This window comes from Calliopsis andreniformis, chromosome 10, assembly GCF_051401765.1.
Source record: "Calliopsis andreniformis isolate RMS-2024a chromosome 10, iyCalAndr_principal, whole genome shotgun sequence".
Taxonomy (NCBI): Eukaryota; Metazoa; Arthropoda; class Insecta; order Hymenoptera; family Andrenidae; genus Calliopsis; species Calliopsis andreniformis.
In genome coordinates, this window is record NC_135071.1 from 14,614,359 (window position 1) to 15,703,756 (window position 1,089,398).

At 41.3% G+C, this 1,089,398-nt stretch overlaps 53 protein-coding genes, 5 long non-coding RNA genes and 4 other non-coding genes across 112 annotated transcripts; 27 read left to right on the forward strand and 35 right to left on the reverse strand.

The window, feature by feature from the left end:
- Positions 1-4,299: 4,299 nt before the first annotated feature.
- Positions 4,300-6,695, forward strand: Med19 (mediator complex subunit 19). Its single transcript, XM_076386363.1, has 5 exons — positions 4,300-4,386; positions 4,968-5,198; positions 5,281-5,437; positions 5,501-5,600; positions 5,674-6,695. The coding sequence occupies exons 2-5, from the start codon at positions 5,012-5,014 to the stop codon at positions 5,956-5,958; spliced, it is 729 nt and encodes a 242-aa protein (XP_076242478.1). The 5' UTR covers positions 4,300-4,386; positions 4,968-5,011; the 3' UTR covers positions 5,959-6,695.
- A 347-nt stretch (positions 6,696-7,042) lies between these two features.
- LOC143184287 (uncharacterized) lies at positions 7,043-12,427 on the forward strand. Of its 3 annotated transcripts, XM_076386362.1 has the most exons (9): positions 7,043-7,177; positions 7,980-8,004; positions 8,155-8,339; positions 8,423-8,498; positions 9,593-9,624; positions 11,081-11,214; positions 11,298-11,644; positions 11,765-12,040; positions 12,121-12,427. In XM_076386362.1, the coding sequence occupies exons 1-9, from the start codon at positions 7,165-7,167 to the stop codon at positions 12,158-12,160; spliced, it is 1,128 nt and encodes a 375-aa protein (XP_076242477.1). In that variant the 5' UTR covers positions 7,043-7,164; the 3' UTR covers positions 12,161-12,427. The 3 variants fall into 3 exon arrangements, with proteins under 3 accessions (XP_076242477.1, XP_076242475.1, XP_076242476.1); XM_076386360.1 differs by having other exon boundaries at positions 7,980-8,339; XM_076386361.1 differs by having other exon boundaries at positions 7,980-8,339; positions 9,596-9,624.
- A 45-nt stretch (positions 12,428-12,472) lies between these two features.
- Bi-1 (Bax Inhibitor-1) lies at positions 12,473-14,708 on the reverse strand. The gene is made up of 4 exons (XM_076386365.1): positions 14,502-14,708; positions 13,560-13,861; positions 13,119-13,444; positions 12,473-12,830 (listed from the first exon to the last, which is right to left on the reverse strand). The coding sequence occupies exons 1-4, from the start codon at positions 14,546-14,548 to the stop codon at positions 12,798-12,800; spliced, it is 708 nt and encodes a 235-aa protein (XP_076242480.1). The 5' UTR covers positions 14,549-14,708; the 3' UTR covers positions 12,473-12,797.
- A 1,433-nt stretch (positions 14,709-16,141) lies between these two features.
- On the forward strand, positions 16,142-18,403 carry LOC143184856 (uncharacterized). Its single transcript, XM_076387378.1, has 8 exons — positions 16,142-16,544; positions 16,614-16,845; positions 16,927-17,024; positions 17,095-17,286; positions 17,378-17,505; positions 17,581-17,782; positions 17,853-18,121; positions 18,203-18,403. The coding sequence occupies exons 1-8, from the start codon at positions 16,311-16,313 to the stop codon at positions 18,393-18,395; spliced, it is 1,548 nt and encodes a 515-aa protein (XP_076243493.1). The 5' UTR covers positions 16,142-16,310; the 3' UTR covers positions 18,396-18,403.
- Positions 18,404-18,769: 366 nt separating this feature from the next.
- LOC143185098 (unconventional myosin-XIX) lies at positions 18,770-22,671 on the reverse strand. The gene is given in 14 exon segments (XM_076387834.1): positions 18,770-18,865; positions 18,933-18,984; positions 19,040-19,671; positions 19,673-19,881; positions 19,946-20,097; positions 20,174-20,379; positions 20,439-20,615; positions 20,688-20,923; positions 20,986-21,249; positions 21,325-21,589; positions 21,663-21,992; positions 22,062-22,297; positions 22,385-22,454; positions 22,519-22,671. Coding segments are annotated over 14 exon segments (3,078 nt in total).
- A 61-nt stretch (positions 22,672-22,732) lies between these two features.
- LOC143184798 (transducin beta-like protein 2) lies at positions 22,733-74,367 on the reverse strand. Of its 2 annotated transcripts, XM_076387268.1 has the most exons (7): positions 74,076-74,367; positions 62,476-62,718; positions 23,995-24,218; positions 23,736-23,922; positions 23,475-23,660; positions 23,211-23,393; positions 22,733-23,140 (listed from the first exon to the last, which is right to left on the reverse strand). In XM_076387268.1, the coding sequence occupies exons 1-7, from the start codon at positions 74,227-74,229 to the stop codon at positions 22,917-22,919; spliced, it is 1,401 nt and encodes a 466-aa protein (XP_076243383.1). In that variant the 5' UTR covers positions 74,230-74,367; the 3' UTR covers positions 22,733-22,916. The 2 variants fall into 2 exon arrangements, with proteins under 2 accessions (XP_076243383.1, XP_076243381.1); XM_076387266.1 differs by lacking the exons at positions 22,733-23,140; positions 23,211-23,393; positions 23,475-23,660; positions 23,736-23,922; positions 23,995-24,218 and adding an exon at positions 49,956-51,854 and having other exon boundaries at positions 74,076-74,231.
- LOC143184935 (mRNA-capping enzyme-like) lies at positions 24,469-26,783 on the reverse strand. Its single transcript, XM_076387549.1, has 3 exons — positions 25,541-26,783; positions 25,340-25,475; positions 24,469-25,266 (listed from the first exon to the last, which is right to left on the reverse strand). Exons 1-3 carry the CDS (start codon positions 26,452-26,454, stop codon positions 24,532-24,534), a joined length of 1,785 nt encoding a protein of 594 aa, XP_076243664.1. The 5' UTR covers positions 26,455-26,783; the 3' UTR covers positions 24,469-24,531.
- Positions 74,368-81,617: 7,250 nt separating the features above from the next.
- On the forward strand, positions 81,618-85,507 carry LOC143184802 (uncharacterized). 2 transcript variants are annotated; one of them, XM_076387280.1, is made up of 4 exons: positions 81,618-81,838; positions 83,989-84,097; positions 84,157-84,413; positions 84,595-85,507. In XM_076387280.1, the coding sequence occupies exons 1-3, from the start codon at positions 81,738-81,740 to the stop codon at positions 84,370-84,372; spliced, it is 426 nt and encodes a 141-aa protein (XP_076243395.1). In that variant the 5' UTR covers positions 81,618-81,737; the 3' UTR covers positions 84,373-84,413; positions 84,595-85,507. The 2 variants fall into 2 exon arrangements, with proteins under 2 accessions (XP_076243395.1, XP_076243396.1); XM_076387281.1 differs by having other exon boundaries at positions 84,515-84,638.
- Chchd2 (Coiled-coil-helix-coiled-coil-helix domain containing 2) lies at positions 82,573-83,633 on the forward strand. Its single transcript, XM_076387279.1, has 3 exons — positions 82,573-82,731; positions 82,924-83,306; positions 83,389-83,633. The coding sequence occupies exons 1-3, from the start codon at positions 82,691-82,693 to the stop codon at positions 83,397-83,399; spliced, it is 435 nt and encodes a 144-aa protein (XP_076243394.1). The 5' UTR covers positions 82,573-82,690; the 3' UTR covers positions 83,400-83,633.
- On the reverse strand, positions 84,468-88,607 carry Miro (mitochondrial Rho GTPase). Of its 9 annotated transcripts, none has more exons than XM_076387273.1 (14): positions 87,905-88,607; positions 87,622-87,827; positions 87,490-87,519; positions 87,308-87,409; positions 87,199-87,240; positions 86,963-87,128; positions 86,785-86,905; positions 86,516-86,708; positions 86,161-86,439; positions 85,883-86,095; positions 85,607-85,803; positions 85,299-85,337; positions 85,034-85,111; positions 84,468-84,699 (listed from the first exon to the last, which is right to left on the reverse strand). In XM_076387273.1, exons 1-14 carry the CDS (start codon positions 88,101-88,103, stop codon positions 84,573-84,575), a joined length of 1,992 nt encoding a protein of 663 aa, XP_076243388.1. In that variant the 5' UTR covers positions 88,104-88,607; the 3' UTR covers positions 84,468-84,572. The 9 variants fall into 9 exon arrangements, with proteins under 9 accessions (XP_076243388.1, XP_076243387.1, XP_076243386.1 ...); XM_076387272.1 differs by having other exon boundaries at positions 85,040-85,111; positions 86,173-86,439; positions 87,490-87,540; XM_076387271.1 differs by having other exon boundaries at positions 86,173-86,439; positions 87,490-87,540.
- A 1,994-nt stretch (positions 88,608-90,601) lies between these two features.
- Positions 90,602-95,434, forward strand: Hex110 (hexamerin 110). Its single transcript, XM_076388199.1, has 8 exons — positions 90,602-90,737; positions 91,073-91,413; positions 91,612-91,893; positions 91,979-92,478; positions 92,560-93,350; positions 93,425-93,561; positions 93,631-93,925; positions 94,001-95,434. The coding sequence occupies exons 1-8, from the start codon at positions 90,671-90,673 to the stop codon at positions 95,251-95,253; spliced, it is 3,666 nt and encodes a 1,221-aa protein (XP_076244314.1). The 5' UTR covers positions 90,602-90,670; the 3' UTR covers positions 95,254-95,434.
- An 82-nt stretch (positions 95,435-95,516) lies between these two features.
- Positions 95,517-96,575, reverse strand: Tpnc25d (Troponin C at 25D). The gene is made up of 3 exons (XM_076388200.1): positions 96,449-96,575; positions 95,790-96,210; positions 95,517-95,659 (listed from the first exon to the last, which is right to left on the reverse strand). Exons 1-3 carry the CDS (start codon positions 96,449-96,451, stop codon positions 95,631-95,633), a joined length of 453 nt encoding a protein of 150 aa, XP_076244315.1. The 5' UTR covers positions 96,452-96,575; the 3' UTR covers positions 95,517-95,630.
- Positions 96,576-100,643: 4,068 nt separating this feature from the next.
- On the reverse strand, positions 100,644-102,414 carry LOC143184427 (U5 small nuclear ribonucleoprotein 40 kDa protein). Its single transcript, XM_076386644.1, has 6 exons — positions 102,158-102,414; positions 101,954-102,083; positions 101,553-101,866; positions 101,200-101,472; positions 100,956-101,121; positions 100,644-100,880 (listed from the first exon to the last, which is right to left on the reverse strand). Exons 1-6 carry the CDS (start codon positions 102,269-102,271, stop codon positions 100,822-100,824), a joined length of 1,056 nt encoding a protein of 351 aa, XP_076242759.1. The 5' UTR covers positions 102,272-102,414; the 3' UTR covers positions 100,644-100,821.
- A 214-nt stretch (positions 102,415-102,628) lies between these two features.
- On the reverse strand, positions 102,629-105,939 carry Muc (dihydrolipoamide S-acetyltransferase muc). 4 transcript variants are annotated; one of them, XR_013002770.1, is made up of 8 exons: positions 105,837-105,939; positions 105,355-105,744; positions 104,737-104,891; positions 104,254-104,657; positions 103,806-104,173; positions 103,350-103,649; positions 103,080-103,286; positions 102,629-102,983 (listed from the first exon to the last, which is right to left on the reverse strand). XR_013002770.1 is itself a non-coding variant. In XM_076386641.1 (8 exons), coding segments are annotated over exons 2-8 (1,479 nt in total). In that variant the 5' UTR covers positions 105,477-105,744; positions 105,837-105,939; the 3' UTR covers positions 103,007-103,078. The 4 variants fall into 4 exon arrangements, 3 of the variants coding, with proteins under 3 accessions (XP_076242756.1, XP_076242758.1, XP_076242757.1); XM_076386641.1 differs by lacking the exon at positions 102,629-102,983 and adding an exon at positions 103,007-103,079 and having other exon boundaries at positions 103,158-103,286; XM_076386643.1 differs by lacking the exon at positions 102,629-102,983 and having other exon boundaries at positions 103,007-103,286.
- A 39-nt stretch (positions 105,940-105,978) lies between these two features.
- On the forward strand, positions 105,979-107,346 carry LOC143184428 (uncharacterized). The gene is made up of 4 exons (XM_076386645.1): positions 105,979-106,071; positions 106,720-106,807; positions 106,887-107,070; positions 107,147-107,346. The coding sequence occupies exons 3-4, from the start codon at positions 106,933-106,935 to the stop codon at positions 107,276-107,278; spliced, it is 270 nt and encodes an 89-aa protein (XP_076242760.1). The 5' UTR covers positions 105,979-106,071; positions 106,720-106,807; positions 106,887-106,932; the 3' UTR covers positions 107,279-107,346.
- On the reverse strand, positions 107,334-111,147 carry LOC143185099 (integrin beta-nu). Its single transcript, XM_076387835.1, has 13 exons — positions 111,064-111,147; positions 110,807-110,965; positions 110,432-110,676; positions 110,058-110,343; positions 109,607-109,768; positions 109,077-109,532; positions 108,836-108,998; positions 108,547-108,713; positions 108,307-108,479; positions 108,039-108,238; positions 107,715-107,827; positions 107,550-107,641; positions 107,334-107,478 (listed from the first exon to the last, which is right to left on the reverse strand). The coding sequence occupies exons 1-13, from the start codon at positions 111,145-111,147 to the stop codon at positions 107,334-107,336; spliced, it is 2,445 nt and encodes an 814-aa protein (XP_076243950.1).
- A 965-nt stretch (positions 111,148-112,112) lies between these two features.
- Positions 112,113-128,070, reverse strand: LOC143184587 (estradiol 17-beta-dehydrogenase 11). The gene is made up of 8 exons (XM_076386924.1): positions 127,912-128,070; positions 123,542-124,008; positions 117,275-117,399; positions 116,375-116,485; positions 114,414-114,575; positions 114,102-114,184; positions 113,479-113,595; positions 112,113-113,299 (listed from the first exon to the last, which is right to left on the reverse strand). Exons 2-8 carry the CDS (start codon positions 123,768-123,770, stop codon positions 113,110-113,112), a joined length of 1,017 nt encoding a protein of 338 aa, XP_076243039.1. The 5' UTR covers positions 123,771-124,008; positions 127,912-128,070; the 3' UTR covers positions 112,113-113,109.
- Positions 121,541-122,340, reverse strand: LOC143184588 (uncharacterized). The gene is made up of 2 exons (XR_013002785.1): positions 122,258-122,340; positions 121,541-122,113 (listed from the first exon to the last, which is right to left on the reverse strand). It is a non-coding gene; the product is annotated as an uncharacterized LOC143184588 (long non-coding RNA).
- An 8,841-nt stretch (positions 128,071-136,911) lies between the features above and the next one.
- Positions 136,912-138,327, forward strand: LOC143185100 (short-chain dehydrogenase/reductase family 16C member 6). Its single transcript, XM_076387836.1, has 7 exons — positions 136,912-137,149; positions 137,218-137,342; positions 137,410-137,520; positions 137,597-137,758; positions 137,831-137,913; positions 137,979-138,095; positions 138,180-138,327. The coding sequence occupies exons 1-7, from the start codon at positions 136,912-136,914 to the stop codon at positions 138,325-138,327; spliced, it is 984 nt and encodes a 327-aa protein (XP_076243951.1).
- A 141-nt stretch (positions 138,328-138,468) lies between these two features.
- LOC143184586 (chitinase domain-containing protein 1) lies at positions 138,469-140,381 on the reverse strand. Its single transcript, XM_076386923.1, has 7 exons — positions 140,208-140,381; positions 139,998-140,144; positions 139,661-139,841; positions 139,479-139,588; positions 139,251-139,405; positions 138,776-139,105; positions 138,469-138,702 (listed from the first exon to the last, which is right to left on the reverse strand). Exons 1-7 carry the CDS (start codon positions 140,322-140,324, stop codon positions 138,561-138,563), a joined length of 1,182 nt encoding a protein of 393 aa, XP_076243038.1. The 5' UTR covers positions 140,325-140,381; the 3' UTR covers positions 138,469-138,560.
- Positions 140,382-140,869: 488 nt separating this feature from the next.
- On the forward strand, positions 140,870-145,553 carry Calypso (ubiquitin carboxyl-terminal hydrolase calypso). 2 transcript variants are annotated; one of them, XM_076387503.1, is made up of 8 exons: positions 140,870-140,986; positions 141,310-141,524; positions 141,599-142,359; positions 142,450-142,583; positions 144,358-144,462; positions 144,549-144,865; positions 144,923-145,071; positions 145,144-145,553. In XM_076387503.1, exons 1-8 carry the CDS (start codon positions 140,929-140,931, stop codon positions 145,220-145,222), a joined length of 1,818 nt encoding a protein of 605 aa, XP_076243618.1. In that variant the 5' UTR covers positions 140,870-140,928; the 3' UTR covers positions 145,223-145,553. The 2 variants fall into 2 exon arrangements, with proteins under 2 accessions (XP_076243618.1, XP_076243619.1); XM_076387504.1 differs by having other exon boundaries at positions 144,992-145,071.
- Positions 142,462-144,171, reverse strand: LOC143184912 (uncharacterized). Its single transcript, XM_076387505.1, has 2 exons — positions 143,918-144,171; positions 142,462-143,848 (listed from the first exon to the last, which is right to left on the reverse strand). Exons 1-2 carry the CDS (start codon positions 144,083-144,085, stop codon positions 142,607-142,609), a joined length of 1,410 nt encoding a protein of 469 aa, XP_076243620.1. The 5' UTR covers positions 144,086-144,171; the 3' UTR covers positions 142,462-142,606.
- A 4,051-nt stretch (positions 145,554-149,604) lies between the features above and the next one.
- On the reverse strand, positions 149,605-170,498 carry LOC143185323 (uncharacterized). 4 transcript variants are annotated; one of them, XM_076388265.1, is made up of 3 exons: positions 170,364-170,498; positions 150,747-151,093; positions 149,605-150,686 (listed from the first exon to the last, which is right to left on the reverse strand). In XM_076388265.1, exons 2-3 carry the CDS (start codon positions 151,071-151,073, stop codon positions 149,745-149,747), a joined length of 1,269 nt encoding a protein of 422 aa, XP_076244380.1. In that variant the 5' UTR covers positions 151,074-151,093; positions 170,364-170,498; the 3' UTR covers positions 149,605-149,744. The 4 variants fall into 4 exon arrangements, with proteins under 4 accessions (XP_076244380.1, XP_076244376.1, XP_076244377.1 ...); XM_076388261.1 differs by having other exon boundaries at positions 149,605-151,093; XM_076388262.1 differs by lacking the exon at positions 170,364-170,498 and adding an exon at positions 159,497-159,579 and having other exon boundaries at positions 149,605-151,093.
- Positions 151,339-152,442, forward strand: LOC143185324 (uncharacterized). 2 transcript variants are annotated; one of them, XR_013002893.1, is made up of 2 exons: positions 151,339-151,537; positions 151,594-152,442. It is a non-coding gene; the product is annotated as an uncharacterized LOC143185324 (long non-coding RNA). The 2 variants fall into 2 exon arrangements; XR_013002892.1 differs by having other exon boundaries at positions 151,609-152,442.
- A 58,859-nt stretch (positions 170,499-229,357) lies between the features above and the next one.
- Positions 229,358-231,498, reverse strand: LOC143185102 (uncharacterized). Its single transcript, XM_076387837.1, has 5 exons — positions 231,368-231,498; positions 231,135-231,321; positions 229,774-230,066; positions 229,591-229,730; positions 229,358-229,506 (listed from the first exon to the last, which is right to left on the reverse strand). Exons 1-5 carry the CDS (start codon positions 231,496-231,498, stop codon positions 229,358-229,360), a joined length of 900 nt encoding a protein of 299 aa, XP_076243952.1.
- Positions 231,499-376,017: 144,519 nt separating this feature from the next.
- LOC143185103 (leucine-rich repeat-containing protein 23) lies at positions 376,018-377,344 on the reverse strand. Its single transcript, XM_076387838.1, has 2 exons — positions 376,982-377,344; positions 376,018-376,641 (listed from the first exon to the last, which is right to left on the reverse strand). Exons 1-2 carry the CDS (start codon positions 377,342-377,344, stop codon positions 376,018-376,020), a joined length of 987 nt encoding a protein of 328 aa, XP_076243953.1.
- A 191-nt stretch (positions 377,345-377,535) lies between these two features.
- Positions 377,536-378,666, reverse strand: LOC143184932 (uncharacterized protein CFAP97D2-like). The gene is made up of 2 exons (XM_076387541.1): positions 378,543-378,666; positions 377,536-378,025 (listed from the first exon to the last, which is right to left on the reverse strand). Exons 1-2 carry the CDS (start codon positions 378,663-378,665, stop codon positions 377,801-377,803), a joined length of 348 nt encoding a protein of 115 aa, XP_076243656.1. The 5' UTR covers position 378,666; the 3' UTR covers positions 377,536-377,800.
- A 4,172-nt stretch (positions 378,667-382,838) lies between these two features.
- On the forward strand, positions 382,839-392,618 carry LOC143184807 (protein big brother). Its single transcript, XM_076387291.1, has 3 exons — positions 382,839-383,274; positions 384,788-384,979; positions 392,250-392,618. Exons 1-3 carry the CDS (start codon positions 383,083-383,085, stop codon positions 392,616-392,618), a joined length of 753 nt encoding a protein of 250 aa, XP_076243406.1. The 5' UTR covers positions 382,839-383,082.
- A 33,860-nt stretch (positions 392,619-426,478) lies between these two features.
- On the forward strand, positions 426,479-426,985 carry LOC143185104 (uncharacterized). The gene is made up of 3 exons (XR_013002868.1): positions 426,479-426,487; positions 426,518-426,549; positions 426,627-426,985. It is a non-coding gene; the product is annotated as an uncharacterized LOC143185104 (long non-coding RNA).
- A 9,102-nt stretch (positions 426,986-436,087) lies between these two features.
- Kat80 (katanin p80) lies at positions 436,088-443,461 on the reverse strand. Of its 2 annotated transcripts, XM_076386423.1 has the most exons (15): positions 443,139-443,461; positions 442,730-442,860; positions 442,286-442,630; positions 442,019-442,209; positions 441,784-441,934; positions 441,540-441,703; positions 441,357-441,478; positions 441,117-441,170; positions 440,435-440,984; positions 439,956-440,256; positions 439,696-439,875; positions 439,485-439,561; positions 439,334-439,408; positions 436,514-436,633; positions 436,088-436,234 (listed from the first exon to the last, which is right to left on the reverse strand). In XM_076386423.1, the coding sequence occupies exons 1-15, from the start codon at positions 443,170-443,172 to the stop codon at positions 436,102-436,104; spliced, it is 2,628 nt and encodes an 875-aa protein (XP_076242538.1). In that variant the 5' UTR covers positions 443,173-443,461; the 3' UTR covers positions 436,088-436,101. The 2 variants fall into 2 exon arrangements, with proteins under 2 accessions (XP_076242538.1, XP_076242540.1); XM_076386425.1 differs by lacking the exon at positions 441,117-441,170.
- Positions 443,462-443,561: 100 nt separating this feature from the next.
- LOC143184916 (UPF0598 protein CG30010) lies at positions 443,562-445,172 on the forward strand. 2 transcript variants are annotated; one of them, XM_076387513.1, is made up of 5 exons: positions 443,562-443,783; positions 444,138-444,312; positions 444,370-444,418; positions 444,490-444,710; positions 444,787-445,172. In XM_076387513.1, the coding sequence occupies exons 2-5, from the start codon at positions 444,157-444,159 to the stop codon at positions 445,030-445,032; spliced, it is 672 nt and encodes a 223-aa protein (XP_076243628.1). In that variant the 5' UTR covers positions 443,562-443,783; positions 444,138-444,156; the 3' UTR covers positions 445,033-445,172. The 2 variants fall into 2 exon arrangements, with proteins under 2 accessions (XP_076243628.1, XP_076243629.1); XM_076387514.1 differs by lacking the exon at positions 443,562-443,783 and adding an exon at positions 443,795-443,954 and having other exon boundaries at positions 444,787-445,050.
- LOC143184915 (angio-associated migratory cell protein) lies at positions 445,028-447,092 on the reverse strand. Of its 2 annotated transcripts, none has more exons than XM_076387512.1 (8): positions 446,995-447,092; positions 446,653-446,878; positions 446,322-446,578; positions 446,100-446,244; positions 445,834-446,033; positions 445,571-445,768; positions 445,314-445,495; positions 445,028-445,245 (listed from the first exon to the last, which is right to left on the reverse strand). In XM_076387512.1, exons 2-8 carry the CDS (start codon positions 446,843-446,845, stop codon positions 445,173-445,175), a joined length of 1,248 nt encoding a protein of 415 aa, XP_076243627.1. In that variant the 5' UTR covers positions 446,846-446,878; positions 446,995-447,092; the 3' UTR covers positions 445,028-445,172. The 2 variants fall into 2 exon arrangements, with proteins under 2 accessions (XP_076243627.1, XP_076243626.1); XM_076387511.1 differs by having other exon boundaries at positions 446,653-446,908.
- Positions 447,093-447,647: 555 nt separating this feature from the next.
- Positions 447,648-447,766, reverse strand: Trnal-caa (transfer RNA leucine (anticodon CAA)). Its single transcript has 2 exons — positions 447,729-447,766; positions 447,648-447,692 (listed from the first exon to the last, which is right to left on the reverse strand). It is a non-coding gene; the product is annotated as a tRNA-Leu (tRNA).
- Positions 447,767-448,071: 305 nt separating this feature from the next.
- Ahcy (adenosylhomocysteinase) lies at positions 448,072-451,818 on the forward strand. Its single transcript, XM_076386435.1, has 6 exons — positions 448,072-448,105; positions 448,863-449,053; positions 450,021-450,362; positions 450,657-450,872; positions 450,984-451,210; positions 451,346-451,818. The coding sequence occupies exons 1-6, from the start codon at positions 448,078-448,080 to the stop codon at positions 451,641-451,643; spliced, it is 1,302 nt and encodes a 433-aa protein (XP_076242550.1). The 5' UTR covers positions 448,072-448,077; the 3' UTR covers positions 451,644-451,818.
- Positions 449,284-450,114, reverse strand: LOC143184321 (uncharacterized). Its single transcript, XR_013002757.1, has 3 exons — positions 449,974-450,114; positions 449,800-449,916; positions 449,284-449,729 (listed from the first exon to the last, which is right to left on the reverse strand). It is a non-coding gene; the product is annotated as an uncharacterized LOC143184321 (long non-coding RNA).
- A 193-nt stretch (positions 451,819-452,011) lies between the features above and the next one.
- Wdr59 (WD repeat domain 59) lies at positions 452,012-457,672 on the reverse strand. Of its 6 annotated transcripts, XM_076386418.1 has the most exons (21): positions 457,520-457,672; positions 457,345-457,394; positions 457,136-457,271; positions 456,853-457,063; positions 456,654-456,787; positions 456,405-456,554; positions 456,082-456,333; positions 455,929-455,995; positions 455,647-455,855; positions 455,323-455,586; positions 455,095-455,245; positions 454,842-455,032; positions 454,641-454,774; positions 454,350-454,559; positions 454,145-454,271; positions 453,689-453,718; positions 453,550-453,588; positions 453,083-453,243; positions 452,763-453,016; positions 452,531-452,688; positions 452,012-452,128 (listed from the first exon to the last, which is right to left on the reverse strand). In XM_076386418.1, the coding sequence occupies exons 1-20, from the start codon at positions 457,571-457,573 to the stop codon at positions 452,549-452,551; spliced, it is 2,964 nt and encodes a 987-aa protein (XP_076242533.1). In that variant the 5' UTR covers positions 457,574-457,672; the 3' UTR covers positions 452,012-452,128; positions 452,531-452,548. The 6 variants fall into 6 exon arrangements, with proteins under 6 accessions (XP_076242533.1, XP_076242532.1, XP_076242534.1 ...); XM_076386417.1 differs by lacking the exon at positions 452,012-452,128 and having other exon boundaries at positions 452,464-452,688; XM_076386419.1 differs by lacking the exons at positions 452,012-452,128; positions 453,550-453,588 and having other exon boundaries at positions 452,464-452,688.
- Positions 457,673-458,035: 363 nt separating this feature from the next.
- Maf1 (repressor of RNA polymerase III transcription Maf1) lies at positions 458,036-460,122 on the forward strand. 3 transcript variants are annotated; one of them, XM_076386438.1, is made up of 5 exons: positions 458,036-458,974; positions 459,057-459,201; positions 459,422-459,703; positions 459,784-459,903; positions 459,983-460,122. In XM_076386438.1, the coding sequence occupies exons 2-5, from the start codon at positions 459,074-459,076 to the stop codon at positions 460,050-460,052; spliced, it is 600 nt and encodes a 199-aa protein (XP_076242553.1). In that variant the 5' UTR covers positions 458,036-458,974; positions 459,057-459,073; the 3' UTR covers positions 460,053-460,122. The 3 variants fall into 3 exon arrangements, with proteins under 3 accessions (XP_076242553.1, XP_076242551.1, XP_076242552.1); XM_076386436.1 differs by having other exon boundaries at positions 458,041-458,974; positions 459,052-459,201; XM_076386437.1 differs by having other exon boundaries at positions 458,044-458,974; positions 459,052-459,192.
- Positions 460,123-461,141: 1,019 nt separating this feature from the next.
- On the reverse strand, positions 461,142-465,256 carry Cyld (ubiquitin carboxyl-terminal hydrolase CYLD). The gene is made up of 11 exons (XM_076386426.1): positions 464,529-465,256; positions 464,080-464,221; positions 463,775-464,011; positions 463,123-463,298; positions 462,931-463,047; positions 462,634-462,857; positions 462,382-462,554; positions 462,016-462,312; positions 461,834-461,953; positions 461,551-461,763; positions 461,142-461,460 (listed from the first exon to the last, which is right to left on the reverse strand). Exons 1-11 carry the CDS (start codon positions 465,000-465,002, stop codon positions 461,270-461,272), a joined length of 2,364 nt encoding a protein of 787 aa, XP_076242541.1. The 5' UTR covers positions 465,003-465,256; the 3' UTR covers positions 461,142-461,269.
- Positions 465,257-465,733: 477 nt separating this feature from the next.
- Nd-51 (NADH dehydrogenase (ubiquinone) 51 kDa subunit) lies at positions 465,734-467,864 on the forward strand. 2 transcript variants are annotated; one of them, XM_076386434.1, is made up of 7 exons: positions 465,734-465,815; positions 465,991-466,058; positions 466,134-466,802; positions 466,876-467,108; positions 467,168-467,371; positions 467,444-467,638; positions 467,752-467,864. In XM_076386434.1, the coding sequence occupies exons 1-6, from the start codon at positions 465,758-465,760 to the stop codon at positions 467,628-467,630; spliced, it is 1,419 nt and encodes a 472-aa protein (XP_076242549.1). In that variant the 5' UTR covers positions 465,734-465,757; the 3' UTR covers positions 467,631-467,638; positions 467,752-467,864. The 2 variants fall into 2 exon arrangements, with proteins under 2 accessions (XP_076242549.1, XP_076242547.1); XM_076386432.1 differs by having other exon boundaries at positions 467,444-467,864.
- Positions 467,865-470,794: 2,930 nt separating this feature from the next.
- LOC143184316 (pseudouridylate synthase RPUSD2) lies at positions 470,795-634,029 on the reverse strand. 4 transcript variants are annotated; one of them, XM_076386428.1, is made up of 8 exons: positions 633,963-634,029; positions 632,444-632,653; positions 529,007-529,111; positions 520,698-520,785; positions 502,514-502,736; positions 479,448-479,535; positions 472,247-472,423; positions 470,795-471,697 (listed from the first exon to the last, which is right to left on the reverse strand). In XM_076386428.1, exons 2-8 carry the CDS (start codon positions 632,621-632,623, stop codon positions 470,945-470,947), a joined length of 1,614 nt encoding a protein of 537 aa, XP_076242543.1. In that variant the 5' UTR covers positions 632,624-632,653; positions 633,963-634,029; the 3' UTR covers positions 470,795-470,944. The 4 variants fall into 4 exon arrangements, with proteins under 4 accessions (XP_076242543.1, XP_076242544.1, XP_076242542.1 ...); XM_076386429.1 differs by having other exon boundaries at positions 632,444-632,665; positions 633,963-634,012; XM_076386427.1 differs by lacking the exon at positions 633,963-634,029 and adding an exon at positions 633,400-633,507.
- Nesd (SHC binding and spindle associated nessun dorma) lies at positions 633,803-636,123 on the reverse strand. Its single transcript, XM_076386431.1, has 5 exons — positions 635,994-636,123; positions 634,912-635,826; positions 634,645-634,849; positions 634,302-634,565; positions 633,803-634,225 (listed from the first exon to the last, which is right to left on the reverse strand). The coding sequence occupies exons 2-5, from the start codon at positions 635,817-635,819 to the stop codon at positions 633,965-633,967; spliced, it is 1,638 nt and encodes a 545-aa protein (XP_076242546.1). The 5' UTR covers positions 635,820-635,826; positions 635,994-636,123; the 3' UTR covers positions 633,803-633,964.
- Positions 636,124-636,417: 294 nt separating this feature from the next.
- LOC143184926 (ADP-ribosylation factor-like protein 2-binding protein) lies at positions 636,418-638,249 on the forward strand. The gene is made up of 7 exons (XM_076387533.1): positions 636,418-636,478; positions 636,624-636,731; positions 636,793-636,899; positions 636,967-637,052; positions 637,130-637,226; positions 637,295-637,966; positions 638,133-638,249. The coding sequence occupies exons 1-6, from the start codon at positions 636,460-636,462 to the stop codon at positions 637,382-637,384; spliced, it is 507 nt and encodes a 168-aa protein (XP_076243648.1). The 5' UTR covers positions 636,418-636,459; the 3' UTR covers positions 637,385-637,966; positions 638,133-638,249.
- LOC143184390 (nuclear pore complex protein Nup93) lies at positions 637,452-640,789 on the reverse strand. The gene is made up of 6 exons (XM_076386587.1): positions 640,557-640,789; positions 640,046-640,226; positions 639,010-639,973; positions 638,254-638,935; positions 638,070-638,187; positions 637,452-637,991 (listed from the first exon to the last, which is right to left on the reverse strand). The coding sequence occupies exons 1-6, from the start codon at positions 640,784-640,786 to the stop codon at positions 637,680-637,682; spliced, it is 2,487 nt and encodes an 828-aa protein (XP_076242702.1). The 5' UTR covers positions 640,787-640,789; the 3' UTR covers positions 637,452-637,679.
- A 278-nt stretch (positions 640,790-641,067) lies between these two features.
- Positions 641,068-643,223, forward strand: LOC143184483 (guanine nucleotide-exchange factor SEC12). The gene is made up of 4 exons (XM_076386746.1): positions 641,068-641,466; positions 641,529-641,905; positions 641,976-642,673; positions 642,752-643,223. The coding sequence occupies exons 1-4, from the start codon at positions 641,329-641,331 to the stop codon at positions 642,835-642,837; spliced, it is 1,299 nt and encodes a 432-aa protein (XP_076242861.1). The 5' UTR covers positions 641,068-641,328; the 3' UTR covers positions 642,838-643,223.
- Positions 643,224-645,087: 1,864 nt separating this feature from the next.
- On the reverse strand, positions 645,088-648,390 carry Verm (LDLa and CE4_CDA_like_1 domain-containing protein vermiform). The gene is made up of 3 exons (XM_076388179.1): positions 648,196-648,390; positions 646,665-647,587; positions 645,088-645,324 (listed from the first exon to the last, which is right to left on the reverse strand). The coding sequence occupies exons 2-3, from the start codon at positions 647,460-647,462 to the stop codon at positions 645,088-645,090; spliced, it is 1,035 nt and encodes a 344-aa protein (XP_076244294.1). The 5' UTR covers positions 647,463-647,587; positions 648,196-648,390.
- A 23,872-nt stretch (positions 648,391-672,262) lies between these two features.
- Positions 672,263-672,365, forward strand: Trnay-gua (transfer RNA tyrosine (anticodon GUA)). The gene is made up of 2 exons: positions 672,263-672,299; positions 672,330-672,365. It is a non-coding gene; the product is annotated as a tRNA-Tyr (tRNA).
- Positions 672,366-672,453: 88 nt separating this feature from the next.
- On the forward strand, positions 672,454-672,548 carry Trnay-gua (transfer RNA tyrosine (anticodon GUA)). The gene is made up of 2 exons: positions 672,454-672,490; positions 672,513-672,548. It is a non-coding gene; the product is annotated as a tRNA-Tyr (tRNA).
- A 277-nt stretch (positions 672,549-672,825) lies between these two features.
- Trnay-gua (transfer RNA tyrosine (anticodon GUA)) lies at positions 672,826-672,918 on the forward strand. The gene is made up of 2 exons: positions 672,826-672,862; positions 672,883-672,918. It is a non-coding gene; the product is annotated as a tRNA-Tyr (tRNA).
- Positions 672,919-677,280: 4,362 nt separating this feature from the next.
- Positions 677,281-682,982, reverse strand: Serp (chitin deacetylase-like protein serp). Its single transcript, XM_076387055.1, has 5 exons — positions 682,664-682,982; positions 679,315-679,716; positions 678,569-678,890; positions 678,133-678,432; positions 677,281-677,998 (listed from the first exon to the last, which is right to left on the reverse strand). Exons 1-5 carry the CDS (start codon positions 682,710-682,712, stop codon positions 677,470-677,472), a joined length of 1,602 nt encoding a protein of 533 aa, XP_076243170.1. The 5' UTR covers positions 682,713-682,982; the 3' UTR covers positions 677,281-677,469.
- An 11,209-nt stretch (positions 682,983-694,191) lies between these two features.
- Positions 694,192-704,681, forward strand: LOC143184892 (uncharacterized). Its single transcript, XM_076387462.1, has 4 exons — positions 694,192-694,321; positions 702,283-702,498; positions 703,027-703,319; positions 704,387-704,681. Exons 1-4 carry the CDS (start codon positions 694,316-694,318, stop codon positions 704,679-704,681), a joined length of 810 nt encoding a protein of 269 aa, XP_076243577.1. The 5' UTR covers positions 694,192-694,315.
- Positions 704,682-711,934: 7,253 nt separating this feature from the next.
- Positions 711,935-726,098, reverse strand: Ac3 (adenylate cyclase 3). The gene is made up of 9 exons (XM_076386950.1): positions 725,547-726,098; positions 718,366-718,745; positions 716,439-716,723; positions 714,821-715,104; positions 714,092-714,420; positions 713,243-713,578; positions 712,878-713,183; positions 712,424-712,759; positions 711,935-712,147 (listed from the first exon to the last, which is right to left on the reverse strand). Exons 1-9 carry the CDS (start codon positions 726,096-726,098, stop codon positions 711,965-711,967), a joined length of 2,991 nt encoding a protein of 996 aa, XP_076243065.1. The 3' UTR covers positions 711,935-711,964.
- A 2,430-nt stretch (positions 726,099-728,528) lies between these two features.
- LOC143184659 (alpha-tocopherol transfer protein) lies at positions 728,529-732,573 on the reverse strand. The gene is made up of 4 exons (XM_076387043.1): positions 732,105-732,573; positions 731,941-732,035; positions 729,904-730,218; positions 728,529-729,107 (listed from the first exon to the last, which is right to left on the reverse strand). Exons 1-4 carry the CDS (start codon positions 732,433-732,435, stop codon positions 728,751-728,753), a joined length of 1,098 nt encoding a protein of 365 aa, XP_076243158.1. The 5' UTR covers positions 732,436-732,573; the 3' UTR covers positions 728,529-728,750.
- LOC143184661 (alpha-tocopherol transfer protein-like) lies at positions 729,030-757,232 on the forward strand. Of its 6 annotated transcripts, none has more exons than XM_076387051.1 (5): positions 729,030-729,126; positions 755,419-755,592; positions 755,992-756,545; positions 756,650-756,800; positions 757,063-757,232. In XM_076387051.1, the coding sequence occupies exons 2-5, from the start codon at positions 755,424-755,426 to the stop codon at positions 757,092-757,094; spliced, it is 906 nt and encodes a 301-aa protein (XP_076243166.1). In that variant the 5' UTR covers positions 729,030-729,126; positions 755,419-755,423; the 3' UTR covers positions 757,095-757,232. The 6 variants fall into 6 exon arrangements, 5 of the variants coding, with proteins under 5 accessions (XP_076243166.1, XP_076243165.1, XP_076243164.1 ...); XM_076387050.1 differs by lacking the exon at positions 729,030-729,126 and adding an exon at positions 742,201-742,323; XM_076387049.1 differs by lacking the exon at positions 729,030-729,126 and adding an exon at positions 745,201-745,328.
- A 343-nt stretch (positions 757,233-757,575) lies between these two features.
- LOC143184660 (clavesin-1) lies at positions 757,576-765,420 on the reverse strand. Of its 3 annotated transcripts, none has more exons than XM_076387045.1 (8): positions 765,312-765,420; positions 765,103-765,227; positions 762,205-762,463; positions 760,525-760,616; positions 760,211-760,456; positions 759,927-760,121; positions 758,815-758,986; positions 757,576-758,153 (listed from the first exon to the last, which is right to left on the reverse strand). In XM_076387045.1, the coding sequence occupies exons 3-8, from the start codon at positions 762,404-762,406 to the stop codon at positions 758,113-758,115; spliced, it is 948 nt and encodes a 315-aa protein (XP_076243160.1). In that variant the 5' UTR covers positions 762,407-762,463; positions 765,103-765,227; positions 765,312-765,420; the 3' UTR covers positions 757,576-758,112. The 3 variants fall into 3 exon arrangements, with proteins under 3 accessions (XP_076243160.1, XP_076243162.1, XP_076243159.1); XM_076387047.1 differs by having other exon boundaries at positions 762,205-762,459; positions 765,312-765,414; XM_076387044.1 differs by lacking the exons at positions 765,103-765,227; positions 765,312-765,420 and having other exon boundaries at positions 762,205-762,583.
- Positions 765,421-767,887: 2,467 nt separating this feature from the next.
- LOC143184490 (retinaldehyde-binding protein 1) lies at positions 767,888-774,354 on the reverse strand. Its single transcript, XM_076386763.1, has 5 exons — positions 774,147-774,354; positions 770,094-770,434; positions 769,295-769,423; positions 768,537-768,771; positions 767,888-768,137 (listed from the first exon to the last, which is right to left on the reverse strand). The coding sequence occupies exons 1-5, from the start codon at positions 774,268-774,270 to the stop codon at positions 768,103-768,105; spliced, it is 864 nt and encodes a 287-aa protein (XP_076242878.1). The 5' UTR covers positions 774,271-774,354; the 3' UTR covers positions 767,888-768,102.
- A 250-nt stretch (positions 774,355-774,604) lies between these two features.
- Positions 774,605-791,811, forward strand: LOC143184489 (venom dipeptidyl peptidase 4). Of its 8 annotated transcripts, none has more exons than XM_076386756.1 (15): positions 778,059-778,293; positions 778,803-779,081; positions 780,425-780,725; positions 784,482-784,539; positions 785,356-785,594; positions 786,504-786,578; positions 786,672-786,724; positions 786,970-787,166; positions 787,703-787,872; positions 788,267-788,367; positions 789,239-789,699; positions 789,994-790,276; positions 790,769-790,963; positions 791,135-791,295; positions 791,495-791,811. In XM_076386756.1, exons 3-15 carry the CDS (start codon positions 780,714-780,716, stop codon positions 791,809-791,811), a joined length of 2,322 nt encoding a protein of 773 aa, XP_076242871.1. In that variant the 5' UTR covers positions 778,059-778,293; positions 778,803-779,081; positions 780,425-780,713. The 8 variants fall into 8 exon arrangements, with proteins under 8 accessions (XP_076242873.1, XP_076242871.1, XP_076242872.1 ...); XM_076386757.1 differs by having other exon boundaries at positions 778,835-779,081; XM_076386758.1 differs by lacking the exons at positions 778,059-778,293; positions 778,803-779,081 and adding an exon at positions 774,605-774,690.
- Positions 791,812-807,545: 15,734 nt separating this feature from the next.
- LOC143185105 (uncharacterized) lies at positions 807,546-880,952 on the forward strand. The gene is made up of 3 exons (XR_013002869.1): positions 807,546-807,551; positions 807,597-807,870; positions 880,839-880,952. It is a non-coding gene; the product is annotated as an uncharacterized LOC143185105 (long non-coding RNA).
- A 3-nt stretch (positions 880,953-880,955) lies between these two features.
- LOC143184583 (A-type potassium channel modulatory protein DPP6) lies at positions 880,956-906,035 on the forward strand. 3 transcript variants are annotated; one of them, XM_076386918.1, is made up of 12 exons: positions 880,956-881,083; positions 896,779-896,885; positions 897,673-897,871; positions 901,883-901,957; positions 902,707-902,759; positions 902,845-903,405; positions 903,691-904,009; positions 904,088-904,266; positions 904,544-904,766; positions 904,827-905,271; positions 905,514-905,719; positions 905,804-906,035. In XM_076386918.1, the coding sequence occupies exons 1-12, from the start codon at positions 880,982-880,984 to the stop codon at positions 905,903-905,905; spliced, it is 2,571 nt and encodes an 856-aa protein (XP_076243033.1). In that variant the 5' UTR covers positions 880,956-880,981; the 3' UTR covers positions 905,906-906,035. The 3 variants fall into 3 exon arrangements, with proteins under 3 accessions (XP_076243033.1, XP_076243034.1, XP_076243035.1); XM_076386919.1 differs by having other exon boundaries at positions 880,982-881,074; XM_076386920.1 differs by lacking the exon at positions 880,956-881,083 and adding an exon at positions 888,376-888,560 and having other exon boundaries at positions 896,777-896,885.
- Positions 906,036-912,118: 6,083 nt separating this feature from the next.
- Positions 912,119-913,852, reverse strand: Mei-w68 (meiotic W68). Its single transcript, XM_076387840.1, has 4 exons — positions 913,758-913,852; positions 913,229-913,674; positions 912,773-913,130; positions 912,119-912,419 (listed from the first exon to the last, which is right to left on the reverse strand). Exons 1-4 carry the CDS (start codon positions 913,850-913,852, stop codon positions 912,119-912,121), a joined length of 1,200 nt encoding a protein of 399 aa, XP_076243955.1.
- A 2,316-nt stretch (positions 913,853-916,168) lies between these two features.
- Mtpalpha (monolysocardiolipin acyltransferase Mtpalpha) lies at positions 916,169-919,948 on the forward strand. The gene is made up of 11 exons (XM_076386567.1): positions 916,169-916,324; positions 916,655-916,764; positions 916,831-917,103; positions 917,196-917,446; positions 917,526-917,909; positions 917,982-918,152; positions 918,232-918,454; positions 918,522-918,731; positions 918,802-918,997; positions 919,076-919,278; positions 919,361-919,948. Exons 1-11 carry the CDS (start codon positions 916,252-916,254, stop codon positions 919,562-919,564), a joined length of 2,298 nt encoding a protein of 765 aa, XP_076242682.1. The 5' UTR covers positions 916,169-916,251; the 3' UTR covers positions 919,565-919,948.
- A 2,735-nt stretch (positions 919,949-922,683) lies between these two features.
- LOC143184883 (uncharacterized) lies at positions 922,684-924,891 on the reverse strand. Its single transcript, XM_076387440.1, has 3 exons — positions 924,705-924,891; positions 924,189-924,395; positions 922,684-923,744 (listed from the first exon to the last, which is right to left on the reverse strand). Exons 1-3 carry the CDS (start codon positions 924,756-924,758, stop codon positions 922,884-922,886), a joined length of 1,122 nt encoding a protein of 373 aa, XP_076243555.1. The 5' UTR covers positions 924,759-924,891; the 3' UTR covers positions 922,684-922,883.
- A 568-nt stretch (positions 924,892-925,459) lies between these two features.
- On the reverse strand, positions 925,460-926,624 carry LOC143185107 (uncharacterized). The gene is made up of 7 exons (XM_076387841.1): positions 926,621-926,624; positions 926,560-926,577; positions 926,379-926,466; positions 926,100-926,275; positions 925,852-926,012; positions 925,608-925,763; positions 925,460-925,533 (listed from the first exon to the last, which is right to left on the reverse strand). Exons 1-7 carry the CDS (start codon positions 926,622-926,624, stop codon positions 925,519-925,521), a joined length of 618 nt encoding a protein of 205 aa, XP_076243956.1. The 3' UTR covers positions 925,460-925,518.
- Positions 926,625-1,089,398: the final 162,774 nt, after the last annotated feature.

The following is a 1,089,398-nucleotide window of genomic DNA, read 5'->3' on the forward strand; positions in this document are numbered from 1 at the left end:
ATGCACTGAGCGTGTTAGAAATTACGATTAAGGGAGAAAAACGTGAAAGAATCGCGTTTCAGCGTGCTCTTGTACCTTTTCGCTTTGAAGTTACTGTTTTAAGGCACCTGGCGCGCACCGAGAGAGGCAGGCGATCGCGCCATGACTGAAATCGTTAAACAATCGTAGTACTCGAATCAAACTACCCTCAGGTCCGCTTTACGACTGACGTAAACGATGGAGGAATAGTTTCTTTTTCTGAATAAGCTAGCTCGAAGGTAGACGTAGCGTTTCATCTGATAGGACAAATGAAGTGACGACCTAAAGAATAAATACAGGAAGAAGAACTCGTCCCAAGAAAGAATAGAATAACAGAAAGCACCTTGGAATGGAAAATAAAGCGAAGAGATACGTGATTTTTTAACTTGTCATTCGATTCAGACAGTACTCGTTATAAACTCGTGCTGGATATCTTCCTAAGCACAGCTTATATGTGTCCACGGTTGAATTGCCTTGTTAAAATTAATAGAAAAAGGATAATGGCGAGCTTATAACGAGAGGGTACGATTTATATAACAGTTTTTGAAGTTCGATCAAGCTTCAGGTTTCACATTTGTAATTCCACCCGCTGAGTTGACTTTGTGAGAAAGAGAGGGAGACAGTGAGTCTATATCGAGTACTGAGAGTGTCCACTTCGAGCTCAGAGACCTCAAAGGCTACACAACATATCTTCTATCGGATTCACACTTTATATTCGACGTGCTGGTGCATCGACACATCCCTCCCCTCTCTTTAAATATAATCGTCAATTAATTTTCTAGTCGTGTACAAACTATGAATGTTAATACTATGGTAAACACGAACGTGACTATGAGCGGCTTCAATGCATATCTCGACGATGCGATACACGTTTCGCAGCTGAACTTTGCTTGAAAATTGAGACTCCGCGACTTGATCGAGATCCATATGCGCTATAACCTCGTGCTGTAATATTTTGAATAGCAGAAAAAATGCTTGTGAACATCGCTGATTAACTATTATAGTAAATTCTCGTTAGATGTTCATCACTCAGGATTGATTAGGAACACATATCATGTACAGGGCAGACGATTTTCGAATTTCCATTTTCCTTAAACTGAAGGCGATTGTTTGTAACAAATACAGTCACGTTTCACGTGGTGGGGATTGCGATGAACCTGTAACGAATAAAATCTGATGAGCATATAACGAGAATTTACTGTATAGGACGATTGCTATCAAGGGAGATCGATCGAGCGCGCGAAATTTGAATTTTCACACATCCACGAGTGTAAAGTGTGAACTATCTTCTACTAAATAATCCATGGTCTTACCATATTCGTCGAAAGAGTGAAAAGAAAAGCGAGATGAGAAGAGAAAGGTACACACTGCGTTCTTTTTGACCGAAGCGAACCACGGCCTTCCACGCAGCAAACGTTCCGAGGAGACTGAATGTATTATTTTCCTTTCTGAAAATGCATTTGAAACAGCTTGCGTATGATTTTTGTAACTGTAGAGGAGAACTGATGAGAAGAGGCGAAAGGACGACTGAGAGAGCAAGAAAGACACTTTTCACGCGATTCGAAAGTGTACAAAGGTACCTGATTTGAATTACATAGGAAGCTACTGAAGAAATCCCTGATGTTTCATTTCAATCACTTTCGACTAAATTTAAACGCTCCCCTCTTTGATAAATTTAACCTACCTCCTTAATTTCTAATTAAAGTAAGTAATTACAACTGGGTACCTCTGTACTTCGCGACGATCGTTTAGCCTGTAATTAGATTTAATTCGTGATAGATTTAAGTATTATCGAGGAAGGAGATGATATTCAGTATTTATCGGCATATGATTAACGTTACGTAAGTATCGATTATTATGCGATTAAAGAAACGTCAATCAATCAAGTTTTTGGATTTCGTCGACACAGTGTTGACGACTATTTTCGAGGGAGGACCGATGGTCTCTGAGCGTTATCCGATTTTACACACAGGATGAATCGTCCAATTCAATCACGTTGAACTATAGACAGTTTCACGAGCGAAACAATAAGCAGAAAAGCTGTTAGAACGATTTACTTTGCTGCTCTAGGATAAAAGAAAAATAAAAAGAGTACACACGCTCAGTCTTATTTTTCGAAGATCTATTGAATCATAGAACACTATATTCTTACTGCGAGCTAATCTTCAGACGATATATTTTTTTACCATAAAATGGTAACTATTGACTCTGCTCTCGAGAATATTAGAAAAACGTTTCCTCTAGTGCTTTAACTGCTAGATTCGGAATCATTTTAATAAAACGATAAAAGGAATACAATGTTCAATCAGGATTCTTAGTCAATTGTTGTTGTTTGCGATATCGAAATAATATAATCGTTTCTAGAGTTCTTCTTGTACGACCTTCTCTTTATCTCGACGTTCGTGTAACACAAGATGTCTAAACTATTTTAATGAGTGAAAGGCGAAGGGAAAACGTATTTTGATGGTGTTTAAATTTTAGAAGAATATGTAACCAGGGTCGAGGAGAGATTTGCTAAAAACTTCTTGTTATCAATTTTATGAAAATATATTCTAACACCTTTATCTATAATATTGAAATTTGAGGAAAATGCAGACTTAGATATTTTTGCTCGAAGAGAATTTATCAAAAAGAATGAAAGATATGCTGTCTGAGGATGAGAGTATCCAGTGAAACCATAGCACCAGAGTAATATCGAAATAGGTAATCCCACTTTGGTAGCCTATTCTATTCTTCCTAAAGAAAAAAAAAGATTCCATATACATTCACCCTAAAACCTTCCTTTCCTGAAGTATAAACACGTTTTATTTACTATATAATATGATCCTTTTTATATTTAAAAAAAGTAAAATATGCTACTAAAGTAGGACCACCTATTTCGGTGTCATTCTGCGTGCAATAAAATTTTGTGTGATTAATTGACAGTTTTTTCAACCATACAAAGGTTCGTCGTGAATCACTCGATCGATCGACTACACCGATTATCCTGAATATATAATGATAATGAACACGAGAACACTGTGTGTCAACTACTTTACTTTAGAACGGATCTACGATTTATGTGTGCATATTATTGTATAAACATTCATATAAACGTTCAACTATATATACGTGTGCGTTTCAAAATCAAAACGTTGTGTCGCTCGGCGCCGTAAATATTTTTCAAACCCATGGTGCTTTTGATCGAACGATATATAGTATTGTAACGAAATATATAAAAAAAGTTTAAAAAAAATAAATAACTATATTCTACCTAGACGTATTTCTTCCTGTAAAAAAAATATGAGCATCTCCTTTCGTGCTGTAATTAAATATACTGTGTGCAAATTGAACCAGTTTCGCGTTTATTATTTATATATACGAGAGAAAAAAGAGATTGTTAATACAACTATCATGAAATAATCATTTTAAGAAAACTTCCCTGTAACACTTTGTCTTCGAGTTCGTAACGTTACAAGAATTGAGATACGAATTGAAAGGAATCGAGTCAGTTTTCGCGCCAAAAGATGAAATGACTATGGCACAATACTACATTATTCAATACTATTCTACACCACGTACTACACTATTCTATACTATTTTACACTTCACACTATACTATTCTATACTACTCTATACTACACACTACACTCTATTGTATGCAATTACATTATTCTACACTATTCTACGCTATCCTACACAACTATACACTACTTCTACACTATTATATACCATTCTACACAACAGAATACACTATTCTCCACTATTCCACTTGAACTTTAGCTACGCTATGGGAAATAATTAATAGTTTCATGTTTAAAAATACATAACCTCAATGTAATCATAATAATACGCAGATACCATAATCGAAATAAATATACACAGGATTATTAAAAAATTACATTGTTCCTTGTGTAAATTTCCCATTCTTTCGGAGTTAATATCAATTTTATTTAAAAAAAAGCCATTTACCAGTATCCAATTAAAATATGTACTTCACATTCACACATGCGCATTTGAAATATTCGTAACTATTGTTATCCATGCTGTTGCATACTTAAATAATTGTAATAAAATGCTGGATTTTTTTTCTGACCAAGATATGTAATAAAAAATTAAAGGCAAGAATATGAACGACTTTAAAGTTTCTTTTTCTGACCTCTAGCTCTACTAATTGTAAGACCTAATATCCTCGAACTTTCCAGGCAGAACTTTTGCGATGCATTTGATTCGTTTATGGTTGCTTATCTATGTATCTAGCTCTGTATATGCTCATCCTATCTAAGAAGTAGTGTCTACTTTTCAAAGTATAGTCTCGGATGTGAACTATGCAATACACGAATAACGAAAAATAGGGATTGAAAAAATTTATAATGAAATGGTGCTTCGGTAAGAGATGAAAATGAAAGACAGGGTGTGTTGGTTAGTGAGGATACCTGAACAAACAATAAACTTTAATAAGTTAATAGACAATTCCATTTGGAAATATTTTTGTCAATAAGTGCACTTAATTATTAATAGCGACATCAAATTTTGTTCGATTTCCATCATAAAAGCAAAACTTTATTTATTACGTTTAGCTATGTGACGAACTGTAACCTACGTACTGAAACGAAACGAATGATCAGATCAAGATGTTCACGAAATGTTCGAATAACATGTTGATTAACCTGTGGGCGAGTAGATTATGGTGATGTTTATTGTGTAATCTTCATATTAATTTCATATGGAAGTAAATGAAAAATTCTAAAATGTTTCCTGCATATTGTGTACTAATTGTATAACTTGTCAAATTGTGTATTCCCATTAACATTGTGTTACTTGGTGCCTGTGCATTATAATGCAAAAGTTATGTGTGCATTAGACATTGTTATAGTAGCACCAAGTTTATCTTGGATGCTTTAATATAATGTAAACATCAATTGAGTGATAGTGGGAAACTTTAAGCAACTGTTTGTGCTCTCTGCTAGAGCCCATTAATCGTAGTGAAGGTGCCATGAAATAAAGTCAAAGGATGATGATGGGCGATCAGTTTCGTAGTAAAGTGGAACAATATTCACCAAAGTCATCGCCTAGAGGCGCACGTTCCCCTATTGTTTCACGTCAAGATTCAACGGGAACCTTAAAGACAACTATTTCTCTGGGAAAGAATCCTTCTATTGTCCATAGTGGGCCATTCTATTTGATGAAAGAACCCCCAGGTATATTTTCTTCTCATTTTCATTAATATAGAAGAATAAAATGATCTCTAATAAATCATCTGATCTTTAATCAAATTTCTAGGAGAAAGTGAACTCACAGGGGCAACAAATTTAATGGACCATTATGGCCTACAACATTCTTATAGCAAATTTAGTGGAAAAAAACTGAAGGAACAACTTTCATCATTTTTACCAAATTTACCGGGTATTATAGATAGACCTGGTCATTTAGATAACAGGTATTTATATAAACTTTGATTGTATCACAGAACATACTTAACATTATGTTTCTTTTTTGTTAGTTCATTAAGGTCTGTAATTGAAAAACCTCCAATTGGTGGAAAAGAACTATTACCATTGACCAGTGTTCAGCTAGCTGGTTTTCGTTTACATCCTGGACCGGTAAGTAACATGAAATAAAATTTAAAAACAAAATACTCAACAGAAATTGAAAGAGAATTCTATGTTTGTACAGCTACCTGAACAATATCGTTACGTGAATCAAGCTCCGCAAAGGAAACATAAAAACAAACATAAAAAACATAAACACAAACCAGGAGAAGTTCCTAGTGGTCAAGAGGCAACCACAACAGATATTGGTGGTTCAGATACTCATGAGAAGAAACATAAAAAGCAGAAGAGACATGATGAAGAGAAAGAGGCTAGGAAGAAACGTAAGAAAGAGAAAAAGAGAAAAAAGCAAAAGCACAGTCCTGAACACACGGGAGGATTAACACCATCTCAGCATTCCAATTCGTGATCTTTAATCTCACCCTTTCTGTTTGTATCTAACTCCTGACCTAATACTACCATTTTTGTAAACACAATTAAGTTCTTCCTTTTTCATTACAAACGCAAATGTGTACAGAAAACTACTATACCTAGATATTTTCAATGTAAATTACATTAAAATATGAGAGTTATACAAGTCTTGTTTCCTTTTAACATTATTCTTCATTTTTCTTCAATTTACTTCTATTTGTACTTCCTGTATAATGTATTCCTAATTGATACCTGATTCTCAATGATAGTAGACTATATATTTCTAATTTACTTTTAAAATTGAAAATATAAATTTTTCACAAAAATGACCATTGATATACAGCAAAGAATCTGATTATATGTATTTTATATGTATAAATAAAGTGCACTGAAATTATATACTAATTAATCACGGCCGTCTTCAGCACAACCGTGATTGAACCCATTAGAAGTATTAATTTGTCAAAGAATTCTCTTAAATTTCGATTTTTTCCTGTATTAGATGTATGTAAATGAAGTATCAAAAAATTAAGTATCTTAATGAGTTAATGGGACGTAGATCTGAGTCATTGATACAAAATAAGTAACATAAATGTTAGTGTACATATATTAAGAAAACAGTAAAAGTAAATGTCAGTGGATTATATTCACAAACAAAATTAAAAATTATACGTTGCATTTAAATTTAAAATTTAAATTGACTGTAGTATTCTAATACAAGATTAATAAAAAATACTGAAACATTGATGTCCACTATGTTCTCTTTCTATTTCCTTTCTAACAATTTTAAAGATTTTAAAGTTTCGTTGTAACTTACCCGAAAGCGCTCATACAACCTCATTGTCACTTTCAAATCGTCAGGTAGAGAAATTCGAATACTAGCTATCACAAAATAATACAAATTACGCGTGTTAAAATTAACTAAAAAAAAGAATTACTTCGATCTAATAATTCGCTACTAATTGTTTAAAATTCGAATTGTCAGTTACTACTTCTCTAGTCAAACGAGGTTCTAACGATTAAAAGGTCTGCAGCGCCACCTAACCAGGAGGATTTCCGCTCCTCGTGACCAGTTTCCGGTAGTAAAACGCCGTTCAATCGTCGAGCTCAATCTCGTTGAGATTCGTCGTTGGAGAATCGCTTCGTTCCCGCCATTACGTGCTTTTTCTACCGTGTAGCGATTTGATTACCGGAGGAAGGCACGATGACGGACACCCGTAAGTAGAAAATAACCAAATTTTGTAGTTAAAGACTCAACGATGCGTATTCCGATAATAAAATGCTAGTTTTCGTTGAAGAATCAGATTTTCGAGTCGTGGATAATACGTGGATGATACGTAGTGCTATTACCTACGATACTCTTTCGCGATGAAAATCTATTCCATGTAGTTTACACGCTGTTGGAATTCTCAGTATTTTTGCTATCGAATGGGAGAATCAGTATTTATTGATATATTTTGGAGTTATGTATATCAACACGTGAAATTACGTACGACGCTTCTGTGCATGCACAGACGTATAAGCTTATTGATCGGCATTTCAACCGCCTCATCCCACTTTTCTACTCCATTTTGTTATACCAATTTCACATGTTCTTGACTTTTCCTTTTAATATTTAGCACTATTTATTTTCCCTTCTACTTAGTTACTATATAATGCACATGATATCTGGTAATTTTCATCACTATGAAATTAATAAAATTCATGAAGGATAATTTGTAATGCCATTTAAATGAATGGAGAAGATTGAGAAATATTATGTAGCACTTTGTTATCCTTTTTTGACACTTTAATTTGTTGCGGAGCAATATAAGTTCTAATATTTATTATATGGTGGTAAACATAAATATTGGAGCATACTTCTATATACTTCTACAGATATTTGAAAATATTAAAAAAATTGTTTATATTCACTTACTCATTTTTACTGCAAATGTGCAGTGTAATTTACTAAATATAAATATGATCTATTAAAATTTCATAATGTTGTTTAACAATATTTGTTCCCAATTGTTTTAGAGTATTCAAATTACCAACAACAGGGGTACAATCAGTACAGCCAGCCACCACCTTCCGGTGGTCAAGATACTTCATATCCACCACCTTCCAGTGGTGGTGGCGGTTATAATCAATATAACCAACCACCACCAAGTACTGGAAGCAACTATGGCAGTTACAACAGTTACAATTCCAGCGGTGGCCCAGACTACAATCAAGCGCAGAATCAGAATAGTTACAACCAGAACAGTTATGGCAGTGGGGGCGGTTCTGGAGGTAATAGTGGCAGTGGGAGTTACGGTGGAAATTATGGGCATGGAGGCGGAGGTGGAGGCAGTGGGAGTTACAATCGTAACAATTCCAGCGGGGGCTATGGCGGAGGTATAGCTTACAAAAATTATACCATAGATTTTTGATATTACTGAAAGGTAATAGAGCATAAATTTATGTGCATCTATGTTTAGGCCAAGGAGGAGGAGGTGGTGGCAATAGATATGGTGATCGCGGCGGATACAATGACCGCTCTGGCGGTGGCTACAAGTAAGTTCATTTTTTTTATTATTTACATCTATATTTATATGATGAAGCGATAAAGTTATAAGGTCAATAAACAAAATTTTACTTATACGTGAAAAATCAGAATCAATATAAAGGTAAACTACATTGAATTAATCAAGGTATGAAATGAAGTTCTTAAGACAGTAATGAAAACTTGTTGTTTCTTTGCAAATGGTTTTATGCCCTCTGGGCGTTAATATGTTTGAAGTGTGCCTACAGGTTTAACACACAGGTATAACTGGTAAAGGTAAAAACAGGTTGTATATGACAAATGACGTAAAATGGTTATAATGTATGGTATGTTCTGATTCTGTACTGTTGTAATGAGTAAAAAGTACGATGCGTATATACATTTAAGATTTCGCATCACTCATACCTGTAAAGCAGTTAATACTGCCACTGGGGCCACTGTTGTCAAAGTATTACTACTTAGGGTTATTGAAATCGACTAGACAATTAAGAGACGTTTAAAGTGTTTGTAAGAGATTACCATTATTCGCGTAATCAGAAATAATATTCTAAATGAAAATTTCAATTAAAAACTTTGGTATTTATTTAATGTATTTTGTCCTTTCACAATAGAATATTGATTTCGCATTAACTTTGTGTTATTCTTTCTATGAAATGAGTAGTTTCCTCATTTTAATGTATAATCTGTTCAATTGTTTTCTCTATACTTCTAACATAGAAGTTTTCATAGAATTTATAGTAATCTCTTACTACGAAACTTTTGAATACAATATTTTATGTATATCTGGTGCATATAGGGTAATATTTTACACAAGGTTGTCTTCACCAATATCTTTGGCAAAGACAATGGCTGTGCTGAAAGCATTGCTTTATTCTTGTCCTTTTGCCATGAAACACGGTTAATCTTTGCATGCTGGACTTGACCAACGAACATGACGATGTACGATTGACTTATCTAGTATGTTAAGTAATATGGTGACCAGACATTTAGACAGTAGGTGCATCAAGAAGAGAGGTGGCGAGCAGCATTTGATTCGCCATGCATCGATCGATCGATCAGTCTGTCCATGAGTCAACTCATTGGTATATCTGCTTCTGTGTTTTAGCAGTGGCGGTGGCCGTGGTGGTTATAACAAAGGTAAATGCACCAGACTGTCTGTACGAGTCTGGTGCTATTCAAGCTTTCACTCTAATATTTACAATCTAAATACTCGGTTACTTGTATTATATGAAAGGGCTGCTATGCAACATTGTTAGGGATGTATTTTTCTCTGGCAACCAGATATTTACCCGGAATTCCTTAATTTAATTTAAAAAAGTAATAAAAAGAGGATCATTATGATGATGTTCCTGCAGTGTCTTAAAGAGCTGCTTTGATCACCAATTGCTTTTTTCATTAAATGGAAACATTTGGTTTGTATATGCCAACATAATCCACAATAACAGGATACAAGCACTTCTCAGTCTTAGAAGCTACTACGATATTTATCTAACTGGATATCTAATCATCTGTCCCAGATATAAATGCGCCACGCGCTTGTAACATCAAACTTTACTTTACCGACCATCACAAAGAATATGGAAGAAATTGTATATAAGGGAACATTTTCTATAGAAAATCTTCGTAATTAAGTTCTTCACTGAAATATTTATCAATGATTTTCATCAGCATTCATGCTGGTAACACATAGATAATATTTCCAACACATACGTCAGGATAAAATTAAACATAAAAGGCAGCTGGTGAATTAAATATCCTACCCCTGATCAGTCGAGACTTCCCCAAAAGTATAGGAAAATGGTAAGGGTAAAAATAATGTTGCAGCCCTTTTGTATGTTAAGCTGCAACCTTGTGTTCTCTACGTATCATTATGCTACTAAGATTGTTAGGGCAACGAGTACTAATATTTTCGCTAAATGTACGGGTCAAAAGAAGAAAAATGTCCTCAAATCAATAATTTTATACAATGAAGGAGTTATAAAAAGTACTATATAAACATGATAACAGAAGTATTATGAATCAGCAAATAATCCTCGAATATCGTTAAGGATTGTGACACGAGTAGGCCAAATAAAATTCATGTATTTATGAGGTGAAACTAATGTCACAATAATCATACGTTTTTAAATATACAGATATAAATTAAAAAATTTTTAGTATACATCACAAGAGGAATTCTTTTCACATGGGAAAAGATCGTTGAAAATGAATAAATATTTTCATAGTTTTATTATCAAGCATATAATGACTTCTGAATAAATTGGTATCTCTCGAGAAGAGGAGTAAAATATGTAGATATTTGAAATTCGGGTTTAGTTGTACCTATAAAATTGATTTAAAACGCAAAATGGATACATAGAAAACTTTTTATTAATATTTCGATTTGAAAAAGAACTTAAACGAAATTTCAAAATGTTTGCAAAATTCACTTCTCCATGTTACATTGTTTCGTTAGCTGTTTACAACCCGACATGAAAGTTTTCCACTTGTTAGTTTAGATTTGAGTAGGTTTAGGGATAGTAGATTTGCAAGTATTATTCCTACTTCAACGAGTGTGGTGCCAGAACAATTGTTAATTCTTATCACATTACAGGGGGCTACGGTGACCGCGGCGGTGGCAACGATGGAATGGTTACGCAAGAAGATACTATATTTGTATCTGGTATGGATCCTTCGATTTCTGAAGAAGAAATCTGTCAGCACTTTGGAGCTATTGGAATAATCAAAGTAGGTCAATTCACTTCTATTCTACTTCAGTTAATTATTTCTATGTAACACTGTAACTTATATACATGTATCTGTATCCTTAGCATGATAAGAGGACTGGCAAACCCAAAGTGTGGATGTACAAAGACAAAAACACAGGGAAATCAAAGGGCGAAGCCACCGTAACTTATGATGATCAGAATGCTGCTCGATCGGCGATAGACTGGTTCGATGGAAAGGAATTCAAAGGACGTACTATAAAAGTACAAATTGCTCAACATAAAAGTAATTGGCAAGGTAATCGCAGCGGTGGAAGCCGCGGTGGTGGCAGTCGAGGCCGAGGAGGCGGTGGTTTTGGAAGCCGAGGCGGAGGTGGCGGCGACAGAGATGATCATCATCGCGGTGGAGGTGACGATCGTCGCGATGGAGGAGGCCGCGGAGGGGACTGGAGGTACTTCTTCCATTATCTTACGCAACATATCTGAAACTAAATAGTCAACTATACTGTTTCTTTTTTTATTACATTCATGTACTGGTTTTTTAAAGAATCCCTAAATTAATTTTTGAACAGGTGTCCTAATCCCGAATGTGGTAACACAAACTTCGCTTGGAGAGACCAGTGCAATCTCTGTAAAAGTTTGAAACCAGAAGGCGCTGGTGGTGGTGGTGGTGGTGGCGGCGGCGGTGGCGGAGGAAGAGGCAGCCGTGGTAGTGATCGGGGTGGTCGAGGAGGATTCAGGAATGATAGAGGGGGTCGTGGAGGAGATAGGGGTGGTCGAGGTGGATTCCGTGGCGGAGACAGGGGAGGACGAGGGGGTCGAGGTGGACCAATGAGAGGCGGCGGCGGGTTAGTTCAGTTATAAAAGAAAATATAAGATTTCTTAACTTCTTTTATCATGATTATATAATTTACATGTTTTGTTTCAGACGAGGAGATAGAGACAGGGATCGTCAACGTCCCTATTAAATATATTAATATAAAGTGATTCGAAAATCGCTTGACGTATGCTGTATGCATTTTGTATACGGTTTCAAACAATGTATGTACATTTCTCGCAACACAGAAGTCGTGTGTTACACACTCCATTATCATCGATTTTGTTTCCTCTTCATACGATTTTGATATTCATGAAGATCGATACGTGACGCGTAATTTTTGTTTTATATGCGCATGTAAATGATAATCGTATACATGTAAAGTTACATTTTAATAAATAAGATTTTAGCCCTTCAACAGTGAATCCTGAAAACACTCTCGACCGATTAAGAAATACCCAGAAACGCTGGGAAATTTTGTTTATTGAAAGATAAAAATATAGTACAATAAATTTATATCTATGTATGTATACATGTATATAAATCTAATAGGTAATAGATAATTGAAAAAAGAAGTGTGATAACTATGTAATCCAAAATAAGTGCATTGCGTCCTTATGGCCAACGCAAGCCTAAAAATTTCTTGACATAATCGATAAGCTGTATTATTGAAATCCGCTTTATCGTAGTAAATGTCTTACATATGGATAGATTAGATGAAGACCTCTAGTTCATGGATTTTACTTGAATGGTATGATATTTTACACTTTCCCTCCCCTCCCCACATCTTACTCTTTGCGTTTACGCTGGTTTTTGGATTCCTACAACAAATTAAAATAGTAAGCAACAGATGTAACATTTACAATAAAACTCAACAAAAATAGCCCTTGTAAAATTTTACAATTTTTTTAATAAGGTTATATTCTAGTGGTCAGAAACGAGATTTATATCATAATAGAATGTATATTATATAAAAAAATGCTTTGTTTATAGTGTAATAAACATTTTGTTAAAATGAAAATTAATGAATCCTCTTGTGGAAAAGATAAAAATTGACAAAGACTATTTTTGTTATGAGTTTTTAAATAATATAACATATCTTTTGTTACCTTTTCTGTAAGGATTACTAAAAGGTGACGGAAAATACCAATGAAATCTATAAAGAGATCTAGAGAGTGCAAGATGAAATCTTTGCTACCCATGTGGAATTTCTCAATGATCAACTGTGTATCATAAATTACGAAACCACACATCAGAAATAGTCCACCATACAAATGGACATGGTAGAAGAGAGACCAGCGTAGGAAGAGATTTACAAATGAAAATAGGACTATCATATTCAGTAAACTAATTAAGGTACCACCCAGGTATAACCAACGACCTCGTTCAGCCAAAAGGGAGGAAATACTGAATGACACAAATACGACAGTTACTCCTGAAAAATAGGACAATATAAAAATGATAATTATTTCATAACATGGCACCATAATATGTAATAGTTGCATATAATATTTTTATATCTAATTAAAGATTGTACTTTTACACCTTACCTATTAATGAAGTTATTATGATGTTTGGATTAACAGCTATAACCAATTGAAGTAAAGGACCTAATCCAAGACCAGACAAAAGTGCAAATCCCAGGAGGTAGCTAAGGCGTAATTTTTGATTCTTCCCATTGTCTGGTGTGGCGATTAAAGCAAATAACAAACCCAAGGTACCAAGATTTGTCAACAGATTAGCCTGCAGGAGCTCTGTGTACAAATGAACATAAGCTCCCAGTGCGGCTGCACATGTCGACAAAGACAGACAGCCGTAGACATTTTTAAGGTGCTGTCTGACTGGTGATTCGCTGTAATCAAGAGAATCTACGTTATCTTACATACATGTCAACCATTGTTGTATCTAAGAAAATAGTTATCTATATATCACTTATGTAAATAAAACAGCACGGTAGATTAACAAGTAAAAAAACAATAAAAATGTGATATGCGAACAGGAAAATAGGTGCACAGAAAATATTAAAATCGAAATAAAGATAACGAACATCATACGTTTCCTGTTTTACGAGTATCAAAATTGTCAGCTACGATGAATGTATTATTCGTAATACGTCATAACAGCTTAGCTCGTAGTTGAAAAGTTTCGCTGCATGAAATATTCAAATTCACGAACTTTCCGAGTCTACGTGCACGGACTGAAGGTCACGTAACACACCAACAACGCAGATAAGGAGAAATGCATATCATGTTAAATAACATTATTCGAAGCGGTGCAAGAAGGAAGACCTAACGTTTTTTTGCGAAATGGCACATCAACGTTGTAAGTTACATCACCGCGATCGTTTCGCGTTCCAGAGGCGAACATAAAAATACGGTGATGGAACGCCAGCGATTCGATTAAAAAACGATAACGAGATTTGTGTTTACGTTATCAGCGAAACTGTGCCTTCTAAGTAAGATCCATCGCATTATCTAACGAGAATTACTTACAGTCTGTTGGTGAAAGACCGTACAAAAGTCTTTAACACGGCTGCCATAATTTTTCCGTTTCTTCGATATCACTTCACAAAATCACACCGTTTAGTTAACGCGATCCGTCGAACACTGTTGTTTTCCCTCTGTATAAAACGAGAATAATCATGAACCCCTGAAGCAGCTCCCTTTTCGTGGACACGTCAGTGATATTTCTGTGCGTAAATTTCGTCGACAGTTCCGATTGGTCGACGTGCCTCTTGAAATTTTACGGATCAACTTTCCAGAGACAATGACGAAGAATCAGATGTTTCGTGCGGTAAACAAGGAAGGGATATACCTTGTCAGCGACTGTGGCGACATTCTATTTACTTATTGCTCACTAGAGGGACCAAGGGTCGATCGTGTCATTTGTATCTCGCAAGTTCTAACGCAGGACAATTAAAAGCTAATCGGGAGAGAGATACGAGTTGCTTATTTGCTAGATTGCTTTACTCGACAAAATAAAAATATTTGTATTTATTTCGAGTATAGAAAGTTAAGGATGAATCAAGTGCTTTCGCACTAAAATTTAACAGAATTCTTAAAGTTTAATCACTGGCTTATGAATGACTCGTATGAGTAAACTGGATGTTGATGCAAATATTAAAAATTTTTCTAGAGACTGTTATAGAAGAGTAGAAAGAATAAAAATTCATTTTAGTCTCTGAATATTATAATGTGTACTTCTGATATCTTGTATATCTTTTCATATTATGCTGAGTACCTTTTTACATACCTTTTTTTAATAAACATAAAACTGTATAGTTTTTAGTACAAATAAAGAATAAGTAATGAGCGACTTATTCTTGCTTAATCGAAGTAAACCTAAAAAGAGGAATATATTTTTATACTAATTGTAGTGGAATGTAAATGGAATGAAGTACTGAAACAATATTGGAAAGAAATAAACAAATTCTGATTCAGAGAACCAGGATCGTATTAGGAATCAGTAACAAACTCTAAATATTTTTTATTTGGAATAGAATATTATTACAGTAACAGGTTATATGCATACACAAAAGAGATCGATCGAGTTTTATTACTCGTAAACCAAGTACTACTTGTTAAAAATATGACGTCAGAATTAAAAACAATAATCCATAATACAATCTGAAACTAGCGCTAAATGAAATATCATGAAGTGCGGCGCAATACAGTGTTGCAGTGACAATAATTTTAGAAAATTTTCAAAACGTTTTGATGATAATAAATGAATAATATTGTTATCCAGTTTTGTTATATAATAGACTGTACTATCTTTGTGAATCAATCAAATCTTACAAATATTGAGAAATGTAAAGATTAATACAGTTATTTCTTTACACAATTGGAGTAATACATTTTAAATGCATATAAAATTTTGATTAGTGTAATACGAATTTTTTCAAAACAGATCACTGACGTAAATTGCAAATTCTTTTTTAACGATTAAATTCGATGAAATATTTTGATGTTATTTCTAAACTAACATGAAACATGTTGAATTTTTATTAGTCTATTGGAATGTTTATCCTCTAAAACAATTATAAAGAAATTTAGTATATAAATATAATTTGCATTGCAGTCAGCCATTTTGTGTTAAAAACATCGTAAATGAAAATCAATATATTTCGCGTATTTTTATATATTTGTATTATCATGCTGTGAGTGCCAACAAACGATCAATTTTACAGAACAATTTCTAAGTAGTTTGTGAATGATGTGATAAAAAACTATGGACAATTGATATTTAAACTATATAGTATAGTTACACATAATTGTTGTACAAAGTAAGCAAGAAAAATCATGAAAGAAATGATAGCAAATCAAGCTAGTTCTGGATACAGCAACTCTTTTGTTAATAACAATGGAGATACTAACAGTAACAATGTAACCGATACTAACTCAAGAAGATATGCTGTACTCAGTACAGATTGGATATCTGCAATTGGAGAAGAATTAGGGATGCATCCTCTGCCTGATTCTTTATTACGCAGGCTAGCAGAAGATGCTTCCTATCGCCTTAGAGAAGTATTGCATGTATGTATAATTTTCACTACCTTTAAATATTATTTCAGTTGATAATGAAAGTGTAAATTCTGTTTTCAGAAATGTGTAACGAGATTAAAACATAGCAAAAGAAAACGCTTAACATCTACGGATGTGAATGCTGTAATTACCAATTTATGTGATGTAGATCCGATATTAGGTGCACCAGAATCTATGCCTGAATATCACACAGAGGCAAAAGTATATGTTCCTAATGAACGTATTATTAATCTAGTACAAAAAATAAATGATCCACTTAGTATATCGCAGAACAATGTACCTTTTATACAAGGTAAAAAATTTGTTTTGTATAGGTTTATAATTTTTGGATGGAGTAGTAAAGTAATTTTCTAATCACATGTATTTTTGTTAGAATCAGAAATATGTGATGCAAGATTAACAGAAGCACGCAATAATTATGCAAAACGTGCATTGAAGACTTTATTCAATGGATCTCAAAAAACTTTTCAGGTATAGTAATCATAAATCAGTTTATATGTATAGATTTTCTGTAAGCATCAAAGTATATGCATATTTACAGGTTTTAATTAATGATTGTGCTACCAATGCATACTTGGGTGGTGAAGGTGTTATAGACAAATTAATGTCTATTGCTAGATCCATGGTGATTTCAAATAACGCGCAATATACAAGAGTATCCACTCGAACATGTCAGCTTATTATTGCAATTGCAAGTAATAGCGAAGCTGTTTACCCATATCACTTAACTTCGGTAATATTTAGCAGTAAGATCGCATAAATCCTAATAGCTTATTTTATGTACAGTTTGAATTTTTCAAGACCCTTCACAAATTTTATTATAGGTAGATAAATTAACAGAATTATTACTGGAACTGCTTCTGGGACAAAGTTTCATAAATCTGAATTTGGAAGCCCTTTTTAAAGAATGCGCGCTTAAATTAATGCTTCGTTGGCCATCTATTGCCGATAAGTAAATAAATTTCTTTCTACTTGAACATCATTTAATTGTTATATATTTTTAACAAATGCTTATAACGATCATAAGGTATATACCCACATTGGAGAGCGTGCTTTTAAAAGAGGAGAAGGAAAACATAGATGGAAATAAGAAGAGAATAATGGCTATGGAGCTTTTAGCTAGTATTCAGCCTTTAATATTTTTCCAACATGGTCCAGAGTCTCCATTGTCTGTGGAGAATGTTTTAAAGTTTGCACCACCTGGTTCTGCACTTTGGCAAAGAATAGCTGTAAGTTAATTTTGAAATTTTCCTGTTATATTTTTTCTTTAATATAATGATTTAAAATTCTTTATTTTAGCTTGCTGTTTGTGCCCTCATAAAGTCACAATCCCATACCTTGGACATTGCAGTTCTCATGGAACATTATGGGGACTCTTTGCTACCATACATACCTGTTAATTACAAAAGCACAGTGAATGAGTATCGAAAACCTACTCCTCTCCCAATTACCATTAAAAGTAAAATAAAGTACGTTAATGTTAGACCTTTAATACCAAACCGAATATCATGGGATCTACAAACAGCATTCCCTGATTCTACATTGAGAGGTCCTAGACAAGAAATTAGGTATGTAACTAAATATAAAATAGCCAGCAATTAGACAAGTATAAAAACACTTTACCTAAGTATTTGTATGTCACATTTTAGGTTTGCATTTGCTGGTGGGCGACCTGTGCCTCCAAGTAATTTAAGACGGGTCAGTTTAAGAGCGAATTATCAGGTTTTAAGAAGCGATCTCCAAGCAACTCTCGCCCTTGTTGCGTCGCGAAGACTCTTAGTATTCAAGGATAAAAGGAAAGGGCCTTTTAATGCTTACAATCTGGTATACAGTTGTTTGTGAATTTGCATCATAATGCAAAATGCTACAGGTGCTGTGCATCTGTGCGGTTGATGCATTTTCGAATTCAACGATTTTGAAACAAACGAAATTATGCCTTTTTAATTACTAGATTCAGACTCTATTTAAAAATACAACAATGATTTTAACATTTACCCGTTAAAGCGAGAAAATGTCATTTCGTGTTTGCGTGTTAATGCATGTACATAGTGTTTAAATTTTGTTATTTATGATCCTACTTACAATCTCACGTTTTTACAATAATGACTTTTAATATATATCGCTACAAAAATGGGACGATGAATTGTTTATTAAAGCAGTGATAAGAGAAAAACTGAAGCAATAGACTGACCTCGTCAAGAAAATATTAATTCTTCTTAAAGGCAGTCCTGTAGTCCTTGCGGTAACTCGGAACGTGGAATTACATGAGAGTTAATCAAACATGTCCGACGAGTATATATCCTAATTGCCACCTATGCATAACATATTTTAATATCCTGATCTTATTTTTCGACAATGTTACAATTTTAAGACATTTACCTTGGCGAGTCGTCGTCGGCTTAAAATTCCATTTTTATAGAAAAGCGTATGAGGATATGTTTGTATGGTATATAAATCTCTCTTCTGAAATAGCATATTCTTAAAACACGAAAATTAAAACCATTATACGAGAAAAAAATATAGAAACCTCATCGTAATGTATAGAGCATTTTTGCTTGTCACAATTTTCCGCAGGTTGTGTATTCGTCAAAGAATTATTTAATGTTATATGTCCTAAGTACTGTTTGAATGGATTGTTATTATCATCAGTATACTTGCAGAAATCTTTGCCATTCTTAGATTCTGTAAATGTGTCAGAATTACTTTCTTCTACAAATTTCGTAATATTGTTCTGTATATCATGTTTGCTGTCCAGATTTTTTAATTGGTTCTTGAAATATATACTGTTTTCTTTTTTATTTCCAGAATTGATTTTTTTCATATTAATTTCTGTGTTGAAATTATCAGTTTCTTTTTCGTTTTTTGTGGCAGAATTTGGATATCCTTTTAAATCATTAGTTTGGAAGGACGTAGGTTCAGTAATAAAAACATCATCGTCATCGGAATTACTTAATTTTTTCAATTTACGTCCAAGTATATTTTTAATTGATGAAACTTCATCGTTCGGTGTATAATCGTCTTGTGTTGTATAATTAATCGTCGAATACTTTGAAATTGTAGAAATCGTTCTACGCCCTGTAAACATCATAAGATTAATAGAGAGAAATAGAATGTGTAAGAAATATCTCCCACTTACTATGTTTTATCCAAAATGTTTTTATTTTATTAGCACACATTATTCGGTAATTTCTTCTGCATGTCTCTAATTGGAAGAAGACAGACTCTGTTAAAAAGATCATTTGTTTCCCATAATGGACGAACAGGTGTAATTTCCTTTTAGGCACAACTGACTCCAAAATGATTTTACACGCGTTGAGATCGCTATTTTCTGTTAGAAAACAGTTCTATTTTTATATGTACACATAAGGCAGACAAATATTTGTAGAATTTACCTGTAGGCTTTTTGGAATATCGTTGACAAAAATCTTTGTAATGTAAACGAATAGGGTATTTACATTTGACAAGAGGCAGAGCATCAAAAACACCAATGCAAGCTAATTGTTTTCGAAAATCTTTTCGATCCCATTCACTCTCTTTTAGTCGACTGAAAAGTGATTAATTACCAATTATCAAATTACATTTACATGAAACCATACTTCATGAATTAATCGATACTTTACTTGGGTCTAACGCATCGCACATAATGTACATCACATTTCTTTAGTTCTTTGATAAGTGCATTAATATTACATCTCAATTTAGCTAGTACAGTCCTTTTTTTAGTACACGTTTTGACACTATGCAAATGTTCTTCTTCGATATCAATTAAAGAACCAAGAAATTTATTCTTACTTGCACGAAAAATGATAGATACTTCATTTGGAATCTATAAAGTGCAATCAAATAATTAGCATTGCTTGATTAAAATTATATATCTGACAATACCTTATCAGTATTTTTTGCTAGTAAATCTTTAATAGAGTATGCAACACGACCAGAATAATGCTCTATAATAAAATCTCCTTCCCTCTCGCTAATAATTTTTTGGTTTCCATTGTGTGAATTTCTGCAAACTAGGTCTATTAGTGAAGGCATATTAATTATTAGAGGAGATTGACTAGCCTGTAATACGAAAAATAATAATTCTCTTATAATTAATACTATATAAAATTGAATAGAATTTTTATTACATACATCATTTAGAGTTAAAAACAAAATTTCTTCGAGGATGTTTAGACGTTCTTTATACAAATTAATAGTGTCTAGCGTTATATTATCTTCGATAAAACCCTCGTCTTGTAAATCTTTCCTACTATTTTCCAAATATATCTCCATGAAGTACTGTTGCATTTTCTCGTTAGCATAATTAACGCAAAGCTGTTCTATACCATTCTTATTAAATGACTCGAAACCAAATATATCCAGTATCCCTAAACAGTACCCAATTCAAATAAATATAAGTTTACACTGTTTGATACAAAATTTTACGTACCAAGCCATTCTGAACACTTGTTTTTTATAGATAAAATTTCGTTTGTGCGTTTTAAGACCCAATGGAATAAAAGATCGTATAAATGTCTGATTATAGTATGCAGTCTGTTATAACAAGCTTCAATAGTACTAAGCTGGCGATGATACGCGGTGTGCTTCCGCCAAATGCTTTCTGGATTTATGAGAGCAGTAGTAAGTAACTCTATTACTGATTCTTCTGTTAAAGAGCTAAGAATAGAAGTATTTTTTAGAGCTTCCCTGGATTCTAAAAATTAATTTTATAAATTAAAATTAAAATTTTTCATTCTTCCAGTTGCATATGCAAAAGCTATTCACATACTTTGATTAATAATGTCAACAGTGCATGCTTCAGAATTTTGTATAAATCTGATATTTCCCATATGAATTAGCAAAGCGAGTACTTGAAAAATATTCGTCCTTTGATCAGCTTCAAACTTTAAATTTTCCAATGTCCTCACAGTATCTTGAAAGCCTTCTTGAAAATATTTTTTCTTATTATAATCTATGGTACTTAATAGGTCATAATTTTCATTTATAAATAAATTAAAAGCGTTAAGTTCTGTGTCCAACATTCCAAACATAATCTGGAAAACATTGCTTTATTAAAGTACACATATTATTAGTAATTGTAAATATAGCTATCAAGGGAAATCGAACCTGATAAAAAATTTGAAAGTTACTTGAACCTTTCGTTACTCTGCTCCTCTCCAACAGGAAGGAATTAATGGTGGCACCAGAGATAGCACCTCCTTTATAATGAAGCTGTAGAAGTTGTCCATGCCTAGAACTTACTTCATTTCTTTCTGTGCATGCAGTAGTGAAAGCAGATATTAAACGACAAGCATCAGTAATTCTTGGCATAATATTGTACGTGTAATCTCCTTGACAGGGTGATATTGAATTTTTGTTGACCATACTGAGAAATTCTAGACACTTGAAAGCATTGAACGTTTTCCCTGTTCCAGTTTCTCCGCTTATAACGATGACCTTAATTTATAATATTAGGATAAATATAAAAAATTCAATTTTTTGTTGTTTTTATATTTCAATTTCTACCTGACAATTCCGACCAAGTTCCTTGGTCAGACTGTAATGTGCTTTGGTAGCGACAGCGAATATGTGAGGATTTGCTTCGTAAATAATACTAGACATGTTAATGTATTTATCAAATTCCGAAACAGTGTATAAATGTGACGTTGACACCTCATTATTCGGATTTAATGCCAAAAGCAATGGCCCAACCCACGTATAAATTTGACCACGCTGCAGACGTTCCAGAAGAAAGTCTATAACTAAGGAATAACCACTATGAATGAACTGTTACACTAAAAACTAAATTAAATACAATTACATATAATTCTAAACACATAAATACATACTAATATCTTCGTTTTCTGGTAATGCACCTAAATCGTTTATTAAATCCCACCCAAACGACGAAGACAGCTGCTGCAATCCATAAAAGTTGTATAAAAACATGCAGTACAAATAATTTGTTAGTTAATTAGCAAACCTCTATCCTTGTAGTCATAGTTCCAGGTGTTTCGTAACTGACACTTAAGGATAAATGAAACAAATATTGCCAGAACCGAATATTTACGTGTTCAAGGGCAGAAAAGTCACGTATCTGGTTTCGCCCGCATTTTTCGAAATACAAACGTGACATTCGGACAAGCTGATAGATAGTTAACACCGTAAAAACAATGAAGTTGCACGTGTCAAATGTTTTAGTTTACTTCTTTAATGAACAATTTCATATGAACCCCTTTATTCAAGTATAATAAAAAATTATGTTACAATCTCTTTTTTTTGTGAAAGATAATATTCCTTCTTAAATGTATTCTTATTGCATTGGAACATAATTTCAAGATCATTCACTGTGCGGAATTAAAAAACATTGCAGTCGATTTATTAAGGACACTTTTCTCCCATCGCTTGAAGAAACTTTCTGTTGTCAACGATCAATTTCTCTAAGCGCTCCTTCGTCGCTGATGTTTGCTTTTGCGTAAGCTTGCGTTTCGCTGATTCAATCGCCACTCGATAACCAGTAATATTGCGGAAGACCTTTATATGCTTGTCTCCGGCGACCAAGACGTATTCCCCTGCAGCATCAAAAGCTAGACACGTAATAGGGCCTGTAATCATATTATATAATTACGACTTATTCAAGTTTATTATACAAGATACCAAGAGAGAGAAAAATACCCAAAAAGATATCTTCTATGGTAGTGTCTAATAAGCCAGTAATTGTGGAATAAAAGCTTAAGGAAGATCCATGAGCTATTGCCAGAACTTCAGCATTGGGTGACAGAGCAATACTAGCATTTGCTGCAGTATCCCACGTGTTAGTTAGAAGTATATGTGGATCTTCTCCTTTCTCGAATTCAACTGTAAATATGCAACTTGATTACAACGAGATCAAAGATATAATAGATCTTGTTCGAAATAATGTATCAATCGTTCTATTACTTTTCGTATTGTAGAAACGATAAGTTCCATCTTTAGATACAGTAGCCATGTAGCTACTATCAGCGCTGAAATTGAAATCAAGTATTCCGGAAGAATGGCCACCAAGATTAAACGCTTTGCTGACATGCTTGAAGTCTCCAGTTTTTGTAAAAGCTACTTCGAATACGTTCACGTCTGGGGTAAACCCTGGAAGATTCAAATATGTTATTTATGTAGTTTTTAAGATATTATATTGTTTACGAATGAAAATGAAATTGTTACCAGAAGCGGCGACAAAACGTCCGCAGGGTGATACACGAGCTTTAAAAGTAGATCCAAGATGCAATTCTATGGTTGCAAGAATTTGACCTTTGAGATCCCATATTACAAGGTCGTTTGCTGTACTGCACGTGATAATATATTTTCCTGTACATGCAATATCCATACCAACCACATCTTCCGTGTGTCGCTAAAATGTTAAGAACATAGTTAAATACACTTGAAAGATACTATTGAAAAAAAACAAGCTTAAGTTACATACTTTTGAAAATTCTAGCGCTTTTGTTGCAGAAGACAAGGTACCATCTGATTTCTTAGATATTTTGTAGACTTCAATAGTGTTTGCCACACCTTTATGTATGATGAAAGCTTTGCCATCCGGAGACCAACGTATCAATGTTGCATGATCGAATTCTATGTTCACACGTACTGACCTTTTCTCCTTTACTGTAAGTTCTTTTGTAGACCACAACAGTACAGTTCTATCTGAAAAGGAGAAGAAAAATAAAAATAAGTTACAACTTTTATTTTAAAGGAAAGGAAAGAAATATATAAAAGATTATTTTTCTAATTTATAAAAAGGGAAAGCGGAAAAAAATCACGCATAAATTACTATAAAGTTTCTTTATTGAATGAACAGTTTCAGTATTTTAAGACTTTACAGCAGATAAAATAATTATGAATGAGTACAATTGTCTAGGTAAAAGTATTTTATACTTGTAAACCACTTTACATGTCATGATAAATATACCATTCTTTTATTCCAAGTATACAGTAGTACTGATACAACTGCGCTTAATTAACGACATTTTACTTTTTTATTTGGTGGTGGCATAAGTTCTGAATCATCTTGTATAAATCTATGCTTATGAATATAATCTATGAGCCGTTCGGTTGTTATAGGTTTGCCAATACTTTTACATACTGATTGAGCTGTACTTAAGGAATTAGGAAATGATTTATCAGTTCTTTCACGCATAAAAACCCACTGCCCATTCTCAAATTTACACTCTATAATTGCATTATTCAAATCCTTTAGTTGCTTAGTAACCTTCATTCTACCGAATGGTGCTTTTAATCCACCTACAAAAAGAAGGCCAATTTTTGTTGGGAGAATCCCTTCTCCAGATTCTGTGACAATTTTCAATTTAAAATCAACAGAATTATGCGACAAAGGTTTCCATTTTAAAACTTCTTTAGATACCCCTGGGCAATAAGGTTCTTTAGATGGCTGAAATATTAAACCATCAGGTTCATGACCAAGCTGTTTGGCGAATTTCTGATCTAATAAACTAGCAGCTCGTTCCACATTCCAGAAGGACTTTAAGCGTACTGCAAAGGGTTCTCTTTCTTTGCGTAGTCTTTCTTCGTACATTGCTCGATGTCTCCCACCCATAATTTCTTTATCAATGATTTGATAACGATTAGGATGAAATGGCAATTTACTCACGTCTCTGCCATCATACATAATTACATCATAAACTAAGTATCTTGGAATTTCTTTACCATCTTTGTCTTTATCAATCACCATCTCCTACGAAAAGATATCCATGATTGTTTATAAAATAATTCTTAAATTTATAGATTTTGTAATAAGAATTACTTACACCATCCAATAGTGAGTCTCTAAGTGTTCTGGATGTATCTCTTGGATGTGGAAAAGTCAATCCATTCACTTGAAAAACACTATTATCTCTATCTATAAAATAAATTTCTCCATCTCCTTGTATTAACATCATGTACCTAGATAAATAGAATCCATGAGATCCAGAAGTACTTTTAATATTTCAAATATATTTCTCTCTAACCTGGTTCCATCTGCTTTCCAAGATACCATGTATGGTTTTTCATTTAACAATCCAATATTATCTTCATCCATAGAAACTGGCTGAGAACCTGGAAATCCTGTTGATTCCCAAGAACATATATCTTGAACACGTCTCTGTATTCCACTTAATTTTCTGTCTTCTAAAATAGGGGTTACACCAGGCACACCAGCCATGAACACTGGATTTTTATTATTATGTTCTCGTTTCCGTTTCTTAGTAACTACATCTTGGCTATTATTGCTTCTTATACTAGGACCTTCGTCTGTGTCTTCTATGTTAGAATCATCATATTCTAAATACCAAGCTGGTCTAGGGGGAGGGTCAGGAGCATCTTCAACATCATCATACCGTCTATACAATTCTTGAATATAATCAGCTTTATAGATTCCTGGTGGTCTCACAGAAGCAAATTCTACTAAACCAGCATCCACACTAGTGCCGTCATTTTCTACCAAATAGCTTATAATAAGGAAACCAGTTCTATTGAAACCGTGTGTACAATGCACACCAATTATTTCCAATGGATTGTACGATATGAAATTCTTACAAACTTGTACGAAAGTTCTTGTTTGCTCCTCCGAAGGAGTTTCACCATGTCCTCTGCATTGCAGTTTCAAATATTTACAGCCATACGCCTCTAAGCTCTTCTTGTCATAAAATCTTGATGTGTTTGTCAAATCAATCCATAAACCTAATTTCAACTTCTGGCTTTTTAACGATGCCATCAGCATATCTATTGTAAATCGACATTCTTCTGGCACTTGATTATCGTACGCCGATGACAGTGGAGTCTTGAATGCCAGAAACTTATTCTGAATTAGTTTAATCGCCTTTCGTGGACAATGAAGCCAGCGAGGGGGAATAGGACCTTTAGTCTCATTCCGATTTGACATCTTCGCGTACTTCTTTTCCTTCCAGCGAATTAGTTAACCTTCTACTTGATCGAGGAATTTTACAAATTCCAAATTCCTTAATACATTTTTGGTTGATATAGTTTAACGACGAGATATACAACTACGATCATAACCTATACTTATTGCAACAGTTCTCGGACATCCTTCATTTCAATCGTAGAAAACGAACTAATCTTCGATTTATCATCAATACTGTCAACGTGATAAATTAAAAGAAGCGTTTTTCAATATTGGCAAAAAAATACACAAGTTTCACGTTTAAGGTTACACTAAGAAGACACTAAAACAGCTGTTACTAGCGTCCAGGAGCCGCCATTAAGCTTTCCTGATTTCGACTTTTGTCAAATGTTTCGATAGATCGACGATTCAGAACGATTCTCGATTTCGATCGATTCGATTTATCGAATCGAGATCCAATTTTAAATATCTTTTCACGTGCATACCTAATCACTATTTAATAAATTGTTTAAGTCAGAAGAAATTAATTTCATAATTGTTAGCGCGAATATTGACGAATGAGCGTAGAATTTCCCTAGTATTTTCTTTACCCCATTACTATTTCCAATAATTACCAAAAAATTCTTTTTCAATGTTAATCGTTCAATTTGTAATGTGAGCAAAAATATGGATATATTACACAGAGTATATCAGACCTTGATTGAGGATTACATAAATCTTTAAGCAGTTTTATAATTCAGTTTTCTTGTTTCTTCCGAAAATAATTGAATATTGAAAGCGTTGTATTATATTTGCAGGCAAAATACAAGCGTGGTTACGAGAGGCAGGAGTGTCGCTTTCACAGAGGACTAAAATATAATTGCCGCGGACTGTACAAATGGAAAAGCAGAGCTCCGTCTTGCATTGGCTGGAGAAAGCGTGACCAGGGTGAACGAGAGTAGCCCATTGCAATAAAGCGATACTCGGACGTTAATATACGACCCGCTAAATATAAATCGGCCTCTAGAGGCTCACCCACGCTGAGTGTTCCTTTTCGATACCCCGTATATTCTTATCAATTTGATTTAAACCTTATCCTGTGTTACGAGCCAACAATACACTTTATTAATATGTATTCTTTTTATAATGACAACTTGAAAAGATTGCAAGAAAGACAGCCCCTGTTCAATTTTACTATTTCTTTAATAAGAACACGTTCTAGCTCATATAGCACAGAGACGTCTTAAAAATGGATGTTGAATGTTTTTAAGACCCGTTTTTAAAACGTCCAAATTATGTCGTGAGACGTTCAGGAATAAAATGAACATAAAATGGACATAAAATAGACGTCTTCAAGATGTCGGCTATCTGGGAGTGTTCAGAAATGACATTCATAATATAGCACAAGATTCTATGATGTATATTTGTCGAACAAGAATTAAAAGATAAAAATTGATAAGTCATTTTCGTTATGTGTTCTTCAAGATTAAACTGTTCGATTATTTTACAGCAAATAACTTTGGAAAAATACCATTTTTTGGAATATGGCGCGGGCCTGCACGACGTTTGAAATTGAACAATGACGAAAGATCAACACGTAGTTGTGGAACGTGAACTTTTGTGTCAACGATCTCGCAGACGTATCAATTATCGTACTGACGTCGATCCCTCGCCGATAAACACGTTTTTAGATAATATTGCTACGCTCGAGCGCGCATTTCTCCCGAATAATATAAATATTATTGACGAAATTTGCGCACTTTTTGTTCTCGAGCGGATAAAGTAACGCGAGTTTAACGAGATTGATAATGTATATGAGAGCAGGAATTGACGTAACATCGAACGCTGTGTGTCGCAATTCGCGAACAAACGACCAGCCGCGATCGTGTCTTCCGTTTGCTTTCTCAATCGACGGTGGCCTAACGTGCCTCCAGAATATTAAATGTTCCCGCCTCTAGCGTGCTCATGAGTAAATCGAACTTATCTATTAAGGTAAACGTCCCAGTAGTTGACCATGTCCCTGAATACCAATATTAATTTTTTTTCTATTTTAAACTTAAATTCTAATGTACTAGGTATATCTAATTAAAAATAAAAACTAGTGTTTCGAATAGTGTCCTCAGTTTCTGGGACCTCGTAACTAAAGTATCAGGACATACCTACAGTTTTAGGTTGTTTGCTTACTGGGACATTTGTCATTTTAAGCGTTTACACTGTCGTGTATAAATATTTGGACACTTTCACGGTATTGGAAATACCTACATTCTGTTATTTATACTAACTGCTATCGAATACTGTCAGCAGTATTTGTAAACCTTGTACAGGGCGTTCAAAATCGAAACTAACAAAGTTTGCCAGCATATTTAGGGGGCTATTTTGAACAAAAAATATTTGAATATTCAAATATTCAAATATTAAAATATTCAAATGTTCAAATATTCAAATATTCAAATATTCAAATATTCAAATGTTCAAATATTCAAATATTCAAATAGTCAAATATTCAAATATTCAAATAATCAAATATTTGAATATTTTTTGTTCAAGATGGCCCCCTAAATATGCTGATAAACTTTGTTAGTTTCGATGTGAATATTTGAATATTTTTTGTTCAAAATGACTTGTCGAATATATTGCTAAAGTTTGTCCTTTTCGATCTGGAACACCCTGTGTCATCGTTTGAGATAAGTTTTGTAGTCAAAACTATATCACAGAATTTTACTCAGTGTATTTTATATACTGCAATAATATGGAAATGTTAAAATACTTATGCAGGGTAATATAGGTGTTAGAACATTTACCTCAGATGACCACAAAAAGAAATAATCACCCTAAAGACCCGAAATTTGATTTTTATCTCCAGACCCCTTCCACTCAATGCACTGTATGAAATTGTAACTTACAACACGAAACAAAAATCCTCGTCGACAGTCGCGAGAACTGTTCGTGATTTGGAAAAGTAGGATATCTATCGTAACTGCTCTGTCAATAACAAGGAATTACCCATGATGTGCAAATTTCTCGAGTTCTGCCAACGCGAAGAGCCTCGAGAGGAGATAAACTATGGTTTACTGGCGGATTCATTTGCAACCATAAACCGACACGTTTGATTTCTTCTGTCTCTCCAGGCGCGAAGGAGAAATTTCCAAGAAAGTCGATAAAATTGTGCTAACGATGAATCACGCGAGTAGCTGGCACTTTACGAGCGAACGCATCCACTTGGATAATAAAGTTACTCAGCCAGTGAGAAATAATAAGTGGCTCGGAAAATTAGACGATGTGCCCCGCGATTAGAATATTCATCGAGGTGTAAGTAAACGTCCCTCGTCGAGTAACGACATGGTAAAACGTCGCGATTTATTCATCGAAGATGAGATCAGCAGCGATCAGTAATAGGCTATCGGATAGTTTGAATCACTTTGGACAGAATTTTGAGAAGCTTGCAGAAATTCACATATCAGGGTACCACTAAAATGAAAATATAGGTACATATTTTAGTAGCTTGTAACTTGCTATGTTTTCATTCTCTTTGGAGCGCAATTGAAGCATTCTTGCGAAAGGTAGCATAAGTGCTACAATTTTTTAATTTTTAAATTGTGTATCTGAAAGTCAGTACATTCCCATCTCAAGTATGAAAGCTATCTGAGGCTTGAGAAAACATTTTTGCTCTTCTGTTTATTTGTATGACTATGTTTTGTACTGGGGTACTAAATATTGTTGACTTTTTTTTAATATCAGAAGATAATACTTAACACCTAGGATTCAAAAATTGTATAGCTAATATTTACTTAATTAAGACTGTATGTATAACTTCAATTTTAAAAGTAAGATAACTGCTGAAGTGTGATGCTTAAAGACTCACCAATAGTGGCACAATGCAAATACCAAGTACTAATAAAATCGAAACGATGAGTCAAAGAACTGTACAAGTCCAAAAACCACGTTTTAAGATGTTTGATCCCAATCTATGATTCTATACATTTTGCTTATAATTCTGAGACTATTTGAAAATTGCTAATTTTGCATTTTTACTGTTCTTCAACTCACCGATTCAATTAATCTAACTAAAAAAGAACACAAGGTTCGTGCATACATCGATATTACGTCAGAAGTGTCCAGTTAGACCACAGGATACCGCAAAAATGCTAATCGCGCTTGATGCTACTGCTATCTGCAAGATTACCACTTTTCGTCCTGTTATTTCTTTTATTTCCTGCCTGTGTCATTCTCATGCATATAAACAAGCCATTTTTATCATTATCAAAGCAGGCCATAATATCTTTGCCGTATTAATCAACCGCGCATTGTGTACCGAAAACTCGCACTATCTCAGATAAACATAATTTCAATCGAATCCCTTGAGAACACGAACTGATATACCTACTCGAGATATCATAATGCTGCTGACTTTAATATTGATTCATACCTCGCGTAATTGAGGTTGGCTTTGCTCTTGCAAACATTGAACAGGCGATAATGATTGCAATTATATTTGAGTAGGCAATTAGAGCCTTTGGCGAACTTAGAGAGAGGTAGAGTCCTGAAGGCTGCAGTGAGCAATCAGAAGACATATCGCCACATGTACATATAACTTCCCTTTTTGAAGGGAGGCAAAAAGCTATTTATGATTTTAAGAAAAAATTGTTTGTTAAATACATTATATTCACATAAAGAATAGTTTTACTTAATGAAAGTTACTTTATCTGAATTTGTCTAAAAAATAGTTACGCGTTACTTGTATTAAATGATCTTCTTGAAATTATTTAAATAATTTGTAACTTACATTTGGAGAGTTCTTTGAATAAATTCTATACTTCTGATATTTAAGTAGTAAACTTTTTATAATGCATGGAAGTGCATTTACTGAACTGATTTACAGCTGTAATTCAGAAATCACGTTTTTTGAGTTGTGTCAATCTTGATGTATGATATATATTTTGAAGAAATATTTCGGTAAATTTGATGTACAAACGTGGGCTTGCATCAGGATAATTATTAAAACGGAAACACGTCTATTTCACAGTTTAGTGAGGGTCATCGTATTTGAGAATTCCTGTGAGTAATTTGCGAGCAACGGGGGTCCAGTACCAGCCAACAAAGGCACGTTTCCTGAGTTTGACCAGACACGAAGACAACTGCAGCGCAGATGTCCAAAGTTGTAACGAAAGTCTATACATCGATGACAATATGCAGACGTCTAAAAACCGCGAGAAACTTTCTTTTTTAGGAATAGAGTTTTTTGAATACAATCTATAATTTCAATCCTTAATTATCAAAAGTTTCATAACAAATAACAGTTTATGTATTTATTAATTTAATTCACAGTTCTACCTCAAAAATCGCGTTCCTCGAGTTATGTCACAAATAAGCGAAATCTTGAACTAAAAAATTTCTCAAATTCTCGCCTTTATTGTCACACCTTGAATAAACTCTTGGGCAATAGGTTTTTCGGTAAAACAGTCCCGAAACTTTCATTGAGAAAGAAGCGCAGTGGGCAGCTCGCGAGATCCACGGTTTCGAAGGCAGATCGTCGCGACGGAGGCGGAGAAAGTTCCTATCTTCCCTCGCGTCTCCTCGCCGTGGTCGCGGCTGCCATAGGAAACGCTTCCTCGAGTCCCGCCGCGTACCCACGCGCCTTATCCGAAGAAAGAAAGTTGTTGCGCAGCTCGAAACCTGGTGATTTTCTCTCTGTAACCTGCTCCTATCTTGCCGACTCGACCGACATGCCCTGATTAAAGCAGCATCCTCTCTTTCCCCTGTGAAGCCTGTCTTATACGATTACAGTACCTCTCAGAAGTACAGGGTGGCTGATGACAAGCATCAGACATATTAAGGGATGATTTTATGCGCTAACGTAAAATTAAGAATGATGAATATGTGTTCATGACTTAGTTTCAGAGTTATGCATTTATGAGACGACTTATAGTCGCGTGATACGTGTCTGACTTTGGACTTATTCTTCTGTCCTTCGTGTGTCTGGCTTTGGGACTTGTTCTACTGGATTTGCTGTGTCTGATTTGGTACTTATTTTACTGGTTTTACTGTGTTTGATTTGGGACAGATTCTACTGTCTTTGGTGTGTCTGGTTTCGAGACCTATTCTACTGGTTTTTCTGTGCTTTACTTGGGATAGATTCTATTATCTTTAGAGTGTCTGGCATAGAACTTATTCTACTAGTTTCATTGTGCCTAATATGGCACTCATTCTACCGATTTCTCTGTCTCTGAATAGACTGGCAGTAGAATAACTTCTAAGTTAGACGCGTTCCACATGGATTATTATTTAAGAATTTTCTCCGCAATGAATGACTCTAAAACGCAGTCTTAAAAGCAATTTTGTGATTCCTTATTTTCATCCTATCTTGACACGTAGAATCACCTCTTAAAATGTCTGACAGCTGCTGCCAGATACCCTGTCTATAGTAACTTAGGTGAAACCAACTCAAGTGGCGTGCTATGCGATACCCTTATGAATAAAAACTGCCAGATGTGTTCTTTACTTAGCTCGGGGCTGCATCTTATTTAGCTACATTTCCATACTTTCTGACAATTAGCCACCATAGGCCCCGCGAGTCCTCGATATTACATCGGTGCTCCATAGTTCCAATGAACCAACGCCATTCTTGAGCCATTCCTGCTCGCTTGACCTACCGCCGAGGCGCTCATTGTCAGAGGCGTGAAGAACTTGAACCCCTGCTGTTTTTACGAAGTCGCTATATTTCGGGAACGCAGTGTACCTCGGCCCCCTCCTCGCCGAGGAGAGCCACAGTTTTGGCGGTCACAAGCGCGACGCGGTTCTGGCTATTTTCAAGTAGGCGAATTTCGAGCCGAGCCTTGAGAATCGCTTGGAGTCATCCGATGCTCCTCGTGGGGGACAGCTGAGCAAACTGACAGTGTCAGCGAAACGCAATTGGCGGCTGAGTACCTTCGTCTGGAGGGGAACTCGCTTTCTTCAGGGGCTTTGAGCGAGGAGTTTAAGGGACGATAATGCGAGCTAGCAGATAACATATGTATACTATTTTAATGTGGCGTGGGCTGCCTAGGTGTGGCGCGTCCGTTTAAGCACGACAGTCGTAAATTATATTCTTGGTCTTCGCGGCTCGGTGGACCTCGTATTTCACGCGAAATGCATGGAGCAGATAAAGACCGCGAAGGGGAAGAATCGCGAACAAATGGTCGCGAAGGATTGTTGGGACTGGGAAGTGAGTTTACTTTTGGTGGGTAGGATGCTTAATTATTGGGCGCATTGAGAAATTGCACTTTCGCAGGTGCTTGGTTAAGGAAAGTGGAGTTCCATCTTAAATCTCTTTATGATCATTTTTTATTTCAGATTTTTGAAATTCAAGATTTTCAAATATTCAAACTTTTTGAATATTCAAATTTTCAAATATTCAAATATTTAAATATTCAAATTTTCAAATACTCAAATTTTCAAATATTCAAATATTCAAATATTCAAGTACTTCAATTTTTTGAATATTCCAATTTTCAAATATTCAAAAATTAAAATATTTCAATATTTTGAATACTTTAATTTTCAAATATTCAAATATTTAAATATTCAAATTTTCAAATACTCAAATTTTCAAACATTCAAATTTTCAAATATTCAAATATTCAAATATTCAAATATTCAAGTACTTCAATTTTTTGAATATTCCAATTTTCAAATATTCAAAAATTAAAATATTTCAATATTTTGAATACTTTAATTTTCAAATATTCAAATATTTCAATATTTTGAATACTCTAATTTTCAAATATTCAAATATTTCAATATTGAAATTGTCTCATCTTCAAACCCTCCAACGACTACATTTTTAAATGACCAAATATCTACTCAAAGTCCAGATATATTCTCTCACATAACTCCGTATCTAAAACACGAGGTCCACGTTACCAAACTCTGTAATTAGCATTCCCATACAATCAGTGTACTCTATTAAAAAGAGAAATCCCTGCTTCGGTATGTTGATCACCTCTCAATCTCTTCGACTATGTAACCTGTCCAAACGAACTCTCCAAGGACACCCAAAAGAATCCCATCTTCGAAGGTCTTCCGGGCCCAGAGCAGGCTCCACATGGGCCAGCTAACTGTAACGGTACAGTTTCACAACTTCAGTGTGTCCTTGGCGTAATAAAACAGCATGAAATGTCTAAGATCATCGACCAAGCTAGATAGATAGAAACGAAGAAGCAGCAGCGTTATCTCCTCTCTCTTGTATTAGAGCCTGATCACACGAGCATTGAGACTTCGAATTTCACGAGTGATTGCAGCTGCGTCTTTCTTATTTCCAACTGGAAAAACAACGAAAACACGACGAACATCATAACATCCCTTATATTTTAAGAACAAAAACATATGACTCAGATAATTTTGCCTTGCATTCGCAGAATTAAGGCCCTGATTCGAATTTTTCGAAAATCTAACATAGGCTGTTCCGCCTTACAGACATTAACGATCATGTAACCAAGCTATTATTCGACCTCGTCAGCGTCTAACGCCGCGTATCTCGATAGGAGACCTTTGGCGAATCAGCCTGGCGATCGTTCACCTCGAGTATATCTGTTTCTTCGGGGCAAAATCGGCGAGTTCGACGACCTCTGGCCCACGTTCGTCGTGCCTGTTAGCAAGAGGCACCGGTTCAACGCGGCCGTGAAGGATAAATTTAAAGGAGAGGCAACGCCTCCCGAAACGTCCCTGACCCGCGTAAAAACCTTCCGAATGTCCAGCACGGGAACTCTGGGATTCGTTCATCGCATAATTTCCGTCTGGTTTAATAGGCCCGCGGTACGCGATGAATGTAAATGCGCGCGCGGTTCGAACACGCTTTATTTAACTCCGCGAGGACCTTGGGCTTTTGGACGTCATTAAACGCGCGATCATCGCTGCGCGATTTCAGACCCCCGCGCAGAATGATTTAACGCTCGAAAAAATAAGTGACTGCTTCCACGTTGTTTCGGCGAATGGCTTCCATTTTTTTTTTTCAGCTTGTTTAAATTCGGACGAGCGGAGACTCTCGCGTTCCGTGACGAGATAAGGTGCCACTGCGGGACGTTTTCAGATACGTGACCTTCGGTGTAGACTCATCGACCGAGGTGGAAATTTGTTGCGAGGAAACAGGGGGACTGGAAATCTTCCAGTTTGACGCGGTGGCGTTGTAGAATAGAATGAAATAAAAGAACAGAGTTTCTTTTAAGTAGAAATTCTAACAAAAACATCAATTCTCTTTCTGAAAAGTCAAATGTAATTACTTCATGAAGAACAGAAAAAACTGTTGAATTTTGAATAGTGTGGGTGCAGGAAGAATTTTAATTCTATTCCTTCCAACTTGAGCTCCATTTTGTATAAGAATATTAATAAATACAAAATGTTTAAGCCATAGATATTTAAAAAAAGCAGAAATTCATTTGCTTTTTGTGTAACTTTGGCTGTGAGGTCCAGATATAGTTCTGAGATTATTTGAAAATAACTAATATTGGATACATAGAGTAAGGATATCAATTATTTCCTGTGTATTGACCAAATACTGTGCCCACCTATCCACCCTCTCATTTCCACATACACATAAGACGCAGTAGCTATCAAATGAAAAATATTAATTTTTTGAACGAAATCAAATACTTTCAATTTAAAACTATCCCATCTTATTAATCCTTTGCACTCTTACGTCAAGTCACACTCGCAATTTTTAACTGAACTTAAAATAATAGAAAGTCATTGCAAAGGAAATTAAAAAAATAGGGACTGCAAAGAGGCATAAGATAGTAGATAGTTCATATACAAAAATTCTAAAAAAAGCTTAGAAGTACAAAGGGCTAAACATGTCCACAAAAGAGGGAGCACAGTAAAACAGTAATCGATCAGCACACGGTAATAGTTACCTACCCTCGCTCTGTTCTCCGCCTCACCGATTCAACAGTAAACAAAGAGTTAATTAAGAGAAGGCTATAGAACAGGTTGAACCTGGTCCCTCAAAGGGACAACAGGACCTTGGCTACTAGTTCCCTCCACCTCGACTCGAATTACATAAAAGACAGTCTTGAACGCGTCGAAACGATCGGAGGCTACACGCTCTTCTTCGGCGGAATCGATACACGAGTTACGCAATGCTAAACGTAACAATCGTTTGTTGTGTAACAATTGCGTAGCCGTTTGTCACTTCCAGAGCAAATCTTGGTTGTCTGTTCTGCGCAGGATTTCGAAGCGTCCCGTCAAGCGATTTCACGCGTCGATTTCAGGGGAACAGAATTTCGTCAGGCGGTGATCGCGTATGGGACGCGCTATCGGCGTTTTCCACGGCTGGAGATAATCCGATCGGGTCGCTTTTTCTTGTAGCCTCTCAAGGACTGTCTGATACGTATGTTCCCCTTGATAACGGGGGGAAAAAAGTTGGTGAATAATTACTCTGTTACACAACTGTCCCGTGCGCGGGCCGATTCAGGTCTCTGTCGCACACGCTGTCGGGCAACCTCAATCGAATTAATGCGTTTCTTGCTGGGCAAGGTTCAAGGGAGACGCTTATCGCAAAGGGAGAATTGCGCCACGATGTTGTGGACATTTCCAGTTGGGAGGAGATTATGATTAAGTTCTTTACGGTTGCTTATGAATCATTTTTCAATAGTTAAGAGGCTCAGGGAATTTAGTGTTTTCAGGAATTGAAAATAAAAAGGTGTTTACTGTCCTCTAAGTTTCGTATGTATGAAATATCGTGGTAAAAGGTTTTTTTGAAATTTAGATAACCGACAAGGGGACAGCATATTTAGAATAACGTGAACGTAAAATTAGAAATGCTTCTCAATAATTGCCATTTCCTTATCTTATAGGATTATTTTACAACCATTTTCACGTCGAAAATTTTTCATTTTTTATGCAAAAATTGTTTTCATAAGTTTCATGAGAATTTTACATTTCTGATAATGTCTTGGTAGACACCTCGATAGAGAGTATTTTGAACTCTACCATAGGTGTAATTATAAAAAATCAATAATGTATGAAAATATAATTAAGCTATGTACATATTGCCTAAGGCTATCACCAAAAATTCAAATTTTAAATCCATTTTTAATTCGATAGAACTTTTAATACATCAATTTTTTTAAGTAACAACAACAAAGTAGAGTAGGTACATTAGGTTTAGAATTCTTTTGGTAAACTTGGTATCATTATCAAGACTGTATGAGTTGTTTTGTATATATTTGAACATGTGTTGCTATGTATATTCTCTCTGATACCAAAGAACTTGTGTCCATTAATAAAGCATTATTATTATTATAGTTGAACGATAAAGTTTTCCAAAGATCTTCTCACCCATATTGGAAAACAGGAATGAAGGACTCGAGAAAGAAGTGACTCTTTGAGTAGTTATGTGCAAAATTTATTAATAGCGTCACGACGTCCGCGACGCTGCAGAACTCATGGCCGTCGTGAGGACGTTAAGTTTCTTTTAAGCGTCACAAAGACTGACGACAATGTGCCACTGAATTCCTGTTTTTCTTGATCGATAAGCACTTCTTGCTGCATAATATTTTCACTTGAATGAATACTTTCGAATGCTATATTTATCTACAGTATCATTGAGCTCTCAGTGCCCCCCTTGTTCCTCGGAGCAGGTTTCTGAGTCATGGGTCAGGACCTCTTGGAACTTGAAGCTTTTTAACTAGAAACTAAGGAAAAGGGAAAATGAGTGTCTAATCCCTTCTCCTAGTTCCCAATTTTGGTTTTCTGAAACTTGAGCCTCAACTTTATAAAAAATTATTGATACTGGTGTACAAAAGATTCTCTATTTTTTGGTCTGTTAATTTTTACGAATATTTTTTTAATACAAAATTGCGATTTCGTCATACCGACTAAGGGTCAGTCCTTTCTTATCAGAAATTTGCTCTTCAAGCCCACAACCTTTTACTTAAACCTCTAATCTAGGTCTTCAGTCTTTAATCCCTCACCCTAGTATTTAATTTCCATTCTTAATTGATGATTCCCTCTCTCATTTCAAAATCCATCGTCCCAGTGCCTAATTAAAGTTTTCTCCTCTAATTAATAATTTATCTCTCCTCTTCCTCAATCCTCTTTTCTCCAATCTTGCATCACTTTTCTGTTCCATTCTATATCTATTTTATAATGTACATAGGATCGAATGACACGCGAAATCATGCGAGAATATTATCTCGCGAGTGTTTATCAGCTCACGATTTCGACCTGATATCGACGATATCCGGAGGTGTATAATTTCGTCATTGTTTTCGATGGAAACGTAGCTTGCGTTTTATTCGTCAATAATTATCGACAATCTTCAGAGACTGGGGAATCAATTTCTCGGTCGAACGCGTTCGTGACTGGGTGAAAGTACGCCGCGGAAAATAATTGGAGGATCGCTTGGCTATTTATCGCGTGACTATTACTCGCGCGTAGCATTCGAATGTTAGAAAACTTTCGTCTGGTGTATTAATTAAGCGTATTAACTGAGGCTTCGTGTGAGACGCTCGAATCTCAGCGAAGGAAATTTCATTTCTTTATTTAGGTTATTTTGCCATTAGTCAACGAAGTGGATTCAAATGTTCTAAGAATTTTGGAGAAGCATTCTCATATGTGCCCATAATTATGAAAGTGGTCTAAGTCGTATATTTCTTATTTTGGGATATTGAAAGGATTACATTTGGATGAATTAGAAAATATTTCTATATTACGTAACATTGTAATTTAGAATTTTATTAGTCTTGATTAAAGAAAATTTATTATGAATGTGAAATTTTGTGTGAATCTCATACGAAAATGTTTTTAAAGTTTGAATTGACTTAGACCACTTTCATAATTATAGGACATATGACTTGGACCACTCAAATGTTAGCTTCTACTTCAATTTATTAAATGGAATTTGAATACTGATTTCCATAAGGATAATTAAAAATAGCAGCGATATTCGCTTACAACGAGAAAATAGATACTGTTTAACTGGAGCTTTCGATTAAGAAACTGTTGCGCAGCAGTTCTCAAAATTTGCACTTCTCTTTATACGTACACTTCACGAGTCAGCTAACTCGACGAGCTTAAATTACTTCAAAACTGTTTGAAAAAATGTCCACAATAAGAATTCCCTGCTATCAAGGTGTGTATACAGTAAACCAATTACTTTCTGCTATGTTGATCTTTTCTCAAGATAGGAACATCACCTTGAATTTTATAAACTTGATTCTCTTACAGACTTAATTCCATAGCTCGAAAGAATATTCTATACCCAGTGAAATATAATCCAGTATCTCGATTATTCACGACATATAGTGGCAAACCACTTCGCTACTACTTTCCCCAAAAAGGGAACAAAGAGACTGCGGCTGACGAAATGTCTCCAGTTCTTGCACCTGTAAGATAAGGCGAGCAAACCTCGGGTCAAACATTAAACAAACTAAATCTGACTTGCAAACACACACGTACGAAATTATCAATGTAAAAAAAAACCGTAGAAGGAAGGGGGATCAACGAAAAGACGGCCACTGTTCAAATGCTCGACTCATTTATTCCAGTCACCGAGGAAATATATTCGTTTCCAAGCGAGACACTTTTTCGCCGAAGCTCGCCTCGAAGTGCCGCTGGACGATGATATGTTCTCCGTTTCGCGATCGATCGAGCCGAGAGAGAGAAAAGAAAGCATTCAGAGCTTCAGGCCCAGCCACACAACAGATATGCACACGTTAATCGCTCTCCCCTTCGTGTCACAATCACGACACATCGCTGTCGTCGGCTTTCCCTCGCCGAGGGATGCGTCCCTCCTCTCAGCGCCTCGCGATCGATCCCCGCGTCGCGCGATTTTTATCGTCGCTTCGTCAAGAGCACCTTTCTTCCTCCTCTTGCATCGTTCGAAAGTTGCACGATGGGGAATGGATCGTTCGGCGAGGCTCGTGAAAGAGACGACGGACTCGATAATCGAAGAGCACGTAACAGCCCTTATCAAATATTACGATTCCTTTAATAAGGTACATTCCAGTGGTCAGGCACGGGATTTACCATACGCAGTAGTGGCCAATAAAATTGCTACGCTCGCTAAAAGTATATTGGGTCATTCTGTAAAAGAGAATCTCGCTTTTGAGAAAATCAATGTTTAAATTTAATTATAGAAATACAAAGTGTAGTACTTTCTACAAATATTTTTTATTTCCTAGGTACTTTCAACCCTTTCTTCAAAGGATTTCTAATGGCCTGAGACAATGTGAAATTAGAAGAATCGTTATTTATGGAATTACCTAATACTACTTGTTGAATATGAAAATAATTATGAACATGACATCTTATAAAAATCAAGCTTTTAAATAAAACAAAAGGAGATTAGATTAATAATAAATAGTAAGGCGATGAAATTTCAATGGCCACTACTGTAGTGCAGCCTATTCCATCAAAAACGCAATAAATATAGGACGACGAATATTTTATTAAAAAGAATACTAATCAATTGAATAGGAATTAAAGATACTATAGAATCTTGTTTGCTCTCCCAGATAGAAATACATACACAAAAATTGACAAGGGTCGTTTTGTTATAAGCTCTTCGATTCGAAGGACAGCCAGAGGAAGACAGAGAGAGAAGGAGAAAGTACGAAATCGCGGAAGCGACTGGCCACAGCCTCCTGGAACAAACTGACGTAACACATCTGACCTTTGTGTATTTGATGGAACCGCGATCCTCGTGGAACATCGCGGAAAACGCTTAAAGGAGAGTGAAGGGGGACGTAATCAAGCGAGAAGGCACTATCGAACTTTCTTTCTGAAAACTCTATGTACAATTCTGCGCGAATCAATGTGAACATAGCGATTCTTCAGGATTTTTATGGGCGACAAAAGTTAATTGGTTCTCTGTCGAAACGAATGCAAAGTTCACTAATGTCAAAAGAGAACACTTTTACTTTCCTGGATATTATAGTATCTATAACAGAGGGAAAGTACTGATATAGGTCAAGCCTTTTTTCTAATTTTTTAACATTTTGAAATCGTCTGAGTCCAGAAAGAAAACGAAACTGTATTTTTATTTAAAATTAGTTTTATGGATAATAAAGTATTTCAGTAAAATAATCTATGTTCACCTTACTTCACACAGTATGTACTGTGATATCTAAACTTTGGTTCTAGGTAAATTACCATTTTTGTGCGATACACTTTTAGGAATAGCATATAGACAGTGTCAGCGAACAGGTAATGTAAAGATAATATTCATTTTTTGCCACTGACTGCCACCCTATATTTACTGAAAGCTTCATCCTTCGCCCAGTGAAATTAATTCTGTACAAGATTCTTTATAATTACTAATTACAAGAACTTCCAAGTCATTCAAGAGAAATTCTCATCGTAAAAGAGAACCAAACAATGATTCCAAAACCTATTAAAATTCCATTAGTAGTTGGCTGACGTTGAGTAAATACTGTAAATTAAGATAGTAGAAAGACTTTGCTCGCTGACACTATGTCCTATGCTCATTATCATACGATTTTCTCGATACTTTTACCACTGCGCTGTCTACATTTTCGAAATTTGCATAAGCGTAATTAGCACTCACGGACGATGTAACAGCGATACTACAAAGCCTGGTCAGGGAAACACGGAAATGGTCAGGAGACGGTAATTATACTCGCGTCGGATGATTACGTCCCCGCTAATGGTCGGTTCGAGACGTTCGTCGAAGGGGTATAATTACAATTCTTACGATCTAAATTTACCTATCGTTAATCTACCGTGGCGCTTAGGTTACCGATTCGCGAGTGAACCCTCGCGCAGTTAACGAAAATCGCTTGGAACTTCGACTAACGTTACACCTAAAGGCAGTTACGTATTGCTTTTGAGATCGTGCACCTACCAGCACGATTATCACTGCGTTTTATCACTACTGTTGCTTTTATACCGCTAATTGCATCGTTCTCGATGGCCTTTTAATTATGCTTCATCGCGTGCAGAATGAGAGAACACTTTATGTGAGTGGACGCGACCGAGAGCTCCGACGAGCGAACGAAACGAATCTGGTTTCTTAATTGATTCGAGGAGATGGATGGAAAAAGAAAGAAACACTCCGTGAAAATGTCGTGGGAACCGTCGGTGACTTCGAACGAATACAGACGAAAATTAAAAGCAGGAAACGATGCTTGTATAGAGAAGATTTATTAAATAAAAAATCATGATCGGTGATATCGATAAATTGTCCATACAAAATATGATTTTTCGTCAATTCTTTGCATTCCACGTTTTCCTACGTGATTCGTTTTCAAAATATGTCTTCTCTCTATGATTCGAGATATATCAAGATTCTCGTTGTACGTTTCGTAGTAAAAGAGAGAATGCAAAGTGCTCGGAGTGTAAAAGAGAAAAAAAAGAAGAAAAGAAAAGGCACGTCGTCGCGTATACTTTGGCAGTGCGTCGGACGAGCGTTCGCCGTTTTCGAGACGCTGAGGATCGATCGATCGACGCCGATCTACTGGGGCAGTATGGAGAGGTTTGCTACTTGAAGAATCGATCTATTATCTTATGTTATCTTATTTTATGTTATTGGCGATTATTTTCATTTGTGGGTGGAGGACTCGAAATCCTGGTTTCAGTGAAACCTTGTCCGAGCAAGTATACAAGAAATGAGTTTCTTTTTTTTTAACAGTAGATAAGAAATCGTGAAGAAGAGTTTTTTTAGATTTTTTAGACTAGCTTGTTGGAGTATGTGTAATTTATATGCAAGATAACATTTATGTGTCTGCATAAATTCTTAGCCATAATAGGAGCGATTTTTTTTGTATAAAAAATGTATCATTTAGGATGGCCTCTAAAAATATATGTATAATTTTCTTAGGTTTATGTGTATTTACTGTTTAGTATGTCAAGCACTTGTTATATAATTCTTTTCATATTTTTTGTCTTTTCAAAGGCCAGAATTTTCGTATTTGGAATTCTATTCATGTACTGTTAAAAAAAGGAGAATGTATAACACTAGGATTATTAGTATTCCTACATTCTTGTATACTTCATGCTCTGCATTCGTACAAACTCTGTCTAACCCCAGGAAGTCCAAAGAAGACAAAAAGAATGACAAATTTTCAAAAAAATCAGTTCTTACTTCACAAAATAAATCTATCTCTCTTCATAATTTCTATTAGGTACATCAAAACGTAGTCTCGTAATGAAATCTGATTCCTAAGTTGTCAGAGCTTCAACAGCTTCCCAGGGTTAGATCCTCAACTTCGTAACTCTTCCCCATCGATCTCTAAGCCTCTCTCCACAACCAAAATGCAAAACGAGACTCCAAGGAATCGCTAGACAAACACCAGGCTCCACAAGATCAAACCTTTCCTCCAGCGCCAATGGAATCTCCGCTATTCGTACAATGATTCTCGAATTCTCGCTTAGCTACTCGTCTTTTTGCTCGAAACATCTCTCTCTCTCTCTCTCTCTTCTCTCCCTCCAGCACGCGTGTTCGCCAGGTTACGCAACCGTCTTTACAAACACCGCACGCAATGCCTTTCTTTCTCGTTTCTCTTCTATTTCTAACGCTTATCGTCTAAGTATCCTTCGAGACAACAGGTATTCGGACCGATGCATCCCGTTTCTCGCTCCCGCCGTCATCGGACGTGTGCTGCACACCGACGCTGATGCGGTCATCGACGAAGTTAATCGATGAGTGCGTTGGCACCGCGGCGAATTACGATTCCGACGATGGATCGATGGCCGCCGAATCGGGGATAGAGGATCGCGATTCGATCTCCGTGCCTTCCATCCGTCGATCGCCCTTGCGTAACCGAGAGCCGCCCAGCGCGCTAGGGGAAAATTACAGGAACGCTTGGAAGGTTCTGTGGTTGCAAAGCAAAACGACCTGTGTCACATTTTCGGAACGTTCGATTTCTGGTCTTGACAAGCATCTAGAATGCAAAGGCTAAATTTCCAGAAAGGAAAAGGGGTATTAAACGAGTTTTTCGAATAAGAATAGGGGCTCGAGAAGGCGCAAGTTCGTGAGATGGTACTGAAGCTGAAGACTTTGAACGCCATATCTCGAACATGGAAACATGAACTTAGGACGTTTTAGCTTACAACCAGAGTTGGCGACAGAGCGACGAGACTTCGCCGAGGATTCGGGCGAAGTTAAAATATGAATCAATAACTGGGAACTCTCTGAGTGTTGGTAGAATTTATTGTAAGTGCTGTTACCATTGTAAGTGCTGTCAACGCTCATTAGAGTTTCCAGTTAAACTGATCACCCTCTATATAACATAGTGTCTCTCAGAAATGCAGGGTGACCCATCTGGTTAAACTTTCGCGCGTAATTATATCCTACGCTATAGGTCGTTTCAAAATACAGTTTAAATAAAATTGACCCTGTTTCAGGGGAGACATCTTGATGGTCATGAATTTTCTCTACGTGGACGTTTTATTTAACACAGTTCTTGAAACGAGCTGTAGTTTAATTATTATAGTCACTAGAGAGGCTCTGAGAGGATATGCAAAACATGGCCGCAGTAAACCTTCGTACTCTCCATAAAGGGCGTGACGAATTTATGAAAAACGAAGAAAGAAGATGCTGTAAATGAGCCTGACCATCATTAACTGAAATGATAGTCACTCAACACAATTCACACCCTACTTTCCTAGAGCCTCTATACCAACTACAGTCTAAAAATCCTGTAACGAGTGTTGGCAGCACTTACAATGCTAACAGTACTTACAATAAATGCTGCCAACACTCATTAGAGGGTTTCCAATTAAACTGATCACCCTCTACATATAAAACTTCAGATAGGTCGTCCTGTATAGTGACTCAGGAGAGATCCCCTAAAGTGACATGCTGTGCAATACCCTTGTGGGTGCAAGCCATCAAACATGTTCTCTGCTACTTGGTGTCCATGAATTTTATTTCGCCACGTTTACTTTCTTAGTCCCCATAAAACTCCCTAGCTCTCGTTCAGACAGGGTTGCTCTAGGGCTCCAAAGACCTAATGTCGTACCAGAGTCCTTCCTGAGCACCTGACCAGACTCGAAAACACTCATTAAGAGCTTGAGAAGAGCTTGAACCCCTGCTGCTTTTACGAAGTCACTATATTTCCGAGAGGCACTATACGAGCTCCTCTATCTCGTTTCCGCATCGTCGACTCGCGTTGAACGTTCTCGAGCACGCGTCGATCGGATCGAAGACAGGGGCCAGGGGCAGGCGACTTGGAGAGGGAAAGAACAAGGGGTTCATTATACGCTTCGCACTGTCGCAGAATTCGTGTCGCGCTTCCATTGTTTCTTCTCAGGGACACCGCGAGGATTCGCTTGCAACGATGACCTCCTATTTCGTTCTCTCTTTCGTTTCGAGTTTTGTATGCCTTTTTTGTTTTGTTTTAGAGATACTGAGGGATGTGAAGGAGGCCACTCGGCGTGATTGTTCTCTCTCTCTCTTTTTTTTTTTTAAGTGTTCGATGAGTTACAATAGTAACGGAATGACGACACAGGTTTCTGCGTGACGTGACAATTCAAATTTCATCCATCGCGCCGAACGAGATTGCTTCAAGGCCGATGATTCATCGAGAAACCTCATCCGACGCGATGCTCAGAAAAAGGAACGAGATTCTCGGGAGACGATAACGTAGAAATTTCTTAACAAAAGAGTTAATGAAAAAAAAAAATTGAAATTTGTTGAGGCGAAGTGGAAGACGTTGGAGTGAGTGACAAGGAGAGTACTCCGATAGCAAAAATTATGAATGATGAGAAGTTTGTGCGTGTGTGGAGCACAATATTTATTATATAAGAGAAGACTTTGTTAGCTATTGCGAATTTGCTATACAGAAGTTGAAACGAGTTTACTATACGCAGTTATATTAGCATTAGAAATTTTCAGGTTTGAGTACTTTCCCCTGAGTTTCTAAAATATTCGAGAGTAATATTACTGAAGTATGAATCGCTCGAAATAGTCAAAGAATCGGTTATGCAATGCAAAGTAAACATCACTGTTGAGCCTTCAAACCAATCAAGGAACCTATTCAAATGAGATCATAAGCACCGCAACAGCAGCTCATATTATGCAAATTAAACGTTCAGTATAATCCTGATACAAACTACTTCCTCTAACCCTTTGCCTGCGAATCACGTATAAATACGTTTCAAAATGGGGGAAGAAAATGAAAAATGGATATTTACAATGCAAAAGAAGACACTTGCCATATTTACTGTTTTCCAACTACTACAATACTAACAAGAAATTATAAAAAATATTACGTACCTGAGTTTCTAATAAAAAATACCACAGTCAAAGAATCAATTTTGAGCAGTCAATAATATATCTCTCTCCCACATTTTTCGTCTCTCCAATTCTACCAACAGCTTCGGAAATATTTCATTTGCCCTCAAACTGATTTAAAAACTTCCTCAAAAAATAAAAAAATAAAAGAACAAACTAAAAACAATCGACTGCAAACGAATCCTCACGCACCGACGCGTTCGCTGCCCACCTGAAACACCGTACCATCTCAAAACTGCCCGCCGCGCAGCTCGCCATTAACTAAACACAGACGTCCCACGCGATGGCGCGTGAGCGGCAACCTACGTAGCGACTTCTCATCACGCGCCAGCGCGTGATCGGCAGCGAACGTGTCCAGAGCATAGTCGGACAATCTGGGGACGTACTTCGAGTAGGATGCACAGGTACTGAGTCTCGCGATGCGCTTCAATAAATATTACGCTATTTACAAAGCGATGAACGTATTGCTTCCGTATCGGCTGCTTTCTGATATGAAGTACGCGCGCGTGTACATGCGTGTATGAGTGTATGTATGTGTGAATGCGCGAAGCGTGAATTCCGCCGAGGCATCTGTCGTCTCGGCGACTTTCGTTTGATCGTTGGAAATAAGGGAATCCCTCGGGTTTCTGCACAGCTCGAGAATGGGAAGAGAAGAAAGACGCTGGAAACGATATTGGCGTGTTTTGACGCGAGTCGGCATAAATAAAAGAAAAGCATAGGAGAAAACGGAGAACGAAGAGAGAAGAAGCGACTGCGGGGCAATTTTCGTCGTTGGAAATAAAATGAAGTAAAAATTCAGCTGGCGAACGAGCGAGATTATTTTTACCGCGGTCGTTCGGCTCGGGAATACAAAATTCTGCCACTGAGTGCTTGTACCGCGTGAAACGTTTTATTTTACATCTAGTGTATATATGTGTGTATATATATGTATATATAATATTATATCTTATACAAACGGGAGCACACGAGGCGTCACTGACGTCGGTAATAAAGTATAAAATCACGGAGCATTATCTGCTCGAAGGCGAAATCGGACACGCGGTCCGAGGACCTCGGGCTGATTCGATGATGATTTACGTGTCTGAGGACACGTACGGAACGAAAACTCCTCCGTGGCACACGTATTGATACGAGCTACTGTCGCTGATTATGTCGCTGTACGTCGCGGACACGTCCCTTCGCTCTTCCAGAAACAGAAATCGATACGATGCGATGGCTGGACTTGCACGTACGATTTGGCGAGGGTAGAGGACACGCTTCAGTGATGTCTACAGGGTAATAAAATAAAAAAGAAATAAGAAGAAAGGAAGAGAAAATTCGAGGCTGACTGAAGCGGCGAAACTTTGGCTCTGGAATGAAATTCGAGTTCAGTTTTTCAAGCGCTAAAATTCTACTTTACACTTGGCTCATTTGCAAGTTTAAGTATGTTTACTTCGGTAGCCTGAAACATAAAACAAAGCATTTCCAGCCGGGCTTTCTAAGTACGTTTTTTAATAAAAATACATATTCAAAATATACTCGGTTTTTCGCTTCAGGGTCGTTAAAACGGAAATATTTGATTCTATTAACATCTATTATGCAAAGTTTCCTTCGAATTCTATTTAGGGACGAAGAAAAATGCGTGCACTGTTTCAATCGCGAGCGTTCACAGTAAGAGAAGACTCGAGACGCTGCCGTGTTGGGATAATTCTGCCCGCCAGTGGGAATTGAGCTTAATCTCGAATAATTCCTCGCTGCTCGCGTGTCCTCGTTCAGCGGCATTTTCTAGACGTCGGTTTTTCGAGGAGAATTTAAATGCAAGTCGTCGTGGAAGCCCGAAAGACACTTACCAGCATCAATGACGCCGCGTGTCCTCCTCTCGCTTTGTACGTGTACGAAAAAGGAACGTGGGATGAAATATGCATGACGATATGAGTAACGAATTTGTTACAATACTTGTTTCCGTTCTATCATGAGACAGGTACAAGGATCCGCTGTCTATTCGTGAACTTTCTGTGTCACAGGGCACACCTTGTACCCCGTCGCGGAACAGAAGACAAAGGAAAGAACCAAAAGGGCGCCTGTTGGCGTAACGAAGGATAAAGTTGCGTGTACCACTCTGTAAAAGGTCAGAGCTCGTCCGAAATCCTGAGGAGCTTCTCGTTCCTTTCGAGTAAAAAGCGTCACCCGTTTTGGATTGTTACAGTGAAATAAACTTTATTAATAGTTTAACCCGAGGGCGTGTATTTCACTTGATAACAATGAAGAGAGGCATCGTAAGGCATAAAGGCGCGTACGTATATGCGCGTATACGTATGTCTATGATGCTTATTATGATATGTACAGGTATATGTGTATGTATACATATTCTCCATGTCTCTATGTATAATACATATGCCTGTATATACACAAGTACAAAGGTATGATCCATGAACGTATGAGTCTCGAGTTATACATGTATGTGAGTGAGTGAATGTTGCGTACGAGGCGTTGCACTTGTCGAGGAAAACGTCTCGCGGACGGGATATATTTATTTGTACCTACTCGAATACGGGAATCCCATATTTCTGTACTCTTTTTGCTCCGCATGTTGTACTTACAACTCGTCATTGAGATCATTATTGATAGCAATCGACATTGTACTGATCGTTTTAGCGATACATACAGTGGAGTATATTACACATTATAGGATACAAACAATGTGCAATCATAGGTACTGTATATAAAGCTGTATCCCAGCATATCTTTCATATACTGTACATACAAAGTTTGACGTCGACTACAGGCTGTATTTTTCGTCCAAAATCAAAAAACACAATTTCTAAGCGACAATCTCATCCTCGCGCGGACCCCGTCAAAGGTAGCTTGATTACAATCAAAGGTCAAGCTTCCAGATCCACAAGCTCTGTCATAAATAACACACGCTCGTCACAAATCACAAATTCTTTCAAACTAAATCAGAGATTCTCCATTAATAAAATAAAATAAAAAAAAAAGAAAGAAAAAAAAACGAAAGAAAAATTTGGTATTCGAATAGATCGAGCCAAACCTTTTCCTCGGCAACAACTATATGAACCGAACACATGGTGCATGAAAATCGGATGTGTGGTGTGTATGTGTGTCTAAGTCCATCTGTGCGAGTGACGAGCGCGTCCCTGGGCGGACGAGCACCGTGTATGGGCACAGGGATCGCGCGCTACCGTGTAGTTTTTTTTCTTCTGTATATGTAACGTATCACAGACTTCACTTGGAACTGAACACTGACGGAAGTGTTGCGCGCGGGAGATCACAGCGTGTCCCATCCGCGGGGATCCGTTCCCTCGTCAACCGTCTACCATTCAAACGGACCCGAGCGAATACTCCACCTGAACGCGCCTTTAATCGCAGGCTCGACAAAAGAGATCCGACAGTTCGTTCACTAAATATTCGACTCTCTCGGTTACCCAGGCGTGTTATACCTTCCTCTTCACCCCTCAGCCTGTCTACGACAGGTCGTGCTGCAGTCGCCGAAGCATGAGATCCACCGCGATCCTCGCGTCCTCCACGGAGTCGTGCTCCGTCACCTGTATCTCCCTCCGCAGCACAGTCCTCGCGAGAGTCTTTAAGCTGCTGCGGAAAGGATAGCCGAGGAAATGTGGGAACGCGACGCACGTGTCGATCACGGTCGTGTGCAGTATCCTCAACGCCCTGAGATCGTTCTCCAGACCGTGGCCAATGAGGATGGTCTCGGCGTGGACGAAGCTGGTCAGGTCCTTCTGCACGTCCCTGAGGGACTTGGACGCCCTGGACAGGTCCTTCGCCGTGATGCCGCTGAACCGAGTGTTGTGATCGATCACCTCGGCGTCGGGCTTGACCAGGGTGTCGTACACGACCTTCCCATCCATGCCGACCACCGTGACCTTGGCCAGCTCGAGGCCGCGACGCGTGAAGCACATCTCGCAGTCCAGCGCGAACACTCCGTAGTTTCCATCCTTGGGGACGCTCCTGGAAGGCCTTGTGCGGACGTAGCCTTCGAAGGGGCCATTGTACCCCGGGGCTAGGCCAGTCCACACGTGCATCCTGGCCGTGGTGCAGCCTCTTGCTGTCTCCCGACCCCGACAGCACTCCCAAGTGTCGCCATGGGAGCCGTCCACGAGGCCACTGCGCAGCTTGCCCCAGTGGTACACGCAGCGCTCCTCGTGCAGGTACTCGCCGTCCTCGCGGTTCACGTAGAAGCTCTTGAAACACCTGGCACACCTTCTCTCCACGACTACTAGCTCGTATGGGTCTGGAGTGGAGTCCCTTCTTGACGTTTCTTCGTAACTGGAGGCAGAGGACGAGGAATCAGTCGAGGATGACGATTCACCGATGTCTGAGCTCTTGTCGCTGTCTGAGGAACTCTCTTGCTCCAGGTCTGAGCTCTCCACCGAGCTCCCGCTGCAGTTTCCACTGTCTGCCTCGCTCTCTACCATAGTCCATGAACTGCTGCTGCTCCCAGGGACGAACTCCCGCGCGTTGGCGTCTAGGTGATGATAGCCTCGGTGAGCACGGTGACCCACGGGATGATGATGGTGATTGATGATAACAGCGTATCCAGGGAAATAGCTGCACTCTACAGGGTAGCCTAGGTGAGCCAGTTGCTCCCCAGAGAGTGTGTATCTGCGTAGAAGAGAAGCCAGAGCAGCGTCGCTCAGATGGTGTAGCTCCTTCCTCTGACTGCTTAAGAAGATTCCTCTGGACTTCCTGGAGCCGTTATTTGTAGCGTTGCTGGAGGCATTATCGTGCTTCCCTTCTTCGCGATGATTATCGTTCTGGGATTGATTCCTTCTGGAGCCTCCGTTTCGACCAGCTCCAGGGGACATCCCATTGGAGTCCGAGCTTCTGGTTGGACTGTTCTGGTAGTGCTGCTGGCGACAGTGGTGGTGTCGGCGGTGTCGTTGCTGCTGTTGGGACGCTGGCTCGTCCTCGTGCTCGTCGTCGCGCTCGCGACGTTGGTCCCGCGGCACTCTGGTGCGGTTCTTTCGTTGTCTTCTGCTCAAAATAGCCCGATCTTCCTTGGTGGTCGGTGTCGTAGTGGTCGCAGTCGCGCTCGTCGCTGTTCCTGGCGACGTCGTCGAGGATGACGCCGAGGACGACTTGCTCTTGCCCCCTGGCGTCTTCGTCGATGGCGGCGTCTCTCGGTTCACCTTACAGCCGACGTACCGATCCGTCTCCCCAGGGTCCAGGACCTCCTCTTCCGGCCGCAGGCCGCAATCTTTATGTCACATACAAAAACATATATGCGTCAGTTCATCGTCCGGCAGCGAGACTTACTAATGTCGACCTACGTTATTACTGGTTAGGATTGGCCACACACCACGCGCATGCATCTCTCTGTCCTTTTACCTACTTTTCTCGGTGTCACTGGCAACGGTGGGCGCTCTGAACGAGTACGTTTCTGGGGATGGAATTTCGGGCCTAGAATGCAGGGGGCGAATGAGTATCGATGACTTTTAGAGAGAAAGGGTGTCTTGCTTTCATGGGCTGTCTAAGAGATTCTGATGAAATTTGGAGACTTATCTTTCTACTGGTATGGAGGCAATACTGCGAGATATGGTGAGGTCACGGTTCTATTTGAAAAGAGTTATCGAGACTTTTAGGCATTTATGGAACCTTTAAGTACGTGAGAAGGTAGAATGCATATGTTTAGTACAGATAAAGAATTTGAAGAAAATAGATACTGTAATTTAGCTACGTATAACTATATTAGCTTAGATATTAGCTATTGAAAAAGGTAGTTCAAGTTTAAATGTCCTGATATTTTGGCTAATCGAGGTTCTACTGTGCCCATAAAGAAAATTTTCAAATTTTGAACTGATCAATCTGCCTAGTTTTCACAAATACAAGTGAAAATACTACAAATGCCTTGATTCTATTAACTGAAAACAAATGTCCATCGAAATTTACCAGACAGCCTAGGGATCAAGCACCCCAACTAATTTTCAAAAGAGTAGCTCACCATCGTTGTTTAAAACTCTAGAAGTCACAGATACTCTGCTCCTACATTGTAAGCCCACCTTCATTTCAAAAACGACTAGTTCACGTCTCTATCTTCTCCCGTTTTGCTTCGAATTACGCAAAGGAACACGTAAGTACTCGAATTTGATGAAAACGTGACCGATCTGAGCAAAAGAGGATCCTCCGTATTTTCTCTCGTTTGAAACAGATGAAAGACGAAATAGCTTCCGAGAGGCGGGCGGGTCGTCGCGAAAATATAGCTCGAAATCTGTGCAACCGCATCACGGTGACCAGATGCACCAAAACCCAGCGGTCACATCGATCCGAGCCGCTCTTGACCCAGAGACCGCTATATCTTGCCTTGAACCGTTGCCCTACACCGCGATGTGACTAAACTTGGTACGATTCCAGCGGGAAATATGGCTTTTCCTCTGCCCCCGAATTGGGCCTCTCTCGAAATCCCGACAGGAACGCGATCGTGTCTCGCGACTGACAAAAGCGACACGGGTCGTGCGCGGGTCAATTCGGTTCAAGACACCATGAGGAAAGTGAAAGCTTGCCACGGACGTATGAAATAACGTATATGGATTTTTGTCTGTGCATAAGATACATAATGTCAACGCATTATTCGCTTCGTGAACGCGCGAAGAAAGTCTGTGCATCAGCCTCTTAAATTTACATTTCAGGCAGGAGGGGAAGCCCCTATTGCTTGCGCTGTTAGCTTGTACAGAAATCAACGTTAAAAAAAAAAAGTAGGCGTAAAAAAAAGTGTAAAAGGCGAGAAAGAAAGCTTCGACTTAAGCAGAGCTCGGGTCCCCTCGGGCGTTCGTAAATTTGTGAGGCAAAACGATGAAAGTCACGCTTGGAAAAAGTTACCAGTTTTTGCTTGGATCGAGATCTGGAGGATTTAACATTAATTCGTGTTTTCGGTAGCCAGTGAATTAACAGAATTTTTGTTTTCTTTCTTCGAGTCTCTATGACATACTTGATATTCCAAAATTGAAATATCGATATCTTGAAAGTGGAAGCATGTGACTCCTCGTGTTTTGCCTTATCAAATATCCCCAGATTAGCGACGATCTCGTCGATCTTTCTTTTATCCTGTTAATCGCGGAACAAGAAGCACGGTTAAGCGAACCGTTTAACGATCTTGTTTATTCGGCGGTGTGCAACTTTCGCTGACCGTCACGGAAAGGGTCGCTTTCTTTTCTCCATATTGCTGCGGCGATAAAACGCAATTCGTTCCGAAATAACGCGAGCTGCGCGATTATATCCGCGTCGATAGAGTCTCGAGTATCTGCGGCGCTGTTGCAAAAGTAATTCTGCGCGGAGTTACCGAAGTTATCAGCGTTTCCTTGTACTTTGTGTTCCTCGCTCTTTAAATGGACATTACTCGTCTGTTTACGATGCAAGTGGCGGGGCACTTTCACGGCGGGAAAGTTTTCAATTGGGATCTTGATAAGAGGAGAAAAATACGATTAAGGAGGAGCTTGATTTCGACTTTAATTGGAGAGGACACGGGACACCTTGAGAACTTACTGCTTCCCTCTTCAAATCCTTTTACGTCTTTTTAGCATCAAACTATGAAAGTTGTGGAAACGATTGGCAGCGGTAGCTTCTCTTAGAATATTATACTAGATGTGTATATTAATTCAGTTTACTTGTTTCTGGTAAATATTTTAAGGTCGAATACTTTCTTATATTATGGCTATTATAAAAAGGTGCTACATGTATTTACTCTGTTTTATACGAGAGCTGCTTAAATGAACACTGACTATTCATGTTTCTGCTAATTAAGGAAGTTTACAATAGTTCACAAGATGCTAACTAAAATTTCTTAATATCGATTACCTTCTTCGAGGATTTGAAAACACAATTATATAAAAATTTAAAAACTGAGTAGAATATTTGAAAATTTAAAACTGAGTAGAATATTTGAAAATTTGGGCACTAGATCTAATTTGCACATCCAGTATATAACACCTATTACCAAACCTGTACACAAAAAGAAACACAAATAAATAGCTCGAAAATGCAGCATGACAAAGAACAAATACTTCACCTACTCTAAACCTCTTCTGCATTCTTCGTATCCCTTAGTAACCACGAACACTTCACCCGCTAACTTAATTTATCCATGTATCCTCGTACTGTCTGCACAGCCTATTTACGCACCGATACGAATCGTTATCAGCAGCACTGACGCGTGGCTGACGTCGCCGCCGCAGAAGCAATTATCCTCAAAGCCGGAACAATCGCCGACGATTCAGACCCGACGAAACAGTCTCAAAGTATCGACGGGAACGAGGAAAACAGACGTAGGAAGAATTCCAAGATTACATCAGGGTTGCGTCAGATAACGCGGATCGTTCAAGCGACGCCAAGAGAGAAACACGGAATTTACCTCGTCCTTGCCGCAGGTCCATCGGTCTCGCTGCGATTTCCTCGGCGGTTTCGAGACAATCGCCGACGATAAGCGATCGTCACGGTTTCTCGGTCAGGCGAGAAGGAGAGGAGACGAACTCGCGGAGACACGGCACGGAGAGTTTCCGCGCGCACGCGAAGGGAAACACGAAAGAAAGGACACGAGGGGATCGCTCGTGTGACTCGGATAACGGAATCGGTATCCCCGTTCGCAGGAATGACCGGCTTCGATATGTACCGTTGCGTCATTTAATGAAATCATTCGACGCCGCGAGCATGTGCCGCGGCCGATTCCTCGAGGAAATTCCCGGAGCCAGTGGGAGTTTACCGACAGTAAACGTTTATGGTGAAGCTGACGATAATGTGGGCCACCTGATTTCGATGATTTTTAATCGCTTTGCTAATGAACGACGCTATAGTGGCTTTCGCGCAGATTGTCTTTTTCAACGATACGCCACTACAGTGGCATGTGAAATAAATGTCTTTCTAGTGTTACTACTTTTTGTTATAATGATGGAGAAATTGCAGTAGTAGCAAAGATCAAAACTGTTACAAAGGGGGTGGAAAATTGAAGTTATATATACGAGAGGTTTCATAAGATGTGGGAAGCACTTTGGGAGTTGATTGTATGCTTAAGAGCAATGGAACAAAGTCATGTAAACACATGTTTTTATAAAATAAGATATATTATAAAAGTAGTAATTACCTATGACTACTATTGTTTTAAAAATACTCTTTTGTTGCATATGTATGGTGAGCATTGTGCTTATCTATTCTCATTAAATAAATAAATAAAATCGATTTTCAATTTCGATAAAAAATGTGTAGATCGACAAAAAATGTATCGATAAAAAAATATATGTATGTTTTTATAGACTTTTGAATTTTTTTAAATACCCGCCCTTTTCTAAGTAAAATTCCTTTTTCCTCTGAATCTGATTATTATAATAGAAAAGGGTAGACTTTTCCAAAAATTCAATCTACAAATCTATATATTTATGACACTTTCTTGCTAGCCGATTTAACGTTCTATCCATTAACATATTTTTTACTTGAGTTACTACTGTCTCGTAGATCCTAACAAAAATTCTGAAGCAAGAAGTTAAATAGCCCTCAGAAATATGCAGATAGAAAAGGGTAGAGTTTTCAAAAAATTCAATCTACAAATCTATTTTTTGTGACACTTTCTTGCTAGCCAATTTGTTAACATTCTATCCATTAACATATTTTTTACTTGAGTTACAACTGTCTCGTAGATCCTAACAAAAATTCTGAAGCAAGAAGTTAAATAGCCCTCAGAAATATGCAGATAGAAAAGGGTAGACTTTTCAAAAAATTCAATCTACAAATCTATTTTTTGTGACACTTTCTTGCTAGCCGATATGTTAACATTCTATCCATTAACATATTTTTACTTGAGTTACTACTGTCTCGTAGGTCCTAACAAAAATTCTGAAGCAAGAAGTTAAATAGCCCTCAGAAATATGCAGATAGAAAAGGGTAAAGTTTTCAAAAAATTCAATCTACAAATCTATTTTTTGTGACACTTTCTTGCTAGCCGATTTGTTAACATTCTATCCATTAACATATTTTTTACTTGAGTTACAACTGTCTCGTAGATCCTAACAAAAATTCTGAAGCAAGAAGTTAAATAGCCCTCAGAAATATACAGTCTCACAGGTCGTCAAGAACTCGACAAGAATTTATGACTCGGAATTATGTTCGAAACGATCATAGTATCTCATGGCCCATCACTGTTAATGGCCAACAGAAGGGAGACGGGAAACAAGTCCCCTCCCCAGGGAAAATTCAATGGTGCCACATGTAAATTACGGGATTGTCAGGTTGCGAAGTTCCTCGCAGGTTTTGTAACGAATAATAAAAATGTGAAGGTTGATCGAGGGTTTGATGGGTCGTTTGAAGAAGTCCCGATAGCAGTCAATAATATATTTCCAGATATGTGAAACTCGGTAAAGTGCGCAGATCCCGCTGCTAATTTCTAATACATGGAACGAGAGGTAATCGGCTAATTAGAATTGCTAAAGCTCGTAGTTTAAAATTCTTTAGATTTCAACAATGTTCAGAGTGATTCAAGATCGACGTTCTACGTTCGAAGTTACTTAACACGATACAGGGGGGTATATTGTATAACTGGTACTGCGAAATCAAGTGCATCGCGAATGAAATAAAACGCCACATCTGTACAAACCAGCCGAGTAACCTTTATGCAAATTTGTATGGAAGGTGCGACAACGTCTGGCGTGGGTGAGGTCATGAATCGAAATCGACGAAGCTGAAACCGTCACTGGAATTTTCTAGCTGCTCGAAACTTTTCAGAAATATTAACCTCAAGGGACATGGAAAAACTGATAGCTAATATGTACACCGCTGTATATTGAATATTTACTCCAAGCTAATATTATAAACCAGAACCAAACGAGAAGCTAATATCCAGCCATCTGCATCTGAAATCGAAATCTAAATATTCGATATCTATTCTAATCCGACACGATGTACACAGCTTGTATACATAGTGCAGCAATCACGTAAGCGATTAACTCACAAGGTAGTCTAACTCGAACGAGACACTCAATTGCCTTGCTAAGCCGCGAGGAAATCATTTCTTCTTTTTTTTTTCGGAGTCATCGAGGCTAAGGACACGTTTCCCAACGCGTGTGCCCTAGAACAGATTCGATTTCTGAATCTTTGCGTTTCTGGCTCGATTCTAGCGAGGACAGGGGACACTGGGAAATCAGTGAACCTGGGAGCATCGCAAAGTGGATTCCCCGAGGGAATCGACGAAAGGCAGGTAATCTCGTCCATCGAATTATCAGCTTATGACGAGGTCCGCGAGCGACAATCTGTCGGCCGACGACGTGTGGGCTTGATTTAAGGCCAGAGAATTTCCCACGTCGCTCTATTATTAGACGCGCGCTGTTACGTCGCGTTTCGAAAAGGTGATAGCAGCAACAGCGAGCAGCCAGTGGCCCCGAATTCTATATATCGTTTCCCAGAATTAGACCCGAAAAACAATACTCTGATTAGCATTGTCAGGGAGAGGGGGTGCGTGAAGTGACATACTTTTTAGGAAATGAATGAATCATAACGATGAGTAACAGAGGCGATGATTTACGACGTTGGCCAATGGGAAGGCTTCATCTCAGTAAGCCTGATTCTACAGCTTTCGAATGTTGTACAATATGAGCTTAGAAGGATATTATTCACTAACCAAATACTATAGAAAATATAGAATTATTTAATCGAGGGATTTCTTATTTCCATAGATAATTCATTTGATGTATTATTCACTTGCAAAGACTGATTCTGTCGACATTCTAAAAGCAATTTATTATTTACATTTACCGAGTTCTTTACACAGACTTTATAATTTCGAAATCCAATTAGCAAAGCCTTTACTATGACTAGAGATGTGTTTACCAAGCTGTTTCGTGGCAATAACTCAGAGATCATGTTTTGTGAATTGGTAGAAGTCTACATCTTCTCTGTATCATAAATACGAAGAATATCCAAGCACTGAGTTAAAGTAAAAAGGAGTAAAAAAGAAACTAAGTAATTAAATTAATGATATACTGTGTCCACTATTTATAATATCTATTAAGAAAGAAAAAATACTAAGCGTTTTAAACCCCCCTCCAGCAAACGATGTGGAAGATTTACGACCAACATTGAAATGCCTTGACAAGAACAAAATCGTCGAACTGGTATGAGGCAAGGTCGACGAGAGAAGTGATGTCGACGGTGTCGAGAAGGCGAGGAAATTTGAAAATTCGCGCAAGTTCAGTAGTCATTTTCTAATTTTACGCGACCAACCCCACGGAGGACGATCTCGAGAATATTTCTAACTTGTCTCGTGTTTCGAGACGGAAAAATAATCGTCACGCGAACCGTGAATCGAACTTTCGCAACGATCATTGATTATTTATCGCTCATGTAGAGGGAATGACTCACAGTTAACGCGATTCCCTCGTTACCCTTGGCCATAGCGAGCTATGTTAATTGCTGAATTATCTGTCGACGATGACGCGATTATTTTGAGCAATGGGTACATTGCCATGTGTGTTTCTTCGAAAATACATTTATGAGAGACTATAAATTAAAATCTCAATCGAAATATCTATTTCCTGCATATCTGATACTTTATAGAACGAAATGAAGGCGAAACAAATGTTACAGTATTTGAAATTCGCGCCACTGGAGGCACACCAGCGCCGTCTAAGTGGAGGACCCTTGGAATGACTCTTCATATTACTTTTTTTTACATTATTTCATATAAATTTAGATGAGTGTAACTCTGCAGGATATTGAAACAAAAAAAGAGAGAATTTTTTGTTGAAGATGATCGTTTATTTCGAAGGGATTCCAGATAAAGCTCTTCCAAGAACCCAATCCACAGTTCCCACAGCTCCTGTTACTCACGTTCCTCGATACACGATACGCACGTGCAGAGCGTCTCGTTCTGTTCGAGATTCGAGGTTAAGCGAGAGAAACGAAAGAAGAGAAACTCGGCGAAGTCGCCGCTTTACGAAAATCCTCCATGGTCAACGGGTCACCCACGAACGTTATGGCTGAGCCATCAAAGGATACGAGGCTGAGGTGTTCAAATACTTTAACCCTTACTCGGCCCGTTACGAAAGACCCACGCATCCAGGAGTCACATTTCGTGGCCGCGGGGATTAGACCTCTGAGTGCATGATGCAATCCCTGCGAATGCGACTGCACTCGAAAACTCGTGTCCCATGTTCTAACAGAAATTGAGATTCAAAGATTTCTAAAAGAAATTAAGATCCATAGATTTCCAAGAGAAGTTGTGCCCAAAGATTTTTACGAAAAAATGAGTCTCAAAGTTTCCTAGAAAAATCGAGGCCAAAAGTTCTCAAAAGAAATTGTGGTCCAAAGATTTTTAAAAGAAATTGAGATCCAAAGATTTCTAAAAGAAATTGAGGTCCACAAATTTCCAAGAGAAGTTGTATCCAAAGATTTCTAGAAGAAATTGTATCTAAAGATTTTTAAGAAAAATCACGTCTAAAAATTTCCAAGAAAAATCAGAAATAAAAAATTTCAAGAAAAATCAGAAATAAAAAATTCCAAGAAAAATCGCGTCCAAAACTTTCCAAGAAAATTGATTTCATGTAGACGTGACGCTCAAACTATCGCGCGTGCTAATTCTAGTCTTTCGAAATCAATGTTCTTGAAACGTGGCGAAAAATCCTTTCGATGCATTTCTTCAAGAATTACTCGCTATCTATTCTCATGAAATATTTTAAAGTACTAACCATAATAAACACATCGCTATCAAGAGTATTGGGCAACGTGCAAGTTTTCGAGATTATCTGTAGACAAGAAGAGCGTTATCGACGCTATTCATGTGATCGATAAGCGGTTTTCTATCGAAGGTTAGTATCGCGGGAAATAACATCATTTTATAGTGCGTACTGGATAAACACTGAAGACTGATTTTAACGATAATGTCCAGTCTACATGCGAGATCATAGGAATCTTCCCTTCCCGAAGATGAAGCAGTGAAAGTGATCGTTCGAAGCTATTTTTCCATACTTTTCGTACTTTCACTCTGCTCATCGTTCTTTAGACTTTAGATAATTGCGCCCCGTATATCGTCAGACGATGGAAGAACTTTAGGAGCAAAAAAAGGGAAGTCTTTCTAGTTTAAAAGTTCCGTGTCCAATAGAAACAGAGATGTAGAAAACGAAGGGGAGCAAAAAAACTAAGGACTAGGATAACAGTCTTTTTTGGGAATCCAAAATGGCCGAACGTAGCCAGGTTTCTCTCGAACGACCTACATCGCCCGCTCTTTTTCTTCGTAGAGTCAAAACTAAAAATCGTAACGAGCAACGCGAGCGTCCAGTATTAAACTGATTCGTGTCCAGCTGTAAAAACGTGTTTCTTTTCGTGAGAGTTGTCTCTCTTTCGCGGAGCATGCTCTCGGCTTACACCAAACGAGACAGCAGAAAACTTTTACCTCGGCACGGTCACGTTTGTCTTCGCTGCGCGTTGTGTACACGCGAGTCAGACGAAAAAAACATTACTGGCAAATACGATCGTAAATAGTCGAAGAAACGATGCAAGCGGAGAGACAGATCGGCCATTGTTACCGAGACACAACAATAAGGACAGCAATGACACATGCAGGCACGAAGGAAAAAAAAAAAGAGAATACATCGCGTCACCAGTGAAGACACAAAGGACGCGACGTTTTCGAGGCGAGAATCATTCTGGGCGACGCGCTGTCATTGCGTTTCGAACGCGACGACAGAAACAGATTCTCCTTCCTCCTTGAGAGACTCTATCAGAGACACGCAACCTTCTTATCCCTTTTCTGGCGCAAGAACGGCAATTATTGCGCGCTGATCGAATCGATGGATATTGGTGGCTGTAAGGCGAAGTAACGTTAAGTATGTATGAATTTATGTCTTAATTCGTCTCTGAAAAGCTATTTGGAGGCAATTTAACTCTTAATTCAATTTGCATCGAATTCATTAAATTGTACTGGTAGAATTTTAATATCAATTTATATATTATCTATTATTTTATATTTGTTGCTGTTATACTTATTAAAAATCAAAGTAATTTAAAATTGAAACTTTTATGGTATATTAGAGAATTAAAAAAATCTCTGTACTAATTACTTTCATTCTTAGTGAGTATAACAGCAAGAAATATAAAATAGTAGATGATATAAATTGATATTAAAATTTTATCACTAAAATTCAATGAATTTGATACAAATTGAGTATATTACAGAGATTTTTTCAATCCTGTAATATCTATTAAATATTATATTTTACATTTAATTATTTTCTCTGTATGCAATTTTAGAGAGACAAGTGCAAGAAAAAAATTAATTTTAAGTAGATAAACATTTTTCAAAAAATATTGAAATAAACCTCTGCCTACTAATTGCATTGTTTAATACCTAAGTCAATATCTATTTAAATAATTAGACATTTATATTTTCAGTATTGGAGTTATCAAAAATAAAGATATCCATACACATGACACGCCGTTTCGCCTTACAACCACAGAAACAAACTACACCATAGATAACTCTTAACTTCGCGATTTAATGATTCTGGTATTTTCCATTTTCTATTCCACAAAAGTTATGCAACCCTTTCAAATCAGGTGATACGCTCTGTAGATGACAGATACTGCATCGCGTGCTTTTATCAAGATATTAAAAAACGTTCTCGATAAGTGACCGAAGGATTGATCTGCTATTGAAAAAGCGATCTCTCAATGTTTGCTCGCTTCGTTTCGAAATACTATTCCATCCCGACATGGCGATAAGAGACTCGAGCGTCAAGTACCCTCTATGCTACAACGATAAAGCAAGGAAAAATAGTAATAATGCTGCTGATAGAGACCTCTTGAGGGAACGTGCTCTTTCGCGTACTTTTCTTTCATGGGACACGTACCTTCGGCACAGCTTGCGAGGAACTTGCCGTTGCTGGAGAAATTCATGTCGAGGACAGGGGCTGTGTGACCCTTTAACGCGCCCACCATCCAAGAGTGCGTGAACTCCTGCTGCGCTTCGCGTCTCTTCTTGTTCTTTGCACGTTTGTTACTACCCGCTCCGCCTCCTGTTGCTCCTACCCCTGTCGATCCACTGGTCGTGCTCCTCGAATCCTCGAACTTCACTTTTTCCGATTCTGTGGCATCTGGAATGAGAAATAAGAAAACACCCTTTAGTTTAGTCGACTTTAAACGCACTCCTTTTTAACGACAGGGTTAACCCTCTAATAAATTTACAAATTAAAATTTAGAACATATATACTCTTTTTATGTTCTAAATTTAGAACATATATACTCTTTTTATGTTCTAAATTCTTAGTCATCATGAAAAATGTAGAAATGTATATCTGTTTGATAATACGTCGAAGCTAAAGCTATAATCCTTGGATATTTATGTTTCTGAGAATTTTTTAAAGAACAAAAATAACTTAGATTTCATATTTTTCGAGGTGGGCTGGAGGAAGCCTTCAGTATTCCTAGGATTAAGAGACAATGTCCAAGACTACACAAAGGTGTTACGGTCGCGGGGGTCCTAATCTTCTACCTTCAGAGTAGCTAATAAAATATATACAGGATGTCCGAAAAACCAGATAGACTGATAAAATGAAGAAACGAAGTGAAAAACACAAGTCGAAAATAGGAAAATCTAAAATTGTGGAAATTGAGTTTAAACTTTGACCAAGTACCATTCGTGTCGTATTTTTTACACAAGGAAACTGCACTTTGGAGTACCTGGACACACAGAATACAGCGCTCTAATTATCTCAAAAACGAGGGACAAATATTCAAAAATTTCGTTCTATATTTCTAACTCGACTATTCACAGAGAATCACTGCCCCTTTCACGACTCTATACAAGCAGCAAATGTATCTGCTGCACTAACCAGTAACCTACTCTCCGAAATCCCCGACAAAACGGAAGGAAAATTCACGCGTATATTTCATCATCAAAAAACAAGCAAACAGTTCGTTTGGTAGAGCCAGTGTGTTGCATGTTGCATCAGTCGAACAGCCACACCACGTGGTACCACATTCCACTCGACCACCCTCCACATTCCACTGCACCCGGTATCTCGTTTCCTGGCGAGAAGTCTCTCTCGAGACACTACGAAAGACACGCGCACGAGTAACCACTTACCGAGTTGTGTTTACACGCAGCTCCTGTTCCTCGCTCGAAGCCACGTTTTTTCCCTTCTCTCCTGTGTGCCCCGAGTTATCAGAGACAACGAACGAACGTCGAATGAGCGTCGAATGCCTTCGAATCTCGAGAAAAAAAAAAATAGAAACCACGGAGTCGAAGTGACGAATGGTAGACGAGCAAGTCGCAGCCGCGAAGAGCAACGTCTGCAATGGTCGAGGAAAATTTCTGATCCTGATGGCAGGACAGTCCCAAGTGAACTAAACAAGACGACCCTCTGACTGGCCCTTTTACGTCCCTTGACCTGCGCAACGAGTATACTAATGTGTTTTCAGGGTGAACGATCCTAGCACCACCGAAAGGTAACTTTCTGACCCACTCCCCCACCACGATAGGCACCCCTGGCTCGACCAGGGACCGCGACCGGTTTCAAATCGGTAAATGGTTGTGCCTCAGAGGAGGACTTCATTTAGGAAAACGCTTGGCATAATTTGTACGTGACGACGAGCGCGTACGACTAGGGCAATAAATATGGTCACTGGGGACGCGAAGAATCGCTGTCTGGGATGGGAAGCTTTCTAGGCGACATGATGAGGATTTAGTAATTCAGCTTTCTAGCAATTTTTGTTTAGTATGTTTTATGCATAATGAATACATAAGAAACTGAACATAGGGTATTTACATGAAAAATAAATCTACACGTGTCCGAGCTTTTTATCGAATAGGAATTAGTAGTCAAGATTTCGACGTTCAAAGTTTTGTAATAATATTTCGGTAATATTTCAGTAACATTTCGATAATAATTGGATTGGATTGGATTGGATTGGATTGGAAAATTGGAAAATTGGAAATTGGAAAATTGGAAAATTGGAAAATTGGAAAATTGGAAAATTGGAAAATTGGACTTTTCGGAGTAACGTCTCGGATCTTGTTCAAATTTGAATATGTTGTAGTTTTTAGCGATACTTAAACGTATATAAAAAGGTTTTTAAAAATTTCGAATATTAGTTTAGAAGATAAGAATTTTTAAAAAAAAGCACTCTAAGCAGCTGTAAAATTGATAATTTCAGAAACTTTGAATAAACCTTTGACACACGTTTAAACATTGCTAAAGGCTATGATATATCCAAATATGAATAATAAATATCTGGAGTTTTGATAGAAATGCATTTCTAATTGAATCAATAGAAATTTAAATCCAGTAGTAGACTATCACCAGCAATAATAATAATAATAAATAATTCCTTGGAGTATAATGCCAATATTACCATAATTATGAATTATCGTCAGACTATCACGATCGGTTCTAAAAAAGACATATTCAAACGGTCGTAAATTCAGTAACCGAGATCAGTATTCCACATTTTAATTTGTAAACAATTTTTTCAAAACTAAAACATTTTCTTGCATCCACAACAAAAAGCTCTACGTAACCGTATTTATTATCGTGAATTTACAAAAATTATGCACGAGCATAATTTTTGCTTACACTCGTGAGGAGGTAGAAGGGAGCTTCTATTCTTATGTCAAAGGTCAGGGGTAAAGCAACACGCATTTTCTCGGATAAATATGAAACACAGCTGTTCTCATCTGCACGATCATCTAACAGCGATACTATGTAACTAAAAATGGCAGTCGAGGCAGAAAACGAACGAGTTGTGTCCAAGCAACCTGTCATCCGATATTGCTTAGCAGAGTTTGGACGAACCGTGGGAATTTTACGATGTTCCGTTTCGCTAGTTGCGTAACCACCTAGATCGTGATTTTGTCTTTTGAAATGTCGAGTCACTGATGATACAATATTAGACGCAGTTGCATGATGACGAATCAGGGCAAAAAATCGATCGCAAAAAATTACCAATAAATAGCGCGAGAAATGCTCGTGAAAATATGGCGTAGCTAATGGAATTATCAGTGGAGTTATCGAAGAAGGCAAAACGAGTGGAATAATTTATTCATTGACATTTTGTGATCGAATCTTTTTGGAGTATGAGAAAAACTTCGCTTTTATCAGTTAGCTATTAACAATGGAGCCTTAATACGCTTCATTTAAAATTTGGTGACTCTAGGTCATCGAATTTATTATTATTCAAGGACCAATGTGGGGTAAGCTTTAAATACTAAAGACTAATATATGTAGCTTTAAGCTTTTTTAATATAGCTTTAAATACTAAAGACTAATATATGTATTATTTAGTATTTAATATGTAGGCGACTGTAAACCAGCTATTATATGTAAATTTTTATTAAGAAAAATAAATAAATATTTCTTTTGCATAACTGTAGAAAAATATGCATATATAGATATAACAGTAAACACTACGTATCAAATTCTTAATTGAATAATATTAAATTAATGAAGGCCGCAATATAGTTTTTGCACCTGGGCGATCAACAATCCAAAGTAAATGAAAAAGGAAGAAAACGAAGAAACTGAAGAAAAATATAAAAGGTGCAACAAGCATACATTAAAATATTCTAAGAGTGGTAAAATATTTCAAATGGAACACAAAATATTCTACTACAATAATAATGCATCTGCAAAATTGCAGAATCCTTTAATTGCTAGTATAAAACATAGGTACACTAATTTTAAATCCCTATTATTGCAAAATGAACGCAGATCAGACACAGAACATTTTTTGTTCCATTTGCTCTCCCCTACCACCCTTAAAATATTTTAACGCATACTTGTTACACCCTACATAGATATGCAAGAAATATGTAAAACGGAAGCTTCCCCAAAGCCAACTGGCATAAAATAAATAAATAAACATTTCTATTATGTATCCCTCCAAACACCCACCAGTTTGGCAGCACTGCAACAGTGGACATTACTGCACATAACGAAGCCCATCGTAAAACGTTCGCGCAATAAAACCGCCCGGACCGTCCTCCCTCTTTTACCACCTTCTCGTGATTCATCCGCGCCGAAAACGCGTGGGTTGCTTTCTCCTCTGTGGAAAACCCGTTTCGTTCGACTTTCTAGCGCGGGGACGCGGTTAATGGCGGCACCGAGGCCCAAAATCGAGCGGAAGCCACTTCAGGGGCCGGCGAAAACAATTGGCCTGGTGCTCGTCATCGATTAAGTAGGCATATACCTGAGTCCCAAATCCTAGCGCGCTCATCGCGAGGAGCGTTATGACGACATCCTTTTTCGCTTTGACCACCATAATCCCGATCGCCGCGGCTGAGCGACCGAGGGGAGCACAATGGCGGGGCAATATTTGTGACGCGAGGTGGAACAATGAGATGTATAGCGTCCCCGTGAAATATACACGCCCACGTGGAGTATACTACGCGTTCCGAATTTCCTGAGCCGCTAATGGATGCCTTTATGCTCGAGGGATGATTCAAGACAAAGGGAAGAAAGACGATTTCGGTAGATAGTTAAGACCGCGCGTTTATTGCTAGGTAATTTCAGTTATTCTTGGGCGGAACTGATGAAATCGAACGCGTAGGATTTTAGATAAGGAAAGACGCTTTGTATTGTGTATCGAAGGTTTAGTAAGATTGGAAGAGCGAGCTATTTTTTTTTTGGTGAGAGAGAGATACTTAGGGAGTATCAATAATATTTTATTAGAGACTCTCGAAAGTGAGACTGAAGTGACAAGGATTTTAGTGTCATCTTCAGGTTTTGATGAAACTTGGTATAATAGTGAATTGAAAATATTATACGCGTATTTCTTTTAGCTGCTGATGTTTATGGTTAGGGAAAACCACCCTCAAAGTTAGAGTAGAATATATATTTTCCTAAATATCTCGAATTTTGTTTATGTTATCTTAGTGGTTATAAAGAACCACACATTTTGTATATTTATCATTTTTTTCTACCTGCATTAGTTTTGGAGGTATTTAGGAAAATGTATTTTCCATCGCAACTTTGGGGATGGTTTTCACTGCCTAAACATGAATATCAGCAGTCAAGAAAATACATATCTAATATTTTTCAATACTCTATTCGTATACCAAGTTTCATCAAAACTAAAAAATATATAACTAAGGAAATTGAGCTTAAATATTTGTAGCACCTTCTGAATATAATTATTCACGCTTTAGATATTTTGTATATATAAATTTCCTATAAATATGTAAACATCTGTAGTCTAATAGCCATGCAAATTTGTCGCCAAGAAAAATCGATAGGTAGAAGTCGTCAAGGGTACTCCAAGATCATATGCATAACACCACTAACTAGCCTTTTTAATTAAACAAGAATCTGACTACTAGGTATTTTCCTTGTTTTTGCGAGCTGCATAGCATTCGAGTTAAGTATGGTAACAGAGCTTTGAATGACTAATTAATAACAATTTTTGCCCATATCATTCACACGGAGTCATCGTCACAGAATCGTTAGAATAAAAAAAGAAGAATTAGAAATCCAATAAATAAAAATCGATGCTAAATATTAAATATTATTATACTAATTATTATTCTTTATTAACAATAATACTTTCAGACCATTTCCAGCCCACAAGCCACAATAAGTTACTCTTTACTAATAATACTACTTTCAAACCAGTGACAACTTCTAATCACTCATTCTGTATTAATAATAATGCTTTCAGACCACTTCTGGCCCGCAAGCCACAATCGTTTACCTTGACCATCAATTTTTTCGAAAGGCCACGAAAACCATAAACGTTGCTTCTTGCGTCACGTGCCCCGATCGCGACACAGGCGATACTGTCGTTCGCGAAACATAATTGAATTTCCCGCCGCGAGAAAAAAAAAAAGAGGCCGCAGAAAACAGAACTAGCCTCGACCTGGTTCTATGCAAACAAATAAAATAAGGTAAACAGCGTAGCGGGAACGCGCAATAAAACGGCTGAAATCGTCCCCGATCTTTCCGTTTACGTGTGTATCCCGCTCAACTAACGCGCGTTTTACGGCAATATCGCCCGCTCGACGAACGATCGTGTAATCGACCATTGCTGCGTAACACTCGCTCCTTGATTAAGTCTATTTACGTCTCGATAAAGGCGCTGCCACTTATCCCCTTTTGTTGTCCGATGCATTTTTCTTTGTATCACGGTTATTATATCAAGAACGATGCCTCGGAACGTGTCTTCGAGTATAATACGATGCACCACTGCGAGCTAAGAGCACGGGGATACTCGAACGCGTGGTATTGCCTTGATAAATGCACGCTATTAGTTCTTTAACCCTACTGTGCGCGGCGATGCAGATACCGACTCTGTTCTAATGAAAATCGTTACTGTGATTCTCCTGATATTTTTTTTGTAATTCATTTCTTTTCGTTCAGATGCTCGGTTAATAATGTTACACTTAATGTGTAGTTTCTTTCTGTTCTTTTTTTGTTTTTTATTTTTATGTACAGGGTGTTTCATAACATGTGGGACCCACTTCGGGAGTTGATTTTATATTAAAATTATGGGTTTATATGACTTTTTTTAATCGTTTTTAAGCATACAATCAACTCCCGAAGTGGGTCCCACATGTTATGAAACACCCTGTATATAAGTATATTGATTTTTACTTTCACAACATTGTTATGTGTCTCTATGTGTTGCTTGTCTACCAATTACTATTATATATTTCTTTTCCTGATGTAAAAAAGGATAATTTAATACCTATGAATATTTATATAAATAAAGAAATAAATATAAATATTCTAAGTTGTTTATTTATATTTTCCTACTGTGGGTTATATTAAAAAGCAATTTTTTAAATTATTTTTTCCTTGTTCTCCAAAACATTTTGGAGGGAAAATAAATGATTTTATTTCAAAATAAAAAATCGCGGATTGTAATATACGAGCGAAAATAGATTTTACTTATTTAAATAGATGTATACTTCTAAATTGGTGTACTTATAACTAATTGCAAAAAAAAGTCAACCCCGGTTAAGTGATCACGCAGACACTTATCCGGACAGCATTGCATTTCCAAACAATTGGGGCACAATGATGACACAGCAATACGATAATGTAATAATTCTAATAAATCACCTAATGTAGCAACAGTAATACATGGCCATAGATCAATCGAGCACGAATTAAGTAATCATTGCAACGAAATAGATACGTTTCGAGTATCAGGAACGACGTCGATATATAATCCTCCGAAATCGTCATGGGTGTCTCGAATCTTAAGTACAGCTGAACAAAAAAGAAGGGGGGACAGTTGTTGGTCTACCTCGGTCGGTCCAAGTACTTCGATAAGATATCAGCATCTCTTTAAACGCCGATTACACCAATGGTACGCGGTAATTCGGCCATTCGGGACCATGTTTCCTTCCCCTCGGAAGGGAGTTGTTACACGCCAGAGATATTATCGGTTCAAAGGTCACGAGCTCTGGAGGACCTCCTGAACTCTATCAGATTACGTAAGGGTTAACGTTTCCATGCGACCAATATTCTTTGCGCATTCTTCACCCACGTTGTCCCTGAATAAAGTGAATTTCATACTGCACATGCTGTTCGAATAAGCGAGTCAGCACTTTCCCCGATAAGAGTGCGCGCAGGAAACTATGCATTCGAAATGTTTGAAGAGAATCTTACGCAACGACGATATAGTTCCGGAATTCTGGCGTAACAACGCGTAGATATGATATAGTAAACTTCCCTAGCAAACTTCCTTTCTTTCCACCACACGCTGGATAAAAACATTAAAAACACTTAAGGGTTTTTTTTACTACGACTTCCTGGAAACTTGTGAAAATTTTGGGAATTAATCCTTGAAAAACAACAAACACGATTTTATTCACTTTAGGCAATTTTTTAATATTCATTTCAATAAACACATATTGAGAATTTTGTTTAAAAATATTAATCGTGTCATGGCATACGAAATACAATGTAATTCATAAACAAAATTTGGTCAACCAGGTGGTCAAAATCATGTACACTATCACATACACTAGAACGACGTTGGATATGAAGTTACATAACCTCAACAAATATAAATATTTCTTCATAAACTTGCCAGCATATATTTATCTCGATAGATACTAATAAATGACCAAAAATGGATAAAATCGTAATTTTTCCAGAATTAAATCCCAAAGCTTTCACTAATTTTGAAGGCGTCACAGTAGGGAAACCCTTAAAAAATAGATTTTAATGTTCAACAATGTTCTGCAAATACTATCTAGTCTAGTCAAAGCGACCTAGTCATTTAAGAACATTGTGCAGATCGAGCCACCCGGTAGATGACCGTTAGGCATATGCCTTTTTTTTCGTCCGGCGGAGAAAGCAAAAGCGATCGACAAATAGAAATAGTTGTCCGCGGTCAGTGCACTATTCGCGGTGCGTGTCGCGAGTTTTCAGGGACGTGTTTTGCCGCACTGGCCCGGAAAATGTAGCGCACTGCGACAAATTTCTATTCCGACGCTGGGAACAGGGCAGCAGGCGATATCGCGCGATCCAACGACAATTTTATCAATTTTCAACGAACCTGTCAAAATATCGCCAATTCGTGGACATGGTAACCCTTCAGGAAAATTCAAATGCTCAGCAGTGGGCGAAAATCCCTTAGTCATGTGTGTTCTACGTGCTTGTGAACTTAAAGAATTTTACTTTCAAGAGTAAAATAAAAATTTGTTGCTACAAATTACAGGGAGGTAATTTAGGAAAATATTAAACAATTTTTAAAAGTGGAATTTTTCATGTATTCGGGGTAGCATCGATTTTTGCTATAAAATTAAGAAATTCTTTAAACTTGAATTTTCACATATTTGGTATTATATCAATTTAGACTACAAGATAGAAAAATTTGTAAAAGTTGAAAATATCACTTATTTGGAGTTGCATCATTCGACATTACAAGTCAAGTAATAAATTCACTTTCTTAAATATTTGACTCTGACCACTTTCCTAATTATCATCATAAATACCTCCCTATTATTTGATCAAAATTACGACTTAATTTTCCTTCCTCGCGAATCGTTCAAGGAACTAGAATCCTCGGAAGGACACGGATTAAAACGACGCTCCCGGAAAGGGAAGATCGAGGTATCGAGGTATCGATATTCTCGAGGCCTCCTAATTGGATATTCGATGGGACTGTATCGATATCGAAGATGCCATCCACGAGTAAAATCAAAGAGGCGAGCAGACGTGAGGAAGGAGCGCTGCTACTTCCTCCTGTCGCTAGCAGAAGGACTTCGAATTAATTCCCCCGTGGCGCTGTTTCGAATTGTCCATTCTTCGCGCGTATTCGCCTATCGTACGGCCCTGAGCGTTTCTCCTCGTAAGTACACGTGTCCGAACGCGAGACGCGCGTATAAATACACGCGCGCTGCGTCGGTTTATATTTATACGCGCAAGGGTGCCCCTTCGCGTGGATACCCTCTCGACGCGACTCCACGTAAAAAGGCGTCACGAGAAAACACCCGCGCGTTGCGTTTCTTTCCCTTCAATAAATTCATTGTCATGGCGACGCGGCTTCTCGATCGCGATCGACACGCTCCGTGAACGTGTGAAATGCTGAAATATTTTTCAACAATGGGCGCTTTCTTCGAGGCCCGAGATGATAATAATGGCTTTCTTGTTATTACAGAGGTAGAATTGAGCAAGGTAGAGGTGGCCAAATAGTATCTTAGCGCTAAGTAAGAATTGTAATAAGAGTAATATGCGAGAATTAGAATGCTAAATATGTGTTCTAATGAATGAAAAGTAAATGCAATATTTAAACAAACAATTTTACTTAGTTTGATACTTTGACTTAATTAACGAAATAAATTTTTTAAATTTTGGACTTACACCACTTCCATAATAATAACTTCGACAATAGTGTATAAAGTATAAAGGTTACAATAGAAGAAGAAAAAGAGAGAGAAATAAAACTATATATAACTTTGCTATTGCTTAAATTGATATCCCAATTTGATTGCACTAAATACACTCGCTAAATGTACTTTTTGTGTACTTGAAAATTAGAGTGTTCAAGGTTCGGTTCATACGCTTGCGAAATGGAATGAAGTGTGCGTCGAAGCACGAAATATTGCGTGCTGATGCAGCTGCGCCTCCCTTTTTGTCCCCCCGTTTTCACCCTATACCCCTTTTTACTCCCCTCCATCGCACCCTCGTCTATTCTTTTCCTCGCGGTCGAAAAGTATTCGCCTGTGGCATCATAGCCACGCTACTTTTACTTCTATCGAACGAAAATGTACGCTCTAATGTTTAAAAATGCGATATTAGTATTTATTTCTAGTTTCTATGTTACTTCGATGGGTGCCGATATATTTAATCAGTAGCGACTCGATTATCGTTGGTAAACTGCACGCGATATGCGAAGACCTGACCAAATCGGCTGAAATGCGCATAAACTAAAGTAGATGGTGTATTTACGGCGGAAGAATTACGTGAAACGTTTAAATAGCGATTAAAACGATCTTTTGCATACAATGTTCCTTGAAACGCGCGTTTACAGGAAATGGAAATACATTTCCACGAGCCTAATTTATGTTAATCTACTTCTGTTTTGTCAGCAATACAGAGGAACAAAATCGACAGAGAAATTTTCAAAACGAGTTTGTAACAAGAAAATACTGTGGTAACATATGACTGAATCCACGTTCCTGTTACCCCAATCCTAATTACGTACCTAACTTCAAGCACTAAAATACAAACTATTTTATGAATGAAAACTTGTTTTATTTACTTTACTTGCGATTTGAAGGGTACTTTTTTATCGACTTGAAATATTTCAAATTACTGTACCACATAACTAACAAGTGAAATAAATCAGCCGAAATAAGATCGAACCCAAGCAACCTGAAGTTGCCAATGTGAACGAGTCTTAACCCACGCTCTCCGGAACTGCATTCTTCGCGAGAGCGTAATTTCCCGCCAATTCTTCGAGTATTGGCACGAGGTCGGTTCGACCAGCGCTCGCCTCGAAAATTTCTCAGAACGCACAGCTATCGCTTCTCGATCTTAATCCATCAAATTTACCCTCCATTGACTGAGAAACGAATCCCACTTAAAATTGCAAATACAATATCCGAATCATGAGAAACACGCATCGACCTCTCTCACAATACATCACCACTGATTATCGTTCGAAAGTATCTAATGCCACTCAGCGAAACTGTGCAGAAAGCCCGCCAAACTCTATAAGAAAACAGTTTATCTCCACAAGTTCAGCGCAGATAAAACCACGAGAGGAATTTTTTTCTCGCCCCGGCAATTAGATACGCCGCGCCGTCACGTGACTCGTTTCGCCTAACGCCTCGTGTCTAGCGCGTCTCGGTGATCGAGGTTCGCAAGTGAAAAGCGCGAGGAAAAAAAGAAGAAAATTACTCGAGCATCCCGACAGCGTGGAGGCAGGCAACGCGCTCGCGCGATTTCCATCCAGGACTCGCGCTGCTGCAACGAAACGAACCAATGGCAATGCTTACTTTTCGTCGTGTCCGTCGATTTGTCGGCCCGTGACAACCGGCGAACGATGTAGCCGATCACGAGGAGCACACCGCCGAGGAACAACGTGCTCGCGAGCACGAGCAGGGACACGCCGCTCATGCCCGGCGTGATTCTCGCTTCTGTGTCTTCCATTCTGCTCGAGCTTCGATCCCCCTCGATTCCGTTCGATTCCCTTCGATCCCCTAGCGGACACACACACTTCCTCGTTCTCCTGTTACCTCACCGCACGCACTTTCCTCGCCACGGTCGGCTGGAACCCCAGGCCCGTCAAAAATCGCGAAATGCTAGCACGAGACGCGACTGTGAACACACACGGCCGCGTGTTCCGAAACACACGAGATATCGCGCAACGATCGCGAGCAGTGCGTCAACTCCGCGGCGGGCCTGAACTACGCGCTTTATAGACGGGTCGGCGAGTCTGTTGCCACAAACCAGACGAATCGCAGAAATGGAACTCCTCGGGATACTTCGAACAGTCTCCGACCGTTATAGACGATGAGGATGATCGAAGCATTTGAGTCCCACCTGCTTCCTCCCGTCCCCTTGTCGATTATCGTTCAGAATATTCCTCTTCGATGGAACAACCGTGGCTTGCGTCACTGGGGTAACGAAGATCGTGGTCTGCTCCTCGCGGCGCGAAATTTGAAACCGCGGTCGTCGTGGTTCGGATAGGTAAGCCTCCAGATTCGAAAGATGAGCTCGGCGATTCTCTTGAGGAGAGTCGAAGGAACAATGCTCGCATTCCTCTGTCGCTGGTCGGTTTTTTTTTTCTTGGCACCGATGCGAGATTTGTCCGCGCCGATGATAGTTACCGCTTCGAGTGGTTTCTGGGTCAGCACTGCACGCTCGTCAACCGAGTTCGTATTTCGTGCACGACACACTTTGCCATTCGAAATTCGCTCGCCTCAGGTACCCCCTCGCGCGTCGGCGAGCACGATCGTTACGCTGCACTGTTCGCGGTTTTATGTCATCGGCTCGAAGGGCGACGCATCGTAAGCGGGCGATAGCCGGCAACTGCGTTTCGTTTTTTCGCGGAAAGAAAACGAACGAGCGTCGTGGGCCCTTCGTGGGCGACTTCCGCCGCGACGCGTGGACGTTCGCGAGAGCCGTGGTCGCTCGGTCGGATCTCTTCGAGCACTCACTCGGTGGTGCGTTAAAAAAAGGAGCGTGACAATTCGCTTGAGGCAATCGACGTTACCGCGTAACTTACGTAAGCCATTTGGCTGATCGCGTGCTCTGGTGGCACACTCGCAAATCAGTCGGGATCATCGCGAACGAGACACGTTGGGAGGCTCGACCAGTGGGAACGTAACGCTCGTAAGAGCTTGAAACGCGTGTTTGCCGCAACGTGTCATTAGTGCCGGTATATACGCGCTCGTACCCTTGCTTCCTCGCGTTTAACCGCTCCTTCCACGATCCCCCACTATCCTTCAACCCCCCCAAAGATCACCATGCTCTCCCACTGTGGAGCACTTGCGCGCTACAGCTCGGCTTCGGCTCGTTTCAGCGTCGTACGATATTTTCTATATTCCTCGAGCCAAATTTCACTCCTCTCTAGAACATACTGTATCGAGGTACTTCATACGTCGTGAAATCCATGTTTTTCGGGGATTGAGACCTTCTTCCGATTTCTGCAAGGATATTGGTTATCGCTGATGACTTTCATGGCTTGCATGAGAAATGAAAATCAATTTTTATTCTAGGAAGCCTGAAAGGGGTTAAAATATACCCTCGAAGTATTCAATTTCGACTCTTCGTATAAAATAACTGCAATAACTGGTTTAGGGTGAATAGTTTTCAGATCTAGAGTATTAGAAATCTTTTTTTTTTTAAACCATCTTACATCTTACCATAGCTTAGATTTTATAAGTGCTAATAAAAATGTTCTGTATATTTTTTTCTACGCATTCAAAATGTATAAAAATCGCACTAAGCTTCTAAAATCCAGTGTACCATATAACAGTTCGAAGAAAACAATGTGTCATGCCAGAGTTAAGTTATTAAGCTATTTAAATTCCTGTGCAGCGAAATCGCGAAAGGTGACGGAATTCCGGAAATCCTATTACATCAATTCATTCACGCGAGGAACGATATCACAATCTTCCTGGAACAGTGCGACCGTATTCCAAGAAGCACGATGACTACTCCATTTTTCCCCAACGCGTCCAGTGTCCAAGATTCTCAAGAAAGCGTGCTGCGTCATCGCTATCGATAAAGAGTTAAGATTCTCTCGAACGGAACTCCGTGGAGCAGGATGAAGCTATTACCGACGAAGTCAATCTCTCCCCATGTTACCGACCAAGTCGATCCATCATGTTCGATGGCTCTCTTGAGCGCCGAGCGTTTTCCCATAGAGCGAAAATATTTGTAAATAGGTCTTCCGTGATCAAGGGATGTATACATTATCGACGTGCACTCGGTCACGGAGTTATATGATCCACTGTGACCTGACGACTACCTTTACCAACGTGCTCGTAACGGCAAGATGCGTTAAATTCAACCCGTTACTCGCCCCGTTACTTTTCCTCATTTCAAACGTCTCCGTCCTCGATTCGAGACTCTCACGTGCAAGCCTCGACCGCTGTGCTTCGATACTGTATATATGTAAACAGATGACTTCAATATATACAGGGTGTTCAACTTGCAGCAAATTATCCGACTGGCGCGATCTAATTCGAGCATCCTATCTCTACGACGCTCTCCGAAAATAACTCTTTCTTCGGCAGAGACATCATGACGACGCGAAATTCGTACTCTCTTTTAGAGGGCAGAAAATTTTGGAACCATAAATTTTATCAGTTTCTGCGCGTCAATTACGATATTAAACAAAGTTAAGCACAGTTTCGTCCTCGTACGCTGCATGTGACGTCTTCATCTGTTTATCGTGATTAGTCATGATATTCTTAGTAAATATTCGAAAGTAATGGTAAGCCAACGCTCCTTGAGAGCGCTTTACGATCAAAGTTTTCATTTCATCTGGAACTTCTGATACCGAGTCGCTGCGCAATAAACGGCGGCTGTTTTGTTGCTCACTCGATAATTAAACAATGAGCTCTGCATCCGAGCTGCAGCGTGCAACTGCGAAATACGTCGCATTTATAAACGCGTAAAAGGCTTCGGTTTATAGAGCTCTATTGCGTTCACGGTTTTTATTCGCGACTGCGTTCTCGCATCGATTCCACGGGAAGCCCGCGAGTCCCTTCATGAATATCTTCCCGTCTCCTTGAGCTGCAGGCCAACGAACCTTGACTCGGGTTGAAAGGCCATTTGCCCTAAAGTGTTTTATCGAGGTTAACTTTCGTGTACGTGAAGAACTATAGGGAAAAGATTAAGCCGTGAATAGTGATGCAATGCATCCTATGATTGCTTTGTATACGACGTGATTCACGAAAAGCAGACGCACGAGAAATCGATAAAGTAGAAACGTTTTCCTATACCGAAATAGACATCGATCGATGGCACTCCAGAATTTCCGCTTTATTTCCGCTGTGGATCACGTGGCTGTGATAGACTGAACATTTTCTCATCGAAGCTAACCTCAAATATGTGATACATTTTAACACATCGTTTAATAACTCAATTAAGACTAATTAATTTATTGGCTTAACGGAGCAAACGAATTAAAGACACGTTAGGTATCTCAAATGATATCTTATCGTTTATTGTAAGTAGGTCTATGGACCTGAAAATTTATGTTAAGACCTTTTGCTTCTTTTCTACTTTGCTAAATTGTTCAGTAGAATTTAGTACATCCATAGTTCTTTTCCAAGTTCGTATTAATTCGAAAGTAGAACTAAGTGAAACTTGGTTTACATCATTTTTAGAGGATTAAGTCTGATGGATCGAGTAAAAATTATTATTACGTGATGAAATTATTAATACCTGGTTATTGTAATCAATTGGAGATCTGAGACTGAGATCAAATGGTTCTTTTCAAAGAATTCTTATCATCGAAAATGCTGATGATGAGTCATTGCTGCGTATCAGGGTAGTCTCGTATGAAATCTACTTATAATACGAATGCACCTTGGAACCAGGAAAGAAACACTAGAAATGATTGATTAACGTAAATCGAATGCTCCCCATTTCCGTTTTTTATAGAATGAGGAAAGAGATTGGCGCACATTTTTATCAGTAATAATACGAGAATTTTTCGGAACTGTGATGCGCATTGGCGGAATAGAATGTTTTCTTATTAGCGACAGATAATGTAAGGCCAAACACGCGTAACGTATTATTATCCATGATGGCGCTTGACCCTGAGGCGAGATAAGTTTCGTGTACATACATGGATTTTAGTCGTATATATGCAAAGAGCTAATAACAGTACTCCTAACGTTTCTATTTAAGGCCATCAATTTCTTTTGAAATAGAAAAATTACATCTTGCACCTGTATTTTTCCCTGGCAATCAATTTCAGACGGAACGTCTATGAATACCGTTCCAAACAAGAAACTTCGTCTTTCAACGACACATAATACAACTTGGCCAATTAATTATTCATAATGGTCTCCTGATTACTTGGTGCTGTCTGTACGGAACGATTATGCACTTCATTAGGTCACCGGTGTATTTAATAAACAGTACTCCAAAGTGACGAACGTCAACATCGTTCCAATGACTATGCTTTGCAACCACAAGTTGTAGTGTTAAATTAAAATTGTTCATAAGCTATTTTCACTAACTTTCACAGGAACGACTGGTTCAACTGCCAATTTCAATTTTATACAGCTCATATAAAAACCTACGTTCAGAGAATTATATGACAGAGTAACTATTTTCGCCTTATCCTATACAGTACAGAGACGCCTTAACAACGTCTTAAGGACATCCAGTAAAATCCTAAAAATGTCCAAAAGAAGTCCAGATTATGTCTACAAGACGTTCAGACAAAAATAGACGTGTTTAAGACGTCCAAACTATATCGTACAACGTTCAGACATAAAGTGGATACAAAACAAACATCTACAAGACCACATGTGCTATCTGGGACTGTATTCTTCCAGAACTATAATCCATCGACTTGGTTTCTCAACTGTAATAATCCTCACGCCTACTTAATATTCACGTCAAGTGTTCCGAATACTTCACTCATAAATGATTCAGTGGAATTACTCGTAGCAATAGAATACAACGAACTCTACGACACAGGCAAAATCAGTCACGCGACTATCTTTATCAAAAACAATAGCTTCTGGCAACAACGTGACACCGGCTGCAAAACAAAGTCAAACGAAGGTCACCGAGTTTTTCGCGAATTTTTCTGCCTCCGTGTCACCCGCCTCTAACGCGGCCAGCGCGAACAAAGAGCCACCCTGTACGTGTACCGATACGGAGTACCTGAACCCTCGAAATTGGCACAGCGCCACGAAAGAAGTGCGCAATTCCGCGGCGGGCTTGCCACGCGTCCACGTTACCGGGAAGAATAATTTTGGGCTACGACGCAGGGGTGATGCTCTTCGAGAAATTTCAAGGGAAGGAAAACCGATGGACAAGGAGAGCCCATGAGAAAGAAGGAGCCGCGACAGCACTTTATCTGCGCGTCATCAGGGACGTCGAAGCGGTGAAACCGCCTGTCGTCTCCGCCGGCGAGGACGCGATCTCAGCCTGCGCCTTAAATTCGCCGTAACTCGAACGAGAATCTATGGAGGTTATTTTCGGTATCGCATCGGTTCTTTATTTAACCCAGACTTCCGGTCTCTGTCCCTTCTTATTATATTAGCGAGCGTGCACGAGTAACAGAGCAACCTCTCTCCCTCTTTCTCTCTATCTTTCTCTCCTCATCGCTGTCACAGACGATGTTTCACCGTCACCGTTCGATATTACGTCAGTTTCCACGATCGAGTCTGAAACGGGCAGAAAGGCGTCGCGAGGAGTCCGCGGAGTCAACAGTCCGCCTGACGGACCACCGAAGCGTTCGAGAGTCACGTGTGTGGCGACGAACGAAGAAAACAAAAACATTCACTCACCGCGGTCGCGAGAACGTGCTGCGTCGATCTGTCGATCTTCCTCCAGCATCAACTGGACGGTCATTCCTTCGAGGATCGGGCCTGGTTCACCGAGTTAACCAGCGACGATTCGGTGCTTGCCTCTGGCGTACCGATGCATCGGTACCGCGCTGATCCCTTGTCAAAACACTGGCTCGACCCGCGTTGGTGCACACGCGACGGCGAGGACGTGGTGTCACGCGTGTGCTCGGCGGCGCGCGTGTCAAGAAAACGCGACCAGACGGGAAACGGTCGCGGGTGCACGAGCGTGGAAAATCGAGGAAAGAGAAGGGCGTGTGTACGTGAGACGCGTTCGTCTATCGCGGCCAAGCCGTGGCATCGTGTACACTGAGTCACGAGCAACGTGTTCCCGCCGGTTTATGAAGAGCACGGGTTCAACTGATGTGCGCATGTGTCGGTGAATGCACCCGCCGCCGCGACCAACGCGCGCCTATATTGACACGTGTTGCACGACGATAACAGGGGCCGATAACACTGCACCAGAGACAGAAGAAACGACGCAGAAACTGGCTGCGCCGCTCGCTGACTGCTATGTCGTCTCTCTCCTACGCTCGGGACACTTCCCACCGTGTTTCGACCGTCTTCGTTTCCCTCTGGCGTTTTCCCTTCGTCTCTTTCCCTCTATCGCGGTTTCGAATTTCGAACGAGGACCTCTGCGTTCCATCGCGCTTACGCAGCGATAACGTCGATCCCCTTTGTTCGAGCCTTCGATAATTGTAATCTTTGCAAATGGATCGTTATCGACTGAATCGATCTGCTTCGAGGCTGGTCGATTCACTCGATTCGTGACCGAGGAATCCCGTGAATAGCAGGGTTGGCTCTGAAATTCAAAGAGGTGACTGATGAAGCGGCTGGACCAGGAAGATCCATATCTATGGAGTGCTTGAAGTTGTAAATGATATGAGATGCGGAATTATTGAGTCACCTCACAAATTAGGAAGAGCGAGGATAGAGGTCACTGCAGACTTTCAATTTGTAGTTTGAACACGGCATGTGAATTCTGTCAGCCTTCGAATCTTTCCGTTGTTTGGTGGTTGCTCATTAAATGTCGTTTGTAGTCTTTGCTGGATTACCAAATAATTCTTGAGGAATATAAATCAGCGTGTATCGAGGCACTTGATTTAATTAGAGTGATATGAGTGGAATGTTGATCGTAGGATTTTCGTACAAATAAAAAGAAACCACTGACATCTGAATGTTTGGCGACACCTTAAATAGCCAAAAAATGAAAATTGTTTTGTTGCGATTCTATACCATCTGTTGGGAAATCAAATACGATGTTGAAATAAGAATAGAGCGCCATCTGGTTGAATTCTGACAGAATTCTGACGAAACGCAGTTGCTCTTGAGATAACGTCAAATGACTCGAATTGCATAAACAAAATAGAGAGAAACAGAACACGTTCATTAACTAGCGAATTACGAATCACTAAATTATTGTACACTTTATAAATTTTTTTACGCATACTTCATTGATATGTCTACCACAAAAATAATGCTAACCAAAATATAATTTAGTAACATTATTATTAGCATGTAAGACTGTTCTGCTATTCCCATTTTTTATTATATAAATCATTGGAAAATGGTCATCTACTAAATTTTAGAAAGTTTTTTAAAAATATAATCGTAATGTTCGGACGAAGGAAGAGCGAGCAAAAAAGCGGAAGGCGAACTCGAGTTTCGTCACCGTATCAATCGTCATCTTCCACTCCACCATCCCAGCAAAAAAGGTAAAATAGATAATTTGAAAACACCATTCGTTTTCTAAATTATATAATATTCAATTTCCACTAGCCAGTAGACGATAAATCTTATATGCAAATACGAATAAGTGTATGTTATATCTCATGACATATACATATTTTACATGTTTACCTTTTATAAATTATCTTTAGTTTAGTAAATATTCTATAATAGAAATCAATTAAACATATACTTATTATGAGTAAACATCTAAAAACAGAATATTTTACGCGAAATCGTGCAATACTGATTCAAAATTCGTAACACAATTGCAAGAAAATCAATATAAACTCTCTGTTTCTAAGTAACAACATTTTCAGCATAAAAATAAGTTGCGTTTTATATCCTCAAATAACTGACATCTTCTTATACCAATAATTTAATTTATTATACGTATACGTAACATAATGAGATATCAAATTGTTAATTATAAAAATGCATCATGTTTGCCAACATCATCGCTCGTATTTCGTTTAATATGAAGTTGACTTCTTATGAATATTCTGGCAAATTCTTGACGACAATTATGACAGACGTATGCAACTAAGTTATTTAACGAAATTAATCGTTGTTCATTGAATTTATCGTGTTACGCAATCATAATTCTCTTGAATTTCTATCGATTTTGAATAGAGCTGAAGTATGCTTCATATCCGTCATAGTTGATTTCCTGTTTTATTTCTGGAAAGTTCACGTGATTCGTTCTGAGTCGGCGTAAAACGTTGGGTTGCGTAACAAAGATTAGGAACTAACGCATTAGTCGCAGTCTTTAAAGAAATTCGCGAGCAAGAGGACGTTTATTGTGATTGTGCAAAGTTCAACGTGCAATAATCTTAAACATGCCACGACGAGGACGTGCAGCTGCTCCTCCACCAAGGACGTAAGTATTTTTCACTTATTTTTAATTGTAACAGTGCTTCTGATTATCTGATAATCATTTTTTAAGCATGTAGCACGTCGTCCATTGTCCAACGCAGTCTTGACATTAAGTTAATCATACATACTTTCTTGGTTTCTGTTATGTTAATATTTCATCATAATATGACATAATTTCTATTCTTTTCTTTTATAGAGTTAGGCCAGTTGCAGCAGCTCCAGCTCGAGTTGCAGCTCAACCTCCAGCACATGTTCCCCCATCAGCACCTATGGTTGCTCAACCTCAGCAGCCATCCCTCATGGGACAAATGGCTGCTACTGCTGGAGGTGTAGCCATTGGATCTGCTGTTGGTCACACCATTGGACATGCTGTCACTGGTCTCTTCAGTGGTGGTTCCAGTGAAACTGCTGCTGCACCTGCTGCAGCTCCAGTGGCACAGAGTGCACCAGCCTCTGCACCTGCCGGTGGAGCTTGCGCATGGGAAATTAAACAGTTCTTAGATTGCGCTCAGAATCAGACTGATCTGACTCTGTGCGAGGGATTCAATGAAGCTATTCGCCAATGCAAAGCTTCTCACAGTGAGTATTTAGTTTAGAAAGTTTTTGAAACTTCAGATGTTGAATGACAGTAATATATGCAATTTGTCTGCTTTTGTTTCAGATTTGATTTAAAAACAGTATTCCAGGAGAAATGGAGTAGCAATTATAGGAAAAATTTAGGAAAACAATATTTTTTGAATTAATTTGACAGGTTATATAAAATGTTGTTTCTACACGATTATGTTAAAAAATTTATATCAATTATTTTCTACATGTATTATGAAAATGTAGTCTGCGTTTAATCGGATGAAACATTGGAAATACGTTTATGTTTAAACAATTTATGAATAAACTAATTCTTATGTACATCTATATGCTTGATTTATGTTCAACCCTTCCCTCTTGCATGCATTTTAGAACCATTATGATACATGAGATATAATTATATCAGTATTCAAACAATCTAAGGTATTTGGATAACTGACAGGGGGTATTGCAGACAGTGCTACTTACACTAAATGACTATTGGCTGATGTAATGTTCAAATTGAAATTTTGGGAACATAAGAAATGATTCAGTATGAACCGTTTTTTTTTATCGAACATAGCATGATTAAGATTTAAAATGAGAAGTGTAGAATACATTACTCTTTTAATAAATAGATAGTACTAATTTTTGTACTAACGTTATCTATGCACAATTTAAGTATATATTCATTTAGATTCAAGGCAAAAGGTGCACCGAGCGAACAACGGGCAAATAGCAGTCAGTCTTCTGTTTTTCAAAATGCTGCTAGTACCGCAGCGGGAGTTGCTCTTGGTTCTGTCGTGGTGAGTGCAAATATTGATTTTCTTTTACATGTAAATAGTAATTTGATTTGATATTTAAGGGGCAAGCGATTGGTAGTACATTTTCGGGAACCGCAGATCGTGGACCCTTTGTGAAAGCAGAATCTAGCGATTCTGCTGAGACGCGAGGACTTTGCGTTCCTGAAATACGAGAGTTCTTCGAATGTGCTTCTAAAACCGAAAACTTGGATTCGTGCAAAGCCTTTCACGACATATGGATGAAATGTCAACATGAATACAAACATCATGGTAGTTAATCGACGAATTAAACGAAATAATGCACTGATCGATGAAAAAGGTATACAAAAATGTTTTTACCTTTCCGAAAGCATATACAAAGACACGTAAGAAATTAATGATTTAAGAACATAGTTTATTAACTTAACGCGTTTTTCAAAGACGGCTTTATACTCGACCAAAGGAGGCAGTTAAATGTGCAAGAAAAAATTATGGTAGACTATCTTTTCTCTGTATTTAAGACACGCATCACCACGAAGCCCGCGACTGTGGCAACTGCAATTCCAAGACCAGCTTTCCACCAGACGATTGAATCTCCTTGCATCAGTCCAAATTGATTTATATGTCTGAAATGTCAACAATTATATCTCGTAACAAAGACACAAATGCTAAACAAATTCTTTAGTATGTTAAAATCCGTGTACAGAGTTGAATAATAAGCTGAACACGCTATGCTATAACGAAAAAAATATTAATTAAAACAGAGTTTGATCTTATTACACCTTGTTACACTTAATGTTAAAAAAGAACTGTATAGTTTTGGAATACATTTAAAAGTGTAGAAAATCATGGCAAGGATTAATTGTTTCATGCTCATGCAAAATTGTATAATGTTGGTATTATTTTGATATTGTAAGTCATGAGCACACCGTGAAAGAAACAAAAATTTGTAATACGAACAAAAACCTTGTAAATGAACTCCACCATTGAGTGGGAGAGGGTTTGTCAAGCAACATGTGGACCATACGCCTCAAACGACTGAAAAGACGTAAGACTATGTTACGACAGTCTTCACCATGCGGCTTGTCTTTATCTGAGCAAATCGCCTAACACATTTCACGAGTTTGAACTTGATTCTACGAGCAATGAAGTATAGACAAAAAAATGTGGTTCACGATTTGCTCAAGCTTACAATGTTTACGGTGTTGCAAAAATTCAGACCAACCTGTCTCTGTAAAATAATACCCATGCTCCTTGAAAGCGGCTAAACATGAAATCTTTTTGTTAGTGTTTAATAGTCGTACAATTTCAAAAATATCCTATCTCTCTTAAAAACTACAAAGAATATTAAATAAAAATGTTTGACAGCATCAAAACAAATGCAACGCAACTGTGAATCTATTTATTGAATTTTGTGTAACGGTTTCCGGTAATCGTGACTCTTTCTTAACATTATGGAACGTTTTGGAGCATTTTCATGTTCGTACAAATTGTCTCTACTAATTACTTAATATTTAGAAAAATCAAACTTACGGGAAAGCTGCCATTGTTGCTAGCTTTACGAAGATCTCACGTCGTACTGTACGAGAAATGCTATATGGTTGTGGTGGCATCAGTTTGTACTTATTGCAAAAACTTACTGGTTGAAGCAAGTATTCCTGTTTCACCTCAGACAAATCACTCTTATTTGCTACTATCAGAACAGGAATTTTACTATCTGCAAAATATTTCTAAAACAAAGTAGAGGGATTTGGTTATAAAATGATAGCAAATACTTTGTACATCTTTGTTTGAGACGATGTAGCTTACAATATAAATTCGTGCGATATATTCAAACGACTTAGGATTACTAGCGTCGTAAACTAGAGCTGCTGCGTCACACTGAATTTGTGCGGGTGTTAAAGCATCTTGAACTTTGTGAATATTTATATCTCGCAAAATTATTGTCTTTTCTTGACCATACACATGTACTGTGTTTACAGTTACATGTGAATTTGATGGAACCATTTCATCAGTTAATTTCTGCAATCATAATTCACGTCACTCAAATGTCATATTTATATGATAATGTATATTTATACACGTACACGTGCATATACCTCGAGTTTGGGATCAATAAACGTTCTACACAATGTTGTTTTCCCACTACATTTCGGTCCAATTACGTGACAAGTATAAACATTTCTACTTGATTGTTTCTTTGCCAAATCTAGCTTTTTTTCGCGTGTGACTAGTATTGCGTTTGTTTGACATTCATTATTATACATATTATAACCTAGGTATGCCATATACTCTAACGTTTTCCGTACATTTGTAAGAGTTAATAGTGCCCATTGACACATGTAGCCTTGAAATGTGATCCAACCCTGTTAGAAAATGATGAAACATTTATTACGAGTACAGTACATGATGAATATAATAATGAAATGGCAAGAAATGAACCTTTTCATTGGTTGGTACTGTGTACTTGTATTCATTGCCCCAAGGTGGTGCCAAACACCTTGAAAATAATGATTCCATTTCCGATGGTGAGAGAGCACCATCTCTATCTCGATCATGTTGCATGAACAACAATGTTAAAAATTCTTGACCCTTATGAGACAATTCAGTTGTGCAACCAGCAGGCACCTTTAATCTGTATAACAGAATGAAACGTGTATTTAATATGAATGAAATAAGCTTGCAATAACTTGCAATAATTGCATACTAACGGTGGATGTATATATTCCTTGGACATCTGCAATTCATTGTCATAGCCAAATTTTCTCAGAACAGCCCAAGTAGTCTCATTCCTCCCTCGTTGTATAAATAAACATTGAAGATACATAAAACCTACAATCAATGAAGGTATATTCTCATACATTTACTTTGACAAACTGTATAAAATACCTTTCATAGTAACACATCCATTGCAAATGCCATCTTGAATATTTTTTGATAATACAGCCTTTACATCTTCCAAAACTTGTGGTTGCAATGGAGTGTTAAAGCACCATTGCTGAAATGCATTTAGCTCCATATCATTTAATAAGCCATCGTTATCCAAATCACATGTCTAAAACATAGGGGAGATTATATTGTCTCTACTTAGTACACACATACAAATTTTAAATATGTATACTTACTTTAAAAATTCTTTGCAGTGCAATTTTACATTCTTCTGTAAGCTAAATATTGACACAAATTAGTAAATTAAGATTTTGATAATTATACATAATTTATAACAAATTATACCTCCTGAGTATCATAATTATATAATGGAGTCGTAGGATGTAAAACAGCTTTTTGTGCATAATAAAATGTTTCTGAAACATTTTGTAATGTTTTGGCGGAACACTGAAAACAAATGCATAGTAAGTGATAGTAATAATTAGTTCACTAATAATCAAGGCATATTACTACACACATAATCTTACCTCGATACAACTTTCAATTTCAGTGAACTCCTTCATTATAGGATATACAGCCTGCAAATGAAAAACAAGATCAAAATCAATCGCACGAAAACTTTAAATACAATACTCTTAAACTTTATTTTCTTCACAAACCTCGATAGTAGAATAATCAACAAGGTCAATCTTATTTCCCACAAGAACAATTGGACAACGATTATTAGATGAGCATCGTCTGATCAATGGTAACCAATAAGTAGCTGCTCTGTCTAACGTGTCCTCGTCAACCACAGAATATACAACACAAATTACATGCGCCTTTTGAATCTCATCAGTCAACTGATCCTCGGTTTGTTCTGCAGCTGCAAAACACAGATCCAAAACGATCAGTGATATTAACACATTCTATCTCATTCATGAAAATAAATATTGCACCCACCTGAGTAATCAACAATGTGTGTGGGCACCTGCTCAGGCGTAACATCCGCCGGTATCGTGATTTCCTCGGCCTTGAAAGGCACATCCTCTGCATACTCTTCGCTCACCAACGACAGTATCAAAGAAGTCTTGCCGACCCCGCGGTCACCGATCAACAGAATTCTGACGTTGCGCTTAGGCGCGACTGGACGTTGCACCATGTTGACTCAAACGAGACGCTTATCAAGTACAACAGCGGCGTTCACCGCTTAATTCGTCGAGGGCATTTTCGTTCCTTTCCAACGAGAACTTCCGTGTGCTCCCCTAACCTATAAGCTTCGCACCTTACCACTGCACCAACATTTAAAAACGTCACTTGTTGATAATATCCCGACTTATTAAGCCGACATTTTATCAGAGATTAGGATCTGCTATCAAGCACGACAGTACGTCTCCTTCGGCTGTGTACACGGGAAAAAGCGTTACTTCACCCGCTGCGATTGAACTTGCGCTCCGAGGGTGGCCTTTTCAAGGTTACGTTCAGCACTTTAGATGACAGTGTATTGTACACACATAAAATGTACACACGTGCACGATAGATGTTCCAGGGATATGCGGCACTAAGAAAACGAACGGACAAGCGTTGGAATTGTGTGGTAAAGGGCCGAGGGAATGGTTGCGTATCAATGGCACGATAAAGGAAGTAATTCGCTGTTTAGCGGAGGATGGAAAATTGGTTTATTCGTGGAACGAATTTCGTGATCCGCAGCGCCTACATTTAAATCGCACGCTGTGGTAGATATAAGTAAAGACTCTAGAAATCGATACTGCTCAAACATTTCAGCGTTTGAAATTGACCTCTCAATGTTCCTCTGAATTACGTACACACACAAATTCCTGCCTTTATTTTTATATATTCTGTTAGAATGTGTAAGTTAAGTAGAACTTGATTCTTGTAATTACAGCTTACTTTAAGTATAGTACTTTTTATAGCTAAATTGCGGATGTTTATGCAAACTCATACTTTTGTGCATATAACTGACGTAATAGAATCGAAATAAAGATCTGTTTTACTCTTCAAATATCACAACGTGAAATTGTATCTATTATTTTTTACATTTTTGAATATTCTGTATACTTTATTACTTTATTCTGTATATACTTTTTTCTCTACTTTCTAAATTTTCGATAAATGCATAAAAAACCTGTAGTTTATTTATAGTATTTTATATCTTGCAGGTGTATCGAACCATAGCGAATAAAGAAATTTTGCTTTTTTGGTTCTCAGAGATCTTAGCGATGATGTGCGTTCAATGACTTCACCGGAACATACTTTTTTTTCGAAAAGTTTTATTGCTTTAATTCAGGAACATATAGCCGAGCAAACACGCACATTATTTCATCAATATCATATAAAGCAAGTAGCATGAATTTGCTGCAAAATAAGTGTAAAAAATTGCTATTGATTAGGAATGACATTATCTCAAATGAAAAGAATATTTCTGCTTCTGTATATACATTATCGTATTTATAGATTATTTATTTTTGCAACCATGTTTATATGACTGCATGACGAAATTTCAAAAAGAATTTACATGTTATAGAAAATAATTTGAAAGTTTGTATTATCTAACTGCATTGAAACTGTGTTAGATTTATTGCATAGAGTCAGCTGAAAATTCTGCGCGTTAATTAGAGAACGTTAGATCTTGTATATGATTTCTTAAATGGCAGAAAATTGGAAATGATTAGAAATTTAATAATGCATGCTAATCAGTGCATATTCATGTAAATATCATTTGTTTTCGATAGGGAGAAAGAAACATTCTTGCTATCGGATTCTTCGTGTCTCCTGACTTATTTATTGTTTTGGAAAAGTAATAAGTAGATAAGATTCCGAATTGCGCTTTTATTATACCCCCCAGGAATATAAAAATACAGTCGGACCGCTTGCGAGGTAAACAAAGCGATAACCTTTGCACATATAGTCACCTGCGAGTTCAAGTAGACTATCAAACCGCATTATCCCGCGCGTGAAGACATTGATGACCCTCAACTTTTGTTGCTTTGCAGCTGTAGTAAAAATGTTCAAAATTGCGACATATTGTAGAGCTTGGCAAATTTTAGGAAATAAATCTACTATATCTAATTAATACAATTTATTAAATCCACGAACCTCTACAATCCTTATGTTTATCACGCATAGAATAAATGTATGCACCTCCACTTATTAGACACCTGAAATTATTAGGTACAGAACATATCGCATCGTATAAAATACAATGTTCAAAATAAATTAATCTGATTATTCATTTCAAATCTTTTCCTGACTAAAATTCAAATAATTTGAAAGTACAGGATGATTATACAGCCTATCAGTATTTTCGATCTGAATCTTTCCTTTGTAACAAAGACGCTGCTTTATAGTCTATCAATATACTAAAATTTATATTATAATATACCCAAAAATTGACATAAATAAAAATGAGATGATAACAGAAGGGGTGAAATGCTTCAGAAATGTTTAGGAGAATGTGGCAGTATAAGGGCCAACGACTCTTTGATTTAGCGTCTTGATGAATGATCTATTGTTTATGCATCTCATTGTTTAACCTTCGATTGAATGCGTCGAATACATTCGAAATAGCAAGGGATATCGCGGGTAGACTGCGAAATCTTGAGGGAGGTAGGTCGCCAGGTCGCCGATAGCCCGCCTGACTCGATAGGATTTGGGTATAAAAGACTGCATGAAGAAACGTTCAGCATCGCATCGCATCATTGGATCACAATGAGGTGCTTAATAGTCCTGTTGGCTCTCGTCGCTCTAGGAGCCTGTGGCAGCAGCAAACAAGCTGGTAAGTTTGCACTTCTGTCTTCAGAATTCTGAAACAAATTTCAACTTGTAAAAGAAATATTATAAGAACTGTTCTTTTATTGTCTTGCTATTCAAGTCATTTCTCACTGTACTATTCTCTTAAAACCTGAAGATTCACTATATAATGCAAGTGGTGCACAGTATAAGAGTATTGCCATTTAATATTTAGTAATTTGAACTTTGAATTTGAACAAATCAAGCTTGGTTCTTTGTATTCTTGCTGCAATAATTTAAAGTGCTCAGAGGGATTAATAGAAATTTGACTATTACAATATTGTTTCTTAGTAGTTAAATGAAATAATTTATTCATTTCAGCTGACCAAGAACTCCTTAACAAACAACAAGATGTTATCCAGCTTCTGCAGAAGATCACACAGGATATTCCAAACCAGCAGCTTCAGAACTTAGGCAATTCCTTTGACATTGAGAACAATGCTCATCTTTTTAACAACCCGATCGTTGTGAAATACTATGCTGGTGCTGTGAGAGCTGGTTTAGTTCAGCCGAAAGGCACAGCCTACAGTAACAGTGTTAGCCAGCTGCGCAAGGAAGTTTCCCTCTTGCACAGGATCTTAACTGGTGCAAAGGACTACCCAACTTTCCTGAAGACTGCTGTATGGGCTCGTCAGCATGTCAATGAAGTCCAGTTTGTCAAGGTATAATAATATTAAGAAATTTCACAAGTATGCTCTTTTACATTTGATTAAGACAGTATTCAATATCTTACATTGCAAATATGCAAGTTCTTATATATTTATACTTACTTATCATCAATTGCAAGAAAGCATACTCAATAATACATTGGTTTATTGAAAATTTCTATTGTACTAAATTTGATTTTGTTCAACCAATAGGCTTTGATTGCTGCAATCTTGACTCGCCAAGACACCCAAGGTATTATCCTCCCACCAATTTATGAAATCTTGCCTCAGTGCCATTTGGATGCTAGAATTATCCAGGAAGCTCAGGATGCCTCCATTCAGGCAATCCAGAAGGGCATTCAAAATATTGAGATCCCTGCCAACTACTCTGCTCTCTTGGCTCAAGATGAACAGCAGCTTTCTTACTTCACTCAAGATATTGGCCTTTCTAACTACTATGCCTACCTGAGCCTTACTGGAATGCTTGAAGACTCAGTAAGTAGTACAATAATATTAAAACAATGATTCATTGTAAAAGTAAATCGAAATTAATACGACGAATTATTATGCGTTCAAACAGCAAGAGGAACAGCAACAGCAACATCAACAACAGCCTTTGACGCAGCAACAATACCAGCAGCAGCTCGTTGGAAAATACTTGCAACAACAGCAATTGGGACAGCAACAGCAACAGCAACAGGATGTTACCGGACATGGATCCAAATACTTGTACCTCCACCAGCAACTTTTGGCTCGCTACGAACTCAACCGTCTTTCGAACGGACTTGGCCCTATCCAGAACATCGACTTCAACAACGTGAATGCCCCGTACCAGCCACATCTCCGCAATCTGAACGGACTTGAATTACCAGGCCGCCCCGAGAACCTTCAGCTCCAGCAACAGCCGCTGCGAAAGAAACTCGTTCAACACGTCCGCACTTTGGAGAAAAGATTAATGGATGCTATCGACTCTGGCCTCGTTATCACTCCACAAGGCATGTTCCTTTCTCTGTACCAACCACAAGGCGTCAACATTCTTGGTGATCTGATCGAAGGAACCGGAAAGAGCGTTAACCCCAGGTTAGCTTTTATCCATAAAACATAAAACTTACTTACCAATTTTTCTAAGGCTTATTAATCTACTTTCCAATTTCCAAATAGATACTATGGAAGTCTCCAGGCTGCAGCCCGGCAGCTTCTTGGCAACGCTCCCGAAGTTCAGAACATTTGGGACTTCTCTCCATCGACTCTTGAGCTCGACTCGACTGCAGTTCGGGATCCAGCCTTCTACCAACTCTACAAGAAAATCATGAACCTGTACCAGAGATACCAGCAATCCTTACCCGCTTACCAATGGAACGACCTTATCCTCCCTGGTGTTACCATTCAGGGCGTCGACATCAGCCAGCTTGTCACACTCTTCAACGATTTCCACCTCGACCTTGATGCTGTCGTTCCTCAGATCGGCCAAGGCCAGCAACAACAGCAACAACAGCAACAGTGGCAACGTTGGCAACAGCAGCAGCAACAACAGCAACCATGGCAACAACAACAACAACAGCAACCGCAGCAACAACAGCAACCACAGCAACAGCAGCAGCCACAGCAGCAACAGCCACAGCAGCAACAGCCACAACAGCAGCAACAGCCACAACAGCAGCAACCGCAGCAACAGCAACAGCAACTGCTTCAGCAACAATGGCAACAACAGCAACCACAGCAGCAGCAGCAGTGGCAACAACAGCAGATAATTCAGCAACAGGTCAAGGCTCATTTGAAGAGGTTGGACCACAAACCCTTCCAATACCAGGTCATCGTACAGAGCGAACAGCAAGTACCAAACGCAGTTGTCCGTGTATTCCTTGGACCGAAACACGATTACCAGGGCAAACCCATCAGCATTTCTGAAAACAATCACCTCTTCGTCGAACTTGACCAATTCATGCACAATCGTAAGTATAAACGCGTCTTTGAAACGTGAGGTATCTAGGAACATTTTGTAATTTTCTGTTTGTTCTCTTTACAGTCCAGCCAGGCCAGAACGTCATTATTAGGAGCTCCCTGCAAGCTGCAGGACAGAGCCACGACTGGCCATCCATTCAACAAATTCAACAAGGTGTCAATGGTGCTATCCGATCCCAGGAACCGTTCTTCGTTACTCAGGTAACTGAATTGTCTAATTCAAGCCCTTAGAAATGAGATCAGAGTCATAATGAAACTGTTTCTTTATAGCCACAGCAGATCTTTAGCTTCCCCGCTAGATTGGCTCTTCCTAAAGGTCAACCACAAGGTCTCCCACTTCAGTTGCTCGTCGTGATCACCGGACCAGGACCCCTGACCGTACCCTCTGGACCAGTGATCCCAGAACAAAACTTGTCTTACCGCAGTCAACAGCACCAGATTGTCTCTCCCGAGCAATACCAACAGCTGAAACAGCAACAACAAAGCCAGCCTCAAGGACTCGGAATCCAACAGACTGTGGAAGTTGCTCCCGAAAACTTGGCTTCTACGCAACAACAAATCGAAGGTGCTCTATCACCGCTGAGGCATAAACGTTCATTACGTATGGCCAATGACCGTATACGTCATTTATTCTTTGCAGCTGTGAGGAACCACTATGCTAAAGTCTACACCAAGTACCACGGACAATACCCGCACACGCAAATTCAGAACCCAGTTGGTCAGGGACAAGATATGACCTGGACCATTCAAGGAATCGCTGGTCTTCTCCAAGGACAACAGATTCAACCACTGCAAACACGAATTCTGCAAGCCCAACAGCAACGTGAATTACAGGGACTGCAAATCCAACCCATTCAGATGACCCAAGGTCAACAACAGCAAGAACAACGCGTGCCAGTCATTGCAATGAAATGGCAATCGATTCACCAGTTGCCGCAACAGGGAATGCAGGGCCAACAGGGTATGCAACAACAAGGTCTTCAGGGTGTACAACAAGACATCCAAGGTCTCCAAGGAGTTCAACCAGGAGTACAACAGACAATGCAACAGGGAGTACCACAAAGCATCCAAGGTCTCCAAGGAGTTCAACCAGGAGTACAACAGACAATTCAACAGGGAGTACCACAAGGAGCACAACAAGGAGTTCAACAGGGTCTCCAAGGAATTCAACAAGGAATTCAACAGGGTCTTCAAGGAATTCAACAAGGAGCTCAACAGGGTCTTCAAGGAGTTCAACAAGGAACTCAACAGGGTCTTCAAGGAGTTCAACAAGGAGCTCAACAGGTTCTTCAAGGAGTACAGCAGGGTCTGCAAGGAGTACAAGGTCTACAAGGTGTCCAAGGCATACACCAGGCTGGCCATGGAATTCAAGAAATCACGAACCCAAGCAGGACACAACAGGGTCTCGGCATTCAGGGTGCCTCCCAAGGACTCTCCTCAATTACTAGCCACGGTTCAATTCAGGGTATTCAAACTGGCCAAGGATCACAGCAATCATGGACAAACAACATGCCTATTAGAGCCTCATACGGTATGGGAGGAGCTCAAGGAGTCATTGCTACTCAACCATGGGAAGCACCTCAGGGCTACAGCGCTCCTGCTGGCAGATCTCTGAGCATGAGCAGCAACATCGCCGAAGGCCAACTGCACGCTGGTGGTTTCCAAGGCATCTTCGCCCAATCACAGACAGTTCAAGACCCATCTGTCAGCGAGTATTTGGAGAACCAAACGGTCCCACAAATCATCGGCGGTGCCATCTCCCTTGATGGCAAACCCCTCGGCTTCCCCCTGGACAGACCCCTCACCCCAGGCGCCCTCAGCGTTCCCAACATCTTCGTGAGGGACGTCCTTGTCTTCCACGAGGGTCAACCCACCAACGACATTACCCAGTAAACGTTCCTATGGCGAGTCACGCGCGGCATCGTTCGAAGCCGTATGCAAAATGTTGCAATGTTAATGCAAAGTAAAAAAAAAAGATTGTTCGACGCATAGCATTTATAATGAATAAATTGCTTTAAGAAGCAAATGTTTATTATAAAAACTGTCTTCTGTATTCACATCCTGCACCCTTCCTTGCTCAGTATGTTGAATTATGGGTTTCGGTTAAATAATTCTTAGATAGCCAAAGGAGATCTTGATAATTGAAGATAAAGAACTTCAAGTCATCGTTTTATTAAACAAATTACTTTAAATCAGCTAGAATTAATAACAATATTGAAATAGTGCTTCCTTTGTAGATCGTTTTTCGTCAGTTGCCTCAACATTTTTAATTATTCTCCTGTCATCATCTCCATGAATTCTAAAAGAAATATAAAAACTGTGTAAGACACTGCACTCCGAAAAATCTCAAACTCAAAAATACGCTATAATTCCCACCCTAAAAAAAAAACTTTAAAAAGCTAGTACTATTAAAACAGTCTGATACACACCATCAAAGTCAACAGTTCCCGATCCATCAGTATCAATCTCAGCTATTATACCATCAAGATCAGCACTAGTGAGCTTGTCATCCAGAGCAGCAAGAATCTCTTTCAACGTAGCCGTCGTGATGTACCCATTCCCTTCACGATCATACAAACGGAAAGCTTCCTTCAGTTCCTCTTGCATAGCCTCAGCATCCTCTTCCTCCAGGAATCGACCAGCGATCCTACAGAAGCCATCGAAATTCACTTTTCCGTTCCCTTCAGGATCGTTCTCCTCGATCAGAGCGTTCAGCTCCGCGTCATCGAACAACTGTCCCATCGTGTTCAATATCGTCGAGATCTTCAGGGTATCGATGAAGCCGCTCTTCGTCGTGTCGAACATCTGGAATGCCTTTCGCATAACAGCCATCTTCTGCTCATCTTCCTCCTGCAAACGATTAATCCAGTTTGTATCACAGACATTTCTCTGAGGACTCGATAAAAGTCGAATTGTCCTCTTCAGCTCTTCGAGTCTTCCTCGATATCTCGTTCACTTTAAATCGTAAATCAGAATCACTGGGCAAACTTTCGTGGAATTCGAAGGACTTGGGGAAGATCGAGGGAGTGTCGCTCCGAGCTCGAGGTACGAGGTGCTCGCGAGATCTCGACGCCTTCGCGACTCTTACCATGATGACGGTTCTCTCGCACGGCGGACGACGGATACCTGAAGTGCCGCGGCTTTTCCGTCCCGGTATAAAGACATCCTCCACGTCTGGTAAACCAGCTAGAAAATCGGTGGGCGCGAAAATAGAGCGGCCCGACGAAAAATGAAATATGTTATAAGTGAGTCCACCGCGGGAAGGTCGGCGTTAAATCATACAAGATCGCATTGAGACTTTAATGACCGGTTGCACCCTTCCACGCTTAAGTTACATCACAGAAGTGTGAATGTACATCGTTCAATACATCCCACAATGTGCCGCGTTTTTGTAGAATCACTCTTAGGAACATTCAAGGGCTTAGTTTTCGAACAAGGTGGCACGAAAGAGCCAATATTGTGTCACTATTTTTTAACAGCGAATCAGCTTGCCTCTAATCTTACAGATTCTATCTTACAGATTTGTGAAATTAAATTTTCCAAGTTTTGTGATATAAAGTAGCCTTGAAGGTCTAATCTTTTGTTCCCTAAGATATATTTTAATAATTCTATATTTTTTAGCGTTTCATTCTCTCTATTAGAAGACATGAATAATAATAAAGTTCTATTTTTATGTTTCGTTACACCTTATCCTTGATTTAATTTCAGCCACACGTGAGTCCAAAATTAGGAATGCAACGCGTTCATTCATAAAGCAGATAGATCAAAAAACTGTGGCTGTATTTGTGTTGGCAAGCAGGACATTTTTGACGTTCGACGATGACGAATTCATTAATGCGAGGATCTCCAAACGGCGATTAGTCAGCGTTGATCTATAAATCTATCTTTCACGCAAATGATTATAATTTCCGCGCGATAACAACGATCTACGCGCAATTTTCGGACACCGTGCCGTTCTTAGATCTGCTCCGCCAACGCGTTGCAGTAAACTATTACAACACTTCGTTCTACCTGGCCTGCAGTTTTGTCGGTAAAAATATAACGAGTCCTCGGGCTCTTTGAGAACGATTCATCAGCGGTTCCGCGCGTTTTCCAGACGGCGGGGTGAAAATAGGTCGGGGGCTTGAGGATCCGAAGATCGTCACTAGATTGCGGAATTTTATGCATTTATGAGAAATTTCAATGTGCAAAAATATGCAAAATATAGAAAGCTAAATACGCAGTGGCGTAGCTGTGGGGGGACAGTTGTGCGCAGTGCAGAAGAGTCCAAGGACAGCAGGGGACCTACTGATCCATGTACATTCTACATTCATAAACTAGATATTGTGTATTACATTCTTTTGTCCTTCCTATCATTCTTTATTCCTATTATCCTTTCTATTATTTTATTCTCATAGAGTATTTTTCATATTCCTAATACAACTATTTTTGAAATAAGAAATAGACGCGAGTCTTTTGCTTTATTTCTTTCTCTGTACGTCAGTGGCTTCCTTGTTAACTAGTAATTTTTCTGTATAGAAATCATAACAGGTAAATAATGTGCTTAAATAATATAAAGAAAATAATGAAGGAAGAGAGGCCCAGAAAATTTCTGCATAAGGGCCCATTGATCCCTAGCTACGCCACTGTAAATATTTTATACTTTGTAGTATTTGGAAGATGAAACACGTCTTTGATGAGGTTCTATTTCTCTGGTTGTACTTATGAAAATAGGATTTGCATAAATGCCCGCTATTTATATATATTAGTACACGTACATTATTATAGTACGTAGATATTATTCTGTTGTACAACGTCGTGCAGTAATAAATTACGTCTGCACGATTGTGATGATAAAACTAGGAGACAAGTAATATTTATTCACCCCTTTGTTCTGAGGAATTCTGCATGTCATTTATTCTTTCAGTTTCTGCAACGAAGAATTCTTCAGATTGATCTATTCTTTTTGTTCACAATTCACAGAGAAAAGTTCCCATTTTGATGGATTGGATTCCTCAAAGTTATGTCTTCGTATTTCCTGTATAATGCTTGCTTTTATGATTTTACTCATTTTAATTTTGTGATTTGGTATCAACGACGACTTATAGAGCGCGGAATATATTTTTAACATTTGTGCATCGATGCGTTGATGATTCATGTTTGCTTCATCAGAAGATTAAAATGATGTGCTACTGAAATTTTGAATATTTTTAACATTCAGTTTTTTAGATTCTCAAAATTTTGAATTTTCAAAATTTGAAATTTTCAAAATTTCAAAATTTTGAATTTTCAAAGTTTCAAAATTTTGAATTTTCAAAGTTTCAAAATTTCAAAATCTTGAATTTTTAGAATTTCAAAATTACAAACCAGTAAAGCTTCACAGTGTTAAAGTTCCAAAATTTGAAAATTTTAAAGTTCAAAAAGTCTTCAGATATTCAGATTTTCAGATCCTCAGAATTTTGAATTTCCAACTTTCCAAAGTTTTAATCTCCTTAAAGAAACTGACACAATAATTCGAATAAATCTGTCATTGTAAAGGAAGATGACCTATGCCATATTTTCAAAAAATTCGGGTTTTTCACCTAAAAATAAAGGATCCAAAAGCCACAAATCCACAAGACAGTATTAAAATTGAAAACTTCTAACGCCAATATCTCGAAAACAAAAATATGTGACCTCGGTCATTTTGTCTTCCAACAACAATAATAATAGTGCAGGATACTACAAAATAAACAACGTACAGATCCATAAACATTTATACAAGTAGTTTTCGATCTCGTAAAATAATTCATCGCGTTTCTATTTCTCCTATAAATAATGGGAGGCAATCGATCACGCCCTGGTTGGTTTATACAAGAATTTCATTTTGCAAGCCCGCTGTGATCACAGAGTGTTTATATCCGTCCCGTTTTCATTCAATCGATTCCCGTTCCTGGCCGTCTGGGGCCAACGGGTACGTTGTACGTAAATTTGTCTCGTTAGAAATATTTTCGGTGCCAACGCATCACGATGATCATCACGACGATCATCACGATCATCATCGTGGTGGTCGTCGCCGCCGCCGTAGGTGATGTCCCCTCCCTTCACTGCTTCTATCCAGAAGTGACAACGGTGTTTCGGTCGTGCAAAGCAATTACGCCTCTGTGCCAAGTTCTGAAAACCAACGCTCCCTTGGCAAGGCTTTGCCAGCTCGGAAGCAGACTACTTAGAGTGGCATGCGGATGCCGCCTCTGCCGATCCAGCGACGCGAAACCTCGTCTTCGGAGAATGAATTTCCTTAATAATGTTGCCACTGACGTTTTCACTAGTCAATTAGCGTCTGGCAGGTTTATTCTTGAGATTATACAAAAATTTTCTGCACCTCTGTCAGCCAACTATGCGGCGTTAGTGAAGTTTATTTCAGAAAATATTGGGGACTCGAGATTGAAACAAATCTTAATGAGGGCACTCGTAGCTTTGGCGATTTTAATATCGAATAAATTCGATGAGAGAATTATGGATTTCGTGTTGGATGATGTCTAGCGACTTCTGAAAATAAATTGTTTAAAGGTGAAAAAGAACGAGAGACGTGATTTATACGGAAACTGAGTGGCAGTTAAGAGTCAAATAATAGAAAAGTTTATATAACAAAGCTGTCTGGTATGCAGCATCATTCTATCTCTTGCATAGTCGATGTGGGTGGTGAGGCGGTGTTAATAGTGGAGCGTATCTTGATCTAAAATCCATGAAATTAGTTATGTCGTCTGCAAGCGCGAACACGATACTTCAAATCGTTTAACATGACCATGACGATACAATCTGCAAATTGTTTGAAATATTAAGCGTCAAGAGACGCCTTGTTGATCACAGACAGCCCGTATCGACGGGATTCTTCCCTCTATTTTGTGGTCTCGTCATCTCGTTGGCCCCCTGCCATACTTCCCAATATGGTGCGCTCGCGATGTCCTTCTGTGAGAACTTTTTACTCGTTATTATTCTGCGTGAAGACGAAAAGAAAAATAAGAGTAAAAATTTTTTATGTGCTCTCGAAACGATTATTTATTCATGTTTTTAATATCTTTGTGAAATTAATTGCTATTACAAATTCTGAGTGTTACCGTGGGTGGAAATTGATAATAATCCTATAGTTTGTTGATGTATCCTCTTAATAAGTTTGAGAAAGAAAAGTGTTGATGAGTATGGAAATATGGGCCGCCAAAAGTTTGAGTTCTGAAGAGACTGGGATGGTAAAGAAGTGTTTAGAAAGCTGTTGGGAATCAGCTTAGTCGGTAAATATGCCTGAAAAATGTCGAACACTCCAAAATAGGAGCATTAGTTTCGAATAACTTTTTAAAAGATAGATACTTCTTGTTTAATTTCTATAATACATTAATAAACATATAAATGAGGATAGATAACTTTTATAAAATGTCCGACAGGTCTTTGATCTATTTTATTTTTGTACACGTCCTTAAATAAAAAATTGTTCAAACCATAGTTATTTTATTGCTGAACTTCAATTTCTCCTAAGTATATTTGTTTGTCACTGGATCCGGAGCAAACTAGAAGAAAAAAATATGTTTTTATACTTATATCTAAATTAAGTAATATAATAATTCTAATTAATCGTAGATTACCAATTGGCTCCTTTGGATGGAAATCAATATCATTGACAGAACCATTGTGACCAGGTAGTTTGTACAATATCCTACGACTCGTAGTATCCCAAATGTAATGGAATCTGTCTGATGATCCTGCTGATACTTTACTGCCATCTGGTGACCATGCACACCTTAGAAGATTCTGTACAAAAATTATTTAAATAACGTAAGTAAAGTTAAACTAGTACTTTGCTTTAGTTTTGAAAATTCTATAACTCACTTTTTCGAAATTATGTTGATGGCCAGAAAGAATTTTAACGCAACGCTCGTAAGGAGCGAATGGCCTTACATCCCAAATTCTTAATGTGTTATCCATAGCATTAGAAAGAATATAAGAACCATCTGGACTTAGACTTAATCCTGTAATAGTGTCAGAGTGTCCCTTAAGTTTATAAAGAATAGAATTCTTTCTTAAATCCCACACTTTTATGTCATTATCTATTCCGCCGCTTATCACTTGTTCTGCTGTATCATTAAATGTTACAGCTGTGACCTGAAATAAAAAAGAAGCTTAGAAAACAAGGATTTTATGCTTGCAAACTGAACAGTTGCCTGTACAGTCACCTACAATACCTGATATGTATTGTTTAATGTGTAGCACTGTCCTCTTTTCCTAGGATCCCAAACACGTATCGTGCTGTCATCACTCCCTGAACAGAGTTGTGTTAGCCCTCTTCGTGCACCCGAAACAGAGTTAACAAAAGAGGTATGTCCTTTTAATTTTTTAATCCTAGTTCCAGCAACTATGTCCCATAAACCTAATGTCATGTCAGTACTAGCAGTGTATAAATGGTTGCCGTCTGGGCTAAAATGTAATTCCATGATTGCTCCACTGTGTCCAGTCATCACAGAAATATTTTCACATTCTCCATAAACATTCCAAATAACTGCAAATTTCACATAAACCACAATTATCATATCATAAGCGTAGGATTACACAATTTTACAGAAGTGTTAGCTTATTGATGACATACAAATTTGTCTGTCGAATCCTGTGGAAGCAAGGTATTGACCCTCAGGATGAAACTCAAGGGAAAATATATCTCCTTGATGTCCCTCAAGTAACATAATTGGCGCAAACAACGAAGATGTTCTCGGCGGTCCCTACACAACAATAAAACACCTCGATAGAATATTTATTTAACAATTAAGGTTAGTTGAACTAAGGTTAACCTTACATTTTGTACGACTGCTTTTTCTCTGCTACTGAAGACTACTTCATTTTTGGTCCTTTTGGAAGCAGGAACCAACGCCAGAATATCATCTCCTTTACGTTTGTCCAAAATCGGCATGATGAGTTATTTTATGTTAATTATTTACACTTTGCACTTTGCTGTTTGCTTGCAAACACCGTAAACACATTTGTGACATATGTATTTCCCTCCTAGAGGGCGCTTTAGTACTTTATTGATGACTTTAATTATTTATATTATTTATATAATCAATTTTATTATAGTAACTATTTGAAATAGTCACTTAATGAAAACTCTTTATAGGATTAGTGTAAATAGATTTTCACACACTTGTTTATGTATAATACAAGATCAAAAATAAAAATTCTGTTGAACATGTAATAGTTAGAATTTATTAAATATGATATACATATTAATATGTATATTATTAATTTACTATAAACATTTTGACACATTTTTTTTAAATATGTTCCCCTAACTCATCATTCTTTGTCGCAATACACGATGGCCATATTATTTCATTATTCCATAAATACATATATTTACACGTGACCATTCTATTGCTATGGGGAGACTGGTGGTCTTTCAAATAAATTGAAAGCGGTGAAATGAAACAATAATTAGCATTTCTCTCTTCCTTCGTAACTTACTATTTAATCCCCTACTTTAGAGTTATTGAAAAAACCACGTTTATAAAATTGCTAATATAGGAAGAAGCTCAACGTTCTGGTAACAGTAGATTTGTTGATTTTGATGCACGGGCGTATTGATTTGGGTAGAAGAAATAAAATATGTCGCATAAAATTCGGATCTATGAAAAATCGATGACTTGAAAATGCGTAAAGTAATACAATTTAATATCGTACTATACACAAATTTACAGGACACTCATCTTCATCTTTCGTACCTGAACAAAACAATGTTTCTCCATGTAATTTGTCTCTTCTTGGGCTACAATATTCAACATTTCAACGATTGAACTTACTACAATAGCATAGTTGTTGGGTTCTCCATGTAGTTTTTGAAGGCAGCTAACCACTGTGCACCCACTGCACCGTCTACGGTACGGTGATCGCAACTGGCAGTGACAGACATATATTGGGCAGTTGTGTATCTGTAAAAATCGATTGGAAAATTAGAAGAAACATATTTGCCATTAAAAGATATTAGTACTTACCCTTGTTCGTTCTTGGCTGGTATTAGCCTAGCTTCAGTTGTACCTATAGCTAAGATTATGGACTGTGGTGGATTTATAATTGCAGCGAAGTTTTTAATGCCGAACATTCCTAAATTCGATACAGTGATAGTTCCACCTTGGAATTCATGAGGCTGTAACTTTCCTTCCCTTGCTTTCGCAGCTAACGCTTTCACGTCTTTGCTAATTTGAACTATACCCTTTGTGTCTGCACCAAAAACTATAGGTGTAATTAGACCACTGTCCGTACTTACGGCTACGCTTACATCAACATTGTTGTATCTAAAAGAAGAAACGATGATGCAAAATGCTGTACATATGCAAAATAGTATACTACTATGTACAGGGTGTTCCAAAACTTTTGTGATATGAAAAGGTTACGTCCACATTATTTTGGAGTATTCTGTGTACAGTAGCAATAGTATGAGAATAACTTACTGCCTAATGACATCACCCAACCAAGCACTGTTACCCTCAGGCACCTTTTTGCAAGCCATTGCCATTCCTTTGATAATAATATCATTTACACTAAGTTTTACTTTTTCCTTTTCTAACATTTTGTTAAATTGCTCTCGCATTTCCAGCGCTGCATCCATTTTTACATCTATCGATAAATAATAGTGTGGGATTGACTGCTTGCTTTCTGACAGACGCTTCGCGATTACTGCGCGAATATTGGATACAGGAATATCTATTCCTCCTGGTGCGCCTGCTACCGCTGGTGCTCCAGGTTGAGCAGTAGCAGCTGACGCTCCTGCCAAGTCTTTAGATTTGATAGATCCAAATAATCCTGAACCTTTTAGACCCTTTCAAACAAAATAAGTGAATCAATTGAAATGAAACAGATTTAAGGAATGAAAAGAATTCTGAATAGCTTGAAAGTTACCTCTAAGCTAAGGCCTTTCTCAATTGCTAGTTTCTTAGCTAACGGACTAGCATAAATTCTATCTCCAGACGCTCCTGAACTAGGAAGTGATTTTGCTGCTGGTGCTGGTGGTGTTGTAGGAGATGGGGGAGGGGTAGATGGCATAGGAGCAGCTGGTGCTGCAGCAGGAGGTGGGGCTGAAGGAGCTGCAGCATCTGCAGATGAATCATCTTTAAATTCTTTGAAAGCAGCTACACTACTCTCGTCGGTAACAATTATACAAACAAGTTTGCCAATGGGAACATTCTTTGTCCCTGATGGCACTAAAATTTTTGCTAGAAAACCTTCCTCTGGAGTTTCAAAACCCATTGTTGCTTTATCTGTTTCTATCTCAGCCAATAAGTCACCCTCGTTTAATTTATCACCTAGACAAAAGTACAGAAAGTGCAAGTTGTTATCAATGACCATTCAGAATATATATATTGAATATATTATACCTCTTACCTTCCTTTTTCTGCCAAGAGACAATAGTGCCTGTTTCCATGGTAGGAGACAATGCTGGTAGCTGTACTTTGACATGGTCTGGATAATCTGCATAAAATCTCCATTGCTGCTTCCATGGAGCCACCGTAAGGCGTAAACTACTGTTAACCTGAATCCTGAATACCAAGCAAGAAAGCACTGTTTTACTCTAAAAAACGTCAAGAATTAAAAGACAAAGGTGAAGTTAATTTTCAAATGTCACCTTCCATGTAAACATCAATCGTAAATCTCTTAATAAGTGTTTCAACTATAACAATTACTTTTGTAACAACTACATACAAGTTAGGCATCGCAAAAAAGAGCTGAATGATAACAAAAACTTCTGGAAGGTCAACCTTTTGACACGTACAGTACTAATGCCACCGAAGAGTTACAAGTCAGGAGAGAAACTCAACAAAAATGTTACCTTCCTATTGCAGAAGTGTGTGAAAAAACTTATCTTGGCTATAGAAATAGGGATGGAAATTGCTTGGTGTAAGAAGTAACCTTAACGATGAATTACGACTAAAGCCAAAAGCGAAGATACGAAAGCGAGTTGAATGAAACGATTACGCGCGGTTGCGATAAAGGAGCAAATACCTCTGCAGATGTTTTCTGTGAAGACACCGTATGACCATGGACCTTACGGTGTTCGTCCGTACGGAGTTTCGTAGTATCGCTCGTGCCAATTCATTACGTAGACTCGCCGTCGTTCGTATCATATCTCGGACGATTCGTGGATCCTTTACTACCGATTTCTAGTAGCAAGTCGATGGAAACTCGACGTTACAAATAAACGCTCGATTCCAACACCTCGGACGACGACGTCCACGAGAGTGTCAATGATATACAAGAGGGTTATCGTGAAACACGGCCAGGAACAAACGATGTGAACACCGTATTAGAGGTCGTTCGCAAGGTCACGTGGCATCAGGTTTAAAGGTGGTTCTCAAAAGGAGGGAATCATCGGGCGCATGGGGTCACGAATCGCTGGAAGTAGAAAAAGGATACGAATAAATGTAGGAATTAATCTCTCTTCTCTGTGGAATCGATATGGTTTATGTCAAAGTTCTTTGGCTTACAACCAACAGCGTCATTGATAGAGCAGAAGAGCTACTGTGATTTGCTAGCGGTGACTAGCCTGTCTTGCGTATACCACCAACGAGAGATAGAGGTGGATCAGACCTAGCATTTTATGGGACTTTGTGTCACATGATCTGCATTATCGATATCGCGAAATGTAATCGGCTTTATTACGCCCTCTGCGTTTGCTGACGGTGATTTTGGGAAATACGTGCAGCTTAATCACTGCAGTCGGTAAAGTTAAATTTGAGATAAATTAAAGATAAATTTGCATTCGAGTTTTAAACTTTTAACCGACGCGAAGAAAGAAATTTACAAAGTTCCTACGTAGAAATTTGAAGGAACTTTCAAAATATTCCTCTACGTAATCAAATATTTAAAAATTTGAGATTTGGAAATTTAAAAAAATATTTAAACTTCGTACGTTTTAATTATATCAGTTTAGTTTATAAACTCCCCACTGCGTGATTGCATTCCTAGGTTCATATTATATCAATCAATTTTCATGCTACTACTATTCTATACTTTCGATGACTATATATCATCAATGGGAAAAGAATCTTAAAAATTGAATTCTTAATCATTAACTTAATTGGATACTTATTTTGATTCGAGATGAAGAAACGAGTTGCGAACAAAATTTCAAAAAAGAGCGCCCTCAGAATGGGGGAGCAGAGTTTTAAATATGGTGACGCAAAATTTACATTTGAGAATGAGGACATTTATAATGGAGGCTATAAACTTCACTATGGTCAAAATTTATTAGTCAAGCAAGGTTACAAATTTTGTAATAAAAGACGTTTTTATGATAGATTATTAACGTATATTTTTTTTTATCTTCTGAAAATAAAAATTCAATGAAATCCTGTATATTTTGTGTAGGTAGAGGAGTATACACTACTGATAATTTCGACGTGTACGATGGGGAATGGGATGACGATACTTTCGGCGGCAGCGACATTCACATCCGGTATTTAATTTTGGCTTTATTTGGCTTTGGAATTTTGTACAATAAGGTATAATTAAATCAATAAAAACAATTGTTAAAGGTATAATAATGACTCACAGTATCGAGGCAAAGTGGATTCGAACGGAATGAATGGCCGAGGGACGTACACATTTCCGGATGGATCCTCTATTGAAGCCATCTGGCTTGATAACAAGCCATTAACAGATATTATCTTTAGAGAACCTCTTGGATTTACGTGGATTGTCGAAAATATGACAGAAAACGTAATAGCAGAAAACCAAATACTTTAATTAATTTTCTTAGTTAGAGAATATAAAATAATGGAAATTGTAATTGTAGGGGATCTTATTTTCTCGTGGGAACCACTTTTGGAATGAGTTGTCTGACCAAAGCCATGCTCATTCTACTGAATCGCTGGGCCAGAATGAATCGATAATTGATGAATCCAATGAAACGAAAAATGATATTTAAGATTTAAAATAGAATTTTCGATTCAATATTTATAATTTAAAATTAAAATACTGAATCAATCCTCTTTGTACGTGGATGGAACCCTGAATTTGGTTACAGGAGGCTTGTACAGAGGATTAGATTTTTGACTGTACACTGTTTTCTTTTGTTCTAGCTCAAATTTAGCACATTCTCTTTTATCCTTTTCACGAGTCCAACACCTATGGATATAATAACGTGATTAATATCTACGTCGAATAGATTACTATTCACTTAGACAAAAAGTACCTACTTCCAAATTAGTAAACTTAAAAGTCCGACAGCTAATATTGCAGCGAAAATTATGCCTGGAATCGTTCCTAGATGTACAGGAGTAGGGCAAGTCTAGAAATATTATATTAATTTCCATGACAAAAAAGAAATTATGATAACTGGTTTAAAAACATTTATGCCTTACCATCTTTCCGATCTTTAATATAACATTATTGTCTTTCTGAAACTCGTATATGTACGGTATGTTACAAGTTTCCCTACCGATCGTTGTCTTTACGAGGCAGAAATGTTCGTTTCCTGCAAAAATAAATTAATACATAATTAAACTAGAATGCAGTCTTTTATGCATTTATGAGAAATTTTTAGATTGAAAACAGTAGAGAGTTTATATAATATATAGAAATGTACAAAATATCGAAATTTAAATGCACTTTGAAATAATTTGAAGAGTGAAATGAATTTTTAATTTATGTTCCACTTTTCTGTTACAACATTGCTCAAATAGTACCTGGGTCTACAGACTCCACTATTTCACTCCTATAAACAGTGATATTCATCCGACAAAATTGGTCGATTTTCTGGGAGTTCAGGAAAGTAGCGTTGACACAAGAGTTATAGAGGACGCAGAGGTCACGACCCTTTGTACTAATGGACGACTCGCAGTAGGTCCCTCGATAATAGGAGCCATCCTCTGCAGTGACGTTGCATCTGACGACAAGAATCACTGGTATCCATTGAAATTTCACAAAATTCCATCATATACAAGAGATGCTAACCGACATTCTCCACAGTCGCAGTACCCATGACCCGCGCATACTTCTTGGCTTCCTGGCACGATGCAGAGTTCATCTGTCGATGGGCATTGACACGCCTTCCCTTTCCAGTCTTCTAAGCAGTGGCAAACGCCACATGTACAAACACCCCTGTTTGCACATTCTATTCCATCAATCTGAAAACCGAGAAGCAGATTTCGTACATTTTTTTAGGGTAGAATTTCTAGAACTGCACGTTGTCACCTTATCGCAAGCAGAACACTCGCAGAATTGACCATTGTATCCTTCATCACAGATGCAACTTCCGCAGATGCATTCACCCTTATTGGAGCAAATACTCGTAGCGTTTGGAGCAATGCATTGGAGCTGGTTCTCTGTCAGTAAGCGCTCGTTGCAGTCACAGTATTTTCCTATGAACACATTTTCTTTAATAATGAATAGCGGATCACAGGTCTGGATTAAGAGTGGAATCTAACGCTTCTATCAAAACATAAGGAATATTTTAGTACAGTTTGATCTATGTTATACTCACCAGACCAGCCAAAATCACAACTACACAAGCCACAGTCATTCGTTCCATGCTTGCAATAGAGACTCTCAGTGTCTTTACAATCACAACCATGCAGGAACTCCACTTCGATTATAGTTTCAGATGCTTTAGAAGCCAAGGCGTCCTCGATCACAATCGTTTGTTTCTGGTGAACATCGATTATTTTTAGAACAGTTATCCTCAAACTACAATAAAATCTAAATTAGAAACAATTTCTAGGTACCCATAGGCTTTGGTTCCTAGGATATTCTTCAAAGGAAAGGACAAGCTCGAAGTCGTACACCTGGCCCTCTTCTATACCATCGCATTCCGACGTGGCCAATTTGGGGCCATTCTTTCCGCAGCTAGAAAAGTACTCCAAACGAAGAGGACTGGAGGAATTGTCACGTAACACCACCTTCTTGGTGATCTCGTGGTAAGCTTTCTCAATGATTTCCAGTATATTTGAACTGTCTTTGCTCAGCGTTGCTACTCTAGCTTTCTCCTCCAGAAGTTCGGAGATCTGCTCGTATTCGGAACGCCGATCCTCCGTCACGGCGAATATTATATTAACTTTGTTCTCCTTGAGTAACTTAAATATTTCTGCTAGGGAGGGATAATCATACTCTTTGGAGAGGGTATATTCACCCTGCTCGTTGAGGTGACATTTGAAGTCCTGGCGTTTCACCGCACCGCCTAGCTAATGAAAGTAACGACGCAGATTTGGATCATGACACGTCCTAGTAGCATACATCAAACATTATCTCGCAATACCTTCCCATCTCCAGCAAAGTGTAAAGATCCATCAGTAGCCATTAGTATAATCTTTCGCGCGTTGCGATCCCAACCGATCTCTGGGCAAACAACCGCCTGGACAACCCCGTCCAATCCTCCTTCTAGATTGTCCAGGTTCCCAGTGACGGAGCTACGATTCACCTACAAGAAATAGTTATTCAGATCTCTCTAGCTCTGTTTTCTGAAGCTATGTCTCCACTGACGCAACAACGAGGAACGTTTCTCCAGGCTTCATCCTGTTTCTGTTACCAGGAATTTTGTTTTAGGTTGCTTTGAGACTTAAACAAAACTCCAAAATGTTCTTTAGATTGTGTTGCTTCAGTCTGAACAGAATGTTTCTATAAATTGATGTTTGTTGTCAATGGCAAAAGGCACAAGATGTTCCTGGTTGCTCCAGCGAAGACATAGCTGAAAAGTAACTGATATATGCCTCTGTAATGAAATGTTGAATGTCGTTGGTCAGTTTCAGATGATGTCGAAAACAGTAAACTGGCGAGCAAACAGCATGCTGGCTTTTACAGGGGTTATCCTCGTGGCCAGGGAACAAGAAGGGCATTACAGGCTTGTCTGCATAAGTGCCGAAGCCCAGGCGATAATTGCTTGTGAACATACTGAACTTGCTCGACATGTTATATCCTAGTTTAACCAGAGTCTCTTTGTCATCCTTCATCGACCATGTCATGTCCATCAGGTAGTACAAGTCCAATGGGTAATTTCTAGAGTATATCGTAGTACATGTTTTATAGAGAAAAATCGATTCTGGTACCGAAGGAATGGCTACATTCTTAAAATGCAGAAACATACTTCGCTGGTCGATATTGGAGCGTCATCACTACCTTCAACCGCGGTCCAACTTTTACCTTGATTTTCTGTGGCTTTAATTGTACAGGTATGCGGTCCGTTTCTTTCATGTCTTGAAAGTTGACATTTTTCAACAAGTCTATCGATGGAGGCGAAACTGTGTGAATTTTCTCGCGAGGACACCCGAATATTTTCAATTTCTCTGGGTCGTTGCATCGGGCCTTTTCGTGCGTCGAATTCGAGTAGGACTGAGAGTACCCGTGAAAACAGACGAGAATAAAAAGTCAAAATTAGTCTAGCTAGTCAGTCTTAAAGTTTTCTCGTCCTGTAACACAGTACTTGTCGGTAATAAAAGGAATAAAGTCTGAAGAAATTTACCCAATCGCTACACCAGGCACACAAGGAGCTGACTTCTAGGCAATTTTCACAGGAAGTTTGAGAATTGCATAATTTTAAGATTTTCGTATCCACAGCTTCTGACTTATCCCATTCGGGATACAGAAAAATCACAAATAGTAATGATTTGATGAATTTCATCTTCAATTATAATTATAGATCAATGATCATGAATGAAAGTCTTCTCTTCTGAATATTCCTAGTGCCTCTGCGTTCTTAGATAGCAGTTATTCCTTTACTACTGGCGAGTCATGGATTCGCTCAAGAAAACAGAATTCCTGCAATCGGCACGAAAAATATCCTAATGTGTTCGTTATCTGCATGGTGATAACGATAAACCGCGCCCATGTTCGAAAAAAAGAAACAAATGGCACGCAATATTTACGTGTAATCGTCTCTTAGTTTTATATTCGTCATGAATCTATGTTGAAGAATGTTTAACAATTATATCTGACAGATTCTTACGACAAACGAGGATGAAAACGCGAACATATTTTCATATAATCGATGTTTTCACTATTTTACTGTAGACTCAAACGATTCTAGCAATAGACTAACGATATCCAGTAAATCGCACATGTGATATCAATATCGATATTTCTATGTACTTCTATGTACTATGTATCTTCGATAAGGTGGAGAAGATATGTGAAAGATATGAAATTACATTTTATGTCCGATTCAGCGCCTCAAGAATCTTCTTGCTGTAAATTAAAGTTCTATTAGACTGCTGTTTGTTTATCCTTTTGTTCAACACTTTTTTCTATCACAGTTATTATAAATAAAAATTATACATTAGTCATTCGAAAATTGAATTCAAAATGAAATTTCAAATACTCGTTTGTTTTTTTAAGATTCACAGAAAAAAGTAAATAAAGATATGTGTGTCACTTGTGTATTCTTATGCAATTAAAATGGTTACTTTATTTAATCTTTGATTACTGTATTTTCATGCAGCGAATATTCAAGTTACGTGTAGCTGTGATTGCTAACAGTCGAACGAGATAAGAAGCTGCAACACAGCGTAAAACGGTTGTATCATCACCTGCTGATATAATCGAAAAACTATCTTTCGTTTAACGTTTTATGTAACTTTGGTTACTTCCGTGAAAGGTGTAAAAATTGCCAATAATAATAATCAGAAGCTGAAAAAGGAAATAATAATGACATTTCAGCAGTGCAATTATTTAAACCAACGAATCGTGTCATTTGCATAGTGCACATAAGAAAATATTAATTGCACTTCTATCAAAATACGCGTTTAAAATCTATAAAAAATACGAACGAATAAAAAACTGCGATTTTATTACAACTTTTGTAACCATGTATAAAACAATGATTCGTACATCGGGGATAACATATGGCACTCGGTTCGAGATAATATCGTTTATACGATACTATGCTTGCATCCATCCGATATTACAAGTTCCATTACATAAATCGGTAGTTCAAGTGGACCAGTACGTGAAAATTACATAAACTTTATTTCTCTGTTTGACATTTGTAAGTTGTTCCAATCGCCAGATCATTACATGCATTTGATAAATAAATTCGTTTTCTCGTCCCATTTACAACCGCAAGATTGTTACAAAATTACCAATAAAAGAACCTTAACGCTACCCTTACGCTAATTACTCATATACAATGTTCAGTGTATCACATCGTGCCGATTATGTAAATTGTACCCGTGTCATTTGGACCAGTTTATTTCTCCCTTAAAAAAGAATCACTAGAGAAACAAGTAACTATAAAACATACAGTAAGTGTACAGAACATTAAAACGACGTTCGATTGGCGAATCGTCGAAATGAACGAAATACCGACTAATGTCGTGCGACATACGTGATCAACGAAAACGCGGTGAAACGCGATTAAAAGTTTCTAACGCGCGATCGTCACTAAAAACTTTCACTCCTAAATGTGCCATTGTTTTTTTTTAACGCAGCTATAAAGGAAAACGGGCACTTCGTAAAGTCGGGCTTCCTTTTTGTGAAACGCAGGTCCCTTTAAGAAGTCCAACTCCCAGTTTGACGGCAGATCCGTTTTACGTAAAGACGCTCGTTCGGCGAGGCAAGTTTCCCGCCGTTAGACCAAACTAGGCCGAATTTTGCGTAACAACTTGCTCAGAAACAAGTTCTCTGGCGCGCGATAAAACTCGCGCACTCTACGCGACAAGTTTCGCAATTATACCCTATAATTACGCGAGCGTTATCAATGTGTTGTGAGTTACAGTAGAGAATGAATTACCCCTTGGAAATATTTCAAATATTTCGCGAATGAATCGATTACGGTTTCCTCTCTGAATTAGAGATGTGTCTGGTTAATTGCTGGTGTATGTTGGTGCCGTTTGGATTTTTCGATGGTATCGTGGAAATGTTCTCTTTGTCGGCCGTTGATTTTGTACGCTCCTTGTGCTTCACAAAGTCTTGGACTATGCCGCGAATAAACATTCCCGCGCAGGCCCAAGGGAAAGCCCTGTAAACGAAGAACAATATTATTGCATGAACGTAGAAACCAGTTGTATTGTAAAATGGGGTGAACAGATATATTTGTAGTATTTATAGTATTTATTTATTATTTAAATACCATTTACTGTCACCTAGAGTTCTGTTTCTATTTGCCCCATTTTACAATACTGTTTAGAAGAAACCTACCATTTTGCGACCAGCAAAAGGTAAAGGTAGCCAGGCACTACAGCTATTTTTTCGTTACATCTCATGGCAGACACCACTCGGTCCGCCACTTCATTTGGACTAAGTCTTGAGAAGAACCTGAAGAATGCAGATACACATGGATAAATATGAGAAGTATAGACAAGACAGTCGAGAAGAGGTGTAAGAAATTTTAAGGATCATTCTACCCGTTAAAATAAAACAAAAATTAAGAATGACGAAAATATGTTTAAGACTCTGTTTCAGAGTTAAGAATTACTGAGAAGACGCCTAAAATGTATTTACATGAAATGTGTCTGATTTGGGGCTTATTCTACTGATTTTGCTGTGTCTGACCTGACTAGGGAGCTTAGTAGAATGAATCTCATGTGAGGTACAGAAAAACCAGTGGAATAAGTCCGAAGTCAGACATATTTCACACGTACTTTAGGTGTTTCTTGCACCAATTAATAACTCTGAAACGAAATTCTGTCAGTTTTGCTTTTTGTAATATTTTAATATGTAGAACCATCCCTTAAAATTTCTGACACCTGTTGTCGAACATCCTGCATATTATAGAAATTGGCACATGCAATGCATATGCAATTAAAGCAATAAATTCATACCTAGGCATAAAATCGTCGAACATGCCAGTGCTTCGAATGAAAAACGGACATATAACTGTAGTATTGATGTTGTAGCCATCGGCCTAAAACACACAATGAAAAATTAAAAACATATGCTAGAAGCTACCATCAAGGATAATGTTTTGCATAAGGTATAATTAATACTGCAATACATATATTAATGCATATTTTGACTATATTATGCACAATACTACTATATAAACTTTACTGAAGAAATGTCTTTCTTTATCCTTTAAATATATCTATATACTAATGGGTTTATTACCCGTTTAATTAATAAATAAATATTACCGCTAGTTCCATGTGCAGCGCTTCCTCGAAGCCGACAGCTGCGAATTTAGAAGTACAGTAGTCTACCAGCGTAGGCACTCCAATGTGTCCAGCCAGACTAGCTATGCTAACGATGTGGCCCTTGTTGTTCTCGATCATCGAGGGCAAGAAAGCCTTTGTCGTCTGAAACAAGACGACATTACATGAACACATTACGTAAGTACAAAATTTAACGTGGCAAAAAGGTGATGTTGAATGCAATAAATTCCAGCGCTCCGAGTTAAGAGGTCATAGCAAAAGGCACACGATGCGAAGGAGTCGAATAGCGCGTGGAAAGGGATATTGGAAAGTTGGATAGCAAGAGATCCTACCGAAATGACCGTGACATCGGATGCAGTAAGAGGTCCAATGGTCGACGCTCTCTTTGCGTGCCAATTAACCCACTTTTCTGTCCATCTTTTTTTCTAGTTCTTTTGAAAGTGAAAACGGTGACATGTGACGACTTCGGTCGACCCGAGCAAAGTTTCCAGCGAATGCCAACGAGGCAACGTGAGAAACGATTCGAGGGATTCGTCGACATTATCTTGTCAAATCTCGTATGATGTTCCAAAAGAGGTGAGGACATCAGGCGTAATCGCACGTCGAGGCTGATCTAAGAAACGATTAACAGGGCCCGAGACGTATGGGAAGGTCTTCGAGTGATCGTTTGTTTTTGACCAATGACACGCGCGAGAGATCTCTCTCTCTCTGTCCTTTTTTTTATCACGAGAAAAATATCTCGATTGCCATTAAAACCAATGCCGCGGCGTGATGCAACACGTCGTCACAAAATCGGTATTCTCAGCCTGGCTGCGGTATAATTTTCTTTCTTCGTGCTCCGAATCCGTACGACGTTCTTTCCACTAACGCTATTGCTAGCGACGATACGCTCTTAGCTCAGATATCTCGTCGACTTTCACTCTGTATCCCGTTACGTCGACGGAGCGTTTCGTGAATCGCGAAAATGTCTTTTTTTCATCCATGTCTACAGAAGGAAAAAAAAAAGAGATAGTGGGACAGATGTTGCGAAATTGCAGAAGTAACAGGGGTCGAAGTCGATGGCATTCTCGATTGCCTTGCGGGCAAATCAACAGTGTAGGAACGTAATCAGCATACTTTGAAAACATTGCTATTTTGGTACACATCGGTCCTATTAATAACGAGCAGGCCTTGAATATGAGATGAATATTAGAAAATAAGTGAAGAGTGGTCTTGTAAAACACGACGTTGAAGAACCACCAGAGTTGGAGGCTTATCATGTTACATGAGCTTCAAGCGAAATGTCAAGTGAAATTCGAGAGAATCCCCTATGGCGACATTAAGGATTTCGAGTATCGAGAAATGACTCTGCCAGTTTTTTCTCTGATTCGTTCGAAACTTCGAAAACACGAGGCTAAAATAGGAATATTTGTAGGAGAACTACCTGCGTTTGGCAAGCATGCTCCTCGTGTATGTTGCAATTGCAAGACACGAGTGTACTGCAACCATACGGCCGAGTAGCTGCATCTACACGACCGGTTTTCCCACCTGACCCACGGCAACAGTTCTAAATTGAGGGAACATGGGGACAGGAATGCCTCTCACTCGCGCGCTTATTCACAGGAAAGGGGGAGCTGCTCAGACCTTTGAATTTCAGGTCTGAAGAATTTAACTAAATTTCAGGGGATAACTTTGATGCTTAAATTAATGAATATTAATTTGCTTGGCTGTTATGTAACCAGCAGTGTTAACTCGTAACTGGTATGGCGAGGATCACGGAATTTTTACGAACTCAACTTTGAATATTTGGTATTTGGAATAAATTGTAGAGATTAGTAATTAATTGAAAATTTGTGAAATTCGTGTATACTATTATCTTCTTTTAGAAAGTTATATCATATGTTACTGACATCTTGGTATTTGGGAGTTAAGTTTCGCAGAAAGCATAGGGGATGCAAACCTACCCAAAAGTGGCTCATGACGTTTACATCCATTGTACGGATGATAAGCTTATCTGGTGTATCCAGAAACTTGGTACCGCTCACGACTCCAGCATTGTTTATCAGTATCGTGACCTGTAACACCAGAGATGCAATTAATTAGCGTTCAGTCTTGGGAACTTTCACTCTTGTCATTGCAATATCGCGAATAAGAACCCCAGATCGTTAAAACTCGTACAGCAGCAGAGGAATGGAATTCTACTTTTTAAGGCTCTCAAAACATATCGGACAACATATTGGCAGCATATTGCAACGCTGTGGCGTAATGGAGAATTTCATCATGTCGCCTCTAGAAGCCACTCGTCGCTCGTACACCTTGACAACATGTATCCACTCCTATGACCTTGGAACTCGCGAAGATATTAACCCAAGAATACCTCCGATGCCGCCCTTCTGAATTTCATTTACATTTATTAGGAATAGCCTTTTTTCGCGGCAAAAACGCATAATGCGCTATTAAAAATTACATGTTTGCACGTTGGCCAAGATTGCCTTCAGCCTTGAAACCTCATGCTACAGTACTATACAGGGTGTCCCAGAACTGGTGGTACATGTGAAAATCCAAGTGACTCCACATGCAAAAATTAAAAAAAAAAATAAGTCGAAAATATCTAGAGGCATCTCTTTCGCTATTTATTCATCAAATAGCTAAAACTGTATTTTGGTACACTTGTACTCGATTAAAATTCAACGTTAATTATCTCAAAACAGGAGCATGATGTCAACAAATTTTATTCTACATTTTCGTTTTATTTTCCAAATAGAATCACTCCATTTCTGCTTGTACCACTTCTGGGTCACCCTTGTAGGTTTCTTCAGTTTTCTACGCTACCCGAGTCTGGCCATTCTTTCCTCATTGCTCACCTTTCCAACTTCCTCTTTGACTATTGCCGCTTTCTTGTAAACATCCTCTCGATCGCATAGATCGCACACGTAACCGTAACAGGTTCCGCCAGCGGCCTGCACCAGCTTGACCGTTTCCTCCATGCCTGGAAGGAAGAAAGACACTTGGTTCAGTGAAACGCTTGGCAACGAACCTACGTATAACATAATCCACAGTCTGCTCAAATGAAAATAATCAATAGCAGTGGATTACCTAATCGAAGTAAATCCTTAAATAAAAATACTGGAGTATCATATACACGGTGTTCGTTTCACACCCTGATACCAATCACGTGAAACCAGATCTCTGCTTATTCCTCGAACTAGTTTCGTAAAACCCATTGTACTGGGAGCAGGCTTTAACACTTTTCAGTTTTAACAGAAGAGGATTTTTATGACACGATGGTGTGCATTAATTATTTGTCTGCGTGGTGCTAAGAGTATATGAGTGAATAAGGAATATTCTTTTTTCACTTAGTTACAATTAGAATTAGGTAATACAGGGAGGTCAGAAGGGTCATTTTTAGGACTTTTTCAATGACAAATTAAACAAGATGACACTTCGTGGTTTTCGACACTTCGATTAGTTCTTAAGACATTTGTCCCACCAGTTCAAAAAATGTGTCTAAACTTAAGTCACTGGTAGTGAGTACCCTAAAAACCCATAACTTATATACTTTTTAAAATTCTTCAAACATAAAAGAAGTGAAAAATCGCAAAAAAATGAACTCTGAGTCCTTGAAAGTTCTAGACCAGGGTCTCCTCTAAATCGAGTCATCTAAAATTCTAAAGTTGATGCATGCACAGCGTCGCGACACTATCGCGCCGATGGAGATTGCAGACGTCGAGAAGCGGGCGAATACTAGGTCGACCAGTGACCCACCTGTTGCTGGCAATTACTATCGCGCGTTTTTCCTAGCAACGCGATCGAGGGGTCGAGGCAATTCAGGTTCCGCTCGCTCGGGACGATTCGCAGGACAATCAGACGGGCGAAGAGTAATCCAGCGAGTGGTTCGCCTTTACGTAGAAAGTCGAGGCGGAGAGTCGGTTGGCTGTCTCGCTTCTTGGCCAAGTGGCACGTGTGCTCGCGCGGAATATGAAAGATAATTGCAAAACGCGGAATACATCCTGTCCCCGACGTTGCGTTTCGCGAGAATTCGCGGTTTCTCTAGCCACGTGGCGTGTCGACTAATTAAAATTATTCGTGGAACGAGGGAAGGGAGTCGTGAGAGCACTGTGCAGAACAAAGTTGCACCTGAGAGACACTTTGACATTACGTTTTCTATATACAGAGTGTTTCATAACATGTGGGACTCACTTTGGGAGTTGATCGTATATGCCTAAAAGCAACGAGAAAAAATCATACAAACGCATGTCCTATAGTTATGACCACTTTGACCAATAATATGCCAGGACCAAAAATACGTGTGAAATCAAGTGTCCCATCTACAGTAACCATATAGATTCGCATTTTTTCCAGATACAACCTTGCCAGCTCTGTGCAGTATTGGGTGGCACAGTGGATCGAAAAGCAAGGGGAGGAGAGACGAGAATGGCACGCTGTCCGCATGGAAATTTATTTTTTACGACGATCAACCAGTTCACGGAGCCGATCGACCAGATCTACTTGCACGGCCTTGAATGTCTGGCCATTCGGTTGCTGCGGCGGTACATGCACTTACACTCCGTGACGATTATGGAATTCTCTTGGTTGGTTAGGTTTCTGTACCTTGGATTGAAATCTCTTGGCTATAGTGTAGAGGTACGGGCTGTATAGTGACTCGCGAGTTTGTTCGCGAAGGATTGTTAAATGGTTTAAAGTAGGCGTACTATAATCATGCGATCGCTCATTTACTGCGCCATGACATAGCTAAAAAGTGTGATAAAAAATGGTAAAATGTGTGAATATCGCTGTTTAATAGAAAAATTGTTCTTTTTGTATTAGTGAGTTAAGAAAAGGAAATTTTTCAGTCGTGCCATTGCTGCTACAAATAAGTGATATATTGCATAACTATTTAGAGAATAGATTGTGACTAAAGAAATGTTTTAATCAGAATTGGAGATTGTAGATTTTAGAGAAAATTTAGTTTTTGTATTACAAATAATGAAGGGATAAAAGTCAAATCTTAAAGCTGAAGAAGAACATGTCGCAGCAGCTTTTATAATTAACTAATCTTCTAGACATATCTGGATAAATCTGTAAGCCATTAAGGCTGACAGCTTGCGATTTATTATAAGTGAGAACACGAGCTGTTTTTAAATTAATTTATGCGTTGATGTAACATGAAAAAGAAAAAACTTCAGAGGATACAGTCCAGGAATAATGCAAATATCGACAAGTTTACAATAAAAAAGAGTGTAACTTTTTTAAGATAAAGAAAAAGAACTGTAATTCCCTTTTTTGCTGTGTATTACTGAAATCTCTTATTGGTACATATATATTTTTTATCCGCCATTTTTTTCAGAAACAGAGCCTCGTATAAAAAGATTTCATTCCACATTTTTGATTCGGTTCTTCATGTAGAACTATCACCTTCCTGCTTGTACCACCAGTTACATGACACCCTGTACATAAATGCGATCTTTTCTTTTCTGAAATATGAGGAAACTTTTCTGTCATTTCTGCTACAAAATCCCAATCTTGCCTCTCAAGATCCACTTAAAAGGACACACAATATCCATGCATTAAAGATCGCCCTGGAAGATCTTTTATCATTCCGAGGCTCGCTTTCGGCGACACGTGTTCCGCTTCCAAAGAATAAAGTACACTAATCCACTCGAGGCTGCAGCCACCAGCCATCAATATTCCACCCGCGAGTTTGAGTTCGCGATTATCGACGCTTAAAATTCATCGCGCGAGTGGGCTTCCTCTGCCCGTGAACCCGAGCGCGGTCCTTCATCTCGCGACAATTAATCTCCTGACCAGTTTTATCGGCTCCATTCCCTTGTCCCATTGTTCACCGACACGAAACCACCTTGCCCCAATCACTCGAGTTCATGCAGAAACCAGAAATCACGATTGCTTATCTTGCACAAGTCCTAGTCAACATTCTCAACATTTTCACTGGTCAAATTAATTGCATTGCCCAAGAAGAAGGAGTGTTCACTGGTCAGGGGCAATTGCTATATTGTTAATCATACATCACTGATAAGGGAAAGACACAGTGAGATAGAGATCAATTTTGAGGAATCTTTTTTTGTGAATCTATTGGAATAAACACTCCAACACGTGTCAACATATTTCTGACAAACAGTTCACCAAGGTTCAATTGGTTCCTATCTCATTGTGCCTTCCCCTTGGGAGCGAAGAGGATATATCAGGTAAGACATAGTTTCTGTGTTTCCTGTTTTCCACAAAACGCGAATAATTACTTTTGCAAGCAACTGTTGAAGCGGAATTGTTACATGTCGAGCACGGAACAGAGGGAGGCGGGGAACCGTGAAGGTCAGTTATTGAAGGTAGTTTTTCTCCTTGTTGGATGGGGGTCATTAACATGGTCGTCGAAGGAAAGGTCATTCGAGACACGGTGCATCGAAAGGTCGAGCGTTGCGCAAGAAAGACGAATCGTTGAATTAAAGGACGAGAAGATTAAAATGAAAGACTAAAATTGCTTGTCAAAAAATTGTCTTCTGTCAATTCTTCATAGACACTATAACAGTCATGAAAAGTTGAGTTAATGTGAATAACATGACCACACTATAGTAATTAATGGTTAACCTAGTTCTATTCAGTAAAACAAAGTATGGTTTACCAACTGATGCATTACTTTACTAGCATAATTAACTAGAATAATTAACAGTGCCTAGAAATAGCGAGCATTAATTTTCTATTGCAGAGAAATCTTCTACTATCCACTAAACCTGAGAAACGTTTCTCTCATTGTAACTCTAGCTTAAAACTCCTCTCCTCTTGACTGTAGTCTCTATACAAACAATAAGTACCTATTACGCAAATCAGCGATCAATCAAGCGACTGCACTTTCTTATCCACAAGGAAAGCAGCAATTTATATCTCCACGAAGACACAGGTTGGTTAAAGGTGCTTTACCAGTAAGAAATCCCTAGCAATCCAATGATAGTTTCTAAATGCTTGATAGCTTCAGTTACATAACACAGATCGACCAAGAATTACGACGTAGCATTATCATAGGCCTAGGTTAACAAGTTGCTATTGCACCTTCGCTGCAGCGTTAATTGCGTAATTCAATGATGCACGTGGTGTAGAAGAAATTATTATCAAGTGGAATCGTCTGGTTCACCTTTTCTTCGAGCTGTTTATTATAATCATCAACAAAACCAACTGGTTTTTGTTTCGCTATCAGAAGATACTGGCGACGCGATGACTTTCGAGTTCCACTGCTGGTTGGGGGAAGGACACGACGCGTGACATTTTAAAGATCAATCCACATCGACTTTGGGGATTCACGATAAAAACGTTGCGAGTCCAGGCACGCCTCAGACGGCCTTGAAATTTGGATATTCAAGTAGGATCTGTGCCATGTCGCACGTTCGAGTATCACGGTCGTAATTGCCTGATTTCACTTCGAGTCGAATGGATTTGCAACAATGGTGATCCAGAGCAAACTTCCTCGATCCTTGCCTCGAATTTTCCTCGAAGAAAACGACACTGTCTGCGATACTGACAGAAGTCACGTAGCGAGAAACTCGAGTGGACCTCCAAGTTTTCCATCGCATATGCATTGCCCCAAATTTGATTTAAGATTCATGCGACGTCTTAGAACTGGTTGCTCACGTAGGTTTCCAGAGGCGATCTTTTTTTCGAATTAACTATTTCGAAGAAGTTTCCTCTTTGCCACTTTCCTGGAACCGCTCGACATTGATGGGATTTTTTTGAGAAATTGTTATTCAATAAAAGATTTTTTAATCGAACCTTCCTATATTAAATATATCAATGGATTGAAAGTAAAAAGTTATATAAAAATTTTATTGCATATTTTGACTTACTGGCAGAAAGATTGTTCCTTCCAAAAACATTTTTCAGAATTTTTTTATTTCATTCAGTTATTTTTCTTCCTTTAAGTAAAAATATTTTGCAGTGAATAAGAGGATTTTATGGGACCACTGTATCCGCATTCGTTATAATTTTTCAGTTATTTTCAATCTGTAGAAGGTGGTCAAGAAAGATGATTTATTGTATGAAACAAAAATTTAGTAAAAACGTCTTTTTGTTACTTCTGAGTTAATTTTGTCACCTATAATATAGAACTTGTTTTTACAAGATTTTACTTAACTGTTTCCAAACTTCTGAACGTTACTACAATAAAAATATTTCCATTTTTATATTTGTATTAAAATTGTGAAATTCTTTTAAGCCCATAATATACGAATAAATACGCATTTATCAAATCTAGTAACATTTCAAGAATAACAATATACAAAAACATATGTGTACTATATTTCCATTGATAGTGTCCTAGACCGTGTTCTAAAATAGATGATCCAAGTCAGCTTGGATCCACTTCGGAAGCTGGTTATTTTTTCGCGAATTTATTCTTATTAGGAAGCAGAGACTGATCGATAGAGCATTTAACTTAACTAGATTAGTGTAGCTATCACTTTACAAGCTTTCCCATTTTATGTAACAATTTCATAGCTGCTCACCCGCGAGAGACATAACGTTTGATCTGATTTACTCGATATATCAGTCACAAAAGTACCAACCTCATTGATATTTCACTTTTTGCATGTATATTTTACATGATCTAAATGAAATCAGAAGCTGTTAGATTTTAATCATGACAAACTAACTCTATCAGATTTATGTAATGTGAACATTATTAATAAGCTCGTTGAAAGAAATCTCTAATAAAACTGGTCATAAAACTTTAGTCAATGAGATCATTAGAAGTTGATTGAATCAGTGAGTCGAAGAACAATACAGATCCAAGAACCATGTTTCGAAATATTTGATCTTAATGCATAGTTCTGTGCATTTTACATATCTGGTCCCCAGAGTCAAATTTACTATAATAGCAATATAAAACAAATTTGCTATAATAGCAAAATAGGTCTAAAATAAAGGAAAAACCTCAGCTCACACTTTGAATTTGCTACAGTACGCAACGTGAATCCACGTGCGACAGTGACGTGTTCGTACCATATTACACTTTGGCTCTAGAGACTAAACATAGTTTTGAGCTTAGATATTTAAAAATGGCTAATTTTTCACTGTTCTTCATCTCTACTCCGCGATTCCCACGAAAGAAAAAGCGATTATTACAGACTCACCATCTTTGTTAACGTCCCAGATGACGACGATGGCACCAAGATTGGATAGTCTGAGGGCGATTAGCTTGCCCAGTCCTCCTCCGCCCCCAGTCACCAAAGCAATCTCGCCAGAAATACTTTTCATCTTGTATTTAGCAGGAATGAATGACTTGACGATGCTCTCGATGATGTGCATCAACGAGATCAACAGGAAGCCGATGATGTCCCCAGTAGACCTTAAGAAAGACATGGTGGATGGCTCTTGATGGACACTTGACCTTTAACCGACGATGGACACAAGTTCGCCGCGGCACGCGAATCTTCTGCGATTCGAGGACACCGATCGATCAGGATATCATAGCTCGTCCCAGCGAGAGGGTGTGTGTTAGATCTCCCGGAAGTGGAGGACAGGGCGTCGCTGCTGCCTGCTGGACTGGGTATGGGGCGAAAGTAGAAACGTCTGTGACGACGTGGAGTCTGGGGGTTGCCTGAAAAGGGATTTCACGTGATTAGTGAAAGAATGTTACTTTGGAGAGTAAGGTGTTGGTAAATGCTGTGTGGAATGTAGACTGTGTATATTTATAGCAAACTCCAGTTTTTGTGATATGTATAAGAAATGGAGCGATGTTGAGTTGATGGTATTAGTTAACAATTAATGTTGGTGCATATTAATTCATTACAACGAATGTGAAATTAGTGTTATAAGTATTAGCAGCACATATAATGCTACAATATTTATATATGATAGGTATATGATAAGTACATGTATTTAGTTGTTCAATCACACACTTTTTTTGTAAATATCTAAATGCTATTCTACAAAATATCCCACGTTATTTTTGTTACTCAACATGAGCAGTGATTCTGCTTATTAGTATCTAATCCACCATCTAATCCACTCACTATCGTTTTATTAATTACTATCGATCTTAAACATAACATGGGTCTAACTCAAAAACCATCTAACTACCTACAACCAAACTTAATTAAAAAGTCACACCATAAACATTTATTACCCAACATAATATCCGTGTTCAGAATAGCAGAAAAACAAGATCAAGAAGCGTAGAAGACGCTTACGTCTATTACATAACATCTATGTTCTTATTTGATCTATTGACTCACAGCACGAAGATGTTTATAATAAGCAATAAAAACAGATGATAAATTATTCAACTCCACGATCGAGCATTAGACGAAGAAAACAGAATCAGACCTCAGAGGAGCATTCTCAAGATGCTCTAACGCCAGGCTCGCGGATCCATCGAATCGCTAATCTCGTTAGTCGGTCGCTCGTGGCTGCAAGGTTTACGAGTCTGGTATAGAAACTAGTGTACGCTTTCTCCAAATTTCGTATCGCTTTCTTCTCGCCGCTTTAAAGAGGACGAGGAGACAATCGAGCAAGGACCCTATGACTCCAGCAGCGCGAAACAGACGAGGATGCAAACTTCGCGCCAGGTGGCACGAAAAAATAAGGGAATCAAAGTGGGGAGAAAAAAAGTTGAATTTTGAGAGAGACACCGTTTTCCAAGCTGTTAACGAATCGCGTCGCCTCGAACGAACACCGAGCACCTCGTCGGTAATTCGCTTTCTAATGGGACGCGAAATTCACTTTCAATTTTCAACAGAGAATTCCTCTAGTCGGCGGCGCGTAATTTCCCGTATACATTCGGCCACTCAGCGATTGTTAACGCGTCGATCGAATAGGGTCGCGATTACGTAATGAGCCAGGCGAGTGAAAATCGGAAAAATGATCGGAGAAGACAAAAAGCACGTGACGCGCTGCGTCTTTGTACTATTTAAATATCATAGTTCCCTGTCAGAAAAACGATAATCATTGTCGTGTTTTAACCGTGCAAAGTGGAGTCCTGACAAAAAAACACTTCTCAGGAATTGATTGCTTCCCCTTAGACGAATTTACATAACGAGTATTGTACGTTTAAGAGCCTCAGAGGCAGGCAAAAGGAAATTTAAAAAAGCTACAGGAAATATCAGGAGATACTATTGTGTCAGTGATTACGAGAGTGATCTACTTACGTCAGGAATAGGAAAAAAGTTGAATTCATCGTTCATTCGCTGCGTCATAGGTTCAGCGATGAATTTATGTTTCTATTTTGAACATCGATCACATGGGTGTGATTATGTATTTATCGATAGAAGAAGGAATTATAGCGTCGCCAATGTGGGATACAATATCTAGTACAGAAGTTGATAAAGCATGTAGCAATTTCAACATTAAACTTTCTTTCGCCCGCCACTGGAGTAGCGTTTGTTCCACTTTTGCACGTTATAATTTATGCGTTCCTCTCTTCCTGCCAAAGAAACGAACTTATTTGTTTCGTACGCGACGTCTAGAAAGCCCGATAAAGCCGCAGGCCCAAGCACCCGACGAGCCTATGGCAGAATTGATTGACTTTCACTGTCTCTCGTGAGGCTCTGCATTATACAGCGTCCTTGCCAAATCGATCTTTCTACGTTCGAACGCACGTGAACGAACACGCGGCGACGGGTCGCGAGAAAAGCGCTACATCCAGGCAATAACGCGTTAATTAAAACTATTTACCACCTCCGCGAGCGTCTATCCAGTCAACGATCGATTACGAAACCGCTTTACTAAATGGCATTTTAACGTATCCAGTGCACGACAAGGGTCAGTCATCTCGATCCTCGTGTTTTCTTCTGCTTTTTCTCCCTTCGCTTGGAAAACAACTATGCAAACAGGCTGCCTGGGAGCATTGTTGAAAACAAGAAGAACGAGACAGGGATAGCTAGTTGCCTGCGAACCACTTTCACAGCGGATCGATTGAAGCTTAGCGAGAAATCGGAGGACCACTTTCGTGTCGTTCGAGGCTTTAATGCGAGCGAATTCGATTTGGGGATGTCATGGGTCTTCTTTTCCCGCGAGAAGCTGTGAGGGGCTTCGGGGGCGATAGAGGGAAGGTGAATGTGCCTGTGACCCTCGAACTCCTAATGAGGGGATCCTCGAATCCACAAGTCGATTTATATTATTAAATTGCCTTCGCTTATAACGTTACTTTACTAAATTCCTATTATTCTAATCAGATGAAAAGGCAGTAAGATTCTGTAAAAAACTTAATTTTTAGAAAAATAGACTTGGGTTAGCCTGGCTCTGAGGTACAGAATTATTTAAGTGTATTTCATTTTTGATACGTATTCGTGCATTATTTATTTCAGTATTATTTGGTATACTGCATTTTTTAATAGAATATTTATTTATGTCGGTTTTCGTTTTTAATTTTTATTTCGTCACAGAGTACGCTAAGTAATACGGAAATATAGTGTAATTAGGTAAGTAATTTTCCATGTTCAGTTTAAAAACATTATTCACGAAGAAAAAAAAACGTTCTATGTATTAGAGGCACAGAAATTCTAGGGATAATAGTAGGGAGAATCGCGATCTAGAAATTGGTAGGTATTGTTTCCTCGCTATTAGCTCGTTGTCTATATACTGCTTAGTCTCGCGATAGTCTTGAGAGTCGTCTAAGCAACAAGTTTGAAGACTGCGAAAGCCATGTTTTTCAGGATAATTGCAGACTGAAAGCAATGTCGACTCTAAGTGGCAATTAAAAGAAACTTAAGGCAATAGAAATCTGCTTTAAAAGTCATTATTGTTTTATTCGTTTGTCAGGAGCATTTTTTATGAGTATACTATGGTCAGTATGTATGACCAGCTTAATCGTGTATATTTTATTACATTTTTAGATTTTCTGAATTTGAAGGATTTATTTACACGAAAATTGTTTGGTTTTAGAGATCATTTAGACAACTATTTAAAGTAATTTAAACACTTTGGGAAGTTACTTGCAAGACTTCATAATTCATTTAATTTTTTTAATAGGAACTACACATTCTAATTACACTCATATTAACGTACTTACTCAAGAATGCGTAATTTTGATTAACCATTATTATAATTTTCGTAGAAATATTAATAACAAATGTTGATTTTGGCATACCTCGACAGCAACAATCAATAATTGTTTCTACGTCAGCAGCGCTTATAAAAAGCTATAAGTATATGTAAAACACATAATTATATTAAAAGAAATCGAGACACATATCAATGAGTAAATTCATCGATTATTCAAGCCTTTTTTCAGTCCTCCCTAAGCCAAACAACTGACGCAAAGAGTCATAATTACTTTCAGTCTCTAATCCTAAGCTCATAACAAGTAAATATGTCCACCATACCTTGAAACCGCAACAAACAAAGTGAATTTCGCTTTCGTTCACTCTCACTCATAACTCCATTAAAATAATACCGCCCCATCAGCGCACGAGCTGACCCCAAAAAAGTGCCACTCGCCGTGACCCCGCCATCGAACCCCATGAACCCCGTAGCGAGCCACTGTACTGAAAAAGAGTCTTACTAGGGGATGCTGGACGTCGAGGGTTGGACTGTTCCACTCGCGGTCTTTAATCGAGACTCCTAAAAACGGGGCACGACGTGCTCGAGAGTGTGTCTATGCGAAAGTTGTTCGCGGAACGGGATGCTCGTCTCACCGGCACCACGGTCGTCCGTACACTGAATGAAACCGCGGCTGGGTATGCCTTTACCCTCTCGGCGATCTGCGGACGACAGCCTGCGCGCATCACCGCCGAACACGGCTGGCATATTAATACGTTGCGTAGTAGTTGCACGTGCAACGAGCAACCACCCAACGTGGCCGTATCCCTACCACCTTTGCGACAGACATTCTGCACCGTCTGTTTTTCCATTTCCCGCTTTTACGTACGAGCTGAGACGAACTGCCCCAATGAGTCGGCTGGGAAATATTTTGCTGGGGTGAAAAAATCGATCGAAAAGGTCGATCCACTGCTGTGAAAAATCGACCTTTTAAAAAAGTTTAAAATCAGCATCCCTACTTAGGGGGACTTAGCTTCTCTTCTATTTAGTATTATTTAGCATTTTGACTCATAAGTGTAATGGCGAGCTGAGTTACGTGACTTATGATCATTCGCTTAGGGTCAATCGTAGGTCATGTTACTGGCGATACACTCGCGCTTCGACGCAAAGTATGTTGACTGGATCACGGTTGTAGGTCAGATGATCTTAAAGCGAGGAGTAAGGTTCAGAATATAAATGAGTACTGTCGGATCACTCACCTTTGCTTCTCTGACTTTTCGTCCTTTGTGTTATATGTTTTCCTTTTTTGGGGAATATGATTGCTTCTTACAGGTTCTTGTCAATTTTTAAGCTATGTCGTTTAGTGAGTTTTCTGTGGGTGGTGGAGAGATTGATGTGGCTCTTGAAATTGTTTTGATTGTACAGGGAGGCCTGATGGTGTTCATGTTAATTTAAATATGTATTGAAATGCATAATTAAATAAATGCAGAGGTGAATAGTTGTAGTTACGATTATATATTTTTCAATTATGGTTGCTCTGATGTGTGGCATCCTCGCCATTTATTCTGTTTCCTCAGCAAGAAACTTTTTGTAAAATTCATATATTCACGTATTCAAATTTTTCATGTTTAGCTGTTATATAAGTGAGAATATATGCAGGCAGATATTCCCGAGTTTTTGTTTAAAGAAAATAAACGTTTGTGACACATGCCTTTTAATTTTGCCACTAAAATGGTTAGCTCGAGGATGTTTACGCAGATTTGTATTTTTAGTAATAGAAATAAAAGAAACTAAACCTTTTCTCTCATAAATCTATCGACATCTATTTCTAAATGATACACACTATACACGAAATTTCCATTAATGAAGTCGTTTTATTTTTCAGTTATCAAAAAACTAAGATTGAAACAGCTTCGAGCTTCTGCTTGTAAAGATGCCATTTGAATTGGAGAAGGTCTACTAATTTTAGACCCTGATAAAGAGTTCTCCAAAAACTCTGATACATGGTTCTGAAGATAAAGTTTGCCCTTCATTATATGCATTTTATATCTATACAGTTTTTGCATTGCTTTTTCTGTTCGCTAATTAACTTTATCGAAACAAATTTAAATAATACTTAATAATTGATAAGGACATATTTACAATTGAAATTACAATTACTATGTAATATAAATAAATCTAACTTTCACCAATTAGAGTTTACACCCTCTTCACTTGTAAATAGTCGTAACTCCCACAAAATAACTTTATTTTATCTCATGAAATACATTTAAAATAAAAATAATCTCTTTTAAAATAATCAAAGCCCAAGAGCCACACCAAGGTTATCAGCATCTCAGAGTAATACTTGTTTTTCCAATTCTATAATCAATTCACTGAAAATATTGTAAATCGATATTACATCAATATCAACTCTTAAGCAAACCGATATCTTCTGATATGTCAGAACAGTTTTTGAGATTCATGTTTACTTTTAAAGTGAAATTTATTTTCGACAACATGAATCTCAAATTTTTTCAAATACTACAATTTTTTACTCGAGTTAAAAGGCAACTTTTATTACACAATATAAATAATAAAAAAAATTCTGCATCCATTTGTTTTTCTCAAAACGAATGAATTACTCTGAAACCACTCTGCTCTATTTGTTTCAATTTCGTTTCGCAGAGAACAGAAAATAACTTTCCAAGCCATCTCTCCCTCCACCTCTCTGGGACAAGCAATTAGGCGATGCTTCGCGGGAAAAAGAATTCTAGAACCTATCGAGATCTCGGAGACTAAAGGAAGCAAAAGGAGAGCACGAGATAGCGCCTCACATCTCCACTGTCATTGTTCACTTCCATTACTGCTCGTTGTTCCTGCAATTTACGAGCCATAATAGAACAGTGTCGCCTCGATACGAAAACGCTGGGCCCCGCTTCCGCGTTTTCCTCGCGGCAGCGGCGACCAGAAGAGAGAGTGGACATCTCGAGTGGAATATCGATGGGCTGATTTTTCACGAGGAATTTTCGTGTTCGAGCAGATGAAGGCTCGACAGTCGACGCTATCAAACTGATTGAGGAAAAACCCAGAGGGACTTAATCTGTCAAGAAGATCCAGTCGATATCAGGGGGACGAAATGTGAAGTTCGAGTTGTGGCTTAACGTCGAATGAGAGGCAGAGATTTAAAAATGATTCGACTGAATCGTTTCTGTGATGTTGAGCAAATGTAGGGAGCTAAGAAGTCGCAATTTTGTATTAGTAAAATTATTTCGAGTAAGAGACAAGACACCAGGGTGCAATTATTAGAAATTCATAACTTTAATATTATTATTACCTGTAGGTATATACGTAAATATATTGTGTATTGATATTAGTATATTAGGTGAAAGATACCTATTATTACGAAAAGTGATTGATTGTAAGTAATTAGAGTACACAATTTATTTTTGTGTTCCTCTCCTGCGATACAGACTAAAATAATAAACAAGTAAGTACGCTATATCAGTACGCGAATATCAATTATCTTCTACTCTACGTGGTAAACAAACTGAATTTGCCTTAATCATGTAAAAACAAGTCACTTTGATCAACAATACTATTTCTTATTTATTCACATTATTATTCAATATTCTATGTTTTATGTTATATCTTTTGTATTGTCTTCCTCTCAGTTTTATGAACTATTGTATCAAAGCGTTCTTCCTGTATATTAATAAATCAATATAGTAATAATATAATAATAATGATACAAAGTTCTTCAGACGTTAGGCAGAATCTACTACACAAATAATGCATAGTATATGCAATTAAGTATGTAGTATTATCTACTATTTTTCTAGCAGACATTTTTTCATTTCTTCCTCAAATGTTATTTTGTATGACGAACAGGTCGCTGAGTGATGCAAACTGTGAGGCAAGAGAAAAATTTTCCGCAATCATATGCAGAATGAATTTTCATTAAATTTACGAAGGAAGACTTGAACCTTGGATGTACGCGGTCCTTTGAAGGTTCGCGCGGGTCAAAGGCATCGCGCGCCAAGTTGAATCGTAAAGTAATTGAGATCGAGAAAATCCTGAAACCGGTTCTGTCATCCTCGTCTCACTTTTCGGCTATTATTTGCCATAAAACAGTATCCTCTTCTGAATCATAACAAGCTGTAGTCTTGTACGAGTTAATGTCAACACTGATTATTTTATCGACAAGATCATTTTTTAGTCGTAGAATGAGTTTTCAATTAATGTAGTTCTTAATAATAAATATGTTCTTATTTCAGTATGGGAAGCCTAACAAAACGCCACAGGCTGCTCCACGATGCCATCATCGCTTTCCAGAGCAACTATAAGTGAAAGTGGCCAAGTTTAGCATAATTTCGGCGATCCCCACGGCCAGTCGTGTTAAATCCTAATTCTCTGCTAACGAGTTTGATCATTGATGTCGAGTGGTCGACAGGTTAAAAAATCATTAGTGGATACGTTTTCGCAACTACGTTCCTAGAAAGTTCTCCCTTTTGACTGGCCACTAAGTATTATCTCGATGATTGTTATTTGGTAACAGATGCTTGGTATTTCTCGCGTTCGTCGATGCAATTTCACTTATTTATTTATTTTTATTCTCGGGTAAAGACTGATTTTTATAAATATGATTGCAAATAAGAAAAGAAAATCATGAAAACAGTTTGAATAGCTTCCTTTTAAATAAACTAGTTCAATTATAAGCTTTAGCAGTCGTTCGCGAAGTCTCGAGTTCGTGAAATTTTCTATTAATAGAATATTATTTTAGTAAACGACTGAACGTTTTTTAATGGACAAAAAATCCATTAGGTTTCAAAAGGAAGTTGCCTTTTTTACAAACTGCAAGATTAACTGGAATCTCAACAGATATTTCTTGCAGGCTGTAGTTAATTTAGAACACTTTTTTGGGATATCTTTTTATAGTGCTATGACACATTCTATTGGAGCTACAGGTGAAATTGTTATCGAGAGATCAAGGTGTCTAAAAGAATGAAAATTGCGAAATAATTGTCAGCTTGTACTTTCACTGAAATTCGCATTGGGTAAAGCTGAGTAGAATAGAGTCTGTGATGATCATTATTAGGCTGCCTCTTTGCTCCACAAGATCATTCAAATATGCAAATGCAAGAACGTACAAATATTAGTAAGTGCTTTTGAAGATTCTCTTTCGTCTACTCAACTCGTTACGCGGATATCTGTGACTATATTGCAAAATCGTGTTTTCTGTGATCCTCGATTTCGTAGGATGTTCATTTTGTAAATTACACACTTCAGATTTCAATAATCATTATTTATTGAAAACTTCCTAGAATAATATTCCTCTTGAAAAAGGATCAAAGTAGAATCTGATGTATGCACGCTGATCTCAATTATCAAACATTGTTATTTAAAATAGCTGTCATATTCAATGTTATCAATGAAGTCTCAAGTGAGACTATCTAATTAAAAATGATAATTTTGTTAGCAAAATATTATTGTCTCAAAATTCCTTGTATATCATTCTTCATCTGATCAATATGGTGATTTCAATCAACCATTAACCATGATTACACATTTCGATAAGGAAATAATAAATATGCTCTTGAATTAATAAATTCCTGATTTACTCTAAAATTATCTGTATCACCTTTCTAACAGAGTTTAGATAAGCATAGAATAAAGATATCAAAAAAAGGTCATCGAATTCTTCAAGAGACTTTATTAAGCATTGCAGATAATTATAAGAATCTTCAAAAATCATGATATGATACGAGTGGGCTAGTTCATTCTTTAGTGGTCAGTGCATGAAAAATTGTAATTTCATAACTTTCAATCGGATGCAAGAGCAATGGACAGGGTACTAAAGGTACCGTTCACTTTTCCTTTTACTGACTGGTGGTAGGATTTGCACCATCGATTATTGGGTCACGGTTTCGTGAAGTAGTCAAATTCGTGATGGATAACAGTTACCTAACTTAAATCCCAAATTGACAAACTGGATGAAAGTTTCAATCATTTCTGGTTCAAGTTCTAAAATAGTTCAAGTCCTACTAATATTACGATGACTACTAACTCTGATTTCATGTGTCTTTCATAACGCTGGAAAATGTTTCAGAGTCCTTCTTCTACCACCAATACTTTATTTAAATATTCTGAGTTAGGAATTTCTATATTTGTTCAATATCGAGGATGTAGTATTAAATTTCAAACACCGTTTATTATTCGCGCCAAATAGAAAAGATTCAAACCCTAGATCGGTATAAGAACATTGATAGTCAGACGCTGATATTTCTCCACTAGATGGAGACATCTACAATCACGAGTTTAGCCCGCTAAAAATTCAAATTCAAAAGGATCATGCTGCCTTCCATAACACACAATTCACAAAATTACTTTAATCAACGAGACAGAAAACAGTACGTAATTGTAACGCTTAGTAAACATAATTGTAACAAATTAACAATTTATAAAAAAAGACTAAGCAAAGAATACTAGGAAGCTTAAAAAAGAAGTATTCATAAATGGACCTTTATTCCTCGGATTCCGCGCGATTTTCAAACTCAATTTCCTCGAAACAAAATGGAAGCCTCATCCAAGAAATCTTGACTCTTCTCAAAACCCTGAACATATTGCAACCAATTACCACCCAGCTTGCACCACCAATCACACCGTCAATTCACGTTCACATTACACATGCATGGATCCTTGAGTCCCATAAACGATCGCGAAATTTATTAGTCCTGTCGGCCTCAAAGGATCGCAGTAAATTATACGATTGTTCACACCGTCGTTCACCTTTTATTTATTCATCGATTCAGCTCTTTAAGAGGCGCGTCGCGTTGCATATGGAATGAGGCACCGTGACTCTGTTCCGCGACACGTGATTCATCCCTCGTCGACAATCGAAGAGCGCCACGACCGAAGGCCTTCTGGCAGAAGTGTCTTTTCGCCAGGGAGGAATGTTAACGACGTCGAACAACAATAGGCCCGTCTCTAACTCCTGAGACGAGGCTCGTAAAATGTCGTGGAAACGGGTCTGCCGCGAAGTTGCGAGGCGGCGGAAGTTTCGCCAACTGTTCGCCGCAGCATGAAGTGGAAACCGAGCTCGCGGCACGGGTATTGGCGTAATAGTAACGCTTATTGTTCCTGTGCCACCTGTCTTGGAGAAACAGTGTCAACGACCCAGATCTTGAGCGTCATCCTTTCACCGAGCACACGATAATTCCTGCTATCTTTCGGCGCCCTATCCAGCTCGAACCGCGAGGACTCCCCTCGCGAGCCTCTGTCGCAACTCCGCCGATTACCCTAGCGTTTACGTGCACACGAACGAATATTCGAATGCTTCTGCTAACCTGCGCGTTGGTTAGCGAATAAATTTCCTTGTTGCCACACGATGCGAGCCCAAACAGCATAATCTGCACGCGTTGCGTCAAGGATCCAGAGGATCGCGTAATTTTCTGCGCGGTCACCGATGGATTGCAATTCGATGGCCTCGCGCAATTTTCAGTAATTCTGGAGTCTGTTATGGCTTTGCCAACGACGACGATTGCGTTTGAGAAAGGAAAAGTGGATACTATTCCGCGGAAGAGTTTTACTGCAAATTGGGAAATATGATTTTCGATGGCTTCCAGGTCGAAGTTTATTGAGTAAGGTAGCATCGTTTCTTTGCTGTTTATGCTCTGTATACCGCGATAAATCGTAAGACGAAGTGATGGAATAGCGTTGGAAAGGTAAGCAGAGAGAGGCTCGGGACTTTCACCAGAACTGTGGTGCAGGCTTTTTCTAGAGAACTAGGAAACTGCAGAGTACGTTTCGTGCACCCCATAGGACTCGTGGACTATAGTCAGTACAGTGTCGTATACAGGATGGGTACTAGCTCTTCATCGAGGCTCTGAATACTGTCAATTCTTTCGCAAGAGAAACTGAACGGAAGTTCAGCGACTGCTCATAAATATCCAAGCACTTCCGAACCACTTCGTCTGAATCGATTAAGATTTGCACAGATAAGACATCGGTAAGGAACAGTTTTAGAAGAACTATTTTGTTTGAATGCAAATTAAGTAACATAAGACTCTCTAACATTTATAAAAGATCTTAACTTCTATAAAAATAATTCAAAGCTCGATCGACATTAGCATATTTCTAAGTTCGTACGCAAATTTGAATCCTTGAGGAATAATTGTGAGAATGCAGTACGAGGCGATCGAATACCAAATTGCTTTTTGGTATCTTTATTGAGAAGTTGGGCTTCTGAGCACGTTACTGTGCTTGAAGTTACGCGGGTTGTAATTCAGTCGCATTGGATTACGACTCAGTCAGTATTAGTCGATCAACAGATACAGAGGTGCATCAGGAAGACAAGCCTTTCAACCTCGACTGAGTTCGCGCGCTAACAGGAGCGTCTCCGAAGACTACCTTCCCTGAACAGCTAACGGTTCCCTAGATTGCCTTAGGAGTTGGTCTTGCGTGTAAGTTTGTTAGTGTAACGCTGTGCATAACAGTCCTCGTTGCAACTCGAGTCAACCAGTGTTAGGATGCGCGATGAAAAAGTTTGTTAAATAATACAGTGTTGACAGAAAGTGCTGGTAAAAAGGAACGTGAAGTTGTGTCGAGGAAGTCCCTTTTGTGGTGGATAATTTGTTAATTGTGTAGTTGTGTAGTTGTGAAAATTACGTGTGTTATTAGTTATACAGGTAATCCACTGTTGTTCCATTCTGTGAACTCTTATATTTCACATTACTCATTCTCATATTGCAAAAATTGACTTCTTCAACAGCTCTTACACTAACTCCATATTTGTTTTTTTAACTTTCACTCGATATTGCAAATAGCGATATTATGAAATAGATGCTAAATTACTTGGCTGCGATTTTGAAAGTGAGAATAATAAAACTGCACTAGGTCGTAGGATCTACCTATTCTTTTATTCGATATTACTCTTCTTTGGGGTTGCTAGGTCGCCAACATCCTTTATATTTGCGACTCACACCGAGGGGTGCTCCTCGCAATTAATCGACTCGATAAATATTCAAAACGACGTGTACGACAGCCTCATAATGAATTGTGCAGACGATGCAACCTTGCTCGTCTCGGGTAAAGAATCTCGGTGCATCGACCTAAGCCTATAACAACTAGCAATAGCAAAAATCTGTGGCTTGTTAAAACCGGTGCCGCCACCTCCGCGATACTGTACCACATGTACAGAATTAAATATGTACTGTCAATCGTTGACACTCACCGAGTTACCGGTTTCTACACCGTGTGAAGTAAAAAAAATCTGGACTTTAATCAAGTTTCCGCTATGGACTTCAGATGATTGCCTGACACTTGAGCGACAAAAAATGGGGTCTGTTTTTGCGTATACTCGAAACAGGGCAGAGGATGTAATTTAGATAATAAGCTAAATATCAGGTCTCTAGTGTGTATTTAATTCATTGCGAAATTGACCACTTTGATGTGGTCAGGACTACGTGGGACGCCTATGCATAAATAATGAGTACGAGAAGAAGTTAATTAAATAAAATTTATTTCTTTCTCTCCAGAGTTACACATGGAGCTAACCGAGTGGCCCGCCCTAATATACGATTTCCTACTATTTGTGGGAATGGCAGTAATTTACATAAGCGAGGCTATTGTCTTAACACTCATTCCTCGACGCTATCGTGCCAAGTCCATAAAAGGAGAAGTTGCCCTAATAACTGGGGGTGCAGGTGGAATCGGCAGCCTGATTGCCATCAAATTGGCTAAGCTAGGAGCACAAGTTGTGATATGGGACATTAATAAACTTGGCAAGTCTAGGTGTTTTTAATTGCCATAAAAAAGCTACTTTGAATATTTCTGTGAATACACTTTGCAGGCATGGAGGAGACTGTTCGAGTGATTAGAAAGAACGGAGGAAAATGTTGGAGCTACTACTGTGACATCGCTAATAAAGAAGAAGTGTACAAAGTGGCAAAGACTATGCAAATTGAAGTCGGCTCTGTAAGTATCACCTTAATCATTCTTAAAATTAAAGTCTTAGTAATATCCTGAACCAATTCATATTCAGGTAACTATATTGGTAAACAACGCGGGATATGTATGTGGAAAAACGCTGATGGAATTGCCTGATGATGAAATCGAGCGTACCTACAGGGTCAACATTTTATCGCACTATTGGGTAAGCTCAGTTTGACTGGTCGCGACTGATAAGTGTTGTACATTGTACACTACTGTTGCATGTTTGCATTAAACAGACTACAAAATCATTCATGGGGGAGATGATAAAGAAGAATCACGGTCATATCGTGACTGTAGCTAGCGTAGCAGGACTTCTTGGAACGTACAATTGCACGGATTATTCGGCTACCAAATCCGCGGCTATTGGTTTCCATGAGAGCCTTTTCAGCGAACTGAAGGTGGAAATATTTTTAAATGATATTTAACTATTCCCTTTGCTCTTATTTAGTTATGAGTAAATGTTATTCTAGGCTCATGGGTATGATGGAATCCACATGACCCTAGTTTGTCCCTATTTTATCAACACTGGCATGTTCCATGGAGTGAAACCAAGGTAATTGATACTTTTTATACACTATAAGTGTGTTCGACCCTATGTACTAAACGTATGGTTTATAGATTATTAGAAATGTTAGAACCTGAACACGTTGCTGAAGAAGTTACATTGGGAATATTAGCAAATCAAGTGAATGTTGTGTTACCCGCGTCTGTTAGATACCTCTTACCACTAAAATGGTAAAGTATACAAGTTTGAACTTGATTTAATTAAGCGAATATGTGTTAGATCTAATCGATACTAATTAAAATTTGTTGTATTAGTTTGTTGCCAGCAAAGTTATGTTGGGCTTTGATGTACAATATTATACGTGGACCTCAAACTATGATGATGTTAAAGGAAAAAAACAAGAAGCAAACAATGCAAAACAATAATATTACAGTATTTTCCAAAGAAACATATGTACACTAGTGTGGAGGTACTGGTGTAAATGATCATGAACTATTTATGCACATATGGAAATAATAATTATAATCATACTTATGCATATGTGAAACACTATATTGGTAGGAATGGTTACATATATAAACGAAGCAGAAGTGGAATATCATTGGTTATTAAGACTGAATATATATCTATAAGATTAGATAACGATATCTTTATTTTCTTAAATGTTATGTATGTTTTAACATTCGCAAAAATATTTATAATAAATCGTAAAAGTAATGCAGTCCCTGACCAAGTTCCCAAATCGATACACCTGTACCCAATTCTGCAGCAAGATCCAGTCGGTGCAGAATAGAATATAATGTAGGATAAAAGACAATCCCACTGCCCCCTGATGACCTGAAATACATCCCCAAATTTCAACCTAAACTAAGTTAGTTTCGCCTAAAATATTACTTCTTCTAAATCTTACTTTGCTTCGAAAAAGTGTTCTTTGCTGTCATCATCCCATTGAATTTTTCCTTTAGAGGATTCAAGAATTTTTAAATAGTCTGTACCTAAAATGGCTCCCCCACCTTGAGGAGTATAATTGTACCCATAAAAGTTAAGACCTAGCAATATTTGAGATCTTTTGGGACCCTCCTCAGGTACAAGCAATTTCACGCATTCCCTTATCCAATCAATAGGACTATTTGGACCAGGACGCTGAACACTCGAGTAATCATAAGTCATTAAAGAAAAAGCTTTCAGATATGATGACAATTGATCAAAATGATCTTTATTAAACAACTGAACCTTTGAGCTGGAAGGTCAGAGAACACATAGTGTCATTAAGAGACATCTACTTTAATGACTTCTATACCTTAAATAGCTTCATGTTTCTTTGGAAAATACATCATGCACAACAATCTCTAATAGCAGAAACAAATAATAAAAAAATGACTTACCCTCTCGATGGTGGTACTGCCAGAATTGCATCCAAATTATTCTCCTTCAATTTTTGAGCAATAGACTGAATCATCGGTACAATAATCTGAGTATCCACACCCGTAAGCACAAACTGGTTCCACATCTCCAAAACATATCCATCGAAGTGGTGAGTCTGAAATGAAATAGAATAATTGTAATGACAATTCCACAATGTATTATTTGGTTATGTATCTGTTTGTAAGTACCTTTGCTGTATCTACAAGTGCAGAAATTATTTCAATAAGTTTGCGCGTGTCACCGTACAGTGCGATGATATCATCTATTGACCAATGCTCAAATAATACTCTAGGTAGGACTAAGAATAACATTCACAGATTAGTATAAATATAAACACATTTCCTATATTCTTATGATTCAAAATACTCACTTTTTACATGATGATTTTCATTATTTATAGTTCGCATTTCTTTCAACCATTTCTTCTGAACATCGTGAGTCAACAATTTATAGGTTTTAGCATTGCCCTCTGGAAATGCCAACCATACAGGTGATAACATGGTGAACTTCCCATGGAATATTTTTGAAATTTCTAACCCATTGTTGTTCCACTGAAAAACAAGTAGATTTATGTTAGTGTTAACATAGTTAACAAATAAATTTTAGTCATTAATGACTCTAAAAATAATTGTTTCTTCAATTTCTAATTGACGAAATCTTGAATGACAGATTCGACAGAGGTTTATAATGCAAATTAATAAACTCACCGGCGTAATGTATCCCAAAACGTCACCAGTGAATCGTCTATGAGTTGTGTTAGAAAAATAAAGCCCTGATTCTCGTATAATATCGTGTGGCTTAGGATTTTTCACCGCCAATGATCGTCGGAAAACATCTTGATCGGCTGGGCCTTGCTATAAACACGTAAAATGTGATTATTTCACGAACAAAAATTTCCATTATCTCGTTTTCCTTACCCTACTCTCGATCTTGCCTTTACTTCTTTTACCAGCCTTTCCTTTTGGCGGTGACAACGTACATTCCGACAGTTGAACAAGTAACAACGAACTAATTATTAATGCAAAAACATTCATAATAACCGTTTTATATTATCAACTAATTGAAATCATTAATTATTTCCGAGTATCTTACGACTTACGTGGCTACACTACCATTCAAAGGATTTTGTCGGAATTGTTAATAGAATGCGCTACTGTCAATTATGAATATAATCACACATGCACTCAACGAAATCTTTTTAGCAATATTGCATATTTTTCTATGAATTTATCTCTTGCAGGATGTGTATATGAAATTTTTATGAAAGTTAATAGAGAATTAGGCGGGAATTAATTTTTATTAACTGGAGCAACTTTTATGCTCGTTTTACATGAGATGCGATGCGGTACTCGTTTCGTTTCGAATAGAAGAGATTCTAAGAAATTACCTTTTCAGTGATGTTTAATGTTAATTATTCAAAACGGGTTCGAATGGAATGATTTTGGTAGAAGAAGAGAAGGAAAAGAATAGAATAATTGGAAATTCTTTTAAGACTTCTTTAAGCTTCTTTTGCCCACGTGACTGGGTCACATGATGTGTGTTTTGATGTAACATGGCGCCTTTAATTGTCATACTGTAATAAAATTTCTAGAAGAATGTGAAATTTTGTTGTGTGTTGAACTTAAAACTCAACACAGAATGCCAGTTGACATAAATCGATTGACTGAAGGTTGGCTAGAATTGGAAAGTGACCCAGGTACGAAATATCCATTTCGGAAGTAGGCTGATTTAATAACGTTTAATATTAAAATGTCTAAATGCATTGGGGGTGCACAGTAGTTGAATTGACACAAGATATAGCTTTTGTAGAAGAAAAGTTTGATGTAGAACGCACGTGATAAACACGATTTCCAGATAAATTTTACTTATTTTAATATTTTTGTACAAAATTGTCATATGTACGTTGCATTCTAATGTTAGAAAAATAAATGGAGCAAATAAGTGTCTGTACCCTTTAATGATACTCAGCACATACTATATTTATGAGAATAACATTAATATATTTTTTTACATTATTAGGTTTATTCACATTGTTACTGGAAGATTTTGGAGTAAAAGGTGTCCAAGTGGAGGAAATATATGATTTGCAAAAATCTTTGGAAGGTCCTGTGTATGGCTTCATATTTTTATTCCGTTGGATAGAAGAGAGAAGATCCAGGCGTAAAGTTGTAGAACAAGATGAAAGCTTTGTGAAAGATGAAGAAATCGTCAATAATATATTCTTTGCACAACAGGTACAGTGTAGTTTGTAATTCGCTGTAAGAGGTATACCATAACCATATCTACTTAAATACTTGATTTTTTGTAGGTTGTCCCCAACAGTTGTGCGACCCATGCACTACTTTCTGTATTACTTAATTGCCCAAATATTCATCTGGGTACAACTTTATCCAGACTGAAGATGCACACATCTGGTATGTGTCCAGAGAATAAAGGATGGGCAATTGGTAATACGCCTGAATTGGCTTGTGCGCACAATTCACACGCAATGCCTCAAGCTAAAAGACGTCAAGATAAAAATACAGGGGTCTCAACTGGTAGATTTACTGGAGAAGCTTTTCACTTTGTTAGCTATGTACCAATTAATGGTAGACTATTTGAATTGGATGGTTTGAAGCCATATCCCATGGATCATGGTCCTTGGAAAGAACACGAAGAATGGACTGAGCAATTTAGAAGAGTAATAACAGATCGTTTAGGAATGGCAACAGGAGAACAGTTGCAGGATATAAGATTTAATTTAATGGCTGTTGTTCCTGACCGAAGACTTGCTATTTCACATAAACTAACTATGCTAAAAACTAATAGGCAGATAGTATTAGAAGCATTACAACAACTTGTCAAGTTAAGTCATCAAGATGGAACTGAGAAAAATGCAAATGATTCAGAAAAGTCAGATAAACAATACGAAAAGAAAAGTAAAACTGATGATGAAAATGTTCTACCCAATAAATCAGAAATTGATGAATCTTTATCAGTACCAAGCATTAATGTTGAAAGGACGAATGATACTGCAACAGATATAGAAGAATCCGCTTCAAGCATAACTTCTGGAAAAGCAGAATCAAAGTAAATAGAAAATAAATATTAATTGTGTAAAGTTCATACATATCAAGTGTTTTATTAAAAAGAATTGTTATTTATTTTTTAATGTTACAGTGGTATGGAAAAAGTAGTAATGTGTGCACTAGACTATGCTACTCCGCTTAGAATTCAAACTTCACCAGCACACAGTTCATCTAGTACTGATACATCATCTGAGATTGGATCAGCATTTAATTCCCCAACACAGGGTGAGCAAAAATATATATCTGCTTCATGTTACTTTACATAGTCTTCTCGTTGTACAAACTTTTTTACTTTGGCAAAATATTAAACTGTTTGGACACATCAATCGTATTGATTTGAAACCTTGCAGTTTGTTTGAGGAGGAATAACATATATAATAATGTGATTCAGAATTTAGATCTTTTGTTTTTCCCTGTTCTGTGCATATATTTTTTTCTGGCCTGTTTGTTTGGGACTCACTATCAAAATCGTTTGAAAGATTCGCGATCTCTTGATCGTTTTTCATACATTTATTATAAGCTTCTCTATCACAAGTTTTAGTGTGCTTATTAAATGCTGTAGTAGATGGACACGAATACTCTCTTACAGAAGCTTCTTCTGGATCACACACATAATACTTAACACAGTCAGTTGTATTTGGCATTCGAACATTTTTTACACACGGAATCGCACGAATAAATTGCCATTCTACACGATGACCCATTGATTTATATTTGTCAGTGGTTAGATATTGCTTGTGTCCTGATTTGTCAGTTATTAATATTATACTATTTTCGTTTTCTGAATCATCAAATCCTATTTGTGATATATTATTAGAAGGTATTATATTTAACGTTAATTCATCTGCATTATCTTTTTTCGACATTTTACTCGTTTCAGTTACATCATTTAGTTTTGTATCAGTTATGATAGTATTCTGCATATTATTTTGTTGAACATAATTCTGTATGAGATAGTTCATCAATACACTCTGTTGATTCGTTTTAGAAGTCTTTGAGAAATTAGTTGTAGCTTTGCTTATACTTACATGATTTCTTAAAGGTATAGGTATTGTCAATGATGCTAAAAGTTCTAAAGGAATAGTGATTCCTTTGTAGATGAGTAAATGATGTAATAATTGATTTAACAACACATATTCCTGTCTAGTGTGATTCTGTGGTTGCAAATGACTATATTGTGCACTGTTAGTCATAGTATTGTTTGAATTTACTTTATGCATATTTTCCATCGTTTCTTCAATTTCAATTAAAGGATATGGAGTCACCATTTCTTGATCGAGCATGTCGGGAATACTATCAGTGGTATATGACGAATCAATAAATTCTGAAAAATTTGGAGGGTCTTGCGTCGATCCCATATAACTAGTTTCATTTGGATTTATCAATTCAGGTGTCTCATACTTCATTGTTATAAGAGACGATTCTGTTAATGTGTCACATGTCCAAGAATCTCCAGGTAGAACACACATTCGTAAATACGGCTCAAATATCTAAGAATAGAAGCATCTTAAGAATGGTAAATTAGCAATCAATATTAATGCAATAGTAGATTATCTTACCAAGCCTTCAGTACATTTACTGGGCACCCAAACGTATCCACCACTAGGCAAATTAACACAATTGTAAAATAAAGTGCAACTAGTTGAGTGAGGTTTCCTTGATTCTGGACACTTGGACGATTCTATTGCTATTAAAAAAGAACAGAATGCAAGAAGTATTAGGCGCATCTTGTGATACTGTTACGTACTCTGTCGTGCAGCAAACTAAAATTCGTGTGCTCCGCTTGATGGTACTATTTGCTTTTCGCACATTCCCCCACATTTCATCGTTTTTGGCACCTTCGAGATACAGTTACTTGACCTATCCTTCGTGAATCTGTTCACAGTCTTCTTATCCTATGATTAAAGTTAGAAGAGGTACTGTAATGTTAATAAATATTTCACATAATCAATACACGTGAAATATTTTGTTCATACTGAAGAAGTACTTTTGTTTATAGCCTGGGGATGGAACTCTGGTCAAAGTAGTCCAACATCCACGAAAGATTTCAAGAAGTTTGTTGTAATCAGAGTTGCTGGGGACGAAAAGAATGAGGCAGGTCTGAGTACGTATCTCTGTCGTAATTTTATGTACTATGATGTACTATACCACAGAATTAAAGCAGTCTATAAAACGTACATTTATAAGCAGGTCGTTCTCTTGGGAATATTAATATAAATGGGAAAAGATTAGTTTCTGACAGTGGGCATTTACATAAAAAGGTTTGTTTGTCGGGAGAAGTTAGAATACCTCATGCAAGAGTAAAAACCAGCAACGGCGATACTGTTACTGAAGAGAAGAAGGTCGAAAAAATCGATCCTAAACTATGTTCGAAGTACCCAGAATTATTTGAACCACATACGTTTGCACCCAAAGATCTATTAGCACTACTGAAGAATTTAGAGCATGAAATAAGTATCTGTGAGACCAGTTTAAAGGACGAAAATGACAAGAGGAACAAATACAAAGTAAGTAGAGCTTGAAGTGGCCAGTTTTAAAGTTATAAAATATTCTTTCGTTTTTAGATCGATGATTGTCGAAGAACACACAATTATGATGAGTTCATTTGTACTTTTCTTTCGATGCTTGCTCAGCAAGGTAAATTGGCCGAACTGGTTCAACAGCACTTGACCTTAAAGAAACATACCTCTGTGTCAGTGAATAGGGTTCATAGGTAAGTTATTTTATTAGATTTGAAGGTACAAATAAAAATAGAATAATTACCTGATATTCAAATTATTTGCAGATCTTCAAAGAAAACAGACACTCGTCCAAACTCCTCGCGTAGACGCCGAGGTAGAACCAAGTGCAAAAAACGGAAATAATTTTCGTATTTGAATTAGAATTGAAATTCCCAGTCCACCTGTCGGATTGTCAATACTAAAAATGTCAAAGCCGCTGCAAGCGCATAGTTTTACAAAAATCAAGAGAAGATGTACGATTGTTAAAATGAAAAAGAGAGTACGATTGCGTTACTCTATATTACTTATATTACATCAATAGTACCGAGATATTTCTTTTGCTTTCGAAGGCAGGCCGATATTCTATAGACAATCGTAGATTCGCCGACCGTACTGACCACGTGATCATCTTCAATTTCAATTTTTTGCACGACGAACGCTTGTACTTTAAAATAGTACGAACGACTTGACTTTATGAATGTATGTATTTTTAATAATTTCCTTTCACATCAATGTGTGGCGTCACTATATTTATATCATTGCGAATTCATTCTATACCCTTTTGGGTACGTGTCAGTAACATTTATCTCTACATCACTATTACGTTTTCGTATAAAATATATGGTTTCTTAAATACGACTAACTTTTCTTTCAATTCTAAATGTTACTAGGAAACACATGGGATATTTCTAATGATGAGAATTCGAATCTCAACTTCGAAGCGATTCGAAGTTTTTCAGGGCTATAAAGATTCGAAGTCTAAAACTCTTGAAAGTTTTTAAACACCTTTTAATATTTTGTGTTAATCTGCTTGGACAAATATACATATTGAAAGGTACATCAACCGATACGATATTGAATTACTACTCATTTCTCAAGACCTATTGAGTTTCCCAAAACTTCTGAAACTATCAAGACTTTTACGAGCTCTAAGCTTCGAAACATATCAGTTGCCATGACTGAATATTTCTTCAGGTAGGATTAGACTAATCTAGGAGTAAATGAAGAAAACAGTATCGAAGTATTGTCAAAAACATTGAAAATATTTATTTCGGTATTCATATACAAGTACACTACACGCTGTGGATATGTCCCTTAGATCTAAATACTTATATCTCCGTTAACAGCCGGAGAAAGGAGGATCAAAACTCTCGTAGTGGAATCATGTTTATCGTGGACAACGGTCAACCGTCTAAGTGTACCATTACTCGTATAGGAACTGTATTCGAAACGTCCTCAAAGAAGCTATTTCAAAGGGTAACGGATTCGAGGAGACACGAGGTGGTCAACGAGGAGAGATTAAAAAGTTCCTTCTCCGGCCGGATGCTTTTTACGCCTTTTCGAAATTTACGCCACTTTCATCGGCACGAGTAGCGTGCTTTTTGGCAAAAGTGCAGTTTATGTACAGATATTGATGTCTGGTCGCCGTGGTCGAGGCTAACGTTTACCCGTGAGGCAAGTTATCTTTCAATTTGGAAGTAAGGTTATTTGGAATAGTCGCGGGGAGAATCCGCGATGATCACGATTCGTGGCGTCCCTCTCTGGATCACGAGTGAGTTCCGCTAATTCTTATATACAAATATTAGTCTGGTCTCCGAAAATCATCCTCTACGCAACAGAAACGTGTTTCTGTGATCTCCAGTTGCTAGAGAATTGATACCTTTTCATTACGGACCGCGGGATATACGTTCAGCTTCGTTATTATAGGCACTCGTGGCATGTTACAGTAAACCAACTGCGGAACGACGACAGAATTTCCGTGAGACGCGTGAGAGAAAAAGAAAAAGAAGACAGATTTCGCACTGAGGTGTTATTAATGGGCACGTTTGTGTAACAGTTCACGCTTATACACAATAACGAATTTGAGACAGTAGTATGCATCTCGCCATTACTTGTGGCCCTTTATAATGACATTCATTCACTCTGAGCAAAGATGTGAAGCGTTTGAGCGGCGGCAGTAAGGGTCCATCATCATGCTGTCGACTGTTGTTCGCAGAACATTGTTATGTGTAATTAATAATAACGATAATAATACAAACATGCCGTATAAAATATAGAAAATTCACGCAAGGGAAGTAACGTAAAAAATACAAATGAGAGCAATAGGAGGGGATGAAAAGAGGGAGGATAAACACGAACGAGATCTTTCCGCGAATAACGCCGATTACAATTATAAAACAGTCTTATGATGTGTCTCATAGAAAATTCTAATAAACACAGTTAAAACGCCGCAGATCTACCGATAGATCGGATCCGCTCAGAATGGTTCGAACTTTGTTTCTTCTCTTGACATTATAAACGCCACAGAAAGTAGTGCGATCGTCGCGAAATATAATAGTGAAGAGTTGAAAACTAAATCGTTCTTTAAGTCCTGATTACTCATCGTTGACGCAGTTGTTTCCCGTGACATAAACAGAACCAAGAAAATAGTATTTCGGGTATAAAGCAGAGTCTATATCATATTCACCACTGTTTAATCGAAATACTATTTTGCGTGGTTCTGCATAGGCGATTAATAGTAATAAATAAAGGTAAAGTTTTATTACAAATATAGTGGCTTTAGATTAACGTTTGTGGCTTATCACACTGACGTACACAGCGGGCGACGTCGACGAGCGCATCGATCGAACGGTTCGAATTTCTTTTACACGTTTTCCTTAATAAATACGTCGGCGCGTTTAATTGACAACAAGTCGCGCAAAAGCAATTCATCGCTTTGGTTCTGTCTATCGCAAATACAAACGCGACCATTCGCTCGACGCGTTCGTTCGTCCGTCAGAGAATTTTTCAAAAGAAGTCCCTTCGATTCGCGCGATAGATTGCTTTCTCTCTCTCTCTCTCTCTCTCTCTCTCTTCTTCTCAGCTTCATCCTTCCGTCACGAGAACAACGATCGACGAAAAGGACGTCCACATCCTTCTTCGCGTATGACACAGAAGCGTTTACGCATACACACGCACAGGCAAAGACCGTTCCGACTCTGATTCTCTCACACGATATCGAAAAATACATTGATTTGAAAAAAATATATATGTATGTATATATACGTATATATAATATGTATATTTTCCTTGTATATGTGCACTATGTATACAATTACGTACACCTATAGGCTCGCTTAATACTCTGGATACCGCGCGTTTCAAGTATCCCACAGATTTTCACGGATCATTTTCCCGACCAAGAGGAGAACAGCTATCAAACGCGCTTTGGTGCCTCATTCGTCGATATGTCGAAGGCGTCTCGAAGCACCAGCAAACCCGAAATGTACACACATCCGTCTCGCTTCTACATACAATATGTACACACGCGGTCACGATTAATCGCTAATAGCAAAAGTATAAAAAAACGAAGGGGATAGACAGGGACGCGAGGGAGAACGAGATATAACGATTCGGGGGGACGCCAGAGGTGCTTTTTCCTCGTCGATCGATGCTCTCAGGGCAATCTGTGTTGTGTCACAGATCGACTCAGGGATTCGATTTTGCAGGAACACCGACCGACAGAAAAATCGGCAAATAAACTGGAATCGAAGCCAGGCGTGCGCACACTGACAAGCACTTGGCTCTAGAGGAGACTTCCCCGCCACGATGATGGAGAAACTCTGACGAACAATAAGAAAAGGTGTTATTGCTTTGCTCGATAATGACATGGGGATTACTCGCGAAAGATAAACTGGCGGTAGTGAAATAGCCGGTTGCGCGACCAACCATCAATCGGGAGGTAAACTCGCGTACCGAGAGGAGCTGGAGGCTCCGTGAATCCGAAGATCTTCGAAGTTTCCTTTCCCTCAGGCTCCCTTCTCTTCGAACAACTTGATAAATAACACGATCGTCCGAAGATCTTCGAACTCACGCCTCGGCGTGAATCGAATCGATCGAGTCTCGAAACTTTGAATCGTTGCGCAGATGTCCAGCGTACAATAGCCAAAATAAAAACGATCGACTCGATTAGCTGCTATGCACGACTGCCTGAATTAACAAACGATCTCGCTAGTGACGATAATGGTAATAGTATCAACGAAATAGCCTAAGAAAGTCTTACAGCGTTAAGTTACTTACGTCCTAGTCGCATCTTATCACTAAATCATCGTTACAGCGTGGACAGTGTAAACCCAACTTCGGCGCAGGGCATCCGAAAACATCCGATAGTCGATACGACCGCTCCGACAGTTGACCGACTGACTTAACAGCAGCTTTTCTCACGATAAAATCTACATATCGACTCCTGTCATACGTTTCACGCGTCTGGTCGATCTACCTTACTCAATATAAAAAAAAAAACCTCATGTACGACTCGTTCCACTCGACATTAGATACCGAAGAGCACGGTACATCCAATACTGCAAAGTCGGTAGCAATCGCTTCAGAAGATATTCTGCACGCTCCTCATCAAGCTCTGTCCTAGAATCCGTACAAAATCGCGTTGACTACTAAATGTTCTACTACCAACTACCATCACACTTGAAAACGTTCGCGCGAGTCAGCGTCAGAAGATTCGCCTGATCTCTCCGCGCCGATACCAGGAATCACCCGCTGCCGTCGCGTCCAACGTAGCTCGAGGATCTTTGGATCTCCACGAGGATCACAAAGAGGGCCGCGCGCGGCGAGAGGAGGAGGTTCTTCGCGCGTCCATTCGTCAGCCACGAAGAAGCAAGCTGCCTCCGCCTCAAGGCCCGCTGACACCGCCGTTCGCTGGCAATGGGTGTCCCGTCACTAGACTGTCCGCTGGCTTCCCAAGGCGGAGTATCGACTGTAGGGAGGCGACCTCGGAGGCGAGACGGTCCAGCCTAGACTTCACCTCCCTCTCGCTTTCAGGAACAGTAGACACTGTGGGTCCGGTCCATTCGGCGCCCAGGGAGATGCCAGAGTCACGTTCGTCGCTGGATCCTTCGTTGTCCCAGGGCGGCGATGCCCTTGGTCCTGGCTCCTGCTTGATGCCCTGGAGCGCCAACAGCGCGCTGGCGGCGTCTTTGTCGCCGATACGCGACTTGTGCCTCAGTTTGTGAGGTAAACTGTTGTTAGCTGGGTTCTGCGAGCTGACCACCATCTGAGGGCCCTCGTCGCCGCTTCCAGAGGACAGTTCGAAAGGAGACTGAGCGCGGCGGCCGCGGGACAGGTTCAGGGCACTCGTCGTGTCCAGGTGCATCGCTGGATGCGGGTAGGGATACTGGAAACTCTCCGTCTCGGGGTAAGCCGTCGTTTCTGGCACGTACAGCTGAGCAGGGGACCTAGGCGATCTGGCCCCGCTGACTGGCTGATGGATCACTGACGTGTGCACAGGACTGGGCGTCCTGGCGTACAGGAGTGCAGCAGAGGCTGGAAGTTTCGCCCTCTTCACGCTGATCGGAGGATCAGCGGGTAGAGCTGCGAGCACATGTTCAGGGCTGATCATGGACTCTCCGCAGATGCCGAATTTGTCCCGTATCGCCTCGAGCTGCGCCTTCAGGATGTGGTTCTCCTTGCTGAGCTCCATGACTCGCTGCTCGAGCACCATGTCGTTGAAGCGCCTCTTCTCCCGGGACCGCTTGGCAGCCTCGTTGTTGCGCCTCCTGCGGTCCCAATAGCTGTCGTCCTTCTTGTTGTCTGGGATGAACTCTCGTTGCTTGCGCTGAGAAAATAGCTCTTTTCTGATGTCGAAGTTCGGGGGGAAATTTTCAGGGTGTGTCACCTGTTGGGCGTCGTGGTGGTGGTGCTGCTGCTGCTGCTGCGCCTGCTGTTGTTGCTGTTGGTGGTGGTGGTGGTGGTGCTGGGGTTGCTGCTGCTGCAGAGGCGGCGGTTGCTGGGGCTGGTGCTGGTGCTGTTGCTGGATCGACGGTGGTCCAGCGTGGTGCGCTGGGTGCGTCAGCGGAGGCAACGGCCCGTGAGCGTCGTGACCTCCGTGCCCACCGTGACCAGCGTGCGCCATGGTGTGGGTGGCTGGCATGTTGCTGTTCAGACACGCGGTCTCACCATTGATTGGCGATCCACTCTGACGGGCGACAAGTTCTGCCACCATAATTTGTCTTCTTAGTACATCTGAAAGCAAACGAAAGCTGCAATTAGCGGAGGAGCTAAGAAGTAACGATTTATAATAACTTACGTACGACTTTGAATCAACAAGGGACACAGATTAATTCGATGGAATTAACATGACCGTATATTATCTTTCTGGCTCGAATATCAGAGCGGTTCTCGAGTCAACAGACGGAATGAGTTTATTAACAGCGCTGACGAATACACAGCAGAGTGTGTGCCAAACGATTACGGAGGAGACTGGTGACATGTCAAGCTAGTCACGCGCGACGCGAATAGACTGGACTAGAAGCGTATTTACATTAATGATTGTTTGTTTCAGATGATTGTGCAGTTTCGAGGTGATCACGTCGTGGCGCGTAGTCACCTTTTATTCGTAAATGAGAATTGACATCACGCGCCAAAAATGGTAAATACGACACGCGGAAGTGGTGGCCCGTTTTGGAAGTAAGGTTCTTACACAATCTGCAAGCGGAACGTTTATTAATCCAAAAGTGACACAGTGAAGTATGTTCTAGGAAACTCATTTGCTACGCTAGCCACGAATCAAATGCAGTCCTTGTACGATAGCAGTCACGCGACAATCGACTGACCATTAACAAAAGAAGGCCGCGACGATACGGAATCAGGAAGAAAAAGAATAATCCCGTAGAGGTTTCTGCAGATAGCTGACCTCCTCAATTGTCCTTTTCCGACGAGCTCGATTACGCAGCGTTTCGAATTACGTTCCACATCGATCACCTGACGTACCGTACTGAATCCAAACTAGATTATTAACACTCGCTATGAGTCGATGCAATCATTCCTACCCAGTGACACGACGAGCAATAATTATAACATGGCCCATCTTTCAACTGTAATCAAATCATCGCGGTGTAACCCGATGACGCATTCCTACGAAGACTGTGCGTCACGTCTGATACTACGTCAAACGCTTGCAACGATAATTGCAAATTCCTGGAACGTTTGTTCGTTCACCTTGTTAATTATCCGCATCCCAAGTGCAAACAATAAAACGTGACTTATTATGTTATCTCTAATCCGGGTAGAGTCCTTTTTTTCAATCTAGCACAGAGAGCAATCGTGTCAGTAAGAATTAGAGGGCTTGGTTTATCGTGAACAAATAATCCATTCCCTACTGTTGGTCACAGTTTATCTATCTGTGCTATCTCGCTGCAGGAATTCTTATCGGCGAGAGTAAATATTAAAAGCAAAGAAAAAGCAGTCGTCAAGCATGGTCACGCGTCCACTCAAGGTGCACGTTGTATATCAAGATTCCATTCGTATTCGTCGCGCATGCCGCAGATCATTGCCTTAATGCAGTGTTTGCGCGACGAACGTGTCAACTCGACTACCAATGCCGCCTGTGCATATTTCGAAGGCTTTGGGACGATCCTGTTTGCGTGGGCAGGACGTTGGGGGATGTGCTTAACAGGGAGAGTCCCCAAGCTTTCGTAACCGTTATACGCGAGAGTGACAGCGACGGGCAAAGGTGAAGAATTCCGAGAGATCGAAAGACGTGCTCGCACTGCCAATAATACTCGGGCCCAACAGCGAGAGAAGTCGCAAAATAGCCTTGGGTAAGGTCGTGCTCCTCAAGGTTGGAGGAGTCGGTGAACCCAACACTGATCGTTGCCAATGGAAACGTTAGACCCTTGTTAAACTGTCTGTTCAACTAGACGTAATTTATGTTCAGAAGAGTACAATATTCTTCGCCCTCAGTGATAGAAAATTAAATAAAATCAGAGTGAAGCTTGTATCCCCATTTGAAATGATTCAAACTGTGGTGATTTGCGCGCGCATACTACTTAAGTCAAAGTAACCTATGAAATTAATATTCGAGATAAGGGTATATGAGGTTATACTTGGTTATTTCTCTAGGAAATATTCCTATTCCCTTATTTTATCAAATAAAAGAATAGATCTAAGATAAACACGCGTTATTTTTATTTTATTAAATCTCGAGAGGTGACGTATAACTCTGGAGTTGATTTCGGTGGTGCAAGGAAGAGTTCACTTTTTCTGCCTCATTATGACCGCCAAGCCGCGTGACAATTACAGTGACAGGATGATACAATGACGCGAAGAACGAGAGCTTGGGGCACGCGGCACAATTATGTAAGTACTCGTGCAAACACGTTTCCGTAAATCGGTTATGCATTCGCGGGTTATGATTGATTCTCGTTACGTGCGCTAATTGGTCGCGATAAATGATAACGCTCGATTTAACAACTACGTCGTGATTTGACGAAGGGAAAAAAGATCGCGCATTTCCTGCGATAACTCGCAGATCCACGGAACTATCATGCTCGATACGATTTAATCGCTAATCGTAATTCGAGCAATTAGAAATTATTTGTTCTTAGCCTGGCTCTTTAGAAAAACTGCGCGAGCACGATTCGATGCACGAGTCCAAGTTACGTAAGAAAGCACGTGTGTTTTTAGAAAACGCGCCACGTGCTGCATCGCCACTATCTGCCCCGCTCTGACATTATGAAAATATTTGTTTATTCAACTGCTGGCATTTGTAATGCAAAAATGTCGAATCGCGTAACGCTGAATAGGAAACGCGAGACGAGGCTCGTTCCTCGAACGATAGCAGTAAATGGGAGCACGTATTACTTTTTTTTTCCATCGGAGATTTATACTACGTGTTTCTTAAGTTAATTTGGGGTCTGAAATAGGGGAAATAATTATTTTTTCGAGAAAGTAGCGATAATTTTTTATGTTGCTCAAGTGGCGCCGCTCTGTGAGTCTCTGCGCAGGTTTTCTAGAATCGTACGCGCAACTTCGAGAATCGCAGGCAAAGTTCGAGAATCGAAAGCGCGGTTGATCTCGAGGTGCATCTTTTCTAATGGTAGCGTCTTCGCGAGAAGTTTGTTAAAAATATCAGAAAAAGTGATTCAACTCGCGAAAATTTAATCGAATTGTGTATATTTCTGTCCCGTGATAGTGTGTGTGTAAAATTTGTGCACTGTCATAGGTATGTGTGGAGCAAAGTATGAAATAAGTGGAAAGGAATAAAGACGCCAAGCAACGCCTTCGCTAGGGCTCTATAAATGGGTACGTATCATCATGTTTTTCCGAATTATTCATGTTTCCTGTCTAAATTCGTAGAAATTTGCTGAAGAGAGTGACTATTTTTTCGAATTTGTCAACTTGCCATATACTAATAATGCGTCGCAAATACACATATACTCGACACACACAGAGACGTACTTAAACAATATAGAATTCATTTTTTCTAAAGTATTTCAAATAGATTGATTACTCGAATATTTCGAAAAAGATATTCACTCTTTTCGAGTTTAATCTTGATAAGTAAATACTGAGTACAATGCTCCCACTGTATATTAGATGTAAAATGGAGATCCATTACTCAGCGTACATACTTTAGCTTCAATTTCTTAGCATCTAAAATCTGTCTCTCTAAAGTTCTACTAGCAGAATTGTTCTACTAATAATTCATTCCAGGTTATGAAAAATAACCTATATTGCAAAGTACATAATATCTCTCAAGAATTTCATTAATACTTCTCCTAATTTGATCTGATCAGTATTAACTAGAAATCACACTCACCCATATGCAACTTCAGATCTATATATCTCCCTATTCATGATCTCAATATTAATAACAAACATCTCATTAACCATTCTTTAGAGATCTCTTTAGAAATTACACTCGTCAACTACCCACTTCTCCCACGTTTCGCTACTATATGTATTATACAATCCCTTCATAAGCAATCAGCATTCCCAGTAACGAAAATTCTGTACCCTTTCTTGCCAATTCTTCCCTTATTCGTGAAGAGTGCTTGTATATACACATCACGGAATTTCCCCGCGTGCAAACGACAGCAACATGTACAATGCATTCAGGGTATCGAACCTCTGCGACTCTCGAAAGAGGGAACAAGAGACAGAGAAGAGACCGAAAGATCTCGCTCGTGAATTAAACCGCTGAAGCACGCGGTCCGAGGCTTACATAAGAAGTCTCGTTGCGCCGTGTCCTCACGCGCGTTTCCACGTCCACGTGTTACACGCGCGTCAGACCGTATATACCACGGAAGCCATTTGGGTAAATAACGTCGACGCACAACGTGGGTCTCCTCTAATCACGTACGCGTTCTGCCCGAGCAACGTGCCTCCGCGGCCTCGCGATTATTCGTTGGTTTACGATGACCCCTCGTGTCCTTCCCTCCATCGATTCTGTATCCCGTGCCTCGAATTATCTTCGGGGTGGCCACGTCACTGTCAAGCGGGAACCTGTTTCATTGGCCATTTCGCAGTACGCGATCACCTGCGTCGATAATTCGCCGCGTTTTTGACACTGCTAGAAATACTGTTGCGAGTTTAGAATTTGTCAGTGGATCTGACTGGCTACGCAGAAAAATACAGAGATGGCACACAGGCAATTCCTCTTATTGACCGAATTGGTCACGCCACAGACGACTGTAGTATGTACTAGCTATGTCCTCTAGAAATAGTGGTGTAAAACTTCTACAAGACGAATCTTCTGTTAAGATTCGAGTTATAGAGATTCAACTATACTATTCGTGTCCCTTTAGAAATCCCCTGTAATGCATTAGAGGCAATGCTTTCCAGGGGACTTTTCTAGACACGTATAGTACTAGAGTCGGCTGTAGTAACACTTATTACTACTACTTGCAGCGAACTGTACTCTTCTTGCCCCTGTGTCGTCTCGCTGACAACTTCTGAGTACTCGACAGTACCTACAATTGCAGTTTTCCTGTTTATCATTAGCCACCTTTAGCGACTGGCCACTAGAGGGCAGCGGGGGGATTGATTGTAGGGGACCTGTTATCTGTTACAGTTTCTCTCTGTCGTGTGTCTTCGGTCTCAGGTTATTCGAGAAAGAGGGGAGTTGGGAAAGACAGGGTTTCGAAGGCGGCTAATGCGCCGTTAATTCGCCGTAGCGATCAGGACGCGAAATTGAGCAATCACCTGGAATTTCAGTCGCGAGTTACACGAGCTCTCGCGTGACTCATGTCGCCGCGCTGTGGCCTATCGATCCGATGATTTTTGTCGGGGTAGAAAACGCGCCCACGCGAAATTTCTATCGTCAATCAACGTTCTCTGTCTTACAGTCTTACGTGTGACGTTAATTTCGAGCTCGATGGTAGAGTTCAGGAAAATTCATGAGTTAGAATTAGGCTGACCCTGGGAAATCCAATGAGAGTAAAAAATACTGGCAAACTCTTGAACAACTTAGTTCTGTTTTTCGTCTCTTTTCTTAAAATAAATCTGCTTGTGTATGTCTATGATAATTTATTTGAATTTTTAGACTGATTTATTTTTGAAATTGGTTACTCTTTTTTATAGTCAGAGTTACTCTTGAACATTTCAATAGTCTGGAGTTTAAGTTCCTAGGTTCCAATAGAACTGGAAATATCACGTTTCTGTCGATATAGTTTCTTCCATTGTGTTACAGATTGCCTTGTCCAACGAATGGATCATCTGGGGTTATTCTTGGTGAGTCGTATTTAGCTATATCACGTTCCTTCGACTTCTCCGAATTTTAATCACTTTTTCAGAATACACTTTGTGACATCAATAATTGTTTCTGTGTCAATATTCTCATGTCCATTTTCTTTGGAAATTAGAATTAATCTTGAAACTCCCAGTCAACTTGAGATTCTTAATATTATTATCGCAAGGCGATCGATTGACTCTCCCTCACGATTAATCATCACGTTTTCCTCGTTAACAAAATATTTCCAATTCTGTTACAGGTCACCTGGATCACGGATTCTCCCCCTGCGCAAGAAGGCACCGGATGGAGTTGCTGACTACGCGTCCCGGTGAGTCATATTTAGCCATTATACACGTTTCTTTACGCGTGCATGGTGCGTCGAGTCACTGGCAGCGTGTATGCATATATGTACATAATACATATCGCACATGTTCTTCAAAAGTGACATAACTCAAAAAACGTGATTTTTTAACTACAGCTATAAATCAGTTTAGTAAATGCACCTCTATTTATTATAGAAAGTTCATTAGTTAAAGATCAAAATTATAGAATTTATTCAAAGAACTCTTCAAATATAATTTCTTGGACTTGTGTCACTTTTTTCATACGTGCACACACTCACGTAGCATGTAGCGAGATGTTATGCTGCATCATCTATTACAAGAACAGTACACCTACGTGGCCAGTGACAAATTTAAAAAACTCGAGACTATTTGTGTGAGATGAGTAAATAAGGAACCATTTCACCGAGTCTGAGGCTCATTTCCGAATTTACCATAGTACTGTGAATACGTACCACAGTACATGTAATAATCCTAATGATACAGTTTCTTGCAAAGTCTGAGATCTATTCTTAATAAACTTCAAGACGAGGGATCATTTCTCGAGGGAACTCCACCTTTTCCTTCACTCTATAACAGAGAGAAGAAATCGCTAAACCCCGCGAAATTCGAATATCATGAGGGCTGAGTCGATCGAACCGATCGTAAACGTTCGCAACAATTAGTTAGAATCTAACGGTTGGATGGCAACAGACCGCGGGAATTCGTTCCACATAAAACCATCGGGTATAATTTTGCAACGTTAACAGGTTTCCTCGAACGATCGATAAAAATGTCGAGAGCGGAGCGCGCGCGGCGAGAAAAGCGGTAATTATAAACGCGAGTAACCTGCGAGTGACGAAACCCGCGCTCGGTTGCGCAAAAGCTTCAGTACGCGAAGATCGTATCGGGGATCGCGGCGCGTATAGCTTTCAGTTTCGTGTCCCGGGGTCAATATTTCTCCATGGGGATAATAATAGCGGACCCTTGGCTGGCGAGCGCGTCACGCACACACGAAATAATTACGTGACGTTGGGCAAGCGTTGGAATTGATCCGGACGGAGTGCGTTGCGTTCAACACCTCCTTCCCCACGTTCCTGCCGTGATCTTGCGTCCGCGGAACGGTAACACATCGCCACGCTGCCTATATAGCACAGAGACGCCTTAAAAACGTCCTAAGGACATCTAGTAAAGTCCTGAAAACGTCTAAAAGACGTCTCTGAGACGTCCGATATAATTGGTAATACTTCAGCCCAAAGCTTTGGAAGATATCCTGTATCTACACCTACAGTTGCAACATGCACAGTAATGCAACGCGCAGGTGTTCCAAAAATGAATTCTACTAAGAATGAACCGTATTCCTCAACCTATTCCCCGAACTCTAAAGTACTTCCCCGCGTTCATCCAAACCAGACACATTCATAGTTCTAAGAGACACTCTGAATATTGCATATACCTGGAAGAGATCCCGTCTCCACGAACAGTCTGACGCAATCGACGCGCTAAACCTCTAACCGAAGCAACCGTGCGCAGCACAACGAATATTCCCCACCAGTCGACGCAATCGTTAGATAATCTACATACATCCCTCGAAGTTCACTGCTCCTCTCCTCTCGAGTTGCACCATCACCGCGCGATCCTCGCGATTCGAACGATCGCGGCGCGCGACCGGCGAATCGCGTGGCGAGCGCCGCGCGTGCGCGACCCTCGCAACGTGGCCGTCGCGCACACGTGTCGCGCAGCCGGGAGGATCACGTTTCGCGATCGGCCACGCGTTATCCGCTCGCGTGCCGGCGAAAATAATGCAGCGAAGAGTGTCGTTCCTCTTCGATCGCGAATCGCAATTAGAATCGACCAGCGCGCGTCACGTGCGCCGAGGGGCTCGATGGCGCGCGTGTCGCTCGGTTGCGCAACGTGACACTAGCCCAGTGACTCGTGACGCAACTCGCAACGCGACACGCAACACCCTCCCCTCTAGCCTACGCTAGAGCTTTTCACGCTGTGCCGCGCATCGGGCCAGAATCCGTGCAGCGAATTCGTTACGATCGCGGAAACGACTCGCGTCATCAGATGCGATTATTCCTCGGGAAATCCGCGAATACGATTCCCCTTCTACTATTCAACTATGGAAAAGGATAGTAACTACAGAAATATGTGAAATTTAGTTCTTTGCATCTTTGGATAATTTTCAACATTTTATGCCTTGTAGCGGAAAATTGTAGTGCACTATTTTTAGAAGATAGTGCTTCTCTCCACAGTTGCAGATAATATTAACATATGTGGGTGACAATTTTTACACGATTGTGAATACCGATGTTACACAATTATGAATGACAGTAGAGCATAAATTAAGTAGTATACAGGATTTTAGCGATAGTGAACGAGGAAAAACACTTTAAAATAATTATGAAAATGAATCGAGCACAATTTCCTTTAAAGGTGGAGTCACTGCCAAAGTGATAGAATTTTTAGCGAAATCAAGGTGGCAATCGATGTATTAACCCTTAATAGACACACTTCATTTCTACGTCTTCAAACCTCAGGCTAAATCTATAAAACTTCTGAAACACTTATCGAAGTCTCTTAACGTACCATCGCTACTCGAGTCAAATGTCTCAAAGATTAATTACCAAAAAGCAAACTTCTCTTGAAAAACACTCAATAGTGAAACTTCACTGCAGATAAACTTGGACCCAGTGCGCTCACGGAGGGTTAATATACGTACTCGTGGTTCGCGCGCGCGCGATGACTTGGAACGGTCGATGAATGATCCTACGACGCAGTTGCATAATTTCCTGTTTCTTTCTGCTGTCGCGTCCCGTTTCGCGCATTCGATTTTCTATTTCTGATCGTTACACAAGAGCCCTCGATGGGTGGGGGGACGAGAGGGGAGTGGTAGTTCTAACGGTGTAACTACGAGTGCACGCCGATAACGTTATAAATAGAATCATCAATTGGCCCCGCACGATCCAGCTAGGCACGTGTTTTTCGAGGAGAATTTTCATCGTCGCCGTCGACTTATCGTCCCGACCCTATCTTCGCTGCCTTACTGATCAGAGGACGGCTGGGGTGGGGGCGTGTTACGTGGCGGTTGTGATCACGGTTAGCTGACTAATTCCTACAAAGTGCCGGGGAAAAGATTATGCGAGGCGTAGACACGGGTTTCGTTGTCACGCGTGCACGTGTTAGATGGCCGCGGAGTTGCGCAATGCTGGCAGGTCGCGCACGTGGCCGTCGACATCGGTCTCGTTTCCTATTCGACATGTTCTCTCGCTGTTTTTTCCTTTCCCGACACAATTTTTCCCTTCCTTATCGCTGCTCTGTTTCCTCGATTTCCCCGAACGCTGAGACTTCATTTCACTTTTTAATCAGCTTTATTTCCTTCTTTTCTTTTTTTCAATTTGAGATCGAGCGCTCGTTCCATCGTGTTTGCTAGGGGAGATTAAGCTGCGGTTACAGTGTGTGCGTTTCATGATGAACTGATGTTCTGAGGAATATGTCAGAACTGTTTATCGTATGAGCGACACGAGTGCAGACATATTCGTCAGGAAACACATATACTGTAACCACAGTCTTAATATAGACGCATAGGACCGACAATTTTGTCGATTTTACTAAAGACAGATTACAGACTGAACAATCCTTTTTGTGTCTAATGGATCAGAAGAAAATCAATATATAAAATTCTATCCTTCACCTTCAATTTTCTTTCGTAATATTCTCACCTTCGCTGCCGATCTGAAACGGGTAACTATCCCAAACTGCCAACCACAGAGCTTCCATTAAGCGACCATAGACCCCTCACGCGATGGTGCGTGATCGGTTACTTGTAAAAAATCCTCATCACGCATTATCGCGTAAGTCGTCGAAAAAGGTGAAGGGGTTAAGTCTCTAATCAACCTTTAGTTAGACCGACGAATTTGTCGAAATTGAATGAAATTGCCTAGACTTACGCAATCTTACTTTCTGTCCCGTTTCTCTCGCGAGGAAGATTTTCCCCAGCTCCGAAATTTAAGAGATCCCCTCCGCCATTTAAAACGCGATCGCGTGGCTAATAATCGCGATATACGCGCTAGCGAAGCGTAAATTCCGCGTGACGACGAGGCGATTCCCGTTGACCCGACGCCAAGCCGACCATTTGTTTGCTTTTCGGGGAACGCGCCGAGAGTTCGAGTCAAATTTATTCCTCCGCGATATTTCAGGGTGTCGCCGGCTGGATTACTCTTCGCCGAAGCTGTTGCACGCGGCGAGTCGCGAATCATCGCCGCGTTCGATGTAAATCCCGCGCATCTGGCTCTCGAGGGGAAAAGACGATCGCGATGACTCAACAAGTTGATCCCATTACGAGGGATGCGTGATTTAGATGATGCAGAGGGTGATTTCAAAGTTCGGCCCAGTCAAAACAAGAGCACGAGGTGATGGAAAGGGGCAGTTGGGGATCTTCGTGGCATGGTTTGATTTTTAATAGAACTGCTGTTTCTTGGAGCATCGAGATTTGTTAATGAATTTTGAGGCGTCGAGCTATGGTATAATAGAGAAAATTAAGCAATAGGAGTACAGTATTTTATATAGCAAGTTTATAATGAATAAATTCTGTGGTACTCAAACATCAAAGTTCTCCACCACCAGCCCCATTAGAATGTCTCAACGACCCCTTAAACATTGCCCTTTCAACGAACCCAAACTTCATCAGTCTCGCAACCTCCCTCGTTTCTGACTCCCTTTGCACCCTCAAAATCCCTGCTCAGAAAAGGAACAGGATCCTCCTGAGGGGTTAAACGCGTTATCGACACCCTCGAGTTCCAAGGCACGCGTTGTTCGTCGCGTCTTTCTTCTCTCTGCTCGAAATTGTATCAACTCTGCCGCGTGACGCTGGATTATGTAACGACAAAAGCACGTCTCTTCGTGTATACGAACCGCTAACACTGCTCCCTTCCCCGATCTCCTCTCGTTTCGAGTGGTCCCCTGGCCCACCACTCCCTCTTATCAGCATCTTGAGGACACAACCGTTATCCGTCCCATTAGCCTGGAACCGGCCACGCGAGTACCCGAATTCCTCGTGCTCAGCCTGACGTGTCGATAATCTCTCGTAGGCCACGATCATCCTCTCGGGGTGCCGTGGTTCAACTTCTTTCATATCATTACGCAACGATCCACTCGCGAATTCTCTTCATTCACTGCTGCTTATCTCTTGACGAATCTCCTTGAACCAGCACTTTACAAGCTATCTAACTCTATCGAGTATTCTAGGAGTTCCTCAGTTCTGCTTCCTCTCTTCTCTTCCCTATTTTCTCTGATCTTCGTGGAGGGAAGATGGAGGGAGATCGAGGAAGATCACGTGTAATTCGTCGCGAGACGTCTTCAGTAGTTGCACGAATTAAAGAGGGTGGTAGGCCAAATAAGAACTACGAGACTTCAGTAACACAATACAGTAAGACATACGTTATTTCCTCCCCCATCTACCGATTTGCCCTGCTACCTATGTATACCCAAGGAGGGAATTCGTACGGCAACCCTGATGATCAGTAATAGGAATCTGGCGCGTTTGAGAGACAGAAGGGCAGGGAACGGTCCAAAAATGCTTGCACAGAAGGCTCGCGGCTCTGAAATAGTTTCTCGTCGGAGTACGTCGAACTTTAAGTACAGTATACATTAAGGCACGCGCACAATGCCAGCGACTCGGTCGATACATAACCGCGCGGTGGCCGTGGCGCGCGTTACAATTGCGGTCAGCGTTCACGTAACAGCGTCCGCTGATACCGTTATCGTACCGACACCAGGCGTCCCGAACCGGTCTCCGATTTCGTTTCCCGCTCATTATGCAATTGCTCCCGCGATAAGGCGACCGTCGCCCCGAAAAACAACACACGTCGCGACGCTACGCTGGAACACATTGTCCGCGCCCCGCATGGAAAAGAATGTTAAGAGGTTAGGACACCGACGCGTTCGAAAATTACTCGTATATTAAAACATCAGGAAAAGAGGAAACATTTGATTGATATAAGTCTCTGTGGGTTAATTTTGTTTTAAATTCTATTTATCTGGGCTTTTAATGGCATCACTTTGAGTGGCTTTTTTTAAGATGGCTGTGTAATAACAGCTGAGTCATATGATACAGTTTTTTGATCGATTTAGTGATTCTATCGAATCAATAATAAAGTGTTCACATGATGCTGTATTTTTATTGAAAATTTCGTGTTTCATGTGTTTTCTTGATTTGGTGAAATTATTGAATTAGAATTTCTTTTTGATTCTGGACGATGAGTCTCGTTCGATGTGGAATCTCATTAAGCAAATTTCTTCTGAGGAACGAAAATAGATGGGCACGATCCATCGAGATGGTTTTGGGAAGTGGGGTATGATGTAAGAGCCTTGATGTGGTGGGATTTTCTAACGGTTTGGGAGAGAGCTGACCTCGTATATACAGGGTGGGGCATTTCAACGAGATCGATTAAATGAGTGGGAGGGTTCGATGGCTTGGTTATGCTTATTGGAAGCTTCTTTTGAGGACGTGTGATCATTTTTAATTCTCCATACTTGATGGTATTTTAACTATTTCATGCATGAAATTCATCGTGAATACAATTCAGATATTTTTATGAAAAAAATAAATATCTTCAAAAACTTGTAAAATACTAAAAGGGTTAATTTTCAAAAGAAAATTCTGTCTTCTAATATTCTATATTAATAATTAATTAAATGTGTTACTATACCATTAAGTAACAATGATTACGTAAAACTGTTACGTAATGTTCACACTTAACATGTGTTATTTAAACATTGGCGTATGTAGAATAAATATAGCGGTAGGAAATAAGAATGATATAATTCAGAACATGAAGGGTTAAATCACACACCCGGTACGTGGCGTGACGTAAGGGACCTCGAGGAATTATACAATGCTGAGATAAGCGGTTGAAGGAACGCAAAGTAGGCGGAAACAGACAGCAAATTTGGGTAACGGTGTTGATGATCATTGAATGGCACGCGTGACGAATTAATCCAGCGATAATTGCTACGTGAATACGAGAAATAAAATTCAGTCAGAATTCGTTTCAATTAGTTTAACTCGTAGACTAATTTACTTTACTCGTATCTTTGAATATTAGTATTAAATTATTCTGTTCTCGTTTCAAATTTTTTAATAAAGACACTTGAAAAATGGCCACAGAAACCAGAGTCATCCAATCCATTCGTCTAATTGTATAGAAACAAAGTAGTCGTGACTATCAACGAAACCTTCTAAAGCAGTATAATTTAATGAGAATTAAAAGCAGTGCTCAGGGTAGCTCGCAATTACGCAACAAGGCGCGAAACACGTGAATGTGTCGGAAGAAATCAAGCTGACCCGTAACATTGTGCAACGAGAGACTCCTTTCCACCACTTCTAGGTCACTTCATATACTTACTCCCCATTCTTCAATATTTCTCCGCGCTTTGAGCATTGGTCTCTATTACGTACATGGATAAACTGAAAGTCACATTACTCACTCTGTTACTCTATAGCTACATTTTGCGTCACTAATTTCTGTTACACAAACACGCAATACAGTCGCTCGTCACGTGTACTCCGAGCTCATCACGTGTGTGCTGATATCAGGAAAAAACCGCGCAGAATTTGAATTCTTTATTCCCAACCTCGTCATCTCACATTTCCCATTTTTCAATCACAAAACTATCTACTCTCATTTCCTTCTCTAAAAATCCACTCTTAAGCCTGATAAGATAATACTCTCAAGAATTATTTTCAAGAATACCTCTCTCCTACTTCACAACCTCATTGTTACTAATCACGAGATTACATAAAAAAGGAAACCCTGTACCTGACACTCTGAAATCTCCCTTCTCTCTCAATCACCTTCCCGTGACCCTGACCCATGCCCTCAAACACAAATACATTCACAGAATTCCTCGAACGCACGTGCTGATGGATTCCCTCGTCATCTGTCTCCCGCGAAGAGGCTCTCAGCAGCCATAGGCGAGGTGCACATCGAAAAAAAAAAATACTGAACAGCATCGCGGCAGACAATGGCAAAGTACAAGGAGTAAACAGAGACTTGCCGTGGTCGCGATTCGCTTATCAGGATTCTCACGAGTTCCACGCGAGCTTCGCGTGTTGCCTGCTCGCGTTTGTCGCCCGTCGACACGTGACCTGAGGTAACGTGTCGTGCTCGCGCGAATACGCCTCGTCCCGAGTCGGCTGTGCGCGTTACGTAACGAACACGTGGAAGATAGCGCGAGGGGCAAGGGAGAGGAGAGGATACGCGTTCCTCTCGAATAGGAGAGCGACCTAGTGGTAGCGATGGCAACTGAAACGTCTCGAATCGCCTCGAATTCGTTCGAACTTCCTTCGAAGCTTACGATTAGAGCTAAAAATGTCGAGCTTTGATAAAAGCCTTGAATTTTGAATTTTTACAGGTCTTGACTCTTGGAAGTTTTAGGGTCTTGAAAGTCTTGATAGTTCTCAAATTTTTGAGGGACTTGAAAAGTGGGTAATAATTCAATTTTGAAGTTCGATAGGTCTCAAGTCTTGAATCTTAAAAGATCATAGAAGCCTTGGTGTCTTAAAAATCTTAGTAACTAATTTTTAGAAATTCAATAGCTCTCGAGACTTGGATACTAACTCAATATTTGAACACATTTGAAAAATTCGACTCATCCTCCAAGTCTCAAGAGCCTCAGTCTTCCAGTCACGTTCAAAGCGATTGAAATCTCCACCGAGAGAATTCCCTAAAAAATGTCCCCTTGCTTCGAGGTTGAAACTCGAATTCCGTACTCCCATCACTACCAAGTGGGCGTTCCTAGTGATAAACAATGCGCGAAATACCGTCTCGAGAAAATAATAACGCGTTGCGTGTGATGCAACCGCAGTCGAGCGGTTGCATGCATACGTAGAGAGCTCTGGTGCATGCTCGCTAGTTCGCTGGTCTAGCGCCTCTTGTCCTAGCCTCCCTCCCCACCGCCACGTGACTCCTACACGTGCACGCTCTGTCTTACGCGAGACCGTTCACCTTCGTTGCATAATACTCACGCGAAAAGGTCATCGCGAACAACGGAGCCTGATATTTCCTAATATGATTGATAAACGACTCGATCACGCCAAACGGCGAATGACTTGCAGAGAACCGTCTCACGGCGGTGCACCTCGACCTGTTTCGCGATACTTTTCCGTGGTCGGGAAAATTTCTGTGGCTCTGAGGTGGGGCGTGAGTCACGCTCTGGAAACATTTGGGTTTATGACTTCATTGGACATTACTGTTAGAGCTAGAGTTGAAGTAACAGTGTGATTTTTTATGTTGATACGGTTTGCTGTTTAAAAGTGTTGCGTCGTCGCTCAGTGAATGAGTGAGAATGAAGAATAGATGAATGGTGTTATCTCTGTGAATTATGTGGCTTTTCAGAGACTTGTTATTTTGGAGAATCGATAGAAATAGAGAAATTGAAATGGGTCCATGTGTGACTCATGTCGTTTTCCCTAGAATCTGTTTTTTGCACAGTAGTTTCTCCTTTATAGTGTTCATATTGTTTTTATCTTCCTGTGATAGATATATCTTATTGCGATGAATCAACCAGTGTCCTTTTAATGGATTTTCTAACATAATAATCGAGATACTCATCGCCTAGGATTGCCTTCAAAATGATTCATTACTGATTAAGTTCAGTGTAACAGTATAAGCTTCAGGGATTAAAGAAAACAATAGAACATGAAACTTCCGCTCACATTAGAACCTATATTAAGTACCTGATTCAAGTCGAAAAAAATATTTACACGATGCATTAACTCCTCCAAAAAAATAATCACTCTCTTATCTTCACAATTACATCATTTACTAAATAAAATATTATCAAAACTCAGTTTTAATCGCTCAGTTGAATCTACTTCTCTCCATTGTGCCTGTTAATTCATAATCTAAAACTTTCCTCACTCATCGCTCGACAAAAATTTCGACAAATTTTTATGAACAACTCGATGACGCAATGATTCACTAGCTGCTCAGTTATATTATAACTGCGACTCTCGTGCTACGTAGGCACATGTGTAATAGTCGTGTAATAGTCATGTAATAGTCACTCGCGTTTCCACAGAACGCAGATAACGCTAATCCTAATTGATGCGACGTGAAACAATCTAGATATCGACCTGCGAGATAACGGGTGCACAATGCACATGTCACGTGAAAATCCGCGGGATCGACTTCGACCGATATCCCTGCTGATACGTCGCGATTACGCTGCAACGTTTTATCGCCTGGTTACGTCTGATGCTACGTCCTTACGATTTTTCTAGAAAAATCTGCGATTTTTTACCTGGGATACATGAATATTTAAGCGAAAGAAGCGGATTGTTTTTCTGGGTGCAGTTTTAATGAAGTTTTAGTGTCTTACGAAGGGCTTTGAATGGAAAATGAATAGCAGGCTGTGGATATATTTTTTAAACAGTGATATCAATTTTTATATGTAGGGTTTTTAGTTTGGATCTCTTGCACATGTTATTTTATTCGCAATAATTAGATTTTTAAAATATACTTCGATACGTGATTGTGGGTTCCCAATATTTAATTATTAATCAGCAATCTTTTTCATTTGATTAGGAGCATTAGAAAGTTTGTCAAGATACCTAGTGCTAGCAAGACTATAGTTTTGCATATAATGCGCATGTTTATTGCTTTTTCATTCAAATTTCCCATAACTGCATAAATATCTGCAGTTTAGCTCTACCGTGTGGGTATTTTTCCATCATTTTTCACGTTCACTGTTGCAATGCTGCAGCCGATATAAAAATTCGTCATTTAATTGGTGTTTTCATAATACAATATGTATATTATGTATACTTTTTCTCGTAATTAGCTAAGCGTTTTTCTAGGATGTACGTACACTCTATTTCTCTTCTCCCCAGAGCTCAAACATTCGCTATAAATAGGCGATAAAACTAAGTAACCCATTACGCAACAACTGATAGCTACAGTTAAACGCTAGAACCACTCTCGCAAACCTAAACCTATTGCTACAAGTGGAAATTTCTATTCCTTGCTTCATTCTTACTTACAGATGCCTATAATCATAAGAATAAATCTAGTTGCAACATTAGAGCACGTTTCTGACCATTCAGATACTGCTACTACTTAAATAAAATTTCAATAACAAGAACACACTATTCCAAAATCTGATGAAAGTCCTTTATAAAGAATTGTTACTTTTCCTTGAAAGTTGACTAATTAAACTGCTCCAAAACTGAACAAATGATACCATATACATATACTAATAACTTATCTCCCCTTTAATTACCCCCAAATGCAAGTGCATGAAGAAAGGGTCCACTAAATTAACCTCGAACTTGGCTCTCGAACCCAAGCCAGAGCCTCAGCGTCTCACACGTGCGTGCCCTTCGCCCGCGAAGCTTGCACGCACGCTTTACGCTACGAGCGAGGCTGAGAATTCTGCAAATTAGGCCGTGGCCCAGTTCGAGCCACGATAGAGAGAAGGTGGCGGCGACGCTGGCGAGAGGAGAGTGGGATCGATCGTGGATGGGGGATACACGGCAGAGTGTAGAACACGAGCGTCGTGGTAGAAACAAAAGGTGGGGGACGCGATCCCGTCGAAAACCGAGGATCGCCCGTCGATCGAGTCTTCCTCGAAGCAGCCACGTGGGGACGCGCGATCTAATCTCGCCCTCTCGTCCAGCTATTTGTTCCCCATCGACCCTAGTTATCTATCTCGCTGGGAAAAACATCTACCGTGCCCTCTCCCCGCTGCCACGGAATTCGCTCGAGAAACGCGATCTTTCGTACTCGGAGAGATAAGGATCGGAGTCCTCGCCCTCGTCACGAATGACGCAATCACGTTGCTCACGCGTTGCACGAGACTTTCGTAAGCGGCCTGGTCGATTTACGGAACTCGCTCGACTCCTTGAATCACTCTGACGAGGTACAAATACGCGAGGTATTAATCGCTCTTGGAAGCTTCTGTAGCTTCATTTTAGGAGCCATTAGCGATTAAATGAGAGATTAGATATCTGCCGTGAGAGTTGCAAGCGTTGGAAAGTTTGAAGTATGAATTCTGAGCGTTGAAAGGTTTCAGACGACTTGGGAATATTTCGAATCTCTTTGCTTCTTCGAAGATCCAATAAGAGTGAGATTCGAAGTGCTCTGGTCCCATCACTTGTCAAGAGGCAAGTCTCATCGAGTAGAGCTCGCTTAATGTATCACCCACATGCTGCAGAAATATCCACTCAAAATCTTACTGTTTTTAAATTAATAACATACAAAGAGTAATTCTTGCACTAGATTGCATTTATTGTTCCACTTTCTAGAAAATTGTAATGTTCGACTTACATCACTGATGCAACCTCCGAAGTCTCTACTCGTTAAGTTCATTGCCATCACTAGCAACTCACGAAGTTAACACCTTCCTGAAGTCACTTGAAGCTTCCTCACAACTATCTCCTACCATTCCCCTAACATAATATTATACTCCAAAGAGTCACTAGAGCCATCAACGAGCTCATATCACGTAAACACTGTCTACATCACAAGGATTACCGAATCGCATATATCCTCGCTCGCCGATCGATCTTTTTCCTCATTCCGCCCGATGGCCGATGATCCGTGATTCAGACCGACGATAACGCGATAAGATACACGAAATCCTCCGCGACGAAAACAATGAGGAGTTTATTGCGCCCTCGAGCGCGCCAACTGCGCTTGCTAGACATTGCGTCACCCGAACGTCTCTCTCCAAGGTCAGAGTCTGTCGACCGTTGATTCAGGGTCGCCTGATACACCCGCGCGGGCCACCTGGGTGATCGAAAACGAAAATCCGCCGCGAACACCCGACGTTCACTCGAAAATACGCGGCTGGAGCACCGCGACTCATGTAAGCGCTTTAATAGTCGTTTTGGTTCAAAGTCCTGGCGCGTGACCAGCACTAACTAGCTCAGATAACGGTCTGCTCTACGAATTATTACAAGGCCGCCAGTCGTAATCGCGCGAACGTTGGTTTCCGTTCCGAGGGAAAAAATAAAATTATTCGTGTTCCGTGAGAAGTCTCCTGAGAGTCACGTCCTGTAATGCCTTCGAGAGGACTTCTTATGCGACAGGAGCACGCAGGATTTTATTCGAGTTTCTTCAGAAGTCTAGTGGAAAGCATCGTGTCTGGTGTTTTCCAGAGGACTTCTTATGGAACAGGAGTACACAGGATTTTATTCGAGTTTCTTGAGAAGTCTACTGAAAAGCATTACCTTGACTGCTTTCCAGAGGACTCCTCGTGGAACAGGAATACTCAGTACTTTATTCGCGTTTCTCGCGAAGTCTACAGAAAAGCACAGCCCCTGTTGCTTTCCAGAGTACTTCTCACGGGACAGGAACACCGAGCTCCTAAACTTCTGACAAAGTGTCGAAGATCGCGCAGAGTGTCCAAGGGTGAATCTTCCCGAAAGGAGCAAGAACGAAAGGCTACTCACCAATTTTGAAAGATTCTGTCGGGCAAGGCCGTAGTACGGAGCAGCGATCCACTTTGGCTCGTCGAGTGTTGCCGCTGGTAGACGGTGCGACGCACTCGTCGACTGGCGAACACGACACAGAGTTCTGTTCAGGTGGTCACTGACAGTATATCCCGTTCGTCGAACCGACGTGACGGCGCTGGCCGTCGCAGCGTGCTCGCGACTGTCTTCTCAGCAGGAATAATCCAGAGCAGGTAAACCACGAGGTCGGGCCGCGGTGTCACACTGACGGGGTTCAAAAAATCCGATGGGAACAGCCGTCGAGAAATAGCGATCGACGATCGAGCCGCGTCCTCGGCGGGAGGCGAAAGAAAGAAGGCACAGATTCGATACGTTCGAACTACCGCGGGAATCACTATGCGTCTCGAAGGGGCGAGCGAGGGACTCCTCTCTCTCCTTCGAACCGGTGAACTTGAACTGCGTGGCAGGTGACAGACACAGGGAGTGCGTGTCGACCCTGTACGATCCGACGAGCAGATAGAGAAAACAAGTATCCGCGCAAGGGAGGCGCGCGCGTCCGCTCGCTACGGTGTCCGCCTGCAAACTGACTGCACGCTGCGCGAGACTCGCGACTGCCGTCTTGGCCCCAATGTCGTCTGGCTTCGAGTTTGATGCGAGAAGGCTGACGACGCGCGTACCGCGGCTGTGTGCGCGCCTGTCCGTGCCCCGTACGTGATCGGTGTCTGCCGCCGCCTTCGATCGTGCTGGTAACGAGGATCGCGTGGAGGGGGGCGCCCGCGCGCCGGGGGGAAGTTTATGCTCGGTTTATGTGCACTCCCCACCATCGCGTCACCGACAGCCCGTTCTGCGTCAGAGTCGACACCAGCCCTCTCCCGCCCCGACGCCATCCCCACCAGGACGCTAGGTGCACCGCGTCAGATCTTTCGGCCCCGAGCCACGCAGCCTTCGCCGTACGCGCGATTAGATTGCGTCGCGACGCGGCGCTGAGCGCCTCGGGCCGACAGCTTCTGGTGGGAACTAGAGGGGGTTTTCGTTTGTTTTTATTCGGCTCTTCTCTGGGGTTAAGGGCTGTTGCCTGCTCGACAGTATAGCATATGAGCCATGATAGATCGATTTCGAAGGATTTATGTTGTATGTAGTTTGAATGTAGGTGGGTCCACCTAGCAGAAACGACGTTGTGCTCTTGCTGTGCTCGTGCTATGCTGTTGTAGCTGGTGGACGTATCTATATTTCAATTATGTTGTAATTTGTGTATGTTGATGTCGGTTGGGCGGTTCATGTGTATGCTGTTAAGTGGGCGATAGACTTAATTGTTGGTGGATTATGTCTGTTGGAAGGCGAAATGGATTGAGTTGCCATGTTTTTGGTTTTGAGATGTTGGCGTTTGGGACTTACGCACAGGAGAGATATTTTGGGGTTGAGTGTTTGTCTTCGTTGCTTGTAATTTGGGAAAATAAAGCTGAATGTATGGTCGAGATTATGATACGAGATTGTGTTGAAATATCGCTCGTGTGCATTGGTTCTTTAAGTTTGTGATTTCAAGAGTATCTGATGGACTTGTGTCTTGAACTTTATTTTTAATTAATTTAAAGTGACAAAATTTTAATAATCCCCTTTCTTCCTTCTGCATCTATGAATTTTGTTACACCCTTGTTTTACCCTTATTTTCTTATTTTTAGTGAACAATTCTTTCAATGCCCTTTCTCTTTTCTCTAAACTCTAAAATATTAATTCTATATTTTAGATCTCGATTCAGACCTTAAATCGTATTTTTAAAAAATGTGATATAGATAACTTTGCCTTACAGCGACATATATTATATCTTCGCCGCAAAAGTAAGACAACTAAAAAAAATATATATTTTATATTAAACTGCTTTATGGTCGTAATATGTAGACCACGTTCCTTGAGTTGCGTCACTTTTGTAACGAAGATGCAATATGGGATCATTGTTGAGTAATACAATTGTTGAGTATATATGTCAGTAATTAGGAAACTGGTCTAAATTAAAAATATAAAGAAGTTGAATCTATCATTTATTTGATGCTGCATCAATTTGCATCACAAAATAAGTATTAAATTTGATTTTCTTAGATTTCTTACCCAGAACACTTTCATAATTGCCGGCACATATAATTAGAAGAAAGAAGCTTCTAGTCAGAGAATGTTAATTCATTTGTTAATGGTTTATATTTGTATTATTAAGAGTAGGAGGTGATTAAAAAGTTATAGCAATTCTGCAAGGGAAAGTGTGACTGTTTTTATCTCCACAGAAGTGAGATCGAAATAAAATAAATAGTAAATACATAGTAAATATGAATTTCAAGTTCTCCATTCAAACGATTTTCTGCACGCGATTTCCGAAAAAATCCAATACCCAATCAGGCTTGATTAAACATTTCACTGAATAGAAATTTCGTATCTATACCTCTACAGCGAACTAACTGCCTCGTCCAAGGGTCACCCGTACTAAAACATAATTCTCTACCATAATTTACGATGCAGCAGAAATACAATGAAACGAAACAGTAGAGCACTGTGCGTATAACACTTGGCCCTCCGCCCAGAGACGCCTCGATCCCCTGAATTCAATGCAACATTACAGAAGTAGAGGTAACAGACGAGATTTATCGATTCGAAGACTCGGTTTGGCAAATGCATCCTCGAGTCCCCTGCACCTTCTTATATTTCTTCCTGTCGCCTTGAAGGCAACGTCCACTAACCCAGAAGGCAATTGTTACACAGGGCGTTATATTCAACAACTTCTTCTCTTGAAAACATCTGCGAACGCCTTTAATTATTATCATTAATCTAAACACGCATCATCCAATACTCTTTAAGTTTGTCTAATGAAAATTTATTCTATCTCTTTCCATTTAAAAGCCATAGCTTGACCCACTTGCACTAAACACCCTGTATAAGCTGCCTGCGATAGTAACAATAGTATTTTGCAAATATCTCAGAAATTAAAATCGTTCGAAAATTTCTTCAAATGAAAAAGTTGTTTAAAATAATGCCCTTTATAATATATTCCTCGCGATATTAAAAAATCATGAAAATCGGAGGTGGAGTCTTTATTACAGACAATTACCCAATTAGCTGATAGGATTACGAGCGACTTCTTCGTTCGCGGAAAACAAAGAGCTCGTCGCGACACTTGGAGTCGGTCGCTAGGACCCTCCGCCTCCTGCTTCCACCTCCGTTCGCCGCACACCGAATGCCAGACAACGAGGGCATCAGCCCCCATGAATCACCCGCCGGTCACCTTCACTTTTTATGCAAGTTCCTTCTCACCAGGCCTCGCCCGTCCAACGAATCCTCGCCTGGAGGGGATCGATACAGAAATTTGTACTGCATTAGACTGGAGACCCGACACAGGCGAAGAAAAAGCACGCGTCTCTAACGAGCTCCTCACGATCCTGCTGATTCATTTTCTAACGAGCCTCGAACGTTTTTCTAAGCTCGAAGAGGATCTAGCTAGTACAGTTTCCAGTTGGTACGGCCTGTGCTCGCTAACGAGTTTATAGCGAGGGACATGTACCTTTTTTTTTTTAATATCCGCCTAATTGCCCCTCTTCGATCTCTTTACGCAGCGGCACTAGGGAATAGCCACTATTTCGCTGGGAGGGACATGTACTTAAGGTCAATCTAGGTATGTTCATGGTACCCCATTTTATGTACAGCTTCATCTATAGTATTGGTGACCTTGCATGCTTTGGGAAGTAAGGATGACTCTGCTCTGGGAATAATTTCAAGCTGTAGCTGCGAGATTAGAACATATGAGGTAGGAAACAGTTTTTATGAAATTTGTGGTTTTATGTGGTATGGTAGGGGAAGTTGAAATTTAAAATTACTGTGGTTATAAGCGTAGGGTTTTCTTGATATGAACTCATTGCTATGGTTCTTAAATTATCTTTGGGATTATCGTCTCTATTTTTTCTGTATATCGATTTTTTGAAGATACACGTGAGTTGTGAATCACGTTGTTAGATGTTATTTGAATTCAAAAATATGTGTCTCAAACTTTGCGATTCATTCTTCGAGACTATAAGGAGTGACAACTACAAACGATACGTAAGGTAAATGTCCCAATACTCGAACGCTCAAGATGCCAAATGTCTCAATAGGTGGACAGCCAGAAAATACATATCTCGAAATTTGAAGCGCGTCCTAATAAATGCGTTTCGGCGATCTGATTTGCATAGATCGCATATGCATAATGATCGGGCGACGCGCGCCTATGGCTGGGCGAATTTGGAATTTCAAGGCCGCGTCGGGACGTGCACTGCCTCGATATCTCTCTGTCGAGAGGGATCGATGCAGTCTCGTTTTCTCGCCACGATCCGCGGCGCGGAGGTGAGCAGAGGCGAGGTGGATCGATTGGATCGATGCCAGATACCGAAACGCGGAAAATACTGCGACGCGGCGAGAGTTTTGCTTTCTTGGATAATGGGAACGCAATTATTTCATTTCTGCTGGTGGTTTGGACAGTTCGGCCGTGGCTCGCGGCTCGTCTGTGTGATACATGGCTATTTCCACTGCAGCGTGATACGTTTATGGCTGCGGATTCTAGCCCCTGCGCAATAACTATTTCTAAACGCAACCGGGGAATCTTCGCGTTTCGGAGCGCGGTTGCCTTGGATTGCGACACGAGCACGAGGATTTGTGTATCCTCGAAACTGGTTCAAGTTCGCCGCGACACGGGGGACAACTAGGCGGCCACTGTGGGAGTGAACTGCGTGCATGCTGTTGTCGAAACGTTTCTACGTTTTGTGCAACGAGAGCGACAGATTATTTTTGTTTATATATTAACGAGATACAACGTTACCCTCTCATTCACGTGTTAGAGTATACGTGAACATATAGCACAGAGATATCTTAAAAACGACTTAAAGACATCCAGTGAAATCCTAAAAATGTCCAGAAGACGTCTCTGAGACGTTTGATGTTACAAATCAGTGTGTCTTTAGATATACATACATAAGACATCTTTAACACGTCCATTTAAGACATCCAGAAGCGTAAGTCTTTAAGATGTCCATGTGGTGTGTCTTTAAGATGTCTTATGGATGCAAGTCTTTAAGATGCAGGCTGTTGGATGTTTTTAAGACGTCCAGATTTTGTCGTAAGACATGTAGGCTTAAAATGGACATAAAACAGACATCTGCAAGATGTATGTTATTTGGTTATAGAGAAATACTTATAAAATAGAAGGTAAAAGATACAGAATAATAAGTAGACTATGAATTTTAATCCATTTATAGAAATTTGGAATCTGTGAAAAGCTACAGAATGTATATAATATTCAAAAATATAGAAAATATGAAAAGTAGAGTGTGAATTATAGTATTTGAAACATGAAAGAAATTTTTATTCTAGTCCCATTTCTTTAACTGTGTTTTTAAAAATGTGAAACTGCATAAAAATCAAGAGTCTAATAAGGTGTTCAGGCGTTCAAGTATTCAAGTATTCGAGTATTCGAGTATTCAAGTATTCGAGTATTCGAGCATTCGAGTATTCAAGTATTCAAGTATTCGAGTATTCAAATATTCAAGTATTCCAGCATTCAAGCATTCAAGTATTCAAGTATCCAGGTATTCAAGTATTCAAGTATTAAGTATTCAATTATTGAATTATTCAATTATTCAATTATTCAAGTATTCAAGTATTCAAGTATTCAAGTATTCAAGTATTCAAGTATTCAAGTATTCAAGTATTCGAGCATTCGAGTATTCAAGCATTCAAGTATTCAAGCATTCAAGTATCCAAGTATTTAAGTATTCCAGTATTCCAGTATTCAAGTGTCTAGAGATTCAGGTGTTCAAGGGTTCAGGAGTTCAACTGTTCAAGTGTTCAAGTAGAATTGTCTGTGCTCCCACTGCTTCACGGTAATCGGTGGTCGATCGAGAGGCTTCTATCTGACCGTGACGACGAGCACGGGGTGGCGAGCGCCGCAAACCGGTCGTGCACCAGGATTTCGAAACGCCGAAGAAAGCTCGATTTAATCGAGATATCGAGGTCCCTCCGCGGCCTTGCACGTTGCACAGGCCATGATAAACGAGGTGACTGGCCGAGAGCCCGCGACTGGCTCCCTGACTTTCTTTTCAAATCCCGCTCCGCAGCCTCCGATCGCGCGCGATTTCGTTCGCGCGAAAAACAATGCGGAAATTTTCACCGACGCGATCGCAGGTCTCATTGTTCCACACGGCCGATTGTATCCCGCGGGGCGGAGAAAGGACCTGGGATTAATTATAACAGGCAACAACTTCTTCTCTGATCGTAAAACCGCCGAGAGGCTCGATGCAAAACGAGCGGAAAAATCGGCTATGGATTATGCGCCGATGAAAGTTCTGGTGAAATGTCTTGGTTGGACTGAAGATGGGAGGAGGCTCTTGCTTGAACATACAGGGTGATCAGTTTAACTGGAAACCTTTTAAGGGCTGTTGCTACCACTTACAGTGCTAGTAGCATTTAGAAGAAATGCTGCCAATATTCAGAGTGTTTCTAAAACTGATCACTCTGTATGTAGTGCACCCTCGTGAAGGAGCTGTCACGCTCAACTATCACCATTGATGGACAGCACCTGACCAAATTTCAAACGTAGAAACGACAGGTTCAATATAGTAATTATATCTGAGAAATAATAATGTTACTTCAAAATTACCTACTATGACTTGTTTTCTATATTGAACCTGTAATTTCTATGTTAGAAATTTGATCTGGAGCTCACGATCGGTCGTGATTGGTGATGGTTGAGCATGACTGCTTCCCGATGAAAGATAGAAAATTGTTACGAGTCGAAAATAGTTAGTTTGTGGAATGCAAAATTGAATTCATATTTCTGTAAGTGGAAACCAGAGTAACTCAAGCCCATTTCTTTTAATATTAAGTTTTTTACAGGATCTTATCGATGTCCTTCGATTTATTAGAATAATAGGAATTCAGTTAAGCTATGTTGTAAGTAAAGGAAATTTAATAGTACAAACTAAAGATAAACTAGAGACAGTCTTTCCTTTCGAAATGGAGATTGAAAATTTCCGATTTTATTACACAAGTGCAATATTCAGTAAATAGAAGGAATAAAAAGATCACAATTATATGGCTCTTTCCTAATAGCGAGAATACTCGCCTTTAATAATCTATTTCAAACTAGCCATAAAAAACCTATTAAATCGATCACAAAATATTTCGTCCCAGTTTTTAATAAAACTGAATCACCCCTCTAGGCCAAGCATGTTCATAATTTCTTAAATTACCTAGGTGAAGACTGAAATCACCTCTAATCAATCATCAACCATGAATACACCTTGCAATCCATTGTCCTCGAAGAAAGTTCACCCGATTTAATCAGCCGACAAATCGCCAGAATAATCGTGACATCGTATAACAATGGGCCAAGTGTCTGCAGCCTCATACGATTTTCATCGAATACTGTTTACGCGCTTTCTATCCGGCTGAATTTGAACGTGGGAAATCAGCCTCACCAGACACGGTCGCCCGTGGTCCCGATTCGCTCCGGTTCAGTTGCGGAATGATTAATAAATGATAATTGGATCGAACGTTTCTGCACGCGACTTTCGTAACTAGGCTCGGCGCTGCGTTACACAGCGCCAGCGAAACGATCCTATTATCTAAGAACATATTCGTCGTGGTTGTTGTGTGCACCTCGCAGGGAGAGAGTGGATATTTTGAATAAGCGGCTCGTTTAACAATAATTTCCCTCTGCATGGCGATTTGCTCTCTCCCGTTTCCCCTCTCGCCTCCTTTCTCTCTGCCCCCCCGCTCTATCCCCAAACGGTGCTCGAGCAAACGTTAAGGTGAAAGTGTAACTGTTGTTCAAGTAATAGTGACGATGCAGGTGTAATCCGGATTGCGCGTGCGAATGTTTCAGATAGCGTGTCTGCATTTCAATTCCGCTCGAAGACGGTCGGCGTGTAAGTACGACTGTACGCGATCTAAACGCTAATGCCAGGTACACACGCTTGCTGAGATATAGCTCGGCCGTGAATAGAGCGTCCTGCAATCCTGTGTTGCTTTGATAGAGATTTTTATGTGATCTTGTATCGTGTTACGTGTGGGGAATTATTTGTACTGTTTAGGTGTAAATAGTATGGAGATGTGCAAAGTGATCCAGATCTATTAATATTGAAGTTTTTATGGTTTTAAGTATTCAGATTTACGTATTTTTGAATTTTTAAATATTTAAATATATACATTTGTAAATATACAACTATGCAAATATTCAAATCTTCAAATCTTCAAATCTTCAAATCTTCAAATTTTCAAATTTTCGAGTACCCATTCGCATTTTCAGAATTTCACGTACATAGCGATCCTAACACATATCAGTAACGAAAAACACCTCAGTATTACATATCTGCGTCAGTACCCCCAGCAGCTGCCAATATCTCTAATATTACCAATATTCCCACCGTCCGTCACTAGTCTACCTATCACAGTTATCAAACAGTGTTGAAGCTATCAAAATCTATTGTGAACGGTATATTCCCCGCAGCAAAAGGCCGCCAGATATTCCGAGGAAGCTCTATTCATGACTAACAGGGCACGATTGCAGCAGAGTGTCGCGATTAATCGCGAGCTAGTGATACTTGCGTCACCGTGAATCCGGCATAGTAAATTATTAATAGCGAGCAAACGTTCGCGAGCTCTATTCTAATAGCATAGAGCTGACGTAGCATCGCGAGCCGCAGATAACATTCGCGACCTGAGTGAACTTGAACGGTACTGCTAACGATAACGACCGGTGTTCCGCTGAAACGATGCTTCTGTAAACTAAGCATCGAATGTGAGTCGAACCTGACGCGATTGCGAACGGTTCTCGAGTCGATAAATCTGTGGTCGTGAAGGAAAATGACCTAAAGCCTCGCTCAGATTAGTCAAGTTACTTGAATTCAAGTGGTTTGAATTCCTTACTACCCTTCCCGATTGCAAGAGGACATCTACAAGTGATAAAATTCTTCTTTCTGCAAATATCAATTCTGTATTCTAGATCTTAGTTGAAGCCTTAACTTGAAGCTTTCAAAAATGTGACACAAGTCGCCTTCCCTTGCAGCCACAGAGACATCAATGGACTTTTTGCATTGGGAGCACCATGGTCGCGGAAAAGTTAGATGCATGCGAGCGTGAAGTTAATTATAGATGCGGTTACTGGCCAGTAGCCGGATATTTGATAGAATTTTCGCGCGAATTTCTCCATGGCACGGCGGGAGCCATTTATTAACCAGGCTGATCGATCACGCTGTATTAATTAATTCACGCGAGGCTCGTCGGTTATTGCGTTAAATACGCAGCGTTTCAGCAACTCGACCGTTCAATCGTCGTGATTCGCGGGAAATATCCTGTCCGAGAGAATCGATGCTCATTGTTAACGAATTATCGCCAGTTAAATGTGATTCGACTCGAGGGGGCTGTTTAAAAATTCATTTGAAAGAGCAGGGCGCATTGAGTCTCGTGTTTTGTCCCGTTTCCATTTGGCGAGCGGTGATACTCCATGAATGTATGCAATAATTAAATTCGCGAATCGTTGAAATTTGAATGGGATAGAATTTTGATATATATTATGGAATTCAAATTAATTACCAAGATTATAGATGCGAGTGAACGTTGAGTAAATGTTGGTTTAATATCGCCTGCGATCGATAGACGATGCACGGCACGCAGTGCACGCTCCCCTAATTTACATCGCCTTATCTGCCCTTATATGTGTTTATCACCGCCCCAGAGAGAAAAACGCAATAGCTATCGAGGGATCGATGTCTAGGGTGGCGAGGCCTTTGTCCAGTTTCGTGTGAGTTCACTGGCCCCCTCGATTCCAAATCTCCAAGACGAAAACGACCTCTGACGTTCGTATATCGGGTGCTCTGAAAATAAAGATTCCATTGATCGCGATATTCCGCGAGTTTAGATACACTTTTTATTCAGGGAATGAGGTTTACTATAAATAAGTCATTTTTAGAAGAATACAATTGGTCTTAAAAGTGTGTCAGAAGAATTGGATATGCTTTCTCATAAGTAACTGAATTTTTTGAAGTATATTAAATTATTATATAATATTATATTTTAGACATGTAGAGTGCTTATTTGCTATAGATTTATTATTACTTTTACTGTTGTTTTTCTTTTTTAATTAATACTCCAATTTTTGACAAAATAAAGATATGTTAGTGTATTACCTGACCTTAGATAATCGTATCTTTAATACATGTTCGGTTGCTCATAACGAGTTACTAAATAGATAGTAGGAAGTAGCGATTGTACGTTTGTATCGGTGTTACACGAACTTCGTCGTAATAATTTCATCGCATTCAGAAGTATTATTCGCGTCCTATGAGAAGTCCTCTGGAAAACATTATCCCCAATGCATACCAGAGGACTTCCCATGGAATACAAATAATATGGGTACCTAACATTTTCCCTATTCTTCTATTTCCTTAATTAAAAAATTCAAATTCAAACAACACTAAAACATCTTCTTTCAAACCCATACGTGTCTCTATAGAGCACTGAATTTTTGCATCACGATCAACCCTGACTGTCCCCATTTCTCACAAATCTGCATAGCAGGTGACGTCAAAGAAATGAATGAGTAGCTTCGAAGCACGAAATGAATGGGCCTCCGAAATGGCATCCAAGTCACAATGAAATATCGTCAGTGGTCCCGAGTATCGAGCGTCCTTCCAGCAAACACTGTGCATATTTCACTGCGAAGTCGATCGATTGGCGTCACCGAAGACAGATTGCTTTCGATCGAGCAGTTTCTTTTCGCTCACCCCGTATAAAGGACGGGAGCCTACTTGGCTCGCGGACGGTACTTTCATCGGCCAAGTGAAAGCAATATGAAAGTGCTTGATTGCAAAGTAGAAAGGTGAAATGTACGATAAAAAGACGAACGGCGCGTTACGTGCGTGTGTGCCGCGACCGACCCATTTGAAGAGCGTTGCGCGAGAATGAAAGAAAGGAGCGACTCGATGGGGGAGGCGAGGTGAAAGAAGGACGAGCATAATTGCACCTTGTCAGGGAGAGAGGGAGGACATTTGCGTTCTGCGTGGTCCTTGATTTTAGTGGCTAAGGTCAACGGTGACCATTCTTTTTTCGTAGTGTAACCGTACGCTCCCTTACGTAACTGCCGACATGTAATTCCCTCGCTTCCGTTTCGATTCGTCCGAATTGCTTCGTTCAGGCCTGGGTTCAGACAGGGAGGAGGCTAGAGCGAGCTATGGCTCTGGGTCTGGCTCTTTAAGAGGCCTCATTTTGTTTAGATACATTGGTAATAAAATAAATTTCTGCAAATATTTAAGAAGAAAATTATTTTCTATTTATTATCCAACTGTCTTATTTAATAGTTATATCTACTGTGGAGCTTTGGGACTCCGTTTGGCTTAAGGATTGAAAATAATTATTCCTTACAAAATCCTCTAAAAAATAGGGAATATTTTAGTACATTATTGTATTGTAGGAGTAAGCTATGGTGCCACGCTCTTTACCAGTAAAATACATCCACTGTTACCTCCAAGTCGTGTAAACATGTTTACCATCTTATGATTCAGACTCCGATCAGTGGGGGTTTATTTTATAAAAGCCTGAAACTCGATTGCGTTGCATTTTTAATTCAGCTTCGATACGTAATTCATCAGTTCAGTCTGGTCTGTTCAGTTTCAATAAGTTTATAGTACAGTTTATCTTAGTATTGTAAAAGTTTCTAATAACTATTGTAAAATTTAATTACGTTAAAATTAATATTGGAAAAGCAGACTTAGATAAAAGCTACCTCTGGTACAGAATAAACCTTGAAGCTTAAAATTTCGTGGGGTCGCCAGTGACCCCAGGTTGTCATTCCACACTTAAAATAGACGAAGAGACTCTATTACCATATCTGAACCTATTACTGTGATTTCTATTACTGTGAAATCTATATAAAGCACAGTAACAGGTTCAGGTACAGTAATAGAGTCTCTTCCTCTACCTACTCGGATCGCTGTCAAGGACCTGAAGACCCCAAAAGCGCATCTAATTCCCGCCACATCAGCGTCCAGTGCTCAAGCACGCTCTGACCATAAATATTTTGACGCGCAGATTACGGGGCGGTATCTCGTTCGACTGTAATTGCTAAATTGTAGTAACATTGGAACAGCTCGCGCGCGCGTTCCCCCGATAAGGCGTTATCGGTCTTGGATACCGAATAATCGTAACGGGGAGGAGAGTTATTTCATTCGACACGGGTCAGCGAGGCGCGATAGCTCTTGCAGTTTCCCCAGATAGGGCTTCCAGCCTGGGCGCAGAGGGGACGCGCGAGCGCAGAAGGACGTTGAGCTGACCCGATGAAGAGAAAAAGAGGAAGAAAAAGGTGGAGAGAAGAAACGCGCCGCGGCCATCGCGTAATATCGCGACTGGTTTCGTCTTTGCCTCGGCCGCTGCTCTGCCCTTTACAGCTCGCTCGTTACGCGGATCGAGCGTCGTCGCCTTCGACTCGCGAGCATCGATCGACGCAATTACCGACGCGCTCCGAGGCGATAGGGATTCGCGTGCATCGCCAGATGTTCCGATAAATTGCGACACCCTCCTCTCCCGCGGCAGAAACCGCGATTTTTGCCGATATTGGACGGGTTCTGGGATCGTTTACGCGGTAGAGCGATAATAAGCCTCCAACAAAGTCGCCTCGTGCAACCTTGCTGCAAGAGCGGCTCCTTGTTCGAGGTGGGTCGCGTGTGTGTTGGCTTGTCGTGGGCTGAAGGACTTGGGGACATGAAGGTCTGAGGTCTGGAATTTGAATTGCTTGGGGAGTTGGAAGGGGATTCGATGAACGTGCAGATTAGTCACAACACCATCGATTTTGAAGATTAGATATGTTAAAGATAACAAGGTTTTAAATAATTTTTTTCTGTAGATAAAATAGGCGATCTTAGTTTTAATGTTATAAGCAAAAATCGGAGTTGGTAGTGGTATGACTAAGTTTACCCAGTGGACAAGTCCAAAACAAAATTTCCCAAGCGACCCAACAAATATCTGTACTGTCTGGTATTTCTATCTTACCCCAGCATGAGTGTAATTCAAAGTTCAAGGTCACCCAGGGATCACCTCAGAGACCTTGAAACTCGATTCAAAATATTTACTGCGGTAATTTGCCATCGGTGTTACTTAAGGTGGCTGCGATAGAAAGGACAGTGTCCTATTATCGGGATATTGCGAATTTAAACATTCGTCGTGAACTTTACTCGCGAATCTGCTTCACGCCATTGCCCCGAGGAAATAAATTAAAAAAAAAAACAGAAACGAGCTCATCAGCGCATCTGGGGGTCATTGTATCCGGCTTCTGGCGCTATCGGTCTATGCATCGTAAAACAAACAGACAACGATCCCGTTCGAGCCAAGTGCTAATAACCTTGATAACTTCGAAAACGATGACCTTGGCGCCGAAGCCAATCGCCAGGCCATGTTCGCCCCTAGAGATTTACATATCTTCTGGGGAAAGATACCGAGCTGGCCTTTCTCAACAGGGAGCAGAGAAAGAAGTTTCGTTAGCTCGTTACGCTTAATCGCGCAGGCGTTACGACATATTGTTCTGCTTCGATAGGGACCTGTAGCAATTGTCACGGAAAAAAAAGAACAAATGAGCGGTGCCGGATGATGGGACGTCGACGGTCGTTCGAGTTTTTGCGATCAATTTGGAAGGAAGGTCGAAAGGTCAGGTTCGACGATTTGGTCGTTGATGCCTCTGCTTTCTGTATGTAGGTGTGTCACCCTCTTGTTGACGCTGGGGTTTGATGTGTATTCTTTTTATGCGGACGCTGTTACGTGCAGACGCACTCGATTATAAAGGATATTGCGTATATTTCAAAATTTGAATATTTGAATTTGTGAATATTCGAAAATTTGAACACTTCAAAATTTGAATATTTGAAAAGTTTAATTTTTGAATACTTGAACCGTTGAATATTTGAAAAATTGCAAGTGTATAAATTTGAATATTTGAAAACTTGAAAATTTGAATATTTGAAAATGTGTAAATTTGAATATTTGAAAATTTGAATATTTGCAAATTAAAAAATTCAAATATTTGAATATTGCAATGTGCAAATATTTAAATACTCCTTAAGCCTATTAAAAGTCAAACACCACTTAAGCTGAGAAAATAAAACCAAAATAGATGTCACACGTAACTACCAACATGTGTTTTTACGCCATTGCCCTTGGCTCTGCAATTTGATTAAAGTACGTACCTCCATTCCCTTATCGCTCGTAATGGACACGCGATGAAACTTGCCACTTCGTCCAGCACTTTGTCAACATTGTTGCAAGCCTTTTTATAGATTTCTCGAATCCGGATTTCTACGTCTTGACAGGAATGGCATGGTCGAGGGAAAGTTTTCGAGTGGGACTGAAAACTTTATAGAAACAGAGGATCTGTTATATCGGGGAAAAGGTGATTGAGGCAGGTTCCATTAAAAAACTTTCTATTCGAGGAATCTTAATCCACGGCTAATCTCTGGGGAGATAAAACGTGTAAGTACATACGTAAATTATTAAGGATTTTTCGAAATAACTTCGACGATCGATTTCCTTCGTACGCCCATCGTGAAATCATCCTCGCAGGGCTAAAATCGAGCAAAAGGCAAGCGGTGAAACACATCGTACAAGTATCGCGTTTTAGTCAATTACCGCAACACGATGGGTAGCAAGTTGCAGGGACATAACGATGAACTTGAGACACTCAAATGACGTCGAAAGCGATACCCTTGAGGGTACGTCCGTCAAACGCGTTCTTCGCCACTCGTTACGGGGCTGCGCTTATTTGGATGAGTTCACTGTGTCCGAGACCTTGGGATACCGAAGTTCAACATGATACACAGAATACATATCCATATACTGTGCTATAACTCGCTATAAATTACAGAGGATTATTTTTTTTAAAATTAATTATTCATGTTGCACCAACTGCACCTTGTGATTATTAATTACAGCTAGTGTACCTAAATAGGAATAATGGGATTGTTAGATTTATTATAGAGCGAGGAATATTTTAATTATTAGAATATTCTGAAGCACCATTTATATGCAACCCAGAAGAAGCTTATGACTCATTTCGACTGAAGGGTTGCCATTACGTGTCGCGATCACATTCGTCCAGCACGCGTTTGCTCATTAGTTTGTTTACCATTCCGATCGCTGATTAATTCCGCAGGTGCCTCGATGGCCCGAATGTTCGATCCTTGCGTCGTGTCGCTCCCCGACACCCTCGACTGGCTCTCGTATAAATAGTCGCCAATCGTTGATTAATTAACGCCAACGATACCGACAGTACTATTAATACGGTTGGTAAGAGGCGGTACCTCACACTCCTCGGGTCTCGCGTCGTTAACCACGCTTCTTAGTCCCAGAGAGAGGGAGGGCTAATTTTATCCAGAGGATTTTAACCCCCTCGCCGATCGAGCGGCCGTGAGCGCGGAAAAATCGATCCTCGCCGATCGAAGAAAGTGCCGCGGAAGCTACACACAGTGAAAGTTACATTTTTTTTCCCCAGCCCTCCCTCCTTCGCCTCCCTCTCGCCATTTTTCTCTTTCCCGCCTTTGGCTCTCGCTCGCGTGCTCTCGTTAATTCCGCTGGAAACATTATGCAATTTCCAAGAACGATCGACGGGCTGCCTTTGAGTAATTCAATTAAAGATTCTTCCTCTTTCGCTTCACAATCACTGTTCTCTCGCTTTGGGATTCACGGTGTAATTGCTTCCTTTTGTGTATGCACATAGTCGATTTGTGCTCCGATGACTCTTCGTCTTGTGTTAATTCCTTTTTTGCGATTGTTCGAGTTTCTTTGCGGGCATTACCTTTTGGGAAAGATTGGAGATTAGGAAGTCGTACATTTTAAACTTTTCTAAGATCTAAATTTCTACACTTCCAAAAATGGACATCCTTAAATTTTAATAATTCTATATCTTCGAATTTCTAACTTTTTGAATGTTGAAATTCTCAAATCTGAACATTTCTAAATCTCTACATTTCTAAAATTTAAAATTCACAAATTTCTACAGTTTTAAATTCCTGCATTCCCAGAGTTTGAAATTCTCAAATTTGTCCATTTCTAAATTTTTTAACTCCCAAAATTTGAATATTTATAAATTTCTACCTCATCAAAATTTGAATATTTCTAAATTTCTACCTCATCAAAATTTCAAATTCCCAAATTTGTCCATTTCTAAATTTCTGTATATATTCCCAAAATTTCATAGATCTTCTTGTACAAACTACACTCAATTCGCAATTCACGCAAAATGCCCGTTTCACAACGCCACTTTCGGCCTTCATTGCCTTCTGTCTTAGAAGAAAGAAGGAGACGTGGGGATAAGAAGCGAAGATGGAATAGCTATTGGTCGAAGTCAAGTTAGCCGTCCACGTAACACGCTCGTAACCGCAGAGCGTATAACGCCAAGATCACGTGCTGGCTAGCCAGGAAATCCTAGGCGAACGCCTTGGAGAAAGCAGCCTTCGCGATCTTCTCGCGCTCTGCAACGCAACACGTACACAATCGCCACCACGTGAATGCAAACACGAACGCCATTCGGCTTTTTCTCCGCGCTCTCTCGCCACAAACGGCTTTCTTTCTTCGCGTGCGCCACAGGCGACGCCTTCGATAGTTGCACCTCGGGAAGATCAAGGATTCAAGGATCATTAGACTTAGAGGAGTCGTAACAAGAACAACACTTGTTAATACAAATTTTCTTCATCTTCCAAATCCTATTATTTACACTTTATTTTTCATATTTTCTATCTTTTCGAATATCACATGCATTCTGACTTTCTTTCTTCGCCTGCGCCACAGGCGATGCTTTTGATAGTTGCGCCTTGAGAAGATGAAGGATTCTAATTTTCAATCAGGAAAATTAGAGAAACAATTGGATCCATGAATCAATAACGACGTTCTTATTCGATTACTTGGATCTCTATCTTCCCCGCGACGTGCTCTGATTACGTGGTCGAGTAACTGGAGATGGAAGATAACTGGTGCTCGAGTATCGCCTGTACTAACGTAATTTAGTTTCATTATCGCCGATGCTAATTTTGTCCCGTAATCTCACGACTGATGAAGTTATCGGGTTCCAGGTGAATTCGTGAAAACATTGATCCATAATTGGTGGAGCTTCTCAGTAGATTTTAGAATTCGTCAATGTTAAACAATTCTTCTATCGCGGCTGATATACGTGTTACAATTCTTGGACATTGTCACGTTCCAACGTGCTCTTTCCGAGAATTAGTGTATTATCGTCGAGAGAAAAAAGAGAAGAATGAGTTCCTAAAAGCCTACTTCCTTGTATCGCTTTATATAGTAACAAGGATTTCAGAAATCGCGAATGGAAGTGTTTAAGTTCATAATTTACACCTTGGCGTTGTGAAGCTGATCGATCAGAGGCGTTGTACAGTGTAAAGAATAAAATGATAGTAATTGGAAGATATCACTGGCACGCAGTGATTATTCAGCGTTGAACTCGATTTACGCGACAGGACGAAGCTTGTAATCCTAAGTAGCTCTCGTTTCTCGGAACTCACATGCACCCGATTTTTGTCGCCTAAGCGAAAAACGGAGTGAAGAAACAAGGCGTTCGACATCGTCCACGCGACGAGCCCTCGGGCAAAGAAGAACAGGGTGAGCGTTGGTACTTCGTTTCGCTTCGTCTGCACATGTGCACGTAAACCGGCTTTTTCTACTACTGTCTTCGGCGAGGCAGAAAAAACTGCATGCTCGGCGTTTTCTAGTCGGCGCGCGTAGAGAACAGGATGGGAGCATGTATGTACTATACCTCTCTCTGTTTCATGAATGAGGTTGTCGTGTAAAGGGTAACGTATTGTTTCTCGCTGACTTTCATTCTCGTTCGTTCAGACCAATCGATCTCGGAAACGTGTTCGCCTCTCGATGAACCATCGCTGCGAGAGTGTTTTGAGGATGCTTTAGAGGCGACAGGGTGTCATGTTTTATGGGCTAACTTTTTTTGTAGTTTTGTGTGGTGAGTGTGGAAATTAGTTCAAGAGGGAGGAATAGAAAAATAGAATTCTAAACCTTTTTACTTTTAAATCTACAAATTTATTAAATTATTAGATTTCTAAATCTCCACATTTCCATATTTCTAAATTTCTAAATTTTGGAATTTCCATATTTCTTAATTTCTACATTTCTGGACTTTCATCTGTATAAATTTCTATAATTTCAAATATCCAAGTTTTTGAGTTATTATATTTCCAAATTTGTCCCTTCCCAAATGTTTAAATTCTCAAATTTACAGTTACATACCTAAGCCTGTATAGATATTTACAAATTTCAAAAAATCCAAATTTCAATACTCCTAAATAAAATTTGCACCTGCTGGGTTTTCCTCGCCACTAATACAAAAATACTAACGTAAATGTTATCCCTTCAAACATCTACTTGTACTATATGAGTTCCACAGCACATACAAAATTGATTCCTAACATCCTGAGAGTATTCAAAGCTACCAATTACCTATACTATTATAAATCAAATATTCTTAAATCCAAAGATACTCAAAAGTCCCAAATTTCTCTGTTCACCGAAAAATCAGCATTGACCGAATCCTCCTATCTAAAAATCTGAACGAGAAGTCGATGACCCTGAGCTCCCGCGAGTTTTCAATCTCACGATTCAAGATTCCAGGGCAACGATACGTTAGCTGGAGCTTATCGTCGATCTCGTCTCGGTTTCGCAACCAAGATCGCCCCGCGATTTTTATCGTCCACCGAGGACGCAGTTCCACGCGAATCGCTAGATACCAGCCGACCCTGACGCGCTCCGTAATTCATCCATTACGATCACGACCGAACGGGGACTTCGAGAAGAAAATAGCACCCTGCTTCTTTTTCGCGATAAGGCAGGTCGGCCTTGAGGGCCTTGCCCTACGCGTGACCGTGATCGTCGACCCTCAAGGTCAGCGCAGTCGCTCGGTACAGGACGTGTCAACTCCGTGCACACGCGACAGTCCCGTGGATTCTGAACGAGACGATACGATGAATCAGCTTCGAAAGCCTCTGGTCTGACGAAGAGGGAAGCCTCGGCGAGGATGATTCAAGGGGTATGACCAAACAGGCCATGGTTGGTTCTCACGACCCTGAGGGAAATATGTTTCTCGATGGATTCGTCATAGAAAGTACGATCATGAATTATATGTGCGTTTCGTGATTGCATGGAGTGAAGGGCAGCTGATGATGCACGGTGGTTAATTACGAAGAACATGTTAGAGGAGGCTTGATTGAGTGGAAAGCTGTGTCCATTTAGAAGACTCGATGCAACAATATGTAATGTAGTGGATTCTGGGACTTCAGAGAATTATTGACACTGGTTGATAAAATAATTTTATTAAATGGAGTGTACTGTCGCTTGTACTCGTCTAACTCGTAGAAATTCGTTGAAATAGCTCCAGGAAAAACCTTCGATTGTCTATGGTGGTAGTAAATTGGTGGAGGAAAAGGACCTGGTTTACATCAACACCAGGTCACGTAGGTCAATCATCTGAAGGGACTTTAACTTTCTCGTCAACAATTCTTAATAAGATTTAATTATTAATAAAGTAAGACCTCCAAAAACCTAAGTCTTCAAGACGTCATGTGCTATCTGGGCATGCTCTAAAACCTAAAATAAATTTTAGTATTCTAAAAATACTAGAACATCTGTATTTTCTGATTAGGTAAACATCCTCATAACATGCGCATTGTATAGCATACATAGACTTTCGTGATTGACTGTACGTCTCTTTATTCCTCCATGTCGAATTTTCCCATTGGCCAGAACGAAGGATCGACGAGGTAGTCGCAAGAGTTCCCTCACAACTTCCTAGGCCTGTATTAATAGCAGCGTGGACAGAAAAGGGCATCGGTGCATTAAGCGGAAAACAGAGGAGATTTCGGGCCTCGGAAAGTAGGACAACCGAGCACGTGGAGTACACTCGACCGAGTTCGAGGTCGGCCATTACATAACACGGATATTAGCTATTATTTACGTTGCTCTGGTACCGGGCCAGGCTTTAAACTCGTCCTACCTCGAAATATCGTGCCTCAACGCCGCGGTCTAACCTAACAATGCACAGTGGTGCTGGATTAACAGTCCATACATCGGGGCCATATCTGGACCATTATTAAGGGTGGTCCCAGTTCAAGGAATACACGAATCTCTTTTTCTTGAGCTTGCTGTCAGTGGGATGAGTGTGAAAATGGGATGAGAAATATTGGGTGCAAGTGAGATGGGGATACTTGACAAGGGGTAGTAAGGTCATTGAGACTCGTTATGGGTTACACTTGCTCAGATAGCACAAAGCATCTTAAGAACGTCATAAAGACATCCGTGTCTAATATTCAGGACGTCCCAACGACGTGTGTAGTATCCTGCAAAGGTCGTAGATAGGTATATGAACATCTGTTGTTACAAAACGTGCATCTTTAAGTGTCTTTAGAATTTTATACAAGATAACTTTTTCTTAAGGATGACTTAAATACGTTTGTTTTAAACATTCAGGACGTCCAGTAGTATCTCTTAATGTTCCGTGGATTATCGGGCCTGTTGAAATCACGACGATGTCGACTCGAGGCTTCTTTGTTTCGCTAGATATCGATCATTGCTTTTGCGTCGGTTGCGAATCGTGGATTCCTTGATCGGGGATTAACTTTTTATTAGACGCAAATCGTGAGCGTTTATCTCGTTGGGGGATTGAGCTTCAATGGTGTTGGGAAAGATATCTGCTGTTTTTAATTATGTTTTCCAAGGTTTGTGAATTGTTAAGAGGAGAAATAAAAGTTTTGCACGTTTTATTGGAGGCTAGTGTGATGAAGTCATAAATAGGCGAATGAAGATAGACTTCTGTTATACAGTATTTTCTTATTATAATCTCGTTGTTACATTCAATATTTGTAATTTGAAAGTATTAAAGGGGAAGAATATTATTTGCATGTATAGTCAGTCACCATTTTCGAGAAGACGAGGAAGCAGAAAGCCTACATTGAGGAAACACTGTGTTTGCAAAATTTACGTCCATAAGACGTCTTAAAGACACACTACATAGGCATCTTAAAGACTTACGCTTTTGGACGTCTTAAAGACTCCTATATTTTGTCTGAACTTTTTATATTGACGTAACTTGAACATTTTTAAGACTTCTTATGAGTGTCTTTTAAGACGTTCTGATTTGCAACTTCGGTCGCTTCAAAGACGTATTTTGGGCATTTGCACGACTTTACTGAATCGTAAGTCGTCTTAAGACCTCTTTAATACGTCTCCATGCCACATGGATAAATAAATAAATAAACTAGTCAACTTGCAGCGACTCCCAACACTATATTAAACAACTCCTCTATCACAGTCCTCTTGTCTAACTCTCCAAACGATAAGCACCACAGATCTCTTCGCCCTTCTACCAGAATCCGCGGCGAACCGATTGAATAAGCTGTTACAATACCACGGCCGACGACCCACGAGAGCACGCGGCATCGGTAATGAAATTCCCGTCGAAAATAGGATTACGCGTAAATCGCCGGATCATTTGTACAGAAATAGTGGCCGTGCAAGTAGATAGGTCACACAGCTGCGGATTAGCGAGCTTTATCGCGCCATTAAGACGCGCGAAATCCGCTAACGTCGCGCGTTAAGTCTCGGCAGCGTTGCAACGCGACGACTCGAAATAGCGACCGATCTTCACGTAATCGCGCTTTCTTCCGTCTGAGCCAAGGGTGAGCCATGGAATCCACCCTCGCGATCCCATATGCTCGATCTGGTCGATGGACAAAAGGTGACGCGGAAGCAGATAGGGTCGAATCGGGGTCACGGGGTAAGGACGCCTATCTTTCGGGCGGATAATAAACCGGGAGAAAAAACGGGATTCAGGGGCAACTGAATGCTTGTGGATGGCGGGAGGAAGGATCTAGCGGTGCTCTTCCGATCGATTTCCTGCGCTTTCGATCATTGTCCTTTTGTGTTCCTTCCGTGGGGCCTCCTTTGTGCGAGGCCCTCTCACGAGTCGCGAAATAATGTTGCGGGTGTACGTTACGATCTCCCGTTACGTTTTCAGCAGGGAACCGTATCCCTTCTTTTGTTCAGACATCGCGTGGAGATCGAGATTTTTCAGGGGGAGATCTCTTTATTCTGGGTTAGGTTAAATGTAAGGCGCTTCTTCGTTTTTGGGGACGTGTGTTGCTTGTAATTTACGAAGGATGAGGAATATTCATGTTGCCGTGTGAAACACTTCAAGTTTGAGGAATATGTATTTTTCAATTTGAATGTTTGAAAGTTTGAATATGTCGAGATTTTAGTAGATATTTAATGGACATTTTGAAAATCTGAATATTAGAGATTTATAATTTTTGAACGTTCAAGAATTTCTGTATTTGAAAATTTCTGCTTCGAACTATCTAAAATTTTGAAAATTTAAAAATTTGAGTGTTTGAACAGTTGAGATTTTTTATATTCGAAAACTTGAAAATTTATATATTTGTATATTTGAATATTTCAAGATTTCAATATTTCAATACCTGAATACTCGAATATTTGAATATTCAAATACTTGAATATTTGAGTATTTGAATATTCCACAACTTCTGTTTTTAAAAATTTGACTATTTGAAAATTTGAATACATGAATATCTGAAAATTTCGGTAGATACCTATTTAAAATTCTGAATATTTAAAAATTTGCATATCTGGACAGTTAAGGACCTCTATATCCAAGTACTTAAAAATTTGAATTAGGTATTTGAGTCACTGAATCATCGTCTATTGAAAGTTTTCTAAATAACGTGTCGACCATTATCGTTACCATCGATCCAGCATCGATTCGCTCGCGTCTCATGATTACAAGTGTTCGATCGCGAAAGAAGCGTGGACCTCGCGACGAAACGCGGCGTTACGGTACCTCGTACCACATTCGGCGGTCCCTCGATTCGATTGTCAGAAAGCTCTGCCGGCTTTAAAAATGATTTAATAGTCGTCAATCTCCGTTTTACACCGCGGTTTATTCCCTGGGCCTTTCTTTCCTCCCTCCTCGGTCACGCCACGAGGTCCAACCCTACTTTGCATTCGCATGAAATCGTCGTCGAAACGGGACACGGTTCGGGCGTTACACTCGAAATAAACGCGAACGCCGGCTGCGAAACGAAACAACCAGTTGGCCACCGCAACGTAGACGCGCATTCGCTGCCTTTTTTCTCCTCCTTTTCCCCTGTTCGCGAATTTCGTGGCTTCCCGAACCGCAAAGTGAAGTAAATGAACTTTGCGCACGACACCTGAGGCTCGGGGCGATTACTGCTCGACATTATTGAGAACGAGGAAACGAGTCGTTTCCTCTGGAACCTGAACCCTGATACAATTTTAAGAGAACAGAGAAGTAGAAGAATTGAAATTGTAAAAATTGACCACTGTGTCTGCTAAGTGGCGTAATTTTCTTCGTCCATTTTGTCTGTTCTTTCTGTAATAATAATAACCGATCCCAATGTGCGCCACTAATAATAATACTAACAAAATCGAATTCTATATTTGGATCGTTATTTACTCCAAATTCATCGATTCACTTACGAAATCCCGATATCAGGATCACCTTGGGATGGACGTCATCGCGTCTAGAGTCGTTGAAAAAACACGATTGCAACGAGGTTTCAGAAATGTTTTTCTTCGCCAGTTTGCGCAACTACTTGAATCATCGAGGGCAGAAATTTATAGGAAATCCGCGGCGGTTATGCTTGCAACACTTCCGCGAGCAGGCTTGATCGATATCGGATTGAGACGACTGGCGATAACCATTGATAAAGAGACCGATTGCGTCGAGTCATTAGCCGATCGAGCCGCGTAATTTGCATAGAAAGGAACGTCGATGCAATTGCGGAAAGACGATGATCTGGGGGTACGATTATCATGGTTGCTTAAACGTCTACGCGTTGCGCCCTATTTTGCATTCATAATCGCTTGGCGATGTGAATCAGCGTCTGTGGAAAATTGTATGTAGATGGATGGGACTGCATTCTCTATTGCACGAGCTATTAGTGATCCTATGAGAGACTTACGATTCAGTAGATATTTTTCTCAGGAATACATATTTTACGTTCATTCTTATACTAGCTATTAGCTTCTATACATATACTATTCGGGTATCTTTCAAGTACCCAAGTAATTTCTACTATCCAAGTATCTCATGTCTAACTAGACACTTGGTCTACAATACTTAGCCTCAGGTACAAATCGATAGCTCCAAGTACAAGTCTACAATCCCAACCACTCCATACAAGCTTTACTGTACCACATTTATCGCCTTTATCGTCGGTGATCGTTAACCCACGTAGGACCACATCCTCTCCACTTCCAGGACCACAAGCTTTCAACTCGCTAAACGTGTCTACACAATGACCACGTACCCAGAAGTTCTGGTTTCCCCGCAGAAAAGATCGTTTATCGCGCGAAGGTGGCGCGGCTTGATCACGCGACACGGAAAGTGACAAGAGGCGGTCACGAATCGATCGAGCGGATCGAGGAGGAAGTCGCGGAACGAGGAGAGGATCCCGCCGGAATAAGGTGGAGAAGTAAGACGAGACGAGGCCTACGCGAGTAAGTGTGCCGTGGTGAAGCGGTACACGCGACGGATCCTCTGTCATAATATGTAGTTTCACAATGGCGGCTATCGAGGGCAGAACACCGTTAGTTCCTTCGTTGCTGGTACCGTGTTACCCAGGCCAGGCCTCCGCCGTTGCCTGCAACGAACCCTCCCTTCGCCCCGCCGACCCTCGACCGACTGATGCCTTCTCTTTGCTCTTCTCCGCGGTAGCGTGACACGTTCAGCGGTAACGTTACCGATGCTGAACCGCGACAACCTCCTACACTGCCGTCTGGGGATTTGGCTGGTTCGATGCTTCTGGAGGTGCAGATGGTGTGGCGATGCACGGCGGTTTGGGAGCTTCTGTGGGTCAGGGGGTGAATGGTTTATAAGGGGGTGTAGGTGGTAGGTGGGTCTTGTTTCTTTGCGAGGAGAGCTTTCTGAGTGTGATGATTTATTTCTTGATGAAGCTTTGTTAGTTTGGAGGACCTAATAGGTTGAATAGGTTGAATTCTGAGGGCATGTGTCATGTGGCTCAGTTTGTGAGATATTTGTCATTTAAGATATGTATGTACACCGTGTGTGATACACCTTGTTATGAAGGATTTCAGGATTTGAGGACATGAATATTTGAGAATTTTTTAATTTCAGAATTTGTGTATAGACGGTTTAAAATTTAGTAATTAGTCTATTTGAAAAGTTGATAACTTCGTTAGCCGAATATTTGAATATTTGAAAATTTTTAAATTTGAATATTTGAGAATTTGAAAATTTGAATGTTTGAAAATTTGAATATTTGAATATTTGAATATTTGAAAATTTGAAAATTTAAGTCTTGGCAACGAACACAACTTTCATTTATTTTCTTGGTCTTGCACAGTTGCACTTCCCTTGCACATTAAGGTATCTAATAATTAACCAAAATAGCATAACTGTATTTAAATACTAATATAAATATAAACGACAGGAAAGGAATTTAATTCGAGTTTATTTAACCAAGTCATTCTGCACTTTTTCTTATTTTGAAGAAAGGTTCGAGCATCCCATCGCTTCCGACTTTCCTCCAGCCAATCCCCAGCAATTCTCTGTTTCATTGTCTCCGCTCCCCATTCATCGAACCGTCTTATTATCGATAACGAGCGTTCAAATGGCCCTTGAAGAGGGCCATTGATTCTCGTTCAATTCATAATCGAACGCTTCAAACGCGCTGCACAAAGCGATTAATTATTTCGATATTCCTGCGAGGCATCTTTCCCTTTCAACGACTTCCGGAGAGGGGGATCCGCGAGCTGGCGCAAAACTGGGTCAGCTTTCAAAGGATCTCGATCGAAATAATCCGTTACCAGTCCCCACTGGTCGCCATCGATCATCCTTTAGAGGCGGTATTATATTCTAGGTTAATGGTAATGCGATTCTCCTTCCCCGTTTATGCATTCAGAACGCAGCTACCGTTTATCGAGCAAATCGCCGCGTATCGATATCAATAAACTCAGGCTGGGGGATCTGGTCGCGGCATCGGGTCAAGAGGCCCTCCGCGGATTCCTTTTTCTACCTTTCGACGTCGACAAATTGAAAAAGCAAGCGCTCGCAAAGGGAATCGTGTCGAGTGGCCCTCCTCTAATTTTAAACAGGAGTAGATCCTCAGTGGAAGGAAATGAGAATCGAATCGTCAGGCTTGTTCTAGGCTGTTCCTTTAAATGTGCCATCGAAACCATCCTACTTCACTGATCAGTTGCCTTTCTCTTAAATGCATCGTTTAAACAATCAGCATTGATTTATGCAGCTGCGGGAAAGTTAAATGGGCTAAGGAATATAGGAATATAGGAATATTGGAATCGCTAATTTTCATTCAAGTTGTCCTGTATGGCAAACTAGTTGCAGTTCTTGGCTGCTTGGCATTTGAAACTCTACACATTCAATAGCTTATCAGGTAAAGGGACAGGGTCTCTATTATGATATTTAAGCTATTATGATCACTAGCAACAAAAATCACCTTGTATGTTTCCTTGATTTTCCATCGAAGGCTTAAAGGGTCACAAATTAACCTAACACTTCGACCAGGGTCTCCACCACCACCACCTCTTAAACATGCCTTGCAAATTTTCCCCGAGGAAAGGGCAGAATTATGTTGGCCGTCTCACAGTGAGGAAGTGCAAGTGAACAAAGTATACATCTAACATATTAATTAATTACTATCTCTGGACATCAAACAAGTGTATCAGTGCTCACTAATTCTCCCTGTAACGAGTCTAAAAAAAGCCAACGCGGTTATCGTCTCTTCCAACGCACACTGCCGCTAAGGTTAACGACATGCAGCCGCGGGAGGCTGTCGTGGACGCATCCAGGATGTCCGCAACGCGATAGAAACCGTCGCCGTCGTATCCTGGCTGGTATGTACGCTGTTGGATCGTATCGCCGTGGCGTTTCTTTCTCTGCCAGCGATAACAGGAACTGTCCCGCGATATTCGGCGTTAAAACGGTCACGTGGCGTTCACGTTATCGCGGGACCGTTTCTCTCTTTCTCTCGCGTTCCCCGAGCGTGAATGAAATCGTATTACGTGGGTGGCCGCGACGGAAATAACGTTGAGTTAAGTTACACAGTTTTTAGGATACAGAGGTTTACTATAGCTTCTGTGCTTGGGGTCTGGACGATCGATTTCTGTAGTAAAGAAGTTCTGCGATTAGATTTGTGTGAAGCATGGCTTCAGAGAGTATGTGAGGTAAATGTTTCAATAGTTGATTATGTCCCGATACTTGTACATTAATGTTAATTTTATTCAGTTTTAGGCTTAAATTTTAATGTATTAAGTATACCTAATTGAGAATAAGAGCTAGTTTTATAAAATAGTGTCTTTAGTTAGGGGGGACCTTGTTATTTAAGTATTGGGACATGCAGTTTTAGGTTGCTTACTTACTGGGACATTTAACATCTTAAGTGTTTAGGTATTGGGATATTTACCTTGGGATTTTTCTTAAAATTCTTTTTAAAATTAGATTCTTCGTTTAATTGAATCATCTACAAAAGATTGAAGACTTATGGGTCTAATATTCCAAGTAGGCAACCTAGTAAGTACGTATGTAGAACTGTTTAATTTACCATTCTAACAGTACTTGCTTATCCCTCAATCCCAACAATAATCAGCACAATCCCAACTTTCCATTGCACCAACAGCGCAAAACTATTCTTAAGTCTCGTTCTCACATACATAATTCATAGACCAATACACACACCGCCCTCCTCCTCCCCAAAACGATTCTCTTCTCTCCTTCCAATCGCCTTACAGCCCTGACGAAAGCCAGCCATAATCCCCAGTAGCCGAGCAGAATCGTCAGAAAAACGCAATCCAACTTGCGAAACAGCTCTGACAATATTATTGTCCAGTATATCGAGCCTGCGTACGCAGCCGAGTGACGAAATCGTAGCGACTCGAGGCGATGACTCAAGTGGTTAAGTCACCCGTGTGGCAGCTCTGACCAGCGTAGTCAGCGCTGGTGGCGTCGTTTCCGCGACCTCTGGCCGCGATGAGGTGCCCAGGAAAAACACGATCGGCGATTTTGTTGGGGCAGAGGATCGGGGCCAGAGAAAGTGGTCGATGAACCCGGTCCTTCGACGCTGGGGCAGTCACACATTACGCTACCTCATTGACTACAGCCTTGTTCAGATTAGTCAAGTTACTCGAATTCAAGCTTTCCCGAAGTTTTTGAATTTAAGTGAAAATTAATCTGAACATGCCTGGACAAAATAGAAACTTGAAGGGATGTTTCAAGTGAACTAAAACAACAGGTTCACGTCGATCAAGTTGCTTCGGGTCACTTGCATTCAAGCTGCTTGAATTCCAGTAACTTGACTAATATGAACAAGGCTTTATGTTTCCGCCTGACGCGTGCATACGCGCGCTCACGCACGCGCGTGCGGTTACGTCTGCGCCGAACGGTCTTTCAACCGAGCGCTACTTCTTTTCTCGGAACGCGTCGCCGCGAAAAAACCGCCAGGAGAAATCGGCGTGCTCGTCGTAACAACGACCGCTGTTACACATGACAATGCGCCGCGGAGCTGTGCCACGATTACGACTTCGTAACGCTGAGTAGGGAAAGGGTGGGCGAAACGGGATACTTTGACTTTAATTGCTTCCTATGAGCCCTGAACGCAGGCTTGCCAGACGTCGGGACAAAATGTCTTCTAATGACGTCGTAGAGTAGGAGAGTGGGGGCACAGAAGGCAATGCAGTCGAATGGGGTGTGGTACCCCCACTCTTTTACTCTATGACGTCACTGGAAGACATTTTCTCCCGACATCTGGCAATACTGCATATACAGGTTGATCAGTTTAATTGAAAACATTCTGATTTGTGCTGCCAATATATGAAGGGTTTCCAGATAAACTGATCACTCTGTACATGATCTAGACTTCTGGTTTTTGTTTGATCTTTGAATTGTATATTTACAAGTGCAGTAAACAATATCTAGGTAGTTCTTGTTTATCCCTTCAAAAGTCAAAGAGACGATAATTCCAAGAAACAATAAAAATTGAAGAAAAATCAACGAGCTTATATCCAATTCTCTCATTCAAATTTTCTACTTTGTCAGAATAAGCAGGACATGAATCAACGTTCCTCGTTTAATCGATAGGACAAAAGAGGTCCCCTACCTCTTCTCCTCCAGAGTTTAAATTAACTTCACCTTCCAGCAGGTGCAAAATGCAAGTCCCCCATCAATTTCCTTCGCACGCGTGCCCCAGTCGCACGATACCAAGGCGAGCGGGCGTACGACAGCAATAACGCCGAATCGGTAACAGGGCGGTGGCTAAAAGTGGAAACTGAAAAAAAGTCCATGGTACCTATAAAGAGAGATTCATGTGTATCCGCGGCTTACATCGCGTTTTCGAAGGTTGAGCCTCACGAGGCTTCTACACGAGCTTGCTCGTCTATTTCTGTCCCCGACACCCTCTTTCCTGTGCTCGAGGGTCCCTCCCTCCCTGACGGTTCCCCTTCGACATCTCCTCGTCCCTGTTCGTCCTACGCCGCCGGGGTTGCTGTCTCCCTTCTTCCGTTACGCCGTGCCTCTGCCTGGTTATGCCTTGCTCGTTGTGTTTGCGTCATCCTCCTCTCTCCGTAACCTTCCTCAATACCGTTCCACTGGAAAGGATCAACAGCTCGCGACACCGACACTTTTCTGCCTCTTTCCTATTCTTTCCTAAGAATATGTGCCATTTTTGTCACCTCGTTCTTTTCTTTAAAGAAACCTTATTTTAGGACTCGTATGCCATCAATGATTTAATATTGAGTTAACTCTTAATTAAGTCATTTGGATACATTTTTATTATTGTTATTATAATAAAAGTTGGGAATACATACTACTGTACATGGACACTCACGTTACCGGAAATTTATGAAATAACTACACTTCTTTATTTATACTAACTGCTGTCCAATATTACTCAGCATTTGTAAACTTTATACAGGGTGTCCACGTTGAAACAGGCCACCTAAATGTCTCCTCTCTTTTTAATGACACGAAAATCGTCCATGTCATAATTTAAATGGTTTCCAGAGAAATATCATGGAAGAACAATCTTTTGTACAGAATCATTTTCTTCAGTTTTCTGAAGTTTCGTGTTATTAAAAACAGGGGAGGTATTTAGATGATCTGCTTCAGCTTGGACACTGGGGAATGGATTTTCTTGAAAGAGTCTACCTGTTAGGATATCGTACAAGGTAGTTATTTAAATAAGAGGCGATTCTTGAATCGTTCTGTAGCTCGTGCCAGGCACGAACAGGAAAGCCCATTTCCTTACCAGGCGTCTGTTTTATGTAACTTCTTTTCCTCGGCGCAACGTGGCTCCGTTCGACAGCCGCGAAGTCCTTCCTTTTAATTGATCTTCTTTTTCGAGCCGCGAGCCGCGGCAGCGGGGAATTTTTGCCGCGGCACGCTTCACAATTGTCGGCAACGAGGAAGCCGAGCGAGGCGAGCCAGGGTTTCTTTTGTAACTTTCACGGGGCTAATATCTCGCCTCGCGAGATTCAATTGTGTAATGGGATACGTAATACGTAATCGAGCGAGTTCGTAAAATTCTTGCTGGCAACTGATTGTCACCTGTGTCTGCAGAAAGTGGGAGAACCTTTGGGAAACCCTTTTCTATCGATTTCCTATGGATTGTATTAATCGACTGGAAAAATCGTTTAATATATTCGTGATTAGAATTTTAGGTGAATCATAGGTACCTGAATTGACTAATTGTGTAGGTCAAATGGGTAATCTGATATTCTATACCACCTCGGTGGTTTCCTAATCGATAAGAAATTCTAACACTCTAACCACTCCCCATCTACAGGCTCGAAGGCATTTCCGCCTAAGGGTCGCGCTCGTGGATGCAACTTTAATGCATCGACGCGTAAAGAAAGTGGAGCACCGCGTCACCACGTGCCTCCTTTACGCCTCCACGCTTGCACGATGCTCTTTGAGGGACTTCCAGGGAAAATACCCCTGGTGAAAAGGAAGAGGGTCGGGAAACGAGATTGCCGATAACGCGACCGCAACCTGGACGAGATGAGATAGCAGCATTCTTCGGGAAACCGTTAAAAGGTGTTTGGGGATCGCTGAGTTTGTTCGATACTGGTTTTGTTTAGAGTGGCTGCTGCTTGGGGAACCGAATTCTGAAACGTGGCTGGTCATTGAGTCACTCGTCATGTAGAGTTAGACATTGAATTAGTGGACTAACTCTTTCTGACGATGAAAAACGAGAAATAGTGCAGGGGAAGATGACCGTAGTTTTTGCTTTGAGAATTTCTCACGTTTTGTTTGAAAATTTCCTCACAATCTTGCTATATTAAATTTAATTATTGAGTTTGAATATTTATCAACGAATCTTAACATGTCGACAAGTATTTAAAGTATAATATGCAACATTTTTGTTCAGGTTTAAAGAGGCCATATCAGCTCCACCATTCTGTGTTCAGGACTTCAAAGGAATTTTCATAAATACGACATACATTATTTACCGTGCAGTGGATCGAGTCACGAAATTTAGCGTGAGTACACAGTATTACATCAACTATCTACAATTTATATGAAGTGTCCATTATAAAAAACAATCGCCTCTTAAAATCAAACCCTTCCAACTGTTACCAACGTATCCCTCATAACAAATACAGCGATTATTAAATCAGCTCGCTGTTCAGCACGTCAATGTCACACGACTGGGGAAAGAAATCACAAGCGTTAGCAATAAACGAGGCAATTATTTAACACCGATAACCCAAAGTCGACCGATAGGGAAATTCGAGCCGAGGGGTGACGCAAACGAGAACAATGACTGGGATCGAACGTCGACGTTTACAGCGTCGCGGTAAATCGTTTTTCAACTAATTATTGCTACGTTGCGAGTTCTCGATCGCGCGCGCGCGCGCGCGCGCACGTGCAGTTTACGAGCCACTGTAACTCATTCGCGTCCGTGCGTTTTACGAGTGCCCATAAATTCGTCCGCTAATCGTTGCGCGAATTATTCTCGCGTGTCGTTGCCTCGTCGCTGGCCCTAAGTGATTTCGATCCTCTCCCCGCCTGCAACCCTTGCGCGGGCGTAATTGATCGGGCACACGCGAAACTCGCCCGCGACCGGTTATCACAAAGACATGATGCAACGATAAAGGGAATCGCGGGGAAGTTGTTGCTGGCCTCGGGGTCGTTCAACCTCTCCAGTCGCGAAATTGGCATAACTTTATGTGAAGCAGTTGAAGTCGAAGTTCGACTAAGCGAACGTCTACTACAAGGTGATCAGTTTATCTGGGAACCCTTTGAATATTAGCAGTATCAATTCCAAATGCTGTTAACATTGGAAGTGCTGCCAACACCCATTAGAGAGTCTCCAGTTAAACTGATCAACCTGTAGAGGTTGTTCACAGACTGATTATACAACAGTGTGAAACTCTGTTTCTATGCATACTTTAGTAATTTTAAAGATTTTGTGTCCTATTTTACTATACAATCGCAGTTAAATATTTTTAGCGGATACTGCTTTTCACCATAGCTGATTGGTATAGGAGTATCCACGAAGTTGTAATGGTGAATTAGCGGAAACGTGAGGTTCTAATTATCCGTAGAAAATTCGAGATAAGTAGAAAGCCTGGAAACGACGAAAGAGCAAGAAAATTAGCAAAAATTCTATCTTCAGGGAAAGAACGTAAAACTGTAACGTAAAATGAATGAAATAAGAGCAAGTAATATGGTAGTAGTAATAGTAGTCATCGTAAAATTGTATTTATCAACAGTAAAGCCAACCAATGAATTTTTCACGGCGTATAAGAAAATGGTATCAACATAGGGGAGCTCAGACGCAAACACCAGTGTCCCTACCCTCTCGAGTGCAAAGGGTTAATTCGGTTACACTATCGGTTCTTTACGCTGCAAGGCGCTGACGTGTTTCTCAGGGAATCCATACTTTACTCCCCTGACATTTAACAACTGTCTACGTCCGTCCACCTCGTGCGTGATTACGTATTAATCCCCTCATTTAAGCTCCACTCTAACTTCGCCGCTGGCGTCGCTCGAAACGCGTACACCTTTCGTCGTAACGCGACCGAGGCTTCGGGTCATTCTATTCGCGACTATGACAATGCCTAATAATAGCGAAACAGACCCAGAACGCAGTATTTACGTCTGTATGAAGTATCGTGGAAACGGTGACCTGTTGCCAGATCACGGTCCAAGCGATCTAGGTGTCAAGCAGAGTGCTACCGATCGACGTGGCGTAACAGCTGCGTGGAACGGGTGTGCTGCGAGTGTGCTACGAGTGTCTACTTATTTTTATCCGTCCCTCGGTTCTAAGGCGCAGCAATGGCGCCTGTAGTGAGTCTCCTCTGGCAAGCGTCTTCGAGTCGTCTTCGTGTCGTCTTCGTGTCGCGTAATAGCGATAATAGGAGACAGTACCTCGAATGGGTAGGACGCAGAGCTCGATTACAACTCGGAAACGAGAGTTCATCGGCCACGAGAATATCGATAATCGCTATCGACACCTCTTCTAATAATCCTTTCACTGGAAAGCGTGTCCAATGGCACGCTTTTGCGGTGCAAGAACACATTTCGTGCAAGAACGCACTCCTGATGGTTTGCACTCTCTTCGGTTGTATCGATGCTAGAAGCTGGGTCAGGTAGCACAGGATGTCTTGAAGACGTCTACTTTCTGGTTGGACTTTTTGTAGACGTAATTTGGATGACTTGAAGAGGATGTCTAGTTTGGGTCTGAATTTGATGTAGATGTAAGTTAGACGTCTTAGAGACGACTTATCAATACCTTTCCTAATACGTTCTAATAAGGCATACTGAGTTGTAACTTCAGACATTTTAGAGTCGTCTTTTGGACATTTTTAGAACTCTACTAGGCGTCTCTGTGCTATATGGGAAGGTTTTATTTAGACAGATGTCTTGGATCATCATTATTTCTTGTTTTTATGTATTTTCGAATAGATTTCCAACAATTCTACTGGGTGAAAGTTTTTGTCTTGTTAGTAGGTGGTAATAAAGTGAGTAAATTAGAGAGTGATATTTTTGCGGGACTATTGGTGATTCGATTAATTAATTAATGAGGCTCGATTAGTTGCAATCTTTGCTCACCAGGTTTTTTGTTGTTCGTTGTGGTTACGGTGAGAGTACAGTGACTATAAACTTGCAGGCGATAAAAATAATGATCGTAAAGAAGGTATCTCAGCTTTAAATGCGACGTTCAATTAATTAACTCTCAGTATCTCGTATACAACAAGAAGTACGGGAAAAACATCTATAAAAACAGAGAAGTAGCTAAGGTTGAATGGTAATCCTACTCTATATAAAAGGAATACTAGAAAAAGTGCAGTAGTGCAATCACCCCACTTCGAAAGCTCGTAACCCAAATTCTACCCTACCATCAACTCACCCTCTTCCATCCCCTTGCCTCTAGTCTTCCCTTATCGCCAGATAAACATTACGTGAGTCGTTACAATGAACAGAAGCGATAAAGACGCTCACGAAGACGAGGTCGTCGGAGAAAGTCGCGCAGGGTCCTTGAATGAGAACGATAACACATCCACTGAAAGCCTTCGCTTCTTATTATCTGCGCGCACAGCGTTTTAATGGAACGACCATCTCTCAACTCTAGGAATCTCTTTTCTTTCTTTTCATTCTTTTCTTCCTTTTCTTTCTGTCATGGTTGCCAGGTTCAATAAATGTGTACATAAATATACAGAGGTGTCCCATATTTTTCCGTACATGCCTCGGTAGTCTGTTTTACGAGTAAAAATAAGACTAAAACGCCATGTAACAAAAACTCCATAAATGAAGCTTCTTGATTGTTAGGGAGATTGTAAAGGAGTTGCCACAAAAAAATATGGTTATTATTTCTTCGACTGATTTCAATGCAGGGAAAAACGAGATACCCTATATTCATCACATTTCACATTTTTGTTATAACTTCTTAACAAAGCATCTATGGACCTTTTGTTACACGACATTTCACTTTTATTTTTCCTCATCGAACACACTGTCGAAGTATGTACAGAAAAATGTGTAACATCCTGTCTACGATGCCACTCATAACGTCACTCATCCCTATTCGTACAGTCGTCTCGTAACCACGTCCTTACCCCTACTCGCGTCGCACAAGAAGTCCCCTGAAACCCGTTAGTAGCAATGCATTCCAAGGGACTTCCCATGGGACACAAGTAGCACACGATTCTCGAAGCCTTCCAGGTCCTCACCGACTCCTCCAGCCTAAGAACGCTTCTCTGGACTAGGAATGCTCCTCGAAACTCAAACGCCTCGCCTCTATTTCTCCTCTCCCCCCTGAAAGAAGGAATACATAATTACTCGTCCTCGGCAGATGTTCAAAAATGCCCCTCGCCCAGGCCCATTAGTTATTCTCGTCCTGTCGACGTCGCTTCACCCCCGTTTCGCTGTGAAATTATGGCCGAGCCACCGTCGTTTCCGGCGACAGGATTTCGTTAATATCGTTTTCACGCCTCCCTCCGCGGCTGGCTTTCCCCGCCGCGAGCGGAAGTGACGGCAGGCGTCGCGAATCGATGCATTGCAACGCCTCCGCCGCGTGCATACCTCCAGCTCCTCTTAATGAATCGGCCGACGGCAACGGTAATTGAAAACATTGGCAACGGAACGGCGCGACGTGTCCCTGATAGTCAACGACACTGTTTTCGCCGCGGTTCATTGACCACGCGACTTTTACAATCGAACGAAAGCGGGGCCGTTCTATCTCGCGTAATTATCCGGTGCGCGTTCACCACTCGTTATCGAGGCTGCTGCTCTGCGATTTCTGCGCTCGCCGCGAGCTGCGTGTCCCTTAGGTGGCGATTGTTTTATGTAGATTGTTGGTAGAGAATTTTGTGATACAGTTTTGGTTACGAACCTCGTCTCAGATCATTATACTCAGGGTATCTAAATATCTCCTCTGTTTTCAGTAACACGAAACTTCAAAAAATTAAAGGAATACAAATTCAAATATATGATTGATACGAAAGATTGTTCTTCCATGATATTTATCGTTTGAAATTATTTAAATTATGACGTGGATGGAATTTCTGGATATTCCCTGAATTTCCAAAAAATTGTCATTTTTGAGCTATGTCACTGTTGTGTATAGTGTTGTGAACAGTGTTGTATACTTAACTCTGCTGTGTCTTTAAATGAAAATTACTTAATATTAATACCATACAGCTTCTAATAACATATATATCTATAGATAATACATAGAATGTTATTAGATATAAATATCTATAGATATAAAATTGAACAATATTCCAGGACCAATAAAAACCAAAGAAACCTAAATAGCTCAAAAAACACTGTGTACCATGTTCAGTACTTGAAAACAAAAGTAAAAAGAAAAAGAACATAATTTTCGTTTCCTTTAAAACAGATTTCTTCTAATTACTTTTATCCTAAAGGAATCGTAAATCATACACGCTAGCCATATAGAAAATTTGAATGAAATCAGTGGCTCGAATCTCGTGTGCTCCCCTCGTTAGTCGTTGGCGGTGTGGCAAGGGGTGAAGGTACTTTTCTGTTAACGAGAATCGGGGATTGAATGCCAGACGGCACGAAACCAGTTACGAAAGAAGAAAACAATTGGCGGTGGGATCCGTGGTGCGCAGAGAAAATACGCGTCGCGAGCCACGTTCAAGTTTCAAGTACGTGTAACGCGCTACTCGTCGTTCCGCTTTCTTACCCTTCCGGGCCATTCCCACCTTCTGCAGCTGACGGTTTCTAGAGCACCGCGAATCGTCGGGGGAATGCAAATTTATTCGGTCTGCAACACGGTTGCAACTTTGTCGCGAGTTTCTTGGAACATTGAGAGATCCTCCTTTACCTTCAGGATATGTTACAGCAGTTAAGAAGTATTAAGTATTAGCCTTGAGGCTCGTTCAGATCAGTCAAGTTACTTGAATTCAAGCCACTGCATTATATCTACATGTTGTATCACGAATTTTTGAGTAATTAAGTGCTATCAAATTTCAAGAGCTGGTCTCTTGCATTGAGATGCTTTTTTAGTTTTAGGGTGGTAAAGTTTGACAATTCTGTTTCTCTCACTTCACTGTGTGATTTCAATGTACAAAGTCACATTTATTAATATAACGAGGAGCAATTAGTTGCGCTTAAATTGAATGATATGGTCGGTATGCTACAAACTCTAATTAACAGCACATGCCTTGTTACACTCGTTGCCCATTAACATTCCACTTAGGTGCTTTATTTTTGTCAATTATGCCCCATTATGTTCTTTCAATATTCCTAATTATTTATATGAGGTTAATTACAGGTATTCTTCAGTATTTTAACTCGAAACTTTTGTGGTATCAGTACTACCACAACATTATTTTTCAAATTATTGTAATGAGATTGTTCATAATCTCAGACTCTATCGTCCTGAACATTTATTTTAAAATTAACTACTATCTTTTCTATATCCAACAACTCGGCCCTCTCAGCCTGAAACATTAATCCCCGTATTTTTCCTATTAAATATTAAAAAGCTGACTCATTAGAAACACTGTGACTCCACAGCAGCAAAGGGTCAACGTACACACTCCAGAAACTAAAGTAGAATAGTGGGACTATGGTTCGAAACACCAGAATCCAAACTTTCCAAACAAACATACAACCGCGTTGACGTAGATGACACAGGTAGAAAAACATGTCTCCGTCGATGTGAATACAAATGGTCGAATGAGAATTGTCCATGTGGAAGCGGCCATCGGCGGATGGGAGAGTCTAGGTGGATCGCCCGAAGCGCATTCCACTCGGTCTTCTTCTTTCTAACCAAATTACCGCCTCGAAAACACTTTCTTCCCGTTTCGAGCGCGGCCCCCTCGACGATTTTCCCTCTCGATAGACGCGCGTGATTTCCCGCGTCGAAGTGGGGAGGGAGACCAGCTCGTCTCTAAAAATTACGAATCGTCGGGCAGTTTCAGTGACAGTGTCACGTGCAGGTAATCGGAGAAAGTCGTTGACCCCGTTCGTGTAACCTGACGAACGCCCTCCCAGCTGCCTGCACTTGCGACAGAGGTGGACCCTGAATCGGCGAAATTCCTGTCGACGAGGCGCGCCGAACAGAAACACGGCGAAAACGATGCTGTCGCCGTTTAACGACCACTGCCCTCGTCCAGGTAAAATTCTTCTTTCGCAATGGGAGCTTAGAGACCCGTGATTTCGATCAGAGGATTGCTAGTGGCTTCTAGGGACACGTTGATTGTGATTGGAGGTGTAGGCTTTGGGGTATTCTACTTGAGAATTTTTCGAGATACGTACCTAGTTGTGTTTTGGAGCATAGTGTTGTTTGGACACAAGTTCGATGGATAATCAAGTCTCCTTAGAACTATTCCTTCAGTTTATTTTGTCGTTGACTTCAGAAAGGCAGATTTAATAAAATAATATAAATATGTATGATTTTGTGATGGATATACAAGGGTGATCAATTTAACTGGAAAGCTTCTAACAAGTGTTGGAGGAACTTACAATGCTAACAGCATTTAGAATAAATGCTGCCAACACAATTCTTCAGAAAATTCTCAAGTATAAAATTCTACAGACTCGCTGTGTCTTTGTCTACTACCCTCTCCAAAAAAGGTACATTTTTTTTGCCCATAAGGAAGTGAAATCTAAAGCTCTCTACCTTTTTTTAAATTCTCCTCACAGTAGAGTCCCCAGACTAGATTGCAAAGCATTTTCACGATTCCTTTGTGCCTGGTGCAGACAAATCTGAGCGTGTTAGATGCATCTGGTACACGCAGAGCAATGTCAGATAAGGCAGGCGTGTAACAGGGTTTTCGCGTTATTTAGTCAGAAACGTCAGCTATTCGTCGTGTTACGGAACGTTGAGCAAGTTATGAAATGCGGCTGCGACGGAGCAAGTTGCTTTCTCGCGCTCCTGTCCCGTCCCCGAAGAAAGTTTCCGCGGCAAGTGCATTCGAACATTCGAAAGTCTCGCCTCCTCTTCGCCTCTGGCACGCTCTCGAATCCTGGGGACGATTCTTTCCGACTCGCGAGTCGAGAATCTTCTTTCATCTTCCATCGCGCGAAAGTGGTCGCTGGAGTGGCAGCTCTTTGAGATAGTTACTGTCAGGAGGTGTAAACATGTGTTTGCATTTGGAGAGGAAATAGATGGTGGTCGAGATTAATTCGAAGGGGACGTGTTTGTGTTGGGCCTACGTTAGGTGTAATACAGAGAAATTTAATTGAATTAATCTGTTAGGAACAGGATGAATCCGAAATTAGCCAGGTTTAAGTAATCTGGAAACATTATATGAGCTTCAAAGTGTATTAAGTCACATGGAAGACGAGTGGACTTAATACACTTTGGCACTGGGGTCTAGGTATGTAAAATGCATAGAACTGTAACTTGGAATCTAGTATCTCAAGATGTGGTTTCTGGACTTGCACTGTGCTTCAAATCAAACTAATTCAATCAGACTAGACTCTAGGTCCAAGTGGAGATGAAGTCCATGTCGATATGAGGTCCAAATTGTGATGAGTTCCAACTTGAGATAAGGTCCAAGGCCAGATAAGGCCCAAGGTCAGATGAGGTCCAAGTTTAGATAAGATCCAAGCTCAGATAAGATCCAAGCTCATATCAATTTTCCTACCTTGCAAGCTCAATACGATCTCAATTATTTTAAAATATATGTTGCCTCGTCACCAGAAGAAATCTAATGACCACAAGGCAACCTAAATCTAGTAAAATAACATTTTAAAACATATAATTTCCCCAGGCGACGAGCTCAAAGTAAAAGATACCGCTTCCTTCTATCAGAAGCAATTTCGTCGGCGTTTTCTCTGCTATCGACGCGATCAGCGCGAGATTCACCACGTCAAGCACATTGTAAGCCAGTCCCGCTTTAATTTCCACTTATTATCCAACGCTCGCGCGGTCTTTTTATCAGGCGCTGAATTATCGGGCTAATTACGTTAACGTTTCTCCGCACAGTGGAAAACAAAGCTTGATAGTCGTCCATTGGCGTGGACCGCGGGCAAACGACGTCGTAAACCTTCTCCCTCTTCGCTGTAAAAAGGAGTCGCAGCTTCTTAGCGGTCCAGCCCCTTTAGATGCCGCTTTTTACGCTTCCGCTTGGCGATCTTCCCGGCCTCCTTTCTTCGCGAATTAGCTCCGCCGTTTACGCGGCAGAAGTTTAATCGTGAATCACTTGTGACACATTTTTACCATTCTCTATCGAGAGTGTTGGTGGATGAACAGTATCTACTCTTTCGTTGTGAGCTCGTTGCTGTGTACATTATACAGAGTACATACTCTGCTCTAAGATATAGATACATAGGAAAAGCTCGATTATCTGAGATACATAATTTAGATATAGAAAAATCGACTTCATTTTCTAAAATTGAAACGATGTATTTTTATTCTATTTCACATGAGAAAAATGATCATTTAGTGTACAGTTATAGTCGTGAGACTATAATAATCAGGGACTGTGAACGTGTCCAGATACCTAGGTTCTCGAAATGTATTTTTAATTGCAAAAGACTACAAATACTCTCTCAAGACACTAATGTTCTCAAAATCCACACACACGTCTCTTCTAAAAAACTTGAAGCTCCTAAAAACTATCACAGTTTCTTTCTTCTCCTCGCCACCCATAGAGTATTTAGAAAGGCCCCCCGGAAACGATGCACTTTTATGAAAGCGTGTTCCGCCAAGTCGTATCTAGCGATCGAGCTGCCAACAGAGTAGCTCTTTTCACCGCGTTTTCTACCGCGGTGCTCGTTTTTTTTCTCTCTCTCTGGCTCGTTCCCCTTTTCATCTGGCAGCTCTATCGCCGCAACTCGTCGAACCCCGCTGTTTATCGAGCAGGGAAACCATTTGTCCGAGGCGAGCCGCGTTTCTTTATTGCGAGGCCCGACGCCGGCCAGGACATTGGCCTTCCACGCGAGTTCCTACTTCACGTTTATGTAACTCGTTCCATCGCTCGCGCCTACGCCGCAAGTTACACGCTAACAAGTCACGCCTGTGCACGCTAATCGCCGCACGCGCCGTCCCCACCATGGCTCGCTTTCTAGCGAGTGCTGGCGAAGGGAAAGGAGTCGAGGAGTTTCAGATTTTGGGAGATGGAGGAGGCAGGCTGGAGATGGATTCTGGAATTCTGGAGCTTTGAGGAGATAAAGTGTTTGGGAATTGGGGAAGTTTTGGGAGGAGTGTCTGAGAATTGGGGAAGCTTTTGGGAGGAGTGTCTGAGAATTGGGAAATTTTTTGGAGGAGTGTCTGAGAATTGGGGAAGTTTTTGGAGGAGTGTCTGAGAATTGGGGAAGTTTTTGGAGGAGTGTTTGGGAATTGGGGAAGTTTTGGGAGGAGTGTCTGAGAATTGGGAAATTTTTTGGAGGAGTGCCTGAGAATTGGGGAAGTTTTTGGAGGAGTGTCTGAGAATTGGGGAAGTTCTTGGAGGAGTGTCTGAGAATTGGGGAAGTTTTTGGAGGAGTGTCTGAGAATTGGGAAGTTTTTGGAGGAGTGTCTGAGAATTGGGAAGTTTTTGGAGGAGTGTCTGAGAATTGGGGAAGTTTTTGGAGGAGTGTCTGAGAATAGGGGAAGTTTCTGAGAATTGGGGAACTTTTTGGAAGAGAGCTGAAAACTGGGAAAATTTTCATAGGAGTGTTTGAGAAAGTAATAGGCTTATCAAAGTAATAGGCTTCTGGGTACTGATTACTGAGTCAACTACCTTACAAACGAAGAAAATAGAAACATAAATACTACTTTTCCTATAATGAATAATATGTACTTATTTCATCGCCAAAATCGATGGACGTTGAAGTAATCGTTTAACGATGCAGCGATCGATAGTAGAAATTGATGGATTCTTTTCTAGTGGACAGACTTGAGTAAACGATAAAGTCGCCAAGATCCACAGAACCGATAACATCACCACATTACCCAATAAGTGCATATTCAAACACCGCGTGTTCCAAAGTCGATCCAAGTTATTAATATTTACTTCCTGTGGTCTTATGCAACCCCTGCCTACCATCAATTATTACACAGTAGCATACGCAAACACGTTCACCTACGTGGCAACGTGTTTGCATTTCCTGTAACCCATACCGTTAAATCGACCAGCAAGTTTTCCGGTTCGGTTTGTTATTTAGATAGCTGCGAACGTTCAGAACAGGGGAGAGCATTTGATGAATGATTGAGTAACAAGGTTACCTGCCTGCAAACTTATACAATGTGTTTTCGAGCATTGTCATAAGCAAACTCGATAATAATTATCATTCCTTTAACGTTCATCTTGCCACTATAGTGTCTTCCTTGGAAGTGAATTTTTATGCGTTTTTTCATGGTCTCTGTTTTCGGTTCAGAATGATCTACTGAACACTCTGGTTAAATTATCCTCTTGGGAGTATCCACTGTTGGTAATCCTTTTTCTTGGGAAACTCTGTATATCACAGGACACTGGTTCTCTCTCGTACATGGCTAATAATTAAACTGTAGCCACTTCTGTATTTATGAGAAAAAATACTCAAAGAAGTATAGATAGCAACCACATAATGTTCTATTATCCAAAAATTCTATTCTTCGACCAGTGTTATCTCCCTATTAGTTCGAATACAAGAGTCTCTACTGTATAACATTTGCTCGACTCGTGCTCTGCTCATCTGTTGCATAAATCCTCTAACACATTCGAGACCAGTGTCTTTTGCCAAGACTGTCCTCAGCGGTCAGCAACAGTCTGTTCAGCACAAAACTGACTCACACGTTGCGTCCTTGGCTACTAAAGAGACCTACGCTTTGACCCAATGCCTGGGTCATCAGACTCGAATGTGTTAATGGACCTTAACTCAGCCAACCAAGTTCAAACGTCCAGACAGCGGTCTGCCACATGAAACGATAGCTTCCCATAAACATCCAACCCCATCACTCTCTCCTCCAACAATGTTGCAGGAGGGCGTCGCGGTGCTTGGGTGGCAAGCGAGCAGGATCCATCTTCCTGTCTGTGGGCGTCGCCAAGAAAAGCTGCTTTCCTCCTGCTGAGGGCTCACGCGCGGCAGCTTCACCCTGTGACATCGGCCAGTGGCGAATCGCATGCTAATCGCGCGAGCTGGTCTTGCGTGTGGAAACACGCGGTCAGGCACGCGTGAGATCGGGTATCGCTCGATCGGGTTATCTCGCACGTGCGCACGCGCGTGTTCGCGGCACGTTTCTCTTCCCCGAGGCACGAGCGGGCAGGAATGCGCTGACACGTTGCCCCGATGGGACTTGAGCTTTTTGCCATCGCCTTGGGAAAGGGAATTGGGAGCACTCTTTCCTGCTTTAGAGGAGGATGTTCTTCCTGGTTGGACGGTGGAAGGGGGTTACGAGGGTCAGAAGGGAGGATTTATTATATTTGGGAAGATTCAACCCTTTGAATGGAGGGTTTGTACTTATAGACGTAGGGTGTAAAGGGAAATGGAAATTAAGGGGTTGAGATTTAGAAGCTGTTTCGTAATACTGGGCTAAGGTGGTGAAGCTGAAATAATAACGATATTTCTGAATTTTTTTGTTTCCATTTTTTTATTAGCTTTATTGGTTTACTTGTGTCTTAGGGTATCTATTGTAAACGTGTCTAATCGACCAAACTGATTAAAGGCATTTGAGAACGTGCTTCTCTCTCTTCTCAGAGAGTTTCTCGAACGAAGGGACCATAAGGAGAGCGACTCTCGTTGCCAGTCTGTATCTGCATTTCAAAGAGAGCAATATAAATATACAGGGTGATCAGTTTAACTGGAAACCCTCTCAGTGTTGGCAGCATTTATTGTAAATGCTGTAGCATCATAAGTGCTGCCAACATTCATTAGAAGGTTTTCAGTTAAACCGATCACCCTGTATAGGTATTAGTTTTAACATAACTATTATTCCTGTCCCAGGTGAAGTCCTCTGGAAAGCATTGACTCTAATGCGTTCCAGGGCACTTTTCGTGAAACACGAACAGTAGGTACTCGTATGAAATTTATAATATCTATAATTACTATCTACTATCTATTATTATTTACAAAATATGTATATGTACCAGAGTATGTAAGCTCGCTATAATGAACCTGGCAACTAATTTGTGTCAGGGTCAGGCTTGCACATCGTCTATCTTAACTTCTACCTATTGACCCACTGATATTTTCCACACGAAGACCCCGAGTAAAACATATTTACCTATTCTCACTGAATATCAACAAAATCAATATAACACCAGCTAATATATACATATATAAAACTAAACAAAAAACTGTATTAAAAAATCCCATAAAATATGAAAAATTCTCACCAGAAATCTATCCTCTGCAACAATTTTACTATTCGTAAAAGTAGGGACAATTGAACGAAGCTTTAAAAAGTATCAGCAAGATTGTGAGGCCAATTTCGCAATACGATGTACATATCTCGATGTTCCAGTCCAAACCGTAATTAACGTAATCTCTATTAATAGGCTACTTGGGATCGCAGATAAGAAATTAGAGGATTATACTCCCAACAATCATCATTCGAGTGGACAATTAGGACGGCCATTGTTATCAACGGCTCGAAGACCCTCTTCAATCGACGACCATTGTCCCGTCGTGAGCTTTATGCGATTACAACATTGGTTGCAGCGATGCTCCTATAGAAATGCTAATAGGTATGCCAAGTTTGCATCGACGCGGTTTCTAATGATTGGCGTCACCCCCGACGTCAACCTTGTTAGGGACAGGTGTCAATAACCTCGAGCAGGATGTGCTTCGACGTGCCTTAGTACACGTCTTCTTTCAGCAGTTTTACTTTCGATCTTGGTATTACTTACTTAGGGACTGCAATGAAACACCTATGGTGGATTGTATATTTGCTGTTTTGTCTTGATAAAAGCTGAGTGGTACATTTATGATGGTTGATGATGCTGTGGTGATGCTAGAAAAGGTGAAAAGAGAGAGACTTCAATATTTGAAAATTTGAAGTGCAGTAGTTATTTGAAAATTAATCATTTTTAGTGTGTCTGAAAATTGGAAAATTGGTGTAAGTACCTACTTGAAGTTTTACGATTTTGAACTTCTGAACGCTTGAATACTAAACAATTTAGAAACCATAGCAGGTAGATATTAGAAGATTGAAAGTTTGTAGACAATATTTGAAAATTCAAAATTAAGAGCATCTGCTTAAAATGTTGAACTTTTGAATATTTAAACACGTGGAAACTGTCTAGATATTTTAAATTTCAAAATTTTGAAAATTCGATATTTAAAAGCTTAGACCAGGTGTTACAAATTTTAAACATTTCGAATATTCAAAATCTTGAAACCTGGAATCGGTATTTGAAATTTCTTAAAATCTGCAAACCAGTAAAGACTCAAAAAGTGTTCGTTACACTCGATAGCTTTCTTCGTCACCTCTGCTCAAATCACCTGCACGTCTCTCGCGAAGTTTCAATCGAACGATCTTATTGTCAGTTCGACAGGGGATCGCGAAAGAAAGATCGATCCTATTCCATCGCGATCTGCATCGGTTTTCACGCGGGCACTTAGCATAGAGCGAGAAAGTGGGTCGCAGAAAGCAAGGCCACTGACACTGGCCGCAGCCGCGAGAGAGTCGCCTCCATTTTCTTCTCTCTTCCTCTTTCTTTTCCCATTCGAGCGGCCTCCCCCGTCGCCTGCCTCCTTTCTCTCTTTCTCCCTGACCCTCTCGCCCCTCTGCCCTTCCGGCTCGTTACGCTCGCGAGAATCATCGTGCTCGATCGCGAATTACTCTCGTAATATTTGCGCGGAGAAAATGCGCGGACGTGGCGCGTGTGCGCTCATCCGTGGCGAGCGTTATGTCACTAACAAGCGAACCGTCGTGCTACGTTGAGAGCGTACCCTCTGGTCAGTTTGACGACCAATGTCATGGTTTCTTTTTTTTTTTCAGGGTTGGAGCCTCTGCTGGCTGGAGAAAAAAAGAATCTGACTTGGGAACTGTTTAGGAGCTGTGGCAGCTGATGGTGAGTCGTGTTAAGAATTGTCTATACTTCTTTTTATTTATTCAAATTTTATTGAGCCTGAAACTTTAAGTAGTAATCAGGATTGAAAATTCATGAAAAATCACCATATTTATATGGTCACAAATTTTTGAGACTTCGATCGCTGCTCGACTCCAGTTCATTTTTGGATAGCAGAAATTTGGGGTAGTAGACACATACCAAATGAACGACTCTGATATCTCAATTTTAATTGGATTTAATTCCATTATAGTACTCTATACTATTACTGTATTTGAGAGATTACCTATTTCTGAGTTCGTCAAATCTGCTCTACATTTCAAAATGGTGTCCCAAGTATCCTAGCCCCCAAAGACCCAAATACCCGAATTCCTCCAATTGTAAGTGACAGCGGTACTTCAGAACGAACGAGTGCCCGAGGGATCCTCTCAGTTTTGCCTGGTACTTTTCCCCAGGGCACCGTATCGAGGTTAAATCTGCTTTCGGCGTCGGAGGTCGATTACCCCGATTTGCGACGAAATTCTCGGCCAGGTATCGACGAAACTCTCACTCGACGAGTTCCCTGAACCGGCCGCCTCGTAACGTTGTTTGCGCCTTTTACGCCCGTTTCGCCTTTCCCGCGGCCCATCGTCGTCGAACACTGCCAATGCCGAATTCCACGGGTCAACGTACCACTTCCGACTTTCTTATCCGAAACGAAACTATGCGGTCGGTAGCGTTGCATCAGCCTCGTAACCTACCCCCACCACGACTAATTCACCTCCCATCGAAATTCGTCATCGACTCCAACTGAGCTTCTCTCACGTCTAGCTGTACATATACAGGGTGTTTCCAAATGCGTGGGACAGTCTTGGAGGATAGGTTCTACGTGTACAGAGTGAGTGGAAAATCGTGGTACAATCGGCTAGGGGATAATTCTACGTAAAAGAATGAGGAAAAGATGTGGCATACAATTTTTTCATCTGAGGCTTCATTTTGAGAATATCGAATTTGGAGTTTGCTTAAAATTGTATAAGTCATGTTCTTCAGAAAGTTGAGTTTCATTTCCTTCATTTTGGTTTAAATTGGTACTTATAAGGAGTTTGTAATTTTAAAGAAGGTTGAATTAAAGGAGACAGTAGAATATACTGAAATTGAAGTCCATGATGAAGAATTGAATTTCTGAACTCCAAATGCTAGTATCTCTAGAATATGCATTCATATTTAGCCAAAGAGAAACCGTGAAATTGTATCTAAACAGTGGCAAGTTTCTTTTCAATATGCCCCTCAGCCAATTAGACTCATTTCTAGCTAAACTAATTTCCACAGAATTGACTTATCCAGTGTTCCACGAAATGTAACGAACTTTCGCAATTACACAATAGCCTCTCCTGCGCGTATGAAGACGTGTATGGTTTCGAGAGGATCGTCCCATGGCGGCTTGTTTTGCTCCGAGGCGAATCGTCAGCTTGTCAATGACCCTCTCGGAGAAACTCTCACTTCTCTCACCCTTTCTCCGAGTCTTCGCGTGCTCCTCGCCACGTCACCCATGTCGCGAACCCCTCTAACCTCGGTCCTCGACGAAATCGCGCGAGGTGAGTCAACGTTAGTCGCGAGAAATGCAGTTTCGAGATGCAATGGAAGCTGAAGAGTTCTATGAGCTTCTATGTTTGGAGAATATTCTGGTACAACAGGGACCCAATTGGTGATCAGAACCCAATTCCTGATCAGTTATTTAAATACATATACGAAATTTATTTTGATAAAAATTTGTTCCAGAAAATTAGTAAGTAATTGTTATCTATCTTAATATTTATACCTGAAATTTAGTAGCTAGTAGTGAGACATAATTGTCATACTGTTATGTGAGACATAATATATGATCAGCTATTGTTACCTTTATGTCTTACGTTAAGAACTAAATTCTGATTTAATTATTATTAATTTATCACTTTTTTCAATAGCAAATTGAAAAGGACACAGAGATTTATGTGAATAATAAATAATTTTTTGGATTTCGGTCATTTTTTGGTGTACATGTTAGGAAAACTATTCTTCTTACTCTTAAGTGATCAGGAACTGGGTCCTAAATGCTGTGTTGAGGTTGGATAGTTGTATTAGAGTTGAAGTAGAATTTTTAAGCTTTAACTAGTATGTTATTAGCAGCTTTATGACATAATGTAATACAATTTCTACTAGTACTTTATTATAAAACATTATTAATAATAGTGAGCAGAGAATCAATAGCTTCTCAGTTTATTGTCATCTATAGGCTTGTTTAACAAGTTCTGAATATTATGCAACATCAGGTATACGTAAATGAAGATATACCTACGCAAAATGCTCGTCAGCTGTGTCTGGCTTGGAGGATTATTCTACTGACGCTGGTGCATCTGACTCGGCTGGTTCACGCTGGCAGTAGAATAGGTCCCAAGTCAGACACACTTCTCCAAGGACTTCAAGAGCATCTTTAACCTTTAACTGGTATGGTGTCAGTATTACATGTAGCACAGTGTGATAGAACTACTGTCATTCCATCATAAAAAATTATAAATCTATGGTCATAAAGCAAAACTACCTAAGTCACAAGTTTTGGTTTTCATATATTAACATTTAAAGTTTTCAACTTCAGCACTCTTTTATGGACTTGTGTCATCTTCACCTTTTATTTTTAAGTTAAAAAATTCTTTTAATACCCTTTCTTTCCAAAAGAATATATTCTATATTCTAGATGTCAATTGAGACCTTAAGAACTGAAATATTTAAAAAATATGATATAGGTCTTGTCTTCCAGCGTCAGAAATAAGAATAAACAGAGAATTCACAGCCTTTCAGTTTATTATTGATTACCTGTAAGTAATTCAATTCTATTTTACCCAGCCAATATTAAAAATGATGTACTATAAATACTGTGGCTGCCCTATATCAGTTAAGGGTTAAATAAACTTGTCTGAAAAATTGAACGAAAATATTCGACTCGATTTATTTTCATCTGGGGAAAATCGAAGTCGATCAGGTGCTAATATGGAGACAGACAGTCCAGTCCAATAAAATCGACAGCGGCGATCGACACAGTCGAAGAATCAGGGGTGGATAGCTCGCGTAATTCCTGTGCGCAAGAAGGGATAAAGGAGCGGTTAGGCAATACAATTACATTACGTTTATTCTGATCTCGATGCTCGTTGTCCTTCGAACCTCGTGCAGAGTCCACGTGAGTGCTGAGGCGTTTCGGCCACGTGAGCTTTCGAGAGCTAAAACGGTACTTTTATGGCGCTCAGTGGGGCGGATGCGAGAAAACTCCTAAAATATGGAAACTGTATTTTCTTGCTTTGATTGTCCTTTTCTAATAGCTGATACGCTAAGCTTTGTAACCAGAGAAACGAAATATGTTTTATTTGAATTTTTTACGAAGAGAAATTCATCTGAAGTTCAGCTTTTTTTACAGTCGAACCTCAATAAATCGAATGTCGAGGGAGAGCTAAAATCTTCGAGTTACAGAGGTTTGATTTATCAGAGCTTTCGAGTAAGAGAGATTTAATATACGAAAATTTGACTTACAGAGGGTTTGTACTAGAGTTAATAATTTGCTGATTGTAGTAACTTAAACAGAGGAAAATTCTAGTTCAACTTGGAAAGTGTTAGTATTTTAGGTTTCTTCTTAGAACTCATTTTATTTAGAATTTTGCCAAAATTGTGGGAATTATGCATTCGACTAATGACAAAAGACCTAGAGATGTATGCACTTCTCAATGAGCGTGTAAATTGACAATTAATTATTTGTATCTTAGAACTAGAAGCTTAGAAGTAGAATTTCACGATAGAAAAGTTCCCTTTCAGTGTCTCATTCTACTTATCAAGTGACTCTTCTTTTATCTCCATCGTTACATCAATAAAATCTTCGTTTTTATCTCATAACAATTCATTTCCCGTACTCTCCGTTTATTGAAATATTCCTCTGAGTTATTTCACCTCTTAAATTAATCAATTTCATCAATTTTATTAATCTCTGCAGTCCCCGATCCAGCGTTGAACGAAAGTTAATTATCAGAAATTGCAGGGCACGTATCCAGCCCTCTAATTAATAATTTTCCGCGAGGGTTGACGCAGTTTGAAGCACAGCCATGCATCACGATTCGTCGTTAATTACCGTCTTAATTAATTTCCCAGCAGCGAGTTTGCTCGAAGAATCGGCGGAACGGATATCGAGCGCATCTGACAAAGTTGCCTCGACTTCGAGCGTTCGCTGTCTTCACGCGCCGCTGACTCTGGCATTAGCGACAAACAATTACGTAGCTATTAGATACAGAATTCTGTTTGCCTCGTTTAATTTCCCTTTCGCCACATCTACAGTAGCCCTAAAAAGATTGTACTAACTCAAGCGACGTAATTCTAATTGTTCGATATTTACATTGCCATAGATAAACGTTTAATTAGTGTAAATATGTGTGCTGAACGTAATGAGAAGTTTATAACGAGGCAATGAGTGTCTCCTGTACATTATCTCCTCATTCATGTTAAAATTGTGGAAACTAGGGAATTACATGTAGAAGGTAGAAATGAGAGAGATAAAAAGAAGAATACGCGCTTTTTATATTTACATTCAAGAAATATGTATGTATATACATGCATCTTTTTATTTTTTAATCCATACTTTATAAGTTAAACCAATATTACATTCCACATTTTTCACTATTCTAATTCATATGTTGTCATTTATGTATCGATACGATGAATTGATATTGAATAATTGAATTGAAGAATCGAGTGACCTAAACTGAGTGTTTATCTAATTCTAACAATGACGTCAAAGCTGCAGAATCAGTCTTGAAAGAGCAATAGGCGAGTCAATATCAGAGTTTTACAAAAAGAGCGATTAAAAGGAGAGGCACTTTAAAGAATACATTGCTAATTGTTATATTTTTATTGTTGCGTTTTCTCAATTTAATTCTCAATTTAACAATAATTTCAGTTCCTCCTGCGGCTATTCACTTTAAACATATCTTATCGATATTATCAATCTATCGAATTATCAATAACTATTATCGATATTTATCGATATCTGTATCAATAGTCACACCTCTCCTACATCCATACGAATAATTTGGTAAATTCAGCACAGTAGATTGTTTCGAAGATCGAAGATTTTTGCTCGCTGAAAAGATCAGGAACAATCAATTGCGAAGGGAGCACGCGATTTGAAAATACAGAGTGATTCACGGTGTTTTGCAGCTCGGGTGAAATGGAAAACACGTGAGGAGCATTCGACCTTCGCCTCTGTCAATATACATTCGTCTTTCGCGGGCGTAATATTATTGTTTTAATTTCGCGACCGAGTCTTGAAAACACGCTGGTGAAGAGACATGACTAGAGCCCCTGTTATCTCGTCTGGGAACCCCCTCTCCGACGATCGAGCTTTTCGAGAACCTGTTTTCGTAGTCTTCCTGACGAACACCGCTCGCGAAACGAAGGAAAAATTCTATGGTCACCAGCTTCGACGTCCAACGATTGCCAGCTCTCTTTTTGGATAATGCTCGGCGGATGCTGTCTTCCGTTCAAGAGACATGAGAATAACAAGTCGTCTAGAACGAATTCCTGCGACTCTCAGAAACAAAGTTCGACATTTTTGTCTCAGCCTAGACACGTAAATCTTCCGATTTTTTCTTTTTCTAGAATTCCATAGCTGTTTGCTTAGGTATAACGCACGTTATTGAAACCTTGAGAAATAAGGATGTGTGCCTCGGACTGAAATTTTGAGAGGAATAGAGATTGCTATTAGAAACAAGTATGAAGGCACCACTATATCTATATAGGTATAATATTTCCTAATTCCTAGCTAGCTATATAAACTCAGTCTATATCTAATTAAGAACACGTTCTTGAGGATAGTTTACACAGGGTGATTCCGAAATAATGGTACAAATAATATGAATTATCTGACAATTCCTGACACAAAAATAAGTCGAAAATATGAACCACAATTTTTCTATATGGCGCTCCGTTTTGCCAAAAAATCGATTTTAAAAATCAGAGTAAATAGTGGTCCATATTCCTGTGCCTTTAAATTGAAATTGCTATTAAAACAAAGAATTTGTAATCTCACATGTTAATAAGTAAACTTGAATAAAGAAAATAGTTCCTCAGTTTCTATATAAAAGTTCTGTTTTTATAAACGATCTTAATCTAAAGGCACAACAGTAGATATAGGTACAGAAATATGGCTAAATTCTATTAAGTTTAATCAACTGTAACACCTTCACAATTATCGGCACATAAATATACGTAACCAGTACCAAAGACAATCTTGTATTTCGTATATTTGAGGTTTCATTAGCCTGCGTTGAAGCACTTTAATCGCGATCAACCGTGCAGTGCACAACTTTAGCCCAAGCAGTCGCTGGGGACATGAATCGCAGCGGGTCAGGTGATTGCGCGCGAAGACAAAAGATCCTCCCATCGAGATCCGAGATGTGGGACACGATAATTAATTCCACGCGGCATGACGTAAAAGCCCGCGGAGCTGACTCGCGCCTGAGCTCGTCGATTGTCATCTGTGTCTCGCGGTGAAAAAAAAAAAAAAAAAATATCGTGTTATTCCGTGCCATCCGTCACACGGAAGAAATTTTTGGTAAACAGGCTGATAGCCGCAATGCACCGACGAACACGACTTTCGCCGTGAAAACAGACGTCAGGGGAGCTAATTGAGAGATAGCAGACATCGACTGGCGACAGTCAATAAATTTTTCTCGACGAGCGATGATTTGTTACGTACGATAATTTGTAATGATAATTGCGAGCTGGTGAGCTTGGGATGGGATGTATTTAGCGATGGCAACAGAAACGTTTCGAGTCTGTATCTGTGATGAAAAATTCGAAACACTTTGAACATGCTTCGAAGCTTAGGCTTGAAAGCCTTGATTGCTTTGGAGTTTTGGGAGATGCAATAAGTCTTCAGAAATTGGTGATAATTGGAAATTTTAGAAGCATTTCCAATATGTATCTTTGTCGAAGTAGTACTGTTAATATTAAAGTATTACAGAGAGTTTGAAAAGTTGGAGCTGTCTTTTAAGACTCGAGAGTTTTAGGCTTTGAATCATATTCGAAGTGATTCGAACACCCATCAGTAGCTGTATTGAGAGAAATACTGAGGTGTGCGAATTGGTAGGTGTAAATTATGTCAATGCAGTTTTAAAAAGATCTCGAAAACAGTTCTGTTTGTAGAGCTATAATTAGGCTGGAGAGTACTTCAATTGGATTGCCAAATCTGAAGTCAAATTAATTTGCAATGATAATGGTACCTGCCTATATCTTCTTAAGTTATTGAGGAAAGAAGATCTGAAATTTTTGGAGATCGTACTAATTGCTTTGTTTTCTCTCTATTTACATGTAGTCTTGTGTGTACAGTATATTCAGGTTTTCTTATGCAGTGGAATTTTGAATTTGTATTCGACTTTTATCTTTATTACAATTTTTTTGTATCACCTGATCCTTTGAAACCAAAACAGTCACCACAGTCTATAATTAAAATAGCTGAGAAATGTTTTTCGTGTTACAAACTTTCTAATATTTAAATTCACTTGATCTTATCGATAATTTATCATTTCTCAATTGGTCGATTCGTACAAGATTGCAACGACCGTCCTCTCTATTTTTGATCTCGGGAAATACGCGCCAATACGTTTCCTTTCTTTCAAGCTCGCCCTCCTCGGACATCGCGACGTAACGAGGCAGACGGTTCTTGGAAGGAATCTGCATATGAACACTGACTGCTCGCTGAAAAACACTTCGGTTTGTAAACTTTTCGGGGAAAAATCGATGCTCCGGAAACGTCTGAGAGCGCTGCGCCAGTCTTGCAGTTTGATCGCTGCTGAAGTGTTTGGGCTCGCTTAATCTTTCTGGGAACGGTTTAATGGGTTTATGACGTGATCGAGAATTAGTTTAAGAGTTCAAATACAGAGGTAGCTCACATTTTACGAGCTGCAAACAATCTCACAGCTTATTAACAGTTACCAAATATTATGAAGAAGATATAGGGGGATCTGTTTAACTGAAAACTCTCTAATGGGTGCTGGCAATATTTACAATGATAATTGTAAGCATTTAGAATAAATGCTGCTATATTTACAACAAAATGTATCTTCAGCAACGTTACCACACGTTTTGCTTGTTTATTTTTCATATGAATCATTTTGTCACTCAGAATGACAACTCAGGATGAATAAAATTCCCGAGGCAACTAAAATAATTCAGACTTCCTTTACATTTACAAAAGCTATTGTTTACAAGCGTAGGCTCAGTGCTGCGAGCAGGGAGTCTAAATCTGGAGATTATGTAGCCGCGTTGCAATACGTTGCAACCTTGCAAGTCGTTTCTGCGAAGGAATTTTTACAAAATTTCGGAAACTTTCCTCCTTCGAAGAGCTAACAATAAGTGAATGGAGCTCTGCTCGGGGATCCTCTGTCAGTCTTTGCATAACGATGCTGGCTGCCAACGTTACGCCAGCGTCGCTCCCTTCTGTTGGCGAAACAGAATTCCCTCTGGCTATTCGGCGTTCCCGTGATCCGAGGGAACGAAGCGTGGCGCCGCGGCGCGCTCCTTTATTTCGCAAGCTCGCTATTTCTGAGTGTCAAAATTTAAGGTGCCATTGCACCAGACGCCGACGCCCGCCGACGAAATCAAAGTCGCAAGTGGGTGGCCCCGACTGGGACCAGTTGCTCGAGCTGCCTTTAAGCGACGTTCACATTGCAATTTTTTGGCTAGGATATTTCTGTAGTTGCGAGACAAGATGACCTGAAGCCTTGTTCAGATTAGTCAAGTTACTCGATGTCAGGTCACTTGGATTGAAGTAGCTCGATGTCAAGTTTGTGTTCACACAAGTCAAGGTAATTGAATTCAAGTGGTTCGAAGTCAAAAGTAACTTGAATTCAAGCTGTCAGACATTTTAAAGAATTAAAATGGTGTTGGAGTTAGTGGTGCATCGTGGTTATTTATAAATGTTAGTAAATAATTTATATTTCAGACTATTGTAATATGATATATCGATATTTGAATATTCAAATATTTTACAGTTTGGATATTTTAGTATTTAAATACTGGAACTGTTCAAAATTTGAAAATTTGAATAGTTGTATTTATATTCTAAAATTTCAGAAGTAGATTGTTTCGATACTTCGAACTTCAAATGTTTGAAATTTCAAAATTTAAATAGTTATTTGGATATTCGAATATTTCAGAGTTACAAACGTCCTAATAATTAATAGTTCGAAATACTTCCAAACTTAAGACACTGAATGTTTCAAACCTTAAAGATCTAGAGCATGTGATCACTCGAATATTCAAAAATTCACATATCACCGAAGATAAACACAAAACCTTGAAAACCATAAATCCCACGCGCAAAGGAAACACCAGCAAAACCAGTGGGGCTATCAACGCTACCATAACCAACACTTCCGTCCAACCCCAAGGCGCATCCACAAAAAAAAAAGAAATCCCTCCCATAAGAACCCTCTAAACCCTCGAAACCTCTAAAAATCTCCCCAAAAATGGGCAAACCGTATCCTCACCTCTAATCTCCCATCTCCCATCTCACCTCCCAGCGTTCCATGGTCACAGTGTCAAGTTCACGAGCGTGTTCCAACTGGCCCGTTATGCACGGCGCTTAAGGGAGGGTATATCGGTATATCACGAAGGCAGATGGTGCGCGCACGTTGATGCAGGATGGCTGCGCGTGGCTGTGTGGCCAGCAACCCACAGCCACCGCCTAGGACAGGTCAGTGACAAAGCAAGGTCACGTCAAGTGCTTCGGAAGCGGGCACGTCCGCCGAGCCGATCCCCCCTCGCCTCGGGGCGAAAAAAGATTTTGGCCACCATCGTCGTCGTACATTTCGATCGGTGACAGGGCAGACCACTCTGAGGTTTCGCAAACGAGCCAGCCTCGAGGTGAAAAAAAAGCTGCTCGGAGCGTTTTATACTTTAATTTAACCCGAGCCACCGCTAACTGACGCCAGATCGTTGCGAAAATCGAACTGGTCGCTGGAACGTGCAACCTCCGCGCGATTTCACGACGTCGTTCCGCTGGAGGGCAGCTCGCCTGTTGCCACGAATCGGCGGATAGATAATAGCGCGGCGGTTTCGGTGGCGCGGGTTACGTAACGATCGGATCGGCTTTAATCGACTGACATCACCGCGGAATGTCTGTCGATATGAACGGTTCGAATGGGGTCGTTGCACGTTCAGGAACGCATCGTCGGATTGCCGGGACGGAAATAACTCAAGGAACACGGCTCATAAACTCTGTTGTGCAGCGCAATATTATTCTGCTCGTGCGTCAACGAGAATAAATCTGCGGGGGCTTTGGATCCTCGAGCCTCTGCCCTGACGCGATCTACGCGGACTTGATGGGTTCACGGCGCTGCTGATCTCTGCGACGATAGAAACCTTGGTGTCCTGGTACTGATTGGCTCGCTTTTGGTCAGTTGTTAGATGGTTCCTTCGGTTCCTTTTCGGTGTGAAGGGGTTTTAGAATAGCTATTTATTGGGTTTTTGTAGTATGGCTGGATGGGTGGGAGTTCTTGAGGTTCTGTAGGTGATTGTGTAACTCAGGCTTTTTGTTTTACAAATACTGAGTTGCTGGCATGGTTTGTTAAGTGGAATTTTAAGCATTAATTTTTGGTAATAATTTCCTATATTTTTCATATTTTCTGCGTCTTCTGTTTTCCACATTCTCCACATTTCTCACATGTTCCACAAACCCAATTTGTCAATTTATACAGCATTCTATGAACGACTGACTTTTACTCATAAGTTCAAGTCTCGCACCTTCGCAATTGACCCCGAAGTAATCCACTCGGTTGGCTTCTGTTAAAGAAGCCGCAGGTTCAGCGTATTTTCGTAGATTCCTTAGCGCGTTAATATTTATGCAACGTGTTTACGACGTTTTGTACAGATTCAAAACACGACGTCGTTTTAGAGGAATATTTAAATGAGTTCACTTCTCCTGCGTCCGGTGTTTTTATCGCGACTTTGGCTATTTTCAGACTTTACGACTTCTGTATACGATCGCCGCGAACGTAGGGTACAATCGTTGGATTTATGCCGTGATTATAGTAATTGCTAGTATGATTCAGGCGGTATATTATTTGTAGCAAACGTTCTGACTTAAAAATGTATCGTAAATCTGACAGAATGATATTGATAGTGGGAAACGTATAACGTGGGTGGGATTTTAGTAGCGTGAACCATTGCTGAAGACCCAAGACCTTTGGAATGTTTCGAGAACGTCTGCTTCGAGAATAGGTGGAGAAGTTCATGCAAGGTGTCGTAAGAATGAATGATTGATGTTGTAGATAATGTCGTTTGTTTGTATTTATGCTACTCTATATTTAGTCTTTGGGTTTGTCGAAGTAACACTTGTCCAATTTCACTCACAGAAACACTTGTTCTATAGCTAACAATACATCAGTTGATCACTTTGCTGTTCTATCTCCACGCCATATTTCCTGGAAATATCTCCCACCTTTGAATAGTTCTATAAGGTCATGTTTGTGTACCGTGACACTTGACCTATGACCGTCCTAAGTTTTTAGAAAATTCTTTGGCCACAGAATACGAAATTCATTTAAGTTGTTCAAATATTGAGTGACTAATATTTCAGGATCTTCTGTATTTATTTCTTTTCTATATTCTATATTTAAAAAACAATTGTTCAGTGTCTCTGTCATGTTCTGTATGGGTTTCACTATGTTACAAATTTTTATAAGTATTATATAAAAAGATAAACTTGCTTTGGTTCTTCTGAAACTACTGAACCGATTTGGAAAATTGTTTCACTGTTTAAAAGGTTATTTCTTGACACAGGCTATATCTCATATTGTACTACGCTCTGGTAACAAAAGAATATTGATCCACGCAGAAAAAGTATCTTGGACCTAGCATCGATCCACGTATCACATGTCATGCGAAATCTTTAAATACTCCTTTACTATATCTGTGCTATTTTTAAAACATTAAACAGCGTTTCAGTCAATCCAGACAAGCGAAGCTAGCGAAAACGAATCTTTTTTCTAAAAAAATTACAGAACTTGACAGAGGTGGTTTCTGTTACCCAATTGATATGCTTACGAGGATCTCATTCCCATCACTGACGTCTTCTCGTGAGCGCCGAATGAAGTGCGTAGACGGCCGAGTAAACAACTTCAAGACAATCGTTCAATATGCAGACGCGCTAAAAATATTCGCAAAAAATAACTGCGCCCGAAATTACGTCTTCGTTCTCTGACCACGGTTTGCGCCGTCCACTCTCGACCCCCAGCCAAAAAACAGCTGCAGGACAGGCGTCTGAGCGCTTCCATGAGCGTCGAGATTTTTCTTGCGTCGAACCTCAAACCTCCACGTTAAATGTGATCGATATCTGCATGATCCTCGAAAAAATATGTACTACTCCTAGCGAGGAGTTTTTGATTAAACGCAATAATACGAAGTTAGTTAAAAATATGGCAGTTCTCGAAAATATAAAATACTACCAAACCCATATAATATTCCTATATGTTTCATACTCATACGATATTATTTTACATTTCCAAAATTACAATATAGGTTAAATCGAAAATTTTTTGTCAAGGATAGTACCTACAGGGTGCCACAGAAATAGGTGAGCAATAAAAATAAACACACATCAGCCCCATTAAGCCTAGCATGGATTATTATTCGCCAGGCCACGCTCGAAAGCTCGAAATACTCGCGATCGTGTTTTCATTCATTTCCCATTCGAGACCCCTGCACGAACACAGCCTCTGAATGAAACCAGGCGGAATGGAGGAGCTTCCGACATGGAGATCAGCTCTGCATAAAGCCTTGTTCAGATTAGTTAAATTACTGGAATTCAAGCAGCTTGAACCAAAGTGATTTGAAGCGATTTGAAGCGATTTGACCAATGTGAACGTGTCATTTTGTTATTACTATGATCTTCTACCCACTCTGTCTTTTTAATAGACACTACTGTTCTCTATAGTCGTGCAGACCTTCTCACAGTCGACAGTCGAATTTGCGATTAGCAGTCCCGTTGGATCGTACACAGCGCGATCGCCTCCGCGAGCGCAATTAACGCTCGTTATAACAGTACATACGCAAGGTTCTCCGTTCGAGGATTAGCTTTTACGTAAGCCCGACGAATTATGTATGCGTCGGTCTGAAAATTATATAAAACTGTTTTACATACTGGCCACGATCGAAACGGGCGAAAACACATGATCGAGGTGCACGTGACCGATCGGTATCGCCGCGAGGCAGTTTCTAGCGCGGCTGTCGATAGGTCCTGCAGCGCTGCCGAAACTATTTTCGAGCAGGTCACTCGTCGATCTTGATCGCGAGAGGCGGATAGAATCGACGCTATAAATATCGCCGCGGGATGGGCGACGCTTTTCTTGAAAAACAGAAACAAACGGAGCCGATCTTGGCTCGTTTTTGACACGCTTGTGTAACTTTCGCGCTCGAAACCTTTGTGCAAGCCTCGCCGCGATCCGCTTTCCTGGAATTCATTCGCGATGGTATGCAAATTCGTTCGACTGTTTTGCGAAACGAAGTTGCATCGAGACGCAATGACGTCTTGGATTTTGATTTCTGCATATCGCACCTGCCACTTTGTCGCTGGCTGGTCTCGTTCAGAGGACGGATAAAAACGCTCTTATCAGTTTCCTAGGAGTGAAGAAACGTTTTTAAATTCTGCCTGTGATATTTGGTAACGTCAGACTAATGTGTGACTTTTGGATTTTTGGTCTGTGGTTTTGTCGTGCAATATTCTCTGAAAATACGTGGGATGAGTCATCTAATCGGATCACTTAAATTATATAGCTTGTAAAATAGTAGCAGTTTCGATAAGTGATTTGATCAGCGGTAAATACTTTTCTAAATGTTATACCTTACGTTTAAAAGCTTCAAGACGAATTTTATATTTGCATAACAAATAAAAGAGAACTAAATAGCTTTTTTGGTACTATTAAAGAAAAAAATTGAAAATTTTATGATATTATCATTTGCAGAAATATGATTAATAATATTCTTAATGAAAGTGCATATTTGATGCATACAAGTGCATAAGATATATCTTCAATATTTATACAAATGATAATGACGAATATCAGACTTTAGCCTTATCAGCTTATAAATTAAAATATGAAAATTGAATGTCAATGTCGAGATACAAAATCGATATTTTTAATATCTAATATTATTCATGTAAATATTACAAAATCGATCAGAGATACACATCGTATATCTTATCAGACGTTGATTGAAATGCACAATTAAATGATCATAATATAAACATGCAATATTGCATTTCAAAAAATAAGATACACAGATATTTCAAATTTTCAAGTATTTAAAATACAATTCTTCAATTGATTAAATGTTCCAATCTTGAATGTTCAAACTTTCAAATATTCAAAAATTCAAATACATATACAACATTTATTTTCATAAAAATTTGTTCCAAAGAATTACTAAATAAATAATTATTATCTATTTCGATATTTACACCTGAAATTTAATAGCTGATAGTGAGACACAATTTAAACGATCATCTATTGTTTCTTTTACATATGTTACTTTAAGAACTAAGTTATAATTTAATTATTACTATTCCTACACTTTTTCCAACAACAAATAGAAGATGATACACCCATTTTCATATGAACACCAAAAACATTCTTGTATCTGGTTAATATTTTCGTGTATACGTCAAAAAAGAACCATGCTTCTTACTCTTAAGTGATCAGGAACTGTCTTTGCCAGTATTCCATCTTCAAAAAACCCTTTCCTGCGACAAGGTTCACTCAGGCCAAGCACGTACGCGAATAGTTGCCCCAGCATAAGTCCTGAATCGACTGTCCAAGACCTCGTGACTGCGTTCTCGCAATGGTTTTCCCTGGCCCGCGAAAATTGCGCCTCGCTTTATTCGAGGAATCGCCGTGCAGTTGGAGCCCATGAGCGAGGGCAGTGATGTTGCAAAAAGAACGGCTAATTGGGCGGCGGCCAACGATGACATTCCGTCGAAAGCGAGACGCTTCGTCTCTTGGACCCTTCCTTCGACCGAATCGAGCTGGTTATCGGTCCCCTCTAGCCGCATATAGAATTCCCCCCATGTTCTGTCGTAACGTCTTCCTCGCGGGCTATTATTCTGGGATTAGCCATTGCGCGGTTTGGCAGCCGCGGAACTATTTAGAATCCGTTGTTAAAATTGAAATTCATGCATCGATCAGCTGACAGGGAAAGGGGGCACTTTATTACTGGGCCTTGCGTCATTGGGAGCATTCGGTGCGCATTACGTGATACACGGTACACCTACGTGATCCTGCCGAGGTAAATCAGTTCGCAAACAAAAGAAGGTAGCGAACCCCTTCCGCTTCCCTTAATAACGTTTATCGATCACTGAAGCACTTGTTTGTGCTTATTGATAGCTGCCAGGTGTTTACTTTATTAGTGGCGATTCTGGTTAAAGTTAGTCAATCCCAAGGATGATAGTAGGTAGTAAGGTTAATGATGTTCGATTGTGAAGGATTGACGTTTGATGTTATGTAAGGAATATTAATGTATGAAATACGGTAGTTTTTGTGTCATGTTCCGTAAATTATGTTTTGCTAAATATGGAACGTAAGAATTTTAAAGCGCAGTATTTCGTTTTTGAAATCTTAATTGGGGCATAAACTTGTCTGTTTTGAAACTGTGGCTGCTGTACTTTAATGGGGTGAGTCATAAGTTTCTGCCCAGTTTGCATCATCTGATTTTATTGGCCGATTATTTTATTTAAGCATCGTTATTCGTCTGCTGTGCGTATGGGTTGAGACTGTGAGACCGTAGAGCATAAGTTTTTCTGTTGGAGATTGGGATAGAATTTAGGAATTTTTTCTGGTGGACAGTGTTCTAGAAACTTGGGAGGGTGTTTCAGAACTTTTGGGGATTTTTTAAAATACAAAAAGAATAAAATCCATGGACTCAGTTTGAAGGTGATGTGAGTAGAAGCAAGGCTGTAGATGGAAGGTTAACTATTTTAAATTGAAATATTTATTTACTCAACTTCTAGTATTTTTAAAGTACTCGTGTTATTTTACATAGGTACCATAGGTGAGTAATACTTAAATTCAACCAAACTCACAAATCCTGATCCATAAATAAAATCTAAATTATTTTGAGTTGTAAGTACCTATATAAATTTTCTAGAGACCACTGAGCCTATACCGAGTCAACACAACACAGACTGGACAAGTTAAAACAGTCTACCTAAATATCTCTTCTGTGTTTAATAACACGCAAATCCAAAAAAACTAAGAAAATCAGTAGAATAAGTCCTCAGTCAGACACAAGAAAATCAGTAGAATAAGTCTCTAGTCAGACACAAGAAAATCACTTTTTGTTTTAGTATATAAAATCACCCCTTAAAATGTTTTATCATCGACTATCAATATTGCCAAATGGAAGTACGTTGAAGACAGTAAGTGTCCTAACACTTTTATACGTGGGTGTAAACGCACGTCCATTTTCAACGCCCTCCAAAGTCCCCGCCAAAAGTTCCACGACCGATCTATCGCGTATCCGCGTGAAAGATGAAGCACGGAGAGCTCAGTGTCAAAGTCAATGGCACTTGGAGCGAGCGAGGCGTTGAATCGGGCCTCGTTAATGCATATTTACGCTCGTTTCCCGTACTCCGATAATCGCCAGCGTCCCATCCCATCGCGGCGGTCGCGCACACTTTTATTATTCCTCGGCCGCGCTCTCTTTCATTGGAGCCACGCTTGACTTTCAGTCCCCGGAGCGTCATCCGGTTTCGTCAGCGGACGGATGCGCAGCAAACAAAATATTCCACGAAACGGCTGGTGATAGCGCGTCGAGCCGCGCACGCCCTGTTAAAAGTTTCAAACAGGCCTTCCGTGGAACCATCAAACGCCTACTAAATTGCTTCCCAGATAGCACACGACGTCTCGAAGACGTCTATTTTATGTCCATTTTATGCCTGAACGTCTTACATCACTTGGACGTCTTAAAAAGGTTCAATAGCGTACGTGTTGAAGATCTGAGGAATTTACATCCATAAGACGTCTTAAAGACTTACGCTCTTGGACGTCTTGAAAATGTTTATTTTCTGGCTGAATGTTATTTCGTCCAGAAGTTAGGACAGTATACAGGGTGTTTGATAAGAAGTGTCAGAAATTCGAGGAGGTGATTCTACCTGACAAAAAAGAAGGAAAATGAAGAATAATGAAATTAAGTTTGAAGCTTCCTTTCAGAGTTACTCGTTGTTACAAAAACGTCTAAAATTTGTGTGAAATGTATCTGACTCGAGACTCATTCTGCTGTCGGCGTTCATTAGTCAGACACAGCGAGTCAGTAGAATAAGTCTCGAGTCAGATACTTTTCTCGTGCATTTTAGGCATTTTTGTCAACAATATTAATATTAATATTTTCCTCTTATTTTGCTACGCATACACAGGATGAGTCACGCTGTATCACCTGAATTTTCTTGCAAACCATTTGTTCCACAAAAAGGTGTTCCTAACGGAAGTTCGATATCGAGAGGAAGAAGAAGAAACTACCCTCGATACTAAGCAGCCATCATCTGAAACATTTTTTCATACAGCAAATAGCGTGCAAAAAGCTTCAAGTGATGCAGTTGCGTGACTGCCTGCAGAATCTCCCCTCACAATATCTAACACCTGTCGCCAACCACTCTCCACAGTCTCTACACTCCCCGATCTGCTCCTCGCAGGCCGCGCTACCCATCCCATAAATCCCTCGTTATTAATCGATCTCTAAAATAACTTCCAGGAACCCAGCACAAAGACGAAAGCATTACCTCGTCGGGTCACTCGCGGTCTTGCATAACAGCCTTCCCTCCGCCGAGCAACAGCGTCCAAGGCCGCGGTTCTGCTCGCCGCGGCGCGAGCCTCCGTCTCCTTCGAATCCGCCCGAATAAATTGACCGATCCCCGCGGCGTTACTTCACACGGGCAATTACTGGGAATATTAAATCGACGCCGCGCTCGGCGAACGCCCCGCCTCGGGAGGAAGAAAGAGAGAGTGGTTCGGCGCGAACGAAGGCTCCGCGGCGCGTTCGTCTCGTCATTATTCACGACGGGACGTTGCATAACACGGCCGTTTCTGTGAACTCCCGATGGCCAGGGCGACGCTCGTCGCACCGCCTGGCCCCAGCCTAACCTCTCCTCGCTCTCTCCGCTGCACAGGCCTGGGGAGGCGCGCTCGCGCGACGCTCCCTCCCCCTGGACCCCGCGGCGGGCCGCCTCGTCACCGCTTTCGGTCGAGTGGCTGAATTTGTCCTGCATAGGGGGCATCGGGACATTACCCGGGTGACCTTGGCTGGTGCGGACCGCGACGCCCGACGCTGTTTGTGCAGCGCCGCTCGAGCATTGCACCTTGCTCTATCGCGCGAGCCTCTCTCTTTCGTCCTGCTCTATCGTTCTCGCGCTGTGCTTCTGTCCTCCTCTGTCTGAGGGTCTCTCGTCTCTACCAGATTCGCCGTTTCAGCGTGCAGGGCGTCTCTGTTCCACTTGGGGCCAGCTGTCTTCGCTTTCTCTTTCCTCGTCGACCGCGTCTCCTCCCACGGTCGACTCGACGCGTTTATCGAGCAGGCGTGGGCAGCTCTCGACGCGGCCGACTCTCGATTACGGGACGATCTGAACCACGGCCGTGAGCCTCGGATCATCGGCCAGTTTCGGAGGCCTAAGCCTCGATGGGTCTGTGCTTAGGCCCTCGACCGGTTCCTATGCAGCCGTTGGCCTGGCCCACCAGCGCCGATGGGGGACCGATCGGGGGATGGGGTTTGGGGGTTTGAGGCTCTGGGACGGAGCTTCGCGGAGGACTATGGTAATGTTCAGCGTGATGGGTTCTTATTGGGTAGACTGTATTGTTTCGATACTGGTTCATTATTTTTAATCGGTTACCTGGTTTAGGAGCATGTAACGATGGAAACTGATGGCAATTCAGGTTTCGAATCTGTATGTGCGACGATTTTAGGGGATTGAGACTTGTGGATGGAATTTCGCGAAGGACTATGGTGATGTGTTAAATAGGATGGGTTCTTATTAGGTAGACTGTATTGTTTCGATACTGGTTCATTATTTTTAATCGGTTACCTGGTTTAGGAGCATGTAGCGATGACAACTGATACGTTTCGAATTGCGTCGAGTCTGTACATATGACGAAAGTTTGAATCCTTTCGATTTGAATTCTTTCCATGAGTAATATATAATAAACTGAATATTTAGTACAAAGCCCCTCAATAAGAATCATCAAACCAATTCTAAGTTTCAACTAAAAGAATTTAAAATATTGTAATCAGTGTACTTTAACTGATTGTTTCTCAAACGTATTAAATCTTAAATCAATTCACTAGCAAATTGAAATCTAAATTTCCAGCTCTGTCAAAAAGGAAAATTTCTTTAAATAAACACACAGAGGGAGTTTGGTCAAGAATATACGTAGTTACGCTTGTTCAAACGAAATGAAAAAATGTCTGTGTCAGGTGGAGATAGTATCGCGGACCATCGAGGGAAGAAAAATGTCGAATGACCATGCATCCTCGAGTCGTAGGCAGGCCTGGCAGGCCTAGACAGATCGCGAACCTCTTAACGACAGCAGGCCAGCCTTTGGGACTCGGTGATCTCACTTTTGGGGAATGCTGTCCGGATGTTTCGCCAAAGTGCATCGTTCGTTGTCGCGACGGCGATATCGACCTCTAGTATCTTCGCGAGCTGGCGAACGCGCTCGAAAACGAACGACACGCTCCGCGAGAAATAATTCTCTGTGTGTAGTCATCCAAAGGCTGGGAACTCAGCTCTAGAAACGCAGAAATAGAAATGGATATTCAAATCACTTGCCAGCCCTGCTTGGACAGAATTTCGTTTTTTAATTTTTGAGAAGGAAGATCGCTTGTGCTGTAATTAAAATTCTGAATTTTATGAAAATGAAGTTTGGAAATTATCTTCTCGATGAGAGAGAGTAGTTTTAGCTTAAAGTTGATATATTGGCGTAAAAAATTATTTTAATTAATGTATGTAGAGGTAGGTATTTTAAGTTCGAAAGCGATAGGACATTTTTCTGTACTCACTTCTTATCACCTAAATGATATTTTAAGACACTGATTCGAGTTTTAATTGGAATATAAAAATTGTCAGTGGATAATTTAAGAAGATCGTCTCCTAATTGCTGGCATAGTGGCGCATAAATGTCTTGCAAATCTTTCTTCATGGATAATTAACTCTACCTATACTATATTTCGTAATTTCTCACGAGATTACAAAAAAAGACTGTATTATACTAATTTCAAAAAATGAAGCTCCAAAAATTGGGTAAAGTATTACCATAAGTCCACACGAATAATTAAAAATTAATAAGCTCAAGAAATACCAAGATCTCTGCGCATACTACAATTAATCATTCTTCATACTGCACGTAACCACAGTGACCCCGCCATATTTTATATAATTACTGACAGACTCCAAATCAGCCGAGAATTAAATTACCGAGCGATTTCAAATTGTTTACTAAATAGCCCATTGTGTACATCCTCGAGTATGACGCAACATTGGATTCTTTTATACAGAGCTGATTTTCGCAGAACCACTAATTAGCTTTTTCGGTGAAGATCGAGTCGAGCGACCTTCGGAGCTGAAATATTTGCCTCGAGCGTCAGTGAATGCAGTCTCGCGACGTTTCCAGGTGAGAAGAAGGTCGATCGTTCGGAACGATACGCTTTTCCTCGTATGAGGCAATCGCGCGGTCGATAAATCGAGGAAACGATAGCTGCGCGTTACTCGCGGGAACCGTGGTTCCATCGACGCTCGATCTCTCGACTTCCCGTCACAATAAACAACGCCGACAGACAGTTGCGCAACCGCTCGACAATTAATCGCGATCACGCTCGGGTTTCCGAGTTCATCTGCCGCTCCTTCGTCGTCTGATTCGATCCCATCGGCCAGCTAATTGTTTTCCGGCCTTCTCGTCGGTTAACCAACCGTTATCACTCGACGCGGGGGGGTCTCTGCGCTGCTGGATCAAGTGCTACAACTGTCTTTGTGGAGTGGACGGACACATGTTGCGAGCTGCAGCGCGTAACATTGCAACATTTTATTTTTACTGCTTGTCGGCTGCTTGTTGTTCCGTCACTTTATATTGTTTAATCACGGTGGTGTATGAAGAGTGATAAGAGAATGTTGAACATTTTTAGATTCGAAAGCTAGCAGTTTCTCAGATTTTTAAATTGCTTTTTACTTGAATTTTTAAGTACTGAAATTCTCGAGTCGTTAATATCGCTTAAACCTTTTTACTTTGGAAAATTTTTAGATTGTTAAATAGGTATTGAAATTGTCATGCTTATTAAACTTTCAAATGTTAGAATGTAGGTATAGATTTTCTGGCTTTTAAATATTGAAATTTTCAAGTCTTCAAGTATTCAAATATTGAAGTAAGTACACCAATGTCTAGATTAAACGAGTTTTTAGATATATGGGCTAACTGGTCCTCCATTTCTTTCACAGAGCTTTTTCTCATCTCTGCACTATAGTATGCATTCAGTGCTGGAAAGGAGTCACTTGGAAGGACATTGAGTCTGATTGCTTCTACCATAATCTCCTCACATGCCTCAGCCTTCCTTACAAATCATACTCCAGATATCAAAGCACCTGTCTCCACTTCTACATATACACCTATACAAAGTGTCCACGCTGAAGCAGGCTACCTAAATATCTCCTTCATTCATAATGACACGAAAATCCTCCATGTCACAATTCAACTGGTTTCAAAGGAAAACTATCATAAAAGAACAATCCTTTGTAGGATCATTTTCCTTAATTTTTAAAAATTTCCTGTCACTAAAATCAGAGGAAATATTTCGATAGCCTGCTTCATCTCGATCATCCTCTATCACCTATTCTATTTAAGAGCCGACAGTCTCCGCGATTTCAACGATTTCATCCGTCAGAGTTGTATAAACAACAGCATAAACCGCGTGTCGCGCGTTAAACCGATCGGGGTGCGATGAACCCGCGACTGTTTTTCGCGCGACAAAAGCGCAATCCATCTTGTGTCAGAGCGTGTAATTTTAGCCAGACGCGCGCGAGCGGCCTTATGGCATCGTCCACGTTCAATTAATGCAACGAATAATCGCGGCTGATAACGGTTGAAAACATCGTTGTCGTCGCCGATACGGTTCCCAGTAAACGTTATCGGGGACACGACGTTTTTCACAGAAACCGCCGTTGCATTAGCCTGTGCAACGCTGACGCTCGATAAGTATCGCGACGCGTCTCTTATCGGCGGCTTAACTGATTTCGACGCGGAAGACAAACCCGCGGCGAGACTCGCGCGAAAAACAACCAGCCTCGGGCAGATTGCTCGAGAAAAGGAATCGGGGGGGAGATTGTGGTTGTTACGGGACGAGGTAATTCGCCAAGACAGGGGATTAGGGCTGATACGACTCGCGAAATCGTGGCAATCGTTACGATTCGTTTGAGACAATAACAGGGACGGGCGCGATGATAAGTCGTAATGGGAAGGTCAGCGTGGATGGTTCTAATTGGATGAAATGGCGTTGTTTGAGAGATGTGGAGTTTTTAGTATTCTCTTTTTTTCTTGGGATTCAATTTTTAATTATCAGGTTTAGTTGGATACTGTTTGTTTTAAAAGGAATGTAAGCTGATTTATGAATAATACTTAGGTAATGAGAATTATTTATTTATGTATTTAGGGGATGTACTTATTAGTATATAGTAGTGTGGTACGATGTTAAGAGACAGTTTGGATATGAAGTATATTATTGTATCGGTTTTATTATGTCGAGGAGTAAAATAGGTATTCTAAGTGAAGTAGTAGGGTATAGAGAAACAGAAATTATTAGTGATTATAAAAATATAGTGCTCCTTTGATATGAAGGAATTTGAAGTTTCTTGAACTGAAATTTTCGAGATCAGCTCTTGCTCATTGTATGCCACTTTGGTCTTACAAAAAATTCTGATAATAAATGATGGGTCATAAATACGGCACTTTCACTTTAAATAAATACTTTCAATTTATAGCGAATATAATCGAGAGGATATATTGAAAAAATAGTATTTGAATTCCAGGAGAGGTACTCTGAAAAGTATTAGGTGCAATAGTATCCAGGGAATTTCTCCTGGATCACGAATATTGTTTCCTCAATATATCCTTGTTGTTACTTTGGAAAGCATTAGGTGTAATACTATCTAAGGCACTTCTCCTGGGACACGAATAGTATGCAATGTATGTATGTATGGTTCAGAATTCAGAAGATAGTCCCTGGATCTAATCAAATCCATATAATTTCCAGGAACCATATCCTGAGCTTTGATCAGTAGCTACTATTCATGTTCCATTAGAAGTTCTTTGGAACGCATTCCAGGGGACTTCTCATGGGACATACCTTATAGTACATATTTTTTGTTATGGGTGAGCTTGTTGCGCATTAAGTGCAACGAATTACGAGCTTATGACGCGTAGGTATACATACACTGTGTCTTTTATTTCAGTGATGAATAAGTTTCTTTCATAAGAGGATGCATATCTACAGTGACTCACAAATTCATTCAGGAAAGATGTTCTTGCTCCTAACATCAATATCGATTACTACAATGATGTTATCAACAATTTAAGTAACCATTATCTACTATTATGATACTACTAACATCAGTAACTATAATTACCATAATATGACCAACCACTCAAGTACACAGATATGTACCCAGTCTCTCCAAATTATTGATATCACCCACAGAGGTTTATGAATTAATTTACACTTAAGTTATTTTACCTAACATCAATATCTATACCTACAATCCCACTAATGTGACCAACAACTCAAGCACCCAGCTACCCATTCCCCCAGAACGATTAACACCAGCCCTCTGTAAAACCTCCCAGACCAGTTCACCCCGTGGACCCAAACCATCACGAATCTCTCATCGGTCCGGAAGGCGTCGTAGAAGGCTGGGCCTCGGAGCCAGTGCCCGTCGCGATTTACCACGAACCTCGAGCCCCGTCCTTCTCGGCGAGCTTTGAACCGAGGGCCCGTAACCTCGCGTAGCCGCGGTCGTTCTCTCCTCTGGTCGCGCCTTTCGGCCTCTCTGCCACCCCGCCGAACCCCTTTCGCGGCAGCCAGCTCGCGCTGGTAGCGTCGCTGGAGCCAGGGACCTCGTAACGTCTCTCTTCGTCTCCCTTCGGGGCGAAATGACGGGGCTCGGGCAGGGGCGCAGGGGTGGTGGAAGGGGTAGGCTGCAGCGGGCGCGAGGATCGCGCGTATTTATAAATATGCGCGCGCGCGCCGGTTCATGCCCCGCGTCGGACCTTCGCGAAAGAAGGGAGGCCACACGGGCGACGTGCGCTGCGCTGGAAGACGAGGAGCGGGCAGACAGACAGGCGCAGGATGAAAAGGAGGCGCGAGCCGCCTCGATCCAGACTTATTCCAGGCTCACAGATGCAAGGTCAGCCGGCCACCGCACCAGCGCAGTGGTACTAACCTCGCGTCCGCTGCCTTCGCTGCCTCCGCTGGCCCCCCGCCTCCATCCTCGACCCTTCCACGTCTCTTCGTCAACAGAAACGGCATTCTCCTCCGCCACCGTGCCCCCCCATCAAGCCGTCAACCTTTTTACTTGCCGAGGCACCGATCTTTTTTCACTGCCCTTCCTGTTTATCGTTCTTGCGCCACTGCGCGCACTCGCGACGCCCTGTTACGCGATTATGCAATCGGGTTACTCTAGCAAGACGCGGGCAAAGAGATCTTGCGGATAGATCGGGGGCCTCGCAGCGATGCGAGGGACGTTGATCTGCCTTCTTCAGGAGAGAGGGGAGGACTGTGGGGCGAGGGAAGGGGTGGGGGGTGAAATGTGTGGGTGTAGAGGTGTATTCTTTTATTTGTTTGTTTATTTATTATAGGGGTAAGACTCATTAGTGAGCAAATATACAGGGTAGGTGGAAAATCGTAGTATAACTGCTAGAGGATAATTCTAGATGCAAAAATAAGGAAATAATTTGGTATTCGTTTTCTTAACAGCTTATAATTTTGCGAGACGTTATATTACTGTGTTTTTATGTTCATAATGTATATTGCTTAAAAGAGGGTGAAGTCTTGTTCAGATTAGTCAAGTTACTGGAATCCAAGCAACTTGACCAACGTGAACCTGTTATTTTACTGGACTTCAAACATCCCTTCAAGTATCTATTTCGTCTAGGCATGATCAGATCAGTCAAGCTACTCGAATCCAAATGGCTTGAATTCAACTATCTCGACTAATCTGAAGGCTTGAAACTTGGTTCAGATTAGTCAAGTTACTTGAATTCAAGTGGTTTAAATGCAAATAATTTAGGGTTATTGAACCAACGTGAATTTAGGTGACTCGAGACACTTGAAGTTTCCATTTTGTCCAGGCACGTTCGCACGAATTTTTACTCGAATTAAAAAACCTCGAAAAATGTACTTGAACCCAAGTAAATTGACTAATCCGAAGAAGGTTTAAGAGCTCGTTCTCGCTCGTCTAACTGGAACTAACTCTCGGCAACCGTCCAGAAATATCGGGCGAGCGGCTGCATCGGGCCAGGCTCGCCCCTGGCGCATATTTACAAGGCCATCCGGTCACCGATCCAATGCTACTAACCCGAACCCCTGCCTTCCTTCCCTCCGGAACATCCTGTGCCGTGTTCCACGCGCTCTCGCTCTTCTTCTCTCCTCGAGACGTCGACCTTCCTCTCGTCCCCCGCTTATCTCCCCCATCGTTCGCCGTGCTCGCGCGCTCGGACGCGCTCTGCCCCTAACCACCTACGTGCGCTCCGTGTCGGCCCTCTGCAACGAGAATGCGATTATGCAACTAGCACCGCCCGCCTCTTATATCAGAGGATGCGCCTGTTGTCGGTACTCTGCGCTACCGCTACCGATGCCTCCTCGATCTCTCGCCTCGATGAGAGGGCGTCTGAGATTCCACTTGGCAGAACGTCGGCGAGATCTGGGGATTTCGTGTGAGGATGCGTTGGGGGAAAATTGAGGAAATGGTGGGGATTGATTGGGTATAGGAACGTTTAGTAAAACGTGAGGCGATTGATTATATTGATATTTTGGATATTATAGATTCTAGTACACCTGGGATAAATCGTGTAAAAATTGATTTACAAGCTGCAATTTATTCTTTTATAACTTGCGAGACAATCTTTATATGATTCTCTTTGCACGATTCTTGTTTACACGGCTTAGATATACTGTGTAAAATCAGTCCCAGGTGTAGAATATAGTGTGAGAGGGTGTTCAATGGATGGCAGAGATTTTGAAGGATGATTTTTCATTCTAAAATGAGATTGAAATGAAAATAGACTAAAGTATATTTTCTGAGTTACTAAGGGATACTGAGTTATTAAGGGAGCGGTTGTGCTGAACCATTATAGCCAGGCACCAACTAAATGTACAATGTAGGAACGACAGTTTCAGTATAATAATTACACCTGAGAAATAATGATCTTACTTACAAATTATCTACTATAAGCTATTTCTTAGATACAATTAAATCCATTGAACTTGTAATTTCTATCTTTGTCCTAACCCAAATCAGTCCACAGTCCAACCATCAAAGCCCCCAGAGACCTCCGTCAGAAATTCGTCCCACGAAGTTTCGCTCAAAGCAGCACCCAGTCGGGCCATTTGATTTATAGTCTCGCCTGCAACCCAGTCATCGAAATTTTCGGAACACCTTCCATCGGTCTCAGAGTCGAGCGAGTCAGCCAGACTCCGGCTCCTCGCCGGTTGCTTTTATTTGCATTTTGATAAACGATATCTGTGACCGCTAATTTCGGAGACGCCGAGATAGGCATCTCTCTGTCCGGGTGGAGGCTCGAAAACAAGCCTCGTCCCGCGAGATCGTTCCTAGAGCGTATCATCGGGTGTCGCCGCGATTAATACGCTCGCAATTAATCAGCGGCTATCTTCGACGCGCAGGTCCGGCTTATTTTTCCAGGCGAACGGTTACGTAACCGGGCCAGCTGCTCGCCATTCACCAGCCACGACGAAATTCGTCGAAGAGCCGCCGGACGACGCCTGATGACCGTGGCTCATCGACCTAGACGCATACGCAAGGTCATGCGGCCACTGCTCCAATCGTATTATAACCTCAACCTTCTCGTCCCCTACTCGATCGCCGCCACCCCTCTATCCTGCTCGCTCCACGCCTCCCCCCCTCGGCCGAGCGAGCGCGTGCGAATGTGGCCTAAAGCTGCGTTTACATTAGGCAATTTTTAGTCGCTTGAGCGAGTCGTTTCGGCGAAAATAGAGACTTGAGACACTGCTAGCGCATGTTAGAGGAAAGAAGAATATACAGGAAGCATTTGTATCTTTGAAATTGAAGAGAATTTTTGGGCAATTTTTAGTTGGTTCAGCGAGTCGTTTTAGAGAAAATAGAGGAGGGGAACACTTTTAGCTTGCGTTAGAGGAAAGGATATACAGGAAGCTTTTGTAATTTTGAAATTGAAGAAAATTTGAGCAAGGCTACAACTTTGGTGGGTTGGGGGTTGGCATGTTAGAGGAAAGAAGGATATACAGGAAGCATTTGTAATTTTGAAATTGAAGACACTTTTTGGGCAATTTTTAGTTGGTTCAAGGAGTCGTTTCAGAGAAAATAGAGGAGTAGAACACTTTTAGCTTGCGTTATAGGAAAGGATATACAGGAAGCTTTTGTAATTTTGAAATTGAAGAAAATTTGAGCAAGGTTTCAACTTTGGTGGGTTGGGTGTCGACAGCTTCAGCCTTGTTTTAATAAAATAAAGAAAAATGTGGCGACTCTATAGACCAATTCCTGATGAAAAGTTGCCTAATATAAATGTAGCTTAACCGCCTACGTGACGCGCCTTGCCCCTTCACTCCTTCACCCCTCGTCCCCCAGCTCCATTCCTCCCTCCACGACGCGCTTCCCTTTTTGTCCTTTGCTCCCTTCTCGCTCCTCCATCGCCCTCCACGCGAGCACTCGCGCGAGCCCTACGCCGCGCACGAGTGTACTGGGAATGCAGTCGATTATGCAACTAGTTGCGCTGCTAGGTTCTTGTGTCACAGGGACGCGCTCTCGCCCTACCTGCACCAGAGCCAGCCTACTGCACATCCGCGGATTCACGCTCTGAGGATTTCCTTTCAGCCTTTTGCCCTGCTTTCGAACGTTTCAGGGCGTTTTCTGGTCCGATGGACTGTGGGAGGTTTGGCGGTGTGGGCTGGTGGTGACGAATGGTTGGGTTTAAGGTGCGTGGGGCGTCATGGGCGCGTGATAGGGTTTTTTTTGGGGAGCTGGAGGATATTATGAATTTTAGTTTTGAAAGCTTTATGATGTTCTACATGGGTGATGAATTTTTAAGGATTGAAAGTTCTGGAAATATTAATTTTCAGATATGTGAGACTTTTGACGAGTTCTGTACCTCAGCCAGAGTAATCCAAGTCTTTTTTTATTATTTTTTACATTATTAACATTAGCTAATAATGGAAACTACATCTTTGTGGTGTAATCTGCAAGTACTTAGTATCTTCAATATCTATTTCAATATTGTTTGAAATAATTCATGACACAACTCGATTTCCTCTGTTTGCAACTCTTTCCATATTTCTCTCAACAGAGACAAAAGTTTTGTCACAGAACTCAACAAAATTACCAACCACTGTATCAGAATTAGAGTCCCAGAAACAGAAAGCTGATTAATTCAACACGAACAAACACCTCGCTGTATCTCTACTTCGCCCTAACAGTTTCATTAGAGCAATTCGAAACTTTGATACCATGTCGGATAGTCTTGCCACAGGAACTTATAAACGAGTTGGGATCATGGCTACCGAAGTTGTTACTCCTCTTGGGGAATCAAGAAGTTTTCATACTCGGCCCCACAAACCATTCGGAGCCGAAACTCTCGATGGGTTTCTTAGCCCAGAGGCGTCCCCTCGTTATCAGGTCAAAAGGTTCGCGCCAGACCCGCGAGTTCAGTCTACAGAGCTGCTAGCTTCCAGCACGTGAATCTCTGCCGACTAGTCGAGAATACCGCAATGATGTAACCAGTTTCTAGGCTTTCGTGTCACTCGTTGCTGGATGTCATGGGGAACTACGGCCGACACACACGCGGCCACGTAACTAGCCGCCAGTGAATCACTCGATTTCACGCAAACCTGTAATATCGAGTGTCGTCTTTGCGCTGCTCGTTTATTTCCATGTCCGACTGAGAATTACTAAATGTCACGATCGTCTCGAGCTTGATCTGGTAATTGCTTGCTCTTGGATCTTTCTCGATTCAGTAGAATGTGCCGCCTTCGAATTCAGAGACAGACATGTGATAGTCATTAATAGGTTCCTTTACATATAGTTGAATAATTTTGTGGGTTCTTCGTGAAGGTATATTCTAATGAACAGAAGTTAGATTTAAGGTATAGTTAGAATCTATGCAACTAATGTGGTATATGATGAATATTTTGTTAAAAGAAGTTTCAATTTATTGACAAAGAGTTATAGGTGTTAGCGTATATGAATATGTGAAAATGTTGACACTTGAAGCTTTCAATATTTCACAATTTTAATATTCGAGGACTATAATGTTCAAATATTTACAAGACTGAAATATTTAAAAATTAGAACATTATAGTATCTTAAATACCTGAATAATAGAAATACTTAAATATCACAAAATTAGAATAATTGGAGAATCTTTATGAATGAAATATTTGAAAGTAAAAATGTATCACATAAAATTATCTCACAACAATCACTCTCGTCTAAATATTTCCTTCCTTCATTACTCCCTCGCAGCAACCAAATAAAACAAGCCTCTCACTCAGAATCACATTCCCAACCCCTACAAAAGACCAACCATTAACGAGTCACAGGCTTACGGCGAACCCCCACACACCCTCGCCCCCATATCTCATCTTGCACCCCTCATTCACTGCCCTTATCTCTCCCTACAGCCCTCGCCGAAGACACAGTTCGTTATCCCCCGCCTCACGTCCCCGCCCCCGCGAAGAGGGTTGCCTGGCTCGAAAACAACCGTTGACTCTTACGCAACCACGGGTTAGCGAGTACGTGCGCAATGGGGCACCATGCTCCATGGCGCGGCGAGCAACGCGTCCCTCTCCCCTGGCTGCAATTCCAGGAATGCTCTTTGTACTGCCTCCCCCCTCCCCTGGATCCACCCCCACCAGGGGAAGCCTTCGGAGTCCGACGACCTTGATAACGAGAAGTCGTCGGCGCCGCAGTTGTCCTCGTCATCGGGCGCTGGGGTACAGAGTCGAAGACCCTCGGTCAGGTATATCCTCGTAACCCTGGCCGCTGATCATGTCCACCCACGCGAGGACACCGTGCTCTTTGTCTAAGGGAAATTGGTCGACTCGGCTGCTCGTGGCCGCGCCAGTTCTCCTCAGTCGAGGGGAGACGCCTTCGGGAGGATCGATGCGATCTTCAAGCGGTAGCCAGCGCGATGGGGCCATGTAAATGCTCTACCAAGGGGGAGGGAGGAATGCGATCGTAAAACGGGAGTCTGGGGACGTATCTTGGAGTTTAGAGTTTGGGTCTCGGGTGGCTGGCTCTTGGTGTGCCGGGCTTCTTGGTCTTTAGGCTTCTAATTATACAGGGGAATATTGAATTCTGAATACCTAAATGCTGGAATATTCAAACACTTGTACAGTAATGTAGATTTAACCTTAGACCATGTATACTTATAGACAGAGCTTCGCATAACTTCCTTTAACTCTCTCTCACTGTCTCCTCGCCCATTAGACATAGAAAGAAGGATTCTCCAGTCTGTGATCAACCTTCAGTCAAACCGACGAAATCATCGATGTCGTTCACGCGCGCCTATACCAAATCTCCAGGTACTGGGACATTTACCTTTCCCCTAAATCCAATTCTCGCGAACTCCCCAAGCGTCCAAGTACAATACTTCACAGGCCTCGAACCATAACCTCTACAGAAGATCGAAACTTCTTACGCTCAAGTTCTTCGATACCCAACGTTCCCAACCACCCAGCCTCACCCTCCACCCTCTCCTCTGGAAGCACCGAAAGCCCAACATGAAAGTTTCCCCATCGCCAGAGCGATCACCCCATCGCCTACTCTCCCCCGCGAGGTCACCCCTCGACGAGGTCACCCGCCCACGTGGAATCGGGGTTCACGGCCTCAGAGGAGCATAGTGCCCCCGAAACCGAGCACGAGGACCGCGAGGAGAGAGGACGGTGGCGGTGACTACTGGTGCAGCGATCGAGCTTGTCGGCATCGGGCGGTGGTGAGCGAGTAGTGGGGCGTCGTGCTGGCGCAGGGGCAGGGAGGGGTTGGGCGGAGGACGCCCTTGAGCGACGGGCAATGCACTGTGCGAGGTTCAAGGCAGAGCGGCGGTTGCCGTCGCGTCGTCGCCGCCGCCTCCCTCCCCCTCCCTCGCCCCTCCACACCCTCTCGCTCCTCGTTGCACGTTACGCTCTATCCTCGAGCCTCTCACCCCACCTCTCGTCACCTTCCTGCTCCGCTGCATCGCTCCGCCGCTCGACCCCTCTCGCTCGCCAGTTTTCGCTGCTCTCTTTCCCTTGGTCCCACCGAGTCTCTCCCTTCCACCCTCTTCCCCTCCCGCGGTTGGGTCCAGCGTCGCGCTCCCTTTGTCCCTTCGACGGTTTCTTTCCCCCTTTTTTTCCCCGCCCTTGGTCCCGTACACGCTGCACGCCTCGCCACCTTCGAGCTTGACCCATTTTTCGCGGGGAACTAGGAGGACTTTGCTTCGGGGACAGTGGGGGTGAATAGATAGCGTTCTTCGTTGTGTCGTGGAACGGGGAAAGTGAGCTGGGTGAAGCTTTTGGGTTCTCGTGGAGTGAAGTGGCAGCGGGTGGGTTTTGTGATACTGGTTGATGTTCTGTTCTAGGGGAAGGTAGTTGACCCGATAATCGATCAGTGCATAGTTGTCGATCACTTCGATAAGTGATAAAATAGCGTTACTTGGACTTCTTCAAATTGATTACACAATAAATATAAATAGATCGAACACAGAGTACACAGTTTATGAATGCATCATAAAATGACCAGAAATTAAACTTCTAAATGTGGATGTTCGTTACATAACTACACACTTAATCAGAGTACATATTTAAATGTATTAAAAAAATAAACGAATCCTTTTCAAATACCGTTCCAAAATACGTAGTTTAAATACATACATCCTGAGCTCGCCTAATCTGCCACTTAAATAATCGAAATTCTGATAATCGACGTTTGGATAACCGACGTTCCACTGTAATAGAATTTTCGTGGCCACCACGGTGCAACTACCAATCCAGTATCCCCAGGGAGAGCCCTAATTGCGAATGTGACGCAGCGTGGTGGTGGGAAGAAACGAGGGTCGTAGATTTCTTCCCTCCGTCTTCCAGTTCCACGCATTCCAGCCCCGCCGATGCCCTCAGTGAGCGTAACCTTCAGCCATATATACGCGCGTATTCTTTTCGGGGGCATCGGTCGCGAGCAAACGCGAAACGACTCGGTAGAAGGGATGGGGTTACGCACGTGCGAGTTTTCGCTGTATTACCTCGCCGCCCGATGATGCGGCCGCGCTTTAATGACTCTCTACAAGCCGAGGCTATTTATACCCGTTTCGCGAGCGCGTTCGGTTCGTCGAGCTTTCTATTTGCTCGTTAACTGGGAACGTGGATGGAGCTAGAGTCCTCCCTCGTTATAAGCTCGTTACTATATTCGATGCAGCACGAGGAGTCGAAGTTATGGACTCTAGAACAGTATTATCATTGTGGTCACTGATGCTACACTGGTGATAGTTTTCACATCACTTTTGAAGTATATTGTATTATGTTCTACGTTCTACTATAAGGAAAATGTCTTGGTAGTGGACGAAGCACCGATAGTTGAACACTAACGTTAATTTTGTTCAATTTTAGGCTTGAATTCTAATGTATTAAGGTAAGTGTTTTAATACCCGGACACTTAAGATTTCAGATGTCTCAGTAAGTGGAGAAATGAAAAGTGTATATATCTCAGTATTCGAATTGTGTCTCAGTAATTGATCATTCTATTTCATAATAATATTCTTTGCTTCTTAATAGTAATACTAGTTTTATATTAGAATCAGATTTAAGCTCAAAATTAAATAAAATTAGCGTCAGTGTCCAAGTATCGAGACATGATCAGATATTGAGACATTTACCTTAGACATACCTAATTAAAAATAGAAACCAGTGAGTTCAGTTACTGGGACCTCATAATTGAAGTATCAAGGCATGCAATCTCAAATTGTTCACCTTCTGAGACATTTGATATTTTAATCCTTCAAGTATTGAGACATCTACCTCAAGTGTCCCATGAGAAGTCCCCTGGAAGGCATTGCCTCCAATGCTTTCCAGGATACTTCTCGCGAGACACGAATAATACACGATTATAGGTAATTCATGCTGGCTTTCCACGGGAATGAACTGGTCGCGTTTTATTGAGTCGTTTCTACGGAGGATGACGTGGTTACGCGCCGAAATCGAGATTCTGTCACGTTGCAGCAATGTGACCGGGAACGAGAGGCTCTTCACCGGGTCACCGACTCACGTTTCCAGCGAGAAACCTCGAAATAGATTATTTGGCCCGCGTTGCTTCGTTCTTGGTCTTTGTATTCAGAGTTTACCGCTAAATTGCTTGGAACTCTTCAGTGTTACGTAGATCTGTCATGCAGTTAAGTACAGATGACTTTTGACCTCGTGGATTCTATAATAGAAGACTAACACCTGTCGTAAATTTTGTCCTAGGATACAAGACTCTCTATATATTTTTACATTAAACATAAACTTATCGTTCAACAAAAAAGTTCAATTTTTTATAACCAACAAGACACTCTATCTCACCTCTGCATATTTAAATTATTTTTCAAGAAACGAAGGTGATCTTCAATTTTTTAAATGTAATGCCACATACTTTTTGACGCCATATGAAAACGTGTGTCAAGCCTAGTAATAACGTGAATATCCCATATAATAAAAAATCGACAGAATTGTTCCCACACAAGCGTCGAAGCCCAGTATTCAAGCCTAAACCCGAGTTATTACTCCCGAGCAAGCAAGGTGCATCGAAACGCCCCAGCGAGGCGCGTCGCGGCGCCAATAAAAGTTCACCTCGCCTCTGGACCAAGGGGAGAACAGCGAGCAACCAGCACGAGGTGGATGGGAGGGGTGGCGCTGGGCAAAGTTCGCCGCGAGGAGCCGAGAACGCGCGATATTTTCGGTTTCGCCGTGGCTAAAAACGCGCGGCGAATTTCGCTTTCGTCGGTCCGCGTCGGGGCCTCGCGACGATGCATTTCGGCCGCGGTTCACCGAGGGTCATTCCTGAGTCATAGACCGGACGAGCCCGGGCCAACGCGCTCCGCAGCCTCCGCGGAGAGAAAGACCGCCTCTGCTCGGCCTCTTCCAGAAATTTCGATGACGAATTCGCCGCGCGGCCGAGCGCCGACGGGACGAAGCCACTCCTCCGCTCGGAGCGTCTTCTGCCCGCTCACGGAGCCGTGAACTTGAAACCGGCCCAGCGCCGACCGAGGATTACGATTTCGACCTTCGACTAACCGCGTCGCCGCTCGAAATATTCTGCACCTTCGCCGAATGCCTCGCCGAGCCGACCGACGATCCTTTTCGTCTGTTTGCCTCGAGCCTGGCTCGACAGCCGCTGATCATCGACGGGATAACGTAGAGGGGATGGGGGATCGAGTGTTGCGTTGATTGAGTCACTGGTGGTCCTGTGGCTGAGCTCGACGAGCTGGGATCTAGGGGTCAGCGACGGGGTGTCAGGAGGAAGATCTTTGGGGAGTGGAGGATGGGAGGTCTGTAGGGTGATCGTCGACAGGTGGTAGGATTGGAGACTTCGGTGAGCCTGCAGATTAGTCGCGTCATATTGGAGTTTGATGATCTTTGGATATACAGGGTGGGTAGAACAATAGTAGTACTACAGGCTAGATGGTGAGGTGGTAGGTAACAAAAATAAGAATTCACTCCGTAAATATATACCACCCTCTTTTAATCGTTAAACATACGACGTGAAAAACAAGTACAAAAAAAAAACTGAGCGATAGATCGACAGCGACCTGGCGGGTTCGAGTCTCGGTCAAGGAATGTCCGCTCCTCTATCCCTTTGACTCTTGTCCTTACAATACGCGCGGAAAAATTACCTGGCACGAAACGCAGGCCTAAATACATCTGGTTCCCAGATGGGTAACCTTGGCGAAAACTCCTCGCTACAAACCTTCGGGAAAAACTCCGGCCGACTCGTCGCTTCCCGATTTTATGATAGGGTGAATGGTAGTGCTAGTCGCTACAATGGTAATTCTACTTCAGAAATTAAAGGAAGAATTTGGTGATGTTTTTGAGACAATCGAAGTTGAAGTTTAGTACTTCCATTGTAGGTTATTATTTTATGAGTACTGCTGGAAATGTCCTCGTTGCTGTATACATAACTGTGCTGGAAATAAGGATAATTGGATGGATTGTACACGGAAGGCAGATAGGACGTGCGTTTATACGACTTTTTTTCATTGATTTTAAGAATGCAATCGACACGCGAGGTGGATCCCACACGCTATTAAACACCCTGTATAAGTACCCTGGAACACCTGTCACTAATACTCAGATACTTGCCCATCGCGTTTACGATCCCAAAGCTTGCGATAACGTTTCGACGCTTCATCGGTTCGCAACCGACTCGGCGAAGAAATTTGAAATACGACTTTCCGGTTCCTTTATTTCCACCTCTCCCCCCCTTCGTGCGCGGCAGGGCGCCTTTGAAATCTCGAATTTCAATTGAAAGTCCGTTGCCCCCGCTAAACTTAACTCATTGCCTGTACGGCTGCATCGTTTCCGGTCGTTCAGACATTTTTCCCGAAATTTCGCGCAACGCGTTCAGTCGTCGACCTCGCCGAGGCCACGTGCAACGCGCTGCAAACACCTCGATCGTTTTGCGCAATTTTCTTTGCGAAACCCTGCGGCTTTATTTTCGTTTCGAGTATAGGATCGACGCGGGCAAGTTCTTTACCTTGGGTAGCAGCGATTTGGGGGTGGTATTTTGAGGAAAAAGGAAGCTATAAAATAGTTGTCCCACCTACTGCCATGTTAAGCTTATCGCGTAACTATTTCATTATTTTAGGAACTGTCTGATCTATAAATCGTTGCAGTTTGAAGCATAATATTGTTTAATATCTCTTTCATAAAAAAATTTGTATTCTCATACTCATTCCTATGTACCATTGTAGAATGTACCATTTTTTCAATTTGGCCTCCTTGTTGCATTTCGTATTCTAAAAATACAGCTACTGCTGTCCAGTATTAAGCACACTTACCCTATTTAATTAGATACTCATAAATGCAGAATATTAGTTAGATGTAAAGGCAAGGGTTGTCAGAAGATATTCTGTTCAGGCAGTAGAAAATTTGATTGATTATGTATTCTGGTATTGTAGCAAGAACAACGATGGTTGTAACATTGTTTGAAGCTGAGAGCTCGACGCACCGCGCGCAATATTTCGACTCGCCGCGGCGTTTCGCAACCCCTTAAAGAAAAGGTTAGCTAAATGTCTGCGGAGATTATTGCAACGGATTAGATTCTCTTGCACAACTGTCTATCGCGTAATAAACGAATTTTTTCGCGGCTGTTACGCGGGGAACGTTCCGCGTCAGACTCTGACAGCCAAAGATACGAGTGGTTGGGTGTCGTAACGTATCCGCTGTAATACCGGATCTCCCAGCGGAATTAAGGCCTCCACACAACGAGCGATGATATTCGACGATAAATGAGAATTCTTGGGGAATTGGCGAACGAGGAGATCGAGTGCAGTGCAAAGGGCAGAGAATTTGATGAGTTGTGTCTGATTGTTTCCTAAGTGATGAGTTTTAGGTGATGAGTTCTGGTCTTATATGTAGAATACTAAACCTTTTCAGATCCTAATTTCTTATATTATTTATAACAAGATTTTTAAATATTTGAATTTCGAAATTTTCTGAGATTCAAATGATCCATATTTTTAAATTTGAATCGTTCCAATTTTTCAACAGTGGAATCTTAAATATTGAGAATTTCAAATATTGCAAATTTTAAATCTTCATACTTTCCAATATTCATATTTCAATTTAGAATATTCAATTTTACAAATATTTAAGTTATTTTCAATTAACTTAAGAAGTTTCAAATTCATAAATTTTCAAGTTTTCGAATAAGTAGATTTAGACCTCCAAATCTTCAAAACTTTCAAAGTCGTTTGTAGAAATTACGTCAAGTATTATTAAGTGACTTCGTAACATTATTACTGGCCATCAGATTACTGTAATAACGTTGGTAGATTGCCCAATGTACTTAGCGAGAATTTGGTAAGCACACATTTACATGAGAATAAATCCTTCATGTATATACCTATACACGTTGGTCCAGAGTAAGTGATTTCATAGAACCTATGCATCTCTAAAAAGCAGCTGATATGGTATCAGTAAGAAAAAGTGATCTCTTATACTGTAGGCACAAAGAATTCCCAACTGTTCAATTATTTAATTTCCCTCATTTACTGTCAAATATTTTCCTTAAAAACTTTTTACAGTTTTATTAAACAACTGTTACAAATCGAATTTTCCCAATTTCACATGGCTTCTCAACGACCGTGGATAAATCCAATCAATGCTCAGGAACGATTATTACAGTAATCTCTTATTGTTTGTCGCGCGATCAATGATCGCGTGCGCGCAGCCGATTCTATTCGTGGTGCGCGATAAATCTCTGGTACACAGAAATCCTTTTCTCTTACGAACACTTACGTCATTCAGAATAAAAAGTCTCCCTGAGTATCCGAAATGTTCTGAAATGACTGTCTGACTCCAAAAGAATTCAAATTTTCACCTCTTCTGATTATTCATTTTTGATGTCATTCCTCGACGATCTCAAACCCACACAAATTATATTGTTGCGAGCACCGGGTACATCTCCATGGCCTGCTACGCTCGCAACGAGGAATAGGAGGACATTCGAGGAACAACTGTCAGACAGAATTCTGACAGCTGTCAGGCAGTAAACACGACGAGCAAAATATCCGAATCGTTTACCTTATATCTGAGCTTAATAATACTGCGTATAGTTAATAATTGTAAATAAAGAAATTGTGATACCGTGTAAGCTTGATTCCGATGCCGCGACGCGTTAGAGATTACGGTGCGCGCGGGGAGCCGCCGGCGGCTCCCCACAAACGTAACAATATTCATCAATCCACTAACACTCAAAGTAAAATTAAAACACTGATAATACATTCTCAAGATATTCCCCTTCTTCAATAAAACAATTCAATTTAAGCTCCAAATATTTCTGGTTACAAAAAAAAAAAAGATACTAATCAAGGAAAGTTACATTTGTCAGTACACTAATTTATCTTTAGCGATCCTTCTGAAGTGAAATATGCTAATTTTTCCTGACCAAAATGTCGTGCCAAAGCGCTTCCTCTACATGGCAAGGGTGAAGCCCGTGCCTCGATGTGCGTGGGCCTTTAAGCGCGTTAAGCGCGACCGCGAAAGAAGGTGTATCCCGTATCCGAGCGAAGAGGGAAGCCGTTAATTCTCGTGCTTTGACATTAGCGACGTGCTCGCTTGCCTCGCCGCTGGTACTTTATTTCGCAGTCGGTAAATCGTAAAACGTTAAGGCGGCCTGCCGCAGCCGAAGACATCGTTCCGCGGCTACTATACACTTATGTATCACGTTATTCCCGAGCTTGTACGCTGCGACGCCCCGCGCCGCTTCTGTGGAGGCCAGATTAATGGCTTTATCTCTGGAACGCGCCTGAGGCCGTCTTGCCACGATCATCGAAGAGCCTGGATATCGAGCGTGGGGCTTTCAGACGTCGCCAATGGCCCTCGCGTATTCTATTGTAACAGAGCGGTGGACAAGCCTTGTCATGATAGAAGTCTTATTTCGCCAGTCAGAAATACTTTGAGGGTCACCTCTGGTGGAACAATAGTTTACATGCGTTAGTTATGAGTATTGTAGGCAGGGTGTTTTACGACAGGTGTCAGAAATTTTAAGGAATGATTCTATAGAATAAAGTATTTTCTTTGTGTTTTTATTTTTTCTTATTATTGTATTCGATGTGATAAAAGACGTGATTGCGTTTCGAGCTTCGTTGAAGAGTTATTCGTTGGTGGGAAACTGCTTAAAGCGAGTGTGCGATGTGTCTGACTCGAGGCTTATTCTACTGACGCGCTGTGTCTGGCTTGACTGATGCTCGCGCACAGTGGAATGAGTACTGAGTCGGGCACATTTTACAGGAATTTTAATTGGTGGTTTTTGTAATAATTAATAGTTCTGAACTGAAGCCCTAAATGCAATTTTGTTCGACTTTGTTATGCAGAAGCATTATTTTACAATCTTTGACACGTGTCGAGCATCCTGGATAGAAGGAGGAATAATAAAAGTTATTACCTTGAATGTTTCTGGAATCATAGAAACAAGAATAAATTCTTTTCTAATAAAAGTTTTTTATTCTCGAAGATTTCTTTAGAAGTGCTGTTAACTCGTTAAAGCCTAGAGTTGCGTAAATGCAACATAATACTAACATGAAGGAGCATAATTCAATAATGTGAATTTCTTGAAAAATTGGCGAATAAAATGTTGCATTTATGTAACTTTGGGCCTTAATGGGCTAACTAAAAGGGACGAAAATACTTAAGGGCAAAAGATGGGGAGATATTAAAAATGGTCTACTGGTTTACCCTATACAATATATATTCTTAATTATTGCTTCAATGATGTAAACCATATGAAAAACGACAATTTAAGCAAACACAATTTTATTGAATTTTTGTTGTAGATTTTACGTGAAACGCGCCCTCCACGTGACCCATGGCCAGAGGGTTAAATCTTCCAATACATTCGGCCTTCCTAGGATTAAATCTGTGAGTATATCTACGTCACTAAAAGTGCTTCCACTCTTTTCAAGGTAATTCGGATTTCTCAACTTATGTCCAAGTTTCCTACTTCCAATTACTCTTCAAAGCTGTGTAAGACACGTAATGGAGCGATCGCGTGAAATCATCCTCGTGTGTTTTATCTTCGTCACACGACGATCACGTGGCTGTCTGAGTATCAATGGTTAGCTTTGCACAGAACGTTCACTTACACATAAAGGAAACGATTCCAAACAAAATCGTATTCTTGTTAAGCCTTGTTCAGATTAGTCAAGTGGATTGGATGCAAGTAATTTGAGGCGATTGGACCAATGTGAACCTGTTATTTTACTTGACTTAAAATATCCTTTTAAGCTTCAAGAAAAATTGACGTCCTTCTAACTTCTTCTTGCCTTGAAATACATATTAATTAATGTATACCATGATGTGTACTGTACCATACAGGGCAAACTTCAAGTAAATCGACAAACATGTGAACATCGAGGAAATTCTCAAAAGTGCATGTCTCGTTTGGAAAATACGTAACCAAATAACCAGCATGCACCATCTCTTCCAACGCCACTTTTATCATCTTTTCATGAGACCTTAAATCCAAGTTACATTTGAATTCAAACCACTTGTACGAACACAAACTTCACATCAAACTACTTAAACCCAAGTGGCTTGAATTCAACTAACTCGACTAATCTGAACGAAGCTTTACGCTCCTTTCTCAATCACTTTGTCATCCTCAGTTTCGATCGATTTCCTTCACAAATTGGCCACGTACATTGTTTGTCTTTTATTAAGATCATGGAGCAATAAATTCGTTAACGTCGACGTTTGCATGTGTAATGAACGGCGAGAGTTCGCGGAAATCCAGCAGATAAAGAAAGGAACAATGAAACGTGTTCCATATTGACGATCGTTTTTTAAGAGGAATTTACAATGTTGGATGCAGCGACGGGATGGGCCTCGGAGGAAATGCAAGTCGCAATTTGCGAGTCACGCGTGTCGCACTCGCGGAATGGCCCCGTTTAATCGCGCGCATTAAATTCGGCCGTCGACGGTGCAGAATTGTATAACAGAATTAATAATTCGTCGGGTGACATTTTCCGGGGGCGAAGCGATAAAATATTATTATCATAATTACTCGCTCTCCGCCGCGGATGTGTATCCGCATTTTAAGTGCAATTAAATTAATTAGCGGACACAGAATGCGTCGAACCCTTTTCCTGTTTTCCCTATGGCGTTTCGAGAACAATCGTCGTCGTTAAATCTAGAAATGCAGATTTATCAGAAATTCACTTTTTATTATCGAGACGTCCGGTGGAAAAGTCGTTAAGCGTTCTTTTTCCTCAAACGATGCTCGAGTCAACAAATAGGATTTAATCAGAGTCGTAAAAGATTTCACGACGAATTTTTCCAACCGATTTAGCCTTCATATTTATGCCTTCTTTCCATAGGAATTGTTATTTGAGAAATACATAGAATTATTCAATTCTGAAATATTCCATCTTTCAAACATTAAAGTATTCGAATTTTCAGAATTTTCAGTCATTTTTATAAATGGCAATCTTAAATTTTCAAACTTTATGAATTCTTACATTTTAAGAAATTTTTTAATGAATTTTCAATTCGTAAAAAATATAAAATATTAGTATAAAACATGAAAAATATTTTGAAATCCCCTTTTAGTTTAAATTTCGACTTACAAATTTCTCAATTTTTAGACATTGAAGTTTCTCAATTTCTCCTAATACTCAAACCTTGAGACTATTAAATATTCAGAGATTCAAATTTTTAATTATTACAATATTGAAACAATTAAATATTCAAATTTACCGTATCATATATTATTTAGACCAAATTACTAAACAGTACCTTAAAGAAGCCCAAACCAGTCTGATACAAAGAAATATAATTTATGTCTATAATAAGCCAGTAAACTAGCGCACCACTAACCCAAGGCATCTCCAAAGCAGCATTGAGAGCACTCCAGTGCCTACGATAAACCGATGTGACTTATTATTTCTCCATCTGTAATCGTAATTTCGTTTTACGAAAGAGCATCCTTCGGATGTTTACGCGTTAGCGTGACAGGCAACAATTACGCGATTGCATTGTTCTTCTCACCTCTCGGTGTTTAGCTGTTACTTACGTGACAGGACTCATTGCGTGTGGCGAGCGAGCAGTTACAAAGAAAATGCAAGCGGAAACACAGCCGCGTATAATTAAATCCCTGCGAGGTGGACTGTCGTTGGCCGTAAAATCGCGCGCGTCGCGTGCCTGGACGCGCAGCAAATAATAATCTGCTCGAGTGTCTCTCGAAAGGCTTTCGAAATTTCAGAGCCTCCAACAATTTCAAATTCTCTGGATTCAACTGTTCCACTCTTTGGTAGACTAACTGTTGCGCTCTTTCCCCGCACAGCTAAGCCAGCGAATCGTCTGGGCGCCTTTGTTTTTTGCGCCAGGCTTCATTAATCTCCTTCAAAGATTCTAAGCGACGCTTGATACAAAGAAATCTAAAAGCCGCATAAATCTCATAACCCTGACGTGGCTTGCGCTTAGCCGACTGCTTGGCAAACGTTTCGCGACACTTAGCGTTGGTAGTACTATTTTTTCTCATTCCCAGGAGAAAAAATGCAGAAAGTCAGGCTAGCCGTGGGGCAGCTGCTTGGACAGAATTATCCTCTCGCTGTTTTCACTTTTATTCCATGGGAAGTGAGGGACTATTAGACGCATGGGATTGAGGGAAAGATAGTATAGATTTTTAATGCAATAGAAATTTTGTAATAGCTGTATTTACATAGTTTTATAGATACAGGAGAGAAAACTGTGCAAGTATTAATCTCTAAGGGATGTTTTCACCCTAAAGAACTAAAAAATACTAAAAAAGGAATCTTAGAAACCTCTTGAGGTCCCCAGAAGCCTACAAAGTTTAAAAAAGGAAAATAACAATTTTCAAGCTACTAAAGTTCCCTCGTAATTCTATAGTCAGATAGCGAAACCTAATACGCCACCTTTTTCAAAGTCGAGATATGTACTGTTCCTATCCCACGAGAAGTCCCCCAGAAAGCATTGTCTCTAATAGACTCCAGGAGACTTCTCATGAAACAGGCATAGTACTCTTCTATGTATATCAATCTTCAACAGATAACTCTAGGTACCCATATCACGTAGCCAAAGAAAAAAGAACAAGGTAATTCATGACACGTAGGCCTATCTATTCCCTTACACACTTTTACAAACACTGTCCTGAAAAATTCGAAAATCACGCCAAATCAGATCACCATCTACAGAACTATCATCCCAAAAACGTCCCCATAAAAGTCACCACCCAGGCCCAATCCCTCAAGATCAGTCCTCGCCTTTCGAGCACCAGAGCTTGGGCCCTCCTTCGGGTCCTAACAAATTATTCCCCGATCTTAAAGAGGGGCGAGGGTTGTCTGGGAGAATTGGGAGGCAAGAGGAATTCCTCGGTCCGCGAAAGATCCGGATTTAGTTTAGCCAGGGCAGAGAGAGAAGGCGGAGGGACCGAGGACTCGGTTCGAGGAACAAGACTCGAGCACGAGAGCTGAAAACGAACCGTGGACAGGGATAGAGCGAGCAGGGGCGAGGGGAGGGCGAAAGAGGCATATCGGGCTGGTGCACCGTGGAAGCAGATGCGAGCGAGCTTTATTGGGAGCGTCTGGCTCGGCTGCAGTTTGGCCGTCCGTGACTACGAGACTCCGAAGGCCCCTGGAACGTTGACCATTCGGCTCTTAAAGGACTCTCTGCCCGTCAAGGTCACTTATTGAGTCTGTCCACTTCTTCCCTTACTCCTGTGCCCAGCGCGCTCCTCCTGCCGGATCGATCCGCGGACGGGATCCCCTCGATCCCCGCCTGTCGTCGAAACGATGAATTCCGGAGGAGATTCTTGGAAAAACGGACCAGTCCTGCATCCTGTTACTTTCCTTTCGAAACTCGAGTGAATTTTGGTTTCTTGGCATCTTGTTGGTCTTCAGAGGTCTGAGTAGAGACTATTGAGGGCAGACCAGCTGGGTGATATTGAGTCCTATGTTACCCATTTGCTGGGGACAGTGATGTAACTCTAGAATCATGATTTTCTGAAAAATGGAATAATATTACTTTTGTTTTTTTTTATAGATACTAATAACTTAAAGGTGGCGAAATTTCCAATTGTGACATCAGTCACCAGAACTTTCTAGCAACCAACCCTTGTGACAAGTAACCCTAAACGCCTGTGTGTCCTTCATAAATTTATTCATTCTCCTCGATGCTCATTTGAAAGGCAGACAGCTAGGAAATTTAAAGATACGTACTGAACGCACAATAGGATCCAAAGATCGGCCAACGTCATCGATGAGTTGCACTTATTGTTAGCATCTCTGTCGAGTCCTGCGCGCAGCCTCGTCCTTGGGCATTTTTTCACGAATGCGCTTCGATCAGAATCGAGCCGACCGGCTACGCACGCCACGGCATGCCGATTGTCCTCGAAAAGGAGATGTAATAAAGATAATTATATTCCAGCGGCCGAGGCTGACGTCAGTATCGTTTATCGATTACACGGCCGCGTGTAACGCAATTTCAATAATTCTGTCGTCCTTATTTTCACGGCCCAGTTACCTCCGTGCCTCGTGCCCAATCCCGCTGGGTCAGGCCCCGAAAGGTGGGGCCCATAAATTGCGAAGCAATTACCAACTGTACAGTGTATGGAATTGAACTTGAATTTTTGTGAATGATATTTGAGCATTTTGGAAACCAAAGTTGTGAGTTTCGTAGTTTGTCAAATTTTTTAGCTTATTCTTTTCGAGTGTAGGGTCACTACGTGGTTTGAATTCTTGAAATATTTGAAAATTTCAGTATAAAATAATTTGAATACTTAAAAATTTGAATATTTGAAAATTCGAACATTTGGAAATTTAAATATTTGAACGTTTGAATATTTGAAAATTTGAATATCTGAAAATATGAACATTTGGAAACTTGAATATTTAAATATTTGAATATTTGAAAATGTGGTTGTATAATATTTGATAACTCAGCTCAGCCAAACGACTTCCACAAAAATCTGAACCTACTGAAGACTTGGAAGTCTTTTATTACCATACGTTTATCTTTCTCTCTCATTGAATGAACACACTGTCTCACAGTCGACAACAATTGGCAGCGTGCAACAATGGGGGATGCAAACGAGCAATCGTACTCGGTCGACGCAGGATACTTTGTTTGCCACGGTGGCAGCGCAGCGGTGCTGCAGTTGGCGAGCGCGCAGTTTGCGTTGCTAATAACCGAAGGCCAACTCAAACGCGAGTCGATGACTCCTTTCTTTCGCGGTCCCAGCTGCCTTCGCCATTCGTGCCATACCAGCGTCGATCCAGGGTCGAAACGATACCATCCTCGATTCTTTTTGACACGACCTCCGCAGATCGGAGGCGGGTTCAGGGTCGCGTGGTCCATCTGCAAAGGATCGAGCAGAGGAATCATTGACTTGTCTCACCAAGGAAAACCAGAACAATTTTTCTTCGCGGAAAATACTACCTTTCAGGCTTGTCGGAAGCTTTGCAAATAGTGACTTAAATTAACGATCTTTATGCGCCGATTTGTTTGTCAGGGTCTGATACAGAGATAGGATTGAATTTAATCCTTGTCCATCAAGGTAGGGTCACTCAGAGTTCAGATACAGATTTCTGAAAATTGGAATACAGAAAACTAGAATAAACTTATAATAGGACTTTGAACATTTGTGAGTTGGAGATTTGAATATTCGAAAATTTAGAGACTTACAATTTTGAGGATTTGGAAATTTAACAATTTCTATTGGATTGTGGTCCCAGAGTATCTCTATCTTATTTTAATGGGCTTAGGTCGACGAGTTCCCACCAATCTACAATTATTTAAAAACCGAACGTTACATTTATGGAGTCCTCACGAGGGCAATCGCCTGTCTTGACCCCGACCTGACCTCACCAAAACGCTGACTCCTACTCGCGCTTGGATGCACGTGGCGATGCACGCGATTGCAACTGCACACCCGGAAAGAGTGTCAAACATTCTGTTCCTGCGTCGTCAACGTAGCACGAGACAGTAGTCAATCGAAGCGGTCATTTCGACACCAGCGCGTCGCCTCGGTCATCCACACGCCATGAGAAACGTGACCTCTCCTCGAACGATATTTAAAAATACGTCTGAAAAAGTCTGACCGCCATCCACGCTAGCAAAACCCCTCAGAGGATCGCTTAAGCTGCAGTTTCCCAGAACCATTCGTTATTAAACCTTCCATCGATGATTCCTCCAGCTTCCTTCACTCTTATTGCGCCATAATATCGGGAAGATTGAAAACCTCCCAGTAGAGCTACATCAATGTAAATTTCTTCGAGAGATAACCGATATTTTCAGACGTTCACGTGGCAATGCAAAGTATTATTGATCGTTACCCTGGGGCTAATATGGGAAATGAGTGCACGCTGCCTCTACGAGCGACCATGAAGCCTGCAATTCTCCAGGAACACTGTCCAACTACGGAGAAATGCAGTCACTATAAAAACTGTGATATTGAATTTTTTGTGCCTTTGGATAATTTTTGAACATCTAGTGCGTTGTTTTACTGCAGAATAGTAGAAAAATGTTTTTAATAGATACTGCTTCCCTCCGTAGTTCTGTGGTTGCAAGGCAAAACGACCTAAATTACAAACGAAGGGACTGCGCTAAATCAGTTGTACCTTCCACAATTTTCCATATCTTTCCATTAAAAAAATTGCGTATACTCCTTAAATATAGAATTCTTAAATAAAAGATCTAATAGAAAAATCTGTTACTTTAAAAAAAGAATACGCCAAAGAACCCTTAAAAAATTGCGATCTAGACTGCAATACCTCTTAACTCGAATTTTCTAAAAATGTGACATGGCTTGTTCTGCCTCGTAACCACAGACTTCAGCAGAACGGTCGAACTTCTTTCAAACCTCCACCCCTCGGCCAACTAATCCACCAAGATCAGAAGGACGATGGAGAGGCGAGGGTTAGGGGAGAGGCAGAGAATCGCAGGTATATCGTTCCCAATTAAGACTCCCGCCAACCTTTGGTTTCGTAACGTCCAAACAAAACCGCACGAAGGAAAGTGACGTGTTAGTGGGGCGAGGGACGATCGAGGGGCAGGGGAGGGGCGAAAGAAAAAGGTGCAGGAAAACGGGGTGAAGAAACGACGAACTAGTTAGCGCTATCAGAAGGCTTCGTAGGGACCTGGAAGGGAGCCGACCTCGTACAGAAAGGGATTCGCGGTTTTCGTGGTGGGGTTAAAGGGGAGGGCCACGGTGGGGGGATGGCGGAGTGGAGGGGGCTGGTCGAGTGCAGCAGCCAGCAGCAGCGGCAGCAACGATGCAATTAGGCGAGTTATGCAGAATGACGTCACACCTCGAGCCGGGGTAACTGTGCTGAGTCAAGGACAGCCTGCCCAAGGCCCTCCTGCCCGCCCTCCCAACCTACCTCCTCCTACCAACCCCCTCTTTCCACGCTGGTCTCTCTTTCTTACTCTGGCTTCGCTCTGCTCCTCCACGACGCGGGACCTGGGAATTGTTTCTCGAAATTCTGAGAGATGGACTGTGAATGCACTCTAGCTACAATTTTTTGTCGACTGTTTGGGCGATGTTGAGCGTTAGGAGTGTTGGGGAGTATTTTTGAACGAAATTAGGTCGTGCCACTTGTGTTAGTTTGATTTACCCTAGAGGGTTACCATGTCTCTGCATCGTAGATGCTTGGCTTTTTGTGTAGATATTAGTGAGAGAATTTTTAGCATTTTAGAAGTTGTTTTGAAGTTTCAGAGAATTTCTTTAATTATGTTTTAATAATCGTGGAATGTGTAGGTATTATTTAATAAGTTAAAAAAATGCTAGCTTAGTAGTCTTCTAGTGACATAATTTACATTTCCATTTGCACATGTAGTAGCACCCACTCGTGAAGCTGAAAATGCTCTGTTTGTTAGGGGTTGAAATCAGTGAGAATTTTTTGAGAAAGGAGTTGAAAAGTTCTCGGAGAAGTGAGTAGTAATACAACATGCTTTGTTATAAGATCCTTGCAAGCTTGAAATTATCTCCTGATACTGAAATTATCTATAGTTCTACTCGATTGCGTTATCTCACACATTTTTAAGAAGACTAAAGTCTGCTGCCATAAGCATAACTTCAGCCTATAAGAAGAATTAGCAACTGGGCCTACACTTTTTGCAGTCAATATAGGTATTATTCGTCTCCCATGAGAAGTCCCTTGACAAGCCTTAACCCCAATGCTTCCCAGCAGACTTCTCACGAAACGTATCGTGCCAGTACCAATAAGAATGTTCCAGGAAAACCAGGTGAATTAACGAAGGACGTTAACATAACAAGCTTTTTATTTAGCAATTAAACTCAACAAACACCCCTGTCTACTTTACTCCCCTTTTAAGCACCTCCTGGCAGCTCCTCTCATTTCATGAACAAAGTGCTCCGCGTCGAGTCACGCCCAGATGGCCGAGAGACTGCAAAAGACAAACAAACGAGGCGCTGAAGAAGGCCGCGCGACGTAATTCCCGTGATTATCGGCAAGGTGATCTACGTCTTAATCAAGGTCTGATTCGCGCCCTTTTCGGGGAATGTCGTCGACACCCGACTCGTCTGCCCAGTTTCCGCGTTTCCATTCCGCTGGCTCAACGATTTTAATATTAATCGCCGCGGTCGTTTATCCTTCGCTTCGTTCGTCCTTCCTCGGGCTCCATCGCGAGGCGATACGTCCACGCGTTTAACCAGGACAGCAAGGTCTCGGCGCCGATTCCGGCATCGCTTTGTGGGGAGTTTAAGCGATTCGTGCAAAAGGAAACGCTCGATAACGCGCGTTTAATTAACGACGCAGCGTGCCGCGAATCGCGTTTCGTGCTTTCAAGCGTCGCCTCTTTGTCCCCAGCGACATGCAGGGTTTTAAAACAGTTGACCAACAAAAACATGTTATTACGAGCCTTCTGTATTATTTAAACAGATGCTGCCTCTGGTGTTCTCATGTTCTTTGAGTAGCCTGAAGATAGAACAGGGAAGAATGATGCGCTTTCTGAGGGAAGTGCTAAGTTTACTGGGAAATATAAATCTGTAGAGTGATCGCTATTTGGGTCGATTTAATGCGAGATTTCATTTTAATACTTAATCCTCTGGGTGCAGTTATGGAGGTAGGCTCGTTGCATTTCTTTTGCCATAGTGCAGGACTTGGATCATACAGTCTTTCAGGAATACGTCTCAGTATTTTAGAAGCTCAATCTACACACTGAAATAAGTAAAAGATGTTATACGAACGTATGTTCTATATACCTTCTCCAGTTATGGACGATTAAAGAAGATATTCTAAAGATGCTTCTATCTTATTTTCCTATTAAATCTCTGGAAAAAGTGTAACTTAAAATTTTTTGGTTAGTGCACTCAGGAAGAATCTGGCAAATCGTATAATTTTTATTTCCCCTCGTACAGAACTTTCACGCGTAAAAATGTGCTGTGTTTGAAGGGTTAGGAGGGGAAATCGTTAACAAAGCGATGGACTTTATTCTGACAGACCGCTCCTCTCTTTTATCGCGGGCCAAACGGCACGTGCGCGCCAGTTCTGCAAACAGTTTCGCGGGACGCCTGCGGTGACGGAAAACAAGGCCTGTTTTCAGTGAAGATTCCATAAAAAGGGCGTTCAACTTGTTTTTCTTGCGGCGGTCGTACATTATCGGCCCGCTGTCGCAATGTGTTGCGCGGCTCACATTTTGCGCGAGATAAATTCCTCACGAGCGACCGAAACAGACGCAATACCACGGATCGCTGAGCCATTTTTATCGCCATTTCGTGGCCACGAGCTTTTGGGCCTTCGTCGACTGGAATTCTCGGATTCCTGGGGCTATTGCATGTTTCTGAAACTTGAAAGTGTTCGGGGAGTCCTGGAGTCATTAGGGTTTCTCGACTTTTAGGACTCTCTAGACTGTTTAAGGTATCGAGATTTCTTCCTTCTGCATTTTGCTTTAGAGGAATGGAAATTCTGTGACACAGAAATTGAAATAGGTACTACTCGTGTCCCATGAGAAGTCCCATGAGAAACATTAGAGGCAATGCTGTCCAAGGGACTTCTCATGGGACACAAATAGTACATGAAATATATGTATACCTGAGAGCTAGATTAACCTAAGTTCTTTTTTGTTATGTTTCAAGAGAATCGAAAAACAAATGCGATTATTAACATTTTCTTAATATAGTATTCGAAGTAGCTTATTTAAACGATAAAAGTTTGTCTTATAGAGGTAATCTTCGACTTGTAAAGGTTTAGTTATTCTAAATTCAAGCTATAGGGATAAAACATGCACCTAAATGTGTGATAAATAATTCGAGTCAAAGTTTTATTTCGACTTATAGAGGTTTTATTATAGAGAAGCGAAAGGGAGTGAACAAAATTTTCGTCTAACAGGTTTTCGAGTTAAAGAGGTTCGACTGTACCATAATTGCAGTATCTCCTTTAATCCTCGTCCCTTTCACCTCACCTCCATTCAGCATCCTCAGAGACACTTTTATTTTTACCACGCAATGCGGAATGGGTGACGAACGTGCGGCTCGCAACAGATCCACAGTGATTCCGAGAACTATGGAAATCGACGATAAGGAAACGTTCGTCAGACTGAAAACTGAGGCAGCAGGCGTTACTCGTCGATCAGCGACGACACGTGGACGACTCCATTCCGAGAACGTGACTTGGCAGAGGTTCATCGAACGTAACGTCCGCTCCAAAGGACTCAACGTTTTACTCAACGAAGCAGAGGCCCGTGAATGGTAGACGAGGGAAATAACGTTTTACCTGTCGTCTTCAATGGAAACACTCATCTAGAAATAGAGGCGCTTCATTGACAACTTTTAAATAGACTGTCCATTTCGGATAGCGGATTCGAGGCTAATTACGAAACAGGCTTCGACGATCGGATCTTATATTCAGGGTGTCTTGAACATGGAAATGTAACTGAGGTAGTTCAGGTACACGAATATATAGAAACTCGACGAATTTAATTAATTAAGAATGGTACAGATTTTAGATTGCTTAAGTGGATAATATTAGATGGAATCTGGTCCTTAGAGCTATTCAGGAAGCTATTTATTTGTCAGAAAATCGTTAATTCCAGTGGCATCTAGCTTGTCGATTCAAGTGTGGTTGAGGTCCATCTTGCATTAATTATATTAACTTGCGAATGCTTAGTTAGAAGAACTTCGTTCACTAGTTCCTTTAATTCTGCAAGAAATCATAGTAAATAGCTCTTATCAATTTTCAAGGCAGAAGGAAACATTCCACCAACTTATCTTCAAGAATACTTACCAATACTGAATTGCTACTAATATTTCAAATGTCTCTAACTATTCCATTCATCATACAATACCCACTAGTCTTTACAAATTCGTCTGACCTCATAACCCTTAAATCTCTCAGCAAAACAACACATCTATCTACACACGGAAAAGATTGTTGCATCACAAAATACGCTCGAACTTAAAAACAAAGTCCTATCCATTTATCTTATTTTAGTGTGCTGAATCCTCCCTTGATTTATTTCTTGCACACAAAATAACACTTTATATATTATCATTTAAAGCCTCCTTAGCCTCATTAGCCAAGTTACTCTTAATTCAAGCAGCTTGAATTCCATTTTTATTATTTTTTCATGACAGCTTGAATTCAAGTTACATTTGAATTCAAACCACTTGAATCCAAGAAACTTGACTTGTGTAAATACAAACTTGTCATCAAGCTACTCGAATCCAAGAGACTTGAAAGCAATGACTCGAAGCTGTCCAACTTTTCCAAAGTTAACTTCAAGTAACTTGACTAATCTGAACGAGTCTTTAGACCAGCAGGATTGTCCAAGGCTTGAATAAACCTATTTCAATGGAACGTGGGTTTAGCATCAGCTGAGAAAAGCGATGCTATTGCTTTCTCAGATAGCCGATTCAATTAAACATTCCATTGTCTTCAGCAATCGTAATCGTCTTGGTAATCGCACCTGGCTTTCGTTACGTCACCTCTGAGCGAGCAGCCTCCGATCCACGCGGATCCATCTCTGTCGTCCCGCTAAATCCTTCGATTGCGTACCCCCGCGAGATCTACGACGACAATTATTATCTTCCATCTCGGTGACCGAACACCATGCTTCTCAGAACGTTGCTCGATATGATTCCCAGTTATAGCTGCAGTATTTTCTTGTTAAGCGTTGATAGAGTCTATGAAATTCTTAATGGGCTGGCGCGAGGGTGCAGATCCTTCGGGAGTTTATCGAGACTCGGTGTCGTCTTCGAGAATAATCGTTTTCTCGCTCGGTTTCGCAATCACGGACCTGTTATAATCGACTAATACGCGACGGCACGTAGGAATATTGAAATTCTATGTCAAGGTAATATAATTTTCTAGTAGATGTTTGAATTTTCCACCTCTTAAGTATTTAAATTTTCCAATACTTAGATATTTAAATTAAAAAATTCTTAGGTTACAATTTTCCAATTTTTAGTACGTATTTTAATTTTGCTTGCATTAGGTATTCAAATTTCCAAATTTTTAGTTTTCTAATATTTGATTTTTCACACTTTCAGATATTCAGATTTTCAAATTTGTGAATTATCAAATATTCTAATTTTTGGTAATTCTTCTTATGTATTTAAATTTTCCAATTCTCAATAGCTATTTTAATTCTGCCATCGTTAGGTATTCAAATGTAAATAATTCTTTTTATTGAGGTGATCTTATCGCGCTTTCTGGCTTCTATGAAATTTTCAGGGTTTGCGAATGATTAACTCTGCTAAGGCAAAATCGAGTAGTAATCTTGAAAAATTTGAATGTCGTAGAGACTTGAAAGTCCAAGTTACAGAATTCAAAGATTTCACAGACTAACTGAAGCAAACTTTTCCGCTCCTAACCCTGATAATTTTCGCAATCACGGGGCTGTTATAATCGTCTAATACGCGATGGCACGTAAGAATACTGAAATTCTATGTCATGGACCCAGCCTTGGATTAAGCCTACGATATGTAGCCAACCCAATTATATATTTATTTACTACGTAATATCGCGCTGGCCCTGATCCGACCGCAGCATGCAACTCTTGTATAATCGGCATTATGTAATGCGACGAAGGCGTGCGACAATCGGCATTAGCTAAGCCAGGCGTAACCCTGCGAGATGCGACAGAGATCCTCCCCTCTCGATCGTCAGATTCGTGGTGCCATTAAAAGAGGAGAGACTGGGGCTAGTTGTTGCTCGATGGTACAGGTGGTGATGGGAGCTCGAATTCCAGCTTCGAAGAGATTCGAAGGCGTTCAAGACTATGAGGATTCAAATCACTTTGAATATGAGTCGAAGCTTAAAATTCCTGAGTCTTAAAAGACAACTCAAACTTTGAACACTCTCTTTAATACTTTATGTTGATAGTATTGCTTGGATAAAGGTAGAGTATTGCTTATAATACTAAGATAATATAATAATGAGATAATACTTGCCAAATGGAGTAGAAAAGACTTGATAAATATGGTTAAAGGAATTAATATTTACAAAGTTATAAACAGTTTTTTGTTTCCCTCTAACTGAGTGACTCGTTCGCTTCGGGAGCTATTGTGCTGCATGGAAACAATGGATTATCTTATCATTTCTTCTTTTTCTGGTTACGAAAGGTTTTAAAGAAGATAATCCTGTGTTATGAGTTATGATACATGTGTGGAGTAGAAACACAGATACTTTATAGATCTCGGAGCAAGCAAGTCAATCGTAAAAAAATTATTTACAACTTTGTAGATATTAATATTTCGACCCATTCTTATTGAGTCTTTTTTCCTCCATTTGGAAAGTACCTTGAAAGTTACGAATCCTTTTTGATCTGCACTGTTTTTCCACCATAAATGGATTTACTGATGAAACGCTATATTGGTATACAGTTTTAAGTAGCAATATAAATCCTTTTCGCTTCGTTTTGTGTGAAACTGATATCTTGGAGAATTCTCAGTCATCTGAACTCGAGGAGAGTGGCTACTCGAGACCTTCTAGGCAACAAGTTCCGTTTAAATTTTATTGATTTATGAATCTTATCGAGTTTCGAGGCAGATTAAGTAACTGTGCCTCTGGTCATTCAATAATAGCTATTTTTGAACGCAGGATTACTTGCATTTATCAGCAGACAACATAATCAGCCTCTGACAAGATAGGCTTGAAGGTTACCTGCAAAAAATGCTCTCATGTCAAGGTTTGTTCATTCAGTAATTTTATTCAGAAGTTTGACAGAGCTGATATTCTCGTTCAAGCTGGAATTAAATGTCAATGGTTTTGATCTATCTCCAGGGTCAGATTCGTTGAAAAAGCTTGAATAAAAATTTGTCAATATATTTCTGGAGAGTTATATCACCGCGTGGGAGGTTATCTAAGTTTTAAGAGCATCAAATTATCTAAGGTAAATGTCCCAGTATCTGAATACTAGCAGACATTTTATTTCATTTTAAGCTTCAATTCTTGTGTACTTAATAAAAAATAAGAAGATAGTAGATACCTCAAAATAGAATACTTAGCTACTAAGACACAATTCAACTATTGAGACATTTAGGTACATTTCTCGGTTGCTCATTCATTGAAACATTTCTGTGGTTATAAGTCAGAATGACCTATGTCACATTTTCAAACAATTCGAGTCCTCAGTCGACATCCACAAGGTGATCAGTTTATCTGCAAACCCTCCCAGTGTTAGCAGCATTTATATTTCACCTAAAAAGAAGGGATCAAGAAGACACAAGTCCCTAAGACAGTACCAAACTTCAAAACCTTCTCAAAAACAAAAATATGCGATTTAAGTTATTTTGCCTTACAACCACAGACCTAAATCTTAATTGTCCAAGTATCGAGACATTTACCTTACCCTTACCAATCCACTATTTCCTCCTTACATACTCTCCACCTAACAAACATTATCTCCCCATGCAATACTACCAACCTGAGCCAAAACGATCCAGCAAATTCCTCACGAAATACCCCAAGATCACCCAAAGCCTCGCCCATCACCATCCCTCTCGCCGATCTCCACTGAACCTTCCATCCATGCATCACAAAATTCCAATCACCCCTCCACCAACAAAGATCCCAGCCCACCGCCTGTTTCTTCCCCCATCGTGGACCCATAAATCTCCCGCTGCTACGCATAGGGGTATCGAAGGTGAGCAGATAAGATCGTCGGTGACATTTCTGTCCTGTTCCACCGTCACATCGATCGTTTCACCTTGTCACTAGATATTGGACATCGATAACGGTAATATCGTGAGAAGAGCGAAGGGGGGGGGGAGGAGGAGGGAGAAAAAAATGGAGGAAAAGGAAAGGAAAAAAAAAAAAAAGAGGCAGGATTCGAAGCGTGCAACGAGAAATTTCTCAGCGGTGCACGCGTCGGGATCGTGACTCGCGCGAGTCTAGCAAAAAGAGCCGAGGCGCGCGCGCGAACGCAAGGCTGTCGAAGTGCGCGAGGTCAGTGCTGCGCGTTGCGGCACAATCGCTCGACATTGCTCGCGTTCGCGTAGAAGGCGGCGCGTTACGACGACGGAATTCGCGTTCCGCGATTATCTTCGCCTCCTCGACACCCACCACGCGTCACTGGCGATTTCCAATCGCGCGTGCCGTACGGCTCGGTTGCGTAACTGGACACGGTATTTTCGGGAGGCTCAGAACAGGAAACACGAATCGGCTGACCCTTTGAACCACGAGGGAGAGGGTAGGGGTCGAGATAATATAGCTTCGTTGAACGAAAATTCAGTGGGCTCGGGTGATCGTTGTTGTTTGTGATTTGGTGGGATGGGATGACTTCTATGTGACGCAGAGAGGTCTTAAGAACCTCTTTGAAGAGGTACTGTAAAGTCCTAAAAATGTCTAAAACAGAACTGGAACGTTTGAAGTTAGAAATCAGTGTGTTTTGAGGATGCTTTAAAAGATATTCGTAACACGTATTAAAGATGATGTTATATGTAATAAGACGTTTAGACAAGATATAGACGTCTTTGAGACGTCCAGTTGACGTGCATAAAAAGTTTAGACAAAGAATAGACATCTCTAAGTCGTCCAAATTACATCTACAAAAAATTCAGATAAAAAATAGCCATCAAAGATGGCCATTTTTAATGGCTATTTTTACTGAAATTATGTCTACAAAAAATTCAACCAAAAAGCAGTAAAATCACGTTGCACGATATTTTACTAAATTATCATTAAAAAACATTCCTTTCCTGCTATTTACTTCTTTCATAACGCATTATTAATGCAAACAGCATATGCAACGTACTGACACCCAATTACGCAGTCCGTGTCACGATAGCGCACTTGTTTTTCGAGCAAGTCAAGAATTAATTAAATTCTATCGCGTCCCCTTTCTTCCTTGGGTCCCCCTTTTCGATGATTTTGCTTCCTGGAAATCAAAGTTCAGGATAGTTGCCCTCCAGGAAGATAATTCTATGGTGTCTGACCAGGCACTGGGCCGTTTCTACTCGACTCGCGTAGTATGTCAGGACGTTCTTGAAAATCTGACGCAGCAGGCCTTATTCGAAGAAGGAAACAATCGCCTGGACGCCGATCGGTTGTTCCTGCCGTGTTGTACGCGAGATTGAAATATCGCGCAGGTGGTATCTATTACGGCAACCGTAAAGAGTGCTGACGTGGATCGAAGAAAATTCTATCGTCGGGCTCACGGACGAGCGAAGGCCGACGTTCCAGCGATGAAAACTGGAAAAATGATGCGAAGATGTATCAATCCTCCATGAATGATGGAGATGTACGATTCTGGTGCTGTTGGTGTGGGCGAGCGATTTTTTACGTTTCAATCGAGCGGAGAGAACAAATCTTCTGTAGAGTTTTTATTAATTCGAGGGTTCGAAGGTCTCCAGTTTTTAAATATTTCATTTTTCATACATTTGAACATTCAAATTTTCAAATATTTAGTTTTCAAATATTTGATTTTTCATACTTTTACATATTCAAATTTTCAAATTTCTAGTTTTCGAGTATTTAATCTTTCATGCTTGTAGATATTCAGATTTTCAAATTTTTAAATGTTCAAATATTCCAATTTGTAGGTAATCCAGATTTCTAGTAGATTTTATCATTTTCCAGTTTTCAGGTATTTAAATCTTTCAGTTCTTAGTAGCTATTTTAATTTTGCTATCATTAGGCATTCAAATTTATCAATTTTTTCACTGAAGTGGTCTTATTATACTTTCGGACTTCCATGAAATTTGTATGAATTATAAATGATTAAGCTGCTAAAGCAAGATTGAATAGAAGTCTTAGAGAAAATCAAATGTCCTAGAGACTCGAAAACCTATGTCACAGAATTCGAGGATTACACCCTATCTGAAGCTAACTTTTCCGCTACCAACCCCGATAATTTTTATCACACTGACATGTATCGCTGTCTTAGATACAAATTCAGGTTCATTTCATTAGCCCAGATATTAGATAAGCCATAACAAACAACATTTCTAAAGGCCAAGTTAAGTGAAGTTACATATTCAGCTACTGTTGAGAACCTATACATCACTCTCCATCTACAACACGTTAACCTTCCCCGTCCTCAGTCCCATCTCGCCTTCAATACCCCGTCTATCGATTACTCATAGCTACTTAATATTGTCAGCGATAAGCAGCCAACAAAAGTGCAACGATTTGTCCAGGCAGGGATAACCCGTGAATTATCTCACCGCCCTCTCTTTGCCTCCCATCGATGTTTACGCTTTATATCACAGAGCGACGCGAAGTCCCTTCGATAACGTCCGTTACGTATTAATAATCGCTATTGTTATTGTCGTGATCTCGCGAGGCAAGCCACCGTCGGTCGCCGCTGGCGATAAATCGGAATGGTAATCGTCACGGTAACCCATTGCGTCACTGATAGAAAATCCCCTCTCTCGCTTTTCCCGAGGACTTATCGTCGGCCTATCGGCACAGGAAACAGAGCAGGCAGCGCTGTCGCCTCGAAAAACGACTCGTTTTCCTACGTGACGGCGAACACGTAAGCCGATTATTCGGCGAGCTGTTATCGTGTCTGTGAGTCAACCGGAAGAACGGTTGCACGGCAACCGAGTGATTGGTCAGGCTTGGGTATTATTTAAGTGAAATGTTCGAGATATATTTGAACAGCCTAATTGAACGTCTGCTAAGCCTGGTTCACATCAGCCAAGTTACTTGGGTTCAGGTGGTCTGAACTCGAATGTAACTTGAATTCTAGGTGTCATGAAACTATGATAAAAATGGCGTCGGAAGAGGTGGTGCATGATGGTTATTTGGTTATGTATTTTTCTAACCAGATGGGCACTTTTGATAGTTTCCTTGACGCTCGTATGTTTGCTGGTTTATTTGAAGTTTATCCTGTGTGGCATAGTATGCATCATGGTATACATCAATTAATGGGTATTTCAAGGCAAGGAAAGGTTAAAAGGACGTCAACTTTAGTTGAAGCTTGAAAGGATATTTCATGTTAAATAATGTAACACGTTCAGATTGGTCAAATTGTTAGAAATCACTTGTATTCAAGCTACTTGACTAATATAAACAAGGCTTTACTTAAATTAATATCCAAGTTAATCGTGAGGCAAAAGTGGCTGGATAAGCAAACTTTTTAAGATGTATGAGTGTCGATAACTGTATTATGAATTTAATCTGAGTTAAAAATCTAAAAAGATTGAATTTATCAGTTATTTGTTGTTGCATCAATTTGCATTATAAAATGAGAGATACATTCAAATATTAGGGATTTTTTATTTAGACCACTTTCATAATTACTAATCTTTTGAAGAATACGCAAGTATTAATGTTATGCATATATTAATTTGCATATTTTTCAGAAGATTAGAAATTATGAAAGTGGTCTACATAAAAAATCCAAAAAATTCAATCAAAGTTAGTATTTGCATATTTTTCAGGAGATTGAAAAGAATTAAACTTTTTATTACAATTTTCTCTATATACATCTCTAAACTCATTGACCACATTAATCTTATCAAAAACTGTAAGTGAAATTACATACCTATAGAGTAATGCAGCAATAAGGTTACAACAAAGACATACTATATTTCAAAATGTTATGTTGTACTTTCGTTTTAAATAAAACTTACCTAAGCCTGCTCTAGCTTTAATAGCAACAAGACATTAAAATGTCGACCATGGTGGCCCTAAACGAACTTGGCCGATCTCTTCCGTTTGGGACAACAGCCAAGCATCTCGAGCTCATGGCCCGACGCGATTGCTCATCGTCGAGCATCGACCAGTCAAATCAACCACAATAGTTCTGTAGCCCCTTAATCCGAGTGATTCAACACCCATGCCCTATTACGCAAGCCACTTTGTCGAAAAGTTTGACTCGCTGGCGAAAAACAGTTGGGAAATACGTGAACACTTCCCTGTTGCAACGAACTCACTTATAGCTCGAACAAATTTTATTCGAAATTAACATGATATGTAACATTTTGTAGTAATGAGCTACTTCAACTATTTTATTGTTTAATGTTTAAAGTAAGGGGAAAGTAACTTTATTCTGTGCTAAGGACAGAGCAGTTATTTTCGAATATTTAGCTTTCTTATTTCAGGTATTTAAATTAATATTCATATTGAAATTCAAGTTCAAGTTCAAGTTCAAATTCAAATTCAAATTCAAATTCAAATACAAATTCAAATTCAAATTCAAATTTAAATTCAAATTCAAATAAAATAACAGTTAATATTAGTATTTTTAATTTTATAATAGTCTATCAAAATTTTTAAAAAATCAGTTGTGAATAAAGTGATTCACTTTTGAATCTAGTACTAACTGAAATTAGAGGACGTCCATGGAAATTAAGAAATCGAGAAGTTTGAAGGACAACTGTGTAACTTCTGCCTGTTGGATATTGTGGAAATAGTGTTCATGGAATATTGTGTAGCACATGAGGAAATTAGAATTTTAAATAACCCGTATTCTAACGTTACCTTAAATATATAATTGATTTTTCTTGCAGACGAATACGAAGCACGAGGAGTCCAAGGATTTACGTGAGTCATAATTCTCTTTTATTGTGTTCCACCTTATTATATATCACACCTTTCTCCGAAAGGTGTAACACGAAAAAAATCACCAATTTTCATTTAATTGCATGAAATATCTTTCAACACACAATATTAGCTATTCGTAATCTCAAGCGACAAATTTTCACGATATTGCAAATAGAAATTTCTTTTTCCTCTTTCTCAGGAATTCCATATCTTCAACTTGTGACAATTTTCTCGCAGATGTGTGATAAGTAGTATGACCTAATATACAAATACACTACTGTGAATAAGTATTTAGACATTTTCATATTATTGCAAATGCACAAAATACTCTTCAAGTAAAACTCTCTGATATAGCTTTGTCTATAGCTTATCACAGACGATTATCGTATAAAGTTTATAAATACCCACGAGAATAACACTTGATATCAGCAGACTGCGAATTTTTATGCAATTTCACATTTTCAGAAACACAGAAGAGTATCTTATATGCATATTTTCGATAACTTGGAAGTGTTCAAGTACGTACTTATGCACAGTAGCGTACATTCGTTAAGTCAAAACTCTGTCCTCGATCCCGAGGGCCAACGAAACGCGTCCTCGAGCTTCGAGATAGCGTCAGAGATGCACTTCCTGTCGCTCTCATTATCTGTTTTTTTCACACGAAGCAAAATACGCCAGTATACTTTCCTCAAGAGTCCCGATTGCGCTCGATACGTTTATTTCAAGAACATTTATAATATCTCCTTTATTAGTTACATTTTGCCTTTAAACATTACAAACTAGTTGTATCGATTTATTACTGCAGACGCTCCTGCATTCGTTCCCTCACACGAAAAATCATTTTCCATTTAGCTCCTCATTGGAGCTATCTGTTTTTTAATAATTCATGCCAAAATAAGAGAAAAAGCAAGATAAACAAAATTCTATTTCAGGCTTCGTTTTGAAGGTAATAATTATTGAGAAAATCAATATAATACTCGTGAAATGTGTCTGACTCGGGACTGGACTAATTCTACTGTCCTCGCTGTATCTGATCTGGCTGATGCGCGCTGGCAGTAGAATAAGTCCCAAGTAAGACACATTGCAAGCGGATTTTAGAGTCTTCTGCAGCAATTAAGAACACTGAAACAAAGCCTCCAATGCAGTTTCGTATTTTATCATTCACTCGTTTATTCTCACGAAAAATCGCTTTCCATTTATCTTCCCATTGGAGGTATCTGGATTTTCGAAGTTATTTCAAGAGCGCGAAGTCGAGCTCGTTTATTTTGGATTCCCTTCGATTCCATGTCCCACTGGTCTACTCACCGTCTAATTCTATTGTTACATAAATACTACAATGGCCGCGACGACATAAAAGGAAGTCGAGCGCTCTGGACGATGCTCTATTTCCGGCCCCAGCGTGCCTTCTACTTGCTCCTCGATTTTTGCACCCTGGTAATTGGGCCGAGCCCATGCTCTCGAACCATCCTCGATTCCTTCGCGTTGGAATCGTCCAGTCGCGTCGTCTCGCTCCTTTTCCGTGCCTTTCTTGCGAGTCTATCCGCGCGTCATCTCGTCGACGCGACGACGATGTCGTCGTTGAAAAATAGGTAAGGAACTCGCCTCCTCGTGCTCTAACAGTGCCAGCCAGCTTCTGGGGCTTCGACCAGTTGAGATTCTGTGTTTTTGGACGCTGTTTTATGTTCGTCGGTTCTGTGCGAGTTTCTGGACTTTCTGTCACTTGAGAGTCTTTTGAATATTGGTTTCTTAACTGGGGAGGGATCCCTTTATGGTTTTATTTAGAAGTTTTTTTTTTCTATTGTGTTATATGGATAAGATATCTGTGTGTGTAGAGGCTTTGAACATTTCTGAATGAAGTGTTTGAAAAGTTAAAGGGTTTAAAGTTTGAGTCTTTTGAATATTGGCATTTTAACTGGGGAGGGATCCCTTTATGGTTTTATTTAGAAGTTTTTTTTTTCTATTGTGTTATATGAATAAGATATCTGTGTGTGTAGAGACTTTGAACATTTCTGAATGAAGTGTTTGAAAAATTGAAGGGTTCAAAAATTTGAGAAGTCTTCAAGGGATGAAGGGTTTATAAATGCAAAGTGACCTGATCCTTTCGTGGCTGTACATATTTTTTATTAATTTTATGTATTTATTAAGCTGCCTGGAGGCGGTTTTCATTTACTGGGTGAATGTTGTACATTTGAGGGTCTCTTGAGAAATGATGTGTTAATCGACGAAGGATAATCTACTCGTGGCTCTGTTTAAAAGAAACTTACCCTATCTCAGCTTCACGAAAGAGAAGATGATCGTATCTTTTCCACTGGAATTCTTTACGATTTTTGCAGACGTGCTTTATACAAGGTGATCCAGAACAGATGGTACAAGCGGAAGGTTAGCGATTCTACATAAAAAAATAACTCAGAAATATAAAATAAAATCCCCATACATCTTGCTTCATTTTCAAAAGAATTCAGTTTAAATCATAATCGAGTACTTGAAGGGCGCCAGTGTAAGTTTAATACTCACACTCTAACCACTGATATTTTCTACTGTAATCTAGAACCATCCCCTTTCCACATTTACCCTTCTACTGCCTCTAACAATAAGACTGTACCTCAGTGCACTTATCCTTACTTAAAATCCAAAGTCAATTTTCTCAGAACCTCAGCCTGAAAATTGTATTCTTCACTTTCAACTTACTTTTTCGCTTGCTTAGTCACCCCCTTTTCCCTGGTACTGCCCTTGTCCTGGTACCACCTTGTACACCTCGAAGTCAGTGTCATTTCCTCGTCGATCTGAAAGTCGAAGGCAATTGTTCAAGCTGTTTGCATTCAGACGCAAATTACGAGGAAACAGGGAACAGTATTTCCCAGCGGGCGTATGTTTGCTCGGATTACAAAGCTGATTTCGACACGGCGCGCAGGGAGAGCGATAAACAAAATTCGTTGCGCAATTAACAGGCCGTAGGAGCCAGACGCTGTCTAATGTCACCTCGAACAGGCTTATCGGCGGTGATAATCATCGTCTGATGCGCACACGGTTCCCTTATCACCTTGCAACAACGTCGATCAACGCTTTGTAATATTTATGCACCTACACGTGCACTTTCGCGTCTACTCATTCGTCCTCTGTTTGTCCAAGTGAATCAGACCGTATGTCGCGTTTCGAGCTGTTCGTCATTGGGCTCGTTTGACGGTCGTGTCGTTGCTCAGATAAAGGGGGATTTCACTTCCTAATAATTGTAAATCTTATTGCACAAGCGAGAGCAGAGCGTCTAGCTTGGTGGATGGGAAATGGTAATTTTAGTATTTGATTTAGATTAGTGGTGTTTAGCTAAGGGTTTTAGGGGGTTCTTGTATTCTATTTCGTACCTTTACTGTATTTGTGTCTCGTTTTAACATTTGTTTCATGGGGAAATAGAATCTTATATTAAACTTAACATATTGTGGACTATTAATGTATAATTTGTAATTTTTGTTTGACTAGGTTATATATTCTTGAATTCAATTTTTTCGTGTGTTGTTAAGACACTTTGATACAGCTTCACTAGTGCTTGAACATTGAAAAGTAGAAGTATTCTTTGTATTTCTCTTTCTTATATAATTTTTTAAAGAATATATTATTTTATTTAAAGAAACCTAATCATTTCGTTGCTAAGTCCTTAATAAGTCAATTAGCAATTGAGTCACCTAACAAGGCCTTCTTCAAAGAACGACTCACTGACTACGTCAAAAGGTGAAATATGAAACTAGTTGATTCATCATACTGAAATAACCCAAAACATTACAGAAACGACGCAAACACAGGAAAGACGAAACTAGAATCCATTCCAGAAGATACCATCTAGGTACAGGATCTCCAAAAATTCTGAGGACTCCTCAATCCTCTCTATTTCACATTTAACAAGAATCCTCCTTGATCACCTATTTAAGTATTCACCTGTAGAGGCCAGCAGAAATAGAACAGAAGCCTCGAAGCTACTAATTAAGCTCTTAGCTAATCAATGATTAAGAACAGAGGGCAACCAGTACTGCACAGAGCTGGCAAGGTTGCATCTGGACAAAATATGGATCCATATAGTTACAGTATGCAAATAGATCCCCCTGGTTTCACACATACATTCAGATGTAATTACATCATTGCCCAAACTAATCATTTCACACATACTTTCAAATATAGTGCATCATTGGCCAACCTAATCATAAAAACTAAGTCAGCAGCTAGCAGTACTGACTGCATCGACGTATTTCCTATATAGGGAAGGTTACTATTACATTAAAATCTGTCTCAGGCGCAACCACCTCAGCTCTGAACAGTCCTTTTTACCGCTTCATCCTTGGCATCCGATCGCAGGTCACAAGCTCGATGCTCCCAGCTTCGATTCTATACTTAGCCAAGGAACAAAGCGTAGGACAAACGCGAGAGAAGTAACGCGAAATAACCAATTATTCATCCGTGTGCGCGAGTGGATTTCTCAATCCGTGGCAGGTTTTCCGTGCGAGATACTAAGAATCCTCTCCGCCGTTTGCGAAATCGACTGGCCGAATGTTTTGTTCGATTCACTGGTTATGAAATATCGCCGATTAGCAGTACGAACCTCTGCCATCGTAACTATACACATGTGTGTGGGAGTCGTTACAAAAAGTCACGCAGACGGTGCACGCTATCGCCTCTGTTTGCTAAGCGAACGATTAGATCATTTCCATGGCGCGGACGCACGCACCGAATATATATCGACAAAAAGGATATCTCGAAAGGAGTTTCCATTAGGCAATTTTTGATCAAAGAACTGAGATAATTGACTTCAGGTTCGAGTGACTCAAAGACCGATGGTCGAGATCTTTCACTTTTTTTTGTTATTATTAGGGGGATCGTGGGAGGATAGAACTACTCGTTTGATGGATTTTGGGTCTCTGTTTTTGAGAAAGTTGGAACACTACAGAGGATGAATTTAGCGATGAGAAAATGTTCAGATATTTGAATTTTCTAATACTTGTAGAGATATTTCAATTCTGAAATATCTACGTAAATATTAAAATATTTTGATTTTTAAATTTTCAAATTTTTGAATTTTTAAATTTTTAAATTTTCAAACGTTCAAAATTTCAAATTCCCTTTTTCTGTAACTATAATTTAACACTTCAGTATTAGTGTACTGAATTTACAAGGTACTCTAAAATAATAGCAGCTTGTCACATTTAAAGCTTCCTTCTCGAAAACAATTACTATATCAAACACAATATAGACTTCTTATCAACACTGAATTCATAAACCACATGAAACACGTTCCCGAGAAAAAAAACAACGTGTCATTGGTACATATTTACTTTATCAGTGAAAACAGTAAAGGAAAATGAGATTGCTTCTGAAAAACTAAGAAGAAATATCGCCGAGCTCATTTCGAGGAACTATTATATACTCAGATAGAATACGATACCACGAAGACGACTATTTTATGCCTGAACGTCTTATGGCATAATTTGAACGTTTAAAAACACAGACAGCGTACTTACGTCTTAAAGACTTCTGAAATTTACGGCCATAAGACGATTATTAGTCAAACACGAATGTACGTACGTGCATATTGAAAGCCACGACTAACCAATCAGAAAATTGAGAGCTTCGTTAGAATTTCTTGGACACCCTGTATGAGACAGTGCATCACGTTGCTCGGGCTCGAATCGCCGACAAACAATCCCCTTAGCGAAATCGTAGGCGCAGCTCCGCTTATTATCGTTCCGCATGGCGAGCGTGATTAAAGGCCCGAGCAATTTCAATAACAGAAAACATTTCGAGCGGACACCGTTGATGAAACAGCCGAGCGGCATCCGCAATAAGCCGTGGATTACGTGCGCGCCAGTTATCAGTTCACGGTTGATTCATCATTCAGTAAGTGAATTAAATGCTCGAAGCTCGAATCAGCCTGACCTCCGAGACCTATTGCGATTCAGGCCGACCTTCGACAGTCGTAGACACGATCTTTCCAGAAGTCGTCGTGCTCCTTTTCTCGTAGGGAAAGGATTCGCCTCACGATTTCTACTTTCCTGATTCTTGTACTACAGGGTGTTTCATAACACGTGGGACCCACTTTGGAAGTGATTGTGTAACTAATACTAATGAAAAAAATGTCACATGAAGGCATGTCCTATCTGACTTCGGTTATGAGATAGGATGAATTTTATGCAGTTTACGTATGAAGAGTTGTTTGAATAAATTGTGTAATTTTGATGTTGAATACCTAACTTTTTATGAATGAATAGAGGTGTATTTAGTAAACTGATTTGTAGCTGTAATTAAAAAATTACGTTTTTTAAGTTGTGTCACTTTTGAAATACATGTGCTCAAAGTGCTTGTAAACTGTGTCTGATACGGAGGGTTATTCTACTGACATCGCTGCGTCTGACTTGGCTCGACCTCGCTGTCAGTAGAATGAGTCTTAAGTCAGACACACTTCTCTGACCACTTTAGGTGTATTTTTAACCCTTAACTGGTATGGTGTCAGTATTGTAACACAATTTGTAGAACTGCTGTCATTTTATTATCAGCAATCATAAATAACCCTGGAATAGTACACTATTTTTGTGGACTGCCACAGGGTACACTGGGTCCTCCAGATTTAGTCTACTTTTCACACATTTTGAATATGTAAAAATTTCTCTAAAAATTCACTGACATACTTTCAAGTATATAGTTTCAGGCTATAAAATTGAAACGCTCAAAAACTATTAAAGAACATTTTAAAATAAAGACCCCAGAATGGCATTCCAGGGATATTAACAAACAGAAAATTTACATTTTCTCAGGTTTTTTATTACTTATCTACGAGTAATTGATCTGTCACATAACAAACAGGTACCTATTAAAAGTGAGGTAGCACACATGCTGTGACCCCACCATACCAGTTAAGAGTCAACAATCAATATCTCTGATTGTAGGACAAACCCTCAATTATTCTTCTTTTATTTTTAGTGTCGCTTTATTTTACCATATAGAATGACATCTTAAAATTTCGAACACCTGTCGTTAACACCTATACATCGAGCCCTCGACTCTAGAATCTGCAATCAGTTCGATGGCAAACAGCCACAAGCCCCCTCGATACAACGAAATTGGTCACCGTCTTATCGGCGGGACAATTGAAACGCTTTTATCGCGAATGTAGACGGTTTTAGCATTGCGATCGATTTTATTACCTCATTTGTGTTTAGTGTCCATTGTTCCTGCTTAATGTCCATCCTTTACGGGACGTTTGTATGTAAAGGAACCTCATCGCTCGAAAACAAGCGAATACTAAAATAATTAACGCTTGTTAACGCGATACCGTATCTGAATGCGTCCTCTCGCGAAAGTTTACGAGTCGTCGTTAAAATTCACGTCGTCGAGGAACTTTCTGGAACTCCTTGGACTTTGCGCTGAAACGTATTTCAACCTCGTCCTACGTATTGTTCAACACACGCGCACCGATTGCGATCAAAATATTTGACAGTTCATTTGCCATTTTTATGACCTTCTATTGGGTTTATTACACCCTACTTTACGCTCTGGCGGCTATGTGGCACTCTGCAAGTTCGATATTCAAATCGGTTAACCCCTTTATAGGTGACGTGGATACGTGTACGCTCACCTGTCCGTGAAGAACCTAAAATCAGTTGTAAATTCTTAACGACCTTTTCTTAAATATTCAAAAGCTCGAAATTCTTACAATTTCACTATTTAAATATTGCATAATTCAGTGCTCCAATATTGTAATACCTAAATATTCAAATTTCAAAATATACAGGCATTCCAATTTTCTAATACATAGATACTTAAATATTCCATCGTTTCAAAATCGCCAAAATTTTAAATCCTTAGATGACTTTAACATATTAATCTGTTTATATATAAAAATTTTAGGAAACGTTGAATTAGGTTTAAATGGACTTGTAGCTCATTCTGATTTCACACCTTCTCCATCAGTTTAAAGATCTGAGTGTTGCGTCAGGTAAAAAACTGATGTAAAACTGATCTTGCATAGCTAGCTTAAGCTACCTCTGTTCCAGATATCCTGAACATTAAATCCACAGAATTCCTCATAACCATTCCCAGTTCACGAAAGAAAGGCGCCAAGCCTTCGCTGATCGTGCTTGTCACGTGTCCGAGTCTCGAGGCGTTCCAAGTCTATTAGCGATCGCGGACAGCTGAACCGTGTCATTCATATGGAACGATTGTCCCCGCGTTTGATTTAAGAGATCGTAGGTTGTGACACGTGGTAGGCCTTGCGATCTACAGAGTGTCTCATAACATGTGGGACCCACTTCGAGAGCTGATTGCACGCTTAGAAACATTGAAAAATAGCCACGTAAACGCATGTCCTATCTGTCTTCGTTTACGACATATAATCAATTTTCTGTCTTAATTCCCTTTACAGAAGACGCTCAAAATGACCACCTTGCATTTGAAGACAAGCCTGCACTCGTCTCAACATCAATCTAGTTACTCTCTCTATCATTCCTGCTGTTTCTCGAATTTATTGGAAGCCTTGCTCTATTCTATTTCGTACCATTTCAGCAGTTTCAATCGATGTTGCATATACAATAAATTTTAAATGTCTGAAAAATGAAAATCTAATGGATTCAAATCCAAAGGAGCAGACCATGTAATAGGACCTTCAAGACCACTTCATTTGACTTGACTAGAACTCCCTCTAATATTTCTTATAATCGCGTGCTCAAAAAATCAACGCACTTTGTTCCTCTTAGTTTCCCATCAAGAAAAGAAGCTCCAATTAAAAATCTTGCTTACGAGCTATTGCAGTCTATGGAAAAGAGGTCGAACAGAGAGTTTGCTCAGTTCATAAAATTCATTATATCTCATAAACGAAGACAGATAGGGCACCTGTGTACATGACTTCTTTTCCTTGTCTTTAAGCACAGAATCAACTCCTGAAGTAGGTTCCACATGTTATGAAACAGCCTGTATATCCCGTAGACCTTCGTTCCGTTACATAATTACCGGGATCACGGTGAAACGTATCAGTTTCCAACGTGACGACTGTTCTTGCTGGCCGCCGCGCGCTCGAGACACTAGTATCAACCGTAATTGTTATCTTCGTGTATCGGCTGGCCTATTTCCCCGAAGGCCACGTCGAACGAAACCTATGAACGAACCAGCCTCGGGTCTCCTAACCACGCACGTTGCGTAATCCAGCGCGTCCACCCGGTGGCTTCGGACCTTGCTGCTATCATTCCCTCGAATCGCGACGATTGGGCGATAATCGAGACGGCTACTGGTCGTGGACGTCTTGTCTGATCGAAATTGTAGGAGGACGTGGATTGGCTTTGACCGTATTGGGTTGCAGGTGTCTGTTAACCCTTGAATGATGGTGTTGGTGTTAGAGGTTAGTGTAATAGAATCACTGTGATTTCAGTGTGAAGAATGTTTAATAATGGGACGCAAGAAATTTATAATTTGTTGGTTTGTTAATGCTTATATGTGGGTGATGCATAATCCATTGATGTAATTCATTGATACACAGCAGAGCTTCGATTAACGGGCTTAATGTTGAGCTCGAGCTTGATGTATTCTTGTGATGGCTAATTGTTAATATTTTTCTTGGGGGGTTATTACTCAATATTATATTGAATTATTCATTGAATATGTTATACTGATATAATATTGAATAATATATTATTCAATAGTTCAGACCTTAATTCATGTTCTGTTGTACCCTAATTGCAATGGTATCTACTGAATAATAATAAATCTAGATAAAAAAATCTGTTAAGAATTGAGTCCTAGTAAATCAAAGTTCTACTATAATAACAAATTAATATTGAAAATGAGGTAGCATGAATATTATAATTCCATTATACTACTTCAAACTGAAGCTAAAAGAATTAAGCAGACCCAGAGCTGAAAATACTCTCTGCCAAATCTCTCCTCCTCTTTTCCTCAATAGTATTCTCCCTCCACATACTCCAGCATCAAACACAACAGCCACCAAATGAATTGGTGCACGATGTTACAATTGAAAAATTATGGGCCAGGCCCAGCTCAGACCAGACTGCACTAATTGATCTAATTGTTATCTGGACCGCAGATCTCTGCCCCTAGACTCGGCATCCGCGTAACAGTCGCCGACACTGACCCACCTCTGCACCTATCGCCAGCCCAGACCTATCTCAAACGAGCGTGCTCTAACGAGGCAGCTCGGCCACCAGACGATCTCTCATTAATCAGCGAACCTCCTCCTCCAATCTAATTACTCGAAACGTGGAAATTAGGGTCGTAGCGTGGACAGTCTCTACGAGAAAGGAGTCGCGAGGATCTGGAGGTTCGGCTGGCGAACGTGGAGATTAAGCAGCCGATCCTGGCCGCGGTCAACTTTCTAGGCGAGGCGTTGCTGCGATTTTTCCGCCGGTAGCCTCGTTTCGTCGATTCGAAACCGTTACAGAGGGGCACGGGCGCGAGAACCGAACCGATGCGCGCTGGAACTTTCACGTGACACACTAAAACCGCGAAATGCAAACCGCCGCGCCGGGGGAGGTAATTGAATCCGACGCGAGCGATTTACGAGCAAAATAAGCCTCGGCCGCGTTCCAGTTACCACGATGCCGATCGAATCGACGCTTCGGGGGACCACAGAGTGGACTTCTGTTCCCGAGACTTTGAGAAATGGCTGGGATTAGGAGGACTTGGTTGAGAGTGGCCTGTTGGGAAGAGGAAAGCTAGGGTGGATTTTCTAAAATGACTTCTTGATATTGGGTCCAATATGTGTACTGAGGTAGATGTTCCAGTAGTTGATTGTATCTCCATATTTGAACACTCATTTTGATTTTAGTGGATTCAAGGTGAAATTTTAATGTATTAGATATAGGTAAAAGGTGAAACTAAAACAAAAATTTTAAAAATAAGAAGTAGCAAGATATTAAATGGATTAAAACAAAACTAGCAAATATAGGAATGAACTCACACCAATGAATACTGATCTACTGCAAGTTAATCCTTAACTGGTATGATGCCAATATTAGAAGACAATGTAGTACTCCTGCCATTCAATTATCAAAACTGATTAGCTAATGATAGTAACCAAGACTCACAGCTTTCCAGACTATTATCTCCAATCAGTAATTCCCTCATATTTTCCACAACAGATATTAAAAGCTTAGCTCCGTTATACCAGTTAAGTTCAAGCTTGCCAATCTCAAAAACAGATCTCTCCTATTCCTCATAATCTCGTCTCTCACGCCAACTCTGAATTTTACAGCGAATACCAGCCACCTCTCCACTCTCATTTCACACATATTATAGAAACGCAAACCTTGGAAATCCTCATCATCCGCCTACTAGATTAACCAATTCCCGACAAATCATTCCGAAGCGGTCGTTCAGGATGAAACCAATAAAAAGATACAGCATCATCGACAATAATCGTCGAGCCAGCGATTTCCTCGCTGGCTGTTGCGTAAAGCCCCGCTGCTCGAGACGCGTATTTTCTGCAGGCAAAGTGCCTCGTCATAAGGCTCCGCTGATTCAGGTCGCATGAACATCTTGAGGTAGGTCCGGTCTCTCCTCGTGATTTCAGGGTTTCGACGAGAACGCTGGCAACGACGGCCAAACGAGAGGGGGGACAGTTGGCAGAGGAGGTGGTACGCGAAGGTACTCGAAGGTGGAGGTGGGAATCGCCAGGTAGCGATGGGAGTGATCGATCCTGTGGAAACTGTTCACAGCGATGAGCAACTTCCTCGAAACCGAGAAGCATTCGTTCATCGGCGAGGCGTGTGGATGTGTGAACGAGCATCGATTGCAGAATGTTAACTGCAGAGTGTGTTATCCGAGTTACGAGTACTCGAAGTAGAGGACACACTCGAAGTCAGATAGGAATGAGTGCTTGATCGATGGGTGTTTTCCAGAGTAGTAAGAAGCAGGCAAGAAATTGTTCATGCTGGAGTCTAGTTACGATGGCAATGGCAAGGAATGCTCCTGGTAGGCTGCTCAGAGTTTATTTTTACAGGTTATTATATCACCATGATGGCTATCAATAAACCAGTGGAATTGCTATGGTATCGATGCTAATTGCAAGGCTAGGCATTAAAGTCGAGAAGGATTTATATAACTGTTGCGACAAATCTCAATGGGAGCAGATTCGAGGATATTTATGTGGGATAGAAAATATCTGTAAGGATTACAGCTTAAATATATGTTTCTTTATAGGCTAATTCAGTACAGTTGGAATTACACTTACTAATGTGCTAAAACATTGTAGAGAAGTAATTAACGATTTAGGGGATGGAGTATAATATCACTCAGTATTACAAGTTTCGAAGCTTGAATAAAAGAGATTTGAGGTTTTGCTGTACTTGCATACTGGAAAATTTGAAAATGAGAAGGTTTAAATATTTGAATATTTTTAAATTTGAATATTTTCAAATTTGAATATTTTTGAATTCGAATATTTTCAAATTTGAATATTTTTCAATTCGAAGATTGGAACATTCCAATATTAAAATCTGTGTTGCAATATTCCAAATTTAAATATTGAAATATTCTGGCATTTTGAAATTTGAATATTTTAATTTGAAACAGTAACTCTGAACAATTGAGGCATCTGAGGCACAAGTAATCGAGATTCTACTGTAGTTAACTGTAGTGGATAGCATCAGGTACCATCTAGAAACCACAACGAACCCACGAGGGCTTCGTTCCCATCGCTAGGTGGACGAGGTGGGCGCAGACGTCATCGCTGCACTTTCTTCTCCGGACGTGCACGTTGGTGCAGTTGCTGCGTGCACTTCACCTTTCTCTTTCTCTTCGGCCGATCGCTTCCGACACTCGTAGTGTCACGTCCACTCGAACGAGTCCATCGGGTTTCGAAATCGATGGAAAAGGCAGCGGGAAAGAGAGACCGCTGGAGAGAGCTCTAACTCGAAGGCTCGTGATCGCCAGTTTCCTTGAACTTCGGGAAACTCATTCATGATCTTGCAAAATTTTATGGACTCTCTCTCCAAGATCACTCCAAATTTCTATGACATTTTATCACACAGGGTACATAGAATCACTCCATGAAATGTAGAAGAAGGAAAGCAATTTTATCCATCCATCTTCCAGCATGATTAATTCTACCTAAAAAGAAGATACGAAGAGTGTGACAGACTCAACAGATAAAATACTTGAAAAAGTATTTTAAAAAATTGTTCATAAAAGAAATATTTTTTTATTCCACTCTAGTCACTATATTTTAATATCAAGCTATAAACTTAAGAGAAGAAAAAATCTCTACCTCTGAAATTCGCCTAAAACTTTCTTCTTCTATTACCTCCAACAATAGCTACTATTCGTGTCCCATGAGAAGTCCCCTAGAAAGCACTGCCTCTAATGCAATTCAGAGAACTTCTCATGGGACGCAAGTAGTACTTGTATTTCTCTTCCCATTTACACAATTCAATCGTCTAAGAAACATAATCCCTTATCTCCACTCTCATCCCACCAACCCTTAATTAGTGTTCAGGACTCACATTAGAATCCATCACAGCACAATTGATGTATCAATTAACCAGAGAAACGCAGTAGAAACTTCGCCAAGGTCGGTCTCGATTAACAGTCGAGAGAAAAATGGGCTCGTAACAGTGGCTTTCGAGGAATTTTCACCTAGCCTGTTCTCCCGCGGTGAACAATGAACGCATAGTGGACGATTAGGCGCGGCCTCCTTATGGAGGACGCGTTAGATTTCATCGTCGAGGGGTGGAGGGCTGTCGAGCAACATGGACAACGTGGGAGACGCGGTTTCTTTTCCATTCCGCTCGTATCGCGGCCGATGGAAAGCTGAAAGTTGCATGAAAGTGCATCGCGTGCTGGTTGTTACGCGCTTCTGGGCTGGGGCACGGAGAAAGGGGGTGGAAGGGGCACACTGGCGTCCAGTTTCCTCTCTCCTGCCACTTCTTTAGAGGCACGATCGTTTTCTTTTCGAAATCTTCGAAAAAGTTTCTTCAAATGGTCTGAGAAGAAATTTTAAAGTGGATATTGCCATGTTTTAGAAAATTGTACAAAATGGTTTTCGTTTGAGTTTCTGTGATATTCCACTTTTACCTTTTTGCTTTTTAATCTACAAATGATTACAGAAAGTCTACATTTTTTTTTAATTTAAAGTGTTCTCCTTCCTTATTATTTTATATTCCCACCACTTTTGCAGTAAAGAGTATTAGAGATTAACTCTTTCTCTGAACTTTAAATACTCCAAGAAATGAAGTATTGAATCTTCTCAACTCAATCTTCTTGAAACTAAAAAAAATATACTAATTACTATATTAAATTATATAGTATATGTACATTAAGTATATATTATATACTATACTAAAAAAATATATTCTCTAACTACTGAAATTAAAAAATTAATATCTCTGCTTTTCCAAAATTAAAATCTTAGCATACCTAACCCAGACTTAACAGTTTCTAATTTTAGCTTATTTTTAACAGTTCAGATTCGAAGTAGGTATTCTATTTCACACGTGGACACTCGATCTTCTCCATTCATTTAAAATCTTGGCCTTCCAATACGCTGCCAAAAGCGATTCCTAAGACCAATCAGGTTTATCAGGTTTAGCAAGAAAGATCGCAGAAAATGTAGAATTCTTAACATTTTAGCGAGTTGTTGTAAAAATGGATAACAAGAAACGACACTGTACCTAGTCTCCATTTCCCTGGCGATCGACCAAAGAATCGTCGAACGTTCACCAAGCGGTCTCAATTTGACGGAACGAGTCGGATGTCCGACAGCCTCTCACTTGGGATATCTCTCGCCGCGATTACCCAAGTGGTTATACGTCCGCTGCACTTTCATCGCTTACCAGGCGGTGTTACCGGAGAATTACTCGCAGTTACTGCAAACGCTGATCAGCAGGTAGAGGGGACAGGGGAGGTAACCCTGGAAAGAGGAGAAAGAGCTCAGAGAGGAACCAATTAATGAGACCTTCCCCCTTTCTCCTGGTCAGCGATGAAATCGTGATGCTTCATATGAAGGTCTAACTTTGTATATGCGAATCTTTGAGAAAATAAGTAACCAGTTGCAAGAATTCATTCGTCTGTTAATGTCACTATAGAATTACTTATATTATTATACACAAGTATTTGGACACTGATAAAATGTACCAAGTAAAATTCTATGATATAGTCTTGGCTATAAATCTCACCTTACATGATTGTATAAGGTTTACACATGTGGATAAAAATAAGTTAGTGTAAAACACTACAAATATTTCATGCGTTTCCAATAATGTCAAAGTGTCCAAATAAAACTATGTTCCTATATTTCCATCTGATCCATTTTACTCTGTACCTGCAGCTAATCCCACCGAATCGAACACTATATATCAACAGCATTTGTACTCGTGCCTAGTCCATGCAACAGCAGCTTCGATCGAGCAGAATCTAATTTTCGCGATGCCGATCGGGGACAGCATCGTGCACAGCGAAAATCGTCTGGGAGAAATGGAAAAAAGACTTTCTCCAGGCGCAGTGTTTCTCCCGAGCGGTAACTCTCCTTTTACGTTTAGAAGTAACTGTCGAGTAATACCGTCGCGAATTAGTCGCGATGAAAGTGGCGGCAGGATGTATAATCATTTAGGTAATCGGTGTGAGACAATCTCCGGCGTGGAGAAAATGATCGGTGCCACGGCTGTGCCGCGGCTGTGCCACGGCCAAGGAAAATTGCGCTTTCGAGGGGGAGGGCACGAGTGAACTCTCTTCTGTCGAAGGACCGCAGAGATTGGCTTTCGTGACGGGAAGCCAGTTATCGTCGCCTCCCCCTCCCAAGAGATTTCTAATCTATGCCGTCGCGGATCGACCAGCAGCGGAAAAGTACCATTATCGCGTAACGTTTTCGAGGTTAGATCCCATTTAGATTTACCCACGATCAACGCGCCTCTACGAATGGAGAGCTCGAAGAAACGAGACCTCTTCATCTGGCTGCGTTGCTCGGGTGAAACTCCTCCAACTGTTGTCAGATGTCTTTCCGCAGATTAGGATGAGTCGCTGGTTTCTTCTGCTCGGAGGTGGAGATTGATGAGAGAAAAGTTTGCTTTTTTTTCGTGGCTTCGTCGTGGATTACTCGAAGGAAATTGTTCGACGGGAGTCGAGGAAGGGGAGAGTGGGAAGAGGGCTACTTTCACGCAAGAAGTTGCATCAGTTCGCCGAGAACGTTCTGCATTTTTATTTTCAGGCTTCTTTTATCTCCTGTTTTAGATACAGGTGATACCTTTCGAGATCGCTGCTATATATTTCTACTATGTTTGGTGTGAAGAGCTAGTATAATAAACTCCACCAAAATGTGTTACCATTTTGCTATTATACACTTTGTTTCTCTTAGTTTCCCATCAAGAAAACCAGGTCCAATTAAAAATCTATCTTACGACCTATTGTGGTCTACGAAAAGAGAGGCCGAACAGAGAGTTTACTCTGTTCATAAAATTCATTGTATCTCATAAACGAAGACAAGTAGGACATGCGTTTATATGACTCTTTTTCATTGCTTTTAGGCGTACAATGAACTCCCGAAGTGGGTCCCATACTTTCTGAAACACTCTGTACACGAATGCAATAGTTCCCATGGAAGCTCCCCGAGCTCGCGAAACGCTCCATCTGCGCATCGATCTCGCAATGAAACGATCGTGGCGTGACGACGCGGCAAGAAACGGCGAAAGCCAGTGGCATTCGTAGAACAGTCGAGAACTCGATTCACGGTTCCACCGTGAACTTGAACGTTGTTTGTCGCGAATCAACGGAACGACATCCCTCCCCTGGCCCCCCCGTGAAACCCAGAGCAGCTCGACTTTCTCCGCGCGACCGTGTCCCGCGGAATCCGGCGTAGCTCGCGCTTTTCACATTCTTTTTGCGATCTGGGACCAGGCTCCCGCGATCGGATATGACGTGAAAATCCCGCGGCGGTTTCACGTTCGAGATCAGAACTTTCACCTGGTGGCGAGCAGCCGGGTGCATGCGCCGACAGAGACAGAAGTGGGTCGTCGCAGTGAAAACGTCTCTCGATCGATTACCGAGCCGTTCCCCACGTGGGCCAATTTCCTTCGTTGATATCTTGCGCCCATATTGGGGACGAGAATAGCGAGATTGGCGCCGATCTCTTTTCGTGATCCTGTGGCTCGTGAGCTGAGTGTGGACCTCTATGCATTTATGAAAGATTTTAACACGAGAATTACTGAGCCTGTTCAAATTTTGGGGACAAATTTTTAAGAATTGATTTGGTATGGTGCCAATAATATAATAGAATGTGACACAATTGTTATTTCAGCGCCAAAAAGGGAAGTAATAATAGTGAGCAGAGAACTGACTTTTGACTACTATGTTTTCAATTTATTATTAGTTGTAACTAATGATCTCACGAGACCAGTTGGGGATTAGTCTTGTGTATTAAAGAGAGGGTATCTAAAGACCTAGGTCATGCCTCGTGAAGCCATTGACTCTCATCGTCAGCACTCGAATTTCTAAAAGTTAGAAAGTATTTGTTTTAGGAATCACGAAAGTGGTTTAATTGTGAGTAAAAAATCTAAAACAGTTGAATTTCTCTCACCTGAAAGAGAATCATGTCGTTTCACTAGTTTTATGGCAGTAAGGCAAAATGTTCTAAGTCACATGCTTCTGTTTTCGAGATATTGGCGTTTAAAGTTTCCAGCGTCAGTACGACCTTATGAACTTGTGTCTTCTTGAAGCTTTATTTTTAGGCGAAAAATTCTTTTAACGCCCCTCTCGTTTCCGAAAACATAGATTCTATATTCTAGATATGAATTAAGACTAATTAAAATGTTTTAAAAATCTGACATAAATCGCTTTGCTTCACAACCACAATTGAGATCTAGAATACAGAATCTATATTTTCAGAAAGAAAAGAATCTGTTTACTTAAAAATAGAAGTTCAAAAACACTTCCCGAGTCTCTAAGACGGTATCCAAATCGAAAACTTGAAATGCTAATATCTTGAAAATAAAAATATGTGACACGTCATTTTGCCTTGCAACCACACAATTAACCCCAGAAAAGCAACCCCCATTCTCTCTAAACTCGACATTTATACCTAACCTCCATCGACTTCATAACGAATAAAAATATTTCACCGACTGTCCCCAGTGTCCACAAGGTATCAAGACCACCCTAAGACCATCGATCATTGACCTCTCCCGAATTTGCCACGATTTCGACAGCAGTGGCTCAAGTGACCGCCACGAATTGCAACAAAGCAGCGATCACATGGCAGATAAGCGTGAACCGTGTAAATAGAAGGCAGGCGCGAGCGTGTAACACGCGGCCAGGTGGCAATGAACTCCCGACGAGCCGTGGCGGGTTTCGAAATCGCAATCGGCGATGCGTAATTCACGCACGTCCTCCGTCGTGTAACGCCGGATGATGTATACAATCGCTGTTGTGGAATTTCGAGAGAGCTGCCCATGGGGGACTCTCGAAAAACTTTCGAAGACGTTGAACCCTGGGCCTCACAAATGGAGCCGAGGCCCGTTTCGAGCCACTGTGCCGAATTCAAGTTCAGGGCCAGTACGTCTCGCCCCTGGCCTTCTCATTCCACTTTGATCGCGGTTGGCGCCGTTTTATAACACGACAGTCATTTCTTTTGATCGTTATATTAGGCCTGCCGAAAAGGTCCTGGGTTTCTGCATTTCTGTGCCTGGAAGGCAGACTAATCCAAGTCTATATTTCGTGGAATTAAATTTTACTGCTTTCTCTTAATTTTATTGGGCTGATGGGAATCTATCTGACTTATGTTATGAAGAGAGATTTAATCCTTTGCACTCGGTTGTCCCCTTTCGGGGGATAAGGTGAATAGAAAATCGTAACCTCAGAGTGCAAAGGGTTAATACTGCCTATAAACTATGTAAAATACTGTGATGAGAGATGGGTGATCGGGTTTATTTTTTCGTTCGAGAAATAAGAAAAATGGAGTTGGGTCAGATTGGATCTTGACTGCAGAACTTAATTTAGAATTTCTGCAATTTGCATATATTTAATATTACACGAAATTTTACAGTAAATTTAGTATTTGAAACCTGAGGGAAATTTTGGGACGAGTATTTTATAGGGTATGGGGACTTTGGAGTTTCATTTTGGTTTCTCAGTCTTGCAATGGGGTAAGGGAATTGACCCAATACCTGGACACTTAAGATATCACATGATCTAGTAAGTAGAGAACCTAAACATGCATGTCCTGACACTTAAATTGCATTCTAATAAGTGAGTATACTATTCTATACTATTTTGTGTATTTTTCAAATTTGTATTTATTAGGAACATCACAATTTAAGCTTAAAATGAAATAAAATTAGGAATAGTGTCCAAGTATCAGGACATGGTCAATTACTGGGTCTTCTACCTTACCCATATGTCACAGTGTTCCTCTATTATAGTCTCTTATTTCTCACCAATAGGCTTCTGTAAACGTAAGATTCCGAAACAAATATATTTATTCTTCAGTTGTCGCAAGTTGAAACACAAAGTAGCCTCTGCACGCACCCAAGCATGAAAGGGTTAAGACACTGAACCTCTCTAAGCATTGTGCGTGCCAGCGTCCCTGGCGAGGTTAAATAATAGCATAATGAAAACAGAGGCGCACTTTTTCTCATGGACAGTCCTCATTCCACCCACCGTGTCCTTTGAAGGAGTTGCGAGCTCCTCCAAGTATGGCTAACGAATCTACCCTAGCTTTCGCGGCATTGTTCCCCGCATCGTTGCATCTCGCGGGTGCATCGAGTGCATAAAAGGCGAGGGACCCCAGGTCCGTGCTGTATCGCTCCAGCTGGACAATGTCGGCATCGCCCACGCTCTTCCCCCTGAGTTTTTGCTTTGGGAAATTCCTCGCGAGTTCAAGACAGAGCCAATACAGAAGGAATACGCGGTGTGTCTGATTGTGAGAAATAACGGGAACAACAAGATGCTATAAGACTTTCCTGAGACCAACTGATGCTCATGGTGGTCCATTTTTATTCAAAATATTTATAACATAGTTGGCTGTAAATGTAAATAATTTTAATTTTAGTATAGGAGCAACCTCATAGCTAGACAGTTGATTTTTTTATTCAATTTCAGACTTGGATCTAATGTATTACTTACACCTAATTAAGCATAAACACAAGTATCATAAAGTATGTAGTATCCTCAGTTTCTTGGACCTCATAATTAAAGTATCGGGATACACAGTTTCAGGTTGGTTACTTACTGGGACACTTGACCTCTTAAGCGTTTAGGCACTGGGACATTTACTTTATTGCTCATTTATTACGTGACACTCTCTAGATAAAATATCAAAATAAAAATAGGAGTCACGATACGAATTCTGAAACAGATTTCCACTCAGCTTCTGTTTCATAAAACTCTTCCACAAAAGTACGATTATTCATAAAATATTCAGTCTCCTAACAAAACATGTTACACCCATCGAATTAGAGGGAATTCTTCGACTCGAAAATCGCTGGAGGAGGGGGTAGGAAGAGAGGTGGGAAGGACGAAGGATGCCAGTGAAAGAGAACCGTGCCGATGGTGTATCGGGGTCAAGTGGCAGATAGTAGGCAGCGACGAGGCCTACTTCGCTGAAACTAGACTGTCGGCGGAGCAACGGGCGAAACAGCAACGAACTGAGCCACAATGGTGTTCACTGCGCTCGAACGTTGGGCCTTTCTAATCGTGGCCTCTATTTCGTCGTGTCGGCGGAATTATCCTCGTTACCTTGTAAGTGTTACGTGGCGCCTCGACCATCGCTGTCACCCGCCGAATTTTGCCAATTTACAGCTCGGCCAGGCACGCCTGTAGCTGCGCGAACCTTAAAGCCACGCGTTGTTTATTCGTTTCTGGGCGAAAGCGGGAAGAAAGTGACGCAAGCCTTCGTCGAAGAGCGTGACGAAGGTGGAGGTCCAAGATCAGCGATTGGGATGACGTAACGAAGAAAGGAGGAGTTTTTTCTAGTTTGTTTATTTGGAGAAGGTTATGGAATGATTATGGATTCGGATTTTATGTTGCAATGAGGTTAATCAGGTTCTTAGTGGTTTCATAGTTAATTGGAGGATTATTGTAGCTCTCGATGGAATATGATCAATAGTTTACTAGATAATAATGATTAAATTTGTTGAGGGTATGTTATCTGCTTGAAAGATTTGGGAAATTTGAAATTTGAATATTGGGATATTACAAACGTTTAAGTATTTGAAAATTGAGAGAATTTCAGTATTTAAATATCTCAGAATTTAAGTATTGGAATTTGTGACAATTTAAAAATTAAAAAATTTGTGAATTCTGATGATTAAAAAATTTGGAGCTTTGAATCTCTAAAAATTTGAAAATTTGCGAAGCTTGAATATTTGAATCTTTGAATATTTGAATATTTGAATATTTGAATATTTGAATATTTGAATATTTAAAGATTTGAAAATTTAAAAAGTTAGAAATGTCATCTTGTATCTTCTCGTTAGATCAGAGACTTTAACCAGCAATAACACGTACCGCCGATCACTGCGATTACTTATTAATTATCAAGTGATATTATCGACCAAAAAGAATTGGGTTAGATCCAGTTCGCGATGGCTGTACGACGCAAATTTTTGCGCGGTGCCACGGTATTACGAAAGGCTATTACATAATGGAGAGCAATGTTAAACAGATTAGATAATACTTAATTTAGAACACGACAGGTAAGGCGGTCAAAGTACGATAAAAAATTATACACCCTTGAGGAGATCTCGTATCATCGAGTTCGATCTAGATCCTCCATGAGAATTGGGATTTCGAGATTACGACTGATATTTTTATAAGTACTTGAGTTCAGGTATCACTTTTTCGAATGCTCAGATAATAGGATCGAAGTACACGGTGTTTAACATTCCTCCTTTCCTGGAGATAATAACAAAATGATAATAGATCCATTTGAGAGGCACGTGATTCTCGAATCTATACATCACTCACATCGTTAGATTATTTCTCAATTTGTTTTCTGTGTCAGTGACCATAAACTTGGCATTGCCTAATCGAATCCCCATTGCTCCTTTATATCTCTTCTTCCTGAGACGAAAAATCCTTCAAACTTCTAAAGTCCATCTATACCATGCACCTTAGATATTTTTATTCTTGCTTGCCAAGTGCATTTCCAGCTAAAAATGTCTCGCGATTGAAGAGTTTAAAATCGTTTCATCGATTTACTCTTCCATTTTAGAAAATGGGTCACGAAGTTCGGTAATTTTCCATATGCATAGAGGTCAGTCGTAGGCTTCCTCGAGAAAATACAGAAGAATCACCGAGCCAAGACGACTTTACCGCGCGTTCCAACAAAGCAGCACAAAATGAGGAAAAGTCGTTCGGAGAAGACCAGAGCTGACCTACTTATGTCAACGAGACCACGTTCAAGATCGCTTTACGAACCCAAAGGATGGCTCTGATTTCCATTACGCTGCCACGTACCGACTGCTAAGCGCGAATCACCCGCGATGAACGGCCAATAAAGCGTATTTCTGTTCTCATCGCGGCACTCGTCACGGAAACGTCTCTTTGTCACGGCGAGCCTCGATCTTCTTTGTTCCCCAGTCTATTTTCAGGTTTCGATTTCTCTCGTATCGCGGGATTTACCAGCGCCAGCACGCTGTGGCCCGTTTTCGAAATACGCAATACTTGGTGTCTCAGACCATTAAAAAATAGAATACATAATACAAATATAAAATAGGCTGAGTGGAATTCGATTTTCTCAAAGACAAAGCTTATTTCTTTTACGTAGAATCACCTGCTGGCCGATTGTACCACAATTCTCCACCCACCCTCTATTCACAACAATAGTATTTTAGATTTCAAAAATTACAGTATTTTTAAGCAACTTCATATTATTGGGTTCGATCGAAAACTTTTTGCCAGTGGTATTAGAATATTTATTGGAGACTACTGTGTACTACTTTCCTATATGAAGCAATCTGAAGTTAGATGATCTCTGTCCTATCATTTCTCCAGCTTCCTAAGATCAACAGCAATAACAATAATGATCGTCGGAGTAATTGGCGGACGTTCCCTTAGTAAGTCGGCTGGCTAAAACGAGGGGAAAGTATGTGGTCACCGTGGAAGAAAAAGGCTGCGCAACGACGACCACGACGTCGGCTAACTGGATTTTCTTGCGAGATATCGCAGCCGGTGCTTTCACTCACGCCGCCTTGTAAATGTAGGAATTACGATCGGGAGAATCGCGGCGTAACGCTCGGCCAATTACAGGATTAGAACGAGCGAGTCGTGCTCGCCTCGATCCAGCCACGATTCGACGTGTTCTCCATAGGCAGAAGCACATCGACGTCTTTATCGAACATCCCCGATTATCGAATCTGGGTCACGGTGATTCGTTTCGCGTCCCACTTCGACTTTATCTTCTCCAGCTCGCAGCTTTGTGACATAATCGTGACCGTGGATGGACGGGTCAACCAGGGACGATAACACGAAGATTTATGGTAGATTAGAGAAGACAATGGGGAATAGGGCGCTTGCTTATATTTCTGTGCAATCGGGCTGAAATCATTTTTAGGAAAAGAATTTTCACTCAAAGTGATACTTTTTTTATGTAGAAAGATCCTCTTGTGTGGATGCTCGAAGACAGTGCTGCTACGAAGATATTACATTGTGGGCTTTGTTGGATTCCCAGGAATAATTAACTTGTATGTTAACTACAATATGCTTTATTGCAACAGTGCTTACAGTTCGACAGTCAAGCAAAATCTGCCTTTTTCACCGAAGGCAAGCATCGGACCCTCTTGAGAGGGTAGGTGGTGGTGGAAACTCTGTAGGCCTCTTGAAATGAGTTTATGGGTTTTTCCATGGTTGTGCTTGTAAGGAAAAGCAAGGTTGCCACACGAATTATCAAGCTGAGAAATGCTAGGTTTCCAACAGCTTCCTAGGACATAATAGAGTTCTGCAGTGATGTCTTCGTGGAGGCACTGTTTCCGAGTCTCCGCGAGAGGATCACGCTTATGTTACATGTTAATAAGTATACTCGAGTACAGAAAAATAATTCCTCAGTTTATGTATGTAACTTTTGTTTCTATAAATGATTTTAATGTGAAGGCATGGGACTAGGCATTGGCACAGAAATATGAGCAAGTACCCTAGTTAAGGGTACAGGGTGCAAGGGTACATAATTCAAGGGAAACAGTTTCTTTGATAATCTTCGATTTGAAGTTCGAAGGGATCTAGTAGGGTTCCAAGTAAATCCTTTTCCTCCTTTTTCTCAGTTTCTGTCTCAGTCGGAGGAACTACAGTAAGAGGCAGATTCACTTGTTATGGAAAACCACATTTTTGTTATATTTGTGTATTGATATACGTAAATATCATGTACCTGAGTATATGATGTATTAAGTACACGGTATTGTAAGAAAGTGTGACTCTTCACTTGGTACATGAAGTAATGTTGGAAGCTCAGAAGTTGTCAGGGGCAAGAGGAGTGCTCAGTTCGCTGCAAGTAGTAATAATAGCTATGACAATTCGACCAATAAGGGAAATGCATAAATGACATCTCTATGTATTTTTCTGTGGAGGTAATCAGACCCACTGGCAACTTCTGATCACCCAACAGTGTGTTATTTTCACTAGATACTATTATCTATAGTAGATAATCGTTAACGATAATTCAGAAGTAGTTTCTTCGATACTTCAAAAGAGTACTACTCTATTTCTATCAGTTTATTCAGTCACTCCTGTGACTCGAAACCCAATAGCCATCAGAAAGTGTACTTTGAGCTATTTGTCTTATCTCGAATAATAGGTAGATTAAGAAATTGAGATTGTTGAAGCATTCGCAGGAAGACAAAGCACAGGCAGGCGAGCCAGTAAAAATAGAGTGGAAAAGAGAGGTAGAGAGGAAGAAGTAGGAAGGCGGATCGAATCGATAGGTGTTTGCGTTCACCGCAGGAGAAAGTGGCGATCCGATGGCGTCGCGGCAGGGAGAGTAGCCGAGAACTTCTAGTTTTACGTCGACTCTCTTCTCAGCCGACCTCGAATAGCGCCGTGGTTCAATGTCCCTCCACTGCGAGGGAAAGAAAGAGGGAGAAATCTGCATTGTTCGAAGAAATGACGGGAGCTCCTCTTGGCTCGATTTAGAATTTCGATGCAGCTCTGTCTCCTTTGAGGCTGAAATAGGAACTGTCTAACTATTCTCTAAGTTTAGTTTAATGCTACTTAAGTTGAAAGAAATGTTATTTAAAAAATGAAATTGGCTGATTTGGTCGTCTTCGTATTATCCACTTTGAATCTATTATAGGTACTTCATAAGATTTGGAGAATGTAAGGGAAAAGATTAAGTTCTAATCTTTAAATCTAGAAATTGAATGGTAGATTATGTGGTCTCGTTAGTGATATTTGCAGATCTGCAAATTTAGTGTAGGATTTAAAAATATTCACACTTTTTCGGGGACTACTAGTTCATTTTTCTATATTTAAGGCTGTGGTTACAGTGAATGTGTTCTCTGATGAACTGATGGTCTGAAAAATAGAAAAATAGAACGCATTCACTGTAACTACAGTCTAATTTCTAGAAGATTTGACAAACTGAAACGAAAAAGTGAACAAATACAGTAGCTGTATACATATATAACCATTTTATTCTCTTGGTGAATTACAATCTAGTTCCTCAAAAAATTCCCTAGCCACTATTTTACCACTTTGATCGCCATACCATCTACACATTTAGATACTACAAATAATAGCACTGGCCCACACAATTACGATGAGCACCAATAGAAAAAGCCACAACGACAGCTATTAGAAGCAATGGAGCTAGAAATTAGGCTCGCTGTACATGCAATGAAATTTCCAAGTGAATTTACCGTGTCACTGAAAGCATTAAAGAAATAATTGAGACTTGCATACACGAAGGCTGAAAGGACCTTGCCACCGACCCAGTAAACTCTACCCTTGCGATATCGTCGCCATTAAAGGGTTGAACCGTTTCACGCTGTTAGGCCTCTCTCCCCGATCGTGAACGCTCGACGGGGCGACAAAGGAGTTATTTGCATCTAAAATAAAAAAAGGAGAAAGCGCCTGGATAGGCCAGTAGAAGGGGCGGGAAAAGTGTGTCGTATCCGGTGCACCAAGCAAGTCGAGATATGAAAAAAAGAACGTGGTCAAGGGCGAATGCAGGACCGTTACATCATCGAGGACGATGCTGACGATAATCGAGAGGTGGCTTCTTCGCGAGGGAAAAAAAGAAGCTAGACGAGGAGACAAAAGACGCGATTGCAACAGCGGAATTTCAACTTCGATATTTCCTTTATCACTCTCCTCCAGTCCATGTGAACTATCTGGAATGCGAAGGAATGGAATCTTCCTGGCGCAGCTTTGGAAATGGGACGCAAGTGGTGTCGGAATTGACGGCCATATGTGACAGTGACATATCGATATTTTGAACATATCGCTGTTTTTGCTTACCCATAGATCGATACTTCTGTCAGTGACATTTAAAAATTGATATATGAGTCTTGCAGAAGCCATATCGATAAAGTCTATTTTTCGACAAATTTGTGACTTGAAAGCCTGAAAAGAATCTGGAAAAGTCTTCCTTCTGTTCCTACCCCTACACTAATGATCACAGATACTACACAGCTTCTCAATTGGAGCAAAAGACAGTGAGAGACACATATTCACATTACTAATATAAATTGCTCCCATAGACCAGTAACTGCACCTTGCTCCTGGTGTTATATTATTTGCCTTGAAATATCCTTTCAAGCTTCAAGTGAAATTGACATGCATGTCTCCTTTAAAAAATACAAAATCATATAACCAGCATGCACCACTTCTTCCCACGCCATTTTTATTATATTTACATGACAGCTTGAATTCAAGTTACAATTAAGCCACTTGAGTCCAAGTAACTTGACTTGTCTGAACGCAAACTTGACATCGAGCTACTCGAACCCAAGTGTTTTGAATCCAAGTAACTTGATTAATCTGAACGAGGCTTAAGCGTTGCAAAGGTTGCGTCCAGGGGAGCTGGGTGTTCCGATGATATCTAGCTGCGATGAATAGAACAACGAGACTCATTAGAAATGCCAAAGAAAGGAGCGTAACAGCGAGCGACTCGGATGCCTCCATATTTCGATCGCTCGTTCCCTCGTTTCACCGTTGCCGTTCTAATCGACCGTTTAGTCGATACCGTACGCCACGGGTTTCATAACTCGATTAAGTAACGCGCCTACCGCCAAGCGAGAAAATAATGCCAAGGCTCTTCGTATCGCTGCCGCGATAGACAACTAGATAACAGGCTATGTATGGTTATTAAAATCAATCGGGCGGCGTTGCAACTCTGTGTCGTCGAGTCACAGGCTTCCCTTTAACCCTATGTGGCCCAGAATATGAAAATGGAATGACACAGTGCAAATTTAGTTTCTTGAATGTATGAGCAGCAGGATGTAGTAACAAGCTATAAAAATGTGGTTTCAGTTTGAGGTCAGTGGGTCACAAAGGGTTAAATGAGATTTAGTGTGAAATGTGATTTATGAGGGGACGTCTGGGTAATGAGTAGATGTTGCTTCTGGATATAGGAGGCTGTAACTGTGAATCTTGAGGCTTTTTGTGAGAGAAGTACTGTTAAGAGGAAATGGGGTTTTAGTTTTAGAGTATTTGTAGGTTTTTTCGTTAGTGTTATACTTACCATGGATCTTTGAATGAGCATTGAAGTGCCTATTCGTTTAGAATTTTTCTTTACGTGAGATCAGAGGTAGGGAAACTTGTTGAAGACAGTTAGCTAGAGAAATGAATATTCTAGTGAAATACTATTGAAGTTACAGGCTATCGCAGTCGAAGTGAATTCAGACGAGATAGTCACAAGAAAATCCACACTGATTCTCTGAAGTTCGCAATCCAGAGAATATTAATCCCTCAAGTGGTTAGTGGAAGTCAATCCATAGCATAGAATCCATAGAAAAACCAGATGCACCTAATTGCTCCTCTCCTCTCCATTAAGAAGAATTCACCTAATCCAAACCTAACTCATACCTGAACAGAACATAAGAGGATCTCATAAAAACAGTATCTACCACCTACAACCCAACAAAATTCTCAGACCAAAAATGATCTAACCCCAGCACCTCCACAATATCTCCAAACACCCCAGATTCACCTAATTGCTCTCCTCTCCTAAGAACTCAGCTAATCCAGACTCACCGCAGGCCTGAACAAAACATAAGATGATCTTACGTAACTAATATCCACCGCCTGCAACCTAACAAAATTCTAAACCCAAAAATTCTTCAGTCCCTCAACTCAGCACCTCCACAATATCTCGAAAAACCAGGTTCACCTAATTGCTCCTCTCTTCTCCATCGCCAAAGGAGTCACCGCTTTTGGCGCGCGGTCGCGTGACATAATTTCGGCCGAAAAGACAGCCGATCGAGGGTAGGCGTGCAGAGCGGCGGGGACAGGGCGGGTGTGATTTTGTGGGTCACGGCGATGACGTGTACCACGCGGCCGGTGTGTGTAACGGGACAATTTGTGCGCTGGCGGTACGCGGTCGGGTGGGTGTCAGCGTCGCCCGAGGAGGGGGCAAAACGAGGGTAATGTAGGTCAGTAAATGTATAGCCACCACTTTCTCCGGGACCGTTCGAAAACTGGCTCCGCCACCCCCCGTCCCTCTTCTCCCCCTCTGGTTCGCGCGCCACGCTCCCTCCTTTTCTCTCCTCTCTCGCTGCCTCCCTTACTCCCTGGGCTTCGTTCATCCTCCGCCGAGAGCCACTCTCTTGCTGGTTCCTCCTCGACGTAACGGGACAGCCTCGAAACGGTACGGAACCCGTTTCGTGGCGACAACGTAGCAAGGACACTGATACGAGCGGTTTTGTCACTCTTGTCGCGGGGGTGGCTGGAACGGGACATCCTGCCCATGCTGAAGGGCCTTTTAATTTTATTGTTGAAAGTGTCTTTAGAGTAGGGTAAACTCTCCTATAACGCAGTTTTTATATAATATGGGAGACTTAGATCGCTATGTCTGTATAATATGTACATTTTTCAGGTTGCAATTAATGGGAAATTTCTTCCTTTTCATGCACATACATCACCATTTTTCAATTTCAATTATCAGGGAAATTCTGAATTACACTAATTCTGAGTTTCTTGTAACGTGGCATGAATTAATCGCGTTATAGGAAGGTTGACTGTAGGTATATGAAAGGATGATTCTGTGGAGGTAATGCGAGACAATCTATGACACATTTCCTAGAAATTCGAGTTAAGCCCTCATTCTGTGAATGTAAGCCAGAATTTTTTATTTATTCACTTTATTTTTTGACATTTTATGTTCTATATTATTCAATATACATTCTACATATAATAGAATTGTCTTCTATTCACTCTTGTAAACTATTGTATCAGAGGATTATTCCCGTATATTAATAAATGAATTTAATTTAAAAAAACATGACCTATCATATATATTTTTAATTTCGAGATATTGGCGATTAGTCTTCAATTTCAGGACTGACTTATGGATTTCTGACTTCTAGCATCCTTATTTTTAGGTGAGAAAAATCTTTGAATACCCTTTAGGCTTTCTGAAAATATAAATTTTGTATTCTAGATGTCAATTAAGGCCTTGACTCGAATTTCTTAAAAATGTGACATAGATCGTTTTGCCTGGCAACCACAGAATTTATTCTACTACACTTTTATGGTATTATACGTTTCTTTTATTACATTACTTCTGGAAGACTGCGTTTTTTCGTGGTAACTGAGGATTATTTCGTAATTGGCCAGTAGCGGATTTTATAATCTTCCTCATTGAAGATTTAGTACTCATAGGCAATGGTTTTATAGCGAGGGTCATTCTAGGATTGAATTCATACTTTTTTTCTCGTCAAGTATGCGATTAACAGTCCGTGAAAGTGCATCCCATTTGCTGTAAGTTATTTCAGCATCCCACAAAATAGAAGAATACCTGTAAATGGAAATAAAATCATTGACATGCACATGATATAGTTTCAACTCACAACTGAATCTTAGTTCAGCGATTATCAGGACCAGAAAATGTTGAATTATGTTTAAACGAACAATTCGAATAAAACTACACGCTTATACTGATTCACCCTCCTAATTTGAAGCAGATTATTGTAATTACTGATATTAAACTTTTGCTCCTTAGTGTACCTATAAATACTCAAGAAATACTGAAATTTCTCGGTCCAGATACGTGCCAAGTAAATAGGGATCAAAAAGAGGAGCAATTTCGTACGTGTGCCACCACGTGGTCCGCTGTTACGTGAAACACCTGGTTCCTCGTCAGTGGACGTAACGGGACAAGCCCAAAACGAGTTTCGTACCGTTCCTCACCACGTAACGTTACGAGATAGATCAAGGCCACTACCTTGATCGCTGCACGTGAAAAACAATTAGACATTCCCTGTTATTTTTATCCACACTTTCCTCGTCCCTCCCCCAGTCCTCTTCGCGAATTTCTTGAACTCGCGCAAACGAGGAGACAGAGCAAAAATCGCGATAAAGGTTCACTGTCGTTGATTATCCAATCTCTTGACTCAGAAGATGACGATGAACATTCTTGAAGAACCTGCCACGGTGAAATTGATTTCCATAAATTCCTGCTCACAGTACGTGTCGAAAACGGCCTCTTTTGGCATCTAACGACCGTGGGCAAACATAACAGTACCTCTACAGCCTAATTCGGCACTTCCTAAGAACAGGGAGCACCGTTAGCTGACAAATAATGCTTTGTCGATTTGCCTCGCCAGACGTCGCCCTTCTAATCGAATATATCGGTGGTCTTCTAGTGGTCGTGAACTCTGTTTCGTTACAGGTGCCTTGAGAAGCTACAGTTTGTCTCTGATCGAAATCTACCTTGAGCTTTGCTAGGAGAAATATTTAATAGATGAGGTCAAATGAAAATCAGGGTTTCAGAAGTTCAATGCTTGAGAATTTTCGTATTTGAGAATTTGATTGTCTGAAAATTCCATTATTTGTGAACTCCTATATTTGATAATTTCAAAATGTTTGAGAATTTTATTATTTGAAAATTCCTATATTTCAGAATTAAATAATTTGAGAATTCCAGTACTTAAGAAGTCATATATGTGAGAATTTGAAGATTTGAAAATTACCATGTCCAAGATTGTGCCCACTTAAAAATGAAAGAAATTTGAAAATATTAATCTCTCCTCATCAGTATCATTACCAAAGCAAGAGTCCATTATATTTTTAAGAATTTTTCGGTACATTTCTCTGGATGGTGTTCAGACACAAACGAATCGTACTTTCTACCAGAAAAAAAGCGCATTGAGGGATCTTAACCTCGTCACGGTCAAACTTCCGCGAAGAAATTCAGTCGGCGTGGCGGTTAGAAAGGTAATAAGTAAGCGACGGCAAGGAAAGTCTGTCGAGAAATTATGGAGTGAGGTAAGACTTGCCTCTGATGCATTACATTTAACGCGGTACTATTACTGTATAAGTACGTGAAAGTTGGCTCCCTTTGGTCGTCTTATAGCGGCATGTGGAACGAGTTAGGGATGGGACGCTTCACTGGTCAGACTTACCACTGACACTCTAATCAATTATTTTATCCTACTAATATTAATCAAAGCTCTTGCAAACTCCAGCAAATCTCACCATTCACCAAATTTTCTAATTAAAATCTCATCTCCATTTCATTATCTCGCGATCTGAGATCATTTAATAGCTTAGATGCTTACAAGAAGAGCCCACGGGCGTGAAATCGCTTCTAGAATAAGACTGAGTACAATTTGTAGTATACACATAGCCACATACACAATTGCCTACAATTATAATAAAACTGTAAACTGAAATTTCTCAAGAACAAAAACCCATTATGACAAACAATACGAGACTCTTAATACACTATGTCTATACTACAAATCATACCCAGTCTTATCCTAAAACCGATTTTCATACCTGTGGGCTCTCCTTATTAGAAGATACGTATAAAAGAGGCCCGTTTCCAAGATCAGTTTTTGTGCTAGCAACGTGAACTTAAAATCTGAAAAAAAGGAACACACGAAGTAAAGAAATATTTGAACCTTCCCAAGTAGACTTAACTGTACCCTCAAGCTCGTATCGAGGCAACGTAGTAACGACTCGAATCCCTAACAGCTGAAACAAGAAGCCTCCACTCCAGAGCTGGCTCAGAACTCCTCCAAGACGTCGAAGGTGGCCTATGTCTGGAAATCGTATCACGTTGACGCTCGAGCCGATCAGTTTTTCGTCTGTGGCTAACGGGCGCCTTTAAAGGCAACTAGAAAGGTAACAAATTGTGGCGGTCGGATCTATCGATCTACCGGTTGTCGCGGGATGTCGAACAGGACAACGGCCTCTGGACAGGCATAGACCACCTACATGGGCCCAACATCGAACTATGCCATTCGTTTGTTGAATTATTCTGGACGAGTGTTCGGTTCTCGCTCGAGGGATACGTAAACAAATGGATGTGAGAACCTCTGGCGGGGGCGTTCGGCAAGACGGAAGCGTAAAATCGCGATCGAAAAATAAACGAAGCTCGCCATGGACGGAAGCGTGAGTCGTAAATTATGAGCTCCGTAACGACGCTGTTCGAATTATTTTTAAACTTCTGCTGCATGGGGCTGGTTTACAAGGGATGTGGTTCTCGGAGATCAACCCCTTCGATAGTACAAAAATATGATTCTACTATGATGATTCTCCTGAAAATGGTACTAAAATGAAGAAATTACGACCCAGTCCCAGTAATTGACTAAAATTCGAAGTTGAATTTAGAGTTATTACCATGGATATCGTATGTCGCTTGTACCGCCTAAGGGCGATGTAATAAAGTTTCTATGGCGAGTATTCGAAAAATGGCGAACCAGGTGAAGAGAGAACGTGGAGGGTTAACGGGCGTAGCGTTAGAAGTGTGACAACGATCGCGGTACTGGAGAAAATCTAACGGTACGTATAGAGAGCTCTCGGCATCAGCTCGCCTACATTGCCGCGATATTACGTCCTCTCGTTTCGTAATCCTGGTACCTCGTTTCGTAACTGAGACGACTAGCGGTTCACGACGCTTCCAGCCGACGGTGAACGATTTGCGACTCGCCGCCATCGTTATGGAAAACATTCTTTTGTCGTCTCGTTTTTCTCACATTCGTCGTTCCTTGTCTCCTGTATCACTCTGGAGAAATTTATTTCTCGTGTAGTACCATTTAGAAAAACTTTCCAATTTTTAGCTAATGAATTACGATAGCACAAGTAACAGGGGGGGACCAATAAAAAAGATTGAAAAACACATAACATGTAATTAGAATTTCTCCATTTACTATTAAGCCAACTTATTTTAAAATATAGAAACAGTAAAATTTTAAATTACAGATTTATTTTCTTTTAATAAGGTATATGTCACAGTAGGTGACTATATCCCCCTACATACTAACACTAATTTCAAGAAATCACACATAATATAAATCTCCTAATAAATTCATGTAATAAATATTCCTAATAAATCAAATTTCATAATATTCACAGGATTCGTAATAAAAATCGGACGAATCCCAGCGCAATCAAACTCATTTCCTCCTTTCGAGAGGTAACCCGATCTGGATGAGTAATTATCAAGGTCCCCACCCGCGATCGATCCCCTGAGTCAGCGTATGTGGGCAGAGTTCAGCGACACTCCGATTGTGAAACCGTGTTTTGGCGGTTCCTGCATTTCGGGTCAGGATCCTTGAAGCGGATCGCGCCTCGGCTCGAGGCGCAAGTTCAATGCGAGGAGGAGGAAGTGGCCGCAGCCGTCGACCGCCATAATTCTCGTCGAGCGAAGCCGCAACTTTCACGCGACCGTTCTCCGTTCTCCTCGGCTTGTTGCAGCCGTCCCGTTCGCTCTTGCGCGAAGAAAGTGCACATGTAACACTTACATGACAGCGCCAGGGGCACAGCGCGTAACGTACAGCCAGATCCAAAAAGTTCAACGCGCCGACGGAGAGATTTCGTCAATGTCAATGCCACTGGCCCGCCTCGGGCTGCCTCGCGATCTTCGCGATCGCGCTCGAGGTCGTCTTCTGCTTCTACGATTTGCTGAATGGTACCCTTGGTTGCGTATGGAAATGGAGAAGCGTTTACAGGGGGAAGGATTGAGAATTGTGATCTGCTGAGATTGTGAAATAGGTTTGCCGGGGGTTTTGTTAGTCTGATGACGATTCTGATGTTTTGGTCAGATTTTGGAGCTTTCTGGTTGGGAGAAGTGTATTAGGTGGAGGTCTGCTTTTAGGTAGTTTTTTTCTGCATTTTCAAAGAATTTTTCTGTGTCAGGTTTTACCAGCCCCCTGAAACTCTTGTTGGGGTTCTTATTTCTTTGCTGGTGGTCCTAATATTCCTTTCAAATTTTGGAGCTTTGAGTCCTAAAGTACTTTAAAGTACTCTTGAGTATCTTGAAAAAAGGTATTAGGTGCAGGCCTGTTTTTAGATGTTTTTGTAGATGTTTTACAAGTTTTCTATATATTTTCTATATTTCAAAGAGCATAATGCTCGTCTCATATTCCTACCCTGTCTATTACAAGATTTTAGGATACCTAAGTCAATGTTACTCAAAAGCTTTCTACTCGTCAAATCTTCTAATTACCAACCTCGAATCCCCAAATAGTCCAAATGGAGAGCCTTCAGGAAATCTCGAAGATGTCAGCAGCCTTGAAGTAGTATTACACTGATGCCCAAGTCGATTAATTTTCGCTTGTATCGGAGAAGGCTAACCAATTGAGGTTAAATCTTCGGAAAATGGACCTGGAGTAGTCCAGTTCGATTAGAAGCGAGGTTCCTTTGTTTCAAATACAAAGACAGTACAGTGTGAAGGTAAACAGTGGACAGAGAAGGGAATCGGCTAATTCGCCAGTTTGCAGTACTGGTGAACAAAGAAACGTTTAGAGAACCTCCACGTAATCCATTCTTCCGTTTCCTCGACTTTGTTTTTCTGATCGCTGGCTGTCCTTGCTGTCGTAATCCTCTGGCATTCGAAACTTCAGAAGCGCCAGTGGCATTGAGGGAAACTTCCGGAAAACAGTCACGTCCAGGCGAACGTCCTCGACGCTTTTCTCCGTTCATTTTGCGAGGAGAAAAATCGAATTCCAACGCTCTTAGCTCTATCACATTTACTGTCACAAATGTCTTTTAACCTGCAGAATATTATACAAAGAAAATGCTTTCCAATTTTATCACTTACGATTACTTACAGAACACAATCGACTCCAAAGAAAGAATAATTTTCTTTCCATTTAACCTCCCTCAGAAACTTCCACTCACTCAAAGAACACAATCTACTTGATGGAAAGAATAATCAAAGTCTCTCAAAACAGTCTTCCCATTTAACCTCCCTCAGAAACTCCCTCTCACTCAAACAACACAATCTACTTGCTGGAAAGAATAATCAAAATCCCTCAAAACAGTCTTCCCATTTAACTTCCCTCAGAAACTCCCACTCACTCAAAGAACACCTTATCTCCTTAATAGAAAGACCAATCAAAATCCCTTATAAAGAATATTCTTCACATTCAACGCCCCCCAGAACCCCAAAGAGCACAATCTCCTTAAAACGAATAAGTCCCACCTAAAGATTCCCAAAATATTCTCTCGATTATCCCCCAGAAATCACGAAGCATCGAAAGGAAGCGCGTCCTCTAACTGGACGCCAGAGTCCCCTCATAAAACTCCAATTTCCGATCAAAGTGGAGCGTAACGAGGCTGGTGAAAAATTCGAAGAGGGCACGGGTTGCGTATCAGTGTCGTAGCGACGCGAGGCCCCGCCGGCGTTAATCGATTCCAGGAGCGTAGCGGAGTGCTCCACTTTGGTATTTTTAAACGGTCCTCTCCTCTCTCGCCGCCCTTCCGGTCCGCCTCCTAGCCACCCCACTTCCAACGCGTCGACTTCTTTCGGTCTACTTTCCGCGCGGACGCGCGCAATCGTGCCTATTCACCGCGCGACGGAGGAGGAGGGCCGCTCCGGTAAATATTTACAGTTAACATCGTTACATAATAAGCGTGCGCGCTGGTACGCGTTCACAGGCCAGCGGTTCGGCGTGGCCAGCACGCGGACGACGTTCCACGTTGCTGTGATAACGGGCCATCACCTGCCAGCCTCGATTCCCACCGAAAACCGCACGTACCTGCCCTTCCCCGCGAGCCGAAAATAACTGGGCCCTTTGCTGGAAGCGAACAGTAGAATCTTATTCTGAATCCGAATTAACCCCTTGCCATACTTTGACGAATTATTCGTGCACTTGTTAGAGTACCTTCGCTGCCGATTACACGGCAACGCGTGGGGAGGAGTAGCGGCAAGTAACCGATCACGCGGTGTCGCGTGAGGGGTCTGTGTTTGTTTAATGGGGAGCTCTGTGGTTGGCAGTCTGGGATGGGTACGTGTTTGAGATCGGCAGCGAAGGTGAAGAAGAGACTGGGGGTTTTTATGGATTTATGAAGATTTGTAATGTGTGAGAAAATATAAAATGTATGCTATATTTAGAGACAGAAAATGTGACAAATAGAGTGGGAATTATAGTATTTAAGAGATGAAGGAAATTTATATTCAGGTTCCATTTCTTTAACTGCTCTTGGGACATTTACTTTATTGAAAAGGTTCTATAGAATACAAGTGCTAGAGAATATCTGAGCCCTTCGACGGAAGACAGTTTTGCAAACCTGAAAACTGCCTTCCTGTACCCTGGTCTGCGACTCAGGTGGTCCCTGGTTAGTTTCTTTAAATGGCGTCCTTGGTATTTTCTCTTCCTAATTGCTGGGAAGTTTTTACAGTCCAGTTGTCTCTCGGTTCGCCTGGATTCAGTGTAGGCGTAGCCGCTGTGAGTCCATCGGTGCGCCGTAAGACACTCTCATTTATTACCGTTTCTTTCTTCATTTTTAATTAGAAAGAGCCGTAGCTTGCCCCAGTTACGTGAATCACCGGTACAATCAATGTCAAGCGTCTCCTTCGGACCGAGTGCCCGCAGGGGAACAGGAAAAGTACGTCGGACCGCGAATGGTCAAGGAAACCGTTCCATAAACGCGCTTGAGGAAACTTACGCGACTTCGATTGCACCAGCGAGGCATTCCTCTGACTACGATATCCCTCTTCCACTTGGATTCGACTTCTACAGTGTTTCGATTCACGCTCGTTTCCATGCTCCTGCACCTCCAAATTATTCGAAGGAAGTGGGCTTCCGCTTTCGTGCATTGTCAGTTTTTGATGAGACCGCAGTGAATTATCAGCGTACAAATTGTTCTTGAAAACGGGACCTTGTTATGTGAATTCATTAGAGAGCCTATGATGAGGAAATACGGTACTACTTCTCATTTTTGTCACTTTTAAGCTGTTTGTAATTGTTTTTTAAAATTGATCTGAAAGTTGGTTTAATGCTCCCTTGGTATGTTCAATTTACTGTGCAGCTGTGATACTTTTTTTATCAGTAAGATGATGAAATTTTCGTGCTTCTAGTCAGAGTTTGGAGCGTCCAAAGTACTTTGACAGAGTCACCTAGTCCCTTGGTTTCCAAGAGGAAATATGAAAGTGTAGGTGTGATGTACTACTACAGCTTAAAAAATTCCTATCCAACTGGTTAAAGAAGGTCGCAGAGGGTCTTGGCAAAGTGTCTTGAGCATCAAAGAGGAGCCCAAGGGGGAAGACACTGTTTTGATTCTCAGGAAGTCTGTAGAATCCTTGCTATCTAGGACAGCCCACCAGTACCTGGGCCTTTTAATTCGTCTGTTGAAATGATCCTCTTACGGTAGCCAAACTGGCTCAGAATGGAAGAATAGAATCTTGGAAGATGATCAAGGGAAGCGAGGAGAGGATCTCTAGTTGAAAAGTGGCACAAAAAAGTAGCATAAATTGTTAGATAGCACAGACTTGCCACTATTTTTTCCCTCAATCAGACTTCCTATAATAAATTCCTCAAAATTCTTAGAAAATCTCATAACTCAGGTCCAACCCATGAAATTTCAACCAAACCCTCCCATACCTCATCCAAAAGTAATTTTCCAAAAATCCAAAAGATACTCCAATAACTATAGACCTTAGATCCCCAACAATGAATCCCAAGCTCAAACTTCCCACAATAAATTTCTCAAAATTCCTACAAACTCCCATAATCCAGGTCCAACCCACGCCTCTTCATCCAAACCTCTCCAAACCTCTCCAAACCTTACCAAAACGCGTGCAAACCTCACCCAAACAATCTACCCCAACAATCCAAAATTCCCAAAGTCTCCCAAGACCTCTACCCACTCCAGCAGACTTCACAAACACCTTCAAACCTCATCGAAACTTAATTCCCAGTGTCCAAAAGACTCCCTAAAAACGTTAGAGACCACCTTAAAGAAGCTCCCAAGATCCCAAGAATCAGTCCTTCCGCGAACCAGTTTCCCGGAAGTCCGCGGAATTCTCGCGTCGATTGAATCGCTTCCCGATTGGTTTACATAACGCCGCGGCTCAAGGACCTCGAACTAGGAGAAACAGCGTCGCTGAGACGGCCGATCGATCCCATTCGAGCGGCCTGGCCACGGACGAGCACGAACGCGCGAGCGAGTCGAGCCACGCAACGCGTTATGCGCATTACGTATACGGCGTGCGGCCTTGCGTACCTGAATTTATCGCGGCAGGTAAATCCTCGGCTTGCACCAGCCCGCGCGTTCCTCCTCGTCGCCTTTTTTCCTCAGCCTCCCCCTCGCTTCTACGCCCGCCTGGCCTCCCGAGAGGAAGGCTGCCAGTCCTTGCTGGACTGTCAAGGATATATCACGGCCAGCGTGATCGGTTTTCTTCGTTCCTGGTCGGCGAGGAACGTCTTGCATCGAGGGCTATGACGCCTTTTTCACTCTGCTCCTTTCTTTTCCTTCGTTTTCTCTAGGTTTGGTCAGTTCGACGTGTGGCATGTGGTCGAACTGTGGCTCGAAGCCCGATGCACACGAGCGATATTTCGACGCGCGATCTCATTGGGATCATACGTCTGTCTTCGTTACTTGTAAATGAGAAGACGAAGAGGAATATATCGCTCGTGTGCATTCGCCGTGAGTCGTGGGTATCGATTCTTTAGACACTTGTTTCTTGGTGACTGTTAGGCACTATCGAAATTGGGTTAGCATAGGTGAAAGTATTAGGTTATTAGATACATAATGCTTGTGAGAATAGTTTTATGTAGTAAGGTAATTAAGATGTGCTGTTATTTTTAGTTACAGCTCTGTTGAATGTTACATTCTATCAGTATTTCATAATCATTAGAGAATTTTTAACCTACTAATAGTTTAATAAAATTGCGAATTTTGGTAGAGGAACTGTGTGTTCTTTTATTCTTTGAGACACTTGTACGTATTGTAATAAATGTGAAAACATGGTCTACTTTTTATTTTATTTTCATCGATGTCTTGCCATGCCCGAGTTGTACTCAAGGTAAACGGATCGGTACTTGACATTTTGCCTCAGTGTCACTCGGGATAAATTACCGAAGAGTTAAGATTCTCCCTTTCAAAGGATTCTCAATTTTCTGAACTAAAATGTGAAACAGGAAACAGCGTTACCTATGGGATAATTTAATAATTATAAAGTCAGAACCTAATAACTATTATTTCAAAAAATCTGCTAAAAACGAATATCAGAGCACACTGTATTTTCTCAGAATTGCTCGAAAAATTAATTACACTCATCCTCCCTCGCAATATAAGTAAAAAAGAAATGAAATCTTCCAACAGATCACTGCATTACATAATACATCGTAATCTCGTAAGATTAAATTGCAGGTTCGCAGGACGAAAAAGCACTAAAAATCGCTATCTAAATTGAAGCAAATCTCGCCGCGGCGCGCAATTAGCCGCCGAAATAAATCGTCGCTTAACCGCCCACGCAATTCGTTTCTCGCTGCGCTTAAAGAGACGCGGGGATTTACTCTGATAGAAACAAACGTCCCTGTGTGAAACGGTGGCAGCGGTGAATAAATATTCATTAAGGGGATGCGGCGACGCGGGTGGCGGTAATTTAAATAAAAGCTGCAGCAGGAATAGGGGAGGAAGGGGGTAGAACGTTGTACCCGATATTTTGTTCACCTTTGACCGACTGGTTGGAGTTAGATGGAGCGGATGGAGGCTCGTTGCGATGCTCGCCGCGTTTCATGGTCGAAATTTCCATAGAGAAGCCAGGGTTATCGCGTACCGTTTTCCTGGATTGCGTAACTCCCACAGTCCCGAGTCGTTCCTTGCTCGCGTGAAATCATCACGGTGCCGAGACGGCTCGCAGTCGAGGCAAGTTGAAGGTTGGAGGAGTTTTTGTTTCAGGAATTCTTGAGCTGAACTGTGAAGCTTGAGAACAGCGAAGTTATGCACGTTATGGGTTTCCATTTTTTGGTGTATTAAGGAGCAGTCACGCTTAAACATCGCCACTGATTTTAAAATATCACCCACCAACCAAATTTCAAACATGGAAGTTATTAGAAATAATAATGTTACTTGCAAATTATCTAGTTTGACTTATTTCTTATACAGGGTGTCCAAGCTGAAGCAGGCCACCTAAATATTAAGTCTAGGCCTAAATATAGGCCTCATCATCAGATACTTTTAGTACGAATCGAATCACTTAATCGAACCATTTAAGGGAAGTTTTCTAATTAATATCTTAATAATCGTGAAATTCGTATTTATTTAAGTAGAAAATCGCAAGCTTTGTAATGATATACCCTTTTTCAGTAAACATTTTACCTATTTATGTAACATTTCTCATTCAAAGGTACATACTCGATGATAGAGATTAATGCGACCTTGATTCAGGAAGACATCGTACAGAGACGTTCGGATAAAGAAACCGAGGGAGCGTCGTTTGCATAATAACGAGAACAATTCTAACGGTCCTGCGTTCCACATAGGATCCAGATCGATCGCGGCGACACGCACGAATCCGATCGGTGTACACGTACTTCATGCTACAGTTTACGAACAGTGTTCAACATTCAATCGTACAGTATTCCATTAACGCTCTGTTAGATTACTAAAAATCACCAGAAATTCTGTCATATGCAGAGTGATTTTAATATTAAATAGGAATTCAGAGTTAAATATGTAGAAATAAGGTAACTAATTTAATGAGAAAGTAGGTCAGAATATTTAATAACTATTCATATAGGAAAAACTCACTTACAGAGGGTGTTCGATAAGAGAGGACAGATGAAGATTCTGAAATTCGCTTGCAATGTGTCTGACTTGGGACTTATTCTACTGCCAGCACGCATTAGCCAGGTCAGACACAGCGAAGACAGTAGAATTAGTCCAGTTCCTAGTCAGACACATTCAAATAATTGATACTTGTTGAACGTAATATTGCAGATTATTTTATCCTTCCTTAAAAAATGTGAATTGAACGTGTAAATTTGGAACAATTTGTATTTTTTTATATATAAGATAGAGCAAATAAATCTCTCCAGAGGTTTGCACGCTGCGAAAAATAATTAAAAAAAAAGAAAAAAGCAGGAAAACTCTGTCAGTGGATTTTCCCAGAATCCCCCTATAAGGTCTTTCTAAAAGCCACGCAACTCGAACGATCCAAATTAGTCAGCGCATGAGTGTTCCAAACGACTCACCAGTTTTTTCACGCGGAACTCAGTCCAGTGCATAACGCTATTTGCATATAGAGGGACAAGAAAAACAGTCCAATTCACGGTACGAAAGCGGCGAACGCGTCGAAAGTAACAGGGATAATACAATTAGACCGATCAGTAGGAAGAAGTTACGTCGAGCTTATGCATCGATGGAATATTAAGCAACACGCCTAGGCGACGAGTAACAAAGACGACGGATAATGAATATTTCACGCGGAGAATAACGAGCAGAGTTAAGCTGTGTTTACGTTAGATAACTTTTGGTCGAGCAACCAAGTTGACCAAAGTCGATCAAAAGTGTCGTTTCAACTTGGTGGACCAAGTTGATGAAGGTTGATCAACTCAACATTAACCAAAAGTTGTCTAATCTAAACGCAGCTTAAGTACACTGAGCAAAAGATAATCATTCAAATGCATCAGACGCTGAGACGCTACGATCAGCGTGTATGGATCTAGCTTTCAAATAATTATTAATAATGATAGGAACCTGTTCCTTTAAAGACTGCAAAGAGAGCAAAAGAGTGGTGCAAGCATATACATATTTCACATTTAATCAATTCTTCTGTTAATCAATGTCTTCTTAAAGTTAAACATATTCACATTCTCATTAATGTCGAAGAGTAAAACAGTATAACACGTTCAGAACAGCAGTGTGTCACTCTTACAAAATTTCACATACATATGTCATACTAGCATAGCTTGTACATCCTGTCCATGTGTGACCTCACATACATGATTTTATCTTTGCTCAAAGAAAGTTATGTGAAGTTCTGTCTATAAGTATACACAGTATAAGGTCATACTAGCATAGCTTGTACATCTTGCCTGTGTGTGACGTCACATAGATGATTTTATCTTTGCTCAAAGAAAGTTATCTGAAGTCATATCTATAAGTATACACAGTCTAAGGTAATACTAGCATAGCTTATACATCTTGTCCGTGTGTGACGTCACATAGATGATTTTATCTTTGCCTAAAGAAATTATCTGACTCCGTGCCTGTACGTATACGTGGTCTAAGGTTCAATGTAAACGCAGCTTTACTCGAGCGACCGAGTCGAAGGCAAGGTTTCGTCAAACGATGGGCAACCGCGTGCAGCGGTTAGGTGTTGCCGCTTTCGCTATCTGGGCCAATGGGTCACAAAGTTTCCCGCGCACTCGCGTGCGAACGCACCTCCGCATTTCCTTGCCGCTCTCGTCCTCGTACTTTTTTTTTCCACATCACTGTTCCAGCGAATCGATCCCATTCGAGCTCGGTACTCTTCACCGCGATTGCTTCCTTCCTTCTCTATTTTGTCTCTAATCGATGCCTGCATGGGTAATCGATGGTACGGTACTTTGATCAGCGATAAAGAGTAACGCCCGCTTTACTCTCTTCTCAGACGATTTTTAGAGACTCTAGGATCCAGATTTTCATAAAATCCAACTTAGTCTTCTGGTGTTCTAGCTACTGAACTGTGGTAAATGAAAACTGTTAAACACAGGAAGACTACATTCACTTTTAGGGGAGTCTGAGATTTAGTGTCTTTAAAACTCGAGCCAAATACTGTTTGAGAGAAGAGAAAGGATTATTGTTCTTCATCAATGATTTTTATTGTTGATTACCTACTAAAGTGTTGTCTTTGATGGATTCGTTAATTGAGAGACTGACGTTTATTAGAATTTGGATATTTATTAGATGTGAAAGTTACTTCGATGATTCTTTATGTGTCTTCGCGTGTCTTTAATATTTTCTCCTATTAGAGTTGTTTTAAAAAATATTATATTTCTGTTTACATAACTTTATAACTTTACAATTGTAAAAGTCTCGCCAGGAAGGCTCTGGTTAGTCAAAATATTTTCTTTAACTCTGCCTGCTGCTTTAAATTAAGATCTCCGCGACGCGCATCGCGATTGACGCGCGACGCTCATGGAGACATTAGTTTAGCGTAAAACATGAGGATATTTATATTCTCAATGCCGAATGTACTTGTATTCTTAAGTACGAATCGTTGCTGTTGTCGATGTGTCGCTTCCTGTTGCTTGTGTAACAGTTACGCTTGAATATAAAAGACGTGGAAATGAACGCGCGTGCATATAAAAAAGCTGTGGATAAGCTGGTAAACTCAATTATCATAGTTTACTTCTTTGAATGAAAATGGAAATCGACAGATCACTATATGCCGCTGACTCAATTTAGATGCTAAACTCTGACCACCGTCACTAATTTTCATTAATCCTCATCTATTATATCTACATTTCTAAGTGCCTAGATGACCTTCTTGCCATCTTGAAATTTCGATCTAACTAGATCTTCTGCTGGGTCTGATGAAATTTAGGTAGAAGTACTATTATAGTGTCTTCCTTCTAAATAATGTTTTAAAACCACTCTCGCCACCAATTTTTTCTCAAATTTTAACCCTCTGGTACCCCTTCCAAGTATCACAAGGATCCATAAAAATTCACCAGAATCCATCACAAAGCCTCGCTAGGGACTTCAGCTATCTTAGAACTCCTGAAAGTATTCTCCAAAATCGCTCCATCCTCTTCAAGATCTAGTTTTCCCCATCCTTCGTTCTGATCGTCGTCACAGTAGCAATAATTTGTTGAAAGCAGTGCACTGATTCTAAGAATCAGAAAAGAGAGCACGGAGAGTCTTCTAGTTGCCTAAGAGTCGGCGTGCTTTTCCAGTCGGTTGCCTCATCGTCATCGCTGGCAACCGGTTGCCCTATCAACGTCGATGAGACCCGCAGGAAGTCGATTGCTCGTCTCCTTAGCTAATTGCCAGACTTCCATCGGTGTTACGTCGTTGTGCTCGTTTTCGTTGCATAACCGAAGGAGAGCGGTCTTTGACCGACACGCGTTCCAAATATGCACAGTCGCTACTTCATTCTTTCCTCCAGTAAAACTAGTAGAAAAAATCAAATCTGGTAGATACTAAGTTTCTTTGGTTGTAGAGCAAATATACGTTAGTCGAGTAATTGTATATTTCTATTTTTGAGGTATTGATATTTATCTTGAATCTTATTTCTGGACATATTATGAATTTGCTATTTTTTATAAGCTAATTATTAATTGTTTAATTTAAAAAATCCTTTAATTCAGTATGCTTTTATTAAAAACCTGAGCTCTGCTTTGCAGACTTCAATTGTGTCATAAAATCAATTTTTGAAACATGTCACTTATCTTCGGTATCTATCATTTTGTCTGAGATCCATAGATTTATAAAAACAATTGAAAACGATATTTTTCACAATACATTAAAACTGTATCAACTTCTCTACTATAAACTATTCTACACTAATGGTCACTACGTCAGACATTAAACTTGTTCGATTTAAAAACTTGACGATATTACGTCTACTTTCTGTATGGAAATTGTCTTCTGAATTGTTTTACTGTATCCACCATAAACCTCATTTTCCACCTAACACCTAATTTTCTCATTCTCTAACACCTCAGATCATCGCTAAAGTACCGCAATAAAGTCCCTCCAGAGCGTCGGGGAAAGACCCTAAGGATCATAAAAGTTTCAAAGTCACCCAGATGGGGCACGAAGATAATGGTCTGGGTCTAAGGTTCACGGTTCAGATCGACCCGCTGGACCTCGAATTAGAGCCTGTGGAATATTCACGGCGCGAAACGGGAGAAGGGTGCCGGTGTTTTTAATCCTTTATCGTCATCGGCCTGGCCTGGATACGGTCCGCGGCGACCCACATTTCTCGGCACGATGCGCGGCGTAATGTGGAGCAAAGGTGAGACCCCTTTTAGAGAGCAGTCTCGTCGGAGAGTCACGAGAACGACGGTTCCCTTGTACAGGCATTACCGTTAAGATACGCATCGATAAGCTGCCTCCAGCCACCGTCCCATTCAGAAGATCGACGGCCCACGAACCGCTGCCTGGCTATTTTTGGCTCCGCCATCTTCCTCTTTCGTGAATCGGCTCCGCGATAAGCGATTGGGGGATTCTGAAACGGGACTCCTTTCGACTTTACACTTTGCACTGGTTCCTGTGGTCCCTGCATAGGTGCTTCTCTCTGGAGACTTTCGATCTAGATTCCTGGGATTCCTTTGGACTGTACAGAAGTCCCTCTTCTCACACTTTTGTTCAGGAGTCATCACCTCCTAACTGTATCGATGGTCCTCTTACGTGAACCTAGACTCTAGAATCGTATTTCAAGGTATCTGTGATAAAGAATATATTGACGGTCCAGATGTCTTGATTAGACCCATCTGATCCACTTAGTGTCAGAATTCGATGATAAATCTTCAGACTGTGGGATGGAGGTCGATTAGGTCTGTTCTCGAGGAAGCGAGGGTTTAAGAGGAACTGAGGTTTCATGAAGAATATAGGTTTTAAATAGAACCGAGGTTTCAGGAGGAACTGAGGTTTCAGAAGGAACCGAAGTTTCAGGAGAAACCGAGATTTCACGAGGAACTAAGGTTTCAAATGGAACTGAGGTTTCATGAGGAACCTAGGTTTCAAAAGGAACCGAGGTTTCTCGAGGAATCGATGATTCAACAGGGAATCCAGGTTTCAAGAGGAACCTAGGTTTCAAATGGAACTGAGGCTTCACGAGGGACCTAGGTTTCAAAAGGAACCGAGGTTTCTCGAGGAATCGAGGTTTCAAGAGGAACCTAGGTTTCAAAAGGAATCGAGGTTTCTCGAGGAATCGAGGTTTCAAAAGGAACCGAGGTTTCTCGAGGAATCGAAGTTTCAACAGGGAATCGAGGTTTCAAGAGGAACCGAGGTTTCACGAGGAATCGAAGTTTCAACAGGGAATCGAGGTTTTAAGAGGAACCTAGGTTTCAAATGGAACTGAGGTTTCACGAGGAATCGAGGTTTCAAAAGGAACCGAGGTTTCTCGAAGAATCGATGTTCCAACAGAGAATCGAGGTTTCAAGAGGAACCTAGGTTTCACGAGGAATCGAAGTTTCAACAGGGAATCGAGGTTTTAAGAGGAACCTAGGTTTCAAAAGGAACCGAGGCTTCACGAGGGACCTAGGTTTCAAAAGGAACCGAGGTTTCTCGAGGAATCGAAGTTTCAACAGAGAATCGAGGTTTCAAGAGGAACCTAGGTTTGACAAGGAACCTACCTTTCAAAAGGAACCGAGGTTCCACCAAGAACCAAGGTTTCCCGAGGAATTGATCGCGGAAAACGATATTACAGGGTATTGCGTAACACCCAACTGGCAAACGACACCGTTAGACGAAAGATTGTCGGCCGTTGACTGACTTTACCGACCGAAATACCTGGAGCAGGCTTAGATTCGTGTGGGTGAACGGGTGACTTATCGATCAGGCAAGGGGATCGGTAATGAATCAGAACGAGTCGTGATCGCTAACGGTAAAATATACCCCGTTACGCTGGCCAGCAACAATACCGCCGAGATCGATCCGTAATTGCTCCGCTCGGACCCTCGCGGCGATCGATGACGATTCTCGATTCGCTGGCGAGTCGTGGGACTCTATGAACGAGGATCGAGGCTTCGGTGGTTCTGAGACTAGACTTGGGATCCAGTTCTAAAAGATGGATCTCTGCTTGGGGGTTGCGGCGATCGTGAGCCAGGGTCAGAGTTTTGGGATGGGAAGAAGGTCAAGTTGCTGTGCTGGAGGTGACTCATTGGGTTTAAGTATGGAGTACCAGGATTTGGTGTACCAAGGTAGAATCAGTTAAAGTTCAGATACATATTAAAGGCTCTGTGAAATTAAAAATTTGAAAATTTGAATATTTGAATGTTTGAATATTTGAATATTTGAAAATTTAAATATTTGAATATTTGAAATTTAAAAAATGTAGAAGTCTGAAGATTTCAAAATGGAGAAATAATATTGGGAGTTCTTGAACAATCCCAGGTTAGAATACTAAAAACTGAAGTAACTACTCTAGAAGTATAATAAATTTACTGTTACTTAATCAGTATAAACTGCATTTGTGTAATAACATTACGATATATTCTTTGAGCGTTATTATTAGACCTCAGAGGGTATTACAAAACAGAATTCTTATCAAGGAAGCATTAAACACTAAAATGAACACATTCACAGTCCTTTGACCCATATGTAAGTCAGTGCAATTCCAATAATAATTTCTCACGATATTTCCCTCAGATAGTCATCGAATATTTAACAAAAAAATGTAGAGCTTTTGTTAGCGTTAGCCTATAACAAGTAACATATAATAAAATGTTCAATAATTTTACGAAACTTTGAATCGCTTTTCTAAATATAAGAACGAAACGATACATTTTTAGTAGCCTCTGAATATATCAAGCTTGCCCTAAATCGAGTATAAACCCAGACCAATAAATATAAAACCCGTGATCAAATGGTTCATCTCGCCCCAAAGATAGCTACAAGAAAACACATCTTTCGTCCCCGAAAAGACGAAGAGCGATGGCTCCCGCGAGCACTCGCTCGCAAATTGTGCAACGTGGCTGTAATCAGCGTAGCAAGAATAACGAATGTCTTTGAAATAAACTGCAGAAGGCTGGGAGGCCTAGACACAGATGGGCAACGTCCGTGTGATGCAAATAGCCAACGATTTCGTAATACAGTATTAATTGACGTTGCCGCGTACCATCGCGTATTACGTAAATCAGCGAGTTTCAGCTGCCAGCCGATCTGATCGGCCGATACCGCGAATTCGCAACCGCCACCTGTCCACCCCTCGCCGCGTTTTCACCCCAGAATTGTGTAACCAACCACCTGAGAAAACTGTTCTCGCTTAAGCCTTGTTCAGATTAGTCAAGTTACTGGAATACAAGCAGCTAGAATGCAAGTGATCTGAAGCAATTTGACCAATGTGAATCTGCTATTTTACTTGGCTTGAAACATCCCATTAAGTTTCTATGTCATCTAGCTACGTTCAGATCAAACCCTGATTTTTAAAATTATTTTTCTAGAGCTGGAATTTTTAGAGATCTACTCCACGAGATAGAATTACTCAGAAGTATATTATAGAATACTCACACAAAAAAAACTAAATTCTATATTTAATCAAAACCTATGGACATGTAAATTGCAAAACTGAATTTTTTAAAAATTCTAGAGGGCATAAAAGAGCTTCAGAACAACAGCTTCTTAATCCTGGTTCAGATTCAAAAGAATCCAAGTGGCTTGAATTGAAGTAACTTGACTAATCTGAATGAGACTTTAATAAACGAGCGAGCGTTCGACGGTTCAAAGGCTCGGGTTCTGACGATGAGCTTAATGAAATTTCCACTCGGATAATTTGGAAGCATTCACCCCGACGTGAGCGAACTCGACGCGATTCGGTCGATATCCTTAAAGTATCGTGCTTGAATCGAATTAAAGCGAGAGGGCTGATTCCTCTGATCCTTTGTTTATCGATCGAAGTCTGCGTACGCATTCGAGCGCATAAATAAATGATTGCACGTTCGATATCCATATTCTGAATATTTCATCGCGGGAACGCATTTGTAATCGCCACCGATGGGAATCCCTTGCGTAACTGCTGATTGAATGGGGATAATTTTGCATAAATAGAGAGACGGTAGTTGGCGGCAGGCGGAGCAATTGCCTTCGTGAGTAGAAGGACGTGTCGTTATGATAACGGTCTTGGGAGCGCTAATGGAGCCTGTACTCGGTATAATCTCGCGATTTATTGCGCATAATGGCATTCAGAAGCTGGAAAACATGTAGTCGAGATCGGTTCGTGAATTGATTATTCGATTTTTGTCTTGTTGGGTGAAAAAGTGGAGGGAAATGTGGGAATGGTTTGGAGAAATGAGGGGAACAGGGACGAGACTATAGCGAATAGAGACTGTCGGATGGATGGTCAGATAATTCTTGCACCTAGTGATCGAGGTCTTCTTACTAATAGTATGTTAATTTTTGTATTATAATCACCTTTGAATTACATTCAATAATTCATAGCTATGCATACTACGTTAAATTCCCTGGAAATTTTATCATTATGCAGAGTGACTCTAACATCGAATAAAATTATTTTTTCTCCATTTTTATTGTCATTTTATAGTGTGCAACTTCTATCTATTAGCTTTTGCTACAATTTTTTGCATACTGTTACTCGTAATCATGTAAATTTCTGTTATTTATAGTTATGTAAGAATTGCTACGCCTCTACGAGTGACAAGCTACTGAAAGTATTAAAATAGAATATTCCTATGTTAGAAAATACAAATTTACCATATTCTGGTATCACCAGATTACAGTACTTACATCAATCTAACTTTCAGTGTTCAATATAAAACTTTAAAAAATCAGATGGCAGATTAAAATAGAAACCTTAGACGTTCAATCTAACTACTTAAACAACATTCCGTCTAATAACATTTATGTCTATTTTTATTCTAAAGTATCCACAAAAAAAGTTTCATTGTCTAAGACGTATTATCTTTTACTTAATCATTCATGTTCATAAAATTAGGTTTCTTTAACGAAATGGAATGCTTTATGGTATTATTACAATATTAAAGAAGAAATTGACTCTCAACACAATGTTGTGTACGAAATAACTAAGATGCTCGCATAACCTCGCGATCATTTATTAGCCCACTCTTTCCTACTCCTCTCCTCAACTTTCCCCTCGAGGAGGGTGCGCAGAAGTCTCCCCAATAAGCAAAACGAGGGCTCCCCTTTCCCGAAGAAGCGACGTCGACATAATTCCAGGCGAAACAGGCCCGTCCGCGGCGTTTCTCAGCCGTCGTCCTCTCGACGGCGCATTTGCTCGTAGTAGATCATCAGAATCCAGCCCGTCCGTCTCGCCGCGGGCCTCGTCATCGCGCCTGGCTCGCGGCGACGCGGTTTGAGGCGCGTAACGCGGTATCTGGAGCGCGGCTGGGCAAAAACCGCCGCGAAACGGAAGAAAAAGGGCGGCGGAGGGTAAAAATAATGTTTCGCGAACGTCATTAACTGGCGACGAAAATAAAGGGACGTCTGACGGGGCAGAGGGGCGAGGCTCTCAGAGACGCGACGGACGGACGGGATAAATCACGACAGCTTTGGTCGCTGAGTCGCGAGCAGCCAGACAAAAATCGTAAAAGAGTAGCGGAGGACCAGCCAGACGCCCACGGGATACGTCGAGCCCTCGCGGAGTCTCTTTTCCACCGATTCCAGGCCTTTGTCTTGCGCGGGCAACCCTCCTCGATCGACCACGCCGCGCGATAAATAAGCTCCGCGACACCCTTGACCCTTCACCTTTCGCCGAGTCGCTGGTTTCGGGGTGGACCTCTGGTTATTCAATCGTCGCTGGCTGGTTTTTCTGCCGCTTTTTTGCCACCCTTTGAGGGAATCGAGGGATGGGGGACACTTGCGACGTCTGGAGGACTCTGATGAGTTTGGCAAGGTTACCTGTTTCTGGTGGAAGGTTTCAGGGGAGGATGACTTCTGAACTGAGTTCAGATGGCGATTTGGAGGTATGTAATCTGGGAATATGGGGGTAAAGAATGAAGTAGAGGTGAGAGTGGAGGTCAGACTTTGGGGTAACAGGACATCCACTTCTCTCATATTAAGCAAGAGTCTTAAGTGGATTTAAGTAGAGTAGATTTTTGTAGAATCTGTTGTAGACTTTTGTAGAATTAATAAAGGTGGCTTGACTACAGTAGGAGCAGCTTTATTAAAGTCGATTCTTACTCATTCCATGAAACTAGGACCTGTTACAGTATTTCTGTAAATTTTACAACAGATTGCAATAACTTCAGCGTAACATTCTTTTCTGTGTATTATTATTGTGTACAAGTAACATTATGATATCTCACACAACAAATATTAAAAATGAGCTAGTATCTATATCCCGTGATCCCACCATAGTTAAAGGTTAAACAGACATCAATAAACTGATAATTTTCTCAATATTCAAGGATCCTCAGAAAAGTGTCTCAATGTCTATTAAATTATACAGTTTTTCTAATTCAATTTTCCAATTTACTGAACTTCACTTTTCTCCCTCGTGATCACGTTCCCCCTGAACTCATCAACAAGGCATTAAATTGTTGATCTCCCGACCTCCAAGACCCCATGCACACCTAGCCACAGACCTAATCTCACGAGATTCAGCGTCTTGTAGTGGTAGTACGCAGATCACGCGACTTGCGTAAAGATCTCGCACGAAGTGGCCTCCTCCTAGCAAGGTCTCCTCGTGATTATGCTTATCCATCGCGCTTACATCACGCTAAATGCCTACACTTTGCACGCCCCTATCGACGACACGATTTAAACATAGTCTCCTGGAGCCTCGTACGATTTTTCTTCACCATCGGTGACGTAAGTTAGTTTTTTAGTTCCAGATCAGTTAAGAGTAAGAAACATAATTTTCTTAACATATTCACGAAAAAATTAACCAAACCCAAACAAGCTTTCCTTATTCAAACAGATCTATGTATCAACTTCAATCTGGTATTGTAAGAAATGCGAAAATAATAATAATTAAGTTATAAAACATATAAAGGGAGCAATACTTGATCACTTAAACTGTGTCTCACTACCAGCTATTAAATTTCATGTATAAATATCAAGATAGGTAAGAATTATTTACTAATTTTTCTGAGCAAAGTTTTATCAAAATAAATTTCATATACACTAATTGGGTTCTGGGCTCTAATTAGACTAATTGGGCTCTCAAATTTTTGACTTCTAATTAGGTTATTTCGTGTACAGAATTGGGTTCTGATCAGCAACAGGCTTCTTCGTGATGAGTCCTGTTCTTTTGAGAAGAAGTTTGTCAATGTTTCGCAAGCATTGCAGCTTGTTTCATCAAGGATTGAAATGAGAGACTGATACAGTATCAGAGCATCAGGGTATTCTTGCACTTGTCTCCTGTCGCGCGTAGCCGAAGGGTCGTGACTATTTTTGGGGGCTTTTATTTCTGTCGCGAGGGAGTACCAGCTCATTTCTTTTCGCCAGTCGTTGCCTTTTTCTTCCCCCTTTTTCTGTGCCCCGACAAGGTATATTTCCAAGCGAAAAGCGCTCGCTGATCCTGCGTCTCGACGCCGTGTCGAGTGAAAGCTGGCAGCCTTGATTTAATAACAAAGGTTGCGGCTGGCGAGACGTAGAGTAATAGCTACTCTGATAATCGTTTAGTTGCACATTTGTTTCGTGCAGCTGGGAGATGGAGCTCTAATTATTTTCTCGGGAATTTGGGTTTCCAGTCGAGTTAACATTCTTCAACATTTAATCATTTAGACTTTAGATGTTCGCAAGCTTGAAACTTTGAACATACAACAATTTGAATCTTTCCCAAAGCTTCGAAATTCGAGCTTCACTTTTTTATAGCTATCCAAACAGGCTTAAGTTCTCAGATTTTCCTATGTTCAAAGCTTCAAATGTTCATTTTACTCTATGTATTGGGATATAGGAAAGTCAGACGTCAGAATCTTACATTATTATACTACTGTAATTTTTGAAGCATTGAAACAGTTCAGTATTTGAAGATTTAAAAGCTTGTAATCACAAGAATTAGAAAACTTAGAAATCTATTAACCCTCTATATTTAAATCTCTCAGTTCTATTAATACTCAAGAAACCAACAGAACAAAAAGAAGTGTATCAACCAAAAAAGTACAGATTAATATTCTAGGATAAATCTAGTAATATCCTGGAACTAAAAAAAATCTTCACGAAATTCTTCTTCCTGCTCCCTGAAGAACCTTGTCTCCCCCCTATTTAAAATTTTCCCTTTCAAACATTCGCTCTACAGAAATACCTAAAAAGGTCTCGTGGAGCCTGTTTAAGTGTCCAGTAGAAATTTCTAATCGATCGATCCTCCAGATGATGAATGCATATATCCTCCGACTTCAAGGAAGTTCCCCTCGTTTTTCCATCGACGATTTCGTCAAGTTTATCGGGAAGCTAGAGGCACGTTCGCGCGCCTCGGGCAAAAAACGTGATCGTTATACAACACGGGGTATTATACGACACGGGTTACGCAGCCTCTTCTCACGGGCGGCGATCGTATAAATAGGCCTGGAAATTAATTTCCCCCCGTCTGGGCACCGTCGACCTCCGCGGTTATCCGCGTTCCACTCCTTCGACGGCCAATCAATAAATCTTGTCGCGCTCGAAGATGTTGCCGACCTACGGCAACAATCGTTCCGCCGCGCGATTCCTTCCGCTCTGCTACTTGAAACTCCACTCGCGTATTATGTCGTTGCAGCGTGTTGGCAGCCTTCGTAATAAAACTGCGCGATTATTAGACACTTGGAGGAATACACAGAAATCGGCCTCTAGTTGAGGAGAGATCGATCGATCGTGTTTAGTTAAGAATAGGGTTACAATGGGATTCTGAGCAAATTGTGTTCTTGTTTCCTCTGAGGGAGCGAGTTTTAGGTTTTGAGTATTCGAATTTGGGAATATTCTGGTATTTAAATAGTTTAGTTTTATGAGGTTTGAATATCTTCATTTGGTGGGTTACTAATGTTCAAATTTTTCGGGTTTCTAATATTCAGATTGTTAGGTTTGAAATATTCAAATATTTGAGGTTTCAGATATGCAACATACTAGCTGTTTTAATATGTCAGTGTTCTAATACGTATTTCCATAGTTATATTTCTTAATATTCCAATATTTAAATACTAGAATATTCTAGTATTCCAGTATTTCAATCTTCCCAGTAGTACAATAATCAAATTTTCGACTATTCCATTAGCTAAAGTCTCAAATTCTCAAAGTCCTTCAGTTTCTTGATACATTCCTTTATTTTTATCCCCACTCGCTTGACTTATTTTAAACTCAAATACCATTACAGTTAACCACCTTTACTTTTAAGAATCAGAGTAATGTTCAGAATGAATAATAATTCTCAGAAAATACGAACCCCTATCTGAATAACACTGCCAGGTATCTTTACTGCACTGTCTCCAGAATAAACAGTCAAACTGCAGCACCTTCGAGGGATAGAACCCGTATCAAGTAGATCGATCGTAAAAACTCAGCGATCGCGGAAGGCAAAGGGGACACATATCGACGAGTTGTTAATAAATTAATCGCGTGGACAAGGCGGTTGTAAACGCCCGCGGGATTCAGAGGAATGCGAATTATCGAGGGAGACCGACGTAAATTACGATCAAGCTCGGTCCAGACAGAAAAAATCGACGGCCATGGGGATTGGATCAGGACGAAGGACAGCTAGTCCACCGCGGTCCTTGGCGGCCGCCCTGATCGTTCCCTTTTTTAGTATCTTTTACTTTTGTATGAAAACCTTGCCTTCGATCTGGATCTCTAGATGGAGGGGTGATGAGCTGGGATCATGCAGTTTGGGACTCTGTAAATTTTAATGTAAGGAAGATTCAGGATTAGAAATTTAATACCTCTTACTTTTGTATGAAAACCTTGCCTTCGATCTGGATCTCTAGATGGAGGGGTGATGAGCTGGGACCATGCAGTTTGGGACTCTGTAAATTTTAATTTGAGGAAGATTCAGTATTAGAAGTTTAGTATCTTTTACTTTTGTATGAAAACCTTGCCTTCGATCTGGATCTCTAGATGGAGGGGTGATGAGCTGGGACCATGCAGTTTGGGACTCTGTAAATTTTAATTTGAGGAAGATTCAGTATTAGAAGTTTAGTATCTTTTACTTTTGTATGAAAACCTTGCCTTCGATCTGGATCTCTAGATGGAGGGGTGATGAGCTGGGATCATGCAGTTTGGGACTCTGTAAATTTTAATTTGAGGAAGATTCAGGATTAGAAATTTAGTATCTCTTACTTTTGTATGAAAACCTTGCCTTCGATCTGGATCTCTAGATGGAGGGGTGATGAGCTGGGATCATGCAGTTTGGGACTCTGTAAATTTTAATTTAAGGAAGATTCAGGATTAGAAATTTAGTATCTCTTACTTTTGTATGAAAACCTAGCCTTCGATCTGGATCGGTAAAGCAAGGGGTGATGAACTGGGATGATGTATTTTGGGACTTTGTGAATTCTAATTTGAGGAAGATTATCAGAAGTTCCATTTATTACATAAATGTAAGCAATATTTAATATTCTTAGGTTAAAAGAATTGTGTATACTCGTTCAATATGGGCGAGAGATATACAAGAAAATCTGATAGAAAAGTGTGTTATCATAAAAAGAAAAAAATATGTCAAAAAACACTTGAAAAATTGCATTTGTAGTTTATACTACAATACCCCCTTATACACCCTTCTTTTTAACAAATCCCAAAAAGGTCCATCTAAATTATATTCTCTAAACTCCCACATACTCACATAGCAAGATCACCCAGTCTATCTACGATGAGCTCATTGTTAGACTCCGTTAAGTATTAGTCCCTCGCGGCAGCATGTGGTCGATCGTAGCAGCACCTGTCGATGTTTCACGTAGCGTAATCCTCGTGCGTGACGTTGTGTAACTCTCACGTTTTACCGAGCTCACGTGCCAGTCTACCTGTAATCAGTCATCGGGCGTAATTATCGTGGACTTGCAGCAGCGGCGTGCAGCCATACGCAACTCGATGGACACGCATTTGCCTGCGTATATTTGACGGCATGTATATTTATGAAACTGGGAAGAAGCGTGTCTCAGCCAAAGTTCAAAGTGTCTAGGAACGATGTCCATTAAGAGCTGGTACTCTTAATTAATCTGTAGCTTCTTTTCTTACAGATAGTTGGGAAAATTGGAGTAACCCTACACGAATGGATTTGCATTTTCAGGTGCAGCTGCATTGTGGAGAGGGGAATCAAAGTTGTATAATTGGGAAGCTTGTGGGTTTTAAGTTCATTCTTTGAAGCACGGAATTTGAGAAAATAGAAAGAAATTTTACTTTTGTAAAATTGAACAAAATAGGTTTTTTTCATTACTAGGATACTTTAAGTAATTTTAAAGCTTGGAATCACTTTTTACATTGAGGGAACAAAGTAAGTGAGGGAAAATTTGAATAAACAGTGAATAACTGCACGAATTTTTTCGCTGAACTCAGATAGAAAATACTGTGACTATTTCTAAAAATTTCAAATGGAACATACACTAATAGAGGAATTCGAAGCTGTACAAAGAACAAACAATAAGATTTCAACGAAAAAGTTTCTCGAAGACATTCAGAAAATCTGGGAGGCAAGAGAAATAGCATCAAAATAAACTAAAGATAAATAACAGAAATAATAATTACTATTATAGTATAAAGTATTAATAATAAAAATTAAAATAACATCAGTAATAATGAGAAGTGAAGAATACACAAATACAGAAAATTACACGTTCAATACATCCTCTAATATGTCATTTATGTATTTATATAACTCCCTTGCAAAGGCCAAAAGGCAATGAAATAAACATTTACCACTATTTTACATATTGCAATAACAAGAAAGTGTCCCAACACATTCACGGTAGTGTACTTCGCTATGTAACTTCAACAAGAATTTATAAATAATTCCAAACTTCTGGCACACATACTTCAATCAGAATTCCCCTCGATCCAGTTTACCGATTACGATCGCCCAGCGGGAAAAACTGGTCCACGTGAGACAGTGGGCGTCGTCCTCTCTTCGCGCAAACATCACGCAATCAAAGAGCAAACTTCATCGGCGTCAGAGGTCGAGGGGGAGGCGCTACAGGATGAAAATGTCAGCGAAGTCTGTCGGCAGCGGCGAGCGTAAATAGCGCCCCGACGAGCAGGGTCGATCTCGCCACGGTTATCCGACCGATCTGGCCTGACATTTCGATCGAGAAGCGAAGAAATCGTCGCGGTGACCAGCCGAGGGCCGCCTGCTCGGCTTCCTCCTCGTTAAAGGCAGCTGCAGAACCACGCGGCGACAGCGGCACGTGACTTCGTAGCATCGTTCGCCTACTTCGCGTTACGTAAGCTCCCCCTCGATCTGCCCTCCCCTCGCTCCTCTAACACGTCGGCCAAGAATCTAGCCTCTCCTCTTGGAAAACGCTGCGGTCGATATGCGTGTAACGTAAGGTCGCGTGCTCGCCTTGCAACAAAGTCTAATAATGAAACGCTGTTGTGCCGCTTGGACACGGTCCTTGGGGTGAAACAGAGCTCCCTGTTGCGAAGTGTTGACACTCGACGCGAATCGGCATGATTTCTGATTCTACTTGGCGTTCGGGGAGTTGAAATTCTGTAGACTGATGTGAGGGGGCACTCAGAGGGAATGAGAAAAGTTGATTTTGGTTGAGTCTGTTTATTTAAGTCTGTTTAGGAAAGTATAAAATTGTGAAAGCCTTATAATTTTCTTACGTGGTGTTTTCACCTTGGGTGCCTGTCAGAAACGCGTGACGATACCAAACTGCCAATCACAGAGCTCTCGTTAAGCAAACATAAACCTCTCACGCGATGGTGCGTGATCGGTTATTTGCGAAATATCGTCATCACGCGTTACCGCGTAATCGGTAGCGAAGATATTGTAAAAAGCGCACGAGTCAGACTCGTTACAAAAGGTGAAAGGGTTAATTACTGAAGAAATGCTTAACATAGGCGTGAAGTGTGCCTGACTTGGGACTTATTCTACTGTCATGCAGTAGCTACTCACGGTTAGCCAGATCAGACACAGCGGGGGCAGTAGAATGAGTCCAGTTTCGGGTCAGACACATTCTGTACTATATGCGTTCATACCTCTTTCTACTTATCACAAAAATTTACGATATATCGCGTTTTAGGACCACTGACCACAGTGCTTTAAAACGACCGCGTTTTAAGACTACTGCGTTATATGAAAACCGCGTGATGAGAACATCTCATTGTAGAAGGATTTACTGTACCTAACTGTTATTGTTTTGCCTTTTCTAAAACTCCAATACTCTCGTTGGCCAGCGTTTCCCTGGCCACGATGTGTCTTTGTACCTATTTCCAACACGTGACCGTCGGATTATCGATACCTCTTGCGCGCAAGAACGTTAGCATATTACGGGTCGCGCGTTGCGTAAACCGCGCCAGTGCTCGCATAACCAAGCTGTCACGTTTCGCCCAGGAAGAGAGCGCGATAACGAAGGCCCGTCGTTTGAATTAGCGCCGACTGCACGTGACCGAGCTGGACGTTCACGGTTTCGGGGTACGAGAGCCTCGGTTTCGTCTACGACCGCTGCCTCATCGACTGAATCCCATCGTGTCGACGTGGCGTCGCGAAATTTTCCATTCACTATGATCTGAGACGAGGTGGAAGCAGAGGAATCTCGAGTAGAGTGAAAGACCCTATTACTGTGCCTGTACCTATTACTGTGCTTTACATAGATTTTATGTGGAAAAGAGAGTAATAGGTTCAGGCACAGTAAAAGGGTCTCTTACCCTGGCTCATTTCCGAGAGACACGTAGCCTTGAGAGGGTTCGATAAGTAACAGAGATCGAAAACTAATAATTTTGCTGTTTAGGGCAGCTAAGTAAATTAAGCAAGGGCAGCGTTCTTCAGGCTCCTCGATTTTTATGCAAAAAGGAAAATATGTCCCTTCTATTCCACCTTCCCTTATACATATAAATATGTTACAGTAGTTAACTATTATTATCTCTATTCTATTAAAGACAGCCTTGAGACACTGTGTCTTTTATAACAAATACAATCTCGACACCTTCTTATATCATCGAAAGCAACAAAAATATCCCAAGTACTGTAGTTGATTAAAACACCCCTACATAAATAATGGAATTGTTTACGCTCCCGCAAAAAGAAGCAGAGCCGAATTGTCATTGCCACAAGCGCAGATAATCGTTCCTCGGTGGCAAGGTTAACAATATTGACGAGCCAGCGCAAGAGCAGATAACGCTGACAGTGAGGGAACAATGAAGGAAGTAGAATAAGACAAGCGAGTCAGACTCAGCCTTGTTCTCCTTATTCGAACGAGTGTAGAAGAAACGCTTCTACTTTTAGCACGAGATCGTAAATCAACAGGGATAGATATGTAAAAGCGGGGAAGTATAAAGAAATCTCTCCTAGCACCTTTTGTTTCCTCTGCGTATCTCTTATCGGCGAGTTTGCGACCGCAGCTGCAGCTAGAAGTCACCACTTTCTCCGACCGTCGCTGAAGCGATTTCACGCCGATCAGCCTCTATTTTTGTCGCAGAAGAAATCGATAAGAAGGGCGTGCTGAGGTTATAATTAGCCAATGGGAGCGCGAAAAACCCTGCCATCAATTGGGGCGACTAATGCGCCCTGCACCGCCGAGGAAAATCGCGTTCGTCTCGGCGTAGAAAACTTGCATCGATTGAGATTTATTTCTGCTGGCTAATTGTGAAGGAGAAAGATATAGAGGGAACATTTTCTTGCTTCGATTTACTTTTTTGGGGGATGATTTGTGCGAGACCTGTTCTACCAACTTATTCAAATTAAATTTGTAAAGTACTCGTATGTGTACGTATACATATACTGATTCGATCAGTGCTGTTAATTTAACCTGTCAGTTCTTGATTGACTTAACAAGAGGCTCACACTTGAAGTAGGTAAATTAGTGATGGTTAATTTTAATATTATCTGTAGAAAATCGAAATGAAAATTTTGTGGAAATTATGTCATTACTGCAGAGAATAGGGAATATTCAAATTTTTCAATTGCATAAAATTTTGATACAGAAATCTGGAAGTATAATTCCTAACTTCACATGACAACTTCGAATACAGTGATGTTAATGCATACACATTGTATATTCAAGAAGATCTAAAAGAAGGCGTCATGAACTGCTTGATCTTAATACTGGTTATTCAACACGACACCACAAGTTTTGAAAAAATATATTGAAGGTTACATCAAGCTGCAACTTTAAAGGAACCACTGGTAAAAACAATCCATAAATAAAAAAAGTAGTTGCTCTATTATTTTACATACATATTTCAAGAAACACAAACCTATAACATTCTGCAAATAGCAAGTGGCTTCTCATGCATGGCTCTATAGATTTTCTGCTGCATAATTTTTCATCGTTCTCATTATCTCAAGAATTATTTTAGATTCTTGAATTAGTTAGGGTCTCTGAAAAAACCAGTCTCTTCTGCAGGAACAGGGTGACTCCGTTCTTGCATCGTGCGTGACCTTGCTTGGTTCTGGGGGACGTCGAACTCCTCAGCGCATCCAAGGTCTCTAGAGCACGCGACATCGGCCGACCTGCGCACATTTTGATGCCAAACCAAGGCTCGAAGCCAGACAGAAATGTGTTCACCAAACACTCGCGAGATCTATTATGCAGTCGCGTTCGACATTCGTGCAGGTATTTAGGAGAATATGTTAAACAGCTGGTCGAAGAATTTTGGTTATTTTCTGCGTCTGCTCTTTCTGCAGTATTCAAATTTATCAGACCAAATTACAGTATTCCTTCGTTGTAAGTTTGTCGCTGCAATTGTGGTAGTTCGAAACTATTTAGGGCAAATGGGTTTTATTTGCCAGACACTGTTACTGGAATTTTTAGTGACGACACTGTATTTACTTGCTATGACTTCGCTAGTGTCTTCATTGCTTCTGTTTTTTTATCTTGGAATTACTCTCATTTTCTTTTAATTTATATTAAATATATGGAATATCGCATTGATCGACAACAGGAAAAATATACGTGAAACACAGCCACTGTAATCACAGACTCAGGGTGAGAACACATTAAGGTGCAAACACACTATTATCACGTCACGTGAAATAACATTACATATTATAGCAAATCCATAGTGTGATCCGAGATTTTTCTTTGATTCTAGATTTATGTTGCTACAATGTAAAACAAATTTACTATAATATGTAACGTGATTTCACGTGACGTGATAGTAGTGTGTTCGCCTCTTTAGACAGCGATATCAGAGAGTCAGCGAAATCCGCGCAATCGAAAATTTCGACGCAGAAGCGTCTACGTGGCGGACGATTGTCGCGTTGATAGGCCCGTGGGACGCGAAAATATTTGTATTTTTTCGTAACAGCCGTCCCGATAACGTTGTTTTTCACCGAGGTCAGTCTCGAGGAAGCGGTCGAAACGAAAATGCGGTAATCTCCGTGAAGAATAACATTTACATGCAGTTCGCCGCGCCAAATCGCGCGCACTCCGATTGCACGCTGTTGTGCAACGTATTTGCCAGGGTCCTGTTCCGAACATACAGGGTGTTTCTGAACAAATCGTCATGACTTTAACACGTTCCATGTTACTTTGATATATGTATCGAGGAGAACTGATGATCTTGGAAAGTTATTAATCTATGGTCAAGCTGTGTCGAGAGGGGACAAAACTGTCCCGACAATTTTGCTAGTCTAAAACTTGAGCGCGGAACGTGTTAAGGGGTGATTTTAGACGCCAGAATAAAACGAAAATGTTTGATAACAGTTTTGCGTTTGAGGCTTCGTTTGTTAGTTATAAGCGTTTAAAAATCTGGTGGAAATCACCAGAAATGAACCTGAGCTGAGGCCTCAGGGTTGTCCAAATGGCAGTATAGGTCGCTCACTGTCGAATAGCTGATCTGTTCCCTCGCTTGCGTCAGGGCTACACTGCTGTAGCCGCGTGGGGACATTTCTGGTGATTTCCACCAGATTTCTAGACGCTTATAGCTAACAAACGAAGCTTCAAACGAAAAATTGTTATTCTTGATTTTCATTTTATTTTGATGTCTAGAATCACCCCTTGAAGTTGTGTCCCTGGAATGGACTGGGACACTGTTTTTCAGCCTGCCCTACAGAACATTGGTCCCCATTTTTAGTAGAATTTTCACACATTTTGACTACGTATAAAATTCTGTAAAAATTCATTGATATACTTTGAAGTATATAGTTTATCATATTGTCTGCCATGTCACTCACATATGGGTGACAATTTTACATGACTGTGAATAACAGTATGTTACACAATTATGAATGATAGTAATATACAGAATTCTAGCGATAGTTACTAAAAGAGGAACAACGCTTTAAAATAACTATGAAAATGAATTAAGAACAATATTTTTCAAACGTAGAATCCCTACCAAAGTAACAATCTTTAATTTAAGGTGGCAGTCAACGTGTCAATATTAACAACACTTAAAAAACATTTTTATTTGCAATTATTCTACAGTACAGTAACAGGAATCAGTATTTGTTTTAACTTGTCTATTAAATGCCATGGGATAGTAAAATATTTCTGATAACCGTACAATTTATACATATACTATTTTTTTCCTACTAATGCATCGCATATCTCTAGGAATACAGGAGTCAGTATTGGGGCCATGAAAATACCTCAGCGTGCCATTTCAGTTATAACTGTACCTCGACTATCAAACAACTATCAACATCCACGTGCATTATAAAAAATAATATACTGAAATCATAAGAAATCTGTGATTAAAAGTACATTACAAGCAGCAGCAGTTAACAGTGTACAGTTAAAGCGTAAAGAGTAAAGCTGTACAGTTAACAGTACAAGCAGTACGCTGCAATTTATTTGGCCGACGATAGCGTGCCAGTTGCACCATCGAAATCCAGGGCGTATCGCGTTCGATTATCGATCAGTGAACCGGCTGACAGAACGTCGCCGAGGCGTGATCGAGCTGCCCGCGAGATCCTTTTCCTCGGTTTCTCGCGGTCCTCGCGGGTACCGATAACAGTTGCGTCACATTGCGCAATCATTGTTTACGCTTCCCGTTAGCAATAATATCGACGCCTGCGTCGCGGTCATTTAAATATAGAAATCCTACCGCGACGTAGTCCACCTACGGCCTCACGATTACTGCTTTTCGTCTTTTTTCGTGGCCCGTTTCGCGCGGATTACCCGAAACTGACGCAACAGAGGCAGAAACAGCTCTGCCCGCGATTACAATTAATTCTGTAAATTGTGATTGCAATTGTCAGCGATACGGCGGACGCGGAATCCCACATTTAATATCATTAGTTCATTAACTTGTTATCGCCTGCTCTATAAAGTGATGTAATAGCTAGTTCAGCTGAAGCGCAGTAGCCTCTGTCGTTGAGGCGGATGTGGGGTAGGAGGATCTGGATGACGAAGAGACCTTTCTGGTTATGTTGGTTCTTTGGGGAAGATACACCCTTGATGGCTCAATTTGGAACATCTTTATGACTTATGTTTTCGACTTATGTTATGTTATTGATACTGTCACACATGCTGAAACCTTTGTAAAGGTTTTTAGAAGAAAATTACCTGATACTTGATATATCTATTGTTCCTCTTAATACACAGGATGTCCACGCTGATGCAGTCCACCTAAACATCTCCTCTATCTTTAATGACATGAGAATCGTCCACGTCATAATTTTAATAATTTCGAAGGAGAAATATCATGAAAGAACAAACTTTTGTAAAGGATTATTCTTTTTAGTTTCTTAAAATTTAGTGTTATTAAAAACAGAGGAGGCATCTAAGTGGACTGCTTCAGCTTGGAAACCTTGTATACTATACAAAAGTTTGAGAAGATTGATCAGAATAGATGAAAAATAGAATTTTACAGAAGAGCCATATAATAATAGACTTATTCTTGAATATTCGAAATTTTGAATATGCAAAATTCTGAATATTTGAAATTTCCTGACATTTCTCAAACTTGTGGTTCCCTCCACTTATCTCGAACGCAACAGCAGTAGAACCTCTGCTCATAAATTATCAATACAGTTCAGTAATAAATGGCTCACCGACGCGTCAGCAGAGGTTAAAGGTTTACTCTACAAATAAATAGCACAAGCTGCATCGTCGTACTAGGGTTAGCGAATCGTACTCTATTGATTCGTCACTCTGAATGACCAACAGCAGCAGTGAATCAAAACCTCAGCGACGCTGGTTTCTGTTCGACGCGCAGGCATTGTTTAACATCTCGCGCAAAGTTGGTTCGTCGACCCGACTGGTATCCTCTTATCAAAACACGGCGTGGGTATTTTCGCGTTCCAGCAGTCTAGACTTTTATTAAACAGTCGCGTCGAGACTTTTATTAAACAAAAAAAGGGACTTGCGAACTATCCTCACGGGCCATCTGTTTCGATTCGATTTCGAATACTCGTCGAACCAGTTGACAGGAGGATTACCATGAATTTCGAGTTTAGAAATTGACTTATAAATCTCGTCAGTGACTATGCATGAACCTTTCGTCTCATTACCTGATAGCGTGTCGAATCGCAATGGAAAATTCTACGCGAATGACTCACAAACGAGTATTCATGATCGAGGAGCAATTAATCATCCGTGCAATTATAATAGCTTCGCATACAAATATCTTTATCTTCCTATGATCATCTCCGATTCATTTATAATCGTTTGAGATTTCTGACTTCGTCGGCCACACCTTAATTGTCGCCAACTCTACTTTAGCGCACAATTATCCTCGACATTGCTTTTTTCCATGGAACAGAGCCTTCTTTTCGCGAAGGTTTTATGCTGGTAATTAGGATAGCCTGGTTGGAATTACATTCGGCTAATTAACTAGTTAGGAATAAATTACCGCTTTTACCTGGCGCGCGAGTTACGTAAGCGAACTATTACCGCGCTAACTGCACCTCTCGACTCCCCGCCGAGATATCATTATCCAGACTCGCCGATAGTTTTCTTTGCTTTGCGTCATCGCGATTATGCGACCCCAGTCGCGCGCCGTGCTATTTCCACTCGATCTCTTATGAAAACTAGTGTACTTAGAAAGTAATTTGAGAGTCTCGAGAATCAGAATTTGAGAATTTGGAAAGTGGAGAAATAGAAAATGAGGAATCTTTAGTCTTCAAAATTATGGAGATGTGAGCACGTAGAAACACTTGAGGATATGGAGACTTTGGAACATGAGACTTTAAAATAGGAGGACGCATTTATGGAACAGAGGGACTTTGAAATATGGAGAATGGGGAATAATGAGACATGGAGACGATAATTTGCGGATTTGGGGCATTGGAATTTGAGATAATTAGAAGTGGAAGGAGTTCCTAAGATAGGGATTTATAAATGAAATCATTTAGGGATCTGAGGACGTGGAAACCTCAGGTTTTCAGTACCTGTATGAAGATTTATGGATAGGAAGTTTTGGGAAGGAGAGATATTAGAGCCATGAAGACTAATGTATATGAAGATTTGGGCAGATGAGGTATTGGGTAGATAAGGTATTTGATATATGTGGTATTGGATACTTGAGGTATTGAATACATGAGGTATCAGGTACATGAAGTATTAGGAACAAGAGGTACTGGATACATGAGATATGGAATAAATAAGATATTAGGTACTAGAGATATTAGGCACACAAGATATTAGGTACATGAAGCATTAGCTAAATGAGATTAGTTGAAGTATCTGAAGTATTAGCTACTTGGGTACAGGAGAACTTAGATGCATAAAGCCTCTAGACGACGAAAACTGATACCAAATATAAAGACTTCGACCCTAAAAAATCAGAAACACAATTACATTCCCACATAAATACTTAACACAGCCTCTTCAGCAAGATGAGAACGTGCCAATTTTCTACACTTTCCATCCCCACATAGAAACAATATCAATGACTATAGATCGTTCGATCGAGTCGAGGGATCACGGATCGATACCGTTCACGTTCCCCATTAGCCGCCGCTCCTATTGGCCAACTATATTTAACCCCGCTACTATTATGCATACAGTTACATCACGGCTCGATTAAAATAGCAAATCCGCGAAGTTCACGCTTGCAACAGGCCGCGCTCCGCGGTTGATAAGAACGCTGAAACCGCACAGCTGCACCGTAACCGCGCGATAACGGTTATCAGAGTCTTCGGACGATGTCTGCAAATATGTTTGCGTTCTTAAATGCAACCGAGGCTGCGTTTATTATCCACGCTTATTATTTCCACCCCTCCCTTGGCCCCTGTCCTATCTGTCCTTCCTGTCTTCGACGAACCGCCATTTCGTTTCGTTTTCGCGTGTTTGTCGTTTAATCTCGTCGCCTTGCGAATTTTTCCATGCTCGATCGGCTCCTCGCGGCGCTGCACAATCGCGTATTTTTGTCGCGACAACATTCTTCGAGACGATAGCTCCTTTCATTCCCATGCCTTGAGTATCGAAATTTGATCAATAATTGGTAATGTACTTAGCTGAAGTAACAGTAAGCAGTTACAAATATTCCGCGGTTGATTGTTTTGTAACTCTAAAGCCTGAGGAAGAGAAGACCTGTTAAGCTATCTGCAATTGCATATCTGTTAGTTGCAGTATAGAGCGCTGTTTCTTAAAATAAAATGGAAGAGAGTTATTTCAGTAAGAAAATAGTTACAAAATGTAATCGAGTGTTACTTAGAATGCTCGTAATATATCAAAAAGCACGTTTTGAAGTGTCCTCAGGTTTGACTGGCACCACGCCATGATAGTTAATAATTCTATCGATTTTATGACACAGTGTATAGCTCAGGTGTATTTCTTTAGCGACACTGGGATGACGAGATTGTAACGTTCTCAAGATTCTGGCGACGTAAATTTAGCAAGAATGCTAAAGATCGCACCGAAACAGAATCCTTCGAATCGCGCCTCCGCCCACGCAACTCGTTCCATGCGTCGACTCGCGCGTTTGCCTCGCAAGGATCCGAGGCGCGACTTCACGAGCCTCTGATCGATTCGATCTGACGTAACCTCGATGAGCAAACAGGCGATAAACTCGCGTAATACTCGAATTAGTTGGGAAACGTATCGACAAGTGTCCATCAACGAGACGGATGCAGGCGAATTAATTGCACGATTCTCGTGATCGAACGTGACCTGGTGTGAATTCGTTTCATGTACCAGGAAAAGAGCAAGTCATTGCACGCGAGGTATGAGCGTTAGGTCATCAGACAATGAGATTTTTCTAGAGATTGATAGAGTCGAATGATTAATTTGTGAAAGACTATTGGGGAGGCTGATAACTGGCAGACGAAAGTTTCAATTGTTCGAGGTGTCGAACGAGAAAGTAGTTACTTTAATTAACAATTAATCGATGAATGCAGAGCTGCTGGCAGTATTTTATTCGCCAGATTACATTAGCCGGTCGTTACGATCGTGTATTGCATTAAACATTCATGCCGAAGAAAAGTCTCTAGAAGGATCTGTTAATCGTGTAACGAGAATAATAAGCAAGAACAAGGGGACACGCAACGCGCTCATTAATTACACTCCAAGGATGCATCTCGTTAAAGCGGCAAGCGATTGCGCGAAGACGTTTTCCAAAACATGCGCGCGCTTATCTGCCGTTTACGCTCTCCCCCGTCGCTGCTAATAATTAACTGCGCTCGCGGCTTGCGTAATTAATTTATGTTTACTAGGGGCCACGATAATACTGTCAATTACTTTGTTTACCGTTTCGTTTGCATTATTCTAGTTCGTTGTTTGTGTGCAAATGTTATACAGTCGCTGCGATTATAAAAATTGCAGCTGACAAACTGAGTGTGCATTTTTAAAGACTTGCAGGCTTTCAGAATCAGTTTTTAAGTTTTTCAATATATAATATATTCAAATACTTGCATAAGTACCCAAAGTCTCAATTCTTAAATTTTGAAAGTTTATTTTAAAATAGTAGTATAGTTGTATATCTAGTTGTATGGCTGTATTCCTCGTTGTATGACTGCATAGTTGCAAAGTTGTATGGTTGTCATAGTTGCCATAGTTGTCATAGTTGTCATAGTTATGTAGTTGTATAATTTTATAGCTGCATAGCTGCATACCTACATAGCTGTATAACTATATAGTCATGTAGCTGTATAGTCGTAAATCGTATAGATAAATATTCAAATTACGAAACCTTTAAGCTTTCAATTTTTTAAATCAAATATTCTACATAAAAGCATCAATTATTTTAAATTATTTAAAACCAAACACCTTGTTATAAAAATGAAGTAGTATTTGTCTTCACAAACTATCTAACTAATCATTTCACATTTATTTTTCAGTTCCTACAAGATGGACTCTTCCTACAAGAACCACAATGAGAAGCCTTTCCCAAGTTCCTCTGTTAGAAGGCGCCCAAAAATTTCTCTCTCAAAGAACGAGTCTCCAAAATCGATTTCCCGCGGCTATCAAAGTAAGACACTTATCCCCTTTATCGCTCTAAAAATTCGATCGACGCTGATTGCGCAACTGGTTTATTGTTTACAACGAGCCGATGACTGTGCTGCTTTTTGTATTTTTTCCATATTTTTCGTCGGGCATCGATGTAACTGACCTTGCCACGCGATATCGCTGGCGTAACTCCGCGCCTTTTGAATTTTTATTACTCTTTACCGAGCCACGCGACCTTCTCCATTACCCATCGCTCACAAGACGTCTCTCCTCTATTCCACGCGACCAATCCTGCCGCGTCGATCACGAACCGATATCCCCCGATCGAGATCGCGGTTCATCTCGACGATTCCATAACGCCTGATCCCCAGACCGGAAGAATCCCGCGCGCGGGAAGAATTATTTCTGCCAGCAGACCTGGGTCGTAAACAGTGCAGGATAAAAATACGAAATTCGCTGGTTTATCGTCCGACATAGCCGCTCGCGAGGTTGCGACGCAGTTGGAGCACCGAAAGCGTCTGCCGATAATGGCCGCGTTCGCTGGTACGTGGGATTCACGTGATCGGTTATCGTCTGATCAGAACAACAGTGGTTCGGGGACAACAAAGGAGACTGCTCTGCCGAAACGACGACGTTTCCGGCTGGGGGCCTTCGACGCGTTAAAACGCGTTAATTTCTTCAGAATCGAAGCTTTGTTTCGTCTCTGGTCTTATTTTTGCTCGGGGCTTCCATCGTCCGCGGGGAGGAACCTCGAGATTCCTCTTCTGTTTTTCGTTCGCTTGGTAATGTTGACGAGAGACTCTGAATTCGTTGACTTGACCTAACCCAATGTGCTCCATCTCGAGGCTATCCGGTCCACCTACGTACGAGGTCGTTTTATTGCCTCTCTCGCGATGGAGATTGAAGAGTTCCGAAGTAGGTTTACCACTGATCAGTTTCCGGCTTCTGCCATTACTTGGCGAAATGGACTGCTTGATACGCGACGTTGTGGGCTGGAAACTGGTTTCATGATTAGGAAAACTTGTTTTAATTTCAAGCTTTTAGATGAGTTTTTTCATCGTAGAAATATTATGACAATTTCAGTAATATCGTGTATGATTATACAACTATGCAGCTATGCAACTATGCAATTATACAACTGTACAACTATGGAAGTATAAGACTATGCGACTATACAACTATGGAACTATGGAAGTATACGACCATAGAACTATATCACAACCTGGTGGGGATACTGTCACGAGATAAAATTCTCAATTGTCATTTAATTACATTAAATAACGTATTTTTTAATATACAGATTTATCAGATTCTTCACATAGATTATTTCTTTTTGCTCGTTCCAAGAATTTGTTTGCAAGTGTGCGATGTATTAATGGAGCTCTTGATAGTAGGTATTCAATCAATCGAAATCCTACTATACTTTCACCACAATGATGTCAGAATCTCACGTCTTCCTTTCACGAAAAATTGTGTTAGCACAGGCTGTTCAGATTCCGCGAAGAAAAAATTCCCAAAGCTTTCAGACCTTGAAGGCCGCGATTGATACAACGTGAAATGTTTAGTCCTGCCATTCTCTGCCAGCGGAGCTCTCTATTTTTGTACCGGAATTGAGTAAATGGAAACTTCTGCGTGTTTAACGTCAAGAATTGGTTCACGAAGGACTTTTGAGCAGGATGTCGGGCCGCAAAGTTACGAGTAAATGTTTTCGAGACCGTGATTCATCTGTTGCTTTCGGCTGGCAACGCGTTCTGAGAAGCAAAGTGTTTTCTAGACAATCATTCCTTCCTCCCATTAATTCTTCAGTTGTTCCACCATTTTTCTTCGTTCTGTAATTTTAATTTCGTCAGCTGGCTCGCAAAAAATCGCCTCATAATCACCAAACTTGAATGGCAAATGATGCTTCTTTCTGATAGTAGATTGCGCGTGATGGATACCCAGACAGGTGTCTCAATTAGCTGAATTGTGGGGATCAACACAGGTGTCTTAATTAACCATTTTTGGTCCGAGGGAATATTCAGTATAATAATTATGTGTCACGTCATATTTTAAGTCATTATTGCTCTCTTATTAATTCTTTCCAGTGGCTGTAGAAACCAGGAAGTAATGAATACTCATGAAATTTGAAATTACTGAATATTGAAATTACTGTAACCAGTCAAAAACTAGCAAATTTAATTATTTAATCACTCAGTAATGAAAGAAGTAAAATCGAGAATAACAGCAAAAAATGAACGATAAAATTAGGATAAAAAATCATCTCGATAATTGCTCAGACCTCGATACTTGCACAACCTCACTGTGTTATCTATTACCTATACCTTTCACCAAATCATTTCTTCCACCTTCAGTTTCGTATAATAAGATTTTAAACACTAAAAAAATATCATTCCTCGCAGTTGAATTGGCAAAAAAAAGTCAGAGCAGGACCATTCACTGGTAAAAAGGAATAATCTCTCGGTGCCTGTGATCGCGACGCGTACCGGAAGGGAGAATATCCGATGGTTAGCATTCATTGAACCGTTTTCTACGCATCGTCCCACGGAGAGGTCGATTTTGTTATCAGCCTCCTGTCTGCTCGTCATGCGTCGCAGGACGCGCGAAATAGCCGCTGAAAAAACACTGACCTACCTCAACGACTGACTGAAATCCGCGGCGCAAAAGGCTTTTCGCCGAGCTTGCCTGAGAAGTCACAGCGCAAACATATTTACACGTTTTTATCGTTCCCTTGTTCTTTGGGAGTGATGTCACCACCGTGTGATTGCAAACGTCCCTGCGATGCATCACAGTTGCTTCTTTAGCATAACTCTGCATTAAATTAATAATCATCGCTTTGTAATATGGCAAAGTGTGGGTTAAGTAGTATTTTAGTAAACTTGACTTTTTTGGGAGAGTATTTTTATACTATAGGTATTGCATAAGACACACTACTATACTGCAAGAGTACTCTCAAATCCAAATTTTCTTTGCAGATAAAAGGGAGAAGGGTCTCCTCCAGACTTAAAAAATTTGAAAGTTTCATCCCTTTGTAATGTAGCAAAGTGTGGGTTAAGTAATATTCCAGTAAACTTGATTTTTTTCGTGAGAGTATTTTGTGTACTACAGATACTCTATAAGAGACACTACTGTACTGTAAAAGTACTCTCTAATCAAATTTTTCTTCATAGATAAAAAAGAAAAGGGTCTCCTCTTATATGGTTCACTAACAGTGTTTTATAGCTTTCTCGTAAGAAGGGGTTACTCAGTTTTCAAATACAGAGCTCCAAGAATCGTAATTCTGGAATAGAAGTCCATGGAAAAACCTAAGAAATATGAAAATTTATAAGTACAAGAGATTCAAAATTCTCCAAGCACGTTCCAATCAAAATTTCAGCGTGGCTCGCTCGTTTCGACGTCCGATGTCTCCGAGGTGGCCTAAGCACGACGCTCGAAAACACGATGACGCCATTAAAAATGTTATTAACATTACAGCGTCCTCTCCCACGATCAAAACAAGACGGAGTTCGTCGCGTTGAACAGTCCAGAGTGCGCAAACAGTTGGCCAAACTGTTTACTGGATGGCCATTTCGCGAGACGCGCGATTTCTTTGGCGTGATGTCAGCGAACGACGTCCGCCATTCGTCCAGAGAATTTTTCTTCTGTTTGCCCATTCATCTTGGCCAGAGCCGCTTGGTTCCTACCGCGGATACGTTAATGTCCTACGACGTGATCAGTTTCGTTCAGGCATCCCGAGAATTCGATAGGTGGTGCCTCTGTCACTTTTGAATAATTTAATACGACGTTTATGGGCTCTGAGGCAGTTTCTCGTGACTTACGTCGATATAAGAGGAACGGTTATGGGATAGTGGCGCGTTGCTGGAGAGCAAAGGTACCACTCGCTCGTTAACTCGCTTACGACAAAGGTTACGTAAGAAGCTGGAAATCTGACATAATACAACTTACCACGTGTACACGCGGGAACTTTTACTGTTCAGTCACGGCCGCAGCGCTTAGGAAATCCTAGCAGCCTCGGTTAATTAGATCGTGGAAGAAAAATGATCGTACGGCTCTGTTCTGCCGTTTGATTCTTTAGTTTCGTTGATGCAGAAGATGGCGAGGCATTTCTCAATTTTAGTTGCTGGTTGTTAATTGAGACCTGGATTTCATGACGCGCCAGCGTTGGTCTTTTAATTGAAAGTTTCTGGATGTAGCTTCTGTTGGGAATAGAGACGGAGGATGTTGAGAGCAATTTTGTTTTGTAGTTTTATTAGTTTTGCGAGGACTTTTTTCTAGAACCTGTACCGAATTAATGTCTCTTTTTTTAAAGCTGAGTGTTTTAGATTGGCCATTAGAAGTTTGAGAAAATTTTATTTCTGACTCTTGAGAGAATTTTATTTTTACTTTTCATTTAATTTTACCTCGGTTCCTTGCAAAATCCAGTATGATTAGATTTCTTTTTCTAAAAGAGGAGAGAATTTAATCTTGAGATCTTAAGAAAATTGTGTTCTTGAATCTTGAGATAATTTTACTTCATCACTTCATTCCAGTCTTCCTTAATTCCTTCTAAAATCTATCCAGGATTAAATTCAATTTTTAAAAATGGAATTATTCACCAGTACCATAACAGATCTTAACAAAATTTCATTTCTGAATTTTCAGGAAATTGTAGTTTAACACTAAAACTACAAGCACGCGCAAAATAACTTTTACGATTATTCTTCATACCAACACATTTAATTCTTTACAAACTTTCATTGCTTAGGTACTTCATTCTCAATTAATCCTGAATAAAACTAAAAACATACAGGAAGTCCCACATAACTTGAGTGTCTTATTTTGTATTGCATTTCATGATAGGAAAAAGGATCATGAAATTTCTAACAGAAATTGAATATTTCTAAGGACATAATTTAATATTGCTAGAACTCTCGTAAATGGACTCGTAAAACACACACAAGGATTCTGTAATTCTAGTACGCTCCTGAAAATAGACACACATTAACCCCAATAATTCTACTATTAACATCAAACTAATTTCACTCGAATTCCACCTGGAACTCTCCACAATTAAACTCTCTGTTCCTCGCCGTGTCATCTAAAACAGCTCGAGAAACTCTCGACGAAATTTCACCCGCGGAACAGAAATTATCCTCCGCTTTTGGCGCTGCAATAAATTTTGGGGTCACTCCGTGTACACACGGTGAAGAAATAAGAGAGAAGCATGATCGAGCGATTCGCCTGGGATGTTTTCATCGCGGAATCGAGGCCGACGCAATCGAGGTTACCCGATGACGAGCGTTATTACCAAGGAAGTCGTTGTTAAATGCGTCGATAGCGAAGACGCTAATAAATGAAGTCGCCTGAAATATCACGCTGATACCACGTGCATACGGGCGCGAGGCTATTCGCAAAAATAACGGTGCACTGTCGCCTCCAACACGCTGTGGACGTGTTCCTCCATTTGATCGAACATTTGGAAACATATCACTCTTGTGAAGCGTGATGGCGATCGCGAGGACGTAGTACAAGCAGGGAATCCAGTGGGAAGCTAAGTGAGCTAAGCTATGATACGCTAAGTTTAAGAATATGTCTTTGTAAATTATATTAAGAATATTTCTTTGCTTTAATAAAATATGGGTACACACAGGATGACCATTTGGAGATTTTCATGTAATTATCTCCAACTCTAATTGTAAGTTTGTTCCAAAAAATGTTTTAAATAATACTTGGCCTATTTCGAGAGAGACCTGATGGCCACAAAATTTCGTTTAATTTGAGACACTTTTTCAACGAGCTAGATTTCATGATGCACCAGCAATGGTCTTTTACTTGAGAGTTTCTGGCTTTGGCTTCTCAATTTTAGTTTTAGTTCCTGGTGAGAACTGTTCTATATGTGTATCGTATTGAAGCAAGTCATTTTAAGATTTAATATAACATCGATTAACTTAACTTCCAAGTGGACTCTTGGTTTCCTAGCCAAAGCGTTCCACACCTCCCTTTCAGAATAAATCGCGCCCTGTTACGCACGCGGCCGCCACAGCGTAAACATATTCATACGCAGCGCAAGGTGAGTCGCTGCAATCACTGCAATCGAGCGGTTATGCTATTACATAAGCGTGAAACGTTAGGAAATCGGCATATCAAATCCATTGCACCTTAACAGCGCTGAATCGCGTCTGAACGCTTAGTCCTCCGCTTCAATCGAAGACTTTCCCCAAGTAAAAAACCGTCATCAAAAAACAGATTCATAAAAGTTCCAGTTCTCCAAAAGAGAAAAGTCTAATCAAAGACCACCCATGAACAAAGATCGACCAACAAACAGATATACAAAAATTCTCCATCTACACCACAGGAAGTGACCCAAGAAAATTCTATTGTCCTTCGATAAAAGAGGCTCCACCCCCAAAAGATCACGACATTCAGTAAAACCGAATGAATGGCAACACAGAGCCGCGAGAGGTCGGTTGCTCTCCGTTTCCCTTGGCCGATTTCGCTGGAGGATCGAACCGCGACGCTGCCCTTGCGAAATTCTCGGCTCGCGGATTCGCGTTACAGTTCGCGCGAGCGGAGTTTCGCGGGCCTTCGGCCTGCTGGTGCTATCGTGGTCGGCGGTGCTCTGCTCCAGAAACCTACTTTTTCGAATCACCGTCGCAATGCCAGCCTCCTCTGGTTTTCTCGGCTCTCCTCTCTCGCTGTGCGTTACGTCAACGCCTGCGGGCTGCACGGTGCATTTGCATGGGGAGGACGAGCAGTGCAGTACTCCCTCTTCCGAGCATCGGCTTCAGTTTCGAGCTGGGTCGAGGAGAAGCGCTCTGAAACGCGTAGAGAATCGCTGATTTCTGTAGGAAATAGTAGCTAAAGAAAGCAAGTGTTTTAGAACTTTTTAAGGATATTGTTTGACAGAGTTAACATTTTTGGAGCACTTGCTGCTCCAGTGGAGTACTCGATGCTCTCTTTCGAGTCTTGCTATTTCTGTACTCGACCTGTTATTTTTGTTTATTTTACTTCTTTTGCGATGTTAACCCTTCACAGTTGCATCCTCACTCGAGAAGCTTGCAAAGGGGAATTAAGAATGAAAAATGGCACAGTTCAGGGATGATGTTTTTTATTCGTCATCTGTTAATTAGAGTATTTAAGAAAACAGGGGCTAGAGGAAAGCAGGTCCCCCAAAAGGAGAACAATTTTTGGACCTCAACGAAGATTCAACTGCGTTTTCATTGTATTTAACTTCTTTCTCATTTTGACACTCTAAATCACCCCTTTCTTCTCTCATTTCCAAGCAATGGTCCCTCAAGACGAGAACGAGGCTCGATGGGAATCGACACAGGCTCGAAATATCTTCAGTTCGATCGCATTGCGCAAAGAAATGTCGAAGAGCAACGCGTGCAGCCCCTTTCGTGTAACGTACGCGATGTAAGGACATCGACGTACCGTTATTTGGACCAACAGTGTCAACTGATTCGTCTCTTTAACGCCGGCGGAAATGTGGTACATTGAACGGTACCATTCGAGCGGAATGGTGGCCAGTCGATGGAACTGCACTCGCTCGGCCTTCGATTCTACACCTTTAAACGCTTTCCAAAATAAATTCCAATCCCGACGGTATCACTTCGCGAATTCCTTCGAAGATCTCTCTTTATTGCTTCGAGAGCATTGTGAGTAAAAAGAGTGGAGAAATCAAGAAATCAGTTTCCCTCCTTTTTGATGTCTATGGACCAATTTTCTGGAGGATTTAGTTGAGTTCTTTATACATACAGGGTGTTTCATATTATGTCGGACACACTTTGGGAGTTGATTGTATGCTTAAAAGCGATAAAAAGAGAGTCATATAAACACATGTCCTGTCTGTCTTCGTTTATGAGATATAGTGAATTTTAATGAACTAATAATTAAAATTGTACAGTGATATTAGTATTCTAGGTATCAGAGAGCTTAGACTCTATGAGACAATCTGATAATTTCACTAAGTAGATACATACTCAAATATTAAAATATAGAGTATTTAGCCTTTTGGCTGCAATCTGGGTCCTGAAGGACCCAGATCATTTCTCTTTTTGAATTTTCTTCTGCCTTGTCTAAGAAACGTAAAAGAGTTCTTGACAACTCTACTGATTACCTAGAATATCACTCCATAGTTTTTATTTCCCTATATTATCTTAATTTTTGTAAAATACAAAGGCATGCAAAAGATGCATGGACTCAGTTTACGAATGACATGAGTAAAAATAAGGTTAAGGGGGTTAATTAAATTTTTCACTAAATCCTGGGCACCTCTCGTGCCCCCACAGAAATTAGTTTATCCTTCCCCTGAGCAATTTGAATCTCAGAGATGACGACCCTCGGATACTGGTAATTAGCGACGCCTCGAGAGAGCGTTTCTTAAAAAAATATTTTCATTGTTAGGAAGAGTTCTCCGTGAGAGGCTGGCGTCGATGTGTGTCGAGGAATCTGGACGGTTTGATACATGCCTATTTATAGGAATGAAGATTCATTACGCGAGGTCCCGTTTCGCGGCGTATCGGCGGCTCGTTTCAGCGTTGTGCAACCTATACAGCGTAATATTTTCTCGCGCTAACTGTGCGAGTGTCTGCACGCCGCGATACAAACGCTGCTAATAAGAAAATTGCTTTCCATCGTGCCCCTTTCTTGCATTTCTCGTTTAAATTCCGCCGCGATTCAGCGGTTTAATTAAAAGCCTCGATGTTGCTACTGCTCCTTGGCCGATTCCCGATTCTCAAATAGCTTCGCTTTCGAGGCGAGGACTTTTCACTGACTCAGCCAGCGAATATTTTCTCTTGCAATTCTTAACAGCAGCGTCGATCTCGAGAAGTGCAATCTTACTCTATTTTCAGCTGGAAGAAAATTCGAAAGAATGGGTATGATATTGTACAGGCTGGATCATCTAATGTGATCAACTCGATTACTTTTATCATTATACAGGATGTCTAAGTTGAAGTAGGACATATATATATATATCTCCCCTGTTTTTAATAATACGAAAATCTAGAAGACTAAAAGAAAATTATCCTATATGAAAGATTGTTTTTCCATGGCATTCTTCCTTTGATAATCCTATTCAAATTATGCCACAGACGATTTTCATATTATTAAAAACAAAACAGATATTTAGGTTGTCTGCTTTAGTTCAGTAGATGGGGTGGTGCCCTCTTTCCCTCTCTCTCTATTTTCACACACAATAAAGAATCGAGCTACTAAACTAAAAATATTTACACATTTTAAATAAACTAAAATACTCTCAGTTCAGAATTGCCCTAACTTGTTACATATACCATACACATATAAAATACATGTACCACCCATACACAAAAATAAAGAGAAAGAAGACATCAGCACACACTAATTAATACCCTTACCATATTAAACATCCCATTATCCAAGAAGGATACAGATCTCTTGCATTTAAAATTCCAATTCCTCCAAGACCCCCCGCACACTCCGTTTCCCCCGAACGCTCGTCGTGCTAATAATACACACTCCCATAAAGAAGAATCGCGTAGAAAACGAAGTAAACCCAAGTTCAACTTCCTTTTTGACAGATAACGCTCGCGAGGGCGATTAACGTCTCCATTATGAAATGAACTCGTCGCTTATCTGCAGCGCGAGTTATTTACCACCGCGGGCGTTTAAGTCGCGATGATATGTCAAACAGTACGCGCGGAGTAATTCATGGCCCGTCTGCAGAGGTGAAGGGGAGATGGGGGTTACGCGAAAACGCAGCGTATCGAGGAGAAATTGGCGAAGGAAGAGAGAAAGAGTGGCTGGCGCGTGGGAGGCCTCGCGAGGCGTACAGCTACAGGTCCTCTCGGCTCGGCTCGGCTCGTTCGCTTACGTAACAGTCTCGCGTCCCGTACACGTGCTCGCGACCACGTGGACACTGGTCACGTTATAGCGGCCGATATCTCTGAAAATGGAATTATTCTTACGTAGTCGTATAACCTCGTAACAACGAACGCTGGCTGGCCGCGGAGACCGCAATGACCGACACGTGAATATCGCTTTTGGATCGCCCCATTCACCAGCCCCACCGATTCTTCCCTTTTTTTAACGATCTCGCTGTTTCATCAACCTCCCGCTCTATTCTCGTCGCTTTATGCTCGTCTGAATTCAGAACGTATACAGTTTCTTTGGAATTAGTTATTCTTCTTTTGAAGGGACTTGCATGGAAGCGTAAAAAGAATCTTTTCTGTGGTTCTTGATCGAATTTTGAGGAATTTTGAGGCTCTTGAAATTTGGGAAAGGGGAGGCTGACGAATTTATTATAGTGTTTTCTCGATACAGGCTGGGTGGTCAGTGGGAAGTTTATGGCGAGGGAGTCAATTTATGTTAGTAAAATAACCTGGTGGCGAGTGGTCAATTTATGTTAGTAGAATTCCATTTTGAGCTTCTCGAAAATGGTGAACAATAGTACTAGCAAATGGAATTCTTCTACTTTAAATAACCTTAAACTGTACATAGCAAGTGTCAGAATGTAAGAACGAGACTATAAGGAAGAAATATTAAAGAAGTATTATCGTATTTAGGGAAAAATTTAGGGAAACTACTAAACGAATAAGTAAACTTGTCACTGTCTTCTAATCACACATCAAAGAGACTAGATACTCTTCATATATAACTCTAAACATAAAGTCTTCAAATATCGTAATCTTCAATATTAAAAATTCCTAAGACAACCCAGTTTCCAAGCTCCCAAACTTACATCATCCAACTTCTTCTGAATCCTAGAGCTGTCAGCGACTCAGTATAAATTAGTTGTCACGGATTTCATTGACAGCCGCTAAGGAGATCATTAAAGAGTGTTGCGTTAATGGTCGCATAGAAAAGTTATCGAATGGAACCGGTCCCGTAGCCAGCTTGCGAATGCAGGACAAAGAATGATATATCATAGCGTAACCGAGACGTTAATTATATGCTAGAGGCATTGCCATTATCTAACCATAACTACTCCCACCTAGATTCCAGACAATGTGACTGGACGGAGACCTTTAACAGAGTTATCTTGGCCAACGCAGCTGCTCGGGCTCGCGAGCGTGTTGTAACCCGGTGCAACGAGCTAAATTGTCGTTAACGGTAAATTACAAGACGAGAAGTGTTCAGCTCGGTGTGTTCAGATCTAGAATTAATTCGCTTGTCCCCGATGCGAGGCTCCCCGATGCGCTCCGCTGCGTGTGCGACATTTAATCTACACTGGCGGATTATTGAAAATTACTGTTTACCTGGGGAATGGTATTCGTGCTTTTTCTTCGCGTAGGTTAAACATTACGAGAATTTTCTAATCTTGAGAATTTCAAATGCAAATTTCAGTTACTTGTTTTCCAAGCATTCAAATTTTGAAATTATTTAGAAACTCCAAATCTTTTTAAATATTCAATTTTTAAATATTCAAATTCTTTAATTCTTCAGTTCTTCAATTCTTGAAATCTTCAATTTTCTCAGTTTTCAAATATATAATTTTTTACACATTCAATCCTTCAAATTTTCAAGTACATAATTCTTCAAATATTCAAGTTCTCAAAATTTCGAATCTTCAAATATTTAAACACGTATTCAAATTCTAAGTATTCAGATATTCAAACTTTCAAATCTTCTGGCTCATTCAGATGTGTTCTGAAACCTCATATATGTATCTAAATTTGTTTCAATTATCCGACATAAGTGGCCTCTATTTACTGCTTACTAGATTGCAACATTTGAATGTCAAATAACTATTGAAATATGCAGATATGAGTTTGAGGAAAAACTTCGAGCAGTTCTTGGATAATTAGGCAGAGATGCATCAAATGAAATCGCATTTCCTCTTAGCGTTGAAGATTTAGAAACGAAAAGGGTCAAGTAAATGCAACAGTCGTCGCGATTTTCCTTGTCGCGCGATCAACGCGAACGCAGCGCGCAGAGCTCGGCGAAGCGGCAAGAACCTATTATGTCACAACTCTTAGTTGCAGTGGCAAGGTAGAGGCAGGCCGTGAACCTAAGTGCAGCCAACACGTTGCATGGTCGCACGTGACTGGTTCCGCGAGTGCAGCATTTTCTGCTTTGTTCCTCTCCTTGATACCCCTCCTCCATCCCTCCTCTCGTAGTTTCTTTTGCTTCCTCTCAGTTTATCGAGAACACGTAATAATATCCAGAAACTCATTTAGATTTTTAGGTAGAAGAAGAAAGCTGTAATTAAGCATTTACTAATTGTACATAATTGCAAAAAAATAAATTAGCGAACTAATAACTATACAGAGGTAGCTCAACTGCTCAGTTTTTATTATTTTATGTAATTAGATCACTATAATCATAATCACATTAGAGGCAGCACGCAGCTGGCAATAAAGACCCTAAGACTCGCTATAACAGGTTTCCCCGTGTACACTGGTTCCATCATCGAGATAGTCTTATCTAAATTCCTCCGTGTCATCACGATCCATGGAAGGCGGATTAGCTTCTCATTTCAATTTCCTCTGCATTACGTAATCCGATTCGACGTCTAAAGCAAAGATATGATACGGCGAAGCATGCCAATGAAGCGATCAAAAACGAGGAGATTTAACTGGAAAATCGGCTGAAACGAGTTGCCTCGCAAGGAATTACGAAATCCTGACTACTCGAATCGAATTAAAACTGTAACAACCCTCCAGTTCGGGGCTGTATTCGAGGGGGATGGTAAATAATCGGGGTCGACAGCCTCCCTCGAGGATTAAACGCGACTGGAGTTTGCTTCGAGTCCATTGCTGTCTTCTGTCTCAATTTCACGCTTTGGAGTTTCTATTTGTCGCTTTACTTCTTCATCTATGAGGAACTTCGAGGGCTGAAAAACAATTCGTGACCCGAGACAAAGGCGCTGAGAAGTAGCAAGTCAGTTTCTGAATAGTTTCACGCCTTCTACCAGGTGTGCAATTGCTGACAAATCAAGAGTGCTTGTGCTCGAGTGTGAAATATTTTTCGAATGATTGTACTTACTTTGTGAGTAAATGAAGAATTTAAATGTTTCGAGTGAGTCGATGTAATTTCTGTATTAGGTGCTTTTGTTTTAGGATTAGTTTATGATTGTATACAGCGCTGTGGCGTTTATATTTCACAGTTTGTGTTATTGTTCAGGAGTGCAGGGGTGGATTTGCTACGCCCTTAGTATTTAATTTTAGTTTTATTTTATTTTATTCATTGAAGTCACAGACTTCCCAGAGTCACAGTACCTATATTAACTCAACATTTTTCTCTTCCTGACTTCCTACACTTTGACTCCAGAGTCCACAGAAATTTTCAAGAATATTAGAAAATATTTAATTTTGGACTTGGAATCTTTGGATCACTCTTCTTCAACTTACCTATTCAACTGTTCTCCAGTGGTCCAAGCAGCTTACTTTCTAAATAATTTTTAATAATTATATTTAATTTTCCCTGTACGACCTGAAAGAGTAAGAAACTGATAAGGGATGAAAAAGGCAGAGTGATCGAAATTTCCAGGATTTAGAAATCGATTCTTGTTTATCGAAAGCAGAAGATTGTTCACGGTTGAGGGACTACGTACGCCGTTTTGCAGGCAAAAGCATGAGCAGTGGCACACGTGTACGCAATTAGTCTAACGTCTGGCGCGTATGACTCAAGTCACTTGGAAAATTGAGCAAGAAGCCTGAAGCGTTCTAGTATTGGTCTCCTTTATTGTGTTAACGTATTACATTTTTCGCTAGAAATATGGGGCATTCTTCTATCTTCTATTTTGGATTTCTCTTATGGCTACCCTTATTAGCATAAATCATCGCCGTACAAAATTATAAAACACTTCGAGTAACAATGACGTAAAATCACCTTAAAGAATAAGTTATCGATGAAAGTAATAAATAAATAAATAAATATCTTAGAAACTATTCTACAAATAATAGGGTGAAGGGGTAATAGAAATAGTGATGTGATCAGGCTCTCGACTTGCGGCGAGACTTGCCCCCTGAACAGCAACAGTCTCCTCCGCTGCTGAATGGCGACATGCCGAGCAAGGATCGTTCTGGAACAGTGTCAATGTTGCAATGATGAGCAAATCTAACTTTGCATCTCATTAAGTAAAAATTAGCTTCCACAGAAAACTCACTCGATGGCCTACTCGGTTTCTTCTTCGACGATTTCGTGCTGGTTGGTGTCCTGGCAGGCTTCGTTGTCTTCGATTGATATTTCCCCTTTGATTTTCCCTTGCCCTTCCTTCTTCGAGGCGTCTTGCTGCTGCCACAATCGCAGTCGCCGCAGTCGCAGTCGCTGCAGTCGCAATCGCTGGAGTCGGAGTCATCGTAGTCCGAGGAAGACGAAGTGTAGGAGGAACTGTCTGAATAATCAGAGGAGTCTGAAGTGTAGGAGTCTGAGCCGCAGCATCCCCCTCTGCGAGAAGCCGATTTCCTGGTCGACTTCTTCGAGGAACCCTTCCTGGAACTATTTTCATGCAATTTTAGCGCATTTTCTAGGCAATGGTGTTCTATGTTTTGTGTTCTGATTTAACAGAGTAGAATTTCTAGGAGAAAGAGTTCAAACATTGTTTTGGGACTGAGAGATGATTGTAAGATGTAATATCTAAATTTACAGGGTGTTTCTTTTATTTTGTACATCTTAGTATCTTTGTTATTTGGTACTTTTTTCTCTTAAAGTCATTTTTTTCTGAGCCATGAAGGTCATCGTCATTGTTTTGCATATTAACATGTATTTTCTCTGATGTAATACTATAGTGGACATCAAGAACTATGACACTATGACCCTTAAATGATTTAGAATGAAGAAAATCACGCTAGTTTAAAGGCGATTCAAAGATTTTATGTTTTTGGTCTTCTGTAATAACGATAAATGTTTAAAATATTGTTCATCGGCTTTGAGACACATTCAGGCACGCGATATAAATCTTTTGCTTGCACAGTCAAACATCACCGAAGAAATGGTATTAATAATATGAATAATAATGGATAATATAATAGAGTGATAGTAGAACGTTGGACTCTTTGAATTCCTAACCGTCGTTCATCACTGTTTGTTGATCGAATCATGGTCAGAAGGACGAGCAAAGAAAATGATGAAACAGCTAAATGTTATGTAATTTCCAATTGCGTATTTTAAAACTTTCTAGAGCTTATGAATCGACTATATAAAATCCTATACATTACTTCTACAATTATAATATACACAAGCAATTGCATGCAATTAAAGTCTGGGAAAATATTTAATCTGCATTATATTAGAATAGCTGTCTATGAAATCAATTTTTTTTTAAATTACTGAATTCTGTCTTACCTCATTCTGTCAATTCCTAGACTTTATAATCGTTGCTCTATCACTTTCAGTATTTTCTAATCGTCGTGCTGGGTTAAACTATTCTCCTTCTTATTCAAATTCCTATTTCCTTGATTTAAAATACCGTCTCGGAAGAATAGTAATACAATTATAAAATAGTAATAACACAATTTATGTATTTCGAAATTGCAGTAATACGAACTTCACTAATTGCTCACAAAATTCAGTCCCGAAAGAATTTCAATCAGCACGATGTTTGCTCTTCACATTCAATCACTCGAGTGTGTCCTCATATGAACACATTAGGTTTTTATATGCTCGATATTCACGCTCCTCGATAACTGTTCCTAGAGTTTGTATACAGGAGAAATAACGTTAGAGGTAGATTCAAATTAAAATATTCATATTCAAACCAACGAAAATTCATAGTAGATGTAATATTTCTTCATTATAAGCTCATTAATAGAGTCAATCTTAGAGAAAGAAAAACGTACAAAATTTATTTAAAATAATATGTAGATATCTACAAATTTTCGGAATGAGAAAGTAACTTTTGGCCTCCTGTATACTCAATTAAATTTCTGAAATCTAAATTTATTTACAATATTCTTTTTATTATAATAAGCTCACTGGTATACATAGAAATAATAATGATTTATATATTAAAGAATATTAAACAATAATTGAATTCTATAATAATATAAAAGCTACTAAAAAACGTTGAATTAAACATAACAAATAATGTGTATCTGTAGTAAACAATATCATTTAGTGTCTTTTATAATAGCTTGTCTACGTGTGTTAATAGAGCCAGAAAAGAAATGTATTCTCTCAGTTATTTTATTTGCATTTGCTATAGAAATGAACATGGAAGACAGGTGCTGCGTGGAAATCGGATATTTGCGTTAAAACCTATCAATTGAAGCAAATGTGAATCATATTAATATACCTACTCTTCATTAGAATTGACCTCGATTAACCTCAGAGACTCAGAACCATCTCACCGATGAACTCTGAGACAGCCTGGAAATACTGCATATTGATTTCGTCACGAGATATTTTCGCGTAATAATCGAAAGTGGTCGTTTAATTGTTCGTAGCGACTCGAGTCATGGCTCTCAAACGCGCGCAACCGTGTTGCAAATCATTATGCAATCCCGAACATTGACGCAATTCAGATCTGATCGCGCGGCGCAGAACCGATCCCTGGGAAATCTTGAATTACACGTTTTATATGTGGATCGATGGAGGGAATTGAAAGGGCGACTGCTGGTTACGATAATCTCTCGCTCCTTCTTCGTTTAGAGGGATAATGGAACGCCGCGAGTCGGCCTTGCTCGCTCGCGAATTTCGATTTCGTAACGTTGAAATCGTTACTCGGCTGCCGATCTGACTCACAGCCTCGTTTCTTCGCGACCCTCGTTGGGAGAATTTCATCGTGGAATTTCTTTCCCTAGAGAACCTAGACTCTGCAGCAGTTGTCAATTGAAATTATTAGCAAAATTGAAAGGGTGAATTAGATGACAGTACAACTCCAAAATTAGACATTTTGAAATAGTTTCAGAACTATGTATATATATGAACCCCAGAGCCAAAGATAAAATTATTACCATCATTATTATTATTCTATTCATGAGGAAAGATGCTCCTTTAGTGTACAGTATACAAGAAAATTATACAAAAATTACAGCTTAAGTTACCCTCTACATTCTTCTCAGAGAATATAAGATAAAATAACGCAAACTAAACAATATAAAGAATTTTTTATCTGCATTTTTGTCTTCTCTTGTAGAATCGCCCCTTTTCCACTTGTACAATCAGTTCTGGGACACCCTGTATATATCAGTTATTCACCTTCTCCCAGCAATCTTATCAACTCCCTAATGAATAAAATTCCAGAAAATGTTGATTTTCGACGTCGAACTTGTACCGTTAGACAAGGGACAGGAAACGAGGGGGTGGGCGACTCACTGTGTGGCCGTTGCACAGGTACAATGGAATTACCGTGGACAGATTAACGGGACAATAGAAATATCCGACGCACGGCCTATTGTCTCATCGATCTTCAATCTGTCACGCCGAGTCCCGGTGTCAAAACGTTAAACAAAGCGATGGCGGCTCTGCGGATGACAGCGTGGATCTGGACGCATGAATAGTATTAATAATGGACATTCCGGGGCAATGGTGGTTCGGAGCAGAGTCTGGAGCCAGTTGCATAAGCCTGTGTCCCCTCGACGATCGTTAATGGGGCTCGCCACCCTTCGATCTCCCGATAAGTGGAAGTTTCAGTGAGGAGGGGAAAGAGTGTGGCGAGCTCTTTGATCTCTGATCGAATCTTATAGCTGAGAAGTCACTTTGGATGGTATACAGTGGGAGTGGGATAGGGGAAGGTGGAGGAGGGTACGATGTTCGTTCGAAGAATGCTCGTAGTTTGGGACTGGCAGTGGCATCTGGAGTGAAAGTCGAGCATTCAACAGAGAAATTGAAAGCTTTCCAGGGGTGGATTTAACAGTTGAAGAAAGTTAAAGTGTATCTATAGACTTTTGTTGCAAAATAAAACACCATGAGTCATAAGCTTAGAGGAAAGAAAGATGTAGAGAAAGATCTTTTGGGATTTTTTGTGAGGACAATTTTCTGCAAAATCAATAGTATTGTTTCAGGTTGAACTGTCACCATGTACACCATGGTTTACACATACATATGCTACTCGAAAGGTACTGTACAAGTTCAATTTTAATAAGTTAGTAGAGTTGATCTTACACTACTTATCCTAAAACAAGAAGAGGTCGAAGCAAGGAAGTGTTCCCTCTGTACCTTTCCTCTAAGGTCATAATTTCTAGCTTATTACAATTTTATTTAAATATTTGACCATTTGAAAATTTAAACACTGTGAAGGTCTGAAAATTTGTGTTCCTAAAATTTTGGAACCAGCTAACAAAGCTTCTATGAAAGAGAATCAACAAAGACAAACCATAAAGGGAACATAGATCACGAGTCCGATTTTCTATATTTGTCTAACAAGCATGGGAGAGAATATGGTCAGGGGAGTGTATCCCCCAATTGGTGCACAGTCTCGGAATAAGAGAAAGTTTCCTCTTCCCTTACGTCATCCCCAATGCTGAGTCACTTTGCTCCCCTCTCCACAGGGTCCCATAAACCTGCACCACCCTCGCTCACGTACCTTAAGGAGCTCGAGCTATCCCTCGACTATGAAGAGATAGCAAGCAGTTCCTTGCTTTGAGCTACCCTCGACAACCACCTCTGATGGAATCGTTGAATCTCGTACCTTTTCTAACTTGCAGTGATCGAGGAGTAATTTACTCTGTTAGTAGGCTGATTCAATTTATGTGGAGTGCTCTAAGTATATTTTCAGTTCCTCATGTCCCTTTTTAAAGCAAAGAAAAGCTCTCTTAAAATCTCGATGCAGCGTTAACCCTCTATGGGCCCTTGTAACTTTCAGGTCACATGTTAACTTATCAACATTTTATCAAATAATTTTAGTTTCTTTCATGAGAATTTCTGAAAATTCTATAATTTCTCCGAGACAACCAATACCAATATTCATGACGGTGCTAGGACTAAAATAAAGAAATATAAAAACAGAAGGCTGTGCAAACTGTCTATTTTTAAAACAAAAATTCGGCCCATAGAGGGTTAACTTCAACAAATTTCCATACAGCCAATTTTAGTGTATTCCTGAAAAGCTGTTCGTAAAGAAGACAAATCGAGCTATATTCCCATTTTTGTCTGCTTGTTATCTTAAGACTGTGATGACAATATATGCATTTCCCAACGAACTGATGCCCTGACGAACACATTCGTTCTATTCATCGTACGAGTGAGACATACTCGTTCAGACATACTCGTCAGAGCACCAGTTCACCAGAAAACGCATCCACCACAGCCTAATTCGCCCCAAATTCGCTGGAAAATTCGCGCTGACTGCGTCAGCCTTCGCCCCCCATGTATTCCTCGGCGATTCGACAGTGGAATGTCCCATACTCTCTACGAGACTTGTGTAATCCCAAATGAATAAGCGCGTAGGTGCAGCCTGGGGATTGCGCCAGCGGGACACGGTGAGCCTGTCGGACCTTTCGATCAACGACACGTGCAACCCGCTCTCGACAATAACCGACACAGGGCCTGGCGCGTTGGTGCCATAACCGGGGTGTCATAACCCTCGGCGAAGGTTGCGCAACCAGCGGGCCTCGATCGTGTCGATCCCCGTTACCCAGGGCTCGGTTTAGCTGGGACAAATTCACGGATCGGTACACAGGGGCACGCGCTCGCGGATCGATACGCCAGCGATCGTATCTCGAGCGGGTTACGTAGCGGAGCGGCGAAGGAATTCAGTCTGTTAATCTGTTAACGAGACATCGAAACGAGACTCTCCGCGAGGCTTTCGATTACCGTGGTCGCCAAAAGCCTCTGGTTGGAGTCTATGGGGAACCAGGAACTGCAATTGTTCTTGAGAGGTTTGCGACAGTTGATGTGGAGAAGATTTCTACGTTCGCGATTCTGTGATCTAGAACTAGACTAACCCAAGTCTGCTATTTTTCAGGAGAATTGTAATTTATGTGATTACTAGACTGCGGATTTTGATGCAAAATCAAAATTTTCTGGATACGTTTTGAAGAGTAGAATTTTAGTACAAAGATAGTTTATTCTTTAAGTATTATTGTGCCTGCTTTGCTTTTTATATTTTGTAGTTTCTTACACATTTAGATATTCTCTAAATGCATAAAAATCCGCAGTCTAGTGATCACCTATTTCTTAACATAGTATTTGAAATAGTTTATACTATTTTTCTTTCACTTATAATGCGAGTTCACTAAATTTCTATTATTCTAATAAAACGAAGATAAAGCATCTGTATTTTTTTATATATATGGTGATCAGTTTAACTAGAAACTCTCCGAGTATTGGCAGCATTTATCATAAATACTATGGTATTGTAAATGTCGCTAACACTCATCAGAGGGTTTCCAGTTAAACATGTTATCAAGTCAGGTGAAAGATTCTATTTTGGTATCGAGGAATTAAAACAAATATAGACTTCCAAAATTTAAGAGACTAAATAATTTGAATACTTAACTATTCCAAGATTTAAAAATTTAAGACTTTGAAGATTTTAATACAATTAATAAACTTGAAGGATTGCATATTCGAAAACATAGATAAAAATTTCAGTGCTTGAGTGCTTGAAAACATATGCATGTTCATTAATCGCAATGTAGATGTACGTGCAAATATTTCTCCAACTCTCTGCGTATTTCTGAGGCGACCACGCTCATCGTCTCAATTAACAAGCCCACTATTCGTCAAGGAAGATTTTTGAAGCCCGAGATGATGAATCTCCCGCGGATTCCTCTTGAAGGGAGTCCCTCGAGATTCCATGGAGCATCAAAGGACTTTCTATGCGTTTACGTGGAACTCGGTAATAGGAAGATGACGTTTATGAGCCAGCTAACGCGGCAAGAAGGCCCTGCAAGCTATCTTTATCTCGACATCCGGTCGCTCTTTCCAGCAGGCCCTATCTCGCCCCCTTCATCCTATCTTCCTCCTCATTCCTGTCGTTCCTGCCTTCTTTACGTCATCGTCTCTTCTCGACCCTGTTTCGTCATTCGGAAAACATTGTTGCCCTTCCTCGGAATACTTGGAAGTTTGCGTGCACGTGATCTGATAAGCTTGAAAATAAATCTGTGATCGTAAAGCAACGCAGCATGAGTCACGGATTTTTATTTTCGAGATGCTGGTGTTCGAAATTTTGGATTTTAATTCTATCCTATGGTTTTGTATTTTAGATACTTTTATTTAATAATGAGGGGAAAAATTAATTTACTTAAGGCTTGTTTTGTTCGTCTGTAATTGATGGAAAATGCAAGTTTTTATCTTGTAGATTTCGATTAAGGTATAGAAACTTGACTGAGTCCAGAAACCTGAGGTACAGAAACGAGAATGAGTCACACACACGTGACGCTGGTAGTGAACGCGTTAACTTCTTGCCTTACAAGTTTTCTTAATGATGATTATTGTGAGGTAATGATTATTATAAGATAGATGAACAAAGGTTTAACAACTCGAAGAAACTGCAATTTTCTTCTTTTTTTCTTCTGAATGAAACTTGTGGATTCTGAACTTTCAATATGTGTTCTCACATTAGAAATATAATTTGTAGCGTGAGTGTGACTTGTTACGAGGCAACGAGATAATTAATTCAACTTATCAGCTTATCGTGAATTGAATGAACCATTTTACACGATCGGTAACATGTTCCTCTAGCTTGCAGAGTTCATTCTTACTCCATCTGTTACCTCGACGTGGAACACACATATATTATCACCACTGAAACCAAGCGTGGTAATAAATGAAATATAGGAAGTACCTATCATCATGATTTAATTATAAGCGTGGGTATACTTGGATATATGTATAAAATATAATCTATTTTTCTGTTACACGATCAGTAGATACGCGAGGTCTCTTACCATTCTCCTGTCACACCCGACGTTATCGATTTCCTTTAAAATAAGATTACAGCGCTATAAGTAGTAGGAATTACAATTAAATGCTGCTAAAAACACTTCAAATATGAAAAAGAACTTAAATTACAGGAGTGATATGATGATTGACAAACTTGAATAATAACAACAACTAATAATTATTATATTATATTAGATTTTAATCGTAATAAAAAACTGCACTTCCAATTTACATGCACATATATGAATATTAATACATTAAATGGCCAGAAAAAAACGATGCACAGGCAAAGGCAACGAGACAGATTCAAATTACAAGATGGACTTAATATAGCTGAATCATTTCTTCTGATATAGGGTACAACATACATATAGCATATAAAGTAATAAGATGTAGTAACTATAATCTAATAATTACAACTCATTTTATAATTTCAATCTTATTTCTACTACAATACACAGCCATTAGCACGGACAGAGCCGCCCCAGGTCTCACCACGAGGAGGTTGCTGTGCGGGAGACCCACAGGGAAATAGATGGAAACAAAGTTCCATCGATTTCCCTTTACAAAAATCTTAAACTAACAAGCCAAAGACATGAATGGAAGCCAAGTTCCATGCATGCCTTTAGCTTCGACCTTAGAGTAGGAAATTGTCGAGTTATCATAAGGAAGGGTGTGGTTAAGTTAGACTCTACTGCTAATGCAACCGTGAAATAGACGAGCGATGGTGTGAGCACTACCACCTTGAAGGCCGGTAGGTCGGAGAGGCGCACGGCACTACATGATTCAGTCAATTGTCCATTGCTCCCTGCTGCCACATAGGAGCTACCGAAGTAGACCTAATTCCGACAGGCTGGTAAAGAGAATGTGCAAAAGGCGGAAACGTGTAGTTTCCACAGTCGAGTGTGTCTTTCCACACACCCTACTGTGTCCGTCGCGTCACTCCTAGTACAGACCCCCAAGAGGAGAACACACTCCACCGACCGACGATTCCACGGTTGGTCACATGCTTCTACCAAGAGAAGCAGCGGTGACTTCCTCACCAAAGATGAGGAACACATTTCAAGAAAAGAAGTTAAGAAATGACAACTCGACAATTGCACAGTGATTTTACGCTAGAGAGGCAAAGACATGGATGGAAGACAAGTTCCATCCACGCCTTTGCCTTGGATCTTAAAGTAGGAAAGTGCCAAGTAATCATTGAGAAGGGATTGGGAATATTTAGAGTCTACCGCGTAAGGCAACCATGAAATAGACGATCGGTGGTGCGAGTCCTTCCACCTTGAAGGCGGGTACTAGGAGAAGGCGACTGGCACCTCACAGCACAATCAGTTGCCTGATTGAACTGTGGGGTTTCCACCTTCAAGTGTGTCATACCACACACCATCGAGTGTCCACATCGTCTCTGGCTAGTACAAACCCCCAAGGGAAGAAGAGCAAGCTCCATCGACCGCCGATTCCACAGTTGGACATTTGCTTCTACAAAGAGAAGCAGATGACCTCCTCACAGAAGGTGAGGAGCAAATGATCGAGCAAAGATGACTAAGATGTGACTACTCGGCTGTGTTACAAACATTTTACAATACAATCTTAAAAGTAGGGTCTTAAAAATATTCTAAGCGATTGCGACTTATATACTAGAAGCGGTGAATCCCTCGGTGGATGCGACGTCTTCCTTCATACGAACAATAAAGAGTAAAGACAGAACTTTACAAACCAAAGGTGCTGAATCCCTCGGCGGATGAGATGTCTTCCGTAGTCTTAAGGGTACGATCTTAAGTTAAAATCTTAAAGTCTATAGTTTCAACTAGTAAACCAAAGACATGGATGGAAATCAAGTTCCATCCATATCTTTAGCTTGGATCTTATAGTAGAGAAGTGCCAAGTAATCATTGAGTAGAGATTGGGAATATTTAGACTCTACCGCGTAAAGCAACTATGAAATAGATGAGCGGTGGTGCGAGTCCTTCCACCTTGAAGGCGGGTACTAGGAGAAGGCGACTGGCACCTCACAGCACAATCAGTTGCCTGATTGAACTGTGGGGTTTCCACCTGCAAGTGTGTCATACCACACACCATTCGGTGTCCACATCGTCTCTCGCTAGTACAAACCCCCAAGGGAAGAAGAACAAGCTCCATCGACCGCCGATTCCACAGTTGCGAGTTGCTTCTACTAAGAGAAGCAGAGATCACCTCCTCACAGAAGGTGAGGAGCAAACGATCGAGCAAAAATGAGTAAGTTGTGACTACTCGGCAGTGTTACAAACATTTTACAATACGATCTTAAAAGTAGGGTCTTAGAAATATTTTCAGCGATTCAAACTTATATACTAAAAGTGGTGAATCCCTCGGCGGATGCGACGTCTTCGTTCTTCAATCTTCAAGTTGAGGATAAAGAGAACCAGCGATGAAAGGAAAGAATATGAAGTGAAATATATTAAAGATTGGAGCGTCGCCCCAAGAACAGAAGCTCAACGAGAGATAAAGGTAAATATATGAACAGATGGGGAAGCCTCCCCAGGAAGAAGAGAAAAACCATGGATCTGAAAAGAATCTTAAGAGTAGGATCTTAAACCGATTTTTAGAATTAGCTACTTGTGAGTTGGAAGTAATAAATCCCTCGGCGGATGTAAAGTCTTCGTTCTTCAATCTTCAAGTTAGGAGTCAAGAGAGAACCAGTGAAGGAAGAGTATGAACAGTAATATATCCATGATTGGGGGAGCCTCCCCAAGAATACCCCAACGATGGCACAGCCATTGGCACCGGACAGAACCGGCCCGGGTCTCACCACGAGGAGGTTGCTGTGCTGGAGACCCATATAGAAATTACAGAAATGAGAAAGGATTGACAGAACAATCCGTACTGCGAGTCAAGACAGAGCATATTTAGACAGAAAACAGAATGGAACGACGTTAACATGTGATTGAGTTCTTCTTCGGTGTTTACCTAAACCCTGAAATGTTACAAATTAGAAATGCAAATGAAATCCCTCGGGGGATACGATGTCTTAGTTCGATGAATGATCTTCATGTGAATGAAATAGGAATGACAATTATAACCAGCGATGAAATTAACAAGAGAAAAGAGAGACATGCAGCAAAGAGAGAAGAGACGAATAATAGAAGCATATCACTGATCGCAGAAACACGAGAGGAGCCACCCGTACCTAACTATCCTTATATCTAATACAAAATGCACAGCCATTAGCACGGACAGAGCCGCCCCAGGTCTCACCACGAGGAGGTTGCTGTGCTGGAGACCCACAGGGAAATAGATGGAAACAAAGTTCCATCGATCTCCCTTTACAAAAATCTTAAACTAAGAAGCCAAAGTCATTAATGGAAGCCATGTTCCATGCATGTCTTTAGCTTGGACCTTAAAGTAGAGATGTGCCAAGTAATCATTGAGTAGAGATTGGGAATATTTAGAGTCTACCGCGTAAGGCAACCATGAAATAGACGATCGGTGGTGCGAGTCCTTCCACCTTGAAGGCGGGTACTAGGAGAAGGCGACTGGCACCTCACAGCACAATCAGTTGCCTGATTGAACTGTGGGGTTTCCACCTGCAAGTGTGTCATACCACACACCATTCGGTGTCCACATCGTCTCTCGTTAGTACAAACCCCCAAGGGAAGAAGAACAAGCTCCATCGACCGCCGATTCCACAGTTGGACATTTGCTTCTACAAAGAGAAGCAGATGACCTCCTCACAGAAGGTGAGGAGCAAATGATCGAGCAAAGATGACTAAGATGTGACTACTCGGCTGTGTTACAAACATTTTACAATACAATCTTAAAAGTAGGGTCTTAAAAATATTCTAAGCGATTGCGACTTATATACTAGAAGCGGTGAATCCCTCGGTGGATGCGACGTCTTCCTTCATACGAACAATAAAGAGTAAAGACAGAACTTTACAAACCAAAGGTGCTGAATCCCTCGGCGGATGAGATGTCTTCCGTAGTCTTAAGGGTACGATCTTAAGTTAAAATCTTAAAGTCTATAGTTTCAACTAGTAAACCAAAGACATGGATGGAAATCAAGTTCCATCCATATCTTTAGCTTGGATCTTATAGTAGAGAAGTGCCAAGTAATCATTGAGTAGAGATTGGGAATATTTAGACTCTACCGCGTAAAGCAACTATGAAATAGATGAGCGGTGGTGCGAGTCCTTCCACCTTGAAGGCGGGTACTAGGAGAAGGCGACTGGCACCTCACAGCGCAATCAGTTGCCTGATTGAACTGTGGGGTTTCCACCTGCAAGTGTGTCATACCACACACCATTCGGTGTCCACATCGTCTCTCGTTAGTACAAACCCCCAAGGGAAGAAGAACAAGCTCCATCGACCACCGATTCCACAGTTGCGAGTTGCTTCTACTAAGAGAAGCAGAGATCACCTCCTCACAGAAGGTGAGGAGCAAATGATCGAGCAAAGATAACTAAGATGTGACTACTCGGCAGTGTTACAAACATTTTACAATACAATCTTAAATGTAGGGTCTTAAAAATATTCTAAGCAATTACGACTTATGTACTAGGAGCGGTGAATCCCTCGGTGGATGCGACGTCTTCCTTTATGGGAACAATAAAGAGTAAAGACAGAACTTTACGAACCAAAAGCGATGAATCCCGCGGTGGATGCGATGTCTTCTGTAGTCTTAAAGATACGATCTTAAAGATAGCCTTAAAGTCTAATCGATTGAAGCTTATATACTAGAACTGATATATCCCTCGGCGGATGCGACGTCTTCATTCTTCAATCTTCAGGCTGAAAATAAAAAGAGAAGCACGTATCCATAACTGGGGGAGCCTCCCCAAGAATACCCCAACGATGGCACAGCCATTGGCACCGGACAGAACCGGCCCGGGTCTCACCACGAGGAGGTTGCTGTGCTGGAGACCCATATGAAGATCACAGAAATAAGGAAGGATCGACAGAACAATCCGTACTCCGAACCAAGAGAGAACATATTTGAACAGAAAATAGAAGAGAACGGCGGTCACATTTGACTGAATTCTTCTTTTAATAGCTTCATTCGATGTTTACCTAAACCCTGAAATGTTAAAAATTAGAAATAAAAATGAAATCCCTCGGGAGATACGATGTTTTCGTTCGACGAATGATCTTCTTACGACGATAACTGTTACCACTGATGGAATCAACAAGAAAATAAAGAGACATGCAGGGGCGAAGAAAGGAAAGAATAACAGAAACATATGAATAATTGCAAAAACAAGAGGTGAAGCAGAGATCAAAAGACATGTATAAATGAGTGAAAAATTCTCCCCAAGAATAAGAGCAAAACCAGAAATCAAGAAAAATACCTAAATAATTGAAGGAACCTCCTCAAGAATAAGAGCAGAACCATAGATCAAAAGAAATATATAAATGATTGAGTGAGTCCCCCTAAGAACAACACAGTAACCATAGACGTTCTAAAGAACGAAGAAATTCATACATGTTCTTACTTAACTACTCTTATATCTAACACAAGATGCACAGCCATTAGCACGGGCAAAGCCGCCCAGGTCTCACCACGAGGAGGTTGCTGTGCTGGAGACCCACAGGGAAATAGATGGAAACAAGTTTCCATCGATTTCCCTTTACAAAAATCTTAAACTAACAAGCCAAAGACCTGAATGGAAGCCAAGTTCCATGCATGCCTTTAGCTTCGAACTTAGAGTAGGAAATTGTCGAGTTATCATAAGGAAGGGTGTGGTTAAGTTAGACTCTACTGCTAATGCAACCGTGAAATAGACGAGCGATGGTGTGAGCACTACCACCTTGAAGGCCGGTAGGTCGGAGAGGCGCACGGCACTACATGATTCAGTCAATTGACCATTGCTCCCTGCTGCCACATAGGAGCTACCGAAGTAGACCTAATTCCGACAGGCTGGTAAAGAGAATGTGCAAAAGGCGGAAACGTGTAGTTTCCACAGTCGAGTGTGTCTTTCCACACACCCTACTGTGTCCGTCGCGTCACTCCTAGTACAGACCCCCAAGAGGAGAACACACTCCACCGACCGACGATTCCACGGTTGGTCACATGCTTCTACCAAGAGAAGCAGAGGTGACTTCCTCACCAAAGATGAGGAACAAATTTCAAGAAAAGAAGTTAAGAAATGACAACTCGACAATTGCACAGTGATTTTACGCTAAAGAGGCAAAGACATGGATGGAAGACAAGTTCCATCCACGCCTTTGCCTTGGATCTTAAAGTAGGAAAGTGCCAAGTAATCATTGAGAAGGGATTGGGAATATTTAGAGTCTACCGCGTAAGGCAACCATGAAATAGACGATCGGTGGTGCGAGTCCTTCCACCTTGAAGGCGGGTACTAGGAGAAGGCGACTGGCACCTCACAGCACAATCAGTTGCCTGATTGAACTGTGGGGTTTCCACCTTCAAGTGTGTCATACCACACACCATCGAGTGTCCACATCGTCTCTGGCTAGTACAAACCCCCAAGGGAAGAAGAACAAGCTCCATCGACCGCCGATTCCACAGTTGCGAGTTGCTTCTACTAAGAGAAGCAGATGACCTCCTCACAGAAGGTGAGGAGGAAGTAACCGAGCAAAGAGAACTAAGAAATGACAACTTGGCAGTGTTACAATGACTTTACAATAGAAACTTAGAAGTAGGGTTTCAATAATATGCTAAGCGATTGCGACTTATATACTAGAAGCGGTGAATCCCTCGGCGGATGCGACGTCTTCGTTCTTCAATCTTCAAGTTGAGGATAAAGAGAGAACCGGCAAATAAAGAGTATGAAGAGCAATATACGAATAATCGGGGAAGCCTCCCCAAGAATACCCCAACGATGGCACAGCCATTGGCACCGGACAGAACCGGCCCGGGTCTCACCACGAGGAGGTTGCTGTGCTGGAGACCCATATGAAGATCACAGAAAGGAGAAAGGATTGACAGAACAATCCGTACTCTGAATCAAGACAGAATATATTTAGACAGAAAACAGAATGGAACGACGTTAGCATGTGATTGAATTCTTCTTCGATATTCAGTTAAACCCTGAAATGTTAAAGATTTGAAATGCAAATAAAATCCCTCGGGGGATACGATGTCTTCGTTCGATGAATGATCTTCATGTGATGATTGGTACCAGTGATGAAATCAGCAAGAGAAAAGAGAAATGTGCCTCGGGGCAGAAAGGGAGAAGTAACAGAAGTATATGAGTGATTGCAGAAACAAGAGATGAACCAGAGATCAAGAGACATGTGTAAATGAATGGAAGTATCTCCCCAAGAATAAAAGCAAAACCAAAAATCAAGGAAAATACATAAATGGAACCAAGGTTCTATCGATCTCTCTTCATAATAATTTAAATCGAAAGTTATAATTAGTGAGCCAAAGAGATGACTGAAAGACAAGTATAAGAAGTAAAAATTGTAATTGGATTCCATTGAATCCAAAACTTAATGGTAATAAAGAGATAAAGCATAACATATACCCCGGTAGGGGGTGGGATACGTATAAAAAGGGGGAAACGGTAAAGAGAGACAACAGTAGAGATAAATTCAAAATTTGAGCAAAAACTCACCGTTTGTCCAAGATGACCACTGGTCATCGGCCAGCTGACCACTGGTCAGGAGTGTCCAGAGGTCCAGGATGGTCCAGGGTGGTCCGAGGTCCAGGGCCCAGGAGTCCCTCCAGGTCCCCAGGGAGGTCCTCACCCGCCGGAGGACCCGCGGCGAGTGAGACACTCGTGCTCCTGCAGCGGTATTTATACTGTCTCGAGGAAGGTGAGAAACCAATCAGAGAAGTTCTTCGGTTGGTTAAAATTTAGAGACCAATCTAACGAACAATATTTAGCGAAAAATTGATATTTTCCATAAAATAATCATCTCAGGAACAATTTCTCGTACAGATATTGTTAATAACAATTGCACACAGTGACTCCTGTATATTATTAATATTTATAATTTTTAATTTACGAAATATTTCGAAATTTACGACTTTTTTCCTTGAACAGGGAAATTATTCAGAATCTACAAAGTTGCAAATTCCGTGATATTTTATTAAATAATAATTATAAATGTTAATGGTTTGCATGAGTCACTATGTACGATTGTTATTAACAATAAATGTATCAAAAATTGTTTCTACGATGATTAGTTTATGAGAAATATTAAATTTTTCGTAAATATTCTTATGTTCGATTAATCTCGTAATTTCTGCAAATTTATTTATATCTGTACCATAACGAATTTCTCATTTGCTCCGGAGTCTCCAGAGGGTGAGGACTGCCCTGACGTTCCTCTGGAAGGACTCCTACACCCTGGACTACCTTAGCCAGTGGGTAGCTTGATGATTACCCTGGACCACTGATAAGTTTTACACAAATTTTAAATGTATCTCTTTTGTTTTTTCCTATTTTTTATATACTCTATCTGCTTCATCCTGTAATGCTAATTCTCTCCTTTTTATTAGCAGTTTAGATTTGCAGCAAATTAAGATCCATTAATGTGATTCTTTTTTATTGACTAGAGGCTTCTAGGCTCTGAAAGAACCAATGGGTCTGGCTTAGATTTCAAATACAAAATTTATATAAACTATACAGAGATTTGTATAATATGCTTAAAATCTAGTAGTTATTTATTTCACTATTAGATTTTCATTAGTGTGATTTGATTAAAACAGATATTGTAATACTATGGCCATCTATCGGTAAGCTGCGAATATAGAAAGTATTCTTTCTAGAATACTGCCATCATCAAGTGGTAATACTTAGAAAGTTCGAATATTTTTTGGAATTATTCGAATTATTTTTAGATTGAAATTATTTCTTTTAATCTGCTCCGCGCACCCCTCACCCTCCTTCATAAACGTCTCTTTACGAAAACCATTTTTTACAATAGTTAGAAAATATTTTTATGAAAAATCATTGCATAATGAATTATTATAACTGAATAAATGCTCTAAGTGCTTAATTTATAACTGTGTTAATAAATAAGCAAGATTTATCTGCATTTTTGCGCTGAGTGTTTAAAGGAGTTTTTCTACGGTCAATAAATAATTCTTGTGCTCAGTATCGTTCTATAACAAATTATAGAGACCTTGTCAGAATTTTATATCCTCAAATTATGAACAAATTGAGAAATAAAGAATATTTTTTTTACTACAAATTTTAAACGGGGATGTTAGTTCGTAGGTGGCCGCTAGATGGCTATAGCATTTCAATATCCATGTTCTAATCGAAAGCCCTGTAAACCAATACATGTAAAGCAATTTTGATTAAATTTTTGAATTGTCTTATTCACTATAAATTGTTACTACAAATTACTGTTAGTATATATTACCAACTATAAATTTTGTAATTGTCTTATTTACTATAATTTGCTACAAATTACAATTTCTATCGTATTATGTAATAATATCGACAAACTACATATCCTACCAAATACATAAATTAATAAATTATAATATTTCAGCTGCAGGTGTCAAGGGACGCTTGCTTAACATACTTTCAACATTAAAATACACTTTTGCTGCAATTATACAAACGAAAATTTCTTCCCTGGTCACTCATTTAAAACATTGAAATCGAAATCAGTAAACTGTGTCCCATCGCGAATCATCTGCTGGCGAAACTCCTTCGCTTCCCTTTTCTCCTCATACAGCACTGGATCTTTGTCAATCCTCGTCAACTGAGGCAGCATAGCTAATACAATATGCCTGTACGCAGCTTCTTCCTCCCCTTCTCTATCTCCTATCGCAGGATTCTCCAAAACGACAAGTGTCTCCAGCGCTGGCAAGCGACTTAACTTCTCCAACTCCGATATCCTCGTTATTTCATTGTTTCGTAGATTCAAGTAACTCAGCTTGGCGCAGCACACATCGAACCCATCTAAACTGGCAATCTTATTGCTCCTCAGGTGTAGAATCTTCAGATTCACCAAAATCTCAAGCCCCTCCAATTTTTCGATCTGGTTCTCTGCTAGATATAAACGAATCAACCCTGGAAAGAATATTCCATTTGTTGTGGTCAATATGTTTCCGTGAAGATCGAGGGTCTTCAGGTTCTCCAATTCGTAGGGGTTCAACGTCACTTCTTCTATATTATTGTGACTTAGTTCTAAGCACTCCAGGAGAGGATGACAGATACCTGACGTGCTCTTCAGCTTGTTCTTGTTTAGGGTTAGAACCTGATGCAGAATAGGAGCAAGATCAAGGATTTTTATTAACGAATCAAATTTTATGAACATGTAAGAAGAATCTACAGTGCTGGTAGCATTCATCTTTGGACTGTAGATTGTTCTGCATTTATGGGGAATTTCAACGTGCAAAAAATATAGAATCTCTAAACTATAGAAAATTGTAAAAATTCTCGAAAGATAATCACTCTTTATAATATTTAAAGGGTAACACAAGTCTTCAATTAGTTTCTATTTTTCTGATTTCGTGTATGGAAATAGGAATTATCATACACGTATGCAGTCTATTCATGTGACATTCTATTTCTAATGAAGCCTCACTATCATAGACCTGAAGATAAGGCATAGGCTCCAGCTCCATAGATGTCAGCAGGTTCCGATCAGCTTGCAGCATCAGAAGATATTTCATAGTTGAGAGGACCTTCAGAGCCTCACTCGTCAACCTATTTCCAGAAACGTCCACGTACAGGACATACTTGAACGTCGGTATGATTCTTATATCAGTCAGACCCTTATCAGAGGCGTTCATCCCTAAGTAAGCGTAGCCCAAGCCAGAGTCACATTTTCCCAAAGTGTGAAGACAGTCGCCAGCCTCAGTAAGTGTCAATGCTCGAGTAGTGTCCTCGAAGAGGGAGGATTTGGAGCTCGCGTACTCGCCTTCCTCTTCGCGATGGTATTCTTCCTCCTCTTCCATTAAATGCTAATTTATTAATAGCACTCTTTGATCCAAACTCTTTTAATGAAGTAAATTAGGCTAGGATTGAGGTAACCTTTTTCTGAGTAGGTGTGACAGATGGAATTGGACAGTTCGATATCGATATCTGTGTTCGTTTGTTTATTGCAAAAGTAGAAACGTGAATGATGGAATGTTTCACTTTGAAATTCTGAGAGCCAAACTGTCCCAAGTTCTTTTTTAGGAAAACATAAACACAAACGTAATGATCTATTTTTTAACATATGCAGTATTTGAAGTTGCTTATATTAAGGAATCTTATTTAGTCATAACTTAGTGTAAAATCCCTATTGTGCTATTATTCTATTAAAATTAAAAGGAGACGATAAGATACTGTGGAAAATTGAATTTCGAAAAAGAATGAACTAGAATTAGCCTGGCTCCCAGGTACAGAATTATAAACGTGACGTTTTTGCATCAACGTGTCCTGATGCATCTGGATTCGTCCCATTTCAGCCTGTGACTCTCTTCCCTGGGTCGTTTTCGGTGCATGATATCGCGCAGCTTCTTCAGAAGGATGAAGTTCTCTCTGAGGATACGATCTTGCTTCTCGCGCTCCAGTTGCAACCCCTTCGCATTGAAAACTACGTGAGGCCTTCCTTTAGGGGGGTCCACGTCCACTGTGCAGGTTGCTGTCTTCACCTGGAGAATCAATTAAAATAATCAACTCAAAATGACATTTGTGGTCTCACAAAGTAGTTAGATTTAGGATCTCATATTTTTGTAAGAACTGAATTGAAAGACTAATAAAAGGAGAAGAAATAGATACTGTTTAGCTATTTGAAGACTCACATAAAGTTAATCTCTGCTATAAGTTCATCACCTTCAGTTTATTTACTATGTTCCACTCCTTTAAGAAGAATTAATACATAGAGTTCACTACTAGACTACTAGTGTTTGGCTATTTAGAAATTCACTTGTGTCTGATATAATTTAATCTCCTCTACTTTATCTGCTATATCTTATCTCCTATTTCACCTACTATGCTTGACATGGCCCTCGTTTCCAAAAGCATGTGTCTAGCATTGTAATTGCACTTATCTTTAGAGTCTTTACTTTTAGATATCTCTATACCTACTGAATAAAAATCAGTTTATCAAGTATTTTCTTTTCGAAAAGAAACTAAGTAATATTAGCATTGCTTATAGGATCACCTCACCTTCAAACGATGTCGTTCATAGGCTTTGCACATCCATGTAGAAGTAGCAGAAGTCTTTGCACAGGACATGTTCAGTGTTCGATGAACGAGCTTGTCTCTCGACTGTTTACGCGATATAGGCATCACGATCACCAAGTTTCTTTAGCAACGCTTTCGCGACCAGGTCGTATCGATCTGCCCCTCGCTTCCTGTGTCCCCGTACAATCAAGTCCTTCTCTGTATGTATACGAGTTTCTATGCGTGGTATAGTTTGTGACTCGCTACGAGCAACAAGCTTGTAGAGAATTACTCAAATAATAGGATATCTTGATTGCACAAGATATAAAAATTAGAAATTTATTTCAGTTCACTGAAATGGAGTCACTATGCATTGGTGACCCTGCTAGGGTAATTTTTCTTCAATCAATTTAAACAGCTGCTGGATTGACTTTTTCAAAAAATTCTAGATATTAAAACTAAATTACTAGTAAAAAGTTCTTCATAATAATTTTCTATTATTTCTCCTAATTTTATAAAAAAAATAATCTCATATATAAAATTAACATTGCTTTATTTCTTGGTTCTTCGTAAATTAATATACAATATTTCACCATCCTTTCAAGAAATTAATATCATCGTCAGAAGAGAATATAATAATATCACATTGTAAAAAATTCTCCGTGACACATTTGCATTCGCCTATTACTCGCGTCTATGGTGGAAAACAGTGTTCTAAACGCCTCTGTTTGAAATTTCATCCACCTCGGATCAGCTTGGAGGAGCGAGAGGGGCACGTGCGCGTGTACACGCGTGGAACCACCACCACCACTGTTCCCGATTTCCCCCAGACGAGGATCCAAGTGGAAACTGCGATTGGCGAGGCTGCTGGACCAATCCAGACCACTTAGGGGCGGGGATCAAACTCGACACGCGTTTTTTTTCCGCTTTGTCGCGACGCCGTAAAACGCACGCGTGAAATCAATTTCAGCATGCTTGGCATTCATGGCGACTGGTCTCGATCAAGTGAAGGCTCTGGGGGAGAATCGAAATAGAAAGTTCGCGGATCGAAATTAAATTTGAGAAGACAGGAGAATATAATTTCTTTTAGAAAAGGGGGAGAAATTTTAGTGATAATTCAGGGATAATTTTTTGAGAATATTATATTTATATTTACTATGGTTGGTATGTACTTTGATAGGTGCAAAGATAATAGATTTTCTTGATAAACATGTGCTTCAATTTATTTGACTCCATTTTGCTTATTTTTTGTGTTTTAGTTTAATTAATGGAAGCTAACACCTAGGTATAACTATAGTTGATATTTTGACAAATGCAAAGTAATCAATTCTTCTGAAGATCGACCTGAGACTTCTTTGACTCCAAGTTACATCTTCAATATTCTGTTTTTATCTTATCTTAATCCTCTACCCTCCAGTGACATCATCAGAACTACTTAACTATATAAATGCAAATTTAAAATCCTTAGAGCACAGAGGATTCTTTCCTATTATTTAACAGAGTTGGTACTTACATATACCGATCTATTTATCTGAAGATAATGAATTCTAATTATTTTCCTAAATTTACCCAATTTTAAGTTATATTTATTCTACATTAATTTATGCTCACATTACTTGACTCCAAATAATTCCTATTGCTTCCAAGGGGAGGCAAACAGGAGTTTCCTTTTGTGACTGTTTACTTTCCCTTTGAAAGGTACTCTTGGAAGCTTTGAATCACTCTACGTGCAGGTAAATTTATTTAAGGAAAGTATTTTCGGCGAAACAGACTCAAGTAGAATAGCAGGTTTAAAAGCAGCATTGGATTATTCATAGAACCTTTTAGCTTTGTTCTCCTTGGGGTCTCAGAAGGATCCTTCATTCTTCAAAGATTCCTCGCCGCTAAGCAAGAATCTCTGGTCTACGTTGACCATCCAAATAGGAGCAGTTAATATTCAAAAAAGCAATTGCAGTCCACATAAAATCAGGTAAAAATAGTCTTTGACCTAAAGCGCTGTTTGGAACTTCTGCACTATAAACCTTGCCTCGCCAGTTTGTGTTCGACTCCGCCGAAGGAAACCTCGAAGCAGCCAGGGAACAGCCCGGAGGAAAATTAAGAATATTGACGCTGTAAACCCGTGGAAATCAGAGACTAGCTCTGGGTGTCAGGGCAGCCATAAAAATAGACCATAAAGTAAGGTCTGTCTGAGTGGGAATATTATTTCTGTCCCACGCCTTACCTGGGGAGGTTCAACAAACCCCTTTTTCACACTCCAGTTTCGCATATTTCACCTTCGAGCGCTGGCCACTCGTGGGCACTCGTTTATTGCTTTATTGTGACTTTCCAAAATATTTGCCCCAAGAGAAAGTGCCTATTGAGGATTATTCTCTTCGCCAGACGGGCCTAAACGAGCTGTAAACGTTGGCTCGGGTCCATTTTTCCACTATTGGGGGTGCCAAATTCTGTGCAAGTAATTCGCTAGGAGAAGAGGTGAAGTTTAATGGAAATACATTCAGTTGGAACAAAAATTCGTAGTATTTTTCAGTGATGCATCTCAGAGACGCAATATTCTGAAAGGATAAAATCCTAAAGTTCTCACACACGTGGTGAAAAGTTAATTCACAGTAGAGAAAAATGGTAAATAGGTTAAGGTATCTAAATCTCGTCTTTGGTGTCTAAATCTATAAAATGGAACACTGGAACCTCTTTAAAGTGTAATGGAACACTGGAACCTCTTTAAGGTGTAAGAGCCTCTTACACCTTAAAGAGGTTCCAGTGTTCCATTTTGATTTGTCAATTTATTAACCAGGACCACTAATTACAAACCCCCTGCATGCATTTCTGAGCCATAAATTCACAATGTCAGTTCCTTCCTGCACTGTCAGTGCAGCTCATCCACGAAGGAAAAAATCGGATACAGGGGTATCCATAGCCAGTAACGCGGATCGCGCAAAGGGTCGTCGATCTTAATCGCGGATCCTCGACAATGATCCTCTCAAATGGATGAGCCGTCGGCACTCGAGAGACGATGAAGATCTCTCTTCCCTCGAGGGGATACACGCTGTTGTACAGAAAGCACAGAGGCCCTCCCTTGAAATAGGGACCCCCTGACACGTATTTCCCATATCTACAGGGGATGCGCGTCGGCCAATCCCCGTTCAGATCCTCTGCTACAGTATATCATATTATCCTCGTGCCAGCAGTGCGATGCACTCTTTTGCCTTGGCCATCCTTTTGATCCTCGACAACGATCGCTACCAGCTGACGCATAACAGCTTCCTTTTTCTCTATCTCCCTCTTTTTTGGATTAATCGCCTGATTTTTTAGAGGAGGAGCTCAATGTTAACAGTAGATAGGTAATAGAATATACTTATATAGGTACATAGCCATTCAGAAGCCAAAGTGATTTTTGAATTGTTTTAAATCCACTTTTTGAATGTCTTCTTTAGCACTTGATTAATGCTTAGTTTCTTATATTTAGATAGAAATAATTTTAGTTTGTGGAGTTAGTCAAGCTGGCAAATCAGTGGCACATGTTTATGTAGGATATTTCTTCGTTATGAACTTCGTGTTGATGTATCCATTTGTAGGAAGCATTTTCTGAGTTCTATTGGCTCTTAGATTTTGCAGCAGGAAGAAGAAAGAGACTCGAAGAGCATTTAAGTATGCACTGACTTGAAAAAATATTACTTAGGTACTATCTTTTCTTAGAAAGTCGTTGCTTGGACTGATAGTACATACCTAATGAGTTTACAGCGAATACTGTACTTTATAATGGTTCGAAAAAGGAAGTGTGAAGCTGTCAAGTTTTAATTTTGTTATTTAGCAAATATTCCACAGAAAACTTCTTTCAGACTTAAAAAATCGACCCAAAAGTCCCCTTGAAAAGAAGCTCCAATCTTCAAAAGGCTCTCTCAACCCCCTCCACAGTGCCACCAAGCTCCCCTGGAAATCACCTCCACACCTCAGCTCCATCATCTCATTTTTCATCCATCCACTCGATCCCCCAGAAATTCAACAGTTATTCGAAGCCTACCAAGCCCAGGGTAAACGTAAACACGTTTCGGCTACCATCCCAGCGTCAGGGAGATCCGGTAACGCAATTTCGATAGTCACCCCGTGGCGTCCCCGCCAGGGTGGAAGGGTGAGACAGGGTAGGTTCGAGGGTTAGGTCCCCTGTTCGCTGTCACCCTAGCTGGCTCAAAGCTCCAAGGAGGAGGGGGTCTATGGGCGGTCCCATAGGCGTGGCCTGTTCCAGGACCAGGGGAACTGGAGCCTCTGGTCTCTGGGAGTCCTTAGTCTCCACTGAGACGCGACACTGTGCGGTCGAGCGCGTGTTTTCGGTGCTTCTCGATCCTCGCGATACTTGTTCCTCGAATCCTCGCCGAGGATACGGTGAAAGGATAACGCCAGGACATCTAGCATTATTTAATCCACCTCCACGTTTCGTCTGCGCGTGGGTTTCGTCGACTGAAAGGCTCCTCTGAAAACTTTTCGGGGATCGTGGTGTGCTACCACTTTCTGGTTCCTCGACGACGCAGTGATCCAACGCCGTGGCAAAATGATGCACACGATGAGCGAACACGCGGGCGGAGCTGGGGGCATCGGGGTCAGCGTGCTGCCCTTTGATGGCATGGGTCTCTACGAGCAGCCGCGACCTAGGTTGCTCTTCAAGATGCCCAGGGTGGTGCCTGATCAGAAGGGCAAGTTCGAGAACGATGAGCTGTTCAGGAGACTCAGTCGGGAGAGCGAGGTAGGTTGAGTTGAGAATCTTGGGTTTTGAAGGGGAGGGGGGATCTTGGTTCTTTGGATGGAGAACGACGTGTCAGTTTTGTTGTAGAGATATTGTAGGTGCGTGTTGGTTGTTTGTTAATTGATACTGAGGGTATCTGGATTGTTGATGGAACTGAGCGATTGTTTATGTAACAGTGCATTTAGACTGGTATACAGTTTGGGATAGAGTCATTAGAGATTTTGCATCTATATGGACTGTGTTTTTATACTTTTGATAAATTTGGTAGAGAAAATGATGTAGAAAAACACATGCCATCATGTGTTTTCAGCGACTGTATCTCAGTTTATCTTGATCTCGTGAGTTATGTAAGCTGACAATGAGCTTCAGAGTACAGAGTTTGTTTTAAATTAGCTGAGGGTAAAGCTAGAAAAGGTGTCGATGAAGATGTTTCTACATGTGTACCTATTTATTTAGGAGCCTGTTTCTTTCAACTTCTTTCAGAGGAAAGTAATAGGTATACATACGTTTATTCTTGGAAGCTTTAAATAGTACACATAAATAATTATGCTTGTATACCTGCTTAACATTTTTCTTCATTTCTCAGAAACAAGTTTCTCTGTTAGTGTTGTTGCAATTACAATATCCACAATTTTTATCCATACGCTTCATTTCCATGTAGAAACGTTGTGAAAGAGAATAAATAGGTACATAACTAACTAGGAAAAACCTGAGTTGTCTTCTTTACTCTGCATTTCTTTGAATCATCTTAAAGTGGAATTTCTGTAGAAAACTACTGCTTCTTCGCTGAGCATAAATATCCTTCAATTAAACTTCAACGAAAATGGGAATCCCATAGCGTAGAAATTTCATAGCACTGAATGTTCAATTAAATCTTGAACCATGGTTTAAAACTACTCAACGTCACGTCGAAGGTGACCCACTATAAATTTTATAAACACAGTCTCTCAATATTATTCCACCGACTGTTGCCGACTCGTTCGACTACTTGCAAAAACTTCCTTGACATTCAACGTGTTCTGTTCTGGTGATTCACTCAATTTCCATATTCGTATAATTTAATTTAGTCATTCTACGCTGTGTCACTCGACTTCTGGGAAAGCCAATGAGATTTAACGAGAAGCTATTTAATTGCTTGCTATCCTTTCTTCAATATTGAGATACAACAAATGAGAAAATTCACCTGCGAATTATTAGGTATATAATTAATTGCACAAATGAGATAATATTAGGTACAAAACAGTAGAAAATATTAAAACTTTTTCTAATTTACATAAAACTGAGATTGGTTTATTAATTTAACTTAGGTGCTTCCTATATTTTTTTAAATATTTATATCTACTCAGGAAAAATAACTCAGTACCTGCTTAATAAGAAAAATAAGAGTGAAGGACTCTAATAAGAGGAGGCGCAAGTTTTATTATTCATCTATGTATGTAATTATTATATTTTGAAAAGTATAAATGCAGGAGGACGATTGAAACTAATTAAAAATTGATTCTCTCTGTTGCAGGTCAGATACACTGGCTACCGAGACAGACCAGTGGAAGAACGTCAAGTACGCTTTCAAAATGGCTGTCGAGAGGGCCACACGGAGATCGCTTTCGCAGCGACTGGTACAAACCTTCAGCTCGTTTTCGGCAACGCATCCGGGAACTACGCTGTTGACATCAGCGATTGTGACTTCGAGAAGGAACATGGCAAAGTGAGTAAACACATGCCTATAATAGATATCGACTCTCAAATGTTCGAAGCACTTTATTAAAAGCTTCATTGATAATCGAAAATTACTAGAAAATACTCCAAGTGCTCGAAGAAACAGTAGAAAATAAACAAGGGTCCCAAATCTCAGTAATTCAAATCTTCAAATTTTTAGTTAGATTACTATTGAATTCCATTTTTACCAATTCCAATATTAAGCTAGATTTATACTACTAGTCGAGAATTCAGAAGTTGTCAATGAGTAGGCACAAGGGCAAAAGGAGTACTTGGTTCGCTGCAAGTAGTAGTAATAGGTGTGACCAATTCAGCCAATAAAGGAAATGCGTGTAAGCCATCTGTATGCATTTTTTTGCGGAGCCAATCAGATGCACTGATAGTTCCTGAGCTTTCAACTGTACACATTAAGCTGGGTCTACACTATATGTTATATAACAAAGTTAAGAAAAGAGAGAGACATTATAGATATGTCTCTTTTCTGTTCCCTAAAAAGTTATATAACTTTGTTACGTAGGCCCAACTTTGTAGCGTAGACCCAGCTTTAGGTACCTAATTTTCTGTTACCTAATCGGTGTCTATTAGAGTAGGTATCAGAATACTCAGAAAAATGGTCGAAATTTCCAAAGTGTGACGCGTGTGGCTACTTTGCGATAAATGGTATATTTGTAAGAACGATTGTGACTCTAATTGGACGATCCACCCAACAAATGGGAGGTCATTAAACGGGTCAGCTCGAACGGGACGTCTACTTTTCGTGTCCTTGGCATCGTATGTCCCAGGACGTGGCGTGTATCGCCCCCACGTGCAATTTAGTATCCGTTTCTGCCTCTCGGACAATAGTGTCACCGTGTCACCATTCTGGGTAGAACGAGAGACATCCGGCCCCAAATCTTTCTGTAGCTCTGCGGGGGTGTGAAGGTATCCAGTGGCGCAACCGAGTGACGAGTCAATTTTCTGCGCCTTCTGGAATCGAATTAAGGAGAATCCTCTTAGAGACTATCTGCTCAATATTTCTTTAACAATAGAAATAATTTTTATTCAAAATTCGAAGGTACTTTGAATCTCTTAATATCTGCAAAATTAGCAAAGAATCTTTATCTTATTTATATTTTATATCTCATCTGGTGCTTAAATCATCAGCTCCATTTCCATTAATTTTCAAGAATTTTTTCAAAATCATCAGCTCCATTTTTAAGAATTTTTTTAAAGGTAGCTGACCATAAGTTAATGACTTCACACGAGTGTCTTTCAAGCCTTTCATAGGTGTCCTTGTACGCCGGCGCCGACAGAGGGGCGACGCCAAGGCGTCGCCATCGCGATCGATAGGTGCGTCGCGAATCCGCCATTTTCTCGCCAGCGTGTTTCCTCGTTTTGCAAATAGATACATTTTATTTTCTTTAAAAATAATCAGTGTTCACAAATTACTCAGACAGTGTGAAATTTTTCAAGAATTAACTGGAGATACCTATTTGCTCCAAATTCTATTACATCTCCATATAAGTGAATTTTTAAATTCAGGAATTAAGCAAGGCTTCTAATTTTATTATATCATAATTTGAAAATAAAAAGAATGTTTGTTTAACAATAACTTAAAGTTAAAATTTAAACTGAGGCTTATAGCTCAGAATTAGCTGTATCTAATATTTTCCAATAATAATATTCATTCATTGAAGACAAAAACGATATGCGTGGTTCGCATATCGCTCATTCACGAAAAAAACAGCAAGGGTAGTTTACTCTGTTTCACTCTGTTTCGACGCCTGAAGCAACTACAAAATGCCAAGCTTATAGTTTCTCTACTTCATGGAAGACAGTAGTAGAAAATACCACTTTCCTATCTATACGTATATTTATATAGGAACTCTAGTCTGCGAAGAATAGGTACAGTGTGAAGTGAAATACGAGGCTAAAAGCCAGTCGAAACTCGAAAGTCATTGTTATCAAAACATGTCACGCGTGGATACAACGTGCCACGTGATTTTCTTCGATCGAGAGATTCGACGATCCCATTAGCAGCTACTAGAGCCAATTAGCGCTTCTCCAAATCCGTCAAACGAGCCGAAGAGTCGGTGCCAGATGCTCGAAGGCTTTACCAGTCACCCAGTATATAATGGGTCGTAAATCTCGGTCTGTCCCTCTTGGGATCCTCCGAAGGGTGCACTGAAGGTCCTGGCCAGAGGTCCTTTGCTACTTTGGGGCAGTGGCGAACTCGAAACCTGAAACACTTTTCCGTGGAATTGGGTAGCTACTTTTTAAACTTTGATCTCTTTTGGTAGAGGAAAGTTTTTTTTTTATTGAAGAAACTGCAGGCTGTATTAGCCTGTAGTTAAGGTAAAGGAAAGTGTGGGCGTACATACCACTATACTAGAGTTTTTGAAAAATTCAGGGCACTTATATTGGACTATTAAAACAGATTTCATTTTGGAAATTTGAGGACAGAGCTTCATAGTGGCTAGTTTACTCCTGAGAATTTATTCGAGGAATATTCATATTTGGAGTCTCCATTATAAGAATTTCTATTTTAAAAAAACAGTACTCTACTCTAATTTAGTTTTTTTACGTAATTTCATTGTAGAATTATTTTAATAAATAATGTTATATAATAGATACTTAAGTCAAAGGCCAAAGCAAATAAGTCCAAGTTTGAGTATGTACAAAATCGTGTAATACTTAAGCATCTGGTTGCTACTTAACTTTGTATATTTCAAATAAATAGGTATATGAATATTTTCGTCCTTTGGAGCTTAACAAATTTAGCAAATAAGCTATTCATATAACGAAAACCGAAATTAAATCGCTAGAAGTATTTTTCTACAAAATAATTCATTTAGTATTGCCATATGGAACACGTCTAGATGAAACTTACTCCATCTATTAATTCATATTCTTATATAATATTCCCGTATCGCTCATGAATCATGATGAATCACAGTACAGTTAGCCCGTCAACGTCCTCCAAATTCGCGACGCTATCAAAGCGACAGAGAGGCAGCAAGAAAGAGAGACACAGCGTCGCGCTAACGATTCATTATTTTCCAACTCGAAAACGGGAGACACGAGAGGAGCTCCGTTTGTTTACACGAAGTCCCGCGGCCAGCGTTTTGTTTTAATCGACAATGAGAGGAGAGGAGGAGAGGCGAATAAAGAGCGACGCACGACTGCACGTGTCTACTGGCATTGTCTCGAGGCTGTTCCCCGCCGAGAGGAGGAAATAATTAAGGGAGAGATCTCGCGAGCGATATAGAGGTCGATAAAGACTGGCTAAATGAAAAGGGAGCGCGGAACTCGAATCTCTTTCCGTCGATCTTATCGAGGAGAACGTCCTTCGTGTTTCGTGCACCCTTTGCATGCTCTTTCTTGGCCGATTAATTTGATCGTGGACGATACTTCGCTTGGGGTTTATTTTTTTATGAGATTTACTCAGAAAACGTTGAATTAGGCACCTACTACTAAATTGTAGAGTTCTAAGTATTCTACAAATGTTTATTCGCATGTTTTCTTATTTTTATTCGTTTTTTATTCAAAAGAAAGACAATATTCTGACAAAGTAAATTATAGCAGTCGTTCTAACTTCTCCAGTAGTCCCATTATCAAAGGAAGGAATATTAGATCTCCCATAAAAGAAATTAACACGTCGAGGCATAAATTTCTCGCTCGAAATCTAATTACTTTGTCTCTGGTCAATGATTTACACCTCTGTCGATCTCTGTCTTCCTTTCGTCGAACCAAAAATAGGTGCAGTTCCCGGAACAAGGCTCTCCTTCCAATCGTAAAACTCCGAAAAATTTGTCAATTTGCGTTTCGTTGGTGTTCATATGCGCCTGTACTAAAACGTGCTCTTCCTGCCGCCATAAAACAGAGTAACAAGAGAACGAGAAGCTGGTCGTCCAGGGCGACAGCAGGAAAGACAAAAGGCGCCTGGCCCACTGACCGTGTGTCAGTCCTTTCCGCCAGGACGTCGCGTTGACGAATGTCCTGGCGCATTGTGCTGAGGATGATAGTGGACCTAGCGCAAAAAGGCCACTGGCAGGCAACGCCTACCGAAAAACAAAAGGGCCGTCGGAATAGCCGATCGTTTGTCTCGGGACATTTAGCCTTTTCACCCTTTCCCAATTTTTCACCCCTTTCGTTCCGCCGTCGGTGCCTCGACGCGCTGTGAGAGAGATATATGTCTCTTTCTCTCTCTCCCTCTTCCTCCCTCTTTTCGTGTTTCCGTTTTTTTTTCTCTCTCCTCTTTGTTCTTCTCTGCAATATGCAAACGAGCCAGCGAAAGGGTTGCAACGCGACAGAGACACACGCGTGTTACAGTTTAAATATCGCCGACTATTATGACGACGATGGGTCACGCCCCTGTTACGAGGGCATAAAGGTGTGAAATGGAGTTTGATGGTTTTTCTTTGAGCCCCGTCGTGAGAACTGGATTCCTCTGCGACCGTTTGACTTCTTATTTTTTCATTCCTCCCTTTTTTTCTCGTGGCTAAATGACGGAGGAGATTGTTCGCGCTGTGGCAGGCGATTTGTATTGTGTCTGGGATTGTTGCGCCTCGCGGAGGGAGCATTGCGCTTACTTTTAATGATACCAAGTTGCTTTGGCTTGCTTCTGCGTGGATAATCGTGTGACCGAGCCTGCAGTGGCTAATTAACTTATTTAGTGAGAATAGTGGAGTGTGGCAAACCTGGCCGAGTGTTAACGAAGTTTTTGAAATTTAAAGAAAATATGAAATGAATATGTAAAGTGGGAGATTTTGTGTTTTCTGTGCACTGTTATAAATTATTTTTCATACTACATTAGAATATTAATAATTCAGGAATTTCCTTACAATATGTTGTACAAAATAATATGCATAATAAGACTATACCAGTTGAGAATTGAAATTCACAAAATGTCTCTCCACAATTCTACTAGAACTATGCAAATCGTTTGTTATAGCTGAAGCAGAATTTTTGCATAATGCACCTGGTGAAACTTTATGTTCCTACAACGAATTATGAGAGATACGTGAATCGCATACATGTTTCACGTCACGACCTCGACGTACTTCCCCATTACGTGTTCCACTGATCGTCGTTGCGATTTGTCAGCAAGTCTTGAAGCATTGTATGTCAAAATCTATTGTCGACAGTGCTTGACGTCAACCCGTTCATATTGGCAGGTAGTGCAGGCAGAAGGAAGGTACTGTGGAGAGTTACTCGCGGAAATAATTTAGAAAAGTGAGATACCCTAAGGATCAGAAGTCAAAAGTCACTTCAACAGAAATTCTGTTATTCCTGTTCTATGAGAAGTCTCCTGGAATGCATTGCTTCTAATGCGTTCCAGAGGACATCGACTTCAGACTGCTTTCATAAAAGGCGACAAACGATTCGATTATCGCTTCGATCGAGGCCCAGGTCGCCCGCTGATGAATTCCCGTGGCTCAATTATGATTCCATAAAGAGCCCCACGCTGCGCAGTTACATTGTTACCGTCATGTCGACAACCAGCTGTAGTTTCGATGAGAAAAGAAAAAGAGAGGAGACGAGGCTCGTAACGACAATTTTTCTTTTAGTACCTTCACGTTTCAGAGTTCTGCTCCTATTTTTCTCTCTTTTTTTCCTCGATTTCATTGACACATTTGACGTCGATCTGAGTCCTTCGACACGCTTAATTTAATGGGAGGTCAAAGGTGCAGAGGGTTCCCTTTCAAAATAGAGACATTTGTATTTCTTTTTAATTGTATATTAGTGAAAATTGAAGCTTCTCCTCGTTGAGGGGAAAGCTTGGAAGGGTTCTCTTCATGGTCAATTTCGGATTCGGTAACAGTTTCTAAGCTTTACAGCACGACCGGAAACCAGACCATTTGCCAGGAAATAAAATAACCCTCTTGAGCTGGGCCGAGAGATAATTGCCCGTTTCGACTTTTTCGAGGCCCGACGGATCCCTTGGACCTTCCGTCCCTTTCTGCTTTGCGTAAATCGCTCGATGGTCAACGTCGTGTCGTAAAATGAGGAACGTTTGGTTCTTCGGGGATCTTGTATCCGGTGGTTATAGTCTTCTAATAGTAGAGTACTAGAATTTCTTACAATAATTCAAACATTTAGACATATTTAGGTATATATTTCTATACGTGAATTTATGGGAAGAGAGAATACAGAAAAGAGCAATTTTTTAATTTGAATTACAAGTAGTAATATGTAGTAACAGTGATACTCTACTCATCAAATATTGTTATTAGAAATGCTTCATAAATTGCAGCAATACGATTGACCCTCAAGCAAATCCATTATCGTATCATTGTGAAATATTTTTTATATTAATCCTTTGTTTTATGATTTTTCGTAGGATATCTTTAATGTATCTCTTCCGTGTAGATAATTTGTTACATGTATACTGTTCACGATTATTCAGAATAGAGTCTGACCTTCCTCAAGCAGCATCGACCTCTCGATTCCATCTTTCCTCCAAACTCCTTGTACCATCCAATTTACGTAATCGTTTTCTGGGAACAAGAAACTCTCACAGTGGATCGAGGGGGGCGAAAACATGATTGAAACTTGACGATGGGTTATGGGCCTTGATGGACCCCTCCCACGAGGAAGGTTTGATCGCTGTTTGATCAAAGGAAGAGTATATCAAACGCGCGTGGATTCTTGTTCCTCAGAAATTGCTTTGATAGCTTTACTTCAGTAGACTTTCTGGAATTTCTGGAAATTCCAAAATTCGATGCAGTAGCTTCAGAATTTAATTTAGAAATTCCAATACAGTAATTATACCTAAGAGACAGTAATGTTACTTGCAAATTATCTATTATGAGTTAGTTTTGAGATACCTCCAGGGAAAGGTTGGACAAGATGGGAGAGTCATATCATGATGGAGAGTCATCGATGGGAAAATTGCTACTTATTGTTGGCAGTACCTATAGATAATTACTGACGATATACTACTAATTACTTATTCATATCTATTTCCCTTCCTTCATTATCGATGTGCAAAGCAAGAAGAATTAATTTTAATTTTTTATTTGCCACTTTTATGTTAATAATAACGCAATAAACATTAGCAGTCTGTGAGACCACTAATAGTGGTTACGTAAGTTTCAATAGCTGTAGTAGTTAAGAATTAAATAAAAAAAATAATTACTGTCAATGGCTTCCAATTTGTGACAATAATTGAGCGTGACCTTTACTCGAACCTAGACTTTCACTGTAACAATCACCCCAGAAAAATGAAACCAGCAGGTCCACCAGTATAACCAAGACCATTGTCACTCTAATTTCAGGTGCACCTGAGGTCCCACCTGATAATGAACGGCGTGTGCGTAATGTGGCGTGGGTGGATCGACCTAGAGAGGCTCGACGGCGTCGGTTGCTTGGAATACGACGAGAAGCGAGCCGCGGAAGAAGACGCTCTCCTCCGCGACCAGCTGGAGCGTTACAATCAACGACTACGCGACTTCGAGGAGAAGCAGAGAGCCTACAGAAGCGGAACTGCTCAGCCACCGCACTTGAACCCTCACCACCACCATCCCCATCACCACCATGGCCACCACGGGCATCACGTAAGTGGAGCTGGCACTGGGACCGCTGGAACCATCGAGTCCCATCTCACCCACCGACAGGACTCTGAGATGAGGCTCAGGGCCTACTGAGGCAGCGAGAAGCTAGCCAACAAGACTTCTTGACTCCGTTTCGAACCAGGACTGTTTCCTGATCGCCTCCGAGCGCTGGCAGGAGGAGAGAAACATGAGAGACTTGTTGAGAGGAACCTGGTGGATGGTAGGGCTCATTGTGAGAGGTTTAGATCGATCGATGCGTGACAGGAGACTGACTTTTCGGTTTTTCTGGCGGGGAGAAGCTCGTGAGGCACTTGGTTCGATGTTTCTCTGTGTCCTTTTTTTGATTCTGAACACCTGGTACTGTTTGTCTATGAATAATTTGTTTCTTGAGAGATGGAATACTAGTTGAGATAGTGAGAACGCTGGAGGTCAGAGGAAGGCTTGGGGATGATAGGGTTGCTTGAACCAGTGGTGCCTCATGAGTTGACTCATTAGCCAGACTCATTACCCACTTAAATCAACCCCTCAAAGCCACCACCCCACAGACTCAACTTTTTTCATCCAAATATTCTATCACCAGGTTCCTCCCATCGTTCACCGACGTGTCATCCCCGATGACGAGTTTTGTAACCAATAATACACACGTGGAGGTCTTGATCGCGATCGAGATCAAGAGCTTCGAGTTTAGATTAAGCGATTCGCGGACAACCCTTTCGTCGACGTCGATCCAAGCTCGATTAGATCGAACTCCTAAAAAAGAGACTCAATCGACCTTTCTAGAGGAGATCGAACAAATCGACCTTCGAGATCCCACCCTTAAAGGTTCCATTTCGAGAATGAAGCCATCGACGGATCGTTGATCGTTCCGATCGATCGTCGCCATCGAAACGCGATTCACGAACGTTTTGAACGCGCAATCGTCAGTACTGTAGCGACTACGCCAAATTTCTATGTACAATCCTGTGTGTAAAAGGACATCGTTTTAACATCGTAGGAATGCTCGTTCTAGGGTCCCCTAGATCCTCGATCCTGGGTCACTCGACGAGCCTTGTATATTATTATTTCTTCCCCCACGTTTCTTTTTCTTTTTTTCGTTTAGAGATTTTTGTTCTATCTTTTTGCCCTTGTTGACGAAGAAATATATCGTTAGATGTAAGGAGTAATATCGTTCGAGGAAACGTGGTACACTTGTCGCAGCGACCAGCGAGAAGTGTTGCTCGATTGGGTGGATTGAATCTCGAGCAGCCGTTTACCATTTTTCTGTCCCATCGCGTTCACCAAATCTTGCAACGAATTTACATACGCGTTATTCTCGGCCTCGTACCGACGGATAGAACGAGGCTTCTCTTTGTAGCGAGTTCTGGAACTTACTCTGCGTAAGCTCGAGTCTGGCCTCTCCGATTAACATATCAGACTAATGTGGAGAGCTCCTATTAAATGGGGCAGTTAACTCGACCCAAGGTACACGAAAATTGTCAGTATTCATGTCTCCATTCTAATAGCAATTTTAGTAGGGAATATTCTCCTCTTCCATCCCCTTATGTGTGCGATTTAACTCTCGTCAATGAATAGTGCTAAGTCTGAGGAACATTTTGGATCAAGTACGTATACAATCATCGCTAAACCTCTTTCGCTAGCTTGTACTTCATATCCACTTAAATATTTTTCTCTTAAAAAATCTGTGACACAAAATGCAAATGTCCTTTTTCGATTTTTTTCCTCATCTTTTTTAGAAAATAACTAAGCCTACTCGTTCTTAAAATGAAATTTACAAAATACTCCCACAGCTTCCTAAAAGTGTCTAGCAATGTATACCACACGACTTTGCTCCAAAATGTCTTCAGGGACCCAACACTGTCGCTTAATCGATCTTAGTTTCTCGTTAATAAATAACTCTGAATTCGAGCTTTAATCGCGAAGAACCTAGAATTTTGTGGAGTATCAAGACACGCGAAAACCAATGCCACGGAATTCCAGAGGACAGGAGGGCCAGGTTGAACGCTGTCACGTGCAGCGAGGAAGCGTGATTCACTCACAGCTGAGAGGAGAATTCCTCTTTGGAATTCCGCGGGCGGACGAGCCGTCGATTCACCTTTCAGGTCTCCATCCATTTACTGCGTATCCTCTGGTCATGTCATCGTTACTTATTATTTAGTGACAGGATACAGTGTAACGATGTGTGATTTTTTTTTCTATCATTGTATGTCAGGGGATATGATTTATTGATAGGCGGAAAATTGGATCTCAGTTTCTTCTAAAATCATACTAAATTCGCCTCTGATCCTTTATATATTCTGTGATCCTTCACATATTCTGAGACTCGTCACATATTATGAGATTTCTCATATATTCTGAGACTCGTCACATATTATGAGATTTCTCATATATTCTGAGATCTCTCATATATTCTGAGATCTCTCATATATTTTGAGATCTCTCATATATTCTGAGATCTCTCATATATTCTGTGATCTCTCATATATTCTGAGATCTCTTAACATATTGTGAGATCCCTCACACACTCTGAGATTTTCCAGGCACTCTGGGATCCCTCACACACTTTGAGATCCCTCACACACTTTGAGATCCCTTACACACTTTGAGATCCCTCACACACTTTGAGATCCCTCACACATTCTGAGATCCCTCACACATTCTGAGATCCCTCACACATTCTGAGATCCCTCACACACTCTGAGATCCCTCACATACCTCAAAAATTAATAAAAACAGAGAGATGTATAGGAGATCAAGTTTCTTAATAAAAATGAACACATAACAACAAAATACAGTGCTGTTCACTGTACAGTGACTCAGATAAACACCGTGTCAGTTCTTCAATACGAGGGAGAAAAATCAAAAAATTGCTAATCCAACCAGTATCTTCGTGTCACATTTTGACATGATAAGAGGATATGCAATAAATAGGAGTTAGTCTTATATTTCGCGCGAAACGCCACGATCATTTTCGTTGCCATTGTACATATTTGTAAAGAGGTTTTAGGTTGTAATTTGTCCAGCGGCTTCGAGCTCCTCGAAAATCGCGGGCCGAGCTCCAGCGGCGCGTGAATCATCTGGGAAAAGCCAGAAAGCGAGCGTGGAAGTTCGCCGCTCCGATTGTAAAAAGCTGTTTATCGATTAAATGTAATTTCCGTCGAGCCAAACGCTAGTTAACTTTTCCTCTAATCACGTCCCAATTATTTTTCAGATGAAAAGTGAAGTAGAAGATTTCCTCTTTTCCTTTCCTTTCCATCTACTGCAGTGAAGAATTATTAGAACACAATTGAAGAACTGTGCATTTTGGATACTTACTGAGCTGAGAGGTAAGAGCTAAGATAGTTTTCATTTTAACTGTAAATTGTATTCTTGTATCACTTAGCAATTGAGTAAAGTGGAGGAACAGGAATTTGAGTATGAACAAATATTTGTTATCACTTTTGGAGAAGTTAGGGGTCTAAGTTGCCAGTTGTGTTCATTATTTTATTTAGTATACTTTTATTTAATATTTTAAATATAATTTTCTTAATATAATACCTAGTGATTGAGGGTGTTTCAAATATTAAAATTACTCTTCCGAATATCCTGAAGAGTTGCAACGAATACAGAATACAGCAGTGTTAGAAACTGTTGTAGTCCATCGAAATTACTAAGCATCGAACGTAATCACTGGATTCCTAGTGTTCGATCTGCCGATACCTTCGCAGTATAAACGGTCACGTATTTACGAAGCGACGGGGGAGCTGCATCAGGGGGTCATTTTCTGGAATAATGCCGTGGGCGTTCGAGCATGGAAGCGCAGGAGTCTCGCGTTGATCCTGTCGAACGAGAATCGTCTGCAATCACCCTGAGCCAAATCTGCCTTTATTGTTTTAAATCGTGCCGCTTTATCTCGCATCGAACCCTTAATACCTGCAAATCTCTTCTCTATATAGAAGAAGAGAATACATGATCCAACCCCTGCGCTATGAAAAGGCAGTGAAAAAGAATAGAAATATAAAAAGCATTAGAAGAATTGAATTAACGAAAGGGTCACGAATTTTCTTAAAAAATTGTAGCTTCCTTTTTGTCGAAAGACAATATTATTCATTTCTGTAATCTTCTTCAGAGAATTTGGCACTATTTTCTTCTATTGAATTTGGTTCTATTTTATTATAAGTATTTTTGGTAACAATTTTTGTCCCTCAAGGAAGGTACCAAGAAGGTAAATCTTCTGTACTTTTGAGTACTACAGGTTACTAAAGTTCACAAATCTTGTGTCTTGAAGTCGTCAAATTGAGGGAATAAGTGTTAAAAATAAATGTAGGTACTTTGAGGAGATGGAGAACGCAGAAAGATTGCAAGAAGCTTTTCTAAAGAAAGGAGGAGTAATTACAGGGGCATTGGCTCGGTGTAAGACGATAATGCGAGCAGAGGAATTCTTATAAGAAGCCATACGCGTGGAGCAGCGATACTGGGGAACGAGGGCTCTTGTCACTTCCCACGAAAACGGTTCCTAAAGATCGCGACACCGACGGGAAGTCAACGATGAACCCTTTCTTCTGCATCGATCTTGAACTCGTCCCATCTACCTTGTCAGTATAGTATCTGTTCAGTAAAAGGAAAGTTCGTGCAATTTTTTAGAAAATAAATTAAATATGCACGAGAATTTTTATATATTCTTTTATTTATTAAAATAAGCTTATAGTTTTACGATCTAGATTTTAGGAATTTCAAAGACACAAGATTTTATAAAAACGGAGTTTGAAAAATTGTAGATACCTCATTGCGAAAGAAATGAAACATTTTGTGGAAATTTTAACACTGGTTTCATTTTTATTCTAAAAGTTACACGAACATTTCTGGTTTCTCAATATCTAAGGGTGGGACTATAGTACATTTTATACAACTTTGTTATGTAATCTCTGGATGAAAAAGGTAAAGGTGGGTCTACACATCTATCAGATACTATACTCTTTATAAACAAGAAATTCATAATACGCAATGTAGTGATAATAATTGCCTAAATAAGATCTTTAACAATGTAATAAATCAGTCGACTTTTTCTTTACTCCAGCAAATTTCATAGGTACATCGTTTGTTAAATTCCTCCATGTAACATTTCGTTGTATTTCAAAGGGACTTCTTACCTGTTTATAATAAAAAAATATATAAAATACGAGTACACTACATGTTATATGTCAAAATTATATAATTTTTTGCGAAAACAGAAAAGAAACATATGTATAACATCTCTCTTGTAGTGTAGACCCACCTTAAGAAGAACTATATCTGAAATCCGCTGATTCGTTTAATGAACAACTTTGCAACTCGTCAGACTCTATTACCCCCTGTTTACTCCATCTTCACGCGAACTAATACAGCATGAAGATTACAGAAAAGCTTGTGTACCCATTCGAGAATGCCTACTCGAAAATCCAAACAAGCCATACAAAGGTGTTTCTCGAGCCTCTTCCCTTCCCAATGAAATCGAGGCCATTCTCAGATTTTCGTGCAACAGTAACAAGTAGAGGAGGATAATTTATTGGCTGGAGCGTGACTTTTGCCTCCATTATGCAAAATCCTGACACGGTCCTCCTGTCCTTTCATCGCGCTGCCCACTCGAGGATCGGGCATCGAAAAAGGTGGCCCTGGGGCCAGCAGTCATCAATTACGATTGGAAATAAATCGAAGGCAGATGCGACGAGTGCCTACAGGCCTTTCCTGCTGGGTCGACCCCCGAAATTCACGACCCCCAGCCACCACCCGCGGACAATACGACTGTTTTCAACAAATACAAAACGATACACGAGATTGGCCACCCCCCGCCCATGCGTTTGCCTCCCTCGTCAAATTCCTCGAGCTTCTCTAATTTAGTCGTGGACTTTCAGAATCGTTCTAACACCTCGCGACAAAAGGAGCACAGCTAGTCTATTCAGAAAATTCACATAATACTAGAAATCATTTTATATAAATATTTGTCGTGTATATTTATATTTGTAAAAGTCAGTGAATTATTTGCTACTTTTTTTGTCGTATTAATTTTCAGCTGATTTATTATGTGGATCTTCTGATTTTATATAGTAGGTAATAGATTATACTAAGACTTCATAAAAATATGAAATTGCATAAAAATCCGTAGTCTACATATCATCAAGATTTTAAGTTAGATGTATTAGTTTATTTTAATATAAATAGTTTTACAGGACAGATCACAGACCTACCGCTTGAGAATAAAATTAAATATTTAATTTTCATGAACCTACTAATCTAAAAAATCACTTGCTCCAGGAACAACTACTTCCAAACAGATACCAAAGAATTTTATCAAAAATTTATGGTTCCTGCAGTCTCCCTTCCACAGCTCAACGAACACCCTGTTTTCATGAACAGTAACGAGGTGCGATACGGCTTATCGCCAAACCACAGGAAGCCAGTCGCGAGCTGCTCGATAACCGCTCTATCGCGGATAAGACGTGAGAATAGAACACTCGAATAACCACGAAACAGGCAGCTTATTCTCGAAAACAAATTCGAATCAGGAATCCTCTTTCTTCACCACTTGAGCTGTCACATTCAAGCATCCCTTCCAAGCACACAGTCACCGATTTCGAAGTCTAATTTAGTCGACAAAGGAGGAAGACGAAGGCACGCTTGCTCCCCAAAATACGAGGCGTCTTCGCGCGAGAACGAGCTTCGAGGCACGATCCTCAACCTGACACCCACCTCTGTCTTCCCCAAGGCGTTGCACTCTGAGCCGTGTTTTGACAGAAACGCATCTGCTCGACTGTGCGCCTCTTTTATCGAGATTCATCGTCGTCGACCACCTCGAGAGCAGCAGCCGAGGGAGTCCAAGCTGGGAAGGAAGAGGGTGGAGGACGAGGATTTGTAATCTTCTAATGATACGGCGCAGGTTGGAGATTACTGGACTCGCCAGGTACCTGTGGGTGAGCTCCGTTTTTCGAATTGTTTCATTTCCTGCGGGGTTACATAAGGGGTTCTTCTTCTTCTTCATCTTGGGTTCGAGTGGTTGAGGAATTTTGTGTAATTCTCATCTCCTTATTTATTTATATATACGAGGAAAACCCATTAGTGTACAATTCCTTGATTTGAAGACAAAATAACTGATGTCACATTTTCAAAAAATTCGATTGAAGGCCTTAATGGACATCTAGAGTACAGAATTTATATTTTCAGAGAAAAGAAATGACATTAAAAGAACTTTTTCACCTAGAAACAAGGGTCCAAGAAGACACAAGTCTGTAAGAGAATATCGTTGTCTACTTTGGTTCCAGTGCGAACATTATTCATGCACATTCTGCGTTTTACGAGGACCCACCGCGTAGAGCTCGTTCATCCCGCGCGTTTGGTGCTCGTTCGAACGTCAGCAATCATGCGGGCATATGTGCTTATTGTGAAGCGATAGACGCAGTCAAATGAACAGTCCCCAGTGTCGAACGATTACGACAATATTGACACGCCTACTTGGTGCAGTACTCTGAGGTTTAGACTTAGAAATTTCAATCTGAGGTCTGGAAATTAGTTTCTTAAATAATTGAATTAATTACTAAGCATTTATTTAAATCAGTCAATTATCTTCATTTGATAGTCCTATAAAAATACTTAGGTACATAGCATCCTAGTTTCTTTCTTCGAAATATCTCTATAGTTTTATAGTGTCTTGAGAATATCATGAAGTTAAATTCAGACTTTCTTCAAAGCATTCTCAAAGTATCTTGAAACAGTCCTCAAGATATTTGATTGGCCATCCACCACAGGTACTCGTATCCCCCCCAAAAGGTGCTATATTCGAGTAAAGACACTCGTCGTCCTCTGAAATGTCCCAAATCGTCCAATGGAACACTTGCACCCCTTCCCATCCCTTTCTGCAATTATTGCGAAAGCTGGTGGACACTTTGATCCGCCTCAGGGTGAAATGAACCGCGCTCGTAGTCTGTGCGAGCACGTGGGCGCGTTCGCATGCTCGTGTATCGGTTCACGAAGGGCTCGCTCGCTGTCCCGTCGAGTTTTGTGTGCCAACAAGCTAAATGCGTTTCACGGATGGCCGCCTTCGATCAATGCCGCCTCTACCGCCTCGATTCGAGCGAGTGCGTGCAATCGTTGAGGCTCGCTCAAGCGAACCGGGACCAGTCGTCGAGGACATTTCGATTCTGTTGCCAGTGGATCCTTTAGGCTGCCAAAGTGGCAACGCTTTCTGGGCCTCTGAAGTCAATGTGAGTGTTTTCTTCTTTTTTTTTCTCTATTCGCTTGGTGTGTTTGGTATTCGAGGATGTTTTATGTGAACAATGGGATACTCTTTGATCATCTGTGTACTGGACTGGGTTTGTGTGAAAATGAAGAAAATAGTTTTTTAGGTGATTTAAAGTTTCTTTTAAACTTAGGTTTTTTATGGATTTAGTTTAGTTATGTTTGTACCACACATGAGGGTTTTAACATTTTTTAATTTTTAACTTTGTGGGGGATTTTAGGTTTCTAAAGTTTCAGAATATTTGAGAGATTTTAATTTTCTGAATTTTTAAGAATTTTGAGACATTTCAATTTTTGGACTTTCGCAAACTTAGGAAATCTCAATCTTCAAAATCATTTTTCATCAATAGCACATCCTGATATTTAATTTTCTGAGCCTTGATTTGAATCCAAATACTTTGCTCACCTTGGCTATAACATTACCGTAAAATTGTATAGCAATTATGTAACATGTTGCTAGCAGAGGAGCAAATTGCGCCTCGGCGCTCATTAGTATCGCGCAGAAGCACCTGCCCGCGAAGCATCATAATTTATAGTAGTGGAGGGGTAACGATTAGGTAATAAATAGCGGGAGAGGGCGATCGAGGCCTCTCTCCTCCTCTCTCTTTCTCCTCGTACGTTTCCATCGACTCGGGGTAGTGAATTAATAAAACGACCCCTTGCTGCTCCTCGCCGCACAGATGTGACCCCTCCGCGAAAGGGGGTGTTTCTTTTATTTTTATTGCCAAGGGTTAATAGAATAGTTTGCATTCTCCGAATGTCGGAATACAAAGGTATATTACATTCCACTCTGTCTCTCTTCCTTGTGGGCGTAGAAAGGGGGGATGGAATAACATTTGGCTCAGCAATTCATTTCTTAAACAATTTTTTCAGCTAGTCGAATTTTAGATTCTTTAACGATGGATAAAGATCATCGCAGAGTTTCTGAATTTTTTCGACTGATTCTGAATTTTGAAATTATTGAGAGTGTGATTGGGTTTCCATTCCACCCTACTTGTCTCAGTACAAGCGTCGAACAATGTAAGCTATACCAAAAAACGGTGTAAGGGTGCAAGGGGGATGACGACCGCCAGCGTCGTCGAGAGAAACGTGAATGGGGTGGGGGCTCGAGGGGTGAAAAAATCTCGCCGCGTGAGGTCGCAAATTTAGAAATCCCTTCGCCCATTAATCGTTCTTTGCGTCGATATCGACTTGCGATAACATTTACATGTGAAACGGTGACCTGATACCAAAGGCACCCCTACACTAAATTCTAAACTAAATTTTAAAATAAATTCTATACTGAATTCTACACTGAATTCTCAACTAAATTCTCAACTAAAATGTAAACTAAATTCTAAAATATCTCAAGTTCTAGCAATAGGTAGTAAATATAGTTCCATCCCTTAATAATAATACAAAATATTAATAATTTGTAAGTACCTACTAGAAAGGAAATTTCTAAAGATGTCTTCAATTAAATTTGTGGCTATGCAAAACTCACTGTAGCTCGACTATCAGCCCCCACTAAAATATGCGGGGGCCTCAGTAGGGTCTCGTGTAATGGGGTTAATAGTTTTCCTTAGGTTTCGCGCGTCGAGTGGTCGCACGTGCGCTTTTATCCGTGATTTATGGTTTTTCGCGCGCGCAGCCCGCGCTATTTGAATACCCCTCTTGTTTTGCATTTAACGGGGGCGGGATTCGAACGCGACAGGCGATTTGAATGCTGTAGCTCGCGCAATTACTCGGTCACAGGTGAACAGAACGAAAGGGACTTTGGGGGGTTGTAATTCCCTCCTCGCTAGAATATGTGAGATATTTTGTATTTGTAATCATTTTTCGTTCAACGTAATTATTATTTAACATTTCACGTGCCTACAATATAAGAATTAATGGAATTTTGATTTTTTATTTGATTATAGTCTTATAAGACAAATGTGGGTCAGATTTGATGATTTTAATAGGTTTTAATAGTTTTGTCTCTTATTATTCTAAAAAATGGACTATCTAGAGGTTGAAGTTTATCATCCCCAAAACGTGACACTATATCTCACTCAAAGAACGCCCATTTTCCTCCTCAAACACGGTTGGTCACGGTAAATTCAGAAAGTGGACTATTTTCCGTCTCGATGAACTCGAGGAAGGAACGAATCGCAGAATGGTGAACGATACAGGGATTCTTCACCCTTTTCGCGGTCGATTCTTTCCATCGCGAAACGAAGGGGTTCGAAGACGAAATTTTTTCACCCCTTCCGTGTTCGGTTTTTCCGATAGACTGCGCAACCCTTTATTCTTTAAAACCAGGGTGGTCCAGGTGACGCGTCGTTGCGGCAAATCGAACAACCAGAGGACTTCCGGTTGATTTGACGAGGACTCCGTGAATCTCACTCGTCATCCTAAACGTTTTTTGTGATTTTTGATTTTTGATCATTAAAAAAATTTAGTTTTGTCATTTGACCATTTTCTTTTTAGAGAAGTTTATTGTGAGAATATAAAGTCATATTTTTGAACAATTAAATGGTACTGAATACAAGGAAAGGTATTTAAAAATGTTTTGAATAAGATTAAACTATGTATATATCTATAGAGAGATGGTAGACTAGCATACATAAGTATTTGATTGACATTAAATATTATTCTCATTGGTATTTGTAATATAATTGTCTGAAGTGAGACTTATAGCCAATACTGTATCATAGAATGTAAAACAGTATTCTATATTTATTCTCTAAATATTATAGAATAATTTTTACTTATATTATAGAATAATACTTTACTTGATGTATTTTTACTTGGTGAAAGTCCCCAAACATTTATTACTAGTATATAATAACTGAGTAGAAATTGCTAAATGAAGACAACTCTGACACTAAAAGCTTCAATCAGAATTATTCATTATCGCAAATTTCTCCTACTAAATATGTAACTATTAAACCCACGTTAACAAACAAGAAATATTAAAGATAGTGGGAAAAGTACTCCCATTACCTTAGCTCGAAGAAGAGTCAATAAAAAAAATCCAAAAGACCAGAAACTAGACGTGGTAGTGCAGACAGGTTTACAAGGTGACAAGGGGACCGATTATTCGGTTCGCATATTTACGAGCATGCACCGAGCCCTGATTAGCATGTCACTTAATTCGGCGTATCCGACGTGGCCCGCTCCTGGACATTTATTTAAATTTTACGCTGTGCCCCGACTGCAGATGCGCAAAAGGGGGTCCGTGTCAGCCGAGATCCGTGAAATCGCGCGCCCTTCGAGAGGACAAAGGACCACGATGGATCCTTGTACACTCTCTGTCTAATTGGCCCCTCTACAATCTTTCCAAGTATTAATTATTCCATCCTATGACAGCTTCTCTAGTTATCGAAGAATCTATCAGATATCAGTGACCTCAGGGCCGAAATAAAGAGGGGGCTAGAGGGGACTATAACCCCAGGCATCTTTGTGGAGGCCTCACAGTTCAAGAATAACGATTTCCTAGATTGCTAAATAAAAATTTTCTTAAATAATTGTTTTAATTTGTTTCACGTTTCGTGTTGTAATATTACATATTTAATTCTTTTTTGTTCATAATAGAATTCTATTGTTAAAATATTACATGAAGCATATATTAGTAATTCAATGTTTACTTATTACCTCCCTTCGCCACGATTTTCTGTTAAAGGGGCGTCCACTGGGTTAATAACCCCAGGCCTCAAGTACTTTAATTTAACCCTGAGTGGCTTTCAATAATTATCGAGAAACCAAAGAGGTAGAAGTATAAAAACGAATTTTATTAAGAAATTTGATTCCTTAAGATGTGTATATCAATTGGTTTAATTAAATTCCTGGGCGTATTGAATTTCGAGGATTCCAGACGCATAGCGATCCAGCGTGGTCGATTCCGCGGAGCTTAGAGGGCGAGTTCCTCTCTCGCATGCTCAGGTGTCCGCTCCCACAGGACCAATCCACCGCCCCAGGCATGTTTAAGTGTTTGACGTTCGCATTACGCCGAAATCCACTCGTTCCTCGACAGATTCGCCGAGGAAAGAAAGTGGATCCGCGCACGTCAGTGGGATGAACGTGGGTTTACTCTTGCGGGGGTGGAGCGAGCAGACAGCAAGGGATACAGTGGATTGTTAGAAAGAGAACGACAGAGTTGATCAGTGAGAAACTAAAACAATTAAAAGTATTAGAACATTAAAAAGAATAAAGAAGAAGTCAATGAAAATTCAAGCTTTTTTCTTATTTTATTAATTAGAGTTTCATGTCGCGTCAACTGATTATATTGGTTATACGCTGGAATTTCTGTTCAAATTGTTAACTGCACCTTACAGAATCTAACAAGTTTTATTATTTTTAAATTAAAGTGTAGACAAAAAGAATCTTTCCCACTTGAAAAGTGCAAGTGTCCAAAGTCCAATATTTTCCGATTCAAATGAAATATAAATTGTTTAGTTTGAATAATAACGTCATCCTCAACGTTTCTTCAATCGTTTTTATGGCCCAAGAGGAGTATCATAGATCGAGTTATATCGAGAGGGGGTTCCCCTCGCGATCGAGAGTGGAACAAGGCGAGGTGAAGGTTCACGGGCCCCTCGCACGAAATCCACGCTCGGCTTATCCCAGCTTATTCCGGCTTATCCCAATCATTTCTGCCCCGCTCGTCTCCTTCCTGGTGCCAATTACGTCAAATCAACGTCACGGGACAATGCGTGTACGCGCGACACGCGTGCACTGTGCAGGTATCAAGACGTCTAGGCGACGCGTTTGGATCGATGCCAAGGGACGCTTGCGTTGATCCTTCTTTAATTTCCGGCTGCCTCGTCCCTTTACATACAAATCGGTGGAAACTCTGTCGAACTTGTTATTAAATTTTACTCTGTTGCGAGGGTAGCAAAAAGAGATAGATTCTGAATTCTAAATGAAAAATATTGGGAACACAAGTGAAAATAGATTGATTAACTCCTTCTGTTAAAACAGTCTGCATGGACCCAGTTTGCAGACGAGGTCAGTGAAAATTAGATTGCTAACAGAGGGTTAAATATAAACACCCAGTTTTAACATACAGAAAGTGTAAAGAAATGTAGAAAAATTCTTCTTTTAATATTGATAGAACTGTTCCTACTCCCATTTCCAAGTGAAATGAATGAAGGTGTCAGTGACAACGTTTCTGTTCGCGATAACCATCGTGAGGCAGGATTTTAAAGGCAAATCTTGGAGTGACTTTAAACAACGATCTCTCCCCAGGCGGATCGGAATCGAATTCAAAGGCAACAGGCGATTTGCATATCGCAACGTCACGGGCGAACCCTTGTTCCGCGGAGGAACATCTGCATCATAAAGAACACGGTGCAAAGTGGATTACGGTAATGGATAGCTCGCGATCGATCCTATTAAACTGCTCATGATCGAGCTGATAACGCGATTGCGTATCTGTGCAGTCGGTGTGAAACGACATACGTTCACGAGACTTATTGAATATTATCAGATTGCTCGTCGAATTGGAGGAAATGTGAAGCACGGTGTAGTGTATAATGAGTTCGAAAAGAGTTGCTATTAAAATGTTCAACATTTTTTTAAATTATCACAAATATTTGACATGGTGACTGTCTCATGTGGGTGACAATTCTTTACATCATTGCAAGTAATATTAAGGTACACGATTATAAATGATATTATCAAAAAATTGTGATATTTAACTAGAAGAACATTGTAGAATGAATACAAAATTGAATTAGAGATAATTTTTTCTTCAAGTTGGAATCACTGCTAACGTTATACAGTTTTTATCGAGTTCCATATGGAATTGGCCAAACTACAAAACATAACGTAACATATACTGAATAATAGTAAATTTATACTAAAAAAATACATCCATTTTAAAATAGAGACATTAAACTGAAAACTAAATTTAGAAAATGTGATCTTGAAAACCTCAAAAAGTGATTATCGAAGGTTCTACATTTTTAAAACTTGTCAAGAATCGTTAATCAAACCGAAGCCTCTTTAACCCTCTCTCACCCCCAAAAAATGTACCCCTTTTCTCAGAGCGCATATCAAACACGTAGAACAATGCGCACGCGAAGTCTCTCGAACGGAGTAGAACTGAAAAGCGTTCATTAGGCAGGGCAGAAAGAACACGAGGGTCGGTCAAACATCATTCGTAGTCGTATCCTTTACGCTCGTCGCCATACGAATCTAATTGGCACTAATTTCCCCGGACCTGTTCCGGCGTAGGCGAAACGCAAACAAGGAATACGGGGATACGCTCAATCGCTCGCACAATATTGACCCTGCGCCTGCACAGAACGAATGGAACATAATACCTCCACCCCCGCCCTGCAAACGAACTGCCAAAGCGTTCCATTCATTCCGCCAGGGAACCGCCGTCGAGTATTGACAGCCGGTCATTAGAAGCGAAATACACGTTGCCCTGTACAGGATCCTTCAAACTGAGGCGAATTGGAGGTAGCTGAAACGGTGGTTGTCAGTTTGTCACTGAAAATTACTGTTTTCGGAGCAATTCGTGAAGTCAAGGGGTGAGCTTACGTTCTTGGGCTAGGTTCTAATTTAGAGGGATCGTGAGATTGGAATATAGAGGTATAGTGCTCTGCTGACAAGATGAGTCCTGGAGACAATACAGATCTATTGACGTTGGGGCTGATTTTGTCAGCGAAGCACAGTGCATACGTTATTGTATTAGGAATTTAGTGGTTTAGTATTAGGTAAGTGCTAATTTCAGTTTTTTAAACTCCCTTGTGAGATTGAACTCCCTTGTAGGCATATGCATCTAGAAACATAAGCTAAACATTAGCTTATCCCATAAGTGAGTCTCATCCCATAAGTAACGCTTTTCACATTCCGTCTCAAAGCCTCAAGTAAATACAAATTTCTTAAAGCTGTGGTTAAAATAAAAAGTAATAGCACAAGATAACACACTCTGATCATTGACTTTCTTGAAAATGAGATTACCCGAAGCAGCGTTATTTATACGACCACCTAGTATCTGTGTACCACAATTAAAGCAGAGATTGAACCCAGCAGTTTTGAAGCCTTCTATAGCAGCGCACCAACGCCCAGTGGCCCATTGCTGACTCCTGGTCGCTCGATCGGCCCATAACCCTCGTAACGTGATACGCAGCTACCTGAGCCCCTGAATTCGTGCGCTCTGTCTGTCTGCTTAGAGCCTCTGAAACGTCAGGCAGGCTTTTCGACTCTTGACTTTGACTGACGTCCGTATTGGCCCGATCGAAAGGTTCGACGGGACAGTCGCGAGAGATTGGACGTTTCGGGGGACGTTTTATCGCGACCCAATGGTCCATCTGCTTACCCTCTGCGTCGGGAGCTGGATGTCAGATTGTTGATCATAATACAGGAATTAGGGGATGTTTCTTTCACCATTGGGCAGAAGTGTGTTATTTCCAAGGGGAAATTTGTTATAAAAGAATGGGGGACTAGAAAATGAAGATTTTAGAAGTTCAGAAATGGAAGCTTTTACTTACATATCTGATCTTTTATTGTATCTACTTTCTTCAAATTGTTTTCACTTCTTCTCTGTCTTTATTCTTGGTGAATTATACTAGCTCAAGAACGTCCCCAGAAGTATCTCAATCCAAGGCAGGATATGAAGGTCTTAGAGCAGTAAGACACGTGGCCCCTGACTGAATCAAGATGCTTTACTTGCATTTTTAATTTACAATATTATAGTCATTCATTACAAGCTTGCTATTATTTTTACTCATTTTCTACTATATCTACTTTCTTCAAATTCTTCTCACGTCTTGTCTGCCTTTACTCTTCGCGAATTATACAAGCTCACGGACATCCCTAGAAGTATCTCAGTCCAAAGCAGGATATGAAGGTCTTAGAGCAGCGAGACACATGGTCCCTGACTGAATCAAGAAACTTTCCTTGCATATTTAATTTACAATATTATAGTCATTCTTTACAAGCTTGCTTTTATTTTTACTTGTTTTCTACTATATCTACTTTCTTCAAATTCTTCTCACGTCTTGTCTGCCTTTACTCTTCGCGAATTATACAAGCTCACGGACATCCCTAGAAGTATCTCAGTCCAAGGCAGGATATGAAGGTCTTAGAGTAGTGATACACGTGGCCCCTGACTGAATCAAGAAGCTTTACTTGCATATTTAATTTACAATATTATAGTCATTCGTTACAAGCTTGCTATTATTTTTACTCATTTTCTACTATATCTACTTTCTTCAAATTCTTCTCACGTCTTGTCTGCCTTTACTCTTCGCGAATTATACAAGCTCACGGACGTCCCTATAAGTGTCTGAATCCAAGGCAGGATATGAATATTTCGGAGCAGTGGGACACGTGGCCCCCGGCTGAATCGGCAGGCATTGAGTGCACCAGGGGGTGGACAGGGGACGACACGGTCTCCTCTGTGAACGGGCCGACCTTTGAGCACTGTCGTCGCAGTCTCGACTCGGCGTTAAGCCCTTGATAATTGCCAGCATCACGGGGGATCTGCCTACCCGATCCACACGCGACTCGGCGAATCGGCGCGACTGCGTTTAATTACACGTCACGTACGTTGAGCCAGCGACGTCTCTATTATCTCCGCCCCTTTCTAGTTTCTTTCACCGTTTCGCTAGCGTGACGCTATATGGCGCAGCAAATACAGAGAGAGGTGCCTAGTTATAGTTATAGGTCCACAGACAGGAGTGGGTTAGCGAGGAGCTGGGCGATATTTTTCCAGAATGTGAAAGAATGCTTCTGATATTGAATTCTCGTGGTATTTCGGAGAATCGAGGTTTTACTGTATTAAGAAGTTTGGGAGTTTTAAAGCTAGACGCTCAGAAGTTGGAAAATTTGATAAAATCTCCTCAATAAAACCTCAATAAACCTCAATAAAATCTGTGTTGAATCAAAGTAGAATCTCAACAGAATCTGTGTTGAACCAGAGTTTTATTTGTGTAGAATCTGAGTTGAATCAAAGTAGAATCTCAACAGAATCTGTGTTGAACCAGAGTTGTATTTGTGTAGAATCTGAGTTAAATCAAAGTAGAATCTCAACAGAATCTGTGTTGAATCAGAGTAGAATCTCAACAGAATCTCTGTTGAACCAGAGTTGTATTTGTGTAGAATCTGAGTTGAATCAAAGTAGAATCTCAATAGAATTTGTGTTGAACCAGAGTAGAATCTGAGTAGAATCTGAGTAGTATCTGAGTAGTATCTGAGTAGAATCTGCATAGAATCTGCATAGAATCTGCATAGAATCTGAGTAGAATCTGAGTAGAATCTGAGTAGAATCTGAGTAGAATCTGAGTAGAATCTGAGTAGAATCTGAGTAGAATCTGAGTATAATCTGAATAGAATCTGAGTAGAATCTGAGTAGAATCTGAGTAGAATCTGACTAGAATCTGAGTAGAACCCCAATAAAACCTGAGTATTCTAATATTTGAATATTTGTCTTCATGATAACTAGTCCAACCAACATCACCCAATTTCATAAGCCTTCGAAACAGAAATTTTAAAAGGGTACTATCATACAAGACAAATCATCTTTCAAAGTCTGACTTATTCGTCGCCTGTAGCGACGATACTCGCACCAAGTAGTGGCACAACCCTCCTAAAATTTCTTTTTTCAAGGGAGAGGAAACAAAATAATTCGCGGAGCTAACGGTGCACGTACGGTCGCGGTAAAAGTGCGGATGAACGTCTGAGAGTCATCTCGATTGTCTTTGCGGTCTCTTCAGGCCCCAGACTATCGTAACTCCAACCGCAGAATTCTGACCACACGATCGTGACTTTTCGTCCTTTTTATTCCTCCGCGATGCAAAACACTGCACAACGACGTTCGTGTTCCTCAATTTTCCTTGGGTCTAGAACCTTCCTTACTCTTCTCTAGAGCACTTAGATAATCACAGGAGGATGCTTCAGACGAAAAACTGTACAAGTGTATAAAATACATATACTCCTTTTAGTTTCACATAGTAGTTGTATCCAGCTCCGATTAAAGGTCTCGTGATTACTCAAAATATTTTGTACCTAGGTATTCGGTTATTCAGAGGGTGCAGGAGGATCTTGCCTTGCAATTCAAAGTATAATGTAATAATAATCTACTAAAGATAAAAAAATTAGTTTTCATAAAGGCACTTCAGATTTCAGTCTAGTATTGACTTCAGTAATCGAAGTTCTATTATATTTAGAATCCTTAAAAAAAGAATCCAGAAATTCTATATTTGTAGAGATTTATCAAAATTGAAGTGTGTAAATACTCTGAATAAGAGTTATACGTATACAGAATTGGAGAAACAGTACTGCATATGCAGATTCTCTCACGAGACTAGAAGGGGTCCTCGAGTAGACGAGAAGGAGGGAAACGAGCGAGTTGAGAGATCACGACAAAGGTTCTCATCAATAAAAGAGCAACGGAGGAGGCTTTTCCCCTTTTTCCCGTTTTATAATCCGCGAGTGAGAGAGGACCGTCGAAAGGGGTGTCCTTATTGTACGACATAATTTACTGTCTGCAAACAGACGGGGCGTCGATGTAAAACATGTGCAAACAGAGGCCTGGATTATACCGATGCAACGTTCTCTCTCTCCTCTCTCCTTTCACCTCTCCCATCCGTCTGTCTCTGTTCTCCCGTTTTCTCGGTGTCGTTTTCGATTGAATGCCCGTGGAACGGGGATTTATTTCGAGCCGTGTAAAATGACTCGAGTTGAATTGAGTCGTATACCTACCTCTACGTCCTCAACGTCCACGCTGCTCCGCCAGAGAGGCGTTGATGGAGGTGTATACTATATGTACGTACTTTTTTTTTGCTCGTCAGTGGCGGGAGAACCGCCTGTGAGCGCTGGAGTGTTGAATTTCTTTGATTTGATGCCTTGGAGACATGTGGACAATAGTTAGGGAGGTATTAACAATTATTAAAGTTGTTTTATTCATATATTCAGGTACTTAATAAAATTTTGAAATATTCAAGCATCCAAATTGAGAACTTTCGAATATTCAAATATTCAAATATTCAAATATTCCAATATTCAAATATTCAAATATTCAAATACTCAAATATTCAAATATTCAAATATTCAAATATTCAAAGATTCAAATATTCAAACATTCAAAGATTCTTACAATTAGAATTTCAAAGATTCTTAAAATTACTTACATAATTTTAAATTCAAATGTTCTAGCTAAATAACTAAACTTCGAATTTTCTCTAAAACTCCAACTTTCCACACTCCCACCAAAAACACAATTCCTCACCACCTCAGTCCTACCAAAGCTTCTCAAGTCCCAGTACATGCCCCTTTTTAAAGAACCACCAAAGTCCTCAACATATAATGATATTCAAGGGATGCAAGGAATGGGTGGTGCAAGATTAAACAGGCAATATGCAAAAAGAGGATTCGCAAGGGAGTCGTGAAAATAATTTCGCGAGAAGAGCCCCGGCGAGGGTGGCTGGGATCGATACCAGTTCAGCAGCGTCTCCTGGTCGTCTCCTCCCTGGTATCCATGGTGATGTAGCAATGGCCGACGTGGACGTCGCGGCGCCTGCGTCCACGTTCATTATAATTGAATTTTCCCTGGATAAATCGTGCTCGACGAATTTCGGCTCGACCCACCAGCAAAAAGAGGGACGCCTACTCATCCCTCGTTGTCTGCAAGCCTAACGAGGGTAGCCTGAAATCCTTTAAATTGCGCGAGTCCTCTCTACTATCCATCCCTTCGGCTCGATCAAGCTGGGTGTTCCTCGACGTCGAAGGGATAGAAATTTGTAGGTTCTAGAAACGTTTCAGCTCACAAATCCTTCCTGCAAGAAATAAATTTTGTTGAGGATTTGTTTTGAAAATAAAAAATGTAGGTAGGTACATACATGAAATCTTTGAGACTTGATCTGAGTAATTAAAATAGAATTTTAATAAAGTATAGTTAGTCGTTCTTAACAAAGGGGTTGAAGCTTGCAAAGTGTTCTCGAGTCCTCTTCTCGAAAATCGAAAGTGAAAATCGTTCTAGCTTCCCTAACAGCTACACAGTCAGCTGATGTAGTTTTCATGCTGTAGTATTAACAACGTTTGACGTCTCTAACCCCCCGAGAGGAGAGAAGCAAAGAGGCGCGAGAGTGTACACGAACATTAATAAAAATTTTACTGGTCGATGCCCACGAACCATAGGTCCTCGCGAGCGTGAGTCGCACGTGGTGGAAGGAACGTACGAGGCAGGTAACTCTTTCGATCTGGAAAGGGCTCCCCTGATCTTTCTGGGCCGTCGCGCAGCGGGCACCGATTTCGCCCCCTTTTATTTTGATTTATTCGACGTTAACTCGCTTTGACGCTACGTGCCCCACAGTATGTGTGGCCCCTTGCGTCTAGGAACGCATCTGAAACAGTGCTGAAGTGCTGGGCCTCGTCTACTCGTTCTTTAGTACTTCTTTAATTATTTTTAAACGCTGTGTGAAAGTTGCACGTAGATAAGGGTTTGTCAAAAACAGAGTAGAATTTGCGAGGGAAGTTTCGTAAGTGTGAGACTCAGTTATTAGTGAATATTTATTTACTAGTTTGTGAATTATTGTTCAGTATCGAAGTAGTCGAAGTTCCAGTGTTCCAATCGTGAAATATATCATTATTTAAATATTAGAGTGGTTAAATGGTCAACTGATTCAAAAAATAAAAAAATTAAATATTGAGAGATTTAGAGATTCACCAATTTAGAGATTCATGAATTTAGAGACTTGCAAATTTAGAGATTCACAGAAGAGATCTATAAATTTAGAGACTCACAAATTTAGAGACTCACAAATTCAGAGACTCACAAATTTAGACTCACAAACAGAGATTCACAAATTCAGAGACTCTAACATCCAATTACTCAAATCTTTCTAGAAAATAAGCCACACAGAGCAACTTCAATTTTAAATAATTTAAACTATTGGTCTATAATTTTCCCCATTGCTGCACACACATACTCATATTCGGTTTCACAACATGTCCAACCTCCCAAATGTTCATTAAAACATCATTATCATTATACCAAGCAAACTTCTCTCATCCACATATTTTTACAACAGAAATAACCAAATTATCAAACAACTCCACTCTTATTTAAAAGAAAAAAGCAAGCGATAAAACTAATTTCTCACAGAACGAAAAGGATGACCAGTCCCGAGAATCGATCTCGACCAAATTCGGGGCGAGAGCATGACGTGGGCATCACAAAAGATCGGCTCGCATTTTCGCCGATAAAGATGGAAATTCGCGGGGCACCCCAGCACGGGTCTCAAAAAGGGTAACACATGTCGATGCGACAGTTTAGATACGGAGGAACGATGGGGTTGGATTTCAGCTGATTTTTACCCCAAAAGCGAGCTTTCGTGTCGCTGGGGTCATAAATCAAGGGGCGTAAAATCAATTACCACTTATCGGTCCCTGTGACTCGGAAAAACGCTGAACCTGTTTCTCTTTAGGGCAGCCAACTTTTTTCCACTATTCGTTAAAAAAAGAGGAACAAAATTAAGCTGTATGGAGCTTACGAAATGTCTCCACCCCTCGCGTTATAGTCTCGAAGGGAATTTCGTACAAAGGGTGGATCTCATTTCTCTGTTAATTTGAGGAAAATCGAATTAGAGATTATAATAAATGAATTTCACTGAATAATAAGGGAAGATGGAAGACTTCGAAGGTGTTCGAGTAATATTCGACTCTGAAACGGTAGGCTCACCCCTTTTATGTGTCGAACGTCAATACGTCAGCGTCGTTTAAGCCGATTCCAAGCGGGTCTTTGCTTATTTACCCGTTTCGGGATACGTGCGACAAGTCGGCACAAAATCGCGGATTATTCCGTACATGGGAAAGGCAAACACCCTGGGCCAACCAAGCGTGTAATAATGGACTAGGTGCGGAAAGCAGAGGCGTGTAATTTATTTGATATAAACGCATCGATCCACCCCCCTTTGGCCTTGCGTTGAAAAAATAGGTAAATAATTAGAAATTTGGGAAAATAAGAGCTGTAGAAATTTGTGTTGAAGGTAAAAATGAGTACTTAGGGAAGAAATAATTGGAAAGTGTGGTATTCTAGTAATCATGGGTTTCTAGGAATCGTAGATTTATTAGAAATTATAGATCTTCTAGGCAGCACAAATTTTCTAGACAGTGTAGATTTTCTAGATATAAATTATCTAGGTAGCATTGATTTTCTATAAATCATGGATCTTCCAGAAATCATAGATTTTCTATGATTCTAAAAGTATTCTAAAATAACAGACGCCTACTATTTTATTGATTTTTATTATTGTTCTCAGGAATAGCGAAGTTCTAGGATCGAGTTCATAACAGGAAAGTACTGTACCTATACTGTTCCAGATACAGCAGAATTTTCAGGAAAGCGAGGTAATCGTTCGGCGCTCTTTGTAGCTCAAGGACCGCTAGGGAACAGCGAGAAGACTCGTGTTTTACGGTGCAAGAAATCAGTAGAAATCGATCGTCCATTATTCCGAGACGCCACGCTTCGCTTCCTTCCTCTCTTCCTTTCTTTTTGCCACGACGAATCTGTTCAAGCCCTCGCCAGGGGAAGAAAGTATCCGTTTCGCCTGACGAAAGATAAAATCGACGATTCTTCTCTCTGTCCTCTCGTCTCGGAACGATCGTTTCACGAGGATGTCCTTCTAGTCCCCTTGAAGATTTATCGATCCGTCTTCGATCATCGATCTTTTTCCGCTGGAATCACTCCGTTCTTCTTCCACTTTTTCAGTCTTCTGCTCATTGTTGGAATGTCCTCTCGATTTTCGCTCATTAGAGAGAACGAAGTATGCACAGTGTTTCTTTGATATCAGTTCGCGGCACAGTGAGTTTATAACGAGGGATTTATCTTTTATGTGCAATTATTCACTCGTAAGATAGTAGTACCCTGATCTGTTGGAAGATGGAAAATACAGTAAAGTGCATAGATTGAAGAAGGAATTATTTGCTAGAGAAAATGATTAAAGATGAATTTTCTAGATAGAGATAATTTTAATTAAAAAAATGCAAGACAGAATGAATGAATTAGAAATAATTTCAAGATACAGTGAATAAAGTGACAATATTATAAAGAAAGAACACTCCCTTTTTCTTTTAATCTTGGAACTCATATAAATCAGTAAATTGAAAAATAATATGGGTATGTTTTACAGGATGTTTATTGGTAAACGAAAAAAGTAAAAATTCAGAGAAATGTGATAACAGCTCCTTATTATTTATCAAATACTTACAAATAAATATTATCTGTAAGGGTGCGTGTCCTCTTGGGAGCAAAATTATAGCAAGTTGCTCTCGAGAGTACTCTCAGATAGTGTAATTTACTATCAGACACTGCGTTTAGAGTAACTGAGGGTCATTGTCTGACATGAATACCTTATCTGAGAATACTCTCGCGAGTAAAGGTGGGTCTACACTACATATTATATAACAAAGTTACATAACTTTACAATATAAGTACAGGTATACAATAAAATAACAAAATTATATAACTTCACATAACATATAGTCCAGACCCACCTTAACTCGTCATAATTTAACTCTCAAGCGAACACGTACCCTAACTTTGAATCATGTACTTATATTTCCAAAATAATCGCCTTTCGTGAAACAAAACTCCGATTCTCCTTCCCCTGACTGAGAAACAGATAATGCCATCTCTGAGTGTAAACAGGGCCCTCCCACGCGATCCAGATCTCATAATGCCGTCAGGATCCTTGGCCCGAGGCGAAGGTACACACGCGAAACGCTGGTACGCATGTACCAGCAGGATTAGCTTCCTTTTTGGGCCGTTCACCTTTGATCCCCTGCACTCGGTGATGTGGAGGGGAAAGGTGTGCCCTCGCGGGGCAGGAAGGAGGAGAAAGGAAACCACGGAGAAGGCATTCAGCCCAGGCTTAATCCTCTGATTCCGTAGCTCAGCTCCAATACAGCCCCATTCTGTTTCTGCCCCCTCTCCTCCTCCGCGCCGACAGGCATTCAGCTCGAAAGTTGGATCTCTTTTAAGGAATCTGTAACGCTATCCTGTTTACCGACAGGGGATCCTCTTGATCTATGGCGTCCGATGGATTCCTATATTCATGGGCTGGAATTGATCTGTAATATCGTTCTTCTTGGGCGAAGGGAACCCTTGGGGTGCCGTGGGTGGAGGAAACGTTGGAAGCCTCTGAATTTATGACGTTGGATGATTTTTTTGTACCCGTGGGGGAAGGCTGATTTTTAAGATGAGTGGAAATAGTGGTGTATGTAGTAACTACTGTGTAGGAATGAGAAGTCGAGGAAAAGAAAGGGGGTTTGATTGGGTCTAGTGTGTATGGTAGTTTCTTCTCTGTGGGTCAGTGTTTCTTGAGTCAGGTATACCAGTGTATTCTTCTGTTTTAATAGTTTAGGTTTGGGGACTTTGGAACGTTGGTTCTTCAACAGTATGAGACTCTAGAACTGTAAGACTCTAGAACTGTGGGACTCTAGAACTGTGGGACTCTAGAACTGTGGGACTCTAAAACTGTGGGACTCTAAAACTTTGAGGTTTCAAAGCTATGGGACTTCAAGACTTTGAAACTTCAAGACGTTGGGACTTCAATACTTTGAAATTTCAAGACTTTGAGATTTGAAAACTTTGAGATTTCAAGATTTTGTGATTGCAAGACTTTGGGTCTTCATGATTTTGTGTCTCCATAACTTTGGAACATGAAGAGTTCTCTTCTTCAGACTTCACCACACATTTTTAATATAAAAATACTATATCTAGCCTTGCACTCCTCTTCAACTCATCAATTCACACACTTGAAATTACACTTCTCCTCTGCCATACTTCAACCACGACCGACTTCTGTCAATCACCAAACCTCGCTCAGTCAGACACCCAAGCACCGAGGATGATTTTCTCACAGCAGAGGCTACCAAGAAGCTACCGGTGTCCAGCTCGCTCATCGAGACCAGCGAAAGATTTCGAAAAGAAAGCGAAGATCTCGAAGAATGACCGAAACGAGTATGAATGGAGCAAGAGAGCGAGAGGGCATAAAAGAGGAGGAGAGATTCCAGGAAAGGCGCTAACGTGTTCTGGGGCCCCTGAATGGACGTCGATGCGTCAACGTTACGTTTCAATCTCATCGTGGCGCTGGAGGGGAAGAAAGGGGGAAGGGAGGGAAGCACAGATTCGTTCGAAAAGTGTCCAGCAGGTACAGTCCCTTTAATACCATTTCGTGCCATTTACACCTCGAGAACGCTCGGATCGAAGGGGGTTCCTCCCTCCTGGATCTTCTCTGTCGCTTATTGTCGGGGCTGCCTATACACAGTAGCCATTGACGAAACGACTTCCCGTCACGCCATTGCTCGCAGCTCGTCGCCTTTCATTCGCCTCCTTTCTCGAGACGTTGCTCTTCTTTCGCCAGAAGGAGCTCAATTGGTACATGAAACGACGATTTCTCTGTCGGAAATGGCATTTTTCGGAACCTATGGAAACAGGTACCTTGTCCAGCTACTGGACGCTTGGACCTCTGCTGGGAGGACAGTAAGGGTCGAGGTGAATGGGAGCTGGTGAATTTATCGTTGACTTATGTTACTACTTCAATTATTTATCTTGGATTAAGTCTGAAGAAATTAGGCTGAAACTTTCACTTTCTTTTCTCTGCTTTTTGCGTGTACTAGCTCTTAAGTTAAGACTCAGAATTGAAGTTCAGTATATTAGTTTTTTGGTTTTGTGACATGTAATAGCCCATGGTTAGTCGAATTTAATTTAGGGACAGTTTTGACGCCCTTAAGATGTGTCTACAGAACACGTTGTAAGTATTTACAAAATTATATAACTTTTTTAGAAAACAGAAAAGAGAAATGCATAACATTTCTCTTTTCTGTTTTGTAAAATGTTACAGAACTTTGTAAATACCTACAATATGTAGCGTAGACTCCCTTTAGACTGTGCTATTTGGCAAAAAAAGTACCATTATATATCTCTTCTAATTTCTTCAGATTTCTTCAAACTATTCAAGTGGCAATTGGAGGCCATCAAAATAACGCAATTTTTCAGGCGAACGTCAGCGTCTTAGGGAAGCACAAATATGATCGATGGACATTCGAGGTCTTTGATCCGTGTAATTCGCATGCGTAAGAGGATAGAAAGGGTCTCATTGTCCCGCTGTCGGCTCCTTTAGCGACAGCTCTGACGGATCAGCTCGTCGGTTTGCGCATTTCTGGAAAAGTAAAATGCTGCGCTTCCCGACCTGTTCCTCTTCCTTTCTTTTTCTCCGTTTCCCCTCTCTACTGTCCGATCGCGAGCGTTTGATGGAAAGGCCCAGTGGCACGATTCCACGCCGATGCAAATGTCGGTTCCGCTTCTGTTACGCGCTTCAAAGAGACGACGCGACTTTTGTGCCGTCGAGAGAACCGATAGGCTTCAATTTTATGGACGCACGAGGGGAGACGTCGATTCGCCGCGAATAACTGGATCACAGTTTCCGCTGTCCGATCTCTTTCATTTCGATATCCAGCTGGTCCCTTTTTCAATTCTATCCACTCGCGGAAACGAATGACTCTGACGGCTCTTCTAAAAAATAGAGCGAGAAATTCACTTTGAAAAAAAAAAATAAGTGCATCATGTATCTTTTTTTTAACATTGAAAAGAAATTCTCGTTCCTGTTTGAAATAGAGAATTCAAATAATAGAGATAAAGACCCTAGGACACTAGAGTTAGCAAGTAAAATAACTAAAAATTGAATAGATATATTCTACCATTTCCAGGCTTCTAGTCACAGGATTATCAGAAAAGCAGTCTGTTGACTTTGCTCCTGAATGAATATTCCCCTGCAGCAAAGTTAGTCGTTATCGTCGATTACGTAAAAAGGGTGGCATGAAACACAGTTCCTTTCCTCAGGCCAAAAGAGCTCGTAAAATCGCGAACTCCGTCGGCCAGTTCCCCGCGCCTAATGGAATATGATGTCAAGCCTGTGCGGCGTTCGCATAATAAATCTCGATGAGTTATCGTCGCTTAAACGACTGTGAAATTAGCGGTTTAGCGAACAGGGCGCAGTTCTTGGGATCTTCTGTGCGCCTCGTAACTGTCTTCTAGGTGCTAAATTTCGCACCAGCTTTAAAATTTCAACCCGCAAGCGGCGTGTCCACGAGCTTGCCCATTTTGGGCTCCTTCTGTTACTTTTGGATGGCCTCTGGAACGAAATCTTTAGCTAATCTTGGGCTTTTATTAGGTACTAAAATTGAAGGATTCTGGCTCGAGGGAATGCCTAATCGTGGAGAATTTGAGATTGTTTTATGAATTGACAGTGAAGGAAGATTTCTCAGGTTTTCTTTTCCCTTTGATTGGTGATATAAAATATAGAAATTTATCATTTCTATATTTGAAAATATAGAAATATTCTAAAATATTCTATATTGAAATTTATCATTTCTATATTTCTATATTTGAAATTTATCATTTCTATATTTCTATATTTGAAATTTATCATTTCTATATTTCTATATTTGAAATTTATCATTTCTAAATTTGAAACACTTCCCCACACAGTTTTCTCTGCTCCATAAAAATAGGCATTCAGGTCAGCCTTAAATTCTCTACGAAGGAGCTCTGTCCCCAAGCGGAATCCGTTAATTCGCGAACACTGTCGCAATTCTGCCCCGTCGGTCCGAGCAGCAGGAACCACAGGCGGTCCCCGAGTGCAGGGCCCAGAAGAGGAAGGGTTAGGAGTGGCCGCGCTCCCGTTAACATCACTCGAATCGACGGTTCTCAGCGTGACGTCAAAATAACCAAATGTCAACAGTGTCGCGCGTCAACGGGGTTCTTGATCGAATTACAGGGGGCAGAGGGGGCAAATGTACAAGGTGGTTCCCGCGGCGCCTGGCCTTTCTTGTCAATTAAGTGACGCAGCTGCGACTGCACGCGCGCCCTGCTCGGCACCGCGGATCCGAAACGCTTTCGAAGCGGGAAGAAAAAAGGGAGAAAGGATGAATGGCTCGTTCGACCTCTTCGCCATTCAGCCAGAGAAATTCGGGTGAAACTGACCGCCCCAGAGCACTGGACACACTGCCTATTTTCTGGTATCTCCCTAATTTTGGGTGGTGGACACGGCTGGACAGTGGATGGAAGTGACTGGTCCTTGCCAAGTGGATGGTGAATGGGCGGAACTGCATGGTCGTATTCGATTTGTGAGTGAGAAGAGACTCTGAAGACATTTTAAAGACTGTTTGAAGACATGTACTTTGTCAATGTTTTGAGGACGCTTTGGGGAAACTTTGAACGTAACTTCAAAATATCCTGAAGACGTTGTAAATAAGTAAAGACAGCTTAAAGAAAGAAACTGGAGAAGGTGAAGACACTCTGAGGATATCTTCAAAACGTCTTTAACAGTTTCCAAAATCTGAAGGGCTTGAACCAAAGAAACTAGATTAAATTTCCAGAGTCTCCACAGCACTGTATCAAATGTAGGCTTCAGCACTGTACAGAACTGGTAAGGTTGCATCTAGAAAAAATGTGGATCTATACGATTACAATAGATAGGACACACGTAGCGTATTATTGGCCAGAGCATTCATAACTCCCATAACAAAATGAGCCTTCCAGCTAATACATAGGACTGTATTATTGTCAGAGCTCATCTCGTCAGCGAAGCACTATATCAACTGAATCAACGTATCTCCTCCACACGGAAAAGTATCATGTTCTATGTCAAAACGTGTCTTGGGTGCAATATTACCAGCTCTGCACAGCAGCTTAAATCGACGTCGATATTTTCGCTAGACCCTCGTCGCGACGCCAGAAGACGACAGAAGTAGTCGCCAGCGTCGGCACTCGTCAAAGCGACGTTTTACGCGCCAGCTTCTCCGGGTGAAGCCCGCGTGTGGAGTCCAAACAGTTTTTCGCCGTAATAAAACCGCGCTTACAACCGATAATAAAAGCCACCGTGCGCGTACGGCACTGTTTGTTTCTCCTGCCAGTCGTCTCTGATGTCTGCTGGTGCTCGAGGCCGATTAACGACGCCCCTTCCGCTTGTGGGAAACGACGACCGTTTTCCGCGACATCGCCACCTTCTACCGAGAAGTCTTCCTCCTCTGGCTGATCGAGCTGACGTACTTCTAAAATTACACCCGTGTAAAAACGAGTTACGAGTTTATCGGAGCCTCGTTGGAGCCCTAGGGCAGAAGTTCATAGACGAGGAACTGGCGACAGCTTCTTATAGCGGCTCGTGATGGGAATAGTATGTCTCAACTGGTATCACGTAATTGAATATTTGAATATTTGAAGATTTGAAGATTTGAAAATTTGAAAATTTGAAAATTTGAAAATTTGAAAATTGGAATATTTGAATATTTGAAAATTTGAATATTTGAATATTTGAATATTTGAATATTTGAATATTTGAATATTTGAATATTTGAATATTTGAATATTTGAATATTTCAATATTTCAATATTTCAATATTTCAATATTTGAATATTCGTATATTTGAATATTTCCAAATTGACAAAAATCACAAAATCCTCGCTCATTTCCATCAACCTCCGAATCCAACATGCAGCTCCATACACACCAGTCTTCCTCTCAACCCTGGGAAATCAGTGATCGCCTTCACGGCTGCCGATGACGACGACTTTTTCATGAACCCGCCCCCAGGACCGTAACAAATGGAAGACGATTAAACTCCGCGGCACGAGTCATCGGCGTCGCCGAAAAAAAGGAGACGAACACAATCAGCGACAGTTGAATAGAATCTGGCTCCAGTACCGAACGAGTCGAGTCCAATCGGTATCACCCTTGCACGCCTATTACAAGCGAAAGAGAAGACGTGTATCTCTGATCGAGGAAGGGGTGGCGGAGGCAGTAAACGAGAGGCGTATTTCCACGGGGGTGGGTTTTTAACGAGAGAGGGTGCATCACCTGGTAGGACCATCCATCAAGGGAAGGAAGAAGGGCTCCACAAAACGTGTGCTCGCGGAGGAGGGGGGCAGAGCGGGGAAAGGGACGCGACGGTACCCACAATTTGTCCTCGTCACGTTTAACGCCGAGCGCTCTTCGTGGCACGCAAAACGGGCGAAAGGGGTGGCGAGAGACGGGGACATCCTGCACCCGGTTATAACCTTGTTACGTCGACTATATATTATCTGCGCCTCTGACTACGCGACAGGGAAGCTCCGCGTGTCCATTAACTCCTCGTCGCAGGATATTAACGTTTTGTATATCGTCCGGAGCGCAGCAGTCGGGGCAGGGAGGAAGAAGGGCTCGTAAAGCGCAGCCGGTGCTGCCCGCCCACGTATTGCTTCTTTCGCGCTTCGATGCCCTTCCCTGGACTCACCCTTTTTTCGATGGAAAACGAATTACGGGAGCTGGAGGTTGCGTTGGGAGCTTCGGTGCTAGTTGACGATGAGGTGTCTGGACGAATTTCTTTTTATTCGACTTTCTTTCACGCAGAATAAACCACCTCATATGACCACTTCAATTATCTTTATTACAAGTGGACTGGTCAGAATTCTTTCTTGTTATAAATGAGACGATTTTGAAAGACATCCAGGGGGTGTACTGTCGTTTCATTATAGAAAACAGTGCTCATCTTTCAGTTAGACTGTTTTCTCTATTAATTATTAAGCAGTAGAAATTATAGGGTTACATATGAAAAAGTTGAGAATAGTATTTATTCGTTATCAAAATCCAAGAGATCTCGAACAAAAACGAGACGTCAAGGCTGATAAAGTTATCCAGCAATCTACGAGCGCGTCAGCTCGACATAAGGTCAGGCGATAAGCCGCTAGGCGCAATTAGTGCAGGCAGCTTTATTTCCCTAATTCTCATTTTAATCAGTGCCGGGGCGCTCATTGTCTTCGCCCCGTCGTACTTTTGTGCAGGTCGGTTGAATGGTCCCCCTCAGGGCGCCGTAATCAGCCGTTACGCGCCTTTCAATTACACCCACGTTAAACCGTTTAAATGGCACTGCGAAGGGTAGCGGCTTCTTCGGATACTTTTTCCCTCCTGGGCTCCGATTTCGATCGGTTCCAGCGGCGTTTCTTTCGACCACCAGTGGAGCCCTGGGTCTGGAAACTGTGCTGTCGCTCCTTCCCTTTTTTTCCACCTAATCGCTTCGACTCAGGGATAATTGCTTTTAATTGAGTATCTTTTGAGGACTCGAAAAATTTATGTATCATCGTCCATCAGGGAATGAACCCTTAGATTCATCTAAAAAGAGACGTTTAGGTAGATCTTTGCTGAAATAAAATATGGTTTTTCTATTAGGATTTAATTAGGTTCAGTCAAGTGTCCAAGTACTTATAGAGAGTGGTGCATAATTACAGATCAATGTCGAGAAGGTTTCGAAGTTCTGTTTGGAACGAGGATCAATATTGAGACGATTTTCTGGGATCGCTGAGGACAGGGATCAAAGGAGACCGGTCAATCCATCGATCATTTGTTTGACTCTCCACGCGTGCTCCACACCGGAAACAGAAAATACGTCTCGTGTCTGTTTGCCGATCCTGTTTGCGCAAGCTGACCCTTCAGGACCTCTTCACGTAGGCTGCCGAAGAGCAGTGAAGAGGTCCTCGAAGGATCGAGGATGCAGATGTTTATTTTAACGCGAGAGGAGTCACGATTCCTCGAGTGGATGAACCCTCAGCGATGTGTATTCTTGTTACAGCCTTGGGAATGTCGAAACTCCTTCTAATTAGCTAATTAAGAATTAAGGGAGCCAGCTGTCGACTGATTTACACCTCTTTTCACTGATTCCACCTAATATAAGTAAATGAAAAATTGAACTAATCATTAAACTGTGATCCCTGTACTGTGAATCCTTAAATGGAGACATTTCTCTCTTTTAAAGACTCAAGTCTTTACTTACAATTAGAGCTACTAGAAGACTAATTACATCTAATATAGATTCTTAGCATAGGGATCTCACTTCAGTGGTAAGTTCAAGGTAAAACAATATATACTTATAAATTAATATATTGCTTCAAATTGCTTTATTAAAACTAAGAAGATACCTAAATGAATAATTTCTCTGAACTATCCTCTCTCAAACATCCACAATGTTCATACTACAATGAATGTATGTACCTACACATGTGCACCTGCATCAGCCTCAGTAATGTTTCTATCGAAACACTTGCTGTACGAGCATTCAAGCAAGCTCCCTTCCATCGACTTCATCGTGTTCCCTGTTTTCAGATGACCATCCAGACTCGCGAAGGGCATGGAAACATTGGAAACGGAACCAATGGGGCGGCGGGGTGAAGAGAGGCCGAAGAAAGAAGATAGTGGATCGGAAGGAGCTTCCTTGGAGAGGCTCGATTACACGGTTACTTTGTCTCCGTGAATGGAGACGGACGCTGGTAACGGCGATCCGTGCATCGACGAGCAACGATGAGAATAACAAGAAGAGAACGGCAACGGAGCATCGACGCGAAACCGCACAAAAGAAACTTACCAGTCCACGCCGCAACGGTCCACCTTATTTCCCTCTGCTCTCCTTCTGCCCTCGTCTCATTTTTCGTCCACTTTCGTTGGACTTGCGCGACGCTGCAGCAGAAAGAATTTCAAATTCTCCATGCAAGCTGGGTAATATACCCAGGTAGCACACTGTGTCTTGAAGACGTCTGTTTTATGTTCATTTCATTTGAACGTCTTAACATTTTAATGATGTTTTTGACGAGTATACTCGTTATAAAGAAATGATCACTTTTAGGGTAATGATGAGTGTACTCTTCGTGAGGAAATGATCACTTTTTGGGTAATAACGAGTATACTCGTCATATGCAGAAATAAAGTAGTATTTGTAGGCCTTGCCTTTTTATTATAATTAATTCAGATTTACAGTAAGTGTACTTATTCTGCGTTTGACGAATATAGCAGATAGTTTAAGAGGCTTTTAAGACGTCTCTTTGATATGTAGATAATGTTTGAAATAGTATCAGTCCCGTGGAGCGACACTAGCGCCACCCAAGTGGATGGACCAAGTGGCTGTGTTCTGATAGAGCTCTTTGGTCTGCAAAACGAAATGGAATTAATTGAATTAATTGAATCGTGAGGAATTAAGCCAGTATTCGTCGATTGAGAGGCGTGACGCAATTGGAAAAGGAAATCTGGTAACAATCTTTTGTTCTTAAAAAACTGCAGCTCATGTTCGATTGTTCTTTTTTTTTCATCTTGCCACAGGTTTCCGCTTTGCGCTCGTGATGTCGTAAAGCAGCGATAGTATGAGCAATACTGGGCGTCATTGCGAGAGGAAGGAAATTTCTTTCTGTAATTTCTCTTTCTCCTCTGTGATTTTTGCTTAATCTATTTTCGTAATTAGTTAAAGACGTCAGCCCTTGCAGACGTCATTCGTGGAGATCGAATTATTTAGATGGAACGCAGGTTCACGTCATCCATGACAAATCGAGTTATCTAGATTAGACATGGTAAACCACGTCACCCATCGTTAAGCCGCTAATTTCGCAACTGGTCGCGCTCGTGTCTTGCATCTTTGCGCAACCAAACGACCGACGCTGCTTTTTCCCGACGAATTTCTTTGTCTTCCCTGCCAGAGTCCTTCGGTTAATTTAATCATCTCTCATTCCCCTTCATCGCCCTGTTCGACCGCCTTTTCGCTCCAGAACCACATTTTCCTGCTCGGTCTTGTTCCTCCTCCCTTCTCGTTGCTCCTGTTTCACTCGACGCGCAACGTGGCTGAAATTTACTGGTGCGTAACATTGTACACTGGTTTGGGATCGATTTTTGATCAGATGATACCTTCATCCGCCATTATGGTGAAAAGAAAACGATATGCCGGAGGTACGTTGAGGGGAAGATGAACAGGAGAAGTTAGGAAGAGGATATGTAGGTACTCTCAGGAGGTAATTTTTTGTTGAAATATTTTAGCCCTCTTCTTATAAGTTGTATTATTATAAATTATGTATGTATACATATATAGTGAGTCAGAGGTTGGGATACATAGAGACAATCCAAAAGAAGATTCCCCTAAAAAGCAACTCCCAACAAAAGAAATTCTCAGCCCCTTCAAGATCCACAAATTCGCCATCACGAACCTCGCAAAAATTGGAGCGAAAGTGATCCACCTGACCAAGGATCATCCTCCTCTTCTCTTCGTCCACCTCAAGCTTCTTACTGCCTCCAGCCATCGCCAGCCAGAGAAGGGCTAGGTCGAGCGAGTTTTTTTCCACCAGTATCGATTCAAGACGGCGTATAATTCGATATCGATACCGTAATTCTATATCTAAGAGGCACACGCAAGGTCTCGGCGTTGATCGGCGACCACGCGCGTCGGTTGACGACATGCTGTTCCTGTCGACGCGATACGTCGCCAGACGATAACGGTTCGCCTTGCATGGACGCCGACGTCGGTCGCGATCGGTGGAGCTGAAGAATCCGCGGTGTCACGGGACATTATTTCAGCACAGCTTGTTCTCTAATGTGGCTGATAACTGTGCTTGGTTTACTATTCAGTGGACTGAGGACGGTGTTCTCTTTGACTCCCTTTAGAGAGGAGAATGGTAGAATTGTGAAAAATGATTATAATGGTGATCTGGGTAAAATATCTTAAAAAGTAGAATTTATTACTGATTTCGTAATATTAATCGATGCAAGAGCAAATAAGTGATTAATTCAATTTTTTTAGAGTTTTAACTTAGACCTCTTCTATAATATTAGGGATCTAGGACTTAGGGTAATTGTGATTTAGACTTGAGAGTAAAGGAGAGAGTAAGAGAGGAGTTGAAACTAACAATTTCAACTGCAATCTCCAAACCTCTACTCTAGCCCAACATATCCAAACTTGAATGAACTCTAACTCCACATTCTCCACATTTTCCACATTCTCTAACAGTTTCTTGGGGTGTTCCAAACTTCTTCACATAAATTCGTGATCTTATCCTAGTGATTGGACAGTCCACGCGCGCTAAGGATGAAGCACGTGCTTGGTCCGTTTCCTCGGGCTCGTCTGCCAGCTGCAAATATCGTGCAGAGGTCCAACAACGTCGAGGCGCGTGCAGGGCGCGTAAACGGAGAACACGGGATCCATCTGGCGTGTGCGTGACCTCCTTGAATTATCTCCGCTGGCTGACGAGGAGCTTCCACTTTGCCATTTCCTATTTCGTCGTTTTCAGTTAGCCCTTTCAATCCCACTGACATCTACTCACGCTGCAGTCGGGGGCATACGCCAGAGAGATGTTTAAATAGAGCCCCCTTTGTTATTTAAATCTCTCTTGGACAGTAGCTGCCAAGGTAATAGCACTTTCCTGCCTGTTATTTAGGAAAATCATTTCTCGCCTAATTTCGCTCCCAATTTGAGATCTCCTAGGTGACTAATATTAGGTAGAGTTCCTGGTATTTGAATGAGAATGACTTGAAATTTTATAGTGGAATCTTGAATTCTAACAAAGTAAGTCCTTTTCATATTTAGGATGTCTCAAATACCTATTTTTTGTCGCATATGAATTTTTAGTTCTCAATATTAAGTTTTAATCAGTCGAGCATTTTAGATGAGTTTTTCGTCTTGGTTCCATGTAGAATAATTTGTCTAATTTTATAGTACACAGACGGAAGTGTTAAGCTGAAGCTAATTTACAAAAACATTGTAACAGGCCTAAATTTAATAAAATCAGTAAGAGTGGACTTTTACTGTAGCCAAGCTACCTTTGTTAATTTTACAAAAGCCTATAACAGATCCCACAAAAGTCTATCCTCTTTAAGAGACTTTTGCTAGATCTGTATAACCATTTTTTCTTCCTACATATACAACTGAACTTAAAAAACGCAAGCTTCTTAATAAATATTACTGTCCTCATTTTCGTCTGTACAGTGCATTTGCAACTGATAATAAAACTAACACACTGTCGTTAGAGGGCTAAAAAAGGGGTCCCAGACGTTGGTCTCACTCCAACCCCTAAGAAATCCGTAGATCCAATGAGCAGGCTCGAGGACCGTTTCAGTTTCCTTCTGCGACGCAACAAAAGGCTAGACAATAGTCCCCGAACGAGATGCTATCGATTAACTATGCGAAAGTACCGCCTTCCCTCTCGCCCTTTGTCCCCCTTTCATTCGCGAGCCGCCTCCCCTCCTCGACCCTTCCCCTCGAGCTCCTGGTTTCGCGTACACCCTGTAGATCGAAGGGTCGCGAAACGGAGGGGCATGATCACCCTCGGTGCGAGTGTTCCTCCCTTGCTGATGGCCAATCGTAGCTCGTGCACGCCCAGTGACGTCACCCCTGCCCCTCTGCACTGTAATTAGCCAATCCCATCGCCGGGTGGCCACCATCCAACCCCTGGCCCGCGATTCCATTCACGAGCCAATGATTTCGACAGTCTCCCAGCGATCCAGCGTACCTGAGCGTAAGTGTGTGTGTCGCTGCACGCGTGTCGTGTGTCCAAATTGCAAAAGACAGGAATAGGGGACAATGGTCCCTCTCTCTTTACTTCTTTTCTCTACCCCCGTCTAGAGAGTCTAGTTTTCATCCCCCTGAGCCTCTCCCTTCTTCAGAGTTCTGTACCCCATTCGCGATACTCGGTGTGTGCTCGTTTTTCCTCGACTTTTCGTGACATTTTAGAGGACTGGGAATTATTTATGCGAGGGTTGGGCGATGGAAGAGGGTCTAGCTTGCGTTCTGGGGTGGAGAATGTGGGGGTTGAGAGGAGGGTGTTATGGAGGAGACTCGAGGAGATTTAGAAATGGGAATAAGCTTCTTGGAGAGCTGTGTTTGGAGGACTTAACTCTTGCGATGGGATGAGCTACTTTATACTGTATCTACTTGCTTTGTGAAATGATGATGCTGGAGTGGCGAGATTAGGGGGAATTGGAGAAGCTGAGGCTCTGATTGCGCGTTGATGACTTGGTTTTTGGATTATTAGAGGTAATAGTTAAAGAAACTGGCAATGATCACAATTTTATAGCGAAGAAATAATATATACGTACAAGGTGATTTTAGTCATTGGAATGGACTCTATTCCAATCACTATAATCATAACTCAGTGACTACATATTTCTATCCAAGAGTATCCATAGTAATCCCCTGGGAATCGTCCATTAGCCACCAATTTCCACCCTGATCTATCATACACAGAATTACATCCTCACTACAAAGAATTCCAAAAAAAAAAAGAGAAAAAAACGGAGAATGAGCTTCCTCTCCGAAGAAGATCTCGAAGAGATAGCGATTACACACGCCAGAGGGTGTACGATTTTCTTAAGAAAGAAGAGGACGAAGATGAGGTGAATGGCTCCGAGGATCGTCGACGATAAAAGAGACGCGGATGCTGGTGTCCGTGTGTATATCACGCGGGTGTGTTCGAGTATCGCTTTCTACAGTTAGGGATAATCCGCTTATGCAGGCCTGGCCCCTGTCGTCGTCGTCGTTCGCGTCTTTGGTGGCATTGTTGCCAGCGTTTTGTGAGAAAACAGCATTTTCGACGCTCGAGGTGGCGACAAGAAGAGGGCTTAACTTATCTCCGTCACAACAAGAACAGGGACGGCTTCCCTTTCAGGGACGCTGCTCGCTGCACCTGATGCAACGGCTACTGCACTCCCGTGGCACCTGAAACTGGGAAAATTTCCCACTGTCCTGTGAGACCAAACTAAGCCAAAATTAGGAAACAGTGTGTTTTTTATTCAGGGTGGTTTTTGATTAGGGTTCATTCTTATAATTGTTTTTAATTAGGGCTGTGTGTATTCAGTGTAGTGGCAATAAGAGTATCTATACTGTCCAAGAGAAAGGCAGAACTGTCTTTACGGTTACTGAAAAATGTGAAGTTGAAGGCAGTATAGTAGAGTATTGACTAAGACTTGAAGTATTTCTATTAATTGAAGAAAAGAATTCTCGTGTGACTTTCGAAACCTCTGTTCTTGTTTGTGAAGGTGATTATAAAAATGATTTAAGTTAAAAATATAAGAAAAGAGAGTCTATCATTTACCTAAGTACTTGATGTGGCATCAATTTAGATTACAAACTAAGTGTTAAACTGAATTTTCTTAGATTTTTCACTTGGATCATTTTCGTAATTACCAGCATATCCATAAAGTCATTAATTTAAAACAAATATTTCAGAAGCTATGAATTACTCCTGTTAGTATCACTCCTGAGACTCTTCAGTAGAGAGTCTCTTCTAGTAAAAAGAGAAACATGGAGCATTGAAGCTTGGAGTAAACCATCAAGAGAATTTCGTTTAGCCCGATCTTCCTGATCGACGAAGGGGTTGCCCACCCTTCGCAGTCTCGCATATAATCCCATGAATACATAATCCAGATGCAAACAGCCGCCACGCGTGGCTCGTTTTAGAACGGCCGTGATATTTCACGGATTATGAATATTTGCGCTTCGTTTCACGGTATCTCGATCGCTGTTCCGATTCCTCCGCGTCAGAAATCGTAATCAGTTCTCTGCTGGTTTTTTTTGTGTCACCTCGAGTCTCGTATCGCTCCAGAGCGACGAAAAAAGAGGCGGAAGTTGATGGATGAGTCGAAGGGTCCCATCGATGGATCTCTGTTGGGGATAAAAAGTGTGATGTTGGAGTGCTAGACTGATGTTTATGCATTTAGGGGATATTTACATGTGTAAAAGAATACAGAATCTATTTAGAGGTGATAGGAGATATGAGACTCAAAGCTGAAGCATTTCCAAGATTCCAAATTTTATTTGGAAGTCTGAATAGCTCAGATCTAGTTAGTCCAGATTCTACTATAATTTGCAGGACTTTAGCAGGACTTTCATAGGTCTCATTTGATCAGTCTTATTAACAAGAATATGAATTTGCATAAGTAGTCTATTAATTGCGATTATCACAGGGAAAGGTAGGAAGAATAATGAAAAAAAGGTCGAATAAATTGTGAACAAAGTTATTATTCGTTCATGATCGTCCACGCATGGACATTTGTTTCGTGGCTGACTCTTAATCGCTAAAATCGATTAGTTTAACGCGTTGGACGAGAAACGACGCATGGGAACGAGGAATCGGTAAATCTTAAGGCAGTTCGAGAGACAAGCTCGATGAATTATAATACAAGTCGATCAAGTCTTCGCTAAAAAATTCCATCAGTGTTTAGGCCCTTCCCGATTTTGATATCTTAAAAGTAGCTTGCTCAAAACAAACATCTTCCTTTGATATTTCGTGGCAGGAGATTCTTTTCTTAATTCATTCGAAGGTGAAATTGGAGAAAATGATATGTCATAGAATAAAATACGGAGAATAGTGGTAATAATTGAATGTTACTGAATGGTTAGTCTAAGCTCTAGTTAATTTAGAGGGGGGCTACTAGTGAACCACGCTAGATACCAGCGATAGTAGCCACTAGTAGTCTGTAACGCAGGTTCCTAGTATCCAGAAAATTGGTAGAGATTACTAGTACCAGTGTGTCCAAATTAGTCGTCTCTAATTGATTTATCTAGTATTCCTACCAAGTAAAGAAATAATCTAGATTATCTTTAAGTACATACTATTAGACTTCCGTCGCTATCGTTATTTTCTACAGAAAACAGTGATAAATGAAAAAGTATCGTCGACAAAGTCCAACCTGGAAATAACACCTCACACTGATTGTTAGACTGCGGATTTTTATGCGAATTCACGTTTCCATAAAAACGACTAAAGGAATGGAACTTAAATACTTAAATAGATCTTGTTAAACCTCAACAAAATATTTTGTATATTTTCGCAAATTATGTGAATTCTGTACTTAAATTTCTCACAAATGCATAAACATCCGCAGTCCTCTGACTATCATCCCCTGCATTCTCCTCGAGTAGACAAAAATGCAAACGAAATAAGAGTATATCGTTGATCCCTGCGCGTTCTTCGCAGGTCCTTGATCCTTTGCACTGGTGCGATCGCAAATAGTACGAGTATAGGTACGATTAATATAGAAAATATTGTTATTATATACATAACGTACAAAACTATAACGTTCTAATAGACGATTAATGGTAGATTGATAATATCCCTTAATCGAACGTTCTCTTGTTCTCGAGTACATCGGTCGTTATCATCGGTTATTAGTCGAAATAAAATAACTATAATTCGTCAAGCGCGATAAAAATACAATAGCAAGAAAAACGAAAGGAAAAGAGAAAACGAAACGAATTAGTGCTCGTTTGATTATCTTACGTGTTACGTTCATGATCTCTAAATTAAATAATATCTCGTTAGCGACAAAAAGGAAGCAGCGTAACAAAGAAAAAAACAGTCGATAAACTGGCACGATCGAATTGAGATTACGATAACAGCGATCTACTGACACGACGCGCGGGATCGGAATCACTTGTAATTAGTTTTACGTTCAATTACACTTAATTAACTCGTAAGCTCTACGATATCTCGTTTGGTGTGTATGTATATGCGTTTATAATTAATTGAGCGTTAGGCAGCTCGTAGTATTTGTTCGATAAGAGTGCAAAGGCTTAGACAACGAAGGCGTATATGTAATATTTACATCGTGGTCGAACAATTGCAGGGAACTCGAGTGTTCCCTCGCTTAGACGCATCTCGACTCAAAGTGCTCAACATTTTCGCTGCGATTAAATATGTACAATGCTTCTTCCAAATTATATTCTTGAAAATTTCTTCAAATTAATCATAAAAATTCCCCTAAAAAAATGAATCGAAGAGTTCAAATCCCAAACTTACATTTTTAGATATTTGATCTCAATGTGTTCTGTGCATTTTACAAATCTGGGCCCCAGAGCCACAGTGTTAGCTAATTTCAGTAGTCCATTAAATAATTTAATTGTACCCAAGTGTAAAAAATTTCGAGACTGAAAACTGATTAGAATAAAGTGGAGCAGTCAGGTTGAAACGATAAGAGCGATAAGTGACAGGAAGGTATTCAATTCTGACCGCAACGAAAACGTTAGGAACGCATCCGGAAGTGGATGACCGAAGGAATAATACGCACACTCATTCAAACTCTCGTGGCTCTCGCACTTTCTCTCCCTTACAAAAATACGTTGGACGGAACCGACGACGAGTCTCCTCGTGCTGTCTCTTTTTTTTTTATTTTATTCATCGTTTTGTCGTATAAGCTAAAACAGCGTTCAATTGCGTATCGATCAAGTTTTGAGCGCTCCGATTCGTTCCTCCTCCATCTCTGTTCCAACGAAAATCCTGCGGGATCGAAGATGAACGAGACGAAAATCGCACGATGAGGAATCGAGAGGCCACAAAATTTGGTAAAAACTTGGAGACACAATTGTTCGACTTCTCAGCGAATAAAACAGCTGCAGATTCGATTACAATTCGGAGTCAAACTGAGACAGGATTCATGGATCTACAGAAAAACATCCGTCTTTCAGATGTAAAGGCAATTTACTTGATCACATGGTATAAAAACAGATTATTGATAAAAGGGTTTGAAAAATACCGTACATTTTACAAAGCGATATATGGGCCTTCTTCCTCTTCAACCAGCACATGAAAATTCTATCTCCACGTATTATAGTAAAGGAAATCTAAATGCCAATTCAGAATCGGCCACCGATGATCGAATTTCGACGATTAAGATACTGATTAGAGCAGTCGAAAGGATAAGAAGTGGAACGATTAAATGCATCTACGAAAGAATCATTCTTATCCTACTCGCGTCGTTTCATTAAAAATCTTCCGTGCTTGATTATCCATAGAAATATTTCCTCCTCGCGTAGTTTCGCTCGATTGCCTGTCTGATCCCAGAAATTGTCGCTGGAACACGATGCCAGAAGGTTCGTAAAGTATCTGTACAGCGTTTGAAAGAAAGGAGGGAAACCTCTCGCAGAAACTACACCGACAGCTTTTCACTTCTCTCGATCATGATTCAAGTGTATCGTTATTGTACGTGATTCGTAATGCTTTCGATACGAGCGATTTCGTCAGAATTTTCATATAAAAATCGGTGATAGTCCTTGGGTTGGTCCATCACGAGCGACCATGTCGCGAATGGTCTGTTGAAATAGAAAATTTTGATTGCTTTGTTCCTTACAATGATTAAAACCTATAGGACTTTCGTGACTGGTTATCGACGCTATGAAATCCCTCGTAACGTTGCGTTCGCTGGCGAACAGACGGAAAATGGAGCGGAAAACGAGAAAAGTTAAGCCGGCGAGGGAAAAAGAGACGAGAATGGAAGAAGGGGACGATGAAAGAAACGCTGCTCGTGGAACGATCGATTCGTCCCGCGCTTGAGCCAGGAAAATTTCGAGGCGATCTCAAAGAACGCCCCGTGCTCGTTTCTCCTTTCCTCCCTCGAATCCTTCGAATTTCTTATCATAAAAATAGTTGACTCCTCCAAAAACTGTCCTACAATCCGTAAAAAATAAATAAGAGGAAAGTGTAGCATCCTTTGCAGTACAAAAAGTTAAAAATGGCAAAAAGTATTCTCGTCTCCCTTTCCAATTATTATCAACCTTCCGAAATAGGTTAGGCCTTTCTGTTCAATTTACTTCGTGCGATTTCACGGGGTTTCGTATCCATATATCTACGATTAGAGTACCTCTTCTTTCTTTATCATTCGTCTTTTTTCTTTTCTTTTTTTTTATTAATGAACGGACGCAAAATGGCTCTTGCAAAAATACAATTTGTTATTTTCTCTTTTTCTGTTACTCTAGAAAAGTGTTACTACCTACTCCTTAATAAACTCCCTTATCAACGATAATCATCGTCGTTTGCTTATCCGTGATCGTTAATTAGGGTCAACTCGGCCTCGCTTCGGGATCACGCGAGACTGGCAAGAAGGCCGTCAGAATATGGGTTACATTCTTGAACGAACGCAAGAAACTCAGAAAAATTTCGTCGATCCTTTCGCTTGCGACTGCCACCGAGAAAACTGGCTATATCGAGCTCATAACCTTTTCGTATAACCCCTTCTTTAATATCTATGTGTATACAATATAGAACGAGATGTGTAGTATTACATTCACGAGGATCTGCACATCGATCCACCAAAACTTGTACGCGTTGCTCTCAGAAACGAAAATTCCCCGATCGACGAAACTTTTCCATCCTCTGTTTCCCGAAACCCTGAAAACAGGGTGACTAGCCCCATTAAATAGGGCGAAATACGCAGCCTCGACATAGTTCATCGAGTTCACGAATATCACTCATAATACATTCACGCCAACTTTTCTAAAATTTCGCCTGCGTCATCGAGCTCGTCGCGGGCGTTCAACGATCTCCGCTGCTGTTCTCCCTCCATGTTTTTCGGCGATTGGAAACGAGGAATCGAAAAGAGGCGAGGGAAGAAGGAAGAGGCGATCCTCGGTGGGCGAATCTGTCGGCCCACCGACTACGCGAGTGTAGCAACTCGAAAGAGGACTGGTGCCCTCCGCAGACCTCTGTGGTCGATGCTTCTCGACATCTCCCTTGATCTTTGTCAATTCTCTGTCAGGTGGCGACGAGTCTGGCGGCGGGGTTCGCGAGCTGCCTCAGCCGTGGTCACTCGAGGCTTCTTATTAGCACTGTCAGCTCGCGGAACGACACACCCAGCTTGCCAGGCATCGCCTGTTTCTTCAGGAGGATGCTCCTGATTGTTGAGAGCTTCTCATAGCAGGAAAGGCACTTGTGGTACCTGTTAACGTACAATTTTAATTATTATTCTGATTCAAGTACGTGATTATATTATTAGTAGACTGTGGATATTTATGCAAAGTCTTGGATACAATTTTAATTATCATCGAATACATTTAGAGAAACAGAACCTAATTAAAGGCTTGTTTCATCTTTTAAAATATTATAAGGTGTACTTAATTTATTTTGTACACTTTTATACAGTGGTGGGCGAGAAAAAGTTTAAAATTGATCTCTGTATGCAAGACTTATCTTTCATGGTTTAAATGAAAAATCTCACCGTTCCTCTCGCGACACATCCACGCCGATCGTATGAAGAGGCGCCTCCACATTCGACTTTATCACCGACGCGAAGTTCCGCAGAATCAGTCTCAACGCTGACGAGCCCACCGTTATGTACCTGAAAGAATAAAGAAACAAAGCTTCACTTCCATTGTCGTGTACAAAGCAGGACCATGCAACACAGAACGATCATTCCTGACGCCCACCGGTGTGTGTCACGCCTAGTTTGCCCCGAAACGTGTTATTAGCCCATAACGACGCCAATAAATAACGAAAGGCACGAAAGGCTTGACCGTGCGATTAGACACACTCGCTTCGGACGGCGATAAAGGGTTCGCGCGGGCTCCCGTTCGAATCGGCGAGACGAATCGCGCGAGCTGCCTTCTAAATGTTCCCTGCAACCTCGAATGCTAGCTATAGACGACCTATAAACATTTTCTGTGAGTATCAGTCCTATGAACTAACAAAATTTTTATCCAAACCAGAAAAAAGTGGCCCTAAAAGAATTTTTTTATTTGACTTTAATTTTTTTAGTTTTTTATTTTTGAAAATTTTGTGGGAAGTGAATCTTGAATGAAGAGGGGACATCGATCGACGGATCCAAAGTCCCAACCCCTTTAACACTGGCACGAGACCTCGAATCGAATATTCATCGGCTCGCTTGCTCTTTTTTTCTCACGAGGTCGGGAGCTTCCTTCGACCAGGACGAAAGCCATGACAAACGAGCCGTGAAAACGGCGAACAACTATATGCAAACTGCCACTGCGTTACGCCACCGAGATGTGTATATTTAGCCAGCAATTTGCTGGGCGGATTCACCCTTTCGACGGCTGTCGAACCGTGACTCGAAATCACCGTATCAGCGCGGATCCGCGACGAGTCACGCGGAGATTCGGTGACGCGTTTCGAGCGCGAATTGTGTCTACCTCGGTCAGCAGTTCATTGACAGAATTGTGTACTGTTTGAAATAATTAGGAGACTGATTATTAGGTATCTGAAAGCATTTCCAAAGAACAGAATTGTGGCGTTAATTGGAGCGATTCTATAATCCTACTTTTTATTTCGAGCTAATCGTTCCCTGTAACAGAAGGGGGGAAACGGTTCAACTTGACTGTTGAGCCGAGTGATTGTGGACAGCAGCTGCTCAGCGACTGGCAATTAGTTCGAATTCACTTTTATGGTATCGAGACAGTGGATACAGGTTTCACGACCAACGACCGTGAACGGGCAGCCACTAGACGTGGAAGGCTGGATATACTATTTCAATATGGACACAGATAATATAAATAAGAATTCTCCTGATAAGATGAAGTTGAAATTTTTATTAGAGCCTGAAGAATCTTAAATCTCTTCCACGACTGCTAGAGTCATCAACTATTCAATCTTTCAATGCTTCAGCTGTGTTCTAATAATAGCAGTGACACGTGCAAAAAAATAAGAAACAGGAGATACGATGATCGTCGCAATAACGAATACGACAGCAATTTTCCAGGCTGGTGACTTCGAATCACAAACGGATACGCTATTATTAGATCGTGTCACGATTGGCCTATCGTTAAGTCAACGCATGAGAAGGTTTTAATTCAATCAGGCAGAATAGGATAGATTAGATCGCGCATACTCCATTGAAATAGAATTCTCAGCACCTGCGCGATACTTTAATTACGCAGTCTGTGAAGTGATTTATGAGATGAATAGGTGAGCAGAATTTATGATACGTCTGCGCGCGTAATTAGAGGAAGACTGGGGCAGGAAGAAATGGATAATCGAATGCCCACGTGAAAGGAAATGCTCGTTTCTCGTCACGACAGCGCAATGGCAACAGCTTGTAACTGAGCGACGAGATAATTGCATTGTTCCAAGCGTCAGTCGCACGCGCCGCTGAATTCTTCCTCCTTTTTTCTTTGAACTGCATCGGCAAACAATTCTTTAGTACTGACCATGACAGTTGCACTGCTGTAAATAGCATTTAATATGCAATGAGCTTGAGCACCTAGAAATTATTAAATTGTGTAACAGTTACAATCTGAAAGCAGGAACAAGCAACGAATTCAGGAAAGAATGGGAAGACCTTTCTGAATTCGATGAAGGATGTGGAACACTTCCTACGTCGTCATTAATATTCATGATCGTCTGTCAGACAACAAAAACGAAGGAAAGAGGATTTGTACTAAATGTCCATGAAGAGTGTGACAGCATATGCGTATTTTCAGGAGCTTCAATCACGCGAACAATGCGCATCTCGACAGCGACGAATCGAGGCTCGAATTTGCATCTGCCACTGTCTTCCATTGTCTCGGCTAATTTCGCGAACCCTCTCTCTCCGCGTCGTGTTTCCCCGTTCGGCTAAATTAGCCATTCCCATAGAGGCGTCAGCCACGTGAAAAGCACCTCGACCCCACTCGAAACACCCTGTTTGCTCGCGCGCTCGCGTGCGCTCGGCTATTCGAGAACTCGCCCCTCGTACAGAAAGGGGTGTCTCGATTTTCTTTAATTCACGGACCGTGTAGTGTTTCACGTTTAAAACGAGGTAACGTTAGACGATGATACGCTCTAACAGACACGAAACCATGAACTTATACTATTGAATTTTTATCTTAATTTTTTTCAGAAAAAGCGATAGAGAAAGTAACAGGTTTCTTAGAAAGTTGTGCAGTACAATTAGTTACAGAGTTTTATAAATTAGTTCGTGAGGTATTATCGCGCTTATTTATCTGAATTTAGAGAGTTAATAGCTAGATAATTATTTTATAATTACACATTTCAATTTATGTGAACTTGCGAGCCACTGTATCGTAAATATGATTAATGTACTTACATTTCGTATTTGCTTTGAAGGAGGTCCCCGATTGGGCCAAGTAGAGAGTTACAAAGATCCAAGTTCCATAAGATTCTGAAGATAAAACAATTATCAGTGGAAATCTGGTACTGAGAAGCTACAGCTGATATTCTTGAAAAATATTACTTACGGTTTTAGAGTGAGGATTCCCAACAAATCCACGATAACCGAAAGATCGTTCATCGCCACAGCAGATTCCACCGCAGCCTGAAAATGTAAAAATTCAATATTTTACTTGAAAATTTACTTTTTACTTTTCATACTACTTAGAATATCAGTAATTCCATCACGCTATGTTTTACAAAATAACATTAAAAGAATCTTTCAGAGTAATACAATACCTTAAGATCCTTATTGTGCCAGAGAGAATAAATAATTTGCAAAGAACGATGACGACTCGTGAGCACTGCCATCATAGATTCATGGCCACGCATCATGCTGTTCAGAACCTCAGCTTCCGACATTTCATTCAGAACCCCAACTGGAGGATACCCGAAGGCAGTAGAACTTGCATAATGATTCTATTAAAACAAGCATAAATTTCTATCAATTTTAAGCTCTAAATTTTGAAGAAAATCCCATAGAAATTCACGAAACTTACAGGTAGAAAAGTTTCAACGTCCAAACCGTAAGGTTTGTCAGCACTCATGGGAACGAATTCCTCCTTCTCTGTGTTCTCGACGTTGGGCCTCAGTTGAGATGCTCGTACGTCCACCTTAGGATTCGGGGGCACTTGAGCTTTATTCGATTTCTTCGCGAACGTGGTGGTAGTAGTAGAAGCGTTGCGCGCAGACAGCGACGTTGAGGTAGCAAAGTTTCTGTTTAGTGATGTGGACCTAGATTGCGCAGAGTTCGGCCTGTTTAGCGCAGGATCGGAGGGGCTGTGCCTTATACTATTAATTCTGTAAGAATATTCAGCATTATGTCTGTTACTATCCACTATCGCGCAATCAAGTATTAGGTTGTAAACTAAATTTCAGCACTATTGTGAAGAGCTTCAACAATAAATTTAGCCATAAAAATTGTTTAGTTTATAACCTAATAAAACAGAACTCGAAGAAGGAATCAATATGTACTTACTGTACCGGATAATCGCTTTCATAACCCTGTTCTCCGTCCCTACAACTACTCTGCCTTTTCAAATAATGTTTAGGAGAATCCGGGCTAGGTGCTCTATTCTTTAGCTTTCCATCGTCCATCACTGGAAGAACAGCAGCCATTGGTGCCACACGCGGCGTCAACGTAGAGTTCGACCTCTGCGGGCCCAAGGGCTGTGGAAGTGTCCCTAAATCGTTAGTAGCACTGGTTTTCTTCCCAGGGAGCGGTGTAATACTCTGTCTGAGAGGCGGAATAGACGCGAGGTTCTTCGATGTCCTGCCAAGGCCATTATTCATTTGGAGATTAGCCTTGATTTGGCTTGTAGACGTGATCGCGTTTCTTTGAACTGGTGGTGACGATTTTATCGGTTGAACACGCACTGGTGCAGGCTTCGTCAGGGATAACGTTGGTGCTGGTGGTGGTGGAGACGAAGGTAGCGATATGGGTGGAGCTTCTACTGGTTCCACCAAATTTATTGTTAAATTCGACATTGAGGTAGAAAGAGTTTGCAGTATCTGTGGCTGCGTAGGATCTGGAAAACATAAGAATATTGTCACCGATGTAGAAATATTTCGTGGAATTGCATGCAGACATTTGAAAGTCAACATTCGTGCAGTATTGTCACAAAAGGAGGATAGGGAAGTTTATTTTACATGGAACTCACCTATTTCTTGAAGCTCTTGAAAAGCCTCAGATTCTGGAGGTGGAGTGCGAGACACTGAAACACATCGTGCAGAGCATGCTCATTCACAAACCATATGGCATAACATTTAACTTTCAGATGCATTTGTAGTATCAAGCTCGTGATTAGAGGATGGGCGAGAGTTAGAAATGAAGTAGTATTCGAGTAGGTTAACACAATCACTCTTGCAATGAAGTATAAGTTATATTATTTAAAACTCACGTGCTCTGTTCGGTTGAAAAACATTATGATATTCTGTGACGTTCGGTATATCGGCATACGTTGCTTCATCTTCTGGGTCGGTTCCAGACTTATCTGCCTCTTCTATTGTTCGAACATCTAGTCTGTAAATAATGTATCATAGTTACATAAGAACCAATATTAAAATCTTTTAATTCAACTTACGTGTGTTTCTTTAATCCAGGCGGTCTTTCCCTAGAAAAGCTTTTCCTTAAGGAATTCCCATGACTAAACGGAGAACCCGAGGTCGATACTCCCCCTAGTGGAGCGATTTTCTTTAAATCACACACATACAGAACAATATTTGCTGTGTGGAAACTTGCACCGATCTAGAACATTTGTAAAAACAGGTTTTAGCTGATAATACTATCACACATGTACCACTTTCTATAATATACTGTAGTCATACCAGCTGGTTCTGAGCTATTGCTATATCCTGCACTTTACTCCAGCCAGTTGGAACTGAATCTAATGTTCGTCCAGGTTCCCAACCAAAAACCTTTAACACATCATGGCAGCCAGCAAAAAGACACTCTCCACCTTGACTGAAATAGAGGCACCTGACCAGAAAATAAAATATATTAAAAATATATAATAGACAGAAATCTGTGACAATACTAATGTGTTACATATGAAATACTTACCTTATTGCTGTAGAGTGGCTTTGCTCTGTAGAAGATACAAGTTGAAAGGATTCCAAGTCCCAAAAGTGAACTGTTCTATCTGCACTGCCACTGGCTAGTAAAAATTCATGGGGATGAAATTCCACTGTTGTTGCTGGACCTCTATGCTCAGAGAATTCTTTAAGTTGCCTACCAGCCCTCAAATCCCACAGCTAATTGAAAAACCAGATTACCTTTAATCAATGTTAACTAGTACTATTATCAAGCTGATGCTGAATCAATACAAACCTTAACCATTCCTTCTTCTCCTGCACTAGCAATCCACTGACCATCAGGACTGAATTTTAAACTATTCACCATTCTATTGTGCCCTTTGTATGTGAAAATACAACCTTTTCTCCTGATATCCCACAATTTAATAGCAGTATCCAAGCTCCCAGATGCCAATAACTCTCCATAAGGATGAAAATCCATACAGCGGATTCCTGCTTTGTGTCCTGTTAATGTGCGAGCCAACTTGGCATGTTCCAAGTCCCAAATTTTTAATGCCCCTGTCTGCGAGCCAGCGCATACTAAATCTTCAGTTTGCCCAAATCTTACACATTCTATTGGAGTGGTATGGCCACTCAGGCTCTGGAAACAATAAAATCATACCTCAGCAATCAATAACTTATACCTAATTTTTAATATAATAAATAACTTTGATAAAGATTCTTAGATAGATGAAAATACCATAATACAGTTCTGCTTTCCAACGGCCCATAGATTCACCTTCTTGTCATCGCCACCAGTGACCAAAACGCGTCCAGACTTGTGACCGAGTGCCAGGCAATTGACATTGGATGAGTGGGCAACAAAATCCTCTGTGCAGAAAGGAAACAATGCTGTCTCAAATGAATTAAGAATGATGCCAGCTTCTGATGACATTACAAGGACAATGCATATTCCATTTAAGGTAGGTTATAACCATAATAGGAAGATGCGACGAACAGTCGTACGTGAATCGCGTCGATCGATTTGTAAACACGAATTGTTTACCCGTATCGGTCGGAAGAGCGGCGTAAAGGTATTTGTTGTACGGGGACCAATCGACAGGAAATCGAATAAATAGCATGCGGCAACGACTGGGACGATCACTTACGGAGTTTCCATGATCTCTTCGTGGACGAAGCCATATTCCGGGAGCGCAGGATCGCGTTGTGCACGACTTATTTGGCAACGACAACAATTTGAGATTTCAGCTCGCGGATGCAGAATTTTTTTTTGCTCGAATTAGTGGGTAACATTTTTACTTTATTGTTATTACTGTCGGTACGGCGACGATCGTTCAACGAGGCGGCAGCATCTCGCCGCGGTCTGGTCCTGAAGGCGATCCTTTCCTTGAATTTTCTGCCCGTTTTCAGAAACCGTTCGTTCCACCTCTTCGTCGTATCTCATTTCTTGAATCTGCCTGTCCGTGGGTAGCGCGACCGAACTAACGTGACGTTGAGAAATATCGAATGTCTGTTTCTCTATCGAGATATCACGTTCCAATCGATCGCACCAGATGTCACCAGCTCCTCGGTCGATCGAATTCGACCGTGGCAAGTGTCAAACGGGATCGATGTTTCGATTTGGAAAAAAAAAGTGACTTTGCCGTGACCCTTTAACTGCGTTATTAAAATATACCGCTTTATTACGTGATGTGCAGGCGTTACGTTGCGCGTGACATAACGATTCTTTCACGAAGACGTAGTAGTAAATATGCGAAAGTGAGGTTATGATTCTTGTATTTGTACAGGAGTAGGTATGCAAATTCAATTAATTTATGGTAGGTTTAACTGTACATGTCCACTTGAGAGTTTTCTGTAGTTACTGTTCTCAAAAGTACTCACAAATAGTGTGTACATTCACTAATTTAACTTTCGAAAGCAACTCGCGATAGATGTACTTTCAGCTGGATATGTGTCCTGATCTTGTAAGTATTTACTGACATAAGTCCTCTGTATTTGTATACCACGAAGTGTATTTCCTCAAGGCAAATTGATTGATATCATTTTTAATTTTGAAATTTGATGAGATCACTTGAAACATGAATCATTGCATGTTTTTAAGTCATTAAACATTCATGACACATAACATTGTTTTTTGTTTATTACAGCTTTTGAGAGAACAGTAAAATGATTTCAATATTGCCATTACGTATATTCCCAGTTGGAATTAGGAGATCACTTTACTCCAAAACTTTTAAAAGACACTATGTGGAATATGTGCAAGGGCAGTCACCAGAGCCTAAAGTCAGAGAGTACTTCTACTACATAGATCACCAAGGCATGGTATATTTTGTAAAAAAAAGAATTTTATTATAATTCTACAGATTTGTATTGTTTTAGCTGTTTCTGGATGATGCTCGTATGAAAAACTTTACATCATGTTTCAAAGGTTTGCATAGATATTATAAAAGTTTTGTATTATCTTTATATTTTTATATCACATGAAAAATGTTATTTTAGATAAAAAATTTTTGGCATTTTTTTTCAAGCGCTTAAAGAAAAATGACACTGGAAGATATGTAGATCACTTTCCATATGTTTCTCTCTGTGGTCCAGAGAGAAATTTTGTCAGATGTGATGATTTGCCAATAGTTTTTACAAAAATTGTACAGAGACAAAATTCTGAAACTGGAGAAATGCAAGATTGGTTTGGTTATGCTCATGCAGAAGAATTATTAATAGTAAATATAATTTCAGTATTATAGAAAATGACTTTGTAGTTATTTTGATTTTTAATAGTAATTAAATTTATCACAGGTGCCATTTGAGCCAGAGAAATTATATATGAATGTGCAATCAGGAAGGGTATATCATCCTGCACCAGAAAAAACAGGAGGAATTGGTCTTGTGAGATCCAAAATTGCAATTGAACTTAGTCCATTCTTTGACTTTGAAAAAGGGGAAGAATACAGTCCTACTCATTTTACGTGGAGGAATAAAAGATACACTTTGGATTCCGAGTGGTGTAAGGGTAAAATAATTAAACCTATGGAATACAAATAAATAAACTATATTTTTAATTAAAAAAGGAAACAAGGTACATATATATATATGTATGTATATGAAGAACTTTCATAAAATGTACATATATCTTAGATAGTAACAAAGATTTTATATTTTTTTCATCTATGTAATAAATTACGTTAAGTTAAATATGAAATATCAAAAATTCTGGCTGTTGTATCATCCGACGTTGTTAATGCCTTTTCTCCATTTCTAAAAAAATATTTTTATAGTAATGGTCTCTAAACAAACAGGAATACCTTTAAATGACTTCAACTTACTCTGATATATATAAATCAAGTATATCCGCGGAATGTCCTGTGAATGATCGTATGCACTGACCAGTTTTTGCATAAAAACATCTAAGAACACCATCTAATCCTGCTGAAAACAGGAGTGATGTGTTCCCCTTCCATACTAGTTTGTATACACCGCTTTCTTGATCTATTTTTTGTCTGAGTACCTAAATAGTTTGAATAAAAATCAATACTGCAAATTGTTAAATATGGATATATATAAATAGAGAAAGTAACGTTACCTGTTTTGAGATATCCCAGATAAATATTTCTCCATTAACTGTACCAGTTGCAGCAACTTGGAATGTTGGATCTTTGCAAAAAGCTGCTGCTTCTACCCAATTAGTATCACCATTTCTTTCGCTGCCAGCTGCATCCTCATTAGTGTCTGCTATATTATTTTGCTCACCATTTTTAAGGTCTTGTAAAATCGAAATTATCTAAAAAATTTTTTATCACATTACTTGAACATTTCTATTGAGTATAAAAAAATAATTTTGATTACCTTCCCAGTGTTTGCTGTACTAATTATAGTTTTTCCATCTATAGCTGCTGAAAGGACCAGATTGTTATCTGAATGACAATCGAGATTAGTTATAGTAGAGGAATGACCCAATGGGGAAGAAATTATTGATAATACAGAAGTCGTTTTCAAATCTATTATCCTAATAATTCCATCCTCGTAACCCACTGCAATACGTTTTCCTGAAAAACGATGTTTGATTGAAATACAATTTGTGGAATGAAGAGGACAATATGAAAAATGAATACCATCTGGAAATAATGCTCCAGTCTCTGCCCTACAACCATATCCTTGAAAAACTTTGCAGTCTCCTTCAGGTACTTTCCACATATATATTTCTCCATCAACAGACCCAGCCAATAAAATATTCGCAGCTGTATGCCACTTCATCCACTGTTGTAACAGAAATCATTTATCAATCTGTGGTTACTAACCACAATTTAAAGTTCAGTTATAAAAATTAAACTAACTGTTGCATCTCCCATGTTGTAATCCCAAATTTTAACTCTGTCAGCTACTTTCCACATTTGTATCACACCACTCATATCTCCAGTAGCCAAATATGATTCATCAAAATTGAATTCTGAGAAGATAATACTATCTTTGTGTCCCGTGCAATCAAGAACAATTTCTCCAGATGATGTGTCCCAAATGTAAGCTTTGTCCTCTTCTCCTCCCGTGGTAGCCAATTTTCCATTCTTAGACAAAGATCCACAGAACACGGAAGCTAAAATTAGACAAAAAAGTTAGAATTGTTTGAAACATTAACATTATTTCAAGAAATAAAATTCTCTGAACCACCTTTGTGACCAGTGAACACACAGACTGCATCTCCTTTTTCTGGAGAATCCTCTTCCATTGCATCTTCATCTCTAACGTCTCCAGTATCATACACGTCTATTACCTCTTCTACATCACCTATATATACCAGATCCTCATCTTCCATTTGATTATTCATGTCTGGAGATGATGGAGGTGTATCTTTCTGTGTCATCTGCCTTCAAAATTGCCCAATAAGTCACGTTTTCTAAAAGTATTGCAAGTATATTTGCCTAGACTATAAGTAAAACAAGACATACACTGATAGTAATCGTTTATAGTACTCTGAACACAAAGAAATAAATGTCTTTAGTGAACCTTTACCTTTGGTTGAATAGTAAAATCAAAACTTGCAATTTATTTTTCGAAAAAGTCCAAAATTCAAACACTCGTCAACAAAGTTTTCGATGCGTGAACACCAGCTGATTTGGAAATCGCGTGCTATTAGAAGTATAGGGAATTTTCAGTCTAATTTGTTGGTATTGATACTTGTGGACTTAACCTAGTGGCGACATCAATATAAAAACTTAAGATTTATTTAGTTACCATTTTTATGTCGCATCCAACGTTATCGATTTTGACCTAATTTATAAATGAAAGTATTAAAAATGTGGTACATACAGTAAAACTCGTTTATCTGGATATCTGAATACTCAGAATATTCATTGTAACTCGAACAAGCATTCAAAACTCGAGTGTGAAATCTATCGCTAGAGTATAGCGTTTCACTATGTCTAGATTTTAAATAAATATTTATTTTATTAATGAAATTTTGAATTAGGGAGACCTTTGTAAAAGTTTTTTTAATTTAAAATCTTAATATCTAATTTAATTAAAAATTTTAATATAAGATATTCCTAGATTAGGTACAAATATTTATTAATTTAAATATTCTTTTTTTAATCAAAGGAATTGATTTTATTTAGAGCTTAGTGGCATGTCATTTTCTTAATTTCAAACGTACATTACAAAAAATTTGTCAGAAGTGGGATTCGAACCCACGCCCTCAGAGAGGACCAGAAAGCCCTGAGTCAGTTTCGAACTGACAAGGTATGAACCTTGAGTCTGGCGCCTTAGACCGCTCGGCCATCCTGACATTGTGTGAGAGGGTATGAAATTTTTTGTATTGATATCGCAATATATAGCGCCATCTGCTGGATAATACACATACTAAATATCTTTTTCCCACCAAATATTCGAATATTTTTGTCACGTGATAAGCAAGTAGTCACGATCTCTAGCGGCACTGTTCAAAGCAGAATATTCGTCGCATTCTCTTTATGCTCAGTTTTGCCGCAAACGTATCCGAGGAAACGTGCTCCGTTCGAACCTCCGCATCGCGTTCCATAATTTGAATATACAAGTTAATTTAATTTTCGCGTATTAGTTCCTTCTCAATCAACAAGTATGTCTTCGAAACCTGCGTTCAAAGTTGGTAAGTAATAGAATCACAAATAGTTTTTGGAGTCATTTTAGCTGAGCACGTGGTCATTTTGCAGTAGAATTCGTAACCTCCTTCTGTGGCTTTTAAAATATGATTCTTAAAACAGCAGGCATATTTGAATTGTTCGAAAGCTAACGAAATACCGCTTAAGAAATACAAGACAGATTCAGTGTACCACATATCGCCGGTATAAACATTAACCTACACTACTAGCCCTTTAAATTGAAGAATTTCTTTCATTTTATATTAATGTTTCATTGCTTGTATAAAGATTAATAGAGATGTCTAATATAAAATAGAAATAATAATCTTGTCTCAATATTACATTCGAACAAAATAACGAAATACAAGAAAATATGTCGTAATACAGCGTTGATGTAAATTCTTCACGATCTTAATCGGCTGTTCAACGTCACGAGAGTTTTTACTAACCGAATCTCTATAAGTATTCCACTCTACCTTAAGCTGGAATTCAAAACTGAACTCTGAATTCTCGAGTATCCGAATTTGAATCGGAACACTCGAGTATTTGGATTTCGATTCGAGCGTAATTAGATTCGAATTTTAAATCCAAGATTATTTGGAGCACTCTAGTATCCGTCTTCTATTTTCGGTATTCAAATTAAGCGAGTACTCGAATACTCGATTACTCGAATTCGATCAAGTATCCGAGTACTTAATAAAGAAGTCAAGGAGTTGAAACATCATAGATAATTGATTAAAATATTGAATACTTTCGTCATTGCAGCTGACTTGTCTCTGGCAGAATGGGGCCGAAAAGAAATTACTTTGGCGGAACAGGAAATGCCAGGATTAATGGCGATCAGAAAAAAGTACGGACCTTCGAAAATTTTGAAAGGCGCACGCATTTCTGGTTGCCTGCACATGACAGTACAAACGGCGGTTCTTATTGAAACTCTTGTTGAACTTGGAGCCGAGGTAAAAAACACATTTTCATTTAGCGATCATATATGCGGATAATATGTTTTTCCAAAATAGAATCTAGTTGCATGCAGCTTTTTAACTGATGAAACTAACGTTCAAATATTAATTATCTATACTAATGCAATTTTTCGTTGAAATATGCGAATTTTTTAATATTTTTATTAAAAGAAAATCTGAGGTTTCAAAATCAAGATATTAAAAAATCAAAGTTTTTTATTTTTAACGTTTATTTCTCACATTACGTTTCAAATTATGTTATGCTGAACAAAAATTGAATGTAAAGGAATGAGTAAATTGACGATTCGTTTACATTATTCGAAATCGGAGTAAAAAAGCAAGCAAAGAGATTGTAAAAGCAAAAATGGTTTACATTAACATACGTATACGCGTTTATCTCGTAGATCGTGACCTTGCAAGACTGTATTAGAGACACTGAAAAGCTTTCAAGATTTTCGTGAATAAAGTTCTCGGTTGCATCAGATAAAACGAGTAACTGAACGTTATTGTTATACACTTCATTCATAGACTGTTTGTATTATGTTTCTTATATGGTGAACTTTTGTGATGCAATGAATATACTTTTCACGCAGTACTGCGATATTCCAGCATAGAAGTCAACATTCTTATCATTGACTAATAATCAGTCACCATTAATCATTATTGAGACTTGCTAGGGGGAAAATTTTTATCTTCAGCTACATCATCAAAAGAATATATTATTTTTTTAAAAAAATTCTTACCAACTTATAATAACTTCTTTCGTACCATAAAATTTGGGTATAACACAATTTTCTCCAACTCTCATGGAAAGACATTCATCAATATAACAGCTACTGAGGCGATATGTACATTTATTACTAAAAATGAGAAAAATTATGAATTCATTGATCGATATGCAATCATCTGATACTCACATGATTGAAGTTTTTGAAGTCTGGCATCAATTATATTGATTCATCAGGTTCAGTGGTCATCCTGCAATATATTCAGTACACAAGACCATGCAGCCGCCGCTATTGCACAAACAGGAGTTCCTGTGTATGCATGGAAAGGTGAAACGGATGAGGAATATCTCTGGTGCATTGAACAGACACTTGTTTTCAAAGACGGCCAACCGTTAAATCTAATTCTTGATGATGGTGGCGATTTAACTAATTTGGTTCATACCAAGTTCCCAGAATATTTGAAGGATTGCCGTGGTGTTTCTGAGGAAACCACCACTGGTGTGCACAATCTTTATCGTATGATGAAAGAAGGCACCCTCAAGGTCCCTGCAATAAATGTTAATGACTCAGTAACAAAGGTTTGTCAAAAACACAGCCACTGGGTTGTCAGTTCTAAAAAAAGAAAAAGGAAAAGAAAAAGAAGAAAAACATTATTCTACTATGTTATAAATTACTGCAAGAGATTCTTGCAGATTTTTGCAGTAAAAATTATCATGCTAGAAACAATATCAATTTATTTAAAAAAGCTATCTGTTTAATTAAATACTGACTGATAAATAAAAATCTGCAATAATTTCTCCAGTATTCTGAGGTAATCATATCTCTACTAAATTTGAATTTTATGTAAATCAAGATACCTTCTCATTGACTAGAGTAAATTTGACAATCTCTATGGATGCAGAGAGTCATTGATTGATGGTATCAAACGAGCAACAGATATCATGATTGCTGGAAAAGTTTGTGTGGTGGCTGGCTATGGAGATGTTGGTAAAGGCTGTGCTCAGAGTCTTAGAGCATTAGGAGGTCGTGTTATAATCACAGAAATTGACCCTATTAATGCATTACAAGCTGCTATGGAAGGCTATGAGGTGATTACTGAGTCTTTAAGATAGACTGCCAGGATAACAAGATCTGAATTGAGAATTTCTTTTCATTTCTGAAGAATTGCAACAGAATCTGAAAATGAAAATGTACTTTAGGTAACAACAATGGATGAAGCATCAACCAAAGGACAAATATATGTCACCACTACAGGATGTAAAGATATTATAGTGGGTCATCATTTTGTGAACATGCCAGAAGATGCTATTGTTTGCAATATTGGTCACTTTGACTGTGAAATAGATATTGCTTGGCTCACGAAAAATGCAGTTAAAAAAGTTAACATTAAGCCCCAAGTAGATAGATACGAACTGGAGAACGGCAGGTAGATAGCATTACAACTACAGAATTTTTAACTGTTCTAGAAATTTGATTAGAATGTGAATCTTACCTTTAAATTTAGCTCCTGCTAATTAACTAGAATCTTTATTTTCTGTTCAAATTCGATCATCCATTTCAGACACATCATCGTCCTCGCAGAGGGCCGTTTAGTTAATCTTGGATGTGCCACAGGACATTCTAGTTTCGTTATGAGTAATTCCTTTACGAACCAAGTTCTGGCGCAAATAGAATTATGGACAAAATCGGAATCCTATCCGATCGGCGTGCATATGTTGCCGAAGAAATTAGACGAAGAGGTCGCAGCATTGCATTTGAGTCACCTTGGTGTGAAACTAACAAAACTGACAGAAGAACAGGCTAAATATCTTGGTATACCTAGGGAAGGACCTTACAAGGCTGATTATTATCGATATTAGTTATGAGCGTCTAAAGACTTTCATGTACTTCTATATACGATGGATAAAATAAAAACGCAACATCGATAGTGTTTTTATATTCAACTGACAGTCATTTGTCTCTTATTCGTTTGTCTAAATAAGTGAAGCATTATTCAATTGGAATATTAACGTTGTACTTTATTGAGAAACAGCAAGATCGGAATTGTGTGTTGCGCTGTGTTTGTAACAGTTAAATGTATTTTTAAATAAATTTAGTTTGTCTGTGAACATAACTCACTCAAATGGCAGAGAAAAAAGGCACTGTTCCGCCATTACAAGTTCATCCTTTGATAAGAGTATAGTATCTAATTTAAAGATTGAAATGTATTAATACGTATCAGGTTTATATCTTTAGACAGTTAGATGGGCCGCTTTACTTTCCGGAGTAGTTTTCGGTATTGTTCAGCGAAGAAAATATGCAGAGTTAGAACGAATCTTTCGACAGGAAGAAGAAAGAACTAGACCTGCAAGAGAAGCGCAAATTGCTCTTGAAAAACGTCTTCGCAACGAGGGTATATTTGAATATTTTTTGTAATAAGGCGCGTTGTTTTTTACAAACATATTTCTTACAGCTGATATGAGAGAATTGGAAAGAATTTTTCTTGGGACTGATTCGTCTAGTCAGTCTAGTGATAGTAGTAATGAAACAGAAACAGTTAAAGAAGAAAGCACATTTAACGATGATGGAAACTCAATTTTGGAGGAAAATGAAACAGTAACAGAAGATGGCATGATAGAAAAAATTGTAATTCTTCCACCAGATGAAGAAAACAAAAATGATTCTTTCTAAACTATAGAATGTATAAAAGACAAAACATATTTATTAATCTCTCTTAACATGTATCAATATTATCACGATTATTTACAATTCTCTATCCTTTTATTTACATCTTCAAAAGAGCAGAACTTTCTTGTAAGCAATAACATCCACAGCCTGTCGGACACAGTGTCTCATTAGCAAACCATGCTGCCAAGTGCTGAGCATGTCCTCCATGACCACAAAATATACAGAAGTTACTTGGACCTGACAACAAATTTTGTTAACACTTTTTCTTAGTAGAAACAAAATTAGAAGCATGTAGTTGATATTCAACATACCTCTTACAGATATGTGACAGATTACACATTCTAAGGCTAGTCGTTTACAACTTGTACATTGAGGACCTTTATTAACTTTACAACACATTTGGCATTCACTTTGAAATTCAACACCTCTGTGTGTGTCTAATGGAGTTGTGCTTACGTGTTTTAATACTTGTGCACGAGCGTCCAACAGACGCCATCTGTGCAATACTTCAGCGTATGCTTTTTTGTAGCCATCGTAAAGTGTAGTGTGCTTTTCATCAAGTAACCTGTGTATTTGAATATTATGTTTCATCTCTTAAGTAAGGTATTTAAGCTTATTAAAATTTATATACCTAATATTTTTCACGGAGTCACCGAACGTATCTTGAATCAATTTCAAATCGTCAAGGGAATCAGACCACGAATTGGACCGATGTTGCTTCAAATTTTGAAAGTTCCATCCTTCTAACGTGGTATCTGCTAGATGAATCGTATGGTATGGCGAACCACCAGGCTAGAAGGATATATTTAACACTACATAAATTACAGCTCTATTTGAAAACGTTATATCCACATTATAATTACAAGATTCAATATAATTGACAACAAGCTAAGAGGCATTATGTCTTATCATCACTTTTTGCACAACAATATTTGTCTTCTGTGTAAAATTAAAACATCACAACAGACAGTACATCACATACATCGATTAAATCACTACAGATACTTCATACAATTTTTTATAATTATTGATCATGATAAAAGGCAATTAAATAACGAGTTTCAAAGTTTGGCATTTTAAAATCAAGCATGGCCAAACCTGCATGCTCTGTGGCATCACGACACTTCCACTCCGATGCTGTAAGACAGTAACATATATCACCATGATAGAGAATCCTAAGGACCAATAATTTTTTAAACACACACAATCTTACAAAAGTTTGAAAACCATGCCTTACCTTCAACCACCATTTTCCTGTAGAAAGCCTCTATAACAAAGATAACATCGTATCAGTTACCTGATAATTTTTTGGGGTAATTATATTATTAATTTTTCATATATACAATATATACATATATGTACAATATACTGGAAAGAAACAACAAAAATGCAGCTCATATAATACATTCTATCATAATACGTACTATGATATATTGAAAGAATTCATGCATCAGGAGAAAGAGGTGTGTAATAGATATGAAAGATGTGATATACTGCATTTTAAGATCAATATCAAAACATGAATTACAGTGTAATAGATAATGCTTGAAGATAATCGCAATATGTTTTATACGTTTTACGAACAGAAGACAAAGCATGATCAAGACACAACGTACTGATTAATGATACTATATACAAGTAGTATTGGTGCTAGATCATGCTAAAAGCTTGTAAATGAATTTAACATACTTACACTAACATTAACAGACTTGCTACTTAGCCGCGTCTGTGCTACATCTGGATTTTCCGAACGAGAACTAAATGCACAGCTCAGCATTCCTGCCATTTGAATATCTGACTGATTGGCATAATGCTGTATCCTGAAGAACAAAGCATAATTTATACGTAATGTCATCATAACATAATATTAGTTACAAGGAATTTTTCGTATTACTTACAAGGAATGAATTAAATTTTGACCAAAAGGATGTAATGGCCAAGGAGCATCGATATCAGGCGATTGGCAAGGGTTTTGTCCAACATTTGAAACAGGCTGTGATATCACAAGAGCGGCTAGACACCATGCCTGAACCAAATCAGGGCGTTCCAATTGTGCAGCAACATTTGCGTTATATTGGCACATCGCTGGGATGTCGGTTGTATTAATGCTGAAAGTATAAATTGAAAGACTATTACATAAAAGCGGCATTAAATAAAAAGCATGATATAGCGAAGGCACTTGTACGTACACATATTTTTCTGCAAGCTCTTTATTGACGAAAAACAATGACGAAGCATCATATATTATTACCATAAAGTGGTAGTTTTTACAGCATGATCTGTGATTCATTCTGATGTTATTGTGCAATCCACGGCTCATTTTCTGTTATAACATTATGAGATAAGTGGGCAGTTCTTTCTTATGTTCTTGTAGAAATATATATACTTACACGCTCTTGAAAATAGAAAGAACTAATAGGAATACTGTCGTTCGATTGTACGTAGGAGTTTGGATACATATGCATAAAATGTTCGCCATTACCAATTCCATTTCCCAATGCAGAGAGAGCTCTAGGTGTGCCCTCAGGTTTCACTGACGATCTTCTGGTATATGAAGCACGACCAAAACATACAAGAATACCTATTGAAACATTGAATTGAGTCTTGCGTACAAACTTGAGATATTTTACCATGTTTACATACCCACGCAACAAAATTTGGCACCAGACGTCCTTGGAAATGGTATATAAGCGTCTTGGTAATTTGTATATAAGTTAGAGGAATTCAGAAAATTTACGTTATCTTGAATGTCATATCCTAGGTGACTGCTTTCATTCTCGTCTTTTTTACACGTCTGTAGGAACAAAAAACGCGTTAGACATTATTATAGACGAACAACAGAAGGGCAAATTGAAAAATAAATTCTTTTACTTGCTCCAGAGTCGTAATTAATTGTCTAAGACATGGTTCTAGACACGATCTATTTTTCTTGACACGTTGTTGGGCAGTTTGTTTTAAAACTTTTAACAGTTTCGTCATCGTTGTGTTGTCAATCGTTGTTCCAGGACAGAACTGAAACGTGGGTTGAGCGCTGTTTGGATAATTTGCAGGGAAATTCACTTTTAATATTACGTTGTAACTTTTATTGGATGCTGTTACAGTACAACTACGTTCCACAGCATCCATTGCATTGACCTAGAATAACGAAACGAATTTTCTTTCATGAATTTCTTGGTTTATGTTTTCATATTTTACCTCTATATTTGGTATGTTCATATTTATTAAAGAAAATTCTTGTTGCAAGGTTTTCGGTTGCGTGGGAGATGATATTTCTTTAGTATTTTCAATATGTGTTTCTGTTTCTGGATTGCTCGTCGGTTCATCCGTTTTTGTCGTTATGCAATTAATTTCACGATCATTTTGATTGTCATTCAGCTGCAGTTGTTGAACGGACTGCAACGTTCCTACATCAGTAATAAATGTATTCGTTCGATGAAAATGGAAAGTTTATTGTATTCACAAATAGAATATACATACTTAGATTATTATCTTCAGAGTATTGTGTATAAATAGATGTGCTATCGTCTATGCCGTGTCCGCATAACTAAAAGAATATTGTTTATAATAGCTTTAGCATGAAATGGTAAGCATTGTTTGTTACATATAATACAGATTTATGAAAATCCATACCTTTTTCAAGAAAGAATCAATTTTATATATCCTAAGGCATTGATCCTTTGACCAAGTAATTAACTCAAAGTCACTATTTTCGCTATATGAACCTACTTTTCTATGTCTCCATTGAAACTCAAGAACAACATCAGTATGCCCTACAAATGTATAAATGGGGGCACTCAGATTTGTAGTATTCCATAATAATAAACTATTTTCTCCCCGCCGTAATTGTGGTACTACTATCGTTACAAGACCTTCTCCAAATGGCTGCAAAATTTTGGAATCATTACATAGCTATAAATAAACTTCAATTTTATTGAGTACTACATTATCATTACCGTGTATCTAGCTCTCCAAACTGGTGAATTTGTCGTTAAAATACTTTCGGCTCTACGTGGATTACTGATATCAAAAATCTTTACTGTACAATCTTGACTAGAAGTAGCCAGTTGATTTTGTTGAAATGGGCACCAATCTAAACCATGTATCTAAAATAGCTTTGGTGTTTATAAGTTTCCTACTAAACTTACAACTAACTAAAATAAATGAACATTAAAGCAATTTTATTGAACCACAGTAATATATACTTTTGTTAGATGAGCAGCTATGTACTGCATGGGGCTGTTTCCTTTTCGTTGATCCCATATCTTAATATCTCCATCATGTGCTGTGGCCAAGATATTTGAAGATAAACTATTCCACTGTACCTGAGAAGAACCCGCTGCAAATTCAATCAAACATATACACAAATATTTAGTAAACCATTTCTTAATTTAGAAACCTTACCAACTGCAGACAAGGATAGAGAAGGTTTTCTTTGATCTCTGATGTCCCAAATATGAATGAATGTGTCTATACTGCAAGAAGCAAGGATATTTGGCTCTTTGGGATGCCAATTTAAGTCACTCACTACTCGTGTGTGAGCTTTAAGATTATTTATTTGTAAATCATGGCCACCCATTTCAGCAAGAGACAATATCTCAATACGTGTATTACTCTAAAATTGAAAGCTAATCAATTACACCTGCAAAATACACTCAAAACAAGTGCTGTGCTTTCTATTACTAACCGACACTGCACACAAATGAGAATTCAATCCTGTGGGATTCCATTCTGCAGAGCCAACTTCATATTTACTCTGTCGCTGAAACTTCTTTAAATTGTCTACACCTTCATCAAGATACTTCAGTGCAAAATACCTACGTCTGTCATAAAAAAGTTATAAAAAGCATGAAAAATCAAAATAAAAAAGAAAAGCTTCTGCTTAATACAAATTACCCAGCCAGTAAGACATAATTGCCAGTCGCATCCACGGCCATAGTATTAGCCTGCAAAGTGATAAAAATGTTTTAACAATGAGGAACATTCAAATGTTATTGCACCCAAAATCAAAGTGCAGATTCATCATAAACATCATCCCGTAAATATGATTCTGTTTCATATAGCAGCGTACCTGCAAATCGCGGTGTTCCGTGACCACATAGTCGCTGCCCCAGCGTTTTGACATTTTACCAATAAATTCGAATTTCTGTCACCATTCTGCAAGGTTAGAATTAAACCGAATCCACGGAGCAAAGTCAAGCCGCGTACGCAATCACACACATACGTGTCAAGCTTCACACACAAAAATCTGTGTAACTGATGTGCGAGGCACGCACGTAGAATTGTGTGTGTGGTCTGTCGAGCGCGCGCTGCACCGCGTCCTACCCTAACACACTCTTATCGGCGGTTCACAATTGGTCGAACAGAATCACGTATGTACCCTCCCCTTCGACAGCTTTGGCGAGGGGGCACAGACAAGAGGGGGACGTGGTAAAAAGAGTAAGCGAGACACGAAGAGAAATACAGTGTGATAGAGAGAGAAAGAGAGGGAAGTTCAAGACGCTTCGCTGTGCTATTTCTGTCACGTAGGACGCACATATTCGTTGTTGCATACAAGCGTAGTGACACCGAGGGACGCGAGTATAATTGGTAAATTGCGCGAAAACAGGAGCGAAAGGGGTTGAAGTTTGTCGATCCTGGATCAATTGCAACGTAGTTCGATCGAGTTCAGGTGTGTTTCGCTTCGACAGTGGCCGTGATAATTCCAAGTGATAGTGACAACAATGTCCGTGATTATGGATTGTTTTCGCCAGTAGCGGACGTATGAAGTTTGTTTAGGCACTTTGTTTGGCTGACTTCCGATTAGCGATTCTGATCGGTCGGTCCCTACACCTCGACCCTTTTTTGCGGCACATTCGCCAGCGACTTTCTGTTCGAACGCGGGTTTTTTCGATCGCGAAACGGCGTCTCTAGTTTTTCCTGAAGGGTAGCCCGTGTCCTTATAGACTGTTTTTTTTTTCCCTCTCCTCGGCTTGCACGTCATTCGCGCAGCTTAGCAAACCAGCTCGTCACGGCCGAGGCTCCAATTCCGAAGACCGATTGCTGAAATCGGGCTACGCACGGACGTAACATTCGTCTCGATATCTTTAATTAGAGATCTGTGATGTACAAGTTCGGCGCCGCAGGAAAAATCATCACGTCCAGAATCAACTTCGTGCACTCGAAGAGGAAAGGAATTTTCATATACATAAAAAAGATGTACAAAGACTCGATAAGCCTTCAATGTCCTAGAAGCTTTTTAACATATCGATTCTATTGAACGCCTTGGCCGTGCGATTGAAAAACGAGGTCAAGATTTTCACTGAAGAATAGACAGGTCATCGACTCCGATGCAATGGGGTGTTAATGACAGAAGAGCGTTTTGCTAGGAGATGCGCCAAGGATATCCAGTACTGAGAAGCAACAGTGTTCACATATCGTAAGAGGAAACCGTAGTTGGCAAGATGAAGTTGCTGGAGAGTACACGCTTCGAAGCTATAAACAGTGCCTTGTCTATTAAGACCGGTGACAGCAAGATAATAGGCAGGTCAGATGATTAAATGGATATTTGTTGAATTTTCCACTTTACGATGCCTTCAGACTATATTAAACGTTGATTTGCAGAATAGAGAGCTACTCGTGCAAGATGGCTGGAAACGATAAACAGCTGTACAAACGTCTTAACTCGGAACAGGGATTCACTCCACATGATCTTCAAGCCTTATCACCACCGCAAACATCTTTGGGAACATCACCTGCTCAAAGGTATTTTAGGTATCTAAAATTTTAATTATAATATAATATGGTAATAATGCATAGATAAATGTAAATGTTACCTTTTATGATGTGAAGCAAAATATACATAATTTTATAACAAAAACAAACAATTAAAGTTCAAAGTACCTTATGATAAGATGTCTTTGTTTACTTCTTGATAAAATGTATCGTTTCTATGTTGATTTAATGATAGTTTTTTAATGTGTTTCTTCTATAGCCGGAGTGTTTCTGGTGATGAAGATGGTCCATTGTGTGACACAATCAGTAGAAAAACATTGTTCTATTTGATTGCTACTTTGAATTCTGCTTTTCACCCGGACTATGATTTTTCTGATGCTAAGAGCCATGAGTTCAGTAAAGAACCAAGTTTAACATGGGTCATGAATGCTGTAGACAGCAATTTGAGTGCAACTGCAGGAGATCACTATCGCACTCTTCGTACGGCACTTTGGGCGGCCATCGACGATGAAATATCATTAAGTGAATGTGATATATATAGGTAAACATTTTCCACATATTTTGTGAATTTAATATTCAACATTCGGAGCTAAATAATTTGAGAATATCAAAATATTTTAGTTACAATCCAGATTTCGTGAGTGATCCATTTGGGGAAGATGGATGCTTGTGGTCTTTTAATTATTTCTTCTATAATAAGAAACTGAAACGCATTGTGTTTTTCACGTGCAGAGCAATAAAGTAAGTATATTCATCTCTTTAAATAAATTGTTACTTATGTTTTTTTAATTGCTCCATTTTGTGTGTTATTTGTTTTCAGTCCTCTCTACGTATTAGATTCTGGAGTAGGCAGTGACTTTGCTATGGATGAAGATGATGATAGATACTAAATTTACAATACACATTTACAAACTTTATCCCCATCTTTATTAGTTCTGCCATACAAAGGCATAAGTAAACATTCAATTTCACCTATTACATAATGTTCTTATTATGTACAATGATACACCTTAATTTCTATGACTATTCTATGTATCTTTGCAGTGACGTTTGTTTCAAATTTAATATCTGTATCTATTTTGCTGTTTAGTTTTTTACGGCATTGATGCTTAACTATAGTCAACAAAGAATCAAATAGATGAACAAGTTTGTTAAGGGTTTTTAGAAGCTCTTTCGTAAAAATCAATTTTTATTTCTGATATTTTATGTATAGAAATCAACTAAATGTTACTTTTGTAACTTTAAGACTATGAATATTTTCACTTCATATGAAGTAAAAACACGTTTAAGTTTAAAATACTGCAGAAAAATTTATTAGTAATTTAAAACGAAAACGAAAAAATTTAATGGATTTTTAGATCGATGTTGTACTAAGTTGCTGTATTGGACTTCAAAGTAACATCAACATTAACAAAATAATGACAATTCTATTTTGTAACTATAGAACAGATGTATAAAATTATTAGAGCAACAGTAGATCCGACAGTACAGCATGAACTTCTGAATCCTAGTCATTATAATTTTAAGTTACAAGAAATTCGTCAATTGTTTATTGTAAACAAATTACGAAACGTTTCTGATATAATCAACGTTCGTTATCAAATTGATTTTTACTGTTTCGTATATCATTTTTGATAAGTGTACAGAACTTTTATCTTTTGTTTATACACGATTGTACTTTTCTAAATCACCAATTCAAATCACTGATATAATTTCGAACTAAGTTTATGAATAGACCGTGCAATATATGAATTTTAAAAATAGCAGACTAGATTTTCCTAAAAGTTTCACGAAAAATGAAAATTGTATATCAATAGTGATTATGTATATATGTATACGTACATAATATCCTATGATTTAAAAAAGCACTATGCTCAAATTAGATTTCCGATTAAACATAATACTTCTATAACGATTCGTATAACATATGTATAACTTTAGTTTCTTTAAGACTACATGTTTGTCTTTCTGGATTGAAATAAACACTATGATCAATATAATTCAACTTTGCATTATTACTTACATTAATAGTCATCTTATCGCAACAGTTACGCTTAATCTAGGTAATACTTTTACCTAACTTACCTAAATTATCAGGCAATCGAACTTATTTGTACATCATAACATCAGGGGACTGATACATACACATATAAGCGTCGCACAACAAGCGTTTTGCATGTTCTGGTAAGTGACGGTCGTCTGTTAATTCGGTCAAATAATTTCCACCTTCCTCGCTTAACCAGTATGGGAAATCTGGACAAGGAACCATTTCTGGTATATTGTAGCCATTTTGTTCTCCTAAAAAGAAGACATTCGAAAGATAAGAATCTGTGTAGTTTTTTCTAAAATAAGTTAGTTTAATATATCTAAACAACGTGAATGAAATACCTTTTCTATCAGCCATAGAATCGAAGAAACACCACGGCGCTTCTGAACCAGAACCACATTTTACAAAACATACATAGTGGGACGTTTCGATGCAAACTACTGCTGACAGTTCGAGGTACAACCGCGGAACAGGACAATGTTCTTGTAAAATTGCGAATTCCATTGGAACTATGAGTTTTTTTGGTTCATGATTCGTTCTTCGTTCGTGACGATGTACCTGAAAGGATAGATTCTTGAAATGTTTTAACTTTATGCTATTTTTGTGTCCATTTGTTTCGTCAAGGTACCTTCTCTAAGCACTGCAAACAGAAAGCAATACTCTCGAGTCCAACACCACACTGCCCATAACATTCTTTGCACTCATACTCTGCTAGCTTCCCACAAACAGTGCACTGTCTAGGAGCTGCAAGTAAAACGCAAATATTGAAAATCATTGTACCTTTAAAACGACTAGTTGATACTTACAGTCTTCAATAATATCTGTTACATCCAATAATAGCGTAGGTTGAATTTTTTGGTACATTTTGAATGACTTTCCGAATCTAGGCATTTGTATAATAAGACAAGAAGGGACTTCCTTCAATCTTATGTTGCTTGTAAGGAAACTCTGTTCTAATAGTTGTTGCACTGTTGGAAGATTCAAATGATCATCTTTTTCCACAAACAATTGATAATGATATGCATCTTGCCCAGAGCTTAACTTGAGAAATGGTTCAGCGTTTAAAATTTGAGCAACTAGAGATGTCAGAAACTCTTCAGGGTCTGAGAAGATTAAAAATAATTTCAATGCAAATGTAAGATGTTGGTGGTTTAAAAAACGTACAAACAAACCTTTTTCTTCACTAGTTAGACCAGATACCGAGGACAATTTTTCAAGCAAAGTTCGAAGTTTCATTACACGATCTGCTCTAACAAACATATTTTTTCTAAGCGGATTTACGATTTCCTCGCGTAATACTCTTTGCACTTCTTCATATTGAGGACAGTCTTTTTCATTTGGCGGCCTGTAAAATTATTTCATATTTAAAATGTATTTAATTTGTTAAAAAGACTGGTTTTAACATTTTAATAAAATATAATTACCTAAATAAGAGGTTATCAAATACGCTAGTAAATGTAAACATGCTGAAAAGAGTCGCATCCAAGTAACAAGAATTGTGGTGACCCTGAATTCCTCGATATTTTCCGCAAATACTTTCCAGGTTTCCTTTAACACAAATTGGACGTACTTTTCCGACAATTACTGAACTTTCCATGTTTCCAAAATTATCCGTATTTACTGGTGTTGTAGGCTCGTCAACTTTTGTCTGCGACAATATTATTTTTATTTGCACACCATAAAAATAGTGTATACAAATATTTATATTAATTTACACTTACCATTGCATCATAACGAGAACACTGGTCAAGATCTGTGAAAACAGCTCTGTAAGGTAGACAATGGAAATATCTTACATCTTTATATGTTCCATCAGTTCCTGATGGATGAATATCATCCTAAGAATGAAATAATTAAAAGTTTTACATTTTTAATATCATTTTCTGTTAATTAACATTGCCTGTTAGACATACCAGCTCTACAGCTGCCATCAATTTACCAGAAGCAATGCCAAGGGGTGTACCGATCCAACGAATAATTCCATAATGCACATCAGAATCCAAAAGCACTTTTACATTTGAACCCACAATTAAATCTGTTTTATCTGTTCGTGCTAATTTTTTATTTTCATTCTTTTCCGGTGTACTTCCTATTTTAATAGAAAATATCCGAATTAATATTTACATATTGCGTGTAAAATAAAAATAAAACGAAGCCAAGTAATGTGATTTATAAACACGCAATGCGGAAGTGCAGTAGAGTTTACGAGAATGCCAAGTTTCCCTTACTGTAATCCAAGGGATTCGAATGTTCAAATATTTCTTCTACATCACTATACACATTTGATTCTATGTCACTACTCCATTTGTGTTCTAAAACGAAGATAGGAATGTTTTGCAACATAGCAGACATTTTGCAGTAAAAATTCCGAAAATTTAACAACAGTCAGAGTTACCGGCAATACTGAAACAGGCTGCGATCGTAGCTATTTTTAACTACCTCGGTTATTCTTAACTCCCTCTATTGCACCAATGAGCAAAGGCAAGCACACTATGTGAGGTTACTAGAAAAGCTCGTGAAGTTCTCCATTTATTAAGCAAAACTCAAAATTTATTTTTCTATTACCAGATTGTGTGTATGGATGAACATTCGTATTTTTTGTTACGTTACTATCATTTTCAAGTGTTGCTAGTTTTTTAGACTGATGGAATTCTTTTGGCAGAGAACATTGATCCCTGTTATTGTTTTTATTATCATCGTACAAGCTGAATTTCTCTAGGAGAACAGGTGGTATAGAGTCTAATACAGATATTTTTTTGTCATTTGTGTAATTGTTTCCTGTGTCTGTCTTCAAGAACACACCTGAAATTGAAAATACCTTAGTAGATGTATACCATGAACCAATAGAAATAGAATCCTGATTTTCATACTTTCATCAGAGTTTCCAAGACCTGTGGGACCTTCAGGCTTCATTGGGAAAATATCACCTAATGTAACAAATCTTCCTTCTACGTGGTTAGATTTAAAATATTCTTTGCATAGCAAAGGAGTCTTGGATGGGTCTTGACTTTCCTATAGATTACATACAAAAATTACATTAATATATCTTTAACACCTAAACTTAAAAAGTTAAAGTATATGTTGTGATATTTGCTTAATACTCAGATGAATTCCAAAGTTAATATAATACCCAACTCTATGCAATTAAATATCCCATATACAATTCAAAGTATAAAGATTCTGTTTGCTTATATCGTAACATAATCCACAGTTTCACTCAGCGAATCCAATTCTAAAAACTATTAAACTAAGCACGAAATGCGAACACCAAGCGTGCACCACAATGTCAAATCAAACATAAAGCATCATAGAAAATTACCAACAAGTCAAGGCCAAAATAATATCCTTGACCAAGTAGTGGCACAGGTCCAATATATTTAATAACAGCCAACTGTTTGGTGCATCCCTGGGGTTCTGGGCAATACCAGACGCTGTCATTTACATCCAGGCTCAGGAGCTCTTTGCACAATCGCTTGTGGTTGGCCAAGCGAATCCTTTCTTGAGGGGCTGTTACCGCAACCAGATATTTCCATACGTCTGCTGTGACTGCGATTAAATCGTATCTGTGGCAACGCCATTCTGTCCCACGCCAAACTTCTGATCCAGTAGTGTCAACGACACGCACTCTTAGTGCACTGTCTCCCAAATCCTCGATCGCCTCCACAAGCATGCCGGGGCGTAGCGTATTCAATTTCTTGTCGCCAGACATACACCCCAAAAGAGTGTCCTGTTTGGCAATAAAGTACTGGAGGACCTGACGGTCCTCCTTGCTGCCAGCATTTCGCTTTTCCATAATTAATCATGACCCATTATCGCGATGCAGCGACTCGTCAGTCACGGCGAGCCTAGAGCACGCGGATTAAATGCGATCTTTACTTTACGTTGGTCACTGTAGCTTTCACCTTGGAAATAAAAGGCCAGCGAGAAGAACTTCCATATTCGTATCGTTTGTTACGATACTGGAATACGCGAACAGTTGACAATATTATTTAAGAAAATATTGTTCATAGATACGCATGCGAAGAGGTTCGCGACAGTCAAATTCAAGCAGAAAATTGCTCTCTGGCTGTCAGTTTCTGTAGGGTATTTACTAGCTTGAAAGTTGACTTCGAATGTTGGTAGCACTGGATCTTAAGGCGCACTTTATGTGGCGACACTCGACAACCTCACGGATGTGAAAGGTTGGGGGATGTATAATCCATAGTTTATTGATTTCAATGTTTCACTTATAATTGCATAAGAATTTTAAGTATATTTATTTAATTAAAGAAGAAACTTCAGTATTACAAATATTTCTATTGGTGACTCAAAATTTCCTAGGGATTCTCCAAATTAATTTTTTTTATTACTCTGTTTTTTTCGTTTTCAAATTAATATACTAAATAGCTCAGTATTTTATAAGTACTGAGAGATTGTATTTTATCGTAATATTTATGAACAGCAAGTCGTTCAGTGAGAACATTTGATGTAAGGGGATCCAACATATCATAGAGACACAAAAATTTCCTATAATTTCTACTCGTTTCTCGCTGCAATTTATGGAACCAGATGGGCAAGATGGCTGGTGCCATAGTGCGTTGCTTTCAGGTTCCGAGGAGACAATTAGGTGAGTTTTGACATTCCTTTGTTTTTATCATACATATGGTGTATGAAATTTTCAAGATTATAACAGCGCGCAGAATTCCCATACTTCTTCTGCTTCAACATTCCACCAAAATTTCATCGATTTACGACGCTATTAGTCAAGGTTATATAATTAAAGAGATTCACTCGTTTTTAAGGTCTCCTTGGATCAGCTTTAAGCAACCAACAGCAGAGAACTCTTGCCGATGCCGCACCAGAAGGAAAAGTTCGTTTACTGGATACTTTGTGCTTGACGCATTACTTGTGACATCGATTCTATGTCTGTTGATTTCATTTGCAGAAAAGAGGTGGCCCTCTGGCTGACCAAGATCGTATTTTCACGAATTTGTATGGCAGACATGACTGGAGATTGAAGGGTGCTTTGCAGAGGGGTGACTGGTACAAAACTAAAGAGATTTTAGACAAAGGATCTGACTGGATCATCAATGAGATCAAAGTTTCTGGTCTGAGAGGTCGTGGAGGTGCCGGTTTCCCATCTGGTATGAAATGGTCGTTCATGAACAAACCAGGTGATGGAAGGCCAAAGTACTTAGTAGTCAATGGAGACGAAGGAGAACCAGGCACCTGCAAGGATCGTGAAATCCTTCGCCATGATCCTCATAAGTTAGTAGAAGGCTGTCTCATCGCTGGTCGTGCAATGGGAGCTTGTGCAGCTTATATCTACATTCGTGGTGAATTCTACAATGAAGCGTCCAACATGCAAGTTGCTATTGCAGAAGCTTACCAAGCTGGTCTTATCGGAAAGAATGCCTGTGACTCTGGTTATGATTTTGATATCTTTGTGCAACGTGGAGCTGGAGCATACATTTGTGGAGAGGAAACAGCTCTCATCGAATCTATCGAAGGCAAGCAGGGAAAACCAAGGCTAAAACCACCTTTCCCAGCTGATGTTGGGTTATTTGGATGCCCCACCACTGTTACCAACGTGGAAACAGTTGCCGTAGCTCCTGTACGTATTTAGCAATATTAAGAAATGTGTACATACTGAGTCACATTTCTAAAATTATAATTTTCTTATATAGACAATTTGTCGACGAGGCGGTTCTTGGTTCGCGTCGTTCGGTCGTCCACGTAATCATGGAACGAAATTGTTTAACATTTCGGGACACGTGAACAACCCATGTACAGTAGAAGAGGAAATGTCCATTCCTTTGAAAGAGCTCATTGAAAGGCATGCTGGAGGAGTAATTGGTGGATGGGATAATCTTCTAGGTGTCATTCCTGGTGGATCCTCGACTCCGGTCATTCCCAAAAGGTACAGAATTAAAGAAACAAAAGTCTTTTAAATCTCTAATGAGCTTCATAATTCTGTAGCGTCTGCGATACAGTATTGTTGGACTTCGACGATCTCGTCAGGGTGCAGAGCTCTTTTGGCACAGCAGCTGTGATTGTAATGAATAAGCAAACAGATATTATCAAGGCTATCACGCGTCTCATTAGCTTCTATAAGCACGAGTCTTGTGGACAGTGTACTCCTTGTCGCGAGGGAATCAGTTGGATGTACAAAATCTTGAGAAGGTATGCATAGGTTATATTTTAGAATTTAGAATATAGTAGAAGTTGAGGGATACTGAAGAGTGTTTTCTTCAGGTTCGCACAAGGAGAGGCAGAGGAGCACGAGATAGATATGCTGTGGGAGTTGACTAAACAAATCGAACTCCATACTATTTGTGCTTTGGCGGATGGTGCTGCGTGGCCAGTGCAGGGTTTGATCAGGCACTTCCGGCCAGAAATAGAAGCGCGCATTAGGGAGCGCAAACAAGCTGTGTCCAATTGAAAATAAAGGTAGTGACTAGTTACAACCGAGTTTTCCACATTTTATTACGCGTCGAACGTGCGAAAGGGAGATGTGCGGACTATATGAATCTGTAAGAGAGTGATTTTATATTTATTTTCAGTGTACATATGCGAATCCACGTGCGCGGTGTAGTCACATTTCCTATGTAATTCCGCCAGACCCTGGTTAATTAAATCTTGACGGTTCGGTGAATAAAATATGTTATAAATAACACTCATTTGTATTTCTGTGTAGTGATTAGATCGCCTCGAGAATCCTGGATCGATTACAGACGAAACGATTCAAAATCAGTGATTTTCAATGTTCAGAATTAGTATCATTTTCGTCCTAATTCATGAATTTTCTATTTGTGTGTTTTTACTGTAGATGCCATGACAAAATTAAACTGTTAAATGATCGACGAGTTGAAATCGATACAGAGACATTAGGCAGGGGTACCGAACGATAGTTTGCATTTATTCGTCCATTATACAAGAAAAAAATTCTCTAGCACTAACGTTCCGCTGACTACAGTACAGATAATAATGTCGCTCGGATACGGTACAATGTGCGTATACAATATATGTATATATCGTATACAATACAAATATATATACATACAAAAGCGCTTGCTCCATTTACAGACCGATGTTTTCTCTTTTTCTGTGCCATTTAGATTGAGACTGTCTTTTAAAGTTTCGCTCCTCTTTATATCATTTTTTTTTCATTTTTTCCCCTCAATATCGAGTTAGTTTACTTAAATAAAATTAAGCTAGCCGTTACAATTCGGAATAACTTGCGATTAACAAGGTATTCCGGTGAGTTAGTAAGCGCACACACTGTCTTTTATGATAGGTCCGTTGTTACATTATATCTCCCTCCTACCACTATCTATCTAAAATCTCTGTCCACTGCTCTCCGTTTGCCTGTTGCAACCGAGAACCATGGGTGACGACGGAACATTCACAGAAGTACCCTCGAATCTCTCGATTCATTATCATTTCATTAAATCGATAAACATGTTTTTATTATTTCTTTTATCCACAATTATTACAAAGCTTTTGTACAAAAGATTCTTGTTCCCCTTTCCTTGATCTCGTTAATTACCTTCAATTTAGCCCGGCCACTTCACATGCTAAACAGCAACCAGGTATTTTGGTACCCTTGCACAGTGAGCCAAAGATACGAACCATTTTGCTCGAGGCATCGTATATTCGAAGAATCTTGCGTGATATATTATAAAAGGAAAGAAAAACCATGGAAGCTACACAGCGACGTGTATAAATGGGCCATCGTTCAAGTGGCAACATCTTTGACCCACCAGGAAAATAGAGGGATCTGGATTCTCGATTTCCGTCGCCCCTCACGGACACACGCGGCGCAAGATAAAATCCTATGGTATAGCCCCGCTAGAGGAGACGAACGTGACTCGTAGCAAAATAATGTACGACGTTTATCTCGTTATTTCACTCGCTTCGATTGTACTTGTTGCTAGTCCTGCCGCGTCGGACGCGCGGCCAATTCAGGACGCGCTGGAACAAGGTACACGTACACGATATGATTTGAAGTAAAGCTCTCTTTCTCTCTCTCTCTCTTTCTCTCGTTCTCTCTCACACACTCACACTCTCTCGCTGTTTTCTTTCTCTCCCTTGCCGGACGCGCTCACTCTTTGGCATGATCGTTGGCTATCCTCTGGCAAGATCACGCTTTTATCATTTGGAGACCCCTGCCGCTGGACCTGCGCCACTGTTTAGTTTCCTGTATATTTGTATATATATATAATATATATTATATATAATCAGCCATAAAAATAGACGCATTTCTATTGCGGTTTCCTACGTCAGCCCCCTTTGCCTGCGTGGCTCTCGAGGATGATTATTGAACGCTGGTCGACGACGATTCTTTTCTACGTTTAGTGATGATTCTGCTTTCCCTCTGTGAAGAGATATGTGACTTGGTGAAACTATCGGGTTCTATGGGCTTTACAGGATATTCAGACATTTAATTTACAATTATTGTTGTCTTGGTAGGGTTGATGAGCGGTGAAGGTAGTACAGAGCTGATTCTTAATAGTCAAGAGGTCGATTGGGCAGCAGAGCATGCTGAGTGTGACTGTTTCTCTTTGACTGGTATTTTAGGGGGAATATAATTATACTGAGAAATTGTGGATAAATTATCACGAATTAGGGCTCGTGTACATTATTAACTCAGTATTAAATTGTCATTAATATGTCATGGGAGATGGGAGAGGGAAAGCCCACAGGGCTCGCGAGCCCTCGCTTGGATGCGATATCTAACATTAGATACTTATGCATTAATTTAATTCGACTTCACGTTACCAGTCAAAGGCTGAAAGAGTCACATAAGGAAGTGAAAGGTTCTGGAACTAGTGTTCAGAAGCATGGTATAGCGCTTTTTGTTCCAAGATCGGGAGCCGCCAATCTCGTCCTTGACACGGGACCTTAGAAACAGAAGGGACGACCTCTCTTGCCCCAGTTTCACGTCATAAATCAAGAACAAGATTCGATCCGTGTCTGGGACCCCGCGGCTGATAGATGCATCAATCATCTCTCGTGCATTCCAGTGGCAGTGACTTTTCGATCGATCCATTTATAGAACCAGCTAAAATCGTTTCATCACCCTGTATCAGGCTGGTGGTTCAATCTTCCATACCCATCCTCGTCACGGGACAATCACAATCTCGATCACAATCTAGAAATCCATCAGTGGTACCTACGAACCCGTGAACCTAGCTCTCCCGAATCAACAGTCAAAGTGTACAGCTTACTTTAAGCTCAACGTTTCGCATACAAACAGCCAAGCATCCAGCGAACCCCTCAGAAAACATAGACAAGTGAAACTTGAACAGAGGTTCACTAAGATGCTTTCAGAGACAGAAGTCTTAGGCATAATTCTCAGATTTCAACAGGGCTTTTCACAGAGATAGGACTTGAAATACTAAACCCAGTGTCGCCAACGATTAGGAGACAAGTGGTTACTAGGTTAGAAGCCTACAGTATTTCCCTGGCTCAATATTTCAAGCTCCTATGGCCACTAAAAAATCCACAAAAATCTAAAATTTAGATCCCAGAGCTTCTCGTCAGAGCCTCGGAATCGGGGCAAACACCTGGAGCACCAGCTTCTCGTCGAGGACCAACGTTGAGGTCTCACCGCGAGTCCAGCGACCTGGTCACAGGGGTGGGTACATGTACGATGGTCGAGATCGCTCGCTGGCGGATGGAAGGCACGGGGTAAGGATATCAAAAAGGGGTACGAAGGGTGGTGACAGCTCGATGGTGGTTCCTGAACTGAAACTATCGCTCCTCCTCGGTCCAGTCGCTGGCTGCCCACGCTGGCAGCGGGGTCTCGTACTCCCAGCCAGGGCCGCAGTAGCGCCACGCGTGCAGATACATCACCAGGTCAGAGGGCTTCGGGTCCCTGTACTTCACTTTGCACTCGTAGCAGTGTGGGTCAACCGTCATCTTATCATTCGCGAAGCTGGAGTCAGGCGGCTCTGAGCCAGTCTGAGTGCCCACCGTCACCTTCAGCGACTGCTCCTGCTGCTGCTGCTGCTCCTCCTCCCCCAGGCCAGGGGTGGAGGAGGGCGACGAGCCGTCCTTGTCGCTGCTCAGAACGCGATCCTCTATGTCCAGCTTCGGCTTGAACAGGCTCATCTCCGAGTCCCCGTCCATCCCCAGCCAGTTCTCTGCGTTGTGGATGCTGATCAGGTCTCTGACCAGCTCCTCGTCGGTTTTACCGATGTTCCCACCCTTCCCCTTTTGAGGACCGAACACCACGTGGTTGTACAGTGGATCGTTCACCACTGGGTAGCCTAGATACTGAAGGTGCACGCGGATCTGGTGCATTCGACCTGTCTGGGGCTTGCAGAGCACCACTGATGATTTGCCATTGTAGCTGAGGCGCTTGAAGCGGGTCACGCAGTCCTTGCCCTTCTCTGACACCTTGCAGACGCCTATTTTATAGGACACCACCTCGATGGGCTCTGAGCAGACCACTTCCTCCTCGGGGAACTCGCCCTCCACTCGACAGACGTACTGTTTGTGCACCTGAAATTGGATGCGTTAGAAATTTGATAATTTAGTTGTGTTGGGAAGTTTGAGGAGCTGGGTGATGGCTTGATCGAAGTTTCTGGTGTTGATAGAGAATCCATAGCGATCAGGTTTTCAGTAGCTTCGTTTTCACTTGACTTAGAGTCTAGTTTCAACACAGATCTTTCTTAATCTTTAATGGGCAATCTGGGTCACTGATGGCAGAAGCGAAATTGTTCCTTGCAAAAGATAATTCTTGCTTTTATTGAAAAAGGTTTTAATCATTGTATAATTTCAGCAGAAGCTTTGTTAAATATCTCAGGATTTTTCAATGTTTTTGAAAGCCTCGAAACCTGATGCCATAGATATAGATGTCCCAGTTTGCCCAGAGAATGACAAAATATGTTTGTGTCTACAGAGCAATGCTTTCTATTATTTCAGGACTATTTTTCCTTTGTTAAACACTGTGCAGAATTATTGTCACTTCAGTGTTTAAAAGTCGAACAGAAACTTCGAATCGAGATCGATCAGCCAGTTTCCACAGATCATTCAGATGATGAAACAAACCTGTCGGTTTCTTATTTGGTGCTCCATCTGTCGCGCCTTTTTTGGTGTTCTACCGAACAGGAGTATACCGCTGGTCAGTCTATCCAGCCTGTGGATCGTCCTAAGGTTTTTCAGGTTGTACTCCTTCGCCAGAATGAAGACGACAGTGTTGTGTCGGTATCGTCCACATGGATGCACCTGAAAACCCGAGATTAATGTAATTTATTTTTCTAGAAAGTGAAAAAGCAGCGCTTGGAAATACAGGGGAGAGAGGGACAAAGTAGAAAATTGAGTATCGATAAGGGATCTACTGATATCGTGACTGGAAACGCTTTGAAAGGAGGGCAAATAAAGCAGGAGGATATTTCTCTATTTGCGATCGATCAAATATGTTCATTCACTTTGGAAAATATTTTGCAGGAGGGTTAAATTTACTTAGATATACTAAAAATAAAAGATGATTTGTCATGTACAGTTATTTTAGAAGGAATTCTAAAAAAGAGTGAATTTTTATGTTACAAAGATATTCACCTAATTTGCAAATGGAAGTTATTTAATGTAACAGTACTCTTATAAACATTTGACGCTAAGAGTTGACTATTCCCAAAAAATCATTTTTAAATGAAAATGGCATTCAATTAAATCCTAGTCTTCTGCCAGACGATTTTCTAAGGATTTCAGAGCTAGATAGTATATTTCATAAGGGTGGTCAAATCTTCGCAAAGAAAATCATTATCCCACGTAACATACTACTGTTATTCCCCATTGCATAATTACTCAAAATGTACGTCTCAAAAACGAGAATGCTACCAGTCTCAACATCTTTCCAGTCACTTTAACTATCCTATTCTCAGACTCATTCCACTGCTCCAAGAAGTGAAAAGCCTCAAAGCAGGCCCAAGAAAATTTGCATCGAGAAAGGCCACAGAATTTCCCCAACTCCCCCCTTTATCACGCCAGTTATTACAAATAACCAGTATTTCCGCTATCAGCCACCTTCCAGCTGCTACCCCAAGTATCACGCGTGGCCAGTATCACCCACTTCGCTCTAATTAAAGGGAACACGATCATCCATCAGGCAAAGTGACCGCGGCAATCAAACGTGCAAAGCGTTTGCTTTAAAACCGTCATGAAAGGCGTGGCGCGGCTCCGCGGAGCGAAATCCGAGCCCAGGCACGATTCTCCGACGTGCCCATTAGAATATTACCCGAACGGTGGCGAGCGCGGGCGCGTGACGCTCGGGACACGTGTGCGCACGCGAACGCACGTGCAGAAACATGCTCGCTGCACGCGATGTCACGGCCCGCGACGACCCATTTCCCGCAGGCATTCGAAACACGATGGGAGGGGGGGAAAAAAAAGCACGTGATCGACCGCGACAAAGGGGAACGATTCGACGACTGCGGCGGCGTTTGCACGACCGATGTTTGTGCTCGCGGCGTGGGCAACGAGGCCGAGCTGGGGCCTCAAAAAACGCGGCGAAACGATCGAGGACCGTGGCCCTTTCCAGCGACACCGATCGCTGGACCCTCGATAAATGTTTGGTCATTTGGGGCTGGACTAGGGCCGCGTCAAAGGGGCGACTTTTTGATGGGACGCGATGACGGGGGGCTCGATGGTACTCGAGGGTGGCTTTCGTTCGTGGCTTGAATTATTTTCAGATCCTTTGGCGAGTGAAGAGTTCTGATTTGAGGTTTCTGGGAGGATGGATTTAGGATTATTGTTTTGGGAAGACTTGTTTTTGCTTTGAACTGTCACGTGGAAACTGAAAGGAGAGTTCCTTGAAACTATATTTGTTATGGTATTTATCTTGGAGAAATTGTTTCCATAGTGTACGCAATGGTGCATAATTTTTTGGAACTTGTTTGCTAAAAGAAAAAGGTGAAATTTAATGTTGTAAGTTGCAAAGTCGAGGAATTCTTGTCGCAGTATTTTTAGGGGTGGTTTTCTAGATATTTGAAGAGTGGATCGGGGGTCCAAAGTGGTAATATTATGAATCTGATATGGAGAAAGTTGAAAATAGATTGGAATATTGAAGAGGTTCTTAAGCATCTCTTTTGTAAGTAGAATAAGGTCGTCCCTGGTCAGACAATCTCGAATATCCTTATCAGTAAAATATAAAGAAATCCACAAATAAAAATGGTCACTCCACATTATTCTTCCCTATTTTTATTTTAATTAACCACTAAAATCTGTAATAAAATTATGACCATTTTCCATTTAAGAGTATATTCGTATGCCTTCACCCAGGAAAATTCGAATAATAGAATCCTCCAATTCCAATCTCCACATTTAATCAAATAATTCTACTACACATTCTAAAAGCAGTATTCTCTAAAAGAAACCAATTTCAATTATTTCTACCGACTAATTTCATATGCAGATATGCATATACCAGTACCAAAGAAATTTAACTTTAACATCTGACTAAATGTCTGTCAAGTTCCAAGAGTACTATTTTTATCATATTCTTATTGCTCAATAAAATGTCTTTATATATATTATAAAAAGAAAAACATAATTTGCGGTTAGATCCTCTACCAAGAACGACGCAATAAAACTAAAGCGCTTGTTGGGAGCAATTTGATGGAAAGTGGACAGGTTGATGGTCCCAGGATCATTTGAGGCATAAACAGCGAATAAACGGGATAATAAACAGGAAGTAGCAGGTCGTAAAGACACGTTGACAGCCGACTGACAACGAGAGCCACTCGATTCGTTGGATAATCCCGTCTTTTGAGCCCCTTCACCCCTTGCACCCCTGCACGCTCGACCCAATCGCCGCTAAGCTCGAGGTGGATACGCGAGGCAACCCTCGTCCCATCCCCACCCCTCGTCTTTCAGGTCAAACTATTTTTTACTACGGTAAGAAGCTTTCGAGGTGGACTTAATTTTTTAAGGCGATTGCATCAGGGAGAGCATTGTTGTTCATTCTTCTCTTCCTCCACTTTTCCTCTGACTTCAAGCTCGAACGAAATGAATCACTTCATTGGAATTATTCCGATTGAAAATTGCTTGAATTTCGAAGGATAAAGGTTCATTGCGAAACGAATTTAATCTTATCGAATTTCTTCTCTTCTAATTTCTCTTTCGAGGATCTTTTTGTGCATTGTTTTACTCTGGACTCGATGACAGTGTTTTTAAAATTACAATAGAGTACAGGAATTTCCAAAGTGGACTATGGAGACAAGGGAGGAAGGGAATAATTTTATTTGAAAGTTAGATTATTACTTAGGAGGAAAACTGGGCATGTAATTTAATTAATATTAATTTTAGTCAATAGTTCAGTTAAGTTTGTTTCTGATACAGGGTGTCTCAAAAGTCACGATGGGGTTTGAATATTTAGTGGCTTTTTTGTATTTAGTTTTTTCATTGCTTTTTACAGAGTTTGTAGAGAAGGCCTGGGAGATTAATTATGGAAAATGCACAAATAAGAAATGGTAAAATTTTATTAGAAAAATCAGGGCTCAATCAGATCTCTACCTTATAAAATACTTTAATCCCCTCGTGACTTTCGGGACAACCTGTATTTTTAATAGACACTGTTTTGCCGAAAGTGAATTTTTTATGATATATTACGCTCGTTTTCAAAAAGCAATATTAACGAAATGATCGCGTGAAACCTTCATATTGGTTGATGGTAGACAGGAAAAAATCCCTCCGATTGGATGTACTGTAAAATTTAACGTGCTTTTCCACGTGAATTTCAGTCCCGCGGATAAAAGGCTGGAAAATAAAACCAGCTTGTCCATTGTGTTCTCCCCTGTAATTAAATGATCATTTCGCGGTCGCGAAAATGTTTTTACGCCGATTAACTGAATGGTCTGAATGGTAATTAAGTGTCCCTCGATGTTTCGCTCAGTTTCTCTTTGGTTACGCTCTCGTGCTCAGCAAAGGGCTATAAATTACAGAGGAAAACTTTGAACAAACACACGGACAAGTCGAATTCTGGACGATGGAACGAGAAAGCTTCATTCGCTCAATTTTTTAGCGTGAATTTTTCAGAAGGGAGTAGTTTTCGATCATCGTTCACGATGTAATTTAATTATTTTGCAATAGCTTAATACATGCTGGATTTGACTGAAAATAAAATTTTGAAAATTGGAGAACATCGAGGATTTTAAAAGTATTGAGAATGACTCTTAGTCTTTCATATAATAAAAATCTTGTTAAAAAATAAAAAAAAATGTTTTAAAACCTTGATAAAAGTTAAATTAGTACAGTTTTCAAATCTCGACTCTAATGTTTCTTCTATGATTAAAACATCAGACACCTAACAGTTGCAACAGATTCATCGTCCTTTCAAAGACCGCTAACTCCTCCAATCAGCAATCATCTTATCTCAGAATATCCTCACCGATCCTATCGCGCATCACCGAGGATCGACAAGTAGAAAGTGGCCTGCCTTCGCAATACTCCTCTACCTTATTCTCCCATTAGCCTCATCTAACAGTTTCGAAACCTTTAACGATCTCGGTGACATTTTCACTGACAAAGCGCGCCTCGAATGATTTACCACGTGGATTCAGGCGCAATATGCGCCAAGGGACCGCGATTCCCGCAGAATACCGATTTTAATCGCGCCTCATTAACGAACACGCGACTCTGTAACCGAGCTGTAATTTACACCCGAGCGTTACGCGAGCCTTGGCCTCTGCTCTGCAATTTTCAATTATGTATAACGCGATTACGCGGCCCGAAGAAAGAGCGCCGCGTCCAAAGAGCGTTTATCGAGTTATACGAGCGGAAGTCTATTTTGAAAGGTTCCGCGATTGATTCGCCGTGACTGGCCCCTTCTTATCTGCGCCGATCTCCAGTGGGAGATAACGAAACGGAATTTCATCGAGAAAGGCGCGAGGTTTTCCCGCGAATCTGATTGTGCGAGAATCGATTTGAGTCTGGGGGTCCGTGGATCAGGGAACGATACTCCATTGTGCTCGTTGGCATTTAAAGCTGACTGCTATCCAGCAGTAACTCCCTGACATTTACGAGGAAATGTTAACGATTTTCCTTTCTTTTCTTTTTGGAATCCTTAGGTACTGGAAGAACGATTAATGTCATAGGTGTATTCTATAGATTTTTCGACTTCGAGCCGCGTGTGATGTTGAGATAAATGGTTCGGCGAGGTCTGAAAAGAAGGGAGGAGAGTTCGAACAGAAGTTTTAACTTGTTGGAGGAGATATAGTCAATCGATTATAAAAAGTTTTTTGAATTTTAAGGCCTTGGTAATTTCAAGATTTATCTAATTGATATTGTCGCTTGACAGAGGAAAAATTTATGTAATTATTCATGGAGGATTTGCGGGGAAAGTATGCCAAGAAGGAAAACTGTCGTCTGTGGAAATAGTGACAAAGGACGAATGAAGGATTCGAGCTGGAGGAGAGGAATTTGAAATGAGAAAACATAAGTGTATGCGAAGGAGTCAACGCGCAAAAATGCATTGCAAAATTGCGGTTCGATTATTCATAATCGTTTAGCCGTGTCCAGCAGAAGGTTATCGCTGTTGAACGATGAGTAACCAAGCTGGCTGGCAAGGCCGTAGATAGGAAAATTAGTAAAAATACAGCCGTCGAAGCGTGCATGCGTGGAGTTAATTGCGAGAAGCGAAGAGACGGAAACTTACCGTGACATGGTAAAAAGGTGCTAGGAAAAGAAACGCGGGGATTTGATCGGCGACTGAACGCGTAGCGAGCTTGAACGTTGCCCTCTGTTTTTTTTTATAACTTAATGATTCTCTGGAGCTATGAAATTATAAGTACTCCACGAATTGATTTGCAAATGCTTCTGAGCTGAGAATTGCCAGTTGTGAAGTAGGAATGCTCATTTTTTTAATATTAGTATATTTATGTAGTATTTTGAATTTTGAGGTGGTGGTCGAAAATTAAATAGTTGCACTGTCATGTGAAGATTGGACTGACTTGGAAATAAATATGTATTTTTATGTTTGAAATATTTCTGGTTCATTTTTGGGATATTCGTTTGGCCCCACCTACTTTATTCCCACTTTTGATCTTATTTTTACTAAGATTAGCCTACTTTTGTCCTACTTTTACGAAGCTCCACCTACTTTAGTCCTGTGTTTACGTATCTCCGCCCATTTTAGTCCCATTTTTATGAAGCTCCACCCATTTTGGTCACACTTTTACGAAGTTCCACCCATTTTAGTCCCAGTTTTATGAAGCTCCACCCATTTTGATACCACTATTATTAAGCTCCACCCACCTGAGACCAACTTTTATTAAATACCGCCCATATTAGTCCCATTTTTATGAAGCTTTAGCTACAGTAATTCTATTCTTATTAATTGTTACTTGTCTTATTTCCACCCTTATCAAGTTCTATCTACTTTATCCCCACTCTTGTTAAACTCCACCCATTTTATCCCTACTTCCATTAAGCTCCACCTGCATTATGACCACTCATGTTAAGCTCCACCCACTTTATCCCCACTGTTATTACATTCCACCCATTTTATCCCTACTTCCATTAAGCTCCACCTGCATTAGGACCACTCATGTTAAGCTCCACCCACTTTATCCCCACTGTTATTACATTCCACCCACTTTATCCCTACTTCTATTAAGCTCTACCTACATTATGACCACTCATGTTAAGCTCCACCCATTTTATCCCCACTTCTATCAAGCTCCACCCATTTTATCCCAGTCCTCAATAAGCCACGCCCACTTTATCCTCCCTCCCATCACTTTTACGCATATTACACCCCTGATTACCTCTAACCTTCTTCTTCACCCCAAAAACCGTCTTTTTCTCATCACCCTTATCCCTGCCCCTTCTCCACACCTGGTATGACTCCTCCCTCTTCCTCCTTTCAAAATCCTCAATCCTCAAACCCCCAAAACTCGACTTCTTCTTAAATAAAAAAATCCTCCATCCCACCAGCTGTCCCAAATTAAGCCCCGCGCAATCCAGATCGCGTCCAATCCCGATGACAGTGACAAGCGAATGGCCCGGCAGTATTCCCAGCTCGAAACGGAGCGTGCAACGATGGAATATCGCGGACGATAGATAGCCAGCAGGCCAAACAAACTCGGGGATTGATCGTACGGGGAGCCTTCGGGCCAAAAATAATCGGCCATGCCGCGGGAAGCGTGCTAGCGGGCGAACAATCGCGCGGCGTGCGGACAATCGTCGCGTCGGGATGCAGACCAGGCGACACACAAGCGTTTTGGCAGTACAGTCCTGGCAGTACACCACTTACAGGGATGGAGGCGGGCTTGTTGACCACGACGACGTCCTCGTCCATGTGTATCACCGTGATCGGCTCCGAGGTGACAGGCACCTCGTGTCTGCAACACACCAATCGCAACCAGCTTAACGTGGCTTTGTTCCTCTTACGCGTAACTCCTCTCTCTTTCTCACTTCTACGCACACTTCATCCCTTCAATCGCTCTCACTCGCTCACACTTATACGGAGGGGGTCGAAATCTTTCGTGCAGCGTTTTTAACCCTCTCGACGCGTTTGGAACGAAAGCTTCATTCTGTGATTTTCTGTGGTACCATTTTTAGTGGTGGAACGTAAACCGAGAAATAGTAGATATGAAAAATTGTTAGAAAATTTACTGTGTTTGTCGTAATTCGAGTTTCTTTGGAAATAAGTTTCATTCCACATGATTTGATCTTAGACGATTCTTTTATTAGAACATAGTTTTATCTTCTCTGCAGCGAAAGGGTTAAAGTAACAATCTTCCTCCAGGAATGTTCAGATCGAGACTCAGACACACATGGGGATACTGATGAAGGATACTTCAAAGAGAGTAGAACGTTCCAATTTGTTCGCCTACAACGTTCTACACATAACAATTACATACCTATGCAAGTTGCACGCTTAATCAGAACAGAATTCTCAAACTCTGTACCTGTCAGACACAACACCACATTGACCGACTAAAAACTCAACTCTTCAAAAATCGTGGCACATGTAATCCAGGCACAGGACTACAGAAACCTTCTAGGAGTGCCAGTATTCCAGTCTCCGACCCCAAATTCGTCAAAACCGAGACAAGAGACACAGCGGTCTCGAGTACAGTTCACGTTAAGCCGAGAGATTCTCAGGTGAACTACTACGTGCTCGATGGAGTGTTCTCCTGCAGTTCGGAAAGTGGAACCGTCGCGAACAGAAAGTGGAAATCGTTGCGACGTAACGGCGACCCTTTTATCTGACGTCCAAGCTAAACAGGTTAATGGCGGAACGCGGCGGGGAGGAAAAAAGAAAGCGAGGGGACACGACGAAGGGGGTGGCGGAGAAACACGACAGGTGGGCCGCGTACATGCACACGCCGGCGACTCCAATTACACGTTCCATCTACCTAATGCATTCCGCTCCGTGGAACTGCAGTCGTCGCCGTGTACCAGGCATTCTCTTCTCGCGCGGACAATAAGGAAGCCTCCGAGAGGCTGAGGCTTCTCCCGCGTGTTTTCGAATGCCTGTGTTTCCACCAGGCCCCTTTTCTTTCCGTACTTTCCGCGAGCTTCCACCCCCTGCATCGCTCCTTTCTCCCTTTGCGCGGTTTCTTTCGCGTCCACGGGCACAGGCGAGCATTGTTAATGGAGAACACTCCTCGCGCTGGCTTTTCAGGTAATTCAATTCCGTGGTGACGTGGGAGCCCACTGAGACCGATTTATGGAGGATGTGAAAGCATTTTCAGAAGCTATGAGAAAGGAGAATTTTTATCGATTTTTTGGTAGTATTTGGTGGTGCTTGGAAAAGCGTTCTCTTTTAATTTCAATATTAGCCAACTTTTGCTCACAATATTTCTATGCCATCAGTTTTTTGAGTAGTGTATTTAAATACTATCTACTGACACCTAGAGCTATATCTCTATTCACCCCATTTTTTGATACACAACAGATGCCTATCAAAGTTGACAAAACTAGCTATTAAAGAGGTGCTTCAGGTTTAAATCTAGTGATCCAGATAATCCAGATCCTACTGCAAATATATATTTTCTAAAACTGAACATTTTTCCGTAAAATGACTTCTGTATTTTCTTGAAAACTCGAAAAAATGACAAGATCCAATTTCCTGCCTGCGACGATTTACCTTGCAGTTCTAGGGACAAGAAATCTCGAAATTATTTATACCAACGCGCCACTCTGATCCCAGCCTTGCGTAATCGAATCGCGGACAGAGATTCGATTCGATACGGACATTGTCGTGACGACGTTTGTTTAACGACCGTAATGCTTCCGTCACGCGTGTTCCACGGTGTCTAAATTAAGAAGCGAAGAATAATAAATAGGCCCGATCTCGAAATTGCGCGAGTGCCAAGCGCTGGTTCGGCCAAAAACGTGACTTTGGACGAATTCGGGGGAAGAGCGAGTCGGTTCAAATTGAAAATGAAAAACGCCACGAGCGAGGTACGAAGTTCGAATTTCACGTGACCTGGGAACGACGACCCTGTCGCCGACGGAGGAGGGCGGAACTCGAAAAGCCCTTCTGCAGCGTTATGGCAGGGATCCTACGCTCGAAGTCACGCGCTACGTGCCTGTAATGCAAGATATCTAGCGCTTGATATCTGGCAGAGATGGAGACCAGGAATGTGTTGGGAACACGATAAAGTTTCGACGGTGAAAGTTGCTCTTCGGGGCATGGCAGACGTTTTAAGAGCGCTCGCGGAAAGATTTTCAACAACCACAGTGTCAGACCTATTCTTTCTCGATTTGGCTTATATACGAGATGGTAGCGTTAGGACTCTTGACGTCATCTGTGAAACGTCGTGGATGGTTAATAATTCTAGAGAGGGCTAGAAATCTACAAGTGCTTTTTACGTAAGTCTGAAGTAACTCTCGTGGCTTCGTTTGTTCGACGAAATCGAAGCTCTCGTGCTGGAAAAATCGCGGATATAATTAATCGTCGAGAACCGACGACGGGTCATTAAGATCATGTCGTACTAGTAATTGGCCTCGAGAGTAGTCGCCTCGATAAAAGCGATTCCGCCTGAATTACACGGTAATACGGTTCTTGACGAGTGATTAACGCAACTGCGGGGGAGGGAGAATTAATGGACAGCAGGGAATTTAAACAGGCCTCTATTTGTTTTCAATTTACTTATAGACACTGGATTGAATCTGATATTTTTACACTGCGCGAAAATTCGTTTCTTCTAGTATCACTGAAATAGAATAAGTTGTTTGAGTCTAGACTTTAACTTGGGCTTGGATTACAGCTGCTGTTACAGGTTTAGCTTGAGGTTGCTCTCAGGTACTCAAGCTAATTAAAATGAAAGGGAAGTTTGACCTAAGTCCACTCTGCATCCAAGTTACATCTAAGCTAGTCCACTTTTGATTTCTACCAGTTTTCTACTGAAAGATATTTTCTCTATTAGAAAGTAGTCCACTTTTAATGAATTGAATATCACATACTTTTACACTTCGTGTAGAAATCGTTTTTTAGTTCTTTTTTTTTTAAATTGAAACTAAACCTTACTTTAGGTTTAACTTTAGCAGCTGTAACAGAGTTGATCTAAGGTATAACCATAACCAGACCCCTAAAAAATGTTCCAAGTTTAAAACTTCCCTTCATCAACCCTCTACGACAGCAAATTCGAATTAAATTAGCGCGTTCGCTCGAGACCAGCGAGAGTCATCTTGAGGTCAGCGTTCGGCGCCAAGGAAGCACGAATTCCCCGTTTCGCTCTGGATTCACTGTCTCAAGATAACCGCAGAGGAATCGACCGCGAGAGCTGCCCTTATCTCTGCAAGTTTCGAGGGGACCCTTCGCAGCCGCAGCCAGCGATTGCTCAACTTATGATTGAATTAATCAAACTATTGGCCCGTTTGTGGGCTCTGGCGTTCACGATTCATGGCCCCCTCAGATCCCGCTGGATCGTTGAAAATTTCACTTGGACTTCACCGTCGAGATACTCGCGACGAAGACAGCCTCGAGAATCGTCTTCGACGTGGAAGACAAGGAACAAGAAGGAAGCAGCGAGCTCTTCTGCGAGGCAACTAGACGATTTATTTTGGGAACAAGGCGAGCACGATAGACAACGCGGAATTACGAAAACAGTTTCCAACTCGACCAGGCGGGGTTCGTTATCTGTTGTTTCATAATTCGACTACTTCGACGATCACTTTCGAAATCGTTTCGAATTATGAGTGATTGGTCTTCGATAGCTTGCATGTGAATTGCAAAGACCACTGTTGTTCTTTGCAATTCTACGATTATAAGTCAAAACGACCTAAGTCATATATTCTTCTTTTCGAGATATTAACACTGCAAGTCTTCAACTTTAATACTGTCATATACTTGTGTCTTCTTGGTCCCTTACTTTTAAGTGAAACAATTCTCTGAACGCCCTTCTTTCTTTCCAAAATTACATTCTATACTCTAGATGTCAATTAAGGCCTCAATTCTCGTATCACGAAAATTTCTCGACGCGCCTTAACCATAGTGTCTAGGAAACGCATGCCTCGCGAATGGGTTCGCTCGTGTGGTTCGAGCTTTCAATGGTAATAAGCGTCGCCTTGTAGACACTGGCGCGTCGTGACTGACACGAACGCCGCGCGTGCAAAAGTCACGCACGTTGTTAACAATACGGTACAAAGTGTTTGAACCAGTGGCAGGCTGAATTTATCCTTGATTCAGAGACTGTCTCTCCACTGATGGTCTCGTTTAGACGTCGACAGGTACACGTGAAACAGCCGCGCATATTTCGTTCGAAATGCGTGTCACGTCGGTATGCGACCTGCGTTAAATTTGGAAGGTGCACCGCGTCGTGACTACAACGAGGCTCACGCTCTGCCGCGGCCAGTCTGTTGCACTTTTCAAATGTCAGCCGACAAGGCGACGCGGCTGGATCGGTTTAGCGCCGTCTTCGATGGAGATCGTGCCTTTCTGTCCCTTCTTTGGTAATTCAGTGACTGAGAGAGAAGAGGGTTCTTCAGGATTTTGGTTGTGTAATACTGGAAGACGCAAGAGACTGTTTTCTTCAGAATAAACTACAGTTTAAAATTCTGAAATTTGTAGATGGGCTCACCTGCTTATGTTTAAAGTATTTTCATAAAATTATGTACGTAGTTATTCATTAGGAGGAATTTTACTAAAGAAACTAAGAATATGCTTTAGATATAAATAAACCTCAAAATATTATAAATTACAGATTTGAAAGGACAAAGGAAGAATAATTTGCCACACTGTTCTTCCTCCAGAATCCCCATTGCTAGATCCTCGATTTATGCCTCTAGAATTAGATCTTAATCTAATTCTAATCTTAGATTAAATTCTAAATTGATTTCAGTATAAATCTATGCTAGGAATAACTTCTAGATTAGATCCTCGTTAATTCTCTATGAGATCTAGAGCTGGCCCGAATTTTCTTACACCAGATCCGATGTAACTACTCGCCCTCTGCGCTAGGCGTGGGCTATGTCTAGATCCACGAGTGTCGTATTTCCCTGTGAACATGTGCAGAGTGGAAGAAGGTTATTAGAAACGTTAATTCGTGTCAGGGAAGGTCTGCCCGCTGAGAGGCTCATCCTGAGAGGACCGTCTATCCCAGGATGTTCTCGTGCATGTCCCTGGTGACGCGGGAAATTGGCTAGGATGATTCAATTAGCCAGGAGCGGTTCCGTAGGCGAATGATCCGCTTCCGTCGGACATGTCGCGCAATTTCGCACAAGAGTAGCCTTCAGGAGTGAATTAGAAGCACATTTAGCCAGGTAAAGGGAAAAGAACTTGGCTTCGATCCTAGCACTCCCATCCATACTGAACCTCTTAAGGTGGGAGTAGCTTGTCGAAGAGCAGTGTCGTGCTGGGCGTAATTTCCACTTGGTGGAGAAGCTGGACCCTCCTTCGAGGTTGTTACTACGTAGTAGGTTTGGGAAAGTATTGGTATAGTTGAGGATTATTGTCGACCTGGGAAAGTATTGCCACACTTGAGAACCATCAGTCGTCTTATTGGAAAAATAAGTGTGCAGGCGTTGTCGAAGTACATATGCCTTATCTTAGTAGACGTCAAATGCTTTGACGAGTAAGACTCGTCAATTCACGTTGAGGGGTTAAATCTACCCCTCAATTTGTTTTTAATCTCATTTAATCTTGGCGTTTAAAGTTTTCAGCTTCAATACTGTCTTACGTACTTGTGTCTTCTCGAACCCTTATTTGAAGGTAAAAAAATGCTTGCAATGCCCTTTCTTTCTTCCGAAAATATAAATTCTATATTCTAGATGTCAATTAAGGCCTTAATACGTCAATTTACACTTGCATTTATAGAGATCTAAAAGCAGCCAAAGGTAATTCGTCATCTACTCCAGCGACTATTCAATTTTCATCGTAAACTCCCGAAGTACTTTCAAACAATGAATAACGCAAGAACCGCTCACCATCCTAAACGTCTCCTTCCATTATCCTAGAGTAGCGTTTGCCCCGATCGAATGCAGTTCAGACGCAGAGGGGATCCCCAGCAGAGGAATTTCCATAAAAATAAGCCGCCAGTTAGGTATCGCCAATTAGTTAGGCCATGACCAGGAAATGGATCAAGGGATTCAGCGGGAGGCTACGGCAGGATACGCAAGATAACGAAACGCGCCTCCCTATTATTTTTATTTTCTTCTTATCGACACTCGATTATCTTCGAGGGGACCACGGGGGCTCGAGTGGCGTCTAACGAGACCGACGAGAGCCACGAAAGGTTGTGGCGTAACGGGTAATTGGACAGGAGGAGGTCCTCTCGTAATTGAGGCGGATAAAGAATCCTTCGAGCCCTGGCGCAATTAAATGCACGCCAAGCCTGGATCACTGAAAGGACAAAGCTTTTGATCGAGCCAGCGAAAGGAACTGGGAATGAAATTATGATTACCTCTTTGCGGCTCCGAACTGTGAACGACAGGTATTCTTTCGGCTGCTGACTGTACTGTTGGAGGTTCAAGAGTTCGAGCTCGAATCGGCGAACTTTTGACCCTTGACATTTTGACTGCCGCCTTGCTCGTCTCCAGCGCGGCTTGGGAGAAAGTTTGAAAGGTAAACGGCGGCAGATATGCCATAATGTTGTAGGAAGGAATTATATCACTTGGGTTCACTTGGGTAACAGTTCTGACTAGACATTTATGAATAATAGTGATAGAAGTTCCCGAAATTAATTAGAGACTGTTTAATTTCAAATTAGAATAATATTCTGAAACCCTGCAATTTCTTATAAAGTATCTTGCATGTCAACCATAGACCCATCCAATTTCGCCCAGATTCAACACTAGAGACGTAGTCCATACTAATTTCCTTTAGCTCTATTATAACCCAGGTGCACACGAGTGAATCAGTGAACGACAATTTCGTGGCTTCTAAACGCCGATTGCAGACTGAAAAATCCTTTTTCATCTAAATAATTGTGTATTATATTCTGGTAATTCTGTACCTAAGAGTGCAAGGTTGACAGCTTAATAAAAAACAGAAAAGATTCTCCAGATGGGAGATATTGAATATTGCTCCGATCAGAGACCTCTAAAACTCTTCAAGGTTTCCCAATATTTCTACCAAGCGTTTAATCCATCTCCAAGCAGCCACCCCCAACCAAGACTCAATCCAAGATAAATGATCCCTCATTCATACCAGAATCATTGGGATGAGTACAGAAGACTTCACTCGACCGTCTTAGCTGCAAGGAGAGTTTTGCTCTTGGCTGGATTAACCCCTTGCCTTACTTTGACGAGTCTGGCTCTTGTACTTTTTACAATATCTTCGCTGCCGATTACGCGGTAATGCGTGATGAGGATATTTCGCAAGTAACCGATCACGCACCATCGCGTGAGAGGTCTATGTTCGCTCAATGGGAGCTTTACTGTTGGCAGTTTAAGATAGTTACACGTTTCAGATCGGCAGTAAAGGTGATAACATTACGACAGAAAATTGTAAGGGAAAGGGTGAAATCTATGGTTCTAAGGCGACACAGCCTAAGCTACGTGTGTTTGTTTCCAAGGTATGACACCAAATGGGAGACAAGCAACGTGCAGCGGTTTCGTCACACGAGTCCCGCCTGTGTGCGTGTCGAATCAAACGGAAGCTATACTTGTTGCTGAGATTGACGCCAGCGGATCGGTGACAATGTTTGGCGAAGGCGGTTGCCAAGAAATATAACCGTCCATCGCCGCTTCTGCACAAGGAGACAACCGACTGCCGACCACGATATCTCGCGCACAGCCCGTTACGGAAGTGAACTTGTTGCTGAATTTGGCAGCCCCGTCGCCAAGTTGTGGCAGAGCTGACGCGGTCCCGTGCCCTCCTTAAATTTACACGACCCCTACCCCCGCTGCTATAATTCAGCGAAGCTGGAAATTCGTCGTCCCTCGACCGAGGAATATATTCGGTGGCAACGACGACGAAGCTCCATGTATTTACACGAACTTCGTCGCTGAGTTAGTGCCTCCTCTCTTTCCCTCCTCTCTCTGCCACCTTCGAGGTTTACCTTTTTTCGAGTGCCACCCTTTTTCGTTCTATTGAGGATGATTCCATGAACGAAGAGGCAAGGTTTTTTGCGAGGAAGTGCTTTGTCTGGGGATATTATATTCGCTGGGATTGTTGATTTGGTAGGTTGTACTTTCTGCAGGGAATTTCACCCTTTAATGGTTTGACAAAATTTGAAATTGTGGTGACAAAATATGGGGTCTTTTGTTCTTTAAGGTACTTCTGTAATGAATGTTATAAATGTTTTTGTTTTATTTTTAGCGACGTTTTGCTGTGCCTGAGTCTCACTCGGCATACACTGTCAAAGGGTTAATGGTTTTTTCAGTAGGTATGTGGTGTTTTACCTGAATTTTTGAGTTAGAAATTTAATTTTTGGTAGACTAGCGAGGGAACAGAGTGGGAATTTAAGTATGCTTCTAACTTCTTTCTTTTGGAGTGACATTTTCTTAACTTTATTGAAGATAATTCTCCTAATGAAGAAGGAATTTCTTTCAGTGAAGAACGATCTCTGGAAATATGATTTAATAGAATTGTAGGTCATATTTGATTTGGAAGTAGATACCTAGTACTTTCAGAAGCAGTTCAAATATTTGTAACAAAGTAATCTCGTAGAGTAATATTTGAATGTCTGGCTGAGAAACGGAATTTCTACTTCACTATCAATGAAATAGTTAAAAAGTAAGATAAAATTAAAAAAAATTAACTGAACTCTCTCTTTTCCCAAGTATAAATCTTCCGCTATCAAAACCTCCACATGAAAACTCTTTCGCCAATTACCACCCATCAAAACGACCACAAAATTAAAACTCCACTTTACCCCATTTCCTCGCAAAACCATTCCATTAATATTTCCGCGAAAGCCATCCTCCTGGAAGCCCCTCTCGCGGAGGAACACCGCGGTTATTTTCCAGAGGCGAGCATAAGGATGCTGATTCCAAGCGAAATCTGTCGATTTCATTCTTCCCAGCGCGCGTCTCTTCCCCAGCGTTTTCTTTTCCACGGAGCACGTAACCGATACGAGCCGCGTTCCCGTGCGCTTGTTTTTCCATTTCCGCGACGGGCCTGCATGCAAGGAGAGAGAAGGCAGCCGAGAGAGGAGCTCGCGAAACAATGCGGCCGACTTGTAGCCAGTGAAAAACCGTGGAAATCGAAGAAGTACAAAGGCGACTAAACCGGATGCTGATGTAGAGAAATGGGCGCAAGACGTGCTGGAAACCAGGATACTTCTTAACGTCTGTAAAAAGTCCTCTTTGTATCGAGGCTTTTTCAGAGTACTTCATCGTGCTGCTTGATCTATTCCATCCCCTCCATTGCAGACTTATCGAAAATTGTCGGAGTTCGTGCAAGCTGACGAAGAATTTTTATAGAGAGGAAATGGATACAAAAAGGAGGAGGAAAATGCTGGCAGATATAGAGGGTGTAATATGTGTACGTTTCAATATTTGAAGGGGTAGTAGAATACTAAAACTGAATCAGAAAATGTCCTATAACTGTACCTGAGAAGCAATGTTACCCAAGTCTTTTTTTGTTATTTTTCAGGAGAGCCGAAAAACAAACGTGATTAAGTTTGTAGTTTCTCATGTTCTCTCACGAACCAACTGAATAAGGTAAATGTCCCAGCAGTACTACTACTTAAACACTAATGCTAATTTTATTCATTTCCAGGCTTAAATTCTAATGAATTAAGTAACTTATATTAAAAATAAAAACTAGTGTCATAAAATAGTATTCTCAGCTTCTGGGACTTCATAATTGAAGTATATTGACATACAGCTTTAAGTTGTGTACTTACTGGGACCCTCGATATGTTAAGCGATTAAGTGCCGAGATATTTACCTTAATACTAGAACATTTTTGTCTCGAAAAAATCGACTAAACAATTTCAGCTCAAAAAGGTACAAATTTAATCATTGATAACTCTGCCTTGGTACAACCTGTACACACTTCTGGCGCGACGTCTCGTTCAACGAGATCGTTACAAAGGACAGGTCGCTCGCAGCGACAGGGTTAAAGTTCAGAAACACCCTGTACATGCATCTGCATTTAAGAAGTGGAGGGGATGGCTCGCGGTCGACGAGTGGCTCAAGAGTTTCGCGATTAAGAAGGGAGAACGACGCCGCGCAGATTAAGGCTGAGGGAGATTGATGACGGGCTCGAAAGTCGAGTCAGCCGACGAGACGGTAAAAATATTCGGCTGACGGCTCGCGGTCGGTTCGGTCGGCTCGAGGGGGTGTGAGCTGGAAAGGGAGGCTGTTGAATTTTAGATAGGAAGATGCTGGAGAACTCGATTCGCGTCTGATAAGGGGAATCGGAAATTGTGAGGGCAGCAAGGGGAGGTTTTTTCAGGGGGTGAATTTCGCGACAGGAAATTAGGTCGATCTTCATTTATTACGTTACTAATGGATGAGCTATCAGAGTATTATAGTTGGAGAGTTCTATGAAGAATCGATGAAGAAATCGCGAATTCTCTGATCCAGAGATAACCACCCCTTTGGTTATCAATAGAAATGGGATCAAGTGTAATATGTACTCACGAATCCAAGTCAATTTCAATACCCAAGTTTCGATATCATATACTATCAACAACTGTCTTCTTGTCGTTCAAGGATTGTGATATTATTTTCATTTACAGTGAGAAAAGTATAATTCTGTAGGGAACTAAGAGCAACTGACAGCAATAAATATTATTCAGTGTACAGTGTTAATAAAAACTGCTGCAATTATCTTCCACAGCTACTTACAAGTACACTTGAACCCACCTCTAGTTATCAGAGAATCCCAAGAGGATACACAGGAGGCGACGAGACAATTTGCTTACGAAACTGTTCGGCGCTGTTTAATCTTCGAACATGGAGGGCAGAGTCACGTCGGTGGAAGAGAGTCGAGAAGGGTGTTGCAGGGTACAGGGGATGGTAAGTGTGTTGCGGGTCGAGGGCGAACCCGAAGCTCGGCGACAGGTTGATTTATTAGCTCGGACCTGGTGCACGATGATATCTGCAAGGATCGCAAGTCGGTTGTTTTCGGGCTACACGATATCTCTTGGAGTCGAGGAGCAACCCCCTGCGGCGGGCCTAAGTTTATCCTGTCTCGCCCCTACGCTCTGACCTTTCGTACACGCAGTCTTGCACGCACCCTCCTCTCCCACGCGATCGATTCTCGTCCCAGTAAATTGCTCCTGCCCTCGATTAGATTTCTGCGATATTTCGGCCCTCGAGGCGGGAGATTGAAATTTGGCGGAGACCTATAAGGAGCGGAGTTAAAATCTGACAATTTTCGGTCTCCTGATTGTTGACCTCGCGAATTTTGATTATCCTTGGATGGAGAAGCGTGGAACTATGCTGGGCGCGTGGATTAAGGAATTCACTAGGTCCGAGGGGAATTTCGGTGCCCTATCGGCTCGATAATTTGCGAAGTATGGCATTGGCGAATGCTAGAATTTAGGAGGGCAGCTGTGGTTAATTTCTGTGGTCGTGAATTTTTGAACTCTGATATCCTGAATACGGAATCATAAGAGTTGGGAGATTTGACGTGGTCGATAATGAGTTGACTGTAAGTCTAAAGTCAGACAGGGCGAAGTGAGTAGAAGAAGTTTCAAGGCAGATATAGCGAGGCCAGTAGAATGAGTCTCAAGACAGGCATAGCAAAGGTAGTACAATTAGTACCAAGGCAGACATAATAAAGTTACTAGAATGAGAATCAAGTCAGGTATAGTAAAATCAGTAGAATATGTCCCAAGCCAGACGTAGCAGAGCTAGTAGAATATGCTTCAAGTCAGACACAGCAAAGTCAGTAAAATATGCCCCAAATCAAATGCAAAGAATCCAGTAAAATAAATCCCAAGTCAGGAGACTTCAGATTGAAAGTATAAATTCTGTATTGCAGATCTGAATTAAGGCCTCAACCTAAATTTTTGGAAAACTTGGCATACGTAACATATTAGCTCGTACCCAATGCATAAAATCATCATTTTTGTGGGATCCCAATACTCACAATTCTCAGAGTCTAATCGAAGACCTGAAGCTCCACCCTAGGGACCCCACTGATAAAAAATATCGTGGATCCACAATAGTTTCAAAATCGCAATCTCCAAAATACGATATCCTGTAAATTACAGAATTCGCAAAGTGCAGTGGCGATAACTTACCATGCCCCACGGAGGCGTGCTAATTCGCGGAACGTAGTAACATTAAATCACGGTATTACGGAAGAACATTACCGACGAATCATAAAGCTGGCGAAGTACCCATAATGAAACAGAATTTGTAGAATATGCGACACTCGATACCCAGCAAATGGTCAGCGGCAAGAGTCGCTATTCTCGACCACTTCGCGCTATTCCCAGAACTGATGGGGATCGAATTAACAGCTAAACCAAACGTGGCACAGAATAAAAATGCAAAAGAACTAAATAAAAATAAAATCGTGAAATATGATAAAACTGAACCGACAAATTGCACGTCTGCGAAAATCTCTCTGCTCTCTGCTTCGAATCGGTAACCAGAAACGACTTGGGTCAGAAACACGTGTGTCAACAAAATATTTCAACCGAGAACACACCCGACCGTCAGAAGGAATAATTTCATCCTTCACGCGATTTTGTACCGAAACGTTCGCGATATTCAAATCGCCCGCTGTGAAATGCATAAATTATTAAAGGCGTTCGAGGCCAAATCGCGACTCGATTTGTCTGGGAAAATTCACTGCAGCCGACGAGGCGGCGGAAAAGCTTCGATGGATTCGCAAACATCGTCTCAGGGATCGATCGATCCAGAGTCATGTTTGTTCGGTGGCGTTTACGGATGGCTCGAGTGGAAGATCGAAACCCTAATATTTAATTTTATTGTTATGCCACGGTACACCCACCTGATTCCACTTGCGGAGATCTTTGCGGGAAAATTAAATTGCTCACGGTTTGAGAACAGCAGCATTTTTCACAGTATTTTAAAGTCTACAAAAGTTACGTGTAATCCAGAAAAATTCACAATTTCACTAAGGTAAATGTCCCAATACTTGAACACTAACGTTAATTTCATGTAATTTTAGGTTTAAATTCTAATGTATTAGGTAACCTAATTAAAAATAAAAACCAGTGTAATAATATAGTATTCACAGTTTCTGGAACCTCATAATTAAAGTATGAGGACATACAGTTTTAGGTTGTTTACTTATTGGGACATTTACCTTAGTGGAAAAATGATAAAACAGACGATAATTTCTGGAAAATACAGAAAGCAATCTCCACACAATAATTTGCAAAATACAACTTCAAAAGAAGGAAGAAAAATTCAAGACTCTATTTTACTTATTTCACCCCTCCTGTAGTATTTTTCCGTGACTCGCACGTTCACAAAGAAGCAAAGAAAATTTGAATAATTTTACTTGGCAGGGATTCAACGAAATTGATATTCTACCAAGTTTTCTATTTCCAGACTAAAATCTGTAGCATCATAGAATTTTCTGGGGATATATTGCTACACCAATTTACAAGCTACGTTGTTATGAAAGGAAATTCGCGAAAATTCACGCAGTCACGGAGATGCACTTTATCGTGGTTACCTGTAAAGATTCTGTCAAAGATGGGGGCAAAAACGATTCATCATCGCAGGATAAACAAATTCACCGACCAAGTAATTAATCTTACGGCGATGTGGCGTAATTTCAAGGGGGTTTCGAGGGGTTTTTGTCAGTGGACACGGTTGATGTCCCGTCTTGCGGTGTCGTGTGTCCATCGGATGGCTAATGCATGCGGGAACTAATTCGGTATCCTCATGAAATGCAAATTCGCCTGGGACAACGGACAGAATCGCGGAGTACAGGATGGTGTGAGGTCGCAACAGTGTCTCTTGGTTCTCGTTTGTTTTTAATTGAGCCCTGACGGGGGCGAAACACGACGAAGCAGGGGCTGTGGATGTCCCTCTGTTTCCATGACTGTGGAGGGTGACAGTCTGGGACGTTTCAGAATTTTTTCATGAGTTACATTTTTAGGAATAAGTGTGGAGCTTCGAAGGCTTCAGTTTTGGAAAGATTTGAAGAATTGTGATTGGAATATGTTTGAAGATTAAAATCTTTGGGTTTGTAAATGTTTCTGTAGAAGTAGAGTTTTATCAAAGAGAATTCGACAAAATAATCTGACAAACTGAACGACCGATCAAGCAGTATTTTAGATGAAAGAGCTGATTCGATTCGAGCAATAGATTCTGATAAAAGTATGTAAATGCAAGGGAGAGCCACATTTATGGGGTCAATCAAATTCATGAGCCAGACAGTACTAAATTCGGATCGTTATTAACCCCTCTTCGAGCTGGGAAACATGGAAATGTTGCACATCGAATTATTCAGTATTTTATGTAGCCTCTTCCGATTATCGTTCACGATGAAATCAGAATATTGGAAATACTCGATCACTAACTTTCGATGGAAAATACAAGCTGAAAAGTAGGCATGTAAGAGGCTATTAAATATAATTTCAAACTTTTATTTCTACAGAGTGTTCGATAACAGGTGTCAGAAATTTGAAGGGGTGATTTAGCAGATGAAAAAAAAAAGAGAAACTCAGGAATGATAAAATTGTGTTTGGAGCCTCATTTTTACAACATGAACAGTAGAATACAACATGAACTGTTGTAAAAATGTCTACAATTCTTGTGAGATGTGTCGAATTTGGGACTTATTCTACTGTTGGCGTATATTAACCCAGTCAGACGCAGCGAGATCAGTAGAATAATCGCCAAATCAGCCACATAGAAAAATTAGTAGAATTGGTCCGAAGTCAGACACAGAAAAACCAGTAGAATAAGCTCCAAGACAGGCACAAAGAAATCACTAAAATAAGTGATAAGTCACACAAAGAGAAATCAGTAGAATAATTCCCACGCCAGACGTAGAAAAATCAGTAGAACAATCCCTCAGTCAGACACAAGGAGAAATGAGTCGAATAAGCCCCAAGTCAGACACAAGGAGAAATGAGTAGAATAAGCCCCAAGTCAGACACAAATAGAAATCGCTAGAATATTTCCCAAGTAAGGCACAGAAAAATCAGTAGAATATGTCACAAGTCAGACGTAGAGATATCAGTAGAATAAACTCCAAATTAGACATAATTCATTCAGTAGAGAAAGTCTCAAGTCAGACATAGCAAAGTTAGTAGAATGAGATCTAAATCAGACATAGCAAAGTCAGTAGAATATGTTCTATGTCAGAGATAGACAAGGAACGCAATTTCATCTACATTTCTGTCTTACTTCACCATGTGGAGTCGTCCTTTAAAATTTGTAACACCTGTCGACGAACAGCCTACATATATCACTACTTCTTTAAAAAAGGATGCTTGCAGTCTCTTTTATATTTCACTCTTGCATTTGCTAGAAAATATTCTTTGAAATTTTTCATTTCTTTTCTCCGTCAATATGGATAACATAGAAACAGCCATCCTCTCGATGAAAAAACGAGGGACGAGGAACAAGGTTTCAGAGTGCCTCGAATTCCGACAAAAATTCATCTTTATGCTGCAATATTCGCTTGTTAAACCTAGCAGGAGAATAATAAACGTCGAAGGGACAATCTCTAATAAACTGCTGTAGGAGCACTCGAAACGTGATTAAAGCGCAGTTGACATTTCGCCTGGTCTTGCACCTGTAGCTCGTCCCGTTCCAGGGATGAAACTCCGCCTCTAAATGGACGGAATTAACGCGACCCTCTCGGTACACAATCCTCTCGAAACTTTACTTCCGCCTAGACCGTGTACCGATGTTCGGCGATTCCTTATGTAAGCTGCCGCCTCCATGAAATTCCTAATGCAATTACGTAAACGCTTTGTCTCGTAAAAATTCCCTCTCGAGGATGCTTCAGTAAATTACGACGCGAGCAGAAAGAGGAAAAATGAAATCAACCGTGTGGACGACTTTCCAGATGAAATTCTCGGTGAAATTCTCTCCAAGACATTCGCTAATCGTTATCGTATCGAAAGGGTGCATTAAATTACCAAAATTCTTGCCACCTTTAGCGACAGAAAATGTTTCGTGCAAAATAAACCAGAACATCATGAAAATTCGCGATGTTTTTATCTCCACTTTGCAGTCGTTCGAAATTTTCCCGTCGCCAGTGAAATTGCGTTTCCAGGGTCTTAAAAAAGGGACGAAAAGGCGAGGGTGAACCTAATGCACGATTAAAATTCAACGTTCGAGGGCTGCCTCGTAATTCGTGGACATTAAACGCGGGACCTGCCTGCATAGTCGCGTCATTTTGGTGGGAAGTTTATCCCGCGAATGGATGTTTGACAATTCGTTACGTAAACGACGAACCTTTATAGATTCCCGCGGATACGGCGACCGATTTCGTTGGAATATCATCTCCATAATTTCCAGCGTCGACTATGAAACGCCGCGGGTACGTGATCAAAGCATTATCGGGGAAGTTACGTAAGCTCGAGGGGGATCGCTTTTGACAATGAGATGGGTACTTCTTTCAAAAGACGCCTGTCGAGTATGGGCCTGGACAGTGATTCCTCTCGGAACGAAATTCTGGTGAATTAAACGGTGCCTCGGACGCGACGCAATGGAAGTGGCTTTCCGTTTGATACCGTTCCTGGATTTTTATAATGGGACGTTTTCAGAATGTGGAAATGCGATGGGGAACGTTTCAAGAGTGACAAGTGTAATTTGCGAATTTCTGCGCTTCAGCGTTTTGGAACTCGAAGAATGCAATTGTTTGCAAATTTTAGGGTTCCAAGAATGCAATTATTGGGAGGTGCTAGTATTTCAGGAACATAGTAATGTGGAAATATTGGAATCTGAAATTTTGAAACTCAAATTTTGATACACAAAGTACAATAATTTGCCAATTTTAACATTCAGAAAATATAATAATTTGCAAGTTTTAGAATTCGAAGAATTCAATATCGTGCAAATTTAGAACCATGAGATATCAGAACTTATCGACTACAATGATTTATAAACGTGCAAATTTGCGAACCCACAGCTTGCATTAATTTGAAATCTTCGGAGCTCGAAGAATAGAAGAGTTCGTAAATTTTGCAACTCAATGCCTACACTGTGCAGATTATAGAACTGGTAGACTACACTAATTTATCAATATGCAAATGTTGGAACTTGTAATAGAATGCACCAATTTGCAAGCTTCAGAACTCGAAGGACGCAACAATTTGCAAATGTCAGAATTCGGGAAGACGTGATAAATTGCGAGATGCAGGAATCTCGAGTGACAGAAATCGAGAAACCACTTCACCGCGATCGATGCAAGGGGTCCTTGAATTTCTAGGATAAAGATACGTGTATATCCAGACCCTGAGGCACTATCAGCCGCAAGATATTAAAACAAACTGCTGGCAGCGTGTCAAGAATCCCAAGCGGGACCCTCCTCCCGCGATATTACGTCAAACGGTGCACCGAAAGCAACAAAAGCTTTTGTCGCCTCCACAGATGTTGCGGGGCGAAGACACGCCTTGTCAGAGATCGATCGAAATAACCTATTATATCGCGAGTCATCGACAGTAGAGCGAAGCATCTTTCCAAAGGAAAGAACGCGCCCCCCTTTGTTCGACCCAAGGGAGTGGGCTCGATTGGAACCGATTGTCCTTCTTTCCCCATTATCTTCATTAGATCACAATGTCAATCAACCATTTCCCAGAGACTGAATCTACAGATGGGAATAATTATTTTAGAAAATTTAAGATGGTTTTTAAAGCCCACTATCAAATGATAATTTCACGCTAATTAAAATTTCAAACTTTGAAGCAACTTTTAGCGAAGAATTCTTCGACTGGAAGAAGAAGGAATATTAATATTTCAATGCGAAATTTGACGAGCTCCAGTCTCATTTTTTATTCGTCTCGTTTTTATGGAGGGTTATTTCTTAGGTATTATTTTTTAATTATACCAACATTTTTTGGAACACGAACAAGCGTTTATGAAAAATTTTGTGTTCTGGTATATTTTCTTCTACTTTTAATTTAGTTTAAAATTTGCATAAAGCCTTGTTCAGATTAATCAAGTTACTTGAATTGAAGTGGTTTGAACGCAAGTGATTAGGTGCAATATCACTAATGTGAACGTGTTATATTACTTGACTTGAAATATCCTCTCAAGCTTCAAGTGAAGTTGACATCTTCTCAACTTTTCCCTGCCTTGAAATACTCATTGATTGATGCCTGCCATGGCATGCTGTCAAAAGTGGATGTCTTGTTTGAAAAGTACATAGCTGAATAATCAGGATGCACCATTTCTTTCGACACCACTTTTATTATTTTCGCCTGACAGCTTGAATTCAAGTTACTTGACCAACCTGAACAAGGCTTAACAAACAGTTTTCCTCTTCATATGGGAGTATGTCCCTCCTTAAATTTTTGTAATCTCATATTAAACCAGTATCTATTCTCAGTAGAAAATTCTTTCTATTACCAGCTGCATAAAAACGATATAAATCTAAACTTCATTTTCCATTTATATTACCTCCACGACAGTAATTCCTCAGAAATGATTAAATACACGTTCCATCTAATAAAACGAAACTCTTCTTGATAAAAATCGCCGCATGATGTAAAATCCTCGGGGCAACTTCTGCGGCTGGAGATGGACAGTGGCCCCGCGAAATTAAAAGTTGCCTCAGTCCATGGGATTTGGGAACGTCCGAGCGGTCTGACGGAGATTAAGAGACCAGATAGCATTACCTCGCGGAAGAATATCGAGTTCGCCGAGCATTAAGCAAAGAGCATTAACCGAGGGATATTAAGTTAAAACTCCGCCGTGGATTCTACAGTCGATAATCCCGAGGATCTACCGAGCTAACAGTCACTCGAATAATCGACGTTTATCTTCGGGGATCGTTAAGAAGAGGAAGCGAGTTTTTCATCGTGAGGATCTGCGTCGAGGCCCCGAGGACTTTCGCTCGACCTCGGCATCGAGACCAGCAATTAATCCGAGGAACGCCACGGCAATTAATACTCCTTATCTCAATGAGACGATCTTCACGAGCGTCTGAGTGACGTCAGCATCCGCGTTTCATTGTTCACCGGGAACTAGAGGCCAGCTCAGTGATCTATTCGCGCGACCTTCACCCGTGGAAATGGGCTCTGTCGATCGAGGCGTCGTCGATCACTGGATCTCCCGACGAGGAAGATTTCTATAAGGCGATACCAAATAGGTGGTCACACTTTTGTTGAGTATTTCAACAAAATACCCTTTTCCTCGAGGGTGAAAGAGGATCACATGAGTTCGAGTACAGAAATTCTGAATTGTGAATTTGCAGACTTTTATGCAATAAATAAAATGCATGGTTTTATAAACAGGGCTGAAGAAGTGAGGGTTCAATAAAAATTTGTTTCACCTTTTTGATACCTGCTATAATTTTTATTTCAATTTTACTATTTCAGTTATGCTATTGCCCTTTTTTACATGCTGTATTTTTTTACAGATGATTATTTCAGAAACTCCCACAAGTGGATAAAGATCCATAGTCTATTAATAAAAGTACATGGTATGTCACAAATTTTGTTTAAATTCTAGGTGTTTCTAAAATGATCCATTATAAACAATATGACACTTTTTTATCATTAGGAAGAATAGAAACACTACTATAGTGGGATCACCTATTTCTGTGTCACCATGTAGACATACTGGCGCCGTTAGTTATCTACAATAAACAAGAACAGCTCCAGTGGCCTGGATATTATACGACTGTGGAAAGAGTTCAATGTGATCGATGGAATAATTTCAATGTCGCGTATCGATTTAAATGCTAATCACAGCAACAGTGATTAGCGAAGACTCAGTGTTATAAAAACATGCTGAATGAGAACTGGTTTCAATATTATAGTAGATTTTGAAAATTCCTGTTCTATTCTAATACTTAATGACACTTAATACTACGTTTACATTAGGCAATTTTTGGTCAGACAACCGAGTTGATCAACCTAGAGTCGATCAAAATCACAGTTCAACTTGGTTGAAATTAAGTTTACGCGAATAATTTTGATCAACTTCAGAATTAAATTAAATTAAAACTTGGTTGCTCGACCAAAAGTTGCTTGATCTTTCCCAAATTCAAAACTTCATTCTATCAAATCTTCCACTAAAACCCTCAGATATCCCTCAGCTCAAAAATAGAGCAAACATTCGAAGCTCAAATTCACGGAAGAAGAGAGACAAACTGGAAAGAAACTGATAGGAAATTAGAAGGAAACTGAAAAGCGACTCTGCAAAATCGTCGTCGCGCTTTTCATCGAGTTGTCCTCGAAAGGCAATGCAAAAATCACAGCCTCGTGCCAGTACACGATACCACTGCTGATAATAGATGCCTCGTTGATCGACAACGCGTTTAAGAACGAGGCCCCGCGAGGATTCCTCTTACATCCGTGCCAAGGATACCCAGCTGGATCGCGTGGCTCCTCGTCGAATGATAAAGAGAGTTCCTAGTCGCTCGCGCTTAGAGACACTAGGTGCCACGTGCTGAGGTTCCCTCGTTTCAGTCTTCCCAGCAGTTCGACCGAAAGTGATTTCAGCGAAAGCACTGGCCTGACACGGGGATTCCCAGGATCTCTGATTACGCTGAATTTCGCTGTCTGGGTTTTATCGCGAGCTGCACGACTGATCGAGTTGCTTGGAAGACATGGAACCTTGGGGGATTGGGCACTCGTGGATTTATTTGCAAGGAACTATCGGGGATAATAATTTATGGGCTTGTTTTTTCGTGGGAGAAATGCTGGATGAGAAAGATAAATGTGATGAGAGGGAAGGGTGGAAGTAACGAAGTGGTTCCTTTGAATACTTCTGAATTGAGATGGTTCAATATCAGGGGTCCAATTGTGAAGGGATTTTTTGTTTGAAGATTCTGAGACTCTTTTGTGAGGAATTTTTTTTGACAGTCTTTTGAGGAATTGTAATACTTGCTGGAAGTTTGAAATTACTTGTAGCTGTACTTATTTTTATGTAAAAAGCACTTGGGGCTTGAAGTACCTTCAGTAATCAGTTTTTTCAGTAATTCAGTAATTCAGTATTTTTTTCCTACAATTGGAGCAATTTATGCAGACGTTTATTGCGTGTTCAACAAGGTAACTTTGGATCTCCTTCATGTAGAAAATAGATAGTGTATGTTCTGTCATAGTTTCTCGGCTGTATGATTGATGTGATGGCAACTTCTGCATACACGTCAGATGGGAAGATTGAAGGCATGATAAATTTAGATAAGTACAAGCAACTTCCGAATCAAAAGCGAGTTCAAAATTCGAGGGTTTAAATAAATTTCGAGTCTACTGCAATTTTGGAGTATTGTATTTGAAATAAGTCTGGCCATCGCAATTATATCAAACTATAGACCCACAAACTCCAAAATATTAGCAACACAAAATATTTCGAAATATGGTACTTCAAATATAAATATAATAATCGAGAGATATGGTAACAAAAACAGAAATGTTGCTTTTTAAAAATTGTTCCAATTCATAATTCACTGTATTTAGTATACTACACCAACGTGTAACCGAGGTAAATCCCGAATAAATTTTCGTGTAGTAGTCAATGGAATCGCGTCACAGCAATAATTTCATCGTTTCGAACAGTTAGGAAGGATTTCCACGTCGAGCTTGCTCTCTGTTTGGGCGAGGGAATAATATTACCCCAGCCAAGCGTTTGGCAAATTTGACGAGCACGCAACCTACCTTCCCGCTGTGTTTTTTACCTCCTCTGTTGATACAGCTTTTTCTCACTATGATCGCATTCCGCGGTCTGATTTCACGCAAAACAAGCTCCCTTATCGCTGTTCGTTACTAACTTAACTGTGAGTTACGTCTTTCTCGATATTTTGAATATATCTGTAGTATAAAATATAAATTATGAAACTGTACACATTCTTCTGTGTTCTCTATAGCGAAAGACGCTTAAATCGCTAGAGGTTGTTAAGTAAGAAGGATCCAACTTTTTTGTGACAAGTTAGATTTATGATAAGGAAGAGTTGAGAATGTTAATATTTCATGTTTTAATAAGAATTGCCTATTACTTTAATGTTAACTCTTCTGTGCTATACAAGCATTCTAAGTTAGAAGAAGATTCTAATACATGAATTGTATTTTGAATCATCAGGATGTCTTATGTAGAGTCCAGATTAGAGTCCACAATTTGCCATCATCAACCTATGTCTTTAGACTAGACTCGAGAAAGAGTGGTGATAGAATTAGTCTATAGTTTAGAAAATTGTGAAAGATTACTATAAAATGTGTTCCCAAAGCATGAGTATCTGTATTTTGAAATAAAAGTAAAACACTTCTGGATAAAATATTAACTCATGATTAAATGATATTTAATGCCAAGCTAATAATCAGAAGAATTGAAGGCTCAAAAGAAAAAACAATCCTTGCATTCTTGTACAATATGTACTTATCTTTGCACAATAGTTATATATCATAATTAGGATTATTTTTTTCTTTTACATGTGCATAGAAATAATCTATACTATTCAATTTTGCTTATCACTATGTACAAATAATCCTCTCAGACTGCATCCTACAATCCCCAGTGCCACTCTACTAATTCTAAACTCTCGCCACAATCAAGTACTCAACATCAACATCGACATACACATAAACTTCACTCATCAGGATCTCAGTCATCAGGATAGAACCTGACCACGCTCGTTCTCAAGACAAACGGTTATTCAGACGTGATCTCTAGCGAAATGTTACTCAAACACAGCTTACAGTAGGACTTGTTAATCCAGGAAGTGTCTAGTACCGTTTCAGTGAAATGTTACTCAGATTCGTACGTGTACTCTGATCGACCTCGTCGACCAGTGACGCGATCAGACAACATACGTCAGGAAATATCGTCTGGTAGCACCTTTATTTATCATATCAGCCTTACCTGTGGACCACGTTGGCCAGTAGGTCATTGTGCCGTAATCTGTAGTCGACGTCCACCTTCTGGTAGTTGACAGTCAGGGTCCCAGCTCGGATGCATCGCTCGTACTCCTCCGCTGGATGGGCGCGAAACTCTCTCGCGAACACCTCGAGGATCTTCTCGCCGACCCATCTCCCTTTCGTGAAGGTGGTGAAGGTGAAGTAATAGGGGTACACTTTGCGAAGTCCTGCAACCAGAGAAGATAGTCAGTGCAATTAGTGGCAGGCTCCCTTTGAGCATAATGGGATGCAAATCGCGCGGTTTCTTATCGCTCGCCAGACTCCGATCTTCTGATTTCACTCCTGAATGCGCGCGAGGATCGGGCTTTGATTTAATGGCGAACCCTGCCTCCTCAAGTGTGTTAATTAATGTGAAGTTTAAGGTAAGTCAATCCCTGCGGGCAGGAAGTTTGTGGGGAAGTGTAGTGGTGAGTTTGGAAAAGGAAGGAAAATAGTTGGGGTTTTCATTAAGTTACGAATGTGGTTTTGTTAATATTTTATAGTTTGGGAGTGTTTGAGAGTGTTTGAGAGAACCAGATTTTAAAAATTTAGCGTGAATCGGACGTCCTTGGGACTCTGGTGCTACTTGTGAGTCCCATTTACTTCTTACATTTTGTAAAAAATTATATTTAGTACATGAGCCACTAACACACGACTTTGAAGTACTTTATTTAAAATGTATTAAGTTAAAATTGAGAATGATTTTTTGAATTTTCTGTACCTTTCTGTACCAAGCCTTTTTTTGTTATTTTTACGTTGTTTCTTTCACTTATAATGTAACTTAACTAAATGTCTGTTATTTTAATAAAATGAAGAAAAAGCAGGGAGATCCTGTAAAGAACTCAATTTTCAAAAACATGGACTTGGGTTAGTCTGGCTTTTAAGTACAGATTTATGATGTGAAGGGTCATCCTCTTTCAACTCTTATCACTGACAAATACTGTCAAATACTTCGATGGAACTTAATCTATCTACAACTCACAGTTTACTGTTTGAGTACTTATGAAGAGTTAAAAAATTCAGAAAGTATCTTTTATTTGGAATTAATACAACAGGAAATAGAAATTGAAAGAAAAATGACAAGGTGTTTAACTGTAATAAAGATACAGATGCATTTAGATATGTTTACCGCGGAACAACAGGTGCAACGTGCAAGTGCAGGTGTGATAATGAATCAGGATAAACTAGATCGAGTGAGCGTTTACGTAAGCGAAAAGAAGATAAGAGGAAAGGCAGCTGAGCAGCCGTTTCAGGTCTCATTATTATAATCTTTAAATAGTGTCCCGTGTTCGTGAACTGTTTCGCAATTAATTACGAATTGGCACAGTATCAGCGGGGCGGGGCTAGCTAGACCGAAAATAGGCCGAGAGATCTCGCGCCAATCGTGTAAATCACCATAAGTCCAGGCGACGAGCAATTGAGTATCGCACCATCAATCACGCAGGAAATCTCCTTTCACCTTTTGTTTGGCCTTGCGTCTACATCGAATCTTTTGTTGCTTCGAAGGACAGGACTTTTGAGTGGTCAAGATAACGCCGAGAATTGACAGTCGAGGTCGAACTTAGCAAAAAGTAAATTTATGGTACTTCGCGAATCGGAAGAGAGTGATATTAATTTTTTGCGCGAAATAGATTTTTCTGTGAATGCAATTTTATTAGTGATCGAGAGGAATGATAAGTAGACTTTAGATCAGGCAAATTATCATTCTGTCTCCGAGTCAAGGGCCAGAGCAAATTATTAAATAAAACAAATCCCATATGTGCTTTAGATTGAAAAAGAAAAAAGGTAGACACAAGTAAGATTTATAATCTGTCTAAAACAACCTATATTTTCTACTGTCTTTGTCAAAATTTCGCGACACTGAGATTAGCAATTAAATAAAATGTGAGAAGTACTCGACAAGTAATGATCGACCAACAGGAGAGTGTCGCTTTAATTCCGGATATCCTTAGGGAAAGAAGACAAAAGCGATTTCTCGATCGTTTTAACGCCCCAGTTTCTCTTCAGCGACCGAGACTGAAAAAAGCGAGAAAACGGTAGCTTTTCGCGCCGATAAGCACAGATCACTTACGTGGAAACGAAGAAAGGCAGAAGATCCTTGGTTTCAGAAACGAACGGACGCTTTTTTGAGATCCCACTAACGATTCGTGCGCGACTGCCGCTCAGTCTCTTTCCTCGCGCTGCCCCCGAGGCACTGTCGCGTGGAAATTAATTTGACTTTTCAGGCCATCATCCCCTTCTATCTTACCCTCCCTCCCGAGGCCCTCGACGACATCGGTTTCGAGAAAGGTCGGTTAGATATCTCGATTCCCTTGAACCGACTGACTTGTTTTTCTTTTTCCCTTCATGAAACTTTAACACCTACATTACACATTTTAACTGTCGTTTATGTCACAGTAAGTACTTTCTTTTGGAAATTCTTTTTTTATCTTGAAATCCTTTAGAGATAGAAAAAAAATATGAGTAAACTTGACGATTTTTCTAGTCAAATGTTAATCTACTTCTCAAAATATATTTGGGTGTGAAAAGTTTTAGATGTTACCAAAATAAAAAACGTTTTGTTCTCCTTAATGGATGCTCGACTGACATTTATTTGTTAGTACGATAATCCACAGTATAAGGGGAAATATTTCACACGATTGTTCATAGATATTGCTAGTTAGCAACCAATACCTCTGAAACGAGGCTTCAAACGCATTTATACTATTCTCGATCTTCCTCTTATTGCACAATGCAGAAGCACCCTTTAAGCTATGTTAATAAGAGTCTACTAGAACAAAATATATCGTGGTAGAAGATCTCAAGCCCCATGTCAGTCCCTGAGAAAATGAAAAGGGCAAGCAAGAAGGTATCAGTCGAGGAAAGTATGGTCGAACCCTTTTATTCGAGCTCTCCAAGGCTCCCAGGGTCGATCGTTGAGCTCGCAAAGGGGAGATGGCCGAGGATTCGTTCGACTCCATTCTCGCAATTAAAATCATTTTAATTAAACACGCGGATGGATTCGATCGGTTCGTCGAACCGGAAGCGGGCGGGTGGACGGAAGGGCCGCTTCACCAAGGGGCGAAAGGCGAGGGGCTTTTCCTTTTCACCAGCTCGCCGGAAGAAGGGAAAAGATTACCCTGCAATTTATGGAGCGCGGCTCGAAGTGGGCGTGTCATCGAGACGAGAGCGTCCGCGTGCTCCCCAAAGTGTGACAAAAAAGAGAAAGGAATTTTATATCGTCGGGAAAATCCTCGACGCTTTTAATTAATTGAAACACGACGGTGGACTATAAATGACGAACGAATTTTCTTTGAACTTGAGGAGTTCGATTGAGGAATTAAAATATTCATAATTTTAGCTGGAGAAAATTTATGTCTCCCCTGAAACAGGATTAGTTTTATTTGACACATATTTTTAAACGAACTATAACATGAGAGATAATCACGTGGGAAACTTCGAATAGACCATGCTATATATAACTAGAAAATTAAAATACTAGATAGGAAGGTTAAAAAACCTCAAATCAGTCCTACTTTAATTTTAATTTCCTTCAAACTCGAATGTGTTTCAAATTCTATTTAACCCTGCTCCAAACTTAAGACAAACTTAACCCACACCCCTTCAAAACCCTTCAAGGTCACTTGGTAAAAGAAAAAATCAATCAAAAATATTTAAAAAAAATTCTAACTATCATCATTTCAGTGTCTCATTACGTGATAATCTATCACGTATGAACGAATAGAAAAATTTGATTACAATGAAATTGAAAAATATTCGACCAGAAGGGAAGCTTGCAAGGACTGACAGCGATCCACTTGATCGTTTTTAATCGATATAGGCGAGGGGGTGTGTATAGGGAGTAAAGCAGACAGAAAAAGAAAGCAGAAAATCGATGGACGAAGATTAAACAGGCGACCATAGGGAGTTGCAGAAAAATCGAGGGAGAAAAGAAGACTGGAGATTCCTCTGAATTCCAAGTCAGTCGTCCACGGAATTGCTGCGATCTGTGCAACCAGGAATTACTCGTGGAAACCAATCGGGCTCGTTTCAGCCAGCCATTTGATCGCTTGGGCGAGGGTTCTTGCTGAAATAAAAGAAAATCCTAACGACAAATTTTGACTAAGGAGACAGGGGCGCAAGGAATTGCGAACTCTGCACAAGTCAGGAGGGTGGAGAAATAATCGAGGAAATCATTCTGGACAAAATCTTTAGCAATTTCTGTTCTTCAAATACGAGAAACAGAATTAAAGATATAATACTGTAGAAATAATAATACAAATTTAAATGAATATTCAAACTGACCCTTTGGGTACTTAAAATACTCTAAAACGTAATTTGCATTAAAATACAATTCACACTCCCTCTCCTTGCCACAATACAACACACCACGTATCGCAATACAAAAATCTGACCTCGTCGAAAAGCGAAAGCAGAAAATCCCAAAATCCTCTTGCGATCCCCTCCATCCATCGATATCCCGCCGATTCCACAGAGCATCATTCCCCACAGTTTCCGCGGCGAACCGGAAACCACGCGCCCCTCCTCGCAAGAATGCGACAAATCATGGAAAGAATGCAGGGACGCGAACAAAGGAGCGCAGAGAACGGAAGAGTGGAGGAGGGATCGAAGAAATCGGTCGCGATACTCGCGCTAAGAAATAAGGAGAGGATCCACCTCCTCCCTTTTTAGGAGGGGGTCGAGCGTGCTGGAGAAGAAAGGGTGGCTCGAGGGAGGGGGGTCGGGGACAGAACACTCGAGCAGCGTGGATCTGGATTACACGACGGCCGCGAAACGTGCCGAGAGGCGCAAAACCGACGACACACAGAGCGTGGAAAAGGGGATTTCGAAGGTTCTTCAGAAGATCGTCGGATGGTTCGCCGAAAGGGGGGGTCACGGGAATGGGTGGAGATCTCGTCGAGTAGACAATACGTCGCGAGTTAAGCCTCCCTCCGGAAACTTTGTCAGTTTCCTCGAGGAGGAAACGCTTTTCGCCATCCAACGCTCGAGGAGGCCCCGACCACTTTCCCTCGTGCTCGTTTCCGAGAGCTCCTGCGTTCGCGAAATTCGTCACCAGGGACATGGGGGGAGGGTGGTCGCGTAATTATCGAAGCTGTTATTAACACTTGCAGGGCCATCGGTAAAGTGTGAGACTTTTTAGACACTCTTTTTGTATGCTAATGTTTACGGAGAAATGCCTATTTTACTTTTTCATTTCTGAATAATCAAGTGTGGTGTACATTGTAACATTCTGAAGCACACAGTTTTCTTTCAATTTCGTGTTAAAAATATTTATTTATTTGTTATTAACCCTTTACACTCTGTTGTCCCTTCTAAGGGGACAAAATGAATGGAAAATAAGAACCTCGGAGTGCAAAAGGTTAAACAGGATAAACCCTTTAGTGTAGATACATGATAATTACTTGCAGGAGAGTTATAATATTTGTTAATTATAATAAATCTATAATAAGATTTTTCTATGCTTTTTTCTGTGCAGAGTATTTTTTTAGCAGTGTGTACAAAATGAAGGATTGTTGCTATCAGCAATAAAAATTCCTCCAAGTCACACTATCTTAATTTACATCCCCCTTACCGCCACGCTATAATTCCCAATCCTACAAGCAATCATTTCACGAATCCCCTTGCGATTAAAAACGACCATTCCTACTGCGTGGTCGATTAAATTTACACCCCAGTCGCCTCGCAGCAATTGTTCGTCCCAAGTCCCGATACAAATTCGACGATGGTCAATGAAATATGCCCCTGGATGTGCCGCTCTCAACTATAGCTGCACTGTTCCCTTGCAACCTGCCCCCGCTCGTCCCTGAATTATGCATCGACGATCTCCAATCCAAAAATCGCGCGAAGCAATCCACCGCGACAGCGGGGCGAATTCTGGACGATCTGCAGGGAAACTTTACGCTGAGGAATCTTCTGGCTATCGATGAGACACGGGAACGCAAGTGAGGGGATGGGGGAAGAACGATGAGGACAATTACTGACTGTAATCGGTGGATCGTGGTACCGCAGACCGAACCAGCAATGACAATTAGTGGGAGCACAGCTGCTTCGAGTTGAGCTGAATTTTTATGGAGGAATCTGGCTTCGGAGAGTTCGTTATAGGAGAGACCCAGGGTTGTTTCGATTGATGGTACAGTCGTATTTCCTTGAGATTCTCTGATTTTTCTTTGCATTGTGTTTCAGCATTCTGAGAAGGGAGAATCTTGTTCGTTCAATGGAAGCTCTGTTGTTGGCAGTTTAGGATAGTCACACCCCCTATTTTAACCCCTTAGAAAGGGGTTAAATATATTAAAATATATGAATGTTCCAACGAGCTTATATCGAGACAACACTATAGTAAAATATAGAATTAAAATGATCTTATACAATATTCTTCGAATTTGAAATATCTTTTTTATTTTTTAGTTTCTGATGTACCTATCTAAATGTGTTTGCCAGAACGTGAATATTATTACATAAATTCACAGGCCTCTCATCGAGCATTTAAGTTGTTAATCGATAACGTTGTCGCAGCAAGATATAAGCCACGATGGGTAACAAAGACTCGAGTATCTAGGACTGGAATGCACAACCCTAAAGCGGGTATGCAATTAACACCCTTCCACCAAGACACTGTTAACATGCCTATCTAAATTGTTCGAGAATGATGGATGTTGCGACGTTTGAATTACCACAGCCTAATAGTAACACGAGGAAATCTACAATAAAATCGACAAAACTAGGTTCTGCAAACACGCAGAACATTATAATATGAAACTCGCTCGATAACAAGGATTGCTACTTATATCCAAAACTAAATATTCCTAATGAAACCCCGCCTATTCAGCGATTCCAAGTATCAATTAGAAATAGCCTGCGTTCCGAGTATTGGTTATCTGCGATCTATTCGCGGTAGCCGTAGATCGAATCCGAAAGGGAGTGCGTGAGATCGTCGCGATTCCTTCCACCCCGTTCATGCAAATGGCAGACATGTTTTACGACTTCTAACGAACCTCATTGCCCGTTGCTTTGAATTTTATCCTCTATCGATCGTCGACACTCCCCTTTCCCCCATAAAAAAAAGAAGAAGAGAGAAAAAAAAGGAGCGAATAGAGAAAAAAATACCGCTCCCTCCTGATGCAATGGAAATGAAAAAGAGAAGGGGTGGGGAGGGTGAAAAAAAATTACTCGACCCTTTTTTCATCTCAGTCGAGCAGCTCGGTTTGTCTCCTTTGAAAAATTAATTTTTATCGTAGCCTCGTCACTCGTCACCAAAGGAACCGCGAAATTTATTCCACGCTCCTGCGAATTTTAAACGCCACCGCGGCGATTTTAATCCTCTCCTCCGAAGAACGTCCCAAAAGGCAAGCAGTCGCTGCGCTTCCCCTTTTCGTCAGGAATTTTTTAATACGGCCCCTCGCTGTGTGCTAATTTCCCGACGCCGCGACGATAGTAAAAAGAAAAGCGATACGCCGAGGTTTATTGTAAATTAAAATAGTTTCCCTAGTTATTTTTCATTTTCCCCATACGCGTCTGTTAATTAAACTTTATGGCTGCTTTGACGGCGCCACCGACATACTATCGTGCTCTATATTACAGTTTCACCACGGATAGTTGAAATTACTCTCTACATAATCTTTATTAATTTGTTTGAGGATATTCACACGTACGTACACGTTCATTCTTTTTCGGGAATGGATACTTATCCTGGTGTACTCTGACGTGTGTTTCTCTCCTGGAAATGGAAAAGCCTGATATATGATTTTTGTGAGCTATGATAATATGACTCACGGAGATTACAGGAATTTAAGCTGAAAAGAGTTATTATGAGAGTATACTGCTTTGTTAGCCAATTGAATATTTTAATATTTTAATATTTTAATATATTAAAATTTGTAAATTTGAAATAGGAGTACTTTCATACTGGAAAATTCAAATATTTAAACATTGTTGGTTCCAATATTTAAAGATTTGTAGGTTTCCTTAAATACTTCAATATTTAAAAGTCTTTCAGTATTCAAAAGTTATTATGAAGATATACACAATGCTTTATTTTCACTATTGTCATGTCTGACTACAGACATGCCCACTGTACTTGACTCTCTCAGGCTCTCCAATTTCCATCACAATTATCCCTCCTTCAGGCTTCAATTAATTTTAAAAAATATAAAACTTTTGCAAAATAAACAAGTGACTGATAAAAATATTCGACATGAACAAGCTCAGAGGCAGACGGTGGCGCGATCGAAGCGGACGCGACTTCACCTCGCGGTTTTCCAAACGAGAATAATCGTCTACGTCTGCGAAATTCATGAACAGTCGCCAGATATCGTTAAATATTCGTACCCAGGCGTTATCGAGATGCTCGTAGCACGCATCGCGCCTTCGCTGGCCCTCGAATTACACCAGAGAAATTCGATATTTTTTAGTCCATGGACCAATGTTTTTCCCATCTGTTTCGGTAATGGAGCCAGTCTTCCCATTGCATGTTTTTTGCATGAACAACGAGGCGCCTGCGGGATTCCCCAGCACTTGGAATTCGTTATTCTCGCGATTTATTATTAACGAGTTGATACCTCTCGATACGGTGTGTTAAAACAAGTTGAGATCAAACCGAAAGCTTGTATCGTATTCACGAGGCTATATGGAATAATTATTAATTAACGCGAGTTGAAATTCCTAGTCACGTATATTCAGTGACACATTATTTTCCTGCACACTCTCGCTGCTTATTTAATATTCCATTTTGCAATTGTGCATCGCGCTGTATGACCATAAAGAATCGCGTGCTCGCGGTCGGGGAAAGGAAAGCGCATTCCACCTTTATCGAAACGACATCACGAGCGAACCGATATCACCTAAAACAAACTTTGAGGAGCCGTGCATACATGTGTACACATGGCTTCTGCGGTAATTTTCAGCTGCTGTAAAAGTTCGAGACAGTGGATGATCATGTGGGTGTTCGAAACAGGAGCAGTTGGAAAAAACGATTAAGTGTATTATTTGTTTCTAAATTGATACCTTCAGAAATTATTAACTGGCAATAAAAACAGTAAATTCTAAAAAATATTAGTCTACATAATTTTTTACAATATTTCCACTCACTTAAAATAAAGTTTAAACCATCCAGATAACTTTTAGTTAAATGAGAATTAAAAAAGATTCATGTCAGACAAATAGCGGAGTATTTCTACTGAATTTGTCGGGGTAAGTAGTATGAATCAGTGTATAGTCGGACAAGCTCGTTTCTCTGAAAAATGAATTTTAAATCGGTGCATCGCCTGCCCAGAGTTCCTTAATCGCCTGTGGATGATACCACAAAACTGTTACGAGATTATCTGAAGCATTAAAACCGCAGTGCCATTTTCGTTGACGTTTATAACGATGTTTCAAAAGCTGCCATTTTATCATACGTACAACGTTTTTCTCGCTTGAGTGCCAGACTAAAGCGACCCGCTGAATACGGTGGAATATAAACAAATATGTTACCACAGAAGCCCGTCGAATTGCGCGGACTCGGTCACATGAGCAACGTTTATTTAAATTTCGAGATCGTGCCAGAGTGAAACAACAAGCACAATCCGTTTCTGTGTTAATCGATCGATCGATGTGACGAGGCGAAGAGAGAAACAGACTCTCTGCAGTATTCATCAAATAACAATCTAGAAATGTTTATGAAATTTTTAGTATGTTATCCGTATTTATCTATTGTTATATATTATTATATATTTTTATCTGTTAAAGATGTGAAAAGTCTCGGGAACAACTAGAGCAATTCTCATCCCCATCACTCCCTACATAGGCAAAATGTCTCTAGACCGAGCGCGTTATCTCAGCATCTCGAGGAAGAGGGCAGAGACAAGCACTAAGCTCCCGTAACGTATCATTACGAGCCTCCCGACATCGTATCGCGTGTATCTATTCCAGACTACTGTCTTGTAGATCTCCTATCCTTAATCTTATCTCCCAGCGAATTCCTGCCAGTTGGAGGCGCAGCAAGCTAGAATTTAACGATGGACGCGATGGCACCAAGACTACGAGGGAATAGCGTGCATTTCGACGATGACTCGCGCATGTCGCGCGTTCGTGGCGAACATGGACTAATATCTGCTCAATTGAACTGTGTCCATAGGCTAATTATTGTAACCAATAGAACTGTTTCGATTGAGTATTAGGGTGGAAGGAATCACAGAGAGTTTTTAAACGTCTTTGTTCGTTCTTCTCGTTCCAAAACCCTGGACCCACTTCACTCATAGTCTCCTCCACTAGTGAAACAGCGCAAGCCAACAGAATCCCTTATTAATAATTTCATACTCTTGCGTTTCATCGAAAACGAAGAATTTCTAGACCTACTTTCATACGACCTTCTTTCACCCTTACAAAGTGTAGAATATGATACTAAAATTTGTCCACCTCTTTCTGTAACTCCCTGTATAATATCAGCCGCGAATTAGTTAACTTCAAATGTGAATGCCTAACACCTCGTACTTGCTCCACCTACGATAATTATCAATTTATGTACACTAAAGGGTGTATACCCCTAACTGAATAAAACTAAAAAAAAGTAAACTAGTATCGCTGGCGACTGTCATGCCTCCAAGTACAGATTTCCCAGTCTACGATAGGAAAAGCCATGGTAGCCGAGAAAAATAGGGGAAAAAAGAATTCGTTAGGGTTGAAATGCTCGCCCGCGAGGGGGGGAGCAGCTGCCACGCGATAGCACGCGTCTTTCCGCCGCGCAGAACCAGCCCCCTCGTCAAAGGGATGAATCGTGAGATCGTCTGGAATGTAAAACCAGCGGACGAATCAGCGCGAGCCGGCCGCAAAAGTCGGCTGGATTGTTCGCCCGGGGGAGAACTTGACTCTTCGAATGAAGACGACGATAACGACGACGACAACGATCGTCGGGCGCTTCCGGGTGCACAATAAAACCTGGACGGGGCGGTGGGCTGCGGGAGAAATATTTTTCCCGGCTTCGAGAGTCGTTTGAGACGCGAAATCGGCGAGGAGAGATACACAAAGGAGGGAAGGGACTAACGAAGAAGAGGACGCTTCAATTCGACAAGATTCGCGTTTTTTTATCTACTGGGTGTCCAGGATATTGGCTACTCAGCTCGAGAGTTCGAGCAGATGCTTTTTTTGGGGGATGCTTCGAAATTGGTTTGCTGTTGTTACGAAAATTCAGGGAACTGTGCAGACAGAGGACTGTAAAACTAATTTAAAGAAAATAAAAAACAGAAGTAATGTAGGGTTAGGTTGTTAGGTACAGATTTCTATATTTAATAATTGTTAAATATTTCCAATTATTCGAGTCATCTGGAACATAAAAATATAAAAAAATAAACTACTTGACTTCTCATTTAAAAATACATTAAAATTCTTTCTAATTGAGAATCTATTTACAAAGGCTACCTTACAGATGAGAACTGATACTTTAAATCACTGTCGGCCTTAATTAGTATTGAATGTATTGACTCACAGTATTCTCATCTACGTATGCAGACGACACAAGTGAAAAATGTGTCGACCAATTGAAGAGATACCTTGTAGCCACTGGCCGACTGTTCGTCACAGTTTTTACGATGTGTGACAGCCACGGCTGGCCCCCACCTACTTGTTCTACTTTAATAACAAGAAAAGGTTGAAAGAGGGGCTCCCACCGCATCATTGTACTTCGGTCACAGAAGAAGTAATAATGGGTGGGAATTTCTCTCGCGGGCTAGATAAAAAGATACATTAGAAACACGGTTTTCAAGGGAGATTTAGTGTGGCGAGATTAAGGAAGAATTGAGTAAAGAGACTGCACTCGGTGGATCGATGAGCGTGAAGGGAGTGTTTGTAGCTTCTAGCACAAAAGTGGGAACGTTAAGAAGACATTAGATCTTACACTTCGTTTCAATATTATGAATAATTATAGATTGGTTATACAGATTTTGGATACGTGTACGAAATTGTTTGGGAAGCAAGCTACTCTGTTCGGGGATTTGAAAATTTGGACGTGTAAATATTTGACCAGCTGAATATTTGAATATTAAACAATTTTAATATTTATAACACTGAATAACTGAATATTTTGAACCATGAAAATGACAAAATTTAAATATTTGAACAGTTGAATATTACAATATTTATCTAAACGTATTAATATTTCAAAATATGAATATTTAAATATTCAAAACATGAACAATTGATACTCTGAAATTGCTCGCGCTGAGAAAACAAAAAAGACAAGGATACTCATAATTATCACTTAATTCAGTGTGAACATAATTACACCAGTGACACAGAACATTGTTATGCATGAAATAATAACCCACAGATAACGTAACACTTTCTCCATTCTTAAACATGAACTCAATATATACGTCAAGGTTTAACAAACGTTGTTAAGGGTTTAACAAACTCCATAGATAAACTTGCCACAAAAAATACTGAACAAAGCTTCAGAATCCAGGACCCTGGGAACCCAAAAACTCATCTGAATTTCTCAGAAGCTCAACAGCGGCCTCCAGAAAAGGGCCAGCCTCCCCAGCACGTGTCTAGGAGGCAAGGGTAAGGGAGGGCAAAAGTACAAACTTCCCTAGCCACCTGCTAACCCGAAAGTTTCGGCGGCAGTGAGGGACACTAGGTTGACGTAAGGCTGTTTAAGAGGAATACCAAGACAGAGGGAGACAAGAAGCCAAGGAGGAAGGGAAGCTCGGTATCGTGAGCCAAGGATTCCTCTGGCCAATAGCGTACACTTGGCTCCTCCGATCCGTGATAGGATCGAATCTAGATTTGAATCACGTAGAAGCTCCACCCCTATTCTCCCTGTATACACGCGTATCAGGCATGAAGCTCCGCCAGCGTGAACGTTGCATCAGCGTGGTTCAGATAACGGCCTGTTCAGTGGAACCGATTCAGGGCTTCGATCCTTGGCTCGATCGAACTAATTGTTGCGCGGAACCTGCCGCCGCTCTGTGGCAGGCCGAGCTCTTGGCTGACTCCGCGTTTGTATCGTCCGGCGGATGAGGAAGCTGATACTGTCGGGGAATCCTAATTGCGAATTTATTGCTCTTGGGTGTTCGTTCATCTACTGAATTGTGTATTATTCTTTTATTTCAAAGAAAGTAACTGTCCCTTTCTAAGCGTTAACAAAGCTTGTCAAATTCCTGCTTTTACCCCTAAATCCTAAGGCTTAAATCAGTTCATCCAGACAGTAATCAATTTACACTCAATTAAGGCAAATCCTAATATTTAAACGCTTAATATATGAAATGTCTCAGTAAGTAAATAGCCTAAAACTATACGTCCCAATACTTTAGTTATGAGGTCCCAGAAACTAAAGATACTATTTTATAACACTCGTTTTTATATTTAATTAAGTCTACCTAATACATTAGAATTTATGCTTAAAAATGAATAAAATTAATGTTAGTGTTTAGATATCGGGACATACTCAACTACTAGGAAATTTATCTTAACATATTGACTGTCACCTTAAATTCATTAAAAACTCTACCACTTGGCAGTGAGTCCTCCTTTAAAAACAATTGTTCCTAATTCATTATCATAATTATTTCAAAGTGTTTTTCCTCGTTTACTAACTATCGCTAAGATTCTGTATATTATTATTCCTCATAATCGCGTAACTTACTGTCATTCACAATTATGTAAAACTTCTCACCCACATATGCGCGACATGGCAGTCAAGCTGTCAATGTCCCAGACCCCCAAAGCTGCCGCTGACCAGCGTTTCATAAAACATTACACTACCGCCTCAGGGAATGGAGCTGCAGGCGTTAGCCATTCATCGAATATTAAATTCCAGAAGAAAAGAGCCTCGGGTATGGACAGTTTAACTGGTCCAGCGCTCTCGAGCGCGGCAATTCAATCGACTGATTGTTTCACCTCTCCTGCCGTCACAGGTCCACTCGAAAACTGCGAGTTCGAGCTGCATCGTTCCCTGCAGCTCTGTAGCGCAACTTCGCGATGCCAGGAAGCAGGGCAAGCTTATCCACAGTCACGAGGGCAGCCTGTCCCCCTTTGGCTCCGCCTCGGCCCCAGCGCAGGCACGTCCCTCACAAAGGAGCTGCTCTGAAAGGGTGAGCAGGGGGATCCTCGTTCTATTCGCGAGGCACAAAGTGGCCGCAGTGGCCGCTAATCCGCGATCGATCCTCTCGAAGCGTAAAATCGAAAAGTCACAAAGGCAAACGGTGGAGAGGGGACACGCGGGGACGCGTGGGTGGATGCTCGTGTCACGAGTCTCCTTTAATGGAATGCGTTTCTCTCGCGTCGATGGAACGGAGGAGCGACGGAGGAGCGACGGAGGAGCTGAAACGGTGGGCGTGTGTGTCTTTCGAGTGGCATTAATAGGTCTTTGTTTCGTTGGAGGAGGAACTGGAGGATGCCCTGGCAGCACGTCGTCAGCCGCGCGAGTCTATTATTCGAATGTAGAGCAGATATCGGTTGTCGATATGCCAGCGGGTCTAAATATTCGATCGATCCTCGACGCCATCCCCCTCTGCGTCTATGCACTAGCCCCTTTCGCGCCCCTCAGCCAGCCGCCCTTCTTGTTCAACCGAGACGCTCGGTCCTTACGTGCTTCGAGCACCACCTTTCCTTTTAGACTTCGCCCAACCGGTTCTGTTATCGCGGCCGCGACTGCAACTTGCAATAATGAACTTCAAATCGATAGGTATCGAACCCGCTGGCGGACGCCGCGGGAACTTCGGTCGGCTCCGAGCGGTAAATAATGCACGGGGCGGAATGCTTCGTGAGATATTCGACCGAAAAATTACGAACAGTGTATATTTATGCGAGTGGTTTATTTCTTAAGGTGGAGCGAAATGTAGGGAAAGAATTTGTTTCTTTTTATTTATGGACTTTGAGATAGGAGGTCTTCGGAGGACTCGAGGCTGAATTATTGTTATGACGGTTAACTTTATTATGGATCGCATTGGTCTTTTTAGAGATCATGTGAAAAGTGATAAATTTCAGAATGTACAGACACAAACTTTTGGTATATTAAGGTAAATGTCTAAGTAGGTGACCAAGTCCCGATACCTGGACACTAACATGAATTGTATTTCATTTCGAGCTTAAATTCTAATATAAAACCAATATTACTAATAAAAAACAAAGAGTAGTATCGTAAAAATAGTTCAGCTATTGGAACGCAATTCGAGTATTGAAATATATGCACTACATAATTCATATGTTAATATAATAGTGTATGAATTTTAAAGTGTTCATAAATACCTAAAAATACCTAAATACATCTAAATTGCTATAAAACCAAAACTTTCAAGTTAATATTAATATAATATTATTACACGTACTAATATTAATATTAAAAAATGTACAAAATACGAGAAGCAAAATGCAAATTACGGTAGCTAAAAAATGAAACAAAATTTTCTGTTGGTTCCATTTCTATAGCCGTGTTTATGAAAATATTAAAATATAAAATTACATGAAAACCAGCGGTCTAATAATTACTTTCCAAAGAATTACGAACAGTATTTTTAGCGAGTATTGCAGTTTAATTAGCCACTCCTGTAGTTTCGTATATTATTTCAATTTTTTCATTCATTTGTGATCTCATCGTGTAGACCCTACACAGCAGCGATGGCTGAGCATAGTTTCCATGTAACGTTAGAAAATGATAATGTTACAAACCTCTGTTGAAAGCAGAGTTAATTAACGATAACGAGCTGCTGACCATTGCCAGCTGACTGGATCATCGAATGGGAAGAGAGAAAACGCGGCAGTGTTATGGGGCTCTACTTTAATTACAAAACGTGCTAGCACTGTGTAAATCGACTCGCCGCCCTTTTCATCGCGATATTAATTCAGACGAGGCCGGATTTTGTAATATCCCACGCGATGCGTGGGCGGGGGATGCTCACGTTTCCGCTAAGCAACGTTCGAACGGGGCTAAATCGATCCGAGCGGAGGGTGGACAATGAAGCGACGCGCGCGATAATTGTCCTACGTCGGCTTTTAATTAACGCTGATACCAGACTGAAACGAAACTGTCGCCCTTTGCGAAGAAGATCTGGTAATCTGAGGACTTGGCCGCTGCTAAATACTGATTAACTCTAAAAGGCAACACTGTGCTGTATTTTCTTTCTTTCTTTTTTTATTGTAATAGTCTAATATTTTAGCTGATATTCTAATATGCAGTATAATATTCTACTTTAGAGGGGGGAAATATTTGAATGAATTAAAGCTTGAATTTGAATCAACTAAATGAGTAAAGGTTCAAGGACGATTAGTGACTCCTTAGGAATTTTTTAAATAAATAAGTGGCAATAGTTGGGCACTTGTATTCAGTACAAATTAATAGTTTGTATAGATTTCATTTTAGTAATATATTTATAAAATTCCAATTTCAGATGATTTTAGAAATAATATTGCGTTCAGTATAAGAAATTGAGAATATTTCAAAACTTATGAAAATGAATTATATTGATCTATTTTTTTAAAGGAGAAACTACTTGTATCATTTTTATGAAGTGACCTAATATTACCAACAGAGATAAAAATAAAGGGGCAAATAAATATTCGAGAGACAGTATTTCATGGTCTAGAATAAATAAAACTAAAAAAGAATATTAAATAAATTTCCTCTAAAAAGTGTCTGTTTCAAAAAATTCTTTCTTAAAGTGTCTACAAGTTATTCCACTTGCCACCAGGATGAGAGTCATAATCGAACCAATCTCAGTCACCTCTTCCATCCTATTTCCCTGGCTAACGAGACAGTCGAAGACCAAAGACACAGATAACCGCTGAACGATCTCAAAAAGCCAATTCAACTCGATCCAACTCCAATCGAAACAGAGTTCGATAAGCGAACGGGTACTGGCTTTCACCATTTCGCGCTGTGCACCTCGCATATTCGAGTGGATAAAGGCGGGAAGAAAGACAAGATCGGCTGGATGAAAACGAAAACATCGAAAACCTTTTGTCCCGTGCTCTCTCTTCCCAGTTCGATCCCGCTTCCCATTGTGCCTCGCGTTAACTGCGTCGAAGAGGGAAAGCGACGTCGCTGGATTATTGTTCGGATCACGCCCATTCGCGGGATTATCTGTGATTACTACGAAACAGCACCAGCAAACTTGCAGCGACTGGCGTAAGGTCGACGAGAACGAGAATGGGGCGATCAATGGTAACGTAGTTTCACTCGTTCTCTCATTTGTGACGCTGAACAATTCCACCTCGAAGGGGATGCGATTTTGGAACGCTGGCGATGGACCGCGAAACATCATTGTCTTTCATGACTTTAGGTTTGTGAAAGACTGTGGAGGAATCTAAGTCTTTTGGATTATTGGCTATTGATGCTGGTGATACTAACAAGTTAATGTACAATTGTTTGTTGAGACTAAAGTGTCGCATTTATAAATGTCTGAATTCTCAAATTTTAGAATTATTACTGTATTAAATTTCTACATTTTTGGAACTCTAATTTTCTGGAACTCTAAATTTATAAAACTCTAAATTTCAGGTATCCTGAATTATTGAAACTATAAACTTCTAAGATTCTAATTTTCTGAAACTCCAAATCGTTGAAATGCTAAATTTCTGCAATCCTAAATTATTGAAACTGTACACATTTCTTGAACCCCAATTTTCTGGAATTCCAAATTATTGAACCTCTACGCTTCTGAAACTCTAGTCTATTAGAATCCTAAATTTCTAAAATTCTAAATTTCAGGAACCCCAAATTATTAAACCCGTAAATTTCTGGAACTTCAGATTCGTACAACTCTAAATTAGGGTACTCTAAACTTCTAGAATTCTAGTTTCCTGGAACGCTGAATCACTGAAGCTCTAAATTTCAGAAACCCCAAATGATTGGAACTCTAAAATCCTCAAAATCCTAAATTACTAACAGATCATATCATCCAACAAGTTCGCCAAATCGCGTAAGCCCGCACCCTCCTCGAGTCTCTCAACTCCCTGGGAAAGCATCCCCTAAGCAACCTAATTGGTTCCGATCATCGCTCAGCTAAACGAGCAGCGTCATTAATCGCGATCACGCGTCAAAATGTACCCAGATCGGTCGAGAGGGTCGCCCTCCTCAGGGGCCACCTTCGCGGGACAATTTATCGGGCTGCATCGAGCGTCCCGTACCCGAGGGTTTGCGGATTAAATATAAAACGATCCACACAGGGTTTAATACTGACCGTTCTCCACGTAATAGCTGGTCTCGTTGTACCGCTCGTCCGTAAATCCTGGCCTCTTCGCTTTCAGGGCTTTCGTTTCCAATTTCGCCTGGAACAAAGGGCACGCTGGATAAGTGAACAGTATGGCCAGCCAGGCATCGCTACACCTGACGCGCAGAGAGTAAGGAGAGAATGGACGAGAATTGAAGGGGACCCAGCCCGACAGCGCTTCTGGCTCGAACGAGCCTCGGGTATGGACTCGTGGTCGCAATCGACATATCGGATGGGGAGGAGGGGCGATCCTTCTCGCGAGCGTTTTGCACTTATTGCGATTACCCTCTGACGAGTTGATGGAGCTAATGAAGGACGCTGTGGAGGGCAGATGGGATCGTTAACTGAAGGGTGGGAAGCAGTTAGTAACCTTTTAACGAGGGAGTATTTTTGTATGCGATGACTCCTGGGGAAGGGCTTGATGAGTCCATTTTTTCTGATATTCTGTTTTTGGTGCCAGTTGTGGCTGAGATGGAGTGTCTCTCCATGGAAAAAATTCTAAAAAAGTCCCTGTTTTTCGACCCCTTAACTAGAAGACCCTCTTAATATTAAATTATCTTACAGTCGAAAAGCTACAGAAATATATGACCAAGTCACCTGCAATAATCCCTCGCCAGAGTCCAAGTCTTCCTCTGGTCTCTTTCCTTCTGCTAGCCAAAAAGAGCACAGTTCGCGCGAGCAGAGTGGCAATGAAAGAATCATTGGCTCGGGATCGAAGAGAGAATTAGTGTCAGCCGTGAGTAAATTTATTTCGAAGCGACTGGGCACCGCGGCAGCTGCTATAATCGAGGCCTGGAAGGCAGCGTGGCTTTGCACGGTTCGCGGGAAACAAAGGGAAGATTGTTCCGTTTCGGGGCTGGGAGCTGTCAGTTCGTCGCTTCGACACGGAAGTGCCCCTGTCGCGTTTTTTCCTGGCGCTCTACCGCGGCAGAGTCAAAATTTCGCTTCTACCTCGGTGCGGATGCTATCTGCTGTTTTCGGTGTTTTCGTTGGCTGCGATCTTTGTATTCATTGGGGCTGCAACGCCGCTGGGAGGAGCACTGTGGAACGTGAACGGGGTGGAAAGTGGAAATTTTGGGAAAAATTTGACTTTCGAGCGTCTCTCTGTAGCCATTTGCGATTCTTGCACCTCGCTGCTCTAGTGGGTACAAGCTTGTAAAGCGTTTCAGCTCTCAGCCTCTTGTGTACATTTTTCCACAGTTGTTGAGAGTTTTTAGTTAGCGCGTATTGAATGCTTTCATTTTTTCAGTGATATTTAACTATACGTAGACTATCATCAGAAAGTTTAAGACTAAACTACAAAATTAAGATAAAAGAAGAAATACAAAATGACAACGTCTGATAACCATCTTCTCTAAATATACTATTTTAATAAATGATTCTAAATGAATTACTGTAACTGCTCTCGCTAGTTCTAGCGTTTCATGACTTATCTGCTCTACTTACAGCACAGTAGCTTTCTTCCCGTCTGACCCACGAAAGATTAATTACCCCGAGACGATGATATAATGCGAGTATTGTCCTCTGCCAATTGTGCTCCTTTCTGTCATTTGTTACTGCCCGTGTCATTTTCGTTACCAGAAAGTTGTCCTGTCACGCATTCAAGAGTCAGAGGAGTTATTGCAGGCAGGCGTCAATTAGCATCTAACGCAAGCGGTTGCGGCTCGGCTGCAATTTTCCGCGCGTCTATTGTTCCCTAATGATGGGAAATGGGAATCGATGTTGTCATCACATGCGCGGGAAGCGTGCAATGCTCGAAGACGTTAACCGAACAATTTACAGAGCTCGTGAATTTCGAAGAGAACCATCGAAGGACGCAGGGGCTAATTCAGGATCCCCCGTAGTCTCTAATTCCCTTCAGTCGTGGGAATTCATTAAACAAATATAATTAATTAACGTCCCGCCGACTTCAGTTCAAGCATCCCTCTCTGGTTCCTCAATTCCCCGTGAAAAATCCTCTCATTAGAATCCCCTTCTCTTAATTTCAATTTGCATACTTCATTAATATTTCCACGGAATCCCCAGCAGATTAAGCAGTCTAAATTCCAACTAAATTTCTCACCTGACGAATCTACACGGCGGGGTACGAGAACATAAAAAGACAGAGCTTGAGAGAGAGAGAGAAGAGAGAGAGAGGGTCATATAATTACAATTTAACAAATTCCTAAATATCGATTTCACCAAGCTTATTGATCATTGCTCAATCATTAAAGGCGACCAGGAAATCACGTGAACGAGGATGGTTTTGATATTTGTTAATCAGGGCGATAACTAAAAGCGTGAACCGACAGTTGGATGCTCGATTTTCGCGCACTCGGAACAAACGATGCATTACATTAATGGATCCTAATATCCGCGACGTTGGTGATCGCGCGCGCGCGTACCACATTGCGCGTTTTAATTAAGATAATAATTAGCCGAAACATCGACCCGTGTAAATCTGATTAACTGTAACACGAATTCGTGTCGCGCAAACAATTCTGTTGTAAACGATCGATACGCTGGCGGAGCAACGGAAACGACTTAATCGAAAGGCCCTCTTCAGCGGTACGTGGATCGCTTTAGTGGCCTTATCGCGGAGCCAGTGACAGTTTGAAGAGGGTGCGATTGTGCGACGTTCCTTCGATCGGCTAGATGGTACTGCTGATCGAAGTTTTGGAAGCTTCAGTCGACGTTTTGATGATCTAGGTGGCTAATGCTGGGGATCGGTGGACGAACTTGGGACACGAGGGTGGTCAGGAAGCCTGGATGGAAGTCAGTGAAGTGTCGGAGACTGCAGAGATGAGAAGAGAGAGATTTAAGTAGCTGGAAGACTGGGAAGAATAATCTCATTCGTGATGAATAGTCAGAAGATCAACATTGTCAAAACTGGGGAAACTAGGGTTGAAGTTGTGAGACTTAATAGATGATATCAGGAAATTGAAATTGTCGAAGCTGGGATTAAGGCAATCGGAGTTGGGAAATCTGGACACTGTTGGAGGACGTTAATAGATGTAGTTGGGAGAGTAGAAATACTCAAACAGACCATTCAGACTATTTAAAATGTGTGAATAGTCAACGTAGAGACGTCTTGTATAGTCAAACTTGAGATATGTGGATAGTCGGAGTTGAAAGTTCAACATAATCAGAGTTTAGAAACCTAAACAGGCAAACTTGGGAGATCTAAATAAAGAGAGTTTAGAACGCCCTAGGTGATAGTTAAAACTTGGAATCTTCCCATCCTCAACCTTCGAAAACAGCTACCTACTAATCTCTAATAAATCAAGCAATCTCTAGTAATTAATAGAAATCTGACTGAAGATCAGAACCCACTTCATAAGTACAACACTCATAAAATCTTAGCATTCCCACTAATCTAAATAGGAACCTTAAACCACTGTAAGTTAAAACCCACCAACAAAACTCAAAGTCTGATGTCCATTCCCAAGTCCTCTCGTTGCGTCATCAGCAACAAAAACAGTATTCACGATACCGAATCGATCGATACCCTCCTCTAACCTAACCTCTGCACATAATTATTAACCCCTCCCCACTGTAATCTACATTTAATTACGATTTCGACGTAATTACTAGCCCTTCAATCGCAGCTGCGAAACAGTTTCTCCGTTAAATAGAATTAGTTACCAATCAAGCACCACCATCAGCTCGTGCACTGTTCAACAGTTCCCATCGCGAGAGGGCTTCCCTCTTGCGCTACAAACTCCCTTCAAGCGCGACTCAGATTTTCGGATTACCAAGAAACCCCGTGTCAAGACCGACGGCGCACTTTTTCCAGCTGGATGACAGCGCAGGACAGGTTTACACCCCCACGAGTCGCCCCTTGCATCCAGAACAGAATCGCAAATGCCGAGGTGTCGCGGGTGACGCACGACACAGCGTGTAACTAAATTCCTAACAGGGCGACTTCATCAATATTTCCCCCCGCGACGAGAGATACGACACCGTAAAATCCAAGCGCGGCTGGAAGGGCCAAGGGGTTGGGAAGAAGGGGAGAAAACCGCGTTCGATCGCGGCTGAAATAAAGTGTTCCGAGTTCCAGACACGATGTCGAAACTCGGCAAGCTGCGGGGGGGAAATAAACGAAAGAAAAAGGAGAGCAGGAAACTACCCCTTCGCTCCCGTTCCACGCGTCCAACCCCTCCTGTCTCGCCCCCCCTCAACCACCGACTGCTTCACCACGGCCGACTTATGTTTCCATCCGCACGAATTTTCGCGCCACTCGCCCCGTTCTGGACTTTCGGCTGTATCGACCGGCCCTGAAGCCTCCCCTCACCCTCCAGCAACCCCTTCGAGTCACGGTTTCTGTCTACAAGTCAATGTCTCTTTTCCACCATCGACCCTCCCCCTCTGACACCCCCAAAACCCCGCTGCCTCGTGCCGCTTTCACTGCCCTAGGGCTTCTCCCTGTGAATTCTGAAGCCGCCCTTCTCGTCATTTAGGCCTTATCCACTTTGCCGCGTTCCCTAGGCGATGAGATTTTTCTTTCGGCGCGGGGAAGATCCACGACGAGATTTTCGGGGGCCACGACTGCTCAGACATGTGGGGAATTTTTCGGCGGCTCGGGTGGGAAGTTCGCGAGCACGTGCAGGGGTTGTTTTAAAGAGTTTTGAATTGAGGAGAATTTTGGGGGAAACGGGGGTTCCCTGGATTTTTGGGACACGTGGAATTGATAGCGTTTAAGTACTACTGAATTTGTAATTTTGAGGCACTGTGTCTTGTAAATTGATCTACTGTCTTGAATCAGTTTAAGTGCATTTTGTTAGTATTTGAAAAATTTGACACTTTTTCGAGATATATTCAATATTCTAATATCTATCAGATATTGATACTTCCCCTCTCAGCTCACAAATCCGAATTTTCTGTATCTAGAATTTGAACCCACCCTTGATAATAAATATTAAGGCACTTCAGTCCCAAATCACAGAAACACATTCTCAAACTGATGCACTTACACAGACACAGTGCACTTAATGCTCCATTTGAACCATCCGAAAAGAAACGAAATCAATAACGAACGTACAAGGAATGCTTGAGAAAAATCTCCTCAAAGAAGGAACCCATTAAAGGTCACGGTTCTCATTACAAATTATTCTGAAGACTCGAAGTCCCTGAAAGTCCTCGAAATCTCATTACTTTCAGAATTACTTCCAAAGCGTATCTCAGCTTCTTTTTTCTCAACAAGGAGCTCGCCAGGCTCAAAGGTTCTCTCACAGCACCGAAATCTTTGCTCGACATCCTGTCGTTTCAGCCAGCATCTTCGACAGGTTCCTTTCTCCTTAGAACTCCCTTTCAACGAGGGAGGACAAAGTACCCTCGCCTAACAAGCTCGAATACCAGTCGCGATACGAGTTTATCGAACGCCAGGTTAAACCTGCCTCTGATCTAATCCTATTTCCACGAGCGTAAAAGTGATCGACGGAAGCACGATGGAATTTCTGTGGTTCTTGTCTGATTTGAAAGAAGAATGGAAGTATACAGTTGAGGAGTTGCAGCAGCTCCCTGATTTGAAAAGATTCACTCGCGAGGAAGTTTTGAATCAACTTCGAAGTTCCAGAATATGAAGTCTACATTTTGTTTACCAGATGTCCCGGTTTACAGCCTCCCCAAACGCTCCGGAGGATTTTTCTCCCTTGCTTGGGAAGCATCGCCCAGCAACAGGCGGTAACAAATTGCAGCAGAGTTTCGCGACTCTGTAGCTGATGCTTTTTCGACGACGTAATGTATCCTGATCGCGTTTCGCGGTTTTATTAAATACTGAGGTTCTGTTACAACTTATTTTCCAACTTTTTGGGGTAATTATTTGATTTTTTAGGACGTATCGAATTTTTGAATGTTTTGAAAGTTGGCGAATCGTGAGAGTCATTAATGTAGAGAAATTTGTGAAAAAAATGCAGAAGAGAAAATTTTATCTAATTTCTTCAATTTTCTGTAAAAATATTAGATCTTCAAATGGAAATAATGTTATGCTTTTCTTGAATACTGTGACTCCTATCGATGCTTAGGTTTTATATTTCAAACATCTTTAAACATTTCCAAGCTCGAAGAGTCTTGATAAATTTGTGAATGAGAAATGGTGATCTAAGAACCCTCTCCAGACTTCAATTTTTTGTCAAACTACTAAATCTTAGAACCTTTCAAAACACCCTCAAACATTCTCAGTGTCAAACATCCCCAAACGCAAAGAATCACGAGAGCTATTAATATAAGTGAATCTATGAAAGGAGAAAACCTGGAGACCCTCTCAAGTCTTCTCAATTTTTCGTACCAATTAATAGATCTTCAAACCTCTACAAACACTCTCAAACACTTTCAAATGTAAATAACATGAAGTGAAGTCGCGCAAGGAAATAGCATACAAATTTGCTTGATAAAGAACTAAATGACCATCGAACTGGCAGAGATTCAATGTACAGCAAATTTATTTCGAATTCTCGCACGTGTTCCCCGTAGATTAATGGCGGATTAACAAAGTGTTCCTCTCTGCATACTGGTCCCAGTTAAGTCTTTAAGCGCTACCTTGAGCAATTAATTTCGAGTGGATCTCGAGTTGGAGCCGGCGGGAGAGCCTGCAAACTTCCTCTGACATTGAAAAAAGAAGAAAGAAGAAAATAAACAACCGACGGTAAATTATCCCGCGTGCAGCTGCCACTGCGAGGCAATTACGTCAAAATTAGTGAAACGGCGCGCGACCAAAGCAAATAGAAATTCTTTCCCGATGCAACGCACAGCTTTACTGCTGACATCTTCAATTTTCCATTTTCTCATTTTTAATTCATTTAATACATGACTTTTCTAGAATTAATAATTTTACTAAAACTTTAACAAATAAAAAAAAAATGCCAAAAGAGTACACATATCTTCTCGATTCTCAAAAATTTCGAAAATTCACACGTCTCAATTTTTCTATACACATAAAGGATTGTTAACCCCCATTGTTCTGACCATCTATCACATTACAAGGAATGAGAACTAATTTAGGAATCGTTCCAGGTGGTGCTCTAAATTGTTGAGTATGTTATTACGTCTATCTTAGTTCTGCTTCTGTTATAATTTTACATATCGCAATTTCCCTTCAAAAGTGACTTTACAGATGAACAAAATAAATTGCAGGGAAGTGGAGAGCACAAGGAAATTTTGTTTCTGTGAGGAATTCGAATGAGAAACGTGAAGAGTTGTAATCTGGGATAACTAAAGGACTGGAGGAACCGCACGCGTCCGCGCGAGCATTCTGATGCTGTTTGGAGAACGGCGTCGAATTTCAAAAGCGAGACGGTTCAGAGCGTTTATTTCGTTAATGACGACTGGCCGTTGTGAATTAATGAGGACGTGGCCCGTGACGGCGCCAGGATGCTCTGCTCGTCGAATATCGACGAGAACGACCGAGATACGCGACAAGTGGATGAAATACGCGCTCCGTTTCGGGCCTGTTACGCCGATTTCGGCGGGTTAAGGAGCTCTGCCGCTGGCATCACGAGTGGCCTGCTCCGAAATAGATGTCGGAGAGGTTCATCGACGCGCATTCTATTCTCTCTTCGTTTTATCTGAACGGCTTCTTTCTATGGCTCTAAGGAGTCATTTGTGGGTCAACTCGCGAAAGCTCTGCAGTGCTTTTGAGTATAGGTACTCTTGCAGGAGGAATTATGGGGCTTTCAAAAATTGAAAAATGAAGAGCTATGATCTTCCTATAGTCTATAATCTATAGAGGTATACTCTTCCTTCTAAAATTTTCTATACAGCTGATTTGAAAGTGGTAGAAAATTCTGTGATCGAAATGCATCTCCTTATCATCCCTAATTCAGGAGTTCATAAATGCGCCAGGTATTATAAAAGTGGCCTAAGTAATTGAATTTATATTATGGCATATCAACTATATTTTATTATTATGTAAGATATTTTATTGTGTGAGCAATAAAATGAAGTTGTCATTTTTATTATCTGCTACAAGTTTATGCTCAGTTCGATAATGGCGTAAGTCATTCGACAGTTCAAACACATAGTTTCGTACAAGTTATTCACAAAATTGAATGATATTACATAAATGTCACATTAGGAGAATATATAATTTTTCATAAATTATGAAATATTTTCTAATATGATCAAATGCAAAAGTTTAAGTATCTCAAGGCCACTTAGGCCATTTTCATAATAACCGACACAAATCACCTTCCATGGAATGCAAATATTTCCTCCAGTAAACGTATCTAAAAATCTCAGACTTATGGTTTCATAAATCTTTTCCCAAAATTCTACTCCCAGCATTGATCACATTTCCATCTCACCTTCTTCAAGTCCTTACTGGCATCAGCTTCCTCAGCTTTCCGCTTTTCCGAGATTTTCGGCGCCGGGACGGCGATCGTCGCCTCTCTGAGTGGCTTCAAGTCAACCTGCAACAGAAAGCAAACTGTAGCAGCTGTTCGGTGAGGTAGGTTGAAAAATTAGACATCAATTTCCTTTGTCCTAGGTTCCAGCTCGCAGTCAATGAATCAGAAGATTAATGCTTCCGAGAAACGCTATAGCGACTCGACTCAACGACTCGAGACGAGCGACGGGACAAGACATTGTCGTCCATCGTGCGTCGTTAGCCTGGCTGAAGGTTCCGGAGCAATCGATTTATGCTAATCGGTTTAACTCGACCCTGCTTTACGCGCTGCCCCGTGCACGCTAATTTCTCGTTAACAGGACAGCCAAATAGAGAGACGCATGGTCCACCGATTTAGAGGTCGGTAATTCGACCAGAACGTAATGGCGCGGATCGTCGAAAGGCGGGCTAATCGATGACTACGCGAACAGTGTTAATATAATTAGATACCGACGTCTTTGCAGCTCTTCCTCGATGGATGATCGCGTGAAGCTTGTCCTGGCGGAGGATGGAGTGTGTGCTGAAGTGTCCTTCGTGAGTGAGTTGTGAAAGAAGGGTAGGATTGAGAGGGAAGCACGGAGGTTCGAAGTCGGAGTGGTTATCCCCTCTACTGTGAGTTTTATAGCTTCGTCACGCCCATTACTGTTCTTTTCAATGATTTCTGTGGGGATGAAGTTATTAGTATTGGGAATTTCTTCCTCAGGGAGTAGTGAAAGGAGTTTAGAGAGTGGTAAATAGAGGCTATCCCCTCTACTGAAGTTTATTGCTTTGTCACGCCCTCTACTGTTCCTTTCGATGATTTCTATGGGGCTGGAGGAGTTAATATTGTCGAGATTTTTTTGTAAGTGAATAGCGGAAGAAGTGTGAACGACTAAGTGGTGATTAGTGATCACACCTCCAGGGCGAGTGTTATGGTTTTGCCACGCCTACTACTGGTCTTGTCAAAATATTCTATAGTTGGGGGAGGAGTCATTTCCACTGGCTCTTTTTTCCTAATAATTAATGGATAGAGTCACTGGAGCAATAAGTAATAGCTAGTATTTTCACTTCAGTTTCTATCTCGCCCTTTCCCTTACTGCTCTTTCTAAAAATTTCTATAATTCTGCAAGTATAATGCATAAATATTACTACTACTGTTGACTTCAAAAGTAACTTCTCAAAAAAGTGAAGAAAAACCATTAAGTAGTATCAGTGCAAAGTTACTTATTCAGCTTCTATCTCTTCAATCGACTCCTCACTATTCTTCTCAAATATTTCTACAGCCATAGAAGAACCTACAATTTCCAAAATTCCCAAAATTCCCAACTCCAAAATTATCCCTCACAACCTACTTAAGCAACACCACTAACCAAATTACGAAGTTAGGCTCAGTGCAATCGACGCCACAGCTACTTAGCGTACTATAAAGGTAACAAGCGTATTTTACGAGCTTTCAGAACTTCTACTAATGTACACAGTGATTGATCTAATGGTGACTAACTCGGTGTATCGCTCTCGAGGGCAGCAGAGGTGGTCGAACCATGGTCACGATCAATTTACGACTCGAGCCAATTTTGAAAAGTTCCAGAGATCCACGAATGACGGTAATTAGGTGTCGAAGTTTTAATGGTGCGTTAAGGTTGCTTTCGGACAAGGAACAGTCCGCTGGAGATTAATGGATCAAAGATTGAACAGACAGCCTCGGCGGCGCGGGAAGATTAAATGCTGGAAATTAAGTTGGATATGAAGCTAAGGAAAAGCGCGATTTCATTAGTTGCCGAGGTCGAATGAAAATTTGATCGAACACTTCGGCTCATTAGTAATTAGAGTGACTTATAAAGCATTCGGAGATTTGAACTCCCCCAGCCCTCGATAGGAGCGTTGCCTCGCGAGTTCTCCAGACTTCGAGATGAATTTTACAAACTGGCGAGCCTGAATTTCGGTAGTCGAGAACTTCACGGACCAACAAGTTCCTCGGGTTTCTTGGGCTCGCGAGAAATCAGGTCAGAAGCAGTTCGAGGTCCACGCTCCACCAAAACTCCGTTATTTCGATTTTTTAGACTCGGTGGTCTTGATGTTACCTTCGTATCAGACAAACTTCGGTAAAACCCTAAAAACTTTGCCATATCTCTTACGTTCGACCAGCTTCCCAAAGTAACGAGGTTTAACAAACAACTCTTGTTTACTGGCCTGATAAAATACTGGGAAGCCACTGTCGAGTTAGTGGACTGAAACTCTTGGCTTCTCGTGTTTTCAGGGATTTCGTGATTTATTTGGGCGTGTTATAACGACGACGATGATCAGCGTGTCGCATTGCTTCTCGATGTTTTCTCGTATCGCGTCCGGGCTTCGTGTTTACACGCAATCAACTTTATTCCCACCCACGCAGATTACGGGACTTTAACGTGTTATTATGCTTCTGCGCTTATTATGCATCGATGACTCCGCTGCTTGGGGCTTTCTCTGGGAGAACTGACAAGTGTGTCAGAGACCTTTCTGGGAAATCAAATCAACGAATCTTAGGAAGAAAGATAGTGAATATTGAAACACTGACACGTGAAAATTGTTAAATATTCAAATATCTGAACCTTCAAATTTTCAAATTATTCAAATCCTTAAATTCTAAAATTTTCAAATCTTGAAATATTCAAATTTTTAAATCTTTAAATTATTCAATTTCTCAAATTTTCAAATTTTTAAATATTCAAATTTTCAAAATTTCAAATCTTTAAATCTTCAAATTTTGAAATATAAAAATTTTCTAATATTCAGACCTTCAACCTTTCAATTTTTCAACTTTTAAACATTTCAATCCTCAAGTCTTCAAACCTTGAAATATTCAACCCTTGAATTTTTTAATTTTTCGACTCTTCAACTCTTCAAAGCTGCAAATCACTGATCCCAAAATGCAGAACTACGATTCGCAAGTACTTCTGCATGGTTAATAACCGCTAATAAAAAAAAATCACTCTATCCTGTGGTATGGTTAAGCGTTTACCGCTTGACCGACGAGCAATTCTCAGTAACGAGGAAAAATACAAGCTGTAGCCCGATAAAAATGTGAGTAATAAGGTCCTGCAATTAACCTACTCACGGGTCTATAATTTCACTAGCTACTTCATTGTAACTAATCCCTGAGAACGAGCACCAATCGCTGCCTACTAAAAATTCACCTTTATAAAAGCAGGTCTTTTCGAAACACCACGAACAATTTCAAATAGGACTACACGCTTGTGCAAGGGAGTCTGTTATTAAAACTTCCTTCGAATCAGCCAACAATTTCGAGTGCCAAGCTGTACTGGAACGTTCGATCGTTTTCGTTGTTGCACAACGCGATGCTTTCTGGAGAACTTCTCGAGGAACTTACTGAGAGGGTTCAGCCAGCTGCTAATTACGAAATTCAATGAAAATTTCGATTGCGTACTCATCTGTTCGAATAAATGTATCGTGAATCATCTGAAAGTACCGAGTGCTTTTTCATTATAATTTTCTTTCTATTTCGTGGGAGATTTGGAAGTTTAATGAGAAGATGAAGAAAAATACATATGTACGTCAGATTCGAATCATTTTGGCAGAAGTCGAAAGTAGAATTCTACGATTTCTGACGCTTAAAATAAAAGGATCTCTCAGACCTCGATAGAGTTCTTAATCTTAGATAGCGCGCAAAGGGGGATACTTCGTTCCAGAAAGTCTGAATCACCAGTTGGAGCGCCAACACGATCAATATCAAGAATCCGAATCTGTGAAGAGAAGGATAGGCATTTCCATAATATTCCCCGCTGTAGTAAACTCTGCCTATTTTTATTTACAATTTATTCTGTTTATAAAGAGTCTACTTGTTGCTAGCAGCGAGCTTGTATTTTTGACTTGACCACAATACCTACAAGAAGTGACACAATAATTCCAAGAAATATACAGTGACAACACAAACTTATAGTAAGTAAATATTTGTTAGGACACAGGTTCCACGAGTCAATCATTACACAGTAACTCTGAAAAAATATTAGAAACACCATACACAAATGTATACTAAAAAAATGACTGATTATTCTCTAAACATGAATAAAGAAGTGAGCGAAACCCTCGTGTCAAAAAGTCTCACGGTTTCTTAAAAAAAAATTCTCAAAAAAGCTCCCTGTTTTTCGTCCTCTCACCCAGAAGTCGCCCTTCAATTTTCTTCGATTCCATAAATATCGTATCCTGCGTCGAGGGTACCTCGTCCAGGTGTTCGGGGGCGCATCCAGTCGCAGTCGAAATCGAGGATCGATAGGCTCGCCGCGGTCGGCTATTATTTCGCGGCCGAATCGCGGAGAGTTCGTTCGTTCGGCTCGAATCAGGCCTTACGGTCGCTAGGGTCGCCCCTGACAACGCCCTTGCCTGCATTGCGGTGCCCCTCGTTTTCCACCCCTGCGTTATCCTGCCACCATAACGCCTGACAATGGCCCGGGAAGGTCGGCCGAGGAACGTGAATCCTTTATTCGTATGCACCTGCCCGCCGCGTCCCCTCCTTACACGCGTACCCGCCTAATGATATCTGTTGCTTGGAAACCCGACTGCGTCTGCCCTCCGACCCCCTCGCGCCCTTGGCGAAACCTATCTTCAGGGGGAGAGCGGTTTGAGGACGAAGATGGAAAGAATAGTGCTATAGGGGAATTGATACTTTTCGGTTTGCGATAGGGGTTGTAGGTTTCTTCGGGGAGATCTTCGTGATAATGATCTTTGGTGAGGCGTTGCTTTCGAGGATTTAGCTATAGATCAGTTGTACATTACTGTGCATAAGTATTTCGACACTTTCATGTTATTGGAAAGGTGTGGCATAGGGTAAAAGACCTTGTTACTGTGTCTGAATTTATTCTGGGCTTTATATGGATTTTATGGGGAAATTATAGTAGTAGGTTTAGGCATGGTAATAGGGTCATTTATTCTGTGTACAGTTTCTTATTTATGGTAACTGATATTAAGTGTTATTCTTATCGGTATTTGTAAGGGTTATAGAATCGTTTGAGATGAGATTTGTAATCAAAACTATATCATGGAATTTTACTTCGTGTATTTTATACAGCGAGTGTCCAAATACTTGTGTAAGGTAATGTATTTTGGAGTTGTATTTGGTGTAATTGAATTATTTTCAAATATGCAAAAATTAGGAATGAAAAATTAGGAGATTTTTTTTTCATGTAGCTACATTATAAACAATTTTGTTGCCATTTTTAGAATCTACTTTTACTAGCAATGGTAAGAAATATTTTCTAATAATTTAGGATAATAAATTTGGATTCAGGATCCCAGTAGAATTTTTTAAAATCTGAGCACCCGTATTTTTTATAGAAGGTTATTTAGTAAATTACTATATCATGTTACGACAAAATCTTTATGGTATTGTTATGTAAGAATAAGCTGAAGTAGTGAAACATTATTCCTAGGTCAAGGTTTCCCATGACAGAACCACGACTTTGAAATTTCACCAAGTACATCTGTACTCTCTGTTCCGCGTGTCTGACTACGAACAAGTAAATTCTACTTGTGCCTGCATATGTACAATGCAGGCAGAGCTGGATGGTTCCTAACCACTGAACTATAACACCAACCTGGTTCCATCCCATTTCATGTACATTATGACAAACCAAAGGGTATTATTACATTAGAATGGAACGAAAAAATCAATTTTGTATGAATATTTTCTTGTCAAGGGTTGAGATACTGAAATGGTTGTATTTACTCAACAAGAATCGACCATTACATCAATATTATTTTCTTTAACACTTCTAATAATAAAATAATCCTGCATTAGAAGGCCTGCAAAAGCTGCTTCCTCTATAAACAATTTTTGTAGCGTTACAACAGCCTTGGAATTCCAATTTTTCTTTCTCTGTAAATATGTATAATTAAGGATTCTGTATCTTCTAAGATAATAGTGATTTTAGGGTGGCTTGCGTTATTTCAAGAAATTTGTTCATCACACTCAGATTCTGACATCTTTAGTGCCACCATGAAAAACGACTTGTATCCACTATTAAAGATCATGAGTAATTAAAGAATATTCTGCCCTTACATTTCGTTCTCTCCTACATACTCTTTCAATTTATGATTTGAAATGAAACGAGTTCCATGGAAACATCCCTTCTCTCTTGGAACGAGGCCACGTCAACTTCACTTCCCCTGAAGAGTCAATTTTTAAATGGCAAAACCGTCGCGCAACAGTTCCACGCAGTAGAAAAAAGCGATATTTATTGAGGCCGCTGGTCAAGCCCTGATAATTAATAGCACGGGTAAATTGCCATTTTCGGTGGCCGAGCGACGCGATTATTGCTCCTCGTTCGACAGCGATTTATCATTTCTGTACACAAGCGTCACGCAAATGGCGCGTCGTTAATCTCTCCCAACGAAAAACGGAGAACGTCACCGCGCTAATTTCGACGATCACCGCTGAGTAAACACCGATTCTCGACTTCGACGATCAAACCTAAGTCGAGCATCGATTCAAAGAGGCGGTAAAGTTCTTGATCGTTCCCCTTCGTTTCTCTTTCGTCTCCACTGCCCTCGATGCAACGCTCGAAGAACCCTCGAAATTATCGTCCCCAAGAGTAATACGTTTTCTAAAACGATCGATAGATCACGATTATCGAGGGAAGAAAGTCGAGACGAAAACGCCACCATTTCATGGTCGAGCAAAGCGTGTGAAAATAGTTCCAAGGAAAAATTCGATTGTATTTTCACCGTTTTTCCGAGAACAGTGGATCAGCACCGCGATAGACGATAAATATTTATAAGTCCATTTTGAATACAGGGGATCCTTAAACTCAGAGAATCGATAAGCAAATTGGAAAAGTCCTGTTCACGAGCTCGTCGGAGGCCTCAGCTTCGCGGAATCGCTGTTAAATTTACTACTGCGCGTCTAAAAGCAGTAATTCGAATAATTCGCTCGTGGGAAGGTTTGAGAGCATGGAAGAAAGACAGTCGCGTCACGTAATAGGCCCAGGGAATATTCATTAAATATTCTTCGCTTTAACGGCGGGAAAGTGGAGCGCTAATGGGCCAGAAGTTTATGCATCTTGTTACATTATAACTTCATGGGCTCCGCTTTTTCTCCGTGGCCTGTCCTTAACGATCGCGTGGGATCAACTTCGTCGAAGATTCGAGCTAAATGAGAAACATCGCTCGGTCGTGAGTCACACTGTGCTTGGGCTGTTGGGCAGTACAAGCAGAGATTACAGGTTGTACTCGGTACAGTCTCGCGACTCGTTAGCAGTAACGAGCTTATAATGGATGGAATATTGAGAATTATACGCTTTTCAGACTCGTTACTTATTTTTATTGCCCTCGAATAGAATCGGGATACGAAACTTGGGTAGATTAGTACTATAATCTGTAGATACTCGAATATGTACTGTTGCAAAGAATTTTCATTACACAATTGACTTTTCTGAAGTGTCACGAATGTTCTTTAAGAACCCAGTCTTTAGTGCAATATTAATCGTATTGACTATGTTTCTATCTAGTTTATGGGCTATAAATATGTATTACTTCACGTCGTAACTGTCTCTTAACTTCGTAACAAAGTAATGTATACTAATGGGTACTTCTCGTAAATAAATAAATAAATAATTTTGTAATTTGTTAGGAATAATGAGCTTATAGAGAGTGGGAGTCACATTTTTGAGAGTCATTTTTGCTTTAAAAAAAGATTTGTTTAAAAAAATATAGTTTAATTATGTTATTTGATGCAAAATTAAATGTCAGAGTATTAACATTGCTATATGTTAGTACATAAGACGATATGTAACAAAAATATGCATAAATAATACGTAATACGAGAGAAAACTCGAAAGATTCTCAAAGTACGAACTACGGTCACATCCATTTCTGACATCTACTGCAAAAACGTAAAGATTTACTTTATGTTCGCTTTGTCACGCTACTGTATATGAAATTATATGTCTGTTACCTTATTCAGAGCTTCATTCACCCACAATAAAGATACTTTTTACATGAATACATAACAAAATCGAGACGCTGATGCTACGTCAATTAAAACTAAGAAACAATCTGTGAGAATAGAATCTATTAACTACGATTTCATGAATTCGTAAACTAGCTAACATAATGTTTAGAGTATCTTGTTTCTATTATTTATTTGTATATACAAATATATTTATTTTTACGTTCACAATATTGTTATGTTTCTCTAAGTATTTCTCGTCTGTAAATTACTATTGCACATTTATTTTTCTGTTGTAACAGTGGCTTAATTTAATACCCGTAAATATTCATGCAAACAAATAAATTCAGAAAATCGCCGTCGCCAATTTTTCGAAATCGAAATCATCCTTGCCCAGTGGAAAACGAACGCAAGCATCATAGATCGCTGACTCAATCGATCGCAAGCCCAGCCATTCGAAAAAGTGCTATTGAAAGCAGCCAGGATCTCCATGCCCCGTGTTCCTCGTTGTTCGAGAGGCTCAAAGCCGAGGCAGAATACAAATCGATCGTTAACAGGATCGACGATTCGCGGCGACACAACGTTCCCGAAATCCCGCCATTGAATTTCAGCTAATCGCTTGTTTCGATACTACAACGTGGTTCCCTGTCGACAACAGGTCGCATTTAGCATGCAAACAACGAGGTCGCCGAGTTCGAGGGAAAAGAGTCACGCGTTTATCGTCTGTTTGTAGATCTTGGATGCAATCTCTTCAATTTGGATCGTCGAATCAAAATCTCTGGACCCTTCCACCTTCCTTATTCCAATTTTCCAAAAATTCAATTCCAGAATCCTCGTATCCCTTTTCCCTGTATCCAATCTCCAAAACATCGCGACTTTCTACGTTTCGAGCCAATAGCAAGAGATCATCTTCAAACATTTCTTCCGCGACAAAATACATGGAAAAAGAGTCAGTTCCATAAATATTGATCACAAGTAACCGTAAATCGTCGACCTGTATTTATTCAAACTTTAGACCATATATACTTATATTAATATGTATAGAGAGTATCCCAGGTTTAAGGTGCAAAAATTTGAAGTAGATTCTACAGGTGCAGACAAGACAAAAAATGTTAGTATAACGCTTTATTAGAAAGTCATAAACAAAATAATGAAATTCTAGTATTCCATTTCATCAATGGTTAAATAATCACTTCCCAGAAAGATGGCTAGTTCGATGGCCAATAGGTGGCCTCCAAGATCACCTGATCTTACACCACTGTCTCCTAAACTTGTGTCATCTTGAACCCTTGAATTTCTAGGCGCAAAAATTCTATTATTTCTTCCTTGAATTATAGATTCTATATTGTACATGTTAATTCGGGCCTTAAATCCAGTTTTTCGAAATCGTGACAGGTTGTTTCCCTTGCAATCACAGATATATGGTCTAAGATTCAAACGCTATTTCCACTGGCCATTTTCTGACCCACTTGCACGCGTTGCCGCGTAAATCAGCTGGCAAATAGGCACGTGTCAGAAGGTGGTCGTTGACGCGCTTTACAGCGTCCGAAATTGTTTCGCGCGAATTAACGTCCCTTCGTCCACGCGCGGCACAGAATCGGCGGCCGAGGTATCGTTCGATATTTTCGCATAAACGGGGGAATTTCTTTCGACGACCCAGATACAACCGTCTGGCTGTCCGCGTGAAATGAAAATCAATAGCGGTTGTAATTGGTTCGCGCGCGTGTTTCGCTCGGGGCGAGTAGTAGCGCGGGCGAGCACGCGGCGCGAGGAAAAATGGGAAGGCCGGCTGGACCGCGGCAGAAATTGCGAAATTTCGGGCAGGAAACGGCAAACAGCCACGAATTACGAGCGCTGTTGATTGGAAACTGTCGCCTCATCTGATAACGCAAAAAAAAAAAGGGGGACGAAATTGGGAGGCAAAATATCCTTCGAGGAATTTCAGAGAAATCTGAATTGCAAATAACACTAGGAAAGAGACAGAAAATTCGACGGTTTGAGAGAAGCAAGAATCCATTGAGTGTTTAGAAAAAAGAGGATGTGGAGAGTTATAGAAAATCGATTAGAATCAATTGAAATCGGCTTTTCATCTGTCCTCGCGAGCTCGCCAGCAGGAGATTCATAGGGGTGGAGGGGGAGGGGTTGAGCGAGGCAGAAAAGAAGCCATATGCACGGTTAGCAATAAATACGACAGGCTGACGCGAAAACCTGGACATAAAACATGTCTTTGGAACTTTTAACGACACCAGGATTACTCTCGGTCGTCTGGCGAAACAATTGACGTCGAGGGAGGGGGGGAATGGGGGGCAGAGGAAAAAGGGAAAACAGCGGAAAAACAGCAGGAAAACGGGTGGAGATAAGCGGTCGTTTCAAGCACGCCCGCTGGAAGAAGGCGACACGAGCCCTGTCGAATTTACGACGAAACTTTCGAACGAACGTGCCCTCGTACAGTTCTGATAAAATATGGCGATGCAAGATGAATTTTGGATGACAAGGGATATTCGAGTACTAGAGCTGGGGTAGTTTACTTTTTTCTGTATTTGAATATCTTCGTAGGTGAATCATTTAGAAATTATAAGTTGAATCATATTCCAAGTACCTACTTGAATTTATTGGATTAGGTACTACCACCCTTGGCAAAAAGTTTTCGATCAAACCAAACAATATGAAGTTATTTTAAAATATTCTAATTTTTGTAATGTAAAATAATATCGTATAAGTATGAAATAAATGGGAATATTAACTGGGTTTGGTAGGGTAGTATTTTACATTTTCTAAAGCTACGACATTTTTAAGTAACCTCGTATTGTTACGTTTGATCGAAAGCTTTTTTCCAATAGTAGTATTTAAGGATATTTCATGATGATCAAGTACATATGAGACGCTCAGACGCAAGAGGCAAAGCATATCACAGCAGATAATATATCTACATTTAGATACGTGAGAAACTACAGAAACAAAAAAATTACATGTCTGTAAACCTAAATACAAAAAAATTGCAATACTTCTAAGTATAAATTCCTTTTCACGATTCAACACCACTCTACCAAAGACCATAAAATTTGCCATTAAAAAGCTGCTCTAGATTTTAGTCTCATGTTAAGCGAATCCAGATCTTACTGTATTAGTATCAGAACAACTGGTCCCAGAATCCTCTTAGGATCAACCACCACAGTTAATCCTCTCCCCAAAAGCGTGGGTGGGAACATCAAGTACCTACTTCGCTCCGTGACAGAAATTTTTCTTTAGCGCGGGGCTTTCGATGGAATTACAATTGAGGAGCACACCACTCGCCCAAATTTTACTACAGCGTCGAAGAGGCTCTAAGAGGAGCTGGTCGATTCGAGCTGCGCTGCCGTGGAAGCACATTTTTTCGTCGCGTCCTTCGGGGAGAAAGGGCTCCCTCGAGAGCCTCGTTTGCTCCTCGCTTAACGATGGATTCAGCTTAATTCCGCGCGACCGTCGTTAATTCGTAAAGTGTCCGAAAACAGGGACGAGAGGAGAGACAGTGGGCTGAGCGACGAAGAGGAGGACAGGGGAAGGGGGAGAACCGAAAGGGAATAGGGACGTGTGATTTATTAGCGACGGGATTATGGATCTCTAAGTGTAGAAGCGCTACAGGGTAATGCGCGGAGATTGTATAAATATTTAAGAGAATTTATGCGGGCAAAGGGCAGCGAGGTGTGGAGAAAAAGTTGAACGAAGGTGGCGAGAGGGGTTTGAGAAAAGCGCGAGGGGAAAATACCTGGGAATACGTTAAGGTGAAACAAGGGCGGGGCAAGATTGTGGGGATGAAGGGTGAGTCTCGCAAGGGAAGCACCAGACATAACTCATGTCGACTTCAGCGAAATTTGGTAGAACGATACGTCTATATCTACAACAAATGTGTCTATAATTTTAATCATAAATATCGAGCTAATTATGGGAAAATTAGATGTAAAGTTTGTAGGAACAGCATAACCACACATATATGAATAGTAATTATAGACGTATCACTCTATCAAATTTCGTAGAAATCAGTATGGGCCATGTCTGACGCTTCCCTTATTAGAGGCCTGTCACGTGTGTCCAAAAGTGTTAATTAATTACACAAACCACTGCAGTACATTCCAGGAAAGAATTATCTCAAACCCAGCACCGAGAACAAGAACTAAATTCTCAAGAAAAACCAGAATAAAAGAGAAACTTCAGAATAAGTAGAAAAGTCCGAAAAATATCAGACAAAGCAGCAGCATAGCAGCAGGAAAGTCGCCAGCGAAAAGAACAATTCCTAAAATAAAAACGGGAGAAAATCAAGACGCGATAAAAAGCACAGGTAAAAAGTTAAAGGTGTGAGAATAACTGAGAATTCCTACTGAAAGGGTACAACAAAAAAAAAAAAATTATTCGAAAGGGGGTGGACGAAAAAAAGCGAAGTCAGAGAAAACAAAAGACGTCGGTGGCAGAGGGAATCTAGGGACCAATTAAAAAAACCGTAAATAAAAAAGACAGCAGAAGGAAGCGGGGGTCGAACGAGTAGCTAAATGCAATAGGGGAAGAGAAACAAAGCGCGAGGAGCCCAGGGAAGAAGAGGCTGGCGGAACGCAAATGAAAAAAGGAGAGAAGGGAAATTGCCGCGACTCCGAGCGAGCAATTCCGCGCTGAGGAGCGAGCGCGAGGCGATCTCCACGGCGTCGACATCCACCCCCGCGGAATTCGCGTCTGCGAGCGGCGTAATATTTCAGAACATCGTTTTCACGGTGAATTACACGAGAATAATCAAAGAGACCTCCGTGGCTCGTCTTGGGAGAGCTCGCGAACGCCTGCCACGACGACAACTTCGGCTGGAAAGAGAGGGCTCGTTGAAAGGGGGCTGTCGCAAGGGAAACAGAGAGGGAGCGACGAGAGGAGGAAAGTTGTTCCGAGCGTGCAGGAGGGCTAAGTGCGGCATTGCCACTCTAATGGGAACGTGTGCTAGCCTCTGTGTTCCTTGACGTCATACGTGCACACGGTTATTACTCCGCCCGCGAATGTCTTCCACGCTTTTTCGACTCCTTTGCCTCTTCCTCCAGCTTCCAGTTTTTGTTTCACGTCGATTGTTGCAAGGAACAAAAGCAAGCGAAGGGTGGGATGGAAGATCGAGGGATGAATTCAGAGGAATTTCCTCTGTTGCCGCTATTCGTTTGTACAGTGTGGATTCTTGAACGAGAGGAACCATTGCTCAGGGGGATCGTTGAGGTTGGGGTGTTAGGATTTTTCGGGGTTTAGAGCTGATAGAGGGTTTTGTTGGGATTCTTTTAGACGATGAGTTCGATGCTTCGGGCTTAATTGAATAACGATGGGATGGAAAAAAGGTGGAGCGGGCTTAACGATTTTGCGACACGCGATGCTCTGATCGGTTACACGCCCTCCGTGGTGTGTAGATTAGATTAGGGAAAGGGGAGATTCTTAGTGAAGTCGATACGCAGGATTTGGAATCGAGTCGTGTTCTGTTTCTCTGAGGCTAACTGTTTTAACTTCGACGATGTGAATAATTTAAAATTCGAGCGTCTAGAAATGAAGAAACTAGCAAGGTGAAATATTTAAACATTTAAATATTCGCGGATCTGTTAATTTGAGTACTCAAAAATTGAAGTATCTAGAAAGTTAAAAATTTGAAAATTCGAATATCTGAAAATTCAAAACTTAACTATGTTCAATACTTGAAAATTTGAATAATCAAGAATTGGAATATCTGAAAAATTGAACATTAAAAATATCAGAAAACAGCAAAATTCGAATTTTTGAAAATATAAAAATTGAAATACTTGAAATTCTAAAAATTCAGAAATTTTTCCAATCAGCTATCAACAGTTCAAAAACCCTTTATCAACCTAAACATAAATTCTCCCAGTCCCTTCTCCTCCATTGCACATAAATCAAATCATCAACATCAAAATCGTCAAAGAGAAACGTTTCATTGACTGCACCCCCTGCGGGTGAAGGGTTAAATATTCACTGAACTGACCAAATTATTTACAGAGCACGTTGAATCAGCCCAGATCCAATTAGACGACATGATACACCGTGGGTGTACGAAGGGGAGCGAGGGGCATACGAAACAGCAGCAATCCTGTTTAAGCAAACCTTGGGGGTGGCGTCGGAGGGTCAGTTGGGCGCGACAAGGTTAACTGAAACGCGAATACAGGAGGAAAAGTCGACTGGAGGAACACGAAAAAAGAACGAAACGATCGAACGACACGCGACGTCCTCTCGATCGATCCTCCCTCCGTTCATCCCTGTTTCTTCGTGACCCCACCCACGCAGCCGACGATCGTAGGGTGAAAGGACGAGCGTTCTCGCGTGCCAACCGCGCGTATATCCTGAGAATACATGCTGGGATTCGTAAACGGTGTGTGAGTCGCTTTAGACGCCGACTGCCAGGCTTCTTTACGAGGCGATTTTTATCGGGAATTTTTACACGAATGCCATATGTGGTAATTGGACCACGAGGTGAGTAACAGGGCAATTAATTAAGCGGGAATATTTAGGTCTCGGTTATTAGGATAAGATTTAAGGGATCTCTTTGTCATGCAGAGTACTCCAGTGGGGAATGAAATTTTTATCAGATGGATAAAAATATTCCGTACTTTTAGCACAGCCTTCATTTGGTGAGCGTTAGTATTGCAATTTAATACACATCTGATAGGGTCACTGTGGTTCCATTAGAAAGAATTATTAATCCTAGGAGAACCAAGGAGGTCAGCGAAAAACTTTAAAAGCGCTTTTACTGTTCTTTATAAAATAAACTCTGTTTACGTACATCTATTTATCTTCAGATCAGCGTAGCCAAATTTGCAAACAAAAGGCTAAAACCAAGAAGAACTACTTCTCCATAACTCTACAATTAAAACACGCACATAAAATCAGAAATGAGTGTCCTCAAATGGCCACGACCAGTCGTCTCACCGAAACATTTCAGCGGACAAAAATGCACAATCGCTGTCATAATTAAAATAATCGCAAGAAAAGTGACGAGGCAACGCAGTCGTAAATTTAGCGAAACACGTCGCTGGCCCACTGCCGAGCGAACAAAAAAAAAAAGCCTCGCTAATTCTCCGTGTTGGTCGCGCAGAAACAGCCGACGAGCTCGCGAATAACAAGCCGAAAGAGGAGGACCAGTTAATTACGAATTAAGTAAGTGGACCGCGAGTGTTTCATCCCCGAATATTCCCTAGTAAACCGCGACCCCAGCCGAGCTGCGTCCAGCTAGAGCGTTTCCACGCGGGGGTGGCTATAAACTGGCAACAGAAGCCTTGGGAGGACGTTTCAGCCCGAACGAACTGAAAAGCCTCGAATATCGTTGAGACTCGGCGAAACATTCGCGTGGTTTGCGCGAATAGAAAGTGGGGGGGTGGTTTTCGTCAGAGTTAATTATAAGCCCGCCGCGATTCACCTGCTCGCGAGCCTCCAGCATCCATTTATCCCTCGTCAGAAAGGCAGAGAGGGGGTGAAGGGGCGGGGAGCAGGGGAGGAAAAAAAATACACAGAAGAGAAAATGCTTGGCGAAAGGGTATCGACGTTCCCGCGGGGGAGGGGAAAGTCACGAGTACCCTCGTGGAAAATATCAGGCTCTTTCGAATGCTCGTTTCCTGGGGAAGCTCTGCTCCGATTCACCGCACGAATCGCCTGAACCTCCTTCTTCCACTCGACGCCCAGACCCATCCTTCTCCCTTTTCCGCGTCTGCTGGATTCTGGGCACACCGCCGCGAATTTCTACGAACGAGTGAACATTTTTTTTTCTTTTTTTTTGCATCGATCAAAACCGATTACCGGGAGATCGAGCCCCGTCTGCTGGAAACTTTATGGGGAATTCGAGTTAAATTTGTATGCAGACTGATTTAAAGGCTTAGCTGCGTGCGCCTTTTGGTTAATCTAACTACTTCGATAAGAGACGAATGGCATCGAGGGAAATTCTCGGCGATTTCGAGTGTCCTAGTGCAGCGGCAACTTGAGGGCTTTTTAGAGGGGGTTGAAGTGTCGCGAGACGCAGAAAGGTTTTTATTCGAATAGTGGGACAATTAAATCTATGAGATATTGTCACCGAGAAGCAATAACAAGTACCAACAGTATTTTTACTAGTTGCAAGAAAAATTCATTAATATTCTTATACTCGTTCAACATTATATCAGGGTCGTTTTATACTTATAATAAAGTTTTGTTCAATGAACTAATTAGTTGTAGAAAATTAATTTGGCGTACAACCGCGTAGATATCGTATTCATCAAGTAGGACTCTGAAAAAGCCCATTGTTTCCTCAAATTCAACTTCCCTAGAGGAAAGTAATCTACATATCAGTTAACAACTCCGAAACAGATCAGATTTCCAGCCGTATTCAAGGAACAAAATTCTCGTTTCCTTCCACGTTAAACTCCACTGATATGCAACGCGCCTAGTGTGTTACACGCGTATCCTCGAGGGTGAATGAAGATTAGATCAACCCCTCAGAAACACGAGGGATCTTCGAGGTGAGTCAGCGTCGCGGTTTCTTCCTCCCTGTCAGGTTACTCACGCGTGTGTACAAGCGACCGTGCTGAATTAATTAACGTCGTTACGTTACACACCATGTGAACACACCCCCAAAGGTTGGGGCCAAGCGTCGCGACGCTTTGACTGGGAGAACACGCCGGGACACGCATCTCGTTACGCTTGTTTGAGACGTCACACGACTCTTTCTCGTCGCGTGCAGTCTGGAAAACACCTGACACAGTGTTCTCTATGAGTTCAGATATTCTCTATGAAAGTCTGTTCTATGAAGTTCCTTTTTTTTAAATCACGATTGTGATTTCGTTTTACTGGAAAGTTACTAGAATCCTTGAATCCTTGAGGAAGAAAAGTAACAATAAATTCTGTCACTCTGGGATCGAAGTTTCTTTATGAATAGATATTTCAATGATAGAATATTGATCGTGCTTTGTAGTTCGAAATCATTTATGAGTTGAAAGAAGAGGAGTCACGAAGGGAGAATGAATTTCAAAGAAAAATGGAGAAAATTTTCTCGCACCAGAGGGACTCGAAGAACCCAGGTAAATTTAGTGACAGGCTGGAACACTACTCACTTAGCCACAGTGGGTTCGGTTAAGACGCTGCGTTATTTATCTATTTTATGCGCGAGGATTCGCCTTCTAGATAAGAAACAGTGCAGATACCCTATACAGAATATTTGGAAATACAAAATACAGGGTGATCCAAAGAATGTAAAGAGCCAGACTGCCCACGAGGATTCGCAAAATATGTTTACCGAAAATGGCTTCGAAAATCTAATAAACCCCCACGATTGAAAGGACTATATCGCGCGTTGGCTTCCAGCGTCTGAATATCGCGAGCACAGTGCAATTTCTGAAGAGCAATCGCGATCGAAACGACGATGATTCAATTAGAGCGAGCTGGCTGTCTATTCGCAGCGGCGGAGAGTGCACCGAGTGGAGGATAATACAATATCATCGAGAATACATCAAGGGTCGCAACGACGACAGGAACAGAGTATTGAAAAACTTTTTAATTGCCAGCCCTTTCCTCCGCCTCTTCAGCCATCTTCTAGGTTTTTCCCTTTGTACCTACATTGCCCCGTTTCCCTCTTCCCTTTTTTTTTTTTAGATAAAATTATCAACGCCTCTCCCTCGCCTCCTCTCCTTTTCTTGCTCCTCGAAACGCGCAGGAAAGGCACGTTCTCCGCGAGAGGACGAGGAAATTAATTAAAGTGCGTGGTGTCCCGCGCACCGTAGGGGGCCGAGGGAAAGAAGGGTTGAATTCTGCCCGACAGTCGAGGCGGAGAAAGAGAAGTGCCGCGACGACGGAATAATCGCAGTTAGGAGGCCTCTTGTGCTGTGGAAACTCGCGGAAGTCTGTGCACGAGCAACCACCTTGCGCGCTCTGCTCAAATTAATCGCTCTTTCTTTTCGCTGGCTTCTTGCTCTCTTTCCTCGACGGGAGAGCGATCGTTCGAATAGAATAATGCGAGATATTTGAAGAAGGGGCTGCTGCGCGGTGCTGTTTGCGTGGGAAACGGAGAGGAAAGAATGAGCAGAGTGGATCGAGTGGCCTTGGGTTGCTTAGTGGCCTAAGTAGATACGGTTACTTGAGGAGGTTGAATTAACGTGAGTATATCTAGTGGATAGGGGGCAGTGAAGAAAGTGATAAGGTGATTTAAGGTGACTTGAACTGCACTGTCGTTATATTACTTGGCTTGAAATATCCTTTCAAGCTTCAAGTGAAGTTGACGTCCTTTCAATTTTCCCTTGCCTTCAGATACACATTACGTAACGTGAGTTCACGTGACGCGACAGTAACACGTTCGTACTCTAATTCCTATATCCCTAGACCATCTATTATCGAAGTAGCAGAGCGTGAAAAGTTCCTAATTTCTCAAAAATCTCTTCCATCAAACTCAATCACTTGAAATCGTACAAAATTCGAGCGTCAAATTCAGCAGCACCACCGCGAGACAGAGAACCAGAAAAATGGGCGGAAGTTTTAATAAAGCGTCGCTTTTAATTCCGCGACGACCAAGTAATTAACGAGCCGTCGTTTTGCTGGCGATGTGCAGAGGACTGCTGTCCGCACCAGGCAAAAAACACGGTCACTACGACGACGACGTAACTAATAATAAACTAATAATGCAACTCGAACAGGCTCTGGCCCGTGACGGTCCGTCTGCGCGAAGTTTATTCTTGGTCGGTGGCGGGATTATCGAGAGCGTTCCGCCGAATGGATGCACCTCGGTCGTGCCTCGTCGCAGCTCTGATTTAAAACTCCGCCGAAGCCAAGAGCGATGTTTCGTTGGGCTCCAGAGTCGTTGCAACGACACGGCGTTCGTGTTTCCGGGGAAACGACAAGAGGGATCGCGAACAGGCACGCTCGGTCGTCGTCGCGGCGTCGCGTCCCCCGACCGAGTAATTGCAGTCGCTGAAATTTTCGTATTCGACCCCCGTGTTCGGGGAACTCCTCCTGCGGCGATGAAAGTTACGCGGATTCGTGCAAAGGGATCGTTTTGACTTGTGGAAGGGTTGACTTTACTTTACGCTGCGAGAACTACTTCGAAGGCTTCGTGAGGGCTGTACTTGCGACTAGGTTGGATGAATTTGATGGTTTGAGGAAGATCTACTATGTACAGTCTTGTCTGGAAGTATTGGGACATATACTATCTTTAATGAAGTTGTTTTTTTTTGTATAATATAAATCGTGAATGATTGAAATTTTAAGGGTGATTCTATATGTTATAATAAGGAGAGATTTCGCTGTGTCTGACTTGGAACTTATTCTACTGATTTCTGTGTACCTGACATGGGACCTCTTCTACTGATTTCTTTGTGTCTGGCTTAATCTTGATTCTTCTGGTTTCTCTGTGTCTAGCTCAAGTCTGATTCTACTGATTTCTTTGTGTCTGCCTCGAAACTTAATCTACCGAGTTTCCTGTGTCTGACTGGGGGTTTATTCCACTGGTTTCACTATGTCTGACATGAAGAAATAATAAATTTATATCTGGTCTAAGAACTGTATTTGTAATAGGGCTAAACAAAAATCCAAGAAAGCTCTCATTAAAATATGAAATAAGATAAAAAAATCTGCTCTTTTACATAAACCAATATTACATACCAATTTATTATTTAAGTAATCACTTCTAAATAATACTTATGTATTAAATTTAGAAAATAAACGCTAAAAAAAACTCACACAAAAGAAAGGAATATTCTTCCTTATCTGCTAAAGAAATCTTAACAATTTCATACACCAATATCTCCTACACATTTTCCTGAATACTTCTGGGACGAAATTACAAAGTCAAACCAGCCTTACCCATAAACAACGTTCTTCGCGCGACACGCTGTAAAGCCAGTGGATCAGGCAAACGACGAGCAAAAGGACGAAGAATCGAATTGAATGTAGAGCCGTGGGCAGGCTTTTCAAGTTTTCTCACGTATCTGCGCGGGTTAATTCGATCTTTGGCGAGTCACGCTGGGAAATATTCAATCGCTGCTTAATCGAAGACCACGATCGAATTTAATCCTGGCGGACAGTCGCGCGTGGACGAACTTAATTTTAGCATACAATTCCATTTAGACGCGATTTCAGCGGCGAAAGGCTGGAACGGATGGGAAACAAACATCGACGATGATTATTGAATTGATTCTCGACGAGCAAACACGATCGAAGATGAATCTTCCTTGGCATCGTCCCACCTCTCGTTCGAAGATTTCAGGAATTTCGAGAGACGAAAATTCAGGGATCACGGACGGAAGTTCACAGCAATTAATACGTCCAATTAGCTTCTAATTACCGTCACGAAGAAGAGCGTAATCCCGTTACTCCCTATCGTTTATGATAGGGAGGCAGCTTGTCGTTCAATGATGATTGTATTGAGGCTACTTTAATTATGAAGAAAACCGTTTATTTGTAGACTCATTTATGAATTCCCAGTAATATCTCTTCCCGTGGAGCGAAATTAATTAACGAAATTAACGCTGCTGGTGATGGTAATTACCAGGGGGTGTATTTTAGAGAATAAAAGAAAATGATAGTTAGCGGCGGTGTAATTGGGACGCAAAGAGGATTGACACAGCATCGGAACGTTCGTGGAGCAACGCTCAAGTGAAATTAATTTACGCAAAAATTAAACGGTGAAATTGCAAGATGGCGTCTATATTAGTGCCATTAATTTTCTTCACAATGCCTCTTTAAACTTACTAGGTGGGACTGTTCATTAACGTTTTCCAACTGAGCGGCCAATTTCTGTCCTGTTCGCGCTCCCGCTAACAAGGGAACTTCGCCAACATGAAAATTCCGATTTTCGCGAAATTCCGACCGCGCCACGCATTTGCATAATAGCGAGTCGGACTTAGAAATATATAAGCCACTTTTTCGGGACCTTCTATGGTGAAACTTTGCTACCTTAACGGGCTCGACAAACGTTAACTACGTGATTTGTCACTGCGAATGTTTAACATTGTTACAGTTGGGTTGAAGCAAGTGAAAATATTATGTGAAGAGACAATGGCTTCACAGAAAGAGATTCTTTGCTATCCAATTATTATAGAACTAATTAAAATGTACCTAGTATTTATAATAGAGTATCGCTATAGAGGGTGCTCGAGGACAGGTGTGAGAAATTTGAAGAAATGATTCACGCGAGAAAATAGTCACTTCAACACACTGACAAATCGTCCTCGTATTTTTAACATCAATTATTACAGAACTAATTAAAATATACCTAATATTTATATAGAGTATCGCTATAGAGGGTGCTCGAGGACAGGTGTGAGAAATTTGAAGAAATGATTCCACGTGAGAAAATAGTCACTTCAACGCACTGATAAATCGTCCTCGTATTTTTAACATCAAAAGAGTCTCCCAGTACAAATGAAAACGACGTCCCATTAGAAATCTAATGCGAAAATACCCAGACAGAAGGGCGTCTCGGAAGAGAGGCCGCGGCGGTACTCGTTAATCAACGCCTCTCTGCTGGAACAGAGGAGGTATGGGGACGAAGGAACGCGAGGCGCATAATTAGATGCGTACCCGGTGACGAGAGACAGAAAAACGTGGAAACACAGAACGATTAAGGGAGCAAATTTCATTCATTCCCTTTCGCTTTCCGCCTTTCCGCGTTCGGCCGCGCTTTCATCTCCATCGCCGCGCTTTCATAACGGAGATAAAGCGCGAAGGTGAGCCGCGGCGTCGAATGGCGGGGCTCTGAAAGGGCCGGACGAAATAAATGGCGCGCGCAGGGCAGAAAGGGCGCGCGGTATTAAGCGAATGGCTTCGGAACTCGCCGAGCCAGGAAACAGAAAAACACGACCTCCCCTCGCCCCCTTTACAGTTTCAACCCCCACGCGAAGCGTCCACGAACGACAGGAGAAGCAATACTCGAACAGAGGGCTGGGAAAAATTTCTGCGCGACTGAGGATAATCCTCCATAGGATGCTCCCTCTTCAGCCCTCTCCTAGAGGGTGAGGGAAGGAGATAAAAATTCGCGGTCACATCTTCGACTTCTGCACGGCTCGACAAACACCCCTGAAACTCTATACTCGTCCCTCGACGCAGAGGGTCGGTTGGCCTTCGAATGGCGAGCTAGACGCTCGTGAAATCACCCCCGAAAGCAGCGATCCCGACGACGAGATCTTTCTTCTTTCCACCCCCTTTCATCCCCCGCTTTTCCGCCCTCTCGCGTCATTTCAGCCTCGGACGCCGACATTCGACTCCCGTCGAACGTCCAGCCGCAGACATCGCTGCGAGCAACAGGCCCCATCCTACCCTTTATCGACCCTCTTTCTCTGCGTATTCCACCCTCGTCTCGCGGACAGCCAATGGCAAGTTCGATGCCGCCGTCGTGACTCCACGAGGATAAGGGATGCCAGAGGTCGACACGCCGCGTGACTTTTATTTCGAAACGTGCTTTCGGGGCACAGGAAGCGGTGAGTGTCTTGACTGTGGGGGTGGACTGTTTTGGGGAGCGAGATTCGGCGATGGCTAATGGGGTGTAGGGCGACGGGTGGCTGGACACGAGGTTTCGGGGATGCCTTGTGTGTCGAGGCTCTTATGAGATTCGGGGTGGAGGAGGGTGTGATAGATGATACAGGGGTTACTTTTATGCTCTTGGGGGTTGTTGGGAGGAAAGAGGTTGTAGAGTGGAGGGTAGTTTTGACAGAGGTACTGGTGATTATGCTTGAGTTTTCAAATATTCAAACTTTAAAATCTTCGAAATTTCAAATCTTCAAATGTTCATATTTTCAAATTTTTAAATTTTCAATTTTTCAAATCTTCAAATTTTCATATTTTTAAATCTTTAAAACTTTAAATATTCAAATCTTCGAACTTTCAAATCTTCAAACTATCAAATCTACACATCTCCAAATTTTTAAATCTTAAAATTTTAGCAGTTACAAATTTTCAAATCTTCATATTTTAAAGTATCCTAATATTGAAATATTCTAATGCTTATCTCCTCAGCTACTTAAATTTTCAAAATTCCAAAGCTTTGAAGAAGCCACAAGCTTCATTCACTCCATGCGATGATTAAATTTTCCTTTTCCACAGTGACTAATTAAGGAGCCCATTACTCCAACCACCTCAGCTACTGTAAATATCTACGCTGGCTGAAGAATATTTTCTGAAACGAGAAGGGTGGTCACAGACTAATAAATCGTCCCTTTTCCCCCATGCGTGATTCATTTTTGTTTCCCTTATACCACTCGTCTCGGAGACGCAGAGTTTACGAGCGTCTACCGCTCGAGGATCAACCAGCAACGAAAAGAGAGTGTGTATAAAGAACGGGGTGTGTGAGTCGGCAGATCGAAAGCGCGAGTTGCGATGCACGAGGGTAAAGGTCGAAGGCCTTATTTTTCCCAGGATCGATCCTGGAACGACGGCTCGCCTCCAGGAGTAGGAGGGTTACTGTCTTGCTACATACTGTCTGCTTTCACTGGCAGAGTGGAAAATATTTGACCTTGCCTTAAGCAACCTTACCCCTGGCGATGTTACGTTTTATCCGTTCTTTTTCTATTTTATTTTCATTGATCCCCTTCTACACAATTCTGAAATTATTTTCGAAGTATTTGACGAACTCGAAGAATTTTTAAATTACGAATATCTCAAGTCGAAACTAAAAGTTCCATGTTTTTCTTTTCAATTTACACACAAAGAATTCTATCCTGACTCTTTTCCTTATTCCTGAAAATAGCAATGCTGAAATATCAGGGTCTGAATATTTAAACAGCTCTGACTACTCTCATAAATTAGTTGGAATAATTCCAGTTTCGTCGAGTAGATACAGTATACACTATCAATCAAACGATTAGGGTCATTTATTAATTTCCATTAAATTTATACTCTGTAACAAAACAGTTTCGGTACAGAATCTTCTAGACTTTAGACTCTACAAGTGAAATCAGTAAGACAACTTCTATTTTCTTCAACTCAACAAACGATGCCACTCATTTGACTAACAGTGTACATGTAGAATATAGCAACAGGAATGACGCAAGTCATCGATTTAGGCTGCGATTCTATACACCACTGACTGACCATCGCTCAGACAGATCGATGACGAAATTTTGTTTAATCTTTTGCCACGAGCACTAGTCTGGAGGTTATTTATACGATTTCGTCATCCTGCGAGAGGAAACTACAACAATAATTCCGTTGCGCAATAATCCATGGCCCGATGGACGCGTCGCGCAGGAAAATAATAGCGGGGATATTAATTCTCGTCGGAGCAATATGTTTATCGAGCGCATTATCGCTTACAAGATCAATATTTGCCGAGCCAACAGGCTGGAGTGGAACACGAAGATGGCATTCACGTTAAATCGATGACACATCGATACCAATCGCTAAACTGATTGAAATTTATGCGCTATTATAGGACGCGAAGTGTTCGCCGCTGATAGTGTCCATAAAATTGACAGTAGCCAACGAAGTAGTCCAGGTCAATAAAATTAACTACCTTCGAAAGGATCGACGATAATCGAGTTAAATCGATAATTCAATTCGACTCTAATTGATTCGGTACGCCTGTTAATGATCAATAAATCACGCATGACTAATAACAGTCCTGCATCAATGAACACCGTACAGGTGTCAATCAACAACCAAGACGTTCCCTCGAACAAGGCAGATAATTTCTAGAAGGCTGACTACCGCCCGATCTGAATTGCAAATCGCTTTCGTATTCTTTCCTCATCTGTTGACGTGCAGTAAAATTGCAAGGCGAAATGCAAATGCGAAGTGTCATCTAAAGTAATAGCCGAGCTATGGAAATATGAGGGAACCTTGGAGTATCGGAACGTTTCAGGAATATTAACAGAAACACGAGCTATCATTCAGAGATTTCTGGTTTGTATAGATATAAGATTTAGGATCGCTGGGGCTGCGGGTTAATATGTAAAATTTAGATTAAATGTTGCTGTTCAGTGACAGGTGTGCAAATTCAAATTTTTTACGAGCTTAAAAAATAAAAATAGCGAAATGCAAATGTGGAGTGGAGGGCGAAAAAGAAAGTTAAAAAGAAAAGCAAGGGAAGACTGCAATACCACCCCTGGAAAAAAGTTTTTGACCAAACGCAGCAATACGAAATTATTTAAAAATATGCCTCGTTTCCTGATTGATAAAATTTATAAATCTTAAGCTATTAACAGGAACAGAAAGAACGATTCTTGAAAATTTCAGATTTTCTGAAAGTCCTGAATCTTAATTTACCTCACTGTTACAGAAAATTTTAAGCTTTCCTTTTACCATTTTTATAATCATCACAGAATATCACATTTGTATATTTTTCTCCTGCGTAATTTGTGCCCACAAGAAATTGATTTCAATAAATTACAACGTGTTGAACAATATTTCTCTACGATGAATGATTCAGTGTCTTACTTTTCTTGCTGTAATCTGTCTCTCGAGCACTCCCTGAAGCACAAGCTTGACTACTTTGTTTCCTGCCAAACCAGGGAAAATCTAATTTGCAATAAAGCATTTATGGAGACGTGTAACGCCTCGCGATTTTCCGCTTTCGGTCGCGTAGGCCGATTTATCTGTCTATGTTTCGAACAATAAATGCCAGCAGCCTATATCCTTGATAGACAGGAATCCTGTTTGCCGCAAGAGAGCATCCGCGTATTCGTTTCTTTCTCAATAAGACGAGTTACCCCCAGACGTAACCATCAATCTCGTCTTCTTATGGGCATGTCGGGATTGCGGATCACCTCCACCAAGCAGCCCTCTTTTATATTCATGAAACGCGTTTGTTTCATATAAACACTGTCTTGGACATTTAATAAAGACTTCGATCCTTACGAATGGCAGCTATTCCAACTGATACGTCTTGTTGCTCTTGAGAATTCAATTGAAATTACTTTCTGTGGGATACGATTTCATGAATTTATTGCTTCGTTAAAGAATGCTTTGGAGTTCTGTATTTAATATTCTTCTTAACAGAGGATTTTATTTGTCCTTCGTTTGCATCACTTTGCGTGTGAAAATCTTAATGGTCGATCATTTTCTTGTCAGTAATTGGACGTAATGAATGCCACTTCAGTAGACTATTCGCGAGAAAGTTGCTCTCTTGTGAGACGTCACGCCACACGCGTTGAAATCACCAGAAGTGGTGTAAAAAATGAGTCTTAAATGGCAGGGAATTAGTAGTACAGACGATTTGTCGTAAATTCATTGTCAGTCACGCAGGATTGATTATTCTGACAATTCAGGTTATTCCCTGTTTCAAATTTCCATAATTATTTTATAAATTTTCCCTGCGAAATGGCAATCTCGTATACGCTAAATTAAAGCGTATTTAACCATCAACACTGATGAGATGCAAATGCAACAAACGCATTCCAGAAATTAATCAAATTTATAATCAACACAGTTAACCGAATTAAGCAATTTTACGGACTGTATGTTCACAAATTTTCCAACGATTACAGAAATTTAAAAAACGAGCTTTTAATTACAGAATCTGCAACGAAATATCATCACAATAATAAATTTTATTTCCATGAATCGATTCTCAGACCATTCACTGCTCCAGGTGACTTCAAATCCACCCAACTTCCTCGCGAATGAAAACGCGAGAACTAAGCGGTATGAGTTCGCAGAAGAGCAAGTTCCCTTTGCGTGCGTGCAAGAATCCTGCCCAGCAGCGCGGGATTCTGGTTACAATTTCCAGTTTAACGACGACCGTACGAGGCTCGCCATGGAGACTGCAATAACAGTTATGCAACGTCGGGTAAAAATTGTCGGTGAACCGCTCGAATGTGATATAATAAGGCCTCCCGCAGTTGCTCAATGGTCGCTTAGAAATCAGACACACGTGTCCCTGAGGTTACTGGGTCCACGTGAAAATTTCAACGCTACTTTCACGATCTAACGATCCACGCGAGCGGACGTCTCTCATTTAGCAGCAGAGAGACGAATTAAGAAGGTTGGGAGATAGTTCTGTGATAATATTCAACACTTGTCAGACTGACTGTACTGTTGGAACGCCAGTGAACATTATCGATGATTCTTGTGAGAACTGAAAAAGGAACAAACACGTATCCCAATGATTTTGAACAGAGGTGTACAGAGCAATATCGAGGGCCACATCAGTGAAACAAGCTTTAATTCTCTAATACTATTCGAAACTACAGTATCTATTTTAACACGTGATCGCTCTGCAAACTGACCCCCAGCTCGCCACTTGACCCCTATTTGAACTACAGCTAGCCGATCCCCCATTTAATATCCCCTCTCACCGCTCCATTCCCCGTATGACAAAAGCAACGACAACCACGTTTCGCGGCTATCACTGCATGGCAGCTAACACGCGACGCATTTACGTTCAACACGACAGCAACTGCGAAACCGAAATTTCGCCAAGCGACGGGGCTGCGGTTCGGCCAGTGGTCGGGCTGCCGTGGCGCGGACTCAATGACGCCAGTTTATTCCCTGTCGATCGCAATTATTTCGAATCGAACAGGAGGACGTTAATCTTTCCTGTCCTGTCCGCACCCGTTTTTGTCCACGTTTGATTAGCATTTATGGACAGGTCCTCGCGTCTCGCTCGCGGCCTGTCTCTTTTGAAACCACCTGTGGCTGAGTGTCAAAGGCGAACCGCGAAACGTTTCGCGCGGGACACTCGCTTCAGCTAGGAATTCACGGAATTCCGCTGCAATTTGCGTGACGTTTCCCTAGGAACGGGTGATTTTGTGGCTTTTATATGTGTGCAGCTCAGGACATTTGATAACGCAATAGTTTCACTTCGCGCTGACTGAGGGGCTATATTAGATCTCTGTGGAGATACACAATGATCTACATATGCGGAAATTCGATAATATCTATGGAGCATTTTTCTGTTTATTCGTTATTATTGAGACGGAAGAATAGATAGTTATAATCTTAATCATGAAATTTGCTAAAGAAAAAGTTACACAAAAGCTGTACTCCTCACTTTGAAGAGCCCTCAATAACGAGTTCTAGAACCCCATACAATAAACTTTAAAATTCTTCATTGTTTTCACAGCCTCAGAATTTAAATTTCCTTAGACCCCTCTTCCTTCTCAAAAAATAAAAAAATAAAAAACAGTGAAAAGTTGAAACCACTAGAACCACGTACGATTCCCCTCACTCTATTGTTATCGAGTATACCGTAGTTTCATTAGGACTGACTTCCAGTCTCACCGAAGAGCCACAATTCCTTCGTGGGAGGGAAGTCATTAACTGGTCAGAGATCTTTTGCCCGAGCTAGGTAACGAGACTCGCTAGTTGGCTCGTCTAGTCGACTGTCTCCTTTACGAGCCGACTGTTGCTCGAGCCGGTGTTTCGTTTCGATAAAATGTAGATGGAACACAAATTAAATTCCAGTCAGCCCTGGGAAGATCTTCACTGGGGTGAAGGAGGGCTCTGCTCCAGAAACACTCGAAAGGAGAAACAGAAAGGGCTAACGAGAGGGAGCGAGAAACTATGCCAGCTCCAATTCCATAGCTTCGGAGCACGGGAAAGTTGGTCGAAGCTACTTCGTTACCAGCATCGTCAGAGACTCATTACCAGCTTGTGGGAGCCGGCTTGTTGGAGGTTGCACACCGTTCACGTCACACACCAACGTCGCGGAACGCTTTTCTGAGGGAGAGAACGTCCGTCTACGTAAACGGATTAATCGTTATCCGGTCCGCGGCTCGTGAGATAAATTGGCCGAGATCCTCTCGTCAACTTGAGCGTCGCGGCCTCAACCTCGATCATCCGAGTGTCAAGGCTGGCTTCTTGGAAATTATGGTCTTCCTCGCGCAGATGGAACGGGAGCGACATTTGGAGGAAAGAAAAGAAGCGTCTCGTCTACTTTTCTATGACTTTTCCACCCTCGTTCTAATTTATTTTTTTTAACATACTTTTGAGAGCAATTTCGAGCAATTATTCTTATGTTTTCAGTAGTTTCTGTGTGAGTGATCATTAGAATTCTTTAATTTTTAGTTTTGATAGATAATGTTGAATAATTTCGTCATACTGTTATTTCAAGTAATAAATAATGTATAAAAGTAGAGTTAAAATATTCTCAACTTAGCAACTCAATTAAGGTAATAGAAATTCTTCTCTTCCTGACTATTTTGCATTATTTCATTACACGGTGTTTATATAGGATACTTCTTTCAATTGTATTAGTAATACAGCATTCCTGTCTTCTGAAAAAGTATTTTCAGTGCTCCAAGAAATACCCACTACATTGTTCCCAAGCTGCAACGTTAAAGGAAGGCTATGCTAATTTAATTCCTCTTAAAATTCCTAAAAAAGGAAACTTTAAAAACCGTTTTAGTCCTCATCCCATTTCCTCATATGATTTTCCTTGTACTGTCCTCTGAGTCCTCTTAAATCCCAAAGAGAATGGAAAAGTATCAACGTTCCGCTAATATCGCAGATAACAATACCGAAAAGCCACCGAATGGAAACGCTCGAAATAGCAAACTACAGAGAGAAATCAGGTCGAACTTCGTGCTTCCGTCTTCCAAGAATACGCGCTGCAAAATATTTCCCTAATTTCGAGTAACTTTCGCGGACTTAATTTAACGCAATGTTAAATTACCGAGCAAGTTATCGGCCGCTTAAATACCGACGTAACCGTCTACGTGCCGCCTTTCCCTCGGTCCTCCCTAATGTAACTAAACTAATTTGCGATTGTTCTGCTCTGCCAGGAGCCTAGGGGGAGGGGGAGAAAGAGAGCAAGCGGCTCGGTGAAGTTCCGAAGTTTGTCGCGGGACACGGTGGCTCTAAGCAATTACGGAAAATTTGCATCGATATCCCCCTCCTTCTTCGTCTCTGTCCCTCAACTCTCGAATAATTACGAGCTGCGAGAAAAATTAAGTCCCCGGTAAAGTCGACGAAAATTGGCGAGGAGCTAACTTTCAGTGGGTGGTATCATTATCGCCTGCGAATTACTGAAAAAATAATAAGTGCGGCTTCGTCGAAAGTAGAACGCTGCCAAATCGGAAATATTGCACGTCAATAGTCCCCTGTTCGGCGTTCAGTCAATTACCAAGATGACGTGTTCTATTTTTGCAAGTACCACGTACAAAATTCATCGTTCTGATAGAACCGCCTTCTGCGCGGGAAAGGTCGATAAATTTTCGCCAATCGTATAAGACGTCTACTTCTGACTTTGTCCTCCCTCGGGGCGGACAGAGTCCACGAAAGGAATATTTCTCGGAGATACGCTCGTGTTATGCTAAGCGTGACGTGACTTTGGTTAATATGACATGGCAACTGCAGAAAATTCGAGTTGTATCTTGTTTTGAGATTTCTCTTATTTCTGCTGGAGTGGGCAATGGAATGCAGGAGAAAAGTCAATCTTCTTGCGCGGAAGCGTGATCTTCTTTCACAATAGTGGAAGATGGGTAAGAATCTGTGGTTATTTTAGATATTGATTTATTGGTAGTCTCAGATTTGGGAAGTTTAGGAACTATGGACTCTAGAACCCTAGAACCCTAGAACCCTAGAATCCTGTAACTCTAGAACCCTAGAACCCTAGAACCCTAGAACCCTAGAACCCTAGAACCCTAGAACCCTAGAATCCTGTAACCCTAGAACCCTAGAACCCTAGAACCCTAGAATCCTGTAACCCTAGAACCCTAGAACCCTAGAACCCTAGAACCCTAGAACCCTAGAACCCTAGAATCCTATAACCCTAGAACCCTAGAATCCTGTAACCCTAGAACCCTAGAACCCTAGAACCCTAGAATCCTATAACCCTATAACCCTAGAACCCTAGAACCCTAGAACCCTAGTACCCTAGTACCCTAGATCCTGATAAAACACCTAAGTCCCAGACCCTACACACCTAAAAAATCTAGAACCCCAGGTTTAAGTCTCTAGAACCTTAGATACTCAAAATTCTGGAACTTAACCACCTGTAAATGCTATTCTAACGATCATTGGTTTGAATCGACTCGCAATCTTCACATTCGCCAAGTTTCATGGTACGCCATTAATCGGATGGTCCTGTTCCAAGCACATCACTAAAGCGATCGAGAGCCTTCTGTTTTAACTTACTGCTATTAGCAACTGTACGTTAAACAATTTAACAATCGCTTCAAAATTGCTCGGCCGCAATGAATTTTCCATTTTTCACTTTGCCCTGCCCAATGAGACTCCCCAAGAAGATTGTTGCCAGCCTCGGTACGCGAAGTTGGTAATTGGTAGAAAACGATGCAGCAAGCAGCTTACAGAGAAGGTTCATTTCCTCGCTGAACTTTAAATGATATAGCTTCAATTCCGCGTAAGTCGGGAAGTTTTAAAAAGCAGAACTTCCGTTTCAGCTCGAGCGCAATAGAGTCTCGATTACCTAAAAACTGCCTAACAGCGCGGACCCAGGATTCCACGCATTGTGCTCCTAAGTATTTCCACGATTCTAAGCCCGAGAACCGGAGTATACTCTAAGGGAAGCAAACAAACCAACCAAACCAAACATTCGATTCTTGGGAGGAAAGAAACGAGTAGATGGCGAACGATTTCGTCGATTCCCAAGCTGAAACGTTTCTCCGCTGCAGCCCCATTGATTTGTTGCCCCATTGCCTCGGGATTGAATGACGCCGCTAAAGTGTTAAGTCAATAATCGAGGGAAGTGGCAATCGAGTATCAATCCTGCTTCTCAAGCCGCGAAGAAGACGAGAAGTCGATTCTTCGGTGGATTCGGGAACAGGTTCGACGCGTTATCCTCGGCGGAGTCGCGGCTACTCGTAAACCGATATCGCTTTAGTGCACTACTCTTTGTAAACGAGCATCGTAAAATCATAACCGACGCAATTTCCTCAGCCCATAACTTCCACGTCGCCGCCACGAACGTGTTCCTTGACGGTGATTTTATGATTTTACTTGGCATTGTTCTGCTTGATTCATTGCAGAAAAGTTTCCACGGCGCGGGCCACTTCAGGAATATTTAACGAAAGACTTTCTCGTAAGGATGCTGAAAGACGATAAAGATTGAGCTAACTGGGCAAAATTGGGGACTGTTGCTGATGAGCGAGCGAATCTGGGGTATTTGGCGGTGCAAATGTCTTATGAGTTTACGAGATGGGGTAGGTGGGACTGGGGAGGATCACTCTAAACTAGAGGGACTCTGGAAGATAGGAAGCTTAGGAATTTTGAAACTTGGAAAGCGTAAGGAGACGTGAGTTTGATATTTTAGGGACATTAGAAGCTTTGAAACTTGGATATGCGAGAGACTTGGAGAGAGGGTTTGAAAACTTGGTGATTCTCAAACCCTAAAATAATAGAGTACTGGAAGCTTCGAAACCTTAGACCTTTAGGACCTTAGAATCTTAGGACTCTAGAAATTCCAAAAACTCAGGATTACTGAATTTTAGAATTCTATAAATCTCTATTTTTGTGAGTCTATAACTCTCTAGCCCTATAAACTTCTAACTATAACTCTATACCTTTATGACTCTCTAATACCAAAACTATACAACTTTATAACTACTTTTGTAACTGTACAGGATGTTTCAGAAATACACATCAATCCTTCAGGACCTATATCTACACACTAAAATAACCTCCTCAGTTCAATACTCCCAACGCAAGAAACGTTCACCAGCAAACAGCCCCAAAATGCTTCGAAATGGCCAGCGATCCAGTGCTGCCATCGCGATAAATATTCATCGAAGTACAATACAACCAGCCGCTTTGCCAGTATTCGAAATTCCTATCGAAATACCTGCGACTAATTTCCATTTGAAATCCACCTCTGTTACCCGAACGTTCTCGCGGCAGCAGCGTTCACCAGTCGACACGCGAGCCACCTGGACCATCCAGTGTCCTAGGCACTCGTCTCGAAGAAAAGTAATTTCTCGCCCTCGTACATGGTCGTTCTATCCCACCGAGACGATGTCGCAGAATTAATTGAACAACTCGCTCGTTCGATAGTCTACTTAATCGATGTCCTGAAAAATCCAACGAGCCATTCGCGCTCGGTTCCTGGATCGTACCTCCTCGCTCGCGTCGCTGGCTTTATTACGCTGCCAGGCATAAATTCCAGGGCTTTACAGGAGCGTGTACGTGTATATAGTCCCCGCGACACTAGCAGCTGAAATATCGACGGGGAAAGAAAGAATAATGGACCATCCGCTCCAAGGAAGAAGGAATTCCTGCCCTGCCAAGGGACCGACGAGAAGCGAAGTCGTTTCTCGATCTTATCGAGGCGCACTTGCATCTTTAACGAGACGACGGGGTTCATAGACGACTGCGAACTCCGCTGCGATTACGTTGATACTAGGACCCGATTAACTCGCGACACGATTCGGTCTCAGCGAATGGGAAAACTTCGCTCTGGGAGAGCACGCGAGAAACGCGACGCTCCGAGTCGAGATTTCATGCTCGCTGCGAGGTCTCTTCGGATCCTTTGAGGTGCCTCGTATAAGCAACTGGCTCGTTGGAAGGTTCGGTTTTAAACGGTTCGAGGGACGCAAAAGCTTGGGACAGTTTGGAAGATTGGGAAGTAGCGAGAGTATGCTGGCAGTAAATGCGAAGCCAGGGGAACTTGTTATCAAGTGAGGAAGTTGTTAGAAGGCAGTGTGTTGTTTTCGAAAAAGATTTTGAGAGGAGAAAATCGAAATATTTGAAAATTTAAAGACCTGCAAGCTGGTCTTTAAATTTAAATTTTGGAAATTTAAATCTTCACAAATTGAAAGTTCGAAAATTCTGAATACTTCGTCTGAAAATTGAAGTGCCCGAGGCATCGAAACTACAATCCAGAAAGTAAATCGTGATTATTATCCAGGGTCTCAGTAATTCCATGAATTCCTAAGACGTATATAAATAAAGAAATAACCGAGCCGTATCCAAGCCATCGAGGAAAGTCTGAATAAAACTGACGAAGAGCATGAATCCCCAACCACCATCTGTCCGACATCGAGTCGGGCGTAATTCTGATCTCCGATAAATTCCACTTATTTGTCGGCCGTCCTATCTCGCAGAAATTCGAATTTCATCTGCAATTTAACCCCGATTCACCAGGTCGTAGGAGCAAGAATTCGTCCCGTCGATATCTCGTGAAAAGGTCTCGTCGTAGTCGACGGCACCAACGACGTGATCATTCCACGCTTTCAAAAGAGCCAGACTCTGCCGTATCTACGACGCGGCGGAGCCTTACGAGAGGTTGGAGTATCAATTTCTTTCACCAGCCACGAAACGACAGAGCTGCTGGATCGAACCCCCTTGAAAAATCGTCGCTGCCCGGACGAACGTGACGAACGACCGTGAATTCAGATCGGCCCGTGGACCCTCCAGAAGCTGCTGATAATTTCAATTTTCGGTCGAGTGCTGAGTCGCCTCGACCGATAATCGTGACTACAGCTTGAAATATGAACATCCGTTCCTACAAGGAACGTTGCTTTAGAAGACTCGTATACCGTGAAACTTGGTGCACGAGTGCACTGAAAAATATTCCATATGTATTTATTTTAGCTGCTGATGTTTTATGTATGGAGGATGAAAATGAAAATACATTTTCGTAAATGTCGTGAATTTCGCTTACGCAATTACGTATTTTGTATTTTTATCATTTTTTTTTATCTGCATTACGAAAATGTATTTTGCAGACCAACTTTGAGAGTAGTTTTCATCCCCTAAACATGAATATCAGCAGCTATAAAAAAATATGTCTCTAACACTTTTCAATGGTTTACTCGTATACCAAGTTTTATTAAAATTGTAAGATGACCAGAGTGATGTTTCTTGTTAGATTATGGGCGTCCTCTTACATTATCTTCTCCTTTTCATTAGTCTAGTGCATCTGAAACCATTGTTCCACCTGAGGAAGTTTTAATGATAGAACCTTCTGCACTCATAGTTTACTGTTGCCAGATAATCTCTATTTTAGGTAATTATTACTTCAATTTCTCTCTACTGTGACTTTTCAACAGTATCCATAAAAACTTGAGTAATATTTCATTATGCATAAATTAGACACAGTAAATTACAAAGAGCCTCAATACAATAACTTGAAAAGTTAAATTTCGAAAACTCAGTAATCATTAGAATCTTAGTAGAAGGCTAACAATAAGTATTAAAGTGAGTACCTACTGTATAAGAGATATTACCCAGCGAGATGTGTCATTTCACTGAAGATCCCTATATCACAGTGCTAGCAATCAGCAATTTCACATGCACTGACGGATCCTTAAACCTCCTACGACTAATTTCTCAAATTACAATATTACGGGGAATTCTACGAATAAAATTCAGTCAGAGGCACTTTATCTAACGCATGAATGTAACTTTGTGTAACTATCCAAGAATATTCCTCGCAGTCTTGCATTTACAGAGCCTGAAATGGGGGGTCCAAGATATCGTCACCCTCGTGGACTCTGAATTGGACTGTTCTCCACAGTCCTCGCTCTGAATACCGTCTAAACGTGGGAGTAGACTAAAATGAAGATTCAAGGCACTATCATTTTCGTTGACTTCACAGGAATTGAATTATTCCCTCTAAGACTGCGTCGCGAATGCCTTTTGAAGAAAGGACATGTCCAAGATAAAAGCTCACGGCCTCTTGGACCTTGAAGAAATTGAATTGTTGCCCTTAATTCTCTGTGCCGTCACTGAGTGGCTTTTTAGCGGGGGATAGACCCACGATAAAAGTCTAGGGTACTATTGCTTTCTTGTACTTCGCAGGAATTGACCTAGTTTTAATTCCGCGGTGTTCCTGGAGCTTGGATCGTACTCGGTGGTAGAATTCCAATCAGTGCTATGCCACAGGTGAAATACGAGAGTAGACTGATTAGTTTGTATGTTTAAGGTACGGTTGCTTTATTGATCTGAAAATTCGGGGTAATTTTAGCATTTTCTGTGAATCTGTGAGAGCTGAGGATTCTTTCTTAGTATAAGTTTCTGTACAGAAATGGGTATGGATCTCAGGAAACACTAAAATGCTACTAAACAAAACACAAAAGTTTACACAGGATTCATACAAAATCTAGGATTTCAGACAAAAATATTTAACAAATTATAAAATAGATGTATTAGAAAATTTGAATGTTTGAATATTTGAATATTTAAACTTTAAATTACAGTAGAGTCCCGATTCTCCAAACTGCATTTTCCTTGATTTTTGGTATTTCGAATTTTGAATATTTGAAGCATTAAAAATGAAACTATACAAGGATCTCAAGTAAACCTCAAACTATCACCTAGTACTAGGTCATCAAAAACAAAAAAAAATGTATTTAACTACTGCATTTAAATTCTAGAATATTTGAATATTTAAAGGTCCAAAAATTGAAGTGCTACAAATACATTTGAATTCCTATCATCAGAAACATTTGAAAATTTCGATATACGAATAACAAGAAAATTCACAAAAGATAAAGTAGTGAGAACATCACACACACCTACAATCAAACACTCCTCTTCTCCACCTCCATTAATTGTTTCTAATATACCAATAATTTAAGAAGAAGAAACCAGCACAATCCCCCAATACGAAGCCACCAACCATATAAGAGATATCGAAACATGAAAGCCACTATCAACCACCAGATCCCGCCATTTTTCCTAGCTCTCTATTAGCCCCCGCGATCCACTGCTCGCAGTTCCTCCAATATTTAACGCGATCCCCGATAACGAGCACCGATCCGTTTCCGCTATCTGCCTCGAAGGGGCGAGGCGGGGGCGCAAAGGGCAGGGGTTCTCGGCTTATTTGCTTGGCGGAGGTTCAACCGTGGCCCGAGATCGGTCAGGTTCGATCACGCGAGGTAATCAGAACAGTGCTCGATTAGCGAATTAGCAGTAGCCCAGGAGAGTGCTCGGAAGTAATCGCTTTTGGCTCCCTGAGAGCCCCCGCTGTGTGTCCTTCCCTCGCCAAGCCCCATCGATCAGCTGATCGTGCTCTCTCGGCTAGAACGCAGATACGAGAAAAAGATAATTTATTACGGTGCGCGGCGGCGAACGCTGGCAAAGTTTCGCTGTCGCGATATATCGGACCACGGATTAAATACCGCGATAAAACGCGCGGAATTCGGGCCACGACGCCGCGAAATTTCGATGCACGTTATTGGGGAGATACTTCTGCCAAACAAAAAAAAAAATCAGCCATAGACTTCAGCGTGCCTATATATTCGAAGTGCATGGAGAACAGATACCCAGCGTGGCTGGTGATCGACGTATCAGACGAACACTGCACCTCTGACGGGATTTAGAGTACGAAGTTTGAAGCAATTCTTTCGAAACAATCGAGTAGAAATTTGATAAAACAAATTGAATTTTTGTGCAAGCGAAACTTTTGAATCGAAGCACAGTGACTCATGATTTTGTTCAGGGAGGATTATTAAATTCACAGGCTCAAAGTTTCACGGTATTTTAGTTTTTATATTAAAGTTAGGGGAAGTGGAGAAGAGTTAGGAATATAAAAGTTGTTAGCGAGACAGATAAAAGGAGAAAATACGAAGCGTAGTTTTCACAATTAACCGACGTTTTAAATACTTTTAAACGTCACTGTGAGTCATTGTATAAGTACTTTATGATTTAAAGTGGAAACAAAGTGGAAGTAGTTTTACCTTTCAAGTGATTTTCAGTGTCCCACAGAAGCTCCGATAGAGAAGGGGCCATGTTAAATTATATGTATTTAAGTACTTTGGCGTACGATTGTTGCACAATTATTTCTTAAGGCTTCAGCATTTGAAAATTGTCCTATTCTTTTTTCCTACTTTACTTGGACAATTCCTTACGACTATTGGGATAATACACATCATCAAAGCATGAAAAACATAAATTCTCGGAACACCATGCACACATAAAAAATGCTACATTTTCGTCACATTCGCAAATTTTACGTACTTCTGGAAAACAAACTTGATTTATATTTCTGAAAGTCGACATGAAACTATCTTCTATGTATCCCAAAATGTGAATATCAGAAGTATACATACATACGATTAACAAAGTGCCTACGTTGAACATTGCCTATATTAACGATAAACCTATAAAAAGAAATTTCTCAAGAACAAGAACCCATTTTATTACACCATGTATATAGTCTAAAAGACCCAATTTACATAAATTTCACACGAAAAGCACAGTACTAAGTTCAGACACAGTAACAGGGTCTCTTACCCTACTACAAATTATACCCAGTCTTATTCTAAATGCGATTTCCACGCGCATGGGATCTCCATGTAAATCCCGACAGAGCCGCCTCAAGGTACAGAAAACGACCTTGACAACCCTCTTCCCTCCCTCCACCCTGAGCAGCCCCGAGAAGCCAATATTCCAGGAATCCACCGCCCCAGCCCGCCAGAGAAACAGAAACAAGCCTCTTTCGCTACAAAACCAACAGTAACCTCCCAGGAAGGGGGAACTGGACGATAAATCCCGCGTAATACGTAATACGAAGGATTAATGGCGCTCGATAGCCAACGCGGAGTTCCTTTCGTCTGGCATATGATCGCCTTTTTGTCCCGTGGAACGATGAAAGGTCTCGATAAAACGCAACCCGACGGAATTGCGCGGGCTGGGGCGCAGGGTAGGAGATGAAACGTTCATCCATGGGAAACGAAGCGCGTCGGTGAATGGCGCCAATAAATTCGCGCGAAACACGCGTGCATGCTGCCGAACGGACAGAATCGGAAGAATCGCGTTCCATTACGCGCATTCATCGTTCCGCGATGAAAGATTCAAGAAAGTCGAGGCGCGAATGATAAATTTCCACGATAAATGCGGGCGATCGGTCTGGCCACGGAGAGGGGGACTCCATCTAAGCGGCAATCAAAAGGAGGAAATTGCGCGGGCTCGTTTCGATGATGAAATTAATAAAAATCCATTTATGGATCTTTCACAACTGCTAACCACTACCACTGATCGTCAGGCACCATCTGAATTTGAGATGTAGAAACGAGAGATTTAATAGCTTGATTATATGTAATAAACGAATCATATAAATAATTGTCAAATAACACTACTTTATATCTGTACCTCAGAGACAGAGTTACTTAAGTCCATTTTCTTCAAAATTAAGTTCCTTATAGGAGCTTATTGATTTCTGTTCGATTTATTAGAATAATAGGAATTTGGTTAAATTTTCTATGCCACAATTTTTCTGACTAGTGTATTTGGTCATCTCGTACTCAGCTCGTTGGTTACATAAGTGGACCCTACAGGTATGGACCACACAGGTTCCCTCAAAAGGGAAACAAAGAAGAGGGAGAAACAGAAGAAAAGCTTCCACCGAGCAAAAAACGAGTTTACGCAATGACGAATCCCTCCCCTTGTCCCCCTTCGTGGCCACCCGCGAGTGAACTTCCGTCTTCCCAAGCAAAAACGAGCATCGACGAGGAAACAATGGCGGACTAACGAATGGCCCCTGGATGCAACAACTTTCGGGCGAGTTCCTTTCGACGAGCAAGAATCGACGAACTAATGGAGAAGTATTCTTGTCTACTGATCGAACAGCATCCGGCGAGCAACTGGAAAATCGCGACGATTGCTTACGAGTGCCGTGGAATGTGGAGCGTGACGATGGAAGGGAAATGGCACCCCTCGATAATCTCAATGGCGGTGTAATGGAAACGGGGAGGGACGATTAACGCGGCGATTAAAATTGGAGACGGTGGGTGTCGATGGTCTAATGGGAGAGTAGCTTCTGGATATTGAATCTATTTTTGAGGAGGGAGATCGATGGCTGGGATTGGTGGAAGAGGTTATAGGTGGTCCATGCTTCCAGGTATTTCCAGAGGTGGAGTATCGGGGAAATATAAGGTCGATTGGAAAATACTATCGAGCTTCTCTGGTAAATATTATCGATCCTCTTCTGTAGTTTCAATGGGAAAGAATAAATTGTCTGAGGCGTTTGGCGCGGAGGAAACAATTCGTGGAGGATCGGGGACGATATACAGGAGATTAAGAAGCACAGTAGTTTCAAGCGACAGTTAGTATGGCGGTAGTATTATACCATATTGTGGTGAAGTTATTGCAGTTCTATTATATGGAAAGATTCATAGCAGAGCGATGGAAATTTCACACTTTTCTGGTATTTTCATGTCAGGGTTCAAAGAACAGGTAGGTCGCGAGGGATTCTAATTGATTCTCCAGAGTCGCGAGCATTCTCCCAGCGCCTCACCGATTCCAACCTCGCTGAAGGTACCTTCACAGTCTAGTCAAGGGATGAAAGGGTCGATCTGTCCCTCGTCGAATCGTGAAAAGTGAGGGGAGTCAGGCTCGCTGAAATCGACAGGCGGAACGAGGTGGAAGACGCGTCGAAAGCGATCGCTTTGGCTCGAAGAAAGGGCAGAATTCAAACGCGATTCCTCGCCGATCAGACACGTCAGCCAGCGCAAACGTGACGCCGATACCGAGGGATTATTTGCATCTGGAAGCAGCGGGGATCGGGCAGACGGGGATTACATGCGTCCTGAATCTTTCATCGGTCGAGAAACATTACCATGTGCCAGGGAACCGTGATTCCGAGCGAGACGATCCAAAAACGAACCGCCCCCGAAACCCTAGGCGAGCCTGTGAACCGTCTGAATCGATTGGAGGGACTCGCTGCTCGATAAGCTATCAGATATTTTCAAAGAGAGACACTTGGCAGTAGCAGTGCTCCGTAATGCAACAGACAGTATCTGCTTAGATATTTTCTTTCGAAACGAAGACTTTATCAGAGCTACTTTGTGAATTTTTGATACATAGATCCTTTGTCTAGGAACTATAGTCTTTTGAATTTTCATAAGAGTCTTTGGGGTATTTTCAACTCTGGAGTATTGAATTCAGGATGGTACTCACGTTAGAAGCTAGAGACTGAGATAAGGATGACTTTAGGCTTACCTGAAACAGATAGAGAAAATGTTGTGAAACAATGTTAAAAAGATTTTATAATATTAGTATTGGAGTATAATATTATACATACTCCAGTAGGTAAAAATAGCATGTTTACTTGTAAAAAATTATGGTAATTGACAAAAGTTGTGGTGCTTGTCAAAAAGCCTATCTGGAAGTTCAGATTAGCTATTACTTAGTTCATATTATAAGAGAACTACATTTTTTATGGTAGCGTTATGTGGTCAATATAGAAATATTGTGGTTTTAAGACCCACTAAAGTACTCTAATGGTACAGAAAGCTAAACAGAAATAAAATATATGAAATTCGAACCACATTCCTGTATATAATTCTTCCCCAAAAATATTTCACACTAGAAACTCTATTATGAGTCAAAATGCACCATAAAATTAACCTACTATATAGATACGTACTATTCATGTCCCATGAGAAGTCCCTTGACAAGCACCAGTGACAACGCTTTCCAGAGGACTTCTCACAAAACAGAGGAAATACCTCCACTACCTACTTTATCATGTGACATTCAATCTCATCTCCTCTGATCTCGTAACCCAAAGATATTCCCAAACGCCACAAGCCACCATAGAGTACAACTCTCCTATCCACAGCAGTCTGCTCGCTTTCCTCGAAACGATGCCAGCTTGACCGATTGAAATCGGATTACCGACGTTGAAATTCAACAAAAGAACGAGCAAATCGGATCACACGGTGCATCGATCAACGCTTTCAGATCCATTGCATCCGAGCTCGGCGTAACTTAATTAAAAGAATTACAGTGTCGCGCGAATCGAAGGCTCGAAATGCCAGCAGTGTCGTGTTTTCGGGGAGACACCACTGATCGTGCCCGTGATTTTCGTGAAGCGTCGAGACAGCAGCGCTACGAGAGAACAGCGAGTCGAACCGAGACGCGTGTCACTGGCTCGTTTCCTTTTTTCCCGCGGCGTCGCCTCCCGGGCAGAAATCGACCTCCATTCGCGTCGACAAGACAGATGGCTTCTTTTAGAGCATAGATACCGTCGACGGCTGCGTTCTTGCCGATCTGGGATCGCGCTGTTTCGCAATCTCGCGTTACCCTGTGGAAATCGTCGCCAGAGATTCTTGGAAACTGATCTCGAGTGGAACAAATTGCGGGGATTCCTGGGGATCGCCTTTTATGAATAGGGGTTTCGGAATGTGATGGAAGACCTTGTGAATGAGAACGTGGAGAGGCGAAGCTTCGAGTAAATTAACAGAGGACCGTCAAAGAATTACTTTTGAACTGTCTTCGGTTACTGTCGAGGTCTGAATGGGCTCCACTGTTTAATGAGTCTACAAGTCTGTACCTACTTAAGAGTCGGACTAATCCAAGTCCATTTCCCTTTCTATTTTTTCGTAGTGGCATAATAGGAATCTGTGACACGTTAGGAACGAAGAAAATTTAATACAATAGTATTAATTGAAACTCAGTATTTAAAGGAGAAAGATTACAATTGTTTTTCTGTCTCCAAAGAATATATACCAATTTGACTCTCTATTCACTATTTAAGAGTCAGATTAATCCAAGTCTATTTTTTCCTTATTTTTTATTAGAATAATAGGAATCTGTGCTACATTAGAGACATAGAAAATTTAATAGAATAATGTTACTTGAAATACCATATCGAAAAAGGGAGGATTACAACTACTTTTCTGCCCTCAAATAATGTGAGCCAATTTGACTCTAAAACACAGAAATTATTCCTCAACTGAATTTTATTATAATTCCTACTTAAATAGAAAAATTCCTCCCACGATCTTCCAATCCAACGTATCACCTACCACGAAAAAAGAATCTGTTCATTATTAGAGGAAACCTACCAAACCTACCAGTAACCCCCTGACCACGCAACCCCTGCGCCAGTAGAAAAACCTCGTCACTGAACCGACTGCAGTCCCTTCGTCCAACGTGAGCACACAGCACGTTTTAGAATCGCCTTTCACGAACAAATCGAAATTCCAGGAACAGATAATCCGAGCGTCGAATTGATCCGCGTGGAAGATAATCCCGGGACAGGTCACGGCCCAACGTTTCAGCGCCTAGATCGCGTGTGTGTACTTGGCTCGACGGTATCGTCACGTGCACCGAGGCAGTAGGTATAAAGGCCTCCCTTAATAAGCGCAGGTACTCGATGGCTCCCAGCCAAATGCAACATTGCTCGGTGCAGAAAACCATGCGCTTATTTTCGTCCCATTGGAGAGGGGCTGCGGGATTGCGTAGATACCATTCGCGGCCACGTGCTTCTCTTTCTAACGAGATTCATGGAGTGAAAACAGAAGAGAACACGCGATAAATTATCGAATTTCCTTGGTTTCTAAATCATCATTTTTGTGAAATTTTAGTCTCTCCATCTTTGAGATAAGGTGAGTGTCTCAGTAGTTGACCGTGTTCCGATACATGAACGTTTCTCTTTTTTTATTAGCAGTTTTAAATTCTGTACGGGGGTTATTCTGCAAATCTAGATACATGAATGCATAATGTGTGTTCTTATGCTCGAAGCTTAAATTTTATGCTCGAATTTGTTACTCAGTCAAACCATATTTAGCATTTATTACTTACTGTAGTACATGTAGATTAACTCTAATTTTACTTCATTTTAAGCTTCAATTCTGATGCATCTAATAAAAACCAGAAAATAGTATATTCAGCTACTGAGACGTACATTTTTAGGTTGTTCACTTATTGAGATATTTTACATCTTAAGCACCCTGGTATTGAGGCATTCACCCCACAAAGTTAATACCCTGAATTTGGTTCTATGAGTGGGCACAGAATATGGGTAAACAAGTTGAGTGTCTTCCCTGACACAAAGAGCGACGAAAAAAGAGAACTGGTAGGTTCGATATTAACTCAGAAAATTAATATCGAACGACCTACTTTCGACCTAATATTCTAAGTCCTCGTTAGGACACAATCCCTCCTTTTAGAAAGGACTCCTGGCCCTGCTGCAAGGTGATTTCGACTTAGTAGCAGTTACAATCAGAGAGGCTTGGTTCTGATGCAATATATATACGAAACCTGGAACAAGTTCGAAATGACATCGTGTTTCTTCGAGAGTCGAGTTTAAACGACCCCAGCCATTCTCTGTTTCTTGCGAGGGAAAAGGCGCTCCCGAGACACGCTATCGTTCGCTTCTGCACGATTGCTACTTCATCGAAAGGGACGACGGGACACCATTACAACGCAGGGAACGTGGACCGGAAAATCTCGCTTTCCGTGGCTCTCGCTTTAACCACCTATCCCCGAGAATGATTCCTGGAGCGTGCACGATTCGACGAACGAATAAATCGGATTCCCGAGTGGGTCTCTCTTTCTCTCGTCGAGAATATTTCCAGGCTGCATTCTACGTGCACGCTTACAGGCAGAGTTTTCCTTCCTCCCTATTTTATTTTCCCAAAGAATTCCATTTTCCTCTGGAAAATTGCGAAGAACGAAGACTTGAAAACAGTGAACCTCTCGAGCTACCCGTACTTAACTTCCGATTACCTCTTCAATAATAGAATTTATTTTATATTTTTCATTCGCTAATAATCTCTCTTTTTATATTATCTTCGTAATATCTTTTCAAGACCTTGGGAAGTGTTTACCATAGATTCTTGCGTCTGGCTGACAGTGTACCTGATCATCCTTTAGCTTGTCTTGATCTCATGATCGAAACTCATGTTTTTGTCGATTCCTGACTAGGTGCACTTAATGTTACTTGAATGGAAATGGAAGGCATCTATCTGAGTTTATGCGAGTAAAATACTTGAGGGTATCATTAATGTAACAGACTGTTCTAGCTGCAGCAGGTCACTTGAATATTTCCTTTTTTTCTGATAACACGAAAATCATTCATAGTATAATTTGAGTGGTTTCGAAGAAGGAATACCACGACTGAACAATCTTTTACTTTTTCAGATTTCTTTGTTATTAAAACCAGAGGACATATTTATAATGTTCTGATTCAGCTTGGACATTCAGTATACACAAGAAGAATTTTAACCCCATAAATAAATAAATATTTTTCTGTCAGTTATTCCAGTTAACAAATCGATAAAAGAGCAATATAATAATGGGATTCGAAGTGGAGTCTTTTCGGTGGCACTGGAGCACGCTACCCTGGGTGCTCCTAGATTACAAAGTTCGTATCCCATTTTTGTTATTCCTTGCACCGTGAAGAGGTAAACAACCCCGAACGCTCGTGAACACGAGTTTCACGGTTCCAGGGGTTGCTCGGGGGCAATGTTCGGCCGATCGATTTTGGAGGAGTCGATGAAGTTCCATCTTCGAGCTGCCACGACGTCTCCCTTAGGAAATCTTACGCCATGGGCCCGTGGAAACGGCAAGGCAGCAACACCTGGCCAAGGAGCGCCGCTGCAACTCGACTCATCGTCGTAATGCCGTCATACGTCTGCCCTTCTTCGACCTACGCCCCTCTTTCCATTCCGTTTAACCCCTGGGATATGATAATGCCGCCCCCAGAAAACTTGCTTTACATGTTATTTATGCGAACGGAATGGCCCGACACGCGCATGTTATTTCACCCTTTCCCAGCGATGCATCGGGTCGATTCAACGGCATGGGGCTTCGCCCGTTCTGCAATTTCGTCTGACTCGGTTGCCATGACAGTTTCGTCGGATCGATTCGTTGATTTATCACGATACGAAGTACAATTAGGTGACTGGTTAATTTCATTCTAATCTGGGGTGAATCACAGCGGGGAAATAGAACTATGAATCTGAAATATGGCGGAGGTGGTATTCGAATACTTTGATAATGGGATCGAAAGTACATACAGAGTGGTTCACTTGAATAAGGCCATTTAGATATCTATTTTAATTGAAGATCATAGAGGAAAAAGTTGATAAGTTATATTTTCTAAATTTTCTACGAGAGAAATTTTAAAGTTCGAGACAGAATAAGATAACAGAATAATTTCAGAAAATAAGATAAAATAACAGAAATTAATCATGCAACAGTGATTAAATTAGTAGAAATTATTTAATAACTCTGAGTTCCTTGTTGATTTATAAAAATTATTCTTTTGCTTCACAGGGGCTTGTCGAGTTATTTATTTGGACCGTATACTATTTTCTATGACAAAATAAATTAAGGATAAGGATCAAAAGCTACTGATATAGTATCTGATATAGAAGAAGTACTGTTAGAGGCTAAGAAGTTGTCAGTGAGACAACACAGGGACAGGACTGCTCAGTTCGCTGCAAGTAGTAGTAAGTCTGACCAATTCGGCCAATAAGAGAAGTGCGTGTGTGCCATCTCTATGTATTTTTCTGCGGAGTCAATCGGATCCACTGACAACATCCGAACTCCCAAAAGTACCCCTATGTGTGTAGAGACTGAGATTGTAGGTGATACGAGTTCATGTATACACTCTGTGGAAGATTTTTTGTGCTCCACAGTAGATAAGGTCATCGATGGTCAGACCACAAGTGTCCCCCTTTTAACTTAAAATTTGAATGCCTTCTATTGATCTGTAATTCAAAGCCAATTCTCTAGGAATTGAATACAGGTACCTATACTCCATATTTTCGATATATTTTTTCACCTAGAATTACCACTTTTCTCAGCCACCCCGTACAATGTAATTACCTCAAAGGTTTCACTTCGCCAAAGTACGGCAACTATTTCCCCCATTAATTAAACGAAAAGGAGTTAACCCGAAGAGTGTTTACAGTCCACAAAAAAGGAGCTGGAGGGATCCTTTGCACTTTAAACACATCAAAGGTACCGACCCAGTGCTTTTACGCCGACTTTTATATCGCGTAAGGTGAGGCACAGCGTCGAGTGAAACGCTCAAAGTATAAATTCAATTCCGCGGACGTACCATGGGACACATTAGAAGGCAGACATTAATCCTTATCACGAGATACACGATGTACTGATTCATCGTCATAATGCCGCCATATGTCTACCTCGTCGGATACAGCCTCCGCCTCCTTTCCACCCCGTTTAACCCCTGGGATATGATAATGCTGACCCGACCTGAAGAAAACTCGCCTCGCCCTATATTTATGCCGCCGCGGCGACTTTCGAATTCTGGGATATTTGAACAGGGGAGCGAGAATCGCGTGAATCACAGGCACCATGAATTTTTTCGGTCTTTGACGAAAAAAAGGCTCGGGATTTATAGGGTAGATAGTGCTCGGCAAACAGTGAAAAATTTCCTGGGCGAAGCTTGGACACTTAACTTTGTCAAAGTTAAAGGACTTTTTGTTCTTCGAAAATTTCTGGGATTCAAACGCTGGAGATCTGAGGGGAGATGCTCGAGAATTATCGAACCTAGAAATTTCGCCGATTCTAATAGGATCGATCTGGATAATCCTGTTGGTAATAAATGATTTCTTTTTAACACTTTAACAAATATTTTATGTGCTCGTTTTGACGGACTTGGAGAATCGAAATTCATATCGAATGCTTTTCTTGTCAATCTTACTTAAGGGATTACAGCACGTGTCATGCAAATAAACTGCGAGGTATTTAAATTTCAGCCTGTAGGGTCAGAATGCGCTTGAAAATTGCTGACAAGTGTGATACCCTACAGACTTCTATAAATAAAACTGAATAAAACTTATATATTATATTTGCATATTACGTGCTTTCTGCACGTTTAAATTCTCAAACCTTCACAAAAATTTGTAATATTCAATCCCTATTTAAACTTCTGAAAATCTGTAAATCCTTCACTTGAAAACCTTCAAATCGACTCTGAAACAGTTGTATCGTCCAAATTTTTGAAAATACAGTCAAATATTCACCACTGATTGCAGATAGAAGAAATATAAAAAAGTATGACTCAGTTCAGTGAATACATATTATCCATTTTTCCAGTCTCTCTAAAAACGAATAGTTTGCTCAATTTTTTGGACGATTTTATCAAGCAGACTTTCACAGTTCCCAGAAACTCTAAAATAACCGCATAATCGCGAAAGCATACGATACATCGTCCCCTCATCCTCACAGTATCACTATACGTCTATCCTGTCCGCTACAAACTTCTGCCCCCAACCCCCGACTACTTTGCACCCCATTTAATCCACCGAAAGCGATGATGGCGCCAATGGCGAAAAAAGGTAAGAAGGAAAAAATGTTGTTATCGCGGTACAAGAAACCGTGAATGGACGAACTTCTCACTTCGGTCGAGAACACCTCCAAATGGCACCTCGCCTTAATCTCTGTTTCTCGATATCTATGGAGCTACTTAACGTGTATCATTCTTGCTTCGGTGAAGCTAGTTAAAAAGAAGAATTTATAAATACGCGGGCGATAGGGCGAGATCTGCTCTGCTCGTAAAAAGGAGAATAAGAAAGGCAAAGTATCATGCACCGCGTAAAAGTGGAGGGAAAAAGTGGCCATGTCGGGTGACATAAGTCCCGCCTTAAACTTCCAGGGACATGAAAAAAGAAGTAGCGTAATTCTAATCTTCCATGCTAAAGCTCACCAGAAGTTCTCTGCTCTACAAATTCACGAAGTTCCGCCATCTACCTGCAGGTAATACCCTGTCTAGCGGCTCGGTTACAAGCACCCTTTTCTTACTCGGCTGGAATCATCCCCGTAGAAGCTATAACATCCTCCGATGAGACTTGTTGCCTGGGTAGTCGAGAACACCTATGCATCGCGACGAGAACAGTGTCTCGAGGAAAATTATGACTTCGAGGCGAAGCAATCTTAGGGATCGCTGATCTCTAGGAATTAATTAACCCCTACGTTTGTGTATAACGCATAGATGAGTGTTTAAAACAATAAATGTTTGCGTATTTTGTACAGAAAAAGCAGATAAACGATATTTGATCTTGATATTTCTTGTTCAACGAAGAAAGATTGTTATTGGTGCGATGTTATGGTCTACAGAAAATATAATTAGCAAGGAATTTTGCTGGTTAATAATCCAACTGTCTTCAGAGTTACCATTTAACAGACACACGTGCTGCAACATGTGTATTCAAATTCCTGTGACTCCGAATTTTCATCTCTGACACATAATGTAAATTCATTATAACAACATTTTGATTTACGAACATAAGCAGTGTGTTTTACGTTCTTTTTTTGAAAATGGTCCAAGCATGGATCAAAAGGTTGGATTATTAACTAGCAAAATTGCCCTTGTTAATTATATTTTTTTATAGGCCGTAACATCGATAACAATCTTCTTTCGTAGAAAAAGTAGATGCTTATTTTTCATGGATGCAAAGTGTTTTTTCTATATATTTATTTTTTTTAGTTATCTGTGATAACAGTCAGAGAATTTCTTACAATTTTTTTAGATGATCTGATATTAAACATAATAAAGGCGTTAAGAAAGTAATGGAATTAAAATACTCGAGTGGAGCCAGTTTCGACGAAGAGTAAATTAACGATAAGCTTTGAATACTAATTTTCCCCAGCTCCTCGACCAAATATCAGCCGTTAAGCGAGGAGAGATTAATGAGATCGACGTCGGCTCATTAGAGTGCAAATATCGCGGGAAAAGGGACAGTTATTAAGAGCGTCGCAATTACCAGCGATCATGGACGACTCGTTTTCGGTTTTCCAGACCAGTGGGAATTATCCGCGCGATCTGTCCGACCTGGCATCGTGAAAACCATTCGCGGGGCGCAGTCAATCGTGCCATTCCAACTAATGATTTTTCCACGTGTACGCGTTCACAGATTTTTCCTTTCCTTTTAATTCTACGGCCTGCTCGACTGGTTAACATATCGATCCGTGTACTCTCTAGTACCGAACCGAGATCATATTTTTACAAAAATGTGTCAGCGACACGAACAAGTGTTGGGACTGGAGAACCAAAGCGACGAATGAAGCGTTTAAAACGTATGGAGAATCCAATCTCAGCGAAGCTGAAAATTCGAGGTATAATGATAAAGTTTTGAAAATTGATTTGAGAAAAAAGAATTACTATTTTTAGGTGGTATTTTAAATACAGTCTAGAGAAATCAAACAATTCTCCAGGTCATCATAGAAGCCAGGCACCTTTTTCAAAAAAGCCCCTAAATAAAAAATTCTAACACCCACAATTTGTAATATTTCTAGATAAAAGAAATACAGTATATTTGTATAAGACGAATAAATATATCTACAAAATCCCAGCTCTAAATAACCTACCCTCTATTATCAAAAAAATCACAAAGGTCTGGGTTAGGCTGAGAATGACAATCCAGACAGCAATACCCTCTTAATCCCAGCCTCGGTTTCGCAGATCACAGTTTTTTCCCTCGTTGATTTTCGCCTGTCCCGGCGGAGAGTTTCAAGGAGATAATACGATCCGTGCGAGAACTCGGCTGGGACGTGGCCCGTGGAAAGGTAAAGTCCGACGAAAAGCCAATGCCTGCCGCGCGGATTTAGGCGTATTTACGGGGCGGAAGCGCCACGGGGGAAGCCTGTTAGTCGGGCGAAAGTTCATCCATTGGAACGCGACGCGGCTCGTGGAAAACTTTGCCCATCCTCGATTCGATGCTGCCGCGCGAAAGCCCTGCTGAGATTTGCCACTGGACCTCGTGGCAAAAATTCGTTATCTCCCTTGCGACGAGTTGTTACAATCTGGTCTCGACTGATGGAACGTTTCTGGGGATATTTCGAGGGCTGTACAGAGGGGCTTTGACTGTAGGTATTTGGGCAGTTCGAATGGTGAAGGATGTAAATAGAGAAATAAAGAAATTTATTTCTCTATAAATTTCTATAAATTTCTTTATTTCTCTTTTGTTTTTGGCAGTGTTTTAGAGAATTCTGGAGTTCGAGTACAGTGAATGATGTAGGTATTAAAAGAGTTTCTGGTTTTTAATAAATTAGTTTTCTGGTGAGAAGGAGTGTTAGTTTCATACTGGTTAAGTTTACGTTATTATTGAGTTATAAGCGGCAGGCAATAGTGTCTGTGTGTTATCGTGGCGTTATCAGCGCTTATCGTAATTACAGATGAGTGCAATTTTTGTGTACTCGTTTTAGCTTTTTGCAGATATATCAGACAGCAATATATCGCTTAAGAGATTTTCAAACAGTCCATTTGTGTTGGAAATGGGAAAATTGTACGTTATCAATAAGATTACGCAAGAATAACGAGTATAAATATTTGAACATTTGAAAATATTGAAAATTTGAACATTTAAGTAACTTGAACACTTGGCTAGCTTAAACATTTGAATAGTTTGAACATCTGAATATTTTGAATATTTGGATTTTTGGAGCACTTGAACATTTGAAAGTTTGAACATCTGAATATTTTGAATATTTGAATTTTTGGAGCACTTGAACATTTGAAAGTTTGAAATCGTTCGTCCAAGATAAAGGTGATAACTATTATCGAGCAGCTGTATTTCAGAACCTATTGCACTTGTTCGAGAAACCATTGGCAATCGATAGGAATCGAACGACATTGAAGGCGACGATTTTATTACCAGTGGAACAGCGCGAATCGGTATCGCAGTTCCTTTGCTGACTCATAGAATATAAATCCATCTTTGGAGCTTGCTCGACTGACGCTGAGTGCGCCCACTTTATATGACAAATTTACTCGTAATAAACAAACTGTTCCTTCCACCTACACCCTGCCACACTGCTACGTTTCGCTGACTTCCGTTATATATAAGTATTCAAACAATTTTCTACTCAAATAGATGCAATCAAGGCTTCATAAATTTTTCTTGATTCCCTTGCTGGTCGTTTCAATCTCGAGATGCAGAGCGTCTTCAGTGAAAAGAAGCGAGGCAACGAGTGACAGACAGAAACGACTGCAACTCGAATAAAAAGTCACGTAGAACCGAGGCCCGCGTATATGAACATTTTTTTATTTATGATACACTTTTTATGATACATTTTACGCTTTAGATACACTTCGTTTTTATCATTTCTGTAGAGTGAGACTGTCACTCGAGTTACGTCAGTGTTTTATGGTTCACTCAAAAGGAGGTACTAAGGAATAATAAAATTTCAAGTTGAAGAGGTTCAGTATTTAAATTACAATTATATTAAAATATAATATTTATTACTATACTCTAAAAAAAGAAGTCACTAGTAGAAATTTCTGTCTCCAAGAAACCTAATCTAATTAGCACCTTCATGTGCACTCTATCCTCCTAAATACACAGTAATTTTACATTACCAACTTTATACTTCCATTTTATGAAATTCATTACATCAACTTTTTCAAATATTAATTCACTCCCCTTTTCTTCCATTCAACATTTTTAATAAATTTCCCAAGAGTTTAAATACATCTAAAACCATTCCCACGAGCGAGTCGACACACTCTTGGCAAAGTTCATCGCGATCACAGTAAATCAAAGGAGCACATCCTAAAAAACTAGCAAAAAATTCCAACCATAACTGTAGCAAACGCCAAGAGAAGTTCCAAAGGAAGTTCCAAGAAGCGAAAAGAATTTTCTGCGAACTGGTTCGCCGAATCGATACGATTTTGCGAGGCGAGGACAATTCTATTTTCGCGTGCCACATCTTTTCGGTCCGCGGTGCCTTGACCCGCAACTAATTATTCGCGATCTGCCTTCCGGGCGACGCGATTGGCCAGAAAGTCTGAGCGCGGGCCATAATGGCGAATTCGCGATTGCGAAACGCGCGAGGCGTGGACTGTTGGCCAGTGCCAAAATATTTGTTGCGTAAATCTGCGGCACGCCGGTTACATGCTAGAGTTCGCGACGCGCTTCGCAAATGGACCGTGATTGTCTGATCGCCTCTACGTGGAAAGCGCTCTAACGAGCCCCGCGATCGCTTTAATTGCACTTTCCGCGCTGCCTTTATTCTCGAACCGCCTTCTGCCCTGCACACGATTTACTGTTCGCCGACACGGTGCTCTTGTTTCGCCAATTCTTTTTAGGAAATGCCTCTAACAAGGAAACTCTGGCAGATTTGTTCGAACTTCGTTAGCTCGCTTCAAGGTTTTTTATTCAGAGGATAACTATTGTGAAAAGTGGGAGTGAAGTCGAAGCTGTGAGTGATGGACTTTTTGACGATGGAGTTTACTCAGTTTTTTGTATTCTACTGACGCAGTTGACGCAGGTCACACGTTTGCTTTGATACTTCTGCTGTATGGTGTTTCATGAGAAGTACTCTATGATGCACTAGGGACAATGCTTTCCAAGGGACTTCTAGTGGAACGTGTGCAGGACTTTATTTGAAGGAAAACTTCTGTATCTTAGAGCCTTCCTTTCGTGAGGTAGGAAACAACGAGGGCCTTTTCTTTTTATAGACCCAGAGCCGACGAAAACACGCTCGGTCGCATAATATTCTGGGTTAATAAGTTTTATTTCGCCTGGAAATCGTGTCGACTGTTGCCGTGTAAGCACGCTGAGTCGCGATTGCAGATACCATTTGTCACTAGGCCTCGCTGTGGGGCACGTTACTGACGTGGGTCACGCTAATGTCCCGTTTCTTTTCTTCCTCAGCATCGAAGTCTCTTGCCCCATCGCGGTCCCCTGACCCAAACGCGAAACCTTCACGCTCGAGAGTGGACATTAGCCTTATGGAACAATGATAAACATGGCTGGTACGTGTGGCACAGTTTCGCCTATCGCCTCAGAAGCATTACCCCGCCGCCATTTTCTTGGGCTCTTAACTGCCTTCCCGTTGACGTTTGACACGAAAAGGCATTCGATAAGTAATAACGCTGTGTAGTGGTCCTTTTTGCACAGGTCGTCTAATGGGGTTTCGAGTTACAGCTGACGTTCGAGGGCACGGTGTTTCAATTCCTTGTCAATGACAGCCAAGTGGGTTTTATACGATTAGATGGGATTAGTGACTGCTCTGCGACGTTTCGAGGATATTTGAGATTATTAAATATGTAAAATTTCTCAGGGCTTACTTTCAACAATTTTTCGCGACTTCTTCAAATATGTATAGAATGTGAACCAGATATACTTCAATATTTTGAAGGGTTGCAGGGGTGCTCCAGTGGAACAGATACTGTTCTATGACGAAATAAGGTGTAGTTGACCCAATATTCTAAAGATATCTAAATTTATTGTGTGATCAATTTAAGAAAGTTCAAGTAACCCTATCTTATTTACTCAAGTGTTTGACTACTGGATACAGATCCAGTACCAGGTCAATTACCTCGCCTCGATCCATTTCCTCCTCGCAGTTACAAAAAAAAAAAAGAAAAAAAAAATGAAAACCTGGCACATAATCAACTTCCATCATTAATATCCTCTACAATATTAGCCAAATATCTCAAAAAAAAAAGATCCTAACACATTCAGCCGACTCTCACAACCTGTCAAAGGCTCCTGCAAGAGCATATCATTTATCCATCTCTTTTCATCGAATCCAACTTCACGAATCACAACGAATCCAAACGTGACCATTCTCTGGACTCAACAGAGCCTCTACGAAGGAAATCGCGACCTCCTCCGAACCTAATTACGTAATGGTGTTCGGCAGGGTGCAAGTCCTAGGTGGAGGGGTTGGTAAGCTCAGCGAACCTTCCGTGTCTATCGCCTCGCCAGTGGATCTTCCGGTGGCATCGGTTCACTCTCCAAAGTGCAGAGAGTCGTGGCTGTTGCAGGCTGGTGGGGGTCCTCTAACAAATCGGACGGGTTCTGGCAACGCGGCGCATCCGCATTAACCAAATGAAATTCCATTTATATTGGATACACGCGGGGGCGGCCTATATTGGCTGGTGCAACGTGGCGAGCCTGCTGCAACATGGCCGCCTTATAGTTGCGGAACGGTGTCACTCAAACGTCGCTCCTCTCTAGCAGACAACGACTGAGCTCCCCGTCGGGAATACGCTTTTTCGAGACCCTCCCCCGCAGTTCGCGAACTCGCTTCCTGGCACGTGTTCCGCGCGTACTGAGCGAACCCAATGGAGAAATCCCTGCCGCGAAGGGCCAGGCCTGACGCGTGCCAAAAACCGAGACGAGACGACCCGCGATCGAGGAAACGGAGTGTCTTCGCTCGGAAGCTGTTACGTCGCGGCTCTAACGAGTTCTGATTGCTAGACGGGATTCCCCTTTTTGCGAAGGCAACTTTGGCTACACTGAGGTTCCTGGCGTCTGAGGGAGCCTCGTTATGTAACGCTACTGTTGGGAGCTCAGAAGTTGCCAGTGGGCCTGATTGGCTACGCAGGGAAATATATACAAATGGCACACATTAGTACAGTGCACAGGGTGTTCGCGAGAAGTTGTACCAGCGTTTTTTTCGTAATTGGTAAACATTACAAAAAAATGGAAAAGGGGAAAGATGCAGTATATTTCACTGGCGATGTGATAGTGTGTATCAATTTGACCATCGTACTTTTTCCAAGGCTCCATAGGGTGGGACACAATTATGATTGATTTTGGGGTGTGTAGAGCATTTGAACTCATGTTTTAACTTTGTGGATTCCACTGGCGAGGGAGCTTTAGGAAGTGTGCATCGAGTTTTTGTAAAATTTAAAGAAAAGATGCTTCTGTCTCTAAATTTTAGTTCTAGCACTTGTCAATCCCTTACATAACCACGCAACATTGAGTCGTCAGGAAAGGTCTGAAAGAAAGGCAAAGCAAGTAGAGAACGCAGCAGGTCCATCCAATCTCCGTTTGGCAGGCGATCAAATTCCCGCCAGCGGGAGCGCGCCATCTGCCAACGCTCGGGAACCTTATTAATTTCATTACCTAAAAGCACATCGACTTCGATCGACGAGCATTGAGTACAGAGGCAGCTAAGCGCACACACGAGTTTCCATCCGCTGCGCACAGTTCTATCCCCGATTCATAACGACGCTCGTTTCCCCTTTATACTATTCGCGTGTCATGAGAAGTCCCCTGGAATGCATTAGAGGCAATGCTTTTCAAGGGACTTCTACTCAGAAACTAATGGTACTGTGCTCCGCTCAAGAGATGATCCCCGAGACGGTACAAGGGCAAGAGGGATCTCTCGATCTACATTGTGTGCGTGGCTGCCACAGCGAATTGTATGCGAGAATCCAAAGTATACGTCAGACTGGGCGTGTCCTCTTCCACTCTGACCAATTAGACCTGCATACCTTTCAGGGACCATCTCTTAAGCGGAGCACAGTACTTTCTCGATTTTCGCAGGTCGTGAGCGGTTCGTGGCGCACGTAGGGTCGCGTCTGTATGCACGAGCTGACATGGGAGCACATAGTCAAACTGGGAGAGAACTCTGGACGAGGGAACTAACTTTACCCAGTCGAATCGTATCGATGAGCACGGCGAGCATAACGTCGGTCGAAAGGGCAGAGAAACGGGCTAACGAAGGGGCAGGAGAGACGCAATGAGACAGCGACGACGGGAAATGGTAGGAGAGGCTGCTGAAACGAGAAATAGACTCGGCCTCTAAGTTAGAGCAGTATGAGGTTTTCTTTCGGACACCATCCCGAGACTGTCTGCTATTCCTGGGACCGCCGAGTACACTGACGCGCGATCCTGACCACTATTAATTTCAGTTTAAGCAAGATACTCCTAGCGGCGGGCTTTGACCGAGCTTTGAGCGCGGATTCAGATTTTAATTAGGGCGAGGGAACTTCGGGGTCTCGGAGTGACTTGCTTCTTGATGGATTCTTTGGGAGGAGGCTCTGCTTGGACTCTGATATACAAAGTGACCAAGCAAGCAGGCTGCCTAGATAGCTCCTGTTTTTAATAACGCGAAATTTTGAAAAACTATAAAAAATGACCTACACGAAAGATTGTTCTTTCACGTATTCCTTCTTCGAAATCATTCAAATTATGCCATGAACGATTTTCGTGTTATTAAAAACGGAGGAAACATTTAAGTGGCCTGTATCAGCTTGGACACCCTGATTTTTTTATTTTTCTGAGTAGTAGGGTTAGTCTGTTGCTGCTCTCAATGCTATATTCATTTTTCAAGTCTCCATACTTTAACTTCCTTTTCATAATTTTCTTCGTAACAAATGTTCTTCAGATTGCTCGAAAAGAGCATGTTTTCCAAGCAAAGCTTGAAGACAGTTGTTTTACTGTATGTATTATTTATTATACAAGAAATTATTTGAGGAAAACAGTGCTCTTTTTGAGTAATTTGAAGAACACTTGTTAGGAAGAAAATGATGAAAAAGAATGTGAAAATATCGATGCTTGAAAGAAATGAACATTAGACGAGACTGAAGAGAGAAGGGGTCAAAGAGGCGTGGATAACATCCTATCGCAATGTCTGTGGCTCACGGTAATCGAAGTTCATGGAATGCAGCAGAGTCGCACGAGGACACCAATGGCCTTCTCCCCTTTCACCTAAACGACCAAGTCGGGCTAAGTTCGTTCGCCATTGTGGATTGTCCGTGGAGCACGCTTTGAGACTGAAATACGTTCAAGCACGTATCTCTCGACAGTGCTACGTTCGAGAGACGAATATTCCAAATTCGCTAATCCACTTTCTGAGTTGCTATCTGCAAGTTCTATCGATATCTCTTGTTAAAGGTACTTGTTGGACCCTCATTGCAACGATCCCTTCTTTACCATAATCGGGAAATCTCGTTACCGAAATTAATTAACGACAATCGGAATAACAGATAGCGGAGCAAATTATCGATATATTCTATTAGAAACATTTGGATTCGAACTGCAAGAGACCCTCTCTGTTATTCTATTCAGCTGATTCTTCGCAATTGACATTGTCACGGAGAGTAATTAAAAGTAACTCGAATAATAGATAACGACCTATTGTTCTCGAATAAGTCATTCAGAAGATTGTTATTTTATGCGACGAATGGGAGGTTACTTTAAATAACGTCCCGCGCCTCGAGTAATGTATTCCCCCGACGACAAAGTGCCACGAGGTAGTAGTATATTGTCATCAATTAGTCGATAGCATACTGAATAGCAAGTACTGAATAAACAGGTTTTCATGCATATTAGTAGATATCATATGAACGACTGCAGGTTAATGGTGCTCGAATGTGCTTGCTTAACGACTGTAAACTGTCGCTTGGAGTAAGCTCGACACCGATCTGTCAGAGGAGCATACAGTTATTCTTCTATCGACCCAAAAAATATCGCGTTCCGACTCATTTAATGCCCATCAAATAACAATTACTCTAAAACGAAACTACTTAAGTGAAACGAGAACAATCGATTTCGCAGTTGTTCGAGACTGCAGTCCTGTGAAGAGCACAATTTCTTATCCGTATGAAATCGCGAACTGTAACATACAAGGTGTTTCATAATACGTGACTGGGTCAATTAAGTTGACCCAGTGGACAAGTCCAAAAAAGATCTCCCAGGCGATCCCATATCTTATAAGGACCTAGTGAATCTAAGTTGACCCAGTGGAAAAAGGTAACACACTCTGAACTACCCTCGAAACATAGAATGCAATATAGTCAGGTTTAAGTTATCTTTGTCTACTGGGTCAACTTAGACCCACTGGCTCATTATAAGATATTGTATCGCTTGGAGGATTTTTTAGGATTTTTTTTTGTCCACTAAGTCAACTAATTCCACTAAATAAAGGTTTCGAAAATAGTGCTGGAGTTCAACAGTTAAAACTAACTAGTCCACCCCATATAATATTGGCTGTCAGGCTAGTGCTATATTTGTAGAAACAGCAGCAAAGCGACCGTCGCGTCGCATAGTGACGCCACAAGAATTCAATGTATAGTAGCAACAGTTTCTTACCAATTGCTCTGAAACTAAGACCGACCACCCACTACATACATACGAAAAATCTCTTCAGAACGATGACCTTAATATATCCAAAGGTCATCGAAATCGGTGGTGATGTGATTAATCTGCAGGTTCACCCTCTCGCTTTATTACAATCACCGTAAGCTATTTCCAGACATTCTATTCTAAATACTAAAATTTAAACACTGATCCGTAATTTCTCTGATTCATGGATTATTGAATCGATTACCCCGCCAATATCCAGCCTCTCGCTTGGAGCAGCCAGTCTCGAAGGAGGCCGTCATGCGCTTTCGGTATATAAATATATACATAGATGTAACCTCGGGCACTTCTGCCAGCTAAGAAGACAGTTCTGTCATCTGTCAGCGACGTGGAGGTCTATGGATTACATAAGTCCTTCTCCCTCTATCTCGCTTCCTGTGCTCACCCCGCTTCGAAAGCTGCGCCGCAAAACGGCGGCGACCGTCGTGCGATCGAGCCATGGTGAAGATAATTAAGCTCTTGGAATAACCACAGCCACAGACCATCTCAAAGGGGATGAGAGAGAGAGTGAGAGAAGAGAGTGAGTGTGAGAGAGAGTTTGCACGTGGGGACAGGGTGGTCACGCGTCGAGGATCAAACGTCTCTGATCAAGCGGCGCAAAGTGACTCTCGATGGCACACCGCTGCAGAGGAAAAAAGGGGGAGCTAGGCGGGGATGGCCAAAACACAACGGCCAATTCGACGGTCGATAAACCGTTAACACCTTCCTGGATGCACGTGGTAGCGTTATCACTCGCTGGGCTATTTCGTGTAACGCGTACACAGCGAGGAACAAAATGGTACTGTGTACCATTGATATTCTAATCTTCGTTGAGCGACTAGGAAAAATATCATTTTTCTGTGTCGACTTTTTTCCTGGGATTATCCCTTGGACTTTTTACGAAAAATGTAGAATTATAAGCTGTTACTGGATTTTCCTTTCTGTGGTAGAAACTTTAGCTTGTGTATTTTTAATTACCAGGATCTTCGTAATAAGCGTAAGAATTTTTAAGCATGTATTTTCCGCGGGGAGAAAGGAGTCTGGGTTAACTTCAGTGAAGTCTTTAGTCTTTAGCGAAGTTTTCGTTATTTTACGACGCGCAAAGTTCAAGGAAAAAGTGCGCAATTGTGAGATTTAATTGGAGGAAGATTATATTCAGTAGCCTATTTCGCAACGAAGAACAAATCGCAAATCAACGAACTCGAATGGATCGTTTGCCACTTAAATATATACTCGCAGAGACAACGTTTTTGTGTCGCATGTAGCAAGTAACGTAATTTACGCGCCAGCCAAAGACAAACGCGGAACCGTTGACATTTTACGGTGAGGCTTCTCTTCTCGGTGAATTTCTGATAGGCGCTTCTCGAATGCCAGGCAGGACTTATTTAATTGACTGAAATTTACAGCGCGTCACGGGAAATTAAGTGTCTACAAGCGACAACGCGCATTTTCTTATCCGTCTCTACCCCCCGTGCGAAAAACAACCGTCCCTCGATGCTATAATTGAACGTTTCGCGGCTACGTACTACTTCACTTTCCATGAGGACACTGTCTCGACAGGGGTACAGTGGAATTCCATTTAAATGAAATTTCAATCGAATCTTGATTTAACGAACGTTCAATATTGAGGCTCTGAATGCGGTCTAATTGTATTCTGTTGGCGCATGTGAAACCTTGAATGTCAGTGGCGTGGTATTTTTTGTACGATGGCTTTTTTGATAGCGAGCTTAGCTGGGTAGGTAATGTTACTGCTTTAAATGTCAGCTTACAACTTATATCGTTTTAGTATTGTTAAAAGTAGAATTATGTTTGAGTGCAGACGATATAAATATCATGTTGGATACAGTGATACATCTTATGAGGATTAGAATAATTAAATTCAATCTCCAGCGATGTCAAGATTACTAATTACTTGGATATAATTAAATTCTCACCTTTGGAATTTACATTATTTACCTACCATTCCAAGGTCTCAATCGTAAAATATACACGTTCTGTCTAGAGCACAAAAAGTGAATTTTCCAATAATATCTGATAGTAAAGTTTATCATCAGACGAAAATGCTTTGTCATTAAAAAAACTAAACAAGAAAGCTGTAAATGAAATATTCGCAAAACCTCATTTCCTACATCAATATCATTAGTAATCTTTATAGAAAAGAAATACACAATTTATCACTTCACCAAACCTCAACGTACAAAAATAAATCTAATTTATTACAAAAGAAAAACCAGAAAAAATTCAACTTTCCAGTTCCCAAAATCTCTCACAAATGCCCCAGCCGCGTGCACCGAGAAGTCAATGCGAGGCGGAGGAAAATTAAGATGCAGACCGCAGAGAGCTCGGTTCGAGAAAAATACGAATCGCTGAGGAGCCTCGGCACACCTGTTTGCTCGTAAACCGTCTATATGTTTTCCCCGATTTTCCCTATGCATATACTCGTCTCGTGCGCCCGCCCACGCCACGCGAGATACACACACGCATAACCAGCGTGTAACAACACGGTCGATGTTCATCGCGGGTGCAAACTTCGTCCAAGATCAGAGTTGCCACATGAATTCCCTCCTTGGATATATTAGGGCAAATTGGTAGATAAGACAAACAATAAGTGATATCCTATTCTCCTCAACCATAGACAAAGGTTATAGAATAATAATTACAGAAAAATATGAAATTGAGATTTTTGCATTTTTGGATATTTTTTCGCAGTAAAATATTTTTAGTGGATACTTTTTTTCCTTACTTGAGCTGTATTGTATTGTGTTGCTAAGGTCTCAGATCTAGGGCCCAGACTATACCAATAGGACACTTGTTATTTCTTCTCTCACCTTCCAGCTTCTCTCACTATATCCAAGGAGGGAATTCGCGTGGCAACCCTGTTCAAGATCCACTGAGAGGGGAGGATCGATAAAGCTGCGTGTCGATCGCGAGAAGGATCGAGCGACCTGTTAACGTTTTAAGATTACTCGAAACTGGAGCGAACTCGGGAAGAGCTGAGAGAAGCTAGAGATGTTTACCTGGCGAAAGACACGTTTAGATTATTTCGTTCGCGTTTAGACTAACGAGTTGCTGTGTTATTTCGAGGCGTAATGAGAACGAGAACGTCACTCGATTGGAAGGGTAAATATTCTGGCGGTGAAAACTGCTGGGGAAATGAGGATATATTTTGGAGATGAGAGAGAGCTGCGTTAGGGGTGGTAATGTGTTATGGTAATGAGTTGAGAAGTAATACGTGGTAAATTTGTGTATTGTATAATGTAAGTATACACTGTTCAGTTGCTGTTGACTTGTGATTTGGTGTAAATAGAGTTTACGAGGAACAGGAGATATTATTCTGAAATTTGGATTATGCCTCTGGGTTACAATGTGAAGAAGAGAGTGACACACTGTCAAAACTGTCTTGTTTTACACCTCACGGGACCTGAAGAAAACCTCAGCCAAGGAATATCAAACTTCTCCTAACCCACTATAAATTAACTATCACATTGTACTTCGTCAAGAACCCAAAGCAGTTCGAACACATTAATAGCTCACCAGAGCTTAAGAAAATCTACTCAAAAATTCACCAACAGACTAGCATTTCAAAGCCACAGACTTCAGCGCCTCACGTCTCGGTACTTCCTCAGCATTCTCCCTCACAAAGAAGAAACGGAAGATCTTCGAATTTTCCAATTTCCCGATCTTCACGGATTTCTCTACCCTTCCTGAGCGTTTCACCCTCTCCCCATCCGGGCCAGAATCGGCGATCTCTTACAGCGACTCGTAAATAGCAATGGTCCCATCTCGTACCGATCCTCCAGGCTGAAAAACGTCGAAAGAACCAGGAAGGGTTTCCTCGTGGCGCACGCGCGATCGATACGATTTTCACGCCGCTTTTTCCCCATCCTTTCCTCCCTTTCCCCCCGTAAATTTCATGTTTCACGAATTACGGTAATGCACGGTCCGCACGGAGAAGTAAAGCCGACTGAAAGGCGGCTGAACGATGGCAAAGCGATGGCAAAGTGCTCGTCAAATTATAGGTATGCAGCAGGGAACGTTTACGAGGCGGTTCGAGCTATTTGCTCGATTCGAATTTCGCACTAAGTGTCCCGGACTTTCCTTCCAGCTTTTTAGATCGTACGCTTTTAACGAGCCTGGGTGAACGAACCCATCTTCCGATTGATGAGGGATTTTTAGAAATGCTATGCTACATCGAGAATTGCTAACAGCTCTCGTTTCTATAAGGGGTGAGTTCGCGAGAAACAGGACCCCTAAATACTTCCGTCATTTCTGTACCTCAGAGCCAGAGGAACCTAAGTCTTCTACTAATGATAAGACTAATGACAAGTATATCAATTTACCAGGTATTCTATTTATTCTAAGTCTCTAAGATATATTATTTTATATATTTACTAGCTGATCAAAAATCCTCAGCAACAGTAGACAGTAAAAAATTCACTCTCAACTTTCTCAAATTTGCGATTTCCCTAATGTGTTCACGAATATGTTTCATACCAAAGATCGAAAGTTAAGTTAGTCTAAATCCTATAACACCGTCGTGTTAATTAAGGATTAAATATAGATGCTCCAGCTTAGGCATACGCCATTGAATGTTAATACGAAATACCTCGTCATCTATTATCTTCCCAAGCCTGTCCACCAAAGAATCATTTGCATGTTGCAGAAGCAGTATTAGTGCCCGTACTAATAGCAATCCCACTCATGGAATTAGATGTCACGATGCGATTCCCGATACACGAGGACAAGCGCTCTGCAGGTTATTTTCGATGCACTCTTCGTGCAGCGAGCATTTAGACCTCGACCACAGAAACGAGGAAGGATAACAGAATCGAATTTAACGCGCTCTTAGCCCGCCATGGGACCCAAAGGACGCTTTCCCCATCGCGAATGCGTTTTAACGCATCGATGGAACCTCTACACACCCCTTCCTCTCATTTTGTTAGATTACTTTCATCGTCAGGATGCGACTATCGAGTGTAGTAAATATTTAGCTTAACCCTTAATTGCTCTCATGGGGTTCTGGGAAATTCCAGGCATTAAAAATGTAGTTATGTTGGTAGGTTTCTTATCTACTGAAAGATAGCTTTTTTAGTGTCCTAGTAATCTTCAGTTAAGTCACATTGTTTCGTGTGCTACTCTGCAACTAGTGCTATCAATTGAGGCGTTGAGGGTAGTAAAGACGAATTTAATATAGCTGAGTTCCAAGAAAATCGCTTATTATTTGTGTTCTATAAGAGCGAATAAAAGTATTTTGAAAGTATTTTTGAAATTGTTAAGTTATTCTTTGCTACATGCAACGCCTCAATTTTTACTCATTAAGTGTATTGATAATAAAATTTTCAAAAATATCCCACAACTAGAGCAATTAAGAGTTAACTGCTTAATTCTCATGAAAGAAGCTGCCCATTTTCAGCGTTTCCCTTATTACTTGTCAAAGCTGAAGGGTGCACGTGTCCCTGTTCGAGCTGTTCCGTTTTGCGAACTGAAATATCCAGCTGGAATTAGACCAGCTCTCTCTTCCTCTCAACCCTCTGTGTTTCTGCACGCGCTGGACTTTTATGTAATAATGTGGAATTCATGGAGCCACAGAAAGGTGAGTTTTCTTTTAGGTGGGAAACTGAAGAACAAACTGGCGGAACTTTTGTTCTTGCTTGGTAATTAGTGACAAACTAACGTGTGTAACATTGTGAAACACTGTGTAACAAAGTGTAAGACTGTGTAACGCTATGTTAGTTAACATAAAAAGGCAGTCAATTAAGGAACTGTGCTCGTGCAAATTAAGGAACTGTGCTCGCGCAAACCATTCTATTTTCACCCCTTTTCGAAGGAGTATGAATGTTACCCGCGAGTTAGTCATTAAAATGGCTATGGTTATTAAGAATATTAATGTCGTACAGTGGAGCACTAGACTTCAGGAAATCGAAGTCGCGATACTCCTATCCCCTACATTTCCGTGTTATTTATAAACTTGCCTAATAATATTTCAACGATGTCGCGAAATTTGTAGCTTCAGCGTGAACAGAGACTCAACCCCTTTCGACGTATGAGTGGTACCCACGAGTTAGTCATTAAAATGGCTATGGTTGTTAAGAATATTAATGCGGTACAGTGTAGAACTAGACTTCAGGAAATCGAAGTCGCGATACTCCTATCCCCTGCACTTCCTCGCTATTTATAAACTTGCCTAATAATATTTCAACGATGTCACGAAATTCATAGCTTGAGCGTGAAGAGAGACACGCAAAAATGAAAGACGATACCTTCTCGAGAGACCTCGTTCATTGCTTGTACTTCCGAATCTCCAAGGAACTCAACGAAAGTGCTTCACACTTTCAATATCTTTGAATATTTACTCCACAAACAAATAGTATTCCACAGATACAAATTACGAAGCAACCATCCCTTGAATTTATTTTCCATGCAACAAGCAGCCTTCAACGCGGCACACGGCAGGATATTTCACGAAAAGCTCTAGGTCTAAGAGCAGAGGGAGTGAATCTCTGGTTCTTCCGCCAGGGCCGAAGACAAAGACTCGTTCCACAGCGATAAGTGCTCGAACATGCGAGACACGTGTCCCAGCACACCTTGTGTGTCGTTCGAGGCGTATATTTCATGCGGTATCGGAAGCGCTTCCTACCGAGCCACCCATAGAAACCATAAATCCGCGCGAAAGAAATATCCGGAAAAGTCAAAGGACACAGGAAGGAGCCCTGCCCAGGATAATGGATAATGGCCTGGCGGGCGAGTGGAATCGACTGTAAATCAGGCCAGGATTTCCAGCCAGACGCTTCTCGCTCGGATATTCCGTCGCAAGATATTGAAATATGGTATCCTTTTTAAGGCACTCGCGTAATTGTTACCATTCGCGGCGGCATTAACAGTCATCGACGCAAGTATCGATTCAGCGAAGGAAAAGCGAAGGAGATCACTTTGGGAAAGTGATCGCTTTCGAATGGGTCACGGTTAAAATTCTGCTGATCAAATTGAAGATCATTAAACTCGAATTCTACTACTTCGACTGCAACCTAATCCATTTATATTAAAAACGAAACTAGTTTCTAGTGAATGAGCTGACATTTAAGTGAGACCACGACCAGTTACATTATACAGAAACAGCTGACTGCGGGGAAAAAAAGAATGGTCGATGTAACGCGAATATGAATCTTCAGTCTATTTGTTTTCCGCATCCTTGGAAATTCCCAAGCCACTGCGTACAATGCTTAGCGCGACTACTAAAAGCCGCAATGCAAACAAGGATATTCACGAGATAGTCGAGGTCGAGCAAATTCGTTGCGAATCAAAAATTACATAATTGTGCCAAGATAGCTTCGAAGGTGATGCATAGGCAGGCGTGAAATTTTTACAAGCGATAACGATAATTAACACCAGTGTTAATACGCTTCTAGTTTGTCAAACTATTTCGAGCACGTCTCTAGCAATTTTTTCCACTGACTGTTCTACATTTTCAGGCGAGGATTCGATTTTAATTAAAAAGAGAACAAGTTATATTATTCTAAAGTTAGAACATTTTTGTGAAATAAATGAGAGAGTTAATGCGCAGCTGTGTTTTATTTAATTTAATAGTAATTCATTTAAGTTTAATTTTGGAATTTTTCAAAAGTATTTCCTTGTCAGAGAAGTCATTTGACGTTAAAGACTTAAGGGATATCAACTCAAACTGGACAATATCATGTAGGGGAAGCAGAAGAGTGAAAAGTAGGACAAGTGGGAAAATGAAATTTCAACAATTTCCGACGTTTATAATCTTGTCCTCTCAGCGACCACATTTTCCATTTTTCTCCCTCTTTTGTGTTCGTGAAAGGGAAGCATAGACTTAATTGTTTACATGGCGCAACAAAGATACGAACACAAGATTACAACTCGATTCACCTAAGTAAGGTTACCATGGGATGCTAGCGCGAGCCTTTTAGAACCAAAACGAGTGTCTACGTTGTAAACACAGTTGGCTACGAGCAAAAACTTCGCGTCCTCGAACTATCCTTCAATAGAAATGTACAACCGTAACGCAAATACGCCTCAATACTCCCTTAAAAGAATTTTCTTCAACACCTAACACAGGCCTCAACCCAATTAACCCTAGTACGTTCCTCGGCTCCTTTTTTAACCTATTCGTGCTTGTTTTTCTTTCAAAAGCACAATTTCAGTCTTAAGAAAAATATGAGGCTGTTATTAGTTAGACCTTTATTCTTCTACCATGATGTGAATTATATTTAAACATTGTTAATAAAAATAACGAGAGAAAAATTGTTCGAGTGCAGATTGAAAGCTAGTGACATATTAACTCGTTTCAAATGTCTCGATTTTTTATTATTATTATTACTATTATTAAATGGAACAATTGTAGAATATACAGACTTTCTGAAAATAAGAGATACAAGTTTCTTATTTAAATTTCAAGAAAATTATTTTTTCTCAGATTATAAGAAACTCTAAACTTCTGAACAGCAGTAGACAGATACTATATTTGCACTTGAACAAGTATTGATGCGTTAATCTATCTTCTAGGATCTAGAGTTATGCAATTCGTAGTTAATGATATCCTCTCTCATTTAAATGGACTGTACACACGTTAAAGAAAATGGCAAAGCATAAGGTACTTCAATACTTGTAGTCCAATACACTCCACAAATAATCAGTCCCCTATATTGTGAAAATAATGTTTCTATTCTCTTCCTCAAAAATCTTACTTTAATTCTCCCCTAACATAACCACCTAATAACACAGTAAAATTACTTTTTTTTATAATACTGTTCTTTACGTACTTTGACTAATAATAACTCTTCTGTGCACTAATGTTTCTATTCAACATTTTTATTACTAGCATAAAACAGCCATTTACCAAGACTCAACTGTATTCACAGTCGCTTTTATTCAGGCTTAGCATACAAATTTAATATCGCTAAAAATGCAGCAAAACATCGATTAAGATTTAAATACCAATCCATTTCAAATAGATTTACCTATCAACTGAGTGCCTTACTTTGACACTGCCATTGAACAATAGCATAAAAATCCTACTGAATTTGAATTTTCCATATCTTTCTGTTCTTTCGGTTCCTCCCTTTTCCGAACAAGTAACTCAATAAATTAACCCTTTATCTACCCCCCAAAAAATTGTCTCCCCCCTTAAGAAATACTACAATCAACAAAAATTCAACAGAGTCTCACAAGGAAATATTAGGACTGACTCTCATTGATTTTAATAAAATTTGACAGAATTATAGGTCCATCTGTCTTTGAGTCTCCAAACGAGAAACAAATTCTACATTCATTTTCTTCATAACTGACTGATTCTACATATAGATCTACAGAATGATCCTCTTGTTGGAGACTCAAAAACAGTACTGCCACAAAAAATGGCGCCACAAAGTGGGAAAGCGCATAAGAGCACTGTGGGCCTCTTACGCCACAATAATAGCACCCCTGCGTTGTTTTCGCAGCGACGCTACTTCCAGTCTCCTATCAAGAGTATCACCCTCTACAATCCTCCCAAACTTCATAAAAATCTCTGAGACTCCAACACTTCCCTCGTCAGATCCCCGACGGAAGTCCCATGGTCGATAATCGAGCCACGAGCACAACAAAGCGAACAGTGTCCTACCTTTCGCGGTTCAGGGGCGTAGATCCCAGGCAGAGGCGCGAGCAAGTGCAGTCCTGGGTTGGGTATACCTGGCGCTGGGTGTCCAGGCGGAATCGGCAGCGGCACCAGCTTCAGGCCCCAGGGTAGGTACCAAGGCGCCGTGTGGTGCATGATCGCGGCACGATCGTCGACGATTTCACGGGGTCGCGGGGTCGTCACTTGACACGGCCAAGCCTCGTGGCCCCCTAAGCTTTCTCAGCCTCGTTCACAGCAAGCCTCGGGTGAGCTATCGAGATCACCTTGGCATCTTCCAGTGAAACGTGCGCTCAGCCGATCTCAGGCTCGATCGTTCCTCGCGTTCACCCCCGTGTGCCAGCGGTGTGCGCGTCTAATCACACGCGTCGCGAGCACTCGGCGCGCACTGGCTTCATATTTAGAACGACTCGGTGGATGCTCGGCGGACGTTTGCGAAACGAGCGATCGGCGTTGCGTCGGTCAGGCACGGAGAAGCACGGGACAAGCGCGATGGGAGCGAAGCGTAAAACGACCCGACGCGTTCACCGTGAGCGCGCGGCAACGACTGATCGAGCGTCGACGCGCGAGCACATGGCCGCCCGCGTCCGCTCCCACCATCGCGGCGGCGCGCGCCCGAGCTGCTTCTAGGCCGCCAGACGCTCGCTGCACCCCCTCCTCGGCCACCCCATTTTCCGCGGAACCCCCGGCTACAACCGTTTGATACGTTTGACTTTTCCTCTCTCCTGCGCCGCCCCTTCCACCCTTCTTGTCTTTCCCTCGTTCTGCTTCTTCAGCGAGCGCCGATACACCCCTGGCCGCTGTTGTTCCGCGGCTACGCGCTCTCTTAACGAGCGGAATAGCTGATGAGACCGCGCGACGAACTTTCGCGAGCGAGGCCTTCGGCTTTTGAGGCGATTTCGAACGATAACTGGGGAAATCGAGCGAGCGCTGATTTGACGGGGAAAAATGAGTCGGAGTGAATGGGGAGAGGAGCGTGGAGGAGCTGGAATGTTGGGGATGGGATGAGTGTTGGGTGAACTTGGAGAGGTACTGGCGAGGACCCAGTTGCTAGTCAGAACCCAATTCCTGGGCAGTTTAGTGCCTAAATGTATGCGTGAAGTTTAGTTTGGTTAACGTTTTTGAGAAAAAGTTAGTAAATAATTGTTACCTATTTTGATATGTGAATGTGATATGTGAAATTTAATAGCTGGTAGTGGAGACATACTACCCCTAATAATTAAGTCATTCAGTTGAATTATTACCATTGGTGAAAGGTTTTCAATTAAACGCAACAATACAGGATTATTTAAAAATATTGCAGTTATTGAAAATGTAAAATATTGATGTTCCAAACCCATCTAATATTTCCATGTGTTTTATACTCATACAGTAACATTTTATAAAAACCCAGCAAGCAATATTATAAGCATTGTTTTCGAAACTTTTACTTACAATTAGTAGAATAAGTTAATCTAGTCGATTATATGCATAGAAAACAGTTGCTCAAAATATTCTCCTGTATAACATATTTCAAAATCATCGAAATCCATGAACAAATACCATTTCGATAAATTAGTCGAGTGTTGTATTTTCTTGAGATCTTAGTATAGATATAACTAATTTATAGAGAATAGATGTCTTTCTGAAGTCGTTTTGAAAGTCGAGAAGTTATCTGATATATCAGGGCTGAGAGTGAAAGTAAAAGAGTTATAAAGTTTTAAATTGACCTCAGATATTACTACTCGCTATAAACTCTATTTATATCCCGTCGAGAGTTTATAAGGAACAGTAATACCTCCCTCAGGTCAATTTAGAAGTCAGTAACTTATTTCTGTCCTATCAGGGATGAAAATACGACGAAATAAGAGAAATTCTGTATGGTAATGCCTAGGTATAAGCATAGTAAGTAAACTCAATTTTCATAATACTAAAAATTTCATTCCACATTCTGGAGTTACAGTGTCACATTACAGCGTCGCCTAAGTATGTCGAAAATATGGAACAGAATCTTATGATCTCGTTTCATTCTCCAAAAAATTGAGTTTGTATTCTGATCGAGAACGAGTGCACGTAAGTACGGAATATTCGCAGTCTGACCACTGACTTTATCTACTGCAAACTGGAGGCGTACCTCTCGCCTCGTGAAACCCTCCAGCGCCAGAACTATGCTTCGGTGCACGTGCACTTTGCCAAACTTCAAAGTCAATTTTCTGGGAAACGGAAGGGAATATAAAAAATTTAATTGCATATTTTTCACTTGTTTTATACCGAATCACTCTTCTGCTTCTATCATTAGTAAACAACAAAGTAGATTTATTTTAATTATTAGGAACTTATTAAGGTGCTCTAAGTAATTTTCATGTTTCAAGGTAGTATAAAAGACATCTCACCACGCATATTTAGGTATTAAAGAGGTGGGACACTTTTAACCGCCACGCTTGAAAGAGTTAAATAATTAATCAGAACTTACTCCCTGTATACGCCTCGTAAACTCCGTAATAAATACAGTGATGAGCGCCATGGAGTAATTTCTCTAAATTCGTAAGTTTCATATTTCACGTGTACGCCAAGGTCTATAAAAGAAAGAATTTTCTTTTACGATACATCCCTTATCGTTTCAACTTCACAATTATTAAGTCCGAGTAATTCTCTGTTTACTACTAGACCTCTGCTCGAAAATCGAAAACGAGCTACCAGCGCATGGAATCTGAGAAAAGTACCCTCACCCTATAAGCTCAGCTCTGTGCCCTCGCAAACGAAGGGGCAATTTATTACAGGCAATTTGGGCACCGAAAAAGCAACGAACCCGGGGCGACCAATGCTCCAGCGCCTCGTTACACGATCGGGATTCAATTTCGCGCTGTATTCGCGCAAAACTCGACCACGAATGCTGCGGATGAATTATTCCTATATTAAATAACCGGGCGCGCCAGATCGAGAATCGCCAGCGATTAAATTACACGGCAGTTTCATCGACTCGTTAGAAACTCCTGGCAGAGATATCGCGCGAATTATTTACATTCTCGTTAAATATAATTACCGTCCGACGGGTGCAATCTAAAATTGGACATACGCCGTGGGATCCAAACGTATCTAACTTCGCCGAGCCGAGGAGATACTCGTTGACTATCAAACGAGATCCCATATTGCCCTGATCTCCCCTAACGAATCATATATTTATCGACGGGCCAGCTTCCTCGATTCGAGCTCGCAAACGAGCTCGGTTAAAATGCCATCAGCGGACAACTGGCGGCCAATTTCACGGAAAAAATTACTGCCGGTAATATTAACGAGGGAAATAGTGGCTTCGCCATGTGTAACGATACTGTCGACGTGTTACATCCACCGTGATCCCTCTTGCATTTAAAATGAATGGAATTATAATTAAATCTGCGCCCCGTCGATTCTGATTTCATTACACGGGCTGGTTGCAGGGCGCAAAACTTTGCAAGACTGTGGTACAGAGTGAACTCATTGAACCCTCGTTAAGTGATCCAATTTGGAGTATTTGGAATCGATCAACGAGAGAAGATGAATTAGTTTGTGTTTGATATGTATGATTGGATTATGGGGGAGCTTTGATAACTGAGCGTCGATATGGTTCAGTGTTACTTGTTTAGTGAAGAAAGTTCGTGAATGAAAGCAGAGCTGACTTTCGTTATAGGTACGATTTTTAATGTTAGGACTCTTTGATTTTCAAATTTTCGAATTTTCAAGAATTTCAATATTTAACCCACTCACAACTGTATCTCTACATTTCGAAACATATCTGACGTGCCAGTACGTCATCGGTGGCGAATGGATTAAACACACGATTTATCTTGACAATTTTATAAGCTCGTTACTCATAACCAGACTACGGATTTTTATGCATTTATGGAAATTTTAAACGCTTAAAAAAATTACAGAATTCATATATTTACAAAAATATTGAATGTTAAAAAATATTGAATATTAAAAAGTATCGAATATTAAAAAGTATAAATATTAAAAAATACTCGATATTAAAAAACAAACAAATCACAAAAAATAAACTGCAAATTATAGTATTTAGAGAACGAAACATGAATCTTCAGTTTGCTTTCATTTCTATCACTGTGTTTATGAAAAAGTAAAATTTCATAAAAAACAGCAGTCTATTCGCAACGAATCGCGCGACTACACCCAGTAAGCATAGTAATCTCAAGTGCAGCAGTTTAGCAAACGCGGAGAATTTACCGATCGTAACACGCATCCCAAACGAACGCGGCAGAACGAGGCCTGGACGCTATTAAAACCGGGCAGGAATGACAAGGCATCGGTAAACAGCAGGTGTACACCCACTACGTTCGAGCAAATATTGATGAACAAACGTTCATTCGCCGCGAGACGAGTGTCGAGTATTAATATTAATGGGGCGTCATTACACTTGCTGATCGCGGCCCCAGACTTTTCGCATAATTCGCGAAATTGACGTGCTCGCGTCGAGTGCAACATCTGAACTTCTCGAAAAGCGAGACCGAAAGGTGGAGGGGGTTGGATATTCGAGGCCTAATTTCCACGGAAATCTGTAGAACGTATCGGGCACGAAATTAGAGCCCGTTGCCGCGGAGAGGCTCAATTAAATTGAAGTTAATCACGGGGAATTTAATTAAATGAAAATTAATATCGCCGAATTCAATTACAGCCGATAATAATAATTTCCCCGAGATTTTCGCGGGCGAAATTGCTACGTGACGGGGCTGGCGCGTTCATAATGCAACGCAGCGACGCGGTCGGCTCGACTGCAACACATGAGTGTCCTATCGTCGCCGATATCTCCCTCGTCGGTTCATTATTCAGAGATCGAAGGATATCCGGACAGGCAGCGTGTAACAGGCCGCATCGACGCACGAGATTTCCAGTCATTGACACGGGGCCTCGTCACGCGAGTATTTTTTGCGTAACGCTGGTGTAGCGTCATTTGTTATCAGAGTTGCCACACGAGTTCCCTTCTTGGGTATAGTGGGGGAAACTGGGAGGGGAAAGAAGAAATAAGGGGTGTTCTAGCGTGTAGTGTTGTTAAAGTCTCGCTGGGGTCTGGGGTTTAGTTATGACTTCCCTCACCTTACAATTTTTCCTAGTATACTCAAGGAGAGGACTCGTGTGGCAACCCTGTTCGTTATGCTACGTTTAGGCTGCGTGTTCTGATGATTATGTCTGAACTTTTCGTCAGAAAACGTATCCACTGTAATCGCAGACTTAGGGAACTTTTGGTCAGACAATCGAGTTCATTAACCTAAAGTTGATCAATAGTATCTTTTCATTTTGGTTGCAATTGGATTTACATGGACAACTTTGATCAACTTCAGGTTGATAATCTTGGTTGCCCGATCAAAAATTGCTTCTAATGTATGATTCATGTTCCATGACAAGTTCTATGAAAAATATTTTCCCTAATGCTTTCGAAGTGGCTTCTTACGGGACACGAATAGTAAACGTAGTTTTATGGAGTAACGAATAATCACACTCGCGTGAGGAATTAAGAACGCCCCCGTTTTTGGGTACGCCAAACCTTGAATTCCATCCGCGAAACCGCTGACACGACGATCACGATTACAGGGGAACACTTTCAACTCGCTGAGAGAAAAATCGATAAACGAAACGGTTTCGAAACGCTCGCGGTTACTAACTGCAGCGTGCGTACATGTGTGTCTCTGTGTGTGAATGAGACAGCAGAGATTTGAGTGAGTAGGATATGATGTGAATTCAACGACCGAAACTATTCAGGAATTTGAAGCTTCCCTGAGAGAGGGCTTTACACTGCACGTGCGCGTTTATGCAATTTTAATTTAATTTCCTGCGAGACAAACCGGATTAATCAGATTTAAGAGCGCTACGATTTTGGATTATTCTCTACTATTGGAATATACTCTTGTTTCATTTTGTGGGTGGATCCCGATACTTTGAAGAGAAATGTGTTTTGGGGAATTACTGCTGGGGGAAGCAGCTGTTTGAAGGCACTTCATTTAGAGTAGTCATTTTAAACACAAGTGGAGAATAAAGCAGAGGAGCGAGTAGAAAGGGGAGGATCACATTAAATCAATTGGTTTTGCATCAACTATATGTATTCCATTTATTTTAGAATTAACTTGTTTTATGATTTTCGGGATCGGGTTAAGCGACAGCATTTTATCATCATACTTAACTCGTTTTAATTTTTACATATTCAAATATTCACATTTTCGAGAAAGTATGCAAAGATTCCAATCTATAAATCTCTAAATTTTCTAATATTAAAATCTCCATATACATACTGAACTCAAGATTTTAAATATTCAAACTGAACTTTTCAAATACACGGGGATTCAAATTTAAAACATTTGGAATAGTCAATATAGATATTTCTACACCAAAGTTACCTCTCACTATGAGATCCATAAACGAACCAACTGTTCAACTAACGATAATGTAAATCAAAGTGCTAAGGATCCAGCGACTCTCCAAGCTCGAATGGATTAAACACAGAAACCGTGACCAAGAGTGAGCCAAGATCAGAAACGAAAATCCCCGTCTATTTTCGAGGAAGAGAGAACGAACGCATCGTGGCAGAGCAGCTCAAGGTAAAATACAGTCGCCACGTATCTCCGTTTTCTGGCTGTGGACAAAGAGCTGCACTCCAGGCTATTTGCTCCCGTGATATTTGTAAGCCGTGTGCGAAGAACATTGCGCCTGAGCGTCCTGCTCGCGTCTGAACCGCTTCAGAGCAAGACAGAGGGATTCAAACACCACGCGAGTGATCGTGGTAATGGATACCTCGAAATTAATGGCTCGATTCGTCGATTAAAATTATCCCTCCAATGAGCAGACTCATTCTCCAGTAAACTTTAACTGGGGGTGAAGAAATTGGTTATAAGCCTCAGCCTTAGATCTGAGCGAGACATTAGCAGCACAATACAGTAGGACATCCATCATTCCTTCACCCACCTACTAATCTCTCCCTACTGTATTCAAAGAGGGAATTCGTGTGGCAACTCTGCTAAGGGGATACCTAAAGCTGGGTCTACACCTAGTCAAGTATCTAAACCTGGGTCTACACCCAATTTGCAAACAGTTAGCAAACTTTTTATCACCCTTACTCGATGTTTCCGCGAACACCAAGAACAATACGTAAACAGACAACTTCCAGGAAATTTAATATCCATACTGTTCGAGAACGCTTCGCAAACTCTGGTATATTTGCATTTTAACGTCAACCACGGACATTAAAAACACAGAAGACTGGAAAAAGGCAGTGGAAAGGCTGTCCTGCTCTGTTTGGAGATACTAGAGGATCGATAGGTGCAAAAAAATCCCTAGGGTCAATAGAGGGGCCTAGATCGGGGAACAATAAAGGTACCAGTCAATGACTGGCGATCAGAGAGCGTTGGGGAGAGAAGAAACCCGATTCCGCGGTACCACCTGTCGGCTATTTGTCATTCGGAGCGCATAGCTGAACGGATAATTTATCGCGGGTACTCAAGAGGAGCGGGCGTAATGGCCGCTATGATCCGCAATCGCGGCTCGGTGACTAGTGGCACGATGAATGCACAACCAGGAATCTCTTCTACGATACGCATAAGTCGACCAACAGCGAGGCATCGCTGTTTTACTTCCACGTGCCATTTTGGCCGCCTTATGTAACCACGATTACGTCTCCTTTCTTGTTCTTCAATAAACACTGTACATGTATCAAACAATTCCTTTTTTTCGTCAATTTATTTGGCTCTGTTTTTGCGCATTTTATATGAAAAAGGTGAAACATCACGGAGAGAATTTAAGAGGAAAATCGATCCAAATCGTATCCATATGAAACATTTCTTTTTCGTAGATTGGGAATTTATGTATCTCATAAAACATTTCATCTTTTATGAATTATTATTTTCCATTGATGTATGAAAGAAATTCGAATAAGATTAAATGGTATTTCTATAGAAAATGTCTTTTAACTTTTAATTCTAGGGATTAATGAAAGAGTTGTTTAATATATATTATTTCTTGGAGATTTCGTGGCGATGCTAATCCTTCCTATTATCGTCACTCTGTGCTGATATGTTCAGCTCCAAGAATAATTCCAGCGTCGTGGTTGCGCAACGAAAAGTTTCGTTACCGATTGCAGTCGTCCATCATCTTTCACTTTCTTGTGAACTTTGAACTTTCGAACCAGCGCCAAGTTCCCCGCGAAATTTTCGAGTCTAGCTGCAGCTGCAGGCGACGGACGCATTCAAATTTTACGATCAATATTTCTCGATCAAATTTGCAAGTTAATCGTTCGTCTGTCGTCAATTACGATGAACATTTATGGATCCATGAATTCGGAGATCTACTTTAAGTAAAATACAATGCTTGCATAAGGAAAATTTCACGCGCTGCACACTTTCCCCGGATGATAAACTCGACCGGAAAAGGAAGTCGCGAAAGTGGCGAGATTCTATCGAATTTTTCGAATTCCTACCCATCCGCTTGGCAATAGTTCTCAAGCGGTTTTAGGAGCACTGAATGAACAGAGTTTCTACGATCTACGTGCACAGTTCATTCATATGGAACATAATTGGCAATGATCGTTGAACGATGAATTGCAAATATAAATCAGATTAATCACGTCGGGGAAGGTGAACTTCAAGCGAGAATAAATTGTTAACAGTGAAATTGAAAGTTGCCTCGTTCTCTCTGTTGCTCAAACGAAATTAAAAGTGATTAGAACTGCGATTGATTACTCAGGAAGCGCGATATGTAAACGAGTGAACAGTAATTCGTCGAGGATATCATTTTTCCTGTTTACATAGGACGTAATTGCAACGCAGAATTACACAGAATTAACGAGCCCTGGCTGAAAAGGGAACAGGGCTAGCCCTTAAACCCAGTTTCTATGCATATAAAGCGTGTATTGAACATTATTGAGGGCCATGTTGCAAAGAAACGATGTCGTAGAATATAATACTGGGAATGTAAACCGAATGCACTGGCAGGAAAGGAAATTTTAAAATCTAACTATCGGGATATTCGAAGCACTTGGCTCCCATAAAAACGGGACTTAAACCCTTTCTGTCTCGGATTACTTTCCATTACCCACGAAAAAATTTGATGCACTTTCCTGGTACTAATTCACTTGAAATATTAAAGTTTATATTGAGCAAATTTTTTTCTTGGAAATTTTACTCAGAAAAGTGCAACACCATGTCAGTTGCCATTGACTACCATGCCAGGTATACCTGCTGGTTGCTCGGATAATGGTAGCCAGAAAATTGAAGGGGTGGTTCACTCTGATCTTAAAATCGCGTGGGCGGAGGCGCGCGTAGAATTCTCGCGCGAAGACAGAAATGGTGATTAGGGTAAAATGCCAAAAATCTACGGCATCATCCATCAGGCATCGTTGAGTTATTGGTCGAGACGTCGGCTGTATAGCAGACGTCAAAATACGCCATTAGACGAGGCCGATTATAAATCACTCTAAGTACCACTTACATCTTCTTCGCGTAATTGTTCTAAATATACAATCACAGCTACTTCGTGTGAAAACGAAAACCGATCGGCGAGTTCGAGGAACCTAGGTGAACAATGGGAGACGATATTCGATATTTTACACTTCCTGCTTTACATTGCGTTTTAGAGTGTAACTGTAGACTGTACTTTCATTTATATGTTTGTACAACATGAAAGTTACCTCACATCTTTTGTTATAAATTTCACTGTGGAGGAACAATGGTTCTAGGAAAAATTGATTCAGAAATAAAGTTTCAGTTCTTTGATATAGGAGTTACTTTTACAAACTTCGTTTTAGTCTGATTTAATTTGTTCATATTGTAATCTTTAGAGATAAAATTTCATATTTTAGAGTAAATTTTCACACGAAAATTCTTTTTGTAATCTTTCCTCATAATTAAAGGGCTCCTTTTAATTGAGGATTAAATTTAAAAATTGTTGTGTTCATTCATGTACAGTGATTATTGAATTTATATGTTATACATTTTGCGTGAAAATTGAAGAAGTTGGACAAGGGCTGGAAGAAATTCAGGAGATAAAAGAGTAAATATGCTGGAGAATTTCTTACAATTAATACAGTAGAATTGTTTCAACGATCAGTATAACCAAATAGCTTAGGTATTGTACAGTCTAGAATTTGCAATTCTACCAGCCACAGAGCCTAGTACCTACCAAGAAAGCTAAGAACAGAACTATTACACAATACTATACTTCAAAGAAATTTCAAAGTATGTTTTAAATATACATACAGTAGGGAACAAAAGAAGGTTTCAAATTACCATTTACGTATACGCTGCGAATTATAAAGGTGAGCGGTCTACTTGCAAGTAAAAAATCTACAAAAAATTCATTTTCTCATTTACTCTGTCTTACAGCAATTTACAATACAAAAGAAGTGATAGATTTACTTTCCTCAGATTCCTGAATACCTTCTCAATTTTACAAAATTGCGATATTCTATCATCTCTCATTTACCTTCCAACTTTCTTCTCTTCAATATCCACTCACGTATAAAACTTCAATTGCACACAATAGTACATACCAGTCTATGTACCACTACATATGCTTACATGCAATAGTTTCTCCATAAATAACTTCGAGCCTCGAAACCAGGAATATCCCCTAAGTCAGCATAACGACTGCGCTCTCATTTGATTATTTTTTAAAATCACTATTCTCAAAGCCGAAAAGAGACGCGGAAGAGGCCTCCGCGAGGTTCAAACGCGGATCGTGCCTCGACTGCGGCCGATGTCTCGTGAACGAGAAAATTTAAGAGGGCAAGGCGGACAGTCGACTCCGCGCGGATGATTTCTTTGATCTGTCGCTTGTTCGTTTCCCCCGCGCGCTTTGCTTACACGACGTAGGCACGCTCGTCGGCGTTCGCGCGCGTAAAAGTTTTCACGTAAAAATAACGCGGCCATGCTGCAGCCAGATGCCGACGTATCATGACCTACCTTCATTCGAACGTTCTCTCTCCCTCGCTCGAGCCGCGACGCGTTCACGGGATCATTGACTGAGGAAATTATGCACCCTTTTTCCCGCTACTCTGCCCCCAGCCGCGGAATCCGATACCCTTTTCCCGCTGCTTGCACATTTTATTCAAATTATCGCTGATTCCAGCGATAATTTCTGGGGATCTCGGCGAAATCCAAACCCTCGATTTCTGTTTCTCCTGACACGATCAAACGCAGCGAGGACTCCGCGCTCAAAGGCCGCGGATTTTTAGGTCGGGCCGAGTCCTCGAATCTGGCTTCTCGAAAGACAGCGAACTGTGATATTAATTGAAATATATTTCCTGGTAAGCACCGTACAATCCTGACCTTTTGCTCGCCCTCCTGTCCCTCTGATTATTCAGAATAAATTACTGGGATGAAACGTGGGCGAATCGGAGCCTCGTCTCGACAATTAAAATTTTTAATTGAAATCGAAGACGCGGGGGATCCACTGAATCGACTTTGCATAATAGGGTTCGATCGCTGGCAGCAGGAAGGTGGGAAAAAGAGAGCGAATCGGCAAGAATAACAGCGAGTCGTTGAGACAGACGCGAAACGATGCATTCGGAACGCCGCGACCTAGCTAGCCCAAATCGCGGCCAGGGAAGACAAATATTATCGAACGATGCCTCATTCTGACTGAGATAATATTATCCAATTTATTTCGATCCCCCTCTCTGTTTCGATTTCAAATACTGTCTCGCTGGGAAGAATCCACCGCCATAACGACGTTCGCGCTGTCAGGGTATTACGAAACACACGATTTTCCTGATGGCTAGTCGACTGGCGAGACTACTGAGAAAAGGGGAGGTATTTAAAAAAATTTGTAAATTAACCATTAGAATATTCTTTCAAAAGGGAGCAGGAATTTTAAACGCAGCCTTCGCTTCACGTTTCGGACATTAAAAAAATGATTTTCGTGGGTATCATTCGCTGGAGGGCGAGAACGATAAAAGAGTACTCCAGGCTTCCTAGAAAAATTCTAGAGCCTGGAATATCGGAAAAATTCTACTTGCAGTGTGGAAGAGAGTAGTATGGATATGGACTCCGAGTTCAACTTTAGGAAGAACTCGAATGAGATGGAAAGAAATTTCTGATTCTAATAACGATGATAGGAAGTTGTGCAAATTAGTGGATGTAATGTGCAAAGTGTAGAAAGAATTTTTCTATACAGGGTGTTACAATATTTAAATATTCAAATTTCCTAATTTCCAAGCGTTCCAAATATGTACTATTAAAAACTTCAAATACCCTAATTTTCTAGAATTTAAACCTTCAAAATTTAAATATTCTACTATCTAAATTTTCAAACACCTCAAAATTTATACATCCACGTTTTCAAATAGCATCTACATCCTATTACCCAGACATTCAAATCCCCAGTTTTATTTTCAAATTGTCCGAACCTGATTTATTTATATGTATTCCCCACGAAAATATTACATATATTCTTTTCATTCACCTTCCGCATAATTTAACTCCAATCCCCACAAATGCAGTACTTAATATATGCCCCTCTGCTCGCAGCAGCACCGCTCACAGATTAGCCTCGCCCAAGACGCCATCCCTCGCGCGCTTATAAATCCTTTCCTCACTTCTCACTCAAAAATGTCCCCTAAATTCCAGCGTGCAAAACAGCGCACGGAGGCCAATAATTCGTACAGACCTCTTTAACTCTCCCGCTCAGAGGTCTACGAATAGCAGCGTACAATTTCAGACCGCACAGAAGGATCCACCGCGCCGGCGGAAAGAGTAGAATAAGCATGGCGCTAGATCAAACAGATCGGTGGGCCGCGGGGGCCGCCGAACGGCGTCGACGACGGCGATTTCGAGTAGCGTGTGCAACCAGGCCGCGGTTAGAAATTCAATGTTCTGCATTGCGGTAGGGAAGGGACACACGACCGAGAACCGCTCTGCAACGCACCGAGAGCTTAACCCTCCCGTTTAGCTTCGGCCGCGGAACGTATTTCAGTCGCAGCGCAACCGTTCCACCATTTTTCATCGTTCGCGGGAAACGGCCAGGCCTCGTGGAAATCCCGCGACGGTGGCGTAATGATAGCCCCGCGGCGACAACGACGAATTTCGCGATGAAAAATCGGACTGCCACGCGCGGGAGGGGGGGAGATCCCCGGCAACCGTGGGGGCTTGAGTAGCCTCCTGGCCGCGATCGAGGGAAATTGTCGACGGGGTCGTTCCTCTGGCGTTTCTTGCACACAGACGATAAAAGTGCACCGAGTGCAACGCCGTGTTCGTTTTTGCATTTCTACGGTCGCCCTTTTCGCGGCGAATATTCGCGGCACGCGATGTTTATTGAAATTTAGTTGGCGCCCTGCGCGAGAGGGAAGATGGAACGGTGTGAATAGGCGGGGCTGAGAATGTGTGGGTCTTGGAGGAAAAGTGTGGTGTTGAGATTCTGGGATAAGGGGCTCCGAGTAATTTATTCTTTTCGAGGAAATTATTTGTTGGGAGCTCGGTTATGTTAGCCTGAGCTATATTTATGGTTACTTTGAATACATTAGTTTACTGGAGAGATAAAGAATTATTGCGATGAGGTGTATATACTCTTCTGTTTTATTTAATGCTTCGAGCTCTCTTTGTGACCCCTTTTCTTCGCATTCGCAGTAAATTAACCTTCATTAATGGCGTCACTTTGTAATATCGCTAGTGGTGACCACACGTCAATTTGACACCAAATGTCAAATACACTAATATGGAGTTATAATATTATAAGGATATTATATGGAGTCAATCTGACGACACCAATTGAAAGGGTAATACTTAGAATTTTTCCAACAAGAAATCATGAGTAAACTAGATTTTTATATAATTTCATATCTTCATAAACAGAGTTAAAAAATTATCACCTAAATAGAAATTTACTTTAGCTTTCAAATATTGTAATCTCCATTGTATTTTTCATACTTCCTGTATTTTTGAAAATTATACATACTTTACACGTTTTTATACATCTGAAATTTTCATAAATGCATAAAACTCGCAGTCTCACCGTGAATGACATTTCCACCCCCTCCCATTTTGGTTTCGTTTCGCTTCCTTCACGCAGAATATCGAAGAAAATAACTTAAAACACCTCAGTAAAGTAGAACGCAGCAAGTGTACGCATTTCCATTTCTCCAAACGTTGTTCAAAAGCATTTTCCCTCCATGTACGAGGTAACCGAATCTCGCGGCGTCAGCTAGGATATTTTCACAAGTACGATAGGAGGGAGCGATTGAAAGGAAGGAAATAGGGTAGCAGAAAAGGGAAGTCGATCGCAAAAGGGAGAATGGTGATCAGCATTCAATTCCGCCTCTCTTACGCGCCCCCGCAGTTTTCAAGCAATTTTACTTCGAGTATTACTCGAATATGAAAACACTCTCTGAAGACATCTTCAATGGCTCAACAGTTTTGGGAAGTTTAAAGGACTCGGGAATCTTGGAAGCCTTGAAAGCTTGGAGATCTTCGAATATTACGATCCTTCAAGGAGGAAGGCATTCGCGGTATTGAATTTTAATTATTTCCCTTTCTTCGTGGAATATTCGAGCAATATTCAAAGGCAACGCGATCGATGGGTAGAAATGTGAACTAAGTGATTCGAGGCAGAGTTAGTGAGAAGGCGAATATTATATGAGACACATAATCAATTTAGGGACTATTTTCACTGTTCATGGCGGTTATTAATTATAGATTTAGGGCTTTTAAACTGTTCAGAATGAAAGACGATTTTTGACACGTGTGACGTTAAGTATGTAATAAAGAAAACTTATCGCTCTACATAATTTTGGAAATAGAATCAGAATTGAAATTGAAAGTAAATATTTAAGAAGACAGAAGTGCATTAAATAGCATTGTAGTTAAAAACTTTAAACTCTGATATCTATAAAACCAAAATATGTGACTTGCAATGTGACGTCACACTTGGTCAGTTCTCACCTTCTTTCGTCACACATTTGCTTAACCGAGCTCGTGAATTTTCTATACACGCCATGTATATGTCGCGTCTAGTAGTATACATGGTGTTAGATTTATTCCACGGGACGCAAGGGCTTCGACGAGGCCATCTTCCCTCGTCGTAGCATGGAAGGCAGGAGGGAAGGAAGAGGAGAGAGACGGTTATGCGAATAACTCGGTCCTGGCACCAGCGTGCTCGACTCGCTATCCCAAAACGTCCTCCCTACTGTCTCCTAGCCCACTGCTCTAACATGCCACGGCCAATTTCTGTCCCGCCGCATTTGTCTCCCTTGCCAATTGCAAACCCTCTCGCGACGGCCACGCGAAAATATGGAGAGGAGAGGCGAGAAAAGCGTGCTGAACGGTCGCTGCTGCGACTCGGCACGGTCACTGATCGCCACCTCGATGCTGCTCGATGCCCACTGGACGCTCAGACAGTTTATATCCAGTCATGGTTCACTGGCGGGCTTACGAGGTAAATCAGTGAGTGATTTCTGTGTCGCTGGCTTGGTATTGTCTTGAAAAGGGCTTTGGAATTTTTTCAAGATCAAGTGTTTTTAGAGGCTCTTAGTGCTTTCCCTTTATAATAGGAAATTTTATTAGGTTACGTTATAAATGAAGGAAATTTAATAATATGAACTATTTCAAATATCATCAACTTCAAATACTGAATTAATTTGAGTACTCCTGAAAATGAACTAAGAAGAACTTAGGTCACGTTGGCTCTGAGGTGCAGAAATGTTTCACAAGGTTTAGGGTCGTATCTGACATCTAGAACACTAATGCTATTTTACGATTTTAATTATCAGTTCATGAATTTCTCACGAATAGTGAACTTCTCAGTGATATTTTACAAAATACTAATACTTTATATTCTGCGATAAAATCGCGAGTCCGCATAAAGTAAGCACTGCACCCCCAAAAAAAAGAAAATCCCTCCAAGTAAGCATCTCTCTATCCGCAACGCGACAGAAAAATAACCGCATCGCCAGCGCAGGCGAATAAAGATAAACCGCAAGTAAGCACAGAGGATATATCAGGCTGTCGTCGCACGCTCCAGATCGCGTGAAATCTCTGAATCGTCTGGACCCGAAATACCTAGCCTCTTCAGCCTATGGTCCACTGTCACTGAAGCATTGTCTCTCGCGGCGAAACTGATGCGCGTCGCAGTTGATAAATCGGAGACGGAGCCCTCCTCGTCATCCATGATTTACCGCGTGAAAAATGAATGCGCCAGGGTGTGGGGTAACGCTCGATCTGTGCGCCCCATGGAACTGGGACGGGGTGGTAATTCAATACGCGTCTGTCTGTCGACGCACGCAATGGGGATGGAAGTTCCTAACTTCGTGGAGGGGTGAATCGTATCGAGAACGATCCGTGTATAATATTGTAGGTTCGATTAGATCGACATCAGCGCGACGTCACCTTGCCTGGTTATGAACAGCGAGACTGTCTCGCGTTCTTGCCGCCCCCTAATGCTGCGACAGACAGACGTGAAATCTAATAAACGAGTCGAGTAGTTTTTTGAGGGTCGAGCTCCCTTGAGGAGCAAGTTAGCGGACGATTTGGAGAGATTTGGAGACATTTGAAGACATTTGAAGAGGTTTGGAGGGATTTAGAGGCTGGAGAATTGGGAGCTGTACTTTGGGGCGTGGCGATGGATTTGAGAGGGAAAAGTGGAGACAGAGGGTGGACCGGTGATGGCTCGAGGGGAATGAGAGAAGCCTCGCTGTTCTGACAAGGTGGAATTGACTGTTGATGTAATTAGGGAGTTGGAGGACTGATTGGAGTTATTGGGTTTGAGCATGACTGTTTGGATTTGAATGACAGGGGGGCTGTCGATATTCTGTCGAATTTGGGTATTGTTGGGATAGTATCGGGAATGAAAATGAGCTTTTAATGGCATGGTGACATCAAAAGGGGAATTTAATTAGGAAATTTGAAGAAACGTCGATATTGAAAGCAGGGTAATTACTGATCTAATGGAGAGCTAAAAATGGATTTAGCGTTCTAAATTTGTGCACAAATAATTCCTAAAAAGAATAAAAGAAGCAGTGTTAACTTCAAAGGTGACTTCATAAAGATTCAAGCATAACTAATTTAATTTCAAAAGGAATTTTAGTCTCAAGAAAGAAAATTTAGAAATGCCCTAAAGAATTCGACTCAAATGGTTCATTGATTAGACAAAGGTAATTTTAATTAAACTTTCCTTCCAGCTTATTAGTACAGGCTTCCCTGAATCAATCTTTTCACTCAGAATGTTAGAGTGCAAGGAGGAAGCAGGAATCGATGAGCAGTAAGGATATCGAAGAACAAGAAATCAGTACCAGAAGATCGAGTAGTAGGAAGCCTGCAGGGCTTCCAAACGGAAGACTAATTTTAGTCAACAGCAGCGGGTGATCGTTAATGTTCGATTTTCGATAGCTGGATGCCTTAAAAGCCAGGCGACAAAGATTGTGTAACTACATCGATGAATAAAACTTACCCGATTGCGTAACAAATTGGATTAATACGACTGGAAAAACTAAATTCGATTTAATGCTACCTTTCCGATCGCTCTCTTGATGAGAAGCATTTAATCTGCTGGAACCATTAAATCAGAATAACAGGCAGAGAAAAATGGAAAGAGAAGGTGAACTCCAAATACCGAAACAACAATTTTCAGCGTAAGTACAGATTAATATAAAATCGATGTCATAACATACGATAAATGGATACTGGGATCACCGCAGGCAAAAATATAAAATTCAGGACTGGGGAAAAAAAGGAGCATAATTGTAACAGAGATTTCATTACCAACCCCCAAAACGTATCACTCTTCCAAGTATCCTAAAATATCCCAAAAGACTAACAGCGTTAATTCCAGAATCCTAAAGAATTAAAAGGCACCCACAATTCTAGCTCTGGAGCCAAGCAATCAGAGCCCCTCCTAATCTCCTAATTACCGTGTCGATTGGCTCCAGCTACCACGAGCCGCAGAAACACCTTGGCTCCAGCCGCGATACAGATTCTCGAGCACGAGCGAGCCAGATAGCCGACGGAGCAGGAGGAGGAAGACAGTGAGCAGACGTTATATTTAGCGCGAGCACGTGGCTGGGCATATCTCCGTGGCGAAGAAAACCTTACGGCTCTGTATGTGTGGGTACCTGTTGCCCCTGGGGACGCCCAGGCGCCTCCACCTCCTTCACCTTCCGCCTTCTCCTCCCCCGAAATCAGCAGAAATCCAAGCCACCAGAACGTGGACCCTCGAGCGGCTGTGCCTTGGCCCCGAGCCAAACCTCGTGCCCAGTTTCCACGACGAGTTTCGTCGAAAGGCGAGAGGACGGCTCTTTTTACTTGCTCGTCACCAGCGGGCAGGTGTACTGTGCGCCACTCATCCAACACCCCCACTCGAAGCACGCGCAAGGGTGAAAGTGTGGCGGATGAAAGAGGGTGAGACTGGACCTAGGCGCGGATGGAGAACGGTGCTTCCAGGGAGTGTGAATGATGGGTGGAATTGGGGATTGATAATTGATTGGAGGATGTTGCTTGGGTGTTTGGGGTGAGAGGTGATGGACACTGGATAGGTTCAAATGTGCCTGGAGAAGAGTAAAGTAAGAGAGAGGGTTTTGGGTGCAAGGGGGTGATTGTCTGCAGTAAGTTTCATTAATAGAAGCGAAGCCTTTGAAATTTGAAGGGTAGTAGAAATGACTGAGCATGTGGAAATAAAATCATTGTAGATACATAAAATCACTATTTAATTCTTTATAGAACAAGTTGTTTCACTGTAGGTGTTCCAAATCGTTTAAATAAAAAACTAGTCGCGTCGAATGTGATTACAAGTGGAATTCAATGATCTAATAGTAGTCTATTATGTAAAAACTTTCTATTGGATAACTTGAGAAAGTAGTCTTAAGGTATCATTCACGTTGAAACTTAGTCTCAATTGTACTAATAATTGGCATATGAAAGTATACTCTAAGAAATCTTTGAAAACTCACGAAAGTCAGAATATTATTGAAAATAAAGTGTAGCCCAACAACTAAAAATTATCCAAAGCAAACTCTGAAGAAATCACTTGACGAAGTAAAGCCTTAAATGCTACTTAATACCCTTTAACAACATTATCAGACGTCAGTTTTCACACTCCAGTCACGATTCACAACGTCGAGCGACATTTACCCGCGCTGCGACTGAAGGTGATCGAACCCACAGCTATAAATCAATCTTAATGTTTCCCAGGCTATCGATCAACGCAAATTACCATGTCACATGAACCCCTGGTTACCCCATTTCAGAAATCCAGTACCCAACTATCGCTGAAACCAGCGATCACATCACTCCAGTCTGCCTGGAGCCTCATGTAGCGCTTTCGTTTGTCTGAAAACTTGTTCCTTTCACGTAAACAAATATTAACTACCTCGCGTAACCAGTTACGCCACAGTTCCGAGACAGCAATGGTTATCTCGATGGTCGTTTGCTGTCTGACTGCCAGTAGGTACCGTGTCGAGTAAAAAGTCCCTCTCGTAAAAAGTCCCCCTCGATAAGAGGGAGTGAACGCAGAATTGGACCGACACGTGGGGAGAAAGAGCAGCACGAGTGGCGACGATGCAATGCCAATGATCGATGGCTCAGGGAAGTTTCTGGTTCAAGGCCAGCCTCGTCCCTCTATCGAGGATAAGAAAAAGAGAGAGCAGGTAGAACGAGCTGGCCGCCGGCGAGAGTTGCGCAAGAACCGAAGCTGATGTAAAGATCATTACGCGCGGTGATGACGTTACGTGTTACGAGATGCCTACACACCAGCTGACTAAATCAGTGAAAGTAATCCCCTGCGCAGTGCAGATAACAGAGACACGACGCCAGCGACGGCTGGCCTTTCACCATTGCTTCGTGAAGAAATGAACTTGAGGTTCTCTGTTCCCAGTAACGATTGGGACGTAGTGCATTTGGAATGAGAAACTTTTCCTGGGGTCTGAAAGAGGAAGGGCACATCTACTTACAAGGTTTGGAAGTCTGAAGACAGATATTGAAATGAAGGAATATACAAAACATTTAATAAGAATCTACCTCCCTTTCACCTATCTATCATAAAATACTCCTAACTTTTTGCCTCTTTTCACAAATCCTTGAACCTCCTAATGACTCTAGAGAACACTTTTCCAAGGCCTCGATGACCACAGACTCATTGCAAGACTACTTTCTGCGATCACCAGAAGAGTGATTAAGAAACACAAAAAGGCACAGAGTCCCTTCTCCAATTACGCAACTCCGCCAATCTCAATACCAAGCCATCGATAAGATCGATTCGAACATCCAAACACGGTCATGAATCGCTAATCCCCAGTTCCACCAGGAATTTCAAAGCTTCGAGAACTCTATCGACTCCTAACCGAATTGTCCACTTTCTAGCGAGTCGCTGCGCCAGCCATTATCAATAAGCGAGCAAGCCACCGCAAAAGTGGTTGGCAGAGCTGGCAGCTCCATTTGGGAGATAGGATCATCGTTATGCCAGTTTCGCGGCTGAATTACTAGACGAAGGAGCATCTGTGTCGGCAAGTCGGTTTACGAGCACAGACTATACGGTCAGACGAAGAATCCACGTGCTCGCAAGGGGCCATAAACGAACTATCATTTGCTCAAAGGTCGCAACGATGCGCTTAATACCCTCTGCAACAGGAGCCAACCGACTTCGATCTTCCTGCCATGAGTTGTCAATTATTCCGAGTGTCCCCTGAGGCTTGACTGTACCGCGAATAAAATTCGACCTAGATACAGCTTTATCAACAAAGTCCCCTGCTCCGTAAATAAATTAATTCATCGATTCACCTTGCAACTGATTTCACGTGGATATTCTTTAAAGGTGGCTTCTAGTTGAGAGGTCAAAAATGGGGACTTTTTTGAGAATTTTTTCCAAAGAAACCATGAGACATTTTAATAAGAGGGTTTCGGCTCACTTCTTTACTCACGTTTAGAGAATGATCAACATTAACATCGTTGTAAGGCTCTAAGACGCTCCAACATTGTTCAGGTTTGAGGATCGTAGAACCAGCGACGTAATCTATGCTATTTCTCAAAATGAACGCCTTGGCTCGTCGTTAAATATCGTTGCCTCGGTTGAATAGAGTCGTTTGGTTTGCCACAGGCGTAATTAATCCTGTCGCAGCGTCTTAATGTTGCCATGCAGCTGCGACAAAAATAAGTGCCATGTAACGTTGATATATAGTGCGGTGACAAAAATGTAGAACAATTGTCGTACTGAGGGGCGATGAGAGATCCTTAAGTGTAATATTCAGGCTTTAATGAGACGCTGCCAGCTTACGGCAGTATCCACATCAGGAGGCATATGGCCAACAGTTTGGGAGAATTTAGAAACTCGAGTAGCTCCCCAACATGCTCACCTATTTGATTTTTCTGACTTGAATTTTCTGATTGTTAGTTTAGAATATGCAGTAGTGGACAAAAGTTTAAGACTACTAGGTTAAAACATTGTTAATATTTGAATTGCTGTAACTTCATGATAAGAAGTAGCGTAACAACCTTTCTATGGCCATTTCAAAGAATGGATCTTCTATTTTTATAATTCTAAATTGAATTTCCTTGACGATGATTCTACATTAGGAAGAGAGCAGGAAAGGAAAACTGGGTTTTCTCTAAAAACTTGAAAAAATTCAAAGGGTTCTTATTTTTGCAAAAAAATGTTTCTGCTATCCAAATCACCATGAATTTGTTGACTGAAGTCTCCATTTTACAATGAACCCCTTAGAGGTTGATGTAGGATTTTTAGTTGTCATTTTATGTTCCAATTTGAGCTGCCCTATCACCCTTTAAAATATTACCACGTATATGGTTCACACTTTGTACCCATAAGAATATTTGATCAAGCCATGGAAGAACGGGTGTCATTCTACGAGCGTCCTTGCGCAGTACAAAATGGCGTATGAATAATTAAACTGTCACCTTCCGTGGACACGAACCACGGTCATTTTTTACAGATACAGTTGATCCTCAAAAAATACTCTACATTTTATTAACATCTAGTGTATGTACACACATGTACATGTATTGTTTCGCGTTATTCGCAGCGTTATTATTCGTCCACCCTGCACGATCCACGTAGCTTTTGTGCAGCGTAACCGAAGCTCAATGCATTCTCGGCGAAACCCAATTTTAGAACGCAACCAGCGTGTATCGTCGAGTTTTTAAACGAAACAATTGAAGCCTTCCCTCCGAGGACAACTACCTCCCCCATCGCGGTTATTACTGTCGCTCGAATGTTTAATTCGAAAACAAGCGAGCCTTTCAGCGGACTTGTAAATTGGACCTGGTAAATGAGCGACGTGAGAAATAGAAGGGGACCTAACAAAAAATTCAATTCAATGACTTCAATGATGCTTTTAACTTGCAGAAGCTGGGTGTGAGTTAACTTTTTCAATACGACTTTTGACGAATTCAGGTAAATGCGCATATACAGTAGAAATTTGTGGAACATATAGGGTAGATGCCCCAATTACTGTCAGTGCCCCTACAACTGCCACTTCAATTGCTTTACTTAATAGTGAATATGTAGAGAATTACGATTAAAATGAATTTTAATATCTATTTATGTTTGTATTTAAAAATAATATTAGAAGGCGAATGTGCTGTCTATCAGAAACGCAACTGACTTAAGTATGGGAAAGTCATAACGCAGGAAGGGTGGTAATTTAAATATTCGTCTGATATCTCTTCCACGAAATGAATTTCTAATATAGGTAAGAATGATTTCAATAATACAACGAAAAAGAGTGATTTTTATCTTTTAACTTATAATAATTAATGATGATAGCAATGGTGATTGCTAACAACTGTTTAGACTAACAGTGTATTTAAAAAAAAAAAACTATGATTTTTATTAAATAATTGGGTATAAATACTTCTCAGAACAATAAGCAGATACTAAACGGGACGTAAAGTTCCTAAGGCAATATAACTCATACAGTTTATGGGGAGCTAACAGTTGACTGATTTGTAGCGTCCCCTTGCCAGTTTCAGCAAACAGTAATTTCAGCATTATCTAAGCGTTTAACGGCTCTCTGGCAAACTTTGTGTTTTGTTTCTCCTGGGAACTTTTATCAAAAGAAATGACAGAATTATTACAGCTTGCTTAACTTTAGCCCTCTAGCGACTGACCACTTTAACACCTTTGATTTCTCTATTGGAAATTTATAGTACCGTGTTACTGCCTACTGTCTTCACAATATCAAATGGATATTCTTTGTAAGACTTGCCAATAGTCTGAAGAATAATCTCAGGCACCTGTGGAACAGTACCAGGCAAGCAAGTCAAATTTTTATCGTTTCCCCTCCAACCACACTTTTATTTCGAAGTTAGATCTGGTCAGCCTTGCAATAGTGCGTCACAGGTGAAAGTGGCCCGAGCGAGTCGCGGTCCAGCGATTTCTGTAGATTTTTTAGTCCCGAATGGTCAAGCGAGCCACGCGCCGCGGAAACAAGACCAAAAGTCAATTTTTAGACCTTTTTTCTCCTTGTAATAACACACGATACCCACCAGCAGTGGCTCATCATGCAATAAATAAAACAAGTTGCGAAAAATCCCAATTTCATCGGTAGGATGCTCAGTATTCATTCGGCAAGTTGTTAAAACACGAAACTCTAACTTCCTAGTTCGAGTTGCAGAACTCTCCATTCACTCTCGACCTCAACAAAAATTACTCCTCGATACATGCAAAATTTCAAGCTGCCGAGTCATTCCAAATGGCCGTGATATTTAAATGTCACCCTGAATGTTCAGGAATCCATTAAACTTGAACCCGATCTCTCGAGGGAGCCAGAAATTAAACAACCAACACGCTGTAACATCTCACGAAGACACGCTCTCTGTCGTTTTCGCGATCATCACCTCTCATCGTTCTGTCAGTGACTCCAGAGGCGTTAACGAGGCCACGTGAAATAGCTCGGAAGGTCGAACATCGAGGTGGGACGATAAATCGCGTATCGGTCGCGTGTTCGCCGGCCGATTTCAATTTTGAGAACCCCGAAATGCTGATACAGCAGCGTGTATTATCGCTATTATCGCCACTTGCGATTTCCTACTTCGCGATCGTCGCTGCGGCAGGGCTAACAGTCGATCGTTCCGCGGAGTTATCGCTAAGGGAAATCGGTGACAGCGACGACCATTCTGCGTGCGTTGCCCGATAAGGCGAGATTTATTGTGCCGATGAATGACTCCGCGAACGATTCAGGCAACGATGGAAAAGCAGATTGCAGAAGCGCCGCAGTGCCGAGTAATTAACTACTTCTGCACTGCTCGCGACTCTGGAGCGATTATGGGAAATATAGTTGACATATGAAGCGTTAAGAGCAAGGACATAAGCTACAATAGACTTATATTAAAAATATTGACTTCAATAGTTTTTATTATAGCTTGAAATCAGGTTAAAATTGATTATATTTCTGCTGTATGAGGCTTATCTGTTATGCTATATTCCTGCTCATCTGCTGTGTTGAATTGTTAGTGACTCAGGAGAGGAATTTTTATTAAATGGCTTGCAAATCATCCTCGGGCATATCTCTATGTAAATATCTCGAGTTTTGTTAAAATAAGGTTTACGTCCTTATTGCCTCAATGGCTTCATATAGGAACTAGGTCGTTTGCGAAATTATTAATTATTATGGCAATCATACTGAATGAGAGTCGAGTGGATCCAAGAATTGCAGGTTTTGCATTTTATATGTACGTATTTCGTCGGGAATTTTATCTGTGGAGAATTGTATAATGATACACAGCAGAACTGCAGTCTGTGCTCAATAAAATACTAAATGAGACTAGATTCTGTTAACCCTCGAATTCTGGGACTTGAAATTATGCTTCTTTCTGGACAGACTTAACATCAACTATTTTTACTTTATTTAAACTGTCACTAAATGATTCTTAATTACTCAAAATGAAATGAAAGTGAGTCTAGTGTCTTCAGAATCCAAAATGAAATGGTAATGAGCCCCAGATCAATAATTAAGAGACATCAAAAGCACAACGACTGGATTGCGCATCATCGTCGCGCACCACGTGACTAAACCGAGGGAAAGGTGAAGAGGACCCCCAACACGTTGCTAAGTAATCGTTTGAGCTTGCTGTACGAATCGACGTCCCTAGTACCGCGACGCGGCCAGGGTGATAATTATAAACCGACGCTGAGCGTCGCGACAAAGGTACACCTTGCGGTCTATTTTGCGCCCACGAACACATTCTTTCGCTGCTGCTCGTTATAAACGTAAATCGACGCAATTAACGAGCCCTGCTTTACGTCTCTGTTAAACGAATCCCAGCCGGATTGCGTCTCTTTGTCGTTATTTTTAATCTAGTTACTGATTCTTCGCGTATGGCTGAAGTGGAGCAGTGGGATGGGAAACAGAAGACTCGCTGAAGGTTTCGGTATATTATCATAGGAACTATGTAAAGACTATTGAAGTTAGAAACTTTATACCGATACAAATATCGCGGCACGAATTGTCTCGAGTACTGACTGACTCAATTACGAACGTTTATTTATCCTAATTTTCATATTACCTAGTACGTTTACGTTCGTCAAAACGTTGATCCGTTATATGACGAGTCCTAGTGACGTTAAAGCAAACCATTAAGCAAAGAAGACTTCTTCGAAAATACACTGTCTGTCTCTGCTGCGTAAATTACGTTATTTTATTGATCACGTGCTGTCACGTCGCCAAACTGTTCGCAACGCTGCTCATAAAATTCTCCACGGATTCTGGATCCTGACTTTGGACCCAGATCTATTTCGATCCCAGCGTACGTTACTGTCCTTTTTGTGTATATTTTAAACAATCGGGTCGCTACTAGGATTTCGACAATACCTCTGCCTGAAAATCACCCTTAAAACCTCAGACGAGGAGACTTTCGCTAATAACTCTAGTTCAAACAATAATAGGATGTCGTTTAAAGCTCCCAGAGCCAGAAGAGATTCCGTCTGGAGCTCGTGTAATCAGTTTGCGTAGAAACATATTATAAATGGACGACACGTGATCTCGAGTGATACTCGCGTGAGTCGTGGCATGTTCAGGAAATGGTTGGGATTTTTTCCGCGATTCATCGTCGCTACGTGCCCGAACGTTCTGTATTTGTCTGTGGCAGAACAGACGCTTCCCCTTCGCGAAGGAGGTTTTGCTGATTCCCCACAGTTTTGGAAGTCGAATTCAAGTCGTGTCTATGTGCTTTAGTGATAAATTTCAGGCGACCTTCGATACGTATTGACTCAACTATTAGGCAATTATTTATGTAATCCTAGCTTTTTGGAAGTCTAAAAGAAGCTTCATTTTTTAACAATAAAAAAGGGGAATAATATTCATTCACGTTGTATAATAAATCAATTTAATCTACTGAAGAGTGGAAATAAAAAAAGCTGTAAGTGCTAGTTTAAAAAAATGGCCTTTTTTCGTAAGTAAGGTATTTATATAAAGACCAATATCAGTAAATGCTTTCCTTGTAATTTTAATTTTGACACTTTCAGCCTTTTTTTATTTCCACTCTTGAATTAATATTGAATAATTATACGAGTCTTAGTATTAAAAAAAAAAATATATTTTCCCAGGTTAGTAGACATTTCTCTCATTTGCTATCTATTTTTCAATCTACAGTGAGGATAATAATCTCGAAAAATCATCTGATCTTATTCTGACAATTCCAAATCTGCTGCGTTTCGACACTAATCTGACACCTAAAACCCACTGCAATCTTCTCAGTACATCTCATGAAATCTGAACAACGAAGTATTGACTTACAGGGGTTCCGTTCCAAATAAGAATCCGACTCAGAGTTCAAATTTACGCGAAGGCGTTTGTAATTTGCTATTTTATTCCCGCGTTTTTATTGCCAACCCTCGAACCACCCACAGATATTCTTCTGGCTGTAATTAACTTTAATTACTAGTAGCTTTTACATCCCTCTCCATTAGCCCATCCTAGCGTTTCCTTTTCTCTCTCTCTTTCTTCCCTCATTGTTACGATTCTATTTTCGAATAAGTTACCTTTTACACGGCACGCCAAGTGCGACTTATGAATTATTTAAAAGCATGAATTATTCATATCGAGCCGAAACTCAGAATAAATCAGTCTTAATTGTACACTCGATACACCAAACGGATAAAATAGGATGTTTCGTCCTTATCAAAGGACCACTGCATGCCCAGCGAAAATACGTATCTACAGGGAGCAAGAAGCTGCCACGTGACTGTGGCTTCACATGGTGACTTCGCAACGAAAGGGCGCCAGAGGCAAGGGTGCGTCCTTCGAAAACTTGAGCTCCATTCTTACGGGCACAGCAGTCGTCGTCACGCTAGTGCAACGTGCCAGGGAAATCGAAATAAAATTAAATCGAGCTTTTCGCGAACACGCGACCCAAGGTCCATGGCTAAATTGTCGGCCAGTAGTCCATCAGCTCGCATAAATCCTGGGGATCTCTTTCCTACTCAGGAGCGCGTAAAAACAGTAATTGATGTTACAGCCGCGGTAAATGCAACTGGTCGGTTATTTATTTGTCTTAACCTGTCGACGACAGCGGTAACGTATGAATGAACGTAGCGGCCTTGCACCCTCAATGAATTGCAGTGCTAAAATATCGTTCAGCTTCGAACTATTGGTTATTTGGCTGAGCAACGCAATGGAAGAACAAAAAAAGAGAGCTCCAATTCGAGAATATTCAAATGTTCCAAAATGTAAATTTTTAAACGCTGGAATATTATAATATATAAATTATACAAATATTTCAATTTCTGAAAGTGGTAAATTTAGAAGCTCTCACCGAATAGTTTCAGTACTATCTAATGATACTTTAATTTGGATGACGAATAATTTCACATTCGAATTTCCCACAGTAAGAAAGTGTAATTATAACCAAGGATCATCATGATTGTATTTACTTTCTGACAAGTAAAGAACTAATTATCTATTAGGCCCACTCTCAAGCAACGCAGAACGATTACAAATTTCACACTTCTCTTTAAGATAATTAATAATAAAACTGATTGTCCCACTATTCTTGACCTTGACCTTGACATTGAACATTGTCATATTTTTTCCTAATAAACAACCATAGTTTCTCCATTAGCAAATAATGTTTCCCTCTATTTAAATATCTCTACTACGACTGACTCCATTTCTCTCCACAAAACATTTTATACTCCACCTCTAGTCAACAATCGTAGTGCAAACAAGCTCAATGGTCAACTTCGACCGAATTGAATATTAAAAGTCTACCTGGCCACACGCACAAGGCAGCTATTGGAACCAAAGGGCAAGAGAAAAATTCGTGAAATTAAAATACGTCCGACAGCGTATTGCGGTCGATAACGATGCCAGCACAATTTTCGGTTTTATCACTGGGAAACTTGTTCCCAGTCACCGTGACGCGGATCGGTTAACGAAGTAGCCGAGTTCGACGATATTACCCTGGCTCCGATCGACCAGGCCAATTTCCAATTACACTTTTTCAGGATGCAACTGCACCTCGCGGCTCTCTGCAAACTCTTCTCGACTCGTTTTCAACCTGCAGAAACATCCGCGAACTTTTCGGTGACATTTTACGCGCACAAACGTAAAATTTGCGAACACTTCCGAAAACGTAAAAAAAAAGGGTAGACCGATGCAATTAAAAATTTTCCAGCGAATATTTCATCCAGGGTAATATAATGGATCGTCTCGGGTGATCAATAACTTCGAGGAAATAATTGAAATGGTTTTAAAATATTTGACTAGGAGTCATTATGTAATATCGTCTCGAATGAGAATTTTATTTTTAAGGTAACTTTACAGCTTGGCATCTTGAATTTGCCTTCTCGAAGAGGGCAAGATAAATTGAAAATTGAATTCCAAGGTAAGTTGAGTGTCCATCGAACTTGCATCGGGACAATACTTACACAGATTTAAATTAGAGGATTGCATAAATCACTCGAATTTTATGCCTTCGAGTACCTAACTATTGGTTATTCGCTTATTAATGGCTTATTTAAAATGCGATTTTAATCCATTGAACCGCCCTGAATTAACCAGCGCCCTCGTGTAATTGAATTGCACCGAGCTATAATCAGAGAAATAATTCAAACGAAAAACAGCCGAGGTAAACACAGAATAAATAATGCATACGAGTGGGTGTTGATCAGGTTTCATAGTGATGCCCTGGTAAAACTGATAAGTCATACAGACGCAAATTACTGGCTAATTGTGCAAGCAATCATTCATAGCTTGTATTGTTCATCAGACTTCCTACAAATTGTAATAAAGGTTCCTACCGTTCATACGCTGCTTTGGTTTCGTAACAAGACTAACACGAACTTTACGAACGAATAAATAATGTTTCTTCGTGTTTTAGCAGATGTGCGTATGTGTACTTCTTCGACCTCCTAGGTTCCTCTAAACTCTAAATCTCTCGCGTTCTCCAGACTTCCCTAGACCGTTCTGTGCCTCTCTCTAGCTCACCATCGCTCTCTTTAGACCTCCATTCCCCTCCTGTTTACCCGCGCGCGCGAAAACGCGCGGGGACGATGAGAATGTGCCTCTGTTGCTGCACCCGCGGGGCTAAAGCTCGAAATAAGCCGCAGCTGGAGCTGTCTAGGCCTTCTTCCTCGTCGACGTCTGTCAGTGCCACTATTGATTTATCTTTTGGCAATACGCTCAACGAGGATTCAAAAAATGTCACAGGGTGCCTTCCTACAACTATGCCAACATAAGCAAGATGATTTGATTTATGTGGCTGAGGACAGGCTTAATGTTGCGTGACTAGAACACCTGTTTCCTTGGTATATTGAGCAATCGAGGGATGCTTTTGTTGGGAAATGCGAAATTTTCGAGGTATTGGATGAAAATTACGAAACACGAAAAGAGAGAAAGTAGATAGATTATACTTATTGATAATATTAATAAGGTGAAAGAATGATTCCAAGAAACAGTGAGTGTAACACTGAACTTGTATCAAAACAGCACTGTAGCACACTTAACCCAGACCTATCCCAGCGAACTTTTATCAAGTAAGTTCATCAAATACAGTCATCTCGATACAGCAGCTGCCTCTTCTCGAGCAATGCACAGCTGTTGCAGATCTCACGTTTCTCTTTAAGATAATTAATAATAAAACTGATTGCCCCAGTTTTTGCTCAGATTGCCTCTGGTCAAACTAAATATACTATACAGAGACCTCAGAGATAGCGAACAGTAACTACAGGGCAACCAATGAATTAACAGACTTCGTAAATCTGCGAACAGCTTCGAGGACAAACTAGACATTCTTTATGGATCTGTGAACACGATCAAAACCCAAGCACGCGGCAAGGTAAACGTCCCAATATCTAATCATTTAAGATATTAAATGTTCCAGTAAATAAACTACCTAAAACTGTATGTCCTGATACTTCAATTATGAAATCCAAAAAACTGAGAATTCTATTTTATGGCACTCATTTTTACTTTTAATTAGGTTACATAATACATTAGAATTTAAGCATAAAATTGAATAAAATCAACGTTAGTGTTTAGGTATTGGAACATGACCAATTACTGGGACATTTACCTTACTTTATACAAATACTAAAACTGCTCTTCTTTTATTTTACAATCAGAGAGCCATCCCTCCGCGAAACAGATAGATAGAAAAGAAAATCGAACAATAATTCCTTCCATAGTCTTCTCACGTTCGACTATCCTAAAGAGAACCGTGATAAGTGGACACGAATCACCTGTTACGCAGCCATTAAATGTCTCGTACTCCACCGTCAGAGTTTACGGTATAGTTAAATCAGCCAGGCACTCGAAACAGAGGACACATTATCGTTGGCAACGCGCGCCGGTCAGCATTGTCTTCCGCTGCCATCGCTTCGATAATATATTATAGAGCGCCTTGCTTTTAAAATTAAATTGCCTCGGTCTGCTGCACCGAAAATTGCCCGACTGTGAATATCGTGAATTATCCTGATGCGGGTCACGTCGGTGGCGATGGTCGCGTGTATCGCATTGCCCACACCTCTGACCCGCGGCAAATTCACGCGACCCGCGCTATAAACGTTCCTCCCCGTGAAAAATACACGTGACTGTCCCTCGATGCGAATTTCTCCGACCAATACAAATTTGGCGGCAATTAGCGTAACTATGAAGAACGTGCACGCGATGGTGCTGCATCTTCGTATAAAAAGTTGCATTGTCTTGTACAAGGAGGTACTTCACGTAGGAAACATCGAGTTTCCTAATTGAGTAACGCGAGGGAAAGTGTGGAGCAGAGTTCACTTTGTCGTGGACGATTATGAAATATATTTCTTTTCTTGTGCCACTGGTCTTTTTTACTTTCTAGAGATATAAATTTTCTAAATTGCTATCCACGATTTCATTTGTATTCTGGAGGTGAAGTGACGTCGCTTGCGACCATTGCTTCAGAGGTTTAGCGAGATTGAATGGAGCGTCTTTCTTTCTTCTTTTTTTTTTTTTGATGTTGAAATGGTATTGCTATGTTTTAGGAAATGTGAGTCCGAAAAAAGAGTGGACTGGTGCATATGCAACTAATGTACCTGCTTTTATGGAAGATATAGAAATGGTCCAGTACCTAAAATCAGCGATTAAATATGCACCATCTCAACAGTAATTATCACGTTACAGAAAAGAATCTATTATTCTTCTATCAGTAAGCCACAGTCATTTCCTTTGGCAGGAACCTCACCGAACTCTTTACAAACAATACAATAGTATTAATAAAGTAATGAATATAGTCAACAGCTTTAGCATAAACTTAAATCTATTCTGCGCAATCTTCGCAGAATTTTGCCAATTAAAATATATTGTCTACTTTCCCTTTTTTTGCTTGTATTTGTATACTAGAGGGCATTAGCCCGCAAATAAACAAATAAATAAATTCCTTCCACTATCCATCTCTACTTTAACTACCCCCACTTCTATTTCTCCAGCAGCCAAGCATTTTCGACCTTCTCAAAGCGTCCAAATACCAAAGCCCCAGGAGAGAAGACTCGTCTGAATTGCTCCGACATTTCTGCAGCAAATGGGCCTGGTTGGTCCCGAAGGTTCGTCAGAATAGTATCTGACACGCGTCGCGACGTCCCAACCCCGACAGTCGAAGGATATATTTAGTCGAAGAGACGAGACGAGTCTCGAATGGTGAGAGGTTTCGCGTAAGTGCCGCGTGGCAACGAGAATGCAAGCGCGGGCAAAAGTGTCCAAATTAATGGCGCGCTATTCCGGGGAATAAACGATACGCCAGTGCTCGTAAAGTACAGTACAGAGGAGCGAACGCCAGGATATTTGTCCATTACGAATTTTGGCACGCGGCGCGCATCTAAGTGTAATCGATTTTAATCAGACGCGACCTCTTGGAAAAGCGACGTCGACATAAGGCGAAAACTGCGTGGGCAGTTGTGATTTCGATAGGGAAGTAGCTATTGTCCGAGGCGAGATTCTACGAAACTACAGGGTGTCCAGGCTGAAGCAGACTACCTGAATATCACCTCTGTTTTTCATAACAAGATCTAAGAAATTAAATCTTTTCTTTTTCCTTATTTTTATACATATGCTTCTCTACCTTTTGTATTTTTCTCTGCAAAAGTACCATATGTCGGTGTCCTCATATTAAATCAAACAGTTATGGTGTTTGAAGCGATAAAAAAAATACTCTTAGAATTTTTCTTTAGAAAGCCTAAGAATATCGAAATTAAATTTAACTCAGGCTTTTACAAATCTGCTCATTTTTCTAGTCCACATAATTTCTGGATCTCCCAAAACCATTTCCTTAAATTTCCTCGAACACATTACAACCATCACACATTTCCTGCAACCAAACCACGCCAGCTTTTTCTCAGTGCTCAAGCAGTAGCTCGAAATGAACCAACGTCCTCGACGAATGGTGCACAGAGCAGATTCTCCGAGACTAGCTCCTGTTTACGAGTCCCAGCGTCGAGTAAATATGATAAATGAAACGAGAACGATAAAACCAGCGCCGAGTCAGCGGCGTCAAGATAAACTGTACCAGAAGAGGCACAATGTGCTGAGAAAAACCTGTTCGCGGGTTGCATATCCGCCAGGAATGGGGGGAGAGGGTTGAATGAAGACGCGGGATTTGTACGTAGGGTGAAACACCGCGAGGAGGACCCGCTGTACGTCCGAGAAAAATGGCTGAAAGCCGGAGAAACGTGGGTCAGAGGATTTGAAAAAGAAAGGGCGGCAGGATGGTTTATTATGTTCCTTGAATGGCGCTCTCCAGGAGCCAGAGACACGGAGACCAGCGCAATTTTTGTGATAAGGCAAACAATAAAGCGTGTTCGGGGCGAGAAGTAATATAAAGACTGTCGGCGGGATCGTTGTTATGAAAATTATTAATTGAATGAAGTCAGGGGACGCCATTAATACAAGGGTATTGAAAAGCAGAATAGCAGCGACGGAGAAATGTTGATGCTGTTGTGGAGAATATCGTTCATTCTTCGCAGTTTCTTCCGAAAAATAAATATTTCAGGGGTGAGTGGAGCGCTTTCAGGGGTGCACGGAAAAGAAATAAAATCAGTGAAGTGAAACACGGTACTGAAAACTTGATATTTGTTTCAAAGACTTTCTACCATGCAATATAGCACTAAAAAACTATCAAAGTATCTTGAAATTTTTTTCTAAAAATTATACACATGGAAAAAGTAGAATCCCTCGTAGAAAGCAGAAAAAACAGCCACAACTCTCATACTTTTTTTGTCTCTATTTTCCACAACACAAGATTACAGTACACACAAAAATCGTCGAAAAAACAGTGAAACACCCTCCGTCGCATCACAACACGTCGTTTTACGCTACAAAAAATTCCGACGGTCGCTGAATGGGGCAGGTTGAATGAGCGATGGTAACGCAGAGAGGGGGTCCCAGGAATAAATTAAAACCACGAGATACAACCGTCAGGGGTGATAAATAAGCGAAGAAACGTGAGGGAGAGATCGAGTGGCGAGGGAGGAAAAAAAGAAGTAAGGAGGAAGCGTGAGCTGAATGAACTCAGCGAAGGAAAACGCGTAAATAAAAGAGAAAGAACCCGGAAAGAGTGGTAGAGAGAGGCGAGAATTAACTTCGTCGAAGACGCTGACGAAAAGACGGTCCAGGAACAATTAAAATTAGAAGTAATGCTTCGGGCGAGGGAAGGGGGCGGCGAGTGAAATAGTGCGCACGTCGGGCCGGGGAAAATAAAAGGAGCGTTGAGAAGAAAAAGACGAGAGGACGATCAGTCATTCCGGAAGACGCCTGAACCGCAAATAACTCTCGGTCAAAAGCATCGGCGGATGTGTTATGAGGCTCGCCCCAAGTTTTTTTTCACCCACGACGTCTTGAACGATCTTTAACCCAGCCACAACTGCGGAGAAAGATATGAAGTCGTTTCGTAGCTGACGAAGACCCCTAAATCAGCTAAGCTCGTTAAGGTATATTAACACTTCAGTGCTCCGAAAATTGAGCCACATTTTCGACTACTTTCTTTTCTTAGTAAACTATGTGTAAGACTGAGATGAAGTTTAACACGTACTTAGAGATACTTCTGAATCAAATTTCGTAATTTTCAGGGATAGTAAATCGAGTGTCTTGCGATTTTTTTGCCTCGAATTATTTGGCCTCGAGATCATTTCCACGAGCTCGTAACAAGTTTTCGAGCGACACATTCGGAATATATGGAAACGAATTAAAATAACAATTTGAACAAAACTTGTTGATTAATTATTCTTTTCCGAATTGAATTTGTTTGCTTATGGATATCGTAATAAATTGTAATTTAAAAATCCTCTGTCTCGTGTGAGAGGAATAAATTGGTATGTTGTTAGAACGGGAAACGTAATAAAGTGACAACAATATATTGATAAACGCAATGCTAGATTAACAGATAACCAGCGACGTAACAAAGGGATTTACGAGACTTGCATACGCAACAGAGCCTCTCCCTTTCGCCTCTAGTGTCGCAATTTTTAAGTGTACCATCCGCGGGAACTGTTCCTCCAAGAGGAGAATGTGGGTTTCGCGCGTACAGTGAAAGTAACAGGTTGAGGAGCAGCCTCGTGGGAACGAACCAAAGGGATGCAATTAATTTAAAGACTGCTGCTCCTCCTACGCGTTTGCAATTACGGAAATGTGTGGTACCCAGACAGCTCAAAACGAAAAAGTCAGGAGAGCTTAAAACGTCCGTATTCTTTAAAAAAGTGTTCTCCAACAAACATACAGAGCAACTCCAAACAAATCTTATCGTCTGTTTTACTAAGCGCTGGTAAAAAATATGTACACAAAATATAAATTAAAAACTCTATTACTTGGTTTACCTTGCTCGAAATACCAAATCATATAAAAATATGTAAGGTTCTTTTTTATTGCTTTATGTATAAAATCTATCAATGCTAAAGAAACAATTCTTTCAATACATTTTTAAGGACGTTTCAAAGTCATTTTTTCAAATAAACAGAGCATGTTTGCGTGCAGATAAAAATGGATTAAAAACTCACCTCCTCCTCACTGGATGATGGCTCCTCATAGTCAGATTGGGACCCCTTGAAGACAAAAATGCAGTCTGATGGCTCCAATTTACGAGCATTACCAAACTGTGTTTGTTGATCAGCTAATTGATTTGCTGCGGTAGTCTCCATCATGACCCTTTGTGCCACGCATCTCAGTAAGTGTTCCATGGAAAGTCTGTTCTTCCTGACAGCACTTTTCTGTAATCAAAACTAAAAGATTTTAGTTATACTTCAAATACTGTAATAATATAACATATAAATTCATAATGAACAACATCCTACATTGAAATTTCTAATTTGCTTCTAATCATTGTTTAAAAAAATTCCTTGTACTATAAATATCAATGGATAGTAAAAATTAAAGGTCTTATTGCTGAAATATCGATAAATGATGCCAATGGTAAACTATTTCCATTCATCAACGTGTGCCTTTTAAATCACGATACTTCATTCATCCGCGTGCACGTGATACGGCCACATGGCCCAACGTACTTATGACTACATTTATAGGCATGAGCAGGAGCAGGGGTCTCAAACGAATACGGCGATGAGAACAGTATGGATCGAATTATCGTTTACGTCACGGCAATCTACTGTACACGTGCAGTATTATCTCTGCTTCTATATATACATACGTTTAACATACACGCACGTCACGTAACAGATGGATACGTGCATGTGACGCTTGCTTGAGATGCCGAGATAGTTTTAGGTTAGGTCGACCGGCTCCCATTTTACACTATGACTATTCAGAACTTAGCCGATTGCGGCTAAGATTATAAATAGAAACGTTATATCCATAAATCAAAGTACAAATAATAACATTACTGTCATAAAAATTGAAAAAAATTTTGGAGTAACGTGACGAGGTTAGAACGCGAGTTCGCTTCATTTACGAACAGACTTTAAAGTCACGACCTAATAATATATGACCAGAAACTTACCGAACAATTGTTCGAAATGTATGACACTACTTGACGCAGATACAGTAACATGGAAAAACTTCAGGATTCAACACAACACTTTTAAATCGCAAACGTGCAGTGTTGACACGAGACGGAAGGGTGCTGCCATCTGTCGATGGTGAATGAAGCATTACTTGCTTAAGCAAAGTTTGAAACAATTCCCGCGCTTTTTTACGTTATTGGAACATATATATATATACAATTAAAAGCGATCTGCAGTTGCATACAGAATACTGCTGAAATCATTGTAGATATAGAATGTATTTATGCCGAATAATATTTTTCTTTCCTGGAAAATTTTCTGCTATTCCTTTCAATACAAAAATCAGCAACATTCTACATTAAATATGTGCAAATCTAACCCTAAGACATTTCTATTTCAATTTTTAAAATAAAGGAAGATAACCCTGTGCTCACTCCTCAATTCTAGAGCTTCATATAAAAAAAAAAGTATAACACTGTTATATTTTTATAGAAATAATAGATACATGTACTTAAACTAAAATCAAATGATTCATAAGGTTTAGGAATGACTGAATTACTTTTAAGACTCCATATTCACGACTCCATCCTGTTTTGTCGTCTGACCGAATGCAGTTGCGGGTTTTAGCACAACATCTCCCTTGCCGTTAGCTTCAAATTTGCAGTCGTGCAACGAAATGTTGGAAAAGCTTTCTAATAATTCTGAACCTCCACATTTGACTTCTGAACCGCATAAATATTTCTGCGTTTCCAATCGAATCGCGTACTCTTTGAAGCATTCCAAGAAACAGTTTCTTGCTGCCAATTTCGCCTCGTCGAAAAGCTAAATAAATGATATAGAAATTATATAAGGTTTACCATTGCACTCATACGATTATATGCAAAAAAAAAAAACTCACCTGTATGCCTTCTGCGCAATTTTTAAAGCTGCAATTATCCATGATAACTTCCCCATTACTATAAATAACCATGGCGGTTCCAAGACCCTCAAATACTGTATTTTCTATTATCAATTTCGCATTAGGCAGAACTACAATTCCCAACTTGACCATACTCTGATTCAAGGCACGTATCTGGCAATTGATTATTTTTGTAGTTCCTGTTCTAATTATTATAGCTGCTCTAAGTTCACCCATATCCACAGTGATAGTTTCTAGTAAAACCTAAAAAAATATATTGTAAAAAATATAAGAATTAAGTTTATTTAAAACCAGTTTTTAGCGTAACAAAAAAGTTGCTTACTTCATTGCCAGAAAAGTCAAGCAATGATGGTGCAGTTTCTGAATCTTTTACTGTAAGAATAGTTTTGTCTGCATTATGAACTCCTTTAATTGTACCTCCTTCTTCTAGATTACCAACACTTTTTATGTGATGAATTCCTTCCCCAACTACAACAATATCTCCTGTGTCACAGGCATGCAGAGTTTCTTGCAAAGATCCAGATATTCTAAATACAAAATAGTAGGATTAAAGATCAAGCCACCACTCATTACAATGCATTAAACTTACTTAAAATATAATTCTGCAGGCAAACTAGCTTGAACTTTAGTTATTGTTTCTTTCATTTCTTCTAAAGATCCGCCAAGCCATACAAAATATCCACCAAGCTTATCTTTACTTTCTTGTTTCTTTATCTTGTCATCTATCATGGATGAAGTTCTATTCTTTACAAGAATTTCTCTCATAGCAGGATTTTCAAGAACTTCCATTTCCCTTTTGATTTGTTGTAGTCGAAAATGAAGCTTCATCAGTTGACATGCTGTTCCTCCATCAACATCCTCTGATTCTTCCTCACCCTCAGAGATAGTATCCTCTAATCTTGATATTCTCTGCTGCACCTCTCGTCCTTCTCTCACTAAACCTCTAATAATATCACTAGTTTCTTTACTGACAATTCCCCTCTTCATATCAAAGAATAATCTGATTCTTGTTTCTAAGTGTATAGATACCCAATCAGTATTGTCATCATCATCTATGTCCCATGGCATCCACAAATAATTATAAAAAAATCGCAACTGATCAATGCAAGTTGCAGTGCCCACCATATCTAATGCACTATTCTCTTGATTAAGAGTTGGGTAAAGTTCCATAAGAGGTACATCATACTTTTCAGGTAAATGAATTTCATCTTGAACAGCAGTGATTTTAACCAGTGCAGCTAAATCAGCAAACTCAACTTGCTCGACTTCTACAACCACGATAGTAGGATAATGAATTTGAAAATCTTCGCATACTAAACGTGGTATTTTCCACAATGCTTGCCAACCAACAGGTTCTATCACAAGTTCTATATGATAGGACCATTCTGCTTGAATTTGAGAGGCAGGCACAATCTCGCCTCTACTGGACAATATTTCTGTTAATTCAACTAGTCTTTCCTGAAGACTCTTGTCAAATGTATATATCTCCATTGACATATGCAACCTATAAAATGAGAAAAAATTCTTCTATATATTCCATGATATAATTTGTAAACTGAGTGACTTTCTAAAGATTCAACTGCTAATTCAATAAGGCTTGATTTCTGTCAATATCAATGCACGTACTTTTAAAAATATTTTCACATTTTATTTAATAGTGATTGTATTTACCTTTTAGTCACGAATTTTCTTTTCCAAGGCTCATGCAAAAATTAAACCGAAGAAAAGTATGCCCACGTTCAATAACACTAATAACGAAAAACGCAAGGAAGACAATAAAAGACAATCGCCTGCGCTTTTATCGAAACCAATACGAATAGCAATCAAAAATGAAACAATAATTTCAAAGACATTTTAGTTTACAAACTACAGCTGTATCACCGAAATAAATTGTAATAAGACATTCTCTGTAATAATCCTTGTAATACGTAATTTAAATTATTCTTTTACAGCAAGTAAGTACACCTATTACAAAAAATTTGAAATGTAACGTCCATAAATCTGGTTGGTCAGGTTTATTTCGATTCTCGTTTCCTATGGTTATCGACCTATTGATATCGATACAGCCTTCCCTATGTTCACGTTATAAACACAAAATTAGTGTAAATAAACAGTGCCTTATATTTGTAATCAATTGATGTCTGGAGAAGTAATGGGTTTGTATATGTTATTGTTATTAACAATTAACAGCACATATATTGTTAACTATCAGAGATTATTTTACGAATGTTATGCATCAATGTATCTATATATATGTAAACAAAATGATCCTTTAATGTATCTATCCAAATAATTCCACAGATAATTGTATTTTAATGAATATGGACGAGAATACGGAACAAAGTTCTAAAAACGCTGAGGATAATTTTTTCGACGAAATTATTGGTCACATAGAAGATATTTTATTAGGTATGTAACTGATCATAGTAGAAAAAACTATGATTATTTAAAACAATTTCTGCCCTTTTAGAAGATGAATTTCAGGCCTTACAAAAAAAGTTCTTAGATGAGTATTGGGATGTTTTTGAACCCATAGAAGAAAATAAATTAATTTACACAAACATATTTAATGAATATGTAAGTGTTTTTAATATAACTCTATTCTTCATGTCTATAACATGAAAGTAATATTTCATTTTTATAGACGATTGCAGTGGAAAATTATATTGTTAATTACTTACAAAGAATCATACCACATTTTAATTTGAATACATTCCTGCAACATTTAACGTAAGTGTGTATATATATATATAGGAAAATAATAGATACAATAGACTTTAATCTTTTAACTATATTAAATAATTTAGAGATAAACGAAACCATTTGGAAGGTGAAGTTTTTGAAGTATTATCAACTTTCACAGACTTTGTGGCCTTTAAAGAAATGTTCCTAGACTATAGAGCTGTAAGCATTACTGAATCTGTGACTACAAAAGTGAAATAAATGTTAATACTACCATGAAATCGTTTCAGGTAAAGGAAGGAAAGGTTCAAGACCTTAGTTCTGGAATATCCATTACATCTTTTAAATCAAATACTTCAAGTAATGATCCACCTAGATAAAAATATGCATTTAAATATATAAAAAAAAGTAAATTATTAAAATATTTAATGTTTGTGTTAGCAATCGTACTTAGTAAACAATATTTTTATTGTGTTTCTATAGTTTTGTTTACGTTAGATTACGGAAGTACAAAAAATATATACACTGCATTGATAGTACTCTGAAAATCGACGAATTGGAACTTTGTTCATTGTGCCTTAACTGATTCAGTACAACGCTTCAACACTTCTCCATACATTATTTAAAGCACTGCTTCTAAAATAAAATTGTAAAAAACTATAAAAGACTAATATTTTAACACATAAGGATTTCCATCTGCACGAGCTTGCTATTCGTTTCATTTGGCATACGATAAGGAAGCGTTCCTGCGAAACTCGTTAATGCTCGCGCTCGTTCACGGAGATCAAGAAGCTGTTGTTTTCTTGCTTCTTCATCCCCTGGCTCCATTGATCGTAACTTCTGATATTGACGATAAAGTATAGTCATCGTTGCCAGAAGAACGTCTGCTAAGGTGCCAGCCACTTCGGGCGAAACACGTCGTAGAGCATTCACCCTTTCGTCAACATCTTTTACATTGAAAGGTAATAGGTTCGACTCAGCGATTGTCTAAAATGTTAATAAAACAAATAATATAATACGAAGATAAAATTATAATGTAAACAACAATAACTTCAGATTCATTACCCTAACTGCACTCTGGTATTGTTCATTGTGAAACTGATCAAAGAATACCATTAAATGTTTCAGAGTATAAAATGCTGATACTAATTCAGATGGGGCTTGTATTTCGATATTCTGATATCTAAAAATAAATATTTAATGTATCTGATATTTAATAATAAGATGTTTCACAGTCTGCCAATATTACCTTGTACTTATTTCGTTAGCGGTGACTTGCAATCGAGATCTCAACGATCCTGGTAGAGATTTTTGACTGACAACTTGCGCCAAAAGCGTACACATTAAACTAAGAACTTTTTCATGATTACCAGCAAGATCATACATTGTTACTGCATCTTCTAAAAGACCTTTCTTGTACAATGTGTCAGCGCTTATGTTTACTACATCTTCTGTATTGATTTGGAATTGATCTAAGACTCCTGGAATCCAACGATCCTTCTCTATCTTTCCAACTAACTGAGTTCTGACTGCTGGAGTAGCATCGACCACCATTTCTGCAGCAGACGCAGCGAACATGTTACGATCATGTGGGTCTTTCATAGACCTTAGTAAGAATAAATAATGCAGGCATTCTTTTGGATCGGTAGAGTCAAATCTTTTGACATACAGGAGAATCAGTCTAGCGAAATTCAATCGCTTTGCGGGTGGTTTGTCGGCAGGATCAACACTTATCAAAGGCGCCAAGACACTTTGACTGACTCCTAATAAATTATGCTCATGCATAGCAGCTGCTAAATGCACTGCATGTGGTAAATGTCTTGCACCTGCACCCCTTGCTAAAAATTCGATCGCAGCTTCGAACTGACCAGTCAAAAATAGCATGGAAAAATATACAAATGGCTGCTCATGCGCGTGATAATAAGATTCCCCTAAAATATTAATATAATTAAAGATATTTTGTTCGAAATTTTTACTGTAAATATAAAGCACAAATTTATCGTACCATATATCTCTGATATCGTGGTTTGTAGGTAATCTAAGGTCAACTTGTTTTCTGCATCTGGCTGGTCCCTAACTTGACACAGTTTTAACCATAAATAATCATCAGCTGTACAAATCACGTCAGTGTGTAAATCATCGGGTTCACAAGGAACCAATGCACAATATGCTACCCTTTTGTATGGATCAGTGACTGATCTAACATGTTTCCTGTAATGTAATTTCAAATTTGATTCTGCGTAACTACTAGGGTGCTTTTCAGGATCGTTACAAGCCTCTTCCAAAGCAACTTTAAATTCTGGAAATTCTGTATTGCATTGATTAAGGCACTGCAATGCCGCTTTGTAACTGCCTACTCTCATACAGTAGTAAACTAAAGGCCACAAGGGTTTGTCCTCAACCATAACATTTTCTAAGTCTCGAAGATTCTGTACCTTGACGCTTACGAAACTTTTAACTAATGGGACAGTGCCTGGGATTCCACCTCTTTTCGCCTGTGCCAAGTTTTCACTAATGACAGAAGTCATAAAGTCTCTGTATCTGTTTTGTAAGTATTTTCTAGCTTGCAGTACAATCTTTTTCTCAACAACAGGAGTGCTTCTGGATTTAATTTGATCTTCCCTTGGAATTGGTGGAATATCTACCATATAGTTAACCATTTGCCAAAGATCAACGATCTTTTTATCATTAAACGATTCTGCAGCTGTATGAAATGCAGTAAACAAATTTCGTTTGGTTATGCCTTTGAGTACATGATCATTGTATTTTTGTAGTTCTTTGACATAAGCTACTTCTACACTTGATAAACCACTAATCATTGACCCAGCCAGTTTAGTACGCTGTGGGGTTCCACGCAAATCCACCAGCTCTCCAGATGGAGCTGTCATGGCGTTTATTATCTCAAAACGCATTTGCTTCCATTCTCCCAACATATGTTCCATTTGTTGAATCCTAGTAAGTTCAAATGTCTAAAACACAGAATTGTTTCTTATATGTTTTTAAAGTATTATTTATGTAGAAAACAAAAGGGAAATTCTTACATCCTTGTGAACCTGTTCGATGATTGATAAAATAGCATTTTCTTTCTCATTTCTAAGGTAACTAACTATGTCTGTATCTGCAATTGGATCTAAGGGTTCAAATGTACGCCTAGCACTAAGGGAACTAAGTTTCTGTGATATTTGAGGTAAATCAACACCACGTGAGCCAAGCAGCAGATGCCTGAAATCATAATATAATAAATTGCATGGAAGTTGGTATAAAATTATTGAAACAAAAAATTAGTAATATTCTATTTTATGCATAAACATAGTGCATAGAGATTATAGTATGAAATATTATCCATCAAATTAAAATACCAGACAAAAGCTGAATCAACTAAGTAAAGACGTTTTGGCGCCAGAAATTTGTAAGATTTGTAGGTTATCTTGTACTTTAAATATAACAAATACACAAACATATAAATCTTCTATTATAAATATAAATACTAAAATACATATGTGAAACAAGTTTTAAAATCTTATATACAATATAAAATTCATATTTTCTTACGCTTGAACTTGATTATCCTGAGTGCCGGTTTGCGTGACACGAGACCATAGTTCGTTAGAGGCCTCTAATATTTGCCGAAGATTTCTTTCAACTTGAGGAAGTTCTTCATTACCTTCTACAGCAGCGGACAGTTGTTCCGCTGATCGTAATAATTCACTAAAACCAGAATCGCCTGACACTGGCGTGGAATCCGTGTTCAACATATCGACGTGCCCAAGATCGGTCATCATATTTAAAACACGGTGTTTGTTCATTCATGGGTTCCATACACTAATCTGTACACATATGGACACACTGTAGTTCTAAATAATTGTGACTGCTCAAAGCACGCCATTTTGTAGAATAAGCTATGTGCGCCCTCTGAGCGGAGTCAGTTTATTTTACATTTTACATTTTAATTACATTTTTAATTATTTTACATTTTATTATTCCATATTTTTTTCAGTGTCGACAATTTGTCCTTGATTTTATCAGCTGGAAAATAGCGCTATGGTCATCTTGTGGTGTGCTTGTGAAATAAATCGTAGGATTGAATACGTGTTCATCGCTGTTTTGTCGTCTGTTTCGTGAAAGACTCGTGTCAGTGTTGAACGTGCTTGAACGCGCCTTGAACGCTGTACAATGTTATTAAAAGACAGAGATTTAATCACGTGATGAAGAAACACTATAAATTTTTGACGTTTTAGCTAGTCACGATCCCCGGCTATCGATAGATCACTTGTGTAGACGGGAGTGACGGAAGTGGTAAAGTAGGCGATTGTTTTCAGCCAGTATGCCTTCCAGGAGGAACAATTGTGGCCTTCTGGCCAGGGTGAACTTTCCCCTGTACACACTACAGATGTTGACCAGCAGGCACATCCTTGTAGGTGGTGGTGGAGGCTCCTCGAAAACAGGGGTTGCTAATGGATTTGTAAGTTCTCACTATCATTAGTGGACTTGATCTCGTAAAGATTCAGACATTCTGGCTTGCAGGAAATATTCGAGTTGTCTCACAATGGGTCGCAATTTGTAGCTGAGGAAGTGACCAGACACGAAACAGGTCCTAGCGTAGTAATGAACTGTACTGCTCATAATGATGGCAAGCGGACATGGATTGCGGCTGGCCAAGAGAGCCACTGTCAGCTTTACAATGTTAATAGTAAAGTGGTGACAGTAGAAAATGGTGAGATTATTAAAGGAGCTAGTGATGGTGCTAAAGAAGGTCTCAGGCATAGAAAAAGTACAGAGAAAGCAGAGGAACATGTTTCAAAAGAACGCATAGAGGAAATCAAAGATGACAACTCCAATATTAAAAGTAAAAAATTACAGTTGATTGTGAAGCCAGCTGACAGTGTACAAACAGATTTTAGGTAATTATTACCTAAAGTAGTTCTTCCTTTTCGATTACATATAATCTTTAAATGAAACTTTCATTCTCAGTGAGGATGAGCCACTTCAAAGAATCGTTAGAATAAGCTTAAATGGAAAATTCATGGCTACTGGTGGGACAGATGGTCACATAAGACTATGGAAGTTCCCACAGTTGCAGAAACTGCAGGATTTGAATGCACATACAAAAGAAATAGATGATATAGATTTTAGCCCAGATGGCACACTGATTGCTAGCATTGCAAAAGATGGCAAAGCGTTTTTGTGGAACGTGAGCAATGGCAACAAGGACAAGGAGCTAACTTGGATGCCTCCAAATGGATTGAAGTACATGTACAAGAGATGTCGGTTTAGAAAGTTAGAGGAGGACAATAAGTCAAAGACGCAACTGTTTATGCTCTCTAATGCAGTTGTTGGGAAGAATCCTAGCTTTCTGCAAATGTGGGATATTGATTCCGGAAATATCATAAAAACATCTCCATATAAAGAAACCTTATCTGCCTTGGCAGTGTCAGACGATGGGAAGTTCGTGGCTGTTGGAACAATGTTTTCTGGTAGCGTTGACATATACATTGCATTCAGTTTGAGGAGAGCTTTGCACATTCCTAGTGCACATAGCATGTTTGTGACTGGTCTGGAATTTTTACCAACTAAATTGGATGGTCCTGCAATTACCAGTAACACAGAAACTGCAGTAGTTAGCATTTCTGTGGATAATAAAATTTGCATACATAGCATACCATTTAGACGTAAGCACTCCTTCAATTAAAAGTCAAAGAAATTTCATTTGAGAAGGAACGATTCTTAAAAATATCATTCTCTTACAGACACACTGCCATTCTGGTTTGTCATCATACTGATCATCCTGAGTATCTGTGGTGCATTTATCTTCTGCAGTTACCTCGGGATATGACCCAAGAAATATATTTTTGACAGTATCAAGGGGAGCAGTACTTTTACTAGGGTTCTATAAAGTCAGATCAAACATCGAAGTTTGTCACTTGCCTTTTCTAGCTCGTAAAAGGTGTTTATAGTGAACGAGATGGTGTAGCTTGTACGAATTCTTCACTGTATTCGTTTCGAAATACGTGCACATCGCAATTTGTTAGTCAACAGTCGACGTCGCTTCTTGTAAGTAAATAGACTCTTTGGATTTTCATTTGTTTAGACAGTGTTGAATTAAACGAAGTGCTGCTGTGATAAACTACATTGCACCATGAGATCTGTTTAACAAAGATTGCTGTAAATAGATACTTTTTATTTCTTTCCATTTTTTTAAAAGACACAATGATAGCTCAATTTTCTTTTTTGCTTAAAAAAGACATTTCACGTTTTAATATCAACTCGTACTATTCCTTCTTGTACAAAAAGTTCAAGATATCTTCCCAAAATCTACTGCATTTATTTAATTTACTATATTTCTGTAAAATATTTACATGTACAGCAACGTTTAGAGTCCAAGTATAATATTTTATGTATATTTTTTAAGGTTTATGGTCGTTTTTATCCTATTGCTTTTTATTCGATTATTTTTACGTGTTACAATTTATTGCAATTCACGATCATTTCTGTCGTAAGATACAAATTAAGGTGAACTGGTTAGATAAAAATAGCACCTACGGATTAAATTTAATTATTTCTCTTTCATTGTTTAATGTATCTCGTAGGAGATATAAAGTAATAATTTCTAGGGAAAGAGAGATTGCCATAGAACAATTCAAAGGAAATAATTTATTGTCACAAATCAAACTTGTACATTGGGATGTATAGGGTCATGATTATGTACATTTTGTTAATGTAATAAAGTTACATTAATAAAGTAAATAGTGCATTTAACCCTTGGTATTCTTAACTCCCCAAGGGTTGAGGAGTGCATTTATGGGAAACTGTTTGTGTCAATAAATATTAAAGAATATGTAATCGCGAATAAACATGAATCAAAAGATTCTCGTCCTTTTTTTTTTCTTTTTTTTGTAAATTATGAGGTCATTTCATTAGTGATCAAATCCAGAAAATCAATTGTAACATAAGGATTCTGAGAATGGAATAAGTAGAAGAAAATGATGTGTCTCGGTAACTCAAAAGAAAGTGCAAGGAATGTTCGTTTTTTATTGAACGTATCAGGTCTTGCGGTCGGAAAGGAATGTTGTCCGAAATCGAAAGGTGCCCCGAGGGCACAGTTGGACGAGAATCATTCCCGACATTTTCCTGCCTTAAGTCTGGCGCCTATCGATGACTTTCAAGGCTAAATTAACATTCTTTCAATGCAAAGTTCATCGTCTTAATTTTTAATCTTGTCTAGACTTCAAATATTCTCTTTTCCTCTTATTCCTTTCTTTTGCATCGAGTATTTCGAACAATGCCTACCAAATTATGCAAATACAAAATAGCGCTTCATAAAAGGAGAATAAAAGAAGGTTTAAAAACTTGAATTTTATAAAATGAAAAAGAAAATACACTGCAAAAGGGTTGAGGGCTGAAATGGAGTCATAAGAAAGAAGTCAATTTTTTCACAAAACTTTTATTGAGAAATACTTTAAAGGATTCTAAAAATTATTTAATCTCTCACACGACTCTTAACCGCTATGTTTTAACCGACGAGGAGAAACGGTGGCACGAAAATCCGTGCAGCGTTCTCGAATCGATCCTTCGCCAGGATATACGCGGCGAACGAGAGAAAGGGACAAGGATCAGGGGGCAAGGATACGGTGGTTATTTACAAGTTGAGCGTCCTCGCGAAGGACTCGCTCCTGTCTCGCGTGGAGGGACTCCTTTTCGTTCGAGGATCGACAGAAACGTTTCGCGAACATTCCTAAAGGAATCCTGATAGCGAATCCTTCATATGCAACAAAGAATAATTTACTTTTCATCCATTTTTACCTAACTGCAAAGGGATACAGAAAGTCCCCAGATGCTTTAATTCTCATTCTTCCAGGTTCTATCCCCAATTTTGAACAATCCCATCTACTCCAATGATTGAAATCGCTTGTCAGAATTCGAGTTTAGTAATTCACAGTTGGCAAGAGATCTCGCATTCGGTTCGCGAAACGTTCACCACGCTCGTTCTCCAAGGAAATTGTCCTCGATTCCTCACTATCGCGTCTTTGTTCTTCTCGATGACACGCGAAGACACTCGATCAAGCGACTTTCTCACGTGGATCGCTCACTTTTTGTTCGCGGTGAAACCGTCACCAGTCGGGTCTAGCAACCATGGGTAGTAGTTTGGACACTCCATGCAGGTGAACAGGCGAAGGGTCTCGCCTGGAAGCTCCCTGGTGGTCAAAGGACAGGCGTTTGGGAGGGAACAGTACGGTTGTCCTTTCTCGTCGCAGGTTTCCTTCCAGTCCTGGAAGTCCCTCAGGGCTGACAGTTCTGTGGGGGTCTGCATCCACTTGATGACCTGCGAGTAGAAACAGACATACGCGGTCAGACACGATTTTGTGTCGAACATCACGGTTTATGGATCATGTTTGAAGTGAATTACTTGAATAAATAATTGCTCTAAATACTTGTTATGCATACTTCTAATTTTTATATCGCCATTTTTTAGTATTATTGTTGAACTAATTGTTGTTAATGCAGTGGAAGGTCTCTTGTAACTCTTGATCACTTGAAGGAACTTTGTAAAGTGGATTTTTTAAGGTCACTGTTTGGTTCATAGTACAATGTTGCAATTAATTATTAGAATTCTATAAGATCAAACATAGTTTTTTTTTATAGCTTCTATAATCACAGTTATCTGAAGAACTGTTCGGTTTGTGCTACGATTTTTATGTAATTACGCGATAATGTTTGCGAGGAGGTAGAAATCTCTGTTAAGAACTATAAAAGTTCAAACAAATAAAATTACAGAAATTTTTTAATTCGAATGTTTGAACATTTCGGTAGTGGTATGTTTAAAAATTTCAAAATTAGCAGGTTTAGAAATTTAAATATTACAAAATTTGAATATTTGAATACTAAACCATTTTAATATTTAAATATTTAAGTACTTAAAAGTTTGGAAATTGAAAGCTCAGAAATCGCTTGTGTTGAAGAAACAAAAAAAAATGGTGGAGAAATTCTATACTTCATACAATTTCGTTCAAAGACCACTATTTTAAATGTGACAACTGCAGCAGTACTAAAGACGATAATTCTGCAACGAATTGCGGTTGCGTGGTTCAGATACCGCGCTCGAAGGATTGAACGAGGAAATAAAAGCGAAACGAGTAATTTTCTGATGGATTACGAGCCGATCGAGAGTGCTTATATTGAATACATCGGAGCAGACAGAGGGAGAGTGCTATCGCGCGGCTGGATTGAAAGCGAGAGAATAAATCGACGCGAAGCGAAATAAAACCACCGTCCGAGACTTGATGGATCACGAACGAGAAACGTCGTGATGCGGCGGGATTGAAAACGGGAGATAAATTGGAATAACCCGAGGTGGTCTTAATGACGCTTTCAACGATACGGAATATCTCTTTCTCTCGCGAGTTGAGCGAGCTGGAAATCATTCTCATGCAATACATCCATAGAAGAAAATGGAAGACAAAAGAATCTCCTCGAGCATCACTCAAGGACAAACCCACGCTCGTCAAAAGAACACGAAGAGAAAAAATTAATAGAAAATTTCTAAATCTGGGCACTCATAGGTCTGAATCTTCATCCCTTCCAGCAATTGTCAGAATCGTTCAAACTGATTTTCACTGCTTGAAAACTATCACGAAAGAGGTTTAAAGGGATTGAAACACTTACTTGGACCATAGTGACGAAGTAAACATCGCTCCTAGCAAGCATCTCCTCGATAAACTTGATCAGTTCCTCCCTGTACTCCTTCTTGCTCTTCAGCCAGGAGGCATGGAAGTGCAAACCAAGAGGTGCTCTGTTGCTGTTGAAGTGTCGGTTGAAGTTGTGCCTGAGCAGCCTAGCGAACTGTTCACCTGTCTGGATGTTAGAGCAGGAGTCCACCATGTGACAACCTGGCAGAGACTCGTCGAAGGTTGGATCGTCTCTCCTGTCCAGCTCATTCATCACCATCTCCCAGACTGGGTGGGACCTGGATGGACAGTTTCCACCGTTGCCATTGCACTTGTGTGGCATTCTGAAGTAGAGAGTGTACGGCCAGATGGGCACACGACCCAGGGAGGCAGTGATGGATGCGTCGTAGACGAAGAACTGGTCAGCCATCATCTCGAACTGCTTGTTTCCACCCACGCGAAGATAGGGAGCCCTCATACCGATGATGGAACCGTCGGTGATGTTAGCGAATCGTTCGATGATTAACCTGGCCCCAGCCATTTCAGCCAACCAGTCGTCGTAGGTGCCCTGGGTCCAGTACTGTGGGTCATCCTTGTGCGTCAGAGAGAACACAGCGATCTCGTGACCGCGTCGGTGGAGGTCCTGGACAGCTGAGTAGTTGGTGTACTTGTGAGAGACGAAGAAGGTACCCCTGATCTGACAGCCATTGGGATTCTGGCGCTGACCATTGAAGATGTCCTCGTAGAGGTCGATGTTGTCCACGTTCACGGCTCCATTGAAGGTGATCGTGATCATTTGAGGTACTTGTGATGGTTCGATGTTACCAGGGATCCTGGTTCCGTCAGCTGAACAGTAGCAGTCGGGGAGAACACACTGGGTCGGGTCGCAGTCTGGGGCGCGATTAGGATCTGTTTCCACGGCTGAAGATGAAGATTAGAGAAGATTAGAACGTGGCTGGATAGAGGAATTTGAGAAACTGAAGTTTAGATAGAAACTTTGCGATAGAAAATCAAGGAGGCAGAGAAACACTTAACAGTGGTTTTTAATTTTCTGAACTTCTAGAAACTATGGTTAAATCGTGATTCAAGCTTTAATAACTGGAAACTTGGATACCAGAGTTTGGTGATTCAAAGTTTGGATCCAAAGTTCCTTTAGTTTCCAATCTCGATGATTAACTCTAGATTCACAGACACATTCAGTGTCACAAAAATCTACTTACTTCTCTATCTTCAATTTTATACTAAGCATTTTCATTTCTCTCACCAAACAATTTGATTCGCTATTTAGTCTCATATGTCCTTCTAATGAGGTGTAATGGCACGATTATGTAAAAAGCTTAGTTCTATGAATAATGTATCTTCCAAGTCCATAAATCTAGAGTTAATCGAGTTCCAATCGTATAAACATTTTCTCGAGCAAGAATCCTCCCCACCCCGTGGCTTACATAACGACCGCTGCACGTCAACTAGGCGATAGTGAAAGTGCAACGTCGCGTGCAAGTGCACGATATAATCGTGGCGGTACTTACTGCACGCGTTCTCGTCGGATTCGTCCTTGCAGTCCGGTTTACCGTTGCAGAAGAGCTCCTTCTCGATGCACTCCCCGTTACCGCAAGACAATTTCAGCTCGGGGCAGACCGGTTCATCGGTCCTCAGGATGGGCAAGACCTTACGTGGCTCTGCAAACGTAATCCTCGTTAAACGGGGACGGTTCCCCGCGGCCTGAATGCGTTCATCAATCCTCCACTACTCGTTCCATTCGACGGTTTACAAGGTGCGCGATCAAGGCCCCCAATTCTACTTTTACTTCGCCCAATTTGTATGTACAGTGAGAGAGATCGATACTCAGCGGCGCAGGAACAGCAATCTACGTGGATCGATTTGGAGCGAGTCACGTGAGAGGGAGGAGGAACAGATGGGAGGAGAAGATAAGGGAGATATGAAAATAGAAGCTAAGAGGAGTTGTCGAGGGAGAAATTTTCTTTCGAAGAAACAATTTTGCACAGTTTACATCATACGTTTAAAGTGGTTTCTTTTCTCGAGTGCTTGAAGATTAGAAATTGTTTTTGGATTGAACATACTGTGTGCAAACTGAGCAAGAATTGGTGACTCATTTTGGTATATTCTTTTTGTGGGGTCAGGGGATCAATCGTCCCTTAATTGACAAGTAGTTTAAGTTTTGAATATTGAAACATGAATGTATTGTGGAAATAGGAACATTGTATTATTATTTCATGAAATTATTTACTTTGATTTCTACTTGACTGATATCTTTTTTCAAACAATTTTTATCTTAATCAAAATATAAAATGCAAAATATTACTTTGCTTCAATTTGACCCAATTACGAGACTCATCTCGTGTCATAAGACACTATTAATTCTTCGTGATAGAAATCTAATTGAATTACGAGAAAGATATTTAAATAGTTTGGGAAACTTTAAGGGCGTTCGTCAAAGGGTTAAAGTTGTTACAGTGCTGAATTAATGTCACCCAAGTCCAAAGCTACTGTACCTCGACCAACTGAAGTATTAAGTATCAGACTAATTACATCTTCTAGGACGAGTTACGATTTCAATTGGTTCCCTGTGTAATCTAATATGTACACGCAAACTTTATATACATGTGTGGGAAGTTTAACGCTTTCGCGACCATTCGATCTGCTCCAATTCCCTTCGAACTTCTACTAAAAGTGTTGGGGCTCGTATTTTACATAGCCGCTATTAAAATACTATTTCAAAACTTTTCTATCGAAGTTTCTTGCATGGAACGCGTTGAATCGTTCACAAAAGCGTTAACATTTTCTTTGCCACTGTAATTCCTTCTTTTCTACGTTCCTACGCCACTGACTGCATCCTCCGAGTAACTTTTATCATTCAAGCGTCCCGTTTCTTTCATGTTTTTTCCTCTCTCTTAAAAAGTTCGCCACTCTTCTCTTTTCTGGACACCTTGCGACGGGAAACGCAAAGAAACCAACGAATAAAGTTTGGGATTTTTTCTTCGTGTTTGTAAAGTCTGTTTCGTAACCACCGACCGGAAGAAACGACAGAAAAAGGAAGAACATATTTTTTAATTAGTCTTGAATGTTTTCCTGGCGGCTACCGCGGATTTCTCTTTAAATTCTTTCCTCGAGGAACCTTTAAGATCATTAACGCTCTGGAATTCGAGGGGGGAAACGAGAATCGACGTATCGAGTCAAGAATCGAACGTTTTCTTCGTTGGCTCGCACCGATTCGCACCCTAGTGATCCCGCAAGACACTCAGGCTTTGTAAATGAGAGAACAGAAGGATGGACGCTGCGAAAAGAAGGCGAGAACAGATAGTAGAAAAATAAGAAAAAGGTCTCCACGGAGAACAAATCGAAAGTGATGAAATACGAAGAACAGATAGAATTCAACTACTCCGATTCTTCAAGAAACAAGTCTCCCAATTATCAAATGACTGCAAGACAATTTTGCAGTTCCATCTTCTGTCTGCAATAAAATCGACAGAGTTTGGTACACCAATCGGAGCAGTTAATTCAAAAGTTGAATTAATATCGAAACACGCGACACCTCCAGTAGAACCGGAAGTGGAGGACCCTGAACAATGGATCCTCATAGTCGTGACAAGGATGGCCAAGAGAATGATCAGAAGCCAACACAGAGACGCGATGCGCTCTCGATATGTGGCGAGAAAATATTCGCGAGAATCGAGACCGAGGGAAAAGAAGAGAATTAATGATGGCGTCGCTGGCGGTAAAAGCGAACGAGCCGACTAAATAACGAGGAGCTCCCGTAAGGAGGCCAGATCGTCGAAGCGAGACCGATCTAGACGCGGAGAGACAGAAGGGAAGGAAAAATGCGGCAGAGTTAGAGACAGATAGAGTCGGAAAGGAAAAAAGAGCGAGATCAGTGATCGAGAACGTGTTGCCTCGTACCTGTGGCGATCAAGAACAGAAAGAATCATACAGCGTGTCTCAGAGCTCCTAGTCAAACTGTGTCAGTATTACCCACAAGTGAAACTGGGCAAGAAATCACCTTTCTATTATGTCTATTTTTCTGAACATTCGAGAACAGTGATTCAAGTACTCATAAACACTTCTTATTTAATCTTCTCATCAGAGATATGTATTGACTGGATGACCAAGGTTCAGAGACACTCTATATTATAGACAGTCTATAATAAACCATACAATCATGCATGACTTTTACGAAGCAGATAGGTACAACAGACAAGCGCTCGAGGTTTCAATAATAGATACATGCGTTTGGCAAGGTGTTAGTAAGAGAAATAAGGCTTCGAAACTGGGTTAGAAGCGAATTCGAGAGAGCGACTTCTCGTCTCCAGCGCGTGGTCGCGCACTTTCGCTCAAAATCGAAACCAGTCTTCGACTCGGGGAATCGAAAGTGGCCAGACTGGAGATTACAACGTCTCGAAAGTGACTCGCGTGCGCGTATGCACGTATATGCAACAGCCACGTATTTTCACCTCGCCGTGTGCAGGGAACGGCGCTGATACCGCGCTCGCGTAACGTTAGGACACCGTAACGAGGCAGAAAAAAAAGGCAGCAAAGTCAGAAAAATTGCTTCTACGTTCGGTTTAGAAAGTACCCCGGTTATTCCGTTTATGCAAGATTTTAGTCACGGCCTGTCTTTATTGCTCAAATCCTGTGCTGATATTATCGAGCGGGGAAATGTTTTTGACGCGCCACTGAAGCTTATTTTCAACACTTTCCTCTGGGTTCGGTGCTCTGATTTCTTCTTTCACCCTCGTGGAACGAATGTCTAATGGAGACGAGAAGATTCGCGGGTGGGACATCGAAAGTACGTGGGGGATGGTGCGTTAGTACTACTTTACGAATGGTGCGTGCTACGTTGCGAGTCTACGAACGAATCGGACGCCCCGAATCTCCTGGAACGTTTCTCATCGTCTATGAAAGAAGAGAAACGTTCGGGGACAGGTGTTCACCCCATAAAACATGTGTTTATTATGCCTCTCTTTGAAAAAACTGAAAGTACTCAGTTCCGCAAATTGAAGATTCAATTTCTCAAGTATCTGCTTTCGTTGATTTTCAAAGAAAATAATAAACGCATCTTTGCAGGAAGGAAAGCACCAAAAACGGAGACAGCTGGGCTCGATTCAACCTGGTCGATACATCGACTTACTCTCGAGCTTGTCACAGTTATTGACTTTGCCCTTCCAGTCGCAGGTCTGTTTGTCCAAGTCAAAGGCCAGTCCGCTGGGGCAGGTAATCTGCTTCAGGCCGGATTTCGTGCACCTGTCCGCGGCGAACAGAAAGAAAACGGGACGTTCTTTAGTAATTAAGTCGATTATCGTCGCTTACTCTCGATTTGGTCGCAGTTCTTCACGTTCGTCTTCCAGTCGCACGTCTGCCTCTCAATGTCGAAGGCCAGACCTGTCGGACACCGCACAGTGGCCAACCTGGTGACGCCGATCTCGGTGGCTTTGTCGCATCTGGAGTTAATTCGTTCTCATTTTGTCTTCGTTTCGACTAGACTTGGTCCAAATATTTAGAATGACACCTTTCTCATGGGCGTGTCAATATTTCATATCCATTTTGTTTAATTTTAGTAACAGTGAAGTTTTCGATTGTAATAGAGATTTAATTTTATAGAAAAAATTGGAGAGGCAAAGAACGTAATTGATATTGTTAAAAGATTTTTTGAACAGTCTTCAAGAATGAGACATTCACTGGTAGGACGTGTTTCTGTTTCGAGGATATTTTTGCACGTGTGTCCTTGACGATGGAATATTTCAGTCTGAGTGAGTCAGGACACTCGGGCTGTCGTCATTACTTAGAAGGCGAGTCCTGCGTATCCAGTATCAGGTTCACCTTGAACCTTTGAACGCGGAATTCGAGCGCGGAGGAACCGTAGTAATTTGCTTTAGAATTCTGACGGATGTCCTCGAATCCTTCGTAAATCAAAGTTACCGTTACGTTTGTTGTAAGAAATCGTGTTTTGTTCGACCGATGTGTCCTTCGAAGTTACTTTTATTGCATTAATGAGCCGACTACGGAAAAATTCGCGATCATTCTTATTTACAGAATTAATTACAATTGAGGATATTATTATGTGTGGTCCAGGTGAAATTTTTAATGCAATTTATACCTATGTAACTTAGACAAGTTAGAGTAAAAAAATAAAGTAATGGATTTCTTTGTGGTACTTCTAATATGATTCAGAAATTACAAAATATTCTCTTTGAATAATGGCTTGTCAATTACCTTACGACATCACGACAGTCTCCTTCGATGCTCAACCGGAAGTACTCGTCCCCTGGCCTGTCTTGGCACAGCTCTTCAGCATTTGCGTCGAGTCCATCTGATCCTTCATCGTCTTGTGCTCTGACCTGTGTCCCTGAAGATGGATAAGCGTGTACAAATTTAATGCAAGAGAATATTAACTCGTTCAGGGAATAAATTCAGTATAAATAGAATGTGTAATGTATTTATGACATTATCTTGCTATCTAAGAAGACGTCTTTCTTGTCTAACCATTTCTACTTCTACTGCTGACAGTCACATACATTCTATGAGTATCATCGATTACATAAACACCTCAATTTACAAGGAATGGTTTCCATATGATCTGCTAAAGATTCCTTTCTTATTCTTCTAAAAAGAAAAGGTGCATTCTCTTAGAGTTAGACATAGCACCAAAAAGAACTTTTCGAAATCTCTACTTTGTGAATAATCTGACTCTTCCTGGTTCCATCCTCAAAGGAAATGCATTATAATTAAAATATCTCAGTAAAAGGCAAATGTAATAGAATAACACCTTATTCTGTTCAACACCCCTAACTCTAGCAATTAATTAAGTAGTATAAAATTAGTAGACAATGACAATAGTTTCTTCTCTTCGTCCTCCATACCTCCTCAATCAAACCACGACCGAGAAAAAGAGATCAAGCAAGGGGTTAGTACACTATTCCTGACATTTGACTAAAAAGGGCAGATTCGTATGGCGAATGTCAGTTCGATTAATCGTGGAAAATGTCGCGATCGCTGGGAGCCACGATCCTGGGAGATCGTAGACCGAACACGCTGGGGTCGCTGAACCCCTGTAGAAGTAGAAAGTCTTGGAAATGTCAGGGCGACCAGGCGGGGGTGGGGAGGGAAGCGACAGTGGTTCTCCAAAGTAGGTTCTGGTTGTTCCTCCTTCGCCTCCCTCCTACCCCCTGTCTCCTTTTCGTCGGAACGACTAGCGTATTCGTGAAGACTTCGAATCAGCCTTCTCGTCTGTCTACGTATGGATCGTGATCGGTGATCATGATCCATACTTCCGGACAACTGGATAACTCGTCTTTCGTAAAACTTTCACGCTGTCTGAGGAACATGGATCTTGTCGACGTTGAAGAATAAATTCTTATTTTCTGTTTTGGGTATTTTTAACGAAGCATTTTTGTTTTTAAGGTACTGGGAATTTTTTGTTCCTCGATTTATGGTATTTGTTGATCGAATTGGATGAGTTTAGAGTTTTGGAGAAATAGCCTAATTGAATGGCTTTCTAGGTTCATTTTCAAGGGTGAGAAATTCGTGTGATTGCCTTTTGGAAAGAATAGTTTATGATGAAGTATGTGAACCTTTGTTCAGATACTACCTTTAAGCTATCACAATAGTATCGCGAGTGTAACAAGTAGTGGCTGCACGCGGCGCTTTACCAAGCGTTGAAATCACCAGAATTCTCGGGACGCACTGAGCACCTCCCGGTCCTCACGCGATTGTTATAAAACTGATAGTATTTTGTATACTGTCTGTTCAATTTGCACACACTTAGGCATTGTTTGCTTCTTAAAAAGGAATTTTAAAGAAGTTGAAAATGTTTAAAAAATATTCTAAGATGTATTTTTAATATACATCATCAGCTATTTAATCCTAATTTTCAAGATTTATTAATTAGAAAAGAATTCTTTTGAAATAGAAATCTATCTTAAAGATGTTCAATCCTCAATATTTATGGGAGATTATTCGATTACAAAGGAATCTTAAGCACCGAAAACAACTTTCACCAACAGAAAACACTCAGAAATTCGAAGTTGAGTTGTTTCTCTCAAAAAAACAGGTCCCATTGCATCGAAAGACTTTCAATCTCTGAAAGCAACTTTCGCTTCAAGAAATATCTCGCGATTACCATTCAAAACAAATTCACATTTCCCTCCCGCTGAACAAAACACATTCCACAGTAGCTGAGCCCCTAGATCAACTCTTACAATAAAAAACTTACTTCCTCAGCGTTCAAAATTATTATAAAATCGTTCAAAATAATCCCTACTAAAACCAATCATCGTCTCATCAATCAAAATTGACACTCAATTAATTTCAATCGGCGATTTAAATAAAATTCAAAGGCAACAGTCGACCAGAATTCAAATTTCGAATGAAACTTTCACAGTAACTAGAGGCGGAGGAATTTTCACGAAAGACTTTGAAAGCAGAGGATTGTTTTGACACAGAAGCGGAAAAGATAACGCGTACTCACCGGCAAGTAGAAAGAGGGATCCAAGAAGGAACAGGAACTTCGGCGACATCTTGATCGTCGTCGTCGCCGTCATCGTCGTCGTCGGGACAAAGAGTGTCTGGACAAGCCGCGCCCTCTCGCCCCTCTATATGTGGACCACCACTCCTTCCTCTTCATCGAAGGACTTTCACCATCCGGACGGTGCTGCCACCTTTTCCACGTCGCAAAACGGCCACCCAGAAGCAGCGATCCTTCCGTCCAGCAACCTGCGAGAGGCGATCATCCAGTGAACTCCGTTTCCTTTCGAAAAACCAGCGATCCTCCAACTTGGATTCCATCTGCCAGTGTTCTCCACTGGATTCGAAGAAGGAGGAACCACACTGTCACTGGACATGGGAAATACTGTGCCCTGAATAGTCTGTCGTCCCACTTTCCTTGGTACTTAAATTTCTCGAAGCAATTTTCGTTATTATGCTCCTCGCCACTTGGGTTTTTGGGTAAGGTAAATGTCCCAAAAGTTGACCGTGTCCCAATATCTAAACACTGACGTTAATTTTATTCACTTTTATGCTTAAGTTTTAAGGTATTACGTAACCTAATTAAAATTAAATACTAGTGTCATAAAAGAGAATCGAGAGTTTCTGAGACTTCATAATTAAAGTATGAGGACATTCAGTTTTAGGTAGTTTACTTTCTGGGATATTTGACATCTTAAGCGATTAAGTATGGGGATATTTACTTTAAAGGCAGCGATGAAAGTTCTTGGCGGAGAAGAAATGTATATATATTGCTATTAATATTTTTAGTCTGAATCATTTTGGGACGAGAGTTTGAAGCCAGATGTAGACGCAATGGTAGCCAGTTTCGTCACATGTGAGACGGTGATCAAAATCAAAAGGAATCGTGAATAATGCAACTGCGCGAAACTGTGGACTTTTACTAGCGAAAACGCAATCGGCCTTTAGAATATTCAAGGTCCGCGTCACGGGTGCGCTCGCACCGTGTCGAAGTGAAAACACGTCTTACGCATCTTTTTCACGGTTTTCGTGAAAACATAGCGAGTCGTGGATCTATCATAAAATTCTCGCACAAAGTAACACCAGCGAATCGTAAAAATTCGCGAAAAATTGCAGTGACGACCTCGAGGAACTTTCCACAAAAATAGTCTTCGTAAAAACTTTCATCGACGAAATAAACCTTGAACTTAAGTATCCCTTCGAGGTTTCTTTTTTACGTTACTTTTTCTCCACGCTCACCTTTCTTTTTTACCGACTAATTTTCGGTGAATTTCTTACTTCGTAGAAAGAGCTCTTTGGGCGAACCTTTCTGCTCGCCTCTGATACTCTCGACAAACGTTCGCGAATAATTTATGGATCTTCTTCTTTTTTAAAGCTGTTCGCTGAATAGAACCCCGTTTCTTTATCTTTCTTTTTTGGTCCCACCTTTCAGCGCTATGCATTTGCGCAAGGGAGCTTAGCCAGGATGCTCCTGGTGGCCAATAAATTTGCGGTTTACGCGGTAAAAGGTTATCGACGTCGTTCCCCGCGAAATAACTTCGCCAGACGTACTATTGCGTTAGCCACTGCAATCACGGGGAAGGGTAACGTTGTATCGATCCGAGGTATCGTTTATGAATAGAAATGGGAGGAATATGTTGAAGAAAGGTCTCCAGTTGAGGCGTCATCTGCGAGAAGGACGCATGATAATTGAAGAAGTTAAGTTATACTTTAAAATATTCTATTTTTCTTTCAACTTTAAAAATATTAGAATGATTTAGACCTATTTGTGTCCCATGAGAAGTCCCCTGGAAAGCATTGCTCGTTTCGTGTTCCAGGAGACTTGTCATGGAACTTGAGAAATGAGGAATTATTTTTTAAATATTAAGAATTATGGAACTCTTAAATTGTATAATTCTTTATTTAAATGAGGAATTTTTGTTTTAAATGAAGAATTATGGAATAGATGACCGAAAAAGGGCTTGAGATGGCCTCACACTCTTATTGCACTTATGCCCTCAGTTTCAAGAATAGAAGAGTTTAAATTACTGGAGGTGTCTTCGAGGAATGAATTTCTATTCCGAAAAATAGTGAATCTTGGAAGGAATTTTGAAATCTTCTAGACGTCAGAAGTAATAATTTTACAGTACGCAATCGAATTCGGTCGATTTCGATCCCCATCGATGACGTCTGTGGTCGAGTTCTGCGAAATCGGGAAAACAGCTCGCAATAGATTCGCGGCACGCTCGTTCCCAATAACAAACTGTTGCGAAAGCGAAGATTTGCGTAGAGCCGTCTCGATGCTTCGACATCAATCGAGTCACTGTTCCCTGTCGAGCCTCAAAGAACACAGTGTATCTCTTTTATCTCGACACGTTTCTTCTACGAACGACAAATAACGCCCCGTTTTCTGAGGAGGATTTAGAAGGCTTTATCTGCTTCATTCCTTGGGTGTATCAATAAATCCTGCGATAAAGGGAACCTGTTGCAGATAGCGCTTAATAAGAGGATCGTGTTTGGATCACGGTGGAAAACTGAGTCTGATTGAAGGATTATAACAGGTTTTTCGATATTTTTTATTTTATGGAATTGTGGGGGATTAAGGTTTTATGGTGACATATAGTGACGTAATGTGTTGGAAGGATATTAAGGTATCAGTGTTAAGCAAATTATTATTAAATAAAACGAAGATCAAATAAATAAAATAAATTTTGCTTCTTTATGAATTGCAAAAAATAGATGAAAATAATAATTAGAAAAGAAATTTACTTCTCTGAAAATCATGCGCAACCCATCAATACACACATGAAAAGAGGTGTGAAATGAAAACGAGCTACAAGTACATTTAATCATCCAATAAAATGGAATAAATAAGGATTAGACACCACAAGGCAATAAAAATTGAAGAAATGAAGAAAAAACTACTATAGATTTTTAAAGACTTTATTCCAGAATAAAGTGATCGATTAATGAATCTCCTAAGTAGAGCATTGGAAATTTTCTTCAGTAATTGCAATAATCTACAATAGTATTTCATTAACGAGGAGATTCCAGTTGTCTACAGCGCAGTGATAGAGAAAGGAAACTGTCGAAATGGCTAAAGGAACTGGCGAAGAGGAAATATTTCAGTTTCGACGAAATGTTTCACGGACAGCTGGGAACGCTGCGCAAACTCTAATGACGAAACTGGCTATGCTAATCACTGGAACATTCAGAGTTAGGTGCATGAAAGGCTTCGACTGAAAATGGAGTAACGGTGCGTTGGCAACTTTCGAGAAAAGCCGAGAAGAGCGGGTGAAGAAACCGCGAATTGGTACAGTAATTACTGTCAATACTGCCAGTATAATTATAGCTAATTAAAATAGATAAATCGTGTACAATTCACAATTTAGGTTTTCACTGTGTAAATTAACGATATAAGGTAGAGCTACTATGTTTCTGGCGTTGAACATAACGTACAGGAAGTGTCTGGTAATGGCTCTTGAAAGGTAATCGATGTTTAGAGAATTTTACACGTATATTCCAGGTGGAAGACACTTGTGTACTCGCACAAAGAGTAAATGATTCAGATCTCATGTTCTGCACAGAGGCACCTGATTTCTCGAGCAGTCTGGTTTCCACCGATACCGCGTAACCACGTATTAAATAAGGAAGTCATTACTTCCTAGTTGTTAATCACGAGACACGTGTTCCTCTGCGACGAGATAGCGTTCATTCCGTCTATTAATGGAAGTTAGCTCAATCTAATAAATTGTACAGCAAAAATCTTAAATTCGAGAAAAACAATCTAAATTTTCCAATTTGTAACTAAATTAGAAAACTTGAGTCTACGTTTCCTGGTACTTAAAATAGAATTTACTTCTTTAAATAATTGATTTGAAATTGACTTCAGTATTTGTGATAACTTACTACTTGCACCATTTTGGATGCTTCAAGGTGCAAAAAGAAAAGGAATATCACATAAAATAGTAAAAATTGAGGACCATAAAATTGCACCGAGCAATCGCGATATTGCAGCCGAGTGGAGTCGACCAGATCTACGAAACTGTTCGAGAATAGCTGTCAGGTATCTCGCAACAGCCAGTGCAGGTTCTACTTTAACATTGAAACCGCTTTAACGCGCCGCTCCAGAAGGATCCAATATCACTGCCACGTCGTAATATACGTATGCAGATCCCATGGCAGTTCTATGGAACGAGACGCCAAAGTCTCGCACTACCGATAGCCGAGCGTAAAAGGAACAAATATTTCTTTCATTCTTTTTTCGATCAGTCTAAATTGTTGATCCTCGGATCTTCTGTAAATTCCTTTTTTTATGCGTCTAGCATCGAATCAGCTTTCGCCCACGATAGCCTCCTCGGTACCAGCGATATTGTCCTAAACTGCACAATAGAGAGCTCGTATCGTACAGCGGAGATTGTAAATTCCGCTTGGCGTGTCTCCGAGAATGGAGAACTAATACTATCGCGACGTGATATAGTGGTATTGTAGACAGGACCGAGTTAAATTTATAAGATGGAGTCAGTGCTATGAATAACGAGATAAGGATGAAGTTTTAGGTACATGGGACAATGTGCACTCAGTAGAAACAGAAACTGACTAGTATTACAGTTTCCTAAGGAAAAGTGGGTAGACGAGAGTTAGTGGGCAGTTACTCACTGATTTGTTCATTTACATTTTACGCAGTAGTTGATTGTAAAACTTCAGTGACGTGTCTTTTCTTTTATTTTCCAGATTTCTGGCTTTAGCTTAGCACGTTTAATTATCTGTGACTCTAATTTCAATATAGATGTATGATCATGATCAAGTGTCTTTAATAACTTCGAATCATTTCTTTTAAATAAATATATACTTAAATGAATTATTGCAAGTGTATATCTAAAAAATTGTTGAAGTTTTCTATTTTCGCCAATTCAAGAGAACCACTGTTCAATCTTAAGATTAATTCATTTCTCCGAAGTAGCCATTAGGGAACTTTTAGCTCCAGCTAAATTTATCTTACTAATTCCCTATTTTTCACACTGTCTTCCATAATGGCGATACTACAGTTCCTAACGATGGCCTCCATTAATATAGGGACCCAGGCTGACCAACGATATTTCCAATCCCTAATCCCTTAGCATTTAAAAAGCTTCCCTTTTTTCTTTCATCTTGTTCTACGGACACATCTCATTCGCTAATTTTTCAAGCCTCAAAGGAGGTCTCTGGGGGCAAACGAAGGGTCCAGGATCTCCAACGTTGACACGACCCAACATTGTAATCCAGGAGGATCCAATGGCATTTCTAAATGCACGTCGAGTCGAGTCCTTGGCGAGATGCACACGTCGGGATGCCATCGGGGGCACACGTTCACCGTAGAATAAATAAGAGGAGCCGCGGGAAACCAGTTTTCGTAGTTCACCAGTCTATGCGTGCAACGTGTCGCCTCTTTGCTTTCCCCTTTTTTTCCACTGTCTTTCTTCGTTGACCTATGCAGCGGAGGCGCCACAAAAGTCACCTCAGACGTCGGGAGAGTCTTCGTGGAACCTTGGCTTTTCAGCTTATTTGCTACTCGGGCTTGGCGAACATCGTCTGCACCTACTTTAGATTAGACTTTGAATTAATTATACAGAGTGTTAAAAAAGGATTTCAAGACTTTGAAGACTCATAGTACTCAGCGAGAAGAGTAACAAATGTCGAATCGACGTAGGTCCAAAAGTTCCAGTAGCTGAACATGTCCCAGTATTTGAATACAAACGCTAGTTTTATTTCATTTTGAGCTTGAATTATAATGTACTTAATAAAAGAATATAAAATGGTATATTCAGTTACTGAGGTGCATTTCAAGTATCTGGAAGTGTATAAAACACTTGATATCTTCATTCGATGAAGAATGACATTTGATATCTTCTTGATTGGACATCTTTTTACTCCTCTCGCTGAGTACTATAAATTCTTAAAGTCTTGAAACACTTCTTTTAACACCTTGTATTAGACAAAAATATTTCCTGTTTCGCACTTTGCTAAAGTGTCCCAAGAAGACAGAAATTTGTTGAAGAAGAAGTTCAAAATCAATTCCAGACATGTAGATCTTTTTAGTAAGAGTACTTTAGAATTTCCTTGAATTACACTCCAGATTTCTCTTCAGTTCACTGATTTCTTTTAAAGAGATTGCAGTTTGTATAAAGGAAAAGTCTTGTAGCAATCTCTTGTGCAAACTTTGGCTAAAGAGAGTTGTCTTCTTTGAGAAAACGTAGAAAATACGTTTTGCACGCGAGAGAATGCTGAAGGTTAGACGGCTACGTAACCGAATAGCACAGTGACACACAGACCTTTTTCTCTTGCTCTTTTCTTCTTCCTCCATGCTTTCTGCAATCGCAACCTCTCCTTGAACCATCCTCGCGCCTCTTCGAGATCGTCGTCGTTCGAGGAACGTTGTAGATGACTTCGATTCGCCACGAGAAGCTATAAATCTCTAGATCGGTGATCGATCGAGGCTCGAGTGCTTCGAATCGTGCAATCGAACAGCTACCTTTGATTATCTCTAATGAAGATTGATAGCTGGAATAGATTTAGAGCTGTGATCATTCAAAGCAATCTTCTACATGTTCTATCCATAGTCATTAAAAATTATATACATACCTGGCTTAATGACAAATTAACGCTAAGATCTAAGGCTAATCAAAAAGTCAATCGAAGTATTATTAAATTATCATATTGGAGATATGACATAAATGAATGTGGTCTCGGGTAAATTTAAATGCTCGTAAATGTACCCTTTCGTTTCTATTTATTTTTTTAAGTCTCGCCTCAAACATCTGAATACAAAAATTACAGACGAACACCGACTCCTATTTCGTAAATCGATGAACTTTCACCGAAAGAAGCGCCTGTTGTGAGCACTCTCTATTCGCCTCAAAAGCAGCGGTCTTTCTCGCTCCCTCAAGTAGAAAGCGCATCGATTTTTGATTTATAGAAGGCCTTTTGAATATTTATGGAGGCGGCCGAGCGTTCGGACGGCTACTTTTCACGTCCAGCTTCACTTTTTAAATTGCAGAGGGCCATATGCCACCGAGGAGTACATTGCCAAGCGTGTTCTAATAAAAATTGAAGCGGAAGAAAGTTTGGCGTTGCACATCGCCAGTGCATAATTCATAGCTGCGCTCTTCCTTGACGCTCAGAGGTCTATTTTCAAATTCCTACACCTAAACTATTTTGCACAGTGCTAAAACTTTTCAGAGTAATGAAGAATTTTTTTGAAAAAAGAGTTAAAGAATTATCGACACAATTTTTTATAATTTTTTAAGATAATTCTTTATTATTTCTATTTCTATTTATTATTCCTTGGAATTACGGTTGCATTTTATCTGACTGTCAGTCTCACATTCTACAAGATGAATAGATTATATATTCTACAAACTCGTTGTATTTAACCGATCACGAGATCATAGCGAGTAGTAGATACTTCAGCTTCTGTGACTTAAATTTTTACAAGATGATAAGTTTATCTGAGAATGAAAAACTGTAGGAACCAAATCATTCTACATAGGAAGAAATGTAGGAAGAGAATAATTCTTTTTTGTTTACCAAATTCGAAGGCTCTCCTCTCGAGGAAGCATCGACAGTGGAATACGGGAAAGTTGGATGTCGAAGCTGTCGCGAGGAGCAGGCTGGCACAGCGCGTAACGCCAAAGAGAGAAGAGACATTTCGAAATACGAGATGCGCATAATTATGCGCGCCTACTTAGATGCATCGGGAATGCAACGTAGTCGCCCGTTTTTCTGGCACGCCCCGAGGCGTCGTCCACCTTTCGATCGGCCTTTTGCCACCTGAGACTGCCTTGTAAGGCGCATAACTCGCTGTCCCCTCATGCTACGCTGCCTCCCCCGTCATCCCACTGTCTGTCAGATAAATTTCGCGCCGACAACTGGCGACACAAGAATAATAATAACTTTATTCATAAATACGAGGACAACCCTTTGCTACAATAAAAGAAAAGGATTTATATAGACGTCACACGAGGTGCAATAAAAGTATCTATTGATTTTGTAAACTAATAAATCTGCAACAATGTGACGCTGATCGAGGGTCATCAGTCGGAGTCGATGGAGCACGTGGTCATAATCATGGAAAATAAATGACGCAGGTGTGTCAGTACAGTGAGATGCGAGTCTGAGAATGTCTCCTAAATAATTGACTCGTTCTACTTACTTAATATATTGCAAAATATCTTCCTGGTTGCAATTAAAATACAAAAACAAGTATCGCTATGCCGAGTGGCAAGTGTCTCTTTCACCCTAAAATTAGTCTTTTCCCCTTAAACTGGGTCAAATTGTCGATCGCGGATCAAAGAGAAGGATCACACTGGATTCCAATCACGCGCCGGAAGGGAGCTCTTTCGTATGATCGACGCGCGCCATCGGCGACGTGATTTTCACCTTGACCATGGACGGGTCATCGTCCATCCACCTTCGTCGACGTTATCTCTTCTCGAGCCTCGAAATTTAATGTGGGACAGCTTTGCGGCACGTCGACGCGATTAACACCAATAACGCGACACTTGATTGCATCTAGGTGCCTCTGTTCGATAGCATAGGCCACTTTCGTCACTGGGTTTCGAGCTGATTGAATTAATGGTAGCTCTAATAATGCCTCGCCGAATTGACAGTTAATGATCGATGGCGTTATCCAGGTAATAATTGATTTCAGCGAAACGGTAATTTGATGACCCAGGCACCGCCATAATAAATGAAACATAGTGAATGATTGAGTTTATTTATCGATTGGAGTGAGAACGTGATGCTGCGTATAATTCTCGAAATGATGAGTCAATATTAAATATCAGGATCGTTTAATTATCGCGATGCTCGTTCTGTTTGATCATCATACTTCTATACCTGTACTTAATAATTAATTATACTTAAATAAATACCCGCATAGCACAGAGGCGTCTTAAAAGCCATTATCAGGACGTCGTGTGCTATCTAGGTAACTTTTTAATAGTCTATCTAAAATTCGAAGGAGAAAGGAAGCTTACCATTAGCTTGCATGACGATCCACCACGAGTTTAATTACCCTGATTCCAGCTGAACGTAAATTGTAGAATGTACTCATCATCATCGTAGGAACAGGAAAGGTGGTTTGCCTTGTAGCGACGACCCACGTCGAGGAGAGCGCATAAAAAAAGCACAGAAGAATGGAAAGTTATGTTCGCGAAGAGTGAATTGTCGATTCTCGATAGATCAACAGCGGATGGGTTGCGAAGTTTGGTCTTTCCGCGATCCACAAAGGCATTTCACTTTCATTCACGATAGAGGGTACGTGGAAAAAGGTAGCTTTCATTAACCAACGAGCCATTCATGACTACTTAAGAAAACGCTAAAAATTATGAAAATTACCTCTTGGAGGATAATTGTGAAATTGGCCTTCTTTAGAGCGGATCACTTATGGCTGTAGTTTTGGCTGAATTCGAGTTTTTTCTTGATCGTTGATGCAGGTATTAACTTCCTGTTCTTCGAGATTTTGTGGACCTTGGTTGGGTAAACCTTGGAAATCATAATTTCATACGTAGCAGGAAAACGGGTAGTGTTTCAATTCTTTAAAATAAATTTGGATTATTATAGCTATCGTATTAAAGTCACTCTTAAAAAGTTTATGAAGTTTACAATATAGATAGAAATAGAAATTACTTTTGTTTGCGACATCGTTTATTAACTAGAAAAAAAACCAAGAAGGATATTAAAGAGATTAATAAGAACTCGTGTTTCAAAGCTTATACAGCTTTCTTATATCGAACAATTTCTAGCAAAAGTTACACGGTAGTCGACGCGTTAAATGGACAATAGTCACTGTAATCGATTTCTCGAGAAACTGATGACGGAACTAAATTAATAAGAGTGCAGAATCCTTGAAGAAAACGATTTATCTATTTCCACTGGCACTACGAAAGGGAATCGAAAGAGAAATTCTGCTTAGAGACACACGCGATCGAGCGTGTGCGTGAAAAGGAAGGTGGTTCACCTTGCAGTAACAGCCTTCCGTTATTTCTCGTAATAGACGCCACGGCCAGGCCGATATCGATTCGCCATCGATGGCGAGAAAATGCAACTCGGTGTGTTCGAGCTTTCCTCGAATTCTACCTTTGTCTCTTCGAGGAAACTTCAATCAGATTCGAGAAAGAAAAGGATAATGAGAAGGAATGTGCAGTTACAATAAAAAAAAATGTTTTACCTCGTAAGTTTCCTGGGGACATCTTGAAGCCTTTTTTTTATCAGAGAAAGTTCCTGTGAGTATCGATAATAAGAAAAATAGATACGTTTATTATCCTCTCCTCGATATTTATTATGGCTATCCATTGTGAAATTTATGAAGTTTCGGGATGAAACTGACAAGGTTCTGACGTTTAATTCGGCTTTCTATTGCGATGATTGGGAAACGGACCAACATCTCTTCCTAACGAGTCTTGTAATATAAGTCTGGTGAAGTTACACTTCGTTAAAAGATGTGCGCTGTTTTAAGGATTAAAAATTGAGAAGAAATGAAGAGATGAAGAGATGAAGAGATGAAGAAATGAAGAAATTGTCAGTCGAAGAATTGAAGAGAAGAAGAAAACAGTAAAGTAGAGTTCAGTACAAAAGCGCCCTCTAAAAAAGGTTCATGTACAGTTTACTCACCTTTGACCTCTTCATTCTTCATCCAACTTCGCAGGAGAACTTCCCAGAGTTTCTATCAAAATGTTTTAGAATTAATTAAGTTGCTTCTGGTGCTTTACACGTTATCTCATCTATGGCACCGGTTTCTTGTATAATGTAACGCGACATCTTCCTGTATAGGCAAAGTTCTACGAACTACTGTATCTTCGTTCTGTCAACACGGACACGTTAAATTCGAGGCACGCGTGTCGCAGTCGATCACTATGCGACAGGTCGCGCGCGAAGACAAAGGAAAAGCACCTTTTTAAAGTCACGGTCACAGTTGAAAACCGACGATCCTTACGAGTCCCAGCACGATTTGTTCCTGTTTGCTGACATTTGCTGACGCGAGCCTCATCTGAATTCATTTATCGCGGTGCCAAACGTTTTGGAGTCGTTTGACGAGTTTGCTTTGGGCTCTTATCGATCCCAGTATCTAAAAGCAATCATAAATTCAGTGTTTTCTAATTGAAAGTGTTGAATTCTTTGATCGACACTAGGTGTCTCTAAACATTTCGCTATCTTTAATTCGAAATTAATCTCCTCACTATGAAATTAGTTTTTAAGAATTTGTTGATCAGGGAACGTTCAAGGATTTATTCGACAATGTGATTTTGTTATGTGATTGTAGTGCAATATAGAGATGGATAAATGTGTCTAAGAAAGTGAAGGAAAGTAGATCAAAGTTGGGACGATTAAAAACATCGATGTTGATGTCCCGAAGAAAGTCTTTGCCGACCCGATTTTACGTCCACCTTTCTAAATTGAACGTTGAATTTGGTGAGCACGTGATAAATAAACATGTCGCGATTATACGAGCAGAATTGTTGTAATGAAGAGTTGTGTTTGAAACGTGATGTATTTAGATGTATTGAAAAACAATATGTATTCAACATGGCGGGGGTCAATCTCTTCCACTATTAACTTCAAGGTAACCACTCTACCTCTACGTTATATTACAAATGCAATTTTATACTCTTTACACTCTTATTTTATGATCACACTACATGTCTGTACTTTTAAGACCAATTTTACGGTCATTTTTATCTTATATAACCATCACAAAATAGAAGATATAGCAACGCGTTTATAACGAGAAGATACTGTACTTCAGTTTCTTCGCTTGTGGTTGCAAGGCAACCATGATCCCTTCTCGTTTAAAGTTTGAAACATCAATTCACGGCCTCGTTTTATTACATTCTGGTTTCAAAAGGAACAGGTTCTACTACAAAACAGGTCTACTATCGTCTCAAAAAATTCCCTGACAAAACCTCAATTAGTTGGAAACGTGATTCACGTAGTTAGGCCCGAAACTTACCGATTCATCGTTCCTTTGAATTTTAAGCCGTATTAGTTCCAGTTCTTGCAGGATTCTTGCACAAGGTACAGCGTTGATCCTGCTGCGGCGACAGGAATCGAACGTAGCCAAGTATCAGATCCGTTTTCAAAAAATTCACGATTTCGTAACCCGCTGCGACCTTGTTCTTGTCACTTTCACTCGGCTCGTCCGCGTACCACGGTCCACGAAGGGAATCAGGAGATGGTTGAGGAGGAACACGCCCATTCGACTCTCAACGATCGCGTTTACATAGATTGATCACGATACGTGTTCCTCGCTCCAGGAAAGACGACCTTGCCCCTGAAAAACGTCACTGAAGTCGAAAAATGGTCGCTAAAACGTTTTTAACTCGATTCAACGCTGTATTGTCTTATGCAACACCGTCTAAGATTCTGTTTTAGGCAGAAAGGTAATCAGAATTGTTGAGATTGCAGTGTTGAGGAATTTAAGAAATTAAAGTGATCGAGAGATGGAAGAGATGAGGAGATGAAGAGATAAAGGGGTAAAAAGATGAGGTGATGAGGAGATGAGGGGATGAAGGGATGAAGAGATCAAAATGTGAAAAGAAGAGATAAAGAGATCAAAATATGAACAGAGGAAGAGATGAAGAGATGAAGAAATTACTCTTAGAATTTTTTCACGAGTTTCTGATACGATTTAATGATTGTTCTTGAAGCTCGTCTTGTGCACACACTCTCTAAACTCTTATAGAAAGACGAAAATGCTGAGAAAAGGGCTAAAACTTTTACTCCTGAATACTAATTTAGCATTTTTCGTCTGTAAAAAAAAAATACAAATTATTCTTCGTACTAGAGCCATAGGAACATCACCAGACTACATCAACTATTACCTACCATAACTTAGTTTTCTTTTCTTTCTCTTGCACCCGTATCCCAATCGAAATAATAATAATCTCTGTCTACAGAAATGTTGATTCCCTCCTAGGAGGCAGTAGGACAAAACGTTTCACGAGCAGTATTTAAATTCCTTCCAAATGGAAGGAACGCAAACAAGAGTTTCAAGAGAGCGAGCACAGTGTTTGAAATGCAAATGAAGAGAGTCGCTTTTTCACCGCGGGACGATAATCACAGGCGTATACAAAGGCAAAAATTTGCATCGAGTCTCGTTTTCAGTTCAACGCAGTCTCTTTGCCAGAGATTCCATCGGTCGTTTGGCATCGATCCTTACATTCTGCCTTTCAATAGATTCAACTTCTTCCTTCGGTGTACACCGATAAAATTGTTGCGATTACGATTCGCCGCGGCAGAGAAGGCGACAGGCCATCGATCGAGCATCCAATGGCATCCGTTTAATATTCCAGCTGGTTCATCCTCCAGAGAGGTCGAGAGACAAGAATCTTCGTGTTGCACGGCACCCTGGGGCCAGCCGCGGGTAACTTTCGCTGTCAAACGTCACGTAATCCAGGGACGAAGACGCCCCTCTCGGTGGGATTGTCCGCGGGATATTTGCTCGCGAGACACGAGAATGACCCTATACCATAGGTGAACCAGGCTTTTGCAACGTGTTCCGTTACGCGGCTGACCTACGTGCCTTTTAATGATCACTTGTGACGAAATTGAGGTGGAGATGTTGAATGGAGATGGGGAGAATGATGTGGAGTATTAACTCATTATACGCTCTTGATATTTACAACTTGATATTTTCATTTAAAGTGCGGTAACTCGGCAAAACAAAGTCGTGAAACGATTTATGAGCACGCGTTGGAAAGGAGAGACTTCTGCCTTCAATTTCATCGTTAAACGAGTAGCGAAAACAATTTTTTTAAGCTGGTATAGAAACTGGAACTTGGAAGATATTTGGGGAAAATCCACCCTCTCTTTCTTGCCTTGTGTTTGAGTGTAAAGAGGTCTCTAGGAAAATTTAATTCAGCGATGTGAAAGGAGAGGTTGTAGCCTTTAAAATAAGCGTAGACTCAGCATTGTGCTATTTTTTTTTACAATGTTACAGGAGTTCAAAGATCGACAATCTTTTGCTACAAAATTATATAGCGATCCTTCAATTTTTCTGTGAAGTGCATCAGCAATGAATATGTAGAACGTAGGAAGTATATTCTTGTAGTTAATTCATGTATCGAGGACTCCATTTTATCTTGTTAAACATAATTTGTATCTCGTAAAAGTTTCTTCATCAAGAACTTGATTTTATCTTATCAAGAGAGATTTTAATCCTACAAAAATTTCTTCATTAATACTGCATCTTTGAGTACAGATAAACCCCGAAACGAATTTAGTCAAGTTATGTCCTAAGTGAAGGAAATTGAATAGTATAAACTACTTCGGATACTATATTAGTAAATGGATAATCGCATTTGTTTTTCAGTTCTTCTGAAAACTAACAAAATAAGAAGTTGGGTTACTCTGACTCTAAGGTACAAATATAGAAGTCTGTTGTGGCAAATCGATCCACTCGTTCATTTGTTATGTAAAATCGACACGGCGAAGGCCGAACGAAATGGCGGCACTTCCGTTCACGACTTTCACGGCGACAGCCGATTCTCGATCGGGCAGAAATTGCGCAATTAATCACCCCGATGGTTATCCAATTTACAGGAATTAGAAAATTACGCGTTTCGTGTCGGGGAATCTCTCGATCGCGAGATTCTTCGACGGATAATGAGCGGAGGTGTCGCAACGCACGTGGGTATACCGTTACACGTTCGACGCGAGCATTCAGCGGCGTTCGAACGAAAGAAAAAAGGAGAAGACGCTCGCCAGGGGAAGGACGAGGATTACGAAGAGTTGAAAGTTGAAAGTGACAGTATGGAAGACGTCCAGCCTCTCGGCTTAATGTTCCTGAACGACTACAGCGAAACCATTTCCCTTTCTTTTGGCCCCTTTGAAACGCAGAATTGATTTACAGACCCCTCCAAAGGGAAATAAAGTTAGATACACTTAGAAATGGATTTCCACCTTCCGTTCGTAAATTAATTTCGCAATCAGCTCGAATTTTTCGAACCACCTTATACATCCTGACACCAGACCTTTCATCTACCACACAGGCACTCGAGTACTCCGTCTGAGCCATGGAAATGTAATTATAGTACTTCCTGCGACAATTTCCATTCCTTTCACCTTCCATGTTCCTGGAGAGCTGCAAAAAGGAGAGTGAAAAAACGTCGGATCTGGTTACGAGACCACGTCCTTCCCCCGACGCCCCTATTTTCGCGTCACCGTGATCCTGACAGTGAAGGTATCTCGAGGACGAGACCTTATTCGATCAATCACGCGATCCTCGAGGCTGTCCTTGCCTAAGGACGACCATGGTTAGACCGGAAACGATAGCTGGTACTCGCGAACGCTGATTCCTGCGAGGCTGCTGGACGAGGCCTTCCATTTGAAGACAGGAAACGGAGGAATGCGCGTGGGTGTTTGAAAGAGGTGTGGTGCATGCCTCGAGGACAATGCAACGTGAATTCGAGCGTTCGATTCAGAGAACGACGCGCGAAAATGGGTCAGCGGGCGTTTCAGCAGCGATCGACACGGATCTGCTCCGGTTTTATGGGCGATGAGTCCTCGGGGTCGTCGACTTTCGATTCCGATGATCGACGAAGGACGGATCAGTCTTTTATTTCGTCGACTCGTTCACCTCACGCGCAAGGAAACCTTGACGGGGGTAACTTTTACCGATTTCACAGCGAAAGAACTCGCTCGGCTTCGTGGCGATCGTTCTTGATCGAATTTTACCGTTTACAGCCTTGATTGCTAATAATCGAGCGATTTACACTGTAGAGACTCTATATTTTCAATATTTATTATTATTATTCTTAGGATTAAGTTTCTGAGACGCTATAAAGTAATTAAACATAAATTATTGAACAATTACTATTTCATATTTGCATCGAAACTCATGGAAAAGACGCAATACAAGTTCATCCTCAATCAATTTCTAATTTACCGCGAGATCTCTTGCGCAGGCGCCCGACTCTGCGCAGCACCTCGCGCATCCTGGAGGGAAAATAAATTCGAATAAACTATTCATTTCTCGTGTAACTTATTATTCATCTTTCCATCGCTAGTTACACAACATTCATCAATAATATACATCGAAATCGTGTTTACTGAATGTCACGGAGTATTATTACCAATCCAAGCCATAAATCAGTAATGCAATAAAACGTTTTCGAGCCTCAAGGAACATGTCACAAAGCACATTTCTACGTCAATAAAAGAAACATACGTGATGGAGTGTCTTTTCACTGTTATGATCGATGAACAGCAGCTTTTCAACGCAGGGAAAACGTCGATCCGCATAATTGCTTTCCATTGAATGGCTTTTCCCTCGTCCTGCTGGTATTGAACGGCACCGTTCCCAGCGATTTGTTTCTCGTTAAAAGAGAACGGGGTGAGGGAGGGGAGAATTTTTGCTCAGCCATCCGTGACAATCCCGTAACGCCGGTAGCGGAATACGCGGTTTTGATCATTAAGCGTTACGTCGTCCTGGCTACTTACATTAACGCGTGCCACACCGGAACGCGTCGAAGAAACGGCGTTAAGAGGCCCATAAATTCCTGCTGTCTATCCCTTCTCTCCCTTTCGCCACGGTCCACGACGTAATTCGCGAGTCTGCGCAATCCGCGATTCATTCGCGGTCACCGCGGCATTTTGAGAAAAAGGATTCTAAAGCCTTGTTCAGATTAGTTTAGCTACTTGAATGGAAGCGATTTGGAGCACCTAGACCAATGTGAATGCGTTCTTTTAGTTGACTTGAAGCGTCCTTTCAAGTCTCTCTTTCGTTCAGGCATGTTCAGATCAGGCCAGCTAAATTCAAGTGGCTTCACTTGTGTGAACACAGACTTGACATCAAGCTACTGGAATACAAGTGACTTGACTTCTAATCTGAACGAGGCTTAAGAAGTCGTTGTTTGCAGGATTCTTTTATATGTAATGGTATTAAATGCGTTATTAAATGGTAGGCGGGTAGCTTAAGGTGGATGTGCATGTTCGAGCGTTGAAAGAGGTCGTAGGAGAGGTACCCATAGGTCGTTGGTTCAAATCCGGGTTGATTGGAATTTTTCCTGTTCAATCGTGACGAGAGCTGCCTTTCTCTTTGACGCTTCAGTAGCAAATGGTTTGAATTATTAATAGCAGAGATGTAACGGCTATCAGGGGCCTTCGATAGCTCAGTTGGTAGAGCGGTGGACTGTAGTAATGAGAGATAACATGGGAGAAGAGAGATATCCATAGGTCGCTGGTTCGAATCCGGCTCGGAGGAGTATTTTTATGAAAATTGTGAAATTTTCTTTAGTTTGTCCTCTGTGGCTGATTAATTTGAGTTTGTGTAGTTAAGGAGCTTTTATGTTCCTTCGATAGCTCAGTTGGTAGAGCGGTGGACTGTAGTGGTGTTGAAGTTGTTGAAGTTATCCATAGGTCGCTGGTTCGACTCCGGCTCGAAGGAAATTTTTTAGAAAATTTGATACAGAATTATAGGTTTTTTCGGAATAATGCTAATTCCATTTTTAATTGAAATTTTTAAAAGAAGAAACTCGCGCCCCTTCACCCATTTTTATCCATGCATTTTAATTTTATTTCATTTTTCCATTTTTGCATTCTTGACTATATGACGTTTATTTTCATTAATTTATTTATCAACAAATATTTTCATAATTGAGCTAATAAATAAGATTATGAAGTATGTAGAGTGTAATCGATATTTATGCAACTTCTTTCAAAATCCTTCGATAGCTCAGTTGGTAGAGCGGTGGACTGTAGAGGTTATGTTTGTCAGAGATATCCATAGGTCGCTGGTTCGAATCCGGCTCGAAGGAATTTCCTTTTTTATTATTCAAAGAAATATATTTCTTTCTGTTTTAAATGCTATTGCACTTCTGTAATCAATATATCGGAGAATTTTTTAATTGCCAATTTTTGTAATGCAATTTTCATTTCATTCATGGCGAACTTTAAGTATGTACGTTATCATTAGTATTATCATCTCATATGTATCATGATTTATAGTATTATCTTTAAAAAAGTAGTTTCAATTTTTCAACCCTCATATGAGTCTGTTTATCTTCTAAATTTGAATAAATTTAATAAAATGAGTACAAAAATTTCAAAAATGCACTTCAAGTTTCCTTTCACCTATCCATAACAGTAAATTAAAAATAAAATACTTTTGACTTCCATTAAGTGAAAGGCGAAGATATCTCACTTCCGTCAGGCATTTTCCAGCATCTCTGTGCACAGCGCGCACTAATTAGCGACAAGTGAAACCACGGTTGCCAAGAAAATCCAATCAGCCGTAATTAATCCTTCTCTCGCCGTAAGAAGAATTTCAATTAACGCCGTGCAAATTAGTTACTCATCAATGAAAGAAAAGAATTATAGACAAATAATTACAAATGAAAGGCATTCAGGGGTTCCTCGCCCGCTGACCTAATAGACGTCAATTTCACCAACTTCGATTTATTCAAAGGCGCGCCAGTCAAAAGTATCTGGCTTCGAATTCCCTGCTGGCGCCACTACCACTGTCATTGACTTCCAAAGTCAGCGGCTCGCGCCAGCACGAAGACTGACATCTCACGTGAACAGTTAGTTGCCGAGAAGCAACCTAAGTTCCCCATTGCCTCGTTAAAAACGATCGCAGGAGATCGCTCGATAAACACTGAGATGAATGTCTCGAGACAGCGGGGTCAGGCTGACACTGACACTGTCATTGTGTCTAGGTAGCGATCAGATAAGCTATCGCCGCGGAATCGTCGGAGAAATCGGGTCAATATTTATATGGAGATGTAATTTTCCTGAGAACGAAGTCCACTCGATCCAAATTGAATTTCTTACCAATTTTCCTCCTGCATCTCCTCTGCTCAAAACTTGATTTTTCTAGTTTTTGTTTACTTATTCATTTATTTTACCTACAGAGAAGTTCCCTTTAATATGCAGTAAGAAATAAAAGCAATACTTAATTGTGTATTTCTAGGTAGGGATCCAACAAATGTTATGTTTCCACTCCAATTAAACAGCGAGCGTCCATTCCGCGCGCGATCGTTTCCCCAATTAAACAATTCCCCAGAAACTCGACTACGAGCTAACGAGATTCCTGCATGATATGGCAGGCATCCTGTCGAAGGAGTCCCAGTCAGCCATGGATGGCCTTGCCCCGTCGCGGCGCCGAGATACGCAGCTTTCTCTACTTTCGCTTACGCGAGATTTTCAGGCCGCTACCGGCGCGGCGTGGCGGCTCTTAAAACGGCATTGTGGCCTTTAATCGTCTCCGTTTGCGTGCATTCCACGAGAAAAACGAGCGCCCGCTTCTGGCCGATGGAAGCGGAAACGGTCGTTCCCGAGGTGGCCAGAATGAAGATGTTGATGAGTTACGATGGAAAGTTGGGAGTGAATGCAATAAAAGACTCCAAATGTATTTCGACAAATGTGTTTCGCCTGTGGACCATATCGAGACAGTGAAACTCGATTCGGGAAAAGTCTCAGGTAGAGGGGGAGGAAAATTATAGATCTCCTTGGCGGGGATACTAGCAGTGGACGTTTCAAAGTTTTCTAAGTGTTAAATGAAAGGAAGAGTAACGTCGACGGTAGAGCTGTAAGTGCATTGTATTTTCCTAAAGATTTATGCGACCGAGATACAAGAATTTAGTTGCGACATTTGTCGATTGCCTCCGCGGTACGTGGGTGCAGGCCATCCGCTGGATGCGTTGAAAATTAATGGACGAAATCCTTTATATAGCCCTCTTGCAATCAAGCGTGACTAATAGGTAGGTAAGAAGAACGTATCTAGGTTCATTAGAAGGATGATTGGTAAATAGTCAATTATATTTTATTACCAGAAACTGTAATAGGAATCGCTAGAAAACCTGATCAGTTTATTTCAAAGTAATTACTGTTTTATTATTACTTATGCTCCTCACGTGTCGTAACATCTCCAATTATTGTACACTATTTTTTTCTAGTTTCTTTTGCAAAGGGAATACTTTCACGTTCATTTTCGCGAGAAAAGGAGGGATACGCGCTGGGATGGTCGTAGAATGGATGCATGGGACGACAGGAATGCAATCGTTGCCTCGAGTCGCCGATCCTCGGCCTGCTGGTATTTCGCAGAGGTAACCATGGCTTTTCCACCATGTGTCCTTTCTGTTTCTGCCTCCGCGCGGTAATAACGGAACGCAGGGCTCGTAATTTCTGTTCGATGAGCTGTCGCGGGTACTGTTGGCTATCATCGACGATGATTTGCTGCGATCGGTCGGGGAGAACGGGTTAATCGGCTACCATTGTAATTTCATCGTTCTCGAACGAGCTACCTCGCTACTGTGCTATTAAGTGCCGTTTTGCTTTCACGATCGACGGAGGTTGCGCTTTACTCTGGCAGACTCTGGTAATAGACTGCTTGGAATCTTCGAGTCTTTGTTTCTTTTAGAGAAAGAAAAATAATGTGAATAAAAGGTTACAGGGAAATTATTTCTTTAGTATGTATTTTCTCAAGAAGATATGGAAAGATGAACCAATCGTATAGGTTTAGTCTATTCGTGTCGCTCCGCAAATTAAAATCACTGCAACTGGTAGTTTCCTGTTATTGAAGCTACTGAAAGCGATTATATCTAGGTAAATGATGTAGTTTCGGCCCATTTATGTCGCTCTAGAATGTAAAATCACTTATAATTAAAAAAATGATTTCTTTTATGGTTTTTATTAAGTACTCAATTTTACTAGGTGACATGAAAAGGTATAGTTTAAAGTTTTGTCCCATTCTTGTCATTCCAAGGCATAAAGTCACTGCAAAATAGACGTTCAATATTATGATTGCTCTGTGATTGCAATGAAAAGCATTGATATCTATAAAAATGTCTAGTCTCTCAATCCTTATCGATACACTTATCAGTCCCTCAACATCGGTCTATATTTATCTTCACAAGTAGATATTAGTTACACCGTATCCTCGCCACACGCATGCACCATTCAGACCACAGTAGCTACGATTGCGCTGGTTAGAACGCAACCAGAATATTTCGCAGCAGCAGGGAATAAACGAGCTCGAAGAATGCAGTCGACATTTTCTCGGCCATGTTCCCCAGCCTCTCACCTCTCCGCAATGCGGGCCACGTACACGCGACGCCGCTCTAATTTCCAGGGACGAAAACCGACCAGCCGATTTCGTAATTGCGCTGAAAAATCCGCTGGGCTCCGATCGGCCTTGATCTTAACACCCCTGCACGTCTCAAGGATTCGATGCTCCAAATTCGCTGCGATTCATTTGCATTCTCACCGCGACTCGAGTCATAATCGATGTCCCAGGCCTGAGAACCACTCCGTATGCTTCCTTCCGAGCTTGAAGCCGCAAGAGGCAATCATTCCCCTGTCGATTGAGGGATCTAACGTCGAACAGCGACAGAAATCGTAATCGATGTCAGAAAAAAAAACGGGTCATCGACCCCTAGGCTAGACTACCGACGTTGTCTCAAGTAGACTGAACTTGACAGTCAGCTAAACGCTTCGAACCTGTTCCACTTTCGCGTACGACCACGTCTGCATGGGGGGTGGGAATAAAAACGAGCACTCGTTTCGATAGTTTCTCTTTTATTAAAGGTGTCGAGAACGGTAAACTGATAATCACTTAGCTTTAAAAATGTACATACACAATATATAATATATTTATATATATAAGTTCGGCTGACCCTTAGAAAAATAAGGGTGCCCGCCCTTGAAGAGGGAGTCTCGGCGGTCGCCTTCCGGCTGGTCCCCTCGAGCGGCAGGAATGTTTCAGGGACTGGGAGGGTCACGCGTTCTCGTTATCACGTAATCGAGCCTTCGAGGGACCCGCCATCTTTCTTCTCCGTCTGGTTCGGGGTCAGGGAGAAAGTTCTGTTCGATGGGTCGCGGGCTGGGATGAAGTTCGCGCGGCTGTCTCGTCGTGTCTGTCCTGGTCGCTGAATCTCGAGGCGCTCGGAACTTATCACAGATCGCTGGTGACGTGACGGTTAGTTCCCGATCGGGCCGCAGACAGAGTTGCCCCATTTCTCTTTATATCGAATTATAACAAATAGAAACGCTCCCTTTGAACGCCAGAATCGTTTTCGATATTCGAAACGTTTCGAGGCGTCAAGAAAGGGACTCCTCGTTCGAGAATTACCCTGTACTAGCGGGGCACGACCCCTGTCGACGCCCCCGATCGAAAACATGGCCGACGACCCCACGTCCACCGGGAAACACGTGAAGAGTGATCGACCAATGGCAGGACGAGCAGGGAAGAGGGACAGGTGGAGACACCCAGGGGAGTCGAAGGAAGATGAGGGTTGCACCCGGACGATGGGACGAGAGGAGCGTCAGTGGGGTTGACTTAGACGAGGAGGAACGCGACGGCGAGGTGCTTAGAAGAAGCCGTCACCAGTTGGATCGTTCACCCATGGGTAGTTGTTAGGACAGCGCACGCAGGTCTGCAGGTTGATGGTCTCTCCAGGAACCTCCTTCGAGGTCAGTTTGCAGGTGTGGGGCACCCAGCAGGCTTGGTTCCCATCCACTACACACTTCTCCCTCCAGGGCTCGAAGTTCTTCGATTCCGTGATCGTGCGCGGGTTCTGGATCCACTGGATCACTTGGGTCATCGTGACGAAGTAGACGTCGTTGTTCTTCTGCAGGATCTCGTCGATCCAGTAGAGGAAAGCGTCCAGGAACTCGGGGTTGTTCTTCAGCCAGGCTGCGTGGAAGTAGAGACCCAGGGGGGCGCGGTTCTGCTCATAGTGGCGGTCGAAGTTGTGGTTCAGGAAGTTGTAGAATTGGTCGCCAGTCAGGATGTTGCTGCAGGAGTCTACCATGGCGCATCCTGGAAGGTACTCGTCGTTCTGGGGGTCCTCGCGACGGTCCAATTCGTTCATCACCATTTCCCAGACTGCGTGGGACCTGGGCAGGGATAATATTTTATGGGTCAGGGATTTGTGAGGCTACCATGAGGTGACCATGAAATACTGAGGTTTTGTTAGAGTAGACAGTTGGGTTTTCTGTTAATTTATTAATACTTGGAGTATTTTAATTACCTTGTGGGGCAGTGTTGGAGGTTTCCATGACAACGATGGGGCATCCTGAAGTACATCGTGTAAGGCCACAGTGGAGGATTGTTCAAGGCTGCAGTGATGGTAGAGTCGTACAAGAAAGCCTGTTCCTCCATCATCGTGAATTGATTATTTCCACCGACTCGGAGATAGGGAGCCCTGACTCCAACAACACTGTTGTCTGTCAAGTTAGCGAATTTCTCAGCGATGATCCTCATGCCAGCCATCTCCTTGGCCCAGTCGTCGACAGTGGCGTCTGACCAGAAACGCTCGTCATCGTTGTGCCTTAGAACATAAGTAATCTCTACATTAACGCTAACTCCAATGTCATCGATCCCAAGATTAGCGAGTACCAGAATGAAATTAAATCATACAACACTCGTTAAAGACAATATCTATGATTTTTGCATAATTTTCTTACGAGATAGAGTGAACAGCGATTTCGTGACCCTTCCTGTGCATTTCCTGGACAGCTGAGTAGTTAGTGTACTTATGGGAGACGAAGAAGGTGGCCTTGATTTCGCAACCATTCGGGTTCTTGCGTTTTCCATTGAAGATCTCTTTGTAAAGACCGATGTTGTTGTTGTTGATAGCATCGTCGAAGGTGATAGTGATCATCTGTGGTACATCCTTCGATGGTAGGTCACCAGGGATCTCAGTACCGTCTTCAGAACAGAAGCAATCGGGAAGGACACAGACGGCTGGGTCGCAGGGTGGCGCTCTGTTGGGGTCGTTATCCATATCTGGAATTTCGGTGATCTACATTCTACCTTGAACTCACTTCAGTGAAGTCTACTTCAAGAAATACTCTATTGAATCTATAGAATAAGAGAAACACTAATGGATGTCTTCCTTTCACTCAAAATAGATGGCTACTCCTTTTTAAAAAAAATTCAATTGCAGAAGTACTTGGCAAGCTATCAAATAACTCTAGCATCCCCGCTATAGAACATCCACTTCATTTTTCCTCGCACACTCAATTGACTCCAACACCCCGACCATCAAATCGAACCACTTTCAGCTCCCTCATCTGCATTTCGTTCGTATCCAATCAAATCTCCGATCACTCGAGTCAATCTTTTCAAGTTCAAGAACTCTTCCCAACATTCAACAGACCGATCTTTCTTTCACTGTCATATAGAATAATAATCTAATTCCTGAACTTACCACAGATGTTTTCATCAGACCCATCACTACAGTCCTTCTCTCCATTACAGAAGAGTCCCCTCTCTATACAAGACCCATCACCACAGGCCAAGAAACCATCCTGGCAGAGTGGCTCCTCGGTGTACAGCAAGGGCTTGGCCTTCCTCTCTTTATTCTTCAGCTTGCAATTATTCACAGAGTCTTTCCAGTCGCAGGTTTGCTTGTCGATGTCGAAGTAGAGTCCAGCAGGACACCTGATGGCTTGGAGGCCAGAGCTGGTGCACTGGATCACGTCGCGACAGTTGTCACCCTCACCAGCTACCAATCTGAACCATTCTCCTGCATCCTTGTCCTTGCAGATCTCACTCTCGAAGCTCTCCTCCTTCTTGGCATCCTCCTGTCGTTTCACACGCTCCGAGCCCTCTGCAATTAGAGCAATTCGTGGCTGATTCTAGAACGAGTTCTCTGACCTAAATAATCGCGAGGTATCCTACAGAGGAAATCAGGGGAGTAGAGAATTAGGTTCAGAGGAAGATAGATCCTTTCGTTAGTATTCCGATAACGCCAGCAAACTATCATGTAGGATGAAATCAAATAGAGGGTGGAGAAAAGAATGTTCAATAATTAACAGTTTGCCTCTAAATTGCTACCTAGTTGCCGAGATTTCTTCGGTGAAATTTCAAGATTTACACAGTTACGCAATCGCGCGGATATCGGTTGCGAGATTGTGGAGAGGAATTAGCGTTAATACAGCCCAAGCTCGTGGCTATTTATTCTGTAATCGATAGACTCGTCGAAAGGTGTCCCCCAAAGACGAGTCATAAATTATGAACGTCTTGATCACATAATCTAAGTATACTTGTTTCCATAGGAAAGGAAGCTTATCGAATTCCTCGCGTTTCAATTAATTACCATCGTTTGGCACTTTTTTTTTCTGCGTGCCCAGGCGGAAGTGAAAAGCTGTATTATCATTTACGTAACGAGTGGCGAATGAGCCAGGATTCTGGTCAATATTTATTTCGTTTGCGTAACACATCATCGATATGCTTCTCTCCTCCGACAGATCATTGCTCGTAGCAAAATCTTCATTCCACACTTTCTTCCGCGTCAATTGCTTCTAGTGTCTGCAAGAGTGTTGCAAATTGGTCGCTAGATTATCGTGTTCTAATTAAACACGTTCGCGAGTCGAAACGACTGACGGTCGAGAAAGCTGAGGCAAACAGCATATTTTTCGCGCCCGCTCGCGCAGAGAAACACGTGTTGCTTTCTTCTCGTTGCAGTTTGGTGCTCGCGTTTAACTTTACATATCGAACGGAGAAAGCTGCTCTGCGCCTCTTGGATGACATTATTTTATTATTGGACATCCTGCCGAATCAATTCCTGCCTCTGCATACGACACGAGCGCTTCTTCATCGATCCTCATGTCCTATAGTAAGCGAGTCCCTCGCTCGTCGCTGTCTTTTCGAGAGAAAGTAACGTTTCGCGGACGAAGTTCCGCGCAGGAGGTCGTTTCCATCGGTTTCGTGCAATGGACGTTTCGGAAACACGTCTGGGAAAGAGAAACGGTTCGATAGTCGCAGTGGAAGGCGAAGTAGAGAACTTCTCCAGGGAAATAGCGTGGGTTTGGTGGTGGCAAGTGGAAAGGAGCCAAACTGGGAAGCCTGATACCAGGGAGAAGAAACTTCAACATTTTTTAAATCATCGAGATCTAGGAAAGAGATCTCGCTGAAAGAGACGAATTTATACAAAAAATGCAAATTGGATTTCAGCTGGAAGGAAGCCAAATTACGGGGGAACCAATCCTCTTTGGGAAGTGAAATTTTTTAAGAAGTTCTGAGCGAGTAATTTTACGAATTGTGAAGCTAGGAAAGCGAGAGACACTCAACAAGTTCTAAAAGCAACGAACCCTAGGCACCAGAGAAAGGAACATGTTACAGGTCGTTTCAGGATTCGATACGTCTAAAATAAACCTTTAAAAAAATAGAATTCGAATCTGAGAAACACAAAGATTGAAATTTCTATATTAAATTCGAGAGAAGATTGTAAATCTCGAGAAAGAAAATATTCCACATGTGATTTTAAAATTAGTGGTTCACGCAAAGCCCTCTTAAACCAAACCACCAAATAAATTTCTACGATAAAGTTGCCTGGGTGAGTCTAAGTAACCAGAAACCGAGAAGCTAATTTAGAAAGTCGTAACATACAGGTCACTTCAAAACTGGCGGACCATGTCAGTTTCAAAATATTCAGTTTCTACAGCTCCTCGATCCTGTTGGTCCTCCAGGCTCACACCCGCTCCATTCAGCGTGGCGACAAACGGGGAAAGTTGTGGCCCCCACCCTGTTGTTTTTCAGGGCACGGCAGTGACGTCACTCATCCGGGACCAACCAGACCAAGAGGCTTTCACGCTCTAATCTCTTATGCAACCTGTCGTCTCTGGCGACCGCCAGAATCGCATATTCCAGGCCGATTTTCTCCCTGACGAGGCGCCCCTTTCCCTTCCCGAGGAAAATCGCGATGCCTCCCCTGGAAGGGGAGAATCGACAGGGCTCAATATACACCTCTCCATTTTGGGACTCACGTGTGTTCAGTATTCTCTCTTCAATCGCTTTTGTTCGAACTGATTGCTGCTTTAATTTGCGATTTCACGCGGTGATTCAGTGGCAGTTCTATGCAATCAAAGGTTTATTGGTTCATAAAAGCAACCCCAAGTGTCCTCAATGGGTAACTTATCGTTAAACGACTTGAGAAGTCGTTAATGTGACTTCATTAGTAATTCTGAAGCATTTCCATTAGCCATGTGTGTGATATGTACATTATTGTGCGTATTGTAAGTATTTGGACACTTTATGTTATTGCAATATGTAAAATACACTAAGTAAGATAATATCGATGAGAATAGGATCTAATATCTTTTAGTACAAATAAAAAAATATAGGTATTTCATACGTTTGCAGTAATGTCAGAGTCCAAATACTTCTGCACTGTAACGTACATGGATCTCCATTGCACCCATTACAATAGGGGTTAATACTACTCCAGGCTAGATATTTTCGCTAGAGGAGCTGGTTTCGAACGAAGAATCTTCAAACATTTCCTCAAAACCCGTATGTAAATCTCCAAGAGCCTCGCCAGTGATCGAAATTCAATTCCATATTGCCAATTACCGGGAGCAGAGACTTCGCTACCATGTTCTCTGTCACCGCCATCTTCCACCGACAACCATCCCTATGAGCCTCACCCCTAAGGCTCCAGGCCCATCCCCCTCATTCCCTACATCCCATCTTCCCTTCTACCCTGCCCAGTGGCATCGTCTACTGTTGAACTCAGTTTCCATCAGACGATCCCAAGGTCCGAGGGAGTTACTCACCGACGAAAACGATCGCTGCTAGAAAGAGCAGCACCAGCGAGGACCTCATCCTCTGACGGAAGGAACGCGCTTCCTGTTCCCGTTGACTGACGATCGTTTCACCAGAGATCCACCGTCGTATCCACGGTCCTCCTCGGTCACTGGCGTCGTGAACTGATCGGGAGAGGGAGGAAGGATCGGCAGGAACGATCGCGAGAGTGGCACCACTTCCGTAATTAGGATCGATCGATCAGCGCTCGCGGGCGCCGTACACGGGATCCTTGGCTTCGCTCGGGGATATCGGGGACGAGTTTCGCTTCAAGGACGCGGACCTTGAAGGTGTAGGTACCGCTCACGGACTGACTGAGGCCCGCCACTCGTCGGGCTTTATATTTCCACCACCACTACGCACCGTGGACCACCTCTTCCCTGTCTTCGAACGCCACGGTGCCTCTACGGTCTATGGTGATCCAAGACCTGGCTCGATTCTACACTCTGACTGCAGTGGCGTAGGAGTGGGCCTCTGGAATGGATCCCTTGCTCGGGACTTGGGGAGATTTGAGTTTGGAAATTGGAGACCTCCAGCGCATCTCGTGATGGGGGACAGCATGAGTCTTTTATTTTTAGTCCCATTTTTGAGCTTCTTTTCATTTTTATTTCTATTTTTAATTTCATTTGTATTTTTATTTTAGAGATATTGCTGGTCGAAATTTTGAGTCTCCCTTTTCTATTATGTATTATATACTATTATTACTCTATTATACATTATATTTGTGTTCTGTTTGAAGTTCTTTTGATTCAGATATTTAGTGTTTAAAGTGCAACTTCTGTCTTGTAGAAACCAATACCTCAAATTTTCTGGAAGTGTGGCTTGCATCGTTTTACGTATTTAGAAGATGACTCCTCGTTTAGAAGTCGTCTTTTATTAATATTTTGGCACAGATAGCTAAGAGCAATTTGGAGTTCATTCTGGAACAGTGGAAGCAAGTGCTCTACTTAACTCTTCATTGGTGCTGTAAAATTACAGTATTACAATGCTCTCTCACTATAATCTTACAGATCATTAATGAGATTATAGCAAGTCCATATCGTCTGCTCTAAATAATTTTGGGCTATAGTGAATCTATCAACAAGCTAATGGCGCAAGAATACTGAATAATCATAGATGCACTAGAAGTATTCATAAATATGGATAACAGACATATTAACAAATCAACAAGTTGCGACGTTTCCATTATATATACCTACTACTGTTTCATAATAATATAACAATTATTGCATGAAATTATACCCTTACTACTGCTGATACCATGCTAACCAGAGTTAATCCGTACAGCAAATCAGACACCTAAAAACAGTAGCACAAGGCATTAGCATTGAAAGCTCCCCAATCTCCCCTTTTCCCTCCATCCACAGTGTTGCAACTTGGTCTGGGAAATGCGAATACATTAGCTCTTAATTCCCCTGGAATTACCATAACGACTTAGGCAATTGCACAATACTGAAGTTTCCTCCGACGGAAGACGAAGACAAAAAAACACGAATTCGCATATATTTCACCATGAACGATTGATCGATCGCGCGATCACCAAGCAGGTGGACTAAATCCCACGAAACGTTGAAGTCTGTTCCCTCCGTGATTTTTCTGATTTATGCTCGATCTCCTCGGAGCATCAGCTGATCAAGCGAATTATTCGTAACTCTAACTTTCTTCTAAATTTTACGATTCGAAAGTTTGGAACTCCTCCTCAGATTTACGGCCACGGTTCCCGCGAGAACTGCAATAATTTCGGCTCGCAGGCAGCGTCTTCGTGTTTCCCCCTTCTGGCAGCTGCAGTATCGACGCAGCGTTTACGAGCTGCCATAAAACGGTCGTTCTCGCAATGCACCACTTTCGGCGCGTTAAATATCGGGGCTCGTGGATCTCAGACGACTTGACGAAATTTGGAGTAACACAGAACGTGCAGAAAATCGAGGATTCGATTCTGTTCCTTGGCTCGAGATGCAATTTCTCTGAAGAGGAAGTTTCCATGGAGAAACAGTAGAAAAATGAACGATGCAACTCGCAGCGATGCTCTCTTTTACGTAACAGAGGAAATAGCCAGTTTTCTTTTGGTTCTACTGCATTTGCGACAGTGTTGAAAGTGAAACCACTGCATTCATTCAGCCGTGGATAGGTTTACTTCAACCGAGTTGTCATCCTGGAATTTGTCGAACTTTGTTGCAACAGGATGGAGACCAGAAGTTCTTGCTGCTTTGGTATTTGAAATTCTGCTGTTTGGTAATTCGGTTGCACTTTGAGTTACTACTGGAGTTAATACATCTTGGCGAAGGTAATGAGCTAAAGATCAGGCTCAATTAACCCCTCATAAAGTTACAGAATCCCAGCTGGTTCTTCAATTGAAGTCTTCACTTTATATATACTAATCACTTTGTAAGTACCTAAAGGTGGGTCTACACTATACGTTATATAATAAAGTCGTATAACTTTGTTGTATAATATGTAGCGTGGATCCAGCTTAATAATTTGATTTTATTAGACAGTGGAATTTTTAAGTAGTAGTAGCACAAAATTTTCGCCACTCTGCACGGAAGGATTTACCTACCTCTATTGTGTAGACCTAATGCTTCTACCTTACATCATAAGATAGAATTTTATTTTCATAAAACAGGAGTGCTACAGAAGCAATACCACTCTTCCCCAAACAGCTACATTAAAATTGGTCAATTTGACTCTTCGAAATTGAATTTTACGTTCTCCCCCGAAATGTCAGACCGCAGGAAGGGCTCGCCTGGCATTTTGGACCGACTGACGAGTATGATAGGGAGTCTGCAAGCGTGTTTATTGCACCATCCTTCGTCTTCTCGAATCCCTGGGCGGAATGCAAATGCCAAGAGACCCCCTCTTGGCGAATCTTTCGGTCTGCCAACAGGTTGCTGGGTGGATCGATGATCGCGACGAGGAGTCATTGTGGAGGACCTGGCTGGAGGAATTTACCCTTTAGGAGTGTGAGGATCCTCGATACTGTGCACGTGGTTGTTCGATTGTCTTCGCGCTGCTGACGATCGATCGTTTAATCTTTCCATGGTTTCGGGAGGTGTCGATCGATGCTTTGCAGTGCAGTTTGTGATTCTTCATGGGTGGAGTGAATGGACGTTGACGTGGCTGTCTGACTTGTTCGTTGAATGAGTCGAGGTTCGGTGAGTTATTGCCTAAGTAGTTACTGGGAAGATTTTTTTGGTAACAGTTGAGAGTCATGGTAAATGTACTGTATCAGTGCCAGTAGAACCAGAGTAGAGTAAGGTAGAATAAAATATCAAAGGGCAGGGGAAAATTATTAAAAGGTGAACACATAGAGAACTAAGAATAATCTACAGTTCACAATGAATTACTGTCGATCGCTTTCTAAATAGTCGAGGTCGAGGATCTTCGATCCACGAACCAGGGGGAAAGATTGATTACAATAGCCACTTTCAATCGCGAGAACGATCGATGAAGTACTTCCTGCTCGAGTAATTGCATCTCTTGGGGATCTATGGATCTCAGGAGGAAGCGATCGAGGTTCACCTATTCGACATGAAAGCAGTAAATATCCCGTCATCGAAGCTACAACATGTAAAACGAATAATTTTTATGCAAACTGTTCTCCATAATATAATTACTACACTCTGAATTGCTAAATATCGAGGAACTATTAAAAAAAAAATCTGAAGAAGACTTATATCTGATTTTTAAATTGACTGCCTCTGGAAGTGCTTAAAAAAAAGTGAACGTTCTCTTAAAGACGCATCCTCTCAATTAGCATAATAAATTGTATAATAACTGTCTCTCGCTCAGCTCACGTGACAATTAAATCATTTCACCGACGAAGACTCGTCATCTTGATCGTTACCGTGCCTCGCGAGGAAGTATGACTCTGTTTTTAATAAGCGTCGAGGATACCTGGCACCCAAGCAGTAAGGAAGAAAATCGAAGAAAGGAACGTGGTCCGTTATCCTTCAGCCGGCGTCTATTTAAAGAAATGATCGCTCGGAATGCTAATGATCGTTTCTTCGTTCGTAACTCCGTCGAAAACTGCACGCGTGACTGCAGCCGCGAGGCGCACCGTTAACCTGCCGATACACAGCGACGTTCTGATCGATCGGTTGATCTAATAAGAAGTCTGCCTCATAAATTACGCTATTATCGCGACCCTATTATCAGGGCTAGAAACAGGTAACGACTCCATCGTTGTTCCATCGAACCGAGACGTTCTTCTCGCGAGGAACATATTGCTAATTCCCAAATCAATTGAAATTCTCTGAGGTCTTTCAAGAGTCCAAGGGGTTCCTTGTTGAGTATTCGAAACGGTTCTTCGATGCTGAGAAAGACGAGGAAGAATGAAGGTGGATGAAGGTGCTTTCGTCGGGACTGTCGCGGATTTCCTCAATGATCTTTGAAGCTGCGTGAAACCGTCTCGATCGTTATCAGGCAGCCACGATTCCATTGGAAATCGCGCATGGCTCCGCCGTGACATATGCCGCGGTGAAAGGAAAAGGAGAAGAAGAGGCAGGTATCAGCTGAAGCCTTCGAGGCTGACTCGAGCTTTCTCTGCCCGCGGCCAAAGCGAGTGAATTCTTGCGCAGGATTTACAAGTGAACAGCGAGCTCCATCTGGCGTGGATCCAGCGACTTCTGATCGATGATCTACAAGTGAGATCGAACTCTAGGTGCTTTGTTTGGTCGGTAATCACGAAAAGACTTTAAATATGAACAGAAAAAAGTGGTTTTAAGAATATCGAAATATTAAAAACTATCCTTTACTAAATAGAAATATTAAGTTTAAGATAATAATAATAGCAATATTTGTGTTGTGTTCACGATGAGATCTAACACTTTTCAACTTCAAGAAGAAGGATTCCAACAATCACTGACAGGACTCTAATTACAATTTTTTGTCAGACAACACCTACATTTACCCACTGTCGTACAAAGAATTCTGTCACAGCACGATCTCCGACAAAATTAACAATTAACTAATGAAAGAAAGCGCATCAAAAGACGATTTTGATTGCCAGCGAAAAGTGACCCCTATTGTTCTCTGCCGCGGCAGAGAAGAAAAAAGTCACGAGCTCGTTAATCCATCCTCGTTAATCCAGCCAGAATGCAACCCCCTCGACTAGTGGCGCAACGCGCGAATCCAGGGGTTTCTGCTGCAGTAATTCGAACAGGAAATCGAAGCAGCTTCCTCCCCTCGTGTTCCTGTTCAAGGAGAACACGGTTGTGCAGACGCAGCTATCTGTTGCGCCCCGAGGACTTGACCCTACTTGTCCTTGGCCGAGTCCCTGAACCACCCCCAAACCAGCGTCTTTCCATTCGATGCGTACCTCTGATGGCGTCACTATTGCTCCATTACGACGGTCAACCCTCTCATTTACCCTCCCAGACGAATTAAATACGAACAGTCACGCTATTCTCGCTGTTTCGTGGTTCATTTTGATTGGAATTACTTGAGGCATTTGAGGTTGAAATGGTGGCGATGAGAATGCGTCGCGAAGAAACTCACTCTATCAAATACTCATAGATAATAAAAGTCAGTTTTTTGTCGAAGGAACTGATTTCAGAACCTACGTTTATTAAACATCTTTTACTCTTCTCAGTGAGTACTAAAAGTCCTTAAAGTCTTGAACCCTTTTTTCAACACCCTGTATAATAAATACGAAGTATAAACCATATTCAAAAAGTTGCAAAATTAGAGCAGCAGAGAATCCTTTCTAAAGACTAATTGTTTTCACAGAAAAAATTATCTAAGCTACCAGCAGAAATTTACAATTTAATTAACAACCTGAGGTTTCATTTTCCAAGCACTGCTCGTCATTTTCCTGCGAATCCCCTCATCAAAAATCGCTTCGCGAGAATTTCCTAGTTGCCTGGGGTGGACGTTAAAAAAACGTCGTCGGAACGCTTTTCAACCTCAGCTAGAATTAATTCCAAACGCAACGGATGAAACTTTAATCCTTATACGCGAGTCTCCATCTCATTGAGTTTTGTCCTCGTTCAACGACCGCCGCGATATTGCCAGGTGAATTTCGTTCGAACAGCAAGGAAGCTCCGAACATCGTAGAGGAAATCGAGTTTTAATCCTCCCTTCCCATCCCACATCCACTGAAACATTCACGGCGACGATTCTCGCGTGTGAAGGAAGCGCATTACTGCTGTAAATGAAGGTAGCAAAGTAGAGAGTTTCGTAGAAATGAATTTTAACCGAGGAGAAGTTGCTCGAAATTCGTGAATCGAGACGCGTTAGTCGATAACACTGCGGAACAATGCAGTGGGAGCACACGCAGCTTCCCCCTTTTTGCATAATACAGGATTGTTGCAAAATGGAGCAACGGAATTTAAGGGATACAATGAGAATTCCGGGTACTGTTTCCCTTATAAGAAGAATTATTTCCTCATTGTTGGACCATTTTGCCTGTCCAGCATCCCTTTGTATTGCTGGCGTTTTCTTCTACCCAGATACACGTTAATAAAAGTTCCCTTGCAATGGAATTACTTCTGTCGGGGACTTTAAGAATCCTTAGGCTTCTTTTCATGTTAATATCTACGCTTATACAATCATATTACAATGAATCTTGAGAAACAGATGTTAAACGAGTTTTAAATACAGTTTTGCCACAGTTTTTTTCAATTAATTTCTCCTCGAGCATCTTTTATTTCTGGAAGCTCTTCGAAAGAGTCGTTCATTAAAAGCTAATCTATCGTGAATCTTGGTAATCTCCTAAGGGGAGTATGTAACATGGATTGCGCAATTTCCACCCACGCTAAGGGTTGCTTTACCTTCTTGACCTTCGAACCTCTTCCAAAAAATTCTGGAATCGATCGTCACGGTTGTCCACAGGGTGAAATTCAATTTACCGCGGGTAGATCGATCCCTTGAGGATTCAGGATGTCCTGATCGCGTAACTGGAAATCTGTCATCCCTTAAAACGCTGTTTCTCGTTTTCTTTTCTGATCCTAACCTTGAGGGAATTGGAGTCAGCTGGTGATAGCTCTTTTTGTCAGAATCACTCATGGAAACATTCTTTGATGCATATTTATTCTCAGAAGTTGTGACTTTGTGAACTCTGTAAATTTTTTAGCAACTAAAGTATTTAGATTCGAGATATGTGATAGTTAGTTCATTCAGAGATTATAATGATAACGTATGGATTACAGAAGGCTTTAGTTGGAGCTACGTTTGTTAGTTCTATAATGTGGAATCTAGAAATAGGGATGAAGTATATGAAAATTTTAAACTTAAAGAGATTAGAAATTTGTAGTATTTGAGTATTCAAGTATGAGAATATTTAAATGGTTTAAATATTTAAGTGAATATTAAAATGTTTCAGAACTTGAAAATTAGAAGATTGGAATATTTAAATAAACAGTTGAATTTCTGAATTTTTGAATTTTTAAATTTCTGAATTTTTGAACTCTTGAATTCTTGAATTTCTGAATTTCTGAATTTTTGAATTTTAAAATTTTTGAACTTCTGAATTTTTGAATTTTTAAATTTTTGAACTTTTGAATTTTTAAGAAGATGTTCAAAAATTAGTATCCCTCTTAGTCTCTCCAAAACCCTGCTGAAATGATCATTATAAATTCCTGTTTCTTCAAAACAAAGAAATCAAGATAAGACCCTCGCGTTCTGTTTTACACCCAACTAAGAATCACGCACAAGGAATAACTTAGACCATAAGATCGAACGATTTCTATAGTAGGAGTTAATCGTCGAGGAAATCAGAAAAGCCAGCGTTGACAAAAGGAACGATTAACGTGGCGCATAAATTTCGAGCGTGGTTCAAGTTTTCGATTCGAGAATCGAGATAGAGGGGTCAATAAGATGGGATTAGTACTCTTCTACGTAGAGGATATTATTCGTTGAAAGAAATCCTGTGAAATACGGCGGACACGGTCCATGACACGTCTATCTCTTGATGGGGAAATTTCCATGGAATAAAGAAATATTTATAGCCTATGCGCAAAGCACGCGTTATGAGGCCGCATGAGATGCATAAGACGCAGTCATATTAAGGATTCCATCTTCGATGCCGTCTTCCTTGGCACGGCACGAAGGACGTCCATTTTTAGCGATTTAAATACGTGGAAAGTAATGGAGGACGTTTATTTCTTTGAATTAATGAGATAATCTCAGACCCTTTTTATTTCATGTTACTGTTCATTTTAGAGATATCCTTTCACACGAGTGTTCCATTTAGCAAAGTCGCTGCGTAATTAACAAGCAATATATTTTGGTTCGTGGAACGCGAGATTCATTGTTAGTTTTGTGCTTATATCTAAAATCGTTAATTAATTATTGGAGCAAATTTCGCGCGGAGTTGCTGAAACGTGACGCGGAAAATTAAACGCTTGTCGGCGAGAGGATACGTTTGAAATAAAATAGACGAAAATACACAGTATCTACGCACCGTGATGTTTGTTATCGCTAAATAAATCGAGCGCTTCGAATGGCGAAATGCAGTGGAGATAAATGACGCGTGGCGAGCAATTTGCCGTTGGTTGGCAATGTTTATTGAAGACGCAAATAGATGTTCATTTGTTGCTGTCTCTTTATACTTTCTACTGAGTTAGTCGCTGTCAGTGAACTACTTTCCAGGGAAATTAAATTTGAAATGACGTTTTTATCTATCAGTACTTGTATAACTCAGGCAGTCTTTCGATCGCGATAAACAACCCTCTTGGAATATTCGCTGAACTTCCCCTCAATTTAATCAAATCATAACCAGACTTAAATAAATCATTCTTTCGAAACACGCAGAACATTCCACCCTGTTCGAGATCTCCACCCCATACCATGCAATTACCCAAGGACGATAAACAATCCCATTACGTCAACCCACAACTTCCCCTGGATTGAAGCCTAGTAAAGTCGAAAGAAAGTCTACAGATTTATGACAGATCCTCAATATAATAACTTCTAAAAAATTCAGAAAATTTAGTCTTAATTATTTGAGTCCATGGATTATATATAAAATAGATACATTATGTTGTAGTGTATATAATAGTATTTTATAGTTCAATATGTAGACTGTCTTTGAAAGAATCGAGATTTTCTAGGAATTAATTCACCTTATTAGTGAGTAATTTATTAGAGTAAGGTCTCGATAAAGGCAGCCTCGATACTTGGCTCGAAACTTCGTCCATTGCATTCCATTAAGAAATGGTAATGAAGCAATAATAGGAGGTTGTTCTCAGTTTCAATTTAATTCTCTGTGGTCACACTTGATTTGGCATTTTTCGTGGACCCACTGAGTTCATTTTGCCCGCTTTCTAAGCTTTCAAGAAATCTGAAAAAATTCTAGGCTACTTATTGAAGTCTCTATTTCAATACACCATCGCTACTTCAGTCAAATTTTTGTAGGAGAAAATACAAATATAAAAGAAGTTTACAAAAATTTCAAAATTCACTGCCTAGTGTAGCCACAAAGGATTAAAATAATCTGAGTAAGTATCACAGTAAAGCATAAATCTCCATAATTTCATCTACCCTGACGAATACACTCATTTCCACCCTATACTATTTTAGCAGTCAAAGCCCTAGTGGACTCAGCTCAACAAGTTCATTAAGAAAATAGTCAGTAGGAGCATCAGCTTGACCCACCTGCACTTTATAGGTTCCATGTTTCTTCTTTGAGCCATTTACTCATACATTCTCTAACTAAATAGAATTTTAAAATAGTCTCATACTGGTCTAAAATTTCATATAAATTACGTTCTGCCAACCCTTCTGGGGACCAAGATACATTTATCAAAACTTTCAGCTCAGAGAATACATTCGTCCATGCATCTACGTCTGCCCAGTTTGATCAAATTCCAGGCACATATTCAGCCCTGGGTCTCCAGGCATAAATGAGTTAACGAATCAGGCGTTGATCGATTCGGTGCAGCACCAGCGACCCTTATCAGTTTCCACGTTGCAGGACGGAGGCAGGCGGCAGGAGAAGCGGCCCGTTTCGCCTGTAGCTTCACCGGGGGTTGGTTATATCGATCTCGAGAGAGGCAAAAATCGTCCTGCACGCGGCATTCAGACGGTCGAGTGGGGCTTCAGGGCCGTACCACGGGGCTCGACGCCACCTGCGACGACCTTGACCTACGGGGTTTCTCTCGCGCCGGCGTCGCGTCCTCGCCCTCCCTTTTCTCTTGCCAAGCTTCTTCTTCGCGAGCACTTGTACGTCTCCTTCCATTCTCCTGGCCCTCGAACCCCTCACTTTCTCTCGCGCTACAGTTCGACCGTACCCTACCCTCTGTGCCTGTCGTGCGATCCTCGAGCTTCCGCTACAGCTCTGCCGTCACGCAGGCCTTCGCTTCCTGCTTCCTTCTTCCTTTTCCGGTCTAGCTGTTGCTTCGGTGAATTGGGAAGCGTGCTTCCTGATTCGGGCCCCAGGGGTGTGGAGAAAAGGAGGATTCTGTAGAGAGATTTATTGGAGCTGAGTCAGTGGAATGCTGACGAGATTAATTGATTCATTTGGGGATGTTTTTGGTTATTTTTTTGTGGGTTTATTTGAAGCATAGGAGGAGTTGAAGTTGATTTTTGTGTTACTGTTTTTTGAGTAGGATGAATGTGATTATTATTTGATTATTTAATTATTAGGTAATTATCCTAATTAGGTGATCGTAATTATTGTGGGAATTTGACTGCTTTTAAACGTCTATCGTCGCTAGTTTTTGCCTCTGATGCTCTAATCGACTCTTGAAGAATTTTTCTACGAATCTCCTCTGTTTCCTCGATCGGTTGTTCGTTTTTTAGGTACTTCAGCGAGCAAACCGCTCTTTACCTCTGCGGTCGAGTGATCTGGCTATTGTCTGCGACGAGCATTTAAGCAACCTCAATGTGGTTCTTGATACTTGGTATATGTCATGTTGAGAGGATTGGATTCATTTTTCGGGAAGATAAAAGGGGTAGTTTCGCTAGGGATAGTATATCTAAAGCACTGAGCGCAAAAGTGAACTAATTATTATAATTACAAGTCACATTTTTCGAAGTCGAGTTAGTGACATTAATTTATCATAAAAGAGCCCTATAAAACCCTCCTATAACGCCATTAATTCGTACCACGTTATAAAAAACTCAGAATAATTCAAAACCCTATTACAGAAGAATTTACTGTATTCTAGATTGCTTATTTCTCCAATTTTTCCCAATGTGGCTAGTCCATTACTGCTCCCATTGCCCCACACGTCTCTCACAAACAGACGTACAACGATTCCCCCACAGTGCTCCACTGCACCGTCCTCTATAACAACCCCGACTCTCCTAAAATTTCCGAAGAGTGGCAATCAGGTAGCAAATCGAATCTCGAGTCGATGAGTCAAATGAAGCAGCAGATAACGATCAGTCTCGACGAGGGACACGAAGGGTAAATCAAACTCCCGTCAGGAGCACGGTGTTGAACCTCTCTCACCCCTGTCGCGCGAGGAACACAGCCGCCATCCCCACCCCTGGCGAGCTACCGGACCGAGGCAACCCCCTCCAAGCCAGAGCACGCTTCTGTCTCGGTTGTCGGTCGCCGAGCGAAACCAGTCGCAGTTCGAACCCCCGAACAGGCCGATCGAGGAGAAGATACACGCGTAACCTGGACGCCGACACCTGATCGTGCCGGAACCCTTGGCCATGAGCCCGGCCCCGGAAGCATGCAGGTGGGTCGTTCGATTCCTCAACGAGCTCCTCTGACTGTTTACGGGCGACCACCTCGCCTCGCGATTAGTCGAACGGGTCAGGCTGTTTGGGGTGGTTCGCTCGGGGGGTGATCGTGCCTTGTCTTCGATGCTGAACTGAGAAGGTTCAAGTGGGAGTTGTGAGAGTTTATAGAGTTCATGGTGCAGGGGGGCTGTGGTGTGATTTTTATAATGGCTCTCTGGGGTGAGAAGGTAGCACGTAGACGGTTTTGCATGTAGTTGGGTAGTGGTAGCTGAGTTTGAGTGGGGTATGAGTAGTTTGGGAGGAATTGATGGGAATACTTTTTAGCAAGTGTTTTTTGAGTATTTTTTGTTGTTGAGTGGGTCGCTAGTTTGTGTTTTTTTGTGGTCTGGAAGTCGTTTTAGAGATCAGAGTCTTTGGCTTGGAGGAACTGTTTGGATCGAATTTTTGAGAATTTTGTAAATTATATCTTGAAGAAATTTTTGTAGGTATCTTCTGTCTCAAGTTCTTTTAAGGTAACTGAAGTTTCTTAAGGATAAAATTTAGAGTTTGTCCCTCCTTTGAAGCATTTTTATGAATTAAATCCTTAATAATTTATATTTTAAGTGACATTTCTTAGTTTTCTTAAAGTTTCTTAATCTTCAGTTAGTATGGTGTTATAGTACCAATATAGTATGATAAGGTTCCTGCGATTCCATCACGAACAAAAATGTATAGAAGTTTACAAAAAATGTATAACTTCGCAGTTAATTAATTTTTTCCAGATTATTCATGGATATTTTCCATACAATGGTGTGCATAAACGCTGTCATATTAATTAAGGGTTAATGTTATACTCCGATTATCTTATGATCACCTTGATATCATTGGGATTTCTTTAACTATTCATAACACCTACATTTTATAATGTAATTTTCTTTAGCTCTCAGATCCTCTTATTTTGCACCTCTAGACCTCCCAAATTTCATGTTACTAAAGAAAACTATAGGAACTTCTCATAGAAGCATTCAATTTTTCATTAGATAATTGTCAAGGGATCATCGCCAAGATTATCATTCCTGCATATAATATTCAATTTCCCACACTTTCAAAGTGAGAGAAGACAATCTTCTAGAATTCTGTATCTTTCTTTCGAGGAAACCTTCACTCTCTTTTTCCCTTCTTGTTTACTGTTTATACTTGTATCAAGGGGCCCATTTGATACTGGATTACAACGCGATAACGAGGGTCTGAAGGACTCTCACAGAGGTTCCCCTCCACTTAAACTCTGTCACAGAATCTACAGAGTGTAAGAATAGCAAGAAAAAAGGGAGGAAGTATTCCGATAATAATGTCCTTCGGTCGTATTTTCCTTGTTCTTCAGGTGTTAGTGATCTGCGGGCGTTCCACGATTCTCAAATGAGAGGGATGCTGGATCCAGATATAATGAGACCCTTCCCTCCTCTTTATCTCATCAGGGATGAAGTGAAATAACGTCAGTCAATGCTTTGTATTCCTTTTGAAAGCGTCCCAGATATTGGCGCAAAAGAGGAAATTTGCAAATGACATTTTTAGTTTCCTGAAAAGGTTCACGAACATTTCCAGTACAAGAATTTTTTTATCCGAGGAAGCCATCTGGGGCGACAGACCAGTTTCTCGATACAGGTTTCACATTTATCGTTCCTATATGTCTCTATATTAATAACCTATCTTTTACTGCAAAAGAATGAGCATTATTAAGCTCAGCTCTCTCTAGTCTTCTCATCGCTCCCTGTTAGTTGAACTCATTTCAGAAGCTCTTTTGAGGCAGGTCGTTCAAATATTTGCGTGTACCAGCGATCGTCAAAGCAGGAGTGAAAATTCACTCTCTAGTAGTGGCAAAAAGAAGAGAAACTAGCCGAGTCGAAGCAAAAAGCGAATTCACCGAGGGACGGTTTCCCTTTCGTCGCGGAGTCATCCACTCCCAGTAAACGAACAGTCCACCAGGCCTCCCTTTGACATTCTCACCCCTTGCTGCTCGACGTCCACGAATTTCAATTAGTCTCCGCTTAGTCGACCTCCAACTTTTCCCCATTAACCTTTCATCAGTCCCTCTGATCGCAAATTTCCTCTTCCTCTTTCTCCGAGTATTAATATCCACCCCTCTTCTCGAAACGCTCCCCTGGAACTCTGTTCTCCATCCACTCCGCTTGAACGAGCTTCCAAACGCAACCAGAGACGAAAATCTCCTCAAGAATCGTTCCCAGTCGACGATTAAAAATCAGTCGAAAGTCGTCGAGGAAGGGTTGCACCTGTTTACACGCGTGGAGGAGTCGTGCAAACGAAAGCAACCCCTCTTTTTCCTTTACCTCATCGACCGTGCTATGTCAAGGTCAGACAAGCCAAGTTCTTTCGAGTCACGGCCACGAACATCGTTCTCCGTCTGTTCGACACGCTTCGCGAATCATTGGCTGCGATTATGGACTCGCCCCCGCCCCCTCTGACACCTGCCTACTTGGGGCATGAAATTTTTAGAGGGTTAGTTGAGACTCGATGTATGGGATGCAGAGGATGCCTGCTTGCCAGGAAATTCGGGGTGGGTGGAGGTACTTCGTGATTAGCTTGAAGAATTTCAAGGTGAGAGGGTTGTCAAGAATTCTCAATTTGTGGGCGTGAGGTAATTTTTGGCAATTCTGGAGAATTTTGTTCGAGGGGATGGAAGTTTATATGCAATATCTTCAGGAAGATTCGTGTATGTAGGTTCATACAGAGTTTCCTGCGATTTTTTGTTTTAACTGTGCCAGGGTGCTCTATGCCTAGCTGAAAATTAAAATAAAGAGTTATGTGTATTTACTTTGTAAGACATTCAGATTTCAATCCTTTTTTGTCAACTGTCCAATACTGTCCAATGTGAAACTTTATTCACAATAAATATTATAAAACAATCAATAATATGTAAAATGTAATATCATTCACATTAAATTTAATCAAGGGTGTATTTGATCAGAGGGTGTAATTTAATTAAGAGTGTATCATACCCTTTACATTTCTACATGATTAATGGAAATGTAAGTAATCCTCGTACAACACAATATTCGTATTACAATATTTCTATAAAAATGTTTAGTCACAAAATAATTAACAATTTTATGTTTTATCATAAATGTAAATAGCGAGTAGCATGGAATCTCTCAAATAGAATTTCGAATGCATTAATACAAGAGGTATTAATTCTGTCTCATATAACATGAAAGCAATTAACAGTAGTGTTCGAAAGTTTTTAGAAATGCATACTATAGAGAAAGAGGGATTCTCCCTCAAAAAGATTCTGAAATGACTTCAACAAAGAATGAAAGTGTAATTTACCGCGACGTTTTCTAATAACTTCTAAATTGAAATTTGTGTCTGTATCTGACAGATGAATAAAAGATCACAGAAATCTAAACGAAGCAATAAGTTATTCTTTTCAACTGTAATAAATTTGTACTTGAAGATGGTTCCTTAGAAATTGCTAAAATAAATTGATAACGATTTTCTATTTTAACATTCTACATTTTTTGTGATACTTTCAGAAACTCATCGTCGCAATTCCATTTCGCAAGATGTAGAAACTCCAATCACAAAAGATGGGAAACTTTTTGCATCCCCGAACGCGTGAATTTCCATCCCCGTTAGGGTCGTAATTTATTAGAGCAGCTGATAACACTTCGACTCGGCCCGAAGGAGATATTTACCCCAACGCGCTGACGAACTTTTTAATATCCACCGTGAGCAACTGGCGCGCGATTAATTAATTTCTGGAGTTTTAATTTAACAGAAACATCGTGAAATTTTTAGTACATTGCTCGTGGACCGTGTCAGACTAATTCGTTCTAAATCTGGCAAAATGATTGGAGACTTTTTCAATATTAAGCGAAATGCGTTTTGTAGCTTCTGACATTTCTGGTTGGCTATTATTTGTCAAAGTAGGGACCAAATACGTTCACGCGTAATTGCGCGTATTGTGACGCACGGTGCATGAATGTGTTATTTTGCTACGCCTGTTCAGTGAATTTGATCATATGCTTGTTCCCTGGGATGTGCGCAGCTAACTATTATGTCTGCAACAAAAGAGCCATCGGGCTTTGGGAACGGTCAGTCGTGTCAGTTCTAGCGGAGAATGTGTACGAATGAACACTGGAATTGTGTGAAAAAGGAAGACAAAAATATCCTTCAGAATACAACCGAATACGATTTCCAAAAATTCGTGAGGAATTTAATGGAAAAAGTTCTCCAAAGAATCCTGGTAATGTCTTTCCTGTGGACACGGAATTCTTCAGTTGCTTCAACAACTTCGACATGTGTAAATAGTTAGCAGACGTCTCGTTCCCATGGCAACAAATGGCAGGATCCCAGGGAGAAAGAAAATGCAAATTTCCTGCTTTTGTAGCAGTGATTCATGGTTGTCCTCTTTGTCCCCTTCTGTCAGTCTTCTCGTCAGAAGATTTGGACCCCTGCCAAATTCTTGTTTCGCTCGAACTACGTTTTGTTCGTCACAGGTTCTTTCGCGAAAACCGCAGAAGTGATGCAACTGGTTCACATCGATGGGACAAAAAAGAATAGAGTCTATTCTACTGTAACCGCTTCCTGCCTTTGATTAAGACGTATTATTCAATTTAGAGATAAAGCCTCGTTACTTGGCGGATTCCTCATGGCTGAGACGGCCCATTTTTTCATTCTTCTCTGCATAATGGTTGATACCGTTCCCTCCCTTCCGGGTTATGGAAAACCTGCGAAAAGCCTTCCAGCTTCATTAGAGAGCTTCCTGGTTGCGCTCTATCGATCTGCGTTCGCATCGTCTGTTTGACCATCGCTGGCTTTTTTCATGCGAGGTCAGATTAATTATGGACTTATAAAAAAGTCTCTGTGAAAGGTAAAATTAATCTCGTGAATTGACATCCAGCAGTCATTAAATGTCACCCCTTTGGGATCTGTTTTAAACGATTACGGTTCGAGGGATTTTGCTTTTCTTATCAGCTGGGATATAAAGCGCGATAGTAGCGAGACTATTCATATTCAATTCGTCTGGGAGGGTAAATAAGAGGGTTGCTCACCGTGGAGGGTAATTGTGATGCCATCAGAGATACAAATCGAATGGAAAGACGGTGATTTGGGGGTGGTTAGACGTTTCTTAGATCTCTCGATGAGTATTATTAACCCTTTCTGTGTAACACCCTGTATGCTTACACTCCACTGAAAGAACACTTACTTACAGAAAAAATTCCCAGCAATACTCTATTAACTTTCTTTAAGGGCCTTGTAATCTGTTCCAAGAATCAGAGTCATATCGTTCGAGATAAGAAATCAGGGGTGGTTGAAATAACATTCCCAAAAGGTTAAAAAAACACTTCACGATACCTTCTTGTCGCTTAGTATCGATTCACGTTACACCCAGGGCTTTTTTCTCATTTTTCGCCTCCAAATGACCATCGTTCTTTTTTGAGCCACCAACGTGGCGAAAAAACAACGAATTGTTCGACCTCGATCGCGAATCGTCAAACAGCCGCGCGCTGTTTTACGTCCACGGTGTGGAAAGTGATCTCGAGGTACGTGCAGCGTCTCGTTTCACCACGAAACGAGTAACTGTCACGTCTAATTTTAGCCGTGCGACTATTCATCGCCATTAACACCTTTGCTCGTCGTGGAACTATGAATAAAGAGCAAATCTGAATTGTTCAACCACTGAACTTTGCACTTTTATTATCACGCAAGGATAAATATTAGCGGTGAACTATCCTACGTCATCCCGTTACAAAGGGAGCCGCCATTATGGTGACCTTCAGTATCAGTGTAAACAGGCTTTAACGAGAATCTGATCGTTAAGTATTTCAGAATTGGCTGAAAATTACGCGGGAGTGTCAGAGGTCGAGGAACTTTTAAACTTCACTCAGAGGAAATTGAAAGTCTTCACGAAACTTAATCTTGAGGGTGTCTCCTCTCGCATTTTTCTAGCAATTAAGCTTCCCTTGGTGTTGGTATCAAAACTTTTCACGAAAGAGTAACGCTAAATTGATAGCATTTCTCGATTCGCTCGTTTTTGGTCCTTTGATGTTGGAACTGAATTTTATGCAAAAAGTTTGTGATGAATAGACTGCGGATTTTCATGCATCTATATAGAGACTTGAAATGTATAAAAGGTTACAGAATTCATATAATATTCAAGGATATAAAAAGTACGAAAAATACATTGTAAATTATGGTAATTAAAAGGTGAAGCAAAGTTTTATTTAGGGTCCATTTTTTTGGCTGTGTTTACAAAAATATGAAATTGCATAAAAGTCTGCAGTCTAATGGTGAAATATTAGTTACTGCAAAAGTTTTAATTGAGCTGACAAGAGTAGAAGCGTATGGACTAAGGCTTCAACAAATTTTATTATTAACTTCGACTTCTCCTAACTCAGGAACTAATTCTTTGGTTGTAAAGCAAAAGAACCTAAGTCACATTCTAGTGATTAATTTCTCCTCTTGCACTAACATTTGGCACAAAATTCGGCTCCAAAATCGTGGGACCAAAAATCGACGATTTTTAGGGTTACTTTTTCACTGCTGAACAGTTCGTTCCGCTACCCCTTTTTCTTTGCATTAAAACTTCCGTGCCCTTGGCATTAATCGTTCATGATATCGAAAAAACTGCAGCCTTCAACCCCTATTGTGAAGCAGAGGGCCGAAATGCTAGCAACGATTGATAGCTTTCAAAGCATGTCCTTTTCCCTGTCGAATCGATGAAATATGCACGACAAAATAACAGTTTTTCCACTGACGGAGGAGCTTTTATGATGGCACAAACGCTGATGGATCTACCAAACGTGGCTATCTTCGACGAGGGCAGGGAAGTTCGATAGATACGGCTGGAATTCACGCACGACTCGCGTGGAACGAAATTCCTGACTGCCAGTGAATTCCATTTTATTACATTATTTATGATTTCCTGCGCCTCGATATTCGACTGAATTTTCGGCGAGCTTATTCCATTTTGGCTTGATTGACTTCTATATCGAGTGCTTCATAGATTGCTTCCAGCAATTGAGGCGGATGCTGTATTTCTAGAAATGTAGGAATATTCCTTGTCCTCTGGTATTATATAGATTGTGTCTTCAATTGGAAAGCTGAGTAAACAATTGGGCCAATGGGAAATTTCTTCGCGTGATTTCACTGGGCGAATCTATTTGAACAACGTGACAGGCTCCGAGCGATATAAATATAACGTGTTTAATGGTTTAATTTCTACGTGCACGTGAATGGTATAACATCGAGGAATGATATTATCAGGAATGAAACACGGTTATGTTAGGTATAGAAGACGTTCAAAGTCTAAAGATAACATGATGAATACTGGGCAAGAGGGTTTTGTTCTCCTAAAAGAGTTGTAGAGCTTTATGGAAGTTTTAGTATTATAGTATAGAGTGTTTGACAATAGATGTTAGACATTTTAATGGGCGATTATATTTAATTCGTGAAGATACACGTAAAATGTGTGTGGACTGTGTCTGCCTAGACTTATTCTACTGATATCGTTGCGTCTGACCTGTACTACTCGACAGCAGTAGAATAAGTCACTAACCAGACATATTTCGAATTTTAGATATTTCTGCAGTAATTAATAACTCTGAAACAAAGTCCCAAACACAATTTTATTTCTCTCGGTTTTCGTACTAAGCATCTTGACATGTAGAATCACTTCAAACTTCTGACAACTGTTATTCCTCTTCAATATTTGAATATAAAATTTATTATTATAATTATAGTAATTTAATGTAGCAATAGTTGTTACAGTAATAGTAACTAATTTACAATAGAAATCGTATCTATAATTGATAATACTCTTCGTCAACATAGTTTGATATCTCTGCAGTCACAAATTGAGTGTTTCATATTATGGCGATTAACACTATTGAATGTACCAAGCATCTATAGCCATGAGGAATATTTTTGTCGTCAGTGGTTATTAAATATTGTTTAATAGAAGCCACTGAGAGAGCTGGGCCGACTGTGCCTCGGTACAAGTGAACAGAACAACGTTGTCACGGCGGAAGTCTGCACGGAACCACGGGGTGGACTTCCTCTGCTTCAGGTATGGCCGAGCGACTCGCCGAGGGGCGAGGCAGACGGCCAGGCACAGGCGTTCGTCTTCCCCGATGTCCAAGAGAATGTCAACGACAGTGGCATCGAGTCCATCCAGGTACAATTCACAGGAAACGCTTGGTCACTCTGCAACTTCACAAAAATTATCTTCAACAATAGTTTACTTTAATCAGTATCAACTGATTTCGAAATGAATATCATTCCTTCTTTCAAATTCCATCCAAGAGAATTTCCAATAGAAATTTTAGAAATAAGATTCAAAAGTTATTTCAAATATGAGTCTGGTTACAGAAAATAGAATACTGAAGTATAAACATTCTGCAGACAAAATAGTTTGTTAAAGTACCATTTTCCATGGAAGCATCTGTTAATTACTATTCTGTTTGATAAGTCAGACTTCGAAATACTACTTTCTTTTAGTACATCTATTTAGATGTAAGAGGGCTTGTAAAGCTCTTCAATAAAGTATTATTATTATTATTATTAGAATTAAAATACCACAGAATTCTATAAGCCTCTTACCTCAGATATCAAATTTCTGAAAAGCCTGCTTATTTGGACGACTGCAACGTAGGAAACTCAAGTCGTTTATGGAATAATAATTCAATGAACACTGTTGCAAAAGGCATCACCATCGCCCTGCGGTGTGGCGAGTACTAGCCCCGCCGTGACGCCACAGCAATCTCGTCGCGCCAGTCTACTCCATCCGGACCACGCTCGACTGCAGCTGCATCATTTGCATCACAATCACCACAGTTCCGGGTCTAAGACGCCGCCGACGCCTGATAGAACGTCCATCGACGAGGAACCGCCTCCACTTCCGCCTAGTCCCTCGAGTTCGACTACCAGCAGCCTGCGGTCGATGCCAAGCTCTGCAATCGCCTCGATGCACTCTCAGGACAGAAGGCGTAGCAGCAGGTAGTGCAAATGAACTATTGGATAATTTGGAAAATCTGTAGCATTTTAGATGGCTGTTCCACTGACATAGCACAGATGATTTTTAATATTTTGCCTTGCTTTGAAATTAATGAAATATGAATAAAATTGTCCTCTCTTCAGTGTCATTATTAGGATCATAGTTTTTTAAGCTGTGTTTGTTGGAATAGTTGTCAGAGACGCAGAGGATTTTCCAGAGGCCTCATTATCGGGCACTGGGAAAGTATTATTTTCACTTGTAAGTGAACAGCAGAGCGTGCTGCCCTAGATGCATCTGCAGATCACCCTGTCAAAGTTTCCTGATATGTTGTTCTCTTTTTATGGCAGTGTATTTCATAGATTAGGTCCACTGACCTCTTTTCATAGAAACGTTGGTCAAAGCTTCTCGAAATATCCCCATTTTCCAGAGCTATGATACTCTTCCCTGGTAGCGTTCCTTGAAATTCAGATTTGGTCTGTTGTAAGAGGAATTCCAAATTCTCTTCCGGTATTTAATTTGAACAGTATCAGATGTCGTGACTCCTTCTTCGTTTTACAGAATTAGCTTACAGCGGCAGCAGTGCTAGAAATAATCCCTCGGGTTGATGTATCCTGACGTTCTTGGCTCGTGCCAAGGCGCGACCCTGGCACCATGCAAATACGACGAACAGATGACTCGAAGCGGGTGGCGGTACCACTTCCCTTTATTATGCAACCGAGACAATAATCGCGATCGATACTCGACTAATTCTGTCCTTTGATGCACGCGAATCGATGGGATTTGTTTTCATTTAGCCGCACCCTTTCGCTACCTGAACTCTCAAGGGTAAACCTTCACCGAGACATTGAATCGATCCGAGCAAGGAGCTGTTTTCTTTCCACTTCTGTAACTAGATGAACGAAGTTTTTGAGGAAACTTTGGCTAAAGAACAGATAAAGCATGCCTTTGCTGTACAGTTACAACTCAGGAACGACGAGTTTCTATTAAAATCCCTCTGACACTGAAAGTATTAATCAACTTCCATCGCATCTAGACACTGCACCTCATCGAAGCGATTTAAAATCAACAGGTACAGCATGTTCGACGCCCTGGACCTGGAGTACGCCCTCCTCAGGGCAGCAGCTCGAGGATCTGTAGGCCCCTACTCCCTTTCGGAGTCCTTGCACAAGCTGACCTTCACGCAGAGCCTCGCGTTCCCTGCGTTGGCTCGAGGGCTGGCCTCGAAGCAGAGCGTTCCCACCAGGAGACCTCAACAGCACACGGAAAGCGGGCTGAACGCGTTCGCGAAAGTGGTGACTGCGCTGGTGCTGGTTCTGGTCAGTGTGCTCGTCTTCGGGGTCGTGTACAAGTTCGTGAGGACGTGAGGGTGGCTGCTGGTGCCCGATCGACAGCCTGCCACCTCGCAGGAGTTCGATCTATCGGGTGCCAGCGACTCTTTCGACGAATAACTCGATGGTCGATCGATGGCAATCGTTTTACTACTGTGGAATGGGAGTTTCAGGGAGTTTCATGGGGTTTGACGTAGTGTGATACAGTCAGTCTGGTTTTATTTGAGAATGATCAGTGAAGTGAAGTGAAGTGATGGTTGGGCTTAAGTTTCTGGATGTTTGAGGGTGTTTCACTTGGGGCTTCGATCTTGAGAATTTGTCTGAATAGTTGCTTCTCTTTTTGAGTGGGTTTTCGTGTCGTCTGAAGTGTATTTAAAATTACAGTAATTGGTTTAAGTTTGAGAACACCATGTAAGGATATCAGATCGTACAAGGTACAATAATGAACTGAATAATTTCACAGTGATATATGTTAACAATTATTGCTATATTCAACAATTTTCGTTGCTTCCAAGCAAATAGATCATTCAGACAGATCTAAATAACAGGCTAAATATTCTCAGAACATGTGAGGAACTACGAGCCTGGTTCAAAGGCGAATTTCTATGGCGAGGAAGCTACTCTAAAAACAGAAACGCGTATGCAAGGGACTCAGGAACACGAAAGTAGCAAGCAGTCCAAAATGTGTAACGAACGAGCTTGGCGGATCGCAATAAAGCCGAGCGCACATCGTGTAGCTCATGGAGCGTGTAAGAACCGACCTGCTTCCAAAACGTGAAATTTTGATACGGTGCTGCGAAGTTCCCAGTAGCGTCAAGTATTTTTACCGAATAGCACTGAGCAACGTTTCCACGCGGACTGGGTACCGAGAGACAAAGGAACACAATTGCAAATGAAGAATTTAAGATATGGAATTCTCGCCTGGGCTACGAAAATTCTCTTTCGACTTGAATACCTGACCCAGATGCAACTCGAAGCATATCCAGTCCACACAGAGCAGCATTTCGAGCGATGAAAGGACTCTTGGAACCTCGTCCGCGTCAGAAAGAGGATCATACTCACCAGAGCGTGCACAGGCGCGTGTAATTGGGTGGAAATCCGTGACTATTCAAGTGCTTTACACGATCCTCTCCTGATGACAATCGCTCCGACATTTAGGCCGTAATTTTAAGCGAAACACGAGCGGAACCCTAGTCGTGAATTAAAGCTGACGACGGAGGACGCTCGATAATTGAGAAAGCGTCGCAACTGCGACCAGGAGAAGAACTCCCATCTCACGACGAATGTAACATTTAAGGCAGCCTGTTCGAGCGTTCTCTGACGTTAATGGGACTCGAAGTGAAATTAGAAGTCGCGAAATAATTTCGTTTAAGTGCTCCTTCGACTTTACTCTTAAAAGGAGAGCCTCCAGAGCCTCCAGATCGTTTTGAGAATAAGACTGGATATAATTTGCAATATGGACGTAGTGTAATAAAATCCTCATACTGTTCGTCAAAATGTTCGTCACTTTAACCATCTCTATAGTTGTATGGAATTCTCCAAGTAGTTTTTCTTCAAAAAATATATACGTAATGATATAACCAAAGTGTTTATGCACAACATTGCCCATATTTATAATAAAACTTTAAAGTGAAATTTCTCAAGAACAAAAGCTTATTTTGACAAAGGATGTGAGACTCTTAATATATTTTGTCTGTACAAAATTATATTCAGTCTTACCTTAAAAGCGATTTTCATGTCTGTGGGATCTCCTTTGTTAATCAAGATCTCGCTGTATCTTTCTTTCTCCCTTGTCCACAGTTTTTTGTGTTTTTTCTATATCGGACGTAATATTTTTAATCGTTCGGTTATCGGTTTATCGATCGAAGCAGTTTCTCCGCCTTTTAATCGCCTTTCGAGTTCTGATCTTCGCGATGAGAGGAAATTGTTGATGAGTTTTCTTAGGCTTACGTAACGCCGCTGTTTTTATCGAGCACGATTAATCGTGGATGATACATGTACGCATATATATTATACACGTATTGTAAATAAATATATACATGTGCGAGTACTATACAAGAGGCGCGACTTCGTTTCTTTGGCTATGTATTGTTAAGCAACGAAATTTCTGAGGCAACATCTGAAGGATTTCTGACGCTGAATGAAAAACGTCGCACATCAATGTTTTTTTAACGTGAATAAGGAAAATGTGTGCCACGTGCATACATATATATCGTGGCAAGTAGAAGGGAGGATTTTTTTTACTTCGACAAATCAGGCCAAGGACTCAGTGAATTATAAAAACGGGAGTTTTATGCAGAGTAGACATATTTTTTCAAGAAACGGCTCAAAATTTTCCATACGAAGAGAATCACTGAAGTGGATTTCAAATTTTTTAAATTACGATTAATGCTGTCGCATGGGGATAGATTTATAGACAATGTGGACACTGTGGGTAATTCTGTTCAGTACTGCGTTTCTTCGGACAACTGATTTCGTTCTCGAAAAGTCAAGGAAAAGAGTACTTGAATTATTTAAAATCTCCTTTTCTTTCGTCAGTCGCTTCGTACTGTAATTACCTTTCGAATATGTTCGAAATAAATTTCAGAATAAAGTTCTTTCTATGACACCGCATTATTTTCAACCCTCAGTCTGCGAGTTAAGTCTAATTATAAGTTAGACATGAAACGACCAACTTCAGACCTCACTAGCTCTAGAGTACTTTAATAACGAGAACTTCGATTTCGTTTACTTAGATATTCCATATAGAATCGAAGTTCTGAAGTCGACGTCAGCATATGTGATTATGAACGTCTGGCGTCTACATTCTACTGATGAGTTTGTCAGATAGCCAACGTTAAGTAACTGATTGAAGTTTGGAGACTTCCCAAACTTTGTGCTTCCTCTGCTCTTTCACATCCCAACGGAATAATTTATGAAGGTATTTAGTATACATAAGCCCCATGGTTACGTTTTTTGAATTATATGATTCTCTTTGAAAAAGTGGGAACTAGAACGTGGAAGAAATAAAAAGCCATTGAAAATGAGCACACTTTGAATATATATGAATATTCGATAATCTGGAATTAGAAATATTTGAATATTTGCAAATTTGAATGTTTGAAAATTTAATGATTTGTGTTTAAAGATTTGAAAATTCAAGAATTTGAAAGTTTGAAAATTTGAAGATTTGAAGATTTGAAGATTTGAAAATTTGAAAGTTCGAAAGTTTGAAAATTAAAAATTTTAAATATTTAAAAGTTGCAAACTTAAATATTTGAAAATTTGAGAATTAAAATATGCTTCTTAGCATTACTTGAATGTTTGTATATTTCGAGGTAAAAATTTTAAGTATTACTGGATGTTTCTTCACATCGAGTTTAAAATATAAAAGTGAGAGGGATAAAAAGAAAGTCAGTCCACTTGCATCGGCAAAGTAGCCGTTTATTTTATAGTCGCGTGATTCCACTCGATTCCCACGAGTTCCCAGCGTGTCCCCCCTCTCCCTGAAGAAGTATACTTTGAAAGTTTTACAAGTGTTCCCTCTTCATAGACTCACATCTAAGGTACTAGGATATATCTACAATGATATAATTCTCCTTACACGTCTATACACACACGAACACATATACACTAGGGTGGAACGAAAAAACTGAAACTTTCAACTCTCCCTTGTCCCCTAAACTGTATCTACAAATGCAGTATCTTTTTATATTTCCTTCACTTTTCCTTTAAAAATGAAATGTATCTATGGTAAGAGGATAAAATCTATTTTATTTTTCGAGTGCCTACATTTTTAAATATTTTTCGCCTCTTTTATACCGTATAAAAAGATTGTATCATATATTAAAGTGTCAACGCAGTTTAGAGTAATCTGGTAAGAGTGATTCATGAAGTTTCATCAAAATAAAAAAGTGGGCATAAAAATAGTTCACAAAATCAACAAGAAATAATTTCTGAGTGGCTTGCAGTGCTCCAAAATGTTTGTTGATCATCTTCAAACTTCGTCTGCCTCAATATCATTATAAAAGACAGCTTTCGTCGTCCATTGTTCGAAATTCTATGGAAAGAAAAGTCTACTTTTGTGTATTTCGATCCACCCTAACATACATACGCGCGCTGTCGGCAGGGTCGTTGCTTTCCCTCGTCGAGAGACACTCGACTTCCGCCCCTCGACCCGCCCTCTTCGTCCATATGCAATGTATGTACATGAAATTCCTTTTATTGCTACTTTACAAGATCTCCGGCTGCTCTGACGCGAACGTTTGCTCCTTCCTCACGTTTCCCTTCCGCGGAGGTGCGTGGATCGCGTGTAGCGCCGTGTATCGACCGGAAGTACGCGGTCGATGGAAAAGGTTCGAGGTTATCATCGCGTGCTGAGCTCTCTTCTCTCTCGGCTTTTGTGCGATTCTGAAACTCTGGCGAAGGAAAGGTCCTTTCATCGAAGATACAATAATTAACAGGTAATTACCACTAAATGGTTCGATTTTACTGGAACGCCTTTTAATGTCTTTATCAGTTACATACAGGTGTGTTGTTCCGAAGAAAATGATGGAATTATGTGACACTGTCTTCGAGAGTGTTAGATCTATTTAGAAGCTAGATTGATAAATTTTAAGTCGGCTTTCCTTCGATAGAGTCCACTTCGATCCTCCATGCTCTCTTATCATTACGTTTATCTGGATTATTCACACTCAGTCGCGCTTAGGCCGTGCTTCCTCGTTTTTTAATCACACTCTCCTGCGTCCAGTCTTTGTCTGCATCGTCTCGTCCTTTTAATCCTTTCGCCCTGCACGTGAATCATGGTAATATGAATACTGGTTGGTTAGGAAAAAATTTACTAATTTCTGTTTAATGTATCCTTGACTTTGTACTTAAACGCGAGCTTTCTAGAGAAGTTTCACTAGGTACAGTGTCTGCGGCGAAAGGATTAAAGTCCCTGTCCTCTTCGATCATAATCGTGTGCGTTTTGTATACTCGAGTCATCTTGGTCTGCGATCGATTGTAGAAAAATAAATGATTGTATCGGTGATCGTGCTCGAGATTTCATAGTCTTTCGTTAAGTCAAATGCATTAGTGAACGTTCTACTTGTGTGGTACGTAAAAACGAATCTCGACTATGTTCGCAGAAAAATATAGTTAAATTAAAACTACAGAGGCTCCTCTACGAGGCCTCGCTTGAGTTGCTGCCAAGTATGCAAGCACCTTTTCCATTAAATATACATACCTTTAAAATACTAATAGAGTTCTAATCAGGGAAATTGTATTATAAAAATTCTTAATGCTCCTTTGCTCAAAGGAAAAGATTCGATTCAAAAACCAGGGTTGAAAAGGCGCTTGAACTTCTGCCAGCATTTTCTAGACACGCACCCAGATCATGATGCATTATTCAACTGCTTCATTTTTGCCACCCCTTCGAACTTACTTACGCTTCACTCTCTCAATTTTCCAACAAGCATACATTAATAAAAAAAAGAAAAAAAAAATGAAAATACACACATGGAACCCTCTGCCATGTCGCGATTTCGATGTCTTCCCACATTGTCGTTTCGTGTTCATTAAAAGTGCTCTCACCTGCAGATTTCTAAGCAACGAAGTTGCACAGTGACTAGATTCACCGAGTTTCTACAAGATTCATGACAATTCCATACTTTCATATGTTCGATAATTTGGAGAGTACTCGATAAGTACCTATACACACTGAGTCGTAATTTACAAGGTAATTAATCCGCCCCTCTCGATTGTTACAATAATTACACACTCGTGATCCAACTATTACAACAAATTCGTCTAATAATTCGATTACAGTAATGGCTGAATCGTGAAACTCTGTCATTGCCAGAATTTTTTTCTTGGTTCAGCCATTGCAGATAGTTGAATCATGAAAAGTCTCGGGGAAAGAGAATTATAGTGATTTTCCAGTCCGCACACTCGCCGATTTATTGAAGATTCCTCGACGCCGTGTTGCGGGAGTTCGATCGAGATCGTAGGAAAGCACACAGTCGACGATTCGAATGATCGAGGAAAGATTAAAAGTCTCCGCGAGCCACAGAGAAAAAGATCCTACCACTAATCGACCGCCAACGCCTTCTGTTGATTAATATTGGACGTCTGCTCGTCGCAGGATCTAGAAAAATAGAGTCAAGATCGGCGATCTACCACAACGATTACGACCTAGACACTTTCTTAAGTTACGTATCGACTCTACGGTAACGAGAATGACCGATTGCGCTGTTGAAATCAATTGGCCACCTGAGAAATCCTCTATTCAGTAAACTGAAGATTATAAGGGTAGTCCTCAAAGATCTTAGGCAGCCAATTGACTATATCTTGACTAAAAACGTGCCCCCTCCCTAGGCAATGTCAGCCGTCTCTTCTGGTCCTTCGACCACACTCGACGATTCAACTGGATACTTAGAATAAAATTTAGAATATGCATTACAATTGTTTTAATCCTCCTCGTCGTCAATGAAAGTTATGATTCAATAGAAAATTCTCACAGCGATGGATTCATCGACATCGATTGCATTCAATTTTGTGTTTCAGTTGAATCGATTCCTCGAAGTCTACTGCCAACGCCTTCCCTCTATCGTAGACTCACGATTCTACGTAAAATAGGATTCTTTTAAAGGCCTAATTCTAGATAAGAAAATTCACAATGCTCATGGACCAAGTCTGGTCAAACATCGTTTCCCCGAGGATCAATTCCCTTTCGAGAACGAAGTCTTGCCGCGCAAGCTCCCTAAACCTACTTATTCTTCAATTTGTACCCTGTTCTTCATCTTCGACGAACATCCCTCACGTTCACTGTGTCAGCAGTAGACTGCGGCGCGAGCAGCGGTAAGAGCTTGTCCGCTGTTCAGCCAGAGCTGGGCACTGCAAACGACTCTTTGAACACAGTTTTAATAGTTTCCAGGTTAGTCTCCCTCGGCTTGCTGATAAAAAGTCTATAAAAAATGAGAGTGTCTGCCTTCAGAAAAAAAACAGCCTCGCGATAAAATGGGTCAAGACTGCCCAGCTGTGTTCTCGACCGTGTGACTTTAAATCTTCGATCCTTTTCTCCTCGAAGAGCGTTCGTTCGATCTTTCTCTTCTTTAGCGTGTTTCCATTCGCCGCAGATCCTCCATTCCCTGTACCAGGTGCAAGGATCGCATCTCAAATTGCGTATATTTATTTCCTCCCCTGTCTCTCGAATTCCTCCCATGACTGACGTCGATTTGAGCCTCGGGACCTAGTTCCTCGTACCTCGTTCGCGATTTCCTCGGCTGTTCGTCGAGGAAACTTCTCTTCGCGAACGAGCAAGGGTTTGCGTTGAAGTTTTAGAGCCTTCGAGTAGTAGTTTACTGGTAGATGATCGGGTGGGTAGGTTCCACGGGCAGGTCGCTGTCCAGGTTCAAGGACACGCCATCTTTGGACACTAGATAGTGGGTGAGTAGCTGACCTTTGCCCTTGACGAATACCAGCCCGCGCTGCTCGAAACCGAAGCCGAAGGGCTCCAGGATTTTCCTTGTCTCGTCTGTCACCTACGATCGCAAAGTTCAATTAATATATGTTGTATTAGTTGCTTAGGATCTTAAAAAAGTAAATTATAAAATAATAGATAAAAGCTTAAAATAATGTTTAGCTTTTATGTAGTGTGGTGTCTGTATTGGGATGTACAATAATATGGTGGATTATTGCTTATTTGTTGAAGAGAATTATTTGGTATAAAAGGGTGTTCGTATAAGTGCTGTGACTTCACTTTATCAGTTAAAGATTAAAGAATTCACAGCAAGATTTGGCTTAAATTCAACCTCTACCTGAATGCAGCCAACTTTCCCAGTGCTCTCCATTCTAGACGCCACGTTGACAGTATTGCCCCAAATGTCATAGTGGGGCTTCCTGGCCCCTATGACCCCAGCAATCACTGGCCCATGGTTAATGCCCATTTTCAAGACAAAGTGATTGAAACTCTGCTCGTTGATGCTCGACAGGGCTTTCTTCAGCTCCAACGCGAACTCGACCAGGGTGCAAAGGTGACCCCACCGTGGAGCATCTTCAGACTCCTCTGATTCTGTTATTCCAGATGCGGCCATGTACGTAGAGCCTATCGTCTTAATCTTAATTATGTCCTTGAACTTATGCTGATCCAGGATCTGTTAAAAAGAACACGAATTTTTCAAATTTTCTTCTTCCTTCATATAACACCTTTCTTCTTCATATAATATCTTTCTTTATAAACAAGTAAATAAACACATCGACAATGATTCTCACCGCGTCGAAATCAGATATGACTTCGTTCAGAAACCTAAGACACTCTAGCCCCTGATTATTAATGCTCTCTTCGCTGTAGAAGTCCGCGAAGTTGGGCATGCTAGCGAACAGCACGCCCACTTCAGCGTAGCTTTGGCTGTACAGGTCATCGTGGTGCCTCGCCCTGGACAGGAAATAAGCAGCCACGTGTGGTGGTAGGATATTGTATATCAGGGCGCCATTCCTTCGCTTCATATCAGCCGCCCTTTCCCTTTGAGCCACCACCTCGCGACCTCGAAGGTAGAGCATCCTCCTCGACTTCTCTGCCTGCAAGTAGTTCAAGTCACAAATAGCTGAACCTTCTTCGACCCTATCCAATTACTCACATATCGAGCCACGATGACCAGGGATGTGGACACATAGAGCAACGTGGCTGACAGACAGTATTTCGAGGGGAAGGGAGTCGGTTCTGTGGATGATGAAGCGCGATCCTCCCAGTCCAATCTTGCACCGAGCAGCCAGATGTTGATGAAGCAATTGGCACCAGCGAGCGCGTACATCAGGAAGGCTTTGCCCAAGTAGCATATGTACGTTGACATCGAGATGGCAACCAGGGCGAGGACTCCGATGTAGGAATAGTAAGAGGGGTATGGACACTTTGGTGACAGGCTCACGCTGGCGTTTAGGGGTGGGATTGGTTCCTCGAGGACGACGCAATTACTCTGTAAAGGGTCAGCATTTTGAATCTCAAGTCTTTAATATATGGACCTAGATATGTCTTCTCATATAGGGTAATCCACTTCAGTAAATCCACCTGAATATCAAAGTCTCAAATAAAGTATTTTTTATGTCATCACAATTGGAATGAATATGTAGTTGGCTTTATTCAAGTGGATCACCCTGTATTTTAGGATGCTGAAGGATATGTTCCTTCAATCTAGTCTTCTACTAAATGTGTGCCATTTTTACTGAAATACTAAAATTATAAACGTTTAAAGAAGTACAAGCTTCACAGAAACATATATTAATACATTTTTTGAATTCTATATCCATTTTGGTTTTAGACCCATTCAGGAATATTAAAATATGAACTTAAACTTTTTAAAAATGTGACATATCATTTTCTTACGTAGCCGCACATTTTTCGTACCAAATATTAATTTTTAGGGTAGCATTTTTGTGACCTAAAGTGTAGGTACTGCTTCAGTGTTAATATTCGTAAATATACAACATACCATATCGAGAAGCAAGTAATCACCCAGAGAGAGTGTCATCAGCAGAGCCAGAGTCCTCCTCAGCCACATGGCCTTGACAGCGCTGCCCAAACAAGTGGCGCCTGCCAGAACGACACCGAATAGAAGAACCACCCCGAGACCACCCCATGTGAAGGGTCCCCAGGGTTGAAACCTCCAAAGTGGTGAGGCACAGACCACCACGAGTGGTCCGCCGATGAGGGACAGGGGTGAAAAGGCTTCCTCAGCATTATGAAACGCGGTCTCCACCTTACCATCTTTGAACCTCAGTGTCAGCCAGTGGGCGTGACCTTTTAAATCCGCTCCACCACCTGTCCATGTAATTTTTCAGTAAATTACTTATTAAATGATCGACAAATTTATCGGTTTAACTATTAGCCGATTATAGACTGAACAATCCTTCTTTCTCTGTCTAATGGACAAGAAGACAATTGATATATATACACAATTCTGTTCAGACTGTAATCGATCTTTATTGTTGGTCATGTGCGTCTAGATTCAAAAGAGAAAATAATTTTTCTATTTCTAAATAGTTGACTGTATGAATAATAATAGTTGAATATTTTCTAAAATGAAGAATTTTAAACCCTTATTCTAAGAAATCTTCCTTTTAATTGGGTCACTCTTCCAGCGACCCAAGAAAGTAATTTTGTCTTAGAGTAGCTGGTGTAGGAAATAGCCTTATATTTCAAGGACCAAAGGAAGCATTACCTTTGCTATCGAGCTCCTTCCTGAGCCTCTGCCTGAACTCTTCCGAGTCCTCTTTGTTTTTTCCGTTTCCAGCGTTCTCCATAGTCCTCCTCGAAGTCTCCTGATCCGTTAGGGACGCGAGGCTCTTGGTTACAGCAGGCTTGAATGGCTTCAGCGCCCTGACTATGAAATAAGTAACGATGCCCGCTTTCTGGAGTGCTTCTTCTCGGTCCTCACCATGCGCTGGTTCGACTTCAAATTCCCCATTCAGGAAGCTCAGAGTCACGTTGGAGATGTGCACTCGCCTTCAAGTATTCAGTCTGTATTACTCATGTTATTCAAAATTTTCAAAGTTGTAACCCAGATAGCACACGACGTCTTGAAGACGTCTATTTTATGTCTGAACGTCTTATACACTTAATTTGATGGTTCTTAAGACGTCTTGAAGATATGCTGATCAGAGACGTTTTCTAAACTTTTTTAGAACTTTATTGGGTGTCTTTAAAACCTTTTTAAGACGTTTCTGTGCTATTTGGGAACAAGCCTAATATTAAAAATTAAACAAGATAACCGTGAGTTGATTTTTATCTTTTTCCTCGTGTTCACCAAGCATAGAACTGGAACATGGAATATACAGAAAATTTCTTCGAGACCCTTTGCGTGACAAAGTGAGTACAGTGGAGTAATTATATGTGGGCGAAACAATTGAGTCAGCTGGATCTTAAAGCGAAGGCGTCAAGGGGTGGGTTTTTGCCAAGGGCGATTTAGACATCTCACCCTTTAATACTCCACGACAGAATTAAAATACGACGAGGTATTTAAAACAACTCCCCAGGCGTTCCTCTGGGTAATTAATGTCAAAGATATACACGCAAAGTGCGCTCATTATGCGTCCAGGAGCGTCAAGGACGAACTTCATACTCCGCGACATCCTTTAGCGTGTTGGGAGATTTTGGCTTTTCATGTCTCTGCTTCAGAGACTTTTACATGACATACTAGACTGCTAGCTTCTGTCACTGAGGTGTCCCAACTTTTATATACGAATGTGGCGTACAGGGTGTTTCATAACATGTGGGTCCCCCTTCGGGAGTTGATTGTACGCTTGAAAACAATGAAAAAAGGTTATATAAACAGATATTCTATCTGTCTTCGTTTATAAGATATAATGGATTTTCTATTTTAATTACTTAATTACCTTAATTATAACCTAGGAGGGTTTCCAAACAAATTGATCACCCTGTACATGGGAAGTTAGCAGTCTAGTGTATCATACAGAAGTTTGTATTCTGTTTCCTATTTCTCAGAGGCACGCGAAGGTAACCACGAAAGCAATCAATCTATATACAAATTTAGAATTGTTATGAAAAAGTAATTCTGACATATAGACGTAAATTAATTTTATTATTTTCATTCACTCTAAATTCACTGACCACGACAAGCTATCGTAAAAGTGACATTCAAGTATAGATAAAAAACATCGATTCGCAGCTTTATACGTATATGTTACCTACTCCCACGCTGCCTATTTAATAACGCATCGGGTAATTATAACAGCCTCCACAGCTTCCTTTTGCGAGAAAGAAGACTCTGTTGGAATGCAATTTCCTGTATCGGGGCAATAAAAATATATCATTCTCACCCCGCCCTTCCGCTGCTCTCCATCTTGTTCGCCAGCTCGACGTCCTTGCTGTAAACGTCAAACTGCCACTGCCTCTGTCCGAGGACGCCAGCCAAGACTGCCCCAGTGTGTATTCCTACCCTCATGTCAACTGGGCTGTTTGTCGTTTGTTGGACGTACTTGATGGCGTCCACCATGGACAGGCCCATGTAGACACAGAGGACAGCGTGGTCTGGCCTTTCCACTGGGGCTCCACTTATGCAGTAGTAACAGTCGCCGAGGATTTTGATGCGTAGCTGCTCATACCTGGAAATAATCGTTTGCTGAAATATTTCTTTCGAATATGGAATCGATCAGCTCGACTAGCATAGCGATTTTTTTATGAGGAGAGTGTATTTGCAAATCAGGGAGCTTTCAAGTAGAACGAGTCAACGAGGTACATGCGTTGACTATACTACTGAGGATTTCAAGTGGCGGCGGGGAAACGAGGTTTAGTAGCGGGAATTTAATTCTGGAAGGTGGAGGAGAATGCAGTTGTGCACCCGGTGACTTCATTTTTAATTTCTGTGTAGTGGGTGAGTGGGAGGTACTGCGAGAATTATTTTAAATGGAAGATAGACTGGTACATTTATACATACATTGAGCTATATTACTGGATCTGCTAATGTAGAGGGGATGATTTCATTCGAGAGATATTTTTCCATTCTTGCTCTATTTTATGTGAAAGTTACTTCACAAAAAGATAAAAAAACTGATTTCTAATAAGAGTACATAAATTAATAAAAACTTCAGTGTAGGTAATTCTATGTTTTTAAGAAACATTACATCGCATGCATCTAAAGTTTCCAAAAGGGATTGATGATTGAATATTAAGTGCACAATTTTATACAGCATTTGTCAAAAAAATGACGAATTAATATTGCATTTCAAGTAGAAATTTCTTAAGCCTAGTCTCTTCATACGTCGATCTGCACTACTAGAACAGCATTTTTTCACACTTCTTTCATCTAATATGAAAATTCCCTCTTCAGAAGAAATCGAGAAAGTGATCGATTCCTTTAAAGTAATTGTCAACGAACTAACGAAGCAATATCGCGTAGCGATGTTGAGTGACGATACCAGATCGTCTCTGGGACGTATCGATTGTCAGGAGACGCCCCACGAAGGACTCGCTAGTCCCTCAGGACCTGACGCGATCAGACGGAAGGACTCGAGAGAATTTCCCGATAAAGTCAATTTCGCGGCTGGCAATTTCAAGATTTTCATTATCCAACGGAAGAGAGAATCCCAGCCACTTTTATTCGGGTCATTCGAGTGGATTGCAAACGAAAGAATTCTCTCGCCCCTCGATTAATCCGTTTGTCCTTCGACCGTTTACCGACTATCTTTTCGAATTACCATTCAACTGTGATTCTATCAGCAACTTTTCACTCTCGTCGACACTCAAAAGAAATTCCGCTTTTTATCATCTTATCATTCTACATTTAGTCCTTTTCCTAGCGATACACGCTGAAATCACTTAAATACAGGGTGTTTCATAAACTCAATCATATTTGAACTTGACTTTCTCTTATTTAAAAATATTTGTTGAATATTTATAGAGTCTGAAATTTGCATATTTGAGTATTTGTAGAGTTTGAAATTTGAATATATGAAAATTCAAAGAGTTTGAAGTTTGTATACTTGAAAGTTTGAAAAGTGCGAAATTTGAATATTTGAAAACACGAAGAATTTGAAATTTAAATATTTGAAAACTTGAAGAGTTTGAAACTTGAATATTCGAAAGGTTGACGAGCGTGAAACTTGAATATTTAAAAATTTGAATATTGACAGTTTGAAGAGTTCGAAATTTAAACATTTGAAAATTTGAATATTTAAAAATTCTTTTATTTAAAAATATTTGTCGGAGCACCCCGTGTTTCAGCAATAAAATTAAATTTGAACCTACCTCTCGCTCAGCTGATCGAACCGCGCGAAGAGCTCATTTAATATCTTGACGAGCTCGCTGGCGCTGTAAGTGGAGGAGATGGCCGTGAATCCGACGATGTCTGCATAGAGGATCGAGACGTTCTCGTGCCTGGACATATAGATCTTCTTGAACTGCGTGTCCAGCGAGGCGCCGAGGTCCTGTCGCATTTTCACAGCGACATGCTCGGGTAGGACACTGAGAAGCAGCCTCTCCTGCTCGGCGCTTTGTTCCTCGATCACCAGCTGCACCTCCAGGCTCTGCCTGGTCTCCAGGAACGCTCGACGCTGCTGGAATTCTGTCAGGGAGTAGCTGGAGGCGCCGAGGATCATGGCTCCCGCGGATAGTGTCACTGTCAGGATCTGTGAAAGAGTTTTAATAAAGATCTTCGCGAAGGGTTCCGATGGAGGCGCCATAGTAACGCGTGGATTCGTTTTAAGTCTAACAGAAGGATCAGTCTTATGAAAATTCATAGGTATTCGTCTATTTGGTTGAAATACGAACGTGGAATCCATATTTCCATATAACACTGGCGAGCAGGGATACATCGTGAGATGATAACAGAATCGTTAATAATTCACGGACACGCGATGCTATGGAAATGCGGTGGTCATGAATAAAAGAAATGTATTTCCATCACAGAAACGAGGAATTTGTGTCTCATAAATTATCGCGCACGTAATGTAGAACCAGCTTCGATGTCTGTTTATCGAGTGGTATTGACTCTGCGTACACCACCTGGCCTGGAGTCCATGTTCGATTGGTCATCGGTCAATCTTCACCTGAGGATTTTGTTTATCTACAGAGGACTTTCAACCAAGTGTCATTTCTTCAAGATAATAAATTTACAGTACAGGTATATCAATATTTTAATATTTTGCTATCATAATATTCCCACTCTCGACACTGGAGCGTCTGAGATGTGTCTATTATCTCGTTATTGACATCTGCGATAATCCAATGACTCGGTATGCTAATAATTAGGTAGAGGAAATTGCCAATATTCTAAGCAACTAATACTATGAGAATCCAATACATTGATATATCAATATCCCAATACTCCAGTACACTAGTTCTCTAATTTAGTAATATATTGGATTACATTCCATGAGATTTCATTCTCATCGAAGTTACTGTATCTCAAATGAAAGACGCTTGTGGATACCCATGGAAACTAAACTACTCATTGAAATATCGATAATAATTCCAGACCTAATTCTAGAAAGCTCGATATAATATACATATAAATACTCCACTGCCCTAGTATTCCAAAACACCTCGCTGCTCCGCTACCCCAGGAAATCAGAATCCCCCCAGTAAATCCACTCCACGCAAAACTTAATCCACCTCCGCTGTTTTCATCGTCTCGACGAGCACTTTTATCAACACGTTCCATCGATGTCCTCGGTTCTACGTTCCAAGCGCGGAGTCCGAGATACAGCGAAAGCGTCGCTAAATTTCCAAGAAAGCCAATCGATAAGCCTCCTTTGTTCCACCAGTCGCGCGCCGTGCTCGTCGTTTCGAATCGAACGCTCTCGTGCCCGTTTCGATAGCTTTCAATCCGCCTGCTGCCGGATGACGCTCGAAGTTCGCCGAGCTAAATAGAATTGCCTCGCTCGTCAGCGGGAGACCCGTGGCGCCGCGTCATCCGTGAAACGACCACTTTTCGGTTGGCCGAGCCGCCCCTTGCTTTTAATTTTACATATTTCACGGGAACCTGTCGGCTGTCCTGTGTTTGATCCTTCACTGCCGATAGCGCGCTATTCAGGATCGAGCGCTGTCGGGGACGTTTGTCTCGCGGGGACAATGGGAAAATTGTGATTGGATTTTCCGAGGGAGAATTGTGTCTGGCCCTCTGGGGGATGTAAATTAAATACTCCTGTTGATTGAAGCGTAGCCGTGCGTGCGGAGACCGAGCTGGGTTAGGTATTTTGCTTGGTATTAACTCGTTAGTTGAGGTTTGGGAAGGAACGAGGTTACAACTTGGGGATCTGTTTCAGGTTCTGTTGAAGGTGCCAGGGGATGCAAATATTGTTGAAGGGTTTTTTGGAGGACGAGGTCTGTGTCTTAGGGGAAAGGTACATATAGGGGCAGTATTTTCGATCGTTTCTTCTTTCATTTTTTTGGAGGATAGTTTGCGCAATGTGAGCCCTCATAATTTATTTAAGATAAGTTTGTATATCAGTTTCTGCTTTAAAGTCTGCCTTGCTTTGAGTATACGAACCTGTATGTGATCCTACTGTCCCAGGCAAGAGTTCATTTTAACGCTCACAAAAGGTAAACGTTCGCAAGTAAACCACCTCTAGAGCTTGACCATAGAAATTTAATAGTCTTTCATAAACACCTCCGTGATTCATAGTTACTCTGAAGAGTCTCCAACGCTATCACTTCCTATTTGTCAACCGAACATCTCCCTTTACCATCCTTTTCAGTAAACCCATAAATCACAGTGCCCCAACAGTATCATAAAGCAAGAGGCCGCCACGCTTCGCCTCCTCGACGCGTATCAACCACAGAAAGGGTTGCTGGCTCCTTGATTAACCCCTTAGGGGGTTCATTAAGCAGCTAGCGATCACTGCAATTATCGCTCGAACCGAAGCGTCCACCGCTGAATGGCTTTCAAAGAAACGTTCCTGCCATTGAGAGCCGATCGGGTGTCGTGCATGGAAAAGGCGGCATGTCGCGTCACTGCACACTCTCTCTTTCTCTCTCTCTCTCTCTCTCTCTGTCTCTCTCTGTGCCTCTCTCTATTTTAAACTACCATTGACCAAACTCTACTCGAGTGTCAGTAACGATAGAACCACGTGCCCGTCTCCAACTTTCGCTTTCGCGATCGTCCTCGCCCAGGGAAATTCGACCATGGAACTTTTGTTTTCAGTCGACGGTGTATTTTCGGCTGTGAAAAGCATTTCTGGCCCTCTGTGATGTTCGCGGTGGGAACAGCCAGCGAAAGTCAATGGCATTCGCCCTGTCGAGCCTCTGTGCCATCGGGAAGTTGGGAAATTGATTAACGGTAACCATTGTGAGGTCGCGCTTCAAGCTTCCACCGACGCGAGCATTTAATTTATTCTAGAGGCGAATTTTATCATCCTGGATCACTTTGACAATTATTTCGATCTCATAAATTTTTATCATCGTTTATTGCGTGAGAGCTGAAATAACTGTGATCACATTACTGTCACGTCACGTGAAACCACGTCACGTACAGGGTGTCCTAGAACTGATGGTACAAGCGGAAAGGGGGTGATTTTATATGAAAGAATAAGATGAGAATGTAGAATATAAGTGTTTGATTTTTTAATGGAAATTGACTTTGAATTTTGACCAAGTACAAGTGTAATGAAGTAGAAGTTCAGGCAGTTGAGGGGTGAACGAGGAAAGGGGTATGCTTCTAGCGTATCGTAAAGACTGTCGGTGGTCAGACCGAAAGTATTCTTCTTACCCCCTCTATCCTTCAAGCACCCAAAACTGTACTTCCATACGCATGCACTCGACCATAATTCAAACTCAATTTTCTTGAAAAACAGAGCATGATATCAAAAAACTTTATTCTGTAATTTCGACTTATTTTTTCATGCAGAATCACCTTCTTTGTACCATTAGTTCTGGAATGGAAGCCATTGAATAAGAAAAAGAGAAATAGAAAATGTCAATGCAGTCACAATTGTTTGAGTTTGAAAAACGTCGAATCACACTATGTTCTTGTTACAGTATTTAACGTAATTTCACGTGACGTAATAGTAATGTGTTCACATTCTAAATTGCGTGAGATAATCTTTTAAATTTATTGGCTTTGAAAGTGTTAGTAATAAAATGCGTCAGGAATTAGAAAATATTACGTGCCGACTGGTTCTGCAGCGTCATGGCATTATGTGCGATTAAAATATAATTTATGTAAGCGTTCTGACAAGTCCTTCAGCAAATTGCTCCATTTTCATCGCGTTACAGAGAGGTGCCTCTAATTTTTAGCGGCACGACGGTTATTACGTTGCACTACTCGCTGCCAGGACTTCCGTCAATTTTTAAGGAGGCGACCACAATACGATCTTCATTATTTTTTTACGCGGGAAGCGTTTAAAACTTTCACCGACGTTTCTAAAGTGGAAAACTGCAGTTGCTCGGTTTCAGCGAACAATTTTCCAGCTCGTCGCGGTAGAACGCTGCTGGGAGGATCCGAGAAATCCTCCAGAGGGGAAACGCTTTTAATGGAAGATTCTCGCGACGGAAAATTGCCAGGAAAATGCAATGTCGCTTGTTGCGTCCTCGAGAAATGGAACCGAGACTCGTAATTGGACCAGAAAAACGTTTGCAATCGCCTCAGTTTATTGTTTTCGTTCCTGCTAATATTTTCCATCGAAGAGCTCACTCTGTTTAGCAGAAAATCGTACCATGAATACAAATTTTGCATGCAATGCCTTCATAATTATTTTAGGACAATATTAATACGAATTTGTGTTGATCAATTAGGTAAACATTATTTAAAAATTCTTGGGACCTATATCCCTTCATTTTACTCCTTGTCATACCAAGATGGGATCTTGCAGAGTCCAATATAGATTTCCAAGAACAGAAAATACATGTATAGAAAGTTTATTGAGACTTGACTATTTGAAAAGCTAAAGAATTTGAAGGCTGAGGATTTCAAAATTTGAAGAATTCAACATTTTGGGGGTTTAAAAATTCAATGAGTTTGATAATTTGAATATTTGAAAAATTTGAAGAATTTGAAATTTAAATATTTGAAAATTTAGACAGTATGAAATTTGAATGTTCGAAAGTTTGGGATATTTGAAATTTAAATATTTGAAAATCTGAAGAATTTGAGATTTGAGTATTTACAAGTTTAAAAAGTTCAAAATTTGGGGATTCAAAAATCCTGAGAGAGTGAAATCCCTCACACGCTCCATAAATAGATTTACAGTCCAATCAGTCATTCAGTACTTTCAGAGGCACTCGTCGAAACAAATCGCCATAGAAAACGCCTCGCCAACTTTCCAATTTCATTCGTTTTCCGGCCCTGAATCGTCGAAGCTTCCTGTCGTCGTATTCCAGCCCGAAACGAATTTGCGATGCTAATGATTGCGACAGATTGTTCATTACCGCCCTCCCAGTCGCCCATCCCTAATCAAAAGTCGATTAATCGACCTTCTCGCCGTCGAAACGGCCCAAGATCCTCTAAATTCACTCGTTTTCTCCTACGACCTCGATTCGTGGCGTCTTGCAAACTTTTACCCTTAATTACGAACTTTTCTCTCTCGCCCTTTTACTCGAAACGCCTTTAATCAACGACTAGATAAAACTCGGCCTCAACAAAAACTGCTAATTAACAGTCTCGGATGAGACTAGCCAGGTTGATTAGAAAAAGAAACCTCAATAAAGACACAGTGGCTTTCATCAGGGAAGCCCTGGCACAAGAATTCCTTAATTTCAATTATTGGAATTTTCCAAAGTGAATTATCTCCCTGGAAGAAACAGACTAACTCCTATTAATCTCAACCCCCCAGTCGGAACCTCAGGGATTAGTACCCCCCTGGAAAATTGCAAGTGGAGCAAACAACCCCGTCAAGCGATCGTGGAAACGATTTTCCACAGCCTGGTCGAGCAATTGTGCAACCGAAGAGTTAATCAGCCCACCAGCTAACTTGTTGCACGTCCAGGCGGCTATACAAATCTCCTGTTTCGTTGTGTTTCACGCGTTCGCCCGTTTCGCCAGGAAAAAGTTCGCCCCGAGGCGGGGGCGTGAGAATAATCGGGGGCTCGGCGCGGCAGCTCGAACGGAGGGTAGTTGCGCGTGTTATTTCATTAGGACGAACCGTCCGAGGTGCGACACCGTGTGTCGTTGCATATCGATCGATCGAGAGGCACGTAAGGAGGCCCGCAGTCACGAGTGCATCGCTGACGAATTAGTTCGTCGGGGCACTTGCTGGCAACAGTTGTTCACCACTTCCACGGTTCTGCTTTCACGCCGCTAGATTAGCCCTTAATTGGGGTGGAACGGGTCAGAGCATTTATGGTAACTCAATTTTCAGTAGCTAATGGAGAATACGGAAATATTCATACATGTCCTCAATTTCATTTTCTCTATTTAACAGAAATGTTATGAACTGTAAACTACTTCTTTAGGCTATTTTTCACCATATACAATAAATGCTTTTTTTTCTAATTATTAATTCCCCCTCTGAGATCTATCAAAATATCGATGGCTATCTAAGTGAGTGCCTTGGATAGCTCGATGATGGTGATCAGACAGTTACTTAAACTAGTTTTTTACACTTCCAGTGCTAATCATAAATTAAAGATCAGAAATCTAGAAAAACTAGAATCCTTAAACAAATCCTTAATCTCTTCCCTCCACTTGTCGGCTTCACTTCTCGTAAAAAATCTACACCCACCCCCGAAGGTGGCACCCACCCTCGAAATCTCCCTTCAGTACCTCCCTTTAAACTTTAAAGACCACTGAAGTGTTCAACCTCCCTGCTATTAGCACTAGGCTCTAAAGGTCTTTCAAACCATCGATAGCTATCTAACTAAACTGACTTTTTAAATTTCTAGTGCTAATCGTAAATCACAGATCAGAAACCTACAGAATCTAGAAAACCTAGAAATCTTTAAGCAAATCGTCAACCCCTTCCCACCACTCGCTAGCTCCACTCGTCGCCAGAAATCCACACCCACCCTCGAAATCTTTCTCGAAGCTTGCCTGTAAAGGGCACTGGAGAGTCCAAGCTCCTCTATCAATAGCACTACGCTCTAGAGACGTACCACAACATCGATGCGTATCCGAGTAGGCGCTGTGGTCAGCTCGACAAGGGAGACCAGACAATTGTCTACGTACTAATTCCAGTACTAATCGCAAATCAAAGGACAGAAACCTAAAAAACTTAGAAATCCTTAAACAAATCCTCAACCCCTTCCCACCACTTTCCAGCTAAACTAGTTTCTTAAAATTCCAATGTTAATCGTAAACCAAAGACTATAAACCCAGAAAACCTAAAAAGCCTAGAAATCCTAAAACAAATCCTCAACCCCTTCCCACCACTCGCTAGCTCCACTCCTCGCCAGAAATCCCCACCCACCCTCGAAATCTTCCTCCAAACCTCCCTGTAAAGGGCACTGGAGTGTCCAACCTCCCCCCTGAATAGCACTACGCTCTAGAGACCTACCAAAACATCGATGGGTATCTGAGTAGGTGCCTTGGACAGCCCGACGACGGAGACCAGGTAGGTGAGCGCGGTGCCGAAGGAGAGTAGGGCGCAGAGGGGCAGCCTGAGCGGCAGAGTGGCGAAGAGCAAGTAGAGCAAGAGCAACAGCCAGCCTAGTCCGTCCCTAGGCGTGACCTCGGTGGGCTTGAGGAACAGCTGAGCGAGTAGGTGTGCGGTGGACAGCTGCCAGGCCACGTGCGGCACCACGGCCCACAGCGCGTCCTTGGCTCGGGGGTTGTGCTCGGCCCAGATGAGCAGCGCCAGGTTCAGGCCCAGGAACGCTGCGGTGAGCCCGCGGGCGGGCAGCTCCAGTCCCGGCGAGGCCATCGTGTGGGCGCCATAGAGGAGCGCCGACAGGAGGAAGCACTCGAGGCCGCCCCGACGTTGCTGAAGGGAGGAGGCGCGGTATAGAGACTCGAGCTTGGCGCTGCTGAAGCTGGTACGCAGCAGGTTCGACGGCCTGCCCGCGATCAGGTAAGAGTCCTCGTTCGAGGCCTGGTGTCTCCGCGACATGGCGCCGTTCCCTTTCGTCCTCTCTCACGCGCTTGGCATACCTCCGCGACGACCGCGCTCAGGTCACCACCGTGCAGGGTGGTTCACGCCGCTGGGACATCGCCAGACGTCCCTGGGTACTTCCCGACCGCCTCGGCTGAGGGTCCAGCCTCGGTGTCTCGCGCTAGGCCCTCGGTCACTTCGCTGCCAGGGATCCTCCCGTCTCGAAGACAGCCCTCCTCGCGGGACGCGTTCCACTCGCTCGAGCTCAGGGCACACACGCCACGGCTAGCACCAGCACGCACCCTCACACACACGGCTTCTCGGATGCAGCTGCACCCGCGCGCGGGGTACTGGCCGGGTTACTACTGCCGGTGCTCTCTCCTCATTCCTCGGAGGGAGCCACACTCTCTCTCCCGTGGCCGCCTCCACACCCCGCGAACGCCCTCCACTCACCCTCTCGCCCTCGTTCCCGACCAGGCTTGCGCCATGCGACCACCGACAGCTCCGACCCTCCACGCGGGTCGATATCAACCACCACAAAAGCCCAGCGCGTCCACGCCAGGCCCTACCTGCACCCCTCGCTGCCCTACCTAAACGCGCCACCGACCCAGCTGCACCCTTCGCCTTTTTCCGTGAATCGCGACGATGTCGGTCACCCTTGCGTCGATTACATGCGGTACCATCGCGGATTGGATTGGCTTGTGGGACTTGCTGTGGTTTGGACAGGATGTGGAATTATTGTGGCCTGCTGAGGATTTGTTGGGATTTTGGGGTACAGGTGGTAGGGTGTTCTGAGGGTTGGTTTCAATGGGTGTGGAGTTTTTTTGAGTTGTGGAGAGGGGGTTGAGTTAGGTATGGAGGTAGGTTTTCTGGTCTGCGAGTTGTCGTTTTTTAGTGACGAGACTTGCTTCGATGTTGGGCAAAAAAGTAATGGAGCTCTGTTCTTAACAAGCATGTTGCGATTGACAGAATTTTTTTAGTTTCTTTTAATATATAGGGTGTTTTCTTATCTCAATTATCTCTAGCTTTCTTTTCGATTAGAAGTAATTTTTTAAGCACGTACCTTTCCTTATTTCATTTTCTAACGAATAGAAATATGCATTGGAGCATGTTGAGTTATGACCTTTAACTGACCTAAAGTGTGATTAAATTGGAAGGGAGTTGTAGGATAGCACACGAACTTATTGTTTGTGTTACATACAAATTCTCAAACTGATGTCTGTCCGCAATTGTACTTCTACAACTGTGCTGCTTAGTGTTGCTGCAGTTCTACTAGCTAGAAGTTTGGAATAATTTTCAGGCTTGCACACTAAGTAAACAAGATATATTAATCATAACAGAGTAATAAATATTGAAGTCGTTACTCAGAATATTAATTTTAAATGCAGAGTAGCTTTATCATACGCCAAACATTAAAGTATAAACTTTATGACTGAGTGATACATTTATCTAGTATTATATTTAATTATACCAATCTCACGTAAAACTTCAAGCATATCACGAGTACTTCTATTGCAAGTGCAAAGTTCAAACTTATTATTATTGCAAAGGTCAGCATGCTTAATGTGTTACAAGTTGGCAGTACATACTGAATCATTAGCAATGTATCTATGTTCTCCCAATTAGAAGAATATTAGTTTCTCAGAAGAAACATGACTTTAAGAAAGTAGTACTCGATAAACCTCAGCAAATTTGCATACTCTTTGCGCAAGCCTTCTAAAAAGCGATATATTTTTCCGTACTCAGCGAGTAACTCGATGACTCATCGCTGATAAAAAAGAAAAAACACTCATCTGTGAAGTTTGCCGCAAGGGGATTTGCGTCAATTATGAATTTGTATTCGCTAGGTTGAGTATTATCCCGAGTCATTTTCTTAACACGGATCTCGCCCGCTATTGCTTTAAATCATTTATTAATAGATCGTCGACATTGTGACGTGAACCCATTGCTCAGTGATGCAGGCAACCGCGCTTTCGAAGGGAAGATTGATAGCCCTTATTCTGTCGTGCTGGAAAATTCTGCTTGTTGGCTTGGATGGGACTGATAGACGAGTTGGTTGAGAAAAGATTTCTGTTGGAGTACGATTTCTTAATTTTCGGGTAAAGTTGACAGCAGATGAGCTTCGGCCCCAAGAATACCTTGAGACGAAAGATTCTAACTAGATAAGAGGATAGTTAACAGACGACACTGTCTCCGAAACTTCGTAGCCTGATCAATAGAACAAGATCAATGGACATTTACTCTGAATTCTAAAGAAAACCAGCAAATAAATCTGTGAATCTCTCTAATTAGATAACTTCTGATCAGATAATGCATTCACTAATAAATGATACCATCTCTGAAATATTGGTATTCTGGTGAATAGAATCAGGTCAAAGGTCATCTGCTCTCAATTGTATTCCAGAACGTGAGTTCTGGAGAAAAGAATGGGTACGACAGATCTTCCTTTCAGAACGTTTAATCGGCATTCCGGTCAATTAATAAAGAACATAAGGTAATATATTTAGACAAACCAACCACAGTGTCTAGAATAACGACAGCTACCTAACTGGGACAAGGAATGTTCTTGCCATCGATGGGGATTTTACAAAATATAGAAATAACAGTCAACGAGTTACAATATCTGGAATGATACATCGAACTCTTCTCGCGTTTTTCGAGTTCCTCGACTCACTTCTCGATCTCCTGCTCCAGTTGCTTCAAATGTCTCTCCGATACTATGTACCCAAGCTGCTGCATCTGTTTCACGATCTCAGGAACCTTGCTGAGGCTGTCCATCCACTTGTAGTAAGGCAGCTCCTCTCGAGTGCCGCCATATTTCTTGGGCAAGTGGTTCGGGGATACGTGCTTATGGAGGCTGCTCATGTCGCTGCCGTGGAAGAAGATCCTGTTCTGCATCCTGACGTCCAGCAGAGGCTTGAACACCGCGAACATCACGTCGAACACCCAGGACTGGTGCAGGATGTGTATGGCAGTTGTCTTCATGGGGAACGCTGTCACCATTAGAGCTATCACCATGCTGGCTACCTGGAAGAAATATGGCCAGGTGTGTCAACGAAAGAGTCAAAGACAGCTCCATTCGTGGGGAAATAATTCGACTGATCGAGATCGCGACGTTGCGAAAGGTTGGGATGCAATAAGAAGGCGTGGAATAATGTTAGTTAAGCGTTTACGTAATTTTCTTGTTATAACAGGTTTGTGGTAGTTGAATCCTGTCGCATTAGAGTGAAGGAAAGTTAATTACGAGCTCAAGGTGTACACGTGATAGGTGATTTTCTTAATTCATTGCAGTCTGTGGGGAAAGGTTGGTAATTACTGTGCTGAATGATGCGATGAAAATAATGCTGGGCTAGGATGAGGGATGTGCGTGGATGACGATGAAAGGCGAGAGTATTTCGAGTCGACAGAGTTTTCAGATCCTTGGGTGTCATTAAACTTTCTCATCGTCGAGGTGATAATATGACGCAAATTCGCGAGCAATGGGGAAACTTGAGAAGATGCTGAAGTTTCAAGGGCACGGTTATGTAATAAATACGGAATAAATGTAACAGGAGGTCGTCAGATAAAAGGGAGAGGCTATTAGCTTCAAGGACATTATAAATGGCTTAAGTTTCAAGAGCGCTGAAGGTAGATCGATAGTTGAGATGTCTCTAAAATAAATTAGGAGCACGTGTAGCTAAAACTGCGTTTAATTAAATCCCCTTCGTTACTATATTAGAAAGTATCGATCCTCTGTTCTCTCAATTATTATTCACTTTCGTCTGCAGAAATGAATAACAAACAGACATATATAGTTCTATTAATATAAACGAAAAAATGGTACCTGGGGAGTGATGGTCCACGCGTGTGCCATCGTGATGCCCTCCAAATCGAATATGGCAACCCCTCCAAGAATCTGTGCAGTGGGCTCCAGGACTCCCAGCTCCAAGATAAGAACAGTGGCCTTGAATATCTCCTCCATAGGATACTTCCTTGGATCCCAGTTCCCTAGTCGATAGATCATCATCCTCCTGCCGCACTGGGTCTTGTACGCCGGCACCGTCATCACGTCATCCTCCCCGATATGCTTCAGTTCCTCTGGATTCACACCCTGATGGATCTCCGGGTGATCCTCTTTGAAGTTGCAGTAATTCACTATCTACCGAAAGATCCCTTGAGAGGAAGGGGCTGATTCTTGCGATTTCGATAACATTCAATGATCGACAATCTAAAGGACAAGGATAAAGCTTTCGCCGATGAAACGGGGGGAAACGGAAGGCAATCAGGGGGAAAAGGTCAAGAAGCAAAGATTCACCTCGGATGAATAATTAACCTCGAACGGTGGAAGAGTGGGGGCGTGGTTACAGAAAATGGTCCTTTTTCGAGCTGGCAGAGGAAGCAGATCGGTCGAGCAGTTATTCAGGCTGGACATTTGCGCAGAGGACGCGAGCCAGGAAAAAATCACGGGGATTTGGCTGAATGTTAAACCACGCCAGCGAGTGGAACGCAATCAGCTCTGTTAACGATCCGCTCGCGCGAGGTAGGAAGCTCACGTGACACGCGAAATTACAACGACTGCGACGTAAATTCGTTTCGCGTTCCCCCTTTAATGAGCAGCCTTTGCCGTGGAATATTTCAAAGGAATCCAGGATAAGTCTGCAGATTTGTCGCTCGCCACTCACCCTTTCCTGGAACCCACCCCTCGGGTTGTGTATCACGTGACGTCGCGGAAAGCGAGCCACTATCGATCAAGCAATTAGAGTAGGAGATGGAGGTTGAGGACTTCTGATTATTAATTCTTTTAGATGGAACATTTTAAAGGGGAGAATTTGTATTGGATGACGTGGGAGTAATTGGTAATCCAGGTTTAGGGGAGATGGATTAATTAAATCTACTTTTTGATAGTTCGGGTTTTAGTGAATTTTTAGGAGAGTGAGAGACCTATCTGCTTGACTGTGTTTGTTATTAGGAAATGAAATTACGTATGGCAATTAGCATTATTGCAGGGATCACTGTGATCCGTTTCATTAGCTTTATAACCCTCACCCCAGGTTGCAATTATGTGTGACATCTCCACACCTTGTTTTCTGTTTTCTTACCATAATTGATATTAAATTTTGCAATTTTACAATCTTCAAATTTTCAAGTTTTAAAATTTGTTAATACTCTAATTTCAAATTTTAATTTAAAAAATTTCAAATCCCAGAATTTTCAATTTTCTCTTCATGTTCTTTAATTTCTGGATTCCAATTTGTGGAACAGAATGGTCTACCTCATCGCAGTTTATTTTATCTACAGAATCTTGAAAAGCATTACTATAATTGAATACTCTTGCGTATAAAGTTTCCCATCTACTGCATCTACCAATTCTTCAACCCCATTTTCAGCGAAATTAGACGATTTCGAATTAAAGCAAAATAATAATTGTCTTCTCGGTGACTCTACCAATATTACGAAACAACAATGCGTGTTAAATGAATTATGAGAAACTTTCCACGATTCACACGAAGAGGTAGAATTGCGTTATAATTGTGAGAAATGAAAGAATTTTCTAAGCACTGGATTTTCGATCGCTTTAGATAGTCAACTGCCAGTTGGCTCGCCTTGGCATGATTGTGCAACTATTGCAACTGGTTTAGTTTGGCGTATCGCGCTGCGTGCTACTAGCCTGCGAATTATCGCCTCTCACAGTTAACAAACTATCAACAGCTACTTCCGATAAACTGCGTACTAATTACACATGAATTTACCACTACACAGTTTTCTCATTATTATGCAAATTACAGGGAACCTATCGGCCTACCTAAATTCCCCAACAGAAACGACATCTACTTTCCAGCCACGCTTCCAAACCAATCTCCTCATCCAGGGATCAACTTACCAATCGATGCGCTCGGTTCACGTTAAAATTCCTCACCCTGAGGAACCTGATGAGGAAGTCGTCGTCCATTCTCTTCGGCAGACACTCTCCCCTCTCTGTCAAACAGAATCCCTCTTAGAGACCTTCTGAAAGCCACTCGAAGCACCTCCAGAACCCCCAATTACCGTAAATCATATCCCGCAGCTCCTGAAGAGTCTGACACTTCACCTCCTCTGTCTCCCCAAGTTCCTTCCTCGCGTACTCCATCACCTCAGGGGATGGCTCGCCAAGGTACAGCGTGACTTCTTCGTCATCGAAGCACTCCACCTGATCACCCTTCAGCTCAGGCATCCCTTTCACCTCCTGTTGACAGTGTCTTCGCGCATCGACCTTGTCCTCCTCCTCGAGGATCTCCTTCTTCGCGTACTGCGCCTCGTTCTTCAGGATCGGCACGTCGCCTGGCGCGCCGACGACTGTCTTCTCGTTCCCCTGTGGCATGATCCGTCCTCCAGTCATTCGCGAGCGACTCTGCCTTCAAATCAACGCGCGGACCCGCGTTCGCCGGCACACGTCATCCGAGGACGAGATATCGGCCTGGGAGATAACCTTCTCGCGATCTCGCGCCTCCACCGCGCAAAAGCGACTGCTCGATCGCCGACACTTCGCGGAAAAAAGGTTCACAACCGGTTCTGCTTTTGTTCGACTTGCCCTGCGTTTTTGGGGGAGCTGTTCTAGGGACTTTTCGCTGGGTCTGATGTGTACTCTTCTGGAGTCTGACGTGGATAGATCGGTCTTTGGTTAGAGGTCGATGGGAAAACGATTGTTCTTGTGACGCTGTTCAGGGGATCGTTTATGGAGAGTTTTGTAGATGTTTATATAATAGTGAGGCTTCTACTTATTCAAATACTTCGATACTTGAGAATATACTCTAGTTCAATTCTGTCAATTCAGCAAGAAGTCTTCTATTTCTTCAAATATTCCCAAGCTTGAATATACTGCTGTGAAATTCTACTAACACTCTGTCAATACAGTAGGAATGTTTCTATCTTTTAAAATACTATGAGGCTTGAAAATACTCTTGTCTAATTTTGTCAATACACTAGTGTCAATATAGTAAGAAGGCTTCTGTCTCTTCGAACACTCAGAAGCTTGGAAATACTTCTGTGTAATTCTTAACACAGTGTTTTATATAGTCAATCAAAGCAAACGAAAAACAGATTCTGTAAAAGTCATAGAGTCCTCCAGAAACGCCACGACTAGTTTTTTACCCTATGCAAATCGCGTGGAACGAGTTTCCTGGTACGAAAGAAAATATGCTACTGTCTCACACGTTAATCATTCTCCGCCACGAGGATAACGCTGTCAAGACTGTCCTTCTCTGAGTCGTTCGGGTTTAAGAGCACTCCCATTCGCACGGGACAATGTGATCCGACGCGCACGTGTTCGAGGATCACTTCCGGTCCGTCTGCCGAGTTTCCTTCGCTCGATTGTTTCGTGTACACGAATGTTTTGCTGGCTGCCATTCACACGGCTCGAGGACACAACTCTGAGACTTTCTCTCTGAAAAATGCGCTAGGCAAGGCCGACTGCTTGAAGTCTTAGCTTGTTGCACCTTTACAGAGGCTTCAGACAGGCTTCAAAAAGTCTCAAACACAATGAACTATCTAGACAATCACAAATACACTGTGATAATAGACTCTCTCGAAATCACCTTTCTGTCACAAGAGAAGCAACACGGAGGAACAGAGGATTTTTGATAGATCGTTGATGGAGTGAGGTTTAAGAAGATGGATTTCAGAAAATGTTGGAGACACGAGGGAGGCAAGGCTACTCGTATAAATGATTCGAAGGGAATCGTGAAGGCGCCAGTGAACGCGGGGATCGCTCGCGCAGCGATGCAGGTCGGTGATGCAACTGGCTGTAGCCACAGAGTCCCGCTCGTTGCATCGACACGAAATGCACCAGCGGTTTCCCTCTTACTCGCGGCCTTTGAAAACAGTTGCGTTAGAGGGAATAATAATCGCTTGGAGGGCCCCTTCCTCTGTTCCGTTTTTTAATTGATGCAACTTGGGTTTTGAATTTGGGGACGCTTGGAGCTGATCTATGACGGAGGCTGTAGAGAATTCTGGTCACTGCGTTGTGAAGGGGACCCTGTTGGTTCTTTTTCTGTAGACTGGAAATAATATTCAGAGGAATTATGTTTGGAAGGAAAACAAAGATAGCAGGTATCTGGCATTGAAAAGTCAAACAGCATGAGTCACTTATTGCGACTCACGATATTGACGCTCGATGTTTTGAATCTCGATTATGTATCATGGTCTTGTGACAAATTTTATCATGCAAATTCGATTAAAAATAAAGCTATAGTATTCTTACACAGGCTTAGAATTTTTTGCATATCATTTGCACATCTCTTACTTCTTGTTTGAATGCTTAAATAAGGTTATAGCTGCAACTTTTTCTTGTAGACAGGTTCTCCAAAAGGAAAGGAGAGTTGGAAATTTATCGCATTCCGTAGAAAATATAATCTAGACTCATGTAAGACCAAAGTTTTATAGAATTTCCTAATTTCAATATTTCGCTCTCAAAAAATCGAAACCAGAGTTATAATATCCATAATTCTTGCACAAAGTGGACAAATAGAATAAAGTGAGCAAGAAGTGGTTTAATTATAATCAATTTCAGATCGTTACAAAACCTGCGAACAGTGACCGAGCAGATCAGTACTTAAAAACCTGGAAAAATCCTGCTGCCAGTCGGTTAGCAAGATTGCAGCAAGCGTAGCTCGAATCAGGAGATTATTCAAACAAGTCGCGGGCAACGCGCGCCTCTCTAAAGTTCAAGGCACCCAAGTTCATCAGAGAAGAACGGATCCCCTGAGATCCTTCGCGGCGCTCCACTTTTTCCAAGGCAAAACACATTGTCCAGGAGCCATTTCAAACTTGTCTCCAGCGAAGAAAACTTCGAGAAACGACCCCAGTTACGTTAATTCGTAACATTAAATAGTGATATGCTGGAGCTCAGCTGATTTCTCGGAGACTTGAGAAATCGTGAGAAACTGGAAAATAGTGAAACCGGGTCGACATTGCAAATAAGGGTGCTTGCATATTAATATCTATATATTATAGAAAATCTCTTTCATATTACAGTAAAATAGATTTAAATTGAAGGGAAGATGTAAGCTCACAGTGCATACACGCTCGTTCAAAAGTATTAGGACACTTATTTTCAATAAATTTTGCAATGTGGAGGATCGATACGAAATTTCTTCGTTTTAGAAGTTTTGAATATGTATAATAAAATTAGAAAGAGAATACACTGAGTGTGTTCGACAACAGGTGTTAGAAATTTTATAAAATTTCGAATAACTCTTTTATAAAATTTTATAAAATTTGATAAAAATTAAGAATGATATAATTGCATTACAGGCTGCGTTTTCGACATATTAATCGTTGAAAAAGAGTTTAAAATAAATGTACTTGACTTTTGACATACTCTAACGACTTATTCTACTGCTTTTGCTACGTCTGCTAAAAAAGGAAACATTATTTTTTTCTAATGAAACAAGTGCAAGAAGACAGAGACAAGTGATTCGATATTTCACACGAATGTCGATAAATATCCTTAGTTAATTACTGAGATTTTGTGGTGCTCCATATTACGTACTCTTCCATATTGCATACACTTACCCTCTACGACTTTCGAGTTAAAAGTCATGTGTTTTAAAGATCATGTTGTGACACGATATTAGCATTCTTCTCTTCTCTTCTTCTATACCATTGAGTTTACGTTTTCTCTACTCTTGCACGAAAGGTTCACGATGCAAGGCGTTGGAATGCACCAGTGATTTTTCAAGATATGTCACAACAATGTATAAACTGCACTGACCACGGGGCAACCTGCATCGAGCGTATTACCAAAGATATCATCGAGTTGCGAAATGTGTCATGGTCATCCTGTTGCATCCACAGCTCGATGCTTTCACTAACGACTGCATCGTGCGCGGCCGTCGTCGTGGGTGCAACCGGTGCAGACTGCAGACGGTGTGCCTTACGATGCACATGGTCGAAGAAAGAGAAAGTAGAGGCAAGAACATTGCCTAAGGCTCAGCTGAGCATTCTGTCCGTAAAATTTCCACGATTCAGTTCTATAATTAGAGAATTTTCCAATTATCTTGGTAACACTGCTGTCGGCGAGATTTCGAGATCTCGACTGGCGATTAAGCCTCGTTCAGATTAGTCGAGCTGCTTGAATTCAGATCGCTTGGATCCAAGTAGCTTGATGTTAAGTTTGTGTTCACACAAGTTAAGTTCCTTGGATCCAAGCGGTTTGAATTCAAATGTAACTATCAGGCAAGAATAATGGAAATGACGTCAAAAGAAGTGGTGCATACTGGTTATTTGGTTACATATTTTCCAAACGAGACATGCACAGCTTCCTTGGCGTCACACGTTTGTCGATTTGCTTGAAGTTTGCCTCGTATGGCACAGGCTTTACGTTCAAGCTGCTTGAAATCTAATAACTTGTCTAAGACGAACAAGCCTTTACTGTAAGCAGTTCAAATTGGAGTGGCGTTTCGGTAAACAGACCTGCGATACGGTTCGAAATCGCAGTAATTAAAAACAGGAGCATAAACAAGGAGTGCAGTACGATTTCTGTGGATTCTATGGACTGATAAATATTTTAAAGTTGCACTGTAGAAGTATTGTAAAATGTTTGCCGTTTCACTGCATTTCTACAAGTTTCTATAAACCTTTCAAGAGGTTTCACTCTGATGCATTCCATGTTTAATAAAAGTGTTGCTTATTTTCTAATCCTACATTCCGCAATTTTCGAGTATCGTTAATGGAAATTCTGCATGATGACGCGTCTTTCACGTTTTATTTGATGATATTGAAGTGGAATGTGTAATAATTCTCTGTTACGTTTGTTGATGCAATGTAACCCAACATAAGAGTATCTTATTATGCAGTGCTTTCTCTATGTTCGTGTAGAATTACCGCAACAAAATCGTTTTTTCCAGTTTGACTTCTGTTTTGTAACCGCCAATCAGTCAGAGAAACTCGAATATCATTTAAGGATGTTCTGGTTATTGGTTTACGTGCAGCCTAGGCTTTTGTAATAATTTCCTGCAGCTTTCTTAAATCGTACTGTGAAATCGTTTGCATTTTTATGAACCGAAAATAGTGAAAATGAAAGTTAAAATAAACTGGATAAAAGTAGAATAAATGATTTATCGATACCTGCTGATCGTACGAAATTCAACAGAGATAAATAATTTATGTTTGACGCCATTGTAGAAGAAAGAATTAACGAAAGAATTAACTGTATTAGCTGCAGAAGCTATTTAATGTTCTTGTTTTACTAAAGAATATTTATCAGTATTACATATAAGTAGACACAGAATGTATTCATTTATTTTTATCTCACGAGTCTGCGTGATTCACATCTTGGAATAATAAAAAGGCTATGTATTATTTTGTCACTTCCTTGAATTATATTTAGTAATGCATCGTCATTAATCAAAAGAAGCCGTATTGCGTAAAAGACTTGTCTCGCTAAAGAACATGAGCAAGCATTAATCTTACCTCCTCTGAGCTTTGACTTAATTCCCAACTTGAAAAGGGAAGGATCTGGTGATCCACTTAAAGTCTCTGCAGGAGTAATCGCTTTCAATATGAACTCTAACAGTAAATTCGCAGATAAATATAAGACTCCTTCACTTTCAGTATAACATTCGATTAGCAAGAATTAGGCCACATAATTAAGTCTAATAAACAGACAAAATTCTAAGGCCCAAGACAAGCCAGAAATTCTCAAAGAACTTGAAAACCAACTCAAGACCTACCCCATTAGATTGCAAAAATTTATGCAAATTTATACTTCCACGAAGACAACAAAAACTGGAACCTAAATAGAAGAAATATTCCACTCTCTAAGTATTGTGTAACATTCACCTCACTTTAGATATTCTGGACTTTGGATATTCCTCTGGTTGTAAAACAAAATGACCTAAATCACATGCTTTGGTTTTCGAGATAAAATCTCACCTTCAATACTGTCTTATAAATTTGTGTCTTCTTGAACCCATATCATTACATGAAAAATTCTTTTAATCCCTTGTCTTCTCTCTGAAAATATAAACTCACTACTCCAGATGTCCACCGAGTTCTTAACTCGAATTCTTTGAAAATGTGACACAAGATGCTTCCCCTTACAGCCACAGGCTTATCTCTACATTTCCTCAAACATCCACAGGAGCCTTCGAACTCTAATCCTTCTACTTTAAAGACAATCCTAATCAATACACACAAAGTCCTCAGGGCTCAGACGTAATCTACTTGCTACGACGTCAGCAAGGGCCCAAACGCCCTCGTACTTCTTAAAAGATCCTCTAATCCTCCAAGCCTGAACAGAACTGTCTTCCAAGTACGACTTCCCCAACCCTTTAGCGGCGACGCCAGCCGAGTCAGTCGGCAGAAAATCGACAAATCGGGATGCTCTCGCGGGTACTCACTCTCGATTGTGGGTCCGTCTTAACTAGTCTCAAGCTGGCCGCTCTGTCAAGGACGCGAGGCGATCCAAGCTCCAGCGCGATTCTGCGTGCACTGCGGTCACACGCGAACCCACTGGGCCGGTTTCACGCTTCTTCCGTGTTAGTTAATCCGCGGGCGAGAAAGTTGCACGACTGTCGTGGCACAATCGCCAATCTAAATGTCTGGGCGAGTCGTCGCCTCGTGCGTTGCTTCCTGGAGGACTCAGCGCTGTCTGTCTGACTCAATGAACGGGAGCGTTGCTTCCTGGACCTCAGACTGGTTCCTGCGGACCCGTGAGCTGGAGGAGCTGAGGCTTGATTGCATAATTGGGGTTTCAATTAACGTGACATGATTAGTTCGCTGGGCTGGAAGCTGAAGGGGGCTCTGGGGATGTCGAATGCGGTTTCGTGGGACCTTTGTTGACGTTGGGGTTATTTTAGAATTGTGTTGTGGGAAGGGAGGTATTTGCAGGATGGTGTTTATTGAGGGTTGAGCTAGAGTATAGTACTTAAATTGTAGAGTACTTTAATGATTTATATGATATGATATTTATATGAGCATCAATTTAGTTCTTTAAGGATTGAAAAAGCACTGTGCAAATGGAGATAAAAATTATGTCACTGGAAAGTTTGTGTTTTCTGAGTTGGCAGCTCTGAATGGTTTATTTTGAAAACGTTTCCTATTTTCATGATGCACTGTGTACTATATATAGGGTGATCAGTTTAACTGGAAACTCTCTAATGAATGTTGACAGCACTTATAATGCTAACAGAATTTGCAATAAATACTAGCAACACTCAATGGGTTTCCAGTTAGACTTATTCAATGGAAAGAAGCCTCTGCTTTGTCCTGTAAGCAGCTCGTCTTAAAAACTGTTATTGCAAGATAGTTGAAAAATAAGAATACTGAAAGGTGAAGTGGCTAAATCAGCACGAACGATCGTGGAGCAAAAGGTTCAATCGACACGATCACGCGAGTTTCACTCGGTTATTCAATGATGGCATTCAACGGCACCGGTTTTCTGTACCTCTGCGCAAGTAGAAAGGGAAATCACGAAATTTATCCAAAGCCGGAAGCGTGGCCGAAGCGTTCGCGCGCAGACGTTGGAGAAGGCGCGCGCGTTGCCCGAGGGCACGTAGAAAGAAAGTTTCCCTTTTCTCGATTTGGTAAAAGGTGAACGATGAATCCCTTTCGTCGTTTTACCAAAGAACAGATGTTGTTCACTGAACTGTAATGCTTCGAGAGATCTCAATCTGCCTTTTAGTAGATTGTCAATCTACCTTTATGCTAAGAAATCTACTTTCTGAAGATAATCTTCTGTCAGTTGTCTTTCAAATTTGATGAGAGTCTACTGCACAAGTACATTTTCACTTGTTTTCTTGTCTAATTGCTGCCTTCATCATTTCTTCACTTTCTTATTTGAGTACTTCGATTTCTATCGTTAGGTTGAATTTCGAATGCAACTTCTATGTGAACTTCTACTTTGGCTTTAATGGTTCGCTTTTATGTGCGAACTGAAAATTGTGAGTTTCCTGTAGAAAAATAAGATTCATGTTTCTTGTCACGATGGTTCGCCTGGTAACGTTTTCATAGCCTTGATAGCAACTGGAAAACTACTGAGCTGTGGATAAAAACAGATCTGTCTTTTCTTTTCATGGTACTACAAGCAATGCATACAAATGCTAGGACAGGGTACGCATACATGATCTTTGAGAGCTTTTTAGTCAACAAATTTTGGCTACTTGAAGGCGTATGATGATCAATACGTTATTTTTTTACAGGGTACATAGACAAACAATTAAATAATTTTTAAAATACGTCTTTCGTTTCTTCTTAAATGTCTGTTAAGAGTGTGATCCCTAAGAGAACATCTGAAACATTTAAAAAATTGTAGTATTAAGAACTCGTGTATTTCAATATTTAAGTTTGAAAATTCAAAGTTTGAAAATTCAAAGTTTGAAAATTTTTGAACATATTTGAATATTTAAAAATTTGAACAGTTCTCTGATTATATGTATATTTACTGTGCAGTTTATGTATTCTGCATATTTCATATCCTCACTTTACGATACATCCTAAGATGTAGAAGACGAACATCATTTATATGCATTTACAATCTAGAAGAAAAAATCCATCCTTTAAATGTTAAGATGACCAAACTCAAAAATCCACTTACAATTATCTTAAAACCATTTTACGTAATTTATAAAAAACCTGCGATAATTGAAGGCAAATGAGTTCTCATCTTCCATTAACTTTCTGCAGACACACTGTCAATATTACCTCCTGAAACAAAAAACCCAAATAATTCAACGAATTCAGTCAATTTACATAAATTTAATTACTAGGAGAGTATTCCTAGAATAACATTTAAAACTCGACAATTTTATCACATCCATTTCATTATCTTCTACTCTGAATTATTAATACCGCGTTTCATAATGTCGTTAATTCCGCGACAGTAAGTTAATTATATATTGCATACAACCTTAAATCTATGACGATAATAATGATGTCATATACGTACGTACGATCGCTTCCTCATTTTTTTAAGCATCTTCAAGACATCTCCGTATTATTTATTACAATGATCATTGAGTTATGTTTTACAAGAGTGACGCGGATAATTGCAATGATCCGAGAGTTACACAAACACCTGAAATTGGACTTCGCTCTCGTCGAGGGCAAGGAAACTCGTTACATTAACGTCATTTACGCAGGAGGAACAGGGTGACCTCGAGTCGGTAATGTAAAAGACGATTTAGCCGATGTCCTTCACTTGGTCCTTGATTTTTTAGGCGTTTTTATTACAAAAATTATTGGTTCGAAATATCTTTTCAAGCCATCAATTATGATAACTTTCATTACTATGAGAATTCCTTGACCACTTATTGTACATGGTACTTTACAGAGGACATTAATATTTACATAATATTTTCAGATATATCTAACTCACTGTTTAATATAAGCATATTTAGTATAATTATTTACTTCGATAATATTTTTACAAAGTTTTATAGACTAGTAATAATTTTATTTACAGTCTACAAATTGTCATTCTTGTCGTATTGGTGATTCATGGATTAATTATATTACCACGCTTAGTACCTCGGACAGTAATTACTTCAACACACTTGACATCGACCACTCGCCCATCTCCACGCATTTTCCCCGCGATAATTGAAATTATGGAGAACCGATCACGCACCCTGACCTACCCCAACATTTCTCCACGAGAACGCTGTGACGCCTCCAAGTTCATCGCCAGTTTATTTATAAACCCGTAACCCGATCGTCACCGCACCCTCCAGCAAATAAACATCCCCGTGTCCTCAGGGGGAGCTCGATCACTGACAAACAGCCTGCATCGTCCCACTAATCACCTGACCTATCAATGTTCACAGTCGAGCTTAACTTTATTAATTAAAATTCGAATCTCAAGCATATCCCTCTTCATCATCGTGAACCAATTGACCAATTAGAACCCTGAAAATTTCCTAACACGCAATCATCGTCCCAGCTATCTCGAAACAGGGCCACCGTTGGATGAATCGAAAATTTACAAGTTCGATCGATCAACTCGTTACGCTTCGATTACTGGCGTCGCTGGGAGGTCTGCTTAATGAACGTCGATAGAGGGGAGGATTGGGAGGGGAGAACCGTATCGAGGAGGGAAGGTCAGAGCTCAAGCTGACAGAGTCCCCGTTTATATAGAAGGGAGGGATACGATTCATGGATCATCCATTAACACGCGACAATTTGTTTTCGCCAGACGCGCGTCTCTAATCGATCGCGGGTTATCAGGACTCGCAGAAGCCTGAGGACTGCTCTGGACGTCGCTGTCGAGGAAGAAGAGAGTGATAAATCGGTGAGTGGCTTCGTTCCCTGCTGGTGGAGGAACTTCGAAATGGACAGCGTCCTAGGGACTTTTTTCTGGTGTGCTTTGCACTGGAGTTCCATTGAAATTGGCTTTTGTGAGAGGCTTCGGGGGAGTGAATCTTAGGGGCGTTTCCATGGGATGGACTTAGGCAGTGATTTATACAATGACAAGAAATGAGGATGGAATCTTTTTTGTTCGATCGAGAAGTAGGCAAGTGTATGGTCACGTAAGGAAATAAGTTGACAGTGCGTTGCTTGAGGGAATCTCTGTGGCTACTTGTTGAATGCAGTCAGGTGGTACCCCTTGCAAGATGGGGAATTCACCAGCAGTGATTCAAGCTTCACATTTATAATTAAATGTGGCTTAAGATTTCTGAACTCTGCCACGTCAAACTCGTATAAAAATTCCCCAGGAATCGTGCTCAGTGACGTCAGCCTTAAACGTAGCTTAAGGTAGTCAAAGTTCAAGACTTCGTTCAAATTTCGAGGAAAACTAATTTGGACTACGAGGAACTCTTGTGCAAGATATGGAATCGATTTCCCATACCATTTTTATATTCATCGTTTAGTATCGAACTCCCACTTGACTAGCATAGTTGGCAAAAGAGTACCTTAATCGCTTACATTAACCACGTAAATTGATAATCTTCATAAAAGACTGTCAGCTATACATAGTCAAAACGTTAATTATCCCAGCTAGATAAATCGAGTCTGTCCAGTGGAGGCCACATCTACTGGCCTATCAACTTACGTTCTCTCTATCGTTCCATCAAAGTCTCCAGTAAACGTTTTCGTAATACCTTAAAGGAGCCTTGGTACTTTCGTCGAAGACCTAAAAAACTGGTTCCTCCTTGTAGGCACCTCCAAGTCGTAGGATCCCTTCCACAAAGGTCGTTCCAAAAGTCTTGATGCGTCTAGTGACTGCATAGAAAGACTCAAGTCGAAGACACTTCTTTTTTCACAGGCTGTCGATATTCGTAGCGTCTGCGGAATAACTGCAAGTCACTTCGAGCTTATCACGTTACACAATCGACTGAAAAATAATGCGTCTACCACCAATCGCTAATGATCGCATGTGAGCCAATCGGTTGGATCACCGATACACAAGTGACACAGGTCGTATCGCGACCTTAGAGGTAAGAAGGATGTAGAGAGAACATTTCCTGGTTTCGACATATTTTTTTTACGATAATTTCTGCAAGACCAGTTCTACTATCTTTATTAAAATTAAATTTGCAGGGTAATGGCACGTGTGTGTTTGTATGCACTGAAAAATAACTGGAAAGGTCTTAGGTGACGTTGGTTCCCAAGCATAGAATTTGCAAATGTTTCCTCACTTTATGTCTCTCTTTCTTCTAAGGTCGCGACAGATTTTCCCGTAGACTTCGCTTCGATCGATCGTATCGATTGCATCACAAATAACAGTCACAGTTTTCTGCTCCGTCGAGCGGAAAACGAAGCGTGTTTAATTAAAAGTTAGTGAACTTTTTCCTCCTTTAGGAAACGCCTCGTGATAGCTAGAACTCCGAGCAATCCCGTCATATTTCAATTTTCTGCGCTGCCTGCCCGATGAATAATTTAATCCGACTTGTTTCTATCCCTCGCCCTATTTGCCCTATGAATTACTCAAAACACCATGTTCCAATTCCCCGACGCGAGAGCAATTCAAGGCACGATATTCCATTTGCCCGCTCTATTTAGCTCGCAAACAGCCCTGAACGCGCTCCTCCATAACTCCTAGCGATACCTGCCCCATTTGCCGAGGCGGTTTTTCACACCTCGGTTTTCACCCAATTTCCCGTCGTGTTTTATGCATCGGTGACTTTTAGTCCGAGGCACGCGCGCAAATCTCGAGGATGCGTGAATTTTACTTCTGGATATTTTCGTGGGCGGCGTTTTGTTTGCGATTCATTTCGTTTATGCAGATTAAAGTTGGTGAAGATTCTACCGTGAATGCTTATTTAAATTGCTATTTTTTGGAATTTTTATAAATATTGTGTTACTTTGGAAACTCACTTTGATGGTAATATATATAGTTTATTTGAGCAGTGCTATTCATTGTGATGAATAGAAAATTGTAGTACTTCAGCGAAAGGATAAGATCCAATTTGGGAAGAGTATAGTTATTGTTATGCTTTTCGAATGCATCGATGCATAAAAATGCATCGAATTAACTCCTGAATGTTCTACTTTCGATATTACTGAATATTTTCTTACATCCTGTGATTTCTTAGCGATTCTCTTTCAAAATGAGAGTCTAACCTAGTTACCTGAGAATTAATATACATCCTGTATATTAATAAAATTTTCATCCTAATTCCTCTTTCCACGTTTTAATCAGAACCTCCAAAACTCTCACACTTCCCTTTCCCTACATTTTCCCAGGAACACCCTTACCCCTCAAAATACCAATAAGATCTTCATCTTGTTTACTCAATTTCCCTTTCCCCATTATCGAGAGTCCCAAACAAACCAGAATTAAAATACAACTATTTCTTCTTCGTTTCCACTCTAGAATTAAATGTCACCAATTCCAAGTACTCATCAGAAGTTAAACCCATTCATCTACCAGTATGTCTGGTTAGCAGATAGAAAATTGTCGTCAGTGACGCGTGTGCGCGCGCGTTCCAGGAAAACTATCTTTCGCCTTTTCGACCCTGAAATCGAAGCTGTCGCGCATATAAGAGCGCGACCTGGGGTCCGGGCCCCGCGCATTTTCGTCTGTTTTTCGATCGGACACGCGTCGTCGGGCCTGCTCGCCCCACTCCCAACGTCACTTCCCCTTCTTCGTCGTTCACCAGCTAGGCTGCGGGACTCCCCGTTTCCCACCGCGTTTTCGTCGATCAGTATCGAGTTGCTGAGATTCGTTGTCTCCTACGTAACGTTTCCGGCTGAATCGATGACCAAATTGATGTGAAATTTACCTGAGGGACTATTCATTCTTTTGGAGGGAAGACAGTGGACACGTATTGGATTTTAAGATGGAGATCACACGTGAGTAGAGGACTTGGCTTTTGTTTCTGGGGTTTGGAGAAATGGGTTTTCTACTGGGAGTGAATTATTTATTGTTAATTAGTTTTTTTGAGGTTGAGGTTGAGATTGAGGTTCAGGTTGAGTTTGAGTTTTAGCTTCAGTTTCAGTTTCAATTCGAGTTTTAATTTGAGTTTCAGTTTGAATTTGAATTTGAATTTGAATTTGAATTTGAATTTGAATTTGAGTTTGAATTTGAATTTGAATTTAAATTTCACGTTAAGTTTGAATTTGAGTCCCTAAGAGAAACGACTGAGCATCAATTTTTTAATTAATTCAGAGAATTTCTTATTAATTATAGTAAGGTCTACCCAGTCCCCAAACCATTTTTTGCCACCTACGCCAGAATTTATACTTTCGTTAAAGCAAAAGTGGATACATTTATCTTCAAGGTCTCGAAGTGCACGTAAACTTCTCGAGCAAACACACGATTGTCTTTTCCCGCCTTTGTTAACACCAAGTCAGTATCTGAGAATGGTGTTCCACATTTGCAGCCAGTAAAGAGGATAGAACGTCAATTGTCGCTTCGCTCTGGAAAAAATTCGACGTACGAGGAAGCTGACTATGCAAACGAGATCAGTGTATCCCTGAGGAAAAGTTTTTTTAACCTGCTCGACGATTGTAACCAACGATTTGAATTTATAATTCCGCAAGGTGACGCACTGCCGTCTGAGTGATTAACGCCATTCAAAAAACTAACCGAGCCTCGTAACGTTCAATGTCACTGTCCATTTCTTTGATCTATATCCCTGAATGAAACCAAAAGTCGTTTAAAAATTTCTACCATTTATCTCTCGAATGGAGGAAAACTGGGCAATTTTCATGCCGCCAATTAAAGAAATTGCCGCCACAAATGACGAAACTATCGCGTAGGTTTCACAAGACCTCCGCCACCGTTCACTTCGAGCCAAACGTGGTCATTAAAAAGGGTCACGTGCTCTGCCATCCGTGCCACAACGCGTGACACTTTTTTAAGGAACTTTTTGCAACGAAATACTCGCTCCCTGCGGCTATTCTTTATCAAGCCACCCGAATTCCACTCTAGTTCACTCCTTCACTGTCATGCTCCTTTGTCATCGTCGCACGTGTCGATTCGCGCCGGCTGCCTCGACAGCGTGCCTCTGCAATCTCTCAGCGACCATGGCACGGTTGGTACCCAGGCGACGCGTGCACGATTACGTAGAAATGACACAATATCGACTCGGGCGAACGAGCTAGTAACTTGCGAGCACTTGAGTTTGAGTCCTGTTGTGTTGGAGAAAATACGAAACCTGGGGGATCAGAGTCGTTCAGGTTTGTTATTAATCATTGACAGTGATAGATTGGTATTTCTACTTCTTATCAGAGTTGGAAAATTCAGATTTTAGTGAACAAGCAAGTTGGGGAACTTGAGGTTGGATTTTATTGTGTCAGGTAAAATGCAATCTGTAAAAGTAACCTGGGAAATGGTTATTTCGATTTGTTATTAATCATTAGTGATGTACTGGTATTTGTGGTACTAAAAATCTGTTGTGGTCAGAGTTGGTAAACTTCCTTAGGTTTCTATTTCATCTGTTGCTAATTGTATAGAGTATAGAAGTTACTTAAAAAGGGTCTAATGGTTTCAAGACATGCACCTGATGATGATAAAAAATTGTTTTCTGTTTTTTATTTTTTTAATTATTCTTGTTTGGCTCTCAATAGCAGCACGAGTAATTTCAATCTTCGATTTAAATGAAAGACAATACGCAGAAAAGGGACTCACCTTGGAACAAAATTTATCGAGCAAGTTTTCTTCATGGAGATTTTACAATATCAATTTCGTCCTCATAAAAGAAAGTCAATTATCGTGTCACGTATGTCGTGAAATTATTTTCAGTGGCAGCCAGTTACTACCCGCGCAAGGTCACCGGTTGATGATATATTGGAAAGCAATGAATTTTTATTCGTGACAGATTGATGGATTTTGATGAGTATCTATTTGCAGTAAAATTTTTTACACGACTCCTTATTCCACAACAGTAAAACTTGTACAGCATTAGCATATTTATCTCTTGCATTAATCGTTGTGTTTTTTATTTGAAATTTAAAATCAGTTCGACGAATACATTGTTTTTTTATCACTGGAGTTCATTTGCTGACAGTTTGCTCGGAAGGAAACGCTTCACGTCACTTTCTGATTTCTTGAAAATCAGGTCTTCCTCTTATCAAAAGGTTCAATCAAAGCCAACGTAATGAACCAGTTCTTCGTTCTCCATAGTTGAGACTTCGCTACGAAGCTTCTCTACTTCTCCATTGTCCACCTGCTCCTCCTCTCTTTCTTTCTACGTCTCTTCAGTAACCCTTTCAGTCCTCTTTTTTGTCTCTTCTCTCTTCTATTGTGAGTTCTATTTTGCCTCCCTGTAGGCTGTTTTCCTTTCCATTTCGCAATTCAGAGAAGAAACCTGGGTCATATCTGAGATTAGTCGCGCCTTTTTTTTTCAATTAAGCCACGAGTATAATGAACGAGGAAAAAAGGAGGAAAATCGAGGAAAGAAAACGATTTCTTTTTGTATCTTTAAAATTCCACTGAATTTGAGGGAACGAAGAAAAATCAGTATCTACAACTATCAATATTTAATCACTGATGTGTTGTCACATATTTCCTATACAATTACCTTTTTTAAAGGAAATTTCTGTCTTTATGGAGTCCCTGTGTAAAGGTGGGAAAAAGGGGGTTGACTGGTTGGTTTGGTCGACTTCCAGTTGTTTACCGAGCCAACGATCGATGAACGACTCGAGAACGACGTATGCTGGCGAAGACATACTACCAGTTACTAGCGACCCGGTAAACAGAGGGAATGGAATTATCGTCAGCGATGGTACAGTTCTCTGTGATTGCTGGAGAGCTCACTTTAAGATATGTGCGCTGAAATCCCCTGATATGGAAAATTGTCGGAGGATTGCATAAGAGTAAGAGGATCAACGATTTTCATTTACGAATGTCTTGATATAAGGCGATGAAAATTGCTTGTTGACGTTTTCGATGTCCTCGTACATCTCCATGCTGTGGCTTATGAATTCATTCACAAAGGGTAATTAAATTCATATACCCAAGTTCTGGAAAAGATTACTTTCTGCAGAAAAATTAAGGAAACTAACCAAAGCTTGAAGATGAAAACTGAAGTGATTTACTAAGAAGTAAAAATGCATCAAAGTCAATAAAAACATACATATCGTATATGTATTACAGAAGTGACACAACTCAAAAAGATATGGCTTCCAGAGGAAGCTAAGAACTATTGACAAGTTTAGGAAAATAATTATTCATTAAATACATAAATTGTATCACTTTTGAAGTACAAATGTGATGTAATAATCATATTACTCATTGATAGATCAGCTTCATTCATCAGTCGAATAATTCACTCATTTCACCTCTCACGACACTACTCCAAACATTTCTCATCCGATTAACAATTCATTACCCACTTTACCGCAATCGAGACACGACCGTCAATTATCCCAACACAAAATTGTTCCCCGAACAGGAATATATTTTATTTACAAAGCAATTTGCAAGCGGCGCACGAACCCCGAATAATTTATCGAACGCCGCCTGTTGCGACGTCGAATAGCGCGAATGTCGTCGAGCGACGATCGTAAAACGCAGGGCTCGCGTTGGCACGCGTTCAGCCTCCATTCCTATGTTAAAACGACGCGGCGGACCCGCGCCGCTTATAAAAGTATCCAAGTCTGGCTCGTTGCACCCCTTTCGCGAAGCAAGAAGCTCTTGGTCGGCTGCCAATTGCAACGGTGGGTCGATGCGCCCGCGTACGATTGCTCGAAGGTTCAGCCAGCCCCCGAATGCAGTTGGGAAATAAGCTGCAGCCCCGTCGTCGATCGTAGTTAGGGTAGAGACCTACAAACTGCTGGGGTGAAATTAAAGTTCGCGCAAGTGTGAGAATTAACGAAGAACAGGATTCTAAGGGTGGCAGGCTCTAACTTACCGAGGAGGAATGTTAAGATTCCGTTCAGCTTCGAATTGAGCTCGTTCTACTGTGCTCAGAGGAAGGGGGCTGACTGGGATGTTGATGACTTCCGGTTCGTAATTTCACGCCAGTGCTCCCTTTGATTCAGGGACTTCTGCTTTTTCCTTCATTGTGAATTATGCTTTGGCGGAATGATGTTTTTATCTAGGCTACTTTTAATTCTAGGTCTACTTATTTTCGATGTGCTTTAATTACTTTTAGTTTAAGGGCAGGAAGTTGTGACCCCATTAGTTTGGCTTCACTTCTGCAACTGTAGTTTCTATTTCCTCCCGTGTCGAGGATCGAAATATCTCTTCCCTTGCATGCAGAGTGGGCCAAAAGTCACTTTTTTTTTATTTCTTTTGGCTGGAGGTTTTGGAGGAATAAAGAGAACGCAAAGTTTAAGTAGGAAATTATTCACTAGGTCAAGTAGCTTCTTTAAGTGACGGATTGTTTACTTCTTCAGGGACATCGTGTTTTAATGTACTCTAAATATTGGGCTCATCAACATACATTATCAATAATTCATCAGCTTAGCAGTTAAATCCTAAATGAAGCGTCGAGGTGAAACATTTATCTCTTTGGTATTAAGCCGAAAATACCTGAGTTTAAATAATGAAGTACCTGTTCCTGAAATAAATTTCAATAATTCTCTGACACTAATTAAGCATATAAGTATTCACTCTATACATATATTTCACTTATTGGCTTAAATTTTATTTTGAAAAAAGAAAAGAAATTGGAACATCTACTAGAAGCCAGATACACAATTTTTCAAAATAAGAAAGTGTCTTTCAGCTCACCCTGTACTTCTGAAATGGTAATGCTCTTCGTCCTCAATTCCTTCACGAAGGTCCTACTTCTCCCAGGATCGAACCAGTAGCAGCATTGACCTAGGTCAGCACCCCTTCCTTCGACCCCAACGTGAGTGTTCGCACATCTCTCTTCTGGGCCTCGTTCTCATGTCCATCACGTGCGGTTTCGAAACCGACTAGGTGATTCTGGTACTCCGAAAAGAGGGCACTGGTGACCCTGATCCTGGGAGAGGTTCACCTCGAACCTAAGCTTCTCCTTTTCGGAGGACCTCGCATATCGAGGACGCTGGTGGTGAAAGAGTTCTTCCTCGAGCAGCCTTCGTTTCCCTCGCTGTTCAGAGCTCGTTTAATCGAGTGCACATGATCGGAAATAAAACATACAGGGTGACTCATTTGAAGTTTCTCATGTAAGTCTTAAAGTATAGTTCGTTTCAAATAATGCTTTAAATAAAACGTCCTCTTAGAGAAATTTTTTGACCATCGTGTCTCTCTCGAAACAGGGTAAGTTTTATTTCAAATATTTTTGGGAAGAATTTATAGTGTAGAACAGGGTTTCTCAACCTTTTTTGGGTTTGTAGCTCTTCTTCTTTTCTTCTTCTTCTATCTTCAGCTTCTTTTTGCTTTTCTCTGAGTGATTCAAAAAATTGGGTGAAGGGAGTTTTAGGGAGCCATATAGCCTTCATTGAAAGACCGTGATGTGAGAGGAAATTACGTGCAAAGCTTCAAAGGGGTCACCCTGTATAAGCATATACAATTTCGTGATCATTGATGATGATAGTCGTCCACTTATTAATGTGTTTGCGACATCGACCTCCACCTTGCGCCTTTTTATCTTGAAACGCGTAACTATACCTATTATTTAATAGTTCAAGCGTTGGTTTTTCTAAAAATTGAATATTTACGTACGTTAATACTATTTAAATCTTCTTCCTGGCGACTTTAAATCGTCACATAAAGATCGTAACGATTTATCGGTTTCATAACTTCTTGGACCAGTTTTTGTCACCTTGCTGATGAAATATTAATCCCGACTTTGAGTTTCATTACAGCATTTTACATATATAAATACATCACGCTGTTAAAATGCATGAGAAACTTATTCGCGGTGATTGCTGTTAAGCTGGCTGTAAAGCTGCTTTGTGGTCACATGAACGTTAAAACATAACAATTAACATAATCCAGATTGAAGTGTAAAACGAAATTCTTATTTCCACTTTTATTCGAAAAATGTTAAATCCTTTGACAAGCTGTTACTATATGTAAAATTACATTAAATTGTAGCAATGTACAGAACCAATTAAATAGTTCCAACAAATTAGTTCCACACATATTTGCACGCATCTGCGTCTGCATTTGCATTTCTGCATCTGTTTGCAAGAACTAAATCCCCAATCCATCGAAAGTGTATACATCTCGCTGAAAATGGTCAAACAATAGTCTCAGCAAACACTACGTCTGAAATATTTCTCAGCTGTAACGAGAGACGAGTGTGTGGTTATTAGCGTCGAACAAACACAAACGAAACGTTTGCGCAATTAGAGGAATTTACATGGCACTTTTTATTCGTTTGCCGATTGCTAATTGGCGTCTCGATCTTTTTGTGCTCTCGACTATTTCCATCGTTTGCAACGATAGAATCTGGTTAAAAAAGGCGATATTAATCGTAATTTAAATTCAAATCGCAGAACCAATCTTGTTTACTTTTTTCTCTAAAATAATTACCTTCCTTCATTCTCCTCCTCCACCTGACTCGACGTTTCAGTCCATCAAACTCAGGTACACCTCAAAAGTTGTGTGTCATGGTTCCCCTTGTTTCCCCTCCTCGTCTGACATGGAAACCAACTTTGTTCCTTGCTGATTACGTAAATCTTTGGCCACCGAGTCTTTCTAGTTCTTCTGACAATACGTTCCATCAAAGCTTATCGGACAAAACGTTTGCTTAGTCCACACTGGCTCTCTTTGTACTCTTCGGTTTCCTTTGGAATTGTTAGAGTCAACAAAGTATCCTTTCTGGGTGTGGAGAACAATGTGGAGGGTCAATAATGTCTGTCGAGTAGTCGTGCAATGTAAAATCCGCTTGAACTGTTGTGTTGCGATAGTTGTTTCGCAAACGACGAGTGAAGGTGTTTAGTGTCGTCAAGAAGCTATTTGATTGCTATTGATTCGAAATATTCTCGACGACGAAGCGGAGAAATGAGGGCATCACATGAATATTTTAAAATCGTGACGATGTTTTGGGATAGAAATTAATAAATTGTTAAGTACTTGGAACATGATTAATGTAATATTTTTTAAAGTAGGTGTACTATGAGTGTGATTCATATATTATATATTTTTGAAAATATCCTACTATATTAAATATTAAAATATTTTTTAATGTAATTCATGTGAATCAATGACATAACCAGCTTTTTTCCAATTATTTATCAATTCACAAACACAGAGCTTCCTATCAGCTAGCGAATCGGTACAAGTAACGAGTTCACAAAGAGTAAAAAGCATTTGGAGCAGATTTTCATATTTAAATTTGAACTTTGAAATTCTGAATAAAAAGAAACAGTAGACATCAAATTTAGAATTTCAAATATATAAGAATTAAATTACGCTCAATTTATACCTCATTTCAATTTGAAAGAAACCGAGAGTGAGGCAAACAGTCTCGTAAAAGAAGAAAATAAAAAGATGAGGAGGTACCGTATCAGTTTTCTAAGAACGATCATCCTAAAATTGAAACATTATGAAACGCCATAAAGTGTAAGAGCCCAATAAACTCCTATCTCCTTGCAAAGTACAGACTACCGCTGCAGCGTCGAGTTTCGCAAGAGCACTACCTCGAATTACGCTGAGGGACATTTAAAAACCGCAGTCGGTGAATTGCAAGAATCCTCGTCGTTGAATTTCTGATCGAGACGCGTATGCAGGCGATTGTAAGGCTGCTTCGCGAATTACGTTATCGCGGGCACGTGAGCGGACTGAGAAACGGATGGAACGACTTTTCCTTCCCTTATTAGTCCGCCGTAATGTTTATAAATCGCCGAGTCGACGTACCTCGAGCCATTGTCATGGGACAAACGTCACGATCGAACGGAGCCGATCAAAACAGACCGCTGTCAAACAACAATTATTCAAATAAGACACAAGCAGCTCCAGCGAGAATATCTCCAAATATCCCCCACACTTTCCCTGCAGCTCAAAAAACAGAGCAAGAAATTCGAGAGACTGGACACAAAAAGAGAGGGGCGTCAAAGAGAAACCATGAAGATAAAAAGGGGAGATCTCGAGCGAAGTAACTCCAAGGAAGTAGCTCGGGACGAGCGTGGCCGAGGAGGAATGCACCTTTCCACGCTCCAGCTGCGACCACGTCATTAGAAAACGTAATTGCCAGCTCGATCGCGGCAGTCTGAGCCAGAGGAGCAAGGAAGAGGAAAAATGCGTCGTTCGTGAATCGTTCCCAAGTTCCACGAGCCACTCTCGGCCGCCATTATCGCGAGCGAAGGATCGCGCGAGAATACACCAGTCGACGCACGAATTTTATTCCGCTGCGGTACAATAGTCTGGGAACAGAGAGAAGGACGAACCGAGTTTAATTGCTGTTCAGGCGGCGATCGACGCGCTGACGAGCGAAGTGGAGCGCCTTTGTCGATGAAGAGGATCGTATAATACGCGCGACCGACGCTCTGGCGAGCCAAGACTCGATCGAGCCGAAGACCATCGAGGGGACTGAACGTTGGACAGAGAAATTCATTTGGAGCAGCGGGGATTCGAAGCAGTGAATATTTGTGAATTTCTATTCTTTTTCCAGTGAGATATTTTTATGTCTGTTGCCACGCGACTCGAGACGTTATTCGTAGAGATTCATTTCCTCGATGGCGAAGAGTCCAGTGTCCTCGAGGACATTTGAGGTGGACTGATGTATCAATGTTTGGGATTCGTGAAATTGTTGTTTTTGGAAGGAATTTGAAAGTCTATATTGTTTGGAGGAAACTGGTTCCATGTGTACTTCGTTTTCTCCGATACTTGCTTATTCTGGAGAAGCCAGGATTATTTTCCAGTCCGAGGACATAAATCTCGAGTTGTCCCGCGGCTTCCACGTTTCGTAACTCTGATGGGAAATAAAGTCTATTATTTCAGCCTGTGCAGCGAGGCTCCAGCTCTGGTAAATCTTTCTTAAACCCCGTCAGTTCTCTTGGGTAGCAATGATTTAAGAGGAAAGAGGTACACTTGTATTCCCCTTACACGGGGATTTGCAATACACTCCAAATACAAATCAATGGTAGTCGATGTTCAACAAATGTATGCAGCAGGCTGCATCGAAATGCCAACATCAGAGTACACTTGGGACAGATAAGACGCCTGATAACGCAGTTCCTGTTCAACTTGCCGATGACTGGCATCACGTTCCTGTTCTCCTGGCTGAGGGAACTAAAATAGAACGCCTCGAGATTCGCACTGTGACAGATAATTTGCAGGTTTTACGTCAAAAGTGACAATTAAATGTGCATCTATTCTTTGAGAGATCAAAAACTTGCAAGATCATTTAATGTTTTAATAGACTCGATAACAATTTCTGTTTTGTAATCCACGATTAAAGTACTGAAGAATGTATATAAACATCCATGTGAAGAACAATTGAGAGGATTTAAGTAAACACAATTATGGTCAGGTTTTTTAATCGTGCAGATTGAAATAAAATAAAAATGTCCGCCAAGGTCGGTACAGAGTAAGTGAATAGTTTCGAGGAAGTGGAATTGGACACTATGCAGACGGCCAATAATCAGCAAGTGAATCAGAACCGTGACGGAACTGTGTATTTTGATTCGTTATCGATGGATTACTCAGCTATGTGTTAATTAAAAACTTCGCGAATCGAATACTCTGCTGGTAGTTAACAGTGTGAGTGGTCCGTGACAGGGTGTCATCCTCGTTTCTTCTTGAAGTTCGACCGATATTCTATCTCAAGAAAGAGTACTGGATAGAGGAGGAAATTAAGATCGTAGACATGGAGTTTGGAAGTTAGTGTCTGAAATAATTATGGAATTTAGCGATAATAGCAATAGGACTGTTCTGAAAATTCGTCAATGTTTTCAGTACACTTGTATCTATTAATAGTGTGATTAGAAACGATGTGATAGGAGTTCTCTTTTTTGTCTTTACTAAAACAGCAATTTGCTATTTTATTGAATGTTTTAACTGGTTGATTTTCGTGGAGTTATAGAATATTTTCTGATATTGTATATTCTCTGCTCGCAGGAACAATGTTGACGGAATGGGAGGAGATGCCCTCCATCCAGCTGGGTGACTTCACCCTTCAGTTTGAGCTGGGCCCTCCGAGCGCGGAGTTGCAGGAAGTTGCAAAAAGGGAGCTTCGGGAATCCCCTGAACTCCAGAAGGAGTCTGTTGCTCAGCTTAAGGAATTACTGAAAGGTAAACTCAATTTGCGAGAAATCTGATCATTTAAACATTTGAAAATTCATAGGAATTCCTAATATTTCCAGTAGCTGAATATTTAAAGATTTGGGATATTTGGAAAATTGTATTCTTTAATATTTAAAAATGGAACTATTTGAACATTTGAGTATTCAGAAATTGAAATATTTGAATATTTGAAAACTGAAATATTTGAATATTTGTATATTTGAATATTTGAATATTTGAATATTTGAATATTTGAATATTTGAATATTTGAATATTTGAATATTTGAATATTTGAATATTTGAAAATTAAAACAGTTAAAAATTTTTAAATTTAAAAATTGAGAATTTGAAATAGTTCACAATAAAACAAGGGAACAATCTGAATAATTACTTTTCATCATCCACAGCGGAGAAGGACCTAAAAGTGCCATTGGACAACGACGCCTGGTTGATCAGATTCCTCAGGCCATGCAAATACTACCCCGAGTCTGCCCTAAAGCTCGTGAAGAGCTACTACAGTTTCAAAGTGAAACACGCGGACATCTACAAGAACCTAAAACCTAGCACCACAAAGAATGTCTTCGAGCATAACATTTTAACAGTACTGCCTAGCCGTGATCAGCATGGGCGAAGGATACTGATCCTCGAATTAGGTAAAAGATGGAAGCACAATAAGTGCAACCTGGACGAAGTGTTCAAGGGATGTGTCCTGTACCTGGAGGCTGCCATGTTGGAGCCTGCCACGCAAATAGCTGGAGCTGTGGTGATTTTCGACATGGATGGACTGAGTCTTCAGCAGACTTGGCAATTTAATCCACCCATCGCGAAGAGAATTGTTGACTGGCTGCAAGACGCCGTGCCTCTCAGGATTAAGAATATTCATATTATCAACCAGCCTTACATCTTCAACATGGTGTTCGCGCTGTTCAAACCCTTCCTTAGAGAGAAGCTGAGGAGCAGAGTAAATTTTTTATTTCTTTCTTCGGTTTTCTAGAATTATTAGAACACATTGATTTTTCATCCCCTAAAGTTGTTAAGTAGTAGGTAACAGTTTGATGCTTTCAGATCATTTTCCACGGAACGGATCGCAAATCACTGCACCAATACATTTCGCCAAAGTGTTTGCTAGAGTGTTACGGAGGAACGTTGCAGATTCCACGAGTGTCTGGGCCAGAATGGTTGGAATTGTTGTTGAAGTGCGACAAAGAATACGATGGTACGAAAACAGAATATTTGAGATCTTTCGATATGGAAAAAAGTTCCTTAATAAATACGTATTTCTCTGCTCACTTCTGTACGGTTTTCTTAAACCCCTTCTTCAATATTCGAATAAATGATATTGCAAATTTATGTTTATCAAGTACCTTCTTAGTCATTGAATTCTTGATACAATTGTCCGTCTAGACGATGATATAAGAATTCTAACAGCAGAGAAAGTTAAGAGGTATCTTTAATCGAGTTTTTCTTCTTTTTTGCAGCGATCAATTCTTATGGTTACAACAAAAATTAGTCGTGATAGGATCCTCACCAAGAGGAAGAGCAGTTGTTTATAGTAATGTTGAAAATCGAGAGCTGGAACGATTTTCGAGCGATGAAGACGGCTGTGGGTTCTTTCGTCGACGTGCCGAACGAAACTTGGCATCCGAACGATTTATGTATTATAAATAATATATATCGGTGATTGCATTTTTTCAGGAAAGATGCAAGCCCGAGCAAATGCACCGACGCTGTGCTTAGATATTTTAATTGTGCGAGAAGAGAATAGATATTTATCTTAGGAAACTGTAAGTTCTATTTTGAAGAGAAGAAATTTAAAGCTCTGTTTATATTATTAAATTTGTATAGTGGCGATGAATTTTGTTAACCGAGAAGCTGTACTTAAACCTACCTTTTCAATTTTGTAAATCACTTCAGTCCCTCGTACAGGCTTTAAATATTCTGTACAACAAATGACAACAATAATCAAATAAATCGGATGAGGAAAGGAACTGATAGCATCTATTGTTATATTCTTCAAAAAGTTTCATTTTTCCATTGATTTTCATTAACAAAATATTCATAAAGCAAATGCTTAGTCCTAGATGTATTATTAACGAGTAAATCAAAGTATTTAATTAAACGAAAAGCAATTATTTATTGCTTGTCAACGATCTAAAAAAATTGATCAACCTTTGTAACAAAATTATTAAATATTTTTAGAAATTTCGATTCCGTTTTTTTATATCACACTTCGTGACTTCGACCATGAAATTCTCTTTCACTGATAATAAAAATAATTATATTTTCTCGTTCACGTTAACATCTCTAAATCCTAACTTACTTCTTTCTTAAGTCTTTAGTTATTAAATATTCATTTCCTCCCTCTTTCACAAAGTATCATAAAATCACATATCGTGAATGTGAGTAGATATAATGTTCAAATAACTTCTTGAGAAATTCAAATTTTTCTATTTTTTCCTGCTTCGAAGACGTGGGCATCCGAATCGTGAGATCTCGTTACCTCGAAGCGTTCCGGAAGTTGATGATTTCTATGCCTCTGCTTTCTTGACGTATCCATATTTATTAGAAGCTGAAAGATTCAAAGCAAAATTAAATTAAGCACAATAACACAGACAGAATTAAAAATAGCAACCAGAAATGCAGAAATCTACGTACAAACTCCATCAATGTTCATTAAAATTTCTAATTGAAAAATTAATTCCATGCTACTTTCATAGGTAATGTTATTTATCAACTGTAGCAGGACTATCAATCAAACTTGAAATACAATTTAATCATAGTCAAACTTAATCTTAATTCAATTGAATCAAGGTCCAACTATATTACCATAATTAGCACCTCATATTCAATATAATAAATATTGCAAGCATTCAGGAGTCTCAATTAACTATTTTAAGAATGAACTATAATTTCACAGACCTCGAACTTCGATCTTGCCCCTTCTGTACGAACTTCTTTGCAACGTTAATTAACCCTCGTGACGTAATTCGATGGAATATCGCGACCCCGATGATTAGCGATTTCGCGGGAGAAATTATACACGACGAGATTGCGTAATGGAAGTCGTATAGGTTTAATGCCATGTTGTAATAACACAACGGCAGACTTAATTACACTAAACACTAGTTTTAGGTACTCCATGGTAAGCCATTATCGTGAAACTTTGATAGTTAAAGGAATCCTCGCGTCAAAGTCGAATGAAAAAGTCAAAAGATGGAAGCATGTATCACCTTCGAATTCTTGCTCGAACCAGCAGAAATACTCCCAAATACCAGGGCCAATCGGGACGTCTGGCATAATTAATTCTCCACCAAGATTGGTGGGCAAATTCTTCGTGCCCAGGTGAGAGGTCAATGACTTTCTGTCCGTGCCGTGGAAGTGTATCCTCTTACGTGTTTTCTCCTAAAAGAGGGTAAAATATTCATCGTCAGCATGGCTCCTCGAGAATATCTGCCTTAATGAGAATTAATCAAATTCGTATAATCAACGCGTTGCATGTAGTAATTGGGAGATGTAGTTAGTGTATTTGGGTTGCTGCTTTCATATTAATGGCGCACTGTGGGAAGCGGGGAACTATTTATGGTAACACTGTGTAGGATAGTACCATTGTCTGAGTTTATCTTGATATTCTCTGTTTGATTTTAGTGGTTCAATACTGTAGTTTTCTTTTTTCTTGTTTTATTGTGGAAGAATAGAGGGAGTGAAAGAAGTTGGAGTGGATCTTTGACAAAAAGAGAAGGCTTGAAATGTGCAGTAGAGGCAAGGATTTTTATGTGGGCCTAAAATTCTATCCAAACAGGAACCTGTTCCATGCAAAGACATGAAAAGAAGAAAAATAATATTGGCCAGATTGAGACCTGGAAATTCCAAAATCATCACGTAAGGAGACAGAACTCTCCCATTGCAATTCGTACCACAATTCTGCAACAGTCTACCACTTCCTACTCAAATATACACTAGAGGCTCTAATTTACAAAGGAGAAAGCTAAACATTAACTCAGAATCTACCTCGATTTCTCAGAGACAATAAAACAAAACTCACCTACTAAAATCTACTTATTCCACATACAGAAAATTCCCTAGCTAATGATCTTACTGTCAATGTAACATTACTGTACCTGAGAGCCAAGTCCTTTTTTATTATCTTTCAAGAAAAGCGAGAAACAAATGCGATTACCCATTTCTTCGTTTATACTATTAAATTTCCTTCTTTTATAACATGAATTAACTAAATTCCTATTATTCTAATAGAATGAATAGAAACTGGACTTAGGTTACTCTGGGTCTCAGGCACAGATTAAAACCTCGAGTACAAAAAACAGAATAAATTGAAGTTTCTTACCAAGAGGAAGGGTTTGAAAATGGCATAGACCATGTTAAATATAAATGGTTGATTCACTATATGGATACCCTTCAATCGACAAGGCAAGCATCTCTGCACCCATTCTGTCAAAGCCGCAGCGAAGCTGGGAGTTATATGCGTGGCGTGGCTCAGTGTGAATCCATCCATGTCCAACACCACGTGCACGCCAGCAACCTGAAACAAGGCCAGAGCTAAAACAAGTTCTTCCTTTCTTCTCCAGCCATTGAAGATCCATATCTTCCTGACTTCTTCTCTCTGCTAACCTGCGTCTTCGGCTCCGACATAGCTGCGTCCAGAGACAGCATAACTGATCGGAATATTTCATCAATGCCGATCGTCTTCGTGGTCCATTTCTTCCCAGCGTTGATTAGAAGCAGTCTGCAACCCTCTGGCGTTCGATCTGGCAATGGTATCAGGATTTCTGAAGACAGAACCTTCTTTTCGTTGCTGGGCAGCAGGTTCTTACAGAAACGCGAGTGACCTAATCTGTAGTGGTAGAACCTCTTCATCTGTGGAATAGGAAAGATTAAGAAGAAGAGACCTTGGCGGTTGTTTCGATGAACTGAAAGAAGCTCACCAACTCGAAGGCGCTTTTTGGGTACCATTTGCAGGGTCGCAAGAATTTCTGGAAGAACTCGTCGTCATCGGGAGTGTACAAGTCTGGCTCGGCTGGAAACAGGAAATAGAATCTGAACGTGCTATTAGCTGTCTGTTTACGTCAGAGGTAACGAAGAACAGTGTAATTTCTGGAGGATTAAATTATTGCAGGTTGCAGCTAGTAGAGGAGAAGAACGAAACATGGGCTGCTGTTTCAGTTAATTATTTTTAGATGAGTTTTCTCGGGAGGTTTAACTGTTTTCATATAGAATATGGGTTGCTGTTTTAGTTAATTATTTTTAGGTGAGTTTTGTTAAAAGTTTTAACTGTTATCGTGGAATATCACAAAATTCTTCCTTGAGAAATTCTTTTGATCAGTGTTTTAATTTTTAATTGAGTTTATTTGCTCCCGTTATAGTTCTGAACAATTAAAGTATTTTATAAGGGATAAGAAGTTGCTCTTGGTCTGTCCTTCGGGAATATTACTCGCGGTTTCCACAAAATTTATTTCAGAACGTGACGAACACTATAAGTGGAACTTTCGTTTTCACACAACCGGTTCTGAGCATTCGAGCCATGCTCACGTGCATTCTGTTGTCTGAGACGATACAGGTAATTAAAAGAATTCCTCTAAGAAACGACAAGTATGAAGAAAACAAAAGACAGAGGAAAATTATAATCCATTCAAGAGGAAAATACTTCTTCCATTAATAATTGTTATATAAAATATTTACTACTGCGTAATTCGAAGAATCTCGAATTCATTTCCTAATCTAATTGATAAGAGTACGTCGTTTTATCATTCTCTTTAAGATGATATCGGAAAAATGATTACTTAGATATCGACTGAAAACGTGATTGTTAATTCGGACTAACTTATTATTCCATTCGTCTCGAAACCAAAAATAATATGATTGCATAATTTCAATTTCAATTTGCATATTTTAATGAAGTAAACAATGATTCATGAAGTCATTGAAATTATACGGTTTGCTCGAGCTTTCGGTCGTCTACGATCCTGAATATTGGATTTTGACCAACTTCCTATTATTAAAGTCTTCTTGCCGTCTAATGCTGTCACTTCAAGCAAAGTAAAAGTAGTCAAACTAGATTCCGACCTAATGCTTAAATCATTTACATCTCTATTCATTAAACCTACCTCTAGGACCCTCAGCAATCAATCTAGTATTATCATCATAAATAATTAAATTTCAAATTCAACCACCTTACTTTCTATTCTTCCTTGAAACTATTGTTTCTTGGCCATGAAAGCAATTTCGACTAACTTTTACTGAATCTTCTCCTCCACATGCTCATTAACTCATTATTATCACTTCTTCGAATTCCAATTCTTATGTACACATTTGAAAAAATACTCTTCCTCTCATTCCCTTTTCTAATCTACAATTCTAATTGATCTTCAACTTATGTCTTATTAGAGATTCTCTAATTGCTTCCCCATTCCATTTCCTAATTCCTCAGGTCTATTCTAATTCCTCAATGGCAAAGCAGTGAAAGCTGGTACCCATTCAATTACTTCGCTCAATCAGCGCTTCATCAGAGCCTTCGCCAATCAATACCCTTGAAACGTCGCCTCAGCATCACCCACATCATTTCACAGCAATCAGGTTCCCAAGCTCGTCACCTTGAAAACAGTTACCTTGAAGCAAGTTCCTGATATCCTGCAGAGCCTGCTGCACGACGTCTGGCGTCTCCCTGAGCTCGTTCCTGGCCTTCTCCCTGAACTCCTCTCCAATGTCATCGAAATCAGCCTTCAGGAAGAAGCTGCCTTCCCTGAACTCCGGCACGTCCCTCAGCTGCGTGATGGTCCGACCGCCATTTTGGATCCCTTGCTTCTCCATCGCAGAGGAACCGTTCGCTTCGGCGCTCCTCTGTTTCACCTTCCTACTTATTTCTATCTGTTGGACATACATCGTGAGCTTCCTTGGCTACCTAACGCGCCCTCGCCGTGGACCGACACTGTTGATTTTTGGTAAAACGTCTTTCTTTAACATCTCTTCAGTCGTCGCTGCACGACTACTTATGCAAGTGACAGCGAAACTGATTGTAAATAAAAACGCGAAGCAATGCATGCTGGAATAATGATACGAACTCGAAGACATACAAAGTTTGCTTGCAAGTGAGTGTTCTTCGTTTCTGCTGAAATTCTTTTGTGAGTACATTCTTTGAGACATGGAAGATTGCTGGTTATTAACTGTATCGTGGAATAGTGATGAAGACATGGGTAATTGAGATCTTGTTTGAGATAAAGGATAAGTTTTATGTACAGGTACAGCGAATGCTCGAGGAGTGACAGTTTTACCCAGCTTTGCGCTTGACCTGGACACTCACCTTTTAACACAGTATCGGTCGGCGGCAACTGACGGTCAAAAATGCTAATTATTACTCAGTTTTGGAGAAAATTTCTCTGTTATTTCTCTGTATCACCGATGAACCATAGTAGTAATTAGAATCAATTAAAATAGTGTCGATGGTGGACACCATGACTGCTGCTGACTGCAGAGACTGGAGGCAGTTGTCTGAAAGTGGCTGACGAGGTTTCTCTATTGTTTCAGGTGTACGCTCCTGTGTTCAGTGTGTCTGGTTTACTCTATGCAGCAGTGTGTTGCAGTGTGTTGCATTGTGCGTATCAATCTGTGCATCAATCAGTGTCTCTGTGTGTTTCCTAGGGAACTGACTATGGCTTTCGAGTAATTATCTTGTCACAAATCTCTGAGACCTCTAGACTCGCCTTGATGGTTCGTGTCAGACGATGTATCTTGATTCCTTCTTTCAGTATTCTGAATCCATTGGAATTTTGAGCATAGCCGTGACATACATATGCAAGTCTTGCGCAGTTTTGAGATTCGAGACGATTGTTTTGTTTCTGTGGTTTTGACTTGTTGCCTGAGTGTTTGTGGAAAGTGACCGTGTTTGCGCAAAGTAATGTGGATGCATGTTTAAAGCGTAGAGTGTGTGAGTTTATTTCGACAATAGAGATTCAAGAATCATCTGCATCAACTCTATGGAACAGCAAAATGTTGTCTCGATAACAGCTTGAGATTTATGGAATATTAAATCCAAGAATCTCATTGGTAATTTGAGTGTATCTTCTCATAAGACATTATTAATTCCGAGAAAACGTGAGTGTACTATTGAACACATATCGAGACAACACTGCATGTTTGACATCCATGATTCTACTCTTTTTTAACCCAGTCTTAAGCGTGTCAATATTGAAGTGTATAGTGTGACGTGTGAGAGTACTTGAATTTCTATTATTTCCATGAAGCATAAATTTGCAGAAATGGAGTCTCGAATTGTGTTTAAAGTGTAAATTTAACTGCTGCATCACATCTATGTATGCAAAGGATGTTAAAGTGTCACACAATAATGAAAGTAATTTTGGACAGTGTGCTAGGATAAAGATCCACTTTCTCCGCGAAATCGATGATTCAAATGATAGCAAAGTGAAAGTGGTACCTTCAGAATCTGGCATTAGGAACGAAATTATTCCAAATTCTTAATGACAAGTCATATTTCATATTCAAGTGCCCATTACAACTTTCTTTTTGCCAAATGAAAAGTACCTTAAGAAATTATTTACGAAAGTGGCCAAGATCAAATATTTCTTCAAGATACTTAAGTCCCTAGAAGTCAATGCTCTATCTGACCACGCGATTGACTGTGTTAACGAGTTGTACGAAGCACAAAGTACACACACTGTTGTTTGCATTTATATTTCGCGCAGGGACATTCTAATGTTCCCTGTTTCGATAAGATAGCCCAGCTACGTTCACAATCAGCGATTGTTCGTGGACATTGAAACTGAGCAAACGCCCAGTAATTTGTTTCAGAGCGTTATCAACGCTGCACCATGCAGCTGAAAGTCACAGGACTCTCGACAGTCTGAAAGTTTATCCATCTATCGGGCTTAAGTGATTTTAAACTGCTAGAACTTGTAAATAGAAGTTCACTGGGGAATTCGAGTGAAAGAGAAAGTTCGTTTCGATTTCCATTTGCGTTGTTACATCAATGCTGATATAATTTCTTGCAAATGATGTGCTACTCCGTTTCCAGTATTACGAGCGTCACGTTTCCAGAAACGCAAATCAACAAATTATCCTTAAATTTTCATGAAAATTACCGCTGAGGAAATTATTTAGGCAAAAAAACGAATGAAATGCTAACTAGACTGTAGACCAAGAAGGACTTAGATGATCTCGATTCAATTAAAAGCGGATCTAGATAGATCTAAGTTAACGAAGAAAGGATTTAAATGTCCTCAACGCAATTTTCCACTCCCAGGGTACTCAAATCCCCCAATTATACTCTAACATCAATCCTGTCATAAATAAACTCTATTTTTCATACTTCTTAGCGCCACAAAATTCCTGTCACAAAAATTCCGAAAATCGACCTAGCAAACTGTCTCAATTTTACTCTGCAAAAATTTCACCAATCCTCAAATCTCCACATTATTACAACGTCAACAAACAACCACCTCCGCATGACAACCCCCACAGAAAAGTAAACGCAAGAGACTTGAATAAGGTACCTGAGCAAACCGAGTAAGGTCTAGCCTGCTTCTCTGCGCAGCCGCTCAAAAGGTCAAAGCCTTCTGGAGGATCAACGCTCTTCGAGGACCGACGTTCACCCAGGTGGCCAGGAAATTCGTGTCTTCTGGGAAGAAACAAAGAGAATGCTCGTCTCACTGCGTACTGGAGGATCGATGCACGAGGCTGTATGTCATGTCACGGTTCCTACACAGGAAGTGCCGATTGCTTCGTGGTGGAAGGCCGAGTGCTAGGCGGGCGCAAGAGAGAAGAGGACGACGAAAACAGGTTGAACAGCAGTCGAAGGTGGATCCAACGCGATCGAGGCAACGTTGGAGACTGCTTGGTGGCCAAGTCGGAAATCGGCTGGAAAGTGGCAGCGGATTCTTCTCCCACCTTCGACGTGTTTGTGACAGTGGGAAGGACAGAGGTTACCCTTTTACCACTGTGTGAACGTACATATTTTACTTTCAATGAAGATCCTATATGTCAAATGTCGGTCACAGTAGTGGGGAATTGAACTGTTTTTCATTTCTGTTGATATGTGTTCGGGTGTATTGTTTAGTTTTCTACTTCTTCGTCCATAATATTTACACTGCAGACGTGGAATCGGGATTTTTCCTCGATTTAAGGAAAATAAAGGTTGTCTTGTTGAATATACAGCTGGGATAAAATAACAACTGAATTTGTTTATTCGATTATATTAGAAAGATGTATATTGTCACTGTTGTAGGAAGTATTGATTTCGAGTTAACACTAGAACTACCGTAGTTAATCTATGTCTATTTCTAACGATGTGCTATAGTTATGAATGTCTGAAAAGGTGTGTAATTTACAGAAATAACGTTTACTCATTATTATTGTTTCTACTTGTATTATTCAGTATTAATGCAGAAAAAATAATGTTTGTAAGGATTAAAATGTGTGTAAGGAATAATCACACACGTCATTTTGGCTGATTTGGTAATTCTAGTGTCAATAGTACTCTGTAGTGTAGTATAACTTTACTGAGTTAATTATCAGGTGATCCCAAATTTTTTACTACTACTGTAACTAATGAGATAAGCCTCTATTTCAACATTATTGTTTGCTGAATTAAAGAATTAAATATAATCAACCTACAGTGATTATTAAAAAATTACTCTTAGTAAGATCTAACTACTTATGTCAAGTTCGTCTAGTAATAAGTGTGAACTGCAAAACTTCTGAAACTCCATTTCACTAGTTAAGGGTCTTCAGCTGTAAATTCAGTAAAAAGAATTTTGAAAAATTCTAAAAAAGATTAAAGTGTCTTAAAATGCCTCTTTTCTTTTTTTAATTCGCGAGTCTTCTCGATGCTCCAATTCCAATTCAATAACTGCAACTTGCAAATTATTCCAGCGGTTTGTTTTCACAAAATCAACTACCCATGATGTAATGTTTCGAATTCCTCTGCGACTGCTTACTCATTGTGCTCGTTACGTTCTCGTTTCTGTGCTACTTTGAATCAGGCTACCCCGTGTCAGAGTGAGTTACATAGTTAGGTCAAGTTCGGGTGTGTTGGCCCGTTATATAAATGCTGTCTAGTTTCGACTGCCTTATTATTTATATCGTGCCCCCCTTTGGTAGTTTAGGATGACTAGGACAGTCCTAATTACTGCTGGTTGAAGCCAGTTTGATTTTGTTATGAAACTTTCCTTTACATTCTGTTAGCTCCAATTTTACTTTCAACCATGGCGCCTAAAGTTTCACTCTTATGTGAAACACACTCGTGGTAACATTTCATTTCTTCCTCACTCTTTTTTTTTACTTTTCCCTGAGTTCTAAGTAGAGATTTGAATTTTATATCAACTTTTTTTGTCTATTACCACGCAGTAACAAACGAATGGTAAAAATAGCGTCTGTGGAAAGGAAGAGAGGTCAAACCTTAGACAATTGAGCTTGGCTCGCGAATAACGATCACCTGAATATTAAGTCGGTTATACGGCAATAACTTCTTCGTTCGCCGATGAGAGCTGTCAAGATTCTTCCATGGAGAGGGAAGTGTGTTACACAATCCGCGGAAATTACCTCGCGGCGCATTTTCCGCGGCGATGATATGGCGTGCTCGATTACGAGATTACGATTACGAAAGGAACGCGGAGAAAGCTCATGAAATACGCCACAATGCGAGAAAGTTAGTGGATCTGAAAGCTTGTTTTTCCTTAGACTATTATTCCAGCGAGAATGACTTAAATTTGTGCATTTGTATTAAGTTAGTCGACTGGAAAAGTAGAAGTTGTGGCTGTTGAAGGATGTAAGTTGTCTTTCATTAATTAAATACTATGAAACCAGACTATATAATGAATAGACTGTAATTGTAAAGAATGATGGAAAATATACAGGACATGTTAGGAAGTAGATTAATTTTAATAATAACAAATTGATTTTGTACTCTGAAAACTACTGTGCGATCATTCTTTTTCCATTTTTCACAGTTTCAACCTCTACGTCCAACTATTTCTCAATTTGCTCAATTTGAATACAAAAGGTGAATTAGCTTTAGAATTCAAATATGTACATTTACTAATTCTTGGTAGACATGTTTGCGAATCACTGTATATTCAATTGGATATATATTTGAATTCGTTTTGCAAATCTTCTTACATATTTGTACGCATCGTGAAACAAAATTTCTGCTTTCACATGACACCATGGTAATATACATATAATCAACTGTATTTGAAGACAGCCACAAGTATTTTAAACGCGAGTAAGTGTGCACAGGGAAAAGTGTATAGGAACGTGAAGCAGGTAAAATGAGATGGGTCCATACATCTTTTTCTTCATTTCCAAGAGAATATTTATAAACAACTATCATACAAAAGTATGTATTTTTTGGTAAAACCTTTATAATCAACTGCCATATAAAAGTATACAATTAATCATAAACTCCATTAGAAATCAACAACAACTTTGTACAACCGAGTGATGTGATCACAAGGGGACAATTCGAGCCTCTCTTACTAACTTCCTTCGTCAGTCTATTGATTCTTGCGGTACCCATAGCTGTTCCACTCTGAAAGCAGAAAGAACAAATTAATTCATTCTATCATCCATAAAAAATGGAAGTATCTCTAACCGTAGTTTTTATCTTGAAAAATCTTCTAACTTTTCTAACTTCACTTCTTCATATTAGCTAACCTTCGCCGACTTACAGTGGACAAACTTCTTTTTTATTGCACAATTGAGACCTCAGTTGAGGTCTATTTCAGCTTACAAGTATGAAATGTACATAAAGTATTGTATAAGTATGTAGTGTAAGTTACAGTTACAATCTTATGTGTATATATTTCTGGTAGAGTTTGGTAATGTCACCTGACTAAATGTGAGAGTTACATTCTCTCATAAAGGTGAGAAGGTATGAGCACGCTTGGATGTCTGGTTTTACGACCTTTAATTTTGGAAGTTTTCTCACCTTTAATTTTATCCTCTTCTTTAATTAAAGTGGGGTACCAGTCAGCGCTGCTATAATCGATTTCCGGTAGATTACCGCCATAATTCTTAGGCAAGTGACTGGGAGGGATGAAACCGTGAAGGGAGGACATTTTGTCACCATGGAAGTGCATACGTTTCTTCAACTTCTCCCTAACGAAGGGCTTGAACATTTGCCAGACCATGTTGAACAGGAATGGCTGCTTCACGATGTGGACCTGGAAGAGGTGAAATTGTCTGTGTACTTTGCTCTAATTAGCATCCCATTAGGATTCCATTTTCCTTCCAACACGAACGTCTTTCGCGGTCATTTAAAGAATTGGATTCGTATGCTAATGAAGGAGTGTTTGCGCGCTCAGAATCCGATCTCGAACAAAAGGACTCCTTTCACGTCTCAGGTAGAGACAAACAATGTGAAAGTCTTGCATTTTTTATTTAAAAACTGTGATCTTTGGTGCAGACGCTAATAAAATTTAGATAATCCTGACGTAAGGCAAAACGACCTAAATCACATATTTCTATTTTCGAGATGTTGGCATTTAAAGTTTTCTCACTTCATTACTGTCTTATAGACTTGTGTCTCCTTGATCCCTTATTTTTAGGAGAAACAATTCTTTTAGTATCCTCTTTTCTTTTTAAAAGTATAAATTCTGTATTCTAGATGCCAATTAAGACCCTAATTCGAATTTTTTGAAAATGTGACATAGGTCGTTTTGCCTTAGAGCCACAGAATTCACGAACCTCCTTGAGACGCAGGGGCATAGCATCCTGAATGAAGTTCAGAAGCTTCATGCTGAAGGATGGCGTGAGGCCCATTACTTGCTTCATGGACAGACCATTGAAGTCCATTATTACGACAGTTCCAAATATCTGGAATAATTAAATCGTAATTGTGAAGTCGGTGTTGAACCAGTTATTACAAGATTGAAACAAAAGAATGGAGATTATGGTTTGTTATGATTCAATGGAAGATAGAAAACAAGATTTTGTGATGGATTCCATTTACAATGATTTGCATAACCGTGTGAGCATTATAGTATACATTTCAGCATAAATGGCGAACAGGAAGTTCTAGAAATTGATAATCAATGTAAATACTTTCCTACTTAAAATTAGAGATTGATTATGTCGCGAAGAATAATAATACCTCTTTTCTTATTCTTCAAGACTTTTTAATCCTCTTAAGGAAACCCATAACCGCAGGAATATAAAATATGAAGAAATCAGTTGAGAATATAATCATGATAACTGCAACTGTTCTTCGACATTATTTTCTAACTTTCTCTAATTTTTACTGACACATACTAAAACTATTATTTAACACAATGTTATATAACATTCCTTTTCCCTGTATATAACAAACTTTATCACCCTGCCTGAATTCTATTCATGAAATGAGTATTATACTATTAAATTAGTGTGACTCATATTTTAATTAATATCATTTCAGCAGTTTGCAAACAGTTGGGCCATGAAGTTCAATCAGTTTTTCAGATTCATAGAGCGTGGTCGCGAGTTTAAGTTACTTTCACCTACACACCTGAGTTTCTGGTTCCAGCATGGCGACGTCGTGGACCAAATAGAACAACCGAAGGATTTGATCGGCGCTGACTTTGGATGGGTCCCAAGTTTTTCCAGAGTTCACAATCAGTACTCTGCGTCCCTTATGATCGCGTCCTTTGAGGACGTTCACCACATTTCCCTCGAGCAAAGCGACCTTCTCATCAGTTGGCAACAAATTATCGAAAAGGGATGCGTTCTTCTCTTTGAAGTCCGCCACCCTCTTCATCAATTCGTAGGCACTCTTCGCGTAAAATTTGCATGGCCGCAGGAAAATCAGCAGGAAATCGTCGTCAGTTGAGAAGTACAGCGTCTTGTCCTCTGTAAAAAGAATTGATCAATACCTGAAGAATCTTCCGTTCGTTCGCACTTGAAATGACCTGTGATTTCCAGTCGAGTGCGATTGCAAATCTAGGGTTACGTTTGTATTACTTGACAGTGACATTGCCTCATGGTGCTGTGTGATATATGTACATGTATGCAAATCTGAGGCAGAAATATGCAGTGGTAACGGAAGGATACGATTACCTATTAATTTAAAACTGTCGTTCGAGTTTTTATAATCAAGAATTGTTTTAATGCGATCTACTAAAGTGAAGGAGAAAGTTATGGAATAAATGAAGAGTTAATTGAATGATTATGGATCACTGTAAACTAATTATTGTTGGCATTCAAGGAATACAAGATAATCAATCTCCTTATGGAGACTCATGTCAGTCAAGGGTCTCGCGTGTCAGGCGAAGAGACTTCCGTAGCATTATCCTCGTTAAGGAAATTGCGAGGATTTTTGTTTGCCTGACGAAGTTGATTATGGAACTTTCAAGCAAACAAGCCTTGAATAAGACGAAGAAAAAGTAAAAAAGCTATGGTAACAACGTTCATTCGTTGTTAGAGGATCTCGCGATATCGACGAAAACTCATAGTCATGTCAATGCTAATGATGCATGATTTTCCCGATATACTTTCTCCCACAGAATGCTAATTAACCCTTAAAATCAGAGTTATTTTATTAGAAAAAATAATTTATGAAATTATGCAGAAAATTCACTACTTTTTAGTGTATTAATCTATATAAATTATTCATGTATATCTTTCGTAATGCATATTAAAGAATGAATTAATAAAAACGCTGTAACTTTGGTATACAAGCTGAGAAATTATGTTTGCAATATTTCCTTGTTATAAGTTCGATCTTAAATTTATTATGCTTCGATACTGTTTAAAATAAATGGGTTGTAGGTTGTCTGAGCTACCAACAGAGAGTTGACTTCGGAAAAGAGTCTCTTGTTATAAGCTTATCGTCAGAAAACCGTGAATCGATAGCGAAGGAATATTGTGTTAGCATCTGACTATCTAGCAGTTAAAACAATACAGTAGGATCAATAAGTGCAATGCTGAATGAATGTTATTTTAAAACGTGGGATGCTCTAACACAAAGTGTGTCTTTCATTTGCGAATTGCGCAATTTAACCTGCGTATCTTTACAAACATTGAACTGGGACAGCATATCTTTTCCCAGCGACGAACATCCTTCTGCGAAATTGAATAGTAACTATCGAATAGATTATTTACGACATTTAATTGTTCAGGTTGTCAGATCTGAATAGGCTATACACGAAGAAAAATAGTCAATTTCCAAACTTAGCGATTCTGTATTCCCATAACAATGTATTATCAGTATTCTATGTTTATCATTAGGTGTTAACACTTCTCTCAAACTTCTATCAGCACCTGTCTCAATATTTGGTCATTCCAACTCATTTGTTGTTACTTCCAGGTTTATATTGGAGTTAGTCATGTTATAATGAAGACATATTCTATCATGATTTAGTTTACAGAAACTGTACAGTAGTTTAGTTTATCGATTTCTGGGGGTTGTTTCTGACCCTATTGTTCAAAGTTTCATAATTATCTGAAGTGTGAATAATTCTCGTGGTTGGCTATACTAGGCTAGACCCTTTACTTTTAATACAGTAATTAGTAAATACTTTCAAAAAATATGACGCTGTATTAATGTTAATAAAAATTAGAAAAATGATTAGAAAATTAGAAGTATTATTTCCACGAATTATATACTTTTCTGAAAACTGGTAATTTCAGATCTCCCCTCTCCCTGTTAAAAATAGACACAGGTAATATCAATAGTTTTTTCAATAGTTAGTATCATAATTTCCTGTCAAATTATTCTAATAAATTAGAAAGAACAGAAATAAAATGAACGCTCCCTCACCAAAGTATAAAAAAATATAAAAAACACACAGAAATCAAATCTTTTACATTCCTCTGCCTTATCTCAACAAAATGTCAAACTCTAACAATGAGCTGTAGTTCACAACATGTACTCGTTTTCCTTTGTCGCCGATCATAAACCCGCTATCAGCATTGTCAGCGTTATCAACGCTTCTGCGCCAGTGCAATGAGAGTGTTATCTTCGATTTCCTTTCTCAACAAGGGTCAAGGTCCGCTGTGGTTATCAGTCCAGATTCGGAATCGATCGTCTTATCATCGATCCTCGATCATTCGTCGACTAACGCAGGTTGTTTACGGGCGAGACGAAAGTAATTCCTCCACGAATTCGAGGCACGATGGAAGGAAGACAGTGTTCGCTGGCCTGATAACGCGTTATCGAACGAGTCTGACCCCAGCTTCAAACTCCGATGCACTGCTGGAGATCGTGTCAATGCTCCAATCTCATCGAGGCGTTTTATACACTCAAAATCTTTCGCTTATTTCTGATCTGCTGTTCTCTTATCTACGCTCTTGGGAACATATTCGCGAGTCAAATGTCAATCTCGCGTGTACGTTCGCTTATCGCGAAACCAAGTACACTTCGAGCTTGACCCTCGCGGAGACGCGTGACAGATTCATTTGTCGTGCTTTTTCATGTTCATATTTTTCCTCTTATTTTTCCTGCGATGGTCATTTGAATTAGAAGAGACATTTGACGAGTTTCTTCTCTGTGGATTCGTGACCTCAATGAATGACTGATTCATGTGGAAACGATTTTTTTATTAGAGGAATCGGAGGTCGAGTGTTGTCCAATGTCATAGGAATATTTTATGCAACTGTGATGGAAGATAAATTGGGAATTTGAAATTTTTAGATGAACCTACGACAATTTTTCTGAGCACGTGGATCGTTTCACGAGAAGTTTTAGAATTTCTTAGCATTTCAGAAATTTTGATTTATAATAGGATGGTAAAGAGAAAAATTAGAATTATGAAAAATATATAGAACTCTAGTTTCTCTATAACTGAATATTATTATTCTGGTTTTAGAATAGTTCTTGGAATTTCATGAAAAATCTCAAGCTTTATCGCAGCAGGGAACGTGTTAACATACAGCAAAAGGCGAAAATAGGAACACACTAAGACTAATGCACAAAACTGCTTTAGTTTGCGCAAGTGGAGCACACGAGCCTTTGATAAGTCTCCGAAACGCGCCTAAACACCGTCTGTGCCCACAGGTGTGTGAAGTGACTTCTAGATCCAATTGCTTGCTTGTTTGAGAACGATAAGCCTCTCGAACTGGATTAACGACAGTTCTAGTCGACATTCATCGCCAGTTAATTGGAAATGGAAATTTACATTAAAATTCAGTGTTAGAAACATCGTCTGACTAAATGAAATTAAATTGCTTTTCTGAAATTCTGAACTGCAGTTTCAGTATACTCAAAGGTGCAATCAGATTTTGTTAACAGATACTAAAAAATTAGTACACAGGTATTAAAAAATGTAAGACTTCAGTTGAGATTTAGGACACAGAATTTCTATTCTCAGAAAAAAGAAAGGGCACCAAGGTAATGTTTTCGCTTAAAACAAGGGTTCAAAGAGACCCAAGACAATCTGTTCATAAAACAATATTGAAGATGAGAACGTGAAACGCTAGTACCTAGAGAAAAAAATATATGTAACTTAGATCATTTTGCCTTACAACCACAGATATATTTACTATCTTCTCATCCATCAGGTAGAAAAAGTGTTCCAAGTGTATCCCAGTTTATTTCCACGTATAAAAGACACTTGGTACTCACCCTCCAAGAACTTTTTCAAGGCAAGTATACCCTCTCGAACATTTTCCTCAGTCTCTCTTAACTCCTTGAGGGCCACGGACCTCGCTTCCGGTCCCGGCTGGTGAAGTTCAAGCTCGAACGACATGCTTCCGGCTAGGGGGCGAGGGTGACGATCGATCAGACCGGTTCAACGCTTGGTGTGCAACGAAACGGTCCTCGCGTCAGGACGACCACGATATATCTGTGACACGATACATCTCGCACGAGGAGAAGGAGGCTTCCTCTTGTCCACCATCTCGATTCAATCTTTGACCGCTCAAAGTCCAACGCGGACCGATTCCGTGGCTGCTTCGACGGCCGATTTCGTGGCAGCCAGTGTGCACGGTTAGATGAGACACACATCAGCGTCGTCGCCTGATAAAGAAGCAACGTAGGGAGGGCGAGCCCTCTCCGTCGACTGATAAGCATCGATCGACATGGCGACAGCTCTAAGGGGACGGACATGGGAACCCTGGGTCGAAGATAGCGGGCTTCCTTCGACAACAGGTGGATTTCGCCTCTGGAGGTAAGAGTAGTGAAGGATGGACGCTCTGGGAGTTGCATTCGCGGGGGTTCTTTGTGGCTTCCCTCGTGGATCCCATGCATGCTGATTCGATCTATCTTTAGGGTTTAGATAACACGATGGGAAGCTTTGCTGCGTGAAGGAAGGTTGGAGATTAAATTTTGTGTTTCCTTGTGCTTTATAAGTGGCTGTGTGTCGAGGGAGAAAAGGAAAGATCTACCTTTTGGGAATTCTTTTAATTGAGTTTTTTAAACAGAGTGAATTAGAAGTAGCTTTTTTTTACTTTTACTTGTTTTGCTTGATATATGGATTTAAGCGTTTATGTGTATGTATTTATTATTAAAGATGGGAGATTGTGGAAGTACGAAAACAATACAATACAATTGAATATGAAAGGTCTCTTATCTGTCAAGTGGGATGCATCGTAAGGGGTATCGATGCAGTAGAAATTGAATTTTACTGTGATCAGATTAGATTACGTATCGCATTCAAATATTTTTGTTGGGACACAGGTAATGATTCGAGTCGGATATTTTGTTGTATCTGCGGAATTAAAAGAAATTGCGAAAGATTAGAGTAATTGACGTTAGCCTGCGCGAGGTTGAAATTTCATCGTGATAAAGACTTAATTATTCTTCTTAGAATAGAAAAAAATAAGATTCGAAATTCAAAACAAATTCTTATCGAATAAATCCAAATATGGCGAACGATAATAAAAATATTATTTAAAGAAACAAGCTCTGATTTGTTTGATCAAAAAGGTGTTGCGAATTTAATTTACGCGAATCGACAATTCTATCACTGGATAAACATGTGAACGAATAAACTTAGAAGCTAGAAATTTCTACTACTAGTTCATTATCACGGAGTTTGCTTCCTTAAGAGAGCCTTTTTTCTCGCAAATCTACAGTCGAAGTGTTCTCAACAAGATAGGAGCTCGATTAAAGTCCACTATAACAACTTTGCTGACTCAACGATGTCAGAGTATGAATCTTTTGATAAATAATCCACCGCTGCACACGTAAAAAAACGAGTGGACTTGCAGCTGGGTCTCAAGGTTAACAAAGTTGTCTGCTAAACAAATATCTCGGTGAAATTACCAATAAACGAAAGTAATGTACAAACTCTGCGTTTCTAGGCTGAGTGTGAATCAACGAAACGGTGTGTCTCATGTCTGAATGTAAAAGCACTTTGCAGCAATTTTATCCAGGAAATATTTTGCAATTCAATGCATAGTTTTAACATTTTTACGTAAATACAATACGAAATACACGAAACTGCACTGACAATTATACGCATCATGAATGAGTAGCTTCCCCCACTGTGCTAGTCTTCAGCCACATGCTTGGCCACGTGACACACAGTGTTGATTCATAGAAATCGGTACACTGATCGTTCGAACAGAATTCAATCTTTTCATACATTGTCATGATAATTTTTACCTATTTTATGTAATGAATGAGGCAATAAATCAGCTATAGCTTTGCATATTGTGTAATAGTAATTAAAGCATTTAATTTATCAATATTATATCAGCTTTGAATACCTGACTTATTACCAAATTCATAATCATGTACCAAATATTAAATCACAAAATCTATTTATATCCATCGATATAGGATCAAGATAGGTAATTCAAACAAAACTAAAATTACAAAAATTTGTAGTCATTACCACTTAAGAATCATCATCATAGCAATCGACATTTATTTTTGTATTATCGTTCATATCGCGCGAACTTTCGGTAAGGGGTGTCCTGATATTTAAATGAAATCGACAGTACAGATTCGAAATAGTAAACATGGAGGCCACAGCAGATGGCGTCATTAACATTAACATGCACTGTTATCATTAACGAAGTATAGGATAAAGCTATCACGTAATGCATACAAATAAACATATATATATAATCATTTTTATCTGAGACGTCAGAAGGATTCGCGAGAGGGTTTTTTTGGATTCACAATAAGTTCTGAGTAAATCCAAAGTATCGACCATGGATGAGTATCATAGGCAAGTATGCAGAATATATTGGACGAGCAATGCTTGTTTCTGGTCTAGGCTTTTGAGGCTCTAGAGCTCTATTACCATTTTTATGTCACGCTTAACGATAGCAGCTATATCTGAAATAAGAATGTAGCGCTACGAGTGGTAGGAATTCAAATTATAATATCGACACGAAACTAAATACAGGGTGTTCTGATAAGTTAATACGGAAATGAGAAGGGAATGAAAAGGGAATGAGGAATTTCATAGATAATTAAATATAAAATGACATTAAGAAAAATTAAATATAAAATAACATTTTTGCTTATAACTTGAAATTGTAGAAACGAATATAGAGGATAATTTAGTGGGACACCTTGTATATTGGGTGGTATAGTAGGAATGTTTTCTCGTTTGCTGGCGTTACCATATTACCAACGTCAGTTATGAAAACAATGCGTTTCCTGCATCCACCGTTCAAAAATCGTAGAGGGCGCTCGAAAGCCAGTGGTTTTTTGAGAAGTCGATATTTCAGACAAGACAGATATAAGCTGTCCAGTTTCTCCTGCGTACTCGACTGTGATACACAAGTGGGTGAGTTGAATAGAATAAATAATGCTGCTAGAATAAATTATGAAGAAATGTTTGTTTCATTTTGTATGATCGTATAAATCGAGGGTGCGATAGCTGGTAATTTTTTGCGGTTTCTAGTAAATTTTATTCCAGCGCCATCTAGCAGAATTCCCTGTAAATTGAGAGGTCGACACCATGGTTGCATGCTATCAGGCGTCGGGAAGCTTTCCTCGCTCGCAAACGTTATCATATACCCAGTTATCAATGAAAGGTGGCACTACCGTTTCGAAAAATGAAGTGTTATCAAATCTGCTTAATATGCAACTGCACAAGTGTAAGTGTAATCTGAGCACTATCCTGGCAAGCATTATCATAAACGTCCTTGCGCATTTTTCACATGTATGCACTTCCTGCAACCATTGCTATAAATACTTACTATCACTAAAGTCTTCAAATAATACTTGACTTATTTAAGCAATCTCTTCCTTAATTTAGCAGTCTAATTTTTCCTTCGTTTTCGAGATTAATTTTTTAATTAATGCGTCGATTTTTCTCGAATTCTTTTTCAACAAAATGCATTTTATTAATCCACAACGTTATTTAACCGCCTCTTATCACGAGCGTGTTTGAAGTGCCGTAGTAATGGGCATTCAGCGAAGATTAGCTGATTGGTTCGAGGCTCGCCGAGGTTGGCGACATAAACGACTCGTTTCGGGCCCTCTTCCGGGTCGCGTCACGTGTCGCGTGTCACATGAAAGATGCAGTGATCGCAGCAACCGAACAGTTTGCACCACGGCTTTGTTGAATGAAGGTTGGCTACTGCGGCATTGACCTAACAGCTTATCACTCGCGACCACCTACGAGCGGATGAACTTCTGGCTCTCACCATGTGCGCGAAACGTATCGACTGCATAAACGATACTCGCTAATTATGCAGAATATTGATTAAACGTTCGATGTAATACTAATCGAGTTTTCTGTACCAAAGGCCCTGAAATGGTCAGTGTAATTGTTTCTTCTGCAATATCTTCGAAACGCATGATTAAGGTAACTCGATGCCCGCGTTGCTTTGCATACTAAATCCCCCTCTCTCGATTCATTAGCGTGAATTGATGCACGCAGATAGGAGCGAAATTAGAGCCGAGCTTCCTCTCTTTCTCGCGATCGTATCGCGAAAAATTGGTCCGAAGATTAATTGGTTCATCAACTGAAGTCGGTTTTACTTGAGTCGTGGCTCCTTTAGATCAGTGAATTCGGTCCCCTTTGACTCTTGGGAGGTCGTGGTTCATCTGATATGTGCAAATTTTTCTGCAAATCATTTTAGAGTCTCACATTACTTTGCCATGAAGACATATTTTTAAATATATTCTATTCGGTAAATATATAATTACAAATTGCATCTATTTTAATAAAACTGACCAGTTTTTACACAGAATTTATTTGCAAATTTAATATTAACGTATGTCTCAGACACATAATCCTTGACTTCCTAAGGAACTTCTAGGATCACGATCTCTACGGGGTTAAAGATCTTGATGTCCATTTCTTTTGATTAGGACGGCGACTGATACAGTGCAAATTTAAACAGAATCGACGAGAAAACGAAGGAACGTAACGAGTTGATGTGACTATCTCGAAACTATATGCTTGGGGGAAGTACACGAGTACCCTAGATTGATTGAGTGCAGGAGGCCATCCTATTTTCTCTGGGTCTACGTGCGACGAACACTGAGCGTCAGTGAATTCGAACGAACTCACTGCCAGGCTGATCAGTCAATTTAGAAACTAGTCAATTTAGAATATTTCCTTGAGTTAAACGTATCATGGAATTACAGGTCAGTTCTTGGATGATCAGGTTTTTACTAAGATTCTGCTACAATTCTGTTGATCTTCTTTTAGAAACCTATCTTTTTTATAATTATCTGAGGACCCTGGTTATGTTGTCACAACAAAATAAAATATTTGTTCACATTTCTGTGCATCAAGATTGAAACAAATTATAGAGCAGGAACTTTTATACCTAAACCAAAGAATTACTTTTTTCTATTTTACCTAAATTGTACTACTGTTATGTAAGATCAAGAGAAGTGTATTACACTTTTAATACAGTCTTTTATCATAAAGGACTTCAATCCAGAGACACAGAAATAGAATCTGTCTCAGAAACATAATCAAGTACCCTGACTAATCTACTCGAAACCTAGGAAATTAGAAATCACTGTAATATCTCGAATTCAAACTCCAAAAACCACATCTTGTAGCAGCATTATTATTAATACTTCGCGTGTCCCAAAGTGTTATCGATCGATGTCGAAATCTTTAGCACGACATAGTGTACAGTAGTTTCGTCCTTTGTCGTCCCTATCGTCCATCGTTTGCACCGTAATCAAATTATCATCGTTCTTGACGCAACGCGTTGCAGCCGATGGAAACGGTGCCGTTCGATAACCGCGATTTACAGCGGCGAATTTCGAAAGCTTACAAAGTTATTGACAGCAGACCTCGTGAATCAGGATTATTAGTGACAGCCGACGACGGGGAAAGAATGTGAGGCGTCGAGATGAACGGTATCGTCGTCCTGGTGCAGGGGATTCCGTTCGACATTAATCCATTTCGATTTTCTTCGAATTCTATTTTTACTATAACAGACGTCGCAGTGCATTTTTGGGTCGCTCGTTCCGTGACGTTTGCAATATGTAATGCTGCATGCTCTGACATTTCGTCACTCGTTACAGTTCCTCGAAAAAACGAAGAACACCTCTTTCTCTTGTCTGAGCTGCTCTATCGATTGAAGTAATCATGGTAACATAGTTTCGACGACAGGGAGATAAGGAATCTGAGGACTATTGATACCGAGACGTTCCCAGAGATACAAAGTTCATTCACGTGGAAGGTATAATCGAAAGGCATTCACTGCTATCGGACAGGCGTTTTTAACGTTCGACTCAAACAGGTTGCAACCTTCGCTCACGTACACCTGCGACCTTCGCTTAGACAATACTTAGGAATACTAATTCCTATTTCGTTCACAACATTTTTATAAAAATATCAGACCATATCTCAAGCCCCATTATAGATTAGCAATCAGCCTTCTTAAGAATGAAATGAAAAATAATTTTCTCATGTTCTCGGTCGGTTTATCGATCCCATACGAATGTTCACAAGTTTCTATTTCTAGAGAAAACCACAAACCGAGGAAACATCGTTATCAGTGGCTCTCGTGATTGTACTGCAGTTGTGGGATTAACAAAGCCAAAAAGGAGGAAAATACTGTGATATATCGGGTATGCCCCGTGTTTGTCGAAGAAGGTGGGGGCACCTGCCACTTCCAGCACGTCGGGAAATTACGCGATGGATCAGTCTATGGTCGGCGCCCTCGTGAGATCCACCGAGACGCGACCTCTGAATCATCGTCGAGGAAGATCTACGCGCGAGCATTTAGTGGAGCGCGCTGCCACGTATCCGCTATGCAGAAAGGGGTAGGTTGTGCACCCTTGCGCATAAATTTCACAATCTTGGTGTGGGGACTGAAAGATTGAGCTTGGTGTCCTGGAAGTTGGAGTGTTATTCATGGACACGTTCTTTTATACATTTTTTGGAAGAAATATTCATGGTAAAATTAATTTAAAAATTAAGAGTCTTTATTCTTAGTGATTCGTGGTAATTTGAATGAAATATGATAACATTAGAGAATAATCCCAAAGGAACATTGCTGTCAACTCTCATTTGTATTCAATTCGAACCTCTCTTATAATTTCAACAACCTACCAAAGCTTCAGCAATAATCCTCGTTTTTTAAACACAAATTCGCACTCAGGTTCATTCCTCTCTCGCAAAATGAGATCATCAGCATTTGTGTTCCTTCAAAAAAACTCGTAAACGCGTTCACTGCGATCGCGCGTGTTGCAATAGCTAACAGCGCGAGGAAAAACAACGGCGTTAAAAGTGAAGCACGACAGAGATAATCGATCCGTCTTGATTTTCCATTTTCCATCTTCTCGCGATTCGACGTTCCCCTGTCGCCCAGCTCCACTTTGACGCATCGATTTCTATAACTTTCCTTGGAACCCTTTGTCTCGCGGATGGAGAAGTTTCGATGGCACGGTTCTTCGACTCGATTTATCGTCGACGATGCACCCGTCGCGGCGATTCTCGAAGAAAGCTCGCTCAGAGAAAAGGGGAAGACTCGGCGGAGGTTAAGATACGAGAGAAAAAGTGCTGGTAAATCGAGAAGGGTGGGTTGGTAATTGTTCGACGAGGGAGAATCGTTTCGTTGTTCCTGTCGTTGGAGGGCTAATGACTCTGCCAAACGAAGTTTGAAAATGTTTTCGGGGGACGCGCACGCGAAATGGGGCGAAAAGGTGGGAAATTAACCTGTACTGCTCGCTGTCAGTTTTAAGCTTGGTTTGTAGTGTACTGCATTATCTCGATATAAGCTCGGGACTTGACATCGGTTAGGAGATTATAGAAGTAAGGAATTTATGTCTAAGATCAGTTTGCGTTAGACACCCTGTAGAACAAGCTATATGTTATCTATCGAGTGTCGGTGAAGATCAAAGGAACTTAGAAAACATTACCATGTAATATGTCAATCAGGCTAAACAATTTAACATGATTATAAAGTAGGTGCCATCGTTAGCTGAACCTAGCGAATGGATTTGTAGTTTAGGATGTTTGAAATCGATTTTATTCAATAGGATTTTACAATATTTATCGTTATGAATATTAAATATATTTATTTGAAATATTTTCAATGTAGATTTTAATTATTTTTTAATGAGAATTCTATTCGTTTAAAATGGATTGACTTTTCGTAGTTATACTCGAAGAATTATTTTCATATGAAAATGCATGCTGTGGTGTTTTACATACTAAAAAGAACTTGTTATTTGAACAATTGAAAAGAGTTAAAAAAGTATCACGTGTCCCCGACTGCATTAATTTTCTAGTGCTTTTTCAGTGGACAGATTAATTTACTTCAGTATTTATTTATATTACATTTATCCGTAATTATCTTTCCAATTCTGCAGATAAGTAAAATACTTTGCGAGTCAGCAAGACTCTCAACACGATTGCTAATCTGTTTAATTATCGCGAACTGCATAATCAAGTTTCCGTAATTTTTTGATCATGGAAAACACTTTCTTAAAAGGCGTAGAACGCAGAGGAAATTTGCTTCTCAAAGAAATACGAAAATACGAACATTATGCAGTCTAACGGTTTCACGATTTGGAACTATCCTATTGTCTCCCAGCTAATTGGTCTGCACTAATTAAGAGGAGCTCTTTGAGGCAGGAGGTCTCTATTCCCTTTCAAGTGCAAAATCTTTAATAATAACAGATATTCACCAGTCATTGCTTTAGTTTCCAATTAATTATCCTTTGCTTGTTAGCCTCCACCAGAGTGGAATTCCTTGAATTCCGTTCATGCCCCATTCGTTCTCCTCCTGCTTGTCAGAAAAACGAGCACCGTGGTCATCATTTAGCCCAAGAAAAGAGTTCACAGTTTTGCACAAACTTTCGTCCTTCGACGTTGCAAACGTCAAGCGGAAGACACTGCTCGAAGCAAGAATTTCGCCAACGTCTACTATTCACGAGACACATCTGCTGACGAGTGCTCCTTCTACGTGGTAATCGTCTCCCTGGCTCTGCAATGTCATTTAACCCCTTATCTTACGATTTTTCTGTGGCTGCAGGCATCAGACTTTGATATAAGCGAAAAAAAACCAAATTAAGTAAATAGCGGATAATTCTTAGTAATTTTATTCTGTCATTGCTCTGCTTATTTAAATAATTATTTTTATTGCATACTCATTTTTGCATACGTTCCAGGGTCCTTTATTCTCATTTGCTATTTAAATAAATGTCAGGAACTTCAATAACATGACAAACTCCACTCCACTATTGCCAATACACTTCATACAATGAAAGTACTTCAAACTTCCATGATAAGATGTTGAACACTCCTCCTTTTATCTCCAAAAATCTGAATTGCTCCTAAACATCTTACAAACTCGAAAATTCATTCATTATATCCTACCCACCCCCAGAAAACGTTAAACAAATCTGAGTTTCTTCTCCTCTTATTTCGAAAAATCTAAATTGTCTCTAAACATCTTACAAACTCGAAGGTCTATTCATTCTATCCCACCCACCCCCAGAAAACACGAAACAAATCTCACTTGCTCACTCCTCCAAAGCGAGAAGACTCCTTAAAGGATTCAAGCAGAAACAGAAAAGCAACCCCCAACCCTCTACCGAACTTCCTTCAGTGTCCCAACTTTCAACCCCTTCCCCAGGAATCTTCGATTCGCTTCGTAGTTGACCGTGCACAAGGGGACAATTTCTAAATCCGCGAGACGAGGCGTCACCCTTTGATCCCTCCCCTTATCGCGACTCGACTTCAACCCCGCAGCTTCTCGCCCATTAAAAGCCCGCTGCAAGTTTTAGCGGGCAGGCGGCGATTTCCCAAGCTCTGCATAACGCGAAACGGTCCAAAGTCAGCGGGGGCAATTTCGCGACGACGACTCCGCGGATTTTACTGGCTGCTAGGCCACCCCCGCGGGAATTACCGTCGCGTGTCTGTTCCTTGATCTTTATGCGAAGCACGTGTCCCTCCTTCTCTGAGGAACGTGTCTCCACCCTCTCCCTTGTGTCATCCCCTAGGTACATCTGTGCCACCGCCTGCTTGGTTGTAGGGAAAAGGAAGCGAGAGGGGATGCTGAGAAAAACTTAGTTGAGGTCTTTGGTTCATTGGTGATATGCTTCTTTTGGGAAGGAAGGATCCTTGAGATGTGCTATTTTTTAAATATTTGTGAAATATTGTTAGTATGTGTATTACAAAATGATTTGGGACATAACGATACTGGTACGTTTATTTTCAAGTGAATTAGAATCTTCATTTTCCTCTTCAACTGGAAGCTCAATTTTTTCCAAAACGAAGCACAATATTACAAAATTTATTCAATATTTTTGACTTATTTTTTTATGCAGAACCACTAGTTTTCCGCTTGTACAATAATGTATAATAATTCCGTTAGCTCTAGAGTAAACTTCTTGCACAAAAAAATAACAACCCTCTTCTCTCTTATGGTACCACTTTGCACCCTCTGTCCCTATTGCCTCTCTTAAGTCACAAGAATCAGTATGGAAGAAGCGGGGGGTGAGAAGGTGGAATCCCAGAAATGAAAAGGATTTTTGGCCTTCGTGTTTCACAGAGAAGAAAATCTTTTTCAGGTGCTCCAGCTGTTAGTGCTGCAGGGATTCCTGGCACTCTTCGTCGCTGGGAAATTCAGTAAGTGTCCCTCTGTCTTCCTACGGATAATCGCGATCCCCTTAAGCCTCTTAGCGACCGGACGTCCAAGGGACGTCTTGAGAACGACGTCCTGGGAACTAATGCTCTCCCACGATTTGCGTTATTTCTTGCGAGATAAGTTTAATTGTAACGGATTTGCTCGGATCTGATGCTTGTTAGGCCATAAATTTGGCGGTGACCGAGATTGTACCAATGATGGTGGATTCCAGGGACATGGATAATGAGTTTTTCGTTTTTGTCAGTGACATATGTTGAACACCAAATAGTCCAGTCTGGTCATTCAGAATTTCAAAATTGTGTGAGTGGACAGGAAATTGCTTGACTCGGTAATTCTTTTATAGACCAATCAAAGATTTATTCCTGGATTTTGTGGATTAAGATTTATGAGCACCTTTGCTTGATACGAATGAAATCTTGCGTGTTACACTAAATATAATCTTTTGGTACCTTGAAATTCATGAACTTTGGAAGTGAGTAGTAAAATTGATTTTTAGTCATGCGAATTTTTAATCCTTCTAAAGGTTAGTCAGAGATTTATCGTTACTAGCTTTGGCAGATTAAGGTTTATGACTATTTTTATTTGATATGAACGAAATTTCGCGTGTACCGCATTCTTTTCTTGCATCCACATCAGTCCCAAAATTACGACTCAGAATATAAAAAGAATGATCACTTCAGACCGTACCTCAGAAATCCATTCAACCATAAAAGAGTTAACTGCTCTTTTACTCCTCTACCAATTCGTTTTCTCGTCTAGCCAAATCGTTCTCACGGAATTCGAATTTTTCCACGCAGTTCCGCGGGTGATCGACAAAGACGTCCCCCCATACGAGGGCAGCGATGAGGACGATCAAGAGGGCGTGAGAGTTCCATTCAATTTAGAGGAGACTTACGACCAAAGTTTCCGACCGATCGGGTTCAGCGGTGTCTGGAGAACGGACACGGACATCCTCTACACCGAACCCACTGGTGACCTTCTCTCCTTCAACGTGACGTCGGGGAGCAGGGATGTCGTCGTCGATTCTGGGGTCACGGTAAGGCGTATGGAGGCCTCGATTGCTTCGGGATCGAGTGCTCGAGAAGAATCGAAGGCAGAGAAAGAATCTGTCGGGTTTCGACTTAGCCGAGTTTGAAAATCGCGAGACGGTATCGTTACTTCGAAAGTTCTGAGTGTACTTAGAGAGTGGGAAGAAAAGATTTGGATGGGTGGATCTACAGGGTGGACCAAAAATCAGTGACTTCGTTTCATTGAAAAGTTTTGTGGAAATTAATAAAAATGGGAATGCTAACTGGGGAGCTTTTTACTAATACAAATAGTATTTTTTAAAATTTTATGTAGAGTGTTACTAAAGCCACTAAAGAGTCACTGAAGCAATATTTTCTTATGTAGATTTGTGTAATTTATGAACGTTGATGAGGAGTGCACTTGTACATTGTAAACTTTCTGGGTTAAATTTTATTTCTGAAGGAAGAGAAACTGGGAAAATTGCTAAAAGTAGAATGTGCAGTTTTGGGAAACGGAAAAGTGACTTTTTCGCTCACCTTGTACTTCTTGAACCGATTTCAGAAACTTGTATCTGAGAATCGATTTTATGGAGAAAATAGTGAGGTTCGATAGGGGTGTGATAATTGAACAATTTTCGTAAGTTCCTTCGTCGGTTACAGTTGCGACGCAACAATTTGATTCTGAAGACTATAAATAAATTAATTACGTCTTATCGTCTTACACTCACAATCTATGATTTATGTCGCAACGCGTAACAATTGATAACTCGACACGTAATTGATATTATCGGTGTCTGAGATGATTCAGGCAATCACTAGAGAATCTTAGTATCAATATTTTGTATTGCTAGAATTGGAAATGATCATGATAACCAGAACTTTATGATACTTCGAGGAATTACTTTACTAATCGCGCTTTTCATTTTGTTATCTTTCAGAATGATTATGAGAAGCCCTTTTTAAGTTTCTCATATAACAGCACGTACCTCTTAATCGGCTACGATTTTGTCAATGTAAGTATCCCTTAAATTTGTCTTGCAGAGTATCAACATTTGAATTAAAAAAGGAGATAGGATAAAAGAATGAAAAGATTTCCAATCTTCTAGGGTTTCAGATACTCACTGTACCAAAGGTTCGTCGTTTACAACATCCTAGAGAAGTAAGTGTTCCCGACACCCTACTCATGCCATCGATAGCTCTAACAGCCCGCTGATGAGCTGAATTATGAAACGATGCAACGCTCATCCCGTCACTTTCGCACTCCACGCGCGAAACGTTCGATAACTTCCTGATAAGCTTAATCCACAATTCCTCCCTTTACAAAGAATTATTTATCGTCTAAATTCTCAATCTAATCTCTTCTCAAACACCTTCCAATCAATTATAATCACTTTGTTTGTGTAGAAAGTATATGGCCATAGCAAATGGCGAGCGAATACCATTGGCGAAGTGGTCGCCTACCAAAAACGCTTTGGTCTACGTTTGGAACAATGACATCTACTACCAGGAGTTCTTGTACAGTGGAAGCAAAGTTCGGAGACTGACGTACACTGGTGTGCATGGTGTCGTTTATAATGGAGTGCCTGACTGGGTTTACGAAGGTGAGGAAAAACTGGGGAAACGAACTCTGAATAATTCTGTTGGTGATTATGAAAGGGGTCTAAGTAAAAAATTTAAAAAGGTAGTTTTCTTTCATTGTTTGAGATTCCATACTTAGACCTCTTAATTATGGAAGTGTTCTAAGTCTTACTAAGAAATTTAAAAAGGTAGAATTTTTCAATTACTTGAATTTTTTACTTAGACCTTTCAATTATGAAAGTAGTCTAAGTAAAACATCTAAAAATGTCGATTTTTTATCAATTATTTAATTTCTTACTTAGACCTTCTAATTCTGAATATAATCTAAATAAAAAATTTTGAAAAGTAGAATTTTTTATTTTCTTTTCAATTTTTTATTTAAATCAATTCAATTTAGTCGTTATTGTAAACTCCCACAGGCGTCGGTACGTATGGTTAAACATTACAGCTATAGAATTTCCAATTAACAGCGTGAACTACCGTACCCAAAGGATTAATTGTATTTCAGTTAAACTTTAATTTTGTTACCCCTGAAAATAATCGAGACTATGGTTCCCAGAGGAAGTGTTGGCGTCTGCCGTGGCCCTCTGGTTCTCTCCTGACGGCAGCCACCTTGCTTTCGCGACGTACAATGACAGCAGGGTGCAGGACGTCGCGATGCTGTATTACGGGAAGCCAGGGACCATGGAGAATCAATATCCCTCGGAAGTGAAGATCAAGTACCCGAAGGTGAGCCTGATAAGCCATCCAAGGAGCCATCAGAAATTCCCATATTTTCAGTACCCTCGCCCCTGCACCGAGATTTTTAATTCAAGCGGGGCAAAGTCTACTCAAAGACTCTATCCTTGCGGTATCCTTCGATACTCAGACTCTTTTGGGGGTCTGACAGAGTGAAAAGCGAAGTCGAACGAGAAATCGGGCGAATTGGAGAATCGTTTCCTCTCTTTACCCAATTTGCCCGATGGTGGAGACTGTCTTCAGAGAAAGAATCAGATTAGAAAGCTCGGCGTCTTCGTTGTCGAGTTTAAACGGGGATGAAAAGGGTTGCGTCGCGATTAACCCTGGGATTTTCTTTTCAGAAAGCTTCCCCATGACTGTCTGTATCGATATGACTTTTTTCCAGGCGGGCAGCCCGAACCCAATCGTCTCTCTGAGCGTCGTTGACTTGACGGATCCGTACTCTAGATTGATCGATCTTATTCCACCGTCTGTCAGCGTCGGCACGTAAGCATATTCAAGCCTTAGTGGCCTGCTGTTATAGCTGTTACGTCATGTTAGCTTGATTTTGAATAAACAGCTCGACTATCGTTAGCGCTCATAGCATAATATGAGTGATTTCACTTCCCTTATTAGGTGGCTTATCTGCGATGATTGGCGAGCTTCTGTGACGGATATTGCGGCAGAAGCTTCCTACTGATATTCATGTACCGTTTTCCTGTAACGAATGGAATAGCAATTTGTCCTAGATTTAGCTACTGAATTTTTCTTGTTAGCGATATTCGCTGTTCGATCTAGTTACTCTGTTTTTCGTGTTCTACTTTCGATTCGCGTGATGAGTGGCTATGGCAATATTCATAGAAAAATATAACACAGTAGTGTGTGCTTAAATTTGAATAGAGTCAGAGGATGCCATTACAATTCTCACATAACAGGTCGAGTCTTTGTTCCAAGAAAAAGCTCCAATTTGAATAGGCTTTAATAAACTTGCCCAATTCTCGAGGTAATGAATAGTGGAGCCAATATTGCCAGATAGTGGGACAAAATGTCTTCCAGTGACGTTATATAGTAGGAGATTGAGTGTATTCCAAAGCAATGCAGTCAAGTGTCATGTGGTACGACCACTGTTTTACTCTATGACGTCAGTAGAAGTCATTTTGTCCCAGTATATGGCAATAGTGAGTGGGACTGGGTCATTGGAATTTATTTATAAGTAACAACTCTATTGAAATTGAAGCGTGCAGTAGTGTACTTCCTTAATACTCACTCACGGTTTATTGAGAACGAGCTTACAGCGATAGTAAGTAGGGTAATAGTATCTGACATCAGAATCAATTCTCAATTACTTCAAATCATCAAAACTGCATACTCTCAACAGAGATAACGTCCTCTACACTGTCAATTGGTGGAAGGATAATGTAGTAGCCACCTGGACCAATCGCGTGCAGAATATAGCTCAACTGGTGCTCTACGACACGAATGGCAACGCTAACAACATCCTCTACCAAGAGGAACCCGAGGGCTGGCTACGTGTCCATCCACCCGTGTACCATAAACAATTTGCAGTCATCCTGAAGCTGCAGGATTCTGGTACAACAGCTGGACGATTCCTACACGTGACCAGATTTGAGTTCAGGAACGGAAAGTTGACGAGGGAAACCGATCTCACGCCTGGCGCGGCTGAAGTCCTATCGATATTGTCTGTCGACCACGCGAGAGGAAGGTTGTACTATGCAGCGACTGGAGCTGGCGAACCGACGCAGAAGAACGTGTACTCAGTACCTTTGGATGGTGGCGAGGATCCTGACTGCATATCCTGTAAATACATTACTCCTGAAGGTGAGTTTTTTGGATGAAGATTAAAGATTCTTCATTTTGAAGTAGTTGAGTCCATCGTTTTACTCAATTTTTAATATTTGCTGTGATTTAGAGTTATAACTCTAATTTAGAAGGGATACATGCTTCTTTGACACACTGGTTATTGTAGGTCGTTTATATTCTCTATGCAACACTTATACTGGTATCGTGGCCATGAAGAATGTTAATATTTAGTGTGGAAAATGTGGCTAAAATGCACATGGAGAAAATAAAAAAGGAAGAATATGCTTTAAAGTAATATGAACTGTTTTTTAGGAAATCCCTGCACCTACGCCCACGCATACTTCTCATCAGATAGCTCGTACTACGTGCTCACCTGTTCGGGACCAGATCCAACGACTACAGCGATCTTCGACGCCAATCACGAATTACTGTACTCTTGGGAGGATAACCAAATCCTGAGACGAAAATTGACTCGGCGTAAGCAGCCAATGGTTGAGAACTTGCGGATCAAAGTGAATGGATATAACAGCAATGTCAGACTGTACCTGCCACCCGACTTCGATGAGAGGAAATCGTACCCTCTGTTAATCAACGTGTAAGTAACTCTAGTAGATTCTAGATCATCTTAGAATGGTCTTTAATTTTAATTATATTTCAAATTCTGCAAAACTGCCTCTGCTTAAGGGATAGAGGTTTAATTATAGTCAGACATATTGACGAATATTTGACACCACTTACAAGCTACTGTATAAAGACTTACTAAATAAAGACACTCTTTGAATCCTCTATTCTCCTATTCATACTCGTCAATCACTCTTTAAATTTTCTCATCTGTGTCCTCAACCTCTCTCAATGACTAAAGGAAAAATCTTTAAAGCCACAAAAGCGTGAGACTCAATAAAACTACGCGAAAACCTTCTCAAAACCTGCTCCTTGCTCCTGCACCTCGCATTCAAGGTGCCAGCATCTTACAAGCCAGCAGACACTTAACAGTAGCGTTGGTGCCATTAGGCTGGCGTTTGGCGTGATTGATCTGAGCACGACATACATTCTCCTTATAATAGATACTTTTCGGTCCACTTTCCAGATATTCTGGTCCAAATACGGTGAGGATCACCGAGGAGAACTCCTATGGCTTCGAGTCCTACATGACTACCAACAGAAGCGTTATTTATGGCCACATCGACGGAAGGGGGTCCGCCTACAAGGGCAGCAAGATGCTGTTCGAGATCTATCGACGCCTCGGCACGGTGGAGATCGAGGATCAGATAGAAGTTACTCGGTGAGAAACTTCTGCCATAAGAATCCTTTGAAACAATATCTCACAGGGATGCTCCTACTCTCTTGAGAGTGTTTCAACGGCCCACGAGAGACCTACCCCAGAAGAGTGCTAAGTATTTTCTAATTTTCGTAACTCTGCGATAATCCTCCTTAAGACTCTCTATTTCAATAGAATCCTGCAGCAGAGGTACTCCTGGATAGACGCCAACCGTACCGCCATATGGGGTTGGAGCTACGGCGGTTTTTCGACAGCCATGGTGTTAGCCACCGACAAGGATTCGGTTTTCAAGTGCGGCATATCGGTCGCACCTGTGACCTCCTGGATTTATTACGGTAATTTCGCATAGCGCACGCAGCGCGCTCTAACACGTGGCAGCCGCGTAATTTGTTGTGGGGTAGCTAGCTGATAGGGCAAGATTAAACTAATATACGAGGCGAGGGTTGCAGCCTAGCTGCCGCTACCACAAATACATGCCCCTATCGATAATCTTAAGATAGACGCCGTGGACACTAACACTCTAATCGATCCTAGACTCCATCTACACCGAGAGATTCATGGGAATGCCACTTCCCGATGACAACCTGTCGGGTTACAACCACACAGACGTGACCAGGAGGGTGGAAGGGATCCGTGGCAAAAAGTACATGCTGATACACGGAACTGGGGATGACAACGTGCACTACCAGCAGGCCATGGCCCTGAACAAGGCCCTGGTCAGCAAGGACATCATGTTCGAGCTGCAGAGCTACACGGACGAGGCGCACGGGCTCACGGGCGTCTCTCCTCACCTTTACCACACCATGGACCGATTTTGGGCCAATTGCCTGGGATACTCGCATGCTCGCTGACCTGAATCACTCTTGGATCCCGAGTCGACAGGATGTCGGGAGGACGGCTGTCGCCTGGACCCACGGGCGTAACCCTGGACATCGTTGCTTGCAGAACGAACAGTTTCACGACGAAATTCACTTTTACAGCTTTGAACAATTGGCATGCCAGACTCGCTGGCTGCAAGTCTTTCGTCGTTGATATGGTGCAGGGAAGGTGGCGACGCTTTGAAGAACTTTTGCTTGAGAATTCGCGGCTGAGTTCCATGGTGGGAGGTTTAAACGAATGAAAGAATTAGCTGCGTGTGAAATTGTGAAATTGTTTTTACGTGATCGCTGTGTAGGTGTGAGATTTTCGACTGCCTCATATTTTGCCAGGTTTAAAGACGAAAGAACTGAATCTGAATTTGAAATCATTTATTACTGAACTAATTTTCAGCGGGATACTGATGTCTAGATGGTAAGATGCTCGTTTAGAGTTTCTGGAAATAAAGGACATTCACGCTGGCTCTGAATTGTCGAAATAATTTACTCAACCTGAGCAGTAGATAAGAGACGCTCGAACAAGCGGAATATCAAATCAATTTCGATGCATTTAAATTTAATTTACCATTACGTCTCCCCTAATGAGCAACATCTAAGTGAGTCGTTAAACGAATATTTAATTTCATTGGGCGTGCCTTATTAATTCAATAGCATCTCGCCTTTGACGTTTCGATTTTGATTGGGTGGAGGTTCTGATCGAAATGCGAAGACCGTATTTTACGTTCACTACTTCGAGCTACCTGTTCGTAATATTCCTCTGTTTAGCGTTTTTCGGTCGAGTTGAGCCACCGATCAAGTAGGATTGTAAAATATGCTGCTCGCAGAGTACCAAGCACTCCAAATTACCACTCGAAAGTACGATACCCTGGATATGGCTATTATTCCTCGCGGCGGAACTATGGACCATGAAATACTGATATTGCTCGTAATACGCGCGATTTCGACGTAATTAGTCCAACGAGCACGAAGTCACGGGAAAAAATTCTCGGTAGAAATCGTCATAAATGCCGAAATACAAAACAAAGAACACGATGTCAAACGTTCCGTCTGCAATGAGAAGGAAATGAAAAAGCAGCGACGAACGATCCCACTCCTTCAGCTACCAAATCGATTGCGCTTCGCAGACTACTCTCGTCAAATTAAACGAAACACGAGATGTTTCGTAGAATGTTACTCACTCGATATTTAGAAACGATTCCCGCGCTTCCCGCTGTTTTCTAATTCTGGGAATCCTTTGAAAGCAGATAGAGTTCGTGGAACTAAAATGGGAGAGAATAGATATGTATGAGGCTAGGTGGAAGAATGGAGACTTATATAGCTCCATCTCTTTTATGTCCTTCTGAGCGTAATGCTCATGCGTTAAAAAGGTGACGAAAAGAGACAGAGGTATACGTCTGTACTCTTGTGGCGGCTTCATATATGTATAGTCTCACACATATACGGAAGAGAATTTATAACGCTATGAATTCTCTGCCTCTATTGTCTCTATGCAGCAATCTTCGATTAGAGGTTGGCTTTTACTGCATAGCATAATTTTAGAAAATTATTTGAGATGTATAGTGTCTTGTGATGACAGGTATCAAAAATTTTAAGGGTTGATTCTACATAACAGAATAAGATGAAATTGAGACATGACATTTTTGACAATATTTAAGCTCTCTTTTTTAAGTTGGTAATTGTTGAAAATTGAAATTGCACGTGAAATACGTCCGACACGAAGACTTATTCTATTGCCGCTGCGACTGACCTAGCTAACGTGCGCCGCTAGTAGAATAAATCTCATAAATCCGACAGACTTTACGCTAATTCACAAGCTCTAATAATTCGAAATTGAAGCTCCAAACACAGTTCTGTCATTCTTAATTTCCGTCCTATTTTGACGGAAACAGACTGAGTGAACCAAATAAATTCTAGTTATTCCAGTTCACGCGTACTGAACGAATATTCAAACTCAACTTCCTCAAACACAGGAACCTGTGGAAAAAATTCTATTTTAAAAGTGAATTTCACATTTCAATTTTTTTAATTTTATTACATGTAGTGGTTCGTGATACGTGTTGAAAAAGAATCTGGTAGCTGCATGCTGGTTTGTGAAGGGTATAATTCACCGTTTCTTTTGAGGTCCTGAATAAATAGTACGAGCAAGGAAAACTAATTCAAAAGCAACCCTCATTAATTATTACACATGGAGTTATATTTTAATCCGTCTGCAGCCTAATAGATTACCTTCCAAAAATAACAATTTCACGTAGTATGGCCCAATACACTTGCCTCATATTTTCCTCAAATCGCTATACTATCCCAAAAATTTCCCTCGAAATTTTCCGCGCGATCCTAGCCTGAAGAGCGCGTATGCGTGAAATATTCAAGCATTCACAGTATCCCCGCGCCTCGATAGATATCGAAGAATATTAGCAGACCCCAATGAATATTTGAGGACGCTTGAAAGCTTCCAAAGGCATCCACGTATCCGCCCCAATATCCTACTAGCGAAAGTTCGAAAACATCTGCTCCCGCGACCACCCAACAAATCCGCTCTTGGGCAATTAGAAGCCCTCTCGAAAATCAACCGCTTGGATCCCTCGTGGAATTCAATCTCCTAATGCGTCCTTCACGACTTATCCTGGCTCCTCGCGCAGCGCACCCCCGCGCCATGCGCTATCGATCGTGGATCTAGACTTAGACCACAGTCGAGGCGAAGCAGTCGAAAAGGCAGGAAAGAAGTCAAGCGGAGGAGAGGCAGAGGTGGATGAAAAGCTGTGAGTTAAGGGAAGCTGCTGAGATCAGACAAAGGGATGATGGAGTCTATTTCCCGCGCTGAAAGTGACCCTGCTGAAGGAGACCGCGTCGAGGCGCGGGGCGCCTGGTCCATTGTCGCACTCCTGGCTCAGGCGGTCGCTGACAATGGTTCTTCCTGTCACTGGCGCTTCTCATTGCGCGTAAACGCTATCGGTGACGGGGAACACTGATCTTCGTGTTCCGCGAGATGGGGCTGAGAGAAAGGAGATACCCGGATACCGTTTCTTGCTTCCTTCCTCCCCCGCGTGGAGGAGCCGCGCACAAGTCGCACAGCGCTGCTGGGAATGACAAATCGATGGTTGTTTCGTTGATCGTCAGAGATTTGCATACGAAGGGATTCGCCTAATGCGCCGTCCAACGGCTGGAAAAGTGGAGTACACACGGTGTAATTTTTCTGCTTCAAGGCTCGCTGTGAGTGGGATCGAGAAGGAGGTGGCAATGATGGAGGTGGTGTTTTTGGGGCGTGGTAGTGGGGGTGTAAATTCAGCGGGAAAAGTAGGTTTTTGGAGAACGAAATTTGGGGAAATTAGGGCTGATGTCTAAAGGATTTATCAATATATGTATAATTAGTAATTTTATTAATGGGTGAACGTTGGCTGTCCCAAATATTTAAAACTGAAAAATTGGCAGATTTGTATGCTTTGAATTTTTCAAATTTTCTAGATTATCCTATAATTGAAAAGTTTTTAAATATTCAAATATTCAAATATTCAAATATTTAAATTTCAAAAATTTCAGTCCTTCAAATTTTGTAAATTTTCACAGTTACTTTATTTGTTTCAACTTTCCAGCTTCTTTTCCCAAGATACTTAGACTTCTGTACCTGACAGTTAAACTAACCCAAGTCCAATTTTTTCAAAATTGATGTTTTTACGAGATCTTATTACTTTTTCTTCATAATATTAAAACAACAGTAACAATAAACTGCTTCGAATACTATCCTAAAGAATGGGTAATCGCATTTGTTTTTCAGCTCTCCTGAAAAATAAAAAGAAAGACTTGGGTTAGTCTGGCACTCAGGTGCAAAATTATATCTACTTTCGCTGCATATATTTTATTCGCTTCATCATACTCCTCTTCCTCCAAAACCTCCCCATGATCCTCTAAATAAAGCGATCACCCACGTACGTGGCAATCAAACTGTTAATCCAAAAACCAATTCCAAACTTCGCTAAAGTCGTAAGCATAATTCACCCCACTATCCAAAGTTTTTCTAACCATCAGGAATCTTCAGAGTTTCGAAAGATTCTCGCATCCCCTATCGCGAAAGAAAGATTGCAGGCCAGGCGTCCGTTTCGATTCGACGATGTCTTTATCGCGGGATAACATCAGCCACCCACGCGAGGATATCCGTTACCCTGTGAACTGGGCTAAGGCCTCACTTATCCCCTTCTTGTATGCATACGCCAGGCGGCTTAAATGCCGCTTTAATAACCGAAGAACATCGCGAAGGACGAGTTGGCACGCGAGCCCGAACGTTCAGCTTGAACTATTGTGCTGGGTCGTTCCTTGAACAAATCGAGGCCGACTCAAAAATTGTTTGTCGAGAGTCCAAGATAGATGAACATCTAAAGTGGCTACAGCCCCTAGGCCGAATACGACTTGGACATTGACATTCAAACAAATGAGGTGCATGGTAACTACGAAACAACTGTCCTTCGAGGGATACGAATGACTGCGACTTGCGCGAATTTAGATTAGATTTTATGGTGATTGTACAGCACGTTCTGTTGGGGCAATAGAACTGGAACTTTTGTGATTAAGTAACCACTTGTGTCTTAATTATCTGCAGTAGATATGTAAATTCTTTTCAGCAAAACAGTTGTTAAAAATTGTACCGACGACGATATTTAATTAAGTAATGAAAAGTTGCTTAATAGGTGACAATAAAAGGATATTATGTAGGCGATAATAAAAGATAGAGTCGATTGTATTATAGAATCACGAGTATACCTCACAACTTCTTATAGGTAGCTTCAACAGCAGTTAGATGCTATTCTCAAGCACTTGGGGTCATCAGAGTCACCACCCTCAAGTCTTTGAGAAGTGGTAAAACACTCTTTACAGAAGTGCTTATATTCTATAAATGCAGATAACAGCTCTCATTAAAAGTTAAGAGTACAGTCAATATTCGCTATTTCCTTCCTCAATTCCTTTGATAGCTGGTCGAACTCACCTCAACTCCCACGAAGGGAATGAGAAACGCGGAGGAATTCACGCTCAGCGGGAAATCTTTCGACGTGTAGCACGCGTTCCTTATCCGCCGAATTTTTCTTCCTGGTTGGCGAATCTGGATTCCAGGTCACTGAGCCCAAAAGGGAGGGGGTGAACAGACCACCCTTCTAAGAATGGAGAACACGTTATGTCGGAGGGCTGATACGAAGAGACTGATTAAATTTCAAGAAAAGTCCCTTTAAGAGGGCTGGGTTACGCAGACCTTTGATCTGACAGGAAACTTTGTTTTCCCATTTCCGGTTCGTCGAACTTCGTGGCTCGAGGAGGGTTCGACATGTATGGGGAGAGATGGCAGTTACAGTATTTAGGGTGGTATTCTCAGATATGTCAAACTTTGATTTTTATGATTATTTCTTACTTCTTACAAGCAGCTTAGCTGTTCTGTGAATATTAATAAAAAAGTGTACATTTACATTTATGTCCTCGTATCTATTACAAACCCATGGAACTAAATATGTTTTATGGAAAATTCATTCTCATTAAGGGTGCTTGATACAGTAAGAAATATCTGTATTTATAGAAACAGCAAAAGTATACAATGTGTGAAAAAAGTAAAAAAGATAGGACTGCAGAGACTTGGAGAAAAGACAAACTATACAATCGTGTATTTCTAGTAGAACAAATCCAGAGATCCTTAGAACCGAGACTCGAGAATAAAACGATGACCAAAGGCAGAATGCTTGTTGCACGTATTCCCTTCGATGGCAAATAATACTTTGAGTGATTTTTCAGCTTTCAATCGCTTCACTACCTATCCCAAAGAACTCTGCTCTCAAAGAATACTCAAAGAGGAGAATATACGCTTTCGGCAGTTGCACGGAAGTCTGAGCGTAGTTTATAGTTCAAGGCTGGCTATCCTTGTTCCTAGACAGAGGCGTCGTAATTGATGGCCTCGTATCATGCCAACCGTGATAATGTGCGTCACGAGAACAGGTGGGATTCTCCTTGGCACCTAGCCTCCCTCTTTGTGTCCTTCGGTTTCTGAAAGACGGACTTCCGGTTGGTCACGCGACTTCGGGGCTCGTTACCTTCGCTATTCCTTCGCTGAACATTCTATCCAACATATAGTACGAGGAGAGGATCTAAGGAGGTTGAGCTGTGACATCAGGCGACCCTTAGGACGGTGAAAAAATTCACGCTTTTGTGTCGTACTATTTTCTTTTAGCTTCACTTGCGTGTATTTGTATGCCACAGTACCGTGAGAAAATTGTCGTAAGTTGAAAAATGTGAAATGTGTGAAAAGAGAGAAAATCAAATTTACGAAATGAATTAATTACAGCATCATGGAAGTTAATTACAGTATTTTTATTAAAATTTACTGGAATACTCACTGTCCAAAATTATTCTACGCAATAATATGAAAATTAAACATTTTTTATTCATGACATTTTCCTCGTGAAGTGCAATATGTATTACACGAAGAAATTAATTGTTTCAAATCTTCTTTCTGAAATTTCCAAATTTACTCTTTTCAGATTTTATGCAGAGTGATAATTCCAAATTCCATAATAGTCTGAAATTCAGGAATGACGAAATTGCAATTGAAGCTGCATTTCAGAAATAATTATTGCAGGAATGCTTGAAACTCCAATGAAATATGTCTGACTTGTGACGTATTCGACTACTTGCACTACTTGCGTCCCACGAGAAGTCTCTTGAAAAGCACTGCCTTTAACGCTGTCCAGGAGACTTCTCATGGGACACAAATATACATTAGCCAGCTCATCGCAGCGATGTCAGTAGAATAAGCCCTAAGTCAGACACGTAGAATAATCAGTCAAACAAAGCCTCAAACACAATTCTTTGATCCCTGACTTTCACTTTGATTTTTATTTTACCCTATAGAAGCACCCCCTAAGCTTCCAAACTAATCGTCTAAACTGGCGTCTGATCGGAGAGTGATGAAAGAGTTTCGGAACTCGAGTACGAAAGGGCAAGAAAGTTTCGCGGCTGTTAGAGGTCTGCGAGATTGAAAGCTGCTTGGGTGGAGCCACTCAGGAGATTAAACAAAAATTCGGGAACGCAATTTAACGAGCCCTTCGACGCCCGTTCGATACTTTCCCAGCTTAATTTCGCGTCCTCTTTGCTGCAACTGCTACGAACAAACTGGATTATTGAAATTTCCTTCCGTCCTATATCCAGACTAAGCGATCACAAAATTGAAAACAAACTTGAAGCATCTCTAATGATGTGTTTGGCAGCATCGTAATCATGGAGATTAGAAGTTCAACATCCATTAGGATTATTGGGAAATTAAAGTAGGTGTATTCAGTTCTGTCACGTCAATTTCTGAAACCCAGAAATTCCAAATACTTCTTCACTGAATCTTCTAAATATAAAACACGAATTCTGTCAAAGTCACATTTTCTAATAATCCAATTATTAATATCTAGTTCCATTTTCACCCAAGATTGTTTACCCAAATCTTTATTCTGAAGTAGCTTTGGAATAAAAAAATGACGATGAAAATCTTCTTAATCACTGGAAATTAATTCAGCACCGAAAATGCCAATGAATTCTTCCCAGAAGAAAGGATACAATAGGTACATAATTCCCATCATAAGCTACCTTTTCACCGCGCACAAACAGTAGCATTCGAGAGTCCTAATCAAGCAAATGGTCTTAGTACATCACTTTCAGCATTTCCTCAGCAACAAAGGTTACGTTCGAAAAAAAGCCAGGCTCTTCTCTCCACTCAGTTTCCAGACAAGACTATCTAACTCCCTTTTATTCAGATTTCCAGATATAACTCAATTCTCCTTTTTCCTTCCCCCGTTTCAGGAGAAACTCGATCAGTTTCCACGATGATTCTGTCGCGAAGGTTTTTTTTTTCACTCCCGACGAAGCGCGGTTTCGTTCTCGCGTTTATTCCCAAACGTCCAATGTTTTCGCGATTAATTCTGCCCGCGGTTGAAAATACTCTACTGCGAAAGGAAACTGACGGTCAGTGGAAGCTGCTGCGAAGAGCAGGCGTCGTTGCGTCGATTTTTTCCCTTTCTGTTTTTCGAAACGAAGAAAGGTCCTGGCGCGTCTGGCCTCCCAGGAATTATGGCAGTTTCACGGTAATTGCTTCCGGATGAAACGATGGCGTGGCAGTGCTATTGCTAGCGCAGGGGCGTACCAGCGGCCGCGGCGTTAATTTATTTTCGCTTTGTCGATAATTAACGCCGATTCGACGGGACACGTCGAGCTCTCCCGCCCTCCAGCAGGTTGCCTCGCTCCACGAGGAACTGTGTTCCATTCTCCCTCTGCCCTTTCGTTCTCTCATTTTTTTTATTCGCTTTCGACGGCTGGATTTTTCTGTTTGTCATTTTGTTTGTTTGCAGCTGGAGCTGGAGTGGAGGGCTGGACTGTGGAAGCGAGTGATTTAATGGTGAATATTGGAAAATTACTTGCAGTTATTTTACTGTGATATATTATGTGTGTGTTATTGAAATGTATTGGTAAATGAATTGAATTATCAAAGTTTATACTGATTTCTTCTTGTCCATTCTAATATGGATATGTTTCTGTAATTTATGATATTGTATTGTTTGTAGCGTTTATTTATGGCTTTGGCGGAGATTATTAAATATTGGAAATGCTCTGTGTACTTTTAAGTTGTTAGTTATAACTGGTAATATAGTAATTAAATAATTTATAGTGTTTTGAAATGTGTTGTTTAAACAATTCTTAAGTGTGGAGATTTCTTTTAGTTAAATGAGGAAATATGTCAGAAGTTGTTAACATGGGACGAAAATCAAGAGTGTTGATGTTGTTTTTGAAGCTTTATTTCAGAGTTATTGATTATTAAAGACAAGCTTTGATAGAACGTGAAATGTGTCTGCCTTGACCTATTCTACTGACATCACTTCGTCTGATGTGGCAGCACATGCCACCAGGAGCATAAGATTCGAGTCAGACACCTTCTACGCCAACTTTAAGCATCTATACAATAACTAATAACCCTGGAAGAAAGCCTCAGTCGCAATTTCTGTCAAAACTATTAACCTTTGCCCTATTTCGATATGTAGAATCACCCTTTAATATATGTTTAAGAAACGCAATTATTTAAAAATTACTAACAGAATTTTAAGATCACTATAAGTTTGAAAACCTGAAAATTTTTCAGCTCGAAAATCTAAAATTATTTATACTGTGGAAATAAATCCCAGTCACCTCCCCCTCTAATATGTTCAACTAAAACTCCCTGTGAACCTACACCTCTGCATCCCAACGACACCACTGAAACAGAAGGAGCCTAATTGAATCAGACCTGAAACTGCGAGAAAGAAACAGAAAGAAAGAAATTAGAAGAAAAATCGCAATATCGGTTTTCCTCCGCCGATTTATGGTTCTCACCTCCGATTGATTTCGTGCAAAAACGCGAGCGTTATTGGCTCGCCGCGAAACGCCGACGAAATATCTCGCAATCTTTAAACTTCATTCTTCCGGGCCGAGCTCGAACTTCCGAGAAAGAGTTTCGACGAATGGTTTCTAGTCGTTGACCTGCCGTTCGCGTTCCTTGGCCGAATTTGTCCGGGAAGATCGATCTGGCCGCAGAATGAGAGCTCGCCCCGAGAACTGCGTCGCGATTTCGAGCGGAATGGAAACGTTTTATCTGGAGAGGCCGCGTTCGATTTATTCCCCGATGTAAATTCGAAGGGCGCATCGAGGCGTCCTTCTTCCGCAGATCGACTGTAAAGATTACTCCCATGCAGACGGGCGGACGTCAGTAAAAAGTGAAACTCTGGGGAAATAGAAACGAAAGGAGGCGACTCGAAGAATAAGTAATGGAAGGTTTGTAGAGCTTGCGAAGTTGCGTCGACCTCTCTTAAAAAACTTGTCGTTAGACGATCGTAGTTTAAATATTGTGAAGCGTGAAGTGATAGGGCAGAATTGCCTGTGTATACTGTTATGTACTGTATATTGTTCTGCTAAACCATAGCTCTGTGATTTCTTTGTTGTAATGAATATAGATGGTATCAAATATTTAAATATCAGCCTATAATATCTAGTATTAATTAGCGAATAACTTATGGTCAAATAAGGAATACTTGGTGTTCGACAACAGGTGTCAGAAATTTTAAGGAGTGATCCTGTTTGATAAAATAAGACAAAAATTAAGAATGACAAAATTGCGTTTAAGGCTTCGTTTCAGAGGAATTAATTAGCGAGAAAACATTTATATTATGTCGCGTAAAAGGTGTCTGACTTAGGACTTATTCTACTGCAAGCGTGCAGTAAAATAGGTCAGACAGCCAAGAACCAGTAGAATAAGTCCCAAGACAGACACACAAAAATCAGTAGAATAAGTCTCAGGTCAGACAGAGTAAAGTCAGTAGAATAAGCCCATAGCCAGACATACTTCTCGCGAATTTTAAATATTTTCTCAGTAATTAATAACTCTGACACGAGACTCGAAACGTATTTTAATCATTCTTGGTTTCCCCCTATTTTAGGGTGTAGAATCAGACCTTAAAATTTCCAACATCCATTGTCGAACACTCTGTACAACCTAAAATATCTTTAATTCTCGTACCAGAATCGTTCACAAAATTATTGTCGAGCCTCGTAACATTTTCCAAAATAGACAAAAGTACCCTAAAAAAGGAAAAATATCCTGCATGAGCTACGAGTACACGAGTTTCGGTCGAGTTCTAATGGCAACGAAAAAGTGTTTAACGACCGGGATAAAAGGCGCAGCGACAATGGCCGATAAATTAATTGAGAAATGGGGCTGTAACGCGGGCCCATGTTCCACTGACCGATTGTAAAATATACATTCTGCAGGGGTCGGTGATGGGGGTGATCTCGCAAACGGGCGTCAATTGTCCCATTGTTCTCGTTAATTTCTGCCCTCTCCACGCTTTTCCCCGACTCCGGATGGATTCACGGACCGACTAGAATTACATTCTGTTTCACGATCGGGGCCGAGCGCTCGTTCCACACGAATGGAACCTCGGAGGCATAAACACGTCCAGCGGCGGTGCTCGTTAAGTCGAGCCACGCCAGACCGTTTTCACCCCTTGTTGGTCACGCAAAATGGAAAGTCTTGCGGCGTAACCTTGCTTCGCGGCATCGATTTCCACACACTACAGGGAGACGTTGCATGCACATCCTTGACTCTGGCAACCTTTCTTGCCCCCGGGGTCAAGGGCGACAGGTGCGAAAGATTAATCGCGCAGGAAGTTGGGGACCTTCGGAGGAGGAGCTCGAAGGTCCTTCGTTGGGTGGTTGAGAAAGATTTCTTTAACTGGAGGGAGAGAGTGGGTCAGGTTTATGAATAGTTGAGCGTTTCGGTGCTTGGATCTATTAATAGAAGACAGAAGTATGAATATTTCTTTCATTTCTTAGTGGATTTCTTAAGTACTTTCTTCTTATTTTTATGGTAAGAGAGTTCTATAAAAGAGGGCATCTTGTATAATTGAAGTCACGTCATTTATTAATTTATTAAAATAGAATTTTGTGTTGCGTACGAACCAGGAATTTCTCTAAAAATGCGTTCGAAATTTGATCCAAAGATAAAGGCTTAGCGACTTTTCTAACTACTAATATTGTTAAGAAACAAGATCATCCATAACAGCATAGAATTTCATTATATATATGCAAGGAACAACAGAATATGAATCAGCATGAAATAATGAAACATTGAAATGCAGGAATGTTTTAATCAGAGATTGGATTCTATTTTCATAACTTGATTTCAATCTATAGATGAAAATTATTTTACTTTTTATTACCTTATGCTGAAAAAGATATTACGATTAAAGATTGTATAACCTGGTGTACATTGAGGAGAATGTTCAGTAACGAAAACATTAAATTCCCTGAAAGAAATTAATTTCCCCCAAACGCAGGATCCGATAAAAGAGAAATATAAGAGGTATGTGAGAGCTGGGAAACGTTTCCACCCAAAAAATTCATGGAAATCGATATCGAATCTCCATATATCCTAGGTCGGGGGTTAAAGTTCGATTTACGTGGCTGTGGTACATCGATTCGAACAGCCGGTGACTCGACTTCACATTGAAACTAAAGGAATCACTATTTTCTACTATCGTTTATCTTTATTATCATCAGTAATGCGATTGTCAAGAATTCCGCTACTCGAATCGCGAAATTTTTATTGCAGCGACCCTGTGCAATCCGATAGCGGAATCCATTAGCGTAACAATAAGGCCAGGAGGCAAATCAAGATTTTACGCTCGATGATATCACTCTCCTCGAAGGTCGGCCCGAGCGACTTCATTTTTTCCTCGTTTTCCACCAAATGTATCGATAACGACATAAGAAAGGCAAGAAGTTATGTTTCAGGAAAAAGAAGCTTTTAAAGGAGAATAACTTTCTGTGAATTTGCATGCATTTGAGTTTTCGTGACAAGAGAAAATTTTTCTTCGATTACTAAGGAAATATTCCCACTTGGAAAGGTGACTGTGTATTCACTGTGCTTTCTTGAAACACGAATAATATGAAAAATTCCAAGTTCCTTATTTCAGTAATTCTAAATTTCAGAAATGACAGGTTTAGTTCTCTATAAATAATCCCTCCAAATGGGAATACTCTCTTAAATGTCACGAGGATTTCGTCAATTACACATTAGCTGTTTATGGAAAATCGTTTGCCGAACAGTTCTGTAGCAAACTGCGAAGAGTAGATTTCCATTGGCTAGAGGAGAGAAATTCAATGGAAACAAGGGACCGATGAGAACAAAACGAATGCTGAACCCAGTAAAACCTCCTGAATTCTCTACGCGTTCGCGAACGCTGCGCGATGGAAATACCGAATTCCTCGGCGAAGCAATTCCGGTTTCTCTCATTACTTCGTCAGCTTTTGAGCACGGGAAACAATTTGCCTTGCAATTTTTCTAGAATCGAAAGGGCAGAAAATTTCCCTGAAAAAAGGCCTTGAAAATTCGTCGGAAACCTGTTCTCTGGGCTTCGCGGATCACGCCCAGGGAGTTCGTGGGGCGTGCTTATTTCATCTTTGGCGTTGCCAGTGAAATGAGCCTGTCAGCGCGAGACAGAGGGATGAAAACTGTCGGGAGAAGAATATTGTGGCGAAACTGTGTGAGTCGCGAACCTGGTGAAAGTAAATTAATGAAAAAGAGGAAAAGAGAATTGGAAAGAGTAGATGAAAAGCAGAATACAAAAGAGGGTGGAAGAGACAGAAATTTTGGGTCCAATGAGGACGTGTGAAATAGAACATGAATAGAATATTGAGAAATGTAGGAACCTGGAGATAAAAGGAATGAGAGAGTTGGGAGAGAAATAATGATGGGAGTGGACTTGCAAAGAAGTAGAGAAAGGGAGAAAGTGAACACGTTTGACAGAAAATGAACAGAGTAGTCGGTGGTTGGAAAACGCGAGAGAGGGTGGAATAAGGATTCAAAGAGAATGAAGTTTGAGGACAAACGTGAACAAGGAATAACAGAATATAAATGAGTATAAAATAATGGAACATTGAAACGGAGGGATGTTTTAATGAGAAGTCGGATTTTACTCTGTAAACTTGAATTTAATTTATTCGAGATCAAACTTTTAAAACATAAAAGTTATACCAAAAGATCCAGTAGATTTTGCAAAATTCTAAGTAAATAAGTAAATAAAGTATCTAAATCTTCAATGCTATTTAATCACTTTTCTTGAACCCTTATTTTTAAATGAGAAAATTTCTTTAGTGCCCTTTCTTCTCTTCCAAAATATAAATTCTATATTCTAGATGTTAATTAAAGCCTTAACAATTTTTTGAAAATGTGACTCAGGTTGTTTTGCTTTATAACTACAGATTTACGCTACACGAAAGGAAATTTGTGGGTCACTACGAAATAAAATATCTAGCATAAAAATTGCCAATACAAATGTCAATTTACATATTATTTAAATTTGTGCTCCTCATATTTATTTCATCCCATTTTATTGCATTATATTTTATAAAGGGATCATTTTTAGACCACTCAGTAGATCGTAGAGAGTAGATAGCATGCCTTGAGCACAAGGAACGCATAATATTAAAGTGAATATGGTGAGTAAAATAAGCGAAAAAGGAGAGAGCGCAGGTGGATAGTGATGGATGGAGGAAATTGTTGAAAAATGACGGATAACAAATGTTTCGCATCATTCCGCAGGGAAGCCGAGGGAAGAGAGTCGAAAGGGGTAGAATGTGCGCTAAAATGAATAGCGGAATGATGGATAGAAAATTACCCCGCTTTAAACAATGGTTTGAGCGAAGAATGGGACGCAAAATCGATGGCAATCGAGTAACGCCACTGAAAATGAGATTATAGCAATGCAGCAGTACAAATAGAGAAAGGGAAAAAAGCGAAGGTGTCTCGAACATCGCGGCAGAATTATGACTGCCAATACTTGGTAGAAATGAAGCAAGCGCGAGTCAGAGGAGTAACTCTTATCTATTTCATTTATAAATGTGGTTGTTGCACAGCGATAAATGTAATTCTGCGGTACGAAGGAAGCGCCTTTTCCTGTGTCAAGAGGCAAGGATATAGATATGGAAGAAAGGCAATTAAGTGAAAGAAGAAGGCGGAAAAATTCAGTAGGAGGAAGAAGCATTCGGGAAGCAAGACGGAGCAGAAGATTAAAAGAGCAAGAACGAGCACAAGGAGACCAGTACGAACAAAAGAGATGAAGAATGGTCGAAGAGAGGAAGCGTTGAGGAAAGTTGAGAAGAGCGATGGGGGCGAGGCGATGACAGTACAGAGCGGTGGATGAGGGAGGCAAAAGGTGCAACACTCAACGAAAAGAAACCAAAACGTTCCTATGTTTCCCATTAAAGGAACCACGCATCGAAGCAGCCGAACATTCAAAATCACACACGCAGAGAGTACAAACTCCCAACCCAAGGCACAAAATCCCAAGAAAACAAGAAACTCACTCTAAAAGGGCAACAAAACAGGAACGACAATACGTAAATCCACGCCAAGTCACGAAAGTCACCAAGAAAGACGTTCATCCTAAAACACCAGATGCCTAGGGGCAAAAATCGAAAGAAACACAGTCATAGGACCCAAGAAAATCTGACTGCAATTCTCCCCGCGCCGAAAGAGTAGAAGGAACGCCAAGAGCCTGGAAGACGGACGAAGAAGGCAGCAAACAAATCCTCGGAAGAAGGACGCAGCAACGCGAGGCGTCGAGGAGGGAGCAGCGACACCAGCGCAGGAGTAAGAAGAAAACAGGGTGAACCAAGATGGAGTGTCCCGTTGGGGGGTGGCGGAGGGACGCGTGTTCGAAAACACGGACACCTATCCCGATGAAAAAAAGAAGCACGAAGGCACAGGAGCCAGAGGAACAGGGACGAGAACTGCGTCGACAGAGAGTGTCGAAGGGAGAGCGAGAGGCGGCGTGCAGGGTGCAACAGAGGGGCGGTTGGAGCGAGATGGCGGGACCAGGAGAGGCAGAGAGCGAGACAGCTCGAGCGGGCGAGTGGCGGCGGGGGTGGAAAAGCGAGGAGGGAGTAGCAGGAGAGCGAGGCTGCGGCGTAGCCTCAGTGCCGGCGCAGTGGCCGGGCCATCGTGTCCTGTGCCTAGCTTTCTGTGCTCCCTCCCTCTGATCCTGCCTCCACAGTCGTCGACGATCCTCCACAGAGATCGTCCTCCCTGCCTTCGACCGTGTGACACGGCCCGACATCGTTGTCACGCTCCCTCTGACCGCAGAGTGCGACAGACCGCCAGAGGAGCCAGGATGAGTGTCGCCGCGACGCGTCTCGACGCTCGGTGAGGTCCTGCCGCGTAGGACCTCCCGCTGGTGCAACCTTCTACCGTGACTGACGCTTTCGGTGCCCGTGTACCCGTGATACGCCACTGGCCTGAGTCGAGCGAGTCCTGCTGGCCGCTAGGAAGCGAACAGGACGAGCGGCGAGAAGGACACCCTGCCGGGCAGCAACCGGGAGGATCACAGGGCGAAGAGGTGGGAGCCATGCCGCCCGGGCGAGCTTCCCTCGAGGTAGCCAGGATCGTCCGGCATCCCTGTCCTTCTGGTGCGCTGCGTACTGGTCGCCTCGTCTGAGGTAAGGACCCTTTTCCCACCATCGCGAGGTTCTGCCTGTCTGAACCTCCTTTGGGACTCTGCTTCCGGGGGAAGGTGCTAGACCTTTCGGCGCAGGAGAGTCAAGGGGATGCTTTCGGAGCGCGTCGATGCGGTAGGAGCTTGTTGCTGGGTTTAGGTGTGCTCGGTGTCCATGCTGAGGAGTGTGCCTGAGTGCTCGATGGAGGAAAGTAGAACAGCTGGAAGCTTTGGGAGTGTAGGGTCGAGTTCAGACCGCCTTGTCAGTGATTCGAGGATCTTATCCAGGCTGCTTGAAGCTGCTGCTGTTTTTCGGCCGACTTTCGAGGTAAAAGGTGTCCACGAGCTGGAGAGTGCGGATGAGTGCTGAGATTGGGGAGGCGTGAAGGAACTGAATGCTCTGCGAGTGAAAATACGTGTCTCGGTGTACCTTGGGAGCACCTGAGATTTGTTGATATGGATCGAAAGATTCTGGATTCTCCAAGTGTCTTAGCTGATATAAAAATGAATCGATTGCCCTTTTCAAGAATACAAGTACTTCGTATGAATTCTAATACCGAATTTTCTGCTAGAAAAATGGCCAGGATTCTCGGTTTAATTACCCACTCATATCTCGTTGAATGATTCCATTTGGTCCCATTCTGGGTACTCGTGGAACGATTATATACGCCTGATAACAATCACTCGTTCTGCCTCTCCAAGCGTCAGCATAGCTGTAACAGTAATTGAAGAGTCGTTCCAGCCTGGTCGACACTGTTTTTCGTCACTGAAGGGTCGATGCTCCATCACGACATCATCGAACTCTCCCTTCTGTTGACGTTCGTTCAGAGGCTGCCGTTGGCCAGCCTGAATTACAGCACCAAGCGCCGTGGCACCTGTTCCAGAAGGGTCCAGAGACTAGCGAGTAAACGATGGTTCAGGGAAATTAGATTGAACATATCGGGCAAACACGTAACGCTTGACCTCGCTGAGTTTCGATCTTCCATTAAGCGCTTGTAGTCCATTCCATCACAAAATCCTTGTAACGTGTTTCTCCTTCATTTCCGTGGCAAGGTGCTGCGGAAATTAGCAAACGCAGATGCCTTCGAAGTTGCTGCGAGTTTCGAAGGCGAAACGCTCGCAAAAGTGTGTCCTAGGAGCACGTAAATCCTGAAGTCTCAGGAATAGAGTTTTGTTGGGAGTTTGGGGATTGCCATGAGTCACGGATTTCACGAAGTTATTTCGCAACTGAAATCTCTTTTTACGAAGGATCTGTGTACCTTGAGACTCGATTCATTGCTGGACGGAGCCATAAATTGCGTTTGGACACTGCTTGACCAAGAATTGGTCCCCTGGTTTATAGGCTGACAACAGGAATCCTGAGATAGAGATTAACGAAGCTCGAGTACTGTTTAATTAAGTGTTATTTGTCTCTTGATACAGTGTGCCTGACTAATACTGTCTGATCAAGAGCGACGTTTAATGTAGTCGCTGTCCCGAAGAACAGCTGACAATAACCAGTACGAGTTATAAATCGTGTACAAAACAGGCCACCAAAAACACGGCCAATACAAAGCTGTAACGCAACCCTCCACTCTATGACACTTGCGCGCCCTGCTGTTTGCCACACGGAGCCCGAGTTATAGTATGCATTTACAACCCACACGTTACTATGCCATGGGTTACTTGAACTAGCCTTCGCGATATTAACCTTGTAATTCATAATCATAAGAGCCGTAGGCCGTCTCGTATTTGCAACATGCCCTACATTTTGTCACATCGTATTCCACTTCCTTTGAGATACTAATAAGGTAACTTGTTATAGTCGAGATAAAATTTGTTACAACTTTGTACTTCTTTTTATTTATTTTACCACAGATCATGGGTCTAATTTTAGGAATTATTACTAGTCGAATTTAGAGAAATATAAATATACAATTTAAAATAAATAAATTCTATATAAATTTCTGTATATCTCTATATAAATTTAGATATAAATATTGTATTCTGTATAAAATATGAGTAAAATAGAACGTTTAATTTCCCGATAGACTCGAGGGCAATGGAAGCCTATGTTTCCTGTCGATCAGCTCGCAGAATAACAACTCGAAGTCCACTGGTTTCTCACGACAGCCTATTATTAGCCTTGATACCCATTCGTTTTCACGATTCAGACACAAATAGCGAAATATTTATAGAAGTCAGACACGCCGTTTTGATTATCGCCATTGAGCCTCGAGGAACGCGCGCGAGGTATTAAATTCTTCCTAGAGATACGACGTTCGCTTTCCCGAGACGTTCTGCGGGATAGGCTACTATCTATGTATATCTCAGAATTTCCCATATTTTCAGCACGAAACTTTTCACCAGAACTCGAGCACTCCTCGAATACACTTTTTAAGAATTCTATCGAGTCGATGACTCTCGCGGAGCGATTGGGACCCATAGAATGCTTTTCCATAAATTTCGTGGGAAATTCGGCCGAAGGGAAAATTTTCGGCAGCGCTCGAAACGGAATAGGATATCAGGAACTGCGTCAGAAGTTTCACACGCGTCGTCGCGATTTCTGCGGGCATAAATTTCAGAAATTCCGGAAATTCTGTCGAACCCTCGCGATCGAATTGGAAATTTCCTCTGCCCCATAAATCTAGGAACATGGATTACCTACTGTAGGGATCACCAGATCTATGGATCATTCAGGATTTATTTATCCATCTTGGATGCCTTTGAGCACTGAAGTATCAATACTCCGAATTTTCCGCATCTGACGATCGTTATCATGCTCTGGATACGCGAAACGCTTCTCAAGGTTTTACAGCCTCGTGGCTGCCAAAATTTGCGTACCTCGTAGGGGATGCTGCTGAGACACCGTGGCTGGTCGCTGTTGTAAACTCGAGCGTGACTTATCGCCACACGCTCACAAACACGCCCGCCAAGAAGCTCAGATATTCCTCTCGCTCATCGTTTAAAGATTCTCTGAATAAAAGATGAAAGCTACCTTGGATAAAGACTCGAAACGTCGATGAGCTCAGGCAGGACTTCGTCTGTGATCAATGCTAATCGTCGAAGGAATTACGTTCAGAAACTTCCTTCACACGCAGCTCTTCAGTACTCGAGTCGACCGTTTCAAACAGTGTCCAACTTGACCAAACTGTACCAAACGTCGAAACACATCCTAGGACCGTTTAATCTCGTAATAACATCTCGATTCTCGATGATCACAGTTCACTTCGTTGTACCTTGGAGAGTAAATAGGTCCCGCAAACCGTGTCAAACTTTGACGTGGTACGATTTGAGCGTTGCCAGGCGCGCTGTCAATCATTCAAAGCGATTTGGCACGAGCTGTATCTCGTTAGTCCTGCATTACTGTGCACGCAGTTTCCATTCAATTTCCCAAATTATCTTCGACTTCAAAGGCCGATGTCGTTGACAGCTGGTGATTGAGCGATAGAAATTGAGTTCGAGGATCTGGGCTTCGTTTCGATGCTCGACGGATGTTCGATTGCAATTTACTGTAGTGTTAAAGTTTCAGGTTGATGTCTAAGCGTGCAGAAACGTTTGGAATTCAGAAGCTTAGATTTTTGGTAAAAATTCTAAAAATTGTTGGATCTCGAATTGAAGTAATGGCAAAAAATAGTGAAGTTCTGTTCACCAACGTGATGCATCAAGTCCTCAGGATTGTCTTGAGTACACCATAAATTGTTTTCTGTAGTGCAGAGGACTTACTAGCTCGCCTCGAGCATCCTCCACTAGCCAATGATTAAATTAGCAGCCTGCGCAAGGCGATAACGCGTTTATCGGACATCATCACGTCATCCCTTGCTGACGTGTAATCATTTTACCATCCCTACACCTTCAAAGTTAACATTATCCTATGCAAAAGTTATCCTATGCCAGACAGCAGAGAACTAAAAGAAGCACGGGTTCGATAACCTAATAACAGCGGAATAAAACAATAAAAACAAGGAACCTTCTTTCAAACTGACAAAGTTTCGCTTTTATTAAAGAAATGGTCCATGGCGGATTTAATATTTCTTCTGGGATTTCATTGATTAATGTGTGAGACAGTAACCAGAATCAAGTTGTTACGAAACTGGCAATGGGATTTGGATGGGATTCAAAGCGGGGAAATAAAATTGAAGTTTCATTCAATTTGAAACTCGGAAGGCTGCCGCGGTCGCTGGAAGTTACAATTTCATTTACAGATCACTTTTATTTATGTATACATTTCAATAGATAATTTCGCGTATGAACGAATTTAACTAGAACGTAAATTAGGACACTAAGAGTCGATTGAGATGGATAATTTGAACCCTAATAAACCATTAAATAACTGTAGTTTTTCTTTACTAAGTACCACGTTTAATCCCCTCGAAAATAGATGGAATCCTGCAATTTGAATTTCGCGCTACACTTAACGTAACAGTAATTTTTTGAAACGTTCCAAGTATAAGCCCATTATCTCTAATCTGATTCTCATCGTTCACAAGAGAGTAGAAAATTATTATCAAATTTACGTGATCGATATAGTCGAATAATCGAATAAGGGCTTCTATTCGGCCCAAACGACACTGCCGATCGAATTAGAAGCTAACCCTCTTATCTGCTGCCTTAGGTCACTTTTTCAGCGCTCGGTAACGAGGGTGCGATCAAGAAGTTTCCAGCAAGCGCGTTATCAAGCGTGCCTAAAATAATATTCTCGAGCAGCGGCAAGGGATATTTTTTCCAGAGAGAGAGCTACCATTAAAAAATATTACCAAAGGACGAAGAGGCCCACGAATGGCATTGTCTCTCGAATTAATAGAACCTCAAAATTCTCACGAGGCTGGAATGTGAGCTTAAACTCAGTTGCCTTCGGTACGCATATTGTATTCGCGCTCAGCAACGTCGAATCATTAAATTTACCAGAACCACCTTGGAAAAATGAACAAATAATTTCTCGAGGAAGAATCTCGCGGGAGAAAGACATACACACAGAGAGAATGTCGGTTCGTTGCATTAAATTTCGCGCTTGCGGAGACACTGTTCGATCTCTCTGTTTCTCTTCGCGAAACGACTCGAGCTGTACCCATTTCCTGTGAAAAAGCTGCGCGAGGAAGAAGCATAACTGTAATAACGGCACTCCGCCGATTGTGAATGTCTATTTCTATAATCTTGGAATTTATGCGGAAGGGAAGGGAAATTGTGGGGAGAATCGGTGGAACGGGAGGCAAAAAAACAGAAATTTTATGTGAAAGCTTCTAAGAATATCTAAAAAATCTGTAACGAATAAAACTAATAAAAAATTAGTGAAATACCACGCAAGATGATTAAAAAGCTGAGTTAAACAGAATTTTTTTCCAGATTCGGGGGCGTTTTTTCGCTAAAACTGATTTCACGTAAAACAGAACAAAAGTGGATCTCGTTTATAACTATTTCTTTAAATTCCAAGCTTTAACTACTGCGGTAGAATTGCCACTATATAACAAGGTGGAACATTTCGAGCATCGCCAGGAGATAAGCTGGCTCAGCTGATTCCTCCTGCGTGAAACTCCATTTCGGAGCAGTAATTCGCCGCACGGAATCCACGAAAAATTTCGACGCATCGTTTCGGCGAATTAAAAAAGAGCCCGCGTGATTAAACCATCATGTGGGAACTCGTTCTCCCCGAGAATTCTTTTCTAAATAGAAGGAAAGCTTCAGCATGGCCATCAGCGGGTAACTTCATTAGCAGTTAGCCAGCTGTTTTACGCTCTTTTTATTTTTAATTTAAACGAGACTGCGGCTAATTTTATTTCAATCCTCTCGTGGCTTTCGAGAGAGGGGAACAGGGGAATTTCGTTCTTCAGTGAATTAAGGCGTCAACGGGGACCGAAAATTTCCACGCGATCGCGTGGACACCTTGTTAATCTCGCTGCTTCAATTTTCGATTGCGCCGCCCGCCAACGTGTGCATTCTCCACCCGCGGATTGTTAAACTACCCCCAATAATAGGGGTTCCTGGCTGGAAACGGCGCTCGAACACCCGTTATCGAGCTAACGACCTCTAGTGTCGGACAAAAATTCCCGATAGTGATCGGAATTGCTTTCGTATTAGCGTGAGAACGAGCTCTGCGCATCTATCTGCATCAGAATGCAACGATGATTACTGTGACGCATTTTTATCGATAAACTGTGTATTACGAAACACTGAACGCCAGATCGAGGCTTTTAATGGACCGATGTAGAATTTGTAGAGAAAGTAAGCTCTACTATTGTATTTTTCAATACATTTTATGTTGTTGTCCTGTCAAACGCGGCTATAGATATAAAGATAAATAATTGAGTTTGCGTGTAGTGTGTAGCCTGTGGAGCACTGAGTTTTCATTTTCAAAATTGAAAGTTTCCCACGCTTTTATTAATTCCCTGATGTACAATGACATTGGTTTAGAGTTCATATTTTTTTTAAATGCATTCAAAATGAATAATAATTCTGTATTTTTCAAAAGTATCACGTTACCTTTTTTCATTTTTCAACAAAATACCTATCTTTTAAAAACAGACCTAAATTCCCTAAAATACCTACGTTCCACTAACACAACTCATTCAACTTCAACCAGAGACTCAAGAGTACCCAGGACCCTAAACTTTCGCCCCAAAACTGTTCCCAATTTTGGCATCCCTAACGCCGCAACCTCCCAACGAAACATTTCCTGCAGAAAAAAAGCTCTGAGACAACTCACTCTCAAAGCCACCAGGTTGTTCCCTCGATTGTCTTCGACGGGCAACCTGCGTCGAAGTTGACCAACTCAGGCCTGGAATAATGAAATTCCCGCGGCGAAACGGCCGATACAATGTCGACCAGTGGATCTCTTGGTGGCGCGGAAAAGCAAGCTGGAAAGTTTGTTATCGCATCGGGAGCCGTATGGAGAGGGAATCGGAGCACTTCGTCGGCTCCCTGCTAACCTTCTTTCGCTCACACGGTTTCGTCGAGTCCTCCCTGGGACGGCTGTTATCTTATTATCTGTCGGCATTGTTCCAGAAAGTTGAACGTGCGCGTCGTCTCCTACCCTTTGTCGGAAAACGAATGGAAAAACGCGAAGGGAATGGGTGTAGTGCACGAGGAACCCTTTCTCTGAGGGAGCAGAGAGGAACTGGGACTGGCCGTTCTGCAAATTGCTCCGCGCGTTTTGCAGTCGCGTGGCTCCTCTCGGTTTTACTGCTCCAACCCCCTCTGAACCTTTTTCTTCTATTTGTCGATCCGCCGAGGGTGTACGATCCTCGATGGGAAATCTGCCGGTGTTGGCTTTCTTTCCTCTGTTTTCCATTTACTAGCGGATCTTGTTAAGACCGAATTATCAGAGGACTCGATTATGCTGATTTCATTAATTTCGTTGTGAGGCTGCAGGATAACCGTACGTGTGATTTCTTTGATTGTGAAAGAGGATGAACTGGGGTAATTCTGTAGATGTGACTGGATATAGTTACACGTGATGATTCTAGTAGACTTTTTTCTCTTCTGGGTATACGATGTCTTATTTTCGTATTTTCAAATATTCAAATATTCAAGTTTTTAAATATATAAATATTCAAATATTTAAGTCTATAAATATTTAAATCTTCAAATATTAAGATCTTCTATTCTGCTCTCAAATTTTCAAAATGAGATACCTGATGAGTGGATGCACAATAATTCACAATTTTGACATGAAGAATTATTAACTTGATGTATTCAAATCCCACAGATATTTCACACTTCACTATTACAATTCATGAAACTCGACAACCATCAAATGTTACCACTGAAAATGAGACAAGGGAAAACAAATATTATACACGTTACTAACTTTCCCAATTAAAATCCCTTAAATTAAACTGAACAAGCCTATACTACCAACTATGCAAAAAGGCAGTAACTGCAAAACAAATACAGAATTGAAATCTTTACATTTATGAATATTTTTGAATACTTTGCATCTCGTTTTATCGCAAAATGCAAGTAAAATGGTTTACAGTAAATACTGCTTTTCTCCATATAAATCAGTATAAATCTCTATCTCAGCTTGCAATGATATTTGCAATGATCACAGGAATAATCGGTGGCGAAATACGTGTAGATCACTGGCGACCCTTGTTCCGCGGTTGAAACAGTGTTAACGCGATGCGTCGATCGTCATAGATTTCACGAAGCGTTGTTGTTATCGCTGGAGTCAATATTGTGCGTGGACGTGCGCTTTTATGCGCGGCACAATGGTCGAATAATTTATTTCGCGTTGATTCTCGAACCGCGGGATCGTTAGTGCGGTATAATTAATGTCACGTGGTGTTGCATCTCGGGCACGGCGCTAGTTTGAATGTAACATCCGGCAGAGGGGTGGAAGACGTTTACGTATCTCACGTCCGATCTTCAAGCACGCCTCGCGGGGCGACACACAGTGACAGAGTGATAACCCTCCGGCCAATTCTCTTTGTTCACGCCCCTCGAGACCGTGGGGCGCGCTAGAATTTTTATAATGCAGGGTCTCTGGCGTGAGATATTTATAATAACAAAATTGCTCTGTTTTTGTGAGCTGTCAGTTTGAATTCAAGGTGGCTGGAGAGGGCAGGCGAAGAGAGCGATTAATGGAATTGGGTATTGAATTTGGGTAAAAAGCTTTCGTTTTCGTGGAAGTGTGTTTTATGGGACTGTTATTAATATTGAGAATATATGTTAACAGCGTGTTTCGAATAGGTTGTGAGTTAGAGACTACTTAGGGACTGGAAGTTTGGAACTAGATGTTAGTAGGTACTGTTGGGAGTTTAGAAGTTTTCTGTGATACGGCACGGGGGCAAGAGGAGTGCCCAGTTCCCTGGAAGTAGTAGTAATAGGCCAATAAGGGAAATGCATGTGTCATCTCTATGTATTTTTCTGTGAAGCCAATCAGATCCAGTGATAACTACTGAACTCTTAACAGTACTAGGGTGTAGTTTGGAATGCTATGCTATGATACTAGATATTAGGAACTAGTTTGGAACTTAGGTCCGCTGAATTCTTTTTTTCCCTTATGACAACTCATTGCTAAAAGAAATTACCCAATTAATTCTCATTTAAAACAGTTCTATCTAATCTCCTATAATTATAATACATCTTACTGGATTCAATTTCATGAATACTACAAGCTATTCAAATTTTGAATCATTCTTGAAAGAAGCACTCTTAAAACCTATCTCCACAATTATCAAATAATTACACCGAGTAAATATTTTACTTTTACCAGAAATTGATGGGAAACTCCTCTTCATATTCATACAACACCATCTCATAAAACAACTACACACTAATATCAGAAAGTAATAAGCTGAGGGTTTTACCACAGAAAGCGAAGAAATTCTATCAGCCCCCAACTCTTTGAATAATAGCACGGATAAAGATTCGCGACTGGGAAAGATTGAATCGCGAGCTATGAACAGCTAAGGCTGACGCGTGTGGTTTTGTTGTTCGTGCCGGCTTATGACAGAACTATCGATCCCACCACTGGTCCAACTCGAACTTTTCCTCCGCGACCCACGCCCCCACTGCTTCATCCCAAATTCCTTCCCTGCCCCTCACCCTCGGTTGCCACCCTGTTAGCGTGCGTGAAATACGCTCTGGAAGGATGGCAGCCGCTACGCGTCGAGTGCCCCCTTCGCTGCCCCGAACTGCGTTACTTCGATAATCGATCCCCATTTTACCCCGCGGCTGCTCCTTGCTTGGGACTTTGATTGAGTTTTAGATTAATTATGCCGCGGGGAATTCCGTGGGTCCTTGTTGGTTCGTGATTTCGAATCGTCTTACTGGGGTTTGGGGTTCGAACACGATGATTTTTAACTGGCTTGGTTAACAAGGCAGACTCTGCTTGGGTTTCTGTAGAACAATACTAGCTCTGTGCTAGAAAATATAATTTTTCTCTTGGTTAGTATCTGCAATCTTGGAGGGGGTGATACTATTTAGCTAATCATTTCGCTCAGGGTGCATTAAGAGAAGACAAACTGTCTTCAGTTGAGCTACGTTTGCTAAGTCTACTTTACTTTTTCTTGAATCGTAACTCGAGACGTTAAGGGTCTCAGAAGGCCTCAAGGAGGAAGTAAGAAGAAGGTGCACTTTTTGCAGAGGATCTTCGTGACTCACGTTTCCTTCTACTTTCAGCCACGGTTCGTTAAAGTAATGCTCATTACAGTGACTTCGTCGTGGTCGAATAACCCGTGTAGCTATGAATCACCTTTCGTTAACAAATTACACCTGGATCTTTATCTTGGAATTAAGACCCAAGGATCTGGAAGGATATTCCTTCAAGCTCTGACTCAGACTCCAAAGGTGCTCTATCTAACGATAGTTTTCTCACAATATTTCCCATTCGTTTATCGTCGCTACAGTCCTGGATTTATTTCGCAAATAATAAACCAATCGAAAGAGTCATTATGTTTCGCTAGCCTCGGTCGCGCGGAAAGAGGGAAAGACAAACCATAGACATGAATCATGAGGCGAGGCTTTGCCAAAGTCAGCGTTAATGGGCGTTCATGGGCGGCTCTGTTAATTACCGCCGCCGCGATGCCGTTTAATTAGCGGTGATTTACTGCAAATTGACGCAGCGACGTCCTGCATTATTGCTGACAATGCCGAACGTGCAGTTTTTGCCGATTAATAATCGCTCGAAACAGTCGCTCTATTCTCGCGCCGCTTAGCCCACGCCCAGAAGTGTATTCATCAAACTTTTGCAACACGCAATCTGGGAGAGCCAGGAATGCCATCTATGTTTTCGTTCTTCTTTGCCGAAGAGGGAAAAGTTAAGGCACCCTGGAGGAACGTTTAAGAGGATAATAAATCCTGGAACGACGTCCACGTTTCGAACAACGCGAAGAATGAGACGAGAATTCCAGGAAGTCGATCTGCGAAAAATTAAGCAGTGAATTATTTACGTAGACGTTTGGGCGAGATTAATTCCAGCTTCGAGACGTTGACTCAGCGACGAAATTAGTTTAAAAGAAATACATGTTCCAGGACGTGGATTAAGAAATTTTTTGGTCGTAGGCTGCTCTAAAAGTTGGAAAAATTGAAGAAGATGGTATGCGTTTCATGGCATTAAATTTTTGCAAGAAATGCCTCTCAAAGTGAAATACTTTTGAAGCTGAAGATTAACCTTCGGAAGGCGAATGGTTTTCAGTAGACGGAAGAGACGAATGCAGGATCATTTTGACCTATAATAGAATTTCTATTGCAAACTATTTTTAGAGAAAATGTATATATAAAAATGTAGTAACTTCATATACTTAACTTTTTTTTAGTTTTCTGTACACCTGAGACATGAAATAAGTATATTTCTTATGTGATTCTTATAAATAAATTTATTAGAGTTTTGACATTTTGTACTCTATTCAGAATGAAAGTGACCCTGCATTCGTCGTACGTTAGTTAAAACTATCAACTAATTCATTCTTTCATTAGGTACGTTAAAAACAAATAATAAACGCAAGGGATTGAAAATTGTACCATATTAACCCTCAACGTTATTGAACATTGCAACTAGACCAACGATATCATACGCAGTGACACAAATGCATAATCAAGTTGATTAACCGCAGACTTGGCAGAGGCGCGTCTGACCAATCGCTGGTTATGTCACTAGCGCCAGTGCAGTCGTAATTTCTCGTTTCACTGTAATATTTGCATTAAATTTTGGCAATGAATTTCCTGAAACTTTTTCCCCAGCGTACAGAAATGCTCATGACACAGCGTGTATGCGAACTGCAAAATAAAATACGATACTCTACGTAACAAATATTTCCTAGTTTACCGTAATTATCCTCGGAAGTTGCGGTTCGGCTGGAAGCGCGATAAATAAGAAGCGAAAGTGGCGTTCCCATGTAATTCATAACTGTCTTAGAAAGCATTTTCCAGCTTGGTTCCCGCGATTTCATCAACCTTTTTCTTCCCTTCACAGCCACACGCTCCCTTCCCCGCCATACCCACTTATCTGTCGCGTTTCTTTTCCTCTTTAATTTCTTCGCGACGAGGAAACGCGTCTCCTTCGCGGAGCTACAGCTAGAGGAGGTACTTCGCCGTTATCGCTGGGACTGAATTAATTGGAACGAATTAACGAGAGAAGTGGGTAGAAGGGAATTGAATCCTGACGAGAGTCCCGCTTCCGGTGTCTCTCGAAACGCTCCAGAACCTCCCTTCCGTGTTTCAGCGATTCCTTTTTCGGGGGCCCTTGAAAGTGACCACTCAAAAGAATATTTGAAAGGATCTTGTTTCCATGGAACGACAAATTTTCAGCCCATTCTTCCATTGATTTGAAATTTTTTATCATAAAGCGATACTATTGGTATTAATTTGAGTGTGTTTTCGAAGATTCCAGTTTTGGAATTAAATGGATGTTTACAGTGAATTATGGTATGCGCGAGAAGGAAATTTGCAATCTTCAAGCCAGTATGTTAAATTTCTCGCACGATTGGCCCTGTTAAGCGCAAAGTCGAATTCCCACGTATGTACAGCTGAAACCTCCCATGGAATGTCGCTTCACTTCCACGGGCGAACGAGTCCTGCCAGTGCCAGGTCATTTCCAACGCCATTTTCACCGCATAATGAATTAATGATACCACTGCGGTGTTTGACTAAAGCGCGGACGTTCCACTGGGGACGTCCGATAACAGCGTGAGATACGAAGGCAATTCGAAAAAATTATTACTGTACATTTATCAAACTATCACAGGGTGACATTATAACGAAACTTTTATAAAATATCCGTCTATGTCTGTAACGTTAAGAAATTGATTACAGAAGAATTCACTCATGGGTTACTTTTTGTTTTAACACACGTCCATTTTTTTCAAAATTAAGGTATTTACAGGAACTTATAGCTTTCTTTTCATTTTATTAGAACAATAGGAATTTAGTTAAGTTACGTTATAAATGAGGGAAATTTAATAGTATAAACTACTTCCAATACTATATTTAAATATATAGTACAGATATAGCAATAAAAACTATTGTATGATATTCTAGAATCTTGGAAGAGTATTCAAGAATTTTTTGGAATATTTTAAAATTCTAAAATGTACAAGAAAATGCGCAGACTTGGAGTTTGCAAATGGTTTCAGTCCAAATAAAGTTATTCACGAAGCATTAAACTGTCCCACATATTTCTCACGTACATACTACTATAATATCAATATAGAAATTGAACTCTGTTCCTATACATAACAAAAACCTCAAATTTAATTCCTACACTTCTCCCCGATAACTCCACGCCCAACCCAAGCGACCTCAAGCCTCAAACAAAAAAGGACTTCAAAGACTCCAACCACTTATCAAAGGATCGAGCAAGTTCAACTGTCCAGAGGCATTTCCGCGGAAAGAACGTCCCGTCAATTACAAGGGAAGCCACCGTCGGTTTCTGTCGCGTAACGAGCTTCGCGCGGCAAATAAAACGCTTCAACACGGTGCTTCCTGTGTCCAATTTCAGACTCGATAAAGGAGCAACCACTAGCCGCGGTTGACGTTCCCGTCGATCGAGGGAGAGGATATCGAGGCAGGCATCTCGAACGGTTGGACAATTTTAATAACTGAGCCGACAACGTTTGAGTCCAGCTGGAGATATATTCGTCCCAGGGGCGACGAGAATTACCTGCAGCTAGCGAGCCCAAAAGGAGCTGGACTCGCGGGTTTATTGGTCGACTCGCGTGGCGACACGGTCACCACAGACGAAAGATTAAATTGGAATTCGATTATCAAGCTGCTAGCGCCTGGCGTCCACCTCGATTGACTTCTACTTGTGACTGCTGGCGACTCGCTGAATTTCGAGGAACTCTCTTTTTAGCTGAGGGAAACTTCGATGGCCTTTGTGGTAGCTATGAACTTTGAGGAGTTCGGGTGGGTCGATATCTGAGTTCCTGAATTTTTTTAAAGGATTATTTTCTCGAGGTTCGTCTGTGGATTTTGCTCTTCGAAACCAGCTCGGGGAGTTGTGAATCTGATTTCGAAGGGAATCGTTTCTCTTTGGTTTCTTTGTGGGTATAGTGGACTTTTAATTTCTTGAATTTTTAGTTTTCTAATTTGAAACAGAGATAAGAGGGCATGATACTACACTTCGAATAACAAAACTGTAAATATTTATAAATTAACAGCTTATATAGACGACGTCTTGTTCATTATAATTTCCATCAAGCAGTACTTCGTTCACTTTGTTAGTATCCATGAAATCGTTTAATAAAAGAAGCGTCTTACGACACGATATGAAGTAGTATCGATTATAATATAATTAATACAGCAAGCTCTTATACCCTATATATAAAAATTTGAGAATTTAACTTGAATCTTTTTTCAAGAAATTTAAAATGCACGATCTTCCGAAGCTTCAGTGTGACGAACGCCACAGAGCTGCGAAATATGAAATTAACGTTTTATACGGTTCGCTTTATTTCGCCTTTGAAGAGGGACGCATTAGGAAATTGAGGATGTGCAAAATTCCTGTGCATCGTACTATCCTCTATCTTTCTGCGCAATTTGTTGCTCATCCAGCGCAGTACAATGAAACGCCGCGATACGTTCGCTCGTTTGTCGAAGGATTAAATTACTACTTGCCCGTTACAACTGGGTTCCATTACAAATCTTAATTGCAACCGTATAATGAAATAATTAAGCCCCCTTAAATAATTCGAAGCCCATGATATTTTATACCTCTGACTTGGATTTACGAGTGTTCTACTGAAAACTTGAGAAACCCTCTGAAAATTGTACTTTTCTGAAAGTTCATAACACTATTTTCTGATTTCGAAGCACTAAGCACAGTTTAACACGGTTCACTGAAGCAGGTAAAAGATATATTACTGACATTTCAATTTTCTTGTTCCTGTGGCAAATACAATATATCGCTATTTTCCCTTCATAAATGTCGCGAGGATTCGTGCTTCTATAATAAACGTACTTTGTCGATTCGAAGCCGATACTGAAGCGATACTCTTACGCTCGATTACGCGGCCATTATTTTCACCAAAACCCGACCAACGAATAGTTTCAGCGTACTTCTATTTCTTCTATTTCCGATAGGATTCGAGTATATTTCGGGGGAATAATATTCCCAGTTGGGAGAGAAATGCTCCCCAAAGATCGATCAACATCCATATTCGTTTTCATCAGCGATGGGCATTATCTGGATAAAAAATTATTTAAACAATTTTTTCTACTTTCTTTTATGTACTTCTGGACATGAAAACACTTTTGCATACGAAAAAGGAAAAATAAATTTACAAACAAATAGCATACGCAATACATTGTGCTTGAAACTAGAAAGAGAATAAAACAGATCATAGATTCTTTAAAATTATTTATTAAAATAAAAATTTTGTTTCGGCTGTTAAACCGATCATAGTTCTATGAAATTCTTATTTTAGTAATGAGTGGTGTCTTAATAATGATTGGAATAAAAGATAAATCATCTCCGAATGGCGAATATGAATGATTATCTTTTATTCAAACTTCGAAATTTTTATCTAAATAAAATTTTGCCCATTTTTGGTCTTCGCCGATGAATCGCGAAAGGGACGAGTGTAGTCAAAACCATTTCCCTAGAGAAATGTTGGCCAATCTGCAAGACGATCGATTGGATGTTGATTCTATAACTGTTGCGCGCTTTTGTCGCTGTCAAGACGCTTTTCGAAGCTCAGTCAACAGCCCGACCACTTGGATAGCTGTCTGGAACTTCCAAGAGCTGTCGGCTCAGCCTCGAGTGGAACATGCCTGTGCCGTGTCGGACAGAACTAATACAGGCATAAGTTGAACTCGTTAAAGTGTGAAGTGTCGTTCGAGTATATTTATTCTCTCCTTTCTAATATTACTTCTCATCCAGATTTGAAGAAGATTGATGGAAATTACAATTTCAAGGGGAATCAAAGACAGAAGTACTCACTATTATTAACACTTATGCAGGAGAATGAAATCTAATTTCTTGTTTCTCAAATAAAGATTTAGAAGCCTGTTAAAAAATTCTTTAGAATTTAAAGGAGGTCCAAAAATCTGGAGAGGAATCTTTTTGAAGGAGGACCTCTCAGAATCACTTTTTCAATATTAATTCCATCCAGTTATTCTTAATATTTTTGTCTGCATATTGCACTAAGGCACTGTCTGATCCATGACCTCTTTCTATTGCTTCATGAAGAGATTAGTTACCACAGAGGATATGATCTGTCTCTATTCTTTTCTCATTTTTAATGAAGTTAAAAATATCGAGCGATTTAACCTTTGACGCAGATGAGTATAATATTCAGAGGAGCGAGCAATAACGTTCGAAAAGGGAATTACTATTCCCAAAGTAATTACACGCATCTATGGTCAAGAGAAATGAAGGAACGTACATTGTTGCGGTTCAGGGAGGCTCGCCTGTGTCTCTGTGTGTTGGTGGATGTGTGGCCACGAGCTGACCGAAGGAACCACAAATCCCATTACACGTCCTCCTTGAATGCTCCAGCATTTCCGTCTTTGCCCTCTCATTCACGATTTATCGCTTCTAATTCCTTGCCAAAATTCTGTTCCGTTCTTGCCACCAGGGAATATTCTTTATCGAATTTTTTTTTTTTACTTTTTCTTACGTTCAGATTTTATTGCATTATTTACCAATTAGACAGAAACTGGGTTACATTTTTTAAATTACTTTTCTAGTATTTGTACAGCCGAGAGCGAAATTTAATTTGCAGTGCAAAAGAAAGTTAAAAGAACTTTTATTTGCTTCTGCTGAAGAGACTCTTTTCTGCATCCAGGAAGAGGACTTCTCCCTCTTTATTTCATAGCTGTATGAGGCTCCTCTCTTTCACTCTCAAAACTAATTCTCAATAATGCCTCTAATTTGAATAATGTCCAAATTACGTTGCCAAGAGAAGATGAAATTAAGCATCCACTCTACCTGCTTGCTTTCCTCTCGTTTCAAGATCAGTAAAGTGATATTGCCATGTTTCCACCCCCATTGTACCCTGAAAAGAAATTTCTGGAAATACTATTTCCCTCTTCTCATTTTTTGTTACATTTTTTTACCAATTTCTACTCGATACTCCTGCTAGAGCTACCAACATTTTTAGAACTTCCGCTCAAGCGAGGTTCAGTTGAATCTCAGTTTCGCTAGCTCTCAATCTGCCCTGAGAACTTAACTCGAAGAACTCAGCCAATTTTACGCGTAGCTAATCCCCACCTCTAGAAACCATAGCGATGAAGTTGGTGGCTGATGGTCTGTCATGTCGAAACGATGAAGGGTTAGAATGCCGGAAGGTCCTTGAAGGCTGTAAATTAATTCCCTTCCCACCTGTCTCGTCAGTTCTCAGAATCCAAATTCGTGGCACGGCAAATATTGCAGTGTTTTAATAACTTTAACCCTCGAGAATTTGAAATTCAAAGACTCGTAATCAACGTCTACTTAAAATAACACCCAAGCTGTATTGAAAAAGTTGTCTTCCACTGCATCACCTTGGAATTAAATTTTTATTGCAGTTATTCCATCTGAATATAATTTTCAGATGAGCTTTACGCTAAAGTTCCAAGTTGAATTTCACGAAAAATAAACTTCTCTGTAAAATATCTCCACTAAAATTACTGAATTATAATGTAATATTTCTGGACGAGGTTCACTCTAAAATACCACGTTTAATTTTCGTTTCACTTCTGTAAAAAATTAATGCTTCATGTACTAATGTCTATTTTCTCGCGCCTAGAAGGGACACTGAGTAATAATCAGTAGAAGCAGCCGCAGGTTTTGTTTCCGACGCGTTTGTTGGCAACATTAGGATTCCATCGCGACAGACGCAACTCGGTTTCCTTCTTAGCTGAGCGAAGGAACGCGGACGACTAAAGATAAGGCACGTAGTCATTAATTTCGAGGGCAACACGTGCCTCGGGGTGTCGACAACGCCCACCCATCCCTCGTCAACGTTCCTCCCCTGTACAGCCTCGAATTCTAGCGAACACTAATTGTAAGCCTATAATTTACTTACACTCGAGGCAGCCAAAGGAACACTCCGAATATCCCTGGGAATTACTGTCTCCAGTTTCGTCCTAACATCCCCCGGGCACACCCTTTAACCCTTATTGGCAGGAGCGTTTAAACATGCCCATCGTGTCTAACCATTTATGGAGAAACAGTTTATGTAGGACGTTTGCTGCTGTTTGAGAATAGTGGACGTGTTATTGATAAATGTAGACTACTGTGCGTAAATATTTGGACACTTTCGCGTTAATGGAAACTCATGAAATACTTAAACTTTGTTGTTTATGCTAGCTAGTATCAAATGTTACTTTCATTAGTACTGCAATATGTAAAATTTTATGATATAGTTTTGGCTAGAAACTTTACATCAAACGATTATGCAGGGTGAGTTACTGTACCACCTGAATTATCTTGTAAACTATTTATCTCATGGGAAAATGTTTCAAACGAAAGTTGTTGGTTATGGAGAGGAGTATACCAAAGAAGTGCATGCTCTAGATACCAAATAACTTTCGCTTGAAATATTTTTTCACACAGTAAATAGTTTACAAAATAATACAGGCGATACAGTAACTCATCCTGTATAATCACCTGAAATGAGGTTCTTAGCCAGAACTATATCATAGAATCTTAATTGCTGTATTTTATATATTGCAGTAATGTGAAAATGTTTAAATACCTCTGCACAGTAGTGTAGAAATTAATAGATTAGTGATGGAAGTAAAATTCAGAATTGTAGATTTAGGGAAAAGTATAGTTTCATAGAAACAGTAATTATTACGCAAGTAAGGTAGGTCAGTTATTATATTATGGAACATTTCGAGTTTCCTTTAAGGTCCCCTAGCATCTCTTAAAATATGCAAACGTGTATTGCTTACACCCTGCATTCTATTACTCTGTCCAGAACTGGAGTAAGGTGTCCCAGTAAATTCACGACAGTCCTAGGAGGTTCGCAGCACATGAACAAGTGTGTTTCCGTTCACCTCTCGGATTTTGCATGAATTAAGCGACCGACTACCCATTGTGACCAAAATTATCCGATTCCCACGTTTTAGACGGTAATGTCAAGCCAATGTTCGCGAGTTATACTCCCTCCTCGTGTATCCAGTTATTCGAAGCCATGTATGAATGTAGTAATTAACGCTGACAAATATACGCGCTCGATCAAGGAACAGCAATATGACTCTGTCAGACAATGGTCCCCGCTGGTCTCGGTGTAATTGAGTTTGCGACGGTTTCGTTGTCAGTCGAATTAAAGATCTAGTCCAAAGGGCATTGTTACAGCTTCGCCCGCCGTTTCCAATCAATCGACTCATGACTCAGTATTTAATTTGCTGCGATATCGGGTGGAAGAATTCAATGCTTTTAATTTAAAACAACTCTGCTTCTCTGAGACTACACGGAGAGTCTGCAAACTAACGAGGTTAATAATACAGAGTGGTGAAACATTGAGCTTTACAGCTTGAATAGTAAATAAAAGATAGCAGTCGTAGAAGAATAGATAGTAGAATACAAGTTATTGCAGAGGAAAAGTGAATAAAATTCTGCATAAACTACAAGGAGGATCGAAGCAGAAGGGTGTTGTAATTAATTCGCGACATTAATGTTTCAACATGTCCTTTTATCAGAAAGTTTCCGTCGTCGCTTAAACGTTCTGAACGCGCCTGGCAACACTTTTGGACCCTGCCTACTCTATCTGAGCGCTCGGACAACATTCCACACGCTCCGTTGATACACGACAAACACACACGATAGGGATGCACATATATTTGCCTGGCGTTCCTCGCTGAACCCGCTGAAAGACCTTGTTGTTCGAGATCCGTTTTCGCATTCATGTCGGTTTCCTTTGATATAGGCTGGTAAACAGTGATCGAAAGGATAGGAATGTTTGCGTGAATTCATTCCCAGTCAAGTGTCCCATAGAATATTCCGACCAGAGGCAGGGACCATTGGACAATGTTTGTTAAAGGTAGTGGATGTAAGTGAACAAATTTATGATCTACAGTACAGGTAAAGAAAACAGAAGTTCTTGAGGTGAAAATTTAAGGAAAATGTAAGACGTTTCTTGTCACTATGGAATCACAAGTCTGGAGAATATTTTAATATAGGAATTTAATAGTATTTTGTGAATAGGACACTCAGGTGTGTTTAGAAATTTAATTACGTTATAGGGTAAATGAGAGTAACAACAATATTTTTGTTTCAGATAAAAATTCTGTTTGTAATCAGGAAAATATGTTAATAGTGTGCTATTATGCGTAATAACAAGCTTCAGTTATTGCTGATTTTACTATTTGTTCAACAAACAGAAGTTTCCTTCGACCGTCTGACCAAATATGGAGCTATACTACTTGTTTGCGGAGTTGCCATTATGGAGCTATACTACTATTGGTATTATCAGTGCACTGCAAATCTGTTGGCAACTGTTTTACCTTGACCATTTTTCTTTGGGTCATCTAAAACTTTGTTCGACTATATACTGTCCAGATCTACTAACTCAGAAATGATTTGAACTTCTGCAAAGTTTTTAATTGATACTGTAACATTCACAGTCTAGTTATTATATTAATCAACTGAGGCGTCACGAAGAGAGTATTTTATTCTTACCTGAATAAATATATTGAATAATACTAAAGAAGTTGAATACATAGCATTCCTGTAAGTCTTTCTAAAAACTGATGAATGATAATATAACTGAGAAGCAACATATTTTTTATTTTCACATTTTTTGGATTCTGAGTTTAAAAAAGAAGTCGTATACCAAAGGCTCCCTCGATTTCAATTCATTATTCCTTCACAGATCTTAATTGTGAACTTCTAGGTAGAGATTTAACAAATAGAGTTAGTGGAAAGTAGAAACGACCAAGCACTCGATAAGGATGGAATCATCCTTGTACTTCAACCACATAGCAAACTCCCTGCTCAGAGATCCAGCAACCATCGTCATTACTTGGAGGATTCAAACTAAATATCCAGAATGCCGTCAGGAGAGCTTCCACGTCAGATTCAATTATTCGCGTCAGCCAGATACATCCACATCTTCGCTTATATGTACGCGTGCAATGCAAATACACGAACAGTGGGAAGGTTCTTTGGTAAGCCGGATGACATCTTCGCTTGTTGGATTAGCGCACGTGCGCTCCGCCAGCGAGATTGCTTCCAACTCGGTCTGCTGAATGGGGGACGATTTTTCCAGCGGTGGAACAGCAAGAGCATCGCGTCGTGAGGTGCTCGGTGGTCCGAGAGATCAGAGTCGCAATTTGCGCCAGAGCTTCCACGATCGAGAGCGGGGTCTCGAAGGAATTAGCTGATTGCAATGCTTGCACTCCCTTCGATCTTATTTCAAATCCTTTCGTCAAGATTTGACTCGAGCCTCGCGAGGGATTTAATAAAAACCATACCACAAAGGCTTGTTCAGATCAGTCGAGTTACGTGAATCAGGGCTAGTACGTTTCAGCGTGGGTCTACTGGCAAGTAAAACTGCCCTTAATAAACCCAGTCCATTCACAGTGAGCTATAAAAATGAAGCGCCGCCGACTCGCCACGCGATAAAGTCTTAAATTACACGAAGGAATGAGGAATAATTCCTGACGGGAGGGTGCTTGCCGACACCTGCGGCTAAATAAAAGCCAGCCCCTTTCGTCGCGTTTTTTACGTTCGCGCGCGCTCGCGAATTTAAGCCGACACAATCGCGGCGAAGAGAAAAGCGAAGACCGAGCCTTGGAAAAAGTTACCGACTCCTCGCAGAGGCATTAATTCCGCGAGTTTATGGTCCTAGTTTCGAATGCAAGCTCCGCAGACGGGGCGTTGCTCTTGAAATGAGGATATTCTTTCTCCTCGGCGAGGATGGATGCTTGCCCTTTCCTCAGGGTTCGACTGGCACGCGTGTGGCCCTCTTAATGCATACGTATCGACCCCCTTCAGCCTTTCCAAGGCGAGCTCCTTTCGCCTCGCGGAAGGGTTAATTACGGTCGGTTTTTTACGTCCACCCCTCTCATTTGAATAAGAGCTCGACGCCGAGTGAATTCCACTTCTTATTTTTTCGCCCAAAGGAATTTCAACTACGCCGCTGAAATCAGCTGGCTCTTCGAGAACCCTGCGTTTCGAAATCGAGCGGTTCATGCAGTCAGAGGGTTAATTAGGGAGGGGGTTCGCTTTCGTATATGAGGGAGGTACGTGAGTGCCAATATGGTTGCAGTTACATGTATTGTATACGAAACTATAACCGAGGAAGCGATTCTGTTCTGTAAGCTAGTCGATAAACTAATGTGGTTATGTTGACAGCAGGGGAAATTTAAAGCAGTGGCAAGGGGTTCTATACGAATATAAAATTCAAGTATTCAAATATTCAAATATTCAAATATTCAAATATTCAAAAATTCAAATATTCAAATACTAGAATATTCAAATTTCCCACTCAATTTTTGCAGCAGAATAGTCCACACCTCCTCGAACAATTTCAACCATAGACTCAAAAACTCCAACTACATGTTTTCTGAGTACCACCCCTATAAAATCACCAACGATAACGAATGCACCCCAATGTCTCTATAATTAACTTCCTAGATAACTAACGAGTTTGAAACTTAAACGACACTTAAGAAACGAGTGCAGTCGAGATTGAAGTTCCTTAAAGAGAATAAATAAAATCTTCCCACCCCCAGAAATTCCTATTACCCGACAGAATTATAATTACCCCATCCTAGCCCCGTTGAACCGAGGGCGTCGAGTGCCCTGCAACGACTCGGAGCTTAATTAGAGGTGGAAGGCTTATTTTAACGGCGTTGCTCGATTAAAGAGCCCCGAACTACGGGGGCTCCAACTTTGCTCCGCGCGTGTCTCACCCCTTCGGCCCGAGTCAACAGTCGGGAGACTGTAATGCGCGGACCGCGACGCGGTATAAACAGCGGGCCGCCCGTCTCTCCAGAAACTTTGCCAGGGAAAACACGCCCAGGGCGACGCTGGCCCCGCGCAAAAGGGAGCAGACGATTACAACAGCGTCCAGCAGCCATTAGCCGCCCTCATCCTGTGATAAACGACCATAGCCTGTAGCTAGAGTAAGGAACGCCTGTAATTTGTAGTCACGTTCGTTGGTTGAAGTTAAGCCACTGTCGAAGTGTTTTGGTGCCACTGGTCACTCCAGTGGTCGCATTGTCGCGAATTTGTCACTACTGTTGCTCCCTCGGCAGCCGATTTGTCAGTGACGGTGTAGGGTTTAGGGGTGATCGGTGGTGGAGGATTTCAGGGGAATTTTGGGACTTGAACCTCTGTGACTATACATGTATAGTGTGTATAGAGTATTGTGTGAATATATGTTCTGCATATCTTGCCTTTCGAGTGTTGGATGATTAAAGAAAATGTTTCTAAGTGTTCATTACCCATTAGATTTTCATCTTTGGGACCATTTAAAATTGGAGTATTCAATGAAAGCATTGCTTTCATCCATCCTTCTAAGTATGCAAGTCAAACTTTGCTGCCAGCAGGCTCTGTTGAAATTATCTAGAGAGCTCTAAAGTTACGAGCTCTAAACTTATCTCTCCAGAGAACGCGCTTCAAATCCAATGCCACTGTTGTTTCCTGCTCAACTCGACAATAAATCTCGCGATGTTATAGTAGTTTCGTTGCTTCTCTGCGTGATGGTTAGGTACATTTGTATTAACCAGGACCTGAATTTTCTACGCCAGCCTTCTGGGTTTCGGCGTGAAGTTGGTAATTTCAACTGGGAAAGGTGACAATCCGATTTGAGAGAGTTCCACCTTTCATTTGCATACTTGAAGAGGGCAATTCCACAAATTTCTGGTTAATTACGATCGCAATGGTGAGCAAAGGGCGATGGACAACTAGTTCGCTTGCAGTTCATTTTTCTAGAATTAATTCGAATCATTCGGCCCAGTGACGCAATCCCGCTGCCACGACCCGCAAAAGGACGAATGGGAATTTCTCTTTGACTAGTTGCAGAGCGCCAAGGGATCGCGGTTCTTTGAAACATTGTTAATTCTCTGCAAACTGGACCCTGCCGCGAACCGCTATCAGTAAAACATTCGAGTCCCCTAGGAGAGATAGTTCCATGCTAATTACAAGGCTTCAAATTCTTTCTTGAGCGATACATAATTAATTATTGGACTAAAAGAGGTGACTAATCGAATTCATGTGCATTGCGCAAGTCGAACTTAGAAATATCAATAAATGTGGATCAGAAGATCGATTAAAAATAAATGTTATAGTAGTTGAAAATGAAAAGTAGACAGTAATAAAAAAAATGGCAATTTGTAGTTAGCGAAGTATCCTTGATTTAAGAACAAAGTGAAAAGTGATGTTTATTGCATGGCAGGAGGCTTGCAAGAGCTCCCTTCTCGATAACAAACCCTCAAACTTGGCCCTCTTCAGGGAAATCCGATTTCTCAGTGCTGGCTCGCGAGATACACTGCGGAACCAAACATCGAGCAAGTAGCAAAGATATATGGAGAATGCTGGAGCTGCTCTTGACACATCTGAGCAACGTGTACATAGTTCTGCCCATATATACGATTACATAGAGCATCGCGAGGTTCGAACGTGGTTCTTATGAATTTCCTGTGCAGCTAAGGTAGCCTCAGATCAGACACGTATTGCAATAAATTTTCTAAGACCTTACTAAATGTGTAAATAAATTATTTTTATGACTGAGTGCCACTGAATCTTCATGAAAATTAGAGCAGTACACAGTATATTATAATTAGAAATAATGTAAGAAATAACTATCCTATGTTCACGCAGTGCAGTAATTTTCTGAACTCAAAGCTACCCTGAATCTTATTCTAGCAAGGTATAGAAAATGGAACCATATCCAATTAGACAAACAGAATGCAAAGGTACGCAATCAGCCAAGGAGAATGGTATCATGCTCAGTCAGACAAACCAGAATACACACGCAGCCATCCAAGGAGAATGGGATAGCTCCTGACCAGGTAATGGGATTTAGACAGCATTACGTGAACAAGTAGAATAGAGCCATATCGTGTGTGACAATAGAATGGAATAGCGACGCCTTTCTCAGTAGAGCAGGACAGTGTGTGGCCGGACAAAGAGAATAAGATATGCTTCTACACAGGGGAACATGCAGAAGAATGTTCAGAAAATTTTCCAGCAGTGCATCTTTTTTCTCCTTTTTCAGTGACAGACAAATTCCCCTGAAATTCTTACCAACGAAAACTGGTGAATCGCTCGGAATCGAGTCGAAACCACTAGCGATCGATCCTCATTGTTCTTTGCTCGAGCAAAAATTCTATTATATTATGGGAAGCAATGGGAGCCGTGATGGATAAATTCAAGCATTCCACATCGACCTGAGATTTTACTGAAACAGGATCAATGCTTGGATTGGCGCTAAATATTCCAATAAAATTATTTCAGTATTTATGCAGTACACTTTGCATTGGACCTCCTATATTTTAATTCATTTCATTATCTGTATTTACGAAGCCCTCAACATTAAATTCATGAAATCTCTTTAGCGAAAATTCGGTGAAAGCTCTTGTGCTTTATTACTAATAAACTTTTAACTAACCCACTTCAATTAAAAAATAAATTACTAATGTATTAGTAAAAATGTCGAAACTAAATTACTAATAAATTACTAATCTGACTAGTTACTGATCTGGCTGTGTCGCCAAGGAATGTTCTCCAGTTTATAACAAAATAATATTATTTATTTTCTATCGTACTTAAGAGACTCAGAGCTGCCTTCAGCAAGGGCGCAAAAGGTATATCTGCAAGAGAATCATTACTACATACGAAGGAAATAACACACGCACCTAGTAACGACACGGAGTAGCACGAAGGAGCACGGAGGACCCAGGGGTGGAATTGGTATACTAAATTCCCTTGGGTTGACACGTCTCGTCTTGGCTGGTGCTGGTTGCCGCATTAGCCGCGGGGGTGGAGCGAGGAGCGTCGCTGGAAATGCGGCAACGTTTCTGCATTAACACACACGTATGAACGCGCGTGGTTGATTCGCGAGCTACTAAGAATACAGACGCTGCTTGCATCTCACTGGACACCATCCTCGCCATTTTACTTTCTGTGCCGCTCTTAAATGGATAACAAAGATTCACCTCGCTGCTTCGTGAATTCACAAGTTCCTGACTTTGAACGAACAATTGTCACGAAGCTTGAACGTTCCAGTAAAGATTCAGCTTCGATTTTCCGTAATCCATGTTTGATTTGTCTCACAAATTGAGTGAGTGGATTTCGTTTCAGCGATGATGGATCGCAAAGCTTCGCCAAACGGATGTGTTGAATTGATCTTTCGACCAATTTTTCAAAGCCAACGATACTTCTGCGAGAGCATCGATGATGGTTAATTCGAGCGAGCAGGCATCCCGGTTGGCTCTGGATTCAACGTGGATGTTGGACCGGAGATGAGGGCTGTCCGCGAATCGATCGAGGATTGTTTGCCGAAAGCTCGCACGATCCACGGAGCTTACCACATCCGCTCTCTAAATATGTTGGGTAATATTGGACGCCGTGTACCCATGATTTCACGATCCCCGCGCGTGATCGCTTGCACCTCGTTTATAAACGAGTGGCTGTGGTCGCTTGATACTTGAGCTCATTAAATTTCATTTTACAGTGTGATACTTTTTTTTTTCTATTAGACTACGAAAGGTCTGCCCAAAGAGTGCTTGTCTTCTTAAGAATATTGAAAGGAAAGTGTTTTATATGTTTTTATTCTATTTTTCTTAGAAATCATTTCTTGATGTGATTGTCTGACTATGTAGGAGGTTATACTACTTGTTCCTCTATTTTGTAAGTTATACTACTTGTTCCTCCATTCTACGAGTTATACTACTTGCTCATTTATCTGCAAGCTATACTACTTGTTCTTCCATTCTGCAAGTTATACTATTTGCTTCTCCATTCTGCGAGTTATACTACTTGTTCCTCCATCCTGCAAGCTATACTACTTGCTCGATCCATTCGTCTGTAATCTGTACATTTTTTACTTGTAATTGCTTCCAACGGAGTTGGAAAATTATTTTCTTCGCTACAGAGTGGTACTAGTAATCCACCTCTAAACTCTGTTAGCAATTCTTTTTAGAAGAAGTTCCCAATCGATGGTCCTTTTATTATTTAGCAATACAGAGTCCAGTTACATGAGAAACAGTTACATGATACCCTATAACTGTGATAGTCAACGTAGCCATCAGCTCCCAACAGGACTGTTTAGCCTCATTCACCCTCTTCCATGACCACACACCCTTAGTCCCTATCATAAATCCCTCAAAGGCCAAACATCGTTCGGTCATCCTTTCCTAAACTCTGTCTAAAACTGCATACTCGGTAAGATCTATCACCTAGTAGTACTTCATTTTCACTAAAACCCTCAACTGGACGGATTCATCTTTCACTAAAACTTCCCCACCCATCTCAAGACATTCATATCATTCCATGAATAAATTTCCCCTATCACAAGAGCCACACTCAAATCCCAAGTGGTTTCAAGAATGGATCCGATAAGGAAACCATTTCCAGTACTTGTGCATCCGCAAAGCAATACGCAGCGACGTTGAAGGATCTCTGAAATATAAAAATGACCGACGAAATCGTCGAAGGAGCGGTCACCTATGCTCCTATTCCCCAGAGCATCGTTTCGACTGTTCGCGACACATTTCATCTATCGAATTTATGGCCTCGCCGCGGCCTTTAATATTTCGCGCCAGGACGAATATATCTCAGCGGCACGTGTCAACGGTGCTCCACGGAAGCCGCTGCAATCGTGAATGGCGGCCGAGACATTCGTCCCCTGGCCATCCTTCAACAGCACTGCGCTGTGAAGAACACCAGTGTGTCGCTGGACTCGGGCTTATCTCCGGATCTCCGCTCGAAACCGACTCTACCGCACCTGCTTGCTCGATTTACGCGCGCGCATTCGTAAGTCCTCCTGGATTCGAGGATGTGCTGCTTCCGGGACGGAAACGTGGAACGAGAGAGACGATAATGGGAGGAAAAAGGGGACAGACGTAAAAAATGTGACGTGGGGAACTTGGGAAACATGGTTATCGGAACTTTCACACTTTTGCATTGATAGCACAAAAAGCTAGCGAATCTGAGAATTCTAAAGCTCTTTCACATACAGGACCAGATAGCTCTAGCGCCTGGAATGACCAAATTTATTCCGAAAAGCGTCTATTAAGCACGTAATAGGGACGTTCCTGTGTCTATGTCGATGAATCCAACGTATCAGCGTTTCATCAAACGAATCGTCGCTTCCTGCACAGGGCATGTTCGAAATGGCCGTCGAAAAGAGGGCGAAATCGCGGCGAACGAGCAACGAACGAGGGAAAATGAGTGGGCTCGTGATGAGAATTGAAAAGCATACGGGATGAATGGACTAGGAACTAGCACCGTCAAAGGGAACACGTTGCTCGTAATTACGAGAAATGTTTGAAACCGGAAGGGGACACGGGGCCAATTTCAGTACCTCTTGCTTCTCGGCTCAGCGATAGCGCTACTCTCCACTGTCATATTCTTCTGCGGAAATGGCTCGAGTTGGGTGGGTCACTGATCGAAATCGTGATCCAGTCGATTCGAAGCGATTTCACGTAACTTCGTTTCCCCAGCGAATGCGATTGTCTCCAATAGAAGAAATTTTTAATTGACTCTCGAGCTGGTATGGGGAAGAGGGTGGCGAGATGGCTACCAATTTTTCTTTAAATTAGAACACTGTAGACATTCATACAATAATTTTAAAATAAATCACAGAGAAATTATAGCTATTAAAAAAATAATAAATTAAGTGATGATACTAAGGTAAATGTCCCAGTATGCAATGGCCCAGTACTTGGACACTTACGCTAATTTTATTTAATTTTGTGCATAAATTCTTGTGTACTTAATAAAAAACAATATTTACAGAACAAAAAAGGTATCATAAAATAGAATATTCTATTATACTATTGTATGAATATAAAATGTATAAGAATATCAGATTACATCCTTCAAAGCATCCCTAATGCAAACTAACTTGTAGATAAGATTTCAAATACTGATCCCATTTAGTCTTATGGCTCACAAAGAAAGTACTATTATTAATACCAAAATTAGTCTATAACATAAGATACTACTATGCTGCTAAGGACCTAAAAAACGTGATTTAAACTGCTTATCTCTTATATGTCACTCTTTATTATATCTCGTTCAATCTTATATCTCCTGTAATCGAAGTCATTAAAGGAGCGGCTACTTAAGGGAATTTCAATCGAACAGCCATCGTTTATCCGACGATCCACGGGGGAGCCGTGTGCAGCGTGAACCCCCTCGTAATGGCTAAGAAGCTCGTAACACGTGAAAGTCGTTTTCCTATCTCAGTTTTCCAGCTCGACCTCCCTGAGACGCAAGGACGTCCTTCGAAGAGAGTCAGGGATAAATTGACGAGCGGCTGACGCCTTGGCACGTACAGACGAGGAACAGAAATCCCTCTGGGAACGTACACAGCTTCCGGTACAGAGTGCTCGGGCAGATCTCTTGAAATTTTGAAGCCGAGGAAATGAATTCGAGGAAAAGGCTAGAGGAAAATTTTCACCTACCTTATACCTGGCGAAAAAACACATATGTTAGAAGAATAAGTACCATTTTTATTTCTCTGATCAATGAAAGCTATTAAACCAGATAAACAAAAGAAGAAATACACTGCAGTTGCATTCACAATTATATAACATCCTGAGTAAATATCCTCAGGAATAGTTCACAAAAGGAGGCATCAATCCTCAATTCTTTATCTATCAATAAAAGCTCCTAAACTAAATACACACAATAAGAAATACACCACAATTGCATTCACGATGAATTAACATCCCGAATAAATATTCTCAGTAAAATTTCCCAAAGAACAGTAAGCCTCAACCAAATCTCCCGAAATTCAGAACCTGTCAATTAACTAGCGAACACGAATCCCAGAATCCCTCAAAGCAGTAGCGAGAAGCAGCTGCTCGGTAAAGAGTACTCTCCACAAAGCTCCACAGGATAGAGAAATACACAGAGGCTACCTACGTGTGCCCATGCATAAAGGAAAGATCGTTGGAAAATTCAGAAGGTCGACGAATTTTCCATCGTCGCTCGAAACCGAAGGGAACTATCCAAAACGACATGACACGAGTTCGTGATTCCAGAGCTGCGTGCTTCGACAGGGGAGAAAAAAGTGGATCGCGCTTTTCCATGTTGCGCGTGCTTCCCCAGATTCGACGAGCATCCGCGAGGAAAAGCCTGTACGTGGGTCCAGCGCGTGCAGTGTTTCTCTCTGACGTTTCCGCCGCTTTTACGATGACAGGGCAAAGCTGGCGACCATCAGAGGAATCATTTCACCGTTCCCTCTCTCGTAAAACTCTCTACGGTGCTACAGCCACGTTTGGAGCCGCGAGCTCTTGCTTATCGCCTACGCCCTCGCCAAAGCCTGTCCTCGCGACCAATAATTCTTAAACGACTGTTTAGAAGAGCGATATTGCCAATATCGTGTACTCCCATAAAGTGGCCAGGCTTAGGGTAAAGTGTTTATAGGGGAAAGTGTTATTAACATTATCGGCAGTGACGCAGCTTAGATTTTGCGGAACATAAATCGCAAACGTAAATCGTTGAGGGCTCAGGCTCATAACCCGATAATGGAGTAGTTTAAAGGTTCTGTACACAAGTGTTAATATGTCTCCGACAATACGTGCCACGGAGCAGTGGTCCACTTCTTAAGAGCATCGATAATATGAGATTGACACTATCTGTATTAAATCTGAACTTGTCTGATACTGAATAATAGGGTGAGTAAAGGTGGGTCTACACTACATGTTATATAACACTTATGTAACTATTTAGAAAAGAGAAAAGAGAAATGTTATACACACGTCCCTTTACTGTTTTCCAAATAGTTACATAACATGTAGTATAGACTGACCTTAAAAGGTTTGGGAAGTTCCATAAACAGGACTTCACAAGGACTCGAACCTCTTTGGTTACTGCACTTGGCTTTAAAGGGAGTTTCATGCCAGTAGATCACCGAAAGAGGGCGAAAAGGCAGGCCTGCTGTTAAGACGGAAATCTCGATATGCAGATTAGGAGAATCGAGTCCACAGAGCCAGAACTAGGCCCGATCGGAGTGCAGACCCGTCCCTGCATCCTCCATTCACCGCTGTGGAATATTCAATTACTCGACCCCTCTTGGACAAACGTGAAGCGACCGCGTCCCCTTTTCATCCCTCGCCTCGAATGGACTAAAAGCCACTCTTTCTTTCACGGTTCCTCATACTTCGTTTCGAGTAGAGCCTTCCATTTCCCTCTTCTTCCGGCCCTTCGAGTTTCGTGGAGACCCGAAATCAGCGGTAGCCTAGATCCCAAGAGCGATTCGTAAATCCGTACCCATGCTAATTTATGGATATTGCGTCCTGTGGATTTCTTGGTAACGACCGCGATGGTAACGTTCGATGAGATTCCGTTTCTTGGAGAGTTCTCTTGCCACTCGAATTTGGGATTCTGAAGCTAGTATACTGTGCCATAGTGTAGGTTTTTAACCCTTAGCATACTAACGTGGGGTCACTTAGAGACCCCAATATTATTCTTGCTACACAATCAAATTCAAGATTCTCCATTTTCATATTTACTTCACGTATTCAAATCTTTAATCTAGAAATTTTTAGCATTTTGTGTAGACTGTCGATACTTGTTTCGATATTCTGAATTCCAGTTCCCGAAATTTTGTACTTGTATCCTGAATGACCATACCTTGGATAAGGGTTGAAGTGCATAGTTGAAAGTTTCAGTGGGAAGAAACAGAGTATATCAGCCCACGTGATGTCTCCTTTGTCTGTCTCCGAGTGTAATTTGGCGAGTTTGTTAAAAATATGCAAACGATGGAACTTCCGAGGGTTCTCGTCGGAATTAAAAAAGGGTCTCCTTCCGAAAACCAACTACCCCCACTGCTGCTGGCGAGATTCATAATGCTGACGACAAAAAGTTGGCATTTCTACTCGCGAATTTTTATCATCGCGTCTCTCGATTTCCATACATTCTGCATTCAGGTGCAGGTCTTCTCATTTCGCATTCCCCGCCGTCTTTCACTCGCAACTTTGCCCAATTCATCTTCCGCCATTACCAACCTCGGACGGCCGCGACTATTCTCGTCGTTAACTCGGCCCTCCTTCTTCTTGCAGCAGCCTTAACGTTCATTTTCAAACTGTGTCGCGGGTTTTTGCTACTTCGAGCCATTGCAATCCAACTTTCCCCTGCACTTGTACGATTTATATTTGCGCTGGGGTACGTTGCACCGGGACCCAGCTGCACCTGATTTCGTCGATAGCAATCTTGTCTTCTTGGGAGATAAACGAACTTGCAAAGCTTAATCAAAACTCATATTTTGCATTGTCGTAGTATCCATAATTCGTAATTGAATTCGCGAGTTAAAGAACAGTACAAGTTTAGTATTAGCCATCTTGAGATAGTCTCAAAATTATATGTGGCTCTCAGAACAGGGTTGCACATTAGAATCTTGGAATCAAATATCTCAGAATATAATTTTTAGACCTGTACTGTTCCTCAACTCATCGATTAAATTAGATTACATTATCTTCCCTAAAAAATCTCTCCATTCGTGCTTTTTCTCTTAATTACAATCATCATGAGCTGCACAAAATCGCAGATTTTCGATCGCGCTAATTCAGCAGGTTTCGGTGTTCGTCTAATAAACGAGGTAAGAGCAAGCCAAAAGGAAAGAGGATTCCAAGCGCCACAGAGGATATTACCCTCTTAATGACCGCGCGGATTACCGAGCCGTATTGCGAAACGACTTCTCGTTGCCTTCGTTTCCACGCTGTTGACCCCTCGGTTCGCCCCATTCCGTGGGCAAATTACGCGGCCGAACGAACGGTTGTTACTGTCCTGGACATGGCGGTGGACCTCGTGAACAGCCAGACCCGCGAACTTCGAGTACCCCTAGAGTTATGATGAAATATGCGGCACATCGTGATAACCTAAGGTATTATGGCCAGTAAAAGCTGGTTAAACTCGTTCTTGACCGGTCTGCGACAGAATTATGGCGAAAGTTCTTGCTTTACGCGGGTGAGCAAGACTCGGGGCTGTTTTCTGTGGCGGCGACATCTCGGCTGCGGGGTTCACGCGTATGGTGCGCTTGTCTGACTACATACGGTACTATACTACTTGCAGATCTGGGTATTGGTTGCTGCTAGTTTGCTGATAACGATTTGAAAGGAATTAATAGTACTATACGAGTCTTATGAAAAGTTTCCTGAAATGCAGTAGACCTAATGCTTTTCAGGAGACTTTTTATGGGACACTAGTAATACTGTGCTGCGCTGACAAGATGAGCGCTGGCAACAATACAGATCTATTGGTTTCAAGACTCATCTTGTCAGTGGATTGTTGTAGATCTCCTTGAGTGTAATGTATGTCTTTAATTCAACTGAAATTTTGAAGATTTCTGTAATACAAAATTTTAATCTTCGGAAAGCTGAAGATTAAAAAATTTCAGATTTTTTAATCCTCATAGAGTATTCACTGGAACATTGCTCATATCTTACTTGACTCCTGGAATACTAAGTTACACAGGTCGTAAGTGGTATTTGTATTTTTCGGGTTGCGTGTAGAATATTAAGCACTGGTATCAGGTAATTTGAGATAGGAGATAATTACTCGGGAGATCCACCCGGTGATTTATTTTCTCCTAGGGATGATACTAGCAAGTGTATCGCAACTTCCGTGCTGAATAAAACTGCCAAGGGCTTGCGTGTAGCAGCTGTAGCGCCATTAAGTTGATGAATCGGCCATCATGAATGGAAACCTCACCCTCAGGAGTATTTCGTAATTGGAGACGACTTTAAGTTGGCTGGCTACGAGCTATCTGGCGGTTAATTCAGCTTGCTACTCTCCTTAACGCTGTTTGTTAATGAGATCTTCGATGAGATGATTTAAAGAGCATAGTGAATGGTTCTTCATGCTATGAAGCACCTCTTTGACAGTCAAACAACAGTATCTATCCTAGAGATCACGAGATATTCGATCTGAGAAGATGGTAGACAACATTGACAGAACATTGTGCCGCCAATCGTCGAAAATTGAGAATTCGAACCTGGAATCGTCCAGAATCGATTGGGCTGCTGCTCAAGAGGGAGAAGCTGCCAACTCTGACGTGAAAAATATGCGAAATTGTATTTTATTACAGGCTGAAGAGCTCTCTGGCTCTCGACTGGCACTTAACAACTCGATTAATGTCTTCGCCTCTGACTACAAAACGGAAGCGCGCGACGCTTGAGCAAGCGTGACAAGAATTGAGTTCGAGTAGCTTTAATAAAACAGCAAAGTAAAATTACTCATATTGTCTCGTTACAGTACACAATTGCAGTGGTGGCGACTCTGCTTGGAAAAACAAATCAAAAGTATAAAATAAGAGGATTTAAAATCTCCTAAATAACACTTATAATTAGTCTAAATTTAGTTCTAAACTTAACCCTTAATTTTGTATCTGTTTATCTACATTATCTGATTTCTTTTCTTATAATATCACTCACAGTGGAATGTTTTATATTTCTGCATATTACGTCTATCATCTACCTACAATATACACATTTTAAGTTTAATAGCAACAGAAAGTCCAAGATACCAGATTCACTGATAACAGTGATTCTTATCGCAGTGTTATCGAGCACTCGCAGTTTCATCAGGACTCTGATCCAAAGTTTCAACGTCAATAGGCGTTCAAGATGTGATGAGGGGTCTCTACGACATTCTTCCAGGAAGATCGAACCCTGATGAGCAGCTGGAATGAATATTACGCCCACGGAAAAGTCGACTCGGTATTCGAAGAGATTCCTGTTATCGTTCGAGGGACTTGGAGATAAAAGAGGACCAAAAACGACGGGTCGGGATGGTTTGTACGCGCGATACGAATCTCGTAACTAGACAGAAATTACTGTTCCTTTATCTGCGCCAGGGTAAATGCCGAATGTCTGTTCGATGTCGTACAAAATGGCTTCCATTTGCGATCAGAGCTTTTTTCGAAAGTTGTGGTGATTGGACTTTTTAAATTTCAGGAATGAATAAATTCTAAGCAGGGCAATCGAAGGAAAAGTATAAGATAATGATGTCAGATAGCAGATATGTACTCCATAGTAAGTAGATACAGTCGTCTTGGGTCAGACAACAAGACCACAAAGAACTATTGCAAGAAAATAAAAGAATCATCATTAGCAGAGCTTATAAGGAAGCATAAAAAATAAAAATCTAATAAATAGTAAATTATGAGAAGGAAGCAGCAACATCCAAGACCTATCAACCGTATTTCAGAAATAAATTCACATGACTAGCTGATAGAGAAATACAGAGATAGAAATATTTACAAAAACCTCACCTCTTCCTAATAATGAACAAAAGAAACATGAAAATATTCTTCCCACTAATCATTAAATAATCCTTTTCAAATAAATCTTTATATTCAAATACAAATAACTTGAAGTCTCTCAAGCTACCTCTAAATTCTCCACTCTACGCCATAAGAGAATTAGATACGACAAGTAGCATCGTAGAGAACACATCACATTAAGTAGAACAGTCCATTGTGGTCAGACGCGACCCAAAGAATCTGCCCCAAGAGGATACAGCAAACCGTCATTAGTAGACTTCGCAGAAAATGAAGAACAAAGGTCCACCGACGAGTCAAGGGTGGGAAAAATCCAACACCCACGACCTATCGATTGTACCCCGAAAGGAAACGAAGAGACGAGCGATGTGTTCGAAGCGAGCTCAATCTTCCAGGAACCAACGCGAGAAATTAATTCTGGGGCAGTTGCCTCGGAGGCTGCTCCTTTACGAGCGGCAGTCGGAGTGGCAAAGTTCTCTGGCATAATCAGCATGAAAAGGAGAAAGTAGAGCGCGAAAGGGAGGCGGGAATCGACGTGCCCTTCATTGGTTCCCGAAGAGCACCGGAAATCGCACGAGCCAGAGCGGCCCAGGGGAAGTCGAATCTGACTTGCAAAGACCGCAGGATCAGGGGTGGCGTCGCGTCAGGACTTCACCCCCAGATGCGCCCCCTTCGCTCCTGGAATCTAACTGGCTCGTTTATTTCGGTAGCTCTCTGTTCTATTTACCTTGGAACTCGGCTATCCCATTTATCTGCTGGGTCTGGGTAAATGTTTCCAGAGGACTTTGGAAAATCAACTGGGCCCTTCATGTTTGTTCTCAACCTTCTATAACGACATGTAGCTTCAGAGTTACAGACTTATATGCTATAATAGATTCTTAATTTTAACCCTAGGCTGAGATATTTTCTCATAGTAAGGTAGTTGGAATAGTAGTCGAACACTTAGTAAGAGACGTCGATTCTTGTCATGAGAAAATATATTTGAATTGAAGAAAAAGGAAGGACCTTTTTTAATAGTCAATTTACATCGGTTAGATTAATGATATTTAGGTACTAACGGAGAAGAACTTAGTGGCTACATCTAGAGTCAACTACGACTCGATACTTAATTAGTACTATTAAGTACTGATTAGTATCACTTGGTAATCCACTACCCAGTAGTGGATAATTCAATAGATGATGATTTTAAAGTATTTACTTATTTATTTATGGTATGATATAATGAGATACCTAAACTTATTGTGTAACTCAATTTTTTATGGTTACTACAAAAAAGTGTTACATGTCAATTCTGTACACAATTCACAGAAATTTATAAATTGACAATTTGTGAATTTTCTGCACACTGATACGAATAATTTTTCATAACACTAAAAGTTCTAAAGAGTGGCAATAATTTCGTTTAACGCTATCTCGAAGCGAGAAAGTATAATGCAAATAATGTGTAGTATTCATAATAAAGGATGCGAGATAATTAATGCTGAATTACTTTTAAGTACGCTCAGCAGCTTTCCCGTTAAATTTAATTACCCTATCAAACCTACGGTGAAAATGGAGGGAGACAAGGTGAAAGTTGTAATTGAACAGAAATACTGTTAATGAGGAAAATATGATTCGACACGCCGTGAAACACTGACACAGGGAATTTGCAAATATCTATAAAGCCTTTAAGCCAGGTCCCGCGGCGTAATCGAATTGTTCCGCTTTTAACGAGATTCCCAACACTTTCGAGACTTTAATGGCTTTGAAACAGCCACTCAAACGCTCCCGATTAGATAATTATCGGCTGACTTGATGCAGTGGGACACCCGTTCGATTTTTCATTATCGTTTAAAGCGATCCCCACAGGGAACAGGTATTCGGTCACGAGAGGCTCGCATGGACTTCCGCTACCACGCATTAACATGGTAATTAAGATCCCATTGAGGGGTGGAGATGTGCTGCCTACGACATGGAGTTATCTAATTAATATTCGTGAATTCGAGAGAGAGGGATGTCGTGTTCGACGAAAAGTTAATTAACGCCTTTGTTTCGCTGCTCGTTTAAATAATTCATGTTGTAGAGCTACATTTTTGAGGAAAAAGTGTCCGCTGTCAGAGGAGTTAAATTAAAGAATATTTTTTGCTGGGAAAAAAATATCCGCCAGTCTCTGGAAAATTGCAATTTTAAATTCATATATTTTTCAGTTTGAATGTAGATGATACTTGGTAGAATTTCCTAAATAAAAATACAAACTCTTAGTGTTTTAGTTCAAATGTTTGTATTAAGCATTATGGCAAGGGACTATCGATGGTAATTGAGTAGTAGAAAGTTCTCCGAGACACTGACTTTCAACTGAGTATGCAGCTTGAATTAAACTTAATGGATATTCGGCAGATACACGACCCCTCTTATCAGTTTCACCCTCGGATGGAAATTATTGGAACGCTTCAAATACACCCTGAAACTTAAAGCCTGGTGCTTGACACTACACCCACTAATCTTGGCCAGAGTTTCATGTCAACAGAGAAACGCTAAGTCAGCTGCAGTATCACGGAAGATTAACTATTAATCATCGAAATTAAAAAATTCCTTGGAGACACGAAATCAAGTCTTGCAACTCTTAAATCCAAGTTCCTTCATTTTTCTAAACTGTAATCCCCAAATGTAAATCCCTCAGTTTTCCTAAATTCAATTCTCAAACCTTAACACCAAACTTCCCAATTTTTCTTGATACCCAATTTTCTCAAATTTTCGAAACTTCACCTCCCAAATCGAAGTTTTCAAATTTCCTAAATTCCCATCTTATTACGCCCATCAATAATCAAACCTTTCCTCCAGTATAACAATGTAACCAACCCTCCTCATATTTTACCCCTGCCGTTCCCTCTCATTCATTACAAACAATCTCCGCGTCATTTCCAAACAAGCACCTTATTCAACCACGCGACTAACCACGCCGCACCAGAATCCCCCCATTCAGCTCCATCTACTCCACCATAACTGGCATCGTCCAGAGTAAACAGAAGCTAGGTTTATTTTCGTAGTGCAATCAGTAAGTCGTGAATGGTCGGGCACGCACCATTCAATCAGGCCAGCAGCGGGTCAAAGATCGATGTTCTGCTCCGCGACGATGCGACACACCGCGAAATCCTCTTCTAGGTGAGGGTTCGGTTCCCATGGAAACCAGACTCGCCCCGGTTCCCTCCTAGGTCAGGGCCAGCTCGTTCCTGCGTCGTTACATACCACCTTTCACCCCTCGTCCTCTTCCTGTCTGCTGGATGTTGTTGTCGCATAACAGGTGTGTGTTTACCATCCGCTGCTTCTTTGCATCGCGACGTCTTCCTCCGAATGGTTGGGATGCTTGATGACTTTAGAGCCTCGTGGAATTTTAAGTAATTTCGGGGTGAGCTGCGAGGAGAGGAATGTTTTGGGGAATTTTGAAAATTGAGGCTGGCAGAATTTCGTTGCATTCTGGTTCCAGAGATACTGACTTGGTGTCCGTTAAAAGCTAGGGGTGTTATTAATAGTCGAGATTGAGATTGAGAAAATTTCTGAGTTCAAATAATTTAGTCATAAATTATGGATCTGGTTTTTAAATGAGGAAATTTGAAGGCTGAAAAATTGAAGCTTTCGTTGGCAAAAATCCTGTATTTCGCGTCAGTATAGATAAGTCGAGAGGTAGTGTGCCGATTTAAGTGGAAAAGAAAAGTTTATAGTTTCTTCCTGGTCTATTTCTGGCTGAAAATACAGTTATCATGATTCTTTGTGGGATAGAGAGATCCAAGTGTATTACTACGATCGTGATTTCCATTTCGTGATCAAGATAATGAAATAATCGTGATTTAGAATTTGATTGCCTATGGAGAGTAATTATTTTATTAAAGCTGTAAAGTAATTGAATGACTCCAGCTATATTAATTTGTTATTACTAGTTGAGATTGAAATACTTCTCCAAGCAGGTTCATCGAATTAATTTGCATATATAATAACAAGAAATTATGCGCATTAATTCCATAATTAGATACTGAACGAGATGAAGCGCCAAATAATTTGTATTAAAATCAATTCCCTATGAGTTTGTAAATCGAAATTTACACACTGACCAAAATATCGCAAAGAGAGATTAATATTAACGTAATGAAAGTCAAATTCGTGCAAATATTTGCAATATCAGTTTTTTCCAAAACGAGTGGCTGAATGCCGCAGGTAAATAACTTATTATGTAAAAAATAATAAATTCAATAAACTTTTTTCAATTTTTCAATTCTTCAGATTTATACAAATACTCCAGGGTTTATATGCTAACGTTAAAATTCTCATTTCGATGACACGTTTAATTGAAGCCACAGAATTAGAGGAAACGAGAACGTAGGCATCCCGACAACCAGCTCCGTATCTATTTCGGCAGTGTCGCGTGCCACGAATGCCACAACCCAGGTCAGACTTTCTATCGCGTGGCTGACACGATCTCGAGCTCTGCGAGTCACTGTCGCGCGAAGCCGAGTGACAGGCATCCATGAAAGAATCTTATAATCAGGGTGATCGACATCAAGCATTTAAACTTCCCAGCTATTAACAAAATCGACAGGAATTTTTTGCAGTTACTCGAAATTTTATTAATTAATCAACCATAACATATGTTCTCTCATTCTGAGATCTAGAAAAATGGTGCCTATAATTTTAGATGCCTTTCGAGTATTTTAAGATTAGAGAGAAGATTCAACTGCTGTTCAGCTATTCTTAACTGTCTTAATAGATTTTATAATAGATCAAGTCTCCTCCGAATTTTTCTTGTACCAAACTTCCACATTCTTTAAAATTTCACTGTCATGCCATATTGAACCCAGGTCAGAAATTTTTGGTAATATTATTCATAGCCACAGAGATTAACCTTTTGACCTCAAATGAGGTTTCCGCTATGTCATACCTTTTTCAAGGGGAAAAAGTTTTAGAAGAATTTAAAAAATTGTTTTCTATTCTACCATCTACCTTCTACCTTCTACCTTTTATTCTAACTTCTATTCTAGTATATGTAGAAATTTGAATGAAAAGTGGTATTTATATACCTAACAATCTATATTTAACAAAATATAAGTATAGAATTATACTTATGTATAGGTATTCCTAGTTATAAAGGTACAAGCATTGTACCAAGAGTACTTTTCGAACCCTTTATCAATTGTATGCGATCATTTTCTTTACCTTTTTCCACGCAATAAACCAAATGAATGGATCCAAGAATTTTACGCACCATTTTATCGTTCTCTTACCAAAAAATTGAGCGAGTGGAATTCCGCGTAACCCATAATCCAACGGGGTGGAAAGACGACGTCCAGCAAGCTAACGTTTGTCCCTCGGTTTATTTACCGGCGGAAAAAAGAAAGTATTGCTCATGGTAACCCATTCGGCAGCAATTGCACTATAAACTAACTTTCTCGGACTTCTATTACCGCGTTGGTCCCGAGCTATTTGTCGACCCGCATTTTACAAACTTCCTTCGCGCACCCACCCTCTTTTTTCAACGCTCCGATACTCCCTGGAATCCAAGAGCAAAGTTTGCACGATATTTCAGGACAGGGCTGAAAACAATTCGATACCCGATCCGTCCGGTGACGATTTACTATCGAAGCAAAAAGTTCCATCGAATGCAGAGATTCCGAAAGGCTTTGATAACCCGAGAAAAGCTGCGAAATGGAATCATTCATGATGTTCAAGTATTCAATAATTAAATATGCCGAAAAATGTTAAAAACTTGTAAACTCAAAAATCTAAATATTTGAATATTTGAATTTTTGAATTTTTGAATTTTTGAATTTTTGAATATTTGAATATTTGAATATTTGAATATTTGAATATTTGAATATTTGAATATTTGAATATTTGAATATTTGAATATTTGAATATTTGAATATTTGAATATTTGAATATTTGAATATTTGAATATTTGAATATTTGAATATTTGAATATTTGAATATTTGAATATTTGAATTCTGGAAAAGCATAATATTTTTATTCGCGTTAAAATGCGAGACTTGCAGTCTAGTAAAAAAAAATTCCATCGAATGATAAATGTTTGAAAATTCAATATTTACGATTTTACTTTCATCTGGCCGCGAAAATATACGCAGCTCGGCGAGCCGAGGAATAAGATAAAGGTAGTGATTAATGGAGGGCCAAGACACTCCGAGAACATAGCGATTCCTCCAGCTTCCCTCTCTCTGTGGTCTACCTCTTTCCCAGCCATTCGCAGTTTGTTCGAGGGAACAGAGAAATGGAGGAAAGAGGAAGAGCCAGAGAATGGGACAGTGGACGAGTGTTTATTCAGTCGCGAGCACGAAACCGCTCGTCTCGTCTCGGCGTTAAGAGAGGGGCCGAACAAATCTAAACAGTAATTTCGATCTGAAAACTGTTTCCCTTCGGAAAAGGTGAACTGTGCTTTCGTGATCAGTGCACGGTGACATATCGATTTTTCGTCGCGTTCGATAGTTCCTGGGATATCTTCATCAATTTTCTCTGCCCTTCTTCCCTGAATTTAACATATTCTCCTGCTTCCCTGCTTCATGTCTCCTAATCTGCATTTTACTGTCACCTTTTGCCTTATCTTCATCTTTGTAGAATATTTTAAGTTCACCTTTCCACCTCTCCTTTTTAGTTTTCCTCGTTCGTTATTTTGTGTACGGCTCACTTTTTTATACTACGCTCCTCTGACTTCTCTCATCCATTACTGTCATCCATCGTTCCCTTCACCCTACGTTTGCAAGTAACTCGAGGTGCAAGGAAGACAGTGACGCTGAAAAATGTAGTCGAAAATCAAGCGACCCGCGTTTTCATCGATGGATCAAAGTGTCAGCGGAAATACAACGCACATCGCGGGTCTTCTGGAAATTGTAATCGTTTCGTGATGATTCTCTACAACCGATTCAACGAGAAAAACTGGTGAGATTCGTATGTTTTGCAAGTTAATTTGGCGAATTCCTACCCTGATGAAATCAATTTTCACTCAATTTTACTCTCAACAGCAGCAAACTTCCCCCGAGCTAACACACCCCAAGACTTCGCGGTCAACCCTCTAAATCAATTCCCCAAGTAAAACCAAAGTCTCCAAAACCTAGAACTCCCCAAGAACCCCCTTCCAGCTCATTCATCAAATCAATCCCCTAGCAGGCCCCTTTACTACCTTATCGAGGCTCATAGTTCTCCAAAGATCCAGCGATCCAACGCTCCATTCGTCACTCTGAAGAATACATATCGACTCGAGTCGGCCATTCCCTCCGTGACCAAGGACTAGATTAATGCCCGCCAGGCACGAAATCGTCGAACGATTCCAGCAGCGAGATCGCGTCGTAATTGGCGAATTTTCGCCAGCTAGGAAAGGAAACGAAGCCTCGAGTACTTATGCAAATCGGTCGCGGCCCGTGTCGCGTTCTATCTTCGGCTGCCAGCAGGTGGCGGCCCGATAAAGGCTATTATGGTCCTCCCGTAGGGACGTATCGTTTCGCGAGGCATATTAAATCCAGCGGCGGCGATTTATGGGCAACGGTGGAAAAACGAGCTGGGAAACTCGGCCGTCGAGCGGCCACCGTCTCGCCAGGGGGAAAGATGGTCCGCGGTATCTCTCTCTCTAGTTGCAGCGTGACGTCGATGCGGGAAAATGTCCGCGCGAATCGATGAAATCGCCGCGCCGAAAAAAGGAACACCGACTAGGTTGCTACGTTGAGCGAGGCAAATATCCCAATGCCTAAACGCTTGAGACGTCAAATGTCCCAGGCATTTGAAATGCGGTGCTGGGCTGCGGTTTGAAATAATATTAAAAGAGAAATGATGAATATAATTTCACTTTACCCTGGGGCATGCTTTGACTGTATAAATATGGAAAATAGAAGAACATATAATTCGACAGGCTCATAATAATCGCAAATTTTGACCTCAAAAATCCTGAATGCTAGTTGTTCAAAGATAAAATATTCCTCTAAGTTTAAGTAGAAGAGCCCTTCGTATATCAGACACCAAATCGCAATGAATTACTAAAATTGTGTATCTACTACAAACTTTTTCATTTCTTCAGCAAGCAATATTGATCTGAAAGTCTTTAATTCTCTTCACGCATTGAACTTTGACACGAAGTAAACAGGGCACGTCTTTCCCAACAACTGAGGAGAAATACTCGTATCATATATGTTGAAACGCAGCTGCTGCGTCGGTCTGACATCAGTCAGAATGTTCCGTGTCTCCCATCGCTTTCCCCAGTCCGAAAAACCAAGCGTCCCGCTAAATATACGCAGCCAGATCTGTCTCTGTCAAAGAAGACTGGCGCGTGAACTACTGCGAATCCTCGAGCTATAGATAGAGGCACGTGTCTTCGTTGGTTCAAACGTGAACCGACCGTCCCATTCAGAAGAATCTAGCAAACAATATGTGCTCCAAACGGGGGTCAGAGTAGACAAGTGGCCGATAATGCATTGATATTACTACTTGCTGAGATGTTCGAACTATACAGAGTATCCTGTAATAAGTGTAAAATCTAATTACCTTCATAGGAGGTGCTCCAAATGATTATCTTGTACTCAAATGCATGTGTAGAAATGCCTCCTCATCGATTGGACTACTCTTTTAATACTTCCTAATATTCCTCGAATTCGTGCAAACCCTTATTTAATTTTGTATTAGAGTAGTTCAACACTTTTAACAGACCTTGTGTATATCAGGGATTTCAAACATCTTCGCATACCTCGTAAATAAAGTCAAATAGAACTTATTTGTCAAATAGGATGTATTCGTATAAACTTTTTTTCATTTTTTTTAGGTCTGAATCAGTTTCTGAAATATTGCTCACTTATTAAGGGACATTCTGTATATTACTCTCTTTCGCTTCATTTCAAAGCCTGATAAAAAGATTCTCGATAAAAATATAGAAGCATCATTTGGACGATTTCCAAATACACAATCTCCATAAATTTTCCAGAAGCCGAGGTCTCGACTCATCCGCAGATATTCGTCGATCTCTCTACGAGCGGATTTTCATTACGGTTCCTCTTTCGATCGATCCAGCCGATCACAAAGACGCCGCTTTAATCCCGAGTCCCGGGGCGTTTCATTGATCATCGGGGATCGTTCAAGGAATATAAAATTGTCGTCGAAATTGAATCGTGCCGCCCACGACCACCCCTCGTCATCCAATAATCGATTCAGTATCGCGAATACGCTCAATCGTAAAATGAGGCGGACGAATCTGCATCTCTCAATGTCTCATCCACGCTCGACGAGCTTTAAATAATGAGTCCCCCAAAAAATAATTCGATCGAAATCGTTGAGATAAAAAGTCGACGAGAATCTTTACTTGCGACGCTACGAAGATTTGTTAAACTTAATTTAATTTAGTTCAATTTGTAAATTACGTAAAAATTAGACGACACGAAACGATCGAGGAGTTCGAGTCTCACGGCTGAGCAAATCGTCACGAGCGTGGCTTGAGACGCATTGAGATTCCTCGCGTTTAGTCGAACTCCAGTTGATCACAAGGGCTGCATTCCCACAAACTTCGGGGGAAAGTTGCAGAACGGTCGCTGGTCGATCAACTCCCGCGAATTCCACTCGTTCTCCACACTTTCTCGCGTTTAAGTCACCCCCGAACGTGCTTTGTCGCCTTGTGGAAAATTCGTGAACTGAATTTCCATCGAACACCTGCAACTTCTTCGGAGTCTTTGTCTTAAAGAGTCTTCTACTTTTTACTGTCAGTACATAACAAATATTCTGAACGATAAATAATCAAAGTTTTAAGGTAAAATTAGAGACGAAATTTGGAACTCTGCTTTGCCACAATATTAAGAAATAAAAATTTTAAGTATGTTCTGACTTTTACGAGCACAGGTTAACTGCCTTGAAATTAATAAGTGGAAGAGACCATAATTGGTCAGACTTAATATTAATTCCAGGAGTTCTGGATTCAAGATGCTGCAAGTCAAAATATCCAATAAGTAAGTTAACTTCTTGAGAGAGATTGATATTTACGTACATTTAATTTCCCTCAAATTCATGCATAAGCATGAAACGCACAGTGAAAACACTTGAAGGTAGATATTCCCCAGGAAATTCCCTATTATCCATTGTCTTTGACTTGTTCGAGTCAATCTTAAATGAATTCTTTTTCAAAATAAAATACAATTACCCTATTTGACTTTAAAAGACATTCCTCCCTTAAGATGTTAAGTAGAAAATCCCTGGATTTGTCAGACGTGAATTTCGTCAATTTCTAACAACATTGATCCAGAAAATTCAGCTTCTCCTTCCACCCCCTACCTTCCAACTCCGAAACGATGTAACAGGGGACCCCGAAAATCGTCAATAATCAATTTCTTCGAACGAGAAGGGAAGGCAGCATTCAGGGAGCCCAAATTCGGCTATTCCGCGTCATCGCCTCTCGTTTCCCCCGTCATAATCCCGAACTTCCCCAGAACAAAGTTTCATTGTTTCCACTGACGTCTGTTGACAGAGACCTTCCGAAAAATCCGCCCGAAAGTCGGTTCCCTGGGCCAGCTCTAAATGGGGGATGCATTCGAAACTAGGATACAAAGTTCGTCCTGCCACAGCGCGTAAGGAAATTCAATTACGTCCGTGGCATCGCTGCGAACGAGGGAATCGTGTTTGCATTCCTTTTTCCCCTCTATTTCTGCTCGTCCCGACGAACAAGCGAAGGATAAACCGAGCCGGTAGCGAAAAAAAAATGGACAAAGCGCGGCTACTTTCGCGACGTGCGCGGTTTTCCAATTTCCCTTCTATCCCAATCGCTCCTCTCGCGATTTGATTACTTTTCGTCCTCCATGACGCTAACTTCTGGAATGGACCGCTGATACGACTGCGATTCGACGTATCGCGTTGTCGTTAATTAAAATGCGCTCTGACGAAGGGGAAGAACAACGACTCCTAAAGAACAATGGGACCTGTCTGGTGGAGCTTTGACGTGGTGAAGAAGAGTGGAAAAAATTGCGAACCTGAAAAGCAACTTCTGCAGCAATCAATATATGCAACCCACTTCGAGGGTTCAGAAAATTGAATCAGGGCTGTTGCACTTGCTTCAAGTGCAGCTTTCGAAAAACGTTGCAGCTACAATTCTAACCCAAAATTCGAGAAAGTATTTCACTATAGTTCTTCGAGACTTAAAACAATTTTTAGAAAAACTAAACATTTTTTTGTCCAGTGATATTTAGTTCTAAAAATCGCCTAAATACGAGTATAACTCGTCCAAATGGAAGTATCTTTTTAATTCATCGAAATTCTCTGTCGTGTCATGGAAGTTAGGAGATAACAGATTTGCACGAGGAACATTTTCGAATATCGTGTTGGCGATTTAAGGCAGAGTTGCCAGAAGACACGTGACGATGAATGCTATCATAGTTATTAATATCGAACCGCGAAATCCGCTTAATCGGTGCTGACGAAGGTAAACAACGCTCGAAACGCATCCGCATGCATAATCACCGATTCGAGGACTGATAGTGGCGAATTATGCATGAGCCGCTTGATCTTTTGAAGCGTTGCTCGGCATTGTTGCGCGTCGAGTGGATTGAGATATTTCAGCCACATCAGAGACAGTCCTTTTGAAGCTGTTCATTTCATTGCCAGCGATCTGTTACTCTCGACCTCGGAACGTTTTCCTTCGAGGTTGAAAGGGCTTCGTTGTTAGATTTAAAGCAGACGGTTTGAAATCGCATTATTGAAGAACATGAGGCGAATCCCAGTTGAGAAGCAGATTTCCTCGGGAGAGGTTACATCGACGTTTGCGCTTCGCGAAGTCGAAAGATCGACGGTAAACTTATCTGATCCCAGATCTGGGTAATCCAAAGAAAGGGTTCAAGAAGAACATTTGTGAAGGAAATGATACGGGAAAAGAGAATCTTCACTGATAGGGGCTAAATATCTGCTATCTTAAAAGCTGATTTATGGTTGGAAATATAGTAAAAATAATAGTCTGTTGTTAACACTAGACTATTGTTAACTTGTTAACTAAATAACCACGAATCACTATTTCATATTTTATATTTCATTTCTATGTTATAACTTTTAAGTAAAGCTCTAAACGACCTACATTTACACTGTATAATGTTGTATATTACAGTGTATATGTACACTGACAAAGTTTGGTAGTTAAAACCTGGGACACCCCTGTATAATTCGTTCATTTTCTCAAACGAGGAAACTTCCTTTTTATATAATTTCTATACAAAATTTTAAATGAACAATAATTGTTTGTTTCACAGTAGCCTGAATATAATAAGTATTATTCCACGTTCTGTAATCCATATAGGAATGACTCGACTGCACAAATCGAATTCACTGCTTCGATTGTAGAATTCTCACACCTACGAGTATTTTTACTCCACGAGAAATGGAAACGTTTCACAACAGCGTGCTCTCTTCTTTTTCACTCGTCAGAGACGCGACAAAGTTTCTCCTCTGAGATATTAAACCGGATCAGGTGTCCCCGCTTTGTCAGGCGTAACTTCTCACTCCCAGGCCAGCGATAACGAAACATGTAAATCTCTGGTAACTTCCTTGTCGAGACAGCGTCCGTCGTGATTGGAAAACTCAACGGAGCATGGCGTTTCGTATAATGAACTGCCATATCACTGACGGGAAACGGGCAGGCACAAACAGATCGATGCATCACGCCCTGCACCGTGAACCACCCCTTGTACCATTCACCTGCCTGGATATTATGTGACATCGAAATAAAAAAACAGTCTCTGGAATGATGTACCAAGAGTTGCATTATGGTAGGATTGGTACAGCAAAATTATTAGTACCAGGAAAATTATATTTATTGGTACCTTCTAATGTTCCTGTTTCAGTGACCTTTTAATGAATTTATAATCGAATAAAATACAGGGCTGCTCGTAGTGCATGGTGATTCTATAGAGAAAGTAATCCCAAGTACTGAACACAAGCTTTGGACTTCGTGTTCTGCTTTCGAAGAAATTGAGTTCGAATCCAGAGCGAGTACAAGTGAATCAAAGATTGCAGAAATTGCAAAGATGCAGCTGAGGGACACAATTTTAGGAGTTTGAGAAGTATATGGAGCGAGAGGAACATTTCTACTCCATTCTACTAATTCTCCTAGAAACCTAACTCCAAAGGTACCCTAGAAGTCCAGAGTCGAAAGGCCTCCAAAGAATCTCCAAGAGAATTTCCAAAAGAATCTCCTACACGCTCAAAAGTCTCAACAACGAGAGCTGCAATCTCAATTTCCCGCGTGTATTACCAACCTTGTTCCGAAATACCCTTTATAATCTTTCTGTTCCTCGTGAAGAAGATAGAGAAATATTTCTACGTAAAATCTTCGAATTTCAAGCAACCGTGGGAACATTTATTCGTGCACGAAAGAGGATTCCATGCATTTCCTGCGTCAGCGAAATACTTCGAATTAAAATCCCTCTCCCCTTTCATCGTCCATTTCTCGTTCGCCAAGGTATTGAATTACTCTCGAAGAAACACGATCTAATTTGCGAGAAAACGAGCCGACGAGATTTCGCGAAACCTGTGATACCGAACACGAGGCGAATCGTAATGAGATGGGGTATCGATGACAAAAGGGCAGAGGATCAATTGGAGGATCGTATCTAGGCGGTTTCGAGCGCGTGATTAATTGCTCGATTCACTCGAAACGCTGACTAAAGGGCTGCACAGCAACAGCCAATGACGCCTGTTCTATGATATTAATAACGAGCCGTGTGAAAGGAGGTCTTCGAGGAGGCTTTTTGCTTCTTAGCGGCCTGTCATCCGTCAAGACACCGTGTCAGCGATTTCCTGCTGAGGAGAAACGAAAGCTAATGCGGCTCTTGGGGAAGATTCTGGACGTTGAGGTCTGAAGGTCGATTCATCTTCAAACGTGAATGGATTTATTTCGAAGACTGCGAAGAGGTCTAGTAAAGATACGAGGGTCTTTAAAGATTTCTGGGGCGTGTATGAATCTTTGGAAGAGAAATGGAGAGATTGAAAGGACTCTTCGTCATCGATGACCGAATAAAAATGTCTTCAACTCTTTCGAATGTTAATTCTAATTAGAGTTTTTATTTTTATTGCAATCCCGACTGTGTGTTTTTATTTTAATAGGGTGTTATAAAAAATGTGGGACATTTATACAGAAGCAATTTATGCGTTGCATGTCGAATGACGCTTATAAACAACTTCATATTCTCTGAAGTACTGACCTGGAACACAAAACAGCTTTAGATTGGCTGTTTCGTACTGTCATTTGACAAAAAAATAACTGTCTCTGACAGGACCAGTGATCGATGTTACATATGTAACGAGTGCTGCAAAAATTTGAATTTCAGATTCCTCACTCTGAGAAGATCATATTTCTACCATCGATCCTATAAAACAGGTACCGTTTTTCGCGAAGCCCAGCATATTTTCTAAATAACTGATGTACTACTTGCAAATTATTAAAAATCCAAAGCACATCAATTTATCACAAAAATTCTAACAGCCTCGAACACCTCAGGTCTGCAGTCTTTTTGCAAAACCCTGTATGTTCCTTAAATAACCGATATATTACTGCCAAATTATTTACAAACCAAAGTAGATCAATTTATCACGCAAAAATTCTAAAAACCTTGAACCCCTTAGGTCTGCTGTTTTTATCGCAAAGATTACACCAGAATCTCCTTCGCCCCAAAAATCAACAAATTCCCCATCCCTCTAAACCTCTCTCTAATCCCTCCAAATCGATCTAATTTTGCCTCCAGCTGCCCCTTGAATTCCTGCCACTCTGAACGCAAGCAGCAAACAAGGCGAACTCGAAGAGCAGCGCTGCTCAGTGGTATTTGTCGCGTCCGTCGCAGGGAATCGGGCCGATATTGTGTCGACCACCCACACACTCGCGTCGAAGGAGGCTAAAGGAGGGAATTGTCCGCTCGAGCGGCCGTAGAAACGGCGTTCAGGGAAGCCGCTTATGTCGCGCGAGGGCCGCGCAAGAATCGACTGTGCTCACGCGCGAGGAAAAAGGCTCGCGTGACAAGGGGCGTCGCAGGGGGTGGAAGTCGAGTCGAACACATGCTTTCATGCGAAGCCTTCGTCGTTCTGTTTTTGACCAGCCTGTCTAGCCGAGGATACGATGCACAGGGAGAAAAAGGCAAACGATGGCATCGCGTCGAGAACGCGAGAGCTAGTGGTTTCCATTCTGCGATGTCTCGTGGAATTTCGCGAGAATTTTCGCGCCACGCAAAACGTTCCATTGTCCGCGACAAAATATCGGACGATGCCCCGCGTGAATTTATTGTCTCGAGAATGGGAGAGGATTAATTTTACTGGAATTGTACATACTGCAGACGTTGATATCGAGGTTTTGTGGTAGATGTTTCTGAACGTAGTAGAGAGATACTAACTGGGGATGAAAAAGGGAGAATGAAAAATTGGGGATGCTTTTTGGCAAGAATTAATTCGCTGAATTGGCCCTTTGGAATATGATTGAATTAATTACTCAAAAGATTGTGTCGTATACACGTTATGACTGAAATTAAACCATAATGGGAATAATGTACATATACAGTATACGTCTCGCTGTAAAGGACACTTTCAGTGATGAACAGTAAAGCTCGAGGAGCCAATTTCAACCCCTACCGCGATAATAGACATTTTTAACCGATCGTTTTTACCTCTTTTTATCTACAAAAGTATTTTTTTCTGTCGTGAGCAGCGCGGTGGCGACAAGGGAATTCGTTGCCAACTGGAAAACCCTTTTTATTTCATTCTCGACATTGCTCGAGGCGTTCGTAGCGTGGCCAAGGGACTTGGCACGGCTTGCGGGTCGCTGAAATTTCGGCAGGCCGCACAGAGTGGCAGAGAGAAAAAAACGAGCGAAGCTACAATCGCGTTACTCTAGCTGGCGTCGAAAGTTTCCCTATTATATTCGTAACCGCGGGTTGCCCTTCTTCCGGTTTGGACGCGGCTGTCGCCTAGTTTCGCGCCGTTCAGAGATCGACAAGGAAAATGGGTCGTGAAACAAGTTAACGCGATAACCGCGCAGTTGGCTCCTTCGTGCTGTTCTGGATACCGTGGGGAGATTGTATTTTGCATAGCTCTCGACCAGAAATTGCGGAAAAATTTCGTCTGTTTTGAAAAGGTACCGAATGTCTGCAAGTTTCTGCTGCCCTTGTACTGAGAACGCCTTCTCCTGGATTTAAATAATATTTATGTAAAATGGACGAGCAAATGTAAACTATGTGATTCCTCGGGAAAACTAACAGAAATGGAGAAATATTGAGAAGGCTGAGTGAAGTCTGCTGGGTTGAACGAAAGGGTTGAAAAATACGCGAGTTAATTTGACTATGAATCAGAAGCTTATTGCATGAAAAATTTGAAAATGAAGTACAGAGTGTTTCTAGAGTTCTGTTTGTGAATTTATTAGCAATTTTATCGAGTGCTGAGCGAAAATCCGCACTTGATAAACTGAAATATTTATTGTATAATAAACAGTGCAAAATCCCAGTAACAGTGGATATTAATATATTGGAATAAATTGAAATACGAAGCTTTTAATATTTGAAATTAAAGATAAATGCAGCTACATCACTTTCAAAATAAATGGCTCAAACAAATGATGTGCATTGGTCTAAGTAGTAATACCCAATATAAGTCAGACCACTTTAGCTTTACAGCTACTCGGCAGAAATTCCCACAAGCTTTTAAGCAATGCTCTGCACAGATGAATTATAGTAATGGTGGTGAAACTTACGATCTACCATTACCTACTTACAAATCAAGGAAAAGAACATTGAAATTAATCTACGCCCTTTTTAGGCCATACCACTGTATCACAGACGAAATTTCCATAAGATCTTAAGAGAGTTCAATTAACAAAAATGAAATTATTGACTGCAATAATTTTGATTCCAGGATTAATGTCATTTTTATTATAATCTAATTTTTCTTCATCTAATTTTAATTATGTGTTTTGCATGTTTTAAATTCTTCCAATTGTAACAGGCCCAAACTCTATTCTTTGAATTTTCTGCTTTTCATTTTCGCTTCCTCTCGCTTAAAACCCCAAGGGTATTCGTTGAAAACGAATCCTGCATCACATCGCTTCGCAGTTAACATTCTATGCACGGACTCGTCGTTACGCGAAGCTAATTAAATCCGGAAATATACGCGATAACGGATGGTCGCGTTCGAGTTCCCTTCTTAATTGTCCCACTTTTCGCAATTAAGGGTCTGCTCGCCTGGCGTAGAGCTTTCCACAGCGAGTTCAGTAAAATTACATACGAAACAGTAATACAACATCTTCAAGAGATTCATTTTGTACTTACTCACCCATGTTCCATAATCCAAAGCACACAAAATCAAAATCATTAAGTAAATCTAGCGCTCTAAAAACAATGCTTTCGCGGAAGATTCATTTTCCACGAGTGAAACGAAATAAAGCTTCAAATTCCATTCTCAGTATTAATTAACCCTCTATTAGTTCTATTTTTTCCAATTAATCCTATAAATATTTGGCTTAAATAACCCTAGTACATTAAAATAGAGGCTTTAAATAAGTACCTCAGATCTTTTTAAGATTTTTTGAACGCTTAGAATAATAAAAAAAATAGTCATAAATATAATGGACCCAGTGTGCCCACGAAAGGCGCGAGAATGAAATGTACCCACGGAAGATTAAACATTAATTACAAAGAAGTTTCCACTTAGAACAGGAAAGGAAGTTCCATCTTCAGAGCTGAATAATTCCTGTTCTGAAGAATGTATTTTTCCCAGTGCAACAGTAAAAGCGAGCAACTCGTCTGTTAGCATCACTTTCGAGCACATAAGTAACTCGATAAATCGAGTGCTTGCTACTTCCTCCTACTATTCGAACGGAAGTCAGAATATCGCAATGTCGATACGATATTCGACGATACGAGAAAGTATCGTCGAACATTGCTGCGATATGAACGCGTCTCTGTATCGCGAAAGGGAGTGGAGGTTAGAGAGATCAGGACTCGAAATACAGAATTATCCTCTTCCGTCTGGGACAAGACACTTCCGTCGTTTATCATTTATCTTTTTCGTCTCACCCTTTCTGTCTCCTTTCGATCTGTCAACGTTGTGCGTTGCACAGAGGAAACTCGAGACTCTTTCTATTAAATCTGATTTAGAAAAATACCATGAAACTATCTCTCTACAATCATACAGTTTCAATCGAGTGACTTTGTTCGAATGTGCTTCTTCGATAAAAATTAAAATTAAAAAAATACAAGATCGAAGAAAATTGACTTATCAAGATTCCCCCTGGTGTTTTCATATGGAAATAAAAACAAAATGAAATGATACTCTTTGGTGAACCACACAAGTATAATTCAAAAGAAAGCAGGTGAACGCGAATAAAGACTGCAGGTCGTTGCAGGCTAAACGTTTCCAAGTCGCGCAATAATTATGCTAGTTTTGTTCACACTGGCGAGGAAAAAGAAGGCAAGAAGAGTCTCGCGAGAAAATCCTCCGGCAGAAGTCAATTGTCCCGCGAACAGGAAAAAATAACACAGGGGCGTGCAAGGGGGGCGAGGAAAGTGGAGCACGCGTGCGCCAGCAGAAAGAACTTTCGCTCGTTGAAAGTTGGAGTGCGCGACGACGCGAAGTGGTCCTCCCGGGCCTCTTGCACGATTTCGAACCTCACGAAAAAAGGGGAAGAGGATCCTGGGGGGTTGAGCGAAGGTCGAACCATCTACAGGGCGTGGAAACTTTCGAGCGAACTCGATACCTCGACACGAGGACGCCCCTCTTTGCTCGAAACGTGTTGGGCGCCTCGGATCTTCAGACTTCCTAGCATTCAGCGTATCGATTCGTGTTAACAGACAACGTCCCTTGAAATGGAAAGCTTTTTGAACTTTCTTAGTTCGTTACATATGTATCGTTTTAGGATATTGGGAGAGTCTGGATGTGTGGAGGTAGATAGGACAACTGCTATTTTTTCCCTCATATTTAATTTCTCTTACTATACCCAAGAAGGGAACTCCTGTAGCAACCCTAGATAGCGTAATCATGAAAAACACCGATTTTTATTAGCCTACTAATTTGCAAAATTTCGCTCCAGTAAAACTAGTTCATAATACGAGAGTTTACTTAAAATTTCATATTTAACACTCAGTATTTAAATACCCAATAAACTGCAGTATTTACCTGAAAGCAAATTTTCCTACTGAAACATTCTCCAACAAAATTTCACACGGTATACTCGAAACTGTTCTAATTATACAAAAATAATGCTTTCCAAGCCTCACAGACACACTTCACCATCTCCACAGAGCAGACAAAGTTTGTTCACGGAGAACCCATAATAAATAAGTAGCTCAACACTTCGACGAAACTTAAAACCAGAGTATGGCCATAAAATTCGCGAAAGGTACAGGAAAAATTAACGACCCTGAAACAGTCGAACAAACTTCCCCCGTTTCTGGGTTTCCACGTATCGCCAGCCAGTCGACGTCGAGTATCCCGTAAAGATGGAAAGAGGAATAGGTCGAATGCGGGGTAGTATGGATCCTGGATGGTTCCTCTTGGCAGAGGGCCATTTCGCCCTCGAAAATCGAAGTAATGCCGTCTAGGATGCATCCATCCATTCCGCTCCCGCGTGCGAGCAAACGCAAACATCGTAAATAGACGGGGCCAGGCCTCGAGAGGAATGCACATTCGTGTCGGATGGTAGGCCAGACAAGGGAGGAAATTGATGAAATATTGCCTGGCACCTGGCGCGCTCTTTGAAATCGAAGTGGTAGAGGAGCGAGAATTTTCGGACAGCTGACCCAGTCGCGAACTCGACCACTTTTGCTCGTTAACGCGCGACAAAAGGGAATATTTGAGTTTAGAAAGCGAATATATTAAAGCTTCGAGTTTGGACTAGCATCGACTACAGATGACTAAATACACATGGAATATTTGTGATTCCTGATTTATGGAATTTCGGGATTTATGGCGTCGTGGGTTTCGTAATTTAACGACCCTCTTGATGAATTTGCAAACGACAAGGTATTTGAATTTGGAGGAGCCAGAGCTTGGAATTTCAATTCTCGTTGTTTATGATGGCGGGGAATTACACGTCAGGTATAACATATATAAATAATGAACAGCGAAGTTCGAAATATTTGAAATCTTAGTGGAAAGAGAAATGAAGATTCAGATAAACTTTTAAGTACATGTTTCTGATATCAAAAGTTGGGAATTTGTAGTTCAGACATACTTTCATGGTGTTCGGTATAATTTTTCATTAACTTTAATAGTAATAATTTATGTTCGCTTACCTTTTAACAGGTTAGATAGTTTTCAAATAAATACTCAAATATTCAATTCCCCAGATTCGCAAACATTCAGAGCTCACATTATTAGAACACAATGAACTAATGATCCAGTTAATAGTTTCTATCGTCACTATTTCAATTCACGAGTAAACACATCACTCGCACCTCAAGACCGACGTGCACACTTTCACTGGCGAAACGAAACTAACCCACGAGGAAGCCCTCGACTTTGAAGGGTCATTGATTTCCGTTTCACAATACAGAACCCAGAGGAGGTAGAAAAACACTGTAACATATGAAGTACAATCCTGCTCAATGTCACTCAATTGAATAAAAAATTTATAGCCCTACATGATAAGGTTTTTATAGTTATTCCTACAGAACTCAGTTTTCTAGAGATTCCTCCTCGTCAGCACGTTTTTATCATTATTCAAATCTCCAACGTTTAACCACTCACATTTCGAGATCCCTGTCTTTAAAATGTACTTGAAAACTTGTCGCGTAGCTTACTGTCTCTACATTTATCTCAATAAAAAGCTAGGAACCACTTATCAATGCAAGCGTATATCAATGGTAAACACTTTATTGGCCAGGCCATACCCCGTCGCGTTCCACATTAGAAGCCTGCGTCAATTTACAGCGAGGCAATGAAGCTTTATATCTCCATAAAGCGAGATACCTTCTAAAATATGAAGAAGCCGAGAGTCTAATAAACTCACACGTCCAAGGAAGTGAGAATAATGTTAACACCGAACGCGTGACAAACGGCAATAATTTTGTTTAGCTGCATCCGCTGGCGTCGTGCACGCGGGAAACCGTTAAAAAGCCTCTGTAGAACGCGCTCGCAATTTTACTTCGCCCCGTGGTACACACTCCGCTATGTCGTCGCTGATAATCGAATTCCATTGATTTCATTTTATTAACCGACACGCTAAAACGTGCGCGGACGTATGGCGAAAACGTCGAATACGTGAACTGCATTCCATTCACCTTATAAATATCGACAAACACAATAACGTGTGCGCTCTGAAAAATCCATAGAAGTTTCATGACTGACCAAATATCATGTTCTGTCTGGTCCACGATACCGAATGAAATCGAAAGAGAACGGATTAAAAGGAAATGGAGGAATTCCCTTTTCGTAAAAAAGCTTGGCATTTTATGATAAAATAAATAATAGAACGATTTTTTAAGCGACAAATTTTTCCAAGAAAGCTTAATATTTTCGAGCATGGTGTAGGAGAAGGTTGCTGTATTTGGACTGGGCTGTAGGTGCCTAGGTCCTAGATTGGACTACCAGTGTATTGTGTAATGTAGTGGACCAAATTCAGCGAACTTCCCCTATAGATTTTAGAGGATCATTACAATAGGAAGTTTAATGAAACTGGTATTCCCGGGACATTGAAGCCAGTATCGATAATCGGGACGTATTATATCGCCAGAAACGATCGTAGTCGACGTCGCCACGGGCGATCGTAATTGTCATCGTGTCGGTAATTAATTCAGCCCCAGCGCGAGCGGCTGCGAAGTTTTATCGTTTCGAAAACATTTTACGACTCCCGGTGATGGAATCGCCACCCTTCTGGTCCTAATGGCGCCTCAACCGTTAACAGAGGCCGGGAACGCCCTGTTTTTCTCTCTCCCCCCTGCTTCCATGCAAATTTGTTTGCTTATTCGCTGTATGTTTTCCTCTGAGAACGTTCGACGTATAATATTATGACAATTTATGCATGTAAGTTTGTTGGTAATTTGTGTAAAAGTTAGCTTGTTACCCGTGAGCGAAAGCTGACGCAAGTTAGCTGGACTTTCTGCTACACAGAGAAGTTATTTAATCAATTTCTTAATTATACTTAAGTTTCTGATCTGCTGGTTGGCGAACTACGTTGAAAACGAATAGCCTTAAAAGGAAATTAGCCTTGTTAACTGATTTTCCTTTAAACTGGATTAATACTTTTTAATTAGGAAAAATATTTTTCTTTACTTTGATTCAATGTTTAATTGCCTGGTATTCCTAGAAGTTCTTCGTTAAAATTTACGACCTGTCTGTTTAGATACTAGTTACCATACCTTGTTACTAAAAGGTCCCACTCCTGCTATATCCATCCACCAACTGGAGCCCTCAGACAATGTCGTCACGAGGTTCGATCGAGGCGGGCAGCAAACTACCCCGAAACCACCCCGAAACTATCCCGAATTCGTCAAGGCAACCCACCTGCCAAGTCTCTATTCAACTGATTTCGGAGTAACAAATTAATCTCGTGCAAACGTCGCTCTAGGGGTGGCTGATCAAAGAATGCGCCCATCAATTGCTGTCAGACGAAATTGGAATCTGCTCGTGGGGATAATTCGAAGACTCGGCACGTGCGACAACAGGAAACTCTTGGCGACCCATGCCCTGCGAGTTTCTGAAGTTCAAATGTCTCGAAACACCTGTGGGCGGAGGGACAAGCTGTGGGGGTGTTCCACAAGTTTTTGACTTGTAGTGATTTAAGGAAGGAATGAAATTTACTTTTAGGAAAGTATTTCCAAAGTACTAATACACAATGTTCTACATTCTACAATATTATCTATAATAATAGGAAATGATTTCACGAATTTTATGAACACTATACAAGGTGTTTTGTAACATGTGGGACCCTCTTCGGGAGTTGTCTGAGGATTCAAAATTATTTTATTTCAATCCAGGACTAAAAATCGTAAACTTACGTCTGATTGAAGTTCCATTGTACCTAGGTTCAAGTTTCCCGTCTAATATTCGATTTCAGAGAACAAAACCTTCTGCAAGAAAGACAAACGGGTTGCACCAGACAGGGGTCGACAAAGAAATATTCTCGTCGAGACACGCATTGTCTGCCGACGTTACTCCAATTCACAGCCGTCGTAAGCAACAACGAAATTATTATCCACGTCACGACACTCTGGCCGTGTCTATAGGAAGTTCAGATGCGTTTACAGGGGACGCAAAAATAAAGCCAAATCCTGTTGGCTCGCAACCAACATGATTAATCTCCTGAAGGAACGATTCGCTCGAAAAAGAACAGAAATCCATGGCACGTCTCGTTATTTACTCTTCGATCACTCCTCGCGCCTCGATCGCTCTCTTCCCTCAATTTATTTTCGATACGCGGTACTTGCTTATCCACCTTTGAGAGCAAAGTGAATTTAACGAGGAAATTCAGCGAGTTCATTTTTGGAAGTTTCAATAATTTACTGTTTGCCTTTTTCACTCAATCCTAAGGGAATGCTTTATGAGGGAATATTTTCAAAAATTAGCGAAATTCCAGAGTCAACAAAACACTCGAGTTCACAGAGGTCCATTTTTCACAATTACAGTAAACTCTTATGGTTCTTTCTAAGAAATACTTTTCCATACTTCAACGAATACTCGGCTGCATTTTGTAGTTCCTACTCTGTTTCCCTTTCGCGTGTTTTTCTGGCTTCTTGCTTTTACAATTTGAAAACAGCTGAGCTTTCCGAGGCAAAGCTAAATTAGGGGGAAGTTTTTGTTCCAACGAGGAAGCAAGATTTGGAAGGTACACGAATTTCTTCTTTCACGTTATGGGTAGAAAAAGCTGAGATACTGTTCTAGATCTTTGACCTCTCTAAAATCCTAGTAGCATTTTAAAGAGTGGCGCCTTGGAATCCAACAGTCTTCTTTTCGATAATTAAAAATAACTTCCAAAAGCAGTCGTGGAAATTTTAAGAGCTACCTACGGAAAAATACGATGAAAGGATAGAAAGGTAGAAGGCTTCCAGGTGGAGAAAGATTTCCATGCATTAGGTAGGTTTCTCTGTCCGATTTCCGCGAAACGTGATATCTCTATTTCAGAAGCTGGCCTCCTTCTTGAGGCTTTCCAGATTCTGCTGGGTTAGATAATACAAAAGATGCTCGTCCTATGTTCTTGCACTTGCAATTCCTTAACCAAGCGAAATTCATACAAAAATATGCAGATTCAAAAAAACGTAGAACTCATTCTTCAACGAAAATTCAACGTTCTTAAAAGAAAGACCCAGATGGCAGCGAAGTTCATCAAATTCTCCACTAACGAATCTCTTCTGTCTCAAACTCGATAACAGATCTGGAGACTCTAGCGAAGGAAAATTCCTCGAGACACTCGGAGAATAAAATGCGGTGCTTTGGTATTTATTTGGCAATGGAAGAGGGTGGAACTGGGGAAATTGCTTAACGAATAAAAAAGGAGGGTAGATACAGATGCTAATTGTGTAAAGCTTCACATCAAGTAAAGGAGGTTCAGAAGAAAGTCGTCCTTACCAGTGGAAAAGGGATTTTCGTGGCTTTAAAAAACAAAGATGAACCTTTTCTGGCAGCGAACGCTGTTTCGTAGATATCAGATTATATCTCCTTTCTGTTCCTCCCCGTCGAATGGAAGGAAAGTATGGGCAATCATATTCGTGGTGGCAAGCACGAGAGCGTGGTTATCCTTGTTTCTGCAGTTGCCGCGAATATCTGAAGAAAGTCAAGGAAGAAACGTCGCTGAGCCTCTTAGAAGAATTTTTGGGAGAAATCCTCTCCTAGATTTACAATTTCTAATATTTCTTCGGACTGTAATAGGAACACTTAAACATTTTTTCAGAAAGTACTATTTGTATATCACTTTTACTAGAAGACTATTAGTAGAGTAATTAAAAAGAAACGATAAGCAAGATGACAGAAATTAATAATAAAAATCTATTCACTTCGAAAATGCTCTCCAATTCATAAAAGGACAATTTCCACGAATCTGACCAAGTGAAATCTAATTCTCTCTAGCAACATGTTCCATCCGTCTGTCGAATTAATTTCCCGTGAATCCAGAAATCCCAGCCTAGCGTTAGCGCGGTCTAATCGGTTTATTAATTCGTAAAGCTACCTGTTGTTCCATTGGGCACCCATTCACGACCTTATCAATCGGATTAGTTGACGCGATCCCTTTCACGTTGCCCATGCGAGAATTCTCTACATTTCTATTCTATCACGAACGCGCCACCTACAACCAGGTCCCGTTGGTCACGGAAATTTTAATTACTCGCTATCGTTGGCCCCTAAAAAAGCTTTCGCGCGTAGCTCACGTGACCAGGGTTAATTAAACCACCCCCATATACTTCGCGCTCTGCGCCTCTAAAGAAAGACGAAGGGAAACTCGCTGGCGGTAATATTCACCGTGAAATCGGCTGAATTTGGAGGGAATAGATTGCTGAGAAGCTCAGGAGAAATGACTACTGTCTGCACAGAAATTTCATCTCAACCTGCGTCTGATTATCCAGCTCGAATTTCAATGAAGCTCGAAACCGTACGACCCAGTGCCCTGAGCTGGCTGCTACTGGCGTATAATTTCATCGAGCCCCTCATCTTCTCCTATTTATCGCGCTTATTGCCACTCAATGTAACGGGATGGAATAAACGAAGGAGAATTAAAAGGCGCAGTGTAATTCGTAATTAAGCGCGATTCTGACGACGACGCTATTAAGCTAGCCTTACGCTGGTAATGAAAATACAAGCTTTACGGATTAATTAAGTGCCAGAAGCGGCAGCCAGGTGCTGTATTTCTTGCAACGCAACCCTGGACTATCGCTCCTTCTCGAAACCCGAGAGGGTGTCGCATTCTGCGCGACGGGTCCAGATAATTCAGACGTAATCGCGGAACTTTTTATCTGGACGAGCGTCGACTGGGGACCTACTTCTCGTAACGATCGCTACAAATTTGATATATACTGAGTGTATCGGGAAACTTGGGTGCAGTGTTGCCAGATACCGGGACAAAATGTCTTCCATTGACGTTACAGAGTACTGTGCTCTGCTCAAGAGATGATCCCCGGGAGGGCACAGGGTCAAGAGGGATCTTTCGATCTACATTGTGTGTAAAAAGCCGAAAGTATAGAGAGTCTCCCATACAGAAACTCGAGGGACGAAAGGATACAGAGCGTCCCAGTAAAAATTACCACCTTGATTATCCTTTAAACTGTAAGGGTAATAGAACATTTTTTAAATAAAAATTGTTTGATATTAAAGAGCTTATCGTATGGTCATTCTTTGTAAGTGGAGTCGCTAAAGACATGCGAAAGTCACTTCTATTTTTCTCATTATTTGACCCGCGTTTTAATGGACCCTGTGCACTATGTTATGTTCAGTATACCCACGTGAGTTCTCTTACCGACGAGCGGCGTCGTTTCGATGCCGAGTGGATGCTCGATTTCGGTTACTCTTTATGGTACCAGGGGGAAGTATTCTTACGGCTCCTAAAAGTTTTTGAGGTCGCCCTCCTTATGACCAAACATAAACTCGCGCCGCTTTATGGGCGACCCACTGGTCAACGATAGTCTATCCTGCGATGACCGAAGTTATTCGGGCTGTTAAAAACTGGGATAAGGAGATTCTAAGCCCCTGGGATTGCTTGACGAGAAATATGAAGGAAATTTGGAAGATTATTTCCGTAATAATACCAAGGGACAGAAAAAACGAGAACTTTATGGGGATTAATATTGAACACTCAAACTTATCGTACCAATTCATAAGAATTTAATGACGCACTCCTTAAATAACAGTATGTTAATGTTTCTACGCTTCTCACCCCCCAACTCTTAATCGCCTAAGATCCCCACATCAGATCCTCAACTTCTAAGCAAGTTCACAACTCTCTTAACACCATTGTCCAATTTTCTTTGTTTCATAGTTACCCCACCATTCCCGTAAACGCCGACGACCCTCCCAGCCGCAGAACCAAGTGGAAAACACGTACCCTGCGCAAACAAATTCGTTCAACTTTCCGTTCCAGTCGACGCGCTCCCTGAATTACAAACTCATACTTTATAACAGCGAAACTCGCGGAAGCCTCCTCCCCGTGGGCGCGACGCCACGACGGAGGCTATCGACCGCATGACGCGAACTTTTCCAATCATTCTCTCGCTGGTTGTCGATACGAACGAGCAACCACCGAATATTTCCAGCCAAACTGCCGTGCGTTCAGCCAGGCAACGCGGGACGCAACGCGCTCGCTCGTTTCCGCCAGTCTGGCAGTTAGAGCCGCTCTAAACGCGGGAACAGGGACAATGGCGGCGATTCGATTCGATTTGATTCGTAAAACTGCGACTGCTGACGCGGTCAGCGCCGTTAATTCCGTTCTGCTCGTTGCTCTATTGGGGTGATGGGGGTGGCGGAAGGTGAAGGGGTGGGAGCAGAGGTTGTTGGACGATTTGAGAGGGATTGAGGATGCTGCCGCTGAAACGACGCATCCGTCATCGTTTTTCGCTAACACCTACTTACTGGACCCAGACGAATGAGTTTGTTTTCACCGCGCGGCTGTGGATCGCTCTGACGGCGCGCTGATTGGGACGAAGGAAGAGGGAACGCTGCGGGGTAAGTTCGTTCCCATGGACAGGTATTTATGGTCCTCGTTGAACCCTTCTAGTAATCGGGCCAATGAAATTTCGATTTGGTGGATTCGCCGCACTGAGCTGGCCAAGTTTTCGGAGTTTGCGATTGGGTGGTGGTTTGTGTGGGAAAGACGAGGGCAGTCGATTCTGGAATACTTTTAAGGTGGTTGTTAGCTAAACGTGGAAGTTAAACACTTGGCTGGAATTTTTAGGAAAACTAATTTGGACTACAGGAAACCCTGGTGTAAAATATGGAATCGATACACTGGATAATTATCGAGAAATTATTAATTAAAGTTCGAAAAATCGGTGCGATATTTAATATCTGTGAAAAAAGTGGAGCGGACTGCTGAGCGCCACAAAAAACGGTCACAAATTTTACAATTCCTCTCTTTGTTTTAGAAACGACATCGTTATACGTAGATGTAGGTTCAGACGATTCAGACGAAGTGAGATTCAATTTGTTTGAATTCAATGGATACGAATGCGTCGATGAAAGGGACAGAGTACGTAACAGGGGAAAACAATTGTTTACTTTGCCTCGCAGCTCGAATTCCTTTCCTTGAGTAACCAGCGCGTAAAGGACGAAACGAGCTTGCAGTGATGCTCGTGAAAACTTCCGCCAAGTGAAACGACACCGTTTAGATTTACGCAGGGCTGTGACAGTCGAGTTACTGGAAGCAGTAATCGGCTTTTGTGCACCGATAAAGTAGTTTTAACGTTGTCGTAACGACTCGAATGAATCTTTGCGAAATTACATCGTCGAGTTGGATTATTCTGTTCTCGCATGTGCTCCTAGGCAATCAATGACAGTATATATCATTGCGCAACCACAATACTAGGTTAGAACATTTAGATTTGGTGTGAAAAATCTCTGGTATCTGAAGCAATAAAAAATTCGAAAGGGGCAAAACTTTTAATCACATTTTCTACATAATATCCATAAGTAGTATACAATAGATTATATTATTAGATGATTGTGAATGTTATCAAATGTTATCAAATGAATGTTATTAAATAAATCATAATAAAAAATACTTTTTGACTTCCGTTTTGATAGACGAAATTTTCGAAGGACATTAAAAATTTTGATATGTAAAATTGATATTAAATTGATATTAAAAACTTATATACTGATGGATAAAATGACAGGTTTGAATTGTGATGCTAAAAAGAAATGACATCTAAAAGTGTGGCATCTGTAATATATGTATTCTATATGAGGTATAAATGTTTCGTGCGCATTTATTATCCAGTCTCCTGAGAAACATTACTTGAGCTTCTATGACATACCAACCATGCACAACCAAACAAGCCGCAGTAGCAGGCACCTTAATATCCGCAACGTTAACCCCTCTTCCGGTTTTCGATATAACTCCTCGATATCGTGAAACGAAAACGCACCGAATGCAATCGGGGCACGAGGAATATCGGGAAATGCAGGCCATAAACCGTATTACTTATGCCCTGGCATTATTATGTTCCTCGTAAACAGCCAGGAAATTTGATGATTGAAAGAAACGAAATTATATGTATCTGTGTGCAGTCAGGGTTATTGCAAGTAGTACAAGTAGAATATAGTCAGACGGAAAGACTCAACATGATAGAACATTTTTTAAAATTCTTAACTAAAAATTAAAACGCAAAATTCCCAAGTAATAAATTTCTAGTTAGAAAATATCTTAAAATTTCTAAATACTTCAATATAAAAATTTACTGAGTAATGAACTTTTAAAAGTCTCTAAATACATAAATAAAAATTTGTACAAAAAAATTCAATGCTTTTAAAAATGTACAAAAAGCCGAAATACAAGCTAATTCAGGATTCCATTCACGTGACTGATGATTCGTAGCCAGGAGCTGTTATTTTAGCACACCCCAAAAAGTTTTCGTAACCCATGCAAGAAGCGTTATCGAAGTATGACCCACTACAAAATTCATCCATTCAGAGTATTATTGCTCCCATCCCGACATAGCTTGTGTGTGGGTGCACGTTTACAGAGAGATCTGTACGCGGATTCGTTTTGGGGCTGGAAGTCACGGAATCGCAGTAATACGTATTCGAGGGTGCACAGGGCCAAATATATCGGCCGAAACGTGCCAGAAACGGAATTACCGTGAAATATACAGCGAAACCTGGCAACGATGCACGCGATATTCTTTGCACTGTCTATAAATCATTCGCGTTGAAAACGCGAATCGTTGCTCGGTGAATATCGAAGTTCGGTAATGCGGTTACACCGTCTCGGAATCGTGTCTCGTGAAATCGTTATTTGTATCCCTTGCCTCTGCTTACGTTGTCAAACACCACGAAATCCAAAAGGATCTTCGTTGTCCATTCGTTGGACTTTCTAAAGCCTCGTTCATATTGGTCAAATTACTTGCCACTTGGATTCAAGTAGCTTGATGTCAAATTTGTGTTCACACGAGTCAACTTACTTGGATTCAAGTGGTTTGAATTTAAAAGTAGCATGAATTCAAGCTGTCATGCAAAATTAGATGATGCACCTTGGTTATTTACTTATCAGTTAATGTGCATTTCAAGACAAGGAAAAGTTGGAAGGACTTGTCAACTTCACTTGAAGTTTTAAAGGATATTTCAAGTTAAGTAATATTACACGTAGACATTGGTTAAATTGTCTCAAATTACTTACATTCAAGTTGCTTGAATTCCAGGAACTTGTCTGATCTGAACAAGGCTTTAAAACAGACAGGGGTTTTAAAAAGAGCGCGATGGAATGAAAAATGGACGACAGAATTCGTGCAAACTGAGCTGTTATTAATAATTATGAGCGAATTTGTGGAAGCGTTTGTCGAGAAACGAGTTTCACGTTTAACACGCAGCACAGCAATTTTAAATCCCCCCATAAATGCGAGCGGTACACGGCCTCTATTTTCGCGGTATTTCGAGGCTCGCACTTCTCACGGGAAGAGTGTTTTATTGCGTGGGAATGCTCTTTGTTCGAATTTTAAATCGGCAATGTATAGCTGGAACGTAAAAAATTATCTCTGAATGCTTTCAGGCATTTTATTTCTCTGGATGCATAAAAATTCATAGTGTTTGTGGTACTTTCTTTCTTCCTGGTACCTTTTGTTAATATAAATTCAATTAAAATGTTGCCCCTCGTATAAGAAAATTACTTTTTATGCCTTACTGTAGCTACACTTTGAAATAATAGAGAAAAACTATTTGATATTTACTGCATTCTTTGAACACAATAGTCGTCTGACCAGAAAGCGACTCATTCTACTGCAGTCGAAGAATTCACGGTATTTTCCGCTTGTTTTCGCTTCCTGGCAGATACGCCGCAGCTTTTTGCAGCGGTTCTGATCTCCCAAGCAATTACCGAATGTAAAACAGTCGATTCCTGCCTCAGACGAAGTGAAACAGAATAAGATGCATCGCAAGAAAAGTTTAACGAGCCAATTTGGCGCCGAACCGCTGGCGAGTGAAAGAAAATGGACACTGAACCCGCGCAAAAAACTTTGCTGGCGATCTCAGAGATCTATTCGTGGCAGTGGGGTTAAAATTCGATTATCGTGGACGCTTGCATTTTTCTTCTACTAGGGTACGTGTTTTTGCAAGAGACATTTAACGAAGGATGAAGAAGCCAAGTCGAAATTGAAGTATTCATTCAACAGATTTTACTTCCCGATAAAAAAAGATGTTAAAGAAGAAACGTAAAAAAATCTGTTAACAAAGAGAACAGACTCTCCTGACTTTGTTTATTTCCTGATTAGCAAATTTCAATAATTTCTTAGTCAAAGTTTGAGTTCCTATTTATTTTTACAGCTAGAAGAGATTAAAAAGTGATTTCTTGTATATATGATGTTTTCACCAGTTTTCTGTCATTTGAAGCTTCTGAATTTTCTCTAGAAATGAAACCTGACAGCAACGAGGTGAATTATCCCCGTCCTCTATCGAGGGCAATGATTTTGAAAGATTTCACGAGCGCGTCCAATCTAACACGTCCACCATCGATCCACATTCCGATTTTGGTTTTGCCGCTTAGACAGGGCCGACAACTGCGGAGGATTAATCCAGTTAGCTCAGCCCACCGTGGACTGTGACTGATGAATGAAACCCGAGGTGGCCGACCTTATTTTGCGTCAGCCCTTGCCTCACCGTTCAGACCGCCCGCATCCTCCTTGCAGCCCTCCCAGCCCCTCCCCAGCGTCGCCCGACCCGAGAGCTTCGAGTCCACACAGTCTGCCGCACTACTGACGTAACACACCCCCTTCTGACGTCACGACCCGGGGAAAACGTGGTAACCCTTCCACGAGGACAACGTCCTCTTTCCTCCCCCGCGCCATCCCCCACACGCTCCACTCCTCCCAGGAATTCGTTGGTTATGATTAATCGCTGGGCATGGGAATGCTTCTGCCCAAGATTATGTAATTTGTTGCTACGTTTATTAAATTACTGGCTCGTTTAATTCGCTTTGTCTCTTTCTGGTTTCGTTAAGCCACAAATATGACGCTCGTTAATGGCGGTTTTGTTGGTTTGAACGAGAGGGAAACTGAGGGAAATTACTTTCTATTTGTGATCTTGGTTTTCGAGTCACTATTATCGAGAAACTATTAGCCAAGCATTTTTCTATAATAGTAATGAAGTTTTGTTTAAAGACTAACTAGTTGTACAAAATTAATTTGACGTACAGTTATGTATATTTCGTACGCAACATTAAGTTCAAAAAAGGTGTATTAAGTATTAAGTAACTTAATTGAAAATGAAAAGTGGTATTATAAAATAGTTTCCTCAGTTTCTGGGACGTCGAAAGTAAAGTATTATACAGTTTTAAGTTGTTCACTTACTGGGACATGTGATATCTTAAGCGTTTAAGTATTGGGTCATTTACCTTGTTTAACTCTCATGAAAATAGGAATTTGGGTTCGTTGAGATACCAACTTGACACAGCCAAGTTTCACGTAAGAGACTCTAGAAACTAGAGGTACTTGCAGAGATAGTGAACATAGTACGTATGTAGAGGAGTAGGGGGATGAATATTATTCAAATACCAATACGTACCGAGGTATACCCAAAAGGAGATATATTCGATAAGGGAGTTACACCAAAGATAAAGCGAGCCGCCACAAAGGCACCTGCCATAAACAGACGTACTCAAGTCAGTCCTAGAGCTTCCTCGTTATCTATGGCAGACATCCTTTGAAGCATAGCAAAGCACCCTGCTGTAGACACGAGAAATTTCAGGAACATAACCTACTATCCAAATTCCGCAAAAACAGCCTCAAATTAGTTAACGAAGCCCACTGTCGCGTCTGCAATTTAAGATTGTAATTCGTAATTTATAGCTCAGAGACGCCGCAACAGGGACTCAGTATTTTAAGCAAAGTCGAAGAAAAAAGGGCGGAACTTTAATTAAGGTTAATCCATCTTTTGAGGGCGCCAGTGAGAGGGCAGTCTCACTCCCCGCGAACGTTGAAAACTTCAAAGCATTCCCTGCCACCCCCGAGCCAAGCTTATCCACCTCTATCGACTTCCTGACGAATGAAAAGAAACCAGTGACGTAATTAAACGATTCCTTCGGGCAATAGCTCTTGGCTAGCAGCTGGCTGCCTCATTATCTAACTTTTCCGAAAAGGCGACCCCCATTCCCTCTCGTGGACCCCTGTCTCGCGAAAAGCGGTACGAAAGATGATGAAGCGATTCAGTTTCCGGAAGTCAGAATACTCGAAAACGATTTAATAGGCAAACCTTCGACGCCGCTGCCTGGAGTCGACGATAACGTTGTTAAAAGTTTGAGGAAGTTTGAACGCGAATCGGCCATCGATTTCGCTGGTCGTACTATTGGAGCAGTCTCGTGAGAATTTTTAGACAATGGGACTCCTGCTGAACGAAGTTTGGTACAAGTCCGCCGATTGAATTAAGAATTGCGAGGCGATCTTGGAAATTGGGGAATCGAGAGGCGTGACTCTTTCTTTCAGGAAAGTAGGAGCGAAATGGGCAGTGATTAGAACTAGTTTTCTTTGCGTATTATCACTTTTTAGGTATCGTTATATTCTATACTGTCAAGGAATCTTTCTATCAATTTTGTAATAAAATAAGTCAAAAGGGTATGTATAAGAATCATTTTCATCCCAGGGTTGAGCTCCTTTCAGTATTCTTATTTTAAGAGAAATCATAAGAGAAAGGGGAAACCGTAAAACCAACTGTGAAATGAAAAATTCAAGGATTTTATATTCTAAGCGGGACGTCTAACTTATGCGATAGCAATGACCACCTATGCTTCGATATTCTTTATTTTTCTATTCTGCTCCGTTTGTCAAGACAGATTGATCGAGGAATGCAGTAAAAGGAAGCATGGAGCTCCTTCAAAGGCGTGAACATCACGTAGTCGACAGGACGAGCCCGAATGGGCAATGGAGACGCCAAATTCAAACAGTAATTTCGCGTCTCCATCGTAAAACGACGAAGTCTATTGAAATCCAGCTGGCAAAATAACTCGTGTTTTTATGACGTCATGTCACGTCGAGTCGAAGGGAGAGCCAGAGTGGTTGCACGCGGTTGTACATGAACACTATTCCCATGCAATTTCGTTTTACGATCAGACGATGCACAGCAAGATAGCAAAACGTTGACCAGATTACGAGGTTTCTTTCGCTTGGACATTGTCTGTTGCTCATTATTAGAAAAACGAACAATAGAAATTAACAGAGGAATACTTGCAAAGTGTAGGCCAGGATTGCCTGCAGAGACGTCTTTTCTCTAGAAAATTTTCTTCGCTTTTAATAGAGAGATAGTGCTCCGAGAAGTTGTTTCACGTCTTAAGTAGCGTCCCAGCTAAAAACAGCAAGTGTTCTTTATTCTCAAGTCTCTGCAATCTTGCAGCTTCATCGACATCAGTGGAGACCACTTTGCGAACGTTCCTTGCTGGCACATGCCCTGAATGATGTTATACGTATGGCTAGAGCACCCTCTTGTTTTGGAACGTGTGAACGTCCAGAATAATAACTCTTAACTACTACAGTATGTTATATAAACCACATTATTTCAACTAAAAAGTATCTAAACTTGGAAGTTTCTATATTCTGTAAATCTTCCAAAGAGTACAAAAATCTCGTGAACTACTTCTCAAAGAACACATTACATCTCAGTAGATATTCCCGCGAGGGTTGAACTCAATTCTGCTAAAAAACAATTCCACATTTCCCATTTAAAAACGCTCGACTTCGCTCCAATTAGCATAAACACGCATAGAGGCAAAGCTGAGCCACTCACTGGCGATGAATCACAGCAGGGAGCCGTTTAAACGTTTCAGAATCACCGGTCGAGAACAAATATTTCGATATTCGATGAAACGATGCAATGTGAAGCGTTCAATGAGCCAGGGAGCGGTCGAAAAAAGCGGAACCTGGAAAATTCGCGGTCGCGAGCAAAAATTCCGGTTAAATCACTGTTCCGCGACGCGGCTTTATAAATGCAATCAGGAGAATTGAAATTCACTGGACGGAGGGTTGAGGGGGTGGCGGGAGGGCTGTGAAAGGAAAGAAAGAAGATCCAGCTAACGTCGAAAGGCAACGATGCCACGGCCTCCTCTCTTCATGACGCTAGCGCTCCTCGCTCTTTGCATTCCTTTTACGTCCCATAAATCCCCGCGAACTGGATCGGTAGTTCGTTATCGCGATCTATGTTTCAGTCGCATCCGCGACTGAATTTAACACAGCACCAAGCAAATCCTGCGCCTTACTGAATAAATACTCGCTGGTGAAGTTTCCCTATCCGTGAAAGCAACATGGATCGATGGTTTTATGCGAAATTGGATTCGGTCTATTGCTAACTTCTACTAATAAAATACGTTTAATGAGAAAGTTAGATTGGAAGGAGTAATAGGGATGATGAAATAAAATTTACAGGGAATGAATCCTTTATACTTAATGGAATTATGAATATTCAAAATATTTTAAATTACTAAATTTGAAAATTTATGCAACGGGAATTTTCAAAATTTGAAAATTTAAATATTTAAAAATTTAAATGCTTTAATATTTTGAAATTTTAAAAGCTTACCTACTTGCAAACATTGTATATTTAAAATATTTTTAATTTGAGAAAGTGTTTCTTGGTGAATCTAATCATCATCAAATTTAATCCAAAGTTTAATCTCCTTACAGAAGTTTCCTCAAAATCTGTCTGACTCACTTTGAAGTACATCACTCCTTATAAAGTACAGAATCTCCAGAGTTCCTAAAAGACTCACACTGTACTTAGACCACGTTGCACGAACAATAAGTTAGATATGTGTATCTTCAGTGAAGAAAGTCGAGAATACGCTCGAGTTTCTTGGCTGAAGCACTCACGGGTACTTAAGGATATCTGTTCCATAGGAAATTCAAGATATTCTTAGGTAAATATTCTGTCGTTTGCGAAAACGATCGATGGGAACCAATACGAATAACTAATTATTCCTTAACTGCATCCCACGAACCATGCATCGTTCTATGTACATTCTAAATTCGTCTGTGGCGCGTATTTGAAATTGAAATCGAAGATAAAACAGTAGTATGCTGCGTAGATTCTCGGCCGAGAAATTTTGATTATAATTAAATTATTCATAGGAGAAAGCAGATAAGCTGAGCGATGAATCCCATTACTAAGATTTAATTCCCTGAGGAATTCGTAATTATCTTTTTCTCCTTTCCTTCAGCGATGATTCACGAATTATTCGAATCGAAAGAAAACAGCGATTGTAGGGAGCTAATTATCCACAATTTAACTGTGCACCTTCGATCTAGTTTCTGTGTTCGAAAACAATTATTAATCAAGGAAGCGAAAATAGAACCGAGTATTTATTCAGAAAAGTAACGAGAGAGGAAGGAACCGATGAAGCGTTCCATGCAAATTGCCGTGATATTTCATCGGAATTGTCCTTAACCTTTATCCTCCACGATGAAGCTCTAATCAGAAATCGATATTAATCGGTCCAGAAGCAGGGCACTCTATTGACTTACCAAGAATCCGAACAATAAGGTTTGCTCGGGACTTTGATTCGACATTAGCGTGTTTGAGCTGGTGATCGAAACTCAGATAGAATTTTCAATACTTTTTACTTTAAACTTTGAAGCCTGTAGTTATTGATTATTCAGTAACTTCTGGGCACCAAGTATTTAAATAAATTAAACTATAAATAATAAATTAATTCATCGAAGGTTTAATTTATATTAAATAGCTTAATTTACTGATGTTTAATAATAATACCTCGTCGATATCGGAAAGTTATGACCCACAATCACAAATGATCAGAATGTCTGATCATGCATTGAGTTATACTACTTAGGAGACGACAATGTACAAGATATCACAAAATCTATAGTGCAGTCGAAAAGGTAGTGAATATACATGAAAAAGTACATGGAAAATATAGTGCAAATGTGTATCATGTTGCGTTTCACTATCGACTCTGAAGTTAACTTTGAATGTTGGTTGAAACGCATGCATCAAAGTAGAGTTTTAAACGCCTGATTGGGTACACTGAGAACGCTTCCAGTTTACAGTAGATAAAGTCAGCGGTCAGACTGTGAGTGTTCTATTCAGCCTGTGTGCTTCTGACGTGCCCAAAACTACACTTCCGTACACACATGCTCAGTCAAAATTCAACCACAATTTCCTCGAAAACGAAGGGTGATATTAGCCCCTTTTACCAAGTTTCTAGTGCTTCCTTGGTGGTAAAATAAAATTTCTGAATACAAATAAAATTAAATATACAGAAAATTAAATACTTCAAAAGTGCTCTAATAAATAACACTATTTTTTCAATTTTCAAGAGGCCAGAAAACACACTCGCTTAATCCCAAAGTCGAGTGAGAAGTCCAATTCTAAATACATGAATTTCACTGAACCTTGCACCCCTGTTTCTGAGGCACTTTATTCAATATCCTATCCCTACGTCGACGTCTGATCATATACAGGTTCCCATTACTCACGATCTGTATGCACCTGCCTGCACAGGTGTCATATCGCTCAGTGAGTAAATGTCCCCAGTGAATCAAGCTGATCGAAATCGTCGGATACACTTTGTTCCAGGTGAGGAGCTGTGGATTGCTGGTGTTGGACCTCGGCCCCAGGAGTGGCCCGGGGGTTACCCTGGGGACCTCGGGGAGCTGCTCCCGCAAGGACGAAGCTGTTAAGAACGACGAAGGACACGGGAGGCGGAGGAGGAGGCCGCTATGAACGCCAGCGTCAACATCGAGAGGAACTCCTGGCGGCTGCCTCCCGACGAGACCGTCCAGGTCGCCGATCCCCGTTCAAAGTCAGCCCAGGTAAAAGAGGTAAATCGCTCCAGCGGCCCGTCCTGCGATCCCCCTATTCTCGAACGAGATCGCCGAGTCACGGCGAGCTTTGTCAGGTTTCGAACGCATGAGTCTGTTGTGACCCTTGACCTTAGACCATGTACACGTAAAGACACGGCCTGTGTATAGTGCGTGTAGGAACTTCAGGAATCAAGTGAGGCAAAGATAACGTGGAAAGTGTGATGTCATATGTGGGTAAAAAATAATAATTATAAAAATAATAATAGTAAATTAGTAAAAATGGTGTAAACGTGATATGTTGAAGGTTGCAAAGAAATACACAGTATATAGACAAGAAATTAGCTTATGATAAAAATAAAATACGCAGCAGACTGACTAGAAGAATTTTATTTTATAATCTAAAACTAGAAATGAATATCATCCTACCCACTTAACATCTTGCCCACATGTGACGACACGTAGATGTTTTATCTTTGCTTCAGGGAATTTATCTGACGGTGTGTCTATAGGTGTATATGGTTTAAGCTCTTGACCCTAAACCCTCACTTGTCGTAGTCTGACTCTCTGTTTGGTATGAAGGATGCACTCTATGTAATTTCCTTATACATACATGTGTGTATCTGTCTACGCGAATGCAATACTGATAGTGACACCGTGAGCATAGATATTAAATGGTAGCAACATCACTAACACGAGAACGGGTTTTGTGTCTGAATGGCATGTTGATGGAAAGATGTTGCATCTCGAGTAAAATTTGTATTTAGGATCTAGGCGACTGGGTTAGAGTTAAGTAGCAGTGTACTGCTAAATTGAATGATTGTACTGAACACGATCACAAATTTACAAGTGCTACACAGTTACAGCCTCGGGATTAACACCTCTGTTCTTACAAGGTAGTGAATGTTAATGAAAAATATGAATCTGAGAGGCTGGAGAATCGCGGGGTTAAGAAACTGCAGAGTTTCGAGCCAGCAGAATCTCGCAGTCGAGATGACCTCAAGATTATGCCCCAGAATTCATTCAACCAATTTCCATTTTAATCTCTTGACAAAAGGCAGACTAAACGCAGAGCGCAAGCTTTGCCTTTGCTGGACTTTCATTACCTACCCTTCGCCTTGAAGCTGTACTTCCGGTTTACGAGCGATTCTCCCTGAAAGGAGGGCAGTTATAGTCCATCTTCGATAGCACAGTGGAATGTTTAAACAGTCCTTTCAAACTAGACGAAAGAATTAATATAAATGAGAGTAAATGAACGACTTTGCCAAATTCTTTCTGCTACTCAATTTTCTTGGGAGTCGATAACCTAATATTGAGCCCACTAATTAAACCTGCGAAATTTTCAGCTTAAAAGAAATCTGGTCACGATTCTTCCCAGCATAATCGTGCAATTATCATAAACTCGTGAAGTTCTCGAGAACAAAGGAAAAGGGAGTCCATTAATCTGGCAACATTTTACCCTAATCCAATGGCAAGAATACTCTGACGTCTTGTAGAAATACGTAGCCAGGATCACTCTCGCTCCCATCGAGGTAATAAATTTCAAGTCGAGTCGTTAGCTTGAAGCCGTCAATTAATTAGACTTGCAAATGGGCGTGCAGAGACGTTTCACGGAAAACTCGATAAAAAGTTTCGGGGGATTTTGAGAACTGTCGAGGATCTTAGGCAGACACAAAGGCACGCTAATTACAGGAACGGGGAAGCGAGTAAATCAGGGGAGGGAGGATGGTCGAGAGGGAGGACCTAGATTCATTATGCAGCGCGAGCTCCTTACCTCGTTCCTCTTTGTTTCCTCAGCACTCGTAGAGCCGCCCCGCCGTGCGAGAATTGACTGTCGAGACGTCGCGAACGACCGATACATCGCGACGACTAAACGAGCGTGTTACGAGCGAGGACGTCTCGAACGCATCTTCGAGAAAGTTAATTATGCAAAGGCGTCGCGAGGGGAGTCCCTGCCGCGCCATCTCGAGATGGAAAACGGACGCTTAAAGAGCAGGTTGCCAGAGCTGCTGATAACTGGAAACTGATTTTCATGGTTCGTGAATGAACTATGAAGTGTGTTGACGTCTTCTTGGAAATTATTGAAAGGATATACAGATCTCAGGGAACGCTGTATAAAGTTAGTTAGGAACGCGCGAAGTCTCTCGCGTTTGAGTTATTTCCGAAACTTCGTTTTCTATGTAGAAACTACAATTTATTCTCCTGGAATATCTTGCACAGTTATTAAGAAGTGAGTAATATTGACGAGTTTACGAATGAACAACATAATAGAAATTATTAATATTAATAAATTTATTAATACAGTTTGGAACTGTTCACTGCACAATAAATGAGACTGAAAATTTTCCCTCGTGGTAACAAAATGTTTTCTAATATATTATTGTAAATTTTCAATATAAAATAACAAATGTTAGATACATAATCTATAAGTAGCTAAATAAAATTTAAGCTTCCTTAAAAAGACACTAAATTGACTTACACACCATCTGCAATCATAGACTCCGACACTCAGAATGAAGCACAGTGTTTGATTCCTAGAGTCTGACTCTAGCGTCCTTATACTACTAGCCCAATTCCCCTTCGCGTGTACCGTGCACTCGAGCCACGGCCAAGCAAGTGCCAATCAGCACTCGTCAATCGATCAACCGTGCTTCTAAGCACTATTGCACAGCGGTTCGATTAAAAGGCGCTGGTTGTCAGCCACTCGTCTTTAAGGTAAGCGTCGAAGGGGTGGATAAAAGAGCATTCGCGCATTGTGACGAGGCCTGCGCCATCGAATACCTAACATAGTTATACGATGATAACAGTTAAGGAGAGATTAACGGTTCATGCGCCAAGTATTCGCGCATTTATTTTGCGGCATAGCTTCAGTCCCGCTTTTCAGAACACCGCGAGGATGAGAATGTCATCGGGGCGAGCACATCAAAGAGACATTCCTGGCTCGTCCTCAAAAGAGGAACTTTGGAAATAGTTCCAGCTATAGAACGTCGCAGCTTCAAAGAAGGATAGGGTAAAGATACCGAATAAGGCCCTTCCTAATAGCCACTTGTAATATCTCGTAATTTAACCACTAACTTACTCAGTACTCATGATTTAAGATGATTTGAATTAGAAAGCATAACATGGATAAGTAAACGCAGATAAAAGAAAGGTATAATTACTAAGAAAAATACCACTAACATTTCTACTTTGAACAAATATCAGTCCGTTGTTATTTCATATTTTTCTTAAAATTCTTTTGTAAAGCATTTTGGAGCCCATGATTATATTTTTTCTTCATTTTCGCTCGTAGAATATACTGGCACTGTTTGGCCGAAAAAATCTGAGACACCCTGTATATCACTCACGTCGGCTATTATTTATAACCGAACTCTCCTAGATATCGCGTACGCGTGGCAGTTCCCATAGACCAGCCACGGAAACGCCACGACTGGAAATTCGATCGATAAATCTGAAGCCCCCGCGCCGTGTAGGGTCTATATTTATACCGACTGTCGGAATACGACTGCTGTTGTTTGGATAATATTTACATACTCGAGCAACAATGTCGTGGAGGAAGCCCGAATTTTCAGACGCATGCAGATTTATTCATGAAAGCTCGCGTCACAACCGAGGCTGCGACGTAACCGCAGTTTGTCCCTTCTCGCGAACCCTGCCCATAAGCGGAATACCTCGACAGCCAAATAATTTTCATCGGATTCCTGCAGCCAAATTGTTTTGTATATCACGGAGACAAGCGACCCTGGCTGCAGAGAAGTGCAAAGACCTAGGGAAAATTCATTCAATTCTGGCTGGGGAACGACGATGAAAAATGTAGAACGTTAATTTTAAATAACTGAGAATACTGAAAGAAATTTACACAAGATCCTACTAAAATAATTATAAGAAAGAGAAATTCATACGAGAAAAGGTGTTCTGATGAGAAATTACATCTTCAAAGAACCCCATCTAAAAGCAGTAATTGTTGATCTATTAAAGAGAAACTGCGTCCAGAGAAGTCGGCGATCCAGCAGCCAGCTCAAGAAATAAAAAAAAAAATCGAGTATTTAGCGCAACAGAAACATAGAACTCTGTTAATTTAATATTTCCAAGGGGCTGCAGTCCCTGCACAACCCCCTCAGTTTCCTCCAGGCGCGCAATTTAGCCGTGCACCGAGTCGAACAGAAGAATCGACAGGAAAATCCCTTTCCACGGATGTCGAAGCGTGGAAGCACGCCCTGCTGCCCTAATTGGTTGTGGCTGACAACTCGCCAGCATTTCAGTCCCTTCATGAGGCCGGAAACGCGGCGACAACGACGCCTTTAACGACCGCCCCGCTGCTGTTATCGCGATCGCGTTCCATTAACGATGCAATCTCGCAAAATCCTGTTCGCGAATCGTTTGCTATAGCCAGTGTCGATCGGAATAGTTCCTCCCTGTCGTCCCTCCCCACGCTTATCTGGCAGTAATGAGAATTCTTGGACATTTAGGTGAACCCTGAAGTAGGTATACAGCTCCTCTAAAGGTCAGAGAAATAAGAAAATAAAAATAAAGTAAAATAAAATGTGACAGAATCATAGATATTACAGTGACTGGAACGATTTTAGATTCGTTTCCACTGGCAAACACTGGTGATGCTAACTAGCATCTGGTTAGCAAACAAGGTCCTGCATGGCAACACGTCGTTGCTCTGAGCGTTGCAAGGGAAACTTTCTCTTTTACCTCGTAACATTCAGGAAAAACCAACACATTTTGTTTCACGAGGACCCTTTGTGAAAAAGTTCTAGAGACCTCAGAAAAGTCCTGGTTCGCAGGCAACGCAATAGTTTGGCTCGTACACGTATACGAAGTATTTATTTATAAGTGTTGGGTTGCAATAAATTCTATTTTTGTCACACACACAATTGTATATTAATTACGTACTCCCGTGCCTATCCTAAAATATTAATATATTTTTTATAATATCCTGAAGCTATTATAGCTATGAAAGTGGGAAAGTTTAAAAACCCTTTTTGGATGCAATAAATCAGCAAGAGTAGTACAGATATTTGCTGACAGCAGTACACAGATTCCCACTAACACCTATGACAGTGAATCGACCCAACGTCTATACGGTTGTTGAGCAAACTGCAAGGCAGGTTCTCGCATGCCTGCAAATAGTTGCACCGTTTGCGTGTTTGCGAACAATTAAGACCTCCCTTGTTAGCCTGTCCGAGCCGTGAGAATGCAAAGACGCGGATTCAGCAGAAGATGTTTCGCGTAACGCTATTAAACATGTACGATAGCTGTGAAATTCGATTCTGCGGGCCTCCGTGCTTAAGCAGGTAATCAAGAAGAAAGTAGCCAGCCGTGTGAGAAAGCTTTCCAGGCCAGAAATTCCGACGGCCTCTCATAAGCCACAAGCTGGGTCAGGTTTATCTGAGGCATCATCGCTAAACCTCGATGAGAAAATGAAGGGAGGACGAGGGAATCCACAGGAAAAGAGTCCACGCTGGGAAACTGCCACTCCACACGCGAGCACGGAATAACCTGATCATCGTGCCACAACTGCGAAGGGTGAGAACCAACTGGAGACCCAGGGAGGAAGTTCGGGTTCGTGTGTGTCCGTGTGGTCCCTTTGAGAGGGACCAGGAGCCCGTTACATGCTGGGGAAACTACCATTGCAGAAGCAACAACGGCTTTAGCCGACCATTTCATTGTCCACGTTATGTGTGGATACTGCTGATGAAGTGTCCCCGTGGACGCGTGGAATTTACCTTGGAAGACCGTGGAATAATCGAAATTTGGGTAACTGACCTCTATGAAGCTAAAGTGAGATTTAATGCGGCAAAAGTTGAGGAGCGAGTGTCTATTTGTGAACTGAGACTCGTTTCTACAATAGAAATTGAAACAATTAAGGGGACTTCGAATTCTAGGTGGCTTGAAACACTACCTATTTAAAATTGTTAAACATTTTGAACTTTTAAATTTGAAAGATTTGAAGATTTGAAAATTTAAACAGTCGAAAATACAAAAATTTGAAAATTTGAAAGTTCGAAAATCTGAGAATTTGAAAATTTGAAAATTTGAAAATTTGAAAATTTGAAACTTTGAAAATTCGAGAAAATGAAAATACCGAAAATCTAAATGTCATTTCAGACATTTCAGCAGTGCTGCCCTCTGTTTGGTCAATACTTCCTTTCCAAGAATCTTCCTCGCTCCTCAAGCAGATATTTTCAATACATTAGTCTCTTAAGTAGAAACTTATACTAGAATCCCGCAAGTAATCCGCATAAAACTAGAAGGGCTTCAAAGTTTAAATTATTCGATACTGCTAGAACAATCCATCGTGTCCCCAATGAAACTTCCATGAATCAATTTCCTCGTCATTGATCGAATCCCATGTTACACTTGCAAAAAGCCACTGGGCAGAGGAGAACAAATTTTTCGCGCTGCAATTCAATGTTGGAATCCACGGGCGAAACTTCTCTCCTCGATTATCGACCCTTTTCAACGAGTGCTCTCCTGACCGAGGCAGCGAATCGGCATGTGTTACTTGCCTTTGAACTTGTTGGAAAGGGACAAAAAAAAGTGGATCGAGAAGGAGAGTCTCCTTCGGTGGCGAGAAGGCATGTCAGTTCGACATTGTCTTTCGGGGTGGACGGTGCTGGTCCAAACTGGAGGAGTCAGCTTATTCGGGAAATGAGGCCTTGCAAGCGGCTTCACGGGCCACTGGTGAGCCGATCGATCTATTTTTGATTTATTCCTCGAGGCGATATTCGAATAGCGATGCATCAGCTCGAGCAGAAAGATCTGAAAGGTAGATTTCAAATTAATACAATAATAGCAATGCTCGCTTCGACTTCTCTAGCTCGCCGAAACGCTTCCATTATTTAAAAGCCAGCTATCCATCATCACTGATAAAAAAGATGGATACTTAAAATAGCGACCTCGCTCGCGAAAAAAGGAAGACGCCTGTTATTTTCCCTACGAAAAAAGAATTTATTTACTTGGCAAAGGTGTGACGTAACGTAGCATGCAAGATCGATATTATTTATAAAACGCTGCAGTGTCCTATAGCGAAGCCCCGTCGAATTGCTGTTAATTGGAATCAAATTTATTCCCTTGTCACTGCGATTCATCAGCGAGCTCAAAGGGAGGGCGGCGCTCTAAGCGGTTTTTAATGTACGAGGTAACGCGCGTGTGTATATAATTTATAACACGTTCAGAGAGGCTCGAGCGAGGGACAAAGAGAACACTGAGGTGTGGAGGGCAATGAGCCAGAAAGTCTGGCAGAAAGATTCCTCTCAGTCGAGTCTCGTTCCTCGGTGACGAAGGATTATGCTCGTTCGATACCTGCTAAAATATCGCGAGACTAACGGCGATCGGTGTCGAGATCAGTGTCCAAACGCGTGAAAATGAAGCGTTCCGTACGTGAAGTGTCCCACGACAGAGAAACGCTGTGCTGATCGTGCTATTTCTAGAGGCGTTCGCTGACGAGGAACAGCGATGGCTAATACTCCGATCAATTTGTCAGAAGATAAGCAAGCTATTTCGTACAAAATTAGCTTCCTCGGTCCCGTGCACTCGACATTCCCGAACACATTTGTCTGTGCTTCGCGCGATTAATTAAAGTAGCTATTAAAAGTTCCTGGGCGGGAGCCTCGCTTTACCCCATCCTCGCCATTTTTGTTTCAACTTTCACCACTCTGTCTACCGCGATGGATTACACTTTTCCTCCCAGAAATTTCGCTCCCCTCAATAAAACTTCCCGAAGATGGATTCGACGAGAGCCAACAGTTCTCTGCGACGTTCGATCGACGCGAATAGTCCACGGTTGAGTTTGCACACCTGCAGAATCGTGGAACCTTGGAGCGCGGACCTTCGACCGAGTCTTGCCTCGCTCTATTGCTCAATTTTCTCAGTCGTGAGAACATTTGGCAATAACCGTACCCTTCTCCTATTCATACCACCCACGTCTGCTCGATATTGCGGCGGTTCAAACGACACTCGCAGTAACAAGACACGATGCAATCCGAGTGCTTCAATGCAACCCTCCTCGAATATCAACTATTTTTTAACATCCAATGATCTGAAATTCTACGTGACGTGAATGGTTTAAACATCGTTGAGAAGAGTGAGTTAAATTTGTGATGAGAGGATTCGATTAGGTTTAGACTAGTTTACGAACGCTTGGATGTTGAGACTTAATAGAGTCTTTGAGAGACTAAAAAGACTATGTGCACAGAGTTTAGTTTATCAATTTGAATTTGTGATGAGAAAGTTAATCCAGCTTCTAAGTAATTTATGAATGCTTGGTGTCAAGAGTTGAAAGAGTCTTCGAGAGTAAAAACACTACATGATCAGAGTTTACTTTATTAATAATTCTGAAACAGCCATTGGTGTCTTCTCAAGTGTTCCTCTCGTAACAGCAATCGTTCTTCAAAGTTTCTTTGACGTCAGTACTGGCAAGTACTGCTGAATCAATCTTAGGAAGTTTATCTAATGTTACAAATATTAACTCTTTGCCAAAAATGTGATCACAGGAAACAGAAAAGTTCTTCATACTTCTACTGAGTTTTAGTATCAATGAAAGTGAAGAATAATAAATCTCGTTTGCTTGAACTAAATCTAAGACAGAATGACATTATACTTATTTTTGTCTCTTGTGGTATTAAGATCTATTCGAATATCTCTCAAGTTCGACCTAAACAGACTTGAAAGCAATAAATATTCAAGAGCCACACTTTGAATATTCGAACAATAAACAAGTTTAACCCATAACGAAAGTTCAGAGATTTTGTGTAGTACTATAATTCCAGGATGTCCTGGAATCCGATAAATCTTACTGGATTCCCTGGCTGATACCACGATCCGATGTTCTCACTCTTGCAAACGTTTCGCGAGCCAATAAACGTTACGTTATCTCGTGAAAATTTTCCGCTTCTCTTCCACTTAGCCAGCAACGAAATCCCGCTGAAAGAAACATTGCCACGGCTTGGCTGCAGCTTATCAGCTCCCTGTTGCCACCCCCTCAGAGCTGCCTCTACTTGTCTGTATAACGACGGACACGTTTCACTGCGACGAGCAATTGTCCCGTGAGCCAGGATCGAATCGTCTATACTATCTCCTTCGCTTTAGAACTATAAAAATCGTTTCAACAGAAGAACTACAGTTTTGTACAAAAATTCATCAAATTCCTTACAATCAGAAAAAGAGAATAATAAAAGATTTATCAGTTCAATAAGAATACATGTTCATAACTTGTGGTGCTCGAGAAAACTGATTGATCAAATTCAGATCTTCTGCCACTGTATTTCATTTTATTATAATAATAATACTGCTTCACTAATGGACATAAATCCTTTGGTACAGAGACTAGTCAAACATGATAATTAGATTTCAATGCAAATGTAGGCACTTGTCAGCGGCCAACGACCGAAGAATAGCTGTTGGCCAGGTTGTCAGTAGGCAAATATTGGAAACGCTCGAAGGAGGTGCCATCGGAAAGTTCGAGGCTCTCGAGACACTTGCAAATATATGTTAGTTCCATTGGGGCCGCGGCAGCGTTGTAAACATGCAAATGCTGCAGTTACGTCGGGCGACGAGTGCAGCCTGGCTGCTTTATTGTGTGAATAACAGTCGCACCCCGTGCGTTCGCTTTCGTCCTTTTTCGGCCCTCTACATTAGCGCTTTACATTATTTACGAGGCTCGGTGAGATACAATGGACGTAAATAATGTACGCGCCCGCGGCAGCGAGCTCTCAAAGTCCGCGAAATTCGCGAAATTCGTCGCTCGGTTTCCCCTTTCGTGCAGATCGACCGAACAGTTGTTTGGTACCTGGAAAACTGCACAGAGGCACGGGAATCGAGTTGACGAGCTCCAGAAAACTTGCTTTCCTTTTATCTGGAGCAGAGCGAGCACGATCGCGCTTTCTGTACGTGGAATAGTGGCGTGCCTGTTAGACCATAATCGAATAAAAAGAAAATGGTTATTTCAGCGACAGACACTATTCCATTTTCGAAATACAAGTTAATGTCGCGTGAACTACTTGCGATTGTTATCAATAACAAAGCAACAGTGTTCTTTGAAGACAAATCAAAATAAAATTGTCTTGAAAAATCAACTCTAATTGCTTCTTCCGGTTACAAAATTGGAACAGTCAATAACGAAGTGTCTAGCAGTTGTAGAATAGTGAACGTCATAATGCAGGCGAAAGGGAGAGAGAATATTATAAATTGATGGATGAGATAAATGAGCTGTCCGCTGATGCAGCTTTTAATTACATCCACTTTAGTACTTCTTCATTTTTTAAAAATGTCCTAGATGAACAAGTAGAGGAAGTGTGCATAATGAAGAATCTTTTATGAAATTTCAATTTGAAATCTGTAATTGCTACTTGAAGATAACTACTGCCAGGACTAATTACAGCGGAATTATCCCGCATTTCATTATCGGAGACTGATAACGACGGAACGTGGAAAAATATAACCACCATCCCCACGGTCGATTAATTCCACAACCGATACATCGACTGAAACGCTTCGACACAGCTCGCTTTCCGTGTCCTCTCTTTTCGTCACTGTACTCGCAAAGCGACACAATAGGGTAATCCCGACGCAACGGTGCCAGATATTCCATTTTCCGACTTCCAACTTCCATCCCCGAGTCACCCTCCTAGGAAGGTCCGCGTTGTAACGTGGAATATAAACTAGAATCGAGAAGAGGGTGGTTGCTGTAGAAAATCCTTTGGAAGATTGCGCCCTCTATCGAGAATCGATGGGGGACAAAGACGAAAATGTGAAATTTAAATTTCAAGGAATTAATATTTCACGATAATGGGTATGAAATATTGACCAATAACTCTGAAGCACCTTGTACGGAATATACGATCTCTGAGGACATCCGAGATTCATAAATTACAAAAAAAATCAATGGAAAGGTACAGAGTGGGCAAATAAAATTTTACAGCCTGTTTTTTCTGAATCCTCTAGAGATATCGCGCTCCACAATTTAATTTAATATTATTCAATCTAGTTTGATTTGATTTCCGAAGTTAAAGGAATTTATAGCCTTTCATTTTTTAAAATACCCTACTATCTCTGTCAAGAAAATTTGTTACACTCTAGATGACATCTAATCCTTCATATTAAATGCAGCATAAAAGGTGTAGATAACATTACGATTTAAGTCACAAGAATTTCACCCATGAAACTATCAGTAGATTTTTCGCACTCAATATATATTTATTGAGACTGCTCCAGTTAGGAGCACCAAAACTTGTTGAAAACAGCCGCGTCGCGTGGTAACCTTATCGGATATTTTCTTCTCGCGACCGCGCCACCCTGCTACAGGGAATATTATATTTCGCCCCTTATAACGCCCCATCCCCCGAATGCATCCAACTTCTGTATCATGCTAATACTATCTTAGCGGCATTGTAACACCACTATTTTGCTATTCCACGAAGTGCTCGCGAAGCTTGTTTCAAGAGTGTCTAATGGGAATTTCTGAGCACGTCCTACGACCCGTGTTCTTCCAGAACTTCTTTGACCACCGGCGCATTTTTCAGTTCGACTTTGTGACCACGAGATGTGGAGAATCCTTTGTTTCTCGAGGCAGAGTGGTTATGGGCTACGAAACAGTGCCATGGCGGCTGAAAAATCTTGTTTTCGGGAATTTGAATATCTCGCGGTCCCCTCTTTCTCGTATCATCGTGTCTGCGTTGTTTTACGATCTCAAAGGTGATCTTAACGCGAAATAGACACTCGTAAAGCTGCTCCCTTTCCTGACAGTGAAATATGAGGAGGAACAGCTTCCATCCAATTTCCCCGTCTTAACGGCAAACAGAAACCTCTCTCCAATTATGTGTACCGAAACCACCAATAAAACTTTCGCCCGAGTTCTCGTGTTATTAAGATCCTGAGTACGGTTCGGGCAGTAATTGTTGTTAGCTGTTTTAAGAAATTATCTCTCTGAAGAAGAGAGTGACACGTACATACAGAACGTCAGTTAATTTTAAATAAGTTTAAATTAACCATTAATAGTAGGTTTCAATAATAGTAGCTTCTGATCATTCTTACATTTAGTTCTCTACTATCCTTATCCTTAATACGAAGAATAAAACATCTTCAGAAGTACATATAGGTATAACTCTTCATTAATACAGCGATGTTTTCTGAGACATATGCCTGTACATGGCTGACTATTGCATTTACATATACTACTAGAATTAAGAGGACCCCATAATCTTACCTGAAAGAACTCCACGATTTTTTACCAACGAAATACAGAAAAAAAATATAAAATTTAAGAGCTTAATGTCCAGCGACTTCACACGCAACTGTCATCAAACATTCACAACAGAGGATATCGTTATCCATGAAATATCGCCAGTGATCAGTGTTGCATTACATCGCAGCAAACAATTGGGGAACGCACGCTCGCGTACGCGCGCTGGTGCATCGATAAACAAGTGCATGCAGTCACGTTGCATCCTGATGCACCCCTATCCTGCATATTTCGTCTTCCCGTATCGAAAACATTATATTCTGGTCGGAGCGCACGTGCACGCGGTCTGCACGCTCGGAATCCAAAGGCTCAGAATCGATCAGCTCCACAGAGACGGAAAGAGACATTACAGAGGGGAGAGTGGGTGGCAGAGCGAGAGAATAAGAAGCGGGAAGGTGAAAAGCGAACGGTGGAGAAGAATGTGAGGAGGATAGACGATTATTCATCGGTGATAAACAAGTCGTCCAAAAGCGATTACCGTGGTCTGATGACGGCCAATCGGCGAGAAAATCGATCGTTCGTCAATTTCCCCGAGCCGACGTTGCTGGTGATAATGCCGTCGAAGGTAGAAAGAATACGTTTCGATAACGGCCTGAGCAAGCAGTATTTGATGTGAAGATCTAACGAGATCTGAGAGATCTGAGATACGAGAGTGTAGATACTAAACATGGAACGAATGGAGGATGCTCGAATGAAAGAGAAATGTTGAGAATAATCTGAATCTTAACCTGAATCTTTAATGTATTTTTAATCAAAATCGAAGTTACATAAAATTCACTGTTGACTCGTAGTAATGGCATTCAAAGTATACATTCTCATATGAAAATGCACCATGTGTTATTTTATGCGATAGAACTGCGAAAGGAATTCTCGGAACTGTGATTACTCAAGCTTTCTAAACCCTCAGCTAGGTGTGATAATAATATACTGAAAGTAGTGCAGTGGGGACACTGTGACCTCATTATAAAAAATGCTTTAATGTACAGAAACTACACAGTGTTTTAGTTCATCCATCTTTCTGTTACACCTTGCAGGCATACGTGCACAATTTCACTGCAACTAAATAGAGCATGAATAATATACAGACTATAACAGAACTCATAATAAAAAGCGAAAATAATTCCTAATGTAAAGTACCTAACTAGAAAATATGGAATAAAATCTCTCCTTTCTTGTTATTACATCACGATTTTTAGAATACCCTATGTTTCAAGATAAATAAATAATCATCACGCCAGCTTCACAGATTCCATTTGGAAGAATTGAATTTAGATGCAAAGTATCACATTAAAGCAGATTCTAATCCCAAGCAATATCTCCCACCATCGATGCCTATCACAGCATCCGAATTCAATTCCCCGCGTAAAAAGGCAGCCTCAGCTCTTCACAGATTATTGAGATAGCTCGTATTAAGCGGCCACGCTCGGCGATAATTCTGAATGAACAAACGGCAGCGGGATTAACAGCGAATCGATATCCCCGTGAAAGTCTAGCAGCTCTTAGCGTTCCAATAGCGATTGTTCGGGGGTGCAAGCACGCGTGTGCGTGTGCACGGGTCACGTGGCGATTCTAACAGGTCCCGAAAATCCAGCGGTGCCAGATACTCGCGTATTACACGCTCGATACGTGTTATCCGGCTTAGCCCTGCGAACAGAACGCGGCGGAGGGCGTTGCAAACATAACCCGAATGCAATATGCATGCCGTGGCCGTGACGCGAATCCGCCAGGCAAAAACCTTTCGATATTCTTGACATCATCGCGATCGAACCCGACGACTCGAAAGCGTCTTTGTCCAGCGTGAAAATAAAGTTGGTTCGAGTGCAGAGAATGGGATGAATTCGAAGTCGAGGGTTAAGGGAACTGCGAGCTTCTGAGGGAGAAAGGGATGCTCTAGGTTTCCATTCGAGAGATTGAAAATCTTTCGTATGGTGTGAGACTGTGTTTATGTACATTTCAGTTTCGATATTGGGTGAGACAAATATCTGGATCACTTGGTAAAATTGATGATCTGAATAGTTGTGAATGTTTGTACTCTAGGAAGTTTATTAAGAGAACTGAATTCACAGTTAGAAGCTAAGGGAATTGGAAGTGTGAAGGATAGTCTAGGAGTATATTCCAAAAATTGGAAATTGTGCATACACTTAATTCTTTAAATATATTTTCTGACCCCAAGAAAGCTTCAAAATATTATGTTATGAAATTACTGAAAGGTATTTGAAAATTGTTGGGGATGTTTTCACCCCATCGAGTTTCCTAGAGTTAGAAGTATTTGAGGAATATCTAGTACCTACATAGTTGGAAGTTTGATGAAATGAGTTTTTGGGCAGACCCTTGAAGACTCAACAAGAGTACTGAATTAGAATCTAGTAGATAGCTCAGAATATGGAGCTCCTGTGTGATTTATATATCGTTTTATCACTGTGATATGTTACCTTCGACCCACTAACACCTCATAATTCACACTAGTTCATCTACTCGAGGCTCAAACGCCTTTTTCCACTCAAGGCACTTTATGACTCGTACCTTCCACTGCCAATTAACTGTATCTAACAAGTATAATAAAACTTCTCAAAAAATCACATACAGCACTTCAATACAAAGCCATACGAAAACCTTACAAGTTCCAAGAACCCCTCACAAAAATTTCAAACCACACAGACAATTATAACCAATTACCAGCATGAACGTGTTGACTATCGACCGAGAACGAGTCCTATATGACAACAAAGTACAGTGGAACCTCGTTTATCCGAACGACTTGAGGCCCAACCTCTACTACATGAAATTCTAAGTGAGCCTCTATTATCAAAACTGAGATTGAGCGTAGCTATCCATTTATGTCCATTTTATGCCTGAACGTCTTACGACATAATTTGAACGTCTTAAAAGCATCCAAGAGCGTACGTCTTAAAGTCTTGCGAAAGTTACGCCCTGAAGAAAGTCTTAAAGAAACTCTACATAGACGTCTTAAAGACGTGTGCTTTTTACCTGAACATCTTATGAATATCTTTTAAGACGTCCTAAAAACACACTGATTTATAACATTGGACCTCTCAAAGGCGTCTTCTGAACATTTTTAGGATCTTCCTGGGTGTCTTTAAGACGTTTTTAAGACGTCTCTGTGCTATATGAGATAAGACACTAACACATCCAATCGACCTGATACTTCAACAAGAAAATGTGAAGTATATCAGCAGACCTCCATTTACCGAACTTCTATTATCCGAACCAATAAGGGAAGCAGTGGGGATGCTGGTGGACCTCCCTTAACCCAGCAACTCGACTATCCGAACTGCTCTATCCATCGACTAGTTCAGATAAACGAGGTCTCACTGTACTCGTTCTCGTCGACGTCTCCCAGGACGAATTCGTGACCTGCATGCTTGCGCGAAGCTTGTGCATCGTAGACTCCAACGCTGGGACGAGTCGATCGATCATTAACGAGGGATCTCTGGTCTCTTCACAGGATCTGACGTACGCGGAGGGCGGCCACAACTGGCGGAGCATAATCTTCTCGCTGCTGGTCATCGGCTTCGTTATCGCTGGGATCGTCACGGCCATTTACCTTCTCGGGTGAGTGTCCCCTCGCTTTCCTCCTTTTTCCAGCGAGCTTTATCCGTGGCTCGATCTTTCAACGGCACTCGAGCCAAGGGAGTAGACGAAAGGATGCAGTTAAGGAGCGCTCTCTCGAAATTAATCCCGTCCCTTTATCAGAGAGGTCTCACGATCTCTTTATCAGCCGTCTGTGATCCGTCGCGAGAACATAACGCGGAATGGATCGGATTTATCGACCCAGAGGAGGATTTACGAGCCCTTTGTCGATTGCGACGAGAAGGTGGGGGCGGAGGTCTTGTCTCGATGGAAACGTATGGTCGCGGAAAAACGAGCCAGTTTTCTTTGTTCCAAGAAGTGACGAATGTCTGCAAGATGAATGGAGGGAGACATTTTTTTTGAAAATGAATGAAGAGACGGATTCTCCTTTCCTGAGAAATAGTAGCTCTGTGAAATTAAGTGTCTTGGAGTCATAACGGTGGGCTAATCAAGTTTCGTTTAGTCCTGCCAACTGACTTCCATTTCCCGCTGGATTCTCTTAGATTCTCATGGGCTATCCGACTTTAATCAAGCAGAAAATCTCTGTTTTATCGAGATTTGATCCACTTTGAAATGAAGATGCTCCCTTCTTTCTTCCTTTAGCTCCTTATAGGATTTGTACAACACGATACTTAGATGTTGATACTCTTGAAGTTGATAGTAAGCTTCTGGAAAATCTGAATTTAATGGTCGAATGTCTATTTACGAGTCTCGTGGATTCATGCCACTAAGTGGACGATCGCTTAACTAATTACTCGTAAACTTTCAGGTACGTCGACGAGCTGCTGTATTGGAGCGGCAGACGACTCACGTTAGACGAGTGCCTTCGGGACGATTTGACGCCGCACAGGTTGCAACCGACCTGGATTACCCACGACAAGTTTGTCTACCAAGCAGACGACGGTTCCCTCACTCTTCTGGACACCAGCAACAATTCCGTGTCCCTTCTAGTCTCTAATCACACACTCGTATGTACCACTGTGCTTTCCCTCTAATATTTAAATTCTACTCTTCGATCTTAGGAGAGCTTTCCAAGTGACGTTAGCAATTACAGTAACTCTCTACTTGCTTGGAAAATTTTAAATTTCATAAGATTGAAGAAATTTCGTTACATCAAAAATTCAAAAATTCAAAATATAAAAATTCAAAAATTCAAAAATTCAAAAATTCAAAATTCAAAAATTCAAAAATGTTAAAGGTTCAAAAATTTTTAAATTCAAATATTGAAAAATTCTAAAATTCAAATATAATTCCTCTTGAGAGTGCTCCTCATTAGGGAATATCCAGTGACCCACAGGTTCCTTCACATTGCGGTTAATTTCGATACAAATAGAATACTTTTAATAATCATTTGTGAACGAATTCATGAGACATTGTAAGCACAGTAAACAATTGTTTCTTGTTTTTGCTCTTTTATTAAGTAATTAGTTAACACAATGGGTAGAGTAATAAAAGACTTCACCAGTTCATGAGAACCACTCTCCCCGATAGTAGACTATATATTTTAATTGTATATGTATATTCACTGACCCAGAATAAAGCCTAGATCATTTTCGTGTTCGTGAGGAAAGCCTAGGTACGATTGTTCAGTATCAATCTGCATAGAATACTGGTCTAGGCGCGTTGCATTTTAATCCATCTCTGCATCTTCATGAACCTCGAATTCAGCACGATATGACGTCAAGGGAAGAGAAGTATGAACAAGACGAATAAAGTGTGTGATGGACAATACACGAATCACAATATCTAAAGTGTGATTATTGGGATTATTGATTTGGTGTGATTAGAAAAGCATAAAGCATGACACATAAAATTCTGAACAATAGAAAAGTATTTTCCTATTTTCTGCAACCTAGAATTGTGTCTTCATATCTTTTAGAAAATATCTACATTTTTGCAGAATTTAACGATACAATTTGACTAATTCGGAGATCAAATACTGCTGCTATCAAGATCTCAGTAACACCAGTGTTCCATCGTGGCCTCGCAGGCCGCTTCAATTTGTTCGCTTCATTAACGAGCCGTCCAGCAGACTAATTGCAATATGCATCATAATGCGCGACGTAACACGACCGACCTCGCATTAACCACCCCAGAAATATGTTTGCCAGTTGCGTAACTATTCGTAAGTTGAATCACATGATAAGCGAGCAATCGTTCCAACCCGATCGATTCGCTGGTTCAAGCGTAATTGCTCGAAACGTGTTCTGATTGCTTCGAGAAATTGTTATCGAACTTCTACACTGCACTACTACATAGAATCACAAAACTAGTATTAAGTACTTCAAAGAAAATTCAAGACTATAGTACCACATAAAAACGAAGAATCATCTTCTGAATTTCTCTCAGGAAGAAGAAACTACGATCTTGTTTTCCACGTTCACCTTCTCTTCAGGGTATTACAACCCACAGTTTACCACAGAAATATTCAAAAGTCGATGGCAAGACGCCACTATTTCCCTTCGGAATCATCGACTTCATCGAAATAATACTCTGAGAGCCCCAATTCCCCTCCTGCCATAAGAGAGAACAGCAGTAGGTCAACGTTGAAATAACCGCGACGTACGACGAAATTAATTAAACGCTGGGGAACGCGTCAGGATGCGCAGGATTAATCGTAATTAAATAATCCTGGAGCGCAAAACGTTGAAAATCGAGGTCCAAATTAACGTGGAACATGCCTTGATATAGATGAGGGGTGGTCGCGGACAATAACCGAGAGAGGAAACAATAAACAGCTTTAATGTCTTATCAAACTGCCGTCCCCCAGAGTCTTATCTATCAAGCAGGCGAGTTTAGCCCGCGGCATGCTATAAAACAAGGAGAGTGGCCCGCATGTAAGGCGAAGTTCGCGGTATTCCCAGTTTATTCAAGGGAAAGGGGTCATTCCTCCCTAGTTGGCTAAAGCTATTGCATTTTCTGCTCGGTGGAACGATCTTTGCCCGGAAGCGGCCCAAAAACGACAGAACGAAGGAAACACGGAGTAGCGGAACTGCTGATGGCCTCGACTTGGAGTTCTATGTGATATTTCGACTTAAGTCACTGGAACGCGATAGAGCTCTTATCCTACACAGGATGTAACAAATATCTGTGGCTGTAAGGTGAAACGACCTATGTCACATTTTCGAAAAATTTAAGTTAAGATCTTAATTGAGATTTAGAATATAGAATTTATATTTGAAGAAAAAAGAAAAGGAAGTAAACGAATGTTTTCACTTGAAAACGAGGGTTCAAGAAGATAGAAGTACATAGAATAGTACTGTAATTAAAAAATTTAGACGCTGATATCTCGAAAACAGAAAGATGTGACTTAGGATATTTTGCCTTACAACCACAGATATATGATTCTATATTTTGAGAGCTGGTGAGGAATTTAAATGGAACCTAAAGTGTCTAAGATCTCACAGATCAAGATTTTGCTATAATAATGGACTGAAGTTAATATTATTTTGGGACGAAGATACTGAGTTCCAATTTTGACCCTAAGGGATGCTTCTTAGGATATTTTTTCATATGTACACTGTACGTACATATAGTGTGTTCTAAGCCTGCTATGAGCTTTGCCTCGTTAGCAGAAACAAGGTTATAGGATGAAGGGGAAGCGTTCCTGAGAGAAATAAGAGGATTTCAGGAAGCTTATAGCGAGAAATACAAGACATATAGCCAACGTCATTTCGCTCTATATGGAATTACAGCATGGACTTAATATATTAGAGCGAAACAAACTTCTGAATGTTCTCACATAACTAGTCACTCAAAGTTATTTATAGTCACAAATTACATGGAACGGTAATTTGTAAATCAGTGAATATTTAAAGTTGGAGGAATACTTTTCTTGAAGAATAAATATTCAATATCTACAAGAATATTTCTCTATAAAAAATAGAGAAAAGACAAAAGTGCTTTTTGACACTACCCAGATCACACATCATCTAGAATTTACATCTATCTCTACCAGACAGACCTCTACCGATCTGCACTCAATACCAGAGCGCAGGATCTCTCAAGCATTCACCAAGGAAACAGAAAGCGTATGACAAGAAAAATGAAGGTTCACCGTGGATCAGACCTAAATTCCTGTCTCTTTTTCCTACCAGAGCGGCAGACAGGTCACAGACGACCAAACATACCGCATTGATCCTATCTGGCGACCACCAGGACACGCCGCGCCCGTCTCCTCTGTGCTTCAGAAACAAATATCGACTGCTGCCCGCTTTATTTCATGCGGCATCCCTGGTCGCGGTGGTATCGAGTTTAAAAGTGGGTAATTGAAAATGTAGCCGCGCTATCGACCAGTGTCGGCTGGTGTAATTAAAATTCCCGTGGAATTCAACGAAAGGAGGTCAGGACGAGTGCGAGGGCAATCTTTTTTAACCGGGGAAAGAATAATGACCCTTTCTGTGTAACTTAAGATCACTGTAGTTAAAGGACACTATTGCTATTAATGCGATAAAACTGAGCAACGTTGGCAGAAAAACAACGTGCTCGTGACGTTGATTAAGCGAAACCCCGCGAGGAAGAAAGGGACGATTTCAATTGGAGCGTGGAAATCCAACAATGGGCCAGCATCGAAATTTAGTCGAATCTAATGCATGCATAATGAAGTACGAGCAAACGCTGATAACCATCATCTGTTAGGGCGCGGAGTTTAATGTCGTAATTCATGGTTACCGCGACTGTGGGGGTGTAATTAAAGGGGGTGATAGATATCGTTCAGGGGAGTCGTTTGTATTCGCGCAAATCGTCGCGAAAATAGTCATTTCGACTTGATTTAAGAGACCGCCGCTGTCGTCACGGGCCATCGCCTCACGAACGCGAAGAGATCGAGGAAACGTAGCTGGACGAGCTTCCGTCGCGTTGAAACTTCGAAATCGCTGGAATTTACGGGGACAGCTAACGATCGTGAATTTCTCGCGGTCGTGGCGTGGGGAGCACAGGAAATACGAGAATTCCTATATCTCTTCCGACTTTATTTTCAGAGACAGCTAAACGTTCAAGGCTACCAGTGCAGCGCCGACCTACGCTACGTTTTGTTCAAGCACAATGTCAAACCGGTGAGTGATGCCAGCATGGAAACGCTTCGGGTGGCGTGCGAGCATTCGTCAAGGTGCATGCTAGATTATACACGATGGGAATATCCTTTCAAGTAAAAATAATATCTATACTTTTTTAAGAGGATTAAAATTGTGAAACACTCTTATTTTAGATTGTAGATTATAATAAATGTTTTAAGAGTAATAATTTTAAAAAAGAAGTATGTGTATAAAGAATTTCAAAGGTCACTGTACTTCCCGTGATAGTGTTCCTAGGTTGATATTAAAGTAGAAGACAGAATTCTCTTCGCTTAAAGTTAATACTTCCACGTAATTATGAAGATTCATAAAATTACTCACGGTCGCTTAAATCTGCTTCTTTGACACGAAACCCTCTTTAGCCTTAAAGCATAAAGTAATTCCAAACTTTTTGTCATTAGAGTATGCATAATTTAACACTTTCTACATTCTACATCCTACACTAAGTAACTCTTACATCAAAGTACTACCATAAACCGAATATGCTTAAAATCCTGATAATACAAAGCTTATAAATTCTTTTTGCATGTAGTGTTTCCTAAAACAATTAACATATATTATTCCTAACAAGTAAGAATAACATATCCAGGACAGAAACGATTAACAAATAACTCCATTGAATTTTCCCCAGCTTCAAAGTAGTCTTCCCCGTACATCATGAAATTTTATCGCTGATGCAAATAGGGACTCGATTAACTATACCCCTGAAATAACCCCTATCTACCTTTCAGGTGTACAGAAATACCTTCACCGCTTATTACACAGTCTACGACGTCACGAACGAGTGAGTATACCTAACCAACCCCATCAAAATCGTAGAAGCAGCGATCTTGAAACACTTCTCATCACAATTCCCACTGCTATTTCAGTCATCACACGCCCCTTCGACTGCACGCGTCGCGGAGGATGCAGCAAACGCGGCTGCAACACGCAGCCTGGTTGGGTAACACGTCTGGTCTCCTCATGATATCAGAAAACGACATCTACGTTCGGATGGCACCGTCAGCTGCCGAAGACGCGAGGCTGACTGACACTGGCGTCCCTGGAGTTATTTACAACGGGGTGCCAGACTGGTTGTACCAAGAGGAAGTGATGCCTCGGCCGGAAGCAGCCTGGCCTAGCCCAGATGGCTCGCATCTCCTGTACGCTGCCTTCAATGATACCAAGGTCACTGCCTTGGAGTTCCCTTGGTTCGGTACTCAGCCAGGGCAAGATGGTGGGAGTTCTAGTCCCCTGACTGCGCCAAGAAGAGGCTCATTTCCACCCTCCAAGTCTATTAGGTATCCTACCCCTGGGTCGTCCAACCCTGAGATTGACCTGTGGGTCATGGAGCTCAGTAATGTGACCAGTTCAACGAACGGCAATGGGACTACGAATTCTACGATGCTGTCCAGGACGAGGCTCAAGCCGCCGCCAGCTTTGGATGGACAGTGAGTGGTCTTGGAGAAATGTTGAGTAGAGCTTTTGAAATGCAGTACTCATTTCTTCAGCAATTTAGAAAAAATTCGACCACTAACGTAATAAAATTGTGCTATAATAAGAACTCATTGAAATGTTAGTGAAACACTTGCAGAACTATAAATTTCAATTTTTCCCTGGAACACATTGGCGTTAATGCTTTTCAAGGGACTTCTCGTGGGATATGGATAGTACTCATCACAAGAATAATAACAGAAGAAATAACAGAGATTCTAATACTCTATTCTCTGTCACAGAGAGTACTACTTAATATCAGCCGGTTGGGTAGGCGACGACTCCACGCAAATCGCCGTTGTCTGGATGACAAGAGCGCAGAATCTGTCCCTGGTGTCAGCCTGTCGTGCCCCTCTATGGGAATGCGAGGAGACTCACTCTGAAAGAGCGCCTGAAGGGCAATGGCTCGACGCGCAACCTCATCCCGTGTTTGCCCCTGATGGTGACAGTTTCTTGCTGTTGGCAGCGGTACAGGAAGGCGACAAGGAGCATTTCACTCACATCAAACACGTGACTTTAACGCAGCAGAGGATAGCCGTGCTTTCTCATGGTCGTTACGAGGTAGAGAACTTTTCTAATCTAATTGTTACGATTCTATTATGACACCAAGTTTCGTAATGCTTCTGTGTTCACTGTCAGGTGAGCGAGATCTTAACCTGGGACACAAAGGCCCATTTAGTGTACTACTTGGGCACCAGGGAGAGGAGACCTGGCCAGAGACACCTTTACGTTGTCCGCGATCCCACTGCCGACGATCCTCGGCGTTTAGAGCCACTCTGTGTCACGTGCGACCTTGGCGAGGTCCTTTGGAGCAGTAGGTTTGTAAACAAAATTTTGAGGATTAAAGAGAGCAATAAGGAGACAATCCTATCATTTATTAATGTTTAGTTATGTATCCTTTCTTCTGAAAAAAATTTGACCTTCCTCTTGACGCCAGAGGGAACCAGCTCTGAGCAATAATTAGCATGACTATATTGATTAGCTTATAGATAATCTTCCTATTGCTATGCTTCCATTTTCTTCAGCAACTCGGCAAAACAATTGAAGTAAAAAATATATGTTGTAACTAACGATTTTGCAAATATGTTCTCGCAGATTTTATTACACCAATTGTACCCACTTCAGCGCATCCGTCAGTCCAGCCGTGAATGACGAGACTCAGGGTTACTACGTCCTCCACTGCGAAGGCCCGGGCCTTCCCCTGGCAGGCGTGCACATGACGACTTCTCACAAGATGATTCGCATGCTCTACGACACGAGAATCCAGAGAGGGGACAAGCTTTCTCAGCTAGCTTTGCCCACTAGAAGAAGCTTCGAGGTACTACCTCTTTTATTTAGACAATTGCTCTGAATCAGGCCTAATTTTATATCTTTCCAGGTTCCACTACCTCAAGGCTGGAAAGCTCAGGTACAACTTCTATTGCCACCTTCGTGGCGAGAGGAGCTCAGAGACGCTGCTTTCCCTGTTTTGGTGGAGGTGAATGGTCGACCAGGAAGCGAGGCCGTCACAGATCGATTCAAGATCGATTGGGGGACATACATGTCAAGTCACAACGACGTGGTGTACATTAGGCTGGACGTGCGAGGTGCCAGGGGTCAGGGGAAGAGAGATCTGTTCAGGCGAATCGGTGGTGTCGAGGTTCAGGATCAGCTGACCGTTCTCAGGCACTTGCTGAAGACCCTGAAGTACCTTGACGTCACGAGAGTCGGAGTATGGGGTTGGGGGTACGGTGGTTACGTGACTGCCATGGTGCTGGGGAACCAGGAAAACGTGTTCAAGTGTGGCGTCGCTGTCAATCCTATTGCGGATTGGCTCTATTACAGTAAGTTAATGGAACTTCTAGTTTTCTAGCTCTTTCTTGAGGAAACTTTCTTCGAGTAAAACTTCAGTGAAACATCTTGAAGCAAGCTTCAGTGAAACTTCTTACAGTAAAACTTCAACGAAATGTCTTGCAGTAAAATTTCAACTCGAGCTTCTCCAAGCAAAGTCTTCTTTAAGAAATATTTTCGACCAATATTAAAGTAGAATTTCCATTTTGAGTAAAAATTCTGTCTGTAACTTCAGATTCTGCGTTCACGGAACGGGTCCTTGGCGCCCCAGCCGAGAACTACAAGGGTTACGTGGAGGCAGACCTGACCCAGCGTGCAAAGCTGGTGCCAAGTCACAGCCTCTACCTTCTTCATGGTTTAGCTGACCTCTCTGCGCCTTACACGCACAGCGTCGCCTTCGCTAAGGCTCTGTCCGAAGCGGGAATCATCTTTAGGTATCAGGTATGTCCTCCAAAGCCCTCGAAAAGCCCTGCTTGTTAAATCCTCGACTTTCGTTACTCAACTCCACATCCAAATGACCAACAGAGTTACGCGGACGAAGATCACGCCTTAACAGGCGTGTTGGAGCACGCTTATCGTTCCATGGAGGACTTCCTCGCCGAGTGCCTCACCCTGGACGCATCCTAGTGCCTCAAGCCGATTACTTCCTCGTTGTCTCTAGCTCGCCTACTTCTGATACATCCCGGATGGACGTGGATGCTCGTCACAAAGACTCGTCGTTCAGAATTAGACTAGTACAAGTGAATTACTGGGAGCATCCTACGTAACGAGGCTCCGATCGAGACGAAAGGATTCATGAGCGAAGGAGAGGAACGTCTACGAGATCTTAGAAAGTTAATTAGAGAATTAACAGCATTTTCTTGGTCCTCCATGGATGCTGCGATCCCAGAAAGGGGACGCGGAGGAGAAAGTACGCGGAAGAATGCGAAAAGCGACGAGAGGGATGAGGTAAACGTAGCGTTTGTATAAGTAATATCGTTAATAACGTTGTATATCAGCCGCCCGCATCAGCTTGCGGATTCTTCTTTGCTACGGAGAACTTGTTCACTTTGCTCTCTGGACGCGCACTCCGGACAAACTCTAGGTCAGTGCTGTCCAAGCGAGGGCTCGCGAGCCCTGTGGACTATCCCACTCCAGTTTCCATCGTCAGAAAACCATTCGACGCTACGAAGGCCGACATGATATGTTAGTGTCTCTATTTCTAAGAAAGCTCAAACACTACGAAGAACGTATGTGTTGGTGGAGCAACAGAACGATAGGAAGGAGAAGCAGTCGAGTGAGGGTCTCTATGCTGGACAGCGCTGCTCTAGGTAAACCCACCACCTGCCATCCAGAGGCGTATCTAGTTAGGACTGCGAAGCAGTTAGCGAATCGAGCGCCCTTCACGCACCGAATAATCGACAGGACATTAGAATGATACCAATCCGCGACTTCGTGCTTCTCGCAAGCTTGCAAGCTCGCCACTTTTTGTATACCAAAACATCCGCTATCGGACAACGACGGGGCGCTTGAAGCCACGGAACAGCCGCGAGTGACGATCAAGCGTATCGAGCTTAGCGCGAGCTTGCAAGCTCGCGTCTCACGTTTTTTATATCAACTCTCCAGGTTCACGGGAAGTCGAGCAACTGAAGGTGTTACTAGCCCGCGTTTCGCTTGAAAGTATCGAGCTTAGCCGAAGCTTGCAAGCTCTCCCTGTTTCAATAAGAATAAAAGCTCTCTAGTCAGATCCTCGCGAGATTAAAGAAGAAAATCAGCGAAAGAAAGTTATTACGAAATTTCTGGGCAGAGCTTGCAAGCTCGCGTCCCACGTTTCCGCTAGTGCCTCCCTGATATCTCGGGGGAAAAGCTGGCTACGCCTGTGCGATGACTCGTCTAGGGGTACACACTCACCGTTAGAAACGAACGCCTAGTCTTAAGTTTTGTGTTGTACAGCTTGGCGCCTAGTCTATGTACCATAATGTTACACGCGTAAAAGGAAACTCAAGCAACTTTTCCACCCCCTCCTCGATATCCCACAACCACCAGTTCGTTCCTCGAATATTTGTATATATTATCTATTATACACGTCTATTGGAAAATGTCCGTTGGTGTAGGACGAGCGTTCCCCTCGACGAGGTTCGCATGTGTTCCCGTTCGTCGTTGATCGTTTGTTGTACTATATCGCTACGTTGTACTATACAGTTCCCAGAGTAAGATAAACGAAGGAAGAGACGCTTTAGGGTAACCGTTCAGATTCACCGTATACTTTAGCTCGTTATAGAACCTCGTCGCGGGAAATGAATCTAATCGTATACCTTCTCTCGATCAACACTGACCATTTTGGGGGCCCTCAGGAAGAGATTCCAAGTGTATAGCACATTTTTTAATCACTCATTTAGTTTATAGAGTTCGACAAGACTGGAGTTAGTAATTTCAATATTTGAGAATTTGAAAATATTAATATCTGAATATCTGAATATTTGAATATTTGAACATTTAAATATTTGAAATACCTCTAATTGTTAATATCTCAAACTGTTGACCATCTGCTTCAAAGAAGAACAAAACTTGACAAACTCTATACGGAGGAAGAATCACACTAAAAAGTGAATAATGCAATTCAGGGTCTCTCTTCGTAAGGGTGGTCACCAAAAGGCAGTGAAAGGGGAATCAGTCGTTCGGATGCGGTTGACTGAGGAAATCGTTCGAGGTCAATCGAACTCGCGAGATATTTCCCATCATGCTATAGCATTCAGTTGGCGAAACTTGACGTCTTATAATATAAACTTTTTATTAAGCCTATGTTCTATTGAAAAATTATTATTTAATATCTAATGGTTCCAGAAAGCAGGTAGAATTAAGTACTCCGAAAATTCGAATATTTTGACTTCAAATACTCCTTGATTAAAATATCTCGCCAGTTCAATAGATGTAACGCGAAACAAGAGAACACTTTTCACGGTTGATCGCGGAGGAGTCGCGCTCGAACGAGAAGAGTCGCACGTCGCCATAAACGCTGCCTGCCCAGCAGCCCTTAAATGCCGACAATCAAGGCTAGTGCAACTAATCAAACGATAATAAATAGAACAGAGAAGATGAAGAGATTACCTAATAATATTAATGAATCTTAGATGAGTAATCACTGTGGCTCGTCCATGTCAGGCTGCGTCGATGGACCTCGACGAGGATAGAGGTGAAAGTAGATTAGGAAAGGAGAGAACTGTAAAAGGAATGATTCTCGTCGAGGTGGCTGTCCGCAGGTGGACGAAGATAGACGTGGCAGATCGTTAGAATCGATATTACATGCTTGATGTCGATTGTAGAGAGTACAAAAGTGCAACGCGTGGCGATAGGATCGCCTCGGTTTAGTGATAAAAAAACAAGGTGAAATATCAGAGATGAGCATTCTTAACAATTTTTAAATTTTCACACAAGTACTCAATTACAATCATCTACTCCAACCTTTCAAAGTTGCTAATAATATTGCCACTATATTTTGTTCTATCGGTATAATTTCTTAACTTGTATTCAATAATTTCCTCGTACAAAATCTACCCCTATACCCTCATTAGATATATTACAGTTTCATGCACAAACATAGCTATACCCAAGCACATTCGTATCAGAGTCAATTATTCAATTAACAGAAACTGAGATAGAACTACCCAGCTCAGATCTCTGCTATTCCATCTTCCTAAAACACTGCGACACCATCACGAAAAAGTCGAGAATACAATCGAAGAAAGATGAAAGCGCGATCCCATCGTCACGCGGCAAGGAGAGTTGTTGTTTCATTGTAAAAGTTCATTATCGTCGGAGATATTCATCTTTCCCCGCGTGAATTCGCGACAGCTCGAGATTTCTCCGAGCCAAGCGGGGGAAGCAAAAAGAGTGAGAGGACAAGAGCGAGAGCGCGAGAAATTGACCGGGAGTGAGTGAGCGCGAGCGTGAGTGTGCAATCGCAATCAATTATTAACTATAATAACGGCAGAAAGTGCGGCGAATTAACGTAGACACATAGGTATCGGACTCACGAACGGCAGGCACACAAACGACAACAGACAACAGACAGCATGCGAATTACGAGAAATTAATCGCAGCAAAGAAACCTTGGTAGCAGCGCATAAGGATATCTATAAGCTTTTGGTAACGTATTATCGCCGCTAGGCTAAAGAGAATTAATAAGAAGCCGAAAAAAAGAAGAAAAATATATATATATATATTATACATGAAGAGAGACAGAGCGATACACAGAGATAGACACCTACAGACACTAACATACACGCATATACACAGAGGACACCATCGCAGGATTAAAACACAGAATTAAAGAAAAGTAATTCACGCGGAACTCGAGTTCTGAAGAGGCCCGTGCGAACACTCGGACAAATTCGCGCGTACGTTCGTTCCGTGCGAATGATGTTAACGAGATTCGCTTATCACCCGACGACGCGATATCGTTCGTCGATGTTCAACGATTTCGAGAAAGAAAACTGAAACGGGAAGTTCAAAAATGTGTTAAGGGGAAAATGGTTACGGTACGTTTACTCGATATTATTTGGATAATCTGTGATACTCAGATTAATTACGATTATTATTGATTATTTGTCGGATTTATCGACGGAGACCCTCGTGTCCGCCACAAGCGGCGTTTCACGCGTTTTTAAACGGATACGCCCGAATATCGAGGTATTAATAGATAAGGTATCTATAAATGTGTCGTCTGAGTGAAGCACTCTCCGATCTAAGTCCAAGACGATTGCATCATTTCTAGTGCATTTTTCTGTATATCATAAGTAGGTAGTCTTTACGAAAGGGGTTGAGAAAAAATTCAAAATGTTAAAGTTCGATATTTGAAAATTTGATTTTTGAATATTTGAATATTTGAACATCTGAAGTATGAAATTTGAAAATTTGAATATTTGAAGATCTGAAAGGTTGAAAATTTTAATTATACCTACAAAGTGAGGGTGACACTTGGAAAATCTTCTCACTAGACATAAATTAATTTCCAGCAATATTATTTACGAATCAACCCAATATTCACAATTGCATTTATAATCTGCATTTCTAAATTTGTTTCAATTTTACAGATAAACAAAGATAAAAAAAAAAGATATTAGCCCAAATCCTACATCATTCACAGACAATAACCTTTTCGTTAAACATTTCTAAGCATTCGAACTAGTTCCCAAATCTATAATTTAAACCTCGCTATATCCAAATCGACTTGGACTTAATTTTAGCGATGCCTCACTCCTCTCGATATATCAGACTTCTCGGGGTAATAGCATCATCAACTCGAAAGGAATGATCAAAAAAGGAAGTTCGGATTCTATACGTATACTCGGAAACGTTGATTCGAATTCGCCCGCAGCGAGTCGTTGATCCCAATATTGTGCTCCGCGAGTATGGACAATTGTTTTTTATATAATATACGCTCGAATCATCCACCGAGCATCGCAGGCGAGTGCCGCGAATTATATCGTTCGAGAGAGGCGTTCTCGATAGTTTCTCGTGGGAAGCGAGGGCACGCGGATTGTTTCCACTCGGTTTTTTACGATATTCGCACGGACCTGGAGATCGAACATCCGCGAAATCGGCTTCGATCATCGTCGATCGAGAATATTTAAGAAAAACATAAAAATAACGCGTTATCAAATTTCTATGTTGCAACTGGGAATTCTTCAATTTTCATCGATAGAATTTCTAAAATTCTCAGAAAGATAACAGATTTCGTTTTGCCTGTTCCACGTTCTCTTTTCAACGCGAGTCAATTCAAATTTTTCGGGGACGCCGATTTCGCGGATATCGTTCAAGTTATATTTCACGTAACACCCACGAGATAATCATGTTACTAAGACTCTGCGTTTTTTAATATCAGCGAGGCTCGGCCCGGACAACGGGCGGACAAAAGTGTTTTCAATAAACTGTTACATTACCTGAAACACTGTTATTTTCTCGTCACCCTATAGACCTCATTTAACACCTGATATTGCATACCTTTTGTGTAGCGCGAAATTCACTTATTTCAAATTCAAATATATCTGTGGTTCTAAGGCAAAATGACCTATGTCACAACTTTAAAAAGATTCGAGTTAAAGCCTTAATTTATATTTTTAAAAAGAAGAAAGGGATCTAAAGAATTTTTTCATCTGAAAATAAAATTCCAAGAAGACACAGATCTATAATATAGTATTGAAGCTGAAAACTTTAAACACCAATAAATATCGAAAACAAGAACATGTGACTTAAGTAGTTTTGCCAAACAACCACAGATATTTTCATGATAACTGTCATGTACTGCAATTCTGCAAAGGATTAAATATCATGTCCTTACGACGATCGCGTAAGAGAAGACGCCGCCCAAAATCGGCTAATCCTCAAGAAACTAACAGACGAAAGCCCGGTTCATCAGTCACACAAAATCGGTAAAAATGACTTGGAAAAATGATAAAGACATTTGATGATTTGGTTATCAAATTAATTAAGGTTATGCTACCACTACCTAACGAGGTCAAAAAGTATTCGAGACGTCGCTTCAGAAGAGAATTTGAAAAAAGACTTGACCCTTTCGAGACGATCATCGGATAGCAGCGTGATTTGTTTAGGATCGTTCCGTAAAGTTCCAGAATTGATCAATTTAGAAGACAGTTGTGACAGCTACGAAACGCAAATGGTCAAGCAGTCGCAGTTGAAAACCTCGATATCCGAAACGGTAACACACTTGTATAATTATGAGGACACATTGTAGAATAATAAGTTTAGAACAACTTATAACTTAAGTGGAATATATTAAAATGAAGTTTTTCTTCTTTCACTATACAGAGTCATCCCCAAAAATCATAAAACACCCCCAGATTAAATATAATCATGGCCCTTGATCTTACAAGGCAAATAAGTAGCAGTTAGAAATTTTCCCGAGAAGGAAGACACGTTCTCTATCTCCGCTTTTCCCATTCGCATCACTTTAAGCTCCTTGAGGATCGCCTCTGTGATATATGGTCGCGCCTCGACGGCAGCCAATTTCGACAAATCGAATTCCGTGAGGGGCATGGTGCTCACTCCCAAACCGAGCAATTCCGATGGATGAACCCCAAGCCAATTAGCATTTGGACAGGCTAAGCTATCTTTCTCCTTGGACAATGCCGCTGAGCCAAAACTAATTCACAGAAATTTCAAAATTTGTCATTTTTTCGATCACGTTTTCCATACTTCTTATTGCCTTCTTTGAAAATCAACCTTTACTGTGATATATGTACGTTTTATGAAGATAATAAATTATGTTCTAAAATACTGCATTACTTTCGTTGCAGTACTAGTGCAACAAATAGTTGACCTCAACTTGACCCTTGTAACAACCTCAAGATAATTTTGAGCAATGAAATTGACCTCGAATATCTTCAATTTAACTTTGTCCTTCAGAGAGGAGACCAAAGTTGCATTGAGAATGGGTTCAAAAGGTCAAAATCTTAGTATTTATTTTATTTTGAACGAAAATTTTTTAAGATTTACCGATAGACACACATTATGTCCACACCGAATGGGTCTGCATCCACTACCACATAAACTGGAAGTTTCACTTTTTCCGATAGTAGCTTCACCAGCATTCTAGTAGCCACGTCAGGGTACCCTTTCCCCGTGACCAGAATGCAATTGAGTTGAGAGGTGCAGTTGTCTTGGAGTAGTTTTTGGAAAACAGCATCCTTCTCAACTACCAATACAATTCTCGCTTTCGTTCGAATGGAAATTACGTTCGACGCGATATGCGGTATCAGAGCACCCCCTGGCACTGTGCAATCGACAATTCGATTGTCGATCATCGTGAGAGTCAAGTCACCAGCTGCTAATCCTTTCGAGGTGGATAGGAGATCTAAATGAGGCGACATTATATACTGCGTTCGTAGAAAAACAGAAGCTGTGACTATTTGAAATTCTAGCTTGATATTTTATCTTCGAAGAGAGACTCACTAAGTTCCCATGGTGCACAGTTCAAAAGAGTAGCAACGTGGTTCACTGCCTGATCCACGTACCTCTGTTCTGGCGCCAAATCCAACGTCTTCTTGCTTTTCAAATCGTAATAGAGAGATCGTCTAGTGATTGTGGTATTTGTTATCAACAAACGATGAGCTGCAGCCATAACAGTCATCATGAGAGCAAATTTATCTTTGCTTCTACTTTTAGCGAAGTCGGTTACTAATCTTTTGTTACTTTGCTCGCCTTCTTCATTGATCTGTTCACTTTCCTCGAATGGGCAAGATTCAAAGGTAGGTGAATCTGAATAATTTTCATCGAACACTTGTGTGTTCAATGAGGTAGAATTATGCAATAAAGGTGAAATTTTTGGTAACTGCCCTGAAGATATTTGTTGGATTATGCTCGAAGTTAAGCTTTCAATACGCGCTATTAATTGTCTCCTACGTGTCACGAAAGTATAAATAAGGTTATTTTATCGAAAAAAAGTCATTTATGTAAAGAAGAGTTCATGTTTGAAATTCACCTTAATTCTGTATTATCCGCGATAGATATATCTACGTTTTTCTCTTCATTGTTTTTAGAGTCATTATCAGTAATTGAAAACATACATCGACTCATATTTGTAATAGTCTAATACAATTACAGTGCTATGGGAGATAAGAATTACAATTAATCATGTTTAATATATACTTATTTCTATGTATCTTCCTTTACTTATCTGCTTAACGATTATTCTTCAGTCACCGTGTAAATATGTAATTTACATGGGAAGATACATTTTAAGTAAGTACGTACCCAGGCAAAAATAAGAGCTTAACACTAATTTAATTTAAAATCTAAACAATTCTGTCTTATCTTAATTTACCAATTAAATTAATTAAAGCTTAGTAGCAAAATCAGTATCTCTATTCATTTTTTTCTTAAATAATGAATGTCCTTTTTACTTTAGTTTAAAGTAAAAAAAACATTTTTGTAGCAGAAACATATTAACACATTAAATAAAAAACAACACAAATAACACATAATTATCGAACATAAATAAAAAAAAAGCACATTTAAAATTAAAGGTAAATATTTCATTTGAAATAACACATAATTATCAAACATAAATAAAAAAATGCACATTTAAAATTAAACGTAAATATTTCATTTCATTTCAAATACCTTTTAAAATTCTATAACATCAATTGCATTTAGAATAGACTTAATTAAATAATCAATAAGGTTAATTACACATTTTTATGAACAATATTTTACTGTAAAACAAAATTCTTTGAATATATTAAATTCAAATAATTTTGCTTTCCTCCAAGAGCCAAGAGCAAAACTGACGCGATGAAATGCTCCATCGAGTCAGCTTCACTCTCAAGTATTTCATATTTTATCATAACACACAGAAATTTGTCAAATTTTGTAATGATATTAAAGAAAATAGTAAAAAACTTACCTTCTCGATGAATCTCTGCACTCCAGCGTTATCCATTCGAAAAAACTGCGCACGCACCTTCGAGAATCGCAAGAATATCGTTCCAATTGCGATACTATCGAATTTCGCTCGCTTAGGGTCTTCTATCACCCACCTGTTACGTACAACACAAAAATATAATTAAAATTAATAAAATATACCAAATATCAGCTCTATTCTCTTTCAGAACTATACAAATTTAACTATGATTTATAAAATGCTATCATAAGTTAACGAACTGTATTAATTTATGCAAAAATACTAAATGTGCCGTTTGAACTTCGACGCCATTTTACTTGATTTACCGTACAAAATCCAAAGATACAAAATTCAAAAAAATACACAAAACGTCAAATAGATTTGTTACCCAATATGTAAAAATAGAAATGATATTCAAAATTGACTAATATTGCTTACATTTATTCAGTAGATCATAAAATAGCGTTTTATTGGACACATAATTGGAGATCCCGAACCACACATTTTTCAAATATACATTAATCATTAAAATGGTTGAGATCAAGATTAATCTTTTGTTACATTTGTGACAGTATGTTAAAATAAAGGGCACGTACCTTTATAGAAAATGAAGAACCGCCAGGAACATTTTTAGACAAGTTTAAGGGATGAGCAATACACACGTCTGACCTCCACGGCGTCCAGGAGCGGAATGACTCGGCGCGCAATTTGAACAGACATGACTACAGAAATCGGCAATAATGGCGGAGGAGGGAATATCCATAAATTCAAAATTAATTATTTAACATTGCAATTGCGATATAATCTGTAAAATAGTTTAACATTCCGTACTTATTAATTCAGTCACTTAAGTATTTAAGTATGCAAGTAATTTTTTTAAGCGATTTCACGGAACTTTTTTTTATAATTGTGCATTTTAAAAGGAAGGCATTAGTTCCTAAGTATTACGTCTAGATAGCGTAGTAGATCCTTTTCATGTTTTGAATAAATTATTTACAAACGTATTATATGCAATAATTAAAGAAATATCACAAATAATTAGCATTGTAAAAGTGCTTGTGGAGAACTAACGAAATGTATTAGATACAAACTGTGAATATATTTTCTCATTCAAATTTTTTCTTTTTTATTCAACAATTAATTGTTTACTGTATATGGCAATATCAGATTATAGCCGTCTTAACGATTAAGAGAATTAGAACAATAAAATACACAGTAGTTCATTGTTCAATTTTATATATACAATGGAATACTATTCCTGTGCATCGTTTCTCAAAGTACTGCTTGTCACGGTCAAGCAGGTTTCATATAACTGATGAAAAATTTTCCATAAATGATTATCAATTATCAGCTATTTTTGATACGACAATATATTCAAATTATTTTTACCAAATACATTAACTCGAGGTCAAAGTCCTTGAAAAATATGGCGAATTCTGTAGGTTAGGTTTCTATCCACGTACTGCACGCATGCGCGTTCCAAAGGCAATTCCAGTTATGTACTCGTAATTCCATGTGCACTTTTAGACTTTAGTACTGTGGAATCGGGTGTGCACGTCTAATATTTTAAAAAATGTCACAGTACAGATTATTGGGTGCTTTTGCACGTTCTTCGTACATAAATAAGAAATTTTTAACACAAAATGGTAACTATAAACACAGGAAAAAAATTACACATCCATTTATCACACCTTTACTCTCAAGTGGACTTGTTCTGATTTGTACCTGACATAGCTTTAAAAATATTATACAATTGTACACACATTATATTCTTAGTATATACTGAATATTAATAAAATCTAAAATCTGAAAACATGTTTCTAAACAAATTTTGACAAAATAATATATTATAATGTTATGCATTGAAATGTGATAAAATATTATAATAATATGTGATTTAAAATAATAAAGCGAAGTTTTATTTTCCTTTCTATTTCAATAAATATTTTGTATTGCAACATGAATTATACTTTCAGCATCATATCAAACAGTAAGAACACTTGCTACTGCTACAAATAATAAACACTTGAAATACAAAGTTGTGGATAATGTAGCGGTGATCACTATAGACTCTCCAGGAGCCAAGGTACGATGTGTAATAATGTTATCTTCCATTATTCATAAATGAATAAATTGATATGTTTTAATACAGGTGAATACCTTAGGCCAAGAAGTAATGAGTGAAATTGTAACACTTTTAAAAGATGTAGAAAACAATTCTGCAATTAATTCTGCAGTTCTCATTAGTGGAAAACCTGACTGTTTTATTGCTGGTGCTGATATTACTGGTATACAAGATTTGAAAACTGCAGATGATGGTTACAAAGTATCTTCACAGGCTCAGCAAATATTGAATACCATAGAAAAGAGTCAGAAGCCAATTGTAGCTGCAATCCAGGGTAGTTGTTTAGGAGGAGGTCTTGAGGTACATAATTTAAAAAATCCATATGGAAGTGGGTCTATTCAATATTACCACAGCTTTTCGATTCTAATCACAATTTTATTTTATTAATATAGGTTGCATTGGCCTGTCACTATAGACTTGCTGTGAACGATACAAAAACCAATTTAGGGTTACCAGAGGTAATGTTAGGTCTTTTACCTGGAGCAGGAGGCACACAAAGATTACCACAATTAATAGCACTTCCTAATGCACTAGACATAATCCTTACTGGTAAAAATGTTAAAGCTGATAAAGCAAAAAGATTTGGAATTGTGGATCTTTTAGTAAACCGTCTTGGTCCTGGAGTTGCAACTCCAGAGGAAAAGTAAGAAATATATCATTAAATTTAATATGCATTTATGAAACAAACCAATTGGTTAAACATATATTTGAAATATTTGTAGCACTATGAGATACCTGGAGGAGACAGCTATCAGAGCTGCGAAAGATATTGCACAAGGAAGTTTGACAGTTAATAGAGGTCCTAAGACTTTGACTGAAAAACTCATGAAATATGTTCTTTCCTTTGATTTTGTTAAGGATCAAATATTTAACAAAGCCAAAAAACAAGTGATGAAAATGTCTGGTGGATTATATCCTGCTCCACTTAAAATCTTAGATGTAGTACGTACTGGTTTAGATAAAGGTCCAGTTGCTGGATTTGAAGCAGAAGCTAGAGCATTCGGTGAACTGGCAGTTACACCACAATCTAAAGGTCTAATAAGTTTATTCTTTGGACAAAGAGCATGTAAAAGAAATCGCTTTGGTGCACCAAAAAGTGCTCCTAAGTAAGTGGATACTCTCACTTAACATAGAAATTATTGATTATTTACAGAACATTAATTTTTAATCTTTATTAGGAAAATCGCAGTCGTTGGTGCTGGTCTAATGGGGGCAGGGATTGTCCAAGTAAGCATAGACAAAGGCTTTAATGTAGTTATGAAAGATACAAATGAAGCAGGCTTACATCGAGGTCTTGGTCAAGTACAGAAAGGATTGGACAATGCTGTAAAGAGGAAGAAGTTCTCTAGGTTCGTTTAAAACACTCTACAACTTCGTTTATATAATTTCACACTGTACTGTTAAGTAATTTGTTGTTTTCGTGTTTAGCGTTCAAAGAGATAAATATCTTGCTCAGCTAGATGCCACTTTAGATTATAACTCCTTTAAAAATGCAGATATAGTTATAGAAGCTGTTTTTGAAGACATTGCTATCAAACATAAGGTTATAAAAGAAATCGAAGCAGTAGCGCCAAACCATTGTGTACTCGCAACGAATACATCAGCAATTCCTATTACTAAAATAGCTGCCGGAAGTAGTCGTCCCGATAAGGCAAATATAAAACGCTATATTACCAAACTTGAAATCAGCTGAAATTTAATAAAATATTGTTTCATAGGTGATTGGAATGCACTACTTTTCTCCAGTAGACAAAATGCAATTATTAGAAATCATAACCCACAAAGGGACGTCGACCGAAACTATTAAAACTGCGGTCGATGTGGGTTTGAAACAGGGTAAAACAGTTATTACTGTTGGAGATGGCCCAGGTTTCTATACAACAAGAATTTTATCTGCTATGTTGGCTGAAGCCATTAGGTTATTACAGGTAACACTTTCGTTTTTCTTAACAATAACTTAATCTGCAAGGTAAATTATAATATTGTATATCAAAATAGGAAGGTATGGATCCAATGGATCTAGACAAGCTGACTAAAAAGTTTGGATTCCCTGTCGGAGCAGCAACGCTGTCTGACGAAGTCGGTATCGACGTTGCTGCACATATAAGCGTCCATCTTTTAGAGGAATTAGGTGAACGTTTCAAAGGAGGAGATGTACGCATACTCGAGGATATGGTCAAGTCTGGTTTCCTTGGTACGTTCTCTCATTTATATCATACATTCTGTTTAATATTTATAAGCTACATATACTTAATGGATCCTACTATTTCAGGAAGGAAATCTGGTAAAGGGATATTTGTGTATGAAGCCAATGTCAAGGACAGGGATGTTAACATGGGAGCACTAACCCTTTTGAAAAAATACAAAATTGAACCAAAAGGAAGTACAACTGACGAAGATCGTCAATTAAGAATGGTGTCTCGGTTCGTCAATGAAGCAGTACTTTGCTTAGAAGAAAATATATTGGCTAATCCTGTACGTAAATATCTCTACGCATATAATTTTAACATTTTGTTTTTACAAATATGGAATAAAATATAAATACCTATTTTTATAGTTGGAGGGTGACGTAGGAGCCGTCTTCGGATTAGGTTTCCCTCCCTTCACTGGTGGACCTTTCCGTTGGGTAGATTATTATGGAGCTGGTAGATTAGTGAAGCAAATGGAAGAATTCCAAAGTTACTACGGTAATGCCTTTAAGCCGTGCCAGACGTTATACGATATGGCGTCTGATCCAAGCAAAAAGTTCCATACAAAATAAGTACAATTTGAAATTGAACAGCTGGATTTATATAACAGTAAATTGAACAGTACATAAGTGGTTGATATTTTTATATATGCATTATATTCCCGCGAAAGATGATAGTTAATTAAAAGTTATATTTTTAACTACTTATGTATTACCTTAAGGCATCAAACATCAATGCAAGAGCGACGAATGTGTATTTATTATAGCATTTTTATATGGTTTATACGTCGAAAGAATTTTAATGTTAACATAATATATGTACGTAGTATAATATTAGAGTTTATTTTTGCAAAAAAATACAGAAATGCGAGCCTGATGTACATGCGTACATAGTTTTGAAATACGTAATGTGTACTTTTTACTACTCACAAATTAATAAAAATACTGTTTTTTCAATATTTTGTTATTATAATTGAACACTCTGATCCTCTTCTTTTATAAGACTAAGGACAATAAAGATGCGTGAGCGTATAGTAATGATCAAGTGATAAATGTATACGAATAAATTTATTGCCTAATTAGAATTTTTCATTCGCTTTGAATTATGAAACACGTAGGAGCGGAATTCTTGTTCTTGATGCAATGTCTAGAAGGTATTGCACTTTCCGGCGAATGTCGATTTATGCGATTAAAAAAAAAGCCAAGCATTCCCTGTTCGCAAACATTTATTAGTAAGGTAAGTTTAACTTCCGCGGAATAAGTGAGATTTCAGTTTAATCTGAAGTGTTTTATTGCCATTTTGCATGGTCAATGAAATATACTATAACACTAATAATCGGAAGATATTAGTAAAAACACAGAAATAAACAGAAGCTCTAAAACAATGTAATTTTGATAAAAATAATCAAAATACTACGTTTACATGTTCGATCTTTTTTCTTCCAAAAATAGAAGACTATAAATAAAGAAGCTTACAGAGTATTCTTTCTTAACTGATAACAGTAATTTTCATTTCAATAACAATACATTTTCAAGTTGATAATCACGGTTTCCTAATGACCACAAAAATGTTTAAATAGCTTTGGATGAATAAATCATCAATATTGATATAAATATTATGAAGAATAACTTTAAATACTTATTAAGGTGTATACCTCAATCCTTTGTGCACATGACGCAAGTTCTGTGGAGATTTAACAAAGAATTAATTTTAGTACACGCTACATATTTAAGATAAAGACAAATTTGAATGAAATCTAATGAGGGTAATCAAGAGGACATTTTACGTCATCTACCGGTCTCACACCTGTTTGTGACATTTACAAGATTAAAAGAGACCGAGTCCTTGGCTGATGCAAGAAACCACGCCGTTTCGTGAGAAACCATTGCCGAGGATCATGTTTTTAAGTAGACCTGCAAAGCTTTGTCCTGCACCGATTTACCGCGAACAGGGATAGAAAGTTAGAACTCCACAAAAACATTCTCCAAACAGGGAAAATTTGCAATTGAACGCGTTGAAACCTGAATGTGTATTGATACAGCGATTTTCAGGAAGCGTAATTTGGTAACTCAGTTCTTGAGAATACAATCGATAAAAAATCTTATCTGCAACGATAACTTTGCTAATTGTATTGCAACATTAAAACAATCCTTTTTCTTGAGTATGAGGACTGTTATACCATGTATAACGGAATATTTTAATTTCTCTTGCATTAATCGTGTTTATTTCCTGTTACACGTAAAAACGAAGCATCGTGAGGAAACACGTTTTACGCTTACTTTTTGTATAAATGTTATTAAACACCCAATTCATATTCCTGATGGAGCTTATATGTATAATGCATCATTATCTTTTTCTGAAAGTAGAAAAAAGGAAAAGGGTCTCGAAAATATCGAATTTATGTAGAAAATACCTTCATGGATTTTAATCATCAAAAACGAGATCATATCCACGCACTCGAACGTGATTGGGCTCTTTGTACGATGCGTGATGGAAACTTTTCGCTTTGATATAACATTTAGCCACGCTGAGTTGCGATTCAGATCTCGTGACTTGTGATTTGTATTCTGCGCTAAACATTGACCAATTAAAGCGTAATCAAAACTGTATGTACCATTTTTCCAGGCTGGAAGCTGAGTCAACGAAGTTTACTAAGTGTGCGAATAACGTTGAAATTGAGTGGTATTAGCTCGATTTTAATATCCTTGTCGATTCAATTTATCGTAAACAATTGACTCACGATGAGATAACAGGGTATCGTAAAATTTTGAAAATATAAAAGACTTAATACTCAAGTACACTTGACTACTATGCTCGGGGATTCATTAGTATCATTCGTGTAATCGAGTCAAGTTGTTTTCGAGTGTTGCCTTTTTCTTGATCACGTCGGTCATCACGACGCATGACCTTCCGTATTAGTCTCGAACTCTTTTGCACGTCGGAAAAAATCCGCGCTCGTGTTTGTTACCGTTTTTCTGTCCTATAATTACGCAATTAGAATAAAGAGAGAAATGAGTCAATGCAATCGTTAATCATTCCACAGTAACTCGCTTTCAGTCATCAATATTTTCCAGGTATTAATCATTGCGAATACAAAACGCGGCAATGTAAATGACAGTAATTGCTGCCAATCAAAATCAGAAATCATTTACACCTAGATTACTGGACATTTAAGGATATAGGAGAAGCATTAGGAAGATACGTACGCACAAGGTTTACGAAAGTATATAAGTCATTTAATTAATCTCTGATTTCGTAGAAAAATCATTAGAACTTAGCTTTACAAGTAAGAAGTCTTATGTTCGGTGTTTAACATATACAACTAACCGAGCGAAAGTGAAGACAATATAATATTAGCGTATTTTTTTGCATAGCCGTTACGTACATAATTGATAAAAACTGTCTTTGCGTCTTTAAATAAATACTCTTTCTGGGTCAACGCGCTTATGCATCACAGATCACAGACACACTTAGGTACTTTGTTCACGGACGGCAAAAAAGCCTCGTTTTATGACTTATCACCGCTCCTCGTGCCTTCAAGTTCTTTCCTCTTAAGTACGCCCCGTGATAACTCGTTCTACACAGTCACGATGTGTGATACACGTTACTAGAGAGGCAAGCGGGAGCTTACTTCTCCCAGGTAGTTCCTCGCGTTTCGTACTCGGTATCCTCACCAACAAACTCATATCTGTACAATTCAATCAAAACCTCAACATCCTCCAACAGCATCCCTGCATTACCACGACTTCACGGAGGACGCATCCGTCTGCTACCGTGCACCAACGTTGATGCTGGAACAGTTCCCAATTCTCCAGTAGTTAAAGCTCCATTCACAGCTTTAGGTACGGGTTCGAGCACGCCAGTGACTTCACATCACTGTCCTCGCGTTGCTTAAGCCGCCAATTGCGGTGGTATGATTTGCTGCGCTGAATGCGTTATCCGCGGCGCTATGACCGGAAGCAGGTTCACCCTCAAAGGCGCGGACGTCACCTGCGCGACGGAGGTCTGCACAGTGGCACCAACAGTCAAGGACCTGTCCCTGGTGTGTCGTTTGACGTGCTTCGCCAGGTGATCGCTCCTCATGAATCTCATTTGGCAAATAGAGCAGACGAACTTCTTCTCGCCAGTATGTGTCCGCTTATGCCGCGAGAGCTCGTCGCTTCTTGAGAACCGTCTGCTGCAGTCTTCGTAGGGGCACGAGAACGGTCGTTCCCCCGTGTGTGTTCGCGTGTGTGCTTTTAAATGAGACGATTTGAAGTAATTCTTGCCACAGCCTGGATGCTTGCATTCGTAGACGCGTCGTCGTGCAGCGGACTCTGGGGTGGGCACGGCCGACGTCGTGGTAGTCGTAGGCGCGGTCACCAAGAGAAGAGGCGCACGGGGCAGGACTAAGGGGGATCCCAGAAGTCCAGTTACCACAATTGGAGCTGGTTTCGGTGCTAAAGGGTGCAATTTCGGCTGGCTGGTCTCACGGTCGGTGTTCTTGTTGTTCACAATGATCTCCTCTTTGCGTAGGCTCATTTTGAACTTGAGACTCTTGAGAACATTCTCTGGTTCCGCGGCACTCTGGCGCGAGGTCCGGTCAGACTGCGGGCTAGACTGTTGTGTCTGACAAGGTACTGGCTGCGAGGTCGTTGGCGTAATCTTTGGCGTTAAGTTGGCGGGACTGTAGGTACCGTCTCTGTTAGCTCGCATTATTACTGATACGCGAGCGGGTTCTGGGCTGGAGGGTGGTGTACCGTCCAACAGCAGCTGCAAAGAGAAAACATAAATCTATTAAATTCCAGTTTTTGCAATTATTTTGGAAGAAAAATTTCAAGAAAGTCGCTACACTTGATACACTATTTTTGTACATTTTTTGTTGGTAATTTTGGGCCTCTTATTTGTTAACTTAAGAGCCATCTATTTTATAATATTGGTACTGATTATTCATTTCTCGACCGCTATCATCGGGCGGTATAGAAAGCGCTCGCTCGAAGGATAAGCGACAAAAATGGTGTAAGAGAGTGAATGCACGCGGCAAATGGGGTCATCTTGCAAAACAACTCCATAAAGCGTGCGCGCATGCGTGAATGCACATTAGAGTGGACAGCCGATCGCTCGGGCGCGGAAGAAAAAAAGAAAATGAAAAAGAGATAGCGTTCTGTACTCAAGATGCGCAGAAAGCAGTCCCAGTCGATAAAACCGTCTATTTACCTTCGCCAATTCGCAGTGCTCCACGCGTTGCCGTTTTCGGAGGGGCTCGTCCTCCTCCGAATCCGATGGCTGAGGAGTCGGTGGCAAATCAGGCCGTGAGCTCCCATTATCCACTTTCTTAGCACTTATTTCAGTGCTTTTCTCCTTCTGCAAAAGCTTGTCCCCCAAAAGAGCCGCGACACTGAACGACGATTGAAGCGGCTCGATCTATAAAAGAAAGAAGAGAAATCTTTTAATAGAATCCTCTAAACTTACGTAAACAAACTTACACGACGAACAAACCAATAATAAACCAGTTCCCTTAAAATCGATCTAGGTGTCTTCGAGACAGAACACCGAACATAATCTTATATTAAAAACACAAATAAAACAGTAGAGTCACAAAAGATCGAGGAACATTCCCACAAGTGATTGAAAATGTAGAGCAGGGCTGGGTCGTGCCCAGCCACGTTCGTATTTCGCGGGCGGCTGTCGGCCCACGGATGGCGGTACTTTTAATTCAGTCGATGCACTTACGTGTTTGAGCTGGGGTGAGGCTGGCGGTGACAGAGGTGTCTGGTTCGCGTCCATGTTTCGCAATGGAATACGTGGCGAGAGGGTGCGGTTGAGTAAAAGAGGCTCGCTCGTGAAGACGCGTATACAGCGTATGCCTCTCGAAAAAAGGCGCAAGGTTCGTAACCGTTGGACGTCTGGTAACGCAATGAAGCTTTCTCAGGTCGGCTGGCTCGGCACGCCGTGCCCGTTGTGTGCGTGATCATGCGGCGCGCTCTAGCCCGACCAATCGCGTCGAGGGGCTCGCCGTGGCCAGCCAATCGGGGCAGTGTTATCAGCCGACGACCGCGTGATCACGGGCGTGATGTTCACGTGCTCACGGTCTGACTGAGGCCGTGATCATGACGTCAGTCCGCGTGGCGCGCTCGCTCGATACGTCATGGTATCGCTGCACTCCCTGAGCGTCATGCTGGCTTCAACCCTCCTACACCTCCTTCCAAAGCACCGATTCGTGGCTCGTTCTCTCTGTCTCTGTCTTCTCTTCTGAGACGGTCTCTCAGCGAAACAACGAAACGCGCGAGATACATCGCGAGACACGCCGAGCCCCCGAATCGCCACGTTCACCTTTCCCCCTTTGCTCCTTTGAACCCACGCGTCTCGCAAATCTACCACGCAGACGTTTATTCGGGCAAATGACCTTACGCGGTCGGCTCGGCGATTTCACTACCTCCCACATTGGGGACTGAATAAATTAAATGAGATGAGGCGAGGAGAAGTCTGAGAGACAGTGGCTTCCTTACTGTGAGTTTATGGTGAGGGACTCATTTTTGGGGTCAGCTCACCTCCTAGTGATCTAGTGATTTTTAATCAAATATGTGAGAATTAATATAGCAATGACCTTATAACACTCGATACATTGCGATATACTTGCAAGACAGCTCTCGAGGGCAAACAGTGAATGCGTGTCGCATCGCTGATTGTAGAATCGTGTAGACGCAGGACGTCTGCCCACCTTGACGTTCGCAGACTCTTAATTGGCTGCCTTTCATTCCCCCCTCTCGCTATATCTCCTTTCTCGAAACGCTAAGAAGGAAAATCGTCCGATGAGTGAATTGCTTTTCTAGGAATGCGATTACAATTTGCATTCGAGTAAGCGACAGTTAATAATTACAGTTCCTCGTATCGTCGCCCTCGGAAGTCGTCCAGTATTTTTAACCAACCTGACGTTTATTAATTTATTGCATCTGCATTTCTCGGTCGTCATGCTCCTGACGCTTTTCGCGCTGAACGCACGTGGCTTGACAGCGAGTGTCGCGCAGGCAACTGAAAAATCTGGGGAAGCGAGGTCGTGAGGAGGTCGGATTTCAACGAGGAAGCATTCTGGCGCAGTTTGTCGTTAAATATATATCGGTCGCTCACTTTGCCACTGGTTAATTCGAATCCAGCTCGGGCGGTGCTGGTCTTTGACTCCTCGCCACCTCCTCCTCTTCTGGCGTTTCCTCTCGTGCTCTTCGTGGGCAACAAATTGCCTCGTTGGATGACTGATCGATAGCAGTCGGATCGCCCACTTCGAATTATCTGGAATTGAGCAGTTTCTGGAATTGTGTGCGTTGTTTTTGATTCATGCACAGGGTGTAACAAATACACCCTTTGATATATTAAGGGGGGATGGAAGATCCAAATTGGAGCATAAAATGCTCTACGATATATAGTGTGCAATCTGCCTTCAATTCATATATTAATACAAATATTGGTAAAGATACTTGGAAGAAACCACTCTCTGTACCTAATTATTGAGGAATAGAATTTTTCTCATAAATTTGCTTTTGCAAAGATTCATTCGTTTTTATTTATTATTTGGAGACTCCTGGCGATGTACACTCAGCATATTTCTCCGCTGAAATAAGATGGAGTCGCGAGGAGATAACCAATAGTTAAACTCATAAATAACAGTCTGACAACTGGTGTTTACTACGCTTCGTTAATCTAATCACCTGTTATATTGTCTTCGGCCCACTTTTCACCTTGAGGATGCGTCTATTAGCAGGAATCAGTTTCTGCGAACATCTTCCACCTGCTCGACCTTCGTAGCATTTGTTACACAGTACTATACATGTATATTAACGAGATTACCAGCGTGTGAAATGTCGATTGATTTTCACCCACTATGCAATTCGTACAACGTGACCCAGTTACGTCTGAAGCAGCCTCAAATTGCAATTATCAATTTTCTTCAATTACCACACCACTGATGACTCCATTGGCAACCTTGTTGCACTTTCGTTTGCAGTAGCAAATGTCAACCAGTTTACGAAAGCATCAAAAATTTCACAAATAATGTACAATTTAAGAAGTTCGGTTAATCAACTTAAAAAAGACAGAAGATCGTGAAAGCAGTATTAACTTGTTTAACGAAGTTTTATTTTCGACGTTGAAGCCTTTGGAAAAAAACAGCTCGCGTCATAAGTAATCGGCTTCAAAATGGAGCATCCTACGGTTACCTAATCGCATCGCTACAGGGTGATTTATAATAGTCTGTCATCTATGCACGTCTGCAACGCCTTCGTAACGATTCATTATCAATGATGGCCGACTACCGTGTCGACGATGCGGTAAAACATGACACCGACGTCAAGTAGTTCAATTTTGTTATCGCAGGTTGATCAATCAAAGATCACTCAGTTCTTACGTGATTTTCCACGTATCTACTCTTTACTCGCCATAGTCTTACGACTCATCACCAGCTGATAGTAGATACATATTTCTTCAATCTACTAGGGCTGAAAGAGAAAGACAATAATTTTAAGCAATAGGGACGAGACTACAGCGAGTAAAATTAGCCTCCATTACATTTTCTCCTAATATTTCTTTCTTTTTTTTGAAAGCTGAAAAAGTCTTACTTTCGGCCAGTTCTATGGAATATTACGATGTAAGTACTTTTTCCCAGACACTTAAGTGTTGTCTGTGAACTGTTATCATTCGGTATCTGTTCCGTTCTCGTTACATTATCACAGTAACTGCAACTTCTGTTGGCGCAGCGATTAGAAAATTCGATAGCCAGGACTCGTGGCTGTTTACGCCAGCATCTCCGTGAATCAGCCCGTCCTCGAGACTCGAAACGCACAAACGTGAATAGCGTGTAGGCTACTCGTTTCGTAATGGCACAATATCGTGAAATTTACCCACGGTTTCATCACGCCCCTCTTTTATCTACGTCTGTCGTGTAATGCACCCGACCATCGGCGTCAGTTTGAATAATTCCACGTTCTTTAATTAGCTTAATATCGATTCTCGTGGGCAGCACGCGTGCAAGCCGATTTGACGAATTCAGCGGCCGCGGACGTCCACGCTAGACAACAAGGGAATCATTCAACCAGCTCGTGATCGGCGGTCGTGTGCGTCGCTTCTCGGTTTTATCGCTCCATAACTTCGCCGTTAACGCGGCGAAAGTGTCGCTGACTTTGTTTTTAAACTCGCGGGTACATAGCGTGGCCACGCGCGAGCACCGTCGCGGACGATTACCCGAGGCACAGTCACGAAATCGACGCCGAAAGTGGAAAAGTGTATCGCGTGGGATGAATTCGTACAAAACATCCGTATCTCTATCTCGCTTTCCTCGACGGAGGGCCCCAAGGCCGAGCACTTGACCTTTTCGGTCTTCGCGTACCGTTTTGCAACTGAAATTAATTCTACGATAGAGGTGGCCAAACGCTCCGCGTATTTCTCAACGTTTCGTAGTAAATGGGGAAAACACGTGCTATAAAGCGATTGATAAGCAGAGGAGAAGCTTGTAATATGGAACCCCAGTTTGTTTTCTGACGATTTTTCGCAAGCTAATGCATTAAATGACTTAAATTTGACTTTAGTTTAATTCTCACATATTCTTCTCTTGTATTTAAGGATGTTAAAGATAAAAGAAGACTTTAACTTTGGAAGTTTTAACTTCATTTGGTAAAGTGTACTTTTCCAGTCGAGAGTTTGTGTGAGGATAATGTGGAACCTTGCTTTTCTTGAGTAGAAGACATAGAAAGATAGATATATTATCGTTTACACATGTTGACTGAATTAAGAAAACGATGAATAACTAACTAGTAATCTACTTACAATTAGACTATTCCATTCTCTTGCTCTTCTAGACGAATCAGGTCTGATAGCATCTTAAAGCAGTCTATGAAGAGATAACCTTTGCTAGAGGAAAGTAATAATTACATACATCTATTTTGAGATGCGTCGTAATGCAAGACATTACCATACAGCACGAGCGGTACTTGATGTTTTCGCTAAACCGATGTTTACCTGGATATATATTTTATCAGGCGCTATAGCGGATTCACCGTGTGTGGCTCGTTGTTTGTAAGTTCAGAAGCGAGAGTTCTTTAGTTCACGGCAAGGTCTGCTGGTAGATGTACGTACCGTCATTGACTTCATTCAGGGGCTTCCCTGCGTCATCAGCGGCTTTACTGCAGTACTCTTCGCTGTATTATTCATACCTTATATTACACCGTACAAAACCATCGACGCGGAACGTCATGAGGATGCAATAAAAATTGAAACAATTTCAATCTCACGTAATTTATAACAATTCCCATTTTCCTTTTCCTTTTCCTGTCGCCATCTTTGCTTCTTGTTCTCTTTAAGTCTCTACTGTCGCTTGCTTGACCTTCGGTCAGCCATATGGTGGAATGAATACCTTACGACTGCAAGCAAAGCGTTGCTTGTTTGCGTACAAAGAGACTATCATTGGAAAATTTTATCGAGTTGTTTTTGGCTTCGTCTTTGAAACGGCCTTCGCCCATCCGTGCGCTATTGAATCATTCGAAACACAGCACGCATATCCGAGTTGAAACTCCGTATTTAAGTAACTACGCGTGTGCTGCGACGTCTGGGAGGTTCTGTGTTCTCAGAGCTCTTAGAATGTGGGGCGTGTCCGGTTTTAAACGGGTCAGAGCCCTTCATGGAAAGTATCGAGTAAACAGGGTACATGGTTAAAAATACTTTTAACGAAACAACCTTTGTACACACGAGGTTTGTTGCTGTTTCGTGTGGCTACATTGGAAACGCGACTCAACAATACTCTAAATTTCGTGATGTTGCATCGTACGAAAATAGAACGTATTGGTAGTAGCAGTGGAAATAATTGGCCTTTGATTTGTTTGCATACGCGAAACCTGAAAAATCCGTTCAGAAGGAGTTTAATCGCTGTTGATTCTTATAATCAGCAAGGATGCTTTAAATAAAAGTAAGCAGAAGAGAAAGAATGTTTCGGTCATTATTTAATTAGTAAATAAGGAAGGTGGTTAATGAACTATTATGTAAATCTAGAAAAGTGCTATTTGAATTGTGATGTAAAGTGTAGGCAGTGACGAGGTATAGGAGAGACCTGCCTTTATATGTGATTTTGTGTCATGGCCTGAAATACCGACTTCGCGAAAAACCATTGATTCGTTCGCGCCCTCTGCGTTTACGAACGGCGATTTCAGGAATTACATACATCCCAACCATTAAAGTCGGTAAAGACAGTAAATTTCTAATTGGCTTTAAATCAAGAAAGGAAATTAAGCACATACTTATTTTATATCTATAGCCTTATAAGTACAACTTATTTTACAATTAGTATCTTATATCTATTTATTTTGATACCTTAATCTCATGGTTATCAAAACATTATGAATGTAAAAATGATAAAAATCAATTGAATTTATCTTCATTTAATCTTAGGCCATATAAATTTTTAAAATAATAATTAAATATTAAACTATGAACGCTATAAAAGAGGATAATTACCAATAGAGGCTAGGGTAGAGCAGGAGAATTAAAAAAAAAATACTGGAAAGCAAAAAAGAGGGGCAGGGTACATACAAAATAGAAGAAACATAAGAGGGGGGCAACAGAAAAAATAAACTTAAAATTAAAAAAACTTGACCGATGGTCAAGGATGTCCAGTAGTCAAGCTGGCCATTGGTCATGGGAATCCAGGCGTCCAGTTGTCCAAGGTGGTCCACGACCCAGCAGTCCCTCCTGTGTACCCTGAGGAGGACCCGCACCCGCCGGAGGACCCGCGACGAGTGAGACACTTGTGCTCCTGCAGGGGCATTTATACTCTCTCGGGAAAGATGGGGGACCAATCAAAAACATACATCCCTAATGGGAAATTCATATATCCCCTTGGAGGACCGCGAATTCCTCACTCGCTCCGGAGTCTCCGGAGGGTGCGGATCAACCTGGCAATCCTCTGGAGGAACTCCCTGGCCTTTGGACATCCCTGGACATCCCTGGACATCCCTGGACATTCCAGGGTCCCTGGACAGCTCTTGTCAGTGGATAGCTTAACCACTGTCTATCCTTGACCACTGGTCATCTTTGACCACTGGTCATCTTTGACCATTGGTCATCTTTGACCATTGGTCATCTTTGACCACTGGTCATCCTTGACCACTGGTCATCTTTGATCACTGGTAAATTTTTCCACAATCTTATATACAATCTTAATTTCTATGTACTGCTGTGCTTTATCCTGTACCCTAACGCTATTTTTCTCTTTATTAGTATTTATTTAAATAGTAAAAATTTTAGTCTCTTTTTGTCGTTCTTATGTGGCTGAAGTATTAATTTGAATTTAAATGTCAATTCTCCCGCCGCGCCGCTTGCGCGATGTAGCCATTTTTATGTTCAAAGTGCGCACGGCGTCATTTCGTTCCTGGACGCCATGGGAGTTAAACGTGTGTACCTCTTGTTGAATTAAACATGAATATTCTTGTTCCTGGGAATTGTCAATTATTCACAAAGGTACGTATTGTTGATTTTAACATACTGTTAATCATATAACAGAAAATCTTCGTTAGTTTTAATAAGTTTACTGATTAATACTTGTTCGAACAATCTATACCACTCTTTCTTCAATTTCTAAGGTTATAGTTACAGTATCATAGATTATGGTTACATTTTTATAATTTCTAAAGCAAAATACGGGTCGTGTTTCATATGTTTCATTTTATTTTGTGATATTTTGTGTTGTATCTAACAGGTGGGTTGTGGAAGGTGTCAAGCAATCGAGATTCGATAGTATTGCAAATAAAACGATATTCTTGCGATTCTCGAAGATGCGCGCGCAGACCCCTTCGAACGAAATGACGTCGGAGTGCACAGCTCATCGTAAGGGTAAGTTTTTTACTATTTTCTGTAGTATTATTGCCAAATTCGTCGAATTTTGCTGTATTTTAAGATTATATAAGTTACTTTGATATGATTACCCAATAGAATTACATGTATCTTTCAATATATGTTCTAATTGCATAGAACACTCGGGTACGCTTTTTAGACATTCGAAAGGAAGATCTTTAAATTGCGAATAGAACTCAAAATGTGTTAAAAATTGAATCGAATCGAATTAAATTGAATTGAATTGAATCGTTTACAAAATTTTACATATATACATACATTTATTTTAAACTAGTGTTTCTTTCTTATTACAGGTGTTCTTTGAAATTTAAATACAGCTACCCTTGCCAAGGAAGGCAAGGTCAGATTCTGTGATGGTGACTTCAGGTGTCAATAGCTGCAGAATAATGTAAGTACCATTTTATTACATTGAAATTTCAATTAAAGGTTTAGAGTTAGAATTTAGAAAGGAATTGTTTAGTATAACAATTAGAGGACGCTGAAGTCAGCTTCCTAGATCGGTAATGCAGTCGGTCTAGGACACTGTAGATGTCGCTAGAAGTCTCTCAATATTTGTCTTTCAACATTCCATGCATAATTTACATTCAACATATCGTAGACCAATAGAACAAAATTTTAAAAATTCTCGAGTTACTTTTTTCACTCACTCTTAGTACAAAATTCTTTGACTCTTACATTTTCCAAATTTTTAATATTATTCCATTATAATTGCTTATTAGATCGACTCGGCTACCCATGTGCTTTATAGAAAGTTCAACAAACTCGAATTTCTAAAATTCTTCTCGTTTTCTAATCCCTTTCTCAATAAAACAATTATAACAATTATACTCTGCGAATTATATAGCATTTTCTATAGACGAACAAAAAAGAAAAAACAATTCCTTTCAGTTGAGTAACTCAGTTTCACAAAATCAGTGCGATATTAAATATTGAATCATATCTACTTTTTATTTTTATTATCAAAAATAGAGATTTATGTCTATACGATCTATGGAAACATATACACTATAAATATATACAGGGTGACCCATCTGATGTTTCGCACGTAATTATCTGCCACAGTATAGCTCGTTTAAAAAAATATTTTAAATGAAACTTATCTTGATTCGTGGGAGACATTTTAATGCTCATAAATTTTCTCTAAGTGGACGTTTTAATCAAAACATGTTTTGAAACGAACTATAGTTTAGGAGATAATTATATGCGAAACTTCAAATGCGTCATCCTGTATGTTTATATACCTATTACTACTATGTAAATTATATATTACAATGTGCCTTACACTTTATTTTATAGATATACATTTTTTTTACAATTTAATGCTATTCAACACGTTGACCGCCACGTCAAATTCACATTTCTCTCTTAGAACGCCACGAAAGTGTTTCAATAATCAGTCACTCCAGTCACTGATGACCACCGTGGCGTCATAGACAAATCAATCTGCGGTCACATGTGACCAATGTGGCGGTCAACGCGTTAACTCACAAAATTCGTTTACAGTTTTTCGTAGTACAGTCTTTTTTAAAAAATATTCAATACTATACGACCGATTCAGCTTAACTTCCATTAATTTTTTATACAATACTTTCCTACTACTTTCAAATAACGGCCTGTCCCAGAATATATGCAGCCATCTCTGTTCTTACTCCGACTTTACCGCCATCTATACCTCCTCTAGAATACTCCGCCGATAACCGCACAGTTCAAACTTTCCCGCTCTTACGCATGGAATGCGCACAGTGGGCGGCGCCAGTTCCTTCTCTGTCACCCCCACTCCTTTCCACGGAGTCACGCCGCGTCGCGGGAGTGGGGGTTGTTTGGTACCGCGTGTGTTTAGTTGCTCGCTGACAGCGGCCGCGGTAGGAGCTGTCGTGGTGCGTGTTGTACGCGTTTCTCGTCGGGCGCCTGTGCGTGAGAAGAACGCGAGACCCGGTGTCTGTGCGAGACGCGTTTAAGGGGAGAAAGACCGCTCCGTAACCGGAAGAGTGGCGTGTTCCATCCGCGGCATACATTGTCCAGCGACATCGTCGGGGGGGGAATCAGACGTTTCTGTTGTGCTTGCAAAGTGTTTCTCTTCTCGCTTGTTACGTTTCTGTCGTCCTGGCTTTGTCCGTACCTCTCGTAACCAGCCTGTTCCGCCCTGAAACGCTCCACATTCTCGTTGCGTGTGCTGTGTCACTTGTTATATGTCGACGACGTCACGGCGATCTGGGACGACCGATCCACGTCTTCGCGCGCGTACCCGCAACGATGTCAAGCATGTCGACGCTGATTTGGTGATGGCAGAGCGCAGAGGATGTCACGCCGCAAGCAGAGCAACCCGAAACCGCTGAAACGTGAGTCGTAACCAATGCGTGATTCCTTTTCTTTCTCACTGCACCTCGCTTTCCTTCGGCCGACGTCTGTGTGACGCCTGTTAAATCGTGTTTGTCGCGCACACCCTGGCGAACGGGTTCTCGCGGGCGTGCTTTTAGCCGGCCGCCACGTTGCTTGACAGGTGATTGGGCGTCGTTGGGTGTCAGGCCGCTTACGTGCCGCTGCAAACTGTCTCGACCGATTCGTGTCGCTTGGTGAATTCTTCTCGAAGGCCTTCCCAGGCATTTTTCGATCGCTGGTTTATCTGGAACGCGCTGCAACATGCGTCCAGCGCGCGGAACCAATGGGGGACTTGCGCTGCAAGTGGCGGGATTTTCGTGTGCGCGTTTGAATTTTGTGGATTTGAATAGTGAGAGAGTTTCTAGGAGGAGATTTAGAATTTTGTTGTGATTATTCTCTGGTGAAGAGAATATTGTTTGTGTGAGTTGTATGTATGTAGTTGTTTGGTTGAATTGGTTGTTTAAGATCGTTTGTTTGTGTAGAAGGGATCGGTGTCAGTCGACAGGTTCGCCGTTGTCAGCTGACCTTAACTTCGCGGGGGTCACGTGGTCGACCACGCACACGCTTGGCGCGTGCTTACGTCAATGGTATTAAAAATCGCGTTTCTCTTGACATACGCAATTTTTCGAGTGATTGTGTGCGCGAGCAGTTAATAAATTCTGTTTTGTAACCTGCATTTTCTGATATCAAAATTTTAGATATTTTAGCAGAGATAAGAGTGCATTGTATCAAATACTTTCTTGTTTTCCTTTGAGAAGTCTTTCTTGCTAGGTCTGAAGTCCTGGATTATTGGGAAAAATAATAATTCAGTTTCTTGGAGTCGCGTGTAGTTAAATATTCATTTGCAAATTTATACAATTGGTGGCCATCAGCCTGTGAGATTTATTGTTGCCGTTATCTTGCAGAATGCGCCGAAACTTTTTCCTGAGTCAATATATGTGTTTTATTTCGGAGTAGTTCGAATTTGCGAAAACGAAAACAGAGTGATTACTATTTTCGATTTTCGACTCCGTTTGATTTGTTTTGCTGTTTTCGCTCACGGCTAGTGGTCCAGGGAAAGCAAGACGAGATTTGTCAACAAAGTTGTCTTAACATACTTACCTTGAAATTTTCAATGCTCTACTTATTTATGTAAGATTTTCATGAAGCTTCATTTGCCACATTCATTATACCTTCAGTTAATTTTCTTTATACTTTTTCTTAGTAATTTTGATCTCAAAGCGAATGCAAGCAGAACAAAATTTTAAATATATTACAGAATGTCAAGTATAATGCAATATTTTAGGTTCAATAATAAATCGTCTGATAAAGAATATTAGTTTCTACTTAACAATATAGGGGCGTATTTTGAGGTTCCATAAATCTAATCCTAATCGATGTTTAGATAAAAAAAATTACATGGTAGGAATAAGAAATAATGAAGAATGTTCTGCTAGCGATCGTGGGAGGTATTGCCATACATTCTTGCATTTTGTATATCTATCATCTCCAGAATTATGACGTGTTCAGTGGTTCTCTCATGCAGAAAGCATTGGTTCTCATCTAATTATTGAAGGTAAATCGCATTAGGCACGGTTAATGCTTGCATTCGAAATGACTGACTATGTAAGAATTGTAGCTGCCAGGGATGTATTGGAGAACGCGTGAATCTACAAATAGCTAACTAGATACTAACTAGACTACTGTATTTCTAATTAACAAAGAGACGAGAGTTATTATTCTTATTTAACCAGTACCCGCTAAATGAATACTTAAATAACCAAAGAATCATTTATTATTTGATCTCTAAAAATTCAAATAACATTCTTATTTCATTCTGAATTATGTATTTTAGTTATTGCAGTAGAACACAATTAAACAAAGTATAGTATATAAACTATACCAAGCGATTTTTAGGATTAATAAAAGTCGAGATAAATTTCCTTTTGAGCATTCTAGAGTTTAATTGATTTTTAATCTACTTAAAATATAAATAGAGTAGTCATTTCACTTAGAGCGCCAATATTAATTTAAATTTGAAATCCTCGAACTGCAAAGCGTTAAATATCTGTAATTTGTTCTTAACAGATCCATTTTAATATTGAGAACTTTTTATTAGATTCTCAGGGAACAGTATATCATTATTCTCTCATATCACAGGAAGGATCTCATCCGATCCTAAAACAATAAATAAAGAATTCTAATAGTTCTCTAGTCGCACAGTACTTTTTGGTAGTGCGATCATTAGCCTACCGCTCTGAGCTCGTTAAACGATCCATCGATCATCGAGATTTCGACACCAGTAAAAAATCCTTAACCTCGATAATTTCTTACACCAGCCTAACGAACGTCGCACAAATTCGTATCAGCGGTTCTTTCTCGATCCTCGATGTAAAACGATCGAGGCCAGGGAGATCGCGACGGGCCGACTCCATCGGGGATCCTTCGTCCCTCGTGGATCACGTGGTCCGCGATCACGAAACCCGGCGTCCACTTTCACGTGGCCGCGACTTGGACTCGTCGAACCAGGTGTCTCTTCATTTCCTCGCCTCTCTACCCTTTTCGATCCCAGTCCGTGTTTATTATTCGCCGTTTTTTGGCCCTCCACCATCTCTGTCCTCTTGGCGCACGCTGCGGCAATTTTCGAGGAAATCGCCTTCTGCGGTTGCTGTCCCTCTGCCTTGTCCCCCTGGACGTTAATGTCCCTGTAATTATTGCCAACCGCACGTCGCAACTGTGGCCTGCGCGCGTGACCGCTAATTGGGAACATAATTGAGTTAATAACGAGCCGAAAGTGAAGTAGCGCGCGTCCACCGGTTCTCGTTTATGTCTCTTGGTCCTTTTCTTCAGCTCATTCTCGAAAACTAAATCCTCAATTGGGGATGTTATATGTCTTAAGTGCTCCTCTTTATGACAGGTTTACTGTTCGTTAAAAATATATATGACCCACTAAAGCAGCAAACGAATAAATAACGTATCTAAGTAGCTATAATCACTAACAGGTGTTCCTCAATCTTTAATGTTCGAGATCCCATAGTCTCTGTTCCCCTTGAAAAATCGCCTCATTCTGCTGGCAGCAGCTTCAGAGCACTCCTCAGAATCTACGTCGCGGAACGTGCTCGAAATTCGCAACAGTGACGCGATCGCCTCAGAGATAGGTCTATCTCCCCTTATCAGACGATTGAAAAGCGCGCGCCATTTCTCGGATCGTTGCGCAACCGAAAGTTCGGTTTCGATTTTGGGAAGAGACACGCGCGCGCATGCCCGCGCGCGATTAGGCTCGCGCGTCCGAAGATACGTTGTTCGCGGAAGAGGCACGGTGCACGGTGCGACAAGCGGACGATAAGCGACTCGGGGAGCGAGATTAAAAATAATTGACGTCACAAACACGGAGCCTCTTTATCTGGTCGCGTTCGACGTGCTGCGCGTTTTTCTTCGGTCAGATCTCGTGAGAATCCACCGACGAGCAGGAAATCCGTCGAATCCATCGCAGAGGGGGTAGTGGGACGCTGTTCGTTGTTTATCATCCAAGTATCTGGGGAGACGCGCGGCGAAAAGTGTTTTACCTTTTTGGATATCGCCGCGTCATCAGCGACTCGCCTTATTACCGGCCAGTTCCTTATTGCGCCGTTTCTATTTGCCGACCAGCCCGCGATACGCGGATTGGAGAATCATTAGTTTCTTAGTTTTACGCGATAGGAACACGGAAGACTACGTTTATTTGTAGGAACTGGAATCTAATGCGAAATGGTTGGGTTCCTGGCGGTTTGGGAGTCGAGTCCAGTCGGAGCGACACGAACGGAGGATTCTTGTAATAACCACTTGTTCTTTGTAATGACTATCTCTACTATAACATCTAAATGAAGATTCTCAAGTGTTAAGTCATTTAAATCAAAGCATTTGCTTGGAAGATTGTACTTCTTACGACAACGAATTATTAAGAATACGAATCAGAGGCAGCGTTTACTGTATCAGAGTCTCCACTAATAGCAAGGATAGTTTTCGCGCTATCTTCGCGAGTCTTCGTGTCGAAATCGTTTCTATATCCAGCGTCGTGTTAGTAACGAGAAATATCAATCTCCCCCTATTAATCTCGATTATTTTCCGTTGAAAACGCACCGTCCCGATTCATCGAGTCGAAGGGTCGGTGTGGCTCGTCTGTTGGAGGACGAGACGAAGTAGAAGGAGGTCGGGGCTCAGTTGTATCGTGTCGGTAATCGACGATGCCAGGGATAAAAGGTACCCCGTGGAGAGGCAGCAATCACCCCCCGTCGCGCTCAGCCGTCAAATTAATAACCAATGATTTTATAGAATGTTTTATTGAATCGTGTTCCCCGTAAATAATATCTCCGCGCGCCATCGACTCGCCTCTCGGAGTGACCGAAAGGCGCGAGAGAGTGAAACAGAGGGGGAGGAGAGGGCCTATGGTGTGGAGGATGATCGTTTCGTTGCACGTTCCCGTTGTAATCGTTGTCGACGCGCTAATAGCGACGACTCGGCCGCGCCTATCTGTTCTCGATGCTTTCTCGCTTATTCGCGTGTCGCTCCCTGCGTCTCGCAAGATCCTTGATAACAGCACTTTCCTTCTTGTCTTTTTCCTCCTGTGCCATGATTGGACGCTTGATTTGTGTGGGTGCTTTTTGTGTGGTGGAGGTGGATGGATATATTGATGGATTTGAGATTTTGGAAGGGGTTTGGATCCTTGCAAATTAAGTAAGTCTAACGTCGATTTTTTTTGGTGTGAGTTCAGGTATAATGTATCGTATATCTTTTTTCGTTGAAAATTGATCTCTTTTTATGTATAAGTCGTTTAATAGGAAATGAAAATAATCTCAGTAACAATTGCGGCATAGTTTTGAACTTTTTCTATTTAAATCAGAAATTTAGAAGAATTAAATTTTCCGCAACATAGTTGAATAAATTATCGTATACAGAGATCCCTGTGAAACTTTTTATTTCCTTGTCTTTTGAATGCACGGCGGTATCTTGATCATCACAGATAGCGTGAGCGATAAATAGCAGAGGATTAAGTAATTCTCTTGCAACTGCTTGAGAGATTCACAAAGCAGATACTTGTGCGCTCCTACTTCAAGAATTTTTGAACTTTATCTTCTCAACACGGAAAAACATTAATCAGTTCAATCGCAAATTTTTGATACAAGTTTCTACTTTGCAAGGGTTGAAACAATTTCCAAAACTTTATAACAAAGTCCATTTATTTGAAATGTCTGAATGTATTAAGTATGTAAATTATTTTATACACCTAATAACACGATCTAACTCTCTTTACTGTATTTATACAAATAAATGAAAGCAAACGGCATTCAAAATTTAATTTCCCCTCTCGTTTCCATGTTCAAGTTCTTAAAAAAGTATTCAAATCTTATTTCTCATAATTCTAAACGATCATCATTCCTTTTCAACCACTCCATCTCCAAAAGATAGAAATTCCCGAAATCAGGCCCAAAAGTCGCCCATTCACAAACCAGGGCCTCATCAATCGAATGAGAACTTCACAGCGCTTAATTACGTTTCCCAGTTCCAAACTTTTCTCCCTCCGAACGGAAGGATCGAATTCCCTCTCGAAGGAGAAGATTCCCCAAAATCTCGCTGCCGAATCTATCGCGGCGTACAAAGGGCCCCGCTCCCCCTGCTGGTTGAAAGAAAGGCACAAAAGCGAAGTCGCAAATTCCGTCGGTGGTCGGTTACTCGCGAACAGTCGTCGCGGCTATCAGTGTCGATCGGTCGGCGGTGTGTGCGCAATGAGCGGGTGACGTGAAAGGGGAGGACAGGGGGGGTCGGTCGGGACGAGGAGAGAGGCTGGGAAAGAAAGGGGAAGAAGGGAGAGGAAGGTCCATCAGCGTCCCTTATCTCGCTCGGCCGGGTCCCTTATTCCGCGCAAACGCATGAATCCGACTGTTGCAGATGTCCCTCTGCATCCCTCTCGTTCTCCCCCTCCCCCCTGACTCGAGGGTCCCCGCCTTGTTTCGCCCCGCGTTGTGCCTCCCTTTCGTGTCTTCTTCGCGAAGAAACGCGGGAGAGACAACTATCGCGGCGCTGATCTCGTCTAGTTAGCCCTCCCGTTGCCCTTCCCCCCCTCCCCTCGAGCACTCTCGCGTCCACCGCCTCCTCCTCCTCTTGTTCGCCGTCCATCGGCGTGTTCTCGCGGCGGGCAAGCGCAACGGGGACCGTGCACCTTTCCGTGCGAGCCTCCGCGTCGCTCCTTCCTGCCTTTTGCCGAGCGAGAGAGGAACCGATACAGGCGTTCTCCCGACTCGGCTCATAAATACACGGCGGAGGAAGAGGCGGCTGCTGAGGCCCCGACGGAGGCACACGGACGCGAGCACACAGGCCCACGCATACGGCGCACACGCACGCAGGTCCCCGCGAGGGGAGGAAGAACGAAGGGCGAGCCTACAAATTGCTACACCGCATTGTGGTGTCACTCGAGCCTGTTACGACACGGCCCTGGCATCGCTGGAATGGTGTCCGCGAGCTCTCCTTCTACCTCCCCTCCCTGGCCCATTCCTTGGGCCTCTTCCGCCGTCGTGGCGAACGAGTCCCTTCGCCGCGCGGTGTCAACCAGCCTTCGTACCAGCTTTACACGCGTGTAAACGCGGCTTTACGCTGATAACCGCGATGTACCGACGATGCTGGACAGAAACTGGCCCCTTTCTTTCTCTAAGGCCCACTTTTTACTCCTGCCTCGAACAGGCTCGCCAGAACACAGCGATACTCGTGCTCGCGAGAGTTTGTTTCCGGGAACTTCTTGATAGCGATGCTGTGATAAGATTTGATAGACTCGTGGTGGGGAGGTGGGCCTGATGCCCTGGGCTTCGTGTGTTTTATGGGGTGAAGGTGAGACAGATCCTTGGTTTTGGAGTTAATTACAGTATGTATACTGTTAAGGAGTCAAATCAGTTCCTGATCACTTAAGAGTGAGGAGCATGGTTTAGCTAACGTATTTACGAAAACATTAACCAAATTCAAAAAAGTTTTTGTTATTCATATAAATCTATGTGTCATCTTGAATTTGTTATTGCCAAAAATGTGAAAATAATCATAACTTAGTTCTTAAAGTAAAATATATAAAGGGAGTAATAGTTGATCACTTAAATTAAAACAAATTTCAAAATAGGTAACAATTGTGTACTAATTTTTCGGAACAAATGGTTTAGAAGACAATTTAAGATTACAGTTAAGTGACTCACCCTGTACACTAAAGGATTCGTGATGTATTGGAGCAGATCACGTCTTCACACCTTATAATCTCTCCCACTCTCTACAAAATTCACTCATTACAAGCTCACGTACTATCACACCGATTTTTTTTCGCAATTCCCATTTCTGCTCTCACCAAAATAAAAACAAGTTATCATCCCATTATCTTCTCCCACAGAGATGCTTTTTATTCTCTACATACAATCTCGCTGTTCAGTAAATACTGCAGCTTCTCCAGGATTATACTTCGGCTGAAACATTTTTAGACCCCTCGCGAAACGAAGATACACTCGTCCGGAAAATGGAGGCTGGAATAAAATCGGTCTGGATAAACCTTTCGGGCGATCCGTATCGCGGATATGATTTCGCGAGAGCTCGCGTATCGAGAACGGGCGGTCCAAAAATGGCACGACCCCTACACGTGCGCGGATGGCGAGCGGCCGCAGGATCAACGAGGGACACGCGGCAGGCAAAAAGGCCTTCGCGAAACGCGAGAGGCACGATCGAGATACGGTATCGGCTTGGCATTCCGAGTGAATATTAGCGTAATGAGCTGATACCCACCGATAGTAGATTTTAACCTGCCGACCGTCACGTTCGTACGATCCGCCGATCAAAAGCATCGCGACGAGCGAATCGGGGAGCGTACGCGAATAATCTCCGGATAAACTGCCTCCAAACAATGCACGTCGTATCAGCGCTCCCTGTGTCTGCCTTATCGTCTGGTACTTTTGCTCCTATCGTAGGTTCGATGAATCTTGTGCATTGTTTGAGGAGCAATCGTACGCTGTCTTTACCAGCTATAATCTCGTGACATGTTATCGACTGTTTATAAAATTGAAGTGCACGTTTCCTAGGTCGATTAACACTTTGATTTCCCTTTGTCTTTAACTCTGATCTTACGTGGAGAATTCTGTAAACTTTTATCTTTCGGAGATAATAAGAATAGAGTAGGCTACTGAAAAACACTTTGCAAATGGTTTTCCTCGGTGTTGCCTTATCGCTGTATGTACTCGGTTTACAGGGATAGCCAGTCGACCAGGGCTCGTACTTCGCGTGCAAAGTTCGATAGATCGAACTCAGATTTGCTATATTTCTCGAGCAGTGCGTAAGAAGTTCGCATAGCATTCCTCAGACGCGATTACCTAGCCTGTTACCGTTGTCTCTGGCCTCCTAGTGGCGGTTTTAGGGCCTCGATACCAGTCAGATTAACCGCGCCAGGGAGCGTCTGCGTTTTCTCAAGTCTTCAGATAAACCGGACAGCACGAAGCAAGGGTAGCTGCGCGTCCCTGATCGCGATACGTTCGGCCTCGTGTGCGTGCCCACATTGACGTATGAGCACTAATACGGGTAACACTTGTCCGTATCTGCCTACTGATATTCGAATAACTGTGGTACTCCGAGCTGGTCGTGCCAGAGGGGCTCAGTTTTTGTCGCTTGAACTTGGGAACCTTGTGATGGAATGAATCTAGATTCTTGGCTGGAGAATGTGAAGTGGAATTCTCTCGTAGGAGATGCTCTTTTTGGGGAATGCTGCCACAAGGTTGCAGATATTCGCTGCAGAAATGGAAAGTTGCTGAAGATTTAAATAGTTGAAATTTGTGGTATTTGGTACTTTCAATAGTTTCTGTTTTAATATTTGTGTATTTTATGTGTTTGAGTATTTGAGTACTTGAATATTTTTAATGTTGTGTATATTTTGAATATTTGAATATTCGAATGTTTGAATATTTTTAATGTTATGTATATTTTGAATATTTGAATATTCGAATGTTTGAATATTTGAATATTTGAATGTTTGAATATTTGATTATTTGATTATTTGATTATTTGATTATTTGAATATTTGAATATTTGAATATTTGAATGTTTGAATATTTGAATATTTGAATATTTGAATGTTTGAATATTTGAATATTTGAATGCCTTAATATTTAGGTATTTGAAAATTAATAATTATTGAAAATATGAAAATGTCTATATTTCTCTAAAATAAAAGGTCTCTCGTGTCCCAGTGAGGAGCATCGAATTATCTATTGCACTACTCAAACTAACGAGGCTAGGTAGAGAAATGCATCGAGGGCAGGCATGCACTGCCATATGAAAGAAGCGAGGGAACGTGCGCACGGTTGCGGCCAGTTTCGCGACTCTTCCAAATATATCGCTCATTAGCGTTAACTGATCGGAACAACGAGAGTTTCTTCTTCTCGTATGTCGTGGGGAAAGAAGAAGAGGGGAGGGCTGCGGTGGTAGATAGCATCTGATCTCGGTCAGAACGATTTGGCCCGTTGTTTCGTTCCGCGGGACCGGATCAGATATAATCCTGTCTCTCTCTTTCGCAAGTGGAGTATTCTGCGAACGATTTCTACGATAGGTGGTGGTATTCAGCGTCCTTTTATTCCACGCGCGATTCCTGCGAGATAGCAGCGAAGGGGGGACGTGTCAAAGGGGTCTTATCGTTTCTGGAGCTCCACAGAGAGCCTCGAAGTGAAATCGGGCGAAACGAGACGCGAAACATGCATGGAGACGCACCTACAGGATTACTAACCCTTCAGGTACAACATAGGTACACTTTTTACTCGATGTAGTCGTGTAACTCGTTCCCTCCCCGAATTTTCAAAGCATGAAATACTCCTCCAACTACATACTCAGCTTATCAAAATTGAAGCTAAGAAAATATGGGACAGTCCCTCCAGAAAATACTAAGTATAGATACAATAAGTAAATATTGTAAACATGACTGATAGCACTCAAAATATTTTAAGTAGGTAACTATCTAGAATCTCTGTTATCTATATCTACAATTTACTACTTGTGTCTTTATATCTACTATGATATAAACTTATCCCAAAACTTCGCCACCATTGCACATATATCCAAAATTTAATGAACGTATATTTTCAATAATTTCGAACTTATGTAGGTCCATGGTTTGTGCAAGAATGCACAGGCTTTCAGTTTCGAAAGGGTAATACGGATTCAGCGATAAGAAAGTCAGATTCGTTAACTCGTCGGCGAGTTGTAGGTGTGTTCTGCCTGCGCGTGTCATTCCTTAACAATTTCTGCCCTCGTTGGTCGGCGACGCTGAGAGGTATCTCGAGTGCTCCTTCCCTCCTCAATCATCAGGCTTATCCGCGCCTCTTCAGATAAGAGTGGCGCCCCAGTCATTTCGTGGCAGTACCGGCCTCGAATTCTCTCCCGATCGAGATAACGTAAAATTAAGGACGACCTTTCGATGGCAATTAAACCACGACCGCGTTCCTTCGAGCAGTCGATACAATGCACGCGAGCGGTTCTTTCGTGTCGAGAATGGTGATTAAAACGGAAAAGAACCGAAACAGTGTCTTAATATCCTGGAAACTTAAGGTTGTGATTTCAAAGAAAAATCTGGTAGAATTTTGTGTGTTAAAGGCTGTTTCAATTGGTAGCTATATTTTGAAATCTTTATTTGAAATTGAGAAAATTCATGGCAATCTTTGGACTACACCTAGATCTAATTTTATAGACTCTTGATCCTAAGAGAAAAATGTTTACATTAATTATTGATTTAAATTGAAGACTGATGGAAAGTATGAAATATTTAGATCTATCTGTATCTTGGAGCAACAAAGAAATGAGTAAAAATCCATTTCCACTGTCGACAGGATTATTCATATATTCAATATGTGGGATATTCGTTATCACTGAAGAAGTTTCTTCTCCGATCCTCCCGTTATCACCCCAGAATCATCCATTCGTTATTTCGGTGTATGCGTGGAAGGCTCTTCTTTCGTTTTCGTGAGGATGCGCCCATCGACGGGAACACACACGCGTCTGTCCGTTCGGCGACGCACACGCGCACAGATACCTGACGGGAGATGCATAGATAAGACGGTGGAATGAGGTGATGCCGCTCCTCGGTCTTTCTTAAATGTCCTCCTTCTCTGTTCGTCTTTCTCGAGCCCCCTGCTTCCTCTCGCCGAGCGAGCTCTTTGTCCCCCTTCTGCGCCGTAGCCACCCACGTGCTCGCGCTTTAAACAGCGCTCGTCGACGAGCCTCGGAATGACGTGTCACGTCGGGAACGAGGAACAGAGCGATCGCGTGGGTTACGCGTAATCAGTCTTCGCTGAGAAATTGATATTGGCTTCCCTCGCGCTTCAAGAAAGAGACTAATCGCTGCGAGGTTGCTGCCCATGCGTGCAGGAGCATCCTGCATGAAAGTTTGTCTGTTATGGGCTTTCTTGGGCTGAGTGCATCAGAGGTGGTAGATAAAAGGAAAATAATATAGGTGAATTAACCGAGATCAGAGATAGTTACGCAGAGTAAGTTTTAATTAGGTGCTTATTATTAGGTACTCAAAGATTTTATGATTTCGCTGTTTTCGATACATTAGAATTAAAAATAGGTACGTGTATATGTTTCAAGTGTGTAGGTATATGTGTAGGTCCTATAACAGTTGTGACTTGTTATAAGACAAGGGATTAAGATTCCTACGAGATAAGCGGTCATCAGTGGTAGGCTGTGCTCCAACTGTTTTCAGTCTTCACGTCTGACTAGATTACTAGACTTTGTAATTTCAGAAACAGTGTCGTCTAGTGCCTTCTGCGTTATTTCTTGTCAAGAATAGATAATACTGAGTAGATCCATTAACTAAGTCGAAACCATTCCTCTCATCTTTTAGTCCTCAGTTCCAGCTTCATCCATTTTGTGGTATAATTTACCCCAAAATCACTGTAATCCAAAATTATTTCCTATCATTATATAACCTTTTTACCATATCCAATATATGTCGAAATTACTTAAAAGAAGCGTGAAGTAAATATCCCAGCACTTGGACCCTTAAGATGTCAAATGTCCCAGTAACTGGACAACCCTTCTAGCTATTGTTATACACTTCCAGATGCTTGAAATGCACCTCAGTAACTGAATATACTATTTTATGATACTGTCTCTTATTTTTTCATCAGGTACATTAGAATTCAAGCTCAAACTGAAATAAAATTAGCGTTTGTGTTCAGCTACTGGGACACTTACCTTACTCCCCCAATTTGTTTTTCGAAACGATACACGTCGGGTGGGAAGGAGATCTCGGCTCGTGTCTCGTCTCGTGTGCACGCCGCCCGTAATAATATCTTGTTTAGCCGGACAAACAACGGCACGCGCGCCGCCGCCGCCGTGTCTGAAGAGGCCTAATTGCCCGGCTCGTATTTGCTCGGCAAACACCTCCAGCACCTTACAAACTCTTTTACCTGTCCCCCCACTGCCTTCGTCGCCGCGTTCCTCCGCCGACTGGCTGCTACCTGGTGAGTCACATTGTCGTTCGAGGCTGCTGTCTCAACGCGAGCGTACACACGATAATTGTCACTATATAGACGCCTCGGTGGGCTCTTGTTAACGTGTACCTGCAAACTGGTGCACACTTGCTACGAGTCTAGATCCTGGTGAACCACGGTTAGCCTCAGCGTGGGCAGCCTCGATGGGATCTTGAGGTAAGCGAGGAGAGGTTGTTAACATGGTTTCTAGGTAGCTATTTAGATTTTCGATGGGGACCAAAAAACAGGGCTAATCAATTTGGATTTGGTTTTGATTTTGCGGAGTTTAGAGATGTTGGAAGTAATGATATTGATTGATTATATCTACTTAAGTGGGTGATAAAAATTGATGGATTGATTAATAATTGTGGTCATACAAGGGGACACTGCTCTGAGCTACCTCGTTTGTCAAATATCTCTCCCTTTTTTTGTCAAATCTCTAAATAACTTCAAGATATGTTGAATATAGCAACATACCCACATATGTATAATTCTTCATGAACCACTCAGCAGCGACGACAACCCACACAGTTCTAAGCACCGTGGATGAGTAGTGTCCTACCTGTCTACACAGACCTAATTCACCATACGAGGCAGTCCCTCCGAAGATTACGCGTACGCAACACTGGCGTTGCAACACTAAATCAAGCCGTCGTTCCCAACCGTTATGGTAGTCGCCCCACTTCTCGAAGCTAACGCCTCATTTATCCCCCCTGGACAGGGAAAAGGAGCATTAACAGGGCCGATCGCGCGGTTTCGCAGGTCGAGCCTCTCTAATCGATCTATCCCGATAGAAGCGTTAATGGTACGTGTCGGTGTCGATCGGCGGGGCCGATCGGCGTGTTATTTTGACAGGGGCGCGTTGCACGCGGCCCACGGCGTTAATTAGGCGGAACGCTCGCCGTTGGTGCCCGGGAAGAGGTGTCGATCGCGCGAGACCGTGTTACCTGCGAGCGTATTCCCCGCTCGTCGCTGACTTCGCATCGAGCCCCGATCTTATCGTCGATATTAGCGAGCGTGTCGAGAACGTGTAGCTAACAGCGAGAGAAACGGCTCTCGCCTAGTATATTCACTCATTGCACCGCGACGTTCTTCCCTTTCTCTCTTCTACAGGCTTCTTTGGATACTCATCCGATCCATCTCGTGTCTCTGATGAGAACTACCCAAGTGTAACGCTCACTTTTTAATGAGACCTTGATTGTTTGTAGAATACGCGACTATTCTTTTTAGGAGCCGTGAAACCTTGATTACTTCTATTCTCGAATTTTTTAATACACTTTCAAGTATTCAAAATTTCAAATTTTTGAATATTCGAATATTCAAATTTTCGAATATTCGAATTTTTAAATATTCAAATTTTCCAATATTCCGTTTCAATTTCATCACCTCTTTGAAAGTGGGAATATACACTACGTATTATGCACTCCACATTGTATTTAAAATCCGAACACTTGGAAAGAAAAGTGAAAGTCGGTCACCCAGCCAACAATGTTAAATTTTTGTTCCTCTTTTCACATCTCATTAATATACTGCTTATCTAATCCTGAATAGAATTAGTCAGAGATTTCATACAGAAGATTGACAAAATGGTCAAGGGTGGTTAGCTTAGAAAGTCAACATTGCATTTAGGTAGTTCTCCATGAGTCCTCTTTACATTCTCCTCGCGTGGAAAGAAGCACGTCGACGATCATGTCCGTCCCAGCGACGAGGCTCGCCGCTACGACGCGAACAGTCGATAGGGTTTTGAGGCGAGCTGGGTTCGCCTTATCGGTCGCGAATCTCTCGCGAGAAAAGACTACCGTGTCTCCCCTGTCCAACTGTAAGAAGATGCACGTCCACCGCGCGACCGCTCACCTTTACACGCTTGCTCGCTGCCGTGGCTGCGATGGTACCCCTTGTACACGCTGCTAACCGCTTTGATTCGAGACTACGATCTCGCCTGGCCGCTGGATAACATCTCCCGCGGTTGCGTGGCGGCTACGGGGAAAACACTGCCACCGCGGCCAGCCTCGATGGATATTGATGGACTGCGCTCTCGTGACGTTGGGACGCGTTTATTGGTGTTGACGGTTGCTGGATATCGATGGTGTAGATCGTGGGATCGTCGGATCGCTTTTTCGCAGTGTCGGGTTACGTGGTTCAGGATTAATCGCATTACGTACCTACTTCACGTGAGGTCGGAGCAGCGGTTATGTTTGATTAACTTTGACACGCTGCAGGGGAGGTCGACTGAGGTTGTACAGATACGAGGAAGGGATTAGTGGTAGCTCTTCTTTTTGTGGGTGGTGGAAGATATTTGATTTAATATCTTTGGGTGAAAAAAAGATTCCATGTGTAGATCTTCTTAAGTATTTGTGATAATAGTTCTAAGGTGTTTGGTTATAGACACGAAACTTGAAACGAGACAAATGGAGAAATTGGTGAAAATTGAAAGAAGGAAAAGCAGGGTTTGTAAATTTGAAAATTCGAGTGTTTAGAAATTTTAATGTTTGAGAATTATAGAATTTTGATATTTAAGTATTCATATCTTTGGATATATAGAATATTGGACAAAAACTGCTAAAAATTTCTAAAGAGTGATTCTGTATACCAAAAAGGGACGAAAATGAAGAATAACAAAATTGCGTTTGAGGCTTTCTTTCCGGGTTATTAATTATTGAGAGAACTAACGTGTCTGACTCAGGACTCATTCTACTGACACCGCTGTGTCTGACCAGCTACTGCACGCCTGTACTAGAATATATCCTAAGTTACACATTTCATACGTCTACAAATATAAGTTATATCCAGCATAAATTCTATGTTCCACTACTCCTCAACCCTATCTAAAAATCCAAGCAAATACCGAGACATGCAAAGTAGCGAGCGTTTTCCACACGAGAGGCTCATCCTCAGCGAGGGTCAAAACTGTTCGTTCCGTTGCATGCGGAAACAGGAGATTATCGTGGATAGTCAGAAACAGACGGACTGTTGGCGCAAACGGGGACAGAAGAGGCTCTCGGGGTAGGGGGAGGAGCAGCGTTATCATTCCGTACTTTTATCAGACTCCGCATCGTCTGGGGGTCGTTCTCTCTTTCTTTCATTCCGCCTCTCCTCGAAGGGCCAATCCCCCTTGTACGCCGCTTGCTCCCTTGAGGCAAACTCGGTCCACGTGCTCCGTGGATGGATACCCCGTGGATGTCTGGGGATGTTTGTCCGACCAGGGGTGGATTAGTCGTGGTTGACTTTGCTTGTCATACTAAACGGGTGATAATTATAGATTCTCTTTTTACCCTCGTTGGGGATGTGACAAGGGGAAGGAAATTGCCACTGGCGAAATGTGGGACCCTGATCTGATAGATGGGATGTATTTAATAGACGATAATCAGGGATTCTCTTTTTGGATTTGTTTCGAAAGCTTGGGGATAGGGGAACGTATGTATTTTGTGGAAGAAAGTGTATGAGGTAGTTGAACGATTATGAACAGTTTTTTAACCCTTTGAGGAGTCTATTAGAGTTCTTTAAAAATTTTGAGAAATATAGCGGGACAAATAATAAAATAATCTCCTCAATGAGAGATAAGGTTAAAGAATCTCTGACATTTTTAAAATTCGTAGAAAATTCAGTCTCTTAAACTGTATTTCTAACTAAAAAATTGAGTCAGAAATTTAGTTACCTATCAGCTCGTAAAACACTGTCTCTCGACACACTTGAAAAGAGTAAAATTGTCTACTGCGAAAACAAGAAAGATTCCCATCTTCAAGCAATAATAGATAGCCCGAGCAACTTATTCTCCCCAATAGCTCTCAATTATCCCATCCACCGGTTAGATCACGAAGCCCATGAATCACTCTCGTCTAAAATCCCCCAAAAAGTTCTCTGTTTCGCATCCGACCCTGCGGGCCACAGGTTTCTTCTTTCTCAACGTTCGACCGTATGCATTCACATCATGCGCCTCCTATGCGCGGGAGTCTCGGCGAGAAAGAGGGAAGCAGAGGGGCCAGCGTTCGGACGAGAAGGCAGGAAGATGAGGAGGTGGAGGCAGAATCCTATCTGGTTAAAAATCGTCTGCGTGCCGCTCACTTGGTTCCATTCGCGAGGACGACGTCCGGCTTAATGCATTCCGCGAGATGGAAACGCGCCTCCGTGTGTGCCTTCGTCTCGTTGCTTGTGGTCGTCGTCGGTGCTGGCGACGAGGAGCGATCGATCTCTCGAACGTTGTGTTCCACGTCGTCGTCGTCGTCGTCGATTCTCACAGTTCGCCCCGATTCTTATCGTCGCTACACGGAAAAGGGACCAGCGTACAGGTGTGGTCGTTAAATCCGTTAAATTGCCATAAGTGACCAGCCTGGAAAGAAGGAATGCCTCCAAGTAGATATCCCCTTGGTAGATAGTTTCATTCCATCCCTCTTTGGGAATTAACCGTCTGTTTGTTCTCCTTTGCCCACACTGATTCCTCCACTTTCTTCCTGGCTTGCAATTTTCTGATTGATAGAGTAGAGATTGATGGAGTTGCTTGCGTGAGCCTGGGCTCTGCTCCGCTTCAGATTGCTGTGATCCTCCTCTGGCCACGATAGGTGCTTAGGGTTACAAGCGTTCTCTACTTTGTTTCACTTTGAAGCAATTGTATACTGGGACCTGGGAATAGTATGAGGTAGTTTTAGTAGATGATTTCTAAGTTATTTGAGAGAGAAGTGTGTATAGTAATAGTTTGAAAGTAGTTGCTAATTGTCCATTACAGTTTTAGTGTAAAGGAGTACTTTTTACTAGAACTTTAATTTAATTTATTTTATTTATTTCTTTGTTAATCTGTTTAGGTATAACTTGCTACGTGTATCTAAATTCTTAAAAAATATGGCGATTCGAAGAGCTGAATAGTGGATAATTTAAAATAACTTCATATTATAAAATATAAAAAAATACGAAAGTATAAATTTCACAATTCGAGATATCAGTATTTGAAAATTTGAAATTTCAGAATTCTAGATTTTTAATATCCGAAAATGAAAAATTGATGCCATTCGTGCCGAGGAAACGAAATGTATGCTTCAGTAATACTTAATCTATCATCATCTTACAATCAGTTCCCAACTTCCCACTTAAAATCGAATTACCGAACAACCCCGAACACCCAAGATCGAATCGCTGGATCTAATTCGCGTCCCCAGGATCTCATGATCCCGCGAAAGCACGATTCTCACAGCGTTATGGTCCCCCGCTTAATCGATCTTCGACAAACACGAAGCCTGTTGGCCCCAGCGACGGTCCGCGACAGCAGGTCCTTTAAGAGCAGGACAGGCTCGCGGGGCATCTGGGGGAGGAGTAAACGAGCGTGGCTACGACTTCGATATACACGGATAGACTTGAGCAGCGAACGGTCGGTCGGTCTTCTCTCGTCGGTGCACCGATGCAATATGCACGCGATCAGGGTTTTGATAATAAAAGGAGCCTTATGCAGGCACGGCAAGTGTGTGTTTATGCGGACGAGGGCGAGGGGCGATAGGCGAGGAACGAGGGGTGGAAGAAGACGAGTGAAACGTTGCGTGAGCAGGGGAGAAGGAGAGAGAGCGAGACGGGGAGGGGGGCAGACGGGGAGGGGGCGAAGGGAGACCGTTATCGGTAAGCGCAGACCCGAAGACGAAGAACAAGAAGAAGAAGAAGAGTGGCCGCAAGAAGAATGCTCACAATGCTGTAATTTCAGTGTTTGATCTTCCCATCTCTCTATGGGGGTATTATATGGGTTCTCCGTGTGCACAGGTTACACGTACGCGGCGCGTTGACGCGTGTTCGCGCTACGACCGACCGTTTACGAGCCTCCACGCGTCCCTGTGTGCGCCCGCGCGCGTCTGTTAGCGAGGGGGAGGCCGGTTTTATTTTACCCGCATTATTATTCCGTTGGAGATCGCGCGCTGATCCGTGGCCGTTCCACCGCTCTCGCCAAGGCAAACCCCGTGGAGAGAACCGCGCGCTTATTTATGGATGGATTCCCTTTTAACTTTCGGCAGGATCGCTCTCCTCCGCCCCGTACTCGCGGACCCCTGTCCCTTTGTCGTACGGCGATCGTCCACGCGACTGTGCTAACCTCCGTGTTCTACCCTTGCTTGATACGGTTTCAATCATTGTGGACAGGACGTGAGCTGCAGATTCCACATTTTTGGGAAGGATGGAGATTCGGGTCATGTCGTTCGAGGTACTTGTGAGCCTGTAGGGTTTAAGAGTTAATATTGAATTCTATTCTCACAACCCTTACTGAGAAATTAGAACTATAGCTGGGTCAACGAGACGAGTCAGACGTGAACGAATGCACGGGCTTGACATGGCAGAGCAGGACTGAATTTACTGTTTCCAGATCTCTGTTCGAGTATCAGGAAATTAATATTTAATGCGTTTTTTAAAAGGCGACATTCTAATACCTTCTCATTTATAGTCAGAACTAGAGGATGTTGTAACGAAATCACGCATCGGAGGGGAGAATGCAAACGTAGACTTGGACGGCTTATGAAAATCTGGCTGTTTATTTCAGTATTTTTCCAGGTTCGTCACTGAATCTATTTCTTGCTGACTTGTCTCGTTGATGTGAGTATAGTCTTCCTAGTTCCCTGATCTCATTGCTCAGAAATTGACGATTCACACCGATTTAAGAGTCCCTCCAAAAAAAAATACTTTACTTTCATGGATTTACATCATTCATAACTCGTAAGTCGAATCGAATTATAATACGTCAACTCCACGCAGCCTTTGTTACCAGTCGTTTCCACGCGAAGCTCCGAGACGTAAAGTCATTCTGCCCGCATCTTTTTCACCAGCCTTTTAAACCTAGTATCGCCTCGAACGGCAGCCGAGCATCGACGCTGAACGGTTCGGGAAGTGAATTTGGAATTCGTAGAAGTTCTCCTCTATCAAGCTGCTATCTCGGCCGTGGAGTGTAATCAGTTCATCATCCGGTCCCCCCGTCTCCCCCTCCGCCCGTTTCGCCCGCGACTCCTTTTACTGGTTATTCGCCCGATGGAAACTTTCCTCTCGTCGCTCATTACCGCTATCTCCGTCCGGCTGACCATCAACTGATATCCTATCGACGACCAGCAACTCGTAGGCCATTTTTTACAAAATCTCCGGCCGAGTGCACTTAAAACTCGCCTCGTCTTTCGCCTCTTCGAGGACAAGGAAGAAAGAGAGAGAGAGAGAGGGGCTACTCCACGAACGATCAAGATCACAAAGAACCTGTTGTCTCTTTCCTCATTCGTCCCTCTGTCCACCGAATTTCAGACGACCGCGTCTTTTCCTCTCGTCGAGCCATCAGTCCCTATCTATACGCGGCTCAAGGCCCCAGTCCCTCGAAGCTTCGACCTATCGCCGCCTGGGCCAGGTAGGCATCACCGTCAGGGGCTCGATCCGCCGTCGATGGACCATCCTCGGTTTTCGTTCAGGCTGGTAGCAACCGCGATTCGATAACGACTGTTTTCCAACGATCGAACGCCCGGACAGTGCAGATTGCATTGTTGTCTTGTCCCAGAGATCACCGCCGAGGGTATCGGTCTTCCCCCGCGATATCGTTGCAGAAAGCGAGGAAGATCGGGCGGGTGAAAGCTTTCCAGCGCGAAAGAGAGAAAGCAGACGAGCAGCGGGGAGCAGGCGAACGAGGAAGATGGGTATGGCGAGGGTGGCGTGGGACGTGGGACGAGGGAGGACGAATTAAAAACCGAGATGCGATGTCTGTCAATATTCCGCGATGCAACTTATCTGCAACCGAGATGCAGCCGGTCGCGCGGGCCCGCGTGAAAACATCCATTAACACTGATTCGCTCTGAAAAACACCTTATCGCGTTATCCGTTACGGACACCGTCTCTCTTCCATCACTGTCACGCGATAAGGTGTCCTCGTCGTCGGATCTGGATCGATCTGCCCGCGATCCAGGGAGATCCTGGTACCGATAGTCGATCGACAGATGCGTTTACAGGGCCCGAGGTGCTCGTTGATTATCGAGGATCGGGGAAATGATGAGGCGCAGGGAAGAAATAAAGTTCGAGGCGTCGAAGAAGATTTATTGACGGTGATAAAGGAATGGGAGAGGATTTGAGTTAATTGTATGTTGCGCGATCATTGCTTTTCTTGGGAGAGTGATAAGGCTCCGCGGGGTGTGGAGCTTTGAACTGGAAAAGTTTGACTACAGGATATTTATATGTAGGTTCGAGACGTGGATTTGTGAGAATAGATAAATTGAAGAAAATTTGTATCGTTTCTATTTCTTCTTTTATTAGAAGATTCTGGGTCAAGTTTGTATATGAAGTGGTAGGTTGAGTGAAATATTGTGAGTATTTATAATGGAAAGTTTGCTTGTTATCGTTTCAAGTACGTACATTATTTTCTGGTTTCATGAGCTCTGTGTGTCATTCTTTATTGGCTTTTTCCATGGTCGTGGGAGAGCTTCAGGAATTCAGTGCTATTAATAACTTCCTGTAAAAAGAATCTTCTGCTGGAGGATACTCTGATAAACTAGTTATCTGATACGATGTATCAGCGAAGAGAGTGCACTCGGAGAAAGTCTCACGAGAAAACCGGCAAGAATAAGGAAAATCCTAATCAAAGAGAACATAAAATAGTTCAACTATCGGCTCAGAAGTCAGAGAACACTAAACACAACGATAACGATAGATACGTTACAATAATAGTAACCTAAACTTAAAGAACCTTGCCTTTTACACATCATAAATACGATCTAACCACTCATGTGAAAAAATATCGTCAGATTCTTCTTTTAAAAAATAAATTATTTTTTTCCCAGAAGAAAAAATATTTTCGTCAGACTAAGGTCTCCAATGTCTCAGTCATCGTCTCTCACGCGATTATCACTCTTGCCTACTTTTTTTCCCTCCACGCCAGTAGCGCTCGCGCGCTATGGGTGTCGACAGCCCCCGATGTGCGCGAGGGGAAGGTCATGGGCGAGGATCGAATCGACAGGGGGCAGGTTTGCGTTGGTTAGGTCGCATCCGCGTGTGCCCACCTGTTGACATCGTGGCCGAGGTGAATCGAGGGTGGCCCGCAGGGACGGGGCAAAGGGGAGGAAGTGTAACGGTTGTAGCGGCGGCCACGAGCGCCAGGGAGAGGGGGAAGCTCTGGTGTCGGTGGCGCAAGGGTGCTCGTTCATTATCTGCCACGCTGGAAGGCCCTGAAAGCCACTGGCTGAAAGGCCAAAAAGAGCCACATCCCGCCGTTACAAAAAGCGGCTTCCTGCCTCGCTGATATTGGCACTGGCGCCCCTTCCGTTTCCCTTCCTCGAGATTTTGGACCTCGCTTTTTTTAGCTGCGTTCCTGGCGCTGTTGATGTTCAGTGTTTATTAAGGAAAATTATGACCGTGTTGGATTTCAGTAAGTGGTCGCTTTTGGAGATTCTAGAATTGGAAGATTCGACTTTTTCAGGAGGCTATTTGGTGAAATTTAACAGCTTCTTGAATTAATTTCTAACAGTTTAATTTTAACGAATTTTCTAAGCTTGAATGCAGCTGAGATCTTGATTTATGTTCTTTATTTTTTCTCAGATTTTTTCTGAGACCTTCGAAACTTTTGAGTCCTCTGTTTGTCAACAGACCTGCAGTAAATAATCATCTGTGTAAAGTAGAAGTGTGAACCGTAAATCGAGTAAATAAGTGTTATCAAATCGCCTGTTTCTCTGTTATATCTTTCGTACATGCGCTTTTCGATGCAACGACCATAATTGCATGGAATAAAAATAAAGGAAGATACTAGACCGGCTATTTCAAGCGAATTGTCGCAATCGCGTTCCCAAAGGCTACCTTCCGGGGTAAAGGCCGTCCTATTGCGTGCTATCAAAAAAGTCAGGCTTATCAGTATTACAGATTACAAGCACAAAGAACTTTCGATGCAATTATTCTCTCTTTGAAGGATGATGCAACACCTTGTTTCAAAGAACTAAAAAATAAATCAAAATAATCTTCGGTAATGATGCTCACACTGCGTCTCTCTCTTCCTTTCAATATTTTTTCAGCCAGATTTTTCATCGTACCTCTTTTAAACTTCTTGTCATACAGTTTCCATTGCAAATCTATTTCAACATAGTGTTTCAATCATTCAAAGTCCCCAGTGTTAAAACACACAACAGAGAGAAAATAAATAACCTTTCCCTCTCAAAGAAGCAAAGTTGACGATCTGGCTCGTTACATAGATCTCTGCAACCCGCTGCGAGCGTGGAAGGATGCGAAATGAACGACCATGAGACACGCGACGGGCAAGTGGAAGAAACAGATGACGAAACGTGCCGAACTGCTGATCTCTCGCCAGCTTCTGCCAGCGACGTCTGTTCAAAGGATGAGCCGTTATCGAGTCGCGGCTGATAACGACGCGTCGCTCATCGAAGCTTCCGAGGGAATCTTTCGCGTTGTCGTCTCTCTCCATCTCCCTGTCCGCCCCTGGCTCCCATCCTGGGCTCTTTATTCCTGTTTCGCGAAATATCGACGTATCTGGCTGGGCTGCATGCCGAGATCGTCGATATTGCCGCTGGCTGATCGCGCTGGGTGAAGCTTGGAGCTGGGGAAAAGATTGGCTGAGGTTACCACTTCTAGTTTCTCTCTTTGTGAGAAGTGGGTATTACTGGGATTTTAATATTTTTGTGTCGATAGTGGGGATAGGTATAGGGTAGTTAATAGTAAAATTTTTAATAGAAATTGTGGAAGGAAGGCAGGAAGAAGTAAACGTGTGGAAGAGTGTCTGACTTGTCTTATTTTACTTAGACGTCGCGTCTGACCTGGGTAGTAGAATAGTCTGACCATTCAGTAGAATAAGTCTCTAAGTCAGATACAGAAAAATCGACATGTAAATAATCTCACGGTTCATATGCCTCCTCATAATACTAGTATCTACTACCTGCTATCTACTATCTTGTATATCATGTATATCATGCACAGAGTGATCAGCCCAACTGGAACCCCTCTAATGAGTGTTGGCAGCATTTACAATGCTAACAACATGTAGAATAAATGCTGCCAACACTCGGAGGGTTTCCAGATAAACTGATCACCCATACATATTGTCTAGTTATCTACTATCACTTTTGAGGCCCTCCATAATTGACCGACTCCAAATCACTAGTCACCACCACTCCCACAAACCCTAGAAAGCCACACACCCAACAAAGTCCCCTTCCACTCCTATCCTCCACATTAAGAAACGCATCGCCTTTAATATAAATCTTCTACCTTGTCACTTAGAAAGCTTCGCTACAAGCTTTTCCCAAAATCTCCATAGTCCATCGAAACAATAAAACATAGCCACAAGACATTCATGACTCAATCCACCGTCGATGAAGCAAGTCGGTTCCGGGATACCCCTGACCAGACGCAACAGCGACCAGCGATCCGTATCTCCTCATAAATACCCACTCGAGCCAGCGAAAATAACAGCATATTCCGCGGGGCTGGCTCGCGCACGCCGCGAGATTAATCGTCACTCCGGGCAGCGCGCGTCGGTAGTAAATCGTCGATTGATTCAATTACACGCCGGCTGCCCTGACACACGATACACATATCCCGGAGGGTCGCGTTCCCCCGCCAGTGTTTAGCGATCGGCCGACACGTTTTATTATTTCGCCGCGGTCGGCTAGATGTAACGGACACCTAGCCATTATAGGCGAGAACGCCTCGATTGGCCGATGGGATACGCAGACCAGGGGCATCCGCGCCGACCAACGTCAGCCCGATGGACACGATCGCGTGGGCGTCCGATGCTCGTTCCCGTCTGTTCCTGGGTGGCTAACTGCGCGTCCACCGACACGTTGACACGTGCTCGTGAAACGGCACGGACACAACGGGAACCAGGAGAACCTAGGATGTCCCTCTGCCGTGGGAATGGAGGTGTGCTCGGTTTATGGTCTGCAGTAAAACGCACCTACTTACTCGGATGATCGAGGGATAGCCGCGCTGTAGCTGCCTCGGTGTCCGCTATCTGGCTATCATGCCTTGAGTGGCTCAGGGGTTTGAACCGTTTCTAGGATGAGCTGGATGGGCCTCGCCGGGTCATTCCACAAGTGTGGTCAGTGTTCGTGATTATGGGAGAAGAGGGATCTCGAGGTGGATGAGTCTGTAGCTGGAGGTATTTGTATACGAGATATGATAGCGATGTAATTGTTGAGAGGAGGAGGAATCGTTGTCTTTCGTTATTAGTATACTGTCTCGAGATAGAGTGTATCTGAGGGAGTTACATTGTGAATTATGGGAAAATCTTACCTCTTCCATCTTTAGACAAATTGAATTGCGTATAGAATCCTTTTTTACGAACCAGTCGTCGCTGTCAAGGACTATTATGTTCTCCCGAACTCGAGACTCGAAGAATAGTCTTCTGAGTACAGTATCTATCAAGTGGATAATGTCCTCCAGACTTGACCTTTTGTCCAACTCTTCACTCCGTCGCCCAAAGTTTTATCACATCCCCGATGTACCCCTTTGTACACTTTTCCGTCGCCTCGTTAATTTTCCTCGCCGAGTAGATCGTCGCTGGCTCGCCTGTACAGACCCAATTGTCCCTCGACGACTAGATTAGCGGAATTATCGGAGCGTGTAGCGGCCTGCGAAAGACGGACGTCAACCACCCTCGGCGAGAACTCGCCGCGACATAGGGGTGCGATAGGAGAACGGTTACCGTCCTGGTCAGCGATACGATAGCGTCTACCGCTAGGCGATATATGCCGACGCGAGCGCTCTCGCACCTGCTTAGCGATTACGGGTCTCTACTTTTTCTTCCTGACGTAACGAGGGGTTCTTGCCTCTATTGAAATTGAATTACGAACGTCCCGTTGACAATGTGTGCCTGATAACGCGACCAGGTTTCAATTTCACTCGCGTGGCACGGCTGGCTTGCTGTTCTTCGGTCATGGTTATGTCTTTGCGACTCTGGTGCTCGGTAGAGGATGTTATCAGTGTCTTAGATTCTTAAGTGAGTCTTAAGTTGGGTCTATACTACATGTCATATAACTTTTTAGAAAACAGGTGAGACAGGTTTATACATGTGTCTCTTTTTTGTTTCCTAGAAAGTTATGTAACTTTGTTATACGACGTGTAGTGTAGACCCAGCTTTAGGATCTGAGTTATGAGTTTTGAATAGGTTGAAGAGGGGGTTTTAGTTCTGAGGTTCTATTCTGGGTCTGACTACCTTGGATTGAGTTTAGCTTGTTTTGGGTCAGGGATCAGGGGTAGAAAGAGGACACTGTGCGAGAGGGTGGTAGTACGAGACCTAGTTAAACTGAAACCATGTATTTTTTGTTACCATATATTGTTCTATATGGGTAACACATTCAGGTTTCCTTGGAACTATTCTTCTACTTGATTCTCGCATTCCAAAAGGCAAATCTCATACATTACTTGAATTTGCTGTGCCTAATTTTTTAGTTTGCCATTACTGTGCCAGAATCTATTACCGTACTTTATACAGATTTTGTATGGATCTTTCACTCTATATACCTTTTGCTATAAACTAAGAAATTGGACGCAACTGGTTCAAGCCACATAAGAGAATCCTTATAACTACGAATATGGAACCCATTACTTTGCTACATTCTTGCATTCCAGTATCCCAGATTGCCGAACTAAGACCTTATCAATATCAACCCTTCCCCAAATCAATATCAAGGTCCTTGGCCAAGGACATGATAGTCCCTCCAGATGCTTGAGACCGATTTCCCAGCGACATCAGTCCAGGGCCTTCGCAGATATCGTCGTCAAAAACGAGGGAACGCGCGAGCAAGAGACAGAAGCGTGGTCGTGTGTCGCTTATCAGACGCCGTGGTATCACATACGGGTCGCTAATGTCTCCTTATCAAAGGTACCTACCTATTCCCTGGGCCCCCTTCCCGTCCCTGTTCCCTACGTACGCCGGTACCATTGGATTTCCAGCTACCAGCACCACTTACCTATACCCACCTCTAACGTCGCCAGTGCCTGCTATCGCCGTCGTGGGACAAAGACTTTCTAGTTTCTCGTTTCTGTTTCCGCGGCTTCCCGATACCGCCGCGCGATAACGTGGCTGCGTTAAAACCCGGCTGCACCTGCAAACGGCTCTGCCCTCCCTTCCGCCCACGACTACTCGTCTGTAATTACCGCCGCGACTTTGTTCCCTGACTATTTTTTTCCATTACCGACCGCTATCGTTGCTCGAGCGGAGGTGTGGTCGCTGCTGGTGCGCGGGGGAGCCTCGACTTATCGGGAGCTGGGACGGGGAGTTTATCTTGTATTTGGCGAATCGGATTTTCGCGTTTGGTGGCTGCTGCTTGATAAGGGGGACGATCGGGGATGATTTGATGTTTGTGTTTATTTTAAGTTATCGCTGCGTCCCGGGGAACTCAGGCTGTTTATTGCTGGCTATATCTACTTTAGGTAGTGGTTCGGGGATGGCTATCGATAATACTTCGGCTTCCGATCTCTATCTATGTTGGTTAGTGATTACGCGGAGTAAATATTTACTGGGGGCGTTCAGTTATTGATATTTGCCAACAATTGTTTGTTCTGAGTGCTGATTTGGCGAAATATTGAACACGTCGTTGGCCTTAGTATTAGCCACTAATCGATTGTCCATCGTCAGTGACGCCAACATTGAGCCAGGTGAAGTAAGCACAGAAACAAGTAGAATATACACTACGCAAAAGCAACTAGTGAGTTTTATATCACCAAAACTCGATTAGCTGACAATTTAAAACGCAAACTAAGTCTTGACTAAAGTAGACGTTGGCAGCGAAAGTGCCAAGGTAAAGAATTCTAAACGACGCAACCTCGCGTCCCTTCTCACAAAGGGCCACGCTGGGGAGCCCCATTGAAGCCCTCCAAGTAGTAACCGCCACTTAACAACTTAACAAGTGGCGGGGAGCATGCGCGCGGAGGGGTCGAGGAGAAAAAGGGAAAATAGTGCGGGTGGGTCGCGAAAGGTGGAGGGCGATGGATCCGGGCGTACGCCTGGCGAGGCGCGCGTGTAAGAGAATCCCGAGGTAACAAATCTCTTCGTCGCCTCTCCTTTTTCTCATCTTTCTTCTTGGGCCCTCCACTGCCTCTCTTCCTCGAGGCCTTGCATACGCACGCCGCCAATTATAAACTCCCTCTCCTCGCGTTTCGCCATCCTCCCCCACTTCGAGGCCTCGTAGGGGAGGGAAAGGGGGGCCCTCGCCACCGCTGACGCTTTTTCGAGGATGAGGGCGAGGGGGAGTCGCTGGCGCTATCTGATGCCGCGGTAGAGGTGTTAATTCACGCTCTGCCTCCCCCTCTCCGCCGACGCCCCCTCCCCTCGCTGGCACCCCTTCTCCTCTTCGGTGCGTTCTCCCCTGCCGGGTTTCTTCGACTCCTCTGCCCCCACTCTCACCTGACGGTCCCTACTATTCACCTTCGAGGATCCCACTTCGCCGTACGGGCGAGCGCACACGCACACGCACACACGCTAGCGGACGATTCGCCCCTCGCGAGAAAAGGTACCTGCACGTGGAGAGAGGCACTCGCGATGGGCGTGAAGGGGTAATCGAAGACCCCGTGCTCGGGTTTCGGGGAGGGACCAGGTGCTCCTTGCTCGACGATTGGGCGATTTTTTTTTAACCTCGAAGTGGGACCCATGGAAGATCGATGGGCTTCGAGGGTTGAATTGTTGGGGCGAGAGATGGACTTTCGCCTTGAGAGTTATAGATACATTAAGTGGCATTCGTGTTCCATGAGAGGACTTTGAATAGCATTAGGGGCAATGCTTTCCAGGGGACTTCTTATGGAACGCGATTAATATTCAAAATTAAGTACCTGAACTTTTTTTTTTTTTTTTTTTTGAGACTTTCTATAAATCTTGAATCTCTTTTTTCTATAGATTTGAATTTCAAAAAAGAGCCCAGGGAAACTACTCAGTGTTCACTCAGTATTTACCCCTTGCCAAGAATAGTGTACAATATTATTTCTGAGTTTTGACACACAGTTTGCGTCGGAGCTTAACGAAGAAAAATATCTCGCCCGATAACGAGATAATTAGCCGGCGCGGTGCTCATGTAAATTAGTCAAATAATTAATCGCACGTCGGTTAGGGAAGACGTTGTAGCTGTTTGGTAACGAAGGTTGCACGAATTTATTCAATCACAGACGCTACACGAGTCCACTGGAATTCCACGGAGCGTATTCTTGCGGCGATAATTAAACGCGGTATGAAATATTCCGTTCTTGTATCAGGGGCATAAATTATTTCGACTCATCGTATTTGGCGCAGGAGCGTGTAGGGAAATTTATTATGCTCAGAGCTGAGCCTTTCAAGCGTTCGCGATTGTAGCAATTATTACACGAATGATGTAGCTTTGGTATACATACGTGTAATAAACGCAAGTGGAAACGTCCTGTTAATTAGAATTGAGTAATTGCACAACAGAAATGAAGCCTACACTTCAGGACCTCTCCGCCTCAATTTACTATTTAATTTCTCAATTCATTTGGATAAGTTTAAAAAAAGAAAAGTTATTGAAAGCCTGTACGAATGTCTGGCCCTCATCTCACAAGTCGTGTTCGTTTTGGGTCAAACGGATACGAGCGGAACGCCGCGCGGCAGGGTTAATTATAAGCATGGAAATGATTCATTGTAACCGATGGACGCGGGGACGACGAAAAAATGTAGCCCGTGCACGTGTGCATCAACACAGCCGCGAGAAATTATCTGATATGGTCGTTAAGTTGGTACACTGGACAGACACACGAGATCGTTGCTGATTGCCCACCCCCGTTCCACGTGCAGGTATACCGGGTGACTTCGTTAGTAGAGGCTTGATCGTATCGATGCATCCGGAGTGAAGCGCCAGGGTCTAATCTTCGAAAGAGTGGGAAGGCCCTCCTCTTCCGCTCCTCCAGTTGGACTCGCCACTGGAACGATTTCATTCCTGCCGATGCAATATTTGTCACGGCCCACTCTCTGACGACTTGATTATTCATTGTTCCTCTAGAGTCTAGAGCTAATTGAACTTTTCACGCCTATTATTATATACTTTCAGAGCTTTCGTTACTTGACTTTCAGTTACATGTTGCTGAAACAAGAACTACTTATGTGGGTAGAATATTTTGAAAAATTTGGAGGTCTGAAAAATTAGTTATTTTGAACGTAGAAATGAATTATTGAAAGGTTAATTTAAAGATGTGATTTTAAGAATTCAGGCTCTGAGAAATTTCTGTGCTTCCAAAGCCATTAATATGAATATAGAATGGTTTGGAAGACTCCTCAGGACAGATATAATATGGAAGTAATTAGAGTGCAATGATAATTATACCCCAAAGTGGAGCATCATCTGCGCAGATGGAGGAGAATGTAACCTGTTGATCGGCAAGATTACCGAGACCGATTTCTGCGACACGACTTAAGCTTACGTTCGTAGTGCTCAACAGGTTAATCGCTGAGAAGTGTTATGCGATCTAGAAAATTGTCCTAGACATTTTTACGTTGAAACTTTCTTCTAAAATAGACTCCAGTTCTACCTTACTCTGTCCACCCTTGGAGAATTAAAAAATTATTAACTGTGACTTAAAAAAACCTCACTATTTTCCACTATTCTTCACTGTTTTCTTCACAGCCATACATTTTCCAAATAACAATAGGTGGTTATGTTCTCGGAACTGTCTTGTTCAGACTCTTCACGAAATACCAATTGATAAGGCTTTTCCCTTATAATTATCCCATAAAACGCAACAGTAAGACTCCACGCGTGCTGAAGTGGCAAGAGCCGTGAGGTACGGACAAAACGATTGTATCGCGCGAATCAACATCGCCTGGCGAACCGCCACGCCACACCCGCACACTCGACCTCGATATTATAGTATTATCACCTCGAAGCGAGCCGTAATAAGTCGTTTGCATCGTCGTCACGTGCCAGGGGATCTCTCTGTCTGGTGTATACCCGTAGCTGATCGACAGTCAGGATAAGACGGAACGTGTCAGTTGGAGAAACTAGAGGGCCAATGACCAGTTTCACGGATCCCCTTACTATCGTAGCATTAACAGTAATTTTGACTGCTTTCATTAGCTCTTTTCGAGCATTACCTAGCGTGGATCAGCGCAGTGCAAGTGAAATCACTTTCCTCTGCTCTGTCTCTAGTAGTATGCCCCAGCGTTGACTCTAATCTTCTAGTTGATTCAATTCGTGTTTGTGGATGGTGTGTAACAAGTAGTTTATTAATAGTTTATTAACAACACTTATTTTTTGTATCGTTGGAAGGAGAAGTTTAAGTCAAAGGGTGTCACAAGTTAAAGGGAACAATCTTCAATTTTGCCTGGTATATTTAACACTCAATATTTATGCTTGTCACCAAGCATAAATATCCCCTTCCCTCATCCATCACCCCGAACACCGTTCCCCTTAACAGCTCTTTTTGCAATCCCGCCCAACACCCAAAAATCCCCAGCGGATCACGGCTCTAAATAGAATTAGGAGTCCGTAATTCCTCAGGAGAAGGCGTCGCGGGAAGAGTCCCGCCGAAAGCGGGCGGATTAAGGAAGCAGTTACGCTCGCTGCAAGCTCTGCAAAAAGGCAAAACCCGCGTGCCGTTTCTCCCCGTTATCGCGTTCTTTCCGCCAAGCGGCGGCTGCCCAGGGAAACGAGGAAAAACTCGTGGTCGTCCGCTCCCAGGCTTTCCCTCCCCCTCCGAGAAGACCAGAGCGCCTCTCTGCCTCCGACGACCATTTATCGCGGTCGGGGCGGGGGTTGAGCTCACGTGCGTGCTGTTATATCCGCGTTATAAACACCTAGAGAGACAGGCTCGACTCGTCGAGTCGGAATAGCGCACGCACAGCGCCGATGGGGCAGAGGGTGCAGAAGAGCGTCGAGGAGGCAGGATACGGGGCTCGTTGTCATGCAGGATGCGAAGGGGGATGAACGGTGTCCGCCCCCTCGGCTCCCCGCTTCTCGTGGCTCCAGATGGCAAGCGGGCGCACTTCATTTCCGCGTCTTACAGCTAGCCGGCGTGCCGAAGGAAATGAAAACAATGAGATACAGCGGTCATCCGTTACCTATGCTCGTCGGCCCGCGTCTCTTAACTCGCATTTATATTACTTAAGCGGCTCTAAAAGCAGCCACCCGTCCCGCGTAAGCGGGCGCCCCGAGCAGCAGCCGGGGAGGGAGAAACCGCCGGGGAGGGAACTTATATCCGTAATGGAATTGCGCTCCTTATGAATGTTCTTATTAATTTTGTCCCTGCTCGGTGGAATTGGTTCGTTCGGGGCTACGGTCTTTGGTTTTAATGAGGGATCGTTGAGCATCGTTTTCGGGGCGTTCGTCGTTTGCTTTATAATGGGGTGTGTTTGTGAGAGAAATTTCATTGCAAGTGATTCAGTGGACGCTAGGATACTGTTGAACTTGGAAAGAAAAGATTTGGAATATGTGGGAAAGGGAAGTACTTTGAGCGCTTGAGGGAAAGTCAGAGTGACAGGAATACTTGACGGCTGACTATTGACACTGATTGTACTTACTTAGTATTGAGGCGTCTTATTGCTCGTGTCTGACCACTGTCTATATCTACTTAACGTAGGAGTACCCAATACTTGGTACACGACTATTGGTTGTATGTACTTACAGTAAAAGTTTTCCATCAGACGTGTCTGACCACTATCTGCATCTACTTAAAATGGAAATACCTTATCCTCTGTGGTTGATCACTGCCTGTATCTACTTGAAGTACAGGCATCTCATAGATCATGTCTGCACACCGTCTACATGTACTTAAAATAGAGGCGACCCGTAGTTTATGTCTGACCACTGCCTATATCTACTTAAAGTAGAAATACCTTATTCTACGTGCTTGACTACTGTTTATACATATCCACTTAAAGTAGAAATGGCACATTATCCATGCCTGACCATTGTCTGCGTCTACTTAAAGTAGGAATACCTCAGTTTTCATGTCTGACTACTGTTTGTCCATATCTCCTTAAAGCAGGAGTACCTCGTCCTTCGTGCCTAACCACTGTCTCCATCTACTTAAACTGGAAATACCTCATTCTCTGAGCCTGGCCTCTATTTTTGTTTGTATCTACTTAAAGCAGAAAGGTCTCTTCCATCATGTCTGACCATTATCTGTATCTACTTAAAATACAATCGTTTCACACTTTCAGTTTCTTAATAGTAAGCAATATACATAAATTCGATTCTATTAAAGGCATTCAGCTTCAAGAGATTACTAATGTAAAAAGTCAAATTCCTTCATTGCTAAACAGTTGAGTGATTAATAATTTTCGACCAAAACAAATTTCAATGTTACATTTAGAATTTAGAATCACAGCATTCCCGCTTGTACCATCGAAGCTGTATTCCCTTCCATTGCTACTACCCCATACAAAAAGACCACAATAGGGACAGCAAGAAAGGGGTAGGTATCGAAGTTATTCGTCTCAGCAACCGACAAACGTCGTTTCCAGGATCTTCCCTCGAATCGTGCTCAAAGTTCATCCATCTCCCCGAGTTTCCATTCTCGTTTATTCAGTCTGGTCTTCTTCCGAGCTCGTCGATGCTCCGCATTAAATTCTGCCCCCCTTTGCCAGCCACTCTCTCTCTCTCTCTCTGCTCGATTCCACTGGCGTGCACGTCCCGCCTACGGAAATTATGAAATCAGAGACACAGAGCACGTACTCGCACCCGCTTTCATGCAGGATGACTTTGGCTCCTCCGTCGTTGGTGTCCTCGTGGAGAAGTAGATTGGCAAAAGTTCGCCTGCTGGATGATGTATCGTGTCGATGATAATGGCCCCCTCTTTGCGGCTTGGATAAATGATCTGGTGCCAGTGTCTCTGTTCTGGATCTCTCTTTAACCTTCTGTTCTCTGGGCTCTCCTTGGCTCCTCTCTATCTCGTTCTCTCGTTTCCTCGCTCGAGAATTCCCTAAACGGAGAACCGACGAAACATGGGGGCAGGATTGATGGGACCATTACCGACCGAAGGACACTTTGTCGGTAATAAAAGACGTTTCGCGTTGTTCCCTTTCGTTCTTGGTGTTTGACTTTCGAATTAGTATCTCTGGGAGCCTCGACACACGGACACCACGTCATCGCTCGTTCCGATGATTCATCGTGAGCCATGAATTTACATCGACACGGTCGACTATTATTCAGCGCCTCTCGAGCGAATTCGTACGCGGCGCGACGCAGTGATTAGATCGTTATCGGGTCGTGGCTGGGATTGCTGGGGACTCGAGCTGAACTTGGATGCTTACTTGCTTTGTTTCAGCAGCTGCTTTTTTTAGCATTATAGTCGATTGGAAAATCCATTTCTGAGTTCAGTAGAACGTTTGCAATTAGAGAGAGAAAATCGTTTGAATTCCCAATATTTTCAGTATTTAGGCTTTTAAATTATGAAACTCTTAAATCTTTAAATATTCAAAGAGACATATTTTTACAGAACTTACCACATATACTAAATACCAAGCCTAAAGAGTACTGCACATCAGAGTGATAGGTTCGGTACAACGAAAAAGGTTCCAAGAATAAGTGCATAGCGTTACTCGGGGTCGTACGTCATCCATCGCCTCGATTTCGCGCCAATCGCCGCGATATTTTTACCAGACCTGCAATTACGGCATCTAATTGCGAGCGTTAACTGGTTCGATGCCAGAACGGGACCACGGGGGCGGGCAAGGCGCAGGAGAGACAGGCCGAATGCTGGGGGGATGTAGAACGTTATCACGAGAGGGTACTTCCCTGTATTCGCCACGATACGATGGCGAGAGGGTTAATCAGATAAACGCCTCAAAAGTAGCGGCGTTCCAGTTCGAAAAAAGTTGCGCTATCTGAGCGTGATTACACGGTAACGAAGTCAGGGACGCAGCCAATGCTGTTCCACCCCCAATCGAATCTCCCCTTTGTCCCATTATAAAGATTTAATTCCACGTTAACATATTTAAACTGTAGTCGTGTAAAATTCCCTACGTTCATGTCTGTGTATATAAAGAAACTCCTTATTACGGAGAGGGTCGAAAATTCAACAAACATACTCCACTTATTTCGTAATTACCAATGTGCAATTATGCCTCGACGTAATATGTAATTATATGTTAATGCAATGCAAATGAATTTCAAGATGCAGAGCGTTGCTACTGCATCGATGAAAATTTCCGGCTACGAGACTTGCAATGGCCGACCCTGGACGCGCTACACGGCCTAGGGGTTACGTGGGGTACAGTTTGATACGGGTGGATTCGCCGAGGGGGGTTGGGGTGCATTCCGCGCACCTTATCACGCCACTCTGCCGCGGTTTAGTTTTTGTCCAGCCCCAGCATATTCCAACTTTCTTCCACGTTGCATCAGCCCCTGCACTGTTTACACGTGCATCACACACGCGTCCCACTGCACACGGATATGCTACTCTCTGTCCAGATACACCTTACCCCTGGAGAGAGATAAAATTTATCCTGCCACGGTTTTGCGCAATTATAAGGTAAACTGAGGTCCTTGGATGAAAGTGTCTTTTTAATGATAGAGCAAGGGAAATTAGCGATAAAGAACGAATTTGGGAGGGGAATCAAATTTGACTCGACTTGGTATAAATTTTTTTCGTGAAATCACTGTATAGAAGGTGGAATAAGCTTGTATGCTAGGTGTACTGAAAAATACTATTTGGAATATTCTCACTGAAAATTAGAAATTACTTTCTATTACTAAAATTGTGAAAATTGAGTTGCCTGATTATTATCATAGAAAATTTGTTAGACCTTATGCTGTCTACTGAGGATCAAGTCTGACTGATCTCACCATCCTTTTACACATATTCTATCATCCACCTTCCCTACGTACCTATCATATTTTGCCTGGCTTGCATAAAACACTGCAAGCTTGGAAAAGCTTGGACAGCAGTGGTCTAGCACGAGTAACAGTGCAGATGGAAGGGACAACGCTGCATGGAGATAGCAAGCAAAAGGTAGAAGAGTGATTTCCGATGCAGTGGCGTTTTTCAATCGGCCTTGCGAGAAGCTCGTCGGCTTTTATCCGCGTTGCTGGGTGCAAAAGTAGAAAGCTCGCTGTCGCGGCATTGTTTCGCGGAACAGTCAGCCTTTCCTCCCCGAGAAACGCGCTTTTATCTGGCCACGTTTCGTGCGTGGACAACGCGAGTCAGGATGACGGCGGAGGCAATGCCTCGAGATGCGTTTCGCGATCTGCCGCGCTGCTTAACAGAGCAAGGAAATGCAGAGTCGAGGACCCGTGCAACTGGGGTGTTGCTTGATCGATTGACCGGGTCCATTAACATTGCCTTTGCTCCCGACTGGCTTGCAAATGGAAATGGACGCGGATCGGTGAGCACCCGCAGGGAAAAAGGTGAAAGAGTAAGCGGCAGTGTTAGTTACGGAGCGGTGGCTACCCTAACTGGTTGATGGAGGAGTTTATCTACTTATTTTGTCGTTCTTGGACAGGGGAATGGGACTTTAATCTGTTTACAGGGTCATTCCTTAGGCTGTTGTCTACACTGTTTTTTAAAATCGTGGAGTTTATCATTTTTAGGACGAGTTTTCCAAGTGTGACATTGGAAATATTCGGTCCCTTGAATTGCTCTATTTTTAAATATACAAATTTTCATGTTTTCTGATTTTCAAATATTTGAATATTCAAATATTCAAATATTCAAATTTTCAAATATTCCAATACTGAAATATTAAAATATTTAAGTATTGAAATATTCAAATTTTTAAATTTAAAACAGGTGTCAAATGCAACAGCAATTATTCCAAGAACTATCCCTGAGACAATTATTAACAATTTCACCGTTTCCCCAACAAATTCTTTAACCCAGCAAGGGAGGCTTGATAAATCGCAAAAGTTATCGCGCGTTCATTTACACCCTCCCCCCTTCGAAAGCATCGTTTGTTTCGAGCCCAGAAATCATTCGGTCGATACGGGATCGTCGGGCGATATCAGCCCGTGGGCAACGGCAAAAAAAAGCACACTTTCCTCTACTATCTGGAGAACTATTTCTCCGGTGTGTCTGGAAAAGCATTGCCGCCACGATAACGACTGCGAGGGCGGTCGGAGAAAGGGCGAATTTATCGGATTGACGATGGCCGAGGCGGACGGGCGCGTGCACACACCGACACATTTGTATGCAACGTGTACGTGCACGGGCTTTTCGCGTCTGGCCACACCGTTCCCGATATGAAGAAGAATTGTTCGGACGTAGACATTGAAGCCTTTTTTCCGGACCGCTCTGATAACGCGATAAAACGGGACCTGGGCTGCGTCGTCCTCCCTCCAATTAAACGGCGAACGCTCGCTCCCGCTGGGGGCACTTTTCGTCGTCGACCAGGGATGCTGGTCATGGAACAGAGTTACTGCTAGATGGGTATGTAAACTGCGATAAAATTCCTGTATTCTTTGTGCTCGAAGTTTTGATCTGCGCCGAGTGAACCGAGCGATTCTTTTTGAGTGGTTTTGTCAATTATGTGAAGAAGGAATTCTAGATTTTTGTGAGTGATTGAGAGTAGACAAGAGGATAGATTTTTTGGAGAAGCTAAAGATGAAGGGAAGTGGAGATTTTGATCACTGTGGGTGGGGATTAGAATATATCCACAAGTATGTATTTTCTGCTATAAAATTATGAGGTATCACCAGTTGAAAGTTAAGTATTCCTCAAAAATGCATTAAACTGAATTACACGTCTAACAATATCCAAGGGGTGACGCTACCAAACCATCCCAAATTGACTTTCTCTTATACCATTGTCTTTCACTCGAATCCTTCTCTAAGGTCTTACCAAGATCCCCCATACTTCATCAGACATTCTGTTTTCGCCGTGCACATAGAAATAAAGCATGACAGATCGAAGAAACAAACCGAAGCATGGTGTCCCATGAAAGAGGGCAGAGGAAAGGGTGGCGAGTCGGGACGGTCGTTTCGCAGGGCTGCAAGCGTTGTGTACGGTGCAGCTAGCTGCAGCTATTCTAGCGGAGAGCGATAAGGCCAGCGAAAACGGTTGGTCGTAGCCCGTAAATATCGAAACGGGGTGGCCAACCCCTAGAATCCACCACCATCCAACCCCTTCCCTGCGTAGTTTATCGCTGGTATCGGAAGTCGCGCAACCAGAGACGCGCCAATTGTTTTACGACGCGCCAGCGTGTTCCTTCAGCCCTTCTCGCTGAACTCGATGGCGTTGCAAGACTCTAGAGTTAGTATATAGGATCGAGGGAGTTCTAACATTAACAGTAGGCTTGAATTTCAAGTACTTTCTTACAGTCATGAATGGAGGAAAATTCTGAGACCCTCGATAACCCTGATTTTTTAAAATCGTTTTATAATAACCAGGATGCACCTCTTCGACGCTATTTTTATTATTTTTGTCTGACAGCTTGAATTCAAGTCACTCTTGAATTCGAACCACTTGAATCCAAGTAACTTGACTTGTGCGAACACAAACTTGGCATCGGGCTACTTGAACACTAGTGGCTTGAATTGAAGTAATTTGACTAATCTGAACAAGCCTTTAGCTTCTCTTTCCCATACGTCAGACTTCGTATCGTCACTCCTGGTAAATGGTTGTTACTTTTGCCAGTCGTATGACGTCATTAATCATCACGATCGTCAGCGTCATCGCGAGAGGGCGGACAGGCGGTATAAGGTGTTTCGAAGTCAAAGGAGTGGCTCGTTGGCGTCTGGTACACGCGTCCGTTAGTGCGCGACTAGCGAGATATCGATCTCGATAATTGAATCGAGCGATCGGGGTACCCCGCGGCGCGCGATACGTCCCTGTACGCGACTACCCTCCTCTCTTCGTTCTTAAATCGCGAGTGCCGCGAGAATATACAATGACCTGGCTTAGATCGCGAAACACGAGCCTCGATAAACGCTGATCGTGATAAAATGATGTGGCGGGAGTGGGACTCATTTGGCGTATCGTATTCCACTCGTTTCACGTCGCTATGGAATTAGTTCTGTAGAATCATCTACACTAATTTCATTTCCTTGAGGAGATTCGTATGTTCATTAGTGTTATAGTTTCTTACTGTAGGAGGGACAGATGTTGACCTTTGACTGCTGCCCTTGACTTCTCGTGATGAGAAGTTCCGCAGGTCACGTAAGTTGATTCCATTTTTAAGTAAATTCAATTTATTTTTTATTCATTTTGTAGGGAATCTTTTCTTTTACTTTTGTTGGAAATTGTGAGTAGAGTAACTCGTAATGGTCTGAACTAAAAATCGTCATAATCATTCATCATCATAGAAGGCTGTCTTCTACACTACTGATCTACATATTAAACTGTCAAGTGGTTATCCAAGACACTGATAAGGGACCCAAGCATAGCACTTTCTCTATCCACTTAAACACCATAATTGAAGCTAAAACACTACTTAATTACACGTGTACACAAATGGACTTTCACAAGTGACTTCCTCTTGTTTCACATGCTCACACTTGCACTCTTTTCAACCTTTCAGGGAAAGGGTATCCACTTATTTATTCACTAAACTCGCGATTATGATAGGATCCTAGAATCTCGAGCAATTAGTCGAGGCTCCCATCGTCGCCGCTAATGAAACGTCACCACGGTCGTCGCAAAGACCGCGCGAAGACTAACAAGAGCCGCTGGTCGCTCGCGTGGTCGCGTACTGGAAATGTTTTATCTTGTCACAAATCGATTGGAGTGGTTCCCCGCGCGGCTTAATTAAATTTACACGTTATCTTCGATCGAGGCTATACCCCCGACGCTGTTGCACGCAGCGCACTGGAGAGTGCGTACATGGCGAACACCCGCGACTCTTCGGGACTCATTAATTGAGAAATTAATCCCCGATAATTGCCCTTTTTGCGCTACTCACTCGGCAGATCTTCCCTGATAAGCTTGGAACACTCTCCTTGCAACGTTCTCGACTCCTCGTTTGTCGATATTCTTTTACCCCATAGATATTGAGATAATAATGATACTTTTATTAATTGTAACAAAATCGTTTAGGTTCTCTCTAAACAAATTTAGATTAAGAAAGAGGAGAAGAATTTTGGTCGTCGTTAAAATAAAAGTTCTCGTGGAATACATCAGAATAGTCTTTTAAAATAATCGATAAATCTTGTAAAATAATAATCATGGTCTCGATGCTTGCGTATCTCGCGAGAATCGCATGAGTAAGGCCAGCGTAATGCGGCCCGACAGGAAGAAGAATTCCATTGGTTCCTGGTCGATGCTTGCTCGTTTTTCGAGCTTATCTCCAGCTCCAAAGGATTATTGAAAGGTTTTTGTCGTACTGTCGTTCTTCCCGCCGTTCTCAGACATTAACTCATCATTAACGCGACGAAGGAATCGCATTTGGTCGCCTTGATGTCGCCAACAGAGATCGGCTGATTGAGAAATGACTGGCTGCTAACGCGCGATTGCTTATCGATATTATTAGCGGGCAGAGTTCGAGTTCGCCTCTGTTCGTAAACAGGATTGTACACACCGGTTATTTTATTGTTATTCGATATGCACATAATACATATTTCAGGGTTTTGTTATTCCCATTTTAGCCATTGTTTATTTCATACTGCTGAGAGCAAACCACGAGCTTTCAAATTTCTGAATTTTTCAGTTTTCAGGCTTGCAAATTTTCTAAGTGTATCTTCTTGGTAGAATCTTTTCAATACTTCACTTTTCAAATTAGTCACCCACTAATAGGTATTGTTTAGGCATATATACACAGGAAATCATCAATAATTAATAGATATAACAAGAACTACGGGAAATGATCGATAATTAGTATATACAGGAATTACAGGATATCAATGTGTCACTTGACCCCAGACGCAGCTAGCTGGAATAGTTGCGACATATTGATAGTATCCTTCCCAAAGAACATGAGTATTTAATTTGCATCCGAAAATCTCAACAGTAGTTACTGTACTTGGGTTCACTTCTCTGTACCCATGTGCATGTTGAGCCAGAATCAAATGAGCCGTCTGTACGTACATGGGGCCGTGTATCGATATCAGGAGCCGATAGCTATTGCGACGGATGAGGGAGTACAGACACGGCTCGTCCATTACCGCTCGAGAAAGTTTGAATCGATGGGCTCGCGACTCGAAAGTTGACTCATCGTCGCGGCGGCTGCCGGATGCTTCGGGAAAAACCGGTATCCGCTGGAGATTAGAGGACTTGTGCAATTTCTTTTCGCCAGACGTTTCCTGGAAAGTGGCGACAAGTTACGAATTTCGTCGAAACAGTATTTCTGAGCTGTGTACAGTATCGCTTATAAGTATTCGGACGGTGTCACATGTTGAGAAAAATACAGGTTTCTTTGTAGTCACTGATGTATATTCTATACATTTGTTTCGTATTTCTATTATATTTGAAAATTAAGCAATAAATATCGGTTGTTACCAATAAATCTGTAATTTTGAAAACTTATGAATTCGTTCAAATACTTATGAGCAATACTGCAGGTACTGTGTACAACATTCATGGAAGATGTGTTTATTATAAATTTATAAATTCAGGAATGGAACTCTTTAATTTCAAAATTTGTCTACAATCTTTTACGATTTCTGTCTATTTTGACTTAGAGTACTTGCTTAGAAATTTAGGTACCTTGCAGATTTTGTAAGTGGGATTTTAAATTACAGTACTTTGATCTGCCATCTGAAATCTAGAATTACCATTAAATTATCAACTCTGAATATCTCTTGAATCTGCAAGAACTAGTATTAAAATTCAAGGTGCTGGGACTCCCTGTGGTAACAGATGTAGAAGTCCTCGGGACAATGTACTGCACTTGGCGTGCAAGGGTCGAAGGCTCGCGATCTTACGAAGTGTCTTCACGTGGCGGCCGTTTCAGAGGGGGACGGTCGTTTGATGAGAACCGCCTTGAGAAAACTGTGCTGGAGTAGCATCGGTTGCCAATCAACGGAGGCGCCTGTGTCTCTGGAATTTCGCGATCGCGAACGTTCTCCTCGCGGCTGGCATAACAAGCGTGTGCTAATTGCCTTCACCTTCTTCCATCTCCCCTTTCTTTCCTTCTTTTTGCCTTCTGTCGTCTTCGTTTTTGCACTTTCTCCGTGCAGTGGTGTTCTGCCAGCTAAGGTAACGGTTCTGTGTCGACTCTTGGACAAAAGACGAAATTATCCTCGGACTGTAAAACAGTAATACTGTGGGTGAAGGGAATCCTCGTTTTGTGGCCCTAAGGTAAATGTCCCAGTAAGTAGACAATATTTTTAGGTATCTTTGTACACGTCACGAACCTTAAATTGTAGTCAGTAGCTGGATATACTATTGTATGATATTATTTATTGTTTTTCATTAGATACATTAGAATTCAAGCTTAAAATTAAATAAAATTAGTGTTTGTATACAGGTACCTGAACATGGTCAGTTATTGGCACATTTATCACAGATTTAATCGAACTTTGAATTTTGGGAAATTTCAATTTTACACTCTGCTTCAAATTTAATCTTGATTTTCTAAATCTCAAGCTTATTATACTCTGGACATTTTTCTACTTAAGTGTATCTAGGTAGATCAGTATTTCCTAGGTCAAAATTCGATCGAGCCAACTACCGATATTAGGTATCCATGTCACATTATCAGTAGAGGATTATCAGCAGTCTCAATGGGCGAATTCCGAATAGATTTCATTGGTCCTTGCTCGCGAGGATAATCATTGCGCGAATTGCTTAGCAAGTACTCATGGAGAATCGATGATTACCGTTCTATCGGTGGCTGCGCGTTTCTGATCGCGTTTGCAGGCTTACACGTGGTGTGCATTTAGAGCGTCGTGGCTGTTCTTGAGTATGCTGCCCTGGTGCAGATAAGGCATTCGACAGTGTCGACCTGAGTGGAAGAATTCGTCGGATGACGATTGACGATCGATAATGCATGCAAGAACAGATTACGCTACTTAACTTCAAGGAATAAGTAACATACGTACATTCATCGAACTTGGCAGCAGTAGAACATAGTATACTAGGTTCCATTTAAGATAGTATCATAGTTCGTATCTTGTGCTGATTTATTTTACAATCACAGAGCACAGATAATACCTCACGAAAGAATTATGAAGAAGAAGACTTCTTCACAACGTTTTCGGAAATGGCAATCCTTTTTCTTGTGACTAAACCTGATCACAGAGCGATGGCGTGGGGGTGGTCGAACAAGGCCGCGTAGGGAGACGGGGTTGGAGGGCAGGGATTGCGCAAAGGGAGCAAAAAGGGGTGGCTGGTCTTGTCGGGCTTGGGGATCTCTGTCGGTATCCCCGTGCATCTGGTAGACGGCTATGCATTTATGCATGTTTTGCGGGTATCGCATGCTTCTTGCCAATAACGCGCCATTCTACGTGGCACACGACTCGCACACACCGAGCCTCCATTTTCTGCCCTCCATGGCTCTGTCGTCTCGACACTGTCGTCACGTTCTCCTTGATCCTTGCTAAGCTTGCGTGGCTGTCGAAAATACCAGGTTCAAGAGTCGTCCATATTTTTACTGAAGATCCCTTTGGGACCTCATATTCAGAAACCACTTCCTCGATGCTTCCTAATCTTCAAAACTACAGTAGAACAATGCCATATTCTACTTCCTTTAGTCAGTACAGCCTAAGTAGGGGTTCAGTAAATTTAGAAAGATAAAGTTTCCACATATTTCTTAAAAAATATCATTTATAGTCCCTCCTGTGTCCACTCTTCACTTAACCCTGTGGTCCAACCAGTTAAGGAACCATCAGTTCTTATCGCATATAATAATAAAGAAAAGTGGCGACTGTGATGAATTTTAATCGATGAATCAGGGTCGTTAATACCTACCTTTCTTCCTTCCATCGTCAACGATTTTTTCCTTCGACATCAGGGCTCCGAACAAGGGGACTCACGCGCTCCGTGTCCGAACGCTGCTAATTCCGCCACAAGATCTCGGCGTGCTTTTTAACAGATTTTTTCGGCACGCCAGGCAGCTGTCATTTTGTACGTTTCGGGATGCCTGAGAGCACAGTATACACATGTTCGTACGTCCAGAGACGCTTATTACGTTCCGCAGTTCGTAATACTCTGCGCGGCCAGTAAAGTCGTAAGTGGACCCCGTTAATGGCCGGCGCTGTACAAGATAAGGAATTATTGATCGTAAATAATTTTGTAATGTACGCGACGATAATGTTGCAATCGCTGCCTTTATCGGGCCGGCATACCGTAGATGCGCGATCGGACGTAAATGTTTTTCGCGGAACAATTTTTTCGCGTTTCGATCGACAATGCCCTCGGACTCGGTCCTTTTATCCACCGTGTAACGAACTACCGAGGCATTAAACAAGGTTTCATGCTCATTTCTGCTCCTGTACGAGATGCTCGTTTTATCAGCCAGTGGTTTCTTCTGTGCTGGATTCGAAGGGGAAGACTTTGCAGCATTTTTGAGAATCTGTTGACTCATTACTAGATTTGGATCTTATTTTCTTTTTCATTTGCAGTATTCAAATCTCTGGAAAGATATATTTGCTGTACATTATACATACAAAAATACAAATTGTTCCACATTTATACGTTTAATTTATAATGTTTAAGGAATGATAAAATATATGAAAATGCAGTAATATTAGGTTTTGATAAGTAGCGATGTTATGCTGGTTGGTTCGTGTAGTTTGAGTTTTTTAAGTTGTTCACGATTTGGATCCCATTGAGCGAGATGATGTTGAGTATCAGTTTTATTCTGTATAGGTTGGACACAACTTCGTAATTTCAAAAAATTGTAATAATCTTGAAGGTCTAGTGTACTTAATAGTACATGAAAAGTATCAGGCTACCCCTTAAATAATTATGAACAAAAATTACTTATTTATTGAGTTACCGTGATCAAGTACTCGTATACCGATTTTTAGTTTCTACGACTGTTTTTTTATGACTCAATGAAATTTTTTACTTCTCTGTTCAAAAAATGTTACTATCTCGAACAAAAACGTAATACACTGTTTTTATCAAATATTCATGTACTATTAAAACTCCTTGAACCATACACCCTTCCAGACAAAACGCTGCCGAAGTAAACCTGAAACTCCAACACAAACAGCATTAATTATCGTTGCAAGATTGCAAAATGCGTGTTTTCCCAAACATTAAATGCCCAGGCTTATCCTCCGCTAAAAACGTTATCTAATCGCTGCGAAACGTGTTCCGAACCTCTGCTGTCGTTCCTATACACTATCCCCTGAATAATTTCGCGTCGATAAGGGGAGAGTGATCGCGCGAAAGCACAAGTTCTGAAGACAGTGCGTCGAATTCACGGTACTAAGAAAGGCAAGCGCGGGGAACCGCGTTTTATATTGGAACGAATTAAGATACGCGGTATGGGCGTGCATTTTCAGGCTCTCCTTCGGTTCACCTCTCCCAGGTATTAATCGCTATCAGATTTATCGAGGGGCCCATAATTCAGGCCGTCCACGTTGACACGTGAACGTAAGCCAGCGCAACACGCCGCGTGTACGCACCGTGTCCGTGCGACGTGGCCTGGTGTGCACGCCCGCTACCTGTCTATATCGTAATTTTATGCACTTCGGGGCGATGAATATGGATTCGCGCGTACACTGGGTCGTCGATTTATGCGGGCTACCTGGTGAAGCACTATTTACCGAATAGGCGTGGAATCGAAGAAAAATGTGCACGAGAGACGGCTGCGCTCGACGAGTCACGCGACCTGCAGAAATGCGCGTTTTTCCGACCGATGATACGTTCATTAACACGTTTGGAGCACCTTATTCTACTTACGTTCATGCCTGGCCTGACTAGTGCACGATGACAGTAGAATAAGTCTCAAGTCAGACACCTTCCACAGGCACTTTGGGTGTCTCAAAGAATTCAATTTGTCATTCTTAATTTTCACCTCATTTTGACATGCAGAATTATCCTTGCAATTAGAATCCTACTTCCTTTAATCAATCTTCTAATCCTCAACCATCATATATTACTAAACACTTCCTTCGAATTATGTCATGCAGTTCAGTGTCCCATACAAGACACTTCTCGCGACAAATTTTCAACTTCGTGTCAGAAAAATCAAGCAAACGACCAGACACAAATTTAATTGGATCCTCGACAAAGGAGAGAAATATTATTAGATCCGACGGGGTAGATTAGGGGAAGGGTGCTCGGGATACGTAGTATTTCACGGGGCAAAAGAAAAGAGCAGCGGCTGGCGATGGTGGGGGCGACGAATCGGAAAAAAGCGAATAATCGCGGGGCGAAGGTTTTCGTGCGAGCCTACCCACATTCCTACCATCGGCTACGAATGTTGCGGGCACGTACGAAAAAAAGGGTAGCAGATACGGACGGGACAATCTGATTAGCGCAATCTAATTAACGCTGCTTTTAATGGCGTTCATTAGCACATGCCTCCCCCGCCCCTCCCGCCCCGTGTCGTCCACCTAAACCTCGACCCTGCTCTCGACCCCCTCGCCAACCCCCATTCCCGCCACATTGACACTACACCTTGTGTGAGCTACTTTTGTTCGCCTCCCTCTTGCTTCTTTGTGTGCACGTGTTTGTTGCACTGTTCCTCTCCTCTTTCCTGACTTCATGTATTGCAGACTCTTTAAATATCAGTGAAATTTGTTTAGGTGGTGTCCCAGGTTGAGTTTCTTAATTTTTAAGGGGATGGTTTTTTTAATACATTTGAAGTGCTTTAGATATTTTTGAGAAGTTAGATTCTGTAGAGTTATATTGATCTAAAGCTAAATAATTTGATGGTGAGGCAGTAGGATTGTACGTGAAAGTAGTTTTATGAATTTTAAAATATGGGATTTGAAGATATTGAAAACTACAAATGGTTTAAGTATTATATGTGTCCTATGAGAAGTCTCCTAGAAAACATTGCCTCTAATGATTTCCAGAAGACTTCACATGAGACGCAATTAGTCCTTTGTGATTTATAAAACTCTATCTCTACACCAGACTGAGGAACACATAGGCAGCCCCAAAAACAAAACGTTTTTAAACTACAGTTGCAACAAGATAAATAGCGTACAAGTCTCTAGCAACGAAACTGACCTGTATTTTGGTTAAAAACTAACTCGCAACGCGTACCACGGAACGGCTAGATTCAAGGAACCGATTACATTCCATTTATAATATAACAAGTTGAGGAACGCAATTACGTCGAAATTAAACACATCACAGTGTTAACACGAGCGTTACACGAGCCCAAAGCAGGCAATTAGTTGCTTAGTTCCACCGTGTTGCCGCCTCTAAACGATAGTTAAATGTAAATCATCGAGGACGAATAAACAAGCTGGTAATACCGTGTACGCGATTCAGTTTTCATGATAAAAAAAACTGTTGGTATTAAAAAATCGTTGCGATAAAATGGCACCCGTCGTTTCGTCATTTTAATTGCAAAACAGAACGAGCCCGCTCGCCGTCCTGTCTCGATGCGAAAAAGGAGTATCCTGAGCCTGGGTGACGATTTCGAGGATTAGAAACGGCGGCTTTTATCAAGGATGTATTTCGGAGCGAAACGACGTTAATACCAGCCCCCTGTGTATGGGAGTGCGTGACATTGTATGGATATTAGCCGATTTCTCGGGCGATAATCTCGGTTGGTAGTGTGCCAGCTAGAGCTATGCGGGCTCTTTACGCAAAAATCTTAATTCAGAACGGCACGCTGGTCCTAAGCAATTATGACCTACATTAGTCTCGATTTAATATTCCCCTGTGACGCTGGCACACGGAAACGGTTGCTTTACGTGGAAAAACGGGACAAGAGGTTCTGTTATGGAACGGTGCAATGCAGTTTTCTCGATATAGGCTCACAATCAATTTCAGCTTGGCCTCTGATGGCTAAGGGAGCAGTCCCGCTCAGCCGATCAATCAATGACCAGATTTCGAACATATGAATTACAGGTTTAATATAATAATTATATGCAAAAATGTTACTTGCAAATTTTTTACTATGAGTTATTTCTTAGATATAGGTAATTACATGGTGATGGCTGAGTGTAATTGTTTCCTAAGACACCCTTAAGTTTATACAGCAAATATAAAATATGTGCTGTTAGGTATCTGTAGATATTAATCTTCAGTTATACATAATGGAGCTACAGTATTTACATTAATTCAAGTTTTCTTTTTGTTTAGCTTGGATAATTTGCAAAGATTCAAAGGTTCATAAATTGAAAAATTGTGAATTTTTTATATTTAAGGTGTGACTTGAAACCACTAGAATTGAAACTACTTTGTTTCACGCCACTCCAGAAAGTAAATAATGGCGAGATAGTAATGAGCATATAGCAAAAGATACTATATTTGGATCGCAGGGAAGTACTAACCATATTGTTCCCGATAGGGTAAGCAGAACAACGTTTCACTAAATAATTACTTAGATCGCGGAAGGTCACTCGAGATACTTCTCGTTTTCTTTGAAAAGCCTGTGTATCGGGCCTAGCACGGGGAGCGAGGAAACTTATTTGTTTTCGGCGTATTTCCGTATCTTTCCGCCGCGATACGATGTACGATACGTATTCAAAATATTCGAGAATAATCGTTTCCCGATAACGAGTACGTGGCCGCTGCCTATTAATTAAACGCATTCCAGCTTGCACGTAAACATGACGATGGGATAATAATAATTTGATGAGGGGATCGATCAGTAGAAGCAGCTTTTCCTCATTCTTAATCAAAGAAAACTTGCTAGTTCATGTTTGTCATATCTTTTCGAGAAAAAAGTCTCAAATATGAATCTGGCGTATGCAAGTACAGTTATTATGATGGATAAAAAACAGGACTACATAAAAAATGAAGTAGTTTAAATGGCACTTAGAATTCTAGAATTCATATACAAAAGAAGAAGAAATTAACTCTAAAATTAGCAGTAAAGATATTTTAATTATTCTATGAAGATATCTTCGAACAACAAACAGAGAAGAGAACTGATAAAAAGAATGATCTGTAAGCCACAAGTTTAAAATTAATTTTTCTAAACCCTTTTAAATACCTACTTTGCAAGTATTAGTGTCGACCCAAGAAGAATTAGAATAATCAATAATACATTCATCTCCTAGTCATGAAGTCTATTAATAAAAAAAAAGAAGAAAATAAAAATTATATCAGTGATCTAAGTGGCCATCTGTGATCTCATTCTAAACAATAAGTCGAGAGACTACCGAGTCAAGACAGCACCAAAGCAACGAGCACAAAGACCCTAAGACGACCTAACAGTGGGAGACCCCAAAACGGGGACGACTCATTCCCGTGGTCGGCAAGGAAAAGCAGCGGCTCGTGAAACCTCAGTAAGTCACCTGGCCGCGGAAATCTCGCGGTTAAACGCGTCGCTCGCTCGCACGGGCCACGCACAATCGTTTGATATCCATACAATGCGAAGCCCGCGAAATACAAACGCTCCCGCGGGCTGGCTCTCCTCGCCAAGCACCTCGCCTCGCCTCTGTACGCGTCCCATGGACGAGCGTACAGGCACACATACACGCACGTGCGCGAACACAGCCTCGAACAGCAGCGGAGATAAGGCATGGCACACGTTGCTAGATATGTAGCAGATATAAAGCGACGCCGTTTGCCGAGCTACGGCTATACCGAGTGTACGGCCTACAACTGAAGTAGGTACTACCTACCAGGCCTACTACAACGTGCCTGGGAGTGGTACAAGCACCAGACGCGATCGAGACATCCATGGGAGCAGTCGGGGTATAATCGCGAAAGGAGAGGGAATCGCTACTAGCGCGAGATCGCTGACTTCTGGGAGACAGACTCTTGACTGAAAGTGAGAGTATGCGGTAAGTGACTGAAGCTGAGGCGACAGGGTGAGAGCTTGTGATTTTAGAAGATTTGGTGTGATGTTTGTGAACACTTCGTGAGCAGCTTGCAAGTAGTCTACGAACGAAAACAGCAGCGTGTCTAGATTGAAGCTCGTGAACAGCTTGTGAACTGCTTTGGAACAATTGTAGGCTGTGAGCTCGGGAACAAACCCTTTGATGTACCGCTTCCCGAGCAAACAGTGTTCGCTGTTTCCAAAAATGTCAACACTACTGACGATCACAGTTCGCGAGCTCTTCACCAACAGCAATATAAACCCAGCATAAGGGCAATAAAAAGTTTGCGAACTCTTCGTAATCTGCGAGCAGTGTTCCCTAACTGTTCTCTGGTTTAAACCCAGCTGTACAATTAAAGCACCTCCAAACACGAAGATACAGTCCCCTCGAAATCCATCAAATCCTCAACACCCTCCCCTGTCCCTCTGCTCGCTTACCTCATTTTGCATACATATTTTTCGAGTCCTCCCTCTATCACAGGGATGGTACCAGCGGTTATTATTGCCAGCGTCGTCACCGTTCGAGCGGGCACGTGATGCCCAACCATCCCCAGCTCTTTTTACGACGTGTCGGCGCGCGTATGCGTGCGTGCGCGTGAAATCATGCGTGCAAAGCCTGTTAAACCAGGAACACGAGGCGGCAAGAGGCGGCGGTGGGGCGGAGATGGAGGTTGTTGGAGGGCCGAGGACACGATAGCGAGAGCAAGGGATCCGATATCTGTTCGCACGTCATTACCCCAGACTGCAGCAGCAGCAGGATCCAGGGTAGGATCGTTCCACGGGCACGACGCCTTCGTCGCCGCTCGATCTCCCATGATCTATGGATCATAGTCCGTTTAATTCCGCCACCGTCGAGAAAATCTATCGCTAGCGGACGGAAGACGCGTCGCGTATTAGATCAATGACGCGGCGTATCTGTCGGGGATCTGGGCGTTATTGAAAATCGAAAGCCCTGCGCACAGTAGTCCCGCTTAAAAATGATACATAGACGACAGGGAGCGGGGATTCTGATAAGGGGAGTGAAACTGGGGTATTGGAAGGAAATGTTAGGTGGAGGATTCTATTGTTATAGTAATTTTTGTGACAGAAATTTTGGAGTATGCTGGGAGCAGTTTGGGAGGAATATTGGGTTTAGGTAGCACTGAGGGGGGCGAGGTTTCTAGTTTTGAAGATGAGATTTTGACGAAGGGAAGTGAATTTTTTGAACCTACTAGGGATGTTACTTTAGTGTCATCTTTTGATTTTGATGAAACTTGGTATAAGAGTAGTGCATCGAGAAATGTTAGACACGTATTTTTTTTAACTGCTGATGTTCATGTTTAGGGAGTAGAAACCACCCTCAAAATTAATGTAGGAAATAAATTTTCGTAGATATCTCGAATTTCATTTACCTCATCTCATTGCTTATGAAAGCCCATGCATTTTTTATATTCACCATTTTTTCTACCTGCATTTCAAGGTACCTACGAAAATGTATTCTCTACCCCAAGTTTGCGAGTGCTTTTCATCCCTTAACCATGACTATCAGCAGCTAAAAAAAATACATATCTGACATTTTTTGATACACTACTCGTATATCAAGTTCCATCAAATCGTTAGATGACAAAAAGTGATGTTTCTTGATAATTGAATCTCGAAGATTAATTACCAAAAACCTATTCAATTATCGAGTCTCTACCCAAAGTGTACCTAACATGTAAGCATTGAATCCCGTCCACGTACTGTTGTCAGGGTCTCCTTATGTCAGTATCGAGTTCATTTGCGCAGCGATGATTGTACCTGGTGTGCACAGGTAAACGCATGTCGGCGCGCGCGTGTGCACAGAGCGCAAAACGCACACGAGCGCGATCGAAACTCGGTACAACACGGCAGTGGGACGCAGTAGCGGGGCGGCAATCGGTGGGAGCGCCGTGGTCGAATCTAATTAAATATAATTAGCTGCGATTTGCATAGATAGCCGATAGAGACCGGACGCGGTGATAACCGCGATAACGGGCGTGCACCGACGATACGAGGGACGATTATTGTTGCTGGCCCTGGGTTTCGTTGCCAGAGCAGACATCGCCACGATCATCGACAATCCTCTCGCTATGTCTCTTTCTCTTATCTGCCTCTTCCTCATCCTCATTTCTCTGCGAGCTTCTTCGATTAGACGATTGAGCTTGTCTCGTGATGTCAGGGGCCCTTGAAGACTAACTCTTATATTTAGGGCCTAGGTCTTACAATTAGATTTTGGTATGAGATGAAATGGAGGGAGAGTTGAGTTGCCATTTGAGGATGGATATGGTTCATTGGTAGGTTGACGATGGTAAGGTAGTGAGTCGAACGAGGTGGGTTTAGAGTTTAGATTGTGTTTACTGTGAGCATGTAACAAGGTGAATTGATCTTTTTACTGAGGTTTTACTGAGGTTATTTTGGTATTTTTTGTGGAGGTATTCTGTATTTCTTGCTCTGTTGAGATACTCTTCTTCTCGGCTGTAGGGTGGAGAATATCACAGTAGATTATATGTAGTAAAGAATATACATATCTTCTGTATTAAAAATGCAATTAAAGGAACTACAATAGTAACGAGATAGTTCCACTTTTCATACATTTTTGTTACATCCCTTATCCTACGTGTCACATCTATTTTGACAAGATAGCGTGTCTAATAAAAAATTTACGAAAGTTGCAACTGTCTCTTCATTTAAAGAAATAATCGTAGAGCGTTCAGAAATCATAATTTCTCTAACCCTTTTCATCGTGGCTCTTCCACACCATCAGAATCCCTTTTTCTGAACGAAACTCGACGTAGGGGGTGAGGGTTTCCCCATGAACCGCGATGTTCCTCGTAAAGATAACCATTTAGAAAGAGGAATGGAAAGCGTGGTTCCAAAAGATATGCTCGCTGTCGAGACCTAACCTCCTCTGTCCAGGGTCAGTATCCCCGCCAATAAGATCCGTTATCGCGACGTTACATCTCACGCAAGTGCTCCAGCTCGCAATTACATCGTCGAACGTAGTTACAGTTGGCCGCGTTACAGGCGCCGCCTCGCGTTTTGAATCTCTTATTCACTGATATCGCGCAGCCATCAGACGCGAGCGCCTGATATCTCGCGTAGACACTCACATCCGGGGAGTCTCGATCAATCTTTTTCTCGATCACGCGCGAGCGGGTATCATCTGAAGGAAGTGGCTCTTCTCGAAAAAGTATAAGTAGGGAAACGCGGGGCGAGATGGGAGCGATAAGACAAAATTACTACAAGACATCATACTTATTTAAGATACGTATGCATGTATGTACTCTTTTGATACGAGTATTACCATTTGGCTAAGTGGACTGCCATTTCCTACATCAAGTACGACAAATGGGGAAAAATAACTGGTTGCAACGATGATTCTCTGTTTTGCCACATTGAATGTATCGCACCTTCGCTTCAAGAGTGACACGGTTCAGGAAACGTGTTTTACAAAATATAACCATAAAACAGTTTAATATAGAGCGTATTTTTATAAACGTTCTTCTTTTAAGCTGTGTCACTTTTGAAGCGAAGGTGTGATATGCACTTTTAAATACTCGAATACTTGAGTTAAAATTTTGAATATTTTACTTTAATATAATAAATTCATTTTTTCAAGCACACTACAGACTCATCCACAGAAACACAGACTGCACCATGTCGCTGACCATCTGTTCACCCTTTTCTCCCTTATCCACTCTCTTCCCTTCTCTCCCTCTTTTCCTGCTCTCCCAATTTACAGACCGCTCGAAGCATTAACAAGTATTCCTCGGTGTGTACAAACCTACCTGTTGGCTGGCCGAGGTAAGGCCTAGGCTCGATCTCCCCTTCGTCGTGACCTTCGAGAAAGTTTGATCGAACCGTGACCCCTCTCTCGATCCATGGACTGGAATCTATCCGCGGCCGATCGGCTGACGAATCTGTAACGTCCCCCTTCACGATCTCTCGTGACCGTCGCGCGTATTTAGGCGCTATGCACACTCTGTAATTAACGATCGCGATTCTAATTAAGAATTTTTTATGTGTCCGATTATGTAAATCGGCTCCCGTCGTTAATTGACGCAGGTCTTTGGGTATCGATCGGCCAGGAAAAGCTACAGGGGCTTTCGGGGAGCGCGTTCGATCCCCGTTCGTTAATTCCTTGACGCGGAGACACGGTTTATCGGGCCGTTCGTAAATAAATTTTCCCTCGATCTGATAAGAACGCTCGGGCGCGACAGATAGAAGCAGATTATGAATTTAATAGCGGGCCTGCTTGGCGGTAAATTTTCTACTTGAAATATGGCAATCGGGATTCCAAACTCCACGAATAAATTAAAGAGATGTGGTCGAAAAAGAATGTAGTAGATTTGTATTAACATATTCATTATAACATTAAGTTTTCTGTCACCTACAGGAACGAATATTCTTAATCCTCTGAGTGTAGCCTCGATCTCAGACAATTTAAGATCATCCTGTTGTAAAAGGGTTACTTGTTTATTCACTGGCATGGCACTCTCTGTCGACGACTTCCAATTGTCTTCGACCTTTCACGTATTCACTGTGTCGTTTACATACGCGCATACACTGATGTTCTCGAAGTGCTCAAAATACCTACACTGTATTATATTCTAATTTTTGTGCATTGAGTGTCATTTATACCCTCTCAATAATAGCAAAGTCCACTGCTTCACATTACTCAGAAAACTCTCTCAAAGTGTCTCTTTATACTACGTTTACCTAATGAAACTTTTGGTAGGACAACCAAATCGATCAAAACTATCGTTTCTACTCGATTGAACCTGGATTTACATTGACAACTTTAATGCACTTCTCGGCCAATAATTACCTAGTGTAGACACAGCTTAGGGCATCGTTGATTTCATGAAATAACTCAATCAGAGTTTTCCCCATCTTTCAGACGTCTCGTCTCGATGCACGTCGTTTCCAATCGTGGATGAACCGTTCGCGTGAGAATGCGTGCACACTGTCGAAGCATCTGCGTGCCCGACCGTGTAAGAGTTGCATTAGTTATCTTTGCTGGCGGTGGAGGTGGTTCGAGGACGATAGGGGAGGAATGCAACCGTTGGTTTATCGACGAAGCGTGGGTTTCGGAGTGCCGTCTTCTGGTCGAGAATGCAGGTGCTTTATCTCCTCCGCGCGGAGGCCACGCACGGGGAGAAAGGAGGATCCGAGGGATTGCTCCAAATAAACATCTGTCGAGATGCGTTTCAACCCGTATTTAACGGTGATACGGCTAGAATCGGGACGGATTTTATATTTCACCACTGGCCTGGGCCCACTTCGCCTTGAATAATTATCACCCCTGTAAATCTTAGATTTCTTAATCTCCTCTCGTGTCCCAAGGACCTTTGAAAGGATCCACCAGGCTGTGCTCGACGTTTTTGCGCCTTGGGGAAGCTGATTTCGATGTTTTATATTTGGTCATTTTTTTTTAGAGAAGATGTGAGTTTGGTAATGAAAAGTAGGAGTTGGACTTCTGTTAAAAGTGGGAGCAAAATCTTCTTAGCATTAGCACTGCTGAGAAGTTGGGACTTCAATTAAATTCGGTTAAATTTAAGTTTTGTTAGAATTTTGTAGGAATTAGGTGTGCTAGCATGTGGACATGTGTGCCTTTGGTTTTTTTTCTGATATTGTATGAACTACACATAAACGTGGAAGCCAGTTCTCTAGTGCTATTAGTATCAGACACATTAGGGATTAAAATTGAAATTAATTTCATCTTCCAAACCTTTCCATAGCTCTCATCATTATTTTCTTTCTTTTATTACGCTGGAGCACTTTATGAGATTATTAGCAAAGATTTACATAAATGTAGATAAGTATATTGCACATGCATAAATTTGAAATATACATATAAAGATATTGTACACGGAGCAGGTGGCAAGCTTAGTAGTTACTTATCCCATCATTATTAATTACACAAATGAAAGACACTTACTAAAATATAACAACTCCTCCAACTATCTCATTTGAAATCTCTATATCCAATTTAGAAACAGACAGGGCATAATGATGCCTGTTCTCATCCACAGTTGGCACTGAGAACCAAGCGTTTCCCTTTTCACTTTCGACAGAAACCTATAAGGGGTTCGAACGTTGCGAAACAGTCGCGCGAAAACGGTCGTTGCACCCGCGATACAGGGAAGAAGAGGAGCAGAGAGGAGGGGGGCAGGTGAAGAGCGAGAAGAGACTGTTTAACGAGGCAGGCGCTCAGCCAATGGCACTAATGACGCTAATTAATTGCACCAAAGACGGCGACCAACCATTATGTACTTCTCACGGAAACACGCGAAACTTTGAGGAAGTTTTGTTGACTCGCGTCTGGCCTAGCGTGGATGGCAGTTACGTCTTAGAAAGAAATCGTCAATTTCGAATGCATTCTGTGTCGACAGACCTTCCAGTATCCCTAGATTACTTCAAGGCAGGCTAACTGAGATATAAAATCTTCTTCTATATGTGCACCGCTTCAAGAAGCTTGAAGGAAAATATTAAAATTACTTTGGTAATCTTAATTTAAGTAGATATTTTTTTATGACAATTTTCAGGATTACTCACATAGTTTAACAATTCTTAATTATCGTAATTACTTTATAAATAATCTGAAGTACTTAAATCTCGAATATTTTAAATACATGAGATTACAAACGTACATGTCAGTCTATGAATAAGCTCATGACTCACCGCTTATAGAAAAATACGCATGAGGAAATATTTCTGGATTCCGAGAGCCAGTCATTCTAGAAAATTCCGAACAATCGTATTTTTTGTATCGACTTTTAATTACAGTCTGGCGAGATGAACGAGATCCACAGAATCCTTAAAAGGCAGCAATTCGAATCGCGATAGTCGCGAATGTCTATCGAAGAGCTGGCGATAAGGGGTCAGAGGTCGAGATTCGATAAGGTTGCCCGCATTGTTCCTTGCCCGTTCGTCGCGGGGAGAGAGCAATCAATCTGATGACTTAACTCGCATTATCGCCGACCAGCGTAAAAATAACGCGGATGATCGAACGTGTCTTTAGTCTGGCGTTCCCGTTATCCTCGCTGAATATCTCGCGTGTTGGAAATAATTTCAGGCTCCGTTACGAGTAGCGGAGCAATTTTCACGAGTAGACGAGTCACTGGGAGACATGTTTGCCGTGTTAGAATAAATCGCCAGCTGTGTCTAGAAAATCCCACAATTTTACCAAATTATTTCATTACTATTCAAGTTATTCAGATTTTTTAATTTTATTTTGAATAATATAAATGCTAGTTGTGATTGCATTAATTCATCTCTTAAAAAAGAAATATCTTACACACTACTGTTTCATTGCAAGTAAGGTAAATGGCCCAGTAGTTAACCACATCCTGATACCTGAATATTGATTCTATTTTTGTTTAATTTTAGGCTTAAATTCTAAGATATTAGGTATACCTAATTAAAAATGAAAACTAGTGTCATAAAATAGTATCCTCAGTGTCTGAGACCTCATAATTAAAGAAAATACATTTTGAAATATTTTGTTAATTACTTTATTTCTAAAAATTCTAATTATAGAGACTTCAAATCTATTTTCTGTCCAGTCTTCAATTATCAACTCTGAGTAAGAGATTAGTCTCGTTTCATTTCCAAATATAAAACCTCGCGTTGAGTAATAAAAGCCAGAGTCCTCACAGAATTCCTCTTTCCATTCATGCGATGTTATTTGTCCCCTAAACATGGATGGTGATCATCCCCCAGCCTCCCTCGCAGAAAATCGCTACCCCGTCTCCGGCAAGCGGGTTGTCGTTGGACAAAAGCGGCGGCAAGAATGGGCCACCTATGCTCACCTATTCTTGTTATCATCCCACGGAGGTATTGCCCCGATATCGAATGAATGGCCAGCTTTATGGCCCTCGATCTCGCGGCCGATACATCGAACAACGTGTGTCCCATGCACGCTGATTACGAGTCCAGATTTGACGCGGTTCAGAGCCGAAGGCCGACCAGGACCTTTTCCCTTGGAATATTTCGTATCTCTTCAGGCGATCGTAAATTTCGCGAAACTAGATTCAAATTTCGTACTTAATAGAGGAAAATCGGCAGCGACGATTTACTCACGATTTACTTATCGTCTTGTATCGCCGCTGAAGACATTCCACCAGTGGTCGTAATAAATTAGCATAAAAGAACGTTCAGCAATAATATAGCAGTAATTAAGAACGAAGCAGGTGTGAAAATTATGAGGACTGGTTTCCATACATAGTTGCTCTGGCCACCTTTCGACAAGTCCTTCCACGCGAGTGCAATCAGGTTTTCGTTACAGATTCGGTTATCGCTGCATTTTCTTAATACACTTGCGTCGGTGATGGCAGGCAACATCATCGTGATCAGAAAATAGCGTCTCACAGCGACGAAACAGGAGGGTAGATTACGATTCACAATCAGCATAGCCTTATTGAGACTCAGGCGAAGATTCTTCCTCGAGGGTGGGAAAAATCGAGGGCCCTAAGTTGACCCATTAAAATATGCTCGTTCTGGTTCTTGAGCATACTTGAGGCAGACTTCTTTTCAGGGTTTCTATATCTGTAGGTGTACATTGTAATCTTTACCTTGCCTTCGATATGGAACGAAAGAAGGTTGCCGTGAAGAAACGAGGTTTATCAAAGCGAATTGCACGTTAGATCTTTCTCGTTCAAGATTCTCTTTCTATAATGTCTGTTCGTTGATTTTCTCTCTACTGAGAGTCGATGTGGATTGACCAAGTCTCGAATATTTTCTTAACTGGGTATTTTTGCGTAATGCTATGTTGGATAACGAGTTCGATTTACTTACAAAACGATTATGGAGAGTACCCCTTCAGATAGGTGATTCCACTTTCCTGATTTTTGGATTCTGGTGTCTAAGAACCTTTCAAGGATTCTATTTCCATTTTGTCTCGAGGAGATTGGAAGTCGATTACAGAGTAATAATTGTTTGGTATCGAAACTGGAAATAGGAATAAAATATATCTGAATCGAAAGGTTTTATTTTAGTAAAAATTCGCGCAAGTATTTTTAAAAACACGTATCTACTAGATATACTCAGAATCTCAGCTATAAAATACTTAAACATTAGAAATATTTATATTTCGATAAGGAGGCACGTATTTATTAATGCTGAGAAAAAGATTAAATCCTCTGGGATTGCTAGGATTATTAGTTTTGCGAGAAATATTAGTTTTGTACAAATAATTCACTGTTAGATCAACTTTGCAATTTGAATCGACCGCTATTTTCACATCCGTGACTTCTCTGTTTTGATCGCAAGGGTATAAATACCCTTGAGGTCAACAAATTTCTCAGTCGCTTCCAGGACTTTGTAAGGTGCGGAAGGCTTCCTGGAGGGACTCTCCTGGCCCTGGTCATGGTCCCTGGACCCCCTGCTCCACGTCTGACCCTTGACCACTGGTAAGCATTGACCTATACTGACCAATGGTCATTTCTCCCCCACTTTCCCTATTTTAATATTTCCCTACATTCATATAATCTAAACTACTAACTATTATAGGTACTTCTTAGTTTTTAAATTTCTTTAAAAATTTTTTTCAATTCATAAACTTCAAAGCCCCAATATTATGTCATTCAGCCATAAACCAACCAAATCTGTTAAAATATCAGAGTGCTACGAAAGCAGCTGGAAAAACACTCCACCGAGCCGAGCAAATATATATACTAGTGAAAAATCACAGATACTCAATTACAAATGATAAAAAAAATCAATATGTATTTCATCGCTGTAATCGCTCGGCTCAGCTCGTCAGTTGCACGAATGTACCTGAAATGTCCCTTAAAGCTAATAAATTAAGGCGCAATATTCCCTGCAAAGAAAGAAGGCGAAAGAACAATCGCACACTCGATGAGAATCCAGCGCGTCAAGTCCCCAGATAAGCGCCGCGACGTCGTTATCGCGTCGGAGGCAGCTCGGCGACGCGAGATGAATATTCAGCCGATGGGCAGGATCACCGTCCTTCGTTTCTTCGCCCCCGCCATTTCCACAGTCGCGCACAATGTAAAACGCCAGCTAGTGGACGCGCCCTTCTTTTCCCCGCGAGACTCTTCTTGGCCCCGGTGTGCAGGGGGCGAGGGAAAGGGGTGGCTATCGGAAACCCTCGGCCCGACCAATGCCACGGCGCCTTTATCGTTTTACAACAGAAAGGCGCACATCAGTCAACCGGTATCTCCTCACGGTTGATTTCCCGTGGCCGCCGCGGAACCGACTCTCTTCCTCTCTTTCTCTTTGATCTCCCTCTCTCTGGCAACCCCCAGCCACGGGGCCCTCACCCCCTGGATCCCCTTCCGCCCCGATCTTCACGCCTTCTCGCTCCATCGTCCTCCTTCTTTCTCTCCGCGCCCCTCAGCCTCCTCCTCCGCCCATCCTCCGCTCGACTCTCACCCCTCGAGCGCCACCCCCGTCGCGGGAGGCGACTCCAGCGGGAGGTGTAGCTGTAGGTGGAGCAGATAGCGGGACGACGTAGCGGCCCGGCTGCGGTAGTTATGAAAACATATGAAATATATTCAATCTGGGCCGACGCGATAACACCGCCGCCGACCACGGACCAACCACCCTCTCCTCTCCACCCCACCCCCGCGCAGACCCTTGCACAGACGCCCACAGGGTCAGGTGGCGGTGTGTGCGCAACGGCGCCACCTCGGTGTGGGTGCACGGCGACGCATATAGGTCGGGGGTTGCGGAGACTGCACGCTGCCGCTCGCCCTCTTGGAGCCGCTGGAAATTTCAATAGGTGCGGGGCGAGATTGCCACCACGACCGTGGGGCTGTCCTGGGGATGGGACGCGATGGCGGCCTCGCTATCGGATGGATTAGAATGGCCCCGCTGCCGATTTCTGCAGGAGCAGGGGATCCTTGCGGCTTCGCGGTCGATTATCGGGGAGAAATGAATTCTGGCGAGAAACGTGCGTGGGAGGGTCTTCTTACTTGGGTGGTGGTGCTGTTTGGGGATGGAGAAGCACGTAGACGGGGGTGGCGAGGGGGAGATTGTGTATGGGATAGGGGGCTGGATTGTGTGTGGTCCATTATTCTTCAAGTCCTGTACAGAATGAAGATCCTCACTGGCAGGGAGTCAAGTTAGGAGTTCTGGGTTCTCTCTGGTGGTTCCATTTTTCAGCGAGGGCTAATTCGTCCTTGTTTGCTCAGGCCAGGCACACGGGATGTTTCAAGTATTCGCTATATTTTCAGGAGCATGGCATACTGCTGCTCGCCACTCGAATCGTTTCTCGTGTTAGCTGGAAATTCAGATTCAGCAAGCTTCACTCATTATAGTTTAGCAACTTACTAGGAATGAGTTCATGAAACGTCACAGCAAGGATGCGGTCACGCTCAACCATCACCACAGATCGACAGCCACTGATCAAATTTCAAACGTAGAAGCAGCAAGTTCAATACAGTAATTATATCTGAGAAATAATAATAATGTTACTTGTAAATTATCTACTATCAGTAATTCTCTAGATATAATTACTGTATAAAACCTGTAATTTCTACGTTTAAAATTCAGTCGGTGCCTGACGATCAGTAGTAATAGTCGAGCGTGACTGCTCCCTAGCTAACAAGTAACTACTTTACAAGCACTAGGAAATATATCTCTGACCTCACTTCACCGATAACTAATTTCTATCTTATCGAATATATAAGTGAAAAAAATCAAGTGAGAGTAATTCTAAGAAACACGAGAAACATGAGCAAATTCGTAGTGACAGACTGCCGTATGGAACAGCAACGATCTCGAGCCGTGGGTATTAATAATTTTCCACTAACTTTCCATCTACAAAGTACTTTAAAAGAACGCTGACACTCAGCGTAACAATATCAACAGCCCCACTCCTCGCGCCAATTCTTTTCCCTCGGCCAAGCCATCAGGCTTTCGCATCGGTTCGTTTATCTTGGCGAGTTTCGCGAGCGTGGCGCGCTGGCTGGCGAAGGCAGCAAACGCGGTAAACGACGAGTCACCTCTCGCCCTCGACGAGCCACATAATACACACGTACGTGGTCGTGCACGTACGTGTAAGCGGCTCGCGGGCGAGGGAGAGAGAGAAGGAGGGTCGGGAGCGAGAGAGGGAGAGTTTGTTATCGTTATCGCGCGACGTGGCCGCGCGGCGATCGTGATAACGGCTCGCCACCGCTCTTATCGCCGCGTCGGTCTGCTTCGCCCTGTACGTATATTCCGCGTCGCATCCATTCCAGCTCGCTCCACTTCGCCCTGGCTACTCGTATTTTCGCGCCACTTCACGGACTACCCCCTTCGAAGGACCCAACTTTCACCCCCCAGCCCTCTCAATTTTTCGTACCGCCGAGTCTCTGGTGAACAATTTACTGCATTCAATCGCGAAATGCTGATCACGGGGATGGCTATTAGGGAGAATATTTTTGGTTGTTTGAATGGTAAATCATTCAGGGCTGCGATAAGAATCTGAGGGGGATTGAGAGCTGGGGTTGATGATTTGGATGGGCAACTTGGGAGTCGTTTCGGTTTTTATTTTTAACTCTGAGGAAATGGGTTCGGGTTTTTATTAAAATTTGTGTATTTATGGAGCTGGAAATATTGTAAAATTTCCTGGGTTATTGAAAACTGCTTTAGGGTTCAATTGGAGGGTAGTGTGTATTATGTACGTGTTTATACGTGGGTGATAGTTTGGAATTTTTTACTAACTCTCATTTAAGTTATACTATGTACTAAAATACTTAGCTCTAACTCAAAATTTATGCTCTCAGGAATAATTAAGGTGTTCTTAATAACAGTACCAACTAGTCCTTGCATATTTAAAACGTGAACCATCACTTTGTGCTAACAACTTACTTTCCCATAAACGAAAAAGCAACAATCCCTATCAATATTGAAATTATTCAAGAAAAACGTACATTTCTTATCACTACCACAGAAATAGTTAAGAAGATATACACAATTATCATTATCGCTAAATCGTTTAAAAAACATACACTCTGACCTCACAAGCCTCCCCACTTTATTAAACTAGCTCCAATCGACCAGGACTATCTAGGCATCCGCTGTTATCAGCACCGACAATATCAACCTCGTCAGCGGCAACAGTCCTTTCGCCAATCAACCGTAATCTTCAGTCATTACACAACGCAAGGAATTTTCATATTCCCCTGGACGATGACAAATGCCCCTTCCCCGATAAGCATCATCGCTTTAAGCATTATCGATTGCCCGCGAAGTTCGTACGGTCTCTTTCACCAGGGCAATTCTGTTCTAATTACGCGAGCGTGGCGAGCCCTGGAACCGTGTCGCGTTTCATCGGAGCGGACACGATCGCAGATACTTATCTCGACCGCGTATTACAGATAGTTTTTTTCCCCCCCGCGCTGGAATAAGGATAAGCGATAACGAGTGGGCGACTTTCTTATCGTCTCGTCCATTCCAGCTCGCTCCACTTCGCCTGACCGACTCGTATTTTCGCGCCACTCGGCGACGATCGAGCGATCGCTGGAGCAGGATGGAGGGGGGGAGCTCGGAGCGACGTGGATCACGCTTCCCTGATCGCGGGATCGATGGAGTAAATTATGCGCGGGCATTTTTCCACGTACGGGCCTGCTGTTTTGCATAGCGATTAAGACGGTTCTTTATCGGTCCACCTACTAGAAACGAACCCACGTTGGGGAGTCCGTAGGGCTGCCTTGTAAAACCTATCGAGATAAATAATCGGTCGGCGATTAGGCATTTTTTCCCCCTTTTTGATAATTATAACGACCGCGTGCGCGCTTGTGTTCCAGCCAACTCGGAAATATCCAGGTGGAGTTCTATTTTAAGCGGTCGCGGTTCGACGATAAGCCACGGTGTGCGTGGGGACAGTAACTGGTACTTTTAGTGCCACCAGTCCTTATCAGTGGGAACACCGAAGGATGGATTCGCGGGGCTGGTCCTTTTCTGGGAGATTCTTTAGAAATCAGTAAAATAAGTTCCAAGTCAGACGCAGAAAAATCAGTAGCATGAATCCTAGGTCAGACACAGAAAAATCTCGTCTTATTTTAGCGTTTAGAATCACCCCTTGAAACCTCTGATCATTGACGATTCATATTATAAATCTATAGAAATCTGTAATATCAGTTATTACTAGACTACAGATTATTATGCACCTATGAAAATCTGAAATATATGAAAAGTTACAGAATGCATATGATGCTCAACAGTATAGGAACTATGAAAAATTAACTGTATTTTTAAACATATAAAATTGCATGAAAATCCGCAGTTCAATTATTACCTAGGTGCATGTCCACTCAACTAATTTTCAAATATATTTTCACTGTATAAATTTCTATTCTCTAACTTGCTTTGTCTCCTAAAGTTAATCAAACTCAGTTGACACGTATCTCCAAAATATCCCCGCATCTATCGCCAGCGATCGACGCTGGGTGCAATCATTGCCCTCGGCTTTCCCGCCCGAGAACAGCGATTCCATACGGATAAGCGAAAAAGGGGGAAGTAAAACAGAGGTTGGCACGGAGCTCCGTTCGGTTTCGTGGCGGCATTCGCGGTGATTTGGCGGGATCGCAGATCGCGATAGCTCGGGCTAAGTAAGATCGAGGTGTCGGCGAAGGAGGGTGGACTGCCGCAAGCATAAACTCGCCTCGCCACCGCCGTCGGCCACCCCCGTTCGTCGATCCACGGTTTAGGGGATGCGAGGCACGCGACTGCCGCCCCATTGCACCGCGTTAGTTTCCACCCTCCCCTGCTTTTTCGGCCGCAACGAGCCCCTCTGTTGGCTGCGCGCCATCAACCAGAGACGAATCCCTTTTATGCTTTCCTGGCTACCTTGGCGCATGACCTACCGCTTGTAAATCCTCGTTATGGCCGCGTGTACGTGCCCCTCGATTCGACGGAGATCGAACACCACTCGTTTTATGGAGTAAAATTTTCTCCCTCTTTTTCTCTCTCTTTTTTTTTTTCGTGGTACGATGCTCGCTACATCGCGCCACGGTTGTTTACGTTGCTTTGAATTTCTACGACGAAGATCGATGGCGAAGTGGATGGCTTCCTGTTTGAAATATGTCGGCTTATGTTTTGACGAATTATTGTTTTTCTTGGTGATTTATCAGGGAGGGTGAAACGTAACTGTTCGGGAGGGTCGTGTGGCTTGGGTGGATGGAATTTATGGATTTCTTGGGGCTGTGAGAGATGTGTGGGATTTTTGGTTTTTGAATTTGGAAAGCTTTTTCGAATAGTTGAGTCTTTTGGTACTGTGTTTGGTGTGTAATGTGTGTGTAACTCGGTCCACATTGAATATTTGAATTTTTGGAGGTATGAATGTTTGAATGTTTGAATGTTTGAATATTTGAATTTTTGGATCTTTGAATATTTGAATATTTGAATATTTGAATATTTGAATATCTGAATATTTGAATATTTGAATATTTGAGTATTTGAATATTTGAATATTTGGATATTTAAATAATTGAGTAAGGCTTTCCTCATAAGCAGAATATTTTCAAAACCTCGTTTCCAGTAACAAATGGCAACGGGCATAAAACACTTGCACGTACCCGTGCCTCACTCTAACAGAAATTTGCGTGTATTCTCATCACGTAGCACTCAGGATATACTTACAGCGCATTACAGTCGAGCAGCGTGATTAACACCGTGGCACGAGTAACAAGACTAGAGAACTGGTAGTAATGGGTCGCGTATAACGTGAATAATTCTCGTTTATCGATCGTATCCAACGACAATAATCGGTCTGAATCGCAGGTAGGTGATATCGATCTGCAATCGATTAACACCTCGGCGAGATAACGGGAGAACACGGTCGATAATCGCGAGGAAACAGCCTGGCACGATAAGCAGCTACTCCTGAGCTCTCTTTCTTGGGCTCGCGAGCCCAGTGAATTATATTATGATAATCGACGATCCCCCCCCACCCCATTAACATATTAATACAAGTCAACCATGTTACACGGCCGTGTAAAAATGCGATGCGATAATATTCATTGCATTCGACCCGTTTCTGCTGTGGCACGCATTAATCACTCGCTGATCAAGAGTTGCTTTTCTCGCCTGAGAATTTTCCACGCGGGGAAAAGTCTGACTTCGTGGGACTGCTAGTGCTTGGACGGGAAACCCTCTTGGAACGAGAAGCGTGGAGAATTTTGTCTGTATTTGGAAGCATGAGTAAAGTTATGTTTAATTATTTTTTAAGCAAAGAGGAAGCATTGTGTAATGCAAACTTAATGCATATCATGTTGAGATTTTTGAACGTGTTTTAAGGACGCGCTTCAGCGTCAGGAATTTGTAAATATTATTTTAAAATATTACAATTGTTGCTCATTTACTTCATTGCAATTCATTTGGGTGTTAGGTATATAGGGTATTTGAATACTTTGTTTAAATGAATTTATGAAAACATAAACCTTTCTTTATTTTTAGATACACTTGACACTGATATATTAATTCTAGGGTAAATAAATATTTATAAGCAAAGTGTTTTTGGAGGCTAAAGATTGGTCTCGAAGATAATATGAAAACGATGATCTCACTACTTCGAGACTTCGAGTCACATATATCGAACAGTGACCCTCATTTAAATTAATTCAACAGGTTGTAAGACTCGTTCGTCATAATCAAGTCACATCTTGCTGGCTCTCTGGTTTCAGTCATTTTTTTGTATTAATATACATCAGATTATTTCAGATTATGAAAATAAAAGTAGTCCTCGGATATTTTTGAAAATTAAATATTTTTTTAACAAAACCAGAAATCAGTATCCCTCTCTAAATATTACAAACGCTTCGTCTTTAATACGTGCATTCTGATCTTTGTCAAAATTAAAATTCTCCCTAATTGCATAATTCTCAAACACCTTTAAATCACGAACGCGTTAAAAATCGTCTCTGTCTTTTATTCTACTTGTGTGTCTATCTTCGGTCGGGTCGTGCCTCTTCTGCGTGCAGTGTAGGCAGTAGACAGTAGGTAGTAGGCTGTGTACCGAGATAGGATCTCGACAGCGGCTGGCCATCGAAGCAAATCGATTAATTGGGAACGAGCACGCGGCTCGATCGCCACGCTCTGACGTCTAAAAACTAGCTCGACCGTGTTTACCGCAATAACGCGAATATATACATACGTCGCGATGGGAAGAAAAAGAAGACAATCGCGTGCGAATTCGCGAGTCTCTTGATCCTCGCCGAACCATGGCTCGAACGCGCTCAGACATAAGTAGCCAACGAAACCACTTGATTCTCGATTTTTACGACTCCATAAAAATCGTTCTGAAAAAGATCATTTTGTCGAGCCTTTTTCTCTCAATAAAATTCGACTACGATTTTTTCCTGTAGTCGATATGAGAAATCTTTCTTAACACAGGTTGATAAAAATTTATTTTTGGACACTGCAATCGAGAATACTTCTGTGTTATTTTTAATTGCATCAAAATATTTAAATTATTCTGAACATAGTAACGAAGGTTGTTATCAAATATCTCATATCTTTACTGTGCCTGGGACATTGCATCAGGAAAAACATTCTGTAGCTGGTGGGGGATATTATATAATACGAGTATTTATTATGTGTATACGTGGGTATGCAGTTCTTTTTATTACTCAAGTTTCTCATACAGTGTGATACAAAAATAAAAATATTTCTCTTCAAATTAAGATTCAAAAATTGTTTTAGTACACTTATTCAAAGAAATAACAAGAAAAATTAAACTTAACTTAACCAGGAAATTTGTCCAGTTTCCTCAGTAAAGCACCCAGTAAATGCACAGGAGAGTATTTTGACACACAGTTTCGTTGCAATCATATGTCTGTCTTCGTTACTTGTATTTTGGAAAACAAATGAAACGAAATCGTGGGACAAACTATATCTCCTGTGCATTGACCCTAAAACTGCAATATTCAGTCCTGTAGCAGTAATAATCAAATTCCTCTAATGTCTCTCCCATCAGCCCTCCAACTAAATAAGCTTCACTGCCATCCAACTGGTGTCAAAATCAGTTTCTCTAAAATTCCCCAGAAAAATGTCCCTCACGAAATTCCTCTAATGCCTTTTCTTCTTCCTGCAGAAATAAATTCTATATTCTAGATCTCAATTAAGACCTTACCTTAAATTTTATAAAAATACGACATAGGCAGCTTTACCTTACAACCACAGAATTACGACTGCACTCGTCATCCCCTCTCGCCACAGTCGCGATAATTCGTTCCCCTTCGAGCAGCCTCGATCTTATCACCGAATCGCCGCAACCGCGCATTTTTCGTCGAGCGATACTGGCTTATCGGCGACGAAAATAAATACTCGATTCTTTGGGCGTGTTCGCGCTTACGAAATTGCATTCCGACACGGCAGATTGTCAAACTCTGCTCGTGGCGGGCAGAACGAAGAGAGACAGAAGGCGGCGTGTCGCCGAACGAAAAGTCAGTTGGACGTGTGCAGCAAGCACGCATGAATGCGCGCTACAATAGCGCTGCGCGACGACGACGAGATCCCTGGCGATCTCGAGATCGAGGGGGAGGATCGGCCGCGGCGAAGGGGACCTCGCCGAAGCGGAGCGCGGGCCCAGGATTCCGTGCAACGGGGCCCCCGAATGAAAAAGGGTTTTTCGGCCCGATGAGAAATTCGATCCCGATCGCGCGCATCGACTCGGCTGCCTCTTTTTGCAATTCCTATCGAGTTTCGCGTCGCGGAGACGCGCGGACGCTGCTCGCCGCTTAAATCTCGATTTAATCTCCTGCGTCGGGGAGGATTTTTGCTGCGCCTCGAAATCCCTTATATAACAAGCGTATCGATGCTTGTAAATATCGCTGCCGACACTCGCAATAAGAATATTTGTGTATGGGATCGGACTGGGATTTCTGTGCTGGTAGTTAAGAACGGGGAAAACTGGCACTCGGAATACTGTCTTTTATTTGCTTGTTTATTCGCGGGTGGTAAACGCTTGGTGTATTTTCAAGATATATATAATTAGTCGTAAGAGACAACATAAGATTGTGAAGGCTTCAAAAAGTTATGTGTAAAATTCATGCATGAAGCAAGGAAATGAAGAGGGGACAAGAGCAAGTTTTGGTAATTCTGAACTGTAATCCTTGATTATTTATTTTTTAGTAGAGACAGATTTTAGTGGGTAAACATCTGGAAAAATTCATATGCCTTTGTTACGAAGCACGGAAGTTTAAAAGATAATTAAAATGGTAATTTTTACTGGGACACTCTGTATACTTAATTGCTCATTACACTAATTGTACAATAGGTGTCCCATTGACTTGTTAAGAAGTATTGACAGATACTATCGAATACTACATTTTCAATGTTTCCTAGTGACAACCCGCTCGTCCAATTAACCACATTCCCTCAGTACAAAAAGAAATATCTACTTACTTCAACGCCTACCAACCAACACTCCCACACACGATATTAATCCTGCAAAGAAATAATAAACGAGGAAGGTATAAAAAGAAGGTGGTCAGATCGTAACCCAGCATAAGCAGCTTTCCCTCTCGAAAGAATGTCGCGCGCCGCGAGGCGGAAGAGCGAGTCGCTGGCCCACTCTGAAACGGAAAAACGGTTTCACCGAGTTTGGCGACTTTCCCTGTCACAGTACAGTTTCGTTAATTCACAACCAGCATTCATTACGACGAGCATTTTATCCATCAGAAACGCTCTGGCGATCGTCAGTCGGCGCGACTACTTTGCCGCAGATAAACCCGCGTTTTCTCGATTTATTGCTGGAAATATCGCGGAATGGAACTATTTATACCGATTCTCGAGCCTCCGATAAGCCTCGACGCTTCGCTATTATCGCGATGCTTCGACTTCGAGGAAGCGGCTCGCATCGTTCTGATCTCGCGACTCTCCTCACTCCATTCGATGATGAAACAGATATCGTTGGCTGCTTTCGTTATCGGTTCGGCTGTTATTAGTCGTGGACAAGGGGACCTGGTCTTTTTCCATCAGGCCCATCGTCAGTGATGACCGATGGACGAGGACGATGACGATATCGTGGTTATCGAGTGATCTGGGGGGCGTCCAAGTGTTATCGTTGCCCCTGATAAGCTTCGAACGATACACATGCGGGGACAATCTCATCTGACCCAGGCCCTCTTCCACGTCTCCGATTATCTGTGGCTCTTTCTAAACGAACGGAAACATGCTTCTTCGACTATGCATTCGTGTACTTATTTCTTTGCCGGGTTGTTTGTTCAACAGAGTCGGACATTAAGGCTGATAAAATCGAATTTAATTAAGATTGGCCAGCTGTATGCATAGGAAACCTTCGGCACGGTGCAGACAAATTGGAGTACTTTTTCTTCTTGTTGTACCCCTGCTCTGCGATTCTTTCTTTATTATTTTGGACGTAGGTATATTGGAATTCGTTTAAATAGAACAATCGTAAGAGTAGCTATCATAAGTCAAGAATTTTCGACTTTTATTTCAGTCTCTGGAGTATTAAGATATGCACTCTCTTTTTTGTGCATTTCGATGGTATAGAATCCAAAATAATTATTAAAATAATATACTGGATACGCGAGATCCCCAACAAAAATTCCCTTAAATTTCAAGACAAGTTAATTATACGTATAACTTTTTCTGTGTCTTCTCCATACAAGAAATTGCAAAGTCCCTCACTGTAGAGGTCTTCAGAGGGCCCGCCTCGACTTCAGGGTATCAAAATATTTTATGAGAGACGAGCGATCGGAACCGCAGGTAGCGTCGGAAACGTCGTCAGTGTATCGCGGGCAAACGATTCCTTCCTGGACGACGTCGATGTAGGAAGCCGCCGTGGAAAAAATCGGTCGTGACGAAATAGCTCGTTTCCATGCGTCGTTCGCGACGGAGCCGATAAGCTTTACGAGAGTAACGCGCTCCTTCGCCCCTCTGTTGGCCTCTTTCGCTTTCCTCGTGATACGAGTCTCGGGGAACGAGACATGGGTGAAGGGTACACGAAGAAGCATTCTACTACAAACTTATTACTTCTGTGGTTATAAGGCGAGCTGAGTCACATGTTGCTGTTTTCGAGATATCGAGATATTCGAGGTACAATCTCGTTCAGGGAGGTCATTCTAATTTACCTTAAATTCGTCAAAGGCACTTGGTTGAACAAATTCGTTGAAGACCCTGGGCGAAGTGACATTCAAAAATTGGTGGAGATAGCGACGGCCAACTATCCTAGAGCCACTGTACATGAGTCCTCTAGAGTCCCCCAAGAATCAGGACGAAAACACTCCCAGTCAACACCCACTCCATAAACGCCCAGAAGCGAGGGGGCCCGAGAGACCTGGGCCCAGTCGAGCAGCAAGAAAAACTCGGTGAAACGCGAGCCCGCAAAAATCGCTCGATTAATATCGCGTATCCAGCGCGGCCGATCAGGAGGCAATCGACACCCCTCTGGGGGGATTAGCCGCGGCCATGCTCGGATCCTGGGCCGCTTTTTTTTTCAATTAAGCACGTTCGACTTTCGATGGCGAGGAACGCGCGCACGATTCGCTTTCTCCTCGCGATCGATCTCGCCTCGTATCGATCCCCGGCAGTATTTCTCTTTTCTCAGGCCCCGACTAGGGCCCGCGACGGGAGGGGGAGGGCCCAAGGCGGATAAAGGCTGGCTGGCCGCGGAGAGGGGCGAGGACGGTGCTCCTCTGGGTCCCAGAGATCCTCGCGGATCCTCGCCCGTACCGAAAACTGGTTCGTGCGGCATCAGATTGCGAAGATAGCCGAGTTTTATGCGAGGCCCGCGATATCGGACGGTCCCATCGCGTCCGGATGACTTTCCTGCGGATTCTTTCTTTCCCATGGCTTTCCGATACCAACTGGGCCCACTGGCTGCCGCGGGGAATGCCAGGGCCGTATTCAGGCTTTTTCGGGGACGTCCCTGAGACGCGGAAAAACAGGAGAACGTCGTTTGAGAGGTTAGAGGAGGCCTGCGGAGGGTTTGATCTTTTCGCTATACTTTCGGGAGTATACTCTAATCGTAAGTCACATGTGGGCAAAGTAATGAGATCTGATAATTCTAAGTGGAAGGTTTTACTTTCGAAACTGGCATGTTGATAATATTCACACTGTAATTAGAATTTCTTAGAATTTATTATTTTAGTTTAAAAAAATATTAAGGATGATACTCAGATATCTAGTGAAAAGAAGAAATGTTTGTATTACACATTTGCAATATCAGAGATGAATGTGAAGGAAGAGTTTAATTAGCTGCGACCTTATAAGCAATTATCTGTAGTTATATTTGAAAATTCAGAGTGAGAAAATTCATTACCATAAAGTCGAAGACACCCATGAAAAAAGACTCGAAACTGCTCGTTCACCGCGTTCATCGACCCGCTCGTTTTCATTGACCACTTAATCGATCAATCGGCTGTCGACCGATAATCTAAATCGAAGTGTCGAACTTCATTAGCGTTTCTTCACCGCGAACGTTAGTCGGCTCGTTGTTTCGTTAAGCCATGGCTAGGAGGTTTCCTTGTGTCCAGTGATGAAGGAATCTCTCACCAAGATCATGACGATAAAAAATGGAAAGATACAGAGGAACAAAGAAAAATGAGTAATCAAAATTTGATTTAATCATTAAAATATTCCATCTTCGAAAATGGTTTGAGTCGAATATTTAGAATTCTGAACTTGGAATTATTTACAGTCATTCTGAAGTTCGAAGTCCATCCGCAAACAGATTCTAAGTGTCAAAACTCTTGTCTCGTAAGAAATCCAATCAACCACTTAATATCCATGAAACAGACATTTGATCCATCAGGCATAGATCATGTATCCAAGCACGAGTTCACCTGCTGAGGTCCACTTGGCGTCAGTTTCCTGATAAATTCGAATCCATAAAAAAGCTAACAGGTAGTAGAAGTTAATCAAGAATTCTCGCACAGTCCCCTATTAAACGACTTCCTGAAACTACTTTTGCTTTCTGTGGTATCAAAAAAACCTTATCTTTTCCATGATCAACGCCTCTGGTACAGGTTTTCTAACGCTGTACCAAGAAGAGCAAGTTTCCCAACAAGTAGAGACATTCCAGGGATCGGGATCGACGCTATACACTGTTGTCTGATCACCCTTGTTACCTGTTCCTCCACTGTGCACGGCGAGAGGGCGCGTAGAAAGAGAGATGGCGAGAGAACGATAGGGGGTTGGTTGGCTGAAAGAAGGGGGGCAATCAAATTGTGGACGAGCGTAAACAAGCGGGCGAAATTAACCTTCCAATTTCTGCGGCTTGTTGCTAAATAATCGATCGCCGCGACCGAGCACAGTGCCGCTTGCTGTGGCCTGCCGCAACAGGTGTGGGTCGACCCTGTTACACGACGCGGCTCCTGCTCTTCGTCTTCTTTTCATGGGAAAACCTTCCAGGACTTTCGTGAGCAAGTTAGAATTTTTTTTGGGAAGGATGGAGAGAGATTGATGTCTTAGGTGTGGGTGATAGAATTTTGGGGGTTGAGTGGAGTTGAAATTAATGGATAATAGAACGTTTTTTCTATATTGATTCTGACTCTAGGTTGATAAGTCAATTAATCTTGAATATTTCTCGCAATTAGTAAGATAATTAATGTTTCTCGGGATACTACTTACTACTCTTTAAAAACTACCCTTAGAATTCTACTACCATTTAGAAATTCAGTACCTCAGAATATAGGAACGAAGTCTTTGGATTCCTATATCAAATTTGCAAACATTTTTACAGGAAATTTATTATGTACAGCAAAATTCTCGATACAACAGCCTACATAAAAATAGTTAAATCTTTTTACTCGAATAAATAAAGAACTTCCATTTGAAAACAGTGTACTAGGCCTACTCTCATACTCTATCTCTAAAGCATAGATTCATAAAACCACTCGTTACTGTGCCCCATCCCTTCATCGCGCCAGCGTCACTCACGCCTCCGCCAAAGCGTGCAGCCCGTCTGACAACGCTCCGAAAGATCGTCTGAGCAACGTTTCCCCTTTCGTCATCCCCGTCGACGCATCAGCCGCGTCAATAAATTCGACACGGGACTCCCGAAGCGGGAAACGTTTTTGGATCCATCAGGTCCTCCGTATCGATTCAATTCGAGCGGTTTTATCTGGCAGGCAGCGAGCAGGGGGGTAGAGGGTGCACCGACACGAGAGTCTGTCCGAGGAGGGGTGTAATCGGCGTCGCGGGTGGAGGCTCGGGCGTCGCGACGCATCGTGTGACGGCGGCCGATGGGCTTCGGATAAGCCGCGGCAACTATTTCGAGTTATAGCTCTGGGAGAGAGTTACGGGCCCGCTCGCGGGATTTATTAATCGCTGCAACGACTGACTAAAACCCGCCGCGGTCTTTCCCCGACCCGCGCCGCTTTTTTTGTCCCTGTTTTATTTTTTCCAGGTTACCTCCAATCATTTTGCTTGAAATCGAATTTAACGACCGAACGAAAAAGCCAGCTTTAGATGGGCAGAGATGCGTTCGAAAAATATCGTCCGTGGCCAGCCGCGCGGAGGAAATATATTACCAGAGAGTGTATCTGATATTCTTCGGGACACCGTGTACGAAATTTATAGCGCAGCGTGTGATGTCGCGTATGAAGCGCGGTGAACCTTGGGTCTTGGCTGCGTCTTTTGTTAATGAATAGGACAGTAGGGTGGCGAGGAATTTTTTGGGGGAACTTGGTGGAATTTTCTTAGATAACACATGACGTCTTGAAGAGGTCTATTTTATGCCCATTTCATGCCTGAAGGTCTTATGGCATAATTTGGACGTCTTCCCTATATTCAATAAATTAAATCGAAGTTAAAATTAGGTATTTTATAATAATCTTGCTCTGGTTAATATGATTGATAAATGTAAACGAAATACTCGATCGTTCGAGACGTTCCCTCCTACTTTTCCCGGATCATGAAATATTCAGCGTCGATAAGCGGCAAGACGCAGCCAGGGCTCTTATCGATTATCTCCCAACTCGCAATTAATGTCTCATTAATTTGAGAAATCGACGTTTCACCGTTATCGATATCATCCACGTCGTTTCTTCCGTTTCACGGAAACATTTCGTCATATTTCATCCGTTTCATTATCGACCCTATCTCAGGGCGCTCAGTCATTTTTCAGGCATCCTTCGGCCGCGTTTTCAACGCTATCGCGCTGCCAAGGTGTCCACGCACCAGTATCACGCTCACCGTCGCTGAGTTATCGTCTGCCTACGTGCGTCCACGTCTACATAGGAGAAGGCCACTTTCCTATTCTTCCTATCGCGAACTCCGCACGAGCAGATTACGATTCATCGTTAGCCTCGCGATAAACTTCACGCTGACAGTGATAGCCGTCGATTCGGGACGCGAAACGCACTGCTTGCTTGATATCGAGTTCCATGGCATTTCCAGGTGACCTGTGAGACATCGATTCAATATTCGACCATCAACTGCTTTCTTATACATGCAGCATGTGTCATAGCAAAGTGTTGACCCCTGACACGATCGAACGTCGCTGACATGAAATTTGTGTGTCTTTAAAAGACTGAACTCCGTATGTAATTCAAGTTCGTTTAATCATTTTGTCATCACTGATTGTGTACAACGAAGTTCAGTAACGTTGAATTGAAATGATTTCGAGAGCTTGTGAGAGTGCATTATTGGACAGTGGTCGAGGCAGTTGGATCAGTATCAGTACCGACTTTGGATCCAGATGTTGGAATACTTAATAGGCACTGGTTGAGAAGAAACAGAATTTTTCTAGCAGAATACTCCTTTTCCTAGTAGGTGAGTTTCTAATCAGCAATCAGATGTATAATTTCCTCTTCGATTTCTTTCCCATTGCCAAGGCGATGATAGATCCCGCTCCATAGATAAATCTTAATGAAATCTATGTACGTATCTGGCCTGTGCAATCTCAGATAACTAGAAACCACAGAAGCCTGAACTTTTTTCATTGTTTCCTGCCTGGAGCAGCCTGTTCTCAATTTCATGCTATAAATTACTTCTCATTATAATTCTCTAATTAATCTCTTCGACATTTAAAGGAAAGGGCCTCTTGCAATCTTTCGATTCTCCTTCAATCGCAACTCCAATCTCTGATCCTGAAGGGAACGCTCGAGTATTCAGAGAGCTGGGGTCAGAAAGCTTCGCTAAAGTCGTTATCGTGCCCACAGCGTCGGGCAAAGATACCGTCGCGTTTGCATTGTTATTGGGCGTTACGTAATAATAATATGCTCGGAGATATCGACGGTTTCCGCGTATCTACGCTCGCTGGTGCACACGCGCTTCACAATATGTCCGATCTCGTAGATACCGATGGGCTCGAAATGCAAGCCCGTCTAAGTGGCGGGTCCGTTGTCGCTTCCATTGTACCTCGGGTCGATTGTTTCTATTCAGGTACCCGTTAACGGTGCGTATCCTGACTCTTCCTCGGTGCAACACGTTTTCCTAATTGCACCGCTCACGGCACACTGTCGATGCACCCTTTCCACCGATCCTTTCGTTTTAACGTCGATTATACACTGACTTTAAAGTACTAGATTAATTGAAGACTTTTATTGGGTTACGAGGCTACAGAATAATACTGATTTCTATAGTAGGTACTTGAGGAGTAGAAAATAATTTGTGTTTTCTAACACAAAAGTTCAGCAGAATTTGATGATTAGATGGGATGGAAGAATGCGAGAGATACGAGTATTTTGGGTCTGGAAGAGGAGAAAGTAGGTGAAAATTTATGATTGCAGGGTGGACAAGTGTACGTGAGCGATAGGTGAGAGAAAAAAGTGCGAAAGGATTATGTAAATTATTTGCTAAAAGCTTGTCAGTATCTCAAATTTAAATATCAAAAGATTAGAAAATTTGAATACTTGAAGATTTAAATATTAGAAAATTCGCATACTTAAAGATACGAACATATAAAGATTTAAATATTTGAAATTTTGAATATTTGAAACTTCCAGTATTTGAAATTTTGAATATTTCAGACGTTGAACATTTAAATATTTAAATATTTGAAAATTTGAAAATTTGAAGTCTCTTGCATTGCGGACGAGAAGATTATCTATCACCAACCACTTCTCTGTCTACATCCTCACCCACCACATCAAGTTTCCTAAAAACTCTCTAAGCCCACAGCTCTATAAAAACGAAAGAAAATCCTATTGGAATGTGAACGAACAGTCCCAGATTGCCCCAGATTTCACCAGCTCCCAACGCAAAGTAGTTTTCCCATTACCATCATAACACGATCCTCCACACATATAACACCCTGCCAGCAATGACATAACACCAAAGCCTCCCACCCGCGCGACGAAGCAACCTTCTCACCAAACCCATCCAGACATCCTCGAAAACTCTCCGCTTGCACAATCCCGAGACAGCCGAGAGTCGGTCACGATCGTCCGCGGGAAATTAAATAAAACTCGAGCTCGAGGAGCCGGGGACCAATCGTCCTCGTGACCAATAGATCTGATTAACGCTGTCGGGGCGGGGGGGGCTCCCAGAGAAGTGGATATGAAATCATATCCCAGCGGTGTCTCCCGACAGAGTCCAGGGAGAGGAAGGCGAACGGGGCGAGGGGAGGTCGAGTGAGTGAGAGCTGTATTACCATCGATAGAGGATATATCGAGGACGGCGTGGCCACGTCAATCGATAGCGACCGTTCGATATCTCGAACCGGGCGAGCACCCGAGGGCGAGACCCCACCTCCTCCGCCGCGTACTTCCATCCGCGCATAATCATCGGCAATAAATCTCGGGTTGCATAAGTGTAACGAGAGATACGGGATCGCAACGCACACAGCCTGAAGCGTTACCGTTCCGTGGCGAGCCCTGGCTGGCTACCCGATGATCGTAGGCCCGTTCGAGGGCCTTCGATCCACGACGATGATGCGGGAGGCCGTGAGAGCTGGCGGACGAGAATGATCGAGACGCGGCCGCGATAACGGCTACGATTGTTCTGCCGGCCCGATTTTTGGGATATGATTGCTATTATTCCTTGATGCACGCTCGCTGACGCCGATGAAAGCGGCTGGAGCCTGATAAGGGATCGATGAGAGTTGCTAGATCCTCTCGGTTCGGGAGGAACCTGAGGATTTTTCGGTCTGGAATGCTGTGGGTGCGTTGCCAATTTAATCGATCGGTGGAGGAAGAGGCAAGGGAGATTCAAGTGGGATGGCCTTACTGATAGGAGGTTAGGTGCTTAACAAGTTCAGTATGGGACATTTTAAAATTTTGGAGAGTTCCTGCTGAGAGTTGAATACCTCAACGCTTGAGATATATGTGTCCCAGTAAGTAGACTAAATGCATTAGCTAATAATGCATGTTCTGCTACTTGAATTGCATTCCAGTAGCTGAATATTCTATTTTATAATGGATACCATATTGATACATGAAAATTGAAGTTTAAAATTCAATAGAATTAGCGTTCGTAGCCAAGTACCAGGACCTAGTTCACTACTTTGACATTTCTCTCAGAGTGTGAATAGAATTGAAACATCTGAGTCCACAGCTGTGCAGCTATAAGGAATACTCAGAATTCCTCTTCTGAGTTTCGCTAGAAATTTATCTTTTAGCGAAATATCTGAGAGTATCTCTTCATCACAAAATCCAAGCTAATTTGTCATAGCTGGCGATCACGTGGATCGAAAAAGTATTCCCTGTTCTCCTCAACCCTACCACGTGCACCTTGTCCAGTCTCACGAGTTTCTATCGAGTAACAATATCAGCCTCTTATAGATATGAATTCCACCCTGAACGAAACTTGTTTTCCCACGTTCCAGGACTTTTTCTTTCCCCTTGAAATATATTATTAAACGCATTGAAAACGATGCAATCCCGTCAGTCAGGCAGCCGGCGCATTTTTAATTGCATCAGTTAATTTTATGCCGGTTAATACCGGTCGGTAGATATCGAACGGGCGCCTATCTTCCAGATCTCGATTGACGTGGCTGCAGCGTCCCCGATATATCTTCGATCGATGTTATCGCGACGCTTCGCTGGGCCCCTATCGTCCGGCGACCGGAAACAAAATACAGCCGACGAACACTTTTCGTAGCATAATCAAAGCAGTCGTTCACCGATAATTAATCGATCGTGTCAGCCGTCCCTCGTATCCATTCGATCGGGCCTGGCATAATTACATTTCGCTCTCGTAACACCACCGGTCACATCGCTCCGAGCTCCTTCCCTAATTAGCCTTCCATTAAGTCTCGCAAAAGTGCGAGGAAGGGGGAAAGGGGATGGCGCACTTCTCTCACTTTCTTCGCCAAAATATCAGGTTGCTGTGTGTGTAGCTGCAGCGTGTGCGTCGAGGTACCCGGAGTGCAATAACCGCACAGTGGTTTCTGATAAGACGACGTGGAAGGGGGAGAAGGAAAAGTCGGAAGTAATCGAGTTTCAGAGCTGTGGGTGGTCGCTTTGAGAGCACGTGTCGATTGTTCGGTTTTCTATGGTTTAGCGGTTCTTCAATTGGGAGACTTTAGGAGAGAAGGGTGATAGTGTGAGAGGTGCAAGGAAGTGGAGTACAAGGAGTTCTTAATTTAGTCATTATAGTCAAGTGTTAAAAACACTCAAAGATTTGAAAAGATTGGAATAATTGGGAAATCTAGTTCAAAGATTCTTGATTAGATTTTAGATTTATTTTTTTTTTTATTTGGAGAATTGCAATCTAGTTTCATTATCGACTGTTTTCATTAATTCGATCTGATCGAAGTTCGAGCAACGATGCAGAGTAGTTCACAGAATATCGTAACGTCAAAGGATTATGCAACATGATCAGCCGAGTTTCTTCCGATTAGAGCTGGAAACCAGTCTGTAATACGCGATCTTTGAATCGAACGATCGTTATCTTGATTGCAATTACGGCATCTTCCATGCGTCTAGCGCCGTCGGTTCTCCGCCTTCGATTCTATTATAAATAAAAGCAGTCTATTCTTGTCAACGTTCGCTTACCAGAAACGATTCTAATTAGTCGTTAATTAGTCAATAATGACACTATTATGCGGCTATTGGCGCTGAATCGATTAATTTCTTCGTCCGTGTGAGATTGATAATTTCACAATTAGATACAGTCTTGATCTTAAACTTGAAAGTTAGGAATTTTCTTTTTAAATCAAGATTTTCAGTGTGTCTGACGCGAGGGCTTATTCTACTGCCGCCACTGCTACTAACCTCAGTAACTATGCGCTAGTAGTATAAGTCCCTTCGCCAGGAAAAAAGGTCCAATTAAGAAGTTATTAATTATTCCTACCTATACGTTTAATCTAAACTGCTGTTAGTGTCTTGACTGCACAATAACATGTGAGTCTACGTCACCCCAATAATGATTATCATAAAAATTGAATATACCACTTCTAGTAAAACCAGTTTCATCAGTAAAGTGTTGCTTACGAACTACATTAGTATTACTAATTATTAGCATTATCATTAGTAATACCATTATTAGTGTTACTATTAGTATTATTATTAGCATCATAATTAGTGACACTAACGTCCTTCGTTTTCACTATAGTTCGTACTTACTAAAGCATTGCAGTCCATGGAAAGAGAGAGTTTTTTCTGTTCATAAAATTCATAATATTAGGCATACAGTCAGCCCCCGAAGTTGGTCCCACATATTACGAGACACCCTGTATAACTACCCATTGATCAAGATTCTTTAGCTACAGTTTGATCACACCCCAGTCTCCCATAAATTTGCATGCAACTACCCGTAGCCCTCTCTCCGATCCTCTTCCCTCTCGCAGGTGTCCCATCAGGACGCAAAGTAGCAGGGTTATTACACCGCGCGGTTAATCTGTGGCTGCAGAGGAAACGTCGGAAATCTCGATCGGTTAAGGCCGAAGTGGCGAGGTGCACGCGCGCCATCGATCAACACTCGCGAGCGTCGCTTTTGTTTCCTCCTCTATATTCAATTAACGTACCGCGCGCGGCAACATTAACCGGCCGAGACCTCTAATTTTCCGACATTTATCTTGACGTTGGCCCCGCGTTCGGACTGATTTACGCTCGCGATCGAATCTGCCCGCGCGTCGAAATCGATACCGCCGCGGCTGGCCTGCCTAGCGGATTTACATAACGATATTATTAGCGGGCAGATGCGCGTAAATAAACGAGATACGACGAGGCAGAGGGCCGAGGGAGCTTAACGATGATCGAGCTATCGTCGTCGCCTCTCGATCGTTCGACGGCGCACCGAAAAACGGGAGCGATTCTACGATGTCTAGATCCGATTCGCGTAAACGGCCCCGTTACCGCGGCGTACCCGTTTCCTCGTTATTATTAATATTTCACAATTATCACGAGGTGCCGTTCCGCGATCGGACCGACCGATAAACGTGCCCTGCCTCGGACCGCTCCCGGGGATCGAGGGATCGAGGATTCGAGGGACGGAGAGGGTCGCGCCGAGGACCGAGCAAGATGGTGACGTTCGGGTGAAAAGGGGAGGGAGACAGATACGAATGGGGGAAAAAAGAGGATAGAGGGGTAATAAAACGTTCGGAGGAGATGGAAGTATTAAGAGAGATACTCGTTAACGATACTGCTGGTAGCGTGCGATGAAAAATCGAGAGATGCTACGATCTGGGGCGAGGGTGTGTTCGAAGGTGTTTGGGGGTGTTTCAGGGTTTTGAGAAGCGAGAGAAAAGCGAGGTAAGTTGAGAGAAGATTCAGTGTCTTAGAAAAGTGTCCTCGAGTATTTGGAAATTTAAATATTTCGAATTGAATTTAAATTTCAAATTCGAACAGCCCTCCTGAATTCGAGCGACTCGTTGACCAGCTCACGCAAGAGCACATAGTCGTGGTTAGTGAAATGTATATTATCTACCCTCTGATAACGATCTTAAGAAACTTTCTAAGTCGTAGGCTATCCCAGTTCACTTAAATTGACTCGTGAGCTATCAACTCATATCTACCCCTCTTAGATATTCAACGAGATAAGCGGAAGAGTTACATCTTATCAGCGAATTCCACTTACGTTCCTGTCAATCTTTTTATATTATAAATACAAGGGGAGTCACAATGGCCGTCCATTGGATCGACGACCGTGCGAAATTGCAACATTGATGATCGTATGAGAGGCTCGCGCAAGATCCCTGTTTTGACGTTAAGATCCGGTGAGTTAATAAATTGATATCGAGAGGAAGGTGATTTAGCTGGTAATTGGCTGCGAGTGCTCGGCCTCGATGACTCGGTTATCGTTGGGAGCTTCGTTTTTTCCTCCCTGCGGGCTGTTTGTCGAGTTACTATTCAATTAACGTATCGTTTCGTCTCGGATGGTCGTGCAACGGCCACTGTGCCTCTGCAGTCGACTTTGCCGAAGGTATCTCGCATCGAGGGCAACTTTTCAACCAGGGAATCAGCTTTCTGCCCGCACACCAATTAACTTTTTCCACGACTTTTTGGAGAATATCACGACGGAGTCCTCGCTATAGAAATTGATTGATACACGTCGTGTAACGTCAACGAGGTGAGATAAGGTAATCGTGTGAAATTGGAATCAAGGTAGCTTAGAGCTCCAACTCTTGATTAATTCTTATGCAGGCATTTCTGCTCATTTTTTCCTCTCTTAAATTGCCTCACCTGTTCGAGTTTCATTTATTCTGGAATGTGTAAATATATTGATCATGTATTCAAAATTACAAGATTGAAAGGTTGCTTTATGGCGGGTTAATAACTTCTCTACAGACTCTAACTCAGACCTATTTTCGCCTGAAAAATACCACGCAGCAGCCAAGAATCCAGATACCCCAAAACCATCTCATAAAACTTGTTTTCAACGAAGGTTGCCTTTACCTCAGCGAATGCCAAGGTGAACTTCAAAAAGACAAATTAAAACCCTGGAATCACTGAAATCGCGAAACCTTCGCACACCTTCTCGCAAGCTCCCTGGAACAATCGCCCTTCGGACAAAGCACAGTGCACGACGTATAACGCAAACACTTCCCCCAGGACCAGCTGGGTCCGCGCTGCACGGAGCTATTCCACTTGCCAGCGCGCTCCATCAGCGGGATCTCGCAAAAACCACGGGTACTCCTGCAACGCTGCACAAGGTGGCTGAAAACGGGCAGATGGGGGAGGAAAAAGTGGCCGATAAAAAGAAGAATAAATCCGATTCTCGCATTGCCTTTCGCGTGACTCCGCGAGCCTCTTTTGCGCACATGCGTGCGCGAGCAAGCGAGTCCTCTCCTGAATAATGTAGCCAACCTTTATCAGCATAACCTCGAAGGCTGCTCGAACGGCCGGCTGGGCCGAGCCGAGAGAGCTCTCGCAGATACTTGGCTCATTCGCGAAAGATCGCCGAAAGATTAGGTATATCCTCGTCCCCGTTCGACTTATCGGATCGCCGCTCGGTTCGCCGCAGATTCGAGCCTCCCTCCCTCGTCTATTCTGTCCATCGGGGATAGAGATGGTCTGCTATTTATCTACCGATGCACGCCCGGGACCATCGCTTTCACGTCCGAAACCGGGGGATTCCTTTTGTCGTCGAAGGGTGGATGGGCTTCCGTATTTTCTGGGATACGTCTTGTATTGGGTGTCGTGGGTCATGGACTGATTTGGGTATGGACAAGTGGAGTTCTTAAATTTGAGTCATTTTTAGTTACTTGGTTTTTCATTTGATTGGTCTTTAGTACCTTGAATTTTTATGTAGATTGGTATTTAAATACTACCCTTGGCAAGAAGTTTTCGATAGTAGTCAAGTAGTTTTTGAAACTGTAAAGTACTACTGTATTTACTCATCTGATATTCCCATGTGTTTTACTATTCATTACGAGAGCACCTTACATTTCAAAATTTATATTTTTAAGTAACTTCATATGGGTGGGTTTGACCGAAAACTTTTTGCCAAGGATAATATGTCTAATTTTTATCTATTGATCTGATTAATTTTTTAGTAATTTGGTTTGTATATTTGACTAAGTTTTATTAATTTAATTTCCTAGGTATTTTGGCATATCTAATTCTTATCTATTGATTGAATTGATTTTATAGTAATAGGAGGAAAATGAGGGTTAACTGTACTCGAACTACATCAAACAAATGAAGAAATATTTTTGACACTCTCTGTGACATAAACCGAATCTCCCACTCAGCATATTCTAAATATAATTCCGCGATCCAGATAACTCACTCTTGTCGCCCTACTAACCCCTCCACCCCCTCCACCTAAAAAAAACCACACAAACCATTTAACCCGAAAACCGCGGCTGTCATCGAAAGCCAGGAAGCCATGTTTCGCAACGTGTCTTTCCCAATCGCATCCGCGGGAATTCTTTCGCCGCGCTCGAGTTACTATCGTCGTAATAACCAGGTATCGCGGCCATCGTGCGCTATCGTAAATTTCAGCGACGCACGCAGATACCTCTGCCCGATAAGAAAAAAAGGAAAAAAAAGGGGGGGAAAAAAAAAGGCTCGCCGTGGCTCGCGACTCGAGCAATTTCCCGAGAAAACGGTGTCCCCCCCTTGGTGGGGTCACGATTTTTTCCTGCGCGTGGACGAGCCGCTAAGCCGACAGGAAACGAAGCGGGAGATAGTCGAGGAGCGGCGACGCTGTTGCAGGCGAGATAAAACGGCGATAGGGAGATCGATGAAGGCGATAGTCGAAGTTATTACCGGATAGAGGAAGCGGCTGGGACGAAGACGGAAACGGACGAAAAAGAGAAACAGAGGGTGAGCACCTCCCGCGCGGGGGGGCAGAGGGGTGGCGCCGAGGAGCAGAGTGGACGCGGAAGAGCCTGTCAGAGGGGAGCAGAGGTCTGTCTCTGCTGAAGGGAGAGCGAGGAGAGCCGCGTTCGTGAGCCTCGGTGCAAGGGGGAGAGGGTTAGCTGAGAGATAAGCGTAGAGACAGTTATCGCGAAATGGAAATGACTGATAAAGCCCCCGCCGACTGGGGAACGTTTTTAATATTGCATTAAGGCGGCGCTCGGCACCGCCGCGACGGAATTCGCCCCCGTGACGCATCGCTTCTTAGCACGCGAATTTTCGCGCCGCCGCGTGTGATCCTCGGACGATTTAATTAACGGGCGAGACGCGCGAGGAACGCCGCGGAGGAGCGATCCTGGCTCGGCGATACTGGGCGAAAGGAGAGCGAGGAAAAAAACTGCCGATCCCGTATCGAGCCAGATCGCCTGGCCGCGATAAGTCGTTCGCCGCGGCTCCGATATTTGCATTTTGATGCCGGTTCGGACGGCGAATTGCGAAATCGATCGGGTATCTACGCTCGCTCGCGAGGCCTTTATCTAGAACGGCGTCGATTTACTTTGTGTGCCTGGAAGCGCGGCCCTCGGTGCATCGGTGCATCGGTGCACGCGCGCGAGCTGACCTTGCGCAACGCGGACAACTCGTCGGGGCTGTATTTACGGACGTTTACCGACCGAGGGAAAATTGACCACGGTGTTTGGGTATCATCCCCCCCTGGTTTTGCTTCGTCCTCGCTTCTCTTTGCCTCTGGTGGTTTGGGGTGGGGGTGTGGCCTTGAAGGGGCAATTGAATTTCTGTTACAGTGTGGCTAGTTACTTGTGTGTTCATCGTGAAGAATAATGGTAAAGTTGTTTTTTGATCAATTTTTGTGGGGAGTTGGTTCAAAGTTAGGTTCATTTGGTGTCCTATTAACTATTAGATATTGGTTTACATGCCTAATATTAGAGGTGAGAAAAATTTCGTCGTGTCTGACTACATACGTCCACATCTCCTTGAAGAGTTAATGCTGTCTTCACTATACTGGTGTTTTCTACCTCTCTTCTAATATGTCATGATAACTTTTTGAGTGTGTTTTAAATGTGATAATAACTGTAGGTGACTAACTAATTTTTAGAACACAGTGGATGGACTTCATCTAAATTTTATTACAATTTTTAGAGCCACAATTTCAGCTGTCCATCAACAGCACTTAGCACTTAGTAACATGCTTTTCTGAGAATCAGTGAAAGGCAGTAAAAGATGCTTTTCCTATCTAATACAGTGGCTATAAGGATTCTAATTTTTTGAGATTTCAGGACACTCTGATAAGATGCGTTTAAGTGCTTAAGAGACACTTAGAAGATGTTCCTCCTTTTCAATCGACTTTACAATCTGAAAGACATTTTAGACAATCATTGAGTAAACTCGAGTCACGATACTGTTTCGCAACATCCTGTCGCAAAGACGGTCGAACTTTTACGCAATGCTCTCCACCGATTCGCTACTTAATCGACGCTAATTCAACCGTTAAACATCGCCGAGATTTGCATACTTAGGCTGTGGTAAACGATCTCGAACCGACGCGACGCCATTATGCAAATAACGTGCGGCCCCCGCGATACTTCCTCGTGACCGTGAACCAAAAAATCGTCTGGGATCGAAAAGAGCATATGTCTTTTCTTTCATGGCAATTTTGGGGCAGCTCATATTTCATCACACGTTAATTAAACTATATTTAACATGGAAATCAAGTGACGCAAAGTATAATTAATTTCAAACCAAATCTTCTGTTGAGTCAAGCTTGAATGTGGCAGTCAGTGCAGATTTGTATGTTTCACTGCGTGTTCATGTAAGCATGTTCGATCACTTCGCTCGATAAATCGACTAAGCACTGCATAGTCTACGTCCTTAAATTTTATATAACAGAAGATTATATATAAGCCAAAATTCAATACAGATAATTTATTAAAGTATTATAGACCACAAGTTGTTCACTCGATTTTCTACTCGTCATCGTCTCTGTCTCCAATTATTAAAAAATTATCAAAAAAGCAGATCTCATCAACAGAACCACAATTCTCCACATATCCCTATAAAATTCACAAGATTCTCATCACTCGAAATGGTCCAATTTTACAAATCGCCAGGAGACCCAGAAGTCCGATAATTTGTCAGAAGGGGCGAAGATTAGCATCGAAGTAACAGTGGAAAGGGGAAATATGACGACTGGAACCGCAGCTCCGTGAGTCGCTGAGCGTGGCGTTAGCCGGAGCGATCAGATGTTATCAGCTGGTCGTGTGATTGGACTTGGACCGCTGGCACGACCGTCTCGAATACGTTTCCATGTCTTCCCTCGCGGTTTCCTGTCCATTCACGCGACGCACGCACGCGCGTCAGCGGCAATAACTTTCTTCCGTCGTCGGTAAACTCGGCTCGACAACCGACGGGTAGCGTCGTCGGTTTTACTCGAGATTTATCTGCGTGAAATGAGGCGATAATCAAGACCGAGTTGAGAGCAGATATCAGCCGAACCAAATACAATTTGAATTGCAGATAAACTTGGCTCTCACCCCCTTCTTCGACCCTCCTGAAATCTTCGACCGTGGATCGTTCATTTCCGCGAAGGGAACGAGTTATTAGGAAAGACGGGGGCAGTAAAAAAAGTGGCGATCGATGGTTCCAGGTAGCCGATTCGCTCCTTTGGCCAGGCCCGTTTTTTCCAATCGCGAGGTAGACAAAGAAACTTGTTTGCGATCGGCTGCCCTGTCGACAGAGAGCTCCAGTCATCGTGGACTGTCCAGGCGAAACGAACACGATGACCAAGTCCAACTGTTTTGACACTCGTCCTTCTTAGGGTTGGCTTCTCCTTCGTCGGCCTTTCTTCTTGGCCTCTGAATTTCATGCCTGGTTATATCAGAATATCTATGGACCAGTCTGGACCACTTTTCGCTTAATCGCCTCGTACCCTTCCCCTCGAACAGCTGCTGTCTGGTATGCTTAACGACGGGTAAGCTTTCTTATCGGGTTGAAGTCTAGAATTGTTAGGAAAATAAAATTGAAACGATAAGGTAAAAATTTTAAAATCTTCGTCGAAAATATTTAACGGAGCACTCGTTAATATCAGAACCTGAAACGATACAAATTTTAATCATTTAAAATTTGTTATTCGGTTTCTAGTGATAGTAGTTAAAGAATGTGTTCTCGTGTAAAAATATGTCTTACGTTATTTTAACATTCCAGAAGTGTATTTTTCAGAGTGAGTCAGGGTTAGCGATAGCTCAACTCACAAAGTGCCTTTGACTAGGTCTACATTGATAAGAAAGTGACGATTACTATAATGCTAGAAATGCGATTCAAACGATATTTAGATCCTTTCCATCGCGGTGACGCAAACGTACAAAGGTCGATTTGTAAATAGTTTGGTATCTCTGTACGATCTAGCTCGCGTCTGATTAAGACTCGGATCTCCTCACGGTCAATTCTTATCTCCCTTCGGAGTACAAAGATTCACTTTGATTCTGCTGGCTAGCTGTATCACGTAACGAGCTTAAAAAATAATTTTCCGCTGGAAATATTCTAATTATTAAACAGTGGATCCTATTCGCTTTGAAAAATTGTTCATAAGTGCAGAATCAATTTGTGTGAAAGGCATGAGGCAGCTCAATCCAAACTGTTGATTTCACTCTCTTCTGAAAATTTAATGATTTCGAAATTTTAGAAATTGCAGTTTTGTGTTTCAAATAATTGAGAATTTAAAGATTTAAAAATTCAAAATTGTTAATATTGTAGAAATAATATTGGGTCCTTCAGTGAGTTCACCTAAATACGCTAAGGGCCAGAAGAAATGAACGAAGGGAAGGCAAAGAGCATCTCTGTCAGCGACAGTGTCAGGAGCAAAAGTGGCGGCGCGAGGTGTCGTCGATAGGCAGGATCGAGGTTACCAAGATGACCCAGCAAATGTCCACGCGAGGGCCGCAACGACGCGTACACGCTCGAAAGGCGCACAGTAGTCGCTCCTCGTGGCACGTCGTGACGGTTCTCGCGGAGTCTGAGACTGCTATCTTGTGACATTGAGGCGGCGGTATCTGTGCCACCAAGTCTCAGCGTACAACCTGCTGCGACCGAGATATGCCTCTCTCGACCGGCACAACTTTGCGCCGTTTTGACGTGCGCCAGATAACCAACGTCTCGCTCTTTCCCTCCCCCTCTCTTCTTTGCCCGCTCTGACGTGTCGAAAGTGCAGCAGTTGAGGCTGCGTCGGTGTATCTCCAACAAGGACTCGCAGTTTCAAACTCTGACCGAGGCCCTTGCCACAAGACACAATTTTTGGTGGACACACGAAATTTAATCGAAGAATTCTTAGATGATGTAGAAGTAGAGACTTAGGGTAAGAGACCCTATTATTGTGCCTGAACCTATTACTGTGCTTTACATAGATTTTATGTGGAAAACAGAGTAATAGGTTCAGGCACAGTAATGGGGTCTCTTACCCTAGATGATTCTATAAATAAAATAAATTTAAAAGATATATCAACTTGAAGTAGATAAACTTAAACTAGAGAAGACTATCGTACCTAGGCCTATACTTGAACCACAGAAGAAAATTCCCTAGATACCACGCTTTACTTAAAAATACCAGAAACGACTGTTAATCGGTTCATCTCATCTCCAAGCACCTGCCACAAGACCTCAATACTCACCCTCTTCCCCAAGTCCAGCGTTACAACAATCAAATCCCCCAAACCACAGTACCCACACGCCACGTCCTACCCTCCGAAACAAGTGGAAAATCTGTGGTGGCTGACACCCGTCGCCACAAACGAGCTGGCAAGCCCAAAAGTGAGCATCGATCGGTATCTGGTTGCCAGCAATCGACAAGCGTGGAGTGATCGGTCGATTTTCGGAATCCAGCGAGCCAGCGGGAAAGAAGGAGCGTCGATGTGGGGCGCAGGGAACGCGTCACCGCGACGGGTCTGACACAACAGCGGGAATGACGAGAGGGATAGGACGCGAGGTACGGTGACTTTATCTGACGCACTGACGCATCGTGACGAGCCATCCGCCCGTGCTCGATAGCGTGGATCGGAGCGGGATGAACGCGCCTCGAGCAACGAGGACAGATCGTTACCGGAGACCGTGGAGAAAGGGAGGAGGAGGAGGAGGAGGGGGACGGAGATCGTTATCGAGGCTTTCCTGTGTCCTGCCACGTTCTCAGAAGAGCATTCGAGCTGTATGAGGAAACGCCGTCCATGAATAATTCATAGACGTCGTCAAACGACTGCCAGCGCATCGCTTTTATACCTGCACGTCGGGGATCTCGGGATCGGCCTGCCCCACGCGAACCTCAGAAAATCGCGGATCACGGCGTGGAAACGCGATAGATCCGGACGAGCGCGCCGAGGCGACGATGAACGTCCACTTTCAGGGCAAATTGTCACGCGAACAGACGTAATTGGGGGCGATACCGACTGCCGATCGCGGAACTGACGGATGATGGAGATGAGTGGATCGAGGGAACGTGTAATCTTCCTGAGGAGCTGTCGAGATGGTTTTTTTTTTTGTAATCGGTGGGTTAGATTATGGCTCTTTGTATGCCGAGATGGTCTTCGGGATTCTTGAGTCCATTGATCTTGGTTCGGTGTTGGAGATAGGGGTGGGGTCAAGTTCAATGTGTACTTACGAAGTTAAGTCAATTATAATTTTATTCTGATGAGATAATGAACTGTAGTGTGTGTTTTCTTGTAAACTGTGAATCTATATCAAGAAAGTACTGATGTAAGTAGTTACAATGAATTTCTTCTGGAACAGAACCTGGGTTTGAGGGTCTAAAGTTAATATCTGTGAGTTTTGAAAATATACTTACTTACTATCTCATGTATCTACTAAAAGATACATCTTCTGAAATAATGAAGTATCTACTGAATCTACTTAAAAGCATTTCTTCTTCTTTTGGAAGAGTTCATGGAGTATTCGATATTATCCAGGCAGATTCGAGCCTACATACAATATACTCCATCCTATCTATAGCTGCAGACATGGATTAGGTTGTCAACTTAGAAAGTGAGCCACGTGTAACGTGCTTTAGTAGTGGCTGTTAGGGACTTATCAAGAGTATAGATCCTCGGGTGACTCAGCTGACAGTGCATTGGCCACTCAGCTGTACTACGAGAGTATTGACTGATAGTGGTCATTGCTACGTGGAAAGTAGCTAGGACTTCGAATTCTTGGAATTCATCTGTGATACAAATCCCTACCTCCCTAGATACTTGAATCCCTAGATTCTTAGATCCCTAAGTCTCTACCTTGCTAAGTACTGGAAGCAGATGAGCTTTATCTTGAAGAGTAGACGCCATAAAACAAAGGAAGCACTTCTCACCTTCCCTGTAAAAAGCATTTGCATGCTATATACATAATTCCTGATTCATCTGCATACCAGATAACACCTTGACAAATACACTTACTCAGACCTCTACTTCCGACAGCGAGTACGTATTTAAGACTCTCGAATCTGACTGATACCCTCCCAAGTGACTCATGTCCTATCTTATCCCTCACCCAGACGGCATCACAGTTATCACTAAACTTCCTCAGATCTCCAGATAACGTCCACCGATTGTCAAAAGTATGAAAACCTCCGCTGCAACTCGGAAGCCTAAACAAACGAGAACCACATGCATAAAAGTCCACCCTATCGTCTCCAGGATATTCTCCCCGAGTCCTGAAGGTATCGGCAAGTTCGTTGTCTCCCCAGGCCACTTCGCCAACTTCTCAATGAACCCAAACACGGCGGAACAGGAGCCCTATCCCCGCTTCCCTCTCATTTACGTCACCGTCGTCGGGAGAGGAGGCCGCGCAATAATTCTATCTATCTATTTATCTTCTTCAGCCTTCAAAAGAAGAGAACAATGACGCGGCTCGCGAGACGTTCGGCAATTTGTTGCGGAGGGAGGAGTGGGAGGACGACGGGACAGAGAAAGCCTCTGGAACGATGAAAGGAACGGCGGGGTGGCGTGGGAGGGAGAGGAAGAGAGACGGTAGAGTTGTACGCAGCCGAGGTAGCCTCTATCCACGACTGGGATCTAATCTCCCTCGGGAATCTGGCATCCTATACCGGTATCGTTTAGGGAATCTCTCCTCCTCTCGCCCCTACCTCCCCACCCCAGTCCACCCCTGGTATCTGAGCGCTGACTATGTCCTAGTTTATACACACTTCGATATCCTTGTGATAACGCTCCGAGCCAGCCCCCTCTCCTCCTTCAGCCCTCCTACCGCTACCTCCTCTGTCTGGCAGAGCGCTGGTGCTAACGTCGGGTTCACAAACGCTCGCAATTTCTCGAATGGTCCTCCCTCTCCTTTCGCCTCGACCACCCCCGCCCTCCCGCCAACTCCGCCAGCGATACTGTTGACAGATAAAAATGTTTGGAGCGGCTGGTTATCGATCCTTCGGCGAGATCCTACGACACGATAACTGGGATATAATCGAAGATGTCTCGATACACCGTGAATCCGCTGTTCGATGGGAGATCCTCGGGTGGAGTGGACGGCTCGACTTCACGCGAGCTTTGTTAGTGAAGATGGAAAAGGGAGCTTGGTTGATATGCTGGAGAGAGATCGGCGGAGGCGGATTTTTTGGTTTCGAGGTGGGGCTTGGGGGTTGTGGAATCTAGAGGTTTTGACAGTTTTGAGAGAACCTTGTAAGGGTGGAGCATTGTTATTTATAGGTGGACTGTGTTGATGGAAATGGAACTTATGGCAATAGAAAGCTTGTGTTTTGTGAGGTAAATTTTCTGATACCTGGAAGTATAATTTTATAATCCCTCTTTATTTTTTCCTAAATCGAGATTAAATTTCAATCTTCAAACATTGACAAAACCTTAATAAAGCTATGTGCAGAAGTTGACCCTCATACAATAATTGACCTTTTTTCGAAAAAGCAGTAAATATAATGACTACTATATTTATTGCTTGTTTAGGAGGGGGGGTCAATCATTGTATGGCGGCTCACAACTGTATACCTTACCCTATATATTTCTCAGTTAACAAACAGTCTTCCAAGAAACCCCTCAGTACCCAAAACACTCAAAAATTCATTTCCTACTTCTCACTTCCCATTTTTCAACCCCCTCGAAATTTCTATCTCCATACTTTCTAGCCCCGTTCTAGAAAAATTCGAACACCATGGCTCATAAATTCCGAGCGGCCAGCGCTCGCCCACTCCTCCATCATTACCATGATCCCGGAGCCAGCGATCCTCCCATCGATCCCGAACCCGTCGAGCGCCGTAACGTCGGTAACAATTTACAACGCGCGAACGAGGTGTAATTCGAAGACCACCGTGGACAGAGGGGGGGAAATGGAAGGCAAATAAAGGCAGCGGAACACGCTGAACAAACAAGGCCAGCTTGAAATAACGCGTTCGCTCCGTCGACTTGAATATTCACGGAGCTGCCACGGCGGCGTGCCGATAAGGAAATCGTTCGCGATCTCTCGACCCAGATAACGTGGAAACTATCGATGATCGCCGCTCGATACGCCCGATCCAAACATATTTTCCGTGAGGCTAGGACGCGCGCGCGCGCGCTCCACCAGGCTGATTAAAGGCTGTTTATCTTTATTGTAATCGAGGGGGCTGGCCGTAAAACCGTTTTCAGCCGACTGGACACGTCCCCGGAAACGTTTCCTCGACGAAACCGATTCGTTCGATCAATCAAGAACATGGCGAGGCAGTAAACCCCTCCTTCGCGGGGAACGTTCAATTCGCCGAGTGAATTTGTTGCATCTCATTTGCTGGTGAATTATTCTCGGCGCGAGGGAATCGATACTAGACTCGGAGATATAGGAGGCAGATAGGAGATTTGATATTCACCCTTTGATTTATAACAGTCGCAGCAGGGGAAGAGAGCGGGTTGAGGGTTGGAACAGGTGTTGCGTCGTTGAACTTTATTTCATCGGAGTCACTTAATCGATTCGTTTGTGCAGCGTTTCGGAGTGGTAGGTTCAGAGTTCATAGGGAGGACACTTTTCTGAAATCGACTCTGTCATTTCTTGGCCATCTGAAATCAAATTCGGAGAGTTATAAGCGGGTCTAAAGAGACCCAGGTTTTATCAGCCAACTCTTTTCTAACGAGTGTTTTTAATGTAAGATTTAAAAAGAATGGTGCGTTTCAGAATATTAACACCCCAGAGAAGGCTAAAGTGAACGTTTCTCAAAAAATTTCTAGACCAACCCCTTCGAAATTGAAGGGCATCGAGGAGAGGTCGCTCGAAAACAGGCCTCGAAAGGAAATAGAATGGTAAGGGAGAAGGAGACCAGGGGGGTATGGAAGGGGGTAAAAAGATCGCGGAACATTTTGCAGAAACGAGAGCAGCGTAATAGAGGAAAAGAGAGGGGGAGAGAGAAAGAAGGAGAGAAGGGGGGAAAAGGAGAGGAATATATACGAGTGGTGTCGAGGCTGGAAAGCCTTGAGAGTTGCGGCGCCACTGGATGGAGATAAGGGAGCGTTATCGGCTGCGCGGTGGCTCTTATCAGTGATCGCGCTCTCCGTTTGCCTCTCCCTCTCCTCTCCTCAACCCTCCCCGCGGCCCCTCTCTGTTTCTCTATCTATCTCGCTCACACCCCCGCTTCCCCACCTCGTGCAGCCTCGGTTCGCGGCTGAGCGATGCTATCATCTAACTAGCTCCAGCTACTGATTCTATCTCGCGTACCCACCCAGCAGGGCCGCCAACCGAGACCAGGGACGTCGCACGAAAATCTCGCGCCCGATGCAACGTCTTTATCGTCCACTGCTGCTGCTTCTAGCGCTGGCGATCCCTTGAACGAGATCCATCGATATACTTGTCTTGCGCAAAGCTGCCAGGGACTGTGATAGTTCAGAGGGGATTTCGATTCAAATTGGGAATTTCTTTTTTTTTATAAATTGGGGGTGCTTAAGTTAGGGGTGTTTGGGTAATTATAGTGGAGCTAGTGTGAGCGTAGAGAATGGAGGATCAAAGATAGGTAGACAGCTCAGTTTGACATGGAGGTTTAAGGAGGACATTAGGGTAAAGTGGTTGTTCCTTTATACTCTACAAGGTGATCAGTTTATCTGGAAACCCTCCGAGTGTTGGCAGCATTTATTGTAATTGCTGTTAGCATTGTAAGTGCTGCCAACACTTATTAGAGGGTTTCCAGATAAACTGGTCATCCTGTTTACAGTAGTTGGTAATGTAGCACAGTACATAGTGTATTAGCAGATAATATATTAACAGGATACTGTATTGTATTATATGTATAATAACAGATAGTACAATACAGTACAATACAGTAGTTGATCATTTTTATTGTTTAGGTATGTCGGTATAGACCTGCTATACTAATTAATCTAGAACTGCCAGAGGAACTCTAATACCTCAGAGTTTCTTCTACCCCTTCTCATACCACCTTCAAGACACTTCAACAAACCCCTAAGTTTCTCAAACGACACTGATCCCCAGCCCCTCACCCATAATCCGAATCCCAAAGAATAAATTCCATGTCATATTCGAGGAACCTAATAAAAGAGCAAACCAGAGCAACACCTGTCGCAGTGGACGTCTTTATCCTCTAATATTACTCATGGAAGGGTGAGGGTAGGATGGATCGGAAGTTACGAGCGGGTCCGATAGCACGAGCAAGCTTTTACAGTTGCGTGACGCGCGGCATGGTTGATCTTATAATGTCATTTCTTTTATTAGCGAGCAGGGGCAGCGATAACAGAGTGGGATACCGCGAAACGCGTTTCCTCGAGACAGCAGGATGCTCTGGGTCGTTGGATGCTAGCCCTCTTCGTCTCCCCTTGCATCCCTTCGCTCCACTCGCCCCGCCATTCGACGCGCTCTTTTTCACGGTTCCGTCGCGTTCGATGCCGCGCATTAATCCCGACGAGGTATCGCCGTCGAGATCTCTGGCACCGAGAATTCTGGGAATGTTTTCTGATAGTAAAATGAAGCCTTTATGGCTAATACCAGCTACGGCTGATCGAGAGTTACGCGGCCACGGTCGCTTCTTGGAACGCGCAGGAAGTTGGAGAGGATGAAGACGTGTCTGTTCGGCCCCTTCCGCCAGTCTTCTTTTATTTCTCGCCGATTTGTCGGAGAGAGTTCCCTAAATACTTGAGAGTGTTGCATTTTAAGATATTTCACATTGCAATCTTTTGATGAGTTAATATAGGATATTGTTGTTTAGGGCAAAAATGAAGTAATTTATTATGGGTTGATGATAATGATAGGTAATAGAAATATGGATATGTTGAGGAATCGTTTATTAATATACATGTTTCACGTCGCTCGGAGAAAATTCTTGAATTCTTGAGAATGGAACGAGAGTTTCTATTTTGAGCTTAGTGACTCATGATCCTTTATTGAGGAAATCTATCCAGTAGTTATTATAGTTATGTAGCCTGCCTTGTCACGATTTCCAAGATTCCTTTCGTAACAATGTCACTTCCATCAATCACCATCGACATCGAGTCACAATATTGAACCACGAATGAAACCATTAGACGGCGAAAAGGCGAGTGGTAGGACGACGATCTAATTTAAATGACGCCTGTGCACAGAAAGGAGCAAGAGGAAGAAAGGGAGGAGAAGAACGTTCGTCTGGGCGCCATGGAAATTAACATATCTGGCCGATAATCCTTGACGGTCCAGTGACTGGCTACCATATGCACCTATGGTGAAGTTGCATGGGGGGACTGACACTTGGCAGGTCATTACATGCTTCTACCTCTGACCATGTAAATCGACTAGGTACACGCCAAGTTTCTAAAAAGAATCCAGCAAACAGAGTCACAGAAGACGTCCCTAGGTAGACGTAAAGAGAACAGAATACACAAGATAGGTGAACGAAAATAGTGAAAATCAAAAAAGAGAAGGTAGAAGTAGAATACGAGGATTCAGAAGAAAATAGTCAAGATAAAATAAACGAACAGCGAAATCGAAATGGGGGAGGAGGGATGGGAAGGAGGAGTATGGCAACCAGAACACCGCGAAAGATTGGTTGGAGAGGAGGCAGGATGGAATAAGGGATCACAGGATCGAGATATCGCTGGTGCACATGGGCGGTAATCGATATCCAGACATCTATATCGAGCGTGCATCGATTCGTCAAAAGAAGAGACAGCCTGTTACGGTTTGTTTCTATCGCTCATACGCCCCTGTCGATACACATCCTGAACGTCGGCCCCTCTAAGAACGTTCAACGCTGAAATTTCCATATGCTTTTACGTCGAATCGATGCACCGTCTATTTCCATGATCCGTCTATCACCTCTGCCGGGGTGGATTGAATTGTAGATAATTTTGCATTTGAAATTGTAACACTGCAGCGAGTCGCATCTCACTTTTGGACGAATCCTCTGCTAAATGGAGTAACAATTTTCATGACTGATAAGGATTAGGGAGCACACAATATGAGGACTGTTGATTATTCTTTAATGGGGTGAGTTAACATAATCAGGCCCAAGATTGCATAAATGTTGCTTTACGTTTACGCAACTTTGAGTCTTAATGGGCTAAGGGTAGTGATCCGTTCTGTACCGCTAAATTAATTAAACTTCGTTCAAGTTAGTAGACACTCAAACTTTCAAATTTTTAAATATTGATATTTTTAAATTGGCGAATCTGTACCTGAGAACCATCGTGGCCCAAGTCCTTCTTTCGTTTATGACGTTATCCCAGATCTACAAGTATAGTTTCTTCAATACTCAATACTCAATTCAGCCCTAAATCTCAAACAATTAATGGTCCTAACACTTCCCAAAATCAACATAGAACAACATCCACAGCAAATATAATTCTTACAATAGTCCAGAAAGCACCTGCAATCCTCCCACCCTCACACAGACACTGTCCACTCGCCTTCCTCCCCCTTTAATCACCTTGCTCCGCGCCAGCCCCGCAATAACGGTGGCTGGAGATTAAACGAAGGTGTCGAACCGGAAAAAGGAATCCTTGGCTGGTCCCTGGCGCTTGCACCCATGGAAGAGGGAGGGCGAGCGACTTTTTTCACCCCTAGACGACCAGCAGACAATATAAATGTCGAGAAGGTGGAGGGTGCTCGGGTGGCGGTGAGGTGAGCGGCTCGCTTCGAGGGTGGATATCTGCTAGCGAGTTAATTCCGCCCCCAGGGTGTCTGTATGTGTCTGTGTGTGTGGTGAACACGTTGGAGAGACGAGGACCCGAAAGCAGGAGGGAAAAAGAGGTAAAAAAGCAGCGTGGGCGAGGGGGTGAAAGGGTCGCGGGGGTGAGGGTGGGGAAGGGGCAGCAGAGACGAGCCGCGCGGGCAAGATAACACATTTTGACGGTATAAAAATGAGTGTTTTTCCCTTCCCCTATCTCCATGGAGATAGCGCACCTCTGGAGAGCGAAAGGGAGAAGGGAGAGGAGAGGATTTCTGTCTCTCCTCTGCGCGGAGCTTGTCAGAGTGATGGTGGCCGATTGAATCGGTCAAAGAGACGGGGATATTGGGGTGGCACTTTTTGGAAACGGTCCAAGAGGAACCTTCATCCTGCCGGAAGCTCCAGGTTCTGATCGTCTGTTCTTCGTTGCTGGAACACGTTCGACCTCGCGGGAACCTTCCGCTGAGAGAGAAAAGTGGAGTGAATATTTTATTTTCACAGGCCACTATTTCTTACTCACATTTCGTTCCAAAGTAGCTTTGTTTCATGCCCCAATTTCCGGTGGACGCGCCTCACAGTCGAGTGGCCATGAAAGTTCTCGCGAGCGGAAAGAAGAGGCTGAAGAATCCGAGCGTCGAAAAGCTTAATCGAGAATCCGTGGTTCGAGGCGAAACCACAGCCAACAGGCAGACGTTCATTTAATTATTATCGCCCCTAATGAATCTCGTTCCACCCCTTTCCCTCTTCGGCCGTGTTCATAATGGATTTCTGCGGCAAGTTCGGAGCAGTCCCCTTCGTCACGCGGCTTCTCGTCTTCTTCGGGAAGCGTTCCCGCGATATGCCAGACTGATTCCCCGTCTATGCGAGAAGAGAATCGACGCCGAATGAAGCGACGTGGAAGTTCGTTCTGAGATTTCCGGGATCTGGAACTCTGTTGATTGGAGAGGACTTCTGTCAATCATTTGCTACTCTCATTTCTTCGATTTTGAGAAGAGGTGGTTCTGTATGCTACTTTTTAGAACAGAAGGAAATTTTTAAATTGAAAAATATGTAAATATTTGAAGATTCAGATTTCTAAAGTATCTAATATTCAAATTTTTAGATGTTTAAGTTCTCCACATATTTAAATTTTCAAATTTTCAAATCTTCAAATTTTGAAATGTCTCAAGTCTCATGATTTCATTTATTTCTTAAATTCCTTCTTCTAATTTCAATTCTAGCGGCCCTTTCTCTTTACCCTAGACTACTCTCCATTACTCAAACTTAAAACATTGCACACTCTTTTCTACTTCCAGCACACGTAGAAAATAAATTAGGTATATTATTAGATTATGTCTCAATTGGTCCTCAAATATCCAAACACTAGAACATCTAATTAACTTTAAAACTCACTTATACTGTGCCATGATCCACGCACATGCAAGACCCCCCAATCTCCTCGATCATCAAACTTAAATCATCGTCCAAGTAGATAGCCAGGTTCTCCGTTTCCTAAAAAATTACAAATTGCTCGTCAAAAAGCAATCTCTGGACTCCCCGTGGCGGACCGTGGGAGGGATGACTTAAGCGAGCATGTTAAGAAGCGTGACATCGCCGAGGGGGAGGATAAGAGGGTGGTCGAGGGGGACGATTAAACGGCAGGACGTTGCCTGGGGGTGGGCGAACTTTTTAAATACTTTCAAACTTCCTAAAGATGACAAATTGGACGAAACTCCGTGGCGGGGCTGAAGGAGCCGCGGCACAGCGGCTCCTCTACCTTCAACGGGCGATTAATTCGAGTCTCTCATCTTGGCTGTGTTAACCCCTCGCGTCCTTGTTCTCTCGCGACGCCCATTTTGTCACAGGAGGCAATTTGGGTCGCGGGGAAACGATAAGCGGTTTAATTTCTTCGTTTGTCAAATTTTTGACCTGTCGGGGAAACGAGCGTTCTGGAGCTGGGGAATATGGGAACATTGGGAACTTTGCTTGCGATTTTTGTGAGAGGGGGTCGGAAATGAGATTGGAATCTGTGGGGTGCCTTTTCTTTTTAAATTGAGAAGAATGTTTTCTTTGAATATTGGAGTTGCAGATATACGCTACTGTGCATTAATATGTGTAAACTTTCACATTATTGTAATACACAAAATAGACCAAGTAAAATTCTATGATATAGTTTTAAATACAAACCTCGTTTTAGACGATTATATAAGCCTTATGAATACTGATGAGTAACATTTGATAGCAGTTAATATAAATAAAAAAGTGTAGGTATTTCATGAATTTCCAATAACGTGAAAGTGTCGAAATACTTATGCATGGTAATGTACAATTTATCTATAGATAGATCCTCAGAAGCAACACCTCTCTAAAGATCATTATCAGGAAGATCTCTGTAAAGAAACTAACAGCCCTTATCACAACCTGAAGTACTTATATATGGTAATATATGATGGAGATTGCATCTGCTTGAAAATATGACAATTCTGTCAGAGAATTAAATCAGTTATTCTGAATACGTAGGTGTTTAAATTTCTGAATGTTTCATGTTATAAAATCCGCAATAGCACGTATCTAGTATCTACGGTGAATCAGCTTCCCACCAAAGAACACGAATTTAGTCATCGACGTTCATCACGCTGGATCGCAGTTCCCCAGAAAAATTAGTTCCGTGAAATCGTGATCCACTCGATCTCGCGGGTTCGGCTTTCTCCCATTCACCGGACTGTTCTCTCGTCTTCTTCGACGCGAAACGAGATACGAGAGTCACTGTTCGGTATCGTCGCGTCGGCTAACTGTAAATTATAATTCAACTCTCGAAAGCTTTTTTCCGCGAGCTGCCAGAGGGGGGGCCCTCCATCGACTCCTACGCGAGAGATCGCTTTATCTCGATCGATCCCCGTGCACCATACGATTCCACGTGTTCCACGCTCTCTACCAATCGTGTCCGTTCGTCTTTTTTTCTCGACGCTTCATCGGTTTCCGTGTTCCACGACCGCCAGATGAGATCTCTCTTCCCCGTGTTCTCGCTCGTCTATCGCCCGCTGCATATCGCAGATGAATCGATGGCTCCGCGAGCTACGATCTACTCAGAGCCGATCTACGAGGATTTGTTCTCGTCGGGAGAAACTTCGAGGGAAGCTCTCGATGTCGATACGTGTGGGATGTTTACAGGCGTGTGCCAGATACGTGGGGATATGATTTAGGACCTTCTTAGGGGGATATTTAATAAAGGAACGTGGGAGGTAGCTCTCCTGGAAGCTGGGAGAACAAGAAGAAATCGGTAATTGTGGATTGGAAAGAGATGTGGGTGAAATTTTTATCTGTTTTTTAGGCTACAGTTACACTGGATACGTTCTCTGACGAACGATGTTCTGAAGAACATTTTGCAGAAACTCTAACTAAATTTCTAATTAAATTTCTATTCAGATTCTTACTAAAAGAAATATGTAGATCTTGTCAATGATAGCATTTCTATCTTCTCTCTTCCACTCTGTTCTCTCACAGTGAATTCACTGAAGAATCAAAATCCTAAACAATGTAGGCCTCCATACTAACCACCTAGAATTCAGTAGATCGAGGTTCTATCATAATTAGAGCACGATCTGAACGCGATCAAAAGCGTAATTACTTCTCTGAAAGAGCATGAAGAGTGACTTCACAGTTAACGGAAAATTGACGTGCCTGCACAGTTCAAAACGGCGTTTCCACGGGCAAAAAAGGAGGCCGAGGGAACGCAGCGGTGCTCCAGCGGGCGCACCATGCTGGAACAGACCCAGCGCGTGGAAAAAACTCCCTGGAGGGGGATCTGAATACAATCGTGAGACATTAAGGCCGCGCAGAGTGCAACATCCGCGAGCGGTCGGTCGCAGAGCGTGCGTGGGTGTGCGTGGCCGCGTATCACGATAGAGATAGGACGGGGTGAGACCATTTAAGGGCATCCAGCGTGCCACCAAAAACGGTTAGGTGGCGTGCACCATAGGGAAAGCCTTCTCGGTGAAATCGTAAATCTCCTTTCCGCGGTGGCGGCGGTCGGTAATGGCCGACTGCTTGTTCCCTGGCTAACGGGGAAACCGTTTCTCCGCTTCTGTTCTGCGTTTTCTGTTTCCACGAATCGCACGCGCCGATCCCATGCTGCGCGCGACGAGCAGCTTTTTGCGATCGGTGCTTTGGAAGAATGAGCAGTTTCGAGAGACCGAGAAAGGCTCTGAGGAGTTCCCTGCGAGTTTTGCGACTCCTGGAATCTGGCGGTTTAGGGCAGGGCTATTCTACTGCGAGCCTGTTGCGCCTGGGGTGTTAGATGGGTCGAGAGATTCAGGGATTCCGAGGATCTTTAGTTTCGCGCAGTTGTATTTGTAAGTTTTGAGACACTCGGACACTAAGATTTGTATAATTTTTTGAATTCTTTTATTTTTAATTGTTCTTTACTGCTGCTTTTAGTGTTGTATGTTATACGGGGTGATTGATGACAGGGGTTAGAAATTTTATGGGACGATTCTACATGCTAATATAAAACGAAAATAAAGAATGAGAAAATTAGATCTAAGGCTTCGTTTTAGAGTTATTAAGTGCTGAGGAAACGCCTAAAATTTATGTGAAATGTGTCTGATGCAGGCTTATTCTACTGTCGACGTATACTAGCCAGGTTAGACATAAAGAAATCAGTAGAATTAGTCTTGAGTCAGACATAGTGAAGTGAGTACAATGAGATCCAAATCATAGCAAATTCAGTAGAATAAGCCTCAAATCAGACATAGCTCAGATGAATTTTCGAGTTTCCCTCAGCAATGAATAACTCTGAAACAGAACCTTAATAAACGTATTTTCTTTACATTTTAAGGCGTAGAATCGCTTCTTAAAATCTCTGACCCCTCTCCTCGAACACCTTCTATATCTCTACCAAAGGGTTGTAACCCTCTAATACAGCAATACTAATAATAATAATAAGTATTGCCATAGAATATGTGTATCCACATTCGATTATTTCTCAAGTATACTATTATTGAATCATTCCAATTTTTAGTATCCTCGATTCCTAAACCCTTTTCTCCCATCCATCTTTATATAAAACACGCTCCACCCTTCTCGCCGCCTGGAGCGAATCGATCTCCTCGTGTTCACATTTTTCTCGGCGTGTTCTCTTCTTCATTATACCATCGAGCGAGGAGGGTGGGGGTGGAGGTCCATGACTGGTAATCTCTGACCAGAGCCAGCAGAGCTGAAGTAACGGAATGAAAAGGGGAAGAAGAGAGGCAGGCCGAGTGGATGTATCGGCAATAATCGTGGCCAGGCCTATGCCTCGAGTGGCACCGCGGAGAGCGTGTAAGGGATGCTCTGAATAGGCCGTGCCAGGGGGATGTAGATACGCCATGCTCGACGACGGCGGAGCGTGCGATTCGACGAACGGGATGCTCCTTTGTCTTTCGTTCGTTTCGAACCGTCCCTCACGGCCGTTGTGCGCCGAGGGGGCGGCTCGACGAGCGCCTGATTCAGACAATTATTGTCGATTCGCGCTGGGAAATCCATCCAGCCGACGCCAGCAGCTTTTTCTGTCGCGAGCCAGCCTCGATCTGCTCGCCCTCACACCCCCCTTGCTTTCTTTCCTCGACGACTGTCACCCTACGCGGTGACGTTTTTAGAATTATCGCGACTTTGAGGCGAGCGTACCCTCTTTGAGCGTATTATGGCTGTGAATAGTGGTTGCTGGGAGGGGTTTTAGGGACGAGGTGGTGTGGTGGACTCAGGTGGTTGCTCGACTGCTTTCAGTCTGGGTGGACGGGGTGGGAAAACTTTGAGAGGTGTGAACGTTTCAGTGCAGTATTTTTATTTAGTGTCCCAGGGAGGAAAATTTCATATCTATTAATAAGTTTCGGAGGATTTGAAATTATTAAACTTCGAGAGATTTAGAAGTATCAAATTCTGAAAATTTTAAATCGTCAAGTTTTCAAGTATTCTAAATTTCTATAAAAAATTACACTTTGCATCAGCATAAACACCTCACTCAAAGCTATTATTAACAGACTAGTGTTTAATATTCTTCAAGCAGCTTCCTGCAAATTAGCTACAAAAGCGTCAGAAGACGTATTCCCCGAGAAGATTCACAGGAAGTGCTCAGCCATCGAGAAGGGTGTAGGAAGGGGTGAAAGAATGGTGATTCGGTAAGCGTGAGGTGGCCCGTGCGAGAAAAACGATCTGGATCGTATAACCGACGGGGAAGGAGGTGTGTTCACCCTTTTCGACGTCTCCAAGTGGTCGTTTGCAACCCCCGTAACTTTAGAGTCGCCTGGGACGATGAAGGGGCGGAGGGTGGTCGGCTCACTCGACTTGACGCGGCTCTAATTTCCGATAGGACACGTGACTCGAATCCACGATGCGGGACACGCGCCCTACGAACTTCGAGGGCGTCTGCTTTCTTCTTATTCGAACCTTCTTATCCTGGACACGTGGTCCACGTCGTGATTTATCGAAGATTCTTAGAAGACCCTGTGAGGTCCATGGTAACCCTTTCTGTTGTTAGATAATTAATATCCTTTAAAGTAATCTGAATATTCGGATATAATTGTTGAGATATTCTCGTTTCAGAAAGGGTGTACGAATATGTGTGAATATATTAGAAGACTATTATTATTACTCTATTATTGATTCAATTTTTATGAAAATATTGTATTTATTTTGCATGTACAGGGCGAGACTCGCAATCACTGTATCACTTGAGGTTTGTTTAAACTATTTGTTGGATGAAAACATGTTTCAAACGAAAGTTCTTTAGTGTCGATATCAAGCAACTTTCCTTTGAGGCATTTTCTCGTGTAACAAATAGTTTATAAGAAAATTCAGCTGACACAGTTGCGAGACTCACTTATATATAATTGACTCTACTATATTTTTCTAATTCCTCAAAATTAATTTCCTATGTATTCCTAGTTCTAACACCAACACCATCAGTGACACTATTAACATTCACCTAGACAGCAATCTTAGCACAATTATCTAATTACTTCTCCCCAGTCCTCCGCAACACTAACTCAATTTCCTTTTCTGTTTCAGGTAAGTCCGCACGATCACCTGTACCAATTTCTCGCGTCATATGTCGATCGATCGAAACGAGTAAGTACGAGCTTTCACCCGTAATGCGATAATTAACGGAAGTCGGTCGCTTTCGATAAATCGCGATCGCGAGCGATAAGTCACGGAGCAGGTCTTTCGGTCGAAAAGAAAAAAGAACAGAGGGAAAGGAAAAGGAAAGAAAAGGCAGAGGGAAGGGTGGAGAAGTGGCAGGGTAGAAATGAGAAGTGGCCGGGGGATCGAAAAAGCCACGGACAGGACATCGGCTCGTTCTTCACCGGGTTTCAAGGGAATCCGCCTTAAGAAATCGCCCCGTCCCTTATCACCATAGAGCAGGAATCCTTCTGGTGCAGGCGCGCTCGATCATCTTGCAGAGAGAACACCGGCCAGACAGTTGGAGCGATTTGTAACGCCATAGGGTGTAACGCGGGACGATGAACGGGGGGTGGCGTCGGGGGTGTTCGATTTATCAACGGTTTTCTCGCGATGAAAATAATAGCGAAATAGAACTGATGGATGGTGGAAAAATGAAGACTGCGGGCTACTGCCTTCTCATCTTGTCTCTTCTTTCTCTGTGTAGATTATGTCTGGAGGGAAGTGGGATTAGGGACTCTTGTCTGACAATTAGCACCTTGGCTAGTTGTTACATATTATAGATGAAATGTATCTGAGACTGCATCAGGGTTTCTCAAGAGGAGTAAATTTTCTTGGCCACATGAAAGAAAGATGTGGACAGAAGGGACCATAGAGGTGATCAATATTCAAAAGAGAGTAATCAACTAAAAAGAGTTGAGAAACCTTGGTCTACATATATTAGTAACAATATTATTTTGCTAGTTAAGACAGTCTACTCCAGTTAAGAAAGTACCCATCTCCAATTTCTAATGATCTTATCTTAATGACCAAGAATCGTTCTACACCCCCTACAATAATCAAAGTCAAAGTGTTAACACGAAGTCTCGAAACCCAGCGTCTCCGCAACGCCTCCTCCGTCAGGTCCCTATCTTCGAGGCTCCATCTCTTGTACGCACCCCATAAACCCGCCACTATCCCCTTTGCGAGGGTCCCGCAGTCGTACCCCAAGGATCCCTCTCCCAGACACAGCATCAGACCGCAGAGTGTCGCGTCCGGGTCTCTCGGAAGGTGGTGCAGCGAGACGTCCAGGTCGAGGGAGGTGGTTGCGTGAGGGTATCAGAGCGAAAGAGGAGAGAACACGGCAAGAGAGTAGAAGCGTAGTACCACCCAGGAACCACCGACGCCGCCGCCCACTCGTGTGGAAAAATGATAGCAGCGTACTGACTGAGTGCCCGCGCTTCTATCCTCCCTCCAGTCCCCTTCGAAGCCCCCACTTGGGGGGTGGCTGGAGGGTGGACTGCCGGGGGTTGGCTGGCGGTAGGTGGGTGGAGAAACGCGGGGGTCGGTGGAGCGGTCGCGCGAGAGAGGGAGACGAGATGCCTGCTCCCGATTCCCTTATCGCCGCGGCACAGTTGTGTGTGCCTTTATGAAGATCTGTCAAACTCTCCCTCTCTCCCTTCTCTTCTCTTCCACCCCTTCGAGACCCCTCTCGCTTCCTCCTTTCCCTCGTGCCGCTCCATCGCGGGGTGTTGCGGGCCTAGGTGTAATGACGTATCGCGTATCTAGCGCACGTCGAAGCCAAACGCTGCACCTCTGACCTGCCCCCTCTCCTTCTCATCTCTACTTCGCCCTTATCTCAGCGCGAACTTTTTCGTGGTTTATTTCGCTGGACGGGCGAGGCTGTCTGGACCCTGGCTGGGTCAGGGCTTTTTGGCGTCTAGACGGTCCTTGAGTGTCGCTGGTTTAGGGGCAGGAAGTTCGGGAGTTATGAAAGGGGTGGAAAGTAGATTTGTCTGTGGATTGTGGATTTCAGATTGGAGGTGATAGCTGTATCCTTTTCTATCCGTCAGAGGATTGCAAGAAATTCTATCAACCTTCGAAAAGAAAGCTTGATTCAGAAAATGTATCTAAGTGTCTCTATATCCTAGGTACTCAAAATTGCCCTCCCAATAGCTCAAATGCTTCTCAATATGTACAGCAAACCCTCCTAATATAATATAATAGTATTTCTTTAAACACCCTAAGCTACTTATCAACCCCAGATCACCAGGAAGATATCATCCCTAACCATTCACAGAGGTTTCTCCACTCGTTCCACATCTCAGCAAAGTTTCCCAGCCTCATAATTCGGTCGAAAGATTCTCGGTTTAAACGGCGCAAACAGGAAAACGCTTATCGTTCCCCAATCTGTCTACCGCGGAATGGGGGTGTGTTCTTTAGCCGATGGTTGAAGAGGGATACGCCTGGTTTCTCGAAAGGGTATCAGGCACAGATTAGCCGACGACTTGGGTACCTCTTGGCAGAAGTTCGCATTATCGTGTTCGGATTCATTGATTCCAGAACGTCGCGGAAGGGGCCGAAGGGGACGCAGAACTTGCCGCCATTACCGTGGCCGTTATCTGAGCGTTTGAACGAGACTGTGGTGTCCTACGATGTGTGATATCGACACTTCTACTTTCAACTAGTTACCATTTGTGGAGCAAAGGCAATTCGCGCCGACAGATGTCGAAGATTCGCGCCTCTTTCCTCTGCTCAAGTGTCTTCCCAATGGGACTCGGAATTCAGTGGATGGTTTTGATCGAGTGTGCTTTGAGAGGCGTCGAAAGTAGAGATCCTTGCGTGAGATACCTTATCTAGGGGATAATGTGGTTCGAAGTACATACTAAAGATAGATGAAATGAAAAGTCTGAAATTCAAGGAATCTGTCAGTTATACAATTTCTCCGAATTTTCTTCCATCTTTTTGAGATTCTATCTCCCATAAAAGAAGAAAAGAAGATAAAATTTAGCTCATTTCTAATAAGTATTCTCAAGATCATAACAAAGGAAGCCTTTAAGCCATAATTGTATTTTACATCCTACCCATTCAACTTTGGAATCACCACACATCCCTGCTAGCAAGTGTCCCAAACAGTCTCGTAAGCTCAACGAGAGAACAGCTGCATTATCTGATTTCTGAAAACTATGCTTAAGATTCTAATGAACGAAACTTGTAACATATAACTTTGCTTCACATTCCACTCATTCAGCTTTGAAATCACTAAACACCCCTGCTAGCAAGTGTCCCAAACAGACTCCCAAGCTCAACCAGAGGACAAATTGGTCCCCGAAAATGAAGACGCATAAACCCCCCCGAGAACAGACCATTAAACCTGCGGGACTGGCCCAAACGAGCGGTGACTCGGGCCATCTTCATCGAGTTGTATTATATAATTAGCCAGTCTGTCGGGCCGAAACACGAGAGAGAGCAGCGTGAAATCCCATGGAATTCGTTCTCCGCTCCTCTCACCCTCCACGAGCCGGGCCTGCTGTAATCCCCTTCGGGCCCAGGGATTTCACGATCGCTAATGAGATTCCGAGTGTCAAAACTCCAGGCGAGCAGGGCCCGTCCCTGCCCTCCCCCCGAGCAGACGTACAATGTGGCCACCAAATAACGGATCGTGGCGATTAGATGGAGCCGATAAAGGTGTCCCGGAGGTGGGCTCGAAACGAACAGGTATACGCCACCCCTCCCTCCCTCCTCGTCACTCTAGCGAGGCGGTTCTGGTTCAGGAACCGACACGCAGGGAGAAAGGGAGCCAAGGCAGCAGGGACTCTCTCTCTCTCTCTCTCTCCTTCTCTCTTTCTTCGGAGGTGGAAGGGCGGAGGTGGCGGAGGACGAGGGCAGAAAAGATAAAGAGAGGACTAAAGAGCGGAGATTAGCGCTAATGCACCATCGAGGGAATGGGATGGCATGGGGGCGAGGTCCGTCGTATCTCTCATATTTCAGACCCCCGTGACGTCGTACGAGATACCGAATCATTCCCACCTAGAGCCGAGACTGTGTATTTTTAGACGGTCTCTTTTCTTGCTGCCTCCACGCGGATCGGTCTTCCTGTTTCGCGATCCAGGGAACGTGGGACATGTCGACAGTTGTTGAAGAGGATTGAGAAGCTGGGAGGGATGATACTGGTGTTCGGGGTTTGGTTTTTTCTAGCCTCACTGGCTAACTAAATAGTGTCGAATTTGATATTGGACTCGAGTGGTCTGGCATAGTACAGTTTGATTTCAAGTATATTTTGGGATATTTTGGGAAGTCACATACCGATGCTGGAGAGAGAAGGGGTATGTTGGCGGTCTATTCCAGGAGCTTCAGATATAAACAAAACAAAGATATTGGGGATGATTATTAAAGGGGGTACCGAAGACGAGAACAAGGGCAGTCTTTGACGACAAACGAAGTAAAGTAGGTCGCTAGGGCGAACCATTAAGCGTATTAGGATTACTAAAATTGAAGAATTAAGTCTATAACACAATAGAATTTTGCGTTTGTCCCTACATTTGAAGAGAAAAGAAGAGTGTAATAAGACTCAAGCCCAAGTTCAAGACTTCAAATTCCAGTACCTCTAAATTAACAATACCTAGGTGAGTCACTTTATATTGCCTCTTAGTCACAAAATTCTTTTTCAAGTTTCCACTTTCCCATCTCTCATGCTCTAATTCCACCTCTCAACTTCTCAGCACTATTTCCTTAAAAAAAGGAAAAGAAAAAACATTGTATTAGTTTCATAGTCGTACCCATTCAACCTGGCGATTCCCAGCGATAGGAAAAAAGCAGGATTAGGAAAGCGGAATTACGCAAGCATGTGTGCACTTTCGAGCCGATCCTAATTGCAGCCGGCGATGGAGAGGCGTTCGATCCTAGGCTGGCGCTATTTATCGGCGCGAACTGCGGGGAACGTAAATCGGAGGTTAACGTTTGTCCCGACGTTAACCTTTTCCGCGTGAGGCGTCGACACCTGAGATAAGGAACGTCTGTTAAGGGTACATGGATCCGAGTCTAATAAGCTTCTCTCTCGGTTTCTGCGAGATAAATATCGGCGAGCGCGCCGGTATTCCGTGCGACCGCGCGCCCAGTGATTTACAAGTATTCGAGCCCACACATCGACGGATGGTTGGGAAAATTATCGCCGCCTAAGAATTATACCGACGAAAAACGCGATTCCGCGCAGCCTTGATGAATTTATTTCAACCACGATGCTCGAGACCAAAAGAGCTTCTCGAAAATACGTTCCTTTTGTGGGTGCCAAATCTTTTTACAGCACATTATAGAATTTTTTTTCTTTGCTCAGTGATACTGCAATATCGAAGTTATTTTCTACAAAGGAATCACTGAAGACAAAAATCTGTGAACATTCGTAGGGTTTCATAATTTTCAAATTTTAGAGATAGCTATATGTTTTTATAAAAATCATTTTTAGGAGATTATGGTAGAAACAAAAATTACAAAAGTGGCCTTCAGAAATATTTTATTTCAAAAACGTTTATTTATCACTATAGAATTGTTAAGTTCACATACTGTACACTTTTGAAACATTTCTATTGTATCAGCCATGAATCAGCTTTCTATCTCCATTAATTATTTTTTATCAACATGAATGAATTTGAAAAGTTGATATAGGTAAAATTGAAGCTAAATTCTTCCACAAGGCTTCATCCTCCAATCAGTAATCATAGGTAATTTATTTAATTGTCTCACGGAGTAAGGTGATTAGCACGATAGCCACGGCAGAGTACACATCTCGAGGAAACGTGATTGGGTTCGAAACGTTGGAAATATCGCCGCGGCAAGACGTCCGTGTTCGGCGGGCGGATTGTAAATCGTGCTGCATAACGTGCGCAGAAATTAACGACGCTTTCAGCGAATCGTTATCCGCTCCCGCCTGTCTACGCTATGTTTTATAGCATTACAAACTTCAGCCGTGCATTATCGCGAAACATTCGATATCTTTGTACTTTGTATTTACCAATCAATCGCCAAGCAACTGCGCCGATCACTTTTTTCGTAAATAATTCCTTTGTGAAAAAACTACTTCGCGATTGTCTTTTGCTAATCTCTTTGTTGTTGGGTTTGGGGTGAGCCTCGCAAGATTATGTATGCCATGGTATAGTTGAGATAATTTATAGTATTATTTAAAATTTGTCAACCTTCGAATTTTGCGATCTTCTTTAAAATCTTTACTTTTATTAGAGAATACTATTTTCTACTAGTCGATATTAATTTCTGTGAAACTTATCTACGACTATCTTTAAAAATATTTAATAATTAAAGCAGTAATCAGGCTTCCTAAGTATTCCCTTTCCACCGAAATAATCCAACTTTTTCCTCAGCTTAGAAAAATATAAAACTATTTAAATTTTGCTAATTTCGATCTCACCAATTAGCAAAATAGGGTGTCGAACGGCGCCAATAATCGGCTCGGCGAGATCGATCGCGAAGCCACCCCCCCATCGAGCTAATATCAGCTCATAAAAAAAAACGTGTTATCCATTCACGCGTGCGGGCTTACACGTTGCCTCCGTTTAGCCAGAGAGAAAAACGGCGGATCAAAGCGTGGGAGAGAGAGAGGCGGCTGGCAACAGGGGTTGGGGCTGGTCGAGGGGAAACGAAACAGAGTCTCGGTACGAGCGTCAGCAGCCAATTCACGGTGGCCGATAACATCGAATATTTTTCGAGCGAATGTTAGCGAACGCGAACAAAAAACAACGAGAAAGAAGCGGGAGGGAGCGCTCGCGACGCAGAGGGAGGTAGCGTGGAATAGAGAGGGGTGGCAGGGGGTGGTGTAGGCGTGGGTGGAGGCGGTTAAAAGGCCTGGTCCGAAGTTTTCGACAATAACCAGCGGCGGGCTGGCCGTTATTGAATTTTTATTGGCGACGACGAGTCAATTTGCGATTAAACCCTCCCCTGGCGCTATTCCGCGCGCACCAGCTCGACACGAGTTCGACAGTTCGTTTAAAAAGGAGCCGCGCCGCGTCCCTCCTCTCTTTTCTCGTCCATTTCACTACCGACAGACCGATCCTCCACTAATGCAAAACTTCCTGAGGGGGATGATTGCTCCAAGACGGTGATCCCAAGGTTGGACCAGTCTCCTTTGAGATGTGGAAATTATTACGTCCGTCAGGGATTGACAGGGATCGTGCGCGAACTTCGCGTGGATTTTTGGATGTCTCTGCTGGAGGATTTTCTACTCGTGGTTGACGTTGGCTTTCGGAGTTGGGACACTGCTTTCAGTTTTCAGCTTTCTGGCCTCGAAGATTGGGGATTGCTGAGCTATTTGGGCGTCTGTTGAGGAGTTTGATCCTTGGAGGACTTTTAAGGGTTCTTAGGAGATCAAATATTTAATAGTTTTGGTATTATACAGGGAGGTCAGTTTATCTAGGGTATACAGTAGAAGATATGTAATTAATATTAGTATACTCACAGTCACTGTAATATGAAAAGGAAGGATGTCCATTCATCCATTCTTAAGGAATAGACTCTCTTCGAAACAGTATCTTGAGGAAGTCTTGGTTCTCCAGCCCTCATTCAAAGTGAAGACGTCCTGCCACGTGTTCGAGGAGGCACCATATATCCTTTCCAAGGAAGCAGGAACGACTTAGCGCGGTCGAGAACCGGAAGGAGCACGTGCAAACTTAATGGGTTCTTCGCGTACGGTACTTAACCGGTTGTTGCGTAAGAGGGACGGTTCTCACCTGTCGTTACAAAGGGTGGACACGCGTCTGAGAGGGTGGAAACTCGAATCCTTTATGGGAGCACTTCCTTAGAAGCAACTCGAGTGTGACTAACGACACTGTTTGTTCAACACTATTTTTCTTTGAATTTATTTAGGAGACTGAGGTAGACTGCTTTAAATAATTTTAATTTCTAATGAATTTTTCTATTTAAATACTCAATTTATATATTCTATTTAAATTAATAGTTTACATTTAAGTTTGTACTATTCCCATATTCTTCAAAATCAAATCAAGATAGCATTTGAAAATAGAAGGAATTTAACTTTTCTTCTATTTCAAATTTTCTCTTATTAAGACGATACTATTTTCATTCTAACAAATATATTCAAGCTTTCAATGAAATGGTTTGGCCAACAAAAAGCCTAAGGTTAGAGGAATTCATTCGCACGAACAGTTCAAAACTGTCCATCAGGGTGGGGCTTTGGGGAGGGTCGATGCTCACCTGTCGTCGTCAAACGGTGGACACGTGTCCAGGGGTTGAAAACGGCGTATTAACACGAGTGAGGGATGAACTGCGCCTCGTCGACCTCCTGACACGATCGGCTAGCGGCGTTAGATCACTCCTGACAGGAATTCCGGTTGTTTTTCGAACGCCGTGAAGCTTCTCCCCAAAGCGGAAAAAGCCCAAAAAACGAACTTCCACCGAGCACTCAATTCCAGGAATCCACACAGGAAAATATTCCAAATATCTTTTCAAATATTCGTGGAAAAAAAACCTGTTTGAGAAAGTAGTTCAGAGTAATTACAGAAAAATAAAGTATCTAGTGATAGAGTATTCTATCTATGTGTAATGTTGTATAACGCCTTCCGTTATCATTTAAGCGATTATCGACAGAAACTAGGCCTCACTAATCCTTCTGCATATTCTACTGTATTATATAATTTTTTTTATTCTCTGCGCTACTTTTTAATTTTATTTCTCTATCCCTTTTCCTCGATATTTCAGATATTAAAAAAAATTTGTAACTTTCAGAATTCGTGAGAAGTCAGGTTCCATCGGTTCCCAGTCCTCTCTAGGAATGTCAGGCGCAGATCCTGCCACGTTTCTGCGGTCGTTTCGCAACTTCCGGTCGGCCTCAGGAACGTGTCGTCCTTAAAAGGCGTCCGCTCGGTGCCTCCTCGAGTTCGTTCTGGCGCAGCGTTAATGGCTTAATGGCGAGTCGATGTCGAAGGGAACGGGCCAACATTTCACGCCGCGTCGCCAATACACGGGACAATTACACGCTCCTTCGAGCTCCTTTTCTCGTAGCCGGCACCACGTCGACCGATATCGCGAAATGGCTCGCTGATAACAGCCCCGCGCTTTTTATCTTATCGGACACTCGGAAACCCTCGTTTCGACGTCGCGTCGGCTGCTTCTTCGCCGTTCCGCCTCCTCTTCGTCCTTCCACGCCGCTGACGGACAGTGGATCCATTTATTCGCAAATGCCAAGGCCGAGGGAAAGATCGACGATCCTCGGAACGGCTGGAGGTCGCGGGGATCTAAGATACGTGTAGATCTCGACGTTTTCAACGAATGATTTTCAACGAAATTTGGAGATCTGTGAAAGTTTGGGATGTGCTTAATAATTGGTGTGAATAGAGCTTTAGGAAGTTATACATATATCGAGATTCCTTGGATTCTAGCATGTATCAGATATTATTAACCTATTAACGTGGGAGCAGTCTGCCGAAAAGCAGTGTCATGCTGCGTGTAATTTCTAATTAGTGGAAAAGGTGGACCCTCCTTTGAGGCCCTCACTCTGTAGTCGGTTTGGGAAAGAATTTATATATTTGTGCTCGTGTGACCAAGCTCTAAGTGTCAGACTATTCCACAGATACCTATCTAAGAATTTAAGTCAAAATTAGAGTCTTCTGTTCTGATCATTGTAGTACACGTAGGAACGTCCAGTAATCTCGAAGCCAACCATTGCGATTTTTGTTGAAATTAATGGTAGAAGAAATCCAGGAGCGGAAGCAGAAGTCTTGAGAGGATCTTCAGATCTCGATCGTTGGCCAGTGGGGCTCCAAGGAGTCCTCGAGATAGGAAACGATCCTCGAGGGTTGATCGACGATTTGTCAAAGTCCTTCCGCGTGACGTAGGAAGACGACGAGGAGGACAATGCCGTCTCTCGGTGGACCGATATTTAACGTTGCACCGCAAAAAGCATGGCTCGACCTCTGACTTCAATGTACCGGGCAAAAAAAGCTCTCTTGGCTGTCTGCTTCTTTCCCGCGGAGAAATTTCGCGTCTCACAATCCATTAATATCGCGAGCTTGGTCTCGTCTCTTTCAGGGAGAAATTGAGGTAGAATGTAATTGTTCGAAGTAGACTTTTTGAGAAGATAAAAACCTAACTTGGTCTTGAGCTGGCGAAGCAATAGAAAGTTTTTCTAAAAATTACTCAATTTCTTAAAGTGTTCTATAAGGGATAACTAGAGTAGGAGGTACATAGTGAGAATAGAAATCAGTAATTTTAGTATCGAAAATGATTGAGAAGTTTATTACAATTTTTATTACAAAAGGATCTAAAGAAGAACTTTTAGTGGAAGTTAATTGAGAAGGGAAATTTACTATAAAATGAGTAAACAAACTTAATTAACAGAAACTTTATTCGCAAGTAAAGTAACTATACAAACTTTTCAATGCCAGAAAACAAGAAATGCAGTCGTATTATATTATCCCTACTACACAGACCAATCAGAAACTTCTATTCATGAAAGACGATTAGCAGTTCATCAGTACTTTCCCATCACAACCCTCCCCCAAAATCACCCTAAGCACTCCCATCCCACAGTGCGCCCCTCCTTAAACCCTCACCCCTCTCTCCCCCAATTTTTACATTCGAAATGAAATTCATCCTCCAACGTAATGAACCTTTCCAGCTCCCGTATCCACCGAACATAACTCTCTCCCAACCCAGCTCGTAACACCACCCCCTAGCAGCACAGCCAGCCTCGCTATCGGAACGTCCCCAGACGTTGCGTGCGTCCAGGCGCGTTGGTCGGTTCTTTTCGCATTAAAAAAGCCGCAGCCTCCGCGATAGTCGTTCTGACGTGTATATCCTCGGTCGCAGATGTCGCAAAACCCGGAGAGAGCAGCCGGCACCGAAGTCCTCCGATAGTCCGATGGTCATTTCTCATTTGCGTAATCTCCGTGCGCGGTACCCTCGGCGTGTCCCCCCTTTCCTCCTCCGCGCCGCCGCCACCCCCTGCACCCTCCCTCTGGTCCTGCTCCAGATAGAACCGAGAAGGAGACGGGAGAGAGAGGGAGGAGCGAAGGGGGGGACAGAAGCTCTGGCACGAGGGGTTGGCGTGAGCGACCATTTGTTCCGCGGGGGCGGTTTTGACGAGGCGACTCTGCCCTAATCGCCGCCGCTGCGAACGCAACACCTCCACCGGGAGCTAATCATAATTGCACCGACCGATAAAAAGTGTCCGGCGCTTTTTCACCCGCCGCACCGCGGGGCACGGCTCGACGATGACGAAGCGAGACCGCTGCAGCTGGGTATCTCGGCTCCTCGACTGATGGTCCCGCGTAATCGACCTCGAAACGCGATGCGGCGACTCAGCCGTCAGAGGGGCTAGTCCGAGGGTGGATGATTGAGCGAGGGGGAGGAACTCCGGGCGAGATGGGAGAGTCCAGTCGATGATTTAGGAAGTATTTATTTCGAAGTTTTATGTCCCTGATACTTAGGTAGTGTGTTTTTTTTCGTATGATTGCTAGTTTTAGGTTGTTTGGATTGGGGTTAGTGGGAGATGAGGCAAGTGGAGTTTTCTGACCTTTAAATTATATTTTTATATATAATTGTTAATGTTAGGCTGTTTAAATTGGGGTCAATGGGGAATGGAGCAAACCTTAGATTGTCCTCTTGTTAGGACATTTAACAACTTAAGGATCCGAGTCATGGAATACTTACCTAACTATTGTGGCAGACATAGATTAGGTCATCGTAGAACCCCACTACATACACTTCAATTCCAAAAACCTCATCCTACTCTAGGCTTACTTCCATCTCGAAACCTCCATCTGACTTCATCCGCATCTATGCAACCTCGAGATCAAATTTAAGATTAAATCCAAGATCCCCGAGCTCACCCATCAGCTGACCAGCATCAAGAATCCTCCCCCTGTACCCACTCCCCCCAAAACAATCTCCAAACCAAAGACCTCGAACCTCCTCCTCGCCGAAAGAAGTCAAACCTCCTCGAGCCTCGACCAGAGAACTAGATCACCCAGAATCATCCACGCTCTCGCGAATCAACATCCGTGACTGTTGTACTCGCTCGTGCCGTTTATCCTCGTTCATCTCCTCGGACAGATGAGAGTAGCAGCGAGATAAAAGGACAGAAGAGAGCAGGAAGGGCCAGCAGAGAGCAGTGAGGGCCTGGCAAAGGAGAAAGAAAGAAAGGGGGGCTATCTCTCGCGTCGTCTAGACTCGAAGAGCCGTTCTTGGATTTTCTCCCTCGGGACCCTCGGCACACTCTAGCGGGGGCGGGGCGGAGGGAAACAAGAGAGAATCTTGCGAGACAGTGAGACCACTGTTGGGATCTGTTTCTCCCCTCCCCATCGACCAGAGGATCTTAACGAATAAGATAACACGGCGCCAGCGAGCTATCCCCTACCCCCTCGCCCCTCCCTTTCAATCCCTGTGCACTTCAGGGTGCTCGAGGAGACGGTCACCGACACCGCGTCGATGATCCATCCTCTGACCCAGCTCAGACGTCCCCTCGACGCGATTACGCAGAATCTCTTGTCCCTTCGACGCTTTTTCACGCTCGCTGGCCCGCCTGGTTTCGAAGCTCCAGTTTAGTCCTGCTAATTCCCGCTTGGACGCCTGCGATCCACCGACAATGATTTGTGCTAGCCAACGGGTTATCAGGGACCGTTCGATCTTCGTGACGTATTAATTGCTCGCGATGGACTAGGGCTGCCGTTTCGCTTCGCGTGGGCGAATTTTGATCGCATGCTGGGGATTTTGGAGGAGGTGAAAATTGAGGATTCAGTGTTTGGTTAAATGGGGCAGTCGGTGCTTGGAGTTGGCGTGGACACTGTCGAAGCTGGATTGAGATCTGACAGCGTCTTCTGATGAGAACTCAGAGTCCACATTGCTAGAAAAATAATTCAAATATTAGGTATTTGGAGGCTTTGGGTATTAGAAGAGCTTTGGTAGTTTATTTTAGAATAAGTGTAGTACCTTTTTAGATCGACCAGCGTTTTCGTGTATTCTAGAATATTTTTAGAGTGCCTTCTGTACAAGAATGTCTATTTTTCTACTTACTTCTAGCTTCCTACCATTTTATGTGAAACTTCTGAAAGTGGCCTCCATGTCTAGATCAGTGATCTAAACAACTGGTCTCGTAACAATTTTATGAGTCTCAGAAATCATTCTTTCTACACGCTATAAACTCATTTCTATTACCATTTCACCGAACTATAACAAAAAAACACTACAGCACTCCTGATTACTAGCTTCCTCCTGTCCAAACCCATACCATCACCGTCTGAAGATCAGACTTTTCACTCACAAAGAGAAATCACAGTGGATCAGTAGATTTTGAGGCAGCAATCGGAGTAATATAACGTGTGCTAGTGTTTCGCGGCGGAGCGACGTGGAATATTGTAAAATCTAATCGACGAGTGCCGAAACGAGCCGTCGGCGATAGCTCGGATCGAGACACAAAGAGCACGGTTATTAGATACAACAGCCGTTTCTTACGTGTCTTACGATCGTCCTTATCGTTATCGCCATTAGTCACGGAGCCCGCTGCGCCGCGTTACGAGTATCGCCCAGCGGTTATCGTTATCCGTTATCAGGCCACGCTATCGGCGAACCTCAAGCTTCGTGACGCCAGTGACAGGAGGTGCTTTGGTGCCCTGAAGTCTGCCAATGACGCGCGATACGACAGTGTTTCTTCATGCACGACGCATTTGTTTATTAATGTCATGGTTAGCTCTTTGCTGTCACTACGACTGACGGAATTGGTAACGCCTTGGGAGAGCTGAGATATTTAATAGTAGGTGTTATTAGAATTGGGATCTAGAAATTGTAGATTAAAAGCTGTATTAGGTTTTAGATTTATTGTTCTAAGTACTATTCGTGTTCCATGAGGAGACACTTGGGTAACGTCGTTTCTAATGGTTTTCAGGAGACTTTCTATGGGACACGTATGGTACCTATTATAGGGGAAATTTGTGACTGACGTATGGAAAAGAATTTTTTAGTTTTGAAATCTTCAAATCCTCAAATTTTTAAATCTTCAAATTTTCATATCTGTAAATCTTCAAGCTTACAAATTCTCAAATTATTAACTATTGAAATTTTCAAGTCCCCAGATTTTCAAATGTTCAAATTTAACCAAAATTAGATACCAGCTTGCTAGAGTTGATAATTTCCCAGAGTACCTCACGCCACACAGAGTGCCCCAAAAATCCTGAAAAAAATAAACTTGCTCCAAATAAACTACATTAACAAAAGAATCTTCCCCCAGCAAAGGCGCAACCTTCAAAGAAGCTGATCCAGGTCTCCTTAAGCAGGTCGGTCGGGCGCGTAGCCGCGAAAGGGAAAAGCGGAATGTTTGCTCGGCATTATCGTAGAGTAACAGAACATGAAGAGCGGAGAAAGAGAGAAGGAGAGAATGAGAAAAGCTGGCGGCAGGGGACGGAAGCGGAGGAAGAGGAGAGTGATAACAGGTAGCCATTGGCATGGGTCTCCGTGCCGCTTGGAAACCAGTGATAGTGCTTCCCCGCAGGAGCGAGCATCTCGCTCTCTGCGGTTTCGTCTTACCCTCGGTTTTAAACAGTCCGTCGGAAGGAGCTTTCTTGCTCGTTGGAATCGTTGTCGCGAGCTTACTCGACCTGGCAGGCTCGACTCAGAACCTCGTTACCTCTAGCGACTCGCTGAAGCCAAGGAAGATCGATCCTTGCTGCGCGTAGGACACTGTGGTCTGAGAAACGAGTGAAACTTCGCCTGCAAGCAACTTAGTTTCCAAGCAACTTAGTCTACAAGCTCGATAGGCCTCAGGAACTTGAGCTTCGATCTGGTCGGACCAGTTTCCAGTGAGTGAAAGTAGATAGGAGGATCTCATTGGACGAACAGGGCAAGGTGGTAGTCGTAGGTCTTCTGCTACAGAGGATCGCGCTGAGTATCAGAAAGTTGGACTCATATTACAGAAGAAAAGGTGATCGTTTAGCCCGAGAATAAAGCCCTCTTGGAATCCAGAGCACCGAGATACTACAGCACGAGCGAAGGCTGCACACGGACTTCTCGCATCAGGGAATCCATCACAATCGCTCACACTGCAAGCCACGACTGTTCTCGCTGGGGAATGGAGAGCGATTTATTCGCGCCGCTCGAGATAGAGCACGATCGTTTTTATTATTACTGAACGCGTTGCCACCGCGAACAGATCTCTCCTGTTCCGAGTCAAGGATGATTGACATATTTAAGAACACTGAGATCTCTCCGATTGCAGTTGCACCAACTGAGGACCTTCCCACTGCACAGTGGATTCCGCTAATCGTACACTTCACTCGAGTTTGAGAGACACAGGGAACTACGAAACACAGTTCTCTCCGAAGAATTCTTAACTTACCAACTGTTCGAGTCCCAGGATGTGTTGAAGTCCTAGAGAGCTATCTCTTCAACACGTACTAGAGCAAACTCTCTCCATTCCTAGGAGTTCAGATAACCGTCTATATTCTTCAACGAAACACCTATACACAGAGGTTCATAACAATCAAACAGATAATCTTCATCAAATCCTGCACGGTAGAGAAACTAGAGCAAGAAAAAATTGAAAAAAAAAATCCTTTATCTTATCACACCTTCGAGACCACCTACAGAGAAACCCTGCCATCTTTCTCTCTCCATATCACATCTCCTAACCACAGACGTGCACAAAATCCAACGAAGACGAACCTGCAAACACAAAAAGAAACTCTGGAAGCTCCCAAAACCTCCTCCTATCAATACTCAGCGAACAACAGCGGCGTGGGTAGTCAGCATTCAATTACTCTTATCGTTTGCCAGGTGCCAGGCGTTATCAGTCGCGGGCCGGCAGGCCAGTGACGAAAATTTCGCCGAGCAGTCGGGCCCCCTAATTGTCAGCGGTCGCGCAATTAGCCGCCGGTTTTCCGACCGAATCGTCGGCGTGCGCGCGCGTGCACGCGATCGATAAGATGCCGATCGTGGCGGCTTATCGGGCAACGAGCGCCCGATAAGAGTTGGTCCCCGGAGCTGTCGGACCGAGCAGCAGGCTGGCCGCGATACGCGGATTATCCGCGCGGCTCGTTTATTCCCGCGTTCGCCGCTACAACGACGACAATCGGCCTATCGAGCCTCCTCGTGACCCCGCCTGCTCCCCGCTAGAAATTAGGGTCGTTGGGAGCCTGATTCCAGGATAGGCAGGACTGGGCTGATATATTTTGAGAGCTCTCCGTGCTGGGTTTGGAGGATTGCTTGCTATCTGGGATTTTTGGCGAGGATTCTGGGGAAGGTGGAAGTGAAAGAGGGTTGATGAAGTTTGAAGAATCGTAGATTTTAGTTTGAAGAGTGTGGGAAAGGAGAACTGAAGTACTGTGAATTTTGGAGTGTTTATACTTTGCTATTTTTTGCTGTGACTTTTAGTGAGGATTTTAAGAAGAGTGGAGTTGGAGGATTGGTGAAGTTGAAGAGCGAAGGGAGAACTATGTGTAATCTATAATCTCAGGAGGTGATTGACCCACTCGCGCGAGGCTGTTCAAATATTGATCAATCGATCCCAATACGGTCAAGATCACGATAAAGACCATGAAATTTCTCAGGAATGTATCACACTCTTGAGTTAAAAACATCGAGTCCTCATTCAGTTAACCTTGATTAACAATCACCATCTTCCACGATTACCAAAGATCGCAGAGACTCAGTCACAGCTTTCAGTCAAGATAACGATAATCTAGACTGTGGAAAGTTGTCAAAATTTTGAACTCTGTGCTCCAAAAACGTGACAGGGTAACAGATACCGCAAGATGAAAGCTGTGCATGTGTCGAAACGAGGGATCGATGTTTGCGATTGGCAATCGGGTCCCGCGATCGCGATAGAGCATCTAGCCTCGTGCAGGTAACGTGAAGCGGTATCTATCGTGATCTCTCGAACGTGATCGGTATCTGATCCGATCGGGCCACCTTGAAATCGGGAGTGCGTGTCGACAGTCGTGCGAGGTTAACCCAGCTGAAATTGTGCGGGCATTGAATGGAACTGAAATACCATGTTTCGTGTTGCGTGCATCCAATTTGCGTACGCTTGACGTGGCCCTCGGTTCGTGGAAACGCGTGACCGCCCCGAGAAATGATACCCGTGATCCAGGTGCTGTGAACTCGCTTCGCGATGAGCATACTGCTGTGGCGACAACGGAGGGCTAGTCAGCTGAGGGCGGAGACCTCCCTTCCCTTGACGAGTAAGTCATTATTGTCAATTGTAATGCGTACTGAAGGGTTGTAAAAAGATGAGATTAGTTTGTTTTTGAAATTGGACTTGGAGAGATGAACTGAGTTTTTGGGGTTTTAAGGTGTTCTGTTTAGAAGTGAAGAATTTTTATTTAGGTAAATGTCTCAATACCTAAATGTTTAATATGTTAGATGTCCCAGTGAGTGAACAATCTAAAACTGCATGTACCGATACATGAATTATAAAGTCCCAGTAACTGAGGATACTATTCTAGGACACTAGTTTTTATTTTTAATTAGGTATACTTAACACATTAGAATTTAAACTTAAAATTGAATAAAATTAGTGTTAATGTTCAGGTATCGAGACATGGTCAACTACTGAGACACATACCTCAAGTCTCAGAAAAGACTACTATTTTCCGAGTCTCGAAACTAAAGTGTGACAGGAATGTTTCAAGAATATCAAATGGAGACTATCACATGTCTCATCAAATTTCCAAGAATTCAAACTGCTTGTAAGTCTCGAGTCTTCTGCAAAACTAGTCATTCTAAAAGACACCTCCAGCTATTTTTATATCCTTCTGTACACAAGCTGATCGCAACACAAAGTTCCGTTCCCTACGTTGTCCCTCGGTTATCACTGTATCTTCCTGGCAACGTTATCTCGCGCAAACTTCGAAATTTCCAACTCAAGAGTGCTCGTTATTCATCGCCGTCAAACGTGCCGCTTTTACTCTAGTTAAAACCTTAAACCTCCATCAAAAAACGCAGCAGGTCTTCCAAAATTGCATTTCTTACACGTCTTCCCTAAATGTATTATAAACCCCCCAAAAAAGAGGGATAAAATACTCCTCATAAAAATAGAAAAGAAAATTATCCAAATGGCAATTACACTAAGATCGCGATCTGATTCACGTTTTTCAAGTTGGTCTTTCGATCTATCGTCGCGAAATTCCTCGACCTGGCCCCTCGATTCGACGAGGGTGATCGAAAGCAGGCAAACAGAGAGAAAAAGAGCGGGTTTCGTCGAACGGTCGCCGGTCGCGGCCCTCGCAGCGTTAATGGGAGGAGTTCATTAAGATCGCGCGATTACTGGCTTATCGCGGCTAAGCGAGGCTCGTTACTTTGCCGTGACGTCACTTCCTCCCTGTGTCCAACATCGTCGCGCTCGCCTCTCTTTCCGTCCGCGCTTCCAGCTTTCCGTCCGACACTTTTGTTCCTCGGATTCGAGCTTGCACAGTGCTTCCTTCTGTTTTAACAACGATGAATTAAACTCGATGCGAAAAAGGCCTTAGGAATAGATCTCCCAGACGAATTCTCTTTTCACTGAAATCGAGGCGGCACCCATTTGAAGTTTCACGATTGATAGCAACTAAAACGCTATAGATAGTAAGGGCAGACAGAAAGCTAGTGAACCAATCATTCCTCTCCGATTGATAATATAGATAAAAAGTGATTACACTGAGATAGATGTTAATCTCTCAAAGTTCGCGAGATTATTACATTATCAGAGCATCGAGGTAGCAATGATCTTATTTTCGAGCTACGATAAGATTCGATAAGTTGTCTAGACGCGATTAGTAGTGAAAATAGGCTAGATCGCATCGATCTGGTCGTTGATCGATATCGGTGATTATCTGTACGTGGACTTTGCTTCTTCTTTCCGCCGAATCAATTGTTTTTGAACCTCCATTTAAAATCAGTTCTTATTGAACCCAAACCCATAGATTCAAGACACTATTATCCATAACCTTGCAAGTCCTTTCCATTCTCAAGATCCAGATGAGAAAAATCTCCTCATCAATCAACCCAAATACTCAACATCGAGGTACTCGCTAAAACTAGCGATGGGTTCGAACGCACATCGACTATTTCAGTTCCAAAACCCACAATATAACAATTCTCCCCAGAAATCTGTCACGATCAATCGAACTCAAATAAAAAAATTCAATGGATCTCCCATGGCTACCATAGGTTCCCAAAATTCTCAGTGTCCAAAGCTTTCCTCGCCCGTCCTCTCCTTCTCGCCGAGATCAACGGTCGGTCGAGCAGACGCGAGTCGAGGCGATCGGTGCCGCGATTTCGTGGACAGGGGAAGGCCGAGGAGTAAAGAAGAAGGCCAAACAGAGAAGCAGGGGGGGTCAGAGGGGGAACAGATTGAGGAGGGAGGGGAGGGTGGCGCGGAGGGTTCCACGAAAGGCAAGAACGAAATAAACGATAAGAGGGACGCCGGGTTAACCAACAAGCAAATTAACACGTGGGAGGGTCCGATCGGCAAATGAGATAATTGTGCAACGAGGGGCCCCTCGGGGCTCTTCCCCCCTCTCCCCATCGCCCCTCCCCACTCTGCCCCGATGCACGCTAGTCGATCGTTCCCCGGACGATTCGCGTCTGCCCTCTTCGTTCGTCTCCTCGCACGAAGCGTTTCACGGGCCACGAGGCGATCGGGAGAGGCGTGTTACCGATGGATGGACCCATCGATGGATCGATCTATCGATCCCCCGAGTACGCTCACCGTGCCTCTTCCCTCGTCCTTCGTGCCCTCGCCCTGCCATCGAGATTATAGGCGAGCACCGACAGCCACGGGCTTCCAATACTTTGTAAGTTTATTTGCGATCCGGCTGTTTGTATCTTTATTTATGAAATACTTGACGTGGGGAACGATCCCCTAGCGCGGGTACGTTCTGGTTAACGAAATTAATTGTGGCGGGTGGAGGGGGTGCAACCCCTTCCCGGAAGGATGACTGGAGAGACGGTGTCCATCAAATTTATACCTTCGACCTGGATAGTTGGTTTTGCTTTTAGCGGAGGAGTACGTTAATAGGTTCGTTAAGGTGGTGGAGTACTGGGTGCGAGGTAATGGGGACAGATTTTAGTGGGGACCTATTTTAGTGAACGTGGATCTTCTTTGAAGGAAGTGTTCTTATATCGAAGTCTCATCGTCGCCTCTGTCAGTATTTCTGTGTTCTGTAAGCAAACTAGATTAGAAAAAATATCGTTTAAAGAGAATCACTCTTCACTCGAACTCTATTCCTTTCTCTGCTCTAGCACCCCAAATAGATACCTATATGAAATTCAAATCCTGAGAAAAATTTCTCTAAAAAGAGACTCTCCCCTCTTTGAAGTCTCATGCTTGTTTTTTGCCTACAACCTACATCTCACAAGCAATCAAAACTAGCCTAAAAGAAGAATCAGCTTAACAAAACCCCTCATCGCCCCAAATCTATTCCTTCCCTCCCCCTTTTCAGCTCACCCCAAACAAATCCATAAAATTAAAATCCCCCTCACAAAAATGTCTCTGAAAAACAAAAATTCTCCCTTCCCCTCACTCTCACTCTCGCTTCCCCCTACCATCTCTCTCAGGCAATTAAAACTAGCCTGAAAAAAATCGCCCCTGGAGGGGGAGCGTCGGCGGGGCTCAGAGTAGTCCGATAAACCGGGCTGATAGCGCGGCTCCAAACATTTGCCCGCCGATAAGATCCCGTATCTCCTGAGAAAGCCCGGTTTTTATGCCGCTGCACGTTCCCCGTGTCCGTTTCTCCGCGAAAGCACCCGGCGTCCGCGCGAGGGAGACGGTGACATCGAGCTGGGGTCGCTCGGGAGGAGGAGAGAGGAAGGCGGTTCGCGTCTGGCATGGGCCCACGGTGTGCTGTTGTAGTACCGGCTCCAGATAGAGATAGCTATTTTTAATGGAAGTTCCTTCGAGTGCTCGAGCGCCGATAGCCGCGCGCCTATCTGCCGGCTGATATTTTTAATATCGGAAACGGCCAGATGGGGCGGCGGAGGAGAGGGTCCGGCTGCTAGATAAGTCTCTCTCTCCTGGCGGAGAGGCAGAGATAGCAGCGCCGGATCCATGCCCGCTGTCTATCTCTTTCCCATCCATTTTTCCTACACCCTTTGCGGTCTAGAGCTCTGTCTGTCCCTCTCTGATGACGCCACCCCCGTCACCTCTCGCGATCCTGATCTATCCCAGCCTCTGGATCGTGCTCTCGATCGCGCTGACGTCCAGAGGGCGTGTCGAGGGCTTTCGACTGAGACCTGGCGAAATTGGGGAGCTTCGATGTTGGTTATAGCCGGACACTCGTTGTCGGATTTCTGGTGCGTTAGTTTCTTTTTTGGAGGGGAGAAGAGGGGTGATTGTAGGGGGTTGTACTGGTGGAGGGAATTTTGGAATGGGGTCACTAGGGGTGGTTCTGAGTTCCATTAGACATGTGGTGGTATTTATTGGATACGTCAGTGTTTGTTTAATCCACTTAACAAAATAAATAAACAGACAAACAGATAAATCTATAAATGAGGGGATGAGTAATTCTAATTTTGTTAAATTTAATAGCCGTAGAGCTAATTATTAATAACTACCTAACAATTAAATTTGGTCTTCTATATCCAAGTGGACCATGAATAATAACTCTACATACACCAGAATCCACAACAGAAAAAGGAATCTAATAAAATGGCAGAACTAAAAACGATCGTAGGGATCGGAACGAGAGGTTCGAAATTCAAAAGGAGCGGCGCAAAACGGGGCCGACGTGTATTCCAATTTACCGCGACGATGCTAGTCGACGAAGGAGAAGAAGCGTACGCGGAACGATCGATAAATCGGTTTCCACGGCGTGTATCCGATATCCTGCTCGCGACGGGGGGAGGCTATGGTGCACCGCGGTGCAGCCAGGGTGCGGGCCCCGATTAACACGTTGTTTGTATAGGGGAATGTATAATAACAGGTTGCGCCGTTGGCATAGGTACCCATTTGTATCTGTAGGAGGGCATCTCGGGTTCTCATCCCGCGGAAGGATAAGAGAGGTGGACCGAACGAAGGGAACAAGGAGGGACAGGTCGAGAGAGGGAGAGAGAGACAGGGATCGGAACGAGACTGGGATTCGGTGAGGGAAGACAATACGTTCGGGGAATAAGAACATCCGAGTCGTAGGAAGCATACTGGGTGGCTCGTTTCAACCTACAAGTTTTGCTACTCTACTTTTACTCTTCATAAAATATCATTAAATTGGAGAGAAATGAACAGTAATAAGAAATATAGCATTTTTGAGAAATACACTTAAAATAGTTACGAATAATTGCCTTTTAAATACAATTACATAGAAATGTGTATGAGAAATTGGAGTTAATTCTACAGGTGGGAATGTGGCTTAATTCTTACTACCAATAGGAAATATTTATAATTGTGAGTTCTGTGATTCTTCTTTGAGTCTTTCTAATGTACTACTTTGCTAATTTTTGTCTCTTTTTTGCAAAGTTAATGTAATTTCGACATATGTAGTATTAAGCCCATATCCCACGTGTTTTATTTTTAACAAGAATTATTTATTTATTTCTTGTGGAGTTTTTCTATTGAGGTCGAATCGCGTATGCACGTTGAGATCAGATCGACAAGGGTCTTGCAGAAGATCGAGCAGACCTTCCACGTCGGCTTCATGATTTGTTTACTCGGATCGCCCTCGATGCAAACCCGCCCATCGTGGCAGGCCAGCACCGAGTCCCGAACTCTGACCCCCAGCTAATTGTTGTTGGCTCTAGATCTTCGATAGTGGACCACGAGATCCTAACAGCGTCAACGAGGTGGCTATTCCTGAAAAGTTTCAAACACTGCTCAAAATATTCATGCAGAATCAAAACCAAATCCCCAGCACGTAACTCAATTATTTATTTACTCAATCGTTTATTTAAACGAGACATATACCGAATAATTATTCACCATTAAAATTAAGAATGATGTTGTCAGAGACGTATAAACTATCACGAGAGTAAAACCGAGACGATCACAGCGAGAGAAGAGGAAGAAGAGAGGAAGGAGCGCAGGGATTCATCGGCCAGGTATCTCCATTGCATCGATGCAGCGTTCCGTGGTCCAGTCTCTCTCGATGCACCTGGTGCTCATCGTCTCGATCTCGATGCAGCCCCAAGGCCCACCTCTCGCTCCTCCTCCCCTCATCTTCGGCATCGCTACCCTCGTAAGCGTCGATGCCGAGCCTCGAAACGCCCTGAAAATCCACTGTGAACCACGTCGTTTCGTGAATCGATCTGGATCCCGATCCACCGTCAGATAAGCGGGGGCCTGCACAGCCGCCACGAATCCCTGGTGCATTATGAAAACCCGTAGATTCTTGTAACTCGCGAGCTGCGCGTCGCTAGCGGCGTTGGTCGCTTGGACGCTGCGAATTCTCCTTTCTTCGTTGAATCTTCCTCATTTTATGGCCTAGACCAGGCATCCTGAAATTGAATTACTTGAGGATTTAGGTTTCGATGGAGTTTCTTGAGCCAATGGGGATTTTAAAAAAGTGGGGTACAATTTTTCGTTCAGTTCATTATAGAAATATAGGTAATAAAAATCATAAAGATTTAGATTGAGATTCTTTATCGTAAAATCTGAAAAATACTTTGTTGAATACATAATTTCTATGGTGGGAGTCGTTTGCATTCTCATTGCATTCTTTTAATCCATACTTAGGTATTATACAACTGTAAACCTTGTCAATTATATTTTATTTTATCATTAATTAGTTTTCTAGGCATAAAGCCTAGAGTAACCACTAATCAGGAGCTCGAGCGCCAAAGTAACAAATTTGAAAAATAGTAATTTATCGCTACACTTTACGAAAGGCTGAATCATTAACATCCTCTTTCTAAACATCTACCACAAAATCTCCTGGACTCTCCCCACTCCACCCCCACATCTCATTACCCAAAGTCCAATACATACCGGCAGGGCCTATCGACCCAGCTGCTCGCGGTTCCCACCAGCCAAAGAAATTCATCGCAATCAGAAAACCTGGCTCTGGCGAACGACGATATGTCCGCCACCCCGGTCTAGCCGCCACTTCGACACCCTTTCTCACCCCGCCCGCCCGTGAATTCCTCGGAATTCCGCGGCTGGTGACTGGCGGTGGCGACCGCGTGCGCTTCGCGATAAGCTCCTCCACAACCGGCACCAACACCCTCCCCGTCCCTCGAACACCACCATGAACCACTTGCCCACCGTCATCCCGACCGAGGCACCCTCGCCCCCTCGTGAAAGTTTTCGGGGGTGTTGCATTGGTAGCGTAAGCCTGGGGCCCGATCGATCTGCGCGCATCGCGAATTCCCTTATCTTCATCCGCCGCGCGAACGTCGCGATATATCTGATTCGAGCTCTCGCGAGTTCTCCTTTTCACTGGGTGAGGATGGGAGAGGGGTGGATGGGCGAACGAGGGTGTAACAGCCACGACCAGGCGGGAAGGGACGGGAGAAGGGGTAATTTTAAAACGATCCAGAGGATTTCGGCGCTGGCTTATTTATGGAGGAAGGCGGTCGGGATGGCTGTGTCTTATCTGCCCCCGATAATTGCTCGGTTTTTGCGGAATAGGAAACCTGTCGAGGTTTCGTGCGCCCACGAGCCTCGAACTGGGAATGTTTTGAGGCGTTTTCAAAACGCATTGCCGCCGTTACGGCAAGTTTTATCGTGACTGGTAATGGTTCGGTTTTTGGGGGAAACGGGTAACTTTGGGATCGTGAGCTTTCGTGATTGAGCGAGGGTGGATCGAATGGCTTCGACGTGGGTCTTCTCTTTGTGAGGGTGGGAATGCACGGGAGCTAGGTTCTATCGATTTTGGGGAGGTACTTAATCTTTTTAATGATTTCGATAGTTTCAGTTTTTGGTGAGTTGACTCAGGCAGTGGGTTGACTTAACCAAAAACTGGGAAAAGGTATTCTTCAATTGTCTGAGTATTATATTTCTCAAGGATGAGATTCCTTGACGACGACGTCTATTTCCTTTCTGTAAAAAATTCAGAACAAAGGATAAGTCATTATCATCCACAATTTTTAAGCTCTTAAAGTTTCTCTTGAAACAGAGTAAATATACACTATCAGCTAAAAGTTTGAATCACTATCTAAATTAAAAAATCAAAGGTTCCCATGTTAGAGCCACAATTCAAGTAACAATAAATAATCCTATGAATTCTTGCCTCTGTAGTCAGATAAATAATATTGTGATTATTACTAAAAATACTAACTTCACTTCAAATATACTTTACTATTTACTGTAACTTTAATCAGTACTTACAAGTGACTCCAAACTTTTAGCTTGTACTGTATGTATAAACAGTATAGGTTCGAGAAACTCCTCCTTAATCTTCCACCCAATGACTCAGAACTCAGCACCTACCCACTAAAGTTACTCCTAAAGTTACTCCTATACTTAAGACACTCTAACAATAAAAAATACCACAAAATTCTAAAACAGGTCCCAGGAGAATTGACCAACGCCCTCTGCCCTATCAAAGACCCCTTAACCCAAGACTACCACCTTGGCGCCAACTTTTGTCTCTGCCTTCCCAGAGATCCCAGCAGCCAGAAAAGATAGGAAACAGAGAGGTACGGTGTGGTACAATGGTGAGATACGGTTGTCGCGTCATTACCCCGACAACGCCGACGACGAACACGACGCAGACAACCGACGTCGCGCACTTTGTCAACTTTGTATATCAATCAACCCTGGGCGGTAATGTTCCCGGGACATGCCGAACAGTCGATAAAGGACATCGATGCATGGAGGCGCAGAGCAGCCGATGAGCCGAGTTCAGAGATAAACTCGGGACGCCTCGTGCGCGCTCTTCCTCCTCTTGGATTTTATTTTGCGAATTGATACGGAACCACCGAGTAGTCGTGTAATGGGGTATCGATATTGGAGCGGGAATTGCGGCACTGGAGTGTGAAAAGGAGCGGTGTCTGGTAGTACTTGGTGACAGGGAAATGATTAGTAATTACAGTGAAGAAGACTAGAGACTTTTTATAGAAAATTTAATTAGGTAGTAGAGGGTATTTCGAAATATATAGTAAAACAAAAGGAATAATTTTGTATGTCAAACCGTCTCGGTTTTATTTTCGTGACAGTCTATACGTTTCTGACTACATAATTCTTAGTTTTAATGATGATTAATTATTTGGGATATGTCTCGTTCGAATAAACGATTGGATAAATGAATATTGAAATTTTTTACTGATTTTCTATTCGAGACTTTTCCCCAGATTTAATAGAGTACTAGGCTTGGTATATAGTATGCAGGTGTTAGAAAGGTCACATAGGAACAAGAAAAAACAACACTTGAGTTTTTACACGGTAATAAACTTTACAGCAGAATCGACCGAGAACCACCTGGTATGGTCCCTCGCGTTTTTCAATCATTTCCCCTCTGTTATGTACTTTGAAATAGACTGCTATTAAACTCCGAGGTCGAGCATTACCTGAACGCGTCAGTTTGATTTCGGTAGTGGAAGTGTGAAGATCGTTGTCGTACTTCTTACACCTGTTACAGTAAAATATCGATACCTGAGTGATGTGGATAATAAAGTTCAGTGTCGTCTTCGATATAAAACAGTGATTGAATTTATTGATTAAATTATCAGTCTACCGTATTCCACTAAACAAGAAATAAACCTGCTAAATGGATCTACTAGTCAGAGGAAACTTAAATCATGTATGTACCATATTTTCAAATCTTTTACATTTTTACATTTCTTTTCGTTCCTCTTAAATCTCGAAAGAATACATATACATGTACAGAAAAAATAGAACACCCTCAAACTTTTCCTCCTCCCATGCGAATATCTCCACATAGCACACTCACAAGCAACCCCGTGGTGTGCACGATGGGTGCAGGATACAGACGAGGTGGGGGATGGCAGAGGGGCTTTGGTATCTCGAACAGTGCGCGCCGATTAATAACGAGCAGTCGTTACGGGAGATAAGGAAGTGCTGCGTCCTCTACCCCTCTTATTTCACTCGTTTCGCGGGGCCAGAGCCGTGAAAGAACCGAGCCGCGAGCAGATACGTGTAGGTGTGCTCTGTGCTCACCGATTTCCATACAGGGACCCCTTTCCCTGTGTGCGCGTGTACGCTCTCGCTGAGAGCACGAGAGATCGTCGATAAGCTCGCGTAAATTTTGACGATCGTTAGGGTAGGGAAAGCATCGTGGCCAATTTACTTTTTTAGATCACGCTTCGACACGACGCGGGCAGACACTCTGCGTCGCGGGTGTACCTTGACGATTTATTGCGTCAGGTGCAACGGTGGGCCGAGTTGCATCTTGCGCGGTATCGAGATCGCTGGTACAGTGCCCCTTAACGTTACCTTCTTAATTCGAGAAATTAATGGACCCTGATGAATCTGCTGATTTCTGAGGATCGATGAGAGAGAGAGAGAGAGAAGAAGTTAAGGGTAGGAGAAATTTATTCCTGGGACATTGAGCTTTTGGTGGCCCTTTCTTGCTTTCTCTTTTGTCTTGTGAAAGTTTTACTGTGGGTTTTTGATTATTGGTTAAACACAGAAAGCAGTTTATAATTATCAAACACGAAAATATTTTAGAGATAGTCTTTTGTAATTTCAGAAATATTATTTATTTATCTACTGGACAGAGAAGTGTGTGAAAAGGTATTATTATTTTATTATAGAGGGAGTTTCATTCTCACTACTATTGAATAATAAATCCCATTTATCTCATTTTTTATGAACACTAGCGTTGTCTAAAATTAAGTCTCTTTTCTGGGTCTCCCCTTCTCTTTCTTTCCACTTGCTTCGCGCCACCATTTCCGTATCGACTCGTGATACCAGAGAAATCGGCAATGTATGTGTATGTGCGTCTCGCCTTTCGTACACAGGATGATTTATTATTTTTATCTCACCACCGTTCCTCGCCCGGGCTACCGCGAAGAAAGAGGCGCTGAGGGGGTGAAGCTGGGGGATGGAAAAGGATGTCCTGATCGGGGAGGATCATTTTGCCCAATGAAATTCGAAACTAGCGGCTGAATTTGTTACACACAGGTAGAGCAGCTTCAATACTCTCAATTTTTAATATTAAATCGTGTTTATCGATAGAGCATTGAAAAGGGAAAAACTTGACAATTCCTTTTCATAAATTATGTAAAAGAATGTCATAATTTTATCAAGCTAGAGAAAGGATCCATTGCAAATATTGACACACGTATAATTTGATCTTAATTTCAGGAAATTAGAATCCCTGTGGCTAGGGTGAACAGTCCTTTTCAAGAGTATTAGGATATCTACTATCTTCAATGAACTTTTATTTTTTAATATAAATCCTAAAAGATTACAAATATTGATGGGTGATTCTGCAATCTAAAATAAGACGAGATTTCATTGTGTCTGACTTGGTACTTGTTCTACTAATTTTTCTGTGTCTGACTTGGGACCTATTCTACTGATTTGTCTGTGTCTGTCTCAGGCCTCATTCTACTTACTTCTCCGTGTCTAACTTAAAATTTATTTTGCTGATTTTCCTGTGACTGATTCAGGACTTATTCTACTGACTTTACTATGTCTGACTCGAGACTTATTCTACTGTTTCACTATGTTTTGAGATATATTCTACTCATTCCTGATTTTAGAAATATATTTTTCCAAATCCATATGAAGTTACTGAGCAAGTGTCCTAATACTGTTATAGGGGGTGTATATCTGTAAAAAGCAGTGAATTGTTAACCCCTCCATATAACAATATCCCTTCACCAGTAATTCAAGCAGCCTAAAAAAAATTCCTAACACCATGTATTAATCAAAATTCAAGAATAACAAGCCTCAAAGGCATCCTTAACAATCCACCAAAGAAAAACACCTCGTTCTGGGGCTAGTCTGGGCAGGAAATACTGCTCAGTTCGCGGAAGCTGTAATCGGTCGGAATCGCGAGTCGACGGGGGCGGTTTAAGCGCGATCGCGACGCATTAGCCCCCTCCCTAGGCAGGGAGAACGTACGGTGGCGTGCAAAACTGGCCGATAAGTCGTCGACGGTCGTCGATTCGACTTGGGGGTGGGTCGTACGGTTATCTTCAGACGTTGTTCCAGTCTCTCGCTAACTAACGGGCTCGATGAAAAGCTCGTCGAGCGAGGGACGTCCCTCGAACGTATTTTTCCGCGGTCTGCCTGGGGAAGGGAGCCACTCGTTGAAATCGCCGCGATAACGCGCGAAATAAAACCGTTTTATTAAGGTTCATTTATTAAAATCGCGGGCGAGATCTCGGCCATTCCGCGAACGGGGCGAATTAAGGGAACGAGCCTGGGATAAGAGTGAGCCAGGAAGGATCCGTGAAATTATGTGACGTCGACCGGTATCAATAATCGATTAATATCGCCGGTTAAATACGATCCCAGCGTCGCTGGACGATAAGTGGTCGATAAACGTTAGGGGTGGTCGCGGTGTCGTTAACTAACGACTCGATGAAAACCTCGTTTGAGCTTCCGACCAGATAGGGCTCTAGATAGATATTCGAGAGGGGCAGGGGGCCTTGTGACTGTCGCTAAATTCTCCAATTGATTGCTAAGAAATTACCTGGGAATGTGAGACTGCTGACGAGCACCCCTTCCCATCGCTATTTTCAAGATAAACTGGGAATTTTCGGTGTGGAGTTACTGAAGTACTCCAGGGAAGAGTTTCGAAGGAAAATCTGAAGTCTGTCTGTGGTTAGGGTAATTACAAGGAATTGGAAAATGAGGTCAGTGTTTTCTAGATTAATAAAATATACTATGGTGCATAAGTATTTAAGCATTTTCACATTATTGAAAATGTATGAAATATTCGCAGTCTCATATTTATACTAAGTGATATTAAATATTACTCTCATCAGTGTTTGTAAACCTTATATAATCGTCTGAGATGAGGTTTGTAGCCGAAACTATATTATAGAACAGCAGAAGTCGAACCCCGTCCACAGCGTCCTCCATCTGAAAAAAATTGAAGCGATCGGCTCGTTACGAGTAATCAATAACCGATACATTATTGGGTAGGCCAGTGGTAAGGGGGTGGAAAGCATAGGGGAGGGGCTAGCAGCTCATCTCCGTGGCAGCAGGAGGGAGGAACTCTCCTGTTGGACGGGGGATGTTCGGGGGTTCCGATTTACACAAGTATATTGAATTTATTGAGATGAGCCTAGGGATAGCGGCCAGGAGGATATTAGCTGCCTACCAACCGCCCCGACGCGACGTTTCATACGATCCGTCCTTCCCCCCTTTGCGCTTCAGCCCCACCAGTGCGAGCTTCTCACCCCCAGCCAACCCCATACGCCTTCTCTCGACGCTCACCGTCGGCTACGTCGTCCTCCGCGCATTTATTAAGATCGCGGTGCTGATTTATGCCAGCCGATAGCTGGCGACCGTCCTCGGGGGTGGGTTTCAATGCGATTCAAAGCAAATCTAATATCGACTGGGGCTTCGATTATCGAGACCAGGTCGTCGCGGAGGATCCTCGATGGAGGCTGGGCGAATTATGCTCGGGGGAGGTTCACTTATCGTGAGATATAATGGATGGGGGTTGAAACCATTTTTGGGTAATTGGAATGCTTGTAATTGCGTTGAATATTAATTCATGGCAGTAGAATTTTAATTCAATCTGTTAGTTAATTGGTTTATTATAGTGCTTCTGTTCTGTAGAATTGTGTACAGTATAACGAGTAGTGTGGATTTCATTAAGTTTATTTCAGACATAGTCACCCATATTGGAATATTAAAAGCTCCATTTTAGTCTTACTTTATTTCTAATGGAAATTGTAGGCTTTGTCAAAAGGTATTTTAGAGCAATGAAGGGTAGCATTATAAGGATGCTACTTCTTCACCAAATACTAAGTCCCCTCATTTTATTATACCTACTAACAAATTTATTTTTTGTTTCAGGTAAGTACCAATCACATTACAAGGCTAAGGCCACTGCCAATTCAAAGAACGATTCTCCAAAACAGCCCCTAGCGGAGGGAACTCAGCTCCACTGTAAGTTAACTTAGCAGTTTCGTCTCGAAAATCCCTAAATATCAAGGGATCGATTCTCCAATAGTGGCACATTCTTCGAGAATAGTCATCGCGTAGCAATTTCGCCAGATTTTATCTGAGATTTTTCGAAACGCGGGTGCACCGAGCGCGAGACGTCGACGTCGCGACGATCCTCGAGGGTAATCATTGGCGACAGGCTGAGAAGTCCTGCGGATCCTGCGGCTCCGCGAGAGAGATCCTGGCTGTCCTTATCTTCGGCGACCAGCCGTAGGTTCTACAACTTAACCCTTCCAAGGCAACACAGCCCAGAGATTACCTTTGCAACCCCGTTCTCGGCGTCCCTCTCTTTCCCATCTCTGGATCTTTCCAACCGGAAACGTTCCACTTTTCACCCCCGAACTTTGGTGGCTCCCAGAGATTTCGATGACGTGATGCAGGGTGACTCGTGGATTCGTTTTAATTCGGGGGGATAATATTGTTGCTTTTGTCCTTTTATCTGTGCCATTGTGGGGCTTGAAAATTATTGTTAGAGCATACATTGTTCTAATATTAGAAGAGAAAGGTGAGAATGAGGTTGTGATTTGACTTGATTTTATAAATTTAAGTGTGACTGAGAATTGTCGCTGAGGACTTCCAAGGGAAGTTTAACATTATTGGTTGGGGGTTAAGTTTCCATGAAGGAAAGAATGTTTAGTAAAAGTGGTTAATTTTGGGTAGTGAACAGTCTTCAAATTTAAAAATTTAGAGAGTAGAATATTTGAATATTTGAATATTTGAAAATTTGAAAATTTGAAAATTTGAAAATTTGAATATTTGAATATTTGAAAATTTGAGTACTTAAATATTTGAAGCTAAACATTAAGAAATTGGAATACTTGAAAACTACAATATTTGAATTCACAATTAAAAATAAACACAAGGTGATTAATTGTCATCAGTTTTGTAGATTCCATATTTCTCATAATAATATCCAAAATATTTGGGAGGGTTGATACCGAGCCATTTAAATCATCCCTTGAAAAGTGAATATTTCCGAGAAAGATATCGTCTGTGAGGCGAAGTACGATAGGGATCGAAATAAATTCCGGTCGCCCAGGCAAACATATTTTTCCCCGCGTCTGAAACGAGGGATGCGTGCGTGATTGAAAAGAAGCCTGGGTGACAAGGAGCTGCCTGGGCCCGATAAGCCCCAGGATAAGGCAGTATTGACGAATATGAATACGAAAATGGGGTGGAAAAAATTTCTGCGATCTCATCCCTCTTCTTTCTGCACCACAGAATGATGCAACTCCTTTTCCAACGAAACATCACTATGCTAGTCATAGAACATGTATAACTTTTAGTGACCCTAACAGAAAAAAAGAAAAATAGAAAATGCTCTACAAGAGATAGAAAATATTATAACTACTCCCTCTTACATCTTATATTTGCTATACATGTCTTTAAAACTCCGCTAATTTTCTCCATTCTCTGCACCCTTCAATTGCCTCTCACAACCCCCTCACAAACACAGACAAGAAACTCAGGAAGTGGGACGCGCGAAAACTATCGAAATCTTCACCTGAAAAGGGAAGGAGAGTCTTCCCAAAGTCTCACTAAGCTCCCATCCCACCCCCAGCCTCGTCTCGCAGCAGCGAAGACGAGGGCTCGAAGATTCGGACGCGCGGGGGGTGGTATTTAGATATTCTAATGGCCGCCTGATAACAAGACGCCACGGCACGCGAGATAAAGACGACGCCTCCGTCGAGGACGCGACGCTGCGCGTCGCTGATAACGCCGCAGCTCCGCTCGTTGTTTACGTGTACGAGGCTACATGCACGTAAGGTGTATCGCTCTCGTTGTTGTGCGCGTGCACGCGTGCATTCAGCCGCGGCCACGATTATTGGTGCAGCGAATATTAATGAAATGATTATGGCACCGGCACCGAAAAAGCCGTCGCCAGGGAGGGATGACGTCTTTATCTCGGTAAGCTCACCCTACGTCTCTAAGAAGATTAGAAAGATTCGTTGTGGGTTGGGTAATATGCGATAAAAAGCTAATTATGAGTGAAATCTCGTAGATTAAAAGTAGCAGGATTCTGCGTGGATTTTATTCTATTCTATTTACTAAAATTTCGTGTTTCTTTTAAATAACAGTGTGTGAATATTCTAAAGATACTAAGAATAGTTATAACCATATTAGGAATAAAGAATTTAATTCGTATCTAAATATTCTTATAGATAAAAATTATTGTCCATAATTCTAAGAATAATTAGAATTAATAATTAGAAATATATATTCTTAGAATTCTTAGAATTTTCAATTACACTTATTTTTGAGAATCACACTTCGCTGGCGAATCTCCCTAGATTAATGCAAAGCGCGAGTTCTGTTTCGACCAATACGATCGATCGTCTCGGAAGAAAGTCTTGAATTAAAGTTTCACGACTAACAGGAGACTGGCTAATGTCTAGGGGGTCATCGTGAAGAGGGCACAGAACGGGAGTGAAGAGGAAAGAAAAAGCCCACGGCCCTCGGGTAATGGCTTCTGGCTGATAACGATTTTAATGGTTCGTTTAGCGTTCAAACGGTTGTTAACTGTCGTCGTGTGTACGCGGACAACGCGTTTACATGCATATACACTCGAGGAAATTTTATGTTCCGCTTACGCGATGCGGGACGACACGCCAACACCCTTTCGCATTAAATCGTTCCTGGACTTGGTATCAGAAACATCCTGATGATAGTCGAAACATTTAATAAATTATTTCGAACGGCCGCGCTCGGGAGTAGGGCAAAGTGTGGATCCTCTCGAAATCCTCTCTGCTCCTCTGTTAGATAACAGCGAAGGAGTTGTGGATTTTATTGTTTCCCTCTTTTATGTTCGAAATAAGACTAAAGGATTCAGAGTATCCTTTTGTGGTTTATTGACTTGTCGGGACAGTTTAGAAGCTTCTTGTCTGAACGATCGTGAGGATACCCCTTTCTGTAAACTAAAACTGACACAAGATCCTATTATTTCAACTTAAGAACGTGGTGTTAAATGTACGTCCCAAAATATAGTCTACGAAATGAAATAAAAATTGAAAACCTGAACTTACCACAGTTTCTCTACGTGAGTGTTATATGTGCCACCAAAAACTGTCTAAAAATCCAAAAAATCCATAGCTCCACGCACCACACACCCCCGACTGCCCCAGAGCTCGCTTCTCAAGTCAAGAAGCACCCAGGCAGCGATAGGGATCCTGAAGTCGCGTAGTCGCGATAGCGATCGTAAACTCAGCTATCTGGTCCGACTTTTCCAGCCATTCCGGTGTCCCTTATCTCCTCGACGCGCGAGGGAACCGCCTATCGGGCTCAGACAGCGCGAGGGAGACAGAGAGAGGAGAGAAATAGCAGAGCAGAGCGTCTCGTCTCTGATTACCAATAGCGATGGTCCACCCGCGATCCAGTTACCAGCGCGTATCCGCTGGAGTCACGAGTCAGGCGGAAACCGGACGCGCAGGATCCGTGGCCTCCTCCACGACAAAAGGACTGGGCTAGAGCCTCTCTCGCGGTGCACACCCACGTGCACCGTGCACACGCTCCGCGGAATAAAGTCGTGGCGAGGAACGTGTTGAGCGTTATCCAGCGGCTCGGTGTCCGGCCGTAGATATGTTAATCAGCGCTCTCGGTGGTGGTGCTGGCGCGAGAACCGATCCTCGCTGCGCAGGGACGATAGAGTTGCGTGCCGGGCATCCCGAACTTCGCTGGCTATAATTATAAATCAGCACCTCCCCCTATGCTAATGCCACCGTCTCGCGCGCAATGTTACTCGCGACTCCTTTCGGCGTGTGCTTGCGTCACCAACTTCAATTATATTCGCGGTAGGACACTCTGGGAGCTGAGACGCTGTGCTGCTGTGTGGACATTAAGGAGGTGAAGAGGTGGTTGAGTAGTTTGGAGATTTTCTTTTTATTGGGGGGTTGGAAGAGTTGAGAAGGGTTTGGAAGAATTGAGAGTGGGTTGAGAGAGTTGAGAGGAATATGTTTTAATGGTCGAGGTTAGTTAGTGACTTAGGACTAAAGGGAATCTTCTAATTTGAGGAGGCTTGAAGTGTAGATAGGTCTTCTTTAAAGAAGCGAAAGAAAAAGAAGTCTATTCTTTTAGATTGCAAATTATGGGTGAGAACTTAGAACCCAGGACCTTCAAATTTGATTTCAAACAAAAACTTCAGTCCCCCCAAAGGAACTGAAGATTCCACCACCTTCTACATTCCAAAAACCTCAATCCCTTGAACCAGCACAGAAAATCCCAATCAAAACTACACAGTCACTTGAACTCCCCGCATGAAGTGGACACAACTATCCCCTACCCAAATCAGAAAATCCTTCACACCTCCTCCCTTCCATCCAATACCCTATTCCGAGATCCATTTCCGCAGTCAGCTGATCGCCGGCTCCCAAGGAGCCCAAAGAGGGCCAAATCCATCGAAAGCCATTTTCAGCTACTGAATCGTGCAGCCTAACGCGCCCCCCTCCCGGAATATGGAAACAAATAATCCAGGGTGAAGAGGGGTGGTAGGGTTGAAATGCAGAAGCGCTCGCGCGGAAAGCGGTCCTCGAAGATCCACGAGCTGCGAGCCGAGCCGTGAGCGAGAAGGATCGAAGGAGGGTGTGGGTGAAAAGGGGGAGGATAGAGAGACAGACAGAGGCAGGCTAGGAAGAGAGATGGTATCGGTGCCATATTAGAGGAAGTTATAAATCGCTGCGAATCTAAAATTGATCTTTTCTGCAGCGGCTCGGAGAGCGAGCGGGACGGTTCCCGGTGTCTGCGTCGCTCCGCGCGCATACGCTCCGGTAAGACGTTCTCGCTCGCACCAGCGGGGAGCAAGGAGCGAGAAAGGGCCGCGTGGGCGTTCTACGCGCCAGGATGTCGGGGCGGTAGTCACCTATCGAGAAGAGCCTCCGCGAGATATATCGATTGCGACGCGTCTGCGAGTTTGAGATAAGCCCGATTCGCATAGCTTCGGCTGTCGAGCCACCCCTACGCTTACGCCCCTCTTCGACACCTCCCAAGCGGACCCCAAGTCGAGCGGAGATCGTCGTGATGCCCGAGCATCGTCTGATTACGATTCAAAGGGAATTGGAGCGTTTGTGAGTTTTTGGAGTAGAACCTGCTGCCTACTTTGGGGTAGTTCAGTGGAAGGGTGGAGAGTCTGGGTTTGTGTGCCTTGAGCGGCTTGGTTGAGTAGCTTGGAGGCGGGTAGTTAGTGGAAGGGAGTAATAGAGTCGTTCCTTGGAATAAGGTTTGTTCTTTCGTTGAGGAGGGGTTGTGTACCTTCTTCCTGCAAATATTGAAATAGGAATCGATTTTGGAAGTCTGATCTCGTTGTATAGATGTGATGTGAGAGTATGAGTGATCTTTAGGTTCTTTGAGAGATTGTAGGGTTAAACTACTGTGCATTGCATCGCTCTGTAAGGGAGTTTTCTGGTCTTCATTAGGACCCTTGATGTCAATTTTAATGGGAACTAAAATTTGAAATATAGAAGACGTAGAATCTAGAGGAACTTGGAACCTAGAAGAACTTGAAACCTAAAGCATTAGGCCAATTAAAAGATCCTCCTCCTCAATTTAAATTTCCCTACACCCCCTTCGAACTCTGTATCCTTTCCAGAACATGACACCCTCGCCAAAGAAAAACAATAGCCCCAGCACTTTACATGTAAAAGCAAATATCTTCCCCAACATGAATCTCTCATCTAACAAGAACGAACTCAGTCGTCAAAGTTAAGATCTATCACTGATTCGCAAAAAGAAGCACTAAAAACAGAGGAATGGGCAAGCAGGGAGAGAAGAAGACAGAGAGTGGCAATTCTTATCGCTATCGAGCATCATCGTAATCTCGTGACAAAGAGTTTCATTCGAAAGGAACATAGCGGGGACGAGGGTCCCGGTTTAAATTAATTTGGGACTCGAAACCGAAACCTGTCCGGTTCCACGCGGTCCAGGTACAACTTAATTGGACGCAGGGAACTGGTCCCTTCGGTGGGCGAAAGGGCTCGCGGGCAGGAAAGAAAGGATACGTAGGCTGGGCATGCGCCACTCGGAAGAGGAGAATTTTAATTGGCGGCAATTTGTCGAGCCTCGAGGGTGGAATCCCCCGGGGTTGAGGCAGGGCTACTTAGCTTCAACCGAATGGCCACTTTGTACGCCGTCAGAGCAGTCATTTTGAAAGGTTCACGGTGATGGGTCTCTGTTCCTTTGGGATCTCCTCTCTTCCAGTGTCCTGCCTTATTCTGTCACTTTGCGACTTTGTTCTCTCGCGTTTAGAAACTTCCCTTTCAATTACCTATATTTAACCCAAATGAACATAATCATAGATTCCAGAAAAAGATAAGAATACCTCAACCATTTAATTCCAGAGATTCTGATCTCTCTTTTCCCCACTAAAATATATTTACTATTAACGACGGTATACATGAACATAACTAACTCAACATTACAAATTCTTCGTATCTCTTCTCTTCCCCCAAAATTCAATTTTTGAATTTCTTTCCGTAGTCAGCTGTCCATAAAATGAAGTCTGCACGAAAATTTGAATAAACACAGTGTACCTCCCATATCGAGTAGAATCTGTACTCCAAAGCTCCCAAACCCTCATCTGGCTCTGCAACAGCAAGGTGTCGACGCGAGCCATCTATTAGTCCCTAAACATGTAATTCGTAAAGGTCCAGGTCCATTCAGGGACAAGAGGAAGCAGGATCAGTCGATAGGGATCAGTTACGGGGCACGGGCTCATTATATTCCACGGATGGCTCGTGTCTCGGTCACGACGTCGCGACGACTTCCAGCAGGACGGCGATCCATCACGCGTTCACGCGAATTCCGTGCACGATCGCGTCGCGGCGCGCAATTAATGCCCAGGCGGTACGAGTCGAACGTGTCGATGACAGGCCTGGTCTCGGTCGTTCCGCGTCGCGCCGAATTTCACCGTTGTAATTACCGTAAAGGGACGCGCGGAAGGTGTAACCTTCTCTGTCGCTTCCGAGAACAGTGTCTTAATTATTAATTTATTCGATCCCGCCGCGGGGATAATTTATTCGGACCGCGACTACTCGTTCCCTTCGCTGTTAATCGTTTCGTGCGAGCAGAAACGATCGAGCTTCTTCCCTGCTCGCTGCCTCCCCCTCTGTCGCCCTCTTAAATATTTCGTTGGCCCGATCGGCCGTGGTTTATTGGCCGAGTAAATTTACAGAGGCAAATTTCGGTGCGAGGGGAGCCGCCCAGCTGGCGAGGGGACGCGGTTTAATGGAGATGCATGCGCGTATGCAAATCTGTAATTGAATATCGAAGTATGGGCGGGACGGCGTAAAGATGAACGCCACCTTTCGCTAACCACGCGGAAAACGTTGCTTTAAATTCCTCTCGTTCGTTTTTCGGGGAAGGCGTTCGTTAAGGGACCGATCGGTTGCGAAGTGGATTGGACTGTAATATGCGCAACTTTGGCTTCTCGAGGAAATTGTGGTCGCTGTAATTGGGTGTTAGGCTGAGGGCTGATTATGGGGTTCGATGGCGGAAAATCAGTTTGTATTCTTTTGCTGGAATTTATTAGTGAAATGAGCGAGGAGACGTTGAGAAGGCTGAAGTTAATGATAGAGGGATTGAGGATGGGTGTAGGAAAGTCTGCTGCGACTACTGTGTTGCTGGGACTAGGGTACTGGTAGCAGTATGTTGTTAAGTGCAATAATGGGAAAGTATTTTGTAGGGTAAGTTAGGGTTGAAGTTGATTATTTAAAGCTTGAATTCAGTGCACTGGGTAATTTATAGCGATTGGATAATTTTGTAGTTAATTATGAGGTTAGACACTTTGGACAGTAGGATACTTTACACACTTGAGAGGCTAGGAGACTTTAGACAGATTAGACATCAGGACATCTTGGACTTTAAGGCACTTTGGACTCTAAGATGCTTTGGACTGTGAGACACTTGGGACACTAGGACATTTATGACACTAGAACATTTATACCAGTAGAACATTTAGGACACTAGGACATTCAAGACATTAGTCCATTCAAGACCACTAGGACATTCAGGGTACTAGGACAGCCATGATACCCAAACCATATTGAACAACTAAGGCATTTCACACTCCCACCCCTAATTTTCCTTCCTCATTGTTACACCGCGGATTGCATGTTTCAGAAAGAACTTAACTTGCAAACTGTTAATCAAAGCAAACCCAAAGGGTATCTCGCGAATCGCCGCAGTATAAGTGGATACAAATGAGCCTTTCCTCCAGCACGAGATTGGCTCGTTTGAGACCGCCTTTGAAATACGCACTGGAGGCTGATTGCAACCGCAATCAGCCGCATTAAAATCCGAGCAGTTCACCGAAGGGCCCTCTTGTAACTACGACCTATCGGAGATTGCGACATGCAACGTGTAAAATTATGTGCCCGCACGCTTGTATGGTACACTAAAATTGTTTATTTTACTTTTATCAAAGAAATTGAGTCAGCCCTTGACTGAAGCTAGAAATAAATTCAAGAACTTCTAAAATTCCATCAAGCATCACCTAAATAAAAAAAGAAATAACAGACATCAAAAATTCTGGCAAAATCTCTTTCGCAAATTTAATCGACTTTGTAAACCACTTATTCAGAACCTCGCCTCTTATGTTCCAAGAATACTCATTAAAACAACGAGAATCAATTACTGTTCAGAGAATCCTTAGATATTCAGCGCATCTCAGGTCCCATAAACAACAGTCAAATCACGAATTATCCACGTCACGGTGCCCTCCATAATTAACCCAGAAAATTCTCAACGACGTGGACGGGTCAGTGGCAGTCCTCGAATAGCCAGCGTGTTCGTACCTTTCAATTATTATCCATTACTCGCGCCTCGCTTACAGGTACCCTCTGCTTTCGCGCCGTTACGATTAAGGGAAACGATTGCGTAATGACTGTCCGACGCTTGACAATCGGTCGCTAATAAATTCGTGGGACGCTTAACCACTAGTTAAAGGGTAGTCTTCCTCGCGAAGGCGGCGGGAATGACGCGCTCCTTCGCGTGCATGCGTCGGCCCGCTGCGCGACCAGGGCCCGATCGGTATTCATTACATTAATATCACGTCATCTGTGGCTATATCCTGTAATCAAGCGGCTCGCGCCAGCCCAGGTCTGCCTGGCCACCCCCTGGAGCGAGGAGAGCCGAGCCACTGTGTTATTAGAACAGAGCATCCAGGCGACTCGGCGAACGAACGCCGAGTAATACGGTAGTAAGGCTCATTGAGATTTATGGCGGACCGTCTCTCTAAACCGCACCTGCTCGTTACGCCTCGCTGTTACTAAACGCTGTGCTTCTACTTCCTTCTGTAGTTAGTCCTGGCTGCTTTCGACGAACTGTGGATGCGTGATGGTTGATGGGGGAGTGATGATGATGATGCTGGGCAAAGGAGAGAGTGAGGAGGGAGTGTTTTTTTCTTGAATTTACTTGGGGCATGGGAGGGTTGAAGCGAAGGTGCAATTAAACGTGAAAATGAAAATTAAACATGAAGTATGTCTGACTTGGGACTTATTCTACTGCTGATGTCTACTAGCCAGGTCAGACACAGTGAAATCAGTAAAATAAGTTCCCAGTCAGACATTTTAAGAGGCGATTTCATGCATTGAAAAGAAAGAAAATTAAACATGAAGTATGTCTGACTTGGGACTTATTCTACTGCTGACGGCCACTAACCAGGTGAGACAGAGCGAAGTCAGTAGAATAAGTCCTGAGTTAGACGTATTTCGTCCATGTTCTAAGTGTTTTCTGAATAATTAATAATTCTACTTTGACTACTACTTTGACATGTAGGATCAACCCTTAAAATTTCTGACATCTCTTTTCGAACAGTCTGTATACTCCTGATGTACTAGTGTATGCTTAAATTCCAATAGAGTTTTTACACCAATTCCACTGACCCTGCCTCATGATTCTTTACTTAATGTAGACCTCCGACTCTATTACAATTTAAGCGTATTAAAAATTGTATTACTGTATTAGCACAAGGGAGATTCTCGTCGAGGTTCCCAAGACAAAGTCTACAGAAATTTCTCGCAGCTTAGAGACACGAAAAACCAAGACGGCGCAATAGTTATCACATTCGATAGCGATCTAGCGATGCAGGCTCCGCTCCAGCGACGTTTCCCTATTTTGATCGCGCGCAGCGATCCCGCGAGGATGCAAAGCGCGTGCTCGCGTCGAGTAATAACTCGTCGATAACTAATGGGCCGGGAATGCAAAAGTAAAAGGGAGGAAGAGGTTCTGTGCGTGGCTGCGGCCCCGCCAGGGACGAAGAGGAAAACGGAGGAGTCCACCTCCGCCAAACATGGCAAGTTGCTCCATCCTGATCTCCGTCGCGACGCGAAACTGTCCCGAACCTCTCCGCTCAGCCTTTCGCCGCGGGAAGCACGACAGATGCGGGAACTCTGATATACAGCTCGCGTACCACAGGGGTGCGTGTTTGAGGTATCTCTGGTAATGTCTCTGCCGCGCAGCCGGTTCTACGCCGCTCATAAATAGTCGATTCTCTCTGCTCTCGATCGCGACGATCGCGGAACGCGATGGAAGCGCTTCCCGTACGCTGGAATTATTTATGGAAAGTTGGAGGGTTTTTTTTTCTGCTGGAAGGCTTAAGTAGAAGACTAGGTGCGTGGTAGAATCTTTATTATTCGCAGTTTTATTGCTCGGGGCTATGCATACTGAGTGAAATAATAGTAAAGGTAGAGTAGAAGATGGATTGAGACTTCAATAGTGATTTAATGGTAGGCCTGGCAAGACAGTAATATTAGTCAATGACAGTACTAGAAGTTCATCGGAAGAATTAAGTAACCACCTTGCACAACATTTTCTGAGAAAAAATTCACCATATACAAGGTGATCAATTTATCTGGAAACCCTCTAATGAGGGTAAATGTAACTGATCACCTTGTACTTACTCTATCTACAATTTTGCATATCTTTAACCTGTTTCTCAATCACAGATTAACTCTCAAAACCTAATCCAAAAATCTCCTCGCCTTCAACTGAGTCCCAGAGTCTTAGTAACCTCACCTCTGCTCTTGACATTGAATTGAAAGCAAGGTGTCTGACTTAGGACTTACTCTACTTACGTCGGGCATCAGCCAGGCACGCACGACCTAGTGCTGTCAGTAGAATATGCCTACGTCAGACACATTTCACGTGCAGATTCTCCCAGACATTTTTCCACCAATTAATATCTCGAAAAGAAAGCCTCTAGTGCAGTTTCATTATTCAAGGAGAGGAAAAGAAGGCTCGAAAGGGTCGCCAGGAGCCTAGGTTCGTTCAGGTGGTGCATGGATAATTGGCCGATCGGTTGGCAGAGGTTACAGGTCCGCCATGCAACCTGCACCGTGTGCACGCTAAAGAAACGAGAGAAAGAGAGGAAGGAGAAGGCGCGAGAAGCTCGATTCGAAGGAGGAGAAGAAGAGAGAACGAGATCGACAAGGATCTCTTCGATCCTGGGCGACGGTTCGAAGGCCTCCTCTCTGGCCTGGCTGATCTATGAATGGGACCAGGCATCGGAGGAGGTCGTCGGTGCCGATTGGTCGAGACTGGTACCACTCTGGTACCACATCGACCAATCGTTCCTTGGTCTCTCTCCTCTCTCTGGCCTCCCTTCGTATCAAGATACTGCTCGGCCGCCTCCTCTTCCGTCTCCTTTTTCTTCGTTGCCCTTTCCCCCCTTTTCTTTACTCGCCTCTTCCTCCTTTTCATCTTCGACCCGATGTTCCTTGCTTGCTCTTGCCACGATATACCTCTCCCGAGGGGTGATGATCGTCGATGGGGCGATTGGAGTTGAGGGATGGTTCCGAGGGAGGAATCGGGAGAAATGAATGGCTGGTGATCTGTGAGGGAATATTTAATTCCACGCAGATCTTAGGAGGATCTACGGGATCTAAATAAGTGAAGGCATGGCTATGAAGATAGGTATTTCTATATTGTACTTCTGATAATGAATTGTTTTTTGAGGAGTGATGAGGATTTTTGGTTTTCAGTTTTCAAAGAGATAGTAGTAGAAGTTTCTTTCGAGTCTAAAGTCAAATCTGTCATCTTATGTCATTGGTTAACTACTGATAAGAGATGTGTGTGCAACTAATATCTTCACATACTGGGCTAGAAAATAGACCCTTGTCATTAGTGAATTATCATTCGAAGATTTTCAAACAGACATTAGCCTAAAGCACATACTTCTTTACCCAATTAGATCAGAAATTGAACACGTTTGCCATTCTCATCTGCCTTCATACGCCACAGCTACAAAAGAGTCTGAACCCAAACTTCAGAGAAAGTTGCTACTAGAAACAAGACCACCAGAATCACTTCAACAAATTCCACAAACGTGTCCACCTAATTAAGCCCCCCCGAAATCCAAGTCCTCAAGTAGCCGAGCCCTCTGAAAGCAGGGTTAAATCAAAACGGGCAATCGAGGGCAGCAGATCGGTTCATCAGATTCTCTCTGCCACCATTATTGTATTTCACGCTCGTCCCGCTTCATCGGTCTTGCCGCGATAATGAATTTATCGGCCCACCTTGGTTGGCTTCAGCCTCCACCATGGAGTCCCCCATTCGGCCCCGTCGAGTCTTCCGCTCCCCGCTGGAGGATGATGCGAATCCCTCGGTCGACTTCGCGTGAGCATTGTTTGGAAATACGCGGCTGATCAGCGCCGATATACGAGCTCTCTCGCCCCCTGCCTTCCTCGCCGCCCAGACGGACGCGATTTTTGCTCGTTCGTCCTCCCTTTTTCGTTTGCGTGCCTCGATCTCTCTGCAGAGGGACAGAAAGAGAGAGAGAAAGAGAGAGAAAGAGAGAGAGAGGATCGTAACGCGTGCACACGCCTCGTCTTGTACGCAATTTGTTCCCTTCGACGGAGAAACGCTGCGTTCCATGCCGGCGGGGCCAATTTTTTTTTTTGCCCTTCGGAGGCACGGGGATCTCGCGATGAAATCGCCAGCGTAACACAAATACCGCTCGGAAATTTCTTCGGGTGCTTTATCCTCGGCTGAGAGGGCACCGACTAACGATGGCGGAAGGCTGACCAGGAACGGGCGAATTCTACTTCAGAAATATTGTAGTCCCTTATTGTATACCAGAGATTAGCTCTGTTCTTAGGATAATTTTCTTGCTTTCCTTGGGATCTGTCTGTGAGGAGGCTGCAAGGAATTGTCGAATTGGGAACGTGACTTTTGGGGCTGCAATTATATTTACAAAAGTAAAATTGAATAGAGGGCATATAGTAATTATATTTCGAGAAGTAAAATGAATACTAATAAGCCTGTGAATGCCACTATACAAGATGTTCTATGACAGATATCAGAAACTTGCAACTCGCTACAAGCACACCTACTCTGACCTAAAGGGACAAAGCGAACAGAGAAGGCTTCTTTTCTCCAGAGTCTCCAGCCACGACTTCAAGCGACACGCGAGGCGAAGAGCAGACGAGTCGCTAATTTAATATCTCCCTCGTCTTTTATTTTCACGCGGCTAATGGCAGCAAATTTACTCGCAGCCTCGTTATCATCCAGGCTCGCCTCAGCCTGGCGAACGAAGAAAAGGGCCTCCCTGTTCTTTTGAGCGCACTTTACGCGACGTAGGTGGAGGGACGATGTCACGTGCGGAAAGGTCCTCTATCTGACGTGGGAGAGAAGAGAACCCGCAACACAGGGAACTTGGAAAGCATCTGCCACTCCTTTTTCGGGACCTCTGTCGAGGAAGCGTGCGAAAATGACTGACCCTCGAGACGATTGTGGTGATCCCCTTTGGGAGAGCTGTTGGAGTAATGTCAGAACTAGGCAGCAATCAATGGTTACTGTGTGATCTTAATTGGATGGAATTTCACTATTTCGTGACAGCAGGATTTGTTCTACTCTGATGCTCTAGACTTGGTTAGATGGCTTCTTTAAACTCTTTAAAGGGACACATAGTAGTTTGACAGAATATTCTTGTCTGGCGAATTTTGGATGAAAAGAACTCTGACGAACCTTAGGTGCTGAGAACACGTATTCCTAGAGATCCTAATATTTCTAAAAAAATACTTATTTTTAGAAAAGAGGTGTCAGAGATAGATAAAGCGTAAAGATCCTCAGATCAATAATGACCTCTCAAACCCCAGTAAAATAGAAAAAGAACTCTCGACAAGAAGTCTCCTCTCGCCAAAGAAGCAACAGCCTCCAAGTCCCTCTTCCGATCAATCTTCCCCGACTCCACATCACGCTGCCCGCCATCAGCCACAAAAAACAGTCGTCCCAAAATCGCCCTCGCGCAGCATCCAAAAGCCGCGCTATCAAGAGAGGAAAATCATCCCGAGAGAGGCTGACAACTTAATTATCCCAGGATCAGCGGTGGATCAGTTAGCCGAGGGCTAAACACAGCGACGTTTAGCAACGCATCCGAACAAGGCCAGCGAGCGATCTCGGGCTCTAAGGCTGAACAAGACCAATCGAGACACGATAAAAGGGGCAAAAGGAGCGCGAGTGGTACGAGGTCCTAGATGACCTCGGAGGATCGAGCTCGATCTCCGAAAGATCTCTCTCTCTCTCCTCCCCGCGGTTCACTGGCTAACGAGACGTTTTCCCTGCGCTGGATTTATCGTCGAGGTTCGCCCGAGACATCGCTCGAAGAGCGTCGAGAGAGCAGCGGGGCGACTCGCGCGTCCGCGGGCCCGCTTCTCCGCGCTAATCGTTCCCTCGGTCGACACCGATCCCGCGATCGGCATCCACGCGTTCCCTTCAAAGGGCATTCTTATTGACGTGCCCACGTCGCGTCTCCACAGAGGAGACTGGAATTTCGTCCCTGACCGTCTGCTAACTGGGCTTTTTATCTCGCCACTGGGATTAGGCTGCCCTGGCTTCTCAGCTCATTGCGAGGACTTATCTCCTCGGTGAAGCTTCTTGCTAACGTGAGGCTGCGCAGGAGTTGCGAGCGTTGTTCCTCTGGTGGTCAGAGTGCTTCGAGGTTGGATTTCGGATGCTGTGGGTGGACAGTTGTGGCGGAATTTTTTTTGAAGCTTCAGGAAAATAATTAACAGGATCTTCTTTTGATGTAATTTTTGCAAGTGAAATTTTACAATTCTTTAGTTCTGGAATTGCGTTATAGAATTTAGTTCTGTGCTTTGAAGATGCAAGGTAAATGTTCCAATACCTGGACGCTTAAGATAAGCTTAAACAACATAAAAATGCATGTCACGATAGCTGAATATCCTATTTTATGTGTGCCATCAACGTGTACTTTTCTGCAGAGCCAATCAGATTCACTGACAATTTCTGAGCTTCCAACAGTACATTAGAATTTACCTTCAAATGAAATACAACTAGCGTGTTAGTGTTCCGGTACTGGAACATTTACTTTAATCAGATTTAGAGTATCAATCACAAAACGAATTTTTCAGAAATAAGTCTTTAATTCCTTATATAAGTAGATCTTATCTATACAAACTATTTTATAAAATCCAAACTCCGATCAAGTCCACATCTACTTAATTCAAGCCACTCTCAACTAAAGGTTGAATTACTCAGCGTTAAACCAACGTGGGAGCCTAATTAATTCAACCCCTGATCCACCCACCGCACACTTCACCATTCACGTGACTCACTCCCTGCAAAATTGAACTTTCACGTGATCCCACCCCGCCCACTTCGTCCACCCAGTCCTCTCGAATTCTTCAGAACTTCATTCCACGATCCCTTCATCTCGAAACCGTATGAAAATTCCTGGACATGGTCCGCCTCGATAGGAATGAATATCAGCAGAAAGAAATAATGCCAGCTCGGTGGTCGAAGGTGGTGGCCGAGGCAGTAAAGTGGTCAAAGGGATCGTAATCGGCTGGCGCGAAAAAGCGGCTGCAAGTAAAAAGAATAATAATCTGCTGTTGGAAAGGCGGCCGGCTGGCTTTTCTAGAGGCGAGGAATGGCAGTTGGGGAGCGTGGCGTGATAACCCTTTCGTTATCGGTGGTTGAATAGGGGGCGGGTGGGAGCTTAGCAGCGGACCAGGCGATCCCAGACCTTGATAACAGGCCGATGTCTGATAACTCACACTCTACATTATAATACACAGCAGCCAGAGCAGGCTCGCGCGGGCTTCTGTTGTTGCTGTTGCTGCTGCTGCTGCTGCTGCTGCTGCTGCTGCTCTGATAGCTTTCATGGGAGGGATGAATGGGGAGGGTTGTACAGGGTGATTAGAAAGTATAACCGCGGAAAAAGTTACGTTTGTTTCCGCGTTGATGCTTGTCGTGACCTTTTCTCTGCATGTCGGCGATATCAAATACTTCGCTAAGGGCCTTTCTTATGATGAATGCTCATAGCGATCCTATCTTCAGGGTAATTCTAAAGACCCTTTGGAGGCTGCTTTTCGATAGAGTATCATATAATTTTTGTCGGATTGTGATTGTGATTCAAAAGAATATTAAGTGGATTCTGTAAGTGAGCTTAATAGAGTACAGTTTTGGATAGGGTGGAGGAGCTTGGAAGCTTTAATACTGCGTTTGTATTAGGCAACCCAAAGTCGATCAAAATTTTCGTTTCCACTTAGTTAAAATTAGGTTTACACGAACAACTTTGATCAACTTCTGGTTAAACAATTCAGTTGCCCGCCCAAAAGTTGCCTAATGTAAACTTGGCTTAAACAGTAGAATATATAGGATGATTTAGATCTATAGAATAATTTATGAGGAGATGTTGAGGGACCATGAGGAAAACATTTTCAGTTCAATGAAAATCTATTCTTTATTAATCACCTTTGTAGACCACAAAAATTTGAAATATCAGTATCTACTAATGCCTATTATTAATACTATTAAGCTAGGTTTACTTCTGTCTGACTAGGTCTACTACAGTTCCTGAACTGTTCGCGAACAGTAAGGACATTCAATTTTCTAAAACTCGTTTCTTCGCGTATCTGTTCGCATACTGCTCTTAGCGTTCTTCGAAAAACCGAGTAAGGCTGATAAAAAGTTTGCAAACTGTCTGTAGACATTACTTTCAGTGTTCGCGAACTATTCGCTAGGGTGCATCCAGCTTAAAATACTAAATAGCCACTTGCTCTCCGAACTTCAGTCCAGACAAATCAACGTTTATTCCAGAACCATAATCCATCTCAGTGCTCACCCATCTTTCAACACACGTATAATCCCACGCCCAGAGGTTCACTTGCAGTTTCAGTCATCCCGATGCTCTCTTCGCCCCCTCAGCTGAAACCAGAGGTTGAAGCCCAAAGAGGAATCCAGGCGACCGCCGAGCGTTTGATCTGACGAAAATCCCGCGAAACGCGTCTCCGCCAGTCGGATTCCGTGGCGCGTTTCAGCGTCGGTGGGAACACTTACCAGGTTACCACGAGTTCCCAGACGGGGCTTTTGCGGAGAGACTCGAACGCTGGACCCGTTTGATAACGGCTGCCAGCCACGTATCTTGGACCCTGCAGGCTTTATTATAAACCTCCTCCTTCGCCAACTCCGCCATCCCCCGGTTTTCCTCCTTCTTCGGCCAAAGCCCTGCTCTGCCATCCCCGCGTCACCCTCGCCGCCCCTAGTCTCGCTGCTCTGTTGGCCGGGCGCTTCCGCCTCGAATTACGAGTATAATCCTGTAAATAGAAAACAAGATAAGGTAGGCAAATGCTTTTAACGGCCGCTTAAATCGGCCACGTCGACGGAAACGATGATGATGTAAGTGAATTTCAGGGCGGATAGCGGTGTGAATTGTGAAGTACTTGGGGAAGGGGGAAAGGGGATTTGAATTTTTTTTGGCGATGCGTTTAAAGGGTAGCGGTGGAAGTTCCTCTGGGTTTTAAATCTGTACCTCAGAGCCAGATTAAGTCAAGTCCATTTTGGTTATTTCTCAGGAGAGCCGAAAAACAAACGCATTAGATGGTACAATTAAATTCCTTTCATTAATAACATAACTTCATTAAATTCGTATTATTCTAATACAATAAGATGCTGTAAAAAATTTAATTTTGAAAAAAATGGATTTGAGTTAGCGTAGCTATGAGGTACAGAACTTAATGTCTGCCAAAAGAGTAGTCATATAAAATTGTAAACTTAAGACTGAAGCAATAGGGATTTTAAAAAAAAGTCTACCCGAATAAAAAGCTTCAAAATTCTTAAAAAATAAAGCCCACCAAAAAGTTACAAATTCATACCTACCTTGTGCATCCATCAATCTCTACAACCATCTGCAAAATATTTTCTTCACTAACAGCAAAAAGAACATCACGAAAAAGACCCCAGAGGAAGACATACTCTCCAAAGTGTCTCAACATTGTGCGAGCGCGGAACACGTAGGATCGGCGACAAAACGACAGAGTCGGAGCGTTAACAAGAAAGAAATCCAGGGAGGCAGAGGTAAAGGAAGAGCAGACTGGGAGGGGGGGAGTATCGCAGATTTGTAAGAGCAGCGAGAGATACCTGGGGCAGGCGAAACAACGAGGAAAGGGGGAGTCAGCGGAATAAAAGGGGGAGAAAAGTTGCGGCGAGGGTCGGCGGTGGGGTGGTCGGGGGAAGGAAGAGGCAGAAAGAAGGAGGTGTTGCAGCTATGTATGTCCCGCGAGAAGGGCTATACGGTGGTGGGACCTCTTTATCGTGATCCCCGTCCTGCAGCTCAGCTCCTCATTAGCTCGGCCGCTCATCAATCACTCGTCCACGACCACCGTCTCGTAAAGTCTCGGCCCCCATATCGGCGCAACCCGGCTACCCTGCTTCTCCACGGCTATCTCGCCGCGAGAGAGCGAGAGGGGGGGCAGAGAGGGGGACGTCTGTTTCGTATGTACCGTCGTGGCAGCGTACACCAAAGTGTATCGAGAACCCTTCTCTTCTCTTCTCCCCACGTCTTTGTCCAGCTTTCCTCTTCCACTTCGAATCCCTCGTTCGAAGACTCCACTACCAGCTTCCCCCCCTTTGCCCCCCCCCCCCCCCCCCCCCCCCCCCCCTCCACCATTGTACTCTCGTCTTGTCCCTCTCTGGCCGTGACGAGGCTGTCTCTGTTCCACCAACTCGCGGAGGATGGCTCCGAAAAGAGATTCGGCGCGTCCCAATATTTGGACCGTGGATCGCGGGACCTGTCCCTTCTTCAGAGATTCGATCGACGAACAACTCTGGGACCCCTGCCTCCTTCCCTCCTTCGTCTGATCGATCGAGATATCGGCGCGAGCTGGGGATACGTAGCTTGGTAGCACACCGGGCCAGCGAGCCGGAATTCGTCTTCGTCCGGACCGACGATTAACGGCCCTGGTGATTTGTTGTTCGGGCACTTGGGAGGCTCTGAAAGAGGAGTTTTGGTGGAGAGATTGTGGTGGAGTTCTCTTGAGGAGATTCGAGGAGATTGGAGGAGGATTTTCGAGAGGAAATGCGTTTCTGGGATTTTGAGTTATGATGGAGGTTTCTTCTGAAAATCCAATAGAATCTAGGACGACTTGGATGAATCTTCTTCTGCAGTAGAGACTCAGTTGATCCATGTAGACCATGTCTTCAAATATTCTTCATCTCCTCATAATTACATCTCATCTGCTTACCAAATAATCTAACCAGTATCTCCCCATCTTGCCTGAACATCTCCAAATAGACAATATCTCCAGTTGACTCAGCATCTCCAAAGAAACATCTCCCACGCATCTCAACCCAACTCATCTCTCCATATCCATAACACCAAATCACTCAATCTCATTCTTCCTCTTCTTCCCAACTAAAAACAAAAAAGAAGAGAAACAAGAAAATCTCCCTAAAGAATTCGAAAGACAGTTTTTCTACGAAGCCCAGATCGTCTCGATGCGAGTGGAATTACTCCCCAGGAGGCTCTCGCGGGAAGTTCGCGACGGTGGAAGCGAAGAAGAAGCCGTGAGAGGCTCGTAGGGAATTCGCGACGTCGTAGAAACACAGAAGGAGGGGGTAGGTAGAGGAGAGCCTTGAGGGGGTTGGAGTGTACGTAGGACGAGAGAGCCTGGCCGGCTCGTTATCAGTCCAGGAGGTGTTATCAGCTGGATGCAGCTCCCTTCCAGCTCCCCAACCCCCTCTGGCAACTCGGGCAGAAGGAGAGAGGAAGAGCCAGAGGGGGACGGGATGGGAAAACGCGAACGGGAGGCCGTGGGAGGGAGAACGTTCGAAGGTGCACGCTATCTTCCACCCCTGGAGAGATGGTTATAGAGTGCATCTAGCGATAACGAGGCAAGTTAAACAATATCGAGCTATATGAGGGCCAAGAGTCCCGGCCGAAGATTAACCGCGTCCCCAGCAAGAAGATACTTCGGTATCTGCGAAGAATCGGCTCCCCCAGGTCTTGGACGTATTTCGGCGAAGCTGGTGGTTGGCCCTCGACGAACGGGGGTGGAAACGCAGTCGTTGATTAAGGAGTATCGGTACTCCGTGAGAAACTTGCCCAAACTTCCTCTCTGTTA

Bases quoted from the DNA above. Each gene is read 5' to 3' on its own strand.
- Med19 (XM_076386363.1), top strand. From the start codon at position 5,012: ATGATGATGGGCGATCAGTTTCGTAGTAAAGTGGAACAATATTCACCA. The intron at 5,199-5,280 runs GTATATTTTCTT...TCAAATTTCTAG, and splicing joins TTTGATGAAAGAACCCCCAG to GAGAAAGTGAACTCACAGGG. The intron at 5,601-5,673 runs GTAAGTAACATG...ATGTTTGTACAG, and splicing joins TTCGTTTACATCCTGGACCG to CTACCTGAACAATATCGTTA.
- LOC143184287 (XM_076386360.1), top strand. The intron at 8,340-8,422 runs GTATAGCTTACA...ATCTATGTTTAG, and splicing joins CAGCGGGGGCTATGGCGGAG to GCCAAGGAGGAGGAGGTGGT. The intron at 8,499-9,592 runs GTAAGTTCATTT...TCTGTGTTTTAG, and splicing joins CGCTCTGGCGGTGGCTACAA to CAGTGGCGGTGGCCGTGGTG.
- Bi-1 (XM_076386365.1), bottom strand. From the start codon at position 14,548: ATGGCAGCCGTGTTAAAGACTTTTGTACGGTCTTTCACCAACAGACT. The intron at 13,862-14,501 runs GTAAGTAATTCT...TCTTGATTACAG, and splicing joins CGGTCTTTCACCAACAGACT to CGAATCACCAGTCAGACAGC. The intron at 12,831-13,118 runs GTAACAAAAGAT...AATTTGTTGTAG, and splicing joins TAGTAATCCTTACAGAAAAG to GAATCCAAAAACCAGCGTAA.
- LOC143184856 (XM_076387378.1), top strand. From the start codon at position 16,311: ATGAAAGAAATGATAGCAAATCAAGCTAGTTCTGGATACAGCAACTCT. The intron at 17,506-17,580 runs GTAAATAAATTT...AACGATCATAAG, and splicing joins TGGCCATCTATTGCCGATAA to GTATATACCCACATTGGAGA. The intron at 17,783-17,852 runs GTAAGTTAATTT...TCTTTATTTTAG, and splicing joins CACTTTGGCAAAGAATAGCT to CTTGCTGTTTGTGCCCTCAT.
- LOC143184935 (XM_076387549.1), bottom strand. From the start codon at position 26,454: ATGTCAAATCGGAATGAGACTAAAGGTCCTATTCCCCCTCGCTGGCTT. The intron at 25,476-25,540 runs GTTAGAGAGAAA...CTATTTATCTAG, and splicing joins TGGAAAGCAGATGGAACCAG to GTACATGATGTTAATACAAG. The intron at 25,267-25,339 runs GTAAGTAATTCT...ATCTTTTCGTAG, and splicing joins GAGACTCACTATTGGATGGT to GAGATGGTGATTGATAAAGA.
- LOC143184798 (XM_076387266.1), bottom strand. From the start codon at position 74,229: ATGGAAGACACAGAAGCGAGAATCACGCCGGGCATGAGCGGCGTGTCC. The intron at 62,719-74,075 runs GTAAGCATTGCC...TTCTCATTCCAG, and splicing joins ATCGACGGACACGACGAAAA to ATGCCACAGAATCGGAAAAA. The intron at 51,855-62,475 runs GTACGTGTCCCA...TGTGACATAAAG, and splicing joins CCTCGCAAGCTGTGCCGAAG to ATTGCGGCCTGCGGCCGGAA.
- LOC143184802 (XM_076387280.1), top strand. From the start codon at position 81,738: ATGTTCGGACGAAGGAAGAGCGAGCAAAAAAGCGGAAGGCGAACTCGA. The intron at 81,839-83,988 runs GTAAAATAGATA...ATATTCATTTAG, and splicing joins CCACCATCCCAGCAAAAAAG to ATTCAAGGCAAAAGGTGCAC. The intron at 84,098-84,156 runs GTGAGTGCAAAT...TTGATATTTAAG, and splicing joins TTGCTCTTGGTTCTGTCGTG to GGGCAAGCGATTGGTAGTAC.
- Chchd2 (XM_076387279.1), top strand. From the start codon at position 82,691: ATGCCACGACGAGGACGTGCAGCTGCTCCTCCACCAAGGAC. The intron at 82,732-82,923 runs GTAAGTATTTTT...TTTCTTTTATAG, and splicing joins GCTGCTCCTCCACCAAGGAC to AGTTAGGCCAGTTGCAGCAG.
- Miro (XM_076387269.1), bottom strand. From the start codon at position 88,103: ATGGTGCAACGTCCAGTCGCGCCTAAGCGCAACGTCAGAATTCTGTTG. The intron at 87,129-87,198 runs GTAAGTATACAT...CCTATGTTTTAG, and splicing joins CACTGCAAAGAATTTTTAAA to ACATGTGATTTGGATAACGA. The intron at 84,700-85,033 runs GTTCGTATTACA...TTGACATTTCAG, and splicing joins AGTTCATTTACAAGGTTTTT to ACATATAAATCAATTTGGAC.
- Hex110 (XM_076388199.1), top strand. From the start codon at position 90,671: ATGAGGTGCTTAATAGTCCTGTTGGCTCTCGTCGCTCTAGGAGCCTGT. The intron at 90,738-91,072 runs GTAAGTTTGCAC...TATTCATTTCAG, and splicing joins TGGCAGCAGCAAACAAGCTG to CTGACCAAGAACTCCTTAAC. The intron at 91,894-91,978 runs GTAAGTAGTACA...GCGTTCAAACAG, and splicing joins CTGGAATGCTTGAAGACTCA to CAAGAGGAACAGCAACAGCA.
- Tpnc25d (XM_076388200.1), bottom strand. The intron at 95,660-95,789 runs GTGTGTATCAGA...TATTTCTTTTAG, and splicing joins GGGAACTGTTGACTTTGATG to AATTCATGGAGATGATGACA.
- LOC143184427 (XM_076386644.1), bottom strand. From the start codon at position 102,271: ATGCCGATTTTGGACAAACGTAAAGGAGATGATATTCTGGCGTTGGTT. The intron at 101,473-101,552 runs GTATTGTAGGTG...TTTTTATTTCAG, and splicing joins CATTAAACAATACATATCAG to GTCACAGCTGTAACATTTAA. The intron at 101,122-101,199 runs GTGAGTTATAGA...ATTTTTGTACAG, and splicing joins ATCAACATAATTTCGAAAAA to AATCTTCTAAGGTGTGCATG.
- Muc (XM_076386641.1), bottom strand. From the start codon at position 105,476: ATGATACGAACGACGGCGAGTCTACGTAATGAATTGGCACGAGCGATA. The intron at 104,892-105,354 runs GTATTTGCTCCT...CTTGGTATTCAG, and splicing joins CACAGAAAACATCTGCAGAG to GATTCAGGTTAACAGTAGTT. The intron at 103,287-103,349 runs GTAAGTACTAAT...CGATTTTTACAG, and splicing joins CCAGCCAAGAACGAACAAGG to ATACACAACTGCCCAATATA.
- LOC143184428 (XM_076386645.1), top strand. From the start codon at position 106,933: ATGAATGGCCGAGGGACGTACACATTTCCGGATGGATCCTCTATTGAA. The intron at 107,071-107,146 runs GTAATAGCAGAA...TTGTAATTGTAG, and splicing joins TCGAAAATATGACAGAAAAC to GGGATCTTATTTTCTCGTGG.
- LOC143185099 (XM_076387835.1), bottom strand. From the start codon at position 111,147: ATGCAGATAACGAACACATTAGGATATTTTTCGTGCCGATTGCAGGAA. The intron at 108,714-108,835 runs GTGAGTATAACA...ATGTGTTCATAG, and splicing joins TTGTGATTTTGGCTGGTCTG to GAAAATACTGTGACTGCAAC. The intron at 107,642-107,714 runs GTAAGGCATAAA...TAATATTTCTAG, and splicing joins TATTAAAGATCGGAAAGATG to ACTTGCCCTACTCCTGTACA.
- LOC143184587 (XM_076386924.1), bottom strand. From the start codon at position 123,770: ATGTCTTTCTTAAGGTCTACTGGGGACATCATCGGCTTCCTGTTGATC. The intron at 117,400-123,541 runs GTGAGTCTGTAA...TCTTCCTTCCAG, and splicing joins CTGGGACGTTAACAAAGATG to GCATGGAGGAAACGGTCAAG. The intron at 113,596-114,101 runs GTATGAATTTAT...TGCATTCTTCAG, and splicing joins TTCGACGATTTTATGCCTAG to GTTCTTCTCAAGACTTAGTC.
- LOC143185100 (XM_076387836.1), top strand. From the start codon at position 136,912: ATGGAGCTAACCGAGTGGCCCGCCCTAATATACGATTTCCTACTATTT. The intron at 137,343-137,409 runs GTAAGTATCACC...ATTCATATTCAG, and splicing joins TGCAAATTGAAGTCGGCTCT to GTAACTATATTGGTAAACAA. The intron at 137,759-137,830 runs GTGGAAATATTT...ATGTTATTCTAG, and splicing joins GCCTTTTCAGCGAACTGAAG to GCTCATGGGTATGATGGAAT.
- LOC143184586 (XM_076386923.1), bottom strand. From the start codon at position 140,324: ATGAATGTTTTTGCATTAATAATTAGTTCGTTGTTACTTGTTCAACTG. The intron at 139,842-139,997 runs GTGAGTTTATTA...CTTGTTTTTCAG, and splicing joins TTTTGGGATACATTACGCCG to TGGAACAACAATGGGTTAGA. The intron at 139,406-139,478 runs GTACTTACAAAC...ATTTCATTTCAG, and splicing joins CACTTGTAGATACAGCAAAG to ACTCACCACTTCGATGGATA.
- Calypso (XM_076387503.1), top strand. From the start codon at position 140,929: ATGCCAGTTGACATAAATCGATTGACTGAAGGTTGGCTAGAATTGGAA. The intron at 142,584-144,357 runs GTGAGCAAAAAT...TTTTGTTTATAG, and splicing joins ATTTAATTCCCCAACACAGG to CCTGGGGATGGAACTCTGGT. The intron at 144,463-144,548 runs GTACGTATCTCT...ATTTATAAGCAG, and splicing joins AAAGAATGAGGCAGGTCTGA to GTCGTTCTCTTGGGAATATT.
- LOC143184912 (XM_076387505.1), bottom strand. From the start codon at position 144,085: ATGCGCCTAATACTTCTTGCATTCTGTTCTTTTTTAATAGCAATAGAA. The intron at 143,849-143,917 runs GTAAGATAATCT...TTCTATTCTTAG, and splicing joins GTAAATGTACTGAAGGCTTG to ATATTTGAGCCGTATTTACG.
- LOC143185323 (XM_076388261.1), bottom strand. From the start codon at position 151,073: ATGGTGGCAGAACTTGTCGCCCGTCAGAGTGGATCGCCAATCAATGGT.
- LOC143185102 (XM_076387837.1), bottom strand. From the start codon at position 231,498: ATGCGGCTAGAGGGGACCGATAACCAGCTCGATTCGGTCGAAGGAAGG. The intron at 230,067-231,134 runs GTAAGAAGCATG...CTTCACTCCTAG, and splicing joins CAGTTCCTGATCACTTAAGA to GAAACTGATAAGAGCGTTTT. The intron at 229,507-229,590 runs GTATGTAAAACA...CCTCGAACGGAG, and splicing joins GCCCGTTTCGATCGTGGCCA to AACCTTGCGTATGTACTGTT.
- LOC143185103 (XM_076387838.1), bottom strand. From the start codon at position 377,344: ATGGAAGAGGAGGAAGAATACCATCGCGAAGAGGAAGGCGAGTACGCG. The intron at 376,642-376,981 runs GTCTATGATAGT...ATTCTGCATCAG, and splicing joins AGCCTATGCCTTATCTTCAG to GTTCTAACCCTAAACAAGAA.
- LOC143184932 (XM_076387541.1), bottom strand. From the start codon at position 378,665: ATGCCTATATCGCGTAAACAGTCGAGAGACAAGCTCGTTCATCGAACA. The intron at 378,026-378,542 runs GTGAGGTGATCC...TTGATTCTCCAG, and splicing joins ATGAACGACATCGTTTGAAG to GTGAAGACAGCAACCTGCAC.
- LOC143184807 (XM_076387291.1), top strand. From the start codon at position 383,083: ATGATGCACACGATGAGCGAACACGCGGGCGGAGCTGGGGGCATCGGG. The intron at 383,275-384,787 runs GTAGGTTGAGTT...TCTCTGTTGCAG, and splicing joins GACTCAGTCGGGAGAGCGAG to GTCAGATACACTGGCTACCG. The intron at 384,980-392,249 runs GTGAGTAAACAC...CTCTAATTTCAG, and splicing joins TCGAGAAGGAACATGGCAAA to GTGCACCTGAGGTCCCACCT.
- Kat80 (XM_076386423.1), bottom strand. From the start codon at position 443,172: ATGGCTTCGTCCACGAAGAGATCATGGAAACTCC. The intron at 441,171-441,356 runs GTGAGTTTTAAA...GATGTGTTTCAG, and splicing joins TTTTCAACCGAACAGAGCAC to TGTCTCGCACTCCACCTCCA. The intron at 440,985-441,116 runs GTGAGTTCCATG...TATGTTTTCCAG, and splicing joins TCAAGAGCTTCAAGAAATAG to ATCCTACGCAGCCACAGATA.
- LOC143184916 (XM_076387513.1), top strand. From the start codon at position 444,157: ATGATTTCAATATTGCCATTACGTATATTCCCAGTTGGAATTAGGAGA. The intron at 444,419-444,489 runs GTTTGCATAGAT...ATGTTATTTTAG, and splicing joins CTTTACATCATGTTTCAAAG to ATAAAAAATTTTTGGCATTT. The intron at 444,711-444,786 runs GTAAATATAATT...AATTTATCACAG, and splicing joins ATGCAGAAGAATTATTAATA to GTGCCATTTGAGCCAGAGAA.
- LOC143184915 (XM_076387512.1), bottom strand. From the start codon at position 446,845: ATGACACAGAAAGATACACCTCCATCATCTCCAGACATGAATAATCAA. The intron at 446,034-446,099 runs GTATTCATTTTT...ATCGTTTTTCAG, and splicing joins TGGAGCATTATTTCCAGATG to GAAAACGTATTGCAGTGGGT. The intron at 445,769-445,833 runs GTAATCAAAATT...AAAATTTTTTAG, and splicing joins GTACAGCAAACACTGGGAAG to ATAATTTCGATTTTACAAGA.
- Ahcy (XM_076386435.1), top strand. From the start codon at position 448,078: ATGTCTTCGAAACCTGCGTTCAAAGTTG. The intron at 449,054-450,020 runs GTAAAAAACACA...TTGATTCATCAG, and splicing joins TTGTTGAACTTGGAGCCGAG to GTTCAGTGGTCATCCTGCAA. The intron at 450,363-450,656 runs GTTTGTCAAAAA...CTCATTGACTAG, and splicing joins TTAATGACTCAGTAACAAAG to AGTAAATTTGACAATCTCTA.
- Wdr59 (XM_076386418.1), bottom strand. From the start codon at position 457,573: ATGTCAAAACGCTGGGGCAGCGACTATGTGGTCACGGAACACCGCGAT. The intron at 456,788-456,852 runs GTAAGGTTTCTA...TTGAATTTGCAG, and splicing joins TCTATCCTTGTCTGCAGTTG to CGGGTTCTTCTCAGGTACAG. The intron at 455,996-456,081 runs GTATGGATTTTC...ATATTCTTTTAG, and splicing joins TTGATTCTTTCTTGAAAAAG to TTATGCGGACACGGCATAGA.
- Maf1 (XM_076386436.1), top strand. From the start codon at position 458,892: ATGAAGTTGCTGGAGAGTACACGCTTCGAAGCTATAAACAGTGCCTTG. The intron at 458,975-459,051 runs GTCAGATGATTA...GTTGATTTGCAG, and splicing joins GACAGCAAGATAATAGGCAG to AATAGAGAGCTACTCGTGCA. The intron at 459,904-459,982 runs GTAAGTATATTC...ATTTGTTTTCAG, and splicing joins TTCACGTGCAGAGCAATAAA to TCCTCTCTACGTATTAGATT.
- Cyld (XM_076386426.1), bottom strand. From the start codon at position 465,002: ATGGAAAAGCGAAATGCTGGCAGCAAGGAGGACCGTCAGGTCCTCCAG. The intron at 463,299-463,774 runs GTAATAGAAAAA...CTATTAAAATAG, and splicing joins TCATCCATACACACAATCTG to GAAGTACACCGGAAAAGAAT. The intron at 463,048-463,122 runs GTATGTCTAACA...TTTCATTCTTAG, and splicing joins TGATGGCAGCTGTAGAGCTG to GATGATATTCATCCATCAGG.
- Nd-51 (XM_076386432.1), top strand. From the start codon at position 465,758: ATGGGCAAGATGGCTGGTGCCATAGTGCGTTGCTTTCAGGTTCCGAGG. The intron at 465,816-465,990 runs GTGAGTTTTGAC...CTCGTTTTTAAG, and splicing joins GGTTCCGAGGAGACAATTAG to GTCTCCTTGGATCAGCTTTA. The intron at 467,109-467,167 runs GTACAGAATTAA...ATAATTCTGTAG, and splicing joins ACTCCGGTCATTCCCAAAAG to CGTCTGCGATACAGTATTGT.
- LOC143184316 (XM_076386427.1), bottom strand. From the start codon at position 633,450: ATGTTACTGTATCTGCGTCAAGTAGTGTCATACATTTCGAACAATTGT. The intron at 529,112-632,443 runs GTGAGTTTTTAA...TTTCTGTTGCAG, and splicing joins CATCATCCAGTGAGGAGGAG to GTTGACTTGAAGCCACTCAG. The intron at 472,424-479,447 runs GTAAGTGGTGTA...TCGGGTTTTCAG, and splicing joins ACAAGCCCGCCTCCATCCCT to GTGCATCCATGTGGACGATA.
- Nesd (XM_076386431.1), bottom strand. From the start codon at position 635,819: ATGTCAATGGAGATATATACATTTGACAAGAGTCTTCAGGAAAGACTA. The intron at 634,850-634,911 runs GTAAGTTTAATG...TTTTGTATTTAG, and splicing joins CCTGCAGAATTATATTTTAA to AATATCTGGATCTTTGCAAG. The intron at 634,226-634,301 runs GTGAGTTTTTTT...TCATTTATTTAG, and splicing joins ATTGCGCAGAAGGCATACAG to CTTTTCGACGAGGCGAAATT.
- LOC143184926 (XM_076387533.1), top strand. The intron at 637,053-637,129 runs GTAAGTGTGTAT...TAAATAATTTAG, and splicing joins ACATTCCTGCAACATTTAAC to AGATAAACGAAACCATTTGG. The intron at 637,227-637,294 runs GTAAGCATTACT...AAATCGTTTCAG, and splicing joins TGTTCCTAGACTATAGAGCT to GTAAAGGAAGGAAAGGTTCA.
- LOC143184390 (XM_076386587.1), bottom strand. From the start codon at position 640,786: ATGATGACCGATCTTGGGCACGTCGATATGTTGAACACGGATTCCACG. The intron at 639,974-640,045 runs GTAAGAATTTCC...TCTGTGTTTTAG, and splicing joins TCGAACAGGTTCACAAGGAT to ACATTTGAACTTACTAGGAT. The intron at 638,188-638,253 runs GTAATATTGGCA...ATTTATTTTTAG, and splicing joins GCTAACGAAATAAGTACAAG to ATATCAGAATATCGAAATAC.
- LOC143184483 (XM_076386746.1), top strand. From the start codon at position 641,329: ATGCCTTCCAGGAGGAACAATTGTGGCCTTCTGGCCAGGGTGAACTTT. The intron at 641,467-641,528 runs GTAAGTTCTCAC...TCTGGCTTGCAG, and splicing joins CAGGGGTTGCTAATGGATTT to GAAATATTCGAGTTGTCTCA. The intron at 642,674-642,751 runs GTAAGCACTCCT...ATTCTCTTACAG, and splicing joins ACATAGCATACCATTTAGAC to ACACACTGCCATTCTGGTTT.
- Verm (XM_076388179.1), bottom strand. From the start codon at position 647,462: ATGATCACGATCACCTTCAATGGAGCCGTGAACGTGGACAACATCGAC. The intron at 645,325-646,664 runs GTAAGTGTTTCA...TTCTACTCGCAG, and splicing joins ACTTCGTCACTATGGTCCAA to GTCATCAAGTGGATGCAGAC.
- Serp (XM_076387055.1), bottom strand. From the start codon at position 682,712: ATGAGGTCCTCGCTGGTGCTGCTCTTTCTAGCAGCGATCGTTTTCGTC. The intron at 678,433-678,568 runs GTAAGAAAATTA...TTATGTTCTAAG, and splicing joins ATCGCTGTTCACTCTATCTC to GCACAACGATGACGAGCGTT. The intron at 677,999-678,132 runs GTAATTAAAATA...ATCCCTGCCCAG, and splicing joins CTCCAACACTGCCCCACAAG to GTCCCACGCAGTCTGGGAAA.
- LOC143184892 (XM_076387462.1), top strand. The intron at 702,499-703,026 runs GTACAATTCACA...CTGTTGCAAAAG, and splicing joins GTGGCATCGAGTCCATCCAG to GCATCACCATCGCCCTGCGG. The intron at 703,320-704,386 runs GTAGTGCAAATG...TAAAATCAACAG, and splicing joins GACAGAAGGCGTAGCAGCAG to GTACAGCATGTTCGACGCCC.
- Ac3 (XM_076386950.1), bottom strand. From the start codon at position 726,098: ATGTCGCGGAGACACCAGGCCTCGAACGAGGACTCTTACCTGATCGCG. The intron at 714,421-714,820 runs GTAATGCTTCCT...TTACATGGACAG, and splicing joins GAAGGAGCTCGATAGCAAAG to GTGGTGGAGCGGATTTAAAA. The intron at 712,760-712,877 runs GTGAGAATCATT...TCTTTTTAACAG, and splicing joins TCATATCTGATTTCGACGCG to ATCCTGGATCAGCATAAGTT.
- LOC143184659 (XM_076387043.1), bottom strand. From the start codon at position 732,435: ATGACTGGAGGACGGATCATGCCACAGGGGAACGAGAAGACAGTCGTC. The intron at 730,219-731,940 runs GTAAGTTGATCC...ATCTTTCGGTAG, and splicing joins TGAACCGAGCGCATCGATTG to ATAGTGAATTACTGCAACTT. The intron at 729,108-729,903 runs GTACCATTTTTT...TATTTCTTCCAG, and splicing joins CGTGGACCATCACTCCCCAG to GTAGCCAGCATGGTGATAGC.
- LOC143184661 (XM_076387049.1), top strand. The intron at 755,593-755,991 runs GTAAACTCAATT...CATCATCCACAG, and splicing joins GCTTAAGGAATTACTGAAAG to CGGAGAAGGACCTAAAAGTG. The intron at 756,546-756,649 runs GTAAATTTTTTA...TGATGCTTTCAG, and splicing joins GAGAGAAGCTGAGGAGCAGA to ATCATTTTCCACGGAACGGA.
- LOC143184660 (XM_076387044.1), bottom strand. From the start codon at position 762,478: ATGTATGTCCAACAGATAGAAATAAGTAGGAAGGTGAAACAGAGGAGC. The intron at 760,457-760,524 runs GTGAGCTTCTTT...CCTATTCCACAG, and splicing joins CAAAAAGCGCCTTCGAGTTG to ATGAAGAGGTTCTACCACTA. The intron at 760,122-760,210 runs GTTAGCAGAGAG...GCCTTGTTTCAG, and splicing joins TGTCGGAGCCGAAGACGCAG to GTTGCTGGCGTGCACGTGGT.
- LOC143184490 (XM_076386763.1), bottom strand. From the start codon at position 774,270: ATGTCGTTCGAGCTTGAACTTCACCAGCCGGGACCGGAAGCGAGGTCC. The intron at 769,424-770,093 runs GTGTGTAGGTGA...TAATTATTCCAG, and splicing joins TGCTGGAACCAGAAACTCAG to ATATTTGGAACTGTCGTAAT. The intron at 768,772-769,294 runs GTTCGTGAATTC...CACCTCTTCCAG, and splicing joins TGCCCCTGCGTCTCAAGGAG to GTCCACATCGTGAAGCAGCC.
- LOC143184489 (XM_076386754.1), top strand. From the start codon at position 778,243: ATGGTCAGTGTAATTGTTTCTTCTGCAATATCTTCGAAACGCATGATT. The intron at 784,540-785,355 runs GTAAGTGTCCCT...TTTTCCACGCAG, and splicing joins CTTCGTCGCTGGGAAATTCA to TTCCGCGGGTGATCGACAAA. The intron at 790,964-791,134 runs GTGAGAAACTTC...CTATTTCAATAG, and splicing joins GATCAGATAGAAGTTACTCG to AATCCTGCAGCAGAGGTACT.
- LOC143184583 (XM_076386918.1), top strand. From the start codon at position 880,982: ATGAACGCCAGCGTCAACATCGAGAGGAACTCCTGGCGGCTGCCTCCC. The intron at 896,886-897,672 runs GTGAGTGTCCCC...GTAAACTTTCAG, and splicing joins ACGGCCATTTACCTTCTCGG to GTACGTCGACGAGCTGCTGT. The intron at 904,267-904,543 runs GTTTGTAAACAA...ATGTTCTCGCAG, and splicing joins GAGGTCCTTTGGAGCAGTAG to ATTTTATTACACCAATTGTA.
- Mei-w68 (XM_076387840.1), bottom strand. From the start codon at position 913,852: ATGAGTCGATGTATGTTTTCAATTACTGATAATGACTCTAAAAACAAT. The intron at 913,675-913,757 runs GTGAATTTCAAA...CGTGACACGTAG, and splicing joins GCGGATAATACAGAATTAAG to GAGACAATTAATAGCGCGTA. The intron at 913,131-913,228 runs GTGAGTCTCTCT...CGCCTCATTTAG, and splicing joins CTGTGCACCATGGGAACTTA to ATCTCCTATCCACCTCGAAA.
- Mtpalpha (XM_076386567.1), top strand. From the start codon at position 916,252: ATGTCACAGTACAGATTATTGGGTGCTTTTGCACGTTCTTCGTACATA. The intron at 918,153-918,231 runs GTTCGTTTAAAA...TTTCGTGTTTAG, and splicing joins AAGAGGAAGAAGTTCTCTAG to CGTTCAAAGAGATAAATATC. The intron at 918,732-918,801 runs GTAACACTTTCG...ATATCAAAATAG, and splicing joins AAGCCATTAGGTTATTACAG to GAAGGTATGGATCCAATGGA.
- LOC143184883 (XM_076387440.1), bottom strand. From the start codon at position 924,758: ATGGACGCGAACCAGACACCTCTGTCACCGCCAGCCTCACCCCAGCTC. The intron at 924,396-924,704 runs GTAAGTGCATCG...TTTCTTTTATAG, and splicing joins CCTCACCCCAGCTCAAACAC to ATCGAGCCGCTTCAATCGTC. The intron at 923,745-924,188 runs GTAAATAGACGG...TTCTCTTTGCAG, and splicing joins AGCACTGCGAATTGGCGAAG to CTGCTGTTGGACGGTACACC.
- LOC143185107 (XM_076387841.1), bottom strand. The intron at 926,276-926,378 runs GCATTTTATGCT...ACACAATTCCAG, and splicing joins TGCACACTATATATCGTAGA to AAACTGCTCAATTCCAGATA. The intron at 925,764-925,851 runs GTAATTATTAAC...TTTCCTTCTTAG, and splicing joins GGGCGACGATACGAGGAACT to CGTTTCGAGAAAGGAGATAT.